Source organism: Apodemus sylvaticus, chromosome 10, assembly GCF_947179515.1.
Source record: "Apodemus sylvaticus chromosome 10, mApoSyl1.1, whole genome shotgun sequence".
NCBI classification, from domain to species: Eukaryota; Metazoa; Chordata; class Mammalia; order Rodentia; family Muridae; genus Apodemus; species Apodemus sylvaticus.
This window is the reverse complement of record NC_067481.1, coordinates 89,548,140-90,701,572: the sequence shown is the minus strand read 5'-3', so window position 1 is coordinate 90,701,572 and position 1,153,433 is coordinate 89,548,140. Positions and strand designations below refer to the sequence as shown.

General features: G+C 45.7%; 6 protein-coding genes and 1 pseudogene across 6 annotated transcripts in view; 3 read left to right on the top strand and 4 right to left on the bottom strand.

Moving 5' to 3' along the window:
- Positions 1 to 224,994: 224,994 nt before the first annotated feature.
- Positions 224,995 to 820,025, top strand: Slit3 (slit guidance ligand 3). Its single transcript, XM_052194961.1, has 36 exons — positions 224,995 to 225,649; positions 277,641 to 277,712; positions 283,927 to 283,998; positions 341,722 to 341,793; positions 615,454 to 615,525; positions 651,847 to 651,918; positions 672,401 to 672,472; positions 678,285 to 678,448; positions 687,409 to 687,550; positions 697,054 to 697,125; positions 702,906 to 702,977; positions 707,094 to 707,165; positions 718,173 to 718,316; positions 719,928 to 720,091; positions 729,712 to 729,862; positions 731,157 to 731,231; positions 737,034 to 737,177; positions 738,308 to 738,451; positions 740,739 to 740,902; positions 741,922 to 742,054; positions 761,903 to 761,971; positions 763,988 to 764,059; positions 764,647 to 764,718; positions 774,633 to 774,704; positions 776,346 to 776,509; positions 779,435 to 779,559; positions 784,222 to 784,319; positions 789,940 to 790,079; positions 792,105 to 792,198; positions 797,478 to 797,615; positions 800,679 to 800,919; positions 803,054 to 803,184; positions 810,973 to 811,127; positions 812,848 to 813,133; positions 815,726 to 815,934; positions 819,601 to 820,025. The coding sequence occupies exons 1-36, from the start codon at positions 225,453 to 225,455 to the stop codon at positions 819,834 to 819,836; spliced, it is 4,572 nt and encodes a 1,523-aa protein (XP_052050921.1). The 5' UTR covers positions 224,995 to 225,452; the 3' UTR covers positions 819,837 to 820,025.
- On the top strand, positions 317,933 to 318,087 carry LOC127695720 (uncharacterized; annotated as a pseudogene).
- Positions 820,026 to 884,764: 64,739 nt separating the features above from the next.
- Pank3 (pantothenate kinase 3) lies at positions 884,765 to 908,231 on the top strand. Its single transcript, XM_052194857.1, has 7 exons — positions 884,765 to 885,204; positions 890,923 to 891,275; positions 892,651 to 892,904; positions 894,859 to 895,035; positions 898,311 to 898,434; positions 900,157 to 900,282; positions 902,023 to 908,231. Exons 1-7 carry the CDS (start codon positions 885,177 to 885,179, stop codon positions 902,071 to 902,073), a joined length of 1,113 nt encoding a protein of 370 aa, XP_052050817.1. The 5' UTR covers positions 884,765 to 885,176; the 3' UTR covers positions 902,074 to 908,231.
- Positions 908,232 to 914,861: 6,630 nt separating this feature from the next.
- Positions 914,862 to 915,846, bottom strand: Fbll1 (fibrillarin like 1). The gene has a single exon (XM_052196530.1). The coding sequence runs from the start codon at positions 915,844 to 915,846 to the stop codon at positions 914,890 to 914,892; it is 957 nt and encodes a 318-aa protein (XP_052052490.1). The 3' UTR covers positions 914,862 to 914,889.
- A 14,032-nt stretch (positions 915,847 to 929,878) lies between these two features.
- Positions 929,879 to 950,190, bottom strand: Rars1 (arginyl-tRNA synthetase 1). Its single transcript, XM_052195889.1, has 15 exons — positions 950,103 to 950,190; positions 948,985 to 949,119; positions 944,650 to 944,838; positions 942,768 to 942,876; positions 941,623 to 941,723; positions 941,152 to 941,273; positions 939,607 to 939,727; positions 938,604 to 938,733; positions 937,690 to 937,794; positions 935,821 to 935,999; positions 935,129 to 935,238; positions 933,898 to 934,003; positions 931,144 to 931,316; positions 930,602 to 930,849; positions 929,879 to 930,090 (listed from the first exon to the last, which is right to left on the bottom strand). Exons 1-15 carry the CDS (start codon positions 950,145 to 950,147, stop codon positions 929,981 to 929,983), a joined length of 1,983 nt encoding a protein of 660 aa, XP_052051849.1. The 5' UTR covers positions 950,148 to 950,190; the 3' UTR covers positions 929,879 to 929,980.
- Positions 950,191 to 954,435: 4,245 nt separating this feature from the next.
- Wwc1 (WW and C2 domain containing 1) lies at positions 954,436 to 1,102,774 on the bottom strand. The gene is made up of 23 exons (XM_052197045.1): positions 1,102,271 to 1,102,774; positions 1,034,790 to 1,034,899; positions 1,030,045 to 1,030,248; positions 1,016,303 to 1,016,379; positions 1,015,052 to 1,015,131; positions 1,008,140 to 1,008,269; positions 1,005,968 to 1,006,114; positions 1,004,761 to 1,004,834; positions 1,001,164 to 1,001,406; positions 994,477 to 994,566; positions 992,273 to 992,811; positions 987,006 to 987,108; positions 986,537 to 986,617; positions 985,037 to 985,123; positions 983,303 to 983,495; positions 977,809 to 977,949; positions 975,916 to 976,007; positions 968,431 to 968,560; positions 967,463 to 967,627; positions 959,080 to 959,172; positions 957,142 to 957,375; positions 955,781 to 955,902; positions 954,436 to 954,719 (listed from the first exon to the last, which is right to left on the bottom strand). Exons 1-23 carry the CDS (start codon positions 1,102,387 to 1,102,389, stop codon positions 954,653 to 954,655), a joined length of 3,321 nt encoding a protein of 1,106 aa, XP_052053005.1. The 5' UTR covers positions 1,102,390 to 1,102,774; the 3' UTR covers positions 954,436 to 954,652.
- Positions 1,102,775 to 1,138,385: 35,611 nt separating this feature from the next.
- The window catches only part of Tenm2 (teneurin transmembrane protein 2), a 922,633-nt gene continuing 907,585 nt past the window's right edge, over positions 1,138,386 to 1,153,433 (bottom strand). The window contains exons 26-28 of the mRNA XM_052195978.1: positions 1,150,562 to 1,152,176; positions 1,141,975 to 1,142,105; positions 1,138,386 to 1,140,367 (exon numbers count right to left, since the gene is read on the bottom strand). Coding sequence (XP_052051938.1) covers positions 1,139,606 to 1,140,367; positions 1,141,975 to 1,142,105; positions 1,150,562 to 1,152,176 — 2,508 coding nt within the window. The 3' untranslated portion in view covers positions 1,138,386 to 1,139,605. The remainder of the gene's footprint in view (positions 1,140,368 to 1,141,974; positions 1,142,106 to 1,150,561; positions 1,152,177 to 1,153,433) is intronic.

Genomic DNA, 1,153,433 nt, shown 5'->3' with positions numbered 1-1,153,433 from the left:
GGGATGCCTTAGGAAGTAATCTAGCTCTAAATCCAAGTTTCCCATTGCCCGATAGGATGGCTTCAACCTAGGCACAGTGTTTGCCAACCTTGGTTTGCCCAGCATTTGCAGTTGGGATCTAATGACTAGTGAGATAACATTAGGAGGTGGGGCCATTAGACTACAGTTAAATCAAGATGGCTTCATCTCTTATAAAAAGCCTGCTACAAAAGAGGCTTGAGCAATCTCACTCCTTCCTCCTATCCTGTGATTATATATAAAACATAGCATCCATTAGTATGGGTCCTCTCTAACACCAAATCTCTTGGTGTTTGGATTTCCCAGCTTCCAGAACTGAGAGCAGTAAGTCTCTACTGTCTATAAATTAACCACTCTAAGGTGTTTTGCTATAGAAGTTTGAAATCGCAAAGACACATCCTTCCCCACGGACATTGCACAGAAAAGGAACTTCAAAGTGTATAGCAGAACTCATGTGTGATGTTAAAGGCATGAAAATATTTTTCTGGACAAATGATTTAGTCTCTCATATTGTCGATTAAAGGATGCACAGTTATTTTGAGACTCTTCATGTTCACACCGTATCCTCTGTCTTTTAAAGCATTAATGTGATCTCTAAGGTAGGCACTGTTAGGCTAACTTTTAAAAAGCATGCTGGGATGGAGAGTGAGATCGTAGTGGTAGAATTTTGCAGCTGGGCTTAAAGTTCTGTCATCAGATTGACTGGGTTAGCATCCCCACATCACCTTACTGCTAAACGATCTTGTGTAGCCCACTTGACCTTTTAATCAGGGCACACTTTCTTCATCTGTAAAATATAGAATGATAATGCATGCCTGATGGATTTGTTGCTAGTGTAAATTAGCTGAGACATGTAATTGAGTTAAAATGTTGCCTGGCTCAGAGTTAGTACTCAGTAAAGTTTAGCTCTGAATTTTATTACTAGTGCTGGAATTTATAGACTTGTCTTCATTGGTTTGCCCTGAATAGGTTTTTTTTTTTAAATGAAATGTGTATTTATACTATTTATTTTTCTACAAAAGGCAAAAATTCACCTCAAACTGGTTAAATATGGAAAGATGTCTATTGGATTTTATATATCAAGCAATCCAAAGACATAACGAATTTAGATAGAACAAGACACAAAGCCCAAATGATGTCTTTAGAACTGAGTTTTTCACTGTACCTTTTAAAACTCTCCATTCTTGGCAGTTCCCTCTCATGGTTGAAAGGTAATTGCTGACAATGTATAGGCTGGATGAGTCTAGGCTGAAATCCAAAGAAAAAGAGAACGTCTTTATTCTACAATTTATAGGGAAAAAGGGATGTCTTCTGATTGGCTTGGTTAGTTCATGTTCTACTCTCAATTTAATTGCAAGATAGCATTAGATTTGGGATTTTTATAGGCTAGGCTTGTATCAGTGCCCCTCTCCCAACATACATACCCTGAGTTAGGCATGGAGATAACACCACTGGAAGCATGTGGTCTTAAAATGGGAAAAACTGAGATGTAAGAACTGGTACAAAGGTTAAAGGATTCCAGACAGCAAAACAATAGATGCTCACAGCTTACATGAATGTAAATAGTTTTGGAGGACCTATCATATATTGCAGCTCAACAGTACTGTGAACTCAAACTCATCAGTTGGTCATGAGTTATATCTTGCATAAAAGAAAATATCAAATAAACAAGATATTCTCCTATATGAGCTCAAGAAACATACATTTGTGTCTACAATGCTTGGGTATGAAAATTTTGTCACTTTCAGTTCCTAACAATGAAGAAACATTATTGGTTCTATTGTGCTTCATCCCATGTCTTCTCTCTACAACAAGGGCAACAAGGGAAGAATGGGGATACCTGGCTTCTATGAACATTTTCTCCGTGGGGTTAGGAAGTATAATCAAAATGCCCCCCCCCAAATATTCATTTCTCTTCCATCTAGTTGGTACACTAGCCTGGACCTATTGTACTGGAAGAACTACTAACTTCATTTGGATGCTTCTTCTCTCTTAGAGCCTGAGAATGTCCAGTTTGGTTTTTAGACCCTGAAGCCATTGCAGAGATAAAGTAGGCCTAGGAGTGGGACTTTGTAGAGACAGGTCAGCCTTGTCATTTGCTTCCCATTCACTCAAACCTGTCTCACTTGGCTACAGGATCAGTTTATGGATTCTAGACGAGCTTGCATGAGGTCAACCTTAGGCCTGAGGTCTACCCTTAAGGGATTTGGGGTCAAATCCCTTGTACTTTTTGTACTAAATCTCCTTAGAGATGTTATGGAAGTAGCTGTGTCACAAGGCAAGAATTCAGGAACGTTAAGACCATGACTAAAGCCCCACCATCTTATTACCCACTCTCTTGTATCTGATTATAAATTCCAGATGCAGCCTTTGAGACCATTGCTTGTTATATTTCTGTCTGGAAGTTCCATAGTTGAAAATTTAAAGTATGACTAAGAAGGAAATCAGAGGCACATTCTGTTGCTTATGTTCTTGGGGAATATAGGTCAGTAGACTTAGCAAAGCTGTCAAAATCCTTGTTAAGAATAAAGTAATGTGGCTGAGAGGACTAAATGGGTAAAGTATCTTAATGGACTGTTTACTAATATGATTTCCATGAGAGGAAGCTGGCCCTCACTCACAAAATATTTCTAACTCATGTTAATAACCTAGGGGAATTTATTTTTTAACTGAAAGACTGTAAAGCACTTTTATAAAGTATGCCTCTATATATTGTATGCTATGCATCCCCCTCATTAGGATAAAGAGTGAAGAATATCAGATTTTGTCAAATGAAGCAAAGGAAAATAATTTGTCTTTCATTTGTGGAAGAGAAAATGATGCCCCAGGGACTTGAATGCCTGCTCTGTATTACGAGGCCGTCTCTAATTGAACCTGCTTTGAAAAATGAGACTTCACGAGTTATATCTTAGAAATTACCTCTAATTTAAAACACTCAGTAGTTTAGCATATGAGATTGTCACCTTCTGAGAGGAAAGGACTAATAAAGAGAAACCTGTGAGGTATAAAGACATTATTTTCCCCCATGTGAGCTTAGTGGTTTAGGAAAAACTGATATACCAGGTTGTTTGTGGGTTTTTTCTAAACTTAATGACCTTTCCCACATGCACTCTCCCTAATTCCCATAATAACACTTTGTTTATACAGATAATTTTCTTTCCAGCGGGAGTTCTTACAAGCATTAATAACCTTATCTCATAAATCAACTCAGTGCACTGTTTAGTTTGATGGAGTGCAGGACTGAGGGCCAGGACTCAAATGACTCCATTTCTCCCTCATGGGAATTCTGCATGAGATGTTGTTGGCATAGGAACTAGGACTGGGCTGGGCAAGGAGGTCACCTGACATAGGGATAGGTACAAACTCTGAGAAACAGATGTCAAAGGAGGTTTCTTGTGAAGAAGCTAAATCTTGAAGTTGTGTCCATTTTGAAGGATCATGAGTTCTTGGGGAGGGAGGTCTGTGATTATCTCCAAGGGATACCATAGTTCTTATTTATCTATAGGTCCACTCACAAATTAAAAGTATCACCACTGGATGACTCAGAAAACCCAGCTTCAGTGGTCATAAACATAAAAAATTGATGGATAATTCTGATAGGGATTTTTGGTTATCATCTTGACTACATCTGGAATGACCTAAATCAAACCCTAAAACTTGGGTACACCTGGGAGGGATGTTTTTTAGTTACATCATTTGAAGATCTACTTTTAATCCAGATCTTATGAGGTCGGAAGATCTAGTTTTAATTTGGGGCACACATTCTCCTGGCAGCCTATATAAAGGACATGGAAGAAGGAAGCTCTTTGACGGCTTGCCCTTACTCTCACTGGCAAATCCATTCCTTCACCAGAATTAGAGATTACTTCCTATGGGTCCTGGCCTGTACTGAAGATCAGCAGAGACATCCAGCATCATGGGTGAGCTCTAAATTGAACAGCTATTGGATTCTTGGACTTTCTGAGGGTAGGAAGCCATTTTTGAACTAGCGGGACAACAGCTTTTAAGTCACTATAATAAATCTAATGTGTGTGTGTGTGTGTGTGTGTGTGTGTGTTCAAGAAGCTTTTTCATCTTTTCTCGATGGGAAAATACAAATCACATACTTCTTATTTCAATGGGGAAGAACCAGAGCTTAAAGGCAACCACACTTAAGCAAAACCAAAGTCCAGCAGTTTAGTTCAACAGCCTGTAACTCAATGTTAAGTACCTGGGATTCACTCCTGATCTTTTTGGAGCCAGAAGACTTGGGAAACTCCACTTTTCTGTCTCTGCTATCTGAAGCACACATAGCTTGTTTGGTAAATATAGTATGACTCCAGTCTACTGTTATCCCTGTCAGACAGTCCATGGTTCTGGCACCGCTGATACCTGGTCATGTCAGACTAAAGATTTAGCTCTGATTAGTAGAAAATCAGAATCATTGTGGTGAAATTGGGAAGCATTTTTTTTTCAGGGTCAGTAAAGGGGGTTCTTCAAGGCGCCAAAGCTGAAGCACCAAACTAGTAGCAAAACTTGGCAAATAGTGTATAAGAGTTTCTTGCCTGGTACTGGTTTTGAAGTCAGGGGAGATGCAGGATTAAGGGGCTCATGCAGTGGCAGGGGAACAAATATGAAGAGACATAGAACAGAAATAATGTGCGATACAGTGCCAACTGGATAGACAGGAGCTATCACTGTTTCTGAAGCCTCAGGTCTTGGCTATGACCTACAAATAGGCTTTTCCTGTGGCTTTGGAAAGTGTCTTTGCCTGTCTGGATTCCTCTTGCGCTCTCAGTGGCATGGAACATATATGCACTGTTGTGGTCTTTCTGAACACTCAGAGAGAATATGCATGTAAAGGTCTTACTCTAGATCTGACACCTTTTTTTTTGCAAGGAGAACCTTGCTGAGACCCAAAGGCTTTAGAGGATAAATATACTAGCATCCAGAGTTTAAGCACTTTTAGGATGGAAAGCCTTTGACTCCTCTCAACATATACCAGGAGTCAAAAATCCATCTAAAGTGGACTGACAGTAACCCTTTCCAAGTTTTCAGGGTCAGCAATACATACATTAAATTAATTTGTTCTGTGGGTAGAATGATCTGAGTGCAGTGGCCTGATTGCCAAGAGTGTCTGAAGGTTGATAGATACACTAGGACTTGTCTGGAGACATTCACTGGATTAAAGTCTTCATCAAAGATGGTGGACGTGAATCTAAACAGACCAGAATGAGACCATTGCTCTCACCCTGTGGTAATGATTTGCCTCAGCTGAAGAGAGTGCCATGAATGGGAAACAATACCTGCTACATTTCTCCCCACTGCTGATTTCATTGAATTTTGATTTGGGCAGGAATGAGCAAAGTTATTATGAGCTCTTATGAACTTGTCAGCTCACTTTTGAGGGAATCATTCAAGCCATAGCTGAACTCCCCTCTCTACCCTTATCCCAGAATGGATGGGTCTCCAGTGGTTAATGTGCTGGCCTCAACTGATGTAACTATGGCAAATAACATTTCTTTGCAAATGCCTAAGAGATACTTTCCCCAGTTTGAAAGTTCTCAGATAACAGGGAACAGGTCTGGGCCTCAAGCAAGATAAGTAACTCTACCCACTTCTTACTTTTTAGCTTAAAAGAGGGCAGCTCAGTTTATTGACAGACAGGGCTTTCCCAGAAAGTGTGGCCATGGGAAGGCTGCATGATAGTCCACTTCTTGATAAGATTGGGTGCAGACGACAGCTAGTGTAGAACGTGTCCTATAAAACTAGAGTCTACAGTCAAAATATCTTTGCATTGATTAAATAACTTGGCATGTCTTGGGAGACTTCACCATTCAGCTGCCGTGATGTGTAAGCAGGTTCTTAATTATGCTGTGCTATCAGCATATGTATTTGTGTTCTCCTTTGCTTGGACCTAAGAGATGCATGTAAAACTGTTTTAGATGTACAATAGACAACACAAGACACAAAGGACTAAGTTAAAGTCAATGAAATTCCATTTAAAGTTTTAAGAAATGATTTCATATAATTTGAAATTCAGACTAAAAACCACCTTTACTCCTATTATATAATGCACATGTCAATATTTATAAAATTTGCCCAATTAAAAAAAATAAGACATAGATCAACTTGAGCTCTATTTGTTCACCTTTTCTAGACCACTTCTCTCTTGTTCTCCCCAACCCCAGAGACACAATAACCATTACAGCTTCGAGTTGTCAGCCTCTTCTGTGTTTTTAGAACTTAACTATATACTGACACATCGATAAACAATATTGGTCTTTATTTTTCTTTGTGTGTGGGTATGTTACGCTGGCATGTGGGTTTGTGTTCCTGTGTTTACACATGTGTGTAGGTGCACAAGCACTTGCACATATGTGTGAGGGCCAGAGATGATATCAAGCATCTTCCTCTATCCTTTTTCTACCTTATTCTTGTAAAACAAGTCCTCCCAATCCAATCTAGGGCTCATTCTCCTGATCCCCTGCTTCTGTCTTGTGAGACTCTAGACATAGGTGAGCTGTGGTACCCACCCAAAATTTATGTGGGTTCAGTCCTTCTCTTTACACCCTGGACCACCTGCTGACGTACTGTACTTGCCCTTGGGGGTTGGAGATGAGGTGACTTGGAATCAGTGACTCAGACTGCAGGAGCAGATGCTCTCCACCCACATTCTATTGGTCCTAAGCAAGTATGTCCTCCAAGTGGTAGATCCTGATTGGCTGTCATTGTCTGTGTCACCAGTCTCTGGGCTCGCAGGTAGGCTTCAGTTTGGCCTTCATGAGGAAGTTGCCTCTGCGGGCTGTTCAGCCCCACTTGCTGTTTACCAGCATTTATACAGAGGCAGTGACGGCCTTGTCCGTGAGACCTGGCATTCCTCTTACACTCCTGCTTGCACGGTAACCACTCAGCCACCTCCCGTCCCCTCCACCCTTTGTTTCTTCAACCAACACCAACTATAGCTTCTGAACATATTTTTTTCTGGCACTTCCATTTTTAAAATTTTATGTTTGATATCTGTCCTCTTGGATGCCTGTAGAACTAGATGATGAATTATATTGTATATTATAATGCAGCATAGTATATGTTCCGTAATAGAAATACCCCATAATTCAAATGTACAGCATTTAATATATTCTCCTACCAGTGGATGTTTAAATATATTTTAAATATGTTGTCTATCATAAACAAAACTGAAGAGTGAACATCCTTTTCAAAGACCTGCCTAGATCATAGACGTCCACAGAGCATCTAGCATTCATTCATAAAGTCAACAGATGCTTCTGTGATCACCATATGCTGCTCTGGGGCCATCTTACTTTTGCTTGCATGACATAAGTATTATAAGTTCAGGAATTTTTGAGGTAGTTATTAAAGATTGTAATTATAAAAGCTAAAATTATGTAAACTTATAATGGAACAAATTAAGTTATAATAGCTCTTCACGTCTCCAAGCCCACCATTCTCTAATTATTTCACGGTGTTTTTCCACTATATGTGCTCTTGAGATTAATGACTGCTGTGTTTTTGAGGTGAAAACATGATTCAGGATTCTGGACTGCACTCTTCCCAACTTTACCTAATTATAGTTTTAGCTTCAAAATAGCCATAGAGGAAGTACTTACACCACAGAAATCAACAATACTTCAGAAATCAAGGCTAATTTTATAGACTGAGTGTCAACAAACATTTACTATTAAGGTCCAACTAGTAAATATTTTATGTTTTACTTGGCATGGACTTTGTCAATATTCCTCTTCTTCCTCTCCCCCCCTTTTCTCTCTCTTTGTCCAGATGTGTGTGTGTGTGTGTGTGTATTTTAACAGAGAAGATAAAGCCAGTCAGATAATGGGCTGTACTTTGCTATCACCGGGTCTAGACATAGAAAAGCAAAGCACATTTAATGTGGAATGGGTTATGTGTGTAGTCTTTACCCTATACAGTGCAAACCTCAAGGGAATCATTGGAGAGCTTGAAGAAGTGTTGCTCCAGTGTTTGGAAACCACCCCCAGTGCAGCAAAGAGGTTTACGCTTCACAAACAAATCAGCTCGTGACATGCGTGTTTGTTATTTATGTCATCTTTGTTTTCCTCGTTAATGTTAGAGAAAGCATAAGCCCACATTCATCAGAAGCCACACCTGGAAATGCAGTTGTTAAACGTTCATCAACACTACTGAATCAGCCCATGAAATTTATGCAGGAGTCCTTGTTCATCTGATTAAGATCCCTTATTACACTTAAGTTGCATATTTTCTCTCTCTTAAACATGCACACATAACTCTCGCTCACGAAGTTGGCACGCCTTCGTTAGTCTTGCTATGGTCTTCTTTAAGTTGTTTTTAAATTTTCATAAATGTAAATCATCATTACTGTTATTTTATGTTGTGACATGCCTTCATGGTGGTGACCCTCTTAAAGTCAGAACCCACACTACAGTTATTCTTTTCTTTAGTGTTTTATTTGAAAGACAGGCTTACAGGGCAGAAAGAGTGCTCTGTGGGGAAGAACATATTCTGCCCTTCCGGAGGATCAGAGTTTACTTCCCAGAATTTACCATGGGTAACTCACAGCCACCTGTAACTCCGGTTCCAGGGGCTGTGATGCCTTCTCCTGGCCTTTGTAGGAACAATCACATATGTGCATACACACACATATGCAGGCACAAACGTATACACGTACTCATATGCACACACAAATAAATAATTTTATTTTATGCTCATGGGCCACTATAGAAGAGGATGCAACATGATTTATAAGAGCCAGAGGTTAGGGAAACCAGGACAAAGCAATGCCTTCTGGACATGACCAGACCGCTGAGCTTATGAACCCATAGTGACTGTAGCTGCCTGCACAAGACAAGATCAACATTCTAGCATGGGATGGGGAGGGGCTCCCAAACTCCACCCTTAACAGACAGTAAATGGATATTGACAGTCCATGGATCCTAGGGAAGGAAGGTTGAGTTATAGATTCCAGTAAGGTCGACCACACTCCAGGCCAAAGCTCCATACTCATACTGTATAAGCAGTAGAAATTTAACTTAGTCGATTTTTCCCCCACAGGAGGTTAGGAGAAGTAAAAGTGGATTAAGGAGTAGTGAAGGGGAGGAATTGGGGTTTATATGTTCAAATTACATTGTATAAAATCCTTAAAAATTAATAAAATATTTTATATTTTTCATAATACAATATTTTAATAATAATGAAGGAGTACATTATAATGCTTCATCAGGGTTACCATCTGGAAAATCAAGATTAGCTGCATCCAATGTGCATATAATAAGCAGTGCAAGTTAGCTGTCAGAACTGTTAGCAATTTGCATGGTATTAGTACCATCTCCACCATCCTTAGTGCTGTGGCAGCTCAAGATCCCCAAATAATCCCGGCCCACAGCGGGCACACTGGAGTTTTAGGTTCCCGAATATGCCATCTCTTTAACATACGGAATGTACCAATTACCAAAGAGCTGAAATGGAATTGCTCCTAACACCTCCAGCACAAGATGTTTGATGATGTAGTGGTACACAGATGAGCAAAACCTCAACGGGTTCCCCACTGCAAAGGGCTGACAGCCTGGCTGAGGGGCCGTCCTAAGTCCTGGAAATAAGGAGAGACTGTAAGTGCCAGGGTGTTGGAGATGAGCAAAGATACTGTTTTCTGTGACGACAGGGAGGGACTGAGGAGGAGGTAGGTTTCTCTGCCCCTTGCTCTTTACAGATCATTTTCTCTCTATGAAATACCCTTGACCCCTCTGTCTTTTGTACCAGGAAAGGCTCACATCTGGAACAACTAAGGCAAATGTTGCCGTACGAACAGCTCCAAGAATCCCCGGAGACACCGGCGGCTTCCATTCTGAAAAGCCTTTCCAAATTCCTAACAATCACAAACGGCATTCTCACATCCCATAAAGTGCTGTAGCAAGCCACGCCGGGAACATTTCACATCCTTAGTAATGTTCTCCATGTCTGATGTGGGGGGGCGGGGGAGGGACATCTGCCTGGAGTGCACTTGATGTGCGTTGCAACAAGAAGCTTCTTGAAAGTGTTGCTTGCTGAACCAAGCCCATGCAAAGTGACCTCACCCGCGGCTCTGTGGGCCTCTTCTCTCTGCACCCCCTGTGATAGTTCTGATCTATGAGGTGCTGGAGGACCCTCATCAGGAAGGGTTTGGGGAGAAAGCGTGATACCTGAAGAATGGGCTTTCAATATTTGTCGTCTAGCCAGAAAGGTTCCACATAATCTGTGAGTGGAGTTTTGGGGCTGGGAGAAGGACTACTATTGGATGGTATCTTTTCTTCCCTTCAGCTGGTAGGTTTCTGAGAGAGCCAGTAACTATCTGAGTCATGACTGGCAACGCCCTGATGGGGGCCCGCTAAGCATCTTCTTCCTTCTTCCTCATCTAGAGCATGAGATGAACATGGAGAAAATGTGTCAGGCCAATAAATCGTCTCCTAACAAACCACGGGTAGCACCTCATTGTGCCGAGCTCAAAGGCCTGTGAGAAAAACAGAGAGATTAGTTCCCTGGCTTTGATCTATACAACACAGAATGGCTTGTCAGCGGATGCTAGCACGTGATCACTAAATGAAGCCCTGAATTTACTCCTCAGAGAACTAGTTAGAGTGAGAGAAGAGAACACATTTTTCTGGGAAAAGGGCATTCTTATTGGGGGTGGGCAAGGTCTTGAGCAGAGGGAAAGATGTCTCCATATTCTCATAGCCACATCTCAAATAAAATTCTGACTGATTACTGGTCATCCAGTACCATAGTCTCCTCCCACTCTACCATAGTCCCCTCCCACTCTACCATAGTCTCCTCCCACTCTACCATAGTCTCCTCCCACTCCACCATAGTCTCCTCCCACTCTACCATAGTCTCCTCCCACTCTACCATAGTCCCCTCCCACTCTACCATAGTCCTCTCCCACTCAAAGTCTCCTCCCACTCAACCTTAGTCTCCTCCCACTCTACCTTTGTGTCTTCTGCCCCTACTCTTCTCAATCTCTCTCTCTCTCTGTCTCCTCTATTTCCTTTACATCACCTTTCTAATGTGTTATTATTTGATTCCTATGCTGACTAGTTTTATGTCAACATGACACAAGATAGAGTCATCTGAGAAGAGGGAACCTCAATTGAGAAAATGCCTTCATAAGATCAGACTGTAGGTAAGCCTGTAGGGTATTCTTAAAATTATTGATTGATAAGGGGGCCCCAGCCCATCGTGGGTGGTGCCATCCCTGGACAGGTGGTTCTGGGTTCTAAAAGAAAGCAGGCTGAGCAAGTCATGGCATATGAGGCAGTAAGCAGCACCCACCATTGCCTCTACACCAGTTCCTGCCTCCAGGTTCCTGCCCTGTGTGAGTTCCTGTTCTGATTTTCTGCAGTGATGAGCAGTGTTGAGGAAATATAAGCCAAATCAACCCTTTCCTCCCCAAGTTGCTTTGATCATGGTGTTTTGTCACAGCCACAGTAACCCTGACTAAGATAATCCCTTTGGTTTTCTTTTCCACAATTATTTTTGAGTGCTGAGTATGTGTTGGTGGGATGGTCAACCAGACGCCTATAGTTTGTACCTTTAAAAAGTAAACACAGCAATGAACTAATCTGCCATCCAAGTAACTAGTCAAGCAAATCAATGATTATAAGACACAATAAAGAACTGGAGAGATGGCTTAGTGGTTAAGAGCACTGGCTGCTCTTCCAGAGGATGCAGGTTCCTTTCCCAGCAACCACATGGCTGTTCACAACTGCCTGTTACTCCAGTTCCAGGGGATCTGACACATAGACATATATGCAGGCAAAGCACCGATGCACGTAAAATAAAAATCAATAAATGAGTAAGACAACAACAACAACAAGGCCCTGCCTCTTGTCTGCTATGCAGTGGCCTCAGTGAGGGAGAGCGATCCCCTTATCTCCCCTTTGCCCTCACCACCTACACCAGGCTGGAGAGTTGGTCCTGACAGGGTCATGAGACAGGAGAGCTGCCCCTGCCCCTCACCTGATGCAGCACTCAGAAGAGCAGGCCTGCACTTCACCTTGGCAGCCCAGTATAGCTGGTCCTGATGGCAAGGGTGCATGGAGAGCTGGCTCGAGGGTGTGAACATGGGAGAGCTGGCCCTGCAACTTGTCTGCCATACAGTGATATAGGTAAAGAATAGATGTCCATCTCCTACTCTTTGCCACCAAAGGCAGGCCGAAGAACTGGTCCCAAGATAATCAGAGTAAGAGACCAGGCCCTACCCAACAGCTGCTGCATCCCTTGGGAGAGCAGGCCCTGTACCTTGCCCGGGCAGCACAGCAGAGCTGGCCCTTGCTAGTGAGTCAGGCCGAAGGACATAAGTGCTGGAGAGCCAATAGGCTGACCACATCAGATACCTCTCAGGCCTAGATCCGGGCTTTGAATTGGCCCACCCCAACATCTAACCCATCGATGAACTGCTGGAGATCATAAGGAGGCCGGTCCTACAGATTCAAAATCCAAGATCTCCATGATGCAAGGCAACAACAAGATATATGAGAGGAGTCCCAGTGATATTCCAGTATTGATAGAATAGCAGAATCCAGAAACCTTGTTCCTAGACCAACAACTCATTGCAATGAACATTGGCAAACTAAGACGTATGGACAAAGGGGTATCTTGTGGGACACACTGACATACTGAAGCTCCCACAATGAGATTTTTTTCTCTGTTGTGGGAAAGGTTGGAAGGATGGAGGGCAGGGACAAGCAGAGGGGGAGATGAGTAGGATTGGGGCATATGATGGAAATTCCCAAAGAACCAACAAAAAGTTTTTTTTTTTTAAGAAAATAGTTAAATTAAAAAAATAAGATGTGGTAAATTAAAATTAAAAAATAGAAGTGGCCCTTTGTGGTGGCAAGAGAGGCAACCCAAACTACTGTCTAGTGACTCAACTGACCTACTGGTTTAATTTACGCACGAACGCACACAGGCACATGCACACACACACACACACACACACACACACACATGCATGCACACAAAAGGGTTGACTTGCTAGACTGTTATGTTCAGAATGTCAATGTCTCTCGGGCTCAGCAGTACAATGGTCCATGTATTGGTGGTCATAGGGGTGAGCAGAGTGCCAGGCCGCAGTTATTGTTTCTGATATATTTGTTCAGCAGCCTAATTAATGTACAGGTCACAGCTGGGAAGGCAGTGGATCAGTGGACAAACCACTTGTATCTACCCCAAGGCTTTTGTTCTTTAAAATCCATGTAAGCAATGAGCTTTCAGGTTAAATGCATCCTATCCCATCTTAATTTATCTGTCCAAAGTTCTTCCATAGCTCTCTGTGCCTCTTAAAGTGGATAAACAAATTCCTAGATGACAGAGAAATGAGAGATAGAAGTGACTTTAATAATCATTATAATGGATGCTTTAAAAGCATTAGCTTTCTATTAATATTATTAAAAATTATCATTTAAGTAAATCTATTTTGTTAAAGCAACTTTCTTAATAAGTATTAAAGGAGTGATCATGTATGTAAATACAGGGAAGATGTGAGGTTATAAAAGTGGCATAAACCTATAAAGTGCCAACTTAGAGTTTGTACAACTTAAATTATGCTCCTCTCCTCAAAAATTAATATATGGAAGCCCTAATCCCAAGTACTTCCAAATGTGAGTGCAGTTTGAGACTACTGTCTTTACTGAAGCATTCTCATTAAAATGAGACCATTAGGACAGTCTCTGGTCTAACTACTATCTTTATGAAATTGGGAGATTTGGACACAGGGATAGGTATATATGATCAAAATACAATGTGAAGACACCCAGGGAGAGGACAGCCATGTACAACTGAGGAATGAGGAAGCAGAATGTCCCCTTACATTTCCCAGAAGGAACCAACCCTGCCAACACGATTAGTCTCTAGAGATATCAGACTGTTCACTCCTGTGGCTCAAGCCACCCCGTTAAGAGATGCCAGGAAAACAATCCTAGCATTTTCACACAGAATTTGCCTTCATGTACTTGAAGCCAGTTGGGAAATAGGAAGATATTCCTCATTTTTCAAGCCAAATCATAGAGATGCCATTAGTTTTGGGATCCGATTTCTTTGTGTTGTACTCCACAGGGGTAGCAGCAGTCCCTAACTTGTAAAATCTCCCTAGAAATGAAGTCCCCCAGTCACCATTCAGTTCAACTCTTCTCTTACTTTAAGACTCTGTGTTTGGAAAGCACTGTGTCTCTGAGGATTCCAAAAATGTCAATCATCTCTACAGCTGGATGGGAGGAGAAAAAAGGCAGGTCCCATGGGGAAGCAAAGAGGTTGGAAGAGCTGTCTAGACAGACAGCCTCAATATTTAAACTCATCTGTACATATGTGAATGATCCCAGAAGCCCCCAATGCTATACTAAGCCTCCAGACCATCTCCTGGGGGAGGGCAGGGCTGGCCACCAAAGATGTTGCTTGATGATGGTAACTGAGGGGCACAAGACAGTTGGCGGAAAAGGTTGTGTACCTCGAGTCTAGATCCTAAGATGACAGTTCTTGCTGTGTCTACTCACTGTGTCCTGTCGTGATTGGAACTCAAATTTCCTACTCACTGGCAAAATCCCAGGATTCAAAATCTTCAGTACATTCCGTTTAGTCTGTATATAATAGGATGAGGAAGTTCTAGTCTCTAAAGTAAGTTCTTTTTAACATGGAACAAACCTGCGTGTCTTCCTTTTGTTCTTATTAAAACAAAGGACCCTTCCTCAGTGGTGGCTTGGACACAGGAGCTTATCTTGTGGCACTGTGTTATTCTCTGGAAGGGCAGCATCTGAGATGAAAACAAGAAAAAAGTAAAGAGTCAGTCAAGTGAAACCAAATCAAACTCTGTCACTCATGTGAGAGATGGGATAGTATGCTGTCTTACAGTCCTGTTTCGGGAGAAACGAGGGGCAAGATTTTGTTTAGCTTGGTTAGTTTTGGTTAGTCCATATCTACCTGCAAAGTGATGCATCCTGAAGTGGCACGGACAAAAAGAATTTTTAGTGTCCTGAAGAGAATGAAGACTGTGTAAATGTTATTTTTTCAAGTCCCCTCTCCAATATGTTAATAACAAGGTCAAAAACAACAACCCATATTTTCTGACACCCTAGGTTAGGTATTGACGATCCACTAATTAGCAATGCAATAGTGACCCCTGCCCTTGCCAAACTTAAGATCTTTATGCCAAACTTATGCCAAACCTCGTGGTGGTGCTTGCCCTTTACACAGGATATCCATTCCAACCTCTCTGAGAAGGGGCTGTGATGTTCCCTCCTTTGTAATCAGCAAAGCAGCTGGGGTTTAGCTTTGCCTTTGTCCTTGTGCAACAGAGGCAGAACGGTGGCCTTGAACTTCAGTCTACCTGCTGCCTCCCCACTACCCAAGAAACCCTGTAGATACCTTTGACCACTTCCACATGTGATGGTTCTCAGAATGCAAGGGTATTAATCCCAGCACTTGGGAGGCAGAGGCACGCAGATTTCTGTGTTGAGGCCAGACTGGTCTATAGAGTGAGTTCCAGGACAGAGAAACAGGCTACACAGAGAAACCCTGTCTTGAAAAACAAAACAAAACAAAACAACAAAAAAAGAGTACACATTATACCTGGACACCCTTAGGTTTCCTCATTGCTTCATTGCTTTCCCCTTAGAGCCTGGGATTAGGGATTAGCACTGTTATTTTAACTTCTCTCCATGTCTTCAAAAGCTCAGTGGAAGAAATTGATCCCGCTACCCACTCTCTCCCTCCTCTCCCCTAGTGCCACCACTGTCCCACGCGCCTAGTAACAACTTGGTCCTTGGCAACATTTCTAAACTTGACATTAGGCTTGCTAATTATCCACTCATTTTTTTTCCTCTTTGGGGTTCTTAGCCAATAATAGTAGCAAAGAGAGTTTATGGAATTGGAATTTCCAGGACGTTCTTTATTAACCCTCCGATGTGAGCTGCTGGCCGTTTGTATTTTTATATACAGATTGACTTTGAAGTCATGGGGGCCCTCCCACTGCTTCCTCTCTGCCATGGCCTACGTTTAAACTCTCACTGCCCCCTCTGTAGCCTGCACAGCTGGCGTTAGTCAGCCAGCTGTCTGGAAGGCTGCAGCTTGCTCTGCCCTGGTGTGTCAGAAAGCTGAGGAAGATGCTGACCCTTTAGATATTCCCTTGCAGGCAGATTCAGAGCTGCTCTGGCGTGCCTTCTGCATGAGAGCAGGGGAAGAGCGAAGCCAGGGCCACTTGCTGACCAGATGGGAAGAAGTGAGAGGAGTCAGACTTCATTAGCCACCATTAGGCCGGAGCGTCTCCACTCACTAAGGCCAGAATACAATCTCTCTGCAAAGTGGCCGTGAGGGAGGGAGTGATTGCTTTACTGGGTGGAAAGGCGTGCTGGTAGAGGGCGTGCACCCCTTTTCTGAAGGGTGAAGTCAAGAGAAATAAGTATTGCCTTTAATAGTCAGAACCCACACAGAACCTCTCCAGACACTAGACTGGACCACTTTCTTTTGTGAATAGCAAAACAAAGGAGCGAAAGAAACATAAACCCAGAAGAGGGAGACTTTTCCCTGTCGAAGCAAAACATCATGGGCACATTCACTTAAAGCCAGAAGCTATACCGAAGAACCTGGAAGTCCCGGTACCTACAACAACTGTCCTTTGCTTATTGATTCCGATCAGAATGCGGAAGGCTGTCCCTGAGAATATCCACACACCTACACCAGCTTAGGGTTCTGGTTGGCATTCGGTAGCATCACATAACAGCTGAGAAGTCTTTGTGAGAGAGCTTTGATCAAGTGGCCTTAGGCGGTACATGGCTTATCCCATTCCCAATTCAATAGGCTCCGTCTGCTGCCTGCCACCTTCTTACCAGCAGCCTTCTCTTCTGTACCAGGAACCCTAAGGGCCAGGCTGCAAAATCAAAGCTCATTTTAGTGGCTGTCCTGTCACTCTGGACCAGAAGGGAACAGAGGCAAAGGTCTTGTGGACTTTCTTTCTCCCTCCGTCCTTTGGAACGTTTTTGACTTAAATGTCTGTTTATTACATAAATATTATCAGGACTCTAAAGGACAGATGTTTTTCTCCTTTTCTCAAAGGTGTATATGGGTGAGACTCAGGAGTCAAGGAGACCTAGATGTAAACTCTAGCTTGGCTTCTGACTTATAATACAAAAGGATTTTCAGTAGTTCCCTTCTATCTGAGAGGAATCTCACTCAAGAGCTCAGTGGATGCCTGAAATCATAATTAGTACGACAGGCAGACAGATATACACATGTGCACATGCGCGTGCACACACACACACACACACACACACGCATACACACATAATTAGTACTGACAGGCAGACAGTTGTACACATGCGCGCGTGCACACACACATACATACACATACACACACACATAATTAGTACTGACAGGCAGACAGATGTACACAAGTGCACATGGGCGCATGCACGTGCACACATGCATACGCACACACGCACACGCACATATGCATGTACACGCACACATAGTACTGACAGGCAGACAGATGTACACAAGTGCACATGGGCATGTGCACGAGCACACATGCACACACGCACACACGCACGCGCACACACACACATAATTAGTACTGACAGGCAGACAGATGTACACACGCACACACAAGAGAGAGACCCATTTTCCTGTACATATACATCTATGATAAGCTTTATAAATTAGTAACAAACAATTAAATAATGATAACAAGGTCATCACCATTCCTTCCAAATGAGCTGCTTGCTCAACTGTCTCTCTCAGTGTTCACACGCCAGAGATGTAACTGGAATGCTGAACACCAGATACACAGTCACCATGAAACCACGGCAGTTTTCTGTTGGCGTGTGAGGGGATACTGCAGACACAGTGTTAGATCCCGAGAGTAAAAGTATCTTGAAGTCTCTGCTTCTGCTGTTGTAAATCTGTTGCTCTCCTTTCTCATTTTTGCCCAGAGATACAAAGATATTTTCATGGATCATAGATGCAACTTTGCTTTCTATGTTTTCTTCTAACAGGTGGATTTGAGATGACTCTCATCTACATAGTGAGTTCCATGTCAGCTGTGGGTATATAGTGAGACTCTGTCTCAAACACACACACACACACACACACACACACACACACACACTCACATACCCACATACACACACACATACATACACACACACACACACACACACTCTAAAACCCTATCACCTCTGCTACTTGTAAGGTGACATACAATGGCTGAAACTCAACTCATTTGAACTGAAAGATCAAATCTGTGAGATTGCATCTTAGTACCTCGTTCTCAGAGTCACCACAAGAAAGAACGAACAGTGGTCTCTTGAGTCCATCCACCATGATTTATGTAAGGACTCCTTTTCTGTTTCTCATTTTTCCCCTTAAAAAATCCCCATGTACATAGAATATCTTCCCCCTTTAAGTTGTTTTCTTGGGGTGGATTTCTAGAGAGAACTTCAGTTTTAGTTAGAGGACCAGTGAACTCTGCTCAAGCCAACATTTGTCACTTCTCTGTGGGCTCCTCTGTAGGTCTGACTAAGAATTAAGTCTGTTGACAGAACTGACTCAGAAACAATAGGAATTGTAGGGAAAGCGCCTGGTGCTTGTCACAGTCTAGGTAGAGGGGCAAAGAACAAAGAGCTAGAATTCTTCTCTGGAGGTCTGGTCAGTCTCAGCAAGAAATTTAAAGAAATGAAAAGGACATTTCACTCAAGTTGAGCTGTCAAGGAAGCCAGAAAGGGCAGGAATTCACAAAAAAGTGCAATGTGAAAGTCACTTAAATGCCTGCCAGTGGTGGGAATGAATAAATAAAATACCCTGGGGGGCTCTTTGGCAGGTTTTCATAAAGAGTTGAAAATGAAGTAAATCAATAAATTGCAATGTAAAGAATCCTCAAAAGACTTAATGAGAAAGATTACATTTATAGCGTGATGCTATTAACATAATTTTAAAATCACATATAAAGGGATCTTCTATTTTTCATGAATACTAACAAACACATTTGTTTAATTATTTCTTCCTAAAATAAAAATTGTTAATTAACATGGGAAAACATAAATGCTGAATCCACACATGAAAACAACTGTCTTCTGAAGCCTGGTGAAGATATTCAAAATCCTTTCCGTAGTTTTTTGAGATGTATGTTATAATTGCTATCTATAGTATCAACCTATGCATTTAAAGTATCTAAAATAAACAAGGAAATATACATCTACACTATGTCTCTAGAAGGTAGAAACAGAAATGAATAAATTTTCCTATAATACCTTTCATTTTAAAAGGAAAGGGATGTACATATGATAAAAAATTGAGAAGATTTATCTTTACTGTTTCCTGTATTTGTTACCTTTTCCAAATTATTATCAACAGCAATAAGAGAATGTCTAAAGAGGAAAGGTACCTAAGTGATGACTGGGATGGAAGAGGAGAGGTGCATGGGTGATGTGTGGAAGTGGAGGAGTCTGTAACTGAGGGGTTGGGAGGGGAGGGATATGTAGGCAGTGGGTTGGAAAGAAGTAGAGAGGACTATAAGTAATGGCTTGGGGGAAGAGGGGGTATGGGTTAGAAGAGAGCTACATGTAGCTGAGGGGTTGGGGTGGGAGTCATATATAGGTGATGGCCTGGAAAGAAAAGAAGAAGAAGTTTGTATAATATGGGTTAGAAGGAAGCAAGAAGGAAAGGCCCTCGAAAGGCAGTAGCAGCTCCTCCAGGTCTTTATAAACAAGTAAACTAGTGTAGATGTTGTTCTTGTTACCCTTTGCCAAGTGAGGTTATTCTTCTACGTTAAGTTACCTCTAAGCTACTGCTGACTTATGATATTTCTAGTTCTAGGACAGTAGCAGCAGCAGTAACAACAACAGCAACAACAGTAGCAGCAACAGCAGCACCAACAGCAACAGAAACAGCAGCAACAACAGAAGCAGCAATAGCAGCAAAACAGCAGCAGCAACAGCAGCAACAACAACAGCAACAGCAACAACGGCAGCAGCAGAAACAACAACAACAGCAGCAAAAACAGCAGCAGCAGAAACAGCAACAACAATAGCAGCAAAAACAGCAGCAGCAACAACAGCAACAACAGCAGCAACAGCAACAACAGCAGCAGCAGAAACAGCAACAGCAGCAACAGCAGCAGCAGCAGTAATAGCAGCAGTAGCAGCAACAGCAGCAGCAGTAATAGCAGCAGCAGCAGAAATAGCAGCAGCAGCAACAGTAGTGTGGTGGTTTAAATATGCTTGGCCCACAGACAATGGAACTGTTAGGAGGTGTGGTCTTGTTGGAGGAAGTGTTTCACTGACAGTGTGGGCTTTGAAGGTCTCCTCCTATGCTCAGGCTCTACCTGTCTTGGTAGAGACCTTCCGTCTAGCTGCCCAAGTATGCCAGTCTCTTCTAGTTGCCTTTGAATCAAGATGCAGAACTCTTAGCTCCTTCCATAGAATTCATCCCCTGCCTGCATGCTGCCATGCTTCCTATGATGATAATGGACTAAACCTCTGAAACTGTAAGCCAGCCCCAATTAAATGTTTGTTATAAGTGTTGCCTTGGTCATAGTCTTTATAGCAATGGAAACCCTAACTAAGAAAAGCAGCAACAACAGCAAAAGCAGCAGCAACAGCAGCAAAGCAACAGCAAGAAACCCTCAGAGTTATAGTAACCATTTTCCATGGAACTTGACCCACAACCTTTACCAACATTGGAATACAGAGTTTTCTTATGTACCACCCTAATTTGGATAGCTTAAATGAGTCTTATATATTTACATTTCTGTTTTACCTCATGCCTAGTAATAAATCAGCTAGTATGGTGCTTACAAGAAAAATCACATTCAGGTTCTGATCTTGAGGAACCAATGCTACAGACTGAAAACCAAGACCCAGAAAGGAAACAGCACGCACATGCCTGTCTCCAAATGATACTGAAAATATGAAATTCTACCTGAAGGAACATTATGAAAACCTATTGAGTAGGCATACATAGTTTATGAGCTCAAATGTATTAAATTGTGGAAATGAGCAAAGATGCTGGTAAGTTAGCAGAATTTTTGAAATCAGAAAATTGGTAAAAAACAAACAAACAACCAAAAACAACAACAAAAAACCCAAACAGTTCACCAATAAATAGTTCACAGACAGTGAATTAGAAGGGAAGGGCGAGAGGAGAATGACAGAGCTGATTTCCTATTGGAGGTTGGAATGACAGATGTAGGGCTTAGCTAAGAACTATGAGAAGCTAGAAGGAAAGATGTGCTGGATGATATAGCCAGGAGCATTGAGTTTTACATTCTGAAAAGTATTATACATCGGGGCTAAGAATAATGATTCACACTGAGGGTTTAGAACACTGAATCTAAAGGAAAAAGATACTGATGAGCCAGTAGCAGTTGTAAAACTGGGCTGACTTGATGATGAATGTGTAGGATTTCCTGTAGGAGATGGACCCACAGGCAGCCTGCAACCTGCACAGAAGCTTACCATGAAACTAAGGCAGACTGAGGGTGGTGGCAAGCCAGCTTCCTGGACTAACTACTGAAAATGAGTGTGCCTGTTCAATGTTGCCTAAGTTACAATAGTTCCCCACTCCCCGTCTTAATGCTGAACTCCCACACTCCCAGTAGGAACCTGTTCCTCCATCCACTTACCTACAGGACTAACAGGGCTCTCAGGGTAAATCATACCTCCTCTGTGAAATCTTGTTTGTCTCCTTCAGGCCACAGCAGTCTCTCCTTGGAAACCCTAGTCCTTCTGGCCAAACCATTATATTCTTTGTTTAAACTAACTTAGCACTAGCTTACAAGTTATTGCTGAACTCCATGATAATTATGCATAATTGTAGGCGTGGTTTTTGATGCTAAGGTCCTATTCTCCAATTGGATCTTGATCTATCAGTAAAGAAGCTATGGGCCAATTGCTGGGCAGAAGGAATAGGTGGACTTCTGGGTCCCTGCAGGCAAGAGAAAAATGCAGGAGAGAGAGGGGGCCATGCTTCAGAGATAGAAAAGCCAAGCAGCCATGTGAGATCTTGGGCAGAGTGGCCATAGGCCACTTCTATACTTGTACAGGTGGGCATTTGAGGATGTTTAGCTGCGACTAGATGTAACTGAGCAACTAAAGTTGAGGACAGGTCTCAGAGAAGTGTAGAGCTAAGAGTATTGATTAGGGCACGCTTCTCTAGGTGGGCAATAAGTAGCACCCAGCAATTATGCCAAAAGGGCAAGTTGAAATTGGACAACTTTGTGTGTCTGTGTTTTTTTTTCTGTGGATCCAATGGGTCCCTGAGAGGAGGAAGAAGAGGCCAGGTAATGAATGAAATGTGTCTTGGACACATGAGTTCAGGTTCTTTGGGTAATCTCTGGAACCTTACATGATAGAAACTTTGCCATGCTAGTAGAGAAGCCAGTGTGCTATAAATGCTGCTGCTGACCTCTGAGGTCCGGCCTACTTCTCAAAATCAATCAATCAATCAATCAATCAATCAATCAGGAGATTGTGAGGTCCTGCCTACTCCTCAAAATACATACATACATACATACAGAAATCAGGAGATTGTAAAACCCTCTTTCAGAAAAATTCTTGAGGCCATTGCAATTTCTACAATGTTATTTTGATGGGCAGAGAGCTGTATTTAAAATCAAGGCACTCAAGAACTATTTCAAACATTATTCTTCTAACTCTGTAGCTTCAGGCATGCATCAACTTCTCCCAGATCCTGTAGAGTTTGGGATTCTTCTAGAGCTCAGTTAACTTAAAATATAGACGACGACGGAGCAGTCAGCCTGTTTATCTCCAGCACTCATCCTTGTTTCCCACTTCTCCCTTTCTTATCGGAAGTCAAAAGCAGCATGTAAGTAAGATGTGTGGTTAAAGGAGTTATCACTTGTTGTCGAGGGAGGAATCATAGCTGAGCTGGGTTAGCTTGATGGCCCCTCTGCTGAAATTCAGAACCTCTTATCTTTGCTCCCACTTCTTCTGTCTAGACACTTGACAATGATTTGCAGGAAATTAAGGCACTTACCCTGCTGAGAAGCCAAAGTTAAAACATTCCTAAACATAATTTTACCCTGCGTGTGTGTTTAATGCAAGTCAATGTTAATTCAAAAGGAAAAGAGAAACGATTTTCCTCTCCCCCCTCTCTTTCTCTCTCTATCTCCTGCTTTCTCTCTTTCTCGATCTCTGTCTCTATCTCTTTTTTCTCTGCCTCTCTTTCTCTCTGTCTCCATCTCTCTCTTTCTGCCTGTCTCTGCCTCTCTCTCTCTCTCTCTCTCTCTCTCTCTCTCTCTCTCTCTCTCTCTCTCTCTCTTGGCTTCTCTGTCTCTGCTGCCTGTCTGTCTGTCTCTTTCTCTTTCTCATTTTGTGATTGTGATTAACCCGCTCTCCTTCAAACAAAGCTGTGTGATTTTTCAGTCTGGTCTTTCAGGGCTAGTGAGCTTGTCAGATTATTTAAGAAATAAAATATAGGTCCCTCTTCTCTGACAACAGGAAATGGGAGGAGCTAAGGTTCTTGCATTCAATCTTTTTCGGTTTCTTTTGATTTTGCTCTTTCTCAAAAAAGTTGAAAATATTTTTTCTTCTCTCAACACATGTTGGAAAAATTGCCCAAAGTGAAACCCTGGCTCTAGTTGAGCAAATGCTCTGATATATTCAGGTTAGGGTTCCAGGGTTTAGCATTATCATCTGGCCTCCAGGTTGTGAAAGAATGAAAGAAATGCTTCCCACTGAGAGGGAAGGAGGGAGGGAGGGAAGGAGGGAGGGAGGGAGGGAAGGAGGCAGGGAGAGACAGAGTGAGACAGAGACAGGGAGAGACAGAGAGTTAGTTGAGGTTTACCTTTCTTGGAGAAAGCCAGAAGGGATGAGGGAATGCTGTTGTTGGGGAGAAAAAGCTACAACAGCCTAAGTTGCCAGCTCCAAGAAAACAATTTAGGAGAAAATGCAAAAGGCTTATCAACAGCAATTTGTCTGTCTCCCCTCTGCTCCCTCCCCTGTGAAGTGCTTTAAATGCTGGAGGGAAGATGGAAGTAAGTCACACACCCACGCTGAGGATAAAACTGCTTTCGCAGACACACAAAGTACAGGAAGAAAGCCTTGTACAGGTTATACTGTGAGACTAGCTAAGTTTGTTAATTTTATTTTGTTCACTGTTGCACGATAGGCCCCGTTGTCCTCAGAATGAATGAGAATGAGATGGGATGGAGAACCCTGGGTCTGGGGAGATGGCTCTGTTGGCAATGTGCCACCACACAAGCCTAAGGACCTGAGGCTTGATCTCCAGCACCCGTACAAGAGCACGATGAATCTATAACCCCAGTGCTGGATGGGCAGAGATGCTCACTGGAGTCCACTAGCTTGCCAGTAAAGTACAGGCTTAGTGAGAGACTCTGCCTTTAAAAATAAGGTAGAAAGAGCAATATAAGAAGACACTCAACCATTCTCTGATTGCTTGCTTCATCTTGGACCCCACTGTTCTCTGGTGCTTCTACCAGTTAAGTGACACTTATTCAAGTACTTACAATGGAATTAGCCAGCCCTTCACATCCCCAGCCCAAGCCTTGAACGTGCCTAGGAATATTCCATTTATGGTCTTGCAGTAAGTCTGATACAATTTGATAGATTCTCTATTGGAGATTAAATTTTGTTTGAACCCAAGCATGTTCTGGGGGAGCATGTATAAGTAAATAGTAATCATTTCTCTTCTGCTTTAGTGATTAGTCTGAACACCTAAAATCCTAGGGACCACCTCCTCCATGGCTTCTGGGAAGGAGAAGGACAAAGGGCATAATACATTCTTTTATAACTGGTTGTCCTTTGGTCCACGTTTGATAGTTGGCAGTGTTGTAGTTATGACAATGAGGCATCTTACCATGCCTCAAATATCTATGCCACATGAATGCTGAGAGGACAGACTAAATGAAAGCTTATAAAAACAGAATCATTTGCAACCTAGGCATTTAATAATGCTGCTATTATATGAAGGGTAGCATAGGCATGAACATGGTGGGCTGAGGTGCAAGGCATCCGCCCCCATGATATTGTCGAGACCTTGGATGGCAATAACCTCCATGCTAAAGCTTTTTCACTGAACATCTTGCTTTATAAGATAATGCCCGCCAGTTGGATCTCATTGGTACTCATGCCCAAAGTCATCATTATTGATATCAGCTGCACACTCCTCTGACATGGCACTCCCACAAGTTTCCCCAGTCACTTGTGCTATTAGCTGCTTTTAAAAAGTAATTTATTAGAGAATGGCCACCATTAAGAAAACAAATATTAAATGTGGATTTAAAAAAGACCCCTCTACACTGTTGGTGGGAGTTTAAACTATTAGAGCTACTATGGAAGTCAGTATGGGAGTTTCTTAAAAAACTAAATAGATCTACCGTATACCATACCAAGGAATTTACATGAATCAGTGTTTCTTGCAGCACTATTCACAATAGTTAAGGAACCAACAACCTAGGTGAAAGAAAAGAATGGATAAAGAAAATATGGTATGCATATACAACATAATTGTTTTCAGTCATTAAAAGAACAAACTTGGTCATTTGCAAATTAAAAAATAGATAAAAGTAGAAATAATGATAAGGTAACGGGATGGAAAAAGGTGTTCCAAGCAAATGGAACTGAGAAACTGAGCAGATGCAATCGTTCTGATACCCAACAGAACAGATGTCAAAGCAAAACTAGTCAGAAATGATAAGGAGGGAGACTTCCTACTCATGAAAGAAAAATGAATCGTGCAGTTCTAAGTGTGTATACACCAAACACAGGAGCACCCAATTTCATGAAAGAAATACTATTAGACCTAAAACCAAAGATTAACCACAACACAGTGGTAATGGATGGCTTCATTTTCTGAGTCTTGCCTCTGGTCATATGGGGGGAAAAAAACTAAACAGAGAAACTCTGCGGCTAAATGAAATCGTAAATTCAATGCACCTAACAGGTATCTACAGAACATTTCTCCCAAACTCTGAAAACTATACATTGCTCTCAGCAGCCCTTGGAAATGTCTTCAAAACAGATCACATATTAAAACATTAAAAAACAAGTCTCGACAAATGTAGAAGAACTGAAATAACCTCCTGCATTCTATCTCACTATAATAGAATAAAGATGGCTATCAACAACAACAGAAACTACATAAAACACACAAGTTCATAGAGACAAAGCAACACACCACTGACTAAGAGCTAGGTTAAGAAAGATATCAAGAAGGAAATTAAGGAATTCCTAGAACTGAATGAAAATGAAAACACAAGGTACCCGAGTTTAACTTTGTTTAATGGTAGTAAGGAGTTTTGGTCCACTTCAAAAGCCCAGAATATTCTCTTTCACATGACATTGTTCTTGAACAAAGGCACCTCTTAAAATGATAAGCATACACCTAGCAAACTCCTCTTTTGAAAGTCATTATCATTGTTTATTGATTCATTTACCCAGCTACTCAACAAACCTTACATACACACTAGACGCTGTGTTATTTGTACAAAAAGTGGGGTAAGTAAAATCCTTTCCCTCCATTTCTATGATTCTTGTTATCTCTGGGCATGATACACACATTAAATAATTCTTCAAGCAAGTTTTTAAAGTAGCAAAAAGGAGGAGCAGAGTTGTAATAAGAATGTGGAAACAAACAAACAACCCCCCCCCCCCCCCAATAAACCTAGTTAGGGAGCCGGAGACGTGGCTCAGTGATGTACCATTCTCGTAGACGATCTAAGTTCAGTTCTGAGCAGCTATGTCAGGGGGCTCACAACTGCCTGTGACTCCAGATCCAGGGAATCCAATGCTCTTTTCTGACCTCTGCGGTCATCAGGATTCATGTGCACATGCCCACACAGAGGCACGATATTTAAATTTTTTGAAAACCCACTTAGTTTTCACTTGTACTTACCTTCCTTTGTAAAGTACTCCATGAATCTGAGCTGCAGATAAAACCCCCAGCTCGTGGATCGCTCAGTCTAGACACGATTCCTACAGACGCTGCTTCACACGTAGAAAATAAAGTCTTCACTCTTATATGGCTTCGGAAAATTTATCCATATTTAATTCATGATCATCATCAATAAATATAATCTTCAGAACCCCAAATCTACAATACACATGCTGAAAATTTTTTACTTGGCATATATTTTCTTAACATCTGGGATCTGTTATTCTTATCACATTTCCCCCTTTATCGGATGATAACAGATAATAAATGATAAATCCCAGAGGAGACTTTTACAGCTCACTCCATCACTCTGCAGCGCACTGTACACCTGGCTTGTATGCCTGGTTCACGCAGAGACACGTTGAACACTTTATTTTGAGATAATTTTTTTTCTTGATTTATGGAATCCTTGGAATATCTAAGAAAGCAGAATTCAAAGCCAGTAGTCTATGTTGACAGAGGCATGTGGGCCATCATCCAAGCATTTGGAAACTAAAAATCCCTGAGCTGGAAGGGTTAAAAAGATTACCAAAACTACCTACCCCTCATCCACAGCTGGGGAAAGTGATTGGCTATGAGACATCATACCACCAGGAACACATGCTCTCAGAGTCCTGCTTACATTACACATCTTATTCCTGTAGCCTTCAAACCTGCCATCCCTTCTGGTCATTTTTTTTTTTAACTCAATTGCTGACCTGACTAAAGAGAAGCTGTGGGTGTTGAATTGGGTTGAGGGGCAAGGTATTCAAATACTACTGGGCCAAGATGAAAGTTGCATTTGCTCAAAATAATAAGTTCTTTTCTGGGTAGCTTCTTGTTCCTTTTCTGTAACAGTATGCAATAGCTGGGGCACAAGAGATGGAAATTGAAGGTGTGTAATGGGAAATGCATTTCCAGGAAAAGCTCAAGGAATCACTTTATTCATGTTTTGGTTTCGTCTGGATACACACGGCTAGAGCACAATTTATGTGGCGAGGGTAAAATCTGACATTGTTAGTTCTGAGGATGGATGTGCCCTCTAAATTCAGGACAGTGAACTGATTATTACTTTTCAAACAAAACCTATTTAGTCTGACTGAGGAACCTGCTGTTTCTTCCTACCCTTTGCAAAATTGCTGCTTAAATGGAACCTAATGGAAAATTTCATTGTTTTGCATCAAGAATTTCGGTGGCCCTTTGTGTAGTAAGAAATCAAGGTCACAAAATGCTTGCATCTTCCAGAGTTTTTCCTGAAATAATTTAAGGTTCAGGGGTGCAATAGCTTCTGATAATGTCCTTATAAAGTGGCTTTGCTTTCTGTTAGAAGGAGAAAGAGGGACATTGTGATATGAAATTTGGACCTAGAAGTTTGTTTTTATAGACACCTAAAAGCAGTGATTCCCACTACTGGCTGGACACCTTTGAATTTTAAGGGGCCTTTTAAATGATGCACAGTCTCAGACATTCTGATTTAATTGTTCAGGAGGGAAGTGGGGCCAGACTTATACTGAGCACAGCTTTGTCAATCTCCTTGGTCTCCCTTAACCTCCCTCATCTTCCTGCACGTTCTGCATGGCTGTCTGACCATAAACTTGTCTTTGCTATATTCTCACTGACCTTCCCCATCTCCTACCATCAACCTTCTCCTTCAACCTTCCCTTCAACATTCCCTTCAACCTTCTCCTACAAACTAGCTAGCTAGAGCTGAGGAGGTGCATGGAAAGCCGAACGGTGCATGGTTCCCACGACCCACATTTTGATGCAATACATCTTCAGAGATTTTGTGATAAAGGTAGAATTGAGAAGCCTTGATTCTCCAAAGACTTCAGGATGAGAGCCACCGTGGATGGCACAGGAAGGCAAATCAGCTTGAGAATAACCTTGACCAAGAAATAGTGGACATGAGGAAACTGGCGGGATAGGTTCCACATCCTTCTCTTTTCTGTGGACTACTCCAAGGTGTGGCTTCTCAAATAACTACAGAAACTCTGTCAAGCAATTGCCGTGTGTCTTCCCTATTTGTATAATGTTTTGGCTCTAGTGCCTTGATTAGGTTTAATATTGCTGTGATGAAATACCATGGGCCAGTTAGGGAGGAAAGGGTTTATTTGCTTTATAATTATTCAACATCATAGTCTATAAATGAAAGAAGTCAAGGCAGGAACCTGGAGGCAGGAGCTGATGCAGACACCGTGGAAGAGAGCTGTTTACTGACTTGCTCTACATGGCTTGTTCAAACTTCTTTCTTATAGAACCCAGGACCACCACCCCAGGATTGGCTCCACCCGCAGTGGGTTGGGCCCTCCCACATCAATCACTAATTAAGAAAACACCCTATACGCTTGTCTGCAGGCTGATCTTATGGAGGGAGTCATTTTCTCAATTGAGGTTCCAGTCTCTCAAATGACTCTAACCTGTGTCAAGCTGGACAGTCAATTAGCAAGCATAGCCATTGAGGTCTATTACATCTGCGTGTCAGATCTGTCCTTGCCCGCTTTCTTCATTTCCTTAGCTCTGTTGTCCTGGGCTTGTACCACCCGAATAAAGTTTCAGGTTTTTAATTCTTGCCTCAGGCTTTGCTTCTTATAGAAGCCGAGTTAAGCTAAGTGTATTTTTTTTAAATCTCTCAAGTGATTTTGTGATAAAGGTAGAATTGAGAAGCCTTGATTCTCCAAAGACTCAAACTCCCATCTCTTCTAGAACATCAGCAGGGGCTTGGGGACAGGTTAGCTTTCCTGTTGTTATTTCCTTTCATTTATTTTTCAAAAACAAACCCAGAAATTTGAAATTCCCTTTTTCTTTTCTGGGCACTCATGTCTCAGCACTAAGTGAGACAGTGGGAGGGGATGCCCAGCAGAAACTCGTCGCACACAGAGCCTGGTGGTTTATTTATTTAATTCATTTTTTATAGCTCCCTAACAACATCTTTCCAACATTGTCACGATACAAAGAACTTCCTCATTCTTTTGTGTTTTGACTTAATATTTCATAAGGGTATGGGCTTAAGATATTTTTTTCTGTCACCCTAATAGGGATTTAGATGGTTTGTAACATTTTGACATTAAAACCACAGCTGAATGGAGCATCTTTGAGTGTGTAGCTTTGAATACAGACGTCTTGAGAACAAATAGCCAGAACTGGAGTTGTTAGAACAAAAGGTATAATCACATGAGGTTTTCACAGACACTCTTAAAATAACTGAGGAGTGTGGACCCGTTCTACATTTCTAGCAAGAGCATCCACGCATCACTACCTCTTCACACATTTTGGCCATCACTGGTGTCTAGTATTTGGGCAGCTGGTAGAATCTTTCACACCTGCCTGGCCTGCTCTCCAGTTCCCTTATGGACCCTAGTTCCACCCAGCTCCCTAGAACAGAAGCGAAGCACGCTGAAAACTCTCCCCAAACAGAGACGTACATGCTCTGCCAGGGAGTTTGCATCCAGAGGAGCTGGGCCAAGATTTCCATGGGAAACAGCTTTAAGCATGCTGAAGTTGGCTTGCCAGCATGAGACAGCACGGTTCCTTTGTATAATGAAGCAGGGTTGGTGTGTGGACAGTAAAGTGTGATACACATGTGTCTCAGAGTCGCATGAGACTGAGATTCCAACGTCTGTCCCGCATCTCTGCTTTTGTCATGCACAATATTTCTGTAACCTGCCTTTGGGGAAGTCTCACAGTCACTGTCTTGGGGACATGGTTGCCCACAAAGAAATAGAGTTCTTGCTCCAAACCATGGGTTAAAGAGGCATGTTAAGCCTAGTTAGAATTTACAGTAGGGTTGATGGGAAGGATGGCTTTGTATAAAATGACTCAAAGACTCTTCAAATAACAATGCATTTGGTATGAGTACACATTCACCATAGAAGGGAGCCATAGAAAGGCTTAATTGAGACACCATACTAAGAGGTAAGTGCTAAGTATTACAAGCCTAGAAAGGTGGCTTTCTTCCATTATTTCTGCTCAATTTGCCCTCCTTGCTTATCCCCAGGTATGTTCTTCACAGTCACCGAAAAGAAAACCAACTTTCATCCCTGTCTGTCTGCACTTCCTGATTCGCCCTTTTTAGGATCATAGCAAGTCCAATGCAGCAAGACTACTTTTTAACTTAGCCTGCTTCCCTCCACCTCTCTCAGATTATCCCCCCGCCTTGTACCTGGCATCTGTGTAATTCACTGTATTAATGGAGACCCACTTGAGGCTGTTCTAGGTGGTCATGAACAATAACAAAAAGACAATCTCTGCGAGCATCCCGAAAAGGAAAGGGAGCACGTGAAGCTACCTATGGTTTATGTGATAAATGGAGATATCGGGTGGACCAGGAACGCATAGGGGGCGCTATGGCATTTCTGCATGTTGAGTTCGAGCAGCTTGTGGGAACATCTAGAAAAAAACGGGATGGGAAGTCATTGGGTGAATAGTCAGGGACTTCGAATGGTAGACCGGGATGAGGATGGGAATTTGAGACCCAGCATATGGGTTTGCCTGAAGTTCTGGAATGAGATCTTGCAGAGAGGTGGGGAAAGCGTGAGGAATGGCCCGATCGCAAACTGCCCAAAAGTGTATAGAAGGAGCACCCGCGATCTGGCTGGGTAGCTCTGTGGCACCGCACTTTGATAGCATGCTTGGGAACTTGGTCTCCGGTTCAGAAAACAAGAAAAGAAAACAAGAGTGGAGAGGGAAGAGAAGAAAGAACGGGAGAAGAAGGAAGAGAAAAAAGAAGAGGAAGGAGGAGGGAGGGAGAGAGGGAAGGGAGGGAACAGAGCCAAGGCATCGATCCATGTGTGAGAAGAAACAAACGTGGTAAGTTCTCAAGTTGCTTTCTGCTCCTGCCTTGAGAACGCTGCTAGAGTTTGCCCCTGGGGAGAGAACCCTAGCAGCGAGGGAGTAGGAAGCCCAGAGGGCGCTGGCTGGGGTCCATAGAGGACCAGAGGGGAAGAACAGGACCGGGGGCCATCGAGAGCTCAAGAGAGCTCCATTCAGACTCTCTAGATGTGTGTCTGTGCGCTCACGGGAGGATCATACCCTAACCCAGGAATCATCTGAAACCAACAGCGACAATCCCTGAGGGTTGGTGTCTTCAGAGCTGGGGCTGGTGATTTTCCCGGTAACCTTCCTGATAACCATCTAGATATGAGGAAGGATACTCCCCAAGGTCGGCTTGACTGTGGCGAAGGAACCTGAGAACGAATGCTTCTCTGACTACATCTCTGGATTTACCACGATAATGGACATGCAAATATCAGTAGCATTTTGATATACCAACAATGAGATTGCCATGAAAGAAATAATGAAAGCAATCCCACTCACAACATCTACAACAATTATAAGGATAAATTCAGTGAAGGAAGTAAAAGACCTTTATGTTAAAAGTTGCAAAACATTAATAAAAAAAATCTGAGGAAGTTCCATCCTGAAGATTTTACATAAAAGAAACCATGTATCTACCTAAATACTTAAGCATGAATATTCATAATAGCCTCATTTGTAGCATCTCCAAACCAGAAATAATGAAGTCGAGCAATAAGTGGGTAAATTATCTGTTAAACACATACAATGGAACATTACTTACTAATTAATGGAAATAATCTATTGATACAGGGAATGATGTCTGTCGTGTTTAGAATAATTACATTGAGTAAACAAGAAAAAGCCACTCTACTCCCACTTAAGTACACTGCCTGGGACTCTGGGTTTAGTCTCTGGGTTGACAAAAGAGAAAAAGCACCAGGAAGATGAAGAAGGAATAAAGAGGAGCTATTTTGTGAAATGAGGAAGATTAGAAGATAGATAATAGTAGACTATGGAAAATATTTTGCCTTTATGGATAAGCTTTGCCACATTAATTATGAAGATAATTTTGTAATTGTATATATACATCCAAACTTGCATTGTAAATTTGCATGAACGAACATCATTAATAATATGTTAGACATCAAGCCCTAAACATCCTATCGATGAATCTCTGGATTTCCATACCTGAAGCCAAACCACATGTGGGAGGTCGTGTGAAGAGATCTTTACGTTGTATTGTGAGTCCACATGGCCCAAGGTTCACTTAGATAATCACAGAGAAATGATTTGTATTTCCCCACAGATATGCCACATGGGGCAAACTTTCTTTTTGTGTGTATTGAACGTAGCTTGAGGTGGCATAAGATAATGAACAAGGAACTAGAAAGAGATTATTACATTTGCTATTAATAACCTCTGTGACTTGGAGCAAGTCATTTCCCCCGAGGCAGGCAAGCAGAGAGAGAAACCCAGAATCTGCTTGCTTGGGGTTATACACATACAACATCCCTTTTCTCATAATGTGATTGGCAATCTACCCCTTTACCAGTGCATATTATGCATTCGTGCATCTCTCCAAACAATGCACCTAGCAGTCCTGGACCCCGACAGGCATCAAGCTATTTGCACAATCCTCTCTGAACAACGTGGGATAAGTCTCTTTCATCTTTTACTCCCATCAAACTTAGAAAATGTATATCTGAGCATATTCTCAGTACATCAGGAATCAGGAACTGATGTGACCTGAACTGGCTTGAGAGAATGCACAATACGCCAAAACTTGTAGAAAGACTCCCCTCCCCATTTACCATTTGATGCCTATGCATAATTGGTTGTGCATATGTTTAAAATTAGATCTATTATGGAAATGTATGTGTACAGTAGAAAAAATGATATGATCTCATCTGTCAATCAAAATAGAGACCCGTTCTTGCCACACCCCTTAGTACCAAACCTCTTCTCTTGAATTTCCTAAGAAGTTCCAAACACTAACTGTGGCCTCTGCGTATCTTCACTCTGGAGCCCATTGCTCGGCCGCAGCATATTCTGCCCCTTCACGTACCTTTCCTCTGAATATCGTCTTTGATCTTTGTGCAGTTGTGTGAGCCGTTATTTCATTTTTCTTTTTTTAGCAAGAGGCCAAGAACCTAAAAACACCCAACTCAGACCATAACCAGAGAAACACCCCTGTCAGTCTAAAAGAGCTAAACAGGATGGCCACGTCACTAAAGCTCCTTTGGGTTCAAAGACTTAAACTCTTAACTTTCCCAGCGCTGTGTGTGTGTGTGTGTGTGTGTGTGTGTGTGTGTGTGTGTTGGAGAGGGCCTTTAACACCAGTTCTGCAAGCAGAACAGTCATTCCATCAGCAACCCTTTAATACTGTGGTCCCACAATTAGATGGATATACTTCTTTCCATAGCCACTGTCTGCAGTATTACGGTGCACACATGAGCGCGGCAATGGACCTGGGAGTCTTTGGGGAGAAACAATGGATTCAATTTTGTTAGCGTGGCCTTCCCAAGTTTTGGCCACAGAATCCTATAGTTTCGACAAACACCTAATAAACGTCTCATAATTTAGAATATACTGGCAATCCATGCTGTTTCCTAGAGGCCAAGAATTAATGCAAAGAGGATGCTCGTGTGGTGATACAGAGCGAGAAATGGAGAAGTCGATGGCATTATGGGGAGCGACAGCCGGAGGGCTCTGGAATAGGGGTAGTCTGCAGGAGGCAGCAGGGAGAAAGTCTGTGCCTTCCTTTGGGAAGCACCATCTTGCATCTTCAGTGTGGCTTTCATTCCTTCCTTCCCGCAGCTCCTCACAGAGCCACTGGAAGGCAAATTGTACATCCATCAGCCCGAGCGTTCCACTTGGCGTTGACTCTCTCTAATTGGATTATTAGCAGATGGGAGTTTTTCTAGTGCCTTGGCTCCGGGTCTTCCATTGTGTATGGAATGATGCTTGGGGGGGTGGAGGAGTAGGGAGTCCAGTTGCACGGTTTCTCTGAGGCTGCTGTTCCCATTCACATCTTTTATGAGCCTTAAGACCTTTAGGAACCAGGACTTTAAATTCCAGAGATGGTTCCCTTCACACATCCCACTAACGCTGATCATGTTGATCAATGAAACCAGCTCTGCTGGTCACTTCTGACACAGGCCAACCAATATTTGAAAAGATAACACATTATCTAACAATTTGAGGAACAAACGACTTTTACTGCCTGGGATGACCACTAGCATTTTAATCACGTGCTTTATATTTTGAGTTGTTATTTTATGCAACAATGCATTCACATTTATACCAGTGGACTTGTAATGTATGGAGAATAGGACCAGGGCCTCTTTGAAATGCCTGCTTTCTAATTTTCAGAACCTGGAATAGGTTTCCATGCATGGCTAAGGGAGCAGATAGAATTAGAGTTGCTAATCAACAGATGTGGAAGCAGGGAGATTATGCTGGTCTTTCCAGGAGGACCCAGTGGAACCTCAAGTGTCCTTAAATCCGGAAGATGACGGCAAGAGTCAGGTCAGTGTGGTATAATGTGAAGAAGAGTCAGTGGGCATTGCCGGCTTTGAAGATGGACAAGGACTGTGAGCCTAGGATTTCAAGCAGCCTCTAAAATCCCGAAAAGCCTTATAGAGTAAATATATAGAAATACTGTTGTGATTATTAAAAATGCCCCTAGTTGTTTAGTCTTGACTCCATTTCTCACCCTATGTAAGCAGTTTTAGAAACATGTTACGTATGCCTTCATGGCTTCAATGCTATATACACAATGGTGTGTAGGAAGACATGCTTTAGACACACACACAGATATACAGACAGTTGATTTTGAAAATGTCATATGGAAGTGGAAGCAGGAGTCTCATTTTTGTTTCTAGGCAGCTTTTCCTGCTGAGTAAGCCTGCAGGTGGCACAGGTAGGACTGTAGTCCACCTGCCTGATGATGACTTTTTCCATGGTGTAAATGGAACACAAGGAACCATCCCAGGCAGGAAGAGACAATGCACAAGGCCAGCCTGTTGGTGACAGTATTTGTCTGTATATGAGTACACAGTCACTTGGGGACTTCCCAGCTACACTGGTCAACACACACTGTTAGCATTTTGACCATTTCAGTTGTATTTTTTTGGCACCTAATGAATTGTTCTACCTGAGATGTGAATTCTCAAAAAGCGTTTCTACTTCCATACTATCCCAAATAGTTTGCTGCGCTTCATGGTTTAATAGTTTCTTTCTCTTCACTACACTTGAAATGCTTCTGTTGTTCTAGTCAAAAGACAGAAAACAAGTTCAAGAAAGAGAAAAAATTATGAGCTCATGGAGAGAGGAAGTTAGCATCAGGCAATAGCAGAAGTCTCCCATTTAGTTTATCTTCCCCTTATTAGCTTCCATCAGTGGGCTCCACTGGAGACAGTGCCTGCTCCTGCTACAATCATGAGGAACCCTTGTCAATTCCAAATTTGGCTTCAGAAATCCAACAAAGGATTCCGACTGCCCAGCTTGGGTCCTGTGATCACTTTTGGATTAACCTCTGTGGCTCTTGATGACAGCCTGGGTCTCCCATCTCCTCTCATGGCTATGTGTGGGTTCTCAGATAAAAAAAGACAACACACACCCACCAAAGGTTATCATCGTATTGTGAGGGACTGACAAAAGACCAAATCAAAGAAATTCAGAGAACTCTAAGATTATTGACTGCTATCCTTTTGGTACTCTGAAGTTTTGAATATGAATAAAATTTAGGGCAGAATTGGGCACAGTCAATTCACAGGTGCATTCATGCATCCAATACATTTAGAGTTAAGACGGTAAAAAACAAACTTTCTTTACTGAGCATGAGCACATTTCCCTTCTCACCATTTTTCTCTAAACATTGCAGCACAACTATTTGCATATTGTCTACACTGTATTAAGTATCATCAGTTGTCTAGAGGAAATGTTAAATATATGGAAGGATGCATAGAGGTTCTGTACAAATACTGTGGTACTTCAGATAATGGACTTGAGGGCCCACGGATTTGATGATGTGTGCAAGAATGTTCTGAATCCAGTCTTCTAAGGGAGACAGGCCACGGTGTTTCTAAAGTGCACACAGGTAACTTAAAAGGCATGGTTTGTTCTGTATACTTAACTCCCAGAAAGGTAAATTAGGCCACAGAGTAATCCTTAAAACCCCTTTGCACCATGAAATGTGCCCCCAACACGCTGGTGGTGACTTTCACTCACCCCCTCCCCCATACAAAATCAGCTTCCAGACATACACGTTCACAAAGCTGGCCTGGCACGGTGTCTCTGGCTGTTGTTTTCTGTCCCTCCCACTGGACAAATCCCTGTACTCCCCCCTCTGGCAATGGGACTGGATGGCATTTTGAGGCAAGCTGTCTCTTGGAAACTGAAGCCATTTTGAGAGGCTGGGTTGGGATGCGGGGACAACTGGCATTCAGCTGAGTGGGAGGAGGAGGAGAAACAGCTTACCAGCTGCTGAGGAAAGTGTTTGTAATGAGAGAGGGGGAGAGAGAGACATGGAGAGAGAGGGAGGGCAGGCATGTGTGTGTGCCAGTGCTCGTCTGTGAGTCCGTGTGTGGAGGGCAGAGGTCAATTCTGGATATCTTCTATTGACCTCCATCTTCTTGGCTGTTTTTGTTTGGTTGGTTCATTGGGGATTTTGGTCATTGTTGGGGTTTTTGTTTGTTTGTTTTTGTTTTTGAGATAGGTTTTCCAAGTTTGTGATTTGGTTAGACTGGCTGGCCAGCAAGGCCCAGAGATCTGCCTGTATCTCCCAAACCTACCCTCACCACAAAGGGGTCCTAGCAGACACCCACAAGCACCCCTAGCTTTCTATCTGAGTACTGGGGATGTAAGCTGACATCTTCACATTTGCGTTCACCTCGACTGTTTTATCCACTGAGACATCTTCCTAGCCCTCTGGAATCTTAAGAAGGAGATCCACTGTAGGCAACCCTTCTTCCGTGTGACAGAACCACAGTGTGTTAAAGAGGGCTCCTTACAAAGCTCAGGGGAGCGTGGAAGGCACACCTGTAGCTATGTGCCTTTGTGAGGTGTGTGCAGCCATTTGGACCCTGTTCCTTTATGTACGCAGAGTGGATATAATGCTGCTCTTAGCTAAGAGTACACGTGATGCACAAAGGAGATAATGCAGTGGTAAACATTTATTTCTCCACACTATCCTCTGTCTTTTTATTCCAAACAGAGTGGAATATGGTGGACGAGGTCATTTCCCCACCTGAAAATGTATCCTCAACTGAAAAATAAACCATCGCTTTCCTCGCTATTGAGCATTATCAGCACCTCAAGACCCCTCCCCACGAGCGTGGAGAGTCAGCAGCTGATGGTGCAGCATTTTCTGCCCTAAACAGCCTCTTTTCTCTCTGGAAGGACAGACAGCATATGTAAAGCAGCAGGTGGTAAAGGCCAGTGATGAGTTCTGGGCACAGAAGCAGCTCCCCTAGCCCTGGGCTGTCGTCCCTCCACCCCCCACCCCACCCCCACCGCAGCGGCATGTGTGGTCTTGCCCTTTCCTGGCAGTCATGTGATCCTCTTCACTCAGTATAAAATGCAGTAGTGATGTGTTGCCTTCTGTTCTCCTATGGGTCATTGTGACAGGCACTTAAATACAAGGCTAAAAATCAAATAAAATGAGAACATGTGTTATACAACGCCGGAGATTTTGATTAGTGCCAGACCAAGTTTATCTGTCTTCTTGGGAACCCCAGAAAAATCCCCACTCTTTACCTAGTGTCTCATGGTCAAAGCTGGCACCTAGTAGATCAGGGTCCCTCACGCCAGACCACGTGGAAATCTATCTTGGCTTAGGGCACTGCTTCTTGGCAGCCCTTATCTTCCACAGGAAAGCACTTAGAGGGAGTCTGAGCTGTTGGTGTAATATGGAAACAGCCCAGACCTCTACAGCCCAGGAATGGAGTTCACTACCAGCAGCAAGAAGACACAGGTAAGGACGGAATAACAAGCACATGTGACCTTCCAGGCACTATGAGGGACTAAGGATGGCACCTGGAGTCCGTGGCTCAAATCGTAGACCTGGGAATCCAAACAGTGACATCTCTTAAGTTGTCTTACATTTCCCGCAGTATCAATAATGCTTCTTTAGTTGCAGCATTGTGGGGAGGGCTTCCTCCTAGGAGAGGTACTTAGTGTGATGATGGTGAGGCGCTGTGAGCGGTAAGTAACAGAGAGTATTCAACAATTCTGGAAGCTTCGCAGTACTCTTAGTTTGTGCAGATTTCAGACTTAGAGAGGAAGGTCAGACTTGTTTGTTCCACAAGCCTAGTAAACATTACTCTCATCTTCAGAGTCAGCCAATGTACTTGGAGCTGCCTGTTCCTCCTTTACTCTCAGCTTCTCCTTCAATATCACCCTCCCCCTCCCCCCCTCTTTAGATTACCCACTAAAAGTGTGTTTGAACAATAGAGGGCTGGGGACATCACTATGGACACAATGCTTGCCTTAAAAGCATGAGCAAAAGTGTTTGGATCCCCAGAATTCATGAAAAGCCTGGTGGTTGCCTCCAATCCCAGCATTTAGGAATTTAGGAGACAGAGATGGGCAAATCCTAGGGCAAGTAGGTGAACTAGACTGGGGAGAATCTCTGAGTTCCAGGTTCAGGAAAAGATGCTTCCTCTCTAGAGACAAGGTGGGTTGGTAATCATGGAAGAAGCCCAACATCCACCCCTGATCTCAGTATGAACATTCACATACATACCACATGTACTTACACACCACACACACACACACACACACACACACACACACACACACACACAACTAAGCAACAAGGAAAGGGAGGTTTTCATGCACACCTAGAGGCTTGACTCTCTCCCTTATAAGTCACTATATAGAACTACCTTAATTCTCTTCTTAGCCTTAAAAACAAAACAAAGAAAGCCTGATTATAATTCAGCCACTGGGTTAAATAAACAATGGGCTTCAGCAGGAATAGGGCCCCTCCTTTTCTCCCTTGCCTTCCTCCTAGGGCAAAGCTTGAAGGATTTTTTTTCTGGGAAAGGATTTGTTGCTGACACAGAGAACAAAAGAGGACCCAAAGAGATGATTAATTAGGTCCTGTGTCCAGGCCAGAATGCAATAATGAACATTTGTGAAAAAGACTCACATCCATTTACATGAAGAAAAGTTAAGTGCAAAGAAATTTTTGTAACATAAGCAGTGGTGTGTGTGTGTGTGTGTGTGTGTGTGTATCTGTCTGTCTGTCTTTCTGTCTCTGTCTCTCTGTCTCCCTACCCCCATGTGTGTGTGTGTCTCTGTTGTCTGTCTGTCTCTGTCGTCTGTCTGTCTCTGTTTCCCTGTGTGTGTGTGTGTGTGTGTGTGAGTGTGTGTGAGTGTGTGTGAGTGTGTGTGTGTGTGTGTGTGTGTGTGTGTGTGCAATAAGGCTGATCTGAAGTCTAAATGACTGTGAGCAAAAATTTCAGGGAGCGTGATGCTGGAGCCAGCCCATTGGAATCTTTTGCTTTAGTTCTTACTGGTTCTGTGAACTGGATGAGAAAATGAATATCCTCATTCCTCAGTTTTCTCATCTGTAAAGTGTAGCAGAGGAAACAGCCTCTACTCTGCATTGGAGTGAGGACCAAAGGCACTCTCAGGACAGAGCTCTTGGAGCACAGATTGAAGTGCAGTGATTGCTTGAAGCCAGCTCTGTATTCCTGTGTTTTAATCCCTCACTGTAGTGGGAAATAGCACTGCAATATCCATCTCAACCATGCTTTCTTTTCATCTGGGATACATTGCAGGACTTGAACAATCAACCTTCCTTACAATTTAACCCAAACACAGGACTGAGTTTGGCCAATAAAATATTAACAGAAGTAACATGGTTTCTGTGGGTCAAGGTGAAGTTACTGGTGCTATTTGTCCCTGCCCCTTGCTGTGTCCCAAACCTTAGTCCACTATGTAGAAGAGGAGCTGGGTCCCTGAATAGCAGCTATCACTAACCTTTTCTTTGGTCTTTGGGTCCATTGTTATCCTCTGTGACTACAGAATACATAATCTTTCCCAGAAAGAAACATTTAAGCTCTGCCCTTGCAAGCAAGGAGTTAAGTCTTCATTCTCTTCTGTTTCCAACTGGAGGCTTGTTATGGAAGCTGATGATGTACCCTGATGGATACAACAGGGGTCTAACTTAAAACATACATGAAGTGACTTGGGACTTCATTTATGCTCCTCGCTTCTTAAGAGTTGAGAATATATGGACTCATCTAATAAGCACTGACTGTAATTCAGCCCTGGCTCTTCCTAGGCAACATGCCATATTAGCAAACACATGGGACTTGGAATCAGACGACTTGACTTTGAATCTTGGCTCTGCCATTCTCCAGTTGTGTAATCTTGGACTAATTCCTTAAGTCCTCAATATGTTTTGTCATCTTAAAAATTAGGACAATGAAAAATTGAAATTTACATGCTATGTGGCTTGAATGAGAATGGATCCCATAGGTTCATGTTTGAATACTTGGTCACCAGTTGATGGAACAGTTTGGGAAGGATTGGGAGGTGTAGCTTTGTTGAATGTGGCATGTCACTGGCTTTGAGGTTTCAAAAGGCTTACACCATTTCCTGTGTTTCTCAGTCTACACCTTGAAAATCAAGATGTGAACTCCCAGTTATCCCTCCAGCCATGACTTTGCTCTGCTAACGTGGACTTCAACCCTTTGAAACGGTAGGCCCAAAATAAACACTTATAAGTTGTCTTGGTCATAGAATTTCAGCCTAGGGGTAGAAAAGTAACAGTTATATGCTCTTGAAATCATACTTATAATTTTTTTCCACAAAAAGTAATTCTATTTTCATCTGGCCAATATGTGTAAGAAGATACCTATGGAAGCATTGTTAATTGGGTCCTATAAAAGAGGAGAAAGTTAGGGGTCTGTAGAGATAGCTCAGAGGTTAAGAGCACTGTCTGTTCTTCCAGAGGTCCTGAGTTCAATTCCCAGCAACCACATGTTGGCTCATAAGTATCTGTAAGGAGATCTGGTGCCCTCATCTGGCCTGCAGGCACACATGCAGGCAGAATGTTGTATGCACAATGAAAGAGTAGAAAGTTAAACAATTCATGATGTATCCATACTTTAGTATATATCAAAGTGCCTTTAATGGGATTAAAAGTATCATACATGCTCACATCACTGCCCTTGTATTGTTAAACACAGTAGTAAAATACGTGGCTAAAATAGAGTAATTTTCCTTAAGTCATTTAAGAAACTGTGTACCTATAAATATGTAAGACACACACATAGGAACTCTCATGGCACATTTCCAAATACACTTTAGATGCTACAGAAAGGACTTTCAAGGAAGGGAGAGTAACTGACAGAAGATCCTTTGTTTTAATTCCAATCCTTCTATTTTGTCAATGCTGTCACTGCTCTGTAACAAAAGAGAAATGGTGACACTCACCTCACAGACCTACTGTAAATCCAATTTGAAATAATATAAGAGGAATTTTGCTATATTTGGTAGTTCCTATGAAATGCAACTCATTTTTTTAGTTGTTATATTCTTGGGCATGAATTTGCCATGGCTAGAATTTTGAATAGTCTATCCAGGGACTGTGGGGCCTTCTCAGGTGGCTGTCTAGTTCTCTATGTTTTGTCCCCTTGTTCCATTGGTATATTTTTTTCAGGTTTCTCCTGTGGCAGCGACCCCACCCCTGCAGTCTATCTTAACTTATCCTTCTTACTACTCCTTTGTAAGAGGCACAAGTCTTATCCCCCAAAGTCTCTGAAATATCAATCTTCTTTGTACCTGGACCAACTCCTCTGGTGACTGTCCAGACACTGCAGAGGCCAACATGGTTGTGGTAAGAAGTTAACACATTGGTATCAGAGACCTAGAACCCAGGCTCTTGATGCTTAGGGGATTTGGAGGTTGACGTTCCACACCAATTCTGCTGTCTTGTCCACTCAGCAGGCTGGAACTTTGGACACAGTACAGAAAGGGAATGCATGCTCTGTTCCATGATGTCTATAGCTTGACTCCCAAGGGAATGCATGCTCTGTTCCATGATGTCTATAGCTTGACTCCCAAGCCTAATGGTTAATGCCAGCTTTTAGCTAAAGGCTTCACTTCCTCAGCTCATCAACTAGTCTCTCACATAGGCTTGGTTGGACTTCCTTATAAAATGGTGGCTGAGAGAACTGAGAGAACATTTTCTAAATTAATCTCAGATGTCATGCAGTGTCTCTTGGCTTGTGTTCATCTCATTGGCCACAAAAACTTTTGCCTAGTTTCAAGAAGAAGGCACAGATTCTACTTCTTGATGGGAAATGACAAGGTTCTGAATTGAGCAGAGATATTGCAATATGCTATTTGTGAAGATGTAGCCAAAACAGGGGTTCTCAACCCCCCTAATGCTGCAACCCTTTAATACAGTTTCTCATGTTGTGGTGGCCCACAACCATAAAATTATTTTTTTGTTATCTCATAACTGTAATTTTACCACTGTTATGGATTATAATGTAAATATCTGATATGTGACCCCCCCCAAAGGGAGTCTCTACTCACAGATTGTGAACCACTGCTTTAAAAGTTCTGTTGTTCCTGGTTGGGTAGATCATCACACACCAACAACTTGACGGCTACTTGAGATCATTGGGGGTCTCATCATTTACGAGCCATATTGAAGACTGAATGTAGCCCTAGGTTTTAGCAGTTCTCCTGGTTGTCGTTGTCTGTGTCTGGCAGGAAAGTGAAGACCCATAGCAGAGAGTCATTGCCCTTTGCCATGCCTCAAGCCAAGCTGCAAACACTTCAAAATAAATTCTGTCCTCAAAAGGTAAGAGATTCAACTGAACATATCCTCTGGCTTTCTGGTGATCATGAATTGGATCTCCTTCTCTCTTCCCAACATCTAAGTCCCTAGGCCCCATCGAGTTGATGAAATGAATGCATAGCCTTTCTCTGTGCTTCCTGCACTAGAGCTAGAAGGAAGTCTTGCAGTTATCAAAGCAGACTTCATTCCTTTAAGAGTGATGCTGGTCTGCAATATCCGTCTTTGCCCACTGACATGGCAGAACATTACAGTGCCCAGCAAGAAGCCACTTAAAGATTTTAAGCAGCTGCAGTGAGAGAAAAGACCTTATTTTCTACTGTGTGAAAGGTGAATGCTCAATCCACCATGTACTGTATTTTACTCTCATTGATTCTCAAGTCACTGAATAATAAAAACCAAAATTAATTTAAGGGCTATTGACCAAGATATTTTGCTTTGTCCTTCCTGTTCTGAAATCAGTTGCTCCTGGTCTCACTTCATGTACAGAGAACTCAGAAAATTTTCATTTAAGCTTGACTCTTGAGAGCAACACATGAACTGAACATGCCAGAAATATAGAAACATACTCATGTGTAAGTACACACACTAATTCACACACACACACACACACACACACACATACACACACACACACACACACACACACACGTATCACACTCATCACACAGCCCAACAATCAAACATCTTGGCTTAGACCCTCACATCCCTGGCCCAGTGTTAAAAATGGAACCCAGGGCTTCTTGCCTGCTAGGCAAGTTCTATACTACTGAACAGCGAGCATCTTGGTACAGTGTTGTACTCTTCCAAAATTTAGCTGCTAATGGTTTCCTGTTTACTGCAAGCCTCAATGATAACATAAACAGTTTCTTAAAACCTATTTCGTATATTATCTATATTATATATAAAGAACATGAGAGCACTCTGAGATACTGTTTCCCAGAAATACCCAATTTACTGGAGAGTTGAACTTCTCACCCAGAGATGATTAATTAACATCACCCACTACTTCGAGGGCATATTTGTAACACAGGAGACACCCTCAATAGCAACAGGAGGTAGCCATGAAATTAGTCTTGAGGTGTAGTGTGTTCTGTAATTGCTTGAATGCAGTTATGATCCAATTCTGTATCTGTGTTTGTTAAAAACTTTCTCCACTGCACATGACACCATATATTTTGTGTGCATAAGTTTTGATATCTTCACTTTTAATAGTATATTTTGTGTACATTTATGAAAGCAAATAATGATAAACTAGATGATTATCTACATGTATTTTTGCATTCATATCTTTGTCTTCTTTCATATTACTAAACTATACAGTACAATTGACTTTTCCAAAATAAAATCTATGGAGCTACAAAAATCCAAATCCATATTGTTCAAGGGTCTGCTGCAGTTGTTGATTGGTGGTGTTTGGCAGTACTGGGATATATATGTGCTGGAGCCCCACACAAGCTAATCTACTGCTCTGTCACAGAGCTCCATTCTCAGCCTTGAACTTCGGTCTTGATTGTTCTGGTGCTAGTTCTGAGCTGATATTGAAGTTCACTTTATTGAAGTTCTACGGTCTTTTTTTTTTTTTTTTTTTTTTTTTTTTTTTTTTTTTTGGTGTGAGCTTAGCCCTTAACAGCTGAGCCATCTCTTCAACCCAAAGTTCTATATTTTCTTAGCAAAGATTGCTATAGCAGAATCCAACAGACTGGGTAGCACAAACAATATACATTTATTTCTATTTTTCTCTCTTTCTTTTTTAGAGGAGGTTGCATACAAACCAGGCTGACCTTACATTTCTTAGGTAGCTGAGGATGACATTGAACTGATTCTCATGTCTATAATGTCCCTGAGACAAATTCTGGAATCACAAGTGGGTTCCTAAGTCATATGGTGTTGGGGATCAAGTTCAGGGATTTGGGTATATCAGGAAACACTTTATAAACTGAGCTGCACTGCTAGCTCAAACCATTACCTGTTTTCACAGTTCTGGAGCCTGGTAAATTCAAGAATCAAGTGTCTGTTTATGGCTTTCTCTGTAATTCATGACAGAAATCTTCTCTTTAATGATCAAAAATAGAAAGAAGAAATAGTCCTTCCCTGCCTTTTCTTCAGTAATCTCATTCAGAAAGGCTCTGCCTATGTGATTTTTGAAGGACCCAGTTACCTAACACTATTTACACTGGGCTTGAGATTTCAACACATGGCTTGAAGCAATGGCTCAGAAGTCAAAAGCACTAACTTCTCTTTCAAAGGATTTGGCTGCAATTCCCACCACTCATATGATGGGTCACAACCTTCCGTAACTATAGTTCTATGAGATCCAACATCCATTTCTGCCTCTGTATAGACCAAGCACACAGACATATGTGCTAGCAAAACATCTGAACACATTTTTTTTAAAAAAAGGTTTCAACACACTTTGGAAGGTATTATGCAGAAATTTCCTCTAGGATAAAACTCCATCTTAGAAAGAAGCTCACAGCATCTTTTAAAGAAGGGTAAAACATTCTATCTTGCAGGGAAGCCCATTCATCTCAGGAGGTAAACAAATCACAGGCCTCAGGAAGTACCTGAAACTGAACAGATGCACCAGTGTCCCCCCCCAACAGCTTATATAAGCAATGAGTACTGAGTACCCTCAGACCAGCAGAGCCATCTGAAAGATACAGAGACCAGCTGAGCCACCTACTTCTAGATCTCACAGACAAGATGAGTTGCCTGGGGAAAAAACAGAGATGAGTCAAACTTCCTAGAAAAGGCTCAGATCACACAACTTAGATACCTGGAAAGGACAATCTCCAACTTCTTGAGTTATCTGCAAGTTGTGTGATATGCTCCATGTTCACAGCATTTGTGCAATGTCACAACATGCAAGTCATTTTTTGAGTTCTGTAAGTAACCCTTTACCAAGCTGCTGTAAGTAGTCAAAACACACAAACAAAAACAAATCTCATTAATTCACTATGATGACCTTTGGTAATATCCTTATTTTGGTCTGTTGTCAGTTATTCACCTGGGAACATGACTCATGTTTGCTCTCATGTTCCCAGAAATGGTATTACTAAAAATAGAAAGAGACATTTAACCAACAGTATTTTGCCCATTTTTAGGCTGGGTTATCCCATATCAAAGAAGACAATCAAGATAACCTTTCCCATAAGCATGCCTACAATCCAAGATGATCCCAGACATCACTTCTCTGAGACATCACAGTTGATTGTAGAATGTGTCAAGTTAACAATTAAAACTAACCATGCCGGGAAAGAGCTTACTGCAGAAACGTATCTTTTTCTTCAGAAACCAGTAAGGAAAACAATCAAGCATTTAGTCTGACTTCCTATAGGAACAGCACCTCAAGGAACCAACAGATGATGGGGTTTGTGTTTTTCTTTATAGGCCTTCCAGCATTAAATGAAGAAAACATACCATGTTGCAAATCCCTGACTACATAATGGATGTAGGCAATGACCAATGGTAGTTAGTGAGTAACAGCACTAAAATGGGGATATTATGTTCCACCTGATGAAAGGAATCACTGTCAGCAAAGGATGCTGGAGAGAACTCACAGCCTGTAGCTGCAAGTACAAATTCCCAGACAAAGAAAAGGGGATTATGTGAGGTGATAGAATGCCAATATGACCTGAGGAACTCTACATTAGAAACTCTATAGACAATTGAATTTCATCAACAAGCCAATGACGAGAAGATGTGTGTGTGTGTGTGTGTGTGTGTGTGTGTGTGTGTGTGTGTGTGAGAGAGAGAGAGAGAGAGAGAGAGAGAGAGAGAGAGAGAGAGAGAGCTGTGGACAACTGAACTTCTGGTCTCCATCCTTCCCCTATTATTTCTACATCACTACCCAATGCCCTTTATTCATGGCCTAGCAATGGGACTTGCTTGAGCAGCAGGCATGCATGCGTCCATCTTATCTCTAGCTTTGTCTGTGAATGTGATGGGACAAGCTGCTTTAAGTCTCGGCTTCCTTGATTTCACCTCAGTGAAGGACTGAAACCTGAAATTATAAGCTAGATAAACCTTTCCTCTCCTGGGTGACTTTTTGCCCTGGCATTGTATCCCAGCAATAGAAATGAAATTAGGGCATCTTCCAAGATGCCAGTGAATGTGGGTTTTAGTATCTTGATTAACTCATGGATGTTTAACGTATTTGGACCGCTTTAGCTCATTGGTTTTATATTATGTACATTGGTACTCACAGTGCCCCACTGTAGTTAGAGGAAGGTTGATGTTTGCTTTTGAGGCACTGACTGTTAAGAGTGTCATTTATGTCAGGTAGAGAGGGCTTCTGAGGATCACTCTCATACTCCCCCGCCCCATGTTATTGTGGCTGGTGTGTCATGGTCACAGACGACTCAAATAAAAAAAAAAAAAAACTGAAATGAAGTGTTTACTTGAAGAGAGTGGGAGAGAGCTTGGGTTAGAGCTTGTGTTGTTCCACTGATGAGCAGGCAGAGGCTTCAGTGAAGAATAGGCTTTGTCTTCAAGGTCATGTTTTTAAACCAGGCTAGAAAGAAGAAATTGAGAGAGAGAGAGAGACACAGAGTGACCCCAGGGCTCCGGGGTCTGACAGCCTTCCTTGGTCCCTTGTTGTTCTGACTCCCCACAGCCCTATGACCCAATGTTCTTTTTGGCAGAGTCAAGAAACTAGTTTAATAGTGATATTGAGTGGGATGGATTCACCCCAGGGCAAGACTGTCTCTAGACAATAAAGCATAACCCACAAGCCTTAGGGCTGGCTTCATTTTTAGAGGCCAACTCTTTGGTTGTTCAGATAACCATTTACAGATCAGCCTCTTGCTCCTGGGTTTTGAACAGCTGGTAGCAATTTTCTTGCACTAAATGACTGCTAATTATCCTATACACAACACTTAATTCATGCCTTGTTGGCCGAATTGAAACTTCACCTACTCATTTTAATTATTCCATACCCTGACCCTCTTTTCTATCAGCCCTCTGTTCTTATCTCACCTCACATCTTCAGCACCACTTTCCAGAGAGTTAGAAACAATTGAACAGAGGCTTCTGGCCATGGTAATTCTCCCTGGATCGGAACATGAACCCCTGGTTCTTCACCATGAGCCACCTAATGAGAAAATGAAACCTCTGAGGAAAATGTATCATCCCAGCATCATGGTGAGATAAAACATGACCCCAAATCTCAGTGTCCCTGAGACCTGGTACTAATAATTTTATTATCATGATGCATGCCTTTGTTTGTGCTGTTTAATTTCTCAATCATTTTCGCTTCTAAATGGGAATAGCAGCCTCCATGAAAAGTGAAGAAAGATAGTGTACACTCACATGTCACTGATAAATACATTGTTAGGCAATTTTGTCACCGTGTGGGTATCTTAGGGTATCCTTATACAAATCTTAATGGTCTAGGTTAGTCACTTGACTTAGTCTTTTGACACAAGGAAGACATACAGTACACATGAGATGTATGAGGATGCGGTTTGCGTACTATGATGTCTTTGCTTTACAATAAACATTTAGAAGGGAAGAATATCTTCTAAAATAATGCTAAAACTACAAATGCATAAGTCAGTGGCAGCTGTTTATCATCGTACAGCATTTTTACGTGCCATTCTTTGAGATGGCTCTCAGCACAGGAAATTTGTTTATGCTAGCATTACTGGGAATGCACTGTGCTAAAACATTCTAAAGACTATGATGGTGCTCACTTCAGCAGCACATATACTAAAATTGGAATGATACAAAAGACTATGATGTAACTAACCAATAGGAAATTTTCAGTTCATTTTAATCTTATTGGACTGCCATCGTATATGCAATCCATCACAGACCATAGTATCATTATGTGGTGCATGACCATACATTAATGGAATTAATAAGCTATGAATTTCTTTAAGTATCCAAGTTGACAAGTTAAGTTTTTGTGAAATATTACTATGTCTTCAGAGTAAATGGTAAAGAGAAGAAAGTCTCCCAAGCATGTGAATAATAATCTGCCATTTCTAAAGAGTTTTTCATTTATTATTCCACTGGGTCCTAGTCACCAATGCTAAACTGGATCGGACAACTAGAATAATCTCTCACATGGATAGAATTACACTCTCCATGTCCCAAAAGGATATGCTGCAGTTTTTTAACTCCAGTGCTTCAGAATGAGAACTAATTTACATATAAGATTGTTGCAGGTATAATTGCTTAACATGAGGATGAGGCCATGATGGAATGGGAACACTATTCGTTTTAATGGCTAGTGTCCTTTAAAGAAAGGAGCCAAAGAGCAGAAGATGGCTGGGTAGGGACTAACAGCACTCTCCTACATCCCCATGAATGTGTTCTGAGACTTCACAGGGAGGTGAGACGTACAGACAGAGAGGACAACAGTTGACAGCAAGCTAGGACACCAGGTCAGTTTCAGAACATCAACCATTAGCTTTATGGCAGGGACAACAGACTTCAACCTGGAGCACTGACAACAGAGGAAGAGAGTCTCACCTTCCACTCTGGATCCATAAATGAAAGAAAAATAAAAGGAAAATCTTCAGAGGCAAAAAATCAAAAACATTTGCACAAGCAGAGTATAGCAGATGCTGGGAGCCACCCGCTGCCCTGGTTGCACATCACTACCTGTCGGTACTGGAATGAGCAAGCAGAAAATTCAGTGCAACCACATTTCTAAAGCCTCCTGATCCCATCATGAAGAGCATGAGACTCAGAGATCTCCAGAACCACATGAACAACCACTAAGAAGTGACCTGTATTGAAACTCAGTGGAGCAAACACGCTCACACTAGGACTGTGGGCCCTAACATCATGAGCCCAGGTTAAATACGAGTATCCAGATACAAAGGTAAACACAGGCGTGGGTGCAGTCACATCTGAGCTGCAGACATTTGGATCTGGCAATGCTCATGGACGAGATGTGGCCACTTAGCACATAGCACACATGCAGAGACAGTAGCTGGCCAGGCAAGAATTATTCTGAGATGATACCCCAGCCTGAGTGTTGGAGACTCATAGGAGAAGGTGGATCCCGCTAATGGCTGGACAAAAGCTAAAATGTAACCCATTCGAACTACACTAATGAACTCTACCAACCAATCTTACCTAGTGAGTTTGAACTGTAGATACAAGAAGTGACATTCCTACATAAGACAGGCAGGAGAGGCTATGGCAGTGCTCATCCCAAAAAGGAAGAAAACTTGGCTTATCACATTGTTATTTTACATTGCCATCTGTTATTTTAAAATTTTCATTCTTGAATAAATATTTAATTATTTTTATAGATTTTATGCCTCGAGCTTTATTGTTGTTCTGTGTGCCTATACCTGTTCTATTGTATTAACTATACTATTCCTCTTAACCACAGCCCCATATGCTTTCCCTCAGTCCTCCTTTTCTCCTTTTCTCTTTCCCATCCTCTTCTCTTCTTACTTTTAACTGTAAATATATGTGATTTTAATAACAGATCTTCACTGGTGCTAAAACCATCTCATCTCCCTCATCTGCTTATCCTGCTATTTTCTCTTATTCTTAGAATAATTCTTTATCTTATTCTGCTCATTTTCTTTCAGTTTCTACCCTCAGTCACTAACACCTTGTACTATCTATTATCCATGCTCTTTCCTGCCTCAAAAATTATTAGAATCCAAGGGAAATTTTTTTTTTTGCTCAAGGAAAAAATTTGATTGTAATTTAAGAACATATATTTTTTAACGAACATCTTTATCCTACATTTTATTTTATTATTTTTTTACATTTTTTCTTTATTGATATATTTTTTATTTACATTTCAAATGATTTCCCCTTTTCTGGGGTCCCCACTCCCCTCAAGTCCCATAAGCCCTCTTCCCTCCCCCTGTTCCTCCATCTACCCCTTCCCACTTCCCTGCTCTGGTATTCCCCTATACTGTTGCATTGAGTCTTTCCAGAACCAGGGACCACTCCTCCATTCTTTTTGGACATCATTTAATATGTGGATTATGTCTTGGGTATTCAAAGTTTCTAGGCTAATATCCACTTATCAGTGAGTGTATACCATGATTGATCTTTTGAGACTGTGTTACCTCACTTAGTATGATGTTCTCCAGCTCCATCCATTTGTCTAAGAATTTCATGAATTCATTGTTTCTAATAGCTGAATAGTACTCCATTGTGTAAATATACCACATTTTTTTTGTATCTATTCCTCTGTTGAAGGCCACCTGGGTTCTTTCCAGCTTCTGGCTACTACAAATAGGGCTGCTATGAACATAGTGGAGCATGTGTCCTTATTGCATGCTGAAGAATCATCTGGGTATATGCCCAGGAGTGGTATAGCAGGGTCCTCAGGAAGTGTCATGCCCAGTTTTCTGAGGAACTGCCAGACTGATTTCCAAAGTGGTTGCACCATCTTGCAATCCCACCAGCAGTGGAGGAGTGTTCCTCTTTCTCCACATCCTCGCTAACACCTACTATCTCCTGAGTTTTTAACCTTAGCCATTCTGACTGGTGTGAGGTGAAATTTCAAGGTTGTTTTGATTTGTATTTCCCTGATGATTAATAATGTTGAACATTTCTTAAGGTGTTTCTCAGCCCTCCGAAGTTCTTCATGTGAAAATTCTTTGTTTCACTCCATACCCCACTTTTTAATGGGGTTATTTGGTTCTCTGGGTTCTACCTTCTTGAGTTCTTTGTATATATTAGATATTAGCACTCTGTCGGATTTAGGGTTGGTGAAGATCCTTTCCCAATCTGTTGGTTGATATTTTGTCCTTTTGACAGTGTCCATTGCCTTACAGAAACTTTGTAGTTTTATGAGGTCCCATTTGTCAATTCTTAACCTTAGACAGTAAGCTATTGGTTTTCTATTCAGGAATTTTCCCCCTGTGCCCATGTCCTCAAGGGTCTTCCCCAGTTTCTTTTCTATTAGTTTCAGTGTGTCAGGTTTTATGTGGAGGTCCTTGATCCATTTGGAGTTGAGCTTGGCACAAGGAGATAAGAATGGATCAATTCCCATTCTTCTGCATGCTGACCTCCAATTGAACTAGCACCATTTGTTGAAAAAAACTATCTTTTTTCCACTGGATGCTTTCAGCTCCTTTGTCGAAGATCAAGTGACCATAGGTGAGTTGGTTCACTTCTGGGTCTTCAATCCTATTGCATTGATCTGCTTGCCTGACATTGTACCAATACCATACAGTTTTTATCACTATTGCTCTGTAGTAAAGTTTGAGGTCTGGGATACTGAATCCCCCTGAAGTTCTTTTACTATTGAGAATAGTTTTAGCTATCCTAGGTTTTTTATTATTCCAGATGAATTTGAGAATTGCTCTTTCTAGCTCTATGAATAACTGGGTTGGGATTTTTATGGGGATAGCATTGAATCTGCAGAGTTGCAATATGACCATTTTAACTATATTAATCCTGCCAATCCATGAACATGGAAGATTTTTCCATTTTTGAGATCTTCTTCAATTTCCTTCTTCAGAGATCTGAAATTCTTGTCATATAGGTCTTTCACTTGTTTGGTTAGAGTCACCCCAAGATGCTGTTTGTGGCTATTGTGAAGGGTGTCATTTCCCTAATTTCTTTCTCAGTCTGCTTATCCTTTGAGTATATAAATGCTACTGATTTGCTTGCGTTGATTTTGTAGTCAGCCACTTTGCTGAAGTTGTTTATCAGCTGTAGGAGTTCTCTAGTAGAGTTTTTGGGGTAGAGTATTGGTGTTAAGTCTTCTTTGAAGGTCTGATAGAATTCTACACTGAAACCATCTGGTCCTGTGCTTTTTTTGGTCGGAAGGCTATCTATGACCCCTTCTATTTCTTTAGGGGTTATGGGTCTGTTTAGATGGTCTATTTGATCCTGGTTTAATTTTGGCAATTGCTATCTGTCTAAGAAAATGTCCATTTCCTCCAGATTCTCCAGTTGTGTTGAGTACAGGTTTTTGTAGTAGGATCTGATGATTTTTTTTTTTAATTTCCTCGGTTTCTCCTGTAATATCTCCCTTTTCATTTCTAATTTTGTTAATTTGGATACTTTCTCTGTGCCCTTTGGTTAGTCTGGCTAAGGGTTTATCTATCTTGTTGATTTTTTCAAAGAACCAACTTTTGGTTTTGTTGATTCTTTGTATGGTTCTCTTGGTTTCTACTTGATTGATTTCAGCCCCGAGTTTGATGATTTCCTGTCTTCTTCTCCTCCTGGGTGAATTAGCTTCTTTTTGTTCCAGGGCTTTCAGTTGTTCCGTTAATCTTCTAGTGTATGCTTTCTTGAATTTCTTTTTCGAGACACTCAAAGCTATGAGTTTTCCTCTTAGCACTGTTTTCATTGTGTCCCATAGATTTGTGTATGTTGTGCCTTCATTTTCATTAAATTCTAAGAAATCTTTGATTTCTTTCTTTATTTCTTCCTTGACCAAGGTATCATTGAGTAGAGTATTGTTCAGTTTCCATGTGTATGTGGGCTTTCTGTCATTTTTATTGCTATTAAAGACCACTTTTACTCCATAGTGATCTGATAGGAGGCATGGGATTATTTCAATCTTCTTATATTTGTTGAGGTCTGTCTTGTGACCGATATATGATCGATTTTGGAGAAGGTACCATGAAGTGCTGAGAAAAAGGTATATTCTTTTGCTTTGGGATAAAAAGTTCTCTCTATATATATCTGTTAAATCCAATTGGTCCAAAGCTTCAATTAATTTCACTGTCTCCCTGTTTAGTTTCTGTTTTCCTGATCGGTCCATTGGTGAGAGTGGAGTGTTGAAGTCACCCACAATTATTGTGTTAGGTGCAATATGTGCTTTGAGCTTTAGTAAAGTTTCTTTTATGAATGAGGGTGCCCTTGTATTTGTAGCATAGATGTTCAGGATTGAGAGTTCTTCTTGTTGGATTTTTCCTTTGACCAGCAAGAAGTGACCTTCCATGTCTCTTTTGATGACATTAGGTTGAAAGTCAATTTTATCTGATATTAGAATGGCAACTCTGGCCTGTTTCCTGGGACCATTTGCTTGTATAATTGTCTTCCAGCCTTTTACTCTAAGGTAGTTTTTGTCTTTGACACTGAGGTGTGTTTCCTGTATGCAGCAAAATGTAGGGTCCTATTTACATAACCAGTCTGTTAGTCTATGTCTTTTTATTGGGGAATTGAGTTCATTGATGTTAAGAGATATTAAGGAGTAGTGGTTATTGCTTCCTATCATTTTTTATTTTAATTTTATACGTGTATGGTTATCTTCTTTTGGGTTTGATGAAAGAAGCTTAATATCCTGCTTTTACCAGGGTATAGTTTCTCTCGTTGTAATGGTGTTTTCCCCCATTATCCTTTGTAGGGCTGCGTTTGTGGAAAGATATTGTGTAAATTTGGTTTTGTCATGGAATATCTTGGTTTCTCCATCTATAGTAATTGAGATTTTCGCTGGGTATAGTAGTCTCAGCTGGCATTTGTGTTCTCTGAGAGTCTGCATGAGCTCCGCCCAGGATCTTCTAGCTTTTATGGTCTCTGGTGAGAAGTCTGGTGTAATTCTGATAGGTCTTCCTTTATATGTTACTTGCCCTTTTTCTCTTACTGCCCTAAGTATTCTCTCTTTGTTTAGTACATTTCGGGTTTTGATTATTATGTGATGGGAGGTAGTTCTGTTCTGGTCCAGTCTCTTTGGAGTTCTGTAGGCTTCTTGTATATTCATGGGCATCTCTCTCTTTAGGTTAGGGAAGTTTTCTTTCATAATTTTGTTGAAGATATTTGCTGGCCCTTTAAGCTGTAAATCTTCACTCTCATCAATGCCTATAATCCTTAGATTTGGCTTTCTCATTGTGTCCTGGATTTCCTGGATATTTTGGGTTACAAGCTTTTTACATTTTGCATTTTCTTTGACTGTTGAGTCCATGGTTTCTATGGTATCTTTGGCATCTGAGATTCTTTCTTCTATCTCTTGCATCCTGGTGTTGATATTTGCATCTATGGTCCCTGATTTCTTCCCAAGGTTTTCTATCTCCAAAGTTGTCTCCCTTTGTGCTTTCTTAGTTGTTTCTACTTCTGTTTTCAGATCCTGGAAGTTTTTGCTCAGTTCCGTCATTTGCTTGTTTGTGTTTTCCTCTAATTTTTTTGAGAGATTTTTGTGTTTCCTCTTTCATGACTTCTGCCTGTTGATCAAACTTCTCCTGTATTTTTTTTAAGTGATTTTTGCGTTTCCTCCTTATTGGCTACTAACTTCTGACCCATATTCTCCTGAATTTCTTTAAGTGATTTTTGTGTTTCCCTTGTAAGGGCTTCTAGCTTTTGATCATTTTTCTCCTGAATTTCTTTAAGAGATTTATTTATATCCTTCATGTGTTCCTCTATCAGCATCCTTACCAGTGCTTTTAAATCCAACTCTTGTTTTTCTGGTGTGTTGGGGTATCCAGGACTTGCTATTGTTGGAGAATTGCGTTCAGATGTTGCCATAATGCCTTGATTTCTGTTAGTAACGTTCCTACGTTTGCCTTTAGCCATCTAGTTCTCCCTGATGTTAGATGGTCTTATTGTCACTGGCTGGTGTTTCAACCTACTGTGGATCTTTAAGGTTATTTCTGCAACACTGGATGACTAGGTTGACCCTGGCACAGATTACTGATATGTTGCCTTCCTCTTTTGTGCCTTTGGAGCCCTGCTCAGTCTTGCCTCAAGCAATGTTATACTTAGGTTGTCAAGGTCAACCAGGTGTTCTCTGACTGCTCTGTTATGAGCAGAAGATGGTGTGGTGGGGGCCACTCCCTCTGTTGATTCTCTCATAGGACACAGGTCCTGCGACGGACCAGCTTGCAGATGAACCACCTATGTGCTCAATTCCTGAGTGCAGGCAGACCCCTGGCGGTTTGCACCACCAGAGATCTAAAGCTCAGGGTGATACAGTGCCTAGTGACCCTTTTCTGTCCCTGCAGGCAGCGAATATGCGGGAAAATTTTTGATTGGCTATTGCTAAACCTTTATAATGGCTTTATCCGTGAATTGTGGTCGCCTCTGCTTTCAGTGTTTTACAGAATGGTGCTGGAGGTTACACCAGGTGCTCTGAGAGTGGAGGCTGTGTAGTTAGCTACTGAGCTACACCCTCAGTTCAGAGGGGAGAAATGGCACTCAATTCTGCTAAACTGAATGACACTTAAGTAATATAATTACCTCGGTTGAAAGAATACAGGCTTTTTAAAAAAAAATCTAACTGGTGACATAATTCTGTGTCCAACTCCCAGTGCAGAAAGACAGGAACATGAAAACTCAATGCAATATGGCTTCCAAAGTTACCAATTCTACAGCTGTGGGTTTCAATGAAAGTTAATTGGGTGAAGTCTCAGGCAAAGAATTTAAAATGAGAGTTATATGAATAATTGATGAAAGCAATGAGATTGCAACTAAGCTCTTTAATTAATTCAAAGAGAATATGAACAAAAAGCTTAATGAAATAGGGAAGGCAGCACAAGTTATGACATATGAATTCACTAAAGATATAGAAATACTGGAGAAAGCAAACTGAAATTTTAGAAATGTAAACCTTGATTAGCCAAATAAAAATCTCAGTGGAAATCCTATTCCAAAGACTTGACTTGGTGACAGAATATCAGGGCTTAAAGACAATGTGCATGAACAATAGAGATACGAAAGAATGACAATAAAGACTAAGTAAAAGTACGAACAGAGAATGTAACATCCATGGGACACTGTTGAAAGACAAAACCATGGCATAGAAACAGAAGTACAAACTAAAAGCATTGAAAACACATTCAATCGTCTTAGCAGAAAAAATGTTCAATCAAGAGGAAGAGACGAGAACATATAGGAAGCCTCTGGAAGGTGAGGTGGACAAACCCAGAAAAGTACTTCATATATTACATCATAGTTAAGGAATTAAAAGTATCCATCAAAGAGCATTGAAAGCTACAAGAAAAAATGTTTCACATCACACATGAAGGCAAATCTACTGCAATTACAGTAGCTTTCTCAACAGAAACTCTATGGCATTATGGAATGTCATATTTTTAAGATCTGAAATCAGTAATTGTAAATCCAGCTTATTAGATGCAGCAAAACTATCCTTTATTACTAAGATAGGAAGAAAACCTTACAGGATGAACACAAAATAACCCATCATACCTTCATGTACCTATACCCCCCAGAAATTATAGTCCATGATCAGCCCAAGGATGTAAGAATGGTTCACAATGCTGTACATTCTCAGATTAAACTATAGAACATAATAAAAGAAACAGCCTGTCTTTGGCACCAAGTCAAACACATAAATAAATGGAACATTATAAAACACCTAAACTTAAGTACATCATCTTTGACAACAATGCTGAAACCACAGACTAGAGCAAAGACAGCATATTCAACAAATGGTGTTGGTAAAACTAGATGTGAAAGTGTGGCAGCACAGGCCTTTAACCCCAGCACTGTGGAGGCAGAGGCAAGCGGATCTCTGTGAGTTTGAGGTCAGCCTGATTCACATAGTGAGTTCTAGGACAGCCAGAGCTACATAGTAAAACCCTGTCTTAAAAAAAAAAAACAAATGAACAAAACAACAACAACAATGAAAATTAAAACAACCAACCAGTGGAGAGATAAAGATATTACACATAAAACCTTGGACTCAAAATGTGTCTTGCTTGTAAAATGTGAAGGGACAATGACAGAGCAGAGACTGGGGGATGGCTTACCAATGACCAGCCCAACTTGAGACCCAGCCATGGGTGCGAACCAGTCCCTAACACTATTCATGATACTAAGACGCTCCATGGAGTTGCCCATGGACATAGATGCAAAGGCTCACAGTCACATAATCAACAGAGCTCAGGGAGTCTTGTGGAAGAGTAGGAGGAAGGATTGTGAAACCCAGAGGCGATAGGAACTCTACAAGATGACCAACAGAGTCAACAAACCTGGACCCTTGGGGGCTCTCAGAGACTGAGCCACCAACCAAAGAGCAAGCATGGACTGGACCTAGGTACCCTGCACATATGTAGCAGATGTGCAGCTTGGTCTTCATGTAGGTCCCCCAACAACTAGAGTCGGGGCTGTCCCTGACTCTGTTGCTTGATTATGGATCCAACTCACCTAATTGAGCTGCCTTGTCAGGCCTTGATGGGAGAGGATACGCATAGTCCTGCAGTGACTTGTGGAGCCAGTGTGCCTTGATTCCCAGGGAGGGCCTTCCCCTTCTCTGAGGAGAAGGGGGAAAGGAAGAGGAGGGGTTCTGTGAGGGGGAGCCTGGAAGGAGGGGGGGCTGCAATGGACATGATATAATAGATAGATAGATAGATAGATAGATAGATAGATAGATAGATACATACATACATACATACATACATACATACATACATACATACCATAAAATTAGATTAGTATGTGTAGAAGAAGAAAACTTGACCCTTATATTTTACCCAAGATCTAAGTGAATCAAAGACCTCAAGGTAAAATCTAAAGCTATGAAACCACTAGAAGAAAAACTGCAGAGTATAACACAAACCCATGGGCAAGGACCTTTTAAGTTGGACCTCCAGTTCAGGAATGTAAGGATAATAAGCGACAAATGGGAATTTATGAAGCTAGAAACCTTTGTAAAGGAAACAACTGAGTGAAGAGACAGCCTACAGGTTGCAGGGAACTTTTGCCAGCTATACCTCTGACAAGAATTCCTATCTGGAGTTAGACAAAGAACTGGAAAACAACAAAATATTAAGGAAACAATCTAATTTTTAAAAAGCAATCTGAAGATCTGGACTGAGAGATCTAAAAAAAAAATCAGAAATCAAAATGAAACACCACAAATGGCTAATAAACACTTAAAGCAATATTAAACAACTAGGCCTCACATAGAGCTGCTTTATGTTAAATGTGTTAAAGTAGTAATGACATAGGCTGAAGGCCAGAATGGATGAGTTTGGAAAGTCTTCCTTCTTCCGCTTAGACTTCACCTGAGCATCTCAGAAAGAGCTGTTTTCAGTAATGATACCCTGCTGCTCTATGCCCTGTGAGCTAGACTTTTACCTTATGCAACGTAATTCTTTTAGGAACCACCCACTAACTGAGATACTAACTTCATGCCCCACCCAAATCTCTTATATGACAGCTGTAAAAACTCCTTGTGTTTCTCCTTGAGCAGCCCTTACATGCTTGGATACTTTCTACTTTCTTTCCCCCCTCCCAATCTCATATTTAAACCTATAGTAAAATGTATTTAATAAAATCTCCAGCTCTGCTAGTCCTACAATTATTTTCAATAGCAAAGCCATGTGTCCTGGCTTGAATCAAGACCCCCTAAGACTGAGAGTACTAGTTCTTCAGGCTACTAGGATTGATGTTGGGCACCTTTGCCCCTTTTATTTGTGTCCACTGAATACTGGCATTTCTACTGAAATCAGGCATAGGAATAGTACTCACTCACTCCTGTTCTACATAGTGTTTGAAGTCTTAGTTAAAGAAATTAGACAAGTGAAATGAAAGGGATCCAGAGAGAAAGAAGTCAAATTATCTCTATGTGCATCTCTATCAACACCTCAATGATGTTTTTCACAGAGATGGAAATGTCAATTCTGAAATTTATAGGGAAGCACAAAAGACCCTGAATAGCCAAGGGAATCCTTATAGAAATAACAATAGTGGATCTATCACAGAACCTCATTTCAAATTATCCTACAGACCAATAGTAACAAAGACACCATGGTCCTGACACAAAAAATAGGCACGTAAACCAAAAGAAAACCCAGAAATAAATCCAAACAACTATAGCTACCTGAGATTTTGTCAAGACATCAAAAACATACATGTATGGAGGTCAGAGGGCAACTTGAGGGACTAGGTTGTCTCTCCCATCAAGTGGGTATGCGGTTCCAACCAGAAGAATCCAGTTCAGATCACTAGGATTTGTGGAAGGTGCCCTTACCAGCTAAGTCATCTTGCTGGCCATATGAAGACCTCTTTAGCAGGATCCTCTGGAAGTGACGTGCCCAGTTTTCTGAGGAACCGCCAGACTGATAGTTGTACCAATTTGCAACCCCACCATCAGTGGAGTAGTGTTCCCATCCTCACCAACACCTGCTGTCTCCTGAATTTTTAATCTTAGCCATTCTGACTGGTGTAAGGTGAAATCTCAGGGATGTTTTGATTTGCATTTCCCTAATGACTAATGAAGTTGAGCATTTTTAAAGATGCTTCTCAGCCATCGGAAGTTCTTCAGGTGAAAATTCTTTGTTTAGCTCTGTACCCCATTTTTAATAGGGTTATTTGGTTTTCTGGGGTCTAATTCTTAAGTTTTTTGTACATATTGGATATTAGCCCTCTATCTGATGAAGGGTTGGTAAAGATCTTTTCCAAATTTGTTGGTTGATGATTTGTCCTTTTGATGGTGTCCTTTGCCTTACAGAAACTTTGTAATTTTATGAGGTCCCATTTGTCAATTCTTGATCTTAGAGCATAAGCTATTGGTGTTCTGTTCAGGAACTTTCCCCCTGTACCGATGTCCTCAAGGGTCTTCCCCAGTTTCTTTTCTGTTAGCTTCAGAGTGTCTGGCTTTATGTGGAGGTCCTTGATCCATTTGGAGTTGAGATTAGTACAAGGAGATAAGGATGGATCAATTAACTGCTATACCACTCCTGGGCATATACCCAGAGGATTCCCCAGAAGGTAATAAGGATACATGCTCCACTATGTTCATAGCAGCCCTATTTATAATAGCCAGAAGCTGGAAAGAACCCAGGTATCCCTCAACGGAAGAATGGATGCAAAAAATGTGGTATATATACACAATGGAGTACTATTCAGCCATTAGAAACAATGAATTCATGAAATTCTTAGACAAATGGATGGAGCTAGAGAACATCATACTAAGTGAGGTAACTCAGTCTCAAAAGATCAATCCTGGTATGCACTCACTAATAAGTGGATATTAGCCTGGAAAACTAACCCAAAACATAATCCACACACCAAGAAGAACAGAGGAGTGGCCCCTGGTTCTGGAAAGACTCAGTGTAGCAGTATAGGGGAATACCAGAACAGGGAAGTGGGAAGGGGTAGATGGGAGAAAAGGAGGGAGGGAAGAGGTCTTTTGGGACTTTCGAGGAATGGGAGCCAGAAAAGGGGAAATCATTTGAAATGTAAATAAAAAATTTATCGAATAAAAAAAAGTCCTCTTTAGCAAAGGATATGAAGAGAACAGAATGTTCACATGCAAACGAAATGAACATCAGATCATTGTCATCCAGATATCTTACTTTGCACAAAAATCAGTTCAAAATGGATCAAAAACCTCAATATGAGGCCAAAAACTTTGAAACCGCTAAAAGAAAACAAAACTAAAACACTTCAATATACAGGCACAGACAAAGGTTTTTTTCTGAAAAGGACTTCATTGGCTCAGTGAATAATTCCAAGAATTGACAAAGGGACTGCATGGAATTTAAAACATTTCACTCAGCAAGGGAAACAACAAAGTGGAGAGAAAGTCTATACAATGAGAGGAAGTCTTCTCTTAGTCTCTAGAATATACAAAGAAGTAGGCACCAAAATCTACCATCAAATCAATTAGCAGGCTGATCAAACAGACTCGTCTCAAAAACCATAAAGTACAGGTGATTAGACACATGGAAAAAATGCTCAATATCTTTCGACCTTTGGGATAATACAAATTGAGCTTCATTCAGATCCCACTTCCCACTAGTCAAAATATCTAGCATCAACAAAACATAGAAAGGAGCTCTGGGGAGGATGTAAGAGAGAGGGAACTCTTACCTGCTGCTAGTGGTAAAGTAAACTAGTCAAGTCACTATGGAAATTGGTGTGAAGGTGCCTTAGAAAACTAAACATGGAACCTGGATAATGGGTTGACTGTTAAGAGCACTGGTTGCTTATCCAGGGGGCCCCAGTGTTGATTCCTAGCACACATATAGTGACTCACAACCATCTGTAACTCCAGTTCCAGGGGATTTAGTACCCTCATCTGACCTCCATAGGCAGCAGGCTTGCTTGGTGTGCACAGACACATACAGTCACAACACTCATACAGCCACCGAGGGCCAAGAAGGGCAAGTTCAGGTTGCTATAAGATTTACAGTAGTGAAAATGGGCATTTGGAGCCCTATTCGAGGGCTGAGAGTTAAAGAAATTGTAAAAACATAAAGAATAAAAACACAATCCTTATTGAACACCTAAACTCACACATCTGGTATAGAAAACAAAAAGGCATGATGTCTGGAGAGATGGCTCAGTGGTTAAGAGCACTGACTTTTCTTTCAGAGGACCAGGGTCCAACTCTCAACACCCAGATGGTGGCCCATATCTCTGTAAGTCCAATTCTAGAGGACTGGCTTCTTTGGCAGGCATCAGGTGCACAAGTAGTAGCATTTGTAGTCAAAACAGCCATGTAAAGTATAATGCATTTAGAAATAGGAAAACATGCACATAAAGTAGAATTCAATTAATTTGAAGAGGAGGAAGAGGAAGAGAAAGAAATAAGAGAAGAGAAGAGAAGAGAAGAGAAGAGAAGAGAAGAGAAGAGAAGAGAAGAGAAGAGAAGAGAAGAGAAGAGGGGCAGAAAGTTCCCTGTGGCATGACCATGCCGTGTACAGAAACCAGTGTTTTATTCCTTGGCTCTCATGTTGATGGGAGCTTCATGTTCTCATCGCTTGTGGGAAAGAGAAGGAAAATAAATGTGTACAAGAACCCTATCCTAAAATAAAACCACCCATAGCAGTAACCTTGAAAGACGACTTCAAGAGCTTCTCCCTCCCACCTTGACGTTTTAATGGGGTCGGCAGTTTGAGCTTCCTTGTAATGGAAACCAGAAGAACTCTTAACAGGAAAAGGCCACGAGAGCAGACCCAGCAGCTTTTGTGTCTAACTATATCAGCTCTGTCCTCCGCGAATGGCGAAGTTGCCCGACAGGCAATTACTGCTGTTCCTAATTGCTTCTATCAAACCCGGCTGTTGGAAATACCTAGTGCCCCATACCCAGCCATGCCTCAGCCAACCCAATTTTCTTGGCTTTGGTTAATGCTCTATTTTTGGCACACTGCATGCTGTCTGGCAATGGAGTCCGTTCAGACGTGTTAAACTTTCCAAAGACCCTCTTTGATCAATGCCAGAAGATGATCTAATTAGGTTCTGTCTTAAGGAGAAAAATGGCAAAGCACAATGTCTCCTGTGCGGTTTGTCAGGACCCTGAGAGATGACGAAAGCTCCTTCAGAGCTCAGCCCATAGATGTCCACGGTAACGCTATCGGGAAGCAGCATTTTCTTGAATCTACGTAGAAAAGGGTATTTGTGCAGGAAACTATGGATGCCCATAGAAAAGTATGAGTTTTGATTTTAAAGTATGTAAATTCTGACATGTTGCTCAATGTAGGAAGTATAATTTTTAGAAATTTTTATTAGTTCTTTGAAAGCTTTATACAGTGTATTTTGAACACACACAACACACACACACACACCAAATACTCCTCTATTTCTCTCTTCCTCCTCTTATGTTTACCAATTCAACTTTGAGACGTCTCCTTTTCCCCCCTTTTCCTGTAAAGTCTAGTTTGTGTTACCCAGCTAATCTTGAGAGTGAGGCCTGTCCTGGAGTATGGTCAACTATCAGTGGCCACATCATTGAAGCAAATTGACTCCCTTTTCCCTGGCAGCTTTCAAATGCCAATAGCTCCTCAGCTTGTGGGAGAGTTCAAATCCACCTTTGCCATTCTATGTGGGAATTTGGGGGTAGAGCTTACACAAATCTTGTGCATGCTTTCACAATCACTGGGAGTTCAAATGTACATCTGCCCTCTTACATTTGGAGAACATTTCTTCTCTGATGGGAAATAACCTTTGGCTAGCATAATCTTTCTGTGCCCTCTTCAGATATTTATTTTTTACTTAAAAAGTTTCCAATGTTATTAAACTACAGCTCTTATTATTTCCCTATACCCTGTTTTAAAGTATTCCCTGGCACCAGTACATCAGTTCCCATCAGATTGAGCATGAACTAGGCTTTCTAGTACATCTCTTCAATGAATTCTCCAAGAACCAGCAGGAATTCACTAAAGGGTTACCTAAAGTATGATCTCAGGTAGCACAGAAAGAAAATCTAACAACATTCAGTGTTTTCTACGACCAGATAATATAGAATTAGTGCAAAACAGTCACAATAAAAATGAATAGAAACAAGACAAACTGTGGAGAGGGAGTAGAATATGATATCAGAGTTATTACAGTACTGAACATGCCATTTTCAATAAAAGCAATAATGTATGCAAAGGAATGGGAAAGTACGGCTGAAACACAGGATGAATATAAACTCTCCCCGAGGAGTCTGACACTGTGATAACTGAAGACTGTAAACCCGCTGTTCTATAAACAGATTCCAATAATAAAAAGCACGTAAAAGTGAAGAAAATATAAAAAAACAATAGCTTTCAAGTGGAGAATAGCAACACAGTCGTATTTCTCAACTTTCTGGAAACTCTGGATTTAAAGCATAAAATCACTAAGGTGAATTCAACTGCTACTACCTGCTCAAGTAGGTCCAAAAACCCAACCCTAACCCTAAGATGAAATTGCATTCCTAGCTGAGGAGCAGTTGGTGGCTGTTAGGAGAAGCTGATCTGGATTTCTTTCAAGACAAAGTCCCTGCTTGGTAACCCATGCTCTCATAGATGCTCCTTCCAGGAAGAAGCTTCTGCTAGGTTACCCATGCTCTCACAGATGGTCCTTGACCCATGCATATACAGACAGCAGTAAGTAGTAATTAGACTGTAAATTAAAAAACAACAAAAAGACGATATAACACTGAGAAGGAGAAGTGTGTGTGTGGGGGGGGGTGAGGATAGATGAGAAAACGGAGGGAGTGAATGATGACTGTATTTAACCACCATTCTATGCACTTATAAAATTATTAAACAATAAAAAAATGGGGCAGGGGGTAGAATTCCACCAGAAGAGCCCAATATTATATTTAATTTATCGGAAGAAAATTTTGGTGAACTTGAAAGTCAATCTATTGATGTCAACTTCTTGGAGAAAAAGAAGGAGAAAGATATTTTTCAAAATGAACGGACTCTCAAACACCTAGGAGAACCATGAAGCTTACTAATATCAACAGAATAGAAACCTTGTGGGGTAGTGGGAGGGGGAGAAAAAGAAAGGAACAGAAGAATACAGATGAAGAAATAATAGCCCAAGCTACTCACAGGTGTTAAAACCCACCCTTGCTAATCCAAGAGGGAAAAAAGAGAGATTGTTATTTGAAAGATTCGAAAGACAATGAAAAGATACAAATTAACCTTCAAACAGAGTGTTGAAAGAAAAGACTCCCTTTAGATTCAAGAACACATATAGGTTAAAATGAATATCACCTAAAATAAACACAGTGCAAAGAATAAAAAAAAATAATTGGGAAAAAGAGAATATGGATGACTATACTAAAGTCAGAGAAAATAGACTGTAAAGCAAAAATGTTATTAGAAAGATAATTGTGTAAGGGCAAAGTGTCAGTCTATAAGGAAGGCATAATAATTATAAACATGTATCCACTTAACACAGAGCACAAAGTACATTTTTTTATAAAATCTGGGCGGTTATCTCAGCCAACACGCAGTTTTCGTTCTCTGCTTTGTTCTTGCATATGAAGCTATGCTCAGCTTCTTGATCCTCTGTCAAGCTTTCCACTTGCTGCCTCCCTTCCTGCCATGATGTCCCTATTCTTCTAGAATCATAAGTCTAAGTAGACCATTCCTTCTATGCGTTAAATCAGTAACTAAAACAGAAGTCAGTACTGGAGAGGGGACTGTTGCTGTGAAGAACCTGTCCATGATATTTTTTTTTTTGAGAATGGGAAACTTTGAACCAGAAACTAGTTGAATGCTGGATGTAAGCAGAGCTGTAATGGCCATCCTAACAGGAGCCTATAAGATGCCAGGCTGAGAGCAATGCGGACTACAGATGCGTTGCTCAAACCATTACAGATGGGAATAATATCGACAACAGGACCAGAGGCTGTTCCTGTGAAAATGAAAACCTGGCTGCCTTCAGCCTTTGTCCTAAGAACTTGCCTGAGGCAAGCCTTTAAAGTAATGGACTAATTTCTTTGGCAGAAGAGATTTTAATATTGAATCTGTGGTGCTGCTTTTGGTCATGCTTATGAACCCTGACTTGCAATTAAAAAAAAAGAGCAAGTGGATCACCAAGAAATGAAGTTGTACAGTTTGGAGAGAGAACAAGCATTACAAAGCTTAATATTATAGAGAAGGCTTGTGCTGGAAGAGAGGTTGTAATTGCTAAGGAAATTAGCACCCTTAAGGAGAGACACGATCTTCATTGGAACAAAGGGTAGATACCCTCAGGGCAAGACTCCACCCAGCTAAGCTTGCAACTTACGAAAGGAAAAGGCCTAAGGAATGTTCTAAACCTACAAAGTCGCAGCAACAAAATCTGCTGCTATTGTGATCATCGGGTTTAGGGTCAATTTCAACCTGGCAGCTGAACTCCTAGCATTGTCTATGTGGTATAGGCTTCAGAGACAGAAAAGTAGAAGAGCAAAGATGTCCTGGATTCTGTTTTCAGGGAGTTACTGGCATGAAGGGCCTGAAAAAAAAAATTAGAGGCTGTGAGAGTTCACTGTATGAAGCCCTGAAAGTAGAGTGTAATTCCAAGATGTTGGAGATGCTAAGAGCCTTGGGGTATCTGGCAAGGAGACCTGCACACAAGGAGTGGAACTAGCTTAAGACAAAAGAGAGGTACAGGCTACAGGCAGCAAAGATGGAGGGGCAGAGTCATCTGGGAGCTCTTTGACACTAGACAGGGAACTATAGTGTTTGGTGTTTGCCATACTGAGGTTCAATCTTGCTTTGGTTCAGAATTCCTCCCCAGATCCCCTTTCCTCCCATCTGAGATTGTAATGTATATTCTGTGACATTGTATGTTGAACAAACAACTTTCTTTTTATTTTACAGAAGAGGTTGCTGTCTTCAGTCTCAGAAGAGTCCTTTAGACTTTGGAATTTTAAACCATGTTGAAATTGTGAAAGACTATGGCAACATTTGGAGTTGGACTAAGCTAAAAGTATCTTGCATTGTGATGTGACCACGAGCCTTTAGGAGCCAAGGAGTGGAATGTGAGGGGTATAAATGAGAATGCCCCCCACAGGCTCAGATGTTTGAATACCTGGTCTCCAGTTGGTGGTGCTGTTTGGAGAGGCTTAGGAGAAACAGCCTTTCTGGAGGAAGTAAGTTACTGGAGGCAGACTTTGAGGGTTAGTATCATATACTACTACTACTTTTCTCTCCCTGAGACAGAAAAGTATGTTTTCAGTTCTAGTTGTGCACTCTTGCTCTCTCAGCTTTCTGTTCCAACTGCCGTGTCTGTCACTCATTGCCATGCCTTCATATGGTGATGGACTATTACCCCTCAATAAGCCCAAATAAAGAGTTTCTCCAATAAGTTGCCTTGGTCATGGTAACAAAAAAAATAAGTGATGTAGAAAATTATAATCAGCTGCGCACAAACAAATTACTGGTGAAACTGAAAAATCTAGAAAAGATACAAACTAACAGTGACTGAAAAGGAAAAAACACCCTTAATAGGCCTACAGGAGGTAAATGGGATGTATTAGTAATCTAAAAAGTATTTGCATGAGCTGGACATAACTGTTCATGCCTTTAGTCCCAGCATTCAAGAAACAAGTCGTTCTCTGTGAATTCAAAGCCAACCTGAGCTATATAGACAGCTGTAGGACAGCTAGGGTTACATAGTGAGAATTTGTCTCCAAAAGAGAAATCTTTTCACAAAGAAAATCCCAGGCTCAAATGGTTTCATTGTTTTTTGCTTTTATATAGCTTTTTTTTTTTTTCGAGACAGGGTTTCTCTGTATAGCCCTGACTGTCCTGGAACTCACTCTGTAAACCAGGCTGGCCTCAAATTCAGAAATCTGTCTGCCTCTGCCTCCTAGAGTGCTGGGATTATAGTCGTGTGCCACCACCGCCTGGCTGGTTTCATTGTTTTAATTCTCCTAGGTGTCTCAGACAAATTAGTATCAATCTTTTATATACAATAACAAGATAGAGGAGAGGTTGGGAACACTTCCTAACATATCCTACAAAGTCACTATTATTCTAATACTCAATCCAGAAAAAATATCATGGTAGCTATACAGGTTCAATATCCCTTGTAGACATAAATACAAAAACTTCAGCAAATTCTATGAAACCAAGTCCAAGAATATATTTGAAGAATTAATTATAAACCATGACCAAGTAGGAATTTTCCCAAGAATGCAAAGTTGGCTTAATAAGTGAAAAATCAATCAATATAATATACCATATTCACAAAACAACACAGTCCAAATCCTCACTTGACTTGGAAAGGATAATGACAAAATACTGTACCTTTTTATGATGGAGATAACTAAATAACTAGGAATAAAAGAGAATTTTCTCAACATAGCAAAATATGTCTCTGATACATACATGTGACATGGTAGTTAATAATGAAAGAAAAGCTAGTTTGTAATATGCACAAAATAAATAATCCCACTCTTGTCACTGCTATTCGTCACTATTCTAGGCATTGTAAAAAGGACAAATAGAAAGACATAATAATAAGCATTTAGGTCACAGTGGTGAAAGAGCAGGAGGAAGAAGAGAGAAGGAGAAAGGAAAGGAGGGAAGGGCAGAAAAGGTGTGAGAGGATGAGCGAGAGGAAGACGGAGAGATAAGAGAGGTGGGAGAGAGGAAGAAAGAGAGGGAAGTGGAAAATGGAAGGTGGAGAGGAGGAAGGGAAGGAAGAAGAAAAGAAAGGGGAGGAGGAGGACTTGACAAAGTGGGTAAATATTAAATTAGTTAAGCAAGAGTTCAAGTTACACAGTCAATATGCAAAACACAATCATATTTCTATATACTATTAATGAGCATCCAAAACAAAAATTTTAAATTTCATTTTCACTAGCATCAGAAAGAACAACATATTTAAGAATAATACTCAAGAAGTGCAGGGTGTACAGAATGAAAGGTAGAAAGGCACTGTTGAAAATGAATGGAGAAGGTGTAAGATCGTGGGGAAATGTGTGTCCCCACATGGTTTGAAAGACCTGAGATGTCAATATCATAACTGTGAAGGATGAACTTGGGCTCCTCTCTGTACCAGCAGCAAAGCTAATTCAAGTGATTCATGGAGTATAAAAGTTAAAATAATAAAACTCCTAGAAGAAAATGGAGGAGGAAATCTTTGTGACCTTGGCTTAGGCAAAGTATTATTGGTTTGACACTAAATCACAAAAGAAAAAAAAATTGACAAAGGCTTCATCCAAATCTAAAAAAGAAACAGACAAAAAATAAAAACAAAACAACAATAACAAAACAAAAACCAGTGCCTCTACTGACATGATTATCAAGCCAAATACAATCTTCAGAATAGAAGACACTATAGACTAGTTAGGTATCTGTTAAAAGGCATATCTCAAAAGGTGTTTTAATTCCTCTACATCAAAAAATATCAAGACATAGGGGCCAAAGGAAAATGAACAAATAATTTGAATGGATTTAAGAAAATGTAAAAATCACCAAGATCCATTTTCAAAATGATTGGTCATTGTAGAAGTACAAATCAGAGCTATAAGGCAGCACCCTGACCTCTCTACGAAGTTTTAAACTAAAAAGACAATGATAGCAGTGTGGACAAGAATTAGAGAAAATGGAGCCATGATGTATTTCTGGTAAAGGCATTTTGTGAAGGAGGTTTACAAACCCTTAGAAAGATGTGGGTTGTAACCAGACAAGTCAGTAATGAATTTAATATCTAAGCATATAGCCCAAATAAATGAAAATATGTCCACACAAAATTTGTGCACAGATGTTGATAAACTACATTGTTCATCACAGGTAAAAAGTAGAAACAAAAGCCTATCAATATAAATAAAAAGTGGTGTGCCAATATATTGTCCAATTGTTTAACCCATAAAAATGAAATTATATACATTGTAATATGGATGAAAACCTTATACAAATTGAAAGAAGCTAAACATAAAAGGTCACATAATATACAATACCATTTATATGAAATGTTCAAATAGGCAGATTGGTTTTTTAAAAGGAAATAGAATGGACTCTGTTTGGGTTAAGTGTAAGAGAGAACAGAGAGAGTGCTTGTAGGTCTGGGAAACTTTTTGAGATAATAAAAATGCTCTAAATTAGCTAGAACAAATCTGAACATCTTATGACCCACTGAATTGTGCACTTTGAATGGAAGAATTTTATGGTAATGGATTATATCTCAATAAAACTGCTCTTTACAAAATATAAGTCATATTCCACATCTGTGTTTTAATCTGTTCAATAGTTTCTCTCTGCTCTTAAATTCCAAAGCTTGGCCATGGACACAATGTGCTGTATCCCTCTGCATCCCTCCTCTATGTCCTCAGTCACCCCAACCCAGGATCTACACTATGAACACAACTTGCTATTTTCTACTGTAGAGTCCTGTTTGTTTGTTGCTGAAGATTTGGGGTGTGGGTGTCCATTTCCTATTTTGCCAACAGTTTTTATAATGCATCTCTTCTTTTTGTCTAAAAGAGAAATTTCCTCCTCTCTGCCTTTGTGTATCACTCATTTTCTTTAAGTATTTATAACTCAAGTTAATTGAGATTATTTTGTGTATTTACATAGGCATTTGTACGTTTGTCCTTTGATCTTCCAGTCAAATTCCCTGTTGTGTAAGCTATACCCATCTTAGGGAGAACCTTCTGATTTATGAGAACCTCTATGTCCTCAGTCACCCCAACCCAGGATCTACACTATGAACACAACTTGCTATTTTCTACTGTAGAGTCCTGTTTGTTTGTTGCTGAAGATTTGGGGTGTGGGTGTCCATTTCCTATTTTGCCAACAGTTTTTATAATGCATCTCTTCTTTTTGTCTAAAAGAGAAATTTCCTCCTCTCTGCCTTTGGGTATCACTCATTTTCCTTAAGTAGTTATAACTCGAGTTAATTGAGATTATTTTGTGTATTTACATAGGCATTTGTACGTTTGTCCTTTGATCTTCCAGTCAAATTCCCTGTTGTGTAAGCTATACCCATCTTAGGGAGAACCTTCTGATTTATCATTCTTATGTCTTTAATTTTAAGAAGTGTTTGACCAGTCATTATTACTCTGTATCTGCTTCTTGAATACATTCTCATGTCTGATGACAGAACTACCAAATTTCTTCTTTTACATAGTTCATTCTAAATAAAGCCATCATAATGCAAATGTAGTAATGGCCACTGAGCAGTCACATGGTTGGACGGCCTTGCTTCACCACATGATAAGATCAGAGTCCTCTTAAAAACCTTATCTCTTGACCTCAGCTGTAATACTGCCATTGTGCCCAGTTCAAGTACACTATGTGCTGCAGTGTGCAAAAACATGAAAGCTGCCCTTGAAGCCTTCACATTCTGCAGAGGGAAATAGACCTGAACAATGGGAAATAACAATAATAAAAAATAACAATGATAGCAACATGCTTGGAAGTTATGAGATTGAAGACCATTAATTTTTTTATTAAAAATTAATTGGCCAGTGGACTAGTTACATTTGCTTTATTTGTTTATTTATTTATTTATTTATTTATTTATTTATTTATTTATTTATTTATTTTGGTGGGGTTTTTTTGAGACAGGGTTTCTCTGTGTAGTCCTGGCTGTCCTGGAACTCATTTTGTAGACCAGACTAGCCTCGAACTCAGAGGTCCACCTGCCTCTACCTCCCAAGTGCTGGGATTAAAGGCGTGCACCACCACTGCCCGCCCGTACATTTGCTTTAGGTCTTAAGGAAAAAGCAGCTCCAGATCAGTGATCCTCAAATCAGGAATGGAGAGCAGAGGTGATTTTGCTCTACAAGACATTATTGGCAATGTCTAATGATATCATTTGTTTTATTGTCCAAACTAGAGGTAGAGGAAGGGGCTGTTGATATCTGGTAGGAAGAACAGGGAAGACTGCTGAGCAGCTTCCAATGCACAGGACACAAACATGTCCCGCCAAATGTCCTCAGTGCTAAGATTGAGAAACCTGGGTCATACAAGGGTGCTTGTTGTTAAAGTTATAATGGGAGGGGTTGCTAGGAGAATTTGGAATGGATTAATCTGACCAACAACACGAGAACCCATGCTTGTTCTATCTCAGTATCACACACGCACTAAGAGATGCTCTTTCAGTCATGCTGGGTCCTCTGCTGTAGTACATACAGTAAGTAGGTGTCTTAGGGTTCTACAGTTGTGAACAGACACCATGACCAAGGCAACTCTAATAAGGACATTTAACTGAGGCTGGCTTACAGGTTCAGAGTTTCAGTCCATTACCATCAAGGTGGGAACATAACAGCATCCAGGCAGGAATGGTACAGTAGGAGCTGAGGGTTCTACATCTTCATCTGAAGGCTGTTGGCAGAACACTAACTTCCAAACAGCTAGGAGGAGTGTCTTAATGCCCAGCCCACAGTGACACACCTACTCAAACAGGGCCACACCTCCAAATAGTGCTACTCCCTGAGCCAAGTGTATACAAATCATCACAGTGGGGTTACCCATAAAATATTTCCACTGAAGAGACAAATGTGAACCTGGACAAGACCTTAAGACAGCACTGGCTTATGAAAATATGTGGGGATCACCCGTTATTTTAACTGATCTCCCACTCCAATGCTGAAACTCTTAGTCCTACATCTTATGTGTCACATTAAAGATAGTTGAGCCAGACATCAAAATCATCACATTTTTATCAATTGAGGTACATAATTTTAAAGTTAAAAAGCTAACTGAAATAAAATTGTTATAACTATTGGCATAGGTGGGCTTCAGAGGCAACCAATACTTTGAAAATGAACCACACATTAGTAACACTGAGGAGTAAGTGGCTCTATGTAGGAATGCTCTTCCCTTGTGAGCCTGGAACAGAAGGGAAGGAAAATATGGAAAAGGACACAGAAACAAGCACATAAAACAACACAGCCAGAGAGAATATTTCAATCTACAGTGATTTTCATTGTGAAAGTAGCGTATTCCTAGATTAATTTCTCTGTGTTGTGCCAGGACATACTTTCCAATATCCTGAGCCTCCTAGAGCACCAATTTGGTGGAGGAAAAAAAAAAAACCAGGAGAGAAAGGAAGATGGCTTTTGTTTCAGGGTCAATCTATGCTGCCTGCAAATTCCTGCATAGGAAAACTCCCTTGTTGTTCTTGCTTCCAAGGGGATTAGACAAAGAGCCCTCATCCTTAGCGCCTCCCCAGCCCTGGCCCTATGTGATCTGTTCTCTGCTCTTTTTCAACCCCACCTTGTAAGCTTCAACTTCATGCCAATCTTCTGTTTTCATAGCCTTGACTGGTATGTCAGCTGCACCGGCTGGTTTGTGTCTGTCTCCTCGGAGATCTTTGCTTGGTGAGTCTCCTATAATTTATTTTCAGTTCAGACCCTGCCTCCTCTTGGGTTTTCTCGTTCTGAAGAATCACTTCACCAATCACTCACTCTCACATTACCCTCTTTAGTCATCCTCCCTGAAGCAAATGTTCCCTAAAATCACGGTATTTGTTTACTTGCTCCACATAGGAGGGGCCTTGTCCATTTTCTTCCCAGTATTCCCCTATCATGTTGAATGGTGCCTGGCATGAGGAAGACGTTTGGCAAATATTTGTTGAATGAATACATGAATTAGATAAGCCGAGGCTTGGACTGAATCATCTAGAAGGGTCGCCTTCCAGCAATGAAGTACTATGATTTTCAAGATCCATCACAAAAAGCATCCATCTTTCCAACTGAGAGCTTCTCTCTGCATACTGGCCAAGATAGGATTTCTCAGGGCTTAACTGAAATGGTGGGTAAGCAAGCACAGTGAAACAGATGCCTTTGGGGGCCGGACGAATCTTCCTCAGAGGTTAGCAGTGGAGCAAGGAGCAATCACTGTAATCAACACAGAGGTGGATGGAGAGCAGCTGGGTTCTCTGCCAAATGGCCTTTGTGGATGTCAGAGCCAAGCTTCTCTGAAAACAGCCCTTTATTTAGAACAGGACTCCAAGTGGAGCTTGTCCCCCCCCACCCCACCCCCCGCCTGTTCTCTCGTTGGGCCCTCCAGCTTGTCACATATGTGTTCAATTGCTCTCTTAACATCAGCTTGGGTAACCCTGATGTGAGGGAGATGAGAGAGTCCGCCATAAGGTCTGTGAAGGTCTGATGAAAGCAACTTTAACACATAACCATTTGCCTTGGCAGGAGCCAGGGCCAAGAGCAAAAAGTCCTCTTGATGTGTCAAATTATAGATAAACACAAATTTCAGAAACATTTGTGATATAACTGCAAATAAATGCTGGTAACTGGCAGGGTGCTCTGTTTACAAATAGTTCCTGTCATCCAAACAGTAAGAGGATAAACTTAAATGTGACTGACTTCCCAAACATTTGAAAGCACTGGAATAGGCAGACTCTGAGGCTACGAGCATAAGAGGAGAATTGAGGCATAAGGTCAAACCAGCCAACAGTAAAGTTACACAGGCCTATGGCCATGGGACCAGAGGTTTATCCAGATAATTCAACTGAGGATTCCCGTGAGACTTCTTCCTGGGTTCCACCCATCTTTTGAAGACCTTCTGAGTTGTCCACACCACTCAGTCAGACTTGGGTTGCTTGTCCTCTGAGAAGTGTAGCCTTGGAAACTGGATGAAGAACCTTGGCCTGATAAGATAGTTAACCTTGACAGGTCTTCTCCAGGAAAAAATACCAAGAACACCTGTCCCAAAAAACTCTGTGGTAATGGTGATGAAGATCAGGAAAAGAGATGGGAGCCCCACCCTCCTCTGGCCAGTGGTTACTATGAGTTTCCATCCATCTATTTATCTACCTATGAGCCAAGATATATTTATTATGTCCTTCTTGTATGCCAAATACCATACTAGGTATTGAACTACTTCATTAAGAAAAACTTGGTTATAGTATCTGAGACATAAGATATAAGATCTGGTATCTTCAGACATATAAAATATATCTGAAGACAGTATGCTCAGATTTAGGTTGTTATCTGAATTGGCACTAACCATTGAAATACCAAAAAGTCATAGAGTGTATGTTTTGTAGGGAAATGTCTATTTTCCATATCCAATACAATGTTAGGGGTATAATAAGTATTTCCTTCTGGTCTGTCTGTTGAGTTTCCTCCTAACATAAATATTTATTTCAAGTCTAATTGTTATTCCTATTTCAAGTATAGCATGTAATGAGTCGCCAGAGTGTCCTCCTCCATTCCTTCATCCCTTCCTCCTCTCTTCCTCCTTGGCCCTCTATCTCCCTCCTCCTCCATATGAATTGACATGGAATGATTATGTAAATACATCCAAAGGTCATGTGGATCCTCCTTAAACTCCTAAAATCTAGTTTTTATTTCTTAATATCTGCCAATTCCAAAGTTCAAGACTCTGCTATTTGAGAGTTCCTAGAACTCAGGACAATTATGATTGCAGCTTCTTGTGGCTCTGAGACCACTGAAGCACCCACCCAACCCACTGAAGTTGTACCTTCTGCAAACACAGAAGCCCTTTCTTTGGGTCCCATAAGAAATGGCTTTAACCACCAAAAGTATCTGTAGACTTAACAGAGGAATTTCTGTTTTGGTGGGAGAAGAGTAGAAGGGGGGGGGAGTATTTGATAGCAAGATAAATAACTTCAACAGATGCAATTTTATTTGCTCTGTGTCTGCAAGTTTAGAGAGCTGGACAAGTCACTGGCCCTTCTGTGTTTCGGTGGCTCGTATTTAAAAGGGCACCACAATATTTGCTCACAGGGTTGACAAGTATGAGATTTATTTTTTTAAACCAAAAGGATTAGGGCTAAAAATATGGCTCAGAAGTTAAGAGCAAGTACTGCTCTTGTTGAGGACCTGAGGTTGTTTCCACACACCTACATCTGCTGCCTCACAGCCATCAGCTGCACTGGGCTCTGACATCCATGACCTCCACCAGCGCCGTATCCGGCAGCATGTACTGAATCCCCCTCCCCTGCATATGCACATATAATTGAAGATGATAAAAATAGATCTTTTTGAAAAAAGAAAAGTCCTGGGTTTCATTTCAGCTCACATATTGGAGGAGATGATAGATGACTGGGCAGATAAACAATAAACAGTAAAGCTCTTGGGTATACCCAAAGATGGGTACCACCACTGTTGTTCCTTTAATTCCTGGCTTCTCTTACTCTGCCCAATTTTTTCCTCCTCACTTGACTCTCCTGTGTGCATTCTGGAAGAAAAACAGATTCAGCCCTATCCCTCCTCTGTTCTCCTATAGAATAGTTTCTGTTCTTTCTGCTCTGAGGTCTTGGCTCCCGCTGACGTCATATCCCAAGCATGTTTACCAAGGTATTTTCCAGACAATGATCGCTTCCTCCTTGTGAGGGATTAAGGTGTCAAAAGTCATGATAATATTTTTTCAACTTGTTACATTTATGTATACACAAAAGGCTCCATGGCTTTAAATCAGTATTAAAAACACTGGCTGTGTCTTTGGGCTGTTTTCACTCTCAAAAAATTCTCCGGTTCAGAGGAAGTAGCGTTTCCTGGCAGTGAGAGAGGCCTTACTCAGTACATGCCTTCTAATGATAGCCAGGACAGGACAGGCCATCCAGGCCTCCTTCTACCCTGATCCTGGGACCCAGGGGATGACATTGGCCCTTTGTTAGAAGGTCAAGCAAGACCAGATGGCTGCAACCTGGCACAGAAGTCAGTGATATGTGGTTCCCCTCAAAAAGTATCTTGTATCTCTATTCTTAGAACATGTCTTGCTTCTTTTATTCATTCAACCTTCAAAAAAGTCTCACAGATGGAAGGAGATGTCACTCAAGAAAGAGAGTGTACGATCCTAGAGTTTCAAAATCTCACTTTATATGTTGGGGTTGGCTCGTGGCTGTGATGAACAAACAGAGTCCCAGAGAGCCACTCCTTTCCCCTATAAAGCAAGTGCTTATAGGCACACACACACACACACACACACACACACACACGCACGCACGCACGCATATTTACATCTATTTGAGTGCTGGTAACAAATCACATTAAAAATGGAAACTTCCCATTGCTATCTCAGTTTCAGATCTCCACTGTGACTCCTTCCCTCCTTACCATGGCCCAGAGAAGAAGATAGGAGTTTGATTGCTGTCTTTGGCATCCGTCAGAGGAAGAAGTTGACATTGGAAGAGTTTTGATATAATTATAGTCTACCGTAGGTTTAGGATACAGATAGAGACAAACAAAGAGGAAAGTGAGAGGCCTTTTCCATCACCCATTCCTCTCAGGTGTGTCATGGAAAGAGTCCAGCAGACTTGGCTGGAGTCCCAGCTTCATAATAATGAGCTTTGTGTTTTGGATGAAACATACCAAATGTGGTCTCCCTGTGTCACAGAGGTACAATGGCACCTGTCCACAAGGCTGTGAAGATTTGAGAGCAACGGGGTTTTTCTCTTGGGTTTTTAACTCTTCCATCTCTTAGGTGTTGTTCTTATCTTTTGGACCTTCCTCTCCAAATCCAGAAAGCACCAGATGTAGCCCCGGCAACAACCGTCTCCCCTCCTGGCTTTCCCTAGATCATTCCTCACTTACTAAACCCATTGCTTCTCTACAACACAGGCATGATGATGGTCTTCCCACAGTTCATTTCATACAACCAAAAGGAGGCATTGGGTAGAAATAGCAGCTGTTTTTTAGGTTTAAGTGTTCCACAAAAGTCAGCACTATTGGTAGGTCACAACCCACAAGAAGAAAGTAACGGGGTGGGGGAAAGTTCCAACGGGGCATGTTCAAATGACAAAGCCAAGAGTCCATGCTCAATTCCTGCAGTATCCAAGGATTGTGTATAATAAATCTAGGGAATCCCGATGCTCTGCTTTTGCAGGGTCTGAGTACAGAGCTAAAGTATGACTATAAATGCAAGCATGGCCTCATGGCACTCGGAGGCTGGTGAGCCTAATACTAGCGTTATAATACATGAAACTTCATCCACAGTACATTCATAATGTATTTTGAACTATTTAAAATTTGGGGGCTGGATTGATGGTATACCAGTTAAGAACACTTGTTGCTTTTCTAGAGGACCTGGGTTCAGTTCCCAGCATCTACATGGAGCTCACAGCCACCTGTAACTCCAGGTCCCAGGAGTTTGCTCTTCAAGGCTTCTTAGGCACCAGGCATGTACAACATACATGTACATACATACAGGCAAAGTGCACACATGCATATACATACACATATGCATACATACATACATACATACATACATACATTGACGCATACATATATTATAAAGACATGTGTGTCTGCCTTTATAAATATATATGTATACATCAATGTGTGTGTGTGTGTGTGTGTGTGTGTGTATTTACTTTTCTCGTGCCCATTGACCTGTACTGAAACCTTCATAGAATTTGAATTTGAGTGTGAAGAGGTCTTAGAACATCAGGTGACCAAACCCTTCTTTGGAGGTGGAAGAAACGTGCAGATTCAATCAATGTAAAATAAACTGTTCAAGGACCAAAGAAAACTGGGAATGTCTGAAAGACAAAAAAAGGAGCGGATGGCTTTAGGCACCTGACGGGGGATAATTATAACACTTGGCTAATACATTTTTGGCTCAAGCTTCTTGGCAGAGAAGGCAAAGTGGAAACATGCTGGGTTACTTAGCTTTGGTTTTCTGACAATGGAAAACATAGAATTTTTCTGAAGAGACGAATTTTTTCCTGGAACCGAGCATGGGCATTTATCACATGAGTCACTGGTACAGGATGCTGAGGACAAAGTGGACCTATCTCCCTCTGTGGTTTCTTACCGAGCAGTGCAGCTTTCCATCTGGGTGTTCTCATTCCCACCCTTTATGGGTGATTTTTAGTGATCAGGAATCTTTTTAAAGCACTGGGAGGGCCTGAGACCAAACAAAAATGGAATCACGTCTGTTTCCCACCTCACCACTAACCAACCCTATCCCGTGGAGAGAGAATGTGCAGGTAATTTTATCTAGGTATAATCTTAAGGCAAGAATGCTAATAATAAAATTTCTAATTGTATGCTTTTCCAAATGCAAGTACATTTTAGAAGTCCAAGCAAGCTGACTGCAGTGGGTTGAATAAAAATGTCCCCCATAGGCTCATATATTGGAGGCTTGGTCCCCAGGAAGTGGAAATGTTTGAAAGGATTAGGAGGTGATGGAGGAAGTGTATCACTAGGAGTGGGCTTTGAGGTTTCAAAAACCCATGCCAGGCCCCAGCCTGCACCTTCTGCCTGAGACTGTGGACAAGGATGTAGCTGTCAGCTACTTCTCCAATGTCATGTGTGCCGCCATGCTTCCTACTGCCCTGGTCCCTGCCTGATGATAATAGACTATACCTCTGAAACTGTAAGCCAGCCCTCAATTAAATGCTTTCTTTCATAAGAGTTACCTTGGTCATGGTATCTATTTGCAGCAACAGGCCAGGGACTTAGATACTAAGGCAATGGTTCTCAACCTTCCCAATACATTCCCCATACAGCCCTTTAATACATTTCCTCATGTGGTGGTGACCTCCAAGGAGAAAGCTATTCTCATTGTTACTTCATAACTGTAATTCTTCTACTGGTTTGAATCATCTGTGTTTTCCAATGGTCTTAGGTGAGCCCTATAAAAGGGTCATTTGATCCCCAAAGGGAGCGTGGCCCAGGGGTTGAGAACAGCTGGATTAACGATTTGCCAGATTGAATGGCTCGTCCAAACTCTCCAACCTTCCAGTCTCCAGTTCCTTCTACTGTTGGTGGATCCCCAGAGTTTTATGTTAAAGAGGATTCTGAGGTCACACGTGACACGGTGGTAACTGACCACCATTTGCCCATGAGAAGGGAAGGACACAGTGACCTGCAGTGAATTTGCCATCATTGTGTGATTACATTTTCCCGCTAGCAAAGCAAATTTCATATGGCAATAATTAACAGATAAATGTGGTTCCTGTAGTTCCTTTACATTTGTTAGTGGAAACATCCCAAGACGTAAATGACTTTATCACATACTACTTGGATCTTTGAGACTCCCAGGAGTTGATGTATATACACAGGGAACAAACCAAACAGAGAGTCACCTCTCCCCTCAAAGCTATGCCAAGCTTGCAGTGCAAGTTATAGTTATTATGAAGAGTTTGTTTCCATAAGTCAATTTATAAATTATTAAAAAATCTCAGTCTACAGCTAATGACTCCTCTTTGTTCGCTTCATGTTTGCTTAAGTAAGTAGAACCCATTTAGAATTGTAAATCATAAAGCATCCCAGTGCGGCACTTTGACCATTCTGGCCATTGCAGGCTGTATGCAAAGGTTGAAGTTTGCGCATGTACATCCTGAAGGATATGGGTTCCTCAAGAATAAGCCATAATTCCAAGGTTGCATGAGGCTGTTGGCAGGTCCCGAGGGGACTACTACTGTTTCTGACTGCCCAGTCTCCATTACACTGCCCAGGCCAAATCAGTGCCTGTGGCCCACTTAACAAGACAAGACACACTTAATAAAATGTAGTAAATAAATGGACGGGTATTGAATTATGAGTGGATATTTGAATGAGTAAATCTGACACTCATCCCAATACAGTCACCAGTACAAACCCAGAAACACTCATCTTCATGAGCAGTGAAGGAAGGTGGTCTAGTTAACTGCCTCTGGTACTGCTTACCCATGGTGGGGAGAAAGAGAGTGGATATCTGGTTAGCATGAGTGTGATTTCATAAGCAGATGTGTAGAACTTGCAAAGGAGAAGTGGATTGTTTGTGTCTAAGAGAAGAGAAGGGAAAGACTCAGTAAGCTGAATTAAAGTAAACTATTTATTACACTAACTAAGCCACAATGTGGTCACACCCAACTGGTCACAACTGCAGCCACCACCCTCTCCTTCTTAAAAGTCTTCAGTCTCTGCAGCACGCCATCATAGTAACTGGGAAAGGAAAGCTTCTAACTAGTTCTTGGCATCCTGGACCATTTAAAGCCTTAGTCCATGAGAATTAAGTCTGGTTGTTTTCTGTCTGTCTCTGCGCCAGACAGAAAGAGGATGGGATGGAAGAGAAGTCAGATGTGGGCCTTGTTCCTAGGGCAGGAGGCTTGGAGAGTGGGATGAACACATTCCCTGCTTGGATGACTTCTAGACTCTGGGGCTTGGCAGAGCAGCAGCTGAAAACATGGAACAAAATAAACTACAAAATATAGAAGGAATGCAGGGAAAGTCATGAAAAGCAAATGGGTGGTTCGTAGAGATTACAATGTAATGGCTACAAGATTTTCCAGGCTTTGATTTAAATTTTTTCAAGAAATCAGTTGCAGCAGAGACTCCCTTGGTGGCTAGAATATGAAGGGAGAATATATATATTATACACACACACACACACACACACACACACATATATACATACACACACAAATATAAAACTTTTGCTTAGGATGTTCATTTTATTTTTAATAAAGCAGATCCCATTTTTATTCTCTTGAAGAAATAAAAATCCATAAGCAATTCCTAGATATAGGCAACATAAAGAAGACAGACAAAGATCATTTCATAAGTGGAGATATTGTAATTTTTATCATTCATAAGCACCTGAACAACTGCATAAAATTATATTTGATGCACTGATAGCCAGTGCATATAGTTTTGTATGCACACACGTGTGTATGTATAGCCATTCCCTGGGCCCAGCAAGTCCTGAATGAAGATATTGGTTTACCATGGTTCACCAGATCATAATTAATCTTTTAAAAGACCTCAAATATAGACAAATCATTGACTACTGTGGTATGTGACCGTGCAATGTAAGGAATACAAACTTCAAGATCGTCAGTGTAAAGGTTAGATCTCCAGCCTAACTCAGCCCAGGACAAGGATGCGGGTATGCTGTGCCGGTTGGGTTTTGCAACCTTGATATAAATAGGAGTCGTCTACAAAGGGCACTACAGTTGAGGAATTGCTTCTGTCAGATCATCCTGTGGGCATATCTGTGGAGCGTTTTCCTGATTAATAATTGAAGTGTCTGGGTTTGCCTTCTTGGGTGGGGCCATTCCTGGGCTGGTGGTCCTGGGTTGTATACAAAAGCAGACTGAGCAAGCCATGGGGAGCAAGCCAGTGAACATATCTCTCTATGGTACTGTCTCTGTTCCTGCTTGGGTTCCTCTGCTGGCTTCTCTCAAAGATGGCCTGTGGTATCAAGAAAACTCCTTTATCCCCTAGGCCTACTTTGTACAATGAACAGGAGAACCTGGGTGTTGGTCCACCTGCTTCTCTGCCTCCCAGCCAAGTAGCTCCTGTTAGTCTGTAACTCCTGCAGTATACTCACTGTCTAGTCTTTATTCCTCACAGATAATTTAATGCCTCCTTAAATTAAATTCCACCAGAAGGAATCACCCAGAATACTTGTTTCAAAAAAAAAAATTATAGATCCATAAGTAGGACATTTTCCCCTGGTTTCTCTGGTCCCCAGGGAACACCATTTTCATGACAGAGAATTTGGGGGAGCTGACACTATTCAGCATTTTTCAGTGTCCCTTTATGCTAACATAGCACAGTCATGGGCCTTTCCACAAGTGATTCTCAAATATACTCTCTGTTTTATGTTCCAGAACTGAGGGCTCCTTGAAGCTAAATGTTGACTCTGGGGCAGTAATGACTTCTAGGGCCTCCCCACCAAGCCTCCCCACTAGATCCTCTAACCACACCCTCCCCACCAGGCCCCCCAGGCCCTCTCTCAGGGCCTCTCCCTCACCTCCCTACCAGACTCCCTCACCAGGTCTGCCCCAGATCTCCCTCCCCCAGGCTCCACTGCTTTCTAGAAGCTTCCTTTCTAAAACCTTCATTTGATAGAAATCATGCTACAAGATGTCTCTTGCAATAAAAGACTAGACAGAAGATATGATGGCGCAATCTCTGAGAGGACACTGAAAGTTACGAAACAAGAGAACTCCAGTGGTTGCTAAAGACAAGGGAAGAGGGGGGATGGATGAAGTCTGGTACCTGTGAGCACCAGTGTATTTTGATAAGCAAAAAAAACCCCTTAAAACTAACTGCAACTAAGAAATGCTCTAGCGAGCTTTCTGCAGAGTGTGAGTTCTGAACAAGAGCCCATGTCCAGCCTCAAATATGCAGAATCATGAAGTGTATCCATCTGCTTTCCAAGGTCCTCGGAAGCATTGCTGCAAACAAACACAACTAAAATACAACAATAGACATACCTCAAACTTGGAACACTTTCTCTCACTGTCCCATATAACAGGCATAAGCATCTATCTGTGTTTGGAAAACACTGGCTGAGGGTAGAGTTAGGAAAGAAAATACATTCACTGAGGTGTTTAATACTGCCCACAGTACTATGTCTATATCCAACTAAAAGTTTTATTATAAACAAATTTTTATTATAAAATTATTATAAATTTATTATTGTAGTTTTATTACATACCATATATATATATATATATATATATATATATATATATATATATATATATAATCTTTTTATCTTTTTTCAAAATTTCTTTATTTTTTGTTTTATTGAGACAGGGCTTCTCTGTGTAGCCCTGGCTGCCCTGGAACTCACTCTGTAGATCAGGCTGGCCTCAAACTCAGAAATCCGCTTGCCTCTGCCTCCCAAGTGCTGGGATTAAAGGAGTGTGTCACCACTGCCCTGCATAGAAATATATTCTAATTTCTTCTCTCTACTTAAAACTTGAATGGTATGTGTATGCGTGCACACACACACACACACACACACACATACACACACACATCATGAACAGTCGGCAGTGAGAAGCAAGCCTGTTGCTTCTGTCTTTGCTTATTTTGAAGAGACAGAGGGGTGGTGACATCGGCAAGAGACTTGCCCCACACTTCAGCTTGCTGATCCCTTCTTGGTCTCTGCTAACACAAAGCAAGTGTATGGCGTGAGAACGGGGCGGGGGCTGCCAGAGCGCCGGAATGTAGAACGGGCTATGTCTGGAGCCTCTGGCTCTTTCCAGGCATCTGGATTGATGTTCCAGCCTGTCTTCCTTTCTGTCTTTGCCAATCTTCCTCTCTGGGGATCTGGCGGCCCAAAGATGTCACCTCATTGCAGTGCTTCTGCTCTTCCTGTGTTTAATGCTGTTGCTTCAGAGGGAGCCTTCCTTCTGGGGACCTCTGGGACCTGAGGCTACCCTGAGTACAGTTCCATGTGGCCTCTGGGTCAGAAAGCAGCAGAAAGAGCAGTCTTAGCTGGCTTTGCCAGCTGCGTCATTGCTCAGAGATGTAGTGCTTGCTGCTCTGGCCAGAATGGGGACATTCTATGCTTACGTTACGAGTCCCATGTGTCAGGGCTTAATGGCACTTTGAGATGTCTCTCAGACTGGGTGATGTGAGAGTGGATGTGTGATCCTTACATGATTGGATTGGAAATCACTGAGACAGTAGACCAGGGGTTAGGAGGAGTGCTGTTCCTCATTTAGTGGTTGGGGAACTCAGTCTTGAAGCAGGGAGAGAAATCATTTCAGCTGCCTGTGCTTTTGTGCTTCCAGGAACAATGATTGCTCTAGTGTGTCTGCCATTCACTGGGGCACTGACCTTGATCTGCCCTTGGTTTGACAGAGGTGAACCATAGTTGGAACAGGTTAAGGTATAGAAACCTTTTTAGAAAAGATAATGTCTTTTAAAACAATTTTATATTTATTCTTGGAGTGGTTCACTACTCTCTTAACATCTAGTGATTGTTAATAAATATTTTACAACTGATCTACAAGAATTAGTAAAATACGTACATACACAAACATGTGTGTGTATAGATTTATCATAAACTGTAGGAATATACAACATAACCCTGAAATACAACATACCGTCATTTTCATTCTAAATTTCACATAGATAATTGATTCCTATAAGATTTTTTTAAATCAAATTCTTATATCCCCAGCCACCTTTGGTTATAACTGACAAATGTATTTCCAACATGACCTGGTATGTTTGTTTGCTAGCAAATAAGAAGAAAGCAGAAAATGGAGACACGTGTCTAAGGTTGCCAGATTTAGCAAAGAAAGATGCATGGAGCTCAGTTAAAGTTAACCTACATGTGAACATGGAAGCTTTAGATGAATGTGTTCTGCGTAATAATTGGGATATAATTCTGCTAATTACCTTTGGTTGCCAGCAATATCCTCTTATTTGGGTGACTATGGTCTAAGACATGCCAGTTTTCCACTCCAGGCAACTTAAACCTACACATTGACATCCTTGGATGAGGAATTTAAGAGATAGAGGTACAGGGTTATACAGTATTATCTAATGTGCCCCCCCATACAGATACACCAGCTCCAAACACTCCAAGAGCATTGTAAGAAGAGTATTTGTGTGTGTGAAAATAAATATATTTTATTCACTTTACATCATGCTCACTGCCTCCTCCCAGTCACCCCCTCCCACAATCCTTCCCCCAACTTCCCTCCCCTTCTTCTCTAAGTGGATGGAGGCCTCCTGTATGTGCACATCAAGTCCCTGCAGAGCTAGGCTTATCCTCTTCCACTGAGGCCAGACAAGGCAGCCCACAGCTTTTGGGATAGCCCTGCTCCAATTGTTCAAGGCCCACAAGAAGACCAAGCTGCATATCTGTTGCATATGTGCGTGGATGGCTAGGTCCAGCCCATGTATGAAGAGCAGAATATTTAAGGAAGAAATAGCGCTTTATTGTTAATGATGATGATGGTTGGTTGGTTGGTTGGTTGGTTTTCAAGGCAGGGTCTCTCACATAGTTCTGACGGTCCTAAAACTCACTATGTAGATCAGGCTGTCCTCAGACTCATAGAGATCTGCCTGCCTCTGACTCCCAAGTTCTAAGATCAAACACTTGTACCATAACACCCAGCTGGAAGAATTAGCGAACAGTAACTTTGCTTATTTAATGATAAATGACTTTGGCTTCATTTAAACTGACACATAAAACTTTAACAATGTAAGCAACTCTCGTAGTCTGTAAGCAGCCCCTCCGGGGCACCACAGAGCCTGTCCTGTCCTGTCTAACCCCAGAATCTGCTTGATTATTTGCAAATTTTGCTTTATTCCCAGGGATGTTGGAGCTGGCGATATTTGGAAAGTGACTGGGGAGATTTTGAACTAAAGCTCTACCATTTCCATCAGAGCTTTCATCTCCCCAGGGGCATGGTGAACACTCACTCAGCATCTCCCAGGGACATTGCTCACTGCTGAGATTTTAAGACTATAATCTCATAAGACCCCGTGCTACATGAAAATAAAAAAATCAAGGCGACCTATACTTAGACATAAAAATTACTAGTATTGTAAGGCAGAAGAAGGTGGGGAGACAAAGGCAACATTCTTATTGGTCTGCAATATTATTAATTATCCATGGGGCGTAGTTAAGGACTGGAAGGGATTGTGTTAAATAACTGCCCTTCTGCGGTAGTCTTAAGGTGGTAGTAATGTTTTCCTCTTTATTCTGCTTTGATGTTGTGCAGATTTGCTGGAGATAAGTAACGTCTATGATACAGACAACAAATGCTTGGAATCCATCAAAGGGGCAGCTTGTCCTCCAAGACAGGCAGTGTAAGCTGCCCTGAGGAACGAAAGGGATTTAGGAGGGAAGGAAAGTGTTCCAGTGGGGACACGCAGCATGAGTGAAGGGTTAGAGATAGGAACTCAGGAGAAACAGCAGAAGAACAGACTAGCTGGAGAAGATTTGGATTTGGATGTAGATATGACAGCTATTTAAGCCCAGCAGCACAAAGTATACTCTTGGCATGGAATCAAATTTTTTAAAAACTAATAGCTGGAAAAATTGAAAATAATTGCAATCTGTACTACAGCTTGTTAATAAAAAACAAATGGTAGAGGGATTCACTTGTCAGTGCTGTGCCTCTCCTCTTGGGGCCACATGGTCTTCTGACATGTACCTTTGGGGCTTATTGATTGGCTAGATCTTCCCATAATGTCTCAAGAAGTTAAGGACAGAATTGAATGACTATCATAATTCCCCTTCATCGGCCAGGAAAAACCACCATACATCAAGGAAAATATACCTATGGTCTGGTGTGTCTAATTACAAGCTATACCAAAAAGAACCAATATGTAAATAAGGCTTGTATGCTGCAAATACCTTCATCCAGCCCTAGGAAGGCAAAAGCAAGTAACTCTCCATGAGTTCAAAGCCAGCCCAGTCTATACAGCAAATTCCAGGCTAGCCAAGACCACAAAGTAAGATCTTGTCTTGATAAAATGAAATAAAATAATTGTATTAATAAACAATCTCTATATCTTCTTCTTATTAGTACTGCAGTATTTATTATGTCTTTTTCTAATGTGTACATGTGAGTGGTGTGTGTGTGTATGCATCTCTGTGTGTGTGTGCATTTGAATGTGTGAATGCATGTGCCTGAGTGTGTGCACATATGTATGTGTGGATGTATGCATGTGTACATGTATGTGTGTGCATATATGTATGTGCACATATGTGTACATGTTTCCTTTACCTTACACCTTAGTACTTGCAGGCTTTTTGCCTATGCTGTTTGTTTCTTGTGGGTTTTACCCAGCTAATTCTTGTTAATCCTGAAAACTCAATTTAAAAGTGACGTTGGGGCTGAGGATGTAACTCAGTGATAGAGTGCTTGACTAGTCTATGCAGAGCCCTGAGTTTGATCTCCAGCATTGCTGAAAGGGAATAAAAATAAGTTTTTTCAAAGGTGTTCATCTTTCATTTCCAAACTCATGTGTTTCTTGCTATTTTTGCCCTCACTATATTATCTTATAATTTCATATTTTACCTGCCTTGTTCCCTTCAAATGTAAAAATTTAAAGATAAGACATAAATCTTATAGATATACATATATATGTGTGTGTGTGTGTGTACCAATACACAGGTATACACAAAAATCTTAATATCTTATTCATATGTTTACCTATTTTATATGTAATATAGCTTATGTTTTTATTCAATATGTTTCCCTGTGTATGCATGCTTAGCTATTAATTTGTTTGGTGCTTTTTAAATGCTTTTGCATGAATGAATCTATTTATGAGCACCTCCTATCACACTATATTAAGCCATCAGCATATTACAACCTTTTCTATGTGTTTCTGACCATATGAAGAGCAATTCAGGACTATGAAACATTCAATAATTATGACAGGTCACATGACCAGGAAATGCAGCACCAATCTGAGAAGACTGAGTAGACATCGTGCATGCTGAGGCCTGAGAAATCATTACTTCAGTGTTTGAGGAGAGACGTGGGATTCCAGAGAGGAAGAGGGAGACTGGGGCTGTCAGGGACTCCCTTGGTTGACTGTTAGAAGTGATTCTTGTACCAGCATCCAGCATCATACATGTGTAGAAAGGAAGGCATGGAATAATGCTAGATGCACATCTGCTCTCTGTAGTCAGGGGATTCTGACCCCTTGGCTTTCCATATGATGGAATGTTTGTCTATCGACAGTATTTTTCCTATAATGGTCCACACTGCTTGTTCTGGGAAGAGGAGTCAAAGAGCATAGGGGGCAAATGTTGTCTGTTTTTGCTTTTTTTCCTCCCCATAATTTGATTCAGGTCTTGTTAATGACTTAAGTTCACTAAGAACACAGATCATCCTCGAAGACCACAAGGGAGAATATGAGTTCCCTAAGCAACTGTACCTGTTCTAGTTTTGAAAGTGTCTTAGTTACTTTGTGATTGCTAAGATAAGACACTATGACCAAGGGAACTTAAAGAAAGAGTTTATTAGGGGCTTAGAGCTTCATGACCATGCCGAGAGGAGCAAGGCACTAGATCAGCATGTGAGACCTTAGATCTTGATCTGCAAGTGAGAGGCCAAGAGAGCTAACTGGAAATAGTGTGGAATTTTTGCAAGCTCCAAATCAATGCCCAGGCATGCTCCCCTTCCAAAAATCTTCCTTTTCCTCCTAATCTTTTGCAAACACTCCTATCAACTGGGAACCAAATATTTAAACATGTGGGCTTATGGAAGTCACTCTATTCGAAATCACCACAGAAACACAGCAATAGCATAGGGGTATTTGAGTTTCCAATAGTGTTTTGGACAAAAAAATGACTTAAAATAGCATAATATTACTTTTCAGCCAACCTCTCATTTGGGTGAGATACAGGCGCCAACAGGGCTACCCTAGTTTTTAGAAAATCTAAGAAACTTGTTTTCTTGTCTTTTTCTGTTCTAGAGACAGCCTGCATGTCTTGAGTTGTGGCCCCCTTTTCTATCTTCACATCAGTCCCCATTAGGCCATGTCCTTCTGGAACGACCATTTCTGAGCTTGTTCCCATTGCTACATCCAGGACCTCGATCAAGACAGATTCTTAGCTCATATAGACTCATATGATTAGGTTGGCTTGTCTAGAGAGTGCAAAATACTGTCTTCACATGAGATCTCTAACTTTAATTCCCATCTTCAAAATCCCTACAGGTCTTGTATAGTCTTGTATTCAGAGGTGCTAAAGATTATGCTGATATCTGGGGAAAGGGGTGTTACTCTACTTAATATAAAAATGTAAATACAAGAAACTCCTACATATGAGGAAATAAAGACTTGGAAATGGGAAATGAGTTTCCCACAGTCACAGAGCTAGTAAGACTGGAATTCTGAAGTAGTCTCTTTGCCTGAGACAATAAGTTGTCTACGCTAAAGTTTTGGTGCTGCTGCAAAATTAGACAGCAGTGATGACTAGTTGGTAACTTTTATAGGATATAATGAAAGGGTATGCTCTCAGCTTGCAGCAGGGAAACATCCTTGAATAAGAGTTTTTGTACGATGGAAAGGCTAATGCTTCATCTCCTCGAAGCTTTCTGTTAAAATATTGTTTCTTAATGTAGGTTACACTGGGTATGAGAACTACCACACATTAGACTATTCAAGACACTCTGCCATCCAGCCAGGTAAATGAAGGGATAAAGGGAGATGATATTGAGCAAATACCAAAGCATAATGCACAGGGACTTCAGATCTGCTCTTATAATCTGTAACACCACAGTCCAAGTGTTATTAGCCACACATCTTTAGACTTCAGCATATCAAGTTGCACCTCAAGGTAGACCCTTGTTTTTCTTTTCATGTTCAGATGGTGGTCTAAGTAATAGCTCATTATGGGGTAGTCAGAGGGAGCCCTTTCTTTCGGGGATATCTGAACAGAGAATCATATTATAAACTCTCAGCTTGTACTTCTTAAGCCTTGTAGGTTATTCCTCAAACTTGTGGAAGTCACAGACAAAAGAACAGTCTCTGGGCCAGCATTTTCTTGGCTCAGATAGCAGTGGAAGATCTTCCAGCATTCCCTGGAGCACATTACTTGGAGAGAGCATTGCAGATGATGCCAGTGTCCTCAGAGAAGGGCACTGTGTGCACTCCTGTGTGGCACCAGTCTACTGGGGACGTGCCTTTACTCTGTCTGTCCACTGAGCATTCATAGCATGCCAGGTGCTAAGATAGCAGATTATTCTTCCTTTAGGATGTTTCTGGTCTGAGCACACAGACTTATAATGTAATATGGTATAGAGTTCAGCATCTATGGATTTAGGTAACTATGGGCCAAAAATAATAAAACAATACATTTGTATTGAGTAGATACAGCCTTTCATTCTTGTTGTTATTCCTTATTCCAAATAGCTAACTACACAGCACTTGCATTAGGTATTACAAGTAATCTAGAGATGATGGTTTGAAGTACCAAAGAGGATGTACATAAGTTAAATACAAATGATATGTCATTTCTATATAAAAGGTTTGGGCATCTGTGTATTTTGAGGTCTGAAGAGGTCCTGGAACCAATTCGTCTCCCCAAACCAAGAGATGACTGCATAGACAAGAGGCCTTTAAAACCAGGGGAAAACAGAAGGCATCTTGGGTAAAGTGATGCTTAAACTGCATAAAAAAGAAGAAAAAGCATCTAGCCAAGAAAGCAGAGACAGGAGGGCAGGAAGAGTCCTGACTTTTGTTTCTGGGGAAGCGACAAATGGCACAGTGTGTATCTAAGTACTTCAAAATGAGTCAAACTCTTGATCCAGCAATCCCAGCTCTAGAAATTTATTTTAAGGAAGTGAGCAGACATACACATAAAGATTTATGGGCACAGATGCTCATGCCTGTGTGATTTATAATAATAAAAAATTAGAAACAGCTTCGATGTTTATAGTAAATTGGATAAATGAATCCATATGATGAAATATAATGTAGCCCTTAAAAGCCATCTTAAATGAGGGGAAAGTACTCACATCAAATTAAGCAGGAAAAAGTAGTTTAAAATGTGACCTCAATATGGTTAAAATTGGACACAAAACAGGCCAAAATGAATATTATGTACATAAGTTATGCACAATGAAAGACTTGGATGAAATATATAAAAATGATCAGGGGCCAAATTTTAGGGAATAAATAAATTTATTAAGCAGTAATTCTATGTGGGCCACTCTCCTAAGAAGTTTATGTAGATTAATTGATGAATTAATCAGTACAACACTCTATGAGGTAGATATTCTAATAATCTCCCATCTCATTGATAAGGGAACTGAGTCCAAATGAAGTTAATGAACATGACAAATTTTTCACAAAAGGCAAGAGGATTTGAAAGCAGGCAAACTCAGCACAGATTGCCTCTGCCCAAAGAGACACTCAGGCTTAGTCAGTGAAGCACCCTTCACAGGACAGCAACTCTTTATAAGGTCAAGTTCTTAGCTAACATTAAGACTGCATTGGACTAAGATGGGAATTGTTTTTATTCGATATATTCTTTATTTACATTTCAAATGATTTCCCCTTTCCTGGAACCCCCTCCCTGAAAGTCCCATAAGCCCTCTTCCTTCCCCCCTGTTCCCCCATCCACCCTTTCCCACTTCCCTGTTCTGGTATTCCCCTCCACTGCTGCACTGAGCCTTTCCAGAACCAGGGGCCACTCCTTCCTTCTTTTTGGACATCATTTGATACATGGATTGTGTCTTGGGTATTCCACACATCTAGGCTAATATCCACTTATCAGTGAGTGCATACCATGAGTGTTCTTTTGAGACTGGGTTACCTCACTTGGGATGATGTTCTCCAGCTCCATCCATTTGTCTAAGAATTTCATGAATTCATTGTTTCTAATGGCTGAATAGTACTCCATTGTGTAAATATACCACATTTTTTGTATCCATTCCTCCACTGAGGGACATCTGGGTTCTTTCTAGCTTCTGGCTATCATAAATAGGGCTACTATGAACATAGTGGAAAATGTATCCTTATTACTTGCTGGGGAATCCTCTGGGTATATGCCCAGGAGTGGTATAGCAGGGTCCTCCAGAAGTGTCATGCACAGCTTTCTGAGGAACTGCCCAGACTGATTTCCAGAGTGGTTGTACCATCTTGCAATCCACCAGCAGTGGAGAAGTGTTCCTTTATCTCCACATCCTCACCAACACCTGCTGTTTCCTGAGTTTTTAATCTTAGCTATTCTCATTGGTGTGAGGTGAAATCTCAGGGTTGTTTTGATTTGCATTTCCCTAATGACTAATGATGTTGAACATTTCTTAAGGTGCTTCTCATCCATTGGAAGTTATTCCGGTGAAAATTCTTTGTTTAGCTCTGTACCCCATTTTGTAATATGGTTATTTGGTTGTCTGGGGTCTAACTTCTTGAGTTCTTTGTATATATTGGATATTAGACCTCTGTTGGATGTAGGGTTGGTGAAGATCTTTTCCCAATTTTTTGGTTGCTGATTTATCCTTTTGATGGTGTCCTTTGCCTTACAGAAACTTTGTAATTTTATGAGGTCCCATTTGTCAATTCTTGATCTTAGAGCATAAGCTATTGGTGTTCTGTTCAGGAACTTTCCCCCTGTGCCCATGTCCTCAAGGGTCTTCCCCAGTTTCTTTTCTATTAGTTTCAGTGTGTCTTGTTTTATGTGAAGGTCCTTGATCCACTTGGAGTTGAGCTTAGTACAAGGAAATAAGAATGGATCAATTCACATTCTTCTGCATGCTGACCTCCAATTGAACCAGCACCATTTGCTGAAAAGCCTATCTTTTTTTCCACTGGATGTTTTCAGCTCCTTTGTTGAAGATCAAGTGGCCATAGGTGAGTGGGTTCATATCTGGATCTTCAGTCCTATTCCATTGATCTGCCTGCCTGTCACTGTACCAATACCATGCAGTTTTTAACACTATTGCTCCGTAGTACTGCTTGAGGTCCAGGACACTAATTCTCCCAGAAGTTCTTTTATTGTTGGTATCTGGGGGGCCAAGATGGTGGAGCGCCAAGATGGGAAAGTTAATATCTCAGATATGTTGGGTCTCCTGGTCCAACAAGATTCTCAGGATGTTCTGCGAGCCTGCTGACATGTGAATCTTTATGTTTCTATTTCTTTGAAGTTCACTTCTGGGCAAAAAGCCCTCAGAGCAATGAGGACTCCTGCTCCTACATGGAGCTGAGAGGGTGTGTCCAGAAATTCTTTCCTGTGATGTAAAATTCTTTGTACCTCTCTGCTAGTTTTTCTTCATGTCGAGGAGGAAAAACTCCAATTGTGTAAATGGATTCATGTAGAAAAAATAGTTTCCAAAAGAGCCTTGTCATGGCTTTTATTATATTGGAAACCTGGATGGACAAGTTCCTATGTGAAAAATTCTGAGGGCTTTGCCCACCAGCAAAACCCTCTCTCTCTGAGTCAGTGTCTGTTGCAGAGACCCAAGTCCAAGCCAGATAGTGAAATCCACTATTGATAAGAATAAGTAGATAGATAGTTCAGAGAAAGACAGCTCATTGACATGCACCAACTTGGTCAACTTCAAAAGTGACCCACTTCTTTTGTGCCAGGCTATCCTGTATGGTCCAGATGTGCTCTCCTCCAAGGGAATTCTTCAACCTGCCTAAAAAGCAAATTAGCTGTCAGAGGAGCAAGCTTTAGGCCAGAAAGTCTCTCCTCAGCTCTAGTAGGGAGACAAAGACTGAAGTAAACATTCCCATGATAGTAATAAAAATATCCATTTCATTGTTGAGTGTAGTCACCTAAGGATGTAAAGAACCAAAAACTTCTTTGAAGATGGAGCCTGTTGTCCTTGTCATAGAAGACCCTTCTTTTATCAGCCATCTTGGAATCTGTTCCCTATTTTGTGCTTGCAGAATTAATGGAATAAGGCAAATAGAATCCCAAGATTGTTCCTCTCTTCCCTATTCCCAGCAAAAGGCATTATGGGAAACAGGTCATAAGGGCCAGTTAATGCTTAGACAACATGGTGCTGGTATGGATATCCAATACTAGTCAACAAAACATGGCTGACATAGAATATACAGGGGCCTGTACAATAAATGGCTAACACTGTATGTTTGAGACCCCCAAAGTAGACAAAAGCTATTCTATATCTATTTTTGGCAGTGTCATTGTATGTGATTCTGTATAAATAGGTCCTTGAGGTCAGAAACCAGAGTTTCTGTTTTTACCTTTGCCAGCCCACCTCTATGTGTCCTGTCTGTAAGCCTGTGTGCTGCCTGCCTGTGTGTAGTCCAAGTGTGCCAGCTGTGTCTGGGTGCCAAATGGTGGCTGCCTGCCTTTCTGCCTTTATCCAAATCGAGTAAAGAATGTCTTAGCAGTCTGTAGTTCCTCTAATTCTCTCCAGCCTTCTAACTTCTCGTGATCATTCCACTTTTCCGAGATGGGAGCACAGACCTCATCGGCATGAGCCATTCAGCTTAGATATGGGGGTTTAATCTACAGTATCCATGCTAGTATTTATTGGTAGATGCTAGCATGGTAGCATTGGTAGAGGTAGCATATTGGTAGAGGTATTTATTCCTCACAGCTCTGAGGAAGCATCCATTGACTCTGCTACTGCCCCCCAGTGAGGAAGACAAACCATAGCCAGATACTCTCCAGGGATGATTGGGCTTAAGACAAAGGCACAGCCATCATTTGTCCTTTGGTCTGTTTTTCCACTGTGCTTAAATTCAACAATTAATTCTCTCAACGGCTATTTCCTACTATTGACTACTGTCTGCCAAGCACCACCCACTGTTCTGGGTGCTAAACTAGATGACCACAAGGAAGGCAAGAGGCTGAATTATATAATTTTGTGCCTTATTTTTCCTGCGTGACTTTTTATTTTGAGTGTGTTTTCTTGCCTTACTAAGTGTGCTAAATCTAGGGCTGTTAGTGACAAGACTGGAATTCTCTTTTGGGTTATACCTCGACATAACCACTGTTGGAAATGTGGACCATTTCTTGTAACTAATTAATATTTTATTGCATAAATTTAACAATTATGGGGCTAGAGAGCTGGCTCAGCAGTTATACTTCTTGGGCAGAATACCTGAATTTTGTTCCTAGGGCCTGGATCAGGCAGCTCATAGTCTCTGTGCCTATAGCTCCAGGAGGACCCTATGACTCCTGAGGCACCCATGCTCAAGTGCACATAGCCCACATGGGGACACACGTATGCCTGAAACTGAGAAATAAATCACAGGTTGCAGAGATGACTCCATGGTATATATGGTATATATGATGTATATGGTATAAATGGTAAATATGATATATATGGTATATATGATGTATATATGTATATGTGTGTGTATATGTGTGTGTGTGTGTATTCATTCTTCCAGCACATACATGGAATCTCACAAATGTCTATAACTCCAGTTCCAGGGGATCCAGTGCCCTTATCTGACCTTCAAAGATACAGCATACAAGCAGTACACAGACATACATAAAGACAAAATACCCATATACATAAAAATGAGAGAGGAAAAAAATCAATAATTTTCAAAAGTCTATATCTTAGCAAACTATTTTCTCCTACCTCTTGTGGAGTTACAGGGAAATGCAACCACTTCTTATAGCCAGTCACACACACCCCCTCCCCTAGTACATACACAGTTTCCTTCTGGCCACTTCCCAGTCATCCCACCACACACGTGTACGTGCAGGCACACACACACACACACCCACACACACACACTGGCTTCACTGAAGACAAACCCAGTCTTGCACACTAGGCTATATTTTCCCTGCAATAGCTGTAGCACGTTATGCATTTTCCTTTTCAAAAAAATCTGATTCCCACATAGCTATTTGACAGGAACCTCACAAGGACAAAGGTGCCCTTGTTTTGTTTTCTTTACCCTGAATGTTCCTGCTGCTTACACTAGGCATATACCATGTGGGTAAGCGACATTTATCATTGACTGTTCCCCCTGGGGCTTGGAGAGGAGGACAAAATGTGTATGGAGGTCCTAGGAAGAGGTCTTGGAGGAAGAGACCTGGAGAACAAGATGGCCCAGATTCAGAGTAAAGGAACAAAATTCCTTCTGGCCTTTATTTTAAGTTTTGCCAAGCTTGTTATGGAGTACAGAGCCACAAGAGGCATCTCCTGGTGCTGTGTTTTGGGGAGCTGAGCACTGAATTTCCAGCATCTGTTTTGGATCCTCTCTCCTCTCTTCAGAAAGTTTGACCTTGACCCAGAGGATTTCTACAGTGGTTGGTCCAGCTCAGAATCAGTGAATGTAAGTAACTCCAAAGAATAAAATGGTCCTGGGCTTAAGATGCCAACTTTTTATAGAATTTTAAAAAAATAAAATAAAATAAACAACCAAGTGGAGGCCTTCATGATTTAACAGGCCTGCCCCTGGGAAGGGTGCCAGATGTTGTAGCCCAAGTGACAAGGTGGCTCATTTTCTCTGAGTCTAAGTCCAGCAGCCTTGGGGGCCCTCTGTTATCTATGCTTAGAATGACAGGCAGATCAATAAGATCGTGTTCAAATCCCTAAACCTAGTTAAGCTGGAGCTGGAGCCCAGCCTGGGACGGGGGCACTGAATGAAGTAGATAGAGACAAAAAGTCAAGGAAGCAGGTGTATCTGCCGGACCCTGGCTCTGACTTGTTTCTTTCAATTAATTTGTTTGGCTGAGTGATTCAAGATAAATAATACACATCCAGGATTTTTTAAAATGTCAGATAATGTACAAAACAGTGGTAAAAGTCTCTAATTTCCTAGCTTTTCCCACCAAAAGGCAGAGACACTAACAGTGTTTGTTCATTTCTTCAAAGACTTTGGGTGTGTTTGCATAAGATGGTGTGTGTTTGCATTTGTTGGTATGTATTTGTGTGTGCTTCAAACATAGTTGCCTGTGTTTGTATGTATTTGCTTGTGTTGGTGTGCTTTTGAGCATGCTTATGTGGATGTGCCTTTGTATGTACTGGCATGAATCTGTTTGCTGGTATTTGTGTACATTTGCATGTATGCATGCATTCACAGATGTGTGCATGTCTAAATAAGCACTGTTCTATGCTCACTTCTCCTGCCCCTTAACCATCTTACTTCATCTCAGCCATCACTCTGTGGAAGATGAAATACAGCTCAGTCTGACATGTTTTAGCATAACTTCTTAGGCAACCAAACTGTAACATGATTAGCCAGTTTCTGCCTCTACAAAAGGTGTTATAATAAATACATTCCTAGTCCTATTTTATGAAGAAGAAAGGTACCTGAAGTTATCAATTTACCTTTTGTCAACCTCTGATGGTAGTGGAGATCCAACCCAGGACCTCACACGGCCAAGGGGTATGCTCTATCACTGAACTGCTGTGGTTTGCGTGAGAGTGGCCCTCACAGGCTGATATACTGAAATATTTGGTCCTTAGTTAGTGAAACTATTTGGGAAGCATTAGGAGGTGTGGCCTTATTGGAGGAAGTGTTTCATTAAGGGTCGACTTTAAGTTTTCAGGAGACTTATGTCATTCCCAGTATGCCTTCTGCCTCCTGCCTGTGGCTGCTCCTGCCATCAGCACGGGCCCTGACCCTCTGGGACCATAAGCCCAATTAAACTCTTTCTTCTATGAGTCACCTTGGTTACGGTATTTTAGCATAGCAATAGAGAAGAAAGTAATACACCAACCATTTTATTTGAGAGAGAGAGAGAGAGAGAGAGAGAGAGAGAGAGGGAGAGGGAGGGAGGAAGAGAGGAAGGGAGGGAGAGAGAGAGGGAGAGGGAGAGACAGAGAGAGACAGAGAGAGAGAGAGAGAGAGAGAGAGAGAGAGAGAGAGAGAGAGAGAGAGAGAGAGAGGTAGCTGGGGTCAACCTCAAACTTGGAATGGCCATCTCTCAGCCTCTTGTGTAGCTGTGATTAGAGAACTATACCACCATCCCTGGCAGTTACAATCCTTTTAAGTAATGTTTTAACCTTATTATTGTCAAAGATTGCATAATGGTAGAGAGGACTAAAGCAATAGAGAAAGGCACAAAGTCCCTAAGAACAGTCCCTAAGATTGCCACCCTGAGGACTTCCTATGTATGGCTTTTTGTACTTAGAGTGTACTTCTTCGTCCTTTTCCTAGACAGTGTGTATCATAAATATTTTTTCATGTCATTAAATGCTCTTCCGAAGCGACATTCCAAAATGCTACACGGAGCATGAGAGATGACTCAGTGGCTAGGGGCCCTTGTTTAACTGACTGTGACTCCGGCTCTAGAGAATCCAGTGCCTCTGGCTTCCGTGACGATAAGGCACTCATGGAAGCATGCAGATATGCAGATCACACATACACATAACATAAAACTTAATAAAGCCTTAAAAACTCTATACTTGGCTTTTCAAAGTGCCCCCTCCACCCTGCCGTGTTCTGTTGGCTTTTCATGTGTCTGCTTGTACATCCAGCACTCCAACATACATCTGTGTATTCAACTCTCCCTAAAAGGGGGGGGGTTGTACACACAGATTGGCTGTTCCGACTTCCCAAGGGAAGGAACATCACGTTCCACAAAGGAACACATACACCTTCCCAGGGCTCTGTCTTGCCTTGCCGATGAGCTTTCTAGAAAGCCTGTACCCATGCTGTCATCACCAGTGGGGCCTGCAAACGTCCACCTCTCTCCTTCATGGACATTCTCACTTTCCTCTGTATTCTGACACTTCTTTATTGACTTGAAAACAGAAGTGGCTGTGTGACCTGCTTTGGCCATTGAAATGTGAATGGAACTGGCGTGTGTCCCTTGCAAGTGGGTGCTCGAGAAACAGAGTGAAAATCAGTTTTTCTCTCCCTGCCAGGCCAACGAGGAAGCCTGGTGGGAGGCCAGTGAGCTCCAGTCTCTGAGGGAATGAGATGATTCAAAGAAAGCTTTCAGTCAAATCCGCCATTGGTCAGCGTAAACAAAATGAGAAATGCATCTTTGGTTTTAAAAGTCATTCTGCAATTTGACAATGCTGCATGGCGTTCATCAGGAGACTCAAGCCTGACGCCCTGAGAAGACAGCCCAGGTGGTGCCTCTCCTGTGCATCCCAACAGTGCTAGGCATACACCAGCCCAGGCAGAAGCGAGAACGTTGCCATTAAGTTGGAAGGACTCCACGCTTCCTTGTTGCTATAGAAACTAGTTTGGTAATCTGCCTTATGCATTTGGCATTTCATTATTGGGTACTTCCTTGGACATTAGAATTGGTTTAAGGGTAAGTGTGTGACCGTCCCCCCTACCTTGTTGTAGTTATGCCCTGGTTCTTCCTCCTGTAGTCAAAATATATATACAATACCTTGGTCAGATAGCTAGGCTCTACTCTGACTAGATCATAACTTAAATAACCCAATTATTTTAACCTACAATCTGCTATGTGGCTGCTTACCTCTCCCACTCCTGAAACTATCCCAGAATCCTTTCACCTCCCTAATGTCCCACCTCCCATTTCCTGCCAAAGCCACAGGCCACAGACTTTTTAATTGACAGGTGATGGATCCATACATTACACAAGATATTCTCTCTACACTCTTCCTGCCCCCAATGAGATTTGTAAAATGTGATAAGAAAATTTCTAGATGGATCTGAAGAAGAGTAGTCTTTTCTGACTGCTTTGCCCAAAGCCAGGTATTGGCAGAAATGGATGTGAAGTCTGGTATGGCTGTCGCCCCATTGGGACTGGCCCAAGGAGGAAGGCAGGACCCAGAGTCAGAGCTCTAGATTTTTTGAAAGCTACCTTTCCTAGCCTTGGGGTTCTGACTGATGACACGAACAAGCTTTCGACCTCTTGCAGCTGGCATGTGGTAACTGATCACTGTAAATACACTGAGGTTAAGCTCTTCCCGGCTATTCCTCCCCTACTCAAGCCATACCCCCAGCCTGAGGCAGCACAAAGAAATCAGGTCACTTGCCTCCACCCACTCCATGGCTTCTTTCTTCTCTTCAGTAAATCTGCTCTTTTTCTCTGTCTGTCTCCATTCTCTACTGGCAAGCGTCTTTTCAATCCCAGCAACCTACACAAGGGACTCAGACACGACTAGTTCATGTCAACTGTGCCTGCAACTCTGTCTACTCAGAACCAGCTCTTCTTGTCATCTGTGTGGAGCAAGCATTAGCTCAGGCCTGAGAAAACCTCCCTTTGAACTGTCTAGGTTTGATTGACAAGGTAAAGGCTAGGTACATTTTTGGTAGAGTGAGAGAGATCTATTAGCATTTTGGCCTCGGAGATGTAGAGTGAGGAAGAGGTTTGGTGGATACCCCACAGGAAGGAGATGTGTGGAACAACTGTTCCAGCCCAGCAGAGGTTTCTCTGATCTTTCTAGCCTTGCCTGTGCTCTGGGAGATGATCTCTGAGACTGTACCAGCAATGTATCGTGCTCTCTGGTTTCTGGACTGGTATAGCCTATGGGGTACACCAGAAGGAGGTTAAAAGGAGAGACAACAACGTGGGAGTATTATTCCCCCAGATTATGATTGTCTTTAGCACACTTTTCCTGTGGGAACTGATATCCTGTCAAGTCAGTCCCCCTCATCTTCACCACCACCTACTGTTGGGACCAGGAAGCTGCCCTGCTTTCTCCCTCTGGTGCTTCCAGTTGGGCTGAGGGATTGTTATCAGTTCCTCTTAGTTGCTCTGATAATACACATGACTAAAAGTGACTTATTTTGGCTTATGGCTCCAGACAAAGAGTCCAAAATGGCAGCTGCAGCATGGCAGCAGACAGTAGGAACAGGAAGCTAAGAGATCACATCTCCATCCACGTACAGGAAACAGAGCTTGACCTGGAAATGGGACAAGGCTAGAGACTCTCAAAGTCTGTCCCAGTGACATACTTCCTCAGGTAAGGATGCAAATTTCTAAAGGTTCTGTAACATCCCCAAACATTGCCACCAACAAGGGACCAAACACATGAGCCTATGGGAGACATTTCTCATTCATTGAGGGATATTTGATATTTCCCTTAATTGTCAGCTGTCCCTTTGTCCAAAATCTCTATAGGTATACACTTCTGAAAATAGAATAATTGGACTTCTTCAGCTAAATGATTTGAACACATGTGAGTTTCTTGCTATTGTGTGTGTATGTATGCATGCAAATATGTACATATATGTATGTACTTATACATATTTAAGTGGATATTTTCACCTTAAATAATCTGATCAAGAAAGTCTCTAACAGGTTTGCCTATGAACTGATTCCAGATGTAGTTCAGTTGACAACTAAGAGTGGCCATCACAATGTGCTCTCTCCTCTCTCCCCCCCCTCTCTCTCTCTTTCTCTCTCAAAATTTACTTCATAATTTTGAATATGTATAGGGTATATTGTAACATTTCAATATACAAGCACAATATCTAATGATTATTTCTTGTGTTGGGAATATTCAGAATCACATCCACTATTTTAAAATATACTATCATTGAATATATATGCATACACACAATTTGTATCAATGCTTCAAAGGAACAGGCATGATTGTGTGTGTGTCTATGTGTGTGTGTGTGTGTGTGTGTTCCAAATTATTGGACTGGCTTACAGGCTGTGGTCCTAATAGTCCAATGATGGCTGTCTTATGATGTAAAGGTTGAAAATCTGATAACTGACCAGTCTCAGAAATCTCAATCTGGTACCTGAGTTATGGAGGCTTCCTCTATAGAGCTATATAGAGCTGATTTTCAGCCTCCACTAAAATCCTGAGGAAATAGATTTGAGCACCAGTGAAGAAATGCCTCAAAGTAGATGAACTTGCCAGCAAGAATGAAAGCAATCTGGCAAAAGGCAAGAGCTTCCTTCTTTCATGTCATTTTATGTGGTTGCCACCTGAAGGTGTGGTCTAGGTTTAGAGAGGGTCTTCCCATCTCAAATAATCTGATCAAGAAAATCCCTCACAGGTTTGTTCAGGAGCTTGGGTTTCCCATCGATCCCCAGTAGACCTTTATACATGTAGGCATTTTTTTCAGACAGTATTTAGCCATCAGATAAATTTCATCTGATTTGTTCCATGTTTTTAAAACAAGAATATTTAACAAAAGTATAGATTTATAGCTTTTATGAGGAAGTAGATAACCTGGAGACAATGAAACTGAAGTCTGATGAGTAAACAATTATCTACAACCAGACAGCACACCCTTTCTTTGGACCTGGTCTCCAAGGACTCCATCACTCCCAACCTTACAACTGGATCATTCCACTCACAGCTATTTCCAATCTAGCCTCTGACCACTCTAAATCCTGGCCTTGAATCTCAGCATTGTGTCATACCTTAAGCCAGACTGGAATGCCTCACCACAGTGTCAGCTTAATAAGGACAGGAATTGCTTTGCCTTTTTGTTTATATATGGAGTACTTGGTAGACACTCTGAAGACACAAAACTCACTAGACAGATTTGTGAGCAAGCAAATGTGTGGACCAGGTATATTCAGGCTAATGGCTGAAATCCTGTATGGGGCTCTGACATGAAGAGCAGTTAAGAAAACTCCTCTGGTTAAGTACTTGTAAGGCTACCTCATCCCTTTTCCAGGGTGTTAATCACATGCTTGTCACAAAACATTTAAATTTCCTTTCGTTCAGGGTTTCTGAGGTTATGCCTCATGGTCGACTACATTTCTTCTAAGTCCAGGGGAAGGAGAACAGATGGTAAGAGAGGGCACAAGAACAAAGTCACTGACCTCATGATAGTCATGGAGCAGAGAGAAGTAGGGGAAGGGCCCAGGGCTGCATTAGGTAGTGGGCTGGTAGGGCTGCATGAGGGATGTGGAACAGGATGGATTCAGGAGCAAAGAAATGAGAGACCATGGGAGAGTGTTTCCTCTATCAGAATCCATGTGGTACCAAGAAGAGACAGACACTCGGTTACCATGGATCCCCTATCTTGCCCATAACATTTCCCTTGACCTTGAGAAGGAAGCGCTCAGGCTGGGGGAAGTAAGTTTCTGCTCACTTTAGTCTTTTGTCAACAATATGCAGGTTGCCTTGGGAAGGAGTGAGAACTCATCAAGGGGAGAAGATGACATAGCAGGTAGCAGTTATCCAGGAGGCCATACCCTAGGTCAGGCATCTCCACTGCCTCTTTATACATCTCTGCTTGTTCTGTAGATATGTAAGCAAGGTTCAGAGAGGGTGGCTGACAGTCCTAGAGCTGATTTGGGAATATATCATAAATGCTTTTCTCTTGATGGTAGTGCTTTGTGCTGGAACAATGGGAAGCTGCCTCTGAGGAGAGGAGAGAGACATATATGCCCAGTATAAAGGCATGAAAGACAAGATGCCTCTGGTGCACAGTAAGAACCTCACTGGAGATTAGGTAAGAGGGAGAGCAAACTGGAGCCCAGATTAACCAGCTTGCACAGAGCACCCAGTGGGCAGGGAGCTGGAAATAGGAGCCAGCTTTGGAGTTTTGTTTGGTTTTGTGTTTTAAATTTGAAAACCACTTTTTACATATTTTTAGAAAGCTAGAAAACAAGTGCATAAACCGTTTTCCTTGGTTATTTAAATAATCAAGCTAAAAACTCAAGAGATCTAGAGTGTGAGCAGGAAGCCTGCTTCTCCCCACTTAATCCTTAAGCCTCTCCTTGCCTGCCTGCCTGCCCACCTGAGTACTCTGTGGAAAAGGCCTTGGCTCAGATTACAGAAACTGCAGTTGCTTCTATAGTGAGCCACAACTCCCCTAGGCCTGGCCTTCCCAATGGAGAAGGGTTAAGACATCACCTTCAGCAGGAGTTTCAACTGAGACGCTCACGATAAATATCTCCCTGCTTGCCTCCTCTGCTCTGCCAGAAATGCCTGTCACCCTGAAGTTTCTGATGCAGCGCTAATATCTTATCCATCCCTTCTGCTGCCCCATCCCCACCCCATTTCATAGAAGCCCAGCTCCAGCATGGTACGAGGCAGAGTATTTTAGCAATAGATATTGCTGTGAAGGGACGCCATGACCAAGGCAACTCTTATAAAGGCAGATATTTAATTGGTGCCGGCTTACAATTTCAGAGGTTTAATCCATTATCATCACAGTAATGTGCAGGCAGATGTGGTGCTGGAAACAGACTGAGGGTTTTACATCTTGATCCTCAAGCCTTAGAAAAAGACCATGTGCCACAAGGGGCTTAGCTTGAGCATGGGAGACCTTAAAGTCCGCCCCCACAGTGACGCACTTCCTCCAGCAAGACCACACCTCCTAATAGTGCCGCTCTCTATAAGCCAAGCATTCAAGCGTGTGTCTGTGGGGGCCGTACCTATTCAAACCATCACATATTCCTAAATAAAAGTCATTCTCTTTTGTGGCTTCTGCAATAGCCAGGGAAAAGGAACCCAGGTTCCACATGTTTTAAATTTTTTCTAAATTAAAATATATTAATTATAAATAGTATTCAGGGTCAGTGAGAAGCATCTATACATGCGCAGAGTGTGCATTAATCAAGTCCAACCTCCCATTTTCTGCCTCCCTACACTCCCCTCAATTCCTATAACCGCTGCCCTCCTTTCAAGGCTTTGTCACGCCCACAAATGAGACTTATTTATCTTTCTGTACTTGATTTACTTCATTTACTATGCTATCCAGTTCCATCAACTTTAATGCAAATGACGGAATTTCACTCTTGTTGGTGGGTGAATAATACTCTACTATGTGTACATGGTCTTGGTTATTGTGATTAGCACTGCAGTAAACATGGGAGCTCAGCTTCATTTCCTTTGGAAATATATTCCAGTGTGGTGTCACCGGGTGTTATAGAACTCGCTTCAATATTTATTTGCTTGCTCTGGGAGTTGGGGGTGGGCCTAGGCAGTGGGGTTGGGGATTGTGGAGGGAGCCTTCCATACTGCCCTTCATTCATCGTGGCTGGACTAACTTAATGTGCATTAGAGTTGCTTTTTCTCCGCATGTTCACCAGCATTTGTCTCTTAAAAATAACAAGAACAGCCTTTCTACGTGTCCCCAACTCTTTTCAAGGCTGCGATGTTCTCTTACCCACTTTAGTTTTGAGCTTCTTCGGGTCATTACTCTTAGGACTGAAAAAGCTCCAACCCTTCTTCTTGCAGAGATGGTGGAGGGCTTGGGATACCATGTGATCATTTCCCCCGTCTTTCCCCTCCTGTATTTCCTTTTCTGGGCAAAGCTGCACACAGCCCATCTGGCAGGACCAACGAACCGGGAGCCATGATCTGAGCCCGTGGAAGGATCACGGTTCCCAGCCATTTCCCAGGCTTCGCAGTTATTACTGACAAGGTGGGTGGGGGAGAGTTGCGATGCATCTCATTGCATCAATATTTGATTTCCTCTCTGCTCCTGGCTACCCTCCCAGCTTTGATCTCTGCCTCAGGGCCAGAGCCAGACAGGTGACTTTCATAATGCAAATCAGGGTCAGCCTGCTCTCTGCTCAGGCATTGATCCCTGGCTAAGGAGAAGCTGGCAGGGAACGACTGCGAGGATCCCAGTCCCTGCTCACCCACGGACTCTGCGACCTTGCACAAGGTGGAATTCTGTAGAGGGCTGTCCTTTCCTGCTCTGGCAGCAGTTTTTAAACTACCTGAGATCTGGGCATTTACACTATGAGAACTTTGGAAGAGCTCCGTGGGAAAGGCCGGCTTGCTTACAGATTGCGTGTGTGTACTTTCCCTTGCTCAAACATAAGTCAAGTGGCTACGCTTAGCACAAGGTCGGGGCATTGGGAAACAGCAGGGTTTCCGCCATTTGTCCTGGAGCCTTCTTTTATTGACTCAGATGGAATTATTTCCACCCTTCCATTCCCCAAAGGTTTTACTTCTGTGGCCCATTCTATGCTGTCCACACTGAGAGAAGAGAAGTAGAGGAAGGAGAAGGAGGGAGCGGTAGGTATCCCTATTTCCACCACGACTTTAATCATTGACAGATAGTACAGATAGAATTATCGTATTTGAGACTCTAGAGGGTAAGTTATGTCACACGCTGACCTCATTAGCTTAAGTAATTCAGAGTCAAGAACAAAAATTCTATATATTTTTTAAACATTTCTCATTATTCTACAGGGGTGTGAAACCTTTGTTGGTACAAGTATTTATCCGCAACAGATCTTCTGGAAGCCTCTCATCTAGATGGTCATTAGGTAACTAATACAGTTTTTCATAGGCCATATTTTAAAGTGTTTATATTATTAGGAAAAAGCCAGCCTTAAGTTGCTTCTCATGGAAGTGATATTTGGGGGGATATCTCTCCCAATCCATAGATGCATATGCTCAGGTTATCTAGTATTGCACAACAAACTACTCCAAAATGTAGTGACCTCAAATAATCCCGGTCACTCACCCTGGTGGTTCTGTAGCTTGATGAGACTCTGCACTATACCCTGATGTAGGTAGCTACAGTCCTATAGAAGCTGGATGACACTGGTCCCAAGGCAGGGGACTCCCATGGCTAGCACTGGCTGCTGCCTGGGTGTTTAGATGAGGCTGTATCTTGAGTAGTTTTGTGTAGACTTGGGCTTCTCTTGGCATGGCTGAAGAGATCTAAGAGAGAACATTCTAATAGGCTTTTAAAGGTCTGTTAAAGCATGTGTGACCTATCCTTGGAGGCCCAGAGTCATATACATTATACATGACATCAACCCAGACTCTGAGGGTGTGAACATACTTGAACACCTTGCAGCCTGTTGGATTGAGACACACATCTTTGGCAACTGGGTACCTTGGCAAGTTTGGCTCTCCCTTAGTTTCTGCTCCCCTATATCTTGAATTGCTTATGATCTTGCCTAAATGCTTTGCCCTGCCTGTCTAGATACACCCATGATGCCTTTTCATTCCCCACCCCTACTTGCACTGAATTCATCCTTCTTACCAATTTCAAATTCTTGCAGGAGGACTCTCACTGGTCCAAACATTTCCCTGGACATCCTGGAGGTTACATCTTCAATGTCTGATATGTTTAGTCACAGAAAGACTTAGGCAGAGGCTCTAAGTGTTGAATTCAACAAACCAGACTTGGATTTAATTAGGATCATGGGTGCCCCAATCCTTCTAGGAGACATGGTAGGTACAAATTACTGTAGCTTTGCCCTTGTCCTGGGATTTATCAATGAACTAGTGCAACTATAAAGAGACCCAGCTATAGAGAGCAATCAGTCCCACCACCTGAAGGAAGGTGCTAACATTCATCTGGTCATTTGGCATTCTTTAAATTGGCTGCATAACTCTTTCGGGCAGCTCTTAAAAATCCTGGCCATTAACCTGGCCTTACTTGTTTCTGACCCAGAGAACACATTCCTGTATCTGTCTACTTAGATAGTAGAGATAAGAAAACAGAGCTTTAGAAGTTGGATTCATTAAAATTCCACCAGTAAGGCAAAGACAAATAAGTTTCATTGCCCAGCACCCCAAAGCCAGAACTCCTCATTTAAACACAGGCAATTCAGAGCTAAAGTAGACACTTGCAGAAGCAAAATGATAATAGCTAGGCTCCGCCCCTTGGAGAGATGTCCCAGCTTCATTAAGGTAGTGAATACTGTTTCAATTTTCATGGGTCATCAGCCAGGTTTCTGCCCCTTGGTTGGGTGCAGATACCGCATCCTATTGACTTTTGCTCAACCTTGCATGAAGCTCACCCCCAAGTCCCATGCTCCAGGCTTTTCCCTTCCGGTCCTTGTTTCTCAAAGGGCCAGCAGTCAGCACCTTGGCCTATCACTCAACAGCTTCTGTCAGTTCTCTGGGGAGCTGATATTCTGGGCAAAATGATTTTAGTCTGTATAAACTCGTAGGATATTTACTTATGTGGTGTTTTTCAACCCTACTTACAATTTCGCATGACAAATTAGGCAAAATACCTTGCATTTGTTTATCACACACATTGAAATATTGAGTTTTCAGGCTAATGCTGGTTACAAACAGTTCTCCATGTAGAGAGTGAATGAACACTGAAAACCACCCTTCTTAGCTGACATCCGTTGTTTAGTCCTGGAGACAGCTGTGTTGCTCAGATCAACAGGCTTCAATATCTGCTTTGGGAAAAAAATCATAAGCATCAACTTTTCTTTCCTTTACTCTGTTTCAGCATCTTTTATATCCACACCGGGAGCCGAGTCTCACTTTATCTGGCTCATCTTTTCATTATCAAGACCTGGGATCATCAAAATAAACTAAGGTGTGTTGAGTGGATTCCATTAGCCACTCTGTCAGCTTCAAAGAACCCTCCTGGAACTCCTGAAGCTATTGCAGGCCTCAGTTTCCTCTTCTACTTTCTTTACACGGACTCTAGCCTTTTGCCCAGAAAAATGTCTTAGAAATTATGTCAGTGCTTTGAGATCCCCAAAGACCCACAATAGCTAGGTAGTGACACCTCATGCCTTTAAGCCCAGCTCTCAGGAGACAGAGTCAGGCAGATCTGGTTTAAAGAAGAATAAGAATAAGAATAAGAATAAGAAGAAGAAGAAGAAGAAGAAGAAGAAGAAGAAGAAGAAGAAGAAGAAGAAGAAGAAGAAGAAGGCCCACAGTCATTTCTGACTCAACTGTTTATTGGCTAGTGATGTAGTTATCACTTTCTTGAGCTTCTATTCTCCCTATTCTGCTGCTAAGGTGTATTTAAAGACATTGCCACCTGAATATCTCATTCCATCAGTTTCCAGGGGTATGAGGAAATTAGAAAGAGTCTGCATAGAGCGCAATGCATGCATGTGTGCATGGTTCTCACATTTCCAACATTCTCCCTATTGTGAGTTCATCCTGCTGGCTTGCTCCGTCCTTTCCAATATAGTGACACTGGCATCACTCTGACAGTGAAGAACGGGCCACCACCCTCTTCCCAGGGAGCCTCCCTTCATCTTGCGTCTCCATTTGCGGTTCACATGCTGAAAGGTTGCGTGTCTCAATGACAGATCGCTATCAAGATGGCTAGATTCTCCTCTATTCAGTTTGCAGATGGTAACTGATAATATTCCCTTCCCATCCCCCCTTTAAAACAAGATCTCTTTAAAATATACCCTGCTCCAGAAACTAGTTATTTACACTATGCATGTTCCAGAAATACCTTGTAATGAACCATACAAATCTATTTGTCCTGCTGCTACTATAATTGCCTATATCTTATTATAACTTAATATGTAACAGATTTTTTTTTTTTGGTGAAGCCAGAAGCAACTGAGCATTCACTGAGAACGCAGACGCTGAAGGTTGTTGAGAAGCCAGTGAACCCACTAATTGGATAAAAGGAGGATGGTGTGGAAATTTAATTAAACTGGCATTTGCTCTAGCTGCTGGAAATATTAATCAGAAAATGAGCTGTTAAAAAAAGCAGCAAAAGGCGAGGGATGACATTAAAAATGCCACGGGCGCCATTCTTTCTGGCATTGAGGGGGAAATGGGTCTGTCCCTTCCGGGAGATGCTGGTCATCTGTCCACTGAGCTCTGTCGACAGCTTGCTTGGGCAGAGATCACAAAGAGAGGCGCTTAGAAAGCTGTGAGTGGAGAGGAGGAGTGTGCGATTCTTGATTTGGGGACCAGATGCATCTCTTGGCAGCTCTTCATGAAAACATAAAGATAAAATATGTGTCTAAAAAAGACGTGGGGGGGATGGGGGTGAGGAAAGGGGGGAAAAAGCTGTTTTCCTCCTTCTTCTCAAGTCCTCCTCCCAGAAAGGGAGGCGGGCAACATCTGCATCCATTCAAGCAATAACGCTTAAACAATTGTCAAATTTGAGAGGGGCGCAGGAGGGTTTTGAACCCCGCTTTTAAATACATTCCATAGGCCAGGAGCCTTTGGAAAGACACCACTTTCCCTGGGCTTGAAAACAAGAGCGTAGGAAGGCAAACACAGATGGCAGAGCTGTGTTTAGTTAGGGGCTGCGCTAACAGGTTTGTTTAAGTGTACTGAGTGGCCAGACAGTCGTTCCCCTAGAGACCATCGCCCCATCGCCCCATCACCACCGGGGACAGCTGGGCCTTGTAGGGAATTCCGGGTTAATGGACTCAGCGCTGCACAGCAGCGGAAGACAATTCTTCACTCAGAAGGCCAAAGGCCCTGCAATCTTCCCTTCTGGTCCCGGACATTTACAGGCGTCTGGAGAAGCCTCTCTCCATCAATGGGATGCTTCCGTTGGGGGGGAAGGGAAGCTTGCCTCTGGGAAGTTGTCATGTGAACATAGGCCTGACAAAGGCAACATGCTTTATCTTCTCATTTTTGTTTTCCTATCACTTGGGGAAACTCATGAGAAGTGGTGATCTGGGACAAAATTTGCGGCAGTCCTTTCTTGTAGATCTCTTTTTATTTTTTTAATTTTTTGAAGTTATTCATCTCTTTATTTCAAATCTTGGGCATTCCAGGTATATACCAACATATCAAGAAAGGTGCCTTTTATTTAAAGTGTCACATGAATATTATAAATTGATATCATTTTATGAATCATTTTCTCCTTTTTATTAGATATTTTCTTTATTTGCATTTCAAATGTTATCCCCTTTCCTCGTTTCCCCTCCGAAAATCCCCTATCCCATATCCCCACCCTCTGTTCACCAACCCACCCACTCCCTATTCCCTGCCCTGGCATTCCCCTACACTGGGGCACTGAGCCTTTACAGGACCAAGAGCCTCTTCTCTCATTGATGTTCTACAAGGCCATCCTCTGCTACATATGCAGCTGGAGCTATGGGTCCCTCCGTGTGTACTCTTTGGTTGGCAGTTTAGTCCCTGGGAGCTCTGGAAGTACTGGTTGGTACATATTATTGTTCCTCCTATGTGGCTGCAAACCTCTTCAGCTTCTTGGGTCCTTTCTTTAGCTCCTCCATTGGGGACCCTGTGTTCAGTCCAATGGTTGGCTGTGAGCATCTGCCTCTGTATTTGTCAGGCACTGGCAGAGCCTCTCAGGAGACATCCATCTATATCAGGCTCCTGTCAGTAAGCACTTGTTGGCATCCACACTAGGGTCTGGGTTTGGTGACTATATATGGGATGGGTCCCCAGGCGGGGCAGTCTCTGGATGGCCTTTCCTTCAGTTTCTGCTCCACACTTTGTATTTACTCCCATGGTCATTTTGTTACCCCTTCTAAGAAGGACCGAAGTATCAACATTTTGGTCTTCCTTCTTCTTGAGCTTCACGTGGTCTGTGAATTGTATCTTGGGTATTACAAACTTCTTGGCTAATATCTATGTATCAGTGAGTGCATATCATATGTGTTCTTTTGTGACTGACTGGGTTACCTTACTCAGGATGATATTTTCTAGTTCCATCCATTTGCCTGCAAAGTTCATGAATTCATTGTTTTTAATAGCTGAGTAGTACTCCATTGTGTAAATGTACAACATTTTCTGTATTCATTCCTCTGTTGAAAGAATTCTGGGTTGTTTCCAGCTTCTGGCTATTATAAATAAAACTGATAGGAACATAGTGGAGCATGTGTTCTTGTTATATGGGGGAGCATCCTCTGGCTATATGCCCAGGAGTGGTATAGCTGGGTCCTCAGGTAGTACTATGTCCAATTTTCTGAGGAACTGCCAGACTGATTTCCAGAGTGGTTGTACCAGCTTGCAATCCTACCAGCAATGGAGGAGTGTTTCTCTTTCTCCACATCCTTGCCAACATCTGCTGTCACCTGAGTTTTTTGATCTTAGCCATTCTGACAGGTGTGAGGTAGAGCTCAGAGTTGTCTTGATTTTCATTTCCCTGATGACTAAAAATGTTGAACATTTCTTTAGGTGCTTCTTGGCCATTATGTAGATTTCTATTTCTTTGGAGTGACCAAGGCATTGAGAGCTCTGCTCACTAAGTTGAATAGTGCTGGCATTTCTCAACCCCACACTGTGACCTCTGGTTGCCCAGCAACCCAAATTTGTCCCTTGTTAGCTCTCCAGGGCTGCTATAACATAAAATAGTGGTCTCTCTTATCAATGACTTCACTTTTGAAGGTTCTGAGGCTCCAGGGATCTGTGGCTAGTTGAAGAATGAAGACATTAAATGGGATGAGGGGGAGAGAGGGGGGAGGAGAGAGAAGCAGACAGACAGACAGAGAGAGAGAGGAAACATAACTTTCTTTGAACCATATTGCTGTTACTAATATTATTAGTAATAATTATTACTAATATTTTAGTATGTCTAATTTATATATTAAACTCACCCTATGCAGGAATTGATGTTATCTATGGTTTAAAGCATCCAAAGAGGATCTTAGACAGTATTCACTTGTGGATAGAGGAGACCATTGCTCTACAATAGAAAAACCTTTGCCTCATAGTTCTGTGGGGAAATACGGGGGGAGGAGGGAATCCTGCCAGAGCTGGGCAGGAGACTGCCGAATGACCACACCGAACTGCCTCTGGACAAGCATCAGGCGTTGGAGGCCACTGGACCCTGCTTGGGAGGGAGGAAGCGTAGTCCGGAGGCCAGGGATGACAGGTTCTAGCTCCTGGGTCCCACAGAAACCCGGCTGGATATCTCAGAAGATCTGAGAATGGGTGCCCCGCCCCCGGGACAGCAGTGTCTCTGGCCAAAGGGAAAAGGGCGGGAGAAGGCACTGGCTAGTTCCTTCGAGAGAGTGTCCTTGGTCTGGTCTGGTGGCTGCTGGAGGCTTGGCTCTGTGGGTGACCATGGCTGGAAGACTGGAAGGTTTCCTCGGGAGGTTAGGCTTGGATCCATGCAGGGAAACCCGCTACATTGCTCCAGTACAGCGGTCCAGAAGAGAAGAGAAGAGAAGAGAAGAGAAGAGAAGAGAAGAGAAGAGAAGAGAAGAGAAGAGAAGAGAAGAGAAGAGAAGAGAAGAGAAGAGAAGAGAGGCAGTCCAGGGTTTTAGAGCTTTTATTGTAGAAAAGGAGAGAGAGAGAGAGAGAGAGAGAGAGAGAGAGAGAGAGAGAGAGAGAGAGGATGGGAGGAGAGGGGAGGGGAGGGAGGGAAGGGGAGGGGAGGAGAGGAGAGAGAGAGAGAGAGAGAGAGAAAGGGGGAGGGGAAGGGAGGGGAGGGGAGGGGAGGGGAGGGGAGGGGAGGGGAGGGGAGGGGAGGAGAGGAGAGGAGAGGAGAGGAGAGGAGAGGAGAGGAGAGGAGAGGAGAGGAGAGGAGAGGAGAGGAGAGGAGAGGAGAGAAGAGAAGTAGAGGCTGGCCATGGTCACGTGGAGGGAGGGGGAAGGAAATGGGAAGAGAGAGGGAAAGGGAGAGGGAAGAGAGCAAGAAGAAGGTGTGATGGGGCAAGCAGCCACTTTTATAGGGGGCTGGGCTCTGACTGCTACCGGGTAAAGGTGGGGAGGGGTATACCTGGCTGTTGCCAGGTGACTGTGGGGGTGGAGTCCAGCCTGAATACTAGAGGCTTGGGGTGTGGCCCTGCATGATTGATGGCCATAGAATTATGGAGTTAAGGGCCTCATGTCAGCAGCCTAAGTGTCTGGGAGCATGGATCACGGTTCTGCCCCTTGCAGAATATTCTACTGGCTCTCTGGAGTAAGCCTCACTCAACCAGGCCACAGGCTGCCTTTCATGGACCCACACAGTTCTGATGCGGGGTGTAAAAATGTGAGGCCACATATTCTCTCGAAGCTGTGTAGAGTGTTTCTTTGCCTCTCTTCAGCTCCTGTGTCCTGAGATCCCATTCATTCTGGGCTTCATTGACATATAAGTCCAGTTCTGCCTCTACTTTTCCATGGTGTTTTTCCCTGGATGGCTGCATGTGTCCCTTCCTTTCTCATAGAGTGACATCAGTCAACTGGCCAGGGTCCACCCTAACCCAGTCTGCTGGCATCTACAAAACTATATTCAGAATATATTGGGGGTTGGAACATCAATATATTGCTTAGGGAGAGATCATTCAGCTTCCAAGAGCCTTTATTGCAAAATCAGAATGTTAACATACGTTGCTTCCATTTAGGTCCATAAGCCTATGAAATCCTGACCTGGAATATATAATTCAGTTACATTACTTGCCTGGCAAAATCCTGGGTTTGATCCATGACATAAAAGATAAGCAGAAAATTAAATGTTTGGACTCCTGCTTGTGTCCTTCTGATAAATACATCTTCCTAGCTTCAACAAAGGGAAATGAAATTAATTGCATGCAAAATAAGACCACAAATTGGTCTTATGAGTTTCTCAACATGTAAAAGGTCCCTGATGAGCTGAAGAGGATTGCAGTCCCATAGGAGGAACAACAATATGTACCAACCAGTACCCCCAGAGCTCCCAGGGACTAAACCACCAACCAAAGAGTACACATGGAGGGACCCATGGCTCCAGCTACATATGTAGCAGAGGATGGTTATTTCAGACATCAATGAGAGGAGAGGCCATTGTTCCTATGAAGGCTCAATGCCCCAGTGTAGGGGAATGCCAGGTCAGGAAAGTGGTAGGGAGGTGTTGGTAAACAGGGGGAGTGGGATGGGATGGGAGTTTTTGGAGGGTTAATGAGGAAAGGGAATACCATTTGAAATGTAAATAAAGCAAATATCTAATAATTTAAAAAGGTGTATAAATGTAGCCCAGGTTGGAATTGAGTAATTACTTCCACACATCTTTGCCAATATATTTAGCAAATATAAATAACTAAGGAATTGTTTTGTCTTATTAGTCCTTCAAACAGCCTGCAGGACAGTTACCATGGTTCTTTGGAGTACATGTGGAAGGCTCATTCTTGAGCATACTTAAGTCAAATCTTTGCTACCTCAATATGAATGGCTATTAGATCACTAGAAATAAAAATAAAAATAAAAGGTCCTTGACTCTCTTTTTAAAAAAACCTTTGAGCGTACACTAACTGTTGTTTCTTAATCCATTACAGCATACTGGTGTTGAACTATTCCTTCTATTGTGAAATAGCAGTGACTGCAAATGGTATGCCTTTCCTTTTACATTTTAATAATAATATTCTAACTTTGGTAAGCATAACGTACTGTGAATCCTCTAACATTCCTTAACTTTTGGCCATTTTCTTCCTCAGGAAAATCTGAACATGAGGGAATCACATTTTTTTTTCAGATAAGGTTTCACTATTTAGCCCAGACTCATCAAATGTGAGCACTAGCTGACCTTGAGCTTAAGATGATCCTCCTGCCTCTGCTTCCCAAGTACTGTGATACAGTCGTGTAGCATTATGCCTAACTCGGGCTTTCTTCCATTGTACCCAAAGAGGTCTTTACTTTATCTTGTTGAAGTTGGAGGACAGTTTTATTAGACCTTAAAATAGAAAATTCATCAGCAAATCAGACAAGCCACAGGTGCCTGCAGCTAGCCAGAGAAGGGTGACAGAGAAGAAGAGAGAAAGCCATGCTATTGGCATGGAGACTAGCCACCAGACTGACAGTCACATGGCAAGAGAGGGGGAGCAATAGGAAAAGCATGAGAAGCCCCAGGTACCACGGTACTCATGGGTAGGTTCTCACTAGCATTCAAAAGAGAGGGAGATAGAAGAAAAGGAAATGTCACAACAGCTCTTTACTGTAACATTACTTCCTCTGAAGAGGTAATCCTAAAATCATTTTAGAATTGGGTGAAATTAAGGAGTGGGTAGACCCAATTTCATCATGAAAATCTAGAGATTCGTTTGCCAAGCTGTCCAGACATGAGTCCCTAAGGAGTTTACTTAGATCTCTAATAATAGTCACTATTTGGTTCCCTGAAGTTTGGGAGTTGATGTTTTGTTTTGTGTAATTAGTTGTCTGTCCGGGGACAGAATGAGGTAGTGCTTTGTTGTTATGATACAATATCCTGACTGAAAACAACTTAGGGGGGAAAAAGGTTTATTTGAACTCACAATTCCAGGTTGCAGTTGATCATTAAGCAGAAGTCAAGGCAGGAATTTGAAACACAGGTAGTTACATCAAACCCACAATCAAGAGTAGAGAGAAATGTACACAGGCTCACTATACTCATTTACTCTAATATAGTTCAAGACCCACTGCCTAAGGAACGGTGCCACCCACAGTGGACCGAGTCTTTCCATGTCAATTAACTTAATTTAAATAAATCTCTACCTGATCTTGATAATTGCTCAGTGACACTCTCTTTTCAGGTTAGTCTTTGGGTGTTTTCGCTTGACAATTAAAGCTAAGCAACAGAAATGAGAATTCGGCAATGAGCCCAAGACTTGACCATCATGACTCAAAAGTGAAAGACTTTTTAAATGTGATTGCTGGTTACACTTACTAGCTAAGCCTATAGTTCTAGCTATGTAAAAGGCTAAGAGGGAAGTACTAACTGAATCTGTGGATTGAAGACCACCATGAGCAGGAAAGCAAGAATTCATCTCGTAAGAAGAAAAAACATTTTTTAAAAATGTGATTTTTCGAGCCATCTGGGAAAACAATTCTAGTTTCTAACATTTCTGTGCATTTCCATCTTTGCAGGAGCCCACCTCCCACATCACATGCAGTGTGTCATTTTCAGATTATAATACTGGTGACTGAACCCATGGTAGTGACTCAATATTTTTTTTTGCAGAATCCAAAATGTCACCAGACTTCGTTTTGATTGTCTGAACATTTTCCATATCTGATATGAGATTGAAAGGCCTTGATTGGCAGCAGCTATGAACGGTTGAACAAGCCAGCAGGTCACAGACAGGGTAGCAGAGTGAATGATTAGTCAAAAACATAGATTCCTGGTTTTGTTTCCTGCAAAAAAAACAATCAAGTTCATATTTTCACATTTGAGCAAGAAGCAGTATTTCACAATGGAACGGAAGCTGAGTAATTGTTAGACCTGACTGTCCAACAAGATTGATTCTGGATATAGTCACTTAGGCTTATCAAAGAGCTTTATAGCTCTCAAGAAAGGTAGATTAATTATTGACACACAGGATGTGGTGAAATGCTGGCCGGCCTGTAAGTAAAGAGACAGGAGTGAGGGTGAAGAGTGGATTAATAAATTCCAACCATGTTTTCTACCAAGGCCATGAGGAAAAGAAATGGATTCCATTTTGCAGAAAGACAACTAAGAACTTCCTCTTGGGACATTAATATTTTCCTGCACTACTTTTAGATTCAGTTGAAGGGATACACATTTGGAGTGCATGACCAGTTCTTTCTTTGTTGTATAGAAGAGAATCCCTGAGCCATAATTCATAATGGTGACTGAGACCATAGTTTCTCTTTCTTCCTTCACAAACTCAGTATGGTTCTTGTAAGTAAAGGAATGAGGTCATGACTCTTTGTACTGAGACTCTCTCCCCAGTTTTGTCGGTGACAGTGTAGGGACAATTATGTATGAAAACCTATCCTTGACTATGTATAAAGCAAGACTACTCTTCTTTTTGGCCAATTTTAGTTTAGGTCATAGGATATGCTGGTTTGGGCCATCTGGATCTGGAAATCACACTCCTTCCTCCTCCAACTTCAATCTAGTTCATGGAAAAATATTCTATATTCCACCCCCAATGCACACATCTATGCTATGTAGCAGAGAAGAGCTGGTTACTAACTGAAGAAACTAAGTCTTTCCTGGGCCACATAGAGGTTATGCCAGGTACCTGATCTGGTCCCGCGTATGGCCTTCTTTCACTTGTGTTACTTTCGAAGGGTCAGATATTTTTCAGGCAGACTGGACTACTCAAATTTAGGGTTAATGAACTCAGAATCTGCTTTTGAAGCTCTAGAGCTGTTGGTTTTAAAGTAACAAAGAAGTCAGGCTATAAACTAACAATTCAAGTACAGATTAGTAGACTTGTCTAAACTGGGGAAGAGAAGGGGAATGGTAGACAAAATGGTAATTGTAGAGAAACACTTCCCTACAGTCCACCAAAAGCCTTGTAAATAAGCACCAATAGTTCAGTCAAGAATGGACCAAATGTATAGCTGTGGTTCCAGAAAACCACAATGGACCTGGGAAATACCCACTAAAGACTGACATTCTCACCTATTTGTGGGCAAGCTGATCTAAACAAACCTACCACTGCAAGTTATATGAAATTATGACGCATAAAATTATGTCAATTGCACAGTACCTGATAATGTAATAAATAACGGGTTGGTGGGTTTTTACATTGGTATAACATGTACTTCTATGTGAAAAAAAAAACTAGAGTAAAACAGTATGTCACTTTAACTGGCAGCAGCTTTGTTTAATCTCATGTTTACTGAGTCTCTTGCTTGTATCAAGAAGTCACACTGAGGGACCAATCTATACTATCTAGGTTTATATAAGTGCACTCCACAAAGTTGAACCAAGGAGGAAATTGCTTAACAACGTATTTCTCTGAATATATCCGGCCATTAAGTAGCATGTGACTGTAGTTTTCTTTTTCTTTTATAAATAAACCTTCTTTGAATTACACTACTTTAAGTGTATCCCAGGACCTGTTGGGAGAAAGTCAAAGATAGAAGACCGATCTGGGTGCATTATATTGCTAATTTGTTTAAAGGAAGATTTATCTTGAAAGTGTGTTTTTCTTAAAGCAAGGAATTCCAGAGTTCCTTGTCTTTTCCTCAGCATTGCTTTGAGATCACAGAATGGTGGATTGCTATCCCTTAAGCAGGAATTTTGGTGTTGGAAAAGTTGGTCTCAAGTGTTTACTGTGTTTGGAAAAATGGGAAGTGGATGCTGAGGGCCATGATATTGAACTTTCAACTTTATTGTTTGAGAATGGGTTTCCCTCTGGCCTACCAAAAGAGCAATGGGGCCACCTGTTTACCACATGGAGAGGCTCCACTCAGGCCTGCATACCTTCCACAGCATTATAAGCAAACAGAGGCAAGAACCCTTGCTTCGTAGACAGGTCCCAGACAGTCATCCTAAAGCATCCAGTCTGAAAGTTACACTCTGATTTCCCATCTCATGAGTCAACATCCTTCATTCTTGGCAAGAGATGGAGAAGGATAAGACAGAGAGCTGTCATCCAAATAATTTGGAAAAGGAAATCTTTTCTATTGTTTTGGGTAATGTAGTAGCACCAAGGAATGTACAGACAGGCAAAGAGGATTACTTCTATGTGGAAACAGTCTTCTAGAGTCAAATGTTTACCTGGGTTGACTATGGTTGAAAATTAATATTTCAATTACATCTTTATATGATGTCTAAAAATGAAAATCTTCCTTCCTATTGAAGTTCCCTACATGAAAGTAGAGAAAAGAAATGTACATGGTAACTCTGAGTTGTTACCATGGTTCGATTTGGAGTCGTTTAATTGAGATTCCACACTTTAGTCATATCCTGGAAAAATTTAGTATCCTTGTCTTTCAGAATGAATGAGTACATGCTTGTACACAGAGGAACAGACACAAATGAGGCCTCTTCAGCAAACTTCACTGAGGGTCTGTCATATGCTAAATGCTGAGTATGTGGTAATAAAGAAACAGAATGCAAAGAGTATGTACTGAAGATTGTCACAGACTTAAGGATGGGAAATACTTAAATCAGCAGTAATAGAAACAAAATAACAGCAGCTCATATTCATTGAGCACTGAATATATCATATAACAACATAAGCACTTTCCATGTATTTTAGGACTTAATTCTCCTGAGAGCCCCAACAAAGGAATATATTTTGGTCATCCCCTTTATAGGTGGGAAATATGAGGCACAAAGCAACTACAGAACTTGTCCGAGGTAACACAGTCAATGAATCGCAGAACTTAAATTTGGCCCCAGGAAGTTTGACTAAGGCCTTAAGTAACTGATCCACACAGACATAGAAAGCTGAACATGGGCTCCTCTGGCTGTTCAGAGGACCCATTTCCAATCTAGGCACAGGAGTTATGTTCAAAGGATCTCAGAGGTCATAATTTGTATCTACTATTTAGTGGCATTATTAGCCAATCAGCCAATCAGCGTGTAGAATAAATAATCTTGTACTCTGCCTGCTACAAACTCCAAGGAGTCTAAATGTTCTTGGAGAAGATCTAGTCTTGTCCTTACCCTTCCAGAAATGGGCCCATAAGCTGGACCAGAGGAGATGCTCTCCTTCCTTCAAGAACACTCCTGGGGTGTTGCTATCCAGAAATGGAGACTCTCTTTTTGTTAGCCTTACTCACAAATAACAATTCCATGGGCAGCTCCAGCTGCTTCCTGCCTAATGACAACCACGTGAGCATCTCATAGATCAGAGTCAAATGTAGGTTCATATGGCTCAATCGGTTTCATACTCTTCTAAGACTGTGAGCATGAAGCACATCCTGGAGTGTCTCCCATCATCCCAGCATGCTTTGGAGATGGGATGGGAAGTCTGTGAGGAATTTAATTCAAATCCCTCTATGGGCTCTGAAGTAAAAAAAGAAAAGAAAAGAAAAAGAAAAAAGAAAATGAAAAAAAGAAAAGAAGCAAAACAAACAAAAAAAAACCCATTCTTTTCTGATACCCAGAAAGGGACAGATGTGGTGAGCATCTGTGGGAGAGCTCTGTTGGGTCCCAGATCACTTCTGTAAATCTGTGTGGCCTACGTCAGCCCATTGTCTCTAGAACTCACTTTCTAGTCTTCATGCTTTCACTTCAAACCAAGGTAAAGAGATCAGGGCCTGGACTTAGGAGATAAAAATCTCACCATTTACACCAACAGGGTGAATGTGCATGTGTAGGATTGTGGAAAGGATGTGTGATCTTGAAGGCTGGGGCTCAGGATGCTGTCGGCTACCAGCAAGCGTTTGTTCGTGTTATTACTGTTGTGCTGGTTACTAAGTGTTAACAAGTGACTGTTTATAAATAGTCTAAATTGAAGACACAGCTTTAGCCTTTGGAGTTCTCTAAAGCCGCCTCCCTGTGGTCTCTCATTTCACCATGGCAGTAGGACAGGCTGGTAGGAGCGGGGCTACCTGGTGCCAAGATAGAATTGGATGTTCTCGCCATCGACTCTGTACCCAAACACACTGATTTTCCCCAGGAGTTTACTTAAATCATGTTTAGAGTGATTTCTATTTCCAGCAGCTAATGAATCCAAGGTTCCTGCCTGCATCGGAAAGTGCATTTTAGTCATGGCTGCTTTGACCCCTTGATGTCTCCTTTCTAACATTGTACAAACCCATCTCTGTTCAATCTTTCTGTGCCCAGCATGATCCCATACCTTTGGTTCTTTGCTGCAGGGAAGAATCTCTTCCCTACAAGGAATGCGTGTTTAAAAAGCTGTCTGCACATCCTCTCTCTTCTAATCTTTTCAGTGTCCTCTGAGAAGTGGAAAATCTCCACATACTGGATGTCTTCATTAGTGAATGCTGGCTCCATTTTCAGTCGAATACTTACACCCACAGGGATAGGGTAGCCTAGTGACCAAATGTGTCGTTTTAAGGCCTCACTCTCTAGGGTCCGTCAAAATCTAGCAGTATGGCTTCTCCAATCTTGTATTTTGGATGGGTTGGTGGGTGGGTGGGGGGAACATAAGAATAATTGTTGTTGTAAAATCTTTCTGGGATTTAAATGAGGCAACTCATGTGAAGAGCTTGGCACAGTATCTGACAAAAATTTCTCAAAAAAGAGGTGCTATATTAGTATGAGCATGCCCACTGAAATCAGGGTTCAAATTAGAATGTTAGTTAGCACCATTATTAGTATTCAGGCCTTTGCACATTCTTTAAAAGACATTACATTTATTTATAATTTTTATTTAATTTTTTCTATACAGTATATTTTAATCAGGTTTCCTTGCCTTCAGCTCCTTCTAGACACTCCTCACTGCCCTATCTACTTAATGTTCTCTCTCTTCCTCTCTTTCAAAAGAAAAAAAATCAACCCCACAAAATGAAAAACAAAACAAACAAACCTCATTAGATTAAAAAAACAATGCCCAACCAGAACAAAATTGAACAAAAAGCCCACCAAACAAACAAAAAACGACAACCACAAAATCAGTTCATTTTGTGTTGACCAACTAACTACTCCTGGTTCAGGGTCTACCCTCCAACATGGTTGACCTACCCAGTCAGACTCCATTGGAGAAAACTGAGTTTTCCCGTTTGTCGGAGGGTATCAGTTGCAGATAGCTTCTTGGTTAGGAGGGGCATGTTGCGTCCACTTCCCACTCGTAGTGCTAGGATCCCATGCAGCTCCAATCTATGCAGGCCCTTTACATGCCATCACAGTCTCTATAAATCTATATGTGCAACAGTCCTATTGTATCTGTTTCCTTGGATTCATTCACCACCTCTGGCTCTTGCAATCTTTCTGCCTCCTCTTCAACCTACATACCTTAAGGGGAGGTGCTTGATGTATTCTGAAGACTTTCACTCTCTGCACATTGTCCTTTTGTGTGTTAGTTCCTATCCACTGCAAGAAGCTCCTCTCATGAGGGATGGATGACGACTCACTGATTTATGGTTGTAGCAATATGTCATTAGGAATCATCATCTTATTACCAGGTTCCTTTAGCAGAATTAGTAGATTTTTCTCTAGGCCCGTGACCTATCTGGTCTCCGATTCTTGGCCACTTTAGCAATGTCAGGTATGGGTTCCATCTCATGGAGTGGGCTTAAATCCAATCAAAAAGTGATGGGTTACTTACATAACATTTGTGCCACCATTACACTAGTGTATCTTGTGAGCAAGTCACTGCTAGAGCTTGAAAAATTTGTAGTTGTACAGTATTGATGATGACCTTTCTCTTCCAGTCATCTTCAGAGTACCTTCAAGCATCATGAACACCCTGCTCTCCCAACCCCTTTCCCATCTAAACCTCCTGTTTTACTTTCTTCCTCATGTCTTCATAACACTATATTTTATTTCCTCTTCCTTGGGCGACCCAATCTTCCTCCCCCCCTGTTCCCTTACTAGGTCCCTAACATTCACAGATTGTAGCACACATATTTAAATCTCTCTCTCTCTCTCTCTCTCTCTCTCTCTCTCTCTCTCTCTCTCTCTCTCTCCCTCTCCCTCTCCCTCTCCCTCTCCCTCTCCCTCTCTCTCTCTCTCCCTCTCTCTCTCTCTCACACACACACACACACAAACACACACACACACACACACACACACCCTTCCTCCCTCTCCTTCTCCCTCCCCCCTCTCTGTGTGTATGCACATACATGCATACATGCAGAGAACAACTCCCGTCTTCTACCATATGAGTTCTCAGGTTTGGCCATAAGCAACTTTACCCACTTACCTATTTTACTGGCCCCTCCTTTGCACATTCTATGTCTCTTTGTATAATTTGCTTCCCTTATGTATTCAGTAGATGCTAAATCATCTTTAGCACCATTTGAATTCTATCTACTACTACAGAACACCATCCCTACTCACTCAAGTAGAGTGTGTCAACTCCTAGCACCTCTGTTGCGATGTAAATCTCTCTAAAACAGCATTCTTATACTACTGTAACTATTCTAGAGACTAGGCTTACTGAGAGTGGTCTTAGAACTACCTCAGGTCTACACAATCCATCAGAAATCCTTAAGTACTCTATTACTTGCAAAGACCTGAAGAGGCTGCCCTTACAGTATCAGGTCTTAGAGACCTGATTACCAGGGGATTATCAAGGCAGATCCGTTCATTCCAGGCACACCTGAGCCAGTTGTGCTGAATTGGAGGAACTTGAGGACATTTGTGTAAATGATCAGAGTGTCAGTAACTAATGAGTTGCTTTTCTTTGTATTAACAGATGTGGTGAAGACCCATGGGCAATGAGTAGGAGTATGGAAGGACGCACAAAGCCAGTAGGGTGCTTACAACAGTCAGGTCCCCTCCCTTATGTTTGTGAAGGGCTCCTTTCTTCTTGATATTTATTGCTCTGAGTCACTTCTCTGGGTGCCAGATGGAAGATGTAGAAGCTCCTGGCTGCCTAAGAAGAAACATGAAGTTGGGTTGGGGACCAGCTGAGAGTGGGGGAGGGGCAAGGAAGCTGGGCTGGAGACTCATTTTTAGATAGGATGAAACTCCCAATCTTGAGTCTCTCTCTTCCCAGGAGGTTTGATCTGTTCCCTGGGGATGCTTTTCTCATATGTTTTCCCTCTTGTTCTTTGAGCCCATCTGTAAATTTGTAGGAGAAATTTAATCCGTATGGTCTCATTCATTAAACTCATTAAGCTGTTTTATAATGAGAACAATTTCGTGGCTGCAAACCCTTCAAAGTTTACTCCTGGCAGCCACAATTTCCTGTTTGTGAAGAATGAGTTGGGCATCAGGCCTGAGACGGTTGTTTTTTGGGCATCTTGTTCCAAAACTGACATTTTTTTTTTCTCCATTTCAGAGAGGATTCAAGGGACTATGTATCTAAGTTACCAGATGCAACAACACCCACACCAAGTTTGTATGGTATGGTCACATGGTCACGATGACCAAGGCTATATTGATCTGGAAGATTTGAGAATCCTAAGAGACACAGTCTTTTGGACTTAATAGAGAACATTGCTTCTACACAGCACATTCCAGTTATCAGAATGGACATGATCTCTTTGGTTTGACTTTTCTTTCTATATTTTTATGCCACTGCTGATTTCATTTCTTGTGTTGTAGTTAAAATTAACCACCTTCTATAACAGGAGTCCTCAACCTCCCTAATGCTGCGACCTTTTAATAGTCAGTTCCCCAGGAACTGATCTTCATGTTGTGGTGACCCCAACCATCAATTTATTTTTTGGTTGATACTACATAACTGTAATTTTGCTACTGTTATGAATCATAATGCAAAGATGTGTTTTCTGACTGGTGTTGAACAGTCTATAGCTGAGAAATGCTGTTATATGAGATGCAGGTTAAGCTGGAGAGAGTACTTAAAAACAGAAGCTCTGGAGTCAAGGAAACTAAGGCTGCTTTAGGTTGACAATAAGCATACCACTCAGAAAAACTCAAACTCTCTGGACTTTGTTTTCCTATTCTGATAGAACTGTGTGTGTGTGTGTGTGTGTCTGTGTGCCTGTGTGTGTTTTATCACAATAGAAACCCTAACTCTGACAGCAGGTGTGTGGGTGTACAGACACATACACACTGTGGAGATCAGAGGTCAGCCTTGGGGTGATCATTCTTCATGAGCTATTCACCCTGATGAATGTTGTTTTGAGACAGGGACCCTCACTGGCCTGGAATTCTCTGATTACACACCCAACTGGCTGGCCAGAAAGCCCAGGGATCCTCCCTCCTGCCTCTGAATCTCCAGGGCTGGGATTATTGATAGACCACCATACCCCAATACATTACATGGGTTCTAGGCATCACACTTGGAACCACATGTTTACATGGCATGCACTTTACTGACTGAGCCATCTTCCCAGCCTGAAAACTTCTTGTAAGGCTGTATAACATAAAATAGGCACAAAGAGTAATTTGCAATGCATAAACAACTTAATGAGTGTTGGATACACTAGGTTGCCCCCTTTCTCACGATTCTCCACCTCTCTTAACAAATGCAGGCAGTATCTCTGAAGGAGGTGCCTCAGTTGTCCTTTTATCACAGTCTTGTTAAGCCACAGGTAAATGTTGCCTCTACATTTAGTAAAAGATGCAAATGTGTAGGCTGGTGTCTGACTCCACAGCAGTGCCCCAAAATCACTCTCAATGTCTAGCCTCACCATGTTCCCAACTTGCTGAGGGTGTCAGGCATGCTGCTGGCCTGCAGCTTAGGATTCCCCTTAACCACTGAGGGTACTTGACTTGGGTAAAAACAGATCATTGGTTTCAGCGTAGAGAAGAATTTGAAGACTAGCCAGAGTGAGGCAGAGTTGGGGCGATTAAAGGTATAGTGGGGAACCAGAAAAGGGGAAATCATTTGAAACGTAAATAAAAAATATATCGAATAAAAAAAAGAAAAAAAAGGAATTTTCATATAGACCTCAAGCATAAGGGTTAAAAAAAAAAATCAGAGCGACTCAGAAAGGAAGAACTACTTCCAGTGCATGTGGGCTTGTCAAAAAAGGGTTAACCATCTTTATATTGAAGCTCTTGGTCTTTTACTTTTAATATTTTAAAATTTTCATGTTTGTCTGGGGCAGGGGAGCATCTGCAGGCAAGTGCAGAAGGCAGAGCATCAGAAGCCTGCAGCTGGACTTACAGGTTGTCGTGAGATGCCCAATGCAATACCGGGGCTAGGACGCGTACTCTAGCCCTTGGTAAGGTCAGTGTCTGCTCTGGACAGCTGAGCCATGCCCCAGCCTCCGAGCTATTTTAACATAGACATCAAGCATGAGGGTTAAGAGATGTGGGGGTGTTCAGAAAGATAAAAAGCCGTGTGCAGGAGTGTGGGTATGGACTTCTCTAAGAGACTCATACTTATTGTGGTTTAAAAAGATAGAAGAGATATGTTTGGTGGGATGTACGGTGTGGGGGAAGGGGGTGACTCTACACCCATGCTGAGGCATCCCTTCCCCCTGAGGGACCATGGTATAGTATAGAATAGAGTTTATTCAAGGCATGGGAAGGGGAGATGAGAGAAAGGCAGAGAGAGAAATGGGGGGTGGGGAGGAGAGGATTAGAAGCTGTGGAGAAAGGGGGGAGGAAAAGGGGAGAGAGGGGGTAAGGAGCAGGAGCACTGAGCAAGAGTACAAGAGAGAAAGAATGGGCAAGCAGCCCCCTTTATGAGTCAGGCATAGCCTGGCTGTTGCCAGGTAACTGTGGGGCGGAGTCCTAGAAGAAATGCCAACACACTTAGCACCTTGTTCAGTGCTTACAGGCAGGACTGCCTCTATAGTCCTCACATTAGGATGTGGATGGGTTTTGAGGCCATCATCTTCCAAGCATTGCTAAGAAACCTAAATGAAGTCACAGAATGGCCTCTACGGGATTCCAACTGATAAGATAAAGCTGAGGCTATAGGGATGTGGGGGAAGCAGAGAATCTTTATGTAAACAAAGTTAACACATCTGCTGGAGGGTCCCAGAAAAGGTCTGGAAACAGGAAAGCGGTCATATTCACAGTCACCGCCAGGTTGGAAGCTGGTTCCTCACTGTGTTATCATTAAGTATCTAGATACAAAAGGAATGCAGTCTGCATGTTGACAACCTTCAGAGCAAATGTCAACTGCACTGCCTCTCAGCTGGCCAAAGCCATTAACCAGAACCGGGAGGGAGGGACTCTGTTCCCTCCCGGAATTCCCACACTTTCCCTGTCTTTCTAGTCTGCTCTAATGGTGTCCGTCTTCGACTCCTAGCTAAGCCAGTGGGTGATAGTCATTTCATTTTGATTGGACTTTGCCTTTTCTCCTCCACTGGTAGATGAGCAGCTTTCTGAGTGCCTGCAGTGTTTATCGAGTTTCCCTTTTGCAGAGAACCTGTTAGAGACCTTCTCCACTTTGCTTCTCTGTTTAATTTGTTTCCTGTGTTGCTCAGCTGGAATGGACACTGTGTTTGGGCTGACCTGTGGCGTGCCTTCTCAATTGCTTTATGGGACATTTTAAGCTGTTCCCCCCTTCCCCACCATTAATTTATTTAATTATTCACTTTACATACTGATTGCTGTCACCCTCCTCCTGTCCCTCCCAGCCTCTCCCCCTCTTCTTCTCCTCTGTAAGGGTGGAGCCTGCCACACCATATACCCCTGGCATATCAAGTCTCTGCAGGGCTAGGTTCATCCTCTCCCACTGAGGCCAGACAAAGCTGCCTAGTTAAGGGAATGGATCCACAGGCAGGCAGCAGCTACAGAGACAGTCCTGCTCCAGTTGTTGGGGGACCCACACAAAGATCAAGCTACACATCTGTTCCATATGTGCAGGGGGCTAGCTCTAGCCCATGTATGCTCTTTGATTGGTGCTTCAGTCTTGGAGAACTCCCAAGCGTCCAGGTTAGTTGAACCTATTGGTCTTCCTTTGGAGTCCCTATCCCCTCTGGGACCCTCAATCCTTCCCCCCAACTCTTGTATAAGACTCCCCAAGCTCCATCCACTCTTTGGCTCAGGGGACTCCGCATCTCTTTCAGTCACCTGCTAGGTGGAGTCTCTCAGAAGACAGTTATGCTAGGCTCCTGTCTGCAAGCATAACAGAGTATCATTAATAGTGTCAGAGATTGGTGCTTGCCCATGGGGCAGGGTCTCAAGTTGGGCCAAGTATTTGTTGACCATTCCCTCAGTCCCTGCTCCATCGTTGTCCCTGCATGTTTTGTAAACAGGACAAACTATGGGTTAAAAGTTGGGTGGGTTGGTGTCCTTGTCCTTTCATTGGGGTTACTGCCAGGCTATAGGAGGTAACCACTTCCGGTTCCATATCCCCACTGCTAGGAATCTCAGCTAATGTCACCCCCATAGACTCCCAGGAGCCTCTTCCATCTCCAGTAAAGCTGTTCCTTTCAATGTGGTCAGGTTCACCAACCAAGTGTCTTTTATGTCATCTTTCCAAACTTTTGTCTTGAACCAAAGTCACAATCTCCTATAATATATCTGAAAATGATAGTACTTGCTTTTACTATGCAGATACATCATCTGGGTGAAATTAATTTGTCATTGTTACTGTTTATGGTGTTAAAAGAGAAAGCAAAAAGTTTCCTGATGCACATACCTAATACTCGCTGTGATGTTCTTTATCAAGACTATTCGTGCATACCAGTGTGCCTACATTGTGTAAATGTCCTTGGTCTGAGAGACCCCAACTCAATGTTTTTAGACCCCTAACAACTAGCCTAGCACAGAGTAACTTGTTTTTCTGCTTTCAGCTTGAGAAAGATAGCCAACCCTGTTCTAGTTCCAATGTTTAACTATACAATGCCCCAAATAACTATAATGTTTAACTATACAATGCTCCATATAATCTCTAACCTTCCTTAAGGCATAAACTATTGCCTGACTTCCTCATTCTGTACATAATTTGTCCTCCACCCCTTGCCTTGTTTGTAATTTTTGTCCTCCACCCCTTGCCTTGTGATTTTTCCCCTTTAAATGCCCCTGACTTCAGTTGCACAGGGTCCCACAGTCCTCTACCCCTGCGTGGTGTATGACTGTGGTCCCCAGAGCTCTGGAATAAAAATCCCCTTGCTTATTGCATCGAGACCATTTCTCAAGAGTGATATGGATGTCACCTTCTGAGGCATGGGGCACTGGGGCGCCCTCATTTTTCAGGTCTTACAGGTCAGCTGTAACCTTTCAACACATCTTGGTGCCCAGTTGAGCAAGTCTGCCCCCCTTGTTTTCCTTCTTTGAACGTATGTCTTTCAATTTAATCTAGAATTTCCACAGAAGGCATTTGGGGATTTTTGTTTTTAAGATAAAATTGATCTGCCTTTGTGTTGTATAGCCATTTCCTCCTAACTGAAATATCCCCTCAAGTAGGCGGTGGAGGGAGGCTCATGAGACTCAAACTTAGCAAGAATCACAGGCTACAGACGCAGCAGACAACTGTTGGGGGAGGACGCTCTGACCAGCTGGGCTTCTGAGAGGAGATTCTTGGATCTGTAGAGATGGCTGAGTCACACTGAGAGCTCTGAGTTGTAGCTTTTGTGGGTCGCCACTTGTGTTGTGGAGGGCATTTTGGAGATGTAGCTGTATTTAGTCATCTCCAGCTCTGTGGGTTCTCTTTACCCACAGTCCTGTAACCAACTCAATGAAAGCCCCTTGGTTAATGAGTTGGACCTTGTTAGAATCACTACTTTGATCTGGTGTGTGTGTGTGTGTGTGTGTGTGTGTGTGTGTGTGACATTTCCCCAGGAAAAGTCTCATACAACACACTGTTATAATGAAATCCCTAATTCATTAGCAAGGTATACACCCATGTCTTTAGAAACTAAAACAGTCTCTGAATAGATTTTTACAACTTTTGTTAAGGTACAGTGGCAGGCATAAACATTTTGTTAGATTCAGTAATAGCAACTTGATATTTAAGATCTATCGTGAGTGATAGATTTTCCTAAATGCCATTTCCAAGCTGCCATTTTAATCTCGAAATTCAATTGGTGCATGACACTCTTATTAGTTTTCTTTTGTTTACGTTACTCTAAGTAGATTTACATACTTACTGTTATTCCTCCTTGTTTCTTCCTGCCACATTTCCCTCCTCTTGGAAGAGCATCCCTTCGAATTGCCTTTCACACAGGTCTGTGTGCAGCAAGGTCTGTGTTTTTTGTTGGTCTGAAAATGCCTGTACTTCATCCTCTCTTCCCCCAGTTTGTCTGTTTGAATCAGGGCTCTGCTAAAATCTCCAAGTGTCGATGATAAATTGTTAGTAACGGTTTTAATTCTCCAAACCCATAGTTTGCATATTCTTTGATTATTAGAATTATTTTTTAATCTACCATCATTTGTCCCCTGGAGGTCTCCATCAACTCAGGCCTTTTGATACCATTTCTAAACACTCAGCATACTCTGTTCCCTAGTCCATAAATTGGTAATGGATTCATTGGATGCAGATTTAATTCTTGGTAGACAATCCAAACTCAGTATATGATATTAAGTTCTTGCATCAGAAGACACTTATGACCGGGCTGTTCCTGTTCTTCCCTCTGACAACAGCTATGACTGACTCTCTCTTCTTGATATCAATTACTCTTGACTCATAATTACTTGTCTGAAGCCTTTCATCTAGCACGTCGTTGTTTGACTTGCTTGTCCTTGAAAGTCAGTCTGTCTACATAAACATACTCTTCTCCCTGGGAAAGTTTTGTTGGAAATCCTAGTCTTTTAGAATAAAGCAGAGCTATTAAAACCTATATAACAATATGATAATTTCATTATGAGTGACTTGGTAATTTTGTCTGGAAGCCCAAAGAAGACTTTTTTTTTTTATTTCTAGAGACTTGTGTTATTTCTCTCTAATATATTGGGTATTAGCTGACCCAGCTTGATGTTTCTCTGGGTACTTGGTCATCTCAAAATATGTCTTGAGATTTTCAGTTTCCATACAGCTGTGCATATGTATTTGTGTGCCTGTGTCCTGTCTTCCCAGAAAAAGTCACAACATTGCATCTTTATATTGTGTAATATTTACTCTTTTATGTTTGTCTTACTTAGGATTTCCATTGCTGTAAAGAGACACCATGACCAAGGCAACTCTTATAAGGACAGCATTTAATTTGGGCTGGCTTACAGGTTTAGAGGTTCAGTCCATTATCATCAAGGCAGGAACATGGCAGTATCCAGACAGGCGTGGTGTAGGAGGAGCTCAAAGTTCTATGTCTTCATCTGAAGGTTACCAGCAGAGTACTGACTTCCAGGCAGCTAGGACAAGGGTCTTAAAGCCCACACCCACAGTGACACACTTCTTTCAACAAGGTCACACTTCTAAATAGTGCCATTCCCTGGGCCAAACATATTCAAAGTGTCACAATGTTATATTTTTATTTAATTTCCTTTGTCCATGGAACAACCCACAGTTAGTTGTTCGCCTATCTTTTTACTTTCCCTCAAAGTTTTTTTTGAAAATACAGGTTTGATATTTCTCCTCTCACCACCTACTTCTCTTAGGCAATTATCTACCTGGGGTGCTTTTATGTTTCTTTACATCTTTTGTTTTGAAATAGATTTGCATTCCTTTTCTTTTTCATTCTTGAATTTAATCACTTCATTTCTGAATTCATCCATTTCTGACATACACCATTCCTACATAAATCTTTTAGTTTGTTTTTCTATATTAAGACAAAGCCAGTGTCAGCCTATGTGTTTCTCTGGTGCAGCTTTATTGACTAGAGGGATATTTTCCTTACATTGCTTTTGCTTTTTAAAAAAAAAAATCACTGCTGAATATGGGTAAGGATCTCTGGTCTGTCTTCTTCCTATGTTGCATTTGAACACATGCAGACAGAGCCAGTCAGGATGCCTTACCTTATCTTTCAAGAACTCCTATTGTTGTTTTGTAACATTTAAAATAATAATGGACTCTTGGCTCTTCCTCTTCTTTATCCAGCTTTTCTCTTTACTTCCCCAGGCTCTGTCCTACTCAATTTGAATACATTTCCTAGCAGTTTCTGCCCAGTGTAGTTTTTACCCCCCAGGCAGAGGGAGCTGGTTAATTTTGAGAATTTCTGGGGTCCAAGCTTGTTTGGCCAGTCACACCTTATCCAAGACACATTTGCCCTAATTTAATCATAGCGTAAGAAATATCTGTGAGCTGAAGTTCACAACCCTTAAACTTTGCAGAGAACAGCTATTAGGGATTTTTTTTCCTTTTTCAGGGCATCAACACCCACTTCCCTCCCCTTTTCCCAGCATGCCCTGGAACACTGTCTGTGCTGTGTAGCCATCCATCCAAAATACACATGGTTTGAGTAAAGAAGATGCTTCTATTTTCCTGTTAGGCATTGTTCCTGATTTCTTAACTACCAGTCTTGTTCTGTATGTTTTTCATGAAGTGGTTTCCAGAGACTGAAAGATACCACTGTAGCTTTCTTCCCTTCCCAGATGCTCTCACTCTCTCACCCTTATTCTTGAAGAATGTCTATATTGCTTATAAATTTCATTGACAGTATTTGTTTTCTTTTTTTAAAAAAGGTTTTAAATATTTTTATTAAATATAATCTTCATTTACATTACAAATGCTAAAACCTTTCCCGGTCTCCCCCCTCCACCCAAAACTCCCAACCCCTCCTTCCACACCATGCCTCCAAGTATAAACAGTGCCCCTCCACCAGACCCACTCCCACCTCCCCTGGCCCTAGATTTCCCTTTGTTGGGGGAATCTATTGAGCCTTCATCTGACCAACAACCACCCCTCCCACTGAAGCCCTGTAAGGCATTCCTCTGCCACATATTTGGCTGGAACTGTATTCCTTGGTTGATGGTTTAGTCCCTGAGAGTCCTGGGGTTTCTGGATGACCAACATCTTTGTTCTTCCAATGGGGCTGTAAAGCCCTTCAGCTCCTCCGGACCACTCTCCAAATCCTCCATTGGGGACCCCACACCCAGTTCAATGGTTGGCTGCTAGCATCTGCCTCTGTATGTATAAGGCTCTGGCAGGGCCTCTCTGGAGATAACCATGACATGCTCCTTTTGGTATGCACTTCTTGTCGTCCATTACAGTGTTCGGGTTTGGTGACTGTTTATAAGATGAATCCCCAGGTAGGGCAGTCTCTGGGTGGCCTTTACTTCAGTCTCGGCTCCACACTTTGTCTCCTTTATTGCTCCTGTGAGTATTTTGTTCCCTTACTCAGAAGAACCAAAGCACCCCCAGTTCAGTACTCCTTCTTCTTGAGCTTCCTGTGGTCTGTGAATTGTAACTTGTTTATTTTGAGTTTTGGGCTAACATCCACTTATCAGTGAGTGCACACCATGTGTGTTCTTTTGTGACTGGGTTACCTCACTCAGGATGACACTTTCTAGTTCCATCCATTTGCCTAAGAATTTCATTAATTCATTGTTTTTAATAGCCGAATAGTACTCCATTGTGTATATATACCACAGTGTCTGAATCCATTACTCTGTTGAAGAACATCTGGGTTCTTTTCAGCTTCTGGCTATTATAAATAAGGCTGCAGTGAACATAGTGGAGCATGTGTCCTTATTACATGTAGGAGCATCTTCTGGGTATATGGGTCCTCAGGTAGTACTATCTGAGGAACCGCCAAACTAATTTCTAAAGTGATTTTACCAGCTTGCAATCCCACCAACAATGGAGAGGTGTTCCTCTTTCCCCATATCTGCTGTCCCCTGAGTTTATCTTAGCCATTCTGACTGGTGTGAGGTGGAATTTCAGTGTTGTTTTGATTTGCATTTCCCTAATTTCTTTAGGGAACATTTCTTTAAGTGCTTCAGAGCCATTCAAGTTTCCTCAGTTGAGAATTTCCTGTTTAGCTGTGTACCCCATTTTTAATAGGGTTATTTGACTTTCTGGATCCTAACTTCTTGAGTTTTCTGTATACATTGGATATTAGCCCTCTATCAGATGTAGGATTGGTAAAGATCTTTTCCCAATTTGTTGGTTGCCGTTTTGTCCTATTGATCGTGTCCTTTGCCTTATAGAAGCTTTGCAGCTTTATGAGGTCCCATTTGTTGATTCTTGTTCTTAAAGTATAAGCCATTTGTGTTCTATTCAGGAAATTTCCCCCTGTGCCCATGTGTTCAAAATTCATCCCCACTTTCTCCTCTATAAGCTTCAGTGTGTCTGGTTTTGTGTGTGGATCCTTGATCCACTTGGACTTGAGCTTTGTACAAGGAAATGAGAATGGGTTGATTTGCATTTTTCTGCATGCTGACCTCCAGTTGATCCAGCACCATTTGTTAAAAATGCTGTCTTTTTTCCACTGGATGTTCTTAGTTCCTTTGTCAAATATCAAGTGACCGTAGGTATGTGGATTCTTTTCTGGGTCTTCAATTCTATTCCATTGATCTTCCTGCCTGTCTCCATACCAATACTAAACAGATTTTATCACTATTGCTCTGTAATAGAGCTTGAGGTCAGGGATGGTGATTCCCCTAGGCGATCTTTTGTGGAGAATAGATTTTGCTATCCTGGGTTTTTTGTTATTCCAGATGAATTTGAGAATTGCTCTTTCTAGATTTATGAAAAATTGATTTGGGATTTTGATGGGGATTGCATTGAATCTGTAGATTGCTTTTGATAAGATGGCCATTTTTACTCTTAAAGCAAATAAAAAACTCATTCGTCCACTGTTGTTGATCTATTACCCTTGTTGCAGTGTGTGTGTGTTTGTATGTCTGTGTGTATGTGTGTGAATGTATGAGAGTGTGAGTGTGTGAATGTGTGTGAGTGTGTGTATATGTTTATGAGTGTGTATAAGTATGTGAGAGAGTGTGTAACTGTTTGTGAATATGTACATGTGTGTGAATGTGTGTGCATGTATGTGAATGTGTGAGTGTGGGGGGTGTTTGTGAGTATGTGTGTGTGTGTGAATATGTGCATGTAAATGTGTGTGAGTGTATTTGCGTGTGTGTGTGTGTGTGTGTGTGTGTGTGTCCTGTGTATCCATGTATGGAGGTCAGAGGCAGATATCAGGTATCTTGCTCCATTGCTCTCTGTGGACTTTTTTTTGAAAGTCTCCCATTGAATGCAGAGATTACCAATTTGGCTACTAGACATACCACCATGTCTAGATTTCATGTGTAGATCTACACTCAAGTCCCCATGATTGCAAAACAAACACTTTCCACTCTGAGTCTCTTCCCAGCTCTTATTGGCATTCTTCTGAAGATTTTAAATGTCATTTCCTTGGGCTAGATAATTTCTTTCTTTTATAGTCATTCAGTAAGCTGTGATTTGTTGTAGCCTTATATCCTTTGAATTTGTTAGGATACATCATGTTTTTGAATTAATATTTTCATAAGTTTTAGACAATATTTAACCACAATACCTCCTTCTAATATTCTTGCTTTTCTAATTTGAAATACTTTTGGTTTTTTTTAGTGTATGCATTTTACGTTGTTTACAAGTATGTTACGATATCCCCTGAAATCCTAATTATCTGTGATTTATGGGTCTTGCTCTTTCCATGCTAGCTTCTGAGCAGTTTCTCCTGAGCTCTCTTCCAGTTTTCTTAATTTATCTTTGGCTATATTTAACACATCATTGAAACCAACTTCTGGATCCTTTTTGAAAATCTCATACTTTCCCACCCTGAAAATCCATTTGTAATTCTAAATTTTTTGCTAAGAACATTAAGTCCAACTTTTGTTCTTACGAAGATGGAAGGCTGGTGGCTTTTACAATCTGTGCCTGAAGATTAAACAGAGTATTTACCATACCTGCCATTTGCTGTTGGTGGTTTTCTTTTAGATTCTCTTTGAATTTACTGGCTTCTCTTTGAATTTATCCTTGTGTGTATTGGGCATGGTATATTGGAAGTAGTCTAAGAAATAATTTGATGACAAGCATGCTGTTCTATCTATTCCAAAGGATTCTCATTTTTCTCCTTCTGGGTTCTTGGGGTCCTAGGACCGTGAGACCATCTGAATCTAATGTTAGAGGTTGCAATTTTCTAAGCCACTGAGATGAGATCAAACAAAAGTGTATTCCTTTTGTCTCATCAACACATACAAACAAGGACCAGAACTTTCTTCTGCCTTCTTCTCAAGGGTGGTGTATCATGTTTTATTAGGACCTCAGCTTTGGCAAGACCCAAACATAGCTTTTTTCCCTCCCTAATCCTGTAGAATGAATCGTGTGACATGTACTGTTTAGTGTCTTGGCAGCTTCTGCTCCACTGCTAAATCCCTCTGGGTAGCAAGAAGACCATAGAAGGCTTTATTTTACTTGAATCTGTTTTTCCTAGATATTTGCTAGTAACGCCACTTTAGCGTGGTTATTATTTCTTGCAATTATGTGCTGTGTAATCCTTTTAGAATTGTGAAAATGTTCCCAATAGGAAAAAAAAATCACCCAATCAACCATTATTCATATATCACTTTATTCATTGGTAGAAGTGGGGTCTATATATTTTGATCTTGTAGTGTTTTGTGTTTCTTTTCTTTTTTTAATTTGTTTTTGTTGTTGCTTGAATATTTTAAGACAGAGTCTCACAGTGTAGCATAGGCTAGGCTGAAATGACCTTTGTAGTTTGATCCTCCAACTTACAACAATTCTCCTACCTCAACCTCCAAAGTGTTGGGTTTATAGGTGTGAGTGTCTTTGTCCAGCTGATCTTGTGTTGTTCTGTGTAATGACTATTAATTCCCTGATAGGATTGAATTTTTCAATATACCATCTATATACCAAGACCTGCACTGAAACTTAACAAGCATATAATGAAAATAAACATTTTCTCAGTTAGGCTTGGAAACTCCTGTAACATAAATGATCAAAAAAGGTTGTGGGAAAAAACATTAAGGAGCAGTGAGACTCCTACTTAGAAGCTTTAACCAATGAGCTATTAACTATGGGAATATTACTGCTTATCTTTTATTATATTTAATAGAATGCTAGTGTTTTTTATTTTCTCCTTATTTCTGGAAGATAAGCATTTTTATTCTTTGTGGTTTCCATTTATTTTATACTCTTGCCATTACATGGAGAAAATAAAGTGAATCTGGACTCCTCCCCAAATACAGAAAGAACAAAAGGTCATCAAGGCCATGGGACACTTTACACTCCCCTGTCCTTTCCTAGAGAGATCCCTATCGGCAGGACTGACTTTGGAGTCTGGTAACACTTGGAATGAGATCATATGACCTTAAAAGTTTAAATACCTGCCCTCTCATATCCTGTGGCTCTTGCTTTCCTGTTCAAAGGAAGGAAAAGATATGAAATGATGTCACAGCCCTGCATAACCTGCTCATTCTGTGCAAACCTAATGCATTCTGATTCCACACTAATGCAGCAGATTCCACACTGAACACCATGCAACAGTGATAGTAATAAGATTATGGCTCTACCCACTGAATTACCAATCACATTACTTGCCTTAATTCCATGGTCAACATAAGAAAGAAAGAATACTTCTGATGTTATTTTTGTACCAATGAAGAAAGTTAATCATCCAAATTCATATGTTTAGTCAGCTCTTACTAACCTTTGTAACTTTGTATTTCCAACTTGTAGGATGGTAAATAGAGATTAGCTTTACCGAGATAACTGGATACCTTAATTATATAATATGCCAGCCCTGTCATAGGCAATCAATATTATTGGTTACCTGCATAGACACAGACATATTATAAGATTATAGAGCCTACTAGACTGTGTCTTCCTTGGTGGGATATTTTGCTAATGTAGCATCTCATGTTGGCCATAGTCCCAGATGGAATATTGGCATTCTATAAGTGTTTACCAAAATGTATAACCTGAATCTTCACAGTAAACAAGGTGTTAGAATCCTGTGATCCAACTTAATTTAGTGAAATAATATTTTTTTAGGAAGACCCCAAGGTGGGAAAGAAACAAATGCAGCAAGTCCATAAGGCAACCAGCCCTATTATTAAAGAAACCTGATCTTGGGAAGTCCTTCCTATGACCCAGGGCCATGCCATTTATAAAGGCCTCCATTGGTTGAACTGTGGCAACTTCCAAAACTATAATTTAGTTTCCAGAACTAATCTGTTTTCTAAATTCTGGTCCCCATACCCTCATAGCTTATTCAGAGACAGCCTGACAGTAAGCATCTACGGTAGAGCATTAATCCTGTGGCAGGAAACCTCTAAGAAGGGACCTATGCACACACTCTCCTGCATGAGTCTGAGCTTACTTTAGAGCATCCACCATGCTGTTGATTATCTCTGGCAATAATGACTCTTCCAATAAGAAGAGTCCCTACTCGAAAAGACAATTCTCCCTGTCCCTCAGGAGTCCTAAGCTTGAAATGACCAGTATACTTGCTAATGATTTCTAATACTCCCTAATGACCTCTATTTCTCTCATATGAGCCCTTATTCCGTACTCTGCACTATAGCTCACAGATACACTTAGTCTGTTTCTTTTCAGGCCTTATGTATGTGGCAATGCTCATTTATTCCTGTCTGACACACAGGTCAATTGAGGACACTCTGCCCTTCTGAGATTTAAATAAAACTGGCTAGAACCTCTGATCCCACATCCTGTGAAAGTTCAAAGCCCAACCCTCGGTTTCTGTGAATTCCTAGGGATTTGCTTTTAAGGTGCATTTTGGATTTGGGTTACTAATTTTGCAGAACTCAGTCCCACTCTTGTTTCCTGTCTTGGGATCTTCTCAACTCTTCATCTGGCCATCTTACCATGGGACTCACTGCCTTGTATCTTTGCATGTAAACCACTTGGGTGTGTGGCTGAGTTGACTCTTGGCAACAACTGGACATTTCCACTGCCAACCAGAGAGTTTGAAAGTAAACTCTCTTGTAGTTTTTTTTTTTTTAAATCATGTCAGTCTATTCTTCCACTAGGAATTTATTAGTGGTCATCTTTCTCCTCGGATGATTAAAATTTGCATATTACTCTAGCTGTTTTCCTGTCTGGTTTTGGAGCTGGTGTCTCACTTTCTCATCCAGACTGGTCTGAAACTCAATAATATACAATCCAGATGAGCTCAAGCACCCCTGCATCCCAGGAGCTGGAAATCCGCATGTGAGCCACTGCACTAAATTCTCTCTTTCTCTTGTTTTTGTTTTTGTTTTTGTTTCTCTTATTCTCCCTACTGTCCACTCTTCTCAGAGCGTGCACCATCCCTGACCACAGCACTCTCTCCTTTAACACTGTGTGCGCTTATAGGGTCCTATCTGTTGAGTCAACTCTATTTATCATAATATTTTCCTAAACAACAAAATTATCTTCCTGCTAAGCCCTCTGCCACATACTGAGAGCACCAGATCCGCTCTTTTCTCTCCTTAAAGATTTTGTTGCTGTTGTTCATACTTCACTTGGCATACCTCTCCCAGGAAGAACACAGTAGGGTCTTTGGTTTAAAAAAAAAAAGCATTAGTAAGATAAAGAAAAATCTACTTATACAGTTCCAGGATAGAGCCCTGTGTGCAATGTTAATGGTTGACATCAATAATGGGAACTCTTATTTATTTTCCCTCAAGATGTTTCAGGCACTCAGGTTTTAATGTATGAGCTATTTAGTTGACACTCCAAAAAAGAAATATTCCACCCAAGGGATAGAATGCAGACACCTTGGATACAAGACTCCCATTCTGAATTATGAGAATGCTTTCTTAATCTTCTTGTAGTTAAAGGAAGTTCTAGGAAAGATGAATGCATCCATTTTAATCTATCCTTGATTGCTTCTGGATGTCAAATGTGACTTGGACTTTTAATGCACTCACTAATAAGTGGTTATTAACCTAGAAAATTGGAATACCCAAAACATAATCCACACATCAAATGAGATACAAGAAGAAAGGAGGAGTGGCCCCTGGTTCTGGAAAGACTCAGTGAAACAGTATTCAGCAAAACCAGAACGGGGAACTGGGAAGGGGTGGGAGGGAGGACAGGGGAAGAGAAGGGGGCTTACGGGACTTTCGGGGAGTGGGGGGGCTAGAAAATGGGAAATCATTTGAAATGTAAATAAATTATATCGAATAAAAAATGTTGCACATACAAACACAATAAAAGATATTTATTTGCACACATACTTTCAAAAAAAAGTGTAAGAGAGTAATTGGAGAGAGCAAGAATGATAATAACTACTTGAGAAGACCCCAATTTTAACTCATTGTGTTTGTAGACAACTTTAGGCTATGCTACATTCATAACTGTTGACTAGGAGAAGAAAGCCACCTAAGATACTCTTTGCGTATGCTGGTGTTAGGCCAATTGCTGTGCTAAGTACATTGTATGTATTAGCTTCTTTCTTCCTAAATAGAGCCTGATGCTATGGGACACAGTATTTTCCTCATTCTACAAATGGGGAAACTGAGGCATAAAGTGGCTGTAACATGATGATGCAATATATTCAAGGTGATGTTATTAAGACTTAGGAGACAAAGACTCAGCCAAGGCTGGCCTGGAAGGGAGGTGCTTAACCACTATAGTGCTCCTTCAACATTTCCATCCAGAGAAAGAAAAGAAAACAGTTCCTCCAGAGGATTCCGCACCTTCCTCTCCATAGCCGGAACACTATTTTTTTATTTTTGCATGGCACCTCAACAGCCCCATCTTGAGTAGTACATTCTTTCATTGACAAATCAAAACCAGGTACCCAGTCAATATTTTAAAGGAAGCCTGTGAAGGGAATACTTTCTTACCCTTGCAGGAGCCAGGACTGCATAAGAAGTAACAGGAAAGTTCACTGAATCTTAAAGAAGTTGGAGGCCATGGTTCACAGGGGCCATCAGGTTACCAGGGAGACATCAGAGACTACAGTTATCAAAAAAGAGCCAGATTCCATCTTGGTCTCTAAGGGGAAAAAAAAACAACCAATCTTTTTTCAAAGAGCATAATTTTGTATCTTGATTAAAGTGTCTCAGGAGATGAGCCTCATTAAATAAAACCTATGGGTTGAACGTGTGTAATTAAGCTAATCCATTTTTTGCTTTTCTTAATGCTTTAAATGTCTGTTTGTGCGGAGATCTGAGCATCATGAAACTTTCTCAGGTGAAAGACACTGTGAGCCGGGGCCTAATCAATAATTCTCTGGGTGATTGAGAATCCTTGAATTTCTTCATGACCTCAGTCTTCCCTTCAATGCTTCACCATCAATGCTTCACTTCTGCATCCCCATCAAAATAAACATATCCCTGAACAACTCAGCAACACATCTTCATATTTCACCCACTTGATTGATAAGGTTGATTGTGTCTTAGTTATGGTTTTGATTGCAGTGATAAAACACCATAACCAAGAAAGCAACTTGGGGGGAGGGGTTTATTTTACTTATACTTCCACATCGCAATGAGTAACTGAAGTGAGGCATTACAGGAACTCAAGGCAGGAACTGAAACAGAGGCCATGAACTAGTACTGCTTACAGACTTGATTTCCCAAGGCTTGCTCAGCCTCCTCTCTTATATATCCCAGGACTATCTGCACAGTCATGGCAGCACCCATAAGGAACTGTGCTCTCCCACATCCATCACTAATTGATGGATGTGGGAGAAAAGTCATCACAGACTTACCCACAGGCTACTCTGGTGAGGCCATTTCCCCAGTTGACTTCCAAATGTCTTCCCAAATGGCTCTAGCTTAGATAGCACAAACTGGGTCATTCGTTTGAGTTCAATGTTTAGTAGATGCCTATCATGTGTGGTAGTGTAAGACAGTGTCTGTTCTTGGGGAGTTCATGCTATATAGGAAACATCGTGGGTGTACTCTAGTGGCAAGGATACATCCTGAGTCCCTTTGCTTTTCTGCTATTTTTCCTTCATAGTCTCAGGTAGATGACAGACCCTTTCTATCATTCTGGATTCACACCACTTCTATAGAGACTGATTTCCCATTACATGTTACCTACCTAGTCTTCTCCCCAGAATACTGTACCCATACGCTTGTCTGTGTGTTTTCTGAACATATATGATTCACATAAATATGGATGTCCACATAGCCAAAGCTTGGCTCTCAACTGTTCTCCAAAATCTGCTTAAATCTTAATAAGCTGACCTGTCTTCCACTTACCTAGAAACCAAGATCATAAGCCTGGGGGTTCTGCAAGACTTTCCATTCTTCTGCCTGAACACACATGTTCTCCCCATGACGACTTCAATAGTTACCATGTGGCAACATTAGATGGTGACTCTTTGTGACTTTTATTTTTAAAGAATTGTTTATGTATTTTACATATATGAGTACATTGTAGTTATTTTCAGACACATCAGAAGAGGGCATCAGATCCCATTACAGATGGTTGTGAGTCACCATGTGATTGCTGGGAATTGAACATGGGACCACTGGGATAGTACGCTGAGCTTCAGCTCTCTTTGTGACTTTTAAATACATATTTAATAGCCACACCCTTCCCATTTCTACAGTCCATATCCATTCTGATAAATCCACAGGGTGGGACCTTTTCATCACAGAAATAAGTCATTTACTAGTTTGGATTACATGGTGGTATCGTGAGGGTGCTATAAAGATGATGTTGTAAAGACGGTGCTATGCACATGTCCACCCAGGGCCTGCAGCAGGGGATGGAAGAGGATCTGGGATCTGGGGGTTCAGGTGCCCATCAATGGGAAATCATAGAGATTCCTGCTGGGCTCCTCACCCAGGCATATGTAATAGCTCACTCTCACCTCCATTTCTTGGCATACTAATTATCATATCCAGTACATGTAAATGAGTATGATTGTGGCTTCCCACAATTTCAGAATGAACTAACAATAAATTCATGAGGCATAGCAGTTATCCTGCCAGCACTGTGCCTGATAGTCCTACTTCCTTGATCATCCTGGATAAGGGAACATAGATTCATTTGTCCTAACCTTAATTATTAACTCTCAATTCACACATTACACATCCCATAATAAATATATCTCTGTCTATCTTCATATTTATCTTATAGAATGGCTGCAAATGACTTTTAAAAAAAGACAAGAGTTTCAGAGTTTCTAAGATGTATGATTTTTCTCCAGGTCAAAACTAGAAAACTGGTCAGAGTCTGGGGGAATGAGATAAAGATCCAGGTAGTCTGTTAACAGCTCCATGTCTGGGCAGAGTTGACTCCAGCTGCAAAGGTCAAAGGGCAGGACCAGATCCAGGCAGACAAATGGGCAAATAGATGGACAGAAGGTTCAAGACATGAACAGAGGGACAGGCAGATAGCAATTTGAGCATTTTGTATCAACAACAGGGACCTAGCTGAGCTGAAGCCCATAGGAGAATTGGGAATTGTTTGTCTGTTGGTCCCTTGAAGTATATATCCAGTGATCAGATAACAGCTCAGGAGTACCATAGTCTTCCTGGTGCTAGGAAGCACCTTCCTTTTTTATGCTATCTAGGTGAGACATTTACACATTTTCCTTGGCCTGTTGTGTCTAATATGCTCTTGATCCTAATTTTAATGGCATGATTTTATACATCGGTGAGATTCTACGGTTCATATTCATTCTGATAAATCACATCACAGAAATAAGTCATTTACTAGTTTGGATTACATGGTGGTGTTGTGATGGTGCTGTAAAGGTGATATTATAAAGACAGTGCTATTCATGTGTCCACCCAAGGTCTGCAGCAGGGGCTGGGAGAGGTTCGGAAGGTTCAGTTGCTCATCAATGGGAAATCCTAGAGATTCCTGCAGGGCTCCTCACCCAGGCAGGGCGTGGATTCTCTGGTTCCTTTTCACTATACTCTTCCTCTGCTGTTAACCAGCATCCTTCTGAATATCTTCTATAAAACCAGAATACATAGGTAAATATTGCTCTGAATTCTATAAGCAAGTCTAGCAAATCCAACCAACTTGAGAAGGGTGATGTGGGAAATCCCTATCTTGTGCCTATCAAATGTACAAGATAATGTCAGGATTGGCTTAAATGAGAGAATGTTCTCTGTGGTATTACTTGTATGTTTGCTGGTAAGCAAAAATCTCCAAAGCATCCTGTTGTTGAGTATGTTAGAGAATCTGGGTTTCCTTTCTCCTGAGAGGCCTATTCTAAACCTCTCTCATCTTTACCAGCACTGCCTGTATAGTTTTATACAGTCTCTTGCTTCCATTCTTATTGATCTCTGAACTGGCAAGTTTTGTATGTTAACTTGACACAAACTGGAGTTATCACAGAGAAAGGAGCCTCCCTTGAGGAAATGCCTCCAGGAGAACCAACCATAAGGCATTTTCTCAATTAGTGATCCAGGGGGGAGGACCCATTGTGGGTGGTAGTATCCCTTGGCTGGTGATCTTAGGTTCTATAAGAAAGCAAGCTGAGCAAGCCAGGGGGAGCAAGCCAGAAAGAAACATCCCTCCATGGCCTCTGCATCAGTCCCTGCTTCCTGACCTGTTGAGTTCTAGTCCTGACTTCCATTGGTGATGAACAGCAGTGTGGAAGTGTAAGCTTAATAAACCCTTTCCTCCCCCAATTTGCTTCTTGGTCATGATGTTTGTGCGGGAATAGAAACCCTGAGACAATCTCCAAGCCTGTTTTTCACACATCCATCACAGTGATCAGCAATGAAAGAGAATCTGCCTGGGCCTCTTACTTGTATAAATTAAGCAAGTCTACAGCAATTCCCTCTATGTATTAAGATCTGTCTCATATGCTGATCCCCAGTCCTACAGGCATTTGGTCCTCACAGGCAGGTTGCCTTGATCTTAGGCTGTAGTGAGGAAAATAAGCACAAGTCCCTATGATGCATCAGTTTTGTACTGCATAGCTTAATTATAGGCTTTATTATCTCAGGCCACATCTTCCAGAAAAGGAGGCATTAATGAGACAGGAGACAGGCAGATCCTACAATAGGCAGATAGAAAGGGACAAAGGAGTCCCACAGGGGAGTGGCAGCATGCAATCATCTAGTAGGATGACTTGAGTTGAAATACCACCAATGAACTAGCTTGAACACACACCTACCTCCTTTACCAGAACTTCCCCATTCCTATGTAAAATAGTTATTGAAGACCTTGGTTACGAAATGGCCCACCAGGACTATGGCCAGACTCCATAATTCTATGGAGGGCCTCCAAGTTTTTAGCCTCATTAGTATATAAAGTCTAGCCTGTTTCTCTATCCCAAAGCACATATAACCTCTAGACAAGACGCTCTGCCAGTAACCCCTTCAGGCCCTGCTCCCATTAACTAGGAGCTCACCCCTTCATCTTTTCTCTTAATAAAAATCTCCTTGTGGTCCATGTGCCTCATTCCTCATGGTAACAAGACAAGAACTTGACACAAGGAAGAGTCTACAACATTAATATATTCATTCTGCAGTGAGGAGATAGAGGTGTGATGTCCCAGTGGTTGTGACAGAACCGAGGCCTTTCCCTTCGAGACAGTCCTGATTTATGTCTCTTTTGCCACTGGGAACTGTGTGGTATCAGTAATTATTTGAATGAGGATTTAAACCCAGGATTCCAGAGCTTTGGCTCTTCTCAAGTTACCGGGACTTGGTAAATCTTCTTCCACCAGGAAGCCTCTTTCAGTGACCATAAAGCCATGGAAATAGTTAATTCTGGCTCTACAGAAGAATTTGTGTGTACATGATTGATTGTTGACTTAGGATCATAAGCAAGTCCTGTGGATGTGGCAAGTTTTTATAAATGATAGTAAGGCTCTACCCTGTGGGAAGCTGATAGAATTCAATGTAGTGCAACCTGAGCTCTAAGTGGTGTGTGTGTGTGTGTTTTAATGTTTTTCACATGATTCTAACTTGTATCCAGGTTTGCAAGATGCTCTGTCTCAAGTCAAGGTGACACCTTTGAACTTCTGCCTCTGAAATGTACTAGCCAGATAAGCAGGTGTCTTCAGAACTGCTTGACTGGCGCTGGGACCAAGAGAGTATCCAAGAGGTGATGAGAGTCCTAAGTGACTTTTGGAAGCTATTGGTTTATGCAGAATCGCTTAAACAAGAGTTTCAAAGAAGGTGTTTCTTGCTGAGCATACCTGTGTAAATGCCAGTCAGGTGGTCCCTCTTGTGTTTTCCCCAGAAGTTTCCTGTACAGTTCGAGATGTGTAGGTCCTCATTCTTATCAAGGGTTTTTGTGACAGCAGCTTATTAAGTCTTTCATTAGAAAATAAGAGTAGGAACTGGATAGGAAAAAGGATGACCTCACTCTCATCTGCCTAGTCTACTGAGCTACCTACCACCTCTTGTATACAGTCCCGGTGATCCTTCAGCACTTAAGCTGAGAACTGAAACATACTACTTTAATGCATTTTAGAAGAATGGGAATGACAACTGTGCTACTTGAAATATTATTGTGGTAGGGTGGTGCTGTTGGGCTAGTGGGTGAGCATGTGGGAGGGGTGTGGGAGGGTACAGTGCAGGTACCAGTGAATGTAAAGGCAGAAGCCAGAGTACAGCATGATGTTCTTCTCTATCAATCTCCACCTTATTACCTTGAGATGGAGTTTCTTTCTAAACCAATGATCATTACATTGTCTTAGTTAGGGTTTCCATTGCTGTGTAGCAATACCATGACCAAGACAACTCTTATAAAGGACACTGTCTACTTGAGGCTGGATTATAGGTTCAGAGATCAGTCCATTATCATCAAGGTAGGAGCATGGCAGTGCCCAGGCAGACATGGCTTGGGAGGAGCTGAGAGTTCAACATCTTGATCTGAAAGCTGATGGGAGAAGCCTGGCTCTCATGTGGTTATGAGGAGGGTCTCATTGCCCACCCCCACAGTGACACACTTACTCCAACAAAGCCACACTTCCTAATAGTACCACTCCCTGGGCCAAGCATATTCAAACCACCACACGGGCATCCACAGCCATGCCTGGCTTTTTAAATGTGAATGTTGAGGATCCACTAAGGTCTTCATGCTTGCAATCACTCTTACACTGGGAGTCATCTACACAGCCTCTGAGTCTTGCTCTGTAGTGTGAAGATTACCTTGACAACAGGCGCCACCCCCTTCCATCACTGTCAGTGCTGATCATGATTATCGGGACTGAATGATCAATTCCTTCCTTTACAGTGGAAGAACTGAATGGTTAGGCACCTGGATGCTGGAAGCTGATTCTATGGCTCCTGAGAGTCTACTCCTTATGAATGGAAAGAATCTGGACACGTAAACTTGCTTTGGCTTCTCTATCTAGAAAATGACCGTTCTAATTTATCTTGTACGGTTATTAGGCAAAGTGATTAATGGGTAAGGGAATTATAGTCATTCCTGGTACTTAACAAAGACTATTAATAATATTTACTTTAAAGTTTCTTAAAGTATATAAAGCTCACAACCAAATGGATTAACTGCCTTACAAGCTTCCAGGTCAGGTCCAGGAAGCATTTCCTGGATCCATTTCACAGTACTTGCCATGTGCATACTCTACATGGTACATTGTGGTGGAGAGGTGTCTTCTCTGGGTACTCATTGTCTCTTGACTTCTCTAACAGGTCTGGGAAACCAGCAGAAAGTCCCCGAGGTTCTCGTTATAGCACCTCCAGTGTATATGTATATTCATATACATTGCTAATTATATGCTGTGTGAACACTTTACACCAAGTCCTGGCTACTCCCTCCTCGCTCCGCCCCTACATGTTCTTAGTGGTTACATTTCTTTATTTCCTCTTCCTCCTCATACTTGTTCCTTGTACCCAATCAAGATTTTTATCTAATCATTTTCTCTGTCCACTAGAATTTGTCATTCCTACAACTCAATTACCCGCAGCTAAAGGTAAGAGGCTAGGTCTTGAGAGCAGAGGAGTCTGTCACCATGGTTTCTCCATAGGGCCCCTAATGTGACAAGGAACCTGTCATTCAACTTTAAGCCCTCCTTCACTAATGTCTGTTCTATTTGTTATTGAGTTAAAAACTTTTCTCTCTCATTTATTTTTCTGGCTTGTTGTGGGACATATTTTTTTCCAGCTTTCATTGGAAGTATTCTATCACAAAATTCTAAGTAAGAGTTAAGGGTTGTTGAACACTTACTATGTGCCACTGTGTTGCTATATTAACACACAGTATATCCCAGGACTCTTAAAAAATACACATCATGTTATCACTCTAATTAAAGTCAAAGAGATCAAGGATTAGAAAGACACTGTTGGTTCTTTTTATTTTAATTATTTCTTTTACTTTTAATATTATATTTAGACCATTTCCCCTTCCAAGTCCTCCAATATACCCCTCCTTGCTCTTTCAAACTCAAATTGTCTCTTTGCTCCTAAACTATTGTTCTGGGAAAATATGCATGTCTATATTCAAATATATTCATAAAATAACCTACTCCGTTGGAGTAAGGTTATTTGTCTGCACATATTCAGGACTGGCCATTTGGTGGAGTATCCAACTGGTATATTCTTCCTCTGGGAATACCATCTCTCCTGCTCTCAGGATTTCTTCATTGCCGGTTATGCAAGGTTGACGCCCTTGGGCTTTACTTCGTCTACTTTAGCGTTTCTACCCTGGATGCCCTGGTCCAGCTTATTAATCCAGTTTCACGGTACTGAAATTGAAGTGTTCTACGACTGGTATACATCCCAGCCCAAGGACCAGAAGAGATTTCTTACTCCGAGTAATGCCATTTCTCAAGACATATTTAAAGGATTATACTCCCTCAGGAAGCAGGGAGATTAAGAGCACTGGCTGCTCTTCCAAAGGACTGGGCTTTGATTCTCAGCACCCACACGATAGCTCTCAACTGCTTATGAATCCAGTCCCAGGCAATCTATTGCCCTCTTCTGGCCTCTGTAGGCATCAGGAAAATGCACAGGTATACATAAATAAACTTAGTTTGAAATTAAAAATAAATAAATAACACATTTATTTTGGGCTAGAGAGAAGGCTCAGCGGTTAAGAGCACTGGCTGCTCTTCCAGAGGACGTGTTTAATCCCTAGGGCCCTCATGGCAGCTCACAGCTCTCTATAATTCCAAAGCCCCCATTTTTTTTTTTGCCTCTGCTAGATTCTAAGCATGTACATGCTACGCAGATGTAAGCAAAATACCATACACAAAAATAAACTTAAAAATTTTCCAAAGAATTATATGTCCCCCAAATCAAATGATTTTTAAATTATATTAAAGTATAAAGACTGCCTTAGCCATATTTTGCATTTTTTTTTAAAAAGTGAAGCATTTATTGTGTTCCCCTTTCAAGCATAGATATACAAAAATCGAGGATTTAAAGTGCATACCTTAGCCAGGCAGTGCTGGCACACGCCTTTAATCCCAGCGCTTGGGAGGCAGAGGCAGGCAGATTTCTGAGCTCGAGGCCATCCTGGTCTATAGAGTGAGTTCCAGGACAGCCAGGGCTACACAGAGAAACCCTGTCTCAAAAAAAACAGGGGGGGGGCATACCACACCTGACACAATGGTTACAAACCTGAAAGCAAAATCCATTTCCCTTATTTGAATATACAGCACCAGATCTGGTTACAAGCTACATTATGTTGTAGTTTTCTTAGTATAAAATTAGAGACTGGTATGTAGTAGGTGATTATCAAATGTTCTGTGAATGAATGAATGAATGAATGAATGAAAAACTAAAAGTGATCTTTAATCCTTTGTCTGGGTACCAATGCCTAATCTTGGTGGATACTTAGAGAATACACAGTGTCTTCCTGATACATTCCTATCCTTCAATTCACAAGCAACAAGCTTTCATTAGATACTCATTTACAGGGCATTTCCTATAGGCAATTTTTAAATTTGAGTATTTTTGACTTTGACTTAAGGGGAAAAAAAAAGAAGAAGAAGAGACCTTGAAAGGCTCATGACTTCCAGAGTTTCCAAAGTGAGGCGTCTGAAATTCTGCATCTGGTTTCTCTGACTCCTAAAGGTGAGGGTCACACTTGCTAAACTCTCCTGCCGCCACACAAAGCTGACAGTGAGGGCCATGGCTTTATGTTTTTACCCATCCTTCCCAGATGACATTTGCATTTTAAAAAGGTCCTTCCACCCTTCTCTGATGGCTCTCCAGAGTGCAGTCTTGGCCTCTGGGACCCAGGGAACCTTTCAGAAGGTCTACAAAGTCCATACTATTTTTGTAATAATTCTCAGACATTATTTGCCTTTTTCTCTCTAAGTTAATGTTGGCAGTGATGGTGTAGCGGTGGCTCTAGCTGCCAGCACTTCTGAATAAATCCAGGTGCTGGTCCTCCACTGTTACCACAAGCTTCAAGACCACACTCAAGCAGGGGGTGGGGCTTATTTCTTTAATATTTATGAGGAAGCAATAAGTACTGTGACTTTTGTTAAATCTGGACCCTTGAGGACACATACATTTAAAACATTTTCTGTGTCAAAACGGTACACACACAAAGCAGAGCATCTTGCATTCTTAAGGAAAGGCACTTGTGTAACCATTTTAGCTATGAGTTGAACTAGACACTTTTGCGTGGAACAATATGATTTTTCCTTGAAGAAATGATTGACAGGCACACTGGTTGTTAAGTCTTGGCAGACTCTTTCTTTAAAAAAAAAAAGTGAACAAAGCAAGCCTGTCACTTCAAGGAAAACAAGTGACAGGACTTGATGTCAATGACAAAATTTGAGTGTTGGAGCAAAAATTAGAATTTTGAAAAATTTGTATCTGCTACAGCAAGCTTGACATTTCCTCAATATTTCAAGATTCTTTTTGATCAGATTGGTGGTGATATTAATGGGTGTTTTTTTAAGAAAAATCGTAAAATGGGATATATAAGCATCTAGGAGATCTACATAATTCAAAAAAAGTCAATATTTTCCAAATGATCAACTATGGTGTTGGAAAATCGTGCCTAGAAGAGCCATTGAACGTTCATGTCATATCTATGGATTTCAATAAGGGGATATAAGAAAAATTTGCAGATATGTGTATGAGTTCTGTAGTGCAACTAACATGCTTTAGTTTAATAATAATTAATTAATAATAAAAGGTCTCTGCAATTACCTAAGAAGGCTATAAAATACTCTTCCCTTTCCCATGATTTTCACTCAAACAACTTACCACAGGAGACTGAAAACAGGGACAGTTAGAACCTTCTCCTCCTAGCTTTCGTCTCAGCCAGAGAAGGAGGGAGAGAGGATAATCTAGAGAAATAGGTAAGAAGATGAGCCTCAGAAGGTGGACGGTGGCGTTTGAGGCTTTACATATCATCTATGAAAAGTTGGAAGAATCACCTCAGCTTCAGAGGCAGCAGATGCCACCTTCTCCGTGGGGTTCTCTTCACACACGTGTCCAGAATGGGGGAGGCAGCCACTCCACTGCACATGCTGAGCCACCTCTTCCTTCGCTTAGCAAAGGTGCTGCAAGGTGCCTCGGGCAGAGATTTACTTATGTGAATTAAAGTCAAGATTCCCAGTAGCTCCTGCTGCCTTCTCTTAAGACAGACATCAAAAGATTTTTTTTTAAGAAAGTATCAAATAGTACTAAGGATTTCTGTTTTATAAACTATTTGTATTTTTATCCAGAAAATTTCTGTTTATACATATTTGATTATTCTTAAAGAAATTAATGATTACTTATTTTACATTTTTCTTAATTATAATCTCAGAGGTGGTAACTACTAAGGGACAGGTGCGTAAGGGGAGATGCGACACAGTTCCTGGCTCTGGGGCATCACCAGACCATTGATCCCCACGATCCCCACAATCCCCACGATCCCCACATGCTGATGATGGCTGTTGGCCTGAAGCTGCTCTGCTGTCTTTTCTATTTTACTTTCAATCCTTCTTCCTGGGGAATATACTTCCCCCCATCACTCAGAGCAAATCACGCCATAATTAATGAAATGGATGCCGTTCTCAGGGATGAGGATGGAGGTGGTCGTGAGACTGTGGAGGACGAGGAACAGGCCCTCTGTTTGGTCTTTAGCCCCATGAGAAAGGATCTAGACAACATAACCACAGGCTATAAAAGCCTACATGCTCCTTTGTAGAAATTGTTCATTGTGAGACTTGGCCTTGAACTTGGGATTCTGAGGAGATACATGCACCCTCCGATCCAATGACTGCTGCATTAATTAGCCAGGGTGATCTTGGGACAACAAGGATAGAGCGTTAAAGTGGTCTCAAGAAGAAAAGGCACAGATAGGAAAAGAAGGATTCTATAGAAAATAAGCAAATGAGAGATGGGTTTATCTTCTAGGAGGAAGGCTTAGATACGATCTGGAAACAAAGCCTGTTAGAAGGAGAGTATCTGAGGCCATGGAGTTGCTAGGGCAGGAAACAGAGCATTGAGAGATGACATACATGCATGCATGCTTACATACATACATACATACATACATACATACATGCATACATACATATAAACCATACTCCGTTCTCCTAGCTATCTGGAGGAGCAGAGACAGCAATAACTAGAGAGAGCTAGCTGCTCTGCTTGGGTAAATTTTAAAACTTCATAGGAAATCATTTCAACCTTAGTAGTCTGTCACTCTTCTTTCTGTTCTTAGATGAAGATAGTTACTAAAGACTGCTGTCTGCTATACCAGGAGACCACAGAGCTATGCCTAGCTACCCGTGAAGAACAGGCTGTGTAAAACCTGTAAGGCTTTTGCTTTGTATTTAGATTCTGTTTCAAGGAATCAGGGGTTGGGGCTAATGATCCAGGACTCATAGAATTTATGTAAATTTAAGGATTTCTTTAAAAAAAAGTATTAACATTCAAAGTCTTAATGGCGTCAACTTGGTAAATACAAGACTGGGTTCAGTCTCTGGCCTGGAGAAGGCAAAAGGAGAAGCAGGAGGATGAGAGTCTCGGGGAAAAGATTGAGCACGTGACCTCACAGCTTGCATCCACCACTGACCCCGTTAGTGAATCAGTGTCGCTCCAGTTCCCACCTTTCTCAGGCCCCTCCTCACACCGAGGCTGGATCTCGCTCGCTAGAAGAACTCACATATACCAAGGTGCTTTAGGGACTCAATTAATTTTAAAAGTATGAGGGGAATTTCATAACAAAATTATGGGTTGCTGCTATAATTTAAAAAATAAAATAGTGACTGATATTGTCCACCAGTCCGTAGGGGGCTGGGCAAGCAAACTTTTTATGCTACTTGTCAAAAACCAAACAGGCACCCTGAGAACCCAGCTCCAGAGAACTTCATCAGACTCGAGCTCTATGTGCTCCCCGTCCCGCTCTTTTCACTACATCATTAATCCCAAACTCAGGCACGAGCGCAGTGAATCAGGCTTCTGGTTCACGTCCTTTGGTGGCTCGCGACCTTCAGCCTACAGGACTGGGCAAAGATCTCTATACAACTCTACAGTTAGTTCTGGCTCCCAATGTGAGTCCCAGGACAACAGTATTTCTGGCAGGGACTATGGGACACACAGAAAATATGTGTCCAGTTAATCACCTTCCCAGGGACTTGGGATAGCCCTTTGGGCAGGAAGGGAGAGGCCTGAGAGGCAGAGAAGGGTAAACATCTTCATCCAAATCAAGACTGAGGTCAGCTGCCCAGCCTTTTCTTGTGGCCGCAGTTCCTGTGGCTACTGCCCACGGCTTCCCCTACTCCATTTTGCTGTCCCTTGGAGGTGCCTCCTGCCCTATCCTTCCCACGCCAGCTGCCAGCCCAGTGTGTGGATTTGTGAGATGGGCGTTAATTACTGGCTGTCCTGGACAACCCGCCCTTCCTAATTCAGCTTCGACACAAATAACTAGGAAGGTTGATTGCAGAGCTAGAGTTCCCTCAGCAGTGCACTAAATGGATTCCCTTCTAGAAACTGGACTTCTGTTCTCAGTAGCTGTTCCCAGTCATCTTTGAATGATGAATTCCAGAACCACAAAATCTTGGAAGTTCTAAGCATCTCAATCTCATTTCTCCACTAATCACCACTAGCCTCTACTGTAGTGAGCTATAACTGATTGCTAAAAAAATCTTTTTGTTAGTAGAAAAATCTTTCTGCTTCTCAAAGAGGTGACATAGCACAATGGTCAAGCCACACAGTCCTGGGCCTTAATCTATTACACACAGGACCTTGAACAGGTCGCTTTTCTCTCTTTGTCTTACTTTCCTCGCCTAAACTCATCACAAGTCACTACTCCATGGAGTGATAGGGTGCCTTTGATGTGAAGTATTGTCCATGTCTCAGCACAGATTTAATGCTGAAAAAGCCCAGCCCTACATGGAGTCTCCTATAGCCTTTGAGGAAATCTGGTGGCATGTCGCTGTTGTAAATTAAGTGACACTGACAGAATAGGTTGTGGAGATGTGCATCTGTGAGCAAACTTACTTGTGGGAGCTTGGGCAAGTTATGTTAATTTTCTTAAGTTTCTAGGTTTTTTTTCTTCTATCTCTGATTGAGAATGAGCAATGGTTCTGGCTTAAAGGACAATCGTAAGGAAGCACATAAGAGACACAAAGGCAGGGTCCTGTGCCTGAGCAGGGTACACTGGAGACTTCACTGGCTGCCCTTTGAAAATGTCCATTCTACTTTTTAGATCTATATAAAGTCAAATCTTCTTCCAGGTAGATCCTTAGTTATGATGCTGCTCACAGTTTTTTCCTCCACTACTGTAGACTTCTCCAAGACATTCAAGACAGTTCTCAGATACGGTTTCCAAGACCATTAGCCATATTGAGAAGGCTCCCTGGATGGTCTCCAGTTTTTCAGTGTTCCTATCGAAATGTGCCCGGTCAGACTTAAATTTACAAATTGACCAAATGCAAATTGATTAGCTCAAAGAACTTGAAGAACATTGCCTTCATTCTATGTGACACTAAGCTTCTCCGAATGCAGCAACATACCAAGTGGCAGGCAGGCCATATTGTAGATCATAGCATCTAATATCCACCTCCAAGCCTGGTGTCACCTACACACTTACAATTGTTAAACATAGCTCCACACTCAAAACATAGGATGTTTTTAACCCACACATAAGACTATTTCTCTTAATTTTTCCACATAATGGAAAATGACAAATAAGACTTGCATATATTTAAAATATACAATGTGATATCTTGAGATGATTGCTTCTACAGAGCTCATGACCACAGCCATCCCTCACATCTTTACCTTCATGTGTGCTAAGAAATGGTCTGTATCTGACTGGAGAGATAGTTCAGCGGTTAAGACCACTGTCTGCTCTTCCAAAGGTCATGAGTTCAAATCCCAGCAACCACATGGTGGCTCACAACCATCTGTAAAGAGATCTGACTCCCTCTTCTGGAGTGTCTGAAGATAGCTACAGTGTACTCACATATAATAACAAATAAATAAATCTTAAAAAAACAAGAAATGGTCTGTATTCCCTTAGCAAAGAATGAGTACATATGTATACCTTATAATATTTTACTAAGCCCTGAAAAAATTATTCACATTCTTTTGACTTAGTTTCTTGTCTAGCCCCTTAAAAATAAGCCTGAATTTTGATACTATGCATGGCACGAACTTATTCCTATTTCTATTCCTATTGCTAGTCACAGAGATCATCTTGTTTATTAATTAAAGAGGATAGGCTGAGTCAGAGCTCCGTGAGTGAAACAGAAGCCAGTCTATCTCTACCCAAGTGACTGGAAACTCTGGTTTCTCATACACTCATTGTATGCTTTGTGAGGGGAAAAAAACTTAAATATATATTCCACTTACTAACTCAAAAAAGAAGACACTACTAAAGTCCTTATCATTTATTGAATGAAATCATTTTCACTTGTGTATATGATTTAAAGATAAACAAATGGAGAAGAGACTCAGAGATGTATCTATGTATCAAGCACCAAAGGCCCTTTTATCTCTCCAGGATGCTGTACTACTTTGCTGAGATGATATATTTGAAATGGTCTTTACACTGTGACATCTCTGATGGATGTGAATTGCTATTATTCCATAGACTAGTTGGAAATGGGACTGAGTGAGAGAAATCAGGTTCACTTGGTGTGACTTCTTCTCAGCGAATGCATAGGACTCCTGGAAATTGCAAATTTACTCTTCTGTAATATACTTACCAGTCAACTTTCAATTGTTTCAATTGTTAGTTGTTTTACTTTATGTACAATACAAAGTTTATACATTCTGCATTTGTGTCTTTTTTTCAAAAAAGGCGGAACATTTATTCTTCCCTGGTGATGTGGCTTCAATGTGAAATATCTCCCACAGGCTCATGCATTTGAACACTCAGTCCCCTAGCTGAGAATGCTGTTTGGGAAGGTTATAGAATGCTGTGAGGGGGACTCCCACTGAAGGAGGTGGGTCTCAAGGATTAGGTTTCTTGGTTTTGTAGGCCACCCCACTATCTGTTGGCTCTTTGCTTCCTGACTACAGAAATGATGTGGCCAGCTGTTCACCCACTCTTGACGCTGTGCCTTTCCCTCCATGATGGGCTGTACCTCCTTTAACTGTAAGCCAAATAAGCACGTCTTCTATTAAGTTGCTTCTTGTCAGATATTCTGTCACATCAACAAGAAAAGTATCCTTAATACTTGGGACCTTTCCCATCAAGCAATATGATTTTGTTGGTTTGATTTTTGCCTACAAGATACAAGATATCTATATAGATATAGATACAGATACAGATATAGATATATAGATATCCAAGAGAAGAAAAACAGTAAGTAGGGAGTTATATAAAGTATAACAGAAAAAAATGAATGACAGAAACTAAGAAGTGTGTTTGAAGATGGTTAGAAATTAGTCAGCATGGGTTACCAGCATCAGAAAATTTCTCATCACAAGGACTGGAAATCTGAATGCATTTGATTGTGACTTCTCCATTATCATTCTAGGAATCCTCTTCATACTGTGTGGATAGCCAAGGAATCTGCCATTTCCCTCCCACATTCTCCCAGGCTCCCTTCTGTCTGCAGCAGGGCTCAGCAGCAGAGATGACCCTAGGGGCCATGTGGTTCCTCCTGTCAGACTGTGGTCAGTGCACTGAGACATACTGAGCTAAGAGAAACCACCGGGAAAGTCTGTGGGGAATCTTATAATGATGGAGAAGTGAGGGCTTGTTGCTACACTCTGTGCAGAGCGTCTATAGCTGTAATCCACCCAGGCACTTTTGCCCAGAGTCCTAACTGTGGGATTTCAATTTATGTGCATTCCAAACACAGATTGAGCTCATATTTCACACCAGGCACTAAGCTAAGTGCTGTAGCCACACAATCAAGCTACACATATTCCCTAGGAAACATTTGAGGAGAGATAGTGTTTGGGTTGAGTTTTCAAGAGGTGCTAGATATTGGCTGGGAGAGAAAGACTGATAAGGAGGAGAAGAACAACCCAGAGAGCGAGAACAGCAGAGGAAAAGAAGGCTGAGAAGCAGGAAATCGCCTGTCAGACCTCATAAACTGTAAATACCTCTGGATGACTGTATACTGTACTGTCTATGGGAAGGGGGGGTGTGGCATCGCTGGAGAGGATGGTTAGCATTCAGATAGCAAGGCGCAGAATTGCTGCTTACTTGAACTCATTGTGACACTATACTGATTTCTCCAAAGACTCATCATCAATGAGAAATCCACATAGCTGTGTTTTAGAGAGAACTCTCTAGAGAGCTGTGAAGAATAAACGAGTGAAGAAGCATCCTGAAATCCAAAGAGACCAAAGGGAAGGGAGAAAGGACAACAGTGGTTGAGACTGGTGGAAGCAGTGGCCAACTGTGGAACCAGAACAGAGGGGACAAAAGCGACTAATATGAAAAAAAGGCACAGTAGAAAATGATATTAAGGTGACTTCGGTGACAGAGGGATGAGAGGAAAGAGGCTTCAGTGGTGGGAAGAGTCTGGAGCAATTCTCACATTTTTCAATTGGCTCATTGTATCAATTAAGATTCCTTCACCATGGATAGGGCATGAAGTGTTCCGAGTGCGATGATGAGCTTGGTTTTGACATGTTGAGAATTGGTTCTTTGAGATTTTTAAATGGATACTGCAAGTTGGCAGTTTTATATGAGGAGCTGTAGCTCATTTTAAAGATGTGGGTGCATGGCTGGGCACAAGTTCGCCAATGTGTGAAAAATCAGTTTCAATTCATAGGTTATGTGAAGGAGTAGATATCATAACTGGTGCTCAGTCACATCTATCCAACCTATAAACTTCTCAGAGGACTCTCATCTGGCCCATCAGGAGACAAACTTGTAGAGTATGGTCTGCCAGTCTGTCCTAATGCCCATAACTAATTGGTCCAAATGGAACCAATCAGGTAACAGGGAATTTAATTTTGGAACATCTTTGTACAATATTTCTAAGTTTTTTTTTTTACTCTAGATATGTGAAGTCAGGTTGTGTGGGACAGCCAACTTCATTAGTCATTAGGGAAATGCAAATCAAAACAACCCTGAGATTTCACCTTACACCAGTCAGAATGGCTAAGATTAAAAATTCAGGAGATAGCAGGTGTTGGTGAGGATGTGGAGAAAGAGGAACACTCCTCCACTGCTGGTGGGGTTGCAAATTGGTACAACCACTCTGGAAATCAGTCTGGTGGTTCCTCAGAAAACTGGGCACATCACTTCCATAAGATCCTACTATACCACTCCTGGGTATATACCCAGAGGATTCCCCAGCAGGTAATAAGGATATGTGCTCCACTATGTTCATAGCAGCCTTATTTATAATAGCCAGAACCTGGAAAGAACCCAAGTATCCCTCAACGGAAGAATGGATGCAAAAAATGTGGTACACAATGGAGTACTATTCAGCCATTAGAAACAATGAATTCATGAAATTCTTAGACAAATGGATGGAGCTGGAGAACATCATACTAAGTGAGGTAACCCAGTCTCAAAAGATTAATCATGGTATGCACTCACTAATAAGTGGATATTAGCCAAAAAATTGGAATACCCAAAACATAATCCACACATCAAATGATGTACAAGAATAATGGAGGAGTGGCCTGGTTCTGGAAAGACTCAGTGCAGCAGTATAGGGCAAAACCAGAACAGGGAAGTGGGAAGGGGTGGATGGGAGAACAGGGGGAGGGAAGAGGACTTATGGGACTTTCAGGGAGGGGGGATCCAGAAAAGGGGAAATCATTTGAAATGTAAATAAAAACATATCGAATAAAAAAAAGAAAAGATAAATAAATCAAGGGGAGAGAAGGGGAAATGAATGGGGGTGAGAGGGTCGGGGAGAGTCTAGATTTGTTGAGATTCTGATAGCCTCCATGACACGAAGCTTTTGCATTAATTAGAGAAATGTATTTACTGATTGCTTAAGTTGATCCACTGGTTTGATGCAATCACCATTATGGTCCTAGATTGCATCTTTTCAGAAATTGGCACGCAGGTTCCAAAATTCTTACAGGAATATAAGAAAACGTGAATCACCAGAATGATACTAAAACAGAAAATTTGGGGAGGATTTAGACTTTCTGATACATGAAAGCTTAATATGAGGCTACATTAATTTCAAAATGTCAGAATCCTGACATGGAGATCTGTAATGTGCAAAAGAAGAGAATTGAGACTCTAGAAAGAGCACTCACACTGATGAGCCAACTGATTTTCAGCGAGGTGTTTTTGGAATTTAGATTCCAAAGAAGGATGTCTTATGATTCACACTACAGTGCCCTTTCTAAAAAAAAACACACAACATTAAAAGATTAGATCAGCCTCAACCACGGCAAGGAAAGGAAATACATGATACTGGGCTGAGGGAGGCCAGATGGCCCTAGTTAATTTGGGGCTTTAAGGTAGTCCATGCTAGAAAAGACCTAAAATCTCACCCATATGTAAAGGAGGCCATGATAATGAGAACATGCTGAGAAAAATGAAAAACAGGGGAAGAAACCATACCAAATGTCCAACAGCGATGACAAAGGCCGGGGCTGGCCCGTGTCACATTGGCTAGATCCCGGACACATTTCTACATGTTTTGAGTATATTAATTCATTTAAGTACTCACCAAACTGTAATAAGCACCAGCATTAAGCACAGGGAAACAAAAAAAAAAAAAAACAAAAAACTGAAGACAGAGTTTTTACGACTTACCCACGGCCAGGGAGTTGGCAGTGTTAAGGAAGTGGTTTTCAGCCCCAACTGCACATCAAAATCACCCCAGGAACCTGTAAAACACACCGTGTTCAGCCAGCCGCTCACCCCAATTAAATCCGACTCAGCGGTGAGATTTTAAACCTTCCCAGGTGCTTCCAATGTGCAGTCAAGGCTACGAGGCATTGTATTAAGGCAGAATAAATTCTTCCTCAATGAACAGTGTGAGAAGCCGTAGCTCACTTGGCATTATTGCGTCCGCTGGGCACCGAGACAATGTATTTCAGAAGTCGGCCTTGAGAACTTCAAAATAAAAATTCTTGGGACTCAAGCCAGGCCTTGGATCCTTCAGAAACCCTTAGCTGTCTGTGGCTTTGTTGTCTATGGAGACATGGTTTTATTTCTTTGGACAGGGACTCATTGCATATAGCCCAGGCTAGTATGGAGCTCTCAGTGTAGCCCAGGCTAGCATGAAGCTCTCAATCCTCCTGTCTCTGCCTTGTGGTTGCTAGATTACAGGGATATATCACACCACACCCAGCTTGCCCTCTCTCTGCAGCTTAGCAGACTTATCCAAATATGGGTTACTTGTTACAGAGGTCTTGGTCCAATGCCAAGATCTACAGTTTCCTGTTTAGCCTTAGGAAGGCTTCTCTTTGTGAGCCCATTCTACATTATATTGTTGGACTAATATTCATACCTACAAATCAGGTTTGCTATGCAGGATAAAAAAAGGCATACACACACACATACACACACACTCACACTTTTCACTCAGTACAGTCATAATTACCATGACAGTCATGCAGCTTGACATTCCCATCAAAAGTGAGCTGCATATCCTATAGTGGTCCCAGGAGATTGCATCATGTGACATGGGTAGCTCTCTCAGGGTAGGTGAGCTCTGTCTGTGATCTTCACACAAGGATGAAACAGCCTGAGGACACGTGTCTCAGAATACGACCCCTCTCGTTCAGCAATGCATACCTACCGGCTGTTCTTTCCCCCTGGGTATGGCATGGAATTTACACGTCAATCTCACTCTTATTTGGAGATGATGATGCTCAAGTGAACTTACGAAGTGAGACTCTGGAGCACCAAAGAGAAAGGCAGCAGTGAAAAGAGACTGTGGAACCAGAAATCTAGAACCATTGTGTCATGGCCGGTAAGAACCATAGCTTCTTTCTAGACCAATCCTCCATCTTTGTAGAGCTAAGAGCAAAGCCCAGCTTAGGCTAGAGTCTTGCCAGGGAGAGCAACAATTTATAGAACGTTAATTGAAGAGATTTCTAAATGGATGGGGGCTTCAATTTACAAATAAGCTGGCCACTGGTGATTTAGACTGAGGCTCCTTAACCTTTTCCTAACCCCAACCCCTTTCACATTCTAGCATGCTCCATTCCAAAGATACACTAATTTGGAACTGACATGCTGGGACACAGCAGTAGACAAACACTGACAATCTGTTTTCTATAATGGAAACATTATATTTCTATAAAAGCAGACCTCGGGTATGTAAGTATATAAAATCTATATGTAACTGAATCAAACATTTTCAAGTGATTAATCATAATAAAATTGTATTTTAGAAGAATTTTTGATATTTATGTATATATGAAATGTTACTGTTCATTAAAGACAAAAATTAATTTGTGAGTGAGGTTAATATCTTTATTTTTTTTACGTAAAGAATCAATCCTTGAATGCATATTTCATATTGCAGGCCAGGACTTAGCATCTTGGATGTTTTCTACAGTTTATTGGCATTTTTATTTTTTAATTATTAATGCTGAAAATTCCTCTTCACATAATTTCAAAGTTATTGGAAACTCTGTCCTAATTCCAAGGCATAATTCATTCAAAGATTTTTTTTATAAAGCTCAAATTTGCAACTCAATTTAAAAAAAAACACATTTGTATATGTGCACATACATGGGTACATTCAAGCATGTACACATACACACATGCATGCACACATGTCATGGCATGCATGTGGAGGCCAGAGGATAAGGTGCAGGATCACATGAGTCACAGGAATTGAACTCAGGTTGTCAGACTTGGTGGCAAAACTCTACTCACTGATCCATCTTGCTGGCCCTCAAGGATTTTAAAAATCTAACATTCTAACCTTACCCAATCTGAAGATATACTAATTTGATACTTAGACACTGAGGAATGATGGCAGGAAAAACATTTAAAGCCTGTTTTCCATAATTAGAACATCATGTTTCTGTAAGAGCAGAAAAAAAAAAAAACTTTGTATGCACAGCAGAAAACACTGTAATTCACAGCATAGCAGAGTCTGGAATCTGAGTGCAGGCATAGTTTCCAAAGTTTGGTTGGCGTTGCCAGGTGTGCTGATGCAAAGTGTGAAGTGTTCTGGATGTGTGCTTAAAGCTGAAGTGATGTCACCCCTAACCGTTGAGCCATCCCTCTAGCCCCATCCTAGTTTATAAAACACCCTAGGTATGGAGAATGAAAGGAAGGAAGACATTGAAGCCCAGCTAATGATCCTCAGAGGACAAAGGGCAGAGGAAGACAACTGGAAAGGTAGAGTTGGATAGCGGATGCTCCCGGACAGAGGGGCAGGAAGCACCTGGAGAGAGCAGATGCAGGACATGGTTCTTGGGGTGGGGGTGGGGCCCTTCCATTTTAACATTTCCTCATGCTTCAGGCTCTTGGCTGTGATAATCTGTTATTCTCTTAGAAGCCGGGGAGTGTTACAAGGAGGCAGACTGAAAATCTCTCGGAGCACAGCTCTTCAGGTAGCAGCCTGTGTTGGTGTAAGGTACATCACCATATCACTGTGGACACAGAAAGAAATGACACAGACTGGGCTCGGAAATCCACTGTCCTCCCTTTCTGGAGTCTAGAATCCCATATCAAGATGTTAGCATGGATGAGTCCTTTGGCAGCCTGTGAAAACGAGATGTTCCAAGCTTTCCTTGAAACTTTGGGGTCCTCAGGACCTCATTGGCTTACAGAAAATATTTCCTCTGTACATGTTTCTCTATGCCCAAATTTCCCTTTTCCTGAGAGCAATGGCTGTTCTGTAGTAGGGCCCACTCTAAGCATCTTGTCTTAACTTGACCGTTGAAGATCCTAAATTTTTAAATTTTTATTTATTTAGTGTATATGAGTGCTCTATCTGCATATGTTGGTATCAGGACCTCTGAAACCTGTGACATCACGTAGGCAACAGCTCAACCTGCACACCTGTTGCCAGGGCAACAGCCACCATATTCCCAGAATTCATTTGGCTCATCTCCCACCTTTACCTGTGACTACATCACCATCCATATATAAAGAAAGTCCCCCTCTGCACCCCCTTCTCTTTCTGCCGCCACCTTGCCCTTTCCTCTCTCAATAAACCTCATGTGGAACTGTTTGGCCTGGTGTGGTCTTTCTAGAGCCACCCAACGATCCTAACAGCATGTACACCTGTGTGCCAGAAGAGGGCCTCAGATCCCATTACACATGGCTGTGAGCCACCATGTGGTTTCTGGGAATTGAACTCAGGACCCGTGAAAAGAGTAGGCAGTGCTTTTAACTGCTGAGCCATCTCTCCAGCCCAAAGATCCTATTTTTAAAATTACTCTTAGGATGTTCATCAGGCTAGGCCCAAAACCTGTGCTCAAATAATCCTACTGCCTGTTTCCCAACTAGCAGAGTGCATACCACCATGTCCAGATAAAGCCACTTTAAAAAGAAAAAGCTTTGTTTACACATGTACAGACACATGCTTGTTCATGTGTGGGAGCGCAGAAGTACATGTACCTGTGGAAATATCTTCCACATTATTTGGGACTGGTTGGGGGGGGGGGTGCTGCTGCATACACCAGGCAGGCTAGCTGGACCATATTACATCTCCATTTCTCATCTCACTGTAGCACGGGCATTACAGATGTATGCTGCCACATCTGGCCCTACTGGGTTCAAGTTCAGGTTCTCACACTGTGCCTGCACAATCATCTCCCTAGTCCTATAGACCCTAGTTCTAAGTAAGGTCAGAGTAGTTACCTATGTGTGTCTTGTTTTTCCCATTGTGACTGAGGTACCTGGCGATATAAAGGAGAGGGAGTTTATCTTGGCTTAAAATATGAGGTGATGCAGCTGCTCAGAGTGGAGAAGGCATGGGGTTTGGCTGTTTATGTTATCTCTGAAGCCAGAAAGCAGAGGGCGGAGAGAAAGTGCAGCCTGGCTATCGAATCTCAAGCCCTGCTCTTCAGTGATTTACTTCTAGCAAGGCTCCGCATCTTAGAGGCTCTACAGCCTTTCAAAAGAGTAGCCATTGGGAATCAGTGCCCAAGCAGATAGATCTGTGGGAGACAGCTCACATTCAAAGTATAGCACAGACCAAGCTTCTTTCTCTCATGCTCAGATTGGACCCACACAAATTGTCATTGGCTCGTAGATTTTCTTGATACTCTGTTTTGTTCTAACCCAGACAGGCTAGCTGTGGCCTTCAAGGTACTAAACCCAGGGCTGTGTGGCTTCAAGGTACATTCTCCACTGCTTTCTATCTGGAGAATAATAGGGAAACCCCACATCTCTCTGCTGGGACCTCACTCTGAGGAACCTCTCCAAGGCCTCAAAGACATCTTGCTAAAGCTGTCGGTACGAGCTGTTACAGAAAGAAGATACAAGGCCAAGAAGAACCATGGTGATCACATGATTACTTACCTGAGGGAAAAGACCAGGGTCCCCAAATTAACTTATTCCTGTCCTGTCCAATCATATTCTGAATCCTTCCGAAGGATTATTGTTCCTTGCTTATCAGGTAAAGGTAAATTCCTTCCAAGGTAAATCCTAGAGCCAAGATATGAACTGGAGCTTATGTGAGGTCTGGTACTCTTCTGGCTGGCTTTATTTATGTAAAGCATTTTAACAGATACTGTAAAAAAAAAAAAAAAAAAAAAAACCAAAGAAGTATGGTATCCCATCAGGTTAAGGAGCCCATCATTTCACTCTGAATGAGTGGTGCTACTTAGCACTCACAGCTGCAGGTCCAGCTGGCAGTAGTCTCCCTCTCCTTCCCGTCTCCCCTCCTCCCTCTCCCTCCCCTTCCCCTTCCCCCTTTCTCCCTTTTCCCTTCTCCCTCCCCTTTCCCTCTTCTTCTCCCTCCCCTCCCCCTCTCCCTCTTTCTATTGGAATTTAACAGTAAGCATAAAGTTTAACCTAAGAGTCTTAAACCTAATAAAATTGAGTTTAAGAATCAGCCCAAGGAAAAGTATGGTTTTTGAAGAGGATATATTTGTCATTCTGCATTACAATAAACATCACATGAAAGGATAAAATGGAATTCAAACTGATCACTTTGACAACACAGACAAGAAGGAGTACATTGAAGATTAACATGTCTTGGGACTGTCAATCATATTCTGAATCCTTCCGAAGGAGTCTCCTCTCTTATCAGGTAAAGGTAAATTCCTTCCAAGATTGGACAAGTGCTTCTCCTTTTCAAGTCTCCACCATCTTGCACCACATGTCCTGGCTCTCCCCACAGTGGCTGCCTCTCAGTCCCTCAGCACCACAGACTTCCCAGCACAGTGATTCTGCCATACTGGCCCCTTCCTGGGATGCCTTTCACTGCATGTCACTTGCTTGGAGAAAGAGACCAGAATTCCCTGGCTAGGTCAAATCATGCTGTCTCAAAGCAACACGCGTGGTTTTCTTTGTGGTCGTCTCCTCTCAGGACAGTTACAGATGTGCGTGATCATCTTGGTTACCATCAATTTTCTCCATTAGACTGGAGGCTCCTTGAGAATAGATTGCTACCTGGGTTTGTCCTTGCTGTATCATGACAGCTAGCACAGACTCCTGCACCTAGATGACAATTAACTATCTGATCAATGAATTATAGACGGATGTATTCACAAAAGAATTCATGGTGGCTGTATGATTCGCTATGCATCTCGAGAAGTAGCGAGAAATCAGCATAGTCACTGCATCACACAAACATGGAGTCAAGTGTTCTGCCTCTTGAGGAGCTACTGGGATAATTAATATGTAAAAGCACGTTGCAACGTTTGAACTACACATATCTCCTATGTCTTGTTAATGGGTGTTTTTCACCCTAATAGAAATCAGGTTTAAAAATCACACTTGATTGCGTGTTTTTATATATTCAAAGTGCCTTGCTGCACCTGGGACAGGGGAGACTCCCAAGAATCAATGGGGGTGACCATAGCTGGGACTCACAGAATTGAGGAAATTGAACCTCCTGAAGAGACCACCTCCTGTAGCCAGTGGAGCTATAGCGACACCAACACACTCACAAGACTTTTGTTCCAAAATATATCCTGCCTGCAAGAAATACGGGGATGGGGGATAAAACAGAGACTGACGGAAAGGCCAAGCAATAACCAGCCAAAGTAGAGACCCATCCCATGGACAAGCACCAATCCCTGACACTATTAATGATAATGGTACGCTGTTATGCATGCCGACAAAAGCCTAGCATGGCTGTCCTCTGAGAGGCTCCACCCAGTAGCTGACTCAGACAGATGCAGACACCCACAACCAGTGGATGGAGCTTGGGACTCTTATGGAAGAGTTGGGGGAAGGATTACGAGCCCCAAAAGAGATAGGAATTCCACAGGAAGACCAATGGAGTCAACTAACCTGGACCCTTGGGGCTCTCAGAGCCTGAATTACCAGCAAAAGAGAATGCATGGGCTGGACATAGGCCTCCCACACATGTGTAGCAGATGTGCAGCTCCATTTTCACGTGGGTCCTGAACAACTGGAGCAGGGACAATTTCAAAAGCTGTCGCTTGTCTATGGAATATGTTCTAGCTGGGCTGCCTTGTCTGCACCTAGCCCCACAGAACTTAATGTGACAGGGTGGGGTAATACCCAGGGGAGGCCTCCACCCTCTCAGAGGAGAAGGGGACCGAGGAAGGGGAGAAAGGATAGTGAGAGGGGCGACTGACCGAGAGGAGGGGGGAGCAAGCAGGATGTAAAGTGAATTAATACATAAATAAATAAATAGTGCTTTGCTGCGCAAGAGGGCCCATAAATGTCCATCAACTGAATGTACTGTATTTAACCAGCAGTGATTCTGGGCGACAGTATTCAGATGATTGAGTTTGCTTTGTGTCTAAATTCACAACTAAATAGGAACGACGGAGATCACTTTCGTGTCTTTTACGAGATCGCTTTTACATAGCAAGGGCTCATTCAGAAGGACAGGCTTACTAACACAGTCTCCTTGCCAGTCTATTCTGCCTGCACAATCTCTTTGCTTCCACATTACCCTGTGGATGTCACCAGTCTGTGGTTCCAATATGAGGCCCCCAAAGCAAGAGTTTTCTTCAACCCCTGCTAGCCAGTGAGTTGCCACTGTGTTCTCCACGGCTGCTTAGACGCTCTTGGTCCTTGGCAGCCTTTTGGGACCATCCTTTACTAGAGCAATCCTTACAGAGAAAGCCTTGACACATGTGTTTAAAAATCAATTTCCTTCATTCTGCCTAAACTTTAGCAGCTCTTTTCAATCCATGAATATTGGCATCCCCCCCCACCCAGAAACATTATAATCGGTTTTTGTTTGATCCTCACATCTAGTCAATTTAATAATGTCATCGCTGTCTCTGTTGTGAGCCCCTATTCTCCTGTCGCTTACGTTGCTTACGCTTGCTTTGTGTTCCCATGGCTTTGTTCTTTGTAATCTTAACTAAACATTTCAATTGCAGTCGCTGTAGATGCACACACATCTGTAGGACACAGTAGAGAGAGCTGGTGTGGATTCCACTCAGTTTTCTCCTCTGGAAAGATCTTGTAAAAAAAAAAAAAAGGTGGGGGGAGAGGGAGAGGGAGGGGTTACAGCTTCACAAGCAGAATACTAAACTTCCCATAACCCACCAATCTGATTTCGATTTCACAGCTTTACCCCCTTGTACATCTGTGCCATTCAATGTGGGTGTGTGCTGAATTATGGGTAATTTAATTACATCCATTGGTTTGCGTATTCACCACGGTCAAGACACACAGTTCTGCCAATGCAAAGGTTCCTCGTGATGCATTTTCTCACAACAGCAGCCATCTCCTCCCCGCCCTCCCACCCCCACCCCACCCACTTCTCATCTCACTTTCTCTTTGCCCCACATTCACCATCAGTTTCACATTTGGTCACTTTACTGCTGACTTGATTTCCTGACACTCTAATTCTGATCTTTGCCACCCTCTACTGCTACCCTTTGGTTCCTCTCAGTCCCATATTAGGTTTATAATTTACTCCTATCTCTTGTTCTGTCGTCCTCTGCAGTTATTTTAACAAGCACATGGAGTTCAGGAGGAAAGTCAAGAACTAAGTCGTGGAGACAGAGTCTTGGTAAATATGTGGGTGTACTCCCGCCTCAGATGCCACTTGTCACACATCACCACTCCAGGGACTCCAGGCAGGTAGAACTAGTCAGTTGGACATGGTCTGCAGAGACATACCCACAGACGTTGTAATCTTTTCCTGGCCTTCGTTTTTTCACTTACACAGACTAAGGACAGCCGTTAGGGACCTGCAGCTGAGATAGTTAGGCTAAGGGTAGCTAAGAGCATCTAAGGCACCCGATCTGGATAAGTAAGTTGTTAGAATTGAGAATACACGACAAAAATGAGATGAAAAATCGCCTTGCATTCTGATAGTTAGATGGCTACAGGAATGCTTTGTATCTGTGCTGAATGTGTGAGCTTTTAGAGGGCAGAGAGCAGTCAAGGGGGGGGGGGATCTGCTAATAAAACTTTAAAAACAGAACAAAACAGTTATTCCCTTGAAGACTCCCCTGCATCAATAAGGGAGAATGAAGACAGAGGACCTCTACCTCCAAGGTTTTATTTACATGATTTAAGAGTTCCCTCTCTTGCCTTTTCTGTCTCCTAGTCAAATCCTGCTTTAACCACAAGTAGAATCCAATCAGGCTTCCCGGGATTGAAAGATACAATGTAGCACTGGGGAGAGAATTTACAATCCCTAACACAAAGGCTGCTGTCCTGTTCCCGGACCTCCCCTGAGAAGAGGTCATGATGTCAGTTGTTAAAGCCTTAGATACTTGGTCTAGCTGCCCTATTTTGGAGTCTTATTAGGTGTGCTAGCTGCGTGACCTTAGATGATCTACCTTTTTGTGCATCAACTTTTCCATCTATAAACATCAGGACCTGCTTTTCAACAGTGCTATGAGGATATATACATAGCATTTGAAACATTTCAGTATGCAAAGACACTTAAATGGGCACCTATCTTTTGCACTATGTTCCAAGCACAAGATACACAATCATTTGACAAAGCAGATACTAGCTTTTTCATGGAGGAAACAATGGTTCAGAGTGCTGTATAACAACAGTAAACAAATTGATTTAGAATAGAAAAGAGAAGGCTGATACTTCTAGCCTAAGGAAGTTGTGGAAGGTTAGCTGGAAGAGCTGGCTGATGAATGTAGGAAGAAGGGAGGGCCACCCAAATCATAATAGATGAAGGAAAAAGCAAAGCCCTCCAGTAGCCACGGTTTTAGATTCCAGAGAAAAGAGCGCCATTTAAAACTAGGTTTGGATCAGCAACATCATTCTGTTCATTATCCCTTGACTGCACAATGCATCCTAGAGAACGACCATGAAGGGAAATAAGAAAAATAGCAACTATAATCCAGTCTCAACTGGTCTCATCTGTATTCTACAAATAGGGGAAGAAAAGTAGATGGAGATTGGTGCTTTTCATGCTTCCTTATCACATTAGATTGTAATGAATTCCGGGCCATCGAGGAGATGAAATTTTCCAGGGACGATATCTTAAGGTCCAGCTTCTGTTACTAAAAAATATCATCACACTATATCTCCGTAAGCATAGCTTCAGCATTAGGTTTGCAAACTTAGAAGCCAACAGGGGTCAAAGAAAGTGCAATCAACTTAGTTGCAATTGGAGAAAGGGATACCAGTATAAAAGGTGGGCCAGGTTGGATCCTGGGATATACAGCTTGTATTAGGAACTCCCTTCTTGAAGGGAGTTTCTGGCAGATCTTTCCAGTCTTTGACAGAATCCAGAAATGTAGAATTTGAAGCAAAAGCTCCCTACACTTTAAATATTGCATCAGATATTGTAAACAAAACTAGGTATGCCAAATAACGTGTTTGAATGTCACTTTTCAGCTCTTATTGCCAGCTGGTGCCTAAACAGGGAATGTTATGCAGGAAATACTGGCAGTTTTAATTCATTGGGAAAAATCAGAGTCTCTTCTTCTACCCTTGGTCTGAGCGGCACCCATTCCGTTCCTCACTCCTACTGGATCCCCAGACAACAACTTGGGCAATTAGAACCCAGAGTCTTGGTGCCAAGATACTGCTGCCGAGTTTCAAGTCCCTGGCTATGAATAAGTCAACTCAGACTCCATTAGTGGAGAGCTCCTCTGGGTGCAGCCACCATAGGAAGAGCGTGAATGACTCAGACAGAGGAGCATGCACAGCCTAATGGCTCCAGCATGTGGAGGCTTTTGAGATGCTGAAGCTGGTGTGCACGGTGTCCAGGGAGAGTGCGGGGAAGGCCTGGATGTTGTAATACGCATCCAGCTAAACTCGCTGCTGGCTCTTTTGCACGCTAAAGAATTTGAAATATTTGCCTCTGACCTCAAACACAAAGTGGTCTTGCACCTCAAGGAGATGGCTTATTATGAGTCCCTTATGACCTGCTCCAACCTCCTTCCTCCTTCAAGCCTGAAGGTAGAATCTAGATTTAGGTATTGCCAAACTCTTTGCAGTTCCTAGACTCTTTCTATGCCTTTGTGCATGCCATTTTGTCCTGCTGGGATATTTTTATGTGCCTCTGGACAACTTCTATTTGTGCTTTCTAACCAGAAACAGACTTTACTACTTTAAAGGAGGGGGGGGTCTTCCTGACCCTCCCTCTTGGAGTTAAATATGGGCTCTCCTTTTGTGCACGTATAACTTGAACTTACCTTTTCACGTTGTGTGGCCCTGGCCTGCTTGTCTGCCTGTTGGTCTTGTTTAGGAGAGCCTCTGGAAGACGGGCAGCTTGCAATCGGCTTCCTTTTATTTCACAGGCATTATACCTGGCCATGCAGTCAATAAGCGCTTACATAAGTATGTGGGATTAAAGCTCTGCGGTCACCCCTGTGTTATCTATCTCACTCTTGTAACTGACCCACGCATCTTACCTTAGCCTCTGCCACCTGAGCCTCTCTGTGCTCTCTGGGATCAGAAGCAGAGTGGCCATTTCAGGGAAAGCAAGGCTACACAGATCATCCCAAAACTCTTTCCTAGCCTGGCTATTCATTCCAGTTCACCACATCCTTATATTCTGGAGACACAAACAATAAACATACAGGGTTCCAGGCCAACAATGAGGTGCAGGGGACATATATTGGACATTTATAGTGTGACAAAGACAAGACTGATATGGATAGTTGCTGCCATCCCTGTCCTACAGATAAGAAATTAAAATTCAAAATAACGTTCAGAAGGTCTCCTAAGTTATGGAAATGTGCAGTTAAGACTTGAACGAGTCTAATGGGAAGTCATTATCCAGTGTTATCAGGTAAATGCTGGAGAGTTTGATGAGAAGCAGAATACCAGATCTGGGTGGTAAGCAAGCTGAATATAATTGAGTAAGCTGACAGAACAGGCATGGGATCTTGGGAACCAGAAATGAGCCAGAGATGAACCAGAAGCACGATACTGAATTGACATCAAATTACTGCAGGCTTTTTATGAATTCCTTCTTTATGATAAAAAGCCACACTGAGGTTGCCTACCTTGAAGCTTACAAATAAAAGGACATGTCCATAACCTGCTTTAGAGAACCCTTTGGTGGGTGTGGGGCAAGATGAGCTCATCCTGACGCCTTCCATGATCTCACTGTAGAAGTGTTTCGCAACTCGTGAGAGCTTTGGAATTCTTTGTCTTTCTGGGCCCAACCCAACACCAAATGAGCAGGGTTTCTAGGTGGGAGAGCCTGGCATCTGTACAACCAGAAGTTATCCATGGATGATGGGCAGTGAGGATGGAAACTCTAGTCTTGGGACAAATGAGCTTTCTGGTTGTTTGGCTGTTTGGTTGTTTATCTGAGAACAGAGCTATGAAGCTACATACTTCTAAAGGCACGGTGGGGGTGGGTAAGGGTTTCTGTGCTAGAACTGAAAAACTGAGGGGGTTTTTTCTCTTTTGAAAAGGTATAAGAACAGAAATCACTGTGTACCCTCTCCAAAGGTGAGACATCCTGAGGTAGCTCTCACCCCACGTGTTAATGAGGGAACGTCCCATGTGTCTATCCTTCACGTTGTCCAAGTGAGGACTTACTGTGGAGTTGCCACATGAGCTCTTTCAAAGCTCTGTCTCAAAATGAGTTTCATGGCAGGATCTCTGATTCGGCTTCATGTCCACATGCAGACAAGAGAGGACGGTGGCGTTTTGATTCTAGGCCCAGTGAATCCAAGGACGAAGTGCTTGTTGGCTTGAGCACAGTTGCTCGCTGAGTCATGGGGCAGCTAGAGCTGGGCTTCAGGCCTCACAAAGCCACCTTCCTCAACTAGAGTGACATTTGAGATGGTCTTCTGAATATTGTGGGATTCTGGGATTCTGAAGGGTGTGGGGCTGTGAAAGGCAACCTGTTTTCTGATGGAGCTAGGTTTAAACGCCGCTGGAGCCCCACCAGATAATTCTTGAAAGAACAGAAGGTCAGTTTGCCATGCTCTCAGACACCAGACTCCTGACACAGAGGACCCAAACTCCATAATTCTGTGGCCATCCATCATGTAAACCAATGCTCCAAGCTCCTGGTATTCTGTCTGGACTCCACCTCCACAGTTACCTGGCAACAGCCAGGTAGGCCCGGACCACTATAAAAGGGGCTGTTTTCCCCTCATCTCTTTTTCGTTCTTTCTTGCCTTCTCTCTCTCTCTCTCACTCTCCCTCTCTCTCTCTCTCTCCCCCTCCCCCTCTCCCTCTCTCTCCCCCTCCTCCTCCCCCTCTCCCTCTCCCCCTCCCCCCCCTCTCCCTCTCCCTACCTCTCTCTCTCTCTCTGTGGCTCCCTTCTCTCTGCTTTCCCTTACCCCTCTCTCCATGTTGTCATGGCCGGCCTCTACTTCTCACTCATTACAATTCCCCACCATCAATAAACGCTTCAAAGCCGTGGACTGCCTGTTCTCATCTGGACCCACCGTGCTGGAGCAATGGAGCAGGTCTCCTTCTCCAGAGCCCGGTCTAATCTCCCACAGGGAAACCTCCTTGTGCTTCCAGCCACAGTCACCGCCAAGCCAACCTGAGCCACCTGAACAAGCCAAGAACACTCATCCCTGTGGGAACCAGCCAGGATAGGATAGATCCAGCCCCGCAGGCCCCCACCCTGTTCTCAACTCTTCCAAGACTCTGCTGTATCCAAGACTGAGAACCTGTCATCCTTGACCTCTGTGAGGCCCCAGGACCCATGAACTTGGCCCTGCTGGTTCCCTGGGCAACCCCGGACTGCCCTTCCGCACTCCCCAGCAGGGTCCAGCGGCAGTGGCAGGGGGGTGTGCACAGTCCAACTCCCTGTGTCTGCCTTTGCCCAGTAGCCAGAGTCCTGGTAGGACATGGGCCACCACTTTTAACCCACAGAAGGGGACACACTTTGTGTGCCCAGCGTAACCTAACCTCACAGTGGGTGCTACCAGAGGATTTGCAGGTAGCTGTGTTTCTCAGAATCCCTTGAATCCAGGATTCTGCATTTGTATTGCAATCCACCAGTTAGAAATGAAGTGAGGGCCATTTTTATCTCTGCTAATGGATGCTCTGATCACGGTAAGCTCTACGAGGTATCTGTTTTTCCTCTGTTGGCCACATCTTCTCTAAGGAGATAACATTTAGCTAAAGGAGATCTAGTCCATTTCTTGACTTTAGAAATGCAATACATCTTCACAATTGTAGCAAGGACCCAGGAGGATGAACTGTATCCCACTGAATTCGAAGTGATGTGTACACAATGATGGGAATTTCCAAGAAATAACTAATTCCTCGTAATGCATAGTATTTCCTGGTGCATCTGACTTGGGGTTTATTGCAGCTCTTTTTACTTTTTATCCCCATCTGTGATTGTTTGCATGAGAATGGACTTCCTAGGCTTATATATATATGAATACTTTGCTCATAGTTACCCGAACTTTTTGGGAAGGATTTGGAGGTATAGGCTTGGAAGAGGATGAGGTGTATCATGGGGGTAGGCTTTGAGATTTTATTTTCAGTTCTCTCTCTCTCTCTCTCTCTCTCTCTCTCTCTCTCTCTCTCTCTCTCTCTCTCTCATGATCTAAGATCAGATATAAACTGACATACCTGTAAACTATGGATCAGATGCAAACTTTCAACTGTGGTGTCAGCGCCACGCCTGCCTGTCACGCTCTCAGCTGATGGCCATGGACTCTACTACCCTCTGGAACTGTGAGCCCCAAATTAAATGCTTTCTATTATAAGTTGCCTTGGCTACAGTGTCTCTTCATAGCTCATTGAAACACCATATCTCTTTCTAGAGTGGTGGTATAAAGAGAAGGAAAAGGCAAACCCAGGAATCTGTTTCAACCAGTATTTCTCAATCTCTAGTTCCTAGTACAGCAAAGCTCAGAGCAAAACCAAGTATGATTCGCTGTTATTGGAAGAATATTTTATTAAATATTAAATTCATACAGGAGAGTGGGGCCTAGGTGGAGACTGGAGTGCCACCTGCAGCTGGTGTAGTGTTCCTTCACTACAATGTGTCCCAAGGTCTCCCCTCTGCATGGGTGTGCCCAATTCTTCATATTTAAGTGAACCCGTGCTCATTTTTTACCAATAAATGGATCAAAGGCCAGAGAGATGAAATAACTCACCTCATTTTGATCAACCAGTTATTGGCAAAGCTTGAGCCCAAATACACATCCTTGAGAGGTAAAGATCTTTGAAGTCCTTCTGAATGTAGACTAGTGATTTGTGATTTATAGAGATTATAGAGTGAATTGTGATTTATAGAGGAAGGGCATCTGGGTGGTGGGTGTGGTTTGATCAGTGCACACATATATGTGTGGGGACATGATAGTGTAGCCTAGTAGTATATCCAGCTAGTACATTAAAAGTCCAAAGTTAAAGTACATCTCTTCTGAGGGGATGATACAAAGTTATGAAGCAGGAAGGCAGGCTAGAAAGCAATGAGAGAAAACAGACAGAAGATGAGAAAAACTAAAAACTCTGCGCAAGGCTGTGTAGTGTAGCCATACCATTTACTGTAGGTAGAACAGAGAAGCGCTGGTCCCTCACCCAGAGCCAGCCCCAGTTCACTGAAGAGATCAATGCCCCTCAGTGCCTTTTCTACGTGTGCCTGGAGTGCCCTGGTGATTTGACCTCTATCAGTTACATGTTGTCTTTCTGAGGAGCCAGAGTCTAGAGCTTTCTGAATAGTCAGGAGACAGTCTGTCCTCAACGCTTTGCCCATTGAATGTCTATTCTTCTTTCCAGATGCCAGATGTGCTTTGCAGATGTTCTGCCCTTCTCGCCCAAAATCCTTGGGTAGGGACATTGGGCACTTTTTTCTTTGGTCCCTGCCAATGTTGGCACCATGGGAAGATGCTTGAATTTTTCAAGGAGTTGGGAGGACTTTCCATTTTTCCATTTTGGCTGCCCTTGGGGAGAAGAAGGAAAAGAGAAACATCTTTTTCAGCTGCCACATCTTGGCAGTCAGATGTCTCTCCTCAAATCTGCACTCCTGATTGATGATCTTTTTCCCACTCTGTGTGTGTGTGTGTGTGTGTGTGTGTGTGTGTGTGTGTGTGTGTGTGTGAAAGAGGGGGAAGTGAGAGCAAGGGAGAGAGGGAAGAAAGGAAGAAGGAAAATAGGAAAAGACAGGAGAGAGAGAGAGAGAGAGAGAGAGAGAGAGAGAGAGAGAGTGAGTATGGGTCCATCTTGTTACATATGGAAATGCAGAAAGCCCACAGTCATTCTAAAATGATACTTCACTCTGAACATAGTAAACCTATTAAAACCACTGGTTCACCTGGGTATATTATATACAGTGCAGATTCCCTCCCTCCTGCAGGCCTTGCTTTTGCCCACAAGCACTTGAGATTTCATGTGATAAACCAAGCTCCCAGCTGCAATCAGCAAGGTCAAAAGGTCTTACCATTCTCCAGTCACATGGTACTTCCTTCTAGGACAGTGATTCTATGCAAATCCTTCTGGAAATGGTGAACTCACCAAGCTATAATCTTATTTATGTCACATTGAATGCAAAGTCCCTTCAAACTGTCTCACAAAAGGCTTAAGGATCACCTAACGAATAAAGGAATACTATATTTCCTATGATTTGTAGAGATTAGGGAAGGTGTCTGTTGTACTGGTTTGATCAATCTTCAGATACAACTTTCCCTAGTCCTATGTGATCCAGATACCCCAAGCTGATATACTCATAGCTTTGGATTCAGCAGGGAATGTTTTTATATCCTCTAGTGTTCAAAAATATCCTAAGACGAGTTTCACTGGATAAACTTCAACCACATCCACACGCCCAAGCCAACCTCTACAGCCAAGGTCTATTCAGTTATCTGACTGCCATGTCATGGGTCACCACAATTCTGAATCTATAAACAAGATAACATTAGTAGCAACAGATGCTTCTCTCTCTCTCTCTCTCTCTCTCTCTCTCTCTCTCTCACACACACACACACACACACACACACACACACACACACACACTCAACTACTCTCACACTCTGTTCATTGTTTTTTCTTTCATTCATTGTGCAAAAATTCCTTGTGAATTAGGATGCACTTTTTAGACTCGTGCTAGAATCCCTGCACATGTCTACTTAACTTGCATTGTCTCACTGATGAATCCATCACTGCCATCCTCTAAGCCATTGCTTCCTCCCCTCTTGATGTTCTTCTCATTTTCAGGGAATTGGCACACACCATTCAGGTTGTGTCGGTGTCTCCTCGTCTTTCTCCCTACTTTTCTATGAACTCCCAGAAGTCAGAAACGGAATCTGACTTAATCTTAGCCTCTCCAGGTACTAATAGCAGGCACAAAACATTGAAAAGAAATTTTTGTGGAAGAAATATAGGAATGATGAGTTAATTATTTAATTAAAAAATAATACATATGTGCCTACTTCATGTGGGGACTTTGCAAGCAATCAAAGGAAATAACTTCATCAATAACTGGAACACAGTGAGAACCCCGGAGCCATAGATACATGAATGTAGGAAGCAGAAAAAAATGTATGCTCAAACCTGGGAAAGAAGCCTCAAGGCATCTCATAAGTTATACTTATTTTATATCCATATCTATCTACCAGGACTTCTACCCACATATTATTAGTCTTTCCACCTTGAATAAGTCTTCCTGTTTTTCTAGCATCTTCCATGTATTCTAGCAACACATCAGAGGATCAATAAATATTTCTGAAAAGACTGCATTATGTTTTCTTGGCTACCAGAAGTATCAGTAAAATGAGGAGGCATAACTTATCTGACTCTCTGGTTTTTCTCCAAATGACCACCCACCCCATCTTGAAAGTTAAATGTAATGCGCTATTGTAGACAATCATCTCTACGTGTCTGAATGTCTCTCTCCTAGAGTCTGAGTTAAAGCCGGTTGTGGAGAAACTGGATTATATCCGCTTTTAGGTAAACTGTAATAAATGATGCTCGCTGTCCTGGCTAACACAGAGTCGCTGAACTGGTGGATAGCAGCACCAGCCTGGGACTCAGACATCTTGGGCCTAAACATCATGGCATCTGTTCTTTGTGGTGAGTTTGGCTCTAGGCAAAATTGAATCAAAGTTGCTCTTAGCCTCATCTTCTCTGCCGATCCCGCTCTTGCCCTTTCATGGGCAACCATCGACTCTGTCTTCACTGAAAATTCACAGTAACTGTAAAAACACGCACCACCACCCCACTGCACCAGGGAGCGCAGGGTGGATTGAGAGCAGCAGCTCTTGTCTTGAGCCCCTGGGAGTCCTACTGCTGCTTGTCTGCGGCTGTTCTCCACTAATCATGGAGCCCAAGAGGGGAGCTAAAGCAGGCCGCACCTGTACGAGGTTCTAGCTCTCCATCAGCCTGGAGGAGACTATGCTGCCGCCTGAGTCTTCTCCTATCTTCCTCCTCTCTCTCCCCTTCAGTCAGTACTTTGTTGAAGCCCACTCTCTTTCTACTGCCTCTCATTCCCTGTTGTCACAGTTTTTCAAAACATCTAGTGACTGTTGTCATCTTAATCCAGTTTCTTGGAGGACCAAGAATGTCTTAAGAGTTTCTCTTAAAACACCATGACTAAAAGCAACTTCCGGAGGAATGAGGTTATTTCGGCTTCAAACTCTCAGGCCAGTCTCCATACTAAGGGAAGTCAGGGCAGGAACTCAAGGCAGAAACCTGGAGGTGGAAACAGAAGCAGAGGCCATGGGAGAGCATTACTGACTGGTTTCTAGGTGTCTCAGCTTGTTTGCTTATACACTCAGGACCACCTGCCTGGGTTGGCATCATTCCCAACGGGAGGGGAGGAGGTCCCACCCTCTCACAACAACTATTAATCAAGAAAACACCCCAAAGGCTTGCCTGCAGCCCTAGCCGATGGGTGTATTTTCCCATCAACATTTTGACTTCTCAGATTATGTTAGCCTGTGTCAAACTGACAAAACAATACTGTTAGGATTCTGTCTCAGCTCCACCCCACAGTTACCTGGCAACAGCCAGGTATGCCCCTCCCCACAATTACCTGGCAACAGCCAGGTAGGCCTAGCCTACTATAAAGATGCTTGGCCTCTCTCTCTCTCTCTCTCTCTCTCTCTCTCTCTCTCTCTCTCTCTCTCTCTCTCTCTCTCTCTCTCTCTCGCATCTCTTATTCTCTCACTCTCAGCTTCTCTCCTGCCCACTCTTGGGCTCTCCTCCCCTTCCCACTCTCTTCACATGGTCATGGCCAGCCTCTGCTTCTCTACTCTCTCCCTCTCTCTGCCTTTCTCTGCCTCTACTACCCTCTTAACTCCCCTCCCATGCCCTGAATAAACTCTATTCTATACTATACCGGCAGCATGTGTCTGGTCCCACAGGGGGAAGGGACGCCTGTCATGGGACAGCTGAGACACCTCCTTCCCCCACACTGCTGTAGAATGTATTCTCTCACCTCTTTCTCTTTTTATGATCACAACAAATACAACAACCAAACTACCACAGCAAGCAAAACAACTAAAATCAAACCAATGCCAGTTCCCTGTCCTGACAGAAACAAGAAACAATATCATTAAAATTCCACATGGAAACAATACAGGTGAGAGACTTCTACCCCAATGGTCAGCAGGGACCTCCTCCTTTGTGACACAGAAATAATGACTAACGAATGAGAGGAGAAAGTAACCATTGGAGCAGGAGGGAGTGAAATTTCCAAAGGTGATGCTAGAGATCCAAGGTTCTTACACAACCATTTAGCATCCTTGATCCTCTCTTGATCCCTCAAGACCAGATGCATGATCTGCTAGGCCCATTTCCTAAGTTATATTTCAAAACTGTTTCTTGATTTGATTTACTTTATTTCTACATTAAAGTTACTTTGAAGACTCTTTGGGTTGATTCTACATGAAAATAATGAGAAGAGAATCCTCCCCCCACCCAAATATTTTCAGTACCATTTAATTGAGTTCTGCCCTCTGTCTCTTATCCAGCCAGACCAGACAGCCTTGTACCTGTTGGGAGTCTTTGTGCACTATAATTCTTTACGTGTCTGCTCAACATTTAAGTAGAAATGGAAAAATCATAAAAGTATATGTTTTATGCTCAAAATAAAGATTTATTTCCCATGAACATATTAGATGTGATTTTTTTGAACTAGACAATTTCTTGAGAGGCATATCAAAATATTTTAATGCAGACACTGCGATAAATCATTTCCAATAAAGAGCAGACAGCATCATGAATTTTTCAGTTGTAGGCTGGATTGTTACAGGGAACCCTCAATGAGCCAGTCTGGGAGTTATCGGTCAGTCCATATACACACCAGGTTAAACTGCATCTACTTAACATGAAAATTCTAGCAGACAGGGGCTGGCAACAGGAGGCAGCGTTTGATTGAAGCCAAGACCATTTAGGCTCACCAGTTTTGCCAGCATGTACAGAGCTAAATTGGCTCCCTACTCCAATTTTACCCCATGACATTTTAGTTACCTCTGCATCTTGGTATTCTGTATAACTGCTTTGTGGCTTATCTAGTAATCTGATCTGTGTTATCCTTAGCCTGTGGTGTAGAATGAGCACAGGCAATCCATGAAATGCCCTCCAGTGAGCTTGAATGCCAGATGGCCAGGGTAAAGCTGGAGATGGTAGTACCTAAAGGAAAACTAAGGGGGAGTTGTACTGTTCATACACCAGAGCGGGCCAATGGAAACTGTAGATAGAAACCACTTGCTGGGAAGGAGGAATGGGCAGAGACATCCACCTTCCTAGGCTGGGCGAGTTACCCAGGCAGGTCTTCACCAGAAGAGGAGTCCTGCAGATGAAAGGGGAAACCTGGGCTCAACCATGGGTAAGGGGCAGCTGTGTTCAGACCAAGGAATATTTCCAGGGGAGTGGATTCTCATTAGCAATGGCTTGAAAGAAGAGATGTACAAACGTAATATGATTGTGTTCTAGTGTGTATAAATTGCTTCCACAAGGTCATCTATCTTCCTCTATGTCTGGTTCCCTGTTAATGTATACCAGACAATGTGCAAATTAGGAAACTTAAAACCCCCTTTAAAAGTTATTTATTTATTTATTTATTTTTTTACACTCCAGATTTTATTCCCCATCTACCCTCTGACTATTCCATATCCCATACCTCCTCCCCACCCCCTGTCTACGTGAAGATGTCCCAAACCCCCACCCCCATCTCCACCCCAGACCCTCCCATGCCACTTGACCTCTAAACTCCCTGGGGCCTACAGTCTCTTGAGGGTTAGGTGTATCATCTCTGATTGAACACAGACCCAGTGGTCCTCTGCTATATATGTGTTGGAGACCTCATATCTGCTGATATATGCTGCCTGGTTGGTGGTCCAGTATGTCTCATGGTTCTTGAACTGGCTCCTCTGAGCATCCTTACTTGGTTTTCCTATATGTGGTTGGAGCCAGATAGTGCCCAGGTCTGTAGCCACCTAACAGTTGACTGCCGTGGAGATCTTAGATGCGTTATAGTTGTTGTTGGCTCAGCCAAGGCTGTCTCCTGGCACATGGAAGAACATGTCTGGCTGTCACATGGAGGGATCTCTATGTGATCCCTTCATATACAGAGTGTGACAGCTAGCCCCAAAGACAAAACAGCTCAGTGAGAGCGAGCAGTCACCCAATCTTGTGAGGCTTAACTTGATTCCTGTTCCTGCCAACATCAAACCAAACCAAACCAAACCAAACCAAACCAAACCAATCCCAACTTCCCCAAACAAATGAACCGACCAATTAACCAAAAACAAAACCTACAATGAAATCCCATGTTTTGGGTGGTTAAGACAGAATCACTGAAGTCAGCCCAAACTCAAACAGACGAGAATCTGACTCCTCCCACCAACAAACAGCTGCATCTGGGACTCCTGGGAGAGAGGGTTACAGGGGGAGCTGGTGGGTAGCATTTTTGACTCCTGGCTATTTCCCATGTTTGAGTGGCTAACACTTTTTACCTCTAATTTTGTTTCCCAGACAAAACAGCCCAGTGCAGAGCTGTTCCTACTCGGCGATGGCCATAAAGGGTGACATTGAGGAACGTGAATACTTGGAGGCAGGAAGACCTATCTGGCTTGGAGGCTCACTTCTCCACTTAACCACCATGGACCTTCTGTTTGAGTCTAAGCCTGAGTATTTACACAATGGAATGGAAAGAAGCTGTTCTTTGCTTCCCCAGCATCCTTTGTTTAACTGTAACGAGCCACTGGGAGGCATTCAAGGTATAGGCTGCTGCAGAGAAGCTAAAGTCTTCGTACCCCAGTTAGAAGGAGGAGTCAGGCTCTAGTGCTAAGCATTGCTATGGTAGCTTTTAGGGGACTTGGAGAAGGATTCCAGTCTGGAGAAGAAACAATGAAGAGCAGGGCCTAATGCAGTTGGGATGCTGTTGTAACACTGTGAGGCTGATATGGGGAAGCACTGCTTAGGCGCCTTTTCTGTTCTGAGGCTTAGATATTCAACAGCAGTGGGTGAGTGTGATTTCACAGGTGGCGGGTTCTGCATAGTCTTAAGCAAACTATTCCATGTTAGAAATCCGTAAATCAGCCCAAGTCTTCAGCAGCTCTCCGGCTTAGGCTGTGGTCTGTGATTGCTCTCTCTGTTCTGTAGAAGACCCTTTACAAGTCCCCCGGCTCGCAAGCGTTGGCTCTCAGCAGAGCATCACAACCAATGGTCTGTTTTGTAACACAAATCTCATCGCCGGCTCCCGGGCATGTCATTTTTTCTGCTGGCGTTTCTCCATTGACCATGTCTACCCACCCTCCATCTTCTATGCTCTACCCTGCTTGGGAAGAACAAGCTACTGAACTTTAGTGGGATCCTCTGGCTTTCAGACTTCTGTTTGGATTCAGCCAATCAAAAGACTCAACAGGAAACAGGAGGCCTTGGGTGCTGAGAGAAAATGAGCTATTTGCTCTTTGTTGAATGAGCATTGTAGTTGTCACTGTGATTTCCCAAGACCTCGGCTGCTCTACTACCCCCTCAGATCCAGCTCTTTGTCTCCTCTCTGGTGTCTTCAGGTTGGGAGGTGATAATGGCTTGTCAGTGTTCTTTATCCTTCCCCAGCCCCTTTAGTCTCTCTCATTCCCATGCCTGTGAAAAGAATTTCTTCTTTGTCCAAAACATAAAGAACAGTGGGGGGAAGGGCCAGAGAGATGACTCAACAGTTCATAGAACATTCTCTGGGAGAATCCAAGTTCAATTCCCAGCACCCATATCAGGAGGCTTACAGTTTCTTATAACTCCAGCTCCAAGGGGGATTCAAGACCTCTGGACTCTGTAGGCATCTGCGTGTGTGTGTGTGTGTGTGTGTGTGTGTGTGTGTGTGTACCATATTTACATAATTAAAAATAAAATAAAAATGTAAAGGGTAAGAGGCCGGAATGATGGCTGAGTAATTGGGAGCACTTGCTGATCCCGTAGAGGACTGGAATTTGGTTCCCAGTCCCCATATTAGGCAACTTACAATACTTTTAATTCTAGCACCAGGATATCTAACACCTACTTCTGGCCTCCACTGGTACCTATTATACTGTATTCATATACACACACCCACTCAGAGGCATACGCCTACATACACATAATTTAAAATAAAATAATATTTAAAAATAGCATAAGTGAGCCAAACACTAAATGGAGCTTTGGGAATCCTGCAGAAGAAGGTAGGAAGCATTCTAGGATCCAGAGTGTTTGAGGACACTGCTAAAACTTCCCACAGAATCAACTAACCTGGGCTCATAAGGGGCTCACGGAGACTGAACCACCAACCAGGGCACCTACATATGACTGACCTTGGCCCTCTGTGCACATGTAACAATTGTAATCGCCTGCTCTTCTAGTGGAACTCCTAAGAGTGAGAGCAAGGGGTGGGGGTACCTTTGACTCTGTTGCCTGAACTTGAGACCCTTTCTTCCTACTGGGTTGCTGTGTCTAGCCTCAATATGAGAGAAAGTCCCTAGTCTTACTGCCACTTGTCATGGACAGGCTGGTTAATATTCTTGGGAGGCCTGCCCTTTTCTGAAGAGAAATGGAGGAGTGGAGGAGGGTTGGGAGGGGGACATAGGGAGAAGGACTGGAAGGAGTGAAGAGAGAGGAAACTGCAGTCTGGATGTATAAATAAATAAATAGATAAATGATAGATAGATAGATAGATAGATAGATAGATAGATAGATAGATAGATAGGCTAAGGAAACCAGAAGTTTCCATCTGAGGTTCCCACTACTGCAGCTTCTTGGGGGCTTTGTGATGGAGAGCAGGCTCCTCTCTGCGTGGCCACCAGAGCTCTCATCAAATAATGCCTCTCATCAGGCTACCGGTCCTCCCTTCCAGTCACAGTGTCCTCCTTCCTGGACTTTGCACTTGCCTTCCTGACTTCCTAAGTCTCAGTCTTCCCCTGCTGAGCAAACTCCAGTTTCCTTGATGTCTTCCTCTAAAGACTGCTTGGGGAAGTCTTTGTGATTCACTTGGATTAGGCAATACAGCTGTTCCTTAAATATCCCTTCTCATCCCACCCCATGACTGAAGTGGTTATAGATGATCCTTGACTTCTGCTGGGCTTATCAAGGGGTAAATATAAACTGATATGATAAATTGAAAATATCAGTAAGTTAAAGAAGAATGCAAGGTACTCTCCCCCCACAGTGTAACTCACCCTATCTATCAACAGCAAACTCAGAACAGTTACATTAGCAAACTCAGGGGCAAAGGCATCCAATTGAAAGTACATTTTACATTAAATCAAGAAGTGTTTCCTGTGGTAAAAAGCATAATGAAACAATGTCAAAACCCAGAATTTCTCTGCAACATTATCCCAGGAAATGATCAAAACTCACAATCTGAAGTACAGGTTTTCTCAGTGAGCATTATTTTGACACCACTAGAAAGTTGAAAAGCTGTGAGTCAGACCACGTAAGGACGGATCATGTGCATCTGATCGTCCTGTCTCTCCTTCTAGACTCCAGAATCGAGAAAGCAGACACCAAGTCAGTTTTGTCTCACTTGTCTATTCGTGGTGTTCTGGCACACTGTAGGCCCTTGCTAAAGAATTTTTAAGTAATAAATAGATTCCAAAATCCCCAATAAATATAGCTCCAACACATGTGTTTTCAATAAATATATCTTCAACAAATCTATGAAGACATATATACAATCCTCAATAAAATGTAAGAATATATTTTCAATAAATATGATTTATAATCCCATGTTTCATTCCTGGAGGTTGAAGAATAGGTCAGTGTTTCTAAGGCCATGTTTTTAAAACAGGGGCTGTGGCGAGGGCTTGGCTCATCAGATTTTATACAACTTAATTTGCCCCCTGTACCTTCGATCCCCTTTGGATATTTTTAGAAATTCTGTATCCAAACAAATCTCTGTGAGGAAAATTTATACTCCCACCACCACCACGTGTGTGGTGTGCACTGGAGCAGAAAAACAATCAGACATACATTCGACGGAGGAGAAAACAGCAGAGCACAAGTCCCTGGGCAAAGCATCCAGAGGGAGCTGGCCCATCAGCTGCTCGCCTTGAGAACGACTGTTTCATATTTGTGGTGGGCCAGCAACAGCGAAGAGTTTGCAGCCTCTAAATTAGAACAAAAGACTTAGAAAAAATATTCTTAATAGATAATTGGACTGAATGTCTCAGGGCATAAGAGAGCTCAGCGGGGGAACCCTCGGAATTTGTTTCCTTTGATCCGACAAATCTACCCTGATCAGCGGGATCTCATACCAATTCCGAGCACAAATTGCATACTCTCACACTCGGGGAGATCCTGACAGAGAGTCACCAAACTGTGAGGACAAAGGCCCCACCAAGTATTCAGCCATCAGTATCTCCAGTGGCTTCTTGAGAAATAAACCCTTATCCTTAGGTTGCACCAAGCACCACCTCTTAAAGTATCAGTTCCCACTGTCTGTCCCGCCGGCCTAATTTGGGAGATAGTACTATGGCAGAAGGAAAATAGCATTTTCCACACTCTCTTCTGGAAAAGTGATACCCATCAGCAGAATGCTGAGCTGCCAGACAAGCTGCTGCCAGGCACGCTATCTCCCTGACAGGGTCTCTGCTGAGTTTAGATTTTGTAAGGGGTCAGGTGGAAGAAAAGAAGAGGGTTGGGGGTTCTCTGTGAAAGAGTCACATGGGAGAGCAGACTCCAGTAATCAGTAATCAGTAATCGAAACAGGCAGAGGTCAAGAGGCAAGAGGCAAGATAGCATACCATGCTCTTTCTGGACGGGCAGTGCCCTTTCTTCTAGCCCCCTCTCTGTGAGCCTGAGCTTCCCTGATGCTCAAAAATGCCCCCCTCCCCAGCCCAGGACATAGTCTCACAGGGTTCAGTCTTCTGGACAATTGGTCACTCCCCTAACAACAGCACACTCTTTAAGGTCTGGCTCCTGTTTCAGGTCCCTTTGTCTCTTGGACCTGTTCAGGACAGAAAGTCCCTCTGGGAGGAAGCACTGACTGTTTGACCTGGCAGTAGAGTCCTTACTGGAAACAATTCCCATTTCAGACCACAAGCCATACCTAGTATGGCTACCTCACTACCCAGACCCCTGTCCCTACTACTGTCCCAGGACAACCCTCTTTCTGTTTTAGTTAAGAACTTAAGACTCAGGATCAAGGAATTAAGGGCTGGTGCTCCAATATAGAATGCAATCTTTAAAGAAGATTTTTTACTTTTGTGTGAGAGCTTGTTGTTGTTTGAGGCTGAGTCTTGCTATGTAGCTGTGGTTGGTCTGGAACTTGTTATGTAGACCAGGCTGGACTCTAAGTTGAAGATCCATCCATCTGCTTCTGTCTGGAGTGCTGGAATTAAGTTGTGCACCGCTGTGCTTGGCCAATGAAGTTACTTGGGTGCTCAGAAACTTGCTAATCTTAAAGATAAAACGTTGACAACAGAACCTACTTCACAGAACTGTAAACATCACCGTGATCTGTGAGGTGTGCTATAACATCTACACAGCATTAGTTAGCCTACTCTCTGTTAGTTTCTCCTCCTTCTGTTCTTTTATCTTCATTTTTCTTATCATGAGGTAACTCATTTTGTCCACAGATATTTACAGGGTAACTCAAAGTAGATCTGTACCCAAAAAAGATTGTCCTACCTACTTACCAGAGGGAGCAAAAGATCTGAGATATGAACCTGGCCTTGACAGCATGGAGTTCACTGAGTGGTCAGTGTTGATAATTTAAGAACTCTACTGTAGGTAAGTAAGCTCAATTGCCTTGCTCAAAGAGTATGCAACAGAATGCAGTGAGCAGAGTGAGTGTCCAAGCTTGAAAAATCTTATCAGACAAATTGAGAGGAGGCGGCATTCCAGATTGGCAAACAGCATCATCAACAACACACTTTAAATATGAAACCCCCTAATGAGTTCAAAGGTCAGCGAGTAGGCAAGGTAATGCAAGTGTCTTGTGTGTTATATATAGCATCAATGGATGGTTGAAGGAACAAGCTTGTGGGTATCCTTATACTAGAGGCCACTGGAGTCACAGGATAAGTATGTCTCCTCAAATTACTTTCTAATCTCAAGCATGTTATTTACCCATTAAAAAAAAATGAGATGTAATATGGAAGAGTCTGCAAAATTCACCTAGCAAATTTGAACGAAGAGCATTGACAAGTATCTTGCATTTCAAGGGTATCATAGTTAAGATTTCTATTGCTAGGATAAAATACTATGACCAAAAGCAACTGGATGAGCAAAGGGGTTATTTCAGCTTATAGCTTATAATTCCTCGTGGAACAAAGTCAGAGGAACTCAAAGCAGGGGTCTGGAGGTTGGAACTGAAGCAGAGGTCATGCTTCTGTTCAGTAAGAGTGACGCTCCCTGGGGCTTTCCTTAGCCTGCTTTCTTATATACGTCAGACCACCAGCCTAGGGGTGACACTGGACAATGGACTGGTTTCTCCCATACCAATCGCTAATTAAGAAAATTCCACACAGGCTTGATAATAGGCCAATTGCAAAGGCATTTTCTCAATTGAGATTCCACCTTCCCAGTCCCTTTAGTTTGTGCCAAGTTACCAAACACTAGCCAACACAAAGGGAAGGCTTAGGACTGTGGCCCCAGGCCCAGTGAATAATTCTTCATTACAGAGCTCTGTCTTAGACTCACAGCTAAGAGGAGAGTTCCTAGTAGCAGAAATTGTGACTCTACTCTTTTTTTTTTATGTCAGAGGAAGAGGGGATGGTGAGACGTTAAACTGCAGAGCCCTTTCTCTGGTTTCATCTACAGAGAGGATGAAGTTGTGGGAGGTCGTTGCAGGAGGTTACAAGAGTCTTTACCTGTAGCTCTCCAATGTTTCTTATGCAAAAACTAAGGGACAGCAGGAAGTGTCATGGTGTGTGAATGAAAACCAAAAAAAATCTGTGTTTACTGAAGGGTTAATTAAAGTAAGGGAGGTTTGTGGGAAGCAGCAAAGAGTGAGGAATTCTTCTGAGGCTGATTTAGGGAGAGGGAGGAGTCTGATTGTAAACTTTCCCATAGCCAATGCTGAGGAATTGAAGGTCACCCTGCAGGTGATGAACAGCCAGAGGATGGAGACATTGATTTTTATTTTAAGTAAGGGACTTTGGAAGGGATTTGTGAAGGCACTAGGGGTGTGCTGATCTGAGAGCAAAGAAAGCAGTAGGTAGATCATAGCAGCATCATACATACAGTGTCCCTAATACAACCACCCACCCTCCTCCTGTGTCTGTGATATTCCTTCAAAATGAAACTTTCACACTGGGCCACAAACTGAATCTCGTGGTTTTGTTGCTGGTGAGTTTTCTGTGTCGTATAAAAGCTTAGCCTTCAGTGGTCCTGAATTCAGGCATCATCTGCAGAATGTAAAAGCTTAAGAGAGAGTCTGTCTCGGGGCTTCTAATGAATTGTTGCCCTGGTTGTGATCCCCCCGACCACCGCATAAACCTCCAGCAATATTTTTCTCTCATACGAATGATATAGAGGGAGGCCATTTCCAAAAGTGTAGGGTAGCCAGTACATGCATGGATCCTGTTCGCCCTTAGGAGTCATGGAGCTGCAAGTGCAGTGTCTCCATGGGTCTCAGGAGAGCATGGAAAGGCCTCTTTGTCTGTGCACTACACCACCCTGTAGCAGAGTGGAGAGACGATTAAGAATAAACCACCAAGGGGCTGGAGAGATGGCTCAGTGGGTAAGAGCACCAACTGCTCTTCCGAAGGGCATGAGTTCAAATCCCAGCACCCACATGGTGGATCACAACCATCTATAAAAGAGATCTGATGCCATCTTCTGGTATCTGAAGACAGCTGCAGTGTACTTACATATAATAAATAAATAAATCTTTAAAAAAAAAAAAAGAATAAACCACCAAACAATAAACTCCAAACATCTTGACCATATAAGGTTTCCCCCACCACCACCAATTAACAGAGCTGACAAAAGGACTACATCAAATGTTCAACTTCACCATATATCAATGCAATTCTAGCACATGGGAACTCTTAAGAAGATGGCTACAAGTTCATGGTCAGCTTGTGCTGCATGATGTGATGGTAACAGCCAACTTGACAGAACTTGGAAACACCTGAGAGATGGTCTCCTGGTTGTGTTAATTGGTATGGGAGTGCCTGCCTGCTGTGGGTGGTATCATTCCCTGACAAGAAGCTAGAATTATAGAAGCTAAGACGGAGAGCTGAGGAGCATGAATCCACCCATGTCTGCTTTCTCACTGGATGTGATGCATGCCAACTGCTTTAAGACTACATCTTTTCTCTTGCCTCTACTTCTCCTGCCATGTTAGACTGCATCCTTGAATGTCCTTGAACAAGAAGCAGAAAGAAACCCACTCTCCCTTGAGCTGCTTTGTCAGGGAATATTATCACCACAACAAGGAAAGAACATAAGACATAGGGAAACCTTGTCTTAAAAGAACAAAGCCATAATGAAAAGATGTTGCATCTTCATGCACAAGGATGTTTTGAAGGTCAAACAAAGCTGAGTACTGACATAAATCCTTAAGTGACAACCTCGAAATCTCTATTAACACCCAGCTCGCCACCGCCATCTAGGATAACATGTTATCAATGTTTATTAAAAACTGAACATACTCTACTGTGTGATTCAGCAATTCCACAACGAAGCCACAGCCTGAATACATGCTCACAGATAAGATCTAAGAACCACTATGCAGCTGTAGGTGCAGCAGAGAAACTGCAAACAAAACTTATTCCCATCATTAGAAGAGATGCAAAAGGACTCTTTAAAATGGGAAAATATAAAGCACTTAAAATGAATGAGCAGACTCTACTCACCAATAGATTTAAATCTTTACACTATGTTTACAGAGGAAGAAAAGCTATAAACAGATATTCTGCCACTGGAAAATAATCTTGAACTACGAAGCAATGCTACATATGATTATTTTTAGACCCGTGCATAAAGAGCAAAGGTATAAATGTCTAGATGGGCAGGCTATGAGTCACCTTCTTCCTGATCTCACCTCTGGGGAAGAAGGTTCGGAAATGAGACGGTTAAGAACACAAAAGAGACATTAACTGAATGCCCTGTAGCTCAGCACAGTCATCCCCAGCTCACGCCTGGAGGACTTCAAGTCCAAATTTATAGCACTTGCATAGCACAGAAATCTCCAACTGCGAAAGTGGTGTTTAAAAAGAAAACAGCTCCTGGTTGATGAATCTACCGTAGCATTCTGCAGTCAAACGGTCGCAGAGTGGAGTGCCAGAGACTTTCTGACTTACAGAGAGTCCTACTGGTGATAGCTCTCCAACAAAATTTACCAAATTCCTGGGAGCATCATCGCCCACAAGCAAGAGTCAGTAGATATGGCTCACTGGCGAATTAACGAAGACCTGACATAATGGAGCATTCCTAAAGAAATGATTTAAACTAATCAGAGAAGAGTTTCCATTTGGAATGCTGGGGCCTTCACGCCATTAGCTCGATGACCTTTCTGTGTTGCTAATGACCGATACTGTTGTGGTCTTCCTCTCACCTTTTCTGAATGGAAACATTCATTGATCGCTGTGGTGAGGAGAGCGGTAGGCACCTGTGTTTGCATGAAGGGGCAGATAGCTTTTGGGTTTGGTTCTTAGGACTCCAGGCAGGGAGGAGCCACGCCTGGATCTGATGGAGTTTGAACTGTAGGAAATGGCTGGATGGGTGATCAGTTTGTGATAACCTGACCCTTGGGAGAGGAAAGAGCTTCAACGTGGGCTACAAACTGGAGGAAAGGGACAAAAGAACTCAGGATTACCAGTGTCCCTGCACTCCCTCACTCTCCCAGCCAGGTGTAATTAGCCAGGATCACGTGACTGTTTCTGGACTATAAACTCGGAGTGAGCCACACCCCTTCTGGGCTGAAGCTTAAAGGAAAAGGCTCAGGATCTACTTTCCCTCCGAGACTGAGGGAGCCGCATCTTGGGATGATTGTTCAGGCACCAGATGGAAACAGCAGGATTGCAATCACTGCCTGGAAAGTAACTGCAGACTTTGCATGAGGGAAAAATAAACTTCAGAGTGTTAAGCCAAAATGCATATTGTGTGTGACTTTTAACACACATACGTGCACCCACTTCTGTGTGCACGCACATAGAGAGAAACAGACAAACACAGAGAGACAGAGACCCTGAAAGGAGAGATTGAAATGCAGAGAAAGTGAAATGCATTTCCAAAACCTTTATTTCTTATGCACTGTACTCGTGGAAGGAAATTAAATTTTGATTCAAGTTTAACATTACATAAAAATTGTATGATGGATAGAAATATAAATATTAAAATTTTAAAGGAAAACATGGAAGACCACCTTGAGGGACACAGAGCTAGAGGGGATATTCGTAATTCATATGTCTGATTAAAGTTCTTCATATCTAAGGAACCCAACCTGAGCAACAACAGAAATACAAAGATAGTTGCATGTACGTGCATATGTATATCACACACACACACACACACACACACACACACACACACACAGAGGAGTGGAGGCTGGGAGACAGAAGATTTGCATACATAGTTCAAAATAGAAACTTCCTAAAGGTATTAAACTGATATTATTCCTTAGGGAAATACAAATTAAAATATCGTTGCAGCACCAATATGACACCACCAAAATAAAAATAAAGTAAGATAAGACTTGGCAAGAGATGTTGAGATAATAGAGCTCTCCTGTGCTGACTCTCCAGTGTGAATTAGCACCAACACTTGAGAAACTATTCTACAGGGAAATCCAGCTGGACATAACTTCCTCTATGTGGTAGAACAATGGCTCCAGAAAGCTGTGGTGGTAGAAGGATTGGCAAATATAGTAGGTCATGTGGAAGAGAGGAATTAAGGCTGTAGATGGAACTGAGGCTGATGATCTTTGAATTAAATTATATTAAAGAGATTGTCCCGTGATATGATCCATGTGGGTTTGACATAATGGCAAGTGTCTCACAAGTAGGAAGAGGAATTGGAATACAAGAGTGAGAAGAATTTGGACCAGGGTAGCTAGAGGGAGCTAGCTGGTCAGGAAGCCAGGAGAGTGCTCTGGGATAGGAAAGACAAGGACAGAGACTCTCTCCTAAAGTCTCCAGACAGCACAGTCCTTGCCTTAGCCTTCGCATGGGGAAACTTATGCTGGACTTCCCGTCTATACAACTGTAAGATATTAAATTTGCGTTGGTTTAAACTACCACATGTGTGGCAATTTGACACAGTGGCAATGGAGAACTAATATATCCTATGACTCAGCATTTACACTCCCAGATATATGTCCAAATGAAAATCAGAGATATATGCTCCAAACAACAAGAAAGAACACTCATAAAGGCATATTCATAATTGCTTTGTGTGGGAAAGCACTGGCTTCCATAAGTGTACAATGAGTAATTTGTATCCTTTTAACACAAAGGAACACTAAGCCATTCAGCCAGTCATACTGAGGAATTTGAACACAACATTATGGTGTCTCTTATAAATAGAAGTTTGGGGAAAACAAAAGAGGTCAGGCTGAAATTCTATTTAGGAGCTGGAGATGTGGCTCACTGGCTTACTGGTAGAGTTCTTATTTAGCATGTGCAAGCCGGGGGGGTCAATATCCAGTGCTGGGGGGGAAAAAGGAAAGAAAGGGAAAATAAAGAAAGGAAGGAGAGGAATTAAAGGGGGAGATAAAGATAGATGATAGACAGGTAGATGGTAAGTGATATGACTGATAAAGATAAAAGAAAGGTGATAGAGATGGATGATAGGTAGATAGATGGATAGATGATAGATGATTGATAAAGATTAAAGAAAGATGACAGAGATGATAGACAGACAGACAGCACACTGATAGATGATAGAGATTGATTTTATTTATGTTATGTTCAAAGATGATTAAATACAGAACCAGGAGACCTGCATGGCAGGATCTACTGAGTGAAATCTAGAGGATGCAAGTTTTCTATGTCATGACTCAGATTGATGTGTGTGTGTGTGTGTGTGTGTGTGTGTGTATGCTACATGTGAATGCCACTTTTGACTTCAGAAGGCAATGGATTGGTGGAAAAGTAGACTGGACACTGTGTGCTGCAAATTAAAAGTTCAGAAATGAATCTGATAAAACTCTAAAGGCAGAGGCTAGGAGATAAAAATGAGTAAAACTGAATGATTTTTATTAATTAATTAATTTATTGCTTGATTTATTTATTCACTTTACATCCCATTATCAGCCCCCTCTCCTCCCAGACCCACCTCACATAGCTTCTCCCTCACATCCCATCCCCTTTGCTCTGAGAAAGGGGAGGATCCCCTGGGTATAACTCAAACCTGGCACATCAAGTCAATGCAGGACTAGGTGCAACCTATTCCACTTAAGCCAGATAAGGCTGCTCGGTTAGGGGAATGGAGATCCTCAGGCAGGCAACAGCTTTAGAGACAGACCCCACTGAGGTTGTTGGGGAACCTGTATGAAGACCAAGCTGCACATCTGCTGCATATGTGTGGGGGAGGGTAGCTCAGCCCATGCTTGTCTTGGTTGGTGGTTCAGTCCCTGGGAGCACCCTCCCCCATGGTCCAGGTTAGTTGATTCTGTTGGTCTTCATGTAGAGTTCCTATCCCCTCTGGGTTCCTCAATCTTTCCCCAACTCTTCCATAAGATTCTGCAAGTCTGCCCAGTGTTTGGCTGTGGGTCTCCATACCTGTTTCCATCACCTGCTGGGTAGAGATTCTCGGAAGGACAGTTATGCTAGACTCTCTGCAGTCATAACAGAGTATCATTAATAGTGTTGGGGATTGGTTCCTGCCCATGGGATGGGTCTCAACTTGGCCATCCCTCTGTCTCTGCTCCATCTTTGTCCCTGCACATCTTGTAGGCTGGACCCATTTTGGGTCAAAGGTTTTGTGGGTGGGTTACTGTTCTTATCCATCCACTAGGGGTCCTCCCTGACTACAGGAAGTGACCAGTTCAGGCTCCAACTCCTCCACTGCTCAGAATCTCAGCTAGAGTCACCCTCATAGCATCACTGGAGCCTCCCCCACGACCTGTCCCAGGTCTCCTACACATCTTAGAGATGCCTCCTACCTCCACTAATTCCCATTCTAGGAGAAGATTTTAAAATGAGAAGGGTCATCACCATCTATAACAAGTGATCCCCTAAAAGAGAATTAAAGATTAAAAATGCTGTGGTTAGTGTCTCATGGGGCTGAGGGTAAACACTGTACATTTCAGGTCAGCTTGGGCAACCTAGCAAGATTCTCATCTCTGCACACAAGAAAACCCCTCTAGCTTGGGTGATGAAAGTCCTCCCAAAGTCCATGTGTCAAAGGTGGTGGCATTGGGAGGTTCTGTGCCCTGAAAACTTGAGGTATAGTAGGATACCCCCTGGGTTACTGAATGTGTATCCTCAAAAAGGATCATGAGATCCTGACATATCTTCTGCCTCCAGGATTTCTGACTTACATCTCACCATGTTTTAGCCATGTTGTGACAGCAATACCAATTGCCCAAAGCAATCAGCTGTCTGAACTCTGAGCCCAAGAAACCTTAACTCTAACCCTAACCCTAACCCTAACCTTAACCCTAACCCTAACCCTAACCCTAACCCTAACCCTAACCCTAACCCTAACCCTAACCCTAACCCTAACCCACTTTGAGAAGTACAGCTGACACTGTGGTGGAAATCTGGCAGATAGAAGAATGGATATCACTGAAATTGTTCTTGACCTAATCTTAAAAAAAAAAAAAAAACACATTTGGAAAACAATAAGCAAAAATGGAAACAAATACCCACCATGATTGATATAATTGTAGTTAAACCATTATCAACAACCTATGCTGGTTAGAGGCATTGATATTGATGGCATAGTACCTTCCCCAGGAGATTTTGGGTTTTACTCATGTATGCTGAGGTACAAGTTTTACCAGTGAAACTCTCTTTTCAGTGTATGGTTTTACTGAATCTGACAACTAGAGAATCATGTACCCTCCTCCACAGTCAAGATACATTATAGTTCTGTGACACACAAAACATCTCCCCAACCACATTGTGGTCGGCCCCTCTTCCCACCCCAATCTGTGGCAACCACGGATCTTGAGCTCTGTCCTTGTAAATTGTCCTTTCCCAGAACATCGAGTAATTGGAATCGGCCAGATTTCAGCCTTTTCGGATGGGCTCATGTTCACTTAATGGAATGTGTTTGAGATGAGTCTCTGCTGTAGTGTGACTCTGCAGTTCGTTCGTATTGCTTCCTGGTTCTCCTTTGAGCTGAGGCAATGCAGCGTCCTTAAATGTCCGCCAAGAGAAAGGAATTGGGGTATTTCCAGTGTCTGGTTTCTATGAATAAAGTTACTGCAAATATTTGCCAGGGGGCTTTGTGAGAACATACTTTCATTTCTGTTGCAAAGAATGGGCAGGTTGGCTGAGTGGTGGTGGTGCACGCATTTAATCCCAGCACTTGGGAGGCAGAGGCAGGCAGATTTCTGAGTTTGAGGCCAGCCTGGTCTACAGAGTGAGTTCCAGGACAGCCAGGGCTATACAGAGAAACCTTGTCTCAAAAAACCAGAGAGAGAGAAAGAGAGAGAGAGAGAGAGAGAGAGAGAGAGAGAGAGAGAGAGAGAGAGAGAGAGAGAGAGAGAGAGAGAAAGGGTAGCCTGGGTAACGTGTTAAGTCCATGCGTGGAATGTTTACTGACGGAGATACAATTCTGCAATATAATCAGATGGGATAGCCCTGCACAACGCACTCTGCTGACTCAACATCGCTGTCCCATGCATGGCTGCACGAACTTTATGAGGAGCCTGTGATTCTGTCTACTATGACAGTTTCATTTCCCTTCTGCAGAAGCAGGTGAGCGCGCTAGTGGCCCTGCCCCTTCATCGATATTTTGTGTTCTCCCCTCTCTCCACTTTCTGTGTGATGAGCCTCCACTGTGGTTTTCCTTTTCACCTCTTTGCAGACTTCTTTTGGCTCAGTATAATCATGTACTTGTTTATTTTAGTTTGGCTGTCCGCTTTTGGGTTTTGATTATTTTAACTACATTTTTTTGTGGTTTAACATAAAATTTTTTAAATTTATTCTTCTCTCATATATTAAATCCTGACAGCCGTTTCCCTTCTCCCCTCTCCTCCCAGTCCCTCCCCAACCACCCATTCCAATCCACCCCTCCATTTTCCTTCAGAAAAGAGAAGGCTTCCCAGGGATATCAACTAAACATGACATATCAAATTGCAATAAAAACCATATAATATGTTCCTATCCCACATATTAAGACTGGACAAGGCAGCCCAAGAAGAGGAGAAGGATCCCAAAAGCAGACAAAAGAGTCAGAGACATCTCCCACTCCCACTGTTAGGAGTCCCAAAAGAACACCAAGCTACACAATCATCACATATATACAAAGGGTCAGACTCATACAGGCTCCCTGATTTTTGGTTCAGTCTCTATGAGCCCCTGGGACTCCTATGACTCCTATAATCATCCATACACCCCTCTTGAGCAAGATTTCCCAAGCTCCATCTAATGTGTGGCTGTGGGTCTCTGCATCTGCTCCCATCCGTCGTTAAATGAAGCCTCTCTGACAATGATTGTTCTAGGCTCGGGTTTATGAGTATAGCCAATATCTTTAGGAATTATTTCATTGATTTTTTTATGGTATATTTGGTTCTCTCTTAGGTCTCTGAGCTATCCAGTCTCTGGTTCCTGGCCCTCCAGGTAGTGTCATGTGTGGGTTTCCTCTCATGGCATGGGTCTCAAGCTGGACCAGTCATTGGTTGGCCAATCTCACAAGTTCTCCTCCACCGTTACCCCAGCACATCTTTTGGGCAGGACAGTGTAGGTCAAAGGTTTTGTCGCTGAGTTGTTGTCCCAATCCTTCCACTGGAAGCCTTACCTGGTTACAGAAGATGGCCAGTTCAGGCTCTGTGTACCCCATTACTAGGAGTCTTTGCTAGGGTCCCCCTCTTAGAGTTTGTGGGAGTTTCCATTGCACTAGTCAATTACATTTGAACATTTAAATTTAGGTGAAGCCTAATGCATCACTGTTTGTTCGTTTGTTTGTTTGTTTGTTTGTTTGTTTTTACAAACTCCCACCATGTAACCTTGCCTGTCCTGGAACTCACAGAGATCCTCCTGCCTCTGTCTCCTGAATGCTGGGATCAAAATGTACCATCACATCCAGCCCAGTGCCTCACTTTTTAAATGCATGATGGTGACACTGTTAGTGTCACGGCTAAGACATCTTTGCCTGATCTAAGGCTCAGAGCTCTCCTGCGACACTTTCTTCTAGCAGTCTTGAAGTTTTCATCTCAGTCTGCTTTTTCCATTGTTGTAATGCTAAGTTGGAAGCATTTCCCTTTTGACTTTTTTCCCGTGTGTGTGTGTGTCTATGTGTGTGTGTCTGTGTGTGTCTGTGTCTGTGTGTCTGTATATGTGTCTGTGTGTGTATGTGTGTGTGTATGTGTGTGTGTGTGTGTGTATGTGTATGTGTGTAGATGTGTGTGTATCTGTATGTGTGTGTATGTGTGTATGTGTGTGTATGTGTGTATGTGTGTGTATGTGTGTGTCTGTGTGTATGTATGTGCATGTGTGTGTATGTGTGTATCTGTATGTGTGTGTGTCTGTGTGTATGTGTGTGTGTGAGTGTGTTTTAACACTTATTGAAATGCCTGTGCCTTACTACTTAATTCCTTTGGGGAAATCAAGCGTGTGTGTTTGATTTTAGACTTTTGATTATAGGCCAGTGTCTTTACTTTTTCCATAATGCGATGCTGGCTGAATTACTGTAATTTTCTAGTAAGTCCAGAAATCAGGTAATAATATGTCTCTCAAACTTTGCTGTTGTTTTAATTTAGACTGTTCTAAATTTATATAGACTATTCTGCCTTTATATACAAAATATAAACTGTTAATCTTTACCAGAGTGTTTATTATTACACTAAATTTATTGTGTTTGGGGGGTTTTGTTTGTTTGTTTGTTTTGAGATAATGTCTTACTGTGTAGCTCTGGCTATCCTGGAACTCACTATATAAACCAGGCTGGCCTCAGACTCAGAGAGATCCGTGGGCCTCTCCATCCTGAGTGCTTGTATCAAAGGCATAGACCACCACACCCAGCATATTTGTTTATAGATTTGGGGAAGAATTACAGCTTCAGAGCACTTGCACACCACTTTATACATTTGCCCTATTTCCCTATTTTCATATCTCATGAATTATTGTTGGTATTTTCTCTTATTCTAATCACCATAGAGTATCTTCTGGCTTGCACCCTATCCCGCGGGCAGCCTTTCCTCGCACTGACCCCTTGTGAGTGGGCAGCCGTTGCTTCTGGAGCGCTTCTCTATACACATGATGTAACTGAAAAGACTGTCCATCAGAATTTTGGTACCTAGACCCTGAGACGAAAATGGAAAGAGACTTTTACAGGGCACATTTGCAAAGAGAATGGGAGCTTTAAAAAAAACAACTATGCTTCCATGAGTGGTTTCCTCTGAGCATAGTAGCTGCTTGCCTTGTCTGTCCTTAGTGGCAAAGGCTGGGCTTGGCGTTGGGTAGACTCACTGCTGCCCTCTTTACGTGAACACACACAGGGTGCTCATTAGTTACCTAGTGACACTGGCTGAGTTCTTCCTGTATGTGGAATTCAGTTTTGGGCAATGTGACATCTCAGTAGAATAAATAAATAAATAAATAAATAAATAAATAAATAAATAAATAAGGAGCACTCTGTCTTCAAGCTTAGATTGTGGCACCGCAGATCATCAATAAATAATAAACTTGAAAAGTAAATGCCACGTGTGGTGAAAATTGCATAAGTATCTGACAAAAGGCAAAAATTAATCCAGAGGAGAGAGGAGCGGCGAGAATCCGTGCACGGGACAGTGAGAGATTCTGTGTGAAGTGACACAGTCAAGCGACCATTGAGTGTTGAATCCGCCATTGATCATGAGCAAATACCTCAAGAACATACATGAGCCAATTCAGTGTTAAGGGGCCATTTCATCCGACTGGGAAAAACGTCAAGCAAGGCCTGATATGCAGGTGTCTGGGAGATGCACTGAGCAGCAAGAAACCTGATGGGGCTGGAGCAGCGTTAACGATGGAAGGAGACTGCATATAAGAGATGTGTGTGTCAATTATGCAGTTTATTATAACACCGCTGCTGTAGACTGTTTACAATCCACCAGTGTGACTGTATTTGGAGACTGGCACTTTAAAGAAGTAATCATGACAAACAGAAAAGGTCCTAAGTGGGGAGTTATGATGGGATTAATATCTCTAGGAGCAAAGATCTCTCTCTCTCTCTCTCTCTCTCTCTCTCTCTCTCTCTCTCTCTCTCTGTCTGATATCATATGGGTATAAAGAAAGATGGTAACCATCTAAAAAACCCAGGAGTCTGGTCCCACAAAAAAAAAAAAAAAGCTATCCTGGCTTTCTGATTATTGAGTTTTGCCTCTAAAATTTCAAGATAGTAACTTCGTTTTTAGTAGCTCAGCACTCAGAGTGTAACTAACCACTCACACGGACGTTGACTTTAAGGGAAGGAAGGAGCATTTCATCCATTGTAGACAAAGAGGGAAAGAGGGAAGCCTTTAGGGAGCTATTAGGGTTACCAAAGGAGAATGTGGGGCCACGAATGACCAGACATGGTAAGGGAGAGCCAGAATCTTAGCACAGCCGGCAGGACTTCCCCCTGTATCAGAAGTGGACCTAGGAGAAAGGGGAGCCTTCTCCCAAAGTTTTGGAGCTGGGCGGTAAGAAGGTATTCCCTTCAGTTGACATGGAGGAGTGTGCAAACACGAAACAGGCAACGTATTAAAAGTTTAGTTTCGATTTTGCAGAATCTGAAATTTTCATTTCACATCCAAGTGGCCATGTTAAGTGGGTAGCTGGAGATACAAATCTGGTTTATGGACTAGAGCTCAGTGATGGAGACATTAATTTGAGGACAATCAGTATATAGATGGTCTCTTGAAGTCTTGGGACCAGATCACTGGGGAAAATGGCGGAGGCCCAGAAGAGCAGGCGCACAAGGGCTGAGTCATGAGGGCGAAAACAAAACCCGCAAGACGTGTCCAGGCTGAGTGATACCCAGAAAGCTCGCCCGTGGGGTGTGGGGGATGAAATGAGCTGGGCAGAGTGAGCTGCAGGAATGAAAACCAAAGGGAATTTGGCATGAGGTAGAGACCAGGAAAAGTGCAGTGACTGGCTAAAGGGAAACCGATAAGGCCTGACCACCATTCATGGTTTAGGTAAACCCATGCCTTGGCCAAACGAAAGACCAGACCCAACCAGAGTGTTAGGACTCAACCCAGGCTAGAGATTGAGATGTGTGCAGGGTAAATTCATACTGGTAAGAGGACAATCTCATCTTCTGCATGGAAGTAGATGCTCTGTGAGCATTGCAGCACATATCTTTTTAGCTCTAGTTACATTAGGGACAAAAATTGGTACATTGCATAGACTTCTTAGAGTCAACATCAATATTTCCAAAAACCAATGTCCAAAAAACTCAGTGTTTTCACCTTCCCCCCCCCAAAATCTTGTGTGTGTGTGTGTGTGTGTGTGTGTGTGTGTGTTCCTCCCCTAGGCTCCAAGTTCTCTGAGCCTGTGAATCCCATTGCAATATTTTTTTCACCTAGAAAAATACAAAGATAATGTGATTTATTGAATCCCTTTAAATCGTAAGGAATTATGATAATCTATGTCATCCCAGTCACATTGACTGCCACCAAGAAAACAAGTAACAGCATATACTGTCAGCAACGCAAGGGAATGGAAGCCGTTAGCCACTGCTCAATGGAATATAAACTGCGATGACCATGGAATTAGCGTAGTGTCTTCTTTAAAACTACAGCTATCATACGATCCGCAAAACTGCTTGAAGAATTCTAAGCTAACATATCTCACATAGGTTCCTGCATCATCGGCATTTGACGCACAATGAGACTGTGTTTAGTGGTTAAGAAAAAGGAAACTTTACATGGAAAATATTTCTGGTAAAATTCAAGAAATAGACAAACACGTTAAAATGAACTATTTCATGCAAATTTTTACATAAAAAATGGTTGATGTAAAAACTCTAAATTAATTGAAGGTGGAATTAGAAACATTTGAGATAAAATCAAAGATTTACATTAGAAACATTTCTGATAAAATAGAGGAAGTATCTAGAAAGACATATTAAAATTGAAGATTATCATGAAAAATAATGCAGATAAAATGGTAGCCATAAAAGAAATTACTAAATTAATTAAAAAGGGATTTACAAACATTTTCTGATAAAATTGAAGATTTACATGAGAAATATTTCGTTAGTCTATGTCTTTTTATTGGAGAGTTGAGTCCATTGTTGTTAAGAGATATTAGGGAGGAGAGATTATTGCTTCCTGTTATTTTTTATGTTATTTTTATATTTGTGTGGGTATCTTCTTTTGGGTTTGTTGTAAGATTACTTTCTTGCTTTTTCTAGGATGTAGTTTCCCTCCTTGTGTAGACATTTTCCATCAGTTATCCTTTCCATGTAAATCTTCAATGTTATCTGAAAAATGTTTATAATTCTACCTTCAATCAACTTAGAATTATCTTTATGCCTATCATTTTATCTATACAATTTCCATGATAATCTTTAATTTTAACATGTTTTTCTATATATTTCTACAATTTTATCAGAAATATTTCCAAGTAAATCTTCAAGTTTATCAGAAAATGTTTATAATTCCACTTTTAATCAACTTAAGAATACTTTTATGCCTACCATTCTTATATCTATATAAAATTTTCCATGATAAACTTCAATTCTAACATGTTTTTCTACATTTTCTACAACTTTATCAGAAATATTTTCCATGTAATTCTTCAATTCTATCACAAAATGTTTCTATCCCATATTTCAATTAATTTAGCAATGTTTTACATCTCTACCACTTTACTCCTTAATTTTCCATGAAAATTGTCAATTGTAACGTGTTTATCTGAAATATTTCCATGTAAATCTTTAATTTTATCATAAAATGGTTTTACTTCCCTTTTCAATAAATAAAAAACAAATAAAAAAAAGAAAAAAAGAAAAAGGAAACTAAGATGCGCACGCACAGGAAAACGGAGGTCACTGCATTAAGTGAAATAAACCAGACTCGGAAAGACAAATGCTGTATGTTTTCTCTGAGATGCGAAATCTGAATTTAAATGCATAAACTTAAGCATGCATGAAAGGAGAAAGAGGGCCCTGAGAGGAGAGGAAGTTAAGTCTGCGTGGAGGATGATGGGAACAAGAAGGAGCAACGTGATGGGAAAGCCAGAGGGAGGAACGCTATCAGATGGAAACAAACCAGAGAGAGGGAAGACGGGAGGATCGGGGAAAGCAGTGTGGGGCAGGGAAGGTGGACAAAATCCTGTTAGTTTAGGATAAACTTTTGGAAGAGAATAGACTCTGGCCTGGGTGGAGACCTCCTTTTCAGTCAGGCCCTGTCAGCAGTAGCCAAGGGACCGCCCCTAGGATGGTAAGCTTACTTTAAACCATGAATGAGAAAGAGACCTGCAGCCAGACAGGTTCCTAGGTCTGCCAGGTTTTCTGACTAATTCCAACCCCTCTACTCGTCTTCTTATCACTGTGCTCTGCATGCTCTCCTTAACACGATGGGTTTCTCCACCTTTGGGGACTTCATTAATCTTTCTCTAGAGCCTCCCTCCCTGCAGTATGGCTGCTTGCCTGAAAGTGTCTGGTCTCCACGCCAACCTAAACAGCCTGGCTTCCCCTCTCTCCTCCGTTCTTCTCCAGGTGCATCTTGTCCATTCTGGGAATTTTTTTCTTTTCCATTTAAGTCTATTCTTTCATCAATGAGACCAAGAATACAAAGAGGGAATGCTGACTTCCTGATTTCCCTTGTATTACTCTAACTATATATATATATATATATACATGAACCTCATTACTTTGTGTGCTAACTAAAAGGAATGGATTAAAAACCTGCTAATGAACAAAAACTGGCAAACCACTCATAATTCTACCACTTCTGGTGTTCTGCTTTTCCTTCTGTCAATTTTTATGCCCATTCCCTCATGATCAGGTTTTACATATCCATCTGAAACGTTTTTGTTCCTTTAACATTGTGTATTAAGTATTTTCCAAGATTCTATCTTTCAAGATATGTATAAGCATCCCACAGTTGTCTACCTTTTCCCATGACCGTTTATGTGAATAAATGAATGGACAGTATATGATCCAACAATTTACTGTTAGGCCATTTGATTGATTTTGTTTTTCAAGTCAGGGCTTCTCTATATAACAGCTCTGGCTGTCCTGGAACTAGATTTACAGACCAGGCTGGCCTCGAACTCACAGAGATCTGCCTGGGATCAAAGGTGTGCACCATTATGCTTAACCTATTAAGCTTTTTAATTGCTTCAAAATTTTACTGAAATACATTATAGTGTATATCTTATAACAAGCATTTTAAAGTATAATTAGTGAATTCACGATAGATAAATCTATCTACCATTTATCAGCCAGTTATTGACTGATTCATATTTCATTTGAGGACCTTAAAAGCAGAAAAGACTTCTGAAGTTGAAATTCCTCAGCACGTATAAAAACTGAAAACAAGAATATGAAGTGCTCTCGAGTTAAATCTTAATATCTCACTTGATTTGTTTGAGAACTCTCTAGATCAGTGATCCCCAACCTTCCTCACACTGTGACCCTTTAATACAGTTCCTCATGTTGTGGTGACCCTCAACCGTAACATTATTTGTTACTACTTTATAACTGTGACTTTGCTACTGTTATAAATCAGACTGTAAATATCTGTGTTTGCCGGTGGCCTTAGGTGACCCCTGGAAAGGGTCTCTTAACCCCCAAAGGGTTGCCACCCACAGGTTGAGAACTGCTGCTCTAGAGAACTTTTGTTGAGTTAACTAATATCCCATTTCCTTCCCTTTACCCCATACCTGTCCATAACTATCCAGAGTTTCATGTTTACATTTCTGTCAATTTCCTAATTGTTTTCTTAGTATGAATGTGTCAGTAAACAAACAATGTATTCAACCTATCTTAAGGTTTATGAAGTCCACATTACTATACATAGTTTGGACTTAATTTTCTCCAAATGGTGTCCTAAAGGTGTTTTCAGATTGATACATCATGTCCTCTTAATTAAATACATGCATGGCTTCCTACTGAAGACATTGTATCAACTCACCCATTACTCTAATGAGCATTCAACTTCCTCCCATAATTTGTATTTGTAAGCAGTTTTGTATTGATGTCTTTGGAAATAAAGTATTTTTAAGATTATAATATAATTACAAAATTTCCCCTTCATTTCAACCTCCAGACCCACCCATATATCCTGTTCTCTTTCAAATTCATGCCCTCTATTTCTCATTATTTGTTGTTTTACACACACGCACACACACACACACACACACACACACACATTTTCCTAAATACACATATGTAACCAGCTCATCCATATAATGTCACTTATATGTATGCCTTCAGGGCTGACCGTTTGGTATTGGACAAATGACGTGTGCGCTCCCCGAAGGAAGGCTGTTTCTCTGGCTCCCAGCATTCCTTAGTTGTTCTTTGTGTAGGGCTGAGGCTTCCTGGCTTTTGCTCCACCCACTTTAGCGTGTCTCTTGTTGCTTCCTTTTTCACCTCAGCTGTGGGCAGTCACATTTAGGCAGTTAGTGAGACCTAATGAGTGTAGCTTCTGACATTACTAGAAGGCACACTTTCACAGGAAACTCAATGATCCGGGCCTTTACAAGTTTTCTTACCCCTCCCCTTCCTGCCCGCAAAGTTCCCTGAACCACAGGTATAGGGATTGTTCTGTAGATGTATCTGTTGGGTCTAGGCGCTACAACCCTGCATTTTCATTGATGGTGTTTTTCTGTAGTTGCCTCTGTTTCCAAGAGAGGTTTTATCGATGAGGGGTGAAGAGTAAATTTATCTGTGATTATAAGGACAGATATTTAGAACATAAGTAGGGACTCTGCTGGCTTCACAGAATGGCAGTTGTAGGTTTACCATGAAGATTCATGACTTCGTTGGCCCTGGGTAGTTAGCTAGGTGTCTGGTAGCAGACATACTCTCCGTCTGTTGAGTGGCTCCGAAGTCCAGTCAGAGGGTTGTTGGTTACTAACAAGGTTGATATGTCACTGTAGCACCCTTGGGCTAATGGGCACGGCTGTCCATCATTGTTCAGAGAGGTCATAGCTGGGTGGGATAGTTGGTGTTTTTCCTCCTCTGTTAGCTTGCGCAGTGCCTTTTGAAACCGTGACATCTAGTTTCCAGGAAGGAGCTTCTCTGAACAGTTCCAACTCATTTCTTCAGGTCACAGAATCTGCAGTGCCTGGAGTCTTCAGCAACTTGCCTTCCTCCTCTGGAAGGTGACCAAGGGTAATAATAGAGGTAATGGTTTGGGAGTCTCTTGGACAGCCCTAGCCAACAACTTGATAGAGGTCTTCTCACACCTGGTGGTGTGGGTTTTGTTAAACCATATATATTTGTGCAGTCATATATATCAGAGTTTGTTTTCTGTTTTTCTAGGTAGGTAGTGGTACAATTCCTTATGAGTTTCTTGGACATCCTCACTGTTATTTTACACCCCTCTTCTCCTTTCTTTATCTCTTTCTGAAAGCCTAGTTAGAGCTCCCTGGTTTCCTTATTTCCCCAGATCAGATAAATTACATCCCCTATGCCCTCTAGACTGCTCTCCCTGTTCATGCCCCTTTGACACGGTATCTCTGTGTATGGGTTAGCACTGCATCCAAATGGAGTCCTTTTGGAAACATAGTTAGATGTGAAGTGACTTGGTTTCCAATGGTATTTGGGAATCTGTGTGGAGGAAAGGCTTCTCCTGCCATGATTCTGCTCTGTAGCCAACACTGAGAAGCACTGCCCTAGATTGCATGTAGTTCAGTATGTTGTATGACTACTAGACTACTACTAGGACTGTATTAATTTTCATACATTGAGCCTACTACTCTGCTGTCTGTCTCTCTATTGCTATGATAAGGTCCATGACCAAAAGCAAGTAGGAAAGGAAAGGTTTTATTTGGCTTACACTTTACTGTCCATCAACAGGGTAAACCAAGGTAGAAACTCAAGGAAGGAGCCTAGAGGCGGTAGGTGAAGCAGAGGCCATAGAAGATTCCTGCTTACTGGCTTGCTTCTCCTGGCTAGCTCAGTTGACCACCTACCTGGGGAATGACACCACCCACAGTGCATTGGGTAACTTCACATCAATTATCAATCAGAAAAACTCATGCCAGATAGGACAACTGCTGCGTAATGGTTTCTCAGTGGGCTAGTCACTGGATGACACTTTTCTACATGTTCTTATCATCTTATCTTTGCTCTCTACAGCAGATGGGAAGAATCAAAGCTTAAGATAAATATGCTCAGCAAAGTTAGAAGTAACATGTGATTTTTAACTTAACGGTGGTCAATGGTGATTAGTTGCTGGAGGTGCCTCCGCAGAAAAAAGAAATGATTCAGAAGCCAGCTAGGAGCTTGGTGTATGACTGCTGTGATTGATTAGTGATGTCTAGTATGGTTTAGACTATGGCAAGAATCACATAGTTGCAAAATCACTAAGGTGCCACCTAAATCTCTCCACCACCAGTCAGCAAGGAAGACCAGTTCTCTGGGGACTTGAGTTGGTGTAACCAAAGAACCCAAGGAAAAGAAAATTAAGTGTCTTCTTTTTCTAAAACCTTGCCCTGTGTTAGTTTGGGGAACCAGTATGTCCTTGCTCGCCAGTGCAATGTGCGCTCCATCTGTCACCCAGAAAAGAATATCAGATCTCAGACCTGTCTTTCCTTGAATTTATGGCATGGGCAAAACTGCCAAGACTCTGTGATCCCAGATGCCTCGTTGTAAAAACAGGTGACATCCATGCCTCATGTTGGTGGAGGAGACGTTGTAAATATACAGTATTGCCCTGACCAAAGTAGGGTAATGGTTTGTGCCTTGTCATTGTTCCTATTAAAAACTGAAGTAATACCCACTGTGGTTCCTTCTGCATTCGATATGGTTTAGATAATCCTGATTGAGGTATGTTCAGAAAAATCATCTCAAGCTGAAATAAATGGAGATTTGGGCAGTATTCTGGCCAGTTTTCTATCAACACAAGCTAGAGCCATCAGAGTGTAGGGAACTCATTTGAGGAAATGCCTCCTTAAGATGAGACTATAGACAAGAAGCTACAAGGCCTAGCTCATTGTGGGTGGTGCCACCCCTGGGGCTGGTGGTTCTGGGTTCTATAAGAAAGCAGGCTAAGCAAGCCCTGAGAAACAAGCCAGTAAGCAGGACTCCTCCACGGTCTCTGCAGGAGCTTCTGCCTCTAGGCTGCCACTCTGGTTGAGTCCCTGCCATGGTTTCCTTTCAGTGGACTGTGACTTGGACGATGTAAGCCAACTAAACCCTTTGCTCCCCAAGTTGTTTTGGTCATGGTGCTTCACCACAGAGATAGGGATCCCAACTAGGGCTGGCAGAGATGATGAGAATGGACCATTAGGGGCAATGCTATTTCTGAGGGTCTTGGGCACTAGCCCATGAGAACTACTGATGAATAGGCTCTAAACACAGGTGAGGGGATGAGTCCCCCTTCCAGATGCAAGAGCATGGAACAACTAGCCACACAGACTCAGCATTCGAGGGCGCAACTGTGTCAACTATGAACACGCGTTTACAATTCACAACCCTGGGTGTCAGAACCTTGATACTGCCAAGGCCAGGGGGGCAGGGGGGTGGAATAAACAGGGACATTTTTGAGAATTCTTCTTTCATCTCAGTCGACAAACATTCCATTGCAAATGAGGAAAAGAGGGCAGGGCACGAATTCAAAAGCAAATTGTTCTCACTACGGTCTGGATCCCGGCGTCTGCTTGGATTCTGAAGAGATTATGGAGGAGTCTCTTCTGCTTCTTTTTATTAAATATCGTGCTCGTTTCAAGCCATGCAACTTCCCAGATGTGCAGAGCATAATAATAGATGCTTGTTGTAAAAGTCCCGTTTCTTTATTTATCAACCACACACATTGGCGAATGAGAATCAAAGCAAGGACTTAGGACTCACACCAGAAGAACATTTCGGTGGAAAGTGTGCATTGCAGTAGCTATGATCCTATGAACAAGAAAACCAAGGTTTATGTAAGATGTTTTTGTCTTGTTTCTAGAAGGGTGGTTTCTTGTTTTGCTTTGCTTTGCCTAAGTATTTCTAAATATTTTCACGTAGGGGGTTTACCTATTAGGGGACTGTAGTGTGTTCAGTTTTGACAAATGTTCACAGTTGTGCAATTGAAATCATAACTGAGATAGGGAAGGTTTTCATCACCAAAAGAAGTTCCCTGGAGGTTTTGCTATGGCCAGTTAAATCTTCTATGGCCCAGGCCCTGGGCTGTCTGCAATCTGGTTTCTGACCTGCACGCTGCTTTTTCAGAATGTCATATACTCTAATCAGGGACCGTGTAGGCCTGTGTTTTGATTCGCTGGCGTAGTGCTTCTGAGATCCACCATGGATGTTCTCCTGTGAGCTCACAGTTGTGTTTCCTATTAAATCACCCGCCGTCTGTTTTCCAATCAATAAACACTGGAATTGTTTCTACCATCCACTTACAATAAATAAAACTTTCCAAACTCAGCTGTGGAGCCATGGATCCGTGGAGCCATGCAGCTGTGGAGCTGAGTCTTTCTCTGCTTGGTTAAAATATTAGAACTGGGGTTTGTAGATCATAGATCAGGCTTTCATGGGGACCTGCTGCAGTGTCCATTCTGCTCCCCCAACCCCCCGGGATTTGCATGGGCATCCAGTCACCCTGTGTCCTCAACAGCTTCTTTTCATGTTAGCCTTTCCACGGAGCCAGTGGCAGTATCCTCTTGGAGATTTTAATTGGCATTAATTTAATTAGCATTAATTTAATCTGCATTAATAATGGCAGTTGCATTTAGTTTCTACTCACTGGTTTATTTGCCATCTATAGCTCCTCCTTGGCAAAAAAATAAATAAACAAATAAAAATATTCCAACTTTGCCTGCTTAAAAAGACTGAGTTGCTTAACTTACCATACACATGTTTTAAATTTTGATTAAATCCAATTCGTCTTCCCCCCCAACCCTGTTAGTCTGCACTGTCTGTATCAAAGCTAACAAATCTCAAACTTAAAAGATATTTTTTTCTCTTACGTTTTCTTCTATGATTTTCATGCATTTAGCCCTTATACTTATTCATAAACCATTTCCAGTGAATGTTTATATAGTGCAGAGAAGGCATTGGGTTATTTCTTAAGCCAGTTGTCCTAGCACTCCGCTGAAAAGCCAGTGTGCTAGCCATTGGATTACATTAGCACTTTGGTTGAAAAATCAATAAATGTATATGTGGAAACATTGTTTTATTCTGTCTGCATAGTTGATTTTGTAAGGCTCCACATATAATTGAGATCATGCCATATTTTCCTTTCCACGTCTGGTTGATTTCACTTAGCAGAATGCCTTCCAGATGCACTCTTGTTATGGATAATGTCAAGGTCTCCTTTTTAAAGCCCAAATAATATTCCATTACAGATCATGGCCAGCTTCTCCATGAACTCACCCATAGGTGGGCACGTAGATTGCCTCTGTCTCTTGGATATTGTGCTGGATCCGGCAATGAACGTGCTGTTATCTCAACTACATGGTGATTGCATCTCCTCCGGGTGCACACCTAATAGAGGCACGTGAGCCATATGGCACTGACATTTTTAATTTCTCAGAAAACTCCTGGCTGTGTCCTGTGATGGTTGTAACAGTGTATGTTGCCACCAAGAGCTTACAGGGATTCTTTCTTCTCTACCCATCAACCCATGGGGGGGATTATCCTTTGACATTTATTATTACTCTTTGGCAGTAGAGGAGGGACTGAACCACAGCCTTATGCATACTAGGCAAGTGCTCTACTGAGCCTCCATGTCAGCTCTCTTAGGTAGCAGCTATCCTCCTGGGTCTGAGGCAATAGCTCACAATGATCAGCCTTTCCTGATGATTAAACATGTTCAGTGGTTTTGGTCAGAACTGTACCTTCCATAGAAAGGTGTCTTATCTAGCTTTTTACTAATATCTTCTTTTAAGATTTAGCTTTATTATTTTTAATTATGTATCTGTGTGTCTATCTGTATAGGGGTTTGAACATCTATGCAGTACTCATCGAGACCAGAGGAGGGCGCAACTTCCCCTTGGTTCTGGCCTGGGCGCACTGACCAAGTTTAAGTCATCTGCAAGAGCAGTGGGTTCTCTTAATCACTGAGCCATCTTTCCAGCCCTTTACCTATTTCTTAACTTGATTGTTTTCCTACTATTGGGTTGTATGAGTCATTATACATTTTGGGCATTCATGCCCTATTATTCAGTTTGGCAATATTTTCTCCAGTCTATTAGCTGCTGTTTCATCAGTACTGTTTTCTGAGTCTATGTGATCCTTCTTTTAACAAACACTACACTATTGGGTTTATTCTGGCCTTTTAGTAAGTTTCAAGCTGGGTTTTGTGGATCCCACAACTTTATTCTTCTTATTAAAGAAGCATAACAACTTGTGGTCATGGTGTGTAAATTGTGAGGCTAGATGATATGACATCAGCAACTTTGTTTTTATTTTTATTTTACATTCACGAATATTTGTCTGCATGTATGTATGTATGTATAGTTGTCAGAAGAGGGTGTCAGATCCCCTGGAACTGAAGCTGCAGACAGTTATGAGCCTGCATGTGGGTACTAAAAACCAAACCTGGGTCTTTTTCAAGAGCAGCCAGTGCTCTTGACCACCAAGCCATCTATCCAGCCTCTACTTTTATTATTCAAAAATACCTCTTGTAAGCACTTTAGGTCCTTTGTTTATATGACTTATAGAATTACCTTGACAATTTCTTTTTAAAATCATCTTGATTTTTATTGGGATTGTGTTGAATGTATTGAGGGGAACTGACATTTTAGCCTTTTTGAGTCTTCAGATTCCAGATCACAGGTACAGCTCTCTTTTCCTAAGGGCCTCTTGAATACTTTTATTAACGTTTTACCCATTTTGTTTTGTCCTAAAATCCTGTTTCTTATGCGATTGAAATGTTGCTATTTCATCATTTCTATTTATCGACAGTTTTCTAAGAACTTTGATTTCACACGTCCATCTTCAATCCTTAACCTTACGAACTCTTTCTAGGTTGTGTTGGATTGCATGTTGGTGGCCATGTTGTCTGCAGTCAGAAGCCCATACTTTCTCAAGTCTGAGCGTCTTTTTGTCTCTCACTGTTACACAGATTAGGACCTCCAGGGTGGTGTTGAAATGGGTGGTAAGTTCAGAGCGTCTCTCTTCCTCAGTTCCAGGAGGAAAGTGCTCATTCTCTCATTATGTGAACCAGATGAGGAGAGCTGTTTGTATATGCCCTTCAGTGAGTTGAGACTGTTCCTCTTTTCCCAAGCTTTCTGGGAATTTTAACCATGACTATGTGTGAAATTTTGTCAAATGCTTTCTCTATAGTGATTCACATGACACTTCTGTATTATAATTAATATATTAAATGACATTGACTAATTTTCCAGTGTTTAACCAACTTTCCATACCTTAGATGAACTGCTTTTGGCTTTGTTTCAGTGACTAAAAAATTACTGAATTCATCCTGGCAATTTAAAGTCAGTTTTAATGATGAATTTTGATATATAATGTTTCCATGTTTTTGTCTGGTTTAGCAACGGAGTAAATGAATTGGAAAGTGTTCTTTTTATATTTTGTGAAAGACATTGTACAAATTGCTGTTTCTGCCGCTTAAAGCATCTGTGAATAAAATCTATTTGTGGGAAGATTGTAAAACTATGAATTCAGTTCGTTAGTAGATATAAAACTAATTCAGTTATTTACCTCCTCATGAGTAAGGTTTTGTAGTTCGTGTCTTCCAGAGATTTTTCTGCTCTATTTAAGTCATCAAATGTTGCACAAAGCTTTTCACATTTCTTCATTACTCTTTTGATGTTAGTGTGCTCATATTTTATTCTAGATATTGATAATTCTGTTTCCTTTTGTGACTCTTCCAGCTAGAGTTTTACAAACTCTATCTTTTCAAAGAAGCAACTGTATTTCATTGTTGTTTTATTTTCGATTGTAGAAATATAACGACTTCTGTTCTCTATTCTTTCTTCCCTTACTTCTTTTGGGCGTGGTATGTTCTTTTCCTGGGCTTCAAGGCAGAAGGTTATTGATTCCAACCTTCTTTCTTTTCTTCCATAAGCATAACGTACCCCAATGTATATATACTCCTTTAGTTTTGTTGTGCAAATTCTATAAATGCATTTTAGTTTCATTTAATTAAAATGTTTTCTAATTTCTTTTGTGACTTCTTTAAATACAGTTTATGGGCTTCATTTGATTTTTGAAAGTTCTGATGCATTTCTACCTATCTCTGTGATTTTGATGTCTAGTTTAATTCTGTTGTATTTATATTATTCAATCCTTTTAAATTTATTGAACCTTGATCTATGGCTTACACTGCCTTAGTTCTGTGGCTGTCCCAGATTGATTGACATGATACTGTGAGTTCTGTTGTTATTAGGTGGGCTTCCATGGCTGCTTATGATTTTCAAGTCTCTCGTACAGGTTCGACCTGATTCTCTAGTCGGTCCTGAAATTGCTGAGTCAGGCATGAGCTTGATACCTCTAAGTGCCATGGATTTGTCTCCTTATTTCTTTACATGCCTTGAAGCTCTGCCGGGCATGTATGCATTGGGGTTGTTAAGGTCTTATGAAGAAAGTGACTCCTCTATTATTATGAAACATTCCCTTTGTCGCTGAGATTTTGCTTATCGTAAAATCTACTTTGCCTATTACTATAGCTGCCCTGATAGCTTTAACTCTGTGACTAGTTTGCACAGTGTAATCATTTTATAGTGAACCTACATGTGGACTTCTTACGGACATCCACTGGAGTCTCCTTTTTTTATACTGTCTGACAAACCCCTGGTTTTAGACTAATTTGTTTCACGTGTTTATATATAATGTAAACTCTGGATGAGTTTGAATCTGTGATCTTGCACTTTGTCTTTTATTGGTCCTATATGTTCTCATCTTTATTTTATCACTTAAGTGTAATGAATTTTTATTGTTTTATTATTCCTAATAGTTTTTAGCTCTCTGTTTTTATTTTATTTTAAAAAGGTTTTTGAGACAGGATTTCAAGTAGCCTATCTGATAGCTTAGAGCCTAACTCACTAAGATAGCAAAGAATACCCTTGAATTTCTAACCAGCGTCCTTCATTGCTTGAGTGCTATGGTCACAGGTGTGTACTGCTATAGGTGCCCAGGGGTTGACGCACGCTTGCTATGCGAGTGTTCTATAACCTGAGCTCCAGCTCTTTGCCTTATATTCTGATGGTTTAGCTAAGTTTTATAGCCTATGCCTTTAACTCACCATAGCTTACTTTCCAGTATTATGTGTTTTTCATTTAAAAAAAATAACCTTTATACAGTGTGCTTTCATCCCCCCTCCCAACATTCTTCCTATTGTTATGTTAAATAAATACAGTTCATTTACAGGTCAGTCATAAGCCTCAAGAGACATTATTGTTTTCTTTAAGCAATCACCTTTTGAAAGCTTTTTTGAGGTAAAACTTTCTTATAATGCATCCAATCCTTTAACATTCAGTTTGACGAGTTTTGGTAAATAGGCACATATTGGTAAACTGGCATCTGTCTGGTGGTTATTATGGGTGACACTGCTATGAATGTCTACGCGTGAGTCTTTGGGTTGATATCTCTTTTTCTGCTTTTTGTTTGTTTTGTTTTTTTAAATTTGGGACATTTGGTGAGTAGAATACATTCAATCTCACAAACTCTACTGGAAACTGCCAAACTGTTCTAAAGTTATTGCATTTGTTAGCTATAAACAGGGCTCCGGTGTCTCTACTGCCTTACCAAAGCCTGGTGATTTCAGTATTCAAAGTTGGCCATTCTCATGAGTCTGTACAACAGAGATTCTCACCCCATGGGTCATGGCACCTTTGGGGGTAGAATTTCAGATGTCCTGCATCCATCTCAGGTATTTACATCACAATTCCTAATAGCAGTAACATTACAATTATGAAGTAACAGTGAGATAATTATATAATTGGGGGTCACCACAACATGAGGCAGTATATTAAAGGGTCACAGCATGAGCAAGGCTGAGAACCAGGTCTGTAATGGAATCTCATCACGATACAGATTTGTGTCTCTCTAATCTAGTGAATAATACTTTTGAGTGACTGTGTGTGTATTCAATTATTATCCAGATATACTCGTGTTTAGTATTCTCTCAGACCTCCATGTGGGGTTAGACTCTTAATTATTTAATTATTAAAGAAAATATTTCCCTTTTTAAACCAAGACACAAATGTCTGTATATTTACCTGCTGTTAGTCCTTTAAAGTTTATAAAATGAATTTTATAAATTGCATTAGATCCCTCTAAGAAGTCCCACATGAGGGCTGACTTTTATTGTCACATACAAATACATGGTGTGTCAGGTGATTTTTGTATGAGCTGCTCAGAAGTTGGAGGCAGAGGCATTTGGATTGGACTATGAGTCTCTGGTCACCTTGGGCAATATTAGGAAACCTCAGCTCAAAAACAAACACACGTGGAATGAACTTTTCAGTGTACACTGTAGTATTGTTCACTACAGACACACTGTTGGCAGGTTTCTAGAACGTTCTCATCTTGCATGCTGGGAGCACTGTCCATCAGATAGCAACGCTCTGTTCTTCCCTTGTCTTGGCAGTCAGGCTTTGGCTCTCTGCTCTGCTGGATTTGACTACTTTAGCTCCCCTTATAAAGTCGTGTGGTGCAAGTCCTTTTGCGCCTGCTCTATCACACTTAGCATCATGTCCTCGGGGTTCCTTCATGTTATTGCACATCACAGGGCACATTTGGTTCTTTTCGGATCTCCTTTTTTTCTTGCCTTTGAAATAAGTGAAATATTTTTACAGTTCTGCTTTAAACATCCTCAAAGGTAATCTTTGCCCTCTCTGGGTCTGTTTCCGCTTTATTTTCCTTTTTATCGATCACGTTTTCTACTCTTCTATTGAGTGCTTTTAGAGCCTAAGGTTTCTTGAGTTCCACCGAAGGTCAACATTGCTCTGGCGTGTCTACCTTGCGCTTTGTGCATTACATGGTCTCTTCACTGACTGACTCACGTGTGTTGGTTCTGGAGCTCTCCAGCCTTCCTGTGTTTGGGATTTCCTTTCCCAAAGTCCCATACTTTGCCCTGGCTCCGTAAGCCGTATGGAGGTCTCTGGAACTCTGCTGCTCAGACCTCACTTCTTAGGAAGAATTATAAGCGTAGACGCACTGGCCGCTCAGTTCTCTTGTCTGCTCAATTCACCGAGAATTCTGACCTCTCCCCCATTCTGCAACTTGGAGGTAATCTCTTGCCAGCAAACTGGCAAAATCACAGCTCACTTCATTCGTTTGTCATGGCAAGGAGAAAGTTCCAAACTTCCAACTTTCTAATATTTGAAAACTACTTTCTTAGAGTTTTTTTTTTTTTCACTTGCTCATGATGCAGGAGTAAATCCAATTTCCGTAGCTCCATCATAGACATAGAAGTCCTAGCTGAGAGCTGTAATGCGATCCGACATATAATTTAACATGACGAGACTTCCGGGCGGAGGCTGCCTAGGGAAGGTAAGAGATGATGGAGGCAAGGGCCTAGGAGTGAACAAGTCCAGGACGAAACCACTCGTGGTGATAATGATAGGCAGGAAAGGAAATAGTTGGATTCGGGATTTAGAAAAAAAAATAATAAAGGGGATTTGCTAGTTGTTTGGATGCTGAGCAGGAACAGAAAGGAGAGATCAAGGATGCTGTCGGAGTTTTGGCCCGGGTCACCAGAAAGGTTGGAAGTCATCAGAAGGAAATGTTTTCAGTAGAGCGTTGAGGAGGAACTGTGGAAGAAAGGGCTCAAGAAGGAACATTAAGAGAGTCTCAAACACAGTGAGGATAAATAATTCTCTCCAAGAGTTTGGCAAATCACTTTTGTTAGGTTCAACGCTCCTTTCCCTAAAGTCCCTCCTTATAAACGGCAAAGCTTTGCCCTCCCGAGTTGTCTGGCGCTATCCCACCAGCCCCTGCTCCTACTTCCGCATCCCTCATGCTATACTCTAGCTCTTGCCGTCTCCACTGCTCTCCTGGACTCCTGCATCGCTGGTCCTCTAATCCAGCTACTGCTGTCTCCACCGTGCTCTCCTGTCCCCTGCTTCCCTAGCCCTGGCCGTGCTCAATCCGCCTTCTTTTTTCTCTGCTCTGGACTCTTCTAGATGCCTCTGGATCCTTTCTGTCTCTTATCCAAAATAAAGCCCTTTCCCCCAAATGGAGCCGTCACGTTGGCAGGGTTTTTTTTTTAGCCCCTCTCCCATATAAATCTCATTTCTCAAGGAATCCACCATCCAGACAGAATTGGGGGGGGGGGGAGGAGAGAGATCATCTCATTAGAGCACAATGGGGGTTTCCAGGGTTACAGGTCAAAGAGAGAAGGCTCCAGTACAGTGGGGGCAAGGGAGGATGGAGCTATATAAATGCGTCTTGTGTGGTGGTTTGAGTAAGAATGGCCTTCATAAGCTCACGTATTTGAATGCTTAGACATCAGGGAGACGGATTATTTCAGCACTAGGAGGCCTTGTTGGAGAGGGTGTGGCCTTGTTGGAGGAAGTGTATCGCTTCCTCCAAAGATGGGCTTTGAGGTTTCAAAAACCTCTTGCCAGGTTCTGGTCCCTCTACCTGCTGCTGCGGATCCGGAGGTAGAACTCTCATGTATTTCTCCAGCACTAAGACACCATGGGTGAAGTTGAGCTTCAGGGTGAAGCAGTTACCCCAGAAGGGGGAGACTGAGAAAGGAGCTATAGGATGTAGGGAGATGTGATAAGTTCTCAGGTGGCAAACTCCGAACTGCTCTCAGGGAACCTTGACAGAGTCTCTCTGACTCCATGGAAGGTGGGCAGGGGGGATTGCTGAAGGAGCAAAGCTGAGATAGAGACAATAACTTTAAAAGGCTCTTATCGGCCATGTGCATCCTTCAGACTTTATCCTACCAAGAAACACCCTGGGTTGCGCCTGTGCAGATCAGTAAGATGCCCAGGAGAAGGGGTAGAGACAGTCTGAGTAAGGGGAGAGAAGTCAGGAGGAGCTGCGGAACTTGAGTTGAAAGGTCATGATTGTTAGACTTGAAGGTTTTTACACACACACACACACACACACACACACACACACACACACACACACACACTGGCAGTCCTGTCGATGTTGTCCTAAACAAAAGGCCTTTGGCCTGTTAAACAGAAGGATTGTTATTAGGTAAATAAGCCTAAAAGCAGTTGTATTTAGCAGAAAAGTGAATCTTCTAAGGGGAATTTTCTTTCTCAGGAGCCACATTTAATCCTCCAGGAATCTTCATTAACCATTTCCCAAAGGTCAGTCTCTGGCAAGGGCACCTGGAACAGCCTGTATCAGCTCGATACCCACCCTGATAACTGTCATAGAGAACCTGCTAGCTCTTTAGCCATTTTTGCCCCACCCCACCTCTAGGAGATGGCCTCAGCAGTTTGATCCCCAGGAAATCTTTCTACCCACGGAGCGGTATTGTTCGGCGTTTCTCTGCATCTTCACTGATGGGGATGAGGTTCATCTTAAGAGGAAACAAAAGCAGAGTTCAAAATGACGTTTAGCCCATTTTGCTGGACCTGCTCAGTAGATGCCGATGCTATTAAGTACACGCTAGGAGTTTGTACAGTATATCTTACAGAAATGTGTATGCCTTCAACGAGGTCATATCCCCAAAGGTTAGGCTAGAGGGTTTTTTATACTCACAATCCTGGCTATTTTCATCAATTGTGCTCCAATATTCCCAATCACAAAACCACAAAAACAAATCAACAAAACTTGTAAACTGCTGGGGGGTGGCTCAGCAGTTGAGAACCTTTGCTGCTCTTTCAGAGGTCCTGAGTTCCGTTCTGCCTCCTCCGTCGGATACCTCAGTTTCACCCACAACTCTAGCTCCAGGGGTGCCAACCACTTCTTTTGGCCTCTGAGGATGTACACACATATGGCTACACATATATACATGAATTAAAATATATCTTTAAAAAACTGTATAACCTATAGAAAATACAATGCTGCCTCTACCAGACAGTCTCTAGTAGAAAAGAAACCTCAGAAACTTCAAGGCAGCCCCAGTGAAATGTTTCCCTTATTAAGAGTTGCTATGGTAATGGCATCTCTTCACAGCAATGGGAACCCTAACTCAGACAATGGCCCAACCTAAAACTTCCTATCTGGCCCCAACTCTTAATACCCTGGGATTCTTCCTTGAATTCTTTCTATATATCTAGCCAACAGGCAAAGGGCCAAGGCTTGGATTTTTACATAAGAGACTTCAAAGACAAACTGAAAGTGGTATGTATCCTGTTTCATTGGTCAAAATGAGGTATGTGCCCTCAATCTAACTTCAGAGGAGGCTGGGAAATGTAGTTTCCCTGCGTGCCTGGAAGACAAAATTTGGTCTGTGAGTGTCAAGGGAGCCTCAGCCACACAGAGGATTTTATTTGGCCATTATGAGGACTATTAATGTATGCAAAATATTCAGAGCTGTGCCCAGCACATTCAGGGACATCCATGTTTTCTACCGTTATAGGAGGAGATTCTTGGAGCTAATTGCTGCTGCCTGAACTGGGTGTTATCCTGATGCTTTGTCAAGCCAAACAGCTGGCGGGAGATGCGGTGAACCCTCACTGCCCAAGAGTCCCAGCAAAGACTACAGACATTCCTGCCAATCTGTGTGGCACATCTTCTGCTTTGTTTCATTTGGTTCCCAGGGTGGGACAAATTTTATGCGCAGGTGTTTTGGTTAATTAGGTGATTAATACTCTTCAATTTGGAGCACCATTTCCCCAGTGACAGACCTTACTTTGTTTAGGTTTGAGATAAATCATCACACAGATGATTTTTTGAGAGGCTTTTGATGATTATTGACTGTCCGCACACATCTCAGATCTACACTACAGCTTTAAGGACAGAGTCTGACCCTACCCTTGGCTGAGTTGCCTTTTGATGCCCAACTTGACCAAAACAGGACCAGTCTGGGGGAAACGTTACTTTGGGGACACATATCTGGTTCCCTCTGGTGATTTCAAGCTATATGACCTTTTAAGTTCAGGGCCATTGTCTTTGCACAGAGCCTCCTTTTAACTAAAGTGGGGCGGCCGAGCTACAGTCACAGACTGACCAATCAGATGTCAGGCTACTCTTCCCTACCCCCACACACTGACTTTCAAGCCAATAGAAAAGCATACTGAACTATCTTATTTCCCATCTTCCCGGAAATCCTTTCCGTGTGTTCTCCACTACTCCATTTCCATCCAGGGGATGGATATGCTCTGCAAGATGGGATAGCCTCGCCTTTGCATTTTCCTCAGTGTAGGAGCCTTTTCTACTGCTTTCCCGGTTACACTGTGTCTCTTTAGTCCTGGAAGCGGTCTCCTCTCAGAATTTACATAACACTTCCTTACTTGGCCCACACCAGCTGACATTATGTTCCATACTTTTTAGTTTTGTTTCCTCACCTTAATTTTTCCTTCTCACCTGGAGTTTGGACCGCCATGTCCATCCGTGTCTTGTGAAAAAAAAAATAAGTTCTCAATAAAAACTTGCTTCATTGGTAAACTAAAATGACTGCTACTCAGACTGGGCAAATGGACAGATTCATTTTTATTTTCTTGTTACACCACCTTATGCTGTGTAGAAAACAGGCCCACTGGCTTCTGCCTCTCACACGTAACCAGCTCTATAACTACAGATGACTGGATTGCTCTCTCCAGTTCTGGCTGGAAAAATCCTGAGTAAGGGATTAGATCATGTCAGTCCCCCAAACTATGGAGGTAATCGTGTGAGAAGAAGAAAATTCCAAATCACAGCCTTACTATTGAGTGGAAGGCTTCCCAATGCTTCTCTGCTACAGGTGAGCCTTGGGTTTTAAAACGCTTCAGTCAGTCCTCTTTTTTCTCTTCTAGCTACTTTATTGTAAAATCACATAGCTATTCATATATTTGTCCAGTCAGAGTAGATCCTGTCTTTGGATTGAGTCAATAGATTAACTATAAACTTTTAGTTCTCTTTCTCTGGAGAGAAAGAAAAACATCTATACTACTACTACTACTACTTCTACTACTACTACTACTAATACTACTACTAATAATAATAAAAATAATATCCTTATCAACTGATGGAGACATTCTCTAGAAATGATCTAACATCTACATAACTCAGAGAAATGAGTTATTCTCTCCTTTACTAAGACTTAACGTGGACCAATGTCTCAGTGAGAGTTGGGGGCTTCCTGTTCTCCTCTGTGTCCCCATTCTCTGATTCCCTAAAGACCTGTAGGTGGCTCAGTGAGGGGCTGTCAGTTCAGGGTCCCTCCTCGTAAATGGATAGCCCAGCTTGAAGGAGCAGCGGCAGAAAGTCAGTGGATGCACTGTAGTGAAAGGGGAGGCAGGATTCAGGAATCGGCCACAGATGGGAAGCTCCCGAGGATTAGTAATGATAGAAAGCCATCTCTAACGCCTACCTCCTATAGGAGATAAAGGATGAGAGTGGTTACCAAGGAGACAGATAGATGAAGGAGAGGGATGCTGGACACAAACGTCCCCCATTAGAAGGAGAAGGCAGTCAAGGCCAGATTCGCTCTTGTGGAAGAAGGCTTAAACTCTTTTAGCAAGCTCTGCATGTGGTCAGACCTGAGGAAGTGAAGGTGATAGGGTCTGCTTCCTAGGGACATAACTACCTCTGACAGGGGGCAGAGGATGGATCTGGGGAATCCATCAGACCATCACGAGTGATTAGTCTCAGTGGAGAGAAGTAAATACACCAGAATTAAAGGCCAGGGGATGGATATGCTCTGCAAGAAAGAATGGAAGCTCCTGCTTTCCCTGAAAGACTGAGTAATGTTGGGCCCCAACAAGTAAACCTGTCACAGGATGCTGAATGAGCTGGCTAATTGGGAAGACCGTTGACACAGTCACTGATTCAGCGGCCGTCAAAGGTTTCTTTACACCTGTAGGCACTGAGCCTTTGCAAGTTGATTCAGCATATCTCTTTGTATGCTTGGCATTTAAAAAACTATGTTGGAAGCGATGGATGAGGCAGGGTCACTGTCCTTAAGAATCTAATAGTCTGGACCATTAAGGATTCCTGGAGAAAATGATAGATAAGTTGAGTTTGGGCCAGAGGTAGAAGGCAGAAGAGCAGAAAAGGGTTCTCTTGGGGAAGTGCAAAGTGGGTCTGAGTGGGTGAAGGCACAGAGACAGACGGAGAGACAGAGAGGGAGAGCAGGAGGGAGGGAGGCAGAGACAGAGACAAAGGCAGCAGTGAGCATGAAAGATCTGTCAGATGAGCAGCAGAGCAGATCCCATTTCAGAACTGGGATCTTAGAAAAACTCTTGGATCTTCAGGGCAATAGATGGCTCGGAAGAGCCAAGGCAATTAAACAGCGAAGTAAAACTATAAAGTAATATATGTGGGAGCCAAAGAGATCATCAGTTATACCTGAACCTAGAGTCCGTATTCTGCAGGAGGACCATAGACTAGGCAGGGCCAGCTGCAGGACGACCAGACAGGAGCAGGAACTGAGTAGCTGTCTGGAGGAGACACTTCTGCCTTCTCACATCCCTGACACCTTCCGGCTAACAACCTCACGGTGTCACCTATGACAAAAGAGCTCCTTCCTCTCTGCCAACCAACTGGAGTTTAGCTAGAAATGGTAACAATCACTTCTTGCCCTTTCTGGTGAGAAGAGTGACTATGTAACCAGTCCAAACCAGTCCACAATTGAATCTGTACCGGTAATTTGGAAATCTTATGTGATCTTTTCTTGGAGTTAGTCCTTGAAGCCCTTTTCTGCTCTTGCCTTAGATATTTGTGTGTGTGTGTGTGTGTGTGTGTGTGTGTGTGCTACCCAAGGCTTTGTTCAATCATAATGTTTTCATGATTCCCATGAGCTACTGTTATTATATATAGCTTGCAACCAGAAAAACTTCATCTGACTGTGGTGGCCTGGTAGAGAGACAGAGAGACAGAACAGGTGAAGGTTTCTTTGGGGGATGGGTAGGTGGTGTGCTTTAAAGACTGGAAAAGAAAGGGGAAATTTTTTTTTAAAAATTGGCTAAAAGGGCTTTTGTAGAACACTGGAAATCATTCCACAGAGTGAAAAGTTATCTTTGGCATATGGGCATAGAAAATTCTACCCAACAGTCTGACCTCCTAATGACTTACCCAGACTTCAACAGCGGGGCTGGCAAATTCTTCCATGAGGAGACTGACACACTGTGAAGATGCCTCAGAGTTAGGCAGAGGTGGAGACAGAACCGTGGGTCCTGGTCTACAACCTCTCACTAATTAGCTGGGGAAGTTTGCACAGACACTTCCCTCTCTGATTCTCTTTTCTCCTTAGGAAAAGTCAAGAGGTGCATTACATTTGAGATCCGGAGCTAGCATTCCAAGCCTGTTTTATGTGAACACCAGAAGAGGTTAAGTGGAAAACTAGAGTCAGCAAACCTGCAGCAAATCTCCAAGAAGGGGTAGAGTAAGGAACACCTTAATATTAGCTGGGCAAACCCTTTCCCTAGAAGACACGTGTAGGCCCAGCCATTGCCAGAGACAGTAGATGTGGAACACCCAGATTAGTGATTTCTAAGGGTGTCTCTGCCCAAGTAATTCAAGTCTCTGTGCATCCTGCTCTTCTGCATACACATGTCTCTTTCACTTGTCTAGTCCTTAAAGATGACTGATTCTGAAGATCTCCTGCGATCTGTGGCCTGTTTTAGGGGTCTTCTCCCAGGAAGTAGCATATCTGAATGCCCATGAAGTCATTTAAAGATCTAGTAGGTTCCCAACCCCTCCAACAGCTTAAATATAAACACAGGGGCTTACCACTGTGCTCAGAGAACCCACCCAGGTCCAGGCTGCAGGGCTGCAGAGCAGGCTTTTAGCATGCATGCATCTCAGCAAACAAAGACAACCCTACCCTTTGCTGCTCCAGACAGTCTGAGATGCGTTTGTGCCCTTGGGACCTTGCCCAGTCCTCTCCTCATCTGCCTCAGCCCTGGTACTAAATTGGTTCAAGGTTTGCAGGAAATCTTCAGAAGACTGAGGCAAAGGCATGTTTGGAGTTCTTTAAGGCTGAAGTCACTATGGGAAGCAGAGGCTAGTTCTTTTTCTGGCCACCAGAGGGCGATGGAGGTGGGAGCTGGGCAGAAACGCATTTCCCAAGAATAACAGCAGAAAACTGAATCTCATGCGTTTATGAATGATGCTGGGGTTGGGACATGAGAGTGTGTGTCGGAGGGTGGAGGCCATGGCAATTGAGTCCTTGGAGCTAAGTCTCTGAAAATCTGCTAGGTATAATAAAATAAAATTTGCACCTCAGCTATATATTTACAGTGTGTAGTCAAGTAGCTAAAAGTTTCCTTTAAGGAAAATGAAGGACTCAGGATAGCTAGCATTCATGGGAGGGCAAAGAGAATTCTCAGGCGCACAGTTGTTAGTGGTATGTGAACATACATGCTCTTGTGTACGTGAAAGTGCATGTGATTTATAGTTAAGAGTATAGGTGTGTGTGTGTGTGTGTGTGTGTGTGTGTGTAAAACCAAGGCTCTTTCAAACCTTTCCAGTACAAGAGGATCTCAAGGAAGTCTGGGCAATACTTCCTCCAGTTCCTGCCCCTTCCCTTCAAACAAACAAACAAAATCATTCCTACAAGTATTTATGGAGCCTCTAACATGGCCTTCCCCACCGGCATCTGGAAAAGCTCAGACCAGCCAATTTAGAGCAGGCACTGGCAGAATGAAGGCAAGGCTGGGGAGGAGGGGGGTGGGGAATGGGTCCGTTGCAGGCTACAGCACTATTTTATAAAAATCACCTTTTCTTTGATGTGCTAAGGAAGTCGGACAGAACTGTGGCACCTTGGTTTAAGGAAATAAAGGCTCGCAGGTAACATGATTGCCCCCCAAGTCCCCTAGAAAGGAAGCAGATGAAGTGATGTTGTCAATACCGGGGGTCCAAGTTCTAACATTTAGTACTGAGAGACAGACAGACTGACTGACAGACAGACTGACTGTGTGTGACTGTGGAGTGTTCTCTAATCTGAAAGACCTTTAGGAAATAGTTGTTGTCCTTAGCTGTGAATACTAAATGGGGTAGGAACAAAGTTTCCACGGATAAATGTGCCAGGGTGCCTAGTAGCTGTATGGTCTCGGGTAATCACTTCACTTAGCCCAATTTTGGCTTTTTTTTTTTTTAACCTAAGATATGAAGCCCATTTCCTGATGCTCCCATGTGGGTATTCTGTATCCAGTTCGGTGACTAAATTTAAAAAAATAATGAAGCCACAAGGTTTATCAGTCCTTGGCTCGCAAGAATAAATGAATGTCAATGTTTCTTTCTTGGCGGCCGGGCTGGCCAAGTCCCTTTCCTTCCCAGTTGGGTCTCTCTAGCTCCCCTGCCGCCTCCTCCCTCCAGGCTCTTGGTTGCTCCAGCAAAGTTCCCAACTTAGTCGACGTGATGCTCAGCTCAGCCAATGGGAGGCGGAGCTGGTGTTTTGGGAGGGGGGCGGGAGGGGCCGGGCCCGGCGTCTCCGGTGTCTGCCCTGCTCAGTGAATGGAGAGAGAGCGAGCTCCGGCTAGCTCTCCTGGCCACTCCGTGCCCCAGCCGCCTCCGTGTTCTGCAGCCCAGCCCTGAGCCGGACTTCCCGGGGCACCGTGCACCCCGGCACTCAGCCCAGGACCCAGACCGAGCCCTCACCTCTGCCGGCGCCCAGAGGGACCCGAGGGCGCTCGGTACCTGGGCACCGTGAGTGATGCGCAGCGGGGCAGCGCCAGCCCCACGGATGGAGCTGCTGCTGCCGCCGCCGCCCGGCGCGCCCCGCTCCGCCCGCGCCCCGTGCGCCTGAGAGCCGCGCCCGCCCCTCCTCCGCGCCAACTCCGCCGCCCGCCCGCCCCCCCACCCAGGCCGCCCGCGCGCCTCCTCGGGCTCCTCGTGTCCCGCCGCGCCAGGCAGCCTTCTCTGGGTGCGAGCGCCTGAACACCATGGCCCCCGGGCGGACCGGGGCCGGCGCCGCTGTGCGCGCCCGCCTGGCGCTGGCCTTGGCGCTGGCGAGCATCCTGAGCGGACCCCCCGCTGCCGCCTGCCCCACCAAGTGTACCTGCTCCGCCGCTAGCGTGGACTGCCACGGGCTGGGCCTGCGCGCCGTTCCTCGGGGCATCCCCCGCAACGCCGAGCGCCTGTGAGTACCCACCCCGCCCGTCCGCTCGGGCCACCCACCCCGCTCCTACAGAGTCGCCCTCAGGACGCTGGTCCTTCTTTCCTCCCCCGCACACGGGGGACGACCTCTGCCCCCACCCCTACCCCCGCTATCGGACACGTTCAATAAGTTGGGGGTGGCGTGGCTTTGGGCAGGTGTGGAGAGAAGTGTCCGGTTTAGTCCCCCCCCCCCCCCCCCGAGATGGGACCGGGTAGTGCTTCTCTGGTTGAGGGCTCCGGAGCTCATCCACTGACAGCTCAGGAGAAGAAAGCGGGCAGAAGGCTAGTGGAAGAGAGAGTCAGAGTGCATGGTGGTCTCAAGGTTTGGGGTTGGGTGTGAGGAGTCCATTACTCCTTGCTTCTTAAAGAGGGAGAGGCGAGGGAGCAAACTAGACGGAGATGGGGAGTTTCGATTGCAGAGACCTGTGAGCTTCCTCCCCGACTCCCCCCCTCCCAAAAGAAATTGCGACCCTCCTGGAGATCAGTATGGGCCAGCTTCTGTGTGGCTGTCCTTGCAAGGAAAGTTGAGTGTGTACGTGAAGGTCTTAACTTCTGAAGAACCGGACTGATTCTGAGTGGGTGCTCTCAACACCCTCCCTGCCTGGGGCACAGCGTTGGGGATGCCAAGTTGCAGCCCGGGTGAATTTTTTATGGCTGGGTTATAAATGCTTCCCCAAACGGGCCGGAGAATGGAAATGCTGACAGCCCTTTAAATGAGACCTAGTGCTATAATCTTACAAACCGCATTCAGCCTCGGATCCTGGGGTTGGCAGCTAGCGGAGAGGCTCTTGGAGAGTGGGGTGGATTGACCCTCGTTTTAACCCCAATTGTGCAACCAAATATTTACTTTTCTTATGTCAGCGTTTTGGAAAGATTTATCATTTTGATCCTCACGACCAAATTCAAAGTTTGGCCTCCGGGGGTGGGCTCCTTTTAGTCCACAGTTGGGGGTGGCGTGAAGGAGTATGGAGACAGTGGTGGAGGGAGCTGGAACCTCCTAGTGGGTGAGGGTTTGCCCTAGTCAGAATTCAGCCATTGCACTGCCCAGTTCCTGGCTATCCAGACCGTCTTAGGGGTTAGTCCTAAGGGGTTAGTAGGTCAGTCCTGCCTACTTCAGGTCAGGCGAGAGCAGGAAAGAGCTGGATAGTCCTAGCTTGTCCACCCCTGTTATGACCCCCCCCCTTCCTCTTCGTGGCTGTCTAGGCAGAGACTTCCTAGAAATGCTGTTTTTATTCAGGGTGTTTTCTTTTGTTTGTTGTTTTCGAAGTGCAGTGATTGTTCTGTTGTTTAGACTGTAGAAATCCTGGAGGGCTGGCCCTGAATCTTCCTTAACACCAGGAAATTAGGATCAGAAATGCCCAAGAAAAGGAGCCAGAATCCAGGTGTCCACGCTTTCATTCAGATTTTGTATTAGACCCTGTTTGTGAAAAATCTCATTTAAATGGTATTTTTAGGTATGTATAAACTAAGTTCCCCCTCCCCCCTCACATGAATGCTGTCGACGAGTTGTGAGATGATGAACGGTTAGTGGGTGCTTCCCTGAGACATTTTGTGTATCCCTTCTCCTTCTTTGAGCCTTCCTGGTCCTGTTTCTTACATAGCCAATACTCATTACTCTGCCTCGGTCCATCTGTCCTGCATCCATGGTCATGTGACTGGTTAGTCAAGTGGCTGAATCCCAGCCTGCCAGGCTTCTAAGCCCAGGTCTCCCACCGGTCTGCAGGCTCCTTGGAACCCGAGTCAGTCTGGGCCAAAATCTCTATAAACAGACTGTCCCAAGAGTGCCTGGGCTGGGCGTGGGTCTTCCCATAGGACCAGGTTGCCTCTGCTGTTGGTATATACCACCAGCATTCATATTACTCTAACACCAGCTCCTTTCACTTGGGGTCTTCATTTTCTATAGTCAGAATCACAGAGTCAGTTTGGGAAGATCAGGACAGCGGGCCCCTCTCTTCTGCGTAGTCAGAAGTTTTCAACATCTGTAGCCACTGTGTCAGCAGCCACTTCCCCCGGACACCCTGGGGACTTAGGACATCTCGTTTGCTCTGTAGTTGGAGACAATGGATAAAGACCTGAATCCAGGCATTCCCAGGGGTCCCTCTTGCTACAGCCATGGTCACTACCCAGCATGGGCAAAGTAGGTGCTGCTGTGGCATGTCTGTGGTTACCTGGTGCAGCGTTGGTCACTCACTGCTTTAAGTGCACGGCTGTGACAAAGCTGCCAAAGCTGAGCTCTCACCTCCTTTCTAAGACTATAACTAGCCTTTTAAGGACAAGCAGGGTCAGGGCCACCTCAGGGCTAAGGGCAGCCCACCAACAGCCCTTCACCACCCATCTGGCCCTCGGGGATTCTGATGGAGTGTTGTAGAACTCTTCTTCAGCATCATGTTAAGGCTTTCAAATTTGTCATCCCCCTCCCTTCCATTCAATAAACATTGCTTGAAGCTTCTATAGCATTCCGATCCCTTGTCCATAAATTCATTGCATACACAAAGGGAAACCAGCACTCCAGCTTAAAGGATGTGGGCAAAGGTCGGAAGTGGGAACCTTTTTTGATGAACCCTTTAAATCCCCTGGTGTCCTTTAGTCAGGGGGGGACACTGATTTTTACCAGCAGAGCCATTAGGCGCTCATGACCTTCCAACAGTCTGGCTTCTGATCCCAGTTGGTGAAACTGTGTTTTAAAACAAAGAAGCGGTCCTTTCCCCATTCTCCATTTTTGTTACTGTTTTCCAGAAAGTACTCTTGTGAAGGAGTGTGTGTGTGTGTGTGTGTGTGTTTCCCCTAGTCATATGCCATTAGGAACAGCCTGAGTGGGAAGGATGTAGTTCCCATTTGGACTTGGCTTCAGGCTAGGAGTGGGGTCTGGGTTGTTCGTCATTAAGTCACTATCAGAGTTGGGGGATTGTCTGTGTTCCAAGTTCTTCCCCATAATGTCAGCACATCACACAGAGAAGGAAAGCCTCTGTCTTTTATAAACTACTGACAATTTTTCCCCTCCTAGAGGAGGAGGTGACACCCACAAGTAAGCTAAATAAACGGAGGGGAGAATTCGGTGTCATTTATTATCCGAGCAGCAGAGACAGAGGCCCAGGGAGGAGAGGAAGTGGATGGAGGTCCTTGAGACAAAACATTTACCAGGGAGTGCAGGGTAAACAGATGTTGCATTTGCCCTTCTGAATACAAAAAGAACCCACAGCTGTAATTCTTCTTCAACCACAGCCTCAGCCTGTATGAGAATGAACCCTCATGTGGGGCCCCCTTCTCCCGGTCTTGCCCCGAGGCAGGCAAAGAGGCCCACCTCTCACCCACAGCTAGGTGGTGGCAGTGGAGCCAGAGTGGACATCTTTGCTTTTTTCTACTTGGCTCCAGAACATGCTGGAAACTGCTGTATTTAAATAAACATTTCCTGTTTGCTAAGGAGAGCGGGCGAGAGTCTGAAACGTGAGAATGTGGTAACTTAATTTTCTCCGTCACTCCAGATGACAGCAAGCTTTGCCGGTGGTTGGGTCCAATAAAAACCGACACCGTGTCATAGGCCTTCCCTCACTTGACCACAGAGGTCCAGAGGTCAAGTGGGAGACTTTCCAAGATGTTCAACAGCCAAGCCTAGCATTTTTGGTACTCCCAGCCCTCGGGGCCAGCTCAGGGGACCAGCGACTATCTGGCAAGTTATGGGGCCTCTCTGGAGCAACCACAGTGATGTGGCCTTTGGGAGAAGCACAGGACTCTCTTGAGTCACCCACTGAGTCAGGAGGATGCTGTCCTCCAGCATAGTGTCCAACTTTGAACAGATCACTACACCTGTGGGCTTCTTTCCTTAAAAGGAGGATTGTAGGGTGGGCTTTGTGACTTTTTCCTTATGCAATCACCTGTTCACCCTTCCTCTGTGCCTAGGCCATAGCCTGGCACCTGGGAAATTTTCAACAAATCTACGTTGACTAAAAGGTTAATGAACCTCAAAAACACACGGCAGGATGGGCTATCGCAGATTTGCATTTTGCCGGGTGGCTAAGGGTTACCTCCTAGTAGCCTATTCCATGAGATACTTTTATCGAAAATTCAAATTTCATGAACTAGAATTACTGCCTTGGTAGAGTTTCCCCCAAGACTCTTACTGCACTATCCACTCTCAAGTCCTGTTGCCAGGCGTTGCTTAGCAACAGTGCAACACTCCTACTGTGCACATGCCAGTAGAGCAGCCAGTGATCCCTGACTACTTCTGCCACAGGACTTTCTAATCAGGAACTCATCAGTGGCATCCTGGGCTCTCTGTGGTTTTTGATTGCCACTCTTCTGGCATTAATTGATGTGTATTTGGAGGGTCATTATTGAGTTTCGTTTCTGCCAGTGGTCTGGGTTTTCCATTCTGCCCTGGGTTTTGCATTGTTATTTTGGTTCTCTGTAGTTCTAGTGTCTGAATTCACACACACCCCAACGTGCGCGCGCACGTGTGCACACACACACACACACACACATACACACACACCACACATACACAGAGCACATTAGGGAAAGTGAAAATAAGGGCCTGGTGAGGATGGGCAGGAAGCCTTCAGAGCCCTCTACGCTGGTTTGAGCGTGGGCTCCTGGAAACTTTCCTGTTCTGTGACATGTGTGCTTGCCGCTGCACCTCTGATGACACGCCACCTCTCTGGGCTGCAGTATGTTTCATCCCTTGGTACCTTACTTCCACACCTGTAACACAGGGATGATTGTCACAGGGGGCTGTCGCGAACGTGAACACAGCCGGAGGCAGTCCACATAGTGTGTGCTCTGCACGGCGCCTGCCATATCGTCCCCTCAGTTTCCCTTGGTTTTCATGGCTGGGATTGTTTACCCAACTGCAGTGTATCCAGCCGTAAAGTACGCATAATACCCGTTCCCTTTTGGGAGGGATTAAAGCGATCTTGTCTAGGAAGTGCTTAACAGTACCCTGCACACAGGAGCCCTCCGCAAACTTGTAACTCAGTGGCTGTGTTTCCACTTGCTCATTTCGGTCTCTGTCCAGCTGGATGGCTTAGGATGTTCCCTCTGAATTTTGTTCCAACACAAAGCCCCGTGGAGGCAGCAGGCTCATAGCCGCCTGCACATGGGCTGTGGGCTGAGCCCAACACACTCATGCTTGGTCTCCTTCTCTTCGAGTCTGTCTCTCCATCCTGGCCCCGCAGCTGAGCCCAGGTTGGCCTCTGTTCCATCCAGAAGGGATTATGGTTGGAGTGGCTTCCTCTAGCTTTTTACATCGTCACACTGCTTTGTGTTCTACTTAAATGAAGAATGTGTTTTATTTATTTAGAGGAGGGGTAGGTTGGAGCTTCGTGGGGAATTCTTGGTCCTGACTTTCTGGGCTCAATGGCCTTCCATGTTTCTCTAAATGGCCCCTTTCTTCTGATTCCCAGTGTCGGCCTCCCGTCCTGCTTTTACTTGAAACAGCTGTATTTACTAGCAGATGTCACTCTCACTGTGTAAGATGGTTTGAACGCTTTTTTAAAAAGAGAAAAAGAAAAAAAAAAGAAATGCTGAGGAAAGAAAAGAAAATCCAAGCGGGGAGAGACCTCACAGAGACCACACTGGTTTTGAAGGGGGATGGCTGCAATGCTCCGTGGGAGCACTGACCTGATGTCTAAGGCTCTCCCTGATTCACCGTGGACATGAGCCTTGCTCAGGGAGAGAGCCTTCTGACGGGCATCTTTAGCTCTGTGCCCTGCAGACCAGGACTGGCTTTTATAACTGCTGCCGCTGGCCATCAAATTGCTAGGAAGCCACATCTCTGCCATCCTGTGATCTTCTTAGTTTTACTGGCATGTACCATGTTTGATATTTTGGTCCCCAGGAAGAATTGGCCAACGTGTGTGATTAAGAATCCACAATCCTGGGCAGATTGGAGGTGGGAAAGCTAAGGTTAAAGGTGTGAACTCCAGAACCAGGCAAAGCTCCTGGCCCTAGATGACACCAGTTTTTCTGGATTGTAAAATTGAATTATTAACTTTTAATGTTTTGTTTCGTTTTTTATTGATTGTTTTCGGAGATAGGGGCTCACTACGTGGCTTTAGCTGTCCTAGAACTCACTATGTAGACCAGACTGGCCTCTAACTTACAGAGATTCTCCTGCCTCTGCCTCCCCAGTGCTGGGATTAAACATATGTACCGCCAGACTCTGCCTTAGTACCCTTTCTTTATTAGGCACTGGGAGTATTGTGCAAACTCACAAACACTTCCTGGAAGATGGCACACCCACCCTAACATTTCCTGTGGTTATGATGTGTGTCATTCTTGCAGACCATACTCCTCCCTGCATATGCTCACTGGAAGCCTGCACAGATAATGACTGGCAAGGTTGTAAGAAGTCCCCTGTCCAAGTTCCTACCGCATCTTTCATCGACATAGCACAGGGCAAAACAACCCACATCCCTGGCTCGCATTATCTCCTGATGAGTAACTCAAGTCTCCCCAGGCTCCCACAGATTGTTGTTACACAGGGGGGGGGGGTCATCCTTTGACTGAACAACAAATTTTCACACGGTGAATTGCTACTAGCTATTTGAGCCCCTGTTACTTTCCATAAACCTTTGTGATTATGCCAAGGGTTTTGCATGATTTGGCTTTGGCACAGACCCTGCACCAGCCTCTGGCTCTCTGGGGGATTTTCTTTGTGTTAGTTGAGTATCCCTCATTCAAAACACTTGGGAATTAGAAGTGGTTCTCATTTTTGAATTTTTTCAGGTTTTGAGATACTTGCTTATATATCTAGAGAGGAAAGAGGAGGTGAGGGAGAGATAGATAGACAGATGAATACATAGATAGATAGATAGATAGATAGATAGATAGATGGATGGATGGATGGATAGATAGATGAATAGATGGATGGATGGATGGATGGATGGATGGATGGATGGATGGATAGATGGATGGATGGACAGGCGGACAGATACCGGTGGACAGACAGACTGATAGATAATTTTAGAGATGGAACCCAGATATAACTACAAAGTACATTTGTCTTATATCCAAATTGTACACAATATGTTTGCTCATAAAATAAAGTCTGTGGTTGGAATTTTTCATTTATGAGATTGGATCGTGTCTGTTCTTAGAAGGTTTTGAGCTTTGAAGTGTTCTAGATTTCAGATTTTAAGATTGGGGAGACTTCCAGTGTCCTAATTATTATCATATTATCAGCATTTTTTGTGTGTTTGTTTGTTTGACAAGACAAACCATGGACACCATGGAGTCCAGCTGCCCTCTAACTCATGATCCTTCTTCCTCTGTCGTTAGAACTCCAGGATTCTACGTCTGGGCCACCATGCCCAGCTCTGTCAATACGTTTGTGTTTGCCTCAGCGTGTGTGTAATGTTATGTCTGGATATCAGTGCAGGTGGGGACACACGTGTGAGCTGTGTGTGGAGACAGAGGTTGATATCAGTTTCCTCCAGGCTCTGCTTTGGATGACGCAGGGTCTCTCACGGAATCTGGAGATCACTTAATGAGGACAGACTGGTTGACCAGCAAGCTCTATGGTTCCCTCTTGTCTCCTTCGTGTCCACAAACTGGGATTATGGGCACACATTGCCACAATTGGATTCATATGTGTGCCCCAGGGATCTGAAATCAGATCCTCATATGTGCATAGGAACCAGCCATTACTCTAGAACTTGGGTGCGGTTTTTAGGCCCTGAGTGGCTTATTTTGATCAGGTCTATTTGCTGCTTCCCCCACACCTCCCCAGTCTGGTGTTTTCTTATTATACCTATCCAGATTAAAGTAGTCGACCCACTGCCCTTGCTTTTAAGAGATAGGGTTTCTCCATTGTAGCTCAAAGCTGACTCATACTCAGAAATCCTCCTGCCTCAGCTTCCTGAGCCCTGGGATTACAGGAAGGCGCTTTCATGTCCAGGTTGTCTAAGTGTAACATCATGCAGGATCCTAATTGAATTTTTTCAAATGATTTCATCTCGTTAGGTTTTCCGGAACATTTTTTGTTTCGAGTTACTCTTAAAAACCAACCTCTTGGTTTAACCTCTGCCCTCCTACCCTTTATATCTCTGAAGCTTCGGTGTCGTGCCCACGGATCTGACTCCTCTTTATAGTCAGTGGAGGCATTGTCTGCTGTTTGCAAATCTTGTAACAAATTTATTATATGTGTATGTAAACATGGGTCCTCTTAGAGTCCAGAGAGGGCATCGGATGGATCCCTGGGGCCTGGGTTTACTGGTGGTTATGAGACACTTAATGTGGATGTCAGGCAGCAAACTCAAGTCCTAGGCAAAAACGATATGCACTCGTAACCACTGAGTCTACTCTCCAGCCCTTTGGAAAGTGTCTAGATTGTAGGATTATAGGCATGGCCTGTTCTTTCTATCTGAGGTGGTAAAAATACTGAGGTCTAGAGGGTGTGGTACCATGCACCTATAATTCCAGTACCTGGAAGGGAGGGGCAGAAAAATTGTAAGTTTAAGGCAAGTCTCATAGCAAGTTCAAAACCAGCTTGGGCTTCACAAGACCCTGTCTCAAACGAATCACCCCATCCCCAATCAAAGTCGAGGCTTTATTTCCCTAAAATAGTTTCCAACTACTATTTTATTCAGTTATTTCCACTAACCGTGAATTAGTTATTGCTGCTGTAATCAAGTATCTGGGGAAATTACCTCTAGGAAGTTAAGATTAACTTGGCTCATGACTTCAGAGGGCGGGAAGACACGGTGGAGGCTCTCACATCATGGTGGACAGGAAGCATAGAGACAGGCAATACAGGAAGGAGCCAGAAGAAGATTTAGAGAGCCTCCAGTGACCTACTTCCTCCAGCTGGACCCCACCCATTGAAGAGCCTCCTAATACAGCGCCACCCGCAGTGGACCCGCTTCTCAGCACATAAGCCTTTTAGGGGAGCACTCACAGAGGAGCACTCACAGAGGAGCACTCACAGAAAAGCCATAGCACTCCTGGTTTCTCAAGGAGCTTTCTGCCATGATTTTTGCTCTGTCTCATTGGGCAGGTACCAGAACCTCTACTAGCATGGGATGTGATGTGAGGTGTGTGTGTCTGTATGACTCCCTTGCTTCTATGCTAAATATTTTGGCCTGAGAAATCAGTCCCTTGTATTTATTAATAGCAAAGCTTAGGTTGCTTCAGTCTTTTAAATGCAGTGATTTCACGTTTCATCTCTCCCTGTCCTTTGATAGGGGCGCACTCACCTGTGTAGTTCTTGGGCTAATTATTAAGGAGGAGAGATCAAGGAAAACTGTGGCCCTCTAGGCTCTCCAACCTCTGAAGGAACCCACAGTCATCCTGAGAACAAGGGCTCCTGTTGAGCCCCGGCCTCATGCTTGACTTGCACGAACTAACTTACCGTTCTCACAATTATTCCTGCTATATAGTAAGGCTGCCCACACTCCACAGATGAGGAAACTGTATTTGGGCGTAAAATCCCCATTTAGGACCAAGAGAGGCAGTGTGGTCAGACCTACAAGGTAACCAGTGGCCATGCCGTTCCTTTCCAAATCCTGAAAGTATTTCTTTACTCAATTTTGAAAAACTTGACTAGGAGGAAGATGTTGAGAAGGAAGAGGAAGATGAAGAGGAGGAAGAGGAGGAAGTGGCAGCAACAGCATCAAACTTGAGTCATGTTTTGGTGCATGACATGACCTGGATGTCTGGGGGGAGAGAGCTTTTATGTTCAGCCTGGGGAAGAATGTGACATTTGAGTCACAGCCTGAGATATAGATATAAATATTCCTTAAAGATAAAGTTAAAGTTAAAGATAAAGATAAAGATAACTCCCTTGGGTTGAATGGGGAGTGGTACTGAGTTACTAAAGTTCACAGTTAGAGGGGCATGAGCCCATTTAGAGTGATCGAAGCTCTTCCTCAGGAGTTTTATCTGTTTATCTGTTAGGAATCTTAGCCCAGAAGCTATCAATCAGATCTTAGGAAGAACAGGCATACAGTGTTTGTCAACACAATGATGATAAAATTCCCAAAGAGTGAGGAAGACAGTTTCTAAGTTAAAACAAAGTTTGGGTTCCATTTTTCTATTGCCGTAGCACACGTGTGAGGCTGGTGATGTATAAAGAAAAGACATGAATTGAATTCACAGCTTTGGAAGCTCAAAGTCAAAACAGCACATTTCTATCAATGGTGATGGCCCAGTAGGTTGAGTCACATCATGGTGAGTGCCAGCATGACTGGGGACATGTGTAAGGGGGAGTGGTCACATGTACCAAAAAGCCAAAGCACAGAGAGGTCGTGATCGCTTTTTAATATCGGTCCGTTTCCATGGGAACTACCTAGGTCCCATGAGGTCTATGCTAATCTCATCCATGGGTAGGACCCTCCGACCTGACTTGTACTGTGGTCCACCATCTTAAAGCCCTGTCCTGTCATATCCCAGTACTGGCACACGCTGAAAGGAGCCTCTGACCCATGAACCTTTGGAGCATGCACTCAGATCATAGTCATGGGGAAGAAGGGACATAAAACTCCAAGAAGAGCCTGAGGAGCTTTGTTGACTCTTATTTTTGTGCTCAATTAATAATTTGGATTTTAATAAACATTCCTTCTTAGTTATATGTGCCTCTCTCTCTCTCTCTCTCTCTTTCTCTTTCTCTCTCTCTCTCTCTCTCTCTCTCTCTCTCTCTCTCTCTCTCTCTCTGTGTCTCTCTCTCTTTCTCTTAATGCATTTATGGGCCTGGAGAGATGGTTCAGCGGTTAAGAGCACTGACTGTTCTTCCAGAGGTCCTGAGTTCAACCACATGGTGACTCACAACCATCTGTAATGGGATCTGATGCCCTCTTCTGGTGTGTCTGAAGAGAGTGACAGTGTAATCATAAAATAAATGCATAAATCTTTTAAAAATGCATTTTTGTATTTGTATGCATGTATGTATGTATGTTTGTATGTATTTGGGGTGTGTGTCAGAAGACAGACTAGGGGAGTTGGTTCTCCCCTTCCACTATGTGGATTCCAGGGATTAAACTTGGATTGTTTAGGCCCAGCAACTGGAACCTCTACCCACCAGTCTGTCCTGCTGGCCCACAGCTTCCTTTCTTCTATGGGTGGTGTCCAGTGACATCAGGTCCAGCCAGAGCAGTATGTGCATGGGGTCCATCCTGGCCGGAATAGAAAGTGACTTGGTTTGTTTAAGCCTCATTCCTGTTTATGTGAGCTAAGCCCCTCTTGGCTCGCCTGAAACATCAGCTTGGGTTGCTGACTCTTGGTATATCCTGCACTTTGGCAGCAGGGTGCCTTATGGTTCCCAAAAGTCTGCCCACACATTTAGCCACCCACCTTGTCTCCCATTAAAATTTTTCAGCCGATGAGCTCCTGTCTGCTACCAGATGTGCCCACCCGTGCTCCCCTGACCTCTAGAATGCATGCATGCCCTCACTCAGGTCTGACTGGAGGGAATGGAGGCTGTGCCAGATCTTCTGTCTTATGGCTTCACCATGGAGTCTCATTCCATAAGCCTGCTCTGTTCCTGGTCCCGCCTTAACCTTTCCAGCTTGGCTTCTTGCCCTGGACTGCCCCTCCACATAGCTCCCCGTGTGTGGCAGCTTTGGACTGCTGCTGTCGGAGATCCAGGTCCTGAGGTTAGGTTTCAGGAAGGTCTTTGTGTTTTACCCCTTCCCTGGAGACTGAAAGTTTGCAGTGAACTTGAGGCTCTGCTCTGGAAAGAACCTCAGACTTCATCTTCATGGCTGTCCAAGGGCCTTGCTCATGCCCACAATAGTGTTTAAGGCGCTGCAGGGCTGAGCTCTCTAAATGATGGGTTATTATGTTCCTGGGGCCCCTTTACCCTAAGCAGGGAATGGAGCAGAGTAGTCTGTCATTGAGAATCATGACAATGACAGTTCCAGAGGAGAGCTGTCCTTGGAAATATAGTGGAGAGTGCCTGGGCAATGTCATATCACAGGACATATATATTGTTTGTTTCTTTTCTGCTCAGCTCTGCAATATGGGTGGAAACCATTCCACATAAGGGAGTTTTTTTCTGAGTGATACCAAGGAGAAACCGACAGGAATATAGTGTAGACGTAGCACTAAATAAGTAGAAAGATCTAGGTTGAACCTTCGTTCCCTTAAGTTCCTACCTGCAGATGCACTTTCTGCCCCCCATCACCTCATCAGCAGCCTGAGGAAGGGTAGGGTAGTGGGGATAATACAGGGTTGATCCAGATTGCTGCAAATGTCTCTTACATTCAGTCCTATGTGGGTATGTTCATTTGTCCACATGATGTTGATTTCAGGAGAATGGTCCAGTTACCTTGTGCATTTTGGTAGCAACTATATAAATGATCCCTCAAATGGCTTTACCCTCCATGGCATCTATTTTGAACTAGCACACCCTGTATCTCAGTGGTTCTCAAGCTTCACAAAACCCTTTAATACAGCTCCTCATGTTGTAGTGAGCCCTCAACCATAAAATTATTTCCGTTGCTACTTCGTAACTGTAATTTTGCTACGGTTATGAATGGTAGTATCTGTGTTTTCCAGCAGGCTTATGCAACCCCAAAGAGGTCGCATCTCACAGGTTGAGAACCACTGTTGTAAATGGAAGGTGATGGGGTCTTCTTTAGAGTCTTTGCTCAATAGGAAACCCAGAGAGCTTAAAAACTGTCCTTGGATTTACCAGTGACTTCAAACTCAGTTCCTTTTCGCTTTCACCAAAGACATTTTTATCTTATTTCATTTGCTTTGACAAATGCAAATAGCCTCCTATTGCAGCAATTCACCTGAGTGAGTGTGAAGAACTCTGAGCCTCACTAGTGAGTGTGGTGGTCAGGATGATAGGATGGAATACGGACATGCACCTGATTCGTTCTTTGCACCACTGTCACCAGGTACCTGAAGGTGATTCACAGTTTCGGAGAGTTCACTTTATCCTGACGTTTCTGGGCACGTGCTGAGGAAAACACTGTGGTGGGAGGAACACATTAGGGAAGAGGTGGTTCATCTGATAGTGGGCAGGGAGAGAGGACAGCACCAGGGATGAAATTCCCCTTGAGGAGTGGACCTTAGTGAGTACTTCATCCAGCTGAAACTCTCCTCCTAAAGTTTCCAGAACCTATCAGAATAGCACCACTGGCTGGAGCCAGGGCCACAACCCGGGAGCCTTTTGTGGGCTGCTTCATATTGAACCTATGATGTATGTACATGGAGATTAAAACATTTGAGGCATCATTTAGATAGCTGCTACCAAAGTTACTTCCAGATGGGTGAGATGCCCGAGCAAAAATAGATGTTTCACTAAGTCTTCAGGAATCACCGGTGAACTCAAGCCCCACTCCTCTCTGTTAGTGTGTGTGAAATGTCTGAAAAACAGCACATTATTTTTTTTTAAAAAAAATAGTCCGAGTGGCATTATAAAAGGGTTATGGGAAAAATATTAATCTAAGGACAATCCTACCTGATAAAGTATTAAAGACTGTCTCTGCAGCTCTCTGGAAAACAGCATAGCACACTGACCTTATTTGAGAGGCATTTTCATAAACACTGATACATGGTACAGTTCCCATTTGAGGCCATGAGCTGATACAGCCCCTCCCCCACACCCCTGCTGGAACTTAAACCCTGGACAGTTTCCCAGAGGTGGCAATGTTATCTCCCTGAGGTTTCCTGAAGCAATGGGAGCTTCCCCCAGGGAAGGCAGGAGAGTAAGCTTTGGACAGGCGTGGGGTCTTTGGGCAGGTTGGTTAAGAGCTAGATAGGCCACGGAAAAGGCAAGGCTGTAGGGGACACGAGCTGAGAGCCTGTGTATCACAAGAGTTTGTCTTCGGAGTCTCTCCTTGTACACATGGCTTGGGTCAGAGGGCAGTTCTCCTGAGCGCTTACCAGTTATTATAGGGTGTAAATAGTGTGACCAGGTGTGAATGCACAGGCTTTTGTCCCAGCACTTGGTAGGCTTGGGTGAGGGTGGGTGGGTCTTGAGTTCCAGGCTCATCTGGGCCACATAGTGAGACCCTGTCTCACAATAATTAAATGAATAACATTGGTTTTTTCTTTTTAAAAAATCAGAATGGATGAGTGGTAGTTTGTAAGAGTTATGGGCAGCACAGTTCACTCTATTTCCTCCTGTTCTAAGTTGGCATTTCCTTTCCCATCTTATACCATAGGTTATAAGCTCTGAATTGCAAATGGAAACCTAGGATTTCTCCCTCTCCTGCTCCTTTCCTTCCCCAATGGGGAGAGCTTTCAAGCTTTGGAGGCATTGTAGGATCATCTGGTCTACCTCCTTCCTACCAAACTCAACCCACCTTGAAGGATTCATGTCATAGAGAGGTAACAGAGGCTATCAGGGCTAGTTTCTATGTCAGTGTTTGGGCTTTAGACAAGATCACCCAGAACCACAAAAAGGCCTATTACAGGGGGAAGCTGGGGGAGACAGTAGAAGAACCACTATTTCAGAAAGAGAGGGACTGGTCCAGAATGATGGGGGAAGCCCCCATGGAAACATGGGCTTGCTGTACAGCATCAAAGCCCTGGCTGAAAAAAAAAAAAAAGCCCTGGCTGGCTTGGGATCTAGAAGAGGAAGAGCCTAGATGAGACTGAATGGGAGACACAAGGGGAATAAGATCCAGAACGGGGGATGGGGAGTGGGGGGGGGTGCAAAACAGGAGGAGGAGTTACTCCTCGGAAGTGCCTTCTGATTCCTGCTCATTATTCCTACCACAAGAAGGTAACCAGTTTGCTCTGACTTGGTTGAGGCATGCCTTTGATTCCTTTCTGAAAAAATCTCACCAAGCTTCTTCCTGCTGGTGCCCTGCTGGTATATTCTAGGAATGCCACAAAGATCTAAGCCTCTTTGAGGGGGCTCTTCCCCAGTCATAGCTGCATGCTGATTGGAGTCACATTCAGACAGGAAGCCCTCTTCGTGTCTGTAAAACAAGAAACATCTTCCAAGAAGACCGCACTACGGTTTTTCTTTGTGTGTGGCTAAAGAACCAGGAGGCCGCTTTGCAAAACAGCCTTCCACAAGCCAAGCAGGGCTGATTGCTTCTTCTGCCAAATGGGGCTGTGTGGGGTTGTGTGATTGGGGAAACAGCTTTGTCAAGGGGAGGACTGAGGGAGATGCATCTGCACAACCTTTAGCAATGGCAGGAATGGTGGCGTAGAAAGAATGCTTGCCTGGGAATTTGGAGACCTAGCCGTGCCTATGGCACACTGTGTGACCTTGGACTAGTCATTTCGCCTCTCTGGGCCTCAGTTTCCTCTCCTTCAAAGGTGATAAAGCAGGAAGGCTGGACCAACTCCAAAGATTCTTCCAGCCTTATGCATCTTTGCTCGTGAGGGCTGAGAGTTGGGATTTAGATCTGAGCCAATATCCAATGGACCCCTGGGACTTTCTAGAGGCAAGAGAGAGGCCAGGACAGCTGCTTCGGGGAGTGGCTGGTCCTTGATTAAGGCTCAAATAATTAGCTCAGCTCCACAGTAAGCCTTTGGAAATTAAGAAAGAAAAAAAAATGTTTAGTTTCAAAAATAGCAGTTGATGTTGCTTCAAACTGATTGGCTAGAGGTTTTGTAGAGTTTTTATACACAGAGATCATTTTCCCTCGTTTTTGGCATAGCAGTTCCATGCACTGATGCTGGAGTTAGTGTGACCCTCATCTGAGTGCTCTCACTAGCTAAGCGTCCTTGAACATGCTCTTTACCAGTGACCCACTCCACTGTGTTGTTAGAAGTCCAAATGAGGTGGCCCATGTCCAGCTTAGAGCATGGGGCTGGCCTTAAATAGCCGTTTAAGAAATTGAATACAAGAACAAGAACCGTTTTATAGTGCTCGGTGGGCCTCAGTGGGGATGGCTAGTCTGTGATCTGTACTTCCAGTTTGAGGTTCTGGAAAGGCTAGGGAAGGCTTGGAAGGTGATGATCAGTTCCCCCAAGTCTCCGTGTCCTCATCTCTGTAGGAGCAAGAAGCGTAGAATAGAGCCGACCATTGAAAACTCATGTCTGCACTTCAGCTGGGATGACAGAAGCTGGACTCAACTCCAGCTGATGACCAAAGTAGCTTGAACTTCTGCATGGCATGATGACTTAAGAACAGGCTCATTTCTTGCCTGGTGGCTTGGGGATCCTGAGAAGGGAAATGTAGCAGCTCAGTAGCTGGACACTTCATTGGGACCTATGAGGAGACCGCACTAGATTCAAGTATTCACAACCCCTAGAATTCAATAATTGTTGTTGTTGTGTTTGTTGTCTGGCCACAGGGCCTAGTCTAGATTCAAGGAAAGGGCCATCTCTTCAAGGAAGAAACCTCTTTATAGCATCTATGTTTAACAAAACCTCTCCAGCCATATATTAATAATCATTACTGGTACTGTTTGTTCCGAGGGATCCTATCTTAACTAGATTGAATGTTTCTTGAGGGCAGGAGCTATGCATTTCTCTGTAGAATGCTTGTGAAAAGAGGTCAAAACCAATACATGGTTTTAAAAGTCGAATTGACTTGCATAGGCAGCAAGTATGATGGAAATGACCCTGGGCTTCAGAGGCAAAGCAATCTGAATTTAAAATGGGCCCTTCAGCAAATTACCTGTCTTTCTCATCAAAACAAATAAATAATGAATGAATGCAGTCATACCTATTGAAAGACTTGGGGCCAACGAACATAAGATAACCATGCATAGCCAATGCTCTAGTTTGTGGTTGCTGGGTCTGTGGCATTGTGGCATGTGCACAGACGTTCAAGTTCAGGCACACCCAGATCCCAGTCTCTAGGTTTCTGTGTGGCTGGAGACAAACCCCATTCATCTCTGAGAGTCACCGAGCTATCATCTCTAATGCGGATCTCTTAAGAATCCAGCTCTTCCATGACATACACTCAAGACTTACTGTATGCATTGCCTATAAATTGAGTAACAGTGAAACTTGTTCATGGATTCATTTGTCTATACAGTGCATGCAATGAACAACCAGTGAGGCTAACTCCCAGTAGTCTCATTGGTCAAGTCCCTGGATGCTGAGGACTGTGGATGCCCTCACAGGTTGGAAACCATCTTTAGAGAGGAGCCCAGGGTCCTGGTTAAGCTTCTATTTAAGCATGTCTGTGATTGAATTTAAATGGTGCCAGGTGCCACTTTTCTCTATAGGATCCCTGGTCCCTGCCAATTACACCACCATGTTCTCAGAGATCCACGTCTCCTTCCCAAATATTCTTTCTGACTATGTCATTGCAAGGAAATATAAAGCATGGTGACTCTAACCTTGTGCCTGATGTCTGTGTATGCATGTGTGTGTGTGTGTGTGTGTGTGTGTGTGTGTGTGTGTGTGTGTGTGTATTCCAACCGCTGCCCCTTGTATTTGACAAAGCATGTCAATCTGCCTGGCAATGCATCAAGTTAGGACACTGAATTTAACTTTTCTGCATAACTCCTGGGGCCTGTGTTCATTTTATTTTATTTTAAAGACAGAGTCTCACCACATCTTCCTGTCTAGCTTGGAACTCTATGAACACTAGGCTGACCTGGAGTTCGTAGAGAGCCACCTGACTCTCCTTCTGAGCAGGGTACTGGGATTAAAATCACAGGCCACTGTGCCAGGCAGGGCCCTGCCCTTCTCTTAGGAAAGATTGCTCAAGAACTCTTCTATTGCTCCTCGTAGATTTCCCAAGAGCTCTGATCTTGCCTCCACCCTTATTTTCCTTTAGCCTAGATAATCTGATTGTTTTGAAAATGAACTTGCCTTTAGACAAAAAAATGCACTAACACAGTATTTTTGAAATAATCTGGAGGCCATTTGTGGCCACCCCGAAGGAATACCGTTTTCTTCCTACTGGCTTATATGTCAAGGGCATCTGGATTTTGCTGACTTTTTTTTATGCCTGTGTCTTTCTGCTTTTACACAGCACTGCACCTTCTTGGCGTCATCCACATGGACTGGGTTTTGGCTACCCAGGCTCCACCCACTCAGTCTTCCTGGCAGCATCCGCCCCCGTATCAATTGAAACATCATCCTTTATACCAGAGGTTCTCAACCTTGATTCTTCAGCCCTTTTAATACAGTTCTTCATGGTGTGGTGACCCCCCCCCCCCGAACCATAAAAAATTTTGTTGCTACTTTATAACTATAATTTTGCTACTGTTATGAATCGTAATGCAAATATTTGATGTGCAGGATATCTGATGTGTGACCCCTGGTGCTTTATACCACTTGGCACTGTCCTGACTCTGTAAGGAGATGCCTTCCTGTCTCCTAATCTAGGAATTAGCTCTTGAACCACATCAGGGTTGATTGAAGGCTTGTTTCCTAGAATTGGACTCTTGACCAGTGGGACAGAGAGACTGAATTCACTAGTTCTCCATTTTGACAATGCCCTTGCAGAAGGATAGGATGTTCCTGCCTTCTAGCCTCCAGACCTGTTCTTAAGATTTCAGTTGAGTCCACAAGTCTGATAGCCTCAAGAGAATTCCCTTTCTCAGGTTTACAGAATTGTAACCAAGTAACAAATTGTAACTGAGTAAGTTAACTTACTCCTGAGTGGGAGCGGCATAATTCTCTGTGGGCGAACCTCCATTCTAACCACAAGCTTGTGGTTCGTCAGCTGGGTGCCCTTGGGCAAGTTCATTTTCTCCAGCAGACATCCAGTCATTGTAAAATAACAGCAATGAGTCCTGAAGCCTGACTCTCAGACTTGCCAGGACTCTGAAATCACCTGGGGAGATATAAAATTTCCAATGCCTGGACTGTATCTCCCGGGATCCTGATTTAACGTTTTTGGGGTACGTTTTGGTGTTGGGATTTTGGGTAGCTCGCTGCAAGTGTTTGAGAAAAGTGATGCAGAGAAATTCTTCAGGTTATAGGGAAGAACAAATAGCTAAGTTAAGTGCTTGGTGTAAGGTACAGATTGGCCAAATCACCCTGCTTTCCTTAGTAAGATAAACATGAATACCTTGCTTTTGCTTCTTGGTACCGTTGCTTTGTTTGGGGGGCGGTAGTCATAGCGATGTATGACAGCCAATCTGCAATATAACCTCCGTTATTTATCCCATTTGAGGTGAAGGGCAATCGTGAATGTAGCCAGAATCATAGAACATACAAAAATGTGATTACTTTCACATCCATGGAGGAAAACTAGGGCGAGTTCAACAGTGCTTTGTGAGAACATTCTATAGAGTAACTGCTTTAATGGATAGACAAAATTGATTTATAATTACCATGGCAACAGCAAAATGGAATTATGTCTTCCTGAGGGACGTGGATCAGGACTGAGGAGGATTCTGGAGGATTCTATTTCACATTGGCCCTGCAACTTGCCTAGTGACCTTGGCTCCCACAGGCAGCTCATCGTTCAAGTCCTCAGTTTCCCCAGAGCCTGTTTTCCAATCTACATAATCTTCAGTTGAGTTTTTAAGGGAGCGCATGGACATGGCCGTAGTTAAGACAATGATGAGAAGATGCTGTAGGAGATGATGGGTTGGAAGCAGAGCCTGGAGCCTGAGGCCAGGGGGGATTATAGATGCTGTTTGCCCACAGTCTACGAAGCCTGCACAGTCTAAGGTCTTCATAAAATCCACCGAGTAAACAGCCTGTTGCATGGAAAACTCCCATCCAGCCCAACGCTTCTCCACCTTCGTCTTCTTCACATCCTGGGTTTGGTTTTATTATTGTTACTGAATGGGGCTGATCTGCTTATTATAAATTATTTACCAACATCCAGGACTTTTATGTATTAGATCCCTATAGAGCTCCTGCTTTGAGACAAGAAAAAAGCATTTCCAAACATTGTCAGGTATCCCCTGAGGTGAAGGAAAGTCCCCTCTAGTTAAAAAGCACCGTCATGATAATGAAGCATGGTCATGTCAGTAAAGTAGCAGACATTGTGAATGCAAGGTAATTAATGTATGTGGTGTCCCCAGATGCTCTCACTGCTGTCCGACCCAAACAGCTGTTGGGCATCCGCATGTCCACTGTCACAGATGGGGGCTTCTGTGCTTGCATGGCTAGTGGTGATAATAACTCTGGCTGCCATTTATTGAGTGTTTACTATGTGCTCTGCACATGGCTGAGTGTTTCATATATTTCATTGTCTCCATTGATTAGTGGCATCAACAGAGTTTGCAGATCAGTAGCTAGTAGGCCAGATCCAGGTCTTCACTGTGATGCATTAGGTTCACATAGTGTGTGTCGTGTGTGTGTGTGTGTGTGTGTGTGCCGTATGTGTATGCACGTGGAGGTTTGGGGGTCAACTTTAGTGGTCATCCTTCAGCAACTGCCCACCTTGGTATTTTGTAGGAGACCTGGGTCAGCCTACTCATTGGTTGGGTTGACAGGTCAGTGAGCTCTATGTATCCTACCTCTTCAGCCCCAGGACCGCATGTATATGCTTCTATGGCCAGCTTGTGTGTGTGTGTGTGTGTGTGTGTGTGTGAATCATGGCCGAGAATCAAACTCAGCACCTAATGCTCGGGAGGTAAGCACTGTACCAAGTGAGCGGTTTTCCCAGTCCATCACAGGACTTTTTAATGTTAATTTCTTGCCAGCATTTTCAGATTGGGTGAATGCATACATAAATCTATTTCTAGTGTCTTTTTCAAAGCTTGACAAATTTGACAACAGGCAGTCAGTTTGGTTCCCAGAAGCCACTGACTGGCTTCTAGAGGAGGCATAGGTCTGTTATATTGCAGTCCCCACCACTCCCTATGGGACCGTCAACTGTAAGTGTGTGTCAGCTGCCATTTGACACCCTGCTGGTAATTTCTTCTAAGCCCAACTTTATTCATTAGTCTCCTGGGATAGCTCCTTCTAACTGCTATATTCTGCTTCACATCCTCACTGCATGGTCTATGTTACTGCTCCCCTCTTAAAGATGGGGAAACCAGGCCTCCATAAAAGCCAAGCTCTTGCCCAAAGTCATCTGGCGAATGACTAATTGGCAAAGCAATTGCAAGGCAAAGGGCCCCCCTGCTCTACCTGAGCAGCCGTGCCTGGCGGCACTGGGTGGATGCTGGGTGAGCATGTCCCTACACTCTGAGCCCTGGCCTCATCCTCTGCATCTTAGATTCCTTGGAGAACCAACTCCCATCTGCCCTTTCGCTCACCAGGAACTACATGTGGCCAGGCTGTGAAGAGTGACTTTTGATTCTAGCTCCCCAGGCTGTTTTTCTGTGTCTGTGGTACTTTTGGGCTGTTATCCAAGGGCTGCTCACATACTCCTACGTAGCTGAGGGGCCAGCTGGTGTGTGTGTGTGTGTGTGTGTGTGTGTGTGTGTGTGCTTATTTCTGCCTGGGACAAGGCCGCTTGCCTGTAGGGAGGATGTGATTGCTTTAGGAAATTAAGTGGGAGTGATTAATTAGGAAACACACTGAGGATTCTGGAAAGAAATAGAAGCTGTAAAAAAAAAAATCGTGCCCCTAAATACAGAACATTTCTTCTGGCCACATGGCTAAGGAGACTGTGCTCTGAAGGACTGAAAGCATCTCGTCCTGCTGCCTCAGAAGCGGTTCCTTTGGTGGAGCATCACCTTGCGTGAATATGCCAGAATGAACCACAAGGCCAGCTGGTCCAGCCTCTGCTTTCTGTGAATGGGCACAAAGGCACAGAAACCTCGTAGGAGGCTGGGCAGAGTATAAAAGACAATAGGAGTTGAGACTCAGAAGACCTGGGTCTCGATTCCCGATACTCTGCTGCTAATGTGTCATGCCCGACCAGTCTCTGACAGCTTCTCACTGTGCAATGGCGGTAGACTGTGATTACCAGAGAGTAAACAGCAAAGCCTGCGTGTATGGCTGCTGCTAGGACGGGTGCTAGGGAGAGGTCTGGAACCTCCTTTGTGTTTTCTTCATCCAGGGACCATCCCTCGAGGTTGGTACTGTCATTAGCTCATTTTATTGAAGAGAAACAAAGGCTCTTAGAGGATCCATTATTTACAAATGCTCTGACACTGCCAAGTGGCCAGAGGCAAGTTCTTCGTGCAGGTTGACTCAGGAATCCATGTTCTCAACCTGTAAACTGTTCTATCTCTGAAGCTACTGCACAGTTTACAGGTAACAGGAATAATCCATATGAAAACTGACCCATATGTTATGATTTTTATATAATTTTTTCAGCATAACGAAATTAATGTTATGCTTGTGAGGCTGAACTCTGAGAAGTTGGCGTTTTGGTTCTTAGGAAATTAGATGTAGTAATTCCATAGAGGCCCTTGTCATAATAAGTTGAGCAAGCATCTGTTCTGAAATTCCAAACCCTGCACTGATCCGGAAGCTTAAACTTTTTGAGAGCCAGTGCAGTGCCTCAAGTGGAAAATTCCGTAATAGTCCTAGTGTGCTGAGTTGTAGTGAACCCACAAGTGCACAGACCACACTTTGTGTCCTGCTCAGTGTTTATACCAAAAGCAACTTGGGGAGAAGAGGGTTTAATTGGCCTAGACTTCTGCAGCACTGTTCATCATCGGAGGAAGTCAGGACAGGGACTCAAGCAGGGCAGGAACCTGGAGGCGGGAGCTGATGCAGAGGTCGGAGTAATGCTGGTTATGGCTGGCTCTGTGTGGCTTTCACAACCTGCTTTTTTTCTTTTATTTTTTTTTTTTAAATTAGGTATATTCTTTATTTACACTTCAAATGTTGTCCCCTTTCCTGGTTTTCCCCCTCCCCCAAAAATCCCATAAGCCATCTCCCCTTCCCCAATCAGCCCACCCCTTCTTCCCTGTCCTAATATTCCTCTATACTATGGTATCAAGTCTTTCCAGGACCAAGGGCCTCTCCCACATTTGGTGTCCAACAAGATCATCCTCTGCTGCTGATGTCTCTGGGGCCATGGGTAACTCCAAGTGTACTCTTTGGTTGATGGTTTTGTCCCTGGGAGCTCTGGGAATACTTGGTAACTCATATTGTTGTTCCTCCTATGGCGCTGTAAATCCCTTCAGCTCCTTGGGTCCTTTCTCTAGCTCCTCCATTGGGGACCCTGTGCTCAGTTCAATGGCTGACTGAGAGTGTTCCCCTCTGTATTTGTCATGCACTAGCAGAGCCTCCTAGGTGACAGCTATATCCGGCTCCTGTCAACAAGCACTGTGGGCATCTACAATAGTGTCTGGGTTTTGCAACTGTATATGGGATGGATTCCTAGGTGGGGTAGTATCTGGATGGTCTTTCCTTCAGACTCTGCTTGACACTTTGTCTCTGTATCTCCTTCTGTAGATATTGTGTTCCTCCTTCTAAAAAGTACTAGAGTATTCATACTTTGTTCTTCCTCCTTCTTAGGCATCATTTGATATGTGAATTGTGTCTTGGGTATTCTAATCAATCTTCTAGGCTAATATCCACTTACCAGTGAGTGCATTCCTTTGTGATTGGGTTACCTCATTCAGGATGATATTCTCCAGTTCCATCCATTTGTCTAAGAATTTCATTAATTCATTGGTTTTAATGGCTGAATAGTACTCCATTGTATATATATACCACATTTTCTGTATCCATTCCTCCCTTGAGGGACGTCTGTGTTCTTTCCAGGGCTGCTATGAACATAGTGGAGCATGTGTCCTTATTACATGTGAGAGAATCCTCTGGGTATATGCCCAGGAGTGGTATAGCAGGGTCCTCCCAGGTATTATGCCCAGTTTTCTGAGGAACTGCCAGACTGATTTCCAGAGTGGTTTTATCAGCTTGCAATCTCACCAGCAGTAGAAGAGTGTTCCTCTTTCTACACAACCTCTCCAGCACCTGCCATCTTCTGAGTTCTTTATCTTAGCCATTCTGACTGGTGTGAGGTGAGATCTCAGGGTTGTTTTAATTTGCATTTCCCTGATGACTAAGAATGTTGAACATTTCTTTAGGTGCTTCTCAGCCATTCGATATTCATCAACCTGCTCCTTATAGAATCCAGGACCACCAGCCCAGGGATGGCACCACCCACAATGGATTGGACCCTTCCCCATCAATCACTAATTTAGAAAATACCTCACAGGCTTGCCTACAGCCCAGTCTTATGATCTTATGGAGGTATTTTCTTAATTGAGGTTCTCTTCTCTCAGATGACTTCTACTTGTGTCAAGTTGACGTGAGATTATTTAGCACACTATATAAAACAATATAAAACTTTGTGGGTACAGGGTGCACATGAAGCAGGAATGACCATCATATTTAAACCTGTGTATCTCATCTCCAAGATAGTATATATAACATGTAACTATTCTAAGAAGTTGGGGGTGGGGTGGGGATACCCTCTGATGCATACAACACAGAAGTCACAGGAAGTTCCTGAGGCCATTTCCTCCTCCATAAGACAGGGCTAGCACTGCCTCACCTTTATCCTGCTCTCCCATGACAGTGAGACCAAACTGTTGGGGATGTGTGGGGCTCAATAACCAGGATTCGCTATTGCTATTCAGCCCTAGCCCCGCCCCAATACACACACCTGCCATGTGAGGCTCCACCCTTACTTGTCTCAGCATGGCTTCATATTTGAGGGTCTGCATGTCTAATAAAACTTTTCACTCATATTCAGGTGAGACATGGACCCGGGAGCTATTTTTTATTCTGTTTTTCTGTATGCTACAGTCTAATACAGACTTTCCTGTCAGACTGAGTTGAATGCTGTTGACTTCCTGCACATAAGAATTATGGTGCTGCCAGCATGAAATACCTTTCCTCGCTGGCCTCAGAGCTCACTCCTGTGGTCCTCTCTCAGGGGCTCTAGCGGGGAAGCCCCTTGCTCCACTCACTGAATTTTTGACTCATTGGCCTCTTTTTTTTGGAAACCCTTCAACCCCAATACCATGTGTGGATTATTGTGCTATAAAAGCTCTTTCTGGGTCCTCAGAGTGTGGCCGGCCTCCATGGTCCTGGCATCGTTATCTCCCAAGCCCCTGGTCAGAATAAAGTTGGAGAGGTTAGTGTGGCCCAAATGAAGAAGAAATAGGCACAGCTTCTCATTGCAGACCCCAGAGGTGATGCTGGATGTGTAGTCTCAGTCTCTCCAGTCAGCCTGGTGGATTATTAGGAAGGATAAGCAATGAATTCATCCTCATCCTAGAACTCCTCCACCTTCCCAGAGTGCTAGTGCTGAGCAGAATTAGCCAAAGGAGGGCTTGGGCTTGGGCCTGTGCATCAACATTGGAGTTCGTAGTAACAGTAAGAGATAACTTTTATGGAGAGCCTGTGTTGTGCCAGGCACCATGCTAAGTGCTTTTAATGTTCCATTTTACTGCACACCAGGCTTGGATTGGATCCGAACTGAGGTGCTGGGGGATAAATAGGACACATACGTGGCCTACAGCTGGGAGGCGGAGCAGCCCATTTAGCCTACTGCTTGGTTCTGTAGCCACGGCTCTGTTTAGCTTCTGCTCTTCAAAGTTCTCCTGATGCTTAAGCACCAGGTTTCCTGACTCCTGGGTGCAGAAATGATGCAGATAAACAGTGCCCGTGGCTCCCGGAATGCAAACCCTAATACTCGCCATTTAGTTGCAGCCCATATCTTGCTGCGGAGATGGATTTTCTGGTGCAAGTTTCAAATCCTATCAGTGACAGAGTCAGGAGAAGCGGAACAGGAATCAGACTTGAGAGAATGTAATTATTGGAGGAAAGCTCATTCATACATTCGTTTGTTCCTTCATGGACCAAAGCTCTATGCAATGTGTCTATGTGCTCCTGAGATTCTATGCAGTGTGCCTGTGTGCTCCTGAGATTCTATACAGTGTGCCTGTGTGCTCCTGAGATTCTATGCAGTGTGCCTGTGTGCTCCTGAGATTCTATGCAGTGTGTCTGTGTGCTCCTGAGATTCTATGCAGTGTGTCTGTGTGCTCCTGAGATTCTATGCAGTGTGCCTGTGTGCTCCTGAGATTCTATGCAGTGTGTCTGTGTGTTCCTGAGATTCTATGCAGTGTGTCTGTGTGCTCCTGAGATTCTATGCAGTGTGTCTGTGTGCTCCTGAGATTCTATGCAGTGTGCCTGTGTGCTCCTGAGATTCTGTGCAGTGTGCCTGTGTGCTCCTGAGATTCTATGCAGCGTGTTTGTGTGCTCCTGAGATTCTATGCAGCGTGTCTGTATGCTCCTGAGATTCTGTGCAGCTTGCCTGTGTGCTCCTGAGATTCTATGCAGTGTGCCTGTGTGCTCCTGAGATTCTATGCAGTGTGTCTGTGTGCTCCTGAGATTCTATGCAGTGTGTCTGTGTGCTCCTGAGATTCTATGCAGTGTGTCTGTGTGCTCCTGAGATTCTATGCAGTGTGTCTGTGTTCCTGAGATTCTATGAGTGTGTCTGTGTGCTCCTAAGATTCTATGCAGTGTGCCTATGTGCTCCTGAGATTCTATGCAGTGTGCCTGTGTGCTCCTGAGTTTCTATGCAGCGTGTTTGTGTGCTCCTGAGATTCTATGCAGCGTGTCTGTATGCTCCTGAGATTCTGTGCAGCGTGCCTGTGTGCTCCTGAGATTCTATGCAGTGTGCCTGTGTGCTCCTGAGATTCTATGCAGTGTGCCTGTGTGCTCCTGAGATTCTATGAAGTGTTCCTGTGTGCTCCTGAGATTCTATGCAGTGTGTCTGTGTGCTCCTGAGATTCTATGCAGTGTGTCTGTGTGCTCCTAAGATTCTATGCAGTGTGTCTGTGTGCTCCTGAGATTCTATGCAGTGTGTCTTTGTGCTCCTGAGATTCTATGCAATGTGTCTGTGTGCTCCTGAGATTCTATGCAGTGTGTCTGTGTGCTCCTGAGATTCTATGCAGTGTCATTATAGGTTGTTATTGCCTCTCTGTTGCAAGATTTTCCATGTCCAATCATATTAGGACAGTGGAAGACCTGTGATTGGATAGGAAAGGAGAGGTGGAGCTAGGAGTAGGGAGTTTCAGAGGTCGCAGGAGGAGAAAGGAACCGAAGATGGCTTCAGATGTGGACCTGTGTGACATCTACTAGCCAAAATAGCTAAGTTTTTATAAGGTTAGAAATATTGGCATAAAGCTTTTATCCTTATCAATTGGATCTTAAATTATTGTATTGGCATCTTGTAAATTGTGATTTTAAATATACATACAACTAATTGGCTAACTAATTAAGCTTTAAGAGTTTTGCTTTACTTGGTTACTGGAGTGTGGGGCCGCTAATGGCGGAGAGGGAACACAGCTGGGATGCTGTGGGAAAAGCTGAGAGAGAACACCTCAACAGCGGCGAAAACACGTTGAGTGGGACCTGGTGTTGAGGCCTGGCAGGGCAGGAGACTTGACGATGGGATCTCTTTTTTCATAATTCCCACAACACCTCTCCACTTTGCTTACAGAAAAATCATCTTCCCGGATCTACTCTCAGGTTTGTCTTAACAAAGCGAAACAAGCAAAACAAAGAGAATTGGGGGATGCAGTGATTTGACGGTCTTATCCATTGCTGGTAGAAATGTCAAATGGAGCTGCTGTTGGACAGAGGAGGGAGCTCCTCTGTTAAACATGGAATTATCATGTGACCCACCCGGTCCACTCTAAGTGACACCCCAGAAGATTAAGTGGGGACTCAAAACAGACAACTGTGCACCAGTGTTTGCTGCAGCATTATCCACAGTAGCCTATGGAGGAAACAACCTGTGTCTATTCAGGATCTGGGAGGGCATGGAGGATAAGTGCTTAATAGGCATGGAGGTTCTGGTGGGGTGATGAAAAAGTTTGGAAGTAGAGAGTATATAGTGATGGCCATATAATGTAGGGAATGTCCTTAAGGTCACCAGATAGCACACTTAAAAAATTAGTTAAATGGCTGGGTATGGTGGTGCATGCCTTTAATCCTAGCACTCAAGAGGCAGAGGTGGGCAGATCTCTGTGAGTTCAAGGCCAGCCTGGTATACAGCCAGGTGACAGAGAGACCCTGGCTCAAACAAACAATCAATCAATCAAACAAAAACCCAAACCAAACCCCTAAAAAACGGAAAGGTAAAAAATCCCAAAGTCTCTTTGGGCTGGAGTCATGGCTTGGTGGCTAAGAGCACCTGGGTTTAATTCTAAGCATCCATAAGGCAGCTCACAATTGTTTGTAACTCCATTTCCAGAGGATCCAACACAGACATCCACGCAGGCAGAACAGCAGTGGGCATGAAATAAAATTATTTTAAAAATTAGTTAAATGATATCATTCTATTAAAAAAATTAAAAATTTAGATGACAGAAATGTTCGACATATTAAAAATGCCAGTTGCTTCTTGATTCTCTAAGAGGAAATTAAATTTGCAGTCATCATAAATAAAACCATTATCATTTGTAAAATGGCAAAAATTCATGTTCTGTATACTTTACCACATTTAAAAAAAATGCACCTCATCTCAGAGTGATATATGATAGCAAGTGTACTTAGTACAGAAGGAAAACTAGAGAAACCGCTTGCTTGTTGAGCACAGCACCAAAGCCTTCTGCCGAGCATGGGGCTTGGCCTGAAGTACAGGCATATTTCTTTTTCTGCAGAGCCAAACTGGGAACACAATAATTCTATTTGTAGTTGAAAATGGCATCGAGGCTGTTGAGTGTAAATTTTACTACCATGGCAACCGTGGAACACAAAGATGATAAAAATGAAAATGCAGGAATATTTTTGGCAGGTGGGGTCAGCTGGAGGTAACAGGGCTCCTCGCAGGTAACTGCAGGATTCGAAGGAAAGCAAAATGTTAATAATTGTTATAAAACCTCAGGATCCCGACTAGACTGTGTCTTCTTTGTTCCAGTTGAGGGCATCGAGGCTGCTCTTTGGACCGATTGAACCAAAGCAGAGATGGGGATGAAGTTCAAGATGGTAATGAACTCCAGGAATCTTCCTTAGAAGTTTTCCTAGGGAGACAGGAAGCCGGCCTCCTGTCTGTGTGGCTTCCTTTTGTAGTTCAGTCCCCATGAAGACGTACTGTGGGCCTTACAGGTCTCCTGGACTGTTCACAGAACTGCAGCTGTCATCTGGGGGATGTGGTTGGGGTGAGGGGAAAGAAGGCCACAGTTTATCCTTTAAGGAAAGACCTGGGAGGCAATAAGAGGGGATGTATCATTCTGTGTTGTCTTGCAGGTCAGGATGCCTCCTTCCCAAAGAAGAAAGAACAGTGGAAAAGTGCTATAATCTATACCGTCCTCCTAGCTCTCTGCATTTAGGATTAGCGCACAATTTTAAATTGGAAAGAAAAATATCTTTGCCCCACCCCGACTCCTGTCACCCACAAGCTTGGAGCAGTTTTAGAACTCGAGCCTGATTTTTCACATGGTCTCCTTTCCTGCCCTTAGTTTTCCCCTGTGATACTGCTACTCTGGACTCAGTTTTGAGTGACATCCTCTCCAGTACTTTGCGTGACACAGCGACACCTGTGAAAGAGCCAGGCCCTCTGACACCATAGCTGATTGTACCTCGTTTGGAAGACTCTGGGCAGCCTCTGAGGGAAAGTGGGGTGATGTAATGTCAGTTACATTACTGTGATATTCAGTGTGAGGGCTGAATATATATCCCTTTGGGCACAACAGTTGTATAACCTCAGGGCAGAAGCATCGGTGATATTGTCTATTATAAAATGGGTTTGTGATGCCTGTATCCCAGGGTTCGTGACACTCATGCATATGAGTGATACAGGGACCTATAGCCAACCTGCATCCAAGCAGTACTCGGTAGTTACTGTCATTACGAGTGCAAAATAGTCATTTTGTGGTTTGACATTTGAGGGAACTGGTGCTGCTCAGATTGAGGAATCCCAACCAGACAGAATGCAGCAGAGACTAAGATGATTCTCAGTGTCATGCATGCACGTCCCCCAGAGATAATGACTATAGACTACTCACTGTATCCATAGCTTTCAGATACCTGATTTACACATGTCTTAATCGCACAGCAACTCGATGTTGCAAGCATCATTATTTTGCCTGACTTCCAGAAGAACACTAAAGCTTAGTTCCTCTAAATGATTCATCTAAGATCACCCAACTGGGAAGTATTTGAGCCTAGAGCCTGGATGACTAACCAATATTCTGGGTGCCAAATCAGGGGTCCAGGGGGGGAGCCTTTGTTGGAGTCTCTTTAGAGGCTGAGCCAGGAAAATGGCTGCCTCCAGTTCAGAGGCCGGTGTTCTGATCACTCCTTCTAAGACGCGCTTGTCGAACCATGGGCATGACTCCCTGCGCCTCAGGATGTTGCTTTTCCAGGCTTGCCACATCTAGTCCCCATCAGTCATGCGGTAATCAGCTCATTCCTTCCTTCCTGTCAACACTCACTTGTAGAACAGCATCATGGCACTGTGATTGCTAAGTCTGAGGTCATTTAATGGGGTGCCCCCAGGCGCTGAACTAGTGAGTTTTTACACATTATCTTATGTACTCTGCATGGGAGGCCTCATTTACTTCTTATTGTCTGTTACATCTTCACAGTTGATAAAATGAATTCAGAAGACATTAAAGAAGGGAGGGGGCTGGAGAGATGGCTCAGCAGTTAAGAGTGCATCCCACTCTTGCAGACGATACTGGGCTCCGATTCCCATCACCCATGTCTGTTGGGCAGCTCACAGCTACTCCAGCTCCTGTGGAGGCGGGGGAGATCTGATACCTTTGGCCTCAGTGGGAATGGGGACTCACGTGTGGGTATGTGCACAAACACACACCATCTAAAGACATTGAAGTAGCTATCTTAGGTTCCCTGAGTTGTGTCAGAGCCAGAATCCAAACTCTTCAAGGCTCTGTGTAACCCAAGGAGATGCTCCATCTCTTTGGTACCCACAGGTTTAGTCATCTAGGTAGAGTAGAGATCAAAACACCTGGAAGGCTTGTTAAAATGTAGCTTAATGGTCTCCTGCCTCCCCAGAGGTTCTCTTCCTATAGGTTGGGTGAGGCCGGCCAGGCAGTGTGTACTCATAACGAGTTCTCTAAGGAATGCTCCTGTGGTTGGCCTGGGACTTTCTGGATCACTCCTCCTGCCCAAGGATCTTAAATTTATTACCCACCACAGCACCTAGTATAAAGTAGTCACCTGAAATATGTTTGTTAGTGTGAACTGTTGAGGTGCAGATCTATCTCTCCTTTATGTAGTACATTGTTTGGACATCTCTGCCTGCACATTCTTAAGCTTCTTCATTTAGGGGTTTCGGGAAGATCCAAGGGGTCAGACATCTTTATGTCTTAGCCCATTGTGCTGGGTCTTGCATGTATGGTATACTTGGTAAATATTAGCAGCTTTGTTGGTTGACTTAGAGATTAATCTCACTAAGACCTGCACTAAAAGCTGGATGGTATCTAAGATGTTAGGTCTTGAGACATTTCCCAGATTCTTTTTTTTTTTATTGAATTTATTCTTCATTTACATTTCAAAGGTTATACCCTTCCTGGTTTCCCCCTCCCCCAAAACCCCCAACCCATCCACCCACCCCCTGCCTCCAAGAATATGCTCCTCCACCCAACCTTCTCCCAAGACCCCCACTCTTATTTCCCCACACTGGGGCCTTTATTGAGCCTTCACAGGACCAAGGACCTTTCCTCCCACTGATGCCTGACAAGGCATTCCTCTGCCACTCTTTTGGCTGGACCCATGTGTACCCCTTGGTTGATGGCTTAGTCCATTTACCATACATCTCATTTCCCAGATTCTTACAAGAGGGCCTGGTATTGTAGTAGGTGGGTGTTCAGATTTATTTCTTGAGATACTGGTACTAGTATAGCTTTGTGGTCAACAGCCTGGACATTTCCCTGGTATCTTTAGCTTGATTGCAGTTTGGGAGTTCAGCCTCAAAACAAAAGTTGGTAGATAGAAATGTCCAGCAACCACTGTCGATCCTGTCCACACATTGAAATCCTGGGGGTCTGTGCTGATGTCTCATATACCCCACTTACAGAGGTTCTGGCTTGGTTGGTCTGGGGTGTGGCTGACTTATCAAGACTTCTTGGATAATGCTTACTGGTGTGATTTAATGGGAGCCGAGCAAGGTTGGGGGACCTCACTGGAGTATTTGGCTCCTGATTTTACTTGGGCATTTACAGAGGGCTGTGCATGCACATTTAGGAAGGGAAATGGGAGAGTTATGTCCTGCTCTTGGTGGTCTATCTCTTATACCCCAAAATGAGGATGCAGGAACTGCAGTTCAAGCTTCAGGTAGAGGCCACCTGAGAGCATCAGGGTCACTGCCACCATCTCCTATGACCACCTTCGGGCACTGCTGGTTCCCACATTCTGCGATGAGGGAGCTCTTTCTCCAGGCTGGAGGCAGGAATAGGGAAGGGGTGGATGCAGGTGGGGTGGCCCGTTGCAAGACGCTTTTGTTCGGAAGGGGCCATCCTATGAGGGGCCGAGGAGTGGGGCTTAGCATTTGGCACCACGTGTGTCTTGGTACAGAACTTCTTCTTGGGTTTCCTGCTGGAAACACACCCAGCTACATGAGCCCACAGGCTGGCTGAGAGTAATGGGAAAGGTCATACCGGGGCCTCTGCCCCAGCAGGTTGCTTGACTCAGCACAATCCTGGTGTAATTAAGCATGGCGAGAAGAAAAGGGGGAATGGGCCGGTGCTTACCCAAGTGCACTCGGCCCGGGGCCCCAGGGGGCATATGTATTCAACGTGCCAGCCGCTCTCAATTTATGGGAGCCAGGCTTTGGCTCACCAAGGCCACCTCTGTGTCTAGGACTCTTGGGGGTTGGAGTCAGCTCCAGTAGCCTGCAGGATTGGCTTTCCTGATGGTATGAACGAGTGGGCAGCTCTCGATCCACACACAGCCCAGCCTCTTCTCTTCTCCTGGGCCATTTAAAGCTGTGAGTGAGAGACACAATTAAAACAATATGTTCAGATCGTGTTCACAGTATCTGGCAAGGAGCTATGCTGGACACCAGACCAGGGGATGATTCTTAGACTTGGCTTCTTTTGGTAGATGAGAAAACACTGGAAAATCTGGAATCCAATTACCTACCTGACTTGGGGTGGTTGTGAAGTCATTGGGAGTAATGGGCGCATGGCGGAGGGGTGTCACATGCCCAGGCAGTTGCTATGGTGCATATGTGGAGGTTGAATGTGCAGTAGGGCTGGTCCCTGTGGCTGTGATGCAGAGTTGGTGGGATTTAAGAGGGAAGGCCCAGTGCGTGGTAATTATGTCACAAAGGCACCATCCTTGGAACGATCAATGCCGTTCTTATCCGACTCCAGCTAGGGTTGCTCCAAAGGAGCAAGCCTGACCCTGAGCTCTCTAGCTTTCTGACTGGCCACTGGATCTATCCTGCATCGTGTTCCCTCGATGATGCCTTCTGCATGAAACTCTCACCAGAGCAGGGCAGATGTCCCCTCTCCCCACCCTCAGACCTAAGTTTAAGTATGAAGTGTTTTGCTTTAGCGATAGAAAGCAGACCAGGAGGGTGTTTTGAAAACCCTTTCGTCAACTAAATAAGAACAGTAATCCATGTGGCAGGACTTGATGAGCAGCCAGTATGAAATGGACTTCTAGCCATGGTGGGCTCTAAGCCAGGAATGAATGCAGGGTATTGGGTCAAGGTGGAGGTCAGGGTGTAAATGGGCAGGGAAGAAACCACTCTGCCCTCTAAGTACGCCCGCTTAGGAAGCGAGAGAACCGAGGGTCATAGAGGAGGGACAGGATGAGGTCATGGGTGACCTTGCCTCAACACCTAGAGCTAAGTTGTTCTCTGTCCTGTACCTGCTGCTTCCTTCTGGTCTCCTTTCCATCCTGTACTGTGCCCCATTGCCCATAAGTGGTCTGTGTGTCCACTTCCCACAGGGGAGGTGATATTCAGACCTTGCCAGTGGCCCCAGCCAGTTAGGCTCAGTCTGTAATGAGAGGCTCTATGGTACGTGTTCTTGAACTAGAGAGGCCTGAGTCAGCCCAAGGCTCCTTCCTCTAAGAAGCAAAAGAAGAAACAACAGATGTGGGCTTAGGGAATGACATTGGCGAGTCCTTTTCTCTAAAGTTTTAAGTCCTACATAGCTTCTAGGGCTCTCTTGGTTCAGATGTGCTGCTATTTTTAGCCCCAGTCTCCAGAATATAGGGCTCTCCCGCTGTTTGTTTGTCCATCTACGTACCCCTGGCTTATGCTCTCCGTGGAGAGAATGCTGCGGTGGAAGTTGTCTCCTTGCTAAAACAATCTGATCCCATGCGGTGCCCCACGCACCAGCACCAGGCCCCAAGCCACGTCAGAGTCAACAAACCACAGCCTGAAATTGCAGCCATCCAGGGCAGAGGAGTCTTTAATTTGGACTTAAAATAGCCCACAGCCTGAGAGTTTTGTGGGAACCAAGAGCAAGGTGCAATAGCAGGAATGGGTGCTGGGGGCGCCTGTCCCAGGAGCTAAGGCTGTGAGCTGTGATGGGCAAGGCATGGGGAGGGATCCGGTGCCTGAGTTGGAGGTCCCATGGTTCATCTGAGGTTGCTTCATGAGTCTCTTTCCTCAGGAAGGGAACAGTATGGTGGTACAATTGCTCAGGGCCTGTCTCCTCCATCTGGAAAGCCTATGTGCTTCTCCTCCTTCTTCAAATCTCTGTGCTTTATAGCATTAGTTATCATCAGTACCACTGTGATTCTAATCTCTTGGATTCCCTTCCAATTACACACTCCCTCCTGGGGGCCATTTGCCATGTTTCTGGTTGAACAGCGCCCCCTGGAGTTGTGAAAACAGCAACACAAGGAGAAAGAGATGGTGAGCATATTGGACCAGGGGTTCTTCGAACTACTTGGTGTGTATTAGTTTATTTACTTCTCAGTCCAACCAAAGGAAAAAGGAAAAAACCTATGTTAGAGGTCAGCCCTGTTGTAAAGACAGAAACCTGCAAGAACCCACCTTGAAACTGAGCACTGTTTCTGTCTATCCAGAACCGAGTTAGCATGAGCCTAAAGGTGCCACCCACATCTCACCCTAGAACCATTGTAGTGTAGTTTATTCTTGTCAGTACACTGTCTGCTATTTTCTTGATTTTTGACCTTGCTGGAGTATAGAGGCTTCAAGGCCAAGGGACACCGAACATTTTATATGAAAGGCTGCAAGTAATTATTGAGTTTCTGGGGATCGTACGGCCTTAGTGAAATAGCAAGAGTCAGTTCTGTCCACGTAGAACAAACGCAGCCATAAGCACTATGTAAGTGGGTGATTTGTGGCTGTGTGCCAAGAAGATTTTATTTATGGCTATCGAAATTTGAATTTCATGTGGTGTTATGTGTCGTGAAATATTATACTTTTAATTTTTTTCCTAGCCAGTTTAAAAAAAAAACATAAAATTTCTTTTTAGCTCCCAGACCAGAGAACAAGCAGTGGACTCAATTTGGCTTGTGGCCTGCTGTTTGTTGACCCTTATTCCAGAATACAGGGACTTGGGGTTTGGGATTTATTGTCATTTCTGCTTCCATGTTGAGTGTAGGTAGGCTTTATCAGTGACTTGAGATGACTTTGGGATAGTGCTGCTTTCTAAGGGATGAGTAAACATTTCTCTTTTTAAAGCAAGGCTTGGAAAGCCAGTCCTGTCAGGAAGACTGAGGAGAAAGGGCAGGGAGGAGTGTCTTTGCTTAGCCTTCATGGGTATTTGTAGGAGGGTAAAGAGAGAACTTTCCCCCTTGCTCTACGTGAATTGTAGAGATTTATTCTTCACAAATAGACCTAAGAATAGAACGTGATTCATAATGGGAAACAGATTTCTTCCCCCTCAAGATAAATGGAATGTCCCCACCTCCCAAACGGAGAATTGTTTCCTCTTTACAAAGGAAACAAATTGGATTCCCCGAGGAATAATCAGGGAAGTTTTTAAAATTGTCATAATAAGCAAGATATAGTTTCATGGATGATGAAAGGAGAGTCGCCTTCCCCAGGTCTGGACACGAAGGACAGGACGGGTTGGACAATCAGACAGGCCCTTCTCCTCCCTGCCTTGTTCCTGTCCCTTGGCATTTTATCGGTGCCAGATGGCGGAGAACGGCTCCCTGCCTCAGCAGGGTTGGTGGGCCTGCCCTGATCCTCTGTCCCACTGTAAAGACTTTCTCTTCCTTTCCAGTTCCCTGGCCTACTGAAGGAGGTCCCCTTTCCTCAGCAGAGCTTCCTGGCATCTGCAACTCATTTTGATCTAGAGACGAGGGCACTGCAGATGGGAGACTAGCCTGGGCAAAGGCATGGTGTCTGGAATGAGCTTGATGGCTGCAGAGACCCTGCGTGTTGGATGAGCCATTAGGGTTGCATTTCCAGACAGTTGGGGGCATTGGGCTGCGAGCTGTGGAGCACTGATGACCAGGGAGTGGTGGGGGGTGGGGGTGGGGGTGGTGGGGGGTGGGGGTTTGCGGAAGAGTTAGACCAGAGTTAGGCTACAAGCAGGCAGTTAGGGAGGGGAAGGAACTGCATTCACCTGATGAAAAATTTTGCCTTCTTAGTCCTTCTGGTCACTGGAGACCTGGAAGGGGTCCTGAGGCAGACCTTGGCCTTGCTGCTCACACGCAAATACACTTCAGTTTCTTGAGGGCTTAGGAGCAAAGCACTGGAGCTGAGACATCTAGGTCTGCCCTTGGAGCCATTGCTCTGTGGCTGGTGGTTCTGAATGTGTCTGAACTGGGGCAAGACACTTAGCCTCTCTGGACCTCACTTGCCCACAAAATGGCAGAATAAAGATAAGATTATTGTGAGATTGCTAGGAGAACTTAAAGGAAACGAATAGAGCTTGATACATTATGAAAACCCAGTACACAGCCCCACTGTCAGTGAGCCACCATTTTCCCTACAGCAGTGATGCCTGAGTTTATACAAGCCTTTCACATTTTATCAAATCCCTTTTCTTACATGATCTCATTTGGTTTTCTCACAAGTCCTCTGAGGTTCAGCGGGGGATGCTAAGGCGTTTTGCAGACAAGGATGGTTTTCCAAACCATATGATTAGCATGTTAAGAGATGGGCTGCAAGCCTCTACACACACACACACACACACACACACACACACCTGCTTATTTTTGACCCCATGCCACTGTGCCTCCTTACAGGGATATAGGGCTGGGTTTGTCTTGTAGATGCCTCTGCCTGTAGCAAGCATTCTCTTTCCTCAAGGAGCAGTGTTCTAGAACCTAGAGAGGCCCAAGTGCTGATGGAAACCACTTTTCCCATCGCTAGATAGGGAAGGCTGACCAGAAATGGACCAGTCAGGAGACTCACATAGTGCGGTCCAGTGACACCCAGAGTTTCCTTGGGCTGAACCTGCAGAGACCTGCCTCTGATTTGCTGCGTGTCACTGGGCAAATTCCCTCCATGTGTGAAACAAGAAAAGCAGCCAGCATTCTGGTGGATGGTGTTAGCCCCACGTTGCATCACTCTCCCCGCCCCCTTCGCAACAGACCTTAACATTACTCTGTGATTACTTAGCCTCATCCTTCCCAAATGTGCATCAAATTAAGGAGTTATTAGGGCATGGCAGGACATGTTTATGGGGAAGAATTTCCTTTAAAGTCACAGCTCAGCCTGAACTCACTTTATTAGTGTTTATATAAAGCATATAGCCAGTTCCATTGCAATCCATGTTTATGTTCTTGCAGCAATCGCTGCCTTCCTTTGACTGTTCCTTCCTCTTTTCTTAAAGGGATCAGTACACTTATGCTACATGATCATAAGGTGTGTGCTGTGCGGCAGGTCAGACTTGGGTGTTTGCCTTATTCAGAAGTACAACCACAACAAGACTCACAAATAGCTGCAGGCTTGGAAATAGTCAGAGGCCCAAGTGTGCTGGAGGGTGATACACACTTGTAACTACAGCATTTGGGAGACTGAGGCAGGAAGATCACACATTTGATGCCAGCCCAGACTACATAGTGTGTTCAGAGATCATCTGGGTGACATAAAAGGACTCTTTCAAAAAGTCAGGTGACCACAACAAAAGAACAAAGACAGGGTGATCATCTAATGCTCCTTGTAGAGAAGGCAGATTTTATAGATTTGCATTAGACAGGTCCCAGTGTCTACAAGTTTTCCTGATAAACATTAGTAACATCCTTATTGACTTACAAAAGCATTCAACTTGGATAACAGACACTGTGTTTTTAAAGACGTCTTCAAGTGTCACTCAATTAGAATAGTTAGTATCCAGACTGAGAGAGATGGCTTGGCAGCTAAGGGCACCTGCTGCTCTTCCAGAGGACTTGAATTCAGTTTTAACCACCTCTGACTTTGGGTCTAGGGCATCTGGCACCCTCTTCTGATACACACAGTACCTGCATACATGTGGCATTCACTCTCTTTCACATACAATGCACACATAAATAAAAAATAATCAAAACAAATCTTTAAAAAAAAAACAGTTGTATTTAAGAGCTCAAGTTCAGATGCTTTCCACCATTCAGTAGACACTTGATTTGTTCATTTTTACCTTTTATATGCCAGGTGTTGTGCTGAACCCTGGGGTTTCAGATATAAGCATAATATGGCACTGATCCCAAGAAGGCGGAGTTTATTAGTTTGGTTAAAATTATGGGCTGTTGCTAAAATTTCCTGAGCAGACATTTCAATATTTGTTTCGCCTTTTGGGACTTTCATACTTTAGTGGCCTACTTTGGGGGCAGGAACACCCTGACTCCCTGAATATAGATGCTGCTGTGTTTCTTACTAGCTTGTGACCCTATACAAGAGCTCTAGTCTCCCTGGACCTCCACTTGTCCATTCTTAAAATGGGCAAACCTCATGGACTTCCTAAGTTGGAAGGATGGGAGTCAGTTAGTACACATCGACTCTTGTGTGATGAGGACTCACTAAGCACAAAGTTACTCGGGTCCCCATGTGGCTGGCGGCAGCATTTGTACCTCTATTGGCTGGACCCATAGAGCCTTTCAAGGATAAAATCTTGTGGAAGAAAGCAGCATAGTGCAGAGACAATAAGTGTTATACACTGTGGCCTTAGCAGCACCATCAGTTGATTTTCTTTTTCTTTTCAAAGATGGGGGGAAAACTTTTCCAGATTCATGACTGAGCTAGGATGAAAAGTCACAGCTACCTAAGTCTACTGCTTGTCTTGGCTTTGCAGGTGTCGTGCCAGGTTTATCATTCAGCATAGACCAAGCTACGATGCGGGAACAAACAATTCTAAATATACCAGCGACAGAATGGGAAACTAATACTTCTGTTTCCTATTATCATAGTGTAGTGCGCTTGGGCAGGCATGTAGGGGGGTGTGGCTCATGTGTCGAACAGTCACTCAGGATCCCGGGCTCTTTCCATCTTGGGAAACCACCGTTTTCACACATGGTCTCTGCTTGGCCGGATGGGGAGATGAAGGGGAAGACAGGGTACTGCTGTTCAGGGTGTTTAATGGCCTTGCCTGGAAGTGCTGTGTATTGAGTCCATTCCCAGTCTGTTTGTTTGTTTGTTTGCTTGCTTGTTTTTGTTTTGTTTTTTTGGATTTGGTTTTTTCGAGACAGGGTTTCTCTGTGTAGCCCTGGCTGTCCTGGAGCTCACTCTGTAGACCAGGCTGGCCTCGAACTCAGAAATCCGCCTGCCTCTGCCTCCCAGAGTGCTGGGATTACAGGCGTGCACCACCACCGCCCGGCGATTCCCAGTCTTTTTAATCAGTCAGATGGTCCCACTTAGATGCAAAGAGTATGGGAAGTTTTTGTGTGTGGATTGCTGAGGTTAGGGGGAACAGATCGCAGTGTCAGTCATAACATGCCCCCCTTATTCCCTGCCAGTTTTTCAAAGGCAAACCCCAAATACTTCTAGGATTTGGGGATGTATCCTCCATCATTTGAAGAGCTATTTTGTCACAAGCTCCCACAAGCAGTGTGGTGATGGGTTTTGAGGAAAAGACCTTCTGGGGAGATTTTGCCAGGACCTGGGACTTCCAGCTGTGACAAAGAGGGACATACCTAGTGAGATCTTTGGGCTGGTGGACATCAACCCCTCAAGAAAAAAGGAAATTGCCTTACCTTAAGAAGGCTTTGGGAAAGATTGTGCTTTTGAGAACGAGGGTTGGAATGTTCTGGGTTTGTCACAGGGAAGGAAATCTCTCTCTTTCTTTCTCTCTCTCTCTCTCTCTCTCCCTCCCTCTCTCTCTCTCCCTTCCTCTCTCTCTCCCTCTCTCTCTCCTTCTCTCCCTTTCTCTCTTCCCCTTTCCCCCTCTCCCTCCCTCCCTCCATCTCTCTCCCTCCCTCTCTTTCCCTCTCTCTTCTCTCTCTCTCTCTCTCTCTTCTTCTCTCTCTCTCTCTCTCTCTCTCTCTCCTCTCTCTCTCTCTCTCTCTCTCTCTCTCTCTCCTTCCCTCCCTCCCTCCCCCCCTTTCTCTCTCCAGGATGTGCCTGGGATGGACCAGGAGGTTGATAGCAGGGCAGCAGGTTAGAACAGGTGTCTCTTCAGTGTTAATGAGGTGCTAAGGAAGGTCTTACCATCACCCAGTATCTTTTACATGTGCTGACATTTTGCCTGGATAATAAATCAGGAGCATGTGGAGGTCAGAGGACAACTTGTGGGACGCTCTGTGATAACGCTGGGTCTTTGTGGCCACCACAAGTGCTAAGAGACAACGCTGAAAGCATACGTGCTTGAGATGCATGAGCTGTCCTATTTGCTTACTGTAACAAAACCAACTTGGGCCACAAAGTCACACACACACACACACACACACACACACTTAAAAATTAGGAAACAGAAGTTTCTGGGTACATAGTCTAATAAGTAACTTGCCTGAATCACAATACCATTTGGTAAGACTGGAGTTCCAGGGCAATTTTTTTGTGAAAGATCAAACTCACATCCCTGTAAGAACCAAGTAAATAATCTAAGTGAGGGAAGTATGTCAGCTGGACAGATGTGCTATTGGTTTCTGATAGTTTGGCACACTGGAGTCACCCGGGAAGAGGAAACCTCCATCAGATTTGCCTGAGGACATATCTGTGTGGTATCTTCTTAGTTGATATTCTAGGTAGGAAGGCTCATTCCACTGTAGGCGGTGTTACTCCTAGTCAGGTGGGCGTGGTCTGTATAAGAAAAGTAGCTGACCAAGCCAGCAATTAATGTACCTCCGTGGTTCCTGCCCTGACTGCTCTTTAACACTGGACTGTGATCTGGAACTATAAGGCAAACAAACCTTTTCCTCCCCAAGTTGGTCTTGTTAGGGTAAGCAAACAGGACAGCTCCTGCATTCCAAGCACTCACATTTTCAATGTGTCTCTTAGCACTCGCTTGTGGTGGCCACAAAAAAAAAAAAAAAAAAAAAAAAAAAAAAAAGTTATCTGATTGTCTGAGTTTCTGGGGATAGTAGGGGGAATACAGACCAGACAACTCTAGAATTGTCCAAAATGTCCAGAATCAACAGTTAATTTACACAAGTGAGAAATCATAAGGACACCTAGAGGGAACAGATTTGCAGGTAAGCATGCACTCGGGGAGGAGGGGGCAGGGAGGCAGAGCCTGCCACTGCTTCTTTTGTTCTCCAGCAAGGCAATTGCTGTGGCCCAGTTGTGCCCTTTTGTCCGAGAGCCTGGAGCTGAAGGAAGCAGCCCAGGGCAGGGATGCTCTCACTGCAAAGAAGGAAACTCCCTGCCCATCCCGCCCCCTCCCTCACAGAGCCTCCCTGTGACCCCAGCCAGACTCCCAGGTTGCCCCTTCTGTTTGGCTGGTTCTTCCCCCTGCAGGTAGCTCTGTGCACAGGGTTGGCTGCAGGGTTCTGCAGGTGTAAAATTAGATATGCTAGCGTGCTGCCAAGTCAGAAATGCAGCCCAGGGAGGCTCCGTTCCCAAACAACTGTGGTAGTGTGAAGCCAGTTTTCTTCTTAAAATCAAATTCAGCCATCTCTTTCCTGAACACGTGTGTATGTTTTTTTTTTTTTTTAAATTTGTGTTTGGTTATGTAAAGGTTGAGAAAGAAGTGCAGAATTCAGAGAACCCTTGAACGATGCCTCCCGGTGGAGGAGCAGGTGTGAGAGAACCCTGTGAGGGATTCACGGGGAGACATGGCGGCCAGGACCTGCTAGCACGGGGATAGATGGTTCTGGAATATATGCTGGTTCTTCTCTGTCCTCGGGGTAGGTGAGCGGATGGCATGAGGTCCTTGGGCTGGGAGAATGACACACGGATGCAGGATGACTTGCCTAGGTCTAAGAGCTGACACTACCTTTCTTGTGTCTTGGGCCAGTGGCCCAACTCACACCTTCAATGGCTTCTCTCGTATCTTTTTACTTTAGCTAGGGTTAGGAAGGGTCTTAGGTCAGGTGAACTACTTTTTATTTTATTTTTATCTTTTTGGGGGAGCACGGGAAATTGTCTCTATCAGATTTGCCTGCGGCCATGTCTGTGGGACACTGGCAGGGTAGTAATCATCTTCCTCAAAGCAGATGACAAAGACAATTTACTCATGAGGGGGGTTGGTGGCCATCAACCCACACACGTAATATGTAGTTGCTGCAGGAAATGCTAAAATATGGAGAAGCAAAAATATGAGATATATTATTTTTTATTAATAATTTTATTCATTTACATTTCAAATGATATCCCCTTCCTGGTTACCCCTTCACCAACCTCCCCATCCCATCCCTCCTCCCTCCCCCCTTTTGCCTCTATGAGGGTGCTCCTCCACCCATTCACCCACTCCCCCCATCACACCTCTAGCATCCCCCCCCTATGCTGAGGTATCAAGCATCCCTTCCCTCCCATTGATGTCAGATAAGGCCGTCCTTTGCTACTTATGTATCTGGAGTCCTGGCTCCCCCCATGAATACTCTTTGCCTGGTGGTTCAGTCCCTGGGAGCTCTGGGTGGTCCAATTAGTTGATATTGTTCTTCCTATGGTGTTGCAATCCCCTTCACCTCCTTCAGTCCTTCTCCTAACTCTTCCATTGGGCTCCTTTTAAGAAAAGACCGCCACCGCCAGCAAACTCTCCTTTGCCTCACGCCCCTGAGATAACATGTACAGTACGCATTTCCCTGAGAGCTCTCAGGGGGCCCTTGCTTCATCCAAGGTGTCCTGGACCAAGTGTGGGGAGGACCCTCTTTGGTCCTTTGGGAGTCGAGTCAGACAGACAGGAAGCAGGCAGCAGCACATGAGGTGGGAGGGAAAACCGCTGAGAAGCCGAAATGAATTGTGCAGAGGCTAAGCCATCTAGGTCAGGAGGTCAGGGGAGGAAGAAGTGAGATAGACTGAGAAGAGCTGGAGGGGGCTGTCTCCTGAACATTGGGAGGGTTGGTTCTATGTTGTGACAAACACCTGTGGGCCTGCCAAGAACAGGCATTTCTGCTCTCAGCCTGTGGAGAATAGAAACCGGAAATGCGGGTGCTGTCAGGCCACACTTGAGACTCTCTGCTTCCTCCTGGCTTTCAGCGGTGGTGGGTAGTCTTTGGTGCTCTGTGTCCCGTGGCTGCATGGCTGCCCTCTCTGTGTCTGCCTTCATCCGGCATGTAATTATCCCTGTGCCTCCACTCCTTCATATTTTAAGGGCAATAATCAATCTGTAAATAAACAGGAGTGGATCCCGATGAACTCATTCGAACCTGATCGCGTCTAGGAGAAGTCTGCTTTAAATAGGATCGCGTTCACATTAGCAGGGGGTCGGGGCTTCAACACAGATTTGTGGGCACATAATTCTACCCTTAACACAGCAGTAGGGTTGGGGTGCTGAGAGGACATTGAAGGCATTCAAGACCGGGAAATAACAGAAACATATGTGCGGGCAGAGTGCCTAGCGTGGTGGCGGGATCTAGTGGGGTCTCAGTAAATGTCTGCAGGTTGGAGGAAGGGCAGACCAAAGGATTTAGAGTGGGATGGGGATGAGACCCACCTAGACAAGGTGCTATTGAGCTGTGATGCTTGGTACACGTTTGTGGGAGGTTAATTGGGTGGTACAGGGCAGAATAGCTGTGAGGGAAGATGGCTGATGGCTGCCAAGTCAGTCATTCTCCTGCGGATGCCTTATGTAGTTCTGATAGCGGAAGGCCTGAGGCATCCCATGGGATGTTGGCTGCCTGAGTCAGCCCAGGAGATGCTCGCTGCCCTTTTCTTCTGAGCCTTTCTGTTTCAGCCATCCCTGGGGTCTTTTCGTTGATGTTCTTCTACCTGGAACCTTCTCCCCTCAGCCTCTCCCCTCAACTGGTTTCTTTTCTTCTGCGCTCAGACACAATATCTCTATTCAGGAGAGGTCACTACAGCTGCCACAGACAGGGCAGCACCTCTACTTCCTTGCACCCTACTTTTATTCTGCAAGCCACCTCTGAAGCTGTCATCTGATTGTTTACTTACGTTGATCCCCAGTCCAGTTGTCTATTTTCGGTTTCCAATAGGATTTGTGGAGGTCTTGCTGCCTAGGTCTTCCCACAAAGGTGGCAGCTTCCAACAGTGCCCATCAGTCACCTCGGAGTTGGCTGGGCCTCTGCTTCAGTGACTGACACGGCTGGACTCATGATGTTGCTTGGGGCTGTGGACTCTTTCCACTTCCATGGTGGCTTCGTCGTCGTCGTTGGTAGATGGCTTTCTTTGTGATCTGTCAGACTGAAGGCCTGAGGTTGTTTCTAGCAGTCCCCAGTTCCTGTATCCAGCCTCATGATGCTAAGGCTGACCTTAGCCCTTGCCGTGTGGTATTCTTTAGTGTGGCCATTTGCTTCATCACAGGTGGAAAGAGTTCCTGAGAAAGTTGTTCATGAAATCTCATAAAACACATAGAAAGAACATCCTATTGCCTTCCCTGTATTGTACTGGCTGGAAGCGGTCAGTTGGTCTGTTCACCTCAAGGAGAAAGAAAGGTGGCCTCCTTAGCCAGCAGCTTTGAATCTGTCCTCCATATTCTCCAAGATAATCAAAGTTTCTTTCTCCTTTTATTAAATATGTATTACTTTTTATGTGTATTGGTGTTTTGCCTGCATGCATATCTGCATGAGGATGTCAGATTCCCCCAGGACTGGAACTTTAGTCCATTGTGAGCCTCCATGTGGTTTCTGGGAGTTGAACCTGGGTCCTCTGGACAAGCAGTCAGTGCTCTTAACCACGGAGCCATCTCTCCAGACCCAAGAGATAAAGTTTCTTTGGTGAGAATTTGTTGTTCCGTCTTCTAGCCTTAGCTACAAATGTAGTGCCAGATACAAAGTAGGTGATTAATAAAGACTTGTTATAGGAAGGGGGAAGGGAGGAGGTGAGGAGTCAAGATGGGAGATGGGAGACAAGGGTGGAGGGAGAGAGGGAGGGAGGGAGGGAGGGAGGGAGGGAGGAAGGAAGGAAGGAAGGAAGGAAGGAAGGAAGGAAGGAAGGAAGGCAGGCAGCTAGCTATATGAAGAGAAATGCTCTCCTTGACATCTTGCTTTAACAGCCAAAAAGAAAAAAGTCTTCTCGCCTGAGGCAGTGCCTCTGGCCTTTTATATTTGCAGTTTCTTCTTCCCAGATCCCTTTATTCTCTCTCAGCTATCCCCATGCCAACCTGGCAATGCCCAGCTCATGTCTGAGGTCTCAGTTAAAATGCACCATTTCCCTGGGCTCCTCCCCTCATGCATAGTGTCACTGCCTTCCCTTCCCACTCCATTAAGGGTTTGTTTATGCCTCTGGCGGAGTAGAGAGCTGGGATCTATAAGTTGTGGTCCCAGGGCCAATGCAGCCACTTTGATGTATTTTCTTAATAAAGTTTTATTCGCAGACAGCCACACACCTTGTTTGTTAGTCAGTAGGTTAGTCTGTGGCAGTTTTTACACAGCAGAGCAGAGCAGAGCAGAATAGTTGTGATGGGAAGTATGACTGGCAGGGGCTGGGGAGACGGCTCAGTGGTTACAAACACTGGCTGCTCTACCAGAGGACCAGGCTTTGGTTCCCAGCACCCAGGTGGCAGCCCACAACCATCTGTGACTCCAATCCAAGGGTTAGGCGACAGGTCCTTATCTGGCATTAGCCAGCACAGTCTTGTCCAGATATATAGTATCCGTTCCCTGCTCTTCTGAATGCATGGATTGCTGTGAAGACTTTACCATACTTCCTGGCAATCACTCCTTTAATTGTCCCTCATAAACCAATCTCTTTAAGGACAAGGCCCCCTGCCACTGTTACATCCTCAGCAGCTCCGTGGTGGAAAGCGATGTTTGTTGAATGAATACACAAACAAATGAGTGTGTGAATTGATCTAGCAGGAAGAAACAGACGCCAGATGGAAGACTCAGATGAGGGCTAGCCCCTGTGGATGTGTGTACTTGTGAACAATTTCCAGGGCATAGAAACCTGCAGTTCAGGAAACCTCAGAGACACTGGAGAACCCAGCACTAAAACCCAGCTGGAAGAAAGGAGAGGGAGCTGAGTGTTCAGGAGGCTCCCGAGGACACCGTTGTCGAAGGAGCTGTGGCCTTTGGCAGGAACCTAACCTAGGAGCTCCCAGGGAAAGCCCCAGGAGAACAGCCTCCTTCTCCTTGCTCTGCTGTTGCCACATGACTGGGAGATGAGAGAGCTCCTGAGAAAGCCCATGGGTTCCGCTGGATGCGGAGGGTGAGCTAGGTCACTGGCACTCAGGCCACGGCCCTTTGCCACCTTGTGCCTTGATTGGAAATTGAGTCTGTGAGACACTTCGATCCTGGCCCCATTTATTCAGTTTCTGAACAGGAGTCTTAAATCTCTTTGTGGCGTATCATTCCATTGTGTGATGCTTTTCAGAGCTCCCTCTCCGGCCCCAGTCGTTCCCCTCACTGTAATTCCCACTCCATGCCCACTTCTGTCACCAGGTTTCCCTGGTCCTCTCTAGATGGTCCTCCTCCCCCGAGCTTCTGCTCCAAGTGTTGCTCTGAACCGCCCCCCCTCCCCATCCCATGGACTCTCAACTTTTCATTTTGGGTATTTTCCAAGTATCTTATGACTTGGTTTCTTTCAGCTAGACTCCAAGCTGCTGAGAGCAAGAACCAAGCTATATTCCATATTGTTAAAAATCAGCTTGGTTATGGATCCCAGAATACATCCGTCATAGACCCAAAACGTGACAGGGCTCTATCCAGCCTGCTATGTTCACAAGTACCCTGTAGGCATCATCCCAGTACGAATGAACTTCCAGTCTTCACCTGTGTGCTCTCTGCAACAATTCTCTTTGTTGTGTGGCATCTCCTTCCGTTCTCAGATTGAGACGCCGTCTTCCCGTCTGCAGTGCTGAAAGCAGCTCTTTGTATGGAGTTGTGCAGGGAGCAGGTGGATTTAAAAATCCAGTCTGAACCTGCGCTGTATTCTTTGTGTGCCTCTTACCTACGACAGTGAGAGTTGCATCTCACTGTGTGCTGAAGGTCAGAAACCATTTAACTCGCCTACACACAGAACAGCCTAGTGTAGCCAGTCTGCATTCAGCAGTTTCAAACACTTACTTATATCAGCCCAAAGTTAGGAAAACCATGTAACCCGGAGTCCATTTTACAACAAGCTATTGAGTATCTCATCTAATGTATTAAAAAATAAAGAGAATAATTGTCTAAGTACCGTCGTGCAGTGGGAAAAGCGTGATCCAAATCACCCCGAGGCGGGTGCTACTTGTGTGCCTCTCCATCACAAACATCTTGGAACTGTATCCCAACCTCTATCACCATATCCTGTCTCTACAAGGCACAAAACTGCTCCGTGGGTTCTCCTGAGACTGCCTCCTCACACACTTTCCATCTTGAGCCTTCAGGTAACCCTGGAGCTGATGTTTGGGTCATATCTTAGGGGTTGTCACAGCAGCATCGGTCATATGTGGGTCTGAGCACAGCTGTGCCTTTGCTAAGGCTACCCAGCTGAGAAGTGAGGAGGCTGGGATTGAAACCCACATCCTCTGCCTTTTCCTCGGATGTCTCTTTTCCCCATGCTTTGTGGTTTCACTGGGGGTAGGATCTTTACACCTCCCTCTTCCCAGATGTGCTATGACTCAAAGAAAGAGCTGTCGGAACGCCTCAGAATACAGGAGGAAGGGGGTGCGTGTGTGTGTGTGTGTGTGTGCACAAGACATGCCAAGACAGAGACAAGAGCCTGGCCCAGACGATGTTATTTTTGTTTCATTTTTTTTCCACTGTTGCTTCGAATTCCTCTTCCTCCCCACTCCACCCAAGGTGTCAAACAGATGTGAAAATACCACAGAACTCAAGCCTCAACCCTGGCTTATGATTCATTCGCTGGGATGGGGAAAAACGATGCAAGAGATTGCCGTGGTGATGCCTGTTTACAGAGGCAGCATGGGGGACACCAGTCGAGGGCAAAGATGGAGTTGATGCATCCTTGGGCTTGCAGAGAAGCTCACAATTCCTGCTGCCTAGCCTCGGAAGGAGACAGGGCAGAAACTACTATCTTGCCTGGAGTTGGGGACAGCCAAGTTACTAGGTGGATCCCCTTGCTCTCATTAGGATAAAGGGATGAGATTGTCTCGTTTTATTTATGTATGTGTTTTCTGTTTTATCCCCTGCCTAGTAGATAACTTTACACATTGCAAAAATGTTTAGACTTGTGGTCAGTGTGCATCAAGATGTGATGGCTAAAAATGACCTGGCCTACAGGGCTGGGGAGATAGATCATTTAGTAAAGCACTTGCTGTGCAAACAGGAGGACCTGAATCCTGGTCCCAGCATACATACAAAAATCCAGGCACCATGGTGTTTGTCTGTAACCCCAGGATCCAGAGATGGAGAGAGAAGGATCCTGAGTGTTCGCTAGCCAATAGATGGGCTCGAGACTCTGCAGAGAAACCGAATAAGGTGGAGAACAAAGGAAGACATTTGACATTGACTTCCGACTCTGCAGGCACATTTGTGGATGGATGGCATTGTGCACACGCCCACACATGCACACCCACACATGCACACCCACATGCACGGCCTCTGTACTCAAGTGATCTAGGTTCCGATCCTTTTCCTTTCTGCCGTGTGACCTCATGATTGAGTTTCTTCCTGGGTGAAAATCTTTGGAAGAGCAGAGGAGGAGACTAAGCCTCCTTGTGGAAAAAGTGAGATAATAAACAGTGGTTGATGGATGAGAGACGAACATTAAGTGCTTGGCATGTGGTACCTAGCGCAGGCTCAGTAGACAGTAGTCCTCAGGAAGGTTCAGCTATAGACATTCACCCGTTGATGGAAACAATTGTTAGAAAGACGAGAAGAAAAGCAGAAGGATGGGAAGTTAAGACGTCGCATTTGACAGCACAGACTGCTTTGACAAACAGTCCCTGGATTCGTGGGGCTTCAAAGTCATTTTTGGAATTTGTCTGAGTATAAGGTGTGTAAGCCATAAAGCAAGGCGACCATCTCTGTCCTGGGTAGTCACCCAGGGATGTGGGCTCAGCTCCTATGTCACCTCAAGAGCCCTCCACTATTTTCTAAATCCAGGCTCAGGATGGGTGTGGAGCACTGGGCTGGGAATTTGTGGCTCCACCCTGAAAGTCCTCGAGCAGGATTGTGAATTTGGTCACGTGGTCACACTCAAGGAAACCTTGGAAATGTAGTTCGTGCATTTACAAAAATGCTTTGATGAGCCTGTCAGTAAGAGGAGTAACGTAATGTCATAGTGATTGGCATGCTTCCCTAAGCTCCACCTGGAGGAGTAGACAACCTTGGTTAAGCAGTCTTTACTGGGCTGAGGATAAGAGAAGTTCTTACCTCACTCCCAGAATGCCTTCTCTCCTTGAGCCACCCTTGACTATAATGGCAGGACTGAGGGTCTCAGAACATCAGCCATGGAGAGCCATGGGAATGGATTCCACTCTTAGTACAGAATTAAATATCCAGTAGGTATCTTTTTCTTCCTCTTTGTCCAACACCTTTAGTGTTATGAGATGGAACCACCACAAAGTTCATGGCTTAAGACACTGCCTAGAGAATGGGGTACCTGGTTTCTTTTGGTCAACTGAAATTTCAGTGTATGTAGGTAGAAGTTGTGCTTCAACTACCTAGAGTAATCCCACAGGCTGAGACTGAGGATTTATTAGGTGGTAGGTAAGCACTGTGAGCGCAGAGCATCTCATTTAATCCTCAAAAACATCTCTTAAGGTCACGCGTGTCATCCTGAGCCTTAGTCATTAGGCCACTCAGGAGGTGATTGAGCAAGGAATTCAGCTCCAGAACTATGTGTGAGGGCCCCCACAGTGTACCCCACCCCGCCATGTCCCCAGCACCTAGGTGGCACACTGCATTCTTTCTCATAATGAATATTAATTGAAAATATCAGTGCCACAGCTGGCAACATGAGCTGCTGCAGTCCCACGCTGTGTCCTGGTAATTAAGCCCTTAGCTGCTTTGTCAGTCTCCCCAGTTGACAAGGTCCCTGCAGGTCTCTCCTGATCCTGGAAGGAGTGGAGGAGAGCCGTGATACTTGAGAGGTTGCAGGATCGCAGCTCTGCACTGATGTTGGATCCCCTGTTCTCTGTGTGCCTTGGGTCCTTTCTTCACCAGCATCCTGCATAGTTTGCAAAGGTGAAATGGGGCGTTCCTACATCACAAACTAAGAAACTGTTTGAATGGTTGTTAGGAAAACTGAAGAGAGGGAAGGGGAGTCTAGGTGAGGTTACCCAAGGACGTGCTTGATTTTTGTTTCACTGTAATTTCTGATATCAGAAGGGTAATTCCTCCTCAGACTTGATTTTTCCTCACTCGAAGAACAAAAATTGGAAACTGCTTTCCTGTTCTTCCATTGCAAGCATATAACTCACAGGCCTTTCTAGGGATCTGGTGTCATACAGGTGACTCTTGGCTACCCAGGTAGCTTACCCTGATGCTTTGGCTAACAACAGACACATATAGCACTGTCCTCATAAGATTATACCACTGTGTGACATCATAGATAGTAAACCTGTGTGTGTGCGCGCGCACGTGTGCTCTGATGTTTGTATCCTCGTGAAAGCAGGCGACAGCACATCTTTTGAAGCATATTCTATCCATCGAGTGATTTGGGACAGATTTACATACATCCTGTAGAATCTCCACAGGCTCAAACCCTAGAAACTTCCTTCTCATCAGGAGGGTATAGAATATGGATTTGTTGCTCAGGATCCAGTGCTAAGAATTGTAACATTATTTATGGTCCCCCCTTTTTTCTTCTAGGGGTCTTAGTTGATTTGAGGGAATACAGAATATCTCGTTGTTCACAGGTTCCTCCCTAACTTCAATTCCCCTTTGACCTTGGTTCCTTACCGCCCACAGCTCCTCCTTCAGCTCCCTCGCTGAACTCTCGGCTCTTCCATGACAAATGCTCCTCAACTTCCAGGTTGAGGCAGGAATTCATCCATGCAGCTGTCTGCCTACTGTGTAGAATTCGCCTTTACTAGGGCGCTAGGTACAAGCTCGGCTGTGTTGGCACCCGTCTAGGACATTAAACCCGATAGATTTACGAACTACTTAGAAACTGTACAAGTTTTGTTGTCTATTAGACAAGGTGGTGTTGTCTGGTTTGTGTCTCTGTAGCTGTGGACTAAAGCCCATGACAATTCTTTTGGTTTCAAGTAATAGAAGTAGAATAGCTTCTTTCATCTGCTGGGTCTGGACCACTGCCCTTTCGTGGAGGCAGGGTGGCGTCTGGCAATTCTGAACTGGTTTATACCAAAATATAGAGGAGATGGGCTACATTGGCTCACAAAATGCCCAAATACAGAGGAGGTATCTGGCTTCAAGTGTGAGCCAATCCAAATGCTAATGGGACACCATGAAGAATGTTCCTTTTCGTCTTCTGGGTCTAGAATGCTGTCCCTTAGTGTCCCTTAGTGTTCCCAAGATGGCTTCTCTTACCACTGAGCCGCTTTGCTACCCCAGACCCCAGATAGAAAGTTATTCTTTGACTCATGCATGCATTCCAGAGACAATGAAAAGGATTAAAAGCTCTTAAAAGGCTGCCTTGGATTAGTTGGTCCTCCCTGGAACCCCCAGAATTGTGAGGAGGCCTCAGCTCTGCTTGCATAAATTAATCTGAAAATTGAGGGAGGGGGCAGGGACATTGAGAGATATGTTTGTTACTTGAGGAAGGGACCACAGACGACAGGCAGTTAAGTAGAACTGGGCTCCACTACATACATAATGAATGGCTTATTCCATACAATTTCCTTAAGGTTAGTTGGGCATGCTCAAGGGATATCATTAATCATTGGAATTGCCTTCCCCCCTGACAGGCAGCATCCCCCCAGTCCAAGCCAGTCTGCCTTGAATAGACTGTAAGTGTAACCTGCACATATCTGACCTGAGTTTTCTTTCCATTGCAGCGACCTGGACAGAAATAACATCACCAGGATCACCAAAATGGACTTCGCTGGCCTGAAGAATCTGCGAGTCTTGTAAGTAGCAGATGGTGCGCGAACGAGGTTTCATTTTCAGCTCTTCAGCCTGTGAAAATGTTGTACTGCCCTGACATCACATTCCCAAGCTCTGGGCAACAGGAATTCAGGTGTCTGTTGCAGAAAGCCTTTCATTATTGTACCAAGTGTTCACAGATATCAAATTGTATGGCCGGATGCTGCTGGCTGGCAAGATCGATAGAAGAACCAGGTTCCAGTGACAGGGAAACCAGAAGGCAATAAATGAATTAAGTCAACATGCCCTGTTTCCTGGATGACAGCAATGTCGGCTTGACTAACCATGCTTCCCTTCCATAGAGAGTATAATTCCTTCCCCAGCTTGTGCATTAAAAGAGCAATCCCGACAGATGTTATTTATCTTGCTGCTTAATGGAGAGGCGGGGAGGAGGGGTGGAGAGGGCCAGGCAAGGGCACAGTCCTTTCTGACCATTCACAGCTGTGCAGACAGGTAGCCGAGCTGGAGAAAGGCGTTGCTGAAATAGGAGGACAAGAGAAGCAGGTTTCCTGTCTGAATATTGAAGAATTCTGCCCAGCCCTAGGTTTGTGTGTGGTAAGGAGATGCCCACGTAGTGTTCACTGAAAAGTCTAAGACATTCCGAAATGTGACAGTGGAGCTTGACCCTAGCTTTGGCGTTACAGAGTCTTGGCTTAGTCCATCTCTAGCGGCACTTACAGCTAACTCCATTTAAAAAGAAATACTTCTTTCAGATGTATTTCATTTAACATGTATGAGTGCTTTGTTTGCACGAATGTCTGTGCACCGTGTGTGTGTGCTTAGAGCCCTCCGAGATCAGAAGAGGGCATCAGATTCCCTGGAGTTATATGTGGTTGTGAGCTGCCTTGCTGGTGCTGGGAATTGATCCAGGGTCTTCTACAAGAGAACTAAGTACTCTGCGCTCTGAGCCAGTTTTCCAGCCCCCCTTCCCCATATCCCTGTTTCTACACAGCTCTACAGAGCAGGAGGAATCTATCACTGGGACAAGAAGCATCAGATTCTGTTTTGATTTGGGGCGATTTGCTCAGGCAGCTTTGGGGAAATCCCTGCACCTCCCTGGGCCTCAGTTTCCCTTCAGTGTCATAGGGAGTGACAACTGGAAAGCTCTTTTCACCTCTAGTTATCCATGAGTGTTTCAGAGCTTTACCGTTTTCCCCCCACTGCACAGCGTTTGTTTGTTGCCTGTCGGTTGTGACACAGGCCTTTGGTAATGTTGATATCTCGTTTAAGAAGTGTTGGTGATATAGTAATTCTAATGATGATGGCACCTAGCATGGACCTGGTGCAGGGTCATGTAACAGAACATATGAGGATAGCATTCGTATGGCTCCCTTTTGCAGGAGAGGAAACACAACCGGATGAAGAAATCTCAGCTCCCCAGAATTAGGGACAAGAAGAATTAGAACTAGAATTCATGTGGTTTGCATTCTGACCTGCATGCAGTATTTCTGTGACCATGCAGGGGGAGGATGAGAAGAGGAGGGAGGGGGAAAACATGCATCTCCAACGTATGTGTCCTTGACGAGGGGGAGGGGACGGATGTGCAGCTCTGGGGTGTAGACCATTACCTGAGTGCTCCTCTGGGCCAGTGCACAGGGATGCAGGAATCTGATTGCTGGGCCTCCAGCTACCAGATGCTCTCTGCATAGACCTGTTCTCCCCTCTTTGATGTGGACCACTCTTGTCTCATCATCCTCTGAGGGAAGATCTACCCTGAGTTGAGCCTTTCTCGTGCTCTGAGAGCCTGTGTGTTTGTGAGATGAGTAACCTGTCTGATAAAGTCCATGCCCATCAGATTGGAGGTTTGGCTTAAGTGTCAGGGAATCCCTTGGTTCAGTTTAGGGCACTTTGTATTAAAAAGAGAGGCAGGAGATTCCTGCTTCCAGGTCATTTGCTGACTTAAAATGCAAAACTGTGTTTAAACTTTAGCTTTGTGTCCCCGCCTCCCCCCCCCCATTTCTTCCGCTTGTGTCTGTAAGGCATGTTTTTCTCATACAAGTCAAAATTCACCTAATGCCTCATTTTCTAACCGAGTCAAAAATAACCCTTTGATTTTTCTTACTGCTGCATCAGAGAGACTAATAAAAATTCCAATTTCCATATCTGCTCTCTACAAATAGAAACTTTTAAAATAATCACAAAAGATGACATTAATGTCTTCCGCATAGTCCACGACGTTCCTCTGACTACAGTTTATCTTTCCAGTTAATTGCTGCATTCTTCTATTTTGATAAGCAGTGCCAAAATGCCTTTACCCCTTCTTTATCGACTATTAATATATCTGTTTCATTATCTGCCTTATCAGCTCAAAGACAGCCCCTTTCAAGTGGCTCTTTAATTCAATGAAAGAAATCTGCTAGGCGGGATAGCCGAGAGGCCTTCTAACACCAATAAAATATACGAACGTTTTAAACATATTTTCCCTCCATCCATTCTTCTCCGCTAAGTAACTTAGAGAACTCCTTTATATTTTTTTGAAAAGCTTTCATCACATCCTGGCATATACTCCACGTCTGTTTCTTATTTACAATTTATGGTGGAGCAATAAAAGACTCAATAGTCTTGAATAATTTGAGCTTGCCTCTTCCCCCCCCCCCCATTTCCATGCAGAATGCCTTCTGTCTGCTAATGTGGTGCAGGTGAATGGGTAAACACGGGACAGAGACCAGTGAGCTCTGCTCTCATCCCAGGGCCATTTTCCCTAAATGAAGCAGAGATGTGGGAGTTGCCTATGACAGCCATCTCTCCCACAGGTTGGGAGCTGAGGAAAGGCTCCTCTGTTGGTATCAATTATATCCTCTTTCCCAGTAATCCATTTAAGGACTAACCGTGTTCACAATGTGGGAGCCAGCTTTATCCCAAATGGGGTTAATAAAAGAGTTAAACTCCGCCTCCACCGTCATCACATGAGGACCATTTCCGATCCTAATCTAGTGTAGAAGAAGGCGGGGCAGAAAGCACCAAAGTACTAAAATGAACACAGTCTGTGTCCCCCTAACTCAGAACAGACACCAGCCATGGGCAGCCCCTGTGGAAACCTAGAACCCAGCCTGACCTTAATCCCACAACCTCCTCCTGCATCTGGCTGGTAAACTAGGCCTGAATCAAATCAACAGTTTATTTACTTGTCCTTAGCTGGTGGTGCTGCTTAGAAATCCTCATGCAGGTTTCGCATCCATTGACAGGCGCTTTTGTGTATCAGGGAGTATTTATTGAGCCTTTTAATGCCAGGCATGAGCCTGGACTTTGGTGAGTCTAGGAAGTCGATCTGAAAAAGATCCTGGATACCTTTCCTGAAGGAAGGAGAGGATGCTGCAGGGGGCGGATGAGGATCCTAACATTTGCAGAGGTGTGGGTGGCGTGAGAGAGTCCAGGAAGAGATGGTGCAGTTCCTCAGGCAGGTGATGACAGAGCCATTTATGACTGCCTAGGGGCCTTGGGGAGAAAGGGGAGCACCTGGATCTCAGAGCCCAGGGAAAGCAGGACTACCTGGCAAGAAGGACGCAGGCACCCTGGAGTGGTTTGGTCAGGAGGTAGAAAGGAAAATCTCCCAACCCCCACTATCCTTCTACTGTTCCCTGCTCCTGCTAGTAAAATCAGTCACTGAAACCAGCAGTAAGTAGACGCCATGAAGCTCTCAGGGAAAGCCACTGCAAGTTAGGTCCGCAGGACCTGAGCGAGGTAGGGCAGGGACAGAAACCTCGTGTGCATGGGTTGGCATATCTCCATTCCTTGAAAGAAGCTAGCAGTGTTTGCGTAATGATAGCAAACTGGGAGATAGTTATAGGAGGCCAGAGTTAGGCTCCCAGACATGGAGAGGTTGGTGCTCACCCTAAGACTTAGTCCTTGTCCTGATTGGAGGATACTGATGGTGAGCTCTGGTTGATTGATTGATTATCAAAGTCTGGCTGAGCAACCCCCTAGTCACTGGTATTTAACTGACACCCTGTTTAGTGAATGTACTAATAAAAATCTGTTAGCTTTCCCCAGGCCTCCTTGCCATTAAATAATCTGCAATTAAAAAAAGCAGATTATTAAAAATAAAAAAATTACTTCACCAGGCTTGATGATTTACTAACTCCATTTTTATTCTTACAAGGGCTTGTGTGATATCTTATTTTACAAATGTATTTTTCAAACGTGGAAACCGAGTCTTAGAGGTGAGGAGTAGCCAGCCCAGTACAATACTACCGTCTAGTAAGAGGCAGGGCAGTTCTGCAGCTGCACCTTCATGTGGGTCCCCTAAAGGCAGGAGCAGGGGCTGTCTCTGATCCCTCTCCCCTAACTGGGATGCCTTGTCTAGCCTCAAGAGAAGACGATGCGCCTGGTCTTACTGCAGCTTGATATGCCAAGGCTGGTTGATACCTATAGGAGGCCTCCCTTTTCCTGAAGAGAAGGGGAGAATGGGGAGGTGAGGGGAAGGGAAGGTGAGAGGGAGAGAGACTGGAAGGAGAGGAGAGAGGGGAAGCTTCGGTCAGGAATCAAGTAATTAAATAACGTAAATAATAATAATAATAATAATAGAAGTAGGTCATAGATCCTAAAGCAGTGGTTCTCAGCCTCTGGGTTGCAACCCCTTAGGGAGTTGAACACCCCTTTCACAGGAGTCTCCTAAGACCATTGGAAAACAGATATTTACATTGTATTACGATCCATAACAGTAGCAGAATTTCCTTATGAAGTATCAACGAAAATAATTTTATGATTAGAAGTCACCACAAAATGGGGAACTATATTAAAGGGTCAAAATCAGCATCAGGGAGGTTGAAAACCATCGTCCTGAAGTATGCCGGGGGCCTGAAAATCCTCTCATCAGCTGTGGTCCTCTTGGGCAAATTCATAGCTACTCTGTTTTTATCTGTTAAGTGAGTGGCCTGGAAGGAACGGGCCTCCAAGGGACAGAAGTCACATAAGCAGAGCTTGGAGAGTCTGGCCAATAGACCCCACCCTCTGGTCAGTTAACATTTATAAACACAATTGTGTTGAAAGACTTGTGCCAATAAATTACCCCTCCGTGTCCTGATGGAAACCTCCCATTGTTGACCCACCTTTTCTTTTATGGGAATCCAGTCTGTGCTGGGTGCACGGCTGTGTTTTTCCTTCAGTAGGCTGTCATGGGCTGTCATGGGAGGTCACTGTTCTGGGCCCAGGAGTATGAGGAAGACAGGGTCTGTTCTTTGTTCCTTGGGAAGAGATAGGGAAATGAAGCACAAAGGTTGAACCTTAAGCCTAAAACACAATGACAGTTATTAGGGCATTCCAAGAGGTGGGGCTATCACGAAAGGTCTTTCCCGAGGAAAACTGTGACCATTCCTAAATTCTTCCTCCTTTCTAGAAACAACCTTCGATCACAACAGCATGTCCCCAAATGCAGTCCCTGTCATTTCTTGGCTCCTTTCCCACTCAGAATTCATGCATCATCTTTCCAGTTGTCCCTACTGTTCAGCTAATGATTAGTTACTAATCCATTTTAATCTGCTTTTATTTCATTTTTTTTTTTGAATCAGGGAAACAAATGTTTCATTGTATGGCCAACTCTTAGGGTATGTGGCAAGCATGGATCAAACACATGCAGAGTGTTTAAGATTTTTTAATCACCTACCGGGTGAACTTAGTGTTCAGCAAAGATGTAGCCAGGAGAAGAACAGCTTTTGTGAACGTCTTTAGGAGGTTGGGATGAGCCTGGCCCTACATGAGGGAGTGCCTGGATCCACACTAGATGTCTTAGCCACGGAGCTGCTTTACCGTGACTCCATCCTTTCCATGAGGTCGAGCAGGGAAGGCCTTTTCCAGTGAAAAGGAGCGCCAGCCTGTCTCAGTATTTTGGAATCCTTGGAGGAGGAGCCCCAGAGGAAAAGTGGGTGTTAAATGCGTGTGCTTTCCAAGGAGCAGCCTTACCTCTTCCATTTCTGTGCATGGTTCTGCAGTGCTCCGGGGGACATTTGCTGGTAACATTCTGAAAATAGAGACATGGAAGCCAATCTGTCAGGTAGAAGTGTGTGGGCGTTGCATCCCTGGTTACCGTGACACTACATTGGGAAATGAGTTATTTTGTCCCATCAGAATGATTCCAATTGAATCCCCCTAGGGGGGTTCCAGGAGGGAGGATGCGATATGGCTACACAGCCTAAGCCCCCTCCCCCATGAGAACCCCTATCCCATTTCGGTCCCTGATCTTGGCCACCTTTCTGATTCTAGGCATCTGGAAGACAATCAGGTCAGTATCATCGAGAGAGGCGCCTTCCAGGATCTGAAGCAGCTGGAGCGATTGTAAGTCGAACACAACCTGGTGTCCAAAAAAAAAATTTTTTTTTTCCTATATTCTGTTTTGTTTTGATTTGTAATTTTGGCTTTGTAACCTTGGTAAAAGCAAGTGTCTGATGTTGGAAGAAATATTTAATGCTACATTTAAAGTTGTTTTGAAGTATGTTACATAGCCACTGAGCTCCGTATAAACTCTTCCTCTAGGTTCTAGAAAAGATGCAGGGGCCAGGGTCGGGGGCTTGGTTTCTTCTTCCCAGGCTTGAAATATCCATTGGTTTCTTTCCACGGCCCTGCTCATAACCTGACCTCAGCTTCTCTGGGAGGAGTGAGCTAATGCCTGCTCCTCAGGCTCCTCAGGCTTCTCCTCCTGGGACTCCTCCTTGTCCTCATGTGGGAGAGGAAGGATGGGCGAGTGGGCGCAGCCTTCCGCGTGCCTGCTTCTCGGAGCGCCAGCCTGTCTCAGGAAACCCACACGCTTCCACGAGAGAACACGTTGCCACTGGTTTAAAATAGGCCACTGTTCTGACTTGATCGGAGGGTGGGCAGCAGAAGAAGTGGTGCTGGGGTTGGGCGGAGCCTCTATTTATTTTGCCCGTGAACGTGAATGCTTTTGCAGGGAGCTCTGGGGTCGTTCGTTCTGATGAGGACAGTTGCTCGATGGTTAAGTGGGCAGCTTCACCTTCCCCCAGTTAATCACCTCTGACAGCTCATAACATCTGGATCTTTGCTTTCTGCCCTCTGAGTGGGGATTGTCCCCAAGAGCACTTAGTCATGCTGGTGGCGGCCTCTCATCCCAGCCTCCCCTGAAGCACCACTGCCCTGACATTTGGCGGCCTCTCATCCCAGCCTCCCCTGAAGCACCACTGCCCTGACATTTCGGCTTCCTTCTATACTGGGGCTTGGGACTGCAACAGTTCATTGATCTGCCAGTTTACCTGGAAAAACACCGCTCTGCTTAAGCGCCCGGTTGCCAAAGCTCGCTTGCTTTGAGACAAATCTCTTTTATAGACTTGCTTGGGTGACATAGACTGCCTGACCCAACTTCCTTGTTTTGCGATGTGTCATCCTTTCTCCACCAAGTCATTGCATCTAAGGCCACAGGGCAGTTGGGGAAGGTCCCAGCCTCATGGTGATTAATATCCATTGTTTTCTTCTGGATCAAACTCCAGCATGGCTTTCTCTAATCACTAATGTCGAAGAATGACCTTTGCATCTCATAAGAGTTAAAAAAAAAGTTATTTAAAAAAATTACATTGTTTTTGTTTACATTTTGGTTTTGCAAGATTCCTACAATTTAAGTGCTCCCATTTTTGGACCAAAAACAACATAAAAGTATTTGTTGAATCTCGTTCCTCTGTGTGAAACAGTCAACATTTATATGGAAAAATAAACACATGGTCCAGTGTGGAAAAGCTCCCTCTTGCCTAGTTTTTCTGATTAGAAGGGTAAATAAATTGTTAATTTGTTAATTTCATGGTTGTTGGGGGAAATTAGTGAGTGCTTTGGGACACCAGGGGCTGTGTGTGTGTGTGTGTGTGTGTGTGTGTGTGTGTGTCACAAGCGACGGCTTCTTTTATTCTACCCTTTTTGCCAAATTACAACAAGCAACAACGAAGCATCATTATCATTACCTTCATTTTGTGGATGAAGAAACAAAAGCCCAGGGAGTTGAAGCCAAAGAGTTGTCAGGGCTGGGTAAGATTCCCAGCAACATCTGTCTGACATCAAAGCCCATCTCCTTTTCATATCCCTGTGCTGCAGACACGAGATGAAGTGTGAGCTTTAGCAATGGTCTTGCAAATAGCTTCTCTCATACCCATCCAAGTCCAGGAAGGCTCAGGGAAATATTCTGGCAAAGACATCTTTGCTTTGGAGTGCTGAGCAGAATACCATGCGTGTCTGGGGAACTAAAGGATTACACTTGCTGAGTTAACCTGGCTCTTTGTTTTGGTATAGTTTGTGGGTAATGCTAGCCGCGGTACTAGATAAACCTTCAAATCTCAGTGACTTAGCACATGGAAATTTACTTCTAATTCCTACAAACTCAATATGGCATTCCTGTTGGGGCTTATCTTCCAAGAATGGACTCAGAGACAGGCTCCTTCCACGCTTTGATGCTGCCATCTTTATATCTTAGTTTGCAATGTGCAAACTCAAATCAGCGAGTGGGGAAATTGCATAGGACACTGGGTACAGGAGGTATCCGTGCGAGACCTGGAAGAAGTATGTACCATCTCCATTCTTACATCCTGCGACAGGTCACGTTCTATTAGATAGTCTGTTATACTATAGCTGTGGTTAAATATAGAGAAGGCTGGCAGAGGTGACTGAGTTCTAGGACAGGATCAGTTGCCAGTCGGACTTATGTTACACGAGAGCTAGAGAATACTTGGGTGAGAAGATTGGAAGTGTCTGTCATTTGATAGGCATCAGAGCCAGCAAGAAGGTGCGTGTGTGTGTGTGTGTGTGTGTGTGTGTGTGTGTGGGTGTGGGTGTGCATATTTGTATGTGTGTCTGCATGCAAGAGAGGAGAGTCTCTGTGTGTGCATGTGTGTGTAAGAAAGAGTGTGTGTGCGTGAGTAAGTATATTTGTATGTATGCATGTGTATGCGTGAGAGAGAGGATAGTCTGGGTATGTGCATGTGTGTGTAAGAAAACGTGTGTGTGTGGGGTATGTGTGTGTATGAGAAAGAGGAGGGGGGGAGAGAGATGAATCCTCTCTGCTCTTGATCTGCTTTCTATCCAAGCAGACTGCTTTCAGTCACACTGAGTGACATGACACAAAAAAATGCAATATATTTGCTATTAACCACAGAAGAAGTAGATGTTGGCTGCACCATCTGTAGCACACTTCAGGGTTCCCTAACCCGTGTCTCTGTGTCATATAATAATAGAATTTTGTATTGGTTCTGTTCTAAAACAGCCGGAGTTTGATAATTTCCATTCTGTTTTATTCTTGGTTTATTCTCTTGGGGAATCGCTGGGGAAGAGAAAGGGAGTCTTCCATTTCAAGTCTTGGGGCTCTTCTGTTTGTTCATGAAAGGACCCCACACTCAGTTAGGTGCGTTCTGTGTTAGGTCATTTATGCAATAATTAGACACCTGAAGCTGGATGCTTTATAAAAAGAAGTTGATTTAATTTATATTTTTGGAGGCTAATAACAAACTTGGGTGACCCCATCACAGTGTTGCATAATGGTGGATGGCATCATGGTGGGACCTTACACGAGGAGGAAAGATTATTTAGGGAGATATAAAGCCAGAGAGTAAGAGAGCCCAGGCCTGCTCTTATTTTCTTTCCTAAAATCTTTTGATCAGGAGAACAACAAATGTACTTTCCCATGCTGCTGTCAGTCTTATAGAAGCCCAGGCAAATCACCTCCCAATTGGCCCCGCCTTTTAAAGGTTCCTCGACCTGTAAATCCTGCCACATTTAGGATGAGGCTATAGGCATATCCCACTCACACACGTTCCTGTGATTGTGTCTCACCCTTATTTCTGTCATAAAGTGTTGGACACCATCTCTTCACTTCCACTTTTCATATTGTTTCTCTTCCGAAGAGTGATTCTGTTGGGAATCGTTTAGCTCCTCCTAGTCTCAAAGTCCTGAACAAGAAAAGAGTGTAGATACTTCAGGGTTATTTATTTAAAATACTTGAAGTTTTATTTTATCCCAGTAGATCTGAGCCGGGACTGAAATTTTCCCCTGAAAGGATTCCTGGTGATATCTGGAGACATTTTTGACTTTTATAACTAGGGAATGCTAACTAGTAGGTAGAGGCCAGTAGTATCTTTGGAAAAAATCTAAAATCCCAGGATATTCCCCTAAGAAAGAAAGAATTCTCCACCCCCAGATCTCACTGGTGACAAAGCCGAGGAGTCCTGAAGACTGGATTGGTAGTGTATCAGATGCTTCACAAGGGCTGTGACATTTATTATACACGAGGGCCATGAGGTCCAAGTTAACATGACATTGGGATGATAAGACATAAAACTCACACCATTGGTGTGAAATATTGTTCCTACTATGTTTATGCAAAATCTGCCCTAGCTATCAGTTCTGACCAGAAAGTTCTGAAAGGGTGAAGCTCAGTGACACCAGGGAGGAGAAGACAAATGGGAAGGCCCTTCCCTGAGGTCACCCTGCCCCCAGTCTCCTCAAAGAGTCCCTGTCACGGGCGATGTGGCCATGCCATCGATTAATCCAGATTTAAGAAACTTGGGGTAGCAACAGCAACACAGTAGTTGGAAGAATTAAAAATCATCAGAGCTGCTTTAGTCATCTACACAGTGGGAATGGAGTCAATGGTTATTGCCTTGTTAAACCAAGTATGCTTGCTCTAATCAGCGGTGTAGTCTCTAAACAGTGTAGTGTGCAGTGCCACAGCCAAGGCAGGGGAGAGGGGCAGGTGTGTGGCAAGATATGTGTTTAATACAAATGAGGGAAAAGGGGGAAAAATCTCAGAGAACCAATGGGGCGGATAGGAGACTGACAGTAAGGAGCAGCGTGCAAATGCAGGTGTGGGATTAGTTATGCACAGAAGAGAAGGCCCAGCCAGCAATTAAACAGGCAGAGTGGTGGAGTAGACTTAAAAATGCACAATACTTATGTCCTTTAAAAATGTTTATTATTTTTAATTCTGTATATGTGTATATGTGGCTTCCTCTCCCCTTCCCCCTCCCCATTCCCATTCTCCTCTCCCTCCTCCTTCCCCTCCCCTTCCCTTCTTCCTCTTCCTCTCCCCCTCCCATCTGCCTTTTCCCTCCCCCCTGTGTGTGTGGGGGGGGGCACATGAGTGCAACTGTCAAGGTGTCCCCAGAAGCTGGAGTTAGAGGCCATTGAGAGCAACCTGATGTAGGTGCTGTGAGTTGACTTCAGGTCCCCTGCAAGAGCTCTCAATCACTGAGCTGTCTCTCTCGTACCCCAACACTTAAGTGATTTTTCTAAAAGTAGATCAGACATAAAGATGGGGAAGGGGTGGAAAACCAAAATGAAGGAAGCAGTATTTAGAAAACACCAAAGAAATGCACTGAATAAAACAGTGTTGTTCTTGTAAAACAGAAACATGATTGGGTATAGAGCAGGATATTTCATACCGATAAAGTAGTAAACGCAATGAATACATACAGCAAGTCCGTATGTGGCTAAAACCATAGCCTGAAAATATGTAAGGCAAATATTGACATAACTAAAGGAATAAACAAGTCCATTAATAAATTTACTTCTCATTAATTAAGAAACAAAGCAGGCACAGTTATTAACACACAAATATTTTAATAACAGCTTTTGTAAACCTGAGCTAATTGATGTGCAGAGAACACTGCAGGAACAACTGTAAAATATTCTTCCCAAGCACGGATGAGACCATTACACTTGATTAGAATGCAGGGCTCGCCTGGAGATGTAAATCATGGGTAGAACTTGTCCCTAGAATATGCAAAGCCCTGTGTTTAGTCATTCGTATGGTGGAGGTGGGGGGAGCAAGGGAGGGAGAGAGGGGAGAGAGGCAAAAGAAGAGGTAGAGGGGGATAAAAGGGGAGAGGAATGGGGGAGGGGTGAAGGAGAGGGCTGGACTGGGAAGGCAGGCTTGCCAAGTGTAGGAGAACTGAAGTTAAGTGAACCAAGTCCTCTAACGACAGAAATAGTTTTTAAAAAACAGTAAGAAATCTGTAGGAAGACCATTTCAAAACATCTGTAAATTGAGTTAGGTATTTATAAATAACCTCTGCTTCAATGGTATCAGGACGTGTATCTCCTGAGTGTTAATAAGGATGTGGTGTGTTCTGAATATCAATTGTGCTCTGCTCTGCCAGGTCCTCCCTGCCACAGTGGACTGACACCTCGGAAGCCATGAACTGAATAAGTAGTTCCGTAGAGTGTATAGATCAGGCATATAGTCACCGCCACACAAAAAGCATCAGACACAGTGGTGGGCTCAAAAGGACTTGCCCCAGATTGTCTTTCCATTTCCTCCATAATAGCTCCAAAGCATTGTGGTAAGAGGGGGGACAAAGACTCGCTCCACCTTGGCTCCCACTCCAGTGTAGGCTCGGTATTGTTGTGATAGCTTTTGAAATATTATATCAGCAGAGAGGCAAGGAGAACTTCTTGAATGTTCCAGAAGCTACTGGAAGAGCTAGATGTTAGAAACCCCAGAGCTGTACTTTTTCATCATTTACACACACACACACACACACACACACACACAAATAGGGCTGAACATGAGAGGTTTGTAGGTGTGAGATATCTTCTCCTTGCCCTCCCATCTGAAATTTCAGAGAAATTTATATCACTGAAGAAAGGAGCAAAAAATGAGATGTAATGGCAGACACCTCTAATCCCAGCATTTGAGAGAAAGAGCTAGCGAATTCCAAGCCAGCAAAGGCTACATAGTGGAGGGGAGAGGAGGGAGGAAGCAACAAGAAATAAAATTAATACTGAACTTGTACAAAGCTGTTCTAATTGGAAAAATACAAAGAATATGAGCTATAGTAACTTCCTGAGAAACAATGAAACTAGACAAAAAAATACCTATAAGTATTAAGAAGTATAATTAGACAATTGTGGAAGACCAGCTATAAGAATGAAGATGCTAAAAATCATTAAATAATATAACCTAACCAGATATTTTTTTTAAAACTCAGAGATGGCATGAATGGAAAGAAGCAAGATTTGGGAGGAGGGATAAAGAGCCCAAGAAGACATTTAGGAACAAAAGAAACATTTCAAAATGAATACTGCCAATATGGTATGAAGAAGAACAGCTGCTGGAATGACAGTACCCAGTTCCATGCCTTACTACAAAGCCACAGTAATCAAGACAAGATGAGACTGGGGAAATAATACAGCACAAGCCAATCGGGTAGCCCAGGAAGACACCCACATGAGTAGAATCAACTGGTTTTTGATGACGTTTCAAAGTTCAGTGAAGAGAGAAGTCTTTTCAATAAATAATGCTGGGAAACTAAAAATATCCATATGCAGAAAAACAAGCCATCCAAACCTTTGCTTCTTACCCTGGAGGGGTTGGAGTTCGCCCTGCTAACTTTCCTTGCTTTAGTCTCCTCTGCTCTCCTACGCCCCCATGCCTCCCTTTCAGAGAGGGAACAATTGCTCTTTGTCAACATGTATCAGAAAGATGTAACTTTGTTGCTGCTGTTTTGTTTTTTTTAATTTTATTTGGGCAAACAGCTACATTGTTTTGAGTCTCAGAAGAGACTTGGGACTGTAAAACAGTGTTGGTAGTGTTAAAAGCTATGGGAACGTTTGAAGTTGGCTGATGTATTTCGCCTTGGGAATTGGCTGTGAGCCATGGAGTTTGGTGGAGTATGTTATAGTTTGAGTGAGTATGTTCCTTGTGGGCTATTGTGATTGAAAACTTGGTTCCCAGTGGTATCACTGTTTTAGGGGAACAGTGGAACCTTTCCAAGGTATGACCCAACAAGAAGTGGTTGAATGGCAAAGGTGCAGGTCTTAGCAGCTATAGCCTGACCTACACCTATCTCAAACCTATCCCTGATTGTTGGTCTGCTGAGACATAAGCAAGCCTTATGCCCTTGCTGTTATTTCAAGGGTTTCAGCACTATTGTTATGTTCATAAAAAGAGAAAGAGATTTAGAGAGAATGGTATATGGCTGTGTGGGGGAAGGGAGTGCCTAGGCAGGACCATATCCAGGCATCCCTTCCCCAGAGGGATCAGACACACACAAATGTGGTATAGAATAGAGTTTATTCAGGGCAGAGGATGGGAGTTAATGGGAGGTAGTGGAGACAGAGAAAGGCAGACGAGAGAGGGAGAGAGTAGAGAAGTGGAGGCCGGCCATGACCAAGTGGAGATAGGGGGGAGGGGAGGAGAGCCCAAGAGGGACAAAAGGAGTAAGAGGTAAGAGTGCCAAGAGGTAAGAGAGAGGCGAGGGGTCCCGGCATCCTCTTTTATAGGCCAGGCCTACCTGGCTGTTGCCAGGCAACTGTGGGGAGGGGAATACCTGGCTGTTGCCTGGTAATTGTGGGGTGGAGCTTAGACAGAACCCTAATACTTGCTGCCACAGCCAGAGCAACACCCATTTCCCTGCTGTCTTCCCCACTACTGACAGTGCCCACAAATCATGGGTGAAAACAATTCCTTTATCCCTCTGTAAAATCTAGTAAAGAATTAGCTTTCTAGCCTTCACTCCAAAGGAAAGACATGGATGGGTCATACAAGTTTCTCCCAAAGAAAACTTCCACAGTATGCTCATTTGGAAAGACAGTTTAGTTGTTCCTTGTGGAGCTAAGTGCTGTCTTATTATATAGGCTAGGTCAGAAGTTGCTAGGAATTTGGGGAGGAAAAGGAAGTGGAGATTGAATACAGAGCACATAAGAACAGTGGCTGGATGTGTGAAGTGTTAAGTGACTCTGACATTGCATGAGTCTGACATTTGTCAGAACCTTTAAACTTGAGAGCACAAGCAACAAACTTTAATGAATGCCATTTTAAAAAAAATCACTGTGGAATTGACTGCAGGCTTGATGAATGTGTGTATCAACCACATTGAAAGTGATGGACTAAGATGCTGATGTAGGTAGCTTGGAAATGAACGAAATCTGTAAGGCTGAAGCCAAAAAGGAGCCACAAGAAAAGAGCTGTGCTTTGGTTGATAAATTTGTTTCCTATGGGATAAAAATTAATAATTTATAAACCAATAGGCATGTATGCTGGGATTGAATGAAGAATGGTGGGTGGTGGGGACACATGTCCCATTGTTGAAATATATGGTCTGAGGCAAACTAGGGAGACTATTAGAATGAACCTTCAGTAAATGGAATAGAGATGGGGACATAGGTATGAACTCGTGATTAGCCTAATGTGTGGATTTTCCAGTTAATATCATTGAATCTACATAAAATGGCCATTGAAATGTGTCTATATGCAAGCTAGTATATAAGGTTTCTATCAGCAAGGGATATAAAAGCAACAACAGCGTAGCGGCAATGAGCAGGCCTCCATCTTGGATCTTGTGATGTGAAGCTAGTCTCAATAGGGTGACTGACCTTTGGAGAAATGGTTTATTCTAGGACAGGAGCATGGCGTATATTGTGCTGTAAAGATATGCTTGGGACAAAAGACCAAAACAAAACAAAAGGGACAATAATAGATTGACTAAGATATTTGAAAATATCTAACAGAAAGGAATTTAAGTACCCTAACACAAAAGTCTGAGATGGTAGGTGTGCTACCTGCCCTGATCTACATGGGTATCATGCTGTGCTTAAAATATGCATAACTCCTATGTGTACATTTATATATGCATTGGCATATTTTATATATGTGTGTGTACATATATTTATACATACATACATACACACACACACACACACACACACACACATATATATATATATATATATTTGTTTTTGTGTATATATGTATACAAGTACACAAACGCAATGCCTTACAGTCATGGGGTATACCAAGAGGAAGCAGGAATACACTGAAAGGCCTCTTAATTATTGAAGCTTAGATTACTAGACCAGCACAATAAATGAGTTAATATTAAATTGTAACCTAAATATAAAGTAAATTTATACATTTTTCAGATATCAGTTAAGGAGAAGAGAAACCTATATAAAGTTTTAAATTATCTGCTTGGGGCTGGAGCGATGGATCAGTGGTTAAGAGTACTAGCTGCTCTTCCAGAGGCCCTGAGTTCAATTCCCAGCAACCACATAGTGACTCACAACCATCTGTAATGGGTTCTGATGCCTTATTCTGTCATGCAGGCATACATGCAAACAGAGCATTCATGTGCTGTAGATTATTTAAAAAGAAACTATTTTAATAAGGGTTTTAAATCTTTTTAACCTCCCTTCCAGCCCATCACCCACCAGAGGTAGTGGAAGGAAAAGGTTAATATGGCAAAGTGGGGTATGGCTCTTTTTAGAAATAGATTTTTTGGGGTAATTCCAGTCTTCATCTTCAGGATATCAACAGTTCAGTTCACAGGAATCAGCAGAGGAGAGACCTCCAGGAAAATGTGGAAAGAGAGGGGAAGGGAAGAGGAGAGAAGAGTCAGGGAGAGAGAAAGAGAAGGGGCAGAGAAATCTAGGAGGTGGGGGAGAAACATCACCTTTAAGCAAGTCACACCTACCTGGCTGTTGCCAGGTAACCATTGGGCAGAGCCTAGAAGGAATGCTAACAGCACCCTTGGCAGAAACCCAAAACAGTAGGACCACTCTATCCTGAAATGTGAACCCTGGATTGTTATGCAATGTAACCTTTTCTGCTCATCATTGTTTACCTCGGGTGCTTTGCTGTAGCTATGTAAACTAATACAACCCTGTTCAAAATGGTGCAATTACCAAAAAGGAGAAGAGAATTTGTAACAGCCAAAGGCAGCTCAGAGACGAGGGGATGTGAAGGTGGTGTCTCAGACAAAACCCTGGAACTATCATAATAAGAAGCAAAGGACGAACTAAGGATAGGTGAAAAAAACTATGGACTTCAATGAATAGTGTATTCATAGTGACTCATGGTGATGAATGCATTACTCTTTTCTCTTATAAACATTTTTATATATCATTATTGCTAGGAGAAATTAGGTATGCAATATATGGAATGCTTGGTACAATTTCCCAGCATAGATGCAGATCCAAACTATACTTTAATTGTAGATGTGTGAACAAAAAAGAATAATTTATTAATGTGAAGCTAGGGACTCAAGTCAGAGACTTTTGCATGCTAACTGAGCACTCTACCACAGAGCTACATTCCCAACCCCTGGCAAGTGATTTTTAAAATTAAAGTATATGGATCTAGGTGTAATTGAAGGACAAATAATTGTACCGAATGATTCTTAAGAAGAAATGAAGGATAGAGGGTATTTTTAAATTTACAGGCAGTTACTGTAGAACTAAAAATGCCTTAAAAAAAAAACCAGTAGGGATGGAAATTGGGTAGAGTTCTCCGAACAGTTATAGAATGAATCTGAGGAAGAAAACTAAAATACCAAAAGAGAAATAATAGTGTGGAGGATTACTATAATTCAAAAGATTTCCGTAAATAGCAGATGGTTTGAAAGTCCGTCTTGAAAGGACACAGTGTGCCTTGAAAGTCAAAACCAAACACAGTCTAATAAAATTAATGGATTTAAAAGAATTCCCCCGCCCCCATCAGCCAGTTAGAGACCTGTAGCAGAAAGAAAACCAGATTTCCAGGATCTTTTCTGATGCCAAAACATTTTGCCCAGAATATTATCAAGCAACTTTATTTAAGGAAATAAAATGTGAACCATGGCCTGCCTGCTCAGCCATCTTGACATTCAAGTACAGTGGCTGCTAGCTAACATGAAAACAATTCCAGACCAAAGGCACATGTCTCCCATATGGCACTTCCTCAAGAGGAAGTCCCTGGGAGAAAAAGGTTCCTTCAACCAGAGCCCAAGGAATCCAATGAGACCAAGGCTCCATTCCCAGAGTGGGACTGAGCAGGCTGTCATGTTTCATAGAATGAAATGCTATCTCCGTGGTTCCGTATGCTTACTTCCTTTTTCTAAGTCCTGTTGTTGTCTCAAAACGCCCAAGGTTATTAACTTACAAAGAAGAAAGGTTTGTTTTGGCTCACAGTTTGGGAAGGTCCAATCCATGGTTGATGGATCCTGCTTATGGGCCCATAGCAAGGCCACATATCATAGCAGGAGGGTATGGCAGACCCAAACTTCTCACCACTTGTCTTGGAAATGCAAAGGAATGTTGGTGAGTGTGAGGATAGGAAGGGAGGGGTTATGTCTCACAATGACCTTCGTGAATAATTCTGAATGACCTTGAGTCCTAGCACTATCCCTATCCTAAGGTTCTGCCACCTCCAGTAATGTCATCCTAGAGATCAAGAATTAGCATACAAGACTTGGCTGGACATCCAAAGTCTATACTGTAGTATAGACAGTATTTGACAACATTCTAAAAACCCGATGTGTTTAGAGACAGCAAATGGGAGAAATCTGGGTCTCTCTTCATATGCGGTAGGCTACAACATAAACAAGTCAACACATACCAGTTCAGAACTAACAGTGTAATTCATCATATTTACAGAATAAATGGGAGAAGTCATTTCATTTTCTCAGATAAAGAAAAGTCCCTTAGTAGACTTCAGAATTGGTTTGTGACTTGAAAGCATTTGACCCTCAAGGACAAAACAGAACTTAAAAGCAACAACCATGCTCGTGGCTAATAATGTAAGTCTGTTGTTCTCTAGGTGAAGCAGATTGCCTCCACCATGATCTCCATTCTTGGTCCTAGCTATGACAAAAGAAAAACAAAACAAACAAAAAGCAGACGGAGGAAGGAAAGATGGGAGAGCAGGGGATGAAGGAAGAGAAAACATGGAGACGAACATGTAATCATGGAAAATAAATGAATGGCATCATGCCCAGAGGACGTCACCATGTACACAGAACATACAAAATAAGCTGCAAGCAAATTTTCAGAGTCTCAGTCGGTTCTGAAGCTCACTGGACACCCAAGTTAATGCCCTATAAAAATCAATACAGTTTTCGATGTTTCACCAACAGATCATTAGAGGGTCTTCATGTCATTTTTGCAATGGTATCAGAAACATTAATTGTCTAAGAACAGGTCGAATGAAAGGTGTACAGTGCCCTCACACTACAAAATTAAAGTGTGGCTGCTCCCTGTGGGCAGTGTTAGAGGCCTGTGGAAAAAAGCCGAGAACGTGGGAGATCTCTACAAATGGCCAGCTAGATGGATCAGCAAGCCCCCCCGGCAGATGCCAGGGGATCACTGGGCAAATGGTGAAGATCATTCTAAAATTTGTCTTGGAGGTGAGATGGTCTTTTTTTTTTTTTTTTTTTGGTTAGTTTTTCGATAGTAACCCAGGCTGTCCTGGAACTCACTGTAGACTAGGCTGGCCTCGAACTCAGAAATCCGCCTACCTCTGCCTCCCAAGTGCTGGGATTAAAGACATGCGCACCACCGCCTGGCTGATGAGATAGTCTTAAAGACTCAGTTGTAGAGCCGTACTGGATTTGGAAACGATGGTGACTGTGAAGTGATTATGTATATCTGTTTCTGATATGTATATAATAAGTTGTGCTGGAGAAGTTTGATATGCAGATGAAAAATTGTCTTGACAATCTGCCTCGTGGCGTTCACAAAATCAGTTGTAAGTGGGCTGTAGATTTAGAGGTGAAGGCCAGAGCATTCATCTCTGGAAAACAGTAGGATATTCATAGCCTTGAGGCAGTTGATACTTTCTAACTAGGACACAGAGGGCTCTGAACTTAAAGAATGAATAATATACCTTGCTCACATGGAAGCAAATAACATTTGTTCATATGGGATACATTATTATCAAGCCAGGAAAAAAATGTGTCACAGTGTAAGTAGAGATGTTGTAAGTAAATATATTGTAAGTATCTTTGTAAGTAAAAATGTTGTTGGTTGATAGGGGAAGGATATTGAGAATTCACAAGCTTGTCTGCAATAAGAAGACAATCATCCTGGTGAAGAAAGGGACTAAACTTTGAAAAATCAATCTGGAGTTTTTTTAGGAAGCTAAAAATACCACTGCCATATGACTCAGCTGTGGCACTTCTGGGCATGTGCCCAAAGGTGCCCAAAGGTATCACAGGGAGAGCTGCTCATCTCTATTCATTGCTGCTCTGGTCACAATAGCTAGGAAAGGGAGGCAGCCTAGATACCCAACAACTAGTGACTCGGTAATGACGGTGGGATACACAGTGGTGTACCGCTCAGCTCAAAAGAACAAGAACATTAGCAAGAAGATGGTTAAAATGGTTCAATACAAATAGAAATACGTAATGAAATGAAAATCACTAAAATCTAAGTGATGGATATATAAATACTGATAGCATTTTCAAATGCGTCTCTAATTTTTTCTTTTAACCATCGTATCCTTTGTATAGAGAGAAAATTCTGGAGATCAGAAGTTAAAATAACTTGCCACGTGGGATTTGAATCCATGACTATTCTGGATCCATGTGCTGGGAAAAAGCAAACACGGGCTTCAGGAGCTGGAAGGAGATGGAGATACTGTATTATCCAATTTCCTCTTTTTACAGAAAAGGAAGCAGGCTGGAGAGGAATTTGACTTGCATGAAATTTTAATGCAGCATGCAGGGCTTGAAAATATGAGTTGCCTTGGTTTTTGATGTTTTTCCAAAGAACAGGAAAAACTGTGGTGTATTTAACCCTAACCAGAGCTCACAGTCACTCTTTAATTAGTTGTGATACAAATAGATTATGTATATTTAAATGCACATGGGTGGCAAATATATTCCTTCATTAAATGACTGCAGGGCTTCTCTTCCTTCCCAGTGGTGAGAGACTGCTTGCCCCACCCACGCCAATGTGTCTGATACTTCTCCACTGACCAATCAGAAGCCAGCCACCCATGAATGTGGCCTGTTTCTCATTTGTCCTCGTTCAATACCATGATGAGAACGTGATCATTGTTGTTAAATCAGAATCATGAACAGGCTTTTCCTTAAAAAAAAAAAAAATATCACCTTCATTGTCCGCACTTAAATTACTCCACATTTACAAAGATTAGCCCCTTTGGGTGTGGTTTGTAAGCTACCAATGTCATGTCCCACAGAGGGTGGATGCTTTTCAGTTGCTTTATTTTATTAGTCTTTATTTGTTTTTTGTTTGTTTGTTTTTTATAGAAGATGCCAGTTTTGTAATAGACTCTCTCTTCATCCCTTTAAAATTTTAAATTGGAAGCCATATAACTGGGAAAATATGAACATAAGTATTAAATTTAAGTATAGTAATGGTAGTTAGGAGAGTCACCTCAGTGTGGAGGATGCATATTATCAGCTTTAGGCATCCAGTGTTTTGATGTCTAAAAATCATTTCATGATGGTTCGGTAAAGAAAACAGGTACCACAGAGGGAAAAAAGAGTTGCCAAATCTAAATGGAGGGCATGCATATAATAAGATAGTTGCCAGGGAGGCGGGGTGGGTAGGGCATGAGGAGGGTGGAAGGCCTCAGCCAGAACAGCCTGGTGGGATCTCATATCCCTGACTGAACCCCATCCTGATGGGGAGGAAGATGCTGTTGGAAGACTTTGAGCCTGTAGAACCTTCAGGTATCATCCAGAAGCTGTCCCTCTTCAGGACAAAGCAGAAGCAAGGGCCAAGTTGTGGGAAGACTTTAAACATCAAGGGTGGGGAAGGGGAGGGAGGTACAGCCGGTCGGTGAGAACTTTGGTCCTGGAGTCTCAGCCCATACTTCCCGCCTGTTTGACCTCAGGCAAATGAACAGACCTTTCTGAGCCTTAGTGCCTTGCCTATAAAATGCCCATATAGCTCTATTGTATAGCCGGAAGAACTAGATGGCATCTATGGATGGCATTTAAAAGGTGTCTGGCTCATAGTAAATGCTTAAAAGCATTTTGCTGTAGCCTCTAAGGCAGGACTATGGAAAAAAAGAGAGAGAGAAAGACTGATTATATGTTTCTGAGAAATTGTAAGACAGAGATCTTCATCTAAGGGCATTTTCAAAGCATTTTCCAGCAATTTCCCTCTCAGACAGAGCCCAAAGCAGCTCATCCACCCCTAGAGGGGGGCAGCAGGCAGCGCTGTCATCCTGTGTATTACACAGTTTACTTATATTAACCGAGCAGCCGCTGCCCACTAAGTACTCTGTTAGCACGTGGGATTGTAAGAGGAGACCCTGGGACTGTCTTAAAGGATCCCACAGTGCACTAGGCAGGCCACTGTATGCTGACATGCATTTCAGCCTGGCAGACACCAAACCCTTGAGAGTGGGGAGTGTGTGAAAATGCCCATGGGAGCACAGGAAGGCTTCATCAGAGTTTGAACCGAAGTCTTCAAGTAGGAACACGTAGCTGTCACCAGCATGCAAAAGATCAGTAAAGAAAGGGGCAAGAACTCCAACATCTCTTTTCTAGAAGTTTCTAGACATGGGGTAGTTTGGCTAGGGTCTTTGTGATTACCAGCATTTAACTACTGTTGCAAGATATTTCCTATCCTTTCACACTGAGGCAGTGAGAGGCCAGTGATTGGAGGGGAGAGAGGAGGAGGAGCTAAGAGAAGTGAGGGACTGAGAGAGGGAGAGAGGAAGGTCTAGAGGAGCAGACCAGAGCAGGAGATGCGGATATCCTGATGGCTTCAGATGTATTTCTGGTGTTTTGGAGAGGTTAGAAATATTGGGATAATACTTTATCATTGTAAATTGGTATTATATAATTGGGAGTTTTATATACATAAATATATTTGGTTAACTATTCAAGTTTAAGAGTCATGCTTTACTGGATACTTGGAAGGAGCGGTACAGAGGCCTGGCAGGGTGGTACTCTTATTAATTATTACCCACTACAAACTACTAACATTTAAAACTTGACACAGACTCAAGAATATGGGAGACATCTTCATTTCAAACTGAATAAAACTACTTACGTCACTTCTCATCCATGAATTATCGGGGACCTTTCTCAGTAGCCTGGAGAGCCACCTATAGTTTAAGGGAGTACCGTTGAGTAGAGGCCTTATTGTTGTTCTGTTTTTCTCAATACTTGCTTTTTACATTCATGTTCATGAGTTATTTGCCTGTATGTATCACATGTGTGCTGTGCCCATGGAGGCCAGAAGACCATATTGGAGCCATTGGAACTGGAGTAACAGATGACTGTTAGCCAACATGTAGGTGCCAGGAACTGAACCTCAGTCTTCTGCAAAAGCAGCCAGTGCTCTTACCTGCTGGGCCCTCTCTCTCTAGGCTCTAGAATTGGCTTTAAAATAGTCTTGTTGCTGAAGTTATCATGCAAGAGAGGCATGAGAAACAGCTGCCTTGATGGATGCTTCTATCTCCATAAACAAGACCAGCAGTGGAAAATGCCACTGGCCACAAGAACTAGGTTCTGTCATATGCTTTTGCCATGAGCAGCGAGACTGGAAAAGGCCATATCTGTCCCCTCAAGGTCATTCATGGGTACAGCCTCTTTAGAATTAATGCCTATAGGATCCGCAACACCCTCACTTTCTTACTTTCTCTTGGCTTCATTTCCTCCTTCCCTTAAATTCTTGCTGAGTGCAAATTGGTAAATACTCCATTAACCCGTTTTCAGAGGCTGTTAGAAGATTATCCACGTAGAGTGCTCGGAATGATTGGCACGCATCCCTTCAGGAACTGGCCTCCAGTGCCACCGCTCTCACAGGCCAAGAGCGATGAATAAGGAGAAAGAGAGAAATTTATTTGACTTAGAAGAGCAAATGGCTGCATTTTTGTTGATTGACTTTTTTCCATCTCTGGGGCCAGCACTTCATGCCAAATACACACCAACTTGGCATCCCTGCCTTGTTCTCCCATCAAACGGTGATGAAACGCATAATTCTCCTCTAAAAGGCATGAAGTCAGTACACTTTCTGATAGGAGTGAAGGCGTTTACAGAAAGCATCCATCTGCTGGGCAACTGCAAAAGAGGATAGGGGTGTTGGTGCACACTGTCATTTTTATCTTTGTCACTGTCTCCTTGTCACATGACCAAATGAAAGCTGTCCTTAGCCCCTTCTCCTCAATATTGTCAATTTGAAAATAGTTTAATCTCATTGGTTGTGTTCTTTTATATATCCTATTTTCTTTGCTAAGAATATCTGAAGGATTAGTCTTCATGTTTTACAGCAGAATGGTTGTAAGATTGGGTACATATCTCATTGAATCTCAAATGTTCTCTTTTTGACCCAGTGTGTGTGTGTGTGTGTGTGTGTGTGTGTGTGTGTGAGAGAGAGAGAGAGAGAGAGAGAGAGAGAGAGAGAGAGAGAGAGAGAATGTGTGTTCTCTAAGACGTGGATGTTTGGAATAAAAATGGTAATTGACCTTTAGCAAGGGAGCAGAGAGAGCTGCCTCTGTATATTATATGGCTGTGAGCTGGATTTTAAATGTTTGATTAAGTTATTAAAGTGTTTTGCTTTGGCATAATGTACTATAAATTCATGATTGCTGGCCAAAGCAGTTAGTCAGTGGAGAAGAATAAATTGTTTTGAGAGGTGCTGCTTCAAAACCTGGATTTTATTCTCTTAGAAAGATGGGGCTTTAAATAAATCACATAATACAAATGAGAATTTCCATAATTAAGATTCTAACTGAGGAGGGGGGGGTGCTGCAAGCTTTCAGAGGAAGGAAAATGAAGAAAGACACTCCAGGCTGTTTTAATATTCTTTTCTTTCTTTAATTTATATGTCGAGTGTTCTACTTCGTTTTGGGGTGCTTAGGAATGAAATAGCCTGAGACAAGAGCACATGAAATGTGTGTTGTCAAAGGCTGGCCTCTGAGACGTGAGGGCTTCTGGGAAACAGACTCGCTACACAAGTCCAGGACAGCTTTTGCTTCAGAGGAGGTGGGTCTTTGTCTCTCTGTCTCTCCCTCCTTCCTTCTCTCCCTCCCTCTTTCTTCCTCTCTCTCCCTGTTTTACTCTCCGCCCTTCCACTCCCTTCCCATTCCCTCCCTTTCAGTCTGGGGTTTCATGCTTGCCAAGTGTTTACACATGACCACTCCAGCCCCCTACTCACTGTCCCTGCCTGACAGTCCTCCTTCTTTGTCACCTTGGACTATTTGGGGGGCCTTCAGTGTGTGTGCTTTGGCCTGGTTGCCTTCAGGAAATCTTTCTTAAGCGGCAGGCCCCCTCTCTGGGGGAAGTCTTTCTGGCCTCCATCTCCCTCCCCAAGATTCTTCTAGCAATTTCCTCAAAGCCTCCCCTCACAGCTTCTTCCCAGTACTGCCAGACTCATCTCCCAGGAGCTCCTAAATAAAGAAAATGTAATTAAATTTGTGTGATCGGCCCTTGTACTGCTCTATTTATTTGATATATGTACACACTAGAGAACTTTATACAGTAGTGTAGAAATGTACCATTTATAATGGGTTAAGTAGGGCAACTGTGGTCATGGCCAGAAAGAACATGCCATCAGTTTCTCCCCTGGGAACCCGAGCACTTCCTCAGACATGGTTCTAGAGAGGATCAAACAAGGCAAAATTGGGACTGATGTCCTTGGCAGAAGATCACAGAAAGCTACCCACCAATATTGGTAGAATGCTAGTTGTTGTTGGAGATTAGCATGGTAAAGAGGAGTAGGCTGAGTCCTCGCGTAACCTCCACTGAATTTCAGATCCTCCACTGGCCAAGTGGGAAGCCTGGACAGTGTCTTCATCATGCCATTTGCATAGATGCATTCCAAGTGCCCAGCAAAGCACGGGACCCAAGTCCGTGCCTGTAATACACATAGCACATAAATTGCACCATCGTTCTGGTTATCAGATTTAAACGCCGTTACTTAGTAGAGGGAATCACTGCCAAAAATATGAGCATGTACAGGTCAAGGAGGAGCTGTTCAGCTATCCTGTAGCTCGTAAATACTCCGGTCTGTGCGTCTAACATGTGCCAGAGGCCACCTAGGATGGCTCTCTTCATCCCTGATCCCAGACGCACTTCTCTGCCCTGGGACCTTCATACCTCCCATTTACCCATGGTCTTGCACATTTACTAATGCCTGGGACAACCTTGTCCAGGCGAGTCCGCTCTTCTAAGCTTGAGGATTAAAGGAAGTAGTCAAAGAAAGTAGGGGTCAGAAGACGTCACTGGTGGTCTACTGCAGGCCGGGGGTTAGCATTCATGGTCTTCAGCATTGACTGAGGGTTGGTTCCAGGATCTCTGTGGATGCTAAGGTCTGCATCTGCTCAGGACCCTGAGATAGACTGGTGTAGCATTCATCTGGACTCACATATATCTCCTAACGTGTGTTACATCTTCTCTAGATAACTTATAAAGCCAGTGCAAAGGCAGTGTCCCGTAAACGGTTGCTCTACTCAATTGCTCAGGAATAATGACAAGAGAAGTATCTGGACTCGGTTTGCAAACTCATATCTCCCCCCCCCCGCCCCCCAAGCATTTCTGTTCTGAATTTGCCTGCATGTGCTGTCGTAGAATCCATAGATACAGATGCGGAAGATTGACTGGACCTCATTGGGCATTCACCTGTTGCACCCCGTAAAATATCCTTGCTCCAGCATCCTGTACTGAATGATGTTTGGAAATCTAGGTCTAGATTGTAGCCAAAAATTAAAGTAACTCTGTTCTGAGACCTTCAATATCCTGAGACCCAACCAGTGTCTGCTCTGTAGATGGTGACGGGTGAGAAATGAGACTGTGGAGACCATAGCTTCCACCTGGCCTGCAGAATAGAGGCTTCACACCGCCTGATTTTATTTCTCAATGCAAGTGAGATTACCAACATTCTGCAGATGAGGAAACAGGGAAGAGGAGTTACCTTCCCCGTAGGGGAAAGTGCTTTAAAACCATGTTTCTTCTATTTTGAAAGTAGGGCAGGGTTCTGCTTCCCCTCCTGAGGAATGCGTCAACTCAATCCACCCAAAGGCAGCAAACACTCTCCTGTGCAAGCCTGCCCGCCGCCCTTTGCTCACCATTGCACCAGAAGAGCTCTGGCTTGCAACAGACCTGCAGACCGACGCAACCCAAGACTCCCAGCTTGGAGTGGCCATTGGGATGACAGCGGGAATTCAGAGTATCTGAGGCTAGAGGAAACTGCCTCTTCAGAGCAGTGGGTGGGGCCACCTGCACCCTCTGGACTGTGTGTGTCTCCAGGCCTCCCTCACCGTTGCTGTTCTCATCTCTGTCGTCATCTAATAGTTGAGGGATAGCAGACCTCTCTTCCCTGACCGTGTCCACTCTGGCTTCACGGACAGTGTTCTCCCCACTAGAGCCAATACAGTGAACATCCCAAAATAGACTGCTTGAATCCCACCCTCGGTTTCCCAGGTCTACCAGAGTCAAGCTTCCCTTCCTTGCCACGGTGTTCTGTGAGGGACCTGGCTCTCATCACCATCTCCAGCCTCACTCTCTCTCACTCTGACTTGCCCTCTGTCAGGAGTTCTCCCCACAGCCCTCCCTTGCTGCCATCAACTGTCTGCCAGTGTTCTGCTGCTGACTTACCTCAGAGAGGCCTTCCCTGACCAAAGGCCCGCTTGTGTCTCTCTCCCATCCTTCTGAGACGGTGGGCCTCAGCACTGTCCAGACTTTTCTCTTTTTTTTCTATTAGTGAAGTTGGATTGGAACTTGTCAACCTTGTTGAATATTCCTCACGGGAGGCCACTTAGTTGCACAATATTAATATACCTCTACCTGTCTAGAAGCTATTTACATTAATGCTGTAGGATGTGAGTCATGGCCTGCCTTGGAGTCTCAGTGAGAACATTAACCAATTTGTCTAGCCTGCCAGTCAGGCCCTATCAGTCTTATATCTCCGTGTTAGAGAAGATTTTCTTTCTTATTCTTTAGCTCACCCCTTCCTACCCACCACAGTGAGGGAATGAGAAGACCGATGTGTTTCTTCCTTATGAAGCCTTTTTCCTCTCACAGCAAGGCACACCCACTGGTAAACCATTTCTTTTAGGATACCCTTGACTGTTCCAGGCTGTGCTTTAAAACCTGTCAGATCATAAGTGTGAGAATTTGGGGCGGAGGAAATGCCCAACCTTAAACATCCTTATAAGCAGAATTTGCTACTGAGCCATTATTTATGCCAAATATAATAAGTGGATTTTAAGTGTTATTTTGAATTTTTAGTATGTACATTTTATGATTAAACCATTTGGAGCTAGGTAGAAAAAAATATAGTAAATACAGCATGTAATAAACTGAGAAATCAGTTTTCGTATAATATTTTATTAGTTCTTAGAGAATTTAATATAATGAATTTTGATCATATTGACCCTCCTCTAGTCCCCTTAACTCTGACCAGACTTCCTCACCCAACTTCCGACTTCATGCCCCCCTCTCCCTTCTCTCTTTCCCTCCCCCTCCTTTCCCCTCCCCCTTCTTCTCTCCCTCCCTCCCCATCACTCTCTTCCTCTCCTCTGTCTCTCTCTCTCTCTCTTAGTGATTCTCTGAGTCCAATTTATGGGACCCATGTACTCACAGGTGTAGGACCATCTACTATGGTGTGGTTGGCCATAGTCCTAAAGAAAACTGACTCTCTCCCAGAAGCCAACAACTGTCAGTAGCTCATCAGTCAAGGGTGGGAGCTTTGGAGCCCCTCACCCCTAGGCAAGGTCTTATTATAGGAATTTTTTACTGTCTGATTTCTATAGTGTCCTCTTGTGGTGTGCTTGCATGTATTTGCATAGTTTATCCTTGCTGTGATTGCATGGAGCATGAGTTGATATTCTCCCACTTTGCCAGTAAGGAAGACAAGATCTGGAATCTCCTTGATGTGAGCCGTAGAACTCAAATTTAAGAGCAGCTCTCTGTACTCTCAAGGTAATGGACTTGCCACCCCTCACCTATGTGAATACATCCTTGCCTGTGTATCTTCTTGTATAATTGGTAATAGGTGAGGTATGATTACAAAGTCAAAAGCCCACCTATTCTTTCTGCTCTGTAAATGGCCTCTGAAAACAGAACCAAAGATGGAGCACCCACCTGTGTTCCTCCCCATCTTCTCCAGACTCCTCCTCCCCATCCTCTGTGATGCTGCCGCAGATGATCCGGAAGAACGATTCACAGGCATTCCTACAGAAACAGATCTCTGAGCCAGTCCTTGGGAAGAAAACAAAGTCATTTCTGGATTTGCTTTTCTTGGTTGATTTATTTGACAAGGACCCATTTTGTACATCATTTTTTTGGAGTTTCAAAACCCTTTTCATCTGCAAAGGTCTCTCTTAGAAGCCGAAGGAGAAAGAGAAGAGAGGCTGTGTTTGTGATCTCCGACACAGTGCTTTCTGGCCCCTGAGCTCTGCCTTTCGATTTCTCTCTGACCCTGAGATCACACAGGTTGAGGATCAAGGTCTGGAGAGCACCAAATCCCATCAAGCAGGACTCTGATTTACACTGATCCTTAAAGGAACAACTTTCTTTGACTTGGTAGGACATCTCTCTGCTAAACCCATCTAGCAAACGCGCATGAATTATTCAGTCTCTGAGAAGACTTTTTGGTAAGATGAGGTGTTACAACCAGCCAACAAAAGGAACTGTTCCTGCTCTGGCTGGCTGCCGATTCAATTACTTGTATGGTCCTTTTGAAGGCATCCTATTCCAAGACATCCTCTCTGAAGATCTCAGGCAACAAGTCAGCCTTGAAAGTATCCTTCATCCCAGCACATAGCATGTCAGATGCAATCAAAATGGGCACCCAGCTCCCTGGGAACTCCCCCTGGTTTCACATGTGTTCCAGCTATGGGAAAGACACATGCATAAAACATTCAGGCTGAATACACAATTGCTTTTAATAACCCACGCAGCTAAATTTATGGGATCACACTGCCCCTTTGAACTGGGGTATGGAATTTTCCATGTAGCTCAGTATCTCCTGTGAGAGGCAGACCTCTCCATTTCGGCTGTTTGTCTCTGTGCATGAATTCCCAGGCTTTGGCCATTCTGTTTAGAACCGCTTGTGATCAGGTTGGCTGGGGGTTTCAGACACTATTCTCGGTGCTTCTGTTAGGGTGACAGCGGCTCCAGCACCCATCCTTGAGCCAGTCCTCTGCCTCTCCATGAACTTTCTGGGTGTGAGGCTCCAGACTTCCCCCAGAGAACCGTAAGGCAGAGTCCCTCCATCATTTTTAACTATCCTGCTTGCTTTTGCTAAAAGTAAGTTGTGGTTAACTTTCTCAGTTTCCTTACACCCTAGTGCTTAAATCAAGAAGATCAGAGCAAAGGCATTTACATGGTAGCTTCCAAGTCTCGAGGCCTAGATATGAGGGAGATTTGTTTACTTAGATCCTTTCCCCTCTTATTCATCACGATCCTGTCAAATAATTGTCACCAGAGATCAAATCAATAATCAACAAATTGATAGTGAACATCTGTTGAGCACAAGACTCTTTGCTGGCAACAGTGGAAAACAAAAAGTCCCAGTGTTCCATCAACGTCTATATTACCGCTTATTTTTTTCTCAAGCTCTGAGGTGTATCTACACAAGTGTGTGCTATTTTCCTTTTGTATGGATTGTGTGTTTGTGTGTGTGTGTGTTTTAGATGTGTGTTAGATAAAGAACTCTTTTAAGTGCATAGACTGCTAGATACCTTTGCTTAGAATGAGGCCACACTCCATGTTTTTATGAAAACTCAATGAGTGCCTGTGTTTTATTTATTTATCTATTAAATGATTTGGATGATACTGAAGAATGATAACAAGATGATATATGCATGATTAAAACTCTCTGATACTGCCATCCTAAGTGTACTTAAACATGCATTCCCCCAGAAGCAAGTCAGCTTATTATCCAGGGACGTAAGCCAAGAGTCTTTGAGTATCTGACAATACCTGGTCATTAGCTTGCTTGGCTCAACACACAGCCGAGTCATAATGGACTTTTAATGAAATCACTCTCGCACATGTCCTTGTGTACTTCCAGTAGTCTCGTAGTGCGCACCATAGTAACATTAAGATAGAACACACGTCCCTACAACCTTGACTCTCTGTGTGAGCAGAAGATATGAAGAAAGAAATAGCTTCCCACTGAACTGTGCACACCCCACTCTGCATTATCCTTGAGAGGGAGAAACCCGAGACATGGCAAAAAATGCAGATGTGTCACTGGGAGCTGGTAGGTCGAGGCCTAAGAAGCCATAGAGCTAGAAAAGAATCTGAAGGCACGGGACTGTTGATTTAATATGCCACAGTCCTAGAAGAGAGAGTGTTAGTGGCCACCGGTGCCTGCAATAGAAGCAGTCATCAAACCCCAGTGCACCCCTCTGAGGAGTCTTAAACCCATTCAGATGTATAATGCTGTTGAGTGTAGTCAATAGCTGAACGTGCCCTTGGCATCTCTGTGGTGATAATTTGTGGGCTCCCTGATTTTGCTGAGTTAAGTGGTCTTTACGTCCCAATTCTGGCAGTGCTGAACAGTGATACATTGTATCCACGACTCCGCCTGGTTTATTGGTGCTCACAGAATGGCAGCCTGTTGAATGGGAAGAAGTATATAAACAAAACAGCCTGATCAGAGGGGACGTGCTAGTTGTCCTAGCCATATTCACTCCGAGTTGTCATAGCGTGGGCCAGGTCTGTGTGGAACCTGGACTGTGTGATTTGCTTCTGCCCTTAAGACTTTTACAAGAGCTTAAGTTTGATTACATAAGGAAGCCACCAGCTAGCACAGGGAGAAAGCACTGGCTGAAATCCTGGCCCCTTGCAGTGCCTTGGGCAAGAGCACTTGTTCTGGGGATTACAGCCTCCTCTATTAAGAACAAGCCTAAGGGGACGTGCATCAGGGCCAACATCCATTCTCACTAGAAGCCAGACCAGTGTTTAAAGCCAGACTGAGAGGTGGGAGCAGGAGTTGATACAGGCACAGAGAGTAGAAGGGAGACCATGGGTCTGGTAGAGTTGAGAAAGGGCCACTGTGTCTGTCCTGAAGGACGCCGTGGCATGTTATTTGATACCTGTGCCATGCTCTAGAGAACCCAATTGATTTGAAGGGCTAGCTTGGAGTTGGGAGGTGACAAGTCATATTTCTCTCACCGAGTATGTGTGTTTTTAATTGTCCCTGTTGACTACCGTGCAAGTTGAGAAGGAGAGCGTATTGCCTATTCATGGTGCAAGGCCGGCAAGGATTAGAAGTCAGTAAGAGGTGTGAAACTACCATTTACTTATCTGGGTCCTGGTTCTCCTTTCGGATTATACCCTAGCTCTTTTCTTTTATGTGCTTTAGAGGGTGTTTTCTTAATACAAACTAGAGAAAAGAAGGAGAGGGACAGGTCTGGGAGGAAGAGGAAGAGGGGCTGAAGAAAGAGAAGGGAGAGGGAGCCTGTGAATAAGAAAGGATGAAGGGAGAAGGATGGATAGATCATCCTTCAATCACTGTCAGCCTCGGCCACAAGCGTAGAGGATAATCATGATTTTGGTGGGGTTGAAGAAAGTAGGAAGGTCCCACAGCCGAAAAATACATTTCCCATCCCCCACCCCTAGTGCTTGTTCAGGATCCAGGATGCTTTAAACACTTTGAGACTCTTCTTTGAGAGAGAGAGAGAGAGAGAGAGAGAGAGAGAGAGAGTTAAATAAACCTCCAATTTACGACTTTCCTTGCCTTCGTTTAGGACCTGGTCTGTAGTGAGGAGGACTGGTTTATACTGGGTTGAATTTAGTAATCATCCCTTTTGTGTGGCCCTCATGGGACTGCTGGCCACACAGGGCACAGGTGTATCCACGAAAGTGAGCATCCCTCCACAGCGCTGGGAGCCGAATGCCCACATCAGGAGAGGTACAGCGTCGGTGAGGATGCTGCTGAGACACGTTAGGTGACAAGGGCTGGCTGCGATCTCTGCAGGGCATTTGCTTGGACCATTGGAATGGGAGCTCCTATGCCTGATGCACACGGAGCAGAACACTGAGGGGAAATAGCCAGGGACATGTCAGGGTCCCAGAAGGCTCTCAGCGTGGAGGAGAAGAAACCACACAGAAAACAAGCAGCTCTCACAGTGCACTGTTGTTGGCCAATGCCTGTGTGTGATACTGTCATAACACAGTGATAAACTGTCGTCTCATTGAGAAGCCACTGAGTAAGCCCAGGAATCCCACCATAAAAGCTCATCCTCCCTCAGTCTTCTCTGGGCAGCACAGGTGACCCTTCCACACAAGCCAGCCATTTGACAAGAGATCTTGGTCATCACGATACAGATGTAGGAATTTTGGTGAGGAATGCATCAAATTTGTAGATTGCTTTCAACAAGATGGACATTGGCAGGACTATACTAGTCCTGCCAATCCATGAGCATGGGAGATCTTTCTATCTTCTGAGATCTTTGATTTCTTTCTTTAGAGACTTGGAGTTCTTGTCATACAGAACTTTCACTTGTTTCATTAGAGGTCACACCAAGATAATTTACATTGTTTGTGACTATTGTGAAGGGTGTTGTTTCCCTATTTTTTTTTCCTCAGCCCCATTTATCCTTTGAGTATAAGAAGGCTATTGATTTGTTTGAGTTAATTTTATATCTGGCCACTTTGCTGAAGTTGTTTATCAGATGTAGGAATTCTCTGATGGAATTTTTTGGGGTCACTTAAGTATACTATCATATCATCTGCAAATAGTAATATTTTGACTTCTTTCTTTCCAATTTGTATCCTGTTGACCTCCTTTTGAAGTCTAATTGCTCTAGCTAGAACTTCAAGTATTATACTAAATAGATAGAGTCAGAGAGGGCATCCTTGTCTAGTCCCTGATTTTAGTGGATTGCTTCAAGTTTCTCTCCATTTAGTTTGATGTTGGCTACCGGTGTGCTGTATATTGCTTTTACTATGTTTAGGTATGGGCCTTGAATTCCTGATCTTTTTAAGACTTATAACATGAAGGGATGCTGAATTTTGTCAAATGCTTTTTTAAGTATCTAATGAAATGATTGTGTGGTTTTTTCTTTGAGTTTGTTTATTTAGTGGATTATATTGATGAATTTCTGTATATTAAACCATCCCTGCATCCCTGGGATAAAGCCTACTTGATCATGGTGAATGATTGTCTTGATGTGTTCTTGGATTCAGATTTCATGAATTTTATTGTATTTTTGCATCAATATTCATAAGGGAAATTGGTCTGAAGTTCTCTTTCTTTGTTGGGTCTTTGTGTGGTTTTGGTATTAGCATAACTGTTACTTCATAGAACAAATTGGGTAGTGTTCCTTCTGTTTCTATTTTGTGGAATAGTTTGAAGAGTATTGGTATTACTCAATTATTCATAGACTTAGAAAGAGCAATTCTCAAATTCATTTGGAATAACAAAAAACCCAGGATAGCAAAAACTATTCTCAACAATAAAAGAACTTCTGGAAGAATCACCATCCCTGACCTCAAGCTGTACTACAGAGCAATAGTGATTTAAAAAAAAAAAACTGTATGGTATTGGTACAGAGACAGGCGGGAATACAAAGACCCAGAAATGAACCCATACATCTATGGTCACTTGATCTTTGACAAAGGAGCTAAAACCATCTAGTGGAAAAAAATATAGGCTTTTCAACAAATGGTGCTGTTTCAACTGTCTGTCAGTCAACATGTAGAAGAATGCAAATTGATCCATTATCTCCCTGTACAAAGTTCAAGTCCATGTGGATCATGAACCTCCACCTAAAACCAGATACACTGAATCTAATAAAGAGAAAGTGGGGAAGAGCCTCAAACACATGGGCACTGGGGAAAAGTTCTTGAACATAACACCAGTGGCTTATGCTCTAAGATGAAGAATCAACAAATGGGACCTCATAAAATTGTAAAGCTTCTGTAAGGCAAAGAAAACTGTTCATAGGACAAAATGGCAACCAACAAATTGGGGAAAAAAATCTTTACCAATCCTACATCCGATAGAGGGCTAATATCCAATATATACAAAGAACTCGAGAAGTTAGGCTCCAGAGAACCAAGTAACCCTATTAAAAATGGGAAACAGAGCTAAACAGAGAATTCTCAACTGAGGAAATGTGAATGGCCAAGAAGCACTTAAAGAAATGATCAACATCCTTAGTCATCAGGGAAATGCAATCCAAAACAGCCCTGAGATTCCACCTCATACCAGTCAAAATGGCTAAGATGAAAAACCCAGGCGACATTAGATGCTGACAAGGATGTGGAGAAAGTAGAACATTCCTCCATTGCTGGTGAGATTGCAAGCTGGTACAACTACTCTGGAAATCAGTCTGGTGGTTTCTCAGAAAATTGGACATAGCACTAGCTGAGTACCCAGCTATACCACTCCTGAGCACATATCCAAAAGATGCCTCAACATGTAATAAGGACACATGCTCCACTATGTTCATAGCGCCTTATTTATAAAAGCCAGAAGTTGGAAAGAACCCAGATGTCCCTCAACAGAGGAATGGATACAGAAAATTTGATACATTTACACAATGGAGTACTACTCAGCTATTAAAACAATAAACTCATGAAATTCATAGTCAAGTGGATGAAACTTGAAAATATCCTGAGTGAGAGTCACAGAAGAACACACACAGTACGCAATCATGGGTAGGTGGGTATTAGCTCTCCCATATACAATCACCAAATCCCGGACGCTATCGTGGATGCTGGGAAGTGCTTACTGACAGGAGTCTGATATGGCTGTCTCCTGAAAAGCTCTGCCAGAACCTGACAAATACAGAGGTGGAGTTCCCAGTCAACCATTGGACTGAGTGCGGGGTTCCTGATGGAGGAGTTGGAAAAGGGACTGAAGGAGCTGAGGGGGTTGCAGCCCCATAGAGGGAGCAACAGTGTCAAACGGCCAGACCCCCCTGCCCCCCACCTTCCTGCCCCCCCAAGGCCCTCCCAGGGACTGGACCACCAACCAAAGAGTACACATTGAGGAACCCAAGGCTCCAGCCGCATATGTGGCAGAGGATATTAGTGGGAGGAGAGACCCTTGGACCTGAGGGTGTTTGATGCCCCAGTGTAGGGGAATGCCAGGGCGGGAAGACGGGAGTGGGTGAAGGGTGGAGGAGCACCCTTATAGAGGCTGGGGGAAGGGGGATGAGATGGGGGTTTCCGTGGGGGAGACCTGGAAAGGGAGGGGAAACATTTGAAATGTAAATAAAGAAAATATCCAATAGGAAAATAAAGAAAATATCCAATAGGAAAAAGAAAGACCCAGATGTAGGGAGAGACATTGTATATGCCATTAAGTAGCATTATGAATGCGGGCAGTACCTTCTGCTCTCAAAGCCTTGGCTTTTCTTCGCTATTGATGAACTGATGGGGTCTGGACCTTGTATGGAGGTGGGGAGGATTTAGTCAGCTAGAACTTGTAAATCAGGGAGCTAGTGCCTTGGTGTGGGAGGCTCCCCCAGAGTCCTGCTGCCCCTGCTCCTGGGTCTCTGCTGTGTGTGTGATAAGCTGGTGCCAGCACCTCTGCTGGGGATCGGGGTCAGCGGTTCTCCGGGGTGGTCTTTCTTTCCAGGTTCTTCTGGTCCTGAGCCCCTGCCAGGAAAGCCTGCAGAGACACTTTTCCTTAATGCCCCTGTCCCCAGGGAATAAGCCCTAAGGCTGCAGCCCTTGTGTTTGCTGATCTTATCGGAAGAGTGATTGGAGCCTGTTTCACTATTGACGTTGGCTCTGGGCCTAATCTCACTGTCCTGAGCTGCAGTCCATGAGGTGGGCCAGATGTAGTTCTGGTGCTTGGAGGGCTGGAGTCTCCAAGGCATCGAGAGATAAATCTTTGTACCCAGGGAAGATCCTGCATTAGCGGAAGCCTCCTCTCCTCTTAATTTTTACCGATTTCATCCCTTCATGAGTGGCGTGTCACCTAAAGAGTAGCCAAGTGGACCGTTATTCTGCCTCTGGCCTTGAGCGTCACGTTTTCAATAACCATCACTAGCATCAACTCAACACTTAGCAGCTGCACAGCAGTGTTAACCGTTTCCATATGCACAAGGACGCCTCAGAACTGCCCAGCGCAGTAGCTCCCTTCCTTCCCAGTTACCCAGATGAAGAATGGGGGCCTAGAAAGGTTCAATCATTGCCTGAGTAAACGCACCAGTAAACGCACAACCGGAACTAAGCAGTCTGTCTGCGGCGGCTCTAACCCAAAGCCCAAATGTTCACATGAGTCACCTGGAGATGTGGTTGACAGACAGATCCAGTGCATATGAGACACAGCCTGAGTGTATGTGTGTATGTGCTTGCCCATGGAGAACAGAGGACAACTCCAAGTCTCACATGCATGCTCACTCGCACGCATGCATGCACGCTCGCACGCACGCACATGCACACTTCCTTCTTCCTTTCTTTATATCACACAAGATCTCTTACTAGCTTGGAATTTGCCATGTCACCATGTAGGCTAGATTAGCTTAGGCTCTTAGGCCAGTGAATTTTGTGGATTCTCCCTCCTTCTCCTTCTCCCTCCCCTCCCCCTCTCCCTCCCTTCCCCTCCCTCACCCCCTTCTCCTCCTCTCTCAGCACTGGAACTACAGGCACACACCACTGAGCCATCCCACCCCCTCCCTTTCACTTGAATTCTGGGGATTGGTTTCAGGCCCCTAGGCTTGCAAGGTAAGGACTTGACTGATAGAGCTGTCTCTCCAGTCCATCTCGCACTTCCCACACTCTCCTGCACAGTGCTGATGCTGCTGGTCTCCAGGTCTAGTTCCGACTGACAGAACTGTATCCCAGGAAACTGAACCGCTCTGGCTGGCTTGGTTAGCAGCTGTCTGCCTGTTTGGTTGGGGCTAAGGTGTGAGCCTATCCGCAGCCACCCGGCAGCCATGCCACATGAGCTCCTCAGTAGCTGGAGAGTTGAGCCTTCAATAGTGGTGGGGGTGGGGGAGCACTCCATGATGTGGCTGGTCTGGCTTTGAAAGTTTTGGCAGCTCAGCCCCCTGTCTTCCTCTGCAGTCGCCAGGGTAGCTCTGCCTCCCTACTCTTCATACTCTCAGATGGCTTTCTAGCTGAGAATTCTGGTGTCAACCAAACCTTTCTTCCCTGCATTGCCTATCTTTGATTACTGTATCATTTACCTTTCCAATCCCTTCTAGAGCTTTCCAGGAACCTTTGTTCCTTTCTTAACTGCAGCCTTCCTTTTGATGTCTAGTCCTAACAGGGTTCAGACTATAGTATGTCTGACATCATGACTTCCTAAAACCTAAAGAAAGAGGCCAAGCTCTACGAGCCTCTTAATAACCTCTGTTAGTATCTATATGATCGCTGTTACAAGAATTGTCTAAGCCCTTACCACTATCGAGCAAAAGAGCGCTGGTCAGACTTGGCACACAGAGTCAGAGACTGGCTCAAGGTCACCCCAGAGTTCACTTGGCCTCCATTCTGAACCTGAAGTCACTCTAGTCTTATAGTGTCCTGAGCCTAACCCTCCACATTGCTGCCTCTCTCCTTTTCCTCCATCTTCTCTGCAGCTCAGGGCTTCTCCTCAAAGCAAACACTAGTGCCTCGCCTACCTTTATTAGCTCCAGCCCGTGCTGTGCTGAGGGCTGGTGGCCCAGGCCAACTGTGTTCCGTTTGCCTGCAGAGCGCCGTGCCACTGACCACAGCATTACCACTTCTTGGCTGTGTGGCTTTGTGGTGGCTTACTCAGCTCTCTCAACCCCACATGACCCATAGAAACCTGTGCTTTTATTTATAAAATGAGGATAATTGCAGGAGTCACACCCCAGGGGTGTCACACATGTGAGATGGGGCCTCATAGCATCGGTCAATGGCAGGTATGCAATATTCTTCCCTGAAGTTGCAGGTGAGTTACATCCAGCTACCTTATCTTGCCATCCAAAGTCTTCCTCTGGTCCATTTTCATGGCATTCATGATGATGCATTGATTCCCCCTCAATGGCATGTGTGCTGGTTGGTTTTAACTGTCAATTGGACACAAAGTTGAGGTGCCTGGGAAGTGATTCTCAATGAAGGATTGTTTAGGTTAGGATGGCGTAAGGAGGGCATATTGAAGGGGAGTTGTCTTGATTACACTGTTTGATGTTGGAAGGCCCACTGTGGGTGGCGTCATTCCCTAGCACTGTATCTTACGCTGTACAAGAACAGCAAAGGAGGCTGAACAGGAAGCGTTCATTCTCCATCTGCTCTTCACTCTAGATTTGTTCTCAGGATCCTGCCTTAACTGCCGCCCCTGATGGACTGTAGCCTGGTTTTGAAAGCCAAATGGACACGTTGTCCCTTCAAGTTATTTTTTGCCAACTTATTCTGTCAGAGCAATGAATGAGAAACTAGGACAGCGCTCTTCGCTGCAACCATGGCACTGCTCAGGGGCTGTTCTATTTTTAACACTGTACTTCTCTGCTGCCAAACTCCTATCCAGTCTTCAAAGCCCAACATAAATATTGCCTCTTCTACTCAACCATCACAAGTCTCACAGACGAGGATAATTCTGTTCTAGGAGACTCTTGTGTAGTACTGACTCACGTTGCTTTGCTCGCACTAATAAGACTTCCTTCACCACAGGAAACAGGATCAGTCTCCTGATCCATTCATTTGACCATTTTGTCTTTACTGAGTGCAACACGGTCTGACAGGACCTTCTGCACTTAGGGGGTGGGGTGTCGAGTATAATTGCCACTCACCATGTGTAGCTATTGAGGGGCTGAAGATGTGGCCAGCATAGCCAAAGGGATGAATTAGAGATTTTATTTCACTTGAGTTAACTTAAGTAGCCACATGTGGTCAGTGCATAGTGTATTGGGCAGTGCAGAGGGTTGTTGATCAAAGAGTCCAAAGGAATGAATGGAAAATAGCAGCTGTAACAAGCACCATGTGGGGAGGCCTAGCTGCCAAAAGCCATCCTGGGTTTGATTTGACGTGGTCGGAGTGCTGGTCGGGGAGGACGTCCCTGAGGTAGCGAGGCCGGTATTAAAAACATTGTATAAAGGCGTGCGGGCATACGCACAGAGCGCATGCAAATGGCCTGTGGTAGAATGGACCTCCACGTCAGTCCGGAGGCAGCGCCACGCCTCTGCTCCTTCTCTGCTTGCTGAACCTTTTAAAGCATTTCCCATTGCATTATGCATTAGGTAGACTTGGAGCAGGCATGGCTGTGGGACACCAGGCCGAAGTGTCACTTCTTTACAAAGTGCTTTGCTGAAGAGCGGGACACCGGAACATTCCTTCCTTCTATCCCCTGTAAGGGATCATGGCTCTTTTGCTTTAAGCATCCTTTACTACCCCACACCCCCCACACCCCCCACACCCACCACAACACACACACACACACACACACACACACACACACACACACCTTGGCTCAGCTGGTCATCTTCCCATTTCCCTGACTCTGGGTGATGTGGTTTTATTCTGAATGAGCTTTGCCCTCAGTAGCCGCCAACCCCACCTTCCAGACCCTGCTTTATTCCCAGATCCATTCATTCTGTAAACTTGTGTAGTGCCTTCGGCAAGCAGAGGCTGTTTGGGGTGCGCTTTGTTCTTTAGAGAGAAAAAAAAGTAAACGTCCTGCCCCTGGAGGTATTGTTCATGTGGCTGCTGTGTCACATTTGTGTCAATAGGTGGCAGAACGAAGTGAGGCGATGTCCATGCTGTGCCTCTATGAATGAAACTATGAATGGTTACTAACCATGAAACTATGAATGGTTAGTAACCTAACACTTCCTGTAAAAAAGCAAGCCTGAGATGACCAGCAGTCCAGCCCCAGGGGGCCCAGACAGGGAGCTAACTTAAGACCACCTCTAGTCTGTCATTAGGCAAGCTCTCCCAAGATAGGGAGCAAGCCAGAGACTAGAAGAATCCTGCCTGTGACCACAGGTTCCAGCAAGAGTCAGCCTGAGGCGGACAACCATCACAAGCGTCTGCTTGGGCAGACTGGGTGAGGAGCAATCCTGAGACAACCACCAGCCAGGCACCATGGGGCCCCAGATGTGAAGCTAGCCTGAGGTGACTAGTCCCCTGCTTCTAAGGCCTGGGGGGCATGTGCAGACCATGTCCGCTATGACCCCCGTCCATAATGCACAAGCAGGGCGTAACACTCCTGAAACCACTCCTGAGACAACCCCAGACACTCAGAAACCCTGAGCACCACTAAGAGCATCAAGTAAGGGGTGGAGAACTAGAAGGATGTGGGCACAATGAAGAGAGGCAGAAGTGTAGTGAGGAACAGCCGGATGTGAGTAGCCAGTGATGCCTCCTGGGACCGTGGTGGGGTCCTGGGCCTATGCTGCCATTGAGGGCCATTTCCGGGATCATGGACCTGCAGCAGCAGGGGTCTGTTACCACCAAATGCCAGGTGAACATCATTGGTTTAGGCTGCCACCAGGAACACCTTTGAGGTCTGAGGGCTGTACAGAATTGGCCCCACCCATCACCTAGGCATCATGGGAGAGCTAGACCCAGAGGCAGGAGAACAGGAGAGCTGATCCCACCCCTAGCCAGCTATAGTGCTTGGAAGAGCAGAGCCCCATGCATAGCAGACATTTCCAGTGAGTTGGCCTGAGGGCGTGAGCATTGGAGAGCCAGCCCTGCCTGTTGTCTGCCATGTGGTGGTGGCAGCCAGGGAAAGATCCCCTCCCCTACCTCTTCTCCACTAGTTGCCTGCAGGATAGCGGGCCCCTGACAAAGTTATAGAGTGGGAGAACTGGCCTGTCTGCAGCATTTGAGAGAGCTGGCCCTGATGGCAGGAGCATCTGCTGGGCCGTGGCATTACAAGGGAGAGACCTGTCCCCACCCCACCCCCATCCCTTGCCATCTGTGACGGGCAGAAGAGCTGGCCCTGGGGTCCTGAGATTGATGAGAGTGGGAGAGGCCATGCCCCTCAGTAAATGCAACTTGGGGGATGGGAGGAGCAGGTTCTGTACCTCACCTGGGCATCAGGGTAGAGCTGCCTCTGCTTGTGGTGTGGGGGATGGGAGTTGCTGGTGAACCTGCCTCAAGGGCACGAACACAGGAAAGTCAGGCTGGCCATCTCAGATGCCTCTCAGGCCCAGATCCAGGGCTTTGAACTGTCCCATCCCAACATCTAGCCCATCAGTGAATTCCTGGAGTGCAGGAAGGGCTGGTTCTAGGAATCCAACACTGCAGGGTCTCCATGACACAGGGCAGCAACAGGGTGTCTGAGAGAAGCCTCGGCGAGGTTCCAGTATTGATAGAGGAGCAGAAGCCTGAGGCCTCATACGAGACTAACAAACCATTGCAATGAACATTTACAACTGAAAATTTAAAAAGCATGGAAAAAACGTGTATCCTGTGGGGCACACCGTGTGACACAAGCTTCCACAGTGAGATTTTTAGTTTTTCTCTGTTCTCTGCTTGGGAGGATGTCGCAAGGGTAGAGGGTGGGTATGAGGGGAGGGGGAGATGAGAGAGGTTGGGTACATGATGCAAAACTCACAAAGAACAGATAAAAGGTTGATTATTTATTTTTATTATTATTATTTTATTTTTATTATTATTATTATTATTATTATTATTATTATTATTATTATTATTTTAAGTTATACTGTTTCTGGGTTCTCCAGGCAGCTAGGCCCCCAGTTCTCCCCCACAGCTGTAGCATTGAAGGTCTGGGGTCTTATTCTCCTGCACCCCTGTAAAATTCCAACATCAACTTTCCAGGTGACTCTTGATGTCCCAATCTTTCTGCCACAAGCTTGAGCCCGGAATTACCAGGCAGTCCCGCTATGAGCTGCACATGGCTTTGTGTGTCCTCTCCAGGCTCTTCTCTCTGCTTACAAGTGGGCAGTACGTGCATTCCTCAGAGACCTATGGTCTTTTAATAAAAAGAAACAGATATCTTCTTGTTTACAACGAGCTTGTCCCCCTACCAGTTTCCTTTATACCCTGGGCTCACCGCCCCCCCCCCCCAAAAAACCCTACTCAAAGTCTTGTCCAAATGAGTTGTCACTAAAGAATGAAATCCAGATGTTAATTTAGCGAAGAATAACTATGTGGCCTTGCTGCAGATCGAACCTGGGGTCTCCATGGATAGTTTCCATGTGTTTTCGTAGCTGGACTCACACGCAGGTGAAGGCGGCTCAGGTTGTTTATCTTTTATCTGAAACACAACATGCATAGATGGTTAAGAAGCTACTAATGACCAAGCCACAACTCTCGCCACAGCAGAACTCAGTCACACAAGTAAGTCACATGTAGACCTTCTCAGGGAGCTTCAGTGGGCTTGGAGTTCAGGCTACAAGGGCCAGACCATGTGACAGAAAGGGGAAAGGACAGGTTCAGACCACAGCTGCTTCCAGCGCCTCAGCAACAGATCTGCTTTTGTTGGGAGCCCTCCCACCCTCTCGGTAGCAAACTTCAGATAACCATCTACGAATTAAAGATGAAATCCGGCCTTGGAGTGAAGAGCGGCCCTTTGGGGGTTAGCGTTACAGCCTTCTCTACCCCAAGGCTGATTCAATGGCCAGCTTTCGGGCCAACGGAAGTGTTTTCTATAATTGGCTAAATCTCTGTCGGAAGGCCTCTGAGCCTGCTACTGCTTCCGTCAAAGCATCACTCCTCCGTCAGATTTTTCTCACGCTTTGAAACTTTTGGTTACAGTCTATTGTTCACTGACTTTTGGGATGAGGCTTTCTGGTATCAGAACTTCCTTAGAGGGTTGGCTTTTCCATTCTCAAGTCCTCAGGGCTGGCTCCTGATGTGGGGATGAGGGGGTTACAGGTGAGCTAGCCCTAAGGGCATGAGCACAGGACAGCCAGTCTTGCCACTTGTCTGCTGGGCAGTGGCACTCCAAGGGAGAGACCCACACACACACCCCAGTCCCTTGCCATCCATGGCATGCAGAAGAGTTGGCCCTGGGGTTCTGAGATTGCGGAGAGTGGGGAAACTGGCCCTGTCCCTCACTAGATCAACTTCGGGGAGCACGCTCTGCACCTCACCTGGGCAGCCGGGTAGAGCTGCCCCTGCTTGAGGCGTTGGGGTGAGAAGGAAGAAGTGGTGTGGTGGAACTCAGAGGGTGAGTGGGGACCGAGGCAAAAATGAACCTAGTGGACAGAGGGTGCAGCATCACCCTGGAGATGGGCGGGTCTCCAGGGTGAGTAAAGCAGGCTTGCATAGGTGTTCTACCCCAGCCTGGGGTCCTGGCTCATGGGCCAAGCTAGGAAAGGCTAGGCATGAAGGCCTGGGGAGCAGCCCAGCCAAGGAGCTAGTTCTAAGCACCTGATATGCCTCTAGGGCAGTGGCTCTCAACCTTTCTAATGCTATGGCCCTTCAGTAGTTTCTCCTGTTGTGATGACCTCCAACAATAAAATTATTTCATTGCTACTTCATAACTGTAATCTACTATTATGGATGATGATGTAAATAATGTCTTTGGAGATATGGGTTTTCCAAGAGGGTCGTACCCCACAGGTTGAGAGCCACGGCTCTAAGGCACGGCTCAAGCCCACCTGCGAGGAAGATCTCTGAGGTCTCTTCCTGTGTAAACTAGGAACAATAATAGTTTGTAGCTCCTTTCCTCCCCTCATTTTGATCAGATATTTAAAATAAACTATATTATTAAAAAGCTCTGAAAATAGGTAAAAATACTACACACCAAAATGAACCTAACCCAAAGTCCATACAATGGAACAAACTTCCATATAGAGTAAGCATTCGGGACAGAAGCTGCAGAGTTTTACATGAGTTTTATACTCTTAGTATCAAATGTGTTTTATGTACTTATTCATCACAAGAAAATCTATGATGGAATTAGAACTAGATACTAGCTAGAACTGGAGCAACAGTAAGTTTCTTCTCCATGTTCATAACTCAGGACCATCACCTGCATCCATCTCCTCTAATCACCCTCTGGCCACCCTTTCTCGCTGACGTCTCTTCAGTGTTATAGTGAACCCACATGCACATTTGTTTAATCAGCTATTCTCAGCCTATGGGACTTGGTCACTTTGGGTGGCGGTGGCCTAAGGCCATGGGAAGACACGGGCATTTACATTATTTCATGGCTGGGGGGGTTCACCACAACATGAGGAACTGTATTAATGGGTCGTGATATTCGGAAGCTTGAATACAACTAGTTTATAAATATGAACACACACACACACACACACAAGTTCAATACTTAAGAGAGAACATGCAACATGTATTTTGTTTCCTTTCTCTGATTATATGACTTCAATTAATATTATAAACCTCATGTCCATCCATTTTAAAAGCAAAATAGGTTAAGGATTATAATGCCTTTAAGACCAGGACTCAACAAATATGGTTATTATTTTCAGTATTTAGATGTGAGAGAACAAGAAAAGATAGTTTCTTGTACATGAATGTGAGCCTGGGAGTTGTCAAACAGGAGGAGCTTGGTGTTTCTACCGTTCATCCATTCACACTCGTTCAACCTTCCCTCCCTTGCTCAAGTGCCATTGGTGGACAGGCGCTCTATACACAGAGATGGCGGAGAGCTGGAAATGGCAAACTGCAGCCTGGGAGACAAACCCAGCATGCTGTGTGCTGTTTAAATAAAGTTTTATCCTAACTCCTCCATGCACATTTATGTATTGTCTATGGCTGCTTTTATGCTTCACAGGCAGAGCGGAGCAGTTGTGACTGACAGCGGAGAGCCGGCAATGCCTAAAGTGATTACCGTCTGGCTCTCGTTATAGAAAATGTTTGCTGGCAATAGCAATAAAGTTTTAAAAAAATGACCACATACAGAGAGCCGAGAGGAAGAGTCCAGTGACCATTTTACATAAGGTGTCCTTTCAACCAAGACCTAACTGGTGCACAGAAGTGAATGAATTGGAAGAGAAGAAAACATTCCAGACATAGGAACATTTGCAAACTCAGAGAAAGGATAAGGCAGAATAAGTTCGTGTGCAGGGTGGGGTTTTCCAGGGCTTAGAGCAGAGAGCATGTGGCATAGAACTTGCAGATCCTAGAGTTTGAGGGAGCTGCTGAAGGATTTTTCACTACAAAAATAACATAATGAGGTTTAGATTGTAGGGAGCTGTCTCTAATTGAAAGTATGACTTTAAGAACTGAGTGAGAGGTTGGGGAGTGGGACCAGAGGTGAGGAAACCAGAGGAGGCCATTTGCACAATGCAGAAGCAGCCAGGACCAGGCATGGCACCAGAATGAGAAGAGAGGCATGGTTTCAAGACACGGTAAGAGGCTGACCTCCAATCACTGCTAATGGGGATGACACAGAACGGAGAAGAACCTTCTGCTGATGTGGAAGCACAGATTCAGGTTGGAGGAAGTGACCGCGTCCATCCGGGTATAGGGTGGGCTATCCGAAAGGAAAAGCCCTGGCTGCACATGTTCCTCATTCCACAACGTTAGTACCACAGGGACCCCCTATCAGATGTTGGGTGATGCGTAGGCTCTTAGGCCCGTCCTCTTATTCCTACTCTTTTCCTTCCATAGAAACTGGATCCCTTCCCCTATCGGATTCCATTGCTACTCTGTGATGTCACGAACCTCTTTCCAGTTCCCAGACCAGCCAGGCTGTCCCTGCTTCCTCATTTGAGGTTCCTACACTCTCCTTTGCTTAGCACCCCTAATCCTTTTCAGGCTCTTCAGTAGCCTTTTATAACCACTGCCTTCCAAAGCACCTTCCTGTGACCAGTCACTGGTACCCACCGTCTCCATCACGACTGGGGAGCAAGCTACATACTTTGTCTTCTCCCTTTGATGGAGGCTCCACGTGTTGGTACTTGCTGGATGTTGTGCCTTTCCCGTTAAGTGATGAGGAGACAGACTTCCCTCACTTGCTCCAAGTGATACATGGCAGGCTCTGTGTCCATGGCCTAGCTCTCTCGGCACTGGCTCGACAAGGCCTTCTAGAGCCTTGTTCATCTCTTGCTTGACTTATTGTTCACTTTTATTTTACTATGTCTCACACACACACACACACACACATACACATATATACACGTATACATACATATATATACACATATACACATGTGTACATATGTATGTATATACATCTATATATGGATGTAATATGTGTAACTTATGTAGCCAGGGAGCAGGGCAGTGGGTCAGAGAGTGTGGGGCTGGGCCTGTAGTTGCAATGGATAGGAAAGGAAAGTTTCTTAGAGAAAGGGAAGTTTGAACAGATTTCTGAATGATGTGAAGATGTCACCTATTATAATTCAAGAAGTATTGTTGTTGGTCTGGAAGAGAAAGCAGGGAAGAAACCCAGAGGAGGATACAAAGAGTCACAGCTTATGAGAAGGTGTGGGCGTGATGAGATGAACTGTGGAGGAATCTGGGTTAGGAGATGGGAAGAATACTTGGAGATGCTTGGTAAGAATTTTGATCCCTACTCTTAGTGAACTAAGAGTCGTTGGAGATTTTAGTTCACACTCTAGAGAGTCTGCACATAGACCCAAGTGAGCTATGCAACCTTGCCCCCAAGTTATTTCTGATTGGTGAATACAGATGTTGACAGCCAGTAGCTGGGCAGAAGAGACATAGGCAGGTTTTAGGGTCCCTGGGCCTGGGGGATCAGAGGAGAACCACCAGGAGGAGAGAAGGTGAGGAGGAAAAAAGTCACCATGGGTTAGGAGTCAGAAAATATGGCCCCGAGGGCTGGCTAATTGGAATTAGCAGCAGCCCAGATGAAACACAGTAAATAAAAACCCAGGGTTATGGATAGGAAAGTAGATTCTCATAACATAGAAGGTAGATATCTGCCCAGCTCTAGTGCTGTTTAAGGCTTGGTGTAAATAATAAAGGTTGTGTGTTTTTAATCTGGTGACTGAATGATCAAAGGCAGGGTGAATTTCGATTAAAAATTTCTACAACGGTCAGGCAACAGGATAGATAGACTTGCTTTTAAGGGTGAGGGCAAGCAGGCAAAAAAGCAAAAATTCCTGGATCTATGTCCTTTTATGTGGACTACGACTGGGAGGTGTGGCCTAGATTTAGGATGAGTCTTGCCATCTCAAATGATCCAAGGAAGAACATTCACAGGCAAATCTAGCTCCTCAGGCTTAGTTGACACCAGATGGAGTCAAGTTAGCAACAAAAGTTGGCCATCACAGGCCTGGTCGCTCTAGGGCGTGGTAGGCCTCTACTTTGTATATAATCATCCAACATCATTTGACTATAGCTTTGTTTTGTTTGTTTGGTTGATTTTTGGTTTTTGGTTTTTTTCAAGACAGGGTTTCTCTGTATAGCCCTGGTTGTCCTGGAACTCACTCTGTAGACAAGGCTAACCTCGAACTCAGAAATCCACCTGCCTCTGCCTCCCAAGTGCTGAAACTAAACGCGTTCGCCACCACCGCCCAGCTATAGCTTTGTTCCCAGTATCCTCTGAGCCTGGAAGAGCCTGCCCTTTTCCCTTTCCCTGTTCTTCAATGATTGGCTCTTTCATATGTCCCTTCACCTCCAGTGAGCCCCTCCCTCTTTCTTTACTTTTACAGGACAAGCCATTGCTCGATTTTATAACTTGATTTGTAATTCATATTTCTTGACCTTTCCATTCAGGGTTACAAGTTCTCCAAGATCCTCCAGTCCATGTGTATCCTTCCTCTTCCTCTCTCATATTAAAAGCGTTCTCTCTAGAGCATTGCATCTTGATTTTTTTTTTTACCACACACTTCTCCTACATGTCTCCATTTTCTAGTCCTTGGTTCATCCCTCCTTTCCTTTCCAGATATTAGGCAAATATTCCTCCTCTATGAAGTCATTAGGTGTTAGGCTAAAACTCATGCTTATCCCCTGTACAAGCTGGGAAACTCCATCTGCCCTCCTTCCCCCAACTCCGCCTGCACAGGAAAAACTCCCCACCATCCGCTTGGAGAAAACTCCTGAGCTAACACATCGTCATTCCTCATCCCATGCTTCCGGCAACCCACCCTTGAGTGCCCACCCAGGGACTCAGATTTTTACTGTGTCTGAGCACCACCCCAGCTCCTAGCTGGCACATAATCACTCTGTGCCCAAGCTCTATAAAACCCCCTTGATCTAGCCTGGATGTGTGACTTCACTAACTTCTGCCTGTGATCGCGGTGAACTCACCCGAGGTCTGCCTCCTGATAAACCTACCTTTATCTACATTTCATCTGCTCTGATCTGGCCTGTATCTGCATCACCAAGGGAGAGAAAATGCCTATCAATAATCAGGAGTGCCCAGTCCTTTTGGACAACATAAAGTTGTCACCTCCATTATCGGGTCCCATCCATGCCTATCTTGGGTTGATGGGGCCTGTGGGCCACAGATTGGACATGGCAGTGCAAATTCCTTGCCCCAGCTTTCTGGATCTCCTTCTTAGCACATATCACACGTGCCCTTGATCTTTAGCAGACCTATTTACCTTTCTAACCAAACTGCAAGTCCTTTTAGATTTGGCATCTCAGAGCGTGACACTTGATAGGCGTTTCAGTCAACCCGACTTCTTATTTAGAATGCAGTTGCATGGCCTGAGATTTGCTCTTTCAACGGGATGTAGGCTTTGCCTGACATCGCCCTTATTTACTTCCTGCACTGTTTGCTAGATGAAAAGCAGGAGCTGGATAAAATGTGTTGCATAGCGTCTTAGTCCGTGTGGACCCCTTTCGCACAGTGAGTGACTTACAAACAAGAGAAAGTTCTTTCTCATCATTCTGAAGGGTAGGCAGCAGATTAGTTGACTGGCAAGGCCCTGCTGCTCTCTGTTCATAGATGGTGGTATCCAGCTGTGTCCTCAAAAAGCAGGAAGGGCAGGTAGTGCTTGCAGTCTGTTTTTATAAGGTCACAAATGCCATTCACGAGCACTTCACCCTCATGAAGAACCATCTGTCAAAGACCCCTTCCTTCTAACACCTTCACATTTGGAAGTTAGGATTTCAACGTGTGAATTCGGAGGGACAAAGACATTCACATGATAGAGAATGGAAAACACAAGAGGCAGCTAAGGTGACCAGTGGACTGGGCTGCCAGTTAAGACAGGTTAGAAACTTTATTTTTCTATAGGAACACAGAAAAACACCATGATTTTGAACACTGAAGGCAAATATATATGTTTTGAGAGCCCTTTACTTTTGTCCATAACTGAAAAGATGTCATCTAAGGGAGACAGCCAGCTGTGCCCATTGTATACCAGCTTTACAACTGGAGATGGTGCTGGGTTATTTTCTGGACAGCATTGGTTTTGGTGGTGGTGGTGGTGGTGGTGGTGGTGGTGGTGGTGGTGGTGGTGTGATGGTAATGTGGTGGTGGTGATGGTTGTGGTGGTGGTGGTGATATGGTGGTGATGTGGTGATGGTGATGTGGTGGTGGTGGTGGTGGTGGTGGTGGTGGTGGTGGTGTGTGTTTTTGTAAAAGAGAGTCGGAGGGATGGTGGTCCCGAAGCTAACACACCTGGAATCTATTTATGGGGATCACTGGTGCAGGCCATGGCTTGGGCCATTCATTTATTTCTCACTAAGTGAACATCTGGGATTCAGTTTGAGACGCCAACAAGTTTGGATGGGAACGTGAAGCAGTGGTTGGGATGTGGAACTGCTCACCAGAGGTGGGGGTGAGCGGGGCTCTCAGACTGTTCAAACGCAATAGCCAGGGGGTTGAGAAGTCCGTCCCATGCTGGAAAAACACTCAGAAAGGGGAGTAATCTAAGGAAGACCCAATTGCATCAAAGTAGTAATACAATCAAAAAATCCCCCTTTCTCCTTCTTGCCCTGTTCCTTTCCCATCCAAGTACTTCTAATAATATCCAGGTATTTCCCTTTTCTAGGAATAAAATAATAAGAAAAATTCTTGGACATGGACCAGGGAGGAAACGCTTCGAGAAAGTAAAACTCTAATTAGTTATAGATGAGATTTGGTCACAGATAATTACTCCGCATTCTTGGGCTCGTGCCTCAGAGGGCTTAAGATCTTTATTTTTCCCTGTTGCTAGGTTTGTAGATATCTCTCTAAATGCCTGGCTAAACACAGAGCCTTACACCATAATTAACAGATCTTCTGCGGCAAGAGTGTTTAGAACAAGAATGAAGGAGGAGTTTGTCACTCGCGGGCTAGGAGTGTTGGAATCTTCGGCTGTCAGGACTTTGCCCAGCACCGCCCCCCCCCCCCTCTCGCTTTGAACTTACTCAGAACAAAAAGAAAAGGCCAGTGAGTTCAAACAGGATTATTTGAAGCAGTACGCTTTGAGAAATTTTGTGCTGAGTTGCACCTGCCCTCTCTGACATCAGCCAACTGTAGTATTTCTCTTTCCATTTACATCTGTCAGTTTCCTACCTGTGTGGCTTGAAGGGGTTTGAGGCTCCAAGGAAGGGTCTAGAGTAACCCAGAGAGGATGCGGAATCTGTGCTGGCCCATACGCATGTCATCATGTTTAGAGCCAGCTTTCTTGCTTTGTTTGAGGGATTTTTAAGTAGAAAAACATTCTCATAACTACCCAAAGTGTTTGTTTCCTACTTCCTAGTAGAAATGGCTTGACATTAACCACAGACTGTTCGTGCCATACTTAATGTCTCAACAGAACAAGCCTCTGCAGAACAGTGCTAAGGTCAAAGGAATTCTTGGTGTCCCTTCCCTGCCCCAGTGTATACACACACACACACAGACACACACACACACACACACTCAGAAACACAGACCTACATACAGTCACACAGACACACACATACACTCACACAACCACAGTCACACACACATTCACACAAACACAGATACTGACACACACTCAGAAGTACATACATAGGCACACAGACACACAGACACCTACTGACACACACACAAACACAGAAACACATACATACACATACACTCACACTAACACAGATACACTTGCACAAACACAGTCACACAGACACACACAGACACACACAGAAGTACATACATAGACACACAGACACATATACATACACTTACACAAACACACATACACACACATACACTCACACAAACACAGTCACACAGACACACACAGACACACACAGAAGTACATACATAGACACACAGACACATATACATACACTTACACAAACACACATACACACACATACACTCACACAAACACAGTCACACAGACACACACACGGACATACACAGAAGTACACACATAGACACACAGACACATATACATACACTTACACAAACACACATACACACACATACACTCACACAAACACAGTCACACTGACACACACACGGACACACACAGAAGTACACACATAGACACACAGACAAACACTGACACAGCCCCCCCCACACACACACACACATACACACACTTGAAAGTCAGGCCTCTTCTCTTCTGACTCTTGTTTAGGATCCTCTCCTTGAGGATGTCTTAACTGGTATAGAAGCCTGACTCCGCCATCTCTCTTCAGACATTTCCTCTTTACTTCACCAAGCTACGAGGCTCAAAAAGCCTCGTTGCCAATCTCTCGCTGTGCTGTTGCCAGGACGCAGTCTGGTATTTTAGCCACCTGGTGATTGTGACCCTCTGGGACCTTGGTTGACAGAGTCTTGGGCTTTTCACACTGAGACGAGAAAAGGCCAGTGTGGGAGTGCTTGGGCAGTATTGTGTCACAATCTGTAGCACTTTCAGGCTTCTTAAAGTTGTGTTCTTTCTGTGTGATAGGTGATGTCGGTATTCCTTATGTGTATCAGGTGAATGATGTATGTCTGTGTGCACGTGGGTTTGTGCACAGGCATGGGCAGGTGTGTGCACACATGTGTATGCGTGCAGAGGCCGGATGGTTGATGCCTTCTTCAGTCACGCTCCTCCTTGGTGTTTTAGACAGAGTTTCTCACGAAACCTGGAACTCATCACTTTGGCTAGGATGGCTGGCCAGGGAGCTCTTACCGCCCTCGCACCGAGACTCCAGACATGGGCCACCTTTCCCAGCCTTTGTGTGGGCTCTGGGAATCCAAACTCAGGTCCCCATGCTTGCACACCAGGCCCTTCCCCGACTGAGCCGTCTCTCCAGCCCTTGAAAACATCATTACACCAACCAGCCAGCTAACCAGCTGGCCAGCTAGCAACATTCACCCAGCACCCGGAAGCTGTTAGAGATCATGTGATGTGCTACATAAAACAACACCTGCTTTTGTGATATTTAATGTTTGATTGTAGGTGTCATTGGCTTAGAACCCAAGAGCTCTCTTCTCCAGATCTGAGACCTAGAATAATGAGAATGAACTAGGAGTCCCTTGGGCCAACACACTGATTCCGTGGATGGAGGAACCATGTGCTCAGAAGGCCAGAAGGGCAGAGCTGAGATGATCCTAAGCCCCAGCCTCTCACTCTGACCAGGACTTCCTGGACTGGCCACCAGGAGTCTGAATAATTCAGAGGCTCTCATCTTGTCCCTGTGTCCCCTCTCTCCTCCCTCATCCAGCCCAGGGTCCATGGCTGTTGCTGCTGATGTTTGTATCCCTGCCCCGCCCCCTTTTCCTCTGTCATCCTGAACTGGCTGAATCCTGCTGTTTGTACTCTTTCAGAAAGGGCTGAGTATAAACGTATATGCGGACAGATCACAGTTATTCGATCGCTCATCCCAAGTGACCCTTTGCTGCTGCTTGCCTCTGGGCCCACGCTTCCTAGACAAGTATTTCTAGCTTTCTTTTCTCAGTCATCAAACACCTCCTTCCCCTCCTCCTCCCTGCTCAGTATCTGGCTTCCACTTTGCTCTGAGAAAATAGAAGTGGCTAGAAGAGACTTCCAGAGGTTTCCCCAACTTCTACTTGTTACTGTCCCCTGACCTTTGTCCTCCCTGCTGCTGCCCCATGGCCCACACTTGGCCCTGCCACAAGCCATCGTCATCCCTATGCACTCGCTGATATAGAAGTCTCATTTTACCCCCATGCCAGCAAGGTGTTGTACGGTGTGCTTGTCTCGGCACTCAAGCAATGAAGCACAGGTTAGGAGCACAAAAAAATAAAATAATAAAATAAAATAAAAATTTAAAAAGGAAGGAAAAGTTCCTGCATCTTCTATATCATCAGCTTACCATCTTCTGGGTCATTCACATGTAAAACTGTCACAGCTTTGGCCATTTGAAAAAAAAAACAGCATAAAGCAACAGAATTTCTTTCTTCACTCTATCATATCACCTCTTCACAACCTATTTTTTATTTCCCATACAGAAAATATCTTCATGTAACCCCTTTTCTTTATTTTCTCCTCCTCCTCTTTCCTCGAACCATCCCAGCTAACAGCGCATGGCCATTTCTGGACCAAGCTTTGATCTCACGTCACCGGTGAGCCCCTTCCTGCTAAGACCAGTGCCCTGATCCTCTATCTCTGTCCGTCCTCCCTTGTTCCCACAGCTCTACTTGTTTTTCTTCCTACCACACAGAGGCGGGTTTCCTTCCTCGTCACCCAGGCTCTGCGGAATGCCCACACTCCAGCCCTCTTATCATCTTCTTCCAAAGCCACATCCGTGACCTTTTTTTTGTTTTTGTTTTTTTGTTTGTTTGTTTTTTTTAACAAATGGATAATTTTATTGAAACAGGAAAGTAAGAGATCGAACACCTTCTCCCAGGTCTCTGGAGGAGGATCAAAGCAATCACATAGCAAATAAAACATCTGGTCTGGAAGTTTCCAAAAAGTGACAGTGAGTTACATGTCTTTTTTTTTTTTAACTTTTTTTTTATTCAATATATTTTTTATTTACATTTCAAATGATTTCCCCTTTTCTAGCCCCCCACTCCCCGAAAGTCCCATAAGCCCCCTTCTCTCCCCCTGTCCTCCCACCCACCCCTTCCCACTTCCCTGTTTTGGTTTTGCTGAATACTGCTTCACTGAGTCTTTCCAGAACCAGGGGCCACTCCTCCTTTCTTCTTGCACCTCATTTGATGTGTGGATTATGTTTTGGGTATTCCAGTTTTCTAGGTTAGTATCCACTTATTAGTGAGTGCATACCATGATTGATCTTTTGAGTCTGGGTTAACTCACTTAGTATGATGTTCTCTAGCTCCATCCATTTGCCTAAGAATTTCATGAATTCATTGTTTCTAATGTGACCTTAAATGCCACTCCATCTCCAAGTCTCACCCCACAAACCCAGATCTGTGTCTGTGGTGATCTGTGCAGCATCTCTGTGTAGAGCAACACAGGCAGATACAGCTTAGCACATTTGAGTCTGCTCCCTGCCCTCCAGCGTCCTCCCCTCACCAACTCCCCCATGCTGGGTTCAAGAAACTCTGAAGAATGTAGAATGAATGTATGAGCTGAGTTTCTTCCCTCTTCTCATGCCTCATCTCCTCTGCATCAGTGTATCTCTTCTTCCTCCACCATTAGGTAATTTCATGGACTTGGCCACTTAATATCTCCACAGCTGCCACCCCAGGAGCAGGGCAGAGACCATCCTCACTGAGAGGAGCAGGCTGTACAGAACTGTGAGGCAGCACAAGCTGCACCTTGGTCATTTCTCAGAGGGGATTCAGAGAGGACGCCTGAGCCCAGGCAGCCACAGAGTGTGTTTGGCTGGCCCCATTATGCGATGTGTGATACAGAAGGCACTGGGAAGATCTGAGGGCCATGATAGAATGAAGCGACTGCCTAGAATCAATCTCCCTGGTTCCATGTGTGCACGAGTGTGAGTATGCATGTGTGTATGTACCTGTGTGTATGGTGGTTTGAATAGGCTTGTCCCCTGGAGAGTGGGACTGTTAGGAGGTGTGGCCTTGTAGGAGGACCATGAGGGTGGGCTTTGGAGGTTTCCCCCTATGCTCAGGCCCCACCCATTACAGAAGAGAGCGTCCTCCTAGCTGCCTGCAGATGCCAGTCTCTCCTGGTTGCAGAACTCTCAGCTCCCTCTCCAGCACCATGGCTGCCCACATGCAGCCATGCTTCCTGCTACGATGATGATGCATGTGTGTGTTTTCACAAGAATGTATGTGTGCTCTCTCCTACCCTACCTATGTTTTTCTGTAGTCTGAACCTTTAACTACTGACATAATTCCACATAGGGAATTTCCAGGGGATTCCACATAGGGCTTCCAGGGAACCCAGTGGTTTTTTTTTTTTCATTTTTGTAAAAAAAAAAAATGTGTATGCATACATGTGTGTGTGTGTTTTTCTTTTTTGTAAAAAAAAAAGTGTATGCATAGATGTGTGTGTGTGTGTGTGTGTGTGTTGCAGTGTGTGCGCGTGCAGTGTGTTTTGTTTTATTTAATTGGTTGGTTAGTCCTTTGGTTTTTTCGAAACAGGGTTTCTCTGTGTAGCATCCTGGAACTCATTCTGACTCAAGCTGGCCTTAAACTCAGTGATCCCCCTGCCTCTGCCCCTGGCATTAAAGGTGCACTCCACCCTGCCAGGTATTTGTTTCATTTCCCAGGGAGAGGGGCTTTCCATCTAGCTTATTCTCCAGCTACACTGGCTGACTAGTAAATCCCTAAGATCTGCTTCACTCTGCAGAGTGTGTGTGTGTGGGGGGGGGGGGGGTGTCACAGGCATGTGCCACCATGCTTGGCTTGTGATGTGAGGACTAGGGAACGGAATTCAGGTCTTTATGCTTGCACGACAAACATTTTATCCACTGAGCCTTCTCCCACAGTGCTCACGACTTTAGTCATTCATAAAGCAGCCAGCTAATTGTAGCCTCTGTTTATTCTGCATCGTTCTGAGCAAAGGTGACTTAGACCTGAGAGGCAGCGATGTTGCAGCCAACGTTTCCTGGTGCCCCATCTCATTCTCCGAGAGCCCCAAGGTGTCTAGGGCAACCGAGTAGATGGGAACCACGCCCCTTTGACTCCCTGACCCTCTTTTCCTCCCCAAATCAAAGTCTTTTGGATGCAGTGATAGTTGAGCACAGGGTGGCAGCAGGGACTGTGGTCAGAGGCAAGTAGTCTGCAGCCATTGATGTGCTCGCATTTCCCTGACAGCCGTGTAATTGGAGGAAAATTGGTCCAATATGAGGTGCAGGGAAGTCAAAGGGGGTTGTTGTGGGGGAGTGGGGACTTGGAGCTTATTTTCTCTTTAAGTTAATCTGTGTAAGGAAAGATCTCGAGAAAGCCCCAGAGTTCTTCAGACTTTCCACACAGGACACACACACCACACACACACACACACACACACACACGTCCCCAGAACTGGCTGTAACAGCCGAGAACACACGGGGCTGCTCTGAATGGAAAACTCATCAGGTCTGAGAGAAACAAGGATACAATTTCCTAAAAGATGCTGCAGCCCGAGGGACCCTCAGAGTCTCCTGAAACACGGGAGCAAGAGTGGTACCAGGAATGGTCAGCGTCGGTTTCTCAGTCTGCTCTCTGACTCAGTTTCCCCAACTCTAACACAGGCAGATGGATCTTGCTATTGGTTCCCCCCTTTGGGGGTTATGGAGGAGTCTCCTGTTACCCAAGCAACAAAGTCACTACAAGGGCATGACAGAGGGTCCGAGGCACAGGCTTTCGCGTCCAAGAGTCCTCATGTATAAAGTATGGGATTTTACCTAACCTCTCTTGTCTAATTTAAAAGTTGTTCAAAAGACTGAGAGAAACATCTATATAAAGTATCTGTCTAGCATATATCAGTGTGTAGTAAGCACCCTGTGTTAACATTAAAAAAAAAAAAAACAGGAAGGGGAGAATGAATGAGTTAACAAAGGAAAAAAGACAAAGCAATGTTGGTTATTAGGAGAGTCTCCATTAGTTATCCAAGTTTCCGGTATAGTCCCAGCTTCCTTTGGGTCACGTGACTAGTTAAGACCAATAGGATAGCAGCAGAAGTTTTGTGAGTCACTACAGGGTTAGAGGATTGTGAGCTGCAAACACACACACACACACACACACACACACACACACACACACACACACACACACACACTTTCCTCCCATTCCTGACACAGCAGCTTGGGCGACCATGTTCCCCCTGTGGCGTCATAGAAGAGGTGCCTTGCTGACCGATACAGTCATCTGTGATGGAAAAATCAATCTGTATTTTCAAGCTCTTAATGATAGTAACAGTAGCTGTAACTGCTACCGTCTATTGAGCCCTGGAGAGACTCTGCAAAGCTGTTTGCAGAAGCTAAACCATTCAGCCCTCTCAGGTGTCCAGCTAGAAACATAGCTTGCTATTACATAATAATTGTATTCTTAAGATAATCCCCTTTAAGATCTTTCTTTAAAGTTCTCATAAACAGTTTCAGTGTCGAAAAGACTGCTCAGGGCCAGAGAATTCAGTCTACAACAGAGTTAATTTTTTTACAGAAATCTCTAAAAGCAAAGGTTTCTAATTGCTCTTAGGTTACTTGGGCGTTGCACACTAAAAATAACTAATGTTAAAATTTGGCAGAAGCCAACCCAAATGTCATTGAGCACAGGCTGAAAACTGGGTGCCAGTGTTTAGTTAAGTTACCTCTAAAGGAGGGAAGTCAATTTTGAATGGGTTCGTAGTTGCTATTACAAGGAAGATCCTTCATCCATCACCTAAACTGTCTACTGCCACCACCATTAAAAAAATGAGCCCAAAGGCAAAGAAAAGCAGTCACTCAACTGAAGTGGCCCTGTGTGGAGAGGCTATTGGCCAACAGACTGTCAGGCCTCAAACACAGGGTTGTTCCTAATTGTGAGTGGCAGAAACCATAACCTATCAGGAGTCAGGCTGCTTACTGAATCCATCAGATACATCAGTTTATATCCTGCATGTAGCAGGATAGTAGACTGGATTTGCTGCATTTGATAGGTGTCAAGTCACCTATGCTGTGGCAGGCAGCTGATGGAAGTCACCTCTAATCTGGTCTCCTCAAAGTTTTATCTTACTTACCACTCACAGGGATGCCTGTGAATTTGGGGGTTGATGGTCCTTTTGCTTCCTAGAGAGAATCCTCCCCATCTCTCCACTGGGAGCATCTGTCTCAGAGAACAAAGTAGCATTGATGCTTTCTGTGTAGACAGGAGGGGGTTTCTGTAGTATCTGCAGACGGAGAATAAACACAGGCTGAATGTGACTAACCTAGCAGCCCTGGTGAACTTTTCGGGTCAACACACGCTGGCTTGCTCCCTCCAGGGTCTAGCCCAAGACACCTGGACATTCCACAACTCCGTATGGAAAGAAAGGGGCCTGCTGGTGTGTGGGTGGTCCTAGAGGTCCCCAACCCAGTCCTTTCCCTAGAGAGATGAATTGATGAGCCTGTCCCCTTCTCAGCTGAGTCTGGAAGCAGGGACTCTGGGAGCTGTTTCTTCACTCGAGGTGCTCCCCATACCCATCCCAGGGATGTATCTGCTTCCCTAGATTCCCACGAGTGGTCACTCTTGACTTTTGGTTTATGCATCAACTGAACACACCCTTCATAAAGGTCCCTTGTGAGCCTGGTACTATGATGTCTGTCTATAGGACACAGACTATGTTAGCCATGTTTCCGATTCTGGGAAGATGAGACTCATATATTAAGCATTGATATATAAAATGAAGGGCCTTACTGCCCCGTTAGCTACGTTTAGTATCAGGCATCTGTCTTCAGGTTCCACATCATCAGGTTGACTGTTTTGCTTTGGGTAAGTGCCTGATCCTTCTCCGACCACTATATCTATTTTTTTTCAGGTATGGTAAGAGTATTGGCCTCTAGGCATTTCTATGAATTGAATGTGTGTGAGGTTTTTCCGACTAGAGGTGGACTTGTATTTTTAGTGTTAGTACGAGGCTTAAGTGGATGAAATGCATTGGGAGACCTCAGTGGTTCAGATGTTCTGAACCGTAGCACACTCCCCTTCTGTACCCTGCCCCACCCTTTTCTCTTCCGCTTGGCTCATCTATGACTAATGGTTTTGACTGATATGTTACCAAAGTTTGATCTCAGAGGGCCACGTTTACTACCTCCATTGCTGCCAACCCCTCTTCCCTCACAGGCATTCATTCACAAACCCACCGGTGATACCTGGTATCTGTCTCTGCGTCGGTGCTTGATTATTCCCAATGAAGGCCACACTCATTCCTCTAGAGCACTCTTAACTGTCCTCCGTAATTCTGGTGTCACCCCCTTCCAAGTCAGAGAGGACTGCCCTACAGGTGGTCGTCTACTTTACTGCCACCAGAGAGGACTTCCTCAGATTCTAACCAGATGATCGCTTTCTAGGTGATATTTTCTGTTGGTTAATGTTTGACATAAAGGCCACTCCCAGCTTCCTCACAGAAGCAGTACAGGGTTGGTCCCGACAGACTCTGCCCTCTATGGGGATGCATATACTGTAAACCTAGAACTGCTTGTTCCATGGCTTCGGAAAAGTCACACTCACCCTTCCAATTGGAACTCAGACTCTCTTTCTTTGGGATACTTTGTTTCACTGGGACTACTCTACATCCCTGCCACACCTCTGCTTACAAGATCATGGTGTAATTATATACTTCATATAATATATGTTCATATGTTTCACAATATTGTTTCACAGTATCCATATATGTCTTCCTCAACCACATATGGTCTTAAGGAAGAGATTACATCTCACTTGTCTTTTCAGACTTTTATTCAAAAAAGAACTGGAGAGATGGGAGGGTGGAGGGACAAAGGCTAGATGATGAATGACCAGGTGACTGGAAGGAAAGTTTAATGGACAGATAGAAGGGTGGGCATGTGCTTGACTGAAATGGATCAATTCAGCAGTGGTCAAAGCTTCTGAACATATGTTGAAGGTCTTCAACGACCAGTAGACAAAGACAAGGCTGTGTTTCTTAAAGCTTTACAGTTGAAGCTGAGAAACTACAAGGGCAGCTCGGCGACCAGTATACTTTGACCTTGGCTCAGAGGAAAGCTCAGAGCATGGGGCCCTCTCTTGGCTTGACCTACCCCGCCTCCTGCTGACCTCATCTGTGCTGGCCTCACCCAGGTCTATCCGGCTCTACCTTCAGCCCTCTGCTCATTCTAACTTGAACACTGGCTAGCAATGGCCACCTCCAGTGCCGGAGTCACATCAAAGCAAGTGGCACCAAAGCACCAAGGCCAACAGCTACCATCTGCAACTTTCAGGAGAACAGCTTGTTTCTCTCCATTCCATACTCAATAACTCGGGTAACTGGCCTCCTTGCTTGAAGTTTGACTTTCAAACCAGGCTAGTGCTCCATAGGGAGCACAAGCAGAAGACCCTTGTCCAATTGTTTCTTCAAGGAAAAGCGAATGAGTCTAAAGTGATCTAGAAATATAACATTAAGCTCCTGATATAGAGAAATGGTGCGTGAACCAACCAGTCAGTGGTGGAAAGGCCCTGGGGCTACTGGGACCAGAGCCCAGCCTGGGCCGCCAAGAATCCTCTTTCAGGGGATGAGAAGCAGCCGGCAAAGCACAATTGGCTAAATTTGGTTGTGTTTTTATTTTTGTCCAGCCATAAATACCGGCAAAGAAATGAAAACTATTCCTTCTCTTCCGGGAGCCTCAGAGCCAGGCTGGCTTTATTTTTAGCTGCTAGTCTAGGGCTTTTAGCACACTAAATAACCCTGTCCACCACTGTAAGAGGTGGTGGGCTAGACTCTAGGGGGTTTGCCTAGACTGGAGCTTGGGTGTCTGAACTAAATTCTTACCAGACTTTGTGCAACTACAATGGCAAGGGTTGTTCCAGACAGACCCATAGAGAGATTCAGTTCTTGCCCAAAGGGCCACCAAGAGAGTCCTTTTCAGGAAGGGCAGTGTACTCGGGGCAGATCAGTGTCAGGATAGGATGGAAAAAGTAGCCACTGTAGAAGAAAAGAAGCGGACAAATTGGAGAGTGGGAAAGGGCCAGGGTTCTTTTATTCTGTGAAGGTTTTGAGTGCCCTGATTCAGGACCGGAAGCTAGCTGACTTTGACCAGATCCTGCTACAGCGCCCCTGAGAGATGCTGTGGTCTCCATCTGGCCTGGATCCTGAGCTTTGAATCTATTATGTAAGAGGCAAGAGGACAATAACAACCCAGCCCTAAGCTCTACTTGGAGAGACTGCCAGGGCAGCATGAAGCACAACATTTGGTATGCAGAGCAGAGGGTGAAAGCAGCCATCCCTAGCACCATTGTCACCAGGGCCTTCATGTGACATTCAGTATTCCACATGTTCTAGGCCACTTCTTTCTGGAACCAGAGGAGTAGACTTATTTGCATTCAGAAAACAGGGTCAAAGGGTTTAGTAACTCGTCCTTAGCTCTACAGTAAGAGAATAATCCAGCCAAACCTAAACCCAGCACTGATTAGCCTCAATCCTAACATCATATTTTTAGGGGGACCAGTGACTTCTGCATGCTATGAAGAGACTCATCACTGACCACATAGGAACTGCTCTAAGCAGGGGACTGGTTTCCTCTGCTTTGAGTCCTCCAGTTTCATGAGTGTGCAAGCAAGATACCAAAATTGATTTTTTTTTTATTTAAGCAGAAAGCAATTAATGGATACTGAATGTAGAATGGTGTCTACCAGGGCTGTTAGAAGGGAAAATCAGGAAGTTGTTTAATGGATAGTATAATTGCGTGAGACGAATGTGTCCTAGAGATTAGTTATACAGACAGGAGAATACAGCCCACACAACTGTGCCCCATACCTCCGAACTGTGTACTTAGAAACTGAGAAGACAGCTAATTTCATGTTGTATGATTTTACCATCCTTTTCAAACAATTAGAAATAAGATCTCAAGTATTGGAGTCAGACCATCGTTAGAGGCAGGCAGCAGGTTGGAGCATTTCCTGTCCTACTTCCCAGCCTTTCTGTTCTCTCCTCCCTCTGATCAGAAGCCTCCTCAGCAGCAGCCCTGGTCCCACCCCACATAGCACAGACTTTGTCAGGGTTGAGTTGCATGCTCTGTGAAGGACGTTTATTAGGAGACATCATACTGTTTCTTTGTCTCATGCTTGGCCCTTTCTGACCTTCTCTGAGTCCCTGGTTCCACCAAAGATTTTTGTCTATAGAATGATAGGAGATAGTAGATTAAGTCTCCCTTCCCAGAGTCATGTTTTCTTAAAGTGCATGTAGGGGAAGGAGCAGGCTTGGACTTCATTTCAGAGAAGTAGGGTGCAGATCCTGCTTTTCTCCTCAGTTTGTTTAGCTCTAACATAAGGGGAACAATTGTTCCAGGTAACTGCATTTCACCTATGAAGCGTGAAATTATGCAATGCAGAAGAGCATGGAGCTAGGTAGGAGCAGGCCTCTCTCCAGGTTGCTTACCTCAAGAAAGCATTCCTCATCAACATCAAAACAGGAGCTTAGCGTTCCCTAGTCCTTTCTGTGAATGTTTAGTCTCAACTGCTGCGTTCAGAAGAAACTTGGGCTGTTTTCTGTATTTTAAGTCACTGAGACCACAATACCTGACATTGGTTAGGAAGGCTAGATTGTTTTTAAACTTGGCGCTCTCTTTTGGGGAGTTTCAGTCTATCATGTCAGGAAAGGCAAGGAGGAGAAGCTCAGCTGGTGGAGGCCAGAATGTGTGATGAAGGCTTTGTATACTGTGGTAGACCAGAAGGCCAAAGAATATTGGAACCTTCAAAGGCCCTTTCCTAGTGTTATATGTCTATCAGCTAGACCCCACCCCTAAAAGTTCCACAGAATCTCCAAATAGTATCAACACTGGAGAACCAAGCATAGGCCTTTGCAGCATTGCAGATTCAGACCATAATAGCTCTGTTGGCAACTACCTAGTATGATATATGTCTATAGGATCAAGTTTTACTGCAAGCCATACATTTTGCCCAGAGTTTGGACACCTATTTGAGACCAGATTCTCTATTAGTTGCAGGGAGGAAAACCCACCACACTGTCACATGCCATAAATATGTCTTAATTGTTTTAGCTCAGAAGAAAATAACTTTTATGTTGAAATTAATGCTGTCAATAGATTTATAGTGTACTTATTTTTATACTTGCACAGATATAACATGTGAAAATTTCTCATGGACAAAACATCTCATAAAAGCCAAAGGGCCAAGGACCCATGAATGTCATGATACAGCCCTGCTGTGCTCCCAGGAGCCCCCATGACAGAGATTGTCTTTTGGATCCTTCAACCCATAATGATCTGACTTGCCCTCTTTTCTGTTCCTATGGCAACTGCCATCTGCTCTGATCCCCGCCATTATTTAAGGCTTGGAACATTTTCTCTGATATTTAATTTATGCCATGAAAAGCCCGAAAGTGTTATCTGGAGTCCATGGGAAAGAAAGTTGTCACCAGTGAGTGATGTCTGTCCCAGGCTTGTGACCAAGGAGCAGAGGCACAGCCAATGGGCTAGGTTTGACCGATAGGCATTGCTATTTCCAGCCTGACTATAAACTCTTATAATAACGGTCTATGTGCCTTCTGTGTGTTGAGAATAGCATGCTAAAAGATCTAGAATGTCTCTTAATGCCTGGGGATGGATTGATTGATCAAAGCAATGTCTATGTATACACTTTACACACTTGTCATCCCTTTGACATCTTTTTCATTCATCTTTTCCTCGCCAGACGTCTGAACAAGAACAAGCTGCAGGTCCTTCCAGAATTACTTTTCCAGAGCACACCGAAGCTCACCAGACTGTAAGTAGCATCCATTTGTATTCTCTACCTTGTATCTTGCCTGGCTTTGGTCTCATGGACATGGTGGTTGTTGTGCCATATGGATCTTGGGGAACAAAAATCTGACTTCTTGTTCCATCTATCAGAGCTGGGTGGCTTTATTGACCAGTGAAAACTAGCAATGCGTGGTTATGGATGTTTTTTCTCCTTACAAAGAGGAAAGTGACTTGCCCATTGGGCCTGAACTACATGAACTCTCCCTACATGGAGACTTTATTCATTGGGAGCGGCCTGTGTGCATTCTTAGTATCAGTCTGGCTAAGTCCACTGCCTTGTTACCTACCCACTGCTCACTTCTTGCTATTGGCAGTTCAGGAACTCTGGGTCTTTAGGTCTATGGTTTGATGGAAAAAAAATGAAAATAAAGTGATTTTCACATTATTTTCCAGAAAGGTTTGCATGGTCATACTTCTGGACATAATATTCACTGTGACAGCTTGGGAGCCAGAGGTACAACCTGTGGTAGAGACTGTGACTTGTGGATTATGGGTAATCTCTGCAAGGGCTTCTTATTGGCCGTGAACTTGAAATCCCTCTAGCCATGGATGATGGGTGAACTGTTTTGCCCAAGGGTCCTCTGAATGCAACAGCAGTGTCTGACAAGCAGGGGGATTCATAGCGTGGCTGAGAAGACACTAGCATTGCTGGGGAGACTCCCCATGTTATGGCCTCCAGTCTCCTTCCCCATGGCTTGGTTTAATGCCTACTTATGCAATCAAACAGTGCATGCAGACTGGAGTAAACTGGAAAATAGGAAACACATGTCACTGTGTGCACCGAAGCCCTGAATTTGGGATACATATTTATGTATGTGTATAAACACACACACACAAACACACGCATGCACGCACAAACACACACATACACACACACACACCATGCATGTAAATGTGTTTTCAAAGGGCAGGAACAAAGGGCTGGGCTGTGAGGTGTCCCTTTTGCTTTCTGCAGGTCACAACTGTACTTTGTCCTGGTCTCTTCTTGCAGTGCAATGGCCTGTCTTTGGTTTTCTTATGCACCCTGTTAGCTGACTTTGCTAAAAGTAAGACAGGAAATGACTTCCCTTTCCATTCCTCCAGTCTACATCCAGCCCGTGGCTGGAGGAAATGTGTAGTCTGGTTGCCTAACAGAACTCCACAAGAACTGGATCTTCCACAGACCACCCTGGGTTTTAACATTGCCTTTCCTGTGTGCATCGCTACATAGCCTTGCAACCTTTAATCCCCAGACTCTAATGGATAACTAAATCCTCAGCTGCTTTGGGAGATGTTTGTATCTAAATAGCTGAGCACAACTTTCGTCATTTCTTACACTTGACGTTCTTAATAGAATAGAAATACTGTCTAAACGGTTGTATTTTGTGTGTTAGAAATGCTGAACAGAGAGGTCTGTGCATGCTCAGGGGAGAGATTTCTTTCCTAGAATTTCTAATCTGGATGTTGTACCCCACAGAGGAGGACCTAGCAGGCACTTATCCAGTGTCCCCGAGTAGCCATGTGTCCCCCTCACCCCAAGACTTCAATGCCCCCTGTCATCCTACCTTTATCAAGTACTGCAGGCATATGCTGTTCATTTCAACATCAGATTCTGGTGGAAGCAGACTCTGGGGGCTGCAGCTGCTGGTGGCTTTGATGGCATGGAGCTGCGATCTGAGGACTCGATTGCTTTAGGTGACAGCTGGGCTGCTTTCGTATTCGCAGATGTCTCCCTTAAACCACCAGGCAGTGCCCACTTTGTGCCAGGAATCCTGAGCCAGAGAGGTTTCAGGTGTTGTTAACCAGTGTCTGGGATGCTAGCTGCAGGGCCCAGGGGCTGGAAAGCACTGGCTTATGCTCTCATTGCCCCTTTTAACAGAGTTTGGAAAGTCCCTTTCCTTCCTGTGCCTAACTGTCTCCATCAGTTGACAGGGCTGCCTTGCCTCCCCGCTCCCAACCTGTCAGGAGAACCGTGAAGACTCAGAGTAAGATAATAGTATATAACGGATGCATTCTAGGCTTGAGAGTGCTAACAGGTAGAAGGGTCATAATAACTATAATTCCCTCTATAGCATTTGTCTTTTACAAGCTCAGCTTCAGAAGCAGGGGGAAATGCGAAGTTGCAGTGAGCATAAACTCATTCATACCAAGTTTCTGCCTCAAGCCAGAGAACTGCAGCTGTGCAGGCAGGAGCAATGTTCAACTCATTTGGGGATCATCCTTCTGCAAGTCTTTGGCCAGGCACAAAGGTTGGCACAGACAGGTGCTCAGACAATGATGGCTAACGGAGTAGGTGGATACATGAATGGTATGGACCAAAGAATTCAAACAGTGATCTCAGAGAGCTTTGAGTCTTTTATTCACTATCCATCCATCCATCCATCCATCCATCCATCCATCCATACTTCCATTCATCCATCATCCATCCATTCATCCATCATCCATCCATCTGTCTGTCCGTCCATCCGTCCATCCATCCAGTATGCTTTCTTTGGTTGCCAATGATAACCTGACCTTTTGCTCTGAGGACAGAGCAGAAGATGTGAAGGATACTTAGCTCTCCCTGTGCCCGATCCTGACACATTCTGACTGATTGCCAAAGGCTGAGAGCTGAATTTATAAATATATATATTTTTTAAATCGAAGCAACTGTATTAACCCAGGTTGGAGCGATTATCAGCCATTGCTTTTTCTCTTTGGGCTCGATCTTTGATTTTTCTTAATGACTCCATTATGTCTTTGTCTTATTTTTGTCAGCCACTTCGGGGCTTTTTGGAAGTAAGCAGGGTACAAATTAGAAAATCAATAAATGTGCAATCATGGGTGTGTATACATGTGCTATCAGCTCTGCTAGAAAAGAACCCTGCCTCTCAGTAGACGCAGCCACCCAGTTCCCTGGGAAGACAGACTCAGGGTGGGTCCTGCAGCTGACTGGCCTGCGGCAGGCCTGGGAGACAGCGGCACTTCTGGGCATTGCTCTTATTATTGGCTTATAGAGCCAAACTTCTTCACATCCAGCGTTTATCCAGAAGATATTTTTGTAAATTCTTTGAGAATTTCATGCATGCCTCTAAAGCATTTGATCACATCCAGCCCCAACTCTTCCTCTTAACTGCTCCCAGATCCACCCTCTTCTCCCAACTTGAAGGAATTTTTTTCAAGTGGGTTAACCTTTCTTGTTGCTATGACAGACTACCTGACAAGAAGCAATGTAAGGGAAGAAAAATTTTATTTTGACTTACAGTTTAAAGGGATACAGTCTGTCATGATGAGGAAGGTTTAATGATCGGAGGAAGAGGTTGCTGGCTGTCTACAGTCAGAAGTAGACAGCAGATGGGAAAGAGGATTAGACTGTAAAAACCTCAGTTCCTGACCCACCCCAGGGAGTCCCTTCCTCTGGAGAAGCTCTGCCACTTAAGGTTCCACGATCTTCTGAAACATCACCACCAGTCGAGGCTAAAATATGTGTTTAAAAATCTGCCTATGGAAGATGTTTCACATTGGAATGACAACATGTATCCCTTGGAAAGGCAGTGGTAGAGTAAGAAGAAATATTTGACATGAAGATTAAAAAAGGGAAGTGGTTACCGTTGACGGCCTACGCTCTGTCAGTAATACTTCTGACTAATGAGGACCAGAAGTGAGACTGGAGCCAGCTGATCCCAAAGAGGAAATCTATCTGTTCCTGTGACTGAGCAGGGTCCAGTGGTAGTAAAGACGTTAGGAACAACTGGAGGCAGGTCCCAGGTCACATCATAAGGACTTCATGTTGCAGCCCTCAGAATCACAGCAGAAAACTCACAGAGCACTAATTTTGCCGCCCCCGGGGAACTCTAAGCAGTCTGACAGAAAAGGACCGTGGTTCCTCAGTTCCCTCACAGGGCTGTCTAAGTGGAGGATCACAGCTAAGGTGACTGTGTCCTCTGATCAACGAAGTGTGTTCACATGACCAACCAAGTGTAGTCACATGTTCATTCCTCTTGTTTGGACCATAGGTTCTCTACAGAAGGTGATCGTAGAAGACACAGTAAGAAATGCCCGTCGTTAACAATATGTGCCAACAAGTTTATCTACTTTATACAGCTTTTTTAACGAGTGCTTCGGTTCCTTGTAATAACGCTTTAAGATACTAGCACCAGCGAGCGCTGAGTGCCAGGTGCTGTTCTGAGCATGTTAACTGTGAAGTCATTTGGTCGTCCTGGCAGCTCTGTAGGGTAGGTGCTGGGGTGTGTACCACCACCACGGTTAGTGTTATTCTGTGGGAGTGCAGTGAAGGAGAGGCTCAAATGGTTGGATGAGCTTGCCTGGTGTGGTTCTGGCAGAATCCACATCTAAGACTGGATAACTCAAATCCAGAGACCTCTTTTCTCCATTTCAGCGCGTGTGTTCCTAAATCTGTCACTATTCCCACTTCATGGGCAAGTAAAGCTCAGAGAGGTCAAATTACTTCTCCTTAAATCCCACCACACTAAGCTGCAGCCACCCCCACCCACCCTCCCAGTGCTGGGCCCACGTGTTCAGTTGGAATCTTCATACCACTCTTACCAGCAAACCAATGTCAAGTCTGCTTCAAAACCCTGAAAAGTGGAAAATGTGCTGGCTTTCCTCTCCTATAGCAACAGACTGACAGCATCAACTTAAAAATAAAAGCCCCCTGGAAGCTCAGCTTTGGAGGTTCCGGTCCATGATGAGCCAGCCTCACTATTTTAGATCTATGGCAGCTCGGCAAACCATGTTGGGGACCCATAGGAGAGTGCAACCTCATAGTGCGGGGTCAGAGAGTGGAGGAAGGACAGTGGGATGGGGTCTCTGCTGGATGGTTTTATGTCAACTCAACCCAAGCTACTTATTTGAAAGGAGGGAAGCTCAACTGAAAAAATGCTAGATTTTCTCCCAAAGATCCAGCTAAAGGGTATTTTCTTAATTAGAACCAATGGGAGAGGGCCCAGACCATTGTGGGTGGGGCCATCCCTGGGATGGTGGTGATGGGTTCTATAAGAGAGCAGGCTGAACAAGCCATGTGGAGCAAGCCAGTAAGCAGCATCCCTCCGTGGCCTCTGCATCTGCTCCTGCTTCCAGCTTCGGGCTGTTTGCATTTCTGTGCCGACTTCCTTTCACAGTGAACAGTTCTGTGGAAGTGTAAGCCAAACAAACCCTTTCCTCACCACTTTGCCCCGCTCAACCCCTACCTCATGGTGTTTTATCACAACAGTAAGCCGGAACTAAGACCAGGCCCTCAGAGCACACCTGTGGTTCTGCTAAGCCCTTATGTGTTTCTGTCATCTCAGACTGCCAGCTGTGGAGAGTGGAAGAGTCTTTTGGTTAAGTCTCAGGAAGACAAGGGAACTGTGACATGTCTGAGTGTTTCTCCCAGGCCTTTGGTGGTCACTGACGCCTGTCTGCTCACAAATCCAGCACCCTTACACTGCATGCCTTCCCCCAAGTCTGCTCTCAAGTATGAGGTGCACGGCTTGGTGATCCCAGCAATGCAGTCCACACAGGGCCAGCAAGGACTCTGCCTTGGGTGCTAAGTGAATCTGAGCTCCTTGCATCCTAGCAGAAGGACCAGGAGTTGCAACTGTGCTTCTGCTTCGTCTGGGATTCCTGGTGAGCTGAGGGGAGGAGGTAATGAGGAGAGAGAGCTAAGGTCTTCAGCTTCCCACCCCCACCCTGGTCTCAGTCTCAGATCATCAAAAGAAAAAGAGATAATAATAATAATAAATCGATGTCTCTGGGGTGTTATGGGGATAAATGAACACCAGGAAGCATTGAATACAGCATATAGTAGGTGCTCAGTGAAAGCCTGAAGTTAACTCTTGTTAGCTAGCGAATGGAGCAGTGCACAGGGTCTGTGGTGTGAACTCTTTGGCACCTGGGAAACAGTCCAGGCTCCAGCATAGACGAGGGCTGGATAAGCAGTACATGCAGATTGGGAAGAGCCTGCTCCCCCTATTGGTTCTGCAGCTCACAAGCTGTGTGTTCCTGGGTGTGTGACTATGCCTCCCTAATCATGGTTCTACTATACAGAGGACAGGGTGGCAGGTGGCTTGTTTTATAACCCGGGAGCTATTGATTTCTCTTTCCTGAATGCACGTTCACAGTTGAGGTAAGGTAGGCTTTTTGGCTTAAATGCTAAGCAGATAATAAGACCCAAAATTCTTACAAAGGAATAGAGTATAGGATGAAAGAATGCGTACAATACCCATGTTTCCCAAGGTGGGGCAGCTTTGGACAGGTTGAAGGATTGAACTTGTTCCTGGAGGTTGGGCAGACTGGGGGCAGGAAGGTATGAGGGCAAGGGAGGACTGCTCAGTCACCTGTCCTGGAAATATGTCTACCGTGTTCATTATTAGGTAGTGTTAGCCATATACACAGTTGCATGGGATGACAAGGGCCCTAATTATTCTCCTCTGAGTTCAGTGAGCTTTGAAAACATGACACTGAGGTTAAACCCAGAGTCACTCCTTTGGAGCAATGGGATCACAAGAGGCTTGGGAAGTTAATCCCCGGGCAGCTGAAAACAATACAGAGATGTCTAGGGAGCCAATCTGAGTCCCTGGGCTGCCCCTGCCCTGTGGCAGCTTCCCCTGTCATGGTGCCAGTAACTCATAAATCGAGAATTCAAACCCAAGCTTTCTTGATTTCAGGGCTCAAATTCCTAACCAGACTGTCTGTGCTGTAATTCAGAGAGGGCTAGTAAGGGAAATGCCAGCTGTCTGGGGGTAGCTAGGTGAGGACTGACTCCTGAATCATTCAGAGGCTAGCCCTGAGCCCTGCCTGACTGATTTCTCAGCAGTACCATCTGTAGCTCACCGAGCCTTCTGCAACGGCTTCGTTCCTCCAATTTCTCATTCAACTTTAAAACACAGCTACCTGCGTACATGTCTCTATAAAACTCTGCCATGAAACAACGCTGTAAAAGTGAAATCACAGTAGAGGAAACAAAAGCCACATTAGCCAGCTTTCCAACAGGGCTCCCACCTGATGAGGTAAAAAGACAGGACCGTAGTGGGAAGCCATCCCATTAGGATGATGGTCGGGATGGGAAGGCTGCAGGCACTGGCTCCTTGTCTGGAGTCATGAATGCAGAATTCTGGGTGCTCCTTGCATGCTATGTCACCTCTCTGGGGCTCAATGTCATGTCTAAGGTGGACTCAAGGGGGTATGGTCTTTTTGCATGACCTATGGCTATCGAGGTGGGAGTTACAAGGTCATGGTCTCCAAGGGCGTGGCCAAGCAGAGCTCACAGGCCACCAATACAAAAGCTCTACAACTGCTTCCCCCTGCCCCTTCATGCACCCCCCCTCCCAAGTTCCACTCTGTAGGAAGTAGGGTCTTCTCTTTGGTTGGTGACATGTCTAGACATATCCAGACATGTTTCCTCTCAGTTTGTGGTGAACAGGTCATGAATGTCAGTGGGAACCATGTCACTCCTGAGGTTTCTATTTTGTGTATTGACCCCACTTCTACTCCTACTTCTTCTCTGTCCCTGTCTTTCTTGTTCTCGATCTCTGTGCTAAATTAAGCCAGAACCAGGAGAATAGACATGGAAAGCGTGATGTCCCCTTCCCCATTAAGGATTTGCCCAAATGATCGTAGAAAAAACCTCACCGTAGAGTTGGGTAGAAGGCTGATGTTTGAATGTCCTATAAACTTCTATGCCACATGGTATTAGAACCAGGAGTAAACCTTGTCTAGACTGGTGGGTCTTATCCTTCCTAATGCTGAGACCCTTTAATTACAGTTCCTCATGTCCTAGTGACCCCCAACCATCAAGTTATTTTCTTTGCTACTTCATAACTGTAATTTTGTTACTGCCATGAATCATAATGTAAATATGTGATATGGGACCCCTGCGAAAGGGTTGTTTGACACCCCCACCCCCAAGGTTGTAACCCGCAAGTTGAAAACCACTGGTTTAGACTAGTGCTTCTTGAGCTTGGCTGGGCATCTTATTAAAGGTGGACTCTGGCTCCCTAGGTCTGAAGTGGAGCCTGTGAATCTGAATTTCAAATAACATCCCCGTGATGGCTGCTGGCCCAGAACCATCCGTTCTGCATAGCAAGGGTAGGCTTTGGTTCTTATTGAACAGAAAAGACACCCTTTAATGCTCACTCCTGGGCTGTGCACCTAGGATGGCTGGCTTGTTAGATCTGGAATGGACCTGGGTATTCCACTTTATAAATAGGAACGCTAGGGGGATGTTGGGTGTGTCCTCTGTGGGCATACCTTAGGAAACACCCATCTTGGATGACCCCTGTTCCTTTATGGATTTTGGAGGAGAAAAGTAACCCGCCAGTCCCTCCTTTTTGCTACTCACTACATACACTTTCCAATGTCTCATAAGGATCCTATAGGGGGTGTGTTATTGTTCCCATTACACAGATAGTAAAACTGAAGCCTAAACATCTAATTTCAAGGAATAAACCCAGGCTATGCTCACTCATAATTCTTGGCTTAATTTCTCCACCCTGTCAAGGACCTCCCATGTTGTGACACACTTTAAAGGGTTTAGGGAAAACAGAGGGGAAAAAAAATCACATATTGGTGAAATGTTTATTCAGCACTTTGCATTTGCCTGCTCATTTGTGTAAGCATATATGAACACATGCTTGTATCAGAGATTTCAGACATTAAGACTTGAAATTTTAAAAGATAAAAATCTATCAGGTAGGCTAGCGAGTAGGCCTTTCTAGACTCCCTACCATTTACCAGAGGAAGGAGTTGGATTTTACATTTTTAATCCCTTTAGCCCTTGGGGTGAACAAGAAAGTTCTCTAAAGTTATCAGACAAGAGAGCATTCTGGTAACTGGGAAATTGTTTTGAATCTTTTTTTTTTTTTAAGCAAAGAAAATCGAGCTGTGAGTTTACAGCGCTTTGGAATTGCAGAATATGCTTGTAATTTTTACAATTCTGCACAGACTTCTTTGCCACATCTGGTTGATATTACTGGCAGGGCTATATGGGGGAATAAACCACGGGGTGGAATGTGAGACATCCCACAGAATGAGTTTCTTATAGGTTGCTGCGTAAAACATTTCAAGTCTCCTTCGTTTGGGGAGGGTGGCTTAAGTGATTTCGTGGATTTAGTACTTTCTTTGGTTGGAAGGTACTGGGCTTTTCTTGGTTTACTTAGCCAGGGGTTCCAAGATGGTTTTCTGAGGATGTGTTGCCACTCTCGGGTTATGCCATGGGCTCTGCAGATAGAAATTACCCTACAGGAAAGCCAGAATCAAACCTTTGTCAAATGGTGCTGGACAGAGGTGGTCCCTTTGATAGTGGACCCTTGAGAACAGTCAAATCATTACAGAAAGTGGAAAACTTTGGGGAAAGGTGTTACCGAAGAGAGGGCTTTGGAGAAGACACTGCATCTTAGCCGGCGATGCTGAACAGCTGATGGGAAGGGAAATTTGCTTCCTGGGTCACATGGGGAGAAGGGGGTAATTTTTGTAACCCAATACATTTTCTGTATATGCATATGTAAATAAGTCATTTGGGAAAAATGAAAAAAAAATAGAAAAAATACCAAGGTATACTCAGGATTGTCAGTTTCTTGTGACATTTCTGCCCAGTCCTCAGGAATAAGACTATGTGACTGGGGACAACTAGAATGTTTGGGATACCTACTGAGTGTGTGTGTGTGTGTGTGTGTGTGTGTGTGTGTGTTGTTCCCCTGTGCTGTTGGGATGTTGAGTTTAGAACCCAGAACTGTCTAACCAACCCAGAGAGTGTGAGTATGGGCTTCTTGCCACCTGACTCTTTCTCAGACTTCTTTGGCTGAGACCCACCTTCAGAGTTGGAACCCCGACAGCAAAGCTCTTGGTGCACAATACCAGGGCGGCTCAGCACCCCGCGGCATGTGGTGGAGTTGGCCAACTTAGGCAGGGATTTGTAGCCATTCCCAAGAATGAGCAGACACAGAGTGTGGTATCTGTTACAAATGAGAACCCAGAGCCAACTTTCACACACGCCGTGGCATCCTCGTGATCTGTAAGAGGCAGACACCGCCTAGAGATGCAATCATTACAAGGCTGCTGCCTTCTACATAGAAAAAATAGCTTTTGGAGGTAGGAGACCCCAAACACACGTTCTTGCATTATCTGAATGAGGCAGATACATCCATATCCAGTAATACTGAAATAGTGTTCTCCAACTACATTCAGAATCCCTAAAAACATTTCTAAAGAGCACAGTCATCTCTCATTTTCAACCCGTGTTTGGGGAATCTCACTCAGGAACAAATAAGAGTTTTAATATGATGTGCCAGATTCTAGAATAATTTCAAACTATAAACACACACACACACACACACACACACACACACACCTGTAACTTTCCTTTCTCCTGGCTTTCCTAGGGCCTCACAGCCCTTAATTTGAGCACTAAAATCCATTCCTAAGGTTTACAGTTCATTTACAAGTCTTGGAGATTGAGGCCCAGAATGAAAGTGCTGACCTAATCCTAACAACAGCAAAGCTATGATAGCACAGCACTGTCCAAGCCAAACAGAAACAGAGACATTGAAGTAAATTTTACATCCCTTGCCCCGGTTAGATGTGCAGGGCCTGCGATTTTGACTCATGGTTTAGAATAATATTTTACTGTGTAAGTCATGATGTGTTGTTCTTCGCGTCACTGCCCCGTAACTCTTCCTTACCTCGTGTGTGGTGATGACGTGTGCTTGGGAGTGTGGCTTCCCCTTGATTGGCACTACCTGTTGTGTAGCCAAGAACTCCCTCCCTGGTTGGCGAGGTGGGACATCCTGCCAGGGAGCCAATGGCTCACCTTCTACCGTGTGTCTAGAGTTCTGGACTTGAATTTTTTACTTGGTAAGTCAGCTTTTGATGAAATAGACACAAAGTCATGTCAACATTCCCCTGAGCGGGGAAACAGCTCAGACTTCAAAAGATCATGAAGCCACAATGGGAACAAAACCGATTTCTAGGAAGTGATCTAGAACTGGTCCCCCCCACCTCAGTTAGGCACAGTAGGAGCCCCATGCTGTGGACCAAAGTGTTGTCGGAAATCTAACTTCAGTAAATGGTTAAAACTGAGGGCCTGTGTTATCACTATGGAAATCTGGACCACAAGAGTTAATTTTTTTAATTTGCATTAATCTAACCACGCTATTATTCTCCATGCTGCCTACTTCTTTTCAAACATGGATGGTTGGGGCCAGAGAGGTGGCTCAGTGGTTGAGAGCACTGGCTGCTCTTCCAGAGGGCCTGTGTTCAGTTCCTAGCACTCACAGGACAGTTCATAACTATTAAGTCCAGTTTCAGGGGAAGCAACATCTTCGACCTTCTGCAGGCTCCTACATATACATGATACACATGTGTCCATGCAGGCAAAATATCCATACACAACTAAATGAAAGAAAACAGATCTTTGAAAATTCATGCATACATAACATCTACACATATCATGTAGCACCATGTGTGTATATATATATATATATATATATGTATATATGTGTATACATATATGTGTGTACATATATATTACACCATATAATCCATATACATAGTCATATCACAACACATAGTCCTATCTCAACACACATAGCCCTATCACAATACACATAGTCCTATCACAGCACACATAGTCCTATCACAACATACAAAATTGTACCATGTCCCACACATAGCACACTTCACTACATACTATACCACACACATACACACACCCCTCAGCACAATATTCACACACACATATTGCACCATATTCATTCATTATAACATACCACACACATACATGTATCATGCCATGCCCATTCACAAAGAATAACATATACACAGACAACAGACCTAGAAACATGCTAGAGCACACTGGCATGTTATACATGTCAGACCATACTACATATGCATTATATCATGTCATGCACTGGTCTATATCATATTACACCAGATACAGACAGGAAAAAAACAAAAACCCCAAAACCTTGTCTCTGTTGGAGAACTGCAGATGGATAAATGACATTCCCTTCTAGACTCTGAACTAAAACATAGATGTAGCTTCACTTTAGTGAGGTCCCAGGTAAGGCAGCTCCAATTACTGAGCAGTGCTGTGCTGGGTGCTAAAATACTGGGGTTGTGAAGGCAGCAGCCCAGTGGTGGGGATCACTCCGTCTCCTTGGCTTATAATTGGTGTTTGTGGCGCATAGTGTTGCTGTGGTGGGTCTGTATCAGAGACAATGAGTTGTCACTGTAAATGTTTCCTAGTCTCTGGAGAGATCCTCACTTTTTTTTCCTGCAAGAGACTGGCCTGGGTTAGGCTTCTTTGTAAGACCTTCAGGGACTCCCATTCTTTTTTAAGAACCCAGGACAAAGCACTGTCAGCTACCAGATCCGTAGGGCTCAAACACTGAATGAAATTATCTTAGGAAACAGTCATTATCGGCTTCATTGCTAATGGTGCTCTCTGCAGACCCTCTTCCCTTTGCAAAGCACTTCCTTTATTGAAATGGGAGTGAAGGATGGGTAATCATTAGGTCTAATGAGACCAGAAAGCGGCAAGCAGAGACAGGGTTTTCCTGGGAGCACGTGATCCCCACCACCCACGCTCCCCCTGTCCCTGGTCCTCTAGATTGGCACTGGCAAGGAGGTCAGGGAGACTGTCAGCTCTGCCTTCAGCCTGTATTTCTGATTGCGGAACACCTTCTGTCTCGGCTCCATCACCCCAGAGGCAGCCTCGCCCTTTCTCAGGGAGATGCTTACCAAGGGCCTTCTCAGCAGCTAGCCTGCATGTTCTCCCGCCTTCTCACCCATCCAATGGCGGCCATCATCCTTTGGAGTCAAATCAGACCTTCTCATACCCACAAATTAAAATTTCAAGTGATTTCAAGTGGTCCTGCCAACTCCAATACCCTACCATGTCATCCCTACCCCTCTTTTGGTGGCACCTCAGACCGCTCCCTACCTCACTGTTGTCCCGTGGGACTGCCTCCTGTCATTAAGAGGGCTCAGATCTCCTCTTGGCAATCTCTTCCCTGTTCTTGGAACATGCAGATTCCAGATGTCAGCAGAGCCCAGGCCTTGAAATTCAGGTCCTAGTTCTAACTTCCCTTCCTCAGAAATCCCTTCTGGCCCTGCTGCGTGTGGTGGGTGGTGATCTCCTCCCAGACTGGCACAGTCTGTAGGTTGACCCTGTTTTGTTTTCGTTATAGCACTCGCTGCCACCTGAATTCTCTGGCTCATTGGTTTGATGACTTGTTTACTCTCTGCTCTGTCACCTGTAAAGGCATCTTAGCATCTTGGGGGCCAGGACGCTGTCTGTCTCGTTAACTCTGCATCATCCACGCTGGCATCTAGCACACGGTGGCTATGAGATGAAAACTCTAGAAGTGGGATGATGATGATAAGAGAAACCCAGTCTCTTCAGAGTTGACTTTTTCTTCTTATGGTGGGGTCAGAGGTGCTTTCTGGTGCAAATCCCATCTCTTTCTTCCTTGCTCTGAAGGGCCCCAGATGACTCATTAAGAGAATGCGCGTATGCGGGTGCCTACTGCATGCTCTCACATACTTAGAACCATGTCTTACATGCCTGCAGACACACACATCAGGTAGAGGATAACGTCACAGCAGGCAGGGTTTCACACTTGGGCAATGTGTCTCCCCTGCAGAGAGAAATAGGCTGGTAGACTCCCCATCTAGTAGAGGTGAGCCAGGGCCCAACACTCAGAGTCAAGGAGAGGAATGCTGGTTTTGAAGATTATTTCAAAGGTCTGGGAATAATATTCTCTGATAAAATGAAATGAAAAGATAAACTGTTTGACTTCTAATGGGCATTGAAAGGGATCGTCTAGTTACTGGAAGCCTCGGCTCAAACTGGATTCTGAAGGGGGAAAAAAGAAGAAAGAAAAAGGAAGGAAAGAAAGGAGAAATGGCTAGATCACGCTAATTTACTGAACACTGGCTTAAACCTCCAAAGTGCTTTTCTCTTGATCTGGGATCTAAACAAGAGGTGGTTTGAAAGACATCTGGCGAATGAGTCCCAAGCTGAAATGAACCACATCTTCTAAGGCAATTGAACCAGAACCACTCCGGGACATCAAAATATTAATGTTTTCCAAACCAACTCTCTCTGAAGCTCTACAGCAGCGCTGTATAAACGGAAGCACTGACCTATCATTTCTTGTTCTTCTGTTTCTCCTTCCAGGAAACCCACCAACACGCAACATCTCCCACACTGCACTGCAGAATGTGGGCTCTTGGGACCCTCTTCATTGTCACATGTTGGCGGGAGGTGCCACTGTTGGGGATAGCCCCATGTCATTACTTCCTCTAAGTCCCTGTGATGAGGAAAGGGGAGATGGCTGAGGCTGAGACCGTTTAAAGAATAGAAACAAAGAATAAAGAAATAAAGGAAGAGAATTTGGAGGAGGGCAAAAGGAAAGGAGGAACCTCCCAAGGCAAATGAGAGCGTTTCTGATCACACATGGGCTCAGTTCTAAGTTATGCTCTGCATGAGTCCTGTCTCCTCCACAACAGCACAGGGATTCATCTTCCTAGAATGCCAGAACTGAATGGTGCCCTCTGTAACTTTAAACCACTGTTCTCTTTCTGCTGTGGGAAAAACAGAGTCACACAGCAGAAGGAGACTCCAAATCTCCACCTCTCAGATTTCTGGTCCTGAGCACAGCCTACCTTAGCCATGATTTCTCGGAAAGAAATGGGGAAACCATGGAAGAGGTATGTTAGCTTAGAATGTGGAGGATTGACATGTGCCTGGTCTGGGCTGCCTGGAGTAGCAACTGTCTTTTAAGAAAAGGAATGTGTATTGACGCACTGAATCTACCAGTGGCTGGATTTTGTACTTCTTGGCCACCATACCCGTGAGAAATATGTCTGTGGTCTTTATGAGTCACTTGATTATCTGCGGATGCAAACAAGATTTGCTGGAGAAACCGAGGATGTGTCGTTCTTATCCAGAAAGGGTTTCTCGATGTTTCTATGGAATCGTGTTGGTCATGTCATGACAGATGTCAGGCAGGGTAGACCTCACAGGAGAGAGTCTGCAAGTGAGGTGATCAGAAGAAGGACTAGAGGCCGACTCCCCAACATTCTGCCTTCATGCTGAAAGAGTGGTGGAACTATCTAATGACATGGTGGGACCACCCATGATGGGAAGAGAGGGAGAGGTCTTTGTAGGGTAAGTGAGGGAGGAGACTGCTTCCCAAGGCTGGCAGCTCTCCAGGTCCAGACACGTTGGGGAAAGAATGGAATCCCCACCAGAAGCATCCCCTTTCTATGCTAGCCGATTGCTTCTCCTTTCATGCTGTTTAGGAAAAACTTGCTAGCCTGCGACATGTGTGAGGAATCGACCAGGTTTTCCTGGTGGACAGGCTCACTGGTGTGGCCCAACCCTACTCACCTGCCATATATAACCCACTTACCTGCAGCTAATTAGCCAGGCCTCAGTGTGGAGTCCCAAATTGCTATGTTAATGATGGCAGCCCTCCCTCCCTCCCCAGAAGTGCTGATTTTCTTGCTCAGCATGAGGGACTTCAATAAGATCTCTTTCCAGTGTTATAATTTGATTCCTCCATGGGAAGCTGCCTTGGTCCTAGCTCACTTAACACTAAATCTTTCCATAGATACTCTCATTACTTAATCTTTGTAGGCCCCGGACCAGCCCAGGCCTCTTATTTATTTATCTGGGGCCCTGTTTATTTCCCTGTTGTAAATTACTTCTGGCTCCTGGCGGTCTGATTGCTTCAGTGATAGACTAATAGCTGAGAGCTTCTGCACATGCCTGGTGTGATGAGGCAAATACTACACTTAGCTTACGGGAGAGAAAGACACCCTCCATTTATTTCAGTGGGGGGAATATTACTCAGAGGAAAGGGTCAAATCACTTACCTCATAGCTGCTAGTGGAAGTCGGTGTAATTACTGACAGAATTATGTGAAACAAATCATCCTGCCTATAAATCAGATTCTCTGGTTCTCCATGACAGAAGGGGAGTTCCGTTAGTTTGAACAAACTTGGAGGTGGGCTTCTAAAATAGCGTGTGTAGACAGGAGGTTGGCTAAAGGGGTGTGCACTTCGCCAGCTCTGAACCCTTAATAAAAAAAGAGCAGATAAAGTCCGAAGGTCTGTTTTTACCGCCTGCCACCTGTAATTGGAAAGAAAGTTTTATTGGTGCATAGTCAGTCATTTACATATGTGAAGTGGACTTATCTGTGTGATGTGGCGGGATTCTGACAGAGACCATAGAGCCCCCAAGGCTGCAAATAGTTACAATCCAGCTTCTATGTGAGGGATGATGGACCTTACTCTTGCAGTAAAGCCTTGGTAGCTCTTTGGTATTGAGATGGAGGAGAGGCTAATATAGATCACTCATCTAGCTTGCTCTGCTTCCAGAAGATTAAATCCCTTGTGGAAGAACTTGGAAGGTCTCTAGACCAGTCACACCTCATCTTGTCACTGTAGGATCTTCTCATTGTGGTATCTCTCTGTGGTATCTGGTGACCCAGTGAGCCCCATGAATCTATCTGATAGAAAAGAAAAACAGAGGCTCTGCTTACTCAATCAGAACTGGGGATTCATATCTTAACTAGCTCTGAATTCTATCTTCTTTCAGCAGAATCTTCTGTTGCCCTGGGAAAGCAAGAGAAGAGGCTTTGGCAGTAGGGGAGAATTGATCTGAACTTGGCCTCTCTGCAGGAGAGCTGCTGAAAGGGAGCCGTGAGCAGCCAAGTCAGAGGAGACAAGCGAGAGAAGAAATGAAGGGATCTCATTTTACTCAATCCACACTCACTCTGGGGTGGAGAGTGGCGCAGGCCCAAGAGTATGTTATCAGCATTGGGAAACACAACAAGGGCTTGTCACGCAACAAGGCAAACCCAGAGAAGGCCTGGGTGACAGAGAGCTTATTTTTGACTTTCATGGCCCGTGTGGTGTGGTCAGCTGAAGTGAGAATGTGGTCATGAAGTGAGAACTTCCTTATGAGTTCTGCGCTGAACCCAAAGGTGGACCATGGCTCTTACACCCTGAGAAACACTTCTCTAGGCTTAGGCAAAGTATTCTCTCAACTTCTGGCTTGCATATGGGCTGGTGTGTCCACAAGCCCATGGAAGTCACTGCTGTGTCTGTAGCCGCTGTAGACAGAGTTTCTGAGATGAGAGCCTGGTAGGACATGAAAGTATGATAAAACAACAACAACACACACATCACAGCCATGAGGTTGTTAACCTTCCATAAGCACCAGGTGCTATTCTTAACATCTGGTCTGCAGAGTCTCCTCAGTGCTCATCGTCTTTTGTACAGTGCTTATTTTTGTTTTGTTTCACTGAAAAGGAAGTGAGGTCCTATAATGATCATTTGCTCAAGTTAATATGTGCATGATGGAGCTGGGAGCCCAACATGGCTGATTCCTCGGCCTCTTGCATGCTAGGGGCAGAAGGTAGGGAGCACCACAGACATGTGGTCAGATTACTTTAGCTCTGCTATAAGGGCTCCGGATGTGGCCTTTTTTTAGTCCCCCTGGCCACTGTGTACTGAATATAACATCAGGCTGAGACATGATGATAGATTTGAGCTTACCTGTCGCCTGGCTTGCAGTAAGACCCAGGCAAGTCCCACTTTGTCCCCTTTTCTTGCCAGCAATAATAAGACACAAGCCCAGGTGTTTCTTTCAGTGTCATAACTGCTCTTTGTACTGGGCTGAGCTGGGCTGTAGGTGAGAGGCTTGAACCCAACCTCAGTTGCTTTCCTATAGACCACAGCAGGCAGAGACAACCCAAGCCAAACCACATAAGGAAGACTTATCTGTGTCTCACTTGTTTTAAGGGGAATTGAATTCTACCAGTTCAGCGCTCCTCTGCTCAACCTTTGGCTCAGGAGTGCTGAGCAAGCTTGGGTTCTTGCTACCTCTGGACTTGGGCAAAGACATAAGCATGGGAATGAGTCACAGTACAGACTTGCGCTCTCCCCTCTCTTCCCCTAGATGCACACTCTGCACCTTTGTCCATGCCTCTCCACGCTTTTGCTACTCGGGATGCCCAGCGTCCTCTCTTGATGCATGGCCATGCTGAGCAACAGTGCTGTGTGGATTTTACAGAGTAAGGCTTGTCTGTGATAGGGTGCCTGCAAACCTGAACGGCAGTCATCCTTACAAAGCACTTGGCATCGTGCCTAGTGCTCAGCAAATGTTAGCTACACTTACACAACTCTCGGGGCTCAAAGCTTCCCCTTCAGAGAAGGGCCACCCTGTGGCCACCTCACTCGACAGAGATTCTTACTTCCGTCTGTCCAAGGAATTCTTCAGTGTGGTCATCAGAACCGCATTGGTCACACCTTCTTGGTAGTTTTGGCATTATTTCAGCACACTGCCATTCATCTTTGGTGTTGCTAAACTAGATGTTTCCTGTGTTTCTGCATTCTTCTCCCAACAGCACAGAGCATAACTGGGTTGTCTCCTGGGCAGGTTTTGTACAGAGTAGCCAGTAGCCAGGCTGTTTCAAGGAGCTGCCTAACTGGGTAAAGCCAGGGGTTTAGAGGAAATCAGACACTGTGGTTGTCATCTTTGCCCATTTATTTGTTTCTCTTCTTTTCAAGTGCATGTATGTTGGGTGCACATGAATGTATGCTTGCATATTTGTATATGTGTGGATGCACATGGGTGCCCAGGTACATGCCTCTGCAAATGCATGTGTGTGTACCCAACAATATAAATACCTTCAGGTGCTCTGATGGGACCTCAAAGCCATTGGATTAGAGGTAGAGAGAGAACGAATCACTCCCCTATGGGAGTCTGTGATCTGCTCAGCTGCACAGAACATCCTCCATTTCCTTTCCTGCTAAGCCAAAACCATCATTTGGGTATAGGCAGAGGGGTGCAGAGACCTCACACCAGCATATCCCTGACCCATCTTAGGAAGTGCAGTGCCAGGAGGAACTATCCCCTCTGGCGAAGGGACCCCTCAGCACACTGCTCAGACCATGGTAAGGCAGACATTCCATGGAGGCTGAAGTTTCCACTATCACTGTGGTCAAGGTCAGCCTTGATCTCTCTCTGCCCTGAGTCAGTGAAGAAATGGTGGGTTTTCCTTTTGCCTAAAACATCTACTGTATTTCAGGGTATTTTGTGGCCCAGAATCTTCTCCAAGTTTAAGTCCTCTGGTCTTTAGATCTTAGTATCATTGATTTGGGGTGTGCTGCCAGCTGAACCAGCAATGGATCTCTGTCAGGGACCCGTTTGTGATAAAGACTTGCCAGCAATCTCCTCTTTGATTAACTAAATCATGAAAACATCTACCTTTCTCTCTAATTTGATATCTCCAGATCCACTGGGCCCAAGACATTCTCTTATGGAATGGTCATGAGCAGCTAGCTAATGCATTTTCTTCTAGTTGTGTCACAGGAAGCAATTCCATTATTTATTTCAGAGAAAGGGTGTATTTTCATGCAGTGTATACATGGATAGACCACAGAATGATAGATTATTCTCAAAGAGTCCTTTGAGATCATCCAGACTGGATTATGTAATGGTGCCCAGGGTAAAAATGTCGCAAAGATTTTGAAGTCCAGCCAAGTTCACAGGCTTTGAGACACAATATGCTGAGACCCATGGTAGCAAGTCCTAGATACTGTCACCTCTGGTGTGACTCATGTATCCACTGTGCAGATGAGGCACCTGTAGAGGAAGAACAATCAGCACAGCATGTCCGATCCTTTAAACATGGCACTGTCTGTGTAACTTAGGGATCTGTGCTCATTGAGGTCACAGAGCTTGAAAGAAATATCTCTCTCTCTCTCTCTCTCTCTCTCTGCCTCCATCTCCATCTCCGTCTCCGTCTCCGTCTCCGTCTCCGTCTCCGTCTCCGTCTCCGTCTCCTCTGTCTGGTTTCTTTTCTCTATATAGCCCTGGCTGTCCTGGAACTTACTCTGTAGACCTTGCTAGCCTTGAATTCAGAGATCTGTGTGCCTCTATCTCCTGAATGCTGGGCTTAAAGGTATACACTACCCTGCCTGGCTTGCTTGAAAGGAATCTTAAGTTAAAGACCTATAAGTAGATTCCTATGGTGAAGAACAGGAGACAGTGCAAGATTGTCCCCAGATCTCTGTGAAGCAGAGTCTTAGGACAATAGTCCCAACCCAAGGGATCAAGGAGTATCTATAGTCTGCCTCTCTGTTTCCCACTGTTTCCCCAAAGGGTCAGGTAGCCAGGCTGTGGCTATCAGTTGATAATTGAGGGCTTAAACAGGATGATATGAGATTATTGACTAGTATTCTTTCTGGTGCTATCACAAAGTCTCTGGGACTGAATCCTTTTGACAGAATGAAGGCTTGGTTAGCTCACAGCTCTCTAAGCTGTGTGGTCCAAATGCATTCTGCTGGCATTTAGTAAGGGGGCATGGGACTTCTTCTCTCACCATAACTTCAGAACAGGCCATAAGGCCAGATAGAACAAGTATCTTAGCTACTCCTTAGCTGTGAAGAGACACCAAGGCAGTTTGAAGAAGGAAGAGTTTATTGGGGAGGCCAGGGCAGGAGTCAGTGGCCACCATGGCAGGGAGGCAGGCCTGACACCAGGATGACAGCTGACACAGGAAAGCTTGAGACACAACCATGAGGCAGAGAAAGGGAGACTTTTGAAACCTCAGAGCCTCGTCCCAGTGACATGCCTTCTCCAACAAGGCCATAGCTCCTAATCCTTCCCAAACAGTTTCATCAACTAAGGACCAAATATTCAAACATACAAGCCTGTGGGGCCATTCTCACCCAAACCACCAAAGCAAGTCAAACACCAGGCATTTTCTTCCTTTCCTGTCTTCTTTTACTGTTTGGTTAGTAGTACTGCTTGTCTGTAGTCCAAGGGGCTCTGAATTCAGGGCAATTCTCCTGTCTCAGCCTATCTCCATTGCTAAGGTTCTCTTGTGTATTTTACCATACTCTGTGTCTTCCTCGTCACCAGGCCTCCACCATTATGGCCACAGTTTAATCTGAATTAGTACCGCTCAATGGCCCTGCCTCCCAACAGCATCAAAAGGTCAGGTTGAGGATCACATTCCTAGTACTTCCGGGTAAGACATGCAAACCCATAGCAACAATGAAAAGCAGGCCTGGGTTTGAATCCCGACCTGTCCACTTTGAGTCTTGGCCAACCTCCGAGGGGCCCTGTTTTCTGTGTTTGGTTTTGTTTTCAAGTAGGATCCTAGCACCTGCCTCGTGGAGCTGTTGAGTATAGAGCTCATAGCCCCGCGCAGCAGTTAATTAACACGGGCTCAGTAAACGTTTGCTATTTTTATCGACTGGCTGGTGGAGAGCAGTTTCCCCTGTCAGAAGTCTCCAAGGCACAGAAATTTAAAACCAAATTATTGAGCAGTCCCTGCGTGCTGGAACTCTGCTGTCTTGAAACAATAGACGACGGGAAGGCTGCCGAATATTTATTATTTTTAAGAAGTTATTTTTCACCTTATTAAAAATGATTTCCGCGTGCAGGTTTGGAAATGAGAGTATGGTTTTGGTTTCCAAAGGCATGTAGCTGCTTTCCAGAGACTTCTTGTTAGGCCAGAGTCGTAGGAAAGGGTGACCTGTGCTTGGGATGAGAGGCCCAGGAAGACATGAGGGATTGAGTCCTAGGATGTGGGGGGAAAGGCTCTCTGCCGGAGAGGATGGAGAAGCCCTATGGGAAACTCTGTTGTCATGGTCATCTTTGTTCCCATAACCAAGAACAGAACACTGAAACTCAGTCTCCAGGGCGTGAGGCCAGCAAGCAGTGCTCCAGGTGAGTTGAGTGGGATTGGCCCTGGGCCAGGTCACTTCCTGGTGTTCACCACTCTCTCTGCTCCTTCTTCTCCTCAGCTTATCTCTAGCTGTACTCACACAGAGGCACTGGAGGGGGTGGGGGGAGGATGGCTTGCCCCTGAGGCAGCAGGACAGCATACCAGAAGTTAGCCTGCCTGGTTTTGAGTTCTCTAATGCTTGGGTAGATAGTTCGAGGACATGCTGTTTTAATCTGTGCAATGGGCACACTGATAGCTATCTAGGACAATGACATGGAGTCCTTTCTGTGCTGTATTACAGCACAGCCTGGAACCAAACAAGCCTCAGGCCATGCTGGCTAATAGCTGTCTTCTTAATGTGGGGTTGTGTGGAAAGGCTTATGAGAGAATGTTCTAGATTCTCCATGTGACAGCACACAGATACTCACCTCTTTTCTTCTTTTTAAGCATTCCTGAGCGTTCGGTAGTTATGGAATAAACCAGAAACTAGGAACAAATTCGTTAAGGCCAGGGAGCCACTGGGGCAAGGCCTCAAAAAGCACCGAGTGTTACCTGGGCAGCTGCTAAGTGCTGCCTGTTACTTGAGCAAAGCCAGAAAGTTCTCTCCCTGCCAGTGAGGAGACTTCTGGGAGAGGGGACTTTCTCCAGTCAACACTTGTCTTCTGAGCCACTCACTGCTCAGTGGGAGGCCCTCAGAGACCATTCTGATCTAGGTCCTTAGGACATGGATCAGAGCAAATATGCATCACCTTCCTTGATACCTACAGAGTATGGAAGGTAAGATTTGATCATACCTGATTGAAAGATGGCAGTGTGAGTGAAGCTGGAACAACAGCCAGCCCAGGGTGGCCCCACAGATGGTTTGCTTGGTTGGGCTTTGGAGACCATGGTACAGTCTCTGCTGTATCTGTGCACAATGAGCCTGAGTCTATATTTTCACACACACACACACACACACACACACACACACACATCCAGCTTTGGGGTGCCATATCAGATGGGTGGCCATGCATGGAAATGCTGGAGACAGAGCCCTGAGCTGGACTGTAGTTTCACTGAAGTAGACAGCTGGCCACTGAGCCAGGATCTCCTTGCTGTTGCTGGAGAGAAAGGCTGCTTGGATCCAGAGATCTATAGCCACATTCCATCAGGGAAGGGCACTGGCTGGGGACAGCTCAGAACAAGACTGAGTCATATGGGTGACAGATCAACTCAAAAAGAGTGGGAAGAAGCCAAGGTCACTCGATGGTGTATACTTTGGGGATGAGTAGGAACGTGCCCCCCAGGGCCTTGAGGGAAGTTTGCACTTCCGACAATTGGGCAGAACATAGGACCTAGGATACTGCTGCTCCTGCTGGTGAAGATACCATGGTCCCCTGCCACACCCTGCTTCTTGAGCCTTGAAGGAAAACTTGCTCTAAGGGAGTTGAATTCAAAGGAACTCTTTCTATCCCATCTTCTTTGCCTTGCAGTTACTTGTTACAGTTACAGTCTCGGTGGGGAGTCTAGGGCAGCATTTAGAGGCCTTCCACAAAAATTCTAAAACAATAGACTAGACTCACAAGTATGTGGTATGTTTAGATGTCTGGGGTTGCTTTCCCCTGCTTTGAAAGAGAACATCCCAAGCATCTTGATTTGCTAAAATTCCTGCCAGAGTGTAAATCACTGGGACACGGGTGGGCTCCGGGCTGTCAGGGCTCACTGGAGATGGGTCTAGTGCCTTCTCCCATGATCCCTTGCACTCTCCCCTTTGCCTCCTGTCTTCTAAGTCCCCAGGCACTATTTCTACCTAAGCCCAGGGAAGAATTAACAGGGCAAAAGTCTCAGAGGCTTTACAGGAAAATTAGCCTGAAAGTGACAAGACCAAAAGATGTGTGGCCCTCTATGGCTCAGGAGACTAATACCCACGTAGTATCTCTTTCTGCAGATAAGGATAAAGTATCCCAGCCAACTTTTCTACCCAGCTCTGTGCCAAAGGCTCTCTGGGCTGGTAGCTCATTCTATCTGTGCATTAACTTTGATGCAGTTCTGGTCCTCCAGAGCGGTAGGGAAGTGTAGGAAAAATCATAAGGTCAATATTTCTCAGCTGTCCCCTCCCCCTACATGTGAGTTATGAGGGGAAGGTGAGCAGAGCCTGGCATCAGAAGAAGAGCCCCCATCAGGGGTGGGGGCGGGGCATCGATCTTCGCTGATGGTTTTCTAGCTCAAGGCTAGTCTTTGTGCAAAGTGGATAATCATATAGACGAAGTTGATTTGGTTTGCTAAGTATCCGCCAGGAGTACCTGATCATTTCCTTTTCTGATGATCTGTAGCAACCTGTTTTTCCTCCTTCCTGCCCATCTTCTGAGAATTTCCCTGTGTTTAAGTCCTGATGCCATTCTCCAGAGACATCTTCCTTATCAAGGATGATTTGGTAGTAGATCCTCATTCTGACCCAAGCCACCAGTCCCTGTTTCTCTCCCAACAAGGCCATGGCTCTGACTTGATTTCATCCTTAGAGCAGTTGTGGAGGTGAGGGAAGCCAGATTCAGTGAGATTAAGTGACTTCACCAAGTTTGCTTGTAGAGATACAGGCCTGGCTTCATTTGACCTGAAGCCTCTGGATCTTGATGTGTTGACTTCCAGGGTGGTCTGTGTCCTAGGTAACTGTATCCATACTTGGCTTTTCTATACAATTTGGGGATATGCTCCTTCTCGGTAGACGTTCCCATGACATCCGGCACAGTATAGCTTATCCAGATCCACCCAAATGGGCTGTGGTCCTACACTTATGTTCACTTTGCATAATGACCTTGGGGCAGGAAGGAAGGGACCTTATTTCTCCTGCTTAAACGGGAACATAGTGATCTAGGGCACATCTTAAACATCCTACCTCCCAGTCTCTTAGAGGGCTTGTTACAACAAATTGCTGGATCTGCTCCCAGAATGGCTGAGTCAGGAGGTCTGGGTGGAGCTGGGGGGACTTGAATCTCTTTCCACTTTCCAAGGTGGTCAGGGGCCCCAGAATGAGCCCCACTATTGTAACAGTGGGTGAAGCGGCATCAAATCCCACCCCTGTAGCTAACTACCTGACCATGGGAAACTCTGTAAGACTCTCAAGGCGTCAGGAGCATCCTCAGTAAAGAATGCAGAGTAATGCTATCCAGTCGTGAACATTTACAGAAGATCACATTTGCATATCTATGCTGAACATCACATTTATAGCGTTTCTTTTCCAAGCACGAAGCAGCACTTTCCATGTGCTAGGCACTGGTTTGCAAATACACACAGTTCCCATGACAGGTGCGTGTGGTAGTCCCTTTCCCTGGATTTTTCTTCATTGTACAGAGATGGAGGCTAAAGCCCAGAGACATTCTATAAATTACCTGGGATCCCCCAACCAGTAAGTCTGTGCATCCGGGCAATAACCCAGGTGGTCTGGCTTCCAGTCACCACATTCAGCCTCTGTGCAGAGTGTGGCCCCTGGCTTGTCATCTGCAAGACTTTCCCATTCTCAGGAAAGCTAAGAATTGCTTGCAGAAGAAGAGTGATGAAACTTTTCTATTTCTAGTTCTTAGGCAGATTAAACATAAATAACAACGATGCATGTTTGATGACCACCACTTGGAAATCCCACGCTTGGCCACCCCTCTGATACCAGTCTGGTTAGCCCTGAGTGGCTGCTTTCTCTTTCCACCCACTCTGGCATTGAAGTTTATCATTGCTCAAGAGGAGGATGCTTGAAAGAGGCCTGCTGGCTGTAGGAGTCCAAGAGGTGGGTTGCGGGTCAGTAATAAAAGCAGAGCGGCGGTTGTTGTTCTCCCATGCAGAGCCTTGAGAGTCTATCCAGCGGGTGGTAAGGAGGCTCAGCCTGAGGACGGACAGTGATGGACAGGGTGGGAGGGGAGCAAATAGTTTCAGCCTGGCCGAGTAACTGAAGCTAGAAGGACCGGGCAGTGGGAGCATTCCAGCTATGTCATGGGAAATGGCTATGGCCAGGGTTCTGATTAGCTGTCAACCACAAATCCCCTGGGACCCTGCCAGGGGTCAGGAAACTGGGGCGCCTCTCGAATGCCAAATGGTTTGCCTTATTTTATTGTCAAAGAAGGAGGTGGTTTTGAGCGTTATCCCTGGATGTGCGCATTGGCACTGCCAGGAGCTGAGAGATGGTTGGGGATGTGGGAGGGAGAGAGAAGCTAGAAAAAAAATCCACTTTCATTCCAGGGAACATGGAGAGAAAAACCAGCTCATGCCACTGGGCCTTGGCATGCTTTCAAAGCTGTTTTAGTCTTCACCTCCAAAGCATTCGGCCCTTTCCTTCCCTTTCTGCAAGGTGAGACATCAAAGTCTCCACCTCATGAAAGCCCTAAAGGGGGAAACGTTGACCTAGATCCCTCACAGTTGAGGTGGCATGAGACAATAGGGCTTCCAGAGGATGGATGTCACAGGACAGTCCCCCACGGTTTGCTTGCTTGACTGCTTTGGCCCGAAACAGAGCCACCAAATGTGGAAACGTCAACCATGATGACAAATGAACCAAATGTCATTCCACATTGGGCCCCTGGGAGGAATGAGGTGGCGTACCTTCAACCCAGTCCTCCTGCTTAGGCCTTTAGAAATGTTTCATTGAGGAAAGGAAGGGACAGATTGACTGTTTGATTAATTATATCTAAAAGGGGGAAAGAAGATAAACAAATCTCTGAAAACTCTTCAGGGATATTGAATGAGTAAAATCCTTTCTTGGAGGTTTTTCTTTTCAAGGTCCCACAGCAGAAAGAAACCTTTCTTCGAGTTTAGTGGTCACAAAGGTTAGTAGTTCAAACCGTAGGGTTAGATGAGTCAGGTGTGCCCTGGGTAGGTGAAATGTGTGAGCATGGACAGATCATTTTTCCAAGTAGTGATTTTATTATCACCACACAATGAGGATAATGTTAGTTCCTTCCATTCAGACCATTAATCATCCCTGTGAAGTGTTAGTACAGTGATAGACACACTAAAAGAGTGTAGCATTTTGGAGCCAGTGATGCTTAGGTTCAACTTCAAAGGATAGAAGACACTGCAAAAGCAGAATGTATGGAAGATGAAGGTTTATTTTCTCTGAACTACTCATCTGCAGATAGGAAGACTAGCGCACATATGGCAGATGCTCCAACACCCAAGCCAGTGCTGTTCCCCTACTGCCATGCTTTGTGCTTATTTAAGCCATCTAAGTTGGGTTTGAAACCAAAGGCGCATGGAAGAAAAAGTAAAGGGGGAAGGAAGGTCATGTGACAATAGCATTTGAGGGAGGTAACCACATAATGTTTTACTTATTTCACATAAGCTTAGAGTTTGTGCTGCTTTTCCTAAGTTACCATCTCTGCCTTTTAATTGGTGTATTTAGACCATTCACATTTAATGCAATTATTGTTAAGTTAAGTCTGTCATTTTAGTTTTATTTTTCTGTTATTTTTTCCCTTTGGTTTCCTTTATCTTCTTTGAGGTTACATGAACATATTTTATAATTTCATTTTTATTCATTTATAGTGTCTGTGGATGCTTCTTTTTGCATAGCACTTTTAGTGGTTCTTCTAGACATTACATTATGTGTGCATCATATTCTATGGGTATCAACAGTTTGCCATTTCAAGATAAAGTTGGGGACCACACTTTCCTTTACAGTCCTTGACTTACTTCCACTTGAATACAGTCTTAAATACTTCCTGTACATACTCTAAGAACTGCACCAGTTTCATTGTTTCTGTTTCCAGTGCCAAACATAATAGGGATAATCTAATAAGGAGATATGTTTACGCACAGCTGTACTCTGCCCATTGCTCTTTCCTTTGTCTCTGTCCTAAACTTCTTTTATTCTTTGTTTAGAGAGTTTGTCTTTTTAACGTTGTGTCTTGCTGTGACAAATTCCCTTATTTTTCAGCATCTCAAAATTTCTCAGTCCCTTGGCTTTATTCTGCAGGATATTTTGGGTTGTGTGTTTTGAACTAACAATTCTTTTCTCATTGCTCCCCAGAATAAAGTAAGATGATAAAAAAAAGTTAGCGTGTTGCTTCTCTCATGGTCTCTAATGAGAAACCTGAAATCATTTGAATTATTTCTCCTCTGTAGGTAGGGAGTGTGTTTCCTTCCTACTATCTTTAAGTTTGTTTGTTTGTTTGTTTTATTTCAGTTTTCAGTTTTCAGAATTTTGACTGTGACATTTCTTGGCCTAGATTTCTCACAGTTCATTGTATTTCTGTTCTGTTTCCCTTTTGAATCTGTAGGATTTTGTCTTTTTCCATTTGGGAATTTCCACTGCTTAGTCTTTCTGTTGCTTTCTCAGCCCCTCCCTCTTTCTCTCTCTCCTGCTCTCTGTCAACATGGATGCTGGGTCTCCAAGGCTCATTTATGTTCTTTCTATTTTCTCTCTTTTGTTCAAATTGGGTGACTTATGTTATTCTGTCCTTATTCCCGCTATGGAGTCTGTTTACTGAGTCCTTAATTTGGGCTGCAATTTTCAGTTCTCAAATTCCCATTTTGGTACCCTCTTGGATTCTGTTTCTTTGCTAAGACTTTAGTGTTTCAGTTTGTAGCAAACATTATTTTAGGGCTGGAGAGAGGGCTCAGCAGTTGTGAAGAATAACTCCTCTTATAGAAGAACCAGGTTCAGTTCCCAGCATTCACATGGTAGCCACACTGCCTATAACTCCAGTTCCAAGGGAGGTGATGCCCTCTTCTCACTTCCGAGGGCTTCTACATAGGATGCTTATAAATTCATATAGACAAACACATAAAACAAATAAATATACATACATAAAATGAACAGGATATAGTCCCTATTGTTCATAGAAGCCTTTTGGCTCATCTCCTTGAAAATCCACATTTGATTGCCTTTACGGACTTTTTTCCTTGTTCACATTAGGATGAATGATTTATTATCATCATCATTAAAGTTGAACATTTCAGCTACTATGTTATATAGCTCTAGATCTTCTAGATTCCATTGGTTTCCAACCCTCTTCTGGTCTCCACTGCTCCCTGGGATGTTAGGACTCTCTATTACTGCTAAAGGAGTGGGGATCTCAGTTCTCCACTAGGTACTGTGAATATTGCCTAGCAGGTGATGGCTGTTACACTTCCCATAGCCTCTTCAGGAAGGAGGAAGCGTCTTCACTGCTAAGTAGTGCCTTCCATCTTCCTGACTCATCCCAAAGGTGATGTCACCAGAAGGGAGACACCTTGTCACCTACTCAGACTTAGCTGCCTCTATGGTCTTTATGACAGCTGCGGTGGGGAGATTCTGTCGCTGTCTGGCAGGAGTAAGTCCTCTCCCCCAATCTGGCCTTCTGTGGTTTTACTCAGTGGGGACCTGTGCACATTGTCACTGGCAGGTGAGGGTAGAAGTCTGGGCTCCTTATTTACTCTGTTTTGATAAAATTGCAGTCATATGTGTTTTTTGTAGAATTCTGAGAGCTGAGTGCGTATTGCCAGAAGTTATTTGTTTACTAAACTGCCCCTTTCCCGAGTCTTTTAATAGCAGCTACGAACTTCTCTTGCACTTCTTCTGTTCATGCCCATTGCATCTGCAGATTGCTGGTTTTCCCAGCTCTCCTCTAGAGGATGTGATACAGAAAGAGAGCCAAAAAACAAAAACAAAAAAAAACAAAAAAAAAAAAACCAAAACAAAACAAAAACAAACTACCATGCCGCCAACCCCTACCGCGGGCCCCAGACTCGAGTCCACTCACCGCCTTCTACGGTGAGGTTTCTGTCAGGTTTCTGATGCCTTGTTTCCTGTAATCCCAGGACTTTAACTGGAACACGGTAAAACGGTTACGCTAAAAATTCTATCACCTGCCTAAAAGAGAAAACTGTCTACAGTGGGTTTTCTGGCATGTCACGGGGCACCTTGATTGCTCTAGCAAGGCGGATGAGACCCTGGATATTTTGCATATTTAAGTTGACCTACTGAGTGTTGTTCATGAATCTACAGAAACTTGACATTCGGCATACCATCACTAGTGGAGCGGGAGATGTTTGTTCTCACCCTGTCGATGAAAGTTACTACAAATGAAGGCAAGCAGCCCATGACAGAGTGGAAGGCCGGGACAGATCTCCACAACCATAATCAGGGAATTCTCTTCTCCTGAAGATTTCAGGACCACATATATGGTGGGACTAGGAATGTTATGAATAGGATAAGATGATGTTGTGTAGCTATTGGGGAAGGGAATTAGTCAGGGTCATTAGATGGTCTCTGTCTCTCTGTCTGTCTCTCTGTCTCTGTCTCTGTCTCTGTCTCTCTCTCTCTGTGTGTGTGTGTGGTGTGTGTGTGTGTGTGTGTGTGTGTGTGTGTGTTCGTGTTCCCACACACCTGCAAGCATGCATGTGTTGGACATCCAAGTACCTATGCCTACAGGCTCACTCTGGCTTTCTGTGGACTATCTATCTTAGAACATGTTTATGTTTTCAGAGGTTTCTCTTTATCATCATATTGATTTGTGAGAGGGAATAAGAGGTAATGGCAGGCATTGGTTTTTCTTTAAGTGTCAGTTGAATAACCTGGGCAGCTCGTAATATTGAGCCTGACATTCCTCTACTAACTTTCCTGAAGCTTCTATGGGCCAATAAATTAGGAAGGTTTCTGTGGTTAAAGATGTATGTATGAGAAATGCAAAGTTAAAATAAGCAATTTCAGCATCTTTGGGATAATATCAAAGATTCTTTACAGTGCTGTGTTATCTTGTGGGTCTGAAGTATTACAAAGACTTACCAAAGTCTGGATCCACTGTGTTAGGAGCATGATTCCTGCCTGGTGTCTCTGAGGGATATCCAGTGGGAAGCGTGTCTGTGGACAAGGTTGACCATTTCACAACTCCTTTGAACCAAGCTGTGGCACCTCCTGTTCCCACTGAACCTACTTTGAATTTCAGGAAGTCTGTCACTACCTTAGACTCAATGCCCCACAAAGCTTATTTTAAAATCCTTAGAATGCTGTCTTGAGTTTTCCACACCAAAAGACAAATGGCCATGGCTTCCTAGAGGCACACATTCATATCAGTCATGGAAGATTCACTATCTTCTCCTGTGTTCATCCCAGCCCCTGCTCATTAGCGTGGAGATCTCTGCCCATTTAGGGATTGTTCACATGGAACGAGTTGATGTTACCTGGGACTAAGGTATGTGTGTTTACCAGCCCGTGGAGCATTAGCTATGCCAGTCAGTTTGTTTTTAGATCCAAATTGTTGGTGTCTTTGCACTGCTGCATTATGCGAACGTGACTCCAGCCAGAGAAAGGCTCTCTGATTGCTATCAGTTGCAGACATCGTGGTGTTTGACAGTTGTGGGAACAGCCTTGCTTTGTTTGAGTAGGAATGTAACTTCTGAAAGCCGACTGTGTTGACGTGAACACATTATCCTCTTGTGGAAGCAATGTGTGGATGTGCTTGGTAAATGGACCTTTATCTGTCTCAAAGACTGCAGGGTTGTTCTCTCAAATACCGTGGATGATAGCTACCGAGAACTGCAACCAACTGTGCCTGTTGTCATTTCTTTAATCAGTTGCTGAGTGGGTAGGCCACAGTGACTGCCTTTACTCTTGTCACCTAAGAGCTGATTCTTAGAGTATTTCTTTGTGGCTGCTCAAAAAGCAGCTTCCATTTCCCGTGAAATGTAGTCAAGCGTCAGAACTCTGTTGCTAATGGGGAACCCTAGCAAGAAAGAGAGCTCCCATCATCCTCTCAGCCTGGGCGTAGTCAACTCAAGTTGATGCAGAATGAGCCCCCAAACCAGTCTCCAAGCAACCTGCTCCTGGCACCCAGCATGCTCTAGGCTCAAAGAGAAAACTTAGACCTGAACATTAAAAAATAAAGTATGTGGCAGTCTGTTAGTGAAGGTAGGCAAATGTTAGGCTTGGGTTTTATGCTAACCACCTCTGAACTCACAACCATAAAACACAATCTGCTGCTACACATTATGTATGTATGCCAAGGCCATGGGCATTCTACACAGGGAAAGGTAAGCTCTATGATAGAATCCCGTGGCTTCAGAAAGGCTCAAAGTTGGATACTGTGTTTGAGGTCTGCAGGAATTATTCTAGGAAAGAAAAATCACAATTACTTTGTCAAAAGAAAATCTAGTCAACATTAGACAGAGATCCAAGTCAGAGTAGCAGAGAAATGGGGCTGGGATGTTGCTTACCCTCCTCTGGGGCCCAAATGAAATGAGGGGTGATCAGAGACCCTGCTTTGAAGTCACTTGTCAACATCTCCCTGTGAGCTTTGACCTGACCTTTGTCAGCAGGAGTGACATCTCTTCCACACATGCCCCAGGAAGTAGAGCTGGCCTGAAGTCAGGGCAGAGATGGCCCTGGTCTTCCACAGGTATTTTTGGAATGCTTTTAATCTGAACAAGGGACGGTGCCATCTGTCCTGGGACTGTGGCCGGGAATGGTTCACAGCAAACCCATGCTTATGTGGGAGTGGCTCTCTTTGGAGCCTCTGTCTGGGGTTGGTGGGAGTATCCTCCTAGTTTTTGAAGGATGGAGGCCACCGTGGCCCCGCCCACTGCCTCCATGAAACCCAAGACTTAGACATTCACAATATCAGAGGAAGAAATGATATTATTTTGTTTGTCAATATAGCATGTAAGACAAAGAGTTATATATTTGACTATATAGCCAACCCTCCCCCACCCAGTGAAGTCATCCTGAAGACCTGTTTCCAGAGAACAGGCCCTGCAGTATGCCTTCAATAGACACCACTCACAAAAGTCAAATCTCATTCAGAAACCAATCTATCTTTTTCTTCTTTCCTTCCCTTCCTCTTTCCCTCCTTTTTTTCCTCCCTTCTTTCCTCCCCCTCACTTCCTCCCTTCTTCCTTCCTTTCTTAAGTGTGTTGATCTTCAGCTTGCTATGGTATACATAGGCCTGTCAGAGCTGAAGTAGTCACATGCATTGACAGAGTGTTCCCCTACACACACACTGGGCATTTGCTCCCTGAGCCACGAGGAAGGTGGCTTTTGCATCTGTTAACATAATTTTTCTTTTGAGTGATGACTTTACACAATTGCAGTGTGTAAGCAGGCATTGGAGCGAAGGTCCCCTGAGTTCCTGGGGTTCTTTCTACCATAAGCTCACGGCCTCCCTTGACTTGCGTTACCAAGGCTGACCTGCAGCAAGGACAAACTAGGGCAGCTGGCACGAGAACTGGGCTCCCATCTTCCCCAACATTTTACACCTGCTTTTTCTCTGTTGCTCTTCAGACACTGTCTTGAGAGCCCGATGAGGTGGTGTATGCATGTAATCCCAGACCTTAGAAGGCTGAGGCAGGAAGGTTGGCATGGACATGAGTCAGCCTATCTTACATGGTGCTAGGGTTACAGCATATGATCCTGCCTCAAAAGCAAAACTTGTCAGAGTGTCTGCTCTCAGGGTCTCCGTTCTGTGACGAGGAAACTGAGTCATATAAAGATGGAATAAGGTCACCAGGCTTGTCCGAGGCAGGGGCATGATGTGAGTTCAGAGCTAGGTGCCTACAGAGTGTCCTGCTGACCATTTTACCCCATCATCCCTCTCCTGAGCACGGCTCACCCTGTGGTAGGCAAAGCATTCCTCTAGACACCTGGCAAAACAGTCCGAGGACTTTACCTGAGCGCTGTCTTGCTCTGCTCAGGACCCTGGGAAGTGAGGAGCAAATGGCCCTGACATCTGACTAAATAAAGTTCCCAAGGGAGTAACACAGATGCCAGGTGACTGGGCAGCCAGTGCTGACAAGGACACCGCCCTCTCACAGATCATTTGTGTCCCCAATTGGAGGGTTGTGCCAGTATCCATTTTCCTTCTGCCAGAGCTGTTACTGTAGGCTGGGCATAAAAGCAGTTAGCTCCCTGTGACAGTGGCCCTTATGGGGTGAGGCCATCAGAACCCTGTTCTCACAGTGCTCTACAGCTAGGGGTTGTGCCCAGAGAAAAAGGGAAAGGGGGGACCACACAGGCTGGAGGGAAGCACACACCAGGCTGTGATGGACTGCAAATGCTGTGGTTAATGACCATACAGCAAGAAGGCTAGGAGTGGAGCTTGGTTAGGGGAAAGCAAGGCATGATGGCTGCTTCCACCTGAGTGTTGACCCCAGTGTCCTTCAGACTTGGCCTCTCTCCCTTGCTCCCCGCTCTATTCCCGACCTGCCACCTGGCTTCCAAGCCTGGAGTTTCAGTGTTGTGGGAGAGTGTTTTCCTGCTCTGGATCACTCAGATCCAGACATCCAGCTGCAGAGAGCTTGGGAATCTCTGGGGGGGGGGGGAGGGAAAAGGTTGAGTTTTTGTTCTCTCTAGATTGCTAAGGAGTTCATTTCAGTTCATGGTTCCAGCACCTGGGGCGTGAGTTCGATTCTCTGGTTCCCAAAACTACACGCAGAGTAGTCCTTCAAATCACTTTGAGCTGGGGTGACCATTTGTAGATGGTCATGGGACTGATGCTGGAGATAGGAGCTTTTTTTCAAGGTCACGGGGCTTTAGTATTGACCCAGAACAGGATCAGGCCACCTGACTAGCTAAGTCAGCCCTCTCCCTTCTGAACCCCATGGTTCCACAAAGAGGAGCTGGAGTATTTAGGGGAGACAGTGCTATTTCATTCCAGGTCTAGCCATCCCTCCGAGAGGCAGTAGGATGGGGAACACACCCGCAGCCGATGGGGAGCTATTCCCTGTCTCCCTTTTGGGGCTGAGACCATTTTCTTTTCCTTATTTAGAACTCTGTTTAGACCCAAGTGTCATCTGCTTGTCTCTGAGAACCTGCACAGCCTCACGGCTTCACCCTTATCTTATTTTATATTTAACCTCATTAGCTATTTGTGGGCCAAGCCTGGACCAGATCATAATGGCAGGCACACAGGGAGGGGAACTCTGATGTTTATCTCTGCTGCGGAGTGTCTGGAATAGTAATTAACTTGGAGGTTCTGGATATGGGACGGTGGGGGTACGAAAGTCAGAAGGAGGAAAAAAAACTGGCTAATTTGCAGAAATCTTCCCGAAGTCAAAAGCAACAATTTGTGTGTTTGTGACTCTCATACCCCGCGCATATGAACATCTGTACATAGTTACACATGGGCAGATGTTGCACAGCAGAGAGTTTAATTTGCCATTGAGCTGACTGAGTAACCTGGGGCAAGCCGCGTTATCACTTAAAGCTTCTTCATCTGCAAAACAGGGATAAATCGGGATGGAACTCAGTGCACAGTTGCAGCACTTAGCACAGCCTCTGATGTTTACTCTGTGGCACCAACCAACGTGGGGTTATCCAGCAGGCTCTAGCTAGTTGGTGCTGGGCCACATCCTTCATGCCCACAGCTTAGATTCTTGGTGAGTCAGAGCTGCCTAACTTTGGTCATTCCTGACTCCACAGGGAAGAATGATCTGGAATTTGAGCATTAAGGACATTTCCCCAAGACTGACTGCCCTAGTTCATGACACTGTCATATAAACAGATTTGAAAAGCTGGTTTCCATAATCTGTGTTCTTGATCGCTCCTGACTTTTGGTATCAGACCCTTTGACCCTCTGACATGACTATGAGAGTCACTCACAAAAGGAGGTACTTAGTTACTCCTTTCAGCACCTCATTTCTTTGATAGCCACTAGAGGGTGCATGGGGGTCCCTGGGAGTCTGTGTCTCTTGGTGACAGATTTGAACAGTTCCAAGCTAATAATTGCAAGGGACCGGCCAGAGGACAAGAGCCTGAGTGCAGTTCGGATCATGCAGATGACAGGGACAGCATCTGGGAGCTGGAATTAATCATGGAGACTTAGCTCGGGAAGAGGAAATCTCATGGTATACTCTTGCATAAGGTCAGACTGGATGCTGTCGTCTAACGAGAGCGCGTACAGTTGTTTTGCTCCCCGCCCCCAAACAATCACTGCCTACAGAATGCCTTTCTATAAGCAATCAAATAAAAATTGCTACTACCATTTCCTCTTAATTTATCATGCAATTAGCATGTGATTAGAACCGCCCCAGCTGTGTTTCTTCTCTGATGGGCAGCTGGGAGTCATGAACTCTTAACAGTGAGAAAGGTCTGCCTTCCCGGCCAGCTTCCTCCGGCCACCTCCATGGCTTCGGTTACCTCTCCAACTCAGTTTTCTCCACTGTGGGAGGGGACTGCTGCTATTCCTTCGCAGGGCTTCTGTGAGGGTCTGATGTGCACTGAGCATCAGGTCCAGATACAATGGTTTTTTACAACAAATGGCAGATGTTGTGATTATTTCGATTTTTTTTTTTACATGAAATTGCCAGTCACACACGCCATTACTTCTTAGAGAACAGCTTCCAACTTCTAGGATATAATTAAATATGTCAGCTCTACCGCTGCCACGCTTTAAATTTTATCCACTGCAACTCCTTGTTAAACATTCATTAGCCTATTTCACAAATACACATTTTATAGAGCGCATCAATGCCAAATCACAATTAGGAATGATTTTCATACTACACTTAACCAAGGTCAGGGACTATATATGTGAGATGGCAACGTCTCCCCAAACAATGTGCAAGGCAAATGCTTGGCCTTCTCGGCCACTCCTAACATTTCAAACCAAGGTATTACATTTAATTAATCTCCGGAAGGTTTCGTCTCGGGCTTATTAAGTGCATTATTTTGTGAGAACAAACAAACAGTCCCGCTCGCAGCGCCAAGCATGTTTATTCCAAATAGTTAATTAAATTGTGTCAGTTCCTGCCCCGGAGCTTGCAGGCTATTCTGTTTTCCTGCCCATGTGGACATTGTGTCGTCATTCATTTTTATTTCCTCTCCGGCCTTTTAAAGCGAGGCGCTGAACAGCGGCCTGAGCATGTGCTGCGTGGCTGGAGCATTTTGCAAAAGTTAAATTGGTTAAATACGACTTGAATGCTGCTCCGGGAGCTGGCTCCGGTTTTCTAGAAGTCACTAGGGCTTTTCAGCAACAAAACAGGCCTGAACAGTTCTGACCCTGAACGTGAACACTAGCTATCCCAGAGAGCCTTGAATCCTCCCAACTTGGAGCTGTGTGGAAGGGGAGTATAGCTGGAACCACGGTGCTTTCTTAAGCTGCGGTGCTCCCTTGACCTGCTGATCTAACCAGGGGTGTATTTATGGAGTCTCTTTCTCCAAGAAGCACAGGGGGCTTGCTTTAAGCTTTAGAAGTGCCAGCCCTGCAGAAGACATAAAGGAGAAGGGGCAAGGGAAAGACATTCTCCTCTACTTTCAGGATGGTAGGTATACGGTGTGATGAAGGAGGAAGACTCCAGTTCTTAGAAACTCAAAGGCCAGGGACACTGAACCCTTGGGGCAGGTTATATAAGACCGCCTCTTTCTAATAGCAGGAGGGTCAGCTCTCAGCCTAGCATTGCTAAAGCTACCTTAGAGAGAAAGGTGAAGGGGTCAGGCACTCCAACAATGCTTGAAGTCGCTGTTAGTAATACTAAGCCATTAAAAACGCTGCCTAGCTGGGGTCGCAGCACACAGTGTGGAAATTGTTATCAAATGTCTACTTAGGCAATAACTCTTTGCTTGCTACAAGCCTGCTAAGTACCAAACCCTCAGCCAGCCTTCCATGCTGGGCGCTTGCTTGCAGCATGTCTGGGGAGAGGCCTTTCTGCTCACAGGTATATTTTGCCTTTAATATGGTGCTGAGCCAGGCCATCTGAGATTAAGCTCGTAAACCCATGGCATAGCTGGCTTCTCCAGAAGCGTCACTGTGGCAGATGATGCTGACAGTTGGCTTTTGTGGAGCAAGTCCTCTGAGTCAGGCACGGAGGCTAGGAGTCTTCTGTTGGCTGGAAGTGGCTCTCCAAAAGGAAGACAGTCAATGCCCATTTCACAGACCAGAAGACTAAGGTCAGAGAAGCTAACCCAGTCATCCAAGGTCACCAGCTAATAAATGACAGCACCAAGATTCTGCAGTATGGAAGAAGTCATTTAAAAAGGTGTATGCCTTTAATCCCAGCACGCACGCAGGAGGCAGAGGCAGGTGGATCTATCTCTGTGAGTTCCAGCACAGCCTGGTCTACAAAGTGAGTTCCAGGACAGCCAGAGCTATTACACAGAGGAACCTTGTCTTGATAAACCAAAGGAAAAGGAAAGAAAAGATTAGGTTAGATTATACTTTAGTCCTTGTGCTTATAAGTAGGGTATAGTCATGCATGCTTGTAATCCCATTACTGGTGAGGTGAAGAAAGGAAAGTTAATGAGGTTCACTAGCCAGGCAGTCTAACCTAGGTGGTGAACCCCAGATCCCAGTGAGAGATCGTGTGTCAGGAAACAACGTGGACAGCTATGAGGGAGAACAGAACTGCTTTGGGGGCTGGGTTGTACAATGGCAGTGCAGGCCAGGAGCCAGAGGGTGGTCTGAGCAGGTGGGCAGCAGAGAAGGGTATTTGGAAGGCAGGGGTGACTGCTATGGCCCTGGATAGCAGATGGCTTTGAACCTCAAGCCACTGCAACCAAATGACATCAGGGAAGCTGAGGTGTCATAGCCCCATAGCTGATGGAATCCTAAGAGCAGGTGGAGTCCCTTGGGATGGTAACACACCCCCTTCTAAAGAGAGAAAGTGGCACTAGTCAGCAGGATTCTGGCCCAAGCAATGTGTCATTGTTATTTGGCAGCATCCACAGATACTGGAGAGGGAATCTATTTATGATCAAGAGCAAATGCTCTGCAGACTGCCTGGACTTGTGTTCTGGTTCTGTTGCTAGCCGTGTGTCTTTGGAGAAATAATGCAATCTCCCTTTGCCTATGTTTCTTCTGTGCTCTAAAATGGAAAGATTCATCCCTTGCTAGGACAATTCACTAAGCAGGATCTATTGTTCTTGTTGTAGTTTCTGAAAGGAAGGGACATTGTTCTAGAAACCCAAGGCTGAGAGGTGCCAGTAATCTAAGAACAAGGTACTTCATCTCCATATTATGTTGTCCTCTGCTCCTTGGTCATCTAAGGCCATTAGCTCTGCTAAAAGGTGACAAGGTACCCCATGGATGGGGCCAGACACTAAGGATGTAATTGGAGTTATCTTGCTAGAAGCCTAGTAACATAGGTGGGCTTCCTTTAACACAGAGAGCCTCATTAGGCAGGGGTCTTGGGGTCTTGCCTGCAGCTTTAGACTTCTTCAGCCTCTGCACATCTGTCCCCTATGGACACATCTGTGCTGCACAGACTAGAATTGTCCAGGTGAGAGTCTGTTGTGCCCTTGTCCTCAGTGGACCTGGTGGGCACAGAGCAGTAATAAACTGCACTTCCTTTCCAGTCCAGGAGACAGGAAGCTCCAAATTGGACTCTAATTAACTCTGAGGGAACAATGACTTTCTGCGGAGCCCGGCAGCTCTGGCCAGGTCTAAGAAGGTGTCACACAGCCTTGGAAAATAATTACAAGCAGAACGAAGCCTCCCAAGCCCAGTTCCTGACGGTACACCTCCAGCAAACGCGGTTCTCCTTTTTCACAAGGCTCGCTGCCCTTAATTGCCACCCTGCTTCATTAAGGGGCAATTAATTTTGTGACTTGGTTTTAAAAGGTGGTAATTGTAAGGTGAGGACAAAAGGCCCACAGTTAAATAGGACTGGGCTGGAGAGAAAAGGTGCTTTCCCTGGTGGATTAAAAAAACCAAGAGGCTGCATCCCAGGCAGGCTGTATCTTACCCCCTGGCTTTCCCGGTCTCTGATTCACATGAGCTTCTGCCCCGGAAGGAGGGAGAGCATTTCTTTCTACCCAGTAATAAGGTTTTGGTTTGGGAATCTCAGCCAGTGGCCATTTTTCTGCCATAAAAGTCATCCTGAAGGACCACACTGAGTCCAGAGACCCAGGGCCTTGAGAGGTCTTTGAGGATATGGCTTCCAAAGAGACTATCCTCTCGCAGTCCCCAAGACCCCACGTGTTAGGGACACGCCGTATCTTTCTGTCATTCTAGATACGTATTCCTTCTCCTGGTATTCATTGAATGTTAACTGAAAGTGTCCCCTGCTTGGTGTTAAACTCCTCTTGAGGTGAAATTTGAGTGAAGGAGTGTGTCCTGCGCCTTAAGGTGTCTGTACTCAAGAGAACTGGATGCTAAAGACACAGATACCTCACCTAGTTGTGGGAAGCAGCAAAATGTGCAACTTCCCAGGAAGGAACAGTGCAGGACTGGGAAAGCAGAAATCAGGGCCGCCAGAAAGGTCAAAGAAGATGCCCTAGAAGGGGCCTCCAGAATGAGGGGAGGAGCAGCACTCTGCTGTGGGGGGGCCCTCTGTGGAAATGAGGGAGCATTCTGGTCCCCAGGGAAGCACACGCACACAGGCTCAGCGTCAGTGGCAAGCGACACTGCCAAGCAATAGGAAACGGAGGTGAGGGTGCTGTGGGCAGGAATGTCATGAGATAGAGAGGCAAGCCCACAATGCAATGGGCCTCATTGCTTCCAGCTCTAAAATCAAGACTGCCATCCCTTGAGTGTTCCACACCAGGGAAAGCCAGTGAAGATGAGATGCACACACATACATGTGTATGATCCTCCCGTGAGGATCGCGGAATTCCTGCCACACACTCGGCTTTTTCCGGGAATGACCTTAATGACACTGATTTGGGCAGTTTGAGACAGTAGGGCTTTTTCCTCTGAGCCTTCAGTCTTCAGTCCCCATCATCATCATCATCATCATCATCATCATCATCATCATCATCAGTATTTTAACCATGTTTCTTGTTCAGTCTTCTTATTGTAAAGTAGCTCTCTTACTGCCTCTCTCTCACACACACACACATGCCTGCTCACACATTCAACTGCTGATGTAGACAGAAATGGAGATCCTACTGTAGTGATATTGTGTGGGTCTGAGCATGGACTGTAGTGGCAGACTGAGTTTCCACTCTAGCCATACAAGTTGCTATCCACATAACCTTGTCAGGCCTCGGGATATACTGTTGCAAACTGAATAGCCTGCATAACAAAACACTGGACTCTCACATTATTGGTGCTGGGTGTGGTACCGCAGCACACTGACACTTCATTGGAACTGATGCTTGATGACATCATGCTATTATGGAACAGCCCCCCCCCCCCCCCCCCCCCCCCCCCCGCCAAGCAAAGAGGCAAATAAGTGGCTCACAGAGGAACAAGGACTGCAGGACTAGGCCCATGTTTTTCTTCTCTTCATAGCGTTTCTTTATATCTCTTTCCTGGCCTGACAGGCTTCGTGTCATAGCGAGAGAGGTGTCCTCAGGCAGCTGCAAGATGAATAACTTCATGCCGAACCAACTTAGGAAGCTGCAGTGCTTCCAGCTGCAAAGTGAAGGCCCTCACTGGGAACTCCCGGTGATTCTGTTTAGACCATGCTACCTACCATTGCAGGAGCCAACTGATGTGCCCCAGGTCTGAGTGTGAATGCTAGGCAGCCCCGGTAGCAGGACAGGAGGTGAGGGCAGCGTTAGGAGAGCAAAGGTAGTTGCTCCTACCTTTGGGGAGTTGGAGGATGGGTAAGGGGCACAGATGTGGACACTGGGAGAACTCATTAAGGCTCCATGCTGTTGATCCTCCTGCAGCCATGTGACGAGGCGTGCACACACCGAAGGGCGGGTGCATACCTTTCTTTCCTCTGGAGCCTAGAAACTCTCAGTCTTGGCGCTAATGAACCGCTTTCCTATCTCTTTGTCTCGAGGCTGAATCCAGTGGGCAGTGACCCAACACCACCGTGATTTGTGGCCCTGCAGGAGGAGGGGAGAGGCTGATTATGAAGGCAGCAATTCCTCTGCCCAGGCCCCTGCCTGGCAGGGCCTTATCTTTATTTATAGCTGGCGCAGCCGCCCAGAGCCCAGTTTTTGCCCTTGAGTGACTAGTGCACTGCAGTCTTAGTTCATAAAACACTGTTTGTTTATAATCCTTACGGATTCTGTTTTATTAAAAGAGAAGGCGCCATGCCGGGTTTAAATAAAGTAACCGGTTACGCTTTAGTTTGTATTCACACCGAATATGCAACGGATGGGAACCCGTGGCAGGATAATGCACACTCAGGACCTGAATTCATTCGGAAAAGTCTCCTTTCAAGGTCTTTGATGCTGGGGCCGAACTGTTTCCAGTGAGGGTAGTAAGTAGAGGCTGGAACAAGTCAGGGTAGCAGGCAGGACGTCGTCCATGTTCAGCTCTGTAATTCAGAGGGGGGTGTGATTGTCTTAGACCCAAAGCTGCTGCAGGGAGTGACAGTGAGCCGGTCCCCAAGGAGCAGGGGAGGCTTGTTAGAGCAGGTGGCGTGAAGGATGGGACGGGCTGACCAAGAAGGGAGGTAAGAGCAGGAAACAATAAAGAGTCTGATCGAGAGCAGCAGAAGGGCTGTTTTCAGATTCTGTACGGGGACAGGTTTGCCCAGAGCGTGGGATTGCACAGGAGAGAGATGGGGTAAGGGTGTCATGTCCTGCTGCCAGGGAGGGCTAAATCCAAAGGGTTTTATTCTTGATTCAGAGGTAGAGGGGAAACACTGTTGACATGCAAAGAGAGGGGCGGGGAGAGGGAGAGAGAAAATATATTAATATTAATGAATCTGTTGGCCAAGGCTGGAGACACCACGGGACCTCCTAACTCCTGCTATCTAAGAGTTTCATTCATCCAGTACCAACTTTCCAAGCCCTCTTTCCTCCCAGAAGCGGCATTGACCCATGGAAGGATGCCTCACACTGTCCTGCTCCTACCTGCTATCTCCCCAACTCCATGCCTTCCTTTGGGGTCCCTGAAGTCTCAGGTGGTGGCCTCTGTCAGAAATGTTGCTCCTGGGATTTCGAAGTCTCCATAACGGCAGAAAGCTACATGCCTTATCTAAGACTGGCCGCATGCTTCTGTGGCTTCTAAGTAAATGTCCCCTGGGGATAAGACAGTGACTGTGGCGTCCTCCTGCAGCAGCCTTGCAGAAGAGTCTTGTAGTGATAGCGAGGACAGCAAGGATCCAGGAGCTGCCAGCACTGCCTCCTGCATGCTTCTCCTCCTCCTCCCCCTGCGATTTCCTCCTGCATCCAGTGGGCTCCTATCAGGGTGTACACAATCATAGTATAGTATAGCCTTTTTTTTTTCCTGGAAAGAATCTACCAGGTTTACTTGGGGAGAAAAAAGACCCCAGAGTGCAGGAGCATCTACAGTATTAGCTATAAACATCCAAAGAGAGCTCGCAGGTAATTGGCATATTTGTGGGTACTTCTCTCATGTACCTGTGGCTTTATATCATGAATCAATCGCAGAGCACTAGACCACGGAGGCCAGACAGCGCCTCAGAATCCTTCTTGCCCATGGTGCTACCAATAGCACCTTCCATTCAGTCCTAGGAAGATTCTACTACAGTCCCTGCCTGTCAGACATCTTGGCATCCTTACTATGTTCTAACTGGGCATGTGACTGACCTTCTTCATACTACACTATCCAACATGCTGCATGCCCACACGTGTGCACCCTACCTGCCGGCCTCTTTTCCCTCATCTTTACACCAGCCTAGCACTTTCTGTACCCACTGTAGAGTCCAGCAGACAGACTGACCACAGCTGGAAGGTGCCAGCGTCCTTTATTACACAGGACCTTGGCAGATTAGCGAGCCTTCCTGGGAGTATCTCCTCGCCATTAAATCAGGAGTTTGGGTTAGACTCGTCTAGTCCTGCCATCTTCTAACGTAATTCATTAAATGTCACACTTTTAAATGTACAGAACTCAGCTCCATTCTCTTCTTTAGGGGTAGAGGGAATAACATGAAGAGACAAAGAGACGAAGTGGTTTCTGTTTTTTATTACTCTGTAAATATCCACAAGAGCAGGGTCAGACTCGGCTCCATTAGACTTGTCAGTATCATAATCACAGCTCTAGAGCACCTCATTCCCCGGGCTCTTTCTCCAGGCCTAATTGCACAGCTCCGCAGCTCGCAGAAGCGTAGGATAGTCCCCAGAGCTCTTTACGGACAGACCTTTGGTCCATCCCCGACCTCTCGTGCCACTTGCCCATCATCAAGAATTCTTTTTAGTATCCCCTGGACTCGTGTCCTCTAGCTAGCCTCAGTTCAAAGGCCCTGCAGAGATTCCTCCACTGGGAAGAACAGCCCATTTCTGGCTCGGGGCTGTAGGGAGGTGGCCACAGGCCAGCCCACCCGCTCCGTGCTGAGTGTGTTTGCCGCTCTTACCGTGTTTGAGCTGCGGTTAATAATATCAATATTTGCTCAGGAGGGTATCTGGCACAGAGCAGGTCCCTGGGACACTGGCAGATAGATTGGGTTCTCCCGAAGCATTCTTCATTTGAGCAGGGCACGGATAGAGGGGATTTGGCTGCTAACAAGAAGCACAGAAAATGTTTCCCAGAAGAGCCTCAGATTCGCAGCGTGGCGCTACACGACCTTGTCACTATCTCAACATTGTCCCCATCACTGACATCTTCCTGGTGTGGTTCATCCACCAGGAAGCTTTACTGTAATTCTCCACATTTGACTTGACTGGAAGCCCCAGGGGTCTGGCTAGGGCCTGATAGAGTCGAGTCCCAGTAGCTGTCAATGTGGAGCCAGGATCGGAGAGCTGGGGATGAAGCCTGTTCTCCCCAGCTCACTGTGTGCATTGGACAAGCTCACTTACCTCCCAGGGTCTCAGATTCCTCCTGAGACCTGAGGATCTTGAAGACAGAAATGAAGAAGAGCGTCATACGTGCAGAATAATTTGCAAAACATCTTCTGCACAGAGGAAGACAATCTGTGTTCAATCTTGTCCACCATCTTCCCAACCAGTCAACGCGACTCGAGGGGCCCTTTCGCCTATTGCAAGTGTATGAGGAGACCTTTTTCCCTATATCATCTGTTTCTCTTTAATTAACTTAGCACTCGCTACCTGAAAAAGGCTGCCCGCAGCTTTAAGGTTTTAATGGAACCAAGCTACACCAAGCACCCAGGAAGAAACCAAGCGCAAAGGACTTGTGTTCGGTCTTGGGAGAAGTTTGTTGGTACAAAATGAGCAGAGAAAAAAATCTATTTATAGTGTCATTGGAAAAAAAGTCTAGCCTAGGAAGGTCTCAGGAAGTGCTGGAGCAGTTGGGGTCCCCAGGAGACCTTAGCTTGCCACCGTGACAACTTGGAGGAGTGTCCGTGAGAAGTCCATCAGTCAGTCTTTCTTTCTTTCTTTCTTTCTTTCTTTCTTTCTTTCTTTCTTTCTTTCTTTCTTTCTTTCTTTTCTTTTCTTTTCTTTTCTTTTCTTTTCTTTTCTTTTCTTTCTTTTGATTTTTTCCAAGTTTTTTTCTTTTTTTTTATTTTCTGAAAATTATCTCTAATTACCTTTTTTTTATTCGATGTATTCTTTATTTACATTTCAAATGATTTCCCCTTTTCTGGGTCCCCACTCCCTGCAAGTCCCATAAGCCCTCTTCCCTCCCCTTGTTCATCTACCCCTTCCCACTTCCCTGTTCTGGTATTCCCCTATACTGTTGCACTGAGTCTTTCCAGAACCAGGGGCCACTCCTCCGTTCTTTTTGGACATCATTTAATATGTGGATTATGTCTTGGGTAGTCCAAGTTTCTAGGTTAATATCCACTTATCAGTGAGTGCATACCATGATTGATCTCTTGAGACTGGGTTACCTCACTTAGTATGATGTTCTCCAGCTCCATCCATTTGTCTAAGAATTTCATGAATTCATTGTTTCTAATGGCTGAATAGTACTCCACTGTGAAAATATACCACATTTTTTGTATCCATTCCTCTGTTGAGGGACACCTGGGTTCTTTCCAGCTTCTAGCTACTACAAATAGGTTTTTTGGTTTTTTAAGACAGGGTTTCTCTGTGGGGTCCTGGCTGTCCTGGAACTCACTCTGTAGACCAGGCTGGCCTAGAACTCAGAAATCCACCTGCCTCTGCCTCCCAAGTGCTGGGATTACAGGCGTGTGCCACCACTGCCCGGAATCTAACACAGAACAAAGTTCTGCAAAATAGCATCGCTGGTGCCACTTCATTCTGAAGCAGTTTCTTGACATGCATGTCAAATACTGCCATAGCTTGGGTACCCAGAAGCTACCACGTTCCTGGGTGTGTTGTATAGATGAGCACTGGGGAATAAGAATGGGAACCGGGGCCAGGATGCACCCACAGTTCTGTAGGACAAGCTGAGTCATGGAGGTTGGGACAGAGCATCCCCCACTCTGTGGGCACTCACTGTGTGCTGAGCTGATATGAATTTTGTGTGTGTGTGTGTGTGTGTGTGTGTTGTCTTGTTTAATTGGCACAGCAGTTCTCACCCACCCTAGACAGCATTCAGCACAAGGGTTCTGGTACAGGTGATAGATACAGCGGAGTGTAGAGCTTGGAGAGAGAAGCCCGTGGAAGGAAGCCTGGCAATGCAGTTACTGATCCTGCATTCCCTGGGCTGCAGTGTGAACTACCCGGGACCCGGCCTCACTTCCAACAACTGGGCTGGGCTTTTTGTATCTATCAGTCATCCCCTATAGGCCTGCAACCTCACCTCCTGGGAGAGGCTTGGGGCCTGACTCTCTGCGTATGTCTGGTTGTGCTTCAGTGGCTAGACCTCATAGAAGGTAGGGGATGCATTGACTGACCTTGTAAAGAGGAGCTCATTGCATTCTACTACTGATGTCACAATGCAGAGCCCATTTTCAGATGAGAAAACTGAGGCCTAGAGTGTTTGCATTGTTGACCCCATGGGTGCCTGGGATGGGGAAACCACACCTAGGCATCCATCCTCAAAGGCTGCTCTAGTCCTCCTTCATCCTCTGTTAAATCAAGGTTGGATTTCGGGCTGTTATTGTGTGACTATCCTGCCTTGTCAAGAACACTCTCAGTTCTGACAATGAAATTCCTGAGTCTTTGGAGGGCCCTTACTTAGTATGGACGTAGGAGGACAGCTGGTGTGAGGGAGCAAAGGGGCATCAGTGCGACACCAGTAAGTGTGACCTGGCGAAGCAGTTTCAGCTGTGTTCTAGAAGCTGCATTCCCTTCAGCCAGTGACTGCCTAGGGGATGTGGGTAAGGGGTCCGAGCCAGGAACAGCCCGGGCAGGAAAGCATCCTGTAGGGGCTGAGCAGGCAGGGTGGTCTGAGATCCAGGGTGGGCACGGAGAGGCAAGGCTTGTTCAGATGGCTGATCCGAGGAGGCGAGTAAGTTACCAGCCCCCTGAGGCCTCCTCAGGGAGCTTGCCAGAAATAGATACCCTTCTCCTGCCTCCCGCTTTGAAGCAAGCTGTTTTGCTATGTGTGCCTGTGAGTGGGAGGGTGTGAGGGGAGGGGGAGGGGTGTGGAGTGATAGAGAGAGAGAGAGAGAGAGAGAGAGAGAGAGAGAGAGAGGATGTAAAGTCGGTGCTGATCCAATGAGAAAATGTCCTTTCAAGTTCCTGCTGCAGCCATAGGCTGGACGAGGGGAGACAGGCCACTGTGCTTCTGAGGGCTTGCTAGTCTGAACCCAGGCCTGGCCAGGAAGCCCCTGCAGAATTGCCCAGTGGCGGTCATGATTCAAATGAATGGCATGAGCTGAAGTCCAGGGGCCTCGGCGCACATGAGGGTTCCAGGTACCAGGACTGAGCCTTGAGCTTTAATGGCACAGCTCTTTTAGATGTACACACACCATGTATTCATATATACATGTATATACATATATGTATACAATATACACACACGCGTGTGTGTGCATGCGTGTGTGTGTGTGTGTGTGTGTGTGTGTTTAAGCACACAGCACCTCTTTCTAGGCAGAACAATTGGCATATTTTTCCCTAATGGGAAAGCTGAATCCAGTCCTAGACGCCCCCCCCATTGGCTTTTTAGGAATTGAAAGGAAGGCCAAGCCGTGGTTACCATGGTTTCACTGTGAGAGGGTCAAGTTAGCAGCTAGCCCTGTAGCACTGGTGGCGAGTGCTCCAGTCTGACTGCCAAGTGGATTATCCTTACCTGCTCTTCCAAGCCTGAGGATGGCCCAGGCAGCTTCCAAGGTCACAGGGCTGTTTATACTGAAATTCTAGCCAGCTCTGCTCTAGTCAAATGCCTTGGTGGCATTGGGCCTGTGTAAGGAGGGTGGCCAGGGCTGGGTGGGGGGTTGAGGGAGCACCCTGGGAAACACCTGCCCCCTTTGGCTGGAGTAGAACTAGATCACAGAAGGCAACAGCCCATAATCCTTTTGCGTAAGAGATCCTAGGCCACCACTGAGGTCACCCTCCAATGTTCCAGGCCGCCTTCCCAGTTTAGGTAGCCTACTATGAGGCCTGTTTTCAGAGAAGAGGGGAGCTGTTCCGCTTCTAGACAGATTAGGTTTTGACTTTGGTGCTGCCTTCATTCCCTAAGCCCCATTTGATTAGAAGGATGAGAGTCAACTTTTTTCTGGGTCTCCCTTCTTGTTCTTGCCATCCATAAGTGGGGGTTGCAGGAGACTGTGCCTGGGGTGATCAGTGGTGAGAAAGAGAAGTTTGCCTTTCCCCATCTGGAGCATGCCAAAGGCAGGAAGGACAGAGAGGGGCAGCCTTGCTCGTGGCCTTAGGCTGATGCCTAAAAGTCTCTTCCTCAACTCCAGTGGGAAGTCTGCCTGGGTATAGATCTTACAGATTGCCTACTTGAATCATTTTCCAGGTGTGTATGCATATGTGCACATGTGTACATACATGCGTACGTGCATGTGTGGGTGTGTAGGACATCACACCCACACCAGTTTTTGCGTTAGTGCTAAAGATCCAACTAGTTGCGTATTGTAGTAAACCAGCCTTCTGACCACTGATCCGTTTTCCCAGCATCGATTTCCGTATTTTTAAAACTTTTCAACATCTCATAATGTAAAATGTGAACCTTGCATCATGACCAGGAAACAAGTGCACACACACACACACACACACACACACACACAAATCCTCACAGAGAACATCATAAAATGTACCTGTGATGGGAGAGTGATTATTATTTCTATGTGTTTCTAGTTTCTTTGGCATTTGGAATCATCATAAGTCTTGACAGTTGTTGAGCTGTTCTCGTGGCTCTAAGAAGAAGGCCCAGTCCACAGGTTAAGGAAGTATCGACCCAATCCACCCTTATTTGTAGAGGAGAAAATTGACACGTGGTGAAGGAAAAGAAGCTTGCTGCCATCACAAGGCAGTACACACGTGTGGTTATCACTTTCTACGCTCCAGGAATGGCCTTGACAACATATACAGCAGCAGTGGAAACAAGGGTGGTCCCTTCCTCACGAGGTTTAGAGGTCGTCGGCACAGTAGACCTTAAGCAAACTTGCACACACAATTATGCAAAGCACAACGAATAAGCCATGAGCTTAGTGTAGATAGAATCGATGGGTGGGCACACTTCTTATAAGTCCTCATGAAAAGTATCCCTGGGGATTTCGGTCAAACCCCACGGAGAGACTGAGGGGACTCTAGAGGGGTGGGCGGGAAGGATTTGTAGGAGATATGTACTTAAGATTGGAGAGTAGGATGGAGAGAATACTGACTATTCCAGAGGTCCTGAGTTCAACTCCCAGCAACCACATGGTGGCTCACAACCATCTGCAGTGGTATCAGATGCCCTCTTCTGGGGTGTCTGAAGACAGTTACAATACTCGCATATATAAAGTAAATCTAAAAAAATAAATAAAAGATCTGAGAGTGGTGTGTATTAAAGCCTTAGGTCACTCAAAGACAACAGAATACAGAGAAAGCCTGGAGTTACTGGGGAGGTGTGCCATGTGATTGCAGACTCTGTGGTGCCCACTCCTCCTAGGTTGTCTGGACTTTCTCCTGGGTCAGTGAGTGAGCAGCCACTGAGAAGGCTTAAAGCAAGTGTTGTAGTCAATGTTCACTATCAACTTCACAGTCTCGAATCACCAAAGAAGAGAGTCTTAATGAGGAATGTCTACACTAGGTTGGCGTGTCTGAGGGAGGTTCTCTTAATTACATTCATAAATACAGAAAGATATGTGTCATTGTGCACTGTAGTATTTCCTACGTGAGGGGGTCCTACAATGTCTTAGAATGGAAACGTGGAACTGAGCGCAAGCAAGCAATCTGTGAACATTCAGGTTGTTGGTTGGTTGGTTGATTGGTTGGCCTTTTGTTTTTTTTGTTTTGTTTTGTTTTTGTGCTGCTTCCTTGATACATGATACGATGTTACTAGCTAAGTGATTGAAATCCTTGTCCCCTTGGCTTTCCTGAATGATGGACTGTGACTCAGGACATGTGAGCCAAGTCAACCCTTCTTCCGTCAAGTTGCTTTGGTCAGGGTGTTTTGTCACAGAAACGGGAATAAAACTAAGACAGCAAGTATGTGACATGAACCAGTGGGGTAGCTCTAGATTGTGCTGTCCATCAACGGGAGACAAATAGCACACGATCTCACCCCTGTGGAATCTCCGCGAGTTGATCTCGTAGTCATCAAGGCTGAAAGATGATTGGGGACCATCAATGATGCTGGACGGGTTGGTCAGAGGGTACTAAGTTAGATCAGAGCAGAGGGATTGCATATGATTTTACATGGTAATTACAGATAGCAATAGCTTATTGTACATTTCACACAGTTACAAGAAAGTACTGATAGATATTTGTAGAGATATGTTACCCAGAAGTCAACATTACACAATAAACACATTTATTGAATATCTCTCAGTATACTATAAATACATGTAACTTTTATGTGGCAATTTTTAGAAAATAGTAATAAAAGCTCTCTTAAAACTATGATAAAAGAGAGAAACAACCCATAAATAAGATGAAACGTGAAATGATCTTTATTGCTAATGTTAATCTTATTTTTAAAAAAACCTTCAAAAATATTAAATAAAATATCCGTTGGCTTTGGAGACCACATGGGGGAGAGGTAGGCGGGGCTCCGTGTGGCGGGGTGCTCATCTGGGGACCAGTTGGTCATTATGTGCAGCTTCTAGAGGGAGGTGATCTGCCTGTGTGGTGGCCAAGAGCTTTGCACATTTAGAACGGTTGCATTATTAATGAAACATTTGCATCTTAGGAAATGATAAAACAGGCTGCTACATGTAAAAATTAAGTAACTCAATTTGTTTTAACAGCTTGTGCTCCAGTACAGCAATTTGTTTTGGCATATACACAGGACTCCATCAGAACAGTAATTATGCCATGCTAATTATTTTACTGCATTGTGTACATCTGACATTTAATTACAGGAAAGTATGTGAGGGGAGATTTTCTTCCTCTCTCTTGCTGCCTGACAGGTAGTTTTGTTTGCTGTGCCTTCTTCGCACCTACATTGTCTTCATGCCAACTTGTCATCTGCGATGGAATCCTGTTTCCATGACAGCTGTGCTCAGCCACATTGCCTGCAAGTTTCAGACAATCACCAAAATAAACAGTTGGCACAGATGTTATTCTTAGCCTCCCCGTTCCGCGGCCCCCTCTTCCCTGATCCGGTGCCCACGATGAGGATTTTCTTTTATCCTTCTTTCCCTTGGAGGAAGACAGTAATCCCTGCCAACCCTGAGCATCCTTTGGTTCATCAACCTGTCTCTTGGTACTTTCTCCTACCACCTCTGCCCTTCTCCATAGAGATGGTTGGCACACCCACTTGTGAGTCTCTCTGCATAGAAGACACAGCTCAAAGGCTATGGGCAGTGGACCAGCAGTCTCCAGGTTGAGTTTTCCAGGGAGGTAGGAAACATGGACTCACCACTCAAAACTACCAGCTTAGCCCAAGGTTGAAGCAGTCTTTCATTGAGTACAGTGACAAGAACCCCAGATTTAGAATAAGAGGAGGAAAATCAGGACAGGAAACCCAGTTACCTCTTACAGGTCCATCATATGGATTGATATAACAAGGTTTCTACACATGGGAAAAGGTCGTGTGGGTCCACCTGTTGGAGGGCAGTAACCAAAATGAGAAAGGAAGGCTGGAGAGATGGCTCAGTGGTTAAGAGCACTGTCTGCTCTTGCAGAGACCCTGGGTTCTGTTCCTAGCATCCACATGGCAACTCACAACTGTCTGTAACTCCTGTTCCAGGGGATCTGGCGCCCTCCTCCGGCATATGTTGGCACTGCATACACACATGCAGGTAAAGCAGTCATACATATAAAATAAAAATAAATCTTAAAAAAAAAAAATAAGGGGGGGACTCGTGAAAGCAGAGTAAAAGCTGAAGGAATGGCTTCAGTGTGAAAACTTCCAGAATTGAGAAATAAAATTTAAATGAAAACAAACAGGGTTGTCCCAAGCAGGACTCTGGGAAATACGGCAGCTGCTCCTGGAAGCACTCACACCACCCTGTTCCAGGTTTAAAAGTACAGAGATGAGTGATGGGAGCTTTCCCAGGGCTAAAGCTAGAGGCCCTCTTCCTTCTCAGTGTTCATTATATTCCCTTCTGTGCTCAGTATTAGCCAAGAAACGTGGTGCACCGTAGGGAAATAAAGAGAAGAGACATAAAGACCTTCGGCTTGGTACAGAGCGTGCACTCCAAGTAGTCCTGGTTCCCGCTCAGGTCAAGCAGTCTTAGATTCGTATCTTTTCATTTTGGGTTTGGCTTCTCCAGACCTAAGCAAGCTGCAAGCCCTTGGGCCAGGAATTTGCAGAAGTCAGCGTTCCCCAAGAGAACCAGGCAGACCTCTCTTTGCTCCAAAGATGGTTTTTGATGGCACAGGGGCCATTGAAAGAATTTTAACCATCATGTATTCGTTTTAATGTGCATTAAATATGTCTGAGCTGTGCCTCAAACCTGTGTTTTAATGGCTGTAATAAAGTTTCTTGTGTAAATGCAGGTTTGGCAAGCCTTCTTCTGCCTCTCTTCCCAGCCTTTCCTCCCATCATAAATGTGCTCAGAACTCATTCAGTCGCCCCCAGGACTCGGACTTGGCTGCCTTTGATGCTGTTGTCTTCGCCACTACTTCTGCCTCCGTCTCCTGGTTACCAACCCCCAACATTCCTTGGGGTCTACTGTGACTGAGCATCCTGAGGGTCCAGAAGACTGGATACTGCCCAGCTTCAGTATCAGGCAAGAGCTGAAACCTTCAGATTTCAAGCTCCGAGGGAAACAGAACACCATGGTGAGCCCGTTGGCCAAGAGGACCTTGAATCTGCCTTCCAGAGCCTCTGTTCGTACTCCGTGGCTCTCAGCTTCCTGTTTACTGAAATGTCACCCGGAAGGAGATTTCTGTAGACCACGGTTTATATTTAGGAAGCACCACAGAGCTCTCTCTCTGTGTCCAGGCTGCTTCCTACGCCTGTGCCTAGCAGCCCCAAGAGTGGAGAGGAAACACGTGGTAGATTCGAGCCTCCGTAGTGGAGAAGTCAAGGAGAACCAAGTTATATAAGGGTGATTTGGGGTTAGCTGAGCCTCAAACAAGGAGGGGCACCGTGAGCAGTGCAGATGGTGACCTCTGGTTGTACTTTCTCCAAATAGAAAAAAAAATAAAGGATATATTAAAAGTCTTAAAGTTGGTGGACTCTGTAAACCTCAAGAGTTTGGAATAAATTTGGACCTGGAACGTAGTTAATGGAATGAAGAAATGAAGGCAGAGATAAAAAGGGACTGAGTTTAGGCTAAATAGGAAAGGAGCTGCAGCTGCAGCTCTGGCCGGCTTCTTAGAATACCATGGCCAGGCCCCATTTAGAGGTCAGCATTCAGCAGGCCTAAGGTGGCCGGAGAGTTCCCAGATGTTTCTGCTGCTGCCACTTGGTCTGGGAGACCCCACTCCGTCAGCCTCTGTGCTAATGAGCTGCCAACGTGCAATTTACAACCAGCAATCTGGTAACAGATTTTCCTAAATTATGCCATTTTAATTCATCCTTCCTTGTGTGTTTTTTTAACAGCTAAATAACAGGGTAGCAGATAATCGATATGGAAGAAGGGTGGGGGGTGGAGGGGAAGCTCAGGGTGTCAGTCAGTGGCCCTGTGGTTTCAGGGAGGTTTTGTTCCTGTCACCTGGACAAGTCTCAGAGAAGATGGATCGGGAGTGTCCCCAGATACTCCACCCTTCCCTAGGTATGATGACAATCTGATCAACAGACCCAGAATCCACAGTGCTCCAATACAGACACTCTGAACACCAACAGGAAAAATCCCACCCTATGCATAAGGACCTTGTCTGGTCCACAGTGTTGGTTTCAGGACAACCAAGGCTACATAGAGAAACCCTGTCTCAGAAAATTAAAAACAAAAGTCCTTAGTTCTCATAACCCCAAGCAAGACTCTCTCTTTATTCAAAGGAAGGGCTGCCCCTTCCAGGCCCTGTGGCACTGTCTGCAGCCACTTTAACGGTTCTGTTTGCCAGCCCTACTTTGCACATTGCCTGATGACACTGAGGGATCATAGAACACTCTGTAACAATGTCCAAATTGTTGGTTGACAAAGAGAATTCGTTCTTAGAACTCACCGAATTCCCACCTGCTTCCTCACCGGTCCCTCACCTCCATCTTCCTTAACACATTCTTCGCTGGGGGAATTTCAGAGAGTAACACATGGGGGGCGGGGAAATGTCCCTGACCTGCTTCCCAGAGACGGTTACTGCTGCTGGCTCGCCTGTCTTTTCTCTACCACATGTGGTCTCACATGCATTTCAATGGTTTCCTTCAAAACCCTCATGAGCACTGTTGCTGGTTCTTCAAAAAACTTTTCAATAGCTCCACAACAGTGATTCATTTAAGCACTCTTTACACACTTAATTATTCTGTGGCACATTAGGTAAAATGTCAAGGCTGTGAGAATTCTTTTGGAAGGAGAGTGTTTTCGCCCACATTCATCAGATTATTTCTATAAAACAGTTTCTTAAAGAGGGATTATTGGGTCAAAGATTAGAAAATTTTAGGGTTTTTCATACACTTTGGGGCCAAGGGAAAAACCAGTTTTCTTAGCGGTCTGAAGGCACCAAGAAATAGTGTTAGATGTAAATGCTTCCTTACTTAAAGGATCTTAGATGTGACCACAGAAAACAAATTAACCCACTCACTAATTCATTCATTCTTTCATTCACATAAGTCTAACATCAGTCCCTGCCCATTGCTGAGCACATTCAGAGCCCCAGTCTTGTTTCTAGAACTAGATTTAGAAATACCCTGATCAGTGAAGAGAAGGGCGTCAGATACCCCACCCCGACCCCTGCAAACTGCCTTCACCAGAGGCCTGGCGGCTTGATTCACTGACTTCTTGTTTTTCTAAGGAAGCTGTTACCATTTTATGGGAAAGATGTCCACTTCACATTGCATTCAGGGCCATTTGATGCTCAGGAGACAGAAACACGGCGTGTCCCCTGAGCCTGGGAAAATTCTTCCATTGGGAGGAAGAGGGGACCGATATGACTACCCCCATCAAATAACTGAACGGCACTCAGGTTTCTGAGAATTAAAAATGCGATCTGAGGGTTTCTGCAATGGTTTGAAGGCAGCACTTGCTAGTTGTTGCTGTGCTTTGGCTGGGATTGGTCCAGCAGGGACTTGGCTATGATTGGCCCAGCAGGACTTGGGCATGATTTGTCGCAGCAGGGACTTCACTGTGATTGGTCCAGTAGGGACTTAGCTGTGTGTGATTGGTCCAGTAGGGACTTGGCTGTGATTGGCTCAGCATAGGTTCATATACTGGAAGCTTAGTTCCCACTATGATGTCTCTTGAGAGGTGAGGCCTCCTGGGATGTTTTTAGGACACCATAGGCATACCCTCAGAAGGGATTATCCCAGTTTCTTCTGGGACTCCAGTATCTCTGGAAACTCCGAGGAGTTTCTCTCTGGCTTCTGCTTTTCCATGTGATTTCTCACAGACCTTTCCTTTTTGACTCTGTTGCCACACCATCCAAGGAAACTGTCACCAGAGTTTGAACAAAAGGAATTGACTCCTTTGCTTAGCCTCCAAAGCTGTGAGCTACATCAAACCTCTTTTCTCTGTACAGTCACCAACCTCAGGTATTTTGTTACAGCAATTAAAGAAAGCAGGTTAACACAGCTGTTCGTCACATTAAAAGTATACTCCTTGTTTTTATGACTCCATTCTTCCATCCTTCTGCTCAGTCTTCTGCCTCCTACAACGTCGGGTGGGATTTCCTTTTCTTTTCATAATGATAAGTGGGTATGAGAAGCATCATCTTGAAATGGATTCCCAACAGGACAGGAGGAACAAATTACCTGCTTCTTAACACTCTGTTACTGAGGTCAGTGTTAGACTGACTTGCTGCAAATGAAGCCGCAGAGTGTTATCCGGGGAACATTCTCCAAGTGTCTAAATTGCTTGCATCCCTGAAGTGAATGTAGGTCTTTTATGGTGATGTGTGGCTCGTGGCAACCTGATGAGTCTCAGCGACCTGATGAGTCTCAGCGGGCTGCAGTCAAGAGCGACTAATGGGTCATGGACTCATTTGCTTAAATCGCAGAGGATAATCAGGGCCACCAAGGGCAAGTGTGAGGTGCACCCATCTGCGGCCAAGACTCTTGCAAATGGTGCTGGCTCCTGTCATGAGAGGCTATGAGTCACCTGGTCTGCATCACCCACAGACAGTCTGGCAGGCTCACACATCTCCTGCCTGACCACTGGTACCCCACACCGCCGATGGCCGATATTGTGTCAAGGGAACAGAGTCTGTGTCTGGCTGGGAGTCAGGCTGATGATGGAGAGCTGTGAAAGGCACTGTCTGTGTCAGCCGTGACGTCACTGCAGAGGTCACCCGCCCACATTGTGCTTTGTGTGATGTCACTGTTCTCTGTCAATGCCGCTTTAGTTCAAGAGTAGAATGAAAGAAAGGGGGTTCACGGGATTACAGAATATTTTTCCCTTTAAAGTACTATGCTATAAACAGCGAGGCGTAGTTTCCACACACTGCACTCTGCCTTCTATGCGTATCTACTTTTGCTTTTGAAATTTTTCAGTATACTCGTTGCCCAATAGCATGGGTAGAACGTGCAGAGTGTGTGATTCTCGGAGTACAAATTTGTCTCGCATAGGAAGATGTTCCTTGAGGACCCTGGCGTTCTGGAATGTTTGTTTCCTGATGTGATCCCTTGAGTCCCTCCCCCTGAGGAGCTCAAGGCAACTCATGAACTGTGCTAGGAGAGCAAGCTTTCCAAAATGAAGTCTTCACGGGCTGTGACCTCCGGACACCAGTTGTGGCTCTCTTACGGCAGACAAGGAGTGTATCTCATCTTTTCCCAGCTGGTTTCATCTCTACCTGAGGCAAGATAGGGAATTCTGCTTGGGAAATCTGAGCCCCTGTCCCCCCCAGACCTCTCCCCTCCCCAGCTGATAGACAGGCATGGAAAGAATGCATTTGTTGGCAGGCATTAGACAGTGCCTGGGCACAAATGGAGTCACATTCTTATCCCCACGCTCTCTCTGCTTACTGTGGTATGTGGGGTGTACTCTGCAGGGAGATCGGTGCAGGGCAACATGTCAGAGCTTTGGCCAGCTGCCCTAGCCGTGGATCCCAGCAAAAGGCGGTGGCGAACACGGAGCAGGCAGTGGGGATGGCACCAGGAGCTGGCTCCTCGGATGAGTTCTCCAAAAAGGATGTTTCTCAACCCCGTGCTCTTCATGTGCCTCAGCCCTATCCCTGCTTTAGTTTAGGGAGTCCTTCGCTTCTTTTGCCACCAGAAGGCTTTCATAGCAAGCACACGAGTAAGGCAGAGCTTACAAAATGCAGCTAATTAAAACCCAACTCGTGGGATTCTGTGTGCTGTGATCCAGGAGTGTTTTGGGCCAGAGTCCCATTGGAGTCTCTCTGGTGGCCCATGAGAACTGGCTTTGGAGTCTGCCAAGTCTTATCCTCATCATGGCTGCACCTCTCTCATAGCTGTGTAAGTTCGGACCTCTCTAACTTTGGCCTCCTAGTTGTTAAGTATATAATGTGTGGCTAGGGAAAGTAAAAGAGATCCCATTGGAAGACGTTATAAAAGTGGAGGCTGGGGTTCTAACAGAAGATCTTAAGATTGATCTTGGCAAAATAAGAGGTTGAGACTCAACTAGAGGAAACCTGTGAGAAGGATGCTGATATGTGGGCATGGCAGGTAGGTAATCCCAACCCTAGCAGATAGAACAGAACAATACTCCTTTAGGTATGCTGAGCATGGAGAAGAGTCAACTGCTGTGAGCACAGGGTGGGGTCCTGGATCAAGTGCTGTATCCGGTTCTTCTACAGATGTAACAACACATCACCACTGGGTCAGAGTAACACGAATGGCGTCTTAGAATTCTGCAGTTTAGAATCTGAAATGGGTTGCTAGAATCAAGCTACAGGCAGGGCCACACTTCTAAAGAACAAGAGAGAATCTGTGTCCTTGCCCTCTTCTGATCTAGGGGGCCACCTATGATTTCCTCCATCCTCAAACCGCATCTTCACAGTCACTCCTGCTCTCCCCTTGGACCACAGGAGAACGTCTGCTGAGTGGCACCAGGTAGAAATCATGACACACTGATAGCAATCACCAAAGCAGGGTCCCCCGGAGCTACTCTGAGAAAAATGGAGGGAGCAGAGCAAATCAGGTCTCTCTTTCTTCTCCAGATTGATGCTATCCACTTCGAGCTGAGCCCTCTCACTCTGTGGAGGCCAACCGTGCTTTGGGAAAGATCAAATTAAGTCTAATTTTACACGGGCAGAAAGACAGCTCTGTCGTTACAGTTCCTTAAGTAGATAACGTCCTTGCTTCTGCTCTGGTTCCTTCTGGACATGGAAGAGGCATTTAAAACAGGCTGGTTTTGAAAGCTGAGGAACCCAGCCCAGCTCTGAGTACTTTCTAATGAAAGGGCTTTTATTGGCCTCCTGTCAGCGCCCCCCTCCCTTGTTCGTTAAATAATATGACAAATGAGCGTTGTGATACAGTCATCTTTAGTGTGGTTTCATGAGTTGACATAATTAAGAGCCATTTCTGCTTGGCAGTGCTTTGGGAAAACCATCCAAGTCAGATGCACAAGGAAACGAATTACCTCACAGCTCAGGTGAGTGCTTGCTTTGGAGAAAGATGTTAAGTTGGAAGGAAAGATGGGAGATCATAGCCTGAGAGCATAGCTGGGCTGGTGGCTCAGCCCCAGACAGGGATCCTGGTCCCTTTCCTCCTGACTCTACATATTTGAAGAATGTACACCTGAAATCAGATACGGACCCGGCTCCCCAACTGCAGCTGCCCACCTGCTGGACAAAAACAATGGTGTCAAGGAAAAATGATTGTGTCTTTAGGTTCCCTCCAGTTCTCATGAAATAAACATCACCTGGCAGTTCCTTCCAGAGTGATTAGGCATTATTTCATTGCGTTTGGTCCTTCCTGCTGGGTTAATCATTGTTCTGAACAATGACTGTGTTAATCAGCATGCTAACAGTCTCTAGTCATTAACAACATAATAGGTTCAGTGCCTAGAGAGGCGCCTTTATCAAACCACCATGAAGCTCAGAACTTAATCTATGGTGAGTGCTGTTTCCTAGGAGAACCACAAGGGCCCAAGCTACTGAAAGTTTCCTTAGGGCAATTTAGTATTGGATAGGTTCCAGAGGTCATCTTCAAGGCCAGGCCCAAGAACTCTGTTTGGGTGGAATTTCAAGACTTTGGCTCAGGGTCAGCAGAGCCTTTTGACTTCTGTACATTTCAGCTTTGATGCTTTTCAAAGCTGCAGAGACAGTCTGTGCGTATCATGGCTTAGAACACAGGCTTTGGGGTCATCACACCAGAAGAGCCATTTGTAAGACTTGGGGATGTCTTGAATGCTTGGGAGTAAGTGTAGTTGACTGTATCGAATTAATTTTCCAAAGTCAATTACTTGGGGAGTCGGAGAGGGGGAGGGGAGGATGAGGATTAAGTTCGGTTGGCAGAGTTCTTCTCCAGCTTACATGAAGCCCTGGGTTGGATCCATGGCAGGGCGTAGGCCTGCGTGTGAGGTGGCACATGCCAGTATTGTCAGCACTTGGGAGTTGGAGCCAGGAGGATCAGAAACTCCAAGTCAACCTCGGCTGCATAGACAATTCTAGGCCAAGTTCAGGCTATATGAGCCCCTGGCTTTTTGTTTGTTTCTTAAATTTTTTTTGAAAAAAAAAATGAGCATTAAAAGTTTTAAGATAAGTATTATCTTAAGATGAGGACTTTATGTTTCGGAGGGTTTTTGTTTGGTTGGTTTTTAAATCTTTGAGGTTCCATCCTACTTTCTGGGATTTTAGCAGAATTGGAATAAACCCAAGGGAGAAACTAAAAATGCCGCTGTAGGTTAAAGGAGACCGATGTGCTTCCTGCTCTAAGTGAGTCAGTCTTGGAGTGACAGGAATATGCAAATTCAGGTGACAAGCCACCCTTTTATCAGCTGCTTTCACCCAAAGTGATAAGAAGTTCTCAAATCTCCCAGACATGTAGGTTGACCCAAATGCCTGACCCCTCTTAGGCTCAGTTTAGCTCTCCCGCCTCGGCCCCCTCCTCCTGAGTCACAGCAGGTCATGCCTTGGGTCTGCCTAAGAGTTAAAGGTCAGAATGGAGTAGCCATAAGTCACAGAACCCTCCCAAGATGAAAAGAACACCTTTAGGGTACTGGAGAAATGACTCAGAGGTGAGGAGACCTCTTTGCTCTTGCAGAAGACTGCGGTTGGGTTGCCAGCACCTACATGGCAGCGCATCTGTAACTCAACCCAGCAGATTCAACACTTTCTTCTGACCTTCACCTCAGTGGAAACACGTGTGGTATACAAACATACGTGCAGGCAAAACGGTCAGTCATATACACCGAATAGTAAAATACATGTATCTTAAAGAAAAATTCTTTTTGAAGAGCACCACCAGCCACTGTGGTAAGGGAGCCAAATCCCAGAGGATGATCAATGTCAAATGCTCCTACCCAACACACACCCGTCTCCTCCTTTATAGACACTTATTCAATACCAGGGACACAACGACTATTGTCCCACACCATGGAAAGATGGACAAGCCAAGAGTTTCTTTGTCACTGGGCCCAGCATAGCAGCAACCACCAGGTTCTGTCAATTTGGCCTTCATGTGCCAACTCATGCATGGGAATCCCTGTGGGATGTGAAGGGCTCAGGACAGAGCCCAGAGTTTCCATTGAGACTGTTCCGTCTTCTGCCTTCCAGGGCAGTAATCAGAGCCCATCTTGCATGGGGCAGGCACAAGGATGCTCTCTTCTTGGGAGAACACAATCCTTGATTGGCAAGGCAGAAAATTTATCACACATTCCCATGGAAGAGAGGGCCCAGGCAACAGGTTCAGCGTCAATTTGAAGCAAGGATAATTCTGTTTATCACCTTCCCTCAGTCCCTAGAAATCTCCACTTCTCCTCCCCACATCAGGTTTGAGGTGAAGTTGGGCTGGCAGCAGCTAGCGTGGCTGTTGTGTCCAAATTCCGCTACTTCTGTCCTGAATTTGCTTTTCCTGGCAGGCCTGAGCCAATTCCCAATGAAATATATCCACCGGCTTTCAAAATTATAGGCGAAATCCGGCTGTCAAGAGGAACGGGTGGGGGTGGGGGAAGGACCGGGGAGAAAGGACTGCAGAAGGTCCAGCGCTGTGGATCTGCCCAGAGGAAGTTATTCCATGTGGTCTCTGAACACTCACTTCCCGTTTGGCTCTCCCGGCTTCCCAAGGCTGGGCACAGAGCCTCACTTTTTATAGACTGTAAGTCCATTGTCAAGTTCTGTATCCTAGTGGTTTGTAAAGTCGTGTTTTCTTGCTCTTTCTGGGTGTGCTAGGATAATGGACACTCAAGGCATGGTTGGTACCTTCCCTGTATGATTAATTAGAAAGTATGGCTGCCCCAGCCCCTCAGAGGAGACATAACTATAGACCAATGCAGCCTCTAATCTGCTCTGTGTCCCCGCATGAGCACATTCCTTGAGCAATTAGCCCCATCCTGCGTATTGAGGAGTGAAGATGCCCCCTCTCCTTCGAGGGTTACGCAAATCTGGAAGTCTCTCTGGACTCTGAGGCCGGCCCTGGGAAACCTCAACAAATCAACTGTTCCTGGTGTTTTAGAGGATCTTCCGTAAACTGGACTGGGTTTACTGTGGGCGCCCGAGGCCAGGGGGCAGTGCCAGCTCGGGACTTTCCCAGTGCTGCTTCTAAGCAGATGAAGCGTTTTCTTGGAAGACAGCCTCAAAGGGCCTGGATCTCCCTCAGACCTCCGACCTCTGTTGAGGGGAAGACATAGCGGCGGCAGAAGGAAGCAAGTATAATTAGAAAATTCACGCACTTGGACCGCCTTCAGGATGGCAGCAATCGATGCTACTTTCTCCTCAGCTCCCAAGTCCTGCCTGCTTGGCCTTCCGAATGTTCCATCAGCTCCAGCAACAGCGAGTTTGGGGGTCCAGTCTTTCCTCTCATCCAGCCTCATCCTAGAGCAATGGTTCTCAATCTGTGGGATGTGACCCTTTCAACAGGAGCCGCCTAACACCATGCAGACGTTCATTTCACATTACAATGTATAATAGTAGCAAAATTAGTTATGACGTAGCATCGAAAATAGTTTCGTAGTTGGGGGTCACCATAACATGAGGAACTGTATTGAAGAGTCTCAGCACGAGGAAGGTTGATAGCCACTGCCCTGGGGCTGTATCTTGGCACCTTGGCCTCAAATGGTCACTAGCTCCCCATTTCCTTTGTTTTGAGGCATCCAGGTCCCTAATGGTTTTCACCATCACTTATTGGCCCCTGTCCAACCCTTCAGTGAGAAGCAGAGCAGAGAGCTCTTGGGCCCTCAGACACTTGCTGTCTCCCACCTTTGCTCTGTGATGATGAGCTGATTAAGTCCTTTTCACTCAGTCCTTGCCAGCTCTGAGCGTGTGTATGGCATGGCCGGTGGTGGGCTCTAATACGCTTGTGTGGCACTGTCTTACTCTGTCTCTGTCTCTGTCTCTGTCTCTGTCTCTCTCTCTCTTTCTCTGAATCTCTCTCTCTGAATTTCTCTTTCCCTCCTGTCCCTCCTTCCTTCCTCCATCCCTCTCTCCCTTTCCCTCCCTTCCCCCTCTTTCTTTCTTCCTGTCTTTCTCCTCATCTCTGTTTCTCTCTCTCTCTCTCTCTCTCTCTCTCTCTCTCTCTCTCTCTCTCTCTCTCTCTCTCTGTCTCTCTCTCATTTTCCAGCATTGTAGTATGTAACATAACCTATGAAATTAGAACCCTGGAAACAGGCATCTTCTCTGCCCCTCAGAGAGCCATGTGCTGAGGTTCAGATAGACCTCGTCCCAAGAAGACGGTATCTCGCATGGTGATCTGTGACACTGGCTCAGGCAGGGATTGGGCCCCACCCCATTGCCCAGCCATAGGCAGGCTCTGCGACCCCCAGCTCATGTTTCTCATCGGCAGTGTGGGCTGAGATGAGTCCTATTCTGCAGAAACCATTTTGAGGATCGGACATTCCTGGTTTGGAGCTTGGCACCGTGCTCGGTATGTTGTCTTTATCATGACTAGATGTGTCTCCATGACTTGGAATTCTGGGGGTGAGATCCCGATCTCTTTTAAGGACTGTGTATTTGGCTTGGTCTCTTTGTTCTTGGTTTTTGTACATTCCTTGGCTTTTTGCTGTCCCGTGGAAACCGGAGAGAGTAGGAAGACCCACTTTCCTGGGTGGTTGTGGGAATTACGTGTGCTCGTGGATGTAGAACGCCTACACGTAGGGGCGAATGACTGCATAAATGAAAAATGTACGGGCGCTAAGGACTCTGGGAATGGCTGTGAGTGAAGGGTCAGGATCACAACCCCCAGCCCATCCTCACTCTTCCTCATGCCCTTCACTTCGCCAGTCTTTATGTCTGACTGAGGTGGGAAAGATACCCAGTTCACCATTCTGTCCTACTCAGTGCAGACCAGAGACTGGAAAGTTCTAGAATTTCACAGGCTGCTTCATTGTCCTTATTTTTGTAATGAGACCTTTCAAGTGGCCAGGGTGAATTGGACCACCTGTTTGTCCCCATACAAGTGCCCCCACAGAACCTTCTCCTTGAACTTGGAGCCCCCTCCTCTTCCCCCTCCCCACCCACAATGTGCTCACTTGGCTGGAGGCTGCAATTCAGAACTATTAGCCTTTTCCTCCCCCAGCCTCCCCCTCCATTTCATCAGCTTCATCCCGGGGTGGATAATGTTTCTCTAACTGCCTAATTGGGAGAATTTAGCTGGAAAATTGCCATGGTGTTCTTTTAAAGGGTGCCAGGCGCCGGAGGCCGCCAGCTGTAATGTCAGTGGGTAATCCTGGCTTTACTGCTGTGGAGCCAGGGAGAAGCATCAGCCCCTGTCTCCTCCTCAGGTGCTTTGGGCAGACCTTGGCTCTGGAAAGACACCAAAGCAGCATCGAGGTGGCCAAGGAAGATGCATCTAATCCGGTCTGTCTCCTCCAGCTTGTGTCTGCCTCCCTAGCCTGTATCAGTGGGGTATGCACTGAAGCAATGGGGAGACGACCCAGGACATCTCTGTGGTGCAGCCGTTAACTGCATACACTCCAGCAACATGAGGCTGGGGTGCTTAGGGACAGATTTAATTACCAAGGATCATTCATCTGTGTAAGGGACAGTGTACTGTTTAGAAGTGTCAGTTTTTCAGGGCAGACTTCTACCTTAGGTCCATACCTACCCTCTGGTGCTTCTTAGGCAAGTTAGTCACTCTCCTGGATTCCTCATCTGTAAGACCATATAGAAACACTACCACCAACCCCCGGACCACATGTAGGCTAATGAGATAGCTGCTGCTGCTGTTAGCATAAGGCAGCCAGGATCTCTATACAGTGCCCACCTGCTTGTAGAAGAGCATAGAGACTTGGGTAGGGCTGGTTTGTCTGCCTGAGCCTAGCAGGGCTGCACCCTAGTCCTATAGCATTTACATATATGTTCTAGAATGTCATTACTTGGTGCCAGCCTAACAAGGCAAGGAAGGGTAGTTTAGCTGGGGCTAAACTTCATGTTATGATGGAGAGGGATCTCTGCTCAGTTTAAACACCGTAAAGTCTGTAAATGATGCATATGGAGTCCTCACCAGGCCTCGGACACTGGCGACTGTGTTACTCAGTCATTGCTCAACACAACACAAGGAAGCAGGAATGTGTTGTGGATGGAGGATCACATGGAATACTCAGAAGGACAGTTAAAGAGAGTCCAACAGCATCTGTATTGCCATGCACACGCACAGCATGGCAATACAGATGATAGCAGGTCACCTCAGGGATAAAGGGATAACCAAAATATGGCAGAGACATATAATACACTATCTTCATCCTTAATATGGAAGGAAATTCTGACAAATGTAACAATATACACCACCCACAAAAGCACAAATACTTAATGATTCAGTTATGTGAGCTACCTAGAGGAAAAACTGTTAGTATTCTTTCTAAACTCCACCCCACAGTTACCTGGCAACAGCCAGGTAGGCCTGACTCACTGTAAAAGGGGCTGCTTACCCCTCCTCTCTCTCTTGCCTCTCTCTCTTGCCTCCTGCCCCTCTGCTCCTCCTCTCTACCCCTTCCCTTCCCTCCTCTCTCCACGTGGTCATGGCCGGCCTCTGCTTCTCTACTTTCTCCCTCTCTCTGCCTCCCTCTGCCTCTACTACCCTCTTAACTCCCCTCACCATGCCCTGAATAAACTCTATTCTATGCTTACCGTTGTGTGTGTGTTCCCTCAGGGGGAAGGGATACCTCAGCATGGGCCCGCTGAGACACCCCCTTCCCCATACCTCATCACACCCCCATAGAACATATCTTTTTATATCTCTTTATCTTTTTATAAACACATCAAAAGCTTCACAGTGCCAGGACGTGGAATGGAATGGCAGTTGACAGAGATTCGGAACAGGGATAGGGAATGAGGAATTATTGCTTAGAGGTCACACAGTTTCAATTAAACAGGTCCTAGAGATGGATAATAGTGGGATTGTGGCTGTACTTAATGTCATTGAGCTGAATGCTTAAGGATAGTTCAAATGGTCAATTGCTATATTTTAAGTCATTGTAAGCAATGCTTAAAGAAGGGAATATATACAAAGATCCAAGTGGGTTATGGGTGTAGGTGTGTATATATGATGGTTGAGCCAGAGAGTCCACTTAGTAATATATATATATATATATATATTATAGTGGATTTAGTATATGGTAGCCCAACACTTCTAACCCCAGCCTAGCAGAGAAGAGGACACTAAATGATGCTTTCTTTCCTGTCTCTTGGTTTCTTTCTTTCTCTCTGTGACTCCCAGTGGTTACTAACAGCCGGAAGCCAGGGGTCACAGGAAGCCCGATATCATAGGAAGCTAGCATTGTAGTCTCTATACGTCAACCTGTTTCAGGCTCTGGGAAGGCCAGAGGATGAAGGGTAGACTTAGATGACGAGGAAATCTCTCTATGGCTACTGTTATCCCCAATTATGGATTGGGAAACTAGAGAAAGCAAGATACAGCAATACACCTGGGGTTACAGTCATCCAGTTAGTCTAGAGCAGTGGTTTTCAACCTTCCTAATGTTGTGACCCTTTAATATAGTTCCTCATGTTGTGGTGACCCATCCAACCATAAAAGTATTTTGCTGCTACTTCATAATTGTAATTTATGTTATAAAGGTATAATATGTTACTGCTTTAAATCAAAACGTAACTATCTGATGCACAAGATATCTGATACGTGACCCCTGTGAAAAAACCATTTAACCCCCAAGGGGATCTCCATCCACAGATTGAGAGCCACTTGTCTAGAGGGAAGGAGATACAAAATTGTAACAAAGGTCCAGGACATGTGGACCTTGGGTGTTCTCTTTTCTGTAGTGACAGAGAACTTCACTAAATAACTTGACCGAGGTCATGCAGCTGACAGACAGAAGGCCCCGGATTTTAGACTCCATCTCTGAGATCTTTCCACGACTGTGTGACCTTCAGGCTGAAAGTCCCTCCCTGTTACCACCATTATCACCGGCATCAGGAGGCAGGCACTGAGGAAGTGTTGTTTTGTACTGTGTGTTTAGACAAAGAGAACCACTATGCACAGACCCAGTGTGTCTCCCTAAGCCGTCAGCCTGGGGAACAGACACACACATACACACACACACACACACACACACACAAATGCTGGCCTTCCATTTCTCACTAGTCACAACAAATATTAGGACTAAAAAAAAGACTGAAATCTCCTACCAAAGCTCCCAGTGCCTGGACCAGAAGACCCTGGTAGTGCAACAGGCTCCACACAGCATCCATGCAGCCCCGGCATTGAGAACTCGGAACTAGAAAGAGGCGGCTGTTTCCCCTGGGCTCTCAAACCATCTCCCTTCCCAGTATGCACTTCTGCTTCCCACATCCAGGCTCCAAAAGCTGTGGTCCCCAGCCAAACCCAACCTCCCGCTCTGGTACCTAGGGTTTCAGTGCCACTCAGTTACCTGTTTATGTTTTTCTTGTCTTTGATGGCTTTCCAAAGGGCCATAAACTCTATGGCATTAAAAAAAAACAGAAATATATTGCCTCATAGTTCTGGACTAAACAGTTGATCTGGAAAGGGGTGAGTTCTAAGAGTCGCTAAGAGCAGGTGTTGTGAGCATCTCTTCTAAACCTTGCAGGCTCTGCTGCATACTACAACCTCGCCAGCCTTCCTGCAGCTCTGCAACAACGAATGCACATACATGCATATGCGCACGTGCAGGCACACACACACACACACACCCCACTCCCACCCCTGGTCCTTCTTACTGATGCTGTGATTTGAACTGACTCCTGCCTAACTTTAACTTCCATTGTAAACACCCTCCTCTCAGGGAAACTCGCAGGCACTCACCCACAGCCACAATGCTCTAGGAATGCATGTGACTTGGATTGGGGTGTTTTGCTGTCAGATTAGACTCTCCATGAAGACAGGAACAGGGGGTGCCTCCATTTGTCAGTAGCCAGTTCACAGTGCTTTACAGTCTGAAAGCTTTCCAGAATTATCTGCCAATGAGTGGTAAGACAAAGGACAGAGAAAACAGAAAGACAGTTGAGGCCCTGTGCTTAAAGAGTGCTGGTGGGTCTGTGAGTGGGATCCTTGTGCAAATAGAAAAGAGTCCCCCAGTATCCTCTGTGCTAGCACAGAGCAGGATGTGTCGGGGTGGCTTGCAAGGGGTGGAGAGGTGTTGGATCACCTAAGGCAGGAGCAAAAGGTGACCTAGCTAGAATCTTAGAGGTGGTGGTATCTAAAGTCTCCTGAGTGTCCCTTTGCCCTTCCCTTCCACACAGAGGGAGCAGGGATTGGAGACCTGGAGGCTACATTTGTTTACTTTGTAACAAATTACAACTACTTTCAAAGCTTTGCATTATACATGTAGTAGCTTACACTTTATGTGGGGCAGGAACTCGGCACAGCTGACCAGGCTTCTCAGCTCAGTATTGGATGGACCATATTTCCATCTGGAGGCTTGACTGGGGAAACATCTCCTTCCACAAAAGAATATCTGTCAAGATACATAAACATACGTGTTTCTGTGGCTATGACTGGGGACCTGCATCCTGCTGCCTGTGGTTTAGGTGCTGCTCTCATGTGCAGGCAGTCAGTCAACATTCCTTGCTAGGTTGCAAACTCAGAGTGCCTTTACCTACTAAGGAAAAAGATATTTGGCCACCTTGACATATTATCGTAGGTCTTAGACTCACTCAAGGGAAGGAATTTATACAAAGACAGATGCCAATGGGCCAAGAAGTATGGTGGTCAGCTACCACGGACATGGAAAAGCGTATGCGTGAGGATGCTAGCCACGCCTTTTGCCTCTCAGCTCCCCTCTGTTTTTGAGACTGGAAACACAGGGGAGAATAAATCAGGTGAAGCAACTACCCTGCTGGAAAGTCTTCTCTCCCATTGGGGGAGAGCCTGAGAGCGTCTTCTCTCTGAGAACGTGATGAGTAGAGGGTCTTCCATCACAAAATGCCACTCCCTTCTCACAGGTACCAGGAGGGCACAGGGCCTGAGCCGTTGCTCCTGTGGTTTGCTTTGGTTTGTCTGTCCAAACTCACACAGAGTTTCGACTTTCAAAGTCAATCTTATGAAGAAGGGGAGAAGCTGATCCGTCTGCGGTGTTTAGAATAGGCCTTTAGGACGTTCTAGACAAGGCCGTCAGTATGGAGCCCTGGTGATGGAGCCATGGTGACGTGATAAGGACAGACATGTAGCTATAGACACCTGCACTGTGCCGTGGGACACTTAAGCACTTACTACTGGAGGACTGCCAACAAGAAGGCAATTACAAAACGCTGCCTCTTGACCTCCAATCTCTAGAACTATAGGCCTGGATGTGCCCCGCCCCCGCCCCGCCCCTCTCATTTATAAAGTTTTGTTTTTATAACTTTTTATAACTCTGGTGTTTTGTTGCAGGAATGAGAAATGGACAGATACTCTGTGTCTCAGAGGCCTTGGGGTTATAAATGTACAGTTGGAGATGCCAGTTTTTCAGTCTTACAATAATCATGAACTATTGTAATTAATTAATTAAGAACTAAGCCATCTTGTCTTTTGCCCTTCTTTCTCATCTGTCACACCCACCTACCCCCGCAACCTGGCATCTTCCATAGCCTGAAGGAATGACTTGAAAAAATCCCTCTGGACTTCATACCAGGAGTAGTAGGCTTCCTGTTGGCCCTTGGAGCATGCTTGGTCAAGTCTGTGTGTGAGTCTACCAAGGCTCTTTTGTCATATGTAATGGTTCCCACATATGTCATAGCAGAGACTTGAGCACAGGCTGCCTGACCCTTGAAGGCTCGTAACTTCCACCGTAGCCTTCCATCTAAGAGTACGACTATCTCGCCCTCTTCCTAGAGAACTTGTCCCATTTATTCCACAAAGGTCCGAGGATGGTTACTGGGTACCACATGCTACGGTAACAGAACATAACTGTAGTGAGTGTGGAGGTAGGGGGGGAGGGAAGGAAGAAGAGAAGAAGAAGAGGAGGAGGAAGAGGAAGAAGAATAGGAGGAAGAGGAAGAAGAAGAGGAGGAAGAGGAGGGGGAATAGGGGGAGGAGGAGGAGGAAGAAGAGGAGGAGGAGGAGGAGGAAGAGGAAGAGGAAGAGGAAGAAGAAGAAGAAGAAGAAGAAGAAGAAGAAGAAGAAGAAGAAGAAGAAGAAGAAGAAGAAGAAAAAGAAGAAGAAGAAGAAGAAGGTGATGGAGGTGATGGAGGTGATGGAGGTGATGGAGATCATGGAGGTGATGAACGGAGATGGCAGCTGGTGTAAACCTAAAGGGTGAGTGGGCTGTGGCAGTGGAAGAACCCAGAGCTGCCTTTGAGCTGGCCCGTGAGGTCAGAGAAGGCTCTCAGAAGCAGGAATACATGAGCAGAGAGGAGAGAGGGAAAGGAAGCCAGCTAAGACCACACTGAGAGGCAGTTGGCACAGGAATCCAGGCAGAGGACACGGTGTGAGCCAAGGCCTGAAGTAGAAGAGTTGGGAGGAATTAAAATCTCATTGGCGGGAGAGATGAGAGCCAGGTGGTTATTTTTTCCTGCATCTGTAGCCAGACCCAAACAGAGAAGATGGCTCTAATCCCATTGTATTCCCGGGCTCCTGTGATCCAAGATGTGGCTGGGGGCCTGCGTCTGTCATTCTGTGGAATCCTACAGTGGCCTCCTTCCTGAGGCCGCCACCCCATGGGAGAGGCTATCACCAGACAGAAATCTAAGCAGTCCCTTCACCATGCTCAAGGCCCACAGCTTAGAAGAAGAATAGTTCTCTCTAGGGTTTCAAAATGTCAAGCTCATGTTCCCAGCTACTTGGAATGAAAGATGGGGGTTATAGCTTTAAGGAACAGACAAATGGGCTCTTAAGAATTTCAGTAAAGCTGAGAAGTGCACTTAGGTCAGGAAAATGTGGGAGAGAAGCTGAATTTTCTGCTCTGTCCTCTTCCAACACTTCTAGGTTCCAGAGTGCAATTGTTTCTTAGAAAACAGAGGAACAGGCTGTAAGAACTCCTCCTCCCATAGATATCAGAATCCATGCACTCTCAAGCCTTTTGTATAAAATGGCATTTAACATGTACATCCACTCACATACCCTAAATCATCTCTAGGCTACGTGTCAAACATGACATTACATAACTAGTCACCATATACCCCATTGTTTAGGGAAATCGTGACCAAAAGAAAAGGGCTGGGCCTTTGAGTGGTGAATGCAATTGTTTTCTGAACGTTTTTTTTCAATTCAAGGTTAGTTGACTGTGGATGCCCGTGGATACACAGGACAGGCTGTGCAAGCTTGAGCTAAGAGGGAAATGAACCGCATGGTTGATCTGTGAAGAAGAGAAAGGAGACGGACAGGCTCACTCATCTTTCCTGCCAGCCGCGAAGGGCAGCGTCCAGCCATATGGGCAGCCAAGGGGAGGCAGGGACTGTGGCGTTTGCTCAGCACTAATTAGGAGCAAACCAGGGCCTGGCTGGAGTGTCTGCAAGGACGCCCAGCAGGGACCATTTCCTGCACAGGGCAGGCAGCCCTGGATTAGGGGGGCGACAGGTGCTGCCTCCTGTGACACTTTTGGCAACATCCTACCCACTCCTATGGCTTGTCCCTAGATGCAGGTGACCTTGGAAATGGGAAGAGTAGAGGAAAGCATCTTCCCGGTGCTCTTTGTGGAGAGAGCAGGAGCTGGAGAACTCTGCTTCTGAGGAACTTCAGCACATGGATGGGTGGGCGGCATCTCAGTGGGGCTGTCCCGATGCGGCCCGTGTCAGTGTTTACCATGAGGCCTGGAACATGGTGTGCCTTCGAATACTGTGAGGAGGCAGGGAGGGGCTTGGGGGTGTGGACAGTCGCCTTAGGAATGGGGTAAGGAGGAGATGGCAAAGAGTCAGGGTCATGTGATGACCGCATTCAACATTGGTGCGTTCGGTTGGGCATTTGGTGGTTGTTTCGTGTGTTTGACTCGTGGTTTTGTTTGTTTAGAGTATCGATTGTGTATGTTGAGCCAATAATTTTGAGACCAGAATGACTGTCCGCTTGGCTTCCTCTAAACGACCCGGCTTGCACTGCAGGTGCTGAAGAAGCTCCTGTCAGAAAGAAATCTCCACCGAACAGCCTCTCTCTTTTCCCCTTTCATGCCTGCAGCACAGACCTCAGTGTTGTCTCTCATAGTCTTGTAGACATCCCTGCTCCCACGCGCTTGGCCATCTGTCCCCCATACTGGGGCTTCTGCATTCTAATACAAATAGGAAGCTGCCAGCCATAATCCCTGAACCTTGGTCTTTCTGCTTCTCTTTGCTCTGGAGCTTGTTGGTTTATATACTAATGACCTCAGGATTGGTCTGTTTAAAACAAAAAACAAAGCAAAGCAACCCTATTATCATGTAATAGGCAAGGCAGGCCAACTTTATAAAAAGAAGAAGTTTATTCAGCTTACATGTCTAGGCATCAATGTGTGTTTTTTTTTTTTTTTTACTGGATCTGGCAAGGAGTCCCCTGGCATGTCACTTCATAGTAGCTAATAATGGCAGGGAAGAGGTCACACATCATGAAATCGGTCGCCAGGGATTCCCTGCAAGGTCATCTTGCATTCCCTATTAAGGGCATACTGTAAGTGACTTTGGGTCTCTCTGCCAGCTCCACCCCCTCCATCCACAAGGATTTTATTAATTCCTGTATCACCGCACTGGAGACCAAACTTGTATGCACTTTGTGAGGACCCTCTTAGGGTGCAACCACGTTATCATACTCTTGAGGGCATCTTCAATGCTGACAGCGGTTGATGTTTGGTCGAAAATGTGTTTCCTACCTGCTTGCACTGCAGGTGCTGAAGAAGCTCCTGTCATGGCCCCTCTGTCTTTGCTGGGAACTGCCCTTTTCATAGAAATCAGCCTGGAAGTTGGACCCCAACTATTTCCATGGTTTAAAAAGGAGAAAGGGGGGCTTCTTCATCAGTGTGAGCATGTACATATATGTGCATTAGAACCATTAATGGCTCTTTAGAGAGAGGTTAAATTTATGTGCGGTTTAACCAAACGATGCGTCTCTGGGGGAGGGAAAGGGGGGAAGCCGTCTCCCACTCCCATTAAACAGTATTTGTGACTCATGGAAAAAAAATAAAAGAAACCCTGAACTCCACCAGCGTGAGAAAACAAAGGGGAAATCGGAATTGCAGATCTGCCAGAAACCTGCCATTCACCGAGCCCACAAATCACGGGAAAACAAAGAGAAATGGAAAGATTTGGTATTAAAAACCCATTCTCCCCTGAACCAGTGCCAGCACCCATAAAACAATTACATACAATCATACCCCGTGCTTCTCCGAGACACTAATTCTTCTCTTGACAGTCAAATGTTGTGCTTGTTTCTTTCAAAATGTTGTACCCCATAAAGAAGGGAACATGATGAGAAGGGCGGAGCCAGAGCACCGGGCAGGCCAGCCTTCCCTGGAAGCACGGGAACCTCTGTGGGTCTCTTCCTGTCGACTTGAGGCTATCCTTTGAGCTGCTGGTTTTTGACTGAGCTGTGACAACCTTGTCTGCCTTCCAGATGGATCTCATTGTTGTCACCAAGAGACCAGACAGGGGAGGCAGGGTTGGTTTGCCAAGTAGATCCCTCCAAAATAGGAGAAAAGCTCTGTGGAGCTCCCTTCCAGAAGAAGATGGTCACGGTGGAAGCCTGGCCCAAAGTGGGCTGAATGCATACAGTCAGCTACTGGGAAACTGATCCTCCACTCCCTATGCGGATCAGACGTTCATTGCTCGTTCAATGGCTTTTTGATTTAGGATTAAATGAGAGTCCTATGTGAAGTCAGCTGTTGGGTTTAAAGCCCTTGCATTTTGACAGGTGAAACCCTCATCAGAGTTACCCTAGGCTGCGATGTCAGGGAAAATATACAAGAGGAAATTGGAAAATATGATTGAGCCTGAGTGTGCGCTTCCTCTCCCGAGCGGTTCTCCGGGGCTTACTTGTTTCCTACTGTTGGTCCTCGGGATGCTTTCCCTCACTGAGGGTTGTATGTAGAGGCTCACAAAAGGCAGGTAGGTAGATAGATAAAGAAACAAATATGCACACTGGCTTCCTGTGGACACAGTTTCATGGGTACACCTTGTTCCGATCCAATGGAAGGGTTCTTTGTAACAGGGCTGGAGCCCAGAATTAGAGGGGCAAGAAGAAAAATAGGCGAATTAAGTGAGAAGCATGTTACAGGCCAATTTAATCAGGGCTAATATATCAAGCCTGGTATTGTTTTTGGAACTGGCTTGCGGAGTAACAGGATCCCTGACAAGTTGTGGCCAGCCCCAGTAATGGATGTCTCCAGGGTTCACAGACCTGTCTAGAGAAAACTCCAGCACAGAACACAGCAAGTGGCAGGTCCACTCGGTGGCAGGGCCAGGCACAGGGCCAGCCAGGGTTCATTCTGTCCCTGGTTTCACTGCCTTTGCCATTGGGTGCCACAGTTCCAGAGGCTTGTGGCTGGCCTCCCATAGCCTGGATGGGAGAGAAATGATACCCTGTGTTTTTGGAACATCTCTGCACCTCAGGCCATAAACAGTTGCAGCCTGGCCTTGGAAGATGGTGCAGACCCTTACATCTTGGCCTGCAGTCATGGCCATCACAGGCCCCAGATTTAGAGACACAGAGCCCCCTCTGTTTTGCTAACAGGAGGGAACGCTCTAGAACAAGAAAGGACTGAGCCCAAGGAAATGAATCTACTGACTACTTGATTTTGAAACTCAGCGTGAACTCATTTTCCCCCATACTGGATTGTATGTCCTCAGAATGATTTTCCCCCCCCCCCCAGCCCACAGCTTTATGAGCGTGTTCTCAGAGGCCACAACTCCAGGGTAGAGCAAGCAGTCTGAGTCTCTGACAGTCACTGTGCCTCATGCTTGTGCCCTGGCTCTGTGCTGTGGATGACACCATCAGGGACTCAGTGGTGATGTTGGTGTAACATCTTGAGCTGTTCTGAGTTCACTTCTGTGGAGTCCACCCTAGGTCTCATTGCTCCCTGGTGCCCTGTCCACAGCTCTCTTCTTACACAGAAGCAGCATGTCCTCTATTCCTTAAAGGGAACACGACAGTTAAGCATCTGTGGGATTCAGGGTGAATCCAAGTCAGCAATATTAAGTTGCCATTTGTCAAAACAAACATAACTCACCAGATGGTGGTGGCACATGCCTTTAATCCCAGCACTCGGGAGGCAGAGGCAGACAGATTTCTATTTGAGCCCAGCCTATTCTTCAGAGTGATTTCCAGGACAGCCAAGGCTATGCAGAGAAACCCTGTCTAACAAAACAAGACCAACTAACCAACCAAACAAAAAACAACTCAAGACCAGTTAGCCAGGATGAGCTCCTGCAAGCAAGGAGACATTTAGAGAGGCAGCACCTAGCCTGTTCTCACCAGCAGGCAGTACTAACAGATGGAACTTACTGCGTTAGCCTGTTGTTAACCCATAAGTATGGGAATCCTGTTGAATCAGACTCTTCCTCACATTCTCAGTAGCAATGGAGGGCCTTGGGCCAGGTCACAGGACCATGGAAGACTGACTGACTGACAGTGTTACTTGGCTTGAGGATGGATGCTAGGGCAGATGGTTAGGATGCTCTCCCCATCCTTCTATTCTCAGGGTCTGACCGGATGGCTGCACGGAAGGGACTCCTTGCACCATTTCCTCCATTGGGCCTCCTGTTTCTCTGTTCTGCCTAGGGAGAACGTGCGCTGACATCCTTGACTCCTCTCTTGATGGGATTCCCTTGCCTGCTTTATTTACAAAGCTTATTATCACCACCCACTGCTTTGTGTCCAGAAGAACCCAGATCCAACTATACCATGTTCCCCCATTTGATTAACGTACTAAGGAAGGCTCATCTAATGTCCGGGGGTGTTTCTGTTTCTATTACTGAGTGGTTAGTTTATAAAGAACAGAAGTTGCTTAGTTCTTGTCTTTGGGGGCCAGGGAAACCCGAGTGCATGGTGCTGGCATCTGGGAAGGGTTTCTTGCTCCATCACAACATAGCACAGGGTGTCACTGGGCGAGACAGAGCAAGCTGCTTGATTGTCTGGCTTTCTCTTCCCCTTACCAAGCCGCTAATAATCAGATGTCCCCCTTCCGTTGGTGACTCGCCTTCCATGTCATCTCTGCCTTGTGGCACCTCTTCCCTTCCTTGTCCTTTGGCAGGTAAGCTGTCCCTCCCCTCCAGAACATGTACGTCTACAGGGCCACTTCACACTCTTACACACAGTAGGTAGTAGGCCCCCTCACCTATAGGCCTCGTTCTGCACACAGGGCACACACTGAACTGGAACCCAGCACCCACTGGCTAGCCTCTGCTGTGGTTACATATCCTACATGGTGGGATATGAAGTCATATTGCCTGGGCTGACCATGGAGAGGCTCGGCTGATCCACCTGTCAAACATGGCCAGGAATCATTTCCAGTTCAAAGGTTATGATGTGGATGAAAAGATAAAAGCCAGATAGCACTGAGTGCTGCAGAGAGCACACAGTCGGTGCTCAAACATTAGTTACTCTGTTTGCATCTGCAGGATCTGTCTGATCAATGAATACAGATGAGGTTAGAGACGTGCCTCTCCATGTGTGAGTTGTGACCCTTTTGGGGGTCAGATGATCCTTTCACACGGTGTCTCATATCAGATATCCTACATATCAGATATTTCCATTATGATTCATAACAGTAGCAAAATTGCAGTTATGAAGAAACAATGAAAATAATTTTAGGGTTGGGGTTTACCACAGTGTGAAGAACTGTATTAAAGGGCTGTAGCTTTAGGAAGGTTGAGAAGCCCTGGGTTAGAGGGGAAATGGGAAACACGAGTTGATTGAGTTGATTGAGCGTAGCAATGATGGCCGATTGGGTGGCCAATGAACAGGAGAACAGGTCATGCAAACACGGATGCAAAGCAGGCCCCAGAAGTACCTTAAGCATTTTGCCTGTGGTTTGGTTTTACAAGGTCTTGTCTTGAGGCTGGGGGGTGTCTGTTCCTGTAAAGGACCTCTTTTCTGCAAATATAAGCAAGGATTTGAGAGGTGTATTCCACATCCAGGGTATAATTGCCTTTGACAGTTGCTCCTCCAGAAATAAGGAATCAATGAGCAGATGAAAATAGGAAGGCAGAAAACCAGAGGTGGTGGGGTGGGAAGAGACTCACTAAGCCCTCTGGATCCTTCCCCCAAAACCAAGTAACAGTAACGGGTTTATGAAACAGGTTTACGGGCCTCTGAGAGCAGCCTGAGCCCCCATGCTGCTTGCAGGGCAGGTATCTGCCATCTGACCTTGGAGCACACAGTTCTACATCCCTGTCTGCCCAGGTATGTGACCCTCCTACCCCCTGGAATGTGGCCCACTGGGAGATACAATCAGCAGAATTCCTCTGGCTCCCTTTGGGGGAGCCCCTTTGGGGGAGAAAAGTCTAAACAAGCTGGGAAAACGTGAACTGGGCTGCTTCTGCCTGAACAATTGTCCCGTTATTATGACCACGTCCAGTAAGGAGGGCGAGCGATCAGGTAACACGTTTGCCAGAAGCCGGACTGCTTAACCTTTCACATCTTGGGGCGCATCTGCGGTGGGCCTGTCGGCATCCTCAGCTCCACTGCTTGGGCCTTTGTCCCTCTGTGTTCTGCAATGTCACATCTAGTAAACCGTACACAGCGACTCCCTTTTCTCCAACTGTCAGGATTGAAAGTATGTAGCCAGGATCAGGCAGTGTGGGAAACAGGTAGAGAACCCAGTGTTGAAAGGGAATCCTCTGTGCACACCAGGATTTATTCTGCTTCTGGTTCGATGCCATGAAAACATCTCCCCTAAGTCTGGTCTTGGGAATAAAATCCTGCCTCTGCTAAGAAAATAAAAGACTTTGTGTATCTATTAGGAGAAGATTCACACCTGATTTTGTGCACTTCTTTAAACCCCATTCCCACGCATTTGGGGTTTGGGCAAAGGTTATACCCCTGTTTAAAAAGATGAGGTGCTTTCTACACAGACAGACGCTTTGCCATTTGGCTCTATGGACGTTCTTCCTACATTAAGTTGTGGCTGAATAACGGCCCAAAGCATGGATTCACATATGAGGAGGTGACTCTCCAAAACAAACAAAGCCAACTCAGTCCCCCCCACTGGACGCCACTTTCCTTTCGCTGGGGTTACTCCTCCGAAGGGTTCTCTCAAATGAAGGGAAAACACCTGTCAAGTATATTTTTCTTTTTAGATAAAATAAATTTAGGGGCATTTTGAATGGCTCTGGCTCAGGCCCCACAGGGTCCCACTTATATTTTGTAAACACTCTGGCCTTGGCAGCCCTCAGCTTTTCAGCTGCCACGAGGCACGGTGGGAAATATCCTTGATCCTCCAAGTTGTGACTGGGGCGGAAAGGGCTGGACCAAGCCAAGTACAGCTGAGGGCTTGTTTCTGGAGAACGTTGGGGAGCTTCAGAGCAAGCTATTGTGCCACTGTCAGCCCAACAGACACCTCCCATACCAACTGTCCCACTACTCCTTGAAATAATTTTCATTCCCTCAAAACAAAGGTTAATGTGTGTCCAATAAATTAAAAAAATAATACATATTTCACAGTGGAATTGTTCATCCTACTTCTTTCTTGTCTTCCTTCCTTCCTTTCTTCCCCTCCTTTTCCTCTGTCTACTCATATACTAGTCATCCATCCATACATCCATACCTACATCTGTCATTGTATTCTTTGATGGATTAGCTGCTCACTTCTTTAATAGCTCATCTCAAAGGGCTGGACCAAGGGAGGACAAAAGTGAAGACAGAGCAGGCTTTAGGAACCAGTGGCTTGGCCTGATGCACGGGGCAGAGGCACGTGCTCTAGGAAGAGAAGCTAAGTGGTCGTGTTTCGGCTTCGGGTGCCAAGTGATCTCAATTGTATCAGCACTATAGCCGTGCATGTTCCCTGGGAGATAGTTCACCATAACCATCAGATTTGTGGGGCATGAGTAATAGACTAGCTCTGTCTGACCTGTCTATACTCTGACTCTTCCCTCCTTCACAATTGTACAGCATTGTGGGATAGTGAAAAACAAAAACCAAAAATCAACAACAACAACAACAACAACAACAACAACAAAAAACCCACCAACTTAGAGTCCTGTTTTCCCAATATAAATTGCAACTCCACCTAGGAGCAGCTAAAGAAATACTTAATGCAGGCATGAAAGAAATGCTGGTTCTGCTACTTCACTAAATTAATGAAGAGACTAATTATTGTAATGATTTAGGTGTGTGTGGAGCAGTGGGCGTGGCATGATCATTCTATGGCATGAAGCCTAGAGATATCCCAGAAGCAACCAGTACTTTGCTGCTTTGAAGGCAGAACACCACGGGACAGCACATCGAGGCTTTGAACAAAAGTCTGTCCAGTAGTTCTGTTTGTAAATAAAGGTGTGTCAGGTTTATAGCCACACCCATTCATTTGCATATTTAGGCTGCTTTCCAGCCCCTGGGGCACAACTGAGTAGCCATGACAGAGCTTCCTCCTGTTGGCCTGCAAAGCTTAAAATGTTTACTATCAGCACTTTATGGGAAAGCATTCACCAATCCCTGATGTAAACAATCAGAAAGCAAAATAACATATAACATACTCTAGAGAAAGACCCTGCACGAGGAGGAGGCATACATAGGATGTTTATTAAATCATTATCTGCCTCTCAAGTGGCTGGAAACAATCTAAATATTAATCAGAAGAGGAAAGCTGTGGCGGTTGCAAAGAATGCATCTGTCTACAGGGAGTAATGAAGAAAAATCTCCAGTGGAGATTATTGCATGTGTGTGTGTGTGGGGGGGGAAGCAAGGATGTACCCATTTGTGTAAGACATGTGAAACATACTGTATATCTCTACCAGGTCATGTGTGTAAATATGTGGTGAAGGAACTCAGGAGAAAAAAAAAAACATACTCAAAACATAGATAACAGTGCTCGCCTGGAGGGGGAGGAGGTCAGGGGATTTTTGCAGTAAACTCCAGTCCTATCTGAAGTGTGTTTACAGCATGGCTTATAACCAGGAATATTTATTTCTATGGCTTGTTTTATCAAAAACTGGTTACAAAAACATTGTATCTAACACTTAGGATACCTGGACAGACCATTTAAGGATGGACATTTTAGGTCTCACAGTTGGGATGAGAGAGGAAAGAACATGATGTAAATAAAGCAGTGAAGGGTGGAAAGACAGCAGTGTCCCAGCACAAGGAAGGTATGGACTGGTGTAGTCACAGTGTGAAGACAATGTGGGTAGGCAAGTCATTATCCTCACAGGAAGTCATTTATCTCAGTGGAGGGAGCTTGGGGGAATTAGTGTTACACATGATGTCACAAGGGGCCAGGCCTAAGAGAGGTAGCAGGTAGGGAGGTCACAGTCACCTGGACTGGGAGAACCAGTCTATCTGCATGGTCCAACTGGTATGGGAGAGTTGCTTGTTCTTTGCAGGTTCTTTGCCCTTTAATATTTTAATTTCTTCCTACAGTGCTCTGACAAGAGGGTACCAGGAAACATGTGCCTCTCATGGTTTCCAAAGCAGTCAGATTTAGTTTGGGATCTGGTTTCCAGCATTGAGGGGCGTGAGTGTCTTCAAAATCACTCTGGTTGCAAGTAAGAGTGCCAGTCGGTCAGATGCGGTCTGTGGCAATATTAGTCAGCACTCCTATTTTTAACATAAGGAAATCAATTGGAAGGAAAATGTACTTCCTAGTAGGATCAGCAGCTACACAATAAAAACAAAGAAGCCTAGTGCTGTTTGAGATAAGTGAGCTCTAGGTGTGAACACTCAGCAAAATCAGGAAGGGCAGGGGATGATGGTAAATAAAGGTTAACCCAAGCTACAAAGTGAGTGCCAGGCCAGCTCGCCTATACCCTGTCTAAAAAGCAGAGAGGGAGGTTTAGGCAATCCAGCTTCTGCAGGGGCCGAAGTAGGGACATCAAGAGGTCAAGGACCACCTGGACAATACAGTGAGTTCAAGGCCAGTCTAAGCAACTTGGCAAAGTTTCGGCCTCAAAAGTGCATAGTATAAAATGCACTGGTGCGTATAGGCCAGTGGTCAAATGTGTGCCTAGCATACACAAGGCCCTAGTTCAGTCCCTGTATTACAAAGCAAAGTTTGAAGCTGCAGAGAGCAGTTTCCCCGTCTTGTCTATGTCAGATGATGCTACTTCTGCCCCTCCCTAGGGTGATCCCTGTGGCTTAAATGTCAGGGTTAAGTCACTGTACCTGTGGGTCCAGGGGTCTGTTGGCAAACCCTGGCCATGTGCACCAGACAGTACATACTTTAGACTTTGCAAGACATGTGGTCTCTGTCCTCACTCCAATTCCTCTGTGGGTGAGTCCAGTCAACATGGCACAGGTGACCCTTTGTATCTAGGTCCCACATCTACTGATTTAGCCACCTCTGCATTGAAAAAATTTTAAAAACAAAAATCCAGAAATTCCAAAAAAGCTGAACTTAAGTTTGCCATGTGCCAAACTCTGTGTACAGCCACGTGCATCTAGTGATGTGTGGGCCTGCCCTGTTATATCGTGGATCCTCAGTGTCTCCAGGGCTCCTAATGTGAGCCTTGCCCCCACGATCTAGTTCATGCATGGTAGAGTTAGACATGCAGCATGTATATACCAAGTCAGTACAAACTTTCTTGCTGTTATACCCTAGGCAATACAGCACAACTGTGTAGATAGCATTTAAATTGCATTAGTTATCACAACAGAGACGATTTAAAGTAAATGGGAGGCTTACACGGTGTGTATGCCATTTTATGAAAGGACTCAAGCCACCCTTGTATTTCAGTGTCTCTGGGAGTCCTATATGTAAATTAGTAGACACGGTTTCATTCCGAGAAAACAGTGCCAGGCTGGACTTAGTCCATAGGTTTGAAAACCTCTTGTCCTAAAAGCAAAGATTCTGCCTACCCTGGTGTGTCAAGTCTGTTGTCTCCACATCTGCATAATGTTTGAGGTAGTATAGCGAGTGGTCGGGACAGGTGCTTTGAAAAACAGTTCAGGTCTGGATTCTGTCACAAAGCCAAGCCCTCTTACCTCACACAATCAGTTCAATGCCATGAGTCCCAAGATTTTCATTTGCCCAATGAGAGGAGAATTAGAACAACAAGACCTCAAGTGATAAAGTAGACATGAGAATATCCCAACAGTGGACTCAGGTCCTGAGCACAGAAAACATGTCCTGGCACCGTTGCCTCATATAAGAAGTGTGCTGCCATCCCTTTCTTACAAGGTCTCCATGCTGGTGGCACTGCTTTTCTAATACCCAGGCTGGTGTGTCTGACTGGCTGAGTCCAGGTCATGTGACTACTTCCTAGCTGCAAGGGAGGCTGGAAATGTGCCCATTTAATTTTTAATATTTTTAAAAAATTATTTTAAATCTCTCTCTCTGTCTCTCTCTCTCTCTGTCTCTCTCTGTGTGTGTGTGTGTGTGTGTGTGTGTGTATCTGTGTGTCTGTGTGTCTGTGTGTGTGTGTAGGTAGGTAGGTAGCCTATATACATGTCCACAGGTAGCCGTAGGGATCAGAAGCATTAGATTCTTCTGAAGCTAGAGTGAGCTGCCTGACATAGCTGTTGGGAACCAAACTTGGGTCTTCTGTTAAGATCCTCCCTGGTCCTATTTTGGCTTATTTAGTGGCTTTTCTCTGGTACTAAATAAAAATAATGAAAATGGGGCAGGCCAGGACAGAGCAGGGCAGGGCAGGACAGGGCAGGATGGTCTATCTGGCCTATCCCACAGATGACGCCATCCCTCATGACTCGTTCCCCTGGCCTTAGAAACTGCTGCAGCTCCCTGAGGTTACCAGCCCCACCCACTGTGGAGTCACATTTCTGGATCATTCATTGAACTCTCTGGAACGTGTTACCAACCTGGGCTGTCAGCTCAGATGTTGGGCTTTCCAGTAGACCCTCGGTCTGTCCCACACCATCTGTGTGCAGCCTTTAAATTCAGCGTGCATACTGAGTGATAGATAACTAATTATCAGGCCAATCCAGCCTTGCCTTAGGCATGGCACACGTCTGCTCTGCCCTGTGGAGAAGAGAACAAGGCAAGGCACAGTGCTGAGGGAGCCACAGCCCCCATCAAGCCCGCTCGCTCTCCTTGTCACTTCCCTATGGTCTCCCTGGAAACTAATCCCATCCCTCTTGACCAGGCTGCCTGCTTCTGTGATTGTCAAGGTAGCTTATCCCCTCGTTAATTAACTGCTCAGGAAAATGCTGTAAGACACTGTGCTGTTTAGCTTCCAGCTTGTTAACACGGGGGAATACGGAAGAACTTTGACCTGCCTGGCCCATGGCTGCGTGAGTTGTGTGACTCGAGAGAAAAGCCAGATGGAAGAGGCCCTTTTGTTTTCTGCGGCTTACCATTATTTCTAAAGGTCACAGGCTAAATGGAAGGGAAGAGTGGGACCAGCAATGCCGTTGGGAGGCGGAGCAGAGGACATGTGTCCTTTGCCAAGCCTTGGCTAAAAAGCTAGTTTATAGAGTAGAGATGTGCAGGGTTATGCTAATGGCTGAAAACATGATAATCTGTTTGCATTTTTAGAAAGATTTTATACTTTATGTTTCCGTATCAGCATATGTGTGCACGTGTGTGGATATCTGCACAAAGGCTGTACAGGAGGTTGGATTCCTCCAGAGCAGGGCCTACAGACATGTATGAGTTGCCTGAATAGGTGGTGAGGCTTGAACTCTGGTCCACTGTGAGAACAATAAACAGTCTTAACTGCTGAGCCCTTTCTTCAGCCTTTTATTTGGTCAACATGTGAAATAAGAAATAAACTCTTGGCCAGTGGGTCTGCTGAGAGATGAGGAATTGTGTCTCCTAGATGTAGTCCCTTCTTTGAGGAGGCCAGCGGTGAGACACGTTAGAGCACCATGGTTTGCCTATGTGTTAAGGAACAGTGGGTCACTAAGGGATCCCAGTGGAGGGTGCCATTTGCTTCTTGGGCAAACCTGTAGCTACCCCTCTGGAGTCTCTAGGAAAGAATTTGTTCCTCACTTCTTTCAGGGTCTAGGGACGTGAGCATCACCTCATGACTTGTGGCTGTATTGATTCAGTCTGTCTTGAACGTATTTTCATGTGTTGCCTCTCTAACGAGCGCACACAAAACAGCACTTACCATCCATCCAGAAACACAGGGAGAAGCAGCTCCTCGTGAACAGTTAGGCCAGCCGTTCTCAACCTATGGGTCACATACCATATATCCCGAATATCAGATATTTACATTACAATTCGTAACAGTAGCGAAATTACAGCTGTGAAGTAGTAACGAAAGTAATTTTATGGCTGAGTGTCACCTCAACATGAGGAAGTGTTTTAAAGCGTCACAGCATTCGGAAAGTAGCTAATCGCTGCCCATGGTAATCATACCTTTCATGAGCTAAGGTAAATAACATTTACTCTTTGGCCAAGTAAGGACATATTCAGAGGTTCTGAGGATTAGGGGATACATACAACTGTAAGGGACCTGTAAAGATCTCCCTTTCGGTCTATAAGTGCAGATGGGGAAAGCTTCCTCCAGGAACTGTCCTGTTCTCTGCCTCTTAGCTTACCTCCAAGCCCACTCATTATTGTGTAGGCAGCCCACGCCCAAGGAAATACAGGGCATCAAGCAATGGAAACGCACCTTTAGATGGCCAGTCCTGACGATGTCACCTTTGAGAGTTCAGGCAGGAGGTCTCTCGACTCAGGCTTTCAACAGACAGCCTGTAGCATGTGCTGGAGTCCTGCTGCAGGATGGAGCTCTCAAGGACATGCAAAGTCAGGGCCAGTGGTAGCCAGAGGGAAGGGTTCACCAGCATGGACAGACAGTGAAGGGGAAGAGACTGCGTGGGACTTAGCTATGAGGAAAGAATTGCAGGCTGTTGTTTTCTTGGAGCAGTAGGGGTGTAACATGTCTCGGCCTCCCTCACCTGGACCATAGGAGAACAGTAATAAAGACTCATACTCTTGCTAAGCCGCCATGAGAAGCCAACAGCAAGGCTTCTCAGGAAATGAAGGAGCACACCATACATGGAGGCCATAGGAGAACACTAGGAAAAGGTTTCTCGAAGTTTCTAGGCATTTCTAACACGTGGGGATCCTTTGTCACTCTTCCTTCCAGAAGGATCTTGAACCCAGAGGTGACCAGAGGGAGGAAGATGGAGACGACACAGCTGTGTGTGGGAAGTGGCAACATGCTTGCTTCTTAGGAACAACATAGACAGACTTGTTCCCAATGCTGAGCCTGGCTTCACCCTATAGATTCCCTCGGCATCTCGGAGGAAGGAAGGGCGTGGTATCTGTGTCCTCACACTGCCCTGGAGATGCTGGTGCGTGGGCAGGTGGAACAGGCAGGGCACAGTCTAGATTCTTTGAAAGAAGTCTTGGGTTTTTTTATGTGATTATCTCCCCTCCCTCTGCTGCATCCCTCTGACAGGTCACGCTTGCTCTTGAGTGAGCCGGAAATTCCCAGTTCAGAAACGCTGTTGCAATGGAAAGGGGTTTTGAGCTGCGATTTCTTTGTCTTTACCTTTTGGCTTTATTATTAACTTCTGTTGTATCTCTAAAATAACTTCTCCTAAGAATAAACTTGGACTGGGGGGTTAGAGAGTATCACGACCTTTGGCCAGTAGCCTGAAGGGTCCCGGCCATCACATACTGTATTAGGGTTCTCTAGAGTCACAGAACATATGGGCAGTCTCTATATAGTTAGGGAATTTGTTGATGACTTACAGCCTGTAGTCCAACTCCCCAACAATGGTCAGCAGCAGCTGTGGATGGAAGTCCAAGGATCTAGCAGTTGCTCAGTCTCACAAGGCAAGCAGGCAAGGAAGAGTGAGTGAGTCTTCCTTCTTCCAATGTCCTTATATAGGTCTCCAGCAGAGTGTGTGGCCCAGATTAAAGGCTGTGGGTCTCCAGCAGAGGGAGTGGCCCAGATTGAAGGCCAGGATCCAAGTCAGAAACTTGTATCTCTGAACCTCCAGATTAGGATCATAGGTGAGTCTTCCAATTCTTGATTGTAGTTCATTCCAGATATAGTCAAGTTGACAACCAGGAATAGCCACTACACATACCACATTATAGCTTCCTAAAACCCTACTGTGCCACATGCAGATGGGTGAGCACACGTGGGCAGGCCTGACTTAACCTTTCATGGCAACCACTGTCTGCCCCCGACCCCAGTGCCTCACAAACTGGTCCCTGCCTTCGCTAAGCAACACAGCTGTGTTTCCTGTATCAGAAAATTAAGAAGTCATAAAAGAAGGAATCATAAAGTCAAGAATCATAAAAGAGTAACTTGGTATGTCCCTCGAGGACACAGTCATTAGCGTTATCCTCTAGGGGTCCCCTTGACCTTTGACCTCTGACCTCTGACCTTGCAACTCCCACCTTTCCAAAGCAAGGGAAGCCCTGGCCTATGCATTTTATACATTATTTTAGACAGAACAGAGAGTAGGAACACAGAGAACAAGGGCAGTGGGGTGGGGTGTCAAAGTAGAACTCAACATGCTGGTCTAGGGAAACAACCTTTTTCTCCCATTCATAAACAAGTTCATAAATAAATTAAATAATTTAAATTCTACTTGACTGTCAATAGTGTATAATCTTCCATGTAAAGTATTGGAATGTACAGAAAACATAAAAGAAACTAGGAAAAAATGACACATGACATCATCAATCACTATCCATATTTTGGCCCATTCCCTTTCAGTTACTAACTGTAAATAATTCTGTTATAAATACCTCTGTTGTTTTCTGTGGGTTGTTTTTTTTTTCATTATTTCATGGTGACATGTTACTTAAAATGTTCTAAAAATAGTGTGTTTGGTCTCATTGTATTCCCCGGGGTGATTATAGTTTACCTAAAATCCCTTCCTACTGGCTTGGCAGGTAGAGCCTGAACGTGCAAGGTCAAACTATCCCCGATGCACAAACTCCCAGAGCACGTACATAACAGACCTCGGGTTTTTTTCCTGCACCCCTCACAGGTGGGATAGCTCTAGAAACCAGTGGCAGGCATTAAAGATTTAGACTGGAAGTGAGGGCAACTTTTGTAACCAAGCCTCAAACTCTCAGGACTTGTCAGTAAGCAGGTCAACCCCTCTAGAGCTTCCAGTCACATTTGTAACACAATCATCATCCAATCACCATCATCTCTTTGGCTCTTACTCTTCCCTCCCCTAGTCAAACCACTTAGAGACTGTTTGTCAAACTCTGTGGGAAAGGGGCCGTGCATTTTAGTTTAGCTTTTGCAAAAGACAAAATAACATGCTTAGAGGGCGTGGATGGCAAGCCTGTACATATTTGTTCAATTTCCCAGCTGTTGGCTCTCACTACTGGCTGAGAGCAGCTCATTCCAGTCTCAGTTCTGGTCCAGACTGCATTTTGAGTGTGCTGACCTACAGGGCTTCCCTGGCGCTGAGCAGCCTCTGCCTGTGGAATCTTCATCATCACCGACCCAAGGCTCCTCTGGTAGACACTGTTTGAGAGCAGGGAGCGTGTGTTGACGATGCATATCAGCACCCTGCACCTGGAAATCTGAAATTTGAAACTTACCTGGTACTGATGGGACAAGCAGAAAGTTCTGGATATAAGAATGGACCATTCTTATATTTTTGGATAAAGGATACTTAGCTGATATATTTGCAAGTATTGTAAAATATATTTAAAAAAAACTTAAGAGTCTGAAACATGTCTGATTCCAAGCACCCTCAAGAGAGTGATGGTCAGCTAATAGTGAGAAAATAAGCACTAGGGTCTTAATCTTTGTGGTGGTTTGAATGTGCTTGGCTCAGGAAGTGGGCTTTAAGACCCTCATTCTAGCTGACTGGAAGCCAGTTTTCTAGCAGCCTTCAGATGAAGATGTAGAACTCTCAGCTCCTCCTGCACCAAGTCTGCCTAGAGGTTACTATGCTCCCTCCTTGCTGATAATGGACTGAACCTCTGAACCTGTAAGCCAGCCCCCATTAAATGTTGTCCTTATAAGAGTTGCTTTGGTCATGGTGTCTTGCTCACAGCAGTAAAACCTTAACTAAGATGATCTTTGTCCTTGTTTCTGATCAGAATGGACACACAGAAGGCAGATTAAGAATAAAGGACTTGGCTGGGTGGTGAGCCTTTACTGCCAGTGCTCAGGAGGCAGAAGCAGGTGGATCTCTGTGTTCCAGACCATTCTGATCTACAGAGCAAGATCCAGGACAGTCTGGGCTACACAGTCTTGAAAAATCAAAAGGAAGAGAATGGATGGGGGAGAGGTGGAGGAAGTGGAAGAAGAGGAAGAGGAAGGACTTGGCTATTCTTCAGACCCTTGATACCAGTTGGCAAACCCCTTTCAGAGAGTTGGTGCCAGTTTTGATTCTCACCAGCAGGCACTGAGAGGTCCAGCTTTATTGGACCCCTGCTAATACTGACACCCATTTAATGATTGTTATTCATTTTTTATTTTATCCTTGTTCTATGGGCAGTCAAAAAGAAATGCCATCTCTGTGTATTTCTCATTTGTGTTTCTGGTCAGGCTGAGTATATGTCATACAGTCATTTTGCAAATGGATTTTCAGGCTCAGTGGTTAGCCAACAATAAGCCCTAGAGAGAAGTCTCTCATCCGGGCTACATTCCCAAGCCGGCACCTTCATGGCCTGAGTCTGCTGATGATTGTCAGAGCCTTTCCGTAAAGCCATCCAAGAAGCCCACAGATGTTAAGACCACATGACTGCCCTTTCCAGTCCTTGCCATCTGCATTCTGCAAGTCAGTTGAACTTTTTTCTTTTCATTTCTTGCGTGTGTGTGTGTGTGTGTGTGTGTGTGTGTGTGTGTGTGTATTTGTGTCTGTGTAAGCTCGGGTGCATTTGCCTGTGTGTATATGGAGTCCAGAAGAGGGTGTCAAATCCCTTATAGCCGGAGACACAAGCTTTGCAGGGTACCTGACATGTTATGTGGGTCCTGGGGTGGGGACACTAGTCCTCACGATTATGCAACAGGTACCTCTTCACCATCAAGCCACCTCTCCAGACCCGGGATTTGTTTCTGTCTGTTTGGTTGTTTATTGAACAAGGTTTTATTCCTTAGGCCAGGGAGGCCTTGAACTTGTAGCAATCCTCCTGCCTCTGCCTCTTAAATGCTAGTATTACAAGCGTGATCTGCCATGCCCAGCTTCTTTCATGTTTTCTTTGTAGCAAAATGAAGTGCTTGGCCAGTGTAGCCTCTAAGTTTTTGTTCTGTTGTCATAACCATTATGGGGTGGGGGCGGGACAGGGATAAGCATTGATTATAGCAGAGACCCTACCTTGAGAGTGGCTGGGAGCGAACGAAAGTGCTGTTGCTCTTAGAGGAGGGAATCCAACCCATGAGGAATGCTTTGGGCTTCTTCTGGAAGTAAGGCCTTGTGAGCTTTCAGATGTGGTGGGGATGAGGTAGCTGGCGGTCAAAGGCCTGAGGGCAAATTTGGAGTAAGAGGGCACCTCGAAGCTTCCCAGAACATCCATGCCATTTCTGCAGATCCTTTGAACCTTACCTTTATCCACCTGAACTTTCCCAGAAGGGACTTTCTGAAGACTGTTCACTGCCCCGAAATCCAAGAAGATGGCCCCCTAATTGGTACTGGATAGATACTTGCCTAGACCTCTGGGCTTCCTTTAAGGGTGCCACTGGCTTGCTGGAGTGGGTGGCAGTGATGGTTTGATGCCAGGCTGTTCAGAAAATGAAGTGCTTGGCCAGTGTAGCCTCTAAGTTTTTGTTCTGTTGTCATAAGGTCACAACAGTAACCTTATCCCTGTATCATTAGATTTCACTTAAGCTTAAACAGCCGTTGATGAGGCCCAGATTGGAGGAGTTGTTGGGGATCTGGACAATTAAAAGACCTTTAACACTTTGCAGATTATCTCTCAGTAGTGCAAGACCGGAGAAAGGAGAGAGAGAGAGGAAAAAATAAAACTTTTGCCCTGTTTATTGTTACTTGAAGTGGTGATTTCAGATGGAATTAATTGACCATTGCAAAGGCTTGCATTTTATGGCCCAGGTCTCTTCTCACCCATTAGGTGAGAAGATGTCAAAGCACAGGCCTGGGGGAGGGGGGAGTGCAGACAACCTCAGAGGCTTGCTTGCTCCACAGAGATGCTGGACCAGGAAGCTCTTAATGCCCAGGAGTGCACTAAGCTGTGTGTGTGTGTGTGTGTGTGTGTGTGTGTGTGTGTGTGTGTTTCCAGGTGACCTGCCCCAGCTCCAAGTGACAGCTGGTATTTCCCCAGGGTCCCAGGAAGCCTGGGTAGAAGTAGGAGTAAAGAAATCAAAGAACTGGGCTCTCAGGAGAACTGGCTGTGGATGGCAATCCAGGAGAGTGGGTCTCCCAAGCCAGGAGAAATCTGATCTGTGTTGAGTTTGGAAACAGATCATAGCAGCCCAGAGTTGCCGGCTGAAGGTTAGCTGCTTCTGCTGGGCACTCCAGTAACACAAGTAGGTGCAGCTGGGCAGGGGGCAACAGAGAGAACTGGGCTCCTCCAACCAACAGGGAGCCTTTGTAAATACTAAGTAAGAAAGGGGGCCTTTCCACCCAGGGGAGGCCAACTTAGCTGGCTTTCATTCCAGGGCTTTGTGGCCTTTCTGAAGAGAACCCGAAAGAGACCAGATTCAGTGCCCTGGCCCCTGAGATACAGGGCAGCCCTGCTCAGTCCCCAGCAACTTGATCGTGCGTATGTGGAGGCCCAGTGGATCAATGCAACTTCTGCTAATTTTATAGAAGGTGTGTGTGTGTGTGTGTGTGTGTGTGTGTGTGTGTGTGTGATTTCCCATCTTAAAATGGAAGCTCAGGTCCAAGTTTTTGTTTCCCATGAATATCACTGGAGTCAAAGCATGAGTGAGCAAGGACTGTGGGTTTGTAGACTCTGACACTGGAACATTAAAGAGTCTCCCTTCACCTTCCCACACTTGAACAAGGGGCTGAGGTTCCCAGGGCTCTTTTCTTTGCTTACATATTCCCATGAGTCCATTTCTGAGAAGTGTCGAATCTGGAAGACATTCAGATTAGCCAGCTGGTCTCCTGAAGTAAGGAAGAGCTAACCAGGTATTTTAAGGGCAAGTATTTTAAGAGGTCAATCATGAGCTTTCCCTGTGTAATTGCTCACGAGACAGGAAGATTCTGGGCCAGTCGGCCCCTGGGTGTCATCACTGGCCCCTGGGTGTTCCCACTGGGGAAGAGGAGGATGGGTTGCAGAAAACAGTGGCAATCCAAATCCTGGGACTGTTATCCAGGCAGCATCTGCCCTGAGGCTTGTGGTAGCTGCAGCCACAGCCCGTGTTTGGGCTTCCCTGCTGAGCCTGAATTGAGTGCATATAGAAGGCTCATTAAACTCTGAACTGACAAACACAGCTTCCTGCAGAGGGACCCTTTGAAGAGCTAGAGATCACAAGGATGGTTTCCTGTTTGCCAGTTCGCTGCCTCAGATCTCCTCTTTTCGGATCCTGTTAAGTTTTACTAAGGCTTGCCATTGGTACTCAGCACCCAGCACCTTTTGCTAAAAGTGCTAAGCCTACGCAGGTGGCATTTCCTCTTTCTCAGCTACTTCACTGTGCAGGTGTGTGTGTGTGGGGGGGGGGGGTGTGATATGGTAAGTAGTAAAGCTTTGTGGGTGGGGTGGGGTCCCAGCTAGCCCAGAATCTTTCCCTCCTGCTCCATTCTACTGAGAATAGAGAGCGCTCTTTCCACTCCTGTATACTTGGTGCGCAAGTGTCAAAACTGTCAAGAATATGTTTGTCTGGTAAATGCAGGTTCACCTAGAGCTGGCCCTCCATGTCCCAGGGCTCTCGTATATTCATCAGCCATCTATGGGTTGCAGATACTGAGGGGGGAAACTGTGTCTGTACTGAACATGTTCATATTTTTCCTGTCATCATTCCCTAAGCCTGCACCATACAGTTGTAACTTGTGGTGTATTAGACATCGTAAGTCACCTCACAGCCTTACAGAGCTCTTACAGGAAGATGCCAGTGGGTTTCAAACATTGTACAGTTTCACAGAGGGAATGTGAGTATCCTAGAACCAGTCACCCTTGGATCCCAAGGAAAGACTGTAATTAGATGTGGAATAAACTTTTTTTGGTTGGTTTGGAACCCCTGATTGTCCTGTTCCTCAAATCGGGTGTCTGGTTGGCTCTCAATATCACTGAAGGTCAGTACTTCTCATCAGCAATTGACGGGGCCCAAGCTCCCACTTTGGATGTTCTATGTGACAAACATTTAACACAATCAATATATCTGATTCTCTGGTCCTTTTATTTGCTTTGGAGCTGTAAGAACAATTGCTAAATTCAGACCGTGCCTTTGTCCTATGATAGGTTACAGGTGTGGTGAAAACTTTCCTACTGGGAGAGCTACTCATCTAGAGTTCCTGATGTAAGGAACTGTCGTACAGAAAAACACCACCACATCTCTGTCACTATTACACTTTTATTTCGTGGTTTTCAGGTTCTACACTGGACCAATCTCTGACAAGGAGGAGTGACTCTGAGTCTCTTAATCCTGACAGTCATTTTCCCCCCATTCTGCTACAAGGTTTTCTGTAGGCAAACAGGGGACAAGATGAACAATTTTCCAAACCCCTGAGTGTTGACAGGATAGATCAGATAGAGACCAAGTACTCAAACGTTCTGTAGGCTTTTGCCTTTGGTAGAGAGATAGGTTTGCTGTTCTCCGATGAACTGTCTCAGCAGTCTTTTAGGAATATATGAGGCTGGCAGTGTTAAAGAACCGGTTTCTGTGGGGCAGAGAAGGCTCAGTAATAAACAGCTCTTGCTGGCTGGAGCCTGACTCTCAGAACCCATGTTGTAGCAAAACCACCTGTAACTCCAGCTCAGGGGGATATAGTGCCCTCTTGTGGCCTTTCTGAACACACACACACACACACACACACACACACACACACACACACACACTGAAATGAATCTTCAAAAATGCAGCCACTTCAACATCTTTTTTAATTGGATGTTTATCAGAAACTTAACCTGTAAAGAACAAAGGAAAACAGAAAAGCTAGAAAACACGAGGGTTGAACACTGACCATAGAAAACATTGTTTTGCTGTCATGGCAACAAGCTCTGGAACCGCAGTGAAGGACACTTACTGTGTTGTGTAGCACACATCCCTTTGCCTCTCCCCGCTTTGTTTTGCTCATCTACAAAATGGATGCTGCTTATGTTAAGGACGTAATGGGTATCTGTTTCCTCTGCAGTCCAGTCAGCAGCACAGTGTATGGAGCCCTGGGCTCACACCTTGTGCCAGTGTTGGCTTGGTGGTGGTGTTACTCTGAGAAAATCCCTCAGCTCCCCTGAGCTCTATTTAATTTTCTCAAGTGGGCTGCTAATGTTTCCTTGTTGTTATAAAGAATGAGAGGGTACAGAACTGAGAGTAAAGAGTATGCCTGCCCCCCCAATGAAAGCCTGCTGCTCTGAGGCCCTCTTAACTGCTTTGAACATAGGTCTACCCAGAGCCCTATTAGCATCCTGCTTGCAGGAGCCCAGGCTGCTTGCCTGCTGGTGAGTGTGGTAAACAGGTCATTTAAAGACGTATGCCTTTCAGGAGCAGGACCTGAGTGTCAGATCCTCTCCTCCTAGAAGATCTACAGGTATAAATGACCCCAAGCTCCCAGATGCCCCCACACATGCCACAGAAACCCCAGAGCAAGGACCAGGTTAGTCATAGTGGAAGATATGTAACACATATGAGGAACCCGGCTGATGCTTCCTACCAGCTCCCGAGGGCGTGGCGAGTATGCTGAGTTATGAAGCTAGGGGTTCCTGTCAGTCACACTGGCCCAGCCAGGAGAAGAGACCCAGCAAAAGCCCCTGCCTTCACTTTCTAAGGCCCCATTCCTCCCGCTCCCACGTACCTCCGGAGTCTCCTGTGCTCTGCCCCTATAAAAGAGAAAAACATAACACCCTTCTATGAAGGACCCCAGATCCAGAAGCAGCAAATCTCAGAAATTTCCTTTGTAGAACTGGCTTGTCCCTTTATAACCACAGTCTCCTGCTCCCCTTGTACTTCCAGGTCATACACAAGACCCCCCAGACAGGAGAAAGGGGAGCAAGGGTGGGATGGGGCCTCAGCAGCACCAGAGCTGTCTGCATCTGTTCCCACCATAAACCCCAGGTTGGGGGCTATCCCACTAGCGCCTCCAGGGTAGCTGGCTTTTTCTGGTCCTTTCTTCTCGCCCCACCCCCTTAAATCCATGAAATCTGATAAATGGCTGTTCAGAGGAGCCCTGCACAGATGCTCTCTAGGGTGATGACGCTTCATGAGTTAACATGCTTGCAAATCACCCTTGGACCCGAACATGTCAGGAAAGCCCTACAGCACAGAGGTGATGTTTAGAGACAGCCAGACTTAGCTGTAGCTTGAAGGATGGATGATAGACACTAAGAAGGTCTTCCTGGCTACAGAGAGGGTAAAACGGCCATGAGATCAGGGAAGAGGGAAGATTATAAAATCATAGAGGTCCCATAGTTGTGTCTTTGGGGTTTTGTTTGCTTTTAAAGAAGGGGAAATAAGGTTCGCTAGCATGTGCTTGCCTGCTTTCCCCTGGGGAGCAGCTGGTGTGTCTGCAGCTTGGGGACCCTGATGCAAGGAACTCCGCCTCCTCCAGCTACCTGTTTCCCAGGTAGAGCCATTCCCCTCTGCAGGGGCGCTACCTGGGGAACCACGTCTCCCTCGATGCAGTATTTTGTTACAGGCTAAATGCTAGACACGGCAAAGGACACAGTGCAGTGGCTGGCGTATGTACCCTCAGTCACCTGGCTGGACAAGGACCCACTTGCTCCTTAGCCAAGCCCTCCTTAGGGCTCTCTGACCTTGGTCTCTGCTTGGCTGGGTTCAGTTTCCTCAGGAATCCTAATGAGTGTGACTAATAGATACCTGGGACCCTGCGACTCGATGTCTTTGTTTCTTCTTAGCAATTTTAAAATCCAGTAAGCCCCACCCCTACATCCTCATTCCTTCTCCACGTCCATAAAGCTCCACCTGTTATATGTGGATGGTGCCATAGAGGTATAGGAATAGTCATAATCCTCCTCCTCCCTCCTCTTCTTCCCTCCTCCTCCCTCCTCCCCATCCTCCCCCTCTTCTCCTGTCCCCCTCCTTCTTGCCCTCCCCTTCCTCCTCTTCTTTTTCTTCCTAGTCCTCCTCTTTTCATTTTCTTCCTCCCTTTCCCTTTCCCTTTCAGGATCTTATTTCTGTGTCTACTAGTGTGGCAGCTAGAGTCTTCCTTTTTAAAAAAAAATTATTTATTATTATACATGTAAGTACACTGTAGCTGTCTTCAGACACCAGAAGAGGGCATCAGGTCTTGTTACAGATGGTTGTGAGCCATCATGTGGTTGCTGGGATTTGAACTCAGGACCTCTGGAAGAGCAGTCACTGCTCTTAACCACTGAGCCATCTCTCCAGCCCTGGAGTCTTCCTTTTAACTGAATAAATTGACATTGTTGTCTTCCTGGAGACTATGGGGGGAAGGGAATGCCTTCTTTGTTGAACTCAAGGCTGTGAAATCTGCAAACCAAACAAATAGGGGGAAAAAAAGACGGAAATCCGGCACAGGTGTGGAGAATGCAGGGTCCCTGTTGCTCTCTGGTTTACACATCCATTCAGGCAAACACAGCTGAACACCTTGGTATACAGGCAGGCAGCCTTTGCTTCCCTAAGCAGGAGAATGATCCTGGAGTCCTAGGCCCGGTTGCATTGGGAAACAGCAGGAGGGGGGGTCCCCTTTGCTTTTCTGTCTGCCTGTCTGTCTGCCTGTCTGTCTGTCTTTGTGTATTGTTTTTGTTTAAGAAGCTAAATGGGAAGCTTCATTATTTGTTATCCCCATCCCCAGATTCCATGCTATTGGAAAGCTGGATCTAGAGTCAGAAGGCGTTGTGGGTGTGATACCACAGAGGCTGTTGGACTCCATGAAGTCTCACCTTCTCTCTCTTAGGCTTGGCCATGAATTTTCCCTGACCTCCCTTTTCCTGTTAGGTTAAGTATACAGATCCTGAAATATTCCTCCCCATATATACATACCGAATAAAAACAAACAAACAAACAAAACTTTTAGCAAGCTAGAAAGAGTTATGAAGAATGGAAGAAGAAACTAGTGGAAAAATAGAAAAGAGAAACAGAGAAACGAAGACAGTGTGTCTGAGTTGTACCGCTGTAACAAAACACAGGAGAGTAGGGGCTTTATAAAGAACAGACTTGTTTTCTGATAGGTCCAGATGCTCTGAAGTCTGAAATCAAGATGGTGAGTGGTGTCTGGTGATGGCTTCTCCACTGCATTATCACATGGCAGAAGGTGGAAGGGTAGAGAGAGTACTCTCTCCCATGAACTCTTTTTTACCAGCACTAAACACTGTCATGAAGGTTGAGCCTTTGTGTCCCAACCACCTCCTGAAGCTTTCGATTCCTTTAAAAACAGATGCATTTCATTTTTAGTATTTTATTAAGAGGTGTGTGTGTGTGTGTGTGTGTGTGTGTTGGATATTTGGCCTGCAGAAGCCAGAAGCACTAGATTCCCTAGAGCTGGAGTTACAGGTGGTTGCGAGCCCCTTAATTTAGGGGCTGGGAACCAAACTCAAGTTCTCTTCGAGGGCATCAAGTGCCCTTAACTGCTGAGCCATCCCTCAGACTCCCAGGTTTTGGCTCTCAATATCATTGCCCCGTCAGTTCAATTTCAACACGAACTTGGAAGAGAGCAGATTTTCAAACCACAGTGCAGGGGAGGAACGCAGCCAGAGCAACAGGAGGATAATGTCATTTTCCTTACGTCAAAGCTTGCAGAAGTCACTTATCTGACTAATAATTATGGGATGCTTGTTATATGCTAGCTCTGGTTAATCATCATAGCCGACAGAATAATTTCTGATCTCTTGTAAATCTAAAGAAAAATTCCTTAGTGCTTGCTGGCTTTGATAAGACTCCTCCTCGTAAACTACCAGGGAAGTGCAAGGCATCCTCTTTCCCATGGCCCCTCGGTATCACAAACCAGCCCAGCTCAAATGCTAGCAGCATCTATTGAATGAAGCCTCCTGGGGCTCTTCTCTCTTGGGAAGTCCCCCAAGGAGAGGACATGGACTTAGTTTTGATAAGGGATGCTAACTTCTTGCATGGCCAGTTCTTAGAGAAACTGGGAATTCCCATCTTGACCCCCTACTAAGATGTAGACACCCCACTCCCACCCTTCTGTTGGGATTTGTTGTATTAAAGTCAATGGAGACAGACACGGTAGATCTAATCATTAGTTGATAGCCAGTCTATCTCTGTGAGTGAAGCTGGAGAAAGCACTAGTTGAAATTGGGGATTGGGGGGGGGGGCGCAGAGGAAGAGAGGGAGGGGAGAGAGAGAGAGAGAGAGAGAGAGAGAGAGAGAGAGAGAGAGAGAGAGAGCTCAAACCAAGCTCTTCACTCCCGGGACACTACTGAAGTTAATGATGTTTGCAGTACCTTTCTGCATAAGATGTGGACTCTTTTTGCTTCTGCCATAAATGAACCAGGCTCAGTTATCACACCAGAGATTTTTCAGCACAGAAAGCTTTCATGAGGCCACCTCTGGCCAAGCTGAAGCGTGGATGAGTACTTTCCAGATGCTGGTATTTTAGACAATAGTTTTTGTCAGAATGTATTCAGCATCACCAGGTTCTAGGACAAGCTTTTAGGTTTCCCAGCATTAACACACAGGTATAGGAGCAGCACCAAGGCCACACCCACAGGGAGAGGCACTTATTCATGGTCCAGAAAGACCTGTTCTGTCCAGTATATTGTCATTGGTTCAAGAAAATTGCTCAGAAATCCTGATGTCAACAGACCCGTTTCCTTCTCCCCTGCATCAGAGCTCCTCACATCATGAGAAATGATGATGGTAGCATCAAACCCAGCCACCACCCCAACTGTCTGATCCAAATGAGAACAAGGAGACCATCAATCACTCCCAGGTGGCCAACGGTGACCCAACCATAAGCAGAGTCTCCGGGTGATGAATTATGTTTATGTCTTGACTCTCTTCTCCGACAGTTGACCTTCTGCAATGAGTTTCCTGAGTTATAAAACCACTCCAGATGTGGGAGCCACTCAGCATCCAGGGCTCTCAGCCTAATTAATTCAGTCATAGGGCGGTGATTAAAGAGGGCAGTGGTGACATTTCCGGAAAGCACCTTCTGCCTTCCCAGCAGCCAGCTTATCCGAGGGCTTCAATTCTCAGTGGTCCTGGCGGTAGGGCTGAGGGAGGAGGGGGCAACAAGTGCCCTGTGCTTGTCCCCTGGTTCCAGATGTTTGTACCAGTGACAGACACAGCCCAGGCCACAGTTTGGTCACCCTGGGACCATCTTTAACTGCACATCAGAAGACTTTCCAACAGCCTAGATGTTCTCACCCCTGTATCACCTCAGGATTATGGCTTTCCTTTGCATCCACCACTGAACCCTGCTTCATGGGAGATGGGGCCCTCAGAAAGTTGCTTCTTGGAGCTTCTGCTTCTTCAAGCGATAACATTGCGTTACCCATGGGACCTGGCTCACATGATGTGTTTGAGGAGTACATGGGTTTTGGGTTGAATACCATTTTGGGTTGAATACCATTTTGGGTAGAGCCTGGGATGAAAAGAACCTTGTTAACCATGATGCCCTTCTTAGGGCTGTTCTGAGGTGTGTCTCTCAGAATTCCTAGTTGGAAGCCACAGAACCAGAGTATAGCTAAATTTAAGCAGAAAGGACATATGCTTTTATTGAGTGCCCTAATATAATTGCATAGAAAGCAAGAAAATGGCATGTAGCAATCCCAGCTGGCTTTCAGTATCCATCATCACCCATGAGTCTTGCCCTGTGAGGAAAGCACCGCCCCCTCACCTAGCTCAGGAGGCCGTAGGGTGCTTGTTGGACGTCTCCGGGCTGGGACTTTGAGTTGCGCTCTCTCTAGACGCCATTGCTGCACACCTGGACCTTCCTGGAAGAGACAGTTCTTCCAAATTCCTTCTCTGAGGAGAACCCCTCGTTCCTGTATGCATGTGGAACTGCTCTGAGTGCTTGGCAGATCCTTGGTGATATATTACTGCCATTATTGTGAGAGTCTGGGAAAATACATATCAACCATTGACCAGGTTTCTGTGACAGAAGGGGCTTTACCTCCCACCCAAACCCAAAGAGGAGAGAGATCCCCGAATATTAGACACAGGAGACATAAGGATGATTCATGAGAAACATGGAGAAGAGTTCTTGTGGGGTTTATGGCACAGGCAAGGTTGAACTTATACATGGTGGTGAGTGTCATGTATGTAAGACTGGCCTGTGATCAACCTGAAACTAGACTCTAGACACAGAGTCTGCTGCTTTCTTCCATCCCAATATGTGGGAACCTTGGAGAGTTGGGAGATGGAGGTCTCCTTCATCCCAAGAGGATCAAGTGATGGGAGGAGGCTAGGACCAGCAAGATAGCAGCCCCCAAAGAGGAATAAGAAGAATTCAACCAGAGTAGAATGATGAGGTGGCAGGAATCAGGTCTGAGAGATAACTCATGGTTGACATGCCCCATGTTCTATGTAAGCACTCACCAATAAACATCCAATGGATGCCTTTCACCACAGGACCAGCATTCAGGCCACCTGTAGCTACCTGTGTACTTGGGGTGAGCTGCAGAGGAGGGTAGCATCTCAGCTGATGGACCATCACAGGCACCCTTTGAACTCCTGCAGATGAAATGATTGCAAGATCTCTAGATCAGAGGGGAAAGCATTACAGAAAGAAAAAGTGATTAGCATCCCAGACACTCAGCCCAGAATGGACAAGGAAAATGCCCAAGGGACCACTCCAGCCAGTGGCACAGCTGTGTGTAGGGGGTGATGTGGAGTACATTTTATCATCTGCGGCTGGGCCTCCTCTGCTACCAGCTGACCTCTGCCATCTGGAGTCAAGAAACACTCCGGAACCTCTCCATGGGTGGTGATGTCAGGATCATAAAACCTCTCCAGACAGGCAAGACCTGCCACTTGTGTGGTGGCTCCATTTGATCCATCGGAGACTCCTAGCCTTGAATAATAAGTTATATCTTCATTTGTGCTCACTCGCCCTCAGAAGCAGCGGAGCTGAAGTGAATGATGAGGCAGCTGGCGTTGGTGGGAGTCCTTGGTGCCTAAGTCTTTCTGTCCCCACTGCCCTCCAGGGAAGGCCAGTGTGGCTATTTACGGGGCTCATTAGATAGATAAGGCATCTAGGCTTTGGGAAGCTTCTGTGGCTTCTCCAAGGCCACTTGGCAGCAACTGGAAAACTGATCTGAGTTCCTGTTGCTTAGTCTAGTGACACTGCAGTTACTACTGCCCCTTGGTGAAGTCCCTGCTCCACCCCACCCCCACCCCGCACACATAAGAGTGGGAAATGAGTGTCAAGATTAAAGACAAGGCTACATTCTTTGCATAGGGTGGGACACAAAGAGTTCTCAAAAATGCCTCCCGTTCTTTGCTGATGGAGTCATCTTCTAAAGGTGCAGAGCCCTCAGTGAGCCCCCATTAATGTAGGGGGTGCCCTCTATCTTGATAGAGAGAGCTCACCTGCAGACATTACTTCTCTCCCACCTCCTGAGTTCCAGAATGAGATTTTGGTCATTAGCATACATCTTCATAAAGCACCCTTTGGCTGCTAGGCGCTCAAAACGGAGCTATTCCAGTGTTGGTTTGGCCCAGCTTACACCCACGTTGCATCAACGTGAACTTTTATTGCCTTCTAGGGTTTCTGTGATACTCGAAGACCTCAGCACCTGTCTTCTCTCCCCCTTTCTCCTTTCACCATACTGACCCAGTACCTCTCCCCCTGCCTACCCCATTCCCACCCTCCCAACCTCACACACAGTTGAGAAAGCAAGACTTGTGAGCCCTTCTGGTAACTCAAGACTCCCAGGTCTGTGTGAGAAGGCAGGCCAGGCCGACTTTCAACCCCCGTGGTTTCTAGGCTTACACAGGACAATGACTTTATGTCAAAGGGCTGCTGAAGAAACCTCCCTTAGAGTGGAGGCTGATGCTGTTAAGGGCAAATGCAGAGCACAGAGAATTCTAACCCTGTACATTCATTAGAAGGCTGAGCCCAGGGGAGGAAACGATGTTGAAAAAAAAAAAAAAAAAACCGTACAGTATGAGAAAAGCCCTCTTGTAATATACTTTTCTACTGTAGCCATTGATCATGCAGTGTGCCCTAGACACAGTAATCAGTGCTTTATGAGCTGTCTTTCCCTCAAAGGCTCTTTTTCCTCCTTTACTTTGCTCAAAATAAGAATTTAATTAAACTCTGGGTTTTTCCTGCCACGACCTCTTAGAAGAGTAAAATGGTGTTAGAGGTTTGGGGTGTGGAGAAATGACTTCATCTGGTGCTTTCAGAGACACTATTCTGTATCGGTGACAATGGCCCCTCTTAGGGACAGAACCTTCTGGAGGATTCCATAGAGTAAACGCTTTTGACAGATAACCACACACATCAGCCATTAGCCATGTACCCATGGCAAGGGACCTTAAGACTCACCAAGTGTTTGTTTCCTAGCTAAGATCATACATGGGTCTCTTAGATATGTTTCCTATAAGGTAGATCCTCTTGTATGACATACTTGAAGATGGGGAAGCTGAGGTATAAGTCCAATTAAACACCTTGCCCTGGGTAGTAAGGAAGGAAGCCAAAGTTGAAGTCTTCTGTCTCCAAATGCTACATACCTAGCGCTGTGGCCTCTGCCTTTTCAAGATGGGGGTTGATGGATGAATTGATGATGGTCAATGCAGTGTGTGAGTCTAAAAAGCTTTGAAGGTCAATTTGAAGGTTAGAGCTCCAAGCTCCTCTGTAGAAGGAAAGGGGGGGAGGGAGTCTAGGTAGACAGGCCTATGGCATTCAGCTGATGGGTTGGGGAACTCAGGTGATGAGTCTGCCCTTTGTATCATTAAATACCTGGGAAGGTCAGGTTAGCACAGAAACCACCGATGCTGAAGAGAGAGTGCGCTCCTCCCACTTGGCAAACATTAGCTGGTTGAAATACTTGCTGATGGAAATACCGATACCATGCTGACAAAAGTTCATACCTGTTCCAAAAGGTCATCCCAGCCGACAAAGCGAGTAGTTCCAGTTTGCCTTTGGTTTCTCCCCGGTAGGGTTTTAACCAAAGCCTGCAGCTCGAGTTTGCTCTCAGCATACTGTCCAGTGACAGATGACTAGAGATAGTGGAAAGGGCTGTGCAGTGGGCAAATCTCCCCTTTCACCCTGGGCCAGGACTGCAGCTAGACATCCATCCTGCAGCAGCAGCCAGCGAAAGGGAAGTTGTGGATTCCCTAGAATGCAGTGCGAATCCCGGTACTTCCTGCACACACCCCTTGAATGTATGGAGAAGCCTGTGTAGTGTTAGTCAGTTGAAGAGCCCACACACCCCTCATTCTGTCTGGATTCTGTCCATCACCTATTCTCTTAGAACCCAAGAGTCAGCTTCAAAACTCCATTTTCCCCAAAATGCAATGTGATCCCCCCACTTGTCAATAAAATCATCTTTTATTTTCCCGTTGGTTTCTGGTTCGCCGTCGAGTCCCCTGGTCGCATCACATAATTCCTGGCCTTTCCCAACCTTTCATACCTAGCAAACTTCAGAGAGCAGCATTTCTATTTCTCAAATCTCCTTCTGATCTTGGCGTGACCCCATCTGTAGTCTTCCTCATGGGTACCCATCACTTCAAATTAAGGAAGGTGCACATTCTTCTGCAGTCTGGTCTGGCTTCCATCTCGGCTTCTTTTTGGTCATCCTGCGTACCTAGGATTTTTTTTTTCTCTTATTCATTTCTCCTGCTGTCTCTCTTCCTCTTCACTACTTTTGCTTCTTTGCTGATGCTAAAAACTTCTTGGTACTCCCAGGCGGGGGTCATGTAGCCTGATGCCTCCATACTGTCTTCTTTACAATGACAACATAAGAACACAGAAGACATGCCTGCTCACAGGCATCCAGCAGAAGTCAGCCACCTTCCAGGCTCCAGAGCCCCAAGCACACGTCCTTTGAGGACCACTCTGCACAGGGCTGAGCTCCTGGACCTCTATGGGCTAGAGGCTTTCTCGCTGCAGGGACCAGTGCTCAGCTTGGCACATGGTCAGCCTAGCCCAGATGGGAATCGACGGCATCGGCAAGGTGGTTGTTCATCCCACTGGCTCTGAGCCATGGTGACTGGGGGCCTCTTGGCACAGCTATCTGGGACCATTCACGGGCTATGCCTTATCCACACTGTCCACCGCCGGTCATTTACAGATTGTTCCTTGTAAGTTTGAATTTTTCCTTATAGAAATCTATACCTGGGTTGCTGTTTCTTTGTTTTGTTTTTTGAAAAGTGGCAGGATATAAATGTTATTCTTAACATTTCTTTCCTCTCTCTTCCCTTCTTCTTCCTTCTCTTGTCTCTCTTCTGGAAGCCTAACAAGAGTTCCCTTAAAGCAGGATTTATTGTACTTTTACAACCGGAAGGGGAATACTGCTTACCGGCGTGACTAGTGGAAAATTTCCAAGCTGTACAGTTCAGTGGTTTATATTACCTAATAGAGAGATAAATAAGCCGTGATTCTTCTTAAGGACTGGCTTTTAATTAGATTTTTAATGGATACTCTTTGACTTCCCCAAGCATAAGTACTGCTGTATTAGTTCATTATTGTGATTAAAAGCAGCCAATAATGATCATAGCTAAATAATTTTGCTCAAGTGTTCTTGCTCAGTGTGATGCCCCGAGTGCTGGCAGCAGCTGGCCCGAGCGAGCATGCTCTTTTTCATTGGTTGCACTTCAGGGCTGCTGGGGAGAGTCTGAGGCTGGGCAGCCCGCAGGTGCAGAAAGAGCAGACCTTCAGCACCATGGCTGTGTGTTTGTGTGGTGCTAATTAAAACACAGCCCGCTTCCTTTTCTCTGAAGTCTGAGGTTCCTAGAAAACTTAACCCCACTGGAATGTTTCTGGAAGTGTCCTTACGTCACTGGTTGGGATGTCAGTTGGAAAGCTCAAATACCTGGATGCCTGTCAGTGAGCCTGCAGCTGGCTGGCGGGGAGCCCCACAGTATCACGGTTCACGGGACTGAAGAATCTGTGACCGTCTTTCTGCCTCCTGAGATGCTTTTAGAGAGGATTTAGAGGTGGATGAATTGTCCTGGAGGCCCATTACTCAGATGGGGTGATAATCCATTACTCAGATGTGGTGATAATCTACTTCTTCATTCTCCTGTTCATATACATGTGCTTGTAATCTGTGTGATCTTTGTGTGATCTATGTGATCTGCACATAGGAGGGGAAGGCAGGGGTCAGTTTAAGGTGTCAGTTCCCACCTCGATTTGCCTCTCACTGGCCTGGGACTTTCGGACTAGACCGGGATGGCTAGCCAGCCAGCCACAAGAATCCTCCTGCCCATGCTTTGCTAGTACTGCGATTACAAGTTGTGCACAGCCACGTCTGGTTTGTTAACAAGCACAGAGGGGATAGGACCCGGGTCCTCACACTTGCACATGAAGCACTTTGTGGCTGCCTCCCCGACTGCTGGTGGGTTCTGTTCTTTATCTCAGCTGCCTAGCTATCCTCTGTCTATTTGGAGAAACTGGGTTGTTTCATGTACATGCGCATGTGCATTTGCCAAAAGGATAAAGGGAAAGATGTACATTTTTATGAAGATATGCCACAAAGGAAGAACACAACACGCATCATTACTATTAGTGTTGACTTTACTTATTTATTCTTTCTTTTTTTTTTTTTTTAGGCGTGGATTGTATCTGTTAGTCTCTTCGTAAATGGCATGTTGTTGTCATGGCGATATATCATGGGTGCTTTCCCACACCATTAAATCATCTCCTACAAATGCCTTTTGAAATCTGCCAAGGATGCCATTACATAAATGTGACCATAATTTATTAATTTCTGTCTTTTGTTGGACATTTGGATAATGTTTTAAGGCTTATATTATTATTGGCAACTTATCAATTCATTAAAAAAAATGAACAAACCATGATTATTCCCTTGGGTGAACATTTTAGATACTAGTCAGAGGGAGTCAGGACTATCAGTGGTAGGCCCTGGCACATCATCTTCTAAAGGGGCTGACCAGATGAGCAGTCTAGACTATATAAGGAGTGGTTATTTCTACATGTGTTTTTTAGCATGCAGAACTATTATTTTTAAGTGTTTTGTTGGTAGGTTTCAAGGCATAGAGAATGGTAGTTGTTTTAATTTTGAATTTCTTATTTTGGAAACTGCCTCTTTCTGTACTTCACCCACCTTGGGATGCTAATTTTGGTGCCATGTATCTTTTGAAGGATTCAGTTCTACTTTACCAAAAAGCTAATCTTCCCTGACTGTCTATATCACGTCATGCTGAAGGGAAGAAAAGATCAACTCTGGGTTCGGGGTTGGAGAATAAAATGGAATCCCAACCTTGAAGACTCTCCCAACACATGGCAGCCTTGGTGGGCCTGGGTTTTCTTTGCTTTGCTGTAGTCAGACCAGGCTCATAGCTTTGTGAGCTTCAGCCATGTTGCCTTACCTCTGTGAGCCTCAGTTTCCCCTCCTGTCCAATGGATAAAGACACTTATCCAGCACAAAGGCAGCAGACATTGGAAGATGCTGAGGTTATCCCTAAGAGGCTGCACAAGTTAACAGGTACCATTTTTCTGCTCAAACATGTCACCGTCTAGTTGCCTTTCCTTTGATGTAACTACTGTGTGTGTGTGTGTTCTCTGTATGTGTCTGTCTGTCTTTTGTCTCTGTCTTGTGTCTCTGTCGCCCCTTCCCCATGTCTACGTATTTCGTTTCTGTCTGTGCCCCCTCTGACTCCAGCAACCTCTCTCTGACTCCTGTCCTTTGTCTCTAATTCTCTTGTCTCTCTATCTCTCTGTGTGTCTACTGTCTCTGTCTCATGTCTCTGTCCCTCTCACTGTGAGTCTCCTCCGTGTTTCTCTATCTCTCATGTCTGTGTGTCTCTCTCCCTTTCTTTGTGTGTCTGTCTCTCTGTCTCTGCCTCTGCCTCCATCTGTCTCCTGTCTCTCTGTCTCTGTTTTGCTGGCCTCTCCCCCCCCCCACACACACACGTGAGTCTCCGGTTTGTGTCTCTTTATGTCTCTATCTCTCCTATCTCTGTCCTTCTGTTTGTTCTCTGCATCATTGCCTCTCTTCTTACTTCTCTTCCTCCCTCCTCCCTCCTCCTCCTCCTTCCTCCTCCTCTTTCTCCCCTCTCCCTCTCCTGAAGTGACAAAGGGAAAGAGACACATGAAGCTTTAGAAAAATATCCGTGAGCTCCCATAGTGCTCTTGGGCGGCTGGCACTCTTCACCTTCACACTGGCCCTGAGCCATGGACCAAGACCCGTTCCCAGGAACTCAGGAACTCGGGGTGCCTTGGCCCAGCATACTCGCCTTCCACATTCCCTAGCTAAGCTGGGTGTGCCTGACATGGCTGAGAGCAAGGTCACGGAAAAGGTCAAATCTAAAAGAGGATGGTTTTGGTGACTGAGTCACTCAAAGGGTTCTCAAGAGTCACTGGCTTAGAGTTTCTGGGACCCCAGCACACTGGCAGATACACCAGACAGGCTGCTCAAGAGGAGTGAAACAGGAAAATAGGCTGTGAGACCGCCTGGAACATTGGGGCTGGCTCAGTGTGATGGTATCCATTGGGTAGAGGATGTTTCTTCTGTCCATTTTGATCCTAGCACCTTGGATAGTAGACTCCACGGTGAGAATATATTTGGAGCTGGTATGGAAGAGTCTTGCTTCTTATGAGCATTTTCAACCCTGTGGAATTAATTCTCTAAGCATTGTGGGTGGTTTCCATAGGCTGAACACTGACTGAATCTTTCCTCCAGTGTTATTATATAGGGCCACTTAAGATGTCAGCCTTTCTCCTCTGAATGCTGTTCCTTTAAGGGCCATATTCATATTTCTCACACCTCTGACGGAGCAAAAGTGTGAAGGATAAAGTGAAGTAGTAACCACGGGTGATAAAAATTCATAGCGTCCAGCCAAGCAAACAGTTTACTAAACGCTGGAGAAGAGCCCGAAAAGCTCTCTGTTCCCCTCCTGCTAAAACAAGGAGAGAGGATGAGCAGGTCGCTTCCTTCCCTACCTTAAAGCTACGGTGTTGTGGAAATCTATGTGCAATGTCCCGCCTGTCACCAGCGCATCCCTAGAATCTGGCTGCCGTGCCTAGAATGGATCTGATACTGAAAGAGGTTCCATCTCCTGGGACAGTAGATTGAAGAGAGGAAGTAGGTCAGGCTGCTGTAGCAGAACGGGAACACTAAAACATTCGTGGATCAAAATGTATGAAAACCGGCAAGGTGTGGGTCAGACTTTATCTCAGTCTCTTTCCAACTCTGTGACCAGAGTCAGAGCGCTTATCTTCCCAGCCTCCATTGCATCTGTTAGAAAGAGAAACATCCAAATGCCTGACTCTTTGCAAGGAGGAGATGAGATCACATATCAGAAAATACTCACATGCTCTAAGGCCTGCCACATACTGGGCATTCACCCATGGGACCACGATTGCTGTTATTGGATTAAACTGCAGAAAGTTGAGTTTCCATTTCAGCCACCCAAAGAGTCAAGATACAGTTTCCCAGTGCCAAGAACTGTCGAGCTGGCAAAAGTTCTTTGCCCTAATCTCCTTCCCACTTCAAGAAGGGTCCTTCCAGGGAGTCAAAGAAGGTGTGTCCCAAGATCTGAACATGACTTGAAACAATGTAAGAAGTCTCTTCTTAGGAAAAGACAGTAACAGAATGTCATTTTTGACACCAAGCCCAGTGGAAGGTGTGCATTAGCAATGGGCTGATTTTATAGTTTAAGCACTTCCTTTACAAAAATGATTTACTCTGCTAAGTACATCACATTAACCAATATACTATACCAGTATAGATTAAAGAACTGCTTTTTCATATCATCCCATAAGTTAAAGCAGTCCTCTCTGATACATGATGCTGTGAATAAATCCAGAATTTGTGTTGTCAGAATTTATGTTGGGAGGAAAAAGAGGAAATGTATCCTTAAGGAAATATTTTGCAGTCATTGTTAACACCTTCCTCTCCTTCTGCTGGCTGCTTCGAGTGCCTTAATATAAATGTGCGAGCGAGCTGTTAGCGTGAGATGCACATTCTGAAGCGTTGGGGCCACCTGCCTGTGTGGCTGACTTGTTATTTAAATTCCCTTCGCATTTCACAGATTTAAATACTGCCAGGGCCCTGATTTATGGTGTTCACATTGCACATATAAAACTTACACTACGATCTCCCTGCATCCCATGCACCCCGAGGAGGAAGTTAAATACAGTCGTAGGCGGAATGAATCCTGGAGCAGAGAGTCCCTGGTAGGGTATAAAGACAGAGTAAGGATTCCAAGAAACTTTAGGAATGTCACACTGTTTGAGAGCCTGGACTCTGAGAAAATTGTTCCAATCCTTTCCATTCCAGAAGGGAATCAGGACAGGAGAAAGACTGAAGACTAAAGACAGGTGAGGGACAGGTAACAAGAAGACGCTGTCTGCTCTAGGTAGGAATGCACGTTCCTTCCTTTCTGAAATGTATCTAAGGCAAGGCAGGAGAGGAGTTTTCTAAAGGATGGTCAGACTTAAATGACCCTGAAGGATGCTTCTATTCAAGGACCTGCATCTGGTGTGGCCAGTTAGAGCCCTGTGTGCACAGCTGGTGGTAGTGCCTGTCTGGCATTTAGCATGACCACGCTCTCTCCTGTGGGTATTCTCAGTCCCTGAAGCATGAATTTGTGCAGGTTTTATACTTGAGTTTGTGGGAGGCCAACAAATACACCAAAATGGAGCAATACGTGTATTCTAAAACACAGTTCAAACAAGTGTCTATTCCACGATCTAGCTAGGAAAGGTTTCTTTCTGAGCAAGTTCACACACATGTAAACACACACACACACACATGCACGCACACGCACACACACGTGTAAATACACACACACACACACACACGCACACTCGAGCGCGCGCACACACACACACACACACACACACACAGAGGCCTATGTGTCAAACTAACTGCATGGAATTCTTCTAGCAAGACATGGATTCAGACTGTGCTCAAGGCAGGACAGGTTTGTTTGCCTGGGTATCTTTCTGTCCCGAGAGCATAGTGGGACAGGAAATGATGCCCTCATCATGGTTCTTATCTCTCTCTCCCAGTGTGAGGGGAGCAAGGATATTTCTTGAGGGGTAAGTTGTGACCTTAGATTAATGGCAATCTCGAGTCTTCCCGGGAAAAGCTGGGAGTATCCCACTGATGTCACTTCAGTCTTCCTGGCCAAACACAGCTGAATCCTGTGTACGAGATTTGTTAACAGCAGCAGAGCCATCTAGTGTGGGATTGGGTTGAACTCTGTAATAGGGTCAGATAGAGACAGAATGGAAGCCCTAACTGTTACTGCAAAGAGGGTGTCTCCATTGAGCCTCACTTCATGTTATATGGTGGCTGTTATATAACAATCACAGCTCTTATATGGTGGACCATGGAGATGAGGCTGTGGATGGGTAAGCCTCGGTATACGGTCAGTAGCATATATTATTCCAACTAAAGGAAAGGTATGCAGGATGAGTACAGGTTCAAGATTTGAGCACACCCATGTCCCAGCTCAAGTTCCAGATTGACCCAGAACATCTTCTAGAACAAGGGATGTATCCATCCAGAGATTTCTCTTCCCGGAACAGTTAACCAAACTGCTGGGGGGATGAGGGAGGGCACTCCACAGTCACCATTGTAAAGTAGCATTCTCAGTCCTTAGAGAGTCAGCAAGGAACCTTTATGGGAAAATAAGAATGGCTTACATCTACTGAGTGTTGATCCTTGTAGCAGGCTAGGAGATGGCCTCATCGAATCCCACAGGGACCCCACGAGGCACATGAGAAAATTGAGACAATGAGAGGTGTGAGTTGCGCCACTGTAGTTCCCATTTAGTATAAGCAGGGAAGGATACTGGTGTGTCTTCCCCAGAGATGCTCGGAGAGTTGTTCATCTCTCTAAGCTAGCTCCGAGTGGACTGGAACCCAGAGTGACCGCTGCCTCGCACATCCTGAAAGGCAGGCATTTGGCTTATGGTCCACAGTTCCTCGTGGCACATAGCTGAGCTCCTGACAAGCCTCAAGCTGCACTCTCAGGGAGGAGCAGGAACTAAGGTTGTGTCATGTGGTGTGACAGACCTAAAGTCGGGAAGAGAGATTACACAGTCCTCTGGAGATACTGAGAAATCTCATTCATCTGGCAGTTGTAGCTTATCTCCAAGGAAGCAGGAACAGAAGCAACACAGGTTACCATGGTCATGCTATGGTAAGGGTCTGCTCCAGGCCTAAGACTTGATTTCTTAATGAGTACTCACTGCTAGAAGGGAGTACGTGTGTGTGTGTGTGTGTGTGTGTGTGTGTGTGCACATACACACCTCTTTTTAAAAGAGGTGCACATACACACCTCTTTTAAGAAGACTTTTAGTTAGTTAATTAGTTGTTAGTTAGTGTGTATGTATGTGTGCCTGAGTATATGTGTGCCTTATGTGTACATGGTCCATGTGTACCAGAAAAGGCCATCTTGGAGCTAGAATTACAGGTGACTGTAAGCTGCCCAGAGTTGGTATTGGGAGCGGAGCCTGCATCCTCTAGGAGAGCAGCAAATGTTCTTAACCTCTAAGCCATTTCTCTAGTCCACTCTACTACAGCTGCCCCTCGGTGTCCACCCAGTGGCTGCTGTCATTAAGAGGAGCTGAGATACTCAGGACTTTTCATTTGAAATCAAGCCAGAAATTTAGGTGTGTGATTTTTTTTTTAAACATGAAATTTCACATCTTTCAAATGTTGAAGACTAGTTAAACATGGTAATGTAGACCAGGCATACTGGTTGCATCCATGGGCTGAAGGGAGTGTGTTTGAGACTTTCTGCTTGTGGATTCAAGCAAGGACTTCAGAACACACAGCACTTGGTTCAAGTCCTTGCTTCCCTAAAAAATACCAGTGCTTTTTAGGTATATGACTCAGCATCCTTATAGAAGAGTGACCCTAAGGCCACCCTGACAACCTGCTGTAAGGTTGAGCTGCTAATCCTTACAGAATGCCTTACATAGCTGGCCCAGCAGGAAGTGTGTAAATACCACCGGCTCTTTTTATCCCTATCCTCAAGTCCATGCAAAGGGTGAGCTGCTTCCCTCTGCCTGACTTTGCTCCTTGGAAGAAGGAAGAACCTTTATCAAATGGTATGCTCCGTAGACTCTCTGCGGTCTGGTGCCCAAGAAATCACAGCCTTCCCTTTGATTCTGACAGTGACTCTTTAACAAGAAGGTCAAGGATGTCATGAGCTTGTGATCAGCTTCTCCGGCCCCAGCTCAACGATAATAAGAGTTCCGGGGGCTTATGATTGACGTGAGAACCTCTGTTCTTCTCAGCTTCCTGGGTGAACTCTCCCACCCTTATGCTCCTCGGTTGCTGCCTGCAGCCTCCATACCATGTGGTGTGAGTCAGTGTCTTCCAGGCCTGCAATATACTAGGGGAGTGGGGGACGGTCAGGGGGGTCCCCTTTCCCTGCCCACTGGAGCATTGGAAAGTCTTTCCTGGGGAAGAGTGTTCTCCCAACCTGAGGCACCTTACTCCACCTTTCTGGTCTCAGCTTCTTGTCTGAATCTTTGCGTGGAATATATCCAAAACAGGAAACAGGATTAGAAATTAACACCATCATCATAGAGCCAGACTACCCACAGCCTGTGCCAACACAGCGAGGTGTCCATACTGGAATGAACCTGGCCTTCAGGGGGATGCTGCCCGCACAGAGGTACACGCCCTCAGCCTCCAGAACCAGCCACACCTCTGAAGCCCCCAGCGCCAGACTCTGTTCCTAACTTGCAGCTGAATATCTCAGTTCTCTTGTCTCAGGCACAAGGAGACAGTCTCCTACATCTTGGCACCTCCCAGGGAGTCCATCAAATGTACCAGCGGCCTTCATGCTTTCTTCTTTTGCCTTCTCTTTGACCTTCATGCTTTTAAGATGGTGTGTCTCTCTAACTGACCTGCCAGCATTACCCAGCCTACCTTCCTGGCTTCTCCCTAGTGTGACAGCACCACCTTCAAAGCTAGCAGGCAGGCTCAGAATGTTTGAACAGTGTTAGGGGCTTGAATGGGAAAGCATACGCATCCTACACATCTGTATCTGCCCCATCACATCCTTACAAAGGTGTCACAAGGCTCAGGGGAAAAGGTCATTTGATGGGTCGTTCTTTTGACAGGCAGAGAATATTTGGGGGGATTCTCAGCAAAAGCCTTTTCAAGAACTCAGCACCCCCAAGGCCTGCCGTAATGCACACCTCCTTAGGTTCAACAGGGCAGACTACGTTTACACCTTACGCAAAGTGGCTGGTTGGACATTTCTGTAGCCAACCACAACTTGTCAGCCTCTATATATGAAAGGGATGGAGAAATGGCCAAAACCTCCTCTTTAAAACAAAGCTATCTCTTCTTACTTACTCTCCAGTTACGTATTCCCTTTGGGATGAAGTCTCCGTATTTCAAGCTGGCTTCTTGTTTTCCTAACTGAGGAGGCCTAGAGAAACCCACACAGTGCCTGAGGCCAGGACAACGTAGCTTCCTTAGTTGCAAGCCCTAGCCTCTCCCCTCTCTTCGGCTGCCAGTCCTGTTGAAGCTGTGGCTTGAGACCTTACCTCCTCTCTTATCAGAGACTTACCCTCCCCAAGCACATAGAGCCTCTGACTCCACCTACATTCCACAGGTTCTCTGAAACATTTTTTCTAGGAACCATACATAACCTCCCCCTCCCCCTTCCCCTCTCCTTCTTCTCCCCCTCCCTCTCCCCTTCTCCCCCACCTCCCCCCTTCTCCCTTCCCTTCCCTCTTCCCCTCCTTTCCCCCTTCCTTCCCCGCCTTAGCCCCCCTCCCCTCCCCCGCCTTAGCCCCCCTCCCCTCCCCCTTTCCCTCCTCTTCCCCCTCCCCTCCCCTCCTTCCCTCCCCCTTTTCCCTCTTCCTCCCCATCCCACCCCCTTCCCTCCTCCTCTCCCATCCCACCCCCTTCCCTCCCCCTTTCCCTCCCCATCCTCCCTCCCCCTTCCTTTCCCCCTTCCTCCCCCCTCCTCTCCCCTCCCCTTCCCCTCTGCCTTCCTCTCCCCCTCCCCTCCTTTCCCCCCCTCCCCTCTACCTCCCCTCCTCTTCTCCCCCCCTCCTCCTCCCTCTGCTCCTGTCTAGGGATACTCTCCTGCCTTACATTGGAGCCACATGGTAGACCCTGTAGCCTTCTATATTCATGGCTAGAAGCTTATGAGCACTCCTGCTCTTGTGAACTACATGGATTTTACATGGAGACCATCAAACTTTGGGCCTCTGACACCTACGGGGTGGGGGGGAAATCCTGCTTACCACATGGGGAAATATCAAGTGCATTATTTTTAAATTACTGATACCATTTCACTTATGCCATGCTTTCTTTTGTCGTTATGGGAACGGAGAAGGCAAATGGTGTTTCATTTAATAGCTGAAAAGAAAATGAGGCTGGGAGAGGTTAAGGCACTTACCAAGGTCTTACAGCTTGGATGTGGGAGGCTAGTGGGTAGCCAGGGAGAGCTGGGAGAGTTTTTGACTCAGGATAGGGCATTCCTCCCCTGCAAGGGTACCCCCTTTCTCCCCAGGACTGTGAAGTCAGCCGTGGGGCACCATCAGCTCTGCCAATCTGCTCCCTTGCCTCTTAGAGTGATTATGAAGTAGAAACCATGACATCTACAGCTGCAAGAATGGCAGGAATTCTGCCTCAAATAGACACAGGTCCTGCAAGCCAGCAGCTGATGCTGAAGCCATTCAGAGCTCAGCACCTCTTCATCTCTCTGTCTCTCTGTCTCTGTCTTTGTGTCTCTCTGTCTCTCTCTGTCTCTCTGTCTCTGTGTGTCTCTCTCTCTCTTTCTCTCTCTCTCTCTCTGAAAGGATTGCCAGCTATGAATGTCTGGAAGGTAGCCAGTGATCCATTGTATGCACTAAATAATTGGTAAGTCAAACCTCCCTATTGATGGCAATGTGATGTCAAAATCACTCAATTTAACAGCACATGTTGAAAGGACAAATCAATTATGCCCGGCCTCTCCAAAGGTGGTTTGGGGAGGCAGCACGTGGAGATGTGAATATGGATAAACACACATGGTTTAATGGGATGCAGAAGGGATGGAAACTGCCAGAGCAACTGAGGACTCCTCTGGACTCTGCTTCTCCTTGCTGGGACGCTTGCCCAGCCAATCCTCCAAGGGCAACATCTTTACTCACTGAGTTTATGAAAAAGTGAGGACTGGCTGGGGATGTAGCTCAGAGATAAGAGGCCAATGTGCCTGGCATTCATAAGGTCCTGGGTGGTTAATCCCCAATGAAGGGAAAAGAGAGAAGAAAGGAGAGAAGGGAAGGAAGAAAAGGGAGGCTCCAAATGCTCACAGCAAAAGCTCTGGCTCCCAATCAGACCAAGTCTTCATCATGTTCTTTACCTTATAAGATGCAATGTTCTGTTCTGCGGCCCCATCCAAGCCTGTGCGGCACCTTCCTGCACTTTGGAAGACTATCCGAGTGACCTCCTATGGTCCTCTAAAGTTGTACCTGAGGACAAGCCAGTTTGGGTCATCCCTGTCTGCCCAAACCTGTCCTACTGGTTTCCTATGATTTGCAGAATCAACTCCAGCTTCAAACTATTGTCGATGAAGCCCTCCACACTCGCTCAGACTACTGCCTAGGTGTCATGGTTCCAACTCTGTCCAACTCTTTTGACTTTAATTAGTCTAATCTGAAACGTCACCCTCTCAAAGAGGCCCTCGCTAGCCATTCGTTATTATCTTATTCTGTCTCGTTTCTCCTAGAACACATCACTACCTGAAGTTTATTTGATTATCCATCTGTCCCACATACAATGGAAGGCTCCAGAAAGCAAGGACTTCTTTGTGTTCAGATCTATGCCCACAGTACTTATAATGCTGCTTGGTTTATGTTTGATATAGTTGTCAAAAATCTGAATTGGCTACACACACACACACATGCCCGGCCTCTCCAAAGGTGGTTTGGGGAGGAAGCACGTGGAGATGTGAATGGTTAATTAATTAAAGTCAAAAGAGTTGGACAGAGTTGGAACCATGGGAACACACACACACAAAGTGTGAGAGAAGTGGTTCCCAACTCAGTGTTATGGGGAGATGATAAATACTTTAAGAGGTGGGCCTCGTAGCAAAAGCTTATAGGACCTAGTAAAACGAAGTCTGGATATTGAAGGGTGTGTTTTTGAGGGGAATATTGGGATCCTAGTGCCTACCACCCACTCACCCACACACAGTGAGGTCCAAGACAGCCAAGGCTACAAAGAGAGACCTTGTCAACAAACAAACAAACCTCAGAGGGTGTTTCCCCTTTGGAGGAAAAGGATTGAAACCTATTTTCCCAGCTGAATCTGTGGACCCTCCGTTCTAGAGCTGAGTTTAAATAGAACCTTCTTTGATTGGGAGCCTTAGAAAACCATGGCCAGCTCTAGTGGCTGAACTTTTTTTCAGGAGAACATTGACCCAATGTGGAAATCACTCTATGGTAGACTCCTCCAGCACTGGTCATATTGGGTCTCGTTCCGTCAGGATTCATCCGGTACTTACTGCCAAAGTGCTTTGGTATTTAGACCAACTGCAACCCACTCTCCCGTGGGCATAGGCGCCTTGCAGGTTATCATGGTTCCCCAAAGCATCCCTCTGTGCTTAGAAACAGAGTCAAGTTGCTGTGGGATGTGGGGAGGGGCGCTGCCGTGAAAGAGCCCATTGAATTTGCAGGCACCAAACAGAGGCGATGATCCTGTGTTTCATCTGTGGTCTGAGCTGAAACCGGGGTGGTATAGAAGAGCCTACCACCCTTCCCACTCACTCAGAACCCACTTTAGCCAGGGAAGACCAGGAAGTGAGATGGCTTATTTGGACCAAAGCCTCAACAAGGCCAAGGCCAAGGAGTGTGTGACCCTTCCACATGTCACACATATTGACAGATGGCTTTGTTGACCCTCACACTCTTGGTTCTTTTTGACAGTTTCGGCCCTCCTTCGGACAGTTGGAAAGCCTTGTGTGACTTAGCCGGCCTTGACAAGCCTGGTGTTGCCTGAGGGGGTATAGGGGGGTTGGCTGCCTGGTGCTGCCTGAGGGGGTGTAGGGGGGCTGGCAAGCCTGGTGCTGCCTGAGGGGGTGTAGGGGGGTAACTACCTCTGTTCTCGATCTGACCTGACTAATTGGCCCCAGGGAAGTAAATTATATGGAAAGAAGAGCTGTCTCTGACGCTGGCCACGTTCATCCCTAAGTATAGGAGACACGAAGAAGGACTGCAGTCGCCTTGTAAATCTGTTATGGCCTCTTGGCCTCTGAGCCATAATAAATTGAATCCTCGCAGGCTGTCCTGAAGATATGAAGACGTGTGTGAGAACATCTGGCATTCATTGACGAAGGAAAAAGGAAGAAAAAAAATATCATGAGCCTTGGGACAGAATTTCATTTTCTTTTCATGTTGCCATGTGGGTGCAGGAGCCCTCTCCATCTTGAGGCAAACACCGGGCGGGGTATGTGGGCTCCCTTTCAAGTTTTAAAAGGGACATAAAAATGCACATGAATTTCTGTGAAGCAGTTCACTGGCAGGGGGGCATCTTTTTGAAAGGGGCTGGGGATGTCCGGTTATTGTAACTTGCTGTCGGTGTGTGTCTTCTTTCCTTCTGGTCCTGTGAAGTTTACTGTGCTCTGCCCTCTGGGGAGAACAGTCACAGATGATGCATTCTGCAGCTGGCTAGGACTGCAGGGAGTGCTAGCCTGAGATGGGCAAGAACCTAAGAGTCTTAATTTTGTATAGGTGCTCCCTGTCTCCCTTTGCTGTTTCCAGTTCTGCAGAAGTCTTGCTCAGGGTTCTACCACCCACCAGTTTAGATTTCCATAGGAATATAATGGAAGTTCCCTTCTAAAGGGTGAGTTTTCTCCTTTCCCATGGGATAAGCAGAGGCTGTTCTTTGATCAGTGGGCTTAGGTGACCAAGGTGGCTTAAAATGTTAGCAAACAGTGAGGTCCCTTTTAATTTTTAAAGGGGACTCCAGTCCCACTCTTTATGGCTTGCTTAATTATCCCAGGCCCCTGAATGGCTGTCTATTGATTCCAATTAACATGATTGACACCTCCTGTGGAAGGTGAAAGCTAATCAGAGGCAGGACCCCCACGGAGATTCATTTCCTCTCTGGAGTCTCTCCTGGGCTGGAGGAAACTTAAGCAGGGACAGAGATGCTGTGCCCAGAGCTACATTTACTCTTTCATATGCAGCCCAGCGGTGGCTTGGAGAGGTGGGGAGGTTAGGCACCTTTTTGATGCTATTAAAAACAAAACAAAACAAACTACAGCTAATTCTGTTGCTTTTCTTTTCTTTTCTTCCCCCTTTCTATATATTGTGTGCATCTAAGTTGATCCCTGAGTATTTGGATTTCCTTTTCCCCTTTCTGATTTGGAAAGTCGACTTCCAGCCAACTTTCCATTCCTCCTCCTCCTCCTCCTCCTCCTCCTCCTCCTCCTCCTCCTCCTCCTCCACCACCTCTTCTCTTACGGTTCAAATACAGATCTTGATGGGTTTCTAAGAACACGTTCAGATAAATCCAAACGTAGCAAGAGATGGTAGTTAGCAGGCCAGACGCAGTGGGATAGCAGGGCCCTGGGATGATGGGGAATTGAGTGCACAGCATGAGAGAAATAAAACCAACAAAATGGGCAAGGGATGACTTTGCCTTGTGAGTGCCAGCTGCTTGAAAGGGGTAGATGTGATCTGTGTGGCCTAGGACGGGTAGGTGGGTGGATATGACATCCCCTCCTTTCTAGTACATTCTTCCTAGTCACAGAGGATACCTCATGCTACAGTGGGCAGTAAGAGCAATAAAAACAAACGGTACTGTGTGGTTATCAAAAATAAAAATAAAAATACTGTGATGGACTGCATACTGTCTAGTTCAAAGGCGGGGGTAGTTAGGTAAATCCCTCACATTAATTGGCTTTATTTATTTATTTATTTATTTATTTTGGCTGTAAATTTCGTAAGGAAAGGCATGATGTTGGTTCTTTGATTGCTTTGTCCCCATAACCACCCACAGTGTTTGCCTGTTAGAGATGCAGGGTAGTTGCTTGAAGAATGAACAGATCCTGTACTGGTAAAGACACATTGAAGTGCTATTTTGCTCAGTGAATTGGTCAGAAAGAATATAAAGGGAGAGAAGGATGGATGGATGGATGGTGGATGGATTGATGGTAGGTGGGTAGATGGGTGGGTAGGTGGATGGATGGATGGATGGATGAATGGGTAGGTGGATGAATGGGTAAGTTGGTGGATGGATGGATGGATGGTGGATGGATAGATGGATGGATGGTGGATGGATTGATGGTAGGTGGGTAGATGGGTGGGTAGGTGGATGGATGGGTGGATGGATGGATGGATGGATGGGTAGATGGATGGATGGGTGGATGGATGGGTGGATGGATGGATGGATGGATGGGTGGGTGTATGGGTGGGTGGGTGGATGGATGGATAAGGAGAAGTGAGAAGTGATCTTGTTTTAGACAGAGTTCAATGATCACTGGCTAGAAGGAGCTTATATACTTTGCAAGTTTGTTTATCAGGGAAACACTGCATCCCCAACTGCTGTGTGACTGCCCTTTAGGTAGGTTGGGACACTGAGAAGAGGACATTGACACTAATCAGGACAGCCCAGCAAATTCTGGGTCACCTGATTGGTCTCTGCCATTTCTTGGCAAGGTCCTTCACATACACCTCTTCCTCATCTCCTCTGTGGAGCCTTTCCATTTACTTAGAAGGAAAAATGGAGAGGAAGGGGCATCACAAGGGAGCATCCCAACTCTACTGTCATCTAAGCTTGACTTGGCAAAGGTATCACCTCTCCTGGGAAGCTCACTTACGCAGAGCTGCATGTCATGGCTAAGTTAGAGCTAACAACAACAATACAAACAATAGCACCCTGGGAATGGCGCCGTGTGTTTATTGTATTTCTTTTTTTCCACATTTCCAAACTTAGGCTTACTTCTAACAGATTTAAGCGTGTTGCTTGTCATTCGTCGTCCCTGAATGCCAGTTTATCCGCCTTAATGTCACTTCTTCTTAACACTACAATAAATCTTGAGACAATTAGAGCCTTCCCAGCATCCTGCGGGGAGTGTGGTGCTCTGAACTGGACTGTGTGGAGAGAAGTGAAGGGAAATGATGCAGGCAATCTGGCCTTCGGAAGCCCTGCATTGCTCTGCATTTCATGGTATCCGTTCCTGTTCTCCATTTCTGTTGCCGATTGGCCTTTTGTATTTCTATCACTTTGGGGCCATGGGGGGAGGGGTATGACCCAGGAGAGACTAATAACATAAGAACAAAAGTCAAGAAAGGCATTTCTGAGCCCATAAACCTGTAGATTGATTTCTGTTACCCGCTTTGGCTATCTTAGGACCTATAAAAGCCCCCAAGAACTCTATATTCCTGTAACAATCCTACCCCTTGCCATTTCAAATCTAGTATAAAACTCTAGTGTCACGGTTTAGGTAGGAGTTGCCTATAGGAGAATTTAAAGCTCTGTATTCCGACTTTGTCCTTGCTGTATATTGAAGTCAATGGGATTTTTATTGCACCTATCACCACTCTCATTTGGCCTCAAAGGGCTCGTGTGACATCGTGTGACATCGGTCTGTAGTAACATAGGGAACGGCCTGCCTGGCCATACTAACTTTGGTGGCCACTCGGAGGCTGCTGGCCTTCCTGGAAAGATTATCTAGTTCTCTTTATTCAGTTTGCAGTGAACATTTCTAATGCTTTTTTTATTCTAGGCAGAAGGAGTTAATGGTGCAAGGGATCTGGGTTCTCTTTTTGCAAACTGGGAAACTTCCATTTTAAAAAAATCCCATGGCACCTGCAGAGATTGAAAGACACAATGTATGTCTAATACCTTAGCATAGTTATTATTAGCTCAGCAAAAAGCCCATGGCATTTGATGCACAATGTTGAATTGGAGCTCAGGCCCAATGTGGCATTTGATATCCAAAGACTGAGATGTCTGCCCCATTTGGTAGTACTGCTGAGTCTGTAGAGAAACTGAATGACTGCTGGGTACACAGCCACAGCGATAGCGATGCCTACATTCTGTGGTGTCTGGTTTGAGAACATCAGTCACCTCTTAATTGCTGCTCCTGCCTCATCACCCTCATTAAATCTCCAGCTTCCACATGCCAGAGATGGGGATGACCACCACATCCTGGAGGACTCCATCTACCCAGACAAAGGCATCATCGCATAGCTGGAAAGGATCAGCCCAAGGCAGATAGGCAGTGCAAATTAGTGTGTATCGGGAAGACTCCTGGGGCCCACCAAAGGCAGAAGAATCTCCAATAAAGATGGGAGAGAGTTGGCCAGATGGCTCTGACATAAGGCCACTTGCCACCAAAGCCGATAGCTTAAGTTCAGTCCCTGCCCTCCAAATGAAAGCTGTGCGCCCCCTAAAATAAATGGTTAGCATTTTTTCAAGGAGAGAAAAATAGAGGCCTGTGTTGAGAGATCAGATAGTAACGATGGAGAGACAGGTTTGATTCGAAGGGCATTTTGATGGCAAAAGTTGATAAGCCTGGGAGACAGGTTTGCAAGAAGGGGAGAGAGGTTAGGGAAAAGTACACCCGGGGGTCTCAGTGGCTGCAGTCTGGTACCTAAGGAAGGTTAGCTACCAGCCTGTGGAATAGAAGAAGAAGCTGGTGGCTTAAGGAAGTGCCTAGAGGAGATCCTGTGCAGTTTGGGCCTGTTGACTTGACTGAGCCCTCAGGATAATCAGGTAGGGAAATAATATTGTTCACCTGTGCATTGCTGTTGGGTTTTTTTCCCATATTTTTCTAATTTACAAATCAATTTGAATCCTTCTTAAAGAAATTAAGTGGCTGGCAAAAAATACCAGAATTCGTGTGGCTCGGCTCCGGCTGAGGTGGGCTCTCGCAAGAGCGAGAAAAAGAAAACAAATTGTGCGTGGGACCGTCTTGTCTGACCCCCCCCCCCTCCAGCTGCTAAATTAGAGTTTAGGCCTGGAATAAGGGTCAGAGCAGAATGCAGAATGGGCCTGGGGGAGGACAAGGAACTGGGAGGGTTAAGACAGTTATCGCTAAGAAATCACTTTTGTTTTTAATTTCACACACATGGGGTTCATAATATTCCCCAAAGCAGGCCTCAGCAGTTAGGAAAGATGAAGAGATAAGAGTGAACCTTCCTCTATGGGAAGCTGGGGGAACTGTTGCTCTCTGCCCGGCAGGCTCCCATGTGAAGGTGGTTATATTTTTAATGAGGAACTAGTAGTGATTCCCAGCTCCGGCTATCTGGTGGCTTTCTTCTTGTTCGTGAGTGTGCAATCTTCTGCTAGGTCTTGATCAGCTCAGAGATGAGGGAGAGCTGATAGGTCTGGAGACATAAGGGATGTGCAGATGGGTTATTGGTCTCTCCTGTGTCTAGTTTCACTGTCCTGCTCCTCGCTGGCTTTTAGAAGCGGCGTCAGAGGCCGCTGTCTCTTCCACAGTGTGTGTGATTCTGGGAATCTCACCTTCTAGTATTGATTTAGGAATGTTTCATTCCTTCTCCCCAGTTTCCTAGGCATGCCTTTCATCTGGTGCTCACAATGTGCTGTACAGATGTTGTCCCGCTGGACTCCTGGTGCCCCCTATTTTGATTTCTGATCCCAGGCAAGTGGTGGGCCCTCTGGGCGTTTTCACTCCCTCCCTGTGGCTAGGCACACATAGGGTAGATACCTGGAGGGTTGATGCCCTTTCAAGCACTGCTTCGTAACACTTTGCCCCTGACCTTGCCTGTCAAAACCTCCACATCCTCTGTCTTCTCTTTTCTGCCTTTGGAAAATTCTGACTTACAGAGTCCTAAATGCAGCCATTAATTCAGCGTCTATATTGAATGATGGATGAAGTCCTATATTTGTGTCCAGGGAGGTAGAACAGTGAAATAGACATTCATCTAGGAGCTTCCTTGATGGAAAGCAAGCTCACAACTTGAGATGGTAGATGCCAAGACGGGACCAAGTGTGTGGGGTTTCCTGGGAACATCTACAGAGGCCCCTGGCTCATCTTGATTCAGCAGGGAATACCTCCCCCAGGAGGTAAGAGCATGTAAGGGATCTAGCCCTTCAGTGCCCCATTTACAAGCTGCATCACCTCCAGTAAGCCACTTGGTGCAGGCCTCTATGCCTTTCAGGCCAGGTAATTAAGGTGGAATTTAGCAAAGCACATAGTAGGTGCTCAGTTAGCACACTCATCCATCCACCCCAGTCAATCCGCCTGTAATGCACACCGGTGTTTCTGAAGGTGTGGCAAAAGGAACACTGGCCCTGAAAGATCCTAGATTTTCTAGGGAAGCAAATGACGTTCCTCTCGTCTGCTTTTCTCTGCATGGGCTGTCTCGAAATCTTTTTAGCTGCTGGGGAAGCACCGACTGAGAGAACTTTACCAGAGCCAAGGAAAGTCCAGGAATGTGGGAAAAGCCAATGAGGCTGACCCAGCGTTCTCTGTTCCTGAGTTTTAATCTTACCTGAAGTTCCACCCCTTTCCCATACTTCTCCCATGCCTCAGTAATGTCTGCTGGGCACGACAGAGTATATGGCTGGACAGACATCCTCTGCTGCCGGTGTTGCAGTGGGTGGGGATCGAAATAGTATACAAGCCTTTAGATTATAGTCACCCGCTGCTGCTGAGTTCTCAGAGTTTTTATACAGAAAACACACCGCCCGCCTGAGAGCTTTTCTTAAACCTTCGAATTTCTGTATCCACTGATGTACCATGTATGTTACTTGTTTAGCTATTTATGTACCAACTATAGTGGTTTCAGGACCCCCAACACACACACACACACACACACACACGCGCGCGCGCGCGCACACACACACACACACAGAGAGAGAGAGAGAGGCACAACAGATTGACCAAGAGACTAGACCCAGTAGAAACTTCATCATGACCCTTATGATGATGATCATGGCTGCCTCACCCCTAAGAAACCTGGGCCCCACTGAGGAGGCGGAGTCAGCACTGTCCTCTGCACTGTGACCCAGAACTGGAACCAGAGAAGCAAGCCTCTTGAAAGTTCCACTTTTGAGCAAGCCCCCTGTCATTTCTCTTGCTTGCCTTTTCTTGAGATGCAATTAGATGGGTCCTTGATTCACCACAGTGAAAATGCACCCACACTTCGGGGCCTTTTGGTGTATTTACCATGTGTAATAGGCACCACCATCTGATTCCAAAGTGTTTCCGTCACTTCCTGAAGAAACCTGTTACCCATTAGAACTGCTTTCCCTATTTCTCCCGCTCCCCAGCCCCTGGCAACCACAAACTTACTTTTGGGGCTTTTTTGGCTTTTCATATAAATAGCATTGTGTAATTTGTGGCCTTTGGGGCCTGACTTCTTCAGCGAATGTGAAGAATTTCCAAGGTTCATCTGGGTTGGATCTTCATACAAAAGCTTAATTCCTCTTTATGCTATTGCATGTACCCCCATTTTATGTGTCTGCTCTTAAGTCAATAGGCATTTGGGTTCTTCATCCCCTTTAATTATTATGAATATGTTATTTTGAACATTTGTGTACAACATTTTTTTTATGGACATATAGTTTTGATTGCTTTGGACACATACCTAGGAGTGGGATTTACCGGGTCACAGGCAATTCTTTGTTTAACTTTGAGGGATTGCCGCACTGTTCTCCACAGTGACCTCACCATTGACATTCAAACCAGCCATATACAAGGGTTCTACTTTCTCCATATGCTTGTCAACACTTGTTACTGTCTTCTCAGCCTTGAGCATCGGCCTCTCAGTGAGTGTAGAGGGTACTCTGTCACATCTGTCATTGATTTGGTCAGTCTAGGCTCTCCTTGATTGCCCACTTGGGATGGGTTACCTAGATCTGGGCACCAAGGATTTTCCTCAGGTGGGAAAGAACATGTAGTTCTTAATAGGATGTATCTGCTGTGATCATATCATCCTTAAGATTGGCTTGGACAGGATATGCTCCACCCCCATTGCCCCATTCGGATGCCCCTTGTTCCTGTGTATGCTAATGAGAAGGCATTGATTCGCTAGGGTGTGGGTAACTGTCCCTCCCAGACCAGTACCCCTTCCCACTGAAGCAACCCAAGAGAAGAGGGAAGGAGCTCATTGCTTTCTCATGCAATCCCTTGATTCTCTTTATTTCTAAACCAAAGAGTTAATGAAAGATACAAAGGCCTCTCATTTGGAAGCAATTAAGGTCAGAATGCTGCCTCGCAGAGCAGAGGTTTACTCTTCGGTCGTGATTTTTTAACCTGAGCTTATGTAGACTTTCCCCAAAGGAGAGTCTGAAAGGCAAGTTATCCAGTTATACTTAATTTAAGGGAATAAAGTGTTTCCATTAAATTTAGTTGCATGTCTCCGTTTCCTTCATACACTGGGGCCGTGGTTTATAATTATTCTTACCAGTGAGTTAAATCCTAGAGGATAGCTAGCAAACAGCAAATCACTAAATCCATTGAGCATACCTTATAGGTGACCTGTGGATAGTCTGCAACTCAAATTTTTCCAGCAAGTTGGAACCGCTGTGTGTCTCAGCCAGCCCAAATGGATGAGTCTGTTAGTATGACCAACATCATGTCCTGATTTGGAACGAGACCAGACACCGACCTCAAACAAATCAGTCTTTGCCTAGCATGCTGTGAGGTTCAGAGAAGTAGGCCTCAGGGGCCATTTGAAAAAGCGAGGTTAGGAAGTGTCAGTGTGAGGATAGTGTGCGTTGATAGCAGGCGTTTGGGAGAAGGAAGCTATTAATAGCAACACAGCCAATACATCAGTCCTTAAATAGTAAATGCATTGCACATTGAGCACGGTTTCATTCTGCTGTTGTAGATAGTGAAACTTGTTAACTAGGGACTTGAGACATGGACCATTGGTCAAGTGCACTTGCTATTTAGGAGGACCCTGGTGCAGTTCCCAGCACCCACAAAGCTGCTATCGATTGTCTGTAACAATTCGGTTTCAAGGGACCAGAAGCCCTCCTCGTACCTCCCTGGGCACCAGGTACTCAGTGTGGTGCACACATATTCATTCAGGCAACACACACACACACACACTCATGCATGCACACACATGCTCGCGCGCCTTCTTTTTTAAAATGTGTTAATTAGACTAAGAAACTGGCTTTCCAGGATGCCCATAGTAAATCTTCTTTTGTAAATGGACCAATCACTTTGTTACATATCATTTGTCTTATTTTTAAACAGCAGCATTTCTTGAAACGGGGCATACCTGTTTGGAGTACAGTATCGACCCCCATCTTATGCCTCTGCTTGGGCACACCTGTTTGCTGTTCTGGTTGGCAGATACTCATTACAATCCACAGAGGCAGCAGCAAACTCCCCTGGGGAGCAGAGAGTCTGAGCTGAAGGAAGTACCAACTCCTAGGGGGAAACAGACGCGTTTCCAGATTCCGATAATCCTGCCCTCCTTTGGGCATTAAACTGAAATCTCATAAAATGTTTAGGTTTAAAATGAGGGAGAAAGTGTTCAAACCATGATAAGAATCTCAATAACTCTGGGAGGGCAGAGGCATGGCAGCTTTGATAGAGGGGACCCTTTTAGGACATCTGTCTTTGATAACTTCTAATGCAAAGAGTAGGTCCTTTGAAATTAATTGGTCGGTAAGAAGCAGTGCTTTTAATAATGCAAAGGAGAACTTTTTGTTATGTAGAACAGCCCTTAACCAACACTGACTTTGAGGATTGGATTAATTTTTCATGAGCTCATAGCACTCTGGGCTACTGTTCCAGCGTCTTCTAGTTTCTCGGGATGTATTCTCCCCACGTTCAGGATGATGTGTCTTAAGTGTTTCTGTATGAAGAAAGAAGCATGGCACTCTATATTGCCTTTGGTCACAATCTGGAAGAGTGATTCTGGGGACCTTGAGAATTCTCTAGTAGACACTTAGGGGCTTAAGAAGCAGTTCCCCCCCTACACACACACACACACACACACACATACACACACACACATACACACACACACACACACACACACACACACACACTAGTGTTCTTTTTGCTCTCCCATTTTTTTTGCATTGATGTACCCTGTGTACCTGCAGTACCAACATGGAGCCAAGAAGGCGAGTGAGGGGAAGCAAACTTTACTCCTACGCAAGGCTGCCTTCTCTCGTATGCCAAGATCTCCTTTTAATAAGGGCTACAATTGGTGGCTTATCTTCTACCACCCTTTACAACCAGGAAGGGATCCTGGGGACTGACTGCCATTCAGTTGTCCTCTGAGTCTGGTTGCTAGTCTCATCCAAGGGAAATGGTAGGGACTAAGCTAAGTGTTGGCTGCCAAGCTTAGTCTCCTCGGGTTCTGGAGTATCTCTCTGTATGCCCACACACACAGATTGCGTCCTCTCTCCAAACACCTGGTATGTGAAACCGTGGAAGGAAAATATACTAGAAAATTAACTTAAACCTGCTTTTTCTATCCCAACACTGCATCATAAGTGACTGAATTGAGGAGTGTCTGACATATATTTATGTAACAGTATTAGAGAAGAGAGGGAGAGACACAGAGATGCAAAAGGCACGAAGACATGACTGTTCTATGGTTAAAAGATCTGGCCCGAGTGTCAAGACAACTGTAAATGAAGTGTCGAAGAAGGAAAGCTCTAGAAATCCTTCCTTCCTCCGGGTTGAGGGTAGTGACGCCTACATGTGCTATGGTTCTTACGACAACACTCGGCGATCACGTCTGTGTCTGGCACCCTGCCTAAACCAAGATCTGTGAAACGCTAAGACCACATCATATCTGTGCCTAGTGTTCGGTGTACTGCTGCTTAAGCCCTTGGTGGATGTTTGTTGAATGAAAAACTGGACAAATTGATGGAAGAACCGTGTGAATTAGTCAAACTGAATATCCTGTGAAGAATAGATTCATAGAGTGGTGCTGTGCACTTTTACTATTGTAGACATGCAGGACATCTGCACGTGTGTAGCCACCACAGACACTTAGGGATTATGGGTGCGGTATAGGAGTTGTGGAACAGCTGAACATTTTGCAACCATAGGGAGATGGATGGATGGATGGATGGATGGATGGTAGATAGATAGATAGATAGATAGATAGATAGATTGACAGTACATCTATCCATCACCACTTGCTCTAGAGTTTAATGTCTTCTTATTGAGCATCCTTTGCAGAAGGGTGAACAGAAGTGAAGAAGTCTGAGGTTTTAGCTCATTTTCGGGAATGAACAACAGCCAGGTACCTGTTTATAGGATGTATCAGGTCACGATATGTATGCGCAAACCCTTTCTCTCCCCTTCATTAAGGGATAATTGATGGAGGTTAGAAGATTGGAGAGTCCTGGGAGATTTTTAATCCAGTGCCATCACTACATCAATATGAAGCTTCCATTGGGGAACGGAGGAGTAATTGAGATGCTACACCAGCTGGAATCCAGATGAAGACACATTTGGAAGCTTAATCACAGTCATGTTCTACACTAAATATTCATCCGTCTATCTCCCAAAGAGGACAGGAAATTAAGCTGTCAAGGGCAGGAGGGATGTGGGCTTAGCTGAAAGAAGAAACCTACACCTTTGCCTTAATCTCAAAATAGGCAAGGGCGGCTTAGAAGGTGGAGGCAAAAAACCCTCGTCTTTGCAGTTTTATATCCTAAGAATTTTTTGAGCTGTTTATACACAATTTATCAGCTTTCCTGTTACCAAAATGAAATGTTAAAATAACTTAAGTCTTCTTACCGTGGAAGAAATACGAATGGGCAATGCCATCTTGACAGAAAAAAAAAATGCTTTATTGAGCCAATATGGAGACGTATTAAAGTTTTGTAAGCACGTGGGAGGAACAGGGGAATTCCCAAGGGGACCCATCGACTGCAACTGCACAGGCCTTGATGTGCAGCGTCCCAGAAGTTAAACTGAACCTGGAACATAGTAGCACTTATGTGACATGCCCTAGGCTTTCTTCACGTCCTGTCATTTAACGCAAATTTTCCAAGTTAAGCTCTTTGTAATTCCATCTAAAATGCTCCCTAGCATCTAAATGCCATTTAAAAAGAGCTATTCGGGCAATGTCTAGCTGCACCAAATTAAATAATTGTCTCCTTTGAAATTCTGGCCAATAGCGTGAATCAAGCATTGGCTTTTCCTCAGAGCTGATGAAACTCTGAAGCGTGGAGCTGTAGGAGGTGAGGTGCTTTGGCTGTTAGTAACAGAGCGGATCCTGCTGGAGAGAGGGGTACTATGACACTATCTTATATGGGCAGGGGGAGGGAAGGGGAGCAGGTTAGGTTCCTGCTCTGCTTCTGAGATATTCCCTTGATGCTCTGCCTCTTTGACACACTGGTCTCACCTTCCATCTCTGTCCAGGATAGAATGAATGACCAGCACAAGAGGAGATTTTATCTCTGGGCTCTTGTCTCAGGAATGAGTCAAATTGCCTAGAAGTTCATCCTCAGAACTTGTCCAACCCATGCCATTATCTTACGGTTACTTTTGACTGGCCACGGTGGGTGATAGGGATGGGACCATCTCCTTTGTATAAAGGGTTGTTGCTGAGTCAGCAACCCTTATCTGAGCCCCATTTCCATTCTTAGATTCCTGTGTGGCCTTAACAAAACAGCCCATCGAACTTTTCTGTCTTTGCTATAAAGCAAGACTGGGCTCCAGGGGACTTTCAGGATGGAAGCATTGGGACCCAGGCTTGCGTCATTACTCTCCATGTGGTCTGGACTGACGTGCTAACTGGCTGGCAGCCTTTTTTCTTATATAGAAGGGAAATACTACTACCTAGGCAAGAAAGTTTGGAAGCCCATATTGTTTTGTCTAGTGCAGTATAAAGCATAATTTAATTTATATGGACATATGGCTACTTTGTATAAATGTATCATATACTTACACACACAGAAACACACACACACACACACACATACAAGAACACACTCAACCACCAGTTCCAAAGGAAGTTTCCCATGTTACCCATTGTTCCAGGAATTCTTAGTGTTCTCATCCTGTGTGTTCCTGGTCTATGAGAAGTTCAGAAATAGAAAGTAAACATTTATAATAATTTGACACTTCTAAGACTCTCACATTGAGCTTTATTTCTTTAATGCTTTGTTTCCATTGTATTATACTCTGATACATTGACCTGTTTCGTGTTTTGTTTTGTGAATTTATAGTACAAAGCCTAGTGAACAGCAGCCTGGCCTGTTGCTGTGTGAGAATCAGGACAGACACCTGTGGAAGCCACTGACCTTTGCTAAGGTTTATTCAGAGTGAGAACAGCAATCACTCAAAGTTGTTAAACAGTACGACACACAAAATGGTGCAGAATAACGTCCTCAGGACATCGTAGACTGCCCAGTGCCACGCCAGTGACTGTGATGACACTCACCAGAAGTGTCCACAGGACCACGGGGTCTCAGATCTTAGGGGGAGTCTTCCTTGAGCAGGTAGACTGGTTTGGGACTCTTTCATCTCGGGCCTCTAGTCAGAGCCTGTTCTGTCCCTTCTCACTATAGCCAGCCGAGTTAATCTCCTAGCGAGCGAGGGCCTGAAATGGAGTTCTATGTCAGATTGCAACAGACACACACTAAATATCTCGCTCCATTATCCCAGACGGGGCTTTGAAGTTAGCGCAGAACACGTCCGATTACACAGGATGTTATGTCATGTGTCAAATCAGTGCTGGGGCTCTGTCCTGACACTTTAATTAGTGCCGGCGAGGGGGAGAGTATATTATTTTTCAATTTCAAGGCCAGGTCCCTAACTCCCATTGAAAACTATTGGCTTATGCACAAGCCTGAAAGAAGCCTTTTTAAAAACCATAACTCATAAACAGCACCAGGGTAAAGGTCCCCATGTCATCTAACAAAAGGAGCCTGGGCCAGGAGGTAGAAAGCTCTGTGTCACCCTAACCTACGCGGAGCAGCCTGTGTGAATGAGCCACAGTGCAAGTTCTCATCTTCAGTGACATCAGTGTTTACTATTTTCTTTGCAGATCTCTCAGCTTTAAATGGGGGCTTGTGACACTTCTGTGTATCTCACAGAAGCATCTGGTGCTGGAGTGAGATCATACCTGTGTGTTAGCTGTGTTGTAAGCGATGCTACATGAATGAGTGAGAGTGGGCGTGGGGGTGAGGGAGAGGACAGAGATGTTGGCTTCTGAGAGTTCTCAGTGACTTCACGTTTGTGTTTGGCTTGTTGCTTCTCGGTTGACGCCAGTACCTCTCAGTTCTGTACCTTGGACTACACTGTAGCCACAAGACTGTACGGTCTATGCATGACCGTAGCCCTTTGGCATTTGTGGATGTGGCCCCTGAGTAACGAGAAACCTTTGCTTTGCTCTCAGCTCCCGGAAGAAGGTCATCTAACTTAATACCGAGTGAAGTCTCTGAGCGTCAATAAGCCACATTCATTTTGACATCTAGGCTCCCGTGTAATTAAGACCTCGGGTCTGGCGCTGGGTTTATCAGTGTGTGTCGATTCTCATTTACATAGACTTTGGCTTTTCCCACATCTCTGCAGAGCCTGTGCCCCCTGCATCCTGGAATGCTATTAACAATGAAAGGGCCGAGGATAGAGTTACAGCCCATCTTGTCTCTAATCCCCGCTTAACATTTCCCTTAAAAAGGAACATTGCCCTATTCGGAAATTAAATGCTATGTGTTTAGACGTTCTTTATGGCAAGAGAAAGGAGGCAGATTTTCCATGGCTTTATTCTGAGCTTGGAAAACATCCGATTTCATGCCCGTATTCAGCTGCGAAGCAGAGACTGTGGGGTGATCACAGAGTGGCTTTGTTAGGCTTTGTCTTTCCTTTGTAATAAAATGGAGAGAAGCTCTTCTCACCTCCCTTAGTGCTGTGTGCCCCAGACCCAGGCTGGCCTCCCTCTGTGTGCTAATTATGTATGTGTGCGGGCTGAGGACCATCTACTGTAACTGGACTCTAGAGGAAAAAAAGGTGACTTCTAGTGCTGGGAACTACCCTACCCTCAGAGCTGTCTCCTGGACAACAGCAGTTCGGATCTAACCACTCGATTGCGTCTTCTCTGGCCAATGGCTGCAAGGCTGAGAACTGACCTAGGTTCAATTCCCAGCACCCACACGGAGGCTCACAACCATTTGTAATTCCAGTTCCCGGGAATCGAATGCCCTCTCTCTGACCTCAAAGGGCACCAGGCAGGCATGTGATTTATTTTTCCAATTGGAACAAGAAAAGCCAAAACCAAGAGAAGTTAAAGCAGCGTTACACGGCCATCATATGGAGTCAGTTCTGTGACCAGGGATTAGCATGACCTCTGTGGATCTTAACTTTCTCATCTAAAAGAGCTGCTTGCTGTAAAACGTAAAGGTGAGGAAAGAAACCGAGCAAGAGGCTCAGAGAGGGAGACCCTGGAGTGAGGAAGGAGGAGACCAGGAGAGCACTCACAGGGTAGCATGGTGGTATGTATGTGCTGTTCCACTCGCTCTGCTTGGAAGGCTGGAATAGGACTGCTGAGGTCGTGAGTTCAAGACTAACCTGGGCAACATAGAGAGACCCTTCCTCCTCCTTCAAAAAAAAATTGAAATTGAAATTGGGGTTGTGTTAAATACTACCCTGATCTTGAGGAAGTCACTAGACCTTCTGATCCTCTGACAATTTATCTTAGACATAGATAATAGATAATCACATTGCTCTCTTTGTAGGGTTGCTGCAGAGATTTAGTGAAATACTTCTTAGTACTTATCATAGCATTGGGATTGACCTCAATTCACGTTGACTGTTAATTCTTCTCTTACTTCTACTGATAGGCTATTACTTATCAAGAGGCCCATTCCCTACGGAATGAGACATAGACTCCAGTCCACCAAGGTCTCCTGGAGCGCTACTCTTACTACCAGAGTTCCCAGGAAGTTTTAAGAAGTAGCCGGGAATCTAGGTGAATGCCTTTCTGCCTCGGTTCACCTAAGAATTGTCTCTGGAGGCTGGAGGGATGGCTCAGCAGTTAAGAACAGAGGACGCTCACCCAGAGGTCCTGAGTTCAGTTCCCAGCAACCACATGGTAGCTCACAACCATCTGCAATGGGATCTGATGCCCTCCTCTTGCACACAGCTGTCCATGCAGACTGAGTACTCATACCTAAAAATAAATTAGAAAAGTTGTCTCCCAGAGCTTGGAGTGTCACTGTCGCTCTGGTCCTGAGCAGAAGCAGCAGCTGAGTCCTCCTGAGTCCAGATGTGAAGAGTTTGAAAAGCTTATTAGGTGATTTCAATGTTAAGCACCACTGACCTGGTTGAACAATCCTTAATGACGCTGAAGTCACTAGTGGTATTGTTTACATCTCTTTAAAAATAAAGCCTTGAAATGGATGGAGCTGGAGAACATCATACTAAGTGAGGTAACCCAGTCTCAAAAGATCAATCATGGTATGCACTCACTAATAAGTGGATATTAGCCTGGAAAACTGGAATACCCAAAACATAATCCATACATCAAATGAGGTACAAAAAGAACGGAGGAGTGGCCCCTGGTTCTGGAAAGACTCAGTGTAGCAGTATAAGGCAAACCAGAACAGGGAAGTGGGAAGGGGTGGATGGGAGAACAGGGGGAGGGAAGGGAGTTTATGTGACTTTCAGGGAGTGGGGGACCAGAAAAGGGGGAATCATTTGAAATGTAAATAAAAATATATTGAATAAAAAAAAATAAAGCCTTGGTGCCGGGGGTGGTAGTGGACCTGGAGAGCATGTGCGTGGCTCTGGGATCAACCTTCAGCACTGCAATAAAATTAATTAGAGTATGGGGAGAAATATATGAATTATATTTAAATAAGCACTAAGTTAAAAATTTACATCTTTATGGTAAATACTTAAATGATGCTTGAGAACTGTGCTGGAAGCAAGTATGTCTATAAATATACCTCAGGATGCACACAGTTATTAAGTTGGGTGAGAAGGAAGTGAGGAAGGTCTGGGAGTATTTGGGTGAGGGGAAGCCATGATCAGAACATATTGTATAAGAAATTTAAATCATGCAGTACAGTAAAAATTCTGAGAATACAGAATTCGGGGCTGGAGAGATGGCTTAGTGGTTAAGAGCACTAACTGCTCTTCCAGAGGTCCTGAGTTCAATTCCCAGCAACCACATGTGACTCACAACCATCTGTAATGGGATCCGATGCCCTCTTCTGGTGCATCTGAAGAGAGCGGCAGTATACTCACATAAAACAAATAAGTAAATCTAAAACAAACAAACAAACAAACAAAAAACAGAAATCTTGTTTTTCTAATAACTTCCCCTCTCTCCTCTGCTTCCCTCCCTCCTTCTCTCTGAGACATGGTCTTACCATGTAGTCCTGGCTGTCCTGGCACTCCTCAAATACACAGAGATCCACTGTTTCTGCCAAGTCCTGGTTTCTAATAACTTATTTTCAGTATGGATTTGAAAGATGCCATTCATATTTATTCAAAACTGTAATGTTATTCACCTTATATATATCAACAGTTAAGCCAATGGTAGCCCACGTTTCCCTAATGCTTTAACCGTGTCAAACACTATCACTCACATTAAGTGGGGTTCCTACGAACCCAGTAAGGCTGCATTTTTACCCACTTGGCACACCGGGGCAAATGGAGACTCAAGCAGGTGAGTTAAATTGCCTGTCCCATTATTCAGCTCTATCGTAGAAGTGCCGGATGGGAGGCAGACTGTCTGAATTTGGGGTGACTTTATGGCCCCCTCTCCTGCTAACTTGTCCATGATGCCTGCTTGTTCATCCACATGAAATTATAAAAGCCCTTAAGGGCACTTCTGTGACAAAGGAAAGCTACCTAATAGCCTCCTCTTGGGTCTCTTCTTCTATCCTCAGGCACGGCCATCATCATCCCAACTGTCAATCAGTCCTGACCACGCTTACTGAAATCCCTAAAATAGTTGCCTATCTTGCTTTGCAGAAATCCACACACCTACTCATCCTGACCCTTGCCTCCCATCTCTTGCTGCTCTCTCTCTTCTTGCTCAACAGGCCCCTGGCAGCTGCAGCTGCTCCAGATTCCTCAGCCAAGCCAGGCCCTCGACCCTTCGTACCCGTGCAGCACTGTTTTCTGCCTTAAAACATGACTTCTCTTCACTTTGCCAACCGCTCTCCCCATCTTCAGTGCTCTCTCTTCATACCGTAGCCTCAGCTTGCTCATTGGATGAGACTGCTCTTTATGTGTTCTGCTGAGGGCTGGTACCGTTTTACTGTCTATACCAGCTGCAAGCCAGAGGAAGGAACACCCACAAGAACTTCAAGGTTTATCACAACTTCTGTGACTGTGACATCCTGAAGCTGATGCTTGCACTGGATACTCTAAGATGTGTTTGCTCTTTTACTGTGTGTGTGTGTGTGTGTGTGTGTGTGTGTGTGTGTGTGTGTGTGTATGAGAGGGCAGGTGTACACAGAGTCCAGAAGAGGGCGCCAGATCCCCTGGAACAAACAAGAGTTACAGATGGTCTTGAGCCATCTGGTTCCTGGGAACCTAGCTCTGGTTCTCTATAATCCAATCCATGCCCCTGACCTCTGGCCCCACCCCTAACCACTGGCCCTGCCCTACACTGGTTAAGCATGACAAGAAATGTGAAACTGGCAATTGCTTCCAAGCTGGTTTAGGGAGGACTCATCCTAGTTAAACCAGGAGTAAAATATCTGGAGTCCTGCCAGCTCTCCTATCCCTTGTGTTTTCAGTAGTTCTTTCTGATGTTAGTTTAAAAACCACAGATCAAGATGAAAAATACAGCACCAGAAGTTAGAAATTTGAATTGTATCCCCATGGATGGCACTTCTGCCTTCTGAGTAGACAAGCTACTTCGATTGGTTCAACTTCAGTTTCTTTACCATGAAATCGGGGGTGATATTTCGTACCGCCCTTAACTCTTTGGATCATTTTGCGGATAAGGTAAAAATGAAAATATTTAAATAGGGAGACATCCTTCATATGATTCCTTAAGCTTGTTACATAGATATGATTTTTTCTCCTTAAGGATTTGTAAAGGAAAAGATGTGCTGATTTCCATAGATATGAAGACACCTCAAAGACAAGCAACATCAGAGTTAAATGCATGTTTCATCGGCACCAAGGAATTAGGTGGGTGGTCAGAAAGCGACAGCAGTTTATAACAGATCTCTGGCTGCGGATCAGGATATCGGTTGGAACTTTTCCTGTCACTCGTTTAACTAGCAGTTTGAGATGGTAGGTCTCGAAACATGTGGAGACTGAGATGGGATATAGGGCATTGTATGTTGCAGGATAAAGGAAGGGTAAAGATGGCGTGGTGGTCTTGATGGTGGGTGGATGCAGAGTGGAAACCTAGGGAAGGTGTTTGGAAAAGAGTAAAGAGACTTAGCAATGGAAGGCATCAACACCATCCTGGCACTTGGCTATTTGGCCATGAGGCAGTAAGAAGCTGTTAGGGAAGGCACTGCCCAGAATAGCATGATGGTGTCAAGAACGACTTGAATAAGTAAGGTTGAAGACAGCACTAGCAAGATTCCTTCCGGGGAGGGCGGGGCTCAGAAGAGGACTGAAGCTTCCTTCCGGGGAGGGTGGAGCTACCCCCCCCCCAGCCTTCCAGATGCTGCCAAAATAGTGGGCCTTTCCCAGGAGCTGAAGTCACTCCTACAAGCTCAGCATTAAAGGAGAGGGGACAGCACTGAGGATGCATCGAGGACAGAATAAAAGGGGACTATATACAGTCAAGGACTTTGGCTTTTCTTAATGTATAGAAACTAACCAGATTAACAGACACTGGATGCACAGTGTGTGGATACTAACTGCCCATAAATTACAGTAGATTCCATTGAAACCGAGAATTCTCAGCAAACCAACCCCATGCTCCCCTCAGCCTCACTCCCACACAATGCTAAAATGAATGTGCCATTGTAACTGAAATGAAAGGTTTTGAATTTATTTTTCCACTTCCCTTCAAGATCTCTTGTTTGCAAAATTCAGGAGGGTCTGGGCTAATTCTAGTTTTATTTCAAAACTAATCTAATTCTAGTTTTATTTCAAATTAAAAGGAAGGAGAAAAAGGTATTCTCGGGTTTGGGTTTTCTAGAAGGCTCTTCCAAGCGTCTGTCACATGCTTGGGTTTTCTACCACACCAAAGTCTCAAATTAGTGGTTCTTGGAGTTGACTGTACCTCTGAACCCTGTTAAATCAGAGCCCACCAGAGCTGCCTCAGCTTAGGTCTTATGGAAGGGAGCTGCAATCTGCATCTCTAGGGAGTCATCCAGTCACAGCCCGCTTTTGGGCTCAGCCCTGACCTCCAGGCTTTGCTTTAAAAACCACCAAGAAACTAGCAAAAAAGTGAAAGACAAGAACCTAGCCTTAGGACTGGAGTGTGAATGAATCTCAGTGTCCTCAGGCTGTGTCTCCTTGGGGGGGTGGGGTGAGGCAGACTGAAAAATTATGTTCAAAATCAAGTGTGTGTGTCTTCCCTCGGCTTTTGTAGGTGTGCGGCTGTCCTGGGATCAACATGTCTTGCTAGGCAGCATGGGAAATAGAAAAGGGTTTGGAATAGATCAGGCCTGCGGGGCCCTGAAGCTGCTCCTGGCTCCTGTGGTTTACACACCTTATCTGTTGATAGTTACTGTCCAGAGATTTCCCCACACAGTTCTCACACCTCCTCCTGTCTGCTCTACGTTTCTTTTGCCTTGAGGCCATCGATAGGTGTCCATCCCTTTCCCCTTCCATTTACAGGTCGCTTCCGTGCAAGGCTAAGTAACTCCTAGACTCCTTTTCTTAACATTTCCAACCCTTGGCAAAACACTGGACAATGTGCGTCAGTGGCTTTGGGAGTTCAGTTCTGGCCTTGCCTCTGACTTATTGTGTAGTTGTGAGAAGAACACTCTGAATTTTACTCATCAATTAAAGGAGAGCCTGGCTAGCTTAGTGCTTATTCCCTTTTGGGGGGAAATGAAGATAAAACGTGTGGACCTCTTCCCAGAAAGTTGCACAGTTGCATGTAAATGCAGAATGTTGCCTATGGCTTTTAGACCGCCGAAATAATCATATAGCCGCAGTAGGCGATAGCAGCAGCTAGTTTTGCTCAGGTGCCCACTATGTGCCAGGCACCCTGTCGCCATAATCTGCCAACAATGCGCCACAAAGCTACTAATGCCCGTCCGTCACAATGTAAGGAAGTGTGACAGGAATTCCACTCGGGTCACCCAGCCTGGAAGAAACAGAATTCAGTTGGAAGCAACCTGGACTCGTCTGCAGGTGATCAGTACGCAGTTTGGGTGTTTATGGCTCTGAGTTACAAGCAGATGTGGCTCGGGGTGATATTTCTGGTTTAGAACTCACAGGTGTTGCTTTTCTTAACCTCCAGTACTAACAAATATCTGTAAAATGACCCGCAGTCTTCTTAAGGCTTTGACATATCAAAGGTGGCCACGAAATTTTAGTTTAAAATATATTTTGGGAATCTGACCGAAGAAAGAAAGCAGCCGTAGCGCCACGCCTCTTTCCTTTGTGCACATCTTTAAAATGAATGCTCTCTTATCATAGTTTCTGAACAGAGGCAGCCTCAAGGTCGGGGACGAAGACCATCTCTGCCTTAGCAGGTCAGTAATGTGACCAGATAAAGGGCAACTTCTTAATGAAGACCACTCGGCCTCCTGCCAGCAGAGGAGTTTTCTTAGCGAGTTTCCAGTCTCCTAACACCTCTCCCTAGATCAATGGCTTTTCATAAATGCACCAGGAGATCTTTGAACTGCTAATGCTTCGGGGGCTGTTTAGGTTTGGAGTCAAACTGTTTAATATAACTCTTCTCCAGGTCTGGTTCTATTGAAAGGTCTCGGGAAATGAGGCAGAGACAGTGTCTGAAAGTAGAACCGCCATGGCCAAGCTGTGTCCCCTGCCCTGGCCTCCTGTTTATATAAGCAAATTGGACCAGGCTGGTTAGATTGAGGAGGGGGGAGGGAGGAAGGGAATGTGGGTCATGGTGAAGAGTCATGCAACTGAAAAGGAATCAGATTAAAGGTGCCTTTTGATTGGAGCATGGCGAGTCATTTGCCAAGGAAAAGGGGGAAGGCTCTGATTGGTTTCATCGACAGATTAAGTCAGCAACAGATGATGCACTTCAGTAAAACTGCATCTTGCCAGAGAAGTTTAGACCAGACTTCCAAATGCTCTTGGGAAAATGGGTGCCACTTAACTTCAATCATAGCTTTAGCATGTCTTTACAGGAAGCAGAGCATCCGGAGATGCCCTGTGAAAGGCAACCCTTTTCTGCCCAGAGCTGTTCCCACAGTAGTTTTCCACCCAGCCTGTGGTGGGAATAATGGAGAGAAAACAGCAGTAGGCATTTCCTATTATGCTGTGGCTTTAGCGCATCCGCCATTGTCACCTTCACTATCCGATGTGAGAACTGTCTCCACATACGTATTAGTCAGGGTTCTCTGGAGTTGCAGAACTTCTGGGTAGTCTTTGTATAGTATGGGAATTTGTTATGATGACTTACAGTCTGTAGGCCAACTCCCCAACAATGGTCAGCTATGAATAGGAAGTCTAAGGATCTAAAAGTTGCTCAGTCCCACAAGGCTAGTAGATTCCAACAGATGTGCTGGCAAATGAATGCAAACTGGTGACAAAGAGCAAATATTCCTTCTTCCACTGCCCTTGGGTAGGTGTCCAGCAGAAAAATGTGGCTCAGATTACAGGTGTGTCCCAGGCTGACCTAGATCTCCTTGCCTCAGTCTCTTGGGATTCATAACCACTATGCCTCAAGATCTCCGTGCCAAGATCCAGGTCAGAAACTTGTATCTCCTAGCCTCACAATCTGGATCACAGATGATCCTTCCAATTCTGGATTGTAGTTCATTCCAGATATAATGGACAGCTAGGAATAGCATATATGACCAATTTGGCCAGTGTCACATTCTCTGGGATAGTTACCACACTTATCTCCTACTCTTACCTACCAACCTATATGTATCTGCCCATGTGAATGTGACCCATCTATAAAGTTAGCTCCTTGACCCTTAGAGATCTGTGGCTCTGTTGTTTCATCACACAGAGTGTCCCCTTAGTTGGATGTCTCATTTGAGGAACATATGGTCTTTTCAGCTTGGCTCTCATCACAGTGTGCAGCACAATAGACACTTCTGACTTTTGTGGGGAGATCCATTTAAGGTTGCTGTGGAGAGAGGGGGTAAAACCAAGAGTCTCATACATGTTCCATATTTTTCTTTAATTCATGAGAAGTCGGTTTAAAAACAACACTGTGGGTTGATATTTAACTAAGTTAGTTAGTTAGTTAGTTAGTTAGTTAGTTAGTTAGTTAGTTAGTTTTTCAAGGCAGGGTTTCTTTTTGTAGCCTTGGCTGTCCTGGAACTCCCTTCATATACCAGGCTGGCTCCAACACACAGAAATCTGCCTGCCTCTGTCTCCTAAGAGCTGAGATTAAAGGCATATGCCACCAGCAGCAGCTTAGCATTTATTTTTAATGTGCATGAGTGCTTTTGCATGTATGTTTGTGTGTGTGTGTGTGTGTGTTCTGTGTGTAATACTTCTGTTATCCAGAAGAGGGCGTCAGAACCTTGAACTAGTTACAGATAGTTGTAAGCTTCCATGGCCATATGGGTACTGGGAGAGCAAGTACTCTTAACCTCTGAGCCATCTTTCCTGCCCCTTGGCTTTTTAAATCAATCAGTCAATCATCATCATCACTACATAAACTTGTCTTAGTCAAGACAATTAACAGAGAAGAATCATTAGTGTTGTGGAATGTAGCCTTCTGCTTTTTCTTGTGTGCATATGCACATTAACAAAATGTGTGGTTCTGTAAGTTGTTTTGCTGGCACTACACAGTCGTCATCTTTGGATGTCATAAAGCTGTAGAACTTCTGTAGTGTCCACATTATAGTTCCACGCAGTGTCCTGAGTTGTTGGGTCATCATTTGCTCCATCTGCAGTTGATGAGCTTGGTCCCTGCAGTTTATCTGCATAGGTGTAGCAAGGCTCTCTACTCAGAATTTGATGCTCATCTTCTTGACTCTGCTTCTTGGAAGATTCACACACAGACTGCATGTTTGGATAATGGTTTTATAAATGACAGGACGTGGCCTTTGTCTACTTCAGGGTGTGCCTCAAATGACAACATTCAGATTCTAATGTGAGAGCTGGACTGTGGTGTTTCACTCAGAACAGCAGAAACACACACACCCTTGGTTTTGTTTTGTTTTGTTCTCCTTTTTAAAATTTAACCCATCAAAATGTTCTAGTCCTCTGCATTGTTGGGCACTCTGTCTCAGAGAGTTAACATACCAGAGAGCTTGGAGTTATTTCTAGAAATGTCCCATCTGTGGAATTTCTGTGTATCTGTAAGCCTGGAGTCAAAAGGCAGGTGAACGGCAATAGGATGCTGGCTGGGGTTCCAGGGATTGAGGGGTGAGCCATTCTGAGGACCATGGAAGTCATCTTAGGACTGAGCCAGGCACACAAGTGGAATCCCAGAGAGTTCAGGGTGATTACCATGGGTACGTGGTAAATCCCCAAAGCCCCATTTATTATTTTCTATCAGCCAAATGAAGCAATTTTTAGATTTACATTTTGATTCTTTTTTGATGAGCTATCACCATGGAGATGGAATTGAAAAGCCTTTTCTCAACATTTCTGTGAAACCATTTGTTTAATTATTTGCATACTGTGGCTCTGGGAGGCCCCTAGATGTCTGTGCTTCTCTCCTAAGATGTGCTTGATGATTCTAGCCCCTCTTGGTTCTGCACATCGTAGGTATCTAGGTCTCCCACATGCAGAGGCTCTTCTAGCTGTGGGATGCGAATCCCTCGGCTTCCCCCAATCCATCCCAGAAAAGGAACTCTCAAAGGAGCAAGATCAGAGAAAGAACGCACAAGAATGGAATGGCTGATTGTAATGTCTAGATCCAACTGGTTTACTCTCTTATAGACAAGTTCCTACAGAGATGGAGATGGGATCATAAGGGAGCCTGAGCTGCCCTTTGGTTGGTTTGTGGTGCTGTGGTGGTGGCAGTATGGTGATGGATCTAGAAGTATTTATGAATTCATCCCTCCATACACACACACACACACACACACACACACACATCTAAACACACACATACACATACACTTTTTTTAAAAAGTCATACTTTCAAGTTTCCAAGTAGAGTCAAGACAATTTTGGAGGAAAAATTAAAAAAAAAATAAAAATAAAAAAAACACCTCACTCTCTGGTGTTTTTAGAATCATGGATAGAAGAGTCCCTTCTAAGACTTTCTTTCCATTATTGGTCTACCTATTAGACAGAAAGAATGGATTGCTTCTAGAAACTTCCAATACTATGACCTGATCCACACTAGCATTTAGAGTTCTAATATATCTGCTCTAATAAGGAGCAATGCCCTCAGTGCACAGTCATTGGTTTTACAATCTGGCTTCCAAGTTTCGAGGCTTAGCAGTGTCTGGAGACTCCAGGAGTCAAAGGCCCATTGTCCTGTCCATGGTCCAGAGAGGATGCAAGCCAAGTTCATGTCCTGGGCTCTCCTTCCTGCCCGTGTCTTATTCTCTTTACCTCGTTGTTTTCCTTTGTCACCCCCTTTAAAGGGGTTGGTTGGTTCCTGGCAGTTCACCGTTTACTCTGGGGAAAGTGCTGTCACAGCTCAAGCAGAACACAGAGCCCAAGCTGTTTGTGTCACACCCCATTCCTGCCAACAGGAAGTGCTGCTGCTGCTGCTCATCTTCCTGTCCCACCATGGGACTTGGAGTGGGACCCTGGCCTGGTCAACCTTAAAAGTCTCAAAGACATTTTGATAGTTCCCAGCAAGTAAAAATTAATATCTAGCTCACTGCCTGTTAAGAGGCTTTTGATTGACAGCTCTCTGTTTTAATGTTAGAGAATCTGTATCCACCCACACACAACATGGGGGCAGCATACTATATTAGGAGAAGACACAGTGTCCCCGCTAAATGCCAGTTCTGTTGTTTACTAGACAAGTCACATAGATGATGCTCAGTAAGTGCTGCTATCATGTGCCTTTCCAATGCCCCTCCCCTCTTCCAGGGGGGCCTGACCATGTTGACATTGCCCCATTGCTAAATTCCCTGTGTTCATGTTCTGTATCCCACCCCACTCCTTGTATTAAGTTACTGGCTCAGGGATCTGCCAAGTGGGTGAGTGTATGTCCTTTCCTTTTGCACAATACCCGTTTCCCTTTTCCTAATGGAACAAAGCAGGACTTTGGGCTGAGGTGAGGGTATCGTTTTTTTCCCACTTAGATGCTGAAGCACAGAGCACACACATTCAGTTTTTTTTTTATCGGTTTGGCTTTTGTTCCCCTTGGGGGAAAGCATCAATGCACATACTAAAGGCACATCAAGGCACATCGCTATCCCTGGCGACCCCGCACGCTGTTTCTTCTTGCTTTTTCCTGTTATCCCAGACCCATCGTATCTAGTAATGGACTTGTGCATGGAGAAGTTGAGGTTGAGTTTTACTGGGCTTTCAATCCTCCACTGTGTTCAGTAGAAACATCTCTGTACAATGCAAATATAGGAAATTATAGTGGGCATAAACTCAGTCTGCAAACGTCAGAATCCAGAAAAGGTGGCATCCTTTATAAAAAGGTTCCCTCATGTCCACTTTCCACAAAGACCAAACTGTGGACATTTCTGGGTTCTCCTTCCTTTTTTTCCCCAGAGGGGGAGTATGTGGGTTTTTGAGTGCTTGAATGTTATCCAGCACAAAGGAGGCAGAGGAGATGTAATTCAGAGGTACACTGTCTCATTTTACTTCAACTTGACACAAGCTAGAAGATGGAACCTCAGAAAGTGTCTCTATAAGACTTATCTGTGAGGCATTTTTAAAATAAGTGATTGATGGGGATGGCCCAGCCCATTGTGGGTGGTGCCATCCCTGGGCTGGTGGTCATGGGTTCTATAAGAGAGCAGGTTGAACAAGCCAGTAAGCAGCACTCCTCCATGGCCTCTGCATCAGCTCCTGCCTCCAGGCTCCTGCTTTTGAGTTTCTGTCCTGACTTCAGTAATAAACAGTGAAGTAGAAAGCATAAGCCAGATAAACCCCTTTCTCCCCCAAGCTGCTTTGGTCATGGTGTTTTCATTGCAGTTATAGTAACCATAACTAAGACAGAAATTGGTACCAGGGTTGTGGGATATGTTGTGACAGACTTGGCCATGTGTTTTAGGGAGGATCGTGGTAGGACTTTAGAACTTCAGGCTGGAAAATTCATTGAGTGTTCAACTCTTGGTGAGCCATTGTGTGGGAGCTTGGAAGGTGAGGATGTTGAGAGAATTGCAGAGAGAAGTTTAAGACTCCCTTAATGACTTTTCTCAGGGCCATTCTCTGCTATTTTGAGTGAAGGGCCTGTGGATTGGTCAGCTGGAGCTGAAGAATAGGCTCCAAGATCAACAAGAAACTGGAACCACTAAAGTAAAACCTTTGCTTTAATGGGACAGTGGATGCTGAGAAACTGATGGTAATTAAGAGATTAGCATCGCTGAGGTGGAATCTTCTGAGAAGTGTTTCTGTAGGGTCAGCACAGAGGGGCTGTGTTCCAGAGGCGACCAAGGTTGCATTTCATGCTGCCAGCTGATCTTGGTAGAATAAAAATCACACAGGTGGTAGTGGCTTTGAGGGCATGAAGGGGTCGTGGAGAGCACCTGACACTTGGCACCGTGTGGCAGGGCTGGTGTCCCTGAAGAGAGCCCAGAAGAGGCTCTCTTTGGTGACATTGGAGCCCACTTGCAGAAGGCCATAGCTTGTGGAGATGCCAGTATCATGAGGTGATAGTTAAGAGCATCGACAGTGTGGAGCCTTAGAAACCAAGCTGTGTGTGCTACAGAGGACAGAGCCAGAGAAGTGACCCAGGCCCTTGGGAGAAGCCCAGAAGATCGAGTGGATCCCAGGCATTAGACAATGTCTAAATTCACAGTTGGAGTTTGGTTTTGCTTTGTTCTGACTGGGACTGTGCCCCGGTTCTCTTACTTCTCTCTTGAAGTAAGGAAGTGTTTTCATTTTTTATTTTACAGGAGCCTATAGTTGAGAGACTTGAGCTTTTAAAGAAATTTTGAAATTTTAAGAGACTGGATATCTTAGAGAAACTGAATTTTGAAAGACTACGGGACTTTTAAATTTCAAATATTTATATTGTGATGTCTGTATTCATGTGTGATCCCGGGGATGAACGAGGGAAGGCTATGGTTTAAGGGTGATGTGTGTTTGTGTGTGTGTGTGTGTGTTAAGTTGACAGGTCAATTGTGCTGTCTAGCTTGATGTTAACTTGACACACACACACACAAGCTAGAGTCATCTGAAAGGAGAGAACCTCAATTGAGAAAATGTCTCCATATGATCTGACTATAGGGCATTTCTTAATCAGTGATTGATCAGAGGGATCAGCTCCTTGTAGGTGGGGGCACCTCTCTGCTGTCACTCCTAGAAGGCAGACTGAACAAGCCCATGAGGAAAAGCCAGAGGCTTGATGCCTGTGTCAGCTCCTGCCTACAAATTCCTGTCCTGTTTGAGTTGCTGCCATGGCTTCCCTAGGTGGATGTGATGTGTAAACCAAACTAACCCTTTCCTCCCAAAGTTGCTTTGGTCATAGTGTTTCCTCACAGCAATAGAAGACAAGAGGTAGACTGCTTCTGAGTGTCCACGTAGTAGAGTTTGATCCCACATCCTACCTAAGAGGAGGAAGCAATGCATCGTTTGGTCCACCTTGATGTCCAGTGAGACAGCCTGCTTCCTCAACGGGCTTCTACCCTTCAGTCCATAAGGCACAGGCAATAATTCTGTTTACTTCCTCTCTCCTTGGCCGGGGTGAGGGGTGAAGGCAGAGTTTAGGAGAGTCTGAAGACTTGATGGAGCCAAGTAACTAATCACCACCATGCCGTCTCTGCCCTTTTCATGCTCCTGCATCAGGACCGAGAGTTGAGGTAGAACTGAGAGGCTTCTCTGCTTTGAGTGTCCCCCACTAGTAGATGGACTATGTCTCCTCTGTCTTCCCCCATTTGACCTGCCTCCAATCCTGTGACAGTTACAGGGAACTAGGAAGTGGGTGTCCAGATGTGGAACTAGGAAGTGGGTGTCCAGATGTGGATCTAAGAAGTGGGTCTCCAGATGTGCTCATCCATGTCTCTGAGGTGGAGGGATCTTTGGGGAGCTCCAGGTCCTAATTCTGATGTATCTAGTATACCTTGGGTACTCTTGACCCAGAGAAGAGCTGTCTGATAAAACTTTCTGTGGGGTTGGGATGTTGTCCGTTGTTCTTTCCCAGTCCTTGCAGCCAAAGCCACATGGGCAATAAGACTGGGGTGTCGAGGTTTGTTCCACTTTTAAATCACTTAAATTTGAACAGACACGTGCACGTGTAGTTAGAAGCAAGCCATACTGGCCAACATAGGTCTAGATTTTTTTTTAAACTTAAAAGACAAAGAATTAGTGTCTTTGTTCTCCACATGGAGCTAGTACAATTCATCCCTGAAGCAAAGGTGGATTACATCTTGTCTTTCCCAGGCACAGGGGAATGTGTCTGTTTAAAAGTGGGCTCTGTGAAAAACATCAGCGAACACTTCAAAGTTCCACCTACATAAACATATGTCCAAAAAAAGTTGCCCTCAAACCAGTGAGCAACCAAAAACCTGAGTGCTGTCTTACCCCCTAAATGTTACCTCATACCCTGAGGACCCTAGAATGGGCCACAGGCATCCTGGCTCCTTGATTTATAAGCAGTTGCTCTTTTTCTGCCCCAAATCTAGTGGTGCCCGATGAGAGATAAACTTACATATAGAAAATCGTGGCTTCAGAGGGGTCACAGTTTCTGCCGGGACAGTCTCAGACCAGGTCTGCCTCATTGTATTCATCCCTACGACTCCACTGCTTCTCTGTAGCATTATAACCACACCACTAGACTGTTCCATCTGCCCTGGAAATGATTGTCTCCTGGAGAAAGGACCACGCCTCTTGTTCCAGCCATGTGTGTGGCAGGGTATCCACTAGTCAGCAGGGAGATGACAAGCTCCCCATGACTTCGTAGGATGTGGATGAGACCCCAGGAAAAACTAGTTCCCACACCCACCACCCTCCCTGCTTCTTCCAGCTTCTCTCTCCTATCCAAAAGCAGTGGTCCCTACGCTCCTGCCTCATGGCTTTGGGGATGCTACGGGTGTTCTGAATAAGGAAAAGACTCCGCTCCTTAACTAGCCTAAAGGAGGAAGCTCAGTATTTAAATTAAATTAATTCAAGCTGCTGAAACAAATGGACTTAATAGAATGCATAAAGACGCAAACTGATTGAGGTTGGGTTCTCTCTCATTTAAAAACCAAAATAGCTTTGCCTACTGGATCCGTGCTTTGCCTCCAAGTAAGAAGGAAGAGACCAGATTCCTGTCAGCAAGGAATGATTAAGGGTAGAAATTATGAGCTCTCCCATACCTCCAGGGGAACTCTTAAGTCAATGGTGGCCTTGTATGCATACATAGGGAGATCATCTGCAGACAAGACTCTTAAAATTTTCTCACCCAGCTCCTCAATCGCAATTCAGTGATAGGATCAGGCCTGCTGCAGGGAAGGCTGGGAAATGTAGTTTATATATGCAACCAGGAAGAGGAAACAGCCTAGGGGTTAACCAGGCTTTACCACTCAACCAAACTTACACATGGCAGATCTTTGCTAGAAGAGACCAGAGGGTAAAATAAGTATTTTAAGCTTCGTAAGCTTATCCCTCTATCTTACCCATTCATTCTATGACTACACCATGATGATGGTATAAACATTAAGAAAAATTGTAGGAAAGAATTAAAATATCCAAGCTGGGCAGGTGGTGGCACACACCTTCAATCTCAGCACCCAGGAGGCAGAGGCAGGTGGATCTCTGAGATTACAGAGTGAGTTCCAACACAGCCAGGGTTATGTAGAGAGACTCTGTCTCAAAACTGAAATAAAACAAACAAAAACTTCCAGGTTGTGACCTGGCAACCAGTGAGGCTGCTGGGTGTTCTTTCCACACTTGCTTGCCCCTCCAGCACCATCCACTCCGGGCTCTACAGAGGGACCTTAATACGGAATACACTGTCCCAGCTCAGGAGTCCTAATTCCTGAAGCTTTGTGGCCGCTGTCCCTCATCATGCCATGGTGCAGCTAAAATCTCTCCCTCCATCTTCAGAAATGTTTAGCCCTGTCATACTGGCTTCCATCCTGTTGCATAGCACCCAGTATGAGGGAGACTAATTGGCCAGGAGAGTCAGGAAGTGGCTCCCTTAACTCTCTGGTGGCCAGTGCAGAATCCTAAGAGTGTCCCAGCAGAGAGATGTAAAAACACAATGTGAGTGACCTCGAGCGGTCACCTCTGGAGTACATAGAGAAGGCAGTCACATGTGCCCGTCCATCCGCTCATGGTCCAGAGATGTAATGGAAGCAGAAGGAAGAACCATCCACCTCTAAGACACCCCCCCCCCCCGACCTCTGCTTGCCTCTAGAAATAGCCAGTTGCCTACCTTGAGTATTGGTAGGGATATTCAAGATTCTCTGAGTGAGAAAATGCAAAACATCCAAGATAAAGTAGCAAACCCAAGTGTGTTTGGGGAGTTCACCGCCCAACACACAGAGATAAGGGAGGAGAAAAATGGCACCGGCCGCCCTCTGAGATTCCTTTTATGGTAAATGATGGGGAGTCTTGTGCTCATGTCTGATTTCTGAACATGGAACTTTGCCCTTCAGTGACCAGATGTGCTCATTTCTCAAGTCCCCGTCTCCGGTGGGTCCTGACAGTCCACCTTCACCTGTCTGCTGGGTATATGGAATGCCTCAGTCATCCTCAGCAGCTGGGCAGTGTGCTGGCCCAGGGCATGGTTTTGGCAGCTAAAAGAACTCCTTTCCTTGGCAAGGCAGCCTTGATTTTCATTGTCTATTCCAGAAGCCTTCCATTGAGTTTGGAAACATGTCTACATGTGGAAAACCCAGGGTGGGCGGGGCCAGTACAAGCTTCTGTTCACTCTGCAAATGTAGATGTGAGCTGCCCAGTGGCCTCTGATCTTAGGAGATTTACCTCAGCAATCTTGGGAGAACTGGGGGTAATGGATATCCCCTCTGCTAGGGATTCCAACTCAGTATATACTGGGCCTGAGAGCTTTCCTCTCTGTAAGTTCCCCTATGCTTCTGATACAGATGTGGAAGTAATTGAAATCACAGTGGGACGGCAAGATAGATAAGAGTAACGTGGGAACGGGCTTCAGAACTGCTTGCTTTGTTTCGTTTTGTTGTCTTTAGATTCACAGCAGCTGTGTCTTCCTCAGCAATGGAATCTAGCAATCCTCATGGCTTGGCCTAGCCATAATTCATGTTCTGTGGGAATTCAAATACCTTATGTGGAGGACAAATGATACAAGAAATATTTGTATAATATTTACTATAGTTACTGTTGTAAATGCTTTATGTAAATTTTTATTGAATTTAGATATCATCATATTAAGCCTACGCTATCTAAGGCACAATCTTTCATTTCTCAAATGACTAGGGTGCAGAGAAATCAAATCCTGTGACTGAGAACACACTACTTAATACTGCGCATCAGTCCCCTACTTTATGACAGATTAGAGGACAAATTTCTATAGGAGCTTAGCATAGCAGCCAGTGTTCAATAGATGATCATTGCGCTTATTATATGTATTTAATGGACAGATCCATCCCAAATGGTGTGATTTCTCAACTTATAGGAATAGAGAGCTAATGAAAAATTACGGTTTTAATTAGCAGTTTTTGCTAAGCTTGCAGACAAAATGCCAGTCTCCTAACAAGGCTTTCTGGATCTATAAAATTCACTCCGGCGTAATCAGCATGATCCCTTGGTTGCTAGCCATTCCACCATTAACCTTGCTTTGATTTCTGTGGCAGAAATGTTACATTCCTGCACGTATCAGGGCTTCTGGGTCAGCCCGTGCTTCTGGGTGCAGAGCTGTGTTCCCTGGGACCCCTGGGACCTTGTTAGACCACCTCTGCTTACTGAATGCCCAGTCTTCTGGTAATTTAGTGAGAGACCTGAGGATTTGTCCTAGAGTTTCAGACCTGGATAGTTAAATTAGCACCGGCTCCTATGTGGATAAGTCTACCCCGAGCAGGGCTCCTTCTCCTCCTTCAGGTATCTAGTCCAATATTTTCTTTAGGAAGACCTTCTTGGATCCCCAGATGCGCCAGATTTGGGGGTGCAGTTCCCAACTTCTAGCTTCCGTGGCGTGCTGCTGGGATGGCCTACCCCTTGTGAGGCAGATGAAGGAGTACTGACAAAGAGAGGGGTCAGAAGAACAGCAGAAGAAAAAGAAAAGGTAAAGAGAAAAGATAATCTAGAGAGAACTGACCTTCATATATAGAAATCATTTTGAATTGGGAAATTCTTTTCAGACATATATTACAATTTTTTTAAACAAGATTGGAGGGTTCCTAAGGTGAATTCCTCACAGTTCCACAGCTATGCATTTTTTGTTTTTTTGTTTTTTTGTTTTTTTGTTTGGGTTTTTTGGGGGGTTGATTTGGTTTTTTTTTTTTTTTTTTTTTTTTTTTTTTTTTTTTTTTTTTTTTTCCGAGACAGGGTTTCTCTGTATAGCCCTGGCTGCCCTGGAACTCACTGTAGACCAGGCTGGCCTCAAACTCAGAAATCTGCCTGCCTCTGACTCCCATGTGCTGGGATTACAGGTGTGTGCCACCACCGCCCGCCCGGCCACAGTTATGCATTTTATTTGACTTCTAGATGAAGGTATAGAATCTTCTCCAGCCTGCCCCTACTTACCTAGAACCTGTGCATGTTGAGATACTGTTTGGGGGGAACTTAATTATTACCTGACTTTGCAGGGGTGGTGGGGGGCGAGGCTCAGAACCCAGTGCCTATGGGCAGGTACCCACAGCCATCAACACCCAATTGCACACCTGCTGGATGCAGGGTCACTAGAGAACATGCCCCAAACCTGACTTTGCAGGAGTGTGGTATGTCCTGACCAGGAGAGCAGCCACCCTGGGGAGAGCAGGATTGTCCACAGGGGACAGACCAGATGTGTTCTTCTTTTGTTCCACTCTAAGACACAGAACGGCCACAGGAGGCCCAGGAAGTCAGCTTGTAGATGCTGCTTTTCCTTTTGCATTGTTTTCGTGGAGTTGGGGAGCCGACATCCTCAGCCAGGTTTTGCCTTTTGCTCCTCGGAAAGGCTTTGCTGCATTGCCAGCAAAGGCACCGAGGCCACCAGCTGAGGTTATCTCTCAAGCTCCTGCAAAAGGCAGCCACCCACCTTCTCTGCTCTGCTTCTCTTCCCTGCCTGAGGCCCTTTGAACAGTTTTCACAAGCAGAGGAGCCCTTGAAGCCAGTTTGCCTGGCTGGCTTCCTACGCCTGCGCTGGGCCAGCTGAGGTTGAAACACTGTTGCAGATTCAGCCAAAGGAAACCCAGCTGCTACTTTCTGTAGTTACCGTTGTGGCGTGTTCCTGGCGTTTTCTTTTTCCTTTTTTATCTCACCATTTATACCCCACCAATGCTTCGTTTGGTTTCTTGACTCATCAAATTTATAGTAAATCTCTACGCCAGGTCCAGACTCTGGCTAGTTTGGGTTCAGAAAATTTGCAAAGTCTAGGAAGAGAAGTCTCGGGAGGACGGAGAGGGGATGGCAGGCAGAAGGGAGAGAAAGAAGGGATTTACAGCGTGTAAGGGCTGAGCCATGCGACCAGAAATGCTACTTTCCTGTCCTTTGCTCTTCGAGTTTCGTGTTCTGTGGAGCTTTGGCAGCCTATGAATGTCATGAAGTTTGATTATCAAGATTAAAAGCATAACTGAGTCTCCTTCCATCTCTCTTTCCCTATCCCCGCCCTCTCCTTCCCTTTCTCTCTTCCCTTCCTTCCTTCCTTCAACAAAACAGTCTCTGTAATCCAGGCCCCACTGGCAGGCAGGCGTCCTCCGGTGTTTTGAGTTTTTCTCCCCCTTCTTTTCCTCCCCATGCATGGACTGTGATGTTTGTGGAGGGCTGGGCTGCCTTGTGATCTCCACAGGCTGCGTTCCTCTCCCAGAGCCCATGGTCCAGGGGCCATCCATCAATCAAGGAAGCTACTAAGTTTGTGAGACACAGGGGTCAGTGCCACAAGAAAAGAGAAAAGGGAGATGTGTCAAAGAACTGATTTTGGAGATCCAAGAAGGTCTTCCTCAAGAGAAACTATTTCAACGGAGACCTGAACAGATATAGGCTCGTCTGTTTAGGTTGTACTTAGGATCTGCCCTAGGCTCTGACTGTTCCAACCCTGTTCAGCCAGGGTTGAATTCCACGTTCCATCTTTACCCCCAAATGCTGTGAAACGCAGAGGTCAGGAGGCTGCTGAGAGTGGGGTGACCCAGTCTTAGGCACAAGTCAGCCTTTAATAAAGATTCAGGTAACCCTTTGAAAGATGAAACCTGTGGTCAGGTCTCCCCTAGCAGAAGGGTATCAGGTTTCAGTTTTTAATTATGGAACCAAGGAGACAGCCCTGCCTCCATCCTGTTCTGCTGGGGTCCAGCTTCCCCAGGAAGAGGCCTTCCTGCTGCAGGCCCCAGAATACTTACCTCAAGCAAATGCTGGCTGTCCTGAGTCAGCGCTTGCCATGACACTCAGCCACAGGCTCCAGAAAGGTGGGCAGGAGAGAGACTTGCTGGAGAGAGTGTGGGAAGCAGGATTGGCTGGGGTTGCCAACACTCATGGCTATGAGTTGCAGCTCTAATTATGATGTCACAGAAAGATAGGACATCAGCATTCAAGGCCAGGAATCCAAGCAAGTCTCCACTCTCCTTATTCTCATAAATTTGGTAAAACTGTAGGAGGGCAGAGACAGTGCCAACAGAGGACCCTCAGTCAGCAGCCCACAGTTTGGTACTTGATGTGTGTGTGCTGGCTTTTATCACCTTAAGCATCTCAAACCTGTCACTCAGTGCACAGTAAGGGCTGCAGTTCCCTTGGGATCAGAAGTGTTCTGGGCTTTGAAATGGTCCAGTAAGGGCTGCAGTTCCCTTGGGATCAGAAGTGTTCTGGGCTTTGAAACAGTTGCCTATCTATAATGAGTTATCTAAAGAATGAGACCAAAGTGTAAACACAGAGTTCATTCATACATTTCATGTACTTTCGGTGCACAATATTTGCCTATAACAGAGGGCACATAAGGAATGTTTCACTTGTGACTAGATGTGAATGGTTTTAAGGTTTTGCTTTAGAAAATCTTGGATTTTAGGTTTTTATGGAGTGGGGATCTTCAATCTGTAGTACTGTCTTCCTTTTCAAAAAAATAAAATTTCAAGAAGTTATATAGTCTCCAAGGATATCTGATTATCAGGCACGACAGGATCCGTATAGCACTGACTTTATCTGTGTACCTCTCAATTTGGCTTTAGCAAATTCTTCATTTTTAAAGGTGTGTTTAAAAAATTGGGGAGTTCTATGTGATGTCTCTCTCTCTCTCTCTCTCTCTCTCTCTCTCTCTCTCTCTCTCTCTCTCTGTGTGTGTGTGTGTGCCCGCCTTAAGAGGTGCATCCCTGGAACTGGAGTAAATGTGATTGTGAACCATCTAGTGGCTGGGACTGACCCTGAGAATACACTCTTAACCACTGAGCCATCTCTCCAGCCTTGCTTTACCAGTTTGTTTGTTTTTTTTATGGTGCTGGGGATTGAACCCAGGACCCCTATATATGCTAGACAAGTGCTGTACCATTGAGCTATTCCCACAGCCCTCTGTTTGGCTGCTGTGTTGTACAGGCTCCAACATGACATCATAAGACAAATGGAAGAGGAGGAGCCCTACCTTCCTGCAAGTGTGCTGGAAGCGATTTCTATAGACATTTGATATAGCCAGTTTTGCAGAATTAGCCCAGTTAGTGGTTTCATGGCTTCGGGGTTGCAGTGGAAAGTGGTGAGAGGGGATGATGGGGTGGAAAATAATCCCCAAGGCTGTTTTATCTTTGACTCCACTAAATATAACAATTCATGGAGTCTCAGTGCAAGGCCATGTGGGCAACCCTCCACTTCTACATATCATCCTACCTGAGGTGCAAGAAAGGACCCGTGAGCTCCTAAATGAGCTGGGCTTTACTCAGTGATCCTTTCTTCAGGCTCCGGATCTGGGAATGTGAGAGCGAGCCCTGTTCACTGGCAGCGTACCTGTCCACATTGGCTGAGCGTCCTGACGCTGGTCCAAGGGCTTCCCTCTATGTTCAAGGGTGACTGTTCCTCTAGGACAGGGCTGGCATTAGAGACCACTGGTGAGTGAGATCCTGGAAAGGAGGGATAGCTCAGGATAATGGCAAGCTCAGGAGCACTGCGAGTCGGGAGCACTACAAGCTATGGGAGCACTACAAGCTATGGGAGCACTACAAGCTATGGGAGCACTACAAGCTATGGGAGCACTACAAGCTATGGGAGCACTGCGAGTCGGGAGCACTACAAGCTATGGGAGCACTACAAGCTATGGGAGCACTACAAGCTATGGGAGCACTACAAGCTATGGGAGCACTGCAAGCCAGCAAACCTCCTGCCATCTTGCTTCAAAATCACAAAGCCACGGAAGTCCTCGTGGCGTTTCACTTGTGGCATTTCACCGTGGAGAAGATGCCTTTCCTCACTCCCTCCAAAATGACTTCCACCAATAATAAGCAGGGTCTTCTGGTACCCACAACTGGGGAGATAATAAATCTCACTCCGAGGTATTAGAAATGCAAACTGACACTGAAGCTGGTCCCCGTCCTCTAACACCTGATGTAAAGAAAAGAACATTATCACATGATCCGGTTGGAACACCCTTCGTAGAGTGAAAAACTGAAACTTTTATCAAAGCCGGTGCTTCCGTTTTCTTTATTCCCTACAACACAGAGTGATATCGCCTTTGTGATGGCGAAACCAGCTGTGGTACATTCGCAAGCAGCAGCCGCACACAGGTAATTTTAAAGTGCAGCTGCATTTTCCCCTTCCCTTTGACCTGGTGTCCATAAGTAAAGATTTTAGGACGTGTAAAACCTCGAGCACTGACAGAGAGGCCCTCCCCCCAGGCAAATGGCTGTCTCAAGTATGCTTGCTGCTACATTCCTCAGTTTTGCCTCCTGGGGGGGAGGGTCTCGAGGGTATCCCCAAAAATCTGACCTGGCCCTTTGAACTTGTCTCTTCTCCATAAATCACCCTCCACCTCAGCTTCCTTGAGCTGCAAAGGACTCACATCTTTGTAGAAAGGTGTGGCCCAGCCTGGATGGTGAAGATCTAGAGACATAGTCACAAAACTTTCCAAGGATCCACTGTCAGTAGGGGGTTGGGTGTATAACTGGCTACCTCACTAAATAAAATGGTCAGAGTTTAGCCTTCTTTGCAAGCCTGAGAGAGGGAGGTAACCTGAAAGCCACGCCCCTAAAGCTTCATGGGGCCCACAATTTTGCAAGAAAACAGTTCGGAACTGAACTTAGTGATATCATTCCTGGGATGCTGGACTCCTGGGAGCCTGAGCCAGGCTGGGGCTCAGAAGCTAACCCAGGGTCCCAGGGCCAACCTGAACTGCTGGCTGTAGTGGGTTTGGTTACAGCTCTGGCCCGTGTGAACTTGGAGCCTTCTGAGGGGGCCTAGCTTCCCGGAGCCTGTTTCTTTTTCTGGAAATAATTAGAGTCACATTTCTCGTCTCACCGGGTTACTGGGAGAATCGAATGACAGAGTGCGCACGCAGGCACTTCCTACACTCCAAGGTACTCTAAAAATAAAAGGTATTATTTTCTAATGAAGATGAATCTCAGTTCACAAACTCATTTTTTACAGACTCCGGGATGAATTTCTGTCCACACTGTATTGTCAACTTACCTTCTATTTCAAGTGCTATCTAGGATTGCAGGGTTCAGCAAGTAAAAGAAACAGGTGCAGGTACAGAGCATCCTGTTCTGTATTTGACAACTTTACCGCCTCCATCCAGGCTGCCTGGAATTTCTGGAAAGGATGACCTTCATTCTAGGACGCAGTTTTTGGGACTTTAGCAATGCTAAATCGAACCACCAAAAAAAAAAAATTAGATAGAAAACAAACACAAATTAATCATTCCAGATATGTTCCAGCCATAATTAACTTATTTTGTACTCGTCACACATTTACCTCTATCAGACATAGTGGTATCTCTTTCAAGGCTTTTTCCTCTACATGTATGTCCAAATATCTTGCTGAAAGTAGATGCTCAATTAATTTTTTTTAAAAGCTCGAGTTTTAGGATTCTGCATTGGTCAGCTGCAAGACTGTCTGATATTCCTTCAAGAGAGAGGAATCAATCTCTCTCAATTGACAGCCATCACACCTGGTCAAACTGACCTCCCTGCATGACAATGGTCAGTGTGCTTCATTGTGGGATCCTCTTTGCTGGAACAGACATCTGGGTGGAGCTGGGGACCCTGGCCCAGAAAGTCCACCTGGGAAGGATCTGGAAGCTGCGCACAACGCTTGTTCTTTGGCAAACAGGGGAGAGTATTTGTAAACGGGCTCCCCATGGTGACTTCTGGCATCGGTTCCAACTAATGACATCCCTCAGAGAGCCTCGCAGAGCTTGTCTGCTGCCTCTACCAAGTTACCATCACCCAGAGACACAGCTTCGTGCGATCTGGAAAGTGAATTAGCAGGTTGCTGCTCTGCAAAGGTGCAGGATGTGTGTGTGTGTGTGTGTGTGTGTGTGTGTGTGTGTGTGATGTTCAGCTAGAAGAAGGGAAAACGATCTTTTTCCTTTGTACCTCCTCTCTAGAACCTTTCACACTTGCTGTGTGTGATCTCTCTCTCTCCTAATTAACCTTTCTGCTTTTTCATTAAAAGGGCGGTAATTTTTGCTCACGTCGACATGCTGTCTTCAGTGTAGAAATGTCAAACTGACTGTGCGCATCAGCTGCTTACCTACCAGCCGTGTGACCTCCCACCAGTTGCTTAATCTCGGAACTCCAGTTTCCTCACCTGTTCGTTGCAGAACAACGGCACATGAATACATTCTCCTCGAGCCCGTTGGGAGGGTCACGTGAGAAACACATGTTCAAGTGTTTCTGTAGTACCCAGCACCTACAGGTGTGGTGAACAAATTCTGGGTGCATTTTTGGAATAAAATGAATGTGAGGCCGAGGGAAGGCAGAAATCTGTCCTATTTGAGAAAGAAGGCAGATGGAGACTTGGCATGTCTAGTCCAATATAATTAGGTAGCCAATCATTAAGTTAGAATCTATCTTCTAATATGACTTAGCACAGTAGGTATTCCTCCAGCTTGTCCCAGGCGCTGTGCCAGGCTCTGGCCACAGCCCCTTTCCTAAGCTCAGAGCTCCCCTAAAGAGCTGATCCGATCACACCCCATGCTTCAGACACTCTCCCTTGTGAATGGAGTTTTTAAAGGCAAGGTGTGTAACTGCCTGTGTGTGTGTCAGTGTATGTACACGCCCACATGTTTGTACTTGTACCAAGGAACATGGTGCAAAAGGCATCTTCAGCTCTGACAGAGTTCACGGAGAGGCGCTGTAGAGGGGCAGTTTCTGCTTTGAGGAAGTCAAAGTTATTAAAACTTTATAACGGAGCTGGTTTGGAAACATCAATGAAGCAGATGGGTTCTGATATGCACTCCAAAACTTGCACCCTGAGGTGTGGGAGAGTGGGCATACACACACACACACACACACACACACACACACACACACAGGTATCATGGACACACATTCACACTCTCACATAGCCAGCGATGTCCCATACCAACACTGACTAGTGCCATACTAGAGTCTATTATTTGGGGCCCAAAGACTGTTGACAGACAATAAGGCTGGAAAGAAGGAGCAATCTGACAGTTCATGAGCCAGGAAGAGACTCTGACCGTGAGTCTTAATGACAGAATAGGAGGACACCCCAAAACTGGGAGATCAGGAGAGTGCACAGGTGGCTGTTGGGGGTGGGGGCATAGCTACATGATAGGACAGCACGCCATGGTACATACATGTAGTCTCTGTGTATGAGGCTCATGAAGCGAGGGCTAAGCTACAGTGTTCAGAAACAGGAGTTCTCAGGCGACAGACATCCAGATCCTGCTCAACAGGAACCTTAGACTGGAGGAACCAAGTGGATGTGAAATCCTCTTTCTAGTGGTAACCTGCAGATTGCTGTCAGTTCTCTATGCTCAGAGAAGTAGGAGTGTGTGTGTGTGTGTGTGTGTGTCTGTGTGTGTGTGAGAGAGAGAGAGAGAGAGAGAGAGAGAGAGAGAGAGAGAGAGAGAGAGAGAGAGAATGTGTGTGTCAGGGATAGATAAACTGAGAGACAGAGGGGGGAGGGAGGAGGAGAAAAGGAAGAAGGGAGGGGGAGGGAAAAGGGAGAAAAAGGTTGACTTTACATTTTAATTGGTCTGCAATGAAAGATTTAACTGTAAAAAAAAACACGCCACTCTCAGTCCCAGAGCACAGCTTATGTGCTGATGGGGAGAGGTTGGGGGATAGTGAGGAGAGACATGGGGAGAGGCAGCTTCCTAATGGATCCCACGGGGAGTTGTGCCATGGGGGAGTTGTGCCATGGGGAACCAGTTTGTAGCATTTCCAAATAGGATGCAGGCCCAACTCTTTAGTTGTCCCATCCCTCCAGTGGGAATGTTCATCTTTGCCCTCCGTGTTGTCAAGATAATCCCAGAAGTGAAAGAGATGGTTGGAGAAGAGGAGGCCTTGGCTGGGAGCTTACCGGTTGCACAGCTTCAGAACGTGGCGGTCGAGGGCTCTGGTGTGCTTGTCACTTGTCAGCCTATCCTTTTCCACATATGGGACAGGCCGGGTGAGGCTGGCTCTGGGCCGGCCATGGTCCCTGTGGCTCTCCTAGGTTCAACACAATGCCTAAGAGTGAATCAAACTTAGCTGGTACTGGTCAAAGTTTCCATGGGCATTTTCAGAAGGGCTACAGCTCCTAAGGTCCCACAGCCCTGGTGTGTTCTGTGAGCTGCCACTTGGTCATACCACCAGACCCGAGCAGTGAGTGAGGCTGCACCTGAGCTCCTTGCACTGCAACTCTCCAAAGCTCTGCCCATCCCTGCCTTTGCCGCCCTCCTGGCAAAGTTGGTGATGTTCTCCTGAGTCTTCCCTGCTTATGATTCACCCCCGATTCTGGGTGAATGCTGGGAGCATGAGCATATGGGCAGTATGTGTTGAATGACTGAATGAATGTTTCTCATGGTTTGTCTTCGTTTTCATCTTAATCGTCCAGTTTAAGAATAGCGCCAGGAATTATACGACGTGAGCGACACCTGCCAATCACCGGAAGTGGTGCTCAGCTGGATTGCACGCATAGTGTCTCTGTTCTTATTCCGTTGTGGCTGAGGTCGTGGGACAGATGCTATGGTGCTGGTGGTGATGGTGAAGACGATGACTGTGGCAACCTTAGTGGCTGTCATGCCCACCCTTACTCTCCGGATGTCACCTTGAGTCCCTCTGGCTGTTGTGGAGTGTAGACGCTACATTCTCCATTTTATAGAAACAAGAGTAGAAGTTGTCTTAGTGCAGGGTAGCAGAGTGGTACAGATCAGGTTTTGTCACTGTGAGTGTGTGTGTGTGTGTGTGTGTGTGTGTGTAGGGTCTACAGACTTGTATATACATACATACACACTGTGTGTGCATGTGGAGGTCAATGCTTGGCATTGGCTGTTTTCTTCTTATTTATTTATTTGTTTATTTATTTAATGTGAGTATTCTGCTGCTCTCTTCAGACACACCAGAAGAGGGCGCTGGATCCCATTATGGTTAGTTGTGAGCCACCATATGGTTGCTGGGAACTGAACTCAGGACCTCTAGAAGAACAGTCAGTGTTCTTAACTGTTGAACTATCTCTCCAGTGCCAGCTGTTTTCCCTCTATAACTCTCCCCATTACATTTTTTTTAAACTCTACTTTACCTAGAGCTCACTGAATCAACAAAACTAACTGGCCACCAAGCCATGGGGAGCCCCCCTCTCTCTACCTTTTCAGTATCAAGACCACCGGTACATGCTACTGTGCCTGGATTTTTACATGGGTGTTGGCTATCTGAACTTAGGTTTCATGCTCATGTGTCAAGCACTTTACTGAGTCAGACCCTAGATTATTTATTGTAAACAAGTATTGGCTTCCCACCCTTCTGGAGGCTGGGATAAGATCAGGAGACCAGTACAGTCAGGTCTGGTGAAGGTCCCTTTCTGGCCTCTAGGCCAGCCTATTGCCCCACTGTCTCTTAAAGTTCTCTGGGCCCTTCTCAGGAGGCCCTGGAGACACCGAGAGCTCTCTACTCACCAGACTTCATCCAGTTACCACAGACCTCACCAAAATCCCATCTCATTGGACATCAGGGTTTTGTCATCTGACTTCCATTAAGAACACAAGCATTTGGTCTCTAGCTGAGGGGTGAACCTGTATGACCAAGACTGCCTAGTGAGGCTGTCACTGAGGTAGTGTTTGCCTCAGATCTATTTAACTGCCCCCAGCCCTTCTCTTACCTCAGTACCATGCTAGGGGGTATCAGACCAAGCACGGAGGGAGGCGGGGGGGGGGGGGGGGGGCTAGGGGAGGGGGTCCACAAATGCAGCCAAAGAGAAACAAATTGTAGGGAGTCTATTATGGTTGGTCTTAAAAGCCTCATAATGGCCTTATTTTTCCTCAGACTTTGAAAGCCAGTGATTTACCACAGCTCCCTGTGCAGAGAGATGTCCAGCCAGCTAGCCCTCCCTACCTGCGTCCTAGGCACCCATTCCTGACCCAGCAGGGACCCAGGAAGGGCCGGGTCCTGTTCCTTTTACTTCTCTGAGACACGAGAATATGAGCCTTTCAGGGTTTTGTTTTTTGTTTTTTTTTTTTCCAGGTGGGTTATGGGCTTTGAGCCAAAAATCCTTTCAATTAATCGACTGGGAACAGCACCCATGAAGAAAATTAGACCCAGATAAGGAAGGAAGGCCGCAGCGCTCAAAAGGCGCGTAGGGAACCGTTCTTGGATTGTCCTGATGATTTACCAGTGTTTTCCTAACGTGAGAATCAGTCAGCAGGGGCCTGGGTTTTTTATGAGGGAGGAACCTCTCCCAGACAGCTCTGTCCTCAACAGCCCCTGTAAATCCCCACACCCCCACTTCCAGTGAGAACACTGCTCTCTCCAGAGTCACCGTGTCAAAGCCTGTTTAGCTGTTTCTTACTTATCAGTCCCAACCCCAACATTAGTTCATGCTTGGAGTATGAAGCCATTTCATATTTATTCTTGTTATATCTGGCAGGGAGCCTTGAAAAAAATAAAAGAGTCCCGTGATGGTGCTGTTCAGTGCTTATGTCTTTATGGTCTCTTGAATTGATCTGACAGAGCAATCACAGGCGCAAGTGAACCCAGCTCTTCCCCCAGCAGCAGGCTGGAAAGGACAGATTCACAGCTTACTTCTCCTGGTTCTGCCCTGAGTGTGTGTGTGTGTGTGTGTGTGTGTATGTGTGTGTGTGTATCTGTGTGTGTGTGTGTCTGTGTGTGTGTCTGTGTGTATTTGTATGTCTGTGTCTGTGTCTGTGTATCTGTGTGGTGTGTGTGTGTGTGTGTGTGTGTGTGTGTGTGTGTGTGTATGCCTGCTTAGCTTTTTTGGTCCATACATAGTAGCTCCATAGAGTTCCCCGAAGGCCAGTACTGAGTGAGAGCCTCAGAAAAGACTCAGGGTAGCTGCAGAGCCAAGAGGAACTGCTTTCATTATAGAACATTCTAGAAAGCTAAGTGAGTCTGACTCCCACCACAGAGGGCACTAAAGCCTCCTGTGGCACCTTGGTAAGGCTGCAGGGAGATTTGAAAAGATTTACCCAGTAACCTTCGACCTGCGTAGAAGCCAAAGTGTATATCCTATATGCCTCAGAGAGATTAAAGGGTTTCAATGAAAGGTTTGTCAACTCGGAACTGTGTAAAAAGTTGCATGTATGTAGACACATACCGTTCCCTGGAACAGGATTTTAGAAGGGCACATGGGTCTCTGACTCCCAGTCAGCTTAAGAGCCCCAAACAAAGGCAGATTTCCCAAATGTTTGCCTGTCCCTCGGAGGTCTGAGGCAACTTTCCCTGAGACTGAGGCTGGCATTTCATTTTTTTAGCCCTGTGCTGGTTTGGGTGTGGTTTAAGCCTTCATTTGAGTAGCGTTTTGTGCTTGTATTTCACAGGTATTCAGGGGTGGGGGGAGATTCAGCCAAGCTTCTAGGAAAACTAAGTCAGAATTTTGTGGGTAGGATGCCCTAGATGAATGGTACTCCAGGTCCTCTGCATGGGGAACAGACGGAGTCCAGGTATGAGGAGAAAAGGACACAGTTAGGGGAATGCCCGAACCAAGAGAAAAACACAAACGCTCTAGACCCCAACCTACTTTGCCCAGCTAATGTTTTTAAATCAGACCCCCAGTTCTTTGTTGCCTTTCTCATGTCTGTTGCCCAGTTAACAGTCTCAGAGTGGTTCCTGGGACCACACCCCTCACAGCCAGGTCTGTCCTCCACCTGACGTCAATCTCCACCGATTCCTATTTCTAAAACTCCTTTCCTGCTAGACCCTTCTCTCCAGTGTTCTCTGGAGCTCTTCACAACCCCTGTTTAGCTCAGCCACATGGCTTTTCCTAACCATGATTAGGTCCAGAAGTCCTAACCCCTGGACTCCTCACGTCCTATTCCTCTTCAACACCAGTGCCTTCCCCATAGTCTAAAACTCTACTGTCTACAGTTCCCACCCACGTCTCCAGGCTCCAGAGCATTGCTGTATTGCTGCCTTGCAATTCTGCGTGCGGGGGGCGGGGAGGGGGAAGGAGGGGCACTTTTGGTTAATCACCTCTTCATTTGGCACTGGTAAGCCGGGGCCTAGAGAAGAGAGTTGCAGCCAGACGTCCAAAACTTCCCTTTTGGCTTGTTGAAACTGTTGACGAAATAAGATAAGTTTGGGATTAATCACTGGAAAACACATGAGATAAATTCCAGAATCCAGAGACTTTAACTCCTTGGTCCTCATCCCAGGATAGGTTATCAAAACCAAGACTTGTCCATTTTTCACACTTTATGGGGTTTATCTAGGGCCTGTCATGAGATGCTGACAGGAACACGAAATTGGTCTGTGTAGAGCCCATTTCGAGTTTCCATTCCCACTCTTAGAACAAATAGGAACTCTACCGTAAACACTTAACAAAGACCAAAGAGGCTGATTTCTGGACCTTCCAGTTACTTGATAACTTTTATCTAATCTTTCTGTTGGTGAGGCTGAACTTGAAATGTGCAGGCTTCTCTCCTCATTACAAGCAAAACGAATCATCTATTAAGTGGTTGAATTGGGAAAGGTGTCTACAGATGAATATGTGGCGACGGTTCAGGAAACTTACATTTTCCCAGGATAAGGCAAAGGAGACAGAGGTTTGATATAGCAGGTGGCAGAGGAGAGCCAGATGTAAACAGGTTTCTCATGAAGGGTCATCTGAGATTCTTGACCCCTGCCCCCAATGGCTTTCTTAACATACAGTCATGAGAAAAAGATTAGCCCAGCATTTGGAAAAATGCAGACGGATCGGAGCCTGACATCCCAAAAGTTCCGAATGCTTGCAAGAAAGCTTCCTTTCTTTCAATTGAACGGGATTATTTACGTTCCTCTGACGTATCAACAACTAACCTAACAAATGGGATGACAGAGTAATAAACTTCTTATCAGGGTGGAATTCCTTCTTTAAAAAATGATTTCTGAAACAACTCAAGTGACAGATTGGCAGGAGACATTACTCAAGAGTGGTTTAGAGCCTTAAAGCTCCAACATGAAATAAAGACTTGACTTCAAGAGCAGTTTCTTGGGACTGCGGTTATGCAGCTCACCCTGTCTATCTGTATTTATCGGGTACTTCTTGGATGCTCAGGGTGGTAACCACAGGCGTATCTGTTCATGGCTGCTCGTACATGGCAATTTCCAGCCATTCTTTTGTGAACTCTGTGCCCCATGCACTCTACGGTGTATCATGATCAGCTCTGACCCCCCCTCCCAGTTCTGATTTCGGGTGCCACGTCTCACCTAAGTATTTCCTGCAGTGGTCTCTGTGACTCCTGCATTTTCTCTTTGTACGAGTCTGAACTGCAGGCAGAAGCAGTTACATGAGAGAAGAATAAGCCAATTCAACAACAGTCTTAGGCAGAGCTTTTACGGGTTTTGTGGGTTTTCAACTAATTTTCTGTAAAACCTTTCGGAATCCTCGGTGCTGGGACGACCAGGCAGTACAGCTCAAGTCTGACACAGAAATGGTATGATTAACCTTCCATTAGAATCATGGTTCTCAGCGAGAGGATGCTCCTTTCTTCAGCTCCATTCCATCAAGGGGCCTCTGAGTTCAGCTCATCCTGGTATGAATCCTCACGCCCAACTTCCACACATCACCATTGAGAGAACATGGGTGTTGGATGGAGGGGAGGGGCTAACATTGTGCCATGTTCCTGAAGATCTTATCCAAAAGTTAAAGGCCATCGACTGGAGTAGACAGGGAATTCTGTCAGCGAGGTAGGAAGTCTTCCTGTCACCAGGATTTCCTGAGAGTTCCCTAACCTTCATGGCTTAAAGAAAGTCTGTCTCACAGAAGGAACCTAAGGTACCTCTAGGGTAGTGCTATAGAAACAGAAAGGGTCCCATGCTGGTTAGACCACTCAGCTCACAAGGCACCTATTACTTGCTTTTTTATCCCAATAAAGACCATCAAAACACTGGTATCCATGACCCTCAAAATCAAGAGCAGTCTTCACAGTACCCCTTCTGCGGTGTGGATGGAGTAACCTGATCACGGACCTACCCCGGGGAGCTTGACAATGTATACCTGACCATTGAAGCACTCACTGTTGTATGGTTGCTTGATCATTAGGGGAATGTCTATTAGATGGATTTCTCAGGGTCAGAATAGGATGGAGTCCATAGGCAATTCTGAATTCATCCTTTTGGGGAAAGCAAGCAGTCTGTTGCGAGGGATTTCAACCCTCAGTAAAGGCTCTGTGGGTATCTACACAGGCCTGGGGTCATCGGGGTTCATAGATTATTTTTCGTGCATAGGTTTGTGTTGTACACATCTAGGCAAGAATACTTTATTGATCTTCACTTCAATTGACACTTTAAGCCCATTTGTCTCCTCTGCCTTTCCCTTGTTCACTGGAAAAAGGAGTCACGTTAATGTCACCCTGCTGTGCAGTGGGAAAGAATAGTTGCCCCTTAGATGTCCCCTGTTGACTGTAACCTAGAGAAATCATGCATCTGCTGAGAGGGGACAGCAGGTTGGGCTCGGGGAAAGCTGTCCTTGCCGACCTGGTGCCTTGTGTTTGTTCTCCCTGTCTGAAAAGACAAAGGCCTTCCTTTAGGAGAGAAGTCTCCTGGCAACAGACGTCCGGTCATGTGTTCCTCTGTCCCAGCTGCCACCAGCCACCCTAAACTCCTGGAAGTTTTGTGGAGCTTCTGCTCTGGGCCTGACATAAGCTAGGTGCCCTTGTGTGCATCAATGGATTCGGTATGAGATGTTTGACAGTTGAACCTGTGGATAGGAGGAGGATGGGATAATTCCAGATTAATCAAAGGCAATGCAGAACGTGGCTTGAAGCACAGCCCTTCTCTGTGTTCTCAGGCTATATGAGAGGGAGACACAGATGTCTAGCTGCTGGTCTCATTAGAGTTGGGCTATATATAGAGACTGAAGGTGCCATCTTGGTGCTAGATTGCTAGGTACGCAATTAGACCAGAGTTGCGAGTGAGTGAGGGAAGCCACGGTTAAAGATCCCGTGTTTCAGTTTCATAGGAACTGTGCTCCTCTGAGAATGTGAGTCATTTATTTGCAAATGTGTCAAATGGATCCTCTCCGTTGAAGAGCTCTGATAGTGAGAATTCTCAACTTTCAGACAGTATGTTAGTGACGTTTTCCTCGGTCACCCAGCACAGTTCAAATCACTTTTCTTCATCCTTTAGTCATGGAGTGGCCAGGGAAGACACACTCAGTTTTGTATTCATTGTGTAAACCATGACTGTGGTTTTACAATTAGAAGTAGATAGGGCATATTAAAATCAAGTAATCAATCATCTAATTTGATAGCAGAATTCAAATGACTGCATGTCTATCCTGTTAGATAATCTACATTTCTACATTTATAATCCCCATGTGCTTGTACACACACACACACACACACACACACACACACACAGCCTTAACAGCTCCCTTGTGTATGGCTTTCTACTGTGAATGCAGGAAACATGTTTGCTTTTTCTTTTTTAAATATTGCCTCCTTTCCTTTCCTCCCTTCAGGCTCACCCATATAACCATATGTCTGTTTGCTAGTCACTGTAAGCTTGCTTGATGGCTCTGTGAAGATCTAGAGATGTAAGGCGTGTGCTGGATGAATGGATAAAGAGGAACTCCTAAGTTGGATTGGCTTGACTCTTGACTCTACTCCATTACCAATATTAGGCAAGATACTAGATGGCTCTGTGCCTCAGTTTCCCCACAGAAATATAAAGCTAATGATGATTGTTAACCTTACCCTAAATTCGTTGGCTTTAAACATTAATGCAGTAGTTATGCACACTTTTAATCCCAGCATTCAGGTGACAGAGGCAGGTGGATCTCTTGAGTTGGAGAACAGAGTGAATTCTATCTACAACAGCTAGGCTACAAAGAGATGCACCCTGTCCACCAAGCTCACAAGGCATAAATAAGACAGCAAGTCCCTGCTTGCTGATTGGAATTGCAGGTCAGACTGAATTCTGTCTATTATGCTGGGTTTAGGTTTTGGTTTTGTGCCTACAGTAAAAGTGTCCCTTTTAAATTGGGCACAGAGCTGTCGGTGCGGATCAATAGTAGAGAGTCCTTAGGTTTCTTCCCTATCACCACAGAACAATAACAGCAAAAACTTTCCTCAATATTTTATAAATTAGGCACAATAAAAGAGTAATAATTCTAGCCACTTAAATATAAAATAACTATAGCAACCTATTATAATAAAAATTATACAAGTGTAATCTTTCCATGTCACAATCTCCTGTTCTATATAAGTGAAGCATTAATGCATAGATTGCTACGTAAGGGTTCTTTAACCTTAGCGCCAGAGACTGTGACAGCTAATCTTATATTCAAGAAGGCTATTACAGGGCAGGTAGCATAAACAGTCTGGATACACTGAACCAAGAGATTAGAACCCTGGACGTGACAAAGCAGGATGGTGTGAGATTTTCTGTGTTGGAGGATGGAATTAAAAACTTAGAAAGTTTATCTTTCTGGAACTCCATATTTAATATTTTCAGTCAATGGTCAACAGCAGACAACTGAAACTGTAAAAAGTAAATCCGTAAATTACGACAGGCTATTGAACTTGCAAAGTAGAATACCTGGCACAGGTGGAAGTTTAAACAGCAGTAGGTTTCATTGCAGTTGTCCTTTCGTATCCATGGGGGATTGGTTCCAAGATTCCCCATGATACCAAAGATACAGTTGTCCTTTAGTATCTATGAGAAATTGGCTCCATGATTCCAAAGATTACCAGTGCTTATATAAGATAGCATGGCATTTGCAGCTCACCTATGCATGGCTTCCCATATATTTTGAATCCTCTCTAGGTGATATAGAATACCAGACACAACATAAATACATACAAGTAGTCGTTATGTTGTATTTTAGGGCATAATGCCAAGAATAAAAATGGTCAGTCAAGTTCTTTCTTCAAGGATTTCCCATCCAGTTCATGGATTGCCTGGTCAGGTCTTCATCCCACGGATATGGAGAACCAACTGTATTCAAAGAGTAATCTTATTACCTTTGAGTCCCAGTGTCTTCTCCCAAGCATCTAGGGAACATCTTATCCATCTACATCGGCTAGCATTCCCTCTGTCCCAACGCCAAGGGGTCCCATTTACTGTTTGTTCTTCAGAGTCATGAATGTCTTACAATACATGGATTCCAGAGTCTTTCAGGAGCTGCCCAATCTGCTACTCTAGTGCTTCTGGGACAAAGTTATTTGCAAGTTACCCACTAAATCCCTTTCTTGCCCACCATTTCTTCTCAAAGTTACATAGCCTGATTTAGCACAGCCTGTCTCCTAGTTCCCAGTTTCTTCTCTGCATCCTCCCCAACCTCTGGGTGACCTATAATTCTAGCCAGCTCTAGAAACCATCAGTTGGTTGCAGCTAGAAACTAATATGCTGTAGATAATCCGAGTCGCATTTACTTTTTGATGATGTAACACTAAGAGAAATCCAGGAGCTTGACCAGAGTGGGGGAAAGGAGGGGATGTGCCCATGGCTGTTGTTGACTTAGTAAACAGCTGCCTATGAACAAGGTGAAAGATTTCTGTGTAGGTGTCACCTTTCCCCTTTGTTTTTACTGTCCACCTTTCATGGTTAAGTCAGGATACTCTAACTGATTACTTAGAGGATATATGGGCAAACACAGTCTCCTTTCACACATCCTGATGAGGACTGTCACTCACAGGAGGGTAAAGTAACTGCAGCAGGTATAGGAGGCAGCTGAGCCCACGAGGAAAGACTGGCCTCCAGGCATTTGGCATCATGACGCTCAATATTCCCAATGCTCACATTTGTGTAGGGCGTACAGATGGGGGAGGGGAGGAAGTCTCTCAAAAACAAATCTATCATCCTCCAAGGTAAGCCCCTGTTCGGGATCTGCTGAAGGAAGGACAAATATACCAGAGGAGCTCATCCCATCCCAGGAGTTCAGGGCAGGAGACAGAGCCCAGTTGGACACCTTTATGACGGCTTATCAGTGGCTCAGGCGGAGAGCCTGGCCACCCTTCTCTTGGTGGCCAACATTAGTTTCCTTGGTCTCTTAGATAGGGGCATGGTCTCAGTTTGAGAGGCAAGATAAATAAATCTCTCAGCCGTCACACTCAAGCTCAGAATGAGCACCCTAGAACTGTTTTTATCTCGGGCCTAGGAGAGCTCGCTGGCCACGGATGTTTTCCAGTCCTCAAACACCCACTTAAGGAGCCCAGAGCTGTCCCGTGTCACCTTTCAATAAAGTCAGCTCTTTGAAGCTCACACCCAGCTTTAGGGTCAGGGCTCTGCTTGAAAAGGGCCTTGACTGGTAACCACTGGCATTTTCTGTATGAAAGGTCTGAACACAAAAATACCAATGTCCTCGTCCTTGTTCAATAACCCTGGGGGGCCAGAGACCGCAGAATGCATTCTATGGGTTGGCTGTTTACCATGGCACTGTTTTCCCAACCACGTCCTTCAGAACCCTGACAACGTTCCACAGAACAGGCCAGGGACTAAGCCGGAAGAGGGGATGGCAGGAAAATGGGATACACAGGCAAGGGACTCCTCTTCATGCCACCATTACCCGCCACCACCATAGAAAGCTTCTGCTCATTCGTGGATGGCGCTGTGGGTCTGCATAGCTCTTTGTTTAACAAAAGGTTTCATTACTCCCACAATGAGTTTGAAGACCATGGCTGGTTTTGTGGCTCTAGCCTCATGATTCAAGCTATAATTATATTTACAGGGAAAAATAAATAAAAACCTATTTGCCAATTCAGCTAATTAGCCCTTGCATAAAGCAAAAATGAACCTCAGGAGAATTCCGCAGGACTCTGCATCATAACACCACACACACACACACACACACACACACACACACACACACACTTCGGATGTTGTTGAATCTGGCCCCCAAATCTCCTACTTTAATTGTGTAGCAGTGCCTTGCACTGCATGTGAGGCCATTCCTGTCTCCCTGACTGGAGGAGGAAGAAATGTACAGTGTGTGTGTGTGTGTGTGTGTGTGTGTGTGTGTGTGTGTTCTGTAAGGAGCAACTTCTCAACTGAAGCATGGTGGCCCAGGAAGTGGGTAATTAGACAACCCAATAGCAAATGTATTGGCGTAGACCCAAAGGGTAAAAATGCATGTTTTCAGGAATATTTTTAAGGCCTAAAGGAGGCTCTACTTGCACATAGAATTCTTGTATTGCTATTAATTTACCTTGCTTTTAAATGAAAATAGTGGTAGTGGGAGTAGAAGTAATGATGGTGGTGGTAGTGATGGTGATAAAATGTTTGGCTAGCCAGACATTAATCACCATCTCAGGCCCTAGAAGTCTACAGGGTGTCCCCAAGCGCCAGTCCTCAGGTTCCTGGGAACTGGTTAGAGAGAGAGACCGCTTTCACATGGTTAGGAACACACAGAGGTGTCAGTTCTAAGAAAAGGCCTTTCTCCTATAGGTCACTGAGTGGCCCCTGAAAACCAAGAAGGATTTTCATGAGACCCAAGTAAGGTCCAGTGAGAAGGCCAGCCCTTTTCATGCTTTTCCAAGAGAGGTTTCAGTTCACCCCATTTGCTGGGAGAAGATGGTCAAAGTGAGCTGCCTCATCGACCCAGCATGGGCTCCTGGAGGGTTAGAATGGGCACAGCACTCACCTTGGGCAGTGAGCAGTGGCCCTTGATGGTCAGGTCTATGACTCCCTGTGTGTTGTGAGGAAAAAGCCCATGATGAACTCACCACCACCACCACCACCACCACCACCACATCGGACCCTTGAGCCTAGTACCCATAGGTAGGGATATGACTAGAATCTGTTCTGTAGTGGCCTTTACGAAGCCCGTGGTTTTGTCCATAGTCACCACTCACAGACAGAGCAGCTATCTTTTTCGTTTATACAGCTATTCTTGTTGGGAAGCAATGCCACCCTCCCTGAGAGTGTGTTACCACTACGGCCACTGTGGTGCTGGAGGAATTCCTTAACTTTCCTTTTCACAGAATGAAGAGGCAGCAGCAGATGAAGGGAGGGAAGGGGAAGGCGAATGCTCGCTTAGCCAGGGGCCCTGCTCGGCAGTCTCTCAGTGGTGCGAGAGAGATGCGGCTGCGGACTTAGTTCTAATGCATTCTGCTGGGAGAAGCCATCTTGGCCTCTGATCTTCCTTCCCTAAAGCCTCCTCAAAATGTGTCTCCGCAGGCTGGTTTGGAGGTCAGCGGCTGGACATCAGCATTGACCCATCAGGCAGGGCCAGGGGCTCCCCACGTCCCTCCCTCTGCATCTCCTTCCCTCTTCCCTGGAGTGATTGGGGTGACAGTGTTTTGGCTCTCGGCTAGATGTAGAAGGTAGATGAGAATTGTCCCCTTCCTCTTCTTAGTGTCCCAAGGAGAGAGACAGGAATGTGACAAGCCTCATAAGACACTCGCTGGGAGCCTCTCCGCTATCTTCCCAGAGGGAGGTCACTGCTCCAGAGTTGTCAGGGACATCTGATTTAAAGTTTTAGTTCTGGTCATGTAACCAGAGTTGATAAGGCAAAAACCCAGGCTCCAGCAGCCTCAACAGGTTAGGCTCAACCATCCAACCTCCATACGACTGAAGGCAGGAGTAATGGTGAAAGTGGGGAAATCGAATTATTGTGGCCACGATGAGAAGAGGAACGGATAAAGGGACCCCAAGTCTGTGTTCAGAACCCTGGAATGAATCCAGGAAGAACCTGGACAAGGGGCAAGAGGTATGCATAATTAAGCAGTCCTGATCAAGCTAGCTGCCTGTAGCTGTTCCAGTGGTCCTTTGTCATGGTTTGATGGGATCCATCTGGTTTCTGTGAGATCCTTTCTGCAAGTCTGTGGTCTCGTCATCACGGGTGTCTGCTGCCATCTTCGCGGTGGAATATCCGCCCTCCAAGAGTCTTATGTTCTGGGACCCGGAGGTGACTAGAGAAAAAGTGAAAAAAATGGTCGCTTCAGCCAAAGGAGACAGATGGACACAAAATGAAGGAAGAGATGTCAGATTCTCACCTTGCCTTTAGTTACCTGCTGGGCCCAGGTGAGAAGCTAATACTTTTTAGGAAAGGGAAAAGCAAAGAAAACAAACAACAACAACAAAATCCAGCTCCCAATGGTCCGTTCTAGACCCATCAGTAAAACTACTGTTTTCAGGGCTGCAGGTAGTTTTGGACAGTAGGTAGTGGAGGTGGGCAAAGGAGGAAGACCTCAGGTAGGAAGGAAATCTAATCAAGAGCGCGTCCTAGAACCGAGTCATTGAGAACAAGCCAGGAAGTATCTAGCATAAAAATAAAAGCTTTCCATAAACATTTTAAACTCCATGCTGGAGACTTTTGCCCTGTCCCAGACTCAACCTCTTCTTGGTTGCCTGAAGGATGTAGAGAAGAAGAGACTGTGACTCAGATATTCCCCATGGTCACAGGACAAATATCCCGATGCACCTGCACTGGAAACCTGACACATGCCATTTGGTCTGCTGTTCTGTGGTCAGCTTATCAGCTGAGACCAGCTCATTTCCATCCTTAGCAGAAACGAGTCAAGCTTGTCACCCCCGCAGAGCACTCGTGAGAACCCTTAAACAGTCAGAGAGGTGACCACGGGAAGGGTCTGCAGTGTAGACTTACATTTCCCCGGCTGCTCATTGTAGCCTCTTGTTACTCTAATGTGTCAGGTTTGCACTTATTCCTAGGAGAATTGGGTGAAATGGGCTCCGGAGCACACCCCTCCTGACCTCTCATTTCTTATAAAAAGGGAGCTTGAGCTTGGGACAGGTGTAGGATTTATTGAGAGTCCAGCTCTGGTGTCTGGCGACCTCAGGATCAGACTCTTAACTCTCACTGGCTGGCTTTCAGCCTAGTGTCTCCCATTTTTCTGTAGCCATGGGGGCAGGACTTCTGCTCTCCTTTTCTGTATACTTTGCTCCTCATGCTTTAAACTCAGACAGAGTGTCCCTTGTGCAGAATGCTTGAGCCAGGTTGGGATCTGAAAGGGGGGGGGGCAGATTTTGGAATTTTTGCCTATATATAGTGAGATGTCTTGGGTCAGGGCCTAAGTCTATATAAAGATATAATTCATTTCCACCTTATATGCACAGGCTGAAGGAATTTTGATAGTATCTTAGTTGCACCTGCATTTTGACCCCAGCCCATCACGGGAACTCTGGTGTGAATATTTCCGCTATGTCGTCACACCTGCACGCAGTGCCGTCCAGATCGGGAGATTCAACTGAGCTTAGGAGACTCATTCTGAAGTGGAGGTCTGCCAGTCCTTTCCTTGCTTCTCCTGTTTGCCTAGCTTGGTTAGGATGCAGCACCTAGCAAGCAGAATGCCTCTAACCAGAGCAGAAGGCTAGCTAAGAATTGTCACCCCTTGCTGTCCTCTTGTCCCCTCTAATTACAAGTGCACATAGACCCCTGAAGACTCCCTGGGAGGCCCGCACTCCTGTCCTTCAGCGGTTTGCTGCTCCCCGAGTTTGTAATTCTGTCTGGTTCAAGAGTGACTTGGGCAGGGTTCCTTCCTCTCGCAGTTATTTTTACTCCCTGCGGAGTTTGTTTTGAAAAGGCAGTTTTTTAAAAGTTTCCCTCACTAACAAGAGTTTTGTAAGATTTTTTTTTTAGGCCAAAAACAACAACAACAAAAGGCCATTTCTTAAAGATACATACTTGGGTTATTCATTCATGCCTGGATTTGCCTGCTCCCCCTGGCTTTGTCAAAGGGCCATTCTTCCTCTGTGTTTTCCAAAGCTTTCCTGTTTTCAGGGGAGCTTTCTAATAAAACCCCTGAATGCAGCGGTGTGTCTAGAAGCCTCCCGGGCTCTGGGCTTTGGAGATGTAAATGTCCATCCATTTGGCGAGCAGGAGTTTTGCTCCAGCGGGATTTGTTCACAAAAGAGACTTGCAGAAAGGTTTGCTAAGGCGAACTGAACTGTGAGGGCAGGCAGCTGGCAGTTGGAGGTAGGAGAGCACTAGGGAGGTTCCTGGAGAAATCCTTGAGTTCTTTAGGAGGCCCATTCCAGAAAGGCGGCCCTGGCTCTGCTTTAGCCTTAAGGATCGGTCAGATCATTGTCTTCTGACCTAACAACAGAGTACTTGTGTAGCTTTCTCTCCCAAGAGTCCTCAACTAGGCGGCATGTACATTGCAGAGTATCTTAACTGTGTCTGTAAACAGTAGGCTGAAAATTTGCTTCAAGTGAGATCTTGTGCCTCCACACAAACTGCTCTGGGTCACTGTGTTCCTGGAGTCCCTTTGTGGTAATGTTTAGAAACCTAAGACACAGCCCTCCTTCTTCTGTGCCAAGGAGATAGAGAGACCTACGGAAGAACTGAGAATAGGACACAAAGTTCTAGATCTTTCCCCCACCAATCCAGTGTGATAGGCAAGCCTATTCTGGTCACGTGATTGTTGATCATAGAATGTTGTCTGTGATCCTTTCAAACGTCGAGAATTATGTGTGCCTTGTGTCATTGAGAAAGGCAGAAGAACCACACATCAAGCATCAATGTCCTAAAACCCAAGCAGCCATAGCTGCCTGGGACTGGAAGATTTCCCAGGACAGAAGGATTTTTTTCATTCCCAGTAAAGCTGCAGACAAAATGGTCACCTTTGAGACATCAGACTTCCTGACACCTTAACATGGGCACCACACCCAGTGGGCTTCCTGTAGAGTCTGTTTGGATAACTCTTCCAGCAAGAGGAGTAAATATGAACCATGCTTCTCAAAAGATAGCACCTTGAAGCCCTGGACTGATTCATTCTGCTTCTGCTTAACATGTATAGGTAGGAAACTCCCAGAAATGGAATCAGGAGTCTGTGGAAAAGATCCCCACACACCATCACCACCAAAATAGGAAAAATAAAAAATAAGTATCTGGAAGGACACACACACACACACATCATTTTTATCTCTATTCTGCAACCAGAAGCTTCCTCTATCGTGGCTAGGCTGCCACCATGTGGCCGGAAGCAGGCACGTGGGAAAGTAGTGGAAAGCACAGAGATCGCCTCAGGCAACAATCAATAGGGAAGATTTTGAGCTCGGTGCTTGTGCAAAGACTCAGTCATATTGTCCGGGGCCTGGCTTCCTCTGTGGCCCGGGTTAATGCTCTACTTGCTGCACCTCTCCAGCCCTAAACGTTACCATCACCACGAAGTCCCCACACCAGGAAGCCGAGACTGAGGCTAAGTCACTCTGTCACAGCCACCTGGCACAGCCAGATTTCAAGTCTGAGTTGGGTGGCCTTAAAGCCCTCGGCCTCCAGGCCAGGCATTCTGGAGGGGAAACGTCACAAACATAAAAGGGGGGGGGGGATGGCCTGGAGGAGCCGGCTGTTCTGGAAGAAGTAAGTCTGACTGAGGTAAAGGATGGATGGGTGCATCAGGGGAGACTCCAGAATCCAAGGTGCGGAGCCCCGAGCAGAGAGGGAAAAATGGGGTCCTCTGTGGAAGTAAAGATTAAGCAAGGAGACACGTTTATGAAGTAGCCAGAGAGGCATGAGTAGGAACCCGAAAACAACTAGGAAATGGAGAATTTGTGACCATTGGCCAGTGTGCTCAAAGTCCTCACACTATAGATCGCGTGTTCTATCAACAAGGAGTACCGGTGTGGCTGTTGACTTAACTGTTGTGAAGCATTTGATCCGCTTCTGATTCATTGGTGGAAGCCCTGTGAGCTCGTCACTCTGATAACCCCCAAAAAGCCAAAGAGAGGTGGCCACCATAATAAAGAGAGGAGAGAGAGAGAGAGAGAGAGAGAGAGAGAGAGAGAGAGAGAGAGAGAGAGAGAGACTGACTCACAGCTTGAACCTGTGTCTTTCTGACCACCCCATGCTTACTGCTGTTGAGGAGAAACAGAGTTGCGCTAGTGGAAAGAGCCATACTCAGAGTCTGTCAGCGAGAGTACAACAAGCAGTGAGGAAATGTGTTGGAAACCAGGGCAACTCAAGGACGCAGGCAGCGAGGGTCTCAGTGTTGGTGATCTGGCTGGCACCTGTGTTGAAAGTCCTAACAAGGATGGTGGCATTGGCCAGTAATTCCAAACTCCAGCTTTACAGGCAGAACCCTGAGGATAACAAGTTCAAGGCTTGCCTTTGGTACAGTTCAAGGTCAACATGGAGAAGATTAGCAAGAACCTTTCTCCAAAATAAAAAGTGAGATGCGGTCGGGGATTGCGTGAGGCCCTACACTCTCCCCCACCGTATTAGAGAACAACAGAAACAGGGAAGAGTGGGGGAGAAACTGGCAAGGAAGCTCAGTGGTTAGGGACATTTGTTACTCTTTCAGATGACCCAGGTTCATGTCCCAGTACTCATGTGATGGCTAAGCCAGCCATAACTCTGGATGCTCTCCAGCCATAACTAGGGGATCAGATGCCCTCTTCTGACCCGTAGGGCAGCAGGTCACACATGGTACTTGTATAGACGTGTAGGGAAAACACATATACATAACATATACATAGAATAGAATAAATGTCTGAGAGAGAGAGTCGGGGTGGAGCTGGGAGGAGGAGCACCGTTGCAGCCCGGGTATTGGATTACCCTTGCTCCAGCGGGGCATCCTTCCGGGACTGCCAGCCTTGGGCCGGTGGTTCTCTCTCACTCACAGTTTCTTTACCTGGCACAAGGAGCTTGGACATTTGTTTCTCCTCCTGATACATAGTATGGATTTGAACCGTGTGGTGTCTAGAACCATCCGTGTGGTGTCTAGAACCATCCGAGGGAACATTGGGAGAATCGAAAGGAAACAAGGACTCTGTGAAAGTTTGCAGTGATCACTGGGAACTGAATGGGTGTCTTTTGAAAAGACTCCTTTGTCCACATCTCTAATGAAAATTATTAAAGTCACATTTGCTTTATGAGGATAGGGTATGTTGTTCAAGATGCTTGACTCCAGTCCTCTGTGGACGGCTTCGCTTTTGTGGGTTTAGTACCGTACTGGCAACAGAGAAAGCCTGCAGGACAATATTGTGTCTTGAGAGTGGGGAGAGAGCATGTCCACACATATTTATACAATATCCTGTTAGAAATGTGCTTTTTGTTACTGTTGTTAACCCTCTACTATGTTTAGTTTATAAATTAAACTTTATCATAGGTAAGTATATAGAGGTAAAGCAGTCTAGATAGGGTTGGGTATTACCCATGGTTTCAGACGTCTTCAGAGCCCTCATGGATAAAGGGGGTACTTCTGTGTCTGGTTGGATATCTCTGAGGTACAAAGTTCCAGGGGGGGAAAAAACTCAAATTGACTTTGAAAACAGATGATTGACTTGTGCGCCTGGAAGACCTGATGTGAGGCAGTCAGGTGATAAGGCATGATTGAATTAGAACATCCAATGCCCACGTTTCTGTCTCCCATCATACACTGGCCCTCCCTGCACTGGCAAGATGGCCAGCCCAGCCCAGCAACCCCATTCCCCATGATCCTCTTTGTTTCCTCATCCTGCAGACACAGTCCCTTCCATTATCTATGGTGATCACGTGACAGAGAATAAGAAGCTCTGATTGGTCATCCTTAAGACCACATACATATGCATAGAAACTGAAATCTGATAGACACTGTTCTATAAACCACAAAAGTCAGACAAAAACACCAAACAGAAACAAACAGACAAACCAACCAGTGGGGACGCAGCCAGCCAACCAGCAGCAGTCAATCACAGCCACCAGGATCGCCTTCCTCTTGTGTCCTTAACCACCAGAAACAGTGTCCCTGCCTCAAACTTGCCACTCCTAGGATTGAGAGTTGAGAGGTGGCAGATGTCTGATCCCTTTGTTTTTTGTAAGACCTTGGACAGTGGAGGAAATGGACAGAATGACTCTGGGAGTCAGGATGGCAACATCCTGGCTCGGCTCGGGGGAACAGCCAAGGAAGGAATTGGGTCCTCCACGCCAAGGCAATTTGCTCACAAAGTTCAAGGCCACCTTAGCTCCAGCTTCAGTCTGCGGCCAAGCACGGACTTCCACAGCAAGTGCAGAAGCAGGGTAGCAACAAAAACTGGCCTAAGGTGTTAGGCCAGCAGGGCGGCCAGTATGCAGTCAGGTGACGTCATTCTCTGAAATCACTTGGATAATTCCGATGACCCTCTCTTCTGCCTTCTTTCTGCTTTCCTCTTTATCCTCCCCTGAGTGTGATATTTATAAGGCATTTCTGGATTTAATTATTGAAACAGTACAGAATTGGAAGGGTCTTACTGAGGAGTCTGGAACACAGACAGCTGTGCTGGACAGTTTTATATCAACTTGACACAGGAGTCATCTGAGAAGAGGGACCCTCTATTGAGACAATGCCTCCATAAGATCAGGCTGTAGGCAAGTCTGTAATTCTTAATTAGTGGTTGATGGGGGAGGGCCCAGGCCATTGTGTATGGTGCCATCCCTGGGCTGGAGGTCCTAGGTTCTATAAGACAGCAGGCTGAGCAAGCCCTCCGCGGCCTCTGCATCAGCTCCTGCCTCCAGGTTTCTTCCCTGTTTGAGTTCCTGTTCTGACTTCTTCCATGATGAACAGTGGTGAAGGCATAAGCCAAATGAACTCTTTTCTCCCCAGTTTGCTTTGGTCATAGATAGTAACCCTGACTAAGACAATAGCAGAGGAATAATCAATCAACCCAGAATCAGTAAGTCTACTTAAATTTGGGGTGTTGGTTTATTATGTGTAAATTCGTCCCCTCCTCCCTTGAAAATAGAGATGTTTTTCAGTGTTAACCCTAATCTCCTCCCAGCAAGAGGTGACTAGGTGTCACAGCACATCCTGCTTTGGTGTCTCACGAGAGACACCGCTTTCTCCTCTGCGGTGCCCTGCACAGTAAGGTCAACTGACATCGCCAACCGCCATGGTGGTCCACGGCGGTAAAGGTTAAAAGACAAAGATGGCCGAGAGAGGGAAAGTATTGTCCGGAAGCCCTCCAGGTGACTTAATTGAATTTGAGCCGTTCTAGGGGGGTGACTGGTTCTCATTTAGGAGATGGAGATTGAATAGCTAGTCTCCTTGTTAAGGAGAGATGTGCAATTTGAGGAGCTCGGCATGAGGCACGGGCAAGCCAGCCTGCCTCACCCCGCCCGCCCGCCCGTACTCAGCCCCTGCTCACACAAGCTGCCCTGTGCGTGCACTAAGCGTTGCCTGCCTCCCTTTCCCGCAGACTGCCTTTAAACTTCTGTGGCTATTCTTAATTATATCATATTCCATTCCAAAGTCAAAGAATATCTTGCCTTTGTTAAACGTGCATATTTGGGAATATCTTTCCTTAACTGTTTTGGTATTTTCTATGTCAACTTCTCCAGTTCCCTCCTCCTTTTTTTTTAAAGATATTTTTCTTCATTTCCTTCTTGGCCTTCTTTTAAAAAAGAGAGTTTGTGTGTGTGTGTGTGTGTGTGTGTGTGTGTGTGTGTGTGTGTGTGTGTGCATACATGCATGTAAGTACCCAAGGAAGCCAGAAGAAAGCATTGGGTCCCCTAGAGTTGTAATTACAGATCGTTAGGAACAACCCAGTACAGATGCTGGGACCCGGAGTCCATGGTTATGGAAGATAAAAGTTTAAAGTTTAAACTTTAAACTTTAAAGATAAAGCAATAAAGTTTAAAAGACAAAGTTGGCCAAGAGAGGCAACGTATTGTCAGTTACTACTAATGAAGTAGTAACTATTAACATAGTTTCAATTCACTTCTAATTTAGGAAATTTGGTTCTTTTGAGAAAGGAAAGAGTGGTCCTGATTGTTGTTGTTTGTACATCATATACTTCAAAATGCTTCTTGGAAATAGTTTAAATCTCCTCCAGCAGATAATTATAGCAGCAGACCTTCACTGTGTTTCCAGCGTATGAATGCTTTATAATTAGATTTTTTTACTCCAATCGCTGGACTTAAGCACCATTTTGCAGATAGAGAAGCGGGGTCGTGGAGTGCGTGGACTACACAGGCTTGCCCATAGCTAAAAGATGGCGGAGCAAGGACTGGGTCACCGCTGTTTGTCCCTCTCCACCACCCTGGGTCACATCCCCCAAAGGACCAGGGAACCAGGCAGGCATCAGCGTCCCGTGAAAGACTCACGGCATTTCTCATGCAGGAGATATTTTCTCATTCCCAAGGAGGGGACGGCAGGGATTATGTGGAGAAAACTGTGGCACTGGCTGACTCTTGATTTATGGGAAAAGATAAATTGGCACCAGACAGGGAAATCCCTGGCTTTAGGTAATCTGGGGGAGGTCTGTGTGATCTCCGAAAGCCAGAGCATTTATTGGACAGATAGTGTCTTGATGCAGTCCTCTGGAGACCGTGGGCATTGGAAAGTTGAAATGGAACTTTTGGCTTTCAGATGAGTCTCCCATGAGGATGGCAAGGTGGCTTGAGACTGCAATGTCCACTCACCTAGGTCTTCAGGCCAGCAGTGAGACGGCCTGGTTGTTCTGAGATTTACGTACCAACATTGGAAACGGACACTATCTTTTCTCAAAAGGAACGAGTACAGTCGTACATTTCATACATTGCCATCCCAATGTTTTATATTGGTTTCTTATAGCAGAGATGGTTTGAAATAAGATCTGGATGTTGGTGGGTACAGTTACACAGGCCAAGAAGCTGTGTACGTGACAAAGTGTGATGATACACTGAGGATAATTACCACGTTTGACGTGACAAATATAGTTATATATTAAACATTAGGGCTGGGAGGTTTTTTGGCACAAAATAATGAGATGAATGTCCTGTATTCTTTCAGTCCATTGACCTCCTAACTGGTTAGTCCAGATAGGTGCTTAGCAGGCACAGCTGATCCTCTACAGAGCGGCTTAACTGACCTCAGTCCAAGGCAAAGCTAAAGTCCAGTTAGCTCCATTAGGATTTAGTATGTTCCAATGCTTCACAAATCATCAGATAGTCAGTTGCTTCCTCCTCATCCTCCTCTTCGTCTTCTGAATGTTTAGAGTTGGTTTGTTTTGGGAGGGGTTGTTTTTGTTTTGTTTTGATTTTGACACAGGGTTTCTCTGTGCTGCCCTGACTGTCCCAGAACTCACTCTGCAGACCAGGCTGTCCTAGAACTCACTGTGTAAACCAGGCTGTCCTCAAACTCAGTGATCTGCCTGCCTCTGCCTCCCGAGTGCTGCAGATTAAAGGAATGTGGCACCACCGCCTGACCTAACTGTATTTTTTTTTAATGTACATAAAACAGTATATATCTGTAAAGTGCCATCTAAAGTTCAACACATGTCCATTGTATTACGTGTGAAAGTGATATGATGTTCACATCAGGGTTAAATATACACTTGGTCACTTGCCATTTCCTTATGGTGAAAAGACCGAAACTCTTTTCTGCTACTTTAAGATGTATTTACAGTGTGTTGCTGTTATCATAGTCATCTTAAAATGACCCACAAACAGACGATAGACATTTATAAGATACAATAAGGTAGCTTTGGAAAAATGAAGTCACGTACAATAGAGATGCAGTTTTTTAAAATTAGATTCAACAGGCATAAAATTGTATTTGAAACGTAACAGAATGTACCTGATTAGACAAACGGAAAGGAATTACAGAATCATGCATGTGGGTCATGGGAAGAGTATGTCTAGGTGATTAATATTATGTTAGGGATGTGGTGGTGTCAAATTGTGATAGAAATTTCTAGATCACTTATTTCGTTGTATGTTTATGCCCTCAAGGGACCGAACAGTAACCCACATTTCATGGAATGGCGATGACTGACACTCCAGAGCTGAGGGGCCTCAGTCTATGCTCCAGCCTTGAGGGTCCTTAAATACCCAGAGTCCTAGAAGCTTGAGAAGCAGATGTCTTTGATACAATAAACCAGAGCCCTAAGAATAATACGCCTGGCATTGATTCAAACCATTTATCAGAGGAGTATGAGTACAGATGAAGTATTTCAGAATTCAGGCATGAAGTTATTGATCGGACGAGAAATGAAGACTTATGGCGATCACAGCAAAGGGCAGGAGGGGGGTGGGCCACAGTGCCTGAGGTCCTGGCTAACCTGTTCAACTTGATCTACAAGAATTGAAAGCAGGGAGTGCTGGTGAGACCAGCGCCTGCTGATTATATCTGCTCTCGGTGCCTCTGGCGGAGCGTTTTTATTTTATTTTATTTTGATGGGTGTGAGAAAAGCTCTGTGCATAGAGCACTCACTGTGTGCCTTGGCACTGCTGTGGACAGGGAAGGATCATGCTGTCTCCTTCCCTAAAGCCCCTGACCTCTCAGCACAGTCCCGAAACTCTCCCTCCTCCTCCTCTTCTGGTTTCTGTTCAGACCCTATCCTCTGTCTTAGCCCTTCCTAGTTACCAAAATTTGATCCAGTGTGATCAAATCCTTGCTAGATTCACCCCGCTATGTACTCTCCAGCAAATAAAGCATACCTTGAAGTTTAGACTAGGCGTAGTCTGCTAAACATGTGTGCCTTAATTCATGTCCAATATCATGTCTCTTTATAATGACAAAAAAAATCACATGTTTTTTTGTGCCCAGCATGCAGTTGCTGAAAGTTGCTTTCATTTAACAAATTATGTCTTTGTATAACAATATAAAGAAGGGGAAAAAATGAAGAAATCATTCTAACTCAGTATAAAACTAATCAGCTGTCTCCCAGTTACCTTTTTGTTTGATATTTTATTGATTGATTGATTGATTGATTGATGAGATACAGTTGCACCACAGTGAGTCCAGGAGTCTAAACCTCCAGGTTTTCCTGCCTCTACCCTCCAGACACTACCTTACAGGGATGCTCCACCACACTCAGTTATAACTATTACTTTGCTTGAATGTTTTGTTTTAGACTTCTTTCTTTTGTAACACCACAAACATTTCCCCATGCCAATAAATATCCTTGTCCTGTCCCCAGTGTTTTAAGTGATTACATAGTCCATGCACAAATCTGATGCTTTATTTTGCCCGTAACATGTTTGTTTTTGTCTTTTTTTCTGAAATTTCTGCAGGGATCAGCAGTGTACAGTGCATCATTGCAGATGTATCCCTGTTTCTATGATTATGCCTTTAAGTCCATGGCCTTGTAGCACCCGGCCAAAGGCTATATAGAACATTCTGGAATCTTCTTGACACTTCCCTGCATGGGCATGAGTTGGAAAGTTCTATGAGTGCTAGGAAGAACTTGGACTCTTCAGGAAGACAATCCTTGGTCCTAATTCTCACTGTTGAGAAAATGATTTCCATTCCCTAAACCTCATTTCTATTGATATCATTCCGGGATGAAAGGAAAAGCTTTTGTTTCATAGGCCGGTTGGAGGCCCTTTGATGAAGTCAGGCATTCTGAGCCCTCAGATCATACCTGGTCTTGGGAGCAGCCTTCGTCTCAGACGTGTTGGAACGTGCAGGAAAATTTAACTCATTTCTCAGTTGCCTTCTCTGTCAACTTGCGCAAGCGCCTGAACCTGGGCACTGCTCCATGGTGCATTTTGGGTGAGGAGGCGAGAGTGTGGGGGCTGGAATTTGAAAGGCCTGCAGAACTGGTCTGGTTCTCCCTTGCTGTGCCAGAATAAAACCTCTTTAATCAAATGGCTCCAAGATAAAACCCACTTGGGCTTTGAGTCTTCTCAAGGTGGGGCCCAGTCTCCAGGAGGATAGGCTGGCATGGTTCTGTTGAACAAGCTGATGTTTGGTTACGAGGCTCTGAAATCGCAGAGTTTGGGGAGACCTTCGGATCCCCATGCTGTCTCTCTCAGGGCTTTTAAGGCTAGAGAAAGAAAATATGCCTGCTGCCCCCCAGCAGAGCAGTATACACTTCCTTTCCTTTGCCCTGGTTGAAACCTACAAAGGTGAACATTGAGAAAGCCTGTGGGAGGCTGCGTGGTATGTGGCGAGCTTTGTGCTGAGCCCAGTCCCTAAGTATGGCCTTTCTTTCACAGCAGCCTGCACATTTGTATGTTTGGATTTTCCAGGAGGGATAAATCACACAAACAGAGGGCCTCTGGATTCCTTGGGGGAGCCCAGCCCCCTCAAATTGAACACATGCCCCATTCTGCAGGCTGTACAGAGCAGGCTGCACACACTATGCTGCTGGTCTGAAGTGCTTTTCTCTGCAAAACTCATTCTTGGAGAGAACTTTCTTTGTGCCACAGTTCAGCCCTTTAGACTAAACAGACAAAGAAAAAATAGTGAGGTGAAGGGCAGGAAGGGTTCCTTCTGTGCAGCAGAGGAGAGGAGGGATTGCTCCGGCTCCGTGGCCGCTGCTGTGGTACCCACGCCAAGAGAGATGCTGGGAAATGGATCCTCTTGTTCACTGTGTCCTGATCTCTCTTTGTTTTTCTCTCTGCTTGGATGGTGCTGTGAGCTTGTCTGGCCTCCAAATGCACATCTTGTCCTCTTTGGGCCCCAAGTGGGCCTGTGGTATTTGGCCTGCATAGCAGCCTTCATTTAAAATCAAAGCGGTGAAGGTTGATCTGGTTTGAACACAAATCCAGAGCTTGGGGTTCTTTGGCATGTGAGCCTCTTGGGGCTGAGTGAAAAAGACGAGAGTTCTGTTCCCCCACTCCCACCACGAGCCTAAAGTGATGTTGAAGAATTGTGTCCTCTTTGATGCCTGGGAAACCAATGCCTGGCTGGTTTCCCCCATGCTCCAATCCTGCCTGTCCGGCAGTTGAGTTGATCTGTGGTACACACATCCTGTTTTTATTACAAGGTGCGTTCTGCTCGCAGGCCCTTCTGCTCCAGCCACCCCTAGGTCCCCATGGCTGTTAGTGGAGACCCCCTCATTCCATTAACATGCTAATAAAGCCAGGAGTGGCTGGCAGCTCTCACCCCCTCACCCCCCTTCCAAGGTTAAGCCTCCAACCCAGGGAGAGAATCTTGGACCTGCAATTTCGGGAGACAGTTAAAAGATTAGATAGTAAATTTACTTAACGGAGACTAATCGCCTGGGACTGGGTTTCATATCCTGTTTTGAAATAACGTATTTTCTTTTGTGCTCTGGTCTGAATCTGTCATCCCTCTTCTAATAATGAGAGGCAGTGGATTTTTAATCTTTGACCCTCTTCCATATAATCTAATCATAGCGGTTTTCCGACCCTCTTCTCCTTATTTGGCAAAGTTCTGGAAAGAAAGAGAATCATTTCTCAGGCATAGCTGAGCCGTGTCCCGCTTCTCGCTTAAGGGTCTGGGTTTGGCAGGTAAAATCAGATGCTGTTAGTGGTCCTTTCAACCGAGGTCTGTTCCAGGGAAGGAAGAAGAAAGTAATGCTGATGTCTGAATCAGGTGAACGGAGGAAGCAACTAGGTGACAGATGTCCCACGCCTAGGTGGCGTGGGAGCTGAGTCGGCACGTGGGCGCAGTCTGAGGCGAGGCACTTGTTGATGGAGCTAGGAATAAGGCTCATCTGCTCCTCCAGTTATCCACACATGGAAATGTGTGTTTTCAGCAAACCTCTCTTCCCTGTCAAGCTGGGAGGTCTTGGGGAGTCTCCCCTTTCCTCTTAGGGTTTGACTCACAGACGGGCGTTTGACCCCAGGCAGTGCATGCTGAGGTCTTCCTTTATGTGTGGAGTCTCTTCAGACTGTCTGGCTTTGGGAGTTGCCCTGACAGGAATCTTGGAGGAAGCCGGGAGGTTAGCTTCAGTTCCAACTGAAAATGGAATGGGAAGCGAGTAAATACAGGCTTGCTCTCACTTCCCTGGTCCCCGCCTGCAGCTCTCTCCACTTAGATTGTCATTACTGAAGGAGGTGTGGCCAAGATCCAGGAAGTGTCTACAGCGCCTCCTGCTCTGCCTCAGCGCCAGAATGAAACCATGACCTTTAGCTACTCAGCCAGAGTTGTTCTGCTCAACGTAAGAAAACACACCGGAATCTACTTCATTAAATAAAGGGTCGTATTGAAAACATATGGGCCGGGGCTTCTAGAATGAAAGGGAAGGTGGAGAAGAAAGGCTTGTAGTCCCAAGGAGCCAGTCACCTTCTGAGGGTATCGAGAGTGATGCCCTCACTCTCGGCTTAACAGTCACACCCAGACTGCTGCTGAATGGGGGACACCTCTGTCAGCCTTTCCTTCCCATTGCCTTTGATTCACATGTCACAGAGGGAGACTCTCGTGGGTTGGCATGTCCTGTGTACTTGGCCAGGACAAGAAAATGCATCTTGATTATGGTTCTTCCAGACTACATCCAGGGTGCAGCAAACATCAGAAGATACTAGGAGATATGTGTGAACGGAAGACTACAGAGGCAGGTAGCCAGAAGCCAGCTGGCTTTCCCCGGGCCTATATCTCTCCAGAATCTGCCTTTGCTGGGATGGTCTTGCTGGGGCAGCAGCAAGCAAAGTGGTCCAAAGGAGGTTCCCTTCCCTCCACAGTGCGCCAGCATCCTCACCTCTCCTGTGGGTACTGCAGTAGCCAGTGTCTCATGGAAGCTGGGTGTTTAGGGGGAGGCCATTTCGTTCCTCTTGATCTTCTGGGTTCCACTTCTCACCTGCCTTTTTTAACTGTTCTCCAGGGCCCCTTTGCTCCCCGCTCAGATCTCCCCCTCTCCCCCATATTCACAGCCAAGATAAGGAATTCATCTAGAAAAATAAACATCCAGCCCCCATCCCTCGCTGTGTAATTACCTCCCCGTGTGTTGGCGTCGCCCTCCTGGGAAATCGGAGGAGGGAAATGGGTCCTTTTAGCCAGTGAATGGCACTTTGTTATTTTGATGCATGAATGCAGAAGGAATAAGAGACAAAATAAAGTTAATAATACATTGCAGCGTAGATAATTCATCACTTGAATCAATAGGAACTGCAGGTCACTGAACTGGAACTGGTGTTACTGTGATCCAAACATGGAATTAATAATTGAAACTACACTGATGTGTCTTCCTGGAATGGGAAGACAGACAACCCCAGGGAGAGATATACATTCGGCACAGGAGGAACAAGGCGCTAGAGATAGACAGATGATTCATTTAATGCCTACAGCTGTCACATACAGTAAATATGAAAATCTGCTTTCTATCTGGATTCCAACTCATTTGGGAGCGAGGTTAGCTGAATTATATCCTCGACTCTTGTGTTTATTTTTTCATCTATTGCCGGAATTTCACATGATGGGTTAGTGTGGACCGCCTCCGGCTCTGAGGTTAGGAAGGCTCTCTAGCAGAGATGGGTATGCACAGCATGTGGGCCCCATTACCTCCCCCACACCCACCTGAAATCTGTAGGGACTCGAGGCTTAGGAGGTTAGCACCGAAACCGTAGTGAAGACGAACAAATCAGCGATACGGAATTTACAAAAGAGCAAGATAGAAAAATCCCGAAGACATTCCAGGAGGTTCCCTGCTATACAACGAACTAGGGCAAGTTCTGTGTTCTCTCTGATAGAAAGAAAGTAACAACACTCAATTCAGAAGCATGCTTGAGGTTCGGGTGACATAATAGCTGGAAAGTGTTCAGATCACAGAGGGTACCTGGTGTCCAGCATTGTCTGACTTTATCCCCCAGAGGAGTCCATGAAGGTCCCTGGCCAGGGTGGAGGTAGGAGTTGGTGGTGTCTCGAGAGGCACTCCTTGCAGCTCCACAGCCTTAGGTGTTTTTGGATGGTGAAGGACAGAGGCAGTGATGAAAGGTGATCTCTATCCCTCTCCCTTCTGTATGCAGAAGTCAGGGTGCATGTGAACCAAATAAGACCCTCAGCAGGGTGACCACAGACAGATCTGCACTCACGGTCGGCATGGGGAGTCCAGAGGCAGGGCTAGGCAGAGTCCGTGTGTCCTGCCTGATAAAATGGGGAGAGTGAGGAACCCTCTTCTAGAGGACTTCTGGGATTCTAGAGGACTTCCGTGCATGCTGGAGCCTCTTCTTGGGAAGTGTTTTGAGAACAGAGATGCTTAGAGTTCATTTTGAAGCCTCTCTTTTTGAAAATCTATTTTGTTTACTTGTGTGTATATAGGGCCTGGGGTATGTACACACGTGAGTGCAGGTACCCTTGGAGACCAGAGCCATCAGACTCCCCTGGAACTGGAATTAAAGGAGGTTATGAGATGCCTGGTGTGGGGCGAGGAGTTGAACTCAGGTCTTCTGCAAGAGTATATATACTCTCCTAACCACTGAACAGATTGTCTCTTCATGACCTTCTTAGCTGTATCTACCCTATGAACATTCTTTCTAGGAAGGGAGTTTGTGTGCCCTTACTGAGTCTGATTGTATCTCCAAGTGGGAGTGTGTCTGTTGGATATGTGCAGATGTGTCTATATGGGGTGTGTCTATATGGGGCATGTGTATGTGTGTGTGTGTGTGTTACATTTGTGAGCATGTATTCACGTGCGTGTCAATGTAGATATCTGTGTCTAATTGGTGGAGGTATGTGTGTGTGTGTGTGTGTGTGTGTGTAGGTCTATGATTGTGTAATTGTGGATAGATTGTCCTTTCTTTCTCTGTGTGTGTGTATCTTAAGGCTAGGTGGACTTTGGGTGGCCATCATCGGGCAGGCACAGGGAAGCACTTTGTCCAGGAGTGTCTATTTGTGCACAGCTGTGTTTCTCTTAGGAGAAGGACTATTTGACCCCTGGCTTTTCCTCCTAGCTGTAGCATCTGTCTGAGTTACTTTGGTAATTTGGTCATCCTGGAGAAGAGAGTAGAGACAAACCAGCACCCTGGGCCCAAAAAGGAAGGCAACACTGAGCAGGTTTCTAGAGAGCAAGCAGTTAGATCCTTCCCCAGCCCCAGAAGAAGGTGAGCATGCAAAAGCAAAGGACCACTCCTTCTAGGACTTCCTGAATCCCTCCAAACAGCTGTGCTGAGGCTCAGATGCATGAAAGTTAGACTATTGTGATGGAAATATGGATTATCTGAGGCCTAGCATGTTGTGTAGAAGGTCAAAGGCAGGTGTTAGACATACCTAAGGCATAACACCTACTTCTCCTCCTCATAAAGATGATTCAAAAGTCCAGCAGGCAGTTCTAAGAGGGAACTGTTTTGTGGGGGTGCTTTGCACCAGTAGTGATATAGACGTCTGAACATCAACGGTGGCCTTGAAAATCCCCTGTATCTCCAGACCCCTGCCCCTTCAAGACTCAAAACTCAGAAGCAACGTGTCAGCCTCTGAACTGAGAGGTGAACTGGAGAGGTGAAAGGGGGGTCTGCAAAGGATGCTTCTATCATCGCTGAGCTGAGCAGTGTAGCTGTGCCTCATAAGCCAGATCCCCTTGTCAGTGTGACCCCAGTAAACGAGGGTAATAGAAAGCAGTAGGCCAAGCTCTGCTACAAAGTCATGTGACCTTTAAACACTTCAATCTCATTGAATATTAATTTTCTAAACTTACAGACAAATTAAAAATAGATAAGAAGAAAGACCTGAGTGGATTTTTTTTAGTTATGATTTATTTATTTTAGTGCTTAGGGGATCAAACTCAAGGTCTAACATATAATAAGCACATGTTCTATCACAGAGCTGTGTTACCACCCTCTGCTTTTTTTATTAGATATATTCTTTATTTACATTTCAAATAATTTCCCCTTTCCTGGTTCCCCCTGCCTTTCAAAAATCCCATAAGCTATCTCCCCTCCCCTTGCTCCCCAATCAACCCTCTTCTGCTTCCCTGTCCTGGTATTCCCCTATACTGCAGCATCTAGTCTTTCCAGGACCAAGGGTCTCTCCTCCCTTTGATGTCCAACAAGGCCGTCCTCTGCTGCATATGCGTCTGGAGCCATGGGTAAATCCCTGTGTACTCTCTGGTTGATGGTTTTGTCCCTGGGAGCTCTGGGAGTACTGGGTGGCTCATATCATTGATCCTCCTATGGTGCTGCAAACCCCTTCAGCTCCTTGGATCCTTTCTCTAGCTCCCCCATTGGGAACCCTGTGTTCAGCTCAATGGCTGGCTGAGAGTAGAAAGACCATCCTGAGACTGTCCCACCTAGTGATCCATCCCATCACATATACAGTTACAAAATCCAGACACTATTATCAATGCCCACAAGTACTTGCTGACTGGAGCCAGATATAGCTGTTACCTGGGAGGCTCTGCTACTTTTTTATATAAAGAGAAGTCATAATCTAAATGACCCCAAACAAGAAGAGAATGAAACCCTCTTATGATGGTGGTCAAATGGTCGATGGTGCCCTCGTCCTTCCTGAAGGTGCCATGAGCTAGGATTCCAGCTTCCTTCCCCACCTTGGAGTTGTGGAATGAGATTACCAAGGGCCAGAATTTACATATGCAGTATAGTATTTGTGATGTCCTCCTTATCCACTGAGGTAAGTGCTTCTTTCCTGTGTCCAGCATTCTGAGTGTTAGGAATTAAGAAGCAGATAGAAGCAAGGTCCTGTTGGTCATTTGTTCCCCTAGTAGGGAATGATGGGGGATTTACAATTATTTTCCGAATTTAGAGGGTTCTGCTATTTAGGACCTTGTTTATTTAAATTCAGAAGTCATTTACCTCTTAAGCATGGAAACACACAAATTGTGAGGGTGTTGGGATACTATAATTTTTTAGGAGGAGTCCCTGGTGCCCTTTCAGGGTCAGAGAGAAAGGACAAGAGGAAAAATCTTAGCAGTCAAAATTCCTATTCTCTGGGACCCGTTCTTCAAGGAGACAGGTCTAGTTTTATCTGATTTATAACTTAAGATTTTCAAGTCGGAATTCATTTAAAGGAAAGACCCGTGATGGGTTGAGGGAGGATACGGCAAGAGACAGATGATCTTTAAAATCTAAGCACTCCCATTTCTAAATCCTTGTGATGCTCAGAGACCCAGACAAAAATCTGAGTTTATGAGTTTGGGGCAGATGAGTCCTGCTAGTTTCCAAATAAGGGGTGCAGATTCCTTCCCTTTCACCCGAGTCATCCTGAAGTCATTAAATCATAGAGCTGATTCTCATTCCTGGGTTGGCTGTGTGTTGGCCAGAATTGCATAAAGCCACCTCCAGGACTGAATTAGTGAACTCAGACTGGTCGCTCCTTGGGGAAATAGATACCCAGTGTGTGTATTTCTCACACAGGCAGCCAACCCTGGGAGAATCTGTTTCATGGGGAAGCAGTGTTTAGAAATGCTGTGTGGCTTGTTGGCGGCTGCCACGCTAAAGGTATCAAGGACTCAGATCTCATTAATGGCCCAAGAGCCAGAGATTCTTGGACTGCTTGCATCACCCCTCACCCCGCCCCGCCCCCCCCCCCCCCACATCTGCTCATCTCTGCGAGAGTTGAAACCAGCCAGCAGAACACTAGCTGTTTGGACCTTGGTAAGATACCAGCTCAGAATCTGAGATCCAGACCCTCGAGGATTTTGTTGCCCTGTCCATGTCTCCAATTAACACTAAAGCACTGGGAAGACAGCTGGGAGTTGCCGTTTAATTTTAAGGAAAATATGAATTGCAGATATTGGATCTCTAATAGTGAGGATCCACTCTTTTATGCAGTACCAGTCATGTATATACAGTCATGTATACACCCGCACACACACATACACACACATCTATTCACAGCTTGGTAAATCCTTTTTTTTTCTTCTGTTTTACTATTCCAGTGTACAGTCCTCTTAATATATCCATTTGTCTTCCATGATCCTCAGATGGTCAGACGACCTGGGTAAGACTTTGAACAAAGTCAGAGTTTTCCCATTACCGCTAATGAAAAACCTAACTTGGGGGAGGGGAGGGTCGTGCACTGTAATGAGAATGTCATTACATGCCCCTGAACGGTACGTCCTCATAGGATCATGGTGCCGTGACATTATAATGCAACTGAAACATTACATCATCTGGTTGGTGCTTCCAGTGTATTAAAGTGTGGTTTATCACTTCACACGTGTGCTTGTGTGGCGCTTGGCTGCTCATGTAAGCAAGCCTACGGTGCCCGTTTCGTGAACATATATGCAGTTATGTGGACAGTAACACGTGCGGTGATGTGTAATATACTTACCCTTGATCACGGCAGCCAGTAAATGTGCTCAGAGGTGTGTGTTCTCTCTACTTTTATCACCAGTTCACAGTGTATTCTTTATGCTTATTTCAGACGTTTTACTAGAGAATGCTATGCTGTGGCAGGCCAATAGAGCCTCACTCAGCACGGGTCTATGGCATCCCTTGCCCACATTGTTATCCTTTGTGCTTGTTTTAAGTAAGCCTGTGTTGTTTTACTCTTTACAGCCGAAGAAGCAATGGGCTTCTGTGTTACACATATACAAAAGGCACTCAGGGATCGACTTCTCAGAACATACCCATATCATAGTATATCATATCATATCATATTATATCATATCATCACTAAGTAACATATGATCATGTATTTGACATTTGCCTCTCTTTATTACCTATTTCTTATCCATCCTTCACTGTCCCATAAAAGGCATGTCCTATATTAAGCAATGTAGTTCCTGTATACTTTGTTATATAAAATCTAGTGCACAGATAGAGTGAAAGTCCTGAGAGTTGGTAGAAGTCAAGATTAGCTTAGGGCTAAAATATCTTGGCTGCAGGAATGTCCCCAGCCTCCCTAGGGAGTGTCCACATGCTGAAAATAAAGGGTGGCTGGTTGTGTCTTCCTGGGAGGAAGAAGTATTTAAGAGGTTCAAGTAAAGACTGGATTCCCTTTAGCTGTTCATAAGTGTTTCTTTCATGCGACTCCATGTGGACACCACGCCACAGAGGTGTGGCAAGGTGATAGGTCAGACCTAAGCATGCCTGTCTGTTGTTGCATGTGTATCTTTGGAATGAAATCAGGTCAATAGGAATAAGGAGGGACTTTGGGTACAAACTCTGAAGGAAAACATCATGTCTCTTCCATATGATTCAAAAATTGGGCACTTAAGTCTCATGAATGCACAACCTTATATTAGAAGCAAGTTTTCAGGTCCAGTTTTATATCTTTCATGTTTTGTTCTGCTAAGAAGACCAAATCTCTTCAAGAATTGTCCACATTTGCCTTAACGGAGCCAAATAGGAAAGGCATAAAGTTAACCTTTTGTTGTTGCTGGATTGCATGAGCCTGTGGCACCTCCTCTGTGGAGGACATCTGATGGTCTGAGAACCACTTATCACAAAATGACAGTGGATGGCGAGTACCTGTTGTGACCATCGTCTCCAGGAGGATATAGACAAACATCTACTCACCCCAGATAGCGTGCCCAGATAGGACGGATGACAATAACGATTCTTCCGAAGCCCAGCTTAGCAAAGCAGTGGGTTTATTCACATTATATGGGAGCAGGAGTAAGGGCGTAGAGAAGCATGGACAGTGCAGGGCAGCTGCAGCATCAGAAAGCCCACCCCAGCCCAGGAAGCAAGTCAAAGTCCACAACCGGAGTGCACTCAACTGGCAGAAGGCCAGGCCAGTCTCAGAGTCTCCACTCCTCAGCAACTCTTGTTGCTTGTGGAGCCTTGGGGAGGGGTCTTGTGAATCTTGTGCATTTTAGCTCTGAGATTTGTAAGTTTTGAGCACTTCCTGAGTGGCACAAGCTTCCCTCCTCGGAGGAAACTGCTGCAAAACCGCACTATAAATCAGTTGTTGTGGCAATGGTTATTTCTATCTCATCATTGGGAAAAGTCACTCAAAGAAAAAAAAAAAATTCAGGGGCTGGAGAGATGGCTCAGTGGTTAAGAGTATTAACTGTTCTTCCAGAGGTCCTGAGATCAATTCCTAGCAACCACATGGCGGCTCACTACCATCTGTAGTGGGATCTGGTGCCCTCTTCTGGTGTGTTTGAAGATGGCTACATTGTACTTATAAATAAGTAAATCTTAAAAAGGGAAGGAAGGAAGGAAGGAAGGAAGGAAGGAAGGAAGGAAGGAAGGAAGAAGGAAAAGGAAGAAAAAGAAAAGAGAGAGAAAGAAAAAAGTAAAGAAAATGTAAGTAATTTCTAAGGAGAAGCATTTGTCTATAAACAATGTGCTTACAGATGTTTAGGGCAGCATGGTTCACATCAGCAAAAACAGTGAATGGTGCCTGTGTCTGTCACTTGTATGGATAAATTTTGTGACATGGCCATAGACGAGAATTTAGCCATAAAATGAGTGAAATACTGATACCTGCTACAGCATACCCAGATGGGTCTTAAAGCATACCAGGTCAAAGAGCCCAGGTACCAAAGCCCACATACTTTATGACTCTGTCGATGGAAGATGAGAATGGGGGGCTGTGGGAACTATAAAGTGGCTCAGAAGCCGCTGAGTACCGAGTAGGTGTATTGAGACATGGACATCGATAGCCGAGAGCACTCTTAGTGAGCTTTCTTTCTCGAGTGATGACACCTGGCCAGCTTTGAGAGAGTTGCCCTTCCCTGTGAGTACACTGAAGCCTGGAGTCGTACAACCGATGCAGCGGTATATCAAGGATGAATCACAGCTCAGTAAAGTAATGTCTGGATAAATTGCTGGGGAGCGTGGGACAGAAGTTGACAGTGGGAGACTGTGACTCCGTTCAGGGAAGTCTTGGAAACAAGGCAGTGGTGTCCTGCCTACTGTCTTTGGGCCCTGCGAGAACTATTTATCCTGATCTGATGTGAAACCGAGGCTTAGTTAGAATCCTTATGTTGGGAAGAAGTTCAAAGATCATCTAAGGAAAGCATGCCCCAGTCACTCTCAACATTTCTGCCCAGCCAAACATTACTTAATCTTTACTTATACCTAGAACATGAATATTCATTTGGGGATATTTGTGGCCTGGCCTTGGGGGAGCAAGGACTTGGGAAAGAATGCATTTGACCCTGTAGTGGGAGGAGACAGAAGAGTGACAACAGCTGTCCTGAGGTGTGGCTGAGACACTGCACACTCCTCACACCCAGTGCAAGGCCCCCAGGCAAACTCTGAGTTAAGCCAGGCTGAGTCAGGTCCACTGGGAACAGCAAAAGCAAGAGAAAGAAAGGGCCCGTCAGGCCTGGATGCCTCACTGTGAATCTAATAACACACTGGGAACTTCACAAAGGCTGTCCCTACAGCAGTGGTTCTCAACCTTCCTAATGCTGCAGACCTTTAATACAGTCCTCTCCCAATCATAAAATTATTTCCAGTGTTGTTTCATAACTGTAATTCTGCTACTGCTATGAATTGCAATGTAAATATCTGATCTATGACATACTCTGTGGGAGTCGTGACCCACAGGCTGAGAACCACTGCCCTGTAGCGTCCCTGAAAGTCATAGGCCAGCTGAACCAATAAGGAAATGCGATATAACTTTTCAGTAGTTATGAGGAGAAATTGATTCAAGTCTAGGAGCTAAGGTATCTTCACCAATCACACCTGGGAAAGCGGGAAGGACACCATCATCTGGCCAGTAGATCAACCAGAATGCCAGAAGCCTTTCATCCCCTAATTTCTTCCACTTCTACCAAGACATACATAGTGTGTTCTCTGCCAAGTCCCCAAATTGGGTCAGGTTCCTCACCTGGGCCCTTGCTGCCGTGCGTGTCTGGCTGCTCGGGTTCTGTCCAGGCATCTCTATGTACTCAGCTATGAGCTTCCTCCCTCCAGATCCAAAGAAACAACGCCTGTGGGCACCGTACCCATGGAATGCCATCCAGCCCATCTCACTGCCAGATGCTGCCCTCTCTCATCTCAGCTCAGGGCTCAGCCCCCAGAGAAACCTTCCAAGCAACTCATCTAGCATGGCCTCCCCCAACTGCTTGCCATCAGTCACTATGATGATAATCTTCTGTTTGATTTTCCTCTTTGGGGCCAAATACATATGTGTGTATGTATACATCTACATCTACATCTATATCTACATCATCTATCTATATCTACATGCACATACACATACGCATACACATACACATGGTCTTCCTTTTCCTAGCTTGATAGCTATAAACATGTAGAGGAGAAAGGCAGGAATTGAACTCTCTCATTTCTCCCAAATAGCCCAGAAACCTGGGATAGGGATAGTGCCCTGCTCGCAGAAGATTCTAGAAGAAGCAATGTGAAAGAAACAGGAGAAGGACTTTACCTTTAGATAGATAGAGAGCTGTGTAGTGGGTATATCTAAATTATCACTGTCATTATTATTGTGTGTGATATGCGCACACGTGTGTGTGTGTGTGTGTGTGCGCGCGCGCGCGCAGGCGTTAATATGCCAAAGCACCGTGTGCAGATCAAAGGACAGCTCTGTGGAGTTGGTCTTTCCTTCCACCTTTATGTTGGTTCTGGGGATTGAGCTCAGGGCAGCAAGAACCCACTGAGACAACTTATGTTTTTTTTCTTTTAAGATTTATTTATTTATTATACGTAATTACACTGTAGCTGTCTGCAGACACCCCAGAAGAGAGCATCAGATCTCATTGCGGATGGTTGTGAGCCACCGTGTGGTTGCTGGGAATTGAACTCAGGACCTTTGGAAGAGTGCTCTTAACCACTGAGCACCTCACTAGCCCTGAGACATCTTTCTATGCGCATCTCTCTACAGCAGAGTGCAGGGATACCTGCTTTACCGTCTATTTGCTAAGCCGTCCCCATGTGTTTACTTCTACCAGGATTTATTGGGCACTTTTTATTAAAATGAAATCAGTTTCTCAATGATTGAATATAGATTATCTTGGGACACAGGAATAATGAGTGCTGAAGTTCACATCTGTGACAAATGTGCTAAACGAGTGGCAGCATTTTCTCTAACACTCCACTCTGCTCCAGAGAGTGGGGTTTGATAGTAACCTTTGCTACAAACCTGAAAAAAATAAAAGTTCACATCTGTGGGTTGTGGTTATAAAGACAGTGTTGTTGAACTGGGAGCAGAAAGGGGCTGACTATCTAGCAAAGAAGCAAGTCTTGCTTTCACTAGGTACAACCATCGCAGGCCTTCAGCTTTCAGTCAGGCAGGGCCATTGGAGGAAAGGCTTTCTGGTTTCTGCATAGTGCCAGGCACCGACTGAGGTTGACTGACCCCAGAGAGGCTTCATCAGCTTCCCACATGTATAAGGTAGGCCCAGAGCAGGCAAACTCCATGTGTGCAGTCCATGGCTGGAACAGAGGGAAGAGAACAGAGATCCCAGGTGCTGTATACATAGACATACGAAGAAGTTGCTGGACTGTTCACTCTAGCACACAAGGCAGCCAGAGCCTAATTTCTTAGTTCCATCTGTGTGATTTCTGTACAAATGTATACTCCACAGGTGAGAAAATAGCCTTTAGTATTAAATCACCAACATTTGAAGTAATGCTTAACCTCAGAAGGAGGATTAGTGGTGACTTGAGTAAGTGGTAAAAAAAAAAAGTATAGTGCTACAGTTAACCCTAATATACCTGGGCTTTAGGTGTAGGTCAGGTTTGTCTGGGTCACCCCTACTGATCCAATGTCTAGGATATGACTCGCCAAAACAGTAATATTTTCTGAGTAGAGATCATCCCATTTCTACATAGTAAGGCAACTGAGCTCCAGGGATTGTATACGATCTGTTCAAGACTGTATGGCCGGTGACAATCCAGGCTTTTAATAGTGAGCATAGGAAACCATCTAAAGGTAGACTGTAAGTGAGGGTGTGCAGGTGAGTTTGCTCACTGATAAGCAATTTAAAGTGGCGTGATTTAAGTGGGGACAGAAAGCATCCTGTGTCTGGACTCCCAGAAAGATTCTGCTTCAAGCCCTCCCATGATGCTTCAGTTGAGATGAACTCCTTTGTTTGCTGGGTTTAGAGGGGGAAATGTTAAAGAAGTGCTGCTGCTACCCTCGTTCTGCTGCCTACGAGAGCTACCTGTTTCTAGGGCCTTAAAGGAACCCTGAGAAAAAAGCATTCTCTCCCCTTATCAGGAGCCCAGGCTGCAACAGGAGTGAAGAACAGGTTTGGAGACACTGCATCTGTCATGGGCAGGTTCCAGGTATCTCCTTCCTTTTCTTAAGCCATTAGCACCAGCCCTACCAGAACCCACCTATCTTAGTCAGGGTTTCTATTCCTGCACAAACATCATGACCAAGAAGCAAGTTGGGGAGGAAAGGGTTTATTGAGCTTACACTTCCACATTGCAGTTCATCACTAAAGGAAGTCAGGACTGGAACTCAAGCAGGTCAGGAAGCAGGAGCTGATGCAGAGGCCATGGAGGGATGTTTCTTACTGGCTTGCTTCCTCTGCCCCTGGCTTGCTCAGCTTGCTTTCTTATAGAACCCAAGAATACCAACCCAGGGATGGCACCACCCACAAGGGGCCCTCCACCCTTGATCACTAATTGAGAAAATGCCTCACAGCTGGATCTCATGGAGGCACTTCCCCAACTGAAGCTCCTTTCTCTGTGATAACTCCAGCCTGTGTCAAGTTGACACACAAAACTAGCCAGTACACCACCCTAGGAGCCTGGGTTTGTCAGGACTCTGTCTGTCCTTTTGCTGATCAATCTATGCCCTTTACTGTGATGTGCAAGAGGGCGAGGCCCTTTTCCTCTCAAGCTTGCCGTGAATGAGGTAAAGTAAAGCCACCATCCCTTCCATCCGGGGCTGTGAAGAAGTCAGTTCTACTAGCCATGGGCAGGTGTCACATGAGCTCACTAGTTCCCCTTCCATCCAGTTAAGCTTTGCCTCTACACTGGAAAGAAGCCCGAGGTACAGCACATCAACTGAGGAGAAACTTGCCGAAACCCTCTACCCAGTACATTCATTCATCACAACCCTAAGTGGACAGTCTACCTGTCTACATTCCAGCTACGGCTCAGTGAACAGCTTCCAGTGTGTCTATTTAAAGGGAGAGGTGTGGGCACGTTCGGGGGGCTAAGGTCAACCCCGACCTACAAACAACTCCGAGTCCCATCACCTTGTTCCTTTCCACTGGGCAAGACAAGCGGGGAACAATTCTGCATATGAATGATTAATTCATAGTATCATTTCAAGGTTGACCACTCTTGCTTGGGGGAGGGGCGGCATTCAGTGCTCTAGATTGCTAAGGAAAGGCTCTAGAGTAGGAAAGCAAGTCCAGACCACAGACTCTGCCTGAGGTTTCTCCTGCTTCTAAAAGCTTTGGAGACAGCTTTTTATATCATCATTTTATAGGTAAAGATCAGAGAGGGATAATGTCTTACCCAGCATCACACAGCTAAGGAGAAAAGATGGAGTTAGGGCAGATCTGACTCTGTCAGAGTCAAAGCTCTTGACTTTCCCTTAGGAGACAGTGATCAGGACAAAGCCATACAGTGACCAGTGCCCTGATTCAGTGAACAAGCACAGTGTAGCAGGACAGTCAAGGTTGTAGGATGAGGCGGAGGCAGATTGCTACAGAGTGAAAAGATAAGGTTTGTATCATGTTTTCCCTGTGAAGAACACAGTTGGATCCGTAAAGGGTTCCCACAGTGATGCATTGCAGAGGGTTGACCACAAAGATGACTTAAGGAGTCAGCTGTGAAGGAGTGATAGCTGTCAAGGTGGTGACAGGAATGGGGTTCTTCACTCTGCTGCTACCACAGGGTGGAGACAGGCGCTCCCTCCCGTGCCATATTTGGGAAGGGAAAGAACTTGAAGATTAACTGGGAGAGACCAGCGAGATTTTAACATCACATGGAGAGTAATGGGTTCACAAGGGCATGGGGTAGACAGGAGAGGAGCTGGATGAGTGTTGATAGCCACACCGCTGAGGTGCCTCGGTCCTGAAGACCGGGGGAAACTGAGACAAGCTTTGAGGGGAGGGATGATATTTTTGACAGGGGAAGAGATAAATAATTCCCTTATCTTTATGTATATAGAGAAAGGTGCTACAGAATGTGCAAACCCCAGTCTTTTCCAAAGCGGCAAGGAAGGCATCAGAAGGCTTGCCAGAACTGGTTAATGGAGCCCGGGAAGAGAAACTGGCGAGGTGTGTCTGACCCCTCCTGCTCCCGTCAGACCTTGTCTTCCCTGCCGGCTTGCCATGGTGCCTTGTCCTGCCCACACCAAATCGCGTCTTTGCAGAGATTGAGGGGATGGGTGTGAAGACAGACAGATAGCAAAGGGAACCAGACAGACCGAGACAGAAGCTGGGCACGGTGATGCACTCTTCAGTATCAGCATTCTAAAGGCAGAAGCAAGGAGATCTCAATGAGTTCAAGGCCAGCTTGGTCTACATGGCAAGTTCCAGAAAAGCCAGAGCTACACAGAGAAACGCTGTCTCTCAAACAAAACAAGCAAACAAAAACCAAAAACATAAAGATTGAGTGGAAGTACCAGTCATTCTCTCTCTCTCTCTCTCTCTCTCTCTCTCTCTCTCTCTCTCTCTCTCTCTCTCTCTCTTGACCTTGACCTTGACCTTGTTTTATCCATGTGGCTTGTACTATGGGGAATATCTAGTTTTTCATTTTAAAATAATACTTAGGACAGTTCTACAACCATTAGTGCCTCCCTCATAAAGGTAGCTGTTGCTCTCCCTGAGTCAGGGTGGACCATGGAAGCGAATTCCTCCAGCCGGAAAGTTTAGGTGATTTTCAGGAGCTCTGGGGGACGTCCTTGTACATAGAACTTTGGTGCCAAATTTGTGACATATGGTGCCAATTTCAGAAATCTCTGTGTGCATAGGTAATCAATCAAAGGTTATGGACATATGAAGAGGTGCTTGGTTGGCTGGCTGGTTGACTGGTTGACTGGTTGGCTGGCTTGTGGGCTGGTTGGTTGGTTGGTTGGTTGGCTGGCTGGCTTGTTGGTTGGTCAGTTGGTTGGTTGGTTGGTTTTTACATACATTGCCAAAATTCCCAATGAGAAAATAGTACCAGCTTAGATTTCTCCTGAAATTTATGTGAACAAGTGTTTCCTTAGTAGGAAGGAATTCATGCCACTACACCCCTGCTGTAGTACCCTTTAAGCAGCAGAGGGCTGGGCTGTTGGAGCCCTCATAGATGAGGCTCTAGGGCTCAGCCACATTAGGGGGATAGACTCAATCCTTAGTATAGGCAGTAACGGGGTGGGGATGTCTGTGTTGAGTTCAGAATAGAGAATCAAGAGAAAGCTGCTACCATCAAGATGGCATCTGAAAAAAAGAATGCACTGTGACAGAGGGGGAGACGGGAGAGCTGTCCCTGGTAGAATAGCTAAGGAAGCACCTGTGACCTCTTCCTTTGGTCTTCTTGGGGTCACATCACACTTGATATGCTAGCTCTAGCTGTCCCCTCAGGTTCTAAGCAAAAGTTTTGTCTTTCTCCCCACCACACACAAAAAAACATCACCTTAGCTTTTAAATAAAGAAACTCCACAGACTCTGCAGACTCTTCCAAGCAAGACTGAACTTCATGTGGGTACCACTTGACAGGAGGAAGCTTGTGAACATCTGACGTAACGGTGCGGATAAGACGGAGACCTCAGCTGGGAGACTGGCGAGCGTTTCTCAGTCAAAGCACATGGGCGCTCATCAGATAAGCAGAGCATTTAGCTCTTACATCTGGCACAAAACTGCTTTTGTGGTTCCTATTTTTCCCCCAGAAGGTAATAAAATGCACTATTATATCTCATAACCAATATAGCATCTTTTCAGGCACTCCTGTGGGCGCACATACTGAGTGCCTGAGCCTCAGCCTGCCTCAGATAAAAAACCCAGATACCTTTGCTTACTCTTCTTGAGAGATTTGACTGCTCGGTCTTGTCGCTGTGTGACATGGAAGGCAGCCCTGTTTCCAGAGCCACTGAGTAGTGTGAGCTAAAGGGGTGGGGGGAGGGGTTGACATAGAGGGAGGAAGAATCATCCTAGAAGCATCTTTAGATGCAATATTGAGCTGTTTACCTCAAAGCCAGAAGTGTCACCTCAGACTCTAGTGGAAGGTTTGCCCTCACAGAGGGTGCTTGTCAGTCGGTTAGTGATGGTAATCAACGTTGAAGAATTCAGTCTGCGCCTGGAGCATCCTCCTAATATCCATTTGCACTGCTGGCAAAAGTGATTTTGGTGTGAAGTCCATTTTGAATGGCCCACAATATCTGTCATAAGGGATCGACGCTTGAATAGGCTGAACTCATCGTATTTTCCTGATCTAACTTAATATTGGTCAAAATGCGGTGAAAGACACAATTACCTATGTGGGGACTCTCTGAGTGAGGTGATTTTGTCTTTCATAGTTTTCTCAAGTTCCTATTAGAGTGTAATAAGAGAGAGACAGTTCTGTTGATGCCTGCCGTTTCGCTTCCTAGTCATCATGGTTCAAAGTTCATCTTGCTCTTTCAGCTTCCCTTGGAGTGGCTCGGTCGCCTCCCTGGCTGGCGTGTGCAGATCTCACAGCTGATTAACCTGCTTATTTATTAATCTCCTAAATGCCATGAGAATAGGCTTATACCCCAATCTTACATTTAATAGCTTATCTTCTGATAGGTCATTGGACCTTAAGAATTTTACTCCCCCAACCCTGTGAATTTGAAGGGAAGGACAACATTGCTCAAAATTGAGCCTGGAACAGTAGGTTCAATTCCAAGAAAAACAAAAAGCCTTGGATAGACCCTAGCCAAGGATGGGCATACTGTTTAAAGAGGCTTTGGATCCTAAGGATGCAGACTTGTGTAGAAGTGTCTGTGATTGGTATCTCTTTAAGCGGTGTGCCCAGGTACACCACCCCCACCTCACCCTTCAGCCCAGCCTGGTTAGCATCTCCAGACTGTTTGGGATATACCAATGATAGCTGGCTTTTCCAGCCTTCTCCTCTGGAAATTTATTAAGGGCCTCCTAGATGTCAGGAACTGCATTTTCAGTAGGTGCAGGTGATACAGAGCAGACGCGGCTTATGGTGAAGGGATGCTGATCTCCAGGTGCCTCGGCGAGCAACAACACAGATGGATGTCTGCTCTCTTAATTCCCTTCCTCAGCTTATGTCACAGCTTTACTGCCATTACATTTGGGCCAAAAGATTTGAAACAAATATCTCTAGGTGACCAGAAAGCTCAAAGGTTGACTGTGTTTAACTGGATTATTTTACAGTTCTCCATTTGTGTTTTATTTATAAGCGGTAAAAGTCACCCCGTCCGCCCAGCTGCTTACCTTTTGTCCGGCTTGAAAAATGAAATGAATTTGTTTGGGGCACTGTGCATTCACCAGGCTCCTGATCTAATCGTGCCCATACATCTTGCTGCCCAATAACATGTAAAGCCAAGCCCCGGGCATTCTAGAGTGTGTATAAGTATCTGCCTTTCTCTCTTTCTCTCTTATTTCCCAGGGAGTGATTTATCCAGGAAATGTGTTTCCAACAGGTTAGGTATTAAACTCCCCCTCATAAACCTATACTGGATATCTCTGATCAAATTATAATTTTCTAAGTATTCTACCACTGTGTCCAGTTAAATTGTTCCTAATGTCTTCCCATGACAGGGTGGCCTTAAGAATCTAGTTTGCATTGCAGAAGTGTTTCCTCAAACATTCCCAAATTGCCCATTTGGAAGAAAATCAACTAATGAAATATTAATTAATTATTTATTTGTTTATTTATTGCTTTTCTGAAGTGCAGTTTTCTCTCCATTTGAGGATACCTTCTTTGAGCTGGCTATTGTAGCTGCAGACAAGTCCCTGTAGCCTCATAACTCAGGCCTGCTGATATTTATTGCTTTGTTGCTCTTTTTAAAAATGTAGTCTGACGTCCCTTGGCTCAGAACTTCGTCTCTTGTCAATGATATATATATATATATATATATATATATATATACATACACACACACACACACACACACACATGAATGACACCATTATGAAAGTAAAATAAAATATCTTTTCCTTTCAACTTTCAACTCCACACCAAGAAGGAAAGCTGAAGGAAGAGATACCGAAAAGCAGAGGCAGAGCCTGGAGGTTCATGGTTCAGGTCCCCCTCTGTTTCATTGACTTCATGATCTCCCTGGGCATTTGCAAGGGCTCGTATTTCCACAGATGCTCACCCTCACCTCTTAGCGTGCAGTCTCAGGACTAGACACGGAGAACACATCAGGGAACAAGACACACCCAGCCTCTGCTTCATGGAATTGACAGCTGAATGCAGACCTCTCTGAACTCTTGCTGTAACCGGCCAGATAGTAAAGATTTTCTGCTTAGACGGCTCCAAAGTATCTGCCATGCTGTTTATCTCTGTCCTCTGTGGCAAGATATTGACGGATTATCAGATGGCCGAAAAAGGAACACAGTTGTTCTCTAAGGAAACTTCACTTACAAAAAAATTAAAAACCAAAAAAACCCAAAAATAAAATAAACAAACAAAGCAACAGCAACAAACAAAACAATGGCAATGAGCTAAGGTGAACTTGGTGGCCTGCACCTGTGCACTGGGAGGTTGAAGCAAGATTATCAGTTCAAGGCCTGGATTATACCGCGTATTTCATGACAGCCTGGGATGCATAGCTAGGCCCTTTCCCTGAAATACTGTGTGTGTGAGGACTGGGATGATTGCTCAGCAGGTAAAGTACTTTCCATGCAAGAAGGAGAGTCTACATGAAAAGGCTACCTACAGCAGGCCGTGTTTCTGCGATAGCAGCACTTGGGAGGCAGAGACAGGGGGATCACTGGGACTTGAAGACCAGCCAGTCTGGCTAAATAGGCAAGTTCCAGGTACAGTGGGAGACTGTCCTAAGAACTGATGTAGGAATTAGTTGTGTAAGTCACCTGATACTGGCCTCTGACCTCCACAGGAATGCATATGCGCATGTGCACACACTTTCACACCCATGAGTATGTCTACGCACACGTACAAGTAATGATTGAACTTGACCTTGGCTCGATGGCCACAGTTTGCTGACCTCTGGACAAAATAAAACATCAAAGATAAACATAACAAATACCACGCGTGCCCCTGCTATGAAAAGAACACACAGAGTGTAGAGGCAAGTCTGTGGAGCTCTCCTGCTTTGGAGAGACCTTCCCTGAATTCCAACAGAGGTGTTCAGTGAGGGAGAGCAGTGTAAAGGGAAGGACGGGGTGATTTGAGGTGGTGAGAACTTAGTGGCCAAAGACCACAAGATGACAAGCATCAACGAGTGTGAGGCGCCAAAGGGCGACTCTGGGCCTCTGTGCACCGATCCCTGCTCTTTGTACATGAGGTGAGCTGTTCCTTTACATGGTGAGAGTCTGCTGACATTTCCCAGACTCTGACCTAGAAAGTGGGCACTCCAGCTGTCCTGAGGACTCACGGGACAGGGAGATGAGGGCCAGGGGTCTTGTTCTACTTCTTGAGGAGACCTTTGACCAGCTCATGGGCTATGGAAATTGTGCTTGGCATGTGTCAGGCTAAACAAATGCACATGGTGTACATGCGTGTTCCTAAAACAGAGCAAAGGCAGGAACAGGGCAGCCTCCCATAAACCACTAATCAGCGCATCGTTGTGAAGCCCCAAGTTACAGAACATTGTAACTGCCACTTTGTTCCCACAGTGGGAGTGAGCTTATGGTGAAATCAGTTTCTTAGCACAAAAAGCGGAGATGCAAAAGAAATCGGACCCTTAATTGAACCAACCTTGCCTTCGAATCTGCCTCTGAGCCTTTGAAACTTGCTGGCTTGAGTTTTCATTGACTTGTAATAGCGTTCTTCCCAGAGGCAGCTTTGTCCCACATACACTATATAGAATTGCAAAGATTATTGTTTTCAGATCTTTTTCCCCTAAGAAAAGGTGGAAATTCGGATTTCTAGCTTACAGTTCATTATTAAAGTAGCGTGTGAGCCAAACAAAACACCTTTGTGTGTTCCCAGCCTTGTCTTCCCTGGGCTCCAGGGTCTGGTTATAATATTCTCGAACTCCGTGACTGCAAATGTTTATTAGACCCCGGATAGTTCCCTTCCAATAGTCACAGCCTTGGCTTGCTCCATGCTGCTTTGAACTCAGAGAGACCTGAGTGTGAACTAGCTCTGCTATATAATCCGGTGTGATTGTGAGTAATTCTCTCGTGGCATCGTGGCATAACCCAGGACGCAGAGGGAAAAGTTACCGGCTCCTATCATTGAGCCCCAAGCTATCAAAATGGCAATGGGGGTTGAAGGTCTCAAGGATTAGGACAGAAAGATGAAAATAAAGGCAAGAAAATCTAAGGTGAACGTTCCTAGTCACCACCATTTCTAGCAGACTGGGGAAGAGGATAGGATCCCTTCTCCAGCCCTAGGGAGCCACTCCTACCTGTCTCGGACTTTGGTTTCTCCTACAGAGTCACATGCCATTTGAACTGAGACTTTTAGCTATTCCTTGCTTGGAGCGTCCCATTTGACAGAAGATGGAAACAGGTTCTAGATGAGGAGAAGCTTGCCCCAAACTACATAGCTGACTTAGTAAAGGCATAGAAACATATTGAGCCCGCAACCTCTGATGTGCCTCCAACCCTCCAGTGTCTGCATTCCAGGTTACTCTGTGCCTCTCTCTCATCTCACCCACCAGACCATCCAAACCCAGGCAAAGTAAGCCATAATATCCCCTAAGTGCCACAGTACCACCCTAGTTAGGTCCCATTAGGTCACCGAGGACCCCATTGCTTTTTACATCTCCATCCTTTGTGCTAAGAAACTGATTTTTTGCCATAGGATGACTTCCCTCATGGGAGCAAAAATGGCAGCTCCACGGTTCCAGGCTTCAGAACTCCAGTCTTTCCTAGTCATAGGGAACCAAGATTAAGGTACATCTGAATTTCCAGCTGTTTTGCACAGGTGGTAGCTTTGCTTCCTTCATCCTCCCTATGTGGAATGAAGGAGGTGCTTGGAACTCGGGCTCACATGTGAGTTATAACTCTGCCATTTAATTCTTCTGTTGGTGATCTTGAACAATGTGATTCCCCATCCATCCTTCAGTTTCCTCCATATGTAAAGGAGCTGTGGAATGGTACCCGGTTTGGGTTGTTATGACAACAAAAGAAGCCAATCAAATCCTTAGCACAACACTTGACTTGGAGTAGGCACTTAGTAAATACAGTCACTTAGGAATAGAGCAGTGGGCTAGGAAATGTGCCGTTAGCTGTTTTTACCTTCGCATAAACATCAGAGCAGGCTTCTGCAGCACCCTTAGGTGAGCATTCTTAGGCAGGACTCTGCTCCATCACTGCCAGAGAGTATAAGTTTAACACACTTCTTTTCAGAAAGTTTACATTTCTTAGAAAGACATATAGGTTCTTGAATGCTTATCTGTTAGGTTCTATTACAGTGGTTCTCAACCTCTGGGTTGTGACCCCTTTGGGGGTCGTTGAGTGACCCTTTCATAGGGGGTCACCTATGAAAGGGGCACTCAACGCCCCCCAAAGAACATCACCTGAGATCATCAGAAAACACAGATATCTACATTATGATTCATAACAGTAGCAAAATTATAGTTATAAAATAGCAACAAAAATAATTTTATGCTGGGAGGGGGAGTCCCCACAACATGAGGAACTGTATCAAAGGGTCACAAGCATTAGGAAGGTTGGAAACCACTGACCCATCGGATTGTCAAGTTGTGCGTGCATTCATCCACGCCTCGCTGACGTCTGTTGTGATGCTGTCCCTCTTGCCAGGCATCGTAGGTACAGCAGTGAACAATTCACACCTGACCTCCGCCCTTCTCGAGTTTGTAAGCCATCAGGGAAGATAATAAGGTCTCTAAAATTCTCTGGGAGTAACAGCCAGAAATTCTCTGGTTTGTTATGCAAACCAGAATGTCTGGCTAAAGTCAAGGGCTCTGGAGTCCCAGTGTCTAGGATTGAATCCTTGTTAATGTTACTTCCCATCAGTTACTCAACCTCACGGCCTTGATTAAATTCACTCTCGAGAAAGGCTAGCAGTGCTCACTACTCTGTGGGATTGTTGGGAGGATGCGAGCAGAGGGCGGTGCCTCGACACTGAGCACCCACTGGACCGTCAGCCACTGTGACAGGGGCCGCGCAGAGAGAGCCGCAGCCATGCCTGTGTCTGCTCAACACACAGCTGCAAGCTCCCTCCTGGGCACAGAGAGAACAAAGACCAGCAACTAACCAGCGATGTCTGCAAGGCAGCAAATCCCACTTCCCACATCACTTAGGATAGATTGTTGGCCGCTGCACTTGAGGTTCCCATCCAAAGAGACCACCTGCTGCAGGCCGCCGGGAGGTGGGTCCCGTGCCAGCTTGTCTCTCTTAATTTGAACAAATGATTCTGTGTTTGCTTTGCTTTTTCTTCCATTCACAGCTTTATCCAGCAAAGGTACAGACGAAGTGAAGAGTGGGCTCACCGGGGTGGTTTTCACATCTGTGGGTATATTTTCTTACACACGTCTGCTACATAGTCCTATTAACACAGACAGGGCCTTTCGCTCCTTCAGAACTCCACTTGGCTTTGAGCGCCTGTCAGAGCCTAGGATGTTATTATTGGGAGAAACACTTAAGTTCCCCAAGGCACAGAAACCACTCCTTCACTTACAGAGAAGTAAACCTGGCCTCTGGATAAGACATAACTTATACAAGGTCACAAACAAGTTCCTGTCTAGGCCAAGGTAAAAACTCCCATTTCCCCATCCCCAGACACCTGCTGTTTCTACTTTGCCACAGTACCCAGGAGACTTACTGGTGAAGAACTACTGCTTTCTTTTTAATTCCCAACGTGAAAGAACTGACTGTGCCTGCCTGGAGCCCTCTGCCAGCAAGGGTGCAAGGCTACATTCAGCCTCTGAGGGGAAGGAGCTGTGATTGATTAGTGATGTCTGCCAGGTCTCAGCTAGTGGGGCCATGCATTGTATGTATTTGTTATGTTTGGCTTAATGTTAGTCCAAAGAGACACAACTCACCATACAATTTCATTATAAGCCTTGGGTGAGAAGGAAATCAAAGGTGTTGGGTGATAGGATTTGGAAGAAGGTATATTTATAGAGTGTGGGAGAGAGATCATTGCTGTACTCCCCTCGCCCCCACTTTTATATCCTGTTGCCCCTTGCAGGCAACAGTGTGTCTCCTCCCCCTCTCCTTCCTTCCTCTCTTCCTAAACTCTCTGTCAAAGAGTTGCCTTGGGTTAGAGATGAGAAAGGCAGAGATGTAGCTATGCTTGTTAGTTGGGGGGTGGGGGGGATGTTTTAGCAACAAGACAGAAATAAGGATCATTTAGGACAAGGAAAATTCCACTGAGCTACTGACTCCATCAGATTGGCCTGTACATGAGTCTCTGGGGCATTTTCTTGATGATTGATGTGGGAGGGCTCCGCCTACTGAAGGCAGCCATCCTTGGACGGGCTTCCTGGGAGGGTAAGGCGGAGCTGAATGTGAGTCTGACAAGCGAGCTGCCAGTGAGTGTAATTCCCCTGTGCCCTCCACTTGTCCCTGTCTCCAGTTCCTCTCCCTGACCTCCCTCAGTGATGGGCTGTGTTTGGGATGGGTAAGCCAAACAAATCCCTTCCTCCCCAAGCTGTTTTGGTCAGAAGGTTTTATCGCAGCAACCGAGAAGCAAGCCAGAAAGGTAGCCACAGCAGGTGAGGACTCAGAAAGCTGTGTTTCAGTCGGACCATCCTGCTTGAGAATCTCCTTTGGGCCTCAGTTTCCTCATCTGTATTGTAGAAATCCTCATACATGTCTTGCTGGAATTTTGTAGGGATTGTAAAAAAAAAAAAAAAATTCATGTAAAACCGAAAGGACAGATAATAAACTCTCCAAAAAAAAAAAATGGCAGCTGGACATGAATACATGAGTTCCACGTGGCGCTCCCTGGAGCTGTGAACTATTAATTCACTGTCCTGCCAGTTGGAGAGCTGATGTCCACGCATAATGAGGTCCTGGGGGCCCAGCTGCCAGAAGGTTCTCTGAACCAACAGAGAAAAATTAAGAAAAATGAATTTTTTTCTGACTGAATTTTATTATATCCTAATTTCTTAAAATATCTGGTAAGTAAATGACTTACAGGGTAACCATGTGTGCTTTGTCAGAAGGTTTTATATGTCCGCATATTCTACTCTCTCAGTATGACTGACTGGGCATGGTAGCATTCACTAGTAATCCTGAGGCTCCTGAAGTACAAACCAGCAAACCCCTAGGACTCAGTAGCCATTCACCTTAGCTCCTCAGAGAACTCCAGGCCAAAGGGAGACGTGACTCAAAATAAGGAAGCTGGGTAACACCTCGAAGAAGGTACTGGAGGTTGTCCTTGGCCTTCCACACACAACACACACATGCACGCATACCTACACACACACATGCATTACCATTATACATGCCCCAAATATGAATCTGTCTTTCTCTCTTACCATGTGTGTGTGTGTGTGTGTGTGTGTACATACAGGTATAAAGGCAGTACTTCACAATAGCCCCTCAAAAAGGTTTGAGAAAGGTAGTTATGGGCTGGGGTGGAAGCAAAATTGAAATGGTTTGGTGATAAGTCTTGATTTCAGAAGCAGAAAGGACTCTGGTGATGTTTACCTCCCGCGTGTGAGTTGAATGATGAAACTAAGAATGGTCAAGTGACCTGTATGAGGTCATATATACAGTGACAATGTATAGCACCAGGAATAGGAGCCACTGCCTCTTTGGGCCTCTATGTCCCACTTTCCCCCCTATTCCCACACCCTTTCCCCTCCCCCTCCCATTCCCTACTGCTACCCAGCCACCCTCCCCCTCCCTACTGCCTACCCTCCCCTTCTCCACTCCCCTCCCCTCCCCAACCCATTCCACATATACACACCTGAAGGTGTGACAGAGTCTCTGAAGTTGCTACTTGAAACTGCACACCTCCCTTCCTGTCATCAGGACCCTGGGACACAAGCCCAGTAACAGTTGTATCAGAAGTAGCAGGTCTAATGACAGACATGACCATGACCGACAGCCATGTCAGCCCTGGCTGCCCTGACCTGGGAGAGCAGCTGGGATTCCTTTGGGAACTTGCTAGAAATGTGGCACCCTTGATCCCACCCTCTGGATCAGAGCCTCACGTTCATAGCACCCAGCTACCAGGCCCTGTGATAGGTGACCCACTAAAGCCTGAGATGGCCCAGTCTGTAAGAATTGAAATACAGGATCTTTCCCAGTTTCAAGGACCAGACATTTCTCAAGGGTTTTGGGTTAACAAAAATACTTACTGTGCTAAGATGTGGGCTGCTCTGCGGTTTAGTGATAGCTTTGGCCTTGTGGCCATCTCACCAGTATTTTCACAGAAAATATTTTTTAAAAGACAGGTCTTATTCTGTTTGATAGTTTGTAGATCAGCTGGTTGAGACTTGTCACCAGAGATCCAAGACAAAATGGGTACTGTTTTCATAGACTTTATTATTCCTTCAAGCACACATTGGATCTAGCATATCAGACAGGTTTTCTCAAGCCATCTTGTCCCATACAGAGAACATTTACCGTGGCTTTCTTGGTCTCTGATTTAATGAAAACTGTCATAGCTTTTATTGTTTGGTTGGTTGTTAGGTTGGTTTTTTTGGTTGGTTGGTTTGGCTTTTGGTTTGTTTTGGTTTGTTTATTTTTCCCTTTGGGGGGGTGAATTATCAGCGGTCCTGCATACCATATATTTAAATTATGATTCATAACAGTAGCAAAATCAACAAAAATAAGTTTATGCTGGGATTGGGGGTCCCCACAACATGAGGAACTAACTGTATTAAAGGGTCACAGCATTAGAAAGCTGAGAAACGCTGCTTTAGAATATTGGATTCGTTTTGAAGAAGTATGTCTTCTAACAGAGGGTTCAAGTGAGTGATAAGTAGCCTTACCCTTGAAGTGGGGTGTGGAGGGCTTTGGTTTCTCTCTAGGAAAATTCAGTGTTTCATTTCTAATTCCAGAGATACCAGTGTCTAACTCTCTCTTCCCTTTGACAACCCACAATGCACTTGTCAGCCCCTGGCTTGGCTGCAGACTGTAGGTGTTAGCCAGTGTCTAACTCTCTCTCCCCTTTGACAACCCACAATGCACTTGTCAGCCCCTGGCTTGGCTGCAGACTGTAGGTGTTAGTATGACTGGCACTCGAAGGTTTGCCTGGCTAGCCTCTCCTCTTGGTTCTGATCCTCTGTAACAACAGAATCGATGGCTTCAGCAACCGAAACCCTCGGGCTGGAGCTACTGATGGAGATGCTCTATAGGGAGAGGTAAAGCCAGTCTGGAGGGGAGACTCCCTTTGTTGTCTTAAAGGAAGACATAAGCAGTCTCATCCTCAGAGCTCTTTCCTGTGGGCACCGTGCTGCTTCTCTTCCCCTCCCCCACTAACACCTTTCTATAGAGACTTTCACATTCCTGCTCTTAATAAAACCTCATGGCAGTGGCCCCAAGCCCATTGTCATCTCTGGGCCCAACAAAAGTTGAAGTTGGTACGGTGGTGACAGTTCCCAAACCTGTGTCCTACATGCCCTCATGGTTGAGTCTAATGTATACTTTACAGGATGTATGTGTTTGAGCTTTGCCCTTCCTTGTAGGTTCAAGGCCCAAGCATAACCTGACCAATAGAAGGGCCTAGGGGAGCTGGCAGAACGGCTTAGCGGGTAAAGGCACTGGCTATTACAGCTGGCAAACCAGAATTTGGTCACCAGAACCAGATCCCACATAATGAAAAGACTTCCACTGTTGTCTTCTGATCTCTACATATGTGCTATGGGGCACATGCATGAGGGGGATGGGGGAAAAGTGGGGAATATAAATTCTAAGAAAAAATGTTTTGAAGAAGTGCCCAGGGTAAACCAGGAACTTGAACTACTGGGCCAGCATGAGCCTGTTCTTCATGAGTGGGAAGGATATAAGCTAGGAAAGTGAGAGACAGTTTAGCCTCGAAGCTTAGTCTCAAATGTTAGGTGTTGGCACTTATACACATCAGCCACACAGAACCCCACCACCACCGCCAGGGAGCATTGCTGTCTAACCTGGAAAAATAGAAAAATAATTTTCTTTTCAAAAACACCAAGCTACCCAATTGATTTGCTAATGGGTTCTGGCAGCCTTTGTATTAGTGTGAGAAGCCATTCAGACCACCATTGACAATGTCAAATTTATAAATTGCTCCTGTTAGGATCTGTACATTAACGTTAAATAGGAAACACCTGGTGACCTGGGTCTCGCTGTGGAGAAAGCCTGCAGTGCCACTAGGTGGTCTGAACCTGGTGGGTGGGGGAATAGGTGTTTGCAGCACCCAAAAGACACTTAAAGTTTTCCGACAGAAAGATCACGCAATGAGACAGGGTCATAGCTCTTGGCTTTGAACTTCAGATTAGGTATGACACACGGGGAATTTTAAAAAAGAGTTGTTCCTACTAAACACCCAGATTTTGTAATCCTTTGAAAATCAGAAGATCAGGCTATTGTGGACAGCACGCTGTTCCCTGGCAACCAATAGCTACTCACACCCACCCATCTTTCCACAGTTCACAATCATCACTCCCCTGATCTCTCTCACCTGCCTGCCTGGAGTTTCCTTATGAGCTTGTAGTCTCTCCTGGGAGAGCTAAGATCTTAGCTGAGGAGACAGAAAACCTGGGACCTGGATCTTGGGTGACCTTGAACAGGTGACATCCCTGCCTGAAGGCACTGGCTTTCTCATCTGTCACACGGTGGGCCACAGTGTCCTCTGAAGAGCTCTACCAGCGAACGCAATTATATCCAGATCCAATCTGTAAGAAACAAACCACCTTAGAGCCGGGAGCCTAGCAGGTACTAGAAATGAATTTCTTTTCCTTTACTCTCAAAGATTCCTAGTGTTTTTGCCGTCCAGGCTTTTGCTAGTCTTTTGAATAAGGATGGTGACCAGTAGAGAGCATTGCTGGAGAACCTTGTGAGTACCAGATACTTTTCTCATTGTGTCAACTCTCTGTGTCCCTCTCCCCTCAGCCTTACAAAGTTGAGGCTGCTCCTGGCTCATGGGTGAGCCCTTAGGACTCAGGAATTTATCCAGCCTGACTGAGGTTAACTCCTTTGGAGAACCAAGTGAGCGCCTAAAGTCTCCCACCCGCGCCTGCCTCTTCTTCCCAGTGCTTGGTCTTTAGGAGTTAGACAATTTCCAGTGAATTGTTAGGCTCTGGACTGACACCTGTTTCCCCGGGGCAGAAATGACACCTTTGAAGCAAAATTTTCTCAGCTCTCAAGCTCTACAGGAAAAACCTATTTGGGGTCCCATTATGGCTGTATTCTAGAAATCGTCAACTCTGGCGCTTAAATATAGCATTTCTTCCCTTCTTAGCCGCCGGCAGCAGGAAAAACATTTTGAAGGGCAAATAAATATTTATGCATGAGGCCTCTGTGCACAGTAAATGTTTGATTCTGTTGCCCCAATTCCCTGGGCTGAGAGTAAATGACAGAGCCCCCCAAAGAGAGTGTGGGCGTGAATACATTCAGCACCTATATCCATTCAGCAAGGCTGGGTCGAGCATCTCCAGCATACATGCCAGGCTCTGGGCTCTGTATCAGTGTTTGGAAGCAGGGAGGGACTTCTGAGAGCCTCTGGAGCACAGAGGGCTTTGCACTAATTATCTTACTTTAATTGCCACAATGCTGTGAAATGTTTATCATTAGCTTCATTTTAAAGATGAGAGCCAACTGAGTTCCTGACTGTTCGTAGACACAGGCCAAGCAAGAAAAGATTCTCATCTCCGCCCCATTTCCCCCACCAAGCTATGGTCCCCTACAGTTGCTAAGAGGCTATGAAGCCCTTCCTAAGGGCTGTTTCTTTGAGTCATAGTCCACTGCCTGGGTGACAAGGATATGATAAACTCGGAAATACCTGCCGAGTGAACTACACACAGTTGAACCAAGCTGCTCAGAGCCCTGGCGGTGGGAGAAGGAGCCTCCTTTCTCTGTCTACTGCTCAGGACCCTATCCTTTCTCTAGCTTCGAGCAGACTTCTCTAAACACTCTTCCCAAACAGGGTTTGACTCTCAGATTTTCATATCATCTCTTCAAGGCTGTTAAGTTGGTTTGGTCCAAATCCTCTCCCCCAAACCCATTTCCCTTTGATATCCTTTATCTTCCATCATCCTGTCAGAAGATGATGTCTGATTGTTCTGGCCTGCCTTCAGCAGGAATTCCCATCACGTCAGTCAATTTAGGCAGACCCTCTTGTTACCTCTGATATTTCTTTTCGTCTTAATGAAGGAATTATTTATTCTTTGTTCGCCTGTTCTTTAGCCATAAGTTTGCAGCAAGTTTTCTGTTTGTATCACAGTCTATTCCCCCCCACCCCCACCCCCAGCACATAGCTGTATGACAGTTGACCTACAGCTGTGGCCATGATCCCAAACAAGTCCTGCCCTCCCATGTTTGGCATCATTGTTACCAGGACCTCTAGCCACAAAGTCTGGCTCTAGGTCCAAATGGTCTCTCATATTCAGAGAAAGCAGTAAGATATGTAGAGATGAAAAAAGAAAGAAACAAACAAACAAAAAGAGATAAACTTGTGTTTGTGGAGAAATTCCAAGCCCGTTTCCACCTGCCCATGTGTTCTTGTGCCCCTTTAGTCCTGTACCCACCCCCATTACCTGACATGGGAAACAAATCTCGAGCCATGGACAAGACTCTTGGGGTGGCCATTTTCACCCCCAGTTAGGTATCTCCATGGAATCACATCTCTGCCCCATCCATGACCACGAATCATTTTTGTCTTAACACCTGTGTCTCAGGAGAAGGCGTGTTGCCCTCTCTCATCATCCCACTCTTGCCCTGACTGACTTTCCTGTTCAGAGTCTCCCCTTACCCTCTTCCTCTGCTTCTACTTCCAGCCTTTCTCCTAGCCCTTTTGGTGGTTCCTCTTCCTCCTCCACAGCTGCAGTCACAGGACCTCTGTGCTAGTGGGAGGGGCTGTGGGGAGGGGATTTCTCTGGGGCTGAGGGGTCTGGATGCAGAATGCTGCAACCGCGGGAAGTAATAGCAGATGTGAGCCAACCATTGGCCTGAAATGTAAGCTTGTGAGCGCGCTCGCTCTTGGAGCCCCCAGTCCTAAAGCACTTACAGCTGGAGCACCGGGCACGGGGTGGGGGCGGGGCTGCCTGACTTCGTCACTGGAGGGATCGCAGTCCGGTCTTTGGGTGTATTTATACCTCCAACAGCCTTTTCTGTTTTTCCAGAAAGGTGATCCATCTTCTCCCAAGTTTATTAGAAGCGGTTTTCCAACACCACTTATAAAATATTACAGGCAGCCCCATGATTCATGGCTTCATTTATAACTCACAGCACTTGGGAACTTTGGGGGAATATTTCTCATTAAAACTGTTTCCTAACTCTTTTGTGCTGCATTCTACCTCTCTCCACCACCACCCCCAAACCACCGCCGCCGCCCCCAAGAAGTGCCAGAAGATTCAAGATGGGTTTGAGCACTGGGCCAAGGTGGGCCTCCTGGGCTTTGAATCTGGTTCTGGGCTGAGAGGGGTCTAGGTGGCCTTCCCACTGCCTGTGTGTGTGACTGTGGTGGCATAGTCTCCCCTCTCCAGCCCTGTGCTGCAAAGCCCTCAAGCTGTGTCTCTGGTCCTGCTAAAGTTCTGCCTCCTTCTTCAGAGAATTCTCTTCATGAGGCGTAGACAGGAGAGCAACAGGTGGGGCTGAACCTGGATCAGACAAGGGGTCAGCAGGAAAGCCTCTCTGATAAGGAGGGCTCCCTTGGGAGGCCAGGTACTTTTCTATTTGCCTTCAGAATGGTATCACTCCTTTCTGTAGCCTGAAGCTAGGTCGTTCTCTTTACTAATAAGCACTGTTACCAGCTAGAAATCCCATTGTTCCTTTAGCTAAGGTCTAAGCCCCTGCCTTCAAATCCCAGCCCAGACATCAATGAGGTTTTTAGGAGAACTCTTGCCTTGGACCACACTATGGAAAACACAGGTTTTCTTCTGTTGCAGAAGGCTGACAGTAAAAATATCCAGAGCCCTTTCCCACACCACTGGATGGTCTCACTTAATCCTTCACCCTGGGGCCTCTGTTTCTCTTTGTGACTGTATCTCCTGAGAGAAAGGGACCAAATCTGCCTTTTATGACATTTTCCTTTCTGCCAACCGTGATTTAGATGGGTTGTGCTCTCAAACCCCAGAATAACTGTAGAATAATAACTCACTGAACTTAGAAAAAATAAACAACTGGGGTGGATGCTTGTTTTTGTATTTATATATTTGGTTGGGAAGGGTAATGTTCAACTTATATGGAATCTAACTCTGTGTGCTGAACAGGGAGAAGCGGATAAATCATTTATTTATTGGACGATTCCACCTGCCATTCTGTCAATGAATGCCCAGTTGAGCCTGAGATGGAAAACACAGGCCTCCACCTCCCCTCTCTGCTCCACCCTCCCACGCCCGAGGCATTTCGAGACACAGTTATAAAGTGGGACTATCCTCCATTATCATGTTTGATAACGGAGGTCAGCAAACCAAGATCCTAGGAACAATCTCCTGGGATCAGATCTGTCCAATTAGCTGTTGTCTTAAACCAGATGTTATTAGAGTAGTCAGGCACCTTTGGCTACCATAGCCGAGCTGAGCGCTGGTAACAGAGGCTGTGTAGCCCGTGAACTAAAACCTTGACAACTTTAAGCAAACATTTTCCTCCCTCTATTTGGTTTAATGGACTGGGGATGATGTGACAAAATACCATAATTAGACTTGGTGACTTCTAAGGAGAGAGACATATTTTTCACAGCTCTGAAATCTGGGAGGTCCACAGTCATGCCTCCAGCTGATGCTGTGTGTACCAAGGGCCTGCCTGAATCCTGTTTGTGGATGGTATTCTCACATGGGATAAGGAACATGGATGCTCTCTAGAGTCCTTTCTGTACAGGCACTCAACTCATTCAGAAGGAGTCTACCTTTACCACCCAACGAAAGGTCTCATTTCCAAATCCTATCACACCAGTGATTAATTTGGTTTCAACCTGTGGATTTGGTGGGAGACGCAAGCATCTACAGTACAGCAAAGGTTATCTAATGCTTTATCTTTGTGGGCAGTTCGAGGGCGATCTGCCTTATTCTTTAGCCTCTGAACCTCACCTAGAGATGGCTCCCCCCCCCCCGCCCCCCGACTCTGGCACATTTAATCGTATGTTTATTCATGCATACCTGCCATAGTCCATTTTGCATCTAACATGCACTCAGCGGGCCTTATGCTTTTGAAGGGTTGTGAGTGTAATGCTTCTCTGGATGGTGGGCTAGATGTAATGGGTGAGGCCATCTCTTTGATGTGCTCCCGGGACTGGGGTGCATAGCCATCTATGTGTGGCACGGTACAGAGACTTCACTGAAGCCTTTGTATTTATCATGATGTGCTCTGGTCCTCACGATTTCCTGACCTTCCTGGGATAATTGAGAGAAAGCCTTAGCTTATTCAGACACAGGGAGATTGCTGAAGATTTACAAGTGAGATTGCAGAACCTGGGAACATTCTCAATGAAGGGAATCCGATGGTTCAAATAGTCCCAGGGTACCTGATTCTGACCGTAAGCTTTTTTCCAAAATGCTTCTTCAAAGCAGAAGCTAGTACTATCCCCGCAGAATTCTGACCCCGACAATCTGGAGTAAAGGGTGTCTGCACAGGAGCCTCCAAGGACTGGAAACTACTATGGTCTGCCTCTTTCTTCCTTGGCCCCAAAAGATAAATCCAAATTGATTCATCAGGTGACCGGGCAGAACCAAGCACTGGGCCTTCCCCCTCCATCTCTACAGTGAACCCTGAGCTCATTTGAGCAGAGCCTGTGGTATCTCAAAGGTACCTTTGAGACGACTGCAGGGGAAACAATGATAACCCAGGCAGGGCTTCTGAGCTCTGGCCTTCTCTCTTCTGGACAAAACAGTCTTTTCATGGTGTGTTGTATGTATTAGGCTCATGTTAGGTGGTTTCCCTAGAGTCAGTAGGAGAAAAGTCTACTAAGAGAGGAAGGAGAAAAAAAAATGTAAATTCTTAGCCTTGCTGGCTCTTTCAACAAATTAGTTCTCCAAACCTTTCCCACCAGACTTTCTTTTGCTTGAAAATATCCAGAGAGAGAAGACAGCGCGCGCGCACACACACACACACACACCTACCTAAACCTACTTTGTAAGGACCCACAAAGTGTGCCCAGAGCCAAGAGGATGCCTCAGGTGTTTAGAGGATAGTACCCCCTCACTTTGCATTCAGCCTGCAACTGTATCACGTTCACCTACTCCCGGTAGAGTCTCTTCCATTTCTGATTCTCCTTTCTATCCAGAGACCTGTAGCTTACCTTAAGGGCTCTGGTGCCCTCTCTTTATCATAACTACATGTCAGATTGGCATCCATGTTGTGTCCAACCTGGGCAGAGCAATATGATGTGCAGGTAAGAAAGGAATCCGATCAGGAAGAGGAGTGGGGGGGCGGGGCAGGTATCACTTGGCCACCTGCCTCCTTTACCAAAGCTATGGGCAACAGTTTTCAGGGCACTTTCCCTCTGGCTTCTTAATTCCTTTTCCTTTGCTCAGCTGTCCTGGTTGACATCCAGTCCCAAACCAGGTCTGGTGCTAACTCTAAACCCCAGAGCTAATCCCAGTCAGGACAGAGGTAACTCTTGGCTACAGGCACACACACACACACACACACACACACACACACACACAAAACCAGCATCCCTGTCAGAGTCTCCTTTCATGCCTCCTCTTTGGGCCAGCCTTCTGCAGCATCTCTAGGCTGCCACCTCCTGGCCAAAGAGAGGAATGAGCTGGGGGGCCCCCTGAGAGTGGAAGGCAGACACCCAGGCAGTCAGCAGCAGCTCCAGAGGGACCCAAGGAGCATCCAAGACCAGGGTCTGCTGAGAGGACACCACAGAGCGTGGCTCTAATGAACAGTGTTTGCTCAAAGCCTCCCCACACAGAAGGGGCACCAGGAGAGGCAAGGATCTGTTTCCTCTCTCATTACACTGCTCTTGTAACCTCTCCATTCATGCTGTCCCTGGTTTCTGTTTGGATGTTTAAACACTTGCATGTCCCACATGTGTGTGCTCCGGGGCATAATTACCCTTGTTCTTTGCTTCTCTGTTCTGTGTCCTTACTCTTCATAATGTAGGTCAAACCTAACGGAAGAGCATGAAGCCTGTACTGTTTAAACTATTAGGGACATGGGTAATAGCATGAAGAAAACTTCCCACCCCTGTGCTTTAGCCATTTGCTTATAAAAACCCTTTCTCTTTAAGGGAAGGATAACACTCATTTTTAGTTCTAGAAATTTCTTCTCCACCTGATAAAATGAATGAAGATGTTATGAGATCAGAGAGGCTGCTGGGGTTCTGTGTGGTCTGGGTGGAGATGCTCACCCCGAGTCTTCACCCAACCATACTGAAGGGTTGCAACCAGTGCAGAAAGACCTCAGCCAGTCACTGGGTTGTTGGCTAACAGGCCCCCAGATGCCTGCACCCTAATGATTCAAGGTCTGTGTGCGTATAAACCAGCCCCCAGATCTGTGGGATATCATATTAGACCTGCAGTCCCTGCCATCACCCAGCCTCTCCCCTGGATGTCACTGTTGTGCTGTGTGAGCGCTGCTGGCCGGGAACACTTCTGGGACTATGAAAAACTCTTCTTAGAAGCTGCCAGCCACCCTTGGGGCTACGGAAGGCACCCAGGAAAACGCAGGGCAAACCTAGTCTGCAGGTATCTGGGGAATCAGGACTCAAAATCCTGGACCAGTAGAACTGCTCGTGTCCAAGGCTGACACTAATACCAAGACTGCCTGGTTCTCTAGTACAGAGAAGCCGGGGCCTGGAGAACTGGACGGACTGAGCCCCTCCTTTGTGGTCCATATACCCTCCTGGATGAAGGCTTCCAAACTGGCAGCGAGAGGAATTTGCAGGCCAGTATTGGGTGTTCTGAACAAGGAGCCAGACCCCAATCCCACACTTGCTATAAACGAACAAAGGGAACATGGAGAGTCTGTGTTACCACCGCTGTTGCTTTGCTGTAAGAATTCAGTGCGAACAGGGCAGGTAAAGCTTAACAGATAAGGCCCAGCATTGTGATAACAAAGGCCTTCAAAAGCAGACAGCCTTCCAGTTGACAGCCAGGGAGAGAACTCTTGTCTCTAATCCACTTGTGAAAGTAAACACAAGTCCAGAGATTAGAGCAAATCTGGAGAGACTGGGCTCAAGACTGGTGGACCCAAAGCCTTCTTTCTCTTCTTCCTGGTTTTGGGTTTCCGTGAGACTCTGGCTACTGCCTCACAAAATCACAGGTACCCAAACACTGTACCCCAACATGGGTTTGGGTCCATGGGTAGGGAGAAAGCACCCGAACTTAGCCTAAGAGCAGTTAGGGGGCCCTTTGTGTGCTCTCTTGAGTGTTGATATGTGTAGAATAACCCGAGAACAAGCTTAGAACATATGATAAAGAAAGGCACGTGCCTAGGACTTCAGGCAGGGGGCTAGCACAAGGTAAGGCACTCCTAAATGAGGCCAGATCAGTGTTTTATATTCCCCAGCCTCAGTGATGGCTACCCGTCTAGAAGCCTCTGATCTCTCTTTCATTTTGTTCCCTGAGTGCTTGTTATTAAGAATCAGTGTAAGTGATTGGGTGGCACCAGCTACTATTCCCAGAGTCTCATTCTCCTTCGACAAGTTGCTGGCCTTACCCTCACCCCATTATGCACCCAGCACTTACACATCTAGGATGCAGATGGGCCAAGCTGGGGAAGAGCAAGCAGGGTGTCCCCTCCCCTCCAGCATCTTCCAGGCAAAGATTCCCCACTCATCAGTATTTTATCACCCATCTGTGGGTGGATGGAAGAGCAGAGAGCAGTCACCTCTCAGTGTGGAACGAGGTTAGGAGACACTGCCCTCTTAGTGTAGGACTCAAGAGAAAGGCCTACTTGATATTTAAAAAAAAAAAATTGCAAAATAACTCAGTGGGAGGTGAGTTCCCATAGACTATCAATGCACATACAGGGAAGTAGAAACTCTATCCACCCCACCATACCTTGAGGTGTGTGTGTGTGTGTGTGTGTGTGTGTGTGTGTGTGTGTGTGTGTTGGAACAGTGTTTTCTGGGAGAGCGTTTGGTACCTTAATCCCATCATTGGTGGGCCTGCTCATTCTTCTGGAGCTGTGCTTTGCTGCAGGGACTTGGTGAAGACAGAGGCGGCCGTGGCAAGCCTCAGCCCGGGGAAGGCAAATTGGAAAATGAGAGGGAAGGGAAGGGAAGTGGTGCCCAAGCAGCTGCAAGATTGTTCAAAGCCATTTTCTCAACCGGGCTAATCATTCCTCCCCGTGGTGTGGGGACACCTACGAGTTCAGAAGTATGCATTTCTTTATTGCAGGGAGCAGCCTATTAGGAGAGACAGATTGTCTACCAGGAGTCGCTTGACTCCCACCTCCTTCGTTCTCAGGCTCCTGCGCTCCCCCCTAAAACTCCTACCCCACAAGATAGCTCACCCACCTCTCCTCCCATTGGGAAGGGTTGTCAGTGATGGGAGGAGGCGGGGTAGATTCAAACCAGCCCAGCTTGAGGAGTAGGAATAATTACAAAATCTCAGGCCCTTATCCAATTACTTTGACATGTGGCCATTCTAGGGAGTTCTAACTGGATTAAGTTCATTATAAAAAGATTAGTCCTAGAATGGGGACTGTGCATAACAAAGTGAACCTTCAAGTGTGCCGCTGCTGGGCCACCAAGGACTTTGGGAGGTGGGGGTGGGACAGAGTGAATGGCTTTGTTTATTGAATTACTGCTTAGGGATTTGCTGAGTTTTGTTCAGATGGAGTTTGTGGCTTAAAGCGACTCTCAGCTGTTTCCTGTTTGTTTTCCTTTCTCCAGAATGTTCCTCAATACCTTTGTACATACTGTCAAAGCAGCCATCCAAAATGCCTGTCCCTAATGTTCTGTGTGGACATGGAGGTGAAATTATCGATCAGAACGGATCTGAGACACATGAAGCTCATGTATTATTCATGGATGGTATATGAATGCACATATAGAGAGGACCAACACCCTTATAATGCCTCCCATTTGCATAATGCTTCCTGGCTCTGCAGAGCCGGTTCACAATTTTCATTTGACCCACGCACCCGTATTCCGGGATGTAAGTAGACATTATTGTAAAGATTGCACCCATAATGAAATGGAGACTCAGAGAGGTTAATCCATGGTGACCTAGCCAGGTAGTCATCCCAAAACTGAGAAACTGCTCAGATCTGCACTGCCCAGCCTGATGTTCTAGAACAGCATTTCTAAACCTGTGGAGCTCAATCCCCACGGGGGTCACCTACCAGATATACTGCATCTCAGATATTTACATCACAACTCATACATTACGACTCACAACAGTAGCAAAACTATAGTTAGGAAGTAGCAATGAAACAGTTTTACTGTTGGGGGTCACCACACCATGAGGAACTGTATTAAAGAGTCACGGCCTTAGGAAGGTTAAGAAGGTCCCAGAATCGAACCCAAACTCAGCAAGCGCGTGTATTTTAAACACAGAGTCTGTATTCATCTGTGATTGTTGACAGTTTGAATTAATCAGACTGGTTAAAATCAGATTTTTTTTAAATTCCCTTTATTTGCAGTAAGGATTTTATCAGCGAGCGTCTTTGAGCAACTCATTTACCTATCGCTATCCCCTTCTTGAGCTTGGAACAGTTTTCATCTAGGAAAATGTTGTGGAGCCTTTTCAGTGTCTTGCCTAGAGCATGTGCTGCTGTTAAAAAGGGGAGTGGGGGCGGGGGGCAATCACTGTCACTCTCTAAGAATGAATGCCCAAGGTCTGTGCAAGTGTCCTGGGGTGAGGAGCATAGATATCTGGGACAGTGGGAAGATGTAAATTAATAATCAATCTCCTATTTCCTTTATTTACTCTCTGGGACCTTAAACTCCCTATAGGGAACAACTATGAATTCAGATGCTAAGCATATAACCTCCTCTGTTAGGTGTGATCAGGAAGGACAATGCCTCTGTGTTTTGTCCCCCCATGCCCACCGTAGTATTGTGCATAGACCATCGTAGCTTTCTTTAACTAAGCGGCTCTTGGATATCCCTTCTCAAGGATAGAGGTGCCAGAAATTGCCTAGCTAGTGGTATCTGTTTACCAGCCACCCTGATTCTAGACTCTAGTGACTCCATGACTCAAGGAGGCTTAAGAGGCATGACCAGAGCAGCCAGTGGCCTATGTCTGGTGTCACCCTGATGGCCATCGATTGAAGATATGTAAGGAAGGCTGTTGTGAAATATAATGCAGTGGTATGGTGGCAGCAAGAGTACCTGGCAGTCCTGGGCCAAGGAAGGTGTCTTGCTGAGAAATCAAGCCATGCAATAGACCTGGTATAAGGAAAGTTTATTTGGGGGGAAAGGAGGGGAGTAAGGACCTGGAGAAGGGGTAGAGTCAGACAGGCCTAAGTGCAGAGAAAAGAGAGCAGAGAAAGACATAAAGAAGAACAAAGAGAGGCTTGCCTGAACGCATCTGGTGGCAGCAGGTGATAGCATAAGCCACCGCTAGGTCCTAGGGATGAGCCCAGCAGAATCGCCTGTAAGCCAACCGAGCATTAGGCCTGGAGAGAGGCTATATTTAAAGTTACAGTTACAGCAAAGGTTAAGGCAGACTCCAGTTAGCAAGAAAAAAAAAAGTTGTGTGTAAGCAGAAATGTAGATGGCTGCAGACCGGTGACCCCATCTACCCTGTCTAAAATGAAACACGCAGACAGACACAATTTATACAGTCTGCTACTCCCTAACGCCACCCAGTTTATAGACCATGTTTAAAAGCAAAATAGATTGCTGGAGATACTCAGGATTCTCATTTGCAAAAAGTAAAGCCATTAACTCCAAAAAGAAAAGAAAAAGGAACTTAGTGGCTCATGAAACTAAAACGCCATGAGCCTTTCGACAAAGAGTTTAATCTAGTGGCTCAGAAATATCACTGAGACTTCAGACGGTGGCTTCCCAATTTTCGCTAACCTCTTCAGCGAGTAGGTGTATTTGTTACTTTGACATTGCTGTAACCCAATTCCTGACAGGATGACCTTAAAAGAGGAAAGGATTAGTTAGGGACTAGGGATATAGCTCAGGTGGTAGGAAGCTGAACTAGCACGGTGATACCCTGGGCTCAGTCTGTCCGGTGTATATGGGGATGGGGTATTCAGGGTCCTGGTTTCAGAGAGATTTAATTCTGTCGTAGGCGAAGTCACAGCAAGTGGCTGTATCCATGGTGGGAGGAACAGTCGACAGCAGGCAGGATGTCAGTTAGGGTTTTACTACTGTGAACAGATGCCATAACCAAAGCAACTCTTATAAGGACAACATTTAATTGGGGCTGGCTTACAGGTTCAGCGGTTCATTCCGTCATCATCAAGGTGGGAGCAGGGCAGCATCCAGGCAGGCATGGTGCAGGAGGAGCTGAGAGTTCTACATCCTCATCTGAAGGCTGCTAGCAGAATACTGGCTTCCAGGGAGCTAGGATGAAGGTGTTAATGCCCACACCCACAGTGACACACCTACTCCAGCAAGGCCACACCTACTCCAACAAGGCCATGCCTTCCAACAGTGCCACTCCCTGAACCAAGCATGTAGAAACCATCACACAGGAGTATGAGCTTATTTACATGGTGGTATTCAGGAAGCAGGGCAGTTCAGAACAGAACCAGGGGAGAGTAAAGCCTTCCAAAGTCTGGTCCCCAGTCTCCCACTTTCACTATCTGGCCTTTACCTCCTAAAGGCTCCCTCATCACTGCCTAGAACCCTAGCATTAAGACCACAGAGCCCAATGAAGAAATATACAAATTTCAAGTCATAATGGCAGGAAAGTGGGGATTACTTTTCCTAATGGTTCCTGTAAAAGTTTTGGTATTTATCCTTACTGATCCAAGATGAGGGAAATTACCCATTGAAATAAACCTATCATCTGAACCAACCGTGCTTGTAGGGGGATTCTCTATTTAGATGGGCCAGGTCTATGTCATGTGATGCCCCTGGCGTGCAGCCTGTCCTGGCCCCACTTCTCCTGGTCCCTCATGCCAAGTTATACCAGATATAGCGGTCTGGAGAGCGGAGTAATAACTTTGGGATTGCTTGCTTGCTGTGTATCCTGCCCTGTGCTAGATCCTAAAGAAAATGTTTACAAACGGGCCCAAAGCATCACAGCTTTCAGACTCTTCATAGTAATAATATTTGACCAGGGCAAATGCCACACGGTCTCTATTTCTCTAATCGCTTTGATCCAGATGAAGGAAATTACCCATTGAAATAAACCTGACATCTGACCTTTGATTTGCTACATTCCAAATTTTCTGTACAAATCAGTGTACAGGTGATTCCACTGGCCTGCCCTCAGGGGCCTAGCAGCTGATTATGTCATCACCTGCTGCTACCAGGTGTGCCAGGCATGTGCTGTGGTTAAAAGGACCAGCAGCCACCCCAGGGCACTCTCTGGTCTCTGTGCACACCCCTGCACTGCTCTCTGTGGGCTCCCTCTCCCTCTCCCTCCCTCTCCCTTTCCTTCTCCCTCTTTTTCTCCATACATCCTGCCTTCATGATTCTCTCTGTCCCCTGTCTGTCTTCCTGTCTTGCATGTCCATGTGGCTACTTCTATCCCTTCCTCAGGTGCCCGCTCCCTTCCCTTTCCTCAGTAAACCTCTTTTACAACAAATCTGTTGCATGGTATGATGTCTCAGGGATACACCTCGGCATGGACCCACCAAAGGTTCCCCAGTCCCGCATATCTTTTACCCTACCAATGCCCTTCCCACAAGGCTTTTGTCGGGATTGGATGTTAATTCGAGGACTATAAGTTCTTCATTCCTGAAGGAGGTAATCCATGGATGGGAGTTTGGTCCTTCCACTCAGGAACAGGTCCTGAACCCCACATTTATGATAAGGATGATGTCATTAATCTAGGGAACTTGTCAGCAAGCTGAGAGGAGATGCAAAGGGGAAAGCCGTCCATGGAAACCCACTGAAAGGAAAGCAATCAGAAAACAAGCAGCTAAAACCAGAACACAGCATCTTCTTTCAGATGTTAAAACTGTTAAGGTTTCAGGTGTCCCAGCCCCAGGGCCCCCATTGCTGTCTTTTGACAGGATGTGGCACACTGTCCCTATAGTCCCTCAGCAATGACATCAGTCCTGGGCTACCCTGGGTATCTTCTGAGGTACACAGCACAGCCCTTAACCTCCACACCCCAGTCCTGGGAGCCCCACCCCCTTGCCACACCTGCTGGCTGCGGGCTGGCATTTGCACATCCGTTTGTATGCGTCTCGTGACAGACCTGACAGCTTTCAATTTATTAGGCTTATTAGCAAATAAAACTGTCCTGAAAAGCACAGATTTGATATCTGGAAGATTCATTTCAGGAATGATTTAATGCAACCTGCCTGGTAGTTTATCTCACGTCTCTGGGTTGGAACTAAATCACCCTCGCCCCGTTGATGTCCTTAATGTGATGGTTGGTGTTTGTAAAATAAAAAACCTAGAGACTCTAGCTGATTCCCATTTTTCTTTTTCTTTCTTTCTTTCTTTCTTTCTTTCTTTCTTTCTTTCTTTCTTTCTTTCTTTCTTTCTTAAGCTGAGATGATAAAAGTACTTTAACTTTATACATCTAGGAGATTCTGGGCATTTTTTTTTCCCTTGATTACTCTCAGTGATGTGGTGATGTCGTTAGAATGGAAATGGTGGGGAGTATATTTAAAACCCAGGTTCTTCTCAACTGCTGATTTGTAGCAGTGGGAAATCACCCGCCCGCTCTTGAATCCCCATCTGCGCAAAGGACTGGTGACATCTGGCATTCAATATGACAAACCTATAGAGGCTCCAGCCAGGACCAGTCCATCATTTAAGTCATCTTGTTCTTAAGCCCTGGGCTGCTATTATACTTCCTCAAGACGAAGACCTGGACACAGAAAACCTGTTATTACCAAACCAGCCAACAGCACTTACCAAGGGCTATTACTCTCCGTTAGCATTTATCACCCGCGTCTCATTTGACACTTATCATTTATTGCCTGACAGTTTTATTTATCTTTTATTTTATCCTCCCAGTTGGATTACCATCTGCTGAGAGCTTGGGTCTCATAGCTAGCTCTTTCCCAGTTCTGTATGTGCCTCTTCCTACCTGGGTGACGGTGCCTGTGGAAGTTAACCCACCTCAGTTTGTTCAGTTTTGAAACAGGGATAAAAATGGAATGACAGAAATGAAGGACAGAAAGCATGAAGAAGCCTTTAACACGGTGCCGAGCATGTGGAAAATGCTCACAGAGTGGCTACTTGCTGACGTGATGAAGTTAGTAATAGCCCTGGCAGAATACACACTCTTGGACCTTAGTTCGTTCTTGTACCAGTGTCTCTAAGATGTCTTAGTAAGAGAGTATGTACAAAAAGTCACTTCACTGCACTTTAGAATTATATATGGTCTTTCGGAAAGTAGAAGTATATAGGCAGACACTATACCTATAATTAATATGTATACCTGACAATTAGTTGCTTCCAATGAAGACGTGTAGAGAAGCTTATTTGGTAGAAAGGTATCTTCTAAATGTGCTTTCTGTGCTTGGGATTCCTAGCAACTTAAACCTCCCTCTGTCTTGTTTAAACCAGTGCCCAGTTTTCCAAGCCCTCTTCAGATAATATGCTCAGCTCAGCTTAAACCTTCTTGAATGTACAATGCTTCTTTATCTCCACAGTAGAAGAGTCTACACTTTGAGAGTACTTTCTTTTTCATCTATCCTATGCTCACCAGACAGCAGATCAACTAGAATTCATATCCAGGCACAAAGCAGGTTTAGCCTTGCCACCCAGGTACTAGCATCCTGCCTGCTGGTGTCTCGTCTGCCTCAGGTCCTCCTTGAGTCTGTGCTCAGGCTCTTTGTGCACTTCTGCTCATCTGTCTATTCATGAGTTATTTACATACTCTAGGACACTGGTCCTAGAGTCACTATTGTCCCATGTCACTGTCCTGCTGAAGATCTGTCCCTGTGGTATGCCCAGGTACCTCAGCCTTCTAAATCGGGATAGATTATTTCCTGGGATGACTGTTGCACAATAAAAGGCAACAATAGTGTGACTGAAAAGTCAAATCACACTATCTAAATACCCTGGAAGTGTTCAGATCAATTGCAGGCTCCAGAGGTTTCTTCTAAAACATAGTGTCATCTGCAGCTGCAGCAGTGCAGTCATTCAGCCAGGTGATTGTCCTTCCTAGGGATCAGGGGATGTGCTCTGAAGTTTAGATCCTAGGTACTAGACAAACACTAATGCCTTGTATTAGAACAAAGGATTCTGCCCAGACAAGATCTGTTGATACTGTTGAGATGCATCTGTGCAAAGGTTAAATACAGATGAGATGCCCTAGGGGAAGCTGGAGGGCTTACCTGCCTAGGGCAGGTTGAGCGTCCCTAAGCACTACTTGGGACCAGAAATATTTTGAGTTTGGGTTTTCTCCCCTCTGGGTTTTGAAGAATTTGTTTGTGTGTATACTGAGATACCTTGGGAATGACCCAAGTCTAAAGCCCCAAATTATTTTTGTTTCATATACACCCATTTCACATGGGCTAAAAGTAACCTTACTCAATGTTCTTAGTACTCCTTCATTGTCTGCAACCACTCTCAAAATCCACTCCCCATGCTGTGAAATTGCTGTGGTTTATTGTATGTTAAAACAAGGATTCGGGTCGGGCGTGGTGGCGCATGCCTGTAATCCCAGCAATTGGGAGGCAGAGGCAGGTGGATTTCTGAGTTCGAGGCCAGCCTGGTCTACAGAGTGAGTTCCAGGACAGCCAGGACTACACAGAGAAACCCTGTCTCGAAAAAACAACAACAACAACAAAAACAAACAAACAAACAAAAAAAAAAAAAACCCCCAAGGATTCAGGGTAAGGAGGCAAAGGAGAATAAAATAAACACGCAGACCCTGCCATGGGCCCTGTGGACAGAACCTCCTGGATTTGTAGCTACACTGAACACTCGTATTCTAGCCATCAGAGAAAGGCAGAAGTTTCAGTGTGAATCCAAAGGTCTGCTTTGCAAAATGACAGTGGCGAATGCAACCATCACTGTTGGCTGCGATGCTGAAAGCCAAGGTAGATGGAGAACTGGATGACTCACAAAAGAACAGTTCATCAGTTCACCATGGAGTGCTCAGACTAAAAGAATCCCTCACCCATGTCTGGGACTTTCTTCCATCCCCAGGATACCGTTGGTGAATGCCAGACCCTCCCCTTCAGTTCCACAAGGTTGATGCCATTTATAGAGAGCAGACCCCAGTCTGATCCATAGTTGATCAGTTCCCCCAACACGAATGCTCCATCTCCATCCTCTTTCCCCAATGCATGGCTCCCAAACCAAGCTGTTAGACGTCTGCCAAGGTTCTCAGTATCCTAACGTGTGCACACACACCTTTTAGTTCATTCTCTTTGAGGGTTGAGGAGATAGCTCTACAACAATGCATGGCTGGTCTCTCACTTTCCTGTGGAACGTGCTAGAACAGCATTCCTTTTCTCTTAGGCACACAAGGGTCCTGTGTGCATCTACTGTCATTATCCCCCCTTCTCCCTCCCCCTCCCCCACTCCCACCCCTGCCTCTGTGCTCTGTACACAGTCACCACTTCTCTGCCTCTTTGGTATGCTGGCCTTCTTCCCACCCCACAGTCTCTTAGTAGCTTTTCTCCCCAATGGAATTCTCATTCTTCAAACCCAGTGACCTGCCTCCCACGCACACTGGTGGCCGTGTGTCGGAAGCTCACTTCCATCATGCTACAAGCCCAGTTGCCTATAAGCTCTAGTGTGGTTTCTCCTCTCAGGGCATCCACCAAACTAGAAGCTTCCAGAGATCAGTTTCACCGTGGTTACCCCTGTTCCTGGCATCAGAGAAGCACCTAGGAGATGCCCAATGAACTTAATAAATATATGTAAATTGACTAACCTAGTGATGCCAGCATTCTTTCGTTTAACCCAATGCCATACTACTAGGTACATTGAGGGTCATGTCACCCAGCATTATGAGATATCATGAGCTTTGGAAGACTCTGACCCTTATTGTAGCATAAGGTTAGCAGCTCATATAATTCTTTCCTAGAAGGTCTTTTAAAGATCACAGGCTTTGAGTAGGAAGGCTGTGATCCAGAAAGGGCATGTGAACAGCCTAGCTACATCTACACCAGGCAGCATTGGTTGGAATCTATGCTCACTCCACTCATTCCCCCATCCTTCTGGTCTACCCCCACCCTTGCCCCTCCATAGTAGAAGAGCCTAATCAGAAGGATGGCATTCAAGAGTCCTTAATTGATAGGCTGGGTTCATCCTATTGTTCGAAATATGCTTGCAGTCTGATGGTTTTTGTCTTTTTGTTTTCTTTTGTTTGTTTCCAGAAAAGTATAAACAGATTTCTTTCTTTAATGTTCCCATCTTGGGAAGAACTTTCTTTAAACAAATATCAGACACAAATACAAAGCCTGCTCCTCAAAGAAACTGTCCCAAGGTTGTCTGTGCACGCACGCTGTGAAGGGATGGCTCTGAGTTTCCCCAGGGCCCGGGGAACCAGAACACGATGTCACAGCTTGTGCTGGAACTCTTTGTAATCCAGTGCGTCCCATTTCTCAAAGCCTCAAGACTCTGCAGCTCCTTCAAACTCCCATTGGCCAGGCACTGTAGGCATTGTTGACTCAATGGGCTTCTCCACTTAAAGATCTTCTCATGGTATGATACTGACAAAGAAAACAGTCAATCAGAAAATATATATTGATGTGCTATGGGTGAAGTAAAACACACCCAGACCAAAATACATTCAGCTTGTGCTTACCTGGGACCCAGGGTTTCCCGGGCATAGAAGCACCTCTGGCCCACCAGGCTGGTGGAGCCAAGCAAGGCTTCCTGGAGGGGATGTTGCTAGAGTGGCTATCAGTGCGCCTTGTGGTGGTTTCAGATCATGATCTAGAAGATGATGAGTTGAAGCTGAAACACCACTCACCATGCGCAGCACATGCGTGCGTGTGTGTGTGTGTGTGTGTGTGTGTGTGTGTTCGTGTGTGACCTTGAACAAGTTAGGTACCCTCTCTGACTCTATTTCTAATTTGTAAGCTGAGGACAGTGCCTACTTTATAAAGCTGCTCTTTCTTGTTATTTTGTTTTTAAAGGCTATTATATAAAGTAAATAAAACATTGAAAATAGCCAGGCCCACAACAGACACTCAAGAATGATGAAATATTTTGTGTGGTCACTATGGTTTGAAATTCCCAGATTTCTTGTGCCACCAGAGCTTAACAGAAACTCGGAGCTCTCCTGAAACACTTGTCCTTCATCCCAAAGGATACCTTTGCTCTTCCTTCAAGATTAAACTTGAATGTTGGCTCTAATAAGAACTATGTGCTATCCCCAAACACCCTTGCAGCCTCTTGCCTTCCTGTCACCTTCGTATGGGCCAGCCCCTCCTTAGAGACACTTCCTGAAGGCTGGGCCCACACTAGCCTATCAGCCTTGAGTAATGCTGTACCATCTGCCAACAGGGTTCTCTCAGCTTGGCAATTAAATTATCTGTAGAAGACAGCAAAGCTGCAGTCCTGGGGAGAGGAAGACTGCTGGCAAACCAAGCCCATCACCTCCCACTGCCTCTGTGGTTGGGGGTTTCGTTGTCTCTTATTCAGCTTACTTCCTTCTGTCTGATAAAGCAGGATACAGCCCTGAGTGAGAAGGAAGGGACCAACCATGAACCTGCCTAGCAGCATTCAACAAACACTAACCCAGCTGAGAGAGAGAGAGAGAGAGAGAGAGAGAGAGAGAGAGAGAGAGAGAGAGAAGGCCCTCCTTTCTCCAGCATTGAATTCATTGAATTCAGCCCATCCTGTCAGGGTCTTCCAATGGAATCCTCTGTGACCCTCCTTAGGTTCTCGCCACCAGCAGGTCCTTGTGGTTCTAGCCAGTACTTTCCCCATTTTTGGCTTTAAAGCCAAAACCTCAAGGTCTTAGATTCAAGTCACAGATGTACAGAGTTTCTAAGCTAAGGAACTAGCTCTTTGAAGCTTTGGTTTCTTCATCCTTCAAAGAGCAAGTGTGATATTCTCTCTGTGTGTGTGTGTGTGTGTACATTCTCAGGTACAAGGTCTCTTACCAGCCTGGAACTTAGCAAGCAGGCTAAACTGGATGGCCAGTGACCCACCTGCCTCTCCTTGGGTTGTAGGCATGTGCCTCTAAGCCTAGCTTTTCTTAATGTGTATTCTCTCTCTCTCTCTCTCTCTCTCTCTCTCTCTCTCTCTCTCTCTCTCTCTCTCTCTCTCTCTCTCTCTTTCTTTCTCTCTGTTTTGATCCTGCCTCTCTCATGGTCAGGTCCAGTCTGCTGGCCATGTTCCATCTACTACTTTCTCCCTCTACTCTATACTCTTGAAGATGCCTCTGGCTTCTCTTGCTCATATACAAGAAAAACCTCATACTATGGAGTGGTGATGTCATCAGTTTATATAATACTATATTGACTGAGCCATCTCCTCAACCCAACAAGTGTGATACTTACCCCTCCGGACTTTAAGAACTAAGAGAGGGATGCTCAGAAGCTTGTAGCAGACTAGGGCTTTTGGTCCCACCCTCAGCCTCAGCAAGCTGCGCTTCTCTACCTTAGTACCCTCTGGGTATCATTGTCTTGCATCTTTGTTTACGCCTTGTCTTCTTTCCAATGAGGTTTTCTTAACTGGATGATAACAGTTGAGGATCATATATGTGATGTACCAGTACTGCTTTGCCGGTTTAATTGTGACAGTCACATAGGTAGAAGGGTCAGGTACAATATAAACCTTTGAGGACAGGAACTGTGTCATGTCCTGGTAGCTGCTGCTGAATTAATTAACTGTTCTGTGGGCCAAGCTCTATCATGACGTCAGACACAAGACAGCATTTGCCTCTGAAGGCTGTTGAAGCCTTGGCAAATACATGGGTCTAGCTGTGTGTTAGCTGTCGTCCCTCATTCTCAAAACCATCTTCGGAGAAGGCATTCCTGTTTTACAGTAGACAACTGATTGAGGACACAGGGACCTTCCTGGGTCACACACACAGCTAGATTCTGCAGATTCTTTGGATTCATGGAGGACCTTTGGGGAGGGGTTCACCCACCATCCACATGTTGATGGATTGACCCATGGTCACCACACCTGGATCTTGCTGACTATGAGATATTCGTCGATGGAGGAAGCAGGGACTGGTGTGTTCTCTGCTCTTTCTGCCCCTTTGTAATAAAGAGGACAGAAGCAAGAGAGGTCACGAGAGAGACAAACTGTGTCTTTTCATTTTTCCTCTTCTTTTAACCCTTATCTGTACCAGAAGATAGATTTGACAATATATGCCGCCTTCAAAAACCAATAAGTGTCCAGAATAGAGTAGGTGTTTGGGGCTTCACTGGGCAAAATGGGACACATACGTCTTAGCCATCTATCACAGAGAACCTGACCACAGGCAGCCGTACTGCCCTGAAGTAGCAGCCCCTCTCTCTGAGGGGAGCTTGTGTCCCTCATGGAGTGAGTAGCACTCCAGAGTACCTAATGGAAGGCCTGCTCACCACTACCCCTCGTGAGCCCTTGCCATGGCCTGACAAACAGGCAGCATCCAGACACTCAGCGGAAGTTGTCAAAAAGAATTTTCAAAGTCTCTGGCTAGATGCCCAGGCAGGCCTGCTGTGCCAAGGCTTTGCCTCGATCGAGAGACCCCTTCTCTGCCAGACACCAGGCTCAGCCCTCTGTGCTTTACCTACCTAGAGTCCCCAGCACTGCAAATGCAAGGCCCACACAGTTTACATCTGGCATAGCTGACCTCTTCACTGCTATTGGTTGGATTTAGAGGCACCTAGGAGAATTGGAAAGGCACCCTTCTTGGCATCTGTTAGGGGTTTCCATAGAGGATTTACTAAAGGGGGAAGATATCCCCTGGAGGATAGCCAAACCATCCCATACCCTGAGGCCAAGGATGGAATGAAAGAGAAAAAGAAGGAAGCCAGCCCAGCACCTTGACACAGCCCAGCATCCTGGGCCTCTTCTCTACCACACTGTAAGCTGCTCAGTCATGCTCTCTCCACCATGATGAACTGAACTTTCTGAAACCAGGAACCAAACTCCCTCCTTGTCTCTGCCGGATATTTGACAAACTGATGAACATGGAGACTGATACATACCGGCTTTGTGTAACTTGTTCAAAGTCACCCACAAAAGAAGACTCCAGATTGGAAAACGAATTGCCTGACCCTCAGAGTCACAAACAATAGCTTACGTGTCTGTCTGTGTCCCTGGCGTTCTGATGTGAAGAAAATCAGCAAAGCCTCTGTCTCTTCCACTACCGAACCTTTCATCCAGTGGGCACATCCCATTTCCAGTGTCTTTTCTCAGGGTCATGATTCTCAGAACTACCACAGAGGATAGAGCCACCTACGAACACTGAAATTTGGATTCCTTCTTACTAGGGACAGTGCCCAAGAATTTGTCTTTCATTGTTCGCCAGAGGGTTCCTCCACCACTTCAGACCAACTGGGACCTCCTTTCTGTGTCAGGGGAGTGACTTGTGCTGTAGATATTTGGCTGGCTAAAGCTCCTCCAGCCTTCTGTAAATGTGGATGGGGACAGAAGGCACACGTGTCCTGTGGGCATAGGAACAACCCACAAAATCAGCCAGGCCTGAGCCTGACTTTAAAAAGAGCACGAACTTCCTCTATAATGAGGTCAGTCCAGAAGAGACCATGGTCAGGAGGGGACACCTACTGCGACTTCTTTTGGAATGTCCTGAGAACTGGTGTGAACCATTGGGTGATCTTCCAGTGTGACTCTCTTCCCCATAAACACTGTGCTGAACAGATTTCTTGAGGCACAAGCAGACTTCCTGGGTAGACTTCAGATAGTTAGCCTGCCAGTTAGAGACAACATTTCCTCCAGAGACATTAAGAAAGATTGAATCCCGAGAAGTCTCTCCAGGTGCATCACCCATGTTGACATTGATTCTAGGCTCTCCTGGCTTTCAATACTGCTGCTGCTATGTGGTGGACAAGAAAACTTGGAGCAGGTTGGAATTATGTGTGCTTGGTGGTTTGGGGTGTGAATGTGTGTGTGTGTGTGTGTGTGTGTGTGTGTTATTTACTACCATGTCTTTGAGCTTCTATATATGTTGAAGCATATGTCAGAATTCCACTCCTCTTTAAAGCTGAATAATATTCCATTGTGGGCGTATCCCCCCTTTCGTTTGCTCATCCATTAGCAGAAGCTTTGGTTGCTTCTGCCTTTCAGATGTGTGACCAGTGCTGCTGTAGGGTTTGTAGATTCCTTTTCAAGGCTATGCTTTTGAAATTCTATTAGGAATATACCCAGAAGTGAGACTGCTGGATCATGTGGTAATTCTGTTTTTAGCCTTTTATAGAATAGACATACTAGTTTTATAGCAATGGCACCATCTTCCCCTCCCGTCAGCAGGGCTCAAATGTTACAACCTCCCCATGTCCTTACCAGTTACTTCCTACTTCCATTTTCCCTTGTAGCCATTTTGCTGGATACGACATGATACCTCGTTATGGTTTGGTCAGTGTTACTGTCGTGATAGTGAGTGCATCACCGTGTCCTTAAGCTGTTTGTTGCATTGTCTTTGGAAAGGGGTTCATTCGAGTCATTGACCTGCATTTTAGTTGGCTTCCGAAGCTGCCGCTGCTGTCAGAGGGACTCACTTTTAACTAATGGTGAGCCAGAATGCTTGTAAGCAGGTTGTTAACAATGTTGGAGTCAGACTGGAGAAATGCAGGCGTGAAGTCAGAAAGATGAATTAGATGGAAGCAGCAGCAAACTCCCAAGGAGTTGGCTTTGCAGTGTGGTCTGCTTGAGAAATGATGAGGGCCAGAACCCAGGCAGCGGAGAGATGAGTAACTGAATAATTAATAATTACTATCCACTCGCTCCTGCAAACTGCAGTCCCCTAACTGAAGATGCATGTTCCTGCTCAGAGAAACGAACCCCTTCTCAGGACCTCGGACGTGCTCCTCCCCCACCACTGGGTACAGAGACTCGTCCCTCCTGCACTTTGAGGCCTAAGACACACGGTCTTGTGGCTGTCCTGAATTCTGAGATATTGCTCCCCAGAGAAAGGCACTGTTGCTACTGGATGCTGTTGGATGAAAACGTGTCCTCGGTAGAGTGATCTCTGCTTGGGGAGGAAGGGGGGCCTGGAAAGGCTAGTGGGGATTCTAGATTCCATCCAGCCAGCGAGTTCATGGGCTGACCCTTGTCAGCTGCCTTTTAATCCGTTTCCTAGCAGCAGCTGGAGCTCTGAAATGCATCATTTTGTCAGTCAAGGGACCAAGACCTCACTTGTTACTGCCTTTGGATATAACAAATGACAATCTTTTTCCCTTTATTTGAAAAAGCAATGGAGCTTAGAGTTGGCAAACCTGGTCGTGACTTCGGGATTGAGTGAGCATCTCACCCTCCCCATCTAGCTCCTGTGTCTGTAAAATCAAGGTTATGGTTCCTGCAGACTTCACAAAGCCCAAGCACTGCCTTTCTCTACATCTGGTCCTGCATACGTGGGAAAGCTAATCCTGGCCCTTCCTACGACGAATTTTCACTTTTGAAAGTGATTTTACACTCACCTTCTGAGGCATTCACAAGCACTAGAATCCAGAACTGAGTGAGGTAATCAGAGAAGATGCCGGTGCAGGTCCTGTAGGCTTGGCCCGGCTCCGGATGTGTTTCCAGTTCTCCACACGCCTGTCAGCATGGTCTGATTCTGGAAGTGGTATGGCTACTTCCAGCTTCCTGGTGTATGTGTGGTTGCAGCTGCAACACACAGATTTGCAACATCGTCCTAGAAAGTCACCACACAGAGGCTTCCCTGGAGCTGCTCTTCTGGCCACACAACATATCTGTAAGCATCTAATCCCTTCAGCTCCCAAATTGGCTAATTACTAGGTTGTTTGGCTTAGTCCTTAAAGTCTCTATAGTGGCTCCTGTTGCCTGTCCAAACTGATTGGCAGGGTTTAAGAAGACATTCTATAGCATTGGAGGGGAATATAAGGACAGAGAAAAAGGAGGGAGGTGATTGGAGAATGGATGGAGAGAAATAGGTTTATGGGACATATGGGGAGGGGGGATCCAGGAAAGGGGAAATCATTTGGAATGTAAACAAAGAATATAGAAAATAAAAATATTAAAAAAAAAAAAGAAGAAGAAGAAGAAGACATTCTAAAACAACCAGCAAACAGAACCTGTTTCTGGCTCTTGACAAGTACCCTATAAGGACTGGTCAAGTCTAAACCTGAAATTAGGGCTAATCACCACCCAACTAAGGAGACCGTTGCTTGCCTCTCTCTGGGGTGGAGCCTTAAGGCTGCTCCCTTGTGCCCTGCAAGCATTGTCTACAGCTGCTCACGGGTAACTGTGGGTTTTAGTGGGGAAGACAAATTTCTCAGGGGAGGGGGAAGGGGAGGGGGTAGCTCAGTGGTACAGCATTGCCTAGAGTGTCTGAAGGAGGAGGAGGGAGGTGGGGGATGGGAAGAGCAGCAGAGAGGCTGAACTGAGTTCAGTTGAACTCTTGGGTTGAACTGAGGGGATGTAGGGGAAATAAATGAAAGAAACGGAAAACACTAGATTTCGTTTTACACAAGAAAAAAAGACTAGAATGAAAAACCCCCACAGCCCTAGCAATGGAAGGCCTAGGAATGCCTTGGGTTCTAAAAGTCAGCACCCTAGAAACACATGGAATTAGGTGCTTCACACGTCATGGTATCACATGACACTCAGTCCTACCCCTAAGGCCCCTGGGGGCAGCCAGAAGTTGTCTAGTAAAATGAAAGTGAGAAAGATAAGAGGGGATGGGGGTGGGGGATGGGAAGCAGGGGTGGTGGCTTTAGGGAAAGGAAGGAGAAATGGTCAGTGACCATATGTGTGAGATCTCATGGGTCACCATAAGGACTTTTGTCTAGTACTGCAGTTGGCAAACTTCTCTGGTGACATGCCAGGCAGCAAGTGCTCTCAGCTTTGCTGTCCAGACAGTGTTGGTACAAGTGTCCTTTTGCTGTCTGTCGCAGAGCAAAAGCAGCCAGAGACAGTATGTAAATAATGGCCACGGCCCAGTTCCGGTAAACCAGGCTTTGGGTAGAAGCTGGGTTCAGTTCACAGATCATAATTAGCTAACATCCAGCTAAGAACCCTGAGAAGCATTTATTCTAAATGATATTAGGAAGGCAAGCCTAAACAGATTTGCCTTTATAAAAGCCCCTCCCTCAACTTTAGAATAGAAGCCTGCGGGAAGGAAACAGATTTGAGCGGCTCAAAGGAGGGCACAGTGACTTGGGTGAGGAGAAGAGGGTGGATGGATAGGCAGGTGTTTGGGAGCAAAATAGGTGCTATTCAATGATTGGTCAGATAGGAAGATTATGATGAGGGAATATTAGCATAGACAGATGCCCAGATGTCTGATCTGTAAAAGGTTTTAGGGTTCAGTTCAATCCTTCCTAATGATTTGTTGAAACAAGCCATTTTCCCCAGGACAATCTGAATGGAGGCGTCTGTCTTCCATGTTTAGATTCACAGTCGTGCGCCTAGCCATAGAGCTCCAGGCTAAATCAACCTGGACTTACTGCCCAGGAGTTCACATCTGTATACCCACCTATATAATCACACATGGGATGGCTCTGATGCTTAAAACCTCACAATGCCCGTAGCCAGGCTTTTCCCATCTAGAGTTCAGACAGGGAGATATTTGTCCATATACAGGTACCAAGGGACTCTTATTTGTCCAATAAACATGGGTCCTGCATTTCAGACAGAATTCCTTAGCACCCAGCACCCATGTCCTGTGTCCTCCCAGTGTCCTGGCTCAGCCAGCCCCTGTCTTTGACCAGCCTACAAGTATGCTCTGCTCCCCAGTACTGTGCTTTCCTCTGTCTTTAAAATTCTGAAGCTCCATGCAGTTTGCTGCCTAAGACCTTTGTGTGGTTGTCACTGTCCCCACACTAAAGCTCCTGGCCTTCATCCTGTGCGCTAGCATCTGCAGTTACGATCCAGCTCCTCTCTGTCGCCTTCCTGATCCCTCTCCCTCTCCCCTTCTCCCCTCCTTATGCCACCCTCCAGGACCTCTTGACCTTGGTCACTGTTCTCCCCCACACACCTACCTGCCCATTCCCATGCCTGTAGGATTTTATTTACACTTGTCCCACCTCACCCCACCCCACCCCCACTAATCTGTTCATTACAAGATTGGCTCATCCGCAAACAGTTCCTTGGCTCACAACTGAGGCATGAGGTCAGTTGCTTACCTTAGAGAGCCTCACTATTCTCATCTGTAAAATGGAATTCCTTTGCATGGCGAAGTACTAGAAAAGTCCCCCCAGAATGTGTTTGGAATGTGACAGGTGTTCCGTGCATCATGACTCTCTTTTCTCCACAGCCCACAAGAGCGTTGCATACACTCGAGCAAGCTGTTATGTGTCGCCTGTGTAGACCAGTGTGTCACACAGAGTGTGTGCTTTGCTGAGGTTAACCACGCTTTCTTATTTAATTTGAAGAGGTACAAAGCAGAATTTAGAAGCAAACTCTTCTTCCTCTCCTTGCCATTCTGTCATCAGTGTGGGGAACTCGATGATGCTACCTGAGGGGGCTGGGGAGGGAGACAGCTAGGAGCCGGAACGGGAGGAGACACGGTGGGAGCCATGAGCTTGGCAATAAATGTGCGCGTTTCCCAAAATCAACTTTGCCTCATTTTTAATTTCGCTAATGGCTACTCTTCATTTGAGATGTCATCCTGAAATAACTCTTTTAATAAAGGAGAATGAATGCACTCATTTTTCCCCTTCCTTCCTCTGCATCAGCAAGGACTTGGTGCAATGATATATATCACCCTTTTATTTTAATTAAGCATATAGCTCTGAGAGGCTTGTAAAAATGTTGCCAACAGAGAAATGCTTTAACGGATGTGAACTTGAGGTTGGCTTGTCCCATATATCTTTACCACATAAAATCGCCCTCCTCCTCTCGTGCGTGAGGTGAATGGGTGAGCCCGGGATTCGCCTCTGAGTGCTTGTGTTTCGGGAAGAAGGGTACTTGGAGTTGCAGAGAACAGGAAACTGCGTGTTCAAGAAGGTGATGTCATGCAAGGGACTGTCCTTAGGGATAGGGTTTCTGTGTCACTTTAACGTCCATATGTCAGGTGACAGGCAATGTCTAAACACACCACCGGTCTTTGAAAGAAGGAGAAAGAAAAAAAGATTTTAAATCAAGAACTTCAGATTTAAATGTAAGCAAACTAACTCCAGAGACCCTGGATTCTTAATCGTTTAGCCATCCTGCTAAACTGCTCCCTGCCCACATTCTCAGTGCAGGAGCAAAGCAGTGCACCGCCGTGATGACACCACAGACAGTTATTTTACCAGAGAGAAGCAAACGGACGACTGAGCAAGGCATTGTGGATATTTGCACACCGGCTTATCTCCTACAGATCACTGCGTGCAGTGTGGCAGCTTTAGTGTGTGATGTTTCTAATTCCTTTTTTCCAAAATATAGGAAAACAGACTCTGTTGGAACAAGCTGTGTGTGTCGGTGAGTGTGTATGTGTGTGTGTGTGTTCTCTCATGAAATGTAAGTGGCCAAAATAGAGATTAAGTAGCATCAAAGAAGACTTAAAAGGAAATTCCCTAAGGCCCAGAGAAGTGTACTTGATCTGAAGACAGACAAGGCGGTTTAGAATGAGTCTGGAGCAGCTGGAATGTGAAGACCTCATTGGAAAGATGCTCTGACACCACATACAGGGGCCAGGCCATCCAGCCTTGTGGCTTGGCATCGGTATTCCCTCCACACACCCCCAATTGTCTCGCTGGTAAATAATTCATCGTGAGATTATCTTTCCTGCTCCCAGTTAAATTGCTGCTCTTGCTCTCCGCTGAACTGGCCTGGGCATGTAAATCTGGTGTGATTCCCTATGTCCAGGGTATCTCGGGGATGGAGGTTAGCTCCATGAGAGAGACTATAAATAAAGACCTCCCAGGTAGAGGGGCTGTGGCCAGAAAAGGCCACGTCAGACAAGCTTGCAGACCTGAGGGCAGGCCTGACTTGTAGCCTTCTACTGGCCTCTTCTGGGTTCATGCCTCTAGAAACCATATACCCACCACACCTTAACACTCCCTAAACAAGGTTATTGTTACAGAGTTTGGTGTTGGAGTAACTCAAGGATCTAGAAATTTCTTCTTAGAAAGACTCAGACATAAAGATCAACCGCTTTCAGACCAGACACTGGCCCCTCCGTTTGATTTTAACCTCTCTAAATCTCTTAGTACATACTAAATATTGACCATCACACTCCTAGCTCATATTGGATAATACCAAATTGAGAGAAAATCACCCAAAATCACCACAGAAGAAGGTTCTCGGATGTTACTGCTTTTTCATCGACGAGGTTGTAACTTTAGGTGACAAATGTGTATAACTCAAACCATAATTTCACATTATTGCTGATAATAATATCAGGGAGGAAAGTAAAGGCCTGTGGTGTTTGATATGAGGGTAAATGAATAAATCCTCAGTTCATCTTGGGCAAGGGACATTCTTTCAGTTTTTACTGAAAAAAAATTGTGTTCTTTGTTTCTTTGGGAGGAAAAATCACATATAATGTAATTTTGCAATATGAAAATATTCTTCTGATATTGTACCATATGCAGATAAGAATTACAGAAGGTTTTGTTATCTTTATAAAAGTTTCCATGCATAATAAAATATTGTCAGAGGGCAATCATCATTGTAAAGTTTCTTATTTTACTTCGCAGTATGCCATAGTCAAGTCTCTATAACAGAACATAGTTTCTTCCTTATATAATTACATGTTGTATGAGTCATCCTGGGACTCAATTTGAAACTAACTTGGCAATCTTAGATAAAGATTCAGATTGTTTCTAGTATAACTGGATGAATACTGGGATGGCTAACATTACATACTTATCTCTGCACAATACTACGAGTGCCCCTATAAGACAAAAACTTACGGAGTGGAATATCGGGCCAAAGGGAATGAATGCTTTTATATATTTATATATTTATTACCAAACAGTCCTAGTTAAGTTCAAGTTGTAGCTTTTGCTTTAATTTAAAAATACAAAAAAATTTAAATTTTTATATTAATGTTTGACTTCAAAGGAAAAAACTTAGATGTGTCTACAAAAGATTCTTCATATAATATTTTAATTCTTTGACCATTTCATACATGCATGTAATGTATTTTGATTATGTTAACCCCTTGCTCCCTATAATTCCTCCCAGATCCACCCTACATAGGATGCCCAACATCATAGTCTCTCTCCCCGACCCAACCAGATCCAGTTTGTGCAGCCCACATACCCATAGGTGGGAGGCCATCTACTAGAACCACACACTATTAAAGAGAACTGCCTCTCCACAAGACTGTAGTTCCCTGTCTACAGACAGGTGGGGGGAGGAGGGGTTACGAGCCCTTCTGCAGAGCTCTGCAGAACTGGATAAAGAGTTGAATATATCCCTAAGGCCATGACTCTTCCTACCTAACTAGAGTAGGTCTTGGTCCAGCCCCAGATGCACTGCCAAGTGGGTCCCCAGGGAGTCTGGAGCCCCGGGGGCTTTCCGTGAGCTGTGCCCAGGAGAGCTGAATTCCTTCATGTGAGTAAAATGAATTGCGAGAGCAAGGAGATGGTTGGAAACACAAATCTACTTCCCAACCCTTTCATAAACTGTCTCCACCCTCACCTCTACAGCCCCTGATGGATGGGCTGGATCCCTGCTGAGAACAGACAGACCAGTTTCCCCCACCCAAAGATCTGGCAGCCCCAGAGACCCTTTAAATTCCCTCTGATTTTTCTTTTGTGCAAGGCAGAGCACCAGGAGAGGAATATGAATGTAGGACACGGTTGAAATTCCCCCTGCTAGGGGCCTCTCCACACCTTGAATTCTGGACTCTCAAACTGTTTTTAACTGGGGCTTCATTTTTCTTCCCTGTCATTACCTGATTTCATCTGAAATACCTCAGCATGTGGTTCACTTTTCCCTTAATTCATTAGATTTGGCATTGCTGTTTATTATATCAACTTGACATCTGTCTAATAGAACATCTTTGAAGCACCAGGATGGAGAGAGAGGATTCGACTCTCTGGGGTTAACCGGAGACTGTTTAAATTTATAGAGGTGACTTTAGCCTTTTGTAGTTCTTTCTCTAGATAGAAATATATTTGTAATCTAAATGATAATCCATATTTCCTCATTCTTCAACGGAGATGAAGGGAGAAAGACTTGAGGGAAGGCCCAGTTATTTACTCAAAGGTTGTTTCAAGTCCCTGTTAGTCTGTCCTGGGAGAGAAGATTGCATTAGCTTGATAAAGCTAACCCTTTCAGCCTGGTGGGGGAAAAAAAAATTGCACAATGCCCCTGCGAAGGTTTCCTTGGCTTCTGTGAAGATGAAGTTGGTTTTAACATGCCAAAACCTTCCGGGTTGGAGGGTATGCTTCTAGAGATAGTATGGACATAAAAGCAAAAGTGAATTTTTCTTTTTTGATGAGAAACAAGAATCATGGCCACAGACTGTAGGCTTTAGAAAGGAAGCTGACTGGAATGGGGGCAGGGGGCATGGGGTATAGACAGTGACCTTCTTTCTTCAATACAGATAGTCCTCGTTTTAAAAAAATTGTCATTGTTGTCTGCACCAAGACAATGCTTCCTGTTTGGAGTTCTGAGAGTAGGAAGTCTTTGGTGTTAAGTTTTGATAAATAAACAGACAGACAGACAGACAAACAAATCCAAAGTTTATGAGGATTTGTGGACCGATTCCAAAACAAGGAGGGGTCTTAGCTGGGGTGAAGGGGAAGAGCCCTGGTCATGCACAACAGGGCGGGAAGGAGCCCAGAACAGCCTTCTTAAGCATTTCTTAAAGGGTGATAAGGTCAGGATTTAGCTAGGAATTAGCCCTGGAACATAAGCTCGCTGAGCCTGTGACCTAGGCGAGGGCGCAGATTTCAGATCCTTATCCAAGCCCCTCAGCCCCTAGACTCCATGGATGCTGTGCTGTACTGCCACAGGCTGTCTGTTCCTAGGTATTCGTCCCACCGGCGGGACAGAGAAACCTGTCCTCGTTTGTTTCCGTCTGCTTTGTACCTCTGAGGCCGAGCATATTAGTCTTGTTGTATGACAAGGATTGCAGAGATGTTTCCAGCTGTTCAGGAGAGGCGCAAAATGACAGGCAGAGATACTACTATCAATAATACGGACGGGACGCGCTGCAGGTGAGGTGCCTGGCATTAGGATGCTGTCGGCAATCTCACTAGACCCTGTGGGTCTCCTCCTAGGAGGCCTCCACCACGGAGCTGAGTGAGAAGTTCCCTGGGGAAAGAGAGGAGGGGAAAGGGAAGAGGAAGAGGTGGGGGAGGGGAGGAGAAGGAAAGAAAAGAAGGAAAGTCAGTAAGACTGGAAAACGCATTATTTTTTAAATCGCCAGTCCTTTCTGTTGAGCTAAGTGGAAGCAAGTTATGATCTAAATCAATAGAATTGATAACGTTTTCATCTTGAAAGGTTAACTGTATTTTTGACATTCTCCTATCTCCCAAGCAACTTGGTTTTTGTGTATGTGTGTGTGTGTGTGTGTGTGTGTGTGTGTGAGAGAGAGAGAGAGAGAGAGAGAGAGAGAGAGAGAGAGAGAGAGAGAGAGAGAGAGAACTCCTGGGCAAGAAGCCTCAGATACACTTAATTTAAGGCCGATGTTTATGACTGGTCCTTGACCTTCAAATTCCATTAGCACTAATGAAGGACAACAGTGGACTCTCCAGCCTCAAAGCCCGTAAGTGATACGCTTGGTGCCGGGATGTTCCTGTCCCCATGTCTCTACGTTGGGATGGGACCTGCGGTCACTGGGTCCTAATAATGCGTCTCAGGCACAGCTCATTTGATTTTGGAGAGAAAGACCCACCCCTCACCTTATTATCCTGAGGGGATGGAGAAGCACCCACAGAGAAGAACTGCTTGCTGGCTGTGTCTGCATCTCCCCTCTTAGAGACTTGCAGGCCACAGGCATATTTTGCACCTAACATTGTAAAATCTTACAGTCACTCAACTCATTATCCCCCTTATACCCATCAGCTAGGCTTAATAGTTAGGAATGTTTTGCTGTGGGGTGACAGCGATTTTGGAGAAGTATATTAAATGACAGTGGGACATTTTACTCCTGGAGATTGCAGTATGCCTCATTAAAAAAGTAAAAATGCATTCTTACAAGCCTGTAGCACTAGCATCACACCTAACCTAACAAACAATAATTCCCAAGAGCCATCCAGGATCCAGGCCCTGTTAAGTCCTTGAGCTCTCCGAAAACAGTTTTCAACAATGGATTTGTGTAAAGTACAATTTCAACTGGGTCTGGCATTGTGTTTAATGTGCCCCTTAGTCAGTATGTTCAGCTGGACCAAATGAAGATGTGCTTGGAGTGTAAGATGCATTCTGGAATTCAAACCCCACTACCAAAGGAAATAGGACATAACATTTCAAGAATAATTTTATGCTAGTTTTAGGTTGAAATTATCATATCCAGGACATACCCATGACAAAATTCATTACTAAGCACCTCTTTGGAGGTTGGAGAGATGGCTCAGTGGTTAAGAGCTCTTGCTGCTCTTGCAGTGTTTGATTGCCAGCACCGACATCAGACAGTTTATAACTCTAGCTCCAGGATCTCACGCCCCCTTCTGGCCTCTGAGGGTATATGCACTTAGGTGCACACACACACACACACACACATAATTTAAAAAGAAAATAAGGGATCAGAAAGAGGAAAGGAAAAGGGAAAATGATGTGATTATAATTTCAAAAATATTATAACAAAAAAGTAAGCACTTGAAATTTTTAATTGACCTTTCTCTTTTGCTTTAACTTCAGCTATCAGAAAATGTTAATTTACATATGTAATTTACATATTGTACTTCCATTGAAAAGTGTCCATCTAAAACACTGTCTGAAATCTAGACTACCTTCTTCCTCCCCTGTGACTTGCCAATTGACTGGAAACAGGTCAGCTGCCTGAAGTATTCCTAAAGGTGTCCCCTCATACTGTTTAATATGGTTCTGCATGCATCCCTTGTTTGCCCCAGACAGCTGTCTAGATAAAGACTTGTTCAGATTTCGGGTTCATTTTTAGTAGCGAATCCTCAGTAAGTGTGACTCTGTGTGTGGAGAATGAGGCAGAGCTGTGCCCGACACCATCTGCCCCTCGGCTCTCAGACAGAGATTGCTTAGCACTCTGTTGCAATTTTGCGTATCTAGCTCCACGGTCAGCAATAACTTGTGAGTGATAATCCCCCTTCACCTCAGTGATTTTAGCATTTATTGATAACCGTCTTCTGGATGACTTATTTAATTAGAAATCGTAAGATGATTTTTTTCCTCCACTCTACTTACATGTATTATTTAGAGCTAATGCATATATTTTTTTAAAAAGGACAAAAAGCCAAAACCGGGCTCTTTGGTTACCTTGAAATAGACTTCCTATAGGAAAGAATTAAATGCTTGGTTTGTTCTGTTTAACTGCTGGTTTTCAAAAAGTTGAGTCAGAATAAAAGCTGTCTCTTCTGACAAAGGAAGTTTGTTTTCTCTTTTTGAGTGTTACAAACTTACTGATTTTTACATATTAAGCATTCAATGGAATCTTTAAATTTTTTTAATTATCTTGTAACATTTGCAAATCTAGAAAAAGAAGAATCTGAAGATTTTGCATAAAAATTCCCATTTCTAGATTCCCATGGAAAACAATGTGGGGGTGAGGCCTGCCACCCCACCCCCAGCCCTCTGCAGTACATGGGCCATTTCCCATCCAGCCAATTAAGTAGTCCCTGCCTTGTCCTTGTGTCTGAGTTTGTGACCCCCAAGGTCAAACACCTAGGTTATAAATATGGAAATGAAAGTGCGGGAGAAGATAAGTACCCGTGGGCGGAGGAGCCGCATGAGTGGCAGAATTAGAGCTGGAATCTGGGTTCCTCTCTCCCAGGAGGACAAGTATTCTCATCCAGTTACCAAGGGGATGCTCTCCCTCCCGACAGTCCGACAGTCCGTGGAGCATCACGGCTGCTACTGGAAGGTGCCACTTAGCAGCCCGTGCTTTCCACATGCAGAAGAGAGATGCTGTCACCGCGGCTCTCTCTGAGAATGATTAAATGTTTCCCAGACCATGGGCAGAGCCTGCCCACTGCATTAGTGCTAGCCCAGCCCTCCTTTGGGACTGTGGTCTACGGAGGTAGCATGAATACCAAGTAAACAGGATTAATGACGCCACTTTGAGGCCCTTTGAGGGCAATATTTATCAAATTTAAGTACATATATGCCCTCTGACCTGGCATTTCCAACTCCTAGAAATTTCTAAAAGCTATACACACAAAATATTCCAAGATTATACATCCCTTGAAGTTCTTTGGCTCAGAAAATTGGGAGCAACTTTGAATGGGATACAAGTTACTGGTCTATCGTGTAAAAGAACAGGAGATGGCTAGTTAAGACTTAGTTATGGTGCTCATGTTGGAAGGTCTGCCCAGAGGATGCACAGGTAAATTACTGAAGAAAAGTGCTGGGTATCACATGTATTTGTTCATGTCAATCTTAAATAGTATCTATAAATATATCAGGACATAATATAAATACTGCAAAGAAAGATGCACATGAAAATATTAACGTCTCTAGAGAAAGAGACCAGAGGTCAGAGTGGGAAGAAATTAGCTTTATATTCATCTAATAGCTGACTTATGGGATTTAAAACAATATCTCGGATATATTTTTGCTTTTTAATACTGAATGTATAAGCATGGTGAAATGTTGAGATGATGCAGCAGGGTTGGGAAAACTAATTGGTACAGCTTTTCATCTTTTCTGTCCCAGAGCAAGATGCCCTTTGGGACTACTTTTCATGCCAGCAGCAGACAGGTGCTTGACTGTGGGGTTTAGCCAGGTACAGTGAGAAATTCAGGCCAGTGATAAGGAACATGTGGTTTAGTTAGGGAGAAGGGAAAAGAAAAACACCATAAATATCTCAAAGCAGTAGCAGGGAGTCTGAGATTGATGTTGATAGTGGCTTCTAGATTCTGGTACTTTGGAATACAAAAGAGAATCTCCTACCAGGAGACAGATAGGGTCGAGGTAGACTGCTAGCCCAAATGGGCTGTAATAGAAGAATCCAGGCTGAGTAGACACCAGGAGAACGAAGAGCAGTTTGAAAGGAGATGATGAGTGGGGCCCGGGCCATGGGAACTGAGGACGGCTGAAGAGAAGGGGAGGCTGTGGAAAGTTCAAGGTGGTTAGTTTAGGGAGGGGATGAGGTTATAGCTGAATTAGGCCATTTACTGAGGGTCTCTAGGCAAATGGTAGCTTCCTCATTTATGAAATCTATCGAATATTGTCACACAGGTGTTTTGAGCATCCGGGAGCCGAATGCCCTTTCAGTGTTCGGTTTGTTTGCAATACCCACCCAGCTGTGCTAACTCTTACATAAGTGTGTGTAGAAAAGGAAAGAAATGGGGAGGCAGCATGCGGAGGCCGCTTGTGGAGAGGAACACTGGAACGCTGTCGGCGGTGGCATCAGCCTCTCATCTGAGATGCTGCAGCTGTGTCCACAAGAGGTTTTCCTGATCCTCTGAGATCTTGGTTTCCTTTTCTATGGAGGGAAAGAAAGATTTAAAAAAAAAAAAACCAAAAATGCTTTTAAAGTCTATATACCAAGTACTTGCATGCATAAGACAGCTGTAATCTATAGGTAATCACGTGTTTTAAAATGAATGGAGTTTGAAAGTTCCCTACACATAGAAGTGAGTATACCCGAGGGATTAGAATTGTGGATCGTCTTGATTTGATCATCAAACAACACATATACTCATATCAAATGATAATACTCTGTAAAATATTAATATCATGTGTATTCTGAACCACTGAAAATGAGCCAGCAGAACCAGCATTTATCTGGGCTATCTAGGTTTCCAGGCAGCTTCAAAATATGATTGTTAAGTCCTCTCCAAGACTCTTAAAATATGTGAAGTGAGAAAGCATAGATGCAAGAGGGAAAGGTCTCCCTAAAAGGGGACATAACAGATTTGAACCTGGGTCTGCTGGGCTCTGGCTGGCTGCCTGGCTTTCCCCATTGATGCCTGAACTGTGGTCTCATGTGCTTCGTTCTGAAGACAGAGGCTGGGAAATATTTACAAAGATGCCTGGTTATATGATAGCCACTTCTTATTGTTGGAGAACCTGTACAAGTTCCAGTACGATAACAAGACCTATGTGCTATGAGACTATCTCAAGAAGAAAAAAATCTCTTGAGCAATGCATTTAATTTAGATCTTGCAAAACCCGGTGTTTAATCAGAGATTCTTCATTAAAAGTATATTCACTGGGAGCCAACTATAAGTCATAGAAAATATGTTTAAATCCACAGCACAGCTGCTCCCCTGGGTATCCTTAGATCAGAGGCTACAGAAAAGGGGGGCACTGTAGCAAGCTAGTACAGCTCAGGTCCCCCATGAATCATTCAAAACTTACACACAGTGGTCTGCCATGCACCTATCTATCTATTAGGTCGTAATTATTCCTTCAGAAGTACTTTAGTAATCATTTGGTATTTAATTAACACGCCCAATTTGTCTTTGGAACTAAGGGTAGGCATGCTAAAAGGAGGATCCAGGCTAGAGAAGGGCCGGGTGTGTATCAGTCCAAGAAGTTGTTCTCATTCTTAACCTGGTGCCAAACACCAGGCTGCAGCCCCCATTTCTGGGGTCCTCATTTCTGGGATTTGTAGTACTATCTTCTTTCAAAGACTGTAATGTCCTCAGCCTCAGAGGCAAATCTCCGGCATGCTCCTTAAGGAGAGAAAGCATACACTCTGCTTTAGAGGAGGTAATATTTGCAGAAGCCATGTCGATCAAGGATAGCAGTGCTCTTGTTATAACCCTCTGTCCACTTCAGTAAGTGTCCTATGATGGCTTACTCCACCCACCCCTGATGCAGGACCCAAAGGATGTACACATGTATGTGTGTAAATTTAGGAATGAAAATTGCCCTTGAACTGGAGTGAACTGCTATGGTAGAAATTATATGTGTTTAGATGTTATCCTTAAAGGTGGTTGTCCTGTGATTGAGCCTTTGGTTTCCCCATTACGTTAGTAAACAGAATTAATCAGCATCACCAGACTGACTTGCCAATGGGCTAACTATTCTCTCATGGTCCATCATGAAGGGGATCCTTTAAGAAGTGACGCCTTTAATCGCAGCACTTGGGAGGCAGAGGCAGAGGCAGGCAGATTCCAGATTTCTGAGTTCAAGGACAGCCTGGTCTACAGAGTGAGTTCCAGGACAACCAGGGCTATACAGAGAAACTCTGTCTTGAAAAAAAGAAGAAGAAGAGGAAGAGGAAGAGGAAGAGGAAGAAGAAGAGGAGGAGGAGGAGGAAGAGGAGGAGGAGGAGGAGGAGGAGGAGGAAGAAGAAGAAGAAGTTTGTCACCAGCACAGGTGGCCTGGTTCTGTGCATAATCACCCAATGATGCGCTTTTCCTGCCTATGAAGCCTCATGCCTCTGGAACATGCTTCACAGGAGGGGCAGCGGGACACGTTGCATTTGTAGCAAGCAATGTGGGTTTAAATGCAGTACATTTAAAGCAGCTGGTCATAAAAAAAGGAGGTGGAGTTCTTTATAGAGAAATGCCTGGTAGCCGAGCACGATCAGGTAAGCCAGTCCTACCCATCCATTTGGGAACTGCTTCGGAGGACAGGAAAGTGGGAAGTACCATTTATAATGCCTAAATAAATCTCCAGGACATATTCTCTAAACTCTAGGCCAGGGATTACAACTCAAATGCCTTCAAGTAAAGTAATTGAGTGAAGTGGGCAGGCATAATAAAATCACTTCTCTGCGATTCGAAAACAACAGTTCTGGCTCCGTGATAAATGGCAGCAGGAGCAGAAGCCTCTGTGTTAGGAGGCAACGGGGACATTCTCGGACACCGCTGAACCTGAACCGCAATTGCCTGCGCCTTCTGTAGAGGACGATTGCCACCGAGCTTCGTGTCATGGGAGAGGGGCTGGGGGTTGGCGGTATTCGGAGTTTTCAAAAGAAGTCACAACTCCGGTGTTTAATCAAATTTTCTAATTCTAAAATATTTAGCTTGGGTTTTTCTTTTAAGACTATAAACACCACACTAAATGCCAGTTTGCAGTGTGTGCTCAGAATGTGTGTGTGTGGAGGGGGGGGGGGTCTCTACAAGAAAGACTCAGGAGTGGACATTTGCTTATAAACTGACTCTTTGGTCACATATCCATCTAGGCATGCTGAGTATGTGACAGGTCCATGTGACAGGTCCATGTGACAGGTCTATGTGACAGGTCTATGTGACAGGTCCATGGGTCTGATGGATTGGCACTGAAACACCCTTAGGGTGTGGAGAGAATGCAAGAATACCAGATGTGCACACTGCGGGCGTGCCTCTGTCAGTTTCACGACAGAAAGGAGGTCATGAGAAAGCCCAAGCAGAAAGTAAGCAGTTGTTGGGAATATCACTGGGAAGCCTCTTACCCAAGGCATACAAAGTACAGATCTGACCATAAGAGGTGGCCACACACTCCCTGTGGGTCTTACATTTTCAGTGGAACTAGACATTGGTCACCCCTACTCCTTAATGCCTGAAATGGCTGGTCCAGGTGGGAAGGACTGCAGTGTGCTCTAGTGTCGTATCTTGCCTTTAAGTTATTTCAGGATGAAGAAACTCTTTAAAAATTCCTGTTTACTGGTCTTCAAAAGTCCCCCCTTCCTTGTGCTTCCTTGCACAGTTTGATATTCTGGTTGTAGATGTCTCAAGTTCCTTGTTAGAAGAGCCAAGAGAAGTCCCTGGAGCCACCTTGGCTGCCGTCAGTCCAGAGCACTGTGTCCCTTCACACTGCAAAGCAGGGCAAGACTTGGAGACACTATTAATTCAGTCCTTCTGAGTGGCTCATCCTTCCCGACATTAGGATTCATTCCCACAGGGTGACATCATCTCAGCTGGGAGTCTGCCTTCCCTCCTCCTCAGATGTGGGGGGACCACATGCTAGTCAGGCAGATTAGGAGAGACTGGACAAGAGTGTAAGAAGGTCGAGGACCCTGAGCAACTTGGCTGTCATTTCTGTGTTTCTGATGTGGCTGTTGTCCCTTGGGGAATGTTTACAGGGAGTATAATACAGATGTTTAAAAAGCCAAGCAGACAGAATGCAATAGTGCATGGGAAATAATTAATGCAACATCGGTTGTATTCTAGTGTATTCTTTAAAAATACGTGGAGCTGGGTGTCACGGTAGACACCGCTAACACAGTGCTTGCTGGAGGCCAAGAGCGCCAAGCAACTTTGGGCTACATACTGAGACCTAAGCTAAAATCCAAGTCATATATTCAATACATCATCTAATGATGCACCCAAATGATTTCACATTCAAAAAATACAAAAGGTTATATGAGGAAATGGCACATTGCCTCTGCTGTGCACTGTTTGTGATATAATGTTAGGTAAAAAGGGAGTGTAAAGTCAAGTCCCCCTTCTTTCTCTATGTGCGCACACGCATGTGTGTGTGTGTTTGTGTGTGTGTGTGCGTGTATATGTACATATACATATACACGCACACACACATAAGTTCAAATAACTTGCATATATATATGTATATGTATACATGTATATACGTTTAAACAACTTACACATAAAGAAGGCTAAGAGGAATAAGCAAACTATAGTTGTTACTTTGCACTGAAAAATTATTTCTATGCTTCTGAAACCTCTTCATATTATTTATACAGCTTTAAGGAAATACTGAACATTTCTTTTTTGGACATATAATGTAAAGTCACTGTGAAGTGACTGAATAGAAAGCACAGATAACCAGTCATTTAAAAAAAGAGAATATAAGTTACTTGTTTCCCCACAGACCTAATGAAAATTAATATTTTTGCATACTTTCTTCCTTGTCTTCCATTGCACATGATCATAGTTAAACTAGTATTGAATAACCTGCCTTCTAGTTAACAAAATAGTGAGACAGGTTTGTAATTGAAATCTAACTTTCAAAGGCAGGAGCTTGGGCAGGTAAGCGTGTACACGCTGACAGAAGAAACAAAGGGTTTCTACCTTTGTGCATGTGAGAACCTCTGCCTGAATCAGCCAGGAGCAGAGAGGATGGGAAGAGACGGAGGGAACATGCCCTCCCTGGCTGCTGTGCCCTGGTGCTGAGGCCCCCTCCAGCTGTGCTTCCTGATGGGGCTGGTGGGGGGGGGGGGAGGGAAGGGCAGAGCAGAGCAAAAAGCTTGCTCCCGCTGGATCCTGCAGTATACAGTATAGCCATCTAAAACGCTGGAAAGTTAAGTCCTGGGTACAAAGTGAACTCTGAAGTAATCCTTCCCTGCAGTTTCAACTTCCAAGTATATGCTACAACATACAAATGCTGTATAGTAAAACCCCCTAGAGACACAAAGTATATATGACTTAGACCATGTATTTTTATTTTTCTTCATTTTCAGAGAGAGAGAGAGAGAGAGAGAGAGAGAGAGAGAGAGAGAGAGACTATTCTCCTCAGACCCTCTTCTCCCACACCCTCTTTCCCAGGGGAGGTGGCCACTGTGGCAGCTTAGAATCTACATAGAGTCTCTTAGGCACACTTACCTCCAAACGTTTCCACTGTCACACACAGACTAATAAAGGCATAGAGATTTTTTTCCCCTAAGCAAAACACAATCTCATAGGTTTTTCATTCCCTGAGCTCTCTCACTTATTTTAACTCTTTTCCAGAGTAATAATGTTTTCACGTATGAGTCGCCAAATGCTAAATGTGCTTTTCTCAGCAAATGCAATTCGTTTGAGAATAACTCCCAACAAATTGCCTGCGATGTTTCCCTGTTGCTGGAGGAGACAGTGCCGGTACCAGGCCAGCAGAGAGAGCCGCACAAAACCTCCCGTTAATTTTAATCCTTCCCGCATGCGTTTCTCATTATAACAGCGTGTGTGAAGTGTAATGATCCCTTTTTCTGTTTTCTTTCTTGAGTGTTAAGATTTGGGAGTAAGAGGAGGTGGGGGAAAGTACTGTGTTTTCCTTTTGAGAAATCGTGACTTGCTCTGTTTCTGTAGATTCGCAAGGTTATGAGGGGGGAGATTGGGACTTGCTGGTGACAAGGCCTGCTGTTTCTTGTGGTCCCAACAGGGTCCTCAGGAAACCCCTCTCCCATATTTCTTTAGCTCTTGTGCTCTTAACACTTATTTTCTTAACACTTACTACTCAACTGGAAGCCACATGAAGGCTCCGGAGCCAGGGAGAAGACCCAGAGGGTAAAGCACTTGCTGTATATCTGAAAGGAATAGAGTTTGTCTTTCCAGATCACGAGTGGATGCCTGGGAGAACGTCTCTGACTGCCCATGGTGCCAGCCTCGGAAGATAGAGACGAGATCCCAGACCAAGCCGGCTAGCTAGACTAGACATATCTGTAAGCTCTGGGTTTGATTGAGAGGCCCTGCCTCCGTTAATAAGGTGGAGGAAAATGGATCAAGAATGATTTCCAACATCAACCTTTGTGTCTTCAGACGTACATGCATATACACACATACCTAAGCCAACACAAATGCCAAACATTGATACACATCCATGAACACTACACACATACACACACACACACACACACACACTACAAGTTGGAACTCATTTAGCAGAAAGTAGCTTACACACCCATGAACCACATACACACATACGTCACAAATTGGAAAAGAATTTACTTGGCAGAAAATAACTTACGCACCCATGAACACTACACACACACACACACACACACACACACACACACACCAAATTAGAATAGAAAGTGGCAGAAAATAACTTTAATACACGTGTTTATGCAACATTTGCATAGAGTATCTATTAAGATCTTCCCAACAGATCATCCTCACCTTCTATGGTGTTTCCAGTACCTCATTAATGCTGAAGCTTTAGCATGATCCCAGGAAATTAAACTCACTGAAGTAAAATGATATTTAACTCCAGAAAAATGTTGGCATCATTTAACCAGGAGGACACCCTCTTCTTTCCAAGGTCAAAAAGTCTAGACATTGCCTTTGTGTCTGTGAACACTGAGGTCTGTCCCCCCGCCAGGTGACGGTGGGGAGAGGTGAGAATGCCTACAAGCTTGAAGAACTCGCGCTTCTCTGGGTAGCTGGTTTAATGGGGGGGAAGCAAGGTTCAGGGACGGTCAAGCCCAACTCCAGTGCCTGCCTCTTTGTGCTAGAGGACAGCTTAATCAGTATCTGAACTATAATGCCTTCATATGGAAGATCAGAACAGCGGTGCCTGCTACAGAACATTCCTGAAGTTCAAATGAGTGCCTGTTAGGTATATTAGTTAACCATCTGTCACAATAACAAAGCACCTGAGATAAACACATCTTGTAAGGAGAACAACGTTTATTCTCCTCATAGTTTGTTGGGGGTGGGGCAGGAAACAGCAGAAGAGAGGTACAAGGTCAGTGGAGACTACGGAGCCATCAGTAAAGGGTTGTGTGCTCTAAACCATCCCTGCCTAGCAGTGACTCCTTCTAGAATAGTCTGTCACCCTGCCTCATTCACAGTATGCTACCACAGTGTCTTCCTTTTTTCAAGGCAACCAGAACAAAGTGAGGGGTCACCAGTCCTGCATGGACTTTTTAGAAACCAAGTCATCGCGCAAAGCCTTCCTTCTGCTCTGCCTGCTGCTCAGTTCCCTCCTATTATAGAAGACTGAGGAGCCTCTGGGCGCTTCCCTCAGTCCTGACGAGGAAATCCCGATGAAATAAGAACATTGAGTTTGGGGCAGGGGACACCAGATTTGCACCCCCAGGGTTCCCGGTTGCTTCGGAATTCATTGTTCATCTATGCCCGTCCCTTGCGTGGGGGAAGATTGGGAAGATTCCGTCCGGGGCTAATTCCTCTGCAGAGAACTGAATGAAGAATAGGCCTGTGGTGAGAGAGTGACAGGCTGTGGCTTTTTAAATGAAAATTTATATGCAAATGTGCGTTAAAGTGTCTGTTAATTTTTAATCGGCTTTCCAAATCAGCATGAGGAAGACCCACGCTTGGCAATCTGCTGCTTCAGTGATGAGATCATCATCAATGTGGGGGCTCAGTGAGCAACTGTATGCTCCTTGCTCACAACTCTTCCGTGTTCCTCCCTGACCTCAGGCCATATCCAGATGCGACCCCTCTACTCTCCTCAACAGCCTGCCTCCCCTGTCCCTTGGAAGTCACGCTCACCTAAGTCTGCTTCTCAAAGGCGCACTCCCACTCCAGTGCCTGCGCTCTCACTTCAGTGCCCATGACCCTCACGGATGGTGGTCCAGGTGGCTGTGGTGATCCAGGCATGGTGGCACACACCTCTAATCCCAGCACTTCAAAGGCTGAGGCAGGAAGATCATGAGTTGGAGGTTAGCCTGGACTACATTGGGAATCCCTAAATAAGTAAATCCCAAGTGGTTTGTATTACCTATCCCAGCTCGGAATTTAGACAGTCTGGGATAAGACCTGAGCATTTCCATTTCTTAAAGGCCCCTAGATGATGATCCAGAGTCTCCATGCCACCCTCCTACTCCCATAAAACCTCCATAATTCCTGTTCCCACTCCATGAGACCGTTCGGGCCCCCTTCCCCTAGCTGCTTAGCGTGGTTTGAGCTCACCCATTCCACATGCTCCCCTCTAATAACATCTTGAGCATCTATCTCTATGGTGCCTCACAGTCTAAAAAGCACTCATCTGTGGGGTTATTTGTCTGAATCCGGTATCTGCACAATTCTAGAAGCTCCAAGAATAAAGATCTGTAACATCCCACCCTACCCCGTGAGCCTAACAACGCCTCACTTTGAGCAAGTACTTGAGGCATGCTCAAAGACATCAGATGCATGAATGGGTGAATGACGACATTTCACGGGGATTTATAGTTATTTTTTAAGACAGCTAGACCAAAGGATTTAAAATTGCCCAGCACAAAGAAATGATAAATTTTGAGGTGATCAATATGCTAATTGCCATAATTTCATCGTTACACACTGTATGCATGCATCAAAAATCTTATTTGTATATACAATTACTATATGTCAATTGTAAAGTCAATTTAAATCCAAAGGGAGAAAACCCGATCCATTTTAGATGTGGGCAGAGCCTTAGAAGGACTGTTCATTCACGTGGCTCAGGCACTTTGCAAAGTGGTGGCCAAGAGGGGAGGGCATCTGTCTAGTTAACCAGATCCTCCAGGTGTGCCTTGGCAGACAGATAAAGGGCAGCCACTGACTCAGCCCTCTCTTGCATCTTTGTCCTGCTCTGTTTGTACAAAGCTAAGTCACACTTGGAACAGCTGGGAGCCTTCTTCAGGCTCTAGACCTGGTTCTTGCCCCAGGCTCAGGGACAGTAACAACTGCTTCCTCTCCAGGGGCTCCGTTTTCCTATCTATGACCCACTAAGGTTGGACTTTGGCTCTAAAGTTTGTTGAAGACCATCACTGCTCTGAGCGATAAGTGCTTCATTTTAATGAGATCGAATATTGATTAGGATGCGGGGACCTTACTCTTAACCAGGTCACGAAAGTAATCTCATTCAAACTATGAGGGCGAGCTGAGTTCTGGGGTTCAGAGACGGGAGGGAGACCATTACTTCTCTCAGGAATGGCTACTTGGAGTCATCCATCCTTAGGAACAAGGAGGGAGATGTCTTATAGAAAGGCCCGGCTCAGATTCTCAGGGAGAATTGTGAAGCACAGGAGAGCAACAGGTGCCCACACCCTGCTTCCTGTTCCCTCTCTAGGGGCGGCATACACCCAACTGCTTGGATAAAGTTTGGGGACTAGATTATTCAAACTTTGTGCACATGTATTTGGGGCGAGTGCCCCCCACCCAGAAAATCCTATGTCTTTCCCGTCATTCTCTCTTTAGCTTCTGCCCCTTTCGGTTGTAGCCCTGAATCTGCGGGCTGGTGTTCACAGCTTCACCCACTATCCCCGAATTACAGAGATGAGACCGAAGCAACGACAGCATAAATAAACGCCCAGTGTCGGTTAGAACCCCTTTCTTCACTGTGTCTTTAAGTTTGAGCCTGTCATGAGTTCTTTTCAGTTTCTATTCTTAGATATATATGTTGGTTATATACAAAATTAGTTTGATTAAGAAAGTATTAGAGAGAGAGAGAGAGAGAGAGAGTCTTAATTTTGTTAAACCATTTAGTACCCACCTTCTTTTAATGTGTCTCTTAACCTTCTGCCATTTTATTTCTGCCTATGTTTACCAGGACCCATGGGGGTGTTTTCTTCCTTTTTTAAGATAGTCAAGAACAAACACCGGGCTGGGGTTGGGGTGGGGGTGGGGGGGGGCTTCACAGGTTCAGCAGAGTGAGCCTTAGAGAAGTTGATAAGACAGATTAGACGTGAAGGCTTAAAAGATTCTTAAAAAGCCAAGCCATTATAAGGCCCATTACTTGCCATGCTTTCTGTAAAATCACATGCATGCAGAGAAGGAGAGCAAGGGAGGGAAGAAACTGGCTTCGGTTCAGAGCGTCAATTATGTCTTTTCTTCTTCTTCTTCTTTTTTAATTCCTTTTCACAATTTATTTGACATTTTGAACAGTGGCCAAAAAAGCTATTATAACTATAAAACATATTCATTGGGATAAATCTCATTAGTTGAAAGATTTAATTAAAGTATTGACATGCTTAATTGATACGTGTAAGCCAAGATCGTTTTCGTGTCTCAGTTCCATATGCTTTCTGCTTTAAGAGATGCAAGGAACTATGTCTTAAAAAAAAAAAAAAAAAAAAAAAAAAAAAAAAAAAAAAAACCTCCATCCATAAAATGGCTATAGATTCATCTGCTCCGCGGTCCCCAGAGACCGCTTCCTGCCACTCGCCTTGATTCCCTGCCAGCTACTCCTCTAAATGGCGCTGCTGGGAGAGAAGGTGATGTACATCCAGCTTGAGTGCCTGCCAGGCCCTCTTATGATCAATAGGAGAATATTTATATTAATAAAGCAGTGAGTTAATTAAATAAAACAGTCCTCTGAGTAAACTTAAGATACTAGAGGATGGGCAGGGATCAATACATCCAAGCATTTGAACATTAAGTATGTGCCTTGAAATTTTATGGGGCTTTAAAAAAAAAAAAAAAAAACTTGCTTCGTAATGTAAAAAGTTTGAAGTCTCTACAAGTTACCTCTGCCCAAACCTTGTGTCTGGCTTCCAAAGCTCAGGCGGACAGGACTGTGGAGCTGCTAGAGATCTGTGCTCACTCAAAAAGGCCCCACAACAGACCTTCCTTGTCCCAAACGCACTCCTCCTGGGTGGGGATGCTATCTTGGGGACAAAGGCCGGACTTTGGTGCAGAGGTCTGTTAACACAGCTCCACTCTTCAAACATTTCATTGTCCCCAGAACAGCCTCAATGGAAGCTGTAGCTGTACTTCCTGTTGCCAAAGACAGGGTCTTTGGGAGGAGCCTTTCCTGGGCAGTCTCCTGCACCCCTCTGGGCTTCTACTTCCTGGGTTTCCTCTTGCTCCTCTGCCTCTTCCTCCATCCACCCCTGCTTTCTGTCTGGAGCTAGGGCATTTGTATGCTTTCCTCTTTCCGACCTTCCATGGTCCCTTCTGTGAATGCCTTTCTCTGTCTGTGTTTCCGTTGCTGGCTTTTCCTCTTCTCTGTTTTTATTGTTTCTGCCTCACAGTGCTGTTCTCTCTGCTTCCATATTGTTTTGTGTCTCTCTCCCTGTCTGTCTGTCTCTCATTTCCCTCTCTCTGTCTCTGCCTTTTCCCCTTTCTGCCTCCCCTTTGTCTACCTTTAAAGAGGGACCTCATGCTGTGCTCACAGATTGAGACATCGCAGCACCAGCTCTGGGGATGGAGTTGCTGGTCTCTCCCTTTGCCCTTTCAGCAGCCACCCTGCAAGCTTTAGAGACTGGAAGGAGGTCCCAGTGTCCTGCTTCAAGCCAACAGGTCTGTAGAGATGATGTCACTTCTGCTGTTCCCTTTTGTTGTCTCTGTGGACCGTGTCTTCCCACTGGCTTAGCTTCAGCACAGAGTACCTAACTCTCCAGGTATGATGTAGTCATCAAGTAATGATAATCTTCGTTTCGATATAAAACCTGAAAGAGTTTTAAGAAGAGCAGTAAGGATTCCCTTCTCCATGGAAGGAATTGGTGTCGCAGGCAACAAATTTCAATCCTCACTGCTGCCTTGAGGGACCTTAGTCTCCCCCCCTCGTAGCCCTTTGCAAGGTGGCCCATATCCCCAGCATTCTCCCACAGCGGAGGAATACTTTGGTCCTGAGTCATACCGGGATCACTGACCTACCTTCTGCTCTCAGCAGATCCGCACTGTGTGCAGAGCTGCTCCCGGTCTCTGCTCTCTGGGCTTCTGTCTCACAGCTAACCTCACCACCCCCTCACTCCAGATGCCTTCAGGCCTTGTGGAAGCTTCTACAATTTCTCCCAGCATAGCTGTTCCTGCACAGATGTCACTTCCCACCTAGCTTCCCTGGTCTAGCCTAGGCTCCCATCTTTCTATGAACCCTCTCTATTCTAGAGATCAGCCAGTCTATACAGAAGAATCTCCCTGAAGGAATGCTAGAAGCACTGTTGTACAATAGCTGAGTGGAGCCCAATCACTGCCTCCTTTCCTCTTGAACTTGACCTGGAATTGCTGCTTCCCAGCGGTAGAGCTCTTGTATGCATTATTTAATTTCTCATCGCTGTAACAAAAAAGCCGAGACAATCAACTTGTTAGGAGGAAAGGGTTTTACATACAGTTTTCGGGCTTCCAATCAATGACCTATTGGCCCTACTGCATCTGGGCCTGTGATGAGGCATTGTGTGGTAGACAGAATCCATTTGACTCATGGCCAGGAAACAAAATTAATTTCAAAGGGAGTCCCCCTGGGTCCCCCTGCTTCCTTCAACAGCACACTACAGGGATCTATCTACCTTTCAGTAGACCCCCCCCCCAACTATCTAAGGTCTCCCACCTTCCTGTTACTTTGGGACTGAGACTTTTGGGAGACCTTTAAGATCCAATCTGTGGCCGGGCGGTAGTGGCACACGCCTTTAATCCCAGCACTTGGGAGGCAGAGGCAGAGGCAGGCGGATTTCTGAGTTCGAGGCCAGCCTGGTCTACAGAGTGAGTTCCAGGACAGCCAGAGCTACACAGAGAAACCCTGTCTCGAAAAAAAGCCAAAAAAAAAAAAAAAAAAAAAAAAAAAAAGATCCAATCTGTGCACTGTTTATGTCTCAAGGGAAAGAGTGCATGAACTTACCTGTCTCCTAGAGTGCTTGAAAGTTAACTTCAACAGGCTCAAGTGTCGATAACAAGTATTTTGTGTTTACATGCATCAGGGAACAAGCAGTGAGCTCTGAGTTCCTTCTGTCTTACATGAATCCTCTGACATCAGGAAGTTCATGGTCTCTATCTTACAGATGCAGAAACTGAGATTCAGACAGTGTAGTCTGGTCATAAACTCACTGTCCTACCAGAGGCTGAAGTTCATGATAGAATCTTCCAAATCCTGAGCTGAGCTGTCACCACTGTAGCTCCTGAGACCTGGTCACTGGCAGGATTCTGGAGACCGGTGTGAAATATGTCATATTACCAGGAGAAGGCATGGCTCGGCGTTAGACAGGGAGCAGACTCAGATGAACGAGGCATTTCTGAAGATGTCTCAGCTTTATCCTTTTTCTCTGGTTCTCACCATGGAGAGCCTTTCCTCTTTGTTAGAGGCTACAGAGCTTATTGTATTTGGTACCAGATTTGTTTTTTGTTGTTGTTGTTATTGTTGTTGTTTGGTTTTTTTCCATTTTCCTGAATCTGCCTAGTACTCATGTTCATCGTCGAGAACCTTTTGAGCTAACCATCCAGAAGCAGACCTGGAGTTAAACATTAGTGTCAGCTCAAAACTAGATATAAATCTATTGACTTGGCATCCATCTTCACATAAGAGAACAGTGTCTTTCCTTTAGGCCATACCCAGACATCCACAGTGTGAATCATTAGCAATAACTGAAATCGCTTTGAATAGAACAATACATAGTGCCAGGGATCATGGCAAGAAATGTATATACTATTAGCATGGCATGATGACGTAAGCACCTACGTACGTACGTACGTACGTACGTCATCGTCATCCAGTGCCGGGCCTCCAGAAGCTCGCCTCGGTCATTCAGGGTGTTGGGATCTTGCTGAATTGCTTTCCTCCTCTGGTAGAAGATAATTTTGAGCCTCTCTGAAGCTGTATCGATTTTATCGGCAGACGGCCCTGGGATAGCATCTCACCTTCACCGTGGAGATTCCACTTGTTTAATGGGGTTCTGAAAAGCTACAAGAAAGAGCAGGTATATACAAGCCGCGTTTCCTTGAGCTGCAGCCGTACATTCCAAGTTCCAGACCCTAAGCAGCTATAGCCAAGGCTCAGTCCCTCCCTACCATCCCCAGCACACTCATACCCTGCAAGGAAAAAAAAGGGGGGGGACTACATGGGGTAACCTCAACACTTCTCCCTTAGCGGGGGAAGGAGCTGAGGAGGCAGTGCATGAGGGGTTTCAGGGAGAAGCATGAGTCTGAAGCAGCACTCAGAGCTTCCCCCTGGGGTCAGCTCTGACTGTCCACACGGTCCAGCAGTGCCGTCCAAATCAGGGATGGACTTCGTCTCCCCCATCCCTTCCAGCTTCCTCTCTTCTTCACATTTCTTCCCTCCTGTGATAATCCTCAGTATCTTTTAGGTGGTTTGAACTGAAAGAATCAAGTCACAGCATCTACTGTCCCAGAGACAATCAAAAAGAACCCTGTCACCACCGCCTGCCTCCCGCTTTCGGCATCTTCTAGAGTCAGCCAAAAGTATCCCGGAGCTTAGGGTTTCACTGTCACCCCCAAGCCTCGCAAGTACCAGGCTTCGGAGAAGGAGCAAGGGACCTTCTTGGTGAAGAAGCATTGTCAGGGATATAACTCTTTTCGTCACTGAGTGCATTTTCTAATCTGTTGTATTCTTTCAGGCCAGGCCTCAGCTCTCTGCAAAGACACCAGTGATCCATTCCCTTAGCCTGCTTCCCACACTTCGGCTCAGCTCACTGAAACTCTGTGGGGAAAGCCCCACACCCCATCTTTGCAAGCCGGTTCTAGTGGCACTGCTCACCAAACACAATACTCCCAACAGGGAGTGGCAAAGAACTGATGAGTTAGGGTAGCGAGGAGGACTCTATAGTCAGAAGGAACAAACTGGATTTGGGAGATAAAATGATCCAAAGGTTGAGCGTGAAAATCATGTTTCCTTGAGTTTTCTTTTTAATATGCACCCAACAAATATATTTTAAGATAAGTACAGAACATAACAGCAAAAGCTGCAGGAAGCTGGGTTATGAGGGGCCAGCAGAAAGACCGTGGCTCTTCACAGACTCACTTCCAGTCAGTATGTAAGCTAAATGACAGCTACACCCCCTCCCCACACACACACACACACACATCCAGACTTCTTTGGCCTGTACCCAGGTGGCTAATTTGCCCCTGGATTTTTGGGGAAGTCAAATTTAGCAGGAGCTGGGGACCAGGGCTGAGTTAAAAAGGGCCACACTGGAGATGAGCTTCCATTTTGTTGAAGCTCTCTTTTTGTAGGAAAGGTTAAAAGGACATGAGAGAAAGATTGAATCATTTATATCCTCACCCCCTCCTCCCTGACAGGGGCAGAAATGAACTCAAGTTCTAACCGAAAATATAAATTTACTAAAAACAAAATGGTTAGAAACAGGGTGTGTTTTTTTTTTCCTCTTAGTGTTTGCTAATGATGCCTAAATAGATTGCACCGCTGGGACGATCGGCCTCTGAACCTAGGCTATCAGTCCTCAACTCAGAGGCAAAAGAGGGGCCCAGTTAGCAATTAATCACCAAGCAGACCAAATGCACACGCTCCAGAATAATTCCATAAGCTCCCCCCTTTCCCCACAGTCACCCCCCCTTCCCACACAGGGTTTCATTTTCTAATTGTAAGAGCTTTTTGGCAAGGGAATGTCTTTGTGAAGAGAAGAGGACTCAATTTGGGCCATCTCTCCAAAGAAGACATGGGGACAAGGACACTTCTCCAATTAATCAGCAAATGCCTAGCTCTCACATTCAGGCCAAAGGATCGATTTACATAAAGCTACTTCTTGAGATGAATTTGCCTCCCCGTCTCATCCTCTGCCTCTCCCCGCCACCCCACCCCCGTCCAGCCAGCATTAGATATGCTAGTGGATTTCAGATTGACAGTGTCAGCTACGACAATCAAATTAGAGATGAAAGCCTCAGATGGCTGCCAAGAAAGAGGCAGAGGAGAAAGGGGGTGGGGAACCGAATAATGTTAAACTCAGGGGAGGGAAGATTGCATGGAAGTGAGCCCCATTTCCCCATCACCGAGGGGCAGACACATCACCTCAAACAAAGAAAATATAGAGTGTAAGTCACCTTTCTTTTGGACCAGGTGGACCCCTCCCCTGCACAAGGCCAATAAACCAAAGATCCCATCAAGCCAGAAACTTGGCATGGCACTATCTCAGGTACAAAATTAGGGACTTTGCAATCAGATTTTCAGCATCCCATTCTGGCACATCCAAATCTCAGTTGTGACTCGGATAGGCTCACAGTGATATGCACGCACAGGAACCTTAATGGGACCATAGTGACAGGCCCAGGGACTCTGATGGGTACATAGTGGTGTACAAACGCAGGGACTCTGGCAGATACATGATGATGTACTTGAGTAGGGATTCTGACAGGTTGTAATTGCTATACATACACGAGACTCATTGGTACCTAGTGATGTAGGTACACAGGGACTCTAATGGGTAACAGTGATGTTTACACACAGGCACTCTGACAGCTACATCATGAGGTACATGCACAGAGGCTGTAATGCAACATTTCTCAACCTTCCAAATGCTTAGACCCCTTAAGAAACTTCTTCGTGTTGTGATGACCACCCCCAACCATGAAATTTTTTTTGTTGCAATTTCATCACTGTAACTTTACAACTGTTATGATTTGTAATATAAATATCTGATATGCAGGATATCTGATATGCCACCCCTGTTAAAGGGTCATTGGACCCACAGGCTGAGAACCACCTCTCTAGGATACACAGTGTTGTGTACAAATGCAGATTTGACAGTTTCACAGATGTCCGTGTGCACAGGCTCTGGAGGGTCTACCTTGCTGTTGGAATCTTGCCTGTGCTTCCTGGGCCTCTTAGTGGTCTAAGGGAGGCTAGGCTAGAAGAGAAGGCATAATTGGGCTGATAATGAGAGTCCCCTCCCCCCCTCCCCCCCCCACCCCAGTCCCATCTAAGGCAACCGCCTTGTCGCTAAACTGTGATAATCCTAAGGATTAGTGAGCTGTGGAGAAGCTCAGACTCTGCATCCTTTGCTGGAGATGATCAGTCAATTATAACGCCGTTTCATTAACAAAAAGAGCATTAGTTGGAGTTGCAGAAAATAATTAAATGAAGAAAGTTTTTGTTTGGACTGGGAGCCTTAGTTAACCCTGTCAGCTCTGGAAGAGCAATAGATGGAAAAATCCTGTGATTGGAAGGAGGTCCTCAGGTGTGATGTCTTAGTGATTGAAATGTTTAGAGCTGTGGCCAGCTTCCTGTCATCTGTGAGTTTAACCCTGCCTGGCTGTCCTTCTTGGCTGCTGCCACGCCCACACTCCCAAGTCCTACACTAGGCTCCTCTAAAGATTTGTCCCTCTGAATAGAAACCATGAAACTATAGCTCCTTGCCCTTACTGTAGCACAGCACAGTCACAGCAGCATCTGTATGTGGCCATTGGCCATTTAGATAGTGACCCCTACTCCAATTTGGAGTGTATATGAAATATACTGATGATGACATGACAATATTTTAAACATAATGTTTTCAAAGTGAAAATTAATCACCATTTAGTTCATATTTTTTACACATTTATTTATTGTGTGCACACATGCACATTTTTGTGTATCTACTACACACTTATAAATGGGGACCCACAAGGCCATAATACATACATGGAAGTCAGAAGGCCTCTGGGAGTCTGCTCCCTCCTTCTACCATGTAGGTCCTGGGATCAAACTCAAGTTGTCAGGTTTGGTGGCAAACACCTTTACCTCCTGAGCCATCTTGTTGACCCTTCATCCATTTCTTTTTCCCATATTTAATATGACTAATGAAAAATTTTAAACTGCATCTGTGGTTCATGTTACATATGTGTGGGTCAGTGCCTTTCTATAATTAGATAAGTTTTCCAAAAGGTTGACAGTCTATCCCCCACACTGGTCACAAGTTCTAGCTTACCAGTCAAATGAAACCCAGAACTGAAATGTCCTGTTAACTACAGAAGAGGTTGTATGGTGCTGGCGTGTTGGAAGTGAATGGATATGGCTGTGGATTGGCTCAGTTCGATGTCACTGCTATCCGCCGCCCTCAGTGATTTTTCATTTACTTTCCCAGCAGACACCCAAGAGAGTTTGTGCTCTTTAGGATATCTGCCTGGAAAGGGACACAAAGGATACCCATGTGACAGCTGTTCAGAGCAAACCAGTGACCTCTCCATGCAGAGCCTTCTGCCCCCACTGCAACTTAACTTGTGTATGCGCAATAGCTTCAGTGTTTTGGTCCCCAGGCTGGGATCCTGGCCTCTGCCTCCAGCACTGTAGCCAGCTCTGGCTACCCAGCCCAGGTACCAACTCCTCCCTCAGCCCCCATGATTTTCTCCCCTTGTTGAACACTGTAGGAAACTTGTCTGAGAGGCTCCTCTGGGAATGTCCTGATCTAGCCGCAAGCATCCCTCCTGAGTCTGAGAAAGTCCAGAGCCAATGGTCTTAGGGTCTTTCTGTCATTCCTTTAGGATTACAAGGAAGGGAGAAACACCTGCTGCCTCTTTTCCTCCTAGGTCAGCTTCTCTCTCTCTCTCTCTCTCTCTCTCTCTCTCTCTCTCTCTGTCTCTCTCTCTCTCTCTGTCTGTCTGTCTGTCTGTCTCTGCCTTTCTCTCTCCACTTCAGACTACTCTGGCACTCTGTTCACACCACAGGCATTTTGCACGTCACCAGAAGCTTTCTAGAACATCTAAGAACCTTTGCATTCATGGCCCAAGATTTTCCCCATAGACTGACTTAGATTGTAAGACAGAAGCGTATGGCGCATTAGCTTCGTACTAACCAAGTAGAAAGACTAGGATAGAGAAAGCACTTGTGAAGTGAAGCGAACCATTCGTGGTGACAGTCTCATTCCTGACTTTAAAACACTTAACAAGACACCTACATTTTGTTTGTTTGTTTGTTTGTTTGTAGCACTATTTCTAAATTCTGCCCAGCCGTCTGACAATGGCTGCCCTGGGCCCTGCTCCTTCTCAGCCATAGCTCCTTCCTACCAGGATTTTTCACACCATCAGTCTGAAAGACAAAGCTTTAGTTCCATGCCTGAAAGTTGTGGGGTTCAGGCTAGCATCTTTCTCTCAAGCTCTAAAAATTCAAATTAATTTTTGGATCTGGAGTAAACGACAAAGCCATAAGAGTAGTGTGTGCTTAGAGAGATGAGTTTTCTTCCTGTTGAAAAATCAAGAAGCATTAAAAAAATTTGTCCTCACTTCTGGAAGCATATGGGGCGTATGTTAGACTCGTCAATGTCAAGGAGTGTGTTTTCTTAGTGTCTACATTAGTTAAGAGTGTAAGTTCTAGAAGGACCAGTGCTCAGTCCTGTTTGCTTCCGTGTTCTAACACTTAATGGGCTATAACACATAGTAGGTGCTCAATTCATCTTTTCTGAGGGAAACATAATGTAATCTGACATTCAATCCACTGATCTTAAATACCCGAATGATGATGGAAGTTTCCGGCAAGTGTGTAAAGAAAGGAAGAATACAAGCAGCCTGGTTGGTACCTTGCGTCCACTTTTTAATATCAAGGTAGTAGGTAATGTGGGCTCCTCCAGTGAAAGCCAGAAATATGGCTGGAAGGCTGGAAGGTGATTGTGGGTCATCCCCCTCCCCCAACACACACACACACACACACACACACACACACAGATTCTGTGTCCCTGAGATAGACTGCAGTTCTTCAGGAAACGAATCCATTACACTGTTGCCGTCTCCCTGCGACAAAGGAGACCACTGGCTAGACATACCCAGCCAGAGGGAGCCGGGCTGGCTTCTCAGCTGAGGCATACGCTCAGTGCTCATTTGATTTTGACAGTGACCCAACTGCAAATATATAATCTTGCTTATGAAGATAAATTGCCTGCAGAAGAGATTTACCTATTAAGATAAATCTTCCCTGAAGTCCACACAGTAAAAATCCTCAGGGAATAATTTTGCCTCCAAGTCTGTCCCTCCTGCCACATAGCATCAAGTAAGGAAAAACAATGTCTTCCCTCTGATTCTTACAGCAAAGTGATGGGTCCCCAGAACACCATACATTCGGAGTTGGGAGTTTAGGGAAGAGATGCTGAAGGGTTAGTTTTATAGATAAGTAGTGTTGAGAATACAAGAACTGTAAGATTTGTGGCTGGTTTGTCAAAAATCTTTAAATCCCTAAACGAGTTTTGATTGATACGTTCATCACACTGATGGGAAAATTCCCGCCTACTAGGCAGAGAATGTGAAAATAATTTTAACATATATTCAGGCTAGAGAAAGTCAGAGCGGTAATCCAACACCCTGATCCCAAATTCAATAATAGGTCCAAATATAAACGCTTTTATATCATGCTCAGCTTTAGTTTGGCTAATCGAGAGCTGATGGATTTTTTTTTTTCTTTTTTAACACTGCTGTCTGAAAACACATCACTGAATGGTCTCGTGTGGAAAGGGATTGAGGCATAGGACAAAAGAGTTTAAAGCTCATCGACTCCTTCCTGTGTGGGCTCTTAATTCCTGTTTGGGGAGTGATGTTTCAATCTGCTACCGACTTCTTGATTGAGAATCGTCTTTGCAGCCGCCTTATCAGTGGGTCCAGCCGCTAGGGTCTAGGTTGTCTCCTCTGCTACTGGCTTCTGTTCCCAGCAGCTTTTGGCTTTTAACGGATAAGTCTCGTAGCTAGGAACTCTTCCGCGATTTGTCCTGGTTGCCTTATCATTCACCCTTACATAAAAGAGGGCGGGCAGTGCCTGGGGGTTGAACTCTCTTGGGTGGTCCCTAGCCAAGGACCGTCTGCAGCAGGGCTACAGAGGCCAGCCCCGTGCTTGAAGCAGCACACTCGCTCTCAGGTCCAAGACCTAAGGCTGAGACCTCAGTATGTTTTCCTTTATTTCTGCCTTCATGCTGACCCTGCCATACTGCTTGCTCTGGATGTTAATAAGCTCTGGAACCTCGGAGGCCCGATTTCTCAGCCAATTCAACCTTTTCCTTTCTCTGCCTCTTTCTTCCCTTCCTTTTTCTTGTACAGAAGAATAGACTCTTTTTCATGTAATATATTCTGATCATGGTTCCCCTCCCCCACTCCTCCCATTTCCTCACGCCAAAGGTGATTGTGGGTCATCCCCCTCCCCCAACACACACACACACACACACACACACACACACACACACAGAGTCCTGTTCCACACTCTTTCTGTCTCTCCTTAACAAAACAAACTAAGTCTAAGGAATACTATTAAAATAAATAAGATAAAACAAAACAAACAACTCGGAACAGGAAGAAAAAAAAAAACAGAAGAGCCAAGGAAAAAGCACAAGAGACACATAGACAGAGACACACATATGTGTGCACACACACGAATCCCATAAAAACACAAAACCAGAAGCCAAAATATATATGCAAAGATACATCTGTAAGATTTTTTTTAATGCCCTGCTTGAGCCTTATGAGACAAATCCAAAGATGCTCTCGAGTTCGGCCATCTCCGGCAGGCAGCCACCCTAAAGAGTGCTTTGTTTCCTCAGTATCCCTCGAAGTAAACTTTTTTATTGGCAAGTGGTTATCAGCTGGAGATAGCTTCTGGGTGAGGGCTGGAATGTGTCCACCTCTCCTTTGAGCCCCAGGCCCCCATGGTGCAGACCCATGGAGGGCCAGCGCATGCTGCTACCAACTGAGTTGATAAGTGTGCCGGCTGTGTTCTGTGTAGACAGCCTTGCTTCCTGTGTGTCTTCCGTCCCACTCTTCACCTCCTCTTCCGCAGAGTTCCCTGAGCCCCGGAATTTAATGGCGACATCCCATTTAGGGCTGAGTATTCCCGCCTCTCTTACTTTCCGTGTGTTTTCTGGCTGTTTGTCTGTATTTATTCCCATTTGCTGCAGGAAGGAATTCCTCTGATGTGTAGAGCGAAGCTCTGATGCACTTCCCTGGCCAGTCTCAACCTTTTCCTTGAACCAACCTCTATTGTGTCAATCATCATGAAATGATCCAGACTCAAGCATGCAGAGTCCTGTGTAGATGCTAGACAAGGGAAGTGTTGGTTTCCGCCTCAGATTTTACTAGGGCCTACTAGTAAGACTAGTGTGGTTTATTCCGTGCTCAGTTTTAAGGACGAGTACTGCGGGTAACAACTGGGGACATTTTCAGCTACATAAGTCCAAACCTTAACGACGGGGGAAACTCAAGAAGTAAAAGCACAGTTTGTAGAACGTTCCTCAGGGTGCTCCAGGGGTACAAAGTGCTTTATGCGTGTCCATGATTTGTTCCCGCTATTGGGGAAGCTGGTGAACCAGTAATCCCGTTTGAAAATGAGAGAACTAAACCGGAGTGTTGAAGTAACTTGAATGATCATACAATGTAGAAGTCGTGCCATGAACTTCATGAACAAGCATTCATTGTTTCTGGAAGTTTCCGCCCATTCTATAAGTTTATAATCATTTGGATTTGAAAGCCCGGAGCATGTTCCCCTACCTCCCATCCCCATCCCCACACATAAACTGCCATTTAACACAGACAAGTCAGAATGAATGTACCCAAAACACATGTGCCCACAGGAGTGTTTTCGCTCTGCAGGGGTAGGGGTGGGAGCAAGGGCTGTCACTCACTGTTGTCCTGAGAACAAAGCAGGCCTGACATTGCGGGGAGGGCCTGAGAAGCTTTTCAAAAGCTCCTCTGGAACTAGACAACCTTTCAATCCATTTATCAAAGTGTCCGCGGTTCCTGTTTCAAGGTAGATGAAACAATAATAAATTTGCCAAGAAAGTTAATCTGTGTCCAAAGCATTTTAGTAAATTAAAAAGGCCTGGGGAGGGCTGGCTGGATGTGGGACATGTCTCTTCTTGCCAACTCCTATTTGACTTAGTGTCTCCTTAATAAGTCCTCTTCGGTCCTGTGTTTTGGGATGGAATAATCAGATGGTTAATCATTTTCCGGAAGCTGGAAAATGCACTTTAGCTAATGCACTTCTCCTTCGCTTTCAGAGACCTAATTATTTAAAAAGGTATCCTGACCCGTAGCCCGCTTCCCAACTGAGAACGCCTTCCCGACCTGCCATCTTTCTTCCTGGCACCCCCTCCCCCCCAAAAAAAATCCCAGCACACTTCGCATAGCTCAACCTTTCTTTAACTTGTGCTTCCCTTCTGTTTAAGGTTTTTTAAAAAATGCCTTTCTGGTCATTTCTGAGTATATCTTTCTCTTGTGAAGGGTTAGATCCTAAAACCCCAACAAGCAATTGACCAGAACTAGGCTCTCGGGCATCATGGATAGAATTTGTTATTTTCACTTAATTGTCAGCCAAAATGGTTGCTCTTGTCTGTCTCAAGGACTGGTTTAACAATAGCTCCATGCTCAGACATCATGCCGGGATAAACACACTATTAGGAATCCTTACAAAGGCCCTGAAATAATTGTAAAGGGATGGTTACTGGAAAATAACAAAGCAAAAAACAAAAAAACCCAAAAACCCAACAACAACAATAACAACAACAAAAAAAACCCCCGAAGCACCCAACCCTGACCCCCTCCTCCACGCCCCATCAGTAACACCATTAAATCTGTCAGTTTGTCAGCCCACTGGAGGTATTTATGAAATCAATATACAATCCCGAAGATGCCATGGCTGCGGTATTGTTAGCTGGAGAAGAGAGGCTCAATGGAAAATAAAATTAATAAAATTTACAAGCAGATTGTCACGGGGAACGGATAAATTCCCTACCATCTAGTGTTTTACTGAATTGGGGCGGGGTTGGGGGCGGGGCAGTGGTGACTGCAACTGCGAGCCTAGATAGAAAGCTGTGCCTTGTACTGGGTTCTTTAAGGTGGAAACAAAGCTGGGTATATACAGTTACAGGAAGGATGCGGGAGCCTGACAAACCAAAGCAGCTATTTCACCCAAACAGGGTTTCGCCCATAGGCTGCCTCTGAGACCCGCCTTCCTTCACCACACCATCTCCTGAGCCCATCTTCAACCCCCCATATCGTAAGGCACAACGTCTGTGTTGCTGCTAATGCTTGCTGCTGTGCTTCCTCAGGAAGTTTCAGTTGTATCTTGTTCAAAATGGCCTCCTGCCCTTTCAGAAACAGATGCCATCTCTTCCAGCTTGCAGTAGTGGTCAAAGCTGTCAGTTCCAAACCTTCTTCCTATTTGACTTCTTTTCCCCCTTCCCCTGAACTTTTTTTTTCCCTCATTGGCCATTTATCAGACAATGTGGCCAGGTCCCCTCCTCCCTAGCAGCCAGAGATAACAGCAAAGGCTGAGAAGGTATTGGACAGACGCTTGTGGTCTGGAGACTGGCTTCAACAGGAAAGACTCGGCCCATTGTGGCTGCAGGAGCCTCCAGGGCTGCCCAGATGCCTGGTGGAAATTGCATTAGTCGGATGACAGGATCTGGGCCCCCTCTGTGGAGACTGATGGAGAACAGCCAAGTGGCCTGGGTGACACTGCTTGACCTCTGCTGTCATCGTGGGCTTTTTGTTCAGTGCCCCGACTCCAGGCTGGAGCCCTGCTCATTGAATCAGTCCTGGCTGGGAGGGCCTGCTACAGAGTTCAATATACACCGGATTTTAGAAGCTGGTGGGGAAGCTGCATTTGAGGTGGGGGAGTACTCTGCTAGGAAGCCCAGAAGCGTCTCGGACTCATAGGTACACCCTGTCCCAATAGTAAGTCTTGGTTTGGAGCCTAAAAGTAGCCCGAGGCTTGCCCAGCTGTCCTGAGGTTCAGCCAGCTGTTTAGAGCATGTGTTTGCTTATCAGAGAGTGACAGAAGATAGAAAAAAAAAAGATGATGTCTCTCTTCTGCTTTCTGTTCCCACCTCCTCCTATTATTTTACAAAAGTGTCCCCGTAGACTGGCGGTGTTTCAGTGTGACATGACTGCCTGTCCTCTTCTTCCATGTGTGTTTGTAACTCTCTGTAGCTTTTGAGGAAGCACCCTCAAAAAAATCAGCATGTGGGCATCCATCGCAAATCTATCTGTAGGAGAACTCATCCTTGATGAGTTTACTCTGTGACCAGCAAGTTCTCACAGTAGGCCCAAGGAATGCCTGGGAAGTACCAGAGAGGAAATTCAGGTTGTCAGTTGGGTTTACCTGCTGGCCCACCCAGCCCATCTAATCCCCATGTTTCCTTACCTGACTGAAGTTGAGCCAACGCTCACTTAACAACACACAGCCATACAAGGGACCATACTGCTAGCTACGGTGTGGCCATTTAAAACATTGGCATTGATGTGTTTGGTAAAGACATGAACAGATGTTCTCAATATAGCATGCGGAAAAGTGGTTTAAAGTGGGCTGTATATTAAGAGGTTACATCGTTGAAATTTATATACCCCATGTATAATTGTTAGCAGTGGTTGTGTCTATGATTAGATGTTCTCTCTTCCTTATTTGAGGGGGTTTTCTTTTCAAAATACCAGGTGTGTATATTCGTGTATATGAGTATGTGTATATATACACCTTTGATATCTGAAGGAAATGTAGAAAGCTGGCCATCAGGCAATCTCATCTTCACGCACACATCCCCTTCCCACCATTCTTTCTGAAGATGTTCCTGCAGCACGTGGCTGTACAGAAACAGCCCCTCTGCTTACTAGTATTTGGCAGAGCCGCCTCATGCGCCCGGGGCCCTGGTGGGTCTTTATGGATTGATTACTTACTGAGATCCAAGCAGGCTTGAGGTCTGAATGAAAACAAACACACGTGTTTGGTCTAGCACAAATAAAAAGGAAACCAGAGAACAAACCAAACCAAAAAGGCCTTCGTGGCTCCTAGAGAAGGAAAGCAGCACTCTAGAGGATACTTAAATCCTTGGAGAAGACTTGGGTTGGAGCCAGCCACATAGGGTACCCCTAAGACCCACTTTGAAGCAGCCAGTGTGTTGACATCCCGCCAAGCAAAATGAGGGGTGAGACCCCCCCACTCCCAGTTTTGAATGGGGTGCGTGGAAATCCATAAGAGGCCCTCTATCCCTATCAGAAAACCCAGTGACCAGGCTCAGTTCCAACCCCAAATGCCAAGATCTGAGTGTCAAAGGCCTGCCCAACAAATGGGAGGTTAGTTTGGGAGGGATGTCTTGAGCAGAGGGGAGTTAAGAATCTTGTGTGGGAGGCGCCAAAACTGAATGGGGTGCAGTGTGTGTGACAAATAGTGTGTGGAGTCCTGGCTCCTGGCCTGGAGGTGTGAGACCACCCGCGGTGCCTGCCCTGAAGCAAGCTGCTCCCACCCCCCACCCCATCCCCACCCCCACCCCAGCACCTGATAACCATTTCTGCCCAAGTCCTCACTAGCAGAACAATGTGCAGGCTTGTAATGGCCAGGGGCCCCCAGACTAAACAGCCCCTCAAGCCCTTCTGGTGGGCTTCACAGGCCGCCTCCAAGGGTTTTGTTATCATAATGAGATGCATGCGGAGAATGTGCTCTGGGTCTCTAACTGCTTTGCCTCTTCTCTTCTTGTTTAGAGATCTGAGCGAAAACCAGATCCAGGGCATCCCGAGGAAGGCTTTCAGAGGCGTCACAGGCGTGAAGAACCTGTAAGTGCTGCTTTTGTTGCTTTTGGCACAGACTGAACTCTCTTGGGGCTGCCCGTCAGGATGGGAGTGAGAGACAGGAGGGCGCTCCTGGTGGCTTGGAAGAGGGAGAGCGTTACAAAGCCCTGTTCTTCCTAGGTCAGGGCCTGGCCGCACCCACACTGTGTGTCTGTGGTGGTGCCAGCTAGCTTCACCAAGGATCTTGCGTAGAGTAGGAGTGGAAATCTGGTACAGGTACTCTATGCAATTGATAAAATGAAAGGGGGAAGAGAGGAAGGGTGGGTGAGAGGGTAGGAGGGAGGGAGGAAAAAAAGAAAGTCTCATTCATAGTATTTCATGAATTCAAGCCCTAAAGATAGTGCTTGTGGCGTGGTGACAGTGATAGTGATGGCAGTGATGGTGATGGCCTCATTGTTATAAACGGGCTGGTCATCAGCCCCTTATGAAACAGCGTTAGAACTCATGGACATGTGCCCAAGTCCCTTCCTACTGCACTTGACTTTCATTTGTTTGCTCTTCACATTTTATTTTAAAACCATTACTGATTGGCAGGGAATGCCAAGAAATAGGTCCCTGGTACCAGTTCCCCAGTAGTAATATTCTAAGTAGCCCTAATCCCATAGACCTGAGTCTTCAGACTTCAATTTCCTTTGCGCACACTGGTTGCTAGAGCAAGTGGGGACAGCTCTGCACAGACACAGGCACACACTGTCCGTCGCCACAGTCCAGAGGCAGACTGGACCTAACACCCTGTATTTGAACTGGCCTCATCACCGTGATGCTTTTTCTATGTGAGCTCCACCATTCAGGGGCTTTGCCTTTAGAAGGCGTGCGCGTACTCAGTCTCTACCCACATCACCAGACCGTGGTGTCAGAGCATCTTTTGGAGAAGGGCACAGAAATACCATCTGGTTTAGCAGAGCAAGCATGTCTGCCCACCGGCCTCCCTCATTAGCTCAAAGTCAATTGAAGCATTCTTATAGGAGACTAAAAGGAAAAGAAGCAAAACAAAACCAAACAAATATAACAATGTACAACCGCTGCTTCCCCCCGTCACGATTGAGGTGGGGGTTAGTTTACTAGCCCAGCCAGGGAGCTGGTGATGGCTTCCAGATGCAGGCCATCCGCCTCTCCCACCTCCCACCCCCAGGGACTGGGGGCTGGTGCCTTGTGAAACCTTTAGTATTTAACGGAGCAAAACTCAGAGAGGACATAGGCACCTTTGAAAGGTGAGGGACTGGGATGTAGGGATGACTTTGCAAAGCTTCCAGGAGCAGGTGGGCTGCCTGCTCCTCCTCTGGGAACCGGAAAGGGTGTGGGGTGGCACAAGTGTAGCCAGAGTGCATGAGTGAAGGCCTTAAATAAGGCAGCGCTTTGGTGCTGGAGACACCAGCAAGTAACAGGGCACATGAGCAAAGGTGGCCCCTTCACCAGCTTCCTAGTATTTTGTTTTTTGGATTCTAAAATCTTAGGACTGTCACAAACTCAGACCAACACATCGTTTAATTAATATTCCAGAATATCAGGACAAACAGGTCTAGAGAAAGGCAATGACTAACCCAGTGTCCACCAGCTTCCTGATGACTGAACCCCAAGTTAACATTTCTCCATACACAGAATGGTCTGTGTGGTCCCGTGGTGGTAATTTTACATGGATGAGTTAACAGACACACTTTAGTCATGTATAAGCTGGGCTGTGTAATTGTCAACTCTATTTATTATTCTCAGGAAAGTCATTCAGTCCCACAGTGGTTCCTAGTGGCAACTAGAGTTTGGGGAACTTTACCTTCCCTGTGGAATATCTGCAACCATGCAGAGGCCTCGGGGGTATGTGGGGGTTGTGTGTGAAAGCTTCAGAATTCCCAAGCCGGTCCAGCAAATGCTGTCAGGCCTGTTGCCTTGACAGAGTGTATGCAAATACAAAAGAACCAGCATCCTTTATCTGAAAGGCTTGGGACCAGAAGTGTTTGGAGTTTCAGGTTTTGTGGGTTTTAAAATGTTTATATAAGAGACATTGTAGAAGCAGGATGCAAATCTAAACACAAATCTCATCTGTGTTTCATATATACCCCACACCCACTGCCCAGAGGTCATTTCCATATAGTAAGTGGGTTTTTCTTTTTTCTTTTTTCTTCTTCTTCTTCTTTTTTTTTTTTTTTTTTTTTTTGGTTTTGTTTTTAATTTTGTGCATAAAACCATTGCTGGTCTAGAATTTTCATTCATGGTGTCCTGAGGAAACTTGGGAAGGTTTGGATTAGGGATGATGATCTTCCTGGTTATAAGACTTGGGACCTGGACATAAGATTTTCCTCTCTTCGGGTTTTATCCCTTAACTCCCTGCGGTCCTAGGAAGAAGAGAGGGGGACAGACTCATCTGCTAAAGGAAGGGTTTTTAAAAAGAAAAAAAGGAAAAGTAAGGGAGGGTAGAGGATGTTTCTCCCCTCATCAGTTTAGTTAGCATTGTAGTTGGGAGGTAGAACCTGTAAGGGCCCAGAGACGTCATTCCTGTGACTTACCGTGTGACCAGGGACATGGAACATGAACACTAAAAGGATGTTACTGGTAACATGCAAACTTGGACATTTGCTGTATAGAGTTGGGGGCTGTCAGAGGAGAGAAATCACTTTAGCCATTCCTCGCAGCCTGGAGGTTAGGAGCATGGCTTGGCTGTCTGATAGAATTATATATGAATTCCATCTGTTTTGGTACCAGGTCTGTGACCTTTGGTAAATGCCTTGACACTTCTGAGCGTCGGTTTCTGCCACTGTAACATGAGGCTAATAATTGGTCTTACCTCCTGGGGGTTTGGTGAAGGTTAATAAAATAATGCATATGAATAACTCTGGGCACTGCCTGACACATGCAGAAGTTTTCCAACGCTCTACCTGCTGTTCCTATTGCATTCCTTTGTGGGTTGTCTTAGTGGTCCAGGCTGCATTTGTCTGGACCTAAGAGATGCTTAGAATTCACAGAGTAAACAAGACAGGCAGTGCAAACAGAGTGTAAGGGCAAAACTGGATAGGGGGAGGTGTCCAGGGCAGATACAGAGACATCTCATGAGGCTTTTATCCTGAAAGAATATGGTCAGGAAACTATAGAAGAAGGGAAGGGTGGGGGTGGGGCTAAGAGATGAAGTTCTTGATGGCCCAAGGACATAAGGGCTGGAGCTTGGGAGAGAAGAGATGCAGAACCAGTGGGGACCACACCAATAGTACATAGTGTTTGGTGAGTCCTGAGATCCCAGGGAAAGAAGTGTCATCGGTTAAGGAGGGCCAGCCTCAGACAACACAGCGATGGCTAATTCCTATAGTTGTCCAAGCACCCATCAAGATAAAATCTGAGCTCTGATGAATGCTGTTTGGGATGCTAGCAGCAGAGAGACAGAGTATGTGTGTGTGTGTGTGTGTGTGTGTGTGTGTGTGTGTGTGTGTGTGTGTACCTGTGGGCTCTGCCTTCTCAGAGCTTCTATTTCATAGAGACTCAGTAGAAAACTCAGGAGGCAGAGGCAGGCTTGGAGGACTTGTTTGTCGTTGTGTTGGGTGTGCTGAGATGCCCTGTCTTCCGTGGACAGTGTGAACTGAATGTCACCTGTGTGCTGGAAAATGAACAAATCTGACGCCCTGTCTTGTTCTTTCTGATCGAGGGCATTTGGCAAAGCCCCACTACCTCTCTGGACATTCTTGATTTTTAATGAGGGAGGTAATGCAGAGGATCCTATCATCACAAGAGAAAACCGCCAGCCACGTGGGTAATGGAAGAGGCAGGGCTGGAGCAAACAGGGAATTCATGGAGGGATGGTGTCTGGGCAAAAGTGATAATGACGTTGAATATTTAAGTATGCTTCTGGGGACTGAGAGTGCACCTTGGTGGTGGATCACATGGTTAGCATGTGCAAGGCCTAGGTTCTGCTCCTGTCATTATCAAAGGAAGGAGATGGCAGGAGGGGACATGGCCTATGGACCTCTTATCGTGAAGTTTTCAGAAGACCTATTGCAGAAGCGCTCCTGCTATAACTATGTCACCCACGTGGCACCATGTTTCAGAGTTACTGGGGAACAAGCCCCAGACCCTCCCCACCACACTGTGCAGCTTAGAAATATACTGCTGTTGATCTACTACCTTGTGTAAGATATGACCCAAAGAGGAGCTACGCCGTATAAGCTTCAAACCAAATGGTATGTGAGATGCCAGCAGACTGGACCTGTCCACAACGCTGTATGCTGCATTATGAAGAGAAAAGGCAAGGATTGACTGAGATGTTTAAATGGAAGCTCTGTAACATTCTGCAAAGCTCTGTCTTTGCTTACCCCTCTGTGCTTTTCAAAAGAGAAAAAAAAAATCTTGCGATCCTCCCATTTTCCAGATGACAAAATTCGCTTCCCATCAGTGTGTGTGATTTAGTGACAGTTGGCAGACACAATTAGAGTAAGACTCTCCACCCAGACCACAGGACTCTAGCTATCCTTGAACTCCAGATGGATAAGTAGTTCTACCTTTGTTCCTCCCCTTGCAGCCATCCCAGAAACAGGAAGAATACAGAGTAACCAAATACCCTACGACAAAGTGCCCCCACCCCACCCCACAAGGAGGAACCCGCGTGACCTTCAGCAGTTACCAAACAAAGGCAGCAGTGTCTGAACACCACAGAACTGGGGAGGCTCTGGCATGCCACTCTCTCACTGAGGGCCTTGCTAAGGTGCCCTTCCCCAGGCAGCAGAGGGAAGCCCTTAATTACTTCCTGGTTTCTAGAGAAGGCAGTCATTAGTTGGGGACTCCAAGCAGCTACTGCAAGCTGAACACAGAGAACGAGTCCCACTCCCTGCAGCCTGTCTAGAAGGACAAGGGCGTTAAGTCGAAAAGAAAGCAGACAATTAGTTGCTCAGACAGACTGATCTGGAGGAAAGCCCCCAGAGAAACCCACTGTCATTCACTGGGCCAGTATTAAGTGCCTGCTGTATGCAAGCACTGCGCTAGGTACTTAAATAAAGGTGCAGCAAGAAAGCAAGAGAAATTGGAAAGACACAGAGCTAAGGTTGAGAGGAAAGAATTAGAGATAAAGAAAACAAGCCACTATCCAGTAGTAGGTGAGAAGACCCAACATCTCCCCCCACAACCCCGTACAAATTGTTTTAAAAAGAAATGTCCCCTGGCTCTGTCTTTCTCAGCAGTCATGTTTTCCTCTGTTTTTCAGTTTCTATTTGCGAGGACTCTGTAGGACACGCATTCCAGAAGGGAAAATCAATAGCCCCTGTCTCTGCCAGCTAGCAGAATTTGGAATTGACGGTTTGAAAACAAAGCCATCCAGGCAGTCTTTGTGTTCTCTAGTTAGGCGGTTGTGTAGCACAGCCTCCACCAGAGATTAATGAGAGCTGTCTCTGCCCCATGAGAGGGTGAGGGAGGAGCAGGGGGGACACTAGCCCCAATTCCTTGGTGCCATCTGTGTTGGCAGATCATTCTGTCACCCTACCTGGACTGGCAGCTATACTCCTGGTCACCCCCAAATCAAGGCTCTGTGTGATCTGTGCCCCTCAGCTCAGCCTATGTATAAACAAATACACACCCAGTCCCTCTGTGTGATCTGTGTCCCTCGACTCAGCTCATGCACATGTGTGTGTGTGTGTGCGCGCGCGTGTGCGTGTGCGTGTGTGTGTGTGTGTGTGTGTGTGTGTGTGTGTATGTGTGTGTGTGTGTGTGTGTGTACACCACATGGTTCATTGTCATCCTGTGGTCACCACAATACCGTCTTGTCTCAGGACCTTTGCTGTTTATTGTTTCAATTGCACAGGATGCAGGCTCTGGAACTGCTACACTTCCACTCCTGATCCTTCAGGCTCAGCCCAGAGCTGCCTTTCCAGATCTACCTAAGGCAGCTCCTCTCTGCCCTCTATATTTATCCCATTGCCCTGTTATATTTCTCCAGAACAGTTATCAGCTCCTGAAATGACCCGGCTTATTTGTCAACTCGTTTCTGCATGTCTTGAAGAACTAACTTGCATATATATGTACTTTCTGCTGTGTCCATCACCAAGAGGTTCACAGTGCTCAGGTGGTTCATGGCTGAGTCGGTGGTAAGGTTGATCAAAACCATCAAAGACACAGATAGGTTCATTACCCCATTACATCCTTATACTGCTGGTGGATATTACCTACCGGAATACATGCATAAGTGTTCTAATGTTTAATACAAAAATAGTGTTACAAACAACCATCCTTATACTTAAAGAATTCACAGCTCAATAGGAGGATAGACTAGCATGCGTAGGACATAGGACAAGGGCTCTGTCATAATTAGCTCCCGTTATCAACTTAACACATCTGTGAAAAGGGAGACCTCAAGTGAGGAACTGCGTCCCTTGGATTGTCTTGAAGGTACATCTGTGGGGCACTTTCTTGTATAAGAGGGCCCAGCCCACTGTGGGCGGAGTCATCCTTAGGCAGGGAAGCCTTAGCTATATAAAGGATGGCTGGATGGTAGCCTGGAAACGTGGCAGGAAGCAGCACCTACCTCTGTTCATTCCTTAGTTCCTGCCTTGATTTCCTTCAAAAAATAATCTGTAAGCCAAATAAACCCTTTCCTCTTCAAGGTAATTTTTGTCAGATATTTCTTTTTATCACAGCAGCACAAAGAAAACGGTGACAGGTTTCATTGGACAGAAGGGCAAGAATGTGGAGAGACTCAGGAAATCAGAGTGGTTCTGTCTTCACTGAGGAGGTGGCCTGTGTTAGGTTGTGAAGGATGAGTAGGAGTTCACTCCAGACCAGGATATTCCCAACAGAAGGAACAATGTGTAGCAGATGTCCAAGAAGACAGCAGTGTGTGGAAGAGTCCGTGCTTGTCAGAAATGTGTGACCAGAGCGCAGCCAGCAAGGGAGGAGAAAAAGAGATAAGCTGGAGAGCAGGAAGCTGTGGTGAGGGACTGCACCTCCAGCTGCCAAAGAATGGGCCCTGAAGAGTGGGGGCCGCAGCCTCAGTGCGGAGGGCAGATTTTTTCCAGAGGAGAATAAAGCTGGAGAGGCCAGTACAGGGATGCAGAAAGTGTTCAGACGTTATGGGGGCTGACGGGAAGAGCAGGCACGAGGGCGGCCAGGGTTGACTTCAGGGCTTGTCACCAGCTTAAAAAGCAGAAGCAGAGGTGGGCCTTGTGCAAGTCACCTCCAGGGACACTGACACATGGGAAGTGTCTATCCCTCCTGGTGGTGGTGGGGGGGTGTCCCTCCTGATGGGGGATGTCTGAAGAAGGATTTGGGATTTCCTGTGAAGTACAAGGCAGTTCTTCCCAAAGACCCAATGTGTGAGACTTCCAGGTTTTCCTGGTGTGTGTTCCTGGCTGAGGGCAGGCTTCAGATCTTTTGCTGCAGGAGCTTGCCTACCTGTCTGCCTGCCAGTCTGCCTGTCTGCCTGTCTGCCTGCCTGCCTGCCTGCCTGCCTGCCTGCCAGTCTGCCTGTCTGCCTGTCTGCCTGTCTGCCTGTCTGCCTGTCTGCCTGTCTGCCTGTCTGCCTGCCTGCCTGCCTGCCTGCCTGCCTGCCTGTCTGCCTGCCTGCCTGTCTGCCTTCCCTCCCTTCCCCTCTCCCTCCTTCTCCCTCTCCCTCCTTCTCTTCCTCCCTACCTTTATCCCTCCTTCCTTTCATCCTTCTTTTTGTCTTTCCTTCTGTCTGTCCTTCCTCCTGCCTGTCCTTCCTTCCCTTTATCATTTTTCCCATCTGTCTGTCTATCTGTCTGTCTGTCCTTTCATCCTTCCTAGCTGCCTTCCTTCCTTCCATCTGTTCTCCCTTCTTTCTGTCTGTCCTTCCTTCCTTCTGTCTGTCCTTCCTTTCCTCTATCATTTCTTTTATCTGTCTTTCTGTCTGTCTCTCCTTTTGTCCTTCCTTCCTGCCTATCTTCCTTCCTTCTGCCTGTCCTTTCGTTCTTCTTTCATCCCTCCCATCTATCCTCCATTTCATCTCTCCCTCCTTTCTTTCTTCCCTCCCTCTGCCCTTGCTTCCATCAGCAGCCCTCCCCTCCCCTTGCTTCTTCCTCCCCACCTTCCATTTCCTGTCCTCCCTCACCCCCCCATCACAGTCATCACTGTGTCCTTACTCTTGCCTGACTCAAAGTCACTCCTAGAAATGAAACAAGGTTCCATGCCTGCACTGAAGAGTTTCTGTCTACAGAGGGAGACCGCTACACAAAGAGCAGGTTAATACCCTAGGCGACCCGCTCTAGCATCCCCAAGCCATGCCTGTCCTATGACTAACAGTGTGAGTCTTCCTTAAGCACTGGCTGGGGGCAGGGGTGGGGGTGGGGAGGGAATTGAAGAGATGGGAGAGGAGTGGTGGTAAGTGCCCCCAAAACTCTGCTTGGAAGGTGCACAAAAGCCACAGTAACAGCTTTAAGCGTTTTATTGGCATCCTCTATTGGTCTTGTATTTCTTCTAACACCCCAGTCATACTAATGACTGTGTACCCAACTGTCCTTCTAAAGTGGCCTGCATGGTAGATAAAGGGGGAGATCAAGTCTGGCTTTTAAGAAGTGGCTCTCTGCTTGCCACATAGTAGGTGCACAATAAACAGCGACTACTGGGTGAATGGGTGAGCAGAGCTCTGAGCGTATAGAGAACAGCCCTTACTGGCAGAGTGTGGTTATGCCTTAGAAGCAAAGAATGAAATCAAGGCTTCCAGAATAAGCCCAGAGAAGCTTCTGTGGTTTTCAGGGTAGTGGAGACCATTATTCTTGATCCAGTGTTAAAATTTATTATCCAGGACTTTTTTTTGTGGGCCAATTTAAAAAAAAAAAAATCTTGTCACAGATATTTAACCTCCGTAAGCACAAAGCCCACAGGAAGCAGGGGTTTTAGACAAAGGTCCAGGATGGATCCACGGGAACCTTGCCAGGGAAGTGTGAGGCCTGCAGGCCCCCTAGTCTCGGACTCGGGAATCTTATGAGAATCTTGCTGTTGGACAGAGCCTATGCCTGGAGATTTTTAGACTGAACGAGAAACGAAAGGTCTTAGGGAGAGGCGAGGTATTACTTTGGACCTCACACTTACTCTGGTACCCATCCAGGCTCAGAGCTTTCATCTTGCTGGGGTCAATTGAGTGTACCAATAAAAATACAGACGAAAAATTGGGGATTTTTTTCCCAATTCTAAATTTTCTTTTACTCACTGTGTACTTTGTGCAAGTTTATTAGTCAATCTAAGCTTTAGTCTTCTACTGTGGAAGACATGTTTAAAGGACTAAGAAAGAGTCAAACCAGGAAGCAGTGCATGGTTCCTTTGTATAATTCTCTATGGTGTACACAAAGTCTTTGTATCAGCTTGTCTAATTGTCTGCACAGTCTGATAAATCGAAATTTTATTTTCCTTTAGACAGAGATGGAAGTGGGTCCTGAGAATCAAGAGCTGTGTCCACACAAGAAAGCTGGTCCTAGCAAGACTAGAAAAGGCTCCCGAGATGGATGTGGGCATAGTTAGTGAAGGACTGGGAAAAGCTCTCGGTCTTGTGGGATGGATGGAATAAGTCCTAAAGGAAATGATGGATCCTGAGGTAGGCTGTGACATCCACCAATGTCAAGGGTTTTTGACAAGAACACCAATGCAGTTCCATAGTGTCTTCATCAATAGACACTATTAATTAATTTTATTAATTAACTAATTGACTTAATTAGTTGACAGAATATTGGATAAATGTTTGATTGATTGATTGATTAATCAAATATGTAATTATTGAGAGCACCTGTAACTCTGTGTAAAGATTAAGCAGACTATATGAAGGATTTCCCAATTCTTGCAACCCTCACAGGCTCCCATACACACAGAGCGGTTGCAGACTTGGTTACTAAGATCACTGGTTTAGAGTGAAGTTCAGTTGATGTATACTCTGGTGGGTGTGGACAGTTGTGTAGCAGCCATCATGGTATCAAGCAAGAGTGCATTCGATGCTCTGAAATTTCTCCATTCCTCCCACTTGTCCCTTTTTCCCTTCCAGAATCCTAAAATTGATGCTTTCAAAGTACCCACAAATCCCTTCACATTTCCACAGCGCATCACTCTGTGTGTGTGTGTGTGTGTGTGTGTGTGTGTGTGTGTGTGTGTGTGTGTGTATTTTTCAGTTTTTCAGGCTGTTACAACAGGAATCTTAGGAGCTCAGAGGTTTGCTCAGGAGTGGAGAGTACTTACTTAGCATAGCTGGAGCCTGAGTTTCAGCCACAAATATTAAAGTCTGTCTCTCAGCAATGATGTGATCTACAGAACCTGCCAGGGCAGGAGTGGCGTTCTCTGTTTCCACTGAGGTGGGCAGATGACAGGTGAGAGCCATGCTTGCATTCGACCCCTGGCTCGTTCACCCGTGTGATCCTAAGTGTATTGTACACTTCTTCCCTTGCACCAGTTTCTGCATAACTGGAAACAATGTACATCCTGGTGCTCTTACAAAGAACAATCAGCTTTTCTGCCTTTATCTCCTTCCCAGAGAATTAATTTGGCTCAAATTATTATATCTAATGACTAAATAGTCCCTTTCCTGATGAATCCATACCATAGAAGATCACAGCTACAGAACCCTGGACCCAAGACTGTCCTACCTTTGAAAATCAATCTTGGCGTGCCCCTCTCTCAGATCACATGTCCGTCCAGACCTAGGGCTATTTTCCCATCTACCCAGTTCTTTTCCTGTCACTACAGAGTCACAGAAAGTACTAGAAGAGCCCAGAGCACCAAGTTCAGTGGCAACTTGTGGCAGGGTAAATAACACACACACACACACACACAAGCATGCAAGCACAGAGACACAGAGACATACACACACTCACATGTGTGAGCACACAAGCACACACAGAGACTCAACACAGACACACACACACTCATACACAGAGACACACACACATGCACAAATGTACACAAGTATATATCCTGAGCTCTGAGTAAATGAGACTGTGATTAAATTAAGGATCTCAAGTATATATTATCCTGGACTGTTGATATGGGCTCAGAGCAACAGGAAGGATCTTTAGATGAGAAAGGGCATGTCCCAGAAGAGAGAGGAAAACCCAAATGCCAAGGATGGGGACAGCCTGGACCTTAGACAGCCCCTCTCTGCAAGGATTGTCTCCAAGACTTTTCAGAAGGAGCATGGTCCTGCCCACCCCTGGATGCTAGCCAACTGACCTCCACATAGGAAGTCTGACCTCCAGGACTCTGAGAAAGCCATACTGTCTAAAGGTGCTGCTGCTAATTCTCTCCTTAGCTTGTCATGGGCCCTCTTGCCTCGGTTTCTTTACCTGTTAAACTGTCGGGATATGGTCAACAAATTGCAAGCTTGATCTCAGTGCTACAAAAATCCACACGTCGGCCATTTTTCAATGATGGTAAGATTTAAGTTGCCTTGACTAGACACTAGAGGTCAACATGAGATTGTTGTTGAACAGAGAGTGTGGGGATGGGGTATCCTTGAGATACCATAGGTAATCAGGCCTGTTTAGATGGCTAAGTCGGATGGCTCTTTGAAACTATCTCCCATTGCAGGAAAGATAGGTTTAGTTACCAAGATAAACCCAGCTGCAGAGTCATGAAGCACCAGTTGCCAGGCAGCCAGAAGCAGAATTGTCCCAGGTCTTTGGTCACCTTGCTGGGCTTGTTGCCACTCAACTCCAGGGTTGAGGAAGAAAGAAAAAGACAGGTTGGATACAAAAGAGCAGAAAAGGGCTAGGAAGAGGGCTTCAGCCATCTGGGGCATCAGAGATCTGAAACATGGCTAAGTTCAGCCCTCTCTCCTGGGCCACCTCTCTCCCAGCATTAGCCCTGGAAAAACTGCATGCATTGCCTCTTGGGAAAATGGTTGGCCCTAGAAAGAGAGTCCTTCACAGATCCATTGAAGAACATTTGGTCAGCTGGGGATCAAACTGTTGTTACTGAGTTAATAAGGAGGCTGTCTGTGCAGCACCCTGTACTACAGCTTTTAGGCCCTGTGATCTGGGTACAGACCTCACTCAGCGTGCACATGGCCTTCCCCTCCCTCCCCAGGAGCTGGTGCTTCATAGCAGACCTCTAACCAGGACTGGCACATCTGTATGCCGGACACTGCCATGCCAGAGGGGAAATCTTTGGGTCTGGAGCACGTGTACAGCCCTAAGTGAATGTGGTCGGTGTGTTCATTTCCATCCACAGCGAGTATTTGCAATTGTTAGCAGTCTCTCTGTAGCCAGGTCTCAAGCACAGGTGCCCAAACCTCACCTTTTCATTGCAGATGATGAGTCCCCCTGCCAAGAAAGCAGCCTTGCCAAACTGTTAAGTGCAGGTGGCTAAGATTTGGTGTACACGGTGTATGGATGGTTCAGCAACACATCCAAGATACTCCATAGCCTTCTGTTATGGAAGCTGCAGTCTCTCTGTGATCATAGAAAGGATAATTTGGGAGGCCCAGGGTTAAAGTATTTTTGATTCCTATGAAAGCTCATAACTTAACCCCAAATATTCATGTCAGCACATAATTCTTTGGTCCTCTTGGTCAGTCACGAGTTCTTATAGAGCTCAGCTGACTTGTCAGCTTTCACCCATTTAATCCTAGTGACAATCTTGTGATCATTACCAGCTGACAAGTGACCCACCTATAAGGTGCAGAAAACAAAGTGATGTGCTCAGAGTCACATAGCTTAAAAGTGGCGGCGGAGCTGGGATCTGAACACACAGCTTAAATGTGGACTCTGTAACTGTATTACACTGACCAGTGAACTCAAGGAACTCAGAAAGTGTGGAGCAAACCCCACTTCTAGCAAAACTATTTTTTCATGTGGCATTTCCAAAATGAGTAAGGCCGGGCATGTAGTTTAGGTAGAACCAAAGCTTGTCACCCTTAAGGCCCTGAATTAGACGCACACATGCATGCACACACACACACACACACACACACACACACACCAATACCAATGACTTTTGCTTAAGAGCATGAACTTCTTGTTGCTTTGGAAACTGGCTGCCCTGCCCTAGGGGTCAGTAATAAACTGGATCTGAGTGGCAAGTTCTCTCTTCTGCCACTTGTCCTACAAACTTCTAGACAGACATATTCATATAGACACACTCCAAGGAAGAGTTTCCAGCTTACCTCCTAGCAAGACCCAAAGCCTCTGATAGGGACGCTGATCCTTCCTCTTTGCGCTGGCCCGCTGCTGGCTTTTCTGACTTTCCTCAGATTTTCCTCTCTGCACCCTCATCTCCTCAAAGAAATAAGACTGAGTAGCCTTTCCCAGGCCACAGACTTCACGGTAACTGAGTGAGGTGACAAGTGGAAGGAACTTAGCTCAGGATGTGGCACCAAGAGATGCTGAGTGAGTGTGAATGCTCTGCGCCCTGCTCCCAAGTCATCTCCTTCCCCTGACACAAATCCGTCATCCCACAGGTTGACCTCTGGCTTGTGAGTTTGGTCTTGGGCTCTTCCTCTGAAGTGAGGTGTCAAAGTTAAACCCTTCAGTGAAGGATTTTAAACTCAAATACTGTGAGATGACACATGTCATATAGCTACAGCTTGAGCACTGTCTGAGGAATAACTGTGGCTGACTGGAGATGTGGTCCCTATGTGACTGGTCCAGCGATTTAGTAACAGCAGATGCCTTTGGGCCTAGTGTTCAACAGTTTGCATTGTTGCTTGAAAGGAGTAAAACAATTAGATTTCTATATTAATCATCTGGTTTTGGATAGTAGCACCTAATGCAAAAATCCTTTTACATTATTTCTTTATTTTTGTGATGCTGGGGATTGAACAGGGCTTTATGCATGCAAGGCAAGGACTATATTAACCAAGCCATCCCCAAACACAAAATCTTTTAAAATACTGAATGTGAGGATGAGGGGGTACAATTTGAAAGACTCTGGATTTCATCTTCAGCACAAGGAGGGAGGGAAATAGGAAGGGAAAGAGAGAGGCCCTGAATACTGTGTGTCTACACCATGAAGGCTAAATCAAGTCGTATTCAGCCACAGCTCTGACTAGGACTCACCTCCTACTTTGGGGTCCAACCTTCTGCAGATGCAGGAGGTGAATGGAGGTGTTTAGCTGTCCCCCTACAGTTAGCCCCAGGTGTCAATAATCTGATCCTTGCTAATTTGTTGGCAAATCACAATGCCATATTCTATAAATCAATTAAAATACACATGTATCCAAAGGCCCCAAAAGACTTACACTGGTAACGGCGGCTGCGGTGACTGGGAAAGGCTGGTTTAGAAGCAGATGCTCGTGAGATTCATCCGTATGGACTGTTAATTGTCCTCAGTACACGTGACTTTTGTGGCGTTAGTATCTGGACCTGTCCCACTGATGAAGTAAGGGATTTTGCCCTGCTTCTTTCTGAGTCTCACATCAGTGGCCATTGTCACTGAAGCATCCCAGACTCTTTAAATCCCAGAGGAACAAAGCGCATTCTGCCTTTTCACTCATTATTCATTTCTAGAAGTTGTTGCTTCCAGGGAACTCACTTGATTGACTGCCCTTGTCTCCTGCATTACCTCAGCCTCTCGTCCCACCACCAACTGCCTCTTCTCTAGAAACAGAGCTGAGATCTCAAAAGTCCTGGACTCTTCCCTTTATCCCTGGCCTTCTCTAAAGCAGCTCTCTATTGTTTGTTTGTCTGTCTGTCTGCTTGTTTTGAAGATAGGTATCAGCTCAGGCTGACCTCAAACTCATTTTTTTAACTGGCATAGCCTTCAGCTCCAGCCTCCCGTCCCCAAGTGCTGGGATTGCAACCCTGTATCAACACTCTGGGCCCCTTGTAGAATTCTTGAAATACATGTTGAAACCCACCCAGTCCAGAATCTTCTGTTACAAATGCATTTCCTAAGGAAACCAATGTTATGAGACTCATTCATATGGACTATTGGTTTGTTTTATTTGTTTTGTTTGGCTTAGTGTGGTTTGGTTTTTTATTTTGTTTTGTGGGTGTTTGGTTATCTTTATTTATTTATTTATTTATTTATTTATTTTTGGTTTTTCAAGCAGGGCTTCTCTGTGTAGCCCCTGGCTGTCTCCTGGAACTCAGTCTGTAAACCAGGCTGACCTCGAACTCAGAAATCCACCTGCCTCTGCCTCCCAAGTGCTGGGATTAAAAGCATGTGCCACCACTGCCTGGCTACCCTGCTTTCTTATGCCAACCAGGAACCCACTCAGCATGGTGGGTTGACCCCCCTTCCGCCCCCCCCCCCCCAGGCTACTACACAGGAGATATCTTCCCATGTGGACTATTGTTATTAATCCGTTCTCAGCACAAGTGACTTTGGACTTGAATTTTCTCTACCAGAAGCTGGGTTGATGGCATTAGGCTGTACAGTCTTTGAGGCTGGACTGGAGGAGAAGCTGAGGTTAGGAGTGGTCCTCCCCCTTGATCTTGGACAGGCATTTGATATTGTGTTGCATTGCTTTTTCATGAGTACTCAAGGCTGCAGCTGAATCCATGTCTGGGCAGTGGTCAGGCAGTGACACAGCATTTCAAATGCAGGTTCTTGTTCTTTGACTAAGGATTATAACAGCTCAGTGGGGCGGGATTCCTCCTCTTTTGAAGATGGGGATATTTAGTCTCAGCAAGGTTGGGTGATCACGCAGCACACTGGAAATACAACCCACAGTGGTGTTTCTCAAATTCTTAGTGATTCTTGAAACACTGGTGGACATCAACCGAGAGTTAAAACAAGAACAAAGCAACCTGGATGGCAGCAAGAGGACCCCTTCCCTCCCCCCCAAATATACACTCTGGAAAATGTTGAATGTGCTGACTGTGCGCTGTTGGCATCTGCCCAGGTCAGAGGGAGATGAGGAAGATGGCTGTGGCCCACACTGACTCCTGTGTGTGCCCATTGCCCAAGCTTTTGTTACTCTGAATTTGCCACTGCTTGGGCGTGTCGTCAGACAGGAGGTCCCATTCCTGACAGGGGTCCTGGGCTGAAGGGAGGAGTGTAGAGCCCAGCCAGAGAACAATGCCTTCTTTCAGTGACTCAGAGGGTTTTTGTTCCCTTCAAACAGTGGAGGGTGGAGGACCTCTGCTTTTGTCAGGAGTCTGTTCAGAGTCCCTCCTTGTGAATGCCCACCAGCTGTGGCTATAGAGTCAGGTCTTGGGTTCAGTGGATGCTGGAATCGTAGCGGCACCTTGGGAAAATCACCCTTTTTGGGCTATGAGCCTCTGCCATCTGCCTGAGGCCAGATTAAAACCTTATATCTCACAGAGGCAAAGAGCTGTTCAAAAGGTCTCGTCTGGCTGCTATGTTAATGCATGGCAACAGGCACCCATTATCTCAGTGTGTGGGAAACTGAGGCAGGAGAGTCGTATCAAGTTTTAGGCTAGCCTGGGCTGCATGAGACACTGGATGGGTAGGGAGGTCTATCTGTCTCATTTTTGGCTACTCTGCCATCGCTGTTTTCTTTACACTTGGGGTGGGAAGGCCAAGGACTCCTATCTTTTACCAGGACTTAGAAAGTGTTTGATAAGAGAACAAAGCCATTCAAAACGTGAAACAGGAGATTTTTAAAGACTTTTTTTTTTAAGTGAGCAAAATACACTCGCCCACATGGTGAAAATGAAATAAAATAAAAAGTACATTTAAAAATTTAAAATCTTTTACATATCGACATACTGACATGAGGGAGAGGTAGCTTCATTAAGGCATGATCCACCTTTGATTTAAAAAAAAAAAAAGAGAGAGAGAGCACCAATTTTCCCCCATGTTGTTCGAGGCGGTTCATAAATGGACCGTCCTGGAGATACCACTGAGGATGTTCTCTGAACAACTTCCGGTCCACCCCTCCCCCATGCTGGGGCCCTGCAGCTGCATGCATGCATTGGAGAATTCCTTCCATACATAGAATCACTTATTGTCTTGACTAACTCACTTCTTAAGCGTAGCGTAGTGTTTTTAAGTTTGCCTTCCACCGTCTGTCAGCAATTTGTTTTTCTGGCTGAGTACTAGTCCGCGGTGGGAAGCTGCTCCCGTGTGGTTCACCCCTCTTCTGTTGATAGGCATTTCAGTTTTTCCTAAGTTTGGGTTATTATGAATAAAGCTACTGTGAACACACACACAAATGTAAGTCTTGGTATGGCTGTGTTTGCATTTCTGTAGGGTAAATAGGATTTTTTCTTTGTTTGCTCTTTTTTTTTCTTTTTAGTATTTCCTCAATAAACATGGATTGCAATGACACCAAATATCAGAGTAGGGAAACCCTGAGCTGTGTCTCAGAGTTTTAGAAAACTAACCTAAGTTGGCAAAGAAAGCCTTAATCAATATATATTGGTCATGGCTCCCTTGATTCTAGACAGCACATCCAACTTCTTTCCTTGAAATGGAGAAGTGATTAAAAAGGGTTTTTTTTTCCCTTTTCTTTTCTTTTTCTCCTTGAATGCTTGGGAAGAATTTAACAGCACACTGAACTGAGAAGGCAGAAGGCAACCTTTGACCCTGGCACCAGGGACAACACACTCATTTAACAGCTAGTGGCCGCATCCTGCATCCCCAGACCTTGCTACTTAGTTTTCATAAATGTATCCTTTCATATCCTCAGAAGGCCCAGTTTACAGACAGGGTGTCATTTGTAGAGAAAATGTCTTGGGATCAACCAGAATCCTTGTCAATGGGATTCTAGGTAAATGAGCGGCAGCGGTGTAGCCATTCACTCATTGGATATTACAGGACATTTAAAAGGGGAAGATAGACCATCTGCTTGGCACAGACGGCACCCAGGTTCACACATGTGAAAGCAGTGTGAAGTGGTCCCAACAGGGCCTTGACCCTTGGGTTGTTGGGATCTGCATCCCCCAGCTCTTTACCTATGGATTGAAAACACTTCTGTTCTCAATTGTGTCTATGCAAAACATGGATGGAATTCTTCCCTATTATTTCCCAAGCAGCCTAGCAATGACTTACACAGTGTTTACATTTATTGCCTATTGAGAACAGTTAGAGGTGATTTAACAGTTAGAGGATCCCGTGAGATTACGTTACTGCTGCACCATTTTATGTAACATACTTGAGCATTGCAGGTTTGGGAAGGAATCACTGGACTTGTGTTTGTTCTCTTAGCCTTTTTAAATATGTAAAATGTGTGTGGGCAGTTTCACAGGGAATCTTCATAATTCCTTCTGGAAAAGCAAACTTTGGAACTGGGGCATGGGTGACGACGGCATTTACTGTCTCCTTGACACACTCAGAAAACATGCTTTTGTCACACATGTCTGTATACATGTTAAATCGTTTTATTTATTTTAGCCTAAAGGAAGGAAACATTCCTGTTCTCACCCACTTTGCTGGAGTCAGTGCCACAGATGTCCTTTTCCCAGCCAGAGCCCAGGGGCTGCTGAGCTGCCTGGACCCAAGCCATCCTGCAGCCACTGACCTCCGTAACCGGAAACCGTGGTCCTCACCATCTTCGTAAGCACAACCACAGCCAAGGTGTGGCTCCTTGTTTCCAATGAGGAGAATTATTTGTATTCCACAGGCCTCCCTGATGGTGGCCTTGACCAACCCTGAAATATCTTTCAACAACGAATCACCAGCAGCCAACCCCTTGACCTTTGGAAAATGAATTTGCTTGCCGTTGGGCTGGGCCCAGCTTTCTTGCCCAACTAAAATGTCAATTAGATCACCCCTGGATATTGCTTTGTCTGCTTAAGTATTTTCAGCTCACAAATCCGTAAATGGTAAATGTTTGCTTGTGTCTTTCTTAAAAAAAAAAAAAAAGGACACCACACCCAAGTTATGTCCCTGGCTCTGTGTGGCTCAGCTCACTGATTTATGGGAAAATACACACGCTGAATCATCAGGCAAATTCAACATGGTAACAGGGTAAATTGATGCGACTCACGGTATGTCCCCTTTACTCCCCAGCAGTCACTGGTCCCTCTCATGAGGGAGAATGTGACTTCCTTTTAAGTGACTGTGAGAGAACTGGCGCTGAGTGATAGACTTTCAGCTCCCAACACGAACAGTAAAGAGGACACCGCTACCTGGCAAACCTTAGTTAGTTCCGACCTGCTTTTGGAGTTCTGTATACTCAAAAGGGTTTAGGACAAAGGAGTAGGAACACAAAGAATCTTCTAGGATTGTTCTTTAAGCCAAAGCCTCTGTTCCCTCTAATCTGCTCTTTCTCTCCCATGCCTTATTTTAAATATTCCAACGGGTTCTTCTGACCCGCGTCAGACACACACATGTTGTCCAGCCACATGAAAAAGAACATGGAACCCAAATTCGCCACTGCAGCCTCACTTGGTAGGGAGGGAGTAGGGTTGGGATCTCTTAGAGCCCTGTCTCTCATCTTGCTGCCGTTTCCTAGCCGCTTGTGGGCAGGAGGGCTTACCGCTGCCCTGCTCGCTGAGACACCAACATTCCTGGTCCTGGGTTCTTGCTTTGAATATTAAGAGGCTAACTCACCCTGTGGCTTGGATGAATTCCATCAGAAGCTGACAGACTTTCTATAGCCTAGGGCATCTTAAATGGTGACTGCCAGTGAACTTCTGTTTGGGTTCTTGGGAAGTTGCTTCACAGTATTCATAGGCTTCTATCAATTTGAATGGCCCTTCGTAGAGCAGCCGAAGATGGCAATCCCCAGCTTTATGTGAGAAGAAACAAGGGTAGAGGCATGACTCAGTGGTAGAGCACCCACCTAGTGCATGCAAGGCATCAGCTTTGATCCACAGTATCACACAACACACACACACACACACACACACACACACACACACACACACACACACACACACACGGGGTGGACCTGTATTAAGAAGCATTACTACAGGATAGACGTGTATATTTTTCTAGTTGTCATGCGGAAGATGGATCTTCTTGGTGAACTTCCAATCCAAGACCCTTTTCTGGAATTAGTTCCTTAATGCAATTAGATTTCCAAAAATGATTTTCTTCCCTTGCCGTTTTACCGCTGAAGCGGGCATGGGAAGTGCTTTTATGGTAAGTGGCTTGGCAAGCGCACAGATGCTTTACTGCAAGCCAGTCCTTCTGCCTATTGCATTGCGGGGCTTAGAATTCACCTCCCTCTACTGACTCGCAGACTTAACAAGCTAGAAAGGGTTTTAAGAAATGAACCACATGGTCCAAATTTCTCCTTTTACAACTTAGACATTAAATTTGCCCAGGACTGTTCGGACGGTCAGCAAGCACTGTGCCAAACCGAGGCCTCCTTTGTTTCCTGGTGCTAACTCATAAAGGCTATGGAACAATGACCCAGAGAGGCCAGAGCCACTGAAAGGAATGTTCCTTATTACTGACAGCCTCCATAGAAACCAAGAGCCTCGCATACCGTGCAGGGATGAGGTGGGATGCTCCGGGAGAGGCCAGGAGAAAAGCAAGGGGGGTGGGTCACAGCTTTTATTGAGGTCTCCACTGAAAAGCTAGGCCAGTCAGGGAAACAGCCCAGGACTGGGTGGTTTGGATAATTCCAGTGGGGACAAAGGTGTGGGTCTGGGAATATGATACCTGGCCCACCCGGGGCTGATTTGGACAAAGGACTGGCTTACTCTGTGAGAATTGTCTGGAAGGAGGCATTGAGAGTCCAGGGTCTGTGTATGAACAGGGGTTGGGGGGATCACCCTCAGCTGTCCACTGCCCCTAAGAATTAATAGCTCTACAAGGAGTATTCCCCACTTTGTACAACATCAGGCCATCACAAAACACAGAAAATAAAGACTGTATTATCATCTTAAAAAGTCCCTAGGAGTCCCCAGTCCTACCCTCCGAGCCCCTGCATCTTACCATGTAGAAGCCCAAATTAAATAGAAAAGGCTAAGCATGCCCTATTCTATTTCATGTCTAGGTTATCATCATGTACAACCTTAGGGGTTTTTTCACACCTTTTCTTCCCCAGACAGTATGGTTAGAGATTAACAGCCCAGGCCTGACCTCCCTGTTGAATGCCATCTTAAGATTTTTTAAGTAGTTTCTCCTTTCCTCTGAGCCCCACTTTCCGTCTTCCTGTAGAAATACTGGACTTGGAACCAAAACTCTCTGGTTATATCTGACACCGTTATACTGTGAGCCTATCGCCACCATCACCCATTGGGCTGGGGTCTTCTTTAACAACATAGATGCTCATATTAAGGGAAGGTGAGTTATTTTCCTAGTTAGCTCGCCATCAGTCTGACAAAATACCCAAGGTACTTAACTCATAAGAAGAAAGTGTTTATTCTTATGGATGGTTCCAGAAGTTCCTGTCCAAAATGGAGTAATCCCATTTTCTTTGGGCCTCTAGTGAAGATAACCCATTGTGGTTGGGACACGGTGGACAATGGATATGGAGAGGGTAAGATGTAGCTACTAGTGTCTTCTAGCTTATATGGTGAATCCTGGTGGATTCGTCACTGGAGGATTTAGATTTAATACGGCTTACAAGATTAGGATGCTAGTTGTGCCCAGCAGTTGAGTTACCATTGTTTCTGAAATAAGTTTGTATGGCTTTTTCCTTCACGCGGTGGCTCAAGAGAAAAGTGAGGGTTTGCCAGAGGCCGTGGGGGTTTAGAAGCACGGGGCTGCTGTGGTAGTGACCTGCCAGTGGGAACTTAGTGATCTGGGTGGAGAGATTTTGGAGCTCTGAGTCAGGGTCTTAACTGGCCGGTGAGACCGCTGGAGCTGAGGGTGGCTGGGTGTAACATGGGACCTCGCTGTGCTTTTTAAATATTTCCCACCATGGGGACATATCAAAGCAAACCGCTTTCCTCCTCAGCCAGCAAGGGATGAAGCTATTGGGAGAGATCAGGCCCCTCAAGTGCCCGATAGCCACCTGCTAGACTCCACCAACTAAACCAATCTCCCAACAGTGTCACCCTGGAGATCAAGACTAAACCCGCAGATGGCCGTTTGAGAGCAACTCATCCAGACAGAAGCACTGCCATGACTTACAGACAGATAGCTAAGTGGGTAGATAGGCAGAAGGGACAAGTAGGTAGAAAGGTATTTCCTAAGAAATCTCCCATCGTAGGTGAAAGCCGGGCTCAGGAAAGAAGCCCAAGGACAGTGAGTCCTTAAGGAAAGACAGCATGGAAGCCCCTTCTCCATTTCATCTTCCCCATCTCTCTCATGCCCCCAAGCCCCCTTCACACAGGAAAATGTCATCTTCTCCTACGCACTCTCTGATTCTGTTTGGAGTGTGAGCCGGGTGAGACGACCAGAGTCATCAGATCTCGGGTTGGGCAAACACAGAGACAGCGCCTTCAGGCTGCCTGAAAAGTGACTGTGAGAAATCTGCCATTCACTCGGGTCCCTAAGTGCTCTGTCAAGCTCTAACTTGATTAAAATTGAAAACCCCATTGCTTGAAAACCAAACGCGAAATCGAAATCTCTTTACCCGGCGCTCTTACATTCCAAAGCCCGGGCTTATGGATTATCCTCAGTTAATTTATGCCATCTTGGTACCATACATTAATTTTGAATATATTTGTTGAAAATTTCCTGTAGCTTGCATTTATGGTTGTCAAAGGGGCTTTTATCTTGAAAAAAATGGTGCTGGTTTTAATTACAATTCTAAATAGCTTCATAACCATCGTGAACCCTGGATTTACATCATCTTTATGACAGCCGTGCAATTCCCACTTTATTGATTTTGTCATTTGCTTCATTACAGTTAATGCAAGCCCTTTGTACAGAGACAATTCTGGGCTGCTCTCTTTTTGGAGGGGTTAGTATAGAACATCTTGACAGACACAGATCCCATCCCCCAGCCCCTGCCTCCACCACAATGCTGACCCAAGGGAAAAAAGCAGGACAGGAGACATTTCCAAAGTGGCTATCTATCACAGGCAAAGGAAATGTTAGCTCTGATTATCCAACCCTTTCCTCTGACCGGATGCATTCACACTTGCCCGTTCGGAAGCCCTGGAGATGGTGTTGTCAGTGGAGACACCGGAAGCCTCCACTTTAGAGAAGTGTTTAGAGAAGACCCACAGTCTCAGCCATCTCCTAAAACACTTCACCGGTCATTCCTTGCTCTTGGCCCAGCCAGAGGTCTAGAAGCCAGTGCAGTTGGGGACATGGATGGGCAGCGGCCAAACTGAGACTCATCTCAGTATACAAGTGCCCAGGGAAGTAAGCGAGTTAGCCAGGGTGGGAATGGAAGCCCCAGCAAGGAACTTAAACCAGAAGGAAATAGAGTTGGGGACACTAGAAGAAGTGTAAGACGACACAGCATGTCTGTTTGAAGCCATCATCTATGAGCTTTTGGGTGCCAGGGACAGTTAGGGACACTCAAGAAGCTTCTGAGACCCCAGTAAGTAAAGGAGGCCCCTTGAGGAATGGGACCTATAGACCAAGGCTAGGGTGCTATATTACCGAATTTCACATTTTTGATGCAGAAGTAAGGATTTTCTTTCCTAGTTTCTGCTTGGAAGGACCTACTCTTTCCCAACCAAGACAAGTAGGGTGGCTCACCTCCTGCTAGGGTGCGAATGTGGAGTCAGCTTTGCAGAAAGAGCAGTGTGAGTCTACACTCCTCTCTGGGTGTGAGGCACCCTCACATCCCATCTCATGAGGACGTAGGCAAGGAAGGTCATTTGAGGACTTTTGTCCTCTGCTGCATCTCCTCAGTGGAGGGCGACACCAGGAGTGGCTCCTCATTCTACAATCTTTTCCAAGTATTCTAATGGGTGGGTGTCCCGCCTCAGTTTTCTAAAACGTGCTGACGTATACATGGCGTTCAAACCCTGGGTGCTCTTCTGAAGCCTTCCATATGAATCGTGGGAAGAAGAAACACTGCTCTAGAGACGTGAAGGAGCTGGGCAGGGAGGCTGTGCGAGAAGAGAAGAGACTAGTAGTCTAACTACTGGTTCAGAGCCCCCGTAAGCATGCAGAAATATGAAAGCTGGTCTCCTATTTGTTCTGTTCCTTCCCAGCAGGTGCTGGGGGGAGGGGGCTTCTGAGCTGTGTACTTTTCCAGGGAGTAGTTTGGAAAATGTTAATACCACATTCATTTATACTCCGGTTCTCTCCCAACCTACTGTTCAGACCTCCAAGGCGTTGGAGCACCCTCAGCTTAGCTGTTCCAAACAGGAGGAAGCTCACACTTTCGTTCTCCACACACCGAATTAAAAATAAGATCTAGCTCATCACAGAGGACCCAGCTGCAGAGTAAGAAAACACCCTCACATGCACACAGGGACTTGAGTGGGACATGCACACGGGGTCTTGAATTCAGGGTCCTGGAATGTCACTTCTTCGGGGCCCCAGAAGTCATCTGTCTCCAGGAACATTTCAGCCCAGAGAAGTAAGGCCACAACCCAGCACAGCAAAAGATTGTTGCCATCTGATTCTTCAGCTGACTGCCTGCTTGTTGGTTTGTTTGTGGTTGGTTTGGTTTGGTTTGGTTGGGTTTGGTTGTTTCTACTAAAAGCTATCACTTTAGATAAAAATGAAAGTGCTGGCACTGTGCGTGTGTGCACACACACATGTACACACACACAGATACACAGATACATACACATATACAGACACACAGACATACACACAAACATACAGACACATATACATACACAGACACACATGTACAGACACACAGACACACACAGACACACAGATATACACACAGACACACGTGTACAGACACACACACACACACACACAGGCCTCTCCTACTTCTCTATACAGTATTGTCACAGGGAAATGTCCCTCGTGGTGTGGTATTGTAACAACACTCCTCCTTGCTATGGAGTGAGCTTCTCAAGGTAAAATCCACACACACATAGAATTCAACATTACAAACAGGAAAAAGAACACGAAAAACTCACTGCCTAAGGCATGGGGTATCAGCTTCTAAATGGACAACGTGGGGGACAACGTGGGGACAACAGCTCAGGCCAGTGAGGTAAAGTTTCACAAAGGTGGATGACCTGAGCCACATTCCCAGAATCCACACAGTGAAAGGAGAGAGCCGATTCTTGGAAGGTGTTCTCTGACACTCATAGGACACACATGCACATACACACAAAACAAACAAATAAACAGTTAAAAATTTAGCCCAGCACTTAGGAGGCAGAGACAGCTGCATCTCCGAGTTTGAGGCCAACCTGGTCTACAGAGTGAGTTGGAGGACAGCCAGGATGATACAGAGAAACCCTGTCCCAAAACAAACAAAAACAAAACAAAACAACAACCAAAAAAAAAAAAAAACCCAAATTTAATGAGCAAAACTCAGCATATACAAATAATACACAGCCATCTCCCCTCTCTAATTCCAAAGTACTTTCATCCCCCTGAAAGGAAACAGTCTACATTCATTTCCCATCTCCTTGCCCCAGCTTCTGGTAGTTGCCAGTCTGCTTCCTGGTCCTTTGTGTTTGTCTAGTCTAGGCATTTCATGTTCGTGGAACTGAACAGCACCGTTTTCATGCCTGGCTTCTTGTCTCTGACAGAATGTTTTCCGGGTTCCTCCATGCTGGGGTGTGAACCATGGCCTTGTCCCTGTTTTAAACGGTTCAGTAATACTCCACAGTGTGCATGCTACAGTGTGTTTATCCATCCTCCTGTTGGCAGAGGCATGGGTTGTTTCTGGGTTTTGGATGTCACGCTGGAATGAACAGTTGTACATGGGTCTTTGATTGAACACCTATTTTCTCTCCTTTGGACTTGAAAGACTCTCTGGGTCATGTGGCAGCCTTTTTCCTTTTTTTTTTCCTTCCTTCCTTCCTTTCTTAATTTATTTATTTCTTCCTTTCCTTCTCTCTTTCTCTCTCCTTTTTTTTTTTTGTTTAAGGAAATCATCACACTGTTTGCTTCTCAACTGCACCATTTTGCTCCCCCACCAGCAGTGTAGCAGGGCTCCAGTATCTCACATCCTCACCGAGCACCCGTCATTTCCCCGTGGCTTTGATGATAGCAATCTTAGTGGTATAAAGTAGCATCTCCTGTGCCCCCCTAAGATTCGTACCAAGCTCCTGACTTGTGCCAGCCACTGTCACTATGGTACAGGTAGGACAGATGCTGTCGCCAGTGAACTAAATATCCCTTATTCCTTAGAAGACATAGGAAATAAAACGAAGCAGGCCTCTTTCTAGAGTGTCTCAGTTCCACATATTAGCTGGATTGAATGGAGTTATCAGCGCCGCCCACATTGCTGAGTTTTGATGACACTTTTTCCCCACAGTTAATTACAGAGGCCCTGATATCCCCTTACACGGAGCTTACAAGACATGCTTTAATTGGCTTCGGCTGTCGCAAAGATACCTCTGAGTGATGCCTTGCTAATGGTCACTGACCCCCTGTATTCTACTACATGATGTAGTGAATGCTGCTTGGTAATTTCAGTACCTGTGGCTTATGCACCTTTGGAAGACAAATGTGCAACACCCCTCCGGGAGGGCATGCCTGGAAAAATACTAACCAGAATCTTTGCAATTTACAAGTTGCTTCAGTGGGGGCGGGGGGGGGGGGGGGAGGGGGCGTTCCGGGAAGAACATGACAAACTATTTCTTTGAGTGTGTCCTGTTCCTACCTTAAAAAAAAAAAAAAAAAAAAAAAAAAAAAAATGCTAAGCTTCCCAGGCTGGCTGACAAGTTAATGCCTGTTGAGCCCCAGGCCGCCTCACCTGGAGTTGCATCATATCCTCCTGGTGCGGACCCTGGCCTTATCTTCAGCAATCGCAGGTTAAACAGTGGCTCCCAGCAAATCTAAAAGTTAAATTGATATCCAGAGATCTATGTGAGAGACACAAGGAGATGAGTAGGATATGTGAGGGGTCCTCCCTTTCCTACCATCTTTTGTGTGCTTATAGGCCAATGAAAGTAACTAGTTTCCAGTGACAAATGCCAAGACCAGACCCTGACTTTCCCCATCAGTCACTTCTCAACCTTCAGTAATAAAAAGCCCATATAGTCATACTATAGTGCCCCCTCCCCCAGTTTACCTTTGAATGTTGTGAGCGATTTGGAGCAGCATGGTAGATAAGCCCAAGACTCGTGGATCAGGAAGGTTGGGTTGAGCTCCTTGCTGCTGCTGCATAATATTTTCTGGTAACCTCAGGTTACCTATATGCTCACAAGTATTTGAATGAAGAGATAAAGGATCCTGGGACTAAGGTTTATTTTGCTTAGGTTGTGTAAGTTTTTATAGAGGATGTATGCCTTAAAGATGTCCTTGTCTGCCTATGTTCAGAGGAGGTGGCAAGGACCAGTAAGAGTTAGGCACAGAAGATGTTAGGCTATGATATGCTCAGGTAGCACATTGGGGAGGAAGCAATAGCAGGAAGAAGATGTTACACTGTTTCCAAGCAGAGGATGGTACACTGTTGTTACCAGGCAGAGGATGGTACACTGTTACCAGGCAGAAGATGTTACACTGTTTCCAAGCAGAGGATGGTACACTGTTACCAGGCAGAGGATGTTACACTGTTACCAGGCAGAGGATTTTACACTGTTTCCAGGCTAGAAGTGACATCACTTCTCATCTTCAGGAGTATGGACACACCTAGGACCTAATCTAAGTTGAAAGACATTACCACTCAACACTTTACATTGCTCTTCTGTAACCAGGGACTGTTGTAATGTTGGTTCACTACTTGATGGCTAAGTTCATAAAGGCTATTTGCCATTATTGTGACAGTATATACTGTGAGTTAAAGAGAGTAACTGTGTACAAATTCAAGAATGCTAAGACTGAGAAATTCTATGCTTGGCCTGGAACAGTGGCTTAGCGGTTGATTGTACTTGATGTTAATACTGAGAACACTAGCTAGACTTACACATCAGGTGGCTTACAACCACATGTAACTCTGATTCCAGGGCTTCTGACATCATCTTCTAACCCCAGTAGGCACCTGCCATGCATATGGTGCACATCCAGACCAGTGGCCACACATATATGTGTACATAAATAAAAAAGAAAAAAATACATACCAATAGATGGTGTGCCGTTTGAATGCTTTAGTGCGTAGCACATTACTTGATTGATAATTAATTAGAAACAGCCATCAACAAATGAGGTTAAACTTTGCAGGCACTCTCCTTTAGTAGATCTCTCCCATGGGATTCCAAATATGTCACTACTTTGTCATCATTTCTTGTGAGGGGAAAAAATGTGCATTTTCTTTGATGTAAGTTTTTAGTGGCTTCTTAAATTTCAATCTCCTAACGGCTGGGGAAGTTTGAAGAGCCCATGGTCTGAACTGCTGGCCTTGGTCCAGAAAGAATATATTGAATATCTCAAATAATGGATTCTTTGGGCTGAGATGGGGAAAGGAGGGATAAACGAATATGCTGGGATCACAGAGGAGTCCAAGTAAAATGAACAGAATTTTTTCCCCTTAAGAACTCATAAGAAATCAATCTCGGGACACATAACTTGAGAGCAGAAAGAGACCTTAGAGATTACACAAGAAAAAGATGGATGCCTTTACTTAATAACATTAGTTTTAAAACAAATAAAATTAAACAAAGCCAAAAATACATTTCCAGCACATAGGACACATACACATTTCATTACTTTAAGTCTCACAATGGCCTTTTGGCTGAACACCGTCATAGCCATCACTCAGAAACAGAGATTTGAGGACTCAAATGCCAGCCTCTTGGTTTCCACAGCTAAAATCACATGAGCTCTGGCCTTCTGTTAAAAGGAAAAAAATGGGTGTCAAACATTGAGAACTTACAAAGGATTTTTGTAATTGGGAAATGTAGATAAATTGTAGAAACTCTAGTAAATTGGGAAATGCAGATAAATTGAAAGATAGGTGCATGAGAGATCTGTGTAATTTTATAAAAAGGGAAACAGTCTTTGAGGGTCTCAGGACACAATGCAAACTCAGTGTACTGTCAGAGAGACAGAGAGATCTCAGGCTGTGGTGACACATGTTTTCAACCCTGAGTGATGATGTTTACATCCAACATGAGGACAAAAAAACCACAGCCTCTTGTGTGGACACCCACATAGCATCTGGGGAGAAATACCTCCACTCCAGCTCCAGCCAGTTAGCTTAGTCACAGGACTGTATCTGTTCACTGTGCCCAATATGAAATTTTCTGAAACCCCCATAGGATGAAAAAAAAAATTGTCTGACTACCTCACTAGAGTTTGTGATGGTTGCTTTAGGAAAAGAGTGTAAGCAGGAATACAGAACTGTAACTTCACGCCAGTTCACAAAAGTGCATTTCTTCTTCTCATGCCTCCCTCCTCCCTCTTCCCTCCTCCCCCTCCCTCCTCCTGTGCCTTTGCTGAGGACGAACCACAGATGGTTATCTCTCAGAAGTGTGTAACTAGGGAAACCACAGACGTGCCCCAATCGCTATGGAGACAGCCGTTTATTTGTCCAGCCTCTGAGTATTCATGACATCAGCAAGGGCAGTGAGTAAAACGCAGACGCGTCTTACAAAGAAACTCGAATTCCCAATAAGGTTGAGAGGGCCCAGCAGAACGAGTGAGATGGTTTCAGGTGCCTGCCACCCTCACCTCCAGTGTATCTGCACAGAGAAGTTCATTTTGCATAGCATATAGTGAGAAGCCTTTTGGGGTCAGTGTGACCAAAAGCAAGCTTGTGAATCCAAATCCAACTGAAGCTTCAGAGACCAAGTGGGGAAACAATGCTTTGAAAATTAATACCCTTCCAATGGACTCTGCCTCGGGACCCAACAGAATGGGTAGCCAACACGTGGCTGCCTCCAAAGTACCATCACAGTTTGCCTAGGACTAATGAGTTTTCCTAGGATAGGCTATAAAGAGTCACAGGCAAACTCTGATGCCATAGCAACTTGGTCAGCCTTTGGTCCTGATGTGATGACCACAGGTTCTGGAGCTGGTGTGAGATGTGAGCCTTAAGACATTTTAACAACGGTAACCAAGCTTTTTTGGTCCCTGTATCTAGGACATCAAATGAAGCTCTCTCATTCTGAATGTGGCCTGTTTTAGATGGGTCTACTTTACCGTTGCTCCTTTATTTACCTAGAAATGATAGAATTTGTTTCAGAATCAAATTTGACACGCACAAATGAAACAGGCGTCTGTCCCTTCCCCTAGCTTACCCTCAATGGTTTGCAGGAATCCTCCACTTGGATTTTTCAGTTCAATTTTATTTGCCAAACGCCCCTGTATAGGAAGGTTACATACACAGAACTGGTATTGATATCTCCCAGTGATGTGTGAGACCCCCCCCTTTTATTCTTCAAGGTCAGGTGTGCCTCTTTGCTGCTCGTCCATCAGCAGTACTTGCATGATTGTAGAGCTTACTTCTAGAAGCATCACCTAAGTGAACGCAGTTATTTTCCTGCTGAGAAGTTGCATATGCTGAACAGATATATGATAGTTATATACTGAACGAGAGGTACCGCGCTAGCGGTGTGCAAAAGTATGCCTGACGATGCTTGCTCGAATAGATTTCTCTTCCGTTTCCAACTATGTCCCAAGCAGGCTATTGTGATCAGAAAGCTTAATTAGCCCGATTCTGTCCCTTCCTCAAAAAGTAGGTTTGGTTGGTTGAAGTCACTGGAATGATAACACTCAGTTTTCTAAGTAATTTTGCAAGTATATTCACATTAAATGTCAGAGGTCCGTTATCATTTTAACTATTTTGTAGGATACATTTTCATTTACACGTGTCCACAAGTGAGTGCTTACACCTGTACACACGGATGTAGGAGATGCAGGCATAGAGTTGCCAGTTTACAGACGGGGATCTTTGCAGAGACTTAAATAATTCATGGGTGGGTAAACATATCTATATGCATGTATTCCTGGGTCTGGTGGACAAGTGTACTAAATGTGCAGAATAATAGATTCACCTCCTTTTGCTTGTGTCAGTTTTTAATGTGGAATTACTGTAGCTCCTTAATGACAAGAAGGGGTGACAATTCATTAACAGATTGTGGCTAAGATCAAGTGTTTGATTTGCCTACAAACTGTGACCGGCACTCAATTATATGAGGTGTGTGTGTTTCTTTTGAATGTATTTTTTCCCTTTTGCCAGTTAAAATAACCTTGAGCTCTATTAATTTTTGAAAGAGCCGCAGACAAATGTTTCTACAATGTGTTCTTCAGTAAGGAGCTTCATAATGTTAAAAGGCATCTTTTAAAAAAAAGTACTACTCGATTTCCTGTTTTCTCCTGGAACAAATAGGTAATGCTGAGAAGACAGACAGGGTGTCAAGGATCTTCCCATCTGGTCCTGGTCTTGACTTATGAAAATAAGATTCCCACAAAAAAAAATTTTTGTCGTTATTGTTGTTAGTTGTAATATTTTTTTCTCTTCAGTCTAGAAAAAAAAGTATATGGAAGAAATGCATATATGAATATATATTGCAAAAAAACAAATTCAAATTACTTTGGACTTTTAGAATTATACAATAAAGATGGTTGGCATGCCAAAACCACAGATAAGGTAACCATCTTGCAATTTTCAAAGGCTATCCTGTACTTCATTCTGTATCTTGGGACCTAATGCAGTCTAAACTTCTGTGGCTACTCTAGGTTAGTTAACTGCTAGATCTCGTGCCCATGGTCTTGTTTGGCTTCCTACTAAGGCTTTCCTTGTGAATTTTGTACAGATGTCCTTTGCTGGTTTTGTACATTTTTGTGAAGGTAGTTTTGTTCAGAAAACAGTAGTTTAAGTCCAGAGGACACCCAGCCTCCGCTGCTTCTTTCGCTTCACACAGGGTGACTACAGCGGCTAGCTATAGATCCGTAGCAGAACACTGCTGCTGCTGCTGCTGCTGCTGCTGCTTCTTGGGGGCCCTGGAGTGACAGTGCCTTCAGGCTAAGTTTCACCAATCATTTGACAAGATGCTGGGCCAACCCCCCCCCCCCGCCCCCAACAGCTGTATGAGCCCCTGGTGTGCACACTTGGCATGTGCACAGGGAATTCTAGTTGATAATTCTATTCTTCTTTCAAATACCAAAGCCTGTTTCTGGAGATTTTTATTTCCCAGGTATTTCTCATGGGGACTCACGTGCGACATTGAAGTCTTGGGGTTTTCTTACTCTATTTTCTTTTTCTTCCTTTCTTACTTTTTGTGGCTGTTGCTGTGGGTTGTGGGTGGTGTTAATGTTGTAGACCAGCTTTTTCTAACTCGCACCTCTTTTAAGGATTTACACATGCTTCGTAAAAATTTCTGAACTGCAAAATATATATATATATATATATAATAAAAATAAATGTTTCTCTCCTGCTCCAATTTTGAAAATTGAAACTGCAAGCAAAATAGACGAACTGTGATAATTCTGAGAATATTACTCTTAGGATTAGGAATTCTCACGGAAGTGCTAGCTTCTGGTCTGCCATATGAAAAGATTACTTTAAGTCCTCACTCATGCTGGCTTTCCTTCCTGATTTGTTTATTTTTTTTTCAGAATATAAAAACTCAGTAGTGAGAGTATTGCTCCCAGGTAGTCTGTGCTTAGTTCTTATCTGACAATTTCTTTCTAAATGGGCCCTGGTACCATCTTAGCAGTCCTATTGTTTGCTGAAATGGAAGCTTCCTGGGGAAATAAGAGTGGTTAATATAATATCATGAAATGTTTGGGGGCTTCTTAGCTTATTCAGAGACCACAGAGTGCAAATCAAATTAGGTATTCTGTATAAGGAAACAATTGGACGTTACCTCCAAAAAGAAAAAAAAAAGCGTTTTTCTTCTTCCATCCACTGCCTTCCTAAACTTCCTAGGAAAACCACAGAAATCTCATGCTATCTCCAGTCCATTCTGGGGATCCCTGCTGGGGACCGGGGTGCCTGCGCTCTGTGTGAGGAGGTGCTAAGCTCTGTTATGGGTTGTAATACTCCCATGCCGCATGCATGCTCTCTTGTCATAGCAAGGGTCTCAGGGCTCAGGACTTAGCACTTTGTTCCTTGGAACTGTGCTAAGCCCCAGAAGACACCACTGAGCAGCCAAGAGAAATACATTTCTCACCGCCCAGGAAGAACAAGGGTAGAGCCAGACAGGCTGAGTGAGCTTTCTGCTCATATTTCGAAAGTTCTTTTTACCCATGCCCACTAAGTGATAGTATGCTTGGCATACTACGAGCTTTTCTCGTTCCTTTTTAAAGAGGGTCTTTGCGTGAATCTTTTCAAAAGCATGATACAGACCTTTTTGCCCAGAGAGCTCAGAAAATACATCAGCAGCCTCCAGCATACTGAACGCTCAGAAACAAACTACTAAATCAAACGCTTTGGCTTCAGCTACCAGAAGGTTCTCTGTGTGTTTATTAGTCCTCTCTTCCAACACTGACAAAGAAATGCTGGGCTTGCATTTTTTTTCACCACCACCACCACCACCATCACCACCGCCACCACCGCCGCTGCCCTTACGTACTTTAGGACTTTAGTGTCTCTGAGTCATTATTTTAGAGATGGTGGGATGGTTCAAGGGTAAAGATGTTCGCCACCAAGCCTGATGACCCAAGTGCAGTCCCCCAAAGCCCATGTAGTTGAAGGTGAGATCAGGCTTGCTCAAGTTGTCCTCTGACCTCCACACCCGCTCCCTAGAATAAATAAATAAGTGTAAAAGAGACGGCATCTGGCATCTGTCTGTACAAACGAGGCGCCTGCTCGGTTGGGGACCCAGTGTTTGGGGACAACAGGACTGACTGTGAGCCTTTACTTGGGCTTTGTGTAAATTCTCTGATGCTCCCTCCACTCTACAGAGCTGTTCTCGGTGGAAGGTGGAGTCAGCGGTGTATTTACCACTTACCCGGCCCTCCCCCTCCCCATTTCAGGCATCTCCGAGGTTAATAACAGTCCATCCTGAGCCTGACCCTGTGACTGGCTCGGACAGTTGGGGTACAGTTCCTGTTCGGCTTATGTGTGGTCGGAATGAAAGGACACCATCTCCATTATAATAAACATCTTCTGGGCAGGCACACTTAAGCATAAATATTTTAATCTTTGATCCATTTCATATGTGCTAAAGTCAGCTAGGAAACACACCCGCAGAGATGCTTACATTACATCTCCGTTTTCCCTCTTATGAATAAACAAATAGGTGTCAATTTGTACCTCCCATGGAAAATAACATAAACGTCACACAATTAATAATGGATTCAGCCTCTCTGATTTTTGCCCTCAATGATCAGGGTCTACTTGTCCACACCATTTTGTGACCCGGGCTTCAGGACTCTGATGCTGCATAGAGTGCAGAATTTTAGCCCTTCCCCCAAACTTTTCATTCTCTTTCTACCATTCTGCAGTAGGATCCTTCCTCCCCTGTTTCTTATCTCTATAACTTTCTCTTTTCTCTTGAAGAATCCATTCCCCCCCCATGGGGGGAGAATCTGTACATTTTAAATTTCCTCTTTGGAGGAATGGAAAGTACTTTGTAAAACCATCCACTTGCTGTGTACTATAATTGCAAGGACCTCTCTGACATTCATACACATGGGCAGGTTCACCACAAGTCACCACTCCTCGTTCTAGTCTGATGATTTAGATATTTTCTACTTGGGTGAATGGTGCAGGGTTTTTGGTGCTGGTGGTGTTTTTGGTTTTGTTTGTTTGTTTGTTTGTTGTTTTTTGTTTTGCCAAATTCAGCATGTTCGTTGAAAAATGTTTTTTTGTTTGTTTTTGTTTTTGTTTTGAGGCCAAAGTCAGCCCCACTGAGTTTCTGCTTGGTAAGATTTGGTGGCCTTGATGTGGAACAGTGGTTGTTGATTCATTGGCCTTTAAACTGATGATAAATCTGGAAGCAGGGCAGCAAGGCTAGACTGCCCTAACAGACCCAGTGCCCAGAAAGTGGCTGCCCCAGTACTGATCCAGACAAATCAGCAAAATTGTGTAAAGAACAGCTCCAGAAAGATGAGGGACTGAAGAACCCCGGAAGTCCAAGTATAGCAGCGCTAGCCAGGACTTGGCACACAGGTGACATGGGGCTGATCAACAACATCAAGGGTGCTTCTGCTTTCTGAGACTTGTGTCTCGGTTATTTTCAATTCTGGACCTTCTTTATTTTAAGCCTTGAACCATGGTGACTATCTATCTGGGTGACGCAGTTTCATAATACTGCACAGTACCTGCTACCATGTTCACAGCCCTACATCCGTATGTTTGCAATGATAGTAATGCTTTAGTTTCAACGCTATCTTCCTCTGGTTAAAAAAAATAAAATAAAGCCCTCTCTGAGAGTTACCAAATGATAGTTGGGACTCTGTTTTATGGAGAGCTGATTTGGGATTTATTAATGGAAATTACAAATGAAAATACCAGCCGTAGGAAGTGACTCACCTGAAAAGGGTCAGTTTTTCATTTCATGTGAGTCTCCATGGAGGGAGTTAAGTACAGCCACACTTTCAGCCTGCCCCAACCAACTCTTGTCTGTCCATTGCCGTTTGGGGAATGAAATGAATTATATATATATAGTCTAAGTTTGGGTGTAGTTGTGATAAATACCCCAATTTGCTACTTATCAAATAATATGAATTTTTGGCTCAGGGAAAAAAAAAACGATGTCTGTATATTACTTCTTGACTAAAATCCCTCAGTCCTTAACTGGAATGTATATTAGTCCAGAAATCTTTGAGAAACGCATTATTTTCCTACACTTAGGATGGGAAAAGGGAAATTAAAAAGGAATCCTAAAATAGGTGCATTTAATTCTTCCCAATTTAAATGTAAGTGGTGCATCTTTCAGGCAATAATGATATGCCTTTTAGTCCTCCGTCACAAGCACTTCTATCGATGAATTTCCTTAATGTTGATGATGGTTAGTGCGGGTTTGAGGGAATCTGTATTTTTTCAGAAAATGTTCCCATAGAATGACCTACCAGATGGGCCACGTAACAATGCATGCAGACATCAAACCACCACAGACATTTGGTGCTTAGAATAATAAAAAGACTATAAAATTAGATTAGTTGAGTCTAATTTGGAATTGGTATATTCCCTACGCACCCTCTCCGCTCTTGGGCAGATAAAGCCTTGAGATTTAGCGCTGTGTCAAAGCAAAGACTGTAACTTCCAGTAAAAGGGAGCCGAGGGAGAGGGGGGGGAGAAAGCATTCTGGGAGGTCGCGGAGGGCAGAGCAGTGACCTCCAATGATTTACAGGCCTTTAGCTTAATGAAATTGTTTCAGTGACATGACAGTAAGAGCTCGTAATGGATTGGATGCCCTAATGTAATGAAATTACTCCCTTCTGCCTAAAAAAAAAAAAAATGCGCAATTAATATTTACTGAGACCTGACAGCCTTTGGTGCGCTCGCTCGCCTGTGTAGTTCCCTCAGACAGTCAGAGAGAAGAGACGGAGCAGTGGAGCAGCGTGGCAGACAGGCTGGCTCTGCAGGAGCTCCTGGCAGGGACAAGCAGAGCCTGCAAGGGGTGGAGGGACAGGCGCTTGGTGACCAGGGTGCCGGCTAGCCACCCAGCCCCTCGCCACTGCCCCAGCTCAGCCTTCATGCTCTCCCTTGCTTTCCTACAGGCAACTGGACAATAACCACATCAGCTGCATTGAAGATGGAGCCTTCCGAGCGCTGCGCGATTTGGAGATCCTGTGAGTTCATTTTGCGATTGCTGCCTTGTATGTGTGAGAGAGAGAGTGTGTGTGTATGCGTTGTGCGGAGAGGAAAGAGGGGGAGCCTGTGTGCAGGAGGGTCCTTGTGGGTGCGTTTGCTGGGTCTTCTGCTGCAATGCTATTAAAATCGGGCACCGGGAGATTCCCTCCGGCTTACCTTGCCCAAAGTGTTTGCAGGCTGCAAAGTGTGATTTCTCACCTGCCACAAACTGGGGTTCCTCGATCAGCCACTTCTCCTATGCTCCTGCTGTATTTGGTGGAGCAGATGGTCAGAATAGCCCCCGCCCCGGCACCTGTCTGTGTATTCGGGGAGCAGCTATTTGAGTGTGGGCATATAGGGAGACAGGTTACAGGTCTGTGGCCAGTGACAGAGGGGTTACCACCAGAAGGTGAGTCAGAATCAGCCAGAAGCAGGGAGGGACCTTGGCACAGGACAAGAGAGAATGAGAGACAGACTGGTAAGGTCTAGCTATTGCTACTGCTCCTGGGATCTTATCTTGGGCTTAAATTCAAACTTTAAATAGTAACCTTAAAGCGATGGGGATGGAAAGATGAGAGAACATACTCCTTCCTTGCAATCCTATCAAATATACCTTGTGTGGAAACAGATACACAGACACACACAAACACACACACAAGACTGACCTCCTGTATCTTGGATTTTCACTTGCTCTAACTAAAGAAACCTGCTTTCTGGAGAAAAGTCACTGAGGAGGGTCATGTTGGGGTCATTCAACTTAAGTTGGATAGTGTTAGAAAACAGTTTGATTGTTCTCCCCAGCAGCCACACTGCTCTCTGCCCTTGATGTGAGGAAGCCCAGAGAGGAAGCAGGAAGGCGTAGTATAACTTAGGTCAGGGGTTAGGTGATTCAGTCCTTGTCTTGCCGCTAATTAGCCCTGTGACCTTGGGCAAGTCTCTTTGGCTCTGGGAGCCTCAGTCTTCTCTTTTGTAAGAAAAAGGAGTTGATTGCTCTAACTTGGGAGTGACTTGCTGCAAAGATACTACGGGGAGCAGTTCTAGCTTCCAATGATAATAGGATGGGCTGGGTTGAGGATCCATGGGAAATTTAAAAAAAAAATACATAGTAGAAGGTTTCTCCTTTCTGTTTTCAGAATAAGAATGAAAGCCAGATAAATGAATGAATGCATTAAAAAAACCCCATCCCTTTGTACATAAAGGAAGGTGTACACATTCTTCTATATGTTCCTTTTCACCTGGAAAGACCAGCTTTGGGTTAGAAAGATCCCCTCCACCTTGCTAGGGAGGAAGGTGATTCTAGGAGGAATCACGGGAAATACAGGGAATGCTGATGCTGCAAGCTACTTGAAATCGGTTGCAAGCTGAAGGTTCCTGGCATAGAAAAGACAAGACCCACAGACAGGAGAGGTCAGAGTGTCGCTCCTAAGATGGATGGTCTCTCGTCACCCAAACTCTGACCCTGGAACCAGCAACAATTGCACGTCTGTGGGAGAGGGTGTCAGCTAGGATTTAGCAACCCAACCCAGGACTTCTCTTCCTGGGAAACTGGAGTTGAGAAGGAGGCGTGATTTCCCCTGCCTTCAGGAAAAGCCTGAAAGGGTCAGTGAGGAACCTTTTTGCCCCTTGCCAGAGAAAATAAGAAAGATAAGTGAATTCCCTGGGAAGAACTGAGGACGTGGAAGTCACAGCTGCCACAAACCAGCTTGCGATGACCTGTCAGCCCCTTGGTTAGTTCTCTCAGCAGCAAGTGGTGTCTGAGGGAGTCTCTAGGGGAAATGGAGCTTTAAGGACAGACTCATGAGGGTGGGAATTAGGACGCTATGGACTTGGGTCAAGCTCTGTGACCTCTCTGGGTGTTCCTCATCTTTGAGATGGGACCACACAGAAAGGGACTCTAAATGTTGCCCTTCCCGCATCTACGTCTCCCCTACTCTGTCTTCATTCTGATCAAACTCCTGCTCAGGACATATTTAGACAGCTCTTCTCAGCTATTTACTAGGGAGGGAAAAAAACATGATACATAGATATATCAGGTGTTGCTAAGTTAAAACCTAGAAACCCATGACCAAAATAATAATAACAATGATAAAACTAATCCTGCTCTTCATTCTTCACCATTGCAGAAGGCCCGCAGTACCTGATTAGTTTATCTTCTCAATCCCTAACAAAGCCTGATCAATAGCTTTGTTCTAAGGACGCTCATTTGGCTTCACATGGCTAAGCACTAAAATTAATCATAATCAGTAATTCCATGTTTTTTTTTTAAATTTCCAACAGAGGCATGGGGCTTTGAAAACATGCATCTTAATGGTGAACTGTTCCAAAATTGGCTGGAGTTGACATCTCCATTTAAGGAGGCCCTCCCCACCCCAGACCTTGAAAGCATAATCTACATAAGCATAAAATCGACATTTTATAACACGTCTCTGTGACCAAGTATTAGACACCATCAGAAGTCTTGCCAATGAAACAGTGAACAGTAACTAAGCGGAGGCATTACACAGTAATAATTTTTTTTTCAGTTAGAAAGATTTTAAAAATACCCTTGCCCTAGAGAGATTAGCCCTGAAAAAAAAATAGCTTGCACATTAAGAAGAGTACCAGAGTTCGAATGTGCTGATGTCACACAGTGTGCGGTAGGAAATCCGGGCATGCTATCTCACAGAAAGTTCTAGAGATTATCTTAAGAAAAGTCTGTGCAGTCAACTACTCGGAGTATTTCATACTCGGCTCTGCACTTTTCCCTCCTTCTTGTGGGAGGAAACACCACCAGTTTTCTTTGCATCGAAAATTTGGATTTATTCATCTCACTGAACATGAACTCAAAGGATGAGTCTGAGCGGGGACTGACCGCAGCGAGGAGCCCGGAGTCGGGCCAGAATGGGTAAGGGTAAGAGGTCCCCCCTTCCTACCCGTGCTGGCTGTGTCCCGTGGGCAATGCTCAGCTCAGGGTGTAGTGAGCAAGGAAAGAGGATGCCCCCCTGTGCCTTCCAGTCGACAGAGAGAGGAGGAAGGAGGAAGTGTAGTCAGGATGAATCTTCCCTAAGGCTGCCCCCTCATCCCAGGGGAGGAAGAATGGCAAAGTGGCCAGGGCCAGCAGTTCATCATGCCCACCACCATGGCCAGTGTACCCACCACCATGGCCAGTGTACCCACCACCATGGCCAGTGTACCCACCACCATGGCCAGTGTACCCACCACCATGGCCAGTGTACCCACCACCATGGCCAGTGTACCCACCACCATGGCCAGTGTACCCACCACCGTAACCAATGCACCCACCACCATAGCCAGTACACCCACCACCATAGCCAATGCACCCACCACCATAGCCAATGCATCCACCACCATAACCAATGCACCCACCACCATGGCCAGTGTACCCACCACCATAGCCAGTGCACCCACCACCATAGCCAATGTACCCACCACCATGGCCAATGCACCCACCACCATAACCAATGCACCCACCACCATAGCCAATGCACCCACCACCATGGCCAATGTACCCACCACCATGGCCAATGCACCCACCACCATAGCCAATGCACCCACCACCAAGGCCAGCATGCCCGCCACCATAACGCTCCCTCACATTATCTATTCGCTTGCTTTCTGCTTTCCCTCCAAGAAGCTACTGTTCCCATCACCCTCCTCTTACACTAGTCCCCCTCGGAGAAGCCAACTAGCCGCTGAGCAGTAAGCAGCCCGGCCTCTGTGACCACTGTACCAAGCTGCCTCGGCGGCCTTGTTGCCAAGGCTGGAGATGTTAGCCGCTCCTGAAGCGTGGCCGTCGTGTGCCCTAGGGTGGTGTGAAGTGTTCTCCAAGGGCTGAGCCAAGGCAAACTGTCAGTGCCTCTTGTCAGAGCTTCCCACAGGCATGCAAAATTGTCCTTGGCACTCACTTTACCCAGCTAACAGGCCCCTCAAAATGTGAGCCCCCCACCCCCGCCCATTGTGCAAGGCCCCACTAAGTGTAAGGTAAATCAAATGTGCCGGTCAAAGTAAAGAATCTTTTTTGCTTTTTCACTTACTAACATTGTAATTACAGGGATGATTTGGTCTCACTGTCGTTGTCTCTAGCACTCAACAGTTTAGGAGCTTTGTGTTCCACAGACTCACAACACACACACACACACACACACCTACAGATTTTATTCCATGGCATGTAAAGGTCTTAACTGGGGAGCAGAGGCTTCCGTGAGGCTGACCTCCCACCCCCACATTATTCCAACGACGTCCCTCACACCTCTATCTGGCCTGCACATCTTGCAATTCATAAACGTTTTTTTCACCATGTAAGTTATGTTGTGCAGCAGCCGTGTGTTCTGAGTTTCCCCGTGGTCAGGATGCTGTGGGCTAGGCTTCTAGCCCTTGGCAGCTGAGTAGAAACCAGTCAGGCACTTCTCAGAGAGACCAGGCCTCTCTCTCGGGACAGCATCCCTGTGTGAATGAAAAGCAATGACAGAGGCTTTAACTTGTACTTTAAGTATTGAGAAGACAGACAAATGAACAGCAGTGAGACAGGGGAGTGGCTCAGAAGGCGAAATGCTTGCTTTCTGGCTTGAGGACTTGAGTGTGATTCCCACGACTCTGGCTTTAAAAAGCTGGGCCTCAAGGCCTTTACTTGTAATCCCAGCCTTGAAGGAGACAGAGTCGGGTGCATCCCTGGAGTTTGCTGGCTAGCCAGCCTGGTCTGCTTGGAGTATCCAAGCCAGTCAGAGACCCCCACCTCAAAAACAAGATGACAGTCGCTTGTGAAACAACACCCAAAGTTGTCATCTGATCTCTACTTGCGTGTACACACACAAGTACAGCTAGACATACACTAAGAATCCTGATTAATAAGATATGTAGGGTTTTTTTTTTCTGTAGTTTATAAGTGACACAAAGATATTTTCAGATATTATCTCCAGAGTAAAGTAGCAAGTAGGAATTCCAGTAGGTAATTATAAAAATAAAAATCCTGACTACAGATGTCAGAAAAACACACCTAGGTACCAGCTCAATAGCGTGGAGATCCCATGGTATATAGCTTATCTGTATATGCAGGTCTAAAGATCTTGTGGTCTTGTTCCTATTAATGTTACTTGTCAATTTGGGAGATTCAGTGACTTCACCACTGGCAGGACCTTTAGGGGTCTCCATAATGATCAACTATTGCTCAGGTAACGTGTAGAGAAAATGGCTGTGACTGGAGGAAGAGCCATCCCTTCTAACCTTCTGCACCCTCGGTACCCCTGTCATCCAGTCTTTATGTCCCCAAGGTCAACAGTAAACTGTCATTGGTAGAGAAATTGGAACCCAGAGGTCTTAGCTCCTTGGTCTGTTCTTTGCCTTCTTTGGGCGTTGTGTGCCGTACAACTGCTGTTCAAAGAGGACCCCCTGGCAAGGTTGGGGATCCTAAACATAGCTCGCCTTTTCAAGATCCACCTACCATTACAGTCCGATAATGTTAAGGGAGTTGGGGAAGGACAAACATGTCCATGACAGAATCTAAGGTCAGCCCACCTTTCTGCTCTCTTTCAAAGTAGACATTGCAGACTAGACCACAAACCATATTGTATAGACAAGATATTTTTTTATTCTGTAAATATATATATATATATATATATATACACACACACACACACACACACACACACACATACAAATGAGTAACATTTCACATTTTAAAATTGGGATCACCTACATAAACATTGAAATTTCCAGTGTCTCTCAAAAATCCAGACACCGCTGGCAACCCTGAGCCCACGGTTCTGCACTGCAGTGGTCATCCATGGCCAAGAAGCCTCTGTCCTGCTTCCATCCTCCTCTGCCATCCATTTGGTCTCCTTTATGTTCACTGCCAACCCAGACAACCCTGAAGTGTGAATACACCGTGTCAGCAGACTGCCAGGTCACGTGCTGCGGGCCAGAGCCTGCCAGAATTTTTGAATTGTATGCAGAGAGTCCTGAGTAACATGGAGTCTAGGACTCCCAAAACTGAGCAAGGACACCCCAGGAACAGCCAGGAATGCCTCATGACTCATATCCTGTGGGGTTCCTCTCAAGAGTTAAGCTGGCCTCCAAATTCACTTTGGTTTTAAAGCAGTAGCAACTGGTCTCAGACATCCTAACACGACCGACTCAGTGTTCACCTGACTCCTGATGTAGTTGTACTTCAGCCACATGCAGGCTGATGTGGCATGGCCAGGCATTGTACCCACACATAAACAGAGAAGGGTAAATAGGAAGAAGTTCTTTTTCTGGTGTTAGAGGAAGGTGGAAAAATGAATTGATGAGTCTTGATGCTCTTCCAGCCTATGGTGATGTCCTAGCTGAGGGGTGAGAGGCGCTGGTGTTGAGGTGGTTAAGGACTGTCCAGTTCAGAAAACATGGAGTTCAGTGCAAATGGAGATCTGTCTTCCACTTCAACTGAGCTGCCTCCACTCCACTCCGGCTAACGATAATAATGTCATACTAATATATTACATAGCATGGTAACGTAAGATGTGAGTTGTTAGGGATCTCATTGGTTCCTCTATGCATGGGTATCCACTACTTTTGAGTGTCTGCCTTCCTTTTGGAGCATGTTTTAGACAGCTAAGCTAAGACTTTAAGGGGGTGGCCTTTTATGTAAGTATATGCCATAACTTTATAGGATAGATTATATTAATCCAGCTCAACCAGTGAGGAGACTGAGGATTGGAGGATGTGAATTAAGTTCTCCAAAGTGACACTGGCCAGGTCAAGGGGATTCGTAGTCCAGTGTTCAGCTTCATTTCTGCACAAAACCTAAGCCCTTGCACCTAACTACTCTACTATAATAACACAGCTAAAAATTATCAATGATACACTCTAATGCCCAAGCCATAGGAAGAAGTAAATGCACCAGTGTGGCCAGGGGCCATTCTCATTGCATAGAATAATGCAGGAACCATGGTTTTTCTCTTTGAAAAGCTGGTTCATAGGGTTGTCAGATCTACACCTAGCTTAATCAGCATCAGATATGCATCCACAGAACTGCCCCAAGGTTGAGAGGTATGGGGCTTGGAGGTATTCTCAAGGAGCAGGAAGCCAGGCCGCTGTCATCAGACTAGATAAAAGAGGACACTCACTGGACACTGAGAGCATCCTACATATCCCATAGAGCTATTGTGTAGATTAAAGGAGAAGTCACTAGTGTGCCTAACAAACGAGGATAGAGAAAACTGAAGTTGGTGGACACTTGGTACTGTCTCACCTGCTACGCATAGTAGGTCGTCAGCTAAAGTACAAGGCACCCAGTCAGGGTGAAATTAATAAACTAAACAGAGACCCACCACACCACAATTTCTCTATAGAATGTTGTTGTATTCTGGCCCAGAACAAAATTAAGGTGTGGCTGTCCTAGTGTGTTATGGTTGACCAAGGTGTTTGACAGAAGCAGCCCTGTCTCACATTACCTGTGATTTTTGCAATTCTCCAGCCAAATGGTATCTTTGCCCCACCCTAGTCCTCTCTTACTTTTAATACTGAACAAAATCAGAGCTACAGTGAAAATTGGTGCATCCTAATAGATGAGATTCATTTTCATTTATTTTTATGGAATGCGTCACCTGGGTTTCTCTTGCGGGGCGGGGGGAGGGGGGGCGCTGCGCGTTTGTCTTAACAATCCTGGAGTTGGTGTTTACTCATTGCACGGTTTTGAATTTAGAACTGTCATTGCTTAATGAAACTCTTAAAATATCCCTGAATATGATTTTTTGACACTATACTGCAAATTGCAATGTGCCCCAGACTATCAGGATTAAATTGCATTTTATGAATTCTCTCCAGCCTTCAGCATACTCGGACAGGCACCGGCTTCTTTCTAAGGCCCCTTGTGCTATGTAACACATTACCTCTTCCAGAGTCCTTCCGTCTCTGTGTGTGGCGGTGGTCCTATGTTTAAACTAACTAGGTTTTGAGAACTCTGGCTTCATAAAAAGTTTTAAAAGAAAGTAATTGGAAGTCTATAATAATTTTTACATTTAAATGACCAACATTTTTAGTCCTTAAAGAATCTGCAGTCTGAGGTACCTTGTGGTTTCATTTCCCTCTTCAGTGAAAGCTGGTTATTTGAACATGCACTGGTGTATGTTCCTAGGTAAAGAGGGGTGCTAAGATAGCTGAATTGTTCTTTACTAACAAAGAGCTTTGAAGCAGATCTTCCTATTGTGTGTGTGTGTGTGTGTGTGTGTGCCTGGTTCTCAGGTATAAGGTTTGAGCTTCTTGTCGAGTTTTGCACTGTTGTTGTTTGCACTGTTTACAAACTAGTAGAGCTAAGCACACTGTACAGGTGTATTCTCAGAACTCAGAAAGGTGAGGCAAGATCAGGGGTTCAAGTCCACCCTGGGCTCCAGGGTGAGTGCCAGCCAACTTGAGCTGCTTAGGACAGCCCTGTCTCAAAAAGAAAATGAGAATCCATTCCCAACATTTAGAATTCACATGATTTTTATATAAAATAATATATTTCCAGCCTTCGTTGACTGTCTGTAGGCATGAGAGGGTACACACATGGCTGTAACCATGTCCAGCAACTCTATCCACTAGGCCTTCCTGTGAAGGAGATACCACAACATCTGTGGGGTGTATGTGGTAGCCACAAGTCAGGCGTGACTCTTGAGCACATGCACATGAGAATAAATTATTTCATCACACCTCACTTCAACTAATGAAAATTTAAATATCCACATTTAGCACCTAATGGTACAGTGCCTGTTGAGGGCTAACTGGAAGTCTGGGTGCTGCTTGGACTTGGCATGCCCTATGCACTATTCCAGAGTTCTTTCCAGACCTGAGTCTCCAAACCTCCCTTGCTGTTGCTATATCTTAAACATCCATCATCCTTTCTACCCTGGCCTTCCTCTACCTTAATTTAAACATCTAGATCTTACACCCTCAAAAGACCCATTTTCAAAACTCCTGGAATATAATCATTGCAGTCACATCTCACCAGAGTCAGACCTCTGTAAACATTAATTCTCATGGTCAGTGTTCCCTTCTCCCAGTCTTGTAAATGGCTTCTGTTTGCTTGGTACTCAACTGAGAGGCAAACTCAACTTCCTTGTCTGGCCCCATCGATCTCCAAACATGAATCGGAAACACAGCATCCAGTTAGGGAAAGAGGCCTACTGGCCACACAGAAGCTGAACCAGGTATCTGCACAAAGAGAGAGGAAGAAATGAAGCCTTGTTTGTAACTGTTGTCACATGCCAAGTTCTGGGGACTGAAAGTGACTTGTAGAGTCTGGCCAGGTGCCCTGCCCGTGTGCACAGCTGGGAATCCAGGACACTTAAAGTTGTGCTTTGAAAGCTATTCACAATCCAGCAATGGCCTTTTTACAATCAGCACCCACCCTCCTGGAATTTGTGAAATTAAGAACTAGAAAGACCCTGGAGGGTGGGAAGCTCTCTTCATTTTAAAAGGAAAAAAAAAATCCCCCTGGAAAGCTTAAGTGAAGGGTTTGCAGCTATAGGAAAATTTCGTGGCAGAACCAGGCCAGAAAACAGTCCTTTTGGCTCCTTGTCCAATGTTTTTTTATGGCCGTCTGCTTCTCTGTATTACCAGACAGGAAACAAAAATTAGTGAAGCCAGACTCTGTGTCCTGTCTGTGGCATCATCCCTTGATCCCTGGGCTTGCCTAAGGGAACATTTTGCATTCTGCATGAGGACAGCACTCTGCCTTCCTAGGCCCTTCCAAACATATGGCCAGCCACTGCCTAGAAAATGACCAGCCCAGTATCTCTGCCCAGTTAGAGGGTAGCCAGGGAGGGGTCCCAGTTCATCATTCCTCAGCTAACATTACTGAGTGGAAGCTCAATTAGTAAATCCTAGACACCACCCCCACACACTTGTTTTTGTAAGTGCAGATAAGCCAAGGCCTGAATTGTACCCAGCTCTCCAACAGAGTCCCTCCCCACTATGCGTATCAGAGATCTCTTTGGGTCTCAGCCAGAGAACAAAGCTGTAAGCCTACTGTGTAGTTTCTCTGACTTGGCTCCTTTACGAACTGTTTGCAGGCAGTGACTCAGCGTGCAGCCATAGGACGGAGGAGTGGAATTCTTGGACAGGCAGAGATGCACCTGCTGGGAGGTGTGCCCCCAAGAACAGAAACTCCGGGATGTTTGTCACCAAGTGATAATCTTGGAGTAGAAGACACCATTGTATCAGGCTGGGTTTAAAGACAGGGAATCTGAGTAGTAGGTTTCCAGGGAATATTTCTCAGGGGATAGCTGCCCTTCAAGGGATCGCTCCCCTTCAGGGGATGACACGCAGAGGAAAAGTTTAACCACAGCTTATGTGTGCCATCAAGAGAGTTATTCTTAATGTGTGTATGTGTGCGTGAATGTGTGTGTGTGTGTGCGTGAATGTGTGTGTGTGTGTGTGTGTTTGTGTGTGTGTGTGTGTGTGTGTGTGTGAGAGAGAGAGAGAGAGAGAGTCCTAATTCAAATTGTTCAATGTTTGAGTCAGAACCTGAAACCTGGCCCCTATAAACCAAATCTACTTCCCAGGTATTTGGTTCATTTATGGATTTTGTCTCTGTAAGTGAGTGTTGCCATCTTAAAAGCACAAAAGATTTCCTATGAAAATCCAGTGGGATTCACATTTCTCTTTAAAGAATAAAAAGGAAATCCTGGAGACACTGCACCCAGCTTAGCCCAGGTTCTGGAAATTCGAAGTGACAATCCATTTAGGAAGGTGCATTTACTGCAGTCCCTGTGCAGCCCACTCCTGTAGATAATTGAGTTGTCCCCTGGATTAGCACAGAAAGCTGTTCAATTTGGACATTTATTTGTATCAAAAGATGCCCCCAAACTCCACCCTTTTCTTTAAACAAACCACCCATTTGGTAAATGTTTACTGAATCTTCCCATGTGTCAAACATGCCACTAGCCCTGCTTGTATAATGAAGCACAGAAGAGTCTTTCCAGGACTGGAGAGGTGGCTCAGTGGTTAAGAGCACTGGCTTCTCTTTCAGAAGTCCTAGGTTCAATTCCCAGTACCCACATAAAGGTGGTGTCTGTAACTCTGGTTCTAGGAGATTTGGTACCCTCTTCTGTTCTTTGTGGACACCAGGGACACACACAATGAACATATATACATTACAGGCAAAATATTGATACACATAAAATAAAAATAAGTAAATAAATCTTTTTTTTAAAAAAAAAGAAAAGCAGATACAGTCTTGCTGGCCTTATGAAGATGGTGTGACATCCCGTTATTGAGTATTTAATCACTACCCTCCTTCTTTTCTGACTAGGTGAGACACCAAGTACAACTGAGATTTCAAAAACATATCTATTTCTTCTCTTCTTGATGCCAACCAATCTGCCCAGGGGCTATAGAAGTTGGATGTCACTCTTCCACACGGGGCCTACTGCAGATACCTTGGCATAGTGGCGTTTATTTGTCTGGCTCCTGCATAGGGCAGTTTCGCAGCCAGATTTCATCCTATACACAACAAAAGGGAAAGGGAAGACCACTGCTTTCTTGGTCCCATTATATCCTATGGCATATTGGTTTTTTTTTTTTTTTTTTTTTTTTTTTTTTTTTTTGGTTAACCAAGTTGTAAAGCAGTAAGCAGTTGGACCATTCTGAGCCATAGCTAGTATCTGCAAATGAGTTCTTCAGCATGCCCTCACCAAAGATACCAGGGCATGATAAATACTTACACAAGCAGGTGCCAGGCCAAGCAAAAGCAACCAGCAGCGTGTGAGGGCCCCCCTCTCCTTCCCCCCCCACCCCCCCCACCCCCGGCTCTTCCCTCTCTATGCTTTTCAAAGCATCTTCTCTTTTCCTTTCTTAACGCGGAGGCTCTGTTGAGTGGATGGAGAGGAATCTGTCTGTTGTAATCTAAATCTATAATGAAAGAAGAACCGAAGACAAGCCCTTTTGTTAAGGAATCCTCCCCATCAAAGACCCAAATTGGCATCTGATTGTTTTTATTTATTTCTGTAGGTTTTACATGACACCTGGAGACCATTTAAAATGTTACTTGGCGGTGAGTGCTGTGTGTTTAAAAATAACACTCACCCAGTGCCAAATCACTTTAGAGCCGGGTACAAATATTGAGACAAAAACCCCAGCTGTTATTGCTTTGGCTGCTAATTTGAGGTGTCAGATGAGAGCCCGGCTGCTATACGTCAGTGAATAAGGCCCCTTGTGAGATCATTATGTTTTCTAACAGTTGAGAGTAATGGTCCAATCAGTGCGGCATCAGTTGCTTTCATTATATGCCCACACAATGGTTATGAGCTTTAATTTAAACGGTCCACAGGGAGATCGGGGGAACTTGGTATTACGTACGTGGCACCCAGGATAGCTGAGAGCAGGTGATGGAGGTTCGGTGGCCGCCTGTCATCCTTCTCCTGCCTCATCTGACCTCAGACACCTATTTCTCAGTCCAATGGGAGAAAGAATGGCTTAGGTTAAGGAGCTTTAGGTTCTGGGGTGTATTTGTAAACGCCCATTTGGCCTATAGCACCAAGGACCGTGATGATTTGGGGTAACATTTTTACCTATTGACCAAGCCTTTTCCTTAAAAGGCGTTGGGTCACAATTGTCTTCTCTTGCACGCAGCCTCAATGGCTCCCCCACATTCTGAGCTCTTCCTCCTTATAGAACAAGAGCAGGGCTGTTGCCTCTGAGCAACTCAACAGTGAGCCTTGTCCCTGACATGTCAACCACAGCACAAAGCAATATGGCCCACCTCTACCATGTAATACTGACAACTACCGGCCCTGATAACACACCTGGCTGTGAATGGATATAGTCTCCACAGAACGGCAGTGTGTATGCTGTGCATAGTTCTCACGGGTTAACAAATGAGCGTAAGGTGTGGATTTCTGGACTTAGGAAAAAGAAATGAGATAGTGTGTGCACAGTGCCCAGGCCACGCAGGCAGAGTGTCAGCATCATTACTGCTATTGTGACTGTCTGTCATTATGGTCACCTTCGCTGGCAAGTCTAGGCAGTCTGACCTCAAAGCACTATTCTTTCCAGACAGGTTGAACTCAGCAGCAGAAACTGGGGAGATCATGAGAGAACATGGAGCGTTCGTTTGAGATTTTCTCAAAGGGTTGATCACCATCTCTTCCTCCTTCCTGACTTCTAGAGTTGACTAGAGCATCAGGACAAATTAGAACAGTACAGAGCTAAGAGAGAAGGCAAATCCCACCTCCCTATAAGATAAACAGTAGAAAGAGCTTCATCCACAAAGGCTGTGGATACCCCAGGTAACCATAGTGCAGTAGAGGCGTAGGTACAGGTGTCTATCTCGAGTTCAGTGGGCCCACTGGGCATCGGTGGGTGCTCTCCGAGGACCAAGTCGGTAGAGATAAGCCATGGACACGCTGATAAGAGCTGAGAGACCAAACGCTCACTTCAAGATTCCACTCCTGGGATCTTGAGAAGTGTAAGGAGTTGGTCACCCACCACAAGTTCTGATTCCTGGTGCATGATGGTTTTCAGAAGAATAACAGCCAGTTCGAGAGCCAGAGAAGAGAGCCAGCCATTTAGGAACGGCAGTGAGTTTCATTCCCTTTGCCTTCCCTGAGTCAAGCAAGAGGGAGGGGAAGCAAGGGCAGACTCCCTGCCCCTCCTCTTAAAGTTGATAGGCTCCCAGCGCCCCTGCAGTGCTTCCTTCACATTCCCCTTGCCAGGGGTTTAGATGTTTCCCACACCAGGGTCTCACCCCAGTGTTTACACTCAGTGGCTCTGCATCCTGAGTTCTACAGAAGCACTGTTGGAGGTAGTTCTAGCTAGCTTTCAAGCATGAGACATCGGCCATGCCCAGACTCACTTTAAACAAAAGTGGCTGCTGCTGATTTGACAAGGTGACCATCGAGGAAGGAGCCACCTCACTTATCTAGGCTTAGGGAGAAGGAAGTCTGCTTGGAGGCTAGGAATGAATGGGCCAGTCTACCAAGCCTGGCTGTCTGGAGAGGGTGCATATCAGAGGGGTTCTCAGAACCCAGGAAGCTTGGCCCAGTGGGAGGCTGTAGTTGCATTCACCGCAGATGCCTGCTTTTGCAATTATGGGATACGTTCGCACACAATAGTGCACAGATAATATTGTTGCATTAGAACCAATTACATGGTGTTATGGACACACAACATGCAGATTACACCCAGAGCCAAGACAGCTCACAGTGATAAAGCGATGGCCTAATGGGAGGAGACAGAGGGAAATGTCAGCCTTATTAAGGCAGCCAGGGTGGAGTGGATGTAGCTGGTCAGAGCTCCTTAGATCAAAGATGGCTACCTCAAATGACTCAAGAGAGAACTGCACATTGGCACCTAGCAGAGACTAATTAAGAGCTGGGGCAGGGGCAGAAGCCACACCAGATCTCCCCAGTGGTGGTTACAACCCCCTGTTCCTAATTGGGAAATCACCATCCCTGCCATAAAAGAGGTCTTCAGCCATCGTGTATACTGACCTGTCCACTTACAGGCAGGAGAGCCTGTTCTTCGCTCCCGCATCTTGTTCAGTGGGTGTCCATTGTGAGGTGAGCCAAGTGCTGCAGCGGCGGCATTCATAATGGCAGCTACTTTGGAGACTGAGGCAGGAGCATTGCAAATTCAGGGGCAGCCTAGTCAACTTGGTGAGACCCTGTCTCAAAATTTAAACTAATAGCAAAAGGCTGGGGAAGGAAATCAGTCGTGTCATTCATGCATGCCTCGAACCCTGTGTTTGAGCCCCAGGAGAACAAGAAAAAGGGCTTGTGTAAGGAGCCTCTGGAGGGCTCGTTAAAATGAACAGCATGGCCACCAGCCCCAAGAGTTGTACTCAGAAGGTCTGAGTGGACTGAGAAGCATGGCTAACATTCTTAGGTGATGTCGCTGGTCTGGAGCTGTGCTCTGAGAATCACTGCCTGCTTCTATTCCCTAACCAGCCCAGTGTGGATACATCTTGTATTGGCCCTGGTCCCCACACAGCACTACATGTGTAAAAACTTTAGGGTCAGTCCAGGCAGGGCGTATGGTGTGCTGGCTAGGAGTTTAACTCTCTGCCTGTGGGTCTGTTAATTATCACCACTGGGTTCCTAAAATTATTTGCGCCTCTTTTTGTTTCTAAGTTCTAACGCCTTTGACTTAATCCCCTAGTTTTCCTGACTAGTTCTGATTTACCAGGACTTTTCCCTGGCAGACACAGGATCAGAATGGCAGAGCCTGATAGCAAATATTTTAGGCTTCACACAAAAGCAGTCGCAGACAGCACAAAAATAAACAAATGGAACTTTATTGGCAAAAGCAAGCTTATGGGATGGGATTTGGCCTGTTCCAGAATCTGGAGCTAACTGTCATGTGCACTGCCCCCTTGTGCATTCATTGTTATGGGTGAGCCCCTGTATCCCAGTATCCCAGCATTTGACTAAGAAACTGCAGGGCACCTGTGAGTGAACTGGCTAATCCTTTATGGCTTGAAATAAATTAATTAATTTTATTATTTGTTTTTATGTCTATGGATGTTTTAATTGCATGTATATACATATATGTATGTATATATGTGTGTATATATGTATATATATGTGTATATATGTGTTTGTATACATATACATATGTATATGTATGTATATATACATATGAGGGCATGTATATATGTATATACATATATACAGATACAGATATATATATATATATCTGGTACCTATAGCAGCCACAAGAGAATAGCAGATTCCCTAGAACTAGAATTACAGGCAGTAGTGAACCTCCATGTAGTTGCTGGGAGAATGGCTGCCCCTGGAATAAAAAGTCTAAGAGACCCTTTCTAATGCTCACAATCAACAGGCAAGTGTAGCATTGGTCACTTTTTATTAGATGGCTGTGCTCCAACTACAACAGAGCCTAAAGGCCAATGGGCTGGCATTCAGGCCTCGGCCTTGAAGACAGCATTTATAATGGGGTAGAACCCTAATAAGAGAGACATGGAAGGGGTGAACTGTCACTCCAACCCTGTGAGGAAGGGAGATGTGTCCAATAGGCTTCAGGTTGACATCTCCTTTTGGAACCAAGTGTCCTTTGGGGTGGTTGAAAATGGGGGAGGCCAGATTGTCCTGAAATTAACAGAACCCTATCTGAAGAAGATGGGCTGGTGGGTAAGAGCGATGGCTACTCTTCCCTAAGGTCCAGGTCCTAGTTCTGATATGGTAGCTTACAACCATCTCTAACTCCAGTTCCGGGGGATCTAATGCCTCCTTCTGCTTGTCTCAGGCATCAGGCATGCAGGCTAAACACCCATCCACATAAAACAGAAATTAACAGAATACATTTAACCCCAGATTTGAGCTAACCTAAAGCAAAATGCTGAATTAATAGTATTTACTTAGAGGGGAATAAAAACTCCAATCTTATCTGGATAGTTTGGGAGAAGAACATTTTCTCCACATAGCTTCCAAAGAGCAACTTGAAGTGGCTGAAGGTAGACCCAGGGGCATGAGGTTGACAAGGTCACTGTAGCACAGAGCAGGGCCAAACAACTGTGGGGGAAAGCAGACCAGGAACATTGGCAGAGGGAGCCTTTTGTTTTCTGCTGTTAAGGCTTATAAAAGGTGACAAGAGGGTGGCACACATCTCCTAGCTTTGGGTCCAGAGTAGATGTGAGGACAGATAAGGACTTTACTGCAGTGGCAAGCTCTCCTAAAAGCAAACGACAGTGGGTAAGTCAGGGAATCATGACGAGAAGAAAGAACAGTCAGTCCAGAATTCACCAACAGCCGGTGTGTGGCCCACGCAGGACCCTTAGCCTTCCCTAGCCTCTGACTGCTCCAAAGTGGGACTACTCATCCTGACCTCAGAGTGCTAGCTGCACCAAATGAGACTCTGTGGAGGCCTGATGGAAAGGCCTGACCAAAAGCCACGGACAGCAGCATCAGCAACAATCCCTGAATTTCAGTTCTGAGCCCTCCCCCATACTAAGTGCTTTATTTAGCTCATTTCAAGGGATTAGCGGTTGGCTAAATAAAGGCCTCCCAAGGATCCCACCATCCTCAGCTCAGAAATCTGTGGGTGTCACACTCAGTAGTCACATAAAATGAGACCAAATTAAAGATCTCGTGGGCAGAGGGATGTTGTAAATGTAATCACTCGGTTCCTTAAAAGGGGGAGGAGACGATCAGAGTGAGATCCTAAGAAGCTGAAGTGACAGAAGGAAGGGAGCCTTGCCCAAGGCATGTAGACCCCTCCCCCCACCAAGTTACAATACCAAGAAAACAAACCTCCACCCCCAAAGAAGTGCACTCTCCTAGACCCACTGTAGATTTAGGACCTCCAAACTGTAGGAGAATAAATTCAAGGCTCCAAAGTCCTGGTCATCTGTTACAGCAGCAACAGGAAGCTACATACATCTCATCCCCGAGACCACACTTGCTTGGATTTAAGTCTTGACACCACCTCTTGCTTTACCGGGTAATAAGAGGAACCCGTGTGAGCCCTAGGCATAGTCTCAGCTTCTCGTGATTGCAAGGCCCCACGCTTTACCCACCGAGTCATCTTTCCACATCTTGCTGAGAGGAATCGAAGGGTAAGATACTGAGCCACAGCCCAGAGCCTACCTCCGTCTCAGAGGCTCCTGCTCTCTGTGAGATCATTATTTGTACTCCTGTGTTGCAAAGGAGAAAAGTAATGAGATTCTGAAAGTTATCCACGGTGACGTAGGCTCTAAACGGCAGAGCCAGACTCTAACGAGAGCTCTGCCTTTGAGGCCCCATGTTCACAGGCTCGGCCCCTCTGCACTGGGGACCTTGTGCCAGCTCTCCCATTGAATGCCAGCTGCTTAGGCAGGACCTAAGAGCCAGACAGAGCGTGGTGCCCCCTCCCTGGGCCGAAGCTGCCAACGCCAGAAATCAAAGGAATCTGTGTTTCTTAGCAAAACAGCAACTGTGGCTTCCAGGGCAATCAGTGTGTCTAAGAGGTTAGCAACCTTCTGACATCCCCGGGCCAGCCAGACTCAAGCAGCAAATCATTGAAAGTGTGAATACTGTGTTTAGTCATTTGAGCTCTGGAATAATTGCTATTATCGTAAATGTTTTATAGCTCTCATTACGGCTCGCATTTAAATATCAGTGTCGTAATACGTTAATAAGTCACTGCTGCTGGGCTACTGCTGGATGCCGTTCCAGCCGGAGCCTGAGTGTAGCTGCCCTGCGTCTGCAGCCGAGTGGTGAGGGCTGGCTGTGGACTCTACCCGAGGGGTGGCCGGCTAGGGTCACTGAGCCTTCTTGTGCTTTGCCTTCGAGTAATGAAGAGGATGCTCGTCGTTCTGTTTGGTAGTCATTCTGCAAACCTAGCTACAGGCAGGCAAGGTGGCTTTTCTGTTTGGCCGAATCTGCTAAGCTCTGTAGGTGGGATCTGAACCCAGCGCCCCACCTGCTTCCTTCCTGGCTTTGTTCTTTGTAGGCACTACCTGGCACATAATGCCATCCCCTGAGTGTAGACCCTGAAATTCTGGGGTGACTGGAAAAGTGACAGCTTTGCTTCTCTCCTGGAGACTTACTTTCCTGATCCAGAAGAGAATAGTAGCCCAGCCTAATGGGGGTGGTGAATTCTTATTTAGTGTTGCCTGACTAAAATACTCTAAAGGCTTCCTGGGTGTGTGGGAAGACAGACAGACAGACACACACACACACACACACACATACAAAGTTGCGGGGAGATCTATACAAAATAACCAGAAAGTTTGCAGCAGTGTGAGGTACACACACACACACACACACAGTTGTAAGTGGGTTTGCATATCTCTATTGAATGCCTAACATAGTACCAGATACACAGTGCACATACAGTGAATGTCAGGGGGTGAGGGGAATGAGAACTAGGCTCTTTTCCTCTGTGGCCCCAACCCAACCTTCCTTCTATTGGCCAAGCAAGTAATGAAGAGACCAGGCCATTTGAGGAGTGCATTTGTGTGGCAGATGTGGTCACTGGAACTCTGCTTGGGACTCAGGACACAAGGGCTGAAGAAGTAATCTATAGGATGCCTTGGTTTGGGGTATGGGGTGACAGTGTTTGGGTAATGCACCCTTTCTCTTTGGAAGGCTGAAGTGAGGAATTGAACACTCCAGGATAGGACTAGATTCTCTCCAGCGTGGTCAGTAAATTGATGCTCTGTATTTACTGAGCATGTATGCCATGTCCTGAGTCTGTAGCTCACAGCGAAGGCGCTTTAAGATGAAGGTAATGATATATCTGCCACGAGCCCACAGCACAGACTTCCTGACTCGCAATGGCCCCTTCTTGAGCCAGTGAAGACCAATGGCGGCCTAAAGGAGAGTACGAGAAACAGGGTTAATGAGAAGAGGGTAGGATGGGGAAAAAACCAATCAGAGAAAAGAAAGGCTGTGGAGCAAGTGGGCAGCGGGAAGTACAGACCAAAAGCCGGATCCAGTTCTTGCCCTTTGGAATACAAAAGAAAGCAGGGGTGAGGTCAGAGTCAGAGAACCAGGCTTAGCCTTCCCAGGCATTGCCACCCCTCCAGTGTGTGGTCACTGACCTGAACTGCAGAGAGCTTTCCTTCACTACCACATTCCTCTGCGCTTCAGAATGGGTTTTTTTTATTGGGTAAACTAAGGCAGTGCTTTCTTCGATCCTGGTTTAGATTCTTCTGCAGCTTCATTTCATTAGGTTCGTTTGTACAGCTCACATCTTTCTCCGTGCTTTTCTCTGTCAAAAGGACACTGCCCCATGGGAACTCCATCCATGGTCAAGGAGAGCACCGGGAAGAGGAGACTTAGCTCCTCTTGAGATAAGATAAGGCTGGAATAGCATAGCACCATGTGCAGGCAGTGTGTGCTGACTGGAGAAGGGTAGAGTGAGAGAGGGCGTGGTCAGATACCACCTGCAGGGCTGAGCATTGGCTGCAAAGCTGGAGAGTTGCCCTGCCCGGGCTGCAGTTCCCCTCATCATCTGTAACAAGAGTGTAACATCTCCTTTGGGGGTTCTGCACTACCAACCAAATAGAGCAGGTCTTCCCTCTCCCTAAGAGAGAACAGTCGCATGTAACTGACTTGTCTCTGTAAGAGTTAAAGATGCTGGGGCTAGAGAGAGAGCTCCACCATTCTTTGTCTGTACTGCACATAATGAGGACCCAGGTTCCTCTCACAGCCCCCGTGCCAGGCAGTTGCAGGGGGATCCAGTGCCTCTGACCTGTGTGGGCACCAGCACCCATGTGCCCATACCCACATACGCATTCATAGGCATGATTCAAAATACAACGCATCTTTGAAAACAAAGAGTTAAAGATGTTGTAATGAGCCACCCAACGCACACCAAGATTGAGTCATGGATTTACTGTTCCAGACAGTGGGGGAACCCATATGAGACACAGGACTGTAGATTCCCCATTGTCTGCAGAGATACTTGGCTGTTCTGGTTCTTACCTGTTGGGTTTTGTTTTTTTTTTTACAGTCACATATGTCCCTCCCCCATACCTATGAACATCTCAGGGCCCCTCATTCATGTTTACCTCTGTCTCTGCAGCACCCTCAACAATAACAACATCAGCCGCATCCTGGTCACCAGCTTCAACCACATGCCAAAGATCCGGACTCTGTGAGTAACTCTGTCCGCTTCCTCCCCGCCTACCTCCCGCCTACCTCCTGCCTACCTCCTGCCTCAAGCAGCCCCCGGTGCTGCTCTCTCTGCTTGTGAAAGTTCCCGGGCTGGGAATGGGCACACAGCTCCCATATCCAAAGTCCCAAAGCAGGTGAGGGCTTGGTGTGTGAAATCAGGAGCAGGGCAGGGTCGTGGCTCATCCATGCTTCCTAGCTGCTGATCTGGGCAGAGACCTCTAAACTGTGGGACGTCTTCCTGTACTGGGTTTGTTGTTTGATGGGAAATGTGTTAGCTTTCTGTTGCCAAAGAACACAGAAAACTTAGCTGGTGAGACACCCCCCACCCCGTTGACTCCATTCAAACTATATCCCATTGGCTGTTCTGTCCCAGTGTGACGGGGGGGGGGGGGCAGTTATTTCCCTTCTGGGAATGGAAGAGTTGTCTTTGTCCTTTTTCTATCCCACCAAGGTGCCACCTGCTACATTCTCCTGTTCTCCTGGCAACATCTGGATACTAGAATGCTCTAACTCGGCGCCTTATCTTTTGCCTGGGATACGCTTCAACCTCCAGGTTGTGTAGTGCAGAAGCAAGCCCCTGACTCTGATTATGTGGGTCACTCCCTCTGCCTTCAGCCAGGAGCCCACTCGCAGGGTTGGCTGGAACCAAAGTGGTTCCTGCTCCGTGTTCTTTGAGAGCGTTCGAATCTCAGTACACAGGGAGAACCAGCCCCTGACAGCTTTTAGCCAAGTACATTTAGGACCAAAGCAAAAAACTGAGATGCCCTCTGCCCTTAATTGGCTCTGTGCCCTCTTTTCCTTCCTCTATAAATAGGGCTGGGGGTAAAGAGCACACACAGCTAAGCACATCCAGTGCCCAGCTCACGGTAGATGGCATTATATATTATCACACAGTGGATGGCATTATATATTATCACACAGTGGATGGCATTATATATTGTCACCACACAATTACCTCAAAATCTGAGCTGACCACCGCAAGCTCATCTAGGCTCTGCAGGCAACATAAATGCCAAGAGAATGGAAAACCCCGTAAGCAGTACTTCCCCGACCAGCAGCTCAGAACCATCTGGAACTTTTCCAAAAACAAAGTCCCAGGACCCACCCTAGGCCTCTGAGGTGAAGAAGACCTGTTGAGGTCTTGCCCCTTTAGACTTCACGCTCTTGCAGTTTAAAAGGCACTGCCTTCCTAAGAGAGTGAGTTTATCTCTTGATGAGAATAAAACAAAAACCAAGATTATAAGAAAACAACAACAACAACAATAATAATACTATAAGAAGAAATAAGATAACAATAAAAGGAAAGCTCAGCAGTTTGGAGTGGGTAGATTTAAGTTTATATGCAGGCTCCACTACTTACTTAGGACATATCTTTTTATTCTTCTGTGCTTTGGGCCAGGGACTTAACAATACATGCTTATGTTGGATTCACTGTGAGGGTACACTATGATGTGTGTAGTTATTGCCGGTGTGCACGGTAGTATTAGTCATCCCAGACCAATCTCCTTCTCTGCTCCCGAGATTCTTGTTGAATACCCTCAGATAACAGCATACCTAGGAACCCGTATCATTTCCCCTTCCTCTGAAAATGGAGCGGAACATTAACTGAATTTTAAGGAGATGCCATTTGGTCTTCTAAAACCACAATTAAATTGAGGAAGCATGAAGCCCAGGTCCCGAAACAGGAAATCAAAAGTGAGCCTCCCTCAGGATACTGGGTCTGCTCTCCCAAGGGAGTGGGCATCCAGAAGTTCTCACTGTAAAATGTAGCCCTGCAGCGCCTCCTGACACAGCCTGTGACGGGCTACCCTCTGAGTCCTTTTCAGTCTAAAAACAACATCAACAGAGCAAGGATAGGTCCAGAGGAGCTGGGGAGGGGGGTGTCTAGCCTGGGCTCCTGGGTACCTGCTCAGGCATGTTGAGGAGGGAAGTGAGTAAGGAGTCTTATCTCATTTCTGTTGTGATTTTTCTCTGTGGTTCTAAATATCTGATGGGATCCGATCAATCAATCAGTCTTGTCTGTTCTCTTTGCTCTCTGCCTGGCTGCCATTTTCTCTTTAGTTTTATTCAGAGATGCTCTGTATAGAACTCCCTGGGGCTGAACTGACTAATCCCCCCTTCACTGTAATTAAAGCGTTGGGGGGTGGGTGACTGGGGAAGGGGGGAGGGGAAGGAAGGCATAAATGGGATTTCCAAAGGAAAGCTTTTACATAGAATTCAGGACACCACATTTTATGAAAAACTGACCCCTCTCTAAAAGGATTTGCTGGAAATTTAATTTGGCATCTGCGGCTAAAAGGCACCTTTTGTAAATTGGCATTTGTATTCATTCGCCTTCTGCTCCACAGAGGAGGTCTCATCCGTGTGGAATATGGTTTGTCCGTTCTCAAAAGATCACAGCACAGCACGTAGGAACTCCAGCCACCTGGCTGCTTTCACGTCTCCAGAAGCAGCAGCAGCTGTGTACAGGCAGTGCCACGGTTTGGAAAGATGCTGAAATCTACACTGTTTGGACGTACAATAACGGCAAACATTTCCTCCGAGGTTGCTGTGCACCAGGCCTTGTGTGAAGTAACTCCCTGTGAGTTCCTTCAACCCAGGCCTGGTGTGAAGTAACTCCCTGTGAGTTCCTTCAACAGTCCTTCCCATTTTATGGCTGGTCACACTGAGGCCTGGGGTGAAATCACTGCACCCCAAAATCAAAGGCAGAAGGAAGCTGGAACCAATGTCAGCATTATGTAACCTGACATCAGCGCTCACATCACGCAGAGGGATAAAAAAACAGAACATGGGGCTGGATTAGCAGAGCAAGGAGAGACCAGTCCTTCTGCATGGTCCAGCATCCCTGAATGTCATCACCATCACAGCTTAAAATTGTGGAAAGTAATTAAATAATTCCCTTTCTCACTCAAGAGGATCTGGACCATTTTTAGCAATTTCCACGGCAAGTTTCTTGATGCGCCTGATTGTTTTAAGAAATAGTATTTAGTAAGCCAGCATGATGGTGCACATCTGGTCTGTGACTCTGGTGCGTCTAGGGCAGGATAGAAGGTAGAGACAGGAGGACCTCTAGAATCATATGGACCAGCTAGTCCCCTATACACAGTGTGGCAGGCAACAGAGACCCCGTCTCTTCAGGAAGCAAGGATTGACATCACAGGCTATATTCTGGCCCCCACGCATGCTCACAGCACATGCAGGCCACATTCCCACACTCATGTGTACACACACACACCATACACTCATGCTTTGCACACCCAGATGCTGGAACAAACAAAAGAGCAGCGCCCTTAGTATCTGGACGGTGTTTCTCCACCCCATCTTCCAAGCATGGTGTGAAAAGGTAGCTTGAGAGAACTTGTCTAGCTTGACCCTGCCATCATTTCTGGCCAGTAATAGCCTGAGCATAGGGAGCTGAATCTGTCCCCTGCCCTGGGCTTTCTGATTGAGGCTCCATGATTGAAACTTCTCTATCAGTCGAGGTCACTACTTTTCTGTGATCCCACTTTGGAAGGGAAAAAGTCTCAGGAAGATGGCCAGAGGGATAGAAACATCTATCGGGAGATGGAGAAGAACAGTCATTTGGGGGCTGGCTGGCGGGGGCTGAGAAAGAATTCACCTGACACCATCTTCCAGACAGAAGCCTACAGCTTTTTGGTTAATACAAACATGAAGCATCTGACTAAAACCCAGACGCACCTAAAGCTCATTCTTGTCCTGCTAAACTCTCTCCATCAATTGGATCTGATGGGAACTTCTAATTTAGCCGCCTCAGAGACCCACACTTTGCTCAGCCTCCCCTATTGTCACACCACCATTGTTAGTGTCAAACAGAGCACACACAAAGCAAGCTGGTTAAGTGAGTGGCTGAGTCTCCTGGCACAAAATTGAATCCCCTCCCCTCAGCCTACACTCCTCTGCAGCCTGCCCTGGGATCCTCCTGCCCCTCACAGAACCACATGATAGTTGCCTAGGCACTCATTGCTACCTGAGAGGGGCTGGTAGGAAATCCTCTCTTCTCCTCCCCACTGTTTAGGAAATGTGCTTTTGCAAAGCGATGGTGCTCATTAGCACGCTGAGGTCCTGCCTACCCTCCTCTAACTGAGGTCTCTCCCACTGGCTTGGGACTTTGACCACAGTACCCTTCCCAAATGTTTTATGATGTTTGGAATTCAGGCTAAGGGGAGGTCATGCTTGCATTAGCGCAGAAGGCTTGATCTTGGAAACTGAAGGGGAAGTATGTTAGGACTTTATAGTTCCTAAGTCCAGGGCCTCAGAGTTTCGGAAAATATGTCTGACTTACTCTGAAACACAAGAGGTACTTAATAGATACAGAAATTTTTAGCAAAAAAAATTTACATTTTATGTAGGTTTGGGGTTCATTTACCGCACCTGAAATGACAGGGTTTGGAGCAGCCCTGGGGGAGCTGGCCTGCTGGGATTCTGTGCCTATTGGTGACAGAAGGCTCGGCCAGCAAACGCCTGAGTTGGCTGCACTTGGCTAGTGTTTGGCAATGTTGACCTTGCGCTAAGTGGGATGTGGTCAAGGGCCCTTCAGCTCTCTCATTATAGTGCAGGCGTGATCCAAGCCACTCCTCTGGGATGCCACGCTGGAGTAATGAGCTTGACAAGGGGCTCTCGACAGTCCCGAGATACCAGCTGGCTGATTAGTGCATCCAGGATTGCCCATTTGAAATTTGCAACAAATCTCTCTGCTCTCTTGCTGCTAACACTCATGCACCACCAATTCTAACACCTGTAGGGAATATGGAAATTAGAAATGCTGGCAAAAAGTCTTTAAGGGGTGTCCTCTAAGAGCCTCTGAATAGCCTTAATTTGCCTCCTGCTCATAGGAGAAAGTTCAGGTCACTTAACCAGACAGGATTCCCCTCTGAAGTGGAGCAGGCCGGTCCATTTAGGGAATCTTACTCGGTCAAGCAAGAAACTGCTCTGAGTCACAGCTCCCACTGAAGAAGAACTGTAGTTTGTTAAGAAGTGGTTTGCCATCAAGATCAACCAGAGTAGGTAACCTCCAGGTAAAACAGAACCCGGCGAGGAGGAGGCAGGCACCATGGAGAGAGTATAAAGGATTCCAAGAGCCTGCTCATTTAACAGGAAGTAGAGAGAAGGACCATCCCCCAGAAAGCACTTCTCTCTGTGCCTCCTCACCCTGCCTCACGTTCCCAGTCAGCCCTGGCTTAGAACTCCCATGCTGTGGGATCATATAGGACACTTAGGCGACGAAGGAGCCTGGAGCAGATGTCAGTCACACAGCAGCACAGACAGGAGGAGAAACAGAACTCCATTTAGGCCCAGCTGTAAGCCCCACACTCCAGTGCTACAGGGTGACCCTGTGGGATCTTTGACTCACACTCAGTTGTGTGATGTCATTCTCAGTCATCATCCTGTGGTGATGTCATTCTCCCGCCCCTCTGTGCTGATGCCAGCTAGCCAGAAAAAAAGAGAAGGACAGAATTAGTATTAGGACATGCAAATTGTTCAGAACCTCCAGGATACCCATTGACCAAGGCCTACACTTGAAAATATTTATAGCACGGTAATAAAAGGACCAAGGCTTCTGGGGTTTTTTTGTTGTTGTTGTTTTTGGTTTTGGTTTTTTTTTTTTTTTTTTTTTGCTTGTTTGTTTTCATTGTTTATTTTTCCTATCCATAGGGGTTATGAATGTTGCCGTAGGCTCGTGAAAATTATCATGCTGGCGACATGGTCATCAGAGGTCTAGCCCACTCTCTTCTCTGTGTAATGGCATCTCTATCTCTCTCTCCTTCTCCAAGGCGTCTCCACTCCAACCACCTGTACTGTGACTGTCATTTGGCCTGGCTCTCAGATTGGCTGCGACAGCGGCGGACCATTGGCCAGTTCACCCTCTGCATGGCGCCTGTGCACCTGAGAGGCTTCAGTGTGGCGGATGTGCAGAAGAAGGAATATGTGTGTCCAGGTGAGCCGGCCCCACCTGCTCACCACTTCCCAGGCTAAGATCCACATACCCATCGGCCCTGTCTACCATGTCCCTGGTCCTGGTCATACCCACCCCAGAGCTTGGTTTATATAAAAGGAATCTCATGGTCAGCTGAGGAATGCAGTAAGGAGAGCTTGCATTCTGCAAGGAGTTAAAAGAAAGAATCTATTGACATCTAGAACAGAAGATGCAAAAGAAAGAAAAAAACCCACCTCACAAATCACTCTATGTTGAGCCCCGTAGTTGCCTGGTACCAGGAAACCTCACATTTGATGAACAGCATGGCGTCAGTACATGGGTGTAATGGAAGTGTTTTAGCATTGACTAGCACTCACTACAACCCTTCTGTCCCCCAAATGTTTGTAGAAATGAGGTAGGATGGTGCAGACTGTAGACTAAGCCTATCTAGCTAGAAGTCCTAGCCTTTCCCTTACTGCTGTGTGACTTTGGCAAGTTACCATTCGCCTGAAATAGAAATAATGCTAGAATACAGCTCAAAGAATGTGTGAGAAGATTTAGGTAAAATAACATCTACAGCGCACTTAGTGTAATACTTACTAAGACAGTGATAAATGGGGCTTGACTGGTGCAGCGTAGTAGGCCCACGCAGTGAGCTGAACAAGCGTGCGGATCTGTGGGTGGCTGACGTGTAGTAGGGTCCCAGATTGCCTAGAAAGCACTCGGAACTGAGCCACACAGACGTGTGAACAGGACAGCTCCAATCTCCAGGAGTGAGAGGTGACCGGGTGACCCAAGATCTCCCTGGAGGGGCATAGCTTTTAAACCGGATCCTAAATTTTGTTTGCTTCTGTTTACTTCTACCAACTCTTCTTGTGGCAAAGAAGTGGAGATAAGTCCTGGGATCTGGCGGAAGGGGACACATACACACTACACACACACACACACACACACACACACACACACACACACACACTCACACACACACACACACACACACACACACGCTACACACTACACACACACACACACACACACACACACACACACACACACGTTCCCTAACAGTCACATAGCTTCCCAGGAGCCCAGTCCTGGACTGGAATGCAGTGGTCTGTCTCTAAAAGGCTGAGTCCAGGCAGCTAGGGCACACAGGAGCCCACCTTGCATTTCTCTTCTTGGCTGTCACCCACTTCCCCTTCACTTCCAGTTTGCTTCCTTCTGTCATGATAAGACAAAGAGCAGAAGGAACCAAGGGTTTCTTTCATCTTACAGCTTACAGTCTATCCCTGAGGGAAGTCAGGACAGGAACTCAAGGCAGGAGCTGAAGCAGAGGCCGTGGAGGAGTGCTGTTCACTGGCTTCCTCAGCCTGCTTTCTTCTGCAACCCAGGACCGCCTGCCTATCAATCTTTAGGAAAATGTCCTCTAGACTTCCGTGTAGGCCCATCTGATGAAGGCATTTTCTCAGTTGAGCATCCCTGACTAACTAAAGCTTGTGTCAAGTTGACAAAAACAAACAAACAAACAAAAGCAACAGCAACCAGCATGGCGCTGTGGACTTAACAGACTCAGTGTGTGTTGCTGTGTGTTGCTGGGCCCCGCAATGGCCAGGAGTACAGACTGGGTGTGTGACTCATTCAGGTCTTGAATTCAGCATGCCCCGCCCCTTGCTTCCCTGCTCTCTCCTCATCACATTGCTAAGTCATCCCGTTTTTTATTCTCCAAAAGCATTTTAACACATCCTCAAGTAGGACCTCAATAGCTTCCTATAGACGCCCACTTAGAAACTACTTCCCATCAAACACATATAATAAAACCGTTTATCACACAGCCACCAAAAATCAAATACAGTGACTATAATTACAGTAATTATCAGGCAAAGGGTGCAATATCGGCATAAGTGCCAGTGAAAGAAATAATTACAGGGTGCAGGAGCCATCCAAGAGCTACCGAGGCAAACTAATTAGAGAGGATGTAAAAACATTACATGACAGGTGGGTACCGAGAGTAAAATGGCAAGTGACCGTGGTGCTCCTCTGTCGTAGAAGCTGCCTCTTGTCAGCACGCTGCCCAGACAGTGACTGTCCTACAGCAGCCAGAATCCAAGCCCCCTGGGAATGAGGCTGCCCGACCCTGATCCTAGAAACGCCAGTGCCAGAACCGCAGCCCTTTGAAAAGCCTAGATCCAGCAACAGTCTCCTTAGCTAAACACGGGGATAGAACACCCTACTCCCTTCCCTGCTTAAAGCAGCCAAGCCCAATGTATGTGATGGTTCTTGTAATTTCTAACACATTGTCTTTTGAGGATGTGAGAACTTTCCCCACAAACTCTTGACAGCAACACGCTGTCATGAATCTCACCTTCTTGCCAGTCGTATCAACTTAGGGCAGTAGTACAGAGGGACTTGCCCTTTGTGTCCGATGCCCAAGGAATAAAACAGACTGTTCTAGGAAGGTGGGTGCTTTGGAAAGGTCAAAATTGGTTAGTTACAGTGCTGGGGGGGGGGATCTGGTGAGCCCCTCTGAGGAATGGACACTTCCATGATGTGAGAAATATGAGAGGTGTGACCGCGCGCGCACGCACGCTCACACACACACACACACACACACACACACACATCTCATCTCCTCTGTGTGAGGGATGCTAGAGGAGGCAGTGTGGAACAAAGGCAATTAGGACAGTAGTAACCAGTCCGGGAGGCCCTGAGGAGAAGGTCACAGAGAAGGGCTGTCCTAGGCCCTCACTACCTTTACATACTGCTGTGGAGGGTGCAGGCCCACCTACCCCAGGCCAGAGCCCAGTAAGGCATCTGAGTAAAGCCACCTGGGAAGGACCTGGCTGGGCTTGTCTAAAGCTGCCCAAAGACAAACCTAACTGCCCACTGAGGGGACTTCAGTGAGGGACAAGAACTTGTGAAAGATGCAGGCATGGAACACATTGAGTCTCTCCTGCCATCCCCAGAGCCCTGTCAAAGCTACAGGAGAAAACCTCCCTGGCTCTTCAGTGGTTGCTAAGCCTTCTCCCAAAGCAGCTCCGGAGATAGGAAAGACCTTATCTCACTTAACTGGGAGGCCCTGCCTGCCCAAGTCCCTGATAGTGCCCTTGAATTAAATTCAGCCATCCCAAGCCTGGCCTACCCTTACCCCCCAGAAGCTATGGAGAAGAGCGCACTATCTCTCCAGCTAACCAGAACTCTGTTAGCAATGCACTTAGAGAAATGCATCTCCTGTCAGCTGTACCCTCCAGTCTAAGACATTTATTTCCTCCTTTGGGGGAAGCAATTGAGAATTTTTTTAAACAGGCTGCAGGGGGAAATATGTCTCTGTTTTATCTTTTATCAGAGTGTCGTCTGTGTGGTACAGCCTGCCTACTGGGCTTCCTTCAGTGACTACTGAAGGATTTCTCTGTTAGTATCTTTTGTTTCTAGAGCCTGAGGGCTATAAGGACCCACAGGCCATGTTTCATCTGCTTATCCCTTGCTACATATCAGGATTTTATCAAAGTGTGTAATACATTAGAGAAGAACATGTCACATGATTTGTGAGGGTTTTTTTTCCTCATCTTCATTTAAAGGGTTTATCTGGGAGTTCATACGCTAAGATTTATTTTTTGTGTTGTTTCTTTCCAGACACCTTAATCTCAGAGAGCCTCTACCTGTCATTATTCATAATTTATGGCTATTTTTTAACTATTTGACCTCCTGAATCAATTATCTCTTCCCTTTGAATGTCTTTGAGCCCATTGATTTGTCTATCATCTTCAAACCGGTGGCCTTGAATATGAAATATCTTTTCATAAAGATATCAATCTTATCTTCCAGTAGTAAAGGACAAATCTCCTTCGTTTCAGAGATTTGCCCCTAAACAATACTAGATCCAGTAGCCGCTCCATAAATTTTCCCTTTTACTATTCAAAAATAAATATACTTATCTCCCTGGAAACAGAAACTTTCCTTCATCCTCTCTTTCTTTCTTTCTTTCTGAGACCAGTTACTAAGTATAAAGATAATTAAGGTAGGCTGTGTCTAGCCACCCCTCTCCTTAGGAGGTTTTAATTAAAATACCATAATTGAACATTGCAGGAATGAGATTATTAGGTTTATTTAGCCATTTCCAAAATTATCATGCCTCTGGTATTTAAATCATGTTCATTTATATTCTCACCGTAATTGCCAGAGTTCCGTTGTCACTGAAGTCTGTTGTTGGCTTTTGAAAGGCCAGAGGCCAGTTGGGAAGCTTAATTTGAATACTGGAATTAATTTATTTCAACACACTCACAAGGCCATTGGATATTTTAACTCTGCACTCTACTGGGTGATTTTTTTTTTTAAATCAGAAAGAAAGAAACCCTAGCGTGTTCCCCCCTCATTGTGTAGCTTACACAGGTCCACGCCTCAGCCCTGCCTCCTGCCTCCTGCCTCCAGGTTCCCAGGCACCACACATTTTCAATTCTGTGGCAATAAAAAGCAGCACTTAAGATGGGGTTATTTTTCCCCCAGTAGAGACAGAAAAGCGTTCAGCCCAGTGTTGTTCCATAGCTCTGCGGTCTTCAGTAGTTTCCTTAGCCTCCATAGTCTTCAGGCCCATCAATGTAATGGGACCGAAAGAGGCAGAGCCCAAACCACAGCTGAGGATCAAGTGGTCTCATATATTCAGGGCACTGAATGCTGCACGGGTCTTATTTTGTGGATGCTGCTATGAGAAAGGTGTCCATTCTTGACATCTCTGTGAGTCCATCTGAGACCAAAGTCAGTGATGTTTGGTTCGTCACCTGGGCAGACGAGCACGGGACGGGCAATTTTAAACCCATCCTATTTTGCCAGTTAGGAGAACAAAGATGAGGTGACACCTGGGCAGGGGCCAGCTTTGAGTCATAGATTGCACTTTTTTCTCTCTTGACGCTACAAGAGGAGGGCCTGTATGGTGAGCCCAGGAGGGACTGCTAATGCACAACTGTGCCTGTGCCTGTGTCTGTGCCTGTGCCTATACTTGAGTCTGTGCCTGCGCCTGAGCCACAGAACCTTCCTGAGGAAAGGTTCATCGAGACCACTCCCACCTCATCCTCCGCTGACCTTGGAAACCCAGATCTCGAAGGGCTAACCTAGGATAGCTCTTCTTTGTGACCTTCTTCTCGGGGCCTCCCAGACTGGTCATTGCTGTCTTAATTGCCTTGCTGCACAAGGCTTCCTCTAGCAACCCCTATCAGAATCTCATAAATTACCTACCACACAGAGCAGGCTAGGCTTGGGATTCATACCCAGGAGCATCTCCACTCCAGGAAGCTGTCCAGGGTGGGACAGTTCCCCCGCCTCAGTCACATGCATTGACCCTGGGGGAAAGTCATCTAACTTCAAAAGCCCTGTTATCTGAGGCCAGCTGTTCCTCTTACTGGTGAGGGTGATGGGTCAGGGTCCCTCCATGCTGGATCCTCTGCCTGCTTTGCAGGAATGAGTTAGAATAAAACTCACCTCGAGGTGTCCCATGCCTACAGCAGCCATTCTACTAAAGGTCAGGTGGCCTGGCAGCTCCAATAAGGACCTCAGAATTTAAGGGAAGCCAGTGCCTCTATTGTCCCACGCTCTGCTCTGCTGTGCTCTGCTCTGCCTCAAGACACCAGACCATAGCAACCGGTAGTAAGTAGGCCTTGCCCGCACTGAACTGCAGAAGAGGGATTGTCAAGAATAGGTCCCACCTTCCAGGGCCACTCCATCTCCTATTCAACACCTGACCCCACCTACCAAAGCCAGGACACTCAGAACTCGGAGCCTTTCCTTGGGGGCACCTAGAGGTAACCCTCACCTACCTTAGGAACATCCCCCCACCTCTTCCAGACACCTAAGCCAATTCATTCATGGTTCTTATCCAGAGTGTGCTTGATTAACTTCCTCATGTGCTGAGGCCTGTTTTAAGCAGTGAGAATATAACAGTAAGACAAAAAAATACAAAAGAGGTCATTGCCTTATAGAATTTACATCCTCAGTCCGCCCAGAGTCTGCAAAGGGGCGGGACTTCCTCCATCACTTACAGACATTGAGGACTTTAGCGGACTTGTCCTGGCTCTTCAGTCATTCATCAGAGGGAAGTGCTTGCCAAGGGAGGGAATCTGTCTTTCAATCATATTGAAACCTAGAGTGGTTAAACAAGGAGTAATGGCCTCCCCACCGTAGGGTGGTGACTGCCTGCCTGGAGAGCTGCCAACCCAGGGTGCTGACAGAGGCTATAATTACCGTTGTTTTCTCTGTGTAATTAAAGGTGTTGTTAGTGGCCTGGTTAAGGAATCTTTTTCACAGTCTGTGAAAATCTTTTTTTTTCCTTTTGGCCTTGACAACATTCCTTGGAATGTAGTGTATGCCCCTTCCTGACTAAGAACCACCTAGGGAAGACCCAGACAGTTCCCAGGGGACTGCTGCTACCTGAGTCTGGTTTAGAATTAATCCATTTCAGTGTAGCAGTCAGAGGGGCACCTTTGAAAACTGCTACGTCACAAGCTTCTATTGCCAGTAGGAGCCCTTGAATTTGATGCTCACCCAACTCCTGACTTTTCTGAAGAATTCTGTACAGTGTTGCACCTGATCAAAAGAGGAGCCATCTTCAGATCCTTCTGCCCGCAAGGGTGGACCTGCCAGGCTCAGAGCAGCATCTCCACCCCAGGAAGCTGTCCAGGGTGGGACAGTTCCCCTGCCTCAGTCACATGCACTGACCCCTTGATGTAGACAGCCTGTAGACAGAAACCTGGACTGGCAGGTACCCTGGGGGAAAGTCATCTACACTTCAAAAGCCCTGTTATCTGAGGCCAGCTGTTCCTCTTACTGGTGAGGGTGATGAGTTAGGGTCCCTCCATGCTGGATCCTCTGTGTGCTTTGCAGGAATGAGTCAGAATAAAACTCACCTCAAGTGCTTTGCGGGAATGAATCAGAATAAAACTCACCTCGAGGTGTCCCATGCCTCCAGCAGCCATTCTGCTAAAGGTCAGGTGGCCTGGCAGCTCCGATGAGGGTCTCAGAATTCATGCCTTCCCAACACCTCATCTCCTAAGATGGAAACAGAAAAGCTCAGTGCTGCTGCTTGCCCAAGAACTCTCAGTCAATTGGAGGCAGCAAAAGACCCAATTACAATAACCCTCTAGGAAGCTCTTCTAGGAAGAATCCTTATCTATCCAGACACCCTCCTAAAAGGTCTATCCACCAACTGCCTCTGCTTCACAACAAAACCATGCTATATGTACATTAGGTACAGTCACACACACACACACACACACACACACACACACCCCATTTTACAGATGAGGAAAACTGAGGCACAAAGAAGCATGAACGAATAAGAGAACTAAAATCCAAACCGAGGCCATGGGTGCTCCACAGTTGCCAGTGGCAGCCACGCACCTGCTGGCTCTCTGTTTCGCCACTGTCTCGGAACAGGAAGGCCTTCTCCAACCTTGTAGTTAAGTCAGAGTACCTCCTCTCTAAGAGCAGACTTGCGCTTGAGTGTTAGCGTAAGTCACCAGCTGTCCGACATTTCCATGGTACCTTCGGGGTCCTCTAGGGTGTAGCTGGTATCGCTGAAGTCCTTGTCTGTACACTTTGTCAAGCACCTTGCTTAAGACACTATATTTAAGTTTTTTGTTCTGTGTGTTTATATGAAACTTATGTAAAGGGCAGTAAGAATCATTGGTAGGTGGGTTGGCACCTACCAATTTTCTGGGAAGAACAACATTCTAGACTGAGCGTTAGGCACAATTAGGCTTCAACAGAAAGGAGGCCCTGGACACTCCTGGATGTGAGGTGTGAAATTCTCTTTGAACCATGGAGTCTTGCCCCGGGCTTAGCTGGTCACCTCATTCGAGCCCTGCAACAAGACTCAATTTCTCCAGTGAACACTGGCCAACCCAAAAGTCATTTTCCCCTGCAGTTTTTTTTTTTTCCATCTCACCCCGTTAATCTGTATCCAAAACTTCGGAGCCCGAGGGGAAGTATTTGAGCAGTGAGGGATCCTGCAGAGTCCATCTGAGCTCGATCACAGCCCTTAGTTCTTTGGATTCTGATAGCTCAGAGGGAGATATGGAAAGACACTGAGATGATAGTCACAGGCTGAGGACCCAGGATGCTGCTGGACTCTGTCCACATGTGAAAAACAAACCCGGTGTCTGAGAATCATACCTCACTGGGAGGTGGCTATCAACGCAGGGAAGCATTGCCAGGGTTTTTAAAGCATTTCAATGTGTTTCTTGTCCTCAGGGTTTGATGTGACCACCCAAGGGAGTCATGGAAGTTCTTGGGGACTCTTTGGATCCAAATTGAATTTGTAGCAAAATCTATATGTGTTTGGTCTTCAAAATAAACTCCTGAGATACCATTTGCTTAGCCTTTGGATCACATTTAAATGACTGATTCTCAGCTCGAATGTAATGAAGAGCTGACTCCAAAATATATAGTAACTTCCTCACCTCTTATCTAGTAAGTTTAATTTGGCTCTTCCATGGACCCAGTTGGATATGGCCTGGGTGTCACTTCTGATGTTTTGACAAAATCGATGCTGCAATTGAGTAAACTCTGCCACTTTAAGCCTCTGACTTGGTTGCGACAGTAACTTTGAGCGCCAGAATAGAAGGCGCATCAGCTGACAGCATCCCATCACCAGACGTAAACAAAAATTCCGAGGTGCTGGGCATGATGAGAAAGTAGTCTTTGTGTGTGTCCTTTAGATTCTGGTGGCAAAGTTCCATGTGTGGTGTATGCTGGGAACTCCTCTTTCTATAAAAGAAGCAACATGGTAGGATATTAAGCAGGCAAGATGACCAGCAAAAAGCCAGACCCCCACCCCTTCACCACCTCACGTCTCCCTGAAGAGGGAGATCCTGGTTGATGGTAATTCACCAGACTGCTTGACACTCAAGCTACACCTCAGGAAGTGGATCAGGAGGCTCAATGCTAAGGACCTCCTAGCACTGGTGTGAGTTGACCATTATGTTCTGGCTCCACAGGTCCCCACTCGGAGGCTCCAGCCTGCAATGCCAACTCCCTCTCCTGCCCTTCTGCTTGCTCATGCAGTAATAACATTGTGGACTGCCGAGGGAAAGGACTGACAGAGATCCCCGCCAACCTGCCAGAGGGCATCGTGGAAATGTGAGTTCCCAGTTGCCTTTCCTCAGTCCCTAGTTAGCTAACCTCTCAGCAAGTCTCTCAGTAGACAATCGGAACGTTGGACTGTAAAGTGTGGCCATTACAAATACTCATGAACCTTTTCTCTGGACTCCTAGGTTTTCTTCAGTCTAGTTGTCAAGAGCATGGATGGGTTGAAGAATAGTCAGCAAGCTATAGCTTGTAGGAAATGCACATATCATCTATGTTACAAATCACATTTTATTGGTCCTTATGCAACCTTGTTCATTGAAACTGTCTTTGGCTGGTCCCTCAGGGCAGGATGGAGTAGTTATGACCAGGACCATATGGCATACACAGTGTAAAATGTATTCTGCCTGGTCCTCCTCAGAGAGCTGCCAATCCCTGAACTGCGGTCAGACAGTATCCATACCTGGATCTCCTGTATGCCTTCTCTTTGGCACTTGGTAAACTAGTTTTTTGTGTTGACATTGGTCTTCTCATTAACCTGATAATTGCGGTATTATATTTCAGCGGGCCGTAGTGAAAACCAAATGAAATGCTATATATAAGGCACTCACTGGAGCCTCAATACAGAGTCAAGGGCATTCCCAGTGGAGGTGGGAGCAGCGGAAGGAAAATGCTAAACTGATTTCATAGTTCTTTATCATTTCGTATGGGATGTTTGTCCTTTAGATCTTCAGGTAAAGAGACGAGATTGTGTCTGTCTTGGCATGTGTACAGTTGTGAGCCTCTGCAGGAAGATGTGTCCATGTGGCTAAGCCTTGTCCATCTTCCCTGGTAAATTAGAAAATGACCATTGTCGAATTCTAGGACAAGTAGGGTTATCAGTCAGCATGGACCTCAAGCCATCTCCTAAAAGCTCACAGTTGCCTTCATTTCTCTACCATTGTTGCTTCATGGAGGCTTCTACTGGAACCAACATGGGATGGAATCCATTGGCTACACCATCTCCTCCTCCCACTCTGTCTCTGCCTCTGTTTCCCCTGCAGCCCCTCCCCACCCCCATTCATAGGCTTCTTGAGCCATTCTCCCACATGGTCCATTCACCACTTACATTTGTGTGTTTGTATGGCGGTTTGTCTGTGCTTGAAGAGGTAGACAAGATGTCTGCTTTTGTGCCCTGTATAGTCTAGAGAGATCAAATAATGAAATAATTCAAATAATTTATTTAAAGGTGATGGGGGCCGGAATGGAGCAAGGAAAGGAGTTGAAGCAAGGGTAAAAAATTTAAGTGACCATCAGTAAGAGTGTTAGAGGTTGCAGTGAGTGGCGTGTGCAAAGGCCCTAGGGTGCACGTGTGCCTGGTATACCAGGAGGCCATTATGACTGAAGCACAGAAAGCAAAGGGGAGGTAGTGGGAGCTGAGGGGAAATGGGGCCCCACCATGGGCAGTTTAAGGACTTTGGTTACAGTCTGGTTGGGATGGGAAGAACCACACAGCTCACAAAAGTGGAATCCTGTTTTGTTCCTCCTTTTTCTGCTTCGCCAACTCTTCTCTGAGTCTCTGCACCACTCGCTGCAGGCAGGAGCTAGTAAATAAGGAGGGCTCTCTGCTCTCCACACCCTGTGTGGCCACCACACAGTGGCTCCCACAGCTGTCTCCCCACAGCGCCAGCTGAAGGCCATCACAATGCAGCTGTCCACACTGCTGTGCCCCGGACCGGGAGAGCGTCCTCTTCTGGAGAGCCCTGGCGCACCTCTCCCTTCTGGCTTCTTCCTTGTTCATCTCCTGCTCCTGCTTTTCTCTGCCTGAGCCGCTTCCCCTTCATCACTGACTCCCTTCTTGAGTCATCTTCCCTTCTCTCCCCAGACCTTTGACCTTGCTGCATCTCTTCCCCTACCAACCACCCTGTCAACTTACTGCCTTGTTAACTCTGTACTCCTCTTCCTCAGGGATGTCTGCCCATGTCAGGGTGAGACCTTGACCCTCTGAGGCAGGCGTTCTGGTTAGAGTGCCTGCTTGCCCTCGCATCCTTTTAGATCCTGACCTTCTTCATTTCTCCTCTCCCTCTGCCTGCCAGATTTTATATCTTGTTCTTTGGTACCCCGAGACCTTTCCTCTTGGCCAGGATTCCAACTCACAGCCTGAAAGAAAAGTCTGGGTTAAAGCATCAGTCTGTATCCAGGAACACCACCCCAGCCCAGTCTGTCTCCCTCCTTTCCAGCTTCCCATCTGATCTCCAAGTATGGCCCTCACAGATCAGCTCAAGTCTCTAGAAGTTCAAAACTGCAGTTGCCTACCTTAAAAGCGTACCCTATATAGGCCCGGGTGATTGGACTCTCACCCAGATGTTGAATATTCACACAGACATTAACAAACTAGGATGTTAATATGAGAAGATTCCTGAGTTTTTAACCATTAAAAGTTAAAGGCATAATGTCAAGAACAATGGGATTGTTTTTCTATTTGAGCAAAATTGTCATTGCAAAGCAGCATCCAGACTTCCTCCTTACTACTGTCATCAAAAAGGCCATTTATTTTACAAAATAATGAATGCTGCAGATAGAGCATATGTATATATTATACAATATATGTACATACATTGTACAGATCGTCTTCTCTGGACAATTTATAAAAGATTTGTAAGGACCTAGCCTATAATATCAGAAGCTCAGGAACAGACAAGGTCTTTCCAAAGATAAACAACAATCACAGAGTGGTTATGATAGTATGCTCCGGCAGGCCCCCACACTGCCTCTGGCCTTGGCTTGTAGCCACTGGCAAATAACTTTTCTGAGCCTTGTCTCTCTCACTTGAGAACTGCAGAGGCCAATGGTGCTTCCTCGGTGGCATGGGCTGCAAGACGCTTAGCCTTTTGTCCAACACAGAGGATATACTGTCAATAATCACCATTATTTCACAACCAGAGCTACTGCGATATTACCACCAGCTCTATTCTTAGTGGCAATAAGAGGTAGAAAGCATGTCCTAGGATGCACCTACTGAACAGGGCCCTCCATGAAGATAGTTCTTTAAGAGTAAAAGTCAAGAGAATTGATTGCAGAGGCTAGCCATACATGGTGCAACTTGAACTTGAGAGTAGCTCATCTTCATGCAAATATATGCAGACATGGTAATAAGGTTGCCCCTGCTTATTGGGCACCCACGGTCTACCAGATGGATCACACAGGACTTCTCTTGCTGAGCTGGCCTCATTCTCCTGTGTGATGAGACGAAGCTGCGAGATTAAAGCAGATGAATTAAGTCCCTGTGGTTCAGGGCAGTAGATGGAATGGTGATGTGTAAGAGAGAGTGTGAGGTGGTGAACACCAGCGGCACCCATGCCTGGGCTTGGGGATCGGTTAGCCCAAAGTCTCTGAGGCAGCTAAACTTGTAGCGGGGATAGAACACCAGCAGATGCCAGATCTGGGGAGGAAAGAGGAAGAGTGTTGGAAGAAAGGAATGCGTCTCAGCAGAAGAGGTGTGTTTGATTTATCAGCCCAGACACATCAGAACCTGGCCTTCTCTAAATAGCAAGAATTTTAGCTCTTACCCATGGCCACCTATAATCCAGATTTACATCTCCTCACTTAGGAATGCTTGGAGCCAGATTCCCCACTCCCTTTTCTCAGTCTGTAAGCCATTGTGGATTCTTTTAAATCATCTTAACCTTGAGAAATAGTCCGTACTCCCGACATTTGGAAAGAGTGCCTATCTCTCATGCAAAGCAACCTGGCAGACTCTCTTAGATTTTTTTTTTTTTCAGAGAAGTGTGTGCTGGTCTCCTCGCATGCCAGAGCCAATTTCTCTAAAAATAGCTTTCTTCCAGAAAACCCACAGTGAAAGGTTTTGCTGTAGGTTTTCCTCGAAACCCGGCTCCCATCAGGGCTGCCTGGTGTTTCTCTGAACAGGCTCCAGCCTTCAGCCAGGAAAGATTCAGGGAAGAACTAGAGGCCCACAGACTTCTCTTCGTGGTCTGCAGACTCCCTCCAGTGCCTTCAGAAGCTCTAGAGGGAGCATCAGGATGAAGAATGCCTTCTGATTCCCAGCTCAGTCTGTTCCACGTGTCCTCTGACTCCCTGTGCGATGTCCTCTAGTGTCTTGTGTTCTTTGGAAGGAAGCCTGACTTGATGGGGAAAGGCTGGAGATAGGCTTCAGCAGGGATCTGTAAGCGAGCCTTCATATCAACCTCATTGCCAGCTGATAAGAGGGGGCACTGGCTTAGCTAGACTGGAGGCTTACACAAGTTGTGTAATTAAAAACAAAATGACCGACCAACCAAACCAACAGCCAGAACACTCTAGAAATCGGGCATCTTGGATATTTTAGTGTTTAAGAGCACCAAATTTCTGAGACACTGGCCTGAGTGGAGGTGCAGATAGGGTAGTGGAACCAATGCTGGCAAAATGAAGAAACCAGGCAGGACAGAAGATGGTCCAGAGCCTTGGGGTCAATAATCACTTGAATCCTGCCTTTGTCTCTTACTTTATGCATATTTCTTATCATCTCCTGCCTGATTCAGGAGTCCTTGGTAAATGCAGATGATCGTACCTACCTAAAGACTTCCAATGAGGATCAAGGGGCGTAATATAGAAGGTTAGCACAGTGTCTGGAAGTTAACTAAAAACAGAATGTGAAAAGCAAAACCCTATTCATAGATGTGACACGATAGCCTGGTTTAGTCTCAAATTCCTACACTGTTCATTTTTCCCTTGAGATTAAAAAGCGTCCTCTGCGGGCATCTGAACACATGCATCTCATAAGAAGAGCGAGTCTGGCACGGTGCCCGCTCCTCCCCCTGAGGTCCATAGGCAATGGCAGGTGTTCTGCAGACAGCCCATTAGAGATGGCATATGTCAGATTTGCCCACATTCCTCATCTTTGCTGTGGACCAAACATATGAATTAAGTGGAGGAGACCACACCTCGCTGCTAAGAGCAGTAAAGAATGGGAGCTAAGAAGCTGGACTCAGAGTACACCTTGAAAGGGGTTATCTTCAGCCCTAATCCAGGCATAGTCGGGCATAACATGTGCACACGAGTATTCAAACAGTTATTGAACAGGGGCGGGGCAGGACACTAAGAGCAGCGACGATTAAGACACTCTTTAACTGACAAGGACTAAAAGAATAAAGGTAGTTTCTCAACCCTGATATCGGAGAGCCTAGAGTTAAGGAGACAGGGACTTGGGTCACAGCAGTCTGACATCCATCCATTAGCTATTGATCTTAAGCAAAACGACTTCCAGAACCTCTCCTCTAACACCGGATAGCAGCACTGCTTGCTCCATGGCATTGTAGGCGGGGGAAGAAAGTGCCAGTATATGAAGGGCACCCTGTCTGACATTCAAAAGTCCTTGATAAATGCTAAATGTTCATCCGATGGCCATCGCTGCTGGCACTGTCATCATATCAACATGTCTGCAGCATGTCCTTTCTAGGGTGACTTATAGGCACACCCCCATACCGCATATACCCCTGCATTCTCTCCGCCCTCACGGTGACTTATGGATTGCCAGGCATATATCGTGTTCTGTCACATGTTTGCAAATGGCACATCATTAGGGGAGCACCTGAACAACTAGGGCAAATCAATACGGAGCGCAGAGGACTGAAATCCCCATCGGATGTTCCCTTTCTTTCTGCCGGTGCAGGAGGAGGATGTTCGGATGTTTGATTTGTATGTTTGTTTTTATGCTAGCTCTATTAAATCTGTTTGCAGCCTGAAGAATGTTTGCCAGACAAAGCAAGACACATGTGCCAGTTATGAGAACCCTGAAACAGCTGTTGGCTTCAGACATTTCCTGAGATGTGACAGATTTTGCTAATGCCGAGGCTTCTTTTTTGTTCTTTACAATGAAGCAGTTTCGCTGGGAGGCTCGATTGCTGTCTCCTTGTTCCGAGCTGCAGGACTGGTGATGTGCTCAACCTCCTCAAGGTCCTTGCCCTGTGCGAGGGTGTGGCCGTGCACATCCACATGTACCATGTGTGTCCTCCTGCTCCCCTGACAGGAGGGCCATTTTTCCTGACAATGGGCTGGCAAGAATTAGGAGAATAAATGGTTCACTAAAACCCAGTGGTTGAGAGTCAGGGCTTCGGAACCAGCCACACATGGATCTAAACCCCTGTTCTAGCCTCTCCTAACTCTGGACTAGCGTCTCAGTCTCTCTGAGCTTCAGTTCTTTTATGTTTAAGGTTAGAGCGCGGCATGGTAGTACAAACCTATAATCTTACCGTATGAAAGGCTATATAGCAAGGTGAGCGTAAGTCCTAGTCCTGCCTGGGCTACATAAAGAGATCATGTCACAAAAGAAGGGAAAAGGTAGGAGGGAGGGAGAAAATGGAGATGGTAGAAACTTATAGATGCACCTCACAGATGTGTAAATATTAGGTTTGACATGCCACAAAAGTTCAAAGCCCAATGCCTGTCACCTATATACTTGATACCTGTTAGTTCTTAATGTCATCCATATTCTTGCCTTTGCTTTATTTCACAACTGCCCCATCACCAAAGATTTCATGCCTTTGACAATCCATTAAGGGGCCAAGGGAAGGCTGAGAAATACAGAAAAAGCCCATTCTCAGAGTAAGAAAGTCTGAAGAATGCAGGCAGGAAGCAAGCCAAGGTCGCTACCAGGGTTAACAGTCTAGGCTTGGAGTTTCCTTGTTTTTTGCCCAAACCTCATCTCCTTGCACTGCATTTGCATACTATATATGCATGGGGTGTACTTCCAGGAGCCCCATGAAACTCTTAGTCCTCAGATGCTCAAATCCATTATATAAAATGGATATAAACTGAGAACATCCTCCTGTATACTGGTAGGTCCGCTCTCAGATCTCTTGGTAGCAACACTGAGTAGATGTTGGACTCTGTTGTTCAGGAAATAATGGTCAGAAAGTCTATCCGTGTTGAATCGGATGCCTTTTTATTAATATATTTTAAACACAGTTGGTTGAGACTGTGAATGGTGATCCCACGGATGCAGAGAGCTGAACAGTATCCTTTTCCCGTCTTTTCATCTCTGTCCCATCTTCCCCTGGCTTTGAGACCCTATCCACTGAGCATGGACATCCACGATGTCCGTGGGCCTTAAAGTCCAAGGCTTTCCCATGACTTGGGAAAAGCCTCTGTTTACCCATTTTTACAAATATGGACAAGCAGTGTGACCAACAGATAGGAACAGGGCTCATTAATCCCACCACTAACTAGCTGTGTTCTTTTTGACAAGCCTTTCGATCCCTGGAGGTTTCCTTGTTTACAAATGGGCCAGTACAGCTTGCCTCATGAGAGTAAGGGTTCACAGAAATAACAGACACACGAACACCACCACGCCATTAATAATAATGATCTTGATTATTATAGCAGTGGAATTCAATTCTGTGATGGGCTGCCTTGAGCTCTGTCAACAGAGTCCTAAAGTCCTTGAGGTCTGGTGTCATATCCTGTTCATTGAAGTGTTCCTCCCTTAGTACTTGCCCCAGCAAAGGCTGGCTGACTGTAAACTGCACAGAGAGATAACAGAACGTCTCCAATGTTTCTTCACATAGACAAGCTTGTAGCTACAGCAAGGAGCCATGAGTTCTCCTGCACAAAGGCAAAAAGGGTCACTATCCTTGTAGACAGACTTTGGTTCTCTCCAAAGACAGTAAACTACAAATCCCCTTTCCTGTGAGTGACAAGCGACTCAGGATACCTGGAGAGCTTGTGGTGCCCCGGAGATCCATGGAGCTGTTACCTTGGCTAAGAATTCCCCACTGAACTCTCTACTCAGTTAGAAAATGAGAATGTCCTTGGAAAGTCTATCAAGGCATCCTCTGCGGGTGGCTGTATCCAGTAGCCCATGGTCTCACAGTCCCAATGGCAAGCTTTGGTGACTCACCACCAGCCAGTCAGCCAACTGGGCCTCTGTCCAGCCCGCCTGTGATTGCAGTCCCAGGAAAGTGCCCTCCCCACCCCCTCCAGCAGGGCACAAAGACATTGCTAACAGACTGTGGCAGTCTCATTTGTAAACCGTGTTCATCCGGCAGCCAAGAATGATCAGCCCTGATGCTCCTGCACTTCTCACCCGCCTTTCCTCTTTGGGCTCCCACTCGTTCCCCCTTCCTTCTGCCTCGAGAGTGATTTGTCTGTGTTATGGGTAGGCCTGACAAACCATTCCACATTAGCAGCCGAGATGTTGTTTGAAATGGGAAGATTGCTGGCAAACTGCTCCATTAGCGGTTCCAGTAACAAATACTCTGTTCCCCCAATGAAGATGAGATCGTGGAGGTACAAATTAATACGACTGTCTCCCCCACTCTGCAGCAGGGATTACTCTTCAAGATGAATGGGTCGTCCCTGCCAGAAGTGTGCATCCACTCGACATAGCCACTGAGGAAGCCAGTCCCTCCCCTCTCTCCCTCTGGCACCCCACACGTTCGTTCCCTTCCAAACATTCTCATCCATACATTCATACATTCATTCATTCTCTCTTTTTCTCTGTCTCTGTCTGTCTGTCTGTCTCTCTCTCTCTCTCTTTGTGTGTGTCTGTCTGTCTGTCTCTGTGTGTGTGTGTGTGTGAGTGTGTGTGTGTGTGTGTGTGTGTGTGTGTGTGTGTGTGTGTTTTCTCAGCTGAGGGTTTGGGGAGCAGCCACACCAAATGAGGAGTTGATGAAAAGATCTGCAGCTCCAGGAGATGGGAGATGGATGGGGATGAGATGCTAAGTCCTCAGCCTGGTCTCGGGTGTCATTCATCATCTGTAATAGAGTGTCCCACCTGCTGCTCATGCCTGTCTCCCACTACACTGGTCCTTAGTGGTGGGAAGGCATTTGAGAAATGACACAATAAGCCTGGAAAAGCTCTCTCAGTCCCCATTGCTCCTTCTCTCCCCAGTAAGTCCTGGGCTCTTGGCCGGCACCATCTTATTCTTCCCAGGGTCCTAAGAGTGGAAGTGTTCATGAAAGTTCATATAAAGTATGAGGTACACTTTCCAGCAGCTTCTCAGGGGTCCAGCCTGGGGCCTGAGACTCCCAGGGTCTCAAGGGAGTCGCTTTTGAGAAGTGTCAGACTGAAAGCCTAGAGACTTTAAGACTGTTTCCTCACAATATTGAAACTGTCAAATGAAGTCAGCTGCTGGCAGTTCTGCACATTAGCTGTGTGGTTGAGATGTCACCTACAGAGTGCAGGGAGGCACAGCTGTCCTGTGGTCCCTCTCTCTCTTCCTTCTCTTTGCAAGGGTCACTTTTCTCAACGCTCTGTTCTAGTTGCTTCCTGCACCATTCTCTGAAGAACACAGCTGCCTCCGAAGGCAGCTGACAATAGCAAGCATCGAAGCTCCTAGAAGTCCTCCTAGCTTTCTCCAGTAGCTCTTGGGCCCTTGGATGATACTCTATAGGCCAAAAGCTGAGCGCTGTAGCTGTTTCAGGGTTTGTCCTGCCTCCCTCAACCAGGACATGTGCCTTGTGCCCTTGTGCCCTGTGCTAAGAGACAGCATCCTGTCCCCAAGGCCAGAGAATATCACAACCCCTCAGTGATCCCTTGGTGACAAGTTGATTAACTGACTCTTGTCTGCTCTCTTTTCCAGACGCCTAGAACAGAACTCCATCAAGTCCATCCCTGCAGGAGCCTTCACCCAGTACAAAAAACTGAAGCGAATGTGAGTTTCCCTCGGAAAGAATTTCTCAGAATGTTCCCATGAGAGGGTGGTTGGGTAGAGGGCTTTAGTAATGTGTAGTAGGCATCCTGTCCAATTGATAAATCAGTTCCACTCCTCTCAGACAAATCTAGGATGATCTGATATTGTAAGGAAGTATTATATACCCATAGTAAGGATTGTGAGCATGTAGAGCTAAGAGCCTCTTTGAAAACTGAAATTAACCTTGTGAGAAGAGCACATGAACTGCCCCACCCCCACAACCACATTGTCCAACTTTCATTTCCTTGGCTTTGATGCTATCTACAGTCATATGACAGTGGCTTCACATCCTCCTGTGGCTAACATCCCTACAACCATGCATCCGCTCATATAATTAATACTTAAATGAATGGTGGCTATATGCCAGAATCTGGATGGAGCCATCACCAAAAATGGAAGTTACCTTCATGGAGGCTCTACTTCAGTTGGGAGAGTACAGACAATAAGGAAGTAAGTATTAGAAACTGATAAGCTGTCCTAGACAACAGTAAGGGCAAAAGAAAGGCCTGGAAATTGGGCATGGTAGTTCATAGCCAATCAAGGGAGGATTAGGAATAAGGATTGTTAGAAGGGACAGATAAAAGCTAGGTCACATGAGAACTTGAAACCACAGTAAAGGCTTTCCCTTCTAAGGGACACATGCTAGTCCTGGAGTTTGTGCCTGACATATGGCCATATGGTTTAAAAATCGTAGTCATCTGAGTTGACCCATGGTCAAAACCAACACCCCCAGAACCACAGTTACTGGTACCACACCCCCAATTGCATCACACTGGTGATGCCAGCATGCTATATCCTCCTTACCATAGCAACTTGAGACTGTACTTCTGCATCTTCCCTGCCACAGGAAATCACATGATTATATCAGTCACATGATGACTGTGAACTTTCTCTGTGAATTACTCAGCCCCAAAGTATTTGAAAGAAGGCAAATTGGATTTGGGAAATGACCCGTCACAAACATTACAATTCTAGAGGGAGATCTCTTTTTCTTTCTTCACGTTGGGAACCATTAGCCTCACCTGGTACACAGTCTGCTGTTCCTATTCCCCCCCCCCTCCCCGGAGACTGATGCATGGACTCCATCCTTTTTTACCCTGTGTGCCAGGCCTGTTTGCTGACTTCCCTGGACTGGGAGAGAGGGGTATGTGTCAACAGGGTCTCCTGATCCCTTTTCTGTTAAAAAATAAATATGTCCACGAAACAGTGGCATCAGGAGGCTTCCCCTCAGACCTCGGGAAGCCAGCTTCCTATTTCCCTGGAAAGCCAGAGCACACAAGGTTGTTCTCCCAGTGCAATTCCAAAAGTGGAAAGCGGCATTGTGAGCCAGCTCAAAGCACAGGCTCTTTCTCTCCCCTCGGCAGCATCCTTTCTGGAGGAGCTGTATAAATATAGGCCTTAATATTTAAAATCTCAGGTCATTAATCTCTTGGTATCCCTGCCTCTCCAGCTCACTCTCCATGCACAACGCCACCCCCCCCCCAAAATTCATTTTTAGAGCCCAGCTTGATTATGCAGCCAGATAGTAATTTTGGTGAAAAATGACAAGTTCAGTTACTGCCCTCAACCTATAGCTCCTGCATGATTTAAGCTACTGTTCTAATTTTTTGTGAAGTCCAGGTAATTTAGAGCATGACAGTGTTTTACCGTCCTTCCTCCATGCTCTTGGAGTAGCCCCGATCGGCACATTCAACATTCATAAGGCCTTATCAGTCATGGCCTGGAAAGTGGATTTAATTTTTGATCACTTCTGCTGCTACTGATGTTGATGATGATTCCTGCAAAGGTGTGGTAGGAGGGGAAAGAATCGGGTTAAACTTTCTTGACCAATAGAGCTTCAAAAATGTAGACTGTAGATGAATGGTGTGGGCTCAGTTGAGTCAGATGATAATAATGACTTCTTCCTAGATGACCACGAATAGTTTATACTTAATATTTAACAGGGGGAAATCTACCCCCCCTTCTCGGGACTGAACCATGCTCATCTCACTTTAAAATATAGAATTATTCATGACTCATTAGCTTTACTCATATCCGTCACAATAATCGTGTAGTGATCATCACAATACTAAAATAAACACTACCCAGGGGAAAACCCTTATCAATGTAGAGCTAGGGTACTGGAGACCCTTTTCCTGGTTTTATAGAGTTAACTTGCTGACAGCTCACACCTGAGGGCAATTTTGCGCTGTTCTGCTAAAATTGTGCTTCAAGAGTTCTTTGAAGCCAAATGTGGAGGCACAGGCCTAAGATCCCAGCTCAGGAGGCTGGAGCAGGCGGATGGTGAATTTGAGGCCAACCTGAAAGCATAGTCAGACTGTGTCTCAAGAACAAACGAGTTCTCTCATTTGGATGCACAGGCTGTAAGATTTCCTAGTGTCTCATTCTCTTAGTCCATCCTATCTCTTACATGTATTGGAATTTTCCTCCACAGTTCCAGCCTGGAAGAGCCGTTTTCTCTTTAGTCACAGCTCCATGGGACTGTGTGGGTCTCTGACTAGATGCTGAAACATTTGTAGTATGACCTAGGGAGATCTCTTGCATGCACATTTCTTATAGATTCAATAAGTATACCAATTTATGGTTTTTTTGATGCCCCTAACACCCAGATTAACAAATCAGACCCTAGGGTTTGAGCCTCAGCCAAGACCGACTGCTCTGTGTCCAGCATAGTGACACCAGGAACAGCCTTGAGCTAAATTAAAGGTCTGAAGATAGAGCTCTTTACCCAAATGCATATTAAAGTCGTTAGCAGCTTGGAGTCCTTAACCTCCTTGGGTGATTGTTTCTTCCTGCACACTTACTTTCTGAAAATTCCACACAGTCTCATTTACGCATCACATACCTTACTTTTCTTAAGGACACAGGGGATTCATTCTGGTTCCCAGCTTGAAAGGATACAGGTATCGGAGAGATGGCTCAAAAGTTATGAATACTGGCTTCTCTTCCAGAGGACCTAGGTTAGATTCCCAGGACCCATGTGACCAGGAGCCATCTGCAACCATAGTTGCAGGGACTCTGACACCCTCTTCTGTCCTCTGCATATACATGGTGTGCAGACATAAATGTAAGCAAAACACCCATACACATTATTTTTTAAACTAAAAGGGATACAGCCCATCATGGTGGGAAAGACATGGAAGTAGGGGCAGAAGATGGCCATTTGAGTCAGTGGTCATGAAGCAGAGAGCGGTGAATGCTAGCCCTCGCCTGGCTTTCTCCTTTCCCCCTTCATTCAGTCAGGGACCCCAGCCTATTGAAGGGTGCCACCCACATTCAGGGCCCACCTCCCCTTCAAAGTTCATCCTCTCTTGAAAGACCTTCACAGACTCACTGGAGGGCATGTCCAGATCCAGTCAGGTTGATGGTGGAGATTAACCATCATATCCATGATTCTAAATTTCCACCTCAGAGAAGCAATAGATAGGATGACCATCTAAGGGCCAGCCAGGGTGGAGATGGAATGCTGGTGCCAGAGATGTCGGTCCAGTGGTACAGAATCTCAGTTGGGCAAGAGGAAGATGCTCAAAAGATGTCTCCTGTACCATGATGGCTACAGTTATTAACAATGTATTGTCTACTGGGGTGGCTTTTAAGTGTCCTCATGAGCTGTAATAGATGACTTCCTTGATTCCGAATGTGCCAAATGGCTTGATTTTGCCATCCCACGGTGAGCACATATTTCAAAACATTACAAATACATAAATGTATACAATAACAATTAGGGGGGAAAGCCCCTATGGGCACAGTGCCTATTCCTACCAAACTATCACTTTTCTGGTTCCCATCATCCATCACTTCCAAACTAGAAGATACCCCACCTCATGTTATCACCCAAAGACGTTTGAGCCCCAAAGTTCTAATCGAGAACTAAAACTCCAGTCTGTCCCCCACACAGTCGAAGCTGAGATCTTTCCCAGTGGCTGAGGAACTTCCCATCTGCTAGAGGTCTGAGTGCTATGAATGGAACTCCCACAAGGGGGAAAGAGTCAAAATGGGCCTCCTCTCTAATGTGAGCAGACCCTGTGTATTGTTTTGAAGTTCTTCACGAGGGAGCCACCCTGAGGGCGAGCAAGCTTAGGCTAATCCCAGGTGTCTGCTTGTTAAGACCCTTAGACCAAAGTGGAGCACGGAAGAAAAGCCCAGTGTAAGCTGACGAGTTGGCCAGCGCAATCTGGATTTGTTTGAGGCGATCTCGTCAGCTAAAGGGATAAGTCAGACAGCTGTGGCGAAGGAGCCTTAACCTGGGAACTGGCTTTCAACCTAGAGGCTTTGGAAGCAGGGGAGAAGGGAGCACGGTCTTTTCCGAGGCTGTTAGGCACAGGAGGGAAGCGGGGCAAAGCTACTCCTTTTGTGGGAGTTTAAGAGGCTGGGCAGCCACCCCAGAGGCCATCATTTACCAATCTTCTCAGATGTGCTTTTATTCTCAGTACCCACTTGTCTCCTCCTTGTTGGCCTGTGAAGCCCTCAGCCCTCCTTTCTCCCACACAAAAGCAAGGGCCCATTGATTTATTTTGTTGAGAAAAAGGAACTGGAGAGGTTTCTTGTCGCAGGAAATTGGTGCATCTCTCCTGCCAGTGACAGGGGCTCAAAGGCCAGCCCTGAGCTAATAACTCTGAGGAGAAGCGATCCCCCTCCACAAGGGCCGTCTGCAGGAACCTGTGGCCCAGCTCTCAATGGGATGCTGAAAGTATACGGCAGAGGGCTCCCTGCACCTGCGAGGCCAGAATAGCTACAGCGCCCGCAACGTTGAGACCAAGCTAAGCCACTGCCTAGTGCCTTCAAGGCCAGGCTAGCCCCTGCACCTGCCCCTTCGAGGCCAGGCTAGCCATCAGGTGCACTGTGTTGGGAAGATCCTTCTAACACACAGTAGCCCTCTTAAACTCTGGATGTGTCATCTCCTCCGGCTTGTTCCCAGATGAGGAGCATTCCCAGCCAGTGACAAGTCCACGTCTCAAAGGCGTTCACTCAGAGTCTTGGGATTTGCTTGTATCACGGGGCTGAGGGGATGCGTCATCCTGGCTCAGAGACTCCTGCAGGTCAGGGATGAGAAATGACGGGGAAGTAAAAATGCCACGGGTCTTTCAGGATGAGAGTCACTACTGAGGTCACTGTGCAAAAGCCTGGCCTGGCCTTGGGTTGGGCTGCTTTGTCCCGTCTGTTAAATACTTAATAGTGGCGCCCAAGACCAAGCCCTGGCTTGAGGTTGCTTTTGGTTTGGGGTTCATTTTTTTTAAAATCACTTTTGTTTATTTTTGTTGTTTTTGCTTACTTTGGGGGGAGGTCGGTTGGGGTTTGGTCTGGTTTTGTTCATTTTGTTTTGTTGAAACTGGGTGTCACTATGTAGCCCAGGCTAGCCTCTGTCACTCCTCCTGCCTCAGCCTCCAAAGTGCTGGGATCACAGGGCATCAGCACGCCCAGAATGCACAACTTCTGGATGTGACTTTACACCTAACTAGTAGTGACCAACATACTCGTATCCTTCTGTGCCAGGCAAGACTTAGGTGGGCATTTCTTAGTCTTGCATGGGAAGACATACAAAGGCGGTATATATTACCCCAGGGAAATAGGAGAGGTATTCTTTGGGCACTGCCCCCTGTGCAATAAGTAAATGAATTGCTTGATTGATCAGTTAATCTGTACCAGTTTTGGAATGGCTGGACCACGGGGTGCATACTTCAGGAAGAGCGTTATCACACCTGTGAGTCATGTTCTCAGACTTTCCCCATTAATGTTTTCAGAGACATCAGCAAGAATCAGATATCGGACATCGCCCCAGATGCCTTCCAGGGCCTGAAATCACTCACGTCGCTGTAAGTGGGGCAGGGGTGGGAGGCGCGTCCGCTCTTTTCAGGAGGTGTCTATCAGGGCTTTATGCCGCCTTACGCACTTGTGGCAATCTGGTAAAAGAAACAAATATTTCTTCGGAGGAAATTGATCTTGGGGAATATTTCTACAACTCACATGCATTATTTTTATTGATTAAGTGCCCGGCAACTTTCCCAGTTATTGGCTTCTCATTCGAATGCATCTTTGACTCTCACCTCGCTCCCCCTCCCACCTCATGCTGCACAGCGCTGTCTCAGGGGAGACAGGGTAGAATGGTAATGTGTGTCTGAGATGAGGGCCGCGGCTCTCCTCCTCTCCTCCTCCTCCCACTCCTCCTCCCCCCACTCCTCTTCCCTCCCATCCTCCTCCCCCCAGCGTCTGGAGCCTTGTCCAGGGAGGGCAGTATTTCCCTTTTCTGGTTTCCTTGCCATCTCCAACCTTTCGGTCATTGTTTAGAAAAGATCCACCCCATCCCATCTCCTGTGCTTTCTTGGGTTTCTTAAAGCCCTTATTTAGCCCAGTACTGAGAAAGGAAAAAAACAAACAAACAAACCTCACTCTCCAAGGGCCACTAGACTCCCAGAAAGTGTGGGGTTTGCCCTCAGTTCACTCGGGTAGTCCCTTGAGCCTTCTCTGTGTGTTTTCTCAGGCAGAACGGAAGATTCCCTTCCTCGCCTGACAGACTCGATGATTGACATATCACAGTAATGACAATAATTGTCAGCATTTACCAAGTGCTGATGGTGACCAAGTACTCCTGTAGGAGTCATACCGGGCGAATCCTCACATAGACGGTGGGATCTACTGCCGTGTGTGTCTAAGTTCCTTAACTGTTTTTGTTCCCATCTGTAACCCCGCCACCTCACACTGTATCCGGCACATGGTGATTAAAGACAAGAGTCGGGGCTGGAGAGATAGATGACAGGGGTAACAGTACCTGCTGCTTAAGCATAGACCCTGAGTCCAGCATCCACATCCAAGAGAACTGGAGCAGGGGGGAGGGGCAGAGGGAGAGGGGAGGGGGCAGGGAGGAGGGGGGAGGGGGGAGGTGGAAGGGGATGGGGGAGGGGCAGGGGGCAGGGCTGGAGCTCAGGAGCTCAGGTCACCCAGCCTAGCTGAAACTGGGAGATCCAGGTTCCCTGAGAAACCCTGTCTCAAAAATAAAATGAAAAGCAATAGAGGAAGGTAGCTGATGTGAGCTTCTGGCCCTCCACGCATCCACCCAGATGAGCAAACCTCCCCCTGACACCCCACCCTATAAACTGAATGAGGAGGAAGGGGCAAGAGATAGCATGCTAATCGTAAACGGGGGGGGGGGGGGGGGAACACTTATCTACAAACACACTCATGAGTGTGGGAGATAGGATTCGAGCCCAGTGTGTTTGGTCAGAATTTCTCTCCCAATCTCTATGCTGTTGAGTCCTCTCAATATAATGTGTAAAGTGTAGCATCCGATACAGTGACAGTTTCATTAACTGATGTATTTGTATCGTCTGGTGACTCCTTTCCTTCACACACCCCAGACAGAAGTGTGTGTGTGCTCACAGGCATGCTATCTGTGTTTAGCCTCTTCGTAGCCTGCTTGCCTAGTTTATGAGCATGCAGGTAGGGGTGCACAGAGCCTCCCGTCCCACTGAGCAGAGGCCGAGGACAGGAAGTCCCTGATTCAGCTGGTGTCTGCCGCCTGCTGAGTAAATTAGTTTCATTTATCGAATAGAACATCTGGCTGGGATATCAAAGACGGGGCGGTGCGTGAGATTAGTGTCTGCTTATTGTGATGAGTGTCACAGAGGAGAGCAGAGATGGGCTCCCACCCCAACCTTTCTGTTCTCCTTGTCCGCTCTCCCTTAGTCAAGATTCGGGAACTGTTTTATGATAGTGGGATGATTCTTGTCTTGCAGAAGAAATTGTGAAAAAGGAAATTAGCACACCAATAGTGAACCTGGAGGTGTCCCCAAGCATCAAGGGAAGCCCCGCTGAGCTCTAGTTTATCCAGCCCTCCATTTAGTAGATGCCCTGCTGTGTAAGGGAGCAGCAGGGTTGTAGGCTTTAAGAATGTGACCAGCAGCTGGCTAGACCAGCCCTTGGGGCTCCTGAAGCTGACCGTGTAGGGTAAAGGGATGGAGAGCCTTTACCCCAGGCCTGTTCACTCTCTTCCAGATACTCATTCACGGATGCTAGTTGTACTAGACCTTGCTCTTTCTCCACTCTAGAGACCCAGCCATGGGCATGCCCTCTAACATCAAAACCTTCAGGAGAGTTAGAGGAAGAACCTAAAAACTGAACCTAAAGGGGCTGGACAGATGTCTCCGCAGGGAAGACCACTGGCTGCTCTCCTAGAGGACGAGGGTTCAATTCCCAGCACCTATCTGACAGCTCACAACACGCTGTAGTTCTGGTCTCAGGGGATCTGGCATGCTCTTCAGGCCTCAGCCGGCACCAGGTGCACACGTGGTGAACGGATACTCAAGCAGGCAAACCACCCATACATATAAAATGATAATAATAATAATAATAATAATAGTAATAAACTAAGCCTAAATAAGTGTGTAAGTAACGTCACATAACAGTAAGTGCTGGGGAGAAGCACACTGAGAAAATAGATGGTTGGGAATCTTAACTAAAACATTTAGGAGATGTCTCCAGAGAGAGAGCCACTTGGGCTCTTACATGAAAGGCTTGTGAAGGGGAGACACGGAGAACAGGTCGCAGGTGGGAAGCCATTCACCAGCAGGCCAGCACCTTTGAGGCTGACCCAACCGGCTTGAGAATATTCCATGCCAAGGATGGATGATAGGCTGTATGAGGACCGCTACCCCAGCACCCCCACCACCCCCACCACCCCCACCACTCTCACCCAGCAGCTTCTGCCACTCTGGAAGCACTGACATCCATTGAGACAAGCAGGCGGTGGCGGTGGCGGTACTACATTTGGCACAGTGAGCAGTGGGACATTAATATGAATTACAAATGTGAGCCCGCGCCATCGTGCTGACTTCTATTTAGTCATTAATTTGTTGGAGCATTAATGAAACACACCCGCAGGCTGATGGAGAACTCACACTTCACTCCCAGTGGCTTCTGGAAGTGGGCGGTGGCGGGGGGAGCCTGTTTCACTCTCGTTAGCTGTTCAGTCCTCCTAAAATTTTGCCTCCTCAAATGACTGTCAGCCTAGATTCTCGATCTGAGCGGGAACTAAATGATTTCATAGCCCAGGGACTTTGACCTGAGAAGGGGTTCTAACAGAAGAGAGCCAAGCTCTCTTTATATCTGTTTCCTGATCAAAGAGGAGGCTGGACCCCTCAGACAGAAAAAAAAATCTCTCATGAGACGAAGCAGAGAGAGGCCCAGAGAGTCTCAGTTCCGGGATTAGAGACCTACTGGGTCTTTCACAGGCTTCTGAAGTCACCAAACATTACGTCAGAAATAGTGAGCACCAGTGTAGGGGACACCGTGAGTCTGAAAGATGAAATGAAAAAAAACATCTTCTAAGTTCCTTCCTTCTTAGATCTGAAAGGACAAGACAGGTGGATGGAGAGGGGAAGCTGCCATCGTCTGAGACAGCGAAACTCCTCAGCCTCCCCATTGAGCCAGGCCTCAACTCAGCAATGCCTGTGCCATCTGGCGATGCCCCCGCATGCCCGAAACCCTGCTGTCTAGATGGATGATGTAAAACAAACTCAGCTCAGGAATTCCTAGGATGCAGTGGAGTATTAAAAGGAAACATTCTATAGGCTGGCTCAGCCTAATCAATACCCATTGAAGACACAGGCTGGCCTCCCACACTGCTTATTTACTGTGGGGGCTCGAGTCACGCTCGCTCGCAGCTCAGGAGGTACCACAAAGGGCTGCTTCTTCCTCGGGGTGATGGACTGGGCTGGGCTGGGCTGGGCTGGGCTGGGCTGGGATGCAATGCAGCAGGACAGAGCCTGCTGTACCTCACCTCTAGCACAGCACACTCACCGCCACCCCCTGCCTCTGTCTCAGCCATAAGAAGATGCAATGGAGGTGGCAGACCAGGAAGGCAGGTGGCCTGAGATCTTGCCCCTAGAACTGACCCCTTTCCATCCTGCTGATCCCTGTCATCTGATTCCTTCCAGGGTGCTCTATGGGAACAAGATCACAGAGATTCCCAAAGGACTGTTTGACGGGCTGGTGTCCCTGCAGCTGCTGTGAGTAGGAACTGTATACTTTTTTTGTATCCTTGGGACTGTTTTTGTAGACTGGAAATGTTAAGCTATGCTTTGGACTTTATACCTATCATACAGACACCAAAGCTTCTGTCTCACCTCCCCAAGGCATTCCTGTGGCCAGAGAGGCAGAGTGGGTTCAGGACACCAAGGCCAGTCTGCATAAGCCTGGATGGTACAGTCCAGATCCCTGGCCCCAGAGTGCGTCATGGACAGCTTCAGGACTTAAGAGTGAGAAAGAAATTGAATCCTACAAGAGGAACTACCTTACAGAGTTGTGCTAAGAATGTAGGGAACTGAATCTTCTCAAGGCAAACTCTACTCTGATCGCTGAAATAGCTACCCATAGCAGGCGTGTGACCTTAAGAAGGGTGTGGGTGGGGAGACGCCATCATGGGGATGAGCATAACCAATCTGTAGTGTGACTCTCTGGCAAGATAAGATGGGAGGAAAATGTTTATTTCCTTTAAAGGGAGTTTTAAGCTCTGGGCTCATTTATTTGCATTTATTTCATTCTGGTCATTTGCGCTTAAATGTTTGAAGAAGATAAGTGAACTCTGATATGGGGAAATAAAGAAAGGAACTTAGCTTATTTTAGAAGATTTTTTTGATGAGTAAGGATCATCCCTGATTTCTGACTAGGGAACTGGTACATCATCTATACTTGTATGCTATGGTTGTGTGTGTGTGTGTGTGTGTGTGTGTGTGTGTGTGTGTTTGCATGAGTAATATCTATTCTATGAGCATCATAATTCCTATTATCAAGACTTGGCCTTGGGTACCCTATGAGCATTGGAGAATGTTAACTGTCAGAGACATAAATGACTTTGCCCTGTTTCACACAGCAAAGTAAGTGTGGAAAGTGAGTTGACTCTCCATGGTCAGATATCTCTAAAGGTTCCCGGCTCTCTGAATAGTGCATGATGGGATTTCATCATTGGAGTACAAAGAGATTTGCATGCAAATGTCTTTTTTAAAAAAAATCACCTCCAAGCCAGACAAGGCGATGTGTACCTTTTAATTCCAGGACTTAAGCTGAATCGAAGGGGTCATGAGTGGGAGTTCAGACGCACTACATTTGGTCCATGGGGGAAGAAGGGAGACAGAAAGACATATCACCTTTACTTTGCAGGAAAGAAGAGATTCCAGGCTGTCTGCCTCCCTTGTACCATTAGGAGGAGCCAAAATATAATTTTATGGACCAGGTGGTCCAACCAAATCTCAAAGGGTAGGAGATATGGGGAACCAAAGGCACGAAGCAGAGGGTGGGAAACATGTGTTTTTTGGCTTGCAAGGACACTTTAGAAAGAAGTGAGACTTCCTTTGGCTCTCCACATCTCATACCTTCCCAGCCTAAACTCCCATGTCCCTGGACAGATTGCCCCAGGATGTAAATCAGTGGGAATCCTGTTGGAATGAACTGTCCATCAAGCTTTTAGGGCCATAGATCCAGCAAGTAACCATCAGACTAATTTGATAAAGCTAAGAATGAGAGGGAGACAGACAGACAGACAGACAGACAGACAGACCCCTGTCTGTTCCCTGCATCTTCCCATCCCTTCCTCTACTTCTCTCTCATTCTGGCTGGCTGGAGGCATACAGATCTGTGTTCAAAGGTCCCAACCCTTTGTGGCTCTTTAAGGCTGTTCTGTAGAAAGGCATGCCAGACTCTGCAAGGATCTCCCTGTTTCACAGATGGTGTTCTTTGCTCCTAGCAGAGAAACTAAGTTATAACTGCTACCAGGAGGCTGGGTAACTGTAGCCATTAATCCCCAGGAGAAAAATAACAATAGCATCTGCCCGGAGGTGGATTTAGGGGATACTGTGTCCAGCCAGGCTGTCATGAATGACCTTGAATGATATGCATTAAAAGAACAATGTCATGCCCGTTTACACTAAGGAAAGTGGGCTGGACATCAAAGGGCCAGCGTTGTGAGTGGTGTGTATCAAAGATTCTAGAACAGCATATTTTTTAAACAAAGGAAATATGTCTCTGCTATAAGCTGACAGCAGTCGGGAAGTTATGAGCCCCCCCGCCCCCCCCCCCAGGCTGTGAAGGCAGTGCCAGCTGAACGGCGTCACTTTGAGCAGATGGAACTGACTAGCTAGGGGGTAAAGACAATGCTTCTCCCTCTGTGGAGACCAGGAGCTGACACAACTCAGGCTGGCTCGCTTTCCAGAAGGAACCCGCAGGCAGGGCTGGAGTCCGTCATCTCTGTTTCTGACCTGCTGTTGAGCAGTTGGAAAGCAGGTCCCCCATTAGATCAAATTTAGGGTTCAGCAGGCTGGAGATTGGATTTTTTCCTCATCTGACTGGAGATTGTCTGATAAGAAGGCTCTGATTAGACTACCCTGGTTGACTGGATAATTTCATCTCCTTTGACTCAGAGGCAGACCATGGGAGTGTTGTGTCCTCTGCCCCTCCTCCCTCTCTCCTGAGTGATTGATTGGTCCGTCTCAAAGTGGAAATGTCCCTTCTATGCCTAGAGCTCCTGGATATTTTCTTTTCGGGTACTTGTTGTGACACTAACAGGACCAAGTGGATGTTTGTGGTGGCTATTTTGCCCTCCCTCCCTCCCTCTCTCCTTCCCTCCCTCCCTGACTGCTCTGGTCTTAGTTGCCGTCCTTCCGATTATGCCCAGTTTAGGATGTACCCAGCCATCTCACTTTGGCAATTTGCTTGCCCTGCTCCTTTGGACAGATGATCAGCACCAAAAGTACAGTATCCTAGGCACTGTCAGAGCCTGCACCACTGGGTTTATACAGGCAAGCTTTATCAGTCCCTGAAGTTGACCCTGAACTTGATATATCGCCTTCTGGATCCTCCCAAGAGTTACATCCTTAGCTGAACTTACAAGGTCTCATATTAGACAAACCTCAGGGCTTCACACACACACACACACACACACACACATACACAGCTGGTACTATAGTCCCACCATCATGCCTTCTCTGACAAATACGTCTTTCCTTTGTTGATGGTTTTTATGGTAAACACTCATTGCACATTAGAAGTCAGAAAGCTGATGATTCTTAAACTGAACCTCCATCCTGGTTTCTAAGAAACCCAGAAGTCTGCTATCATTGCCTTCAGATGTTTTTATGTAGCTAGGGTACCTCCCCGTAATTAATCCTAAACAGGTCTGGTTCAGTTTCAGCAGTCATTCTCTGTGTAAACATACATTCGTTGTTTGTTATTAGTGGCCGCTGTTGTTGGGGATGTAAGGCAGGCAGTCTATCAGCTTCCTTGTTAAACCCGACTGCCAGGAAGGGAGTTGGATGATACAAGAAGACACCTGGGAAGCCATGGTTAGAACAGAGAGTGTCACCTACTTGTAATCCTAACTACTTTCTCTCCACCCCCATCCCCTGAGCTCTCAGGACTTGGGAGGTGACAGCCATCTGATCCAGTGTGGACAGCCATCAGATGGGATGCCCTGAGATCCTGTGCTCTGTAATTCAGAGGCCGGTTGTCTGCAACAGGAAAAGCAGTCAGGATGTCACTAGGGCTGCCATTTCCTTCTCTGATGGGCAGCTGAAAGCTGTGCCATCACCGCTTTTCCCTGGGGACAGGAGAGCATTCATTTAACACTCCTTGATCTCAGGGCATGCCCCCAGAAAGTGGCTGGAATGGGGGAGCCAGCAGAGATGGAGGCTTTTCAACCTGCTCCAAGAGGATTTTTAAACCAAGGCAGACTGTCTACAGCCTGGAATAAGTTAAGACAACCCAGGCACCTGTTCAATTTTCTTGGAAGAGAGACAGAACCATTTGAGGCTCTTGAAGTTTGCCAAGCAACATGCCAATTACAGATCAGTGAGCATAACTTCACTCCATATAGATCATATTCCCTCACCAGCAGCTTCCCAGGCACTCTCTAATACTGCTGCTGTCCAGAACATCTAACAGTGATTGAGTACTTAATATGCCCGGGACTAGTGCTAAGCAATAGCAGATGCATAGTCCCATTTAATCTTCTTAACAATTCTATGAGGGAAGTATTTTGATTGAGGCCCATTTTACAGACTGGAAACTGAGGGTTAATTAACTTGGCCTTGATCACTCATATCTGAGTTGTAGGACCAGGAATCTAGGAGCTCTTGCTTCCAGAGACTCAGAAATGAAGCTGGGAATGAAAGAGTTCCAATTCAGCAGTACATTTTTAAGGGAAGAATTTTCCCCCTTTCTTGAAAATCTGGCATTTCCTAAGAAAACCCTTAAGTCCTAGAATGTTCCGTGTAAATGGTTCTGTCTTCTTGAAGGCTTGATTAGTCACCGGGTGGCAATCGGGGAAGTGACCACCCCAATAGTTGGGGGTGGGGCACCAAGTAGGGCTAAAACAGGCAAGGTCACTTGGTTGCCTAACAGACAGATCACAGCTGTCCCTCTCTAGGCTCTGGGTCTCAGTTCTCCTCTGATTCTTTTAGAAAAGCCCTACCTGAACCCTGTCCCTAGGGCCCTCCAGTGCCCTGGGTCTCTGGAGTGGATAGATAGGAATGTTCCTCAGACAGACCACCGGATGGCGATGCTGTATGCTGCCTGCTTTTGTTTCCCTTCCTACTGGCGTCACCATGACAACCCCAGGCCTGTGACAACAGCATAGCCATTATCAGGAGAGAAGGAAAGTGTCACCTTTGCTACCTTGGAGTTGGCAGGTTCCTCCTGGGCCCTCCTATGAGCAGTTGGCGTACAGTGGATCACAGCATCCCGTTCACAAGCTCAAGGAGGAGCCTGGCTATGGCCAGAGAGCCTCTGTCCTGTGGCACTAGAAATCAGTCATGTCTTCTTCAATCTGGCGTCAGCAAGTTGCTGAAGGTCAAAATCTATTCCCCATATTTCATGTGGGAGGGAGGCGTGAAAAGAGATTAGTCCTGTTACACTCAGTGGATAAGGAAATCTAGGATGGCAGAGGGTTAATTCTAATGAAATAAAAGAGAAGACAGACATATTAATGAGGGAAGGATGCCTGGAGATCCCCCAGCGTAGTCAGGGGTCCACAATAGCTCCCTTAATTGGTCTCAATACTAATACTTTATGCCCATGTGTAATAGCACGTACCTCTCTAGAGACACACAGAACACTTTTAATGGCAGAGTCTTTATAACGCTTCCTTTAAAAAGTGTTCTCCCCTGAAGGAGCCAAAGAAAAGGTCATGCCAGAGGCTCTTGGTGCCTTCTTTCTCTTCCTGTGTAGCCTGCTGCACGCACATGTCTGTGAAACAGAAACTGACTTGCAAGTTCAGGAAGAGAAAATTCACAAGGCTGCTGTTCTGTCTGGGTTGGTCCCTGTCTCCCCCAGGGATAGTTCCTGGAAGAGTCTCACCCCTTCTCTTGGAAAGCCCACTGCACTCTTTCTTGACACTGGATTTCTGAGAAAGACCTTGCTTTCTCTGGCATCTGGAGTCCATTCTTGGCATCTTCAGCAAGCACTCGGTAGAGAGGAGGAATGGCATAACCACCTTTCCCCACAGACCTTTGAGCAGGTGTAGAGGTTATAAATACAACCCAGAATGATAGCTCTGGACCCCTAAATCAACATGTGGCTGGCTGGGGTTGCCAAGGTGATTTTAATGCAATTTATCACTGAACCCAACTCCAGATGTTTGTCTTGTCCAAATCCTGCAGCAAAGGCCTAGGAGGATGGGATATGGGCAAGGGTAGGGGCTGTCTAGGGGGCTTCAGTGGCCTTTAGAAAGAGACTCTGTTCTTTTTTACAGATCTCAATGGGCTCATCTATACCCGTAGTCCACCCCTCCCATGCCACTTGAACCCTGAACAAATGAGGCTGCTATCAGAGAGTGCCTGAGCCTTTTCTGATAGACCAGACCAGTCCCCTAGCAGCGCAAGAACCATTTCCATCCCAGACTCAGGGTATTTCCTTCCCCCAGCAAGGTCTGGCTTGGCTTCTACCTACCCTGCTCTCCTGTAGGCAGCTGCTTCTGGAAAGGATTATCTCCCAACAGCATTGTTACGTTGGGTAGCCGATTGGATGTGTGCTAATACTTCTTGACATAAAACATATGCAGAAGTCCAAAGTGTTCCAACAGGCCGGCGGAGGCAGGAGGTGGGAGCACATCTCAGCAAACGTGTGCAAATATACATATGCACCGTCTGATGCGCTCTTCTCCTCCCATTCCTCCGATGGGAAAACATGGCTCTTCTTGTGTTATATCGTTGCCAAATCATCACTAAGTTTGATGGGGAAGCATCTTCTGTTCCGCCTCATAGCCTTAGGTGATGCACACCTTCCCTTAAGAAGGGGATGGGTATCAGAGAGAGTAGAAGAATGGTTAGACTAGCCTACCATTCACAGGGCAGGGACCACTACTCAAAGTTAGTTTATGTCTTTGTATCTCCCAGTGTCGTCTGGCATGTAGAGATAGCATTCACTATATACAGTCATGGAGGATTACATATTTGTAAGGTGTCAGTGCATGTGTTTAGCATGGGTTAGCCCCTTAAGTTACTCCTCACATGGCTTTAGCATCCTCTTGAGAGTCACACGACCCATGAGATTCCTTTGGTGGCCTGGTCTAGGAGCCCCAAAAAACAGACTTGGGTCTTTTCTGGAGATCCTTGTGTACAGTTGAGGGGTCAGTGTTTTCAGCTGTGGAAGATGCTTCTGGGATGAGGCGTGTGAACATCCCCAGTGTTGTCTCCTGCTCATCTCAGAATGCAGGAAAGTTTCAGAGTTAAGAGAACCAGGGACCATGCGCATCATCTCCCTCACCAGCACGTAGCTATCCCCAAACATAGAACAGGTGCCTGCCTCACAAAACTGTAGGATAAAGAAACTTGACTTACAGTGTGGTGAACATCCCAATCTGAGACACTTCTCTACTCCCAAGAGACAAGCAAGGTCATCTAGACCAAACCAGACATCTGTCTACCAAAGTCTACCCTGTACATCTCAAGGCCAGGAGAACCAGGTATACACTGGAGATAAGGAACACAGAGGAGAGAAATTGCATATATGTGTTAGGTAGTGGAGGGGAGGGGAGCTTTGAAATCCCACAGGCTGAGGTAACTTGACCAAGTCTGTCATCCTTCTGGCCCTCAGTTTCCTCATCCTAAAAATGAAGGTGATCACAATGCTCTTGTGTGGGGAAATATTTGGTGCATAGATGTGGCCTCCACCAATGACCCAGGGTTCTTGGTGTTGTTTCTATACACATTTACATCAGTGTTCCTCAAAGGAGGCTAAACCAAATCAGATCAAAATTGTGGAGGTCTTTACTCCGAAGAAGGAGAATCAGCCTGTCTAGCCAACAAGAGAAGCCCATGGCCATCCTCTGATTGCTAAAGTCCAATGCAGATGCAGTGTGACATCCCTAATCCCAAAAGCCATAACTTCTAAGTCCTTTTTGATCATCCATATGACACCACAGGTGGAACATTCCACACTTAACCTCACATGACAGATCATAGTCAAAACAGCAGCATGCAAAAACCATTATAGAAAATCTCTTCCAGGTGTTGTATATAAGATGTATGTGAAATGTAAATGAATGTAGACTTGGGTCCCTTTCCTAAGATCGTTCACTTATACATACACAAATATTCAACAGTCTGAGATTCCAGATATTTCTGGTCCTAAGCATTTCAGATAAGGGATGCTGAGCCGATAGTTCTTCGGGCTCCATCTTTTGGTGTTTTTTGAATACCCTCATCTCTTGCCCATGGACCGGATAGCTCAGAGCTCCTTTTATGGAAGCCAGACAGAGTTGAGTAGCTGCCAATCTTCTTCCCCCAAAGAGAAAGAGCAGAGGCAGGCTGCTAGATCTTGCTGATGCCGAGGCTCAGAGGCTATCCTCAGTGACTAATTCTCCATAAGCAGCTTAATTTTATCTCTCACAACACCTCCTCATCACGCCTGGGGAGCCGAGCAGCTGGAAGCAGATGAGTGTCCAAGAGACTATGCCCTTCTCTGTCTTCTTTTGCCTCCTGCTTCATGAGCTCTGCACCCTGAGCTCCATTTCTTAGTAATTCTGCCAGCCTGGGTCGTTGTGATATTCCCCTCCTTTGAAAGAACATCCCATGCGGAGAGAGCCAGGAGCAGTAGGAGACAGAGAAACACTGAGATGACCAAAGGAAGTATTGCCAAGATCCATGCAGGGTAAATGCTCTCCAGACAAGTCAGACTCGCTCCTTCTCTGTCTCCGGAGCCTTCTCCTTTGTCTAACGCAAATACCTCCCAGTACCAAGTATTGCTATGGGGCTCATGAATCTGGAACAAGGTGTCAAGTTCTAAAAAAGCCTTCTTAAGCAAGGAAGGTTTGAAAGGGACTTATGGGGGTAGGGGAAGATACACAGGAGGAAACATCCAGACTGCGGCAGAGAGCATCATGTCGTGCCTGTGAATGTGTCCACTGCACGGTTACTTGCATTGCAATCATTGCCAGAGGTTTTGAACTTTGTTTTCCAAGAAAAACAAACAAACAAACAAAAAAAAACAACTGTAGGTGTGTGAGTAGGGGTGGGTTGCATAAAATTTCTAACTTTTGGCGCATAGGTAAGTCTTGTAAAATGTCAGGAAAGAGAGGATTTTCAAACCATTAGCTAAGTCATATTCAGTTGTTTAACATTTCTGGCATAATGGTGCTCTCAAAGGCCTTGGATATCAATATTTAGAACAAATAGTTTACCAATTAATTAAAAAATAAAACTCCCAGGCATAGTGGCATACGCCTTTCATCTCAGCACTTGAAAGGCAGAGGCAGGCGGGTCTCTTGAGTGCCAGGCCAGCCTGATGTGCACAATGAGTTCCAGGACAGCCAGAGCTACATAGTGAGACCCTGTCTTGCAGGGGGTGGGGGATAAAAAACAAATTAACTAATAGATTTAATTTTAAAAATAAGATAAAAGCTTATATGTGAAAGACCCATTTCTAACGTGGTTGCTTAACTGGTTTTCTGTTCATATCGCAGCCTCATTCAAATGCCCCCCCCCCACCTAGAATGACCTTGACCACAATCTTGTACAAGGATCACAGGAAATTGTTTGGGGTAGGGGGTTGTTACAGAGGGGGTGGACAGATTGGCAGGGTAGATAAGGCATTTGTAAAGAAGCACCCGAGCCCTCTAGAGACCTGGTTATCATAATTCCTCACTGCGTGCTCCCTGGAAACTCTCCTGACCTTGTAAAGCCCTCAGACTCCGCTTCAGTCTCTTCGCCTGTAACTGTGAGATGGCTCTGCCCATCTGCCCAGGTTATAGCGAGAATAACAGGGGTCAGTGAGGCACTTTGGAAAACAAAGACTATTCTAGCAACGTGAGCTTTTTTTTTTTCCACTCTGAAGCAGGAGGACATCTGTGGGGGTCCCTAGGGACCTTGCCCATTATTAGCCAGATTAAACAGGCTCTTCTTCTTCTGCTTGTCACAGCCACAGCTGCCCGCCTGCACCTGGATAGCACAGGGCACTGCAAAGGAAGCAGACCTGCAGCAAGAGGCGGGAGGCAGGCACCCAAGGGCAGCTCTACCATTGCTAACTCTAGTCCCTGTGGCCTGTGGTGTCAAGACGCTCCTAAAGCAAGGGGGTCAGTTCTGAATTCCCTGTTACGTGCTGCCAAGGGAGCTCCGAGCCTGCCTTAAGAAGCGATGTTTAAAAATTCAACATTCTTACTCTCTGGTTCTTTTCCCTCTCCTTCAGGAAGGCATGAGAAATGATTTCACTGTAGTTTCAAGGGCACAGCCAGACAGTCTAGGGTCATAAAGGAAATGCTCAGCCAAACGTGCTTGACTTAGCAGTGCTGTATTCTGTAATTTGTCTGTGGTGCTCAGAGCATCTGCTGGACTGGTGTTTCACCCACCTCCTGCATTGTTCTGTAAAGGAGGGGACAGTATAAAAAGCTATGATGTGGTAGAAAGGGCCCCCTCCCCCAGAGGTAAGAAAGTTAGACCCAAGTCAGATCTACCTTCAAGGAAAAAGGCCTCTGAAGGCATGCATGGAGTGGGATATACGGCCTAATAAAGGATAAGCCTTGGTAATGCAGGGAAAGCCTGAAGAAATGGCGTTTGTGTTACCGCAGATTGTACACATGGCAAACAAGAAAGCTAAGAAATATCTTCAAGTCACAGATTAAGGGGAGAAGCAGGAAGGACTCATATAGGGGACAATACTGGGATTATAGGGCCCTGCTGAGGGCCAGGAGTGTTGGGGCAAGCTGCCCTGAGGAAGGTGAGAGGGTCAGAGCAGGTCTCTCTGAGGAGATGCCATTTGAGTAGAGAGGCCAGCTGTGCTGAAAGGGATGGAGAGAGGGGTTAGGGTGAGCCTGAGGAACACCAGCTGGCCAGTAGGGCCGAGGGGTAGTAGATGAAGGTGTAAGGTTATGATAAAGACCAGGGTAGTGTTTGAGTGTGTGTGACGGTGTGTATGTGCTTGCATATATGTGCCTACACACGAACGCATTTTCCCTAGGAGATGGTCTATAACTTTTATTAGTTTTCCTATGAAATCAGTGATCAAAACAAGCTCCACGGAGTTCTCCGAATCAAAAATTGCCCTGACTCCATCTACTAAAGCATTACAACAATTGTGCCAAATGATTTTTTTGTTGTTGTTTCTTCTTTGTGATGCCTGGAAGCTCTGAACTCTAAAGCAGTAAAGTGGCATGCTCAGCTCCACTCCCAGCCTTTGTCCAAGGCTGCAGGTGCAAGGCCAGGTGCGGGAGCAAGGCCAGGTGCAGGTGCGAGGCCAGCTGCAGGTGTGAGGTCAGGTGCAGGTGCGAGGTCAGGTGCAGGTGCAAGGCCAGGTGCAGGTGCAGGTGCGAGGCCAGGTGCAGGTGGTAGTATCGTGTACAGCACAGCATCCACAGTGATGGGGAAAAAATGGGAGGGTCTAGGAAGCCACAGAAAGCAGCCTCTCTTTCTCTGGGCTGCAGCAGAAACTCAAGGCCACATGGATGAGGGAAAGGCCACTCTCCAGAGGTCCCAGCAGGTTCAGCCAGCCTTTGCTCCACTGGCAGTGACAGGAAGCCTCTTTTCTGCCCACAGCCTCCTCAATGCCAACAAGATCAACTGCCTGCGGGTGAACACCTTCCAGGACCTCCAGAACCTCAATCTGCTCTCTCTGTATGACAACAAGTTGCAGACTATCAGCAAAGGACTCTTCGCTCCGCTGCAGTCCATCCAGACCCTGTGAGTACACCGCCCTGGAAGCGGCAGACCCCTCGCACCAAAACAAAGGCAGGCTGAGGCCCTGGGGGAGGATTTCTAGCGTTTGCAACAGGGGTGGGAAATGAAGCTCAACACACTTAACTGCACCAAGCATTGAGGGTTGGTACCATCGGAGACTGACTGTGATGAGGTTTATCTCACTTTCAAACATGTAAGCCTCACAGCACAACCCTGGAGGATGCTACTGTCACTCCCAGATTTTATGTGAGGAATCCAAGGCACAGAGAGACTGAATAGTTTACTCAAGATCACAGCTAGAGATCTGAGATGGGGGCTGGGGAGGTGGCTCAGCTGTTAAGAGCACTGACTCTTCTTCCAGAGGTCCTAAGTTCAATTCCCAGCAACCACAGTGTGGTTCACAACCATCTATACTGGGATCTGATGCCTTCTTCTGACATTCATGAAGACATAGATAGATAGATAGATAGATAGATAGATGTGTAGATGTGTAGATAGATAGATAGATATGTAGATAGATAGATAGATAGATAGATAGATAGATAGATAGATAGATATGTAGGTAGGTAGATAGATAGATAGATAGATAGATAGATAGATATGTAGCTAGGTAGGTAGATAGGTATGTAGACAGACAGATATGTAGATGGATAGGTAGGTAGATAGATAGATAGATAGATAGATAGATAGATAGATAGATTTTAAAAATTACAGCTAGTATAACGCAGGATCCTGGCAGAACTTGCAAGCTGTGCTCATAACCACTGTAGCCATGGTAGTGTTCTAAGCATTCTCTATCTCCGTGAGAACCCATCCCCTCCCTCTGCAAAGCCAAGCCTCTAATACAGGCTTTCTGAGGGTGCCTTACACACACACCCAACCCATACTTCCCAAGCGCTGCTAGTGTGTGTGCGTCCTGCAGGTAAGCAGATCCCCTGAGTGTATCTCTCACTCAAGTCTGTGCTCCAGGCCTACGGTGAGCCTGGGGGTCTTCTGGAGACCCTGGAAGTCGTCTGGCGCTTATTTCCTTAGTAGTGAGAGGCAGGAACCAATATAGAGTGAGAACAGCTGCTCGGTATCAATGCCGACAGCGTGTGAAGCTCCATGTATAGGGCTCGGAGTTGTTCTTGCTGCTCAGAGGAGGAGGCAAGCCCCGCCCCCACCCGCCGCACACTCCCGAGATAAGGACAGTGGTAGCAATAGCCACTACTATATGTGGAGCACCCACCATAAGCCTGTCACCATGCCAGCTGCTTTATGTGCCTGGTATCACCAAGCTTGGAGAAATAAAATGCATGCCCATCAGATTCCAGCATGGGTGATGTGGAGTCAGACAGCAGTGGGTCCTGCCCCGAGAGGGGAGAACCGGGAAGCTAATTCTCCAGACCAGATGTTGGCTGCATCTGTGCTGCCTTTGGCAGACAGCTGGCCTCAGACCCTTCCTTTGAATCGTCTCTGAGGCAAGCCCCTCCCCACACACCCCCTCCAGACCTCCTGGGACAGTGAAGAAAGGACCTCACACCAGTTTGCTAGGGCCTAGCACAAGACAGGGTGGTGGTGAAGCAAGGTACCACAGGTCACTCCAGATTAACAACAGCCCTGTCCCTCTTTCAGCCACTTAGCTCAAAACCCATTTGTTTGCGACTGCCACTTGAAGTGGTTGGCTGACTACCTCCAGGACAACCCTATTGAGACCAGCGGGGCCCGCTGCAGTAGCCCACGCCGGCTGGCCAACAAGCGCATCAGCCAGATCAAAAGCAAGAAGTTCCGCTGCTCAGGTAATCAGGTTATGGGAGCGGGGCCCCACTTTCCGACTCAGAATACAGCAGCCCCAGAGAGGCCAATAATCCAATCTGGAGGACAGCGAGCGCTGTAATGGCTCCTGGGGAGCATCTTTGCAAATTAAATTGGGGAAATTCAGTTAGTCCTACAGAAAACCAATTACCTTATGGATTTAAAATAAAACACACTCACACAATAAAAGCATGGGGGAGGGGTGGACAGCTTGGGAGAAACAGAACCCAGACACAGTCGCTCCTCCTAGAGAGAGAGCTAGGTGGAGGAGACTGGGCAGTCTTCACACAGGAGCACTTGAGAGGAGACCAAGAGTTATTTTGTAGCCTCTGAAGCAGATTCCCCAAATGGCACAGAAATAAATACAGCCCAAGCTGGGCTGCAACCAGGCTTTGGTAACAACACTCAACCGTGATAGGTTAGGTTACAGGTTTCAGAAGCACCTTCCCCACGTCCTTGAAGCAGAGAGCGGTTCTCTGATGATAGAGGGAACATCAGACTGGGAAGAAGCAAAATTTGTGCTCCCACGTCCAGCTCTGTCTAGAGACTGTCTTTCCCCAACATTCACTCAGGAAGGACCTAAGACAAACAGCAAGAGACTTCTCAGCCCACCTTGGCAAGAAAGGTGGTCTCCTTCACCAATGGCTGCAGGAGCTGGCAATTACCCCTCATTATCATTTTGCTGTTTTTCTACCAAAAAAAAAAAAAAAAAAAAAAAAAAAAGATCAGGGCTGTGCTGTGCTGTGTCCACATGGCCCACAAAAGGTACCGAGAATAGAATGAGCCAACCCTGACAGTGTATATCTCGGCAAGAACCGTGCTCCCACCCATCTGAGGGAGTGCTCAGTCAGTGTGTTTTCCCAGGAACAGTGCTGGCATGGGAGCTGGTCATCAGAAGACCAGACGACAGATTTGAGCTTCTTGAACTATGGTCTTTATCTATTAAGTCAAATTCTGTAATGTGTGTCACCAGGATGATACACTTGAGATTTTTATCTCGCTTTACCTGCAGAAGCAAATACCTCGAGGTGGTCCAGAGAGACGCAGGGACTTTGTGGTAATAAGAACACTCATTGCCTATTTGCCTTCTCCAGCATAGTGGTTGGTATCCGTGAGCAGACATTTTTCACCTGAGGGGAGCACTGTCCTGTGGGATCCCAGTTTGATTTGCTTCTTCTAGCTGGGGTCATCAGGGGAGACCCTGCTCTATCGCAAAGAGAGCTGAGGGCTCCAAGGTGAAGATCGTCCTCACATCACAGTCAGTAAGCAGTAACAAAGAACAGGTTCTAGAGGTGCTCTATTAATGGAGGACAGCAGGTGGTCCAGCTACTGAATTGCTATCTTCCTAGTCTCTTGGCTGAACTTCTAACCCCCAAGCACATTTTCCTTAGATTCCTCCCCGAGTCTGGAAACACCTCTGGGTAGAAAGCCTGACCCGCAGCACCAAGTGTCATACATAGAACATCATCCCTTTCCAGTGCATTATCTCCTCCTCCTTCTCTGCCTACTTGGGGCCAAGTTAATCAGCTTGGCCAGTCAGCGGTTCCCATAGAAAGGGTTGATGACGTCAGAGTAGGGTAGAGACCTGCCTGACATCCTTGATCTTCAATGTCATGAGTGTCCTGCCAACACCCATGACCTCAGATTGAGTCTAAACCCTGAGTGGCAGTGGAGGGACAGAGTCAACACTGGATCCAATGACTCATGCCCTGTAGTGTCACTGTCATGGCAGTGACCTAGCATTGACTGAGGCTGGGACAGGTAGCAAGTTTTGTATCTAGCTGGGCCAATGTCTGCCTGCCTGCCTTGGTGTGTACAGGATCCTGGCTTCCTATGAGGGGCAAAAATAGGTGAGAGGGGGAAGGGGGTCTTAAATTGTTGGTGTAGAGGTAGCGATGTTCAGAGTCCAATTGAGCTTAACTTAAAGCATTTGGAATGCTCTTCTGTAGCTGTGCAGGAGGAGCAGAGGGATTACAGTGGCTTTGACAAATACCAGGAGTCATATCTACCTCAGCCTTGAGGGGATACAAAAACCATAGACCTAAAGATTTGTGTTTCTAGGAAGCTCCAGAAAGGGGAGGGGGGAGGGGTGGCAGCTGACATGGACTGGAGCTGACAGATAATAACTCTGCATTTTAGTTTCCCCCCTAAAAGCAGCCCCCTTGAAAAGACAGCTGATGTGATTAGGAGCCAATTTGAGGGCTGCTCCTGGAACACGCCAACCCCTCTCTGGGTAGGGCGCCTGGCTTCCCAGCCACTTTGCTCTGCCTCTCTACCAGCTGCGTCCACCATGCTGGACCAAGATCTGTTTAGAGGTGGATGCTGCCCGCCAGGGGTAATCTAGCCATCAGATTAGGTCCTTCAGCACAGGCCACACCCTCAGGGAGCACCTGGCAGCTGAAGGGCACTGCCTGCCTTCTATCACACTGCCCCCACCCTTTTTTAAAGAATCTGTTTCTATGGAAAGTGTAGGATTCTTGGGGTACAACACAGGGCTACTTTAGAGACCTCAGAGTTCTTCTAGTCTACTCTAGAGAGAAAATTGAGATGACCCCCCCCTCCAGCAGAAAAGCCCTAAGTTCAGGCTATCATTTTTCTGGACATGACCTAGAGTGTTTGATGATTCTAGCATACTAGGAAGATACCTGGTATGGAAGATTCCAGATCATTTACCTCTGGGACTCTCCATGTCCATTTAGACAAGCAAAGGGAGGGCCAGAGAGGAACTTTATAAATTATATTTTCTTTGTTTAGTGTGCACATGCATGTCTATGTGTGTGTGTATGTGTATATGTGTGTGTATGTGTATATGTGTGTGTGCACATGCGTGCACATGTGGCATGACACGGCAGAAGTATGGAGATCAGAGAACAGCTTTGAGCAGTCTGTTAATCCACTCTGTGGGACTTGGGGGCATGCTTTTACCTTCTAGCTCATCTCCCCAGCCACACAAGGATGTTCTAAGTTTGTGAAATGTACCCTACTCACAGCAAGGCCCTGATCAAACTCACGGGAGACATCTTAGAACCAGAGTGCTCACAGAGCCCTGTAGCTCTGGGTGTCAAGCTGCAACGGAGCCCACACTGCCATTACTAGTCTATCAGAATGGGGGCGGGGAGAGAGAGGTGAATAGGGCCGGCATGGGCGTATGCCAACTGGACCATCAGTGCACACAACCCACATGGTGCTATGTGGCTATACCTTGTCAATGAAGACAGTCCCCAAAATGGTAGAGGAGAGTGACCTTGTCCCTCCTATCAGAGGCCAAGTGTCTCACAGAGATGGTCAGAGTTCATGTGGCTGTGGCTCTATTTCTTAGAGACAGGCCCAGCTCCAGCCTGATGTCAAGTAGAAAAAAATCAGACCTATGGAAGACAGGATATAAAAATTGAGTCTGAGGCACACAAGATCAATAGGCTGAGTCTACCTAATCCTCTCCCATGATCCCCAGCCAGAGGAGGGATCTAGAAAACAAAAGGAACCTAAAATTAGATGTCTTACTCTGAGGCTAATCAATTGATTTTCTGGCCCTTTCCTCCCCTCCCCCTTAGTCTGGCAAAAACCCGTTGTCAGAAGCCAGTCTCCGACCACCCTTCCTGCATTAGCTCTACCTCTGTGACAGTGTTCTCTGACCATGGTGACAGTGTTCTCAGACCATGGTGACTGTAGTGTCTCCTTCCCAGACCTAAGGCCCCACTATGGCTCTGTTCTTTGTCCAGACGAGATGTAGTTGCTTTTCATTCCACAACTGCCACGATACTGTACCTCAAACCATCTAGAGTGATTGGTTATCAACCAGGGTGCCAGGAGACCCTGCAAGGTGCCCAGGAGCCTCCCCAGTTGTGGGATGTTGAAGGGAGGATTTGCTTGGAGCCGAGATTCTGCTAGACCCATGAGAACTATGGGCAATGCCTTTGTTTAAAGGAAATGGACTGCCATGGGGCCCTTCAGCCGTGGGGTCAGTCCTGTGTCACAAAGCATGAAGAAAGGTTTTGCTGATTTTTGTCAGATTATATAGCGGGGTGGGATGGGACAGATTTACAGGCTCAGTCCTGGGTCACTACATGTGCATCAGCTGCCAGGATGCTTATGGATATGAGTATATGAAGGCTTCCCACTTTGTCCCTCTATCCTGCTGAGTCTCCCTGGGGCAGGGCACTGGGAGGTGGGGCCCTGTCTTTGGCAGGATCCAGTGGACCGCACTCCTGGTACTAATCACGCTCAGTGGGGGCCTGCTCTGGCTTCTGCTTCTCCACGCTGCTTCTTCTGGGCGTTCCTGTCCTCTCTCTGGCGCTGCTTCCTGACCTTGACTCTGACCAGTGGCCGCGGGGTTTTCCTTTGTGCTTGATCTAACCATGTGGTGGAACGATGGAAACAGAACATGGTTCTGTCAAGCACCGCGGAAAGCATCGCTCTCTCCTGCAGCATGGCCAACCGCCACCACCGCCTCCTCCGCCACCACCGCTGGACTCTTCTCTGCTCTGGATCACCGCGCCCGCCAGACCCACTTCTCCCAGTCTTAACTCCCAGAGGGAAGGGGGTGGGAATCCTGAAGGAGTCAGATACAGGGTAACAGGAGATTAGGGAAGCCCATGGGGGTCATTCTAAGAAGATCCATATAACTTAATGAGATGTAGTCATTATACTCCAAGTCTGGTCTCCTTGGGACCCCCAGGGGTGACAGCCAGGTTCTGGTTTCTCATTTGAAGAAGACAAGTGTTCCTAAGATATATGCCCCATGGTTTCATGGGAGAGTCCCAGCACAGGGGCACCAAGTGGTAGCTAATGCAGAGGGTGAGTCGCTCCTGACTTTCATCTCTACCTCTCTCAGCATGCATTTTGTTTGAGATGAATGCAGGTAGAGACCCAGTAGAACAGACACGAGTCTAAGATGTTCAACCTGAAAGGTGGCTTCCTTCTGACCCCAGCTCTCACTCCTCATGAATACTTAAACCTAGATCCTGGAGAACCTCGATATCCCAACCTGCTCTCTTAACCTTGGACCGTAGTTAACATGGAGGTGTGGAACTCTTCATCCTGTGCCATTTCAGAGGCCTGGAGAGGTCTGTGCAGACACTGAGTGTCCCTGACTACAGAGAGAGGGATCTTGGCACCTTCTCTTTAACTTGTGTCTTGATAAATCCTGGGCCCGTACATTTAGAAGACTTCATTGTCGTTTTTCTACTGGAGTCTGTGTCTTACTTACTCCAGGAGTCAAAGCTAAGGTGGAAACACAGTCGTACTTAGCAGTAGGAGCCAGATTCTGTGCCCCACCAAGCTGTGTGACTGAATTATCTCCTCCCTGATTGTGACTCAGAGAAAGGCCCCAGCCACTGGTGAGTGATGGCTGTCCTCTTGGTCTCTCTGAACACTGGAAGGTAGGCTTACTATTGGCCAGTCTCTGGAGATTTATTATCATCATCACCCTTCACAGTACTTTAGAGCCCATTTTTACAGAGAAGGGTATTGAGGCAGGATGTTAACTAACTGGCCCAGGGTTATCTAGCTCCCAAGTGGCTGGGCCTTAACTCTGTGCTATTTAGCTCTCCCTCATCTGGACACTCATTGCCTTGAAAAGACATTTTTTTTAGAAACTTTGACCTGAATTGATAGGGAGTTGTTTCTCCCACTCTGTTTCCAGCTTATATCTCGTATTAGAAATGAGCAGAGTAAAAAGGAGAGAAAGCATTGTTCAAGTGCTCTTTCTTCTCCAGCAGGCTCATACAAGATGTGATGAGCACAAGCAACCCCTCCTACGTAGAGAAGTGCCCTTCCCCTCCTTGCCGAGGGAACACTTTTAATGCAGCCCACATGGCGCCAGGGCCAGGCCTTTGGGAATGAGTCCATGATAGCACCCTTCCTCCCTCGGCATCTCCATGATGCTACGGCAGCAAGCTCGTGGCTGCACCGTGGGCCTCTCCCTCTGCTGTCAGGCAGGTGACTGAGATAGCCAAACGCCTCTGAAAACAGCTAGCATTTCTCAACCACAGGTGTCTGGCTGCCCCAGCCTGGCCCAGGAATGGGTGTCTGCGTGTGCCGTGTCCTTGTTTCTGTTCTCCACTCACGACTCGTCCTTCCACTTGTCCATGTTGCTTCCTTCTCAAGCTGATAAACCCTGACAGGCCTTTGAACCCCCCAGCCCCTGGTCCTTCCTCTCATCGCAGCCATCTTGGGGATGCTTGGGATAGAGGAGGAGAACTCTGGACACACACATTGGCTTCCCCTGCCGACCACATAATGATAAACATTTGACTTCCAGTCCACGTGCTAGCTGCCCAAAGGCTAGCACCCAATGTAGCTAGCCAACATCGGCAGCCACCCGATCTGGGTCCCTTACTACTTCTGACCCTAGACCAGCCTTACAAATCTCCTGGTCTTATCTATGCTTCATACTCCCCTCCCAGAAGTAGATGTAGAACAGGGATATAATAAAGTTTAAAAAAAAAAAAGAATTCATTGCTGTGGATTTGAACCTTTCACTCAACCTGTCTATTAAAGTTTGTCTCTGATTATGTACCATGTGTTATTGTTCTGGGATGTCTACAAATGGGGGAGAGGGCTACAGGGCAGAGGTAGACAACAGCCAGGTGACATCAGATCTGCTGAGGCCGTCTCTAGCTAGGGCTGGACTTTATGGCCTCTCTTTGAATCCTGTGAGATCCCGCCCACCTGAGCTCGCCCCAAAGAGAAAGAGCTGAAACCTGTTTCCGTTGGTTCTCTCCCCCAAAGTATTTCTGGCAGTGACAAATATGCATTGAGATTGAAATTGACTTTTAAAGCACTGGAAAAGTTAAAAATACTTTTGGGTAGTTATGAGCATTAGGCATAACAAATGGCTCCGAGGAACCCTGGGTAGCTTCCGTAATGAAATATGAAGTGACGGAGGTGGCATTTCGTGCCGGCTCTAACTGGGAAATGAACTTTTTCGGTTATGTACATACGCCGTTATTAACATTTCTGGTTCCCACTCATATAAAATATCACTCTCCGACCCCCTCGTTATTACAAACCAGGGCAATAACAAAAACAGCAGGGGAAAATGCTGGAGAGAACACATTAGTCCATCGAATCTAATTGCAAAATCATTTCATTAAAATGGGTCAGCAGCTCCGCTGCAGAGGCCTGCCAGTTATAACCTAACGATACTACTGAGAGCGATTCCCGCTAACTACGGGCTGCTCTCACCTTGATTAAAACGAAAATGCATTTAATAGGCGGCCGTCCCCAGCCGGTGCACGTCTGCAAGCTCACGGTGAAGTGCAAACCCGTTTCCCTCCTGTCTCTCTGCCTTTGATCAGCAGTCAGGCTTCCTCTGTTTTGCAAGTAGCCCATTACAGAAGTGTTCTGAAGGAAACATAACCGTGCACGTTCAAAATGTCCCCCCTGCAACATCACCACGTAGTGCCACCAACAGGACCAGAATGGGTTTTCATCCAGCAGGAGCTACATCTAACCTAGCACTCTGATGTGTCCGAAGAGAAATGACGTATGGTCAGGGTTTATTCCGTAGGGCGAGATGTGCAGGCAAGGGAAGAGAAATTACGTAAAACGCTACACCAGGAAGCCGCTGTAAAACTGTGAAATCCATGCATAGGTTCTGTTCACACAAGCCTCAAGGTGCAAAGGCAGATGAAAGAAGTGGGTGAGAAGGTAGTTGGAGGAATAAAAGGGATACACCCAGACTTCTGATTCCACGATCCTGACGTCATGAGAACAAGCACCCCACTGATTGTGTTCTGATCATCAGTGAGCTCAGGAAGCTATCCGAGAGCGGAAAATGCAAGAGCAAGGGAGGAGGCCATTTGCCTGCCTCATTGTCATAGCTCGCTGGAGGAGAGACCCAGTCAGCCTCCACCACCTCAGACTTAATGACTGTTGCTGGAGACATGGGAGTAAAGGTTCAGTCACAGAGCCCACTGCCGCTTCCTAGCACGAGCCACATGGACCTTTGAAAGCTAATTCTAGTGCGTTTGCCACGCATCAAGAGCCCCGCAGACCTTAGGGTCTTCATCTACAAAGTCAAGTGCTAGCTAACCTTGGGGGTTAAGAGGAATGATCCATTTGAAGTTCAGGGAATAGCATCAGGCTGCTGAATCAAGTGCAGTAAACGTCAGCTCCAGCACCAGCTCCACAGGTGTTTCTGTGGCCTCGAACTGCCAGATGGTCCGACACGATCTAGGGAGCACGGGAGTAGAATGACACGTTCATGTACTTAGCCTGTCTTTTCCCTGGAGATTACTTTACTCTCTCATCTTTACACAACCCCCCCTCCCCCTGAGGCAGGAGCTAGGGTGCTGCAAAGCCTGGCCAGATGCACTGCTAAAACGTGGGCACTTCTCACCCTCTGTGTTGTCACGCTGATGGCTCAAGCCATTCACCACATGCCTGGGGGTCCGTGTCCCCAAACACCTCAGAGATGCACACAGGATCCTCAGGTTCCAGCGGCGTCCCACGTGTGCCTTAGGCAAACGTGAACTGAGCTCACATTTTTCACCTAGTCATTTGCCAATGGAATGTGAGTGTGAGAAACTATATAAGGCCAGCACCCACTGCCAACAAGGAGAGCCACACACCCCTCACTATTGCCACTGGCAACTCTTGTGCTCACAGAGTTCTGGCTGGCTGCCCCCAAGGGCATGCCTCAGAGACATCAGACTGTCGAACCTGTTGCCATTACAGAATGACCCTGAAAGGAATGAAAGTTTGAAAATAAGTAAATAAATCTGAGCCCCACCATCTAGCTCGTGGGAACTGCCCTTTGACTGGCATCCATGAGAACTTCCTCTCTATGAGGAAGTCAGGTCCGACCCTTGGATGCATCTTCATTTTCACTGCGTTTAAGATCTGGCTTTGTTGCCAATATATTTTTAAAAAATCTGGCTTCTCGTAAAACAAAGCAAAGAAGCATCAGGCAGCTGTAAGCCAAGTTCCCAAAGTATCAGAGATGTGGCCTCCAAACACCCGTGTGTGCCATCCTTGTTGAAGTCAAGGGCAGACAAGACACCAGGTGTCATTTGACACCAAATGAGAATCTGGCTGCCTTTACTCACTGCACATCCAGAACCTTTTTCTGGGACAATAGTCCTGCCCTGCCGAAGCCCCCACAAAAGCCCAACTTTAATCTCCATTCTGTAGCTTGTAAGCATCACAGAACCAAGGAATCTCCTGCAGTCATAGGCTGGATTCTGTGTAGGTGGCTTGCAGTATTTCTCTGAACGTTATTCATCCGTGACATTCATCAGTTCTGAAAAGGTCCATGACCCACAAAAGCATAAGAGCCTACAGATCTGAAGCCCAGCTTCCTGGAAGACAGCAAGTGATAAGTGACAAAAGACCATGTGGAAACAACATAGATGAGGGTGGGGGATGGAGGTGCTGGCAAGATGGCCGAACAGTCATCAGCTTCCTCCTGCTAGTTGACAGACTGCCATATAAGCAGTTCCTCCCAAACCTGTGCATTATGCACACGCACACAGTCACACACACAGGCACACACACACACATTCCAACTCATCAAACTACCTCACCCCCCTCCCCAACAGCTTTGGATCTTGTGCCTGAAAACCAAAATGATGATGATAACCCCCTCTCTGACCCCATCTAGGCTCTGAGGATTATCGCAACAGATTCAGCAGTGAGTGCTTCATGGACCTAGTATGCCCGGAGAAGTGCCGCTGTGAGGGTACCATTGTGGACTGCTCCAACCAGAAGCTGGCCCGCATCCCGAGCCACCTCCCTGAATACACCACTGACCTGTAAGTCCTGCTCCTCCCTACCTCTCTTTAGACATACTTAGTCGCTTTGGACTAGGCCAAATAGGGTCTTCTGTGTACTTGGCTGAGAAGCAAGACACCAGAAATATATATGCAGGTTGCTTTCCAGTATAGACCATTCATTGGTTCTAAGAATGTTTTCTGGACACTCAGTATAAAACCAGACATTGTTCTAGGCTCACATTTCTACAATGAACAAAGTGAATGCACCTACTGGCCCTTAGGAGCTTATGTAATCTCCAGAAAATAGATATTAAATAAAAAGTATTACTAGGCAAAAAATGCAACTAAGATGATTAAATGTATCTGAACCTCCTAAGAGCCCCTAGAAAGGGGCGTTGCTTTATTCAAAAACTGGCAAAGGTGTAAGGGCAATCTAGCTGTAACATCCGTCACCCCGTTGATCACCGGGGTTGATTCTGCTGGTGTGGCCGGCTAGGTGGGTGTCCCTACCCTTCTTCACTGTTCCATGTGTGTACCCCATAAGTGCCACACTTAGCTATAGAGGTTGACCTTCCCCAGGACAACCTCCAAACGAGCTCTCAAGACCTAAAATGGGATAAACTAAACCTGAAGCATGGAAGAGGATAAGAAATGGCCTGTGATGCTAAACAGGCCTGATATTTACCTCACCTCTGTCCCCTCCAGTCCCCCCCCCACCGTGTCAAGGGAGAGGGGGATGGGGACATGATGTATTTCTCTACACTTCAGAAAGTCTAGAAAGAGACACGATACAATATTCTTCCAGACTCTTGGCACAGAGCGAACCCTGGATAAACTGAGCCAGACTTGCTTTCTTTGACTGCTCCAGTCACTGGGGGCACCACAGCAAGGCCCTGAGCACACAGAGGCACTGAGTACAGAAACCTTGAGCTGACAGAAGTAGTCGGGAACGAGCTGAGCAACTTGGACTCAGGAGACCCTGAGGAAATTTCTCTGGGGTGTTCGGATTACCATTAATCCCCCTTAAAATAGAGGCAGCTATGTGGCCTTTGTGTGTTTAAATAGTAATGTGTGTCTGTGCACAGCATGCAAGAAGCCACTGTCCCGTGAAGGAGGCATAGCAGAGCCAAGGCTTTGTCTCTCTTTGCCCTTTCCCATCCACCTCTCCTTGCCAAGCCCCTCGCCTCATCCTGAAGTGTTTCAAGGTTCTCCTGAACTTTGCTGACTGTGAAGTTCGGGCAGAGCTCTGCAAAAGCCATATGAAGAAGACCCGCAGGCGAGTGGCCCGGGAGGTGACTCACCTCAGCTAAGTGTCTTCTGGCTTCCCGCGTAGGCGACTGAACGACAATGACATCTCTGTGCTGGAGGCCACTGGGATCTTCAAGAAACTGCCTAACCTTCGGAAAATGTGAGTTAAGCTGCGGGACACAGCGGCCACCTCAGCTTTCCTGACCCTTTCACTCCTGCCCCTGAACCTCCTCCTGTCCCCTCTGTGCCCTGGACTGGAAGTCAGGGACACAGCGCAGATTGAAGCAAAGCTTGGCTGTCCTTGAGTTGTTGGGTGCAGGAAGATCGTATATCCCATGGCTCCTTGACTCCTATCCTTGGCCCCTCTGCTTGCCCTACCCCCAGCCAGGTTCAGCATGCATCTCAGGGGATTGTAGGGGGGACTTAGAGTAACTGAGGACCCTGTGATATTTGGATGAGGTGTGCCTGGGAGGGGCCCATCAGGAAGGAATCCCCAACTGTTCCCAGTAGATGTAGTCACAGAACTCCCTGCTCTGAGTGGAGTCTGGGCTTAGGCAAAGGAAGCAACGTGCTGTCACTAGCTTCTGTAGTACATGTCTGCTTGTCCCAACCTATCCCTTCCTTGGAGTCTGGGTCTAGTCAAAAAGCCAGCGAGAGGATAGTGTCCCCTTTGATAGCCCTTATTCTTGGCCAGGGCTGCAGTGCAGACTCAGGGATATCAACTTGAGTCTTCCTTCACCCATCTGGTGCTGGCTTCATGTTCCATGCTGTGTAAGCAAGGGACCAGTGGCTAGGAGATGCTCAGTGACCTCTCTTAAGCCACATATTGAATATACGTCAAAACTGACTCTTCAGACTTGGGTCCCCCTCAGTCACAATAATGGCTGGCCTTGTTTCCATCTCGCCTTCCTGAGTGCCTCCACAGAGATGCCAGCACGGAGAGCCAGCCGATTCCCAGGGCACATTTGTTTTTTAACCTGCCTTCACACCTCACCCCAAATCCCACATCCCCCAGCCTCACAGTGGTATCTGTTTCTCCAACAAGGCGAATGTGGCCCATCATTACTTACCAGTTCTACATTTGCTAACTCAACCCTGTACTGAAACCCGTGCAACTCTAACATCACAGTTTTTGTGCTGTTTGTACCATTTACACACATGTGGAAGTGGGAAAACTGCTCACCCCGACATGTGTCCCTTAACTGAGGCTGAACACCACGATGCTTTCTGCCTTGTGAGTTCAGTTCTTCACTGTAAGCCAGAATCCACTTTGAGGTTTATCCAGCGGCATGTGCTCTGCAGTTTTGTGCTTTGGGGCACCAACTTTGGCCCAAGCACAGTACTGGCACACTGTCTAGCTACTCAGAGCCTGAGCCGACTGCCCTGCGCACCTCGCCGAGGGCACACATGCGTAGAAGCTTCTCCCGTTTGTTCAGGCGTGAGTGAGCCCAGCACTGCTGGCCATGAATGATGGATCAATAGTGTAGTGAGTACAGTGTCTCTGGACAGAAGCACTCACAGGTGGAAATGCTGTGACCGAGGGCTCACAGGGGCCTCATTTAGCTTCTCCAGGAGCAGCGATCCAGTGTGTGCTCATTTCAGTGTTCCTGGTGATGTAGAATATAACAATCATGAATCACGAGGACTGCCTGTCACCCCTTATCTCCTGTTCATCACGCTTCTACCCATCAGAGCCCTGCGGACAAGGGAACGGATGCCTTCCAGGCCCTAGGCAGCTGCTCTCTTGGTGGCACGGCTCCTGCGTCCCTGCCAACCATAGCCACTGACTTAGCCACAGGCCCCTGTCAGTAAATCTGTGCTTGGAGCAGGACCTGAGCTCTCTGAGGGAACCGCTGAGACCAGGGCACTTGTAAGGCTGATGGGGATGGTGGCTGTTGCCATGGCCCTGGTGCCCTTTGGTTTCAACCTGTAGACAGATGTGGAGGTGAATCCACATGTGGAGGACATGAGGAAGGAAATGAAGCGAGTCAAGCTGCACAGGGACCTATTTGCCCAGCAAACAGGATTCCCAGGAGTCTTTGTTTCTGGAAACACACACACACACACACACACCTCTTAGGGGGAAGTCACACAGAATGTGTTCCCACTTGTGACAGGAATGTGAGCGTAGAGAAATATTTCTATAGATGAAGGGGAAACAAGAACACAGATATGCGACAGGAAAGAGCCAGTCTCCTTCCCCAGCCACACGCCACAGACCTAAGCATGGCCAAATGCAAGACCAGATCTCAACCAAAGGAAAAGATGCTGCTCAGTTGGCCCCGAGTTTGCCATACAGGAGTGAAGGTCAGGGATACCAAATGTCCCCCACTGCTCCAGACCAGCTCAGTATTCAGGTGGGGTGGAGGGGACTTGCAGGCTGGCCTGCATTCACCTGAGCTCAGTGCCAGGACTTATCAGTACCAGCCAACTGGATAAGGCCCCAGACTACCAGCTGCAGCCACTGTCAAGTAAAGTGTTGCTGTGCCCTGAACCAGTCACTACCCTACTCCCGCAGAGAGGTGGTTGAGTGTCAGGATATCTGGCAATATAGTGTCTGAAGCCAATGGCGTGACTGCCTCACACTTGAGCCAAGTCCCTAAAGCTGCCTGGTCCTGAATCCACTATTTCTGATTTGGACTATGATGATTGGACCCTGCTGTGTTCTCTGCACCTCTGGCCCCTTCTTATACCCTGGCAGCCCCACACAGCTTTCCAAAGAGCATCACAGCTTTGAGTGGTAGGATCCTTGCCTTCATGCTTGAGGCCCTGTGTACCATCCCTAGCACAGAGAGATGGGAGTCGGCTGGAGAGTGGGGCAGGCAGAAAGAGAGAAAGAGACTCCGTGGTCTAAGAGCTGTGGCTTTCTGTGCAGTGGACTTCAGGCCACTTAGGATGCTGAGGAGAGTCACCTGTGGCCTGAAAACCAGCCAGCCTCTAGCTGAAGTCACCGGCACATGGTTGGACTTGTTACTGGTGGCTGTGTTTTTAATAAGAATCAGTCAACCACTTTTAACACTTAGAAACTTTCACCGAAGCTATAAAATCTCGCTTCCTGGTACCTCTGGGACTATCAAATGCCCAGCCAGAACTGGCTCCACCATCTCCGGCTGGCCCAGGAGAGTGGAGCAGAATAGCAGCTGCTGCTTTAGGGGGACACCAGGTCCTCGTCACCTTTGTTTCCAAGGGGCCTCATCACCCTTAAGTCACCCGCCTAGAGACCATAAGTTTGTAGTAGTTCCTCAGGGAGGGACAGGCTCATTCGTGGTCAGTGGACAAGACCTCCTCATCCTGGCACTGTGCCAGAACATAGCAGTCATGGCCAGCTGTCCTTAGCTTCCAGAAAGGTCTACTTGGCTCTCTGCTATAGTCCTCCTGGAACCAAGCTCTGTCTCCACTGCCAACCCTGTAACCCCAGAGAGGAGTGCCTAGGAGAGCTTGCCCTCCTCTGCCTGCCCTCCGGCTCTCTGCAGGGAGTTGTATGGATCCCCTTGCTTGCCTCTGTGCCCTTTGGGAAGAGTGAGGTCAGAGGTACCCATCAGCCTGCAGAGGCAGTACCCATGAGCCCTTGGAACCACCCCTGGACACAGTATGAGTTTCCAAGGCTGGACCATTAGAGCCAAAGGCACAAGGAAGGACCTTCCTCCAGAGAGGTCTGTGGGGCAAAGGAAGAGAACCCAGTAGCTGAGTGTTGAGGCTTCCTGTGGGAGAGAGGTGTCTACTGAAAACACAGCATTGAGGCTATGCCAGAGCTCTTAGAAAATCCAGACACACTCATTCTGTATAGAATATTTGCTCCAAGCTCCACTCTGTCTCCCATCCCCCACTACGGACTTCAGCTTTGATGGATAGAGAGGGAACAGCAGGCAGCCCTTCTAGAAACTGCTACAACTGCCCCCACCCCTTCTGTTCTTCATTCTCCCAGATTAAGGAAATGTGATTCACAAACCTTACAGTAATGGGATGTTAATTTTGCTCTGTTGTAGAAACAGATGTTAGTAAGTGGAAGCCTTCCCACCTCCCCTGCTCTAACTCAGCACCATTGTCCAGCCCTGAGTACTAACGTCCAAGCAGCCCCTCCCCCTGGAGCCTAAACCCTGCTAGGAGAAAGCCTTGATCTCAATTCCTATGTCTAGTTTAGGGGTTACATGTATTTCCCCCATGCAGCCCCTCCATTCCAGGACAGCCAGAATCAATAAGGAAACAGACTGAGTTCTAGTTTTTTGCAGAAATGGAGCCCAGTTCAGGGGTGCCCCAGCTAACAGGCCTTGGGACAGAGACTTTGGAGGTATTATCCGGAGAGTAGTTGGTTGGGTGGTAACAAACAAAGAGAAGATTTAAAAGAGTTTGCCCCCCACCCCACCTCTGCACAGTTGTTTACAAGGGTAAGTCCTGTTGTTCCCTGGGAGCCCAGGCTACCCACAGGAAAGGGAAAGTGTCTCACATTGAACCCCTTGGGCACCATTATGTCATCATGTGCCACCCATCGGGTGGGGTTCCTTGTCTCTCTGGAGGCTTCAGCCCTGTGCTCTGTGAAAGGGTCAGCCTGGCTTCATATCCATCCAAGGCACTGGCATGAAACAATCTCCACCCCTACCTGGGCACGGGGCCAGTATCTGCTAGCCCAGCAGTTCAGACAACCTCACATACTCAGTGACCTGGTGGCCTCCTCAGGGTCCTCCTCCTTCCGCTTCCATGCACACCATCAGGCTTGGATCCGTCCAGATGGCCATGAGTGCCCTGAGACTGGACCACAGGATAGCCTGCAGAGAACCCCTACCTCTTGGTTCTGAAAGAGCCTGGGAACTAGAATTTTATATGGCTGTCGCAGCATCTGCTTGTGACTGTCCTGGTATGGTCTCCCATGCTGTGGATGCCAGGTTTTGGAGAGAAGGGCCTGATCTCAGAGCTGGGGCAGACTCAGGACTGGGCTGATGAGAACAGGGATGCCCTGAAAAAAAACAAGATCCCGGGCTTGAGGAGAGGAGTCAGTTGTCAAGGTGATTGTTGCAAAGGTATAAGGACCTGAGTTGGATCTTCAGCACCCATGTACATCTAAGGGCTACAGTGTATGCCTGTAACCCTAGGACTGAGGAAAAGGGGAGAGGAAGACCCCTGGGGCTCACTGGCCAATCAGTCCAACTCGAATCAGGCAAGCTCCAGGTTCAGTGAGAAACCGTGTCTCAGAAAATAAGGCCAAGAATGACTGAGAAAGATACCTGATATTGACCTTTGGCCTGGGCACACACATGTGCATTCACACACACACACACACACACACACACGCATGCATACACACACATGAATTCTGTAACTCAGTAATACAAGGGAACAAGTCCTCACATCTCCCGAGAAATTATCACTTATCAAAGGAGAGAGAGTATCCATGAAATGTTTCTTATGTCCCAGAAGACCTAGCTTCATAGCCCAGCTCTTTCAGCTATGTAAATCTGGGGAAGTTATTCAATCTCCAGTTTTTTCCCCTGCAATGGAGGACAGTAGTATCTGGCTACTGGGTGTTGCTTGAGGCTCTGATGAGGTTAACTTGAGGCTCTGATGAGGTTAAAGCCGTCTGACTCCCATGTGGCCTCTCCTAAAGGCAACAAGCACTCAGTAGGAAGTATCCACTTGTCAGGGGCTTCCGCTGAGAGTGCTACAAGTCCCCCAGATGTGTTCATCCCATTGAAGAGGGGGCTACTCTATGTTCTCCTGCTCTCTTTGGAGGATCACTGCGCTCCCTTTTGGGAGACTGGGGAAAAAAAGTAAGAGTGACTCTTTCAGGCATTCAAAGAAATGATTGCACTGAGACCCTTTAAGTCCTGGGCTGTGTGTATTTCTCCACCTGCTGTGAGGAGTGACATCAAATCTGTGAGCACCGAAGCTGAGAACCCAGTGTCAGGGAGCTGAGGCCCCAAGCTCCCTCCATCCACCTGATCTTCCCACTTCTATCCCCTCCTTCTAGAAACCTGAGCAATAATAGGATCAAGGAGGTGCGGGAGGGCGCCTTCGATGGAGCAGCAGGCGTGCAGGAGCTGATGCTGACGGGGAACCAGCTGGAGACCATGCATGGGCGCATGTTCCGGGGCCTCAGTGGCCTCAAGACACTGTGAGTACCCAGGCTTGGGCTCAGCTCCTGGCTCAGGAGGCAGGGGGATGACAGCTGGACAATCCAAGCTGTGGACAGGGATCACAGTCTGGTACCATCCTGTAGTGGTAGGTTTGCCCAATCTAGGCACGCAGCTTGTATTCATATTAATTGGGTTGTGTTTTCCTTGCATGGGCTTATTTGGGTTAGAGATTTACTGCAACACCATCCTGGCCTCCTGATTCCTTCATCTCTACAGCATCAGACATTTCTACCTTTAATTCAAAGAAGCTGACATGCTAAGCCCACCATCATGCCCACCCCTAATCACACCCCACTCAGAACTGTTCCAGTGCATAAAAACACAGTGAGGGGTGCACACGAACACTGATATAACCATAACTAATATATACAGAGACACACACACAGTGCCCCCGAACACATCTGAAGACAAGCATCCACACTCAAGCACACACACATACAATGAACCCATATGTGGGTCCTCTTCCTCCTGGAAGTACATGTGCACACACAACCACGTCATTTGCACGAGTATACATGGAAAGCTATGGTTTATGCTTATGGTCTGTCTCGGTTACTCATCTATTGCTGTGAAGAGACACCATAACCAAGGCAACTTACGAAAGAAGGTATTTAACTGGGGCTTGCTTACAGTTTCAGAGGGCGAGTCCATGACCATCATGGCTGGGTGTATGGTAGCAAGCAGGCAGGCATGGTGCTGGAACAGTAGGTGAGAGTTTACAGCCGATCCACAAGTGTGAAGCAAAAAGAGAGAGGCAGAGAGAACCAACTGGAATAGCATGGGCTTTTGAATACCTCAATACCCACCTCCAGTGACACACCTCCTCCAACCAGGCCACACCTCCTAATCCTTCCCAAACAGTTCCACCAGCTGGGGACCAAGCAGTCAACTATATGAGCCTATGAGGGTCATTCTCATTATAACCAGCACACAATGTGTGAAATACATGCTCATATACACTTGCATGCATCCCAGTGAGGGTCCAGGCCCTGCTCATCACCAGTCAAACCTGAGCAATGACTGGCCGAGCCAGAAGGTGGCTGTTTATCTCTTGAGAGGCAAGAGCACTCACTACCCATGACCCACACCCTCTTCCATGCTCTTCCAGAATGTTGAGGAGCAACCTGATCAGCTGCGTAAGCAACGACACCTTCGCTGGCCTGAGCTCTGTGAGGCTTCTGTCGCTCTATGACAACCGGATCACCACCATCACCCCTGGAGCCTTCACCACGCTCGTCTCCCTGTCCACCATGTGAGTTCTCCCTAGCACACTGCCACTCCGTCTAGGCCCCACCTCCCCCTGCTCTGCGGAATTCCCTGACATCCCAGCTTCCCACTAACCATGGCCAAGGTCACCTGCCCATCTGGCTATGCCTTAGTCAGGTTTCTATTCCTAGACAAAACATCATGACCAAGAAGCAAGTTGGGGAGGAAAGGGTTTATTGAGCTTACACTTCCACATTGCTGTTCATCACCAAAGGAAGTCAGGACAGGAACTCAAGCAGGTCAGGAAGCAGGAGCTGATGCAGAGGTCGTGAAGGAATGTTTCTTACTGGCTTGCTTCCCCTGGCTTGCTCAGCCTGCTTTCTTATAAAACCCAAGAATGCCAGCCCAGGGATGGCACCACCCACAATGGGCCCTCCCCCTTGATCACTAATTGAGAAAATGCCCCATAGCTGGATCTCATGGAGACACTTCCCCAACTGAAGCTCGTTTCTCTGTGTTAACTCCAGCCTGTGTCAAGTTGACACACAATACCAGCCAATACAGCCTATTTAGTCATTTTTCAGGTTCTTGCTACGTGCCAGATACCCTCTAAGTACTAAGGGTTACAGACCTGCCTCCTCCTCCTCCTCCTGCTCCTCCTTCTCCTCCTCCTCCTCCTCCTCCTCCTCTTCCTCCTGCTCCTTCTCCCTTGGTGCTGGCTGCATAGTGAATTGCCCCCATGATGTGAAAGGCCAACACAAGCTTTGTGAAGAAGCAGTAGGGAAGACTAATTTGTTGAAGAAAGTGGGAAATGTTATTCCCTGTAGTCGTTGCAGCCACGCAAAGGCCCCATGGTCGGTTGGAGCTGAGTAACTATGCAAAGGCCATTGTCCTGAGTATGCAGGGATATGGGCTAGAACAGGACTGGAGAAGAGGCCAGGGCCAAACTGATTGGCCATGGGGGCTGCTTTAGTTTCAAAGCACACCAAGATCACGGAGACTTTGCCATAGACTCACAGTATATACGGCAGCGTGTTTTAAAAGGTGACCCTGACTACACTGGTGCTTGTGAGAGGCAGAGTTGGAGCCCCAGCTTTAGGAAGCAGCAGTGTCAGAGGATAATGGTTATGATCGCAGTGCTGTGTTTCCCAGGTCCAGACTCTAGTATTCTGTCATCAGCTAGGGGCTGCTTCTGCATCTATGCGTCAGGTCTCCCCCAGCACCTCCCACAACAGCTGCAAGTACCGGCCTGCTAACAGGTGTGTGTGAACTGCAAGCCAGGCCTAAGGACAGAGGAATCCCCAGCCTTTGGTCACTTTACAGTAGCTGATGCTACTGCCTTGTGCCTCAGCTGTCCTCACCAAGTGCTGACCTGTCCCATCTCCTTTTCCCCAAAAAATGACAAAACAGATTAGCAGCCACAGCCGCTTTCCCACCCATGTCTCCTTCCCACTTGGAATGGAAGTGGAGTTGCGGAGTGACCTGGGGACAACAGTCTAGTTTCTCCCAGCAGTGTGCGCTCTCCCCTGCCACCCAGCCCTGTTGACCTCACACTTCCCACCCTCCCGCACCCTACCTGAAGCCTTCATGCTTCCCACTCCTAGATTCTACAACCTGGGAAATCCCCTCTCTTCCCCTCTTCTCTCCCTCCTTTGCCCGTGTGGCCTGTCCCTCCCCTACTCTACCCTCTGCCTCCATGGCATGGTGGATGTGTCCCAAGCCTGGGGCAAACATTCGGAGCGACTGCTGTCACCATCATCCCCAACCCCATCTGTCCATCATGCTGCTGCATAAACAAGGATGAAGTACCTGTGGTACGCAGCTGGGCTTCTGGATACGCAGAGGCCCGTGGAGATGGCAGCCTCCGTCAGTGGGCAGCTGCTCACAGGCATAGAACTACCATGGTACTGCCGACACCGAAAGAAAGTGAAAGACACAAGTCAGAAAAAGGAAAGGTCTCAGCTGCCCCCAGTCAGGAGCACCGACACCCCAGCCCCACCAACTGCAGGCATTTCTGCTGGGAAGGGGGTCATGGAGACTGCTGTAAAGTACAGGAAATTCTCCACAGAGGACTGACCAGGCAAAGTGAGTCTAGGTGGACAGAGGAGGCCAAGGTCTTAACACACCCACCAGCATGGGCTGTGGTTGTATCCGCCATAGTTTAGAAGAAAATTCTGCATCCCCCCACCCCCACCCCAAGGGAATACCAAGGGATACCAAGACCCTTGCCTCCTAGAGAGAGCAAGCCTGGGCTACAGGAGTAGACCCTAGGCTTTGGGCTAGGGTCAGGGTGGACGATGGCCACTCAGAGGCGCTCTCTCTTTCTCCCTCAGAAATCTCCTGTCTAACCCTTTCAACTGCAACTGCCACATGGCCTGGCTCGGCCGGTGGCTGAGGAAGCGCCGCATCGTCAGCGGGAACCCCAGGTGCCAGAAGCCCTTTTTCCTCAAGGAGATTCCTATCCAAGACGTGGCCATCCAGGACTTTACCTGTGACGGTAAGCAGGAGTGAATCGGAAAGGCAAGGCAGGCTACTGAGACCTCCCTCCGCCCTCCTGGAACGCCGGCTCTGAGGAACTCTGCTCCAAAGGCCTCAGAGTCTCACAGCTTGTTCCTCAGACTAAGAAACAGCGTCTCTTTCCGAAGCTGCTTTACTTTCCTCAGTCATCTATCCGTGCCCACTTCATTAAAACAAGATGTTTCTCCATTCCGGACACTGTCCTCTGTATGAATGCCTCTGTACCCAATACCCTTACCCGCCATGTCTGCCGTGAGTTCGGGGCTACTTAGATGGTATGCCCCTCTGTACACAGCTTACACACGTGGACATGGGAGTCTCCCTGCCTGTGTTACAGTGAAAGTCAGAGTATGTACTTATGGGAAATAGACTTCCAGAAAATTCCTTTTGACTAAGAGCTATGAACCCACAAATCTGAAGCTTTGGGTCTCAGGACCCCCCAGAAGGCGTATTTGACTGCGTGGGTTCACGTCTGTATAGTTCTTTACCTGGTGGATCTTTGGATTACCTTAGGACAGCTGTATTTATTTGCAGATTAATTGAGATGCCTTATAATCAGGCTGGTGACATGCTCGCTACCCTATAGGGATGATATATAGTGGTCAGTGGAGAGGAAAAGGTAGAAAGGGAAGGGGAAAGGCCGGGCTCTGCCTCTGTCTGGCCACGCCTTTCTGAGTCCTGGCTTATTCCTCATGTGACAGACAAGACTCCCTTTCCCATATGTGGCCGTGGGTCTGGGTTAGCAGCTTGACTGGTCTTTATTTCATAGGGAGTACATTGCACAGCAGAGGTCCTTCCCATGCTCCCAGGCACGCAGCCTTTGCCTCTGGCAGGGAAGCAACCAGTAGCTTGCCTTCAGTCTTGGCTTGGGCTCCCTGCTGGTGCTAGGTAGAGCTGGCCTTCCTGGGAGCAGCCTGGCCCTGTCCGCTAGCTCTGCCTGGCTGCTCTCCTGGCAGGCCTTCTCTTCCAGGATGCTCACCCTGTCTGGGCCCTCCACAGGCAATGAGGAGAGCAGCTGCCAGCTGAGTCCACGCTGCCCCGAGCAGTGCACCTGCGTGGAGACGGTGGTGCGATGCAGCAACAGGGGTCTCCGTGCCCTCCCCAAAGGCATGCCAAAGGATGTGACTGAACTGTGAGTACCACACTGGCCCCTGCAGCCTCACAACAGGAGCTTTCCTGCTGAACCCCGGCATCTCAAGGAAGGGTGTGGGAACATGCCCGGCTTCCCTGGAACCCTGCAGAGCTTTTCCCAGACAGTGGTTGAGAGCTTTGATTGGTGTTAGGAGGCTGGGGCTCATCTTAAAGGAGAAGGAGGCCAACTCTAAACCATGTCCACCTGGTAAGAAAAGCAGGCCTAACTCTGACACTCCAGAGTACAAGAGGACTGCCAGATTTCTTGCACTGTCCAAAACTCCCTGTGCAGGATCCTGCCTTTCTAGATCCTCTGTGGGACCCTCATGATAGCACAGGGTATTATGAGAGCATCTTTTGGTACATTGGTGAACATGCTTTTATAATATGATTCCACTCCCCCTTCAAGGAACCCTGTCAGGCAGGCAATTTGTCAGCGTTGTCACACCGGGTTCTAGAACATCCTCTCTGCCCAGGTTCCCCACAGTCACTCCCCAGAAACTCCAAGTTAAATGAGACAGGTGCCGGGTTCTCTTTGGAGGGTTCGCAGTACTGCAGTGTCCTGTCTGCTCAGCAATAGAGAGGCCTAGCTCTCCGTCAGTCACGGGTGCTCCTAGCCTACTATAGAACATGGGTGCTCCCAGCCTACTACAGAACAACCTCCCAGGCTCACACTGCCTGCCCGTGCTCTGTCACGCCGCCCTCTTCCCTGCCGCCATTCTTTAGTTCATCACATGGGGATGAGGTGCCTCGTCTGTCAGGCTCACTGCCAACATGGAGAGCTGACCCTTAGCAAAACAGGTGTGCCCAATGCTCATGAGGCTCATGGTCCCTCTGGGGAAAGCAGACACTTGTTCTGCCATCTCTGAAGCTCAGATGGCTTCCTGGAAGGTGCGAGATGAGGCTGTGAAAGGAAGGTTTCCTTGGGTGTGATTGACACCAGGCTCTGCCTCTCTATGTGGCGTCTGGATCCCACCAGTACCAGCACTGAGAAGACAGGGCGAAGTCCAGAATGGATGGGGTTCCCAGTCTGCCTCTCCCTCTGGGGAGTTAAGGCGCCACTACCCACCAGGCCAGAGGTAGGAAGTATAGTTCATGACCAGCAGGACCCTGGTTTAGTTGGGACTCAGGTGGGGAGCACAAGGAGGAGAGAAAGGCCTTCTCTGAGAATCTTAGTGTTACAGGTTTTTTAAGCTAAGGCCTTCTCCTCTCCACTCATCTTTAATGAAGCAGCTCTCTAAGACAGTCTTAGCTTGGTCATATTTCTCTATTGAGGGAGGCTTTGAATACATACACTCTACTGGGGATGAACCAAAGGTTATATGGTTGGGGGGGAGAACATGAGAACATCCAGGGAAGGAGGAGGTCATTGGCTAAAGCCTAAGACTAGTGAGATGCCTCATTTGCATGCAGAAGAATTCCAGGTACTGGGTTATGTGACTGACTGCCTATGACCACCATTTTGGGACTTGGCTTGCCTGATTGCGCTTCAGGGCAGGCACAGAAACAAGGAGGGAGTTAGCCCTGCTCCTGCCTATCTCAGGATAAAATTCTAATCTCGATTTCTGAGATTTCCCAGATTTGGACCTGCTCAGCCTCAGCTGGTTCATGCTAATGCCTCTGGTGGCACGGGCCACATGCCCTATATCACTGAAGGGCCAGGCAGGAGCAGATCCTAACAGGGCAGAAGGAGTGGGATAGACAGAAGTAGCTGCCGGGGTAGAGACCCTGTTATGGGAACAAGAGCCAGACGAGGGGACTGACAGTGGGTCAGGGTGTCCCAGCAGCAAGACTCACCCCGCCACTTACACCTACACTGTCACACTGGTGTGTTGGAGCCCCGCCCCCCCCAACCCCCCCCCCCCCAGACTCTAGGCTCTCTCCCTCTACTGGAGCTGCCTGGATATGAGTCCTCAGACATAAGTAACAGAATGTGACGTGACCCAGATTCCCCTGGGGAACAGGGCAGTGTCTCCTAGCTGAGCTGTGAGCATGCCAGCCTCTTAGAATGCAAGCAGGTCTTAGGTGAGACTGTCACTTCTGGCATTCCTGATTCTCAGAGAGGTTGTCATGGGGACTGGCAGCCCCAGGGAAGGAAAGGAGGTCTGACAGTCACTAAAAGTTCCTGTCAGCATGGATACGGACTGAAGCTGAGCCTTGGAAAGTCTGTGTGAGCGTCTGGTGATCTGTCTCCAGGCATAGAAGCTGCAAAAAAAAAATGGCCACGGCATGTGCTCCTTCGTGGCCAAATGGGGGCCACAAGCAAGATGTCAAAATGCAGAAATGCCATGAAGACAGCTCAGGAGTGCTCTTCTCTGAGGTTCAGGACACAGAGACTGAAATAGCACAAATAATTGGGGCTCTGTGTCTTTAGAGACCCTCTGATTCTCTTCTGTGGAAGATGTGCTGTCTCTCCCAGTCAAGCCCGGCTTCTGGTGCACCCCCAGGAGCTCGGTTCTGGCACGGACCCCATCTAGACCACAGTGTAGGACAGGGAGAGAGGAAAACTGAGTGCTCCAGGAAGTGAGAGCCAGCAGGCCTGGCACCCTGTGCCGTGGGGCCCCAGCGTGGGAGCTTTTGTGCTCTTTCAGGACTCTCAGAGCATGTGCTTGTCAGAGATACTATTAATGCTTGACAGGAACTAACTCAGACCATTTTGAAATACCTGCTTCTCATTCCACCTAAAAATAATTCTCTACCCACCACGCATTTATGTAAGAAGTGTGTTGCTGAGACAAACCAGAGATTGAAGTGCCAAGGCTAATGCTGTGGAAGGTGTTGTTGTTGTTGTTGTTGTTGTTGTTTTGGCTTGTTTGTTTGTTTTTGCAAATCTTTAATGTCTGACTTCATGACGACTCTGGTTTCTGTTCTGCACTCCCTGTGTTGTGATAGTTTTGGGGGTGAAGCTAAAGGAAAAAAGGCCAGCTTCATACCGACATGTGGTTGGAACAGGAGGGAGCATTTTAAGGGTGCCATCCAATACTGGTGGATTTTTACTATCGATCACGCCCCAGGCAGTGAGATCTTCTGAAAGGTAGCTGCCACGGGGAACCTGTGTTCACATCCACAGACTTGCCTCTTCTCTCCTAACCCACACTGGTCTGTCTTGGACTTTGAGTAGTACTGTACCCCAGCTGGGATCTACAACATCACCCACTGGGCACTCAGAACAGCCCGATGAATTATGCCGGTCTTCCAGGTGGTGACACAGTCCGTTCTCCGGTAGATAAAACTCCACATCACTGACCTGACCATCTGTCCGTTTCCCATCAGGAAGGTCTTCAGTGAGAGAGCTGCCGAGCTGAGTTCAGGTTTCCAAAAATGTTAATACTCGTGTGAAAATCTCCAATTCTATCCCTGGCAGCAAATACCACCTGGGCTTTACCCTGCGTCCACTGCTTTTCTTCATTTTCAGAAACTGTCCCTGGTAAATACTCCCGTCTGAGGAAACTCAGCCAGTCATTCTTTTAAGCAGCTAGTGTTTCGTGGGTAAATGCCAATGCAGCTAGTTCAAGGATCAAGGCAGTAGGATTTCACTGAGCATGTCACTGGCTGCAGAAATGCTGTGTGTGCACTGTTCATTTTGTTACACAATTGCTAAAGAATGAGTGCTCCCCGGTCCAGTCCAGCATTGATAGTGTTGATAGCTTTTACTGCCTTGTCAAGGGCAGTTCTTCAATGCAGCTTGCTTTGTTATTTTATGTGCAAATGGACACACAAGGGACAGCCCAGTCACTTAGGCCCAGTGCTTAAATGTCCCACACCATTGTCCTCTGTTAGCTTCATGCCACCAGGGCAAATGTGAGCTGAGTACAAAAGGGAAAATGTTGGCCTTCTGCTTCAAGACTCTGTTTTATTTTTAATGTTATGTATATGTGGGTGGGGTGCATGTGCATGCAGGTGCCCACGGAGATCGTGACAAGACAAGGGTGTCAGATGCCCCTAAGCTGAAATGACAGGGCACTCTGAGCCATTCAGTGTGAGTGCTGGGAACCCACCTAGGGAAGAATAGTATGCTCTTATAACCACTGAGCCATCTCTCCAGCTCTAAACACAAACAGAAACACTCTAAATAGTAAGAATATTGTCTTTGTTAGGGTTTCTATTGCTGCAATGAAACACCGTGATCAAAAAGCAAGTTGAGGGGCAAAGGGTTGGTTTGACTGATGCGTCCACATCACTGTTCATCATCAAATGAAGTTGGGGCGGGAAATCAAACAGGACAAGAACCTGGTGACAGGAGGTGACACAGAGGCGATGGATGGGTGCCATTCAATGGCTTGTTCCTTGTGGCTTGTTCAGCCCCTTTCTTATAGAACCCAGGACCACAGCCCAGGGGTGGCACCACCCACCATGGGCTGCAGCCCCTCCTGCCCTTCACACCTCCACCCCGTGCCTGTCACTAGTTAAGAAAATGCCTTACAGACTTGCCTACCACCCAATCTTATGGAGGCATTTTCTTAGTTGAGGTTCCGTCCTGTCTGTTGATTTTAGTTGTGTCAAGTTGACATAAAGCTGTCCAGTATATACCCTGACACAGGGATAGCCAGAGGGCACCCCACACCAGCTTCAGGGTTCATCCCAGCTCTGAAGAGGGGCTAGCTCTGAGTACAGAGGCACTGAAGAGTCCTAGAGTGGACCTGGGCCCAGAGAGACCTCTGCGGGTAACATTAGGAGAGGAGGACTCCTGACAGTGCTTAGAGGAGAGTGAGGAGAATTAATCTCGAGCATAGCTGGGTCTCTCCTCAGAGCTGGGAAAGCAAGAGGTGAGGACTGAGAAGGAGAGCAGGATTCTCCTTGGCTCGTTCACGCACTCACTCAGGGGACGCTGCCATCGGACTTGGAGTAGAACAGTCGGGCACGCTCTTGTTCCTGCCCTTGCAGACTTAAGAACAGAGAGGACTCGGTGTGGAAACCAACCGGTGGCCAAGTCACATTTCCCAGGAACATCAGGAAGAAAGCCCATGCCTGGAGAAGGCCCTCCTGGTAGAGGGGTCTTCCATGCAAGCACCTGGACCCTAGGGAGCAGGCATCCTGAGAGAAGGTGCATGTGCCGGGGGCCCGAGAGGGTCACGTGCAGGCCAAGCGAGGCCAGAGGAAGGTGAACTCACATGTAGGGATACGCAGGAGCCGAACAGGCCTTGTCATCAGCATCATGGTTTGATGCCACTCTCTTCACAGAAAAACATGCTGGAAGCATGTATATATTCTTTCTGTGTTGGTATAATACACACATATGAGTATATATGTATTTAAGATATATATATGTATATATATGTATATATATCAGTGTGACTATATTTTCAAAATAAATGACTATATTTTCAAAAATTGTTCAGTTGCTAGTGTGCTGGGCACTATTCCATAGGGACCCTCATAATTCTTCATGGTAATGATTATCATAGGCTCCAATTTAGAGCTGTGTAAATACAAGCTCAGAGAGGTAGTCTGCCTTGCCTGAGGTTAGACAGCTAATAGACAGCCAGAATGGCAGCTGAGCTGGCCTTCGCTTCATCCTCTGGTGGAAAATCCTGGCCTGGAGTAGGGTCTCCTGGAAGGTAGCTACCCCCTCCATCCTCCATTCAGCCGGTCCTGGAATTCTTTGTGAGAACCCGTCTGTCTGCTCTGCCAAGTTTGAAATGGGGAACAGAAAGCAGGGAGTGTTCTGTGCAAAGAGATCGGTGTGGATTTTCATGCAAGGCAGGTGAGTTCTCCGGAGTCAGGGCTGGAAGAGAGCAGCATTTAAATTCAGGTCAAGGCAAAGGTTGACCTGCTGGAAAAGCTGCAGCAGTTCTGAGGCAGGGGCAGAGGGCAGGCTTCTGAGATGGTCCCTCCGGACCCCCACTGCAGCTCTAGGCAAAGTTGGAGCTGAGAGTGCTCATCAAGGGCTCCCCACAAAGACAGCATCCCTCGCCGCCCTCCGCATCTGCATTTCTGAAGCGGAGCTTTTTGATTCTGTGTCTTCCAAGTCTTGATGCCAGGGCACAGGGACACCCTGTGCTGAAAGCAGCTCCCGCTCGCTCTGTTGTCCCAGAGGCATCTCCCTTGGGATTCTTATTGCCTAGGTGATCTTTCCTGAGTCTAGGTGTTGCCAGGCAGTGTGTGGGAAGGTGGCAGCAAGTGTGCTGACATGACTCTACAGAGAGGCTCACACTGAAGATGCCACCAGGGACTGATGTCACCTGTGGGTGGGGGAGCTGAAATGTGGGAGGCACGCTGGAGCTAAGGGCTTGAGGACTGGGGTCACAAGAGGAAACTAGGAGGCAGAGGCAGGGCCAGTGCAGGCAAAGACCTGGCCTCCCTCTCTTTGAGAAGGACAAGGCCAGTGCCGTTGCAGCCTGAGGTCATCAGAGGGTCAGCTATGGGAACCAGAGAGGGATATAAGGCTCTTGTAGTTTCCCGTCTGGACTTGACTAGGTTGCAGTACCAATTTTCATGGTCAAATACTTGGTCTCGATGTGTCTGTGAATGTTTGTCATAGGTCCTGTTAGCATCTGCAGTCGGTAGACATTGCCAGCCATGGGGACTGTGGCAGCAGATAGAAAATAAAGAGCAGGTGGTTGGTTCACTTTGCAAAGTGAGGCAGGAAGACTTTCACATGAGCAGGCCCTGGGCCACTCAGTTTCTTCACCCCTACTAAATACAAAGACTGAAGCAGAGGCCACCTCCTGAGCCCATCATGGAGACTGAGAAACTTGGTGGCTCCTTCCCATTTCTCTGGGTTAAGCAAGGGTGCCTCCAACTTCTCTGAAATGCGGCACTTCTCTGTGGTTTGGCCTGTGTTACCAAGGGTTTTCCAGACTCACCTGTGTACACTGAGGTCCAGTGAATAGACGGTGATCGGGAGGCTCCAGTGTGAGGTGAGGCACTTAGCTCAGGAGAGCGGATTGAGCATGAAACAGAGTCTACCTGCCCCTCCGCATTCTCCACCACAGTCCTTGCACCTTCCCCCCAAAACCCAGTTTGGGATCTCTTCACAAGCATGCCCCTTCTTTCCTGACTACCTCACTTACCAGTATAGACAGTGCCTAGCACATAGCAACTGCTAAATAAATACTTATGCATAAATGAATGAATGAATGAATGAATGAATGCCCAACTCCTTGGCCCGAAGCCACAACCTAAGTGTATGCACAGCTGAATTTTAACCCCTGAATAAAGTTTTCTGAAGGCAGAAATGGGATTTGGTCCACCTATATAGCCCCCAACATCTAGTATACAGCCTGGCACTTAACAGACTCACAAGAGAGGACAAAGTAAGGACACTACCCAGGATGCTGTGGCAGATTGAGGCTTTCTGAGTCCTGCCCAGAGTTCTGTGCCATGAGGCTCCTTCAGGGCTGCCCACGGGAAGAGAACTGCTAGGTCTCGAGTGAAGACATTTCTACTTGTCTGCCATTGCCAGGGTTGCCCATGCCCACCTTAACCCATTCGTGATAGGTCTTGGATACCCCAGCCATGTGTTTGCAAATCCCATATCCCAAATTAGGTCTTAGCAAATTAGAAGTGCAGATTTTTCCAGTCCTACCCCAGAGCATCCAGATCAGAGCCATCAGATCCAACTTCAACTGACCCCAGGCCATTTACTCGTCTGTTAAAGCCTAAGAAGTGCTGAGATAGCAGAGCAGAGACCTCACGGAACTAAGGGCTGGCACCAGCAACCACAACATACTGTAAATGCTGTGCGGAAGGGAACTCACCCCAAGAGCTGATCTTGAAAGGGAGCTTAACAAATCTCCACTCATGTCCTGAGCAACAGGAGGCCTAGGGGAGAGAACTTGTGGGGGTCGGGGTTAGTGAGGTGGCCAATGGCCCCTGCTGAGGGCAGGCTTGAGAGTGACCATCTTTGTAATTCACATGGTCACACTGAGGCTGCTTTCCTCTGTGAAACTTGACTCTGCAGAATTTGTCTCACCCTAGTTGAGCAAGTCCCTGTGAGAACCTGGGGTCCAGACAGGATGTTGTTTACCCAAGAACTCCTGTCTGTCAGGGACCCACATTCTGCGGCTTGGCCCCTACTGTCATGTGTCCCCCCGTGACACAGAAACACACCCCTCTTCCCTTATTTCCAAATAAGACATCAGAGATATTCAGTGTTGAATTGCAGTTCTTTTTTTTTGGTCATGTATTAATTATGCACAGTGATGGTTTTCATTTCATTTTGACCTTTTCATGCATAGTATACTCTGATCATATTCACACACACACCCTTTAGCCTTTCTTGTCCCCTCCCATGCCACTGGCTTCTTTCTTCTTTTCTTTCTTTCTTTCTTTCTTTCTTTTTTTTTTCTTTTTTTGGAAAGATTTATTTATTATATGTAAGTACACTGTAGCTGTCTTCAGACACTCCAGAAGAGGGCACCAGATCTTGTCACAGGTGGTTGTAAGCCACCATGTGGTTGCTGGGATTTGAACTCAGGACCTTTGGAAGAGCACTTGGTGCTCTTACCTCTGAGCCATCTCTCCAGCCCCCTTCTTTACTCTTTCTGACTAATACCACTCTACCTTTTATTCCTGATATTTATGGCCCAGCGAGGATTGCTTGCAGGAGCATGGCGAGGCTGGTTTCCAGTGCACTACACGGAGGTGTAGCCTGTGCTGGCCATGGCTGTGCAAGAACATTCCCCTCAGTAGCCTGCATAGCACCTTGTGAGGCAGTGAGGTTAGCCAACAGGGAGGGAGGGAGGGAGTCTCCAGCACAACTCCTGCTCCACTTCTCTGTGTCCTGCAAACAGGAGGTGTAACATCTTCAGAAATAGGGGCTTACCATTCAGTTCTGGCAGGCAATGAACAGCAGTGGTGACAGTCGTGCATAGTGTCCAAGGGGTCTTAGGGTCCTCCCTGCAAAACAGCTCTCACGGTGGCATCTCACTCACATAGGGCACTGGGATTTTCATTCTATAACCTGTGGCTTCTGGGAGCAGCTATATCCACCCACACGTTCATATTTAATATAATGTTTGATTGGCTGAGGCTATCAGATTGCCTTGTGGTCTTTTCATGCATCATTAGTGTAGACTGACAACCCTATCTTTTCCTTCCCCACCCCCCTGCCTCCCATCTCCATTTAAACCTTTCCCCTTCCTTCCAGTATTGTGTTTTATTACTTCCCCTTACCTTAGAGAATCTCCTCCTTCCTCTCTCATTGGCCCCTCTCTAGGTTCCTAAGCTCCACACACGTTCTTCCCCACATAATGCACATATATAAAAATTAGAAGCCTGGCTCTCCACGCAGGAGAGGACGCCCGCTGCTTGTCTTTCTGACCCTAGGCTTTCTGTACCCAGTCTAATGTTTCCAGTTCCCTCCATTTTCCTGCATATTTCATAATTTCATTTTACGGCTGAATAAAGTTCCGCGCACACGTGTACCACATTTCCATTATCTGTTCGTCGGTTGATGGACATCCAGGCTGAATCCATTTCTTAACTGTTGTGAAGGGAGCAGCAATGAATGTAGAGGAGCAAACGTCTCCATGGTAGGATGGGGAGTCTTCTGGGCACACACCGAAGAGGGCAATAGCTAGGTCAGATGGAAGTGCTGGTTTTGGTTTTTAGAGAAAGCCCCAGACAGGTGTCCATAGTGGCTACACCACACACATTCCCAGTGACAGTGACCTTGCCTTTCCATAGACCCGGGATAGCATTTGTTGTCATTTTTTTCCTCCTTAATAACCATTCTGATTGGGGTGAGATGGAATTTCAAAGTAGCTTAATTTGCGTATCCCTGACGGTGGAAGATGTTGAGTGCATTTTAAAATATTTATTGGCCGCTCATATTTTTTCTTTTGAGAATTCTCAGTTAAATTCCTTGGCCTAATTTTTCACTGAGTTTTTATTTATTCATTTATTTTTGTTTAGTTTTTTTTAATTGTTGTTGTTTTTAGTTCTTTGACTGTTGCAGATATTAATCAGCTGTCAGATGTATCCATAGCGAAGAGTTTTCTCCCATTTGTGGACTGTCTCCTCTATGAACTGGGTCTTTTTTTTTTTTTGTGGGGTATTTTGTTCTCATAAGAAAGTTTTTAATTTCACGAGGTTGCATATGTCAATAGCTAACCTTACTTTTTGAGTGACTGGAAACAGGAGAAGAAGACTTTTATCTATCCCCTAACAGTTTCTGTTTCAGGTCCTTTTTTGATTGGGGTGGGGGGTTGAGACAGGGTTTCTCTGTGTAGCCCTGAGTGTCCTGGAACTCACTCTGTAGACAAGGCTGGCCTCGAACTCAGAAATCAGCCTGCCTCCCAAGTACTGGGATTAAAGGCATGTGCTGACTTAGAGAAAGGAGCCAGCTGAATTCCTCTCCTGTGATAACCCGTTTCCCTAGCACCATTGTTAGGGAGGTTATGTTCAGTGTGTGGTTGGTTGGTTGGTTGGTTTGGCTTGATTTGCAACTTTATAGTGACAGTCAGTTAACTGTAGCTGCACGGCTTGTGTCGGCTCTCACTTCTCTGCCATTAATCTGAGTCTGTTTCCTGCCAATACCTTGCTATTTCTATCACTGTCGTTCTGTAGTGTAACTTGAAATCAGGTAGGGTGATAACTACTACACTGCTCTATTTACTCAAGGTGGCTGTGGCTAGCTGGGCTCCTTTATGCCCTGTGAGTTTTAATTGAGTTTTTTTTTTCTCCTGTAAAGAATGATGTTGGTATTTTAATGGGCATTGAATCTATAGATCACTTTTGGTAGGTCAGCCATTTTAACAAGCTAAAGTTCTGACCCATGAGTTGAGGAGAGCCACTCTATCTTCTAGAATCTTCATAAATTTCCTTCTCCTGTGCTTCAACGGTTTCATCATACGTATCTTTCGCTTCTCTTGTTAGATTTGTTCTTTATTTTTGAGACTATTTCCCTGGTTTCTTTCAGGTATTATTTACATCATTCATATATAGGAAGGCTGCTGACTTGGGGGGGGGGTGTAATTTTGTATCCTGGTGCTTTGCTGAAAGTGTTTATTGGCTCCCAGAATTTTCTGGTAGAGTCTTTAAGGTCTCTAAGGTATTCAATCATAGAATTTGTAGATGCAGAAATCTGACTTCTTCCTTTTCTCTTTGTGCCTTTTTTATTTCCTTGTTGCCCTGGGTAAATTTCAAACATTGTACTGAACAGGAGATGGTGGACATCTTTGTCTTGTTCCTGATTTTGGTGGAAGTGCCTTTTCTCCAGTTAGCATCATGGCGGCTGTCCTTCAGGGTACACACCCTTCACTGTGGCTCCTCCCTCCCCAGCCTCCCTCCTAGAGGGGTGTCTTATAATGAAAAGGTGCTGGGTTTTGACAAAAGCTTTTATTGCATCCATTGGTATGATTTCTGTCCTTGAGTACATTGTGTGATATATTACACTTATTGATTAGCATATGGTGAATCATCTCTGCTTCTGTAGAATGAAGCCAATATCCTTATTGTAAGTAGTTACTTGGGTATGCCCTTGAATTCAGGTCACAGCTATTTTGTTGAGTTTTTTGGTATCTAAGTTCAACAGGGAGCTTGGTCCACAATTTTCTGTTTTGTTGTATCTTTCTTTGACTTGAGTATCAGGACATTGCTCTGTGTGTGTGTGTGTGTGTGTGTAGGTGTGTGTGTGTGTGTGTGTGTGTGTCAGAGGACAACTGTAGGAGTGGATTCTTTCTCTCTACCTAATGTGTGCCCTGGGCATCCAACCCAGGTATTAGGTTCAGAAGAAAACACTTTACCCACTAAGCCATCTCATCAACCTTGGGTTGGCTTTGTCTTGTTTCTCTAGTCCCTGAGGGACATCACTAATTCATTCACTCATTTGAGGTCATTCTGATTTTTAATGTAGGTGCTTATAATAGTGAACCTTCCTCTTCGGACTGCTTCCATTATATCCTAAGGGTTAAGTATGACCAGTGTACTTATTCAATTCTAAGATCTTTTGTTTCCTTCTCGGTATCTTCATTATTCTATAGAATGTTGTTTAATATCCATGTGTTTGTGAATTTTCTATAGTTTCTGTTTTTCTTGATGTCTAGCTTTATTCCACTGTGGTCAGACAGAATATAAAAAGTTACTTCCGCTGTCCTATAGTTCCTGAACTTGTTTTATGTCCTAATACATGATCAATTTTATATAAAATTCTGTGGGATACTGAGAAGAATATGTATTCTGCAATGTTTGGGTGGGACATTCCATAGATGTCTGTTAAATTTATTCAATCTATAATGTCATTTAATTTTGTTGTTTCTTTGTGTATTTGGGGGCAGGTCTGGATGAACTAAAGTCATTCACCATTGCTGTGTTGGGACTCATTTATGACTTTATAGTTAGAAGAAAGATTGCCTTAAAACAAATCAAAAAAAAAATCAGTTATCTAACTCTTTTTTTTTCATTCTAAGTTCTTTTATTTTATTCGATATATTCTTTATTTACATTTCAAATGATTTCCCCTTTCATGGATCCCCCCTTCCCGAAAGTTCCATAAGCTCTCTTCCCTCCCCCTGTTCCCCAATCCACCCCCTCCCTTTTCTCTGTCCTGGTATTCCCCTACACTGCTTTGCAGAACCTTTCCAGAACTAGGGGCCACTCCTTTCTTCTTCTTGGGCATCATTTGATATGTGAATTGTGTCTTGGGTATTCCAAGCTTCTAGGCTAATATCTGCTTATCAGTGAGTGTACGCTATAAGTGTTCTTTTGAGACTGAGTTACCTCACTTAGGTTGAGGTGTATGGATATCACATTTTCTATATCCATTCCTCCGTTGATGGACATCTGGGTTCTTTCCAGCTTCTGGCTATTATAAATAGAACTGCTATGAACATAGTAGAGCATGTATCCTTATTACATGCTGGGGAATCCTCTGGGTATGTGCCCAGGAGTGGTATAACAGGGTCCTCGGGAAGTATCATTCCCAGTTTTCTGAGGAATCGCCAGACTGATTTCCAGAGTGGTTATACCACCAGCAGTGGAGGAGTGTTCCTCTTTCTCCACATCCTCCCAGCACCTGTTTTCTCCTGAGTTTTTGATCTTAACCATTCTGACTGGTGTGAGGTGAAATCTCGGGTTGTTTTTTGATTTGCATTTCCCTGATGACTAATGATGTTGACCATTTCTTAAGCTGCTTCTCAGCCATTTGACTTTGTTTAACTCTGTACCCCATTTTTAATAGGGTTGTTTGGCTCTCTGGAGTCTAACTTCTAAAGTTCTTTGTATATATTGGATATTAGCCCTCTTTCAGATGTAGGGTTGGTGAAGATCTTTTCCCAATTTGTTGGTTGCCGTTTTGTCCTTTTGACAGTGTCCTTTGCCTTACAGAAACTTTGTAGTTTTATGAGGTCCCATTTATCAATTCTTGATCTTAGAGCATAAGCTATTGGTGTTCTGTTCAGGAATTTTTCCCCTGTGCCCATGTGCTCAAGGGTCTTCCCCAATTTCTTTTCTATTAACTTCAGAGTGTCTGGCTTTATGTGGATGTCCTTGATCCACTTGGAGTTGAGCTAAGTACAAGGAGATAAGAATGGATCAATTCACATTCTTTTGCATGCTGACATCCAGTTGAACCAGCACCATTTGTTGAAAAGGCTATCTTTTTTTCACGGGATGGTTGTAGCTCCTTTGTCAAAGATCAAGTGGCCATAGGTGTGTGGGTTCATTTCTGGATCTTCAATCCTATTCCATTGATCCTCCTGCCTGTCACTGTGCCAATACCATGCAGTTTTTAACACTATTGCTCTGTAGTATTGCTTGAGGTCGGGGATACTGATTCCCCCAGAAATTCTTTTACTGTTGAGGATAGTTTTAGCTATCCTGGGTTTTTTGTTATTCCAGATGAACTTGAGAATTGCTCTTTCTAACTCTATGAAGAGTTGAGTTGGGATTTTGATGGGGATTGCATTGAATCTGTATATTGCTTTTGGCAAGATGGCCATTTTTACTATATTAATCCTGCCAATCCAAGAGCATGGAAAATTTCTCCATTTTCTGAGGTCTTGTTCAATTTCTTTCTTCAGAGACTTGAAGTTCCTGTTATATAGATCTTTCACTTGTTTGGTTAGAGTCACACCAAGATACTTTATATTGTTTGTGACTATTGTGAAGGGTGTCATTTCCCTAATTTCTTTCTCAGCCTGTTTATCCTTTGAGCATAGGAAGGCTACTGATTTGCTTGAGTTAATTTTATATCCAGACACTTTGCTGAAGTTGTTTATCAGCTGTAGGAGTTCTCTTGTGGAGTTTTTTGGGTCACTTAAGTATACTATCATATCATCTGCAAATAGTGATAATTTGACTTCTTCCTTTCCAATTTGTATCCCTTTGACCTCCTTTTGTTGTCTAATTCCTCTAGCTAGAACTTCAAGTACTATATTGAAAAGATATGGAAAGAGGGCAGCCTTGTCTAGTCCCTGATTTTAGTGAGATTGCTTCAAGTTTCTCTCCATTAAGTTTAATGTTGGCTACTGATTTGCTATATATTGCTTTTATTATGTTTTGGTATGGGCCTTAAATTCCTGTTCTTTCCAAGACCTTTAACATGAAAGGATGCTGAATTTTGTCAAATGCTTTTTCAACATCTAATGAAATGACCATGTGGGTTTTTTTTTTTTTACTTTGAGTTTGCTTATGAGTGAATTACATAGATAGATTTCTGTATATTGAACCATCCCTGTATCCCTGGGATGAAGCCTACTTGATCACGGTGAATGATTGTTTTGATGTGTTTTTTGAGTATTTTTACTCAAGTGATGATTGAATACTTTATTGAGTATTTTTGCTTCACAGAATGAGTTGGTTAATGTTCCTTCTGTTTCTATTTTGTGGAATAGTTTGAAGAGTATTGGTATTAGGTCTCCTTTGAAGGTCTGATAGAATTCTGCACTAAAACCATCTGGTGAATTTTTTTTTTTTTGGTTGTGAGACTGTCAATAACCACTTTTATTTCTTTAGAGGGTTATAGGACCATTTAGATGGTCAAACTGATCCTGATTAAACTTTGGTAGTTGGTATCTGTCTGAGAAATTGTTCATTTCCTCCAGATTTTCCAGTTGTGTTGAGTATAGGCTTTTATAGTATGATCTGATTTTTTTTAATTTCCTCAATTTCTGTTGTTATTTCTCCCTTTTCATTTCTGATTTTGTTAATTTGCATACTGTCTCTGTGCCCTCTGGTTAGTCTGGCTAAAGGTTTATCTAACTTGTTGATTTTCTCAAAGAACCAGCTCCTGGTTTTGATGATTCTTTGTATAGTTCTTTTTGTTTCAACTTTGTTTATTTCAGCCCTGAGTTTGATGATTTCCTGCCCTCTACTCCTCCTGGGTGTCTTAGCTTCTTTTTGTTCTAAAGCTTTCAGGTGTTCTGTTAAGCTGCTAATGTATGCTCTCTCCAGCTTCTTTTTGGAGGCACTCAGAGCAATGAGTTTTCCTCTTAGCACTTTTTTCATTGTGTCCCATAAATTTGGGTATGTTGTGCCTTCATTTTCATTAAATTCTAAAAAAGTTTTGATTTCTTTCCCTATTTCTTCCTTGACCAAGGTATCATTGAGTAGAGCATTGTTCAGCTTCCATGTGTGGGGGTGCTTTTTATTATTTTTGTTGCTACTGAAGACCACCCTTATTCCATAGTGATCTGATAGGAGGCATGGAATTAATTCGATCTTTTTATATCTGTTGAGGTCTGTTTTGCAACCAATTATATGGTCAATTTTGGAGAAGGTACCATGAGGTGCTGAGAAGAAGGTATATTCTTTTGACTTAGGATGAAATGTTCTATAGATATCTATTAAATCCATTTGGTCCAAAACTTGTTAGTTTAACTGTGTCTCTGTTTAGTTTGTGTTTTCTCTGATCTGTCCATTGAGGAGAGTGGGTTGTTTAAGTCACCCACAATTATTGTGCAGGGTGCGATGTATGCTTTAAGCTTTAGTAAGGTTTCCTTTACAAATGCAGGTGCCCTTGTATTTTGGGCATAGATGTTCAAAATTGAGAGTTCTTCCTGGTAGATTTTTCCTTTGATGAGTATAGATTTCCTTCTGTGTCTTTTTTATGCCTTTTGGTTGAAAGTCTATTTTACTGGATATTAGAATGGCTACTCCAGCTTGTTTCCTGGGACCATTTGCTTGGAAAACTGTTTTCCAGCCTTTTACTCTGAGGTAGTGTTTGTCTTTGACACTGAGATGCGTTTCCTGTATGCAGCAAAATGTTGGGTCTTGTTTACATATCCAGTCTATTAGTCTATATCTTTTTAGTGGAGAATTGAGTCCATTGATGTTAAGAAATATTAAGGAATAGTGATTGTTGCTTCCTGCTATTTTTTATGTAATTTTTATGTTTGTGTGGTTATCTTCTTTTGGGTTTGTTGAAAGAAGATTACTTTCTTGCTTTTTCTTGTGTGTAGTTTCCCTCCTTTTGTTGGTGCTTTCCATTCATTATCCTTTGAAGAGCTAGATTTATGGAAAGATACTGTGTAAATTTGTTTTTGTCATGAAATACATTGGTTTCTCCATCTATGGTAATTGAGAGATTTGCAGGATATAGCAGTCTGGGTTGACATTTGTGTTCCCTTAGGGTCTGCATGACATCTGCCCAGGCTCTTCTGGTTTTCATAGTCTCTGGTGAGAAATCTGGTATAATTCTGATAGGTCTACCTTTATATGATACTTGTCCTTTTTCCCGTACTGCTTTTAATATTCTTTCTTTGTTTAGTACATTTGGTGTTTTAATTATTATGTGACAGGAGGAATTTCTTTTCTGGTCAAGTCTCTTGGTCAAGTTCTGTAGGTTTCTTGTCTGTTCATGGGCATCTCTTTCATTAGATGAAGGTTAGTGAAGTTTTCTTCTATAATTTTGTTGAAGACATTTACTGGCCATTAAGTTGGAAATCTTCACTCTCTTCTATACCTATAATCCTTAGGTTTGGTCTTCTCATTTTGTCCTGGATTTCCTGGATGTTTTAGGTCAGGAGCTTTTTGCATTTTTCATTTTCTTTGACTGTAGTATCGATGCTTTCTATGGTATCTTCTACATCTCAGATTCTCTCTTCTATCTCTTGTAATCTGTTGTTGATGCTTGGATCCATGACTCCTGACTTCTTTCCTAGGTTTTCTTTGTCCTGAGTTGTCTCCCTTTGTGATTTCATTATTGTTTCTACCTCCTTCTTTAGATCTTGGATGGCTTTGTTTAATTCCTTCACCTGTTTTGTTGTGTTTTCCCTTAGTTCTTCAAGGGCTTCTCCCTGTTTACTTGTGTTCTCCTGTATTTCTTTAAAGGAGTTATTTATTTCCTTCTTGAAGCCCTCCATGAAGCCCTCCATCAGTATCATGACTTGTGATTTTAAATCCAAATCTTGCTTTCCTGGTGTGTTGGGGTATCCAGGACTTGCTGTTGTAGAAGAATTGGGTTTGGATGGTGCCATATTGCCTTGATTTCTGTTAGCAACATTCCTACGTTTACCTTTTGCCATCTGATTATCTCTGGTGTTAGTTGGTCTTGCTGTCCCTGGCTGGTGCTTGCCCCACCTGTGTGTCTGCAGGCCTATCTCAGCAACCCTGGGTGACCTGTTTTCCCCTGGCACAAATTGCTGTGGTGTTACCAAGTTCCTGGGTGCAGGTGGAGTCCTGGTGGGGTATGTCCCAAGAAACTCTACTCTGGTGATCCCTGTCACAGGAGCAAAGATGGCAGCCGAGACCCACTCTTTTACAGTTGTATTTGGGTATGTAGCTCTGTGGCCCTGATAAACTCTGGATGCAGGCTGTATTGGCTGTCTCCTCCGTGCCACTGGATGTATAGCTGGCTTCCTGAGCCACTTGGAGATGGCACTGGATGTTCCCAATCTAAAGGTGGAAACTGGAAGGCTCCTGCCAGAGACCTCCAAACAGGATCCTCCGATCTGCAGGACCCATCTCACCTGTGCAGGCTGCCTCCTCCACACTTGCTGCTGGGTGTATCCATCTAACTCTTGATGTAAAAATCCCAATACAAAAACCTAAGTAACACAAAAAACCAAGACAACCCATCTCCTCCAAAAACTACCAGTCCCAGAGAAGCGGCCCCCAGTGAGAGTGACTTAGACAAAGTACCAAGAGTTCAAAATGGCAATCTTAAGTACATTCAGAGAAATGAAAGAGCACATGAATATACTCCTGGATGATTCTGGGAGAACACAGGCTGCAGTCCTGATGGTTAGCACTGAGATGACAAAGGAAGACTAGTGGAAGGATTGGAGGAGACAAAAGAGGAGGAAGGGATGGTGGTTAGATAAAGGTCGATAAAAAGAAAGAGAAAAGTGGAGATATTTTGTCTGATATTGTAGAACAGCCCCATCTTTCAGGGAGATGAGCACAGAGGCCCTGCACATCAGACCAGATTATGTTTTGGGGGAGAGGAATAAGGATAGGGGTGAGCAGAGCGCGGAATGAAGCCAAGGAGGTGGCCTGCTCAAACGGCAGGACAGAAACCTGCACAGAAACTGAGTCTCCGAGAACTGACTCAACTCCACCTAGACCCTCCCAGCCCCTGGAACCCTGTCTCCCCTCCTGGACTTCCTCTGATGCTCCCATTCTCCCTGCTCAGTCTTCCTGTGAGTGATCAGAGGACAGCTGCTGTCCTGGACAGTACTTCATGATGCAGTCTCAGGAGCTGGTCCCACCTCTTTAATTTCCCTCGGGGCACTGTTTGTGAGTGCTGACTCGGGCCCTGTGCAGCCCTCATCAGTGTCCTATGTGCTGCTGGGAGTCATGGTGAACATTTTTGTGTACACTTTGGTTCCCGCCAAATTTTCTGCTTGAATATCCTGCAGATCTGACACGGATTTTCTCTTCCTACGTCACAATGTCCTCGTTGTCAGGTTTCAGAACATAGTCTTACACATCTTGCTGGGTATTTCTCAAGTGTGGTTCATTGAGGGTTTGGGGCTGTTAAGTTCCCACAGCAGCAAATGTCTTTTTTTTTGGGGGGGGTAGTTTTTTTCGAGACAGGGTTTCTCTGTGTAGTCCTGGCTATCCTGGAACTAACTCTGTAGACCAGGCTGGCCTTGAACTCAGAAATCCGCCTGCCTCTGCCTCTCAAGTGCTAGGAGTAAAGGCGTGTGCCACCACTGCCCGACTGCAAATGTCTCTTTAAAGTGTTATTTCCCTTCTCCTCTGTGGGCTTCCAGTACTGAGCACCCAGCACCAAGGGCCGGTTTCCCACGGTGTCCCCTGAAAATGCTTCTGCTGTGCATGCATGTGTGAGTGCATGCATGCATGTGTACGTGTGTGCCTGTACACATGTGTCCTTTTCCCTAGCTGTCCAGTATTCCTTTTCTTCTGGTTGTTTTTTAGCTTACCCAGTTAATTCCCTGGAGGCTCTCATAGACTGTCCCTCAGTATCACCTGACATCTTGTGTCTCTCTCGGTTCCTTACAAAATTGAGTTCATAAGACAAATCATGGCTCAGTTTCCCAACCATCCTCCAGGGGCTGGGTAAAAGCTGTGTGGCATTGTCAGGGAGACCTGGGTTCTTATTCTAGATCAAACCACTTGCTTTCTGTGTAACCCTGAACAGGCAGTCCCGCAACTCTATTGCTGCTACTCTGATATAGTGATATGTCAGCATCATGTGAGGGCTTCATTTATTAATATTAAACAACTCTGCACTGGATGCATACCTACTTTGGGTCAGCAGCATCAAGAGCCCTACTAGGATACAGTGGCGGGCAATTTTAGCAAAAACCTTGCCATCATGTAATAATGCTATCACTCTAGTAGAGAAAAATATCACCAATTGTGTGATCATACAGTAGACAATGATGACAAATGGGCGGGGTGGGGGGCAGATACAAAAAAGAAACAGAGTGAGGCCTCACAAAGATTGTGACCAGGATAATGTCCTTCCCACTGCTATAACTCTGCACCTCTCTTTCAGGTACCTGGAAGGAAACCATTTAACAGCAGTGCCCAAAGAGTTGTCCGCCTTCCGACAGCTGACACTTATGTAAGGAGCCTGCCACTAGCCAGGCATTTGTTTCTCCTTTCTGGGGTGGTGTAGGACAGGGCTGTAGAGACTAAGGGAAAACAGTGCTTTGGCAAGTGTAGCACTTCTCAACCAGCATGCCTGTAGGGTGTGGGGAGAGGCAGATAACTGGGGTGAAGCATGGACCAGGCTGAGGTGGGAGGGTTTGCCCAGTGAGGCTGTGTGCAGAAATAGCCAAGGCATGTCATCATGGGCTGTGGACTACCTCCCTGTTGGCTTGGAGGGAGCCTCTGACCTCTCCAGGCTCCCAGCTGAATTCTGGAATTTCAGTTGCTTGCAAGCTGTGGCCTCGCTTAGCTCTTCCAGGAGCACAAACAAGCATTTCTTCAAGTCCCTTCTTTGGTTTCCTAGAAAATGTCTCAAGTGATGGTTTAAACCAAGGACCTTCAATAATAGCTGCTGCAGGCTTTAAGCCTTCCAAGAACCTGGTAACCCTTGAGTGGGAAGCAGAGACCGCGAGGCAAGGCCCTGAGCTTTGTCCCTCCACAGCTCACTGTCTTGCCTTGGTGGGACCCAGAAGGGTAAAATTACTCCCTGGGCAAGTGGTAATAAAGGATGCCATATCTGCTTGAGAGGGCAAAGGAGCCAGTCCACAAGAGACAAGGAGGGTTCTTTCCCAATTAAAGTCAGAGTCCCACTAATGAAAAGTCCCAGAAAGCCACCATTTGGTCGCCATTTTTGTTCTCCAGAAACCAACATCTGTATGAACATTCCTCAAACTCAGAGTTATGGACATATAAAGCTAGATATCTATTGTTGTGATTATTATGAGACACTCAGCAGTGACCTTTGCCTCTATTAGATGCTAGTAGCACTTTACCCAATAGTGACAGTCAAAAATGTCTGTAGACATTGTCAAATGTCATGGCAGAACAAGAATGCCCAGTTGAGAACTACTTCTCTGCTGTGTGTGGAATTGCCCAGGGAGGAGCTATTGATGCTGTTAATCCATACTATGGCCACACCTAGATACGATGTTTATGTCAAAATATCCAGGCTGGGAACCCTGGCTTCACAAGATTTAAAAGCTCCTTGGCTGTCTCCAACGTGCAACCTTGCTTTTCTGCAAATATCACCTTGCTGTTCTAGAAATTTGTCTCTGAGAAAAAGCCAGAGGGTGTGGTTGATAGAGCTTTCTTCTCTCACCAACTTGGTTTCTCCTACCAGATGAATCAGATGGAATGAATAAACAATAGAGAGGACTGGTGACAAGAACTGATAGGAGGCTGGATGTGGTGATGCACACCAGCAGGGTTTACAGAAGGAGGTGGAGGCAAGAAGATCAGAAGTTTGAGGCCAGCCTGGGCTACACAATTTTTAGCAGTGCTGGCACAACACCTTTAATCCCAGCACTCAAGAGGCAGACAGACCCAGGCAAATCTCTAAGTTTGAGACTAGCCTGGTATACAGACTGAGGTCCAGGATAGCAGGGCTACAACAGAATAACCCTGCCTTGAAAAAAAAATTGATCGAGGGAAGAAACACACTAGAATAAGGAGAAATTGTTTTTCTTGTGTGTATGCTTTGTTAGAATAGAATGTAAGACTAGGCATGTAATTGAATGATTTAATCACTGAATGAGTAAATAAATGGATGAATGGGTGGGCTTTGATGATGTGAATGGAAAAAATAACATCTAGATCATCATGTGCATACAAAAATGGATGGGTGGGAGGGGGATAAGTGCATGAATGAAAACATACGTGGATAAATATGAGAATGGGTAAATGGAGGTGAGAGGGTATATGTCTAGACAGATGGCCAAGTATATGAGGAAGTAATAGGCAGGTGGGTGGAAGGACAGATAAATTAGTGTGTGGATAGATGGGTAAGTGTGTGTGTGTGTATGTGTGTGGGGGGTGTGTAGTAACGCACAGGTGTGTTGTAGTAACGCATGGCACACTCATGACAGTCGGTTGTGGGCTCCCTCTGGTGTGCTGACACTATCGGGTGGCTTTTCTGTTTTTCTTTATCCAGTGACCTAAGCAACAACAGTATCAGCATGCTGACCAACCACACCTTCAGCAACATGTCCCACCTCTCCACGCTGTGAGTATGAAGTCTCTTCACCTTTAACCTTCATGGGCATGGCCACCTAGTCTTGGAGCCCCAGTCCTAGGCACCTTGTTCCTGTGGTCCTCACAGCTTTGGCGGCTGTCCCGCTGAAAGGCAAACCTTAGTCATCAGGAGATGCCAAACGGAGGGGTAGGGGCCCGGCAGATGGAGGAACGAGAAGCTAATTACCTCTGAAGAAGGCTGTCTTTGGAATGCCTTCTGGGATACATGCGTGTTCTTTCCCAGTGGAGGGTTTCCTACACAATTATATTTTGCTCAGACCCATTTATTTCCCATTAGCTCTGCATGTTGTAAGCACACACCATTTGACAGTGGAGGGGGGGTGTAGGAAAGCTGATTAGAGAGCCAGTCTGCTGTGGAACATGGGGGTTGGGGGGGGCAAGCTAAGGAGCTTCCAGGAGTGGTAGGAGGTTTCTCTTCTCTCTGTATTATGGTACCTTTGTTGATATATTAAACAGGGGAAATTGGAGGATACGTTTGCTTCGACGGGTCCACTGTGTAAAGGGTGTACCCACAAGAACAGGGGTAGCCATCAGCCTCACGTTTTTTCCTTCCCACAGGATCCTGAGCTACAACCGGCTGAGATGCATCCCTGTCCACGCCTTCAACGGGCTGAGGTCGCTCCGAGTGCTGTGAGTCACTGGGCCTGGGGTCAGCTTATATAGTACTGGGTAACAGTGTGAGGTGCACAGAGCTCTCCCCTTCCCACTGCCCCGTGGGCACGGCACAGCCGTTCATTGCCACCCAGCCATCCTTGTTTACTCAAAGGGGAAAAGGGAATGAGCCTGAGTCAGCCATTCCCGAGGTTCAGCCACTCGGGAGGCACTTTGTTGTGTATCAGATAGGTTACCCTCCTCCACCCCGCCCCAGGATCAGGGTACTAGGGTACACTAACCGGTTCTTCCCCTTTCCCATGAGCACAGAGGAGGGCCCTGTGGTGAGCAGTCTGCTCACGGGTGCTCACTCTGGCTTTGGAAGGGCAAACGCCCTCTACAAGGACCCAAGATCACAAGCTGGAAGCCCACGAGCCGTCCAAGCTCAGAAGGTTGGCTTACAACATTCTTGTTCAAAACCAAAAGTTTCAGGGACGGATGTGATGGCACACATGTTTAATTCCAGTCCTTAAGAGGCTGAGGCAGGAAGAACGTGAGTTCAAACTCAGCCTAGACTAGTTAGTGACTTTGAGTCTAGCCTGGACTACTTAACAAGATCCTGTCTCAAGAAAATGTTATTTTCAAGATTTAATAAGTTGCCAGCATTTAAGTAACAGTGATGAATCGTGATTTATACATTCTCTTGGGAAGTCAAGAGCCCCCGTCATACCTGAGCTCTTCCCGCTAGTTTGCAGTCAGGTTGTATGCTCTGAGCTTCCACACTCATGCACACATACACACACATACACACACACACACACACAAACACACACACACAGATGAGCTGCACACAGGGGCTAAACGGGCTGCAGAATCCTCCTGATTCCCAAGCACGGCACTGCCCCACCCTCCCTGTCTTCTCAACCACAAAAATCAGATGATGGTGCTACTTGCCTTCCCAAATCACAGGAGGGTTAAATGAGATGCTGTGTCTAAAGCACATAGCACAGCTCTGGCTACTGCCCGTGTGGAACAAACGCTAAGATGTTATCCAGGTCTCATTAGGAGCTAGAGCAGGAGGACACTATGCCACTCCAACTCTGGGTCTGACTTGTATACCTTTCTGCCTTGTACTGCTTTATTGATAAAAAAGATGCCATGGCTTATTCCTCTGACTGTCACCTGTCCTTGAGGGATCTCCTCCTGATAGAGATGTCACCCTGCTCTTAAACACCTCAGACCCATTTATTTCTAGCCTATCAATAGTCTAAGAGTAACCCCCACATTTGAAAGGGTGAGTGAGGCCTGACCATTCCTTCTCCTCATCCTTTGGAAGAGTACTGTGAGCTTAAGGGGATGATGCCCATTTTAGAGATGGGGAAACTGAGACCTGGCTAATGAAGTAACTAGCCAAGTCTACTAGTCATGAGGTAGCTGAGTCCAGCCTCCCACCTCAGTGCCATCAACAAACAGCACCCTGCAACCTGGTCCAACTCCAGAGGCTCTGGGCTGATGTGATTTATTAAGACCTGCAAAACACCCATGTCAGCGACAGCTCCCGCCACATGTCATCCACACCGTTATTAAAAATCAATTCTCTGGGGGCAAAGAAGTGCCTGAGCTGACAGTGTGCAATCTGTTACTGTCACTTACCTGTTATCCACTTTCTCCGGGGACTTTGGGAATGGAAACATCAGTGAAACTATTTCCTTGTTTCCAAATGAATGCAGTGGTGGCTAGGGCTCATCCATCTGGCCCAAAACCAGACCAGCTCCCCCGACACTGCCTGCTGGCCCCTGTCCATCCCAGCTCCCAATCTGCCATCCGTTCAGTCTGATGCTTCTAGGGATAGGTTGGATGACAGGAGACAGAGCTGCCAGTTTTAATTGAATCTCTGTGCATGGGTTCAAGACTTGGAAGTCACTCTGATGGGGATAATTCAAAGAATCTGAAAGAGAGAAATAGGTTTTCCCTGTCCATCTGTCTGTTTCCCTGGGGGCTGTTTATGGCCTGCCAGGGTTTCTCCCCCACCCCATGTGTCCTACCCCAGCTCCACTGCCATCATGAGGTCACAGGAATACATGCCTATATTCAGCACGAGAGAGCTTGCTTCTTGAATTAAGAGTCAGCAGGCTTTAGCATGATCATTCTAGAGTCAGTGGGTCTTAGGGATAAAATCTTAGAGCCTCTCTCTCACTCTAGCCAAGCACCTCAGTGGGGAGCAACCATTTTCTGCATAAGGACCAATTCAGGAAAAATAACAGCGTTTATGGGCTACATTTTTATGATATTTGTATCCTTTCTTCTTGTAATCGCACATGTAGGAATTTACGCTGCAGAAAAACCCAAGATGAGGGAAAGGTTCTATAAATCTGGGTCTTTGTTGCATTGTTATTTTTAACCTAAATTTTAAATATTACCTACCGGGACACCAACAGGGAAATGTATAAAGAGATTACGACACAGCGAGTCAATGAAGTACAGTTATTAAAAGAGATAAAGATGAAAACTAGATGCAGCGTGGGAAAGGGCTGACTATTTAGCGATTGTGTGGGAATGGAAACTTAATTATATCTTGTAAACATTGACACCTATGAACAAAGACTAGAGGGAACAAGGTTTCCAATACTACCGGCTCAGTAACTAGTAAGGCAAAGTTAAGCAGGGATGGAGAGTCTACATAGTGACAATTTAGGGAGTTGGACAAAAGGTTAGGGGGTTGTTCGTTTTAGTGTTGTGTTGACTCATGTGTATTACTGTGGGAACATATGTGCTGCAGTGTGTGCGTGAAGGTCAGAGGACACCTTGGGTGTTGGTTATCTACATGAGGTAGATGCTCCTCTTCTTCATGGCTGTGTTCACAGGCTAGCAGCCCCTGAGCTTCCGGGGATTTTCTGGTCTCTGCATCCCATCTTGCTGTAGGAGAGGAGGGATGACAGATAAGTGCTACTGCCGGCTCTAAGTGGGTTCTGGGTATCTGGTCTCGGGTACCCACACTTATATATAAGTGCCTTGCCCAGTGAGCCACCTCTCTGGCCCCAGGTAAGTTTGTTTTCAATCAGGAATTGCATTAGCTATGTCAAATGACATTTGAGCGTTTGTATAGTCCCCTCGAGTTTCTGAGGGATTTCATTATGTTGGTGAACTCTTCAAAAGTAATGAGAGACAGTCCCATAAATGATGCTGTTTGGCACAAAGAAGAGGACCTGTGTGAAGGCTTAGCCATAGAGAAAACCCTGTTTGTGTGTGTGTGTGTGTGTGTGTGTGTGTGTGTGTGTGTGTGTGGTGTGTGTGTGTGTGCGCGCTCGCGCGTGTGTGTTGTACATATATCTTTGTCTGCCTCTGTGTATGTGTGTATGTGTGTGTGTTGTACATGTATCTCTGTCTGCCTCTGTGTGTGTGTATATGGTTATACATATATATATGTATCTCTGTCTGCCTCTATGTGTGTCTCTGTCTCTCTGTCTGCCTCTGTGTGTGTGTTTACCTATGTCTGTCTATGTGACTGACCATGTGTGTGTATCTGACTCTCTCTCTCTCTCTCTCTCTCTCTCTCTCTCCCCCCCCTGTGTATGTGCCTATGTCTTTTTCGCCTCTATCTTTCTATTTGTGTGTATATGTATGTATGTATGTATGCATGTACGTATGTCTCTGTCTCCATGTGTGCCTGTGTCTTTTTCTGTCTCTGTTTCTGTGTATGTGTGTTTCTCTCTCTCTCTCTCTCTCTCTCTCTCTCTCTCTCTTTCTCTCTGTTTTTTCTCTTTCTCTCTCTCTGTGTCTGTCTATCTGTATGTATATATGTGTGTCTGTCTGTCTCTCTTTCTCTGACTCTGTTTCTGGTCTCTCTGTCTCTCTGCCTGTCCCTGTCTCTTTCTCTATGTGTGTATGTATTTTGTGTGTGTGTGTGTGTGTATTACTGTGTCTCTGTGTGTGTTTATGTGTGTGTGTATTGATGAAAACAACTGAATATATGTGAGGGTGCTCGTGAGCCCCAGTATAAAACATTGCGTGAGAAAAAAAAGGTATTTTTTTCTACTTCACTTTCTATGTAAAATAGCTAGCAAGGACATTCTTGTGGGCGTTCTTGTTCTTCTTTGGGGATTTGCATACTCTTAGGGATCTTTGCCCCACACAGAGTCACATGCCTTGTGTGTATATGTGTGTGGTCCTAAATGTCACTCCCCAACCCCACACAGTGGCACCTGGAATCAGTTAGGACAGGGAGGGCTGCTGCAGTCAGTGTGTACTGAGGGAGAGCCTGAGGTATCATTCATCCCCCTTCAGGTCCTTAGCTTCTCATCCTTGAAGTAAAACTGCACTGTTGACACCCATGAGGAGGTAAGCCAGCCTGAAGACCTCGTATGGGGCCCCCATGAAGGGCTCCAGATGCTCTTGATTTGGTGACCTCCCCAAAAGGGACCTCACTGCCTCACCAGAGAGCCAGCCCACCTCTGACAGCCTTGGTCCTTAGCAGATGCTGGTGGTGGGCTGAGAGGTGGTACCAGTGGCCTCCAGACCATGGCATAGCCTCAGTCCTTGCAAACCAAGCAAAAAGTAAAGATAGAAATTTAGCAGGAACTTCCCAACAAAGAGAAAGTCTCTCTAAACCTATCACCTCAGAGACATTAAAGTATAGCTACCTGTTCACTCCCTAGCGCCTTCTGTCATTGAACAAGCTGTGGTGACACCTGGGAGGTGGGTGCAGGCAGTGAGGAGACAACTGCTGACCTCTGAAGAGGGGAAGCTGTCAAGCTGAGAACCATTCGCATCCCAGGGTGGCACCTGGGAAAAGAGCCTCGCCACAGGGAAGCCGTCTCTGCACCCTGCCTTTCTTGAAGCTCTCGGAAAGGACAGCCCTGTCTGCAATGCCACCACTGGTGTTTGTTACGTCTTCATTATGCACTGCCCAAGGGATAAGGGCTTTGCGGTCATTATCATAGTTTTTCCCCCATGAGGAACATGCCTCTATTTATCCCCATTGAGCTTACGAGTAAACTGAGCTACGTGAGGGTAAGTGACTTCTTCTGAGAGAACACAGTGGGAATTTGAACCCAGGACTGTTTGCTCTCCAAGGCTGAGACGAAGAAGCCAGTGAGGCTCACCTAAGGAGAGAAGGGACTAAAGAACATTCCAGAGGCTGACAGTGTGGACACCCTCTACAAAGACCTTAAAATCAAGGAAAAGCATGGAGGCTGGAGAGCTGACTCAGTGGGAGAGGGCGTTTGCCACTCTCGCAGAGGACCGGAGCTCCGTTCTCAGCACACACATCAAGTGACTCACGACAGCCTCTAACTGCAGCTCTAGAGGCACCAACTCCGTCTTCCAGACTCACGTGGAAGTAAAATAAAAACCTTGTATGAAAGGACAAGTGTGTTAGGAGGCTCACGGGAACTAACAAGTGTGGCCGCAGGGCGGATTTCATGTTAGAAGCAAGAATGTGGCCGAATCACCACAAGGATGCACAGAACCAAAGGCGGAACCCATCTCTGGGCTTACCTGCGGCCTTCCTGTCACCCTCCCAGCCTCCCGTTTACCTGCCTTTAGACTCCAGCATCTCCTTCTCTACTTGAAGAATGGGGCATTGTTGATTGACAGGTTGAAGTGTTTTCACCCTTTCCCAGAGAAGCTTCAAGCAGAATTAAAAGGTTGTGATTTGGGGAACGTGGAGGGAGGGAGAGCAGGCCTGAGTAGTCAGATCTGGGAAGAGTCTAAAGAAAGAAGAAAAACTGATAGAAATATATTGCAGGAAAATACTTTTTAAATTAAAAAAATAAAGGTGGGGTCAGATAGAAGACCTGGGAACCCCTGGGATCCTCTGCCGGGGGTTCACTTTATCTTGACTCCAGCCCAGAAATGGAGCCCTGTGGCTCACTGCTGCCTTAAAGTTGGTGGAAAATATAATCACAGGCCTCTGCTTTGTCTGAGCAATGCGTTGAGAGAACTGACCTCAAAATAAGCCCAAGAACATTGTCGGGGGTGGGGTGGGAGGTGGGGGGTGGGGTCCCACAGCATCTGGAGCCTTTCCAGCTTTGAATTTTCACAGCTGGCTTATCAAATAAGTCGTGTTATAAGGCACCCTTCCTGGCCAGTGGAGAGGAGATCAGCTCAATGCACCTTCGACAATTAAAAAAAAAAAAGTATATATCCCTCAAGGAAATGAGAAGCTCAGGGCAGACAGAGGCTCTGGGACTGAGACGCCTCAGAAGTGCAGCTGTCTCGCCCCTCAGCCCTCTCTCATGGATGGGTTTCCCGCCCAGCTGTGGTACACTTACCATTCTGACCAGCAGAGCATCGTGACAGGCTGCGCGGTTTCGTTCTAGTGGCTCAGAAGCCAGCAAAATGAAGCCTCCCCTCACTTCTGAGTTCCAGAGGGGGCCCCACGGGTATCTGTCTCTCACCGGCCCTAAAGGGAGGCTCCTCCTGTCCCTCTGAAGGTGTGGGTGTGCCCATGCTGGAATGAATGGATAATGGAGAGGTGTTGAGAGACGTGGATGTGTGCGTGTATACAGGAGCCACACGAACCACAAAGATACAAGATGGCTGAAGCTTACACCTCCCAGTGGAGGGGGACACTGAGTAGGCAGTAGGTACTATTGCTATAGTACAATCTCAGAGGGGTAACAAATGCTGTTTAGGAGACACAGATGGAGAACCACTGCCCTAGAATGAGAGGAGAGATCCCTCGCACTTTTCTAAGGTCATTGGAAGAGCAGAGAGAACTTCAAGCCAAGTTCACTTCCAGAGAGGTATACAGGAACAGAGAGCCACACGAGAAGGCACACGCATCCACTCCTCCATCATCGTTGAGAATGGTGATTTACATGCCTCAGTCCTTCCCTGGGGCCCAGTCCAGGACCAAGAGCCTGCAGCATCGGTGGACTGCAACTCAGTTGTCCTTGTAAATCATAGCCCATTGGTCTGCAGGTCTGAAGACCTCGGCAGCTCAGCTCATAACAACTGGGAGCAAGACTTGAAGATATCACATCCAAAGCTGTTGTCGGGTGCCTCAGTGTTTTTCTGTTAAAGCTTCATCACCCTGATGGCGTTGGCAGCCTTGTTCCCAAATGACCTACCGTGGATCTGCCAAACAGCATGCAACAGGAAAGGCACCCAAGTCAATAGCAGGCTGGGGCTCATGTGAAGCAGGGAGAGGGATTCCACTAAGCACACTGGGAAGAGATGGGCACTGCCTGGAGGACCACTCCTTCCAGCTGTCGCAGGTGCCCCCAAGTAAAGGACAGCTTGCACCTGGCAAATCACCCCAAGAATGGGCTGGCATGAAGATGACAATGGAGGGCTGTCTGAGGAGGAAGGAGAATTCTAGATCATTCGTTCTCACCCTTCCTAATGCTGTGACCCTTTGATACAGCTCCTCACGTTGTGGTGACCCCCAACCATAAAATGATTTTCCTTGCTGCTTCATAACTGTAATTTTGCTACTGCCACGGATCATAATGTAGATATCTTTGAAGATAGAGGGTTGCCATGGGGCTGCAAGCCACAGATTGAGGACCTCTGGTCTAGGGTGTAGTTCTGCATGTACAAGGCCCTGAGTATTTTATAGTAGAAGGGAAATTGAGTCCTTACTGAAAGCAATAGGAAAAAAACCACTCGCCCTTTTCCCATGAACTGTAACCTTTGGAATCTCAGGTCTCACCCCAGACCCAGATGATGTAGGTCAGACTCAGAAATGTGAAGTTTTACTCCCTTCTAGCATATACTCATCACGCAGGGCAGTGGGTTTCATTGTGATAATCCCAAGCATGCACCTAGCATGTCGTAATCATATTCACACCTCATTTTCTTCTTGTCTGCTTACCTCTCTCACTGGTCACCTTCCTTTTCCCACCAGCTTCTAATTTCATGGTACCTTAGTTGTTCATGCGATACATTGATGTATTCCTGACAGGAGCCGTTAACCAGTAATTCCTTGGTGTTATGGAAAGGAGTATAGATGTGGGGAGTTTTTTTAAATACTTTTAAATTTTTATGTTGTTATTTTATGTGTATTGGTGTTTTGCCTGCCTATATGCCTGTGTACCACACGTGTGAGTTATGGACAGTTGTGAGCCACCATGTGGTTACTGGGAATCAAACCTGGTTTCTCTGGAAGAGCAGTCAGTGCTCCTAACTAATGAGCATCTCTCCAGCCCCTAAAGCTGAGGAGGTTTTGGTTGTGGTTTTGGTTTTGGTTTTGGTTTTGGTTTTGGTTTTGGTTTTGGTTTTGGTTTTGTAAACATGAGCAGGAGTGCCTTACCAGTGGCTATGCCACTGTAGAAAAGGTTGCTCCCTCTCCTAGAAACCTCTAGATCACCACAGAAGGATGGGGTCTCAAGAACCCTTCCTACCTGTTAGTGGTATATAAATCTTCAAGGAAGGATAGAGCCCCCACCCCCATCCCTTCCCTGACCATCTAGATGGAAAGTTGATGGGTCCAGTCAGTCTTGTGTAGATCTATACAAGGAATCATAGATGCTTTGAAGCCAAGAATGCATCAGCCAGATCCTTCCGGAAGTTAACCACCTCCCCCCACGTTCCCAAGTTCTCACAGATTTCCCCAAGCCACAGATGGGTTCTTGTAGATATCCACCTGTGCCTGAGCACTCAGTGGCCACTTAGTCTCAGCACTTTGGTAGTTATGTCTCGACAGTTACCACTGGGTCAGTACAGAAGGAACCTCCTCTGACCAGTTGTAACAACAACACTAAAACTTGAAGCGTGGTTATCTAGAAGGTACTTTAATGGGCATGTTGTATCCGCTTATAAAAACCAGCCCAAAAAAAAAAAAAAAACCACAATAGTAGATTCCCCCATGACCTCTGCTGCCATGGGATTTTGGCCAGGTTTATATTACCAAACCTGAATTCCAACGTGGGTCAAGCCTCAGTTCAAAACACACACACAACTGATTTGTTACTGTTTTGCCAGTGGGCACATGATGCCTGGCCAGTCAGTCCTCTAGAACATACAGTCAACAGTTATCTCCTTCATAGCAGCCAGAATAACTGTCTGACACTTACGAGAGCTAGCCACTGCGGAGGGGACTTCCAGGTCCATTCCAGTCTACCCTGTGCCCTATGCCCTAAGCCCAGAGCGTGTGGCATCTCCTCCAACAATACAGGCTTCTCATCTAATTCTGATGGGCCGTACCTGTGATGTTTGGGGTCCTTGGGCCACCAAACACTGGGACTTTCCCTTAGTAACCTGTGGCTTCTTGGAGCCAATAGTACCTCCCACACATGGTACCTCCATTCAGACTCTTTATTGTTTTAAAGTAAGTAAATATGAGGTGTCCTTTATGACTCTTTCATACATCTTTAGTTTGGGTTGATCTTCCCACAGTCTTCTTCTCTCTCCTGTATCCCTGTCCCCCATTTTCCCTGTCACTCACCAGTTAGCACTTAGAAAATATTCCATTCTTTCTGCATAATCTAAAACATGAGCGTGACGACCTGACCATTGGTCATTCTCATTTAACCATTCAGAAACACAGGCTCAAGAGAGATTAAGCCATTTTGCCCAAGGCCATACAGCTGGTAAGTGGCAGAGACAGAGTCTGAAAGCAAGCAGTCTGGCTCCAGAACAGATGGATTAGCCACTATCAGAATACAGAACAGATAGTATTAGCCACAGTTGATCAAGCACAGAACATCATCTCTGGAACTCTGATGGTTCCATTATTCAGGTGTGAAAACTGAGATCCAGAAAAGCACCTTATCCCTGAGTCTCCCCCGGGTTCATAGAGTTTGAAAGTCCATCCTCGTCCCTGCCAAGCCCTCAGCCCCTCCACCCCTGCTGTTGCTCTAGACAGAGTGATGTCCGTGCCCCTCAACAATGGCAGCACCAACTGATATCATGAGCTGTGGGGCCCTGGGAACCACAGAAGGGTGGCTGGGCTGGGGGAGTTTGGTGGCTCACTGGGGTCACTCACTAACCTGTGCCTTCTGCCTCAGAACTCTCCATGGCAACGACATTTCCAGTGTTCCTGAAGGCTCCTTCAATGATCTGACATCTCTTTCCCACCTGTAAGTAGCCTCTTTCTTAAGGTGCATTGGTTCAAATCGGAACATGGTAATGGCTACAGTCTGTGTATATTCCGTCCTTGTGTTAGGCATTTGGCCCTCCATATGTGCAGAGAGCTGGCTCTAACCAGTAACCCACAAATGCCAAGTCACTTATGCACAGGGAGGTGGCATATGCGTAGAACACCACACATTCTCCTGTGGGCTGGAAATCGTCTCTGGACTACTTAACATACCTAGTACAATTGTAAACTCTTTGTAGATAATGATTATACTATATTGAGTGTAGAATAAGGACCCAAAAATGGGTTTACGTGTATTCATTACACGTAAAACTTTTAAAAATAAACCCCCAAAGTGGGTTTATATGTATTCACTACACATTAAACTTTTAAAAATTATTTTTGACCTGTTGTTGGTTAGACCTGCAAATAGGGAACCTGAGATTCAGAAAATGGAAGGGGGATTATTTTGAGATACTGTATTCAAACTGTACACAGTGTTTTGTTTCAGAAGCCTTCGAAGGCATCTATCCTGTCAAACAGTGTAAATGTTTGAACCCTCACTATACCCTAAACTATTATAGTTTTTACAGCATTAAGGTGCTTTATTCCAATCCACATATCTATGGATATATAATACATATATATATATGTATATATATATAATATATATATGTATATGTGTATATATATAATACATATATGTATATGTGTGTATATATGTATATGTATGTATATGTGTGTATATATATATATGAATGATGAAATTCAGACTTAGGAAAGTTAAAGCATTTTTCCTGAGGCTATACAGCCAGCAGGTAGTCAACTCCATGTCTGATTCCAGTGGGCATATTCTCAACCAATCTGTAGTCCTTTCTTATTCCACTCGGGGAACTTGAGACCATAAATGGTAGGTGAGTAACTGAAAGCTACCCACCATGCCAGTGAGACTTCAGAGTAGAGCTCAGTCCCCTGACTCCCAGGCCAGCCCTCTTTGCCTAGCTAGTACTCTCAGATAGTTTCTGGGTACCTATCTCTGTTGGTAAGACTGTATATATTTTAATTATTTTCACGTTGTATGCATAGGCTACAGCACTGACATGTATGCATTCTATAAATCAAACGTAGAAATGGCAGAGAATAGGATTTTTACAAAAATGAATTGTACTCTTTTCTTCCGGATCACGTTGGAGAAGTTTGGGGTGAACTGTGGCTCACCCCGACCCATATCTTCAATCTCATAGACTTGAAGCTGCTTCCTGAATCTGGGTCTTGGAACGAGTCTTCAAAGAACAAATCGTCTAACAGACCCATTGCTTGAGAGCCACATGAAAAGGTGGCCAGAGGTCTGGAATGTGTCCCCAGAGAGCCAGGACTGGAGGAGAGTTCAGGACAGAACTTTCTAGAGCAGTGAGAACAAAGCCTCAGAAATGGGAAGTCACTTAGGTGGGGACGGAACATCTACTGAATTGGAAATAGACTCTGGAAACTTCAATTTTTTTTTCCTTAGTGGAGATGTGTCTTCTAGCCTGCACACCAGACTCCTATAGTTTAGGATCAAAACCTTGAGTTTTCAGAGAGCCACAGAGTCTGTAGGCCAGGCCAGGCCAGGCAAGGCCTAACTTCCTCTTCTGCTTTCCAGGGCCCTGGGAACCAACCCTCTCCACTGTGACTGCAGTCTGCGTTGGTTATCAGAGTGGGTAAAGGCTGGATACAAGGAGCCTGGCATTGCCAGATGCAGTAGCCCTGAGTCCATGGCAGATAGACTCCTGCTCACCACCCCCACCCACCGGTTCCAGTGCAAAGGTAGGTGTCGCCTGCCCACATCTCTGCCCTCGCAAGAGCTGCTGTGTATCTGACATCTAAGCACACGTGGCTTGCAAAAACGCAGCTTATCTCATGCATATAACACAGGTATTACTGTATATCGTATCTCTACTTCTAATGCATTGTAAATGCCGTATACAACGTTGTTGTGTTGTGTTGTTTAGGGACTAATGAACAGTACATGGTAAATGTGGGTACAATTTTGATCCAGATATTTATGGTCTGTGGTTGGCTGAATCTTCAGAATCTGCTTGTAAGAGATCCATTAATATAGAGGGTTCACTGTCCTCACTGGCTCCTTCTCCATATATTGTCTATAACTGGGACCATCTCTAACCTCATTCCTCACCCAGTAATATTAGCATTCACATCGTACTGCCTCAGGATTCTTATGTATGTGACTTTTAATAATTTTTACATTTGTTGCTTTCTCTCTCTCTCTCTTTTCCCGTGTGTGTGTGTGTGTGTGTGTGTGTGTGTGTGTGTGTGTGTGGTGTGTGCAAACACATACTCAGTACAGTTTATATATGAAGGTCCAAAGACCACTTGTGGGAACCAGTTATGTCCAGTTATGGACTCCAGGGACTGAACTCGGGTCCTCAGGCTTTGTGGCAAACACCTTCATCTACTGGGCCATCTTGTCCCTGAACATGTGAATTTTACTGACTCATTATAATGATTCACTCCTGAGTTTTTACATGGCAGGGTCTGTGTTAGACGTGTTTATTTGATTTTTGGTTTTGTTTTATTGTATGTGTGTACAATGTAGCTGCCCTCAGACACACCAGAAGAGTGCATCGGATCCCATTACAGATGGTTGTGAGCCATCATGTGGTTGATGGGAATTGAACTTTGGACCTCTGGGAGAGCAAGCAGTCAGTGCTCTTTACCACTGAGCCATTTCTCCAGCCCTTAGATGTGTTTTTATTCATCATTTTATTTAACACATTAACATTTACTTATTTAACATATTAACATTATTATTTAATTTTTGTGATTAACTCTCCAACATTTTTATGAGTAAATATCTATAATAACCTCATGTTAAATATTTAGAGCAGCTAAGTCTTAAAGAAGTTGAATGAACTCTCCCCACTTGGTGATGTTGAGGGTCAAACCCAGAGCCTTGCTTATCTTGACAGGCATCTCCCTCTGGGCCACATCTGTATCCCAAATTAATTCATAAGAACACAGCAATAGGACCCTGACTCTTCCTAGCTCTAGAACATGGGCTTCTGACCTGCACAGCTGCTGTCTCAACACAGCCTACTCAACTGTTTCTTGATTGAAAATCTTCACAGTGTTTCCATTTTCCCTCTTAGGGTGGATACATGAAGGTGTTCCTCTGGTTAACACTGTATCCTTAGATAAGAGTCAGAGACTCAAAATGATTGGCTCCAAATATGTTTGTTGCCTTCGAACAGTTTGCAGAATCGATTTCCAAAATGGCTAATGGGCTTGCGCTCTCATTAGTGCCCTCTGAGCGCCTTTTTCTTAAAGAACCATGTTCCCTTGTCTCACTTTATAGTCAGAGTATCGCCTTTATTTTATCTGCCCGTAATTTTGAGGCATCCTGAATTTAATTTCAGAATCTATCTTGCATCTGCATTGAGCATTCGCCTGTCAATGCCCTTTGCTCAGTGCAGAGAATCTCAATGTTCAGTTTTTATTTTCCCTTTAAAACTGCGCAGTGTCCCATGTGGCTGCTGAAAGCAGAAAACATTCCATTGATTTAAAGCTAATTTTAACTTTCTGCCTCCTGCTTCTGAGACATCTGATCTGATACTAGAGGGACTCAAATGGCCCTGGGATAGTGGTGCTCAGTCTTGGCAGGAATCACCTGCAGAGCTTTAAAAATCGCTACTCAAGGGCAGGGGTAGAACTGGGTGGAACTGCCTAACCTATAAAGTTGGGTTGGATCCCCAGTACTTGAAAAATAACATTGGATCTGGGTCTGACCATCTTTGAGTTACAATCTAGGCATGGGATTTAGGCTGGTTCTGACTGGTCCTTGTGTGTCAAGAGAAATCTCTGTGCCTCACGAACCCCTCAGTCAGAGGCAAGCATGGGCAGGTGTTTCCTCTCATTCTGATGTGAGCCCAAGTTGGACCTGTTGGTTTCTGAGCTTCCTGGGGCCAATCTGTTCATCTACCTACAAATAGACACTCCTCAGAGTGATTCTCAACCCAACTCCAGGTTAAGAATTGTTAGCTCCAGGCTAGTTAAAGTTATTGTATTAAATAGAACATATGCACACTCACACACACACACACACACACACACACACATCCATGACTCATTATCAAAGCTGTCTACAGTAGGAGCAGTAGGAGACATAGTCCTTTTATGCAAATCTCTATGTGGGGACAAAGACCTCCTTCCAGCTCCCCCCACCCCAAAAAAGAACACAGTCAAAACTTCCATGGGTGACAAAGGCAAAGAGCTCCCATTAGCATCTTTCTGTGTGACAGCATCTCCCCTAAGGTCTTGAAGAAAGGACTCTCCTTGTGTGCCTTGGCATCCCTCCTTGGCTATTCTATGGGCAATGGCTTGGCAGGGGCAGAGAAGGTCGAAACAGAGCCTGTGCTGAGAACTTCCTGGAATAGAAGCTACACAGGAGGGTTCTAATTATGGTGCACTGTTTGCAGATTAGCACCCAAATCGGATCAGGCTAATTACAGTAATTGATTTGACTGCAGAAGTGTTGCTGTATGATGCCCCGCTGTGATTCTTACTCACTGGACAGTCGTTGAATTAATGGGACTCTCTCCAGATGGATGTACAGCCTCAAGAGAGCCAGCGGCCCTCTGGGCCCAGAGATGGGAGGGCGCCAGAGCCGAGAGGAAGGGAGGGGAGGTAGCCTACTCACGGAGCTGCTACCCACTCTCTGGCTTTGTCACTCAGGGCCGGTGGACATTAACATTGCAGCCAAGTGCAACGCCTGCCTCTCCGGCCCGTGCAAGAACAACGGCACGTGCACTCAGGATCCTGTGGAGCAGTACCGCTGTACCTGCCCCTACAACTACAAGGTAAGGCAGGAGGCTCTGCCCACCACTTGCGCCCAGGCTCTTCCTTTGTCCTGGCTGCAGGGAGAGGCCCCTTGCAGCTGATGCTATGTGGAATAGCCTGGATAACTCTACGATTCACTGTGACCCACCCCGGCCAAGTGACATTTGCCAACAGCCTCCCTGGTCTCCTCCAAATTGCCTACCAGACAGGACCAGTGGAATCTTGACAGGGATGCTAGGATGAGAAGGAAATGCTACCTGTGTGGGGTGTTTTGTTTTGTTTTGTTTTGAGTCACAGGGAGATTGCAACCCAGGAAATTAAAAAAAAAAAAGTGTCCTCTTAGAAAAGGTATCCCTTGAAGTGCTATGTCAGAGAATAAGGGAATTAGGAACTCAAAGACTCAATGGTCTGCCATGTAATTGGGAGACCCAGAAGAAAGATGGAGATTGCCAGTTCTCCTATCCATTCTACCAGTAATCTAGGCTACTTCCAAGAGAATCTTTTCCCCCAGCACAACCCAAAAAAGCTACACTGTCCCCCTACTAATGTGTAGACTATGTGTCATGCTCTATGCCTGGTGTCTAGTTCACTCCTTCTCCTAGCAAACCTATGAAGAAGGCTTGTATTAAAAGCTTAGAAACAAAGCTTCCATAGATTTGGGATTAAAACTCAAGGCTACACAGGCCCAATGCCAATGCCCTTTACCCTGAAGAGGTTCCCAGATAGCTGAACCTCTTTCAGTGACTCACTGGGATCAATGAGCAAAGGTGTGACTCAGTGCTCTTCCATGGGATCTGAATGCACTGGACAAGCCAAGAGTCCCAGGTATCCCATAGCCCATCTTGTGCACCATCTGCACAAGCTGAGTGACAGGAACGCAGCATCTGCATCCATCCTCAAGGGATTGGGCCTGGACAGTCACAGGCTTGAAAGGTAGTTTCTAGGGAACAGCTACCTGGTGGCTTTCTCAGCTGCTGTCTGGCTGCTAGCAGATGGTGTCAGAGTGCCACCTATGGGCCTGGAATAAGAAAGCCCAAGGATTCCTTTTAAAACCATCTGTCCCTGAAGCCCAGAGAGTCCAAGCACAAAGATTGCTCATGCACAAATCCAGTGAGCCCTGTGCATATGTGTTCAGTGAAGGGGAAGGAGTCTCAGGCTCTGAAATTACAGTGAAGCAGGTGTGGATTGCAACATTGCCATGCACGAGGTATATGTTGATGACCAGTGGGGTGGAGAAGAGAGGGAAGAGGACCGAGGAGGAACATCCCAGATCCCGTAGATCTGAACAAAAATGCAGCGGAAGAGAATTGAATTGGGCTAATTAGGCACACATTGGAAATGGTGATTGCTTTTCAAGGATGCGTAAGTGACAGAAATCTTCATCTGAAGTCCCAGTTATTTGTTTTCAAGCAGTGGAAATGCCTCCTAGATTTCTGTGCTCAACCTAAAGGTCTACAGAAGATCCTACATACTACACCGTCCTTGGCGTGGGGATGGCAATTTTGCCTGAGCCAAGTGGTACTTTGCAAAATCAAAGTACACAGGCCAGGGCTGGGTGGTTCCACTGGATCCTTTTTGAGGTTCTCATATTCTGCTCTTCATAATTATCTCTGTAGCAACACTACCACCCATGCATGCATCCCTGAACTCTCTAGCATACTCAGCCTAGCCTCAGACCCTAGTCATGGTCATCACTGCCACTTCCTTACAGGACTGCATCACCTAGGAGGTACCATGCACGTAATGAGATTTACAGTGGTAGCTTGTTCCCCTCAGGACAGATAGAAATTAAACATCCCTTACATGAAATTCTTCAGACCAGAAGCATCTCAGATTTCAGGTGTTTCTGGATCTTATAATACTTGCATATGCATACTAAGATATCTTGGGGCCGGGGACATGAGTGTGGGTCTCAGAACCCATGACAAAGCCAAGCATCATGATACTAACTTATCATCTCAGAATGAGTTAACTCAGTGGGCAAAGGTACTTACTACACAAGCCTAGTGACATAAGTTGGATATCTAGAACCCATGTATCTTAGGATTCCCATTGCTGCCAAGAGACACTGTGACCAAGGCAACTCTTAAAAAGGACATTAATTGGGGCCATCATCATCATGGCGGGAAGCATGGGAGCATGCAGGTAGACATGGTACTTGAGGAGCTGAGATTTCTACATCTTGATCCAAACTCTAGGCAGCTAGGAAGAGAGTATCTTCCTCCCTGGGCAGAACCTGAGCATAGGAAGCCTCAAAGTCCACTTACACAGTGACACACTTCCTCCAACAAGGCCACACCTATTTCAATAAGGCCACACCTCCTAATAGTACCATTCCCATGGGCCAAGCATTTAAACACATGGGGGCCAAACGTATTCAAACCACCACATTGTAAAGGGACTAACTCCACAGTGTTATCCACTAACCTCCACACTTGCACTGTGGCATACACCATACATGCACACACACACACAGTAATTTTAAGGTATATGACACCTGAGATGTTATACTCAGGCCTTCACATGCATGCAAGTATAGACATACACACACACACTGAGTAATTTTAAGGTAGATGACACCTGAGGATAATACCTCAGGTTGACCTCTGGCCTTCACATGCATGCAAGTATAGATACACACACACACACACACATTCACATGCAAAGATATTCAGGAAATAGAACCCAAATCTAATAATGAAATCAGCCTGTTTTATATACACACATAGGCTGGTGTTGTAGGCATTTTTACTATACCCTCATTTGGGCCATGACCTGAAGTCAAGGGTAGAGTTTTCTCCACTTCTGGTGATGTGTCAGCACCCAAATGTGTTGGTGTACTTTGAATTCCTGGATTAGGCATACTACTCTACCTCATTCCCATTCCATGGAACATAAAAACAAGGTCAACAAGAACCAGTCATTTCCTTACAGCATGTAGCAGCATGCCTAGACTCAGCTCCTGTGCACTCACTCCAGAGCCCAGGGTTCTAGAGGAACAGACTAAACGGTCCGGTGTAGAGATGCCTGGTGCTGACTTTGTACTCAGATGTCTGGGCTCATCTGTTGGCCACCTATTTCACTAACTGCTGTGAAGTCTCAGGCCTAGTTCCTTCTTTTCCAAGTCTGCCTTCCCTATCTGTTAAAAGGGAGTATAATGACAATTGTACCAATCTCACAGGGTTCTCGGGAACATTATATGTGATCATGAATATAAAACACTTAGCTCGAAGCCGGGAATGGAAAATGTGCTCAATACCGTGAGTGAGAATTCCTATTACACTTTCCATTCCAGACACCAACGGCCCTGAGTCGCTGTGGCTTGGGGGGAATGCCAGATAGCTCCTCAAAGCACACATTTCCTCTCACTCTCCCCTCTCAGAAACCTCTGTGTGGAGCATGGACTTACATTAAAAAAAAAAAAAAAAAAAAAAACAGACAGAGATCTGCCTTCCAGCTATTGGAGAGGGGCCTGAGGCTCCAGCAGGCATGAGAGTAGGAGGATACATCTGGGCCCACAGTGGAGGTTATCCTGGCCCAGTGCCTCAGGCTCAGCCGGCAGTAAGCACACAGCCAGGAACTCCCAGTCCCATGCATAGACACTGTCCCAGTCATAGACAGTGGCAGCCACAGAAGGCAGGACAGGCTCTTCTCAGGCAGATGGTGAGCAGGTGGTGGTGGCAGTGGGAAGGCTCCCATGATTGCCCTGGCCTGGCATGAATTCAAGTCACTGAGCCCATGGCTCAGAACTATATACAGCAGATACCTCCCCAGGCCGGGTGCTACTGGATCCTAAAAAGTACAACTTGCATATCCCAAGAGAGTACAGGAGCCATGTCCCCAGTATAGGGTCTGTGTCGCAAGAGAGAAGCAGGAGCCATGGGGGGTGAGAGGATCCCTGGGACATTAGGATTAGTGTCAACAGTCTGTGTCTTGGGGGTCACACACATGGAGCCTTTGTCCCTGTTCCTTCTCCCTGGCATGGTCGTCCCCACCTGCTACTCACTGGCTCTTCTCCGCTCATACCTACCCTGAAGAAGGGCCTGATGCAACGGAACTCTGCCTCACTCCAAACCATTGCAGTTCATAGTCTTGTCTGGCCTGACCTTGGACTCACCTTTGGAACTTGAGAAAAAATGCAGACAGCAAAGCTGTACTACAGACCAACCAGCCAAAGAGGAAGTGGGGGGGGGGGTTGTCCCTTCATAGAACACGGGTCTAGAGGTTATACCTTAGTTCCCCTGCACATGGTATGGACTATATTTAAACCTCAATAAAGCAAAAAGCAATGTCGTCTGCTAGCTTTTACAGAATGCCTACTGTGTGCCAAGTGTGTTATGTAATGCACAGTGCTTCCTCCTGCGAGAGCTCCCACGTAATTTCCGTGGCAACTCGTCAGAGGTCAAAAGGCTTGTGCCCATTATCAGCCAAGAAGATGGGGAGCTGGGATCATGCTGGAAGTTTAGGACAGAGAAGCCTGTGAACTGAGGACCTGGTCATGCCGGAGCCTGAACTCACCCTCTCAGCCTCCCCTTCTCATGAGGAGTGCGTGACCAGGCAATGACTCCCATTGTCTTCTGACTCAGGTTCATCCCAGAGGATGCTGGGAAGTCCCTGAGGTCTCCTGGGTCATAGCAGCCAGAAGCTTTGCTTACCAGACTTCTCCCTCATCTGTTCCTCAGGGCAAGGACTGCACCGTACCCATCAACACCTGCGTCCAGAATCCCTGTCAGCACGGAGGCACCTGCCACCTGAGTGAGAACCACAGGGATGGGTTCAGGTAATAGCTCAGCCCTGACCTTCCCTCTTCTCAGAGAGCATCTGGGTCAGACTCCTTATGGGAATGATGTCAGCGTGGGAAGTAATAACCCTGCCCTATACAGGAAGAAACTAAGGCATCCAAAGATGAACTCTCTCCGCAGAGTCACAAAGCATTGGTACAGGGATTTGAATCCAGGTGCCAGCCTCCACAGTCTCAGAGCCAGGAGGTTTCCATGGGAGGCTGCAGATGCTGGCTTGAGTCAGAGAATGGGAGGCTGGCCAAGAGACCTGCCCACCTGGCGATCCCACCACTCCTTTCTGTGTCGCAGATAATCACGGGCTACTGCTGCCACGTTCTGCATGCCAGGTGGGAGCCACTCTTACATCGTCTCTCCTAAACCTTCTCACACCTGTACTGGGGGAGGGGAGGTCCTATCTGCATTGAGCAGAGTGGAAACTGAGACCACGGGCTAATAATAATGGTCACATATCCTGGCTCTGGTTTCTGGACCTTCTAACCACACTTCTGATCCTTTCTTATTAAGTGATAAGATGCCCCTGGCCCTTCTACTCCTGGCTTCTTTCAGGTGTGCAGTTTTCCCAGCTGTGGCCCCAGCAGAAGCAGATCACTGGAAGGGGTCTCCCACAGCACAGTTGGTTTGGCAGTAGTAGCCCCTCACAACAAAGATGAGACCTTGGTGCCAGACAGACTCTGGGCAACATCAAAGCTCAAACTGCAGATAATTAACTTATCAAAAGCCCTCCAGCCAGGGGCTACAGTGTGGTCTGGAGAAGAACTCTCCCGAGAACCCAGCTGGCCCGTGCATCCCCTTACCGAGCCAGCTCCAACCAACCAGGACTCCTAAAAACAGGACCGCAGGCACAGTTCCTGTTCCGGCCCAGAGTCAGCCAAACCACCCACTTCTCCTGTTCATCAAGAACAGCCAGCCAGGAACTGTACTCCCAAGGCTAATAGATTCTACCCCACTCAAGCTCAAGACAGGAAGCAGAGCTCCCCTGGCGGTGATTATGTGTCAGGGGTCTGCTTCACCCTTTATCTTGGATGATTGTCATGTGAACTGGAACCTTAACTATGAACTATGTAGGGGATGATATGTCTATATGTGCTCCTGAGAGGAGCCACCTTCTGCTGTAGTATAACACTACGGGCAAGCAGAGACACAGTAGGGAGCTTATGAAGAATAGTGTCCTCTCCAATCCCGAGTCAGTTCCTTGGGTTTCCCAACTACCCTGACAGGGAGGCTGAAAACAGTGGAAATATTCTCTCTTCAGTTCTAGAGGACTGACACCAACCCCCAAGGGTGTGCCAGACCCAGTGCGAGGGGGCATGACTCCCTGACTAGCCGTGGATTCTGCTTTACTGGAAGTCTTGGGCAATCCGAGGCTTGTAGTACATCATTCTAGCTCCAGGCTCCATCATCACAGAGCTGCAGGGCTATGTCTATCTCCCCATAGCTGGCCTAGCAACCGTGGTTCTCAACCTGTGGGTCGTGATCCCCTTGGTGTCAACTGATCCTTTCACAGGGATCGAATTTCCATTCATGACCCCTTTTTGCCCGGAATACTTTTATTTAACCCAGACTTTGAAAGTATTTAACAGGGGCTGGAGAGATGGCTCCATGGCTAAGAGCACTGACTGCTCTTCTGAAGGTCCTGAGTTCAAATCCCAGCAACCACATGGTGGCTCACAACCATCTGTAATGAGATCTATGTCCTCTTCTGTGTCTGAAGACAGCTACAGTGTACTTACACATAATAAATCAATAAATCTTTTTAAAAAAACACACAAAAAAGAAAGTATAAAACAAAATGTCAGGACCAGAGAGATGGTTCAGTGTTTAAGCATTCTGGCTACTCTTCCAGAGGGCCTTCACTTAATTCCCAGTACTCCGTGGCACTCCGCAGTAGCTCACTGCTGTCCATAATTCCAGTTCCATTGATATGACACCTTCAGGTATCTGTGGGTGCTGCATGCACATGAAACATACATATATATATATATATATATATATATATATATATATATATATATATACTACTCATACATACAGGTAAAACACCCATACACAAAAAATATTTTTTAACATTTTAAAGTATATGAAAAAGTCACATTCTTTTATACCTAGGCTATAAAAAGAACTATAAATTTATTCTTAAACAGTTCTTAGATATGTGTATTATTATATATTGTTGATATATATTTTACTATTTATTAAAGACAAATTTATATACTAATGAGATTAATTAAATGTTGGCTAAATAATTGATATTATAGGACACAGAGTGCCTTCAATGTTTTTTAGAATTGACAGATATTTTTACTTTAAAATCACCATTTCTTAGGTCAGCGCTTTGCATAGAGGCATGATTCAAAATGACAGAAGTATATTTGGAACCGTTTCAGAAACTGCTGGAAATTCTATCCTACACACAAGCCAAAATCCACATGACAACTTTTTATGACTCTCAAGCTAGCAGCTCCAATAGCATTTTTAGGGTATTGTTTATTCCTTGACAATTGTACACATGTATACAATGTATCTTGGGCATATCTAACCTGAGTAACCCCTCCCACTCTGCCCAGACCTCTACCAAGACATGTGCCTTCCAACCTCATGTCCTTTGTATTTAATAACCCACTGGGTCCAATTAGTAAATGCACACATGGGTGCGGAGCCATCCACCAGAGCATGAGCAGCCTAACAGCCATAGCCCAGAAGAAGAATCACCCTCCCACCAGCAGCCATCGCTCACGCATAGCTCCTCCACTAGAAATGTATCCTCTCCGCCCATGCTGGAATGTTGACTGGCTGGATCTTATGCAGGTCTTGTATAGGTAACCATGACTGCTGTGCGTTCATGACTGGAACAGCCTTATCATTAGAGAAAGACAGTGCTTTACAGCCCTCATTACCACCTCTGGCTCTTACACTTTTTTCTACCTCCCCTTCCTTGATGAGCTTTGATGAGCCTTGGAAGAGCTGATGTAAACGTCGCATATGGGGCTGAATCCTCAGTTAACACTTATACGCTACCCTTGACCAGCCAACCTTGATAGTAGCCCTAATCTACAGGTATAGATAAATAGTTAGAGCCATTTGATGGCGTGTCCCTTTAGCAAAACAACAGTAGTAAGTTCTATCCTCAAGCCTAGGACCGCCTAGGCTTTGGCCCAGGTGTGCAGGAATTCCCTCCCATGAAGTGCTTGTCAAATCCAATCAGAAATTGCTTACACACGTAACAGTCATGTCGCTCTTATACCTGTGTTCCATCTTGCCTGGAAGATCAGTATTATAGCATGAAACATCCATCACAGGGTAAACTCATTAAGGATAGTTTTCTCCCTCAGTAGCCTACATAGAACCCTCTGGCATTCTGAAACCTAGGCAATAGCGAGTCAGTTCTTTCCAGTCAGTTCTAGCTTAATTTCTTTTTTTTTTTTTTAAGATTTAGTTTTTTCTTTTATTTTACGAGCCACACTGTAGCTGTCTTCAGACACACCAGAAGAGGGCGTCAGATCCTGTTACAGATGGTTGTGAGCCACCACGTGGTTGCTGGGAGTTGAACTTTTGGAAGAACAGTCAGTGCTCTCAACCACGGAGCCATCTCTCCATCCCGTAGCTTGATTTCTTTATGTCCTACAGCCAAAGTGTCAAACAGTGATTTTTAAAATCAAACATTCTAACACAATGCAATCCAAAGATATACATACCAACCTGATGAGGAGCGACGGTAGGAAAATGTTAAAGACATTTACTGTTTCAGTTTTTATAACTTCATCAAGATTCACAGTTCCATATTCAAACCAATGTTTCCGTAACAGTAGAATCCTGCACGTGTGCAGTAAAAATACTGCAGATTCATAATGTACCAAAGTCTCCAATCTGTGCAGAGGTGTTTGGGGCAGCATGGCGTGACACCAAAGGGTATATGTATGTTCTGCACCAAAGCTGCCGAGAAGTCATGTGATGTGGCACCAGCAAGCACTGCCAGAAACACCTGGGATCCATTAGGCATCTGATTTTTAATTAAATGTTGGGCTGTGTTCATTCAGAAACCTTTGACTGTTGCCAGAATTTTCACAATCCCTACATTCAGTTATGGGATCTTATAAGGGGTCACAATCCACCGTTTGAAAAGCTTCATCCTGAGAACCCCTTCAAGATACCGGATAAGGACAGAGGAGGCTTGATGTCCTCCCCACCCTCTCTCCAGCCATTAGCAGCATCTACTCTGTTGCCCAGCCATCATGTCTGTCGCCTCTGCCAGACAATCCCAAGCCCCCAGGAAACCCAAGGAATTGGATTTGGGGGGAAAACTAACAATTAATGCCATTGTTTAAGGTCTTTGAGTACCTGCCCCTGTGTGGCTATAAAATAATTGGCCCTTTTCATGATGCCCTGGGTCCATAACAGAAAGGGAATAAGACCATCTTCACTCTGCCCTTCTTGAGCCCAACCCTCAGAAGTCCTTGGACTTTTGTAGAAAATGTGATATGATTTTCGTGTTGTAAGGAAACCGGTAAAGTAGTGTTCTGAGCCCCTGAAATTGGCTTTCTCTTAGCTTAGTTTGCTTCTTAATCCATCTGTAAAATCAGAGCCGTCTCCAGGTAGAGGCCTGGACTTGAGGTCTACAGCTCGAGCGCTTTCATGGATGTCCCCAAAGAGGGAGCTTCATAGAAGTATGTCATCAGACACGAGCTCCACCACCTCCTCCTCAGCACATCCTAGCTCCTGGCTGCTTCAGTGCTGCCCAGGCCTTATCTGTTCTTTTAACCTTGAGTGGCCACTCCCTTGAGCAAGGTTTGGCAGGGATGGTGTAGGGAGAGGTAATCTCCAACAGATGTACCACAGCGGGAGCTAAAGAAAGAAATGCACCTGCCGACGGATGGATGTCCTTTGAGATAAGCTCACCAAGGGTCCTCAGTCTTGGCAGGAGAGAGATCCTCCCACTTCGTCTCCTCAGAAGATGGGGGAGCGGGACTTGACCGGAATAGCAATAGGGAAGACAGTAATGGTGGGGTTTTTCTCTAGAACTAGGTACAGAGAGTGATCTTCCATTGCTGCGTGCCCTCCACTTGTGTTCTACCTTCATTAAATCTCATGACTACCCAAAGTCAGACATCCAGAAAGCGCCAGCACAGAATGCATTCCTGAGATGTCTAGTGACAGAGCCAGGACCTTGACAGAGATGCCCTGTTTACCCCTCAGCATACAAAGTCTGCCTTAGAATGAAACATTGTTGCGGGGGTGGGGGCGCTGCTTTTCTGGCCCTCTCTGTCTACCCCACAGAGGAGTTGATTGAAGGAGGGGATTTAAATACACTTGCAGGGATTTAAGCCATGTCCAGGAAACCACTTCCATCTCTGAGGGAGGTGTAGAGGCCTTGCTGGTACAACAGGCAATATAGAGAACATTGCCTGAGCAAGAGTAGCTGAACAAAACGACCTTGTAGGTTCCTAAGTGTCTTCCTCCTTGGGTCCCCAGTGTCCAAAGTATCTCAGACCTCCAGCCACAAGAGAGACCTGACAAACTATGTTTTCTGCCGCCCCCCCCCCCGCGCTTCTGCCTGTTCCCTGACCCTGGAACCCCCTCCTCTCTACAAATGCACCCCTAAAGCTGCTCCTGCCCCCTGGGCTTTGAGGGACAGCGGTGTGAGATCAACCCAGACGACTGTGAAGATAACGACTGTGAAAACAGCGCCACCTGTGTGGACGGGATCAACAACTACGCGTGTGTGTGCCCACCGAACTACACGGGTATGGATATTGAGGAGCAGGCACATGTTGGGGTATTTTGTGGGGTCGAGGGTAGTGCTGAGAGGATATGATTTTCTTATGACATCCTGGAAGGAGGAGGGACCCCCACCTCCTCTCCAAGAGAGGGCTCCCCAACACCCTCTGTGTTGCTTGCCCCTCTCCTCCATCTTCACCCTGTCATGAGGAAACCTATAGCTCCCCCCACTTTGGAACGTACTCAAAAGGCTCTCTCATCGGCCTGCCACAGTGCTTGCCGCCACCGCCTTCATTAGGAGCCCCACATGTTTGGGGCTAAGCAGAGAGACTCTTTCTCTGTTGGCGTCTGGATCTGGAGATCTGCCTTCCAGGACACTCTTCTAGGAACTGGGGAGGCAAAACTGAACAAGACCCCGCTCCTTCTCATAAGGAGCTTAAAAGATCAGGCCAAGAAACGTGAGCTTCAGGGAGAAGTCCAAGGAGGTGGGAGACCGTTGTGGAGAGCTTATCCCCACTGGCAAATATGCAGAAGGCTTCTATGGGAAGGAATCCTCAAGGAGGTCTTCCCACCCACCCTGCCACCACAGCCCAGAGCCTCTGTTTCCTACCTCCACAATCCCTCCTGAGTATAGTTAAATCTATTAATTTGGGAAGCAAAATGTCACCAAGTGATGCAGTCAGCCTGAAGTGGCATGTCCCAGACTGCACTTCCATGACACATTAGGTGTTTTTTGCAGCACCGTGGACTTCAAAGCTGGTATATCCAGAGATCAGAACTACGGATTCCTTTATTTCCTTTTCTGAAACATGAAAAGAGCTTGCTTGCTTGCTTTTTTTTTTTTTTTTTTTTTTTTGGTTTTTTTTTGTTGTTGTTTTTGTTGTTGTTGTTGTTGCTGTTATTGGATTTTTTCTTTATTTACATTTCAAATGTTATCCCCTTTCCCAGTTCCCACACCCACTCCTGCCTCCCCGCCCTCGAATTCCCCTACACTGGGGCATCGAGCCTTCACAGAGCCAAGAGCCTCCCCTCCTGTTGTTGCCAGACAAGGCCATCCTCCCACTATATATGTGGCTAGACCCGTGGGTCCCTCTATGTATAGTCCTTGGGTGGTGGTTTAGTCTTTGGGAACTTTGGGGGTTCTAGTTGGTTGATATTGTTGTTCTTCCTGTGGGGTTGCAAAGCCCTTCAGCTCCTTCAGTCATTTCTCTAACTCCTCCACTGAGGACTCCATGCTCAGCCCAATGGTTGGCTGCAAGCACTGCCTCTGTATTTGTCAGGCTGTGGCAGAGCCTCTCAGGAGACAACTATACCAGGCTTCTGTCACCATGCACTTCTTGGCATTCACAATAGTGTCCAGGTTTGACGGGATGGATCCCCAGGTGGGGCAGACTCTAGATGGCCTTTCCTTCCATCTCTGCTCCACACTTTGTCTTTGTATTTGCTCCCGTGAGCATTTTGTTCCCCACAAAGGGCTTTCTTGCCTGTAGTAGACATAGCATCCCTGGCCTACTTCCCCGGGAAGCTTCCCCTGGCCTCCTCAGCAGGGTTGTAGATCGCCCTCTGCATCCACGGTTTCCCTTCATGGTAGCATTTACACTCTGAATGGTAACTGCCTGCCTGGCTGCAGGTAATGCCCACTAAGCACTAAGAAGATAAGACTAGCCATTGCTGTGCCCCCAGCACCTGGTACAGTGCTGATGTAGTGTAGTGTAGATGATACTCAGTACAAGGGGGTAAATGTGGGAGAGGACAAGCACAGCCCAAAGTCAGGGTCTGGCCTGTGGCTTCCACTGCAAAAATTCCAGGAAGGCGAAGAGAAACAGCCAGACGGTGCTAACTGTCCAAGAGAGACCCCAAGGACCTTCTCATTGTCTCTCTAGGGAAACTAAGTCAGGAGTCCCATAGAAAGGATAGACTAAGGAAAAAATATAGAGTTCCTGGTGTCCACGACTTATACCCTAGAGTGGGTCAAATCTAACCTTGTGGCCTTGGCGATCGATGCCCAGTATCCTCGCTGATGCCTTGTGTCTCTTCCCTGTGACCCCCAGGGGAGCTGTGTGATGAGGTGATTGACTACTGTGTGCCCGAGATGAACCTCTGTCAGCACGAGGCCAAGTGCATCTCCCTGGATAAAGGATTCAGGTAAGGCCGGGCGCCATGCTCTGGCGGAGAGCCCTGAGGACTTGCCCTCCAACAGCCTGGGTTTGAGGCTCTGAGGCAGGTAGTGTCTGTCTCTCCCCGTGCAGCCTGCCACCCGCCTTCCTCTCCTGTAGTCACGCGTGTCTCTGTCTCTGACACAGGCCCGCTCAAATCTCCCCTAGTTGCTTTCAGCTTTTTCAGTGTCTTCCTCTCTGGATTCTTCTAATGATAGCAAAAGATAAAGAGGCGGATACGGCTCCTCTTCCCCTCCCTTTGCCCTCTCATTCTATTCTCATGGTTTCTCCTCTCTTAGCATATCTCACCTTTCCAGAACTAAAAAGAAGCATCCACAGAAGGAACCATCAGTGGCAGCTCCACCATCCTGAGGGTGTCTGGTCACCTTCCCGATGTGTAGCCTTCCTGGGGGCTCAGCATCATGGTCCTGCCCCCCTCCCCATGGCCACAGGAAATTTGCTTGACTGTGCAGCTGCAGGAGGGAGGATGTAGGGCCAGGAGTCCTGACAGTGGTGCAGAGGCCACTGCCATGGTGAAGCTGTCTCTCCCTCTCCAGTAGCAACAGGGGACCACATGAGCAATTTCCGGTTAGGAGGAGGCAGCTTAGGAAGAAAGCCCAGTTCCTAAGCCTGAATGTATCTCCCCATATGTCATCTCTTTTTCTTTCTGTGTGTGTGTGTGTGTGTGTGTGTGTGTGTGCGCGCGCATGCATGTGTGAGTGGGTGTGCTCAGCAGCCTGGCGTGTGTGCAGGCCACAGGTTGACGTGGATTGTTGGCAGTGGGTTTGTCACTATGCCTGAAGTTTGTGACACTGTGGCTGGCTTTCATGTGGGCTCTGGGGGATCTACACTTGGGTCCTCAGACTTACACAGCAAACATTTCACCCACAGAGTCACCTGCCCAGATCTTTCTTGTCCTTTTCTGTGGGGACATCATGGGATCATTGCTCATCTCTGAGAGAATTGTTGTAAGAGGTGTGAGGCCTGTGGCTTTGCCAAGATAAAGGAAACCACAGCTTCTGTGTGTGCTGCCCTGAGATATGCTAGGCAGGGATTTCAGGAGGCGGGGGTCACGGTCACATGAGCACAACCCCCAGGCTCCCACCACCCCAGGATCCAACATCAATTGCAAGCTTCTATTTACCAAATATAAAGGCATATACTGAAAGTGAACAAAACTGTGTGGCGTACAAACCGGAAAGGAGAAACATGCAAAATTCCTGCTCAGACCCAGATCAGAGATGCCCAGACTGTCAGGCAAAGGGCTTCGGGTGTGCTAGGAGTTCCCAGTGAGAGGTGGCTAGCCCTCAGATATACAGAACAGTGAGAGGTGACTAGCCCTCGGATATACAGAATAGTGAGAGGTGACTAGCCCTCGGATATATAGAACAGTGAGAGGTGACTAGCCCTCGGATATACAGAACAGTGAGAGGTGACTAGCCCTCGGATATACAGAATAGTGAGAGGTGACTAGCCCTCGGATATACAGAACAGTGAGAGGTGACTAGCCCTCGGATATACAGAACAGTGAGAGGTGACTAGCCCTCAGATATACAGAATAGTGAGAGGTGACTAGCCCTCAGATATACAGAACAGTGAGAGGTGACTAGCCCTCGGATATACAGAATAGTGAGGTGACTAGCCCTCAGCTAGACAGAACAGGGAGAGGTGGCTAGCCCTCAGATATACAGAACAGTGAGAGGTGGCTAGCCCTCGAATATACAGAATAGTGAGAGGTAACTAGCCCTCAGATATACAGAACAGTGAGAGGTGACTAGCCCTCAGATATACAGAACAGTGAGAGGTAACTAGCGCTCAGATATACAGAACAGTGAGAGGTGACTAGCCCTCGGATATACAGAACAGTGAGAGGTGACTAGCCCTCAGATATACAGAATAGTGAGAGGTGGCTAGCCCTCAGATATACAGAACAGTGAGAGGTGACTAGCCCTCAGATATACAGAACAGTGAGAGGTGACTAGCCCTCGGATATACAGAATAGTGAGAGGTGGCTAGCCCTCAGATATACAGAACAGTGAGAGGTGACTAGCCCTCAGATATACAGAATAGTGAGAGGTGGCTAGCCCTCAGCTAGACAGAACAGTGAGAGGTGGCTAGCCTTCAGCTAGACAGAACAGGGAGAGGTGGCTAGCCCTCGGATATACAGAACAGTGAGAGGTGGTTAGCCCTCAGCTATACAGAATAGGGAGAGAAATATTCCAGATCAGTTAAACAAGCAGTAAACCTTGATGTCACTGGCTTTGAAACTGGTCAGGGTGGGTGTGGACACAGAGTGAGAGCTGCCAGATTTTCCCATCCTCTGACGCTTGTTCTGAAAACCTCACCCTGGACTATAATCAAGGGCCCTTGCGTCTGGGACAAGATAGGAAAGAAAGGCAGCAGCCACGCTTGCCTTGAGTATCTTATGTATATGTCCTGTGCCCCAGGAGACAGTGTCTCAGAAAGTCCGAAAGCCAACTCAGGAATGGTAGTGTTTATACCGAACGCACTCAAAGCAACAATCAATTTTCCCAATGAGGCATTTCATTATTGTGTCTCCCTCCCATCACCTGACATCCACAGCCTAGAGGGACACTGATGAGAGGCGGCAATGCGGTCGGGTGACCTTTGCTGACCCTTGAGGCCCTTTAATGAGGTCTCAGTGTTAGGCAGTCTGCTCAGAAGCCCTGAAAACAGTACCGAAGAGCTCTCACTGACCTGTGCACACTGAAAACTCCATGCAGTTCCTGGTCCCAGGAGCACGTCAAGCTTCCACTGGAGAAACCAGGGCCCTCACAGTCCATGCACAGCGACACACACCCAGCAGCCAGAGAGAGAGAAGGGTTCGCAAGTCAATCCAGGTCTGACTGAGGGCTCAGCTAAATCCAGATACTCCAGGTGTCCTTGGCCCCGGTCACTATATCCAACACAGACTTTACACATTGTCAACATGGAAGACACAGCAAAGTGCTTGAAAACAGAATCAAACTAGCTCTGCCTGCTGCCTCTGCATTCCGAGATATGTTATGCAGACCCTGCTATAGGAAGTAAGGACCTGCTATAGGAAGGAAGCTAACATCTCAGGGAACTGTGTCAAGAATGTAGTGCCAGGCCCTGCCCAGGCTCCCTGCTGGGATGAAAGATGTGTGCCACCACCACCTGGCTACATTTTTTTCCTGTTTTAAATTTGCTCGTTATTAATACCTGAGAAGAAGTCCGCACTGATGGAATTCTGTAGATGCTTCTGCCTTCAGGCCTACACCAGGGAGGTGGAAGAGAGGGTAGCTTCCCGCTCATTAGTTGCCGTGAACTTCAGGCTTTAAAAGGTTGATTGTTGTCCTCTTAATGTTGGAGGGCAGGGTTTGCACACAGGAGAAGGTCGGTTAGTTTCAGGCGTTCTGCAGGGTTCTTTTGGGTGCAGGTAATGCAAACTCAGGTGCCTGCCAAGGCTGGGGTGTTTGGTTTTGTTTTTTCTGTATATTTTTGTAGATCATTTAGAAAACAATGGGCTTCCTTTGGACATTCTCGTGCATACACACCCATCCTTGTGTCCTGATCACCCTCACCCTTCCCACCCTCCTCTACCCTCCGCCAGGCCCAGTTTTACCAGCAGCTGAAGGATTGAAATGAAGCATATCCCATGTCTCAGCTTTCTAGTTTGTTCCTTTAAGAAAATGGCAGATATTATGGTAACGGATACTTCTTAAATTTTTTAAAGATTTACTTTTATCTTATGCATGCATATATATACACATATGTATACATATACCTACTATATATAAATATATATGTATGTATATTATATGTATGTGTATATAAATGTATGTGTGTATATATATGTATGTGTGTGTATATATATGTATGTATGTGTATATATATATGGATATATATGTATGTATGTGTGTGTGTATGTGTGTGTGTGTATGTGTGTGTGTGTATTTGTATATATTCTGATGGAACTGTTTCTGCAGGGTCACCATGCCCCTTCAGAATCTCCCCTAGCTGTCCTATGTAGCTTTGGTGCAATGCTGGGATTCTACCCCACTCTATCTACACTGAGGAAGGGATGAGAAGTGTCTCTTTAGGGTTTTTTGTGGTTGGCTGGCTGGTTGGTTGGTTGGTTGGTTTTTGTTTTCCTCCAGTCAGATGTTGAGGGTGCAAGCTAAGAATCCAGAGCTCCTGCTTGCCCTGAGCTCCCTGCCTATGCCCTCTCTCCCTTGGGTTTGGATAGATGGCGTTTTGACTTTTGCTCTGCCCAGAAGAACTGAGCCGATGGGCCAGAGAGGTGCACAGACTTCACTGGAGGGAGAGGGCCCAGTGAACACTGTGTTGGCGTGGGTTTGTAAGGGTGCCTTAGCTCTGGGCGCTCTCAGGCCTGTTTCCATACAGGGATTTCTGGTTTGCATTACCTCAGATAGGTGAACCACAGACTTACGGTCTATGTACACATAGCCTTAGTTTTGGTGATGGCAAAGTATGGAAGGGCTATGGGCCCACTGCTCTCTAGGGAGGGCTGGACCAGTGGGCCTAGGGTCTAAGAAAGGACAGTTGCTTCTATCCCGTCCACTGGGAAATAGCTTTTCACCCTTCCTATCTTAGCTTGAATGTCTGAACAAGCAATGAAACAAAGGTACGGGTAGCACCGACGCCATCTTTTCCTTCATTCTCATTGCTATCGTCTGGACATTGCACTGTCTGACTTTACACAACGTTCACTGCACTCCAGAGTGGTGGAGGTTGTTGAGGACCCATGGCTTTGAGAGAATCTACAAGAAAGAGAAGCCACAAGTGGCTAATACAGCTAGAATAGCATCTGACACATTGAGTGTAGCTGTCCCTCCTGTCGCTCGACCAGGCTTTGGAGAGGTGGCTTGAGTGCTTTCTGAGTGCTGCTTTGGACAGGGCCCCCTCCACTGCAGCTGCTAAGGATCTGATGTGATGGTCCTTGATGATGCTCAGCCGGGTGTCTGACACCCCTGATGTCAGCTCTAGGTAGAAGGAACCAGATCTGGCCCAAACGCTGTGTGATTCACCCCATGCTCCCAGCATGGTTCTGAAAACAGAACTTGTCCCATCCCCTACATGCAGCAGCTAGACCTTCCTTGACTCTGGGAGCAAAGGCCACAGACCACAAGGGGAGCCCAGTAGCCAAGGGTGGCCTGGTGAACCCTTAAGGAACTAGAAAGGGAGGTTTGGCAAGGGAAGGCACAAGAACTCCTTCGAGCAAGCTGCAGGCCCTGAACTAGCTTCTCTCTGCCTATGTTCCAGGTGCGAATGTGTCCCTGGCTACAGTGGAAAGCTGTGTGAGACAGACAACGATGACTGTGTAGCTCACAAGTGTCGCCACGGAGCCCAGTGTGTGGACGAGGTCAATGGCTACACATGTATCTGCCCCCAGGGCTTCAGGTACGGCAGAGGAGCACCTTCGAAGGAAGGTAACATGGTCTAGATGGAAGGAGGAGGCAGGGTTACAGGCCTCCCTGCAGCCAGCCAGTGCAGCTCCACTCAGAAGTCCGGTTTGAGTCCAAGCTCACAGAGTCACGTGTGCATGATTCTACCTAACGGAGGATGCCACCATCTTAGAGTCTAGCTTGTGGGCGCTTGGAGACCAAAAACAGTGTGGCATCTTAATAGCCGAAAAAGATGTGAGAACTAGAGTGTAGTTCTATGCTTAGCGTGTGTAAGAGCCCGGGTTCCATCCCTAGCACTGAATAATAAAAGACGATAGAAAAATGGAGGTGACTCAGTAGAATATCTGGGACCAGTCTCTGGAAAGGTCAAATAAGAGGCACTGGTCACTTGGTTAAATGTCTGTGGGGTACATAGAAGACACCTGGGCTCCAGTTCCCCCTCAACCTGGACTGGAAGGGTTACAGGATGGGGGTTACAGGAAACTGGGGGTTAGGGACCACACTTAAAGGGCACTCAGACAGAAGTCAGTACATGCTAGATACCATGAATATGAAATATGCAGATTAACTTTGACGTAGACTCCAAGATAGTGAGCCAAGAAAGAGCTGTGAGTTCTCCCCAGCCCTCATCTGAACCTAAGGAGATGGTTCAACAGTGTTAAAATAGTCACAGGCTGGAGAGATGGCTCAGCACAGCAGCTAAGAGCACTAGCTGCTTTTCCAGAGGACCTGAGTTCAATTCCCAGCACCTACATGGCAGCTCACAACTGTCTATAGCTCCAGTTCCAGGGGATCCGACACCATCACACAGACACACATGCAGGCAAAACACCAATGCATGTTAAATTAAGATAAGATAAAATAAAATAAAATAAAGCTAGGTGGTGGTGATATACAACTTACCAGCACTTGGGAGGCAGAGGCAGGTGGATCTCTGTGAGTTCAAGGCTAACCTGGTCTATAAAGTGAGTTACAGCACAGCCAGGGTTGTTACACAGAGAAACCCCTGTCTCAAAAAAAAAAAAAAAAAAAAAAAAAGTCACATTGACTTTGTGGTTAATAGGTTAATAGCATTCACTGCCCTTACAAAGGATCCAAGTTAGGTCCACAGCAGCCACATCTGGTAGTTCACAGCCACCTCCCTCTCCAGCTCTGGAAGGATCCAACCCCTCTGGCCTCTGTGGGCACAGGCACACATGTGCACACAGACAGACACACATAATTCAAAATTATTTTTAAAAAAATCTTTTTCTCCATCTCCAGAGCTCTTGATGCCCTGCAGAACTCCAACCCCAACGCCATCAACAGCTCAGTTCCCCACCACCTCCAACCCCAACGCCATCAACAGCTCAGTTCCCCACCACCTCCAACCCCCAACGCCATCAACAGCTCAGTTCCCCACCACCTCCAACCCCCAATGCCATCAACAGCTCAGTTCCCCACCACCTCCAACCCCCAATGCCATCAACAGCTCAGTTCCCCACCACCTCCAACCCCCAATGCCATCAACAGCTCAGCTCCCCACCATCTCCAACCCCAACGCCATCAACAGTTCAGCTCCCCACCACCTCCAACCCCAACACCATCAACAGCTCAGTTCCCCACCATCTCCAACCCCAACGCCATCAACAGCTCAGTTTCCCACCACCCCCAACCCCAACACCATCAACAGCTCAGTTCCCCACCACCTCCAACTCCAACACCATCAACAGCTCAGTTCCCCACCACCCCCAACCCCAACGCCATCAACAGCTCAGTTCCCCACCACCTCCAACCCCAACGCCATCAACAGCTCAGTTCCCCACCACCTCCAACCCCAACACCATCAACAGCTCAGTTCCCCACCACCCCCAACCCCAACGCCATCAACAGCTCAGTTCCCCACCACCTCCAACCCCAACGCCATCAACAGCTCAGTTCCCCACCACCTCCAACCCCAACGCCATCAACAGTTCAGTTCCCCACCATCTCCAACCCCAATGCCATCAACAGCTCAGTCCCCCACCACCTCCAACCCCAACGCCATCAACAGCTCAGTTCTCCACCACCTCCAACCCCAACGCCATCAACAGCTCAGTTCCCCACCACCTCCAACCCCAACGCCATCAACAGCTCAGTTCTCCACCACCTCCAACCCCAACGCCATCAACAGCTCAGTTCCCCACCACCTCCAACCCCAACGCCATCAACAGCTCAGTTCCCCACCATCTCCAACCCCAATGCCATCAACAGCTCAGTCCCCCACCACCTCCAACCCCAACGCCATCAACAGCTCAGTTCCCCACCACCTCCAACCCCAACGCCATCAACAGCTCAGTTCCCTACCACCTCCAACCCCCAACACCATCAACAGCTCAGTTCCCCACCACCTCCAACCCCCAACACCATCAACAGCTCAGTTCCCCACCACCTCCAACCCCAACGCCATCAACAGCTCCCCATCCCTCCCTGGAACACTCACAATCTCATGCCACCTTTTGGCTCTGGGAGCCAACTTCTCCGGGTACTCATTTGAATAGTCAGGCAGTGCTGGCCTTTGCGGCTGGTCCCTTTTACTGAACACAGTGCTCTTGGATCCATCCATGTGGTTGTAGGTGTCAAAACTCCTTCCTTGGTAAGGCAGAGTTTCCCTGATGGCCAACTATGCCATGTTGTGTTTATTCATCCAACTGTGCTCTCCACAGATTCACCTCAGTCCAGTCTGATGATGCTGAAATATCCACTCTGATCTGACTATTTTTTTTTTAGTTTTTACATTTATTGTATCTACATGCACACACACACACCACCACCACCACCACCACCACCACTCTTACAGAGACAATTTGTGGGAGTCTGTCAGTTCTCTCCTGTCTTGGGTACCAGGAATCAGATTCAGAGGACAGAGACAGACAGACAGACAGACAGACAGACAGACAGAGACAGAGAGAGAGAGAGACTGACTGAAGCTTAAAGAAAGGGACTTGCTCCAGTTAGAGACAAGGATGGAACTGCCCACTACAGCCCTCCTCTTTATTGATAACTACGGGTGTCTCTCTCTCCCGTGCCCTCTCTCCAGCGGGCTCTTCTGTGAGCACCCCCCACCCATGGTTCTGCTACAGACCAGCCCCTGCGACCAGTATGAGTGCCAGAACGGGGCACAGTGCATCGTGGTACAGCAGGAGCCCACTTGCCGCTGTCCGCCAGGCTTTGCTGGGCCCAGGTGTGAGAAGCTCATCACTGTGAATTTCGTGGGCAAGGACTCCTATGTGGAACTGGCCTCCGCCAAGGTCCGGCCCCAGGCCAACATCTCCCTGCAGGTATGTATGCTTGGAAGGAGTGTGGCTCCCTCTGAGTACAGCTGCGTTTTCCCAGATCATTAGCAAGCCTGACTCTTTTCCCAGAATGTGAGCTTTGCAGGAGCTGGTCTGGAACGGTCCATAAGAAACTCCCTCGTGAGTCTTACAGCAGGCACCAGCTCCCCACTAACTCATTCACTCCTGAAAATCACTCCTGCAGCTATCATATGCTGGACAATGGTACTCAGTAAGGCTAAGCAGCCAGGACCACAGGAAAAGCAACGTGGGTGCTGAAGGAGCACAAAGGGGACATGCTCCTGGCCTATAGGGGACATGCTCCTGGCCTATAGGGGACGTGTTCCTGGCCTATAGGGGACATGCTCTTGGCCTATAGGGGACATGCTCTTGGCCTATAGGGGACATGCTCCTGGCCTATAAGGAGGAGTCAGAGAAGGCTGTCCAGACTCGGCCACAGCTGAGTCAGGTCCGACGCCCATATAGGACTTTCCTTAAATTCTGGAGAGTTGATAAGAGACCGGAGTGACCAAGCAAAGGCGTGGGCCAGAGAGGAGCTAGCTAAGAGATCTGCATTCTCAAAGGCATAGAGGCACAGGCAAGCAGGGCGTAGGCAGGGAGCGGGAAAGAGTTTAGTGTGAACCAAATTGTTTTCTCAACAGCTTGGGCCCAGGGATGCAACTGGACAGGGATGGTCAGTTAGTAGCCCAGGCCCTGCTGGGCGCTCCTAGGCACACACAAGGGCTCTGTGACCCTAGCCGGGTGATTTAATCTGGAGCTTCTGTGATTACTCGGCGCCTGTAGTTGTCATTCTGTAATTATCTTGAGCGCCTATACACAGCGGGCCATGCTCCAGACCACAGGGCTGAAGATCCACGAAGATCCTGTCCCTGCAGAGCCTGACCCGTGAGCAGGGCTGCACCGTAGGAGTAGATGCTAGCCAGGATAGGAAGCCACACCCCTTCCTGTTCTCTTCCTTTATCCCTCCCCACCAGAACAGCCCCCAGTGCTCCAGACACCCAAATGGGAGGTACCCGTGCACCTCCTGTGGAGACCCACCCAGGAGTCAGCTGGCCAGCAGGGCAGCTCCTACTAAAGCCTGGCTTCCAGCCTCAGTAGCACCTAGAATCCCCTGTAGAGCTTTCAAACATATGTTTGTCCACAAAGGCTAGTAACTGACTTGCTCTGGGGTGAAGCCCAGACAATGATATTTGTTCAGATTGCCCCCAAATGGCTCTGAGCACAGAGTATCGTGGGATACACTGAGGAAAACTCTGGTCTTTAGCCTTTGTTTACAACTATCGTTATATGTCTGATACTGAGAGACATGGGGCTTCGAAGGAGGCAGGTACTTTGTTGGATCGCATCATATCCTAGTAGAAGAAGCAGATTAAAGATGGGTCCTTGGATGTGCACTGATACAACCATCCCAATTTCTGCACACGCACACTCTACCAAGCCACAGATCATAAACGTTTTAAAGAAAACTGCCACTATACTGAACATGTATGGACACACTGAGCCCCCGCCGATGTGTCCAGCCCACAGCCCTCTCACCATATATAGCCAACGACTATAAATATGATCTAGACAAAGTCGGAAACTTATTTAAAACGTGGGATGTTTTTATTTGTGAATTATTTTATAAGATGATCGCACAGTTCCCCCAGCATGGGTTTGTAGATGACAAGGTTACATCACAGTCTCAAACGGTTGAACATGCTAGTAACAGCTACGCATGCATGACGGCTGTTACCATAGCGTTTTTCCTGTCTCGGGTATCGTCTTTCATCCAGAGGTAATAGAAAGCGTGTGGGAGGCATGCAGAGATTCAACGTAGATGCTCTTCTACATAAGGAACTTGAGCATCCTTGAGGGGTCAGTGACCCTGATGTCACAGCACATAGTACATGCTCAGTGCGTATGTGTCGAAGCAGTTTGCTCAGCCAGCATTTGCTAGAGTGTAAACTTGAATCTTGCCTTCTGCACTAGAAAGGCCAGATGGGGAAAGAGACATGGATTTGAATTCTAATCTGGTCTAGGCTCTGAGACAGCCACTGAAAGAGGGTGCTAGGAGTGGGTGAGGTGAGGCTGGAGCTTGGGCAAGTCCTAACCCACACACCCTGATGGCTCTCCCCAGGTGGCCACTGACAAGGACAATGGCATCCTTCTTTACAAGGGCGACAACGACCCCTTGGCACTGGAGCTGTACCAGGGCCACGTGAGGCTGGTGTATGATAGCCTGAGCTCCCCTCCAACCACGGTGTACAGGTAAAGACCTCCCCTCTGGGCCACAGAATCTGTTCCTACAGAGCAGATACCAGGTGACACCGGGGCCTCCTGTCCCACACAGACACAGCTCTCACGCAGTGGCAGGTGGGAGGAAGAAAGGTGTCACTGGAGGCATAAGCGGGAAAGGAAGGCTGGCCCATGTGGGAGATGACACCTCATTACCATAAGATAAATGGCCAGCTGGCTACTGTGCATAGAGCCAGGTGCTCCAATGGAGATGAGGTTGCTTAATGAGATGCCCTTTTCAAAATGTCATCCTAATCTTTTATTAGTTTAAGAAAGAAAGCAGGGCGATTAGCATGCAATTCAAGGAGAGGAAATTCAAGAGCACCCAGGGAACAGGACTACGCTTAAATGACTTTCAAACTGTTCTGAAAGTCAGGGCTTCCTAAACCTAAGTCTCTTTAAGTCGCCCTATAGGTTGGGCAGCTTGCTACAGCTGTAACAAAATACCAGAGGCGATCAACTTATAAAGAGGGAAGGTTTCTCTCTTGGTGCACAGTTCTAGAGATTTCAGTCCCTGGTCATTTGGCTTCGTCGTTTTGACTTTCTTATCATGGTGGGAAGCATGCAGTAGAGTATTAAGCATGACAGCTTAGAGAAGCAAAGATAGAAGAGGATACTGGGGTCTCATCATTCCCTTCAGCCTATGCCCCTCAGTGAGCAGAGGACTTCCCACACAGACCCTACATCCTGAAGGTTCCGCCACCTCCCATTTGCACCACAGACTCTGGACCAAGCCTTCCACATGCATGCTTTTAGGGGACATCTTAGACAGCCCATTGGAGCATGTGATTTGACATGACTGCTGTGCAGCAGTTCCCTCATGTGCCACTGTAAGCCAACACTAGGCCTCCTCACTCTCTCCAGCCTGACCTGAGTACCACCTCACACAGACAGGCTCGCTCACTCTAAATGGTTCCTGCTGCTTAGTAAAGGATGCAGTGAGCGCCCCTCATCTGAGAGAACTCTCCAGAGTCAGAAACCCCATGACACTCACAAGTTGTCAGTATTTAGACTGTCCTCGTCTACAGTAAGGTAGAACTGCCCTGCAGAGTTGGAAGCCCCAAGCTTCGGAATCTCCTCCAGCAAATCCAGTTTGAAAAACCTGGTTAAAGCCAATGGTTTGAGCTTGTAACAGTTGTGAAGGCCTTTAGTTCCAGTGTGTGGCAGGGCAGGAAGTGTGCACAGGGCAGGAAGTGTGCGCAGATCTCTGTGAGTTCATGGCCAGCCTGGTCTACATAGTAAGTTCCAGAATAGTGAGGACTGCTCTGCTTCAAAAAAGCTAAATAAACAAACAGCAGTTTGAACTGGAGGGCATAGCTCAGTAGAAGGGTGTTTATCTAACTTACATGCAGCTGCTGAATCCATTCTTCATATCACATGAAAACACATACACACAGAGACACACACACAATGGGGTAGAAAATTGAAGCAAGAGAAGGAGGAATCAGTGATTTTGAGAGCAGAGTGTTGTCCCTGAAGTGAAAAAAAACTAGTAATGTGATAAAAATACAGAAATATACATTTTTTTTCAGTCTTTACCCCAGAAGTAATGAATCTGATGCAACCAGAGAGAGGACAGCAAACCTGTGTTTAAGGAATCCTTCAGGTGGCTCTCATGCATTCAAAAAAGAAAAGAAGAGAAAGAAACGGAGATAAGACCCTCCTGTGTAGCCCCAGCTGCCCAAAACTCACTATGTAGACCAGGCTAGCCTCAAACACCCAGAGATCTGTCTCCGCCTCTGGAGTACTGGGATTAAAGGTGCTTGGTGCATAAATTTCAGAAGCAGGGCTTTATGTGTGAGAGTCAGATCATGAAGGGAAAAACTTGCATGCACAGAGAGAACAAGTGGGCGGCTGTGTCTGGATTGCTGCAAAGACAAGAGCACCAACTGGAGTGGAGCTCACAGTGGAAAAAGGGGGGGGGGGGGGGACAAGGCCAGCCTCGGACAGTAAGACAGAGCAGACACTGGGTCTCCTAACATCTTTGTTTCTGAAACTAGTAACCTTGGACCAAGTGGGAAGGACAGAGAGGACTTTCTTTTCTGGTCCAATCTGTTTGGAGTTCTGTAGGTTTCTTGTGTGTTCATGGGCATCTCTTTCTTTAGGTTAGGGAAGTTTTCTTCTATAATTTTGTTGAACATATTTACTGGCCCTTTAAGTTGGGGATCTTCGCTCTCTTCCATACCTATAATCCTTAGGCTTGGTCTTCTCATTGTGTCCTGGATTTCCTGGATGTTTTGGGTTACAAGATTTTTGCATTTTGCATTTTCTTTGACTATTGAGTCAATGTTTTCTATGGTATCTTCTGCATCTGAAATTCTCTCTTCTATCTCTTGTATTCTGTTGGTGGTGCTTGCATCTATGACTCCTGATCTCTTTCTTAGGTTTTCTAGCTCCAAGGTTGTCTCCCTTTGTGATTTCTTTACTGTTTCTACTTCCATTTTTAGATCCAGGATGGTTTTGTTCAATTCCTTCACAACCAAACGATTGTGTTTTCCTATAATTCTTTAAGGGATTTTTCTGTTTCCTCTTTAAGGGCTTCTAGTTGTTTACCTGTACTCTCCTATATTTTTTAAGGCAGTCATTTATGTCCTTCTTAAAGCCCTCTATCATCATCATGAAATGTGATTTTAAATTGGAATCTTGCTTTTCTGGTGTGTTGGGGTATCCAGGGCTCACTGTGGTGGGAGAACTAGACTCTGATGATGAGCCTTGGTTTCTATTCCTTGCCCTTGCTTATCGCCATCTGGTTATCTCTGGTGTTAGCTGGTCTTGCTGTCTCTGACTGTGGCTAGTCCCTCCTGCAAGCCTGTGTGTCAGTACTCCTGGGAGACCAGTTCACTCTGCAGGAATTTGGGTATAGAGAGCTGTGGCACAGGGTCAGCTCCAGGGTACAGACAGAAACCAGTAGAATCCTGTTCCAGGCTGTTCCTTGGTTCCTGTGTCCTGAAGGCTCTGGGCTGGTCCCTCTTGGGCCAGGAATTTGAGCAGAAGTGGTGGTCTTCCCTGTGCGGTATTTGGGTATGGAGCACTGTAGCACAGGATCAGCTCCTCCCCCATATGCAACCTGTCACATGAGGTCATGTGTGGAATTTTCCACTTGTGACATTATGTTAGTGCTCTTTTTTTTTTTATTATCTTAGAGTCTTTTGCATTTTGATTTTTAGATAGAGGGATGTTCAACCTATAGTGTTATTTTTCACTCACTGACCTACTCGGTAAACATCTATCAGGCACCGGGGCTGAGTGTGGGGGACATGAGATTAACCAACCCACACATAGAAGACACACATGTTCACAGACAGTGTCTACACAGGCAGAATCTAGCAGGCCTGGAGGCTCTCCAGCCTGCTGCGGGTACACTTCCGAACAAGGAGAAAATGGTCCTGTTTGGAAGATAAGGGAGGGCATTTCCACAGGATGGAAGGAAGAGGAACGGAAGAGGCCCTCTGTGAATGCCATGCTGGGAGGGGCATGGGTAATTCATGACTGGTACTCTGAGCTGACAGCATCTGAAGGGACAGAAGGCCCTTCCTCAGAGTCACTGTGGTGACTACTTGCCACCTGGAAGGCAGTGTCAGCCTTGAATGAAAGCCACCAAACCAAGGCTGACCCATACAGGGGAATCTGCAGCTTACAGATTTCTGTCCCCTGAGACCCTATGAGCTGGTCCCATGAAAGAGTGAAGGGCCAGTGCCCCTGCAGGATTCATGTCTGGAGCAGCCGGGCTGCAGGGCCTTAGCCCATCACCGACTCTGCTCAGGCCCCAGTAGTTGTAAGAATTGAGGAAGCATGTCGAGATTGTGCTGGAGGCCACAGGGCAGACACTCTAAGCCCAGCAGGATAAGACACTTTCCGGCCCCAGGATAAGACAGGTAGAGAGACTTAAACTATGAGGCTCCTCTACCACAGGGCCAGGGGCCTGCGGGAAGGGCAGCTGACCAGAACTCCAGTGGGTGCTGTTATGAGGCAGGAGCTGTAGACTATGAAGAAAAACTGGAAATTCGGGATTTTAGGAGTGGCGTGTCTTAGGGTTTTTTAAGGTTTTTAAGGTTCAGAACTCCACGCACGAGTCAGCTCTCCCTGGCGGGACACATACCCTGGCAGTTTGAATTGCTACCATCACTACAAAGGCCTTGGTCCCATCCGGTCCTCAACACATGAAGGAGCGAACATACCACTCCTGTTTGAGGTCTGAGAGGCCTGCTTGCTCCCTAGGCCCAGGCTGCTGGCCTAAAGAAATCACAGGAACTCTTTGTTCCTACAGGGCTCTGTCGCCACCTATTGGTCACTCTTGGCATCAGGGAGAAATGGCCACTTTTCCTGTACAGTGTACAATCTTTCCTGTACAGTGGCCTGCCCTGGCGTAGCTGGGAGACATGAGCTGAAGTCCTGACTCTTTGTGAGGCACACTAATTCCTTGAGCAGTGAGTCTCTTGTTTCCAAACGAGGAAAGATGTGCCTCCTGCCCACGGGCTTGTGAGGGTTAAATGAAGATTTTCAGCTCCTGCCCTTACTGCATGGCCCAGACCCACTGCCACTAGGAAAAGAGTAGTAGAGAGCATTTCCTGCTCTTGGAGAAGATGCTTTCGGTTCCCAGAAGCCATATCAGACAGCTCACTGTAACTGTAGTTCTAGGATCCAGCATCCTCTTCTAGCTCCAGGAAGCACCAGGCGTGTAGCCGTGCACATACGCACGTGCGGGCACTCACGTGCACACAAACAGTAACTACATCTTGAAACACTGAAGAGAACCCTGGGCCCCTCTGGCAATGCCTGTGGCCCTAGGCATGAGCCCTCCAGCCTGACTACGGCAGCTCCAGCACTGCTGCCACTGCCGCTGTCTGGGCTGCAGTGGAGGATCAGGAAGACTCTCGGGTCCCTCGTCTCCCCTGAAATCCCTAAGGATCTCTCCGAGAGCCTGATCACCCACACTTGGCAGTGCGGCATGGGTCATTTCTCTTAGAGCAAACAGAAGGGTTAGGCGTGGCTTTAACTTTTACCGTCTTGGTGGTTGTTGTCGTTAGCAGTATAGCCATTTTCCCACTGATAATTTTCTTTGGAAGACCAATGTTTACTGCTTTGGCAGAAATCTCTGTGTGTGTCTGCGATTGTGCGGGCAGGCGTGTCCACACCGGGGCATACGTGTGGAGGTCAGGGACCAACCTCGGGTATCAGTCTTCCCGGCTACTTTGATACTGGCTGTCTTGTTTATTCCTGTATATGCCAGGCTGGCTCATCTGTGACCTTCTGAGGGCTCTCCTGTCTCCATGCCCATCTCCCTGAAACTCTGAGACTATAGATACACACTACTGTGTCTGGCTTCAGGAGGATTCTAGGATCCAACCTCAGGTATTGACTATTACACAGCTCTTTGCCCTCCAAGCTATCTCTCTGGCCCTTATGCCTTTCTTTAAGGGTGGGTAGGGCAGGCAGACAAGGCTGTCCTCCTCGGAGCCAGGGGAGCCCAGTGCTCCCTGGGGCGGAGAGTTGTGACTGCAGCCCCTATTACTTCAATAACTGCTGTAAGCACTGTCTCCAGCCTGGTGGTCCTCAACCACACACCAAGGCCTCAGCTGGCCCTGCAGAGCTCAGGAAGGGACAAGGAAATGATCTTAACAGCCAGAAAGGAGCTAACAGTGTTGCTTGCAGTGCCTGAGTATATCCAAACCAGGAAATTAGCTACCCTGACTACCTTGACCCTCACTTGATTCTGGAAAGAATGGAAGAGAAGGCCACACTCCTGTTCTCCTGGCTTCATAGCTGTCTCTCATAGGGAGGCAGCCTGGTGCTCACCCAAGCATGAGGCCTAACCTCCAGTCTGTAGTATTATTAGGTAGTGGCACATTAGAAGAGGAAATGAGGTCATGGGTGGGTGTGTCCTTACAGGGAACATTGGGACCTTGGGACCCAGCCCCCTTCCTTCTTGCTTCTGGCCACCAAGAAGTAAACAGGACTCTGTTTCAAAGACTGACCTAAAACAGCTCTGGAATGCAACCTTTGAAACTGAGTTCCCAAATAGCCCATCCCTCCTTTCGGCCACGGGTCCCAGGAGCTCAGTTACCAGGACAGCAGCAGCTCTGGGGTGGTCAGGGATACAGCTGCACATTTTTGCACATGGTTAGAAAACTAAGCAAGGGCTTGGCCCTCTTTCTCTAACCTCTACACATCAACTTGTCTGCAAGAGGACAGCCTCTGCCGGCGCTCATTCACAGCTCAGGGCAGGAGACATGCTCCTGACCCGTTCGCACAGCTCCCCATCCCTGACCCAAATTCCCGGGGGTCTCTCAGCTCCGGCCTCACCCTCATTTTCGTGCTGCCTGGCTGGACCTTATGCTTAAAAGGTGGCCATTTGATTTAGAGGAGATGTGGTGCAGTGTGGGCTTCGTGAGTTGTTAGTGGTCCCCAGCACCTAAGACCTATGACTCAGCCCTCAGCATGGGTAGAAGGATGACAGACAGGACACGTGGATGGAGAGGAAGGAGTGGACAGGTCTGTGAGTAGGAGAGGGAAAGAAGAAGGGAGGGTGGGGAGGATGGATGAATGAGTGGACAAATGGCTACGGTTTTTTGGAGAACTTGTGGGGGTCCCAGGCCTCTCTACCATTGCTTCTCCCAGGATCAAAACTATAGTAAGGATCACCAGGGTCCAGGCTGTGGATTCAGGAACAAGAACAAATTACTGACATCTTAACCGAGAGTGTATGCAGTTCATACATGCTAGGGGGAAATCACATAATACTCGAATATTTTCTCCCAGATGTTTCTTATGGCGAGGCTAACTCTACAGTGAAGTTGACAGAGGAAATGGGGTGTTTGGAGGGGCAGCATCTTCCGAGAGCAGGTGTCCGGGTGGTGTGAGGGCAGAGCCAGCCTGAGATGATCGGCTAAGGATAGCTTGCCTACTCTGAAAAAAACTAGGGCAAGAACTGAGCAGCAGCTGCTGTGGCCCTGTGCTGGCTCTGTGGTGGGAGCAGAAACCTGTGCACGGGCCGTTGCTGCGGCCACTGTGCATCCGGGCATGTGAAGGGTTAGCATGAACGTGAACTGCTCCCTGCTCAATCAGCACACTGCGCTTATGTGAGAGAACAGCCCTGCCCTAGGGAGACACAGCTGAGGGATCCAGAGGTCAAGGGCCATGATACGCATTCCTTATCCTTGCAGAAGTCAAGGGTCATGACATGTATACCTTATCCTTGCAGAAGTCAAGGGTCATGACATGAATACCTTATCCTTATGTCACTCAGAGAAAGTGTACAGAGGTCAAGGGTCATGGCATGCATACCTTATCCTTACAGAGGTCAAGGGTCATGACATGAATACCTTATCCTTACAGAGGTCAAGGGCCATGACATGAATACCTGATCCTTACAGAGGTCAAGGGTCATGACATGAATACCTTATCCTTACATCACTCATAGAAACTGGAGCTGGGAGGTGTGTTTTCTGTTTTTATTTTTGCAACTTCTATAACTCGAAGTTGTTTCCAAATGAATGTAAAATGGGACGCGGGGTGCATGCCTTTAATCCCAGCACTCTGGGAGGCAGAGGCAGGTGGATTTCTGAATTCGAGGCCAGCCTGGTCTACAGAGTGAGTTCCAGGACAGCCAGGGCTACACAGAGAAACCCTGTCTCAAAAAAAACAAATCCAAAAAAAAAAAAAAAAAAAAAAAAACTGCAGCCACGCGCCTGGCCGGAGACCGCACTTGACCTCTGTGGAGCGCACTTGACCTCTGGCTCTCTTCCTTTCTCTCCTGCCCAGCGTGGAGACGGTGAATGACGGTCAGTTTCACAGCGTGGAGCTGGTGATGCTAAACCAGACCCTGAACCTGGTGGTAGACAAAGGCGCCCCCAAGAGTCTGGGCAAGCTCCAGAAGCAGCCAGCGGTCGGCATCAACAGCCCCCTCTATCTTGGAGGTAACGCTCTCCCTGTCACCACCTAGTCCCACCCCACCCCTTCCACCTTCCTGGCTTACTGCGTCTGCACTGATGCTGGGGTCTCCCTAATGTCTTTTCGGTATCTCCTGCCAGAGTCAATCAGGGGAGACTTCCTAGAGGAAGTGATGACAAAACTGGTTGCTGAAATGGGAAACAGACTCTGGATCATATAAACAGACTTTGCTCATAAAGTAGAGAGGGTGGGCCACTGAGGGGATGGCAGGTGGATGGAGGTGAGGAGAGGGAAGAAGAAGATGTCCAGGCTTGCTGCAGTCTGCAAGCTCCGGGCCGGTCCACCTCTGCTCTACCTCAGACATGGCAAGAAACACCACCCAGAGGTCAGGGTTGTACAGAACACAAAATACGAAATGATACAAGCTGCCTGCCTAGACCTGAAATGAAGCCCCTAGGTCTTGAATTATACGGAAAAAAGACAAACCAGCCTCCAAGCGGGGATTTCGGGCTGGGCCTCTTCAGTAGAGCACTTCCCTGATGCGAACGAACAGTAGGCAGGATTCTCTGCCCCAGAGACACGTGTTCACACAAAGCCACCAAAGCAGTTTGTTCAATGCAGATTTCTCCGACGTCAGCCCGGGTGTCCCCAGCCAAGCTGGCACGGACCCAGGGACTTGGACTTTGGACAGGCCATCCAGATGCAGGGGGACACGGAATGTTCCTGGCCCAGACTCATCTTAGGACGCAGCTTCTCCACAAGGAAAAGGGTCACTGTCCTCCCTGCACTCATTCACCCTGTGGCCAGGACAAAACACTTGTTCCAGCCAACACAGGGCCTGGACAGGAAGTGGTGGGGACAGAAGAACAGAGAGTAAAGCCTTTTTTTTTTTTAATTGAGATAGGGTCTCCTGTAGCACAGGCAGGCCTCAGACTTCATTTATAGCCGGGGAGAACCATGAACTTTTCATTCTCCTGCCTCTACCTACTGAGTGCTGGGATTACAGGCATGTGCCTCCATGCCCAGTTTATGCCATTGCTGGGGATCGAACCCAGGGCCATATGTATGCCAAACACACACACACACACAATCAAGCTATCTGCCCATCAGTGAAAGCAGAGAGGACACAGAGCAGACGTCCCTGAAAACAAGATCAGGCCTTTACCAGGAGTCTGCACACAGTCCCGAGAAAGACCTCAGGGTAGCGCAGAGGGAGATAAAATAGTCTGGAAACCCTGAACCCCAAAGCTACTCCCCCAAGCTTATCCTCTCTCCCAGTCTGCAGCTCCTTTGACGTGGGCTTTCGAACAGGAACTGGGGCAAGGAGCACCTCCAGCTGGTAGAGACAGGAATAGTGGGGTGAACCCACTGATCCTCCACCCACACCATGCCTAAGGGGTGGGCTTCAGTTAAGTCAGGGGGACTGTGTGACAGTAGATGACAGATCTTCTCACTTCTCCTTTGAAAGCTGGAAATACAGACTTCTGCAGAGTTTTTGTTGTTGTTGTTGTTGTTGCTGTTTTTGAATTTAGATACTGGTGATAAGTTGAGTTTTAACGTGTGTCCCAAAGCAAGGACACATGTCCCTATGAGAGTAAGGCCTTGGCCTCCTAACTCCATTTGAACAGCAGAGGCCCAGAGCTCTGAATGGTGACTGTAGAGAGGGGCTATGCATGTTCTCCCTTTGAAGACGGGTGGAGATGGGACGGGAAGTATCTTCAGGCTTGTCCCGGCTTCCTCCCACAGGCATCCCCACCTCGACGGGCCTCTCTGCCTTACGCCAGGGTGCAGACAGGCCGCTGGGCGGTTTCCATGGCTGCATCCATGACGTGCGCATCAACAACGAGTTGCAGGACTTCAAGGCCCTCCCACCCCAGTCCCTGGGGGTGTCTCCTGGCTGCAAGTCCTGCACCGTGTGTCGTCACGGCCTGTGTCGCTCCGTGGAGAAGGACAGCGTAGTGTGCGAGTGCCATCCCGGATGGACAGGTCCTCTGTGTGATCAGGAAGCTCGGGACCCCTGCCTCGGTCACAGGTGAGTCCTGAGCACAAGTTGCCCTGCCTGTATCTAAGGAATAGACACTGATGGATGCTGGGAGTTGTAGTTCTAATATGGATAGCACAACTGCTTAAAATGCCAAGAAGTGGGGCTCCTGCATCCAAGCAGCATGCCTGGAAAGCACGAGTGTGAGGAGAGCTTTCTCAAAATATCTGTCACCACCAGGCAGCCCTTGGGACCTGTGAAAGCCACAGCCAGACTCTGTACCATGATTAGAAAAAGCTGTCTTAAGGGAAATAGAACCCCAAACACAGCACAGCAAAAAACAGAAGACAGGAATTCCAGGTCCTGGGAGCCCTACAGTCTGCATAACCATGCACGTCGGAATCACATTTAATGGTACAGTCATCCATTACTCAATCAACAAATGTTTATTGAGGGCCTACTATGTGCAGGGCCTTATACTAAATACAAGAAATTGCATTTGGCCAAAAGTAATACCAGACTCAGGACCGGTAATTTGGCTGGCTGAACAGTCAAACAGTCAGGGAATAACAGTCCTGGTCAGGAAGAAAGGAATGCTGTAGATGCCCGAACTTCCCGTTACTCTTGATGTGTGTGCCTGGCCCCGGAGTTAATGTGAATCTTGACTTGAATGTCAACCTGGTAGGCTCAGAGTTATATCATGATTGAAAATTCAGGCTTCGTGGCCTGGGGAGATGGTTTAGCAGGTAAAGGCTTGTGCCTCCCGGCCCGATGACCTGAGTTCAGTCCCCAGGACCCACACAATAGAAGACAAGAACCACCTCCCACAAGTTGTCCCCTGACCTCTACAACCATGCTACGGCATGTGCACGCACAGAAATAAACAGACAAGTAAAGAAAAGCAATAATTTTAAAAGAACGAACTGGGAGCTATAGAGCTAGCTCGGTAAGAGCACTATTCTTCCAAAGGAACCCCATGACCACGTACAGCCATCTGTAACTCCAGTTCCAGGGGATTCAGCACTGTTTTCTGGTCTCTGTGGGTGCTAGGCACACACATGGTGTGCATATATGCATGTAAGCAAAAATGCCCACATACAGAAAGCCATATTAATCTCTTTCAGTTTTTTGAAGTAAAAAAAGAAACATAGCTCAGTAGTCAAGAGCACTTGCTGCTCTTACCGTCACCCCTCACGGTGACTCACAACTGCCTGTGACTCCAGATCCAGAGGATCCGACACCCTCTCATGGTGTCCACAGACACATGGTGCACTTAGTGCAGGCAAAACCATCATATACATACAATAATTCTAAGGATTCTTTTTATATTACAAAATGCGGGCCTCACTCTGGGAGATGGGCAGGAGGCAGGTTCACGGGAGGGGCTGCCCTGCGGTGGAGTGGCACAAGGTCTGATGAGTTTAACACGGCGCCTGGTACACAGCATGGGCTGCCTGCTGAGAACAGGTCTCTTGTCTGAAATGTCTGACCCTAGAAATGATCCACATCTGTGGGTCCTTTCCACAGTTTAGAGTATATACCTGTTCCCCTGAGACACTGGGGGGATGAGAGTGAGGCAGATACACAAAGGCTGTTCACATTTCATAGACGCCATGCACGTGCGCGCGCACACGGCTTGGTGATAATTCCGTATGATCTGTTCAATGTGTCTGTGTTTTATCAGCAGCTCATCAGTGAAGTCAGGTGTAGGATTTTTCACTGGAACCCATGCTGATGTTTAAAATGTTTGGATTTGGGGGCATTCTGGGTGAGGGTTGTTCAACCTGTAGTGGTAGTAATAGAAATAGTAGTAATAGTAATAGTAGTAGTAGTAGTAATGGTAGCAATAGTGTTGCTATTTAAATTGAGGGAGGGTTAAAATGTTTACAAAGACCAGCAAGATGGCTCACTGGGTAAGAGGAGCTTGCTGCTAAGCCTCAGAACCTGAGTTCAATCCCTCAGGGCGCACATGGTAGGAGGAGGGAGCCTACTGTAGCAACTTGTCCTCTGACCTCCACATGTGCACCCACACACACACCTACTAAAATGCAATATTTAAAAGGGGCTGGAGAGATGGCTCAGCAAATAAGAGCACTGACTGCTCTTCTGAAAGTCCTGAGCTCAAATCCCAGCAACCACATGGTGGCTCACAACCATCCCTAATAAGATCCGATGCCCTCTTCTGGTGTATCTAAAGGCAGCTACAGTGTACGTACATATAATAATAAATAGATCTTTAAAAAAAATAAATAAATAAAAATTATTTTTGCCAGATATGGCGATTGCTCACAAAGTGAGTTCCAAGCCAGACAAAGCTACACAGTGAGGCCCTGTCTTTAAAAAAAAAAAAAAAAAAAAAAAAGATATTTTTAAGACAGAAATCTTAAAGTCTGTTGGCCTGTGAATTGACACTGTAGACTCTCATGAGCATCTGTCATGGTCAGAGCTGGCAGTAGATGTTCCCTAGGGCACAATGGCATCCAACTATGTGGCCACTAACATGGGTTTTACATGAAATGAGACACTTAGATGCTGGACTGAAGGAAGGCTGTACCCGACGCAAGGTCCCACAGCTCTGGGTCCCCTGGCTGGGAAGACAGAGAAGGTCCTAGCAGCACTGATTCTGGTCTCCTCTGCCCACAGCTGCAGCCATGGGACATGCGTGGCGAATGGCAACTCATACATGTGCAAGTGTGCCGAGGGCTATGGAGGAGCCTTGTGTGACCAGAAGAATGACTCTGCCAGTGCCTGCTCAGCCTTCAAGTGCCACCACGGGCAGTGCCACGTCTCAGATCGAGGGGAGCCCTATTGCCTGTGCCAACCTGGCTTCAGTGGCAGTCACTGTGAGCAAGGTGAGTCTGCTGTCCTTGTGGGACAGAGGGCCTGGGAAAGAAGCCGGGGTCAAAGAGCACCTGATCTTCCCCAGAGGGAACTGCCAGATAGCGAGGAGGAAGCCGTGCATGGTCTTGAATGACCGAGGCGGAGAAGTAACTTGTACTGCCATTTCCAGGTCAGTGTATCAGTTACACTGGTACTGTGCATTCACTAAGGGAAGCTACTACATAGAAGACAGAGCAGGAGATGAGGGTAATGGGGTTATTGTGGACACCGGTTGGCTACCATGCTATCCTCGGGGTTTCTCGGTAGAATATGTGCTATGTTGAGTTTGTGGTACCTGGGGGATGTGCTAAGAGTTGGGGAGCAGAAATGTGTGAGAGTGCAGTGTCCATGGAGTCCAGAAGAGGGCACCAGATCACCTAGAACTGGAGTTGGAGGTGGCTGTGTGCTGCCTGGGTGCTGGGAACTGACCTTGTGTTCTAGGGTCTTCTAGAAGAGCAGTGTCTTCATTAGGGTTTTACTGCTGTGAACAGACACTATGACTAAGGCAACTCTTAGAAGGACAACATTTAATTGGGGCTGGCTTACAGGTTCAGAGGTTCAGTCCATTATCATCAAGGTGGGAACATGGCAACATCTAGGCAGGCATGGTGCAGGAGAAGCTGAGAGTTCCACATCTTCATCTGAAGGCTGCTAGTGGAAGACTGACTTCCAGGAAGCTAGGATGAGGTCTTATAGCCACAGTGACACACCTACTCCAACAAGGCCACACCTCCAAATAGTGCCACTCCCCTGGGCCAGGCATATTCAAACCACGACAAGCAGTAAGCACTCTTGTGAAGTCTGAACTGCTGAGCCATCACTACAGAGTATGGGTGTTTTGCCTCTCACATATGTGTAGTACCCACATACACCAGAAGGGGGCTCAGCAATGAAGAGCACTTTCTGCTTTTCAAGAGGACTCAAGTTTGGTTCCCAGCACCCACAGCCACCTGAAACTCACAACCACCTGTAGCTGCAGGAATCCTTAGGACAGACAAGCACACACATGGTGTATACACGCATCTGCATAAATAAAATGTTTTTATCTCAAAAAAATCCTATCATTAGATGAAAGGATGCCTCAGAAATTCAAGCTGGTCCCTAGACCAGCCTGAGTTGCAGGAGACCAAAAAGAGAGGGGAGTGGAGAAAAAGAGGAAAGGGGGGAAGAGAAAGGGGGAAAAGGGGAGGGGGAGAGGGGAGGGGAGGGGAGGGAACAGTCTTCAGTCTAAGTCCAAGGTCTCAGAGTTCACTGCTGCTTTCTACACACATCTTGGGAAACCTGACATAACTCCTCCCAAACTGCTTCAGAAAGTTGAAGAGTACAACATACCTCCAGCTCAGTCCCCAAGCCACCATTACCCTCACACCCAGTCAAAGAAATGTGTGTGAAAGAGATGAGGGGGGGAGGGGAAGGGAAGGGAAGAGGGAGAAAACAGCTAGGATGGATGTCCCTGATAAACACAATAGCAAAGTAGGTGGTTTTTCTTCTGCCCAGACACTGACAGGTTCTCCTGCCGCCAGCATCCAGGTCATACCCTGTCACTCACAGACTCTTACATTGCACATCTGAATGAAGAACCTTTGACGAAAGCTGCTCAGGTTTCAACTCTGAAGCCATCTCAGACTTGGAGTCATATGAGGATGGGCCAAGCACCCCTCACCTATCCTTCACTCCAGTTGTTGCCACACTGTGCCTCTACATTGTATGCATGCACACGTGCGCGCGCACACATTCTCTCTCTCTCTCTCTCTCTCTCACACACACACACACACACACATTCTTTCTCTCTCTCTCTCTCTCACACACACACATCATCATCATCATCATCATCATCACTTGACTCTGTATCCTTTAAGGCCCCATCGTTTTAAAGGTTTGTTTGTAGGTGGATATGGTGCCTGGTCATCCTACTAAAACACACAACCCTTTACAAAGCTCTGGTGCTTTTCCTCTTCCGTTGCCTTTCCTGCTCTTGAGAGGCCATGAATCAGTGAGGAGGACAGGTGCATGGGTTACGGTTTTCCAGGCAGGGAAACTGAGGCGCAGGATAACAAGTGATTTTTCCACGACTGTGAGCCTTCTGATTCTTCTTTCCTTCCCCAGTGCCTGCTCCGGAGGTTGCAGGTGTCCTGGGTTGGGAGGGAGTGGAGGCTGGGGGTGAAGAGCAGGGTCAGAGGTCAACGTTCCAGCACACACAGCGATCCTCTTTACTGCTCGCCTGTTGTTTCTAGAACTTCCAAAAACATCCAGAAGGGCCTTGACCTCCTTAGCATCTTTTCTAGATTTTGTCTCTGTAGTCACTTCCCAGAAAGCTTCCAGGACCCTGGACCAGATCAGCTTACTGACACACCCTGTAACAGCCTCCCTCTGCCTCAGTTTCTCATTACAAATAGGTTCATTTCAGTGTTGATTAAAAACTAGTGTCCAGAGTCTAGACCAGTGGTCCTCAACCTTCGTAATACAGCGACCCTTTAAAACAGCTCCTCATGTTGTGGTGGCCCCCCAACCATAGAATTATTGAAACAGCAGTTTCATAACCAATTTCTCTACAGTTATGAACTGTAATGTAAATATCTGTGTTTTTCTCATGGTCTTAGGCAACCCCTGTGTAAAGGTCATTCGACCCCCAGAGGAATTGAGACTTACAGGTTGAGAACCACTGCTCTAGATCAAGAGAGACAGGCTACTGGGAGTGGTCAGGGACATCCACTCCTAGCTGGGACAAATAGATACTCTTCTGCCCCATCCACATCTCTAAGCGCTCTGCCCACCATGACAGCGTGAGGAAGCAAGCTGTGCTCTGGCAGACGTCCAGGTTTCAGAGAAGCCAGAAATCCAAATTCTTAATGTCAAATTCAGATGTTTTCAATGTTAGTATTTAAGCACGTTCTTTCAATCAAAGCGTACCTACTAACACCATTTAGCCGCTATTTACCGGCTTGCCAGTTCCTTGGAAGGTGGAGGGCTAAGCCCACCTCTGCTACCAGAATAGCCTCGGGACCTGATTAAAGCCTTGCGTTGAGCCTGGCATAGTAAAAGCACATCAAATGCGTAAAAGTGAGGAAGGCGGGAGAGAGGGAGGGTGGGGCGGGAGGGAGGCAGGAAGGAAAGGTGGTTGGATGGATAAGTAGGCAGGTGATGAACTAGTGTGTCACAACATGACCATGACTGGTGGATCCGGAGAGTATAGCCGGAGTAAGACAGACCAGCCGAGTTAGAGAGAACAAACTTCAGCAAGGCTTCAGCAAGAGAGCGTGTTTAATTGGGACGAACAAGGCCTACTTAAACCTTTGTGGAGCTGAGGGCGGGGCGAGTGTACATCATTGGTCAGGGCCAAGATTCTGGGGATGCCTCATTTGCATGAGGACGAACTCCAGGTGCTACTAGACCTTATAAGGGGAAAGAAAGTTTCAACCTGGCCACAGCTACATGATTCCCTCAACCCCACCCTTGCTCCTGGCCTGCTCCTCCTGGTCACACGGTTCCTCGGTCCCACGGTTCCTTGGACCCATGCTAGTAAGCAGGCGCACACAGAGATCACGAGTATCGCCTGAGAGCCGACCAGGGATCCACCAATGGACCTGCCAGACCCGATTACCAGCAGAGCCCTAACATTGCCTTTCTACCCTCTTCAGAGAATCCGTGTATGGGGGAGATAGTCCGTGAAGCCATCCGCCGCCAGAAAGATTACGCCTCGTGTGCCACAGCGTCCAAGGTGCCCATCATGGAATGCCGCGGGGGCTGCGGGAGCCAGTGCTGCCAGCCGATTCGGAGCAAGCGGCGGAAATACGTCTTCCAGTGCACGGACGGCTCCTCATTCGTGGAAGAGGTGGAGAGACACTTGGAATGTGGCTGCCGCGCGTGTTCCTGAGCCTCCCTCTGCCACCCACCCATCCTCCGCCTTTCGGACTCCAGCTCACTGGGCTGGGGACAGCCACCGTGGAACCTCTTTGAGATTCAGAATGAAGGAGAGGAAGCTGGAGAGTAAGAGGCAAAAAGAGAGAGTATTAAGTATATTGTAAAATAAACAAAAAAATAGAACTTATTTTTATTATGGAAAGTGACTATTTTCATCTTTTATTATATAAATATATCACACCGTCTGAGTATATATGGACTATACCGTGAGTTATTTTTTTTCCCAAGTTTTGTTTTGTGTTGTGTATTTGTTGTGTTTTTATAAACAGCTGTTTAAAATTTTAAGACAAAGAAAAAAACACTAATAAAAATGTTTTAAACACAAGGATAAGAATAGAGAAACGGGGCCTGTCTGAGGCAAGAAGAGGGAACTTTTACATGTATGTGGCTCTCTCAGGGTCAGCAAAACCAAGAGTGATTTTCTGAGCTGCCTGGGGGCAAAGGAAGAGAAAGCGAACGTGGTTTTGGTTTCTCCGTGGTCTTTGTCCATCCTTTTCCCTCTTCCTTGTAAGCGGTAAGCTTCTCACAGTCCTGGCTTTCAAGTCCCAGTGTTTCTGTCCCCTTGATTCCAAAGGGAGCTGCTGGGCCCTGAAAGTCCTGTTGCACTGTAGAGGAACTGCTGCCCCTTGCTGACCATCCGGTCAAGGCCCCCTGCAGCCTGGGAGCCCACTGGGAGGTGGAGGCAGCCCCTCCTGGTCCCCTTGGGGGAATTGAATCTGGCTTTGCTAAGCAAGCCCGATCTGTTCTGCCAAACTTGCAAACAGCTGCTCTTTTTCTGCCTCTCTGAGGAAGCTTGTCCTCAAGATGAGGTAGAGAAGGAGGAAGTCTCCCCGGGTCCCAGGCTCTGGCCCTCCCTGACAAGTCCTCAACCGGGCCAGTTAGGTTGAAGTGCAATACCACCGAGCAGGCAGCAGACTGCGCAGGAACAAGCCTGGGAGGTCCAACAGGCAGGCTTCCGGCATCTGATCCTTCAGGCCACCATCTCAGTGGCAAAGACGCATTGCTGTGGACCACCACCATCCAGCACACGTCTGAACCCCGACTTTATCCAAGCCTTACTTCTCTGGTGCACGGAACCCATTTCCTAACTAAAGACAATCGAGTCCTATCAGTTGCCTTAAGCGACCATCTGATACACGGAGATGCCTGGAGTGTAGACTCTTGATTCCCCTTCAGATCAGATCGAGTTGACACTGGAGACAGCCGGCGGCCTCTTCTCCTTGCTCTGGTTCGCTCGCTCTTCCTTCCTGCCTGGAAGTCAGGCATCTAGGAAGTAAAAACAACACTGTCTGTAGCTTCAGGACCCCTGACCCTGCGGGCCGTTTCTGACCTCCCACGCCTCTCCCCCACCCTCACCTGCCCCTTATGGCCCCTTAGCACATGAGCCCAGCATCTGGCTGCTCGCACCAACCCCCTGGCTCTGCTCCTCCATCCTCCTTTCTCAAGGGTCTGGGGGAGGGGGAGGGTGGGACCTTTCTGTTCTGAGGGTCCCCCCCCCCCCCCCCGGGAACGCAGCTGCTCTGACAGGACCCATGGTAGGCCAAAGAGTAAAGAGTGAAGAAAGAGGAGAGAGGAAGGACAGGAAACACAAGGCAGAAGGGACAGAGGGAAGAAAAGTGGGAGGGATATGGGAGAGAAGTTTACTTTTAAGCAAGCGTGTGAATGCATGCGCATTGCGTTCCGGGTTCGTACCTTATGACAGACAGGTCTGTTGAAAATGTTCATAGTTAGATTTATGTAGTGCCCACTACAATGTACTCACACGTCACTCCAGTGACATCCCGTATATTTATATATTTATATCCTTATATTCATTTAATTCTCTAAACATAGATCTATGTAAAAACCTTAACTAACCTACTTTACAGCTGAGTAAGCTGAGAGAGAGAGAGAGAGAGAGAGAGAGAGAGAAACTAAAGATCTTGCTACGAGTAGATGGCTAAGAAGATGACTGTAGAAGGCTGTCAGGATCCAGAGTCTGATCATTTAACCACTATACTACGCTACTGCTTGTAGGAAAGAAATACACTGTGCCTTTAGGGATCCTACAGTCTGGGGCAGGAACAGTCATCACGTGGATAGTTGTCTGGTTGTACCACACTGATTTCAGCCAAAAGGCAGTAATTGCTTGAGATAAGTAAATATGTGCTTCTTAATGATGGTGTCAGGAGGGTCTTCCAGAGGAGGGGATTTCCAATCCTGAGTTTATCAGTCAGGTAAGGAGTTTATCAACACAGGAAATGACCCTGTAGAATGGGGAAGGTTCTGGAATGTTTGGTAAACAGCCAGAGGCCTGTGGTTGGTGGCAACAACATAGGATGCCCCCTGTAGAGCCACAAGAAGTGGGGAATATGAAAAAGTCAGGGTTCCCACAAAAAAAAAATTTTTTTTTTAAAGCCACACAGCTAGGCCACAGAGACTTGGTATAATTGTGATAGCAAGAAGTGGCAAGAAGGTCTCACTGTGGACTAGGAAGGGGAGACAGAAGCTTGCCTGGATGAGAAAGCTTTCTCACTCAAACGGTTCTGGGGCTCCTAGTGGTTCACTTTGTGGCTGGTACACATTACTCCCTCAGGGTGAATCTCAAAGTCTCTGTGATCGCTAGCTCAGGAATTCAGTCCTGGAAGAGGTGTCCTAAGGTGTGCCCAATTCCATGCTCCCATCCCTCCAGCCCACCAATCCACAATCTCTTTTGTATCACAGAGCCCCACCCCGCCCCGCCTCAACTCTGGGAGGGGTTACTGGGCTGCCATCTTTCTCTCTGTGGCCACAAGGACCCTGAGGCTTCCCTCATCCGTTTACCCTTTGTGCTCATTTCTGAATTCAAGTGCAGTCAGCCTGATGCCAAGCATGTCTTCAGAGCCTTCTCGTCTCTGAAAGATCTAACCTTTCAAAATGTCAAACACAAAGACCATCAAGAAAATCATCCCCGAAATGAAGTTTCTCTAAAAATGAAATTTAGAAACTTTTTTCCTTGAAATGGATTCCAGATTCTAGGACCAGAGAAAGCCATACACAGGAAGGGGTCGGTCAGTTTGCAATCTTACCCGTGTGGTTTAATGTTTGTGTTGGGGGTGCACATGTGGAAGAGTCATTCTGGTCTGTTACCCCCCCCCAGTAGGGTCAGGAGACAAAGAGAAGACCCTTTTTGGTATCACCAAAGGGGAACCTCAAAATGGTTTGTGAAATGTTATACCTAAAAACTCTGTATAGAGTAAAGCCCTGTAAGATGTAAGATGTTGTTAATACTATTGTCACGGATGTTACTGACATGCCAAACAGCCATTTTTAGAAGAAAGCTCTGCCTTTTTCATCTCATTGCAAGGAGTCAGATGCTTCTGAAAACGAAATGGGGGGTGGGGGGATGAAATGACCTCCCAGGATTAGCAGAAAAGAGAGGAGAAGCTCCCAGTGGATTCTCAGGAACCCAGAAATAACTGGACTGGGATTGAGCCAGCCTTGCCTTTCCCAGAGGCATAGCGATCCCCAGACAAGCAGTCATCCACTGCTTCAAAGAGTCACAGGATCCCCAGGCAGCAGAGTTGGAGGGACCCTTGGGGTCACTGTGGGTCAGAAATGAAACCGGAACTACCACAAGTCAAAGTCATGCAGTAGAATCCGACCAGAAAGGGGGAGGGGATTGCTCCAAGGGTTCACGCAGGGAGTTCCTCTTGCTATACTGAAGTGGGCAGCCAGGCAGAGCAAAGCCTGAGATTGAACATATTAACAACATGCGTGCTCCGCCTTCCCACAGCCATCTCCCAGGGCACTCATAGATGGGACGGGGAAGCTGAGACCACGGCCAGCTTTAGAGTCCCTCACCCACATTGTCAATGGGGAATTTAAACAGTGCCCTAGGAAACCCTTGGACAAGGGTGATCAGAGATGGAAGCCAGTGGTACCAATTAAGGCAGAACTGGCATTTGGCAAAGCTTAGTTCTCTAACTCAATAGGTTCTAATAAGAAAAATGTTCTATAAAAGAAAGTAACAGTGTTACAATGCCACTTCCTCATTATGGAATAAATAATGTGTATCTCTTGCTTCAACATTCTGCCATCTTCTAATGTTATTAAATAAATAGATGCATCACAGGGGAGCCCACGGTGCTCTTGTGAATGCATAAGTCAGCCTTACTCTGTAGTGTGTGCTTCATTTTTGCATCTGACTTGAATACCCTGTAGGGCAGAGCACTACATTCATGGAGTTTGGGTAAATCTGTGTGGAATTAGTTACAAGAAACTAAATTCCTAGACCCTTAAGTAAGAAAATGTATCCAGAGTTCCCATGTACATTCCCTAAGTCCTGCCTATATGACTTAGGCTCCAGCATCTATAGAAGATGTGGCCTGAATAGCCACAGATTGGATGACAAGGGAGTGAAGGAGCCCTCTCACATTCAAGTAGAAAATCCATATACATGGAAAATGAGCTCTCCGGGGTCTAATTTATTCCTTCTTTTACTAGTTCTTTTGTTTTGTTTTGTTTTGTTTTGTTCTGTTCTGTTCTAGAGTTCCTGGGTTGTTTGGTTGTTTGGTTGTTTGGTTGTTTGTTTGGTTGGTTGGTTGGTTGATTGGTTGATTGGTTGGTTGATTGATTGGCTTTTTGAGACAGGGTTTCTCTGTGTACCCTTGGCTGTCCTGGGAGCTGCTCTATAGACCAGGTGCCATTCTGTTTTTTCTTCCCTTGTGGTGTCTAGGCACTGCTGCACACCAATCAGGGTAGAGTGGAGCTGAGCTGAGTTCCAAGGCCCACATCTTCCCTTGATGTGTCCAGACTCCAATGCACACAAGAAAGGTGGGTTGTTTGCTTGTACCATCTTCTCTGGCCTATGAGATGCCCCCCACAGGTTGTGGGGCACGAAAGGAGGTAACCGGCTAGGGTGACACAGACACTTTTCTTATTGTTTCATTTCTTGGTATCCCGAGTTCCGTTCTTCACATAGTCCAACCTTGCTCTCTCTGGATCATTCTGTCAGGTTTCCTCCACTTTGTTGTCTTATGCAATTGTGGATATCTGTCATCAGTATCACTAGGTGTTGTCGATTCACGCACGATTCATCCTGTCAATTAAACTCCAGAATAGGACATGGTCTATCACTATCTTTGGAGCCCTTATTGCTTAGAGTGGTATAGCTGGCATGTAGTATATGCTCATTAAATGCTTTGTGAAAAAACAAGTACAGGAGCTGGGAGGTGTTGGTGCACCCCTTTTTTTTCTTTTAATTCGCTGTACATCCTGATCACAGCACCCTCCTTCCTTTCTTCCCACCCTTATAAATCCCACCTCTCATTGCCCCTCTACTTCTCCTCCGAGAATGGGAACCACCCCACCCTGGGGCATCTAGTCCCAGAAGGACTAGGCACACCATCCTTTCCCACTGAGACCCAATCAGGAAGTCCATGTAGGGGAAGGGGATCCAATGGCGGGGGACAGAGTCAGAGACAGCCCCCTCACCAAGTGTTAGGGGAGCCACAGGAAGACCAAGCTGCACATTTGCTACAGATGTGTAGGGGATCTAGGTCCAGCGCCTGCAAGCTCCCTGCTTGGTGGTTGAGGCTCTGTGAGCCCCCATGGTCCCAGGTTAGTTGACTCTGTGGGTCTTCTTGTGTTGTCCTTTCCGACTGGCTCACTTCTATCTCGCTCTCTTCCACAAGACTCCCTGAGCTCAGCCTGATATGTGGCTGTGGGTCTTTGCATCTGCCTCCCTCCACTGCTGGATGAAGCCTTAGGCAGACCATTCTACTAGGGGTTCCTATCTGCAAGCATAGCAGAGTATCATTAATAGTGCCAGGGTTGGCTTTTTCACATGTGGTGTGTTATATAGTTTATATGCAGCCCACCGCAGCAGTGGTGGGAGTATGAGGCCACTTTCTCACATCAGGGCAGATCAAGAGGCAGAGACAAGTGGCTTTCTTCCTCCTATTCATTTCTTCAGTCAGGGCTTACAGACCATGGGACGGTGCCTCCCACCTAAGAACGAGTCTTCACTAGGTTAAAACTCTCTGGAGCTATCCTCACACACACAGGCCCAAAGGCATGTCTTCTACCTTATTCTTATGACAATGAAGATTGACCAAGACATACAAGGTCAAAGAAAGGTCTCTTCAACAAACTGCTGGGAAAACTGGATAAGCATAGGTACCTATTCTGACTTCTTACCAGCTACCAAAAATGAACTAATAAAGGATTAATGAGCTCAATTCAAGACCTGGATCTATTAAACTACCAGAATAAAACAGAGAAGATGATTCAGGACATGATCCTGAGAGCTCAAAGGCAAACTGAGGGTGGGATGGCAAAGCTTCTGCAGAGCAAGGGACACAGTCAACAGAGTAAGGAGTGACCCACAGCCATGGACCACACGTGTGCGGCATGAGGCTGACAACTAGAAGACAAAAGGAAAATAAGGGGATCAAATACAGAGACGGACCCTGATTTGACAACAGGCAAGAGAGCTAAAGGGACTTTTCTTAAAAGATACACGGAAGATCAAGAGCCTTGTGAGAAAATGTCCTAAACTTCAGGGAGAGATGCAATTCAAAACCACAACTTCAGCAAGAACGGTTGTCAAAACCAAAACAGATAATAAGACTGGCAGGGAGATAGGAAAGAGGGAAGAGCCCTCTGCACATGCTCAGGGAGAACAGAAATTAGTACAGCTACTGTGGGAAACAGGTGGTCCTCGAAAACATGAAAATGGTACTACTGTGTGATCCACAATCCTTACTACAAGGTATTTATTTACGTGCTGACAAGCTACCTGTGTGGCCATATTTGCCGTTGTGCTGTTCACAATAGACAAGATCAGATTCAAAGCTAGATGTCTCTCATGATTTTTAAAATGTGGCCTATGTCCATAAAAAATTATAAACTACTGGTTGATCCATATAAAAGGATGGGATTTCAGCCAAGGGAGCAAGCTCAGTGGTCAAGAGCATTGCTACTTTTGTAGAGGACCCAGATTGAATCCCCAACACCCAAACCAAGCATCTTAGAACTGCCTGTAACTCTGGTCCCAAGGGATCCAACACCCTTACCCACCATTGTGGCACTCCTCTTCAGTGCACAGGCATTCTTGCCGGTAAAAATGAATGCCCATACTCATAAATAAAATAAAGCAAAAACTAGAAAGGTGGAATTCTGGCATCTACCCCTGGAAAACATTGTATAAAGCAAAATAAGCTGCAGTAAGATAAATCCTGCATGATCTCACTCATGTGGATTCTAATTTTAAAAGGCTCTTGGAAGCTGGGCAGGTGTGGTGCACTCCTTTAATCTCCATACTCAGGAGGCTGAGGCAGGTGAGTCTCTGAGTTTGAAGGTAACCTGGTCTAAAGATGACGTTCTATAAGACATCCAGGGCTACACAGAGAAACCCTGTCTCAATCAATCAACCAACCAATCAACCAACCAGTCAATCAATCAACCAATCAATCAAGTCTCTTAAAAATAGATGAAGAGTGGCTGAAGAGATGGCTCAACGGTTAAGAGCACTGGTTGCTCTTCCAGAGGTCCTGAGTTCAACTCCCAGTACCCACATGGTGGCTCATGACCATCTGTAATGGGATCTGATGCCCTCTTCCAGTGTGTGTGAAGACACCAGTGTACTCATATAATAAAAATAGATGAAGAATCATGGTTACTAGAAACTGGAGAGAGAAGGAGGGAAGAGGGATAAGAAGAGCTTGGCCAATGGGTCTTAGACAAAACCTCCTGTGTTCTCCTGCACAGCAAAGTGGCTAAAGTTAATAACACAACGCATGCTTTAATAGGTAAATGGGAGGATTTTGAAATGATGACCCTGAAGGTGTCAGATATGCTCATCTCTCCTGTGACCATGATACAATACACTTGTGCACTAAAATTCACCCTTTAAATATGTACAATCGTGTGCCAATCAAAAATAAATTTAACTTTTTAAATGCAGCCTAAAACATAGCTTCCTTAAAACTGGAGGTGGGGGAAATAGTCTCAGAACTGAGGTGAGGTCAGAGAAAGAGAGGCTACCAGATGTGGCCCTGATACTGAGATGAACTATTACTAGCTGAAGAGGGTTATGAGTGTCTTGGGGCGACCTCACTCTAGTGACCTGGCTTTGGAAGTGGTCCCAACCCTTTTGATGCTAGCTGGCAGGGCAGAAGAGCAGCAGGTGGAAGATTGCCTGGCTACAGGTAATAAGGTGCATTTACAGAATGAAGAGCGGAAGCCCTACAGCCAACCAGTGTGCATGCTCTCCATCGCATGCGCATGCGCATGCTTGTACCATGCACGTTCTTCACATCTCTATTCATATCATTTTATCCTGCACTCTCCATCCGTCCTAGCTGGGTTTCTCTTGCTGTAATAGAACACCACAAAGCAACTAACAGAATAGTTTATCTGGGGCTGATGGTTCCAGAAGGTTAGAATCCACAATGGAAGGGACAGCAGGCCGCAGATATGGAAGCGAGAGCTGAAAGCTGAGAGGTGAGGGTGTACATCTTAAACATGAAAGCAGGAAAAAGAGAGGGTAAACTCAAAGGGACCCAAGCCGTTAGACTCTAAGGCCTGCCCCCAGTGACATACTTCCTCCAGGAAGGCCACAACTCCTAAACCTTCCCCTACAGCACCAACTGGAAAATTCGAATACCAGAGACAACAGGGGGCATTTATCATTCAAACCACCACATTGTCTAACCAATGAGGGAGAGACCTGAATCTCAGAGCTAGAAGTAGCAGAGAGGCAGCCTGATCAGGGGCCCTCCAATGTCCGTCCTGTCCATTGTAGCATCCTAATTTGCATGTAGTCGTGCTGACTAGATTTATGTTAACTTGACACAAGCTAGAGTCATCCGAGAGGAGGGAACCTTAATTGATGACATGCCTCCCTAAGATCAGGCTGTAGGTAAACAAGCCTGTTGGGCATTTTCTTAATTAGTGATTGAAGCAAGATGGCCAAGTCCGTTGCAGGTGGGAACACTCCTGGACAGGTGGTGTGGTACTGAGTTCTGTAAGAAAGCAGGCTGAACAAGCTATGAGGAGCAATCTAGTAAGCAGCACTCCTCCATGGCCTCTGCATCAGCTCCTGCCTCCAGGTTCCTGCCATGTTTAAGTTCCTGTCCTGACTTCCTTTAGTGATGAACTACAATGTGGAAGTATAAGCCAAATAAACCCTTTTCTCCCCAACGTGCTTTTGGTCATGGTGTTTCATTACAAGAAGAGTAATTCTAACCAATAAAAGGTTAACATCACATATTCCCCATCCATACAACTACTGGGGAAGAATGGTAACCGCTCCCTTTTCCAGAGACTGTCTGGAGCCCAGAGCCCATCATTCTGCATGTTCACCTGCATCTCAAAAGCACTACAAGGTAAGAGCTGTTACTATGTTTCAAAACTCTAGAATCTTAGCAAATAAGGCCCCTGCCCAGGGTCCAATGGGAAGAGAGGCCCAGAGCTGGGAATCAGATCTGGGTCTGACTTTAATAGAGCACATCCTTCTATGCCACCATGTTGTCCCACCTTCACATGTGAGAACCATGAGAAGCAGGCTGGGTGTTCCCTAGATAGACGAGGAGATGCAGGATCTCCTTCTCAAGGGCAGTAGGAGATACAAGTCCACAGAACCCAAGGCCAGTGGCCTGAGTCTCGCAGGCAGATCCCAGCCCGTGTCACTCAGGCACAGGAGTGAGGCTGGCTCTTCCCCTGCCACCTTCATCATCCATTTGCATCTTGGGGACAAAGTGCAAATGGCCTGGTGTAGAAGAACCAGCCCTGGTATCTAAAATCTCAAGGCCACAGATAATGGGCCTCCTACTGAGGAGTTCATTTCATATCCCATTTTATCTCTGCCCAGAAATTAGGCCATGAGCCACTTGCTAAGGTTCTTGCTCTCGAAGCTAATCTGACTGAGTTGCTTTAAGGCTGGAAGCTGCAGCCTCCGGTTAGCACCTCAAAGGGACGCAGCCTAGAGAAAGCAGCCTGCAGGAATTGCATGGCTCTAAGTTGAAGCATCAGGGAGAAAAAGGGAGGAGTACTTATATCTACCATTTGTTCTCAGTACTTGTAAGACTCTCAGAGCATGTGTTCACATATTAAAACGCTCACTGTGAATCTGCACATAAATTCATAAATTGACTAAGAGGTTATATCAGAAAATGCCTACATGCACATATACTAGGAGCAATTATCTGGCTTAACTTTCACCATTTGTTACTAGCTTGCAGTGTCATGGAAAAGTTTCAGACTGTATCTAAGCCATCCTTGAAGTTTTGTTTAGACAAACACAGTCAATATCTTATCTCCTGTTTTTGCACCTGGGGTCCTATGGTGTACATATTCTTTATGACCTTCAGTTAATGGTTTCTGTAACCCCTTGGAATGTGCCCTAAGTTTTAGAAGTCTGCTGTTATCTCAGAAGTAATGGAGCAGTCCTGTTATTAAAAGGACTCACATGCCTTTGTGCTACCATTCTGGACAATGGTAACCCTTGCATGCTTAGATGTTTCTGCAGAATGAACACTCTGTCTTTGCATGCTATCTGAGCCTGGGGTCTTCCTCCAGAGATTTTCAGATAAATGCAGCTGATGGGGTGGAGGTGGAGTGATCAGTAACTTCTGGGTCTCCTTCCCTAAACCGAATTCATTCCCACCCAGAAACTTACTTTCCTTGTCTGTCCTGCAAAACAGAGTTTGGAAATGCCCAGGGCACTTGCATAACTGCCAAACTACAAGAACAGGAGATGAGACCAAAAGATTACAAAACAGATCAAGAGGCCAGACAAAAGGGCCATGTATTTCACAGTTTCATTTATATGCAATATACTGAAAAGACAAGTTTACAGAGACAAAGCACTGAAAATATTTTGCAATAAAACAGGTCATGACCACACAAGATTGTATGAGCTTAATTTCAGATGAGTGGGGTAGGATGGATCAATGGTAGAACCCTTGCCAGTGTGAGCCAAGTCTTGGGGTTCATCCCTAGCTCACGCTAAAGAGGAGGAAAGGGTTAATATTATGTTATAAACTGTTGGGAGCAGACCAATGATCCATAGATTTCTCAGAGGTACTGACGATAAGATAAAGAAAGTGGCAGTTCTCCATTCTAGCCCAGGGACAGAGTTGGCAAGGTTGGCAAGGTTCAATGGAGCCTGGGCCTAGAATTAAGATTTCAGTCCCTAGAAACCTGGCTTTCCCTTAAGGGCTGTGGTTGTCAGTCCTAGGGCTGAGGTATTCTGTGTTCTTTTTGCCAACATTGTCTGATTTCTGCTGACCTTGGTCACATCACACACACACACACACACACACACACACACACACTGGCAAAATAGTATATAAGATGCTGTACTTTTTTTTTTTTTTGAGTCAGAGTTTCTCTGGTTAGCTCTGACTTGCCTGGAATTCACTCTGTAGACCAGGTGGGCCTTGGACTCACAGAGATCCACCTGCCTCCACCTCCTGAGTGCTGGGATTACAGGTCTGCACCACAACCACCAGGCTGATGTTGTATCTTTTAATAAACTTACTTGGCATAAGTCATCAGCTTATGCACAACCCCCATCCCCAACCCCAGCTATCTTCATTTCTCATCCCCAGTCCTCCCCCTAGTTATCTCACCATTGGGACCCTTATTCCTATGGGTTCAAGCCAATGAACCCTATCTTAATTATTTTTAAAAAGGTGGGAGGAGCCACAGGAAGGAAGCCCTAGGGTCAGCAGGAGCTAGAGCTTAGAACAGACAATTCTACTCTACAGTGATGAGTCCCTTGACCCCCAAAGCTTAGGCAGAACTTCCCTTTGCACTTCAGCTCAGGACTTAACCCCCGACCCCTAAAGAAAAGACAGTTCTGCCTTTTCAATACATTGACTCAATCTTGGGGGTTTTTTCTCTAGTGTGTGGGGAGCATTTATTTTGAGTCAGAATCTGGCCTATGTAGCCCTGGCTGACCTTGAACTCACAGAGATCTACCTGCCTCTGCCTCTGCCTCTGCCTCTGCCTCTGCCTCTGCCTCTGCCTCTGCCTCTGCCTCTGCCTCTGCCAAGTGCTGGAGCTAGAGGTGTATACCATCACACCTAGCCAGATCAAGGATTTAAAGAGGGAAGCCCTGCATACTTCAAGAAAAAGAAGTAATCAATGTCTAATGAAGCAGAACAGTGAAAAAAATCTCTTAAATGTAGTATTCTTCAGGACTCAAGCTTAGGCAGGAGGATTGCCACAAGTTTGAAGCTACCCTGGGCTATGTTATGAGTATCAGGTCACACTAAGCTGCAAACCAAGACCCTATCTCTGAAAGTAAGAAACTAAAATAAAATCAAACAATTTTGGCTTCTCTGCCTATTGTTCAGTGGTACAGAAAGGTGCTCCGCCTTTTTAGAATTGATGAGGAATTCTTGGAGGAAGCAGCAACCTGCTGCAGAACAAGAATCTATTCCTGCATCTTCCCCCTCTGCTAATGCCTTTTCCAGGGTCACAGCTCAATTCCAGTCCTCCCGGGAGGCCTGTCCCTTACTGTCACCTTCCATTAGCCAGCTGCCAGATTATTCCACTGCTCCAGTGGGCCATCTTGTCTACCTCCTTTCTGTCTTTGGAAAATCTTCTCCCTTTTTCCAGCCTACTCTTCTGTTCTCCATAAACACATAGGAACGTTTGGTAAGCCCTGTGCCATATCACAAGAATGGGGTGGAGCCAAAGCTCTTCAACAACCAGCTTGCTTCTCTTAGACTCTCAGTAAGTTCTCCTCCTGCCCCACAAGTATTCACCTCAAGGTGAAAGCACATACTGTAGCAGGGACTTCATCTCTGCTTTCATGCCTAGTTGTACCTCAGAAAAAGAGCCAGGGGGTTGTTCCTATTTTACATCCCACCAACAAAATGACCCCACCTGTTCTCCACTCTTGCCATCTCTGAAATGGGATTCAGAGCAGTCTCCTATCCACTGCTGACTTACAGAGACATTCAGGTAGAAAAATGAACACATTCCTACCCAGCAGAGAATCACAAGTTCTGTCAGTAGAGAGTAGGTGTGAACAGAAACTGTGATACAGAAGTGTGCCCCTGCACCTTTAATCCCAGCACTGGGGAGGCAGAGGCACTCAGATCTCTGTGAGTTCTAGGTTAGCCTGATATTATACATGTCCAGTTCCAGTCCAGCATAGCTCTACAGACAGAACCTGTCTTTTTTTTTTTTTTTTTTAAGACATTGGGCGTCTGTGTCCCAGGCTGACACTGAGACACAGGCTGGACACAGGTTGGAAGACCACTGTCTTTCCTTCACATCATCAACGGTCCCTGATCTCTATAGAAAAGAAATCTCTGTGAAGGAGTTAACGTGGGTCAGAGATGGAATTATTCATTCCCAGATGTGAGACACCACTCACCAGAGATCAAACTGATGGGATTGCTGGATCTTGAGTTTTGAGCCTCTAAAATTGTAAACTAAACAGACCTCTTTCCTTTGTTAAAAGAGAAAGATGTTAGCTGAATTGTGGTGGTGGTGGTTCACAACTTTAATCCTAGCACTCAGGAGGCAAAGGCAGGTGGATCTGTGAGTTCAAGGCCAGCCTGGTCTATAGAATGAGTTCCAGGATAGCCAGGGGGACACAGAGAAACCCTGATTTGAAATGCTGCCCCCACTCCCAAAAAAATAATAAGTTAATTTGGAGAAGCTTTAAAAAAAAAAAAGGCAGAAGAGTGTGTGAAAATGAATGAAAAGCCAGCAAAACTTTATGAAACATTATGTTAAGCAAAAGAAGCTCAACACAAAACGTCATATGATTCTGTTGCTATGAAATGTCCACAGCAGGAACATGGCCACTGAAATAGAAAATAGATTCATCATCTCCAGGGACAGAGAGGTGGGGGAACAAAGAGCAGCAGTTGAGCGGGTACAAAATGACTTTTGAGGACAAAGAGTGTGCTCGGGATGGCGGTGATGGTTCTACAACACCGTAATTGTCTCGTGGGTTGCTGCTTCTCAGGCTTTATACTGGCTTTCGAAGATTAATTCAATATTGTCTAAATGTTGACTCCATTCAAAACCCTAGCTCTATCGGGATTGTTTACATAGTAAGATGATTTCAAACAAAACACAAAGAAAACAGGCGAGGAGACAGAGGAAATAAGGAGGGAGTGGAGTAGCTATGTCAACAAACCGACAAGCACAAGAAGAATTATATGACTTTGGTCTAAAAGACCAAACCTGAGCTTAGTCTACATGTCCATCACAGAAATGGATGATTAAACTGCGGTGTGCTTACCACAATGGAGTGTATCAATAAAAAGAGAGAATAAACAGCTACGTGCCCCATCATCAATGTGTCCTGTGAACGCACTATTCAGCTAGGGAAGGCAGACGCAAGCCAGTACAATCTCTCTTTGTTCCATTTCTATCAAATCCAAGAACAGGCAAAAATTACTGAGCGCATAACGGTTTAAACAATGGCTCTCTCAGAGGCAAAGCATGCGTGGGAGGTGGACGAGGGAAGCCTTTGGCATGCCGGATATGGTATATGTGTTTGTGAAGTTTTTGGTTTTTGATTTTTCGAGACAGGGTTTCTCTATGTAGCCCTGGCTGTCCTAGAACTCACTCTGTAGACCAGGCTGACCTTGAACTCAGAAATCCACCTGCCTCTGCCTCCCAAGTGCTGGGATTAATGGCGTGTGCCACCACTGCCCATGTTTCAGCCTTTTATGTTTATTTTTTGCTTAGGAGAGTTTGCCTGAATGACTGTGTGCACACAGAACCAGCAAAGGCCAGAAGAAGATGTCAAGTCACTTGGGACTGGTGCCACAGACAGTTGTAAAAATAGGAGCTTGAAATTAAATTCCAGGTCCTCTGGAAGAGCAGCCAGTGCTCTTCACTGAAGTAATATATATCTTGAGGTAGGTGGCAATTAAATGAGGGTACGTATATATTAAAAATTCATCAAGCCTTACACTTAGAACTTGGATGCTTTACTGAATGTATGTTATACCTGAAGGCAACAATAGTTAAAATTGTGAATGTTTAGGCTATCTCAAGCAACAAGTCAACTATGATGTCTCAAGTTCCTTAAGATAAGATTTGAAACTCTAACATGAATATTTCCTGGAGCGATACTTCTATGTAATTCAGGCTGACAATCACTCTGTTTGAAAATTGTTAATGCTGGTTCCAGCTCACTAATCGAGTTCCAAAGGTCTCTAATAAGCCATTACATGCTTTTGAAAAAAACCAGAGCTGGAAACTGTAGGGAGCCCTGGAAGCTTTTAAGAGAATAGTGTGAGCCAGCCAGTGCTTTAAAAGATTTCTCTGAAGTGTGAGCCTGGAGCATGGTGATCAGGAAAAGGAGGTCCTTTGCCTTGGAGAAGGTGTTAGAAGTCAGAACCAGAGCCAGAGCCTTAAGATGGGAGTTCTGTCTACCCGGTGGGCTTCTGAATGGTCATCCTTCATCAGACCCACATCCAGTCAATCCTAGTGATTCTACATTGCTTGGTATTCCCCACTGAGAGCCAGAGGAGAGGAAGTCCCTTCTCCTTCCCCCTGGCATGGTGGGGGCACAAACCTTCCTTCCCAGACTCTTCCTAACATAGTGTTTGCTTCAAGACATCCTTAGAGATTAGTGCCTAGGAAAGAGCCAATAGGAAAGCAATAGGAGAGAGAAATAAATCTTCAGCATGCCCATTCCCCCATGGCACCATGAGGTCCCTTTATTTACATGGCATCTCAGTACTTCAATCGTCTTTCATTATTAATAATTTTATTTTCATTATCAATAAATTTTAACTCAGCACATAAAGTAGTGAGTTTCATTACAGAATTTTCATTAGCTGTTAGGATAGGCAGAATTCGTTAAAGCTCCGCAGAGCTGGGAATGAACCAGCTCTGTCTTCTGAAAGCCCCAAGCTCTTTCTCAATAAGATGTCTTGGAATGTAAGCCTTGGCTCCAGATGCTGGCCTGGTTCATGCCTGTCTCCATGGGCTTGGAGGACTTGTCCAGAGTCACACATCTCCAGGAGGCGGCCTTCTGTCTGGTCAGTACTAGGATTTCATGCACTGTACTGGGAGTGTAGTAATTTATGGCTTTTCCTCCATGAGGGTCATGCTTTTCTCATCCAGGCTGAACCACAGCACTGGGACCTGGCACTGGTTGAGTTGGGCAATTACTCTCTTACTCCATTTCTCTGGCTAGGATACCAGGCTACAGAACTGTTGCTTGCAGCATCTGGAGTTGGGGTGGGTAGAGAAGAGAAGGCTAACATGGGATGACCTAGGGACAGGGAGACAGGAAAAGACTAGGAGGGCATGTCCCTACAGACTTGGCTCAGGATATCTCAAGCAACCATCCATGAACTTCCACAGAAGGGTAGGTACAAGTTTTTTGAAGGTCTTAGCCATTACCTAAGTATTGTGTTTCTTTGCTGTCACTCCAATGGAAAATTCTGGAAATAGAAAGGATCCTACCTGGAATCTGAGATTGTTCAGAGCTGGACCCTTGGAAGGAAGATATTGAGGAATCATGCATATCCCAAGGAGTCCCTAGTACCCATTGCTTCTCTGCGACCTTCCAGACCACCCCTCTCTTCTCTCCACCTTCCCCACCACCTCCCTCTCATGCCAGTCATCCAAGTCTCCATGGTCTCAGCTCTCAGACCCAGGTCAGTGTCATGCTTCCAGACAGCTTTAGCATGATTCCAGATTACCTCCTTTCTTAGTCAGGGTTTCTTTCTATTCCTGAACAAACATGACCAAGAAGCAAGTAGGGGAGGAAAGGGTTTATTGAACTTACACTTCCACATTGCTGTTCATCACTAAAGGAAGTCAGGACTGGAACTCAAGCAGGTCAGGAAGCAGGAGCTGATGCAGAGGCCATGGAGGGATGTTTCTTACTGGCTTTCTTCCTCTGCCTTGCTCAGATTGCTTTCTTATAGAACCCAAGACTACAAGCCTAGGGATGGTACCACCCACAAGTGTCCTTCCCCCCTTAGCTAACAGTTAGATGCCTTGGAGGCATTTTCTCTACTGAAACTCCTTTTCCTGTGATAACTCCAGCTTGTGTCAAGTTGACACACAAAACCAGCCAGTACACCTCCAGACCTCCAGAGACACTTTCACATTGTCTCAGTGGTTCCCAGGAATCTCCCCCTCAGTTTTTGGTTTAGGCAGGGGGAGGAAACACACAAAGGCACTACAATGTCATCAGTATATGTGTCATCTGCCTATCATGGTTCATATTGAGATCAAATGTTCTCACTTCACATACTGCATTGGGCTTAGCTCGCCTAGCACCAAGCCATAGAAACTGACAGCACTCAACACCTGTGTACTTAGCTACTGTAGGCTTAGATTTTTCAAAATCTACATTAATAAGGGTTCTCAAATGTTTGGAACACACACACACACTTCTAGCCCACCATCCAAAGGTAGAGGGGGAAAGATGGTAAATAGGACAAGGGGATGTGGACCTGTTTAGAAGTAGTTCTTTGGGGTCAATTCTAATTCCATTGTCTGGATATTCTAAATCCATTGAACTGGATACCAACAGTCCAGTTCAGTAGTGTCAGGATACCAACAGTCATCAAAAAGTGTCATCGAACACCAATCAACAACAGTGGCACTATCAAGCCGAAACCACCAGGCCTCCAACAAATTGGCACTAGTTAGCAGAAGCTACCAGGACCAGCGGAAGGCTAAGAGTTCTCTACCATGTCTCTCTCAAAGAAGTCTTACACAGCTAGCTATGCAAGTACCTCATCACTGTCTGTTGAGTCCCACTTAAACTCTCTCCAAACGTCTCGTGACCTCCCATGGGTCTTGCCTCGGCAAAACACCACATGACATTACATGACATAACCAGAAACTTCCACTTCAAGCTAAGCCAGTACAGATGAACAGAAAAATCAGGAATGCCTGACTACCTGTTACCCTCCCCAACCCTACCATGTTTCCTTCCACACATCTGAGTTCCCTGTATGAATACAAAACAAGTTGAAACATAAGGTCTGTGGGAAATTGTGCTCTCAGGCAACTGTGTTTTTTCTTCAAAAAACTAGGTGTATCCTGATTATGTTCCCCATCTTCATTCTCCCCATTTTAAATGTAAACCAGAGTGCAAGGGGTTGGGGGGACCAGCTATACCTATGCTGAAGTTGATAGGAGGCTGATTTATTGAAACTTTGTGGTTGTGAAAAGTCGTAATGTTTCAGATCTACAGCCAAAGTTATTTTGAGCTACATTTAGTACCCTAATACCCATTTAGGGCCCACCTCTGTCACTGACAGAACATCCACTCAGCTATCTGCTAAAACCTCTGGAATATATTAATTTAGTGCTCCCAACCCCAAATCTAAGAATGTCATCATATAGCATTTGAGAGCTATAAGAGAGGTCTCCCTTTTGTTACAGTCCACCTGCCACTGTACTTGAAAAAAAAAAAAAGCTTTATTTGTTGTTGTATTGCGCAGTGCATCCTTAATGTGCATAGACTGCAGTTGCTCACATTTGAGTGAGAAAAATCTACCCTACATTCCCTCTGATGCAAGAGCTATGTTTAGCATCAACCCAAATATACCTCAGTTGATACCCCCTTCTCCCCTCCTCTACTTCATTATGACAAATGATCCAAGACAAACATACCCAGGAGCTTGTAGGGTGGGGGTTGGGGAGGCCTTATAAGGTCAAACAGGAGAGAAGCCTGACAACTGTCAAAGTAAGGAATTCTTACTAGGGTTGATGGTAGAGGAGCTGGCTTATGGTGCTGGGTTGGGAGGGGAGTAGCCAATTCTTCAGTAGCAGTCTTCAAGTCTTCAAGTTTGTCATTTTTCAGGGTTGAAGTTCACTCCACCCTTCCTCTGTAAACCCTGGGCCATTCAAGTCCCACAAGGACCCTCTCATTTCCCTAGGACTAGGAGCAAAGAATGAGGAGAAACCACAGCAGAAGGTCTGCTACAGAGATGGGAATGAGGCTGGGAGATTGCACTTGGGAGAACTGAAGGAGAGGTGAAGTTCTGCAGTTAGCCTGCTTGCTTCCCTGGTTAGAGTAGCCTGTGACTTCCCAGGGAGTATCTGCTGGAGCTGGGAGCTGAGACAAAGCAATGGGAGAGGGGGAGGTAAAGGAGGCTTTAGCAAGTGTTCTACTACAGAGCTGGGGATTAACTGGGAGTTTGGATTTGGAGGAGCAGAGGGAAAAGGAAAGATCTGAAGTTAGCTGACATGCTTTCTGGTTGGAGTGTCCTGTGAGTTCCCAGAGAGTGAACTGCATAAAGCAATAAGTGGAGGAATGTTATGGGTAGCCTACCAGATATGATCACTCAGAGACAGTTTAGAGACAACTGAAAGCCTTTATTACAGCAGCCTGGGGCTACACCCAGGTATTTGGGGACCAAGGTGTAGCCCTAAGTGTCCAAAACACAGGGTTTGTTGTTTTTGTTTTTGTTTTTTGTTTTTTTTTTAAGACAAAAACTACATCCTGGCCTTTCAATCAGCAGCTTGGGGGTAGGAGTACAGCTTTGCATAAGGAAACAATTTGACAGAAGCTAAAACAAGTGGTTAAGTGGAAGGGGAGCTGTGCACAGGAAGACAATTTAACAGAAGCTAGGATAATCTAGTTAGGACATCCTGATCTCGGATTCTTAGACTAGACATGGGTGACTTTCCATGAGATTCTCCATCAAAGAGATAAAATTCTAGTTAAATCTAAAAGAATACAAGATGGAGGAACCTCTGCCCTTTCTTGCCCTGGAGGGAAATTCGGAGGGGAAGATCTGTTGGATCCCCTGGAGATGAGGGTTAGGGGAGAGAAGGGAGGCTTCAGCAGGTGTTCTGCTGCAAAGCTGATGATGAGTTGTAGGAACTGAAGCTGAAGGAGTAGAGGGAGATGTGAAGATCTGCAGCTAGCCTGTCAGGAACCATAAATAGTTTCTAAAAAGAAAGAAAAAGAGAAAATAGATGTGGAGAGTGTCTTAGTTTGAGTTACTATTGCTGTGACCAAAAGCAACTTGGGGAGGAAAGGGTTCATTTCACTCACAGTTCTGTGTAACAGTTCACCAAAAGCAGTAAAGACAGGAATGCACACAGGGCAGGAACCTGGATGCAGGAGGTAACACGGAGGCCATGGAGGGGTGCTGCTTACTGGCTTGCTCCCCATGGCCTACTCAGCCTGCTTTCCTATAGAACCCAGGACCACCAGCCCAGGGATGACACCACCCACAATGGGCTGGACCTTCCCCATCAATCACTAATTAAGAAAATACCTGGCCTTCTGGTTTCTGTCTGCTGCTGGAAAGGATCCTCTGACATAGGGCTCCATGCCCAGGTAGTACAGGGAGATAGCTAGTCTACCAGGAGTGAGGACAGGCTTGTGAGTGCAGGTAGGAACACCCTTGCTGCTCAGAAGAATCCGCCCAGAACCCTCAGGACACGGGAATCCAGAGGCAGCCTGGGACTGGAAGCTTCTGATTTCTGTCTGAGCCCAGAGCTGATCCTGGGCCACAGAATTACATACACAAATACCACCAGGAGAGAGCTGGCCTCCCAGGAGTGCCTACATAACTGCAAACACACATCTGACTCTGTACCACAACTCTCCATACCTAAATTCCTCGTTGAGAGAACTGGTCTCCCAAGAGTACTGACACACAGGCTTGCAGGACAGACAAGCCACAGTCAAAGAAAGACAGCAAGACCAGCTAACACCAGAAATAACCAGATGGTGAAAGGCAAGCTCAAGAACACAAACAATAGAAACCAAGGCATCAAAACACAGTTCTCACACCACAGCAAGCCCTGGTTACCCCAACACACCAGAAAAGCAAGACTGATTCAAAATCACATCCCATAATGATGATAGAGGACTTCAAGAAGGACATAAATAACTCCCTTAAAGAAATATAGGAGAACACAGGTAAACAGGTAGAAGCCCTTAAAGAGGAAACACAAAAAAAATCTTAAAGAATTACAGGAAAACACAACCAAACACGTGAAGGAATTGAATAAAACCCTCCAGAATCTAAAAATGGAAGCTGAAACAATAAAGAAATCACAAAGGAAGACAACCCTAGAGATAGAAAATGGAAAGAAGTCAGGAGTCATAGATGCAAGCATCAACAACAGAATATAAGAGATAGAAGAGAGAATCTCAGGTGCTGAAGATACCAATGAAAACATTGACACAACAGTCAAAGAAAATGCAAAAAACTCCTAACCCAAAACATCCAGGAAATCCAGGACACAATGAGAAGACCAAACCTAAGGATAATAGGTATAGAAGAGATTAAAGACTCCTTACTTAAAGGCCAGTAAATATCTTCAAGAAAATTATAGAAGAAAACTTCCCTAACCTAAAGAAAGAGATGCCCATGAACACACAAGAAGCCTACAGAAGTCCAAATAGATTGGACCAGAAAAGAAATTCCTCCTGTCATATAATAATTAAAACACCAAATGTACTAAACAAAAAATATTAAAAGCAGTAAGGGAAAAAGGTCAAGTAACATATAAAGGCAGGCCTATCAGAATTATGCAAGACTTCTCACCAGGGACTATGAAAGCTAGAAGATCCTGGGCAGATCTCATACAGACCCTAAGAGAGCACAAATGCCAGCCCAGATTACTATACCCAGCAAAACTCTCAATTACCATAGATAGTAAAACCAAGATATTCCATGACAAAAACAAATGTACACAATATCTTTCCATAAATCCAGCTCTACAAAGGATAATAGATGGAAAACATCTACACAAGGAGGGAAACTTCACGCTAGAAAAAACAAGAAAGTAATCTTTCAACAAACCCAAAAGAAGATAGCCACACAAACAAAAAAAAAAAAAACCGTCAAAAATAACAGGAAGTAACAATCACTATTCCTTAATATCTCTTAACATCAATGGACTCAATTCCCCAATAAAAAGACATAGATTAACAGATTGGATACATAAACAGGACCCAGCATTTTGCTGCATACAGGAAATACACCTCAGTATCAAATATAAACACTACCTCAGAGTAAGGGGCTAGAAAACAATTTTCCAAGCAAATGGTCCCAGGAAACAAGCTGGAGTAGCCATTCTCATATTGAATAAAATCAACTTTCAACCAAAAGTTATCAAAAAGGATAAGGAAGGACACTTCATACCCATCAAAGAAAAATCTGCCAAGAAGAACTCTCAATTCTGAACATCTATGCTCCACATGCAAGGATACCCACATTCATAAAAGAAACTTTACTAAAGCTCAAAGCACACATTGCACCTTACACAATAATAGTGGGAGACTTCAACACCCCACTCTTAGCAATGGACATATCAGGGAAACACAAAATAAACAGAGACATAGTGAAACTGACAGGAGTTAAACAAATGGATTTAACAGATATCTATAGAACATTTCATCCTAAATCAAAAGTATATACCTTCTTCTCAGCACCTCATGGTACCTTCTCCAAAACTGACCATATAATCGATCACAAAACAGACCTCAACAGATATAAGAAGATTGAAATAATCCCATACCTCCTATCAGATCACCACGGACTAAGGCTGGTCTTCGATAGCAACAAAAGCAACAGAAAGCCCACATACACATGGAAGCTGAACAACACTCTACTCAATGATAACTTGGTCAAGGAAGAAATAAAGAAATTAAAGACTTTTTAGAATGTAATGAAAATAAAGGCACAACATACCCAAAATTATGGGACACAATGAAAGCAGTCCTAAGAGGAAAACCCATAGCTCTGAGTACCTCCAAAAAGAAACTGGAGAGAGTATACACTAGCAGCCTGATAGCACATCTGAAAGCCCTAGAACAAAAAGAAGCAAATACAACCAAGAGGAGTAGAAGGCAGGAAATAATCAAACTCAGGGTTGAAATCAACCAAGTAGAAACAAACAAACATAACAAAACAAACGGAGCTGGAGAGATGGCTCAGCAGTTAAGAGCACTGACTGCTCTTCCAAAGGTCCTGAGTTCAAATCCCAGCAACCACATGGTGGCTCACAACCATCCATAAAGAGACCGGACTCCCTCTTCTGGTGTGTCCGAAGACAGCTACAGTATACTTACATATAATAAATAAATAAATCTTACATTAAATAAATAAATAAATAAATAAATAAATAAATAAATAAATAAAAACCAAAAATCTATACAAAGAATCAACCAATCTAGGAGTTGGTTTTTTGAGAAAATCAGAAAAATAGATAAACCCTTAGCCAGACTACCAGTGGGCACAGAGACAGTATCCAAATTAACAAAATCAAAAATGAAAAGAGAGACAGCAACAGAAACCGAGGAAATGCAAAAAATCATCAGCTCCTACTACAAAAGCCTTTATTCAATAAAACTGAAAAATCTGGAGGAAATGGGCAATTTCCTAGACAGATACCAGGTGCCAAAGTTAAATTGGGATCAGATAAACGATCTAAACAGTCCTAATGAAATAGAAGCAGTCATTAATAGTCTCCCAACAAAGAAAATCCCAGGACCAGATGAGTTTAGTGGTGAGTTCTATCAGACCTTCAGAGAAGACCTAATACCAATACTCTCAAAACTATTGCACAAAATAGAAACAGAAGGAACCCTGCCCAATTTGTTCTTTGAAGCCGCAATTACTTTGATACCTAAATCACACAAAGACCCTACAAAGAAGGAGAATTTCAGACCAATTTCCCTTATGAATATCAGTGCAAAAATACTCAATAAAATTCTTGCAAACTAAATCCAAGAACACATCAAAACTATCATTCATCATGATCAAGTAGGCTAATTACATGATCAATATGTAATAAGGACACATGTTCCTGAACAGAACACCAATAGCTTATGGTCTAAGATCAAGAACTGACAAATGGGACTTCATAAAATTACAAAGCTTCTGTAAGGCAAAGGACACTGTCAGTAGTACAAAAAACGGCAACCAACAAATTGAGAAAAGATCTTTACCAACCCTACGTCCAATAGAGGGCTAATATCCAATATATACAAAGAACTCAAGAAGTTAGACTCTAGAGAACCAAATAACCCTATTAAAAAATGGGGTACAGAGCTAAACAAAGAATTTTCAACTGAGGAATATGGAATGGCTGAGAAGCACCTAAAGAAATGTTCAACATCCTTAGTCATCAGAGAAATGCAAATCAAAACAACCCTGAGATTCCACCTCACATCAGTCAGAATGGCTAAGATCAAAAACTCAGGTAACAGCAGGTGCTGACGAGGATGTGAAGAAAGAGGAACACTCCTTCATTGCTGTCAGGAGGTGAGCTGTGCACAGGTAGCCTGGTCTCAGATTGAGCACCAACCTTGAACCCCCCAGGAGACCTAGTAGGCGGAGCTTCCACCTACCTAGGATGGGAGAAATTTGGCCACACCCCCTGGGTCCCTGGCCCCTGTCACAGTTACAGCCCCTACCCTGCAGGTGATGTGTGTGGCCATCAGTCACATAGGACAATACAGAGACCCCATCTTTAAAAAAAAAAAAAAAAAGTAAAAGGAGGAGATGTTGGACACAACCCTGTGGCCATCATTCTGGCTGGACTCCATCCCTACAGTCACTTGGCTACAGCCAGGTTTACCCCGCCCCACAGTTACCTGGCAACAGCCAGGTAACCCAAGCTCACTATAAAAGGGGATGCCAGGCCCCTCCTAGCTCTCTTGCTTTTTCTCTCTCTTGCCCTTATGCTCTCTCTTGTCTCTTGTCCCCCTGTTCCCCCTCTCTCCCCATCCTTCTCCCCTCTTTCCATATGGTCATAGCCAGCTCTCACCCCTCTATCTTTTCTTTCTCTCTTTACTTCTCTATCTCTTTTTCTTTTCTTACTTCTCCATAATAAATCTCTGAAACCATGGACTGTCTCTTCTTATCAAAACCCAGTGTAGAAGTAATGGAACAGGCCTCAGTGTCTCCAGCTGGCCCAGCCAGACTTCCTCTATAGGTACACAGGGCTGCACCAGAACAGCCCCACCTTCTGAGCAAGGACCTCCTCTCCAGTAGCCTCCCATCCACAGGTACTTGGGAGCACGCCATAGGCCCCACCCACTCATTTTCCCTACACATTGCTGGTGGGATTGCAAACTGGTAAAACCACTCTGAAAATCAGTTTGGCAGTTCCTCAGAAAATTGGGCATAGTACTACCAGAGGACCCTACTATACCACTCCTGGGCATATACTCAGAGGATTCTCCAACATGTAATAAGGACACATGCTCTACTGTGTTCATAGCAGCTTTATGTATAATAGCCAGAAGCTGGACAAAACCCAGATGTCCTTCAACAGAGGAATGGATACATAAAATGTGGTACATTTACACAATGGAATACTACTCAGCTATTAAAAGCAATGAATTCATGAAATTCTTAGACAAATGGATGGATCTAGAAAATTCATCCTGGGTGAGGTAGCCCATCACAAAAGTGGTATGCACTCACTGAAAAGTGGATATTACCCCAGAAGCTTGGAATACCCAAGATACAATTCACAGACCACATGAAGTTCAAGAAGAAGGAAGACCAAAGTATGGATACTCTGGTCCTTCTTAGAAGGGGGAACAAAATACCCACAGGAGGAGATACAGAGACAAATTGTGGATCAGAGACTGAAGGAAAGGCCATCCAGAGACTGCCCCACCTGGGGATCCATCCCATATACAGTCACCAAACCTAGACATTATTGAGGATGCCAACAGGTGCTTGTTGACAAGAGCCTGATATAGCTGTTTCCTGAGAGGTTTTACCAGTGCATGACAAATACAGAGAGGGACGCTCTTAGCCAACCATTGGACTGAGCACAGGATCCCCAGTGGAAGAGCTAGAGAAAGTACCCAAGAGACTGAAGGGGTTTGCAGTTGGAACAACGATATGAACCAACCAGTACCCCCGAGCTCCTAGGAACTAAACCACCAACCAAAGAGTACATATGGAGGGACCCATGGCTCCAGCTGCATATGTAGCAGAGGATGGCCTTGTTGGACATCAAAGGGAGGAGAGGCCCTTGGTCCCGAGAAGGCTCGATGCCCCAGTGTAGGGGAATGCCAGGACAGGAAAGCAGGAGTGGGTAGGTTGGTGAGCAGGGGGAGGGAGGATGGGCTAGGGGGAGTTTTGCAGGGGGGACCAGAAAAGGGGACAACATTTGAAATGTAAATAAAGAATATATCTAATAAAAAATAAAAGAAAAAAGAAAAAGAAAATGTCCTACAGGTTTGGCTATAGTCCGATTTATGGAGGCATTTTCTCAATTGAGGTTCCCTCCTCTCAGATGACTTTAGCTTGTGCCAAGTTGGCCTACAACTATGCAGCACAGAGGGAGAGAGTTTATTAGATTATTATTAAAGCAAAATGCTGAAGAAATTCTGATTCCTGCTAAAAGTAAGCCTATCCTGGCTTCTCATTCTGTGAACTGGATTTTTCTGCTTTGGGATTTTTATATAAACAGAAGCACATTTTTCATGAGCATGCTATGCCAGAAATGTAGACTAGTTTGTGCCTTTCTGAAAAGTCAGTCTTTACTGATAACAATTCACTCACTAGCTATAATGGCTGCAATTTGCCAAGCAGTCCCAACGTCCCTTTGACAGCTGGCCATCGAGACTGCGGGTTGCATCAGCAGGTTCCTTTATTCCGATCTTAATGACTAATATTCATGTGACAGGGTGGTGAGAGACGTTTTACAGAGGCTGCAGGATTTGAAGAGTTTAAAAGGTCGTGCTAGAGTCAGAGAGCTGATCCAGCAAAGATATCAGAGGTCTGATACAGAGGGACCTCAGGTGTCTGGTGTTGATTAGCCAGTCCTAGAGAAGTCTGCTGGAGGAATGCAGATATAATTGAGACACAGAACTTTCTGAACTATGAAAGTGAGATACAGGACTGGATTGGGATGGCTGATGGATCAATGGCTAGGTGACCAGCAACTTTAGTAGGCTACATCAAGCAGAATCTAATGGTAGTCTAGAGTTTCCCCCTGTTGGCTGTTTTGACATGTACTGGGTGGTCAGATGACAGGTTAGTGCGGCCATCACCGGTCATGGTGCTAGATGTCCTCCAGGTAAGGTACGGCACACTTCCTCTGTCTGGTGAGTTTGGTGAGCTAAGATGGTCCTATGATACCCATGTGCTCACACATTCTACGCCGCTCAGTCTTGGTTGTCAACTTGTCGGGATTTAGACTCTCGGGAAACAAATCTCTAGGCATACCTTGGAGGGCTTATCTAGATCAGGTTAACTGAGTTGGGAAGACCCATTCTAAATGTGGTCGGTACCACTCCATGGCCTGGGATCTTGAGCTAAATAAAAAGGGCACTAGTGAGCAGAGTGTGAGCCTTCATCTCTTTGCTTCTTGCTATGGATGCAGCACAGCCAGCAGCCCCTTGCTCCTGCCACCATGCCCCCCTCTACTAGGACAGACTAAGTATGTCCTAATATGTAACAACTCTTCATTGTTGTCTCCTTGGTGGGGATCTTTCCATCCTACTATTAACATTGTAACCTAGACGCCATTACCCACACATGGCAGGCATATGGATTCTCTCTGGCATGACCACTGCCATCTTGTACAATAACCACCGGGACTGCCCAGAGCCCCTGATTAGTTTTCCAATAAAGTTTTCTGGCCGAATATAAAAAGAAGAAAATATTAGAGTATCCTGTGAAGCTTTACAACTGGTCCTTGGCTCCAAAATGCTCCAAAATTGGGCTTAGGGAAAAGAGGGTGAGCGGGAGGTGGGTGGAGGGGAGGTTGTTGGTGAGGGTAGGTGGGGGAGGGGAGGGGAGTAGGTGTGTTTGCAGATGCACATATACCCTGACATAGTGGGGGGGGGGGGGTTCAGAGGATAACTCTCAAGAATCAGTTCTTTTTTTTTTAAAGATTTATTCATTTATTATATATAAGTAGAGTGTAGCTGTCTTCAGACTCACCAAAGAAGGTATCAGATCTCATTATAGATGGTTATGAGCCACCATGTCGTTGCTGGGATTCAAACTCATGACCTCCAGAAGAGCAGCTGGTGCTCTTAACCATTGAGCCATCTCTCCAGCCCATCTCTCCAGCCCATCTCTCCAGTCAGTTCTTTTTGACTTGCGAGATCCAGGATTAAACTCAAGTTGTCAGGTCCATCCATGGTCTAGCACCTTAATCTGCTGATCCAATGCCTGACTTTTTGCTATTAGGTTATAGTAAACCAGATACACTCAAGCCTGGATAAAGTTGATTTGTGTCCTGACCACTTGACTAGACTCAGTCTTTGGAACACAAATCATCCTGTTACTACCCAGAACCACATTTGAGCTAGCAATTTCCCACCCAGTAAGATGCACTTCATGAAACCCCTAGACTTGGCTGCATTTCCTTCATCTCAAGACACACTGGGGCCAGTTCCCATATATCAGGACTTAGTCGTTTAAAAACAATAGAGTTTGGGGCTGGAGAGGTGGCTTAGTGGTTAGGAATACTGTCTGCTCTTCCAGAGGTTCTGAGTTCAATTCCCAGTAACCACAGAATGGCTCATAACCATCTAGAAAAGGATCTGATGCCCTCTCCTGGCATGTACATGCAGCAGAGCATATATGTATATGTCTGTATACATATATATATATGTATATATATATGTACACATATATATACTCATATATACAACATATATAAATAAAAAATTTTAAAAGAATGGTAAAGTGTTTCTTTGCATCCTAACTCCTGCCAAGTAGATGCTAATGCAAATTCTTCCTACACATAAGTTGGCATAGCCACAAAAACCTCTAGACATTAGCAAATGCCCCCTGGGTAGAAATCATCCACATGTTAAGCTCTCATGTAATATTCTAATTATATCCAAGTCCTACTATTGATATTTATGTTGTTCCCAATTTGAGGCTGTTGTGAGCAATGAAATAATATGAAAAGAAACAATATTTTCAAGTTTCAAAGAAAAAGAACACCAACCCAGGGGAGGGAAGGAGAGGGAATGAAACTGAAGAATAAAACTAAACTTCCTCCTTAAAAATACTGTGCTAGGTAATACTCTAGCAAAAAGAGAAATTTGTAGGAACACCAAAGATATATGGCAAACCAATGCAAGAAAATAGCACAGCAGAGTAGACTATTGTCTGAAATATTAGGACCACCAGGCCTGTTGCTCAGGCCTGTGATCCCAGCTCCTGGGGGTGGGGGGGCTGAAGCAGGGGGATCACAAATTCAAAGCCAGACAGAGATACAGAATGATTTTGAGACAAACCTAGGCAACATAGTGGGATTATGCCTCAAAGTTGAGAGGGAGGGGGAAGAGGGAAGGGGTAGATATTGCCTTGCATCCATAGGGTTTTAGGTTCAATCCCCAGAACCATAGTTAATCAAGCTATTAACTAATTAAAATGATTAGCACAAAAGTCTTCTGGATGCAGTAGAAGAGGTTGCCCTGACATCAACTTTAAGACCCGGTAAATTGCACAAACTTTCTTTTAAGCATGTGAAAGGGACATGGAAGCAATCCTGACTGGATCCAACTGGATGGGCTGACCCCAAGACAAGGGGAGAGTTGAGAGAAAGCTGAGGCTGGCAGCTGGGTTTTCCCCTGGGAGCATTTAAGAAATGTGAGCGTGGGCTGAGTGCTGGAACTTTGCCCAGACAGACGCGCACTGTAGGGGAGAGAGAAACCACTCATGTTTTCTGTGACTGCCCCGGGCTGAAGGGACAAGATCAGGAATACAAGGAAAGTCAAACTACCTGATCTCCTTCAATAGATGTTTGCAGAGTATACAGGAGGCCAAAGGGCTCAGCTAGGAGCTCTTTAGAGTCAGAATCCAGTAAAAAATACTAAGGTCAAACAATTGTGAGGGTGAAGTGGGGCTCCAGAAACTCGTTAAAATTGAAAAGATATTTACCTTTCCCATGAGCATCCACCCATCTGCCTTCTGAAAGAACTAATACTAGGACTGAGGAGAGGGCTCAGTGGGCAGAAGAACTTGCCTTGAAAGTCTGAGGAATTCAGATCCCTAGTACCCATGTAAATGGGGCAGGGTGGGTGGTGGGGTGGGTGGTACATGCCTGTAATCACTGCATGTAGGAGCAGAGACTGTGGGGGTTGGGGGGAATCCCTGGAACAATCTGTCTAGCTAGATTAGACAAATTTGCATGCACATGTGAATGCACATACATACACATGCACCAACACACATGTGAACATGCGTATACGCATATACAAAAGTGAATGACTGAAGTCATACAAAGCGCATTCCCTACCGCCATGGACATGAGTCAAATCCATAGCAAACAGCAATATTGAACCCCCTGGAGTGTTTCTCAGTGATTTCTAAATGATTTATAGGTCAAAGAAGGAAACCAAAAAAGACATTAGGAAATATGCTGTGCCTAATTCAAAGATCCTGGTACCACATATGGGATCCAGCTGATGTGGAGGGCAATGTTCAGTTGTATATGCCTGAGTCAGGAAAGAGGAAGGACTTGAGCTATAGCTTGTAACAGCCTGGGAAAGAATTCAACAACTCAATTAAAAAAATGCAAAATATCTATTGGAAGGTGGCTAGGGTTATGACTCAGGGGTAGTGTTTCCCAGTGTGTTCAAGGTCCCTAGATTTGATTTTTATCACACACAGAAGGATATGCAAGGTCTAACAAACATATGGAATGCAGTTGGCTTTGCCAGCCCCCAATAGCACGCACACAGAAAACACCTGACACAAATCCATCAGACCCAGTATGGCCAAAGGGTGTGTGTTGGGTAGTGTCATGTCAGCTTGACAGACACTCGAGTCACTGGAGAGAAGGGAGTCTCAAATTGAGAAAATGTCTCCTAAAGATCTGGCTGTAAGCAAGGTTCTGGGGACTTTTCTAAATTCTGTAACTCCAGTTCGAGGAGATCCAGTGCCCTTTCCTGGTCTCCATAGGTAGCAGGCACACACGTGGTGCACAGGTATACATGAGGCAAAACACCTATATAATCAGATAATATTTAAAAAAAATTTACTAAGACTATTAATACCAGCTAAATGGTGGTGGCACACGCCCTTAATCCCAGCACTTGAGGGACAGAGGCAGGCATGACTATAGAATTAATTTTAATACTTAATGGAAGGCTTCTATAGATCTCTTTTTCTGCATCTTCGCCTGCCTTCCTCTATTCACCCTTGGGGGTCATTGGCCCCTGTACTTGGCCACTTTCCAGCTCAAGTTTCAAAGTTCGAGGCCTGTGAGCCGTCACATCCCTTTGTCTAACCTATGCCCCCAACTCTTACTCTCTGTTCTTCCCCATTCAGCCTTTGACCTTGAAACATCAGCCTGCTTACATAATGCTCTTCTTTGCCCCAGAAGATGCAAAGGCAGTCAGTTAAGAGAACATTAGATTATCTAACTATTAACCACAGTGAGTTATCAAAATAGTCACTTTAAACATTTTTAGACCTTTGTGCTTTAGACTGAGGTGATCTTAAAGGAAAAAAATGTTATTTAAATAAGACAAAGAAACCCTGTACATTCCGTGTCCAGAGTTGTGCATATTTGGCCTCACTTGGGTTTTTTCTATATAAGTATAAATAAGTCATTTTTCTCAATTCTGATATTATGCCCACTAGACAGCTGAGTGCTTTTCTGAACAGCCAGAGCATTCCCCTTCATAACCATGCATCATGGTTAAAATCAGAACGTTTAACACTAGTATGATGCTATTATATTATTATCCAATCCATACTTCAATTTTACCAACTGTCCTTAAAGAAAAAAAAACCTTCATTATCCCAAGAATGTCCTTCAGGAGGGGCATGATGCCAGTGTGGTCCACTTTGGTTGATGTCCGTGAGGACTCAGGTAAGGATGAATCCAGCAAGTTTATCTTCTCACTAGGTCTTTAAGCCATCTCCAAAGTATCTGTTAAAGATATTCTCTCCTCTCTCTCTCTCTCTCTCTCTCTCTCTCTCTCTCTCTCTCTCTCTCTCTCTCTCTCTGGGAGAGAGATTCCCATTGTCTGGAATTCAGAGCTCTGCCTGCCTCTGCCTCTGTTCCTGGGTGGCAGGACTAAATGCAGGCACCACCATGCCTAGAGATTTTCGTCAACTTTAAGGAAGAGCTGAAAGCTACTTCTGAAGCAATCTGGACCATAAGTTTTTCTGGAACTTTTATTTTCTCAGCCCTTTGCAGCAGCAACTCGTCTTTATCAGGCTGCCCCCTATGTCACCAACTTGGTTTTCACACAACACAGAGAATAGAGGCTGTAGTGATCTGACCACGCCATCAAGCAGAGATCTGGTCACAGAGATACACTGTAAATGAAGCACCCTAGAATTGAGAGACACAAGGTTTCAGATTTGAAGAATTTCCCTCGAGCCCCAGCAAGACGCACTCTAGAAGCCTCATCATGGTGACAGATCACGTTAGCATGGCTGAGAGTACGGAACCAGAAACGGGCCCAAGAGAGGAAAAAGATTTGTTGTAGGACGAGGGAGTGAGGGTAGAACAACGTGTAAGACATGAAAGTGAAAGGGGGGGGGGGGACTGGAGGCAAAAAAAATAGGGGAGATTGGGGTGGGGTTTGGGACACCAAAACTAAATATATATGAAAAAAATAAGGAAATCTGATGTTGTATAAGTTAATGAGAAAGAGAAAGACAGACAGACAGACAGAATAGGTTGGAACCCTTATAGGTGGATAAAACTGCTTTTAAAAGCCACAGATAATTAAATGCAAAAAGAAATCCAAGGGCCAGGAGTAGGCTATCTCCCACAAGCTGTTGGTCAGGGAGATCCCTGACTCCCCTAAAACAATATAGCCTGACTCCCCTAAAACAACATAGGCAATTGCCACTGCTCTTGGTTGCCCCTAAAACTGCAGCCCCTGGCTGAAGACGTCACACGCCTTGGCCACAAGACCTAGAGAAATCAAGCTGGAAGTGGAGTAGAAGCTCCTTCCCTGCCAGGTAGCCCTCAGAGCGCTGGGTGATGCTCTGCAGGTTGCCAGGAGATGGTTGACATCAAGACTTTTATTTAGCTGTGGGCCCTGCATGCGACAATGCCACCCTCCAGGCATGAGTCCAGTGACACACAACAGGCAAGTCTGCGACTGAGGTAATCAGACACTTCCTGCATGGATCTGAGGCCCACTTCACAGGAGGAAATTCGAATTCGGTGTTGAAAGCCTGGTTAAAAGCCTGTGGCTGGTGAAGTCACAGTGTGGGAGCTACTATTTGTTTTGCTGAGTGGATCAGATGGGCCTATGTAATCATTGCCTGCTCTGCAGTGCTAATGCCCATAGGCTGGCCTTGCTATCCGCTTTGGTCTGAGAAACGTCCTTTTGTAGTGGTCAGCACTCACCTCACAGACTCATAAATGGTCAAAGTACTAAGACTAAATGACCGTCAAGCACTCAGCTGTAAATGGAACATCTGTATCGTACTCCACCCTGTAAGGTTCAGGGAAGAAAAAGAGGTGGGGGGAATGAGGAAGCCAAAGGGAGGAGGGGAGCAGTGTTATATGCTGGTGTCCAGGCATGTCACCAGCCTTGAACTCATAATGTATGTGAATGCCTGCACAAGACCTGAGCAAGACTGGGCCCACTTGTTGTGGAAGGAAAGGGGATCATGGGGACCCTCCCCTCTGAGAATCTATAGGCAGTTAATGGTGCTGGGGGAAGAGGGGGACACTGGTAAGATGCCTATACCCTTGTAAAAAACAAAAATTCATTTGTTGGGGGTTGGTCTGGTGTTGCTCTGTATTCAAATGCTAAATACTGGCCCCCAAGATTGCAGTCCCGATTTTGGATAAGTTTGCTTACCAATCTTTTTTGACTGGTTAAATAAAAGTGGCTACAGCCAATTACTAGGGAGAATAGAGGTAGGTGGGGTTTCAGTTACCAAGCCAGAAGGGTTGAAAGGGTTGCAGGCAGGGACCACAAGGGAAGGAGAGGAAGAAGGAGAAAGAAGACAGAAGGAGCAGGAAGTCACCATGAGGTAAGACAGATGTGACCAGGAGAAATGCCCTCTGAGGACAGACAGACTAATGGAGCAGAAGGAGCCCTGGTGAGACTCAAACCAGCAAGTAACTTGGGGAGCGCAGCTAGGTAATAGCTAGTCTAGCATAGGGAAGTGGTTCAGGGGTAATCGCCCAGTCACTGTGCTAAAGCTGATTAAATAACGTGATAGGACTATGTCTCATTTACTGCGGGACTGGCCACGTCATATTAAGAACTAATGGAGTTAGTTATTAAGTGCTTTACAGCAACACTCCCTGGGTCACACCTAAGAAAAGGAAATGAAAATAGAAATAGGTTTGGGTGGGAAGAGATTGGTGGGGGGAGGAGCAAAAGAGGGTCATCGGAGAGGTTAATATGGCTGAAGTATATTATGTACGTGGATGAAAACGTCTTAATGAAACCCATTATAGATGCAAATGACATCTGTAAAAGAATCAGAGATGTTGTGAAAATGCCTTTTATAAAAAGTGACATGAGAGTCATTGTTTCTCTAAGAATTTATTCTCATGGGTCCTGTCCCTAGAGGGTTTTGTTTTTGTTTTTGATTTTTGAGAAGCTCACAGAACATAGTGGAGTGACATCACCTATTCTAATTCAAACCTCTTACAAGCCTTAAGAGCTTCCTCCTCCTCATGGCTCACTGTCATTGTCTGTTAATTGTACCTCCTCATAGAGACATTAACAAGGTTACAAAAAGAGCACAGCAGGTGCTTAGCCTGGTGCTTAGAAAAGAATAAGCGTGGAATGCCTATGAGCTGTGTTCTCTTCTGTTCTGTCATCTTTGAAGCTAAGGATTAAGAACTCTCAGTGGCTGAAGAGGTGGCTCAGTGGTTAAACAGCACATACCTTTCTTCCAGAAGACCTCGATTTGGCTCCCAGAATCCACACTGCAGTTTGCAAATCTGTCACTGCAGATCGAGGAGGAATCTGACGCCCTCTGTTGGCCTCCACAGGCATTGCATGCACATTGTGCTCATGCATACACCCAGTTTCACAAACACACACGACAGATAGGCAGGCAGGCGGACAGACAGACAGACACAGGGCAGACAGGTAGATATTAAACATTTAAAATGAGCTATCAGGGCTGGGGGTGTCGCTCAGTGGCAGGAGAGGGCTTAACAAGCACAAAACCCCTGTATGGGTTGGATCTTTGGAGATTAAAGAAAATGAAGGAGAAGTGATTTGGGGAGTGTAGGGGGCGGTAACCACTTCTGCTGCAGAAATAAGAGCCCTGCATTTGCTACCTTTATTGTTTGAGCCTATGTCTTCCATGCTCCAACAAATTTGTGGTACACAGCTTCCTGAAATGCAGGAGCATTCTACCTTCAAAGCAGTGTGGAACTATTGTCCCACCCATCCTTGGGAAGTTTTAGGAGGCCAGTTGCCAACTTGGACCTTAAGCCAGTGTAAGAAACAAAGGTGTGGTTGACTATTGTGTTGTAAACGGCAAGAGAGGCCAGGCAGTTGCTGGGCTAACCAGAATTCTGCAATGAGGGTGCGTGACTGCTTTGTCATAGAGGAGAACAGCAGCAACCAAAGAGAAGAAAAGTTGTCCACAGACACGTAGCCAGGGAGTGGTAGGGTCAGACGTGAGCCTTTCTCTCAGACTTCGAAGTCCCGACTGCTTCTAGAAAACCTACTCGCTCTCTCCTATTCAGATCCTTCTCTTTCTCAGTAGTCAGTGTCTTCTCAACAGTCAACAGATACAAAAGATAACATGAATGTCCTATGGATTATCTCACATAATCCTCATATCAACCCTATAATTAAAAAAAAATCACATCACAGAAAACTTTAAGAGAAGTGTCATTTGCCCAGCGTCCTGCTCTCAGGAAGAATCATCCCCAGGATTCAAACCCACCTTTGACTGATGCCAAGGAGCAGGCTCTGAGGTACCACCTTTCTCTCCCTCATTCCCATCACTCAAGTCCTGCCCAGAGCACCTGGGGGCAAACCATAAATTTAGTTCTTACACCCCAAGTTCTTCAGCTTTCTTTCGGGTTGACTCTCTGACTCCACCAGTAACTATTGAACACATGGAATAGAGACAATCACAGACCTCTGGGTGTCCTTGTCAGAGGGTCACTATCCTCATGTCCACTGAAGTCCCAGAGAACTGGGATCTGAATTAAGTGGCTTAAAATCCCTTCAGGCATTCGCAGTAAATTAAAATGTCTTTCAGCCTGAAATCCGTTTTCCCAAGAAACTAGGCCAGAGGCCAGCCTCCTCTCTGAGCCTGTCCCCTGAGGCTGTAGGCTACCTTTTCTCCTGAGACAGTTTCTCAGAAGGATGAGGGAACAAGCCAGGGAGAGGTCTATGCCCCATTGTCGCAGGGGTGTAAAAGGCAGGCCCCTTCCCTGGGGTCCTTCATGGTGGTTCCCTTTGTGAGTCTCAGTGAGATCAGTTCTTACTTGGATTTTTTTTCCCAACTTAACTTTGCTTTGAACTCCTTTAAAACAGTATCAGTCCTATTCAGGTCACACTTCCGGGAACTGTGAGGCAGTCCTAGGACAGACACTAAGAGACTGCTTTTGCTAGACCCCATTGAGGGGTCGTGAGATTCATTTTAGCAGGTAAAGACGCTTGCCTAACTACCTGAGTTAAGTGAATCTCCAGAACCCAGAAGGAGAAGAGAACTGATTCCCACAAGTTGTCCTCTGTCTCCTCTGACCTCCACATGTGCACTGTGGCATGCACACATGCACATAAATAAATGTTAAAAAAAATTAAGCCACTGACTTATCTCTTAAGTCCACAAGTACGTATGTAAGTATGTACGCAAGTGTGCAAAGCAGTTTGAAAGCCTGGTATCCCTGTGTTGTGTGTGTGTGTGTTTGTTTGTTTGTTTGTTTGTTTGAGATAAGGTCTCATTAAGCAGCCCTGACTGGCCTGGAACTTGATATGTAGGCCAGGCTGGCCTCAAGCTCAGAGATGCACCTGCCTCTGCTTTAGATTAAAGGCAAACCTTAGCGCACCTGACCTCACCGCACCTGGCCTCACCGCACCTGGCCTCCTCACCTGGCTTTGGCCTTTTATGCCTATCTCCTTTACTATGGGTCACCTTTTTACTACCTCTAGCTATAGGCATACAAATTCAAATTATTCAAAGAGCCAGGCATAGTTGTTCATGCTTTTAATCTCAGCACTTGGAAGACAGAAACAGGTGGATTTCTGTGAGTTCAAGGATGACCTGATGTATATGTATGTATATATGTATATGTCTGTCTGTCTCTATACATAGCTTTGGTTGTTCTAGAACTGTGTGTGTGTGTGTGTGTGTGTGTGTGTGTGTGCGCGCGCGCGCGCGCGTACAGAGACCCTGTCTCAAAAAAAAAAACAAAACTAAGTAAATCATTCAAAGATTGTCTTTCTAGACTTCTTTGTCCAGATAATATCTAACCTATGAATCCCCTCTTAAGGCTAAAGGCACAAAGAAAAGAGGAACTAAGGCATCTTGTGAGCAGAGGAAGGCATTGGGTTGAAGAACCCATGGCTGAATCCTGGTAGCTTAATACTACAAGGGAGGGAGCCACATACACTTGAGCACATACATGTTTGCTGTCTTACCATGTAATTCTTTGTACACTCTGGACTCTCCCAGTAACAAAGCCATCACCAAATGAGGCCTTGAGACCTGTACTTTCAAAGTACATGGACAAAAATTACTTTCATTTTTCCCTCTCTCCCTGTAATGGCTATTTCTGGTTGTCAACTTGTCATATCTGCAATGAACTACAATCCAGAATTAGAGGGCTCACCTGTGATCCAGGTCTTGAGACTAGAAGGCAAAAGTTTCTGTCCTGGATCTTGGCATGGAGATCTTGAGGCATAGTGGCCATGAAAAGCTTAGGTCCAGGCATGATGGTACACACCTTGAATCCCAGGATATAAAGCCAAGCAGATCTCTGAGTTCAAGGCCTGCCTGGGACAGAGCAAGTTCTAGGCGAAGAAAAGCTTAAATCCAGGCATGGTGGCATTCACCTTGAATCCGAGGAGACAGGCATGCAGATCTCTGAATTCAAAGTCGGTCTACAAAGCAAGATCCAGAACAGCCAAGCTTAGGCAGTGAAGGAGTTGGAGAACAGAAAGCTGGTGACAACGTAACAGAACAAGGGGGCCATGGTCCAGCTCCTGCAGGCAGCAGAGCTCAGCAGCTTCAGCCATGTGGCTCTGGCTTTAGAGTGAAAAATAGAAGGAACTGCTGGGACAATTGATGCTGGTTAGCTGGAGCTAAGAAATTAGTGATGATTAAGAAGCGAGCAGCATCACTGAGGTGACATCTTCTGGGAAGTGTTTTCTGAGAGCACATAGAAGCTGTGTTCCAGAGATAGCCAAGGTTGTACCTCATGCTGCAGCTGTACGTGGTAATGTGTAAGAGTCACCCAGGTGGTCCTGGTTTTGAAGGCATAAAGGGTCATGAAGAGCAGCTGAGGCTCAGCACTGTGAGAGGCCAGGGAAGGCCGTTGGTGAAGGTGCAGCCTTAGTTGCACTAGATGGCCCAGGACTGAAGGGGTCGTGCAAAGGAGCTGAGGCCTGGCACCATGAAGAGAGCCTATGAGAGACTACTGGTGAAGCCTAGTTGCAGCGGAAGATTCCAGTATATTGGAGATGCCAGTATCATGGGATGATCACCAAGAACAGCGGTGGCACTGGAGTAGATCAACCTGAGCTTAGAGTGCTATAGAGGGCAGAGCTGGAGAAGTGATGGCAGCCCTTTGGAGGTGCCCATAAGATCATACCAGACATTGAAACAAAAAGCTGTAACATTCAAGTTGCTTTGGAAACCCCAAGATGTTCGAGATGCCAGACGCATGGTCTATCTGCTGAGGAAAGTGCCTAATGGAAAACAGCCCAGGAGAAAGAAGTATGTTGCGGTCAGTATTCTGCTAGCAGCCTTCAGAAGAGGATGTAGAACTCTCAGCTCCTCCTGCACCATGCCTGCCTGGATGCTGCCATGTTCCTGCCTTGATGATAATGGACTGAACCTGTAAGACAGCCCCAAGTAAACGTTGTCCTTATAAGAATTCCCTTTGTACTGGTAAAACACAGCAGCAAAACCCTAAGACACTCCTCTTTTCCCAACACCCCACATTCTGCCTAACCTCTCTCTCTCCCTATCTGTCCGGTAGCCGCTGCTGCCCTCCCTCCTTGACAGCAGCCTGTACGGAAGCACTAACCAAGTCAACAGTGGAGTCAAGGGTGGGCGTGGAAATTCCTCAGGACAGGGCAGTTGGTGAGCTGATGAGTACCCCTTAAGAGCAGGACCAGGTCCCCTTGGCAGGCTTTATGATGGAAACAAACCTTTGCCCCAACCAATCCTTGTCTCCAGACAACCTGGAGCAGAGGCTGTCAATCACCCCCAGGGTTACCTTCTTCTATGGGTTGGAGCATCAGGCTCAGGAAAAAAAGTCCTCAACCAGGCGTATCCTCAGGCCCAGGGGACCCTCTCCTCCAACCTTCCGGTGCCTGGCTCGTGTTTGTCTCCTTTGGCAAGCTTCGAGCACCTTCTGCGGATGAGACACAGAGATGCCAACTGTATAATTTTGCCTCGGCAACCCAGTTAAACGCTTTGATATTTGCGTTTCGTGCTGGCATGGCAGGAGAGAAAGATGAACGGGGGAAATTCATGCTGATTTGAAATTTTAATTTTCCCCTTCTTTAGAACGACATTAAATAGCAAATAAATACCATGATGCGCTGAAAGAGCGTGTGTGTGTGCGTGTGTGTGTGTGTGAGAGAGAGAGCGAGAAAGGCAAAGGTTTCTTAACGTTGTATGTTTAAGAGAACCTCTCCTGTCTTTATATTTTCTCTGAGTTCAGCTCTTTTTTTTCCAATAAGAGGTTGAGTTAAAAAGCCAAACCCTATGCCAGCATCATTCCTTGTTCTTTTTTTTTAACCTCTCCTTCTACTTCCTCCTCAGCAAGGCAGTAGTGGGAGGAAGGCAGGACCTCTAGTTCAGCTGTCACCAGCCACTAAAACAGATCCACCAGCCCTGCTCTGGAGCCTCCTGTGTCAACCTTGGCTAGGGCGGGCAGTGGGTGGGCACTCACCGTGAAGCTGCCCTATCTTTTAAAAGGCAATAAAGAAAGCTTGGAAAACTTAGAAAAAAAATTGTTCCTCAATTATACTTTCAAACATTTACCCGGGAGCCAGAAGTTCCCCCAAATAGAAAATGAGCAAAAAGTGGGTGTGGTGATCTAAATGAGAAATGTCTCCCACGGGCTCAGACATTTATTTGAACACTTGGCTCCTGCCTGTCTCCCTGTGTCGTGCTTGCAGCCAAAGATGTGATCCTTCAGCTCCCTGACCTTTCCAGCTGCTATTGTGCTTCCATACCTTGACAGACTTAACTCTCCGGAGCTGCGAGTCAAAATAAAGTCTTCTATAAGTTGCTTTGGGTCAAGGTATTTTTATCAAAGCAGCAGAAAAGGAACAACACAGTATGGTATTTACGGTCTGACTATGATATTCCTGCAGCCCTGCCCCCACTATAGGCTTCTGGGGTAGAAGCTTTGTCCCCAGCTGATAACACCTTAGAAGGTTCTGAGAACTTCAAAAGCTAGGTCGCAACTGGAAGAAAAACTGTTGAGGTTGGGTCCTCGGGCTTGCCCCTGCACTTCCTGTGTGCCATGAAGTGAAGAAACACTTCCTCTGCCACACACTCCTGCCCCATGATCTGTCTGTCATCCACAGTCCCAGAACCAAAGGAGCCAATGGCTATGGAATGTAATTACTTAACTACTTTCAGAAACTATGAGGGTCTTCTCAGGGTTTGTATCCCTGCAAAAAAAAAGGAACAAAAAAAAAAACAAAACAAACAAACAAAAAAACCATCATGACCAAGAAGCAAGTTGGGGAGGAAAGGGTTTATTCAGCTTACATTTCCACACTGCTGTTCACCACTAAAGAAAGTCAGGACTGGAACTCAAGCAGGCCAGGAAACAGGAGCTGATGCAGAGGCCATGGAGGGGTGTTGCTTACTGGCTTGCTTCCCCTGGCTTGCTCAGCTTGCTTTCTTATAGAACCCAAGAGCACCAACCCAAAGGTGGTACCACCCACAATGGGCTCCCCCCACCCTTGATCACTAATTAAGAAAATGCCTTACAGCTGGATCTCATGGAGGCATTTCCTCAAGGGAGGCTCCTTTCTTTACAATAACTCCAGCTTGTGTCAAGTTGACACACAAAACCAGCCAGTACAATGAGCCAAAATAATTAATCCTTTTCTTTAAGTTGACTTGGATTTATTGTGTCATAAACAAGAAACATGGTCAGTTCATCTGCCTCCTTCCCCAGCTATGATACAGTAAGTCTAGCTGAGCAAACCCAGCTTCCCCCAAGGGCTCAGTGATAGGGCTGTCTGGACCAGTCTAGGAGTTCCCACCTATTTTCCCTTAGTAATTCTTATTGAAAACAACCTCCTTAGAATGTTTCTCTGTGACCTCCACTCCTTGATCTATATCTGCCTCCTGAGAGCGACCTGAGGAGGACAGATCAGCAGCTTAATGACAGGCTGTCCAGACAGGAAATCTCTTCAAACCACACTGAAGAGTGAAGTACCTGCCAGGGCATCCTTTAGAGGGCCCTAACCCCCAACATCCTTGATCCCCACATCCTAGCTGCCCCCTCCTTTCCTCTAGTTTCAGATCTGTGACTCAGGACTCTCTTAGTTCCGTATGTGTGTGTGTGTGTGTGTGTGTGTGTGTGTCTGTGTGTCTGTGTGTGTGTGTGTGTCCCTAAGATGGAGGCTGGAGGATCAGGAGCTCATGGTCATCCTTGAGTATAAATTTGAGGGTAGTAGCCTGGGCTGCATGAAACCTTGCCTCGGAAGGAAGGAAGGAAGGAAGGAAGGAAGGAAGGAAAGAAAGAAAGAAAGAAAGAAAGAAAGAAAGAAAGAAAGAAAGAAAGAAAGAAAGAAAGAAAGAAAGAAAGAAAGAAAGAAAGGGCTAGAAAAACGGTTCAGATGTTTCTGAGTACTGGTTGCTCGTCCAGGGACCCAGTTTTGGTTCCCAGTACCTATACAGTGGCTCACAACCTTTACAACTCCAATTCCAATGGGTCCTATGTCCTCTTCTGACTTTTATAGGTACATGGTACACACATACACATGCAGGCAGGCATACACACATAAAATCAAAATAAACTTAAAAAAAAAAAAAGAGGTTGAAAGAAAGGTCTTGTGGAGCAGAGTCTGAAGTAAAGGCCACCCAGTGAGTGCCCTACCTGGGGATTCATCCTATAAACAGTCACCAAACCCCAACACAAGAGAAGCGTGTACCAAAAGGAGCATGCCATGGCTGTCTCCAGAGGGGCCCTGCCAGAACCTTACAAATACAGAGGCAGAAACTAGCAACCAACTATTGGACTGGGCTTGGGGGCCCCAACAGAGGATCTGGAGGGTGGTCCAGAGGAGCTGAAGGGGTTTACAGCCCCATGGGAAGAACAATGACTTCGGACACCCAGACACCACAACACTCCCAGGGACTGAACCATCAACCAAGGGGTACACATAGTTCCAGCCAAAAATGTGGCAGAGGAATGCCTTGTTGGGCATCAGTGGGAGGAGTGGTCTTTGGTCAGGTAAAGGCTTAATAAAGGCCCCAACAAAGGGAAATGGATGGTGGGGGAGGAGTTGGGGGGGGAGGTGGGACTGTGTTGGGTAGAGGGGCATATACATGGAGGCAGGGGGTGGGAGGAAGGGTAGGGAATCGTTGGGGAGGGGGGTTTTGGGGAGGGGGAATTGGGAAAGGTTTTACCATTGGCAATGTAAATGAAGAAGATATCAATTAAAAAAGATTAAAAAAATAGAAAGAAAGGTCTTGAATGATATTGAGAATGTGGGGCTATTTTTTTATTATTAGTCTGTGTGTGTATGTGTGTGTTTGTGTGTCTCTGCACCGATTTACATGTGCCATGTTTCATGGATGGAGATTAGAAGAAAGCTTTTAGTACTCGGTTCTCTCCTTCCACCCTGTGTCCTGGGCATCAACTCAGGCTCCGAGAGCCTTTCCCTGCTGAGCCACCTTGCCAGATCAAAAATGTGGGTCTCTTGACAAGCTTTTGGCTTGCTGATGCCTGTCTAAGGTGAGCTCAGGTATTGTGTGGTATGACACTGTCATCTAAAAGTTCACACTGGAGAGTTATGCAATTGAGTTACAAGGAAAAAAAACACACAGAAAAATATCTTACTGTTTTCAGTAGGTTTGTGGTTTTGTATTGGGCCACACTTGTGGCAATCCTTAGCTGTAGGTTGGCCATGCCTTAGAACAATAAAGCAACAGGAGACAGTATTGGGGTTCGAATAAGAAATGTCCCCCACAGCCTCATGTGTTTGGACACCTGGACCCAATGAGCACTCTTTGGGAAGGTTATGGAACATAGGAGGTAGAGCCTTGACGGAAGAAATGCATCACTGAGCATGGGCTCTGAGGGTTCACATCCATACTCTTCTCCTCTCTCTGCTTCATATGTGGGTGTGGCTGTGAAAATGTCATCAGCCAGCTTCCTGCTGTGCCTGCCCACTGTGATGGAGTCTACCTCTCCGGAGCTGTGAGATGAAAGGAACCCTTTTCTTTCCTAAGTTGCTTTTGGTCGTGATGTTAACCAGAGCAACAGAAAAGTAACTGGTGGGATGGCTCAGTGGGTAAAGATGGCTGCTACTGAGCCTGATGACTTGGTTTCCTTCCCAAGACCCAAGACCTACATAGGAAAAGAGCTAGTTCCCATAGGTTGTCCTTGGACAGCTACAAACTCTCTATAGAGTTCTCTCTCTCTCTCTCTCTCTCTCTCTCTCTCTCTCTCTCTCCCTCTCTCTGTCTCTCTCCCTCTCTCTCTCTGGGAATAAGCTTTAAAAATGTAAAACTTAAAAGTAAATGCATGCCTTTAAACCCAGCATTTTGGAGAGGCAGGTGGATCTCTGTCAGTTCAAGTCCATCCTGGTCTACATAGAGAATACCAGGACAGCTATACATAGAAAGATTCTATCTTGAGAAAAGGAAAAAAGAAAAGAAAAAAAATTAAGAACAAGATAAAATGTCCATAGCTTATCATCTCTGGGGAAAGATGAAACAAGAAAAAGCACAAGTTTAGGCCCATATCCCGGTCCTCAAGCCAATCACGTGTCCAGAAGGAATCTGTTGATTGCCAGGCCTGGTTGCATGCTTACGTGGGCCTGAGAGGGCAGAGTATTAAGTCCATTTATAATTACTCCAGCAGGAGCCTGAGACAGGCTACTTTATAAATGAAAGAGCTTGGTATTAGCTCATGGTTCTGGAGATCCAGGGTGTGAAGGTCTTAGCTAGTGTTGTAATTCTTTTCAGCAGAGCCCTGAGGTGTCTCACATCTCTGTCTACGTGTGTCTGGTCTCTTTATCCCTTCTTAGGAAGCCACTAGGATCCATCTATGAAATATCCCCCTAATGACCTTATCTAATATCCACCATCTCCCTGAGGCCCTGACTTCAGTCGGTTTCTCTGTTCTTAGTACCATTAACGTAAGATTTTGGAAACCAAGCTATTTCCTGAATCTGGGGAACATGCCGTATGCAAACCATAACCAGTTGGTTTCACAAAGGAGAAAAAAATCACATGTGCCTTTCCCAAGACATAGGAATGGATACCGGGCCAACAAAACCACAGACACCCTCCAAAAAAAACCACAGACACCCCACAGGCAAAAGCATGTCACCAGTTGGGTGTGGTGGCACATACTTATAATCCTAGCACTGCAGAGTCTAAAGCACGAAGATTTTCAGTTTTAGGCCAGCCTGGGCTACAGAGTGAATAGGGAAACACTGTCTTGAAACAGCAATAAATGGTACTATACAGGGCTAGAGAGATGGCTCCGTGGTTACGAAAGCATTTGCTGTTCATCCAGAGGACCTGAGTTCAGTTCCTAGTGTGCCCATTGGTGGTTCATAGCCACCTATAACTGACCTCCTTGGACATCTGTTGTGTGTGTGTGTGTGTGTGTGTGTGTGTACAATTAAAAATAAACTAAATTTCTCTTTCTTAAATGCTACTTTACAGTCTGACAACCCAATGATGGTGAAATTTTAATTCTTTTTTGTTCTCCCCAAAGGAGAAGAGTGGTTGAGTCTCAGAGGGTTCCTGTGGGTATGGTGTGAACAGAAGTTCAAGCCTTGTTTTGTTTTCTTGTTTTATTTCTGTCTCCAACCCAGTTAACAGTGACCCTTATTTACAATTAGAGACAAAAAAGAAAGGAAACACACCTGTGGTGTGTTGTTGAGGGAACGAGCAAACCATGATGGCGAATGTTCTAGAAAAGGCAGGATACAAGGGTGCCGGGGGAGCTTTGGGTTTCAGAAATAACAAGAAAAGAGCATCTGTACAAGAGGAATGTGGTGAAACAGAGGGACAGAGCCATCCAGTCCTGTCCCAGACCTGTTGGGGAATGCCAGGAGGAAGGTCCCATGCCCCCTTGCAGACACGACCATTAGATCACTAGCACTATATTTAAACCAGCCAAATCCAGTGTAGAAGCATTTGCCTACATCACGGATACTCAGGAGGCTGAGGTGGAGGATGTTTTAAGCTAGGAGCATTCCGGCTTTGGATTTGCTCAGGGAAGAGCCAGTCAGTTGAGGAGTGGCCTTCAGCAGACTGTCCGGCTGGCGTGTGGCGTGTGGAGGTGGGGCATTTTCTCAGGTGCTAATTGATTTAGGTATTCTATACCACACCACCTTCTACCCAAAAGATCAGTAAGCCTGTTCCCACCCACTCCTGTTGTCTCAGTATCTGGAACCACAACTCTCCTTCTCTCTCAAGCACTCGCTAGTGTGCTGCAGCTAAACACTGCCAGGCTGTGACCTTCCATCTACAGCTGGGGCCCCAGTGGAAGGAACCAGGGGAAAAACTTGGCACTATCAGATCTGGCTAAGCCTGTTGCTTTTTAAGCCAGAGTGGCTCAATTGACCTGCTCAACTGCCATCAGTGGAGCTAATTAAGAGGGTGTGTCTGGGCTTGGCCTGCAGAGCAAAGGGGGGAAGGAGCCGTACAGATTGTCCTTTGCGCAATTACCTGCATTGCAAAATTGGCTTTGGTCCCTACTTCCCTTCTCATGCCTTCTAGCTTTGGATATAAAAACCTAGTGGGAAGCCAGGTGTGGTGCCTCTGTAATCCCGGCTCTTAGGGCTTGGAAGCAGGAGGGAGGGTCAAGGCCATTATCAGCCTGTCTGGACTATATGAGACTGTCTCAAAGGCAGCGACAACATAGTGAGCAATTACATTGACGAGTGAGTCGGGGGCAAAGTGTCCCCCAGTACCTGTAGGCAAAATTGTGTGGCTATTTACCTATGTTGGTGATTCCCACGGGCTCAAGGCCTTTTTCATAGTATGTAGAGTCATTTTTTTTCAGTTGTCTTAACTTTGAGGAGGGGTGGGTAGTGATATTGGCAGGGATGCTTGAAACATCTTACAGTTCACCAAAAGAGAATCACACAAGTCCAAATCCTAACTCCCACTGAAAAATGGGAAAGAAACTGGAGAAAGGGCTCAGGGGGTCGAAAAGCACTCACTTTTGGCGAATGAATTTGCATCCCAGAACCCACTTAAAGCAAGGTATCATAGTCTTCCTCTGCAAGATCCCATTCGCCACAAGCTTGATGAGCCTGCTAGCCCGATGAATGCAGAAGAAAATGGAGCAGAGACTGTGTTCAATAAGGTGGAAGATGAAGTGCTTGCCTCTGAGCTCTCCCGCATAAATTCCCTTTCCCACACCCCCTGCTCCTTCCTGCAGCAAGTGCAAGGCTTTCCCCCCCCCTCCCTCCGTGGCTGATCAGAGAGAGCCCGGTCTGGCTGAATATCGTTGTCCCTGCCTCCATAGAGGCACCTCTTAGTGGAACCTCTTAGTGAAAGCCACAGATGCCAGCTTGAGCAGACAAATGACAACCTCCCCAGCCTCCCCAGCCTCCCCAGCCTCCCCAGCCTCCCCAGCCTCCCCAGCCTCCCCAGCCTCCCCAGCCTCCTGAGCGTCGGTGTTGCCGAAGCTGGGACTCTCACTGAGCGCAGGCAGCTAAAGCCCGTTCTTGAGAAAGAAACAGGAAAGCCAGACATTCTTGGGAAGATTAAGGCCCCACGTTTGGATCATGAAAGAGAAATAATCAGGGGTCACAGACAGCTACTGCCAAGTTGGCCAAGTCATAAAACACTAGTTCCAGATAGCACCATAAAGTTGCTCCTTAGGCGGGAAATGGTGGCACATGCCTTTAATCCAGCACTTGAGAGGCAAAGGCGGGAGGATTTCTGTGTTCGAGGCCAGCCTGGTCCACAGAGTGAGTTCCAGAGTGAGTTCTCTATGAGTACACAGAGAAACCCTGTCTCAAAAACCAAAAAAAAAAAAAAAAAAAAAAAAAAAAGGTTGCTCCATAGGTCTGAAGGTCTGAAGAGTTCCCCCTCCCAGTCGTACGATTCCACTTTGCCGCCTGAACAAACGATATCATGTTTGAAAGATAACTTGCCTTTTGCCTCCCCCGTCGCTCTAATATCCAAAGAATGCCTAACTATGTTGCATACAAACGCGAAGCCTTCTAGGCTTGGAGTCACACTCCTCCCTGCGCAGTAAGAAGGTTTGTGATCCTGACTAGAGACTCTTTTGCATATTTCCATTGGCTCTGCAGTTCTTGAGCTCTCCTGGTGGACACAACAGAAGGTGAATGCCAAGTCTCTAGGTCACCACACGAGTGCCCAGGTCACACACATGGATTCGGGAGTATGCACACATGCATGCAAACACACAAGAAAACAGGAAAAAGAAAGTAAAATACTCCTTTGCCATGTGATGCACGCACGCTTGCACACACGCACGCACATAACTCGTGTAGAGGAGCACCATTAAATTCTCTCTCCTACTGTACAAAATGATACTCACTCCCCAGATGAGGAGACAAATCCTGTAAGGACTCCACTCTGATAGTAACTGGCAGAGGAGGAATCTGAATTTGGATCTAGATAAGTCTTGTTGGTTGACACACTCCTTGAGGTCAAGAACCTATCCATTTCTGACCCATTTATGTGCTCCATGCATCCCAGAAGTTAGGGCCTAACAAAGTTTGCCAGATATACACTTGAATTAGGAAAGGGTGAGTTAGAGACCAGAGACCATTGGTTCCAACATCCGTGATTGTTTCTCCCATCACTCCTCCAGAATATAAAGTTCCTCAGGGGCTGGAGAGATGGCTCAGATGGTTAAGAGCACCAACTGCTCTTCCAAAGGTCCTGAGTTCAAATCCCAGCAACCACATGGTGGCTCACAACCATCCGCAAAGAGATCTGACACCCTCTTGTGGGGTGTCTGAAGACAGCTATAGTGTACTTACACATAATAAATAAATAAATCTTTAAAATTCCTCACAATCTCCTTCTAGGCTTGAAGCAAAGCATTGTGGCCTGGCATAAATAGAAGGTTCCCAGGCCAACTTGAGTCAAAATAGGACTTTATGGTAAGAATGCATAGGTATAGCTGGATGGTGGTGGCACATGCCTTTAATTCCAGCACTGGAGAGGCAGAGGCGTAGCAGATCTCTGTGAGTTTGAGGCCAGCGTGAGCTACAGAATGAGTCCCAGAGCAGCCAGAGCTATGCATAGAAATCCTGTCTCAAAAATAATATAAAGTAAATAAAAATAAATGAATGCAGAGATATTCTAGAAACCAGTAATAACCGGGACTCATAGACTTAAAAGGTCACCAAATTGTAGCTCTAATGTTTGTATATAAGGGAAGTAATTATCATGTTAGCAATACTTCTAACAGTATAAACCCCACCCCCAAATTAGCCAGTAATCCTGTAGGAAGGTGCTGTATGATCAAATGTTTAATCATATAAATAGAATGTAAACGTATCACTGAGCACTGTTTTCTAGTGTATCAAGTTCTTTTATTCATCGCTCACTCCACTGTGCTGTGGTTATGATGTGCTTAACAGGGAACGTGGTTAGTGAACGGAGATAAACCTGGATGGTACTGGAAAACCCAATGAAGGCTTCAGAATTCAAATTTCCATTGTCTCTTGTAATGTGCACCTCTTCCCATGTACATAGTGCTAATATGAAGACTTTTTCTGCCCTATATGTACACAAGGTAACAAAAACAAAGCCACTTTTAATCCTTGGAGGTATATCCAGATTTATGACAGTAACTGTGTTTACATTTTATGGCGCCTAGTACTGACAAAATGTTATTTCCCTATATTAAACAGATGAATCAAAAAAAAAAAAGGCCACCAGGCCACCAAGCACTACAGTGACATACAGTCTATGTATCTCCAAATTAATTTTCTCTCTCCTAACATCTTGCTTGTGGCTAGGAAAGCATCCTTGGCTTTATTTTGAGTCTAAGGTTATATGGCCTCATACCTCCTCTTAGCTAAGTAAATCTCGATCTTAGTACGTTTTCTGCTACTGTTACAGGATAATCAATCTGGAGAGATTTATGAAAAGCAGGGTCATATTTAGCTTTGGTCTAGAGGCTTGAAGTCCAAGATGGGGTGGCTCTATCTGAGCTGTAACTGTCAAAACCTCGCTCAAAACATGATAGAAAAGAGTGGCCAAAGGATCTTGCTGGATCCAAAGGCAAGGCAGGAGGACAGCACTGCTTCATGACAGCTGACTCTTCAGTTACTAAGCCTGCAGAATTAGCCCATGAGAAAGCTAGTAAATGCTATTGATGAGCTGATTAGCTCTTAAAGAAATGGTAGCCTTTTTCAGCCTGTTACACTGGAGATGAACTTACAATATAGCTTTGGAGAGACCAAAAGGCAGCAGGTCAATATCTAGGTTGTAGCTTCCATTTGACTATGGAAATAGAAAAAACAATTGAAAATGTCTTTCTTCAGGATAGAGAAGGATCAGCTCAAGGTCATCCTTGACTACATAGTAAGTTCAAGGCTAGCCTCTGCTGTGTAAGATGTGTGTGTGTGTGTGTGTGTGTGTGTGTGTGTGTGTGTGTGTGTGAGAGAGAGAGAGAGAGAGAGAGAGAGAGAGAGAGAGAGAGAGAGAGAGAGAGACTCAAGAAGGGTTTATTTTTATATTATTTATTTGTAACAGCACATGTGTGGCAGTCAAGGGGACAACTTCTGGGAGTCAGTTCTCTCCTTCTGCCATGTGGGTCCCAAGAGCTTGAACTTAGGTTGTTGGCCTTGGTAGCAGGTGACTTTATCTGATGAGTTATTCTGCCAGTTCAAGCAGGAGTACCCCACCACCACCAGCAGCACCTCTTGGCATTCAGGTGTGGGGCTGGGGAGAGGGAGGCATTGAGCCGGTCTCTCTCTCTAATCCCAGCTCTTCTGGAGCTCATTGCATAGACTATGCTGTCCTCAAACTCACAAAGATCTACCTGCTTCTGCCTCCCAAGTGCTGGGATTTTAAAGGCATGTGCCACTGTGCCTGGATAGGATTTTCTTTTCTAGATTCTGGATCTTCAGAATAATAATTATGGCATTTTCACATCGTTTTCTGAGAAATCAGGGTTATATCATGAAAGCTGCTAAGCAAACTTGCTCGATTTGAAATGTCAGTCCTCTCTCTAAACTTTCACTGTCCAAGAGCATCAAGTAAGACTTCATGTAACAGGGTGGGGTAGGAGGAGGTGGAGAGACGGCTCAGCAGTTAAGAGCACAGAGGACCTGGGTTCATTTCCCAGTACTCACATGGTGACTCAAAACCATCTGCATCCCCTGTTCCAGGGGACCCAACAGACATACATGTGCTGCACATAAATGGCCACCAACTAAATCAAAAGGAGCTCATTGGGTTTAAGGGTGGTTTTCAGAGTCTAGTAGTTTATCTTAGGACGGAGTTTGAAAATTGTGCATTGTTAGCGCGTGTCTATCTATGTCTGGCCTGAAAAGCCACCATTATGAAAAGTATCTTTTAAAAAGATAAATAGTATTTGGCCTGACAAAGCAGGTAACATGAAAGCAGAAAGATGTCAAGAGAGGAGGAAGGGATCTCAGGGAGAGGGAGAGAGGGGGTGAATGGGGATGAATGTGATCAAAGTACGGACATGTGTTATGAAATTGTCATGGTGAAATGCATTGTTTTAAGTAATTAACGTGCACTTATAAAGCACTTAAAAAAGAACATGTTGGGCCAGACTTAGTGATACATACCTTTAATCCCAGAACTGGGGAGGGAGAGGCAGATGGATCTCTGTGAGTTCCAGGGCAGCCCGGTCTTTATAACAAACTCCAGGCCAATAAAGGATTATGTAGGGAGATTCTGTCTCAAAAATAAAATAAGATCAAATATCAGATAAAATAGAGAGAACACATTGGGTTTGAGAGATGGCTTAGGAGTTAAGAGTATGCACCGCTTTAGCAGAGGACCTCAGTTTGGTTCCCAGCACCTACACAGCTGCTCACAGCTGCTTGTAACTCCACTTTCCAGAACTCTAGTCTCTTCAGGCTCCTGCATGTATACGGCACATATAAACTCATGCAAGCAAAATACACATAACATAAATAAAATAATAAAGAAAAGAAATAAGACCTACAGCATGTGGTTCTTGTGAGGGTTAAAGTCAGAGATGCATTTAAGACTGTTAGTCACCGGGCGGTGGTGGTGCGAGCCTTCAATCCCACCACACGGAAGACAGGGTAGGTGAATCTCTGTGAGTTCGAGGCCAGCCTGGACTACAGAGTGAATTCCAGAACAGCCAAGGCTACACACAGAAAAACCCTGTCTCAAAACAAAACAAAACAAAACAAACCTTTAGTCTTGTGCCCAAGTATATATTATATATAGTATATTATCTACAGTATATAGTAAGTGCTCAGTAAATTACTCTCAAGTTGGTCTTTGATACTGATTCAATCAGAGGTGACTGGGAAGGCCTCAGATAATAAATAGGACTTCTCCTGTGTAAGAGGACTAAGGCTCCTTGGCAGACTGCCGTGCCTTGTGCCACAGTGTCTTGGACTGGCTAATTCTGAAAGCAGAAATTCCCAACAGGGCTTAGTCACTTGTTTGGTTCCAGAGAGGAATCACTCCAAGTCTGTAGGAAATTCATTCATCCTTTGTTCTGGAGCACCAGCAGGCATGAAGGTGAAGAACTAAAAAGGAAACAAGATTAGGAAGCCAGAAGTCTACCCCTGGGTAGGATGAGCATTGTAGATGAGCAGTCTAGTTTGAGTGGAAGCTGGTCAGTTTAGCTAGTTTGACGTTAATCTGAAGCAGACTTGTACCAACACCAAATGTCTTTGGCGAGGAACGTCACTGCAAAGGGTGGTGAGAGCTGTCTTGAGCAATGGCTGGTGACATTAAAGCAATCATCCCTACTTCACTGATCAGCTCACTACTACAGTGTCTTCCCCCTGCCTGCCTCTGTGTCTCGCTCCTGCCTGAGCTACTGTCTTTACCATAACCAGAGTAAACTTTCTCAAATGCACTTTTAATCCCGACGCCCTTTGAAATAGTTGCTGGGGTTGCTAGTCCTGGGACAGAGTCCAAAGGCTTTTTATAGGGCTTATAAGCGACTTTACAGTCCACATAAAATCTTCTACTGGCTCTGAATTGCTCTTACAATGGAATCTTGGTAACCTTCTAGGCCCTGCATGAACTGGAGCCTACCAGCATTCCTGACTCATCTCTGCTTGCTCGCTCTACTCAAGCATAAAGGCTGGCTTCTCCTTCCTCCCAGCATGCCTCAGGACCTTGGCACTTATTCACACACCTTTTCATAGTTCTCTCAAAAGTCTCAAGCCAGTCCCCCTCCTTCTGATCGTCATCATCATCATGCTTCTTCTTCTCCTCCTCCTCCTCCTCCTCCTCATTCTTCTTCTTCATCTCCTTCTTCTCCTCCTCCTCCTCCTCCTTCTCTTCTCCTCCTCCTCCTCCTCCTCCTCCTCCTCATTCTTCTTCTTCATCTCCTTCTCCTCTCCTCCTCTTCTTCTTTTTCTTCTTCTTCCTCCAACTCCTCTTCCTCCTCCTCCTCCTCCTCCTCCTCCTCCTCCTCCTCCTCCTTCTTCTTCTTCTCTCTCTCTCTCTCTCTGCTTTACCAACGTTCTTTTTTTTTTTTTTTTTTGGTTTTTTGTTTGTTTGTTTGCTTGTTTTTTGGTTTTTTGAGACAGGGTTTCTCTGTGTAGCCCTGGCTGTCCTGGAACTCACTCTGTAGACCAGGCTGGCCTCAAACTCAGAAATCCACCTGCCTCTGTCCCCCAAGTGCTGGGATTACAGGCGTGCGCCACCACGCCCGGCTGCAATGTTCTTAACAATATTTAGCATAAGCTACCATCATTTGCTTCATCTGCAGATCCCTTTTAAAGCAGAAATCTGCCAGTTCCTAAGCCCACACAATAGGACCTGGCAGATAATGGTAGAGCAAATACTCATAAATAGATACAGAAATAAATTTTTAAAGGGGGGTTAAAGAGGTAGCTCACCGGATAATAGTGCATCCCGCTCTCACAGAGCACCTAGGTTAGGTTCCTAGCACCCATGTCTGGTGGCTCATAAACACCTGTAACTCCAGACATGAAGTCCAGTATTATTCTAGCCATTGCAGGCACCTGAAGTGCATGATTGTGTGCGCTCTCGCGTACACACACACACACACAATTAGACAGACAGACAGACTGACTGACAGGGAGAATGGGTCTTTTCTTTTTCTAGATTTGGATTGCAAGATCCAGAAATGTATTTAAGAGAGCCCAAAGCCCATATTCTCTGTGCTACTGAGGGAGGCGAATCCGTGAGCCACTTGCTACTGCCCCAAGTCTGGCTGTCACATCCTGAGTAAAATGTAAATCAATACAAAGCAGCCTTCACCAAGAACCTTGGCATGAGCAGCTTCAGCTGATGTGGAAACAGTCAGCCAAGAGATGTAATTGATAGCCACCCTACCCGGGCCACCATCCGTCAGAGATCTAGCACGCTCCTGGAAGGCCCACGCTGGGCAGGGTAGCTCTAGCGTGACTGTCATGCTGTTCCACTCCTCCACTTAGCTGGCAACTTCCTGTGTCACCCCAGCTTCATTTCTGGTCCTTTCCGGGCTGGCAGGTATGGGCTTCTGCCCAGGAAGTGGCAGATGGTTGGTGTCGTAAATAAAAAGAATTTTGAAAAGGTGTTTTTTTTCTTTTCTTTTTAATATCCTGCTTTTTAAAAAAAAAAAAATGGAATTTTCACATGCCTCTATGCTCCAGAAAGCTATTCTTGCTGACTGGCTGGTTGGCAAAGCCTGCACTTTTGATTTCCAAAGCAGAACTGTACAAACTATTCATATTATACACACTCTGGCCTCCCAGATTCAAGGCCACTACGATGTCCTCCTCATCTGCTCCTGGTTCTTCCTTACACGGGGACAGCACTCCTTGCCAGTACCATGTTCCAGCTGTTTCACATCTGGCATTACCCAGCAACACCACCACACGTCCAGGAATGATTTCACAAAAAGTTACACATGCAAGCAAGTGTATACACCAAGCAGGAAATGGTTGGATCTCTGGTGCTGGCGGTGCCGGGAGAGCGTGGCTGACTCCACCGTTCACTCTTGTGCACACGTAATCAAGCTTGCATTATCTTTGTGCCAGGATCTATTCTGGGGATCCGGGTTAGAACTGTGAAGAATAAAGCCCAGAGTCCTCACCCTCTGACAACTTTCTAATCTGAGGAAGGCCATCAGACTGAGGCAGGCTAGAAAGAGTGATGTTTTGAAGGCATGGGAAGGAAAAGATATCTCATACACTGAGGCCTCTCCCAGCTGAGAAGCAAGGATTTGCTGTAAAGGTGGAAGCACCAATATAGTATTTCTTTCATATATAGATTTTTATGTTAAAATAACAATGAAGACCAAGCTGCACATCTGCTACATATGTGCAGGGTAGCCTAGATCCAGCCCATGCTAGCTCTTTGGTTGGTGTTTCAATCTCTGGGAGCCTCCGAGGGTCTAGGTTAGTTGACTCTGATGGTCTTCCTGTGGAGTCCCTGTTCTCTTTGGTCCCTCAATCCTTCCCCCCAACTTTTCCATGAGACTCCCTGAGCTCCATCGAATGTTTGGCTGCGGGTCTCTGCATCTGTTTCCATTGGCTGCTGGGTGAGGCCTGTCAGAGGACAGTTATGCTAGTCTCCTGTCATGAGAGTGTCCTAACAACTGGAGTCAGAGCTGTCTCTGAATCTGTTGCCTGTCTGTGGATCCCATCCTCCTAACCGGGCTGGCTTGTCTGGCCTCAGTGGGAGAAGATGTGCCTAGTCCTTCAGTGACTTGACTTGCCAGGGTAGGGTGATACCCAGGTGGGGCCTCCCCCTTCTCAGAGGAAAAGAGGAGGGGAGAATGGGCAGGGGTGCGATGGGGGGAAGAATGAGAGGAGAGGGGACTTTTGTCTCCAAAAACAAAAACAAAAACCCCACCGGTAACATATCTAACTTCAGCTTGGCTTCATATTGGCTTATTCTGAAATTGTTTTCTGCATTGAAGTTAAAAATTTGGTTTTAATGGAATCAAGTACCTAAAAATTTGGGGAACTCCTTAGGCTTCCTGGGACTTGTGTCTGTGTCCCTGTCATTATTGACTAGACTAAAAATACTACAGTGAATGCTACAGACAGAGCTCCTGAAGTCCTGTGAGATCACGTAGACACTGTAAATCTGATCTGCTTTTATGTGGCAGTGGGAGACAGAATTGATATCTAAATTAGAGAACTGAATATCAGTAGGAAAGCTGGGTTCCATGGTACATGCCATTAAACCCAGCACTAGAGGCAAAGGGGGGGGGGGGAATCTCTGTGACTTCAAGGCCAACCTGGAGTACATAGAGCTCCAGGACAGTCAGGACTACAAAGAGACTGTTGTTAAACCTGAGGAGCTTGAGAAAAGACTGAATTCATGATTGTCCAATTAAAGCAAGCAGAACCCTTAACACTTTTGTTGTTGTTGTTGTTTGTTTAGGTCTCCCATTAACTTGCAAGGTCTATTATTCCTGCTTTTGTCTCACAAGACCCTGTCTCCACCCCCCATCCCCCCACCCGACCCCCCAATATAGGAATCTCAGCTCGAATGTCTTGCCTGTCTTAGTTACCAGAAAGGCCCTCCTTTCATTCCCATCGTCAAGGTTACACATTTACATACAAGGAGTCATTCCATCTACAGACACACTCATTGGCCATTTTATACCCACTTTATAGATGAGGAAACTGAGACACAGAAAGACAAAATTACCATCGCAAAATTGCACAGTGCACAAGAGATTGCCTGTCTTAACCACCTCGCTCTAACTTAGAGGAAGCCTTGACACACTAGAGATGAGGATGGGGCAGCCTGGGCCCAGGAAGAGAGTCAACTGTAATTAGAGCTGCTTGTGATCAAACTCGGTTTTGGCAGGTACTGGCTGGCTCCCAGGCCGGACTCTCTTCAGTAGTAACCTCCTAAAGTGAAGTGACTCACTCTGATGAGAGGTGTTCCTCTGCTTTTGTTGTTGCTAATCACTGGGTTTTGGGAGTTTTTACAAGGATGAGAGTTTCCAGGTTGCATCTGAGAGACTTGGGCTGAAACTATCCTGTTTAGCGATGTGTGGACTTGTACTCTAGGCTAGACCCCATTCAAGGTGTAGCGAAGGCAAACCAAGTAAATTACAATCCCAGCCTGGTAGTGAAGGGGATGGACACATAAACAGGTTCCCATCAGGCAGTGGGAAGACTAAGATTCATGTTTAGGGGCAAAGGGTAACACATTAGATAGGCAGTTCTGAGTTGGGTTTTTAAGTAGAAGTAAGCGTCCAGAAGATGTAGCAAAAGAGAGCCTTCTGCTGCAAAGGGGGTTAGGGCATCAGACAGCGAGTGGCATGCACTCATGTACTGGAAGTGATTCTTGCCTCAGTGGACCATTTGATCTAGGATAAGTAGAGGCAAGCCAAGCAGCTCTATCTATCCACAGACACTGGTGACTGGTTTTAGATCCGAGCTAAGAGGCTGTGGAGGATTAGGATTGTTTTCTGTTGAAAACAATGTAGCAGTTCCTGGAAAGAATAATCTCACTTGGGCTTGGGAAAGTTCTGTAGAATTAGGGAGTGTGGCTCAGATAGGCAGGAAAGACCTTGAGGAGTGTTGTATTGGCAGGAGCTATGGTAAAAGGAGGAGGCTGAGCAGGTGGGGAGAGAGGTAGGCATGACCGCATGAGGACCTGGTGCATGGTCAGGAGTGTGCCGTGAGGAGCAGGAAGAGTCCAGACTGACTCCTGACCTTCCGTCTTAGCAGGCGAAGGGAGTATAGCTTGAAGCACTAGAGAGAAAGAGCTTTAGGAGAACCAAGTAGGTCAGAGGGGGTTGTGACAGGACTTGCTGACACTGAAGAACCAGGAGGTTGGAAACAGCAGGCAGGGGAGAACTGGAGAGAGCTTCTTCCTTGTCACATAAGGAAGTATCTGGAAGGACTCATACCTAGGTGTGTCACCCGACTGGAGGCCTGTGAGATGTCAGAGCAAGCTGACTTCCACAGCAAAACACAGGTGGCAAATCCAACATGAGGGAAGCAGAGGTTCTGGGGTTCAACAAGGTTAAGGGGAGCCCTGGATTTCACACCTCATCCTAGCCCCGCCATCGAGCCCAAAGTTCAAACCCAAAGCCTAAGCCTCTCTTCATAGCTCCCTCGCCCCATGTTTCGCATCTAGTCACCTACAGCAGCCATTGAGCGTGTCTGCATAGCCACAGTCACTCCTAACCCTCCACAGTCTGAAGCAAGGCTGTAGATCCACACACTCATTGCCTGTCTTCTGTGGAAGGTAAGCTGCAGGCCGGTGGGCCTTTGCCCTGTGCCTGCCCTAACCCTACCCACTAGAACAGTGCCTGAGGAATCTTAGGAACTCAATGGCATTCACTAAATGAAGTATTTGATCAGACCCACTTTCTTACCATCCATTGGGCTGTCACCAGTTCAGGACCCGACACAGCTGACTGGGCTTCTAGGGCCTCAACTGCCAGCTGGGACAATGCAGCGGCAGCCTGACACGAATAATCTTTCTTTTACCAGACATGGTCCTTCTCCAATCCCTCATTCTTCACAAAGCAAGAACGTCGTCCCTGCTTGAAACCTTTCAGTGGCCTTCAAGGCTCTGCGTGTTCACTTGCCCTCATCTAGCCCCTTAGCCTGCACTCCCTCTACACTGGATCTTCTATGGATCAAACCAAACCTACTGCTAATACCAGACATATACTTCCCCAGCAAAAGGCATGGGTCCCAGTTAAAACATCAAGTCAAAGAAGCATTCCTGGCCCTTCCAATTGAAAATAAAGCCCGCCTCCCTCCCACAGCCCCAGATGCCCTTCAGCACACACAGGGCTCCTCTCACACCAGTTATCACCGTCCATTCTTATTTGTTGATTTGGTAACTTGAGTATCAGTTCTCTTTTTTACTTTTCCTAGTGTGGCACACAGTTAAAGTTTGATTCATATTTGTCACTAGAAATTTTTGTTTTTTCTATCAGTTTGTGCTTTTGCTATCACGATGGTGGTGATGGGGGGGGCTAGAAAAACATCTTTGTGTTAAGATCACTGGCTGCACTTCAGAGACCGAGGCTGGGTCCCCTCCCATTCCCCCCTCCCCGAATCCATCCACAGGGTGGATCACAAACACCTGCAACTCCAGTTCCAGAGGATCTGACTTTCTTTTTCTGGCCTCTGTGGGCGCCAGGCTCTGCACTGGTGCATAGACATGCTGGGTGGTGGCGCATGCCTTTGATCCCAGCACTTGGGAGGCAGAGGCAGGCGGATTTCTGAGTTCAGCCTGGTCTACAGAGTGAGTTCCAGGACAGCCAGGGCTACACAGAGAAACCCTATCTTGAAAAAAAAAACAAAACAAACAAACAAAAAAAAAACCAAAAGAAAAAACCAAATTCAAAAAACTGGTGCACAAAACTACAGACAGACAAACACCCATAATAAATTACGCATTCAAAACAAATTAATAAAAAAAAAATGACACTTGCTGGTGCTGGTTTTACAAATACTAAGGACACTACGATGTTGATTTTAGTTTATGCCTCCAGAGACTGACTGCAGTATTTTGCTGACTATGTTAGTTTGACCTAGACCACCTTGAGGTGTGTGTTGTGCGTTGTGTATGTGTGCTGTGTATATGTATGTTATATATGTGGTATGTGTGTTGCAGTATGTATGTGTGTTTGCTGTGTGTATGTATGTTTGTGCTCTGTATATGTATGTTGTATATGTGTTCTATGTGTATGTTTTGTAGGTGTTTGTATGTATGTTCTGTGTATGGTTTGTGTGTGTTCTGTATATGGCGTGTGTGTGTGTGTGTGTGTGTGTGTGTGTGTGTGCTGTGTGTATGTGTGCTGTGAATATGTATGTTGTATCTGTGGTATGTGTGTGTTGTATGTATGTGTGTATATGTATGTTGTATGGGTTGTGTGTGTGTATCCTGTGTGTGATGTCTATGTATGTTGTGTATGTGGTATGTGTGTGTGTGTGTTATATGTGTTTGTGTATGAGTTCTGTATATGGTGTATATGTGTACTGTATGTGTGTGTGTTGTGTGTTTGTGTGTATCCTATGTGTGTGCTGTGTATATTGTAATTGTATGTGTTTGTATGTGTGTGCTGTGTCTATGTTTGTGTGTTGTGTATTTTTATGTGTGTATGCTGTGTGTGTGTGTGTGTGCTGTGTATATGTATGGTATGTATCTGTGCTATGTGTGTGTTTTGTATGTGTTTGTGTGTGCTGTGTGTACAACTTCAGAGTCGCTGCCTGTCTCTTTGGATACCCACTCAGCAGAAGCAAAATGAGGATGTGTCAGCCATCCTCTCTCCCTTTGTATGTTTGTGTGGACTAGATGTGTTTCCTAGTCAGGAAATATTGGGCAGGAAAACAATCTCTTGGTCATTTCGGTGCTTTCCCCCATCTCCCCCACTCAGTCTGCTGGGAATAGTTTCAAGGCCACACTAGAAAAGATAACATTAATCAGGCCCTGCTGTGGGGAGGGATTTGGGCAGGGCACCAGTGAGGGCTAAAGATGGACAGAGAAGCAAAAGCCAGGATGCCATGTCAGTTTCAACTGCACTAGTCAAGTTTTCTTTTGTTTTTGAGATTATAATACAACTACATCATCTCCCACTTTCTTTCCCTCCAAATACCCCTCCTTTTCAAATACATGGCCTCTTTTTTCATGAACTGCTGTTACATGGATATATGTATATACATATACATTCCTAATAAAACCTGCTCAGTCTGTGTAAAGTTACTAGTCTGTATGTTTTCAGGGCTGACCATTTGGTACTAGAGAACCAGTTGGCGAGTTTTCCCTGGGAAAGACTATTTCTCCTTCTCTCTGTACTCCTTAGCTGCTTGCGATTCTTTGTAGAAAGTTGAGGGTTTGTGATCTTTTTCTTCTATCCAGTTTGTCTATTGTTGTCCTTGATCAGGTCGTGTTAGGGAGTTATATTGGCGAGATTTTATGGATATAGCTATTGACAGTCCTAGGAGCACTAGTAAAACTTTTTTCCCCCAGTTTTGGTTTTGGTTTCTCAAGACAGTGTTTGTCTCTGTAGCCCTGGCTATCCAGATTCTTCCCAGAAAGGAAAGAAACCTGGAGCGGGGTGGTGGCGCATGCCTTTAACCCCAACACTTAGGCAGCTGGTGGATCTCTGAGTTCAAGGTCAGCCTAGACTACAGAATGAGTTCCAGGACAGTGTCACACAGAGCAGCGAGTCTCTAAAACTCAAAGCCAACCAACCAACCAACCAAAACAACAGCAGCATAAACACAACTGATCACTGCCTGTAAGAGAGCAGTGTGCCCAGTACTTAGTATTATGTTCTCTCCTTTAATCCTAGGAAATGTGAGCACAGTTCTTCTCAATGAGAGAGAGAGAGAGAGAGAGAGAGAGAGAGAGGTAGCTGGAAGAGCCCAGAGCAGAGAAGAAGATTAAACATGACTGACAGACGGGACCTGGCCAGAGCTATCCTATCCGTGAGAGAGGGGAGACTGGCAGGGACAGAGAATAGAGAAGTTACAGAGTGAATAGCAGGGGCACAGGGACCCATGTGAGAGCAGCTCACATGTTGTAAGAAGAGTGAGCAGTTGGGAAGGGGGAGAATCCAGGTACCATCCATGGAGGCACTGAGATGTGTAGCAAGAACTTGTAAGGACTGAGGAAGCCTGGAGGCCTCGACATTCTGATAGGCCTCACAGGTATATAGGTCAGAAAGCCATCTGTCCCTTTGCCCTAGGTAAGAGAAATGACTCCTTTTGGTAGACAGAACCTGTCTCACAAGTTCCCAAGGAATGCTGGCTTCTATCTAACTGCCAGAAATCCCCCTTTAGTCCACGTTGAGCTGCTTCTGGAGATTTCTACTTTTGAAGTTTCAAAAATTGGAATTTCCTTTGGTCCTGACAATTATCAAGTGGTGAGAGCAAGAGCTAAATTCCCAGTCAGAGCTCCTTGGCTTGTGTGTATGTGTGCATGTGTGGTGGGTGGCTACAGATGTCATCAGTCCTCTTGTCTCTCTTCCTGTGAGACAAGCTCTGTCCTTGAACCTGAAGTTAGGCTCTGGGCTAGTATCAGAAATACTCCTGCTGTCCATCCCTCTTCTGCTCCCAGAAGCTATTACCTTCAAAGGGTTGCTAAGAAACCTAAAGGAACTCACAGGGTGTTTGTAAATGTTTGGTTTTTTGTTTGAAATGGAGCTTCAGAGTGTAGCCAGGGATGGTTAGACTCACGCAGATCTACCAGCTCCACCTTTAGAGTTCTGGGATTAAAGATGTGGGTCAGCATGCCTAGTCCTCTAAAGTGTTTCTGAGACTGTGGAGAAGTTTTATTCTAGAAAATAACTTATGAGTTCTTCTGGTCAGGGTATGATAGACCTTTATCTATTCTGAGAAGAATAAACAAACACCAGAAAATGTATACCAAATGGAGGAGAATTTGAGTAAAATTCAACCGGCAATCTTTTCCTTGGAATGTGCCTATCCTTGGAATTAACTTAAGTAATGGTGGTGGCTTAATTTTATCTCGTGGGTTATTACAGCAGACCTTTAGAGGCCTTTGGATTCCAAACTTTATACTTCTTTTCTTTCCTCCAAAGATATAAATGACTATAATAACCAACACTGGTGGTTTTCCCAGGGGACATGACTCATGGTGTTTCTTTTTTAAAAACTCGCATGTATTTACTTATTTATTTTGTGTTTGGGTTTATGTATGGGGTGTGTGGGGGTCACTGTAGACTCTCCATCTACCACGTGGGGCTCAGGCCTAGCTTTCTACTACTTAGTCATCTCATTCATTGGTCCTCTTGAAGTTTCTTTCTTTCTTTCTTTCTTTTTTTGTTTGTTTTTTGTTTTTTGTTTTTGTTTTTTTTGAGACAGGGTTTCTCTGTATAGCCCTGGCTGTCCTGGAACTCACTCTGTAGACCAGGCTAGCCTTGAACTCAAAATCTGCTTGCCTCTGCTCCCAAGTGATGGAACTAAAGGTGTGCGCCACCACCGCCGCTGCTGCCACCAACGCCACCACCCAGACCTCTTGAAGTTTTGTAATAATTTAACTTTTTTTTTTTAATTTAAGACATCAGAATCTATATGCTAACTAAATGACCCATTTCTCCTGGTTTCTGTACAAGATGGGCTTACATTTAATTTTGGAAAGGGGGTTTCAGAGACAGCTTTGTAGTTTCCTGCAGGACTGTAAGCTATTACCACATCTAAAACAACCTAGCTGTCTCATAGTGTGGCTGAGTCTTTCAGTTAAAGACTTCTAGGGTGGCTGGATAATGGTGGTGCTAGCCCGCCTTTAAGCCTAGTACTCAGGAGGTAGAAGTGGGCAGATCTCTGTAACTTCGAGGCTGGCCTGGTCTACAGAGGGAAATCCAGGGCTACATGGAGAAATGCTGTATTGAGAAGCAAGCAAGCAAACAAACAATCAAATAAAACACTCCTAGTGTTACTGTTATATATTTTAAAAGGCTTTTATATTGTTATGTGTTTGGTTTTTGACACAGGTCTTTCTAAGTAGCCCTGGCTGTCCTGGAACTCACTCTGTAGATAAGGTTGGCCTCACAGAGATCTGGCTGCCTCTGCCTTCTAAGTGATGGGACCAAAGGTGTGTGCAACCACCACCCCCTCTCCCCCCCCCCAAAAAAAACAAAGCTTTTTAAAGCCAGAGATTTCCAGGTCTAAGGGTAAACAATTGCTTTTCTGGGTTTTGGGTAGTCCCATCAGCTCTGGTTACCATATAAATTTGTTTCAAAAAACAATCCTGGGGTAAGAACAAAGGCAGAAAACAAGACAGGGTTTCTTTGTGTGATCTTGATTGTGCTGGAACTCACTGAGATCTGCCTGTATCTGCTTCCCCAGAACTAGGATTAAAAGCATGGGCCACCACCCCCTGCCACACAGGGTTTTCTAATGTAGCCCTGGGCATCCTGGAACTCACTCTGTAGACCAGTCTAGTCTTGCACTCAGAAATCCGACTGTCTGTGAAGGCCTTAAAGGCATGGGCCACTACTACCCACCCAGCTACCCACCTTCTTTAACTCTTTGCTCTTGGTTTAGCAACTGTTTTAGTCTGTCTTGTGTTGCCTATATCAAAATACTTGAGACTTGGTATGTTATGAGGGGAGAAGGGTGTTTAGCATATGCTTTGGAGGCAGGGGTAGTCTGACAAACATTTCATGGTAGATGAAATCCAGAGAAGAATGACAAGTGAACTTGAAAGAAGCCAGAACACCAGAGCTTTCCATTATATCCACCAGTACTCAGTAATTAAACCAGACCTGCCAGACCCAACTCGCTCCCATAAGATCTAACCCAGTCCCAGGAGATGTAATACAGAGAAAGGCATTGATCAATCTCAAGATTGATGTCACCGTTACCGGGTCACTTCCTGACAGCCCCACCTTCTCACACTACTCCACTGAGAAATGAAGGCTCAGTGTGAGTTTTGACTTAGAGCAACTAAACCCAAACCATAAAAATCAGCAAAGACAGTATAGCAGAGTTTTCTTCCAGTTAAAATGTTTCTTAGAATGCTATCTTCCAGGGCCAACTCCCCAGGGGCAAGCACATTAAACTAGGTCCCCGACAAACGTAGAAGATTGTCAATCTTTGCCATCTAACACAAAAGTAGAGGAGAGGCTGCGTCCTTGATAACATCTCTTCCCTTTCTGATGATCTCAAATCACAAGAGGCGTAGAGAAAAGGGTGTCCTGGGTTTATTCTGAGAACTGGTCCATCTAATTCTCTTCTCTGAAAGTCACCTTCCTCTTTATAATGAGGAGCTAGACTAGAGGGATCCTGTGAGGAACGTGGAAAACACGTTTTGTTTTATGAGACGGGGATTCTCTGTAGCGCTCTGGCTGTCCTGGAACTCGCTCTGTAGACCAGGCTGGCCTCGAATTTCCAGAGATCTGACTGCCTCTGCCTCCAGAGTGCAGGGATTTAAAGGCGTGCGCCACCACTGCCCCGCTCTTTTAAGCGTTTCGACCACCTCGTTCTTGCCATATCTTTACAGTAAATAAAACTTGCATGTGGCTCAGAAGGCTACTGGGTTACATTACATTAAATAATAATTATGTAGTAAATGTTACCATCATTCGTGACATTCCAACCCCAATATTCAAGGTGTTCCTTTAGTGAATGACTTTAACTCATCAAACGTACTCAGTGGTCTGAACTCTTGAATTTTGACACAGCCATCACAGGGGAAAAAAACATTAAGAGGAAAATGTGCTACTGCCTAACAGCCATGACAGTGCCCTCAGAGTTCATAACCCCTCTCTTCTTTCAGCCGAAACGAGACCAGAGCCCGGGAATTGCCAGAACCGCCCACGACTTGCTACCATTGGCGGCCTCCTTGCTGGCGTGACTAAGGCCCCGCCTTCTTCCCGCTGGGACCACTCTGAGGCGGTCTCCCGAAGCGGAGGGAGGGGGGCTAGAAATCGGGGTCGCGAGGCATCTTGGGCTTTGTAGTCCGCCTGAGCATCTGCCGCAGGAGAGTGGAGCCTCACGCTGCGGAGAACTACAACTCCTAGCAGCCCCGCGGAGAGAGAGGCGAAGGGGCCTGAGTCACGTGGGTGCTGGGCCTGGGCGGGCTATTTCTCAGTGCGGCGGTGGCGGCGGCGGCGGCGGCTCGGGGGACCGGGGCCTTTTGTCTGGAGCGGCTGCGGGGGGCCACGGAGCGGCGAGGCCCGCGGCCTTCCCCAGCTCGCTCGGTCCCGGCCGCCCCTTGCGGGGTTGCGGGGCCGCCCCGTGGGCCGCCTGTGGCCTCAGGCGCCGCCGCCCCGCCCTAGGCCCGCCCCGCCCGGCCTGAGGGGAGGAACCGGCCGGGCCTCGCCGCGCGGCCCAGCCAGCTAGGGAGTATTCACCTCTCTTCGCTGAGCTCTGCACCCGAGGCTACCCCTCGCGCCTTAGGCCGACGCCATGAAGATCAAGGATGCCAAAAAACCCTGTAAGATGGGAACCGGGATCCGTGGGTTGGGAAGACGGCCCTAGGAGCCTCTGGCGGAGCGGCCCGCTTTAAGCTCGCGAGTGCTCGCGGGCGCCAGCCGGGGAGGGAAGGGAGGGATCGCTGCAGCCCCAGGTTGCAGGCGGCGGACTTCCCCACCCCCATGCATGCGGGCCAGGCTTCTGCGGTCCCCCATCCCGCTGCTCTCACTTGCTTCTGGAGAGCAAGGAAGGTACGCGTGAGAATTTGGACTCGGGTTTTACCAAACGGGAGCACAGCTACCAGTCCCCTCTTGAAAAGCGGTAGTCATGGCTGTCAGATAGGGGTTGGAACACCACCACCCTCCCATTTTCACTCAGTTTCTGGGTTTCCTGCGTGTGTCCTTGAAGTCCAGGTGGGTTCCTGGGAGTTGTCTGCGTTGCAGTTGGAGCGTTTCAACGCTTGTGCATGAAATCTGCCTGTAGATGAATTAATTGCCTGGACCATTTAGGAAATCGGCTGTTTTCGTGTTTTACAAAGTAGATTAAACAACAAGGTTAAACATCGTATTTCAGCTATTTCGAACATTTCGAACCACATTAATACGGTGGCAAATACCTTGAGCTTTTTTCTATAATTGTACATGCATATACATGCGAAGATTCTAACCCTGCTATAAGAGACACATCAAGTTTCAGAAGGTGTCTTTTAAATGCCTTTTATTCCTGCAGTTGGCCCATTTATTGGCTCAGTCTTTGTGAATGTTATTCTTTCATTCTCTACAAACTAGGGATGTGGGGATCTGTGTTCCTGTCTTAGGGGTTTTACAGTTTCTAGTGTCCTATGCCGTCCTCCCAACTGCACCTAGAAGTCAGCTGTAAAGGGGAACATGAAAACCTTACCTGCCTGTTCCCATAAACCTCACGGACACCGCTTCCAACGCAGTCTAGAAACATTTACTTAAGTGTGAGAGTTCTCAGTGCTTAAAGATGAGGAAAGAGAACTTTGCCTCGGTAACTTTTAGTATCCTCCTTGTACTGGCTCAAAGTGCAGTGCTGCTTTTCCACCTACAGGGCATAGTCCTTGGGAAACAGTTTTTGGTTTAATTTTAGATTATCTGCTTATAGAGAGCATTAATGATGCTTTCTGTTTGTTTGTTTGTTTGTTTGTTTGTTTGTTTGGAGACAGAGTTTTTCTGCATCTCTGGCTATCCTGGAACTCACTTTGTAGACCAGGCTAGCCTCCAACTCAGATCTGCCAGCCTCTGCCTGTCAAATCCTGAGATTAAAAGGCAGGTGCCACCATGCTGATTTCTTAGTTCAAGTCTAAACCAAGGTGTAGTGGTACACGGCTTTAGTCCCAACACTCAGGAAGCAGAGACTGGTGATCTTCCCAAAATCTGAGGCCAGCTGGAGTTATGTGGTGAGATCTTGTCTCAAGAAAACAAATACAAAAAAAGGAAGTCTGAAACAGTGATGAAGTTTACATTTTCTAGGATAAATTAATGCACTTTAGGCTAGCATGGAGGCTCAACATTTGTCACCCCAGCTCTTGTATCTGCCTTCAGTGAACTTTGTCTGCTTGTAGAATTTACATTGGGTTGGTGGGTCTTGGTGGCTTGTGCCTTTAATCGCATGAGAGGCAGGCAGATCTCTGAGTTCAAGGCCAACCTGTTCTACAGAACTAGTTTCAGGACAGCTAAGGCTACACAAAAAGAAGTTCTCTCTCAAACAACAACAAAAAAATCACTTTTATCATCTAAGTTGAATTATGTGTTAATTCATCTCCAGGAAAGAAGTAAGTGAATCAGGCTCTTCTCTCTTCTAGTTTGTTAAAATTTTATACAGGTATGCATTGTATATTGCTCAAGGCCCATCTCACCTTTTGCTACATGGGTTTTATTTTGTTTTGTTTTTAATTTATTTTATTTTTCTGAGGCAGGGTTTCTCTACATATCCTAGGCTAGCCTGGAACTCTGCCTGCCTTTGCCTCCCAAGTGGTTTAAAGATGTGTACCACCACAACTAGCCCACATGATTTCTTAAACTTCAGGATTTTAGGTTCTGCCCATATGTATGCAAAAGAAATGAGGAATTTACTTAAAACAAAAATACTCAAATCTTTCCCAGGGAATCTTAATACTGAAGGTATTAAGAAAAACCAGACAAGCCGGGCGGTGGTGGAAAAGTGAAAAAAAGTGAAAAAAAAGAAAAACCAGGCAAAATATTTGTAGTGGTCAGTAAGGAAGATGAAATTTTCTTTTTTTTTCTTTTTTCTTTTTTCTTTGTTTTGTTTTGGGGTTTTTTGTTTTTTTTTTGTTTTGTTTTGTTTTGTTTTGAGACCAGGTTTCTCTGTATAGCCCTGACTGTCCTGGAACTCATTCTGTAGACCAGGCTGGCCTCCAACTCAGAAATCCACCTGCCTCTGCCTCCCTGAGTGCTGGGATTACAGGCGTGTGCTACCACTGCCCAGTGATGAAATTCTTTTATTCATGAACTCCAAACATTGGAATTTACCAATGTATTATCAACCTATTTTAATGTAGTAGAAAAGTCAGAAGTTGGTGATTTGGGCCGTCTGCTAAATGATGAGTGGCTCATAATTGAAAATGTGTCTTCTGTGCTCTTGTTGCCTTCCTCATGCCCTTTGAATGTGATTTTTAAAATATTTATGTTAATGTGAAGCTGTGGGTATGTGTATATGAGTGCCTCTGTGGGGCCAGAGCTGCCAGGCCGGCTCTTGAGCTGGGTTGTTAGGGCATTGTGAACCACCTGAAGTGGGTGCTGGCAATCTGAACTCGCATCCTCTAGAAAAATCAAAACCTGCTCTTAACAGCCAAATTAGCTCTCCAGCTCCTGAATACTGGTTTTTTTGTTTTTCCTTAGCTTAAGGAAATGAATTCCAGAACATTGCTGAGTTGAAAAGATCTCTGCAAATTTAGGTGTTAGGCTGCCAGACAGCTGATGGCTGATGACTGAGAGTCCTTGGGACCTACATGGTGGAAAAAGAACTGACTCTTAGAATTTGTCCACTTGATCTCCACATTCAGACTGTGTCAGGCATGCCCTGCACATCTACATAAACGCAAATGAACGTAAAGGGTAGATCCCCCACCTCCCCCCTTTTAATTTGAGCTATTGACAGAGTAAGTTCCTTTCAGTCAATTATCTTCCTGATTTTAAAAAGAAAATCATTGTAAACAAATGAAAGCTTTCATATGCGGTAAGAAGCATGCAGCTTTGTTTAGCGTGCTATTATATGGCTCTGACTATTGTGGAACTTCTATGCTTGTAGACCAGGCTGCCCTTGTCTCTTTGTGTGTGTTTAAGTGTGGAAAAGTTTTCTTAGTTATTACATGTTTAATTCTTTGGCACAAGCAACTTGCCCAAGGAACTTTTAAAAAGATATAGAAGTATTTTTTTTTTTAAAAAAAGTTGTATGAAAGTTGTTTTAAATTATGTGTGTATGTGGATGTAACTACTGAGGTGTCTCAAAAGCCCTGGTTTAAAACCAGTTTTTTCTTTCTCTAAAAGATTTAATCAGTAATAACAGTTTCTTGTTCTTCATGCTTCAAATAAATGGGACCAGCCGTTTGAACTTGCAGTTTGTACTCTCAGTGGCATTCGCATTTGTATTTTTACACCTGTGTTTGACATGAGCCTGAGAAAGTGTATAAAGGGCTGGGGTGCAGCTCAGAGGCAGAGTGTTTGCCTAGCACACACCAAGGTTTTCTTAAATGATCAAAACCAAATGAGACTGGGGAGAGAAGATGCAAATATTGACTTTTAGTGGATTTTGGCTAAATGATTTCTATTCTTCCAAATTATGAAATCTAGAATTAAGCATCACTTGATAGAACTTCTTTTAGTTGGGCTAATAGAAGAAAAAGTTATTTTATCAAGCATCACCAAAATGTGTTATTAATAACATGGGTTTTGAAAGATTTAGAGCAATTCTGAGGGAAATTCAAGTTCCCTTGATAAGTGTCACCCACTTCCATTTTTTAAGTAGGATAACTAGGACATGTGGCTCACACCCATAATACCAACATTGTTAAATCAGGATTGCTGCAGGTTCAAAGCCAACTGAGGCTATAAATACATAATTTATAAATAAACATATAATTCCAGGTCAATCTGAGCTACAGCATGAGCTCACCCTCAAAAAAAAAAAAAGAAAAGAAAAAGCAGGAGACAAATTTTTTTAAACCATGAAATGTAAAAAGGGATTTGTTTAAACACTGGATATAAAAGTCTCCTGTCAGTATTGCATTAGAGACATTACTGGGGATGGGGCAGGGAAATGACCTGTAACATTACAAATGAAAGCTCCCCCACCTTTTAAGCCATTCATTAACTGTGAATGAATTTCTCAAGAAATTCTAGATTTTAGGAACTGAAAGCAGCACTTAGTGATACCACATTCTTTTTACCTAACTGAGCTGTATATGAGTGCCTGCATGCACCAGATATGTGCATGGTGCCCATGGGCTCAGGAAGGGTGGGGGTGGGGTGGGGGTGGGGGGGTGTTGGGGGTCAGGTCCCCTGGAGTTCTTGGCACTTGTGAGCCACCTGGTGTGGGTGCTAAGAAATTAACTCAAGACATCTGGAAGAGCAGCAAACACTACTAAGTGTGACCCATCTCTCTAGCCTCCCAAATCTAACCCTTCAGGTAATACAGTCTAGCACTGGAGTGAGGGCCCAGAAATCTGTAATTTTCAAATAATTGCTAAATTGTTTTGATTTTCTACTTACTAGGTGTCTTTAATTTATAAATGCCTAATTTATAATTTTGTCTATTTATCCCATATTTTTAGTTGAGAAACCCTTTTGGTGTTCAGCCAAACTACACTTTCTTATGCTTGAAATTATCTTTAGATTCAAGACTAAGTTTCTTGTTCTAGCATTCAAGATCTTTTGTGCTTGACTATTTTCTCAGATTGAATCTTTCTTCTAGTTCCCTAGTTGTATTAGGCATTTGCCTTTGAGCAGGCTTAATTTTTGTTTTTAGCATTTTCTACATTCAAGGAGGCATCAGAATTTTTTTTCAACCCAGAGCCATATAGCACAGTTGGCTGAAGTTCTAAACCTGAATATTAATCCTAGCCCAAATGTGCTTATCCCTGTCGGGGCAGTTCAGGGCTGTTGATTGAAGGTACCAAAAATATTTAATATGCTGAATGAGCAAAGAAAGAGTACACTGCATTTAAAAAATTTATTTGTAGAGGGGCTGCAGGGGATCTGGCTTCAATTCTCAGCACCCATGTGGCAGCTCACAACTATCTTTATCAAAAAATGAAATATAATAATAATGATAATAATCAAATCCTAGTGATAATCAATTAGTTTAAATTCTTGTCAGTGGGGCAGTGATGGTAGATCTCTTAGTTGAGGCTAGCCTGGTCTACAGAGTGAGTGAGTTTCAGGGTAGCTGTCTGCTGAGTCACATGATAAGAATTTAATGAATGAATAAGGGTACCTGTTGGATAAAGAATTAAACCACAGTGTCTCAGTAATCATTTAAGTCTTTAGAACATATGCAGATAAAACTGGAGGAAAGGGTGAGTTACATGCAAAAGTCATTAAGTGTCACTAAGCACATGATTCAGAGGAACTGAAGTTTGTTGCTAATTAACCATTTATTTAGTTTGATTTCCTGATATATATATATATATATATATATATATATATATATATATATATATATATATGTGTGTGTGTGTGTGTTTTTCTTTAATTCACAGCTTTCCCTTGGTTTGGCATGGACATTGGAGGAACACTAGTAAAGCTCTCATATTTTGAACCTATTGATATCACAGCAGAGGAAGAACAAGAGGAAGTTGAGAGCTTAAAAAGTATTCGGAAATATTTGACCTCTAATGTAGCATATGGATCTACCGGCATCCGGGATGTACATCTTGAACTGAAGGATTTAACACTTTTTGGACGAAGAGGAAACTTGCACTTTATCAGATTTCCAACCCAGGACCTGCCTACTTTTATCCAAATGGGGAGAGATAAAAATTTCTCAACCTTACAAACGGTGCTGAGTGCTACAGGAGGTGGTGCTTACAAGTTTGAGAAAGATTTTCGCACGGTAGGTGTCTATTACTTGAAAACCCAAAATTAATATTAATATGTCAATATTAGTTTTAAATACAAAGTTGGGCTTCTGTCTAAGCCATTGGTTCTTAACCTTCCTAATACTACAACCCTTTAATACAGTTCCTCATGTTGTTGTGACTCCAACCAAAAAGATTACCTTTGTTGCTACTTCGTAACTGTAATTGTGCTAGTGTTATGAATCATGATGCAAATATCTGTATTTTCCGGTGGTCTAGGCAACTTCTATGGAAGGGTTGTTTGACCCACGGGTTGAGAACCAATGATTAGAATGTTCCTTTTTCTGAGAGTTGAATGTGCAAGACTAGATACTGATTTGGAGCAACGGGCTGTCTACACTGCTTGGGTCAGTGTGTTGATAGAATGTGGTGCACGTGGTAGAGCAGTGCTGGGAGACCCTGTGAATCTGCAGTCTTACTGTCTTAATTTTTATTTTTATTTTATTTTTTTCAAAACAGGAGTTCTTTGTGTAGTTTTGAGACTCTCCTGAAAGTAGTTCTATAGACGGGCTGGCCTGGAATTCAGATCTGCCTGCCTCTCCTTGCGCCACTTCAGCGTGCACACCTCCTGGCATTTTTTGTTTTTTATTTTTGTTTTCATACTGGTTATATTTCCTGAAATAAGTTATGTTTGTATGCACCCCTGTCCTTGAGGTTGTAATGCATGTGACAAGAGAACTACTGAAGGGATACTGTGTTTCTGTATTTGGAATTTTATTGCATATAATTCAGTATTTTGGAATGCCATCCTAACCAATTAATATATACATTGAAACTATGTGAGTAATACTCATGTTTGTGTGCATTAGTAGTTAAAATTAATGTGTGACCAAATAGTAAAAGATAATGCAGAGAATTGCTCAATTGTTCTGTGCACAATAGATGTCTGCTATCCTAGGACCCTGTCTACTACATATTTTTATTTATTTTAATTTGGTGGTAGTTTTATTTTATGTGCATTGGTGTTTTGCTTGCATGTAAGTCTGTGACATGTGCCTGTCTAGTGCCCACAATTGCCAGAAGGTATCAGATTCCCCGGAACTGTAGTTGCCATGTGGGTGCTAGAATTGACCTCTGGTCCTCTAGAAGAGCAGCCAGTGCTCTTAACTGCTGAGCCATCTCTGTCCCAAAATGTTATTTTATACCTGCCTTCTCTTCATCCATGGGAATCTGACCCAGTGGAGTACACGAAATCAATCCTATAGATTTTGACCCTAAACAAAATGAAACCTGCAGCGCCTTAAATAAAAATAATGCTGAAGTTTTATAAATTTCTGTAAACTATACATTATAATTAAATCAAATATATTTGATGTTTTTTAAATTCTGATTTTTGCTTTTTTCTTTCAGATTGGAAACCTCCACCTGCACAAACTGGATGAACTTGACTGCCTTGTAAAGGGCTTGCTGTATATAGACTCTGTTAGTTTCAATGGACAGGCAGAATGCTATTATTTTGCTAATGCCTCAGAACCTGAGCGATGCCAAAAGATGCCTTTTAACCTGGATGATCCTTACCCACTGCTGGTAGTGAATATTGGCTCAGGAGTCAGTATTTTAGCAGTCCATTCCAAAGACAACTATAAAAGAGTGACTGGGACAAGGTAGTAATTTTTTAGTTTGATTATATCATTCATCATGCTTTATGCATGAAAGTTGTGGGGTGAATTTTGTTTTGTTTGTTTTGGTGCTGGAGATCAAAAGAGGCTATACTATTGCTTGGCAAGTTATACGCTACTGAATTAAGCCCCAGCTGGTTTTGCTATATATTGCCATGCAGCTGTACCAGGAAAAAAAAAACACACATTTGTGCAACAGCAAAATATATAGGGGACTGGAGGGATGCTCAGCAGTTAAGAGTACTTGCTAATCTTGCAGAAAACCCAGGTTCAGGTTCAGTACCCACATGGCAGCTCACAGCCATCTTTAACTCCACTTCCAGGGGTTCTGGCCTCCTCTGGCACTAGCCATGCACACTCATGGGGTTGGAATATGCACGCAAGCAAAACACTCAAACACAGAACGGTAATGTCTTCAGAGAGAATGTAGATATGCTAAGTTAAAAGGTTGTAGATCTCTTTTTGTAAGATTTTTATGTAGTGATTTAAAACTGAAGTCCCTAAGTGTTTACTTATGGTTCACTCAGTTGGCATTAGAATTTCCATAGTGATTTAATTTTTATATAGAATAATTTCACTGTTTTTCTCCTAAGTTTAACAGAGTTGCTAACATTGGCAGTTAGAAGAAGCACAGTATCTGCTTGTATTTTTCTTTAATTTCTGTATTTTTCCTTTTTAATAGGTATATTTAAGCATAAAATTTGCTGTGTACTATATAGATTTTCATTTAAAGTACACTATCAGATAGTGTAGTGGTTAATTCTTTTGTGTTCAGTTTTTATTTATATGTATTTGAATTTATGTGCTCCACATATGTGTGTGGGGGTGTCCACAGAAGCCAAAGGTTGATGTCAGATGCCCTGGAACTGGAGGACAACTGGTTGCAAGCTGCCTGCCTGCCTGATGGGGTTCTGGGAACGGAATCCAGGTCTTCTGCAAGAGCAGTCGGTGCTCTTAACCTTTGAGCCACCTCTCGCCTGTAGTTCACTTTTAGGATGAATTTAATGTGAACTCCTTATTGAATAAAAGTTCTTAAATAGACCATAACTTTCCTTCTAATAACCTGAAATATGAATTTTTAAAGTTTTATAATTCTTAATTCTCCATATTTCATCAACTTTTAAGGATTGGTAAGGGAACAAAGATTTTTAAATTTTATATGGGTTTATGAGGGAGTAATTTTAAAGCCATACTCCTGTTGAAATATTTAAACTATCGCTATTCTAATAGTGATTAATACTCTAAAAGCCCACTTTTGTATACTAAATAATAATAGACAAACATTTCTTGTTTTGGTTTACTGGAAAATAGAAACATAGGTGAGACTAGCAAGCAAAAATTTTGCATTTATAGACTAGAAAGCTACACAATTACATTCATTTTATGAACATAACCAAGAAGATATAAGAATGACACTGAGTTTGTCTTTAACATGATGGTTAGCTGGGTATATACACTTCTCTGGGCATTTGTCTATTCATGTTATATCATAATAGAACTGATTTTAGCCTAATTGGACAACTAAGTAAACCTTTCACGAAATCATTTATTAGGAATTTAAACCACAGATTTCCTTTTTTGTATGGTACTTTTAGTACACAGACATTTTGTGTTGCACAGGCTAACCCAGAACTTGAGGTCTTGTCTCGGCTAACATTGTAGCACATGGTCTTATCCATCTCCTGTTAGTGTTTCTTTCAATGCATACACAGGAGTATATTTTTAGCAATTATTCAGTTTAAGTTATTAGATGCCAGGTGGGGTTTTTCTCCCAGCAGATTTAGCCTTTTATATGACGGGTTTGGTTTTACTAAGTAGTCTTATTTTTTATCATGTTGGTGTTTAGCACTTACCATGTTTTTCCTCTATTCAATAGTGAATGTCTTTACTATGGAAAAGAAAATGCAACTTAACAAGTATACCTTATTTTCCTTTTTAGCCTTGGAGGGGGCACCTTTCTTGGTTTATGTAGCTTATTGACTGGCTGTGAAAGTTTTGAAGAGGCTCTGGAAATGGCATCCAAAGGAGACAGCACCCAAGCTGATAGGCTGGTCCGAGATATTTATGGAGGAGATTATGAAAGATTTGGTCTGCCGGGTTGGGCTGTGGCATCTAGGTAAATTATATTGTTATTCAAGTTGTCTGTTTAGTTTTTGGTAAATAATATGCCATAAGGTTTAAGGATGATTTCCTTTTCTCTGTGTAGAGTTCAAATTTTGAACATTGGAGTTTAAAAATATTCAAGCTAGGCAGTGGTGGTGCACACCATTAATCCCAGCACTTAGGAGGTAGAGGCAGGCTGATTTCTTGAGTTTTGAGGTCAGCCTGATGTACAGAGCGAGTTACAGCACAGTCAACAAAAATTAATTTAAGTTTATCCTGTGTGTACCCTGTGAAAAACAGCCTTGTGCTGGTGATGGTTTTCAGTGGAGGAGCAAGGCCAGGGTTTGATTCCCTGCACTGCTGAACAAAAACTTCTCAACTGGGCATAGTATCACACAGCTTTAATCTCATTCAGGAAGCAAAGGCAGGTGGAGCTCTGTGATCTTTTGTTGTTTTGTTTCAGAAACAACAGGGATTTCTCTGTGTAAGAGACCTGGCTGTCCCGGAACTTGCTTTCCATACCAGGCTGTCCTCAAACTCACAGAGATCCTACTTCTGCCTCCTGAGTGCTGGGGTTAAAGGCAAATGCTGCCATGCTTAGTGAGCTCTGGTTTTTGAGCCAACCAGATCTACAAAAGGAGTTTCTGGCCTGTCAGGCCCATACAGTGTGATCTTGTCTTAAAAAGACAAAAAGAGGAAAACAGAAGTTTCTTTATTCCAAAGCATCTATTTCCTGTTACTATATACAAATAAAAAGCATATCCTATAATTTGTTTATCCAAAAACTTGTGCCCCTACATGGCATATGTGACTCTAAGATAATCACATGTCCTAGAAAGAAGTCTTTCCATGTTGTAGCTTTAGTCAGTCTCTGTCCTTGTTATAGCCTGTCTGAAGCTTACCTTCCCAAAGATAGAGGACAAGTGCTTTGTACAGTATTGTTAAACATGCCCTCCAAGTACATGTTTGACCACATAAAAGTCTTTCCACACAGTGCACAAGTGTGCTGTAAAACTGAGGCTTTGCTGGTCTGCTAAGGAAGCAGCAGCTTAGTGTAGTTTTAATTTGCATTTCTCTACTAACAGTCAGCTGAGAACCTTAAATGGTGCTTGTAGTGATTGTTGATGGCTTTGTTGTTGGCTTGTTACACAGTTGAATTTATCAGTCTTTTCCTTTATGGCTTCTGGATATTGATTCATAGTAAGTAAGTCTTCCACATTCCAAATATATAAAGGAATTAACCTGTAATTTTTTCTCACACTTTATTATTTTTTAAGTTTTTTTATTTTTTTAGTTTTTTAATTTTTTTCTCAAAATACCTGTTTACTATTTTTTCCACTGATTTTGAGATAGCTTCATCATACATTTGTTTTTTACTCTGGACGTATCATTGCTAACCTCTGTTAAAGTTATAGAAGCATTGAGTATGTTCTGTTTATTTTTTGTGATTTCATTAAGCAGCTTTGCTAACTTAGGGGAATGACAGCTTGGGCCAGTAAGATGGTTCAGTGGGTTAAGGTGCTTCCTGCCATGTCTGTCTACCAGGGGTTGGTTCCCTGGACCTCCATGGTGAAGGGAGAGAACTGACTCCTGCAAGTTGTCTTCTGAGCTCTGAATATGCATTCACACAGAGAGGGAGAGAATTAATAAATATTTGAAAAGTGATATCTTTTTATGTTATTTCTGTTATAGAACTTAACCTGTTTAAGGCTCTTTTGTGCCTTTCAGACATTTAGAATGTCTATAAATTTGCTAATTTAAATTTGTTCCTAAACAAAAGTGTTTGTTAACATATTTTATATATATATTAATAGGTTTCATTGTTGCATTTCATTTGTGAATGTTTTTCTCTGGTTTATCTCCATTGTCCTCTCCTGTGGCCTCCCACTTGTGTTGGTCCACTGACTAGCTGTCCCCTCCACTTTCTGCTTTGCTAGGTGCTTTGTTTTGTTTCACAACCTAATGAGTTTAGTTGGTGTCACTCATAGGTACATTGGCTTTGCCACTGAAGAAAATGTGTGTCATTCTCCTTCCCCATCAACTTTTGGATCCTCAGGGAAGGGTGGAACTTCATGAATCCCTCCCTGTGTTCCTAAATACCTTTGTTTATATGTGATCTCCGTTATGTTGTGGTTGGCTGTTGCTTGTCAGGACACCCAGTGCTCTCTAGTAGTGAGGACTTTGCCTCCTCAGCACTCTGTATTCTGAGACCCCTTGCTCCTTACATTTGATGTCATCTTTGATCTCATACATGTTTCATTATTTTTTGTGACATTAACCTCTGTTGCTTCTGTGCAGAATGTTCTTTTTTAAAAAACTAGTTAAACTTCTTTTTACTATGGAAAACCTTCCTTCTCAACTGTTTATCACAAAAAACAGAATCTTTTTTTGGGGGGGGGTCTCTGATTTTTGTTTTGTCTTGTTATAGTTAGTCTCTGTTGCTCCCTGTGTGGCCTGCATTGTCCATAGGATAGATAGCCTCTTAAGATACACATCTTGTTAAGTACAACAAGTACTTGGAATGTAGTTAATGTGTGCCACATGGCCAAATGACTACACTTACATGAACAATTCTAGTTAATTTCACCTTTATTTTTAACTTTTAAAAATATGGTTAATAAATAATGTGTTATATGGTACATATTTCTATTGGACAGTGCTGCCCTAGACAGTATACTGCTTGAGGGACTTTTGTGTCTGTAGGATAGTTGTAGCTGCTTGCGTGATTGACATTAGAGATGACATCATCTTTTTTATTTAAAGATTTATTTATTATATGTGAGTACACTGTAGCTGTCTTCAGACCCCCAGAAAAGGGCATCAGATCTCATTAGGGATGGTTGTGAAGCCACCATGTGGTTGCTGAGATTTAAACTCAGGACCTTCAGAAGAGCAGTCAGTGCTCTTAATTGCTGAGCCATCTCTCCAGCCTCGAGATGACATCATCTTTAACAATATCTTGACTTTAAAAACAAATCACTGTACTTTTTTGACTTTCTGAAATAGTTTTCATTTTTTGTGTTAAAAGGTCTTAAAATATAGATAAAATAAATCTTTGCTTACTAGTAACAAAGAAGTGTGCTTTTTTTTTTTAAAGACAAGTTTAACTTTTAATTCTTTTAAAAAATGCTGCTTATTCCTTATAGATTTTGTTTTAAGCTGATGCCTCCCTATGTGCTCATGTTCTTTGGCCTAACTTCATAGAGCTGTTATCGATATGTAAGTTAATGTGAATTGTTATTTATTACTAGTAGAATTGACTTGTTCTCTCTGACTCTGTCTTTGCAGTTTTGGTAATATGATTTATAAGGAGAAACGAGAAAGTGTTAGTAAAGAGGATCTGGCAAGAGCTACTTTAGTTACTATCACCAATAACATTGGTTCCGTGGCACGAATGTGTGCTGTCAATGAGGTAAGACATCCAAGACCCTTTTTTAATTGTGCAGAAACGCCCAGCATTTTAATTAATTAATGCCTTTAATCAGCCAGGAGGGAGTTCTGTGAGTTTTAAGTGTAATACATAGCGAGTTCCAGGACATTTAGGGTTACAAAAGACAGACCTTATCTTTTGTTTTTTAAAATTTTAAGATAATAAAAATAATTTTTAAAAAGGTGATTCCTGTGCAACTGACAGAGTTTCTTTATTTCCCAGTGAGCCACTCAGATTGAGATCCATTTTGTTACATTCCCAAGCAGATAAAATAAATACTGTTTACCTAGTTATTCTGTTACATTTTTTCCATGACAAATACAGCACTCAGGAGGCAGAGGCAAACAGATCTCTGAGTTTAGGAGTCTTCAAATCCAGGCCCCCAGGGGCTATACAGACTTTGCTTCAAAAAAACCAACAGGAAGAAGAAAAGAAATATGAGAAATAGAAAATGGCAATGTTCTTGGTGTTCAGTCTCCTGCCCTGCAAAACAAAAAAACCAACCTGGGCCAGACATAAAACAAATAAATATTTATTCTCAAAATGTCTTTAGAAATGAATGTGCAGTCTAAATCCAAATGTGGGTAAAACATTTTGAGATAACTGTTGAAGGGGTACCGTGGAGTATTCAATTAGTGAGATGCTTGGAAGTTTTCTTACTGCCCTCGGCTTCTTTACAGTGCTGCCTTGTTGCATATGGATCAAGCAGCATTGTACAGGGCTATGAAGGCATTGAGACTTGCTCTTCATGCTGTTTGAGTGATGTGTGCTGCTTGCCTTAAAAAAATTATGAAGGACTGGGGAAATGGCTCAGTGGCTTCTGTGCAGGCATGAGGATCTGAATTTTAATCCCTAGCACCAGTGTCAGATGTGGCTTTGCCTCTATAACCCCAGTAGGCATGAATGGGGAGACAGGAGTATCCCTGGGGTTTGCTATCAGTAATGAATACTTTCACTCTCCAGCTCTCCAGCCCAAAAAATTATTTTTTATTTTATGTGTATAGTTTTTTTTTCTTGCATGTGTATCTGTACACCATATATACACAGTGCCTGTAGCAGACAGAAAAGGACATTGGATTTGCTGGTATAAGCATTATAGATGATCGTAACAGCCAAGATGGTGTTCTAAAAATAGAACCCTGGTCCTCTGGACTGTCAGCTCCTGCTCCTAGCTACTGGGTCATCTCTCTTGCTCCCAAACTGTTTTAGTTGTTTTATACCTTCTGTTCCTCTGGCCTTACATCTTACTCATCTTTCTTAGCTTTCATGTTACTCACCTTTCATGCTCTCCTCCCCCAATCATTCTACCGTGCGACTATGTAGGGACCAGGTTGCATATCATGGTGCATATTTATAACTTAAGTAGATCAATGTAAGGCTTGCAGTAAAACTAAAAAGGAAAGAACAGGCCATTGCCACACCTTCCACACATATGCACAGCCTCCCTGACTCACACACTCTGGCTCTTGGTCTATTTGTAGTCCAGGAATGTGCAGTGACGTAACATCAACACTAAAGTCCAGTGTCCATATTAGACATCAGAGTTCACTCTTGCTGTTGTACAGGAATCTTGGTAAATTATCTAATTCTTGAGTAATCAGAATTATATAACTCCATGCAGAAATTTGTAGGTACTGATGCATGATACCAACATTCTTACATAAATATTTTAATGCCCTTAAAAGCCACTTTCTTTTATTTCAGAAAATAAATCGGGTTGTCTTTGTCGGAAACTTTTTACGTGTCAATACTCTCTCTATGAAACTTCTGGCATATGCCTTGGATTACTGGTCAAAGGGTCAGTTGAAAGCGTTGTTTCTAGAACATGAGGTATGTAAACACTTTTTGTGGGTCACTTAACTGCATTTTGTATGAAATTGTTCTGTTTCTATATATCTTGTATTTATATATGTAAAAATGTAAGTTATTTTTATGTGTATGTGTACATAAGTAGAGACCAGAAAATAACTTCAGGTGTCGTCAGGAACACACTCCAGTCTTTGAGACAAGAGTCTCTCACTGGCATGGACTGTACCAGTGAGGCTGTACTGGTTGGACTACAAACCCCAAAGATTCTGCCTCACCCAGATCTGAGCATACAAACATGTGCCACCACACTTGGCCTTTGTTTTAGGAATCAAACCTAGTTCCTTATGTTTACGAATTGAGTTATTTTCCTAGGCCTAGGTCATAAGTCATGTGTTTTGAAAGGTCACACTACACATCCAGGCTCAGACTGTGAATTTGAGGCCCTCATAAATCATGAAATTACAGATGTGTGCCACAAATTATTAACTTAAGTAAATTGATTTGCTTCAGTTTGGCAGGGAGTTAGCCACCACATAGGCAGCTCACTGATGAGAATTTCATTGTTCTTCTGACCAAGTGAACAATAGGAAGTTTCTTGTTTCACAGATAGATGCATGCGTATGACAACTTTTGTATTCCTGGCTATCCAAGTAAAGAAGATTATTTTTAATTCCCTCCGCTCTAAGAAATAACCCTATTATAAATGCTTGAAATCTGTAGGATTAGTTTTCCTCTTGTTGAGCTTAATGGCTGCATTTCTATAATCCTAAAACTCAGGAAGCAGAGGCAAGATATTTGGTAGCTTCATGGTCGGCCTGACTATTAAAGTTCCAAGCAAGCCAGGGTTTCACAGCAAGACTCTGTGTCAAAAAACAAAACCTTTTTTGCTACTTTTTTTCCCGTTTTTTGCTACTCACGATATCCAGTTAAATTCTAGTCTGTGCAGTTAATCAGTTTTCTATAATGAATTCAAATGCTTACATTATTCTGAATTAGGAACATTCAAATTATTGCTACAAGAAGCTTCCATATCTCACTGTCTCAGTTCTCTATACAAATCAGAATGGAATGTTCTCTCACTCTTCTACAAAGGCACACACTAAGAGTGCCAGAGTTATGAGGAGTTTCTTGTTTATTGACTAAAGGGAGGGAGGGATTGCACTCCTATAATGTATACAGATTGCAGCTTACACTTTTTTAAAGATTTATTTATGTATATGGATACTTTTACATTTAGTTGGGTCTGTAGTAACAACATCCTTTTGACCTCTGATTTTATTAATTTATGCCTTTATCTGATCAGCTCAGGGTTGTCAGTCTTACCAACTTTCCAAAGAATCAGTCAGGTCATTGGTTGACGTTGTGTATTTAATTCCAATTTCACTAATTTCTTCCTTGAACTTCATGACTTTTTGCTGTCTGGTGGGTTTAGAATTGGTTGGTTGGTTTTCAAGAGCCTTGGTGTGCATCATTAGGTGGTTTATTTGCTCTCTCTCAGATTTGGTTGGTTGGTTGGTTGGTTGGTTGGTTGGTTGGTTGGTTGGTTTTCAAGACAAGAGTTTCACTGTGTAGCCCTGGCTGTCCTGGTGCTGGCCTTGACTCACAGAAATCCACCTGCCTCTGCCTCCTGAGTGCTGGGATTTTAGCTGTTGTTTTTATGGGATGTACCCTTTCATATATTGTGAAAGAGGGCTATATAAATGTGTTCTTACAAGTTAATTTAAAAACTACATTGCCTTAAATTGATTAAAAATCATGCAGGGATACTTTGGAGCTGTTGGTGCACTTCTTGGACTGCCAAATTTCAGCTAAAACGTCAGAGATCTTTACTAAGGAATGTCATCCAGCAGGAGCTGATCCAGAAACTGCATTCTTCATTTGTCCCTGGGAACCAAAGGATAAAGAGTAACTCTATTTGTGTTCATTCTAAATGTCAGAACGGTAAGCTCGTGAGCTTTGCCGTATGGAAAGACCTACAATGGGAAATATCCCTCAATGATGTCCCCTTGTATGTATAGATAGCCAGCGTTTCATCTTAAATGCAATACAGCCTCTTGATTGTTGAACTTTTCTCAATGATTTTCTATTTATTTGATGCAGCCAACATTGTAGTACTTTGTGCTCAGACACAAATCTTAAAATCTCAGAAATGTTTGTTTATGCAAAGTAATTGATTCTAAATATTTGTTTGAGTCTGTTTTATGTATGTTTGGTTACTAGTGAGCAGGAAGTAACACTCATAATTTATTGTACTGGCAATCAAAGATCATTTTTTGTGACTTAGAAATGTTAAAGGGCAATATTAAGTATTAACTGGTAGTTTTATAACATATCCTCAGAAAAACATGTCTATATGACCTCTGCCCATAAGTATGATTTTCTCTCAGATGATGAGTTGAAATACTGTGTTTAAACATGAACCTGAATTTTCTATTGAATCCCTGAGGTTTTTGCACATTTGGCGCTACACTTTCTTTATCTCGTGCACTAATCAGTATATGTGTTTACTGTTTTTAAAATTGAGGGCATAATCACATACTTTGGAGTCTATCTAGTTAAGTCCTTGGACTGTTCAAATGGAATATGGGTAGAGTGAGTGGCATTCTGCTTTCTCTACCATGTGTATCTCAGGCCCAAATGTGCTTTTCTTATCATTAGATCTGAACTATGGACACTGATTTATATCCTGCTGTAAACAGTAGCAATGGGCAGAATCAGATGCTGTCTAAAAGAATGTTTTGAAATTACATGACTCTGGAACAGTGTTGCTAAATTACAAATAGATCAATGTTTATGGGTTTTGGTCATAAAAGCATTGCAGATCCAGAATTTGTCTTTCTGCTTGAAATTTATTCTTGGGTTGGAATTCCTGTTTTTTTATAATGTTAAAATCTCTCAGAGTAACATTTTGGATGCCATTAGTTCCATAAAGTTGAGTCTGTAAGGGAAATAGACCTATATTAATTTCTGATATTTCTGGAAGTAATCTTAAAGAGGTTAGAGATTGTTTACATTTCAAAGAATATTTCAGTGTAGTTTCTGAGACCCCAGTATTCAGAGTTTACAACAGACTGTCAAGAGGTGCTTGATAATGACAGGTCTCTGGAGCCAAGTGTGGTGTCTTATGGTTTTAATCTCTGCACTTGGCAGGCAGAGGCAGGCGAATCTCTTGAGTTCGAGGCCAGCCTGGTCTACAGAGTGAGTTCCAGGACAGCCAGGGCTACATAGGGAAACCCTCTTTCCAGGGTAAATAAAGGGCCAGTCTCTGTGTAGTTTATGTGCAAGTGTTTAAATTTCAATTTTCTTTACCTAAAAATACAAACATACAAATAGTATTTGGGGAGGGAAGCATATGAATAAAGTGTTTGCCCAGTAAACATTTAAGTCTACAATGATGTCAGTGTTTGCATCTCAGTAGCCACTTATTCCAGTTGTGATACTACTGCTTTCTTTGTTTTAAATGGTTTTTTTTTTTTTTTTTTTTTTTTTTTTTTTTTTTACTTGAGTGTGCAGATAAGAAAACAATTGAATGATAGAAACTGTAGATTATCTACTGTGGAAATTCTATACATTAGCAACTATAGGCTTAGGGCTATCTTTAAAAGATTGACAGTTCTTATGTTAATTTGACCACTCTGCTTTGGTTTATATAGAACTAACATTTTGCCATTTGGAACTGAAATTAACTACTAAGGTCCACATAAAGTGAACCAATTAGTTCATACATTTACCTTTTTTTTTTGTTTGTTTGTTTGTTTTTTGTTTTTTGGGGGTTTTTTGGATTTGTTTTTTTCGAGACAGGGTTTCTCTGTATAGCCCTGGCTGTCCTGGAACTCACTCTGTAGACCAGGCTGTCCTCAAACTCAGAAATCTGCCTGTCTCTGACTCCCAGAGTGCTGGGATTGATTACAGGTGTGTGCCACCACCGCCCGGCTTTTTTCTTTTTTTCTTTTTTTTTACATTTACCTTTTTTTAAGTGTAATCTGTAATTACCGAATTAATAATACAGAATCATAATTGATAAAGGCTACCAAGATTCTAATCTAACCTTTATTGCTCTTGAGAAATTAATTCCCTGTATACATGCTGTCATGGAGGTTTGCTTCTGGTATCAATCAACCTAATTAAAGGTCTGTGTTCTTAAAACAGTGCCATTTAATAGATAAAGTGTAAACTATATATAATTTTATAATTTTTCTAGTAAATGCATTAAAGCTAACAAGAAATAAGTAAAGGTCATTTTAGTACCTTTTTTTTTTTTAACCAGTATATCTAATATGTTATTTCAGTGTGAAATTGGCACAAAAAATTGGGAGATGTGTTTTGTCCTCTTGTTTATTTTGTTTTCATTATTTAGTCTTCAGTTGATATATATTTTATATTTAATGACACATTTCAATTTTGGACTGCCCACCCTAGTGCCCACCGTGTTAGTGTTTTTCTAAAGCTACTTTGTTTTGGTTTTGTTTAAGACAGCCTCAACTATATATCGCTGGATGGCTGAGAACTGGCTATGTAGACCAGGCAAGCTCTAAACTCAAATCTACCTGCCTCTGCCTCTGCATGCCAAGATTAAAGGTGTGCTGGGAGTACTTTCAAGAGAGCACTATTATGTCCTTGAAAACTTTGAATATGGGCTTTTAAAAGAATGAGAAGGGGGGAAATGATAACTTCTTTTTTAAAATAAAGACAAGACCATTTATTTGGGCCAGTTTATTTTACACACATAAGCTGTCACTATTTCAAAAATACTGTATATTCTCATCATGTCATCTCTTGTGTATGGGATTTTTCTAATAACTGATACTGATAAAACTACCTGTGACACATCCTAGTAGTTAGCAATTACCAAACTAATATATTTCCTTCATGGAAGCAAAATTAATTCCAGGGACTTAGTTTCTAAAGTTTCTGAGTTTTGTGCAGTCAATTTTGAAAGATTACCAAGAGACACTTTTTATCTCATTGTTATTTTTTATACATACAAAGAGTCTTTATAAAAATTCTGATAACTTTCAAATGCTACGAGCATTGTCAGCCATGGTTTTGGTGGTAAAACACGCACACAAATCTAAAACACCACCTCTCCCCCAAAAGGTTGCCTTTTAACTAAACCTCTCCAGGCATCTGTATATACACAGGCCATAGCATAGCAGTTCCTTCCTCGGCTACTCTGAGTAGGTCGGGGAGTAGTGGATTTCTCTTTAGGTTAAAGTCATTGCCAAGGCTAGGCCAATAATATGCATGATAATCGAAAGCCTGCCCCCTCAAGGTTATTTGCAAATACTGGACTCTCGGAAGCTCTAAATGGATGTGCCCTTGAGTGCAAGGATTGCCTCCTGTTAGGTGCCCATTCCTAAAGATAATGCTGTTCTGTGGGTTACATTCTTGAGGGAGGAAAGTTCATCTGGCTACAGTTTCTAAATATCCTTTATAAAACTACTTTGTTAGAAACAAAGTACTTTCTTATTTAGTTTATAATATCTTTTGTTGAGCACTTTATCTTTGTTAATGTTTGGCATTTTCGAATATAATTCAGAAATTCTAGGTTATACAAAAAACGGATAAAGCATAATGAAAATGAGTGTACATTACTTTGCATTCAACTTCAGTTTTGTAGTGTGTAGACAAAACAATAGAACTACTTTTGTAAAAATACTAATATTTAAGGTGATTGCCTCTGTTGTCTTCCCACCTAGGCTCCTATGTCACTGAGTGCACTTCATTCAGCAATACCGCCTGCTAGCTTCATCTGTGTCACCAGATTTGTGTCTTGTTTGGTTTTTGCTTTTTTGAGACAGGGTCTCTGTGTGTAGTCCTGGCTGTCCTGGAACTTTTGTTATGTAGACCAGGTGGCCTCAAACTTAAAGATCCCCTTGTCTCTACTTCCCAAGTGCTGGCAATAAAAGCATGTGCCATCACATCCAGCCTGCATCACAAAATTTTTGTTTTACAATCGGTAACAGGGATTGTCTCAGTGTCAATAATATACTGATGTAATCCTTTTTTCCTTTGAAGTATTAAGATAGCCAGTTCAATACAGCAACGTAAAGAGTGTCCCAAGTTTTTGCTGTCTTTTATTCTACTTGCAAAATTAAAACACTCCCCACTGTGCTGTCTTAAGTATTCAGTACATGAGGGATTCTGCTTTGATACAATGTTTTACAGTGTTCTGGTCATTGGCCTAGCTTCTTCAAGTGTTCTCTTTATTTGTTAACCAGGAATTCGGTGGCCACCGTGGGAAATGACACTGTTGCTAGGAGCCTGAGCATGACAATTGCTCCATTCCTGGCAGTGCTTACGGATGACTTACACATTTCAGATGCTATCATGTTCAAGAGTTGATTGTCAGTGCTTTATAGTATTTTAATAATTCCTGTCTTTCATTAGTGTATGTTTACTATGAAAGACATGAATTATTACTTTAAAATTAAAATTTACTTTTGAAAGTACTTACAAAACCAGAAAAAAAAGCTATTGTCATTACTTCCTGTGATAGCTATTGGAAAATACATGTGTACATTCATCTGTAATGTCTTGGATTTTAACTTTTAACCTCAAAATTATATAGGGATTGTTATTATTCTTCATTTGTACAAGATAAAAATACCGCTCAAAATTCAGAAATGTCGAAGTATTAGCTATATTTGGAATTTGAGTAGCCCCTCTCTTTGACCTGTTTTTATTTCTAATCATTGTGTGAGGTCACAGGTGGGGGAACACAAAGCTCTTCTGAGATTATTGTATTTGTCTGACACACAGTTCCAGGAACATTTACAGAATAAAAATGGAATCACCTGCACGTAGGTTGGACTGGATTACAGTCCTACCTAATAAGGCAGTAAAAGACCTTAAGATCTCTTTTCTGACCTGTGGGAGTAGACCTGTGTCTGACCCAATGTCATCCTAAAAGTCAGTGTGGGCTGATGCTGGAATCCTGATGCTTGGCGATCTGATCTTAATTCACAAACTAGTTTGTCTTCTAAACAAAGTTTTTGGCTTTAGATTCTTTTTACTGCAGCTGCTGTTAATTTTATGTTTAAAAGACCTGGTAAAGAATGTAACTTCCACAGAAAGCATTTTCATTTTTACATAACCTTAAAGTACCATAAGTGATGTAAAATAGTTTGAGATCACAATTGTTTTGGTTTTGTGCTTCAAAACTGAGTGTCATTGTGACTGGGGGTCATCAGGATGTCACAGAGAGTCACTCCGTACTTAATTAACCCTGCTACTAAGCCATTTGGAAATTGGCCAGTTTTTTCTGAATGAACCTTTAGAGTTTACAGCATTTAGAAGGAAAAATAATTTTATAAAATCTAAGGCTCATGCTGTAGTGTCCTATTCCTGCCTGTAATCCCTGGACCCTGCAGAGAGTGAGGTTCGAATACTTTGTCACTGTTACTCACTGTGTTGGAGTTAAGGGACCTCCTGGCATTTAACTGGAGTGATGGGCATTCCTGTTCCTTCTGATGAAATCATTCCTCGGTGGTTTCTGTCCCAGCTTCCTTTACTCACACATTCACGTCAGCGCAGGCTGCCTTACTCTGCTGGCTGCATCATTCCTGTCAGGGTCAAGCTTTGTTTATGTTTAGAGTCTTCTAATATTAAATCTTATGTAAAAATGTATGATGTACTACAAACTTTATGCATAACAAGACTAAGTTATAGCCTATTGTAACCTATAAAGCACTTCTTGTAAATGATCTAATTTATTTTTCCATTTATGTACAGTTTCTTAATGTAAATTTGAAAAATATTGGTTGTGCCCTGCTCTGTAAACATTCCCTTAATGCTTATTTGCATGAAAAAATTTGGGGTTCTACTTGTTTGTACTATGTAGCCGTAAGCTGGGTTTGGGTGTCTACCTTTTCTGTAGTTTCTAACTTTTTTAATTTGTTAATATTCTAAATAAGCGTTAGAATCATGCTTTTATACCCCACTTTCCAAATAAATCCTCCTCTTTACTACATGCGTCTCTTGATTGTTCCATCCACAGCGGGGCGGCTGCGTCCACCCCGACTCATCATCGGGCTTGATTCTCTTTGCCGTTACCTGATAGGACATAACACACTCCCTGAGAGCAAGGGTATTAAAGGTCTGCTCACGCCTGTGTCTCCAGTGCCTGGCACTGATAACGTGTTCAGTAAATGAGCTCTTATGTATCTAGTCTCTTGTGTAGGTAACACACCTGCAGAGCACACACAGGTGTGAAAGCCTCTTATTTTTCTAAAAATGAGACCATTTTTCTCTGCCGTGAGTGTACATCTGACAGGGTGGTCCTGAGATGTCAGGATGTCTATGATACCATGGTGACACAATATGAAAGAACTTATTCTAAAGCCAATCTTAACTTTTTCTTTAAAGGTTTTATTCTTATTTTCACTTGCATACATGTATGTGTACCATGTGCCTGCCTGGTACCTAGGGAGGCCAGAGACTATTGGATCCTTTGGAACTGGAGTGAGATGGTTGGAGCTGCAGTGTGAATGCTGTGAACTGGGCCTCAGCAAGAGCTATAAGTGCTCTTAACACCGAGCTGTCTCCAGTCCATCTTATTTTTACTAGGCAAAGCCTGTTTGAGAAGCAAAGGAAAAATTGAAATTGTTGTCATTGTCTTGACTCCCGGGCATATAGGAATGCTTTACTATAGTGTAAAGCAGAACCTTCCTGGGAATGCGGTGAGCAGGGAGGTAGGAGGAAGATAGACCGTGACTGCGAGAGGGTGGTAAGATGTGGAAAGGATGCTGTGTTTGAGTGTTAATTCAGCTCTCCATGTACAAAGGCTATCTGCAGCTGGAAATGGCTACTGAAGAGAAGCTCACTATATACCATAGTGTAATTGCTTCATTCAAAATCACTGCATCTGGGAAGGAAAGTTGATATTCTCTGGTTGCCGTGAAAATTGTGAAAGCAAGCTGGTTACTGATATCTCAATTGAGGGCAATGTATATTAATCACTGATGTCTGGTACCTGTAATCTATTGGCCAAGTCCATACTTTGTCATAAGTCCATAAGCTTTGTCATATTACTTTTAATTTTCACTTTTAATATTTCTTTAGGTTTTGGATGTCCTAGTCTATTGGAGGATACATTTGGTAGCGAAACCAACTGTGCAGTCGGTAGCTGTCATTACCCACAGTTTCTCTTTGTGCACCATGGGTGTGTGCCTGGTGTCTGAGTAGGCCAGAAGAGGGTGTTCCCCTGGGTGGATCTCCTGGGGCTGCAGTTACAGACCATTGTGAGCTACCCTGTGGGTGCTAGGAATCAAACCAGAGACCTGAAAGAGCAGCCATCCAGCAGAGTTGAACCTCTTAGAGTTGTCCCTCCAGCTCCACAACTGAGCCTCTTCTAACTTCCCTGTTTTAACTGATTTCCAAATGCAGAAGAAAGGTGGGGGGGGGGGGGTTTAAAAAGTACTTGATTAACATGGGATAGTTTGGTAGGTCATGTGTGGTTTTACTTAAGGTTACTGTTGCTGTGATGAAACACCAAGCCCAAAAGGACGTTAGGGAGGAAAGTCCTTAAGCTTTGCTTAAGCTTTTGTTCCACTGTTTGTTGTGTGGAAAGAAGTCCAGGCAGGAGCTGGCTGATACAGGGGATGTGGAATGCTTACTGGCTTGCACAACCTGTTTTCTTATAGCACCTGCACCCAGCCCAGGGCAGTACAGGCCTGTGGCCCACAGCCACTACCCTCCCCCTTTTGTTTTTTGATACCTGGTTTCTCTGTAGTCCTGGCCAGAAACCTGCCTCTGCCTCCCAAGTCCTGGGATTAAAGGCATGTGTCACCAGTCACTGGCAGTGAGACTGGTGGCAGATGCCGAGAGGGCCATGCAAGGTGGACTGAACAACAGAAAGAGCAATGAGGCCTTCACACACAGCCCTCGCCATCACTGTGAGGACCATGCTGAAGCGTGATATCGCTTGACCAAGTGTCAGACATAAAGCCCGGAAGTAACAGTCTGTGAAATTGCTATATGCTGATACCTGGTCTTGTTTTGTGGATATGGCTCTCAGAGTGGGACTTGGTCTCTAAAACTTCACAAGTTCCATCTAGTTAAGCTTGGACCAGACCGTGTAGAAACCATGCTAAGCTAAGTTCTCCTACAGTCAAGGCAACCTCTAGCACTACGAGATCTCAATTTTCTCATTCTCTCCCTTTTCCTCCCTGAGATCTCAATATTCTCATTCTCTCCCTTTTCCTCTCTCTCCACCTTCCCATCTTGCTCTGGCTCTGACTATTCTGGACCTCATTCTAGATCAGGCTGACCCGGAACTGCTTCCCGAGTGCTAGGATTAAATGCATACACCTCCCAGCTTTTTGAACTCTGTGCTTCTGTCTTGTTGATCTCATCTTCGGTCCACAGCAGGACCAAAAGATGAAGGGCCTATGCCCAGTACCAGCTGTGTCCCCAGTTCCTTGATGGACCCGGTCTCCTCATCCAATTCTCACAGTTCAGTAAGGATATCATTTTAACAATCTTTCCTATTTCTAGAATTGTACGCTAAAATACATTGCCTCTAATCTGTAAGCTAAAGGCCTGACTCCCAAAATAACTATATAAAGAGCTTCAAGGAGCAGTAACAGACTAAGGAAGTCACGAGGCTGGGACTTGAGTCCTTCTGTAGGAAGAGGAGGAAGAAACACTAAAGAGCTCTCTTTCTGTGAGAAACAGGTTACCCAACCTTATCAGGGTAGAACCCTCCTCAGAAGCCAGATGTGACTGACACAGGCTATACCTGGACTTGTAACTTCAGAACTAACAAATAGGCCGTTGTTTAAGCCACCAGGTCTGTGTGTTATTTCAGGCAAAACTTGTATTCATTTTTGTTGCTGGGTTAAAAACACCATAACCAAGAATGACTACATGCAGGAGTTTATTTTGGCTTACAGTTCCAGAAGGACAGGGAAGGATAGAGGGAGGGAGAGGCCTGGCAACAGATAGCCAGGGCAGGAAGCAGAGAGAATGGACTCTGTGAGGTTAGACTAAACTCTTCAAAGCTTGTCCTCAGTGATGTACTTACTCTAGCAAGGCTGGACGTCTCCCCATACAGGCTGCTGGGACCAAGCATTCACATAATATGGGAGCCAGTTATCACTCAAACCACCACAAACCGCCCTCCCCCCCAATGCTGTCTCCCACTTAGACCTCCAAAACCAACTCAGATCCCAGACAGCTTGTCAGAAGCCCAGTTTTTAGGAGGAAAACAAAAACAAAAACTTCCTAAGAAATCCCAACTTTGGTGTTAAGGAAGGGGGGAAACCTATATAAACTTTCTAGCTTCACTATACTTAATTGTCTTAAAAATTACCAGTTTGGGGCTGGAGAGATGGCTCAGCAGTTAAGAGCACCGACTGCTCTTCCAGAGGTTCTGAGTTCAATTCCCAGTAACCACATGGTAGCTCACAACTTTCTGTAATGGGATCCGATGCCCTCTTCTGGTGTGTCTGAAGACAGCTATGGTGTACTTATGCATATAAATAAATAAATATTAAAAAAGATCTTCTGATGATTGCTATTTTGTGAAGGCCCAGTTTCTCACTAGCTTTGCTGTGTGGGTTATGACGACAGTGGCCTGGGCTGTATTGTATGGATTGTGAGGTGGTGTGTCATTTATAGAAAACACGAAGTCTTCACTTGGGCCTGCAGATGCCTAGTGGGGACTGGGACTGGGTGAGGAGGGTTGCCACCTGTCTTCATACTCTGTCCCTTTTGCTGCTTTAAGTTTGTGTTCCATTCTGCTCAGCTCTGCATGTGGACATGTTGGTCATTGGGGAAGCCTCAGCCTGTCATAGATCGGCCTCATATCCCAACCCCTCCCCTCCCTTTCTCCTCCCTCTTCCTCCTGCTCCCCCCCACCCAAATCAAGGCTAAATACAACCACAGTTAAGACTGATCACTAGACCACGACAAGAATGAAAAGAGGTGGCATCCAAGCTACTAGGTGATCTTGGCCCATTCTCAGGGAAGTAATGAGCGGTGCCCACCCCTCGGCGGCCTGTCCCCCCAGTACCTCTACCCTGTACCTGGAGCCCTCCGGCCGGCCCTGGAAGGGAGAAACTGATGCATGAGCAGAGTCACCTCTCCTTTATTCTTCAGCCAGCCAGTAAAGCCTTTTGTTATCCCGGACATACATTTCTTTGATACTGGTTCTGCGACATGAGCATCTAGGCTTGGGCCCTGTGACGTGAGGTATTGTGTCAACATGGCTTGGGTAGACAAACCCACCAAGGAACCCAAACAGATCTTTCTAGAAAACCAAGCAGATGGTTGCGGGGTTTTCTGGCTCTGAATAAATTTGATACCATGTCAACCTCTAGGATGCCTCAGGATTTCCCCCAGACTAGAGTTAGTCTCGTCTTTTCCTCCTCCTCCAAAACCAGGCTCCAGCCTCCCTGCTATAATCCCACCATCTTTATTCCCCATGTCTTTCAGTTCTTACCATGCCCTTCCTTTGGCCCATAATCCATCTGAAATTTCTTTTTAGTCACAGTGGCTCCCTGTGTTTCCCAAGCCAACCTTAATCGCCTAGATTCAAATGATTCTGCCTCAGCTTCCCGAGACACAGACTATTGGAAGAAGCCACCCTATCTGGATTCATGGGGATTCTTTAGAAGGTTTCCATGTCACTTCATCCTTAACAGGCTTCATTTCTAGCATCTTCAGAAGCGCCCTGTGTAGCGGTTTGTCTGGAATAAGGAAAACAGCTGAGTTCCCTGCTCTCTGCCGGAGGTAGTGCACAGCCTGTAATGAACACTCAAGAGGCTGGGCTGGCTCTGAGGAAGGCAGGGCCCAGCAGTCCCCCTATCCTTTCCATTTCCAGTCTCCATACCTCACCCCAGCCACTCAGTCATTGTGGTGGGATTGAAGAGAGTGCTTTGTAAAGCAACAGGGCCAGCATAGACATTAGTGAAAACAATATCAGTTTTGGAGTCAAGACTGGTGGAGTTGGCCGGGCAGTGGTGGCATATGCCTTTAATCTCAGCACTTGGGAGGCAGAGGCAGGTGGATTTCTGAGTTCGAGGCCAGCCTGGTCTACAGAGTGAGTTCCAGGACAGCCAGGGCTATACAGAGAAACCCTGTCTCGAAAAAAAACCACAAAAAGAAAAAAAAAAAGTGGCGTTTCTTTCCCTGGGTTTTGGTGTACAGGTGAGGCCATGCCATTTTACCCTTTTCCCCATTCAAGGAGCAAAGTAGGCCACGCCAGGTCTTCCCCTCGGCACATATTTAAGTGTCTTTTCATTATTGTGTATGTGTGTGCACGCACCCCCGTGCTGTGCTTGCTTCTGGGGCTCAGAGGGCAATCTGGGGGAGCTGGTTCATACCTCTTCCCATGTGGGTCTTAGAGACTGAACTCAGGTTGTCAGGGTTGGCAGCAAGCTTCTTCACCCGCTGATCCATCTTGCCAGGCCCACCCTGAGTTCACTGTGAAGAGATCAAACCCCTCTCCAAACGCTGCATTCCTAGATTCCTTGTCGATGACCTTGGCATTGGGGTTTGGGGAGTGAAAGGAAGCATTTAAGTTTCACTTGGGACTTTGAGGCAGGGGTACAAGGCTTTGTGGAAGCTTCAACTCAGCTGTTGCCTGCTCTCCTGATCATTTGTGACATATTTTACTGTGTCGTCCAGATTAACCTAAAATTCAAACTTTCTGCTTCAGCCCTTCAGGGCCATGATGGGTTAGTTCTGAGAGCCAGCATCAGTGTTACTGAACCCAGAATTCCTTTCTAAGACGGATAGTCCCTGGAAGTCTCTTTGCTGGCTGTTTGAAGACCCTTAATGCTATCACCTTGGGTATGTCAGACTCAGCACTGTTTCCCCATCTATTTCCCTGCCTTCTTTAGCTGTTGTGAAAACTTAGAGCCCAAGGAGAGAGAACACAAAACCTCAGACCCCTGCTTCTGTGTGTGTGTGCCAGGTGGGAAAGGACAGAGCCAAGACAGCACGGGATGCCACCAAGTGTGGGCAACTGGAGTTCACCTCGGGGAGTCCATTGCTGCACAGAGAACATGGGAATGGTAGCAAAGCCACCTTAGTGCTGGAGAGATGATTAAATGTCACAAGGACTTGAGAAAAAGGGAGTGGAAAAACATCGTGGCTGACACTCAGGGTTTGAGTTGTTATTTTTCTACTTCTTCTACACTCCGGAAGTAGAGGCAGGAGGTAAGATCAGCCAGTCCAAACACACAGGGAAGAGTCTGGCTTTGAATCAGCATCTAATAACCTTCCCTGGACTCAGTCTTGGTCACATGACTTAACCAACTCTCCCCCCCCCCAAAAAAAAACAGTGCCTCCTCATTTCCCCAGGAATTACTTTAAAGCTCACTAGCGGACTCTCTTATCCTTGTTCCTGTGATTAGAAGACAAGCGTGTAAAAAGGGGACCCTGTGGACCCCTGTGTGTGACTGGAATAGTCACCACTCCCATATTGTTACTTGAAGGGGCCCTATACCTCTGTATTAGGTCACCAAGACAAGAGAGTGAACTCACGGTGCAGCTGCTGGCCTCAACTGTACACTTGGGGATTGTTTATTTTATTAAATATAGAAAAACAACACAATAGGACAGACACAAAGACACAGTCTCGTGGCAGTGCGGGGACACCTTCCCTGTTTTCTGCTGCTGCTACTTGCTGCTCTTGGGTGGGGGCCGATAGACCCCGACGACGACAGCGTGGTCCCTTTCGTAGGGCTCCAGAGTCAGCTGCTCCTGCGGCTTCAAGTTCTCCTGTTGCAGCTTCCTCACCTCAGAAGCAAACACAGCCTCGGCAGACGCTGTGGAGTCGATGCAGTTGGCCTTGATGGAGATGAGAAAGTGGCCTCCATTGCGCAGAAAGGTGTGGGCGTTAAGCGCCACGATGCGCGACTGATCCGGCTGGGCCACATCGGCGAAGATCACATCCACCATGCCGATGAGCATGCGATACTTGAGCGGGTGCCGGGCATCTTCCAGTACCGGGATGATGTTGGTGCGCTTCTTAGCCACGTTGACCAGATCGCGGCCGGCGCGATGGGAGAATTCAACCGCATAGACCAGGCCGTCGGGGCCGATGATGTCGGAGACGTGAGAGACCGTGGTTCCGGAGGCGGCGCCCAGGTACAGCACTTTGGACTTGGGCTTGATGTGGATCTGGTCCACGCCGCCCAGGATGGCCGCCGCCAATTTGGAGCGGAAGGGGTTCCACGTGCGGTACTCCTGCTTCTCCCCGTTCTCCATCACGGTGACGCGCTTCTCGCCGTACACCGAGACTCCAGGCACCATGTTCAGCGTGACCAGAGCGTCTTCCGCGCCGCGGTAGATGAACACGCCCTCGTGCCGGTGCGGCTCCACCGACACGGTGATGCCCTTCTTGCGGCGGTTCTTGTTCCTGGCCGGACCGCCGCGCCGCCTGTCACCGCCGCCGCCACCACCACCGCCGCCCCCGCCACCTCCACCGCCGCGTCCCCGGCCCCGGCCGCCGCCGCTGGAGCCCCGCGTGCGTGTCCCGAAGCCGCCTTTGGCTCCTGAGCCGGTGTCACCTCCCTTGCCGCCTCCCTTGCCGCCACCCCAGCCCCAGCCGCCGCGGCCGCCCGCCGGTTTCATGGCCCCCCGCAGTTCTCAGGAATGCTGCGGTGGTCGGGGGATCGCGAGGGACCCCGGGCGGTTGCTGCGGAGTGGGGACAAATCGGTGGCGGCGGCGGCCCTGAGGGTTAGCCGCAGCGGGATGCAGGCGGCCGTGGTGCGCACATCCCCAGATCCACGCTTTGACGCGGTGACTTGCGTGATTGCATCACAGCCGTTTTGTAGCCCCTGTAGCCCCGGAAGCCCCCCTGCTCCAGCTGCGCGCAGACGCAGCCTGCTCACTTGTAACCCTTTGCCTTCTCCCGAGTCCGCTGGTGTTCTCTGCTTTCCCAGGGACTCCGGATTCTTCCGCTGGATCTCCCAGGGACCAGCGTCTCTGGGGCAAGGGAGGGGAAGCGTGCATCCGCTCAGTCCTTGTGTTCCTTGCTCTCCTGTGTGGCCGCAGAAAACTTATGTATAGCCTAAATCATAGAGCACTTACTTCAGCATAAAAGGAAATGGCGTGTTTACCCTCGAAGTTTCTTTTTTGCTTAAAAAACCCACTCTTTCCATCAAACCTTGAGGAAGCATGGGCAGCACCACGGACAGAAATCGAGACCTCTCAGTTTAGGCTTTAGCACCCAGTCAGTACCAGGGACAGCTACCTCAAGCTCGTCCTTTCGGACCACTATTGGTGGTTTTGGGGCCAAGCTGTACTTCTGTGTAGGTGATGGAAACACAAGTCTGACCTCCCTGTTAGTGGGATTAAGTGTCAAGTCTAGAGAGGCGGGATGCATCTAAGAATCAGAACATGAGCCAGGGAGAGGATATTGAATCCCCTAGATGTGTACAAGTTAATCTCCTCTCCTGTCTCACATCTACAGAAAGCAATGGCAGGCCTGGTTTCCCCTGAGTAGTATAAGGCCTTCCCGATGGGGGCCACAAGTCTGCATGAGGACGTAGAGAAGATGGCGGAGGAGGAAATGTGATTCCTGGGATACCTTGTTCACGGGAAACGCTCTTTTTACAATTTGAAGAGTGTTCTCCGAAACGAACTACATTTGCTGTCTGGGAGCTACACTTGCATCTACTTGACTCTGCCACGGAATGCCCAGATACTTAAATATTATTCTGGGTGTTTCTGGGCAGTGTTTGGATGAAGTTAACATTTAAATTTGCCAAGTAAAACAGATTGTCCTGCATTGTGTGTGTGAGTTAATCAGTTGAAGGCCTGAGTAAATTAAAAGGCTGATCTTTCCCCCGAGGAAGAGAGAATTATGCTGCCCAGTAGCATTTGCCCTGGAACATTAGTGCTTCTCATCCAACAACTTTTGAAGAAGGATATTGATTTTGATGATTTCAGATTTGCCAGCATCCATTTTGCATGTGTGTGTGTGTGTGTGTGTGTGTGTGTGTGTGTGTGTGTGTGTGTGGAGGGGTGGGGTTCATGTGGGTCCTGATGACTGTGATGTCAAGACCGCACACAGAGCTAGGAGAATGAAGACAGGGCAGCTAGAGAGGACACATTAAGAAACAGAGAAACCGGGGCTGGAGAGAGAGATGGCTCGGCGGTTAAGAGCACTGACTGCTCTTCCAGAGGTCTTGAGTTCAATTGCCAGCAACCACATGGTGGCTCACAACCATCTTTACAGCTACAGCATACTCATATACATTAAATAAATAAATAAATAAATAATAAACCTTTTTTAAAAAGAAGCAGAGAAACATAGTGGGTGATGGAGAGGCAACTGGTTTGCTTAGGAATGGTGTGGAAAGCATCCAAAGAAATGATGTTCTGGTACCCAGGCAAGGATAGAGCACGCCTTTAATCCCAGCACTCAGGAAGCAGAGGAGGGTGGGTCTCTATGATTTCAAGGCTGGCCTGATACACAGAGAGAAGTCCAGGACAGCCAAGGCTCCACAGAGAAACCCTTAAAACAAAAACAAAAATCCAGGGGGAGGGAGGATGGGATGGGGTTTCTGAAGGGGAGAACTGAAAAGGGGAAAATATTTGAAATATAAATAAAGAAAATATCTAAGAAAAAAATCACAAAGGGAAACAACCCTGGAGATAGACAGCCTAGGAAAGAGATCAGGAGTCATAGATGCAAGCAGAATACAAGAGATAGAAGAGAGAATCTCAGGTGCAGAAGATGCCACAGAAAACATCAACACAACAGTCAAAGAAAATGCAAAAGGCAAAAGGCTCCTAACATAAAACATCCAGGAAATCCAGGACACAATGAAAAGACCAAAAAATAAAAAATAAAAATAAAAAAAATCCAAAACAAAACAAAAACCAAAGAAACAACAACAACAAAACTAAAACCAAGATGGGAAAAAAAAATGATGTGCTTTTGGCTTCGGGGCTGGGAAGTCAATCCACCATTTAATTTGCCCTTCCACTGACGTTGGAAATGGTTTCCCATCATTATTCTTTGCCTTCAAGTTGCTCTTGCTTGTGTCTCGGCAAGCTCCGGGTGGTGCAGTGACCCTGAGGCATGTGAGCCCAGAGGCTGCCTTCCTCACGGTGATTGTTCGGCCCCACTGCATCTGAAGTCGGAAGTGGACCTGAGAATTTGGAGTACAGCATTAACAGTGCCTGCCAGAAACTCAACCCAAACGATTTTTTTTGAAAAAGAATTATAGCCAGGTGGTGGCACACACCTTTCATCTCAGCACTTGGGAGACAGAGGAGGCAGATCTCTGAGTTCAAAGCCAGCCTGGTCTACAGAGTGTATTTTAGGACAGCTAGGTCTACACAGAGAAACCCTGTCTCAAAAAACAAACAAACAACGGGCTGGAGAGATGGCTGGGCGGGTAAGAGCACTGATTGCTCTTCCGTAGGTCCTGAGTTCAAATCCCAGCAACCACATGGTGGCTCACAAACATCCATAAAGAGATACGACGCCCTCTTCTGGTGTGTCTGAAGACAGCTATAGTGTACTTAGATATAATAATACATAAATCTTTAGGCCAGAGGGAGCAGAGGTCCTGAATTCAAATTCCTAGTAACCACATAATGGGTCACAACCATCAGTATAGCTACAGTGTACTCATTTACAAAAGTAAACAAGTAAATCTTTAAAAAACAAACAAACAAAAAATGATAATAATAAAGAATAAGTCGATGGTTTAGCAGCAGTTTTCCATCTGTAGGTTACAATTCTCACAGGGCTTGCATATCAGATACACTGCATATTAAAGCTTTACATTATTATTCACAACAGTAGCAAAATTACAGTTAGAAGCAGCAACAAGATAATTTTATGGTTGGGGTCAGCATAAGATAAGAAACTGGATTAAAGGGTTGGAGACATGGCTCAGCGGTTAAGAGCTCTTCCTGAGGTCCTGAGTTCAAATCCCAGCAACCACATGGTGGCTCACAACCATCCGTAATGAGATCTGACACCCTCTTCAGGTGTGCCTGAAGACAGCTACAGTATACTCCCATATAATAAATAAATAAATCTTAAAAAAAAAGAAAGAAACTGGATTAAAGGATTGCAGAATTCTGCACTAATAGCTAATTCCTTCCCTAACTAGCCCTCTTCTAAAGATTTATTTACTAATGTTTGTCTTTCTGAGCCTAATTACAATAGCTTCCAGTTAACTCCATCCATTTCCCTGCAGGGTTTTGCTTTTGTTTTTAATGACTACATAAAAATTTATTCATATGTGCATTGCCACATGTTTTTTTATCCATTCAACATCTGGGCTGGTTCTGTTTCCTTGTTATTGTGACTAGAACAATAAACATGGATGAGCAAGAAAGAGGCTCTGGGTACATGCCCTAGAACCCTGGTCACAGTAGACAGTCGGACTGTCTCTGTCTGTCTGTCTGTCTGTCTGTCTGTCTGTCTGAAGCACTCTGGGTACATGCCTGGAACCCTGGTATACTGGCTTGTGTCAACTTGACACAGAGCTTCAGTTGGGGAAGTGCCTCCATGAGATTCAGCTGTGGGGCATTTTCTCAATTAGTGATCAAGGGGGGAGGACCCATTGTGGGTGGTGCCATCCCTGGGATGGTAACCTTGGGTTCTATAAGAGAGCAGGCTGAGCAAGCCAGGGGAAGCAAGCCAGTAAGAAACATCCCTCCATGGCCTCTGCATCAGCTCCTGCTTCCTGACCTGCTTGAGTTCCAGTCCTGGCTTCCTTTCATGATGAATAGCAATGCAGAACTGTAAGCTAAATAAACCCTTTCCTCCCCAACTTGCTTCTTGGTCATGATGTTTGTGCAGGAATAGAAACCCTGACTAAGACAAATTGGTATCCGTGTAGTGAGATAGTCCTGTGACAACCTGACCATGTTTTGGGGAGGACTGTGGAAGGACTTTGGAACTTTGGGCTAGAAGAGCCATTAGGATGTTAAGAGCTCTGTGGAAAGTTCTGTAGGAGCTTGGAAGATAATGTTGAGAACAGTGTAGAAGATGGAGGCCTGACTTGTGAAATTTCAGAGGGAAGATTAAAGACTCTTATCAGGGCCATGTTTCAATTGTGAAGATTCTGTGGTTTTGGTTAGCTGGGGCTGAAGAATCAGCTGTGATTAACCAGATACCAGAACCACTAAATCGAACCTTTGTGTTACTGGGACTATTGATGCTGGTTAGCTGGAGCTAAGAAATTAGCGGTGATTAAGAAGAAATCAGCGTCACTGAGGTGAAATCTTCTGGATAGTGTTTTCTGAGAGCACAGAGGCTGTGTTCCAGAGATAGGTACAATTGTATTTTGTGCTGTGGATGGACTTGGTACTGTGTAAGAGTCACCCAGGTGGTACTGGTTTTGAAGGCATGAAGGGGTCATGAAGAGCAGCTGAGGCTCGGCTCTCTGAGAGGCCACGGAAGGCCATTGGTGAAGGTGCAGCCTCAGTTGCCCAGGACTCAAAGGGTCATGCATAGGAGTTGAGGCTTGGCACCATGAAGAGAGCCTATGAGAGGCCGTTGGCAAAGCCTAGTTACAGCGGAAGATAGCAGTGTTTTGGAGATACCAGTACCATGTGATGACCACCAAGAACAGTAGCAGCAGTGGAGTACAGGCAGCTGGAGCCTAGAAGACAAGCTGTGTGCTACAAAGGGCAGAGCGGGAGAAGTGACCCAAGCCCTTGGAAGAGCCCAGAAGATCGTGAGTTGGATCCCAGACATTGAACCATTGGAGTTTGAGTTTTGCTTTTGATTGTGTTTGTGCCCTGATATTTTTCCCTCTTGATGGAAGAAAGTGTTTTAGTAGAGCCCACAGTTAAGAGAACTTTGGATTTTTTTGTTTTGTTTTGTTTTTTGGATTTAGTTTTTTCAAGACAGGGTTTCTCTGTATATACCTGGCTGTCCTGGAGCTCACTCTGTAGACCAGACTGGTCTCGAACTCAGAAAACCACCTGCCTCTGCCTACCAAGTGCTGGGATTACAGGCGTGTGCCACCACTGCCTGGCTGAACTTAGGATATTTAAAAGACTGAATTTTAAAAGATATTGGAAATTTTATTTATTTATTTATTTATTGTTTTTTGTTTGTTGGTTGGTTGGTTTTGTTTTCGAGACAGGGCTTCTCTGTATAGCCCTGGCTGTCCTGGAACTCACTCTGTAGACCAGGCTGGCCTCGAACTCAGAAATCCGCCTGCCTCTGCCTTCCAGAGTGCTGGGATTACAGGTGTGTGCCACCACCGCCCGGCTTGATATTGGACATTTTAAAGGGATTGAACTTTTAATATGTAAAGACTGTGGGACTTTTAAAGTTATTTAGATCTTGGGGATGAATAAGAAAGTAAGGGTTGAGGCTTAATAGTGATGTGTTTGTGTGTCAAGTTGACAAGGGGTCAATTGTACTGGCTGATTTTGTGTGTCAACTTGACACAGGTTGGAGTTATCACAGAGAAAGGAGCTTCAGTTGGGGAAGTGCCCCCATGAGATCCAGCTGTGGGGCATTTTCTCAGTGATCAAGGGGGAGGGCCCATTGTAGGTGGTGCCATCCCTGGGCTGGTATTCTTGGGTTCTAAAAGAGAGCAGGCTGAGCAAGCCAAGGGAAGCAAGCCAGTAAGGAACATCCCTCCATGGCCTCTGCAACAGCTCCTGCTTCCTGACCTGCTTGAGTTCTAGTCCTGACTTCCTTTCATGATGAACAGCAATGCAGAACTGTAAGCTGAATAAACCCTTTCCTCCCCAACTTGCTTCTTGGTCATGATGTTTGTGCAGGAATAGAAACCCTGGCTAAGACACCTGGTCACAATAGATGCTTTCTCTGTCTTTTCCTTTCCTTTCCTGTCCTGTCCTTTTTCTCTTCTTTTGTTTTTTTGAGAAAGGGATTCTGTCTCAAAAAGAAATAAACAGACCTGGCTGTCCTGGAACTTGCTCAGTAGACTAGGCTGGCCTCTGAGTACTGGGATTAAAGGTATGCTTCACCATCCCAACAATAGATGCTCTTGTGTGTGTGTGTTTTCGAGACAGGGTTTTTCTGTGTAGCCCTGGCTGTCTTGGAACTCACTCTGTAGACCAAGCTGGCCTCAAACTCAGAAATCCACCTCCCTCTGCCTCCCAAGTGCTGGGATTACAGGCGTGCGCCACCACCGCCCAGCCAATAGATGCTCTTTTAATATGGTGCTTTGCTTCTGCTATCCAAGTGGTGTGGTGTGACACAATGAATTTTCTATCTATCAGTAATCTAACCTGTCTTCGCCAAAACCTGCACCTGGATTGAGGCTCATGAGGGCTGTGGCTTGTTCTAGGGTAGGATTGTCCAGGTTTCCTGGAGTGTCCTATTGGATATGCGTTTTGCATTCACTGCTCCTAACTGGTCTGAGGCTAGCTTCTCTGTATGGTGGGACCTCTTTGTTCCTGTTTCTTCTTCTTCTTCTTCTTCTTCTTCTTCTTCTTCTTCTTCTTCTTCTTCTTCTTCTTCTTCTTCCTTCTTCTTCTTCTTCCTTCTTCTTCTTCTTCCTCCTTCTTCTTCCTCCTTCTTCTTCCTCCTTCTTCTTCTTCTTCTTCCTTCTTCTTCTTCTTCCTCCTTCTTCTTCTTCCTTCTTCTTCTTCTTCTTCCTTCTTCTTCTTCTTCTTCTTCCTTCTTCTTCTTCTTCCTTCTTCTTCTTCTTCCTTCTTCTTCTTCTTTCTTCTTCTTCTTCCTTCCTCTTCTTCCTTCCTCTTCTTCCTTCCTCTTCTTCTTTCTTCTTTCTTCTTCCTTCTTCCTTCTTCCTTCTTCCTTCTTCTTTCTTCTTTCTTCTTTCTTCTTCCTTCTTCCTTCTTTCTTCTTTCTTCTTTCTTCTTTTTCCTTCTTCTTTCTTCTTCCTTCTTCTTCTTCCTTCTTCCTTCTTCTTCTTTCTTCTTTCTTCTTGCTTTATTCCTTCTTCTTCCTTCTTTCTTCCTTCTTTCTTTCTTCTTCATTCTTCTTCATTCTTCTTCTTTTCTTCCTTCTTCTTCCTTCTTCCTTCTTCTTTCTTTCTTCTTCTGTCTTCTTCTTCCTTCTTTTCTTCCTTCTTCTTTTCTTCTTCCTTTTTCTTCTTCCTTCTTCTTCCTTTTCCTTCTTCCTTCTTCTTCCTTCTTCTTCTTTCTTCCTCTTCTTTCTTCTTCTTCTTTCTTTCTTCTTCTTTCTTCTTTTTCTTCTTCCTTCTTTTCTTCCTTCTTTTCTTCTTCATTTTCTTCTTCCTTTTTCTTCTTCCTTTTTCTTCTTCCTTCTTTTTCCTTCTTCCTTCTTCTTTCTTCTTTCTTCTTTCTTCTTCTTTCTCCTTTCTTCTTCTTCCTTCTTTCTTCTTCCTTCTCCTTCTCCTTTTCTCCTTCTCCTTCTCCTTCTCCTTCTTCTTCTTCTTCTTCTTCTTCTTCAAAAACAAACAAACCATGCATGTATGTATGCATGTATGTGAGTACACTGTAGATGTCTTCAGACACTCCAGAAGAGGGCATAGGATCCCATTACAGATGGCTATGAGCCACCATGTGGTTGCTGGGAATTGAACTCAGGACCTCTGGAAGAGCAGTCAGTGCTGAGCCCTTTTTCTAGCCCGCCCTCTATTTTTTTAAAAGCAGTTTTTTTTAAAAAATATTTTATTTTTAAGAGTGTGTTTGGCAGCATGTATATCTGTGCACCATGTGCATGCAATGCTTGAGGAGACCAGAAGGGTTATCAGAGATCCTGGGACTGGAGTCTTTCTTCTTCTGGAGTAATAGAGGGCTGTGAGTTGCCACGTAGCTTCTGGGACTTGAACTCCTGTCTTCTGAAAGAACAGCCAGTGTTCTACTGAGCCATCTCTCCAGGCCTTTTGTTGTAGTTTTGAAACAGGGTCTGAAAAGTGGTTAGCCTGAGACCAGGCTAGGTCTGAACTTAAGAGATCTGCCTGCCTCTGCTACTCGAGTGATGGGATTAAAGGTATGTGCCACCATTTGTAGGTTTAAAGTCTATTTTTTTCTTATATTTCTGTCACCGTGCTCATAGCAACTCTAGTCTCCCATCTGATGTTGATAATCAATGTCTATCAAAGAACCTTTAAACAAACACAAAGATTCAGAATATATATTGATCAGCTAATGAAAATAAGGCTCACAGGATGTGATTTCGTAATTCATCATGGAGGAATTATCAAAACACCCATTAATTGGGCATTCACTATGACCCTATAGACCATAGCAATCATGGAAGACACTGAACAACTTTGTAACAGTTGTAAATGTCTGATACACCCTCAAAATATACAGAGCAGATTTGCCCACAATTAAATGGAGAACAGCCAAATTCAAGAAGTATAGTAAGAAAACTGGACATACTTCTTTCAATGCCGGGATAAAAGTTGGACAACACTCATGTCCCCCTCAATGTGAGGATATAAGAGATAATGAAGTTGAGTGGACATTTTCCAGGATGATCATTCGGCTGGCTTCTGTTTGCTGTGGGTAGTGCTGCGGGTCATGGGCACTGGCGGTCTCTGTTTTCTGGCTCTCACCAATGCTTCGTCATTCGTGGGCTGTGTTGACACCTGATGACAGCTGCCCGGTGACTGACAAAGGCATAGTTCTGTGCTCACTGGCAGTGCATATGTCTTGTTGCAAATGTTCCTCTTCAAGCCCTTTCCTAGCTTAATGACGCTATTTGCATCTTTTCTGAGTTGTACAGAGTCCATAAAGATCACTGCCAGGTATGCTATACACACATCCCCTTCCACTGTGTGGCTTGTCCTTTTTCTTGATACTATATATTCCTCTAACTCACAACATTTTTAAATTTTAATGAAATCTGTTTTTCCCCCCTTGGCATCATGCTAAGAAACCTAAGCTTACAAATACTTTCACTTAAAGTTTCATGTTTTTAATCCCCTCTCTACCCCCTACCCCTACCCCAGACAGGGTCTCACTGTGTAACCTTGGCTGTCCTGGAACTCACTATGTAGATTAGGCTGAGCTCGAACTCAGAGATCCTCCTGCCTCTGCTTCCCAAGTACTTGGATTAAAGGGTGAGCAGTGTATTTCAAAAGATTCGTCTTCAATGTGGAGGTCACAATAGCTATCCCTGCCTTAATGCCTGGGACTGTGTCTCACTGAACTGTGGCCAGCCATTCAAATAGATACTAGGATGCCTTTTCTGCCAGTTGCTAAGTCCATAGCAAGGTCCTAACAATGCTTGGGTTAAAGGGGGGTGCTGCCATTGCCTGGCCTGATCCTAGACTCTTAAGTCTCAATGCCCCTCTGAAGTTCTGGATGAATATTTATGGTGGAATATTTATAGTCTCTTCTTCTTTTGATGCTTTGGGCTTTGATATCAAGGTACTAATGGGCTTCAGAATTAAGTTGTTAAATGACCTCATTATCTGCCCCCCTGCCCCTGCTATGTGTGTGTTGTGTTGTTGTGCTGGGAATGGAATCCTGGGTGTTTTACATAATTAGTCAAGCTTTCTGCCATTAAGCCATTTGTCCTTGAGGCTAGTTCTTTTTTTTTTTTTAAGATTGATTTATTTATTATATAAATAATATAATATAAGCTGTCTTCAGACACTCCAGAAGAGGGCGTCCAATCTTGTTCCGGATAGTTGTGAGCCAACATGCGGTTGTTCGGATTTGAACTCAGTACCTTCAGAAGAGCAGTCAGTGCTTTCTTTTTTGTTTGTTTGTTTGTTTTCCAGTCAGTGCTCTTAACCACTGAGCCCCCATGAGGTTAGTTCTTAAAGGTTAGGAGGGAGCTGTCAGGAAATTCATTTGGTACCAATTCATTTAGTACTGGTCTTATTCCTTGTGATAAATTCCTCTTTCAAAAAACTTTGAGTTTTCGTGAGCAGTGTTTTGTCATGCGGATCACAAATGTGAGATCACATTTTTTTTTTTTGAGTCAGCTTTGGTAGTTTTTGTGTTTCTAGGAATTTGCTCATTTGTTCTAGAAGGTCGTTTTTATTTTTATTCAACATTTATTTAGGTTATTTCCAAAAAGCCCCCACTTCTTATTTGGTAATATCTATACTTTCATTTCTGATTTTTGGTAAATTTAAGTCTTCTCTCTTGTTTGTATAAACATTTGCCAATTTGATCTTTTGAGTGTTAAGGCCCTATGTAACTGGTTAGCCTGTCATTTTTGTGCTTTTACTAAGGAAACTTTTTTTTTTTTTTTTTTTTTTTTTGATTTGGTTTTTTCGAGACAGGGTTTCTCTGTGTAGCCCTGGCTGTCCTGGAACTCACTCTATAGACCAGGCTGGCCTCAAACTCAGAAATCCGCCTGCCTCTGCCTCCCAGAGTGCTGGGATTACAGGCGTGTGCCACCCCCACCCAGCATAAGGAACTTCTTATGGCCCAAGTTGACTACATATTCTGTTATGTTCTGTGTTCTATGAAACCAATCATGATAGAAATTAGTAGAACTGCTTTATATAGTTACTCACAATAAACTTGGACCTGAACTTCCTGCACCTGTGTATAAGCTCTCATGGTATTTGTCTTTGTAAGCTGCCTCTGGCATGGACCCCACCATAAGAGAGACACCTGCATCTATTTAAAATAAGACTTCCATTTTGAGTAGGGGTCAAGTAAGGTTCAAGGTTCAAGTTCCCAAGGCTATCTTTCTTTGTTTTTCAAGATGTATTTATTTTATGTATGTGAGTACACTGTAGCTGTCTTCAGACACCAGAAGAAGGCATCAGAGCCCATTACAGATGGTTGTGAGCCACCATGTGGTTTCTGGGAATTGAACTCAGGACTTCTGGAAGAGCAGCCAAGGCTCTTGACTGCTGAGCCATCTCTCCAGTCCCTAGGGCTGTGGTATGGGTGTTGGGGGCCAGCTGTGGTTCTGCAGAGCCACTTTCTCCCTCACGGTGTCCAGGCTGGAAGGAGGAGGTGAGTCTGGAATTGGTAAGGTCTGCAGAATCCTGTCTGGCTGGCCAGCTGTTTTAATGAAACAGCTCTCTTAGACGATCTTAGCTTGTGTGAGTACCTTTATTTGGGGTGAACTTTTATGTATGCATATACTTTATTTGGAGTGAACAAGGGCTATATACGAACCTTGGAGAATGTGAAGGAGCGACTGTAAAATCTTTGGCTACAGTTTAAAGCTCTGTGCATGCCTCTTTTGTATGGCTGCATTTAATCCTAGGTGCCTGTTGGACAGGTTCTTACATGGGAAAGAAGTTGAACTTAGGCTTGCCAAGGACTACTTGACCTTCCAGGGTAGGTGACCTGTATGTTAATCAGTTGGGTCCATCTCTTTGGGCGGGGAGGCAGGAAATTTGCAGGGGAGGTCTGGAAACTTGCTGTCCCTGCCTCAGGCCATGGGGTGGGGCAGCTCCCGAGGCCTATAATTGCCCAGTTCTCGAAATATTTAGGCCTAGTCTCAACTGCCAATCTGAAGCCTAACTGGAATCAGCCTCGCCTTCTCTGGGAGTCAGGGCCTGGTCTGTCCTGGGCTTGGCGTGGTAGTTTGAGGCTCTTGTCTTCCTCTCCATTTCTGTGTTCATAGCACTTTTAATTTCCAAGAACTTTCCCTGTGCATTTAAAGCATGGGTATTTGGAATGAACCTTCTCACCAAGTGTTTGAGCATTAATGGTTTCAAGTGTGAGACTTGCGACTCTTCCTCTCATATGAATAAGTAAAGGCCACTACAGACTGTTACCAGTCCTAATGCCAATGCTGTTTTTAGGAATAGTGGGGGCTGAGAGCTCTCACGGATGCCAGGGTGAAAGTCTGCTAGCTCAGAGGCAGAGAAAGCACCCAGCTAATCTCCTCAGCCCCTCTCAAAAATTACCCTTGCCTCAAAAAACTTTCAAACTGAATGTCCCTCCCTTCTACTTCCTGTGTGATATCTGTCCTCCCAACTCCCTCGTACTCTCTATGGTCTTTTAATAATCCTATATTCACTTTCTGTCACCGCCTGACCTATGGTTGACTTTATTTATGGCCTTTTCTCAATATTTTCAATATTCAAGCAGAAAGCTCTTGGATTAAAGGTCTATGCTAGGGCTGAGTTGCACAACTAACAACAGGTTTTTCTAGTAACACAATCTCAGGGTGTGATCAAATATCCTGCAACAAGCCAGTCTGTTGGTGGGGCCATCTGACGACCTAAGTGTTATCTTACACGAACATGGTTTGTGGTACTCTAAACTGCATTATCAGTATTAACAAAGTCAGATACTGTCATATATAAGAAGTGAAGTCTGCAATTGTGGTGGTTTAATGACTTACCCCCATAGGCTCATAGAATCATACTTGATTCCTAGTTGGCAGGACTGTTAGGGAAAGGAGGTGTGTCACTATGGGTCTCCAAAGACTCATGCCCTCATCAGAATTCTCATTCTCACCTCCTGCTTATGGTGTGCTTGCTGGGTGGCGGTGCGAGCCTTTTACCCCAGCACCAGAGAGGTAGAGGCAAGAGGATCTCTGAGTTCAAGGCCAGCCTGGTCTACAGAGTGAGTTCCAGGACAGCTGAGGCTATACAGAGAAACTGTCTTGAAAAGCCAAAATAAGATGTATGCTGCCTTTACTCTGCCATCCTAGATGGCACCCTCTGGAACCATAAGCTCACCTCAATCCTTTCTTTTACAAGTTGCCTTGATCATGGTGTCTTATCACTAACAGAAACTAGTAAGAAGTATTTTGGATTTTTTTTTTTTTTTTTTTTTTTTTGGTGACAGGGTTTCTCTGTGTAGCCCTGGCTGTCTGGAAGTCACATTGTAGACCAGGCTGGCCTCGAACTCAGAAATCTGCCTGCCTCTGCCTCCCAGAGGCACCACCTCTGGGTTACAGGTGTGCAACCTTTCATAAAAGGTTGCAAAAAGAAGTCGGGTATGGGGGCTGGAGGGATGGCTCGGTGGTTAAGAGTACTGACTGCAGTTCTGAAGGTCCTGAGTTCAAACCCCAGCAACCACATGGCGGTTTACAACCATCCGTAATGAGATCTGGAACCCTCTTCTGGTATATCTGAAGACAGCTACAGTGTACTTAACATATAAACAATAAAATAAATCTTTAAGAAAAAAAAAAAAGTCGGGTATGGTGGCTACCAATACTGTCCATGGCTATGACAGCTCTGAACTGTCTCCATCATTGCCACTAGCGATTTCTGCTCACTTTGCTAAGAGAACTCCAACTAGTCAGGCAGTGGTGGCGCACGCCTTTAATCCCAGTACTTGGGAGGCAGAGGCAGGTGGATTTCTGAGTTTGAGGCCAGCCTGGTCTACAGAGTGAGTTCCAGGACAACCAGGGCTACACAGAAACCCTGTTTCGAGGAAAAAAAAGAGAGAACTCCAGCTAGTCTGCAAAAGATATGCCTAACACAGGAATGGCTGTTCTTTCCTAGACTAGCCTAGAGGTAACTGGAGGTTGTCTCCCTAATTTTGCTAATGTCAGCCTTTACTAAAATGGAATTTGAGAGTGAGCCATGCATAGTTTTCAGTATTGGGTTCAGAACAATCTGGAACAGTGCACTCTGTGGATCCTCAGCGCTGTAACCTACAGACCGGGAAGTTTTAACCAAAGAGTGGGAGTGGAGAGGACTTCGACCTCCTTAGAGCAGGGCCAGCAGGATTCCCTGCTGAACCACGCCCTCTCCAATTCTGATAGCTGCATCTTTATGAAAGTAACTTTTTAGAATCTATTCTGTTAGAGACAAAGAAACACATTTGGCATAGTTGTGAAAATTCTTTTTACTACTTTTGTGTCCACATGATTGTTTAAAAAGCAAATAGTACTAAGGGCTACTTTGGTAAAAACAGTTCCCAGTCTAAGGATCACATCCTCTGGACGGGTTTCAGTCCCAATATATCGAAGCCCTTGGCCATGACAGCGGCTGCTGCTTCACACAGGAGCATGCGCCACATGTTCACCTTCAATACTTTCCCTGGGAAGGAAAAAAAGACATTAACTCATTTCTCAGTTTTGAAAGTCACCCTATAGGCATTTTGGGGGGCCCTAACTACGACCACCTCCAACTACAAAGACCATTTATGGCTACATTTCTCCATTAAACCTGCAGTGCTTCCCCAAGGCCATATGTGAAGAGACTATATCACGCTGGCGATGGATACCCACCCCAGGACCGTTTCTGTTCTCAGGCTTGCCTTGTTAACAAGAAGACTTCAATGACAATGGATGTTTCCATAGCAACAACACTCAGACACACTGCGTGTACTACAAGCATCCTATCTCGCTTCTTGTTCATTTCCCAGGGAAACGCCCAGAGGTGGGAAAATAGATGGAATGGGCACAATTCTGCTTCTGCTTTGACGGGCCCCATCTCAAACGGTCACATATGCCACAGCTTGCTATGTATGAAATTCCTTAGTTTCTACACAAATATCCTCGTGGGACCCCCGACCCCCAAGATGGACAGTGGATAAGACTCTACCCACCAGTCTGTCGATCTTTCTCCACACAGTAGCAGCTGTCGTAGAACTCCGTGAAAGTGGTTGCCAGCTCATAAATGTAATCACAGAGGGTGTGGAGAAACAGGTCGTCTAAGATCTTCTGTAGGATCTCGGGGAACCGTAAAATGCACCGTCCCAGCTTCCACTCTTTCTCATGGTCTAAAATGATCTTGGTTTCCCGAGCGGCTCTCTGCAGCATCTCCTCATCAATGTTGGCCAGGCGCGCAATAGACCTGCAATACCACGTAAGCACCCTCCGGTCAGGCACACGCTCTTTCCACACAAAAGCACGCAATCTAGTACGACTGATTGGAAAATACGAGCAATTAAAACAGATTCTCAGCCCAGTGTGATGGAGCTGACCTGTAGCCACAGCACTTGGGAGGCAGAGGATCATGAGTCAGAAGCTAGCCTGGGACATACATGCATATATACGTCATCAAGACCCTGGCTCAAAAACCAAACCAATAAACACCATTTTGGAATCACCATGCCTTTATTCCACACATAAGCATCCGAGCAGTCACCTGATTCTGGTAAAGGCGTACAGCAGGTAAGCAGCTGTGTTCCCTCTGTCATCCAGCATCTTGTCAAAGGAGAAGATGTAGTCATTGAGGCGATTATGAGAAAGGTCTGCGTATTTGATGCAGCCATATGCAACGGATGTCTGAGCTGCTTTCAACTCCTCTTCAGTTAAGACCTTTGGGAGAACAAACACTTAAGCTTGTCCAGGGGTCTCCCAAGTAGGAGATGGAGTCCACAATTAAGGAGTTACTATTAAGTCCACAATTAAGGAGTACTGAGAGCGAAGGAGTGACAGGGCCACTGTACGAAGGAGATAGTGGAAGCGAACTCATTAGTTCTGCATGTTAAGGACAATTTATATAGAAATGTCAGCTTATTTTCCCAATTTATATCTACGAACTATGAAGCACAACACTGATTTATAGATCTATTTCATGCTATTTCAGGGGTGGAAGATGGGAACTCTTTTAATACATGGGAGGCCGAGGCAGAAGGACTGCTTTGTGTTCCAGGCCAGCTGGGGCTACAGAAGCCCTGTCTAAAAGTATGAAAACCCCAAAGAATTTCTGACTGACTATCATACTCTGGCTTGTAGCAGATTTACTCTTCCACTGAACACTTAAAGGTTGGACAAGCAAGTCATCAAAGTTGGGAGAATAAAAATGGAGTAACTACAGGAATCAAACTAGAACTGCCCTGGAAGCTTCCTTTGCAGACTGAGGTAGCCAGAGGGGTGGGCGGCTATCAAGTCTTCTCACCTGTCATCTGCGAGCTCCCTGCTGACCTTGCAGGTAAGACACACTCACTGGGGCTACAGCAGCGACTGTTTGGACTGAGGGAGGCTTGTTCCACAAGAGGGATTTGTGTTTGATGCTGTGTGCTGGGCAAGGCCACACACAGGTCTTAAAGCAGTCGCTGTGGCTACTGTTCATTGTGCCCATCATGAACACTGTTATGCCCATACATTAGTGTTGTTGGTCAGAAAAGCTTCTTTTCAAAGTCTGGCAGTTCCAGCAGAGACTAATGCAGGACACATGCCATTCCTTTCTAGGCTTGGGATGTGGTGTAAAGGCTTCCAAACCTCTCCAGTTCCAGGAGCTACAGGGGATTAACAGCTGCTGGGGGGAGGGAGGCACTTTCCTCAGTGGTGCAGCCACTGCTGACTTGCTCATTCTCCTAGCAAGTAATCCTAATAATTCACTGGTTGAAGTCCCCACAATTCATAAAACTCCATCTACACATTTCTGAGCTTGCTCAACAGACATTTAATTTTAGACTGCCTCTGCCTCCCAAGCGCTGGGATTACAGGTGTGCGCCACCACTGCCTGGCTTTGTTTTAAGATAAAATACACCTTTTACCCACTATGCAGATGACAATATAATGTTATGTTTGTCCATTAAGTGATGTAATTTCTGGGCATTTTATTTCACAAGAAAGTAACTTTAAATGACACCTATTCATAATACCTAAAAAATAAATGAGGTGATATGCAAATTTGATAATTGTTTAAATAAGTAATTTAAAGGCTAAGGATGCTTTACAAATTTAAGACCAGCTTGGCCAGAATAGCAAGGCAAAAAATAACACCCCAAACCAATACCTAGTATAAACCAAGGCAGCATACAGAACTGTAACATACTCTCTAACAGAAAAAAATCTCTACAGTGCAGACTGACAGGGTCTCAGGTAACTCAGGCTCACCTCAAAGAGCCATGTGACCTCCTGCCTCTAGGATTAGTCCAACTAAAATGCTGGGACTGCAGGTATGTGCCTTGTAGTCCCAAGGCTGGGGGTGGGATCACACCCAGCCAGGGCTTGCTTCAATTAATTCTAGACAAGAAATCTACTGACAGAGCCACATCCCAAGACTGTTCTTTAAACAATGTTTCTAAGAAAGGATTCCTGTGGTAGGAAGAAATTATCCTGAAGTAGATTAAACCTTAGCATGTCCCTGTCTAAAAGCCCTCACCTATAGCTAAGAACTTAAATTGTCTGAAGCCAAGAAAACACCAAGTTACATGACAACTCGGAAACATTTAGAATACCCATAAAGTGAAGATTAGCAGTTCAAGGTTAGCCTCAGATACCTGGTTAGCAAAAATACAAAGTGCTTCACGGCAATCTAAGCTTGCCTGCCACAAAACCGTGACACACTGAGGAAGAAAACTGAAAGATACTGCTTGTCAATTATAGGAATTATTAAAAGTTCATTGTAGCTGCAGTAGCAAACACCTATAAAGCCAGCACTTGGAAACAGGCTGAACACTGGACTCAAACAGAGCCTCTGCTACAAACTCTCAAGTCCATGTTAATCAGAACAATCTGTGAGAGAGAGGGCGTAGTGGAGAGAAGATCTGAAAACAGTGGAAGAATAAGGGCTCTTGAATATTTTACCACTAACAGCACTGTAAGATGTTTAACTTAGTTACACTGCTCAGGAGCTAGGCATGATGGCACCCCACAATCCCAGCATTTGGGAGGCAGGGGCAGGAACACCAGAGCTGAAGGTAAACCTTGGCTATCAGGGAGTTTGAGACCTTGGGTCACGTGAGATTCTATCTCAAAACAAAAGTCACACAGCTTTTGTCCTCCCATAAAGTACAATTTCTATGTGTTAAAATTACATAAGTAGAAGCAGAACCATAAAGCCACATCGACAAAGGGGAAACAGGGTGCTTTGCAACTTCCAGGAATATGGCTAACCAAAGTGAGCCAATTTAACTCACGGATATAGGCCGATCCAGTCTTGTCCTACCTTGTCTCTCTCTTTCTCCTTCAGCTTGTCCATGGACCGTTTCAGGCCTTCTTCCAGCAAGTCCATAAGGCGCACAGTTTCTCCTGAGCGTGTTTTAAATTTCTTCCTAAAAGAAGTTTAAAGACTTATAAAAATTCTGAATTAGACTTTTCATTTTAAAAACCCTTGAAAATGAAGGTTTGTAAAATCTACAGAAAGCTGCCCCGGAGTGATCAAGGCAACAGGGTCATAATCAAATTGGCTGCCAGGAAACTGCTTCCTGACGGCCATGTCTCAACTCAAAGCATCCTGACCTGACACGCACCTGAACTCTACCCTGATACTTTTTTTTTTATGCATTTGCAGGGTTGGAGAGATGGCTCAGCATTGAAGAACACTGACTGCTCCTCCAGAGGACTTGAGTTTAGTTCCCGGCACCTGTGTGTAGCACACAACCCTGATCCCCTACAGAGGATTTCACAGGTACCGCAAAGGCACATACAAATTAAAACTAACTAGCTCACGTTCTTGGAATACAAGATGCTGTTTAAGTGTTTTGCCCTTTCGGAAAAGTTACTCAAAAACAAGACTACCACACTTGCTTCTATGCTTGGCTGGTCAGCAAGCAGGTTCTTCACTGGACTAATATAAAAAATACTGCATGGCAGAAAGAAAGCTAGCCGCTAGCCATATTAAAAAAAAAAAAAAAGAAACATTTCGCTGGGCGGTTGTGGCGCACGCCTGTAATCCCAGCACTCTGGGAGGCAGAGGCAGGCGGATTTCTGAGTTTGAGGCCAGCCTGGTCTACAGAGTGAGTTTCAGGACAGCCAGGGCTATACAGAGATATCCTGTCTGGGGGGGGGGGGGGGAACCAAACCCAAATCCAAAAAAACAAACAAACAAACAAAGAAATATATTTCATATATTTCTATATTTTGAAATTATTATTATTTGGAAATTTTTCTATATTTCAAAGACTGAACAGAAAGGAGGGAAATGATTGAAAAAGAAAGCAACCTTGCGAACATCATTAAGGCTTGATAACCTTTATTTTATATTTTGAAACAGAAATGAAAGCAGTGAATCCTAAATTGAACTGGGATCTCAATGACCCACAGTTTGCCTATTCTAGGCGAGCACAGCCTGGATGGGAAGCACAAACCCCTCTGTAATCTAACCACACACTGTCCCTGTTTGCATGGTAAAGACCTTTGTTAGTTCTACTGCAGAACGCTGAAGCACGGCCACTTACTTGTCTTCTCCTAGTACCACACCAAAGCCAACGTGGGTCACTTGAGTTACTTTAGGGTCATACCAACCAATCATTTGAGCGGCAGCAAATATTGCCTGGAAGTGCATAGCCTACAAAGAGTAGAAACAGAATGACATTGTTAGGTTACTAACAAAAGTTGTTGTTCTGTGCTCAGGGACCACATGACAATCTTGTTAGGCAAGTATTATTATAAAAGTTCTATTCCCTAGATGTGACCACCAAAAAGAATGAATACCATAACAGTTTCTATACTCACGTCTTAAAAGAGGCCAGGCACACTGATTCATGCCTGTGATCTCAGGGCTTGAGAACCAGAGAATCTGGAGTGGCAGGTCCTATTCAGCTATGTAGCCAGTGCTGAGGCAGCTACGTTTATGTCTATATGAGACCACGTCTCAGTTTTAACAAGAACCTCCACTGAGAACACCTCAGTGCCAGCACATACAAAACACAGGATGTTCATCAGAGCAAAAATAAACAAAAATGACTAAGAGCAGATAGGTATCTTAGTTTTCATCTAGAAAGGTGGGATTTCAAGTTTGAGGTCAAATGGGCTACATGACACCTTATCTCACAACAAAAGTCACATGGTATTTGTACCTCCAAAAGGTACGGCTTCTATGAATCTGTCAGTATCTGTGATCTGGCTCTAGACAAATCTACAAACTTACTTGTCCATTGTCCACCACATAAATAATCTTATTTGCTTTTTCTTCAAATAGCCTCTGTTTGATAGCAGCCAGGTCAGAGGTGTCATAGGTGTAGCCCCCGTCTGATTTCACTATTGTTAGTGGTACAGAACACCCAGGCACAAACACAATTTTTCTGCCATCATCCACTTGCACAAACCCTAGCAACAAAGAAACAACAAAACCAAAACAAATAAACCTTCATTAATAATAGGACCACAATCCTACTGTGTTCTAGGATGACATAAATACTTGGTCATTCTATGAATATTTTGCTTTCTAACAATTAAGCTTATACTTTTTGTGTGTGGGAGAATGTGGGGGCTGATATCTCTTTCTACCATGTGGATCCTAAGGACTGAACTAGCAAGTAGCTCTAACCCACAGGGCCTTCTCACCAGCTCTGAGTATTTTAAAAGACAATTACTAAAGAGCTGAGGAAATGATATGATTATCTCCACATGGCATTTGTTACTCCATAAAGTACAGTTTCTATGAATCTGTCAATATCTGCAATCAGGCTCTAGACAAATCTACAAACGGACTTGTCCATTGTCCACCACATAAATAATCTTATTTGCTTTTTCTTCAAATAGCCTGTTTGATGACATATAAATCTTGGGACATGGCGACTGCCACGACTGACTTCAGCGCACTACCCAAATAGGAAGGCAAGGCTCTGCACTCACACTACTTCTGGCTAAACTCTTATACAACACCCCACGGGAAGCATCCATTCAGCAGGCAGAGTATGAACATTTGTACATTCTGGGTAAAACCTTAACTTTCCTCTGGAAGGAAAATAAGTCCTTTTGGAATATGCTTAAATACAGTAATATTTAATATCTGGAATAAGGAGTCAGAAAAATAAAATCATCTTCATGTGCAAAAAGCAGAAGTTCTTAGAACCAAGAAGAGACAGGAAGGAACATTTTAACAGCTAAATTTCACTTCGTGCTACCCATAATATTAAATCCCAAATTTAATTTCATAGTACCTATGCAGTAAATGCTACCATAATGTCTTGCAGTTTAGAAAAGTGACCCAGCATAGGTAGTGGTTAAAACTACACCCTGTGAAGCAAGACTGTGATGAACCTCAGGGTCATCACCCGTGAGCCATTTGTTAGAGCTGGGAATGGTGCTCAGGAGTAGGTATTTGCCAGCATATGTTTGGCCTTCGGCACGGCACCCCAACCCACGGGGGTGAATACTGTTTTATTATCCTAAAAGTAATGGTTCCTAGACTCCATTTCCACATTCAAGACTTCGGAGCTGAAGGATGGGTCAGGGGTTAAGAATACTTGCTATGCACTTATGTACATCAAATAAAGACATATTGGACAAATTTTTGCATAGAATTGCAGGTAAAAATTACAGAAAAATTACAGAACACAAATAAATGTAATATTCACTTATCTCAGCATCTGGGAAGCTATGGCAGGAGGGCAGTGAGTCCTAGGTCAGCATGGGGCCTAGGGATAAACCCTATACTTGAATGAACACATGGACAGATGAAGATGAATCCCCTTGGGACATCTGAATTGTCTACTGAATGGCATTATTGCTAGAGCTGACAGCATTAACAGCGTGCCATACAAGATACAACAAGTCCTTAGGGTCAATCAATACTAGGGGTGGAGGTATTCATAGCATAGGAATATGTACATGTTCTTTCACAAACAGAGTGGTAGCTGAAATCATGTAAATGTACATGCACAGAATAAAGTATATTCTATATTATACATATAACTGTTGAAGCTGGATGATTAGCTTATTATAAATCCTATTATCTTTACTTTTACTTTTGTTTCAGTAATATTAATAAAACTTGAAAAAGGGTAATGCCTACCTTTATCTTCAAATTCCTTTACAATATCATTCATCCTATCTTGATAGAAGGATTCTCCCCTTTCTATTAAAGTGATGTCCAATGCATTATAGATCTTACTAAACTCTAGAATATACCAAATACAATAAATGAATAAACATTTAAGCAAAAGTGGGAAAATACAACATTTAGAAGACTTGTTATCTGAAACAGAAAAAAGAAATTAATTACACTGAGTATGAACAATACAGGTCTGTCTGTCTTTAATCCTAGCACTCAGATGGCAGAGGCAGATTGATCTCTGAGTTTGAGGCCAGTCTGGTCTATATAGTGAGTTCCAGGACAGCAAGGGCTATGCAGACCTTGTAAACCTGTATTGGGACCCTGTATTGGGGGAAGAGAAGGAGACAAATACTTTCCTAGTTGATGATAAAACCTTTATTGCTGGGTGGTGGTGGCGCACAGCTTTAATCCCAGCACTTGGGAGGCAGAGGCAGGCAGATTTCTGAGTCTACAGAGTGAGTTCCAGGAGAGACAGGACTACACAGAGAAACCCTGTTGGGGGAGGGGGGAGCAACCTTTATTGAATTTTCTTAGTTTGGCAGCCCTGACTAACCACTAATGCAGTATTAAACTACAGCACTTTAATACCTTAAAACTCAAGATTTGATTTTGATCCTTGGAACCCATGGAAAAACCTGGCTGTGTAGGCTGGAGAGATGGCTCAGCAATTAAAAGCATGCACTAGACCTAAGCTCAGTTCCCAATGTCCATATGTGTGTGGCATATACATGCCTGCATTTACACTATTAATTTACATGGGAAGTTTGAGGAAACAGGCAAAAGAAACAAAACACACAAAGACCCAGTATCAATCCTGAATAAAAACTTAAAACTAGCTGAATGGTGCCTAGAAACTGCCACCTAGGACTCACCTTCCCGGGAGACATCACAGATGAGATTCCAGGCTTTCATGATATCTGGGTTTTTACTCTGTAGTAAAACGACACACTGATAGGCTCGCTTCTTAAACTCCTCTTCAGCATCAAACCTCTTCTTAGATTCCTGTTTTAAAAAATTGTAAGATCTGATTCTGTAGTTCTAGATGAAGACTGTATTCATTACTGTATGCACTACGCCATAAATAGATGACTGAGCCAGAGTTCAACCCCAGGCCCCATGTAGGTGTGCTTGGACCTCTACACACATGCCACGGACGCATGACCCACCCCTACCACACACAGGAATGGTTTCTCTGTTGCCCTGGCTATCTGGGAACTTGCTTTTCAAGCTGGCCTGGAAGAGCTCCATCTGCCTCTTCCCCCCAACCCCCAGTGCTGGGAATAAAGACATGTAGCACTGCTGCCTGGTTAGAATTCAGTTTTTCAGTCAAGTGAACTTTATGAAACAGCTTTTATGAATCAGCTTTTATCTTCATTCATACATTCATTTTCAATGTATCTATTCTATGTGGAAACTTCTGTATGTTAGGTTAAAAAAAAATTTAAGATTTATTTATTTATTTTATGCATGTACACTGTAGCTGTCTTCAGACACACCAGAAAAGGGCATCAGATACCACTGGGTTCCCATGTAGTTACTGGGAACTGAACTCAGGATAAAATTTGGTAAAATTTGTCTTTTCTTTTAAAGACTGTGTTTTAAATTAAGTATGTTCCTGTGTGGGGGTTGTGTGCCTGAGTACAATGCCCTTTGAGGCCAGAGAGGGCATCAGATCCCTGCAGTTAGAGTTAGAAGCAGTTCTGAGCCACCTATTGTGGGTACTGGGATAGACCTCAGGTCTTCTGGAAGAGCAATGAACTATCTCTCCAGGCCAACTGGTTAAATTCAAAATTTTAGTACACAGTAAATTCAAATATGGAACTTCCTTTGGGAAATGGGTGGCAGATATACAGTAGTAATGCAGTGATGTCAAACCTTATAGAAGGCCTGAAGATCCCCAATAGGAGGTGAAACTGTCAGATAATCTGGAAATTGATCCTGCAGGTGTGCGATGAGCATGCCAAACTGGGTCCCCCAGTCTCCCACATGGTTTAACCTAATACAAATCAGAGAACAGGAATGAAAACAATCATAAGGATGAAAAGTATATTCCATAAGCGGCCACTGACACTGAATTGCCAGCCTCCGCCTTAGTAAAAATTGTTCATGGAGCTGTGCCCACAACTGGTTTGCTACCTGGCAAGGGGCAGCCCTGAGCTCTCATATCCATTCAGTTCTGGGTAACCAGTAACAGGCTGAACTCGGCGTGAACTTAAGACTTACTGAATAAATTTCTATCAATGTGTAATACAGCTAACCAAGAACATCATAGCCAACAGTCATTGTCACCAAGCCTAAAGACCTGAGTTCGATGCCTAGAAGGACCTTTATAAGCATCATTCCCCAATAGGTAATAAAATAATTCCCCAAGGAAAAAAATGTACCTTTTAACCAACCACTGTAGGGGACTTAAGATAAATGGCTTCAAAATGCCAATGTGTACCATCCTTCCCTCTCTGCCTTTAGCTAATGCTAAGTCACAGGCCTTCTCTGAAGACAGCTAGATATCAGTATGGTTTCTTCTTTTGGATCATAATGCTCCACTAGTTACAATAAAATCCCAAGTTTGTACCATGGCCTACAAAGCCCACATGTCCATTTCTTGCTAGACAGTTCTTGTCATATATGAGGTACTCTGTAGAGGCTGGTTGGATGGCTCAGCAGTTAAGGATACCTACAGCTGGATTCAGTTCCCAAAATGGCAGTTCATAGCTTCCTTTAACTATACAGTTACAGGTAGATCCAATGTCCTCTTCTAGCCTCTATGGACGCTACATGCATATAAACTCATGTAGGAATGTAAACACAAAGATAAATCTTTTTTTGTTGTTTTCTATTATCTTAAGACAAGGTCTCATGATATAGCCCTGGGTGTCCTAGAATTCACTATGTAGACTAGGCTGGCCTCAAGCTCAGAGGTGCTGGGATTAAAGGCCTTTGCTGGTATGCACTGGTTTTGTTGTTGCTGTTATTTAAGTAATAAATTAAAAAAAAAATCTGTAATGAATAGAGATGTATCCTTGTTTCCACTGGAAGGTTACAAAAGGATATAAAAAAAGTTCAGATGGAGGATAGAGACGGGGCGTATTTTTATAAGATCCGTTTTATTTATGCATACATGTGTGTAACTGTGGGTTTGTGCACATGCACGCAGAATCTGTGGAGGCCAGACATGAACACTGGAGCCTCTGGAGCAGGAATTACAGGCAGCTATGGTCACACGGTGTGGGTATTAGGAACTGAGCCTGGGTCTTCAGCAAGAACAGTGGGCGTTTTAACCCACAGCCGTCTTCCCAGCCCCCAGGATTTGAGTTTTAAGAGCTTACTGGGTAAGTAACTACAAAACACAACTGAGCTTTTGAGCTAGTGTGTTAAAGATACTTAAAAAATAGGATGTATCATTTTGTATAGAAAACGCACCTTAGCACATTGTACCCTGCAAACTCGAAGAGACGGCTCATGCTTTCTCCTATGATGGTTGACCTGAGGTGGCCAACGTGCATCTCCTTAGCTATGTTGGGAGAGGAAAAGTCAACTATCACCTAAAAGAGAAAAGAAGACTTCTAAAAGAAGGCATATATTTTTATCATGCTAACAATGTCAGACTTAAATATTAGTCTAGGTTATAATTTATGTATACTAGATATTCTTGTGGCTCTAATAGCATATTAACTGATAAAGAATCAAATTAACTTACATAAATTACTATTCAAGTATACTATTCAGCAATATCTGCATAAGTTTCAGTTATGAGCCATAAGTGGCCATGGGATAAGATTAGGTAAGCACAGCAGACAACTGGTCTGCTTCGCAGTTACAGTGCAGTTACACAGTGAGGCCATGACAGCATCTGCAGTCTAACAGAGGCACGAGCCCAGGACGCACAGATACCTTCTCGTTCTCTCCAAGCACAGGGAGTTGAACTCCATTCACTAGGAGATTGGTTAACTGTTCTGATACAAAGTCCTTTCTCAAGTGCACATTGATGAAACCTAAAAGAGGGGAGGGAGTAAAAATGATCAGTCTCGCATTTGGGTGAAGAATTTTCTCCATTTCACTTATGCTGGTACTAGAAAATGTGATATAGCTGTGGCAAAACTCTTCAGGAGTCTAACAGGAATCCGGACCGGTGCTCAAGTCCTTCTGAAAACACTTGCCTTAGCCTCTATTTCAAACCCATCCTGAACCCAGCTGCTTATTCCAGACCATCCATTTTCATAAAGCACAGGCCTTCTTTGTAGGCTCAGCCACTACCTAGCCCCTCTCTGATGAAAACCCGGATCGGTGGAAGGCAAAGTCACCTTCCAAGGACATGCTGCCAATTATTAGCTCCTAATTCACAATCCAGTCACTTTTAACTACTTGGCTCACCACATAGAAGTTTTTTTGGCGTGGCTTGAATCTGGGGCCTCCCCCCATGCTAGGTAAGCTCTGTACCAATGAGCTACACTCCCATTTCAAATTGTACTTTGAGACAGATGCTCACTGTATGCTTGGGCTGGCCTGCACACACCATGCTGCCTCCTGAGTAGACAGACAAGGGCTACTAGGCATGGTAACTTCTTTTATTTTTTTAAATATTTATTTATTTATTTTATGCATGTGAGTACACTGTAGCTGTACATATGGTTGTGAGCCATCATGTAGATACTGGGAATTGAACTCAGGACCACTGCTCACTCTGGCCCAAAGATTTATTTTAGTGGACATGCTAGGATAAAGTGCAATGTTCTTATTACATGTCTAGAAAGCACTTTACCACTGAGTGACACCCTCAGACCCAGGATTTAAGGTTTTTTTTTTTTTTTTTTTTTTGGATTTTGGTTTTTTCGAGACAGGGTTTCTCTGTATAGCCCTGGCTGTCCTGGAACTCACTCTGTAGACCAGGCTGGCTTCGAACTCAGAAATCCGCCTGCCTCTGCCTCTCAGAGTGCTGGGATTACAGGCGTGCGCCACCACCGCCCGGCTAGGATTTAAGTTTTAAGCCTCAAAAAGCACTCATCAATACAGTTATGAAGAAAGATAATACATCATACCAGGACCCGCAATTTCAACTTTGTCAATATATTCATTGTTCGGCAGGTGTTTGGTAATGTTCTCTGCAATTTCTCTAGGACTAACTTTCTGTTCCTTTGCTTTGAGCATCTGTAACACAATGTGAAACACTTCATTAGTACCGGGTAGGAGTTCCTAGAGATTCCTAGTGTTGCTGACAAAGCATGAGCTGTGGTTTGTAACAATCTCATGAAGATGTAAACCCCACCCATCCATGAATGGATAAGGCAAAGCAGCATTGGTGCCAAGAGGAATGAGAAGATGGTAAAACCACACATCTATAAATCACCCTCTCCCTTCCACCCCCAGCCGCCTCTTTTTTTTTTTTTTTTGGTTTTTCGAGACAGAGAGTTTCTCTGTGTAGCTCTGCTGTCCTGGAACTCACTCTGTAGACCAGGCTAGTCTCGAACTCAAGATCCGCCTGCCTCCACCTTCCAAGTGCTGGGATCAAAGGCGAGCTCCACCACCCCTGGCCCCCAGTGGCCTCAAGGACAGAAGGGAGCCTAGAGCTACAAAGCCAGAGCCAGCACACTCACATTCCTACAGACATGTCATGAAACTGTCTATCATTCATAAACAGCTCAATAGAAAACTGTCACGGTAACATCAGAGAAAAAAGTCTGCTCAAAGGCAAACTTTTCACAATCACTGCAGAAAGGAAACAGGCTATGTGTGGTCAGATAATGTAGCTCTCTGCAAATGAGGAACTTCTCAGCTTAAAAATGAAATGCAGCCACCAGAGTGCTGCACGCCAGCAATCCCATTACTCAGGGGCTGAAGCAGGGGGCCTGGTGACATACCAGTCTCAAGAAACCAAAATAAGCTAGCAGTGGTGGCACACTCCTTTAATCCCAGCACTTGGGAGGCAGAGGCAGGAGGATTTCTGAGTTCGAGGCCAGCCTGGTCTACAGAGTGAGTTCCAGGATAGCCATGGCTGTACAGAGAAACCCTGTCTCGAAAAACAAAAACAAACAAAAAAAACCAACAACAACAACAACAAAAGAAACCAAAACAAAGAACTGGGGCAAAGGCAGGCAGATCTCGAGTTCGAGGCCAGGCTGCTCTACAGATCGAGTTTCAGGACAGCCAGGACTACAGAGAAACCCTGTCTTCTTGAAAAAACAAAACCAAGAAGGGTATGGGAGTGGGAGAGGGAGAGGGGAGGGATAAGAAAGGGGAAGATGAAAACAGATTATAAGGCCTGCTTCAGAGACATCCAAGCTATAACAAATAATTGATGGTAGTGATTGTTAGCAAGTTGCTCCTTTTTTTTTTTAAACAGAGCTGAGGACCGAACCCAGGGTCCTTGTGCTTGCTACCACCTAGCTAAATCCCCAACCCCACCAAGATGTTCCTTAAAAAAAAATAAAAAGAGAAAGAAAAGAAAGACAGGGTCATCAATGTAACTCAGGCTGCCCTTTACTTGTGGCCATTCTCCTGCCCTAGGCACTGGAGTGCTGAGACCACAGATATCTGTCACCATGACTGGCCACAACTTGTTAACTTTTAATTTCACTTTCCAAAAGTCATGAAGCACATCAATCCAGAACACAGCAAGAAGTCCTCGAAAACAAATACTGCTCTCACTGAGCTACGCCCTAGCTCCATGTGGAAAGTGCCTCTTTCTCGAAGATACAAGAACTTGCTCTTATTAATGCTCTTAGGAGTGACGTTGAGCTGAGCGGTGGTGGCGCACGCCTGTAATCCCAGCACTTGGGAGGCAGGGGCAGGCAGATTTCTGAGTTCCAGGACAGCCAGAGCTACACAGAGAAACCCTGTCTCGAAAAATCCAAAAAAACCAAAAAAAAAAAAAAAAAAAAAAAAAAAAAAAAAAAAAAAAAAGGAAAAGAAATGATACATCACCTGAGAAATACCCATAGCACTATTACATTGATAGTCTCCAAACTTGGGCTGCTGACTCGGTGTCACGATCAGGGGAGGGTTCTCCAAGTCTGGATATGCAGCCTTAATGGCACAGCCAAAGACTTCCTGTAGGCGGCTGTTGATGTTAATCATATTTTTAGTTGGTTTTTTCCTTTCTGCTTGAAGACTCTGCAGGAAAAGAACAGAGTGTCTCAGTGAGGTAGTATGACATCACACATCTCCCCCATATACGCAGGCTAGAGCCAGGACAGGGCTGCTGACACTGAAGACGTTCCTGGGAGGCATCAAGGCCATCGGTTCTACACTTGTCTTACCAGAGCAGAAATGGTAAAATGTGGTGACTCAATAGAAAACAGAAGTGTGGCCAAGCACCAGGGACAGAGACAGGCAGATCTGAGTTTAGGGCCAGACTTTCTATGTAGTGAGTTTGAGAGACTCCCAACTCAATGTTTTTAGACCTCTAAGCAACTAGCCCAACACAGAGTAACTTGTTTTTCTGGTTTCAGCTTGAGAAAGATAGCCCACCCTGTTCTAGTTCCAAGGTTTAACTATACAATGCCCCAAGGATGTTTGCTCCAGATAATCTCCTTCCTTACTTCCTTATTCTGTACTTCCCCATTCCATGCATGTTTTGTCCTCCAACCCATGTCTCGTGATTTTTCCCCTTTAAATACCCCTGACTTCAGTTGCAAAAGGTCCTCAGTCCTCAACCCCTGCAAGTGTATGGCTGTGGAACCCACAATTCTGGAATAAAGAAATCCTCATGCTATTGCATCGAGACCGTTTCTCGTGAGTGATTTGGGTGTCGCCTTCCGAGGTGTGGGGTGTTGGGGCACCCTCCGCTTTTGGGGGTCTTACAAGTTCCAGGACAGTCAGGGCCACGTAGAGATCTGAAACAGAAGTTGAGTCCTAAACTGCTTCACACCAAGCATTTTGAGAACTCAGTAGATAAAACAACCAGTGCCACACTCTTTCCAGAACCGATCTTTACTGGGCAAGAGAGGAGAGGAACCTAGGCAGAACCCAGAGTGGCGGCACTGTACCAGAAAGACAGGCTTTGCCTTGCGAGCAAGGACCCCTGGGCCACTCCTACTTGTCTACTTGTTAATGTAACAGCTTTTAAGTGGAGCACATTCATATAAGATAGAATATAATTACTCTTATTATTATTCATTACACCTTCACAAAACAGTGTCTCTATCATCAGACTGCTGAATGCAGACAAGTGTTGTTTCATTCACAGTCCTAGCCAGTACACCTGTTATCTAAGATGTTATCAAAATACTGTGTGATGAGTTGGTGGAGCAAAGGCTGAGTGGAGGTCCTGAATACAACCCCTTGACAGCAGTAAGCAGATGCTGTTCACAAGCAAAATGAAACCACTCCCTGCATACTAAGATGTGAACCTACAGCCTCAAGCCTGCTATTAAGTGGGCATTCTTCAGAGAGCTACCCTCAGTCCAACAATCATTATAAACCCCAGTCCAACAGCCAATATAATCATTAGCTTATAGTAACCAAAAACATCAAAGCCAGGCCTAGAGGCTTACACCTAAAATCTAGCAGTTAGGCTGAGACAGGAGAAGCAGTCAGCTTGGGCTACAGAGTAATAGTGTCTACAAAGGCACAAACCTTCTGACAGACCTGCAGTGTAAAACAGTAATGACAACAGTAGTTAAATAGCAGGTATGCACTGTCTTGTCAAGGCCTGCCCCTAGTGTTCTGTATGCATGCTAGCAGGACTTTCATCTACATAACAAAACTGAGGTCCCAGCTATCATTAGTGACATGGGTAGACAGGGTATGCAGGTCAGGCCCCACCCTCCTTGGGATTCTCTGCTACAAAATTAAAAAATTATACACACACTATTGATTGAGACAGGGTCGCTTTGCACCCCAGGCTAGCCTCAAACTTACAACAATGGTTTACTTACAACAATGATTTAAACCATTCTTTAAACCATAATGAACCACTTAAAAGGGCCCTGGGAAGCCAGTGCCACAATTTCTCCACCTCAGGTCCTAACTTGCCTTTCGTTAAGTTAGAAATGAGTCCTAACTAGCCTTAGGCAGGAAAACAGATTTCTAAACAAACCAGTCTTCATCCAAATTAACATTTGAACATAATCAATTTAACACTTTTTCTTTCCCTCCTCCTTCCCTCCCTCCCCAGATCCTCTAGCCTTCCACGAGAAAGTTATGGAATCAGAGGCGTGCACCGCCACACCCAGCCATAAGCAGTTTTATCTGGAGCTGCTGCCAGAACTCAAGGCCTCATGCAGCCCAGGCACTCTACTAAGGAGCTTGAAAGCCCTTTTCGGGTTTTGAGGCAGGATTGCACTCACAGCAATCCTCCTGCCTTGCCTTTTGGGTGCTAGGATCAGAGATGAGCCAGCATGTCATGTTCTTGGCAAGTTTTTCTTTACTTGATTTGCGTGTGTGTCTGTCTTTCTCCCTGATTTCCTTGCCTGTGGGAGGGAGTTAATACCACACCTAGCTGGCCAAGGTTCTGTACTTTAATTTCATCTCTTGGGAGACCAAGGCAGGAGGATTGTCTCAAGTCTGAGAGTGACAGGCTGTGCAGCACAAACCAATAATAACCTCACTATTAGCCAGGTGGCAGAGGCAGGCGGATTTCAGAGTTTGAGGCCAGCCTGGTCTACAGAGTGAGGTCCAGGACAGCCAGGGCTACACAGAGAAACCCTGTCTCGAAAAACCAAAAAAAAAAAAAAAAAAAAGAAAGAAAGAAAACCTTTTATTATGAAAATTAGTACAAATAGCAGCTTTTGAGAAAACTAAGATTAGAAGCAGATTTCCAAAAATCTACGGGCCTCTTTAACAGCAGCACTATCATGAGAGCAATCGTGTGTGATCATTTACAGTGTGAAAGCTTTCCGTCACTACCTAAGGACACATACTGAGTGGCCAGATCTGGGGACAGAGGCAGGTGGATCTCTGTGAGTTTGAGACCTGGTCTACTTAAGACAGCTCCAGAAAGGTCAGGGCTAAATAGAAACCCTGCCTCCAAAACAATACTAAATACATTGTTGTTGTTGTTTATAAATCTTAAAAACACATAAAAAAAGACAGAAAAGCAGTAAAAGAAAACTGAAGCAGCCATGTTTATGAGAACATGGGTAAAAAAAAAAGCCTTGCTGCCAGAATCTTCTGGTATGTGCTTTCAAGGCGGGGTATGTGGCCCAAGAGACTGAGGGAAGGTGAGGGAAGGTGGCACACAACACTTTATTCCTGTGACAGTCATTCATATTCATATATTCATTCATTAATATTCTTTCTTTCCCTCCCTCCCCTCTCACCTTGGTATTGTCCTGGAACCAGACTGGTATTGACTCTGTAGACCAGACTGGCCTGGAACTAAAAGATCAGCCCGCCTCTGCTTCTTGTACACAGAAAAGCATATTTTCACCACAGTAATATTTCATAGTTCCTTGTGTATTTCCTGTACTGCCTTTAGGAGCACATGAGCACTCAACAGAGCTGTCTGAGCACAGCTGACTCCTCCACACAGGTAATAAAGAGCGTCAAAGGACTGGTCAGATACCTGAGATGATTACATGGGGGAGCGCCTGTGCAATCCAGAGGGTAATACACACACTGGAGAACAATTAATGAGGCAACACACTGGGCTGTGTCATCAGCAGACCGGAAAGGCAGGCCGAAGGAGCTGAAGGCAGGCCTTTTTTTTTTTTTAAACTACACTGATAATCATTGCAGGACTACGAGGCTGATCAGATGGTAGCATGACCCACCTGCAAACCCTACCTGCAAACCCAGCCGAGAAAGAGCAGACCCTGCAAGATGGGTCGGAAGCCAGCCTGCTCTGTACAGTGAGCTGGTTGGACAGGGGAGGAGGAGGAGAGGCAGAGAAAGTTTTATAACATTAAATAAAAAGAAACCCAAAAGATGCTATAAAGCTATAGAATTGTAAAATAAGCAACTTCGTAGCATATTAGTGCATTTTAAAACACCCCTATTAGTTTGCTCCTGACAAATTATTTCTTTTATGGTAGTGAAAATTGTTTTAAAAACAAAAGACACTCCTTTGACAGCATGGGCATAAGCTGCTGAGGAAATCTCAACTTCTAAACCATTCTTTAAACCATAATGAACCACTTAAAAGGGCCCTGGGATGCCAGTGCCGCAATTTCTCCATCACTGGTGCCTAATGAGTCCTAACTTGCCTTACGTAGGAAAACAGATTTCTAAACAAACTGCTCTTTTCAGTTTCTGTAGTACATACTTTTAGAATCTTCAGTAACAACAATATTATTTGAAGACACCCAGAGCACTCACCCTTCGAAGAATATTCAGTCTATACTTCAATTTTAAATTTTCTTCTCGTAACTGTTCCAAACTCGGAGAAGCTTCTAAGCAACTACAGTTCTTCAGGCGGTCGATCTCAGCAGTCAGAGACTTAATCTCCTTTTCCTGTAAGGAAAAGGCACTTTTCCCAGTCCAGTCAGAGGAATGCTTCCCAGATAATGAAAAGCCGTACCACAGACTCACACCTTCAGTTCAGCTCTCCACAATATGTGGGGCAGGAAAATGAGAATGGACTTTGCTTTGAGAGCAATGATTTTGATGATATCAGCAATTATCCTTTACAAGATGGAATATGTGTGCGAGGAACGAGGAACTACAGTGTGCATAGCACCACAGACCTCCAGTCCTAGCAGTTGGGACACTGTGAGCTGAAAGGAGAGTTCAAAGTCTGGGGCCAAAGTTAGTAAGAGTTGGGGACCTACACCCCTAAAGTGGCGCCAGCATACCCGTGGCTCTGGGTTAGATCCCTGAGACAAAAGGAGTCAATACACACTTCTGTCTTTTGTCATATTCAAAATCGCTCAAGTGTCTGTCTTTAACTTTTCTGGGTCTACGTAAACTTGCCATATAGACTTTTCCCATATCTCCAGTATCTGCTACTACTATACACCGAACTGAAGGCAGTAAAGAGCTTGTCCATCGAGGCTGCTGATTTGCATAAAGCAGTTATGGTAACAGGGAAGACTTAGACAAACTTGAGTTCCTAACACTAGTGTCTAGGCCCGAAAAAGAAAAGAGCCTGGTCCTACTTTCGTTTTTTAAAATTGTGACACTGTCCCAGACCATCCCAGCCGGCTTCTTGGAAAGTTTCTGGCTGGGTCTCAGGACACACCTGTTCCGTCCTACTCTGTCTTGGGCGGCCGGCAGGGTGAGCCTCGCTGTCACGCTAGGCCCTACGACTCTCTCTCTTCTCTGAGTGACAGTCGCACGACCCGGCCAAGAGGAAAGCGCCGGCGGGGCAGCATGGCTTCGCAAGCGCCGAGATCCGGGAGCGGGGTCGTCGCGGCCGCCGCCGCCTGTGGAAGCCACTGCAGGCTCTGCCCCACCGCTGCCCGCTCCAGAGCCCTCCGCCTCGCCCAGGGACAAACCTGCTGCAGCAACCGCGCGGAGCACTGAGCCACCAGACCGTCCATCCTCTCGTCAGCGACTCACAAGCCAAGTGGCCGGAAGCGGAAGTGTCTAGTTTGGGCCGGAAACGGAAATTCCTACCCGGGTAAGGCATTGGTTTTGGTCGTTCAGAGCGCTCCCTCTGCTGCCCCCTAGCGGGATCCAGGAGATATTGCGAGAGCGGCAGGGAGCAGGGCTAGCTGATGTAGGTTACGGTCAGGGAAAATGACTATAGGCATCTCTGGCCAAAGCTACCGTGTTTGGGCCCTCTGTCTCTCAAAGCGCAGAACCCATGAACCCATCCCTCTCTTTTGTTTGGATTTTTTTGGTTGTTTCCGAGACAAGATTTCCCTGGCTGTCCTGGAACCCAGTATATATCTCACCTGCTTCAGCACCTGGAGCACTTTGTGCAACACTACCGCCCAGTAACCCATTCCTCTGTTAAGCAAGCATTTTTGTTGTTCACTTTAAGGTGCTAGATACTCTCTCCAGGATGTATGTTGATAATGAATGACAGCAAAGGTCCTCATATTTATGGAAACTGTCTGAAAGGGAAAAGACAAAACAGCTTTCCTTTCCATAGTGTAGTGTGCACCCGTAGTGCGCATGCACGCGCGTGTGTGCCTGTGTGTAGACATTTTGGATTCCATTCTGACCTTCGACTCTTCATCCTCCTGCCTCAGCCTCCTTGGCACTATGATTATAGGCATATATTACTATACCAGGCTAACAATGTTTTAATTACTAAGAAAGGAAGCTGGTACAATGCCTTGGGCCGGCCAGGCAGCCTCTTGGGGCATTTCTCAGGTCTTTCTGTTTGTTTGAAAAGTGTAAAAGTGTAAGCCCAGCTTGCACTGTGTAGCTGAGCTGATCTTTTCAGCTCCCAAGGGCTGTGATAACGTGGATTTGCCACCAAGATGGATTTAGTTCACGTTAAAATTTACTTATCTTCATCCTAAACAACAATGTCTATGAATCCATGGGCTGATTGTTCACATTATAGATGCTACATATTATTGGACTTGAGAGGTGGCCCAGTGGTTGAGCACACTGGCTACTGTTTCTAGTTTGATTCCCAGCACACACATGGCAGCTCACACTCACCTATAAACAAGTAGTTCCATGGGATGTGATGCTCTCTCCTGGTGTGCAAGTATACATGCAGACAAAACACCCATATACATAAATACATAAACTTTAAAAAACAGTAAATATATTGTTATAAATAATAAAGAATGCAGCCCTATCTATGTTTTCTTTTGCTAAGTAGAGCAGGCTGGCCTAGAACTCGAGCATTTCCTGTGTTCTGGGATTACATCTGTCACCTCTCCGGTCCTATAGTTTTCTACATTGTCACTAGTGGTATCTATACCCATTTTGAGGAAATGCTGTGTTAAGGCACTTGGCTATCACCACGGCCCATTAAAAACGTTTTACACACACACACACACACACACACACAGTGAATGCTGTGAATTCAGTCAGTTCAGTTAGTGAGTTTTAGGGCATCCTTCATCCTTGGCTGTAGAGTCCCTGTCTCCAGATATAAGCAAGCAAAGAAGCCGAGAGAGAGAGAGAGAGAGAGAGAGAGAGAGAGAGAGAGAGAGAGAGAGAGAGAGAGAGAGAGAGAGGAGAGAGAGAGAGAGAGAAAGGAGAGAGAGAGAGAGAGAGAGAGGAGAGATCACAAGCCACTGAGAAACTGAGAAACGTCGATGTCCCCATTGTTACACAGCAGGATCGAAAGGACTTTGACTGTCCTTCGGTCAGTCAGTAAGTAATTGAGTATCTGTCATGTGTTATGGAATACTGTGTCATGTTGGGGCGAGATGGTGAACAAGGTGTGTCTGGTGCATGAGACATGAAAACTAGGGAATTGGATACATACCACCGTTGGCAAGAAGTACTATAAGGTCAAGCCCGCGACCTGCTATTTCCAAATTAGCTTCATTTATATACTATCCTATGGTTGGCAGTAATTGATGACTGCCCTTACCATATTCCCATTAATACATTTAGATAATAAAGTGCTCTGGGAATAGCTGTACTAATAGCTTTGGTATGGGCCGAAGATATGAAAATGAGTTATTCTAGAAACATCTAGAATACAACAAGCAGAACATAAACTTCACTACTGTGGCTTAACATTGTGACTTAACTTTAACAATAGACAGTGGATCTCAGCACTGTGGATCTACAGCAGATCTTAGCAATTTGGTCTACAATAGTAGACACCGGGTAAATAACGCAGGGCTTTAGTTTCCAAAATCTTGTCTTTATTTGTTGCCTTTCAAGCACTGTGGGGCGATGAGCATGCGGGGGTAAATGTCTGGGTGGCACTTTTTTAGTTTATATGGAGTGCATTTAAAACTGCATGCTGTACAGAGCCATATTGGGTATCATGCCACCTGGTAGGAACTTTGATCAAGGTGAACTTCCTCTCGCAGCCTACATAGAGCAGGGACTCCAACGCTTCTACCTAGGGTGGAGCGCTCCGAGTAAAGGTGAAGTTCATTGTTCCTCCAGGTCTAAATTCCTGAATTAAGCAGGTGACCCACCCAGCAGCCCAAGCAGTGGAGCCAACGCCCCCAACGAAGCTGCAGACCAGTTCCCTGGAACACATCCTGGAATTTGGGGAGGGTCTTGCCCCACCTATATATATTTTGAGACCCCCCATTAAACTTTGAGCCTTGAGTAGGAAAACTTGTCTTGGTTCCCTGTTTCTCTTGTCACCCTGTTTCCTATCCCTCAGCTTTCCTTTCAGGGAACCCAAGCAGTTCAAATGTAGCCTCAGGCGGCTACAGCAAGAAGTGATTTATCCAGATACAGCCATACTAGTAAGAAAGGATGTAAGGGAGAATAGGATAGAGTTCATCTTCATTTTATCTTTTGTCTTCCTAGACTGGCTCATTCTGTAGCCCCGCTGGTTTGGAACTCACCCATGCTGGCCTTGAACTGGTGACCTTGTAAGTACTGGAATTATAACCCTGCTCAGCTAGGGTGGTGTTCACATAAGCAATGACCTGGGTGTGGCAGAACAAAACATTGACATTCTATAACTTGGAGGGGGGCGTGGTAGCAGGAGCATCAGGAATTTAAGAACATTCCGGCCTGGCTGCCTGTGCAGCCTGTGCTTGAAATCCCAGAACTTGAGAAGCAGAGACAAGAGAAACAGGAGTTCAAAGCCAGCCTTGACTACATAGTGAATTAGAGGTAGTCTGGACTACATGTGAATAGGTCTTTAATAATTCTTTTCTTCCTAGGATTGAACTCAGGGCTTTGCGCTTGCTTAGTATGCATTCTACTATTGAACCACAATACTGCCTCCCAAATACTGGGATAAAATATCTTTATAATCATTGTGTATGTCTGTGCATCATGTGTATACCTGGTATGCACAGAGGCCAGAAATGCCTGAAACTAGAATTATATATAGCTGTGAGCCACCATGTAGGTGCTGGGATTTTGGAAGAGCAGTCGGTGCTCTTACCCACTGAGCCATCTCTCCAGCCCCAGGCTCAGTTTTTAAGGATAGGTTTTCATATTGCTGAGATGATCTTGAACTCCTGCAGTCCATCTTGCAGAGGCTGGGATCACAGACACCAGGCCTTAGGTTCCCATAATCCAGAGTTGTCACATTAATGGACAAATAAGTGTAAGGCGAAAAATAAAACAGAAGAAAAAAAATTTCAGGATTGGGAACTAAGTGAAACCAGGGAAATAATAAAAGTGAAGAAGAATCAAGGGGGACAAATGGCGAAAGAAACTCTTTCTTAAAAGGCCACTTTATTGAGAGAGATAGATCCAAATGCAGTTCTCCGCAGCCCTCCCCTCACTCCCAAGGCGGTGTCACTGGGCATCTGAGAAGGGCGTGACCTTACTCAGCCAGCTCCACGCTACCTGCTTCAGGTCAGGTGGCCACAAGAAAGACACATCACAGCTCACAAAGATCCGCGGACAGTCTTCGAATCCCCCCCACGATTTCTGTACATCCTCCTCTTCATATTATTGTACAAAATAACGTTAACCAGGGCAGGTTAGCTGTGCTGTGCCACCTGCAGGACCTCCTCCGCAGATTACCGCCCCTCAAATACGACGTTTTTTTTTTTTTTTAAATTTTATTTTATTGCAGGGAAACCTCTAAAAGTTGTTGCTGTACAAAAAGAAAACTCTAGACAGTTTTAAGACTAGCAGCCCCTTAATGCTGCTTTAGTTCTTTTAAATTCTTTCCCAAAAATACATTCCTAAATATACAAACTATACAATCTTATCATTTTAATGCTGGTTTTTTTTTTTTGTTTGTTTGGTTTGTTTTCGTTGTTGTTGTTGTTGTTATGGTTGCTTTGTCATTTTTTTTTTTAAATAGAAACAAGAAAACTTGAACTAAAAAAAAAATCTGTTTGTCTTCAAACCAACGAGAGAGTGCTCGGGGACTTGTGACTCAGAACCTTCATATAATGCCTCATAAATAACATCGGTCACAGTCAACCTTCACAGCAGGGTCTGTGCAACAACGGAAATACTTTTCTGGTGGTTAGACGTCATCTGCAGAGAGAGCTGGGATGTTCATCCGAGGCCGGGTGAAAAATGCCATTTTCTCCCTGTGATGGAAAACAGGTGTTTCAACCTCACTTGGCATATATGTATAGATGGAATAAATCTTTCTGTTCCGGGTCAGGTCAGGGCATCATGCATCCCAAGCACATAGCCTGCCACTTAGCTACACCCCAATCTATTCGCTATATACAGTAGGATATTTAATAATAGCCCTGGCCACTGTTAAATGCCGTTAGTATGCCTGAACTCTGGCTGTGAAATCTATGGACACTGAGCATGGTGGTACAGGCCTCTAGTGGTAGTCCTCTAGTCCCAGCAACTTGACAGACTGATGGACAAACAGCTTGGATCCATAATTTTGAGGTCCTAGTCATATAGACCCATCTTTAAAATCAAACAGATAAACAACCCCCCCCCCCCAACACATCACATTGTCAAATATCCTTTGCAGGGAGTGACACAGACCTGACCCAGTGGCCTGATCCTTTTGCAGGAAACACACACATATATGTATATATACATACACATATGCATATATGTGTGTGTGTGTGTACATGAGCATTGGTTTATTTTTGTTTTTTGTGTTTGAGGCAGGGTCTCATGGAACACAGGTTGGCCTTGAACTCACAACATAGTGGATGGAGAATGAATCTAAACCTCTTTGTGTTGGAAGGCCCACACCAAATGACATTTTTGACCCCTCCCCAGCCCCCCAAGCACCAGCAAGGCAAGCACACAGCTGAGGGTCTATTAGGCAGGCAAACAAACAGAGCCAGGAAATTAGGTGAGCATCCATTGCATCCCAGTCCCCTCTTTATCACCAGGCTGCAATCACCGGAAAGGCTGAGGCTCATTCATTAAACAAGAGGACCTCACAAACTGGGCTGAGCTGTGTGGGGACGGGTACCAGAGCACCACGGTGCTCACAGCATCATGGGAGCCTGGCGGAGGATGAACAACCGTTCCCATGTAGGCTACAGCCCTGCTAGCGACAGGGGTAGTCCGTGCCCAGGAGCAGGGATTACGAGGTCCGGCAAGGGCCTTGAGAGCCAGGTGGGCGGCCGGCGGGGTAGCGGAAGGCATGAGACTGGGATCACGCACTCACCTGAAGGACTGCACTTCCGGGGGCTCCTTACAGCTCTGGCCCCGGAGCCTGTGCACATCCTTGGCAGCCGCTCTCATCATCTTGTCGGCTTGCAGCCCGCTCTTGTGCTCTGCACGATCCACCTGGGAGGCCAAGCAAACAAGGGTGTGACGTGGGAGAGAGTCCTCCGGCCTGTAGGAGGCGCTGTCAGCAACGCAGAGCTGCTTTGTGTAGAAGGGTAACAGGCTATCATTATCCACCTATGATGACTGAGTATTGGGGCAGGGACTAAAAGCCCTAGGTGTCCCCGTTCTGGGAGATGCCCAGTGAAGTGTATTTCTTACCTGTTCCTCCTCAGATGCTTGGGAGGGGAGATTTTTACAGTTGCTTTGATTTTACAGACCAAGCAAATGACCAAATGACTTTTTTTTTGTTGGTTTTTTTTTTGTCCCCCCCGCCCCCCTCCCCCCAAGAGACAGGGTTTCTCTGTGTAGCCCTGGCTGTCCTGGAACTCCGAAATCCTCCTGCCTCTGCCTCCCAAGTGCTGGGATTAAAAGCATGCGCCACCAAGGCCTGCAAATGACTTTTTTTTTTGTTTGTTTTTCTTTTGATCTTGCTTTTATTTATTTATTTATTTATTTATTTATTTATTTATTTAGGGTTTTTCGAGACAGGGTTTCTCTGTGTAACCCTGGCTGGCCTGGAACTCACTCTGTAGACCAGGCTGGCCTTGAACTCAGAAATCTGCCTGCCTCTGCCTCCCAAGTGCTGGGATTAAAGGTGTGCTTTTAATTTTTTTTTTAAAATGTATTTAGTTTTATGTATATGAGTATTCTATCTGCATGTACAGCTGTGTGCCAGAGAAGGGCATCAGATATCATTACAGACGGTTGTGAGCCACCATTGTGGTTGCTGGGAATTGAACTCAGGACCTCTGGAAGAGCAGACGTGCCCTTAACTACTGAGCCATCTCTCCAGTCTACTTTTAATTGATGGTTTGTTTGTGGATGTTGTTTTTGTTTTTTGATTGCTTGTTTTTGATTGTTGTTTCACACTCACTTAGGTGCCCACACTTAGTCGTCTGGACTAGAATTCAGTATATGGTTTAGGCAGATACTAAACTCCTGGTAGTTCTCCTGCTTCCGCCTTCTGTTAAGTACCTGACTCACCTGGATAAGGTGCTTGCTGCATCTGATGAGGGATTCATGGTGAGTGGGGCTGAATTGAAAGCACTCACAGAACAAACATCAATGGAAACACTGTAGAGTGAAGCCAGGGGCCGGCCCTCCCTGACCCTCTGGGTCCCGGTCCCTGAGCTCCTCAGCGCGCCTCCAGTGGGGTCACAGGCCGGCTGCCGCGGCCGGGCACCCGCCGGTACTCACTCTCTTCTCCAGCATCCTCAGCAGCAGGCGGAAGCGCTCATCTTCACGCAACCACTGCGGCAGCTCCTTCTCCCCGTGGTTCTTGGCTTGCTCCAAATGCTCCTTGAGCTCCTTCAGCACTGAGATCTCCTGAGTCAGCTGGCTGTGCCAGGTCCTCGTGGCCTGCAGGTCTAGCTCTAGGTCCAGCGAGGTGCGGATCAGGCGCTCTGTGCGCAGGGACTTGACGGACGAAGGCTGCGGGGGTGGAGACGAAAGGGCTCAGCCCAGAAATCCCACAGATCTGAGTCCCATGAACCCCAACAGCCGTCCTCCTTTACGTGCAGTCGCCCTTCCCTTACAGAACACACCCTCACAGTAACACCTGTACCAGGGACCCGTTGTCCTGGCCCTCCAGTTCCCCTCTTCACAAGCCCTCCAATACCCGGGCTCTAGGTTAGAGTGGGTGGGGTGCACGGAAGAGATTCCAGGGCAGTGCTTACACAGGGCTTATGGCATTAGCATTCTGTGAATGGGGTCTGGTATTACCCTGCCCTCAGGTTGTCTCAATGCATATTAGACTGGGCATCTCTTTCATTGTGTGCCAGACTCTCTTTAAGAATTGGGGGTATACAAGGATGGAGCGCTGATATGGAAGGACTAGAAAATGAGTGGGATTGGGGTGCATGATGTGAAATTTACAAAGAATCAATAAAAACTTAAAGAGCGGGGCAGTGGTGGTGCATGCCTTTAACCCTGGCACTTGGGAGGCACAGTCAGGGGATCTTTTCTATAGAGAAAATTCTAAGACAGAATTTCTACACAGAAAAAACTATCTCAAACAGGAGAGGAGGAGGAAGAGGAGGATGAGGAAGAAGAAGAGGAAGAGGAAAAGGAGGAGGAAGAAGAAGAGGAGGAGGAAGAAGAAGAGGAAGAGGAGGAGGAGGGGGAAGAAGAAGAGGAGGAGGAGGAAGAGGAGGAGGAGGAGGAAGAAGAGGAGGAAGAGGAGGAGGGGGGGGAAGAAGAAGAAGAGGAAGAGGAGGAGGAGGAAGAGGAGGAGAAGGAGGAGGTTCAGCTATGTAGCAGGAGCAATGTTGAGAGAATGGGAAAAACCCCTGCTGGAATTATTTCATCTTGGACCAATCCATCCCTGAAGTGGGGGATCCAGCCCTGAAGTCCAGTCTGTAGACTCAGTTGTATTATTGCTTAAGTTTGTTTTGTTTTATGGTGTGAGTCTTTGCACACACTAGGCAAGCACCTTCTCAATGATCTCTAGGGCTAAGGCTGGATCTTAAAAAGACCTGCATGCTAAGGTCTAAGGTTAGAAAGAGTCCAGAACAGCGAAAGCACTGAGTGCGTCGCCTTGGGTGTCTCCCCCACCTCTCCATCTCACTGCCTTGAGACAGGGGCTCTCACTGGACCAGGACTTGCCACTTGGGTTAGGCCTGGCCAATGAGGCCTGTGTCTTGATCTCACCCCTAATGCTGGGGTTACAGACAAACACAGCAATGCCTGGCTTTTTATGTGGGGTTTCAAACTTGAGTCCTCATGCTTTTACCCACTGAGTCATTTCCCCAGCCCCTGACAAGCATAAATGTAGGGACAGAAAATGGAAAAGTTCTAGAATATTCCTCCAGAGTAAACATCTGTCTGTGTGTCTATCTGGTCTACCATCATGTGTGTGTCTGTACACCCGAGAGTAACTGTGTGTGCACACGCATGGTACACGTATGGAGGTAAGAGGACAGTTGTGTGAAGTTGGATTTCTTAAGACTTTTCTGTGGTTTCCCAGGATCAAACTCAGGTCATCAAGGTCGCGCAGCAAGCCCCTTTATCTGCAGAGCCAGCCCACCCAGCCTGTCCTACCCACTCTCCTTTCCCCCTGACCCCCCAGCCTCTGGCTATCCATAGGCCTTCCTCAAGGGGAAGGCAGGAGGCGTACGAAGAGCTTTAAGCTCTTACCCGCTTCATCCTGACGCTGCGCCGCTCCAGGGAGTTTCGAACAAAAGGTGGCTTCTTGGACAGAGTAGAGCTGTCACTGTCGCTTCGATTCAGCTGGAAGAGAGAAAGTAGGGGAAGTCAGGCCTGGGAAGAGTGTGTTCTGGGATCTCCCCCCCTCCACACACACACAAAAGGTTCAGTGGGAACAGGAAGACATCACCTCTGGACTTCCCATCCCTTTAAGGTGACCACTGGCTAAACATGCATTAGGCGTGGAGGCATGGGCCATTGTTTCCATTAGGACCCTAAACTAGATGAGTCACCTTGGGGTATCCTCATGACACTGTGAGAGGACAGTCACCATAGAAGCTCACAAGTCACAGAACCCACCCAAAGCCATTGAAAGCTGCTCTGCAGGGTCTGATGTATGATATACTGTCCCTTTGTCCTACCATGCAAAGAGCTGCTTCCACCCACTTGTCCCTGTCTTCTAGAGAGCCCACCTTTAGTGACTCAAAACCACTTTGGAGACAGATATTTGACCCAGAGATAAAGGTCAGTGGTATACCTTGAGCCAAGGCCTTGAGCAAGCAAAGAGATGCCTGGGGGAAGGGAGGGTGCCTCAAGGCCAGGGAGACAGGCCCATATAGAGACACGCCCACAAAGAGAAAGAATGCACAGACTCCCGGAAAGGTAGAGCTCAGCCATCTTCCCCACATTGGCGAATTTTCTGAGTTTCCCCAGAGGCCCCCATTCTCAGCTCTGACAGCTTTTCTCCAGCAGGTGATGACAGGGTTATTTCTTGGTTGAGTCTTATTTCCTTAAGGGGCAGGGTTAACATAAGATCTGCTACTGCGCCTGCCAGGCAGGCAGCTATCAATTCCACGGCTGAGGGTCTCTACTGAGAAGCGATTGGTGTCATTGTTTTCGTGGCTGTTCGTCATTACTAAAGGGAAGGAGGCTAACAGTCGCGTGCCAGGCAGAGTCTGAAGCAGACCAGACACAGGGCGATTGTGTTGCAAACAGTGAGCCTGAGGGTGGAGGCCCTAACTCAATTCATGTAGACACCTACTGGTTGCACGGGGGGACATGAAGATGGCCTCACACGTAACTGTTTCTAGAGGCAGCTATTTACTTATACATATTTACTTCTACATTATTTCATGTATATGAGCTCACTGTAGCTGTGTTCGGACACACCAGAAGAGGGGTACCCATTACAGATGGGCGCATTACATAAGGCACCATGTGGGCGCTGAGACTTGAACTCAGGACCCCTGGAAGAGCAGTCAGTGCTCTTAACTGCTGAGCCATCCCTCCAGTCCCAGGACAGTTGATCCTTAAGACCCAGATGTTTATGTGTTAAAGATCAAGTTATTAGACAGCAGGGAAGACTACATTCATTCTCAAACTTGACTTATTGTTCCTTGTAGTTTTCGGAGACAAGGTGTCATGGAGCCCAGGCTAGCCCTGGACCTGCTGTGAGCTGAAGCTGGCCTTGACTCTCCTGGCTCAGCCTCCTAAATGCTGGAATTACACAGATATACTAGTGTGCGAGCTTTTAATGTCACTTCCTCTTAGTTCCAGATGTTCTAATGGGATTAATATCAAACATGACGGAGAACTGCAGTGATTTCACATCACAGGGAACGTCCGACTTGGAGGTTGGGGGCTAGTGGCTCCTGCTTACCGGGAGGCTGAGGCAGAAGGATTACAAGGTCAGGGTTGGCCTGAGCTCTAGAGTAAACTCAAGGCTGGCATGGGCTACAGAATGAAAGCCTGTTGCAAAAGATAAGGTAAAAGAGTAGGGCAGCGGTGTCGCACGCCTTTGATCCCAGCACTTGGGAGGCAGAGGCAGGCAGATTTCTGAGTTCGAGGCCAGCCTGGTCTACAGAGTGAGTTCCAGGACAGCCAGGGCTATACAGAGAAACCCTGTCTCAAAAAACAAAAAAACAAATCAAAACAAACAAAAAAAAAAAAAAGAAAGAAAAAGAAAAGAAAAAGAAAAGGTAAAAGAGATCGTAGCTATATCTTGGTGCTGGAAGACTTGACGACTACTACACAAGGCCCTGGGTTTAAAGCCTCCGTGTTATAAAATAATAATAGGCTGGGCAGTGGTGGCGCACGCCTGTAGAGGCAGGTGGATTTCTGAGTTCGAGGCCAGCCTGGTCTACAAAGTGAGCTCCAGGACAGACAGAGAAACCCTGTCTAGAAAAAACCAAATCCAAAACACTAATAATAATAATACTATTACTACTACTAATAATAATAGTTACTCACTAAAAATAAGGTCGCGGGAGAGAAAGTCAGAGGACTGTGTGCACTTGGCCAAAGTCAGCCAAGAAGAAATGAGGAGGCGCTGCAGGAAACAGAGTTCACCGTCCCTGTCCTGAACCTAGAAATCCAAGATGGCACTACTAAGCAAGTGACATGAAGCTAGTGGAAGGAGCAAGGGTCAGGCCACAGGAAGCCTTGGAGGAGGTGAGCTGAATGGCGGGGAGTGGCATGCTCCGGGAGCCTCCATTTTCCCATCTATAAAATGGGCGCAAATGCAATGGACCTTACAGTGTAGTTTGTAAGATTAGTAATAAGAAAACATTTTGGGGCTGTGGAGATGGTGTAGTGAGTAATAGAATTTGCTACCCAACACACGTCAAAAGCCAGGAGTGGCCACGTGTGTACCTGTGAGCCCAAGTACTCTTGGGGTGGAGACAGGAGGATCACAGCCAGCTTAACTTTAGGTTCAGTCATTAGTAGTTAGTAGTTAGGTTAGTACCTTGTCTCAAGAAAATACGGCAAGAATGATGGAGCAGGACACAGGATGTCCTCTTCTGGTCATTTTGCGCATACATGGAAGCATGCATATATGCTATGCATACACATGTACCAGAATGTACACATCTGAACCATACCATAAACACACACTCAGAAGCACATTATATCTCAACTACACAAGAATACCCACTCACACACACATCAAAAAATGAAAATAAAGACAATTCAAAAAACCTAAAATAAGCTGGGTGGTGGTGGCGCACGCCTGTAATCCCAGCACTCTGGGAGGCAGAGGCAGAGGCAGGTGGATTTCTGAGTTTGAGGCCAGCCTGGTCTACAGAGTGAGTTCCAGGACAGCCAGGGCTACACAGAGAATCCCTGTCTCGAAAAAACAAAAACAAAAAACAAAAACCCCAAAACCCACCTAAAATAAAAACCTTTTTTTCTTTCTTTCCTTTTTTTGCTTAGATTGAAGATATAACTCCAGCCCAGGACAGAAAAATTACATTTTGTGATTCTCAGTCAGAAACAAGGCCGGTCTCTTGGTGGAAAAGCTGACGGCCTGGGGTCTTGTTTCTGAGACTCTTACAGTTAGAGTCAGGCTGGGACTAGCCTGTCACCTGCATGCAGTTGCCCGAGGCTTTGAATCTCACTCAGTTCAGCTCGGTTTGCCAGTGTGGGGCCTCCCTGGTGCGGGGCCTCTCACATTTAGGCAGGCTAGTAGCTCGTGTCGCATGAAGGCACCGCACCTGCCTGCATCTCAGGGGGGAAGCTCCCAAGGCAAACGGAGAAAACAGCAGTCCAGTCTGTTTGTGTGGCCTGTGGTGGCAGGAGGCACTGGGATCATTGAGATAGCAGTGCCCGCCCAGTCCTAGATGCCATCAGACACCTGAAGCCACCCACCCACAGCACCCACTCCATGTTTCCGTGTTTCTCCCATACATGCATAACAATTAAGCCCTCAGCAACTTCAGGATATAATAGTTTTCCTTTCCTCGAGTCAGAACCTTTTCACTACGGGAAACCGTGACGGCTCCTGGGCTGTGGCCTCAATGGCAGGCCTCACTGCTCTTGCTTTTGGGACATTATTAAGTAAAATAAAGATTACTGAACATGAGCACTGTGACACCACGGCACTTATAACAGATTGGGACTGCTCTTCCAGAGGTCCTGAGTTCAATTCCCAGCAACCACATGATGGTTTACGACTATCCATAATGGGATCCGATGCCCTCTTCTGGTGTGTCTGAAGACAGCTTCAGTGAACTCACATACACAAAATAAGTAAATCTTTAAAACAAAACAAATGAACAACAACAAAAAAAGAGCACCTGCTGTTCATTCAGAGGACCCGAGTTCGGATCCCAGCACCCACATCAGGCAGTTCACAGCCATAGCCCACACCTCTAACTCCAGCTCAGGGAGATCCAACAGAGCCTCCTCTGGCTTCCACAGACACCTGCACCCGGCATATGCTTGCACATAGACAAGCACATTCACTGAAGGAGAGCTGGCTACTATGTAACGAGTGGGCTGGCTACACAAATGAGTAACACTTCACTAATACACTTCTATTTTCCCCGATGGAACAAAATCTCAGCCTCATTCTAATCCTGAGGATAAACAAGTATTAATTTCCCCTGGTGTAGCCAACCTCTGATTTCCCTCGCTGTGACTTCTGAAGATTGATTTGATTTTTCATTGCATGCTCATGAGGTAGTTGATCTGCAAGAGCTGAGGTCTTAGCTGTTACCCAAAGGCTTCTCTAAGTCCTTCAGCTGCCATCCCCTCAATATTCCGCCCCCCCCCCCCCGTCTGAAGCACTGATCAATTTTTTTGTTTCCTTCTATGGTTGTGAGCTGATTTAGCCAGAGCATCCTTCAGTACAATGCAGGGTCTCCAACATCAGTGTTCCGTGACTTTGGGAAAACCTGCATTTCCTAGAAGCTTTGCAGCCCATATGCGCCGGGCCTGCATTGTTCCTACAGATGTCTGCATTGTTCCCACAGATGCAGATCAGCTTGAATGATTGATTAGCTTGAGACCCAGAAGAGGAGGCTTCCATTTTCACTGGGAAGTACTTCAGGGAAGACTTGCTCCAGTGCAGCTTGAGGAAAGAGGAGACTTCTCATGACGTCTCTTGACTTTAGGCCTTGGAGATGGGCTCCTGGGACCTTGGAATGTTCCCCTCTCCCCTCTCCAAAACAACAGCCAGGAGTATTGTGTCTTCTGAAGTAGAAAGTAGAAGGGCAGGCTGTCTCTACCAATTCTTACTACTCAGTGGCTCTGTAAGGTTCTGGGCAGGGAAGGGAGTACGCATCACCTCAGCCCGGGACATAGCTTAGGTCTTCTACCCTCAAGGCAGGCCGAGAGCAGCAGCTGATTCTAGAGCCCAGGCAATCAGAATGTCCGACCCTTGGACGTGATAGGTACCCAGACCCTCCATGCATGAAGGAAAGCAGGCTGGCCCAGAAAGGGTTCACTGAGATGGATATCCAGGATAGGGGTGAGGACCTCACAGGGTGGCGGTGGCAGCTGAGGGAGGGAGGGAGGGAGGGAGGGAGGGAGGGAGGGAGGGAGACAGACAGAGAGAGAGAGACAGAGATAGACAGAGAGAGAGACAGTGAGACAGAGAGAGACAGAGAGAGAGAGGGAGGAAAGGAGGGGAGGGGAGGAGAGAATAGAAGGGAGAGACAAGGAGGGGGAGGGAGGGGAAGGGAAGGAGGATATGGAGTTAGGAGATAAAATGTGGAGCTCAGCTCTGGGTTAACTGCCACCATGAAGTGTCCTGGGGAGGGGGCGTCTCAAGGGTCCCTTCTACCCTTTCCACCCTCTCCAATGAACTGGAATGTAATGTCAAATGTATCTTCTTTACATGTCTTTAAGCTGGAAATGTTACCAATAAGATCGATTGAAGAAGGGAACTTGGCTGAGGCGGAGCTCCTGCCTAGCGCGGGCAAGCCTAACCAGGTCCGCCCTCAGTATCTCAAAACCAGTGAGCAAGCACTGGCCTCTACAGCCTGCCGCCAGGCTCTTGGCCAGGTCTAGGGGAGTCTGTTGAAACGTCTGAAGGTGGCAGGATGCCCACAGGCCATACAGCAGGGGAGGCTCCAGAGCTCCCAAGTAGCCGATGGGAAGAGAGGGCAGGGTGTGAACCATGAGGATGGAAGCTGACAGGAATCTATTGCCGCCTTTCCTTGTTTAAACACCCAACACAGCGCATCAGACACAGGGCATGGCACGTGCTAAGCTACCAGATGAGGAGCCTGCCGGTAAGCTAAATCTCTGAGCTACTGAGTTCTTACTTACCTTGTGTGGGGTGTAGGGCTGCAAGGGGAGGGAGGGTTGTAGCCCACTCTGGTCCCGAACACCTGATACTCCTGCCTCATCAGCTCTCCAAGTGCTTAGTTTTCTAGGCAGGTGGGTGACACCACCAAGCCAGTCCTCGGTTTCTAGACAGAGTCTGCTATCTGGCAGGCTGGCCTTAAACTGTTGATCCTCCTGCCCCAGCCTTGCTAAGTCCTGGGTCCCAGTGTCCCAGTTTGCACTATCACAGTGAGCTGTCTTTCTCACTCTTTAACTAACATACCCCCTTCACCCTCACAGGATACTTAGTTTCTTTTTGGGGTAGGCTTTTATGTAGCCTAGGCTTGCCTTGCAATTGCTACTTAGCCAGAGATGGCTTAGAATTCCTGCCCCCTTTGCTAGCTCCTCCCAGCTGCTGGTACTGCAGGCTCATGGCCCCCCTCCCCGCCCCCCTCCTCCCTGGAACGACCTGAAGCTCTTACAGGTGTGGGCCGCCACCCTCAGCCAGGTACTTAGTTTTAGTTGTATTTTGTGGTGGACACAGCCGCAAAACAATTATGTTGCAATGCAACTCAAAACCAAAGCAGCCAGTAGCATCTTGCTGTGGTGTTCATACACACAGAGCCTTTTGAAAATGTATAAGAACACCCGACGAAAAGGAAGCAGTTGGTTAAAGGACATTCTGGGAAGCCAGACTGTGGTTTTAGGGTGTTGGTCTGGTGCTTCTATATATCCAAATGGTAAATGCTGTACCCCAAGATCTGGTTGGTCTAAGAGGAGCAGATCCTCATATATACCAGTTTATGTTGTGTAAACCTTGCCCCTCCCCCAAGTTATCCGTGACTGGTTAATAAAAATGGCTATAGCCTAGTTGGGTAGAAGAGAGATAGACAGGGCTGAAGGTTCCTCGGTTTGGGGTCTAAGGCCCCTGCCAAGGAGGAGGAGGAAGGTCACGGGGGAAGACCTTAAGGCATCTGCCTTAGGGTAGGTGGGTCGTGAGCACCTGGTCCTGAGGACCTGCCTGTTGGAGTAAGAGAGGCCCAGGAAGAATATGATATGAAGTGATATGGATTGGGGTTATGGATAGGAAAGTAGACAGAATAGTATAGAGGGTTGATATCTGCTCAGCTCTAGTGCTTTTAAGGTTTATTGTAAATATAAAGGTTTGTGTCTTTGTGACACTTTGTATATGCTTGGGCCAGGGAGTGACACTATTAGGAGGTGTGGTCTTGTTGGAGTAGGTGTGTCACTGTGGATGTGAGCTTTAAGACCCTTAGCCTAGCTGCTTGGAAGCCAGTATTCTGCTAGCAGCCTTCAGATGAAGATGTAGAACTCTCAGCTCCTCCTGCACCATGCCTGCCTGGATGCTGCCATGTTCCTGTCTTGATAATGGACTGAACCTCTGAACCTGTAAGCCCGCCCCAATTAAATGTTGTCTTTATAAGAATTACCTTGGTCACGGTGTCTGTTAACAGCAATAAAACCCCAACTAAGACAGTCTTTTATTTGGAAACTAAACTAAAGATGGGATAGAATCCGCTAATAATATTTACCACAAGAGGTGGTGGCTCGCACCAAACCCAGGCTGACTTTGAACTCTCAAACTCTAGGTCCTCCAGCAGCTGAGATCAGAGCTATGCTGGACTTGCTTTGTACCTTTGAAAATTTAAATCGCAAGTGAAGCTGCCCCTTCCTTTTGGCTGCAACGATATTGTTTCAAGGCATTTTCTTCTTTTTTTAAAAAGTGTATTTTCTGTCTGTGTAGTGTGTGTAGTGTGTGTGTGTGTGTGTGTGTGTACTGGAGGATTATATAGGGTGTGGTTCTCTGCCACTCCGTGCTTTATTCCCCGTGAGACAAGGTCTTTTAGTGACCCCAAAGCCTATAATCCTGGCTAGGTTGGTTGGTAATGAGGTCCGCCTGTTTCTGTGCCCAGTGCTGAAGTTAAAGGCTACTTTGGCTATGGGTGGCTACTATGGCTGGCTTTACATGGGTGCTAGGGGATTTGAACTCAGGCTTTCCCGCTTGCATGGCAAATGCTCCTACCCACTAAGTCACACGTCAGCTGATTTTCTTCTATCAATAGATAGAGCAAAAAGGCCCAAGGATTGGACCTCTGTACTCCACACAGAGGGAGCGGAAGTCCACGGAGTTAAGTTACCGGAGAAGCCCAAGTCACACTGCGAGAGGGAGACACACTTCGAGAGGGAGACACACTGCGAGAGGGAGACACACTGCGAGAGAGAGTAACCCCTACTTGTATCCAGAGTTGGAGTAGACCCTTGGCTCCTCTGAGGGGTGGGGAAGGCACCTTCGATTGCTTACCCGGCACACGTACTGGCTCTGGGGTCCAGGTGAGAAGGTCTTGGAGCGAATGATGGTATTCCCTCGGAGAAATGGCCCTGTCGAGGGGGCACCCACCCGCCGGTCCTTGGGGCGCACCACTGTGGGGGATGGGGCCACGCTGTCAGTATTAGTCTCTCTGTCCACCTGTGGAAGAAGTCAGGTTTTTTTTTTAAAGTCTTTTTTTTCCCCTTCCCTTACTCCCTCTTGCTCCGGCCCAGCTAACTTCGCCCCGCCTACTGCTGACCCCGCCCCCCGCTCGCTCCGGCCTATAGGTTCTTTATTTGTTTCTAATTACAGACTCTATCAAAACAAACAAACAACAAACAAACCGACCAGCTTGTTCTCTACTTCCTGGGGCAATAGACTCAAACAAAGACCAGAAACTTAGCAGGAACAGCACATTCTTGAGTGTGACTAGAGCGCCCTCTGGTGGGAGAACTCAGTGTAGAGGAGTCAGAAAAAGTACTTGTTTTGTTTTAGGACTCCATGCTTCCGCACTGGGAGCTCTACACCAGAACATCTTGTAAGTTAGCTGCAGGCAATCTGAGGGCACTGCCAATACAGATCTTGGCTCCAGGCCTATAAGCAAGGCTGGGGTTACTATGTGCAAAATGGAGGGCTGGGTGGGAATGCAGTTAGCTACCCAAGACTACCTAACCAGGCAGGGGCACAGTCGGGCTCTGAACTAAGACTGCAAGGCTTGAGATGTGATTAGAGCAACAGGAAAAGCCACAGAGGACAGAAGAAAAGGTAGAGATGCATGAGCCCCTTCTGGTGCACCACTGTCTCATCAGCCCCTTTTGGTTGTCTCCAAATACGAATCAAAGCACGGGGTCAGCCACTTCTGAGCTCAGTGCCCACGTGGAGAGCCGCCCACTGACACCGAGAGCCTTTTCTGACAGCCAGACATAGAGACGGAAGACCATCCTCAGGCTGCCTCTTCTCACCTTTAATGCTGGGCACTCCTCTGCCTCGGGGGAGACCTTTTCAGTGAAGACATCTTCCTCTCCCTCCTCTTCCTCTCTCTCTTCCTCCTCAGCCACTGCCTCATTCTCACTGGCCTCTTCCTCGTACGTCCTGTGGTGACATAATGCTAGGTTATTCCTCTCCAGACACCATTCTGTCTCTACTCCCCTGCCCGGAAGTGCATCCAGGCAGGATCTCTAGGGCTCATGATCGTAAGGGTATTTATCAAACGAACCTTCCATATGCGGCTGGCTTGAGCTCAGTATCAAAGCATTTTCCTAGCATGCCTGATGTCCCAGGTTCTACCTCTAGGACCCAAACAAAATAACCAATTCTATTACTAATTTGTGTACATGCATGCATGGGAATTCTTGACTGTATGTGAGCCATGTGAGTGCAAGTGCCCATGGAAGCCAGAAGGGGGCGCTAAGACACAGAACATTCTCTATGAGAATGTTCTATCTACCCTAGTCACCTAGTTTCTCTTTGATTCCCTGGTGGCCCCCACTGAGTTTTCTTGTACTATAGACTGAATTAGATGTTTCTTTCTTTTCTTTTTTCTAAAAAAGATTTATTTATTTACTTATTTACTTATAGTACACTGTAGCTGTCTTCAGTCACACCAGAAGAGGGCATCAGATCCCATTATACCATGTGGTTGCTGGGAATTGAACTCAGGACCTCTGGAAGAGCAACACTTAAAAGCAGCTCTTGTGGGCTAGAGAGATGGCTAAGAGTACTGACTGCTCTTAAATCTCTCCAGCCCAAATTAGATGTTTCTTGAGTTTCATATAAGAGTCAGACAATTCATGCTCTAGCATCTTTGGCTTCTGTTAGTATATTTTGAAGTTCCTCCAAGTCCTACAACCATCAGGAACTCATTTCCTTTTTATTACTGAGTAATATTCCACCGGATGTGGTGTGTCTAGCACTTCATCAATCTCTTAACACCAAACTGTGGCTATCTCTCACACACCGGCGTTCTATGAACACCTGTGGGTAAGTCTTTGGTGTGGAGCCAGGTTGTCATTTCTGCTTTTATGTTCTGATATTGCATTATTGGTTAATGTTGGCCAAAGTAAAACACCCCAGAACTATATTTCCTACTGTTCCAGAGGCTGACCCAAGATCAAGGCTATATAGAATGTATGGCTTCTCCGGAGGTCCCTTTCTTTGGCTTGTGGAAGACGGCTCCTTCCTGCTGTCTCCACTTGGAATTTTCTGTGATCACGAGTGCCTGGTGTCTCCTCATGTGTCCAGATTCCCCTTTTTATAAAATTATCCATCAGGTGGGTCAGGTTCACTCTTCCTTTTGTTTGTTTTGTCTTATTTTTCTTTTCTTTTTTTGGATTTGGTTTTTTTTCAAACAGGGTTTCTCTGTATAGCCCTGGCTGTCCTCGAACTCAGAAATCCGCCTGCCTCTGCCTCCCAGAGTGCTGGGATTACAGGCGTTCGCCACCACTGCCTGGCTTGTCTTATTTTTCAATACAGAGTTTTTCTGTCCTGGAGTTACTCTGGAGACCAGGCTGGCCTTGAACCGCTTGCCTCTGCTCCCCAAGTGCTGGGATTAAAGGTGTGTGCCTGGCTTGATTACTTATTTCTTTATGGCTATCCTGGGACTGAGTTCAGGACCCTATGCAGGCTTAGGCAAAAACTTTACTACAGAGCTACATCACAGCCAACAGCATCGCCCATCCTGCCTGTTAAACGTTTCATAGTTTCTGTTCTGATGTTTTAGCTCTGTGGCCCAAGCCAGATTAACTTCTGGTTGAGGTGAAATAAGAACAAAAATTAATCTCCCCATCCATATAGCTAAGTGTCAGTACCATTTGCTGAACAGCCCATACTCTGGGACATGTCCTGTCCCCCGTCCCCTGGTCTCCAGGGCGGAAAGGAACTGTGAGACGAACAGGCTGCACATGTTGGCTGGTAATCTACATCTCACCCCATCTCGACTTCTCCAAGATGTACATGACTGCCAGGCCCTGGCCCGTGTGAAGCTGTGTCACCACGCTGTGCCACTAAAATCCCAGTCAAAGCAGAATACGACACACAGTCTGCACTGTGAGGAAACACAGCATCTCCCTGACGCCTCCCCAGTGGGGACCGTCAACCTCTGCTTGATGGAGACTCCTCCCCACTAAGGAGGGAACTTGCGATAAGGGGAGCTTTGCTTCCCTCCGTGGCCTCGCCAGCCTTAGCGGCACACAGATCCCCAGGTAGCCAATGCAGAGAGCACACTGAAGGATCCATTCACTCACGAGCCTTGCTTGGCTGCTTCAGAAAGTCAACAGAGCTGAGGGAGGAAGTGTGGCCACCTCACAGGTACACGAGCTGACAGCCAGTGTCACAGGATGCTACCCGGGAGCAGCTCCGTGGCTTAGCCCAACTGAGCACTCGACCAATAGGCTAGGCTCTGCTATTTTACTCTAAATCTGATCGAAACATTCCATGATGGGCTTGAAAGGGGGAAGCCTGCTCAACAGTGCAGAGAAACAACGCAAGGCATCTTTTCACCCGCTGCAGCGGCAAACCAAGCAACGAACAAAAAACACCAGCTGACGTTTCTCCAAGCAGAGTGAGATTGCGAGCGAGTGATGCTCGCTTCGTAGGCAAGTTAGTGGTATCATCTGTCAAGTCACGAATGCGGGCTTCAGTTTGTAGTTTGGCAGTACTTACGAGGCAAACACTCTGCTACTGAGCTGTATCCCCAGCCCCAACGTACAGATCCTAGATCAGTCAGTTAAATGCTGGAGAGCACACATTTAGGGAATTCTTACAATCTCTGTTGACTGGAGTGTTTCCTGTCTAACAATTCCTACCAGAGAATAGACAAGCGACATTCTCCGGCGCAGGGACACAGCAGAGCCACCTGTGAGCATTGCCTCAGACAGACACACAGCTGGGCTTTCACTCTCCCAAGGTTTGAGACAATGTTTTCCTGTGTTTTCTTTCTGGTTAATAATCGTGTGTGTGTGTGTGTGTGTGTGTGTGAACTCAGACATGGTGGCAAGCTCCTTTCCACACTGACCCACCCCACTGCCTCTTCTCTGTTTTCTTTTCCTAATTTTTTTTAAAAATATTTATTTATTATATGTAAATACACTGTTAGCTGTTTTCAGACATCAGAAGAAGGCATCAGATCTCATTACAGATGGTTGTGAGCCACCATGTGGATGCTGGGATTTGAACTCAGGACCTTCCGACGAGCAGTCAGTGTTCTTAACCGCTGAGCCATCCCTCCAGCCCTCTTCTGTGTTTTCTAATACTATAGGTATTGCTTTGCCTGTGACTCTTTAAGAGCAACAAATGCAGTTTTCTACTTGAGTGTGATGATGTACACCTGATCTCAGAGAGCTGGAGGCCGGCGTTGCCACAGAACGGACCAAGGGACAGAAATGCTCCTCTGGATGCTTGCAGTGAAGGGGTTAAAAAGAGAGAGGAGAGGGTAGCAGAGGGGCTTGGGGCTTTAATACTGCAAGTGGCCCAGTGCTGATCTCCAGAGACTTCCACTGGACTTCAGAGTGGAGCAGGTGCATCGGAGCTGGTGATCGCCCCAGGATCAAAAGCCACCTCCAGGCCTCAGGAAGGGAGCTGCAGATGGACCCACCCCACCACAGCGGCTCGGGGAGGCCTGGCCCTCTTTGTAAGTTGGCATCTGGGAAGTGTGAATGGCAGGGGGTGGGGAGAGAGGGGGCCACGAGGGGAGCAAGAACAGAAGGTGGTTGCTAGGAGACAGCTTGAAAAGTCTCAGCATTAGCTTGGAATTCAGGAGAAAGCACTGATCTTGTGCCAGGGTGCGGGGAGAAGGGACCTGGGCTGATTCTGGCAGCAGACCTTAGCTTGGGTGACTGTCAGCATAGGGGTTGCCAGGGACAGTGAGAGTGGGATGGACACTGTGACCAACCCAGAAACAAAGGAATACAAGATTCCAGTGGCCTGGTATGCTCTCCGTCACAGGGAGAAATGGCACAAGAGAGTGTATGTCAGCAACTCTCACCAGCGGGCCCAAGCCAGCCTGCTGCTTTCTTTCCTGGGCAGTTAAAACTGTGAACTGTATATAGTTATACTTATTTTTAGGTGGTGCCAGGGTCTCAGAGTATCCCAGGCTAGCCTTGAACTCATTATGTGGCCAAGGATAACCTTGAAATTTGATTCCCCTGCTTCCACCTCCAGAGTACATACACTGGAATTACAGGCCATGTTGCATCACACCAAGTTTTTGGAGTGCTATTGAACCCAGGACTTTGTGCGTGCTAGGCAAGTATCTACCGACTGAACTACATTCCCTTGCCCATTTTTTAAATACCTTAATAACAAAGGGCAACCGTCATTGTGGCGTGCAAATGCTAATAAATGTAGGCTTCAGCATCCCTAGATGGACCATTGACAAACACAGAGTCTGCAGCTGGTTAGTCATGGCCCATGGCTGCTTTCATACGGTAGAGGCAACTTGAGAGGCACAGCGGAAGCTGTGTGGCCACAGCAGATGGTATTTACCATCTGGTCTTGTCCCGGAAACATATGGCGACCCCTGGAGTTAAAGATTGTACTGGGAGGCTCCTTCCAAGACCAATTACAGAATTTGGGACTCCAACAATGATAACACACAAAAAAAGAGCTAATGAGTGTGTCTTCTAGGTTGTTGACTGCAGGGGAAAGTCTGCTCACCCCCTGTTTACGGCAGCATTGCACAGCAGCCAAGGTGTGGATTAGGCCAAGTGTCTACTAGCAACCATAGTTTATGTTCACTGAATGCTAGTCACCCATGAGAGCTGTCATGTGACCTGTGACAACAGGTAAGGACCTGCCGGACACGTGCTAAGGGAAAGACTCCAGGTGCAGAAAGACAAACCCTGCCCCTATCCTTTATGTATGAATCAAAAAGTTCACCTCACAGACAAGAAGGGAGAATGGTAGTTTCAAGAGAAGAGAGGTCACTTGGTGAGTACCATGTGACTCAGAGGAAAATAAGATTGGCAGTGCTACTCCACTGTCTGGCTACAGTGAACAGTGGGCTGTGTATGAGAACGACTAAAAGAAACTGGGCATAGTGCAGAAGGGGGGGGCGGGGTTAGAGGATTATCCAGAAATCTGAGAAGATAGCAGGTTAGCCTGGTGCTTTCTCAAAAACAGAGCAAAAGTCCACCCGTTGTTGCTCTATGAAGAAGAGATATTGGCCATTCTCTCCCTGTGACCATGACATACTGCAGTTACCAAAATGTGATGCTGTCTCCTAAATGTGTACAATAATTACTTGTCAGTTATTTTGCGGGGGAAGGGGATGATGTTTGAGAGAGGGCTTCTCTGGGTAGCCCTGGCTGTCCTGGAACTCACTCTGTAGACCAGGCTGGCCTCGAACTCAGAAATCCGCCTGCCTCTGCCTTCCAAGTACTGGTATTAAAGATGTGCACCACCACTGCCCGGCTACATGTAGGTTTTTAAGAGTAAAAGTGTAGTGGACTTCAAAGTGAGACTCTGTCTCAACCAACAACAGACAAATAGAAAACCCTTTACAAAGTCAGCATTGAAACCCTAGCAGAGGTCTTGGCTACTGACGTGTGTGTGTGTGTGTGTGTGTGTGTGTGTGTGTGTGTGTATGACCATCTTGCTGCTCTTGTGAAAGGATCCAGCGGCATTGAGTCACATGGTATTGGGACACTGTATCACGCTCTTGTCTAGACATTCTGATTGGCTCTGGGAGAAAGCCTTCCCGTCTGGAGTAGGTCTTCAGCATTGCTCCACAGCCCTGCCTTTCCTTTTAAATACTGGGAGGTGCCAAGCCGAGGGGGCGTTTTCTTTTGAAGCTGTTGGCTTTCTCCAGTTCCCCTCCGAGGTGGAGCTAGCTCCCCTGCCTCAGATCCATTCGAGGCTCTTTGCTTCAGTGGCAGAGACTTGATTTTCACATCTAAGCAACAGTGTTCATTTCTCAATCTCCCTCACAGTGGAGCCTCGCACACAGCAAAGGCTAGCCAAAGAGAAACACGCGGAAGGTGCTCTCTTCTGACTTGCAGAAGAACATCTGAACTGTGAGATACACAAGCACGTTCATCTTTATCTTTGCTGGTGGATGACTGTCTCACGGCAGGGGGATACAACTGTCATCTTGACTTATAAAGCAACCTCAATAATGAGGTCTTGGAGTGGGTGGGGTTGGGTGTGGGGAAGGAGGAGGAGAAAGCCTGTTCCCAGTAACACTGTGGAGCTGAGAGACTGGATTGGTTCCTCCTGTTCCTTTTTTTTTTTAAAGATATATTCTTTATTTACATTTCAAATGTTATTTCAAATGTTGTCCCCTTTCCTGGTCCCCGCCCCCACCCAAAAGTATCATAACCCATTTCCCCTCCCCCTGCTCCCCAATTACCCCCCCTCCCGCTTCCCTATCCTGGTATTCCCCCCCTACACTGCTGCATCGAACCTTTCAGGGACCAAGGGCCTCTCTTTGATGTCCAACAAGGCCATCCTCTGCTGCATATGCATCTGGAGCATATGCATGGTCCCTCCATGTGTACTCTTTGGTTGATGGTTTTGTCCCTGGGAGCTCTGGGAGTACTGGGTGGCTCATATTGTTGTTCCTCCTATGGCGCTGTGAGCCCCTTCAGCTCCTTGGGTCCTTTCTCTAGCTCCCCCATTGGGGACCCTGTGCTCAGTTCAATGGCTAGCTGAGAGTGTCCCCCTCTGTATTTGTCATGCCCTAGCAGAGCCTCTCAGGAGACAGCCACCTGGGAGTTTCCTCCTCTTCTTAAGTAACAAAGAAACAGCTTCAATAATTTCCTCCTCTTCTTCTCCTTCTTGCACTGGGAATTGAACTTATTCATGCTTGGCATGTACTCTGCCAGGGAGCTTCATTCCCAGCCCAGAACTTTCCCTTTTCTCTTCAAGACAGGGTTTCTCTGTGTAGCCCTGGCTGTCCTAGAACTCACTCTATAGACCAGGCTGGCCTTGAACTCGGAAATCCGCCTGCCTCTGCCTCCCAAGTGATGGGATTAAAGGCATGCGCCAGCACTGCCTGGCCCTCCCTTTTCTCTTATTTCTTCCATCTATTCCTAGCAACCAAGTACAAGTCTTACTGCACACTGTGCAATTCATGGCCGATGAGTTAAATTTAAAGTCTATATAGTAGGGCTTAAATGTTTTTTTTTTCCCCCATGTCATCTAGATTAGCCTTGAACTCACATCAATCCTTCTGCGTAAGTCTCCCAAGTGCTGGGATTACAGACGTGTCTGTTTCTTTGTTTGTCAGCACACCAAAACAAACAATAACAACAGGAGGGGACAGGGTTCAGAAGACTTACGGAACACGGAACTGGGGAAGAGCTTGAGGTGCCACTGTGCTAAGCTAGCCTTGTTGCCCCCAAGTGACTGTAAGCACAGGTCTTTGATGGTCCCCGGGGAACCTGACCACGGACCGGACACCACGGGGTCGGAGACCTCTGTGTCTAGCCCCAGCGGGTCTGCACACTTACCAGCTGCCCTCCAGCGTCTGGGAGCTGCTTCTCCCCTCCTGCCTCTTCTCCAGCTCCACAGCTGTCTGTTCTAGCAAGGCAGACACAGCATCCTGTAGAGACAGAGTCCGCCAGGTCAGCAGGGATCCTGGGTGCTGCCTACCAGGTATCCCAGCCATGTAACCCTTCTAGAGAACACAGGGAACATCCCAACATCTAGAACCAGGGAACATCTGGCCTCTGGTCACTCAACACGGGAAGTATTGTTTGGGTCTCATCAGGCAGCCTGCAGAGCATCTCTCTCTGTGTGGACCTCCCTGGCAGGGTTAGTTCAACAGTGAGGGGACAGCATTGTAGATGTGACCGGAGGAGATCAGAGAGTTGTCTGTCAGAGTCTTCATGTCACACGAAACATCAAGGACATACAGATCAAGGGAGAAGCAAGCATTGTGTGTCTGGTAACAGGGACAAAGGCAAGCGTGTGGGGGTGGGGCGGGAGTGGGGCTTCCAGAAGGAACCAAGTGGGGTCATGACTGAGGAAGACTATGACCTGAGAGAATGACTGAATCTCTCTGAGCCTCATTTTCTTCCAATAAGCACTAGGAGAGGTCATTACGAAGATAAACTGATGCCTGGCAGCTGGCATTCAGCAGACAGCAGCTGACATCCAAGCTAAGCCAGAAGGTGTGTGTGGCTTTCCCATCACATGATTCATCTGCCATCATCCCCAGCTCTGTGCCCTCCCTTCTCTGTCCCCGAAACTCCTGACAAGTTCTTTTGGGAAGGGAAGAGAGATGTCAGATTAAGCAAGGTCCATAGTAGGCGGTTTGCTCATACAGAACTTACTGGACCACTGCCATGCTCCGCAGAGGGAAGCCATGAGCTAGATGCGTTATCAGATGCTTGTCTCTTTTGATTTTGGTTTAGAATCGGGGTCTCTTTGGTAGCCCTGATTGTCCTAGAGTTTGCTTTGTAGACCAGGCTGGCCTCAAACTTTCAGTGATCCTTCTGTCTCCAGCTCCTTCATTACAGGCGCATACTTTTAAATCAAAGCAAGGAAAACATCTTCAAGTAACTCAAACTGTGCCAGGTGCCATTTACAACTTGCTCGAGGTTTCCATTTCTTCAATGTTTCCCCAAAACTTCATCAAACTCCTTACCAGTGTCTCAGAGGCTTAGAGAGGTGACATGCTCTGCCCGTCTGTCATCTAGCCCAAAAGAGCTAAGTTCTGAACACCTTCCCTAATTCTAATTCAGGTTCTCGAGAAAGAACTACTTTCTCTCTCCCAGCTTTCTCCTTCCTTCTGCACTTTTTTTTTAATCCAGGTTCTCACGTGTGTTGGGTTGGCTCCATCCCCTGAAACACTCATACGTAACCCTCTACGACACTTTGTAAAAACTTCAAAGCTTTTTTTTGTTTTCTTTCTTCCTTTCTTCCTTTCTTCGTTTCTTCCTTCCTTTTCTTTCCTTTCCTTTCCTTTCCTTTCCTTTCTTATATTAAGTATGCTGTAGCTGTCTGCAGACACCCCAGAAGAGGGGGTCAGATCACGGATGGTTGTGAGCCAACATGTGGTTCCTGGGATTTGAACTCAGGACCTTCGGAAGAGCAGTCAGTGCTCTTAACCACTGAGCCATCTCTCCAGCCCCTGTTTTTGTTTTTTTAAATCAGAGAAGCAATATGAGAAGCAATATGAGAACACGGAAGGAGAAAATGAAGACCTATCAGGGAGCTGGGTTATGGCCACTTAGGGAAGACCATTCCTTCATGGTCCTCTCTTCCCACCTGTTTCTGTTTCCTCTTCCCCTGGGCTCCCCTCCTCTACACTGTAAGCTTGGTTCCAGTTGATCCGGAGGTAGCAGGGGTGGGGGTGAGAATATCCCTCCCCCAGGCCTATCAGCACAATCATCACTCACCACGTGGTCAGGCCTCTGCGCTTCTGCTGGCTGGGGCTCCCTGTACTGTTTCTTCAAGTATTTGTAGCTCAGGAGGTTGTACCAGCGGGTTGACCTCTCCCCAGAACGACAGACCTCGGCCAGGTTGATCTGGGCCCCTCCCTGTTGGGGGCAAACAGAGAGCATGAGTATGTCAGCTAATGACAACAATAACAGCTCGGTCTCCATGAGATAGGGGTGGAGCTTCCTAATGGGGTCTCACTATGTGGCCCAGGCTGGTGAACTTAAGTCACTGGAGGAGTTGGGACTAGGTGGATGTCACCTCACCCATTTATACACCCCATCCCCCTCCCTTTTAAAGCTAACTTCGCAATCTAACTCAGGCTGGCTTTGAATTCACTACATCACCCACCTGCATCCTGAAGGTAACCTCTTGAGTGCTAATTTTACAGTGCCACCATATTCAGCGTCTCTGAATACATATATCTAATGTCTTCTGACATGGGTCTTTGTGTAGCCAAGGCTGGCTTCAAACTTGCTGTGTGGCTGAAGATGACATTTAACTTCTGGTCCTTTTGTCTATCTCCCTAGGTTTATAGATGTGTGCTACCAGGCTCACATGTGGCCCATTTTATTTGAGTTTTGCTTGTTGATACATCTCCGGTGCTAATCTGGGTTAGGCTCTGGGTTGGGTACTAAGGGCGATGAGGGTCCCTGCACAGTCACCCTTTCTATCAGCTAAGAGTCCCAAGGAGCACACCACTGAACGAGTGATTACAAGGGAGGTTTCCCAGGGCTATACAGAGAAACTCTGTCTCGGAAAAACAACAACAACAACAACAAAAAGAGGTTGCTTTAACATCCCTTTAGGGAGGAACTTGCCAGTATCTAGCAAAACTATGGCTGCATTTTCTCTGTGGCTTGGGAATCACGTGTGTAGGCGTCAGGTCCCATCGATCCCAGTTCAGAATGACCGTAAACAGGAGCCTTCATAGCGGCTGTCTTGTCTTTCAAGAAGTTGCTATGCAGTTGAGACTGGCCTTGAACGAATTCTCCTGACCACCTTCTGATTATGCTAGGATTATGGTTCACATATAGAGGTAAAAACAGCCATGTGCCTACATACACACACACACACACACAAACACACTCGCGCACATAGACACACACACAGACACACACACACATGCACACACTCGTGCACACAGACACACACACACACACACACACACACACACACACACACACACACACTTGCACCATGTCTGAGGTACAGAGGTCAGATGATCATGTGTTCAACAAGAATTAATGGCGGAATAAGGAATAAACAAATTCAAATGGCCAACTATATAAGGTACAGGGTAGGATCAGGGTTGGTGTCAAAGAGGTCGGTATCTTCATGCACCTACCTCTTCTTTGAGGCATACAAATAAATGCACTCTTCAAATTAAAACAGTGAAGAACAATAACTAACTACCCTCATCAAGACAGGAGCTATCCAAGCACAGCCTCCATCCTCTGGTCCAGCCCCAGCGGGAAGTCCTGCAGGCTGGCTAACCTTACTTGTTCCATAGGATTTTAGGTACCTCATCCAGTCTTCTTCTGAAGAGTTCAGGATGGATTTGGGGTTCGACTCACCCACTTTTCCCTGTTTGCACACACCAGTGGCTGGGTTGCTGGGGAGCAGTGTGTAAAGTGGGCCTCTAACTGGGAGCTCCAAGACTGTCTGAGGGTTATCCGGATGCCATGGGTAAAAAGGCCATGCCACACCTTTGTCTATAAGTACCGTGCGCTAACCGACTGCGCCACTGGAGCACCCCACACCTTTTTCTTATGTACAAGGTTACTTAAAATATTCTACAATTACCTTCAGGCTACAAGGTATACCTGAAACAAATACATTTCCTATTTAGACTTGAATTCCAGCTCCAATATATCTCATTACATATGCAAATATCTAAGCCAGTAAAACAAGACCAAAAAAAAAAAAAAAAAAAAAAACCAAAAAAAACCCAAAAAACAAAATCAAGAAACTCCGAACAAACAACCCCCGCCCCCTCTCCACCGAAATCCGAACCCGTTCTGGTCCAGTATTTCTGACAGGGATAAATTGCCTAAAACAGGAGGTGCAGGAGTATGCAGACGGCTGAGTCTAGTTGACTAAAGCAGTTCCTGAGAGAGCAGTGTGGAGCAGGGAGAGGAAGTCAGTGGGAGCTGACACTTGACTATTTTGACACCAGCTTCCTCACCAATGGCTGTGATATGTGGGGGCTAGGGGTGGGGTGGGGCGTTGCCTATTCGGGACTTTAATGGCTTCCAAGCTCCAGGCATCAGAATAAATTAAGTATATACAAGAATATGTATATCACCCCTTTATTCATTCAATAAGCATTCCCTGCAGCAGGAGAAACATCTAGAACATGATTGCTACCCCTTCACCCCCAAGGGGATGATGAACGTTTCCCGGGGGTGGGGGGAGGGGACACACAAACATACTGGCTACTGCAGTTCAGAACATGACAGGCCACATCTGAGGCACAAGCTGGGGAGGCATCATGAGGACAGCATGGCACCTTCAATAAAGACAAGAAGATGCCCACCTCCTGCTGGCACTGGCCCACAGGTATGAATAGTATTTCTCAAACCGGCAGCATTTTGAGGGTGTTCGCTCGTTCATGGAGTCAGTGTACAGGATCGACTGAACAGCCTCCGTCAACGCTGGAGTGTGTGAACAGGAGAGCCCATGGTTCCAGGAGACAGAGCGTGAGAGTCAGAGGCATCCATTGTTTGTGGGACACCAGCGAGGAGTGCCGCACGGCACTGCTTAGGTGTATTTCCTGTGAGTTGCACAGGTTGGGGATGGGGTGGGGTGGGGTGAGGGTTCACACTGGCAGGCCTGGCACTATGCTAAGCTAGTGACACTAAGCAAGAGAGGAATTGTAAAAGCCAGTGGTGGGGTCTGCCCAGCGGGGCCTGAGCCAGGTGACACTGGCTGGGAGGGGCTAGTGTGACACCACACTAACACAGGTGGTAGTGGAATTGCTGCTTACAATCTTAGAGACGCAGAGCAGACCATATGTTTCCCTAAACCCTGAGGGGGGGTGGAGGGGGGGGAAAGAGAGAAAGCCGTGGGTCGCACTGAAATGTAACGCAGCTCAACAGAAACAGGCGAGGAAAGTGAATGTGTTGAAATCCACATTGGCCAGTTCACTGGATGAACTGGGAAGGTAACTTAGCCTTTTGGAGCCTCCCTCACTCTCTAAAAGGAAGATCACCGGAGACTTCTTCCTGGGGCTGCGCTGAGGATTAAAGAAGGGGCTTTTGGTAACACACAGATACCGCTTGTTAATGGTATGGCTGATTAAATAGCTTGAAACACACTGGGGATTCCACAGGCCCAGCAAGGCAGGGAGACTCCAATTGAGTGGGAGCAGAAAGCCCTTTCCTCCCCATGCCCCACCCACCGCCACACAAACCTATGCTTCACGTTCTCAACAGAGGCAGGCAAGGAGGGTTCCCATTGGTCAAGGACAGCCACAAGCCACTGTAAGATGAGCGCTTTGGCTGTTGCTATGGCAACCAGCAATGGCCAGATCTCAATTAGGAAGGAAGAATAAAAGACACCCACTTAGGAGAAGAAAAACAGGATTTGGTCTCTTCTCATTCTGGAATTCCCAGGGCTGAGGAAAGCTTCACTGGAGGGGTCTGGGTCTGGAAGCGCTTTCTTTCAATGTCTACCGCGGTCCCCTAAAAACCCCTTTGTCACCATTTGTGGCCTCCAAGGAGCAGCATTGAGTTAGCAAAGAAAGGACACTGAGGGGCTCCAATGTATGCCCTGCAGACAAGGGGTCCAAATTCAGCCCTGCCCCTGGGTTACTGTGTGACCCAAAGCAAGAGCTTTCATCTCTGTGACTCAGTTTCCCATTGGCACAAAGCACTTTTTTTTTTTTTTAAAAGATGAGTGAAATCAATGAGGAGAGTGCTTGTCAGGGACCTAATTTAGTGTCTGTCAGAAAATGTCACCCAACTGACATTTACCGTTGCATTTGTGTCCATGGTAACACCATCAAAAGAGGCAGGGTTTCTGTCACAGGCTGAGCAGGAAAGCGACCGACGCTTGCATCCCTTGCATTGAAGACTTAACCTGCGTGGATTCTCTGTGGTTCTGTGTCCGTGTTATGCAAAATGCGACCAGGCACAGTAGCATCCACCCCCTGGGAACTTGTTAGAAATGCTAATTCTCAAATTCACTGCATCTCCATTTGCACTTTGACCTGAGCACCAGGCCGCTCACAGCAGCTGCTTGTGCTGCTGCTTTAAGCAGCATGGCATTAATGCCTCAAAGGACAGACAGACAGACAGACAGACAGACAGACAGACGGTCAGCACCGAGGGCTGCATTACAGAGCCGGGCCTTGAAGACTCTCAGGTGGCAGGGCTGGGTAGGGCTAGCCTGGTGATTTGTCCTTAAAATCTGAGGATGCAGTCTCAGAATTCCAGAAAGAATTCTCCGTCACAAGCAGACCGAGGTGAGGCAGCGACTGCCATGGTAACACTCTCCGCTTCCAGACATGGCTGCAGGAAGAAGGCTCAGCGCCATCAACAAATCCCCAGCCCATCCACACAGCTCCACATCAGCCCGTATCACGGTTTGCTTGTGTGTTATCTGACAGTGCTGGCTCCTTGTCTGAGGGGCTCTCTCAACAGATTGCCAGTGCCCGGCACAGGCGCTGGCGCCTAACAGGCTCTCAGGACAGACCAGGGTGAGCAGAGCTCTTTTAACTCTAAAGCCGACATTCCTTAAAGACACTGGAGCTGCCATTTAAACATTCTGAAATGGCATCAGAATTAAGAAAGCCTTTCATTTTGTTCAGCTCCGAACAAAAATTTTATAGAAGACCCCCCCACACCCCCACCCCAGGAGGGGGTAACTTTGTTACTTAAAGTTGAACAATGCTGCACTGCCTGTATTGAAGTGCAAAGCTCTCCCAGGGCTCCTGACTCTCCTTGATCCTGGCTCTGGCCAGAGAAAAAGAAGAGGAAGCCAGAGGAACAGAAGAGATCCTGATTCCTGAGAACCTGCCCTAGGCACTTCCAATGGACGCTTCGTATACGCACTCTGCACTCTTAAGCCTTACGGCACTCACCAGTGGGCACCGAGAAGGGATTGTAGACAAATCAGAAAGCAGAGATGTTAGGAACTTGGCCATGACCATTCAGCTAAACCCTGAGTGGTAGAGGTGAGATTTGAACTCATGCTGTTCTTCCTACTCTGTGACTCTTCTCTGATCTCTAAAGAAGTTGAGGCAGGTGGCATGCACCTCCAGGTCCTTTCAGGACTCCTCTCACTGGAGGGGCTCGGACACACAAGTCTAAGTTCACTCCTCTCTGCCGAGGCATCTTTGCCTGAAATCCAGAACGCACGTGACACATACCCCTACCTGTCTCATCCTCACACCCAAGGACTGAAGACCAGGTGGATGGATAGACAGACAGAGACAGACTCAGCCCTCACCAGGCACTCTTCTGTATGGCTCCTGTCAGTGGTGCAGACATCAACTCGTAAGGTCTTCTGGTGAAGGGCTGGGTAGGACATGGACACCCAGAATGCCTCATTGAACACGAGGGTGTCTGCAGAGTCCAGAGGCCGGGTTCTGAACAAACAGGTGCTGCTTTCAGAGCAAGGCAGGATGGCTACACGGATGTTCCTGGAGGAGACAGAACGGCCAGAAAGCTGTGTCAGCTGCCAAGGGCTGACGTATTACAGAGATCCCCAGGGACACAGCTGGGAAGGAGAGAGTGCAGAGTGTCTTGTGTGTGTGTGTGTGTGGGGGGGGGTAGGGTGCAGCAAGGGCTATAGGATGCCAGCTGCTCTTCCTGCCACGGGTCTCTGAATTCTCTGTTGTTATTTTGTTTCTTTTTTCAATACAGGGTCTTAGTATGTAGCCCTGGCTGTCCTGGAATTTACTTGTACACCACACTGGACTCCAACTCACAGAGATCTGCTTGCTTCTGCCTCTGGAGAGTTGAAATTAAAGGCATGTGCCTCCTGATTCTTAGAGACTCAAAGCTTGCTGAATCTGAGGCGAGCTGGTTGGAAATTCAGACAGGTAGCCGTTCACGAGCACCGAGCAATGATGGAAAATAGGGGCACTCATGCACCAAAGGCAAAGGCGCCAATCCCCTGCGGGCAGGAACTTGACAATTCTCGTATGTGTGTATACATGCATGTGGATGTCAAGGGTCAACCTTGCATGTCAATCCTCACAGGCTTGACTACCTTGATTTTGTTGTTTTCATTTGTTTACTGTTTTTCTTTTAAGACAGATCTCTCATTGGCTTGGAACTTTCCAAATAGCCAAGTCTGGCTGGCTAGTAAGCCCCAGGGATCTGCCTACCATATGACTCCCAGTGCTTAGATTACAACTGTGCACTACCATGCCCTGCTTCTTTTTGGGGGTCCTAGGGATGAAACTCTGACCCTGATACTTTTGGAGGAAACATTTTACCCACAATTCTAGCAAAACTACAAATGTGTTTGTCTTTGTACCCAGATCTTGCGCTTCTAGACACAGACGGCGCTGCACAAGGACCTAAGAGAACCTGGGTATTTCCGGTCCTAGCACTGTTTGAGGGGGCCAGGCACTAGAGATAATGTAAGCTCCAGTCTGGTCTTCCTTGGGGTTTGTCAGCCTTCTCTGCTCCCCCCACATCCTTTCCCAGGATACTTGTTGAATATGGCAACTGCTGTAGCTCTCCAGGCCTTATGGTAGATGTAAGGGTGCATGAATACAGTCTAACATAAGTCCGGTCTACAGCAGGGATGCATGCGGACAGTGCAGGTAGGCACTTGCTGACCTAATGGCCTCCAGGTAATAAATACCATTCTTCCAGTGTTGGCTAGTTGTTTCTGCTTAGAGAGGACAACAAGGGACCTGGCTGTTCTCATGAGGTCACAGTCCAGGAGATTTCCATGAAGGACCAGTATACCTGGCCTTCCTAGGAGTGTGTGGTGGGTGCCCAGTCTGTACCAGGAAGTGGGAAAGCTATCTACAGAACCTCTCTCCAAAGGGGTAAGCCTGCCATTGTGCCTGTATGTGCACCTGTGTGTGCACCGCCAGCATGCACACTTGCAGGAAAATGCCCGCAGTGGTGTTTGGAGTTGGAGCAAGATGGAGCTGAAGAGTTTTCCCAGGGAGAAGCAGAGCAGGTCACAGGGTGACACAGAAGCACAGGGCTTAATACTCACACTTTCTGGTCTTGTTGTAGTAACAGAGCAGAGAGGTTACTCAGCTGAATGACTAATATTGCAAATTGCTTATTCTTCTCATCATATCTGAAATGAAAAGGTGTGTAGAACATCTATTAGGAAACCATTTCTTCCCTCCCTCCCTCCTTATGTTTCTTTCTGTCTTTTAAATCAGGGTCTCACCATGTATCCTTGGTTAGCCTATGTAGACAAAGCTGGCCTTGAACCCACAGAGATCCTTCTGCCTGTGCATCCCCTGTGCCAGGATTAAGAGTGTGTGTCACCATGCCCAACACTTTCTAACAATTACATATCATGGCCACTGGCCGCTCTGTTGAGTGTGGTCAGCGGGACAAGCACTCACCCTTGGCTTTGTGGCCATGACCAGACACAGGTCCTGAACCGGCAGCCATCTGAAGTTTTATTTGGCAGCCATCTGAAGTTTTATTTATGTGCTTGATTGTGTACTTATTATTGAGACAAAGGGCCATCTTGGCTGGCCTGGAACTTGCTATGTAGACCAGGCTGGCCTCAAGCTCAAGAGGTCTATCTGCACTCTGCCTGCTATGTGCTGGGATTAAAGATATGCGCCATCATGCTTGGCTTATTTTACTTTAAAGTAAAGTATTTTATTTTGTGTGTGTGTGTGTGTGTGTGTGTGTGTGTGTGTGTATGTGCATGTGTCTGTCTGTCTGTAGGTAAGTGTAATGTCTGCAGCTTCTAGGAGCATCGATCCCCTAGAGCTGGAGTTCCGGGCTGTTGTGATCCACAGTCTACATGCTGGGAACTACAGTTGAGCCCTCTGCAAGAGCAGCTTTATTGATAATTCTTAACCACTGAGCCATCCATCTTTCCCGCTCCTTTTTAGTTTTTAAAGTTTCAAATGTCATTTTATTAATTATTATTGTTAGAGAGAGTGAGTATGAGCTCCTATGTGCACATGCAATGGGGCACACATATGGGGGTCAGAGGATGACTTTTGGACGTCACTTCTCCCCTGACCCCCTGTGGGTTCTGGAGATTGACCTCAGGCTTTCATGGTAAGTGCTTTTACTGGGGAAGCCACCACTGGTCCACTCCGTTCATTTTTTTAAAGAGGTACCAGAAGTGTATTTCTGACATTAAAATGTTTATGTAAGAAAATGTGGAAGCCATCAGCCCAGGGAGAGAAACCAGCAGCGACAGCAATGCACACATCAGTCAGAGCCGGGCTGCGGTCCTCAGGGTCGGCCTGAGGTAGGAACATTGGAACCTGGATGGGGATGAAAAGGCAACCACCATAAAACACAGATGCACACAGGAAGCCTGTGTCATCTGCCACCGTCCAGCTCCGTGCCAGTTACAAGAAACTTGGCATTCCTCATCTGTGGTGAAGGGGACAGCAACCCCCTCCCTATTCAAGAGCCCACCCTGGATAGCCATGAAGGTACAATATGGTCAGTGAAGAAGAGGTCCTATGTAAGCCCTCCCTCTGACCTCGTCCCCACCCCCATCACTTACTTCAGGGCAATTTGAACCCGAGTGGCACCCACAGCTTCCAAATCATCACTGTCGAATGCAGCCGCTTCAGAAATACCTAGTCTAAAAGACACCAGCGGAACGGTTAGCTTCCTGCCCACAAACAAAGGCTTTTTCTGGAATCAGGGTTCTTGCTGGGAGGCTGCTGGCTGTGTGCTCTGTGCTTCTCTGGACCCTCATTTTCCTAGGAGCTTGGGAGCCCTCTCTAGAATAGACTCCCTTTCTCTAGCATCTAGTCTCCTGGTGTATACTTGGCAATTGTCACTCCAGAACCCGCATTTGCCCTAGGAGCCTTGGACACCATCTGCATCTTGCTGTCTTTATGTTAGGCATAGCCCCATGGCATGCCAGAAGAAAGGCTAGGTTGCTGGGGCCCTACCACATCCTGTGGAACTTGGGCTTGACTAGAGCTCACAGACTCCCCAGAAGAGAACAACGTCTGGGAACCCACCTCTGCGCCGAAGCCTCATACACGCCGCTGTCCCCAGCCACTGACTCATCGGACACTGCAGCGGACACACAGGCTACTTTGAGGCCTGGGGCCGCATTTGCAGCTGTAAGGAAAGAGGGGAAGACCACAGAGGGTAAGTCAAGATCAGAAACCATACAACTCTGCCCATCAGGGGAGCACCTGATGGTCCCAGTGAACTCCAGTACCTTTGAACACTCATGTAAGGCCTTTCTCCTCTTGAGACAAGGGAAGAAGTCCTGTGATTTCATGTCTGTGATAGCTATCAACTCAAATAACTGGGCACATTTATGAGGGATTTTTTTTTAAATTAATTTAAACCGAGAAGATCAACTGCTAAATCCCAATCTTTGGGGTGGGAAAATACATTAAACCTTTAATCTAGATCTTTAGAGGTAAGAAGATCCACCTTTAATATATGCCACTGCTGCTGGCTGCTTACTAGAAGGGCGTGGAAGAAGGGCGCTCTTTCTTTTTTGCTTGCTTGTTTTTGCTCTTGTTGGCAAGCCTATCCCTTCACTGGGATCAGAGCCTACTTATTTGGGATTCTGGGGTAGATTGATGACCAGCTGAGGCATCCAACCTCATGAACTGAACAACTATTGGATTCTAGAACCTTCTGTTCTAGGCAGCCATTGTTGGATTAGCTGGACCATGGCTTATAAGTCATTCTAATAAATCCCCTTGACCCTGCGGACCACTACCCCTTCTCCAAAAACATTTACATTATGATTTATAACAGTAGCAAAATTATAGTTATGACGTAGCAATGAAAATAATTTTATGGTTTGGGGAGAGGGCCACCACAACATGAGGAAGCATATTAAAGAGTTCCAGCATTAGGAAGGTTGAGAACCCTTCAGACCCCATCAGACTCTGGAACAAAACTGTCTTGGCAGGATGGAAAGATGTGTCAGCAACTGTAAGCATTTGCTGCTCTTGCAGAGGCCCAGAGTTTGGCTATCAGGCCCTTCATGGCAGCTCATAACTGTAGACAGCTCCACATCCAGCGGGGAGCCTCAGGTCCAGGGGATCTGCCTCCCTCCCCTGGCCTTCAAAGGTGTGGGCATGAAAGTGGCATATGGACTACAAGCAAGATAAACACTTATTCATGTAAACTTTCAAACTGCCTGGTTGCAAACATGCCACACTTTTTGACCTTGGAACACTGACTGAACCCCAGTAAATCCCAGGTTCCTCCTTGTGAGGAGAGGATGATACCTGCTTTATAGAGCTACTGGGGGCACTGAATGAGAGAAATTCCACAGTCCAGACTACTAAAAATTCCACTGCAGGATGTTCAGGGTGTGTGTGTGTATGCACAAGTATATGGGGGCACGTGTTATGTGTGAATACATGTTCAGTCCAGAGGTCAACTCAAGCACTCTTTCTCAGGAGTCACATCCAGTTGGTTTTAAAGACAGGATTTCTCTCTCCAAGGTTCACTATTAAAATAGATTAGTTGGCCAGCAAGCCCTAGGGATCCACTGTCTCTGCCTCCTCAGTGCTGAAGTTACAAGCACACACTACCAATATTTTCTTCTCTTCCTCTTCCTCTTCTTCCTCCTATGTGAATTCTGGGAGTTGAACTCAGGTCCTCATGTCTGTGAAGCAAATGCTGCACTAGTTCCCTAGACCTGCCCCTGCTCTTTGTCTTCAAGGCTAGGTTTTGATATACAGATTAGGCTAGCTTCGAACTCATGATCTTCCTGCCTGAGCCTCCTGAGTGCTAGGGTTACAAGCCAGAGTCACTGTGTCAATAGACAGAGAAAGGGAGAGGGAGAGGGAGAGGGAGAGGGAGAAGGAGGGAGAAAGAGACTGTTTTCTAGGTCCCTCCTATGTACTGGGGGCAAATTAACAGACCCTGCATCTTCAGGGAAAGCAAGGGAAGAGGATGCACCCACAGGCACCTCCTCCTCCCTCTCTACTCTTAGTTTCTGGCTGAGGCCATGACTGGGCTCTTTGCACGCAGTACACATTTCCTCCGTGCCCATAGTGTGCAGGGGCTACTGCTACAGAAGGGAGCATATGAAATGAAATAAGGTACTGCAAAGGTGAAGAAATCACACCTTGCCAACCATGAAGGTCAGCTCTAAGTATTTCCCATACAGCCAGAAACTCCTCCAAGCAGAAGTACGCTTCAGGCCCCGGGACAGATGGAGAAGATCCGGGGGCTTGGTATATGGCGGTGCACAGAGACTGGGGTTTTGGCAGGCTAGGGAGGCAGATCAGTGGTGAGGAGAGCCTGAGACACATCTGGTGCAGGAGATGAGGAAAAAGCTTCCCCAGCCTTGTGCCACACCTGCTGAGCCCGAGGGAGACTTCCCACCCTCAGCCCCACACACATCTCCACCCTCCGCTAAACCACTTAAGGAGATTAATTTGTCTGGTGACTGAGCGGCAGCACTAATCGCATAACCTGCTTAGTGTTGGAGCTCTGCCTGGCACTGCTCATGGAGGGGGGCCCGCTGGAGATGGGGTGAAAGAATCACCTCGTGCTATCTCTACCCTACGAGCCCCGGTGTCCAACATCGGGAGGGGACACAGGGAAGTGTCCCTTCCCAGGACCTGGTTATGGTCTGAGGGTCTTGATGTGGTCCTGGATCATTGTTTATTATTATTATTATTATTATTAATTACATTTCAGATGGTATCCCCTTTCCTTGTTACCCCTACAAAATCTCCTATTCCCTCCCCCTCCTCCTACTTACCAACCCCACCTCCCACTTCCCTGTCCTGGCATTCCCCCTACACTGGGGCATCAAGCCTTCACAGGACCGATGGCCTCTCCTCTCACTGATGTCTGAAAAGGCCATCCTCTGCTACACATGCAGCTGGAGCCATGGGTCCCTCCATGTGTACCTTTTGGTTGATGGTTTAGTCTCTGAGAGCTCTAGGGATACTGGTTGGTACATATTATTTTTCCTCCTCCTGTGGGGTTGCAAACCTCTTCAGCTCCTTGGGTCCTTTCTCTAGTTCCTCCATTAGGGACTCTATGCTCAGTCTATTAGTTGGCTGTGAGCCATGGGTATTCTGATCTCCCTTCTAAGAAGGATCAAAGTATCTACGCCTTGGTCTTCCTTCTTCTTGAGCTTCATGTGGTCTGTGAATTGTATCTTGGGTATTCCGAGCTTTGGTCCTGGATTCTTAACAAAGACACTTAATCTTAGGCAGAGGTTCTACCCGTACCCCCTTCTCTCTGGGGATCAATCTGCAGAGGCTTGCCACCTGCAAGCAGTTGTAGGCCTATTTGTATTTTTGTTTGCGAGAACTCAGCGAGATTCCCTTCCTGATGAGGGAACCCCAGGGATCCCTCAGCTCCTCTTTAGAGAAATGGCTGAGGGTCAGAACCTTTAGTCAACCGGAAAACCTCTCTCCTCGCTACCACTGGCTCCTGTGCACAGACAATTCCAGGCACAACAGCCACACGACTGCCCATTCTTAAAAATCCAATACATACCTCATAGAGGTGTGAGGTTCAAATGGGTAAATATATACAGCAGGGCCGGAACTTCCTCTGCCTCCACCCAAACACAAAAGTCAATGCTATTGTGGATAGGACACTGGGGGTGCTGGGTAGAGTCCCCAGTGTGCTTAGTGTCCAGGTGGAACTAGCAAGTACCAAGGGAGCCACCCATTTTGGGGACAATGAGCTACCTCCAATCATAATGACAAGGTGCGCCAAAAAGAGACTGGGCTCTGAGGTCAGAAAGACCTAACTTCCGCCAAAAAGAGACTGGGCTCTGAGGTCAGAAACCTAGCTTCCAGGGTTAGCTTAATTGCAGTGAGGGCAACCCTGGCCAAGGGATGCTTCCTCTCTGAACCTCTGCTTTCTCATCTATGAAATGTGCAGAGAAGAGACAACCCACTTTTTTCTTTAATACATCTCAGAGAAGTGTGGAGAACTGTGATTTGTTACGTGATACCTGTTCCAGTTTTCCTCCTGACAAACCTAGGCTGTCATTTCAGCAGTCATATCCAGTCTGAAGAATCCTAACCAACTCCAGAGTGTTCTTGTTGACCCCATGAAGAAGTGCAAGTCACATGGGTCCTTGGTATAATTAGTATAAAATCCACATCTCGCTCCCTGGTCCTGTGTGCTCGGGAAACTGCCTCTGAGTCACAGTTTCTCAGTTATGTACACTACAGTGGTCCCAGAGAGTTTGCTCTCTCCGTTCCCCTCCCCCATAAATTAAATTTATTATGTGTGTGTGTGTAAGTTATGAATACCATATTGGTCCCAGAGATTTTATTCCCTCCCTTCCTATCCCCTCCCATAAATTAAATTTATTATGTATATATTTGTATGTGCTTGTGTGTATGTGTGTGTGTCCTGCACACGTGCATGCGCCATGGTGCACATGTAGAAGCTGTTGGACAACTTTTGGGAATCAGTTTTCTTGTACTGTGGGTTCAGGGTATCCAACTCAGGCTGCCAAGCCTGTGCCTTGAGCATCTTTATCCCCCCACCGAGTTGTCTTAACTCGCCCGTGCTTTTTGTATTTTGAGAAAAGATCTCAGTGGTTTTTTTTTTTCCCCCCCCTCGTTTTTTGGATTTGTTTTTTTAGAGACAGGTTTTCTCTGTATAGCCCTGGCTGTCCTGGAACTCACTCTGTAGACCAGGCTGTCCTCGAACTGAGAAATCCGCCTGCCTCTGCCTCCCAGAGTGCTGGGATTACAGCTGTGTGCCACTACCGCCCAGCAGATCTTGAAACCAAACTGACTACATAGTGAAGAATGACTCTGCATTCCTGGTCTTCACGGCTCTTCCTCCTGAATGCGGGGAGTTACAGCTTAAGCCTCTACCCATTCCGACCTGGCCAGCTCACCTCTACCCAAAGGCTCTATCACACATCCTGCTGTATTCTCTTCCCGCGCTTGTGTCTGGTCCATATCTAAAGCCTGAGGCTCCAGCTAAACCCAAGCTTTGCAACAGAGGGGGAGGGGGGCCTTGTCTGTCCTCAGCACTGATCCACTAAGCCTTATCAATGGAAGGCTTAGATGAATGAATCCATTCATATTCAATTAGCCTAGCTAGGGTTGGGATTCATTTTAGTAGGCACTAAATATCTGTTGAATGAAATCCACCACAGCAAAACAAAACCCTAGTCCAGGCTATAGCACATCCTTCATTTGTCAGTATCTACTGAATAAATAACCAACCACAAACAGACCCAGCCATCACCAATCAGGAATTATCACAGGAATCCCCTGCTCCTGGTTCCCTGTGAGGACCCTGTGCTCCTTACCTTGGCCCAGTGGCTTGCCCTCAGGTCCTGGTTCCTCTAGCTGGTATCTTTCCCGGGTGCCGCTGCCGCTGAGGCTCAGCTCACCAAGAGTGGTACTCAGCTCTGAGTCTTCAAACTCCAGTTGGGTCAGAAAGGCATCTCCAGCCAGGAGGGGATCAGCGATGAGAGGGGAACAGGGAGGGGACGGGGAGGAGAGAGAGGAGCGTGGAGACAGGGAGGTCATGGATCTCGGAGTGCCAGATAGGGAGCGCAGGGCCTGCAGGCGGCTGCCTCCCTCTGCCTTCTGGGTCTTGGCCACCTCATCCTCGTGGATGGTAGTGATGCAGCCAGAGGGCCGGAAGCCTGTGGCCCCCTCCAGGAACAGCAGTTCCACCTTGCTCTGGAGCTCCGAGTCCAGCTGCTCGAATGGGTCGTAGTAGAGGTCCGTGAAGCTGGCTGAGGTGGAGGAGTCCAGGCTAGAGGCGGCCAGGGAGCCCCGGCTGGATGTAAGTGACCCAGGACTACTGCCTGAAGACAGTGACTGCATGCTGCTTGAGAGGCTAGGGACAGGGAAAGGGGAGAGAGAGATAACATGGAGTGAGGAGGCAGGAACTCCACAGGGCTCTGGAACTGTGGACCTCCATCTTCCCAACCCACTTGACAGCCTAGGCCAGACCATGCACCCAATTTCATTGGGGAGAAAACAGAGATGGGGACCCAAAGTCGCAGAGCGGGTATGTGCACCCCACGAGCTTTTTGCTTTGTAGGTCAGGCTGGCCTTAAACTCCTGATGCTCTTGTCTGAAGCTGTAAGTCCTGGGATTACAGTTGGAAACCACATACCTGGATTCCACTTTTTCCGTCTATCTTGTTTCTTATTGGCCACATAGCATCTCTATTAAAATAGTTCTTTTGTTTGTTTTCTTCGATCGATTGGTTGACTGATTAAGATGGGATCTGACTACGTAGCTCTGGCAGGTCTGAAACTTGATATGTAGACTAGGCTGGCCTTGAACTTAGAGAGATAAGGCCTGTCTCAGCCTCTTGAGTGCTGGGATTAAAGGGGTGTGCCATACTTAATACTTTTCTGGAAATCAACTCCATTTTTTTTCTTATTTGGGAGATTAGGGAGCACAGTCTTGAGGCTGGCCGTGAACTTCTAGTCTCTCCCATTTCCACATGCTAAATGCTAGGATTACAAGTGTGCACCCCAAACAAACAAACAAACAAACAAACAAAAGCAGGGCAGTGGTGGTACACACCTTTAATCCCAGCACTTGGGAGGCAGAGGCAGGTGGATTTCTGAGTTCGAGGCCAGCCTGGTCTACAGGGTGAGTTCCAGGATAGCCAGGGCTACACAGAGAAACCCTGTTTCAAAAAAAAAAAAGTGTGCACCCCATTACACTCAAAGTTCTAGTCATTTTGGTTTGTTTGTTTGTTTTTTGGATTTGGTTTTTTCAAAACAGGGTTTCTCTGTGTAGCCCTGGCTGTCCTCGAACTCAGAAATTTGCCTGCCTCTGCCTCCCAAGTGCTGGGATTACAGGAGTGCGCCGCCACCACCTGGCATAGTTCTAGTCACCTTTTCCCCCCAATTGTTTATCTATCTATCTATCTATCTATCTATCTATCATATAGGGTTTCTCTATGTAGTTCTGGCTGTCCTGGAACTTGCTATGTAGACCAGGCTGGCCTCAGAGAGCCGCCTGTCTCTACCTCCCTAGTACTGGGATTAAAGACACGGGTATACCATGCCAACAGTAATTTGCTTTTTTAATATGTTAAAATATTTAACTGAAAAGAAGACCTTACATCCTAAAAAACAATCGAAAGGTCTCTATATTGCTATAAACAGGAAGAAACCACTTTTTGTTGGGGATTGGGTGTGGGGTGGGGAGTGCTTAAAATGCTGCTATGAAGTTCCTGTAATATACTTCAACCATCAGGGCCTGAGCTACGGAAACCTACTACATGCTGTAAACATGGGCTGCAAGGCAGACATGATGAGCTTTCAGACCCACGGACATCTTCCAGGGGCCATCTCTGGGATGAAGCACCTGGTGGCCACCCTGGCCAAGCCAGCATCTGCTAGAATGGCCACCTTCTATGTTTCTAAAGGTCTTTCCTAAAGCCAATGAGGGAGGATCAGAGGATCCTGGTGAAGGACAGCATTGGAGCTGGGCCACCTCCTGGCCATCCCCACGGTGACAGTCACCACCCACCACTCACCTTTTCAACTGAGAGTGCAGGGTAGCCACCTGCCGGGTGGCTTCCTCTAGTTCTCTCACCAGCTGGTTCCTCTTGCTGTTTAGCTTCAACCTGAGGGAGAGGAGGTAAGACAGTAATAACACCCCGAAAGGAAAATGAGGCTCTAACAATGCCAGCCCAAGGGCATGGGCACAGGACCGGGGTAGAAACATCATACTCTGGTGTTGTGGAGAAGCACAGACTCTTTGTATATAAATTCTATAGTAAGTGTGCAGACACCTGCCACACCTTAGAGGCTAAGCTAGGAACCTTAACACACTTAGGATGTAATGGTATGTGCACAGGGAGAACGATTTTAACAGTTTTACAAAGGAGGAAAATTTGATGCTCTTAATTACATCGCTTACTCAAAATTATTATATAAGTGGAAGAATTAGAATTCCACCTAACTACCATTCTTTTCCCTCTCCTACCATTCTTCTAACTGCCACCCCCTTCCCCTCCCTCCCTCCTTCCTTTCACCAACTAACATTTACTCAGGTGACACTGGATGCTGTCCCCGGCACCAGGGACACAGCGGTGATGGAAAAAGAGAATGTGTTGCTTATTTTACAGAGCATGGAGGGTGGAAGACAGCAGGCGTCTAATTAGTGCATGGTGTAACAAAGTCTGGAAAAAAAAAATAGGAAGAAAAAAAAAAGCAGAGCAAGGAATCCCTAGTTGAGATCAAGCGGATGGCCTCATGACCATCTTTCTGGCCTTCCTTTCTGTGCCTTCCTGGGTTCCCGGGATCAAAGCTAGATCACTTTCCAGGGCTCCCTAACCTCTGGTGGAGGCACAAAGCAAGTTCTAGCCAATAGGATACGAGCAGAAACCACGTGTGTCTCAGGGTGAAGTGGTTAGGGAAAGTGTTTTCTGCTCAGCCTCTGTGTCCTTAAAGGTGGAGGTGGACATGCTGTGGGCTCTTCAACAGGAGAGGCTGCCAGTTACTAGGAGTCCTAAGATATGATATGGGTGGAAATAGACCTCAAGAGTGCTTATCCACAGAGATTTGGGGCTATTCCTTGCAGCAGTTGGATCAAACTAATTAGGGAAACTGAAGTGGCTCAGTGGACAGAAAGGAGTCGGGAAGGAAGGGGTCCTCTTTTCCTAGATGAAGTGGTTGAGCTCATTCACTCTGCTGAGGGGTCTGCAGGATAAGTTTCCATGTCAAGGTGGCTCATTGCTCCTCTCTGTCACCCTGCTAGAGAAGGAACTGAATGAATGACCCTGGCTCCCTGGACTCAGGAAGGGAACAAGAACTCAGTCAGCCCAGCCTGAAGCCAGAGGGCCAGGGCTGGTTTTCACATAAAGTCAAACCAAATCAGGTCATCTCTCTACCACAACAGCCAGGCCTCTAGCATATGAGACCAGAGGTGACCTCAGAAACAAGCAGAGGGCAGAGGGGACATGTCAGACTTGTCACCAGGCAAGTGAACCTGCAAAATTACTGACAGGACAACCAGAGCAGTAGGCTGGCTGTCCGTGGCATGTCCTTGGCCAACTCAATCTCTAAAGCCTTCCTTCCAGATTCTTGCCTGGGGCTGATAGGGACAGAAGGCAGGCTGGCAGATGGGGGCCTGTAATGAAGAAACCCCAGAATTCTCAATGAAGTGGATGAGGCTGTGGAATGTCTTATCCCTCTCAGAGAGCAAAGCCCAGAAAGGAGGATAAGTCTGGAGTCAAGAGGTAGAGCTCGTGGTTTCTAGAGAGCGAGCAAAGGTACACTGGTGGCAAATGCAGATCCTTGCTGGAAACTGGGCAGGATGGTGGGGGAACTGTTGTCGGACTGACATGGCTCCCTGAGCTCGGCACTGGGTAGCCACAGACAGTGACACACAGGTGCAGCCTCTCAGCAGCAGCAGGCTTAGCAGGCCAGATGGCATGTGAGGGGCGTGCTGGGAGGCTGTGAATACATCAGTCATGGAGAAAGGAAGAAGATCCAGGGGGTGAGGCCTGAATGCCCACAAGCTATAGCTTCGCACCTGGGATGCTGGTTAAAAATGCAATAGCCTGGGCTGTATCTCAGGCCTGAAGAATTGGTCCCCTGCCCCGGGGGTGGGGGTGGGGTGGGCATGGTACCCATGAGCCGACAAGCATCCTGTGTGACTACACACTAGCTCTGACACATGGCTTAGAGAGGGCGAAGCATGGGGAACGTAAAGAATGTGAAGTCAGTTCTGAGGGACAAAAGGATGGGAGAAGGAAGGAGAAATGCAAAAGGGGGAACAGGGGAGGTGAAGGGGGAGCGAAGACAGAGAAAGGGACACATACCTACACACAGAGAGAGAGAGAGACAGACAGACAGACACACGCACACAACACACACACACATACAGAGAGAGACAGACAGACACACACACACAACACACACATACAGAGAGTAAGAGAAAGAGAGACAGACAGACAGACACATACACAGGGAGAGGGAGAGGGAGAGGGCACCTGATTAACAGAGTAAGGAAACAGTAATCTGGAGGCCCAGTAGTGAGGACAGACAGACAGGGATCAGAATAAAACAGCTGCAGATTTATCAGTTCCTTCCTGACTACTCCTGTGGCTTCTTAGGGCACACACGACTTCTTGTCCCTGTGCTCACTGCCTTCCCAGCGGCTGCCTTTCCTTCAAGGGCCGTGCCCTCCAGGACCACTGTGTGGTCCGATCAATGCAGGAGTGGAGAGTAGAGGCTTCCTGGACTGGCTTGTGGAGACGATGCTCCACTAGAGCTCCCGGACCTTTGAAAGATGGAGTTGAAAGCAATATTGAAAGGCCTTCTGAGTGAACAGCTGCTTAAAGTCAGTAAGGGCTCGAACCCGAGTATGGTTGCTTCTAATCCAGCTCTGTCACTGGGTGATGTTAGGTGAGCCTCGGTTTCCTCATCTGTAAAACAGGTTGCTCTCAAGTTAGTAGGTCTGGCACATACAGTACATCTGAGAGGCGTTTAAAGGAACCTCTGGCTCTAGCTTCAGGAAAGAAAAACCTTGACCATAGGTCAACATCTAGATTCACAGTCTGGTCCAATGCCTGCTTGCAGACTTCTGGTACTTAGGGGCTTTGCCTTCTTTGTTCCCTATGAAGCAAAAGAAGCCCATATTGGAAGCATAGATAAGGTGTCTCTTTTGACCTATCAAGAATCAATTAGAGCTATGATCAGTGCATTCTCTCTAGCTTCTGGCAGAGAAGATGATGGACAGCCAAAGGCCCTCAGGGACAGTCAATGGGTCTAGAGGCAGGTGAGAATACAGGAACTGGCACAGGCCCAGTAAGGACCTGCCCAGGCCACTCGCCCATTTATACCTTCCACAAACACTACTACAGGACATATAGACAGAACCCTTATCGCCAAAGGGTACAACTCCAGTATTCTTTAGGCAAGTGCTTCTGAGGGCTATAAAACAAACATTATTTAAGGTCTGCTGTTTTCCTTCTTATACTGGATTGGTGATGGATCAGAGGTGGTCAGCCATTTCTGCCAGTAGAGGACAGAAGGGAAGTGGATAGACTTTTAGATGTCCCTGTTAAAAGTTTTGATCATGTGCTTGGCTAGGAAAGATTGGTCCAGTTAGCAATCAAGGGATTATCTGAGGCCCCAGGGGTGGGGGGCTGGGCAGCGGCTGCACAACCATCAGACGTTAGAGAAGGTGGAGTTTACTCAGTAGTGAGGACACATTTGCGAGCTGGGTGCTTTAGAGGTCAAGGACTACAGAGCTGTGCATTCCCCAAGCACACACAGATACCTGGCAGTCCCCGATGGCTTCATCTGGGGCACAGGCATGTTCCCCTGCTTTATAAACTAGGCTTGTACTTTGCATCCCTGGGAGGATTCCCCTTGTCTGTTCCTGCTCCCGAACAATTACACACATTTGAAAATGACTGTGTGTGGGTGGGTGCGTATACGCTTGTACAAATATTATTAAATCATAAAAAAAGAGAGAGAGAAAGAGAATGAAATACTGTCATTTGGAGTGAGATAGATGGATCTGGAAGACGTCGTGTTAAATGAAATAAACCGGGCATAGATAAGCACTGCATGCCCTCATTTTAGAAGCTGCAAAAACCAATCTCACAGCAGCAAAGAAGAGCTGCGGTCACTGGGAAGGCTACAGGGAGGTCGGATAATGACTCCCGAAATACATTCACATAGAGAATTAGTTTGGGTGTTCTCTCTTGCAGCTGGGAAGCTGCAGAGAACAACTTGCAATGTATTTCAAAGCAGCAAGGAGACTCTGAAGGCTCCTAATCCAGAGATGATAAATGTGATCAGCAGAAATGCCAATTACCCTGGGGTCCCCATCATTCAAGGTGGACATAGGCTGAAATACCATCCTGTTTTCTAAATATTTACAAGCACTATTTATATTTATATATTTCTTATATTAATATAAGAAATTAAAATGAAAAATCATCAGCTTCAACTCTGCTCTTTTTAAGGGGGAGGTGGGGAAGATCTGCTGTGGACAAAATGAAAACAGAAGAGGCTTGCAAATCATTGAAAGACCTCTCCCCATTGTGTTCTTATTGTCTCTCTCTTGTCTCTGTCTCTCGCGCACACACACACACACACACACACACACACACACACACACACACACACACAAACACACACACTGTCCCTCACTCTCTCCTGTATTTGACAATCTATTCCTATGGTCAGAGAAGCAGGAAGGTCTGTGGTCAAGTTTCCAGCAGATTTGGCTGCTGGGGAGGGGTCCCTTTGTGACTGTCAGAGTGTGAATGAAAATGTTCTCCGGGGGCTCATCTCTTTGGATATTTGTTTCCCAACTGGTGAAGCTGTTTGGGGACATTTAGGAGGTGTGGCCTTGCTGGAGGAAGTATGTCACCAGGGCCAGAATTTGAGAGCTTCTGGCCCTGCCCTATATATGGTTCACTCTCTAATCTCTGCTCATATTTCAAGATATGAGCCCTGAGCTTGCTGCTCCAGGCACCTGCTGTCATGCTCCCCTGCCAGGATCAACCGTAACCCTTTAACTGTAAGCTCAAATAAACTCTTTCCTCCATAAGATGCCTTGGTCACACTGTTTTCTCACAGCAACAGAAAAGTGACCAAATACACTGACAGTAGACTTCTCATTCTGACCTCATGTAATCTTCATGCTAACTTCTATGAGCAAGTGGATGGATGAACAGTCAGAGGGATGGGTGGGTTGATGGATGGATGGCTGAATGGGTAGACAGATGAATGGATGTCTGCGGATTGGAGGGTCTCCTTCAAACACAATTCTCCACTTTGTAATGTGGGAGTAGGGGTTTCAGGGAGCACCAAAGGAAATAGAGTCTGAAACGGGTATGAGACAGACACTATCATGCGACCTTGTGGCTTGTCTCTTGAGTCAAGGTCAAAGATGAGGTTGGCTAATGGTTTCTTTACAGTTTGCTTTAATTGTCAGTATCTGGAAATACAAGTCATACGCTTTTGAAGTTCTACTGCGATGCTCAGGAGTGGAGGACTTGCCTAGCAGGCATGAGGACCTGGGTTGTATCTCTAGCACTGGAAAAAAAATGTATGTATGTATGTATGTATGTATGTATATGTACACATATGAATGAACCACAGGAAGCATGCAGCCCATTCTCCTGTTCGCTGGGACTAGGAAATGGCACCCACTGTAGAAAAGTCGGGGCGGCGCCCTTAAGAGTGACAGGTCTACAACTAGGTGGGCCTCTCGCATTTTCATTTCTTGCTTGGCCCCTAAGCACTCTAGTCTGTGACTCCCACGCATACTGCTGGTCTTCAAATTTCAAGCCCTCCCCTCTCCCCAAAATGTGCTGAAATCAATTTGGTAGGTCATGAAGAAGAAAGACATAGCCATGTATCCTGAGATGGCTGCAGATACCCCCATGGATACCAAAGCATTCAGAGGTTCAAGACTGCATATCAATAAGCTAGTACCTATTGCTTATACATATTCTCCTGTATGCTTTATCATCATCATCATCATCATCACCATCATCATCATTACCATCATCATAGTGTGTGTGTGTGTGTGTGTGTACATTTGTGTCTAATTTTTCCTCTCCTTGGGGACTAAACTGTTTGTCAGACTTGGTGGCAAGCACCTTTATCTACTGAGCCATCTGATCTGCCCTCCTTATCTGTGTGCTTTAAAATCATCTCTATACATTGCATCTGAACACAATCTAAGCACTATAAAATTACTTGTTAGAGTAATGTATCAGATATTTGTATTCTTACTATTTTTAATCCACTCTTCAGTCTGTGATTGGTTGAAGGAAATGGGTTCATGGGTACAGAGTGCTGGCTATTTAACAAAAGAGAGAGGAAGCATCAGAGGACCCTCCTCTCCCCACAAACACAGTGATTTTCAAGTGTGCACGAGTTTGGGAGCAGGAATAAGCTTTCCCCAGGGATGCTGGGTACAAGCCAAGTGTGTAAAGCAGAGATCCTCCCTGTGGGAGACCTGTGAGTGTCTGCTCACACAGGTGCCAGAGAGTCACCATCACAACACTGGAAAACCACTACCCCAGGCGATAAAGTGCTACAGGGCTTACCTGAATGAGCAGAAACCCTTCTGAGAGCCTGAGCCTGCACAGATTTTCCGGCACTGTGCTTCCTCTGTAAAGTACCAGGGTCCTGGCACACAGGGACTTAAGTCATCTTTTCTGATGTGCCACTCTGGAAAGACCCACCTCTCAGTCAGCGCCTTGCTCTGGGTGTCCCGGGCTGCCTGCAAGTCCTTCTCCAGTCGCCTCCGGGCCATCTCGAGCTGCTCCACCTCTCCCTGGGTCCATTTCCGGGGGCTGATGAAGCGCATCTCCTTCAGAAGTTCTTCCTTCTCATTGATGAGAATCAGCCGGTCCCTCTCTGAGTCTAGCACCCCAGGCCAGGCCTCACTGTCAAGTTTGGCCAGCTGGATCTTAAGGTTGGCGATCCTGGGAGTTGAGGATGTATGAGAGATGAAAAACTGTTGTGGGAACTGGGGAACAGGTTGTCTTTTTCTAAGGACATGGAGTACCAGTATCCAGGACATTCTTGGAGCAGACTTTGACAGTTACTGCTTTCTTCTTGATCAGGTTTCAGCCTGATCAAGACTGCAGGAGAGACAAGATACTATGGCAGGTAACAGCATCGTAAGAGCTGCTAAGACCCCTGAGCTCTAAGACCCTGGGTGGGGTGCTCACCTCTCTGAAGGGAATTTTAAGATCTCCTTCCTGAGTTGGTGGCTGAAGATTTTGTACACACACACATGCATGTACACATGTATGCTCACAAAGCACAGTATTTGGCACATATTTAGCCCTCATTATCATGAACTTGAAGTTCAGAGACCCAGAGTTAGAAGTTTTGGACTTGACTTTTATGATGGAAAGAATAATTTATTGGGAAAAAATGTTATTTGAGGAGCTGGGGATATTTGAGGGTTCTGTGGTTTAACATGTGCTTTCACATAAACAAGATATTGGGTTTGATTCCCAACAGCAACAACAAAAATCATTTTGGTATCCAAGCTTCTAGCACAATGCCCGTTCTCTCTTTACATGTAGAACCCTGGAATCAAATTCGGGTTGTCAGCCTTGTTAGCAAGTGCCCTTCCGCACTGAAGGGGGCTGCTGTAAATTTTTTAAATTACATAAGCCCCTAAGTGCACAAGTATTTTTAGTACAATAAATAATCAGTTTACACTTTTCCACAACTGATCTGGAAAGGATAGATTTATTACTTTATCACCGTGGTGGTAAAACCTAATGGCTTGAGTCTATACAGGGGGCTGGAGATATGGCTCAGCAGTTAAGAACACTGACTGCCTTTCCAGAGGTATTGAGTTCAAATCCCAGCAACCACATGGTGGCTCACAACTATCTGTAATGGGATCTGATGCCCTCTTCTGGTGTGTCTGAAGACAGCTACAGAATACTTATATATAATAAATAAATAAATCTTTTTTTTTTAAAAGAGTCTATATAGCCATGGAACGTATAACATTCCTGGAGTACAAGCATTTGGAAAAAACAAGTGGTTAAAGCAGAAGGTGCTACTTCAGGATTTATGATTGATTTCATACTCTGTAGGGTTGGTGAAATGGCATAGCAGGTTGCTGTTTGGCGACACACCAACAGAATGGGAAAAGATCTTTACCAATCCTATATCTGATAGAGGGCTAATATCCAATATATACAAAGGACGCAAGAAGTTAGACTCCAGAGAACCAAATAACCCTATTAAAAATGGGGTACAGAGCTAAACAAAGAATCCTCAACCCTGGAATACCGGATGGCTGAGAAACACCTAAAGAAATGTTCAGCATCCTTAGTCATCAGGGAAATGCAAATCAAAACAACCCTGAGATTGTGGTGACCTCACACCAGTCAGATCAAAAACTCAGGGGACAACACATGTTGGAGAGGATGTGGAGAAAGAGGAGAAAGAGGAGAAAGAACATTCTTCCTCCACAACCACTCTGGAAATCAGTTTGGCAGTTCCTTAGAAAATTGAACATAGCACTACCTGAGGACCCAGCTATACCACTCCTGGGCATATACCCAGAAGATGCTCCAACATGTAATAAGGTCACATGCTCCACTATGTTCATAGCAGCCTTATTTATAATAGCCAGAAGCTGGAAAGAACCCAGATGTCCCTCAACAGAGGAATGGATACAGAAAATGTGGTACCTTTACACAATGGAGTACTACTCAGCTATTAAAAACAATGAATTCATTGCAACTGGATGGAGCTAGAAAATATCATCCTGAGTGGGATAACTCAATCACGAGAGAACACACACTGCATACACTCACTGATAAGTGAGCCCAAAAGCTTGGAATACCCAAGATACATCTCTCAGAACACATGAAGCTCAAGAAGAAGGAAGACCAAAGTGTGGATACTTTGGTCTTATTGGAAAGTGGATCAAAACACCCATGGCTCACAGCCAACCAATAGAATGAGCATAGGGTCCCCAGTGGAGCAGCTAGAGAAAGGACCCAAGGAGCTGAAGAGGTTTGCAGCCCTGCAGGAAGAACAATAATATGTACCAACCAGTGCCCCCTGGGCTCTCAGGGACTAAGCCTCCAACTAAAGTGTACACATGGAGGGACCCATGGCTCCAGCTACATATGTAGCAGAAGATGGCCATTTCAGACATCAATGAGAGGAGAGGCCATTGGTCCTGTGAAGGTTTGATGCCCCAGAGTAGGGAATGCTAGTCAGGAAAGTATGGGGAGGGAGAATCAGGGGAGGGAGATGGGATAGGGGGTTTTTGGAGGGGTAACGAGGAAAGGGGATACCATTTGAAATATAAATAAAGCAAATATCTAATAAAAAAAAATCAGTCAACAGAGCCCATGCAGTGTGGAAGGAGAAAACTCCACAGAGTTGTATTCTGACATGCGCCCAGTGACCTGTGTGCCTTCACACGATGGCCCAGCACTTAAGTCATATGCGTGTGATAACAATACATCAGGCCGTAATCTTAGCTCAACAGTAGAATATTAAGTGTCTAGCATGTGCAAGGCCCTGGATTCAATCCCTGTATCCTCACCCTGATCCCCCAAATTGTAAAAAGCCTTCCTGAACTACAGAGCAGTCCAAGGCCAGCCAGCCTGGATAACATAGAGAAACCTTGCCTACAATAAACACACCACACACCTAGAGAAACAAACAAAGACAAAGCTGTTGCACTTGTCTGGAATGCTTACAGCCCTGGGTTCAGTCCCCAGTATAACAATAACGAAAGACTATCACAAATAACACTTTCTCGGTGAAGTGAGAAATATTCACAGTCTTCTTTAGCTTGTTGCGGAGCCAAATCAAACAAACTTATTACTTCTTCCAACCAAACCAATTCCAAGAACACCAGAAAGTGTTGACTATAGAAACCAAGACAGGTAAATAGAAAAATGACTAGGCTTTGAGGTTAAACAGATCTGGGTTCAAACATAGTTCAGCTGTTCCTCTAGAGTGCCCCCTTTGAATTCGGGATGATTAACATATAAAGATGATTCCATCGACCTTTATAACCTATGTGAGGATTAAATAAGAGGTGGCACACACCTTTGAGCCCAGCACTGGGGAAGCAAAGGCATCTCTGGGAGGCTAGCCTGGTCTACAGAGCTAGCTTTAGGACATGGCTACAAAGAGAAACCCTGTCTCAAAAAAACCAAAACATGAAACTAAACCAAACCAAAACACCAACCCCTCCCCTCCAAACACCAGAGGCATGTTCACAGGGACCCCTCCGTGGGAGTTATGACCATGATCTTTCCACAGCTCCAGCCATAAATTACCTTCTCTTTGCCTCTTCATACCGAAGGCGCAGTCTGACCTTCTCGGCCAACTGATTGTTGCTGCTGGTGCTGAACTAGAAGACAAAGAAGAACACAGTCAGGAATTACACGGTGGCTGCGGTGAAGCCGACGCTGAGTGAGGATTCAGTAGCTCATGGGTGACTTGACAGGGTATGTAGGGAGAGCCAAGAATAGTCCCCAGTCACTGGGCTGGCTGCGTAGACCGTGGGGAAGATGGTTAGACAAAATACTTTTCTTCCATTGGGTCCAGAAGAACAGTCTCAAGTATGTCAGTACTTCAGGAAAAGGAACCAAAGGCCCATAGTACTGTAATCTACTAGCCAGAAAAAGGGCCAAAGCAGGTTACAAATACACAGAGGACTGCAGGTGAGAGGTAGTAGAAAATACACACTATCCAACCTGGGCACACCAGGCAGAGGCTCAACTGAAAAAGCCCAGGGTAACCAGAGGACAATCCTAGAGTGTTAAAAGTATACTTGGTCCGGCTTTCTGGGGGCTTGGGATTGGATGAATGGCTGGGACAGGGAAGGGGAACAACCTGTTTCTGTAGCTGCCTGTCAGAAACAAGAAACTTCAGGCTTACGGGATCACACGTGGAACAAAGAGCATCCCCTTACTAGTGGGGGGCGGGGGGGAATAGCTACAGAAATCAGGCAGGGGCAGCATTTAGCCAACAGAAGCCAGGACACAGGTCCACTCAACGTCCTGGGCTCCAGGACAGCAAAGGCTCTCTGAGGATCACACTTACTGTGGCCTGGTCCTACTTGGCCACTTTCATGCCTGGTGGTGTTTATACTACCCACTCCTGGGACCAGGGTGAACCTTGGCACCAAGAGGCAGCAGCTGTCTGAAAGCTGCAAGCACTGTGTGGGGAACAATGAGAGAAATGCACTCTGCTCTCCAGCTGGTCCAAGAAAACCAGATCGGAGCTACCGAACAGTATGAAAGAGAAGGGAGGAAGATGCTTCACGCATTAAAAATGCATTGTGGACAGGGCCTGCAGGCACCAGCTTTTGGCAAACAGTACTTAAAACTGCAGGATCCACAACACTGGCCTTTCCTCATACCACCATTTCATGTCTTCTGGGGCCAGCTGAGCTCCACAGAGCCAAGTCGGCAGCCACAGGCAGTTCCTTAGGTGGATCAATCATAGGAAGCCTCCCAGAAGCCACCCCGGCCTACTCACACTTCCGGAGATGTCTGTCTGCGAGCTCACGTCCAGGAACTGCTTTGGCATCGGGAAGCTCGAACTCTCCAGAGAACTACTGCTGGACCATAGGTCGGAGTGTGACCCTCTGTCTGTCCGGAAGCCATCCTTCAGCATGGCGAGACTCTGCAGTGTAGGAACGGGTTGGGGTGGGGGTACAGTGAGTGTTGTCTCTCATTGTCAGTGCCCTCCGGGGTCTGGGAAAGAGACTGGGGACATAGATGGTGGTAAGCGACCAGCTGAGTGCTGGGAATTGAACCTGCATCCTCTGGAAGAATAGTCAGTGCTCAACTTTGCACAAGCGAGAGTCATTCAAGAAGAGGGGGAACTTCAATTGAGAAAACGCCTCCAGAAGGCAAGCAGGTAGGGCAATTTCTGAATTGGTGATTGATAGGGGAGGGCTCAGACCATTTTGGGTTAAGCCTGAGCAGGTAGGGAAAAGGGTAGACTGGGAGGAGAGAAGGGAGGAGGTGCTTCGATCCGGATGTAAAATGAGTGAGTGAGTGAGTGAATGAATGAATGAATGAATGAATAAATAGAAAGCAGGCTGAGCATGCCATGAGGAACAAGCCAGTAAGTGGCTCTCCTCCATGGCCCTGCATCAGCTCCTGCCTCCAGGTTCCTGCCTTGTTTACGTTCCTGCCCCCAACTTCCTCCAATGGTGGACTAGCACTGAAAGGGTAAACAAAATAAACCCTTTCTCCGTCAACCTGCTGTTGGCAATGGTCTCTCATCGTAGCAATTAAAACCCTAACTAAGACCATTGCTTTACAGGTATGTCAATTACAGGTGTAATCGATTCAAAGACACCACCACAACGTGTCTTTCCAGCTCCACAGCCATTGTGCTGCACCAAACAAGTTCTCTGAGGAATTATCGGATCATTCTCACTGTACCCATGAGAAGCTGGCAAGTGACAGAGGGGTGTGGTGCCCTGAACCTCTCGTCACAAGCAGAACTATTTGCTGTCCCGAAGCACCCTGTTCTTGGGCAACAGTTCTGTTGTTTGCTGACGTTTCCTTCCAAAGCTAGCCACGGCTATTCTGAGTCTTTGGACTCCTGGTGTCAGCGGAGTGATGGCAAGGTGTCTTCAGAGTTAGGTGGCTTCTGAGTGGGGGTTACATTCAGGGCTGAAGCAATGGGCTTGTGAACCACATGACTCGGGGTCTGACTGATGGCGCTGCTACTTGCTATCCGAGCCAGATTGTCCTTGTCTGTAGAATGGCTACAATCTGAGCCACACATGCAAAGCAGCTCTATCACTGTGTTGTCGACTTATCTCTGTGATTCAGTTCCTAGCTCAGAGAACAGAGGAGACAGACTAATGGACATTATGATGTTCAGGTTAAATGGCTCTGTCACTGGTGCATCAAAAGCAGGGTGGTAAGGAGCTGGCTTTGGTTGTACAACCAGGAAAAGCAGCCATTCTGACTTTGCCACTGGCACTGACTGAATGGCCTTAGTCACTCAGTGCTTCTGGGCACTTCTCTCCTTTATAAAAGGGGGCAGGGGGCAATCTCAAGAAACCTGGTGGAGGGTAAGTATAACAATAGGATTGTGACCCAAGAACAGGGTGCTCATGGACAGCAAGGAGTAGCTGGGCTTGTGACAAGAGGTTTGGAGCACCGCTGTCACGCGCCAGCTTCTCATCGGTACGATGAGGATGATCAAACAATTCCTCAGAGAACTTGTTTGATGCAGAACAACTGCAGTGGAGCAGAGATGCCGCTGAGTGTCCTCTAAGTGACTGCACCTGTAACTGACCCGCCTGCAAAGTGGCTGTCCTAGGGTTACAATTCAAAACGCCTATGATTCTTCCTTTTAATTTCAAACTACTGGAGTTACATAATAAATTATCTTAGGGATGGGACCAAAGGCTAAACACAAAATTGATGTTTCATGTGTAGTTTTATACACACACACAGCCAGAAAGCACCTTGATATTTTTGATGCACCTATATTATTGTGTCTGTTGTGTCTGTGCCCAACACATAAAGATGGGTATAGAATTTTCCATGGCAGTATCATATTAATGCTCAAAGGGGAAAAAAAAAGTTTGGACTAGGGAAATTCCTCAGATACTGAGACTCAGTAGCTTGTGTGGTATGGGTTCCGGGGGACCTGCATCCCTGGGGGCTCACGTCACATCACCTTGATCAAGTCTTGCTTCTCCTTTTCCCCACAGGTGATGGCTTTCTTGATGGCTTTGGTTTCCCTCAGCACAGCCTGGGCCTCGTCCAGCTTGTAGCCACCCTGAGCATCGGACATCCTCTCGTCAATTCTAGAGGCCAGGAAACAGGAGGGATCAGACATGAAGGACAGGGAGAAAGCACAGGCGCTCTCCGGTCTCCCCTCTCCATCCCGCCCAGCCTTCTCTTCATCTCTTCAGTACTTGGTGGAGAAGATAAGGAAATGTGTGTGGATGCAGAACACAGAGGCAGCGGGGTTCTTAGAGAGGGGCTCTACTAAGAATGAGCTCTTACTGTAAATCTTTCCGATTCCCTCCTGAGTCCCTGAGGCTGGGGACAGGGTTCCTATAACACATGCCCAAGAGCTAAGAAACCTACTTGTCTTGTTGCATTGGTAACTTAAGCCTTTATGAAGTAGAATCCTTGCTTTAACTATGGTACCCTGGAGAACAAAGTTGAACAGGACTGAGGGAGTTGGGAGTGGGGAGATGGTCTCTCCTGCCCCATATGTTACAGGCTATTGGAATCCCAGGCACTGATTCACATACTCTTAATAATACCCCAGGCTTGCATGGGATTACTTCCTGCCAGGTGACATAGGCTATACCTTTAAACCCTGGGAGACAGAGGCGGGCAGATCTCTGTGAGTCCCACATCAATCAAGGCTATACAGTCTCCAAAAAAAATTCTTTTCCATGATAAATTGTCCAAATATATGGTCCAAAATCACCGTTGGTGGAGAGCCACTGTGCTTAGCTTTGTGGAGTCGGTTCTGTCCTCCTCATCTCTGATCGGGTTCTGGGGACTGGGCTCTGGTTCTGGGGACTGGGCTCAGGTGCTATCTTGCCTGTCAAGCGTTTGTTACCTCCTGAGCTGTCTCACCCCCTAAGAACCCTGTCGGTAGTAAACACACTGAATCACAGGACTCAAGAAAGGACACCGGTAGGTAAGGATAAAAAGACTCCCAGCTGTCACACCGGTCCCTAGCTGTTGTGCCAGTCTGCGGCGCTGTGCTGGTCTGCGGTGCTGTGCTGGTCTGCAGCACAGAGATGCAACCACACATACCTCGGTGTTCTAATGAAGCCCAGGTTATGGCATCTGCCTGGCCGTGTCCAGAGAGAGAAAGCTGTTCTCAACGTCAAATGGTATAAAGGACTTAAATCCTGAGAATTAGGAAGTAGCGTCCAAATGTGAGGGATTAAACACCCTCAGCTTGGAGATTATTGGTTTATCGGGGCCCTATGTGTCGAATTGTTTTGATGAAAGTGAAGGCTGTGTAAAGGAAAGAGCTGAGTGTGTCCCCCTCCTCCTTTTGATGAGCTGAGATCAAATCCAAGGTCATACGCATGGGTGGCAAATGGCTACTGAGCTATGACTTAAGACAGCAGAGAGGGCTGAGGAGTTGGGGTTCTGAAGAGGACGAGGCTGTGGAGAAGATTCTGAGGGCAGCTATTTAACTGCTTCTTTCTTTCTTCAAAGGCAGGCCTGAGACTTCGGCGGAGGGTGGAGAAAGGGCAGTTTAACAGTCAAGGGGACACCACAAACCCATTATAACAGGATGAGAAATCCTAACAGGCAGTCTTCTCTGGCTTCCTGCTACAGCCAAACTGTCCTCAGCTAAAAATAGCCAGAGTGGGAAGCTACTTGGAAAGGAGGAAAAGCGAGAAAGCAGGTTTCCACCCTGGCGGCCCGCATGGCCTGGAGCAGGAGAGAGGGCAGCAGGGAGGGGTCCCCACACTGCTGCCCCCTGCAGTTTCTAAGGCTTCCGTGGGGCGAAAACAAAGCCCCAATTGTGTCTCACACTAAAAATAGCTTTGTCTATTCCTTTCGAGGACTGGGGCCTGGGCAGGCCTGCCAGGTTGGCTGAGATCTGTCTCAGATTTAGTCTGAAAAAGTTCATGTAAGGAGCATCGCTCCACAAAGCTCTGCAGGTGATATTCCACAGAAACATCCCCAGGACATGGCCAGGATGCGAAGTGGTCCTGCCCAAACTGTTGGCGGTGTGAAGTGCAGGGGGAACACTGAGGCTTCAACAGGTCTGAAGGCTGGGTGGAGTTCTCCTCTGCAAATGGGGCAAGAGTGGCTTTGCATTCCCAGAAGGACCGACAGAGCAGTCTGTGTGCCGGGCTGCAAAGAGTTTTACCTGATTTCACCAGGCCCTTAGCAACCCAAGCTCTGGAATTTGGCTGCAGAGAGCAGCTCTGAGAACACTTGGGATAGAACTAAAGTAAGAAGGGACCGGGAGAGAACAAAGGATCACCATTGTACCATTATACACTCAGTGAAAGAATCCTTTCGGGTGGAGGGTAAAGGGAAAGAGAAGTGTGTGTATGTGTGTGTATGTTGGGTGGTGGGGAGATATGCTTTAGGATTTCCAAATTATGCAATTGTCCTTTCTCTCAGGTCTTTGAGGACTCACATACCCAGCAGCCTCAGAAAGCTAGGCACAGCCTCTGACAGTAGCTGGTTCTTCCTACCCTGTCCACACGACTCTGGCAAGGGGGCTTTGTGGAACATAGAAAGACCCTGTCACGTCCTTCCCCTGCCTCCTCCAATGTGATAGCCTAAGCCTTACTTCCGGCCTTTCACAAGGAGTCAAGCTGCAGGCCCAAGGCTCCCATACTTTGGTTTGGATTTTTTTTCTTCATTGTCTTTGAGAGATTTCCTTTGGTCTTCATCAACCTTTCTCTTTTCACTCATTCATTCATTCATTTATTGGTTTGTTTATTTAAATTTATTTACACTTCAAGTGTTATCCCCTTACCCGGTTCCCCCTCTCTTGGAAACCGCCTATACCATGCCCCTCCCCCTGCTTCTATGAGGGTGTTCCTCCACCCGCCCACCTACTTTTGCCTCCCCACCCTGGGGCATCTATCAAAACTTCATAGGACCAAGGACCTCTCCTTCCACTGATGCCTGACAAGGCCATCCTCTGCTACACATGTAGCCAGAGCCATGTGTACTCCTTGGTTGGTCTCTTCCCTTTTCTTTAAAATAAATTATTTATTTCTATTTTCTGTGCACTGGCGTTTTTGCCTGCATGTATGTCTGGTCTGTGTGAGGGTGCCAGAGCTAGAGCTACAAACAGTTGTGAGCCACCATGTGGGTGCTGGGAATTGAACCCGGGCCCTCTGGAAGAGCAGTCAGTTCTCTTAACCACTGAGCCATCTCTCCAGCCTTTTTTTTTTTTTTTTTTTTTTTTTTAAACAAGACAAGACAACAAAACAAACAGAAACCTCTTGTGGCTGAGTATGAATCAGGTTCACGGATTCTTAGACATAGCTGCTCGACAACTCTTACCTGGCCTTACCACCATTTTGAAGGCAGACACATCTGCTCTCAGACAGAGAGGAACTGCACATCAATCTCTAACTGTGTGACGGTGACTCTGGAAACTCCCCAAATCATGCCTGAAGAATTGAGGCTCACCATTCCCAGGCTCTGCAGACACCGGAGGCTTCCCGGTGGGAATGCCTGAGTCATCTCTCCCCAGACCCTGAACAAAAGTGGTGATGCCAAGGAGCATTAAGGGCCCATAGGCTTTTTGGGTCTGGGGAGAGAGAGTTATCTAGGGTAGTTCCAGAGAGGGACTGAGATGTGAACTTCAAAATCCAAAAGCTCGCCAAGCACCACAATAATAATTGATAGTAATTCAACAGTTCTGAACTGGAGGTGTAGATTGTGGGGGACAGACTGTGCTTATTAGCACTAGTAGGGTTCAATTCTGGGGCCCAAAGAAGAAAACTGTAATGAGGGCTAGATGTCTCTCAAATGCTAGCACGTGTATAGCTGCTGGGTTCCATCCGCAGTATCAAGACAACAGGTAAATAAAGAACAAAAAATGGATACTATTAGGTCTCAGGTGGTCGGTCTGTTAGAAACGATAGCTCAAGCTGGTGACAAAAGCCAGCATTCCTTAGGACCCTCCGAAACTACCAGTTCCCATCTGTCAAAAGGATTCTCTCCCTTACTTCAGGCAGAAGGAACACATGGCTACTTGTGGGGGTCTCTCAGCACTCCAAAGCTCATTCTGACCTCCAGGCTCCCCAGTACCACAAGCACCTATTCCATATCAGGACCTTTCCTCCCCGCAGCAACTCATACTCCTTACAATCCATGTGATTTGTCCACCCACTTTCTCTATCTCTAGTTATCCTTTCTTACTATCTCTTACACTGTCTGTCTGTCCCATCTGTCCGTCCACCCATCTACCCACCCATCCATCCACCCACCCACCCATCCATCCACTCACCCATCCATCCATCCATCCACCCATCCACCCACTCACCCATCCATCCATCCATCCATCCATCCATCCATCCATCCATCCATCCATCCATCTTTCTACCCATTCACCCACCCACTCACCCATCCATCCATCCACCCAGCCATCCATCCACCCACTCACCCATCCACCCACCCACTCACCCATCCATCCACCCACCCACCCACCCACTCACTCACCCATCCATCCATCCATCCATCCACCCACCCCATCCATCCACCCACCCATCCACCCACCCACCCACTCACCCATCCATCCATCCATCCTTCCATCCATCCATCCACCCACCCATCCATTCATCCATCCATCATCCATCCATCCACCCACCCACCCACTCACCCATCTATCCATCCATCCATCCATCCATCCATCCATCCATCCACCCGCCCACCCACTCATCCATCCATCCTTCCACTTACCCATCCATCCATCCATCCATCCATCCATCCATCCATCCATCCATCCTTCCACTCACCCATCCATCCATCCTTCCACTCATCCATCCATCCATCCATCCACCCACCTACCCACCCACTCATCCACCCACCTACCCACCCATCCATCCATTCATCCATCCATCCATCCATCCATCCATCCATCCATCCACTCACCTCACCCACCCATCCATCCTCCGTCTCTGGCTGTCCTCATGCTCTCTCACCAAGCCCTATTCCCTGGCTCTTGCTAACTCACTATCTCAGCTACTCTCTCTTACTCTCCTGCTTCTGCCCCCTCGCCATGTTCACTCTGCTTTCTTTCCTCTCTGTTCTTAACTCTTCCAGATGCTGCTGCATATTTTCTCTTTCTTATTCACAATACAAACATTCTGATAAGAACTGAGACATCACATGTTGACAGTTGCTTTATGGTGCCCCTTTGAGTATACAAAGAAAGTCCCAAATGTTCTTGGGTTCTGGTCCTGATCTGACCTTGCTGGTTGGGTGACTTTCTGCATATCATTTTCAACACTGTCAGTGCCTTCATCCACAACAGGGGGCACAACACAAACTATTCTCAAGGAGGTAAAGAGAATGAAACGAGGCAGCTGTTAGATCAGAGCTGCCTAGCAAGCAGCAAGCAGCAAGCTTAGGTTAGGGTTGCAGAATCACTTCCTGAGACTAAAAAGACAGCTAACTAGAAAGCCTCCCCCATCCTCCCCGAGTGCCAGGCTCTGTTACGTCCTAGACGGGGGTTTTCTAGCTCAGTTCTGACAACCATGGACTTTTCAGATGATGCCATCAAAACTCAGAAGGGTTAGGTTATTATCCAAGGTCCCAGGTACCTGGGTTTTGAACCCTGGCCCACTGCCTCGTGAAGATACATTCTTAATCCTCTCTGCCAGGGTATGTGTTAGAGCAGGTATCTTTCTCTACCCTAGACTGGAAGTCTGGTCCTTCTTGTGAAGAACTGTGGGCAACCAGGCTGCAAAGGAGTCTCATCTGGCCAGCTATCACACTGGGAGGAAAAGGGTTTCATTGTCAGATCAGCAAAGGACAAGACTTTTCAATGCTGCTACATGGTGACAATGTGGTAAAACAGGTTTGTTGAGGATCTGAGGAGAAGAAGAGTTTGATGTAGAGCTGTTGATGTGGGGGAATGAAGAGCCTTAAACTATCCTTCGAAGCTTCTGGAGTTACATACAGACACTGGGTTTTAATAGGTCAAAGTCAGGAATGTCTGCATTCATACTATTGTCCTGAATTGTCCCTGGTATTCCTTAAAAATTACTAAGGAACACAGAGTACAACCCTGACCAGAATGAAGTTAGAATCTTGATTCAAAGATATGATTGACATATATGCATATAAAAATTCAACACATATAAGACATATTAAAAAAATATAAAAGTCATAATTATAGGCTGGCATTTACTGAGCATTTTGTATACAACTCAGTTTCCTCATCTATAAATGGGGATATAGCTAAAAACAAAACAAAACAAAACAAAACAAACACATTCTTTTGGGATTACCACAAAGATCAGATGGACATCCTCATGCAGGATCACCTGAAGGGGTTTCCTGGCACATAGCAAAGGCTTTACAACTCCTCATGGCCATAATCAACATCACAGCAGTGTACAGGAAATAAGCAGCTGTATTCCTGACTTAGCCATAAGCTCATTTCTATAAATGAAAATGACATCTGTCTATTCAGTGTGTAATCTCTTTATGCCACCCACGGGGGACCATGCACATAGCCGGGTGCATAATTCCCTAGGAATGTGTTCATTGCTAAAAGAGACTGCTATTTCCTCAGTGGGTACTACTAGGTAAAGCAGCAGCTTAGTTTAGGGGCTGTGGGACTAAAGGGTTTGCTTTGTCTGTGTCTGACAGTCTAGTAGTCAATTAGTGGAGCTGAGGCAAGCGCAGAAATGATTAACACTTGCTTCTAGGACTGTAGAAAGAGCTCTAGGATTGGAAATGACTCAGTTTACCTCCACCCTGGGGTGACGGCATCTTTAGTAAATGCCAGTGGAAAAAAAAGTAGAGTTGTGAGAGATGCGTTTTGAGAAGGGAGGGGCAGGGAGGGAAGGTGGGGACCCGGGGTGGACACCACCCCACGTCCTCCACGGCGGGGCAGACTCACTTCTTCAGGGTCTGAAAGCCACGCTCCTTGAACTGTAGCTCATGTTGCAGGTGGACCATCTCTCTCTTCAGCTTGTTGACCTGGACAGCAGAGGACCACATAGAGGAAAGGGTCAAAGGTGGGTTTGGGGCTGTAGTCTGGGAAGGGGAACCCAGAAGTCCCTGACTGTATGACTGACGCATAAGGCCACATTATGTGTCCCCTATCTGATGGACACATAAGTCACAGCACCCTCCCAGCCAGTGTCCACGAAGGTCCTGCTAGCCGGTCTCTACACCAGGGAAACAGGAAGTCATCAGCAGCTGCCTGGGATAGAGGCAGGCCTTCCCACCTCTTAGCTACTGGATCTCTTCCATACCACTGACTTCTCCTTATCCCTCCTTGCCTGTCGTGACGAGTGGGGATGACAGGGATTACAGCTTAAAGCTGGTGACGGACCCAAAGGCGCTTTGCATCTCCGGGCAATGAGAGGCAATGGCGTAACTTTAGAGGTAAGACGTGGCCAAGTGCCAAAGACTGCTTGCAGACCATGTTTGGCCTGGGAAGTGCTGGTGAACTTTAACTGAGAGCTACCGATTGAGGTCTGAGAGAGTTCATACACTGACCCTTCATAGACAGTTCTTTCCAAAACCACCTGACATCTAGAAACACAGTGGGGCTCACATTCCAGTATGGGTACAGTATACTAGTGCTGAAAGACTTTAGCTCAGACAGGACGAACCAGCCTATTAGCCCCCCATATTCCATCCTGCCTCAGGCCTCCTCCCTTATATGCATTTATTTTTTTGTATGTGGAAATTACTCAGACCTGAGGGAAACTAGTGTTCAAAATAACCAGGCTGAACAAGCCACTTAACTGCAGCACCTTAGTTTCCATCTCAGTAAAGTGGGGTAATAATACATATCCCCTAAAGTAGTCAAGGATTAAGATGATACAGAGCAGGCAGCAACTAGGAGGAACAAGAGGCCATCAGACTAAAATGTCTGCTGAGGACTCGTTTCTTCAGGCAAGGTTCTTGGTCTCTGCTCTAAAGGACAAAAGACAACGTTCAGGGGGTGACACTAGGTCGGAGCTGAATCCCTGCACTGTGCCTGGCACAAGGTGAATGCCTGTAAAGGCAACTGCTAGCACCATTATTAATACGACAAGCACCCCTATTGCTGTCATCACAGGAGCCTGGTGAACCCTGGCTGCATGGCCTGGAGGGCTGCCTGCTCAGTGGCTAGTGAGGACGCCGGGAGGATCCCTACCCGGGACTTCGCAGTGGCAATTTCAGCTTTCAGGATCTCGGGGTCATACTTGGAGCTGGATGAGGATCCAGAGACCACTGCGGGGAAGAAAGAAGAGAATCTCAGTTGAGGAAACGTAGCAAAGTCGGCTTACCCGGCCATCTAAACAAACCTGGAGAGAAAGGACTGAAAAAAAAGTGAACAGTTTAAATGATCACAAAGGGCTCACATTGGATTGCTATGAATCCTCAGAAACGTGTGAAACTGTAAGACCCACTTCCCAATCTCCCCTTCCTCTGGCTGATGAGGCAGCTGGCTCTCTAAAGACCCATGCCTATGGTGTGCACCAAGCCAACTAGTTTCCAGCCTCTTCCTTCCTATTCATATGGAGTTGCTATACATCTCAAAGCACATGCTAGTCACCGGGCTATTCGTATGTGCCCGCTATGCTAGTCCCTAGGCTGTTTCAGACTCTAGCTCACTTCCCATGTTCTTTATGACTACAAGGTCTTCCCTTCTTCTTCTCAGTTCGCTTGCACACAGCCCTGGGCACGTCTAGTCTGCTGCTGCTGTTCCCCTCTGCTCTGAACTCTTACAGACGCGTCTGGATGCTCTCTCTCCCTCTCTTACTGCCAAGATCGGACGGCCATCTTGGTGGTTTCCCTACCGTGCCCCTCCCCTTACAAACGTAACTTACACAATTTAAACCACGATGTAGAAAGCCACAGAGTAGAATAAGAAATATCTGACACGTACCAGTCCATGACATCCAGATGACAAAGAAATGTACAGAAAAGTAAAATAATACAGATATACAGTTGATAAACTGGTCCACAGACATGTTGCTAAGAAGACATGAAAAGCCACTTGCCTGGCATGGGTGTGGGGGATCCCTGGTTAGTTAACACTGCTGTCTGGAGGGGCAGATGTATAAATAGAACTAATTTCCACCTTTTTATTTTTATTTTTTATTTTTGGTATTTTTCATGTTTTCTTTTTTAAAGATTTATTACACACACACACACACACACACACACACACACACACACACACACACACACACTGATGGTTGTGAGCCACCATGTGGTTGCTAGGAATTGAACTCATGACCTTCGGAAGAGCAGCCAGTGCTCTTAACCACTGAGCCATCTCTCCAGCCCTCATATTTTCTAATATGAATATCTACTTTTCTAATAAAGATGCTAAAAAGCTAATTTTTTAATTAATATACATTTGAGAAGAAAATAATGAACCCATAATTACACTACCCTGGAACAATTATCTTTGTCCTAAGTAATCTCCTGTTGCTTAGCTATAGTTCTAGCGTGGTAAAATCTCACCATTTGCCAGCCAGGGTGGCACATGCCTTTGATCCCTGTACTTGGGAGGCAGAGACAGGTGGAAGAATCTCTATGAGTTTGAAGCCAGCCTGGTCTACAAAGCAAGTTCCAGGACAGCCAAGGCCACACAGAGAAAACCCTGTCTCAAAAATATTTTTTTCTCACTGCGTCTTTGCAAGTTTCTTAAGTTTTTGTAACTTATAAAAGGGAACGCAGCACAGAGTGAGGTGCTTCAAGGAAGAAAAGGTGACAAGGGAAACCACCACATACTACAAGCTCTCTAACCCAACGGGAGTCACCACAGACCTGGCGTGTTTGAGGTGTGGTAACGGGGAAACATATCTAGATATGAGAAATCATCAAGTTCCAAATAACTACTCCTCCCCACTGTTGAACAGATTTTCTCGGTAGGGAAGGTATTCCTGGAGTGTCCCGAATCACACTGGATAGGCTAGTTCATCTCCCCTCCCACTCTTGGTGGTCTGAACACTGCAGTTAAGACCCTGAGCAAACTGAGACCAGGCTATTCTGGCTAATCCTCAGTGTCCGGCACTAGGGGGAAGCTTCTGTTTGGATTTAGTTAAAATAGTTTACTGGGGCTTTGAATCACGCACAAGGAGAGTTAAGGTTTGGGAAATGAGAAAAAAACTACTCTGTATAACAACAGATGAGGTACCAGCGGGCAGCAAAGCAGTTCAGCAAAGCTCACCGTGACAAGCAGGGTGATTGGGTCTGGGTATTTCCACAGGAGAGAAGTGGGGCTGGAGAGGACTTCCAGGCCTTTGGGCATGGAACAGGTGCTCAGGGGAGCGTCATCACCTCCTGCCTTCCAATTCTCCTATTCTTCTGTGGACTTGGGGGGGGGGGGATCTTTGGGAGGGTCCTGGCTGGAGACAGAGCTAGAAATTGGCCAAAGCAGATTCTCCAAAGAGGCACTCCCCAGCACTTTAAAACAGCTCACACCATCTGTTATCCGTGGCGGATGGAAGAACAGGCTGTGGAGCTGAGACAAGTTTGTCAGTGAGGAAATAAGATGGAGATGTATGCGGAAAGGTCATCAGAGGAACTCTATTCTAAGCATCACGTCCTGCCAGCTGATCATGAAGCCCGGCTGCTGGGAACTATGGGAGAGACATACAGGAGATGCTAACAGTCTGAGGACCCGTCAAAAGTGGCAATTGCTGACCCAGGCTGGGTGAAGGTGATCCTGGGGGGAAGTCCTTGTGAAATGCATTAGCATCCCTTGGGCATGATCAGAAATTCTCGAAGCAAAGGAAGTCAAAAAAAAAAAAAAAAAAGAACATACTTCTACCAATGGTGCTGTCAGAGACTTGAATCCTTACTCTTTGGAGAATTCTTAAGAAATGCACAATTTATACACAAAGCTGCTGAAATGGAATACAGCCTGGTGAATATTTTTTAGGTAATTTTTTTTACTTAGTTCTCTTTCTTTTTTCTTTTTTTAAAGAGACCTCCATAAGCCAGGTGTGGTAAAACATATATAATCCCAGCACTCAGGTGGCTGAGGTAAAAGGATTGCTGACAGCTCAGGGAGTTCCTGATATATATATATACGTATATGTGTATATATATATGTAAGTATATGTGTATATATATATGTAAGTATATGTATATATACACATGTGTGTGTTTACATATATAAAGCACAATGCAATTTTTAAAGTTCACACACACACACACACACACACACACACACTGTATGGCACGTGTATACAGTTGGACGGGTTTTCACAAAGTCAAGTGATCAGAGCTCTGGACACAGACAGCTGGCTTCCTTACACTCTCTGTGTGCTCCCCTTCATAGCCTTCCATGGAAAGGACTTGAAGACCTTAAAAATGTGTCAGGCAGTGGTGGCACACACCTTTAATCCCAGCACTTGGGAGGCAGAGGCAGGTGGATTTCTGAGCTTGAGGCCAGCCTGATCTACAGAGTGAGTTCCAGGACAACCAGGGCTACACAGAGAAACCCTGTCTCGAAAAAAACATAAATGAATGAATGAATGAATGAATGAATAATAAATGGTCTTGTTTGATCTTCATTATTTATTGTAATTATTATTGTAATTATTTTAAATATGATTAATCATTGATCTTAACTATTTTAGAAAAGGTATATATAGTTTATGAGTATAGTTTAAGAAACCAACCCAGGGTAAATTATTAAAAGAAAAGAGAGAACAGTTTATAGTTCTTATCCCTCTTATTCAGACCCCCATATGGAACCATTTTTAAAGGTTCAGTGTTCTGTCTTCCCCCCTTCTCTCTCTTTCTCTCTTTCTTTCTCTCTCTCTCTCTCTCTCTCTCTCTCTCTCTCTCACACACACACACACACACACGCGCGCACACACACACACACACAAGAATCACCCCACTGCTGGGCCCCACCTTCAGCTAGAGCTTTGTGTATCCACCTCTATGTTCCCAGTAACAGGCGTGCAGGGGTTGTCTCGGTCTGCTTTGGCTTTAGACATTATGTATCCCGAGTCCCCCTCCCCCGAGGGATGATAACTTTAGTTTCTCTTCTTTTCCCAGCCCACACCACACACTTGGCCCCCCCTCACCAGCACATGCTCCCAACACGTCACCTTTTTGGTAAAAGCTGCCTTCGACGTCTGTGCTCTTTTTTTACTCTGCACGTGATTCAGGGCAGAGTCAGTGGATTTAATTTACTTGTCTTGTTTCGTCCATTTTTGCTCCGTTCTCCCAAGAGTTAATAATTATCGTTTTCACATTAGCTCAGTGTCTACAAACACACCACTAACTTAACCCCACATTCTGAATTATCCTAATACCCTCTCTTGGAGTAGGAGCACACACCTTCTGTCAGTGTTTAGCTTCTGTGTGACCTATGTATAGCCAGTGGCCACAGGCTCCCTCCCGCCCCTCTTCACCCTCCTCCTCCTTGCTGCATTCAGGTCTCTCTTTCTGTATGACCCCATTATGTTGATAGAACTTCACTTGTAGCGGGGAAAGGAGACAGGAAGGAAGCAAAAGTTTTGAAATCCCACAAGTCTCGAAATATCTTTACTCTGCTCTATACTTAAAAATACTTTTGCAGTTACGGGTTTTTTTTTTTTTTTTTTTTTTTTTTTTTTTTTTTTTTTTTTTTTGTCAGAACTGACTTTTCTGAAAAAGGTAAAAGCATTGGTCCCATCTAGTCCTCCAGTGTGACTGGAAAGAAGTATGGAGTGATTCAAATCCCAATCATTTCTGTGTGACCTGATCTAGATGTCTGCTTGATGTTTCATTGCTCCCGGGTTTTTCAAATTTCCAAATGGTGGTTGTGTGCATGCTGACTTTCACACACTGTGTTAGGCAGTCTGTGAAGCTTTTCAGTGTGAAAGCCCTCCTCCAGTTCTGGGAAATTCCGCTGAGTTATTTCATGGTGGCTTCTTCCTGTGTTTCCTCAGCGCCATGGGATACATTTTGATCTAGGCTAGGCTTTCGGCACCAGCGCTCTGTTTTATCTTCTGTTGCCAATCTGATTGTATTTTGGCTCTGCTTCCTAGATTTCCTCAGTTGTGTTTTCCAATCTTCCGATGTAGCTGTCATTTCTCATGTTTTGATTCCTAAAACATCTTGTGAATCTTGGAAGTCTCCTTGATTTGAAATACAGCTCCGTAGTCTTGCCTCGTGGCTACGTAGCCTCTGCAGAGATCTTCCTATGAGTACTTCCTACCTCCCCCCCCCAGCCCCCCCAGCCTCTCCTTCAGGTGTGGCCAGTCTCTATTTCTTCTGCTACATCTGGAGTCTCAGCAGCTGCATGTGCTAAAGAGTGGGGAGCTAATCTACTTCTTTATGCACTGCGAGGTCCATGGTTTTGTGCACTGTCTCAACCAGGAATCCCCAATATCTGTGCCTTTCAATTTTTTTTCTCTCTTCATCTCTCTCTTCTGGTCAGGTCTCCCAGAGTCCTATCCAGCCTGCCACCATTCTGGGCACAAAATGAAACATGAGGGTTGAGTTCTTCAAAGTCTGTGTTTATGTTCAAATAATAAGTACTATTAAGTAATAAGTTTTAGCGTGCTATGTCCTGGCTTCGAACCTGGCATCCTCTAACCTTCCAGTCCAGGGACTCCAGTGCATACCTTCAGTCTTTTGCCTGGTGAGGGATGGGTAACCACCTGGTCGTACCAATATGGGAGGCGGTCTGTCTCAGACAATGCTTCAAGACTCTCTTCTCTTCACACCTGCTTCCAGAGCTAGCTGCTGCTATGCTGAGTTATACGTTTCACATAAGAGTGGAGCTGTCAGTTTCCCTAGTTTCTGTTCATTTTTCCTCCTCTGAGGCTGTCCGGGTAGGGGAATCATCTGCTCTGTAGCCTTCAGACTCATGGTTGCACTTACAAACAAAACAAAACCTACTGTGACTGAGCAACTTGGGAAAGAAAAGGTTTATTTTCTCTTAACAACATATAGCCCATCATCTTGGGACATCAGGACAGGAATTCAAAGCAGGAACCCGGAGGCAGGAACTGCAGTGATCCTTACTGGCTTGCTCCTCAATGCAGCTCAGCCTGCTTTCTCATAGCACCAAGACCACCAGCTCAGGGGTGGCACTAACCACTAACTAAGAAAACGTCCTAAGCCAGGGAGTGGTGGCACACACCTTTAATTCTAGCACACAGGAGGCAGAGGCAGGCGGATTTCCGAGTTTGAGGCCAGCCTGGTCTACAGAGTGAGATCCAGGACAGCCAAGGCTACACAGAGAAACCCTGTCTCGAAAAGAGAAAAGAAAAGAAAAGAAAAGAAAAGAAAAGAAAAGAGAAAAGAAAAGAAAAGAAAGGAAAAGAAAAGAAGGGAAAAGAAAAGAAAAGAAGGGAAAAGAAAAGAAAAAAGAAAAGAAAGAAGAAAAGAAAGAAGAAAAGAAAAGAAAAGAAGGAAGGAAGAAGAAAAGAAAAGAAAAGAAGGAAGGAAGGAAGGAAGGAAAGAAAGAAGGAAAGAAAGAAAGAAAGAAGGAAAGAAAGAAAGAAGGAAAGAAGAAAGAAAGAAGGAAAGAAAGAAAGAAGGAAAGAAAGAAAGAAAGAAGGAAAGAAGGAAAGAAAGAAAGAAGGAAGGAAAGAAGGAAAGAAAGAAAGAGAGAGAAAGAAAGAAGGAAGGAAAGAAGGAAAAGAAAAGAAAAGAAAAGAAAAAAGAAAAGAAAAGTCCTATAAACTTGACCACAGTCTGATCTTACGGCAACATTTTCTCAACTGGGGTTCCCTCCTGTCCGATGACTCTAGCTTGGGTCAGGTTGACAGGAACCTGGCCAGCACACTCAGACTGTCCGGCACTTCAGCAGGACTTTTTACATGCTAAGACACCTCAGCCCTCCTGCTGGTATTTTTTCTTCTTCTTTTTTTTTTTTTTTTGTAACTATGGCATCCTAGTGATTCATTTTTCAGTTGGGAAATCAAAGTCTGGAGAGGTGAATGAGTGTAGCCAGGCCTCAAAGAACCCAGATCTCTCAAGTCTTCACCTGCTTCAGGCTAGGAGGACCCAGATGGAACCTTGACATGTGGCTTGTAAACTTGCCTTACATGAAGGGAATAATGATTTCAAGATCAGACCTGCCCAGATATCAAAGCCCCTGCAGTCTTGCAGTGGTATGACTCTGGTGAAGGCCACTTGTCATTCTGGGGGCCTCAGTTTCCTTGCCCATAGAATAGTAACAACTCTACCTAGCAAGAGCGTGTTAGTGGAGGGGCTTACTTATTGCTTTGTAAGCATACAGTAGGCACACAATAAATGTTCGTTTCTTTTTGCTTCCCCACCACTCTGTAGATTACACCAACAGGTTGATGAGACAGTCTATCCCAGGGTATGGCCCCACCTGTGACTGGTACTCCCAGCAGTTAAAGCCAAATGATGAAATCGTCACAAGCCCCAGCAGGCCATCTGAGCTAGAGGACAGGCATGTGGCCTCACCAGCCTGTTATCAAAGGAGACTTATAAAACCTAAGAGAAAATCAAAATGAGGCTCTGGCCTCATTTCACTGGGATGGTTGGGCTGGGGTGTAGACAGTCCCTGGTTCGTCTGCTTCTCAAATCTAGTTGCCTGATATGACCCCATGGGGGTGGCCTCCCAGGCTGGCTCAGTTTTTCGGGATGTCTGAAGGTTGTACTAATGGGCTGAAGAACCGCATCACTTGCTTCCTGTCTTTGGCTGTGTATTTAAAGGCAGAGCATTCCTGTTTGAAATGTGTGGTGCTGCTGGATCAGTTTCAGGTTTCAGAAGTTTTGCATTTTGAAATGCTTGCATTTACATAATGAGGTATCATGGGGATAGGACCCAAGGCAAAAATATAGGAAATGTATTCATGGTTGATATGAATTGAAAGTAACTTTATTTACTTACTTTGAAGCAAGGTCTCCCTCTGTAACCTAGGTTGACCTGGAACTTACTATATAGACCAGGCAGGCCTCGAACTCACAGAAATCTGCCTGCCTCTGCCTAAGTGCTGGTATTAAAGATATATACCATCGCATCTGGCTTGAAAGTAACTTAGATGATACTTTAAGTACCTTCGTAGCCGGGCGGTGGTGGCGCACGCCTGCAATCCCAGCACTCTGGGAGGCAGAGGCAGGCGGATTTCTGAGTTCGAGGCCAGCCTGGTCTACAGAGTGAGTTCCAGGACAGCCAGGGCTACACAGAGAAACCCTGTCTTGAAAAAACCAAATCCAAAAAACCAAAAAAAAAAGTACCTTCGTGCATGACACAAAGTCCATGATATGACATCTCTCATGTGGTATTACAGTGACAAATAATTCAAGATTTTGGAACATTTTAGATTTTGGTTAGGGAAGCTCAGCTTATCTTCTTTGTGCCAGGGAACTGTGAAAATTCATTCACAGTAGTAATAAATAATAATATAACTTTATTGATGACTGGACAATTGACTAGATAAAAATCCCATAGAAAACAGTTATTCGATCAGTTTTTGTACACACAAAAGAAGACCAAGAAGTTTTAAGGTTATAGAGCTGGCAGATTGCACTTGAAGCCAGGCAGTCTGTCTCCAGTGCTGACCCTGAAAATATTATATGGGACCAGGTACGGTGGCACAGGCCTCTAATCATAGCACTTGGGAGGCAGAAGCAGGTGTACCTCTGTAAGTCAGGGACCAGCCTGGTCTACATGGTGAGTTCAAGGCCAGCCAGAGCTACATGGTGAGAGCATGCCTTTAAACATACATAAATTACATCTCAGCATGTATGTAATAAGCTAGGTATCCCATAAATGTCTGTAATTCCAGCTCTGAGGTATCTGAGGCCCTCTTCTGGCTTCTTCACACACCCAGGTATACCCCTTCCCCCACTTATACACATGTACACGGCACACACTTTCATGCCCACACACACACAAATGAATTGATACAAAAAATATTAACTATCTGGACAGATGAAGGGGCTTGGCAGATAGACACTTGCTGTCAAGTCTGGTGAGCTGTCCTTCGGCCTTTATAAGTGCACAGTGGCACACATGCACATAAAAAAAAATACAAACTGTAAATCCCCTAGATGTAGCTTGGGACTTTGAGATAAGTCCCATTCTAACCATGGAATTATGTATTGATGTGGATATTTACTTAGCCATTAACATGTTTCTAAGGAAACTCTACTGGGTACTTTCCCTAGACCAGTGGCTTTCAATTTTGCCTTCTATGGGCCATGAGATATCTGGAAATGTTTATTGGTTGTTAGAACTCACAAGGAAGGGGCCCCTGCTAGTACTTAGAGACCAGAAGAATGCTGAATACCCTTCCACACGCAGGGCATCCCCAGTACCTGCTCCAAATGTCAATGGCACTGTAGCTAAAAATCTTGCTGCAGACTCATCTGAAAAGGCATTATTAACATTTCCACAGTCAGACATAAGGAGTCTGAGTCTGGTAAGTCTGGTCTGCCACGGTCAGTGTTACAGCAATAGATAACTGCATCTAGGCCTTCTGAGGAGGACTTTCCACGGATGCCGTCACCACCCCAGTATTTCTCACGAGACTTTTTACTCTTTTTCCCATCTGACCTTTAATTTTAGAAAGTTTCTATCCACAAATCCAAGAACAATGTAATGAATGTTGATACATCCTTTACCTTGATCACCCAGGGCTTTGTTTGTTTGTGGTATTGTGGTACTGGGGATGGAACACAGGGCTTTGCACGTGTTAAACAAGCACTCTACCATCGGATTCTATAGATATGAACTCCCTTTTTAAAAATTAGTTCTGAGACAGACAGACAGACAGACAGAGAATGAATCATTACGGAACCCTGACTAGCCTCAAACATGTAATCCTCCTGGCTCATCCTCTGCAGTAGCTAAGCTTATGGGCAGGCTCTAGCATTCGTTCTGGAGATTGTCCACTCATCCTTCTACCTGGTTAGTAGTGTGCTCAGTTCATAGTAGTTCTTCAACGTGGCTATGGATGTAGAGTGTATCTGGGCTCTGCACAGATCTAGGCTTAACTCCCAGAACTCCTCACCTCCACACCCTCTCGGGAAAAAACAACAAAAAGATTCAACAAATAATGTCTAGAAACACTAGCGAATGCTGAGAACACACACCATATTCAAAGCCATCAATATGTCAACAACAGCTACTGGCACAAAGCTTGGCATCATAGTTTTTTTCTGTGCCTTTTTGCCCACCTCAATCGCTTCTTTGACCTTTTAAAATGTAGACCAATTATCTTGTACACTTGCCTACATTATGGATATACCTGGCTGTGTTCACGAGTAGACAGATTCAGATGAAATATTATTGTGCAGGAACCTCTATGAAGTACCCATCTCAAAGGGCTTGTGATGCCAGCTGACTATTTACTGGTGATGCTAGTTCCAATATCTCCTGAAAAGGGACACTATATAGCCAAAAATCAGTAAATTAGTAAATAATTTGTGGGCTATTATTTTGTACCATATAAAGCATCACCACAAAAAAATACATAAGGAAAATTTGCCACCTTTCAAACAATGGAACTTTAGAGAAAGGAAAAACATCAACTTCACCTGTTCAAGTAAGAGTTTCACTAACAACAACAGTGTCTTAGTTAGGGTTTTACTGCTATGAACAGAGACTATGACCAAGGCAACTCTTATAAGGACAACATTTAATTGGGGCTGGCTTACAGGTTCAGAGGTCCATTATCATCAAGGTGGGAGCATGGCAGCATCCAGGAAGGCATGGTGCCGGAGGAGCTGAGAGGTCTACATCTTCATCTGAAGGCTGCTAGGAGAAATATGGCTTCCAAGCAGCTAGGATGAGGGTCTTAAATCCCATGCTCACAGTGACACACCTATTCCAACAAAGCCACACCTTCTAATAGTGTCGCTCCCTGGACCAAGCATTTACAAACCATCACAGATAGTATTTCCATTTCAGGACAGTGGCAACGATATTACTGTGCACTGTGTCATCTCCCTACATAAGGTCCTAACATCTAAAATGATGGGGTGTAGAGGCAGAGCCTTTGGAAGGTAGGCAGGCTTAAATGAGGTCCTGAGCCTTGGACTGCTGTACTGGGAAAGAAACCAGAAAGCCTGCAGTCTCTCTCTGCCATGTGGTGTGATGTCACAGCAAGAAGGCTGCCGTGTGTAAACCAAGAGAGCTCTCATGGGAACCCATCTGTGCCAGCACTTCCATCATCTCCGATGTCCAGCCTCTATAACAGAGGAGGAATACTGTGTTGGAAGTGATCTAGGCTATGGTGTGGTGTTACAGCAGATCCCATTAACTAAGTCAGACTACATTCTAGAAGCCTCCTAGCATGTCATAGGACCTCCAGATATAGCTGAGATCCTGGGGGAGCTCCTGAGTGTCCAAGGGGGGCAGGACTGGGACAGTGGCTGCCTCTAGTCTGATAGCTAAATGAACCTCCCACATCACGGGCATCAAAACCAAGCCACAGATGCATGGACACCATGGTCACATGCTTGTCTCCACGACCTGGCCTATACTCAAGATGACACAGATCACAGATTGTTTTGCATGTTATAACTCTCTCACCAGCTGTAAGACTGTGGATGCATTGCTGATCCTTACCTTCCTTATCTGTTAAGATGGTCAATAGTACCTTAATTAATATTTGAACTGAACAGAACCGCTATGAGGAAATATGTTGAAAATAGCACAGGACTGTTGAAAATACCATACATAGAGATTGTAGGAAGGTTCCTGGCATGTAACAAATACTCAACAAACATAAGAAAGATTTGGCTCATAAAAAGTGGCAGCATACCAGATGTGAAGTCACATGTCTATAATCCCCGAGATTAGGAGGTAGACACAGATATAGAAATGGCGCACAGCTATAATCCTTGTATTAAGAAGTAGAAGCAGCAGGAGGAGGAGGAGCTCAATCCTAGCCTTGTCTATACGGCAAGTTAGAGAACACTCTCAGCTACAGAGCCCACTCATGCTCTCATAAGTTGGAAGGACACTAGCAAGACAGCTCATTGGGTAAGACACCTGCCACCAAGCCTGATGCTCTGAGATGGAGCCTTGAGACCCACATGGTGGCTCAAGAGAGCCATGCTTCCTAAGTTGGCCTCTGGCATATCGTAGCATGAGTGTGTCTATATAAAACACACAAGATAAAATGTAATTTTAAAATGTATACAATGCTGGCCATCCATGGTACATATCTTTAATCCCAGGGAGGAGTGGCAGGTGGATCTCTGTGAGTTAAAGGGCAGCCTGGGCTACATTATGAGACCCTGTCTCCAAAACAAAAAACAGGGGCTAGAGAGGCGCTTAGTAGTTAAGAGCCCTCTTCTGACCTTCTCAGGTACTAGGCATGTATTGGTTCACATACATATATGCAAGCTAAACCCTCAAATAATAAAAACAAAGTTTAAAAAGCAACATGAACCCGGACGGTGGTGGCGCACGCCTGTAATCCCAGCACTCTGGGAGGCAGAGGCAGGCGGTTTTCTGAGTTCGAGGCCAGCCTGGTCTACAGAGTGAGTTCCAGGACAGCCAGGGCTATACAGAGAAACCCTGTCTTGAAAAAACCAAATCCAAAAAACCAAAATAAATAAATAAATAAATAAATAACAACATGAAAACCTTAAAACAGCAACAACAAAACCAAAAATACACACATACACCAAGATTGCCATTTTAAATATTTCAAAGCACTCTGTTCACATCATTAAGTTTGCACTCCTGGTGGATGTGCAAACTCGTATGGCCACTATGAAGATCAATATGGTGGTTCCTAAGACAATTGGGACTCGATCTTCCTCAAGTCCCAACTAGACAACCCTTGGGCATATACCCAAAAGATGACTCATCCTATCACAAGGACATTTGTTTGATTATGTTAATAGCAGCTTTATTCATAGTCATCGGAAACTGAAAACAACCTGGCTGCCCCTCAACTGATGCCCTCTTCTGGTGTGTCTAAAGACAGCTACCATGTACTCATAAGCATAAAATAAACAAATCTTTTTTAAAAAGTATATTCCTGCTGTTGTAAAGGTGTTCTGTCATTATTAGCCATCTATTTCTATGACTTTTTTTTCTCCCCGAAGCAAACATTTTGTACCCATTAAACAACGCCCTGCTCCACATCTCCCATAGCTGTGGGTGAACTTTAAATGAAGTGATATGGAATCTGCTTAACATTCCAAAAGGATTACAAGTGAAATGGAACAAAACAAGGTAAAATCGGCTGAGAAGTTGATGCTCAACCCAAAAAGCAATGGGGTGCTAGGGAGATAGCTCAGGAGGTGAGAGTGCTTGCTGTGTACCGTTAAGGACCTGACTTCGTATCTTTTGTTTTGTTTTGTTTTTGTTTGTTTGTTTTTTTGTTTTTTTTTTTCGAGACAGGAATTCTCTGTATAGCCCTGGCTGTCCTGGAACTCACTCTGTAGACCAGGCTGGCCTCAAACTCCAGAAATCCGCCTGCCTCTGCCTCCCAAGTGCTGGGATTAAAGGTATGTGCCACCACCACCTGGCCTGAGTTTGTATCTTCATCATTCATGTAAAAATCCAGGCACAGCTGAGTGTGCCTGTAACTACAGCAACTAGGGGAGACAGCGAAGAAGCGGAAGACGGATCACTGTGGCTCACTGGCTACCAGTCTGACTCCAGCTAGAGACCCTGTCTCAATAGCAAGAAGGGTGATAGAGCAGGATACTCAGTCCTGCTGGCCTCCACATTTATAGATGGGTGCCAGAATCAGCACATACATGTAAATAGAATGCATGCACACGTACACATTCAGAGAACGAAAGAAAGGAAAAAGTAACAGGAAGAACAATAGAGAGTATGTAGAGTTTTATAAAGGAATGGGGAGCATAAGGGACAGAGAGTGAAGTACAGAAGCTACTGACAGTACTCAGTGTGGATCGCCCCTGCTGTGCTAGTTGTGGGAGGAATGCTTGCAATGCAACCCCCCTGCAATGGAAGGTACTCACAGCTAACCTGGGAGCCCAGCTTATGCTCCCAGACGGCATGCAACTGCTGATACTCCTGCTGGGCCAGCTCCAGGCGCTGCTGCTTCACCTGGTAGATCTCCTTTTGTGCACTCAGAGCCTCCTGGGCCACCACCAGGTAATCCTTCAGCATGTGCTCCTGTTCCCGCCGCCATTGCACCCTGGGATCCTCGATCTGGGTGGTTTCTGAAACAGATCCCAGAGCAACATGTCAGTACCATACATGTTGGTGGGCTATAGAAATGTACCACTGGACACCAAGAGTATGATGTAAAGAAAATGATGAGTTTCTTTATATGGATGAGTATATTACAGCCAATAAATATAAATAGGTTAAACTCACTACACGGCAAAGCAATTCCATCTGGATTTTTCACAAAACCAAAAAATAAATCAAGATCAGTTTTCAAACTGAACACCATGTTCTGTCTGAGGAAAACCAAAAGAAGGACTAGGTTAAGGGTATCTGCTATGGTGCAGTGTGAAAGAAAAAGATAATTATTACTAATCACTAATCAGTTTCAAAAATATGAATAGGCATCGTGTACTTTGTTAGCAATATAAAATAAAATAGTATAACAATATACATTAGAGACAGAGGTGTAAAATATTAATACCCATGACCAATAATTCCTCCTATACTAATTTATCATAAAAATAATTTTAAAAATTCAGGTGGCAATACATTTGTATATAAACATGATAAATGGTAAGCATATATTAAGAGCCCTTTATATACTTGGGATGTTGGGTGCTGTACAAATATTTTCTCCTTATCTCTGGCTTACACTATAAGTTTCTTTTGAAAAAGGCATCTTTTCAAAAAAGAGGGAAAAAAAAGAGGCTTTAGTTTGAGGAAGCTAAACTTACTGCATTTTATGGTTAATGCTTTTTGTGTATTGTCCAAATATGTGTGTGTGTCTCAGAATGTTTCAGCTTTTCTACTTCCTTCCCTACCCCCACAATTGATCTTGAGTTTCTTGTCTCAAGTTGTTTGCCTACTCTAGCCTCTCTAATGCTAGAATGCTCACATCTCAGTCTTTTAGCTAAAATGAAGAATAGTATCTAATGCTGAGACCAGACATATCGGTCTATCACACCAGGCTCAGGTTTTGCCTATGTTTTCTTTTAGGCGTTTTATAATTTTACCTCTCATGTTTAGGGTTGTGGCCCGGTTTTAATTTGCTTTCCCATATGGTCTGAGGTAGGGATAGAGGTAAAGAGTTCCCTCCTCTACCACATTTCCATATGGAAAGCAACTGTACTGGCAACTCTTTTTTTTTCTTTTTCTTTTTCTTTTTTTTGGGGGGGGGGGATTTGGTTTTTTCAAGACAGGGTTTCTCTGTGTAGCCCTGGCTGTCCTCAAACTCAGAAATCTACCTGCCTCTGCCTCCCAGAGTGCTGGGATTACAGGCATGTGCCACCATACCCATCCCTCCTGTTTCTTATATACATCACACATCTACTTTTCAACAAACTTAGCAACATAGTATTTTCTGACAGTGTGACAACATGAAGAGCGACTGTTTTAAAAAACAGTTGAACATCTGAGGAATATGCAACATTGTTACTTTGCAGAGAACTACAGATTAAAATTAGCCAAGTTAATAGTCTAAACCTATGAAAAATTAACTTAGAGAGAGAGAGAGAGAGAGAGAGAGAGAGAGAGAGAGAGAGAGCGCGCGCCCTGGAACTGGATTTGATCTGAATGTCCTCTCCCTGAAGACTAGCTTTATTGTACCAGCAGGTACATGCAAACTTTCAAAGAAAGGAGGCAACCAGCAGTCTTACCCAGCTGTGACTCATTGGAAGCAAATCAATGACCAGCGTAGCCTGAGGACCCTAAGGCACACATGCCTTGGTGGTAACCAACTGCTCTCTAATTGGATTTAAGATCCAATCTGGTACTGGAAACCTAGCTAACCACTCAGTGCTAATGAAATCATGGGTGTGGAAGGAGAATCTACAACAACTGATTTACTAAAACAGCATAATCCCTAAGAACAATATATAAACATGTATCCCTTATACCTACAGACAAGTGTAGTTTTCTTATCAAGAGAACTTCTCTTTGCAACAGAAGGGGACCACTACAGAAAATAATAACCAATCGAAATGCAGAGTTGTGGTAACAAGTTCCAATGAATCTGCTTGTTAGCTTTATATTTTATTTTAACTGGAGTCGTCTGGGAAGCAGGAACCTCAACTGAGACATGGCTTCCATATATTAACCCATGGGAAAGTCTGTAGGGCCACTGATTAATGATTGGTGTGGAAGGGCCCAGCCCACTGTAAGTGGTATCACACCTGGGCAGGTGGTTCTGGGATGGATAAGAAATACACTGAACAAGCCATGGGGAACAAGTCAGTTAACAGTATTCCTTCACGATCTCTGCTTCAGTTCCTGCCTCTAGGTTCCTTCCCTGATTTCATTTCATGATGAACTTGTAGGCTGTAAGCTGAAATATCCTCTGGCCTGCAAATTGCTTTTTGGTCGTGGTGTTTGTTCCAACAAGGAAAACCAAACTAAGACAGAACTAGAGAAGAATTTTGCCCAAGAACAGCACATAGGACTGAGATTGCTGTGGGTTCGTGGCTCTGAATGATTGCAGCTTCAATGGTCACATCCTACCTTGCATTTGTCTCAATATTGCCATCTATAGATACAGCATCTTTCATCCAATGATGCTACTTCCAACCAAAGGGAAAGCTGTAGCCTGTGAGCTGGCTAAACCACGAGATAGCAATCTTCCTGCTTGGTCCCATCTCATTACCCTCAGCATATGCACGTGTGCAGGCAAACACACACACACACACACACACACACACACACACACCCCACTTCTGTCATCATTCCCTGGAGGATTAACTCCGCCACAGCCTGCTGCTCCCTTCTGTTTTTCCAGCAACTCCCAGAAGCACGGTAAAATCCCTCTCCTGCCATGAGACTTTAATGAGGGGGATGCTCTCAGCGATTTGAAAGCGGGGAGGGCTGATTAGGACCCCAGTCCATCAGCGTTTAACCTAGCACCTGATGCGGCCCTCCAAACATTAACCTCATTCCCCATACACACTCAATTAGGTGTATTTACTTCTCATTAGCTGGTACGCAACCATGAGTGCTAATAAAAACCTTTGCTATCCTCAACAATACCATTGACGCCATTAGCGGTCTCTCAGATATCCTTCCACACTTTGCTGCCAACCACAGTCTGCTCATTCATCCTCTTGCTCATGCATCCACACACATAGGCCCTTCCCTACTTAGCAAGGGTTACGTGCACACCTACTGGGTACCTCCACGGGAGCATTTGCAAAGGCTTGGAACTAGATAGAATTAGACCCAGTAGCTTCCCCAGAAGACAGTGATAACAGGCAAAGGAAATTCAGAAGGGGACGTGGATGAGCAGAAGTACAACTCCATCCTTTAGTATCGCTTCAAATCCCAGTTTAGCCATGTTTTCTCCTTTCCCCCTTGTTGAGATGGGTCCGAAGCTGTCCTAGAAAAATCTGTTTTCCAAGTGGCCTCAAATTCATAACCTTCATTCTCAGCCTCCTAGTGCCGGGATTACAGGCGTGCCCTGTCACGGTCAGCTTCAGCCATGTCTTATCTCTGAGTATGGGGTAGCCACTTGCTACTTCTAAATCTCATTAAGATGAGGATAATCAGGCTAATACACCACAGGGTCCCTGGGAGGACTGAATAAGATACTGCCTACTGAGAATCTGACACAGCACACAGCACAGAGTGTGCACTTAGGATACAGGGGGCAGTTTGGAGTTGGTGGCCTATTATCAGCCTTCAAACATTGGCAGGCCCATCCCATTCCCTTTCCTCTTCTTCTTGCCTGAAAGGATAGAGTGTCTTATGGTTCTAAAGACACATTAAGGTGGAAAACTCTGTCACACTGCACAGCATTTCAGAGGACAAAGATAGTCTTGGCTAAGAGGATTCACAGACCATCTCTCTTCAGCTGTGCATCTTTTCCCTGTCTTCCTCCACAACATGCTTCTGTCTTTCTCACAGAGTTCCTCCATCCTGGTCCCAGAAGGAGAGAGCAATAGAGAGAGTCATCTTAGATCGGATACTGTGGTCATGCATAGGAAGTTAAAGTCAGCGGACTCACATGCTAATCTACTAAGGACCAACGTGCATCTATATAAGATGCACGCCAGAGCATCTTGTATAGATCCAGCAAGCCAGAGGCTCACTATGGCTTCAGATCCTTGAAAACGATATTACAGATGGTTGTGAGTCACCATGTGGTTGCTGGGATTTGAACTCAGGATTTCCGGAAGAGCAGTCAGTGCTCTTAACCAACTGAACCATCTCTCCGGGCCTAAAACGACAATGTGCAACTATTTTTTAATGGGAAGGGAAACCATTCATAAACATAAACATATGCAAAAATATGTATGCAGGCACACATACAAACAGGCGATTGGCAATATTACAGAAATGATACAGAAGAAACTGTCAGCCTCTAAAACCGAGGAGCGGGACAGAGCTGAGAGAAGTTTCAGATTCTATTAAAAAACCTTCCGAACTGTTGTTTTCACATGAGCATACATTATCTATCTATATCCACACTGACATCTCTAAGTCTACATTAAACAAAACACAATCTGCCTTCAAGGCTCTGCTGGTGCTTCTGTGGAGGTGGGCGCGAGAAGGGAAGGGGATAGACATGGGGATGGGGTCTGGGGAGGGGCAGCAAAGAACTTACTGGTATTGTGGTCTATGAAGTAATCTCCAACTTGTGGATCATACGCTTCTTCCCATCCCAGCGGTAACTCATCGCTAATGCAGTCAGCAAAGGTGAGCGGTTTGGTATACCTGGCAAGGAAGGCGAGAGACACACTCCATCAGTCTGTATTCCCCAACACTGCTATTTTTCCAGACTCTCCATTCCTCCTGACTGGTCAGTGGATCTAGATGATTTGTACTATAGAACCCCAGTCCTGCTGTGCTCTGCGCCTCTGGGAAGATAAAGCTTTTCTACAATAGCATCAGGGTAAGGATGTGGGAGAAGGTAAAGAATGTATTCTGGTCTAAATATTTTGCCTCTAACACATCGGTGACTTCGGCAAGCCATCTTTCTGTCTGAACCTTGGGTTTCTGCATCTCCGGATGATAGTTTGCACAACAGCTCTAAGGCCCAGGCTTGGCTTTGTGACTTGGATTCCAGGCCTCTCTGGCTTTTCCACCTGTAGCTGGCTGGCCCGCCCCACTCTGGTCTTTGTCCTGGCTCTGTCTTATATTTGTCATGCCCATTTGCCCTTCCAAAAGCTGGCCTCCCGTGAGCTCTAGAGCAGCAGACGTTCCAGCTCCAGGAGTCTAAGCCAGCAAGCCATATTTATTTGCTGATTGAGTTGGATCTCAAATGCTTGCACCCACTGCTGACTCTCCTCAGCCAGGCTGGCCAAACTGACTATTTGGCAATAATAACTCTCTAAGGCCCCATCTCGTGGGGTGTGAACTGGTGGTAATCACCCAAGTCTCAGTGGCTAAATCAGACAGATAAACAAATCATGTAACTGAAGCAGCAAAGGCTTGTCAAGGCTGGAAAACTGCACCATATACCATTTGTCCAGGGGTTCAGCCAGAGAACAGGGATCCAGGAAACTACCACATGGGATCAGTGGCTTCCCGAGACAGCCCTTTCCAAGTATTCCCAGCATTGCCTTTGTCTAGAAAAACCGCATACAATCACGCACCCATGTGGAGGTCAGAGGACAACTTTTGGTTATCAGTTCTAGCCCAAGACAGGGTCTCTCTTGTTCTGCTACTGTGTGATTCTCCAGTCTCTGACACCCATCATACAATAAGGATTGCAACTTTGTATCACTGCTGGGCTCTAGAGAGGGAACTCAGACCACAAGGTTGCAGAGCTTCCATTTTTATCTCCCTGGCCTTAAAACACTCATTCTAATATTCCCGAGTTTCTGTCTGCTCCTTCCTCATTCCAGTCAGTTCTGGAACTGCAAGAGAACATTTCACATTCTTTACACATATGGGCAAAACTGAGGCGCTACGGGACAGGAAGGGAGATGCTTTGACCATCTCTTCCTTAACCTAGATGATTGCTCTCCTCTGAAATTCTTTGCAGGCCTGTGTGTTAGAGGCTCGGCCCCTGGCTGAGTGCTACAGGAAACGATGGAGCCCTGAGGCAGTGAGACTTAATGTGAGGTCCCCAGATCACTGGAGGTATGCTTCCTGAAGAGAAGAGAATGGGACCCCGGCCTCTTCTTCTCATCTCTTGCTGTCTGGCTATGAAGTGAACAGCTTTGCTCTGTCACATACTCCTGTCAAGATCTGTCGCTGCCTCGATACAAGCTCAAGGCAAGACAGTCAGTCATTTATAGACTGAAGTCTCTAAAATGGCTTTTCTCTCCGGAAGCTCCTCGCTGTAGGCGTTTGATAGAGAGATGGAAAGTTGACTCCATCTAAACCAAACGTAAATCTACACGGGGACAAAGAGACACAGTGACATCGGAAAAGCCACTGGCAGACTAGACCCTGACATGTCCACACGCCTGCTTCATACTGAGGGTTTCAGAGACTGTGACCTGTAGCCACCAATTGGCTTGGGTTAATAATTCATGGCTGCATTGTGGGAGACTGTGGTTTCACGAGACTGGGGCCAGGGGCATGTTTTTATAGGCAACAAACTAAGAAATATAATCAAATAAGAATCCAATAAGCATTGTTCTTTAGTTGTGTAAGTTGGCCAAGAACTTAATCTCCCAGAGCCTCAGAAATTTTCACCTGTGAAGTGGGGGCTAATGTAACTCTTCAGGTTGCTGGGTAGGTTAAATAAGGTCATGTTTGAAGTTAAAATATATCGCTGGGTGTGTGTGGGGGGCATGGCACAGCAGTTAATGTGTTTATAAGATCATCAGAGTTTAGCTCCCCAGAACCCACAAAATGCAAGGTGAGAGTAGAACAGCCCACTTGTAATGTCAGCCTTGGAAGGCAGAGGACAAGGGGGTCCCAGAGCAAGGTGGGTAGTGACACTGTTCATACTGGTAAGCTCTGCCCAGCTTCAGCTGAGCATCTCTCTCAAATAAAGTTAGAGGAGTGATCAGCCCTGATATCTATCAGTCAACCCTGGGCTTGTGAACATATGTGTGCCCGTATGTAGGAACACATGCAATGAGACACTGAGACTAAAAAGGCTACCATCGTCTTTCCTTCATTCTATGTTTTTGTTTGTTTTGAGACAGGGTTCACTACGTAACCCAGGCTGGCCTCAAACTCCTGGTATTTCTGTCCCCAGCCTCCTGAGTGCTAGGATCACAGGTTTACAACAGAACTCCTCCTTAAAAGCCTATAATGTTCTCAAGAAAAGTAAGTGGGAAAGAGGGGGAGGGAAAGGACGGGAGAGGAGTGGGGGGGGGAAGTGACAGATTTCAGTTGCAATGCTGTTTGAGGCTAGGGATATAACTCAGTAGGTAGAATACTTGCTTGGCATGCTCAAAACCCCGAGGCCATTCCCCCAGCACCACATACAGGTGTGTACTGGTGTGTTTGTCATTTCAGAAGTGGAGGCAGGGGGAGGGAGCTGAAGCTCAAGGTCAACCTTGGCTACACAGCAAACTGGAAGCTAGCCTAGGCTACAGGAGACTAAATTTACAAAAAAGGCATCTAGGCAGGTGTGGTAGCACACGCCTTTAATCTCATCACTCAGGAGAGGCAGAAGGGCAGAGGCGGAGGGACCGAGGCAGAGGGGCAGAGGCAGAGGGGCAGAGGCAGAGGGGCAGAGGCAGAGGCCAAGCTCTGTAGGTTTGAGGCCAACCTGGCTATAGCAAGTTCCAGGCCAGCCAGGACTACATAGTAGGAACCTAACTTAAAACAACGTAAAGCAAACAAAAAACTAGCTATAAGAATTTTCAACCTAGTTTCACTTTTACGTTAAACTAAATTTGCGGTAACAGTTATAAAGTAAGCATAATTAAGTATTGAACAATGGCTTTATCTAGGCCTACAAAGCATGCTGTGAGAACCATGTTCCCTCTCTGGGCAGTAGATGTTCTTGTTCGAGTTTACAAATGACAGCACATTCTGAACAATGCACAGTCAATACACCAGGGTTCCAGGGCTAGGTCCTAGAGCCGAAGCTTTGACAAAGATTTGATAAAGATTAACAAGACCGGGTGGATCTCAGAACAACCTGGAGCTGTGCTGGCACAGAAGAGGAGTGTGAACGGGGATGTGTGACCCAGACAAGGGGCACTGACGTTTTATATGATGAGTGTCTCAGTCATTGGCACAAAGGTGTTCATTAAACCTACACAATCCCTGACTCCTAGTTAGCTCTCAATCCCAGGACAATCTGTTGAGGTTGCCACTAACATATCCAAGCAGACACTGACCACCAAGTTTGTCCAGCATCTCTTAGTCCGTACATACCTGTTATAGGGCCCTTCTGGCTGGTATACTGCCCCTGGTTGTCCCCCCCTTATATAACCCAGACACTTTGCTATACCGGTCCCCGACCCTTGCCTGACAGCCTCTCTTAGTTGGTGGTTTGTCTCTCTTCAACATAGCCCAGTTTAGTCTGGCCATATTCACACTGGAGTTGTCCTTGCCTCCACCTATACTCTCAGTCATATCTACAATAAACCTTCACCTCCACCATCCCTGGGAGCGGTCATGTCTTTCCTTTTGTATTTTTTTTCCTTTCACTACGCATAGGACAGTTAAATGTTTCCAAGTCTTCAGTACCAATTTAGGCCCTCAAGAAACCGGGAACAGGAATGTGGACAGGAGAACAGGACCCGATCTGCATCAAGTTCCCAGAAACTCATGAACTCCACACACTGCTCCGCTTTCCACCAAGAAGATGAGGCTCTGGTCATTAGCTGTGGCACCAATGACATGAAGGGTATGAGGAAGGTACCGATTCCCATCAGCAGTGACTACAGACACTTTACCGACAGGAAGGACCGTGCAGCAATAGGGCCTGTCGCTACAAAGAGCAGCTGAAAGAGAAAGAAAGGCTTTGGGCTTTTGTATTTGGGCTCCCCCTTGAATACAGCCATGGGGGAGCAGGCTAGCTGATGTTCAGCGTGCTTCTATGGGAAACAGGAAAGTTGCTATGGGAAGGAACTATACAACTTACAGAAATCTGGACAGAAAGTTCTCTCTGGAACAAATGCCAAGAGGGAGATGAATTATTCAGTGTGCAGAGAGGTGTCATTCAGAGAATCAGTATGAAGAGAAGCGTTTTAGCCTTACAGACACATACACATTCTCTCTCTCTCTCTCTCTCTCTCTCTCTCTCTCTCATCTCTAAATCTCTCTCCCTCTCTCTGCCTGTCTGCCTGTCTGTCTGTCCCTCCTTCCCTCTCTCCTAGTGAGAGGCAAAGCAGTCAGATATAGCCAGGACCCGAACTTTCCAGCCTCAACCCCTTACCTGTCCAGGTCAGGTAGGCCCCTGCCTCTAGCCCCCAATGTTCTGGGCCACCTAAAACCCCCAATCATAAAAGCCAATTGACCTGGTACGGTAGCTGGAACAGCAAGAGGGGAGCCGGGTAAAGTGCCAAGCCAGAGCAAGTTCTGCCCCTTTTAATTACAAATCTCTGAATGTGCAGAAACATTCCTAAAGGTTTCACAACTGGCCTTCCTGGAAAAACAGCCCGGATGTGTTGCCAGGGAGACAGGGAAGGTTCTGCCAGGTGAACTCTGCAAGGGGCACACAGGAACACCTGTCAAGGAACAGGGCAAGAAGCATAAGAGCTAGAGGGACAGCAACAGGTCCCTCGCTTTTCTCACACAGAGAGCTGCTGCCTTCCTAGAGGAGGCGGCTCTGGCCAAAGCTGAGCCTGGGGTTTGATGTGTCTTTTCTAGGAAGACACGAAGGAGGTGGAGCAACATTTTGCCAAGTGTAACACAGGGAGGTGATTCTCTGGGGACTAAATTTGAATGGGTAAGTCACCATCCACATTCCCTGTAACTGCCCAAGCTTCTCTCTTAGGCTGTCTAGGGTAACACTGCCCTCTCCACCCCAATCCTGGCGCTCTCCTTCCAAGTACTTGGCGGGAAGGATTCTAGTCTAAAGCCCCACCCCTATCTCAATCTAAGAACTCTGAGACAGCTCTCCTCCCTACCAGGCACAATGGGCAGGCTGGTTCTTCCTGCCCCAGGCAGTTTCCCATACATAGTCTCCATAGCTTAGATGTTTCATCTCCTGATAACACTCTTCCCCACTACGGCCAGTTTCTAAGCAGGCCCTGCCCTCAAGTTTGAAAGCCTTCCTCCTCCTTTCCCTTAATTTGATTCGGCGCTGACACTTTGACTTGTTCCTCTAACAGATGCGAGGCTGATAAAAATAACCATCACACACACACACACACACACACACACACACACACACACACACACACAGGAAACCTGCTAAGAGGGTGAAGTGTGGCGAGGAAGACGTGGCTTTGGGGAGCTTTAATGAAATAATCACAAAGGAGGAAAAAGACTCAGCACTGCCCTTCTAGAGTAGAAGACACACTCTGGTCAGACGCTAAGGCTTCAGAGGTGCACGGCATTGGGGGCGGGGCAGAAATCCGAGGTGCTGGGGTAGAGAATTAAGGGCATCGGATAGTCATGGAAGGTGACCTTCTCGGGCACTCAGAAGGTAGGGAGCAGCCAGCTAGCCAGCAGAGATGCCAATCATCCAAGGGAAAGGCAATAGGAAGAGGCTTTGGGTCAGAATAGTGCTGGTGTGAGTGAAGACCTAAAGGTAGGTGAGCCCAGGTAAAGCTTGCTGTAGGGCGGGGCGGCGGCAGGGGTGGGGGGTGGGGAATCTCCAGGCTGCTGGTGGGGACTTTAGGTCACACCCCTTTGTTCTGTGACCCTGTGCTAAGCAGCATAAAGTGACCTGAGAGATGCACCCACTCCATCCTCTAGTCTCTTGTTCCCATTCTCAGTGAACCCACCCAGCAAGAGGAGGACCCAGCAGCTCAGTCCCGGCTGGCTAGGCATAATGAATAAGGCACTGTGCATGCCCTCGTGAGAGAAGGTTTATGCTCCAAACACGGAATGTGCCCTGTGACATTCCACAACAGGTAGATGTGGCCAGGGCTCTCCCCGAGGCCATGAGTCACATCTCACAGGATGAAGGGATTCATGATTGGTAAGCCAGAAAGACGTGAGAAGCCGAGAGGTTGGGCAAATGAACGGACAGTAATGGGTGTGGACAGGGAGAGCAGAGGACGGAGATAAAGAAGGAAAAGATGAAGGCTGGCAGCTTCACCGTTTAGGAAGGATGCAAGGTAGATGTCACCCACAGAGGGTCAGGAAGTCAATGCCTGGTCTGAACCCCAGGTCCCACCTTGCTAAAACTGCCCTTGTGTGTAGTAACCTTGTTAAAAGGTGTTTCCTTCTTCAGGCAACACACAACGCACGAGGGGTTCCCATCTGTAAGCGTGGTGTGGGCATGACCCACCAAAAGTGCTGAGCACAGACTTTGCAGGGGACTGAGTCCTCGCTTGCTTATGTGCATTGGTGATGTGATCCCCAGAGAGACACCCGTGCGCTGTGGGGAATTATGTTACCCTGCAGCACACAGCCCCGCCAGCATCCCTTCCCCTAGATGTTCTGCAGTAGTGGTTACAACTCTCTGGTTCTGGCATCACCTGTCTGCACAGGCATCAACGTGTTCACCTCCTTGTGTATAAGAGGATGACGCTCAGACAGAGCAGTGACCTCGTTAAAGAGGGCTCTCTCTGCCTAGCACATGAGTGCTATGAGCTGGAGTGTTGGGCTATATTCCCATATTTCCATAATATGGCATGGGAAGGATGGTAAAATAACGGCTCAGGCTTAAATGACTATAAGAAGCCTTGTACAGCATCCCGTTGCATTCCTGAGAAGCAGAGACTGTGGAAAGCACCCGCCCCACCCCGCCCCCCTGTGGGCTGCTGAAATGGTACAGTGGGCACAAGCACTTGCCCGCAGTTCTCATCACCTGAGGTCCATTCCTGGATCCCACAAGGTGGCAGGAGAGAACCGACACCCGAGAATTATGCTCTGACCTCCACACACTGTGGAAAACCACATGTGGCCCCCCATCGCCCCCAACAAAAGAAATTAAAGCAGGCAGGCTGAGAGATCACAGGTGTGTGGGACTTGGCTCTCTGAAGGTGATGACATTTGTCCTCTGCCCTTGTTTCTCCAAAATACCTCTCTCCCTTTCTCCGGCTCTCTTCTCTCACAACACCTGTGTCCACATTCTTGCTCTCAGACCCTGGAGTCTCCCAAGGTGCCGGCTTTGGTTTGGCTGGTTTACCCAGAAGCTTCTTGCTTTAGCCACTCCCACTCCTGGAATTCCTTCACGAGGCCAGGACAAGGAAAAAGAGCTACAGGGAAGATTCTAGACTGTTCCTTCCACCAGCTCTCCCTCCGACTTTAGACTGGACCCGCAAGCCAAGGGCTCACTTCCTGCCAAATCTCGTCTCTCTGCCCAGCCCAGTACCATGAATCGCACGGCTCTTCCCTTCCTTTACCTCCATGTCAACGTGTATATGCCTGGGCTCCTTTCTTGATGGCCTGCAAACGGTCAGATGAATCTGTATGTGTATGTGAATTTCTGCAGGTCACCTGCTGGGACTTCAGACAACAGTTGTGGCAATCAGGAGTGACAATGACCATTGCCATCCCGCCAGCCCAATTCCACCTGTAGGTGAAATTGTTCATTGTGGTTGGATTGATGTCAACAGAGGACTGATGTGCTTTTGGGGACAGGTACCTTTGCGGTCCTCAGACCCCTGCTGCTCTATAAGACATTGCTCGTATACCCTATGATCTCAAGAGACGCTGAAGAACGCCAGTTAAGAGCACAGGGCTCTGGGCCCACACTCCTTGGGTTTGAATCTGTTCTGTTACTATCTAGCTCTCTGACTGTGGGCAAGATACTTAAAAGCCCATCTACGGAATAGGAAAGAAAATAGATTTGTTGAGCCCTCACTGTGCACCAGCAGCTGTTAAAGCACTTCATAGGTATTTCCACATTTCCATAACGACCCTTGTAGGTAAGTATCATTTAGATCTACACAGGGGTCTTTGTGGGCCAATCAAGAAAGTGAATTCGACAGTATTTGAGTGCACGGCAAGTGGTCAATAAATGTGAATTATTTGATATTTATTTACCCCACTAACGTCAAGTTGGGCCACTGAAGTAGCCATATTAAAGAAAGTTAGAAGGACTTGGCAAATGAATAGCCCAGCTTTTATTGTAAATGGAGACACAAAACAAAGAGATTTGCCCAGAGCTACCCAAGGGTCCAGAGGCAGAACTGAGGTTAGAACCCAGGAAACGGCCTTGGGGTAATACAACAGTCTTGACACTAAGAGTCAGCTCTGGTTCCACTTTAGCACAGTCTCTAGGAAATAGCTGTTAGCAGCATTTCCCAGCCACGTCAATTCACGGACAGAAGGAGGGCTTGTTGGCTGTGACGTTCTAATTTTAACGGAATCTCTTTGGATGTTCATCTCCTGAAGGCCCAGCGCCACAGTAGACTGGAGTTCCTGACACCCATGCCCTGGGTTCTCTCATAGAACCCGAGCCCAGCTGAATCCTCATCCTCAGATCAGGAGTAGGTTTCAGAAGTTCTGTACAAAACCACACAGGCTCATCCTTCTTAGCTGTGTAATCTCAGCCCACTCGTTCCCCATCTTGGAGCCTCAGTTTCCCCAAAGGTATAGATCAATTTAGGAAACTTGCTTCTCAAAGTCTAGTCGTGCCTGGCAATGGCCCTTGAGAGCATCTGGTGTCACAGTCCCTGGCACGACCTGCCATCACTCCCTAAGTGTAGGATTCAAGGACACTCAGTTCTTTGCTTTGATGTCTCCGATGCCATGAACTGGGTTTCCAAGGAATCTGCGATCCAGACACCCCCTGCCCAAGCAGAAAAAGCAGAGACTGCAGCCCTCTGTCACTCCCGGACATGCAGCCATTCTAGAATCGTCTCTGACTGCTCACTCTCACGCTAGCCTCACCACCTGAGAACCAGATCCGACTGGTTTCTGGTGCTCACTGGGATCCCGGTCTGCCGAGGGCCTCTCCCATGCTGGCGCGGTTCAGACGGAGCACCGGAACTGGAGTGACAATATCTGAGTTTGAGTCCTCTGTCTTTAGGCGAGCACCTGCTTTTTCTGGACAACGAGGAAGCTGAAATGTCACATCTCTAAGGCCCTCTTTGTAACATCGCCTCTGTAACTCTAGTCAACCGCCTCTCCCAAAGGAAGAAGGCATTGTGAGACTGAAAACCGATAGCGCATAACTGAAACATTTTCAAGCCTGGTGTGGTGGTGCATTCCTGTAGTTCCAGTATTTAGAAAGTTGAGGCAGGAGGATTGACAACAAATTTTAGACCAACATGTGCTGCACAGTAAGAGCCTATATCGGGGGTGGGGGGAGTGGGGGGTGGGGGGTGGGGGATGGGGGTGGAAGAGCAAGGGCTGGAGAGAGGAAGCAACAGGTAAGCGTGCTTGCTAGGTAAGCATGAGAACCGGAGCGTGTATCCCCGGCACGCAGACGGAGCTGTACAGGCCTGTAACGTCAGTGCTGGGTGAGAGTGACAACAGGAGGGGCTTTTGCTAAGGCTTGGTGGCTTTCAGCCCAGCTTCAGGTAAAGTGAGAGAGGCTCTCGAGAGAGAAAAAGACAGTGAGCAACGGAGAACACCTATTAGTACCTGTCCATCGGGTGCTCACACCTGCACACTCGTGTGTACATATATGCCCACCCCACCCCAGGACAACAACAACATGTATTCTCGAAGCCAGTTAAGAACAAGATTTGTACATGAAATGAAGCATAGACTGCATAGACACTGTACATAAACAAACCAGATCCTTTATCTTCTTCACACTAATTATGTGAGGCAGACACCGCCCCCCCCCCCTGCACATTAAGCAAGAGGAGAGAGTAGGATTTAACCGTGAAAACACAAGATGAATCTCAAATAGTTCATAAAGGACCAGGTCTTGCCCATGGCCCTTCCATATTTCTATATTTCACAGCCTTTGAGACGCCCATTTTAAATTTTATTTATTTTTATGTTATGCACATTGGTGTTTTGCCTGCTTGTGTTTCTGCGTGAGGGTGTTGTATTCCCTGGAACTGGAGTTGCAGACAGATGTGGCCTGCCATGTAGGTGCTGGGGATTGGACCAGGGTCCTCTAGAAGAATAGCCAGTGCTCTTAACCACCGAGCTTGACTCTCCAGCCCCAAGATGCCCATTTTAAAGTGTCTCAGAACTCAGCATCTCTGGAACTGTGCAGGCCTCATTCTGGCGTCATGCCACCACTGTTAGCCGGGATGCATCCTCGAGGAGATAGGTACCCTGCCTGTGTGAGTGCAGTTACTGATGGTACCAGCAAAGCTCTTGGTAGAATGGATGTCATAGGCTTGAGATGAGATCCCATGGGTAAAAGTGAGCTCTTTCACATGCTGTGGGGAGGGCAGAGGAGGCAGTGAACAGACCTGTCTAGCAACATTCCTAACACGGGACCTGAAAGTAGAAATTAGGTTAACGCTACACAAGTGCCAGGCAGGCGCTGGAGCCCAGCAGCCAGAGCTCAGGTTCCTGTGAGGGGCCAGATAACAAGGCTGTGCCGGGAACACAAAGGACAAGGTTAAAGGCACAGATATCAGCCACTCAGTGAAAGATCAACTCAAGGAACCGGTTCTGAACACGGCTTAGGAACACTGGAACTTGATTTTACACATGTATTCTTTTGTATTTCTCTACATATTGGCGTGTCAATTAAAACAAACATTCCAGTTTAACCCCACATGCCTGTAACCCCAGTTTTTAGAAGGCCATCCTAAGCTACATATATAGAGGGTTCAAGGCTAGCCTGGGGGTACATTAGACCCTACACCACCCCTTTGAAATAATAAATATGCAAGTTTGAAACATTTCTTTAAAAAAAAAAAACAAGTATGATACAAACATTGTGATTAAAAATCATTAGGTTGTAGTTTATGGTTGCAATATGAGTATTACTTTATATAGTCTATACAGTGTGTAAATATCAAATTCCTAACATATAATGGCACAGAGTAAGCATTCCTATCCCAAAGGGAAGGATTGGGGTATGGAATAATCACATGTTTCTATCGGCTTCTTTGTTGCTATGATAACCAAAAGCAATTTTGTGGGATGGGTTTATTTAATTTATAGTTCCAGGTCACAATCCATCATTGATGGAAGTCAGAACAGGAACTCTAGGTAGAAATTGAGAAGCAGTAGCCATGAGGAGCTTGTTTACTGGGTTATGCTCAGCTGACTTTCTTATACATCCCAGACCTTCCTGCCTAAGGATGGTGCCACCCACAGTGGGCTGGGCCCACCCACATCAATCATCAATCAAGAGAATCTCATACAGACATGGCCACTGGCCAACCTAATCTGCTCAGTTCTTCAACTGAGGTTCCCTCCTCTCTGACTCTAGGTTGTATTGTGCTGACAATAAAAACCAACCAGCACACATGGCTAAAGCAAAACCAAAATCAATCAGGGAAACATCAAATCCCGCAGCACCATGTCTGGCATTTGGAGCTTGCAATGTGATCGACTGGGTTCCAAGAGGGTTAGATAGCCCCACCCCCCTACCTCTGCCACTTACAGTGTGCGTGGCATCTCTCTCAGGTTTGAGCCAGCTCCAGTGGCGAAAAACAAACAAAAAAGGTCTGCAGACTCCCAAGTGTTTGCGGATCACACCAGAGAGGGAGATCTGCATTACCTACCCATCCAACTTCGCCTTATTTAATTTTTAGGACCACAGAGGTACTGAACAGAAAATAGTTTCCCTTCTAAAAAGTATGATCTTCTTTAATTCCCCCGCATCTTTTCTTTCTAAAGAAGAAACTGAATAGGACATTGCTTCCAAAGGAGAGTCCGACTGGTAAGTTAACATGCAGCATCAAAGTGTTGTGAGCTGAAGGCAACAACATTATAGTCAGCAGCACAACACTCGGACAATTAAAAAGGCTATTTTGGGAAGCCCTGGAAAGCCGGCAGATACAGTATGAATTATTCATTCTCACTACAAGGATGACTTCAGGGCATTGTCCTCTCCGTGGGCGCTTGCTCTTTCCTGTTCATTTAGCCGCTCAAGCACAGACAGGGAACACAATACCCTGGCCTGTGCGCTCATGAGTGCACGTATACACACACAGGCACGCCACCACAGGGAAGGCAGGATGCCACTCCAGATGGCGAGCCGCATGGAAAAGAGACCTGCACACAGTTGGCAGACGTAGTTAGCTCGGTGCCAGAAGAGAAGGTCTGAATTTCCAATTGGCCTGAGGAGAATGAGGGAAAGAATGGAGGAGACACATGCAGGTGGATACAATGGCTGTGGAGATCATGCATTCACAGAGAGACCACGTGGTATTCCTGATACCCCACGAGCTTCCAGCTCCGACTGATTTGAGTAGGGCACAGACCAGCTGATCCCAGTGTCCCCTCTGAGATCCCCTGAGTGTGGCTGATAGCACCGGGGAGCCTTTTGTGAGTCCACCTATGGTCTGGGCATTACAGGGTATACCTGGCAGGCCATCACAAGTCTCCACCACTGCCCTTCTTAATAATGACAGGAGTGGCATTATATCCATCTAGGAGACTTTGGTCCAATCCTTCCTTCCAGGACAGGTATTCATGGTGTTATTTTGTCATAATGCAGGCACAGAGAATTGGGTGAAACATTTCTTTTTCCTTGGGGACATGATAGCAAGCTAACAGTAGCTCAGGACTTTCCATGTGCTGTGAAATTCTTACTGTAGTTTTGCTACACGTTTCTTTTACATTGCCCTGGTCTAGATGGCGCCTTCCTGAAGTCGGTGCTAGAGTGATTGAGGGCATTTGGCTTTTTAGAGACAGACTGCTGATTTGAATGTGGGTCTCTACCGATGCTCTGAAAATGAATGGAACAGCTGATTCCATAAAACTGAGTGACCAGAAGGAGGAGATTTGTAAAATACCATGTAATTAGAAGTAATTTCCAGAAGAAGCCTCCCTTTATAATGCCTGGATAGAAGGAAAAATTAAGGGGTTACTTTTGCAGAGAAGGTAGTCGGCTGAAGGAGACAGGAAAGGTGGGAACGTTCATCAGGTAACCGGAAGGAGACGCTCACCCTCAGAAAGCAAGCTGTCACTCTCTATGACCAATCAAACAAAAGTCAGAGAAGGATTTAGCAGGGACCGGGTCCAAAGAACCTCACTTGTATCGAAGGCAGATGTAGCAGTGACTTGAGGTCTTGCATCAGAGAGCTGCTTTTTTTGTTGTTGGTTTTTCAAGACAGGGTTTCTCTGTGTGGCCCTGGCTGTCCTGGACCTCACTCTGTAGACCAGGCTGGCCTCGAACTCAGAAATCTGCTTGCCTCTGCCTCTCAAGTGCTGGGATTAAAGGCGTGTGCCACCATTGCCAGGTTATCAGGGAGCTTCTTAAGGCTGGAGATGTGGCTCATGGATGGAACACTTACTGAGCATGTGTGACATGCACACAAACTAAAGATTCATCCCAAAATGAAATCTTACTTTCTTTCACCAAAAGATACCCCTAATTAAGAGGTGGAAAGAAACCCAAATCTAAAGCTAAGATTTTTTTTTTCTTTACACCACATCAGGACTTGCTATCCATAGCCCAGGCTATCCTTGGAAGTCCCTATCACCTACCTCAGTCTCCCCAGTGCTGGGATTACAAGTGTGTGCCACCACACCTGGCTGAAAGTTCTTGGCAAATATTGAAAATCCACCCATGACTGCACGTTGGCAAGCTAGGGTTGAAGGGAGTTATGCTAAAAGTACGGTGCAAGGTTCTGCTCTGCCGGCACATGTAAAGTACAGAGGAAACAAATGAATTTCATATTTATGCTTTATGTGTTGTGATTTATGCATATATATGTGTTGTTCCCAAGTCTAGTACTCATTAAGGTATACACAAATATTTCCGAATCCATAAAAATCTAAAATTTGAAACACTTCCACTACCAAATAATTTAGGGAAGAAGTACTACTCAACGTAGGTAGAAAAGAGTGAACAGCAGAATTACTGTGGTTGTTTGAAAATTGTTTGAAAATATTCCTTATAGGCTCAGGTATTTGTAACACTTGGTCTGCAGATGGTAGTGCTGTTTAAGGAGTCTTGCTGGAGGAAGTACGTCACTGAGGGGTGGGCTTTGAGGGTTTATAGACTGGCCCCACTTCCAGTTTTGCCATCTGCTTCCTGTTTGCAGCTGAGAAGTGATCTCTCAGCTCCGTGCTCCAGACACCTATTGTGTCTCCCCTGCCATTATGACTTCTCCTTGGAACCATAAACCAAAATAACCCTTTCTTCCATAAACTGCTTTTGGTCATTGTGTTTTGTTACGGGAATAAACAGTAACTAACACAACCACCAGGAAATAAACGTGTATTTTTTTGTTTGTTTTTTGGTTTTTTGTTTGTTTGTTTTTAAAGAAAGAAATACACCATCAACAGTAGTTACTTGATGGGACTGAGATGTGGACCACCAGGCAGGGTGAGCCCTAGTGTAGGGCAAGCTACCCTGCAGCCTGCAGCTCCCACAGGCACTAGCCCGAGAAGCTCAGTCTAGCAGGTGATGAGAGAGGTGCTGAGGAAACCTGGGGATCATTTCTGCAGACTTCTCTCTCAGACACCTGGGTGTAAAGAACATGGAAAACAGACAAAGAAACCAACAGCCGTGTCCCCGGATCACAGACAGCTTGGATCTGCTGGGGGAGCGTAACATACTGGGGCCAGTCTGGATTACTCTGGGTGTCAAACAGACAGCTGACAAAGATCTGGTCAGCTGGTCACAAAAGTAATTGGTGAGGCCATGGTTAGAAATACTTGATAAGAGGTACACCTGTACCAGTCCCCAGAACCACTCAGCTCCCTGAGTCATGGTGACTCTGGGTACCACTAAGGATGTCACTGCAGCCCATGACAACATCCCACTTGCTTTCTGCCTAGAGCATCTATCCCTGGTTTCATCTTTTACCTTTTTACCTGGGGGTTAGGAAGTGATTTTTTTACAACACGTTTACCTTTATTATTTGCCCATATGTTGCTAGCTCTAGGAGTCCCATGAGGGCCCAAGAAGATTCTTAGTAACTACCACAACTTCAGTATGGCATTTGAGTGAGCAGTCACTGAGGGAATAAATGAACTCTTAAAGTGGGAAGCATGTCACTGGACCCCCGGGAGTGCTCTCTGGTAACCCTGCTTGCCCTAACAAAGGGAAGTCTGTGGTTAAAGAAGCACCATGAGGGCCCCCAGTGCTTCCATCTTCCTCCACAGTTTGATTCTTGAATAACCATCATGGCAGCCTCATGGTAGCACTCATTATTTTTAACCTCTATCTGACAGTCAAGGGACATTCTATAGGATGAGAGTCCTATAGACTCTCCTATAGGACAAGGCTCCTGGGGGCCTGTTTGGTGCCAGGGTTGGATATGGGTCCTTTGAACCCTGGCTCTACTGCTCAGTCCCCTCCCCCGTGACTATCCCAAAGGGCCCCTCCCTCATTCCCAGTTGGTAACTAGAGAGGTGTGACTCCAGCCAATTCCCCTTCCGCAGGGAGTGGTTGGCCCCTAGTTCTGTCTGTCTTCAGGTTTCACTTTCATCAATGGAATCATCCTCCTGTAGAAACGAACCCATCCTGGCACCTGCTTCTGCAGCTCTTGGGTGACTCTACTCAAGAGTCTTTCGGGAAGGCGGGGATGTAGAAGGTGGAGAGGATCCAGTAGACTGGATGTAGGTGTTGATTACACTGGAGGCAAGGCTGATTCTATCACCACATGGGATCCTTGGACTAGAGCAGGGTGTGGGCCAGGGAGCTTGTGCCGCCTGTCTGACTTGGATGGCCCATATCTGTCACTGATATCCCTGGCCTCTTCTCCTAGACACCGATGACACGCAAGAGCCCAGAGGGCAAGAGGACAGACAAGGGGTTTGGGACCAAGGGGCTCTACCTTGCCAGCTTGGGTCAGGCCCTGTGCCCACACAGCCTGCGTCCTGCTAAGAACAAGATTCAAGTGACACACATTACTTTCTCTCGGGAGGCCTCCTATGACGATGTTCTTGCCTGTGTAACAGGCCTAGGGCAGAACTCACAAGCAAGATTTCTTGGTGGCCAAGGGATTTGGATACGGTGACGCCGCAGAAGTCCATGTGGTTCCTCTGCTCCTGTTTCTTCTGCCCATCCCTCCCTCCCCTGTCCTGCAGGGATGGGGAACCAACTCCTCTGCTTCCTTTTCCGGGCCTCACCAGGACTGTCGCCCAGTGGGTTCTCAAAAGCCCCCTAGATTGTTCCCAAGGGTCTTAGCCCTGAGGGTACCTTGGACACCTTTCTCCCCACACTCCACAGGCCTCCCCTCCCCTCCCTAGCTGTTGACCTTTCCAGATCTTCCACTCCCTCAATGCTGTTCGCTCTCCCTCCCCACCCCCTCCGCAATGAAGAAGAGCAGTGTTAACTACTCTACCATGTCATTATCTCGCTTTCACCCCTTCCACATCTTCCCGCCCAGACTAGATGAGACTCCGACTCCTTGCTGGGGCCTGTGCCACTCCCCAGCCCAAGCCTTCACAGACAGCAGTAAGCACATTCCTAACTCATGGCTTTTGCTCACACTGGTCTCCAGGCACTGGCTTGCTGAGGTGACCTGTCCACATACCTACCCACCTCTTGGAAGACCGGCTCCTTCTTTCCCTCAGATCACACCTAAATATCCTTTCCAAGAGGTCTTTCTAGGCAGCCCCAAGTGGGCCTCTCTGTTCCTTTGGCTGGCAGGCTGGCATTTTGTTTATTGTTATATCGACTGTCTTTCCATTAGAGCCACATGACATTTCACCACAGCCTTAGTGGGATCCAGCCTAAGTGCTGGCGTGGAGCTCATGGCCGCTCATAGGTATGGGTTGGTAAGGCAACAGGACATGTGTGCATTCCTTTCTCTGAGAGGGAAGTCCTAGGTTTCAGGAGCTTTCCCTTCCTTCTTCTCAAGTCCCCGAGGCTCACACAGGTAGGGCCAGCAATTCATTTCTAAGTGTTCGGGGGACATGACGTGCACAGCTTCACTCCTGGACCTGTTACAAGCCGCAGAACTCTTCACTCTTAACGCTGGAAAGCACCAACGAATGGGCCTTGAACACCTGCCTTATGCAAAGGATGCCAGGCTCTCTCCCTTGTGAGAAGGGAAACAGCCAATGGGGCAGGGTGGGGGTCTAGCGGCATAGCTCTGCAGCAGACCGCCAGGGCTGCGGGCTGTTACTGTTCGCTCCCAGCAACAGTGTCTATCTCTTTATTGAGCAACCATCACTTGCACAGGGCAAGATTACCTCAGGGTCTGGAAGGACAGCGTAAGAATAGAAGGTCTGGAAAGAATGGTCACAGGGTCTCTCAGAAAAACAAGTGCGTGTGTGTGTGTGTGTGTGTGTGTATGTGTGCATGCACACATGCATGTATAGTCCAGGCAGTCAAGGATAAGCAGCTGCAGCAGGGCAAGCATGCCCTGGGCCCCTGGATGAGGTCTCAGAGCCATGGAGGCTGCCGGTGGAGCGGAAAGAACATAGGCTTCAGAACACGAAGGTCTGGCTTCAAGCCTCAGTTCAGTCAGTGGCTCCTGAGATGGCAACTTCACTTGATCAGTCAGACGGTGACAGTAACAGACTCCTCCTTGTCCAGCACTACCCTGGGTATGATACATACTAACTCGACAGCCACCCTGTGAGAAGACACTATTCACAACCAACTGACTGTTCTCCACATCGAAGATACATAGGGCACCCCAGCTGGAACAGGGCAGAGCCGGGGTGTGAATCATCAGGTAGCTTCTGAAATGCGGTGGGTCACACAAGGCAAGAGGACATCGACAGTCTGTGTACCTTGTAGAGTCACAGTGGTAGCCTCTTACCCATGAGAGACACATTCCAAGATCCCTAGTGGATGCCTAAAACCACCTACAGTTACACACATAGACAGACACAGACACGCAGATACCGACACACACACACAGACACACACACACACACACACACACACACACACACACACGGTGGTGTGCACTTGTAAGCCCAGTGCCAGGGAGGTGAGACAGGCAGACAGATAGATCCCTGAGGCTCACTGGCCAGCCAGCTTAGCTCTAATAATAAAACCTGACGTTCCGATAAGAGACTAAAAAACAAGGTGGATAGCTTCTGAGGAATGACCCAAGATTGACCTCTAGCCTACACACACAGACACACACACACACACTGCAGTCTAAGATGACTTAAAACTCCTGGTCTGCCTATCTCAGCTCCTGAGAAGTTTCTGAAACCTGGACTCTAATCTGTGACTCCAGAACTCAAGTTCGTTTTTCCACAGCAGCTCCTTGGCAGGGTCACTGTGCAGTGTGGTACACAGCAGGTTATCCCAAAGAGGCTAGCCTTGTCACTGTAACATTGGATAACACAAATGTTATAGTCAGACGCACTTATCAAACAGCACGAGTATATCCAGATGGGCAGAATGGACCAGTGGAACTGGACAGAGACACAACACAAGTGCCCTGCGTGGTAGGGCACAGAAACACAGAGTACTGCTGAAATGCTGGGAAGAGAGAGCTCTTTTTTGCGTGTTCCTTCAGTCCTAGGAGACTACGTAAACAGCAGGCAGAGAGGAAAGAAAGAGAAGTGCGGGAGATTTGGGGTGATATTAGCAGAGCCCTAGCTTCAAAGTGACATCTCCTAGATAGTCCCGGCGTGTGAACCAATGTATCTCTCCAGCATTTACTGTCCACCTTGGCTAAGGCCCCTGTGTGAGATTTCAGAGGAATGGCCTGGGGTTGAGCTGTGAATCAGGTGGATTGAATGCGAAGGAGAACTGGCGTCCGAGGGACCCGGCCAAGTCCCTGTATCCATCACTGACCTATCAGCTGGAGGGAACAAGGGGCAGACGGTCCCAGACTTGGGGCTGATGGTGCAGACTAACTCTTCCAAAAGCAGCAGTGAAGCCCACGTCCAGCCTTGCTCTCCCGCCTCTCTGAAGACACAATGGCTCAGCGAATGCGTGGCTATTTTACGAACATAAGAACCTGAGTTCAGATCCCTGGCCCACATAAAGCTGGGTATGAACATGATCCCAGAGTGTTACAAATGAGCTGGCTTGGAACAGGCAGCCATAAAACTGTTAAGACATCCTGTCTCAAACAAGGGGGAAGGCGGGTACCAAAGCTGAGGTTGTATGTGCAATGGCATACTCACATGTACATATTCTGACCTGCATGTACATACAGGCCCACACAGAGAAAGGGGAAGGAGAGAGGGAGGGAAGGAGTGATGGAGAGGGAGACTTAAATAAAAAAAATGCTGGGCCAGGCTCCTGAAAGGATGAGATGATGACGGTCCTGAGGATCTACTATGTGCTGAAGAGCAGACTGCACAGAAGTCTCAGCCCAGCATTCTCTCTCTTGGTGTGTCCTTGCCAGATGCTGAGAAAATATAAGTCACTAAGGCCCTTGTGCAGGGATGAGCTCAAAGAGAGGACAAGGCTGTGTGGCCAGCTTCTGAGGACACAGTTGTGAGAACCCAGTACTGAATAGGTTTTTAGAAATAACTGTGAGGGGCTTAGCAGTTAAGAGAACTGGCCACATGGACCACTTTTCCAAAGGACCTGAGTTCAATTCCCAGCATGTACATGGCAGGTCATAGCTGTCTGTAATTCCATTTCTAGGGGATCTGATGCCTTTACAGAGACATAGCAATTAACTTTTTAAAACACTGAATAAGAGAAAACAAAATAAAAATAAAACAAAGAAAGAACTGTCAGTTAGCCCACCGTGGATGATCACAGCGTGAACAGCTCTAGAATCTTGGGCACATCGGTGGTATAGATCTTGCTTTGCTTTCTCCTATGTAACATGAGAATTCGAACGGTGTGATAGGATGGCTTATAGGACAGTAGGAAATGCAGGTATCGCAACTGGAACCCGGAAAGCACTCCAAACAGGATAGCGGGGAATTTTCACACCACTCCAAAACTTCGTCTCCAAGAGAGCAAACCCCTTCTCCACATTTTCCCCCAAGCAAAGAATCTGGACCATAGTTTTGGGGCTCAACACCTTTAGCCCCGCCCCATCCAAATTCCTGCTAGGCCACATTCAGGAAGGGCTTTCCTGGGGTGGCCATTTTCTTCTTTGTGTTTCTCCAGTGGACCCTGACCAGACAACTATACTTTGGTCCTCCTCATCCCAGCCCTCCGGATGGAGCCTTTGTATTTCCTTCTTGGAGAAGCCCTTGTTTGTGATGGCCATCACCCCCAGCTGGCAAGATGTGTAGGTCTCCTCTGGCCTGTGGAAGTGGCATAATGGCAGGCCTGTGTTTGCAGCCAAGCTCCCACCCCACCCCGGAACTTCTTGAGAGGTGTGCTTCAGTGAAAGGGACAATGATGTGTGGCCCTTCCCTCTGCCAGCAGCAGTCCCCATCCGGCCGCGGATTAAAGGAGTCTGGGTAACTGCCCAGGCGGAAAAAAGCCCGCAAACATCCTGGGGATGTGCCCCTCACTGACAGAGGGACAGGGGAGGGGCTTAGGGTGATGGCCTCGGTCTATGAGCTTTGGCTCCCTAATCTTATATCCATGCATATGTGTACACACACACACACACACACACACACACACACACACACACACACACACATCACATCCCTAACACAGATGCCAGGTCTGCCACTTGCCAGCTGTGTGCCCTGGGTAGAGCACTGTACTATCACACCAGGGTCAGGAAGCATACGACATGGAACTCAGGACTCTCAGGGGTTTACATAGTGTTTTGTTTGCACGAAGCGATGTGCAGTGCTCTGTTATGGTGCTAGATACGTTGAACAGTTTCCTGAGCAAGACACCTCTGTCTATCCAGATCCAGTTAGACCTCACCTCCACGTGCCCGTAGTCTTTCTCTCTGCCTATCTCTTCCCAATGCTTTACAGTCTCCCTGGGGATGATGATCACTACAAAGGCAGGAATCAAGACTGAACCACTGCAGTGTCTCCACTGGACAGTGGCTAGAATCATTCTTGATCTAACAAGGAGAACAAGTACACACAGTGTATACCTGCAATCCCAGCACTAGGAGGTTGAAACTGGACGACATAGCAAATTCCAGGCCAGTCAGATCTACAGGGTAAGACTCTTGTCTCAGAGAATGAAAAAACAAACGAGAACAATAGTCATCAGACTTCCCCTGGCTGGTAATAAAACAGTCCTGGGCTGACACCAAAAGCGCTCAGGGGGGAGGGGGATGCTGGGGGGTTGGGGTGGGGATGCACACTGGGCATGAGCAGACAGGAAGGTAAAGGAGGGGTATGGTGCTTCTTCAGTGGGAGACCCAAAGACAGGTTCCAAGGAGTCTGTCTCCTCCCTCTCACTAGCATATCAGAGATGGTTCAAGAAACATCTGAGGTCCACTGAGGGCTACTGAGCTCCATCTTCCAGTGTGACTGAATGGGAGTTGGGGGACACTGGAGTATGGACCTCTCCTAGTCTGTTGGGTCATCTGAGCAGCTAATGGAAGAAGTCTGAATTACCCACTTTACACATTTCCATATAAACTTAATGGAGAAAGGGTTTCCTTTGGCTTACATTTTGAAGATCCGTTATGGCAGCATGGTGGCAGGACTTGAAGGTAGTTAGCCACACGGTGTTCATGGATAAGAAGCTAGTGTCCAGTTTGCTTTTACATTTTATTTAGTTCGCGACCCCATCGTTAAGGTGGGTCTCCCATTCAATGAGTCCTCACAAGTACAGACAGCCAGGGGCTTATCTCCTAGGTGACCCTAAATTCTGTCAAACTGATATTGATGATGATGAAAGCCCTCCCTCCTGGGGTTGGCCCAGAGGGGCAGTGACCTTACTCATTTAAGAACTCCAACTGTCTAGAACAGCAGTGAGCTGACCTGGACAGACCCTGACCTCTGTCTCCAGAGAGGAGCCTCTGTGCTCAGTGGGTGGGGTTTGGTCAATGCCTGGGGGTGGTTTCCAAGCATTGTACCCGGCTCCCCTATTCCAGGAGGAGGAGACCAGACTGTATGCAAGTCTGGTGTCAAAGACTTAGATGAATTTTCTGTGCACAAGGGACACCCGGCCTGTCAAAGGAGGAGCTGTGTCCGGTCTTTTACTCTGTTCAACTTCTTCTGACCTGCCTGGTCCTGGAGACTCAAGTTCTCTTTAAAATGTCTGCCTGGTGCTCCTGTGTCCAAGAGGTAGAACTCTTGGAGATTGGGTAAAACACAGGGCGGCACACCTCATAGACACAGGACCAAATGTCTGTGCCACATTACAAAACAGGGCATGGCTGACACTCACTCCTAAGCCACCACCCGTTTATGAAACAGCCTCTCTGGGACAGCATACCAAACGAGCCTTGGGAGGTCCCTAGTTTTTACTTTTTAACTAATGCTAATTATTTGGACAGGTTTTTCAACAGTGGCTTGCTGGAATTCCTCAGCTCAAAAGAGCCAAAGAGGAGGTATTCAGACACAGCAGACGTTCTCTCCGCATTTAGCCACCCCATAAGCATTGGGGGGGGGCTACTATGTGCAGGGGGTGTGTAAATATCTTGTTGCCATGTTTTTCTGCCTGCAAAATGCAGATTCTTAAGCTGACCTATCTGAAAGAGCCCGCCCTTCCCACGCCGTTCTTTCCCCTTTTTATATCAGACACAAGGTCCTAATTTATCTCAAGACCAGTCGGAGCAAGTAGCAAGACAGTCCGGGCTGTGGCATCCAACACACCGGCAAGGCATCTTCACCATCCACCTGGTTGTCACGGGACACAGGGCCTCACAGCACACACACACACACACACACACACACACACACACACACACACACACACAGCCTGTTGATAATACTCTAGTCTTAGCTGTGACGTGGTCTTCAATCTTTTCTACCTGCTGCAGATCTTGGTCTTGGATATAAATTATCAAAGAATTCATAAACTCCACCATCGCAGAAAAACTGGGCTACAGATAAGCTTTTTGTTGTTTTAAATTAGGAATAGCTGGGCGGTCAGGGAGGGGACTCGGGGAGGGGTTATACATCTTTAATCCCAGCACTCAGGAGGCAGAGGCAGGCAGATCTCTGAGTATGAGGGTAGCCTGGTCTACAAAGTCAGTTCCAGGATAGCTAAGGCTATACAGAGAAGCCCTGTCTTGAAAAACCAAAATAAATAAATTAAATAAATAAGAAGATAAAATCTGGAATAATCTATTTAGACTTTGTGGGAAACGTGCCACGTGACCCAGGTGACATGTGACATTCTTTACTGCAACTATTTCACAGACCCTTCACAGAAACTCCCCGAGTTAGTGAACAACACTATTCCCTTTATACAGGTGGGAGAAACTGAGACGATCTTATCAAGGGCTACTGAGATTATATAAATAGACTGCTTTCATCGTGGGAAACTCGGAAACAGGATATATTTTTTTCTCGTACTTAGAAGATTACTTGGTGATGCAGAGTCATCAAAATATGAATGTTTAGCCCATAAACTGGGAGCTTATGAAGCCAGTCGCAGCTCAAGCACCGTTCCTCACCCGATAGCAGTGTCTAAGCCATCCGCAGTTCCAGTCGTTTCATAGGGGTTGGTCAGGTGTCTCCCACCTCATTAAGCTGTGTAAGAACGGTGTGCATCACCTATACTCGAAGACTCAGGATTTCACAAAGTTGCTGAATGTGACTTGAACTCCAATCCCATACAGGGAAAGGTGTAGTTCACAGTCAGGGAGGAAAAGCTACCACATTAAGATGAGATTATGGGCCCTTGCAATAGGAAGGATTTTAAGAGCTACCAGAAAATACGAGTGGTTCTTTCTAATATTTTGCAAAAGAAAAAAGACTTTCCTTATGAACTACTCCAAGTCAAATGAGGAACACTGTCGGGTTTTGCTCCTGTGTCAAAATAATTATGCAGGAAATAAACACGGCCTTTGGCCCATACTAAAATAGTCAGGGCATAGCTATAACTGCCGCTTTAATTTTGTTAAATACAGTCATGTGCCTCTGTAAGAACACTACAGTCTATGAAGGACTGAACCCATGAGATGGTGACAGGGCTGAAGCATTCCTACACAGTGGCCCTGCAGCCATCACACAGAGTGTGACACATTCCTCGGGTGCCTGTGGAGTACAATATTTGGTCATGGCAATAAGCAAGAATTACTGGCTATGAAATTACTGTACTACAGTATTGGTATTGTAGACTGCATTCCACTCTCTATTCTTTCTTTGTTTCTTTGTTTCTCTCTCTCTCTCTCTCTCTCTCTCTCTCTCTCTCTCTCTCTCTCTCTCTCTCTCTCTCTCTCTCTCTCTCTCTCTCTCTCTCTCTCTCTTTCTTTCTTGAGACAGGGTTTCTCTGTATAGTCCTGGCTGTCCTGGAACTCACTCTGTAGACCAGGCTGGCCTCAAACTCAGAAATCTGCCTGCCTCTTCCTCCCAAGTGCTGGGATTAAAGGCATGGCGTCACCACCGCCAGGCTGCATTCTACTCTTTGAATAAGAAAATTTACTATAAAATAGTAGGCCATGCCGTAAGGGCAGCAGCCTTGCCTACCTCTTTACAGTAACTATTGGTCACAAGAGACCGTGTCAAGTGACGGACTATCTCGGTATGAAGAGCACACTGTGACCTTCAAGCATCAAGAGCAATGATGAAACTGCCTTACACATGTCTCATAAAGTATTCTACCATGAGGAGACATGCACGGTAAAAACCAAGCACACGTCTTCACATACTTAGTCTTTCAAAATAATGGACAAATCAACCCTTTCACTTTAAGATTTGCTTTAAACGTTGATTGTGGCTGTCTTTCTCCTAGATGAGTCCTCGTTTTGGTTTTTTTGTTATGGAACACAGTGCTATGGCTAGAGCAAATTCGGGATGCTCACAGCCTCCCCATTTGATGGCCTTTCACACCTACCTTTCATCAGATGTCTCGGCTCTCAGAGGCCAGAAAACTGGGTACCACTCAGTGTCTCCTGCATGAGCATCACACAGGAGCGCTCATCACATCTGCTATGTCACCCTGACCCATACGCCAATTCTGCAGGACCAAAGTCACCCTCACAACTTACCAAGGAGAACACTGAGGTTCAAATAAAAGTAGCCCATTGAGGCCTCTTAACCCACCAGTGAGAGCTCTAGGGATAGGATCTAGGATTTCCCCCTCACTTATAGTTTCCTCCCTTTGGGACTTTATTTGACACATAGTAATTGCTCAAATCCATCGGGTGCTATCTGATAGCAGTATAGATATGGGACATGTAAAGAGCATGACGGGATAGGTCAGGGCGGCTAGCATGCCTTTCATATCTTGCTTCATGTATTCTGTCTTTGTTGAACCCAAACTTTATTTTCTGTTTAGAGACAGAGTCTTGGGATGAAAGCCCAGGCTGGATTTGAACTCAAGATCTTCCTACCTTGGCCCCTGGAATACTGGCGTTATAGACATACCCTTGTCATATTCAGCTTCAATCCAGCTTTAGCCAACCGTTCTTTCCCTTGGATTATCTACCTCGCTCAAGCTAAGGGAAGACGACTCAGGCTTTGCAGACTGATACACTTGCTGACCAATGTGTTCCTTTCCAAAGCAACGAACGCTACCTTCAGAGACTTAACACACAGACCTCCTTCGCTGTCACAGAAACGGTCCAAGAGGAAACCAATCAGCACATTGCAACCACTGCCCTACTGTGGCCAATCTAGATGGTAAGTAAATCTCAGACAAGCTCTGTTTAAATGGTCAGAGGGACAGGCCTCACCTCAGGAGCTGCTCTCTGGTGGGTTGTATAAGAGCCAGGAGTTAGGTACAGGGGGTGGGGGTGGGGGTGGGGGACCAGAACGAGCAGGATTCTTTAATGCCTAACTGGGCAAGGAAGCGGAGCATGAGCTATTAAGAAATTCCATCCATGAATGACTGGGGGGTGGGGGGGGCTCTGAGAGGACTAAGCTCCTGAGAACCAGGAAGTTAATGCCTGTGGAAGCAAGCGGTCAACCCTTGAAGTGTAAGTCAGCAACTCCTTTGAGCTGACGCTGCCACTGCAAGCTGTAGAGAGTGATGGGGGCTGAGATGTCCTAGAGTCAAGCAGGCCCAAGCTCAGTGATCCTGGAAAGTAACTTCCCTCTGTGAGGCTCATGGTTAACCCTTAAAATCAGCCAGGCTGTCATGAATCTTCAAGTGCAGGCACTGTGGTAACATCTGATCAAGATGAGGTCCCCCTCCCCCACCCCGTTCCTCCCTTGAACCAAGGGACCTTATGATTTTCAAACGCATGATGATTGTACATACTAATTAGAAGGGGGTGGAAAGCTGGGTACATTTTGAGTGGGAATTCAATATGCACAATGGAAATGAATGCAGACCGCCCCCCCCCCCAGGACCATAGGGCTGGGGTGGTTGTCCCAGGGTAAGAACCCCAAGCTTTTCATAAGTGTTCTTCAGGGAAGACAATGGCAGAAAGAAGTTACTTAACTCTAGAATCAGAAGTACCCCTTACACATTGCCTGGTGCTGACGTTAGTTCTAGCAGTGGATATGTGGTCAACACCCCATCCTCCTCTCTCCCCCCCCCCCCAATGGTGGAAAAGCTTAGAGGTCCTACCCTGAACCCTCAGCCATGCCCATTTTCTATACTCTCAATTTTCACGGAACAATCTGTGAAGTGGGGTGAGGGGTGGAGAGATGACTCAGCGGTTTAGAGAGCTTTTTACTCTTGCAGAAGACTCAGGTTTGATTCCCAGTACACACATAATGGCTTTCCTTAGTCCACAATCCCCTGGGGCCTCTTTGAAATCTACAGGATTCTCAGTGCACATTCACTCCTACGTCCAAAGCCGTTGCTTACAGCTCCTGGAGATGCTTCTTTGAGTGAACTTCTAGACGGGGCTCATGTCCCACACTCCCTTGATTCACCCACAGCACACAACACGTAACCTGGATCTGCCTGAGCTCCTGCGCAGCTGCCTGGGGCCTGCTGTCTACCTAATACAGGGCCTTCTATTATCCCTCTTCTGTTCACCTCCATCAGCTTCTAGAGTGTCCACCTACCCAGGGCCGTTTCCATTCTCTCTCTTCTTCTGCTGCACGCAACTCAGAATCAAGGCTGCCAACTGCTTAGGAGCCGTGCTGAATCCTTCCTGCACCAAGAAATTCCAGCACTGCTCCCTATTCCCTCAAACTGGTGTTGCCCACTCTGAGGTCCTCTTCCTGTCTGCTGAGGCACCACCCTAAGCCAGTGTTCTACACAGCACTTCGCATGTTGGTATGGGACAGGCTATGCTCTGGCCCTGGCGCTGGAGCAACTGGCAGCTTGGCTATCAGGGGACAAGGGATGATCACAGTCTGGGTGCCTGCTGTGGACCCACAAAAGGATGGGTTTTATGGCTGGGAGCTGGGGCTTCCTTCTATTGATCTATGATGAGATATCAGGTCTTCTGACACAGAGGGGATAAGAAAGGACAGTCTGCCCAAAAACACCTGGCAGTTTTGCATCTGGTTGACTGAAAGCTTTAGTTTTTCTCAAATCTACTCTTTTTTTTTTTTAATACAGCAAAAGACACCCGCAATCCCTCTGAACAGGAGCAGATCTTCACCATTTGAAAGGCCAAGTGCCCAGAGGGCAGAAGATGAAAAGAGCCAGCCGGGTTCTGATCTGAAGCAAGCCAGCCTTTTGATGTTAACGAGGAGAGGAGGGATCAAAAACCTGTGTTTTTCTGACAGAAACTGGCAATGCCTGACAGTCAGTCAGACGTGCGCTGGAGCCTGGGCTGGAGAGCTTTTTCTCAGCCGGTTCTGTGTCTGAGTCGGCCTGTGCCTGAGCCGGGGACTAACCAAGTGTTTGGATCTCAGAGGGCATCTGCCGGCCAGCCTTTCTCCAAGGGCCCGAGCCCACCCCCCTGAGGTGGCTGTTTTCCTTCCCTTCATCTCTGCCTGGGTAACAGGAATCCTACAGATCTTACAGCAAGCATTTCCTTTCCTGGAAACCTCCATCCCTTGTCTTATCTGATGATGACAAGCCCAGGGCCCCACCTGCCGAATCTTGATACTCTCCACTATTGTACCCCATCCCCACCCCACCTCCACAGCCTGGTTTGGTTTGGTTTGGTTTTTTGAGACAAGGTTTTTCTGTGTAGCCTTGGCTATCCTAGAATTCACTTTGTAGACCAGACTGGCTTTATACTCAGAGATCCACCTGCCTCTGCCTCCTGAGTGCCGGGATTAAAGGACTGTTGTCCTCCACCGTTACCGTTAATACAGTTAATTTAGATCACTGCATGTGGTCAGCCAGGCAGGGGTATGTGTGTCTGCTCTGATGTCCCTGGCTCCTGGCAGGATAGCTGCTGAGTGGGAATCACTCAGCGGGGACAGTCAGAAGAAGAGCACAGGGTAAGACAGTGCTGGAATCCTAATTACAGTCGTCACGTACAAGTCATGTGGCCCTGGACAGGAATTGACCCTTCCTGAGCCTCGGTGTAACAAGCATAGAGTGAATGTGACAGCATATGCCTGTAATCCCAACACTTGGCAGACTGAGGCAGGATTGCCATAGTTCAAGATTATCTGGGGCCACCAAAAGAGGGGGAAGTGAGGGAATAGAGTACCTGAAGAATATCAGGGGTTCAACATATGAGCCCACAGAAGTGTTATTTCACATCCAAAGGGCCTCCAGGTCAAGTAGCTGAAAACTGGTAAATGGTAAGTTAAGCAGTGACATTGTCATACCATGGAATAGTACTTAGTAATAAAAAAGAATGCAACATTGGAACTTAAGAGATGGCTCAGGGGTTAAGAGCACTGGCTGCTCTTCCAGAGGACCCAGGTTCAATTCCTAGCACCCACATGATACCTCACAACTGTCTGTTACTCCAGTTCCAAGGGATCTGACATCACATAGGCATATCTACAGGCAAAACACCAATATACATGAAAAAAAATTTTAATGTCAAAAAGAATACTATATGATAAACAATTATACTACAATATTAATACACTTTAAGTCATTTTGCTAAGTAAAAAGGACAAAAATCATATTTTTGTATGATTCTACTCAGGAAATATCCAAGGTATGTTTGGTGACTCACACCCATAATCCCAGTACTTGGGAGCCAGAATTGCTATGAATTTGATACCTGCCCAGGTTATATAGTGAGCACCAGAATATCTTGTTATACTGCAAGGCCCTGACTCAAAAACAGAGGGCCAGAGACATGGCTCGGTGGGTGGAGTGCGTGCTATATTTTTGAAGACCTCTGTTGGAACCCTAGGACCCAAATAGAAAGCCTGGGGGACACAGAGTGTCCTTATAATCCAGTAATGGGGGTGAAGTAAGGGAAGATCCTGGGCTCTTGCTGGCCAGCCAGGCTAATGAATTCATGAGTTCGAGGTCAGTGAGAGACTCTAGTCTTAAACTGTAAGGTCAGCGGGCCTGGAGAGATGATGTCTCAGTGGTTGAGAACACTGGCTGCTCTTGCAAAGGTTCAGTTCACAGCACCCACACGATGACTCAGGACAATCTGTAACTCCCCAGGGGAACCCAAGCATGCACGCAGGAAAAATACTCATACATACAAAATAAATAAGTATTCTTTGAAAAAGATCCTTGAGATGGCTCAGAATATAAAAAGTGCTTGCTGTATACACATAAATTCAATCCCCAGAGGGATTGGGAGAGAAGTGACTCCCAACATTTGCCCTCTGATATCATCTACACGTGTGCCACAGGATGTGCATGCCTACACACACACACACACACACACACACAGAGGAATATATACACATATACACACATATACACACACATACATACATGCACACACACACAAATATATTTAAGTTGGAGGGTGATAAAGACCTTCTACCCTCCACATGCACACACATGAACACACACATGAGCCAGCACATATATTACCCATACACTGAAACAAGAAAATAATAATGATAACAACATTCAAATGAGCTTAAAAGAAAGGGGAAAATAAAGTTCAGAATAGGAAATGTGCAGGTTATCCTTTGCCCAGGGCTAGGTAGGAGGTGGCCTTGGAAATGAAAACTAAGGGATGCAGGCTTCAAAGGGGGAGGAAAACGTCCTAAAAATAAAGGCAAAGACGGTTGTAGAACTCTGTGAATACACAAAAAGCCACCTACCTGTGAGTTTGAAATGAATGAATTAATAATAACAATGTCTAAAAACAAGGGGCATCTAGCCTGAGGATAGAGTCAAGTGACAGACAAGGCCCTAGGCGCCACGCCCAGCATGGGGGGGTGGGGAAAGTACTTCACTGGGCTAGGGCATCTATCTCTGTGAGTTCAAGACCAGGCTGGTCTACAGAGATAGCTCCAGGATAGCCAGGGCTACACAGAGAAATCCTGTCTTGAAAGACAAAACAAAACAAACAAAAAGAATTCAGCTAATGTGCTAGTGTCTGCTACCTAGGCTAATTACACAATGAAATGCACCCCAAGTTCCTGATGGATAACCCTAATGGCACCCACAACAACAAATGGGATTCCATTTTTCCCATGAAGAAGCTGAAGATGTACCTTACCTAATGACACAGCTGATAAGCAGCAGAACCAGGCAAGTCACTTGCTGCCTTGAGACCTCACATCAACAGAACAAGGTCTCCAACACAGAGGCCCCTAGACTTGAGGCAGGAACTGCTTCACAAAACCACAAACAAGTACTGTTCTCTTGAACCTGAAATGACACCCCTCTCTCCCCACCAGGCCCTCCAAGCCATCTGCCTGTTTTCTCTCTTCCTATGCAACTAGCAGCATAGCAGCTCTCTCTCCCTAGTTCTCAGAACACCCCCACGAAGTTCTACATAGCTTTGAGTGGCCTGGCACTTGATCTATAGACCGGGTGGGACTCGAACTCATAGAGAGATGATTTGCTTGCCTCTGCCTCCTAATGTTTGACTTTAATCCCAGTATTTTTAATATTGTAAAATCCTTTCTAATTCAAAATCTCTCTGTGTATCTATGTTCCCCTAACCATGTGTGTGTGTGTGTGTGTGTGTGTGTGAGAGAGAGAGAGAGAGAGAGAGAGAGAGAGAGAGAGAGAGAGAGGAGAGAGATCCTTCTACCTCTCTTTGAGACTGAGTCTCACTCTGTAGCCCCAGGCAGGCCTAAAACTCAACATCATCCTACTGGCTCTGAAGTTCTGAGATTAGAACCATATACCACCCCCCACACCCTTCCTCTCACTGTCTGGTTAACTCCAGGGCTCTCAGAACCCAGGTTAAGGGTCACCTTCTTATCTGAATTAGCCATCTTAATTGGACTCTTCCTTCCTTCCCAGTATGACATCATTCACTTCCTTCAAGCACTTGCAACAATGAGCGACTGTTATTTGTCTCACTGAATGTGAACATCACCTGTGTCCCCATCACACCCCAGACTTCATAACAGACGCACAAGCAGGAGCTAAGTCTGACCCGTCTGACGCTGGGTCTACACAGAGGGTGCTTGGCATATATTTCAGGGGTTTTCAACCTTGGCCGTCACCATGAGACTTATCAGGCTTAGAGCCGGCCCATTCTTTGTTGTGGAAGGCTGCTCTATACACAGTAGGGTGTTTATCATTATTCCTTGCCTTTAATCATAAAGGGTAACCTATTGGTTCTGACAATCCAAAATGTTTCCAGACATTATGACACGTGAGGGAAGGTGGAAAGGTAAGAGAAGGAGAGAAGTCACTTTCCTTAGACCATGGTTCTTAACCTTCCTAATACTGTGACCTTTTAATACAGCTCCTCATGCTGTGCTGACTCCCGACCATAAAATTATTTTCATTGCTATTTCCTGTGATTTTGCTACTATTATGAATTGTAAGGTAAATATCTGACATGCAGGATGCCTGCTGTGTGGCCAGTGGCAGGAATGTGGCATCTGAGTAGCTCAGAGATGTTTTACTCAGTGTCCTTTCCCAGCTCAGTGGCCATGGCACGTGAGAAAACACGGGTTCTCCACAATCAAGATCATTACAAGGATTCTCGTATTCTGAAATTCTTGGAACCAAAGGCGTTTCAGAATCCAGAACTATCTTAGGGAATGGTCAGAGGTCTCAGCAAAAAAGTAATTTTATGTTTCATAGAAAAACAAACAAGCAAAACCCAAACCCTTATTTGGCCAGCAATATGGCTTAACAGGTAAAGGCATTTTTGGTTCCAACCTGGTGTGACCTGAGTTTGAGCCCCAGAAACCAAACAAGTAAAAGCAGAAAGAGAAAACTAACTCCACAAGGTTATCTCTGACCTCCGTATATATGCATCCACACCGTGCACATATATATACCAATAAAAAATAACCTTATATTTCATGTATACATTATATATGTAGCTTGCAGGAATGTTTTAAAAAGAATTATTTTATGTAGAGGAGTACACTGTCCATTACAGACAGTTGTAAGCCACCATGTGGTTGTTGGGAATTGAACTCAGAATCTCTGAAAGCTCAGTCAGTGTACTTAACCGCTAAGCCAACTCTCCAGCCCGCTTGCAGGTAATTTTCTATGATTAATATTTATATTAATTTATGATATTATATTTTTAGTGCCTCCCCCCCAGTGTTTCCTACGATTACCATCTATGTCACATGGGGTCATTTTCAACTTGTGGCCATGTATTGGTGATCCAAAAAGGTTTGGATTTTGGATTATTCTGGATTTCAGATGCTATTAATATCTGCAGTGGTCTTTTCTTTTTTAGACAGCTCTCACTATAAAGCTCGGGTTGACCCCAAATTTGGTATTCTCCTGCCTCAGCTTCTCAAGTACTGAGATTACAGACATAGGTCTTAGTGGCGTTGGTGAAATGAGTACATTGGCAAGTATTTGAGGGCTGTAGAATTCCTCAGCAGTCAACAAGTGCTGCTCTTGCAGAGGACCCTGTCTTCTCAGCCCACCTGTCGGCAGCTCAGAACTGTCAGCTCCAGGGGATCTGAACTCTCCTCTGGCCCCCTCAGGGGTTGCACTCACAGGTACACATACATGTACTCAGATAAACACATACAAATAAATAATAAAACCAATCTTCTTCTTAAACAGCCAGTATCTTTCTAATTGGAAACCGGGGTCTGGGGTAGTCACCATTACACATGGGGGAAATGAAGCCATAGCCAGGCTGTCCAGCACATGGGAATTACAGGTGTGTGTGCATGACCGTACCTAGCTAGCACTGTGAAATGTGAGCACACTTTTGGACTCTTTCCCTGGACTGAGAAAACACACACGCACGCGCGCGCGCACACGCACACACGCACACAAAGATAGCTGCCTCAGAGGCTAATCTTCCTTGCTGATTTGATTGAATTTAGAATTACCGTGGAAACATACCTCTTCCTGTGGCTATGTAGTATTTTCTGAAAGATTTTACTTACATGGTCAGTACTCTAGGAATGAGTGCTGTCATTTCATGGGCTGAGGTCTTAGACCAAACAAAAAGGACGGGACAAACAGCACATGTCTGTCTGTCTGTCTCTACTTCTTGAATGCAGATGCACTGTGACCAGCCATCCCATGCCTTGCCTGCTATATGAGTCAAGCAAAACTTTCCTCCTCGCTTTTGTTGTGTTAATAGCAGCAAGACAAGTCACTGATGTTGTACGTACTGGACGAGCTTTTTGTAATCACACACAGCAGAGATGCACAAATGGCAGCCTAAGCAGCCACATACCCAGGTAGACTGAGGCTGCAGGGACCAGGAATCACAAGAGTGGTTGGTGTGCCAAGGTCAATGCAGATCTCATCTGAAGACACAGCTCTGAAACCATCTGAGAGCCAAAGCCCTCACTTAATAGATAAGGAAACAGAAGATCGGAGAGGAAAATGATCTGTTGAGTACAACACAGACTTCCCTTTTCCCAGAGGAAGGAAAGCTTATGCCTGGGAGGTGGATGGAGCTCTGGCTGAATTCAGTCCTGCGATTAGAGTTTCACTAGACATCAGTTATTCATCAGCCAGAACCAGACAGAACCCTATCTTCCTCAACAAGCTTTATATACAGAAGAAGAGTCACTGAGCTCAAAGCCCAGAGAGACACGTGTAACTGTGTATCACCTGGCCCTGTTGGTGGTAAAGGGAGGGGATGGTGGCCCAGTGGTTAGAGTCGAGCCCTGAGAATTCTGAGAAGCAGAGAGCCATGTCCAAAGCACGGGCATTTCCACCCCAGCCACGTGACAGCAATTCTTTGAGCTCTAATTCCTCCCCTGTCTGACTGGCATGATAATTCCTTGCATACAAGGATAGTGGGAGGGGGGGTGTCCAGCCGATGCTTCCCGTCATCTTCCAACCATCTCATTTTAGGACCTGTCTGGGAATGTTCCTGCAAGGCCCTAGGGATTATCCACTAGGAACCTCTGTATCTCCTCGGAGGGCAGAGACACAGAATCTTGAGGCTGCTGCCTCACAATCAGCAAGTGACCCTAGATGACAGCGGAGGGTGACTGAGATCCAGCTTCTAGGCCTCCACAGAAAGAATGCATTGCATGATTGTACCCTTTATCTTGATTTTTTTTTTTCTTTTCAAGTGGGGGGTGGAGAATAAAGGCAAGAACTTCAAGGTCAGGTTCACTTCCCTTCAGGCTCCTTCAAGGCTGCATCGAAATTTCAAGAATGTAGTCTCTGGGCCCAGTTTACATTCCCGCCCTCTTGGTATCCAGGATACCAGAGGGACCTGCAGCATTCCGTCTTGCCAATCAGGCTCCTGGCTGGTCCGGTGGTCTGGATCTCAAAAGCTTTCAACTCCATCCTAAGCTGCCCTCCTATGGGGTAGGGCCTGCCCCCTGGTTTGTGGGAAAAGCATCATTGCTTACCAGCAGGGTCACTCATTCATTCACTGGCCTAATATACATGCTCAGGGCTCCCTGAGCTAGGCATTCTGGTACTAACACAAAAATAAGCTTAGCAGTTCTGCAAAATGGCAGCACGCAATGGTGTATGGAGCGTGGGGGTAATTATGTTGGAGATGGAGAAAGGTGTCCCCAAGGATGTATTAAACAGAATGGAAGGATGTGTACGCAGATACAGGTGGAGAGAAGGAAGAAAATCCTAGATAGCAGGACCAGCATTTGCAAGGCTCTGTACTGTAAAGGCTGCCACGTGGATGCCCTTGACGATCTGTAGCCAACCTGAAGTGGAGTCTAAAGACAAGAGCAGCATCAGGCTTGTGTGAGAATCCTGTGCACATGGGGAGTGATGGACATACATGAAGAGCCACACCAGAGAAGGTATAAGAATCTTAAGCAAAGGGACTATTCCTGTGAGGTTTTCCTAATGGGACTGGAGAGACGGCTAAGTGGTTAAGAGTGCTCGTTTCTCTAATAGGGAATCAAATCTAGCACCTACATCAGGTAGCTCACGACCACTGGCAACTTCAGCTCCAGGAAATCTGGTGCTGTCTTCTAGCCTCTTCAAACAGCTACACACACACACACACACACACACACACACACACACACACACACACAAACCCACACAACACCCCCACACATACAGAGATCAAATATACATTCATACAGTCACTAAGAAAGCACCACAGTACTCTATGACCTCATGCTTTTTAAAAAAATACCTATTGCATTTGTGTGTGTGTGTGTGTGTGTGCCCACATACACTCGAGTGTGCACACTTCAAACTCAGGTCGTCAGGTACGGCAGCAGAAATTTTACCCGCTGAGTCATCCTGCCACCCCTCACTGCTTTCTCTACTTATGACACTGTATCTATATATGCTCAAAACCACAAAGACACAAAATAAGTCAGCTAAGGTGCTGATCTCAGTCACAGCTGTGAAGTGCTGGTCTAACACCTGCAAAGCCCTGGGTTCCATCCTCAGCACAGGACAAAAGTTTCCAGAACCCAATGACTGTGCAGTTCGGTTGTCAGTCTCTGGGTCACTTTTCTTCCTTTTGTCCTCAGTTTTCTCGGGATGAGATCTCGAAGGTTAGAGAGATGGTTCAGCAGGGAGGAGCACACAGTGTGCTGGCAGGGGACCTGAGTTCAGTTCCTAGCACCTAACATATCAGGCAACTCACCACTCCCCTTAACTCCAGCTCCAGAGGGAGCTGGACAAGATCCCAGGCCCACTTTCTTCCAGGCCACTGAAAACTACTTCGAGTTTTGACTCAGGAGTTTGATCTTAGTAGGAAATACAGAAGAAAGTATTAGCCTACCCTCATCCGACTCCAAACACTCCCACTGGCAGGGAAGGTCTCATCCGTGCCGCATATGCTTCTATGACTGACATACACTCCTGACTCTTAAAGGAAAACTTTTATTTTAGACTAAATCTCATTAAGTAGTTCATACTGGCCTTCAAGTTGCAATCCTCCTGCCTTAGATTCTTGGGTAGCTGGGATTACAGAACCACGAGGTCCAGAAGAAAGGTTTGTTTTGTTTTGCTTTTGTTTTTGTTTCTTTAGACAGGGTTTCTCTGTGTAGCCTTCGCTGTCCTGGAACTCACTCTGTAGAGAGGGCTGGCATTGAAGTCACAGAGACCCACCTGCCTCGGCCTTCTGAGTGCTGGCACTAAAGATGCGGGTCATTACCACCCAGCTGCAGAAAGGTTTTTCAACAACGTGTGTTTGCAATGGTCTCGAAGTGATTTGCACTGAGAACAGAGACAGGATATGGCTTGGATTCATCACCAAGCACGGCCTAATTCATGCATATGAAGGGGCAGTAACAACAGACAGTAGGACACTCCCCCTGACAGGGAGGTATTCACAGGTTAATCTTGAACATGACAGCTGAGGCACAGTGAACACCAGCTGGGGGATGTGGCTCAGTGTGTAGAGTGCTCGCCCAACTGTAGACAGAGCCCTGGTGTTTGAGGTCTGCCTGAGGAATCAGTGAAACCTTGTCTCCAAACAAAACTCCAGAGTCTCAGCTGACGTGGGTTGTGAATCTAGCATGACCTAAGGAAGCAGGGTGAGGGGTAAGACCGGGCTGTGCTCAACAGGACCTTACACTGGGTGGTGCTAGTCCAGCAGCTATGGGGGCCAAGCATTCCTGGGATGTTGATACATCTTTAGAATTAGAGAAGCTATGTGGGTGAACATTTTGATGCCTTTTCCTCAATATGAAGCAGTCCCAAAGGATCTTGGGGTAAATAATTTTTACCTCTTGTAGTTACGCCTCACCGTTCGGTTGGGTTGGAGTAACCCAGACTAGCCTTGAAATCTTAATCCTCCTGCCTCTGCTTCCGGAAGAAGCACACACCATGGTATGCACACGGCACGCCCACCTTTGCCTTACTCCTGTCAAAGCCCACATGGGCCTCCATGGAGGGGTGTGGGGCTGGCTGCTGGTTTTCCTGTTCTTGAATGCATAGCTGAGGTAGCAAGAAAGCTGTATCTCTGACACCCAATCCCTGTGGAGGGTACGGTGCACACTGTGATGGCCCCAAGCTGGAGAACAGCTGGCTGAGTCACCTAGCTACTTCTTGGTGTTCAGTCTCGAGGATGAGGTCTCGGGAGGCGTGAAGGGAGTGATGGAGCAAACTCTAACGACATCAGCTGCTACTCATAAAAGACAATGACAGTGGGAATGACCAGTCTCCTACATCACAGAGACCTAGGATCCCCAAATCCATGTGCTCCTCCTGTCAGTGGCCCCCAACAACTGTGTTGGACCGTCTTCTTTGTACCCTGTCGCTTTCCATTTCTGCAATCCCCAACCCCTTCCAGTTGAACAGAGGAAAGAGAAAGACCAGAGAGGCTTCTGTGAATGAACAAACTTGGAGGGGGGGGCAGAGGAAGGGCTTATTAGGGTCGCCTCCTCTCATCCCATTCTCCAGCACATTCCATGCACTCATGGTGAGTGCCACAGGGCGGGGATAACAACGCTGACCTCATAAACAACAGCCAAACTCAGTGCTGAGCAAACACGATAAATAATACCAATTCGAAAGGTGCCTGGTGCTCACTCCGATTTATTAATGAGAAACCGGAGCCTCGGAGAAGGTCAAGGGTACAGCCTGTCAATGGCCTCTCTCCAAAGAATGTCTTACTTGCTCATGGGTTCCTTCCAAGGTCGTGTTTTTCAGGCCCTCTTCTGAAATTCACCATATGTCTTCATTGAAAGCACCGGCCCCAAGCAGTCCCAAAGACTCTCCCTGCCCTGGGCTGCCCAGGACCATTCTGAGAGCGCTGAGGGGCCAGGAACTTTTTCCTTTACTCATTCTTTGGAGAATTTACATTCTCACCAGAGCCTGGGCTGGTAATTGGGATCCAACCACATCATTTCACTTTCCCTTTGTTTATCTTTCCACCCTTTTAAGGACTGGCCTGCTCTGCTTCTCCCACATGTAGGGGCCAACCTTCCCACTAAGTGGAGAAGCAAAGGGGGCGGGGGTGTCCTAAGCTTGCTCTGCCCAGGACCCAAGAAGACCAAGCAGACGGCCAGGCTGGGAAGACCCGATTCCAGGTGCATTGACTCAGTTATAAACCCTCTGCCCTCCTCCTCCCAACCCTCCAAACACCCAAAACAGCAGATTAAGCTTTAACTCTGGCTGGCAGGACACCTGCTTTTGAAATCCCTCCTCCCCACCCCCACCCCGGAGGATTTACAACACACAGGTAAACATTGACTCTGGTTAAGAGTTACAGAGAGGAAGTAGCGCCTGGAATGCTGTCTCTGAAGTCTGGCCTCCACAGAGGAGAGAGTCCTTTCTAAACACCTAAAATAAGAAAATAGGGGCTAGAGAGGTGGTTGAGAGCGTTCGCTGCTCTTGCAAAGGATCAGCACCAGGTGGGTGGCCATAACCACCTGTAACTAGCTCCAGCTTCAAACCTTCTTCTGGCCTAGACAGGCACACATACACATGCACACATGCAGACACCCCTGACACCCCTGACACATGCTTTTAATCCCATTTTGGGTAGGGAGAGGCAGACAGATCTCTAAGTTTGAGGGCAGCCTGGTCTACAGAGTTTCAGGATAGCCAGAGCTACGGACGGACGGATGGACGGACGGATGAATAGATAAATCGAACTTTTAAAAAGTGACGCTCAGGGTGGGAAAGAACACCTCTCATGCTTTTCAGTGATGCTCAGCTTAATTGGCTGAGCATAATCAAGGCTTTTAGGCCAGTGGTCATTGAATCTAAGCAGGAAACTGAAGGTCTCTGCCCCAGGTAAAAAAAGGGTTATCAGTATACAGTGCAGTCAAGTGGCCTCCTGGAAACTGTCGAGGAAGACTTTCTTCTTGGCTGCAATCCTTCCAAGGGAAGGAGGCAGGAACATGCTGAAATGGGGAACCAAAACCTCAGACCAACTCACTAGTAGGAAGAAAAAAAAAAAAAACAAAGCAAAAAACAAAAAACAAAAAAATGCTGTCTGCCAACCTGCTTGCACCAGACAGACAAAGCTGGTCTTCTCAACAAGGCATGAATGTTTCAGTGGCATTGGGATGGAGGGGCCCAGCCAGCCCATGGTGCACGCTGGCTGGCTGACATGACAGGGTAACAGATGCCATGGCAAATGGAGTCATCAGGCTGAGACCGGGCAAGTGCTTTCCTAGCCAGGGAAAGAAGAAAAGTGGCACGGCGACTCTATCAACAAGCACTCTGCTGCTTGAGACCAACCAAGAGTCTTGAGCGGAGGGTGGATCTAGTCATATAACTTAAGAGACTCTGTTCACAGGAGACAGTGTCCTTTACAGCCAACTCTGTTCCAGTCCCTGCTGACTACTGTGTAGATTGTAACACCTGCCCCCCAATGGTCAGCAGAGAGGAGATGGGTGAGGGGGGACTAACCTGGTCAAAGCTGTGAGGCTGCCATCTTTCCACCATCCCTTCCAGACGGAAGATACATGGTCAAGAGCAGCCTGCAGGATCTGGCTCAAAGAGCTGAACCCAGGCTCTCTTCCTGTGAGTCTCAGCTCAGCCTAGAGATGCTAAATCACACTGACCAGATCACTTCACCCACCACAGGGGCTCGGATTCTACTTCTCTCTGCAGGAGCCACGCCTCACGGGCTGCCCTCTGTAGGAAGGAGTCCGTGTCCACCCGCTGCTCTGACTTCTCAAGGGCAGCCTATATCCTGAGCTGATCTGCACCAATGCTGTGCTTTGATTGGCACTTCCCAGCTTCCTGGGTTCTTTAGAATGTGACAGGCATGCAATCTTCATCAACAACCAGACAGAATCATTCCACACTTTTCTGGAGGGGGGAAAGGCCGCCAACTTAAAGGTCTCCTGGTAACATTTACATTTTATGGCTTCATTTTCTTTAGGCATGTATCAATAAGCTCTTGTCTGTTCATTCCTCAATCAGGCTAGGTCCTAAGTTCCTCCTTCATTGACAGGAGGCAAAAGCAAAAGCCCTGGGCATTGATTCCGGCCACCTCCAGTTAGTTCCCCAGGGTCTTATTAAGCCAAAGCCTCAGGGGGAACTCTTTCTGAATTCAAGAGAAGGACTGAAAATCAAAAGCCTATTTCTCTGAACTTCTGAAGCTTGGTGGCCCAACTAGTCAACTGCAGGTGAAAGGATTTACCCTGCCAGGTTTTAAGAAACATTGAGGAGACCCTAGATGAATGATCCCATTCCTCTGGGCCCTGTAACACAGCCCGTATCAAACATGCACATCAGAGTAGATTCAGAGACACAGGGCAAGGAGAAACAAATGGCCCAATGGCCGAGTGAAGGAATGGACTGAAGGGGTGGGGAGGGGTCTGGAAGGCCAGTGGCCACTCAGAGGTATGCGAGCATCAACTAGGGTTTTCTATGGACACTGGAGCATCAGGAGGTTCTTCTGAGAAGGGCAGCATGTGCTCTTGAATTTCTGGAAGAAAATTCCAAGAGGCTAAGGATGTAGCTCAGTTGGTAAAGTGTTTGCCTCACTTGTTCAAAGCCCTGGGTTCAATCCCAACCCTGAATTGAACAGGTATGGTGAGATACACTGTAATCCAGCACTGTAATCAGATGGTGGGAACAGAGGGCCATCCTTGGCTAAACAGTAAGCATGACACCAGCAAGACCATCTCAAGGAAGAAAATTCCAAAGGTAGGCTGCTCACTCTGTTGGGTAATTACCACAGTGGCTGAAACAGTAAGTAAGTGACATCTCAGGTCAGTCAGTGACCATGGTCAGAAAGTGAATTGGGTCAGAAGACCTGAACTGTTCCAAGTGTCTGTCAGTCATGTCTTTAGAACTGCAGGAACACAAGCGCACAATTGCCAATTACTTGTTTTCGTATCAACGTAGCATAAAACTGTCACACCCCAGCACCCTAGACACTAATTCCCATCTTATTATCCTAAAGCGAGAGAAAGCAAGAAAGCTATCAGCTCACATCACGCGTGCTCGTAAGTAGCATGGCTTTTCAATGGCCGAAAGGTGGAAGTCACACAGTGTCCATCCATAGACGAGAGGAAACCACAGTAGGATCTGAAGCAAACCAGTCACAAAAGAGATGCATATGGGGTACTTCCACTTACACCACATACCTAGCACCATCAGGTACATCAGGAACTTAAGCAGGAGCTGAAGCAGAAACCACAAGGGAAAGTTGCTGGCTGTATCTCCTCTAGTCTGCTTGCTTACACCGCCATAGGGAATAGTGCCTCCCGAGGTAGGCTAGACCGACCTTTAATCAATTAACAGTCAAGACAACCCCAAAGACCCACCTACTCCCAGCAATTCTTCAGTGAGACTCCTTTCTCAGACAACTTGGGCTCTGTCAACCTAGGTAAGGTTAGCTAGAGCATGTGCTATGCATATCTGCCATCATTTATTTATATTTTTTAAGGAAAGAAACGAGGGAAGAAATGGAGGGAGGAGTAAAAAAGGAGAGGGAGGACGGCAGGCAGGCACACAGGCTTGGACAGCATGGTTCACATGACCTGTGGGCACTCAGGGCTCTGCCAGGCACACATCCTCCCTTGGAACCTCCTCCCTCTCCTCCCCTTCCCCTCCCCCTCTTCTTCCTCCCACTCTTTCTCTTCCTCCTCCTCTTCTTCGTCCAGCAGTTTTTCATTATTACTGAAAACAGCCCCATACCTGCTCCTACTCTACCTAGGTTCCTTCCAAGATCTAGCCATCGAGAGCCAAGGGTGGACATCTCTACCCTCTCCAGTGTGTTCTAGGGCACCAGAGTCCCTGGTGACCAACATGGATCCCATCTGTCACTCCAGCAACCCACCTAGTGTTCTCCAACACCAGCAAACACAGTCCAAGGTCCCCGCTGGCATCCCATGAGAGCTTGGAAGTTTCCAGGAAACTCTACATGGCAAGAACAGCCAGGGGTGGACTATCCTCTGGTTGTTATTTAAGGTGGACCTCTCCTATCCTAGGGGCCTATGTGTAGGAAACGGCTGGTCCCAATGCAGAGTACAGAGTTCAGCTCTTCTCTCTACTTGTGTCCTTGTCAGTGATTCATAGAAGGCCAGGGCTGGAATGAGGAAGTGGATCCAGGAGTCCACCCCCTGCTGAGAGCCACCAAGCTTGCTCTACCAGATCTAGTCATTTCTTCACACAACTCAGCTGTGAGGTATTTATTTGCCCAAGTGGCCCTGTCTTGTCTTGATGAATGTGTCTGTAATTATTAAAGCTCCTTTCATGGCCTTCTGCAGGCCACCCTAGCTCTGGTCTCCTAACTGTATGGTATAACTTTCCCACCCTGTTACTTTTAACCTGCCACTGAACCGAGTTAGAGTAAATCTCTCCTAGGCAACCTATATATTTGAGTCATAATCCAACCTGACAGTCAACTCCCTTTGTTTTCTTTCATTTCATTGCAAAGGTTTTGTTGGTGGTGGTTGGTTTTTTATTTTTATTTTTATTTTTTTGCATTTTACTGGAGATTGAATGCAGAGTCTTTATGCATCTTGGATAAGTCGTCTAACATTGAGTTACACCCAGCCCAATATCCACCATTAAACCGGAGTATTCTGTCTCTCTATCTGATGGAGACAGGGTCTTACTATATAGACCAGGTTGGCCTTGAACTCAAGGCCTCTGTCTCTGCCTCTGTGCTAGGATTAAACGTGTGCACCATTAGGTGCAGCCAGTTTATTTATTTTTAATGGATTATTGACATGAGTTGCTTTAAGTCAACCTTCTCCCCCCTCATTTTTGATCTGTTTCATCTCTGTCTTGATTCTTTGTGTCTACTTTTCAGCCTCTAAAGAACTTACCCACAATGCACTACATCTACTTTAGATTAAATGCTCAAATCTCTTTTAACAAAATAAAGAAAACGTGTCTTCCAAAGCTAGGTCCACTGGCGGCCAACTGGAGAGGCCGAAGCAGGAAGTTCAAGGCCAGCCTAGACTGCGTTGTGACACTTTGAATCGAAAACAAAAGAAAGCAACACTCTTTGTGTTTCTGGTGCCCTAAATTCTTGTGTGGCCTCAAGCTTTTCTGCCAAGAATGTAACATTTTTGGTTATGTGATAATTTCTCTCACACTTATACTTCATTTGAAGATGTTTGCAGGGTGGCACTCCTTTTCTCCCCTTTCGGCACCTTTGGGATTTCACCCCATCCATCATTGGCTGCCACTGCTCCACCCCGAGGTCATCAGCACGTCTTACTGCTCTCCACCAGCCAGTCCTTTGTTCTTCTGCGTGCTATCTTCCAGACTCTATCAGACTCTCATCCCCTCCCCAGTCTTCATCCTTATGGATCCAGGTGTCCAGGAGTGGGTTTTTATATAACTAACTGCCCATTCTGCTTGGACTCCATTGTTTCTTAGATTTGGTGATTGGTAGTTTCATCAATTGTATACATTTCTGGTCTTTATGCATTCCTATCTACATATAGCACCCCACCCCAAACATCCCTCTGCATTTTCTGTATAAATGCTAATACACATTTCTAAAGATTTATTTTGTGTGTGTGTGTGTGTGTGTGTGTGTGTGTGTGTGTGTAGGGAGGCACCCTTAAGGTCTAAAAGAAGGTGTCAGATCCTCTGGGGCTGGCTGGAGTTACAAGCAGCTGTGAGCTGTGTAGCTTGGATGCTGAGAACCAAACTCTAGTCCTCTACAAGAAGAACAAGAGGTCTTAATCACTGAGCCAGCTCTCCAAACTCTGAAATACACATTCACCTTTCCTTTCCTTTCCTTTCCTTTCCTTTCCTTTCCTTTCCTTTCCTTTCCTTTCCTTTCCTTTCCTGTTTTTGGAGACAACGTCTATAAAGTCTTGGCTGCTTTATAATGCCCCACAGACCACTAAGGCTCTGCACCCCCACCCCACCCCACCCCCAGCTTTCTCCTTAGTCTCCTCTAGTCTGACACTTTACCAGGGCTCATCCATGCTCCCTGGTCTCTTCCCTACGGTATCGAGTCTTAAATTCATCTAACGCATTTTCTCTTTCTGATATGGAAGTTTTCACCGGGAAATTTCATCTCTCTTGACTTCCTGTCCTCTGTATCGTCAAGAATTTGTTTTAGAACAACTGTTTGAAAGTCACTTTCAGCTAATTATACTATGCCTGGCATCGCTGTTGCTTCTGCCATTCCTGCAAACCAATTACCTTCCTATTAGACATTGCACACGAGGAATGCTAAGTTGTTGGACTTTAAAGAATGTCAAGTTCTGCTTTGGTAGGCGGTTAATTTACTAACTGGTCAGAGTAATCCCAGTGAGTCTTGCTGCCCAACTAAGAAGTAAAATTATGGGCTTAAAAGAATGGCAGTGTAGAGTAAAATGGCGTCAGGGGCCTGGGTCCTCGAGGACAACATGGGGCCAGTATCCCAACCCTAACTGGCTGAGGGCACCCGAGGAAGGGAGGAGGTGGCGCTCTGGCTACCCTTGATCTTCAGATCCCCTGCTGCAATGTGCTGCAATTACAGGCTTATTCTATGATCTTAATTTTTTCGAAAAAAAAAATATATATATATAACAAGAAAGCCAACATCTATCTTCCCGGTGAGCCACTACTATTTGACCTATGCTACGAGCAGCTAAACACCGTTTCTACTGAAATTACTGGCATTCACTAAGTAACCAGGAGGTTCTGTGAGACGTTGCCAGGGTTAAATCAATTTATATGATGGACAGGGCTCCCCTCTCTTCAGGCTTTATTAACTCAGAAAACGGGTGGCAAAGCATAGCTTGCAAGCCGAATCTGCTGTTATCCACTTCCCCAAAACTATCGCTGAGACGACACAGCACCCCCACCACCTTTTATTCACATACTGCCTTTAGCTGCTTTGATGCTCCAGAACTGAATGTTTCAGACAAAGTTGGTGTTGTGCACAAAGCGAAAAAGATTTACAGCCGGGACCTTTATCAAAAGACTCCTCCCAGCCTTCGTCCACTGCAGTAGTCCTCAGACCTCTGGCTTCAGGACCCCTTCACACTCTTCATCAAAAAGTGTTGCTCATAAAGATTTTCCTGACAGCAGTTATCATATCAGAAACAAAAACCCAAGGGCTCCACCATTAAGAGCACTTCCTGCTTTCCCTGAGGACACGTGTTCGGTTCCTAGCACCCACGGTGGATGGCTCACAATGCACCTGGAACTCCAGCTCTTGGAGAGCTGACAGTTTCTTCTGGTATCCACACATATGTTGCATACACTCGCACTCATTCACATACACATACACACCCAAAAATGGATAAACCTTAAAAACAGAAAACAAACAAAACCCCAAACCTCTAAAAGAACAACAATGAAAGAAAGAAACCATATAAAGAAACAAAGAGAAAGAAGGAAGAAAAGAAAGAAAGAAAGAAAGAAAGAAAGAAAGAAAGAAAGAAAGAAAGAAAGAAAGAAAGGAAGGAAGGAAGGAAGGAAGGAAGGAAGGAAGGAAGGAAGGAAGGAAGGAAGGAAGGAAGGAAGGAAGGAAGCAACCATTCGAATATATAAATATATTCCCTAGGATACAAGATGTCATAGTAGAAAAGCCACCTGCAGCCAGAGAAAATAACCTGAGTTCAATTTCTGGAACACACATTGAGTTCAATTTCTAGAACACACAAACTGGAGGGAGTGAACAGACTGCTGAAGGCTATCATGTGACTCTATGCATGTTCATTCAAGCACATGCACACATGTATGTACATACACATACACACATACATAAGTAAATAAATAAATGCTGTTTGAATAACAGAAAAACTTTAGGCTGACATGACAAAGAAACGGCACGAGCTATCATATCACCTGGTTGATCCAGAGGAAAACCACTGTCCGAGAGAGCGTGTCTCTTGGACCTTTGCCCTCTCCGGAAGCTCCTGACTTTTAAACTGGGCCACAAGAACAAGTGTAACCGGGCAAAGGTGGGGAGGGTGGGAGTTCTGCCTTCCTTTAGTGCATCTGTTCCTTGGGCCTTGCTAAGGGCGTCGAATTAGGCTTTAAAGAGGAGATGGGGAGAGCTTTCTTCCCTGGCATCTTTCCCAGGGTTGAGGGATCAGGTTAGACAGCCCCCTAGGATGTGGGGGAAGCCATAACCAGGGCCCTTCGGAGGCTCTGAGAAGTAACCCCAGTGGTGGGACACCAGGTGGGAACGATGAAGAGAGACTCAGGAGATGGGGCTCGTAGACCAGGACACAGGCTGCTTGTCACGCCCTTGGCCATCTACTCTCCAGCTAGTCATTTGTTTCAATAGCTACTGGCTGAAAGCACAGGGCGGCTGGTTTTCCACTGACTGCACTCTCAAGGCTCCCGGCAGCTGCCAGCTCTATGCACTCACGTCTCGAGAGGGATCTTGAAGACCTCCAGGACTCTGCTCCTGAGGTGCTTGCCCTACCAGCTTCTAACTATCACCTCACTTATATCTTCCAAGCAAGGCCTTTGCCACCCTTGACAAGGTAGAGAAGATGCCCAGGTGACGGGACAGGACAGCTATGCTCCGTACAGGCCCAACACTCAGATAACAAACACATGCTCTCCCTAAGGCAGGCTTCCTTAAATTTCTGCTTGCTGGGGCTGTGACGGACAACGCAGTAGTTAACAATAATGCCTACTGCACTTGCAGAGGATCTGAGTTCAGCTCCTAACACATAAACATTTACTTCAGGACCGGGGAGCGATGGCTTCAGCAGTTAAGGGTGCTTACTGACCAAGATTCAGTTCTCAGCACTCGAAAGACTTAGCCTTTTCATATAGTTTCCCGTGCGACCCATTTTGCAGATGGGAAGGTGTGGCACAGAGCAGTAGGCAAAACGACTCAAATAACAAAGGGAGAAACAGAGCCAGGACAAACATGGGGCAACACGGCTTCTAAGAGCCGGCCACTGGGAAATTCTCACAAGGCATCTTTTTCATCAGTATACACAAATATAAACCAAAACCACAAGGAGATCCCACTTCACACTCATTAGGTCTAAAGCAGCAGCAAGTAAGTTTTGGCAAGGACCAGAAGAAACACAGCTGTGGGTGACCGCTGGTGGGATCATGAGATGCCGCAGACCCCGAGGGAAAGTATGGAGCACCTCAGAAAAATAAACGTGATGTGAGCATGGGGCCCATGCCTCTGCTTCTGAGTCTGTATCTACAGCAACCAAAAGCATGGGCACAGCGGGTATTGGAACACCATACACCATGTCTGGGCCAGGCATGGGGGTGCACGCCTTTAGTCCTGTTACTTGGGAGGCAGAAGCAAGAGAATCTGTGGGTTTGAAGCCAGCCTGGTCTATAAAGCGAGTTCCAGGATGGCCGGGTCTGTTATACACAAAATCCTGTTTCAAGAAAACAATATATATTTGAATTACCATGTCTATAGAAGCAATAGAATAACTAGAAGGTAAAAGTAACCCAGGAAACACAATGTGGTATACAGGTTCAAGGGAAAGTCAGTTCAGTCTTTAAAAGGAAGGAAACTGAGATAGGGCCTACAAACCTGGATGAATCTTGAGGACAGTATGCTAAGTAAAACAGCCAGGCCCAGAGACAGATGCATTGAGTCCCTACACAGCATCCACAGAGAAGTCAGATTCACAGAGGCAGAGGGTGGAATGGTGACTGCTACAGGCTGCGGGAAGGGAGGAATAGGGAACTGCCACTTAGTTTTGGAGCTGGTGGGTCAATCCCAGAGCCTCCCAAGTTCTAAGTGGACACTGCTTCGGATCATACCCCCTGGTTTCAACACTAGCGTGACAGATTTGTAAAATAAAGGATTCTGAAATTGGCCAGTGGAAGCAGTTGCGTGGCAATAGAAAAGTCTTCATGCTAGTCCAATGTATGAATTTTAAACGGTTGAAATAGGGGCTGGAGAAAACACACACTGCTCTTGCAGAAGACAGAAGGTCAATTCTCAGCATCCACATCAGATGGCTCACAACTGCTCCAGCTCAGCTTCAGGAGATACAGTGCCTTCTGCTGGCCTACAAGAAAACCAACACATACATGTACACACACACACACACACACACACACACACAATATTAATATTTAAACATAAATCATAAAAACATGTTAAAATGGCAAACTTTCTATTATGTCTCTCTTTAAATTAAAAATAATTTCGTTTGAGGGCTGCGGATGTTCCTCCGTTGGTAGAGTGCTTGCCTAGATTGCAGGAGGCACCATGTACACCAGGCATGGAAAGACAGGCCTGAAGTCGCAGCGCTCAGGACCCTGGTACAGGTAGATTAGAAATTCAAGGTCATTCTCTGCCATTTGGTAAGTCTGATGTCATCCAGTGAACCATGAGACATGATTTAGTTTTCAATATGATAATAACCAAGTTTTGCTTATTGTAAACTATAAATGCTTCTGTAATTATGGTTAGGATCATACTGAGTAGCAATCTAATAAAAAAAATATAAGGGGGCTGATTCCACTTCTGAACTTTGGAGGCTGAGAAAATGCAGTAAACAGATCAAGTACTGTAGACTTCCCTTGGTCTACGTGCAAATCAAAGCAGCCAGGAACAGCCCCAGACTACAAACTCACTGACTCATTTGTCCATCCATCCATCCATCCATCCATCCATCCATCCATCCATCCACCCACCCATCCATCCATTTATACAGCACATACACCCCTGCTTTTTATTTTTGAGACGGGATCCTCAAAGCTGGCCTCAAATTTTCAGTAGTCCTCCTGTCTCTGCCTCTTAAGTGCTGGAACCAGAGTGTAAGCCACAGGGCCAGGCTTCAACTACAGATTTTTAAAAATCATCTTTTGACAGACTACAGGAACAAAGCCCAGGCAGCCTGGGGGCATATCATGAAAGTTGGCTTCCACAGAGCATAGGGCCTGTGGAGGGGTTCTCATGAGTGGGAGGTTTTCTCACGTCGTCTTTGCAAGATGGCCTCTGAATGAAGACCGGGACATCTGAGAGGACCTAGTCCCTGAGCTATTAGCAATGGCAACCAAGCTGTCGGCAGCACTGGCCTCTCCTCTCCAGGGAGCTGGGACAGTAGGAACAGAAGACAGGTGGCTCTACACACACCCTTGGTTCCACACAGCTAGAGTCTAAGTGGGCAAGAAGCAAAGAGGAGAGCATGGGAGGTAGCCTGAGGAGGCCCAGGTCCATCTCTGCCAGCTCCACTGCCCACCTCTGGGCCATTGTTGTCCTCAGAGCAGGGTCTGTAGGAACTAGGATTGAGGCAAGAGCTTCCTCCAAGACTCAAACTCCAGCCATTCCACCTTGGAGAGTTTAACTAATTCTCTAGCCAGGACACACAGAGGAAGGTTCTGTGAAATGATAGCAAACTCATGAGCCAGCAACCTTGAGGAGACAATGCAGTATGGCTAGGGACAGACACCCCAGCACTCTTGCCAACTTGCTGTGTGACTCTGAAAGTTCCTTTCCATCTCTGGGCCTCAGCTGCCAGGCCGGCCTGGTCTGAAAGATGAGGACAAGAGAAAAGTAAAGGTTTATATGACCCCAATAAATGACACTACCATCAGCAGACGGTCACCATAGTAGCTTACCTTTACCATCAATATGTTATTTTGTTTTTTTACATATAAAAGCTTGACTCACCAGCTCCATCTTGAAGCATCCCACTGCTGGGGCCCTCAGCAACTCTGAGGCTGTTTAGCCAGTTCCCCCTTCCTTTTCAAAGCAGTTCTAAGTCGTCTACAGAGAGTGGTCCCTTCCCCAACCTCCCGGCCCTATTGTCACAGCAGCAAGCAGAGCCTCCTTAGGTCAGGCCTACCATTTCCAGTCTCACTGTCGTCTATAGAACAGCTCAGAGGAGGCCCCAGGACTGGTAAGACAGGTCTGAGGGTCAAGAAGAACAAGATGAGAACTTTTGTTTTTCAGGGCTGGGTGACAGACACCAATCTTGGATCCCGGGAACCTGGCTCTCCCCACAACCAACACAACAGAGACAGCCTGTCTGGGGCACTGGCAGCTTAGTCGGATGTCTGTTGGGTTGAGCTGATAGCAAAGGCGAACTTCTTAGGAAGATTGGACCATTGAGCTCTGAGGAAGCAGAAGGAAGCCCTCTGAGTTTCATGGCCAGACAGGAGGGCAGGGGCGTCTAAGCACTATAGCAGCCCAGGGTGTGGACTCAGGCCTGGTGTTGGAAAGTGGCAGGGTCTTTTTTTCCCCCCTACAGCAGAAAGACTGTCAAACTATAGCACATCTTCCCCAAATATAAACAGAAGAGCCAGGTGAGGTGGCACACTCCTATAATCCAGTGTTTCAGAGATGGAGGCAGGAAGATCAAGAGTTCAAGATCGGCCTCACTGCATAAAGCACCGTCTTAAACACACACACACACACACACACACACACACACACACACACAGGGGCTAGCAATGCAGCTCATTTGTTAGTGTGATTATCAGCATGCACGAACCCTTGGCTTGGATTCCCAAAACGGCACAAGCCCAACACGGCGTTGCATGCCTGTAATCCCAGCCCTGAGAGAGGTAGAAAAATCAGGGGTTTAAAGTCATTTTCAGCTACTCATTACAAAGCAAGTTTGAGACCCTGCCTCAAGTACACACACACATGCACACAAACAACACTGCACATCCTCAAGGACTTCTCAGTCTCCTCAGCCCCAAAAGGCAATCATGGCTTAGTACTCATACTATGGCAGGGGGCAGGAGAAGGCAATTCGTTTGTTGGTAGGAAGCAGTGCTCCTTGCCCTACTCTGCAGGGCTCCCCACTGACTGGAGCAGTCTGGAGACCACGAAAGCAACGGGGAAGAGTCTCAGTAGAAGAATGCAGTTGTGCCCCGCACAAGCAGGTCAAACGGAGCACCTTCTAGGGAAGGAGAGCCACATTGGACATGAGCGATGTCTCCGGGCAGCCATTCTTACCCGGAGCAAGAAGTATATTGAAAACAGATACCCAAGGAACCCTGATATTGTATTCTACCCAGGTCACACAGTTCTAGGGGGGAGTGGCTTACACAGGAGGTGTTGGGGAGCACTCTGAGAAACCCTGCTTTGAAGGAATGGAAGGGGGGAAGCCACCTGTGGCTTAGACAGAATATTGGTTTCATTTCCTGGGATGTTATCAAGAGGACTTTGGGTGGTAGATGGCTAAAGACTCGTTCTTGGGTCATCTGCACAGCCATACACAGATATGAATGAAACACACTAGGAATGAACCCAGGAAGGGTGTCGGCCTCTCTGTGTGATTGTCGGGGATTTCTCGGGAGGATGGGAGAAAGGGGAAGGCAGAGGCAGGGCCTCTGGGTAGATTATCTCAGGAATGCGCAGGGGCAAGGTCCTTGCTTACACTCAAACACAGTTCACAGGTGAGCACCACCAGGAAGGGCAGTGTCCCAATCTGGAATGGAGAAGGCTCTGGAATCTGGCCACACACCCTTGCCACTTTCATGCTAGGAGAAACCAGCCAGGACTCTCTGCTGCCTGTGGCTGGTTCCGTACCCTTTGGGAAGCCAGTCCAAAGTAGGAACCACCCGGTAGGGCCCCAGGCTCAGGCTAGGGTTTACATGCAGGCTTCAGTGTTTCCTGGCCCAAGCTTCCCTTGCCTACCTTGATTTCTGTCTTCTGACAGTCCTTTATTTTGGGGGTGAGGGAGGGTGTGGTAAATGGGCCCACAGGTTCCAACCTGGGAAGCCTACTGGGAACCTTAATGCCTCCCCAATCTTGCTCCTGTCCGTCATCTTAGAAGACTACAATCCTGCCTCTATGATCTGTTAGATGCCTTTCCATCTCCTCTATGTATCTAACAGTCAATAAACACAATAAGGCCACAAGGGTCCCATCACTGGCCCCGTGTTCCCCAGACACTGAGCTCCACCATGCTAACCTTTGGCATCCAGTTCTTCGGGTCACCAAGATGTGGCCTCACAGCCTTGCATTTTCTCAGCAGGTGTGAAGTCCTAATCAGGTGAGCCACATCGCCCTGCTCCACCCCACTTTGATACCTTACCCCACGTTAGGCTTTGAGAGTGAACTAAGAAATTCCTTTCTGATAGCGTTTATAGCAGGCTGTAAAAGTGTACTGTTCATGACACCATAGCCATGTGGCAGATCTCAGATCAGAGCTCACAGCAAAGAGGGCCTGGGCTGCACCAAGAAAAGAGGCCACCCAACCTGGAACGCTAGGTTCCTGTCTTACACCGCTTATACATGTCATGGAAACACCTCGCTGTAGCGGTACGTAATGTGCAACGGATATGTCAATTAAACATCTTTAAAAAATGAAAGCAGAAGTTGATTCAGTGGGCACCTCTAAAAAGCTCATGAGCTGACCTCACTGAGCTCACGCACTGAGGGACAAGAGAAGAGGTTTCATACGAGTGAACAGGAGTTTGCCACATGGTCTGAAGCAAAGCAAATGCTCAGATGTGGTAGCCATGCAGCATGAGCTTTAGAGCAGGAATGCCCACTGCTGGTGGCAATACCCTAGTGAACAGCTGCTGTCACGGAAATCCAGTTCAATCAACATCTCTTGTTGCTTGTGTCTGGACTGAGGGTTTGAGGGGCAGCCTTACACAGGTTGGTTCACCAGCACAAGAACACTACAGTAGCCTACTACTTGGTATTTCTGAGAACTTAAGAGTTTCCCCAAAGTCACAGGTTAGTCAAAGGCAGGTGCATACATAGGGATGCAGGGAGGATGGTGGAGGGAAGATTAGGGAGATGATGGTACCTCAGTTGCCCCTCCCATCTTTGGCTTCTTGAGCTCCCCATCCCCAAGTCCTTATGCAACTTCTCTTTTCTAGGCCCAGCTGTTGTAGGCCACTGTGGCTTTGAATCAAAATGGACATTTCTGTTCTTTTTTGTTGGAAGCCCAGGCTGTTCTCAAATTTACTATCTATCCTCTATCTATCTATCTATCTATCTATCTATCTATCTATCTATCTATCTATCTATCCATCCATCTATCCATCCATCCTTCCATCCATCCCTCCTTCCATCCATCCCTCTATCTATCTATCTATCTATCTATCTATCTATCTATCTATCTATCTATCTATGATGACTTTGAACTCTATCTATCTATCTATCTATGATGACTTTGAACTCTATCTATCTATCTATCTATCTATCTATCTATCTATCTATCTATCTATCTATGTATCCATGCGTACATCCTTCTATCCATCCCTCTATCTATCTATCTGTCGATCTATCTATCTATCTATCTATCTATCTATCTATCTATCTATCTATGATGACTTTGAACTTCTGTCCCTCCTGCCCTAACCTCTGAATACTGGAACTGCAGGAATGTGCCAAGTATCATGCTCAAGGTACAGAATGCTGGGAATTGAACCTAGGGCTTCATGCATGCTAGACAAGCATGATTCTAAGTGGGCTGCAGCCTCACTGACTAGAACAGACCTCCTAACTCAGCTGCAGAGGGGGAGGCAGGAAAGGCTGGTCTCGGGGAGCCTGTGTCCGGAAAGGAGGTGAAGTCCCTCCTTTCTAGAGGGGGAATAGGGGGGTCATGCAACAATTAAGGCAGAGGGTTCAGTGGCCAGGCTTCAGAAGTGCCCTGACCCACACAGGCTAGAAGCAGAGGACCAGTGTTGAGAATCTAGTAACTCTGTCTACTGAATGCTGAACTGTGAGGGTAGGGGAGACTTTGTAAAATTAAAAAGAAAAGGACTCCGACTTATCCTCAGTAAGATAGTTTTCTGGGTACAGAAAGTTGGACATCTACAATTCCCAAATCCAATAGCTGAACTGCTCCGGAGTCTGAATTATTTGAACATCAACATAACTGGAAAATGGAAAGTTCTACCCCACAGATTCACGTCACAAGATTCACTAAAGATACAGATTGTCGCTTTTTTGTTTGTTTGCTTTTTGAGGCAGAGTCTCACTGTGTACCTCTGGATCTCCTGGCTCTCACCATGTAGACCAGGCTAGCCTCAAACTCACAGAGATCAGCCTGCCCCTGCCTCCCAAGCCTTTGGGACTAAAGGGTTGTGCCACCACACCCAGGTATGAACTATCACCAACAGTAAAACCAATATTATTATTATTTTCCTTATAAGTAAGGAAAATGAGGCTTAGAAAATGGGCACCAGCCAGCTTCCAAGTAGGCGGTCAGCCCTGGGGTATGATGCAGGAACTTCAAGTTGAGCACAGGCTGGCCAACAAGGGAGAGGCCCCTCACCTGGCCTCTATTGTTACCTCAGCCTCTGTAGGAACACAGGGGAAGGAATGAGGCATCAAAAGCCTGGGGGAAGAACAGAATTTGGCAGCTTGGTAGAAGGAGGGGAGGCCCAAGATGGATGCTTTTAAAAGTAGCAATGGCCTATGGACAGGAGTGTTGGGAATGAGGCAGGAGGAAGACCCACCCTGCACTGTATCCCACACAGACCTGTAGAATCTGAACAACCGCTGGGCGGTGGTGGCGCACACCTGTAATCCCAGCACTCTGGGAGGCAGAGGCAGGATGATTTCTGAGTTCGAGGCCAGCCTGGTCTACAGAGTGAGCTCCAGGACAGCCAGGGCTATACAGAGAAACCCTGTCTCGGAAAAACCAAATCCAAAAAAAAACAAAAACAAAAGCAACAACAACAACAACAACAAAAAGAATCTGAACAACCATATGATGCTTCAACACGTCTGAGACCATGATGGGACTCGTGTGTAGATCTACAGCAATCCACAGGATTGCTGAAATCCTCACATGATGCAGGTACTGAGAAAGGGGCCCCTGAGAGCAGGCGGCTAAAGGCTGGGAGATACGAGGAGGCACGTGGTTAGGGATGGGCGAGACCGGGAATGGAACGCGCCTCCTATTTCCCTGCAAGAATGACCATCGTGAGGCACTGGCGGCACCACTGGGAGACCAAGGAAACCTCTGTGCCCGCATTAGAACCCCACTGCGGCTGGTACTTTGTTCTAAGAGTAGTGGTAGAGAGAATGGATGGCAAGTGCTGAGGCGCAGGGGGGTGGAGGGGCAGGCAAGGGTGTGGCCCTCCTGTTCTTCATTGGGGGTTAGGACAAAGGTACTCGGGCTGAAGACCTCTTCTGAGGTAGATTCTAAGCAGACAGAAGAAAAGTCCATGGAAACCTGAGAGAGAAGAAGATCCTTAGGGAAAGAGCCAGGAAGGGAAAGGAATGTGAGCAGGACTGTGAGGGGGTTGGGGGGATGACAGCTCTCTTGTGACTAGTGCAGATCTGTCCCCCTGAGCAGTGGTTATCTAACTTAAGACTCCACCCTAAGCGCTTAGGGGTTCTTTTTCCCAGCGTTGAGTCTGGATCTCGCCTCTGGAGATCTAGACTGGGTTGAATAGCACGGTGAACCTGCATGGAGTCGCTCCAGACTGCCTCTCCAGCTCAGCAGATCGCACGGCCTTGAGGAGAAAAAGGTCCTGGCTACAGGCAGGAATACTACCACTTGTTGCCAGTACTGCGAGTGCCATGGACTCCTGGCTGTGGTGAAGAAAGGCTAGCGAACGAGGCAAAGAGGTGGCCAATATACAGCTCTTATTTAAACTAGAGAAAAAATAACTTTGCACCCTGACCTCTGGCGACCCCGACATGGCGTGTTACTTGTCAGTGCACTACCTTCTGTGTTCTCGAAGTCTACAGCGACTGTTTGGTGTGCCACTGCCTGTGAGCGCCAGTAGGATGGATATCAGTGTGTGCTTATAGCTACAGCCCTATTCATTGCACAGTGCCTATCAGAAATCACATATATGTAACCCTCCAAATTCCTTCCTTCTTTCTTTCTTTCTTTCTTTCTTTCTTTCTTTCTTTCTTTCTTTCTTTCTTTCTTCCTTTCTTCCTTTCTTCCTTTCTTCCTTTCTTTCTTCCTTTTCTTCTTCTCCAGGCAGGGTTTCATGAGATAGCCCAGGCTGGCCTCAAACTTGTGATCCTCCTGTCTCAGCCTCCCAAATACTGGGATTATAGGTGTGCGCCTCCACACCTGGCTTAGAAGTCTTAGTCTCGACTCTACCCAGTGTGTTCAAGTGGAAGGGAATCCAAGCAAGGTCAAACCATCTTCCCGCTCAGTCCGAGATGACTTGCTTGACTTCCAGTGAAAACAAACAATCTGAAGGATGCCCACGGGCTATCCAGGCCCCTGAACCACAGGGAGACTGGGTTCTTGCCAAACAAGGATTAGACCCAAATCACCTGATTGGGCTCGGGAAGCAGAACAGGGTCTCTAAGAAGGTGGGAGTCAGAACTGTGGATGGGAACTTAAGCCAAGGAAAGCATTCCCTGGAGGGATGCTGACAAACCAAGCGGACGCAGCCAAGCACACCAACCCTGCATACTGAGAGGCACATCTGCTAAAACAGGAGTAGACCGAGCAGGAAGCCCTCAGAGACTTGAAGGAGCTGTGAAGGGATCACAGTAAGCGAAGGGAACTCTGGCTGAAATGACCAGACTTCCTCAGGGTTGCTCTCCTAATAGCTTTGCCAGGCCTGACCTACAGAATGGTGAAGATCAGGAAGCCAGTAAGGTGGTTCACAAGACAATTTTGCTACTTAGTAGCTTTGCAACCACAGGCGAGTTTTCAGTTCCCTGCACTCTGGTTTCCCCAGCATCAGGATGGAGAAGACAAGAGATTTTTTTTTTCTTTTTTGGAGACAGGGTTTCTCTGTGTAGCCCTGGCTGTCCTGGAACTCACTCTGTAGACCAGGCTGGCCTCGAACTCAGAAATCTGCCTGCCTCTGCCTCCCAGAGTGCTGGGATTACAGGCGTGCACCACCACCGCCTGGCTGACAACAAGAGATTTTTGTCTCAGTCTTGTTTCTTGGGCAAAGCTGGATGATACGATCAAAGCACACAGCGCAGAGACTGACACAGTGTCAAGTCTTAATAAGCATTAGACAGGATTAATTCTGGTCAACAAGCTATGATGGGGGAGGGGGCGCACATGACACCAGCAGACACTCTTCAAGTGGCTAGTGGATGCAGATGCCTGGGTAGAATCCTGAGCTAGTCCTTCAGGTTTAAAGGAAGCTGAACTTAGCCCCAAGGCTGACAACACTAAACAGCTTAAGCCAATTGATTTAAAAGCATCATAAATGCAAAGGTGGGTGGGATATTTTCCCAACCACAGACAGCAAGGAGCCTTCTGTACTTCACCAAGTACGGAAAACAATACCAAGACAGACAATAGAAGCGGGAAAATGACAAAGAGCAAAGCGCCTGGCATCCCCTAGGTCTAGATGCCTATTTCTCCACCACTTCCTGAACCAACTCAATGTTTCCAAGTAGAACGGTATAAACGACATGCTTTGAGACGAGGTTCACCTGGGTGCTCTTCCTGCACTTTTTCCAAGTGATCTCATTGCAACTTGACTGGAAAGCAGATACTTGACTAGTACAATGATTCTCCAATCTAGCTGCACCCCAGAATCAACCAAGGATTTTTCTCTTCTCTTTTTCTTTCGGAGGCGGGGTCTCGCCACATACCATAGTCTGAACTGGAACTCTCCCTGAGTAACTTTAGACTCTTGACCTTCCCTTCTCTACTTCCTGAGTCAGTGGTTCACAACCCGTGATTTACCACCCCTTGGAGGTGGGGAGTCAAATGACCCTTTCATAGAGGGTCATCTGAGACCATCAGAAAATACAGATATTTATGTTACGATTTATAACCTTAGCAAAATTAGTTGTGGAGTAGCAAAGAAAATAATTTTATGGTTAGGGGTCACCACGACATGAGGGACTGTGTGAGGGTTGCAGCATTGGGAAGGTTGCGGACCACTGCTCTGAGGCCTTCCGATGCCTCCTGAAGGTTGGTGATCAGGGAGTGCTCTGGAAGATAAGCGTGGGGAGGGCAACGGCTTCTGTAGTGATACCCGATGCTGATTCACCAGTATAGAATGCAGGCTGGCATATTCTAGGCACGCCGTCCAATAAATATTTGTTAAATGACATCCAGTCATTTAACAAGAGATGACTGGGGAGGAGGGGGAGGAAATGGACTCAAAGGGCCCCATCACCTCTAGCTGTATTTGCACAGTTCTGTGAATTTGCATAATTCCATAAATGCTCTCACTCTCCAATCTACAGTAAATCCCATGAATTGGAGACTTCGTATTTCACAACTTACCTTCCCAGCACTCAAAACAGCTCACCACAGCAAGCTCACAGGAACACCCTACGGCGGGCACAAAGGTCTCCGGTTTCCAAATCCAGACTTCATACCACCAGCATGGCGTGTCTGTTTTCCTCACATGGGTAAAGGAATTTGAAAGAACCAAGTCCCAGGTCATAATGCAACTATCTGTTTAACTATTGGCTAGTCTTCCTCAACCAAGCGTCCACCTCACTACCCATGGGACTTTGCTCTGAACCCCAGCACCGCGGGGCACTCCATAAATACCTGTGGGGTGAATAGCCAACACCTGGTTGGGTGGGACTGATAAATGCCGGGGGCCCTTCTGCACCTCTAGCTTGCCAAAAACCCCATATTCTCCAGCAGCTAAAGGGAAAGAGATGGAAGTGACCCACAACAAAGCAGTTACAAGAGAATGCTCCTTCACCCTGCCGTGACAGGCACGAATCCATTACTCCGGCCAGCTTCAATGTGCACCATCCTGGTGCCAGCTCACCCACAAGTCACTTCACTCAAGAAATTCCAAAGAAGGGCTTGCCTCTGATAAGACCCAGGAGGAAAAGTTTATTGATTTATTTATATAGTGAGTGCTGCCAAGGTGGTTTGGCAAGTGCTCATGTCAGCCTGGTTCAAGGGAGCTATGGCCATTGAGAGACTTTAGCTGGGAAGGAGGAAACAGTGGGGTTAGTTCCTCTACTGAAACAGGTGGCTAAGGCAGTCTGAGTAATGGCTTCCCTTGTAAAGCCTGATATTAGACAGGGCGCTGTGATCGTACACATTAGTATCATCTCTCCAAACAAACTTTTGGGGTAGGCGTGGCATATTTTACATCTCCCTATTTTACAGTTAAGGAGGAGTCAGTTCAATGTCATTTACTAGTGACCATAGTACCAGATTCGACTCCATGTCCTCCTGTGATCTTTATGAAGTGTAGGGAACCATGGGCTGGGTTGTACTTATAATGAGCTACAGCCACATGTGTGTTTCCCCTAAGAGAGACGAAGTATGCACGGCGACAGCTCCGTCTATTTCTTTTGCTGAATCTATTTACTAAAGTCCCTTCCCTTTGGTTTCCCTTTCTCTCAGAACTCAGACTGCATTGGCTCGCACTTGCAAACCGTTCCTGAAGTACACAGAGGGAGAAACGCTCAGGGAGCTCGATAAAGCCGCCGTCCGTAGAGGCAGGGTGAGAAAGGTCATTCCCATCCTCTCATCTGAGCAGACACCTGACGCCTGGATCTTGACATCTTATCCCTCCTAGTCGGTTTGCCCGTCGTCGTCGGTGAATCCCAGGGAAGGGAGAAGCCAAGGTGTTGGGTGGGGTGGGGGTGGGGCTGGGACTGGGGCTGAGAGACTGCCACCAAACCGGGGCGGGGACAACAGCAGGCAGCCGACTGGGGAAATTCAGCAGCTGCTGCTGCGGGCCTGGTGTCCCTGCTGCCAGCCAGTGATGAATGGAGGACTAAGAAAAAAGAAAGAGCCAACAAAGGTGTCCCTAATCTTGACACAGCTTCCTTTCCTCCCTCCCTGGCTGACCATTGAGCGAGAATTTAAGCCTCGGTACCTTTTCTTTGGCAGACATTTGAAACTGAAAGATCCCGTTTCTTCCCAACTGGGAGATGTCATGGGTAGAAGCATCTAGGAGGCACTGGGGGTGGGGTGGGGGGAGGAGCACGTGACCCTACACACTTGTCCTTTCTTTTTGTTCCCCCTCCCCACTCTCTCAACCCATCTACTCTTCCCAGACCAGCGTTTTTTATAGAATGCACTCCTTACCCAGCCGCTCAATGCCTATCCTGCCCTCCCCATCCTCCCACTACGTTATGTTGGTAAGAGGTTTCCTGCCTAGAAGCTAGAGGCTTAAATGGCTTCTATATGGAGATTAATTGATTTAGAAAAAAAAATCATAGTTTTTCTCTCCCGCTATCACATTTTGAAACAGGGATTCAAGACAGGGAGAGGCGTGGCCTTGCCATGTGGACTCAGCACAGGTCCAGCTTTTCGTTCTCCTCTCCAGGGGGAAGTGCTCCCTCTTCAAAGAGTCAATTGTCAGAAACAGCGGCTGAAGCCAGTTCCTTAAGTGAAGTTGATTCCACTCATCTGGACCCCCTGGCTTCGAGAGAGCCGTGAGAGCCGTAAGGGGAGCTGAGAAAGTGCAGGATGCCTGTTTACAGCCAGCTCTTGAGCTACAAGGACAGCTACCAGCCACTAGGTTAGCATTCCCTGAAGTTGCCATCGAATCCTGGCCATGGAGTCTCCCTGAGGCAGCATGCTGGCTGGCACCCCTCTTGCTCTCACACGGTCAAGCCTGTCTCTCCTGTGCACCTGCACTTGACACGCCAGCCTTCCTGGTAACTAAGGCAACTTGATTCTCTCTCTTCAAAAGGGCAGTGTTTCTCTCACGGCTACCTGGGACCCTGGGGGGTTGGAAAATCAGGTCAGTTTGGCTGAGCCCTCTCCTAGAAAGGGGAGGGACAAGGACAGAGAGGAGCTGCCTCTTCCTCTGTTACTCAGTCCCTGGCTGGCAGATTTGCCCAAGCGACTTGGAAACGACCGTGACCTCACTGCACAACTTTGCATCTTTCAGAGTCTCTGCCTCCTTCTCTGGTCTCCCATCCTCTTTGCTTCTGTGCCCAGAAGGTAGAGTAGATTCTAAACAATCTCTTAAGCTGCCACGGGGGCCACCCCTGGCTTCTCCAGTCAAGGGTCTTTAGTGGCATCTTCCGGAGATCAACATCAGATTTGCTCATTCTGAGATTTCTCAGTTAACTCCAGTCTAACTTGTCAAAGGGCTCGTTGTGGGCCTGACATAGATCAACCTGGAGCAGGCTACTACTAAATAGATAGGGTATTGATTTGAGAAACCTTTCTACGTTTTCCCCATCTGAGGATGGAACGGTGATCCTATTGGCCTCCTAGGGCTGTTGAAAGGACCAGATGAGATCCTGATACAAATGCTGGACCCAACAGAGCAGCTTGAAGTTAAAACAGGCAGAATCACTGTGGCTTCACACCTCGGTGGGTTTCACACCCTGATGGGCTTCCAAATCCCTTTTGTTTCTTCTTGTTGATCTTGAGTAGTGTTTTATAACCTATGTCTTACAACTGACACAAGATGTTCCTTTGCAGAGTGGGTGTTCATGGAATAGGAATGTCCCGGTTTTCTATGGCCCAGGCTAGCCTCAAACGCATTATTCTTTTGCCTTAGCTTCCTGAGGGCTGGGATTACAGGGGTATTCCGTCATGTCTGGCTAAGCTGAAGTCTGAATACCGGTAGAAAAGCTCTCAATAGCTAGTATACATGTATTCGTGGTGCAAGTGTAAGCAAGAAACCCACAGCTTTGGGCAAACTCCACAGCAGACCGTTGACACGCCCACCTATGCACGTGTCACAATGTAAACTTGGACCGTGACGACAGTGAAAATGTCCCTAAATCCATGTGAACCAATAAAAACAGTAATTCTCGTCTGATCGCTAGCCTTTCACTGCTGCACGCATCACAAATTCCCAAGACGCTGCACGCACTGGCTGAGATTTGCTTGGCTAGCACAGCCAAAAATGATTATGAACAACTCACCAAATCACCATAGGTTAGGAGACCCTGAAACTGGTATTTAGGGAAAAGTTTCCACAAGAGAAAGAGGAGCAACGACCTTTACTCGAGGCTGAAATTGATTTGCTATGTGACCTTGGCTAAGTCACTTGTCTGAGTTTCATCAGTGAAATCAGAAGCCTGGATTACGTCATCAGAAAGGCCCATTCCAACTGCCCAGATGGGTGGAGACCCAGCCTCTGGTTGATTTAGGAATCCCGCGGGTACTTTTCCTAGTAAAAGCTGAAGAAATGACATTTTCCAGTGCCTTCTGCATGCCAGGCTCTATGCTGACCAGCCGCCCTGCCGGCTTCTGCTTCTGCTTCTTCAGATCACACAGCCTCCTTTAGTGGTTTGTGTGTAACTCCTTGTGCAAAAAACAAATAAAAAACAGGTAAAACCAAGGTGCAGAGAGGATGTGGACATTTGGCAAGGTCACTACAGGCCAAGTGGCAGACCCTAGATTCCAGGATCGAAACACCTACTCCTGTTTCCATTATCCGTACTTGCTACCTGGTTGACCATGGCCACGTCAGAATGACCACAGGTAAGTGAAACTGTTCCTGGATCACTTCCATTTCCCAAGGCCAAATTCTTTCCACAGTGGAGTAGAGGTCCTGAGTCAGCAAGCCAATGTGGGCTGGAAGCTGAAATGTGAGTTCCACCCCAACACCACTACAACCAACCAACCAACCAACCAACCAATCAATCAACCAACCAATCAATCAATAAACAGGAGGGGCTGGAGAGGTAGATCAGAGGTCTAGAGCACTGGTTGTTCTTCCAGAGGACCCAAGTTCAATTCCTAGCATCTCACATGACAGCTTATAACTTCTATAACTAAAGTTCTAAAGAAACCAGGACCCTGACTCAGATATACACCAAAACACCAATGCACATAAAAAATAATGAATGTAAAAGTAAATAAATAAATAAAAATAGGAAAAACAGGTGCTGTCTAGATTCAGCCTGCCTAACATTCAGATAGTTTTTTTTTTGTTTTGCAAACACTGAGTGACACCACTTGAAGCAGTAGCTCAGTGGTAGAGCATTTGCTCAGCAATCCTGAGGCCCAAGGTTCGATCCCCAGTGCTATTAAAAATTAGTAAGTACATAAAGATGCGTGGCTTCACTGAATTTAGTCTCCTAGAACCTCAGCTAACTCAAATCCCAGGGAGGATTTATGGCACTGAAAACCCTTGGGAAAACGGTCTCTCAGTTGCCATCCCAAATACATCAAATGCTCAACCATTATCTGCCCACCACCAAACCTAGGGCTCAGAGAAGGTAACAAGCAGTTTGCAAGTTTCTCTATGGCAGGAGTTATAAACCCGGAGTTCACCGGATCCAGAAATTATGTGCAGAAGCCCTTGTTGGGCTTCCACTGGCCTAAGGGAGCCTAGAAGAAGGCCTTCAACTACTATAGACCTAAGCTCCTACGACAAAATTTATTTCTGAATAGGTTGATAAACATTGTCTGTTTGACGATGGTATGGGAGACAGCTGAGTCCCGAGCTACTGGACCCCCAAAATGTTCAGAGTTCCCAGGGAGTCCTGCAAGGTCTGAACACAATTCTAGGGAAGCAGGCTTCAGGAATCTTCTCTGTAGAGCCAGTCCCCATGATCCAGTCTTCCTCGGTGAACAATTGGTGCACTTGTTTGTACATACCAAGAGGCTGAACACAGCAGGAGGCTGGTCCTTTGCTGGCAGCTTCCAGAAGCACCTATGTTCAGATGCAAAGGACAACCAGATCTAAGGGGCGCCCAGGTATGACCGGCAGCACCTGGGTCTCGAGGGACCTGTTCCTCCCCTGATTGGCCTTGGGTAAAGCCTGGGTGCTACTGCAGCCTTTGGCCCAGTGGGCAGGGTCCAAGCTGCCCACTGGACCCTCTCCCGTTGTTGGGACAACCGCCCTCTGGAATTCCAGCCTCCCGGTCTTTGCTGGGTGAAAAGGGGGGAGAGAGCTGGCAAAGTTGGCTGCTTGGCTGCTCTTCCAACCCCCCCCCACCCCCTCATCCCCTACCCCCCAACCCCCGTGAAAGGGGGAGCTGAAAACTGGATTCTCTCCCCTCAGCAGCCCCACGGATAGCACACAAAACAGCTTAGTCCCAGAGGGCGGAATGTGCCAAGACATTCTTTAGGGTTGGTAACCGGAGACACTATTTTGTCCTTGGTGGCTGAGAAATCCCTTTTCCAACTGAAGGACCATTTGACTTCCTTCTTTGAAATTCAGGGGAATGGGAGGGCATGGCTGTGGTGTGCTGAGCTCAGATGCACACACTCTTCAGGAGTGGGATTTTTCTCAAAAATGATTTTTCATTTGTTTGTTTTATAACATTACCTAGTTAGAGAGGTGTAACTACTCTGGTAGAATTTACCTCTCCTCCCTCACCCCTCACATAACCCCTGCAGCTCTTTTAAGCAAGCTTTGTTAAATTGCTCCAAGCCTATATTCCTGAGCTCTCCCTATCCATAATTCCTTCTCTCTCATAGTCAGCTGGGGTATGGACAGACAGGAAGGTTGAAATCATAGAACACTTAGCCAAACGCTTCCTTCCATCGCCCACAGGAAGCACTCAGACCTCACCAGGCTAAGCAATGAGCCCATGCCACATAGGCAGGGTTACAAGGCACAACCCCTAACCAGGTATATAAGAGATTCCAAAGATGGAGAAGCTGCGTAGCCCCAAAACTCTCAAAGCTACAAGAGCGGTCCCCAGCCCTGAACCCAAGCTCAGAGGCTTCGTAGAAACCCAGTGCGGGCGGGGTGAAGAGGAAGGACGCCGGTGAGCAGCTGCCCAGGCTGTGACTTCTCACCAAGGCAGTCTGCCTAGACTAGAGGTTGCTCCAGCCTGGCCTGGTGCAGAAGGTGATTCACAGTAAGTAGTCTAGTCAAGGTAGAATTGTATCTTTTTAAAGATTCTTTTCTACGAATGGCAACAGATATCCTAGTTTCCCATTAGTGAAAACGATACTTTTTTTTTTTTTAATGAGTAGGGCTAAGGCAAGTATTAAGCAATAGTCCAGGTAGATATACCAGAAAGGCACAAATGTGGCACACAACTCTACAACCCCGGCGTATTGTCTTCTAGTCAAATCAGTTCTTGGTAAGCTACCCACTTGCCTTCTTCCGAGGGCAATGGATGACTGATATTTTTTGAGAAGTTTTCTATGCTGTATTATTCTCTCAGAGGCACAGTTGCCATCAAGGCTGGCAAAGCAGTGCTCACCCACATACACCACCCTGGGCTCAGCTGCAGGGACTCAGGTTGTAGAACATATAACCTTGAGGTTGTTTGTTCTAAGGGGTAACAAGTTGCCAGACTCCCCAACACAGTTACAGAGCCCCCTGGGGTACCTCGCTCTGAGGGCCTGGGGAAGAACAAGGTTAAAAGGCAGAGCACAAATTAAGGTCAACTTAGTAAGTGGAAAGAGCCAAACACTAGGAGCAAATCACATCTCTGGCTTCCAGATTTTCTCTTACGTTTAAAAAAAAGGGGGGGGGGAATAAACTGGGTAAAGTGGCACTCGCTTTTAATCCCAATCTTCTGGAGGCCAAGGCAGGCAGATCTCCAGGCTAGCCAAGGCTACCTGGTAAGATCTTATCTCAAAGATCCAAAGTAAATGAGCAATAAACAAACAAACGGGAAATTGGAGTTGAGAGTTGGTGAGATGGCTCAGTGGGTTAAGCTGTTGGGCACTGAGCTTGACCCCTGAGTTTGACCGAACGAGGCTATAAGGCAGAAGGAGCTAATGAACTCTTACAAGTTGTCCACTGACCTACACACACACACACACACACACACACACACACTATTAAACATGCATGCACACTTATTAAACACACACACAGAAAGAGAGGGGGAAGAGGTGGAGCGTGGCACATGGGAAGGAATTGGGCTTGCGTTTTCTATAACTTTCCAACTTTTGTGTCCCACCGTGTAGCCCTGGCTGGCCTGTCTTTCTAGCTCCTGAGTTCCCATTATTACTCCTTCCTTTCCAAGCAAACCGTTAATCAGACACAAAGGGAAACTGAGGCCAAAAGACCAAAGCAGCCTGTCTAATGCTCCGAAGTATTAAATTTTTTTCTTCCAAATTACATGAAGACTAGTGTTGAACAAAGAGGAGGAGCTCAAGAAACGATGAATGAATGAGTGAGTGAGTGAATGAATGAATGAACTCAAGAGAGAGTGAACTCATTTCTTTCTCCCTTTTTTCCCCTTTAACCCCATTCTGGGCTTCTCAGATCCCCTCATCTGAACCCCATAAGATGAAAAGTCCAACAAATTCACCCCGGTGTCTTAGCCGGCACCAAAACCCCAAGGTCACAGACCTGGTGAAAATTTAACATTCCTAGGACCCTTTGGCCACACACACCTTCTCGGCAAAGGACGACTCGTCTCCTCCCAGGACAGATGTGGGCCAGGTGTGAGTAGCTGAAAGTGGAGGAGTCTGGGATGATAAGACTCTACCTGCCTCAGTAAAAGCTCCCAGCGAGGTGCCCACCAAGGTCAGGATTGTTGAGCCTCTGGCCCCAGAAGGAAGAAAGGGAGGAGAGGAGGCTAGGGGCAGGGCTTTGCCAGAGGCCTCTCACCTCTGCCTGCATCCTAACAGCCTCCAACTTGCTGCGAGATTCCTGGAGAACCAGTCTCCCTCTTTTGCCCTCCCCCGAGCTCCCTCCTTCCCCTCCCACCTCCGGCTTCCCCAGACTTGTTCCAAAGCTTTTCTCGGCAGCCAAGGAAGCACCTGTCAAGAGCAGCGTTCTCTACGCCAAACAGAATGTCCTTCCTTCCAGAGACCCGTAGACTCCCTACTACCCCCTCCATGCCAGAACCACCCCATCTCAGCCAAGGGAGTCCCCAGGGAAGATTCGCTTCACCTGGCTTGATCTTGGCTTTCACCCTGGCCAGACCTCGCTTTCTAAAGGGGTCCAGGACCCTGCTAGCGCTTAAGGTCAAAACTCTGGGCAGGTGCCACTAGGGCCTAAGTCCTCCACCTGGGGCGGGCTGCGGGCGGTCCGCTTGGCGTCCGCCCCTCTCTGCAGCTCTTTGGTCAGGAGTACAGCTCAAGGAGGGGTGAGGGTGTGGAGGGGGCAAACTAAGACCTGTTAAGAGACACGCAGAGTCCCCCCACCCTCCAGCACACCAAGGGCAGGTGCGGCCCAGGCGCGGTGCCCGGTTCGGGTCGGAGCACTCCGGGTCCTACCTGTCCCGCGGGTCGATCCAGCTGGTGGTGCGGTTCCTGTGATCTATGTAGTAGACCTTGCCGTCAAAGTCGCGCGCCTCCTCCCAGCCCTCCGGCAGGGGCAACTCCGGCCGGGGCATCTTCCCGAGCCTGGCCCGCGCTCCCCCATGCAGCTCGCGGCCGCCACGGGGCTCAGCGGCTCGGGCCGGCCGCTTTAGTTCCAGGCGGCCGCCGAGGCAGCATGATCGGGGGGTGGCGCCCACGGATCGGGGGCCCTAACGGGGGCCGGCCGGAGTGGCGCCTCTGTCCATGCGGCCCTGCGGCCCCAGCCCCGCGCCGCCCGCCTCTCACGCTGCCATGTGCGCCCGCCGCGGCGCCCAGCCGGCCCGAGTACACGGCCAGCCAGCCGGGAGAGCGGCCCGAGCCGCCGCCTGCCTGCCCCTGTCGCCGCGCGCTGCGCTCCACGCCGCCGCCGCCGCCGCCCGCAGCCTCTGCTGGAGCCTCGCCGCGCGCCCCGAGACTTCTGCCTCCGCCAGGTGTGGCTCCGGCGGTGCAGGTAACAGCGCTGCCCCGGAAACGGGAGGCGGAGCGCCGGGCTCCGGGGTTCCCGGGTCTCCTCCCCGCGCCCAGCGCGGCGAGGGCGGGTCCTAGAGCCCGAGACGCGCCCCCTCGTGGGACAGTCCCAATCGCCGACCACCCCTGTTCTACCCCAGGAGGCTTGGCTCTCTCTACAGCGGGTGTCCAGGCTCTTGGCGCATGTGGCCCCAAATCTTGACACACCCTGTTTTCCTGTGATTGAGAATCAGGAGTCAGGAAAGAAGTGGTTAAGTGAAAACATTCTTGCAAAGCGGCGAACAGAAGTTTTCCAGGATCTCTCGTCCCTTCCCCCAGCACTCACACCATCTGTCTCCCTCCTATTCAATTCTCCCCGTGTTGTTTCAACCCTCCCCTCCGTAATTTGCAAATGTAGCTGGCTTTCCTTAGGGTCCCTAAAATTAGGAAGGCTATGGATCTGCTTCTGTAAGAGGACTTCCAGCCGGTGGAAGGGAGAAGGAAGGAGGAAGGACATATTTTGCCAGTCATAGTGAAGTGCACCTGTCTCTTAGCTACTCAAGAGGTTGAGGAAGTGTTACTTGAACCCAAAAGTTGAAGGCTGAGTCAAAATAGCAAACACAGGGGGAAAATAAATAAATAAATAAATAAATGAAGGAAGGAAGGAAGGAAGGAAGGAAAGAAAGGAGAAAAGAAAAAGCAAATCCTTAAACAAGAATAAGTAAATGTCTTGAGACACTAACAATATTGAATTAAGGGACAAAAGAAGATGGAGCCACCCAGCCAAGAATCCTCTGGCTTTGCCCTCCTGTTCCCTCTTAGGTCTGGTGTCCCCACCACCACCACCAGTGCAAATTTAACTCTGCCTGAGGCAGGAGGACTGGAAGAATGAAGACCAGTGCCTTGTCAGAATCGCTGAATGTGGGGAGGAACCAGTCAACTCCCTGTACTGTGTGGGGGATCTCCTGTTTGGGGCTTCAGCTCCTTTTGACAGACAAGGCGTTTTAGGGTAGGCTCCCCAAGTCTAAAGGCACTGAGGACATAGGGGATGAGTGGAGCTCCTCCTCCTCCTCCATTCCATCAATATTATGCTTTGAAGCCAGGGACCTCAGATCTCAGGCAGGTCCTCACCACCCAATGGCTGGAGAGTTATCCTTTCCTCTGGACTTCCTCCAATGGGCCAAAGCCCTCACAATTATAAATACTTCTATCCCCTTCCCTCCCCACCCCCCTTTTCCCTATGCTGTCAGAGATCAAAGCCAGGGCATCACACTTGTCAGGAGAGCATCCTCACTGAACTCTACCCCAGCAAACCATCCAATTTGTTTTGAGTTTTTGCCTTGGAGATAATCACTCTGGCTGGCCTTGAACTACAGTCTCTTCCCTTCCTACCTCAGCCTCCCAAGTGATGAGATCACAAATGTGATGCACCATTTCCAACACTGGCTGACACGAGGCTTGAGTTTCCATGTGTGATCTCAGTTAATCCTCACAACAAAGCCCTGGGATAGGGTAGTGTATACTTCTCCTCATTCCTGGAGATGAGGAAACTGAACTTCAAGACTGCCAGGGATGGAGCTAAGAAAAGACACGAGCCTCCTAGTGCCAGTGAAGCTACTGGTCAACCGTTAATTCTTCATTGTATTAACATTTGGGTTTAGAATACTTTTTAGATTCTTGCTCTGCAGCCCAGGGTAGCCTTGAGCTCAGCATCCTTCTGCCTCTTCCTCCGAGAAAAGAATGTGATAAGGTAGAGGCCCTCCTCCAACTGGTTGGGAAGAGCAAAATGGAGTGAGAAAGGGATTAAGCCATCACCAAGGGGTCCGCTTAGAGCACCCAGCCTGAGGACCAGCATACTTTTACAAAGTGTGCCTCAACTGAACTATTTTCTGCTAAAAACACAAACAAGCAAACAACCTGTCTTCGTCAGGGTTTCTATTCCTGTACAAACATCATGACCAAGAAGCAAGTAGGGGAGGAAAGGGTTTATTCAGCTTACATTTCCACACTGCTGTTGATCACCAAAGGAAGTCAGGACTGGAACTCAAGCAGGTCAGGAAGCAGGAGCTGATGCAGAGGCTGCTCTCTTATAGAACCCAAGACTACCAGCCCAGGGATGGCACCACCCACAAGGGCCCTCCCCCCCCACCCCCATTGATCACTAATTGAGAAAATGCCCCACAGCTGGATCTCATGGACGCACTTCCCCAACTGAAGCTCCTTTCTCTGTGATAACACCAGCCTGGGTCAAGTTAACACACACAACCAGCCAGTACACAACCCATATCTTTTCCTTCCTGAAAAGTATGCTTGGCTGCTTATGACACGTCCAATTAGGGTGTGTGTGTGTGTGTGTGTGCCTTATTTTCCAAGCTTCCTGGATGATTGTACTGTATGCTAGATGCCCACCGCCTGGCATTTTCCAGTGACTTGTTCCTCTATACCAATTCCTTGGAACAGGAATTGGTTCCTTAAAGCTTAGGCCTTTGGATGCCAGGTTATCTCCCAGAAGCTGCAAGCGGGGTGATGTAATCTACAGATGGTAGCCTGCCCCCCTGCAATGCTGTGGTGAATCATCTCCAGGCATTCAGAAGCCCAGGGCAAGCATGCCAAAGGTAAAAACCTGCTGAGCCTTGTGATAGGCTGAATTGGTTGTTATTCTACAGGTGACTGAACCGCAGGAATCCAAACTGAAGACAAGCAGCCTTCTGGACCTTCTTCCTCTTAGGTCTCTCTGACTTACAAAATGAAGTCAAGAGTGTGGATATCTTTGGGGCTGAGCAGAGATTACCAGCTACACCAAGTCTGCAGACTGTTAGGTAGCTCGTGGGAGACAACACCACAGGTTGTCATGATCTTAAAGCCAGTGTTGACTGTAATGGCAAAGAAAAGTCATTTTCTACACATGTCTTAAGAGATGGGGCAACATTTCATGGGAATGAGGAGGGGAAATTGAGGGGGGAAGAGAAAGGGAGGGGTGCTCACTGGGTAAGAGCTTAAACTACTTTCTAGGACAGGGATTCATTCCCAGCACCCACATCCGGCAGCTCGTAACTGCCTGTATCTCTTGCTCCAGGGCATTTGACACCTCTGGCCTGAAGGTACCAGCACTCACATGTACACAGACACACAATAAAAAAAAGAAAAACCAAACAAACAATAAAGTAAATGTTAGGAGGAATGCTGGAGAAACCGAGGCAGAGAGAGATAGGGAGAGAAAACCAGCTATCTCTGAAGTGGTTTCTGGCTGGCATCTGCAAAGTTTAAGGGGCTAGAGGCTTGGAGAACTTCTCCTGGGATTTGTCTTCCCACTCCATGATTATACCTCCCTACCTCATGCTGTCCGATGACCCACATGTCCTGGAGAACACACACTGAGCCAATAATGTCCCCTGTCTTCAGTCATGCGTTACCTGAGATTCATAATCGTGCCCTGGAGTTGGTGGTTTCAAGGATGAGAAAATACATTCAAAGCCAGAGAGAAAGTCTGGGTAGAAGAAACTTTGGCAATAGGAGAGTCCAGGCAGAAGACATTTCTAATTTACCTCTGGGTCTTCAGTGCTTAATACAGTTCCGCAAAACAAGCTGTACGCAGTCTAAGCCTTCGTATTTTCCAGAAGAGAAACAGTGTCTGTGCCTAATGAGTCTAGCCCTTATTCTTACAGGTTTCATTCCATAGAACAGAACTGAGACTCGGAAAGGCAAACAACTGTCTACTAATAGGACTCAGGTTCCAATCGGCTTCTAGTGAGATTTTTTTGTTTTTTACTTTGTTTTGTTTTTTACTTTGTCTTGTTTTTTGTTTTGTTTTGTTTTTTGGATTTTGGTTTTTTGAGACAGGGTTTCTCTGTATAGGCCTGACTGTCCTGGAGCTCATTCTGTGTAGGCCAGGCTGGCCTTGAACTCAGAAATCTGCCTGCCTCTGCCTCCCAAGTGCTGGGATTACAGGCGTGTGCCACCACCGCCTGGCTGTTTGTTTTTTAAAGATGAGATCTGATGTAGCCCAGACTGGCTTCAAACTCACTCTGTAAGTGAGGAAGACCCTGAATTTCTGATCCTCCTGCCTCTAGCATGCTGGGAATGCTGGGATCACAAGCATGTACACTGACCGCATTGCTACCACCTCTTCCTAGGGCTTCCTGCAAAACACTCTCTCAAATGAGCTCCATCCTGGCTCTTCAGTGGGTTTTCATTCTTGGTTTTCCCAACAGAGCCAGAGTCCTAGAAAAGAGAACCGTCAGGGTCACAGTCTGATTGGAAGGAGTGGGGTAGTGTTTCTAGCATAGACCACCCTTGAACTCCTGAGTCTATTTGGTTGTGTGTTTCCGTTCGGAGTGAGAAAGCCCTGGATATTTGGGAGGGTGGGTGATGTCAAGACCATAGCAGAGCCTGAGACAGCTGAGGGATCTGAATTCCAAGCTGAGGTTACACACACCTCCTCCACCACCAGAGCTGCCATCAAGACCCACTTCAGGTATGGGAGGGGAAGGAGAGAAAGAGAGAGAGGGGGGGAGGGAGAGAGAGAGAGGGAGGGAGGGAGGGAGGAGAGGATTTAACAAGTGGAGAAGCAGGGCATTTTCTCTCCTTGGTGCCTGCCTCCCTTCCCAGTTCCCAGTCCTTCCTGCTTTTTGTCATTAACTGGACTGGATTTCTCCCACACCACTGGCTCTCCTGGAGCTGGCCGGACAGGTTGCATCCATCCTATTTCCAACTGTCTCATCAAAGAGTCCTCTGGGGCCTGGGAGTTGTTATGTCTTTCACCGGGGAGGAAATGAATTATGCACTGTAGGAGGCGGAGATGAAATCGCGGTTTCAAGGGGTGGGCGGTGCGCAAGGAGAAAGCCAGCCTGAGAGCAGAGGGCGGGAACCGGCGCACAGAGCGCAGGCGTGCTCTCTTCCACTCCTACCCCAGCAGCTCGAGCGGAGCCCTGGTGGGAAATGGGGGTGGCGCGTGAGCGCAATAACTAGCGGGCTGGCTGTGAGTCCCCAGGGTATTTATAGCACTCCATCGCCATGGTACCCAGAAGCTTAAATTAAACTCTTAGCCCAACCGCTAGAGATGCTGGGAGCAGGCTGCTCTTTACCTGTACACCTTACAGGTTCTGACACTGAATCCTCAGAAATGTAGCCAGGTGAAGTTGAGCCAAGCACAACTTCACCTGAAGTTGAGTGTTACAAATCACGCAGCAAGAAGGATGTAGGGGCGTGGTTTAAATCTAGATAACCACTAGGTGGCTGGGTGGAGCAGGCAAGAGACAAACAATAAACCCTATTTGAAAGTTTCCTTCATCTTGGTGGGTGTGTGATGTGCGACGCTGTGCCACCTCACTGGTTTTTTGAGACAGTCTCAGACTGTCCTAGAACTCGCTGTGCTATCGCCTCTGCTTCCCAAGTGCTGAGATTAATAAAACTGTGGGCCATTAATTGTTCTAGAACCATCTGGCGCACGCCTGTAATCCCAGCACTTGGGAGGCAGAGGCAGGCAGATTTCTGAGTTCAAGGCCAGCCTGGTCTACAGAGTGAGTTCCAGGACAGCCAGGACTACACAGAGAAACCCTGACTCAAAAAAACAAACAAACAAAAAAAAAACAAACAAACAACAACAACAACAACAAAAACAGGGCTGGAGAGATAGCTCAGCGGTTAAGGGCACTGATTGCTCTTCCGGAGGTCCCGAGTTCAAATCCCAACAACCACATGGTGGCTCACAACCATCTATAATGAGATTGGATGCCCTCTTCTGGTGTGTCTGAAAACAGCTGCAGTGTACTCACAAATAATAAATAAATAAATAAAAAAACAAAACAAAACAAAACAAAAACAAGGAGTCGTCTAGATTAGGTTGGCCTGTGGGATTGTCTTTGAAGGGTGGTCTTGGTCTTCTTAGCGGAAGTAGGAAAGCCTGCCTGTTGTGGGCTGGGTCTTGAAGTAGGTAAGCTTAGAGCATGAACTTGGCACTAACAGATAGGAATGCTTTGGTTTCCCTGGGCTCTTGACTGTGATTAGCTGTTTCAAGTTCCTGCTTTGGCTTCCCCGCAGTGACTGACTGTCATTTGGACTTTAAAGCAGAAAAATAAGTCTTTCCCCCTTAAAAGTTATTTTTGTCACCGTGTTTCGTCATAGCAACGGTAATGAAACTAGAACAAAGAGCTCCGCTCGCCCTGAGACATGAAGTTCTTTTAAGGGCAGGTATTATGGCTTAGATATAAAGTGTTCCAGCCAGGTGTGATGGCACACCCCTTTAATCCAAGCATTTAGCAGGCAGACGCGGATGGAAGGGAAGTCTGGTCTACATAGTGAGTCCCAGGTCAGCCAGGGTCACACAGACTCTGTCTCAAGGATAAACAAATAAGGCATCCCCACCCCACCCCCACCCAAATAGCTTGGTCCAGACCTGGGGGTGCTGCCGAAAGCCAATGGAGCAAGCTGGTGGTCAATTCATCAATGTGCTTATTTGTTGATAAATTCGTTCTAAAAGGGCTTAGTTGGAGGAAGTCAGTCACAGCAGGGGAGGGGCTTCAAAGAGTATATCTTGTTTCAGACCCCTTTTCTTTCTTTCTTTCTTTCTTTCTTTCTTTCTTTCTTTCTTTCTTTCTTTCTTTCTTTCTTCCTTCCTTCCTTCCTTCCTTCCTTCCTTCCTTCCTTCCTTATGCTTCAGTACAGACTTAAGAGCAATGGAGCCAGTGCCCATGCGCTGAACAGTTTGAACCCACAAGCCAGAACAAATCCTTTCTCAGATGTTGTATCACAACAACAAGAAACAGTTGAACACATTAGGTCTCTTGGCTTCTTTGCCTCTATGACTTTATGACCTTTTTGGTTCGCTTCCCGTGCACCAGACAAGATGTTGTGACATGTGACTGGTTTCTAGACCGGTCTTGTGAAGCTCACAGCTTAATGGGGGCAGGATGTACAATAAGTTGATAGGCAGCTGTAAATTGTTATGAAGGAAGAAGAGGCTTGCACCGGCTAGGGGTCGGCTGGGGATGGACATTAGACAGGACAAGAGATGGAGGACATGATAACGAGGTGACCCTGAAGCAGAGACCAGCAAGCCCAAGAATGTACATCTAGAGCAGTGGCCCTCTGCCTTCCTAAAGCTACGGCCCTTAAATACAGCTCCTCACACTGTGGTAACCCCAAGTATAAATTCACTTCCACTGCTACTTCACATCTGTAATTTTGCTGCTGTTATACACCATAAAGCAAATACCTGTGCTTTCCAATCATCTTAGGCAACCCCTGCAAAAGGGTTGTTTGACTGCCCCTCCCCTCCCCCAAAACAGTCAGCACCCACAGACTGAGAAAAATCTCTGTCCCAGACTAAGGGAACAGAAGTACAAAGGAGCCAAAGATATAGTGTGACCACCGTATCAAAAGAGACCTGGGTGCACCACTCGGGGAACCATTGCTGGGTGTTCTCTGTGAGAAGTGGGTTCTCACGATGCTCAAGGCTGTGGTGTCAAGTGCATGGCTTCCTATGCAATCACCTCTACCCTCACTCTGACAATCAGAGTCTTCCCCTCCACCTTAGGTCAGCTGCTGTGACCTCAAAGATCTGATATAACCTTGCAATCTTGCGACTTTTATTTGTTCTGACTTTCAATTTTTGAAAATCTGGTCATATGCCCTGGTGTAGATTTCTTTCTAGTCTTCTTGTTTGCAATTCGCTTAGCTGCCTAAAGCTGCGATTTTTATGCTTCCCATTTGAGCCATTATTTGAGCCTTTGTACATTCCCCGCACTCTATTTTTTTTTTTTATAGGACAGAACCAGGGGTTCCCTCATCCCTCTCTTCCTTGGAGTCTTACTATGTGACCCTGGCTGACCTTGAACTTGCGATCCTTCTCCTTCCAAGGGTTGGGATTTTAGGCATGCATCAAGACACACAGTCTCTGTCTGTTGTTCATATTAGGTAATTTCCATGGTTCTATTTTCAAGCTGATTCTTTTTCTGTCCTGTCTCCTGCTCCTGGACTAGAGAGCAGAGGCTTTGGTTGGCACCTTGAAGAGAACCACTGGGGTTGCAGGTTGGCTCTTTCCAGTGCCCAGCCTGGGGTATGCAAAAGGAAAACTACTGAGGGAATTGGCCACAGGGTCACTTCTCAGATTGAGAGTCCTTCTCAGCACCTTCTAGATTCTTCTCATATTTGTTTTACATGTGATGTCCAAAGGTTTTCTTTAATCATGAGAGGTACAGAGGACACATCAACTCCCACTTCCTTGGAAGCCAGAGGCCACTACTTACTGGGAACCAACAAAGCTCAGTGCGTCTGAGTTAGGATTCACTCTCCACTTCTCTGCTCTCCCACTCTACCAGCTCATGTTCCTGGAAGCATCTGAGTTCTGAATCCCGCCTCAGTGGCTTCCCCGTGTCTAGTCCTCCTCTGTGACCCAGTTCCTAACTCACGCTCCTTTATCTGACCATTTAATGATGCAATGGTCAACTATGTCTTCACAATCTTTATCCTTCAGTAAACCTCATTTTTTACAAATATGTGTGTGTGTGTGTGTGTGTGTGTGTGTGTGTGTGTTTTTAACAAGGGGTGGTGGCAGCACACACCTTTAATTCCAGGACTCAGAAGGCAGAGGCAGTTAGCTCTCTGAGTTTGAGGCCAGCCTGGTCTACAAAGTTCTAGGACAGCGAGGGTTACACAGAGAAATACTGTCTCAAAAACAAACAGACAGACAAATACAAACAATAACAAAACCCAAAAGTGTGTGCGTGTGTGTGTAATGTTTATGTATTTGTGTGAGTGTATACTACATGAGTGCAGGTGTCTATAGCCAAGGGCAAAGCTGGACTTAGGTACCCTAATAGAGCAGCAAGTGCTCTTAACCCTTGAGCCATCAGATCTCTCAGGTACAGGCTAGTGTTCCTAGAACCTCTGAGAGACTTGCAGCTGAGATCCTTGGCAGTGCCGACAATGACCCTGGAAAGTCAATGAGCCACAGGTCAGGGGCCCTGGCCCTGGCCCTGGCCCTGGCCCTGGCCACCCTCCCCAAGGTAACTTCATTCCTCCTCCCTCCCCTGTACCGTGAAGCTGCGCATCCTTCATGCAGAGATTCTCCAGCTGAGATGTGACTTCTTCCTCTGCCACCCAAGGTCATCTATGGAGCTATTCTAGCTTTAAGAAAAAAAAGTCCCTTCCCGCCTTCCTCTCCTGGACCACAAAGCTCAGTGAAGACAAGTTTCTTTTTCTTTCTTTCTCTTTCTTTCTTTCTTTCTCTTTCTTTCTTTCTTCCTTTCTTCCTTTCTTTCTTTCTTTCTTTCTTTCTTTCTTTCTTTCTTTCTTTCTTTCTTTCTTTCTTTCTTTCTTTCTTTCTTTCTTTCTTTCTGTTTGTTTTTCATTTTTTGGATTTGGTTTTTTCGAGACAGGGTTTCTCTGTGTAGCCCTGGCTGTCCTGGAACTCACTCTGTAGACCAGGCTGACCTCTAACTCAGAAATCTGCCTGCCTCTGCCTCCCAAGTGCTGGGATTACAGGCGTGCACCACCACTGCCCAGCTGAAGACAAGTTTCTTGGCTTTTGAGTTTTTCTTTCCTTCTTCCCACAGACTGACCTCTGAGGACAGGCTTATGGTTATTTTAAGGTGGAAGAGACTGTACCCTGGTCAGGGCCCAGGGCCTGTTGTCACTACTTTTAGGCCATTTTTTTTTCCTGCTTGTAGAAAGCAGATGGTTTTAGTCTGTTGGAATAATTAGGAGCCCATATGCCCTTCAAAGAAACAATTTGCCCATCTGTAGTAAGGAATGAGAATTATGCAGTTTCCAAGGGTCCCGCATGAAAGGAGTTTTGTGTTTTAGTTTGAAGTGTCTTTGACAGCTCTTTATCTTTCTTTCCAGAACTATGAGAATGTTAGAAAGAAGCCAAATATAGTATGGAACCCACTAGAGAGCCTGGATTACTTCACAAACACACACACAAACACACACACACTCACCTTCCCCCACTATGGACTACATTTTAGGTGGCTGTCATCAAGTCAGTGTTAAGCATTTGGGGATTTTCAGTGGTATGGTAGTTATGCAAAAGAATAATTCCTGTACTTAGGAGCTCTCCTCTGATATATTTAGGAGCACTATGCTGTCTATAATGTACCTTCAGATGTTCCAGTAACCACTGAACCATTTCAGAGGGAAGGATGGAGTGTAATTGTGGTCACAATGTTAACTGCTAGTAAATAGTTCGATATTTTATTAAACTCCTGTTTAGTTTCTTAGTGTCTCATACGAACGGTTTCTCCATCAATACTGGCTAAGTGACAATAATAATTACTAGGTTCTCTAAAAATGTGTGCTGAATTGCTTAAGATGATGTATTGACATCCTATCTATTAATTTTTGATTTGGAGCCTGGAGCAGCTTTCTAAACAATGAACCCAGCAAATAGCTATCACGATCCCAGTTTGCCGCATGGCCCGAGTTCAAAATATATTTCACAGAGCTTTTATTTCACAGAGCTTAATGTTTTATAGAAAAGTGCATTGATAATGAAAAGAAAGGGACGGGAAAAATTTGGTGTAGCCCAAGCAAAGCAAATTAATTCTGTGTGGGTGTGGCTCTACAGCACAGGTGAGGGCCTGACACTAGGGAGGATTAAGTCCTCTCCTGTCCACCTTCCTGGACAGACCCCTTTTGTGGCCCTGAAAGAGCTCAGTTATAGGTGTCTGTTATCTACGCCACTATCCATTATGAGGGCCACAAACTTCTCTGAAAACTGAAGGTACACACGCTCATAAAGTTAGGGATTTGCAAGCAGGCAGACTCTTGGAGTTTGCATTATCATCGTAACCACATGGGATCCACAAGTTTGGGCTGAATGTAGAAGCCCTCTCATATCCAACAGCCCTTGAAGTAGAGGATTAGGCCTTCAAAGAAGGGCCTGTCCTACCACACGGGCTGGGACGTGATGGGACAAGCATTCGGTGGTCTTCAGATTCTGTTAAAGCAGGGTTTTCCTTGAAGAGCAGCACTGACCATAGCAGTAATGGAATGGCCTGCTGTGTCCACTGCCCAGTCGTCCTGCACACACTCGATCTCATTTGATCGTAGAAGCAGAACAGCTTAGCGCACATTTTCTGTACAAGGTCTGGATCTGGCATTTCCCATATCCCCAGTTCATTCCAGTCTTGAGACTGGGGGCTCCTGGATGCCTGGCATAAACATCTAGGCCGCTGCGTATCTGGTGTAATGTAACTCTGGGCATGCAGAAGACCGTACCAGCCTGTGAGATCTTGCTTCTGAGAACTTGGTAGAGTTCTAGATTCATCTCAATGGGGATCTGTACACTGCTTTTTTGAGAGTACAAGGAATCCTCCTTTAGCTCACACGTCCAGCTCTATCACCTCAGAAGAGAAACCATTTCTAGTCAGCAGGCTATCAGGTAATGCGGTCGTCCCTGGGGAAGCCTACGTACGTTCGTTCAGTAGAACAGGTGAGAGTCTAGATCAGCAGGGAATTGCGTGTGGGAAGCAAATCCGGTTCCACCTGGCATAGACCCAGCCCCTGCCTGGAGAGTATATAGTGAAGTCCTCCCACCACGGGCCCGGGGACTCCCTTCCTCCAGGTGGTGGAGAGGCTGCCATCTGCACGCAGCATCCTCTGGTGAGGAAGGAGCCAGGCTGGTTGGCATGATGGGAGTTTAGTTGCCAGAGGGCTGGCAAAGGGAAGCCTATGGGTTCTTCTGTCTCGAGCCCTCACTTTGCCCCTTTAGGACCCATGGACAAGGTTGGATTGAACCACAGGGAACTTGAAGTTAAAAGATAGGCTTCTTGGGTCTGGCTTAGCAGAATGAATATGTGCCCCTATCTCCCCAGTGACCCTTTCATGAATGAATGGATGTAGCTGTGTGCTCTGAAGTATTGGACTTCAGAACGCATCAGAGAGCAGAGGCTGAGATGTGGCTCTGACACCAGGGGCTTCCTCAGATCCATCAACACCACCTCTTCCAGAAAAGACAGCTTGAGCAAGATTCCTTCCACGCTATGACTCTTTTACAGGGATGTGCATCTACAGTCCCAGCCACTCCAGATGCTGAGGAAGGAGGATTTCTTGACCCCAGGGACTTAAGGCCAGCCTGAGAAACATACTGAAAGACCTTCTTTCAAAAATCAACAACTAAAGCTGGGCAGTGGTGGTGCACGCCTTTAGTCCCAGCACTTGGGAGGCAGAGGCAGGTGGATCTCTGAGTTCAAGGCCATCCTGGTCTACAGAGTGAGTTCCAAGACAGCCAGGACTATACAGAGAAACCCTGTCTCGAAAGAATAAAAAATCAACAACTAACCAATCAAATAAACAAATGAGGGCTATGTTTGTGACAATGTCTCATACTTGTCTGGTTCTGTTGTTGTTGTATGTTAATTATGTAATTTATCATGTGTGTGTATGTACATGTGTGTGTATGTATGCCATGACACATGGGTAGGGGGGGTCAGTGAATAACTTCGGGGAATCAATTATCCTATTCTGCCTTGTGGGTCCCAGGGATCAAATTCAAGTTGTTGGGGGCCAAGATGGCTCAGTGGTGAAGAGCCCTGACTATCCTTCCAGAGATCCTGAGTTCAATTCCCAGCAACCACATGGTGGCTCACAACTATCTGTAATGGGATCCGATGCCCTCTTCTGAATGACAGACTCACATATATAAAATAAATTTAAAAAAAAAGAAAAGATGATTCTTAAAAAAAATAAATTCAGATCATCAGGCTCCATGGTAGGAGTCTTCACTCATAAGCCATCTTACTGGCCCAGATGTTGCTTAATTTTGTGGGAGACAAGGTCTCACTATTCAGCTCAGGTTGGCCTTATAGTCATGACCCTCCTGCCTCAGTCTCCCAAATTATGGGGTCACACGAGTGAATCACCATGCTGAGGATGGAAAGGGCATCAGTATCTTTGTGTAGGACATTCATATCTCTGTGTGGTACACAAAGCAGAGACATGCCACCCATGTGAAGCTAAATCCTGCAAGCAGGTGACATCCTTTTGCCTACCCTTCCCCGCTGTGTCCTTCAACTCAGGAGGCTGATTTTGAGCACAAACACCAGCTTATGTGGTCATGGACTTTGCGATATTTTCTCCACGCTTTCTGCCTCCGGCCTAGTTTGAACTCTTACAGTACCGCCTACAGGGGCATCTGTTCTCAGACAGTGCCCTGAGGCTCCCTGCAGATCTCCAGCTTGTCGCAAGCCATGCTCCCAGTGGTGTGGGTAGGAGGAGGAGATTAACACTTTCTGGACAGTGGTCCCTGAAGTAGTTTCCAACCTTCCCAGCTTCCCCTCTTTTCAAGAAGAATGGCTCTCAGCTCCCAAGAGATGGACCATGGGCTCATCTGTACACACATTTGTTTGATCTATTACGAGTAATTCTTGGGAGGGCAAGAGAGAGACAGGGGTCGGGGATGAGCAGAGAAGGCTTGTCTAGGTGCTGAAGGAACTATACCTTGGCTGTTTCTACTGGGACCTGGAGCCTGGGTAACTCTTCAGAGGCACCCCTCACTGTTCACTGAGGCAGGCACCCAGGTCCTGTGTACCTGCACTGACCAGTCAGGACTTCCTTACTGTGAATGTCCCCACAGGCAGTACCAGCCCAGCCCAGCAGGTAATCAAGCACTTGGGTTTTGGGTTGGGATCTGTATCCATACTGTAAGGACAGGACCATACCATGTCCTGAACGGTCCTACTGTGAGAAAATTAAAAACATCCTCCATGAATGGAAGACATTATCTTCTTGTTTTTCCATTGGGTGGGGGAGTATATTCAGAAGGTAGGTATTGTGTGCAAATACACATGGAGGTCAGAGGTCAAGCTCAGGGTGTCATTTCTTAGGTACTGTCTACCTTGTGTCTTCTGAGATAGGGTCTCTCCCTGGTCTGGAAGGCAAAGCTAGCCAGGCAACCCCAGGGGTCTGTCTGACTCTGTTTCCCCAGTGCTGAGGCTAGAAAGCACCACTATGCCTGGTTTTTTAAAGTGGGAACTGGGCATCAAGCTTGGGCCCTCATTCTTGCAGATAACAAGGCACCTGAAGCACCCTCTAGCCCTTCTACAGTTATGTTTTCATTAGTGCTGCCAGATCTTTCTTGACCTTTGAGCATCAAGGTCAAACTTGAGGTCAACAGAGAAAGCTTCCACCCACAATCATCCTTCCTCTTCTCTTCTTCCCACAGTGGTGGGATCCATTGCATTGAACCATTCTTGTATTCCTACCTAGCCCTGCCTGTCTTGGGAGACTATGCCAGTTTCCATGGCGTAAATGGTTCCATCACTGATTTCAAGGTGCTAGTATGATGCCAGGGATGAGACGCTCTTGTAAGCAGGTGTCAGTAGACCTGAGTGCAGGCAGGTGTGACCATCAGTAGAGAATTTAGGTGAGTCTGTGTTCTGTAGGTGATGCTTGCACTCCGCACTGGGAAGGGCTTGCATGCCTTGCACCTGGGTTTAGAGCCTCGGTATTGAATAGCTGTAACTGTCTCTCTGTCCTGTTTGTCTCAAAAAACATTTGTACCACAGGATGGGCCTCTGGATATGAGTCTGCCTTCCTGCCTTTCTTTCTTTTCTTCCTTCCTTCCTTCCTTCCTTCCTTCCTTCCTTCCTTCCTTCCTTCCTTCCTTCCTTCCTTCCTTCCTTCCTTCTCTCTCTCTCTCTCTCTCTCTCTCTTTCTTTCTTTCTTTCTTTCTCTATTTCTTTCTTTCTCTTTCCTTGTTTCTCTTTGTTTCTTTGTTTCTTTCCTCCTTCCTTCCTTCCTTCCTTCCTTCCTTCCTTCCTTCCTTCTGTCTGTCTTTTATTCTTTTTGTTTGTTTGGCTGGTTTGGGTTTTGGAGACAGGGTCTCTTTGTGTAACCCTGAATACCCTGGGACTTGCTCTGTAGGTAAACCAGCCTGGTCTTGAACTCAGAGATCTTCCTGCCTCTGCCTCCCAAGTGCCAGGATTAAAGACGTGTGCCACCACACCAGAACCTCATGTCTTAAAATGCTGGCACTCAGTTCTTCTGCAGCTTCCCTGCAGGCTAATGAAAGAGCTTCAACAGGGGCCTTACAAAGGTGGGACAAAGGGTTGTCCCAGAAAAGGTCAGCGTTGGGAGTATGACAGCTGGGCCTGCAAGAGTCTGCTTCCCTGTCCTGCAGGGATCTCAGATGATACTGGAAGCTGTGTCTCTTGTCCTTAGGCTAAGCAGAACTCACACTGGGGAGTGCACCCTCTGGAGGAAGGCCTTTGCTCTTGCATCTTCTTTGACTTTCATAATTTCCACACGAGGTGGGGAATATCCCTTTTTCCTGTTTTGATAATGAGTAAACCTTGTCTTGAGAGGTGTCAGATTTGCTCAAGGTCTGTAGTTAGCAAGTGACCAAAGAAGGCAAAGACTCATAGAATCGACTCTAGGGGCTTGAGGGATAGCTCAGTGGTTAGCAACACAAGGTGCTTCCCCCGACCCCCCCAGAGGACTTGGGTTCAATTCCCTGCAACCACAAGGCAGCTCACAATCTTTGGATTCCTGTCCCAATGGGATCCAGTGGCCACTTCTGGCCTCCACAGGCACTGCAGACATATGATGCACAGACATACATGCAGGCAAAATACCCATACTCATAGAATAAAAAATAAAAAGGGACCGGAGAGATGGCTCCACACTTAAAAGCACCTCTTGTGGGCTAGAGAGATGGCTCATCAGTTAGGAGCACTGGCTGCTCTTCCAGAGGTCCTGAGTTCAATTCCCAGCAACCACATGATGGCTTACAACCATCTGTAATGGGATCCCATGCCCTCTTCTGGTGTGCCTGAAGACAGTGACAGTGTACTCACATCCATAAAATAAATAAATAAATCTTTAAAACAAACAAACAAACAAACAACAAACAAACAAAACAAAAAGCACCTGCTGCTCTTGCAGAGGACTTGGGTGGGTTCAGTACCCAGCCTCCACATGGTAGTTCACAACCATCTATAACTCCAATTCCGTGAGATCTGAAGGAACACACACATGGTGCACTAACATACATGCAAAGACAAAACAAAAACCACAACAAAACAACAATCCCCCCCCAAAACCCCACCACTAGCACATGCAAAATAAACACATCTTGTAAGAAAGACACACGAAGTCAAACCAGGTTCTGACTACTTCAGCTCTTACCACTGTTGACTTTGTGGCTATTTTCAGTTTGAAGACTATATGTGAGAATCAGAATCATGGCGGCGGCGGCGGCGGCGGCGGCGGCGGCGGCGGTAGCAGTGGCTGCTCCAGCTGAAGGGCCATCAGCAGTGGAACCAAGGCGACACAGGGTCCAGTTAGGCCCTGCGCCCACGACCACTGACCTTCGCTGACCAGCCGGGCGGCAAGCAACTGCGGTTCTGCGGAGCCTTTCGCTGCACGGAAGCCACTTCAGAACTCGGCTGCCCGCCAGTCAGGAGAGACTCACCGCCATCTTGATCCCGGGCTCCAGAGATCGGTCAGACTGAGGTACACAAACATAATCCTAGGCCCAACACCGCAGGGGTCTGAGCCAGACGGGCGTTGGCCTGCACCCAGGCCCTGGGCTGTTCAAGTGGCCATCGGGGCGCCAACCCAGCCAGGAGTTTTTTTTTTTGCCCCGGCCGGTGCACGCGCCGCCATTTTGCCTACAGGAGCCAGAGTGCTCGGGAGGGCAGAGACTGCTAACAAGCGTAGCCTGAGGCTAACAAAACGGGGGTCTAGGCCCCAAAAGGCACAGGACTGACCCCAAGAACTGGGCGGCTTGGTGGGCCATCTGTGTGTCAACCAGCCCAGGAGGTTATTAGCACAACAGACTCTCCCGGTGCTTTCGCGGAGCGCGGACGCGCACGCCCGCCATCCGGGTCACCTGGCGGACCCAAATAACAGACATAGCCCTAGGGGAACTTTGCTCGGACCTTGGCCTCCCAGGCGTTTGCCTGGACTCAGGGCCCAGGCGACAAGGCTAACCTAGTGTGCGCCAGCCCGGTTGGGGAAATCGGCTGCCCAGCGGAGTGAGCGGAGCACAGGGGAGGTCACAGCAACATTCACCTTCGGAGCTCCCTGGGGGTGCACACGGGTTCCACCTGGTCCACAGACACAATCTGGGGCAAGGCCTCAGGCAGAAGCCCCCAGCTCAAATCTCTCCGCTTCAGATCAGCCTGGGTGGCCGCCACATCTCCAGGTCCCTCAAGAGGCTAGTGGGGGCTTCCGGGCGGCCAGCTGGGAAAAGTCGGTGTGCTCCGATAAATCCTGCGGGCCCCAGCGGGAGCCTTCAGGTGCCTGCTTTGGGATCTGAACAGCCTGGAAAACAGCACCCTGTCTATAGGCAGTGCAGAGTGTAAGCTGTGCACCAGAGGCCAACGGGGAAGGGGCAGCTTGCACTGGTGAGTCCAGCACTGACAAGACCAAGTAACACCAGTGAGAGCTAGATGGCAAAAGGCAAACGCAGAAACGTCACTAACAGAAATCAAGGCAATATGGCAACATCTGAACCAAATTCTCCTCTACCAGCAAGTCCTGGATACCCCATCACACCAGTAAAACAAGATTTGGATTTAAAATCACTGGTCATGATGCTGGTACAGGAACACATGAAGGTCATTGAGGAGAAAATGGATCAAAAGTTAGAAGCCCTTGCAAGGGAAACACAAAAATCATTGAAAGAAATCCAGGAGAATACAAAAGCCAACAAGGAGGAAATGCAAAAAACACTTAAAGAAATACAGGAGAACTTTGCTCAACAGGCTGAGGTCATGAAAGACGAAACACAAAAATCTCTTAAAGAAATACAGGAGAACTTTGGTCAACAGGCTGAGCTCATGAAAGAGGAAACACAAAAATCTCTTAAAGAATTACAGGAAAACACAAACATGCAAGGGAAGGAGCTAAGCAAAACCATCCAGGATCTAAAATCAGAAGTAGAAACAACTAAGAAAACTCAAAGGGAGACAACTTTGGAGATAGAAAGCCTTGGGAAGAAATCAGGGGACAGAGATGCAAATATCAACAACAGAATACAAGAGATAGAAGAAAGAATCTCAGATGCTGAAGATTCCATAGAAACCATGGACTCAACAGTTAAAGAAAATGCAAAGTGCAAAAAGCTTGTAACCCAAAATATCCAGGAAATCCAGGACACAATGAGAAGACCAAACCTAAGGATTATAGGCATAGATGAGAGTGAAGATTTACAACTTAAAGGGCCAGCAAATATCTTCAATAAAATTATGGAAGAAAACTTCCCTAACCTAAAGAGAGAGATGCCCATGAATATACAAGAAGCCTACAGAACTCCAAACAGACTGGACCAGAACAGAAATACTTCCCGTCACATAATAATCAAAACACCAAATGTTCTAAACAAAGAAAGAATACTAAAGGCAGTAAGAGAAAAAGGCCAAGTAACATATAAAGGAAGACCTATCAGAATCACAGCAGACTTTTCACCTGAGACTATGAAGGCTAGAAGGTCCTGGGCAGATCTCATGCAGACTCTAAGAGAACACAAATGCCAACCAAAACTACTATATCCAGCAAAACTCTCAATCACCATAGATGGAGAAACTAAGATATTTCACGACAAAACCAAGTTCACCCAATATCTATCCACAAACCCAGCCCTAAAAAGGATAATAGGAGGACAACACCAATACAAGGAGGGAAACTCCACCCTGAAAAAAGCAAGATAGTAACCTTTCATCAAACCCAAATAAGTTAAGCAATCAAATTTAAAAAATAACGTCAAAAATGATAGGAAGTAACAATCACTATTCCTTAATATCTCTTAACATCAATGGACTCAATGCCCCAATAAAAAGACACAGACTAACTGACTGGATACGTAAACAGGACCCTACATTTTGCTGCTTACAGGAAACACACCTAAGGGTCAAAGACAAACACTACCTTAGAGTAAAAGGCTGGAAGACAATTTTACAAGCAAATGGTCTCAGGAAACAAGCTGGAGTAGCCATTTTAATATCAGATAAAATTGACTTTCAACCCAAAGTCATCAAAAGAGACTCTGAGGGACACTTCTTGCTGGTCAAAGGAAAAATACAACAAGAAGAACTCTCAATCCTGAACATCTATGCTCCAAATGCAAGGGCACCCTCTTTCATAAAAGAAACTTTATTAAAACTCAAAGCACACATTGCACCTAACACAATAATTGTTGGTGACTTCAACACTGCACTTTCCTCAATGGACCGATCAGGAAAACAGAAACTAAACAAGGACACAATGAAACTAATTGAAGCTTTGGACCAATTAGATTTAACTGATATATATAGAACATTCTATCCTAAAACAAAAGAATATACCTTTTTTTCAGCACCTCATGGTACCTTCTCCAAAATCGACCATATAATTGGTCACAAGACAGACCTCAACAAATATAAAAAGATAGAACTAATCCCATGCCTCCTATCTGATCACTATGGAATAAAAGTGGTCTTCAATAGCAACAGAAACAACAGAAAACCCACAAACACGTGGAGATTGAACAATACTCTACTCAATGACACCTTGGTCAAGGAAGAAATAAAGAAAGAAATTAAAGACTTTTTAGAACACAATGAAAATGAAAACACAACATACCCAAATCTATGGGACACAATGAAAGCAGTGCTAAGAGGAAAACTCATAGCCCTGAGTGCCTCCAAAAAGAAAATGGAGAGAGCATACATTACCAACTTAATGACACACCTGAAAGCCCTAGAACAAAAAGAAGCTATTTCACCCAGGAGGAGTAGAAGGCAGGAAATCATCAAACTCAGGGCCGAAATCAATCAAGTAGAAACAAAGAGAACCATACAAAAAATCAACAAAACTAAGAGCTGGTTCTTTGAGAAAATCAACAAGATAGATAAACCCTTAGCCAGACTGACCAAAGGGCACAGAGAAAGTATCCAAATTAACAAACTTAGAAATGAAAAGGGAGACATAACAACGGAAACTGAGGAAATCCAAAAAATCATCAGATCCTACTACAAGAGCCTGTACTCAACACAACTGGAGAATCTGGAGGAAATGGACAATTTCCTTGACAGATACCAAATACCAAAATTAAATCAGGACCAACTAGACCATCTAAACAGTCCCATAAAGCCTAAAGAAATAGAAGGAGTCATAGAAAGTCTTCCAACCAAAAAAAGCACAGGACCAGATGGTTTCAGTGCAGAATTCTACCAGACCTTCAAAGAAGAGTTAACACCAATACTCTTCAAACTATTCCACAAAATAGAAACAGAAGGAACACTACCCAATTCCTTCTACGAAGCCACAATTACGCTGATACCAAAGCCACACAAAGATCCAACAAAGAAAGAGAACTTCAGACCAATTTCCCTTATGAACATCGATGCAAAAATACTCAACAAAATTCTTGCCAACCGAATCCAAGAACACATCAAAACGATCATCCACCATGATCAAGTAGGCTTTATCCCGGGAATGCAGGGTTGGTTCAATATACGGAAATCCATCAATACAATCCACTACATAAACAAACTCAAAGAACAAAATCATATGGTCATTTCATTGGATGCTGAAAAAGCATTTGACAAAATTCAGCATCCTTTCATGCTTAAAGTCTTGGAGAGAACAGGAATTCAAGGCCCATACCTAAACATAGTAAAAGCAATATACAGCAAACCGGTAGCCAGCATCAAACTAAACGGAGAGAAACTTGAAGCAATCCCACTGAAATCAGGGACCAGACAAGGCTGCCCCCTTTCTCCTTATCTTTTCAATATTGTACTTGAGGTACTAGCTCGGGCAATTCGACAACATAAGGAGGTCAAAGGGATACAAATTGGAAAGGAGGAAGTCAAACTATCATTATTTGCAGACGACATGATCGTCTACCTAAGTGACCCAAAGAACTCCACTAGAGAGCTCCTACAGCTGATAAACAACTTCAGCAAAGTGGCAGGTTACAAAATCAACTCAAGCAAATCAGTGGCCTTCCTATACTCAAAGGATAAGCAGGCTGAGAAAGAAATTAGGGAAATGACCCCCTTCACAATAGCCACAAACAGTATAAAGTATCTTGGGGTGACTCTTACCAAACATGCGAAAGATCTGTATGGCAAGAACTTCAAGACTCTGAAGAAGGAAATGGAAGAAGACCTCAAAAAATGGGAAAACCTCCCATGCTCATGGATCGGTAGAATCAATATAGTTAAAATGGCCATTTTGCCTAAAGCACTATACAGATTCAATGCAATACCCATCAAAATCCCAACTCAATTCTTCACAGAGTTAGAAAGAGCAATTATCAAATTCATCTGGAACAACAAAAAACCCAGGATAGCTAAAACTATTCTCAGCAACAAAAGAAAATCTGGGGGAATCAGTATCCCTGACCTCAAGCAATACTACAGAGCAATAGTGTTAAAAACTGCATGGTATTGGTACAGTGACAGGCAGGAGGATCAATGGAACAGGATTGAAGATCCAGAAATGAACCCACACACCTATGGCCACTTGATCCTCGACAAAGAGGCTGAAAACATCCAATGGAAAAAAGATAGCCTTTTCAACAAATGGTGCTGGTTCAACTGGAGGTCAGCATGCAGAAGAATGCGAATTGATCCATCCTTGTCTCCTTGTACTAAGCTCAAATCCAAATGGATCAAGGACCTCCACATAAAGCCAGACACTCTGAAGCTAATAGAAAAGAAACTGGGGAAGACCCTTGAGGACATCGGTACAGGGAGAAAGTTTCTGAACAGAACACCAATAGCGTATGCTCTAAGAGCAAGAATTGACAAATGGGACCTCATAAGGTTACAGAGTTTCTGTAAGGCAAAGGACACCGTCAAGAGGACAGATCGGCAACCAACAAATTGGGAAAAGATCTTCACCAATCCTACATCAGATAGAGGGCTAATATCCAATATATATAAAGAACTCAAGAAGTTAGACTCCAGAAAACCGAACAACCCTATTAAAAAATGGGGTACAGAGTTAAACAAAGAATTCTCACCTGAAGAACTTCGGATGGCGGAGAAGCATCTTAAAAAATGCTCCACTTCATTAGTCATTAGGGAAATGCAAATCAAAACAACCCTAAGATTTCATCTTACACCAGTCAGAATGGCTAAGATTAAAAATTCAGGAGACAGCAGGTGTTGGAGAGGGTGCGGAGAAAGAGGAACACTCCTCCACTGCTGGTGGGGTTGCAAATTGGTACAACCACTCTGGAAAGCAGTCTGGCGGTTCCTCCGAAAACTGGGCACCTCACTTCCAGAAGATCCTGCTATACCACTCCTGGGCATATACCCAGAGGATTCCCCACCATGTAATAAGGATACATGCTCTACTATGTTCATAGCAGCCCTATTTATAATTGCCAGATGCTGGAAAGAACCCAGGTATCCCTCAACAGAAGAGTGGATACAAAAAATGTGGTATATCTACACAATGGAGTACTATTCAGCCATTAGAAACAATGAATTCATGAAATTCTTAGGCAAATGGATGGAGCTAGAGAACATCATACTAAGTGAGGTAACCCAGACTCAAAAGGTGAATCATGGTATGCACTCACTAATAAGTGGTTATTAACCTAGAAAACTGGAATACCCAAAACATAATCCACACATCAAATGAGATACAAGAAGAAAGCAGGAGTGGTCCCTGGTTCTGGAAAGACTCAGTGAAACAGTATTTGGCAAAACCAGAACGGGGAACTGGGAAGGGGTGGGAGGGAGGACAGGGGAAGAGAAGGGGGCTTACGGGACTTTCGGGGAGTGGGGGGGGGGCTAGAAAAGGGGAAATCATTTGAAATGTAAATAAATTATATCAAATAAAAAAAAAAGACAAAAAAAAAAAAAAAAAAAAAAAAAAAAAAAAGAAAGACACACGAGGCTCTTTCTCCCTGTGAGTCTTTTTACTGCTCTGTCGTCCATGTGCCACTGATCACGGTGGACGAAGAAATTGCAGAAATCGTCATCGACAATGACTATGACATGAACAAAGCTTGCTTTGCTTGCAACAGTCCCCATGGCCATATTTCCCTCCATCATCGAGTGCCTCCTACACCAGGGTGATCATGGTGGGCCTACCTGGGAGATGAGGCCCAGAACAGAAGGGATATCCTGAGCCTGAGGTTTTCTCCCAGGCATAGCATTGCCACAAACTGGGACATAATGGAGGTGATCAGGAACTACACCTCCTACATGAACTATGTGTGATTCCTGAGGGGCACCCGGTGCTTCTGACTGAGGCTCCCCTGAACCCCTAGGCTAACAGACTGAAGATGATGCAGGGACTGTTGGAAGCCTTCAGCACCCATCCATGTATGTGGCATTCAGGCAGTGCTGTCTCTCCTGTAGGCACCCTTAGGACCTATGCATGTGACCACATTCATGTTCTCACGCATATGTGCAAGTGCACTTGTCATGGACTCTGGTAATAGGGTCACGCATACAGTGCCCACCTATGAGGGCTACACCATTCCCCAAGCCATCTTGTGTCTTGATCTGGCTGACTGGGACCTGACCGACTACATCATGAAGATCCTGCTTGAGCAAGGTTACAGCTTCACCACCGTAGCGGAGTCAGGGAGTGAGTGAAACTTTAAGGGGAAACTATGTCATGTTGTGTTAGATTTTGAGCAAGATGGGGCCACTGCTACATCCTCTTTCTTCTTGGAGAAGAGCCTCTACTCTGGCCTCACTGTCCACCTCCCAGCACACGTGGATCAGCAGGCAGGGGTGCAGGTAACCAGGCCCCTCCTCATCCACTGCAAATACTTCTAGATGCAGGTACCAACCATCTACTGCATGAGCTGATTCTGAAGTATCAGTCTACCCTGGCTAATGTACACACCTTGTGGCAGCCTATTGGAAAGAAATTTGTCCTTGATTTCTGACCTTGTATTCAAGTTAACTATTTCCTTGGTGGACATTTAATACCCCGTGCATATCTCATCTTAATTAGGTTCTTAGTCTATATGGCTTAAATAGGCTATGGAAGAGAAATCCCCAGCCTGGTGGATCTTTGTGAGCAGGGAGCTGCAGTCCTTGCAGGGTGTTAACTGACAGCTGACTGTCCCAGGATTTTTTTTAAATTTTAATTTAATTTAATTTTTTTTATTATTTTCTATACTTTTTGTTTACATTCCAAATGATTTCCCATTTCCCGGTTCCCCCCTCCCCATAAGTTGCATAAGCCCTCTTCCCTCCGCCCATTCCCCAATCACCCCCTTTCCACTTCTCTGTCCTGGTATTCCCCTGCATTGCTGCATCAAGACTTTCCAGGACCAGGGACCTCTCCTTCCTTCTTCTTGGGCATCATTTGATATGTTAATTGTGTCTTGAGTATTCAGAGCTTCTGGGCTAATATCCACTTATCAGTGACTGCATTCCAGGTGTATTCTTTTGTGATTAGGTTACCTCACTTAGGATGATATTTTCCAGTTCCAACCATTTGCCTAAGAATTTCATGAATTCATTGTTTTTAATTGCTGAGTAGTATTCCATTGTGTAAATATACCACGTTTTCTGTATCCATTCCTCCATTGAGGGACATCTGGGTTCTTTCCAGCTTCTGGCTATAACAAATAAGACTGCTATGAACTTAATGGAGCATGTGTCCTTATTGCATGCTGGGGAATCCTCTGGGTATATACCCAGGAGTCGAATAACAGGGTCCTCCGGAAGTATCATGCCCAGTTTTCTGAGGAACCGCCAGACTGATTTCCAGAGTGGTTGTACCATCTTACAATCCCACCAACAGTAGAGGAGTGTTCCTCTTTCTCCACATCCTCACCAACACCTGCTGTCTCCTGAGTTTTTAATCTTAGCCATTCTGACTGGTGTGAGGTGAAATCCCAGGGTTGTTTTGATTTGCATTTCCCTAATTAATGATGTTGAACATTTCTTAAGGTGCTTCTCAGCCATTCAAAATTTTAGCAAAGGCTCCTGAACCTCTCACCGCTTCTCTCTTGCTGTCTAACTACTGGGAAAGTCCGAGCCTTAAGACCCAGTTTTCATTCTGGTGTTTGCCCTCCAGACCCCTGCTGGGTTGTTCCTTGCCAGCTTGGGGCCCCCAACATCCTTCTAGCCCCAGAGCATTCCAGCATACGTTGTGTGCCTGCCTGTGTGCAAAGCAGCGAGTGCGGAGTGCCCAGAGAACTGTAGCTTGCATCTGTGTCTATGTGCACGCACCTGCAGGACTCAAAGGGTGGGCTGCGTGGGGGGACGGTTTGCATAGATAATGGTGACTTTATTCATTCTTTAAATTTATGTAAGGTATTTTTGGGTATTCAATTATTTAAAAAATGATGAATTTTGGGTTTTCTATGATTCAGCCCCAGCAGCAAGTCATTGTGTAAAGAACAATAAAATTGATGCAGTAACCAAGCAAAATAAAATAACAGATAAAGGGGAAAACCATTAAAAAATGATTTGTTCTAAGACTGTACAGTTTCACCATATTTCCACAGGGCTGTCTTTACTTGAAAGCAGAAAGGAAAGATTCCTGTGTTTCCCATTTCCCATTATGTGTGTGCGCTGTATACCAGATGCCCTGTGCTATCCTGCTCTAACTTCCCGTCTGTCTTCGGAGCATCAGAGAATAAACAGAACCCCCATGACTCAGTGTGCTGAACCTCCTGCATATACACATTCTGCAAATCACACACCACGAACGCCCTCCGACCCCAGCGTGTCTCTCCTCACACTCAGATGCACGTTTATTTCCTCACATCTGGATACATGTGGCCTGCAAGCACCACCTGAAGCCTGTGCTATATATTACCCCCCCTACCCCCATCCCCCCCACCCTCACCCCCCAGAGGCTTGCAATGCATTACACAAACACAGAGATGTTCTTCACTACACAGCCCGCCCTTTGAGTCCTGCAGGTGCATGCACATAGACACAGATGCAAGCTGCAGCTCACTGGGCACTCGGCACATGCTGCTTTGCACAGGGACAGGCACACAATGTATGCTGGAATGCTCTGGGGCTAGAAGGACATTGCGGCACATGCTGACCTGCACGATGGAGTCTGCAGTCCCTTTCTGGGTGCACTTAGCAGGCCAGGCCTTCTATTGGTTTACCCTTCTCCCCTAAGCATTGGAATCTGGATGGACCCCCTCCCCTCCCCCTCACAGGCTGCAAGGACCAAGGCACATGCATGCAGGGTGTGGCAAGGAGGGAAAATAGCTTGACAGATCTGTGCTCTTGAGACTGCCATCTCCTCAACGCAGCACCCTGGAGACTTACCCAGCTGGGGACTGGTGGACACCAGCTCACATACCCTCTGGAAGTGTTATTGAGCGCCAAGACAGCATCCCAGGACTTGCCCTGAGAACACTACTGCAGCATCGTTAACACACCATTCCATGGGACTCTACGGAGCTGTGTGGTCCTTGGTGTGGGATGCGACTGGATAAGGAAATGAACACTGCTCTGCCACCTTAGAGCCCAGTCATCTTAGCTCTGGGGAAAGGAGCATGGGAAACCCTGGGCTCCTCTCCCCCATCTTCCTCTCACTCCTATTGCTCTGATTGCTAGCTAGCAGGGTAACACACTCACGGGAGTGCTTCTGGCTGTAGATAGAATCTGGCCACCCCAGATTCTGAGTACTCAGCCCTGCCTCTCCATACTGGACACAGCCCCCTGCCCCCACCCCAGGTGGGCTGATGGTGGGGAGAGCTGGAGGAAGGAAGTACCATTCGCTCTTTATTTCTCAATGGGATAGTCAGCCACTGAGGATACTTGGGAGGTTGAGGCAGGAGGATTGCTGTCTGTTCAAGGCTAGTTTGGGCTACCTACTGAGATTTATTTAGGTGAGCCTGAGGTGTAAGGTGGGACTTTGTCTCAAACATAAACAAACAAAGCTCCTGGGTGTTGTAGTTTAGAAGAGAAGAACTGGGAGAGTTCCAGAACCCAGAGGAGTATAGGTAATCGGCCTATATGATCAGAGGTCTAAGGCTTCTCTCTTCTGAAATCTGAAGCTTACAGGAGTGAGAGGAGGAAAAGGGGGGGTGGGCACAGAGCACAGGGAGCAATGGTTCTCCAGTGGGGAAGGTTGCAACATCCCAGCGGACATCTGGAAGTGTCAGACGGGCTGTCACAGCTAGGTGGGGGTGGTGATATAAGCTATGCAAGTATGGAATCAAGTAGGTAGAGGCCAGGGTTGCTGTTCTCTCTCCCTGGTATCTGTACCTGTATCTGTACCTGTACCTGTACCTGTACCTGTATCTGTACCTGTACCTGTACATGTACCTGTATCTGTTTTATCTGTACCTGTACCTGTATCTGTACCTGTACCTATACCTATATCTGTACCTGTATCTGTACCTGTATATGTACCTGTACCTGTATCTGCACCTGTATCTGTATCTGTAACTGTATATGTACCTGTACCTGTATCTGTACCTGTACCTGTATCTGTACCTGTATCTGTACCTGTACCTGTACCTGTATCTGTACCTGTATCTGTATATGTACCTGTACCTGTATCTGTACCTGTATCTGTATATGTACCTGTACCTGTATCTGTACCTGTATCTGTATATGTATCTGTACCTGTATCTGTACCTGTATCTGTACCTGTACCTGTATCTGTACCTGTATCTGTACCTGTATCTGTACATGTACCTGTACCTGTATCTGTACCTGTATCTGTACCTGTATCTGTACCTGTACCTGTATCTGTACCTATCTGTATCTGTACCTGTATCTGCACCTGTACCTGTATCTGTACCTGTACCTGTATCTGTACCTGTACCTGTATCTGTATCTGTACCTGTATCTGTACCTGAACCTATACCTGTATCTGTACCTGTACCTGTATCTGTACCTGTATCTGTATCTGTCTGTACCTGTATCTGTACCTGAATATGTACCTGTACCTGAATATGTACCTGTACCTGTATCTGTACCTGTATCTGTATCTGTACCTGTATCTGTATTTGTACCTGTATCTGTACCTGTATCTGTATCTGTACCTGTATCTGTATTTGTACCTGTATGTGTACCTGTACCTGTACCTGTATCTGTACCTGTATCTGTACCTGTACCTGTATCTGTACCTGTACCTGTATCTGTACCTGTACCTGTATCTGTACCTGTATCTGTACCTGTATCTGTACCTGTACCTGTATCTGTACCTGTATCTGTATCTGTATCTGTACCTGTACCTGTACCTGTATCTGTATCTGTACCTGTACATGTACCTGTATCTGTACCTGTATCTGTACCTGTATTTGTACCTGTATCTATACCTGTACCTGTATCTGTACCTGTATCTGTACCTGTATCTGTACCTGTATCTGTATCTGTACCTGTATCTGTATCTGTACCTGTACATGTACCTGTACATGTACCTGTATCTGTACCTGTATCTGTACCTGTACCTGTATCTGTACCTGTATCTGTATCATATGTATCTGCATCTGTATCTGTACATATGATATACATACGCACATATATGTATATGATGTGTATGTAAATGCATATGTACAGTGTTAGAAACATTAAATCTCTTGAAAGTCACATGCTAACCTCCCACAAATGAAAAGCCACCTGATCCCAAGTGTCACTGTCTCAGAGCTTAAAAAAAAATTGCTCTAGAGTACAGGATGAACCAATGAGCAGAACCTCACTGACAGTTGCCCACAGAGATGGGTCAGTGTGCCTCCCCTGAGTGGGAGGAGAGGCAGATCCAGAACAAAATAATGGAGGCCTTCCTGTCCCCAAAAGATGACACGGTCGTGTCCAGGGGACAAACTCCTCTGGCTAGTGTTGAGTGTAGACTTCCTGCCCTCCCAGAGGACAGGGAGGAAGGGCCTTGGTGTGCTAAGGGTACGTGGGTTGAGGTTTGCTGGGAATCTCTGCCAAGTGCCTTTTGGGCTATTCTGGTTTGGTGCGGCTTGCACCTGCAAAGCCTCTCCTTTTCACCCTGTGCCCAGCAAGGCAGAGCCAGGGTCCTGCCTTTTTTACCCTTAGTGCCTCTGCTATTGTATAGTCAGTCAGCTGGCAGTGCCCCGCTCCCAAATGGCTGGTTTGTGTCTCCATCCCCAGACCCCAGCACACACTTTCTTTTCTTGAGCACCCTAAATGTGTCCATCCGAATAGGGACGGAATGGACAAGGTGTGAGCCTGCAGCCCCGTGCTGTTACCCAGGCAGTGACCCCCCTGGGGGTCCTCCCATTTCTCACCAATTACAACCAGACAATTAAAGGTCTTCCTAGCAACAAAGGGAGGAGCAGGGTCTCTCTGCTGTTGCCATGGTTGCTGGTAAGGATGCAGGCTTGGGCTGAAGCAATAGCATCTTTCCCACATGTGGAGAAAACCTCACTGGGAGAAAGGCCACATGAGTGTTGGAGTCAACACTTTTTTTAGCCCTAGAATCTGCCATGCTCCTGGGTTCCTAGTGTTCCTTTAAATTCAGGTTCACTGAAGAGCACAAATCTCTTGGTTAATGCTATGGTGCCCCTTTGGGGTCTGTTTCTAGCCTTCATCCTCTTAAAAAAAAAAGATTTTACATCATGAATGTTCTGTCTAATTCCTGTCTCTGTAAACAGGACAGATTCCGTCAGGCCAAGGACTCTCGCCTCTGGATAAACTGCACTTTTGTGGGCGATGAGGCAGAGATAAGGGAGGGCGTGGCCGACCCTGGGGTCACAGATAGTTACCAATAGCAGGAGGAGCCGGGTCCAGCCATCTAGGAGGAGTCTGCTCGCCTGTGGGGTTTGATCTGTTAGTGGTCTCTCTAGGTCGGTTTCCTCGTCTGCCTCCCAGTGTGTGGGAGGTTCACATGAGGTCAGCTAATTTGAATGACAGGGTCGTGAGGTCATTTTTACTTTCCCTGGGTTTGGGCTCAGAGGCTGAAGAGGCGGAGGAGGGAGGGGGAGAGAGGTTGGAGGAAACGCCTCACAAACTCTAAGGCGGGTGGAGAGCCAGTGATCTTTTTAAGAAGGCAGAAAATAGCTACTACAAAGCACTAGCCGCGGCTTTTTTTTTTTTTTTTTTTTTTTTTTTGCTACCGGAGACTGGGGTGGTGTGTTCTTATCTCCACTTCTTAGAGAAGATGTTAGAGAAAGTGCTCAGACTTAGCTGAAGACGGGATGCAGTTGGGATTTCAACTAAAGCTCTCTTTTGAGACTCTCACACATAGCCCAGGTTGGCTTTGAACTCCCTGTCTGTTGCTCCTCCAGAGACTGCAGCAAGGTTTTCATTTTTATTTTAGGAACGAGAAAAAGTGAGGCCACGACTAGGGATGCGAAGGCTGTTTGGAAATGCACCCCCGGCTGTGCCTGAGACGCGCAAGAAGAATCGGTCTGTCTGTTTCCTGCCTGCTATGCGTTCCGGTCTCTCTCTAGCCAGCCGGTCCCTAAGGAGGAAAGCCTCTCTCGGCAAACATTACAGCCTAGCAAGATTTAGCGGCAAAGGCTGCCACCTGGTGGCCAAATGGAGGAGATCGAGGCTTGGGAACGCCAGGCTTTGGAGAATAGACGTCGACAGCATTTGAAGTGGCGTGCGGAGGGGGACCGACAAAGCTGCCTAGCTGTCTCAGCATTCAGCGTGGGGTCTGGGTGTGCGCAGGGTGGGGCAGAACAGTCCTTATTAATAGCCTCACCCCCTCCTGTATAGTGTCCTTTCACCTAGGGGCTGGAGAAGGTGAAGGACCCGGAGTAAGGTCCCAGAATCCCTGCTGTTTAGTTCAACTCATTGGATACTGTCACCAACTCCAAGAAGTTACAGACTCTTCCTTCCTTCCTTGATCAGGCCAGGGCCCCAGGAGGCCGTCCCTCTTCAGCCCTTACCCTTCCACGCATTTATAAGAACCCCAAGCACGAACCTCACGACCGGTGAACTCAGAGAGAGGTGGCTCAGCTCCTAGCCCTGTTGCCTCCTAGTCCCAGGCTCCCTTCTGCCCGCAGGGTGAGGCGGGGCTTATCTTAGGCCACGCCCCTCCGGTTTTTAATTGTTTCCATCCCGTGAAGATGCCCAGGGGGCTCAACACCTGGCTTCTAATTTAGAGAAATCCTGATTAAGTGAGCCTGGGGCCTTCTGTCAAAGGTTCCTAGAAGATCCCTCCACCTCATTCCCTGGTGCTGGGGTGAAACCCAGGGCCTTCGTGCCTGCCAGGCAAACCTCCATCCCGGAGCTACACTTCCTCTCATTCCCCAGATGACAACACAAATAGCTTCCCCCCACCCCCACTCCGCACTTCCCTCCCCCCCCTCCCGTAGCCTTCTTACCTTCAGGCGGAATGCGAGCACTCTCTCCGTTTGTATGGACTCTGACCCATTTTAGCACCAGCAGCCCCTTTCCTGGCCTTGTCTGCTGGCGTCCAGATCAGATATTCATGAAGACTACAGGGTCTTCTCGGGGCTTCTTGCTCTAGTCTGTCAACTTTCCCACCAGCTCTGACCCCGCTGTATCCCGCGACTGTCTTGCACCTGACTGAGAGGTTTCTGAGCAGGTTTTATTCCTCTTTCCATTGCCCACTTCTGACAGTGCCGCGGACGGACGAGCTGTGGCCTGTGTGACTGGGGATGTCGATAAATGGATAAATGCTTGAACTGATTTCTCCCAGTCGGACAGCCAGACTTCACGTGGCTGAGACCCTCGACCTTGGAAATGTCACTCTTTCTGACAATCCCTTAAGACCGTGAACACAGGTCAGATGCTGAAAGCGCTTCCCACAGCTCCCTGGGCCTGGGAGGTTGGGAGGGGAGGCGCTCTTGACAAGGTGACACACACAGTGTGTATGTGTGTGTGTGTGTGTGAAGATTCAATCCCCTAATCCTGTGTAGCTGCCTCATGAGAGCCCCCTCCCCACTCTTAAAAAAACCTGTGCTTGGAACAAATATGATAAAAAGTAATATTAAGCGCTTACCATGTTTCATTTAACCCTCAAATGGCTCAGCCCCGAGGCACAGTACACGAAATGGGATTTTTGATGGGGCGTTAATTTGTATTGCGTTGTCTCTTTAAGCAGATAATATGTTTTATCTAATTGATACATTTCTAGTTTTCACAGTTTAAAATGTAAATTTGGTGTGCCTCCCTATGTCTGTGGACCATGTGCATGCAGTACCTGCAGAGGCCAGAAGAGGGCATTGTATCCCTTGGAATTAGAATTACAATCTGGTTGTGAGTTGCTATGTGAATACTAGGAATTGAACCAGGGTTCTCTGAAAGAGTAGCAGGTGTTCTTTAACCACTGAACTGACTCTCTCTAGCCCTCCCTCTCTCCTTCCCACTAATTATTATTATTTTTTTAAAGACGTACCTAGTCTCCCCATGTATCCCTGGCTGTCCTGGAACTTGGTTATAGACCAGGCTGGCCTTGAACTCAGTGATGTCTCTGCTTCCAGAATGCCAGAATTAAAGGTGTGCACCTTTAATCTACCACTTGGCCACTTTCCACAGTTTTTCTTTCTTTCTTTCTTTCTTTTTTTTTTTCAATTCTGGGCATGGAACCCTGGGGCCTTGCACAGGTTGCTTTTGCAGGTGTTATACCACTGAGCCACATCTCTGGCCTCATTCCTACACAGTGGGTGGGTAGTTGAGTCAGAACTGGTCCCCAGTCGTGCTGATGTTACAGTATCTGTCCTTAACCCAACCATTGGGCTGTCCAGTCTTTCCAGGACCCTCCACCAGTCATTGTCCTAGCTTGAGGAGAGGTAAGGACTTTTCAGCGAGACAGAGCTGCTTCCTTCTCCTATGGATGCATCTCTGTGGTGTACACTGTGGGGCGGGATCTGCAGGTATACAACAGAAAACTAAGGGATGGTTCAAAGATGGTGGACCCCCAAAGAGGAGATGTTCTCCTGCTTGTGAAATTCTTCTGCTACGTAGTTCCCAGGAGTACTCAGGAAGCTGCAGGAGCATAGACGTCTTGGATGAATGAGTGCCCTGTGGCCCATGGTTTGGGGCCCACTCCCTGCACCACTTTGCAGGTGCCTCAACCGGGTGAGGCATCTTCCTCGTTCCTTTCTCCGAAGTGTCTGGCAGCAGCATCTGAGGCTGTTCTGCGGTCATGTCCCCGGGTTCCGCAGTCCACAGCTATCTCTACCCAACTCCTTCTGAGGATGATGACCCCACCCAGTACCTCTGGGGGATCAGGCTACTCAGACTGCATCTGAGAGAGATGTTTCTGGAGCCACGTTCCTTTCTGGGCAACTCCTGAGACCTGGTTTAAGTGAGGCTAACCCTGCCTCCCTTTCTGCTCGTGGAGGCCACTTGGAAACTGACTGAATGACCAGGAAGGCAGAGTTGGCGCTCTCAGGAGGGTCTCTGGGCCAAGGACCGATTGGCCAGATTTCTAGGAGAAGTTATGGACACAGGGGTCTTGATACCTCCACCTACCAGAGGCATGCTGTCTGTTAAGCGTTTCCCACCTGCATGGTGAAGGACACGGGACAGTAGTCTTGAACTTCTGATGCTCAGCTTACTTCTGCATCCTCCTCTGAGGTGCTGATGCCTTTACCTTAGATTCAAGGTTCCCTCAGCTTCCTCCTCTACTCACTCAGGAGATTGTTTAGCTGCCTCAGGACCTGTTCTGCATACCACACCACAGCACTCATGACATTGAAATGAATGTCTTCCTTTTACTACCATTTAAAAGAATCCAGGCCAAATAGACAGACAGACAGACAGATATATAGAATCCAGGCTTTAATGTATGCCTCTTCTGAACCCAACCAGCTCTCCCGTGTTCCCGCCTCACTACCCACCTTCCTGCCCTTGACCTGGCTTTGCTCTCTCTGCAGCAGTTACTCTGTGTTCTCTGGTCTCTGCCTTGGGAATGGGTTCCCTTCTGTTCACCCGGCTAACTCCTGCTGAACCTTCAGAACCTGCTCCTGCTGCCGCTGCCGCCGCATCATAAATCTTTGTTCTCGGCACTGAAACACCCCTGCCGCTTTCATTTCTAGAGCTATTTCTGATCTGCCGTCGCCCCGTTTTTCTGCCTGCGAGTTTCATGAGGCGTGAGCTTCTGTTTGTGTCTCCCTCTCTTCTGCATCCCAGGCCTTAGCCTGGCAGCTGTGGTGCCTTCTCAGTAGGCATCACAGTTCAGTGAATGAAAGGTGTGTGTGTGTGTGGGGGGGGGGGGAGGGAGAGCTCTGTGGAAATGCTGCATTGCAGAGCCACAATTGAAAACAGCAACCCAGAAAAGCACAGATTCATACTGGTTGCTGATGCTATTTTTAGCTGTAGAATTGATATAAAACAAAAATAAATGAAAACCCCAAAGGGGTCTTGTTACTTGATTTGCCCAATGCATTTAAGTTGGGAGGTTAGTTGATCGAGCTGGGAAGAAGAATGTATCAATGAACACACAGCCACACAGTGTGCAAGCTTCCAAAGTGGTGGGTGTGATCACCCTGGATAGTCTGCTATTGACTTTCCTAACTAGAAAGCAGTGACAGAGAGGTCCCCGGTGTCCCAGGAGGGCTGGTGGGATCTGTCTATGTACAGGCAGGTCTGAGGACCCTCACAGCCTCCCTCACCCAGGCTAGATCCTCCTGTTCCCTAGGGTGAAGAAGTCTCAGAGTCACTAGAGCATTTGGGGGAACGCTATCAAAGACGTTCTGGATTTTGGGGACACATATCTGTCATGCCAGCATGTGTGTGGTGGAGGAGGTTTGATCAGATGTTCAAAGTCAACCTAGACTAAATAGCAGTTTGAGGAGTACTTGGACCACAAGAGGTCCTGTCTCAATGTCCCCTCCCTCTCACCATAAAACAAAACACAGGCACAAACAAAAGGAGACCTTCCTCCCTAACCAAAATAAAACAAAAAGGTTTTGTTTTCTCCTCCAGATGGTCCAAGGACAGGCTGAGCATCCCTAATCCCCCCTGCAAAACATACAAGGTTACAACTAGAAAATTCCAAACTATAAAACTCTGTTATAAGCATAAAACTATTAAAAGCACTGTTGCCAGGTGTGAAGGCAGACTCCTTTAATCCTAGCACTTGGGAGAAAAGGCAGGCATCTCTTTTCAAGTCTGAGCTTGGTCTCCATAGTGAGTTCCTTCAGGATAGCCTGGGCTATATAGAGAGAGACCCTGTCCCAGAATAAGAGACTGGACACTGTGTGGTGTGACCTCCAGGCTCTGTGTAGAATGCATATGAACCATAAGTGAATTTCAGGCTTTGATGTCTGCTTGATTCTTCTGCTCCTGTTCTATGATCTAAAGACAGAAACCCTAAATCACTAGCTTTCCTGGTTCCAGACTTTTGGACCAGCTCAGGCTTTGAGTACCTTCCTACCCCCATCTTTCCAGTCTTTTTTTGCAGTGACTCTTACCCTTCCTAGCACCGTGACCCTTTAACATCTGCTGTGGTGACCCCCCCCACCATAAAACAACTCTTCATAATTATAAGTTTGGTTCAGTTCTGGATTGTAATAGGACGTCATGACCCACAGGTTGAGAACCGCTGCAGATCGCACTAGAAAGCATTCCCACGGAAACTCATTGTCCACAGGAGTTTTAGAGACTTTATTTATGTATAAACAATTTAAACACTTTGCCATAAATTATCTTTGCCTGTCCCTAGTCTTTTGCTTAGCAGCAAATTAAAATTAATATAAAAACTCGATGAACAATTCATACATGTATATTACAAAAAAGTTCCTGTACCAAAGTTCTTATTAGACTTTTTTTGTGTGTTTTTTCTTTCACTTTTTAAAATTTTTTTTTGTTTTTTATTTATTTATTTATTTTTTATTTTTCTCTCCTCGTGGTGACTGTCATGTGATTGTCTCAGTTTCTGGACCAAACAAACACACTAATAATTTTTAAGTCTGAAACAGTGATTGCGCCTTACGGCATATTTATGTACAGGGCGATCGGAAGTGGTAACCGTTAGCAACAGAGTCACAAATGTTGCATCTCTACCGCAACTGATACCCACGAACTACGGAATCTAAACAGACTACACCCTGTAACTGCGTATTACTGTCCACAATGGAATCTCCAAAGACAAAAAGAGTATGAGATTTATGTGTAGTGAGTATAGCCACCATTTTGAATTAAAATTTTACACTCTGCGCTCAAATAAATTAGCTCAGGCCTGACTAAGTGGGGACCTGAGTGTTAAGTGCCGGACGGTATTGTTTCGCTTTGACTTCTGATACTGATTTTTTTTCTTGTGTTTTTCTTTTTCTTTAAAAAGTATTTCCAGTGCTCGATCCTCCGCGTTTGTGCTCCCCCCTCCCCAGGCGCTACACACAAATCACCCCCAAAGTCGTGTTTTTAAATGCACCTGTATTTGCTTAAACGAAAAAACGTCGCAAGTGTTCGTTCAACAGTCAGTCTGAGTCGTCCTCAGCTGGTCTGGTGATGCCGGCCCTTGTGTTTTGCTCCGGTGTCAGTGAGTGAGGTATTAGAATATGAGGCCTTCTCGTCTTCATTTCTTCGTCTGTACGGTCGGTGTCTTTGTCTTTTTGTTTGCTTTTATTTTTTATTTTTTTATTTTTTTTTTAAATTTGTTTCTTTTCTGTTCCTTTCCTTTCGGCTATTCTGCGTCTCTTTTCTGCCTTAGACCCGGAACAAGTGGGTCATATTTTAGGGGAACTTGAAACATTTTGTGTGTGTTTTCGTTCATTCGTTCGTTCGTTCATCCTTTAGTTTTGTTTTCCTCAGAATTTGTGGCCGAGTTCTAGTCTACTTCAGGATGAGGGACTTTGCGCTTGGACAGTAGCATTTGAACTCAAAAAATGTGAGCTTTCTTGCCACTTGGGATCCTAAAGCAGCCTGGCCTCAGTGCCCCTGTTAGGTCTTCGTCTCCTTAGGAGAGGAGGTCACAGTTCTCCTGCTGAGCCACCCAGAGAAGAGGCGGCAGCAGGTTATTTTGTTACCTCTTTCCCATCTCATTCTGTCTTAAGAACTGGATGTTGCTGCTACTGTCTGCCAGCTCCGGGTACTGTTCCACCGGAAGCACGTAATAGCCCTCATAACCTTGCACCCGACCCGTGCTCAGGAGTTGCTGCTTCTCGCCCTCCGTCCACAGGCGGCTGCCCTCTCTCCCGTCCCTGGCTTTCTGCTGCTCCTTGGCCCAGGCAGTGCCCAGGGCCCTCTGTCTCGCTTGGTCCAGGACGCGGGCCTTCTCTTCGTCCAGCGTGTCGGGGGTGAGGCCGTAGCGGATGCTGAGTAGTAGCGTGGAGTACTGGAACTCAATGTTGGTGAACCTTCGAGTCCTACCGTTTACCAGCAGCGTGGGCTGTGACACCGTCACGTTCACCCCGCTCTCCAGCACCTTGCGCCCAATGGTGGTTCCCAACGTGACCAGGTCACCATCCGCGGCGCCGATCTTCACAAAGTAGTGCGTGTCCTTGCCCTCGATGCTGTAGTGCATCTTGTCCAAGTAGTAGGCGTTGTTCAACACCGATGCTACCTTGCGGCTGTCCTCACTGGCGATGCTGGACACACCCGTGGTCACCCGCCCTTCTTTGATGGCAAACATGATGCCTTTGCCGATGATGGGCGTGGTGGTTGCAAACCAGTGGCCTGCTTTCTCTCGGATGCTGGCGTGGAGCTTTTTAGAGATGACCTGTCCTTCCAGAGCCAGGAAGGCCTGGTTATGCCTTTCGGTTGTCTGCTGGACACCTGTAATGAGCTATGGGCATAAGACAAAAAGGAACCATCAGAAGGTAGCGTCGGCGGTTCTGAAGCAAGATCTACAGAAGTAGATGCTGATTGCTCGTTTGGGCTTGATCTGCTGAGCCTGTTCTGACTGATACAACCCTACCTTTTGTAACTAGGGCAGGCGGGCTGGCTCCCAGTCCTTTAATGGGGTGCTTGGTTCACTTTGTCACTACGCCACTCACGGAAAGATGGTGAGAGAGGTTCTCCATCTTGCCTGGTTCTGTATGAGGGCTGTGCACTACTCCGCCCCCTCCCTGACTGCGGGAGCCAAGTGATAATCTGCCTTTGTGATGCAGCAGCTATCTGGGTATATTTCAGACCCACGGATGTCCTGATGTGGGCATCAGGGACAAGCTGGCAACCGCACTGTTGTAACCTGCCCTACTCCAAAACCAGTGACTTCCATAGTCACTGCCTTTACTCAAAGCCAGACTAGCTGTGTGGGTGGATGATTGGAACCCACAGCCCTGTTAGCAAAACAGCTCTCAGGCCGTTGAGCTGAGGCTGTGTTCCAGCCAGGTACTCTAGGTGATTTGTGTGCATATTCATATTTGAGAGCTCTGGACTAAGAGATCCAGGCTTCGAGGGCCAGTGGGAGTCCCCCCTCCCCCTCCTCCCCTCCTCCGCGCTCTGAGTCCTCCGCTTTGGATCTCGGCCCTGGTTCTGCAGAGGAATGAAATCACCATTATCCCCTTGGCCTTGCTTCTCCACTCACAAATGACAACTTGTCTCAATTGGTGGTTGGGGGACAGGCTGGGATAATGGAAGAGGCTGTGTTTGGGAGGTAACGGCACTTAGATAAATGAGGGGGAATGATGGCTATTCATCCAGCGAGTGGTCCCCGAGGGGCAGGAGAGAGAGAATGCCGTTCTCAATTACCCGGCAGCTCCTCCTTGCCTCTCTATAGTCACACAATCTGGATGACTATTCAGAGCAGCTGAGACCTTCTAGATGGCCACAGAGCAGAGCCCCGGCCCCTTATCAGAGGGGTCAGCTCATGCAGTTCCCGAGCTGCCCATCTGCTTGTGGCCGAGGTTTCAGCTGCACCCAAATTGAAACTGACCACCCTTCAGTCATCAGACGAAGACCCAGGCTCACATTATGTTCTAAAAACTCAATCTGTATGCATTTGGGCCATAACATGCTGAGGTTTTATGCAGGGCATAAAAATGTTCTTTAATGGGACAGAAACTGCAAACCACAGTTTTATTGCGTCCCATAAAAAGCTGAAAGGGTTATGATCTTACAGCAGTCCAGATGGCAGGTTGCCACTGGATTCCTCCGGGCTATTGTTAATCAAGAAGTGACCGGAGGGTAGATACTGAACAGATAATGATACCACAATTAAGGTAATCATTGAGGTTGGGAAGAAATATGGGCCATGCTAGAAAGGACAGCAAAGGCATTCTCTGCTTGGAAAGTCTGCTGCTGCACAGCTTTTATACCCAGCCTCAGTGTCCCTTTCCCAGCAGCCCCCTGGCTCCCATGTGGCAGTGTCTATGAAAGAGAATGAGGACTCTTGTTTGCATTCTCATCAAGTGCTCACCCCACCCCCCCACCCCCGACCTAGCTACTTACCTGTCCATTCTCACTAGCTTGACTCTCTGACAGTTCATAGGGGGGAGGCACAAAATACATTTTGGCTCTGGGGAATCCAGGAATGATGTTGCTGAGCTGAAATCCAAACATCACAAGCCAGCTTTTCACGTCTACGGCAGAAGGAAAAAATAAAGACTTCTGAAATCACAGGGGCGGGAGGCTGTAGAGGATCTTGCAAAGAGAGCAAAATAACTGGGCGGTTGGGCGTGGGAGCTAAGAGAACAGGGCGGCAGTGTCTGGTGACAGCCTCTGGGAACTGGAACCAGAGTCTTTAAAAAGTAACTCATCTTTCTAATGTCTGTTAGTGTTTTGCCTAATGGATGATACCCACAGAGGCCAGAGGAGGGTATCAGATTCCCTGGAACTGGAGTTTTAGACTACTATGAGCCACCCTATGAGTGTTAGGAACCAAATGTGAGCCCTCTGCAAAAACAGCATGTGCTTTTAACTGCTGAGCCATCTTTGCTACACAGCCCAGAGATCCCTTGTATGTGTCTGAGGAAGAAGATGTCTCTCCCAAGGTGGCCATTGATAACCACTATGTTGTGCTCACAAAGGCCAGTTGTAGAACGGACAGATTCAACTTCAAGTCTCCTTGCCGTGTGAGCCTGGCTGTGTTAACCTGTTAGCCTCAGGTCTTTCAATTTTGAATTAAGACTATAATTGTTTCATCTCATTGCGTTGATGTAAGGACCAGAGGAGAAAACATGTAAAGAACTCACTATACAACCTGGTACACTGACAATTCAACTAATATTTTATTTGAAGGTCACATGAACTTTTTTTGTTGTTGTTGTTTTGGATTTGGCTTTTTTGAGACAGGGTTTCTCTGTATAGCCCTGGCTGTCCTGGAACTCACTCTGTAGACCAGGGGGGGCCTCGAACTCAGAAATCCACCTGCCTCTACCTCCCAGAGTGGAACTTTTTAAAAAAAGACTCTTTAATTTACGTATTTTATGTATATAGCTGTTTTTGTCTGTACATAAGTCTGCACACCAGAAGAGGGCATCGGATCCCACGGGCCTGCAGTTATAGGCAGTTGTGAGCTACCATGTGGGTGCTGGGAATTGAACTCAGGACCTTTGGAAAAGAAGCAAGTGCTCTTAAAGGATGGCTGAGCTATCTCTCCAGCCCTTCCTATGAGCTACCACGGTGGGTCAGAAGCAATGATAAACCAGGGGGATGTGTGGTTACTGTGATTGTGGTGGGGGACATTTGCCCTGGGGCTCTGCTCTGAAACTGGCTTGCTGGGGAATGTCTTCAGGGCTGGGCATGATGAACAGACGTTGATCCTATTCATCTAGACCTCCTGTCCTTCAAAGGGACATCAAGAGCCCCTCCCTATTCAGGTGAGCATGCCAGCCATTGCATTTGGATCTGTCCCACACACCTGTGGATGGTCCAAGTTTTCTGAGTAAGAGAGCTCCACACAAGGCCTCCTGATCTTTCACTATGGCCTGGGGAGCACTTACTCCCATACTGGCCATACAGAATGACTGCTAATCCCAGGGAGGTTCTTTTGTGGGGTCCAAGTGTCATATAGTTAGACAGTCACAATTGCTGCTAACATTTTGAATATGCTAGAGACCACTGATTTGTGTGGGCACCTTAAAATGGTGAGTTTCATGTTATATAAGACTTACCTCAGGCTAGAGAGATGAGCTCACAGAGGTATACCTGCCTCTGCCCGCCAAGGGCTGGGATTAAAGGTATTTACCACCACTGCTTGGCTCCCAAAATTATTCTTTTAGTTTTAAGAAAAGTGTAATTACAACATTTTCAGGAAACTAGATAGAAATTCTTATGTTAAGTGGAATAAGCCGGAATCTGACACATGCCATGTTTTCTGTCCTACAGGAATCCTACTCTTACATACATGTATATGTGTGTTGTAAGTAGACCAATGGCACTCATATCACTTCTCAGACAAGGTACTTCTCTGCCTCTGAGTCTAGTGTTAGTCAAGATTGACCATGAGAAGGAAGAAAGTGAGTGTGTGTGTGTGTGTGTGTGAGAGAGAGAGAGAGAGAGAGAGAGAGAGAGAGAGAGAGAGAAAGAGAGAGAGAGAGAGAGAGAGAGAGAGAGAGAAAGAGAGAGAGAGAATGTGTGCACAATAGGATATGATATAAAACCAGAAGGCAGGCTAATGTGGGGAAGAGAGGGACAATGGTTGGTGGGTGGGGAGTGTAGTGTTGTTGGAGGGGCATATAAGGAAAAAAAGTATGGATGGAAATGCCATATTAAAACTCATTGCTTTATATTTTAAAATACCAAAATAAAAAATAATAAAAATTAAAAAAATGAATATTGGTTTGAAATTGCCTTGAAAAGCACCATTGGGCAGGGTGGACTGGGAAGAGGGCTCAGTTGGTAAGTGCTTTCTTTGTAAGGCTGAGGACCCGAGTTCAGATCCCCAGCACCTACATGAAGTGCTGGATGTGGTAGACATGCCTGTACTCCCAGAGCCAAGGAGGCAGAGACAGGCAAACCCCAGAGCTTGCTCTAGGCCCAGCAGGAGACTCTGTCTCAAAACACAAGGTGGAGAGAGATAGGGAAAGAGCCATTGGTCTTGGGCCTTCATACACAGGCACATACACACAACATATATACATACATAAATTCATACATACATACACACATACATACATACACAGGTACATGCATACAACACATGCCTGCACACACTGAGAGACAGATAGGTAGATGATAGGTAGAGAACACAGGAATGTCAAGCCATTTCTGCTTCATGACTGGTCTTTACTCTAGCATCGACTTACAGTCAGCCAGGCAGGTGTTTGGTGCCACAGGACACTGGCTTCTTTGGATACTATGGCCACTTGCCACGACTTCCTATTTTCTACCACACCCGGGTGTCACCTGTGCTAGTATTCACTTAATAATCTAAAAACAAATATGCCCCCCCTGCTTATCTCTGCTTTGGGAGATCCATTTTAAAAAGGAACTCTCCCTCCCTGCCACACAGGGCAGCAGACTGACTTGCAAACCACAAAATTAGCCGTAAAACTTAGAAAGGGGAGACAAAGGCACCGCTCCCTGCAAACACCATTTAGACCTCTGCCACAGAGAGCCTTAGACCTGCTCTCTCGCCTGAGAGCTGAGCTGTGGGGTGGCTCTATGCCAGCACGACGTAAAAGGGCTTAGAGACCCAGAGAAGTGAGTAGTCCCCCCCCCCCCAGTGCTCATGACACAGAATCTCTCATCTGCGTGCCCTATGAACCTGCCTAGATTTCATCAGAGACAGAAAGGACTTGTGGGGAACCTCAGGAAGAGCATGTGACATCCTGTTCTCACCATCATCTTTCTCATTTGAGGAACCTCCTCCCTAGCCCGTGTTCTCCTCAGTGAGAGGACACCTCTGCACATCTCTGGGCAGAAAGCTATTGTTTTAAATCAGACGTACTTATCTGGGGACGGGCAGGCAGGTGTGCCCTCCACAGCGTAGTGTGTTTCAGAGGACAACTTGAGGGGCGTGGTTCTCTCCTTGTACTGTGTTGGTCTGGGTCATCAGACTTGTTAGCAAGCTCCTTTGACCCACTGAACCTTCTCCCTGTCCAAGACCAGGGGCTTTAAAGAGCACGCCTGCGGGTGGGAACTGTCAGGTCAGCTCCTTTCCGTCTGTTTCTTTTCTTTGCCAACCCCTTTCCTTCTCATCCTCTTTTTTTTTTGTTTTTTTTTTTAAAGGTTCCTTCCTTCCTTCCCTGTTTCCTTCATTTCCTTCCTTCCTTCTTTTCTTTCCTTTCACCCTCCCTCCTTCCTTCCACCTATCCATCCATCCATCCTTCCTTCCATCTATCCATCTATCCACCCATCCTTCCTTCCATCCATCTACCCATCCATCCTTCCTTCCATCCATCTATCCATTCATCCATCCATCATTCCTTCTATCGATCTACCAGTCCATCCTTCCTTCCATCCATCTACCCATCCATCCTTCCTTCCTTCCATCTATCCATCTATCCAACCATCCTTCCTTCCATCCATCTATCCATCCTTTCTTCCATCTATTCATCTTTCCTTCCTTCTCTTCTTCCATTCATCGATCTACCCCCTCTCCTTTATTCCCTCCTCCCCTCTCTCTCTCCCTTCTTTCCTTCCTCCCTTTCTTCTTTCCTCCCTCCCATTCATTCATCCTTCTTTGTCTTCCATCCATCCATCCATTCATTCATCCATCCATCCTTCCTTCCTTCTCTTCCCTCCCTCCCTTCTTCCCTCCCTTCCTCCCTTCCTCTGTGCCTCCCTCCCTCCCTTCTCTCCCTTCACTCCTTCCTTCCTTCCTTCCTTCCTTCCTTCCTTCCTTCCTTCCTTTCTTCCTTCCTCCTTTCCTCCCTTGTCCTGCTGTCATTACAAGCGAGTCCTTCCACACAGCCTCTGCTCTGAAGTTTCTGACATACTTTGATTCTCATGTAAACCTTTGAAACCTTTGTTTAAGACACACATCATATCCTGGTACCACCAGGGTCAGTGCAGGTCCTTTGAGTCCCTTTGAAGAGGCAAGTATGATGAAAGACAGGTCCCCTGAACAAAGACAAGCAAGTGCTGGCAACACAGCCTGTCCTAACAGTTAACCCCCTCTTCTCATATTCTCCACAGCATGGGCCACCACTACCACCGCTGCTGCTGCTATCACCACTGTACACTCCCTGAAAAGTGTCACAGCCCTTTCAAGCATTAAGTGTAAATATGCAAAGGGGGTGACGAGAAATGGGGGTGTGGCTCTCCTCAGAGAGATTAAGCACTCAATCCCACTCAACTGCAGCATGTCTTTAGCTTGGGCATCCAAGACTCTTTAGGGAGAAAGGGTAAGAGGGAACATGGCTCACCACGCTCCTTCTAGAAGGTTCATTTAACTCCAGTGACTGGGGCTTTTGCCTCCCTAAATATGATAGAACTCAGTCTGGATTTACTTCAAGGCACATCCGGAGGTTTCTCCCATATTCCCAGAGCAGTATGCCAGTGTGTCCACACTCCCCTGCCACTCGCATTAATGAATGCGTGATTAGCTCTCACTGTGTGCCTGCCTGATTCATGGTTTTAACAGCTCCGTGAGGTGAGCATAATTATCACCCTTATTTTGCAATCTTTCGAGAAGACTAAGGCTCAGAAAGCTCAAGACACTCACATAATGTCACACAGCAAGTGAGTGTTTGGGGATGTACTCAGATTCTGACATCAGGACATGGCGGAGGACCAGGTGGCACTCGGGCTGGGCATAGGTCCACTATGTCCAAGACTGAGCAGCTCCCTTAGGACTGATCTTCTCTGCCTCAGTGTCCTCTGGCAATCACAGAGCTTTCTCCTACACCGGGAGCAGCCACCTTCTTTCAGAGAGCTGTTTCTAAACAGCACAGTTCCTCTGGATTCTGGAGAGAGGGGGTCTGTTCTCCTGACTACATCTTAATTTCCTCTTTTCCTTAAGTTGTGAATAGCAGGTCCAACTACTCTTCAAGTCTCCTGTTAAGTGACAAGTTAAGGCTGATTTAGACAGAGCATGCAGGTAAGCCAGTGTTAGAACTGCAGAGAAGGATGTGGTGGTCTCACTCTTTGAGGGTCCGCTGGTGGAAGCAGGTGGCTGCGGGTGTGGTCCTGCCTGGTCTGGCTGCTCTCCCTGCTCGCTCCTGGCTCCGCTCCTCAGCTGCCTCTCCAGCTTTTGTGAATCCGCCCTTTATTTTAGACCCCTCTCTAATGGTTTCTGGATTCAATTTGGCTGGACTTCGTTCAAATTGATTTGATTCCCACTTATCCGGCCTCTATGAAGCTGGGAGATTAGGAAAGCCATCTTGCTATTTAGAAAACCTTGATAATCTCATTTTTCTATTTTTTCCCCCCAGGAAAGTAGGGATATAGCTGAGGATGTGGGGGAGTCTGTGAATGGTTTCACTCGAGTCTTGGCAGCAGCAGGAATCTATGCAGCTCCTTCTGTGGGCTTCTCTTCATTCACTTCTGGCTGATTAGTGTCTAAGAAGTCCCGTGCTACGCGAGGCTGTGAAAACCTACCTGTGTGGGCCATATTTGTGAATTTGTGAAGCGTGTTTGTTCCTCCATTCCCCAAGCTAAGGCAGTTATACATTGTCTCCACCTTTGCTGGGTGTCTTCTCAAATATACTTCTCCCTTCCCTTCCACCACACAAAGGTCTCCACACAGATGTTAGCTACTCAGCCATGCTCCCTAGGTAAAGGAGCACTTCCTGACACTCCACAGCGAACTCCTGTCCTGTCTTAGTTATCTTCATAGCAGTCACCATTACGCGTATGTGCGTGTGTGCATGTGTGCACATGTGTGCACATGTGCTCATGTATGGAGTGTGTGTGTCTCCCTTAGAGGTACTTTAATTAGAAATGGCAGCGAGTTGAGGACAAAGTTCTGCTAAGCAATGGGGACAAGTGGAAGGCTCGGCTGGCATCAGAGCAGGCAGAGGCTCCTGGTGAGACATCAGGAGGGACCGGCTCAGCCACTGCTCTTGGGTATAAAAGGGTCCAGCTGCTTTGCTTGGATGCAGACGCTTTTCAGTTCCTAAAGGTGTGAGAGTGTCAATGACGTATTTATGGCTCGAACGCAGTTGACCCCGGAAGTCAATAACTGTCCTATGGCACACCAAGGCAGCCCTGTTGCTCCACACAGCTGTGGCCTCTTTTCCCATTTCAGAGGATGAACAAATGATCAGTTGAGAGTGGGTGCCTCTATGGTCATCACTAAGAAGCGTAGGTCTCTTGGAACTTGGGGAGCCCTGGTCTTGGGTTTCCTTTATTATTCTATAGAATGCATGGCCAGATGATATCACCCTTTCCTGGACATTGACCCCTATTGGACCTGACTTGACTGTATCCATCCACACATCCTGATTCCTTCCTTCCTTCCTTCCTTCCTTCCTTCCTTCCTTCCTTCCTTCCTTCCTTCCTTCCTCCTTCCTCCCTTTCCCCCTCTTTCTTTTTTTTTTTTTTGAGGACAAGCACTTTGCCTCATTCCTAACTGTCTTATGTCTACTATACTTAAAATATATGCAGCATCTTTTCTGGACGGGCGGATGAACGGAGGGATGGATGGGTAGAAGGGAGGGCAGGGAACTTGTGTTCACCAATTCCTTGCTCACTCTGTGACGTAGATCACCTCCCCAGCTGAGCCTCCTTATCCTTGGATCTGCAAACTTCTTGTGGACTTCTCGCGTCCTGACTTTTGTTCACAGTCTTTTTTCAACCTTGAGTTAGAGTTAGAGCAGGCCGCTTTCTGTCCTCAGGTTCAGTTTGACACAGGCCCTTCTGCACTGTACCATACCTTCCAAATAAGAATCAACACACACACATACACACACACACCCCACACACACTCATACAGACACAAACACATGTGCACATGCATACACAGACACACACAGACACACATGCTCTCTCTCTCTCATACACACACACCACACACACATACACATTCATACAGACACAAACACATGTGCACATGCATACACAGACATACACAGACACACATGCTCTCTCTCTCACACACACATACACATTCATACAGACACAAACACATGTGCACATACATACACATACACAGACATACATGATCTCTCTCTCTCACATGCACACACACATACCCACATACATACACATTCATACAGACACAAACACATGTGCACATACATACACAGACACACATGCTCTCTCTTACATGCACACACACACATACACATTCATACAGACACAAGCACATATGCACATGCATACATAGACATACACAGACACATGCTCTCTCTCTCTCTCTCTCTCTCTCTCTCTCACACACACACACACACACACACACACACACATACACAACACACATTCTATACACTTACTTGAGAGAAAAGTGTTTGGTGGATCCAGCATTGTATCCTAAGAATCTCACACTGTGCTTGAGACTTGAAACACTATGAAAGCTTTTTGAATATACAATTGAGCAGCTAACCCTCATCCTATCTTTATTCCTCCCCATAGCAGTCACCATTCCACACATGCGCATGCAGTGACGTCCTTCTATCTGTCCCGCTGCTAGATCTCTGTAACATATTTCACCAGGGAAACCCCTAGCGGTCAGGACCAGGGCTTAGGCACCAGGTACCTGCCAACTCACTCATTGCTTTTCTATTAATGATAACATTAACTCCATAGGGAGAAGTCAGGCCAGGTCTTTACCTAGAATGAAGGTCATTTGCTTCACACTATCCTCCACGAGAGGGGTGGGGCCGCTAGCCGTAAGCCTTTTGGTTTATTAATGGAGAGACTCTGAGCTATACAGTTCTGATATAGGCCTCTCTGTCAGCTGACTCCTGCTGGGGTAGGAAGGGCTCTCAGCAAAGTCATCTCAATGGACCAGATGTGAAGTGGTCAGGAAATGTCCCAGAATACCTGCTTCACTGTGCCCCTACTTTTCTGGACATGATCCTTCAGTGCCCTGGGTTGTTAGCACTAGAGTTCTACTGTGAAGTGGAAGACCCTTACCCAGACGCTCAGCGGTCTTTCAGGACAGCTACCTCATGGGAAGTTACTGCCCTACAGGGCAGCAAAATCTCACCTGTCACGTAGTTCTTTAAATCTAGCTCATTGCTGAGTGGATTGTTGTTTTTAAACATGTACAGGTTGAAGGGGGCTGGCTCCTTGCCCACGTTCCTCCACATGGTGTAGTCAGGGGACGTCCACCGTCCTGCCAGCACATCATAATCACGCTGAGTGAAGTGGACGAGCTTGGTGAGGGGGTCATAGAGGCCTCCGTGGAAGCCGATGACCATCTGGAAGTCTGGATTGGAGTCGTAGTAGATCTCCCCATAGGCTGTGTACTGCAGTAGCTTAATCATGAGGCCGTTGATACTGAAAACAGCCAGAGGAGTCCCGGTGTTGTCTGAGGCAACATAGTACTCTTCCCCACTGCTGCTTTCCATGGCAAAGAGGTGGCCCTGCAGGTCATAGTAGAGCGAGGTGATCTCAGAGTTGGAGTGGTTGTAAACATGGGTGATCCGTGTGGGGTTGTGGAGGTCAGAATAGAAGTACTGTAGGTGGTGGCCCAGGTTGGTCTTGTAGGAAGCCCGGCGGCCCACGCCATCATAGCGGTACTGGACGCTCCACCCGCTGGCCTTGTTGTACGCCCTCGTTAGAAGGCCCTTGGAGTTGTACTCAAAGATGTCCGACCCTCTCTGGCACAAATAGCCATCATCATCGATTTTGTACTGCACGTCCCCCAGCCTGGTTATCCGGTCACGGAGGTCGTAGCGTAAGGGCATGAGGCGAGCACTGTTCCCTGGGTTTAGCAGGTGCAGGTTCCCATTGAGGTCATAGCTATAGCGCCAGGTAGGCCGGTCATTGACAGCCACGCTCTGGAGCTGGCCGTCCCCGTCATAGTCATAGGTGTACTTTGTGGTATTGGCATAGGGCCCCAGTTTCAGTTCCCTCTTGATGACCCTGCCCATACTGTCATATTGCACAGTCATCCAGTACATGAGGGACCGGAACATCTCATATTGCACTTCCTTGATGCGCCCATGGGTGTCAAAGTGCTTGCTGAGTGTCATGACAGCAGTGGTGATGATCTGGTTGATGTCGTAGTAGATAACCCCAAACTTGCCGAAGTGTTCCACCTTGCCGGAAATCTCATCATAGCGGTAGAGGTCAACGGGAAGGGGGGTCTCGCTTATGACAGGTTTGATGCTGGCGATGCGGAAGCTGTTGTCATGATAGGTGTAATCAAACCTGGCGTTGATCATGCCTTCCTCAGAAAACCTGTAAATCTGCTTGTCCACAAGGGGCCCAACCTTTCGGTACCTGATGGTACAGGAGAAACCCCCGCTTTGGAGACTGACCATCTTCAGGACGCCGGTGGTCTCATCGTACCCAAAGGTGACGGCAGTGCTGTCGTAGACTATCTCCGATAACTTGGAGAGTTTTCCATACTTGTAGAACACCTGGCGCCCAGTGCCCAAGAAAGATGTCTTTAGGATGCGGCCGTCGTCACTGTAGTCAAAGATGACTGATGCATTGCTTTCAGGTGGGTTGTAAATGTTTCGGATGTAGCCAATGGAGGTGTGCGTGGACATGCTGTGCCGGGCGACACTGGGCATAGTGACTGCATGGAGGCGTTCAGAGGAGTCATATTCAAATATGTACTGACGCTGGCTCTGTAGCAGGAGGACCATGGACTGGGAAGGAAATGGGAACAGATGAGTTGGCTTTTTTTGACCAAGCACCCAAGTGATAGAGTTAACCGCATTTCAGAAACCATGGAAGGTGGAGAACTTTTCTCCCCTTTCTTTTTTTAATTCCCTTCCCCTCTCTTCCCTCCCCTCCCCTCCCTCCTCTTTCCCCTTTTTCTTTCTTTGTTTCTCTTTGTTTCTTTCTTTCTTTGTTTCTTTCATTCTCTCTCTCCCTCCCCCTCTCTTTCTTTCTTTCTTTCTTTCTTTCTTTCTTTCTTTCTTTCTTTCTTTCTTTCTTTCTTTCTTTCTTTCTTTCTTTCTTTCTTTCATATGAGACAGTTATACCATATAGCCCTGTCTGGCTTGGAAAACACAGTGTAGACCAGGCTGGCCTGAAATCCACAGAGATCCACCTGCATCCATTTGCCTCCCAAGCACCAGGATTTAAGGTATAAACACCATACTTGACTGTGTGAGGAACTTTGACCAAAGACTCATATGGCTCATATGGTACCAATGGTTCATGGCGGTAGTTCAGGGCAGACCTTACCTTTAATGGGGATCTTGTGAAAAGACATACCACGAGGCGGTGGTGCACGCCTTTAATCCCAGCACTTGGGAGGCAGAGGCAGGTGGATTTCTGACTTGAAGGCCAGCCTGGTCTACAAAGTGAGTTCCAGGACAGTCAGGGCTACACAGAGAAATCGAAAAAACCAAACAACAACAACAACAACAACAACAACAACAACCCCCCAAAAAGGCATACCGACTCAGTGGACCTAGGCAGGGTCTGAGAGCCTACATCTGTGTCCCCAGCCCAAAGATGATATAGCTTTGCCTGGAGTGAGTGTGGAGGACATGGAGGACTGGCAGAAAGCTGGGGTTTGTCCCCAGGTTCAACAACAACTCTGTTTAGCCCTGACTTGCCACAGGCCACACTGGAGAGAGGTATGCATGATGTTTTTATTGACTTTGGTAAAATCTGAAAGCACTTCTTCCTTTGAGAGACTGATACAAGATGAAATGCCCTAGAATCTGACTCTTCACAGAGGAACAGCCCCAGCAAGAGGCAGCTGGAAGACTCCTGACTCCCTGACAGTCATTCCAGGGCACTATGTCAGCGCAAGAACAGCGTTAAGTGAGGGCTCTTTCTGCAGCCTAACTGCTCTGTATGTGAGTTATATGTATGCATGATTGTGCATGTGTGCCTACATATGTGCATGTGTGTGTAGGCATTTTATCTGTGCATGTCTGTGGAGGCCA

Excerpts from the sequence above, each read along its gene's own strand:
- Slit3 (XM_052194961.1), top strand. The coding sequence starts at position 225,453 with ATGGCCCCCGGGCGGACCGGGGCCGGCGCCGCTGTGCGCGCCCGCCTG. Across the intron at positions 341,794-615,453 it reads ACACCGAAGCTCACCAGACT|AGATCTGAGCGAAAACCAGA; the intron begins GTAAGTAGCATC and ends CTTCTTGTTTAG. Across the intron at positions 803,185-810,972 it reads CCTCCAACCACGGTGTACAG|CGTGGAGACGGTGAATGACG; the intron begins GTAAAGACCTCC and ends TCTCCTGCCCAG.
- Pank3 (XM_052194857.1), top strand. The coding sequence starts at position 885,177 with ATGAAGATCAAGGATGCCAAAAAACCCT. Across the intron at positions 885,205-890,922 it reads CAAGGATGCCAAAAAACCCT|CTTTCCCTTGGTTTGGCATG; the intron begins GTAAGATGGGAA and ends TTTAATTCACAG. Across the intron at positions 892,905-894,858 it reads AAAAGAGTGACTGGGACAAG|CCTTGGAGGGGGCACCTTTC; the intron begins GTAGTAATTTTT and ends TTTCCTTTTTAG.
- Fbll1 (XM_052196530.1), bottom strand. The coding sequence starts at position 915,846 with ATGAAACCGGCGGGCGGCCGCGGCGGCTGGGGCTGGGGTGGCGGCAAG.
- Rars1 (XM_052195889.1), bottom strand. The coding sequence starts at position 950,147 with ATGGACGGTCTGGTGGCTCAGTGCTCCGCGCGGTTGCTGCAGCAG. Across the intron at positions 939,728-941,151 it reads GCAGGGTACAATGTGCTAAG|GTTAAACCATGTGGGAGACT; the intron begins GTGCGTTTTCTA and ends GATTTGTATTAG. Across the intron at positions 930,850-931,143 it reads TACGCCTTTACCAGAATCAG|GTCTATTGCGCGCCTGGCCA; the intron begins GTGACTGCTCGG and ends GTGGTATTGCAG.
- Wwc1 (XM_052197045.1), bottom strand. The coding sequence starts at position 1,102,389 with ATGCCCCGGCCGGAGTTGCCCCTGCCGGAGGGCTGGGAGGAGGCGCGC. Across the intron at positions 987,109-992,272 it reads GGGCAAGCCACTGGGCCAAG|CTGCAAATGCGGCCCCAGGC; the intron begins GTAAGGAGCACA and ends CTTTCCTTACAG. Across the intron at positions 967,628-968,430 it reads AGGAGTGCCCAGCATTAAAG|GTGGACAGAGAGACTAATAC; the intron begins GTGAGAAGAGGC and ends CTTCTTCCACAG.